Here is a 984,428-nt window from a genome sequence, read left to right on the forward strand (position 1 = left end):
AAATGACTTGCCCAGGGTCACCCAGAATTTGAACTCAGGAAGATGAACCTTCCTGACTCCAGGCCTGGTACTAAATCTACTGCGCTAACTAACTGCTCTCCCACCTTCTAGCGATGCACAAAGAATTAAATACTCACACTGTTACTAGAGTATATTTACTTAATGGAATTGAAATTAAATTCCTAAGCATTTGAGCCCAGCTACTCCTACAAAGGTCTGAAATCTCAACTTTTAATGGCAACAACTAGGAATCTGAATCAGTTGCCACTGTTCTTTTCCTGAAGGAACAGGTTCAGCCAGAACCTTTTTGAAAAGAAGGGCTAAAAAAAAAAAGAAATAAAGGGCTGGCTATATTAAGCATTCCCCTCAAATCAAAGTCCCCAAAAGGGGAAAAGGAACTACTATAAGTAACAGTTCCATCTCAACTCTAGTTGTTATATCATTTGTTCCCTGGTTAATTACCCAATGAAACCTAGAGTCTGAAGGTGCCTCTGATAGCTCTCTAAAGGCTGCAAGCTTCCTAGTAGTCTATGCTGTGTCTCAGGCAAGCTTCCTGTAGCTCTTACCTTGACTTCTTCTGTCCTGTTTGTAACTCGTCCTCCTTTGGGCCTCATCTGACATGATTCTACTAGTACACCTGCTTCCAGCTCTGATCCCTAGATGCCCAAGGCAGCGTATCCTCTGTTTAACTTCCACCCTGTATCCCATATCAAGCATACTGTCATAGATTTCATAGGTCTAGAGCTGGAAGGAACTCTTAGGCCAACTAGTCCCACACACTCATTGTAAAAACATGAGGAAGAGCAGCTAGGTGGCGCAGTGGATAGAGTACCAGCCCTGGAGTCAGGAGGACCTGAGTTCAAATCTGGCCTCAGACACTTGACACTAGCTGTGTGACCCTGGGCAAGTCACTTAACTCCAGTTACCTCAAAAAACAAAACAAAACAAAACAGATGAGGAAACTAAACCCTAGGGATTTGAAGTAACTTGCCCAAAGTTACAGTGGATTTCAGAGGTAGGATTTGAACCCAGGTCTTTGGACACCAGTCAGTGTTCTCTCCACTGTATCATTCTGCCACCAAATTACATACAAGTCTGGCATATTAGGTATGTTTTCCATAAAGCAAGAGCCTATTTTAAAATGTCTCAATATAGCAGACATTGAATAGTTTTTTGGCAGCTCCATTTATGTAAATCCCCTGAAGCTACTTGAACCATAATTTTCCAATCCTTTTGGCACCTTCAGGATCAGAATAATGAAGGAAAAAGGAAATTTTGAGAAAAATGATGCTGTTTTAAGTATGCAACTCTTTGACGGCCAGACTGCTTCCTGGTAAGCATCAGTATAGAGACTTTAGGTTTTTTACACTTAGCAATCCTAAAAACAACCTTGTATGAGGCAAGCAATCCTTCCAAAACCACAGACATGATTTTTCAAAAAGTTTGTTTTTTCTTATTAAAATATCTAATTTTCTCTGGAAAGAGAATTCCTGATATTACTCTTTAAAGAGAATCTGATGAACTTCCCAAAGAGCATGAGTTAATAGCAAAAAAAAAAAAAAATTCCAGAATTGTTCAAAAGAAATAAAATTCTTAAAAGAAGAAATAAGGAATTTCTTTGGAAACAGATTTGATTCAAAGATTTTTTTCCCCATTCAACGATTTCCCTTCTTATCCTATAGATGTTTTAACATTGTCATTGTAGAATCTTTTCAGTTTCAAGTAATCAAAGTTAGCTGTTTTATCTTTTGTAATTACCTCTATCTCTTACTTGGTTAACAATACATCTCTTACTCATATCTGTAAGAGGTACATGATCTATTTCTCTTCTAATTTTTTTTTTTTGCAGGGCAGTGGGAGTTAAGTGACTTGCCCAGGGTCACACAGCTAGTAAGTGTCAAGTGTCTGAGGCTGGATTTGAACTCAGGTCCTCCTGAATCCAGGGCTGGTGCTTTATCCCCTGTGCCACCTAGCCGCCCCCTCTCTTCTAATTTTTTAATAGTTTGATCTTTTACATTAAGGTCGCACATCCATTTAGAAAGCACTGTAGAGTGTGGTATAAGGTATAAGGTATTGGTCTAAGTTTAATTTCTGCCAGACTGCTTTCCAGTTTTCCCAGCAGCTTTTTAAAAAAATCAAATAGTGTATTTTCCCTTAAGTAATTTATATTTTCCATTTTATCAAACACTGGATTATTGAATTCTATTGTTTTTTAAAAAATTCTGTTGTTTTTTTCCCTTGTCAAATCTGTTCCATTGATCTATCTTTCTATTCCTTAACCAATACCAGATAGTTCCAATAACTGCTGCTTTATAATATAATTTGAGTTCTGGAAGTGCTATTTCCCCCCGAGAGAAAAGACCATATTTAGACTCTTCTCAGAGCCCTAAAGAGAGTGAGTTTAGTTTCAAGTCCCACAATTTCGTTGCCCCAACTTCCCAGCAGGGGGCCACTTGGCACACAAAGCTCTAAGAGGCCAAGGTCCCTGGGACTTAGGTCAGAGCAGGGCTTGGAAGGGGGCCTGCACTTTGTGGGAGCCAAGCTAAGCTGGAAGTTCACCTTGAGGTGCTGGAGGTGATTCCCACATAACCCATATGTTCAAACCCCAACTTGTTTTGTTTCTTGAAAAGTTATGTATGTTTGCTTACGTATGTTAACACAGCACTGTTCTACTGAGGAGTGGACATTCTTGTCCAGAATACGCTTAAGGCCCAGTGTTGCAATCTGATTCTTTGACTGGAGCAATCTGATTGGTTAACAGGGCAATCTAATTGGTCATTACAGTTACCATATATGGGAAGTTGGTACTATATGCAGTGATTGGTTTTTTTCTGTAATGCTGTATGTAATAAATGAAAACTGTAATGTGATTGGTCGAGAGGGACCCTCGGTGGGTGTAAATAATGGGTAGGAACCTCACTTAAGTGTATTCTCCAGCACATTCAGAAGAGTTGAGTTCATTCAGATGAATAAAGGAGCCTGTTGCCTGTTTGGATCCTTTGAGCTGCAAGCTGCTAGCAACTCTTGGGCTGCTAATACTTGAGCTGTGGACCACTATTTGAGCTGTTAACTATGTTCCTAACACCCCTCCCAGGAGAATTTTCAATAGATATTATACATATGGGGTTTTTATGTTTTGTTTTGTTTTTGCAGGGAAATGAGGGTTGTGACTTGCCCAGGGTCACACAGCTAGTAAGTGTCAAGTGTCTGAGGTCGGATTTGAATTCAGGTCCTCCTGAATCCAGGGCTGGTGCTTTATCCACTACACCACCTAGCTGCCCCACTAGATATCATGCATATGAAATCAAATTAACATTTTTTAAAAATTACATCTATTGCTTCACCCACTAGCATTGCAAAATTGGAAGATATTTGTTTCTTAGATTGATCCATCTCAGAGCAACTGATCCCCAAATTCTTCAAATATATAAACTATTCTCTTTCTAACCTTATTGTTTGCAGGTGGTACCATTCAAACCACATTGCTTTATTTTGGACACCATGTTTTATACTGATCATACATAGTTTCAATTATATCAATAGCTTCAGATACCATAAATGCTTCTCCTACCAAGTAAGGTTTTGGTTTTTTTTTTACATTTAGCAATTCTAAAAACAACCCAAGCAATCCTTCCAATGACACAGAAATGATTTTTCAAAAAGTCTGTTTTTTCTTATTAAAATATCGAATTTCCCCTGGGAAAAATTATATTGTCTTGGAAACGTTTCATGCACATATACTTTCAAGAAGTTCCAATTTATTAGATTATATATCTGCATTCTAGGCATTCATACAAAGCAAACAGTTTTTCTTCTCTATCAATAACTGCCATTTTGAATCCCAGTGATTTAGTAAATTGTATTTTCTAGATATTGTTTTTTTTTACTTTGTGTTTTTGTATTTTTGCTACTTAAAATATCTAATTACCTTTATACTATCTTAAGTTGCTTCAATGTGATTTCTCTTGAAACTGGTTACTTATTCATCACAATAGGATATTTAGATTCTTAAAAACAGGAAACAAAACATAAAAGAGCATCAAATTTAATTGAATTATTCACAATTAAAAATACTTGACTATGATTTCATTTTGTTTTTGTTTTTTTTTGCGGGGCAATAGGGGTTAAGTGACTTGCCCAGGGTCACACAGCTAGTAAGTGTCGAGTGTCGGAGGCAAGATTTGAACTCAGGAACTCCTGAATCCAGGGCCGGTGCTTTATCCACTGCGCCACCTAGCTGCCCCCACTATGATTTCATTTTGGGGGGAAAATTACAGGTTTTAAAAACCATCTTATTATATTATACTTACCAAATGAAAGGCACTGAGAAATATAATAGATATTAAAAGACTTTTAACTTTCCATGCAAATAACTTCAAGAACCAGTAAAGCATCAGAGTTGAGCTTTTGTGTAGAATTTCCATAAATTAAAGATAAAATAGATAATTAAAAAAAGAATTTCCTTGGGCATCAGGGAGAAAAAGGAAGGGAAAAAAATCAAATGATGATGGTGGTGGTGGTGGTGGTAGTAGTAGTAGTAGCAACAGTAGCAGTAGTAGTGGCAGTAGTAGTAATGATAGACATACATGGTACTTTAAAGTTTGCAAAATGCTTTACTGCATATAAAGTTCATTTCAGCCTCGAAACAAATCTGGTGAGTCAGGCACTATAGATAGGCTTATTCCTATTTTGCAGAAGAAAGTGAGGTTCAGAGAAATCAAGTGACTTGCCTATGGTGACACAGTCCAGTGGTAGTAGAAGCCAGCAGCAAGGGACACCAGAGAGGGAATTGCCCTGGGAAAGAGCTCTTTTTTTCTCTCCTCTCCTTTCCTATTTGTGAACATGGAAATTAATAAAAAAGGTTCTGACCATCTTTGGAACAGCAGCAGATGATGACAATGTCTGCATCAGGAGCTAAGAGACACCTTAAGGTCAAATCGGATACAAGGAGGAAGCAGCATGACCTCTGAAGGGTGGAGAGAAGTATAAGTCATGGGTGCTACAAAGGCAACAGCCCTTGGAGCCCCTCAAAGAGCTACAACTAAGGGAAATTTCATGAGTACTCTACGAAAAGAGAAAATGACTTCTAGAGATCAGGATAAGTGTCACCTCTTTATGTGCTAAAGCCAGCTCGCACTAGCTCATGAGAATCAGTTGTTAAATCATCAGTGTATGTTTACACCCCAGAAATCTGCATATGCTACAAATTAGGGCTTGAATTATTGTTTTGTTGATTGTCAATACATAAGAAAGTTACATAGAAAATGTTAACAATGCAGATTGAACTTAAAAGTGTGCAGTGCCTATGTTTCCCCCCCTACCTCATCCAGAGAGCTGGTTATTAAATTTTTCCTAGGGGGCAGCTAGGTGGCGCAGTGGATAGAGCATTGGCCCTGGATTCAGGAGGACCTGAGTTCAAATTTGTCCTCAGACACTTGCCAACTTACTAGCTGTGTGACCCTGGGCAAGTCACTTAACCCTCATTGCCTGGCCGCCCCCCCAAAAAAAAATTTACTAGCACACCTCTGCTCCTCTATCACATTTATATACATTAAAAAAAATGTAAAGTGCTTTACAAATATCCCAATTTCTCTACACAACAATCCTGGGAAATAGCTGCTACTTTTAATCTTTATTTTACAGATATGAAAACTGAGCCAGGTCGAGGTTAAGTGACTTGCCTAGGGTCATACATCTAGTAAGGGTTTATAGCAAGAATTGAACCTAGGTCTTCTTGAATCCAGGTCTAGCACTCCATTCACTATGCCACACTACATATATGCCTTACTATCTTTGTTTTATATATGAACCCACCTTCCCAGAGATCTTTTATGTGCAAAGGGAGAGTATTCCTCCAGGTTGGAAGAGGGGAGATTGTTTCTATAACTTCTTAGGACACTTGCTTAGCAAATACCCTTTGTAATAGCTAACTATATTTGGCTGATAATCAACAGGAATTTCATGGGAGCTCATAAATGTCAGAAAAAGTCAGAACCTCAGAGTTACTTATCCCTAGAACAATGAGTTGTAGAAGTCAGGTGCCCCCTGAGCACTTGGCCTGTGAGTGCAAGGGCAAGTAGTCCCAGGAAGTGTAATTCATTGTGGGTATAAGGGGCAGCATTTGAACTCATGTCTTCCTGATTCCAAGTTTGCTACTATATCCAGTATACTAAAGATAATCCAGGGGCTTTTAGTTCAAAGAATGTGCAACAAGGAATTTCTTAAATAACTGATCATTAAAGTGTTTATTGGCTTATTTAAACTAATTTAGCAAACTATGTAAAATAAGATTATTATATTAGAAACCTGGCACACAATCTCCTTTTCTTTTGGTCTATTCATTTTAACTTGGTGATCTTGATTGTCTTTCTTTTTCTTCCTCTTCAGCACTTACTGTTGGGAAAAAATGTGAGGGAGATACATTTTAATTTTAAACAGGTTTAATTCTTAAATTACCTAGCAAGGCTTTAGCAAATATATGCACGAACCAGTATGTATATTGTTTTTAAAAAGCAAAAAATGAATATGCATCATTAATATATTCTTAATGTCATCTAGCAAGGACAGTTTGAATTTCAATTCAAGAAACATTGCACACCATAAGTTCAGTGCTGTTGATATAAAGACAGAAATGAACCTACCAATTTAAGGAACTTAACTTTGCCAAAAGAAAAAGTTTAAGGCAGAGAATTACACAAAAGTCACATATATTTCTAAATACTGCTTGTGTCACTGTGTAACAGCAATATCTGCAAGGATCCTGACCATATAAACTAAACCAATTTCCCCCCCTAAGAAGCAAGAAAAATATCTGTGAAATTTCATTGGTCCAGGGGCCTATGACAGAGCCTCCAGATCATGGAGGGATGTCTTACTGAGAAGGCTCTCTATCTGTGACCAGACCCACCATAGTCACTGGGTGCTCTATCTGGCTATCAATTCTCAGCATTACCATTTTCCCACTTCAGCTATGAAGTTAGCTAATCTAATTCAGCTATGAAGTCATGCTAATCTAATTCAGACACCTTTCAATGGTGTGATCATTGTAGTCCACAGGTACATCCCAAATCAACTGTCTTCGGTGAGAGTCCATATTTATCAACATAATATAGTACTTTAGTAACTAAGCTTCCATGTAACCAACTACTTGTAATTCACAATTTAATAGTGCTCTCTATAAGCATTAATCTTTTTACTAAATGTTCTTATTCACTTTTTTTGGTGCGGGACAGTGAGGGTTAAGTGACTTGTCTAGGGTCACACAGCTAATAAGTGTCAAGTGTCTCAGGCCGGATTTGAACTCAGGACCACCTAAATCCAGGGCTGATGCTTTATCCACTGCGCCACCTAGCTGCTCCTCATTCACTTTTTTTTTTTTTTGATGAGGCAATTGGGGTTAAGTGACTTGCCCAGGGTCACACAGCTAGTAAGTGTTAAGTGTCTGAGGCCGGATTTGAACTCAGGTACTCCTGACGCCCGGGCCGGTACTCTATCCACTGCACCACCTAGCTGCCCCGATAGTATTCTTTTAAGAGAATTTCCTTTCCCTTCAAGATCATAATATTAAGGTATCTGGAGTGATAATAACTAGCATTTAATGGCCAGTGATAACTAATTTTGCAGCTTCTTTCTCATGTCTGAAGGACAGACTGATCCATATTATAATTCCTGATTTCATCTCTACCTTGGCTTATGTCTTCATTCTTAAGGCTTTCTGGATCTTCGCTTGTTTTCTTTTCTGCATCAAGTTTGTCTACTTCTGAATTATCAGGAAGAGGTTGAGCAATAACTTCTTCACCAACTGAAATATAATGAAAGAAAATAAAATACAGAAAATGAATATAAAATAAGATTATGCCACTCTTTTATAGCAAACCACAAGACTTTGATGGATTTTTGAGAAGTCTGAAAATGATTCCATGACATTAATAATTGAGGCACATTAAATACCTCCAGATGTTTGGGGCCCTTCTTGTGCTGGTGCTATGTCAGATTGTGGTGGTTCTTCAGCAAAAGATGGTGTATAGAGGGTTAATGGAGTAATTTTTTTAGCTTTCCATACTGGAACAACAGGTTTTACAGCTTCCTCTTCCTCCCCCTCTTCCTCTTCTTCCTATTTTAAGTTAAAATACATGTATAATTTTAACTACAAAAGTATATTTGGAAAAGACAATGGTTCTCCTTCCCTCCCCACCCTACCCCTCAATAACACCAACATGTCATTATTAAGAAGTCATTTTGGGGGCAGCTAGGTGGCAAAGTGGATAAAGCACTGGCCCTGGATTCAGGAGCACCTGAATTCAAATCTGCCCTCAGACACTTGACACTTAATTAGCAGTGTGACCTTGGGCAAGTTACTTAACCCCCATTTCTCCTCCAGAAAAGGGAAAAAAAGTCATTTTGTAGTTAAAAAGTCTTTGAAAGGAAATAAGAATGGTAATTTTAAATGGTATATTTCATGGTATTTTATGGTTTTGCTGAGTTATGAAGCCACAGAGCTTATATAATTTTGAGGAAAGAGGTGGAGAAAAGGGAAGGAAGATTATAAAGGAAAAAAATTAAATCTTTTATAAAAGCTTATATTTTTAGTTCTAGAAAGTTTCACTTACCATAGCACAAAAGTTTTTGTTTTATGAAAGTAAAGTTGCATATGCTACAGTAAAGGTCTGTTATTTTTTCATTCTTTGCTTCAACAGTGCCCTCTATAAATGAGTGGAGAGCTTGAACATGATATTACAAAGGGATTTGACTTAAAAAAATTTTTTTTCACATAGACAATAAGAAGGCAAAGAGATAATTAGTAATTTGAAGATCTGAGCAGAGCCAAGATGGTGGACTAGTGCAAGAAAATTAGGAAAAAAGAATTAATAGCTTGGTAAAAGATACTCAATAACAAAAAATACTCAATAACACCTAAAAAATCAAAATTTCCCAAATGGTAAAAGAAGCACAAAAATACACTGAAGAGAACTCCTTTAAAAACAGAATCAGCCAAATGGAAAAAGAGGTACAAAACTCATTGAAGAAAATAATTCCTTAAAAAATTAGAATTGGGCAAGTGAAAGCTAATGACTCTATGAAATATCAAGAAACAATAAAACAAAGTCAGAAGAAGGAAAAATAGAAGAAAATGTGAAATATCTCATTAGAAAAACATCTGAAAAACAGATCAAGAAAAGATAATTCAGGAATTATTGGACTACCTGAAAGTCATGTTCAAAGAAAGAATTTAGATAGCATATTTCAAAAAATTAACAAGGAGAATTACTGTTATCTTAGATCCAGAGCATAAATTAAAAATTGAAAGAATTCACCAAGCACCTTTTGAAAGAGATCTCAAAATGAAAATTCCCAGGAATATTATAACCAAATTCCAGAGTTCCCACATCAAAGAGAAAATACTTAAAAACGCCCAGAAAGAAACAATTCAAATATTGTGGAGCCACAATCAGGATCATACAAAATTTAACAGCTTCCACATTAAAGGAGCTGAAGGCTTGGAATATGATATTCCTGGAAGGCAAAGGAGCTAGGCTTACAAACAAGGATAACCTACTCAGCAAAACTGAGGTAATCCTTCAGGGGGGAAAATGGATATTAGTGAGAGAACTTTCAAGCATTCCTGATGAAAAGACAAGAGATGAATAAAAATTTTGACATTCAAACACAAGGCTCAAGAGAAGCATAAAAAGATAAACATGAAATAATAATTGTAAGGGACTAAATAAAGTTAAATTATTTATATTCCTATGAGAAGATGATACATGTAATTCCCAAGAATTTTACCATTATTAGGGCAGTTAAAAGAAGTTTATATAGATAGAAAGCATGGGTGTGAGTCAAATATGTTGGAGTGATCTCCCCCAAAAATTCAGAAGTGAGAAAGAGGGATGCTCTGGAAAAAGGGGGAAGGAAGGAGTAGAATGGGGGAAATTTTCTCACATAAAAAGGTGCAAAAGGAAGTGCTAATACAATGAAGGGTAAATGGAGAAGTGCTTCAAGCTAATTGGCTAGCATCACCCCAAACCACTGGTTCACTAGACTTGAGGGCGGTCCATGAGCAGAATGTGCCAAGGTCAGAGAACCCACCCACTGAGAGCCAGCATCTCAGGTAGGTGTGATTTCAATCAAGTCAATTTCAAGTGAGTCAACCAGCAGAGTCAATCCAATCAATCTTAATCCAATCAATCCCCTCTAGCTGGGGCCTTTGGGTGTTCCAAAGCCCATTATTTTCTCACAAAGGCAGGGGTAGTGATCATGATCTCAGACAAAGCAAAAGCAAAAATAAAGCTAATTTACATTTTGCTACAAGGTACCATAGACAATGATGTAGCATTGTGAAATTTTACAGCAAGTATCTCATTTCTCAAATATATACTGATTATAGAACTGAGTCAAATTTATAAAAATAAGAGCTATTCTTTAATTGATAAATGGTCAAAGGATATAAACAGGCAGTTTTCTGAAGAAGAAATAAAATCCATCTATAGTCTAAAACACTATTGGTTAGAAAAATGAAAACTAAAACAACTCTGAGATACCACCTCACACCTATCAGAAATGACAAATGCTGGAAGGCATGAGGGAAAAATAGATATACTAATGAACTACTTGTGGAGTGGTGAACTGGTCCAGCCATTCGGAAGAAAAACTTGGAACTATGTTCAAAGAGCTTATACTTTGTATACCTTTTGACCCAAAAATACCATCACTAGATCAGTATCCCAAAGAGATCAAAGAAAAAGAAAGAGGACTTATATGTGAAAAATATTTATAGCAGTTCTTTTTTTGTGGTGGCAAAGAAGTGGAAATCGAGGGGATGTTCATCAATTAGAGAATGGCTGAACAAGTTGTGGCATATTAGATGAAGTACTATTGTGCTGTAAGTAATGATGAGAGGTATGATTTCAGAAATACATGGAAAGACCTATATGAACTAATACAAAGTCAAGAGAGAAGAAGTGGGAGATCATTGTGCACAGTAACAGCAATGTTATAATGATGATAAAAGTGTGAAAGACTTGGCTACTCTGATCAATATAATGATCCAAGACAAATCCAAAGGACGTATGATGAAAAAAAATGCTATCCATCTTCACAGAGAGAACTCTCAGTGAAAATAGAAGCATAATTTTCTCACTTTATTTTTCCCGCTTTTTCTGAAATATGGCTAATATGGAAATATATTTTGCATGATTTCACATGTTTAATTGATATCATATTGCTTGCATTCTCAGTGGGTAGGGGAATGGGTGGAAAGGAAGAAGAGAATTTGGAACTCAAAATTTAAAAAGAAAGGAATGTCAAAATAAATTAATAAATTAAAATGTTAAAAAATTAAAGATCTAAGGAATAAAAGGCCATAATGGAAAAAATCTGAGGGAGAGGAAGTAAGCTAATTTTTCAAGGGGAAATTTCATGTCCCCATTTAAAAAATTAGTATTATACAAGTCATTCCCAAATTGATAAATGGTCAAAGGATATGGACAGGCAGTTTTCAGATAAAGACATCAAAGCTATATATAGTGATATGAAAAAATGCTCTAAATCACTGTTGATTAGAGAAATGCAAATTAAAGCAACTGTCAGGTACCAGCTCACACCTATCACATAGACTAATATGACAGAAAGGGAAAATGATAAATGTTGGAGGGGATGTGGGAAAATTGGAACACTAATCATTATTGGTGGAGTTGTAACTGATCCAACAATTCTGGAGAGCAATTTGGCACTATGCCCAAAGGGTTATGGGATTGTACATACCCTTTGACTCAGTAATACCACAACTAGGTCTTTATCCCAAAGATGTTAAAAAGTGGGGGGAGAAAGGACCTATTTGTATAAAACTATTTACAGCATCTCTTTTTGTGGCAGATAAGAATTGGAAATTGAGGTGCTAATCAATTGGGGAATGGCTAAACAAGTATGGTATATGATTGTAATGGAATATTATTGTGCTATAAGAAATGGCAAGCAGGATAATTTCAGAAAAACCTGGAAAGATGTACATGAACTGATGCTGAGTGAAGTGAGCAAAACCAGGAGACCATTGTTCACAATAACAGTAATAGTCTATGATGAAGAATTGTGAATGACTTGGCTGTTCTCAGAAATACAATGATCCAAGACAACCCCAAAAGACTCATGATAAAAAAAATCTGCCTCCAGAGAAAGAACCAATGTTGCTTGAATTTGGATTTGAGCATTCATTTCCTTCCTTCCTTCCTTCCTGGCCCTGGAACAGAATCTATTATGCTTCAGGTGAAACTAAGAAAGCAGGGGTAGAAATCATGATTTCAGACAAAGCAAAAGCAAAAATAGATCTAGTTAAAAGAGATAAAGAAGGAAACTATCTTGTTGAAAGGTACCATAGACAAAGAAGTCATATCAATAATTAACATATATGCACCAAATGGTATAGGATCTAAATTTTTGAAGAAGTTGAATGAGTTTCAGAAGGAAATAGATAATAAAACTATCCTAGTGGAGTACCTTAACCTTCCCCTCTCAGAACTGGATAAATCTAACCAAAAATAAGCAAGAAAGAAGTTAAGGAAATGAATAAAATTCTTGAAAAGTTAGATATGACAGATTTCTGGAGAAAATTGAATGGAAATGGAAAGGAATATGCCTTCTCAGCAGTACATGGGACCTAAATAAAAATTGACCATGTATTAGGGCATAAAAACCTTACAACCAGATGCAGAAAAGCAGAAACAGTGAACACATCATTTTCAGATCATAATGCAATAAAAATTACATTCAGCAATATAACATAAGTACTTTAATGGCAAATACTATTTTGTGTTTTTTATTTGTAAACCCAGTACTTACCACAGTGTTCTGCACACAGTAGGTATTGGATATGTTTGTTGAGTAAATGAGTAGTATCTCTTTCAACTAAATTGTAAACTCCTTGAGGACAGGAACAGTATCCTTTTTTTTTTTTTATTCATCCTAGTACTTAGCAAAGTACAGTTCATGCCATCTTACCTAAGATTTCATTGACAGAAGAAGCTCCAAATGTTTAATCTCTCTCCAATGATATAGATCAGCAGACTTGTTATAATTTATATTCTTATAATAGGAGTTGTTAGCCTAGGATTTGTGAATTTTAAAAATATTTTGTCCACTGTGTTTCAATATAATTTGTTTCCTCTGTAATCCTATGTATTTTATTTAATGCACTTGAAAACAATTTAAGAAAGGAGCTGTAGTCTTTACCAGACTCTCAAAGGGATCCATGACACAGAAACAATGAAGAACCTTGATTTGAAGAGTTGTCTGCCAACAGTGAGAATTAAATGACTTGTCCATTTTTGACAAATGTCAAAGAGGACCTAGATCCAGTATTCCTGATGTCAAGGCTTAATATGTATTATATACCGTGATTGATTAATAAATGTCTGTTGAATGAATAAATACAGTGGTTATCACTTTAAAAAATCAAAAGGCTAGGGGTAGCTAGGTGATACAGTGGATAGAGCACTAGCCCTGGAGTCAGGAGGACTTAAGTTCAAATCCAGCCTCAGACACTTAACACTTACTAGCTGTGTGACCCTAGGCAAGTCACTTAACCCCAATTGCCTCACCAAAAAAAAAAAAAATCAAAAGGCTACAAAAAATATCAACATGGAAACAATTTACTAATTTTCTGATCTTTGACTGATATGAACCAATTAAATATTAGATATAGTATGCAAGTGACACACACACATAAGGGAAATTTAATTCTGAATAATATATCAATAGCTGGATAACATTAATTACAGGCCACTTCATTCTGGTTAATGTTTAATGTTATAAAAATAAAAGAAAGGATGTTTAAATAGTTCATCACCCACACCCTTGAAATGGATAATCATGTTGTAATAGTAAAATTGAAAATTTTGCTTGAATCTTCAAAGGTTTGATAGTTTAGACTTTAACAATAAGAACTAAACATGACAGAAGCTAATTTACAAATGTGATATTTTAATTTTATATTTACAGATACAAATAAAACAAAAAAGGAGGCTATTCCCCATAGTTGTCTAAGTTTTAAAATCACACTACTTCTAACTTTATAGTAGCAATATAAGTAGATGAGGCATATTACCTACAAATATGCTAATTATACTTTACTATACAACTTACCGTTTCTTTAAGTTCATATTCACCATGCTGCTCACATCCAATATCAAAAACATACTTTCCAGGGCCCACTGGCTATGTATAAAAGAAACAAAATGTTACCTCAGACTATGATGGTTCAAATTTACAATACAGGTAGAGTATGCTTTATAATAATTTCCCTCAGACCTGTGATATCATCAGTGTTGAAATTCCTTCCATCAGTGCGGATCAATATCTTGTCTGTAACTCTTAGTCTTAGAAAGGCATCTGGGACACCAAGAGGTTAAATGACTTGCCCACATTCTTTTTTTTTTTTTTTTTTTTTTTTTTTTGGCAAGGCAATGGGAGTTAAGTGACTTGCCCAGGGTCACATAGCTAGTAAGTGTCTGGGGTTGGGTTTGAACTCAGGTCCTCCTGAATCCAAGGCTTGGTGCCTTATCCACTTCGCCACCTAGCTGCCCTTGCCCACATTCTTTTTTTTTTTTAAATTAAATTAAATTTTATTTTTTTTTACATATAAGGTATTTTATTTTTTCCGTTACATGTAAAGATAGTTCTCAACTTTTGTTTATACAAGCTTAACAATTTCAGATTTTTCTCCCTCCCTCCCTCCCCTCCCTCCCCCCTCCCCTAGACAGCAGGTAATCTGATATAGGTTATATCTATATATCTATATACATATAGATATATATACACACATATATATATACACATAATAACATTAATCCTATTTCTGCATTAATCCTGTTACAAGAGAAAAAATCAGAGCAGTGATGCAAAACCTCAAAATAGAAAAAAACAACAACAGCACCCAAAACAAAAGAAATAGTATGGTTCAATCAGCATCTATAACTCCACAGTTCTTTTTTTTTTTTTCTTGGATTTGGAGATCCTCTTCTATCATGAGTTCCCTGGAACTCTTCTGTACCATTGCATTGGTGAGAAGAATATAGTCCATCACAGTAGGTCAACACTCAGTGTTGATGATACTGTGTACAATGTTCTTCTGGTTCTGCTCATCTCACTCATCATCAGCTCACGTAAGACCCTCCAGGTTTCTCTGAACTCCTCCTGCTCATCATTTCTTACAGCACAATAGTATTCCATTGTATTCATATACCACAACTTGTCCAGCCATTCCCCAATTGATGGGCACCCCCTCAACTTCCAATTCCTTGCTACCACGTAAAGAGCAGCTATAAATATTTTTGTACATGTGGGTCCCTTTCCCCCTTCCATGATTTCTTTGGGAAAAAGGCCTAAAAGTGGAATTGCTGGGTCAAAGGGTATGCATAGCTTTATCGCCCTTTGGGCATAATTCCAAATTGCTCTCCAGAATGGTTGGATCAGTTCACAGCTCCACCAACAACCTTGCCCACATTCTTTTTTTTTTTTTTTTTTTTTAGTGAGGCAATTGGGGTTAAGTGACTTGCCCAGGGTCACACAGCTAGTAAGTGTTAAGTGTCTGAGGCCGGATTTGAACTCAGGTACTCCTGACTTCAGGGCCGGTGCTCTATCCACTGCGCCACCTAGCTGCCCCCTTGCCCACATTCTTAAGGGCAGTTTGTGTAAATGAGCCCAGGTCACCCTGATTACAAGGCTGACCCTCTATCTTGTATATCACAATGCCTCTCCTAGAGCATACCATAGCATCACCTAAACAATATGGAAAAATTAAGGGAGGAACAATGTAAATTATAGGGTTTTTTTTTAATATAAATTAATGATTATTGCAAAGTAAAACTCCCTAGTTAAGCCTAATTTACATAGATTGTAAGAGTATTTCAAAACACTGTGCTTTATCAAGGAAGCTAAGTATTTTCTAAGTAATCTTGACACCATTCATTTTCTTAGCAAATTCTTTTTATAATTTCACTTTATCAAACTACCATGATTTCCAGACTAAGAGGTTTTGACTTAAGTTTTCTGTATATTACATCAAAATACAACATGATAGCCAAAGAAAAAGAATAATCTTACAAAATGCTAAATCTGCATTTTAAGATATTTGAAGGACATAGAATAAATGATACAATATAAGTATCATTTGATATACATTATGAGGATGATAATAGCACCTAACTCCCAAGGTTGTTATGAAAATAAAATGAAATATCTGTCTGGGGGGAAATTATTATAAAAGCATACTCTACTTGTATTTGTTTAAATGTTATATTAATGCTACCACTCAATATACTTAATTTTTCTCACTTATTTTGTAAGTCTTAGAAGGACTCTGACAAAATTATCTTTAATAAGATTTACTGGCAAAAAATATTTACTGCGTTTACATGAGACCCAATTAGGCCATATCGCACAAGGAGCATTTAAAAATGAAACTAGATGGAGGAAAATATATTAAAAAGCATTAAAGGTCTCTCAATCCGTCCATCAACATTTTCTTCCTCAGAAGGAACGGAGAAACAACATTTAAACTCTAAAATCACAGTCCTAATGTGATCAAATGAGATAACATATGTAAAGCACTTTGCAAACTTTGAAGTACTATACAATGTTAGCTATTATATTATATGAGACAGTATCAATGACACTAAAGAAAATAAAGATGGTACAATAGCTGGACAAGATCAAGTATTCATATAGGAGTCTGTGCTTGAGGCAACTAAAATCCAAGGAAGTCCAAGGATAAAAGAGCAAAGGAGTGGGGGAGAAACATCACAGATGATACTACAATTTATAAAAAGGTGACCACAAAGAAATAAAAAATTATTGATTCATACTTGCTTTCTCACTTCTACAAAATCTTAACGTGAATGATCAAACATCCTCACACTGCCATCTGACACAGCAGAAGGTGAGATTCAGGTTAAAAAATGTTTGAGTTTTAAGAATTTTATTTGTTATACAGTATGTATGGCATTATAGATTTCATGTGTTATGAAAAGTGAATATTGTCTGAAATCAATTTAAAAACTTGACATGTTAGAACAAAAGGTCGCAGAATTCTAGAATTGCTAGTGAGAAAAAATATTTTACATGTTACTTTTATTTTGTGTACTACATTTTATGGGTTATTTCATGTTACTGTATTAGGAAGAGTGCAAGCTATCAGAATTAATGTTTTGTTATAAAGAATTGTATGTAGAAAAGTGTATTTTCAGCAATCTCTAGCGAAAGATTACAGCTTTTGGTGGTCATGGGACCTTAACCCCCTATTTCCCATCTGTTCAATGTATCAACACTTTCATTTTGTACTTTTCAGCTGTTTTCTAGGAACTTTAGCCCTGAGACCATTGAGGATTGACTATGATCTTTTTTTTTCTTCCCATTGAAGGTTTTTCATCCTTCATTGCATATTGATCGTATCATGACCTCTTCCAGAATGCTTGTCCATTTTTCCCTCTGTCAATTTTATTGCTGGTTTAGCTGAATTGAGCTGGATTTATTATATACCCTTCCTCTTAATTTGTGCCTTTTCTGTTTTCTGTAGCAATGAGTCTTACCCTTTTGTTCTTTCGTGCTTTCCACATCTACTAGTCATATTCTCCTCTCCAAACTCTAGAGTTTGGACATTTTCAATTGCCTTATACTGAAATGGATCCATGCAACATAATGGACCTTCAAAGGGAGGGAAGAGACCAAATTTTTGTTTATACAGGAAAGGCCAAAAGTCATTAAGGGGACAGTTAGGTGGTGTAGTGGATAAAGTATCAGCCCTGGATTCAGGAGGACCTGAGTTCAAATCTGGCCTCAGACACTTGACACTTACTAGCTGTGTGACCCTGGGCAAGTCACTCAACCCTCATTGCCCCAACCCCCCAAAAAAACTCATGAAAGGCTTTTAATATTTAATAACTCCTTTATTATTGTTTTTAATTTACAATACCATAACATCATATAATGTACATATAGGAAATTAATTTATGTTATGTGTGAAAAATCAAATCTTAAAAATGGCAAAAAATAAAGAAAAATAATTTTCAAAAAGTTATTGAAACATTGTTACTTTTGGCCCATCCTGCACCTCCTTTTCTCTATCTGGCTTTCTACTGCTGAGTCTCTTCTCCAACCCTAGCTGGCTTCTTTCTCCATTTCAGGGATGGGCAAGTTCACTGCCATCCATTCATTAAGAGTTGAGCATAGGGGCAGCTAGGTGGTGCAGTGGATAGAGCACCAGCCCTGTAATCAGGAGTACCTGAGTTCAAATTCGGCCTAAGACACATAACACTTACTAGCTGTGTGACCCTGGGCAAGTCACTTAACCTCAATTGCCTCACTAAAAAAAAAAAAAAGAGTTGAGAATAGAAGGATCAGACTGGATCACTGTCAAGAGTAGACAAGATTGGGCAGCTAGGTGATACAGTGGATAAAACACTAGCCCTGGATTCAGGAGGACCTGAGTTCAAATCCAGCCTCAGACACTTGACACTTAGTAGCTATGTGATCCTGGGCAAGTCAGTTAACCCTCACTGCCCCCCCCACACACAAAAAAGAGTAGACAAGATTGCATCAATTGGTAAAATAAGGGGGGATGAGATTATCATTGAGTCCTCCAATGCTATTTCAGAAAGCCTTTACATCGCATGGAAGTATTTCTTTTTCTTATGATTAATTACCTTATTAGATACATTTCTTAATGTTCTGAGGTGGAAGAGGTAGGAATTTTACTTTTAAGTAGCTGTTCAGTCTGCCACATGACTAGGAGTAGCACTGATAGATGCTGACTCTCAGAGAATGTAAAGAAGATCAAAAAGCTTATATATAATTATATGACAATGAAATGATTATTAATAACTGGTGATTTGGGGAGATCCAGAGTTACCCCCTTTTTTCTAAAGTCCTCATTTCAAGACTCAGTCTCTGAAGGACATTGCTGATAACGGTATTTGAATTAATTTTCTCCTCAATCTTGTTTAGACCCCCATCTAGTTGGAGAAGTATATTGTGCCATACACAGGTATGGGTGGGGATAAATTCTTTGATTAGATTGCCACCACAGAAATACCTATTCTTTCAGGAGCTGGGAGCCCACCACCATAATTGGTGTTTGGCATTAGAGAGTGTCGCTGACCCATTTTATTGGCAATATGCTAGCATTATTAATAAAATGATTAATTACCCAGAAATTATGTGTCTTTAATTGTTTAAACATCACAATGATAAATGTGTAAGAGTCTTTTCTGAAGAATAAACATTTGATTTCTCAATTTTTGAGGAGAGAACATATATGAAAAAGGAATTAAAAGGTTTGACTAATTTTTTGGAGAGGTACAATGAAATAGCAGGAAAAGGGATGTGAGAAAAAATGTTATTGGGATACTCATAGACAAAATTTCACTCCACTCAAATCCTGTTCCTCTGTTGATAATAAAGGTAGAAGTAACAAGATAATCATTGATGAAGTGAGGCATATGATCTTAATAATCTCATATATCACATCATACTGTCCTTTCACAGGGTGCCACCATATTTTTTTAATTTCAATTTTAGTACTTGTATTTTGTAATTTTTGCACATTGACAGATATTTATAACGATATTTTGTTACATTTATTCAAAAGCTACACTTTTAGAACTACTTACATTTTTTCCCATGAACTTGCCCTGGTATTTATGGTTTATGTGAATGAGTTCTGCCGCTCCCTCTTGTTTTCCATTTACCCAAGTACCAACATACTTAGAGCCAGTCTCAGCATAGATGTAAGTTCCTTGCCCATGCCTGATTGAAGAAGGAAATACTTTAAATTTTGCATAGGTTAAAATTAAAGAGTTGTTTTAATTGATTGGGAAATAAAGTTTCACAGGCAAAAAAAATGAAAATAAAGTTAAAGCCAAATTGCTGGATATAGAGGAAAGAGCATGGGATGAGGAATCAAATGATTTGGGTTCACCTTTCTGACTCTTCTACTTATTGTGTGACCTTAGGCAAATCATTGCAGATTTAAAGCTCAAAAGCATTGGAGGTACATTTGGGAGATAATCTATGGGCCTCAATTTTCTCATCTGCAAAGTGAATGGGTTGGACTAGATCAGGGCTTCTTAAATTTTTTCTACTCGCTACCCCCCCTTTTGGGGGGGGCAGGGAAATGAGGGTTAAGTGACTTGCCCAAGGTCACACAACTAGTGTCAAGTGTCTGAGGCCAGATTTGAACTTAGGTCCTCCTGAATCCAGGGCCAATGCTAGCATATTGCCACTATGTTATCTAGTTGTCCCCTCCTTTTTGCCCAAGAATTTTTTACATCCTCTGGGGTGTATAGGTATATAAGATAGGTATACATAACTACACAAGTTCACATTTCACCATCCTGGTCTCACCCCTTTGGTCATCTTTACAGCTTATCAATGTCCATCTTAAAATGTGACAACTAGAATTCAATGCCATAATTTAAATATGGTCTGATGGAGGCAAAGTACAATAGGACTATCACTTTCCTAGTATTGGACGCTATGCCTCTCTCAAAGTAGCTTAATACTGAAAGTAGCCTATTTCACTGTTACACTCGATAATGACCATTCAAGCTTGAAATCCACACAAAACTATGAATTACCTGAGGGACTTCCCCTTCAGGGTATACTTATAAACTTTATAGATCCTTACTGATCTTGATGTCCAGTAAAACTTAGTTTTTTTTCAGATGAATTATTGTCTAGTCATGTTTCCCCCATCTTGTATTTATGAAGTTCTTTGTTAAACCAAGTGTAAGAGGTTACATTCAACCCTATTAAATTTCATTCTATGAGTAACATCATATGTAATGGACTACATTGTAGACCTGGTGTTAGGAAGACATAGATTCAAATTCTGACACATCCTCAAGTTGTATGCTCATGGAAAATTCTTTTGCCCTCTCTTAGCCACAGAAAACTAAAAAATTCCATGTTATAGACAGTTCACAATCTGCTTCAGTAAAGGACATTCTACATAAAATGAATCATAGGGCCTTGACATAGATTTCATCTTATTAAATTTGGTCCAACATTCTAACTTTTTGAATTTCTTTTAGATTCTTCTGTTATTAATTGGTTAACTTTATCACCTTTCTTACCTTGTATGATCTGCGAATTTGATAATGATGCTGTCTGGTCCTCTACCCACTGATAAAAATGTTAAGTAATTTTGTTGCCTGGTTTTCTTCAAGTCCTGGCTAATATCCTGTCTTCTACAGGAATCTTTTCCCGACTTCCCTTAATTCTAGCATCTTCCCTCAGTTGATTATCTCCAAATCATTCTGTATATATCTTGTTTGTACATACTTGTTTGGATGTTGTCTTCCCATTAGACTGTGAATGCTTTGAGAGCAAGGACTGTTTTTTTGCCTTTCTTTATCTCCCCAGGACTTAGTTTGGTGCCTGGAACATAATAGGTATTTAGGAAATGTTTATTGACTAAATAAGTGACTCAAATAACAGGGACAAGGGCAGATCCCTGAGGCACAGTAACAGAGACCTTCATCCATGTTGATATCAAACTTTTAAAAACTAATTTTTTAGTCTAGTCATTCAACGAGTCCCAAATCTAACTAGCTAAACTAATTTCTCACCCACATTTAATCAATAAAAACAATGAGAGACTCTGTCAAATACTTTGCTAAAACAGGTAAACTACAATATATCTATTTTTAAAATCCCCGATCTACTAATCTAGATTATAAAAATGGTTGGTTCAGAGGGAATAGAACTGGAGAGACTTCTGCCAGTCCTAAACTAAGGGTCTATGCCTTTTCTGGTTTTGTTCTAGTATTTCTTGTAGTCTCGTGGAGTCCTTGATTTCTGTATGGTCCATTCTGATTTACGGGGAAACTGTTACTTGGGTAACAGCTTCCTCTTCTTTCTTCTAAAACTCTCATTTAATGCCTAATCCTTTCCCCTAAGACTTTCATTTAATTTATAATCTCATTTTAAAACTTGCTTCATTCTTCCAGGAATTTTACTAAAGCTTGTTGTCAAACTGTCTTTTGGTTGGAAGCTTTGCTTATACATGTTGTGAAGTTTCTCCTGGGTATATATCATATATCCTCTAAATGACTTCTTTTTGGTCAGTGTCTTTTTCTGTTTATTCATTTTTCTAGCCTTACTTCCTTAATTAGGACTTATGTCTGGGCCAGGCTCTGAGATCTTCTGGAAGGTGGCCTAGATCTGTGTCATTTGGACCTGTTGCTACTGCTTCCTCTGAAGGCAGAGGGCTGTGTTCTTCAAAGATCTCACAGTTGATGCAGGTCAGCAGAATTAAAACTTTTAGTTCTGGGGCAGCTAGGTGGTGCAGTGGATAGAGCACCGGCCCTGGATTCAGGAGTACCCAAGTTCAAATCCGGCCTCAGACACTTAACACTTACTAGCTGTGTGACCCTGGGCAAGTCACTTAACACCAATTGCCTCACTTAAAAAAAAACAAACAAAAAAACCCCCCCAAACCTTTTAATTCCTTAAGGAGTCTGATATAGAGTATAATTTGATAGCTGCCATCTTTGTATGAGCTTTGCAGGTTCCTGACCTTTGTCCAGAAGGTTCCTGGTATCCCTACTCCAAACTCTAATCCTAATTCCCCTAAATTCACAACTGAGAGCTCTGAGTTTTCCTTGTTTCCACCTTCTGGGAGGCCTCTCTGTACTCTGCTCCTAGGCTAGGCTTTTCTACCTCAAGACTTTCCCTAATACTTTTAAGTTTCCGGCTCTCTCTGTTTCACAACCTGGGCTGGAAATAGCAACTTATTGTAGTTTCTCCTTGTGGGATTCCTGATTATTACTCAATGTGATGCTTTTTCTCCCTTCTTGCCCCTCTTTCTGCTTCCAGTCCCAGCTCTCTCAATATACTGGTATCTTGAGATAAACGGTGTGCCATCAACTTAGGAGTCTTTTGTATGGCTCTAGTTGCATTGCTAGACACCAATACTCTAGGTATGCAATATGCATTTTTTGCTCATAATCAGCTGCCAGACTTATAATGGATGCAGCAATACAATTTATAGTTAAAACCTTCTATATTTTGTCTTGTTCACTAGAATGTGAGTTACTCCAGATCAGAAACTTTTATATCTGTATTCCCAGCATGTAGCACAATAATTTGCACATAGTGAATAACAAATGTTTCATTCATTCATTCATGTATCAGTGTTAAAACATTCACCTAAGCTAAAGTTATCCCAATGGAACGATTCTGACACAAAAAGGAAATATACCAGAAAACATACTGTACAATTACTATCTTTAAAAAAGGGAAAAACAATTATTCTTTTCTAGTGGATCCCTATAAAAGGTTGGTATCCAAGTGATGTAGTTTCAGATGGAAAGATTTTCCATCTTTTTTCCAGAGGGGCCTTCAAATGTAAATAGCCCAGATGAAATCCATATAGTATTGCTTTCTCTCTAGAGCTTCTCCCAGTTTTGACTTATACTCATGGCATGGGTCCAGAGAGGAACGGCTGTTATTTTGGGTTCCATGACTAAGCTTGTGAATGGCTACTTCTACTATGATAGCTTCTGAGATCTCATCAGTGTGGTTCACTTTAATAATCAGCAAGTACATAATTAGCTTTTACCAAAGGAATTTACAAAGATTTTAATTAAGAAGATTTGGTACAAAACCTTTCCCCATAAAAATGCAACACTCTCACAAATGTACAAAGAATCTATGGGAAGAGTGGGCTCAAACTTAGTGTTAAGTCATAGTTGGGTACACATGATTTTCTAAAATGCAGGTCTGATTATGGCATGCCACTACTCATTAAACTCCATTGTCTCCCTGTTGCCCTAGGAGCAAATATAAAATGCTCTGTTGGGCACTGAAAGCCCTTCATAATGTAGTCTTCTCCTACCTTTCCAATCTTCTTACACCTTACTCACTATCGCATCTGCTTCTATCCAGGGACACTGGCCTCTTGGCTGGTCCATGAACAAGACACTCAATCTCTCAGCTCTGGGCATTTTCTCTGTCACCCATGCCTGGATTAGTTTCCCCTTCTGCTCCAAGTACTTGCCTCCCTGGCTTCCTTTAAGTCCCAACTAAAATCTTTCCTTTTATAGGAAGCCTTCCCCAACCTCTTTTAATTCCAGTGCCTTCCCTGTGTTAATTATTTTTTATTTATCCTATATGTAGCTTGCTTTGTATATATTTGTTTCTATGTTGTCTCCCCTATTAGATGGTAAGCTCCTTGGTATCCTCAGCTAGGAGTTTAATAAATGTTAATTGTTTGATATTGATTGATTGACATGCAAGATACATATCTGACAAAGGTCATTCTAGATCTTGCTACTTCATGACCCAGAAAATTCTTGCTCTGGAGACTCTTCATGTAGCTATCGTTAGGTACAGTGTTTCTGTTGGGTTCATCACTCCACTGCTAGGTGGGACTTGCTTCTCACAGGGCATGATGTCTATATTGGCATGTCCTTACTGTTTCATCAGTAAGGAAGGATGCAGACAGAGGGGTAGAGGGGCAGATTGTAATACAAATAGGGTTGTGGGCAAGATAAACTCCAGACAAAATGAAGTTGCTTTATGTTTCTTTGCTATCCACAGTACCCTTAGCAAGATACCTACCTCACTTTAACTTATAGTAACCATTTTCCAAATCTTCAGCGATCACTAGACAAGGACCATTTGCCCAATAATAACTAAACAGCTCTGGGATTCAAGGTTCCCCAGTTTTTCTAAGTGCTAAGGTTCTCCTGTTGGGCTTGGGATGAGACAGTGAAAAAGTCTATGCCCAAGGAGAAATGTCATTATCTCTGCTATCCTTTTCACAAGCAAATGAGTTACTCAAAACCTCAGATTTCATTACAAGACATAGAATTACAAGGTAATAATCCAGCTAGGTGGTGCAATAGATAGATGCTGGAGTCAGGAACAGCTGAGATTAAATCTGGACTCAGGCACTTACTATGTGACCCTCGGCAAATCACTTCACCCTATTTGCCTCAGTTCCCTCATCTGTAAATGAGACGGAGAAGGAAATGGCAAACTACTCCAGTAAATTTGCCAAGAAAACCCCAAATGGGGTCACAGAGAGGTGAAACAACTGAACAACAACAGTATTACCTGAAAGACCCTCACACTTACATCTCATTGTTTTACAAACTTGTTCCTTATGACCTAAAAATTAGCTTGGTTCTAAAAGATGCACAGCCTTACAGAGGTGAGTTCTACAACACTGCTTATTAGGGAAAAAGAACACATGCCCAGCTCAATGGGCAACACTACAAAAAATAAGGCTGAACACTGACAAAGGGAAGGTGGTTGCCCAGGGCCTTTTCTCTGCCCACTCACTTATGTGGGTGGATGGAAAAGACTCAGGAGTTTAAAAGTAGAGGAATTGACCCTGTTAACAAATGAACTGCAAAGTCAGTAAAGAAGAGAGCCAGTTATGCAATAAACTAGATCTTGAAGATGTTTAATAGTACATTTTTTTGTCCTTTCATTTGTCCTTTTGGAGAGTTGCAGCAAAAGGTAAAATTTCTCCTGGCTCCTCTGTTTACTATGACAATGAATAAATGAATGAAGAAGCATTTTTAAAACACTTAATATTTGTTAGGCTCTGTGCTAAGTGCTATGGATAGAATTATTACATTTTAATAAGAGAATACAATATAAGCATACCTCAGAGATATTGCTGGTTGGCTTCTAGACCATCTCAATAAAGCGAATATTGCAATAAAGTGAGTCGCATCAATTTTTTGGTTTTCCAGTACATATAAAAGTTATGTTTTGGGGCAGCTAGGTGGTGCAGTGGATAGAGTACTGGCCCTGGATTCAGAAGGACCTGAGTTCAAATCCGGCCTCAGACACTTGACACTAGCTGTGTGACCCTGGGCAAGTCACTTAACCCCAATTGCCTCACCAAAAAAAAAAAAAATAAAATAAATAAAAGTTATGTTTGTGCTATACAGTAGTCTATTAAGTGTGCAATAGTATTAATTCTAAAAAAAACCCAATGTATATACCTTGATTAAAAAACACTTTATTGTTAAATATACCTGAGCCTTCTGTGAATAATAATCTTTTTGCTGGTGGAGGGTGATGCCTCAGTGTTGATGACTGCTGACTAATCAAAGTGGTGGTTGCTGAAGGTTGGGGTGACTGTGGCAATTTTAAAAATTATGATAACGATGAATTTTGCTACATCAATTGATTCTTCTTTTCATGAAAGATTTCTCTGTGGTATATGATGCTGTTTGACAGTATTTTACCCAAAGTAGAACTTCTTTCAAAATTGGAGTTAATCAACTAAGTTTATGTAATATTCTTCAATATTGTTGTGTCTTAGGAAATAGGGAGGCCCAACAAAAGGGAGATAGATGGAAGAATGGCTGGTAAGTGGAACAGTCAGAACATGCACTACATTTATCAATTAAGCTCACAGTCTTATATGGGTGTAGCTCATGGCACTCCAAAACAATTACAATAGTAACATCGGTGCTCCAATCACAGATCACTGTAACAGATGCAATAATAATGAAAAAGTTTGAAATATTGTGAAAATTACCAAAATGTGAAACAGAAACATGATGTAAGCACGTTAGAAAAATGACACCAACAGACTTGCTGGAGGCAGGTTTGCCACAAACCTTCAATTTGTAAAAAAACCCCACAAAAACCAAAACCAAATAACAGAAATGTGCAATATCTCTGAAGCACAATAAAGCAATTTGCTTGCTTCTCTGGAAGCCTTTTCTGCTAAATGCCTGTGTCTCTGCCTTTTCCCCTGATCTTTTAAGTCATATGACATTCCTTCAACTAGAATCTTTTGTGTGACTCTAGATGCAATTATATGATTAGACAAAGCAAAAACAAAAATTCCCAGCATAAAAAAATATAAACAAGGAAATAACATTAAGCCAAAAGGAACCATAGACATCAACCCAAATCAATAGCAAACTCATATTCTCTAAATGTCTTAAGATCTAAATTTATAAAGAAACAATGAACTGAATTACAAGAAGATGTATATAGTAATAGCAGGAAACTTTTATTTCCCTCTCCATTTTGTACAAATCTAAATGAAACATAAACAAAAGGGAGATTGCAAGATTGAACACATTGCTGTAGAAACTAGAGGTAAAAATTTGTGGCATTCTTTTAAATGGTACTGAAAAGGAATATATATATATATATATATATATACTCTTATACATATAAATAATACATATGAAAGTTGTTGTTTATCTTTTTTTTTAAAAGAACCAATGATATCACAGAGTGATGTCGACTCTCACATCAATTGTATTTAAGTGAGGCAGAGTCATACAAAGTTGTCAGCTTTATTCTCTTCTAGTCATTCAAGTTCAGTGGCAAGACAAAGTAAGGACAACCAGCAATGGCCCACTATGCAGTGGGTTACCTTGGCATCTTCAAAATCTGAGCAAACTCTAAGAGCTCCAAAGCACTGGCTTCAGCCTTCTTCACGGTCTTTGGAACAAATTGTTTTCATCCATCCATTCCACCAGGGGAAGTCTTCACATGCTTGGGGTAGGCACTCCCCTAATTCACCAATGGGTCTGAGGCCCATTGTTACCCTCGACTTGGTTTAGCTCATCTACTGAAAAGGTTTACTGGAGTGTGGCCACTGCACATACTACAGCTTCTTGGAGCCACTGGTGAGAGTTGGGTGAAGGTGCACGGACACCAAAGGTACATGAGCAGCCCTGAAAAGGACTTGGCAAGCTCTCACCCTAGAGGTGCTAGTTTTTGTTTTTGTTTATTTTACATATTCATATACATGTAAAGAATATACAGCCTTTCTAGGTATTCATTTTCCCTATGTATGTACCTCTCTACTTTTGACCTCTATGTGAATGCCACTCTTTCCATTGATGCTTTGTGTCCTTGAGGGATAGTATAATCCAAGTTTATGGAGAAGAGATTTTATTACTATACCTTTTATTACTTACTAAGCAAAGTAAATGCCTTTGCTTTTAGCCAACTAAATCCTCTGGCTGAATATCATGGGCAAACTCACTGGTGAGATCTCATGAGCTATAGTTTTAAGAGTGTGGAACCGTGGCAGTTAGGTGGTACAGTGGATAAAGCACCAGCCATGAATTCAGGAGGACCTGAGGTCAAATCTGGCCTCAGACACTTGACACTTACTAGCTGTGTGAACCAGGGCAAGTCACTTAACCCTCACTGCCCTGCCAAAAAAAAAAAGAATGTGGAACCACAGAATACCTTGAATTTGTTATAGTCATTCCCCTGGGGACTCCATCGGCCAGATTGACTTGAGTTGGTATCTCAAACAGGAAGTTGCATAGTTACAAAACAGGAAATATTTTTGCCCAATTCTATCATGTACACTGGTCAAAGGCGGGAAATCCTCAGCCTGTGCTTAAACAGAGGAGCCTATCATGAAACAAAACTTAGCTTTCTAAACACAGTGGTTGGTTATAGTAATTTTGTATATCACTCTAAAAGCCACACAAAGAAGGTCTACATTTCCTAGAAACGAATAAGGGACTGTAATTCTTCTCTGGGATCCAACACAATCCCTTCTATAACAATAGCTATCTATATAGCACATTAAGTTTTACTAAGTGATTTGTCTACATTATTTTATTTGAGGCTCACAACACTGTGAGACAGGTATGATATATATTAATATTCCCATTTTACACATGAAGAAACTCAGGTTGAAAGAGCTTAAATTATTCATTTCTGGTCAAATAGAGTTAAGTATCAAAAGAGAGATTAGAATTAAGGTCTACTCAGAGTTATAACTAGCAATTTTGCATTCAGGGAAAATTTTACAAAATGCAGGACAAAGTAATGCTGCTCTATCCCATGTAAGGACTGAAGAAAAGCTCGCCTGGGATATAGTGACTGGGGGAAAGAAAGCACATTCCATCTCATAGCTTCCTATATGACCTAATTATTTTTGCTACCCAGGTTCCAAACTCAGTTTTTTATACATTGCTGAAAGTGCTATGAGTACTTTTCAAATTTCAGCACCCTGAGGCAAAGCACCAATCGTTATACCCTGGTTATAACTTTACTGAATCCAAGTCTAGCATTCTATCTCCTATGTTCTTCTGTGCTCTGTTATAAATGAGAGCAGAGTGCAAATGCTACTTTCTTTAGTTGTGCGGTGAGAACTTTCCCCACATAAACCGGTGGAGGGCTGTCTTATGAAGTTGGTCTTCTGAGACAGAGGCCATAGGATCATACTGAGGTAGATATTTTCTAGAATGCTTTCTTTCCAATTCATGTAAGAATTTGTAAGAGTTGTAGATTTCATTGTTATTAATTTTTTTCTTAATAAATATAATAAATCCGAACACACATCACAGTTGAAATAAAAATATAAGACTGAATAAACAGTAAAACAAAACAAAAAATAAAACAAACCTTTGGCCAGCAAACCATTCCCCTGTATATGTATCATTATTTGGATAGTGATAAACTCCAAAGCCATGCTTTTCATCATTTACCCATTCTCCTGAAATTGACAATGAAAAAAAAAACATGCCAGCATAAGGAATCAAATTTGGGCTGTCTTTGAAATTTTATAATGTACTATGGTGTTATACACACATCTAAAGAGAAATATTAATTGTTTGAATAATGAAAACATCTAGAGAAAGTCATAACTTTCAGAGGGATGCTAAGTGATTGGTCAAAGTATTTATTGAGTACCTAATGTGTGTCGGGCACTTATACAAATGGAAAACACAGTTCCTTCCCTAAAGAAGCTTACCGGACTATCACACATTCATCAATCAGAGATCAAATATGAGAAAATATAAAATACAATCTGTGTTGAACTGCATAGTATAGGCTGTATTTGTGGTAATTCAGAAAATTATAAGGATAAATGAGGGCTACAGTAGTAAGGCTTGATATAGGGGTCACAGGACTTGAGCCAAGCAATAAAGTCACAGAATATTAGAATTATAAGGGACTTTTCAGATGAGCCTGCCCATTACCCTTCACTTTTCTTTACCCTTGATAAGGAAACAGAGACAGAGTGTTTCCCACACAGCCAATTTGAGGTGGAACCAACAAAAGAATCTAGTTTTTCCTTAACTCTCAGTCCATTATTCTATCCCCATACCATGATATATATTGATGGGTGGAAAGGGACAGAGGAGCACGTAGGGGTGGGAATAATTATTATGATGTGTGAATACAATGAAAAAAATTGTCCTGTCTAAAGTGGGGTTTATGAGTTGGAAAGTAGAGAGTTAACAAGGATAACAAAAAAGATCGCTTAGCTAGGATGTGGGTACTTTAAAAAGGGTCTATATAATTCTGAACTTGTCAAAGAATATGACTAGGCATTTTTCAAAGGGAAAATCCAAGGTATCAAGCATCATCTGAAAAATGCTCTAAATTACTAAGAGAAATGCAAATTTAAAGAACTTTCGGGATCTACCGCATACCCCTCAGAATAGTAAGGCTGTGGGAAAACAGGAACGAGAGTGCAGAGTTGGTGGAATTATGAATTGATTTAGCCACTCTGGAAAGTAGAGAAGAACTATGTCCAAGAAGTTACCAAATGGTTCATGACTTTTGCCCAGCTAGACTATTAGTAGTCCTACATCCCAAAGAAAACAAGGAAAGAGAAAAAGGATCTATTTGTATAAAAAGAACAAACAAATTATAGCAGTTCTTTTTGTGGTAGTCAAAAATTAGAGACTAAGAGTGCATATCTTCCTATTGTAGAATGACTAAAAATGTATAATATTTGCGTGTATGTATGTAATAAGAAATAATAAAATGGGGGGAAGTTAGGTGGTGCAGTGGATAAAGCATTGGCCTTGGATTCAGGAGGACCCGAGTTCAAATCTAGCCTCAGATACTTGACAACAGCTGTGTGACCCTGGGGACAAGTCACTTAACCCTCACTTCCCTGCCCCCCCCAAAGAAATAATGAAATGTACAATTTTTAAAGCAATGAGTAATGATGAAATGGACAATTTCAGAAGACACTGGGAAGACCTTTATTAACTGATGCAGAGCCAAGTGAATAGAACTATTAGAACAATCTATACAATTACTAATAACATCACAGAGAAAAACGACTTTGTAAGATTTTAGAACTCTGATCAACAGTATGATAAACCACGAGGCCAAAAGAATGAAGATGGAACATGGCACTCATTCTTGATACAGGTAAGAAACTTAAAATGCAGAGATACACATTTTCAGATACTTTCCCTGTGGGGCTTATGAAAAGTTTCACAACAGTAAAGGTTATATATACTTATTTCATATACCTATATTCCTGGGCTTGCATAAAAATTTCTCAGGCAAAAAGGGGTCATAAGTAGAAAAAAATTCAAGAAGCCCTTACATAGAAGATGCTTAATAAGTAAGTGCTTGTTGACTGATTATCTTTGACAATAAAGGTGATATTTTTAGCAAGACAAATAATGAATTTGCTTGATGCGTTTCTTTTAGGTGAAAGAAAACTCCAACATAAATAACTTTGGTTTCATAAAGACTCTTATCAAAACCATATCCTGCCTCAGCACCAGATTTTGATATGTATTAAGAACTCATCAATCATTTCTTCCAACTGGTTTAGAATCATCATAAAACTCATAGATTATGTCAATCATCTGACCCAAATCCTTCAATTGTTTCTCACTACTTACTAGATGATGTCTCAAACTCCTTAGCCTGGTATTGGAGGGCACAGTCTAGCCCCAACAGAATTTTCTTTTGGTTTGTTCATTGGTTTGTTTTTGTGAGTCAATGAGGGTTAAGTGACTTGCCCAGGGTCACACAGCTAGTAAGTGTCAAGTGTCTGAGGCTGGATTTGAACTCAGGTCCTCCTGAATACAGGGCCGGTATTCTATCCACTGTGCCACCTAGCTGCCCCCCAACAGAACTTTCTAGTTTTTTTTCTCCCATTATTTCCCAACATGACCATTCCGTTTGTCAGACTATTATTACTACTCTCCAATATCTCCAACTAATTCTTTGCTTGTGTCATTCCCCACACTCATGCTCCAGCTAATACTCCATACTCATGTCTTTTTCTTTACTTCTCTGAAAAGTGTTTTCTGATCACACAAACCCCAAACAGATTTTTTTTTTTTAGTGAGGCAATTGGGGTTAAGTGACTTGCCCAGGGTCACACAGCTAGTGTTAAGTGTCTGAGGCTGGATTTGAACTCAGGTACTCCTGATTCCAGGGCTGGTGCTCTATCCACTGCGCCACCTAGCTGCCCCCCCAAACAGATTTTTAAAGCAATGACTTTTGGGGGGTGTCATTTATTAACAAGGTTCCTGACTTTCTCTCTTTCTCTGTCTGTCTCTCTATCTCTCTGTCTCTGTCTGTCTCTGTCTCTCCCAATATTTATGGCTTCTCTCTTACTGGCTAGATTGTGAAGTCTTTGAAGGAAGGGACTACATTTTTATATTTTTATTTATCTACTATCTCCCACAGTAGATAGTATAATGCTTTGTACATAACAAGCATTCAATAAATGAATGTTGACCAACTGAAACAAAGAATTTTGCAGCTTCCCTCATACTTCAGTATTCACAGATAAGCTCACTCATCAAGAGAAAAACCAAACTGGTTTTATGTTGAACCATTAATATTTAACTTACGATACAATTTTACCTTCATATTGTGATCCATCTGCATAGAAAAAAGTGCCTTGACCATGTTTTTTATTTTCTTTGTATTCTCCAATGTATCGAGAACCATTCTTAAACCTGTAGGTCCCCTGAAACATATTTTTACATATTACTCCTAAGTTAAAATATGCCCTAAAAATCATAGATGCAGTTTTTAGAAGATAAATTCACCTAACACATTTATTCTTACCTGACCATGTCTTTTACCATGTTCATATTGTCCTTCATATTTATCCCCATTGGGCAATATTGCTTTTCCAAATCCATGTCGTTCACCTTCCTCATTACGTTCTCCTTCATATTCCTGAAGAAATTAGATAATCAGAGTGAACTGATTTATTTAATAGATGAATCTATGTATTCTTTCTTCTGAGAGTACCTGAAATTATACAAGATAGGCTACTTCTTCTGGTTACTCTGCTCGGCTCTGGCCAGCTCTGCTAATATTTCACATGTTCAATATTTTTAAACTTCCTTTTAATAACTGATTTCAGGTACTCTCAAAAGACTATCTTATTCCCCAAAATAACCTTTGCACATGGTTATTGATGCCTGAAATTCCCTTTACTTTAGATAAAGCTTTTCACTTGACAGTTAGAAATAAAGAATACATTTTCACCCAGAGGTAACACAGTGCCTTGAACTCACAATAAAGCTTAGGCAACTGATATCAGATTCTTTACTTGAAGGAGATGTACAGCTAAGTGATATATAGTGAATTTATAAGCTCCTGATATGTTTGATGTTTACTGGTTTTATGAAAGCATCTAACTTTAGTAAAACAAAAGGCAGAACTCCCACACATGTATAAAAATTATACTTCATATAAAAATATGCAAAAATTATATAATACACACAACCACAGATATAACTTCCTTCAATCACCCACTTAAAATCGAGTCTAAATAAGGAGATCTAGGCTCATTTAAGGTGTTGACCAACGTCATGGAAAATGAGAAATGTAGTGGAGGGAAGTACACTTGGAATGGAGTTTCAGAACCTGGATTTGACTTCCTGAGTTAAAATCTGACCTCATATAATTATTAGCTGTGTGACCCTGGGCAATTTACTCAACCCTGTTTGCCTCAGTTTCTTCATCTGAAGATGGAGAAAGAAATGGCAAACTACTCTAGTATCTTTGCTAAGAAAACCCTAAATGGGGTCATGAAGAGTAGAACACAACTGAAATGACTGAACAACAATCACAGTATCCCCAGAACATTACAAAATATATTCCATGAAATCTACTACATTGTAAAAGAGTACTGTGATTGGAGGCAGCTAGGTGGCACAGTGGATAAAGCACCCGCCCTGGATTCAGGAGGACCTGATCAAATCCAGTCTCAGACACTTGACACTTACTAGCTATGTGACCCTGGGAAAATCACTTAGCCCTCATTGCCCTGCCAAAAAACAAACAAACCAAGTACTGTAATAACTAGAGCAGAACAAAGCAGAATAGGAAAGAGACAGGAGAGTCAGAAATCAAACAGATGTTTAATTTGATTGTGAGGGAAATGGCTTACAAGTGGAGTTCTCTTTCCTAAGAAAGGATGGAAACTAGATATATGTCCCATGCCACCCCCATTGGGGGACCCCCTTTAGTGTGGGCAAATCTCAATACATATACCAATGGCTACGCAGTGAGCTGTATCCCTGACAATGAAGGGTAACAGAAACAATGAGGCAAGTTTGATTCATAGCAAGGCTTCATGACCAGAACATGGAACCTGCAGGCGCTTGTCCAAGCTCAGGGACCACCTGGTGTTGGTGTGAAACAATTCTGGGATTTTGCTGCAGCAGAGTTCATCTAGAGGGTGAGCACAAAGGATTGTTGTTTTGCCAGGCTCAGGGCACAGCTTGCTTGCTTGGCCTTAGCTCTGGAAAACAGGGTATTTCTTTCTTTCTTTCTTTTTTTTTTTGTTTTTAGTGAGGCAATTGGGGTTAAGTGACTTGCCCAGGGTCACACAGCTATTAAGTGTTAAGTGTCTGAAGCCGGATTTGAACTCAGGTACTCCTGACTCCAAGGCCAGTGCTCTATCCACTGTGCCACCTAGCTGCCCAAACAGGGTATTTCTTAATAGAGGAGTAAAAACAGAGGGGTGGTCTTAGCATAGCGATCCTGACAACTGCAACCAACATATAACCAACATATGATCAGTCAGGAAACCCAGAGAACAGAGTAAAAGAGGCAGTGTAGCATAATAGAATGTGTACTGAAATTGTAGTGGGGAAAACCTTGGTCTAAATCCTTTCTCTGATATTTAATATCCCTGTGTCAAAGTATATACAGCAATGGGGCTGGAGACAAGAAGAGCTGAATTCAAATTTAGCCTCAGACACCTATTAGTTGTGTAACTGTGGGCAAGTCATTTAATCTCTCTTTGACTCAGTTGCCTCAACTATAAAATGGGAATAATAACAGCACCCATCTCACAGGATTGTTGTGAGGATCGAATGAGATAATACTTGTAAAGCACTTAGCATAGTGCCTGGCACATGGTAGAAGCTTAATAAATCTTGTTGCCTTCCCCTCCTCCCCTTCCTCTCTGTAACTATGGATAAATCATTTAAATTCTGAGCCTCAGTGCCCACACCTGTAAAATGAAGGGGTTGCATTTAAATATATGACCCTGTGATATGGGGGAGGAAAAGTCACACAAGATGGGCTCCCATGTATGGGTTGTGATTTACACTGTTAGAAGGAACTTCTAAATTAATGAGATCACATATATTTGACTATGTGGCATTTAAAAAGTGTTGAGAGATAATTTCTGGGTATTTTAATCATTTTGTTAATAATTCCAGCATTTTAATAAAAGGATGGTTGTTTCTCCCCCTTGTGACCACTGCTCTAGCTATCATATAGGCTTCCATTCTTTACTCTGATACTTCTTCAGAGTCTTTTGTTATAGTTTGTACCCTTCCCACATCATTACATGTCTCTACTGCCCTCTGAGTGATCTTCTTTAGAGACTGGAGACTCATACACTTGTAAAGCAATGGTATTTTTTTTTTTTTGGCGGAGCAGTGGGGGTTAAGTGACTTGTCCAGGGTCACACAGCTAGTAAGTGTCAAGTGTCTGAAGTCGGATTTGAACTCAGGTACTCCTGAATCCAAGGTTGGTGCTTTATCCACTGCGCCACCTAGCTGCCCCTAAGCAATAGTATTTTTAAAATGGGATCTTGTTTTAGGATAAGTTAGAGGGTCATTAAAAGTACTACAGGGGGCAGTGTAATATAAAGAAGTACAATAAGCCGCCCCACCCCCCCAAAAAACCCCAACAACACAACTCCTTCAAATAGCTCTAGAAACTGTACCAGATAGGGAAATCCAAGAAAAATTCACAGTGAATCACTTTTCTATCCCAGATTGGGATAGACAGAGACAATGGGGATGGGAGTCTGGGTAGGAGGTTGGAGCATTCCAACACAAGGAGAGAATGAACACCCAGAAACAAGTGCCAACTGGCAGCTCTGTCACCCACTAGCCAGTTCTAGTTCACAAATACAGGTCAAACTGTGGAGGGGATCTGTGCCCAGGGTTGGTATTCAGGAGTAGGAATGGTAGCAAATCCTAGCCTATCTACCAAGACAAGCAGGAAGAGTGACTTAGACCCTAGGAGCAAAGCAAGGTCTCAGTTCCAGTTTCTAGTCCATTCTGAAATCTGCAGAAGAATTACCAGGGGAATATCATACCCAAAGTTCTGTTACTCTGAACCAGCTCACTGACAATTGCTGAGTCTAGCAGTAGTCTGCTTGCTCAGACCCAAACATAATTTGGGAACTTGCAGAGCTCAGACTAAGGGGACATCAATCAGATTTTGCCTGGGTTAGACCAACTTTGGGAGCGCTGAAACTTTCAGGTCGCTAAACTGAGCTGACTCTAAGATACTGGAATAAGACAACACTCAGTACCCCAAGAAAGAAGCAAACAGGCTAGGAATTCCCTCCAGAAATTCACAGACCCTGGTCCTAACATTAAGTTTGAGGTAAAAAAGTAGACTGGAAGAATGAACAAACAAACAAACAAACAAAAATTCCACCATACAAAGCTATTATGGTGACAAGGATGCTTATGACACAAACTCAGAAGAAGAAAATTATTCCCAAACATTTACAAGCAAACTCTCTAATTAAAACACAGCCTGGGCATAAATTCAACTAGAACTCCTCAAAAGGATGAAGCAAAAGTTTAAAAATAAACAAACAAATGAATGAATAGATAGATAGATAGATAGATAGATAGATAGATAGATAGATAGATAGATAGATAGATAGATAGATAAATTAATGAATGAATGAATAAAAATGAGGCCACTAGGTAGTGCAATGGATAAAGCACCAGCCCTGGATTCAGGAGTACCTGAGTTCAAAGCCGGCTTCAGACACTTGACACTTACAAGCTGTGTGACCCTGGGCAAGTCACTTAATCCCAACTGCCTCACAAAAAAAAAAATGCTTTCCTAATGACGACCCAGTCATATTCTAGTCACTATTATAAGGTTGAAAGAGTATCAAACATGAACACAGAAAACAGGTTAAATCCCATCCTCATTTTCCTAATTTATAAAATGGGAACAATTCTCTCACCATTTACCTCAAACATTAAAGCAGTGTATGAATGTGAACTATTTATTGTTTTGTAATACAGTTATTTGTGCATGCCTTACCTCCTTTGTCAGTCAACAAGCATTTATCAAACGCCTACGATGTGTCAGGCATTGTGTTAAGCACTGGAAAAAAAGAAAGGCAGAAGTGGGGCAGCTAGGTTGCGCAGTGGATAAAGCACTGGCCCTGGATTCAGGAGGACCTGAATTCAAATCTGGCCTCGGACACTTGACACTTACTAGCTGTGTGACCGTGGGCAAGTCACTTAAGCCTCATTGCCCTGCAAAAAAAAGACACCCCCCCAGCAAAAAAGAAAAAAAGACAGAAATAGCCCCTGCTTTCAGAAAATTCAGAGTTCTAATAGGGGAAACAATATGCAAACAACTATTTATAAAGAAGACATATAGGATGAATTGAAGATAATCAACAAGGGAAGGCAGTACTCCACTGCACCACCTAGCGGCCCCCTAGGAAAGCACTTTTTAAACCTTAAATTGCTATGAAATTCAAATGACTGTTATGATTGTTAAAATAGAATAGACAAAAGTGCTATAAGAATTCTGAGAACTGAGCAATGGCTTCTAACAAAGGGAGAACCTCTCAGAAGGAAAACTGCAATTGACCTGGGTCTTGAAGAATAGGGAATGTTGGAAAGCACATTCTAAACCTAGAATGGTGTGAACAAAGGTATGGAGGTAGTGGGAAATGTTCTTGGTGCACAGAGTAAATCCAGTTTGCTTCAAGCATGATTTGTGAAGGGGAAGAGCTTGAAGCAGTGGTCTTCAGTTTGGGATTAAACCCTAGCTCTGACACTTCTTGGCTTTGTGAATTCAAGTCAACAAGTATTTATGAAGTACCCATAATGTTGGGTCAGATGGGGCAAGTCACTTCAATATCAGTTGCTCGTTTCTAAAATATCACAATATTGGATTGTTATAAAGAGAATGGAGCAGCTAGATGGAAAACTGGATAGAGCACTGGCCCTGGAGTCAAGAGGACCTGAGTTCAAATTTCACCTCAGACACTAGCTATGTGACCCCGGGCAAGTCACTTAACCCAAACTGCCTTAAACATCCAGGGCCATCTCCAGTTGTCCTATTAACATATCTTGCCACTGGACCCAGATAGTTCTGGAGGAGAAAAGTGAGGTTGGTGACAACAGCCCTTCCTCACTTAAATCTAATTCAGTGCAAGTCATGATGTCTGTCTGTCATGGCCCTCTTCCAGAAAGAAGGACAAACAATAATAAAGGGTACTTAAGAAAGCACTAAAGCATTACTGGAAAAACATAATGGAAAACTTTGGCAAATTTGGCTTTTATAATGTAAACAGTGAGAAGCCAGATAATTTTTTCAAGAATAGAATGGGGGCAGCTAGGTGGCACAATGGATAGAGCACCGGCCCTGGAGTCAGGAGTACCTGAATTCAAATCTGGCCTCAGACACTTAACACTTAATAGCTGTGTGACCCTGAGCAAGTCACTTAACCCCAATTGCCTCACTTAAAAAAAAAAAAAATAGAATGGCATAGGGGCAGCTAGGTGGTGCAGTGGATAGAGCACCGGCCCTGGAGTCAGGAGGACCTGAGTTCAAATCCGGCCTCAGATACTTAACACTTACTAGCTGTGTGACCCTGGGCAAGTCACGTAACCCCAATTGCTTCACAAAAAAAAAAAAAAAGAATAGAATGGCATGACCATTTTAGGAAGATGGGAGGGGAAGGAGAGAGGGAGAACATTTGTGACTCAAAATCTTGTAAAGGTGAATGCTAAAAAAATTGTCTTGACATATAATTGGGAAAAAATAAAATACTACTTAAAAGAAACAATAGAGTGGCATGATCAGTATCTGGAAGTTGAATCCGACAGTGGTATGCAACATTTTTCTGGAGGTTTGTAAGGGGGCAGGATAGCAATGAAAAAATAATGAAGAGAAGAAGGAAGGTGAACATTTAAAAAGGTAAGGGCTTAGAAGGAACAGGAGGAGGGACTGGGAGGCAGAAGGGGAAAGACAAGAAGAGAAAATGAATGGGTTGGTAATCACTGTCATTTTGGAGAAATCAAAAGTCAAAGGGGGCTCCAAAAGCTGCATCTTGTACATTATACCACTCCCCAGCTTCTACTGCAATTGTGGACTTGGTCACAGGCTAGATCTTCTGGGATTTTAGTTTCGATGTGTCATGGGGAAATTGGTGGTGATGGGGGTCCTTAGTTTTTCCTCTTTAAAGAATTACACCCGGGGCAGCTAGGTGGCACAGTGGATAAAGCACCGGCCCTGGAGTCAGGAGGACCTGAGTTCAAATCTGGGCTCAGACACTTAACACTTACTAGCTGTGTGACCCTGGGCAAGTCACTTAACCCCAATTGCCTCACCAAAAAAAGCAAAAACAAAACAAAACAAAATAAAGAATTACACCCTCTCGAACACAAATCCAATTAGAATAAAATAATTTTTTATTTAGGCGCTAGAGAAAATGACATGGGGAGATGGTTCGGAGACCTTCTCTGAGATACCTATCTCCTTGAAGAGGAGAAAGGCAAAAACTTTTATAGAGGACTGATGGTGGGGGGCAGCTAGGTGGTGCAGTGAATAAAGCATAGGCCCTGGATTCAGGAGGACCTGAGCTCAAATCTGGCCTCAGACACTTGACACTAGCTGTGTGACCTTGAGCAAGTTGCTTAACCTTCATTGCCCCAAGCAAAAAAAAAAAAAGAAAGAAAGAAAGAAAGAAAGAAAAAGAAAAAAAAAGAGGACAGATGGTGGAGGGACAGATGAGGTGATCAGATGACTGTGGAAAGTTCCCTTTGGGGGTGGAGAAAGCTGGAATGAGGGGAGGTGGCCCTGACTTCTGGAGTTATCTGTCCCTTTGATGCCACTCAGGCAGCAGCCATGCCTAATAGGCTTATCATTCTTGCTTTTCAAGGTGTGTCTTGTCCTTCAGTTTAGCTGGCCAGTTTAAACTTTAATCCTAACTCCATAACAGGATGGGTAGAAAGGAAAGGGAAAGATTTACAAAACATGTCCCATTCACAGACTCAAGAAAATATCTTTCTCGCCTGTTGGCTCTTCCCCACCCTCCAACTCCCAGAATCTCCCTCCCCCTACCTCCCAGATATTGGAGGAGGGAACAAGACAAAAGCACTGACCCAAGAAATGTCAATCAAGAGTCTACTAAGTACAAGCATAAGTGTGTGTTACTGAGAGACAGAGGAAAACAAAAATAGTGCCTGCCTTTCAAAGAGTTTATGGCAATAAAGCACTTAGATGAGTAAACACAGGAAAAAGAGAGTACAAAAAGAATAAAAACAAACAAAAACAAAACCCCAAACTGGAGAGATCAGGAGAGGCTTTCCATTAAAGTGACACCTAAGACTATAAGAGGAGATGAAAAGAAGTTAGGAGGGAATGTGTTCTAGGCTTGGGATATAGTGCAAAGACACCAAGATAAAAGATACTATGTTGAAGAGTTCCGGAAACAATAAGCAAACCATTTTGGCTGGAAGGAGAATCCAAGTCTAGGAAAGTAGGCTGGAAGCAGATAGTGAAAAGCTTTAAATACCAGGAGGAGTTTGTTTTTTATTTACATTTTTTTTGAGCGAGGGTTAAATGACTTGCCCAGGGTCACACAGCTATTAAGTGTCAAGTGTCTGAGGTCATATTTGAACTCAGGTCCTCCTGAATCCAGGGCTGGTGCTTTATCCACTACGCCACCTAGCTGCCCTGGAGTTTGTTTTTTATACAAGGGGCAAGAGACCTCCACCAAAGGTTTTGAGCAGTCCTAGAAGAGAGAGGAATAAACAAGTTGGGAGTCATTTACAACACCCTTATGAAAAGGGGACAAATGTGAGGGTTTTTGAAGTAGAAATGGTCAGATTTAGCAACTGATTGGACATGCAAGTACTGAGTATGAAGAGTGGAGGATGACTACAGGGGTACAAACCTGAGTGAAAGGATGATCATCTCAACAGAAATAAATAGGGAAGAAATAGCAGTGGGGTTGGGGGAGAGTATAATGAGCCTAAGATGCCAGGTAGAAATGTCCAAGAGGCAGTAGGAAATGTGGGACTGAATCAGAAGAGAGAAAACAGGCAGTGTGATGCAGTAGACAGAGAACTGGCCTCAAAGCTTGGAAAATCTGGTTTCAAATTCCACCTCTGACACATATTACATTACCCTTGGCTAGTAACCTCTCAGTGCTCTAGGCCAAAGCTTTTTAAACTGTGTGCCACGACCCCATATAGGGGTCTCATAACTGAATGTGGGGGTCAGGAAAAATTTAGCATTAGCAAAAGGTTATGTATACTTATTTTATATACTTATATACCCAGGCTCACGTAAAGATTTCTCTGGCTAAAAGGGGTCTTGAGTGGGAAAAGTTTAAGAAGCCCTGCTCTAGAGGCAAACCTCTGAGACTATAAATTGCAGAGAAGGTATCCACTGGCATTGCAATCAATGATAGGTCCAGTCTTTATCCCGATGTATTTTATGTATAACTATCTGGCATAGAATAATAGTAACATAAATTCAGGTCTTAAAGATATCTCAGAAATCATCTAGTGCAACCCACTAGTTTTACAAATGAAGAAACTAATGGTTAAAGGAGTTTTCCAAAGAGTGAGTGGATGTTACACACACTACCTCTCAGAGAGGAATAGAAAGGTTCAGTCTCAAGTGGCTGATTCAAATTCAGGTACCCCCAGACTTCAACCTCAGGGGAAAGTTCAACACTTTCCCCACTGCATTACACCACCAACTGAACCCATTGGAGTTGATGAGATCACCTAAAGAGGGATCGAAGGAGGGCTAGAAGACAGATACAGAGAGCAAAGGAAGATATCCTTGGCACACACACAAGGCAGCTACGATGCTCCATTAAAGAAAACAGGGTAATTTTCAGAAAGGTTGGAAGTAAACCAGGACAGAACTCTGTTAACCACGTTATTCGCACTGTTGATAAACCAAGCAATGAGGGAGCATCTAGGAGGAAAGGGCTGCAGATGCCCTATTAGGCTGAAGTCACAAGCGGGACACAAATGTCCCCCTCCTCCTCCCTGCCGCCTCTTCCCTCACCCGGAATCCATAATCCTCATCCTCACCCCGAGATAAGGCAATTTCTCCTCTTCCTCATATTCCTCAGAGCCATCATCAGACATGACTTCACCACCACGACTCCTGCCTCCGGAGGGGTTTAGTCACTTCGGGCCTCAATTTTTCCGTCAACAAGCACCAAGAAGAAGCCATGCACTGGTGCACACCTTCCCTCCTCCAGCCCTAAACCAGTCATCCCCAAGCTCAGGATCTCCTTCCCCAGCCCTGAAAAGGGGGGTGAGGAGTGAGGGAGGGGCGTGGACGAAGTTGAGACTCAGGAAAAGAACAAAAGATACAAACGTGGGGGAGGGGAGAGAGTGTTTGTATGGGAGGTGGCAATGCTGAGCGTGCAGCGGTTGTTATAGCAACCCATAGCAACAGAGACAAGGTCTTGTTTTCCTGCCTGTCCCGAAGGAAACTAAATAGAGAGGGAACTAGAATGCGCAGAGAAGGAATCAGGAACGCGTATAATCATAGAATCTCAGAAATAGAACAAATTCTTAGAGGTTCTTTTTGACGCCCCCCCCCCCTCCCTCGAGGAAAAGTGATTGTGAATTCACTGCCTCCAAAAGCAAGCCGTCCCATTTTGAAGTAGCTCTAATTGCTAGGAAATTGTGCTTACGTGGAGCCCAAATCCGTCCTCTGTAACTTCCTTCCCTTTCCCCTGGTTCTCTGGAGTCAAGCAAAACAAGTCTAATCCATCTTGCCCATAAAATAGCCCTTCAGAATATTTCAAGACAGTTATCACGGCACGCCTAAATCTTCTGTTCTCTTCCTTCAGTTCACTCTGCATGGGAGAGCCTTCAGTAATTTCACCTCCTTGCCCTACTTTTAGACGTCTGTCAAAAGGCATTTGTCAACGTCCATCCTAAAATTTGGTAGCCTGAACTAAAGACATACTCCAGATGTGATCAGAGTACATCAAGCCTATCACTTTCTTGGTTCTGAGCATTACTTTATATGTAGTTATCATGGCACGTGTTTTGGGGTGCCCAAAACAACTAGCCAGGTTTATGGTACTCTGCGGGTCCATAGCCACTCAAAACAATTGTTCACAAGGCCCCACTGATGTAATTACTTTTATCTCCTCATTTGGAAAACACAATTATTTCTTTTTTTTTTTCTTTTGGTGAGGCAATTGGGGTTAAGTGACTTGCCCAGGGTCACACAGCTAGTAAGTGTTAAGTGTCTGAGGCCGGATTTAAACTAAGGCCTCCTGACTCCAGGGCTGGTGCTCTATCCACTGCACCACCTAGTTGCCCAAAACACAGTTGTTTCAAAGTAAAAATAATGAATGTAGTAAGATTTGCAAAAAAAACACTCCTCTCATAAATTTAGGGCACATGGGGGCAGCTAGGTGGCGCACGGATAAAGCACTGGATTCAGGAGAACCTGAGTTCAAATCCAGCATCAAACACTTGACACTATCTGTGTGACCCTGGGCAAGTCACTTAGCCCTCATTGCCCCACCAAAAAAAAAAAAAAAAAAAGCTTAGGGCACATGAATATACATGCCATCGGGAGGAAAAGCGAGATTGCATAAGGATCCTATCTATATATGAGTGATATATATGGAAGGGCAGCTTATATCGTATTATAGGATCTCTGGTGTTTTCTTTCTTTCTTTCTTTTTTTGTTGTTGTTGTTTTTTGTTTTTTTTTCCTGATAAAAGTATTTTTTTTCCAGTTACATATAAAGATAGGTCTCAACATTTGTTTATACAAGCTTTCCAATTTCAGATTTTTCTCCCTCCCTCTCCTCCCTCCCCCCTCCCCTAGATAGCAGGTAATCTGATATAGGTTATATATATATATATATATATATATATATATATATATATATATGTATGTATGTGTGTATGTATGTATATGTATGTAGATATATGTAGATATATGTGTGTATACATATATATAAAAAATATATATTATATATAATAACATTAAACATATTTCTGCATTAGTCATGTTATAAGAGAAGAATCAGAGCAATGAAGAAAAACATCAAAATAGAAAAACAACAGCACCAAAAACAAAAGAAATAGTATGGTTCAATCAGCATCTATACTCCACAGTTCTTTTTTTTCCCCTGGATTTGGAGATCCCCTTCCATCATGAGTCCCCTGGAACTCTTCTGTACCATCTCTGGTGTTTTCTAAGTGTAATGATACCACTGTTTCTAAGTCTACTACTGGTCAAACCATCTCTATTGGTTTCACTGGACCTGTTCCTTTCCAGACCTGGCATCTCTGTTCTAAAGGGCTCTGTTGGGAGCAAAGACAAGATGGCGGAGAGAAGCCAGCAAGTTGCCTGAGATCTCTTTCAGTTCCCTCAAAAAAAGGCTCTGTTGGTCTCACCAAATAGACTCTACCTTATAGTCTCTGCTGTTGTTGTTGAGTCTTCATTTTTGAAGAGGACCAATGACATCATGAGGATGATGTCTTCACTTGTGTGTGAATTGGATTTAAGTGAGACATAGTTGCACAAAAGTGAGCTGGTGTGTTACTCTGTAGATCTTAATGCCTTATTTTTTTTAATTTTTTTTTTTAGTGAGGCAATTAGGGTTAAGTGACTTGCCCAGGGTCACACAGCTAGTAAGTGTTAAGTGTCTGAGGCCAGATTTGAACTCAGGTACTCCTGACTCCAGGGCCAGTGCTCTATCCACTGCGCCACCTAGCTGCCCCTCAATGCCTTATTGATAGATATTGCTTCCTGCTACTTTCTACTGGGCTCATTTCATCTGGGTCAGTCAAATTATCTCAGCTAGGATATGGTTCATTGAACATCTGACTGTGCTTTAGTGAAAACCATCATACCCAGCTTACAAAAACTAGGTAGGTAATCTTCAGATGAAGTCTTTCCATTCTATCCCTTTTGTATGAGTAGGAGATCAAAGACTTGAGCATCATTTCAGGGACTTTTCAGTTAAAGATGAGCTTTATGATAGCAAATATTAATATATTAAAAACTCACCTGGAGAGACAGAATATTGAGAATTGTATAGATGAAGGAATTGTGGCTGGAAAACAATTCACAAGGAAAAAAGATCTAGGACTTTCTATAGACTGCAATTCTAATATGAACCATCAAATTGTTATGGCAACCAAGATTTTTACTGTTGTTCAGTGGTTTCAATGGTGTCTGATTCTTTGTGACCCCCCTTTGGGGTTTTCTTGGCAAAGACACTGGAGTGATTTGCCATTTCTTTCTCCAGCTCATTTTACAGATGAAGAAACTGAGGCAAACAGGGTGAAGTGACTTGCCCAGGGCTCACAGCTAGTAAGTGTCTGAGATCGGATTTGAACTCAGAAAGAAGACTTCATGCCAGGCATTATGTCAACTATGCCATCTATCTGCCCTAGCCTAATATGATTTTTTTTTTGGGGTGAGGCAGTTGGAGTTAAGTGACTTGCCCAGGGTCACACAGCTAGTTAAGTGTCAAGTGTCTGAGGCTGGATTTGAATTCAGGTCCTCCTGAATCCAGGGCCAGTGCTCTATCCACTGCACCACCTAGCTGCCCTGCCTAATATGATTTAGGCTATGTTAATATATGTAGGAGCACTGAGGTTTTTGGGTTCCAAAGGACTTAGGCTTTACTCTGCCAGATTTGTACAATAAAGGTGGCAATTCATACTGAGTCTCCTTAGCCTGCCTTTGTTCTGGCTTAAATTTCCTTGTGGCAAAACCAGAGGAGGATTTTGTGACTATGTGAAATTGTCAGAACTCCAAGTTAGATTGTTACTTCTATGAAGGAAAGAAGGATATTGTTTTTAATAACACTGAACTATTCCATCAGGTCTGGATCATTTCACAGTATGTTGAGACAAATTTCTTTCAGCTCTGTTTGATCCCAGGAAATGCCAGGGAAATTTCACGTTCAAGGGGTATAATAGCCAGTCCTATGGCTTAACAGTTGGGAAATTTTCTTGTTCAAAAGGGAATGATGGGGAATGAATTGGGAATATCCTAGCACTTCCTTCACAGGACTATCTTCCTAGTCGGGAACAAGTTTAAGTGTTACTCAGAGCACTCCAGTAGATGACCCAATGGCATTTTCCTCTTGCATGTTAAATTTCTGATTCATCTGCATTTAACACCTTTGCTAAGTAAAAGATGAAATCATAAACCACAAACAAAGCACATGTACAGTCTCAAGAGGTTAAAAGTTCTACCTAATGCAACAATTTCCACAGCATATAATAAAAGTTTGGTTATTTTCAAGTGAAGATCAATATCAGCAGGTTATCTTGCTCATATACCTGTAGCAAAGTATTTTACAAACATTCAAAATATTTTACATTCATTAAGCCAATACAAACATTTTCTAAAAGTTCATAATTCTTTTCTTCTTAATTCAAGTCAAAAAGCATTTATTAAGCACTTACTATGTGCCAGATAGGGCAGCTAGGTGGCACAGTAGATAGAATGCTGGTCCTGGAGTCAGGAAGACTCATCTTCATGAGTTCAAATCTGACCTCAGACACTTAGATACTCAGACACCTCAGACACTAGCTGTGTGACCCTGAGGAAGGCACTCCACTGTTTTCTTAGTTTCCTCATCTGTAAAATGAGCTGAAGAATGAAATGGCAAGCCACTCCAGTATTTTTGCCAAGAAAACCCCAAATGGGGTCACAAAGAGCCAGATACCACTGAAACCACTGAACAACAATAGAAGGAAGGGTTAAGGGGGGGTTGAGAAAAGCTGCTTGTGGAAGGTAGGATTTTGACTGAGACTTGAAGGAAGTCAGGAAGGCCAGGAAGCAGAGACCAGGAGGGAGAATACTGTAGGTATGGGGTACAGCCAGGGAAAATGCATGAAGTCTGGAGATAAAATTGGGAAGATTTTAATGTTTTTCAACTATTTGACTTTAAGCAGACTTTAGTGGATTAATGGCACCATCATAAGGCTACTGTGGTGGTAATATCTCTGTTTTGATTATATATATGTGTGTGTGTGTGTGTGTGTGTGTGTGTGTGTGTGTGTGAGAGAGAGAGAGGGGGGGGGGGGGAGAGAGAGAAAAAAAATGGGCTTTGGGCCCCCCACAGGCCCTGCTCGAGGAGATTATATTAAGATTGATTGGATTGACTTTGCTGATTGACTCACTTAAAGTTGACTTGATTGAAACCACACCTACCTAAGAGCCTGGCCCTCAGAGGGTATGTTCTCTGAACTCTGACCTCAGCACTTTCTGCTCATGGACCACCCTCAAGTCCAGTAAACCAATAGACTTGAATGACTCTAGCCAATGAGCTTTGAGCAGTGTGGAAGGGCCACCTCTCCTCCAGACTCTGAGGAAGCTTCCACTCTCAGTTAGGCTCTCGAACCTCATGGAGGAGGACTTGGAGGAAGAGGCAGGCCAGGCTGAGCTCTTCTCTTTCCTCTAGCCTAGATAGGCTTCTTAACTTTCTGAGCCAAGTGTTCTCTCTTTACTGATATTTGGTATGCTTTAATAAATGCTTAATGCCCCAAACTGGTGCTAAAGCTTCTAATTTATAAGTAACAAGTATATTAGAAACCCCAGCTAATTACCCCTAAACTTGGGACAGAAATAAGGAGACCACATATAATTTTATATGCCACATATGTAATCCTAAATTCCTGTTCCTAGGAAGACAACTTGGGCCCAGGGTCCATAGCTTGGGACATGGGTAGATTTAGCTACTTAAGTAATCCTTGATTAGCGAAGAGAGAAGAACCTTATTGTCTCCAGGGCCATAAAATTGTTCAAATATAGTCCATCATTTCTTAGTATACCTCAGAAGTGAGGAGAACAAGTACTATGTGGGCTGAAACATTTACAGTGCTACAATGCTTTTCCTACCAACCTTCCTCCTCCTTCTCTTTCCCCTCCTTCTCCCCTCCTCACTCCTAGGTTATCAAGACATTGTTCTTCTAGGTCATTGCCCCTAACAGCCTATGCCTATCAATTTTCTTGAGATGATTACAAAAGGCTTGATCCTACTGAATTTATACTAAGTTCATAAAATTCCCAGGGGCCCTAGAGTCTTCATAATACCTAGTTCCTAATACACAGTGGTTATAGCATTGGAAAAGTAAGAATTGGGAACTGGGGACCTGCTCTAGAGGCCTGTAGGATTCAATCCTCAAAGGTTCAGGCTGTGTGGGGTTCCTGGGATTGAAGGTCCATGTAGGGGCAGCTAGGTGGCACAGTGGATAAAGCACCGGCCCTGGAGTACTTGAGGAGTACTTGAGTTCAAATCCAGCCTCAGACACTTGACACTTACTAGCTGTGTGACCCTGGGCAAGTCACTTAACCCCCATTGCCCCCACCACCACCACCAAAAGGTCCATGTATAGTTTTATTTGCCTGAGAAATACCAGTCAGCCTATCTGCTCAAGAAACCAGTCTAGGAGACCCACTGTACTACTGGTGAGCGTTGTGGCCAACTCTATCTACATCATGACCAAGTTCTACAGTGTGCCCCATTTGTTTCTGGAGCATAATGTTCTAGGCTCAAACTTCTGTTGCATCTGTCTGTAGCCAGCTTCTCATTTTCTGTTAAATCCCATACCAACCTCAGTTGTTAATACAGAAGACTAGTCAGGAGAGTGTGTCCTCAGTTTGTAGGCAACAGGTCCAAAACCAGAGGGATCCACAAGAGAAAAAGGTCAGTAAAACATGGAGGGGAGAGCTTTAGTGACTGATTGTATCATACAAAGAATCAACATGAGTCAGGATACACAGACACACACACACATACCAATACACACTACACACATATGCATGTGCATATATGTATATTCATGCATACCCACACATACATACACACAGCACACACAGCACACACCTTACATACATGCATGTACACATACACAATAACAAACAATATATACAATCATGTGTGCACACACATGCATGCATGCATGCGTACACACATACATACACACAGAGTGATCAGAACCACAAATAGAAATGTTTGTGCTCAGGGCAAGTTGAACAAAGCTCACCAGCAAAACTCTGATATTGGGGAGATCATTGCCAGGGTAGGGTGGCAGGCAGAAAGGAGACAAGGATGGAAGGAAACTTACTCTGGTCATTTGAGTTTCCTGTTTTATCTAATTATTCTTGCTAACTAAGTGTTAAATTCTGTTGTTATGATGCTGAAGGATTGACAGTGCTTTCTAAATTTGGCACCTGAGCTGAGTAGCACTTGGATAAACATTTTCCCAGGAAAAATAGATGAAGGAAAGATAACAAGAATCCTGATCTCCTCAGGTGCTACTGCCCCCCAAAACAATTATTTTGTATTCCTCAGGTTGACTATAAGCTCCTGGAGGTTAGGGACTCTTTGTTTTTTGTCTTTTTCCTTAGCACTGTGCCTTGGTACCTTCCATAAATTAGGCATTCAATAAATGTTGGATAAATTCATGAGATGTTTCAAATTGAGTGTATTCTACAGAGAGTCATTAAAAAAACCCTTTTGCACAAGGAAGGGAATCCAGGTTTCCCACTGATATTCTGGCCACATGAATTCATTTTAAAGGTACTCTTTCTAAACCTCATTCATTCTTATGTATGGGCATAATCCAGGGAATACCCTTTATTAGATCTGGCTAGCATGGAGCATGCTCTGAGTTCCTTGGGCAATCTCTGGTGACACAGGTGGCTCAGTGTTGAAAGAGTTGATCCTTTAGGATTATAGCAATCTTTTGGTCCTCCATAACTAAATAACTCCATGTTGGTTTCCTGGTCTTGACATCAAGATGAGTTTAGGAGGTGAAAATGAAATTCTAAGGAAAGAGTCTCCAGTAATAAGCAGAATGATAGTTATATGCCTATATAAACTATCTTGAGTTTTCTCTATCACTTTGCCTCATATTACTCTCTTAATTTCTTGGTAAAATCTTTCAACATGTACTTGTCTCAGTTAAGAGGAGGATTTTTCTAAACTTTACTCAGAGAACCATAGAGAATGGTCAGGTTTCTTTGGGTTTTGGTGTCTGGTGGTAGTGGGAAGAAATAAAGAGATCCACCCTCTGAGCCTAAATGACTTCACCCTTCAGTGACAGAAGCTGTTGCCAGCCTCCCAGCACCATAGTCATATTCTCACTTACACTAGAATATTATTCACTCATGTTAGAACAGGAACTTCAAACCCAAATGGCATGTTTGCTTTACAATTATATCAATAAATATTTAGTTAGTCAATATACATTTATTAAGCATTTTCTATGCGCCAGACATTGTACTAAGCACTCTTGTGTATCAATTTGTACTACTGCCCTGTAGAAATTTTATGCAGGTGACCAGAAGGGGTGTGTATAGAAAGGATTGTGAGATAGGTGGTCTCAGCTTTAATTTGGTTATTATGTGAGAGGCAGCGACATCAGCTGACCAAGCCACCCCTTTCTCTAACAATAACTATTTCCATGAGTATCTTGTCAAGTAAAAGCTGGCCCAGTGCCTGGGGGGCGATACCTTACAGAGAGTCGTGGTGATAGCTTTTAGAGCTATTTCTGGCCTTCTCCTAAAACTTCCCTCCTTCTCAGCCATGGAGCTGAGGTCAGCCCAAGGCTGAATTGTACTAGACTAGAATCACTGGGGCAACTTTAAATTAAACCTACAACCTGAAACAGCTCAAGAATTTCCAGAATTAATCAGGAGTGTAGAATGTGGTCACTGTGGGGCTAGAACACACTAAGTGATACTGTACCCCTTCAGATCTCATTCATTGTTCTCATTCAGACATTTTCTGACTCATTCCTGCAAAAAAAGGTGGAAATATTTATTTGACCATCACATGTAGCCTGTCAGAAAACTGCAAACCTGTACTAAGAGAAAGGGATATGCTTATATTGCATATTAATGCTTGTTGACTTGAATTTTTGATTTGGAGATTTAGCAAGGGCAAAAAAAAATCACATTATCTGCAATTAGACTGATTATAACAAGTATTGGATAACAGATATCACTTTATTCTTGTATGTTTTGCCTGGTATTTCATGTAACTGATAAATATTTATTGAGGGCTTACTATGGGCAAGTCACTCTTAGGTGGGTCAGCTGGGTGGCGAAGTGGACAAACAACAACAACAACACTCAAGTTCTGTAGAGGACAGGAAACAAATGACACAATCCCCTTGCAACAATATCCTTCCCCCTCAGCATATGCTGAAGGGTTTACATCCTACCATGATGAAGAGACCTACAACTGGCTGCTGAGCTGGGATTGAGTGGATATACAAAAGAGGTCACTTGCCTCTCAGTCTGTCTCTCTTGCTTTCCAGTGATGAATTGTTGGATTATTTTGAGCTGTTTCTGAGAGTAAGGGGAGGAGGCCCCTGTCCTTCCTCCCACTCAACCACCATATGCCTGTAAGTATCTGACCATCTTTATGTCTTGGAGTTCTTTCCTGATTTTAGGTGAGTGAGCATCCAGAGAAGGAAGTGTCCAGGTGGACTCTGAAAGGTCCAGTTGTCCTGTAGTGGGACCCCAAGAAACCTAAAGAACCCAACCCCCCAAGGAATCCTTGAACTTTACTGGGAGAGGGGCAGCTCTGTCTCCCACCTCAGGAATGGGTGTTGCTGAGCAAGACCCTGGTATGCAGATAAGCTACTGCAAGGTCTGCAAGATGATATGTGGGATATGGATGGATTCTGCATATCTTACTGGTGCCCCATTATTCCAAATCCCCTCCCTGTTGTTTCCATTTCCCTCCCAGTGCTTTATAATGCCCTTCCCTCCCTTTTGTTTTGTAAAGCTACAAAAGACCAGGTCTTCTCTTACTCCAGTGGGACAGTCACCTTGGTGATCTATTCCCTGGCCATTATTCCTCTCTCCTAATAAATCTCTTTTTATTTTACAATATTCCTTGTGTGAGCTAGCCTCCCAATCCAGGTTGCAAGTCCCCCCAGAAGTCCTGGGTGGCTTGTCATAATAGAAACAGTGGTGACTATCAGAATGGCAGTTACTGATGGAAGGGGAAGTATTATTTTTGGGGGTGGGAGGGCAGGGCTATGTGGGTTAAGTGACTTGTCTAGGGTCAAACAGATTTGAACTCAGGTCCTCCTGAATCCAGGGCCAGTGCTTTATCCACTGCACCACCTAGCTGCCCCCATGGAAGGGAAAGTATTAGTGAGAATGGCCACCAAAAATAAAGGACTGACCCATTCATCCACTTTGATGGCAGGTTTTCACCAGCTATGGTAGAAGCAATAGTCTAACCCATCCCCACATGCAGGTTTTTTCTTAAGGCTAGTTTTTCCTTAAAAGGTATTGAGGCGGGGGGGGGGGGGGAGGGCAGCTAGGTGGCGAAGTGGATAAAGCACCAGCCTTGGATTCAGGAGGACCTGAGTTCAAATCCAGCATCATACACTTGATACTTACCAGCTGTATGACCCTGGGCAAGTCACTTAACCCTCATTGCCCAGCATACACACACACACACACACACACACACACACACACAAAAGGTGTTGAGGCCATCCTCAAGACTTGGTTAGTTCAGGAGACTAAAAGCTCAAGATTTAGACATCACTTCCTCCTTGCCTGAGTACAAAACAGTTACAAGGAGGTTAAGATGCTCTCTGATACTTGGTCAGTTGCTGCTGTTGCTCTTTGTCCTTTGTTCTCAAAGAGGATCATGACATCAGGGTGTCATGACTTGTACCGAACTGTATTTAAGTGAGGGAGGACTGTGCAAGGTCACCAACCTCACTCTCTCCTCCAGAGCCATCTGAGTCCAGTAGCAAGATATATATATCAGGATGACTGGAGATGGCCCTAGATATTTAAGGAAATTGGGATTAATAACTTGCCCAGGGTCACACAACTAGTAAATATCTGAGGTGATATTTGAATTCAGGTCCTCTTGACTCTCAGGATAGTGCTCTATCCCCTGTACCACCTAGCTGCCCACTTGACCAGTGGACAGCAATGGGAAGCTCAGGAAAGGGAGCTTCCCTCAGCTCAATCAGCTCAATGTTTGTTGAATATCTTTCTTCTCCTGTGACTAAGTAGATCTCTTTTTGTAAACTTTTGAATGGCCTGTCTCATTTTGTTCTGATATTGAAACTAAAATAACAGGGATCTCGATTGAGTCAGATCCTGTCCAGAACAGCAGTGGTGTATTTGGACAGTGAAAGGGAGAGGTGAAATGTAAAAATGGCTAATTATCCATTCTGCAAACTGTATTAAAACCTAATTCTGCTTGACAATGGCCTCCCAACTAGCTAGTAATTATAATTCAAGTTACTGAATTCTGTGTAAACGATTCTGTTGATATGCTCTGTGATTCTTTTTATGGTTATTGAATGGTGTTTAAAAAACATATATGTAGTGGCAGCTAGGTGGCGCAGTGGATAGAGCACCGGCCCTGGAGTCAGGAGGACCTGAGTTCAAATCCGGCCTCAGACACTTAACACTTACTAGCTGTGTGACCCTGGGCAAGTCACTTAACCCCTATTGCCTCACCAAAAAAACCCCATATATGTAGTTATTAATTGATATTGTCTTTTACCCAATCCATACTCTACTTTGAGTACTTCTTTTCCTACATCTCCCTTTTTAGAGAGACCCTAGACTTGAGACAAAAAGTAAGGTAGGGCAGGAGTTTAAGGGGCCAGTGAAAAAGGGGAGCCTAATCTTCTTAACTAGAAGTCAGGCTTTCTCAGAATGGAACCTGGGCCAACTGCAGTGGGTGGACATAAGACAAAGAATAGTATTGATCTCTAGCCACTGTGGAGGCTAAAAGACTGTGACGATGAACAGAATCACAGAATCTTAGACAAGGGGCCATCCAACCTCAGCATGAAGACCTTCAGGGAAGGGGAGTTTACTATCTCTCAGGCAGCACATTAGACTTTTGGTTAGGAATCATGGTATTGACTTGATTTCCATGTCCAAAGCAAGAGGTAGGAAGGTTTGGGTAGAGAGGGAGTAGATGTCAACATGGCCTAGGTATAAGACTAGATGGAATATGAAGTTGAACCATGGTCTGGAGTGAAGGGCTAGCTAGATATAGAGTGCCATGGGGCTATTATCCCACCTCTTGTGATAATTACTTATATGACCTTGGGCAAGTTGGTTCAACTCCATAGGTCTCAATTTCTTGTTTTTTGTTTTAGTTTTGGGCAATGAGGGTTAAGTGACTTTCCCAAGGTCACACAGTTAGTAAATGTCAAGTGTCTGAGGCCGGATTTGAACTCAGGTCCTTCTGAATCCAGGGCTGGTGCTTTATCCACTGTTGCACCTAGCTGCCCCGGTCTCAATTTCTTTATCTATAAATTGAGGGAGTTGGACTCCTTAGCCTCTGAGAGTCTTTCTAACTCCTGACCTATATGCCTATGATCTGCTCAAGAGAGCTGGGCCCCAGGGTGGGCTTCTAAAATTGAGTAGACTAACTTCCCCAGGGATTTGGGCATGGATTCTATAGGGCCATGTGAGACCCCTTCCAGAGCAACTAGGTGGCACAGTGGATAGAGCACTGGCCCTGGAGTCAAGAGGACTGGAGTTCAAATCTCACCTCAGATACTTACTAGCCATGTGACACAATCCCAGTTGCCTTAAATACTCCAGGGCCATCTCCAGGCATCCTAATGTATATCTTGCCACTGGACCCAGATGGCTCTGAAAGAGAGAGGGAGGTTGGTGACCCTGCACAGCCCTCCCTCCCTTAAATCCAATTCAGTGCAAGTCATGGTCTTCTTTAAGAATAAAGGACCGGGGCAGCTAGGTGGCGCAGTGGATAGAGCACCAGCCCTGGAGTCAGGAGTACCTGAGTTCAAATCCAGCCTCAGATACTTAACACTTACTAGCTGTATGACCCTGGGCAAGTCACTTAACCCCAATTGTCCCACTAAAAAAAAAAAGGACCGGGGCGGCTAGGTGGCGCAGTGGATAGAGCACCGGCCCTGGAGTCAGGGGTGCCTGAGTTCAGATCCAGCCTCGGACACTTAACACTTACTGGCTGTGTGACCCTGGGCAAGTCACTTAACCCCAATTGCCTCACTTAAAAAAAAAATTTAAAAAAAAAAAGGACCAACAAGAACAAGATGAGAGCCTTTCAAATATTTGAAAACACTTATATCCCTCTGTCTTCTCTTCTGACAGGCTAAACAAGAGTACGCTTTCTTCAGCTACTCCTCAAGGGCATGATCTCAAAGTCCTTCACTATACTGGTTGCATTTCTTTGGATGTTCTCCAACTCATCAATGTCCTTTCTAAAATATGGCATTCTAAGGTGAACAGTTTTCCAGATGGGGTCAGACCAGGGCAGAGTATGACAGGACTATCACCTTCCTAATCCTGGATATTGCATTTCATAATGTAGCTTATAATCATATTAGCTTTTTTGGCTGTCATATCACCCTGCTGACAGATTGACCTCACAGCACATGAAAAAGTAAGATTTTTTAAAGATTATCTACTCTCTGGCCATGCCTGCATTTTGTAGTTATGCATCTTATTTTTAAAATACAAATGTAATCCTTTACATTTATCCATATTGAATTTCATTTTATTAAATTCAGACTCAAAGAACTTTCACAATTTTAACTCCATTGACCAATGTATTAACTATTCCTCCCAGATTTCTGTCATCTGAATGGGGATCCTCTCAGACTCAGATTCAAGTCATGGAGACTTTTAAATAGTAATTTACCAATTTGACTCATGTGAGACCACCAAGTTAAGAAAATAGGAACTTCTGCCTTTAATTCACAGGTACGTAATCAGTTGATCACCATGCTAAATGAACCTACTTGAAGAACAGTATTGAAACTGGAAAACATTTCATTCAGGCAGAATTACATTTTAAAAAGTAATAGAAAACCACATTAGAATTCTTAAATGAGTACAATGTCTTTCTTCAGGGTATTTTTAGGGAAATGAGCTCCTTCAAGAGACTGATAAAGCTTAGACTTGCTTTCTTCCTCTAGCCAGGCTATACTTGAGACTGTATTTAGTACTATGTGCTCCCCTCTTCTCATTTCACGTGTGCTTGGTTTCTAAATTGTTTCCTTCCATGTGCTTTCCCTTCTGGTCACACTGTCTCCATGCAGGTCCTGGATTGGCTTGCACTGGTCAGGCACTATTTGCTGCTTAACCAGTCTCAGGTGTAGCTTTTATATTGACTCTCTTTTCTATGTGGTCACAGTGTCAGCTGAGGAGTCTATTACTCTTCTATCTTTCTGGGTGGTGGTGGGATAATATTTCTTCTGGCTGTTTTTTTTTTTATGAATATGAAATGCCAGATGGCTGCCCTTCACAGCCTTGGTAAGAAAAATCTTTCCTCTAGTGTTCCACTGAGATGAGTGTGACTTTCTCCAGCCTTGTTGACAAAAATTCTTCTGTCTCATGCTTGCTTAATGAGCCTTTCTTCTCTCAGGCAAAAAAAGTGTAGCATTCTTCTGGGTTATTCCCCCAAATTATAATTATATTTGTGGGTTAGGTCCCTGGAGGCTGCTCTCTGGGCTTCTAGAGATAACCTATTAAGTGACTACTTCTACTCCTACTACTATTTTTGTTTTTTTGTGAGGCAGTTGGGGTTAAGTGACTTGCCCAGGGTCACACAGCTAGTAAGTATTAAGTGTCTGAGGCTGGATTTGAACTTAGGTCCTCCTGAATCCAGGGCTGGTGCTCTATCCACTGCGCCACCTAACTGCCCCACTATCATTATACCTTACAAGCCCCGACCAGTGTGTTTTCCATTAGCAACCAGTCAAGTTGACTCTATCAGCTCTTATCAAAGGCATTTAACCAAATGGCATAGAAATAACAGTAATTATAAAACATTCCCCTCACAAACTTGAGGTGCATTCTCCTACAAATGTATCTATGGTGTCCATGGAAAAGGTGGACTCAGTATTGTGTTGTTTAAAAATCTAAATGTGGGTTCTGATCTGTTCCCCTCCCCCGTTTTTTGGGGAAACTAGCTAAAATCACTGATAAATTCACCAAGAGGGTTTATTAAAATATATAAGATAGTAAAAAGAGAGAAAGATTGAGAACAGATTTCTTATAGCATGGAAATCCTAGCCTTCCTAACCTCCCACATGAAGTCCTGCCACCAAGCTGATGTCTCAAACCCAAAAGAGGAAGAATCCCTCCGCCACTGTCGGCTTCCTATTTCATGTCCTCCTCCCATATAGGATACTCCTGTGTCAAAGGAAACTCAATTCCTCCTAGCCTAAGTACTGGAGGTTCTTTTACATTTATAGAATCCTGCTGGGTTTCAGGGTCTATTTTTCTCCAAGCTTGACTTCTGATTGCCAGTGCTAATTGATCTTTTTTTTTCTTTCAGAAAATGATGGTTTAATTTTGAATTAGGCATTTTTGGCATTTGTGAGGAACTGGTAGTATCACATTGGAATTGCTAAGATAGAAAACACATGAAATGTAAATGAAACTATAAAATCCCAAGGACTTCAAGTTAAGATTCAAGTGAATGATAATTTTGCATTTTGGAAGTTAGATTATAAGCTGCAGAAGGAAGAAAAATAATTTTTTAAGTACAGTGTGATTACTGCCTGAAGGGAATATTGAGTTCTTGAAGGTTAAGCCAACAGAGTAAAAGCTCTGAATGTCCTACCAAGCTGAAAAGGTTCTGAGTGCCAATATATGTGTAAATGTATAGTATGTCAGATTATTGTTGGCGGATTGGACTAGCTAAGTACAGAAAGGCAGGTTGGTACTAGGTTGGTAAGGTGGTGGATTTAAAAAAAAACTATAATGGTTCTCAAAGACCATCTAGTAAGCTCTAGAGCAGTTGAAATACCTGTGGATGAAAAAATTATAGATTCTTAAAGCACTGTAGCTTGAAATATAGTGTACTATATTTGGCAGCTAAGTGATACAATTGCTTGAGTGTTAGTATTGGAATCAAGAAGATTTGTCTGGCTTCAGATACTTAATAGCTGTGTGACCCTGGTCAAGTCACCTAAAATCTGTCTGCCTCAGTTTCCTCAACAGTAAAATGGGGATACTAATAGCACCTACCTCCCAGCATTGTTTTGTGAAGATTAATGAGATAATACTGATAAAGTGCTTAGCATAGTGCACACATGGTTGACACTTAATGAATGCCTTTTCCCTTTCCTTTCCTTCCCTTTTCTTTTCCTCCTCCTCCCTTTATTTGTGCTCTTGTATGTTTATAAACATCACTTTCCCAAATTTTATTTCCAGATAGAATGTGCTTTAAACATTGCTCCACCAGGGGGAGCACCAATGTGCTAATATAGAATAAGCAATCTTCTAAACCGTCACTGAAAAGGGACATGCATGGCCTGAGGGCTTATATAAGTTCATAAGCTCATAGCTGGTACATCATAAATCATAGATTCAAAGCTAGAAGGGACCTCGGAGGTCATTTAGTTCATCCTTGTTGTTCCAACTGGAGTAATGTTTTCACATTAACCACAGCAAAATCTTCCACAAAGATCAACATAAACAACAAAAACTTTCCGTTCAAACATTAGCTTTAGCATAATAATAAATGCTACTCTTCTCTCATTTCTTACAGAGTCCTTAACCTAAGCTGGGTAAATTACTTTAAAGAGTGTATATATATATGCATTTGTGTATGTGTATATACACACACATACACATATGTGTGTGCATACATATACATATATACACATATATGTGATATCTATATCTATATCACGGTTTAATTTCCTTATATTTAATGGTGTGATGAAATAATGAGATTTAGCAGATACTCAAAGACCCACCTGGAGATTAATCTAGACTGATTGAATCAAGTGAGAGTGATTAACTGCTGATTAGCCTACTTCCAGTTAACTGGATTGTAATCACACCTTGAGAACACCTTCAGAACCAATGGATTTGGATGATGCCAACCAATCAGCTTGAAGCAGTGTGTAAGGACCGCCTCTGTTCCAGACCTATAAAAGGCTTCCACAATCAGTTTGCTAGAGAGAGTTCATGATTGAAGCAGGCTTGTGGCAGAGGACTTGAGGAAGAATCAGACCAGGCTGGAACTCTAGGCTAAATAGGCTTTTTTCTTAACTTTCTGAATTCCATGGGAATATCTGTATGCTTTAATAAATGTTTAATGCCCAAGGACTGGTGCTAAAGCTTCTAATTTAAGGTGACCACAATCTAGATTTTAAACATCACAGTTTGGTGACCACGAAGGGATTGCTGAACCCCTCAACCTTCTGATCTTCACATTGGGTAAGAAATTTTATGTTTGTAAGTATGTTAATGCTTCATTTTTGTGGACTTTCTGTTTTGATTTATCTTTACCTGCTTTTGCCTTTAACTAATAACTTTATAAAGCATTGGTATTATGAAAGAAAAAATAAAGGGGTTGAAGTAAAACAAGAGAAACTTTATCATCATCATATTTCAAGAATCTGCTTCTATTGCCATAAACTGGGACATATTTTGCCGAAATGCAGAAGTAGACAGCAAGATATTAATATGAGATGTGGAGATTTTAGATATCAAAATAAAAAATGCTCTAAATTCACTCAGAGAAATAATGTCAGTTCAAATGTTACATAAAGGTTTCCTTTTTATGCCATTGTATCTACATTTTGAAATTAATAGTATGAGTTTGTTTTCATAAAGCTTTTCATTCTTTTAAGATTGTGTTTTGTTTTTCCAACTGATTATTTGATCAAATTATATAAAGTATTTCCTTGGTAAATTGATTACTATGACAAGTGTAAATTATTTATAGAAATATTATTTTTGCAAAAAAATATCATTTATAATCATTGTACATTGTAACTTATATTCTGACTCAAAGCAAATTCACGGTTTTTGTGATCATTTCACATTTTTTGCTATCATTATTATCCTCAAATTTTTAAATCCATATGAGACTTGGATTATGGGAATTTACCATTTAAGACATTAATTGCCTTTACCCATGAGAGGAGTACATACCAGAGCAGGCATTGAACTCTCACAGAATGGGAGACACTTACGAAGTCCAGGTATTGCACAAATGGCTGGAAGTTTTCATCCCATCCATCTCATTCTACACCTGACTTCTATTCCCCTACAATATACCTGATGCCATGGACGTCTCAATCCCATGCCTCTGATTAAGCCTGTATCAGTTTCCTCCAATATGTTCTGTGGCATGGACGTATATCCCATCCACCTATTTTAAGCCTGGCATACTGCATGTGCTGTATATATTGCTCAATGGTAATCCCCATAATTATCTCAGATGTCATGATAAATACAGTGTTGGATTTGGCCTTGACATCTGTTACCAATTATATTAGATTTTAAAATTTCTCATAATGGCATGAGGATAATTAGGCAGATGATACAAAAGATGATGAAATGAACATTTAAAAAAATTCTTGTCTTCTCAATTCATGTTTTTAAGAAATTTCATTGTTTGATTTGATTACTGGCAAAGCTATTTTTTACTGTTTCATCAAGGAACACCTGTTCCTAGAAGAAACAAAGTGGGGAATGTGATGAAATAATGAGATTTAGCAGATACTCAAAGACCCACCTGGAGATTAATCTAGACTGATTGAATCAAGTGAGAGTGATTAACTGCTGATTAGCCTACTTCCAGTTAACTGGATTGTAATCACACCTTGAGAACACCTTCAGAACCAATGGATTTGGATGATGCCAACCAATCAGCTTGAAGCAGTGTGTAAGGACCGCCTCTGTTCCAGACCTATAAAAGGCTTCCACAATCAGTTTGCTAGAGAGAGTTCATGATTGAAGCAGGCTTGTGGCAGAGGACTTGAGGAAGAACCAGACCAGGCTGGAACTCTAGGCTAAATAGGCTTTTTTCTTAATTTTCTAAACTCCATGGGAATATCTGTATGCTTTAATAAATGTTTAATGCCCAAGGACTGGTGCTAAAGCTTCTAATTTAAGGTGACTACAATTTAGATTTTAAACATCACAATGGAGATCCAATGAGTATATGATTTGGCCAAGATCACACAAGAGACAAGTTAGTAATAGAGCCAGATTAAAAACTCCAGTTCTCTTGATTATTTCTCCATTGCTCATTTTGTTCTACAATACTACTTTATATGTAACTGTATGACCATGGGCTAGTCACTTACCTTCTTTGAACCTCAGTTTCTTCATCTATAAAATGGGTATAACAATATTGATACTCCTTACCTACCTCACAGTGTTGTTGGGAGGCAATGTTTTGCAAACTTGAAGTGCTTTATAAATGTACTATTATTATTCTCCTTATATGTCCACAGCTACATGGGATAGAGACTGGTGGGCTTGTGAATCTCTTAGAGTAGGGAGCTCCTAATTAAAGAAACTCCCTCTACCAATACAGTTTGGTACCTATTCTGCCACCTCTAGTCTTAAGTTTGTCTATATCATGGAGTGGTTAAATGACTTACTCAGGGTCATACAGCAAGCATGTGTCAAAGACAAGGGTTGAATCTGGATCTTCTTAGCTTGGAAGCCACTCTCTATCTGCTATGGCACAGTGCCTCTTAAGCAGCCACAAAAGAATTTTTAAAACCTTCATTTTTGAACAATGAAAATTTCTTAATAGGTAGCTTTAAAACAATTTATCATAGAAATTAAAACAAACCCATGTCAATTCTAGTTAGGAATTCAGGGATTTGATAGTTCTTTGAAACTGGGTATTTTATCTAGTTATTAGAGAGCTGGGAGAAAATGGTAAGGACTTAGAGGAATGTGTGTAGAAAAATGTGCAGGCAAGGCTTTTTTCTTTAAAAATATGAAAACATATACTACTCTAATTAATAAAGCCAGTAACTCATTTCTCCTGCCCATTGCCTATCCTTTTCTTCCCTGGGTACCTACTTGTACAATGCACCAGCAGATATGTGAATTTGGACCAATCTGACAGTACTTAATTCAATGCTTCATGATTCTGATGAATCTATATATACTTATTGTAAAGTATAGTCCTTACTGGTAAGTACCCTAAAAATATACAGCACTTAGTTCAATGCTTCATTAATTTGATGAATTCATAATTCATCAAATGTACTTGTACAGTACAGTACTCACTGATTTTGATGAATTAATGTTCTCTGATTTTGACACTGGGTACTCTTTCCATTGACCGATTGCAATGCCTTTGTGACTTGTTTGTTTGGTATGACTTTATGAATTGCTGTGACAAAAAAATAAATAAATAAAATGTTTACTAATATGTGGCAATTACTTCTTATTATATGTACCTGATTATAATGAAAGGGGGAAAAAAGCTGAGATATGTCTCATTATTTCAGCATAGTGGGCTTTACTTTATACCTCACAGTGACTTTGACAACATGTTTGTCTTTATCTTCTTTCATATGAGTCCCCAAATAATCTTCCTAATGTGACATTTTAAAGGTTCAAGAGATATAAATTCTGAGTAATTAGTCATTTTATTAATATGTTCTTATTTGTTTTTGTTTTTGTGGGGCAATGAGAGTTAAGTAACTTGCCCAGGGTCACACAGCTAGTAAGTGTCAAGCCTCTGAGGTCAGATTTGAACTCACATCCTGAATTCAGGGCCAGTGCTTTATCCATTGCACCACCTAGCTGCCCCTAATATAGCCTTATTTTTAATAAAAGTTCAGTGACACTCTTAGATGCCAAAAGCAATCATGGTGGTGGACTCATGGCTAACATGTCCTTGGAAGAGGGGTATTCCTAAGGGTGGCAATCAACTCTGATTAGTTAACAATTAGAGAATGAATATTACAATGAGGGGCTGAACTTATTCTAATGAACTTTGTTATGTCATTTACTTCTAAGTTACTCCCAGTCTTGGGCAATCTAAACAAAGAATCTATATCCCCTACCCAAGCCTGAGCAGAAGGGAGTTTCATCTTAGATTAGAAGTCTGATTTAGTCGGGTGGAGTTGTTGTTTGTCCTTTGTTCCCAAAGAGGACCATGACATCAGGGTGATGTCATGACTTGCACTGAATTGGATTTAAGTGAGAGAGGGCTGTGCAAAGTCACCAACCTCACTCTTTCTTTCAGAGCCATCTGGGTTCACAGTCAAGATATATATCAGGATGCCTGGAGATGGCTCCGGCATCTTTAAGGCAATTGGGGTTGAGTCACTTGCCCAGGATCACACAGCTAGTAAGTGTCTGAGGTCAAATTTGAACTCAGGCACTAGTTGGGTGGAGTAGCAATACCCAGAATGAAGAGAATGTTAATCCTATTGGCCCTGTCCTTAAGAGGTTGGACAAGGAAATGGGACAGGAAAAAAAAGCTTGGGTTTCCCTAATTTTAGTAACTGGCTATTAATATGAAAGAGAAATAATAATTTCTCACACTAATATATAAATTTTACTAAATTACTCCTCTACTCAAGAACATTTAATAGCTTCTTTTTTCCTTATAGGATAAAGTATAAACCTGGCATTTAACATCCTCAACAGTTTTGTTTCAACTTAACCTGGCAGTATTTCACATAATTCTCTTAATTTCATAATTTAATTTAATTTCATAATTCTCTAGGATGAGCCAGAATATACTACAACATGTACATTGGTCTTGTTCTATGCCCTTTTGCCTCTGTGCCTTTGAATAGGTCAACTCCTTCCTTGAAACTCCCTTCATCTATGTCTTGCGCTGTTAAAATCCTTCTTTGAGGCTCAGATGAGGAGATAGAGTGCTGTGGTGAAGAAAAAGGAATCCTGGACCTGAATCCCAGCCTTGACATATCATTTGTGTGGTTTTGGGTGAGTCACTTGACCAGATGGTCTCTAAGGTCCCCCTAGCTTTAAATCCTATGCTCCTAAGGAAAGGCACCATGATGAATGGATAAAAATTCTACAGAAATATTTCTGTAAGATGGGTGTGTGTTCTGTGTTTTGTCCATCTAGTTATGTGTGTCTACATGGATCTGTTTAGATGTAGTTCAGAAGGAAACAGGAATAGATGCCTCTAGAATATCTCCTTCCATCCTTTTCTAAGGAAGACTGACTCCTGCCAGGAGATGAAGCAGGAGGTCGGGGCCAGAGGCTGACCATTCTGCTCTCCTCAGAGAGAGATGATATTTGGCTAAATTATATCTATCTGTTCCCTTAAATGCTGTTAGTCTAGGGAAAAGAATTTTTAAGTTCAACTGTGCTCCTGATTGCTATCCATTAATAGGGAAGGAGTGCCCCAGGTTTGACTCCCTTTCCACCAGATGCCAGTTCCACAGTGAACACACATAGCAAAATAGCAAATAAACCCATTTATCCAAACAGATAGCAAACAGAAATCAGAAAAAGTATACACATGAGAATATGCTATTGGGAGTGGGATAACTCAGTTCAATTAAGAAAGAGAATGTCTCAGATCTCCCCTTAAGTCTCCAGTAAACTAAAGATAGGGACATGATTGAGGTTGTCAACTCCTCTACACATTGGCTTCTTCCCAGAGTCTTTCTCTCCCTTAAGAGATCTGAAGAGGGGCAGCTAGGTGGCACAGTGGATAAAGCACTGGCCTTGGATTCAGGAGGACATGAGTTCAAATCCAGCTTTAGACACTTTGACACTTACTAGCTATGTGACCCTGGGCAAGTTACTTAACCCTCATTGCCCTGCAAAAAAAAGAAAAAGAAAAAAGAAAAGAAAAAGAAAAAAGAAAGAGATCTGAAGAGAATCAAGAACCATGCGTCTTCTCTCTCAAATCTTTAAGCCAGAAGACTAATATCTTTTGTCTCTCAAACTTTCAACTCTGTCTTTCACACAGGTGTGAAGCACTGAGTAATCAATCTCCACCAATGAGCAGAGTGTTATATAAATGACCCTTTGAACCAAGGGTTACACTATGTTGTCATTAACGTGAGCCTTTTATCCAAGGGTACTGAATGCAACTCTGGACGAAACCATCACATTACTGGTGCTACAGATGCATAGTGAATTGGCAGGTTACACTTTCCCTGTTCTAAGACCCTGCTGCTTTTTTCCTTCTCTCCAAAATCAGGAATTAATGAAAACTCTCCTACACTGAATTGAGGGTTACTGGACTTATAATGAGGTTTCAATTGATTATAGGAAGAGGATTAAAAAAAAAGTAATCCTGTCTCTTTCATTTATAATTGTTATTTGCTTCGTTATTCATTATGACTTTAAATTTGCAATAGTGTAACTCATTAGCTGAGAGGCAACATGGGATAAAGAAAAGGACTTTGAACTGTTAGATTAGGTCCTTGTCTTTGGCATGTGACCTTGGAAAAGTGACCTTCTTAGAGAAACTCATCTGTAAAGTGGGTAAAATAACACTTGTCTTGCTCACCTCAGAATTGAAGGGGTTAAAGAGATATATGTGAAAATGTTTTGCAAACTGCAAGCAGTATATCGAAGCAAAGAATTCATATTAATGCAGTAGGAACCTAAATTGCTGTTTTCCTCCCCTTAATACTATTCCACTCTTTTTGTATGCAGTTACATTGGGGAGTACTTGCTTCCTCTGACTTATTTTAGAGGCAGTTCTGAGGGATTTATATAATTCTGATCCAATTCCCCTTAGATAAACTTAGTAGGCTTGAGAAACAATTGAGAAGAAACTGTAGAGATTTTCTAGTAATACACCCCCCCAGGAGCTGGGGGAAAAGGATATTACCCGATGAATTCACCCTGTCTAGCCTCACTTGGAAATGAATGGAAGTGAGTTGTACTCCTGACTTCTGGATAAACTTTTTTGTGAGGTAGGAGGTCTACCGGGCATAATAGTACTTACAATATTCCAGCCACTGTGCTAATCACTGGAGATAAAAAGAAAAGCAGAAACAGTCCCTGGTCTTAAGGAGCTCACAATCTAAAGGAGAAGACAACATGAAAACAAGTATTTACAAATCAGGTATTTTCAGGATTAATTGGGGATAATCAACATGGGGAAGACATTAGAATTAAAGGGGAATTAGGAAAGGCTTCTTGCAAAGAGTGAGATTTTAGCTGAGATTTGAAGGAATTCAGGGAAGCTAGGAGGTAGAGTTGTGCAGGGAGAGAATTTCAGACATAGGGGATAGCTGGTGAAAATGCAGGAAGTTGGGGGCAGCTAGGTGGCACAGTAAATAAAGCACTGGCCCTGGATTCAGGAGGACCTGAGTTCAAATCTAGCCTCAGACACTTGACACTTACTAGCTCTGTGACCCTGGGCAAGTCACTTAACCCTCATTGCCCCGCAAAAAAAATTAAAAAAAATTTTTTAATTTAAAAAATGCAGGAAGTTGGAAGATGGCATTTTCTATATAATGAATAGTAAGAAGGCTACTGTTACTGGATTGTAGAGGATGTGGAGGGGAATGAGGTCTAGGAGATATACGTCCTGCTTATGGCAATATTTTCCCAAGAAATATTGCCCAACATTTTCTTAAGATGATGTAATTTCCCTGTGTATAAACTTTCACTACCTTCCCATTAGCTCCTGAACAAAGTGTACACTCTATAGTCTAGGTTTAAAGATACTCCATGATCTGGTTCCAGTCTACTTTTCAAACCTATCATTAACAGTAATGTCCTAGCTATGTCTTATACTGCAGCAAAACTGTATAACCCACTGTTACCAGGGAAGGCTCCATATTTTCCATACTTGGTGCAATTTCTCTCTGTCTAGAATATACTCCATCTTCATCTCTGTTAGTTGAAAATGTATTTACCTTTCAAGGCTGAGTTTACATATCACTTCCTTTCTTGATCTTCCAAATTGGATATGATGTTTCCCTCCAATGAACCCCCAAAGCTCTTTGTACGATTCTGAAGGCATTTATCACAACCCACCTTTTATTAAAGTTCTGGAGCACTTTTCTTATATTCACCATTAGAATATAAGTTCCATGAGGTCCAGCCTTGAGTCTTATTTATTTTTTATCCCCCAACAGTGCCTGTCATAATTCTTTTTTATTTTGGAAGTTAACCTTTGTAGAAGATGAGACAGAGAGATATCAAGGGACAGTCTTAAAGAACTTAGAGTTGGAGACCATTCATTGCAATTTCCTATGCAATGTAGAAGTCCTTTCTACTGAATCTCTGAGAAATAATCATCTTTACTATGTTAGAATACCCATTAGAGGCATGAAATTCACTTTCTTCAGAAGCAGCATATTAATAATTTGGAAAAATAGAAATTCTTCACCCACTTGACTTTTCTTGTGCAGATAGTTAGACTGATCTTTCTTTTAGGTTAATATGGAGGCTCTGCAATTTTTCAGGGTTAACTGTATCAACATAATATCAGTTGCAAATAGCAGCACTTGAAAGACCACCCTATCTGTAAGGAATTGCCCTTCCATTTGGAATCTATGTATGCTGGATAGTGGGAAACATCTTTGCCAGTTATGTAAGTCCTTGATTTATTTTTTACTTTATATTAATCAGAAAAGAATCATAACAATCATCTATAATGTTATCCATTTTAATGAATTTTATTTGACTTTAACAGACTCATGAGAAACACCTTTCAAAGAAAAGATTTAGGCAGCATTCTGATCTACCTCAAAACAAGAAGAACTAGAGCTGTCTGTTCTCATTCCATTGGACAGCTCTTTCTTATGTTGAAGTACTGAGTTCTTTTTTACTAGAAGCCTTCACATGAAGATGATTGGTAAAGGATGGTGCAGAGGGGATTCTTGGTCAAGTTCAGGTTGGCCTTAATCTCCTTTCACCTCTGAGGTTTTGTGGGAATTGAAATCTTTGTAACCACTATTTATTGGCTGTGATTTTGTCATCTGGAGCAAGAGAAAAAGGTCATCTTTCTTTTCTGTGTAACAATCTTATTTCCCTTCAGTTTTCTGTTCTCCACCCTGAACATCCTCAGTTCTTTCAACTCTTCTCCTCATGACTTGATTTCTAAGCATGGCAATATTGTCTGGATGCATTTTCGTTTGTCAATGATCCTCTTATAAAGTGGTGCTTGGAATTTGAACACAGTACTCCAAATGTGCTCTGAGTAATTCAGACCAGGGTGGAATTATTATTTCCTATCATTTACTTACAATATTTTCTATTAATATAGTTCAGATCATATGCTTTCATCAAGCACACCACACTACTGGCTCATAGTAAGCTTATAGTCTATAAAACCACTAGGTTGTTTTTCTCCAGGAATAGCTACCAAGTCTCCCTTATCTTGTACTTGTATAATTGATTTTTGAACCTAAATGAAGAAATATAAATGTTTACAAATGCTTATCTCTGTTAAAAGCCATTTTCTTGGCCTGAGCCCAGTGATCCAATCTATAAAGATCTTTTTGAATCGTGATTCTGTCATTTATTGTATTAGCTAGCATCTTCACATCCTCTGTAAGTTTTATAAACATTCTTTATATTTATTATCATCATTAGCATTTAGGTAGTGTTTTAAAGTTTGCCACATGGCTTCATGTGTGTTATTTAGTATTCACGATAACTCTGTGAGGTTGGTGCTTTTATTATCCCTATCTTACAGATTAGGAAACTGAGGCTCTAGAAGTTTAAGAAACCTGTCCAGAGTCTTACAATGAATAATAGTTAAGGGTAGGATTTAAAGTCAGGTTTTCTTTAGTCTACACCTATTCCTCTATCCCCTATACCACCTTGATGCCTCCAAGTCCAAGGAAAACAAGGACTGAACTTCATGACACTCCAATAGGTGCCTATCTCCAATTTGGCAGCCAACAAGGGGTCAGCTGTTTTAGGGGATGGTTATTCAGAAGTGCTTAGTTATAAGTACCAAGAAAGCAGTGGCCATATCTCTCCTCAGATCATGCCACCTTGGAAACACCAAAATAGCTCTGAAAACAGCAAAAAAGCCTAAAGCCTGAGACGGTGCCTTCCCCACCCACCCCACCCATGCTGGAAACAGAGCCCAACTTTAACATCAAGCTAAAAATAAGTCAACAAAGGGGGGGGGGAGGAAAAAAACAAGCAAAAAAAAAATCTGACCATAAAAAACTACTGTGGTGACAGGGAAGATTGAGACACAAACTCAGAAGGAAACAATGAAGTCAAAACAGCTACAATCAAAGCCTCACAGGAAAAAAAAAGTAAATTGGACATAAGCCCAACAAGAATTCATGGAAGAGCTAAAAAAAGATTTTCAAAATCATAATGGCAGGGGGAAAATTAGGCAAAGAAATGAAAGAAAAGGAAGAAAATTATGAAAAAGCAATAGTTTGGTAAAGGAGGCACAAAAAATACTGGAGAAAATAGCACCTTAAAAATGGGGAAAGAAGTATAAAAGCTCACTGAAGAAAATAACTTCTTAAAAATTAGAATTAGGCAAGTGACACATTAAGAAACAATAAAATAAAGTCAGAAGAATAAAAAAAAGAAGAAAATGTGAAATATGTCATCAGAAAGACAACTGACCTCGAAAATGGTTGATGAGAGATAATTTAAGAATTATTGGACTACCTCAAAGGCATGATCAAAAAAAGAGCCCAGACATCATATTTCAAGTAATTATCAAGGAAACTGCCCTGATATCTTAGAACCAGAGGGCAAAATAGAAATTGAAAAAATTCACCTAAAAGGGATCCAAAAATGAAAACTCCCAGTAATAGTATAGCCAAATTCCAGAGCTCCCAGGGAAAAGAGAAAATCATTCAAGTATACAGAAAGAAATTATTAAATTACTGTGGAGCCACAGTCAGGATCACACTAGATTTAGCAGCTACTATGTTAAAGAAGTGTAGGTCTAGGAGTATGATGCTCCAGAAGGGAAAAGATCTGAGATTACAATAAAGAAGACCCTACTGGGGCAGCTGGGTGACACAGTGGACAAAGCGCTGGCCCTGGATTCAGGAGGACCTGAATTCAAATCTGTCCTCAGACACCTGACACTTACTAGCTGTGTAACCCTGGGCAAATCACTTAACCCCAATTGCCCCACCAAAAAAAAAAAAAAAAAAGGAATAGCCCATCCAGGGGGCAGCTAGGTGGCACAGTGGGTAAAGGACCAGCCTTGGATTCAGCAGGACCCGAGTTCAAATCCAGCCTCAGATACTTGACAATTACTGGCTGTGTGACCCTGGGCAAGTCACTTAAACCCTCACTGCTCTGTTTAAAAAGAAATAGGAGGGACAGCTAGGTGGCGCAGTGGATAGAGCACTGGCCCTGGAGTCAGGAGTACCTGATTTCAAATCTGACCTCAGACACTTAACACTTACTGGCTGTGTGACCCTGGGCAAGTCACTTAACCCCAGTTGCTTCACCAAAAAAAAAAAAAAAAAAGAAATAGGAAGAAACGAGTCAGGGAAAGAAAGAGAAAGAGGAAAAAATAATAGAAACAGAGGAATAAATGGAGCTTTCCTTTAAATGATAAGTACGATTTATCTACAACCATCAGCAAGCATCTGTAATAGGGATAAACTTGAAGCTGTTACCATAAATAAGATCAGGAGTGAAGCTAGAATGCCCGTTATTGCAACTATTATTCAATATTGTACTAGAAATGCTAGCTAGCTATAGCAAAAAAAAAAAAAAAAAAAAAAAAAAAACAAATCCCAAACCCAAAACCCCAAAAAAACCCCAAATCCAAAAAACAAAAAAAAAAAAGAAAAAGAAAAAGAAATTGAAGGAATAAATATAGGTAATGAAGAAACAAAACTGTCATTCTTGGGGGCAGCTAGGTGGTGCAGTGGATAAAGCACCAGCCCTGGATTCAGGAGGACCTGAGTTCAAATCCAGCCTCAGACACTTGACACTTACTAGCTGTGTGACCCTGGGCAAGTCATTTAACCCTCATTGCCCCGCAAAAAAAAGAAAAGAAAAGAAAAAAAGAAAACTGTCATTCTTTGCAGATAATAAGATGGTATACTTAGAGAACTCTAGCAAATAAAAAACTATTTGAAACAATTGATGACTTTAGTAAAGTAGCAAGACATAAAATAACCCTATACAAATCATTAGCATTTCAGTATACTACCAACAAAACATAGCAGCAAGAGATAGGAAGAGAAATTCCATTTAAAATTAATGAAAACAATATAAAATTCTTGGGAGTCTACCTGCCAAGACAAACCTAGGGATTATATGAATACAACTACAAAATACTTTTCACACAAATAAAGATAGATCTAAATAATTGTGGAAATATTAATCACTCATGGGTAGGCTGAAGCAATATAATAAAAATGATAATTCTAGCTGAATTAACCTACTTATTCAGTACTAGACCAATCAAACCACTAAAGAATTATTGGAGCTAGAAAAAATAATAAACAATTCAAACAAAAGGTCAAGATTATTAAAGGAATTGATACAAATATTACAAAGTACTAATCATCAAAACAATTTGGTATTGGCTAAGAAATAGAGTGGTAGCAGTAATGATATGATCCAAGACAATTCCAAAAGACTCATGGTGGAAAATGTTCTCCATATCCAGAAAAAGAACTATGGAGTATGAATGCAGATCAAAGGATACTATTTCCATTTTTTTGTTGTTTTTTTCTTTCTTGTGTGTTTTCCATTTTGTTCTTGTTCTTCTTTCACAACATGACTAATATGGTAATATGTTTAACATAATTAAACATATAACCTATATCAGACTGCTTGCTGTCTAGAGGAGAGGGAGGGAAGGAAAAAAATTGGGGACTAAAGAGAGTGGTGAATCAATGCAATAGATTAGGTGTACAATACACAGTAGTAAATTACTATAGTAATGTAGCGTAAGAACTCAACATTTGACAAAAATTGCTGGGAAAACTAGAAGGCAGTTTGGCAGAAACTAAGCATAAACCAACTCATACCATATAACAAGACAAGGTCAAAATTGATAAATGATTTAGGCATAAAGGATCATATCATAAGTAAATTGGGGGGAAATGTATTTGTCATCTTGATGGATAAGGGAAGAGTTTATGATGAAACAAGAGGTAGAGAGCATCCTGAAAAATAAAACTAATAATTTTGATTACATAAATTTTTTAAAAAGCTTTTGCACAAATAAAACCAATTCAGCTAAGATTAGGGGGAGAAACCCCCAGGAAACTGGGAAAAAAAATTTACAGCAAGTTTCTTTGATAAGGGCCTCATTTTTCAACTATATATGAAACTGAACCAAATTTACAAAAATAAGAGCAGTTCCTCAGTTGATAAATTGTCAAAGGATATGAACATAAATTTCAGAAGAAGGAATCAAAATTATCAGTGATTATGAAAAAATGCTCTAAATCACTATTGATTAGAGAAATATAAATTAAAATAACTCAGATACCATTTCACATTTATCCGATTGGCTAACATGACAGAAAAGGGAAATTATAAATACTGAAGGGGATGTGGAAAAAATTAGGACACTAATACACTATTCCAACTATTCTGGAGAACAATTTGGATCTATGTCCAAAAGGCATACCCTTTGACCCAGCAATTCTACTACTAGATCTGTGTCCCAAAGAGATCAAAGAAAAAGGAAAATGATCTATTAATACAAAAATATTTATACCAGTTCTTTTTTGGTGGCAAAAATGAGAAATCAAGGGGATCCCCATCAATTGGGGAATGGCTGAACAAGTTGTGGTATATGATTGTTATGGAATACTATTATGGTATAAGAAATTATGAGGGGGACAGTTTCAGAAAACCATTGAAAATTTATATGAACTGGGGGCAGCTAGGTGGTACAGTGGGTAAAGCACTGGCCCTGGATTCAGGAGGACCTGAGTTCAAATGTGGCCTCAGACACTTGACACTTACTATCTGTGTAACCCTGGGCAAGTCACTTAACCCTCATTGCCCCACAAAAAAAAAAAGAAAAGAAAAGAAAAAGAAAATTTATATGAACTGATGCAAAGTAAAGCAAGTAAAACCAGGAGAACAGTTTACATAATAACAACAATATTGTAAAGATAATCAACTTTGAAGGAATTAGTGACTCTGATCAATATTATGGCCAACCACAGTTGCAGAGGATTCATGTAAAATATGCTATCTACCTCCATATAGAGAACTGATAGACTCAGGATGTAGACTGAATCATTCTCTCTCTCTTGCTCTGTCTGTCTCTTTCTCTCTCTTTCTCTTTTGATGTGGCTATTGCAGAATTTGTTTTGCATGGCATATATTTTAATTGGGTATTTTGGGGGGCCTTTTTAGTTGTTAGGGGGAAGAGAGTTTTCCCAGCAATTTTTGTCAAATGGTGAGTTCTTATGCTATATTACTATAGTAATTTACTACTGTGTATTGTATACCTAATCTATTGCATTGATTCACCACTCTCTTTGTATGTTCAGAACTGAACATACAATAAAATTGGATTATAAAAAAGAAATTAACATGGAGCTTTGATGTAGAAATGTCAAGGCAGTTAACAACTTCCAGCTGGGAGCTAAGGCGCTAAGGAATGCAAAAGAACCTGATTACTAAGTCGAGAGAAAGAGGAACCAAGGTCAAAGCATAACTATGAAATCATTTGTAGAGAGTTGCAGGGGAAGATGGAGGGATGCCTAGGAAGTCAACACAGAGAATCAAGAACAGATGTCCATTCCAACAACAGAATTCCATATTGAGGGAGTAGAAATAGAAAGGCAGATGATGCAGTGTGGCAGGAATTCCTATCAGACTCTGACAATGAATTTTGAGGGCTCATTGGCCCTTTCACATCTTCTTTTGGCCCTTTCACTTATTCTTAAGGTGGCCAGGACCTGGCCAGATGGACATTTGTTGGGGTATGGTGACTTTTAACCAGTTTATGTTTTAATATTTTATTTATCTTTGGCTTGAATTTGTAAGGATTCATAGTATGGAAATAATATCCATTGGAGGTCTTTCAGAATAAGAGAAAAGCCTTTATTTTTATTATTTGCAATAATAACAATAATGATACCACTTATGATTTGTATTATACTTTATGATTTCCAATACAATTTAATTAGACAGACTTTACTAGAAGCTGAGAAAGATACTCTCTCTGACTTTAAGGAGCTTATTGTCTAAAAGTGAAGGCAGGACACTAATGCAAACTGAATGCAATTGCATAAATGAGATGAAAACAAAATTATATAAGAACTTAGAAGATAAATCACTACTGACAGTAGGAGAACCAAGGACATAGCATGGGGGAGACAACATTTGTGCAATGTCTTGACTTAATTTCAATAGACACAGACTTAAGAGGTTTAGGTGGGAAGACATTCCATCCATAAGGAATGTCATGAGAAAAAACATGGAGGTGGGAATATGTGGGATCTTGGATCAGAGGCTTATAGATTGGGAGTTAGACTTTTTCTTGACACAAGTTATTCAGTTTGCCTGGAGTATGGAGTAAAAAAAGAGAAGTAGTGTTAGACAAAGCTGGACATGTGTCTGGGCTAGGTTGTGAAGGGCCTTGAACACCAAGCTAATGAATTTGGACTTTATTTGTGACATTGGAAAACTCTGAAAGGTTCTAAGCATAGAAACAACAAAAGAGCTATATTTTAAGATGAATTTGGCATTAGTATCACGGATACATCAAGGTAGAAGGACCATTTAGGAAGATGGTAGGTCAGGTAAGAAGTAGCGGTAGTTTGTAGTGTAGTGACAATGATAATATATAGGATAGGATGAAGAGAAGAGATATCTTGGAGGAAGAATCTGTGCTACTTGGTAGGTAAATGTTTGGATATGAGGGACAAGGGAAAATAAGAAATTAATGATGACTTGTAAGCTTTGGGCTTAGCTTACTAAGAAAATGGTAATAACATTAACAAGAACAGGGAAGTCAGGAAGAAGTATTTTTAAAAATGTGATTTGACAGGAGAGTATATAGATCATGAGTTGAGTTTTTGAGATGCTAAGCTTGCACTGCAGACAAGATATCCAGGTGGCGATACTTAGACGTCAACGAAAATGTAGGTCTGGAGTTCAGGAGAACAGTCCATGCTAGAGATATGTATCTGGGAGTAATATCCACTAGAATTGATAGTTGGGCAGCTAGGTGGCACAGTGGATAGAGCACCGGCCCTGAGTCAGGATTACCTGAGTTCAAATCCAGCCTCAGACACTTAACACTTACTAGCTGTATGACCCTGGGCAAGTCCTACTTAACCCCAATTGCCACACACACACACACACACACACACACACACACACACACACACACACAGAATCGATAGTTGAAACTGGGAGTAGATGAGATCATCAAGGCAATGTCAAATGTGAATAGAAGATGACTAAAGATACATATTTGTTTTGTTTTTTGGTAGGGCAATGAGGGTTAAGTGACTTGCCATGGGTCATACAGCTAGTAAGTGTCAAGTGTCTGAGATCAGATTTGAACTCAGGTTCTCCTGAATACAGGGCCAGTGCTTTACCCACTGCATCACCAAACTGCCCCTTAAAGATACATATTTGGGTAAAGCCTTCACATAGGGAAAGAAGAGCTAATGAAGGAGACAGAGGAGCAGAAAGAGAAATAGTATATAGAAGTAACATGAAATCCAAGGCAAGAGACATTTGAAATAGGAGGTGGTCATTAATTAACTTCTTTGTTCCTGTCCAAGGATATCAAAGGTTTTTAAAGGTCTGATCCATAAGACATTAAGATTTTGTGATAGTAAAGCTACTGGAAAAGGAAGGGGTAAGGTGATGAAATCACTACTTTAAGAATATTTTGCTGGTCTGTAGCCATTGGCAGACCCACCTTTTACTAGAAAAAGGCATTGCTAATGACTGTTCTTTATCTCTAATACTAAAGGGCAATGATTAAATAGGGTCATTCATTTAATCACCTACTATTAGAGCCATCTCTGGTTCTTTATTTATTTTTTAAATTTATTTTTATTTTTTTAGTGAGGCAATTGGAGTTAAGTGACTTGCCCAGGGTCACACAGCTAGTAAGTGTTAAGTGTCTGAGGCCGGATTTGAACTCAGGTACTCCTGACTCCAGGGCCAGTGCTCTATCCACTGTCACACCTAGCTGCCCCTTCCGGTTCTTTATAGCTATACCATTTCCTACAGGAAAATCAACAGTGGAGATTTTGACTCCCTAACAGGTGTGTGAATACAACATATGGTGTGTTATATAATTGCCTCTTTGTATATGATCAGGCTAATATGGTTATGTATTTATTTGGGCAGTAGATGAGTTCTGAGAAGTTACTTATATAATTAATTTTCAAAATTAAAATTATTTTAAAGGGAACAGTGTAATTTACTATTGAAAAATTCTGTGGTAGTTCTTTTTTAGGAAGTAAGTAATTTAACAAGCATTTTAGTAATCCTCATTATGGGTAGAGCACTATGCAATCTAATGCAAAATCATTGAAGTTGTTCAATGAGTGTCATGGCTTTTATTGAGTTTATAAACCTGGTCTGACGTTTTATAAGTCCCTTCACTTCTCCAGGTTTCACTGTCTTTATTTGAAAAATGAGAATTTTTAACTAGATGGTTTTGAAAGCTCCTTTTAGGACTAAATCTGTGATTTTATGAATACATGTAAAGTGTTATGAAATATTCAGTTTAAGTTTAACAAAGAAGAAAATTCAGTGAAGGAGACAGAGAAGCAGTAGTTAGAGAAGCAAGAGAACCAGTAGAGAGAGGGTGGTGTCACAGAAGCCAAGAGAGGAGAGAGCACTGAAAAATTCACTCATTTGATCCTTGTGTTAAGGTCTGTCCCTTATACATGTGGACATATAGTGGGTCAGAAGAAGACTATTTATGAAAGGAAAACTGAGAAGATCAACTTGAAGAGAAATATAAGTCTCCCAGATAAAATGTAGACTGTTTCCAGCATGAGGGAACTGTTCTTCAGATGGGTGGGTGTACTAAGAACTCTTTCACCAAATAGATAATGATGACTTCAGGGCCTTGTGGTCTATCAGCTCATTTGGATGTGACTGTTTTTTAGACTTTTGAGAATTATAACTGAGAATTTGTAAATTAAATATTTTTGGAGGCTTGGATTAAATTATGGGAAAATTTTTCTAAATATTTTCAGGGTTATACCTGACAAAAACATGTAATTGTTGAGTTTCACATTGTAAATTAGAGATAGGTCACAGCTTACCGTAAAATGTTAATTTGATGGATTAGGGCCCCTCCCCCCCAAAAAAAGAAGCTAAAGAAAGAAACTGGCAGAAAAAAGAGTGGAAAAGGAGAAGAGAGAAGCTGAGTACCTGAGGAATTGGAGACAGAAGGCACAGGGGGTAACAGGAAAAGCTTCTTATAGAAGACACAATATATAAGCTGACAGGAGCAGAGCTGATGAGAAGGCTTTGCAGCTGTTTTGTGTGCTGAATGGAAGATAGGCATTACTTTGTTGAGAGCTGACTGGGTCATTGGATAAATGCACAATTATGTTCCTGTTTGAACAGCTATGCAGTTTTTTTGCTTTCTGACACCATCTGCATCTAGAAATAGGGGAAGCCTTCCAGGGTTGTATGTCTGTGAGTGAGAAGGGAAGAAAGAGAAGGGAAAGACAGGTTTTGCATCTGCTTTGGGGGGAAAAGAGGCTTCTCTTTGGCTGAGAGCTGATTGGGCAAAGCAGAATCCTTGCTATTTACATATTTGAGGAGAATGGCAGTTCTCTGCCTTCAGGGAACTACTTGTCACAGAAAAAGTATAATACTTCTTAGCTTCCTGCCAATAGTGGCTGTGTGCTGAGAGAGTTTATTATTGATTCAGTAGCCTAGGAGTAGCAGATAACCAGTTTTGCTTAACAGGAGAGTTACAAGGACCAGAGGGGAACAGATAGCAATGAAGCAGTTTCATATAGTAAGCGATACATGCTGTAAACTGTTGTCTAAAAGACCCAAGACATCAAGACCTGCCTTCCAGAGTTGTGAGTTGTCGTGGATACAGGATACCTCTGGATAGTGTTTATTGGTGGGAGAATGTGACACTTACAGCTCTTGCCTTCTCTTGAGTAAATGTCATGATTATTCCAATTAGCAAATGTTATGATTATTATTGCTTTTGCCTTATCATTTGGTAAATGTTTTCTATCTAATTGTTTATAGTGACTGGATTGATGTATTTGGGAAGCATAATGGTAGGGGCTCAAATGCATTAGTAGTTAAAGGCAATCCTGGGGCAGCTAGGTGGAGCAGTGGATAAAGTGCTGGCCCTGGATTCAGGAGGACCTGAGTTCAAATCCAACCTCAGATGCTTGATACTTACTAGCTGTGTGACCCTGGGCAAGTCACTTAACCCTCATCGCCCTGCCAAAAAACAAAAAGTAATCCTTTTAAGGGGGGGCAGGGAAGAGACAGAGAGGGAGAGAGACAGAGAGACACACAGAGACAGAGACAGAGGGACACACAGAGATTATTTCTACAGCTATCATGTCGTTCTGGTTTTAGTTTTTCTGAAGAAAGGAATGTACATTGAGGTATACTTTTCTGCTATTCATTGCAGGAGACACACACACACATGTCGGGGGTGTGTGTGTGGAGAAACAAGTCATGGCAGTGTGTGACATACTTCCTTTTGAAAGTTCGGATTGGTCATCATGAGTGCAGGCTGGGTAAGCTAGACAACTCAGAAATCAAGAGTAGAGGTCCACATTATAACCCCAGGCAATATTGTCTGTTTGGTTGGGTTCAAGGCCACTACCATGGAATACTTGTGTATGTCCAAGAATTATAATCTCAAAGATATAATTTATATGAAAATAGGATTTTATAAAGCAAAATATTTTAGATAACAGAACAGTATGATAAAGTGACTATTGAAAAAAAATACTACGTTGTATTGCCATTGGTTGGCCATCATACCTACCAGTCATATGTGAGAAAAATTGAGATCAACTTCAGAATAAATACAAGTTTCACAGATAAAAATGTTGATAAGAAATAGAGTATGTTTTGAGTATGAGAATAGACCTTCAGATAAATGTACTAAGAGGACCTTTTTCACTATAGTGCACTGTGGTCTATCATCTCATTATATGAACTTTTTGCAGGAATAAGGAAAGAAGGCACCCTTTTGGTCTCTTTCTATAATGCAAATATTGTCTTGATACCTAAATCAGGGAAAGACAAAGAAGAGAAAGAAAACTATACACCAATATTCCTAATAAACATTGATGAAAACTTTTAAAATAAAATATTAACACCTAGGCTACAACCTAGGATTATACACTAAGACCAAGTTGAATTTGTACCAGGAACAGAGCTGATTCAACATAAGGAAGAAAATAAATCTAATTAACAATGTTAATAATGTAATCATATGACTGTCAATGGATGATGAAAAAGGATTTTGGCAAACTCTAACAATGACTTGTATTAAAAACTATCAGAGTTGGGGCAGCTAGGTGGTGCAGTGGATAAAGCACCGGCATTGGAGTCAGGAGTACCTGAGTTCAAATCTGGCTTCAGATGCTTGACACTTACTAGCTGTGTGATCCTGGGTAAGTCACTTAACCCCAATTGCCTCACCAAAAACCCAAAACAAACAAACAAACAAAAAACCAACCAAACAAAAAAAAACCCCAAACAAAACTATCAGAGCAACAGGAGTTTTCCTTAATTATTAATAATGCTTATTTAAATCCAAGAGCAAACATTATATGCAAATAGAAATGTTAGGCTTTTCCAATAACATGTGGGTAAAGCAAGGTGTCAATTATTCCCCTACTATTTAACACAGTGCTAGAAATATTAATTATAGCAATAATATAAGAAAAGAGAAATTGAGAGGATAAGCTAGGCAAGGAAGAAAAATTTATTGTTTTTTTCAAATGATATGGTGGTATAGAGAACCCTAGAAAGACAACTAAAAATTGACTGAAGTAGTAACTTTACCAAAATTACAGTACAGAATATAAATCCATATAAATTATAAGTATATGCACACATAATTATATACACGTACATGTATTTAAACATGAATGCTTATGTGACATTGAAAATAATTACTATAGACACAAGTTCTGGATAAGCTTATATTAATTTATCAATATTATACCAGTAAGGGATTGACCATGTGTCTCCCTAACTTCTCATGATCCCAGGCAGCATGGTAGTGAAGGCAGAGAGTTTCAGCATATCAGTTCATTTGAGCAGGAAAAAAGCCTCCCAAAAGCCACGTGTGGTCCCCCAGAGAGACAGCATGTGGTCTCAAGGAGATCTGAGAGACACAGGGACCACGTGTTCCCAGAGAGCCTACATGGTTACCTGTTGAGGTTTTTAATCCCCTTTCTTTTCTTTCTTTCTTTCTTTTTTTAAATTTTTTTTCAGGGCAATGAGGGTTAAGTGACTTGCCCAGGGTCACACAGCTAGTGTTAAGTGTCTGAAGGCAGATTTGAACTCAGGTCCTCCTGAATCCAGGGCTGGTGCTTTATTCACTGAGCTACCTAGCTGCCCCCTTTAATCCCTTTTTGATAAGAGGTGGGTAATTATGCATCAATAAAAGCTAATTGGGTGGTTATACATCAAAAAAAATCTAATTGGTTAGCATTATACAAATCTAATTGCTCTACATGACTTCAAGGTGGGCTATATTATAATGAACTCTAGGGATGATGTCAGAGAAAGCCATGTAAGACCTCCAGCTCAAGTTGGTCAGGGCAAAGTCCATTATCAAGTGTGGTTTAATCTCATCAGTAAATCCTTGGGCTATCTACAAAAGAATCTATCTCACCCTCACAGCTCCTTTTGTTCTCTTGGGTTGTCGAAGATGAGAGTTGATGAAGTCTCTCAAGGAGAACTAGACTTTTTGGAGTCAGGGGAAGAAAGGACTGATTCATGGGTCCCCCAGGAAATCGATTATTAAGAATTATTTTCCTATAATTTCCTTATAACATATGTACATATATTATGTGTGTATATATATGCATATATATATAATAAACCCCAGTAAGAAGAGCTAAAAAGAGAAATTACATTCAAAATTACAACAGAAGTTATAAAATACTCGGGAGGGCAATTTTCAAGATTCACCTGGGGGTTATATGAATCTAACTATAGAAAACTCTTTTTTAGAAATAAAGATAGACCTAAATATTAGAGATACATTAATGCTCATGGTAGGTCAAGCTACTATGATACTATACTACAATACTGCCTAAATTAATTTACTTATTTAGTGCTATACCAAACCCCCCAAAATAGCATTTTATAGAGCTAGAAAAATAACATTCATCATATGGAAGAACAAAAAGTGAAAAATCTCAAGGGCAATAATGAACAAAAGTGGAAAGGGGATCTGTCAGTAGCAGATCTAAAACTGTGCTACAAAACAGTAGATGGCACCTAAGTGGTATAGTGGATAGAATGCTGAATTTGAAGTCTGGAAGAAGAGTTCAAAGCTGGTCTCAGACACTATGTGTGATGCTGTATCTCAGTTTCCTCATCTATAAAATTTGGATAATAATAGCACCTACCTTCCAGTATTTTTGTAAGGATAAAATGAGATCTTTGAAGAGCACTTTGCAAACTTTAAATTATCATATACATATAGACAATCATTAAGACAATTTGGTACTGCTTAAAAAAAAAGAAAGGTTGATCAATGGAACAGAATAGGTGTACAAAGTATAAAAGCAAACAGTAGCATGTGTTTAATAAACTCAAAGACATCAGTTACTGGTGAAGGAATCTCCATTTGACAAATACTGGTAGTAATATGGATAGCAGTCTGGCAGAAATGACATTTATACTAACACCTCATACAATATACCAAGGTAAGCTACAAATGGATAATTGAATCGGATGTAGTAAAGAAAATCACATTAGAAACAAATTAGAGGAGCAAGGAAGAAATTACTTCTTGGATCTGTGAATAGGGGAAGAATTCGCGATTAAATAAGTGATAGAATCAATCGTACAAGATGAAGTAGTCAAACTGATTATATAAAATTTAAATGTTTTTACACAAACAAATCTAATGTACATATAGCAAACATTTGATAGGAAATAGGTTACTAGAGAAAAAAAGTTCTGCAAAAGTTTCTTTCATAGAGGTATATAGAAAGCTAATTCAAATATATAGGAATAAGAATTATTCCTCCAAAATATAAATGAGTAGAGGATAAGAAGTTTCAAAAGAAGAAAGCCAAGCTATAAATAATCATATGAAAATTTCTCTAAATAACTAATAATTAGAGAAATGGAAATTAAAGCAAATTTTGAGGTTTTTATGGAATCAGACTGGCAAAGATGACAAATGCTGAAGGGGATGTGGGAAAACATATATACTAGTATACTGTTAGTGGAGCTGTGAGTTAGCCTAACCATTTTGGAAAGCAATTATGGAACTATTCCCAGAAAGTTATTGAACTGTGCTTTGATCCAGCCATACCAATATTAGGCCTACACCCCAAAGAAGTCAACGAAGGAGGAAAATTATTTATGTGCGCATGCATGTAACATATGGACACATATACATCCATGTACATATGTACACACATGTATATATGTCATATATACACAAAAAATTTTATAGCAGCTTTTTTTGTGGTAGGAAAAAATCGGAAGCTAAGGGGATTTCCTCTTATTGAAGAAATGGCTAAATAAATTGTGGTATGTAGATATAATAGAATATTATTGTGCCATTAAATTATGAAATGGGACAAGTTAAGAAAAAACTGGGAGGACTTTTATGAATGGATACAGAGCTAAGTGAGCAGATGTAGGATGAGCAGATTTATGCAATGATAGCAATATTATAGAGAAAGACAACTCTAAAAGATTTTAGTATTCTGATCAACCCAATAATGCAACACAAGTCCAAAAGAATGAAGATGAAACATGACAACCTTCTCATAGAGAAGTGATGAATTTAAAATGCAGAAAAGGTAAATACATGTTCCACGCATGGATAATGTTGGAAATTTGTTTGGCTGTACTATGTAGATAAGGATTAATGGATTTGTTTTTCAGATGAAAAAATTGCTCAATGGGAGTGTGGTGGTGGAAGGGACAGATTAATTAAAAGAGTGTGTTACTTTAGAAAATATAAAATAATAAATTCCATCAATATTAGGATGCATTGCAGCTGACTGTACTCTATAATGTTGGGAGGTAGCATCTTTACAGCTTTATATCCAATTATCTACAACTTGAGTGTCTTGAGTAGCCCATATCTATTTAGTCATGTTATTAATTGTATAATACATGGTAGGCACCAGGGATAAGTTTATAATACTTTTAGAAGGCTTTTATTGGGAGATATAGATCAGAGGAAACAGTCAGAGAAGAGAGGAAGTATATGAAGATGTACACTTATCACCACTCTCATGTTTCTCCTTTTTTTTTTTTTTGCCACGTAGGACTTCTAGTCATCATTCCGTGTTGCTCCTTGCATTTGACCAGGAGCACAGAGGTTCATAAAACTGGGACATTTTTTGATGTGGAGGGAAGCCTGGCTATATAGCCCGATATAACAGCTTTAGCCGTTGGGCTCTAGCGAAGAACAATTTTGGGACAGAGCTTGGAAAGATGCTGTGAAAATATAGAGACTGGGAGCAAAGAAGGGACTAGAGTATTGTGGTGATATAGGCTACATCATTCTGAGACAAACCAGTCTTTCTGTGATGCCTTGGTGCCAGACCAGGTTCTCATCATTCAAATTCTTCTAACAATTTTCTTTGGAAAGATGATCAATCAAAGCATTTCTTTGCTTTCCTTTCAGGATGGAAGGACCTGTGGAATAGGGCTTGTTTCCATTTATTGACCTGTTATCTCCTGTGTCTAGCACAGTGCCTGGCACATAGCAGGAGCTTAATAAATGATGCTTGCTTTGTTAAATTGATTTAATTTGCAACATGACTATTTTTTTTTTTTTTGGGTAAGGCAATTGGGGTTAAGTGACTTGCCCAGGGTTGCACAGCCAGGTAAGTGTTAAGTGTCTGATGCTGGATTTGAACTCAGTTTCTCCTAACTTCAGGGTCAGGTACTCTATCCACTGTACCATCTAGCTGCCCCGCAACATGACTTTTTAATTTAGTTTAGTTACTTTATGGCATTTCAGTTAAATCATTAGATCATTAATAAGAAAATTGTTTAAGTCTTATGGATAAGGTAATTTGAGATAGGGGACTCAGTTGTGGGATCAAGCTTGAGAGCCAAAATAAGATTTCAATAATTTTAAAATCTGAGCGATTTCCACCTTAATTTTGACTCTGGCCAGCATTGGGTCAGGAGCCATGCAAGTGCTGGTGACAGGAGTTATCTAGGTTTGTGGACTGAATGCTCTGGTGATTGTGGGGATACAGCTACCTTTGGGAAAACCAATACCCGTGCATTGAACACATTTTTCTCTTGCCAGCCCATTCCCTCAAACCCCACCCCACCATTTTAATGGTGGTTTTGAGGGTAGTGCCCCTAGTGGCCTAAGACATATCATTGTCCCTTGAAGGTTGCTAAAGTAATTAATGTTAACATTTTATATATCACCTTAATGTATGCAGAATAATAACCACTGTTCATTAGAACAATATTGTGAAGTAGGTGCTATTATTCTCATTTTACAAAGGAAGAACCTGAAGCAGAGACAGTCTGGCTTCCTTAGGGGGTCAGTCACAGCCAGTTTCTGAGGATTATAACTCAGATCTTCCCACTCTACTACTACACACTAAGCATGGTATTATTTAATAAACTGACTGATTTTCTGTAAGTTGTAGAAAACAAGAGAAGGAGCTAGTTTATAGGCAGCTATTGCTAGTACTCCATTAGGGAAAACTATCAAATGGGAATCTAGTTTGTACAACATTGTCACACAAAAAAAGGTAAAACAAACTCTTCTCTTGAATGTGGGGAAGACGTGCACAACTAAGTCTGATAAAAACAAACATGACGAAAAAGCAAAGGACTGGTCCCGGACAAGTGTCCTAATAAATTTGAGGAAGGAATTTAGGAAAGATAAACGTTCTCTGGCTTGTTTTTGGGTGGGGAGGAAGAGGAAGACAGATAAGACTTCAAGGAGAAGGTTGCATTTGAGTTGGGTCTCAAAGTGTGGGAAGACTTTCATCAGGTGTGTATTTGGGGGTGGAGGAGGTTGAGTGTGGAAAATTCAGGGTCTAGGAATAAATATGAATAAATGTACGAGGGCAGAAACATACAAATATATTCTTGTATAAAGTTAGTCATTTCCCCCAATTGTCCTTCAGTAAAATTAACAGCCATTTTCATGTACGGGGTTCATTTAAAATACCAGTTTATCTGTGACAGTTTTTCTTAGGGTACTCACTGTTAGATATTGGCCAATCTCTTCGTGATGATTTCATTGGGCCTGTCATCGGAAAATATTACAAAGCTCTTTACTTTTGTATCCCTGGAGCATTAAATCTGAAGGTGATGGCATCTCCTGCGTCAAGGAACGCATGAGTTTTTCTACCAATGCAATGAATATTTAATTAAGAAACTATGCATTGGAGATACAAAGCCAAAACGATGGAATATGTGGCCAGGATTTAAAAACTTAAAATAATAATAATAATAATAAAAAACAAAACTAAGCCCCTTGGGGGGTATTCCTCTCATCCCCTCTAGTGCTTCTATTCAGCCTCCTACTTTTCTATTTTTTTCTCTCTTTACTGCTTCAATCCCATCTGTTCCCATTGCTATTCAGCCTGCAACCATCTTTCAGATCCTCTCCTCTCCTCCCTCCTGTCGCATGCAAAGAAGTAGGCTGCATTTGTCTTTTCAAGGGCTTCAGAGCTTTGCTTTCTCCTCGATTCATTACAGTAGGGAGGTTTAGGGCTCCAGCAACAGCAGCAGGCAGCAGGGTGGGTGGGCGCGTGTGCCTTAGCTCGTAGGGAGTGGGGGGGGGGAAGGAGGGGCAGTGATGACGGAAGAGGGGAGGAAGGCTAGGGTGCAGGGGGCAGGGCGGAGGCGGAAGTCCCTCCTCCCGGAGCCTGCCAATGGGTTGGGCTGAGGCCGAGTCCCCCAGTGGGGCTGGGGAGGAGGAGGAGGAAGAGGATGATAGAGTGGAGAGGGCGGGAAGAGGGGGGGGGAAGGGGAGGCATTGCGATTGGCTGCGCCGGTGGGGGTCCCTTCGCTCTGATTGGCTGAGTTGTGGGGAAGAGGCCGCTCTCCGTAGCGCGGACCCTCCCCCTTCCCTGGGTCGCTGGGGGGGGGGGAGGGAGCGGTCTGATAAGGCCGGGCCCCGGGTGCTTGCGGGAAGTGGAAGGGAAAGGCCGGTAGTGGCGGCGGCGGCTTCCCCGTGGACCGCAGTCGGGAGCCCGGAGCGAACCGAGGCGTCCGGGAGTGAGTCGGCGGCCGCGGCTCTCCTGCACTGGAGCGGGGCCGGCGGGCTGACGGTGAGGAGAGAGAGGTCGGGGAGAGGGAGGCTTCCCGGCCTCGGGTCCCTCCTGGGCGGTGAGAGGACGAGCTTCGCCGCGGGGCCGGGGGCGTTGGCGGCTCCGTTAATTGGGGCCAGGGGAGGTCAGCGCGGCGGCCGCCCGGCCGCCTTTGTGGGTCAGTCACCGGGCGGCAGCTGCTTCCCGGGGGCCGGGCCTTGCGCCTCCGGGGTGGGACCGAAGAGGCGGGCGGGCCTTATCCCCGGGGTAAACATGTTTGGTTCAGTGGGGGCGAGGCTGACGGTGCGGGCACCGTCCCCAACCTTGGCTGCCCCTGCCTATCTGTGCTCCGCCCTCTGCTGCCGGGGCGACCAGCGAGCTCGGCTGTCCAGCTGCAGCTGCAGCTGCTGCTGCTGCGCGCGGGTGTGTGTGGAAGTGTGTGTGCACGCGTGCGTGTGCACAGTCTGGGGGCCCTCCTGGTCTTGGGATTAGTTACATAGAGGTGACTGCCCAGAAGATCATGAACTTGTGTTTGCTTTCTGTGTGTGTGTGCATGTGTGTGAGGGAGTGTGCGCGTGTGCGTGCACCCTGCGTCCTCCCTTAGCGGTTATTGCTTTAGATGGATAATCAGTCATCAATTATTTATTTCATGCACCATTTACGGGTCTGAGAGAATGGCAGCAGAGCCCTTGATGTTGTCATTTGTCACAGAAATGATGCGTCCTATTTTCTTTTTGGGTGTGCTATTTGGTTATGGAGGAGAGGGTATGTGACATGACTATGGTTTTTAATACTCTCAGCCACCCTGCCTACTGTACCTATAATGTAACATATACAGATCTGAAGAATCTTAATATTATGGATTCCATTTTTAGAAAAAGGAATAGTTTTTGCTTAAACTCTGTAACTTGCCCTTTAAATAGAACTATGTATATGTATATATGTATATGTGTAATACATATATGTCTGTATACCCATTTATGTATATGTATATATAGGGAATCCCCAAAGTCTTTAAGTTTAATAGCTTAAAACTACACTAAGGCTTTTGGAACACCAGAGAGTGTGTGTGGTGTAGCTTAAGATATCTGTTTTAGTTTATAGGTCTTGGAATACTTGTGTGTGTGTGTTGTATCTTACCATAACTGTTTTACTTTATAAGTCTTGGAATACTTTGTGTGTGTGTGTGTGTGTGTGTGTGTGTGTGTGTGTGTGTGTGTGTGTGTGCACCTTAAGATATCTGTGTTTTACTTATAGGTCTAAGAGCCAAGAGGGGGCTGGTAGATGAAAGATGTCTTCTGAATCCTTCTGTTTGGCTGCCCAGTCTAGGTTTGACTCCAAGTGGTTGAAAACAGATTTACAGGTAAGAGTCTGATGAGAGGTGTTTGGGTTTTTTTGTTCATGGAATGATTCTAGCTCAAGTATAATCTTAACCAAATTGTCGTGGGGTTTTCACCTTGACTTGTAGTATTCAGTTTACATTTCATGTTGACTTTAGTGGAGGAAGATTTGATTTCTATAATGAAGACATTGAAATTAGATTGCCCGTAGATGTGTAATAATCAGAGTTTTGTGATTATTAATGGAGGAAATTTTGGAATGTAATTGAAGGTTAAAGTTCATATTAATATTTTGCTAACAAGTTCGATTCTCTTTTAAATGGGCATGTATAATTTCTTGGCAATTCTGTTTTCAGCTGACCAACCATTCTCTCCCCCCCCCCCCCAACCATAACACCATAGAGAGTTTTAGTAGTTACTTGCAACTATTTATTATGTATACAAGTAAACTTATTTAATTGCATTACTATTTGAGCTTATTGAGAAATGGGCTTTGGTTAAATGGAATCGTATTTTTCTGTGTAGGGTTCAAAGTGGCTGTCACTATTAAAAAGAAATACTTTTATTCTTTAAAATAGTACTTGCAAATCAGAAGGTTTGCATCATTTACGTTATCTTCCAGTCTATTTTTTAAAAACATAAAAGTATTGTGATGGTGTCTTAAGATTGCCTTTTAAATTTCACAGGGTGGAATAAACCTTACAGAAAACATATCTTCATAACTGCTTATCATTTAAACATAAACATTTTCTAAGCAATAACTTTGACATAAGATATTTCTAAGCAAAAACTGAGAATATTGTAGTCATATTTTTTGTTGAGGTTCACTTATTCTAAATGTTTCTTAGAGCAATCTACCTTTTTAAAAAAGAATATAATTTATTTTCATTGTTAAAGACATGTTAATGAATGAATGTCATGCAAAGTGTCAGGTAGGTTTTGTTAGGTAGGTTATTCTTCTCTCCTTGTCCCATGTTGAGTGTGGGCAAATATGTGTTTTGAAAATGTTGCAGATTATATATAAAATGTTGGCATAAACATCAACAAGAACTGAGAATAGAGAATTTGCTATACAATAGGATAGATTAATTTAGTCCTTTTCTTGGATTTGTGTCAGGATAGTACCCCTTGTTTATCCTAAATCTTTATTGGGGTAACTGTTTTCTGAATTGCTTTTGTTTTGCATTTCATGTTAGCATATTTGAAGTAATTATAATTATTACTTACCAAGAAACTTTTAGTAGAATGAAGAGCCTTTTGGCTAATAAATTGAAGTATTTTTTGAAGTTCCTTTTTTAGGAAGTTATATGTGAATCTTGTTGAAAATAGGAATTTTAACACTTTGAAATATACCCAAAGCTAGTTCCTGCCATTTGCTTTTGGCTATTTCAGGACTAGTACCGTTCATGAAGATGAGCCCTTCTGTGATATGGTGAATGCTTGAAAGAATTCAGGCCTTTCAGCTGGTTTATATTTTTATGTTTGTCTAGATGAAGGATACAGGATTTGTTGAATTAGCTAAATTTGTGAGGGAAAATGTCATTAGAGGGTTGCATATTCTTATTGGGGGGAAAAAGCCCTTGTCCATAAGTGATTATCATTCATTTGTGGAATTATGAATGCAATCATTCTAAAAATTAAGGTCTACTCCAAACATATTTAGTTCCTGTTTTGTATCTTAGTAATGCCGTCTCATTCCTGATTCTGCTGCTTATGAAAGTAGCAGCAACTTGAATATGAAGAGCAGAGAAAACACCTTGAGAACAAGGTTCATTTGGCATAAAAGGGGAGGAGTGATACCTTTGCCTGCATTTGTTGTTGTTGTTGTTGTTTTTGGTAAGGCAATTGGGGTTAAGTGACTTGCCCAGGGTCACACAGCTAGTAAGTGTGTAAAGTGTCTGAGGCTGGATTTGAACTCAGGTCCTCCTGAATCCACAGCCGGTGCTCTATCCATTGCGCCACCTAGCTGCCCCCTTTGCCTGCATTTGGAGAGAAAAAATGGAGAATATATTTATAATGATCAAGTTTGAAGGCTTTGAGCATAATTTTAGGATTTCTTAAGGAAAGAATTATAAAACTTAATAGAATGTTTCTCATTGTTCCTCTACAAAGAATATAGTTTTATCTTTCATGGTGTGATGTGATAGACTGTTGACTATCATCCTGTCTCACACTAATCCTACTGTAGGATAGTCACTTGAATTTTTTGGGAAAAAAAGTATATTTCCAAAAATAGTGGTGAGTTTGTCTCAGGGACCAAATTACCTAGAAATTATGTAGCATTTTTGTATGTTATATTCAGCAGTACTCCATATTAAGCAGTAATGGTAAATATATTAAACTGGAGGAGAAAGCAGTTAGGACAAATCACCAATAAAGGTGGAATATTGAGCTTTAAGGATTTATTGACTAAACAAAAGCCTATTAGTTTAAGAAAAAATCCTAGGGATAACACATTCCCTATTATATTAAACATCTCAAATTTTTGCTTGCTGCTTAGGTCTTTTTATTGATTCCTAGTATGCCAGTAAATTTCTCTGTGCCAAGGTATAAGGATACAGGATAAAAATTTCCTTAGTTTGCAACTAGAATGAATACGGAAGTAATTATAAGTATGAATAAGTAAGAATGTATTGAAACCATTTTCTTTAAGATAACCGTTGATCTCTCAGGTGCTGAATCTAGTAGCTTTTTTAGTACTCTATATTCCCAATGAAACTTCCTTTGGTATTTGATAATGTTGAAATCCTGATTCTTTCTTCTAGATCCTTTCCCTGGTTTCATTCAAATGCTAACTAAAATCCTACCTTCTAGGGAAGCCTCTTCCATTCTTCCTTAATTCTAGTTCCTTTCTTCTGTTGATTATATCCAATTTATCCTTTATGTATCATGTTTGTATACTGTTATTAGTTGTTTCCCTCATTGGGTTGCAAGCTTTTTGAGAGCAGGGGATTGCCTTTTATCTTTCTTTATATTGTCAGTGCTTAGCACAGTGTTGGGCACATTAAGCACCATAGCAGGCCCTTAATAAATGTTTATTGACTGACTTTTGTCTGTCACACTGGCTTAAACTGTTTTTCTTATTTGTTGGATTTTTCTTTTCCTTTGCTGGTATATCTTGCTGACTTGTAAATGCCCTTGGGGATGGATTTATCCTTGATTCTTTTCTTTATTTTTTTTCACTCTTATTCTCTCTGATGATTTCAGCTATTACCTTTATTTTTATTGTATTTACATTTGTCATTTTTGCATAATAGCACTCTCTCAAATTAGCATACCATAATTTTTTATACATTCTTTAGTCATTGGGCCTTTAGGTTGTTTTCATTTTTTTTTGGCCATTACAAATAAAATAGCTATGAATTATTATTATTTTATTTTACTATTTTATTCTATTTTTAAGGTCCTTTCTCTCTTTAATAATATCCTCTGAGTATAATTCCAGTAGAGGGATTATAGTATCAATTTTCTGAGTATTGTAAATTTTGGAGAGCATTCTAGCCTCTCAACAAATGTAATGAGTACCTATTTCCCTGAACCTTTACTAGATTACCTTTGAAAAATATGTCCCTTATGCCCTGTCCCTGAGCTAAAAGTCATCTCTGCCTAATTTTATGATAGCTGTTGCCCTACCCTTTCCTGTGCTCTTATCACATTCTGTCTTGTGTTGATCTAGATCTAGAACTGAAAGGGACCTTAGAGAGGCCACAGGATATTGTATCCCGTTATTTTTAGCTACGATGTGTATTAAAGAACATGGATCTTGGATAAAGGAAACCTGAGCTTAGGACTTGGTTTACTGCTTTTTTTAGTGATATGATATTGGAAAAAGTCACATTGCTTCTATGAGCCTCAGTTTACTGATCTATAAAGTGGACCACACTAATGCTTCCTCTACTTATCTCACAAGAGGTTGTGAGGAAAGGAAAGTATTTTGTATACTTTTGTATTCGTGTCCTGTTTTTGACACTTAGTACTTGTGTAACCATGGGCAAATCACTCATAGGGATCTGAACCACAGATTCCTCATCTGTAAAATGAGTCATAATATGTACTCCCAGGGATGTGAAGAACAAATGGAAATGCATGGAAAGCCCTTTATAAACCTTAAAGGGCCAGGTAAATGTTAGTTACAAAAAATCCTTCCTATGAAATTGTAAAAAACAGCAGGGTAGTGGATATAATGCAGAACTTGCAGTTATATAGACCTGGTTTCAAATACTATTACTACATGTGATACTTGATAGGTTTGTTGCTATGGTCAAGTCATGTAACCTTTCCCAGCCTCACGGATTGGTTGTGATCTGCCTCAGCATCTCAGAAATCACAGATGCTTGACATAGTGACTAGATTGTAAGCACCTCGAAGGTAGAGATTACGTTGTTTTTCAGCTTTGTATCATGCTACGCATCCTATTTGTGAAGCATTGTTTCTGGTATGTAGTAGACTCTTAATGCTTGTTGGCGTTAAGTTAAAATTGTTGAGAAATCAAGAGTAGCACCAGAGACTCTGGGGCAGGGAAAAGGAGGGAGGATTGGAGATCAGGGAAGACTTCGTAGAGATGGTGAAGGAAGGAAAGGATTTCTGCATGTGGGGGAGAAACTTGCGAGTATGGCTTTAGGACATTTATGAAGGCAAAGAGATAGAGGAGACGGGTATAATGGTTGAGAGGATGGTAAATTAGCCCAGTTTGGCAGGAATATTTACAAGGGTGAAGGAAGTGAGTAAGTATGAAATCAGGTTAGATAACCGATTGTATGTAAGCTTGATGCCTGGCTAAGGAGGTTGTTATTTTATTCAGTAGGCAATGGAGAGTCACTGAAGGTTTTGAGTCCGGAGAGAGGATCTGTGTTTGATGCATATAAGGGTTACAGTTAACACAATCCTTGTCCCAAGATATTCTGGGTGGGATGTTCTCAGCCTGTGGAGTACATGTCTAATTGTTTATCTGTATGTAGTCTTAGACCCTTCTCTATTTCCTTCGCAACTTGGAATCATGGTTATTTTCAGGGTAACTTTCGTATAGGATTAACGTACCATATTTCTTGCCTAGTTTATTGGTAGGTGGCCTTATTAAATCTTACCTGTTGATTCTAATGGTAATTGTTATGTCTGCTTCAGTGGAATCAAATTAGAGTTAAGTTGCTTTTGTAGTTTCCAATTTTATTTCCATTGATATATGACTAATACTATTGTATGTGATTGATATTAAAAATTTATTTCATTATGGCTTCAGTGATGTGATTTAGTTATTAATGTTTATTAGTTGCAGTACTCACCATGAAGGCATTTATTCTTTCTTCTATTCTCCTGTTTTGAGTTATAGTAAATTATTAAAATCTAATAATGAGAAACATCCAAAGATGAAAAAAAGGACTATCAAAAAAACTTTAATCATGAAGTGAGAACTGTACCTTGATTTTTCTGATCATAATACTTTTTTTGTTTAATAAAAGTAGAAATTTAAGGATTTTAAACTTATTTTTGGTTTTATTTTTAGAAACAGAAAGAAATTAGCCTTTTTTAAGCTTTATCTCCTCCCTCCTGCCTAGACACATTTATGTCTAGGATGACTTAGCACTATACAACTTAAGTCGCCTTAATTTCAAACCAGTGTTGTTTTTATTTACAAATGTCCTAATTTTAAAGAAGGGACTTTTAAACTATCAAAAAACTCCTTATGTTTGTGTAGGTATGGCTTTTTTGGAAGTACTACCCAGCATTGTTACCTTGTTATGTGTCTGAGCTTTATACTTGAAAAACATATATGCTAAAATGTTACCTCTTTCCATCAGCTCAACTAAAAAATGACTTTTTTTTAAACAACCTCGACTTTCTAACCATAGAATATTTTCCTGCTAAAGAATAACTTCTGAGGGTAGTGGAAGAGTTAATTTAAAGTCATATGTAACCTTTAAACATAGAACTTAGTATAATAGAAATTTAATTAAAAAATAATAGAATAAACCAGAAATGTAGGAATTAGTGTTTTTTTTAAAAGAAATACCTTTAAAAATCAATCCACCCATATTTATCTGTAAATAATTTTTGCTTAGAATATTTTTCCTTTTTCTTAAAACATTTATTCCCTTTCTCATAAGTTCAAATAGTTTTGTTAAAGTAACAATTTGTGCTACAAGAATATTCCATCTTTCATTTCTTCTATAGCAAAGAGATTTCATCATTTTGCTGTGTGTAGTACCATCCATCTAATTTGTCTGGTCTTGCTTGGGACTATTCCATGAGTGAATTTTCCCTATTATTGAGGCTTACCCCTTTTAAGTACCAAAATTTTCTGGTTGGAAGGGGAGAGGAAGGGAAGATTTTTTGTTTATCTTTGAAAATTTTCTAAAATGAATTAAACATTATCCTGCCTTCAACAGAATCAACTATACATGCAGTCTTTTCTTGATGACTGTTCATTATGAATGCCAATACTGTTCTACAACTTATGTTTATGGTACTTTGAAGGGTTTTTGAAATGTGCAGGACCTGTTGGATCCACTACTGTTTCCAGACTGCTTTGCTTTTTTGAGTTGTTATTTTTTCCTTGTCACTTCTTACTGTGTTCCTTTGTCTAGAGTCTCAATTTTCCTCTTGTTTTCCTACAGGATAAAGACCCAGGTAACCACATTTTATTAGAATTGCATCTAATGTAGGAGTAAGCACTCTTCGAGGGAAAAATCTATGAAAGATATACATGAGATTTTTATTATTGAGATTTTATGACATCTATTTTGAATAGAGGGCTTCCTTCCTTCCTGATCTTGCTTGTAGTTAAGCTTGCTGGACAAATGAGACCTTATGAATGTTTTTTCCCCTTTAATTTGATCCTTGATTTCTTTGGTTTAGGGGCCTTTCACCTTTGGATTGTGGAAATTTATTTTGATTTGGGGACCCTACCTTTAGGCTGAGATTAGAAAGCCTTAGGCCTTCAGGGTCTCTTCCCCTCCCCCTCTGCTTCAGCTGAGCCAGAAAGCCCTGTGGGCTGTGCAAGACGCCAGGTCAGACAGCTGGGGAAAAAAAAAAAGCCCCCAGCTCCCTCCGACCTGAGAGGAGCTTTCTGAAAGATCCCGGCTAGCCTGTGCTGAGGCACAAGCTGCTCGAGCACTGCCCCCCCCCCCCCCACCAGCTGCAGCCCTGGCTAGTGGATTAGCTTGGTCTGTGGGGGCGAAGGAGGCCCTGAGATTTGAGTGGAGAGAAGAAAAGGTATATATAGACCTGGGAGTTAGACTCAGGGGATCGGACTAGAGACGGGGGCGGACAAGGTCGGAGCAGTTTGGTTGGACAAGGATGGACGAGAGAGGCTGAGAAGAGGTTCGGACAAGGAGAGACAGGTGACGAGACGAACAGCAAGAGTACTGAAGCGGTCAGCACAGGGTACAGGTTGGAGAAAGTGAAGATTAAGAGGAGTTTGAAGAAAGTAGCTGAGCAGGGAAAGTGTAGTGTGCCCTGAGGCAGGAGGCGGCTAAGGCCCTTATTGTATTCAAGAAGTTCGAATTGCAGCAGGTGGGAAAGAGACCTCAGGAAAGGAGTCAGGTTGTTTTATTTCCCTGTATTCTTAATTTTCAATAGTATCTCATAAATAAACTCTGCTTTGATTATTTAGTTAAGCGGCTTCTTAATCCTGTGTTTATCAATTTGGGAGTGGAGAAGTGTGGTGAAACTTTATAAATGGCTCACATTAAATTAATGAAGTCAGATAGCCAGTTAGTCAACATTCCCTAGATTAGTCCTCCAGTCAGATTAGCCCCCCCAAATTAGGCTAGTCAGTTCAAAATATTTTCACATTTTAATGGAGACCTTGAAGGGATTTATGGCCCAATTATAATTTTCCAAAACTTATCATTTTTCTTATAATCAGAATTTTTCATAAGTCCAAAATTATATAATTTTCCAGGATTAGTTATAGTTATTAATAATAATTTTTTCACAGGATGAAGATTGCAAATTAGCACCTTCTTTGTAAAGCTCCTTTTCTGGTAATTTTAGAATTGCCCAGGACTCTGGGCTCCCAAATTCTTGTTCACTGTACACCCCTGTTGGATAAAAAAATTTTTTTGAGCCTGTAGCCCTAGTTTGTTTAGTTATTTATAAATTATAAACAAGTATTGCATACTAATAATTATAAAATCTATACACAAAATGGTAATTTAAAACCATTATATAATATTTTATCGATAAAGAAACCATTTTGCTCTCACTGAAATATTTTTATTACTTATTTAGTTATTTATTTATTATATATTTATTTATATATATTTTATATATATTTTATTAACCCTAATATTTTTAGTTAGAGTAATGTGAATATGCTTCATTGGTTTTCAAGATCATTAAATTTATTTTGATACTTGGTGGCTGTCATAGCTAAAAAAAATCCCAACCCTCATAAAGTTGACAAGATATAAATGAAAATGAAATAAGGGGAAATGATGGATGTTGCTGGCTGTGGTTTCAAAATCATAATACTCATTTTCAGTCCTATCCACCATTTATGCAAAGTTTTTTGTTGAAATTCATCTTTCAAATTTCTTGCTTCCCTGTTCTTGTGAATTAACTACAAAATATTATATTGAGTTTTTATATTTTTAACAAAAGGATTCAAAACTCATTGTACTTCTTAATTTGGAAGATTTTAAAGCAGATTAGAAAATTGTTTCCAAGTTTTTTATGTGCTGAATGTCATAGAAGTTTTTATAGATAATACATAATGTTTTCAGCAAGCCAGGATGAATATCGTGGTCATCAGATGATGACTGAGAAAAGACCATCAGAATTACCAGTTAAGAGTTCTTGGGTAACTTTGGAGAGAGCAGTTTGTTGAGTGACATGTCAAGGTTGATGAAGAGGTTGAGGACCAGGGAGAATGGAAGGATAGTGATGCTCTTGTTGGAAATAGAGAATTTTGAAGAGTGTTGGGTGACAGAATGTAATGAGATCTGCTGTACAGATTGCAACCAATTCATACCTACTTATCAATTTTTAATTTTTTTTCCACCAAAAATGAAAAGTTGGGAGTTTGTAGTTTTATTCAATGGCCACTGTTAAATACTTACTGAGTGGTGCTTGTGGAGGCTACAAGATGAATTGGGGTGGGGCAAGAAATTTTGTTTGGGCAGTTGCTTTGGTGACTAGGTTGCATTTAGGTCATAACTTCTCCAAAGAGTTTACCATTACATAGCCATAGCAGGTCGGTGGCATTCAGTGGAATTAAGGGGAAGTTAGTTTTAAATAGGTGAAGCATCTGGTTGTTGTGTTGAAGACAAGCCTACTCCTTGGTAGAATAGGATGTAACCTGTTTTCCCATTGTCTAATTGGTTGACCTCACACTCCTTATGATCATACCATGGGTGTATAGTGACTTTCACTTTGAAAACCACTGGACTATGGGATTGAGAGGTGTAGAGATCTTCCTAGGATCACATAGCCAGTATGATCAAAGGTGGAATTTGAACCTAATCTTGACTCCAGACTAGTTGCTTTAAGAGGAAAACAGTAGGACACATGCAAGGCAAAAATGATTACAGTGAGAGGGGTATGATTACTCTTCCTATGTTGTATCCCGGGTAGTAGCATGCTTTGGGTATAACTAGTTATGTCATTTGATCAAGTAGCAATTTTTTAGTTAAATTCAGGGGGGAAAACTGATTATTACATATTTGGTTTATTTCTTTAATTTTGTATTGGGATTTTGGTATTTTGCCTTAGTGAACCTTAATAACTGAAATGTTGATTTTAGAAAAATGATTGAACATAATTTTTAATGATTATTTGTTTAAAATAAATAATTTTAATTCCTAAAATACATTTTTCATTTACTCCCTCTGAGTCTCACCATGATTTAATATTCATTCACATTCATTTTTCTTATTTATATGGTTATGGGCTTTTAGATTTAAACCTGGAAGGGATCTTAGAGAGAGGCTATTTAGTACAACCTCGTTGTTTTATAGACAAAGAAACTGAGGCTGAGAGGTGAAGTGATTGGCTTGAGTCTCTCACATGTCCAGAGGCGAGTTACATGCTTCAGCACTGGTCCTCTAGAGTTGTGGTTGATCATAGTTTTTAAGTCTTTCAAATTTGCTTTTCTTTACAGTATTGGTGTTATTGTAGAAAATGTTCTCTTGGTTCTGCTCACTTCATTCTGTATCAGTTCATACAGAGAGCAGACTTTTACTTTTGTTTGTATCTCCAGTGCTCAGCACAGAGCTTTTGGTTATAATTAGTACTTCTTGATAAATGCTTCATTCATTTATGACTTCCCAGTTTTATCTGAAATTCCTCTTTATCTTTACTTATGGTACATTAATATTCCATTACGTTCATATACCGTAATTTATTCAGCCATTCCATAACTGATGGACACCCTCTTAGTTTCCAGTTCTTTGCTACCATGAAAAGAGATGCTATAAATATTTTTGAACATATGGACCTCTTTCCTCTTTCTTTGATCCCTTTGGGGTATAGGCCTAGTAGTGCTTTCATTAAATCAAATAGTATCTATAGTTTAGTAACTTTGGGAGCATAGTTTCAAGTTAATTAACAGAATGGTTCAAGCAATTCATAACACCAACAGTGTATTAATGTGCCTACTTAGCCCCTCCAACAGGTGTCACTTTTCCTTTCGTTATCATCTTTGTCTTTCTAATAGTTCTGAGGTATAACTTCAGAGTTGCTTCAATTCTAATTTCTCTATTCATGTTAGGAGGATTTTCATAGGTTTTTTAAAAACTTTATTTCTTTTTTAATAATATAAACATTTTAATTTAAAGTTTTGAGTTCCAAATTTTATCCCTCCTTCCTTCCCTCCCCACCCCCTCCCTGAGGCTGTAAGTAATCAGATGTAGGTTATACATATGTAGTTATGTGAAACACTATAATATTAGTCATCTTGTGTAAGAAAACTTGAATAAAATAAAAAAATGAAAGTGAAAAGCAGCATGCTTCAGTCTGCATTCAATCAATATCATTTCTTTCTTTGGAGGTAGATAGTATACTTCATCATTAGTTCTTTGGGATTGTCTTGGATCATTGTATTGTTGAGAATAGTCAAATTATTCACAGTCCTTCATCAAACAGTATTGCTGTCTCTGTGCACAGTGTTCTCTTTGTTCTGCTCACTTCACTATACATCAGTTCATATAAGTCTTTCCAGGCCTTTCTGAAATCATTCTGCTTGTCATTTTTTATAGCACAATAATATTCCATCACCATCATATACCACAGCTTGTTTAGCCTTTCCCCAATAGATGGGCATTCCTTTGATTTCCAATTCTTAGCCATCACGAAAACAGCTGCTAGAAATATTTTGGTGCAAATAGGTCTTTTTCTCTTTTTTGGGATGTGTTTGGAATATAAACCTAGCCTGGAATGTCACAGCTGTATTAAAGTTTTATAGCCCTTTGGGCATAATTCCAAATTGCTCTCTAGAATGGTTAGATCTGTTCACAACTCCACCAACAGTGGATTAGCATCTGGGTTTTCACACATCCCTGCCAACACCCAATATTTTCCTTTTTTGTTATATTTGTCATTCTCATAAGTATGAGGTGATACCTCAGTTGTTTTAATTTACATTTCTCTGATCAATAGTGATTCAGAGAATTTTTTCATATTTCATAGACTTTAAATAAATTTATTTTTCCATGTTGACAAAAAAACAAACAAGGATGGTGGTTTGTTTTATATTATGCAACTTTGCTAAAGTTTTTAATTGTTTAAATTCATTTTTATTGACCATGTAGTGTTCTGTAAGCAAATGGTTATATTATCTGCAAAAAAGGGTGATAATTTTCTTTCCTTTTTGCCTATGTATATTTCCTCCATTTCTTTTTCTTAATGCTGGAATTATCATTTCTAGCTTCAATCTACGTTCAGACTCCATCATGTCTTTCTCTGGAGGTGGATAGTTTTTCATTATAAATCTTTTGGAATTGTTCTGGATCTTTGTGTTGCTGAGAACTAAGTCATTCTTACTAGAAAGGCCTTTTATATTTGTACTTTTGTCTATTCTTTTCTATATTGAGTGCTTTCCTTCTTTCCAATCTATTTCTATTTCATTCTTCAAGTTTTGGCTCAAGAATCATCTTTAGGAAGTCTTCATCAACCTCTTCAGATTCATATTTCTTTTTACATTCACACTCATTTATTATTTTTAATTTGTGTTAATATTTTGTGAGGACCAAATGAGATAATATTTGTAAAGCACTTAGTAAAGTGCCTGGCACATAGTAGACCCTTAATAAATTTTTATTCCCCTCACTTCCTATGTACAGACTTGTTTTGAAGAAAAATACTCAAATGAATCTGTGATCTCATAGATGTGGTTGTTCCCTCCGTTGTGGTTAATAGCAAACTATGCCTGTCCTGTGCAGTTTTTATGTGTGTTTGGAACACTTACTTCCTTTTTCTTGATATCGCAGAGAACAGTGGGGTACAAGGGTTTTCCATCTCTTATCCTTTTCTCTTGACACATTTTCACTTTTGATTATACGTTTCCTTAATGGTATTCATTATGATGCTTCTTGGAAGTTTTATAGTTGTAGTCTGCTCATACCCATCATGCTCCACTCCAGTGCTTTCTTTGATACTTATTTTTGAGGACATGCAACAATGCATTTTTGGAGGCATAGATTTTTAACAGTGGGAGAACATTGGTATAAAAAAGGTGGACCTTTTTTTGGGAGGAGAGGATCCTCTGGTTAATATCAGGTGAGACATGAGGAAGGATACACACACACACACACACACACACACACACACACACACACACACACACACTCACACACTCATCAGTGGTCTTTGTAATGGAAATACAGTGCAGAGTACAAATTGGAGAGGGATTCCCTCTGGAAGATGAAGTCCTTCAGATACTCCTCTTTGTAGATGACATTATGCTAGTTGTGTCAAGCACCAAAACATTGCAGAGCCTCTTAGAGATGAATAACCACTCAAAAGAATTTTGGCTAACCCTAACATTGAGGAAAAGGTACATATAAAACACGTGGATGAAAAATGTCTGTTGTCCATATTATTAAAAAAAATTAAATTCTGAGTTTGTGGCCTGGAGTTCAGGGTTCTGTGGGTAAGTTTCAGGGGGGTTATGTTATTTGGATGGGAAGAATTACATCTGTGTTTTTACTAACCTCTAAAAATTTTCATTTCCCTTAATTATGAATGAAAAAAACAACATTATTCCGACAAAGGGTTTGTCTGTAAGGCTTCATTAGTCTGTCATAGGGATACATGACACAAAAAAAGTTAACAACCCTTGACTTAGGTGGATAACATCTCACTGTATATTGACTTTGCCATGACAAATGGACAGTTAGTTGGGCCCAGAATTAAAAAGGAAGGGAATGGGTTAGATTCCCTTAAGGAAATTGCAAAAATTCTTTAACAATTTAGACATAATAAATTCACTATGTAAAATAATTTATTGTGCACTGGGTTCATTTAAATAGTGAACTTCTCTAGTGTACTTAATTTAGAAAAATTCAGCATATACAAGTGTTTAAGGAACACATCTGTTGTACAAAGTGATTGTGCCATGTTCTCATTATGCTAATGGAAGTGTTTTGTCAGCCCAGTTAGTATCCTGTTTTTCTAATTCTTAGGTATCTGGAATATCATATAAAATTGGGCTGTGAATTTGGTACTTGAAGGACTACAGAATTATGTTCTTTCATCTTGGCTGTGCATTTGAGTAGATTCTAGGAGGCATAATTTTGTACATGAATTTTATATACATGAAATTTATATTTTAACAAGTTACATTGCATGAAAATTCTATGTATTCACATGTTGCTGTAATTTATGTTTCTTTCTGTTGATGTAAGGATGCTAGTTATCCTTTGTTCTGAGTTGGGCCTGACTCAGGCCATTCCCCCCAATAGTGTAACTTTGATATTGGAAGAAATGAGGTACTCCCAAGTCATTAACAGTTAATAAAGGATTTAATTAGCCATAGTAGGAGAAGGATATTTAACAAGGAGAAATATTGAGGGCACTTTGAGTTGCCTTAGCTCAGTGAAGCTTTTTTGCTTGTATTACCCCTCATGATCTACCAGACTTCCAAGACCTCCCTCCCCTTTCCCATCCTCTTCTGGATTCCGCTCTCTCAACTCCTATACCTCCTTGGTGTCATTCAACTGTCTGAGAATTTAATACCGTAAGCCAACCAAGTTTCCAGGAATGTCTCTCCCCCCCCCCCCCCAGGGCACTGTGTGCAGGGTCACACAGCTAGTAAGTGTCAAGTATCTGAGGCCAGATTTTGAACTCGGGTCTTTCTGAATCCAGAGCTGGTGCTTTATCCACTGTGCCATCTAGCTGCCCCCTCAGGAATGTCTTTTTAAGGAAAAACTATCCTAACTTGCATGTAGGAGAGGGCTAAGGTATTGCTCCTACCACATCTCTACAGTATTAATTTGATCCTATACGTTTTGAAGGAATATACTTATTCAGTTGAATGTAGAAAGGAGCATTATTCTTGTCTATCAGCAAGAAATCTTACATGGTAAAGTTAAATGAACCACATCAAATATTGATATGGTTTTTAAAAAATTAGTGACAAGTAGTGCTGTTGTCTATGTTCTGTATAAAGGAAGTTTATAAAGAAAATTTAAGTTATATTTTTTGTTCAATGTGTTAGAAGCACAGCTAACAGCTGGAATAGTGTTGTGCAGCTCAAGTGTTAGCAGCTCAAAGAATCCAAGCAGGCAGCAGAGCGTGGGTGAAAGCATCTTTATTCATCTTTGAAGATGGGCACTCTTCTGAATGTGTTAGAGAGTGCACTGAAGTGAGGTCCTGCACCTTGATTTATACCCACCAAAGGTCTTTCTCGACCAGTCATGTTACAGTTCCCGTTTACTTACAGCCTTACAGAAACAAGCACTCACACAGCATATAGTACCCACCTCCTATATATGGTAACTGTAAGAACCAGTCAGATTGCAACGCTAGGCTTTAAGCTTATTCTGGCCAAGAATGTCCATTCCTCACTAGAACAGTGCTGTGTTAACATACATAAACATATATAATTTGTCAAGAAACAAAACGTAAGTCGGGGTTTGAACACTGGGGTTAGATGGGAATCACCTCAAGGTGAACTCCCAGTTTAGCTTAGCTCCCACAAAGTACAGGCCCCGTTCCAGGCCCTGTTCCAGCAGGCCCAGGGACCTAGGCTCCTCAGAGCTCTGTGTGCTGGGCGGCCCCCTGCTGGGAGGTTTGGGCAACAAAGTTGTGGGGCTTGAAATCAAACTCACACTGTCTTTAGGGCTCTGAGAAGAGAACAAATAGGGTCTTTTCTCTTAAATGGAAACTTTTATGGAAACTTTACATTAATGAGGACAAGCATGAACAAATACTAACAAATGTACAACTGAGTTAATACTGACCTATTCCAAATTGATTGCATTATTCTTTCATTTCTCTCATTTCCCATTAGTGTCACTCATTCATTCTTTTTGTTATAGACTTCAAGTCTACTTTAAACGATTAGTCTTTTTTTTCATTTGATCCTGTGTGTTTCTGGGATACTTATCTTTATTTTGTTAATTACTTTAGCCTAAAATGGTTTTTCTTTCCTTTGTTGATCTGTAAGACTATACTATAATTGCTTATGTATATTGTGCCGTAACATTTAAAATTTATTTATTTATTTATTTTTTGCCACACAATGAGGGTTAAGTGACTTGCCCAGAGTTACAAATTTAGTAAGTGTCAAGTGTCTGAGGCTGGATTTGAACTCAGGTCCTCCTGAATCCAGGGCCAGTGTTTTATCTACTGCGGCACCTAGCTGCCCCCTTAACCTTTTTTTTTTTTTTTAATGATAAACATTTTTATTTAAGGTTTTGAGTTCCAAATTCTATCCTCACTTCCTTCCCTCCCCTACCCCTTCCCTGAGGCTGTAAGCAATCAGATATAGGTTATACATGTGCAATTATGTAAAACATTACCATATTAGTAATTTTGTATAAGAAAACTGGACTAAAAGAAAAAAATGAAAGTGAAAAGCAGCATGCTTCAGTCTGTATTCAATCGTTATCAGTTCTTTTTTTGGAGGTGGTTAGTATGCTTCATCATTAGCCCTTTGGGATCGTCTTGGATCATTGTATTGCTGAGAATAGTTAAGTCATTCACAGTTCTTCATCAAAGAGTATTGCTGTCATTGTGTACAACATTCTCCTAGTTGTGCTCACTTCACTAAACATCAGTTCATTTAAGTCTTTCCAGGACTTTCTGAAATCGTCCTATTTGTCATTTTTTATAGCACAATAATATTCCATCACAATTATATACTACAGCTTGTTAGCCATTCCCTAGTTGATGGGCATTTCTTTGATTTCCAATTCTTAGCCATTACAAAAAGAGCTGCTAGAAATATTTTTGTACAAATAATGCTTTAACCTTCTAAGTAGATAGTAATCTCCTGCAGAAAGTAATTTCTTGGGTATGATGTTTGTATGAAAAGAATAATATTTCTCTGTTGATAAAGGAGCAACATTTTTCTTATATGTAATATGTACTTACATGTTTGTTGAATGACATATAGATGGAAAATTAGATTTTGTAAAAGGGTTATTAACTAAGAATTCGTAGATTAAGTTCAATTATAGTATACTTTTTCTTTTTTGTTAGCTCGCTTTCACAAGAGATGGACTCTGTGGCCTATGGAATGAAATGGTCAAAGATGGAGAAATTGTATACCCTGGGACAGAATTAATACAGAATGGAGAACTACCTCCTCGAAAAGGTATTTTTAGTATTTTTTTAGTTTGCACAGCCTTTTCTGGTTTACACATCGTATGTTCCTAAAATTATGTATTATGTACTGGAATATAAATATCTATAAACTTAAATCTTAGGCAGTTCATTTTTCATTTGTTAGTGACATATTGAATACAAATACCAAGTGTGAAGGAGTAGTTAAGTAGTATAATAAATAGAAGTATTTCCTGGAAAATGTTCACATTTTCCTTTAAAAAAATCATTTTCCTACCTTTTGGGGGCCTTTTCATAATGTTTTCCATGACAGATTATGTTTAAAATAATTTTTTCAGTCTCAAAAATATTTAAGTTCTCGGTTTGTCTTTTGATTTTGTTTGTATGGAAATAATAATTGGTATCCCAATAATTAGTAAGTAATTTTTTGTGTTGCCATCTATGGAGTAGGGATAGGTACTATCTCTGACATATAGATTGAATCTGCCTATTGCCTTAATTTTATCTGCCTTCTAGACCAGTACCAAGATGTTATTTCATTTATTCTTGTAGTTGAGATAACGCTAGGGGATTTGTAGGATCTTATGAGCTGGAAGGGATTTTATCTAGCTTTCTCATTTAACAGATTGAAGAAAATGAGGGCTAGAGAGCTTGTTATTTTCTTTTCTTCTTTTTCTTTTTTGTTATTTTCTAAGGTCATTATTTTCAGCATTCTAAAAATGAACAAGATAGAGGTATTGTGCTCTGAAAAGAGATCATTCTTTTTGTGAAATTAGAAACAGCAACTTGCTATCTAGAATAGCAGGTTAGGATTAGTCTCTTTTGAGAATGAGAAGATTTCAGGAATGTTAGTATTTTAAAATTTTCTATGCGAATTAAAACACCTTTAGAAATAAATTCTATCAGGGTCTCAGATTAAAAAATGTATTTTTTCCTCAAAAGTAGTATTGGTAGATCTTTATCAGTGCTTTATCAAATACCTCTCATTAATTTGTCACTCATTCTTTTCTCTTATCCTTTCTCACTTGATGATTAAAAAAGAATCATTTGTTGTATTTATTGAATAGCATTTTGTATTCATTGCTCTTTAGTTTTAAAATGCTTTAATATAATTAAATTAAGGTGCTTTTTATTTATATGGCCCCTGATTACATGACCATTTTTTCTCCTATGTGAGTGGCTCTTAATAGAAAAATTTTCATGTGTGTATGGCCTTTTAAATTTTTTTACTACTTCCCCCCCAAAAACCCCCCCAAACTTGACTTATATTCTCATATAGATTAATTTGAAATTTTAATATATTTTTATGGTGGTGATAGAATTATTAATTGTAAGAAAAATACAAGTAATTAGGCATTACAACTTGAGTTTCTGGAAAATACCCAGAGTATATTTTTTCCCAGGGGTACAATTAGTAATGTTTCTTTTTTTCTTTTCTTTTTTTTTTAGTGAGGCAATTGGGGTTAAGTGACTTGCCCAGGGTCACACAGCTAGTAAGTGTTTAGTGTCTGAGGCCGGATTTGAACTCAGGTACTCCTGACTCCAGGGCCGGTGCTCTATCCACGGCGCCACCTAGCTGCCCCTATAATGTTTCTTACATAGTTCTCCATTTCTTGGGTCCTTGTTGTTTCTAAGCGTGTCTTCTACTGACTACTTCACAAATTTTTGTTCAGTTTGAAAATCTTTTCTGAGACACGAACATTTATTATGTTTTCACCTTCCCCTGAGATAAATTGATGCCATTTTCTTTCCTTTGAAATCACACATGGGATATACTCATTAGAGAACTGATGGATTAATAGGCAACTACTTCATTTGTAGTAACTAGATGAAATTCATTTTGTGGTCATACAACACAAAGAGAAAAACATTGACCCACAGTGTATCTTTTTCAGCCAGTAAGCATTATTAAGCACCTATCATATGCCTCCAGGCACTATGCTAAGCACCAGGGATACAAATCCCTGTCTAATCAGGGACCCATAACACATATGTACAAACAAGTTATAAACAAGATAAATAGGAAATAATTAACAAAAGGAAAGTTCTAGAATTAAAAGAGATTGGGAAAGGCTTCCTGAAGAGGCAAAAACGTTAGCTGGCACTTGGAGGAAGCCAGGAGGGGGAGATGAGAGAGAGCATTCCAGGCATGGGGGACAGCTAGAGAAAATTCTTGGAACTGAGAAGTGGAATCTTTTTTTTGGAACAGTCAGAAGGCCTGTGTCACTGGACCAAAGAATACGTGGAGGGAGCAGTCGGTGTAAGGTATAAGACTAGAAAGGTGGAGGGAGGGGCTAGGTTATGCAGGACTTTGAACACCAAACAGAGGCTTTTGTATTGGATGTTGGAGGTGATAGGGAGCAGCTAGAGCTTATTAAGTGGAGGGAGTGGGGGGAACGACATGGTCTGAAGACTGGTGCTTTGGTGGTGGAAAGGAAAATGGACTGGAGTGGTAGGGGAGAGACTATGGCAGGCCCATCAACCAGCACTGGCTGTGGTTATGGACTAGGCATGAGGTGATGGGGGCTTGTGCCAGGACAGTAGCAGTTTTAGAGGAGAAAAGGGGATATATTCAAGAGATGTTGCAAGGGTGAAATTGAATGTCCTTGGAAACATTGAATCAGATGGGGCGGGAGGGTGGTGTGGGGTGGAGAGGATGAGATCATAAGTATTTTGGAGGGAGCAGTTTTGGTTGAATGATGACGTCAGAAACCAGATCATAGGGAGTTAAGAGAGGAGTGAGAGGAGAGGAAAGGAAGTAGAAGCACCTCTTGTAGATGGTTTTCTCAAGGTGTGTAACCACAAAAGGCAGAGGAGATAAAGGAAGATAGTTAGTATGGATGGAAGGATCAAGTGAGGGGAGAGACATGAGCATGTTTGTAGGCAGTGGGAAGGAGCCATTAGAGATAGGTGAGAAAATGAGAATGACAGAGGGGACAATCTGCTGGAGAAGAGGAGTTAAGAGAACGGGAGGAGGGGCAGCTAGGTGGCGCAGTGAATAGAGCACCGGCCCTGGAGTCAGGAGTACCTGAGTTCAAATCCGGCCTCGGACACTTAATACTTACTAGCTGTGTGACCCTGGGCAAGTCACTTAACCCCAATTGCCCTGCAAAAAAAAAAAGAGAGAGAGAGCAGGAGGAGAGGAAGTGGAGTCAAGGGATTAGAGGTCATGATGTGTATGAAGAGTAGGGTTTGGTCTGGGAAGGCAGAGGGAAAGGTGGAAAACCAATGGAGTGTGATGAGATAAGGGAATTGGAGACTTCCTGAACTTGGAGAGGGTGATGGCAGGATCAAGGGTATGACAATCTTTGTAACTGAGGTAGGTTGGAGGAGTAGGTCAAGAGAAGTGAGTAGTTGAAAAAGTGGGAGGTTAGGTATTAGAATATGTCAGTATGTATGTTGAAGTCCTCATGTGAGGGCAGGAGTAGGGGAGGAGAGAAAGATTGCAAGCTAGGTATTGAACTCTTTAAGAAAGGAGGAGTGTCTTGGGGGTTGGTAGACCCCTAAGCTACCAGGATGTTGATTGGGTGGAAGATGTGGATTACATGGACTTCAGAGGAGAAGAGTTTACTGAGTGATAGAGGTAGGGAGAGAACATGGAAGTAGCAGTGGGGAGCAAAGAGTATTGCAGTTCCTTCACCTTGACCAGTCAGCTGAGGAGAAGCAATGAAGATGTAGCTAGCCCTGGAAAGAATGGTTGGTGAGGCTGTGTCAAGGGGAGCCAGGTCTCAGGGATTACCAGAAGATGGAAAGGATGAGATTTAAAATGAAAGCAGATTTGTTGCCTATGGAGAAGGCATTCTGAAGGGCATGGTGGAAGGAGTGGGTAATTTTGGTTAGGACTTTGGGTTTGGTGGGTTGAGGGGTATGGGAATAAAGAATCAGGTAGTAGTGGATAGGAAATGGGGTTTGGATGATGACCTGGAGGGGTTCAGATGTATACCATATGACCAGCTATGAGTATGTGAATCATTAAGTAAATCTTGCCTCTTTCTAGAAGAGGCTGGAGATCAGGCAGAGGAGTCATGTGTAACAGGCAGCAGACTAGAGGTCAGGTGGAAGGTCTGTTTCTCCTCTCCTTCCTTGGAAGTATAGACATCAGGCAGGAAACAGCACAGCAAGAGATGTAAGTTGTGTCTGTTCCACATTCTTATTCCTTTTCCTTCAAGTGACACAAGCAGCAGGAGATAGATGGCAACTATTCAGAAGGAGAGAGTTCTTCCTTGCCTTTGCTCTTTCTACTGGAGGCTGGGGATTAGGCAGGAGATGGCACAGCAGCTGATAGAAGTCTTAAATTTCTACTGACTTATTAACTGCTTTTCTAATATGGACCATTTTCAGTATTTCTGATGTTATTCTGTTTTTCTGGTTTTGAGGTCTCATCCTCATTATTATCCCGAACTATCTTTAATCTTCTCTCTAAGTGTGTTATATCCTTTTAAAAAGCGTTACCATCTCATTCCTTTCTTCAGCTGTAACCTAATATTCCAGAGACCAGTCTTCTTTTACATGAGTTCTGAGCACATTAATGTTATTTGTAGAGTTAGCAGTGTTTGAATATTAGCTTGAAGAGAGATCCAGACATAATGTGGTATTCTTAATAAATTAGGAAATGGCCAAGAGGCTTTCTGACACAAAGGATATAACGGCATCCTGAGATCCAAATGTGAACCAAGGTGCCGGGGAATTTGATGGAAAGATTGTCACTCAGCTGTATTGGGATACTCATAAAACACTTCTGAGTAAGGAAGCTAATATTACAGTATTAGGAAGTTGTAGTAGTTTCTCTCTCTCTCTTTTTTTTTTTTTGCAGGGCAGTTGGGGTTAAGTGGCTTGCCCAGGATCACACAGCTAGTAGGTGTCAAGTGTCTGAAGTGGGATTTGAACTCAGGTCCTCCTGAATCCAGGGTTGGTGCTCTTTCCACTGCGCCACCTAGCTGCCCCTAAGTTGTAGTAGTTTCAACAAGAACATAACCTGGGGCCACGAGTAACCAGAAAGTAAGCTTATAACAGTGTCAGATCTGTGGCCACCTGTTAGATTTAGTGTTTTGACCCCTCTGCCACTCCACTTCAGTTAGTTCCTCAATGTGCTATTCTTTCTAGCTCCAGGTTTCTTCAATACTGATACAATTCCTATTCCTTTTACTTTGATGGGGAGGTTTCCAATAAGTCTCAGGACTGAAATAATTGGTTCTTAGAATGTCATATTTATTTATATATCTCTATCTCAAAATAACAGAGTCTGAGAATATAAAACCACACCTATGAATTTAGAAAAAAGTAGCATGTTTGGCATTAAGGGCATAGAGGGGGGAAAGCAGAATTCTCAGGAGTCTTGGGACAACCCTCCTCCCCCAAATGCACCCCCATCTCTCCTTTTGATAACAGAATTTCCTTTAGTAGACAACAAATATATATCCAGCTTAAAATGCATTTATCCAGTAGAAAGTAATAAATTGATTTACTTTGTGTGACTAGTATAATTTCCTGGATTGAGCTTTGCTGATGATGAATGGGGGATAGCAAGAGGACTCTGAGGACTTGAAAATGTATTTGTGTTGGGTGGTGATGGTGGTGAAGAGGGAGGGAACATGGTAATAGTCCAAAGATACAGGAAAAAATAATGAGGGGAACTAAAGACCACATCTTGACTTTTATTACAGTTTTGCCTACAATTGGCCATACCTAGCAGTAATACTTAACAATAAGAGAAAAGAACTTAGCCCAGGATCTGGCACGTAGTAGGCATTTAATAAATGCTAGTCGACTGACTGATTGTAAGATACAGTGTCTAGACAAGATCTCTCTAGCCATTTGTTTTTCATTCCAGGGAAGTAGCAGCCATTTGTTGAAATTATAACTAACTTGCATTTTGCTTACGACTCCTGCAGCCACCACTGCAACTACTGCTACCATCACAACAACCCCCTCTATTACTTCTACCCCTACCCACCATCATCAACCATTACCACCACCTCACAGCTGCGTGGTGCTTTAAGGTTTGGAAAGCATTTTACACATACCATCTCTTGTGCTCTGCAATTCTGTAGGGTAGATGCTATCATTATCCCAACTTTACAGTTGGGGAAACTGAGGCTCAGAGAGGTCTATTGGTTTTTTTCTTGTTACCCAGTTAGCATATATCTAAGGTTTGATTTGACCAGTATCCTACCCATAAATACTAGAGTAGTTGTGTGACTATTTTCTGATTATAAAAGTACAAGAAAAAGAATCTAGTTTTATGCTATAGAAATGACTTAGTGACTGTCATTTGCCCATTGTTAGCTTTTATGTCAATTTTGTACATAGGCAAGTTAGTTGTATTGAAATGTTTTGTCTGGGAGGACTTCATTTCAGAAATCTTGAATGTTGATTGGTAACTTATTTTGAAAGATAGAAAGTTTTTTGAGCATTAATATATACAAGTTGATGGACAAACTTGTGACTCTTGGTAAGAACTGTGCCAATTTTATTTTCTTTTACTTTCATAGCACCTTTTGAGACTAACTCAATGAAGGTAGGAAAGTGGGAGAAACTGAGATTTAGGTGATTTTCTTCTTGCTGTGTAGAATTCTGTATGGCTGAACTATATCATCATCACCATCATCATATATAGATATAGTGCCTACTTTGTGCTAGGCACTGTGCTAAGTACTTTATATATATATTATGGAGCCGGGAAACAAGAGAGTTGAACAGAAAACCTTGTTGGGAAAACCTTAGAGTGTTTACTTCCTATTCCCCATACATGGACTTTTGTTTCCTATATCTGTATGACAGCAAAAGCTGTCATCTTGGTGATACTGCCTCCCCTCTCCCCAGCAGTACTTCACTGTGCCTCACAGGATCTGAAGCTTCCTTCTAGCTGAGCTCATATGCCACCTTTCTATAGGAAACCTATCCATTCTGATTCTCTTCAGATGCTAGTGCTTTTCCCCAGGAAGTTAGTTTGAATATACTTTGTTTTCAGCTTATATTTTGTGTTAAATATTCTTTCTCCCAGTAGAATGTTAGCTCCTTGAGGGTAGGAATTGTTTTATTTTATTTTATTTTTTGTATTCTTAGCATCCAAAATAGTGCCTAGTTTATGTTGTTGTTATTCATTAGTTTCAGTCATGTCTGACTCTTTGTTACCTCTTTTGGGGTTTTCTTGGCAAAGATTCTGGAGTGGTTTGCCTTTTCCTTCAACAGCTCATTTTGCAGATGAGGAAACTCAGCCACACAGGGTCAAGTGACTTAGCCAGGGTCACACAGCTAGTGTCTGAGGCCAGATTTGAACTCAGGAAGATATGTCATCTTTTTTTTTTTTTTGGTGAGGCAATTGGGGTTAAGTGATTTGCCCAGGGTCACACAGCTAGTAAGTGTTAAGTGTCCGAGCCCGGATTTGAACTCAGGTCCTCCTGACTCCAGGGCTGATGCTCTATCCACTGCACCACCTAGCTGCCCCAGACTTTGTTTTAACATGTATCTAAAGACAACAGGGAGCATTACTTTATGTGACATTTGGTTATGCTACATTGCAGTGCTTTATAAAAGTATTCGCGAAAGGTTTATCATGAAAGTAATTGAAACCTATGTGTCAACATATTGACTGAAGATATAGAGAGATTCTATAAAGATCTTGACTAAGTACTCCCTCCAAATTGAATCAGCATATATACTCAGTGACTTTGCTACAAAGGTGTACATAGGTGTCTAGAATAGCAAAAATATGTTGGAAAATACAGTTCAAGAGTAAGAAATTAGAGAGGCCAAAGGCTTATAGATTATAGACAGAAGTCTCATGAATACTTTGAGAAAAGAGTTAGGAAGTTGCTGGAGACTATAATTCCTCACCACATCTGGAATCTGAACATTTATCTTAGATGTGGTTCTTGAGGAAGTGAAAATGACATTAAAGAAAACAAAGATGGGGAAAAATAGCTTCTAGTAGAAATGTTTTCCTCTGTTATCCTTTGATGTTTCTTAAACTCCATTTTGTCACCTGGGGCACATCTTAGAACTTTGACTTGTGACACATTTTTACTTTGCTGTGGAAATTTACTAGCTGGCTTGCTGAATCTCACCCCTATGCTTTGGTCTGCCCTAACTGTGTATTATGATAAGCAATGGGCCCTTACCCTGATCCTTGGTGTAAAGCTGTTCCTTTTGGCATGGTTTGAAGTTAGGACATTAGGTGATCCTTCACCCACCCTGAATCTAGAGATAAGCATTACCACTGCTCAGATGCTTGAGGGGAATGCCCTTGCCCGAGTAGAGACTAAGGGGGAACATCCTAAAAAAATCCTACTCAAATCCCTGGTTACTGGGCAATTGTTGTCAGTCTCTTGACAACATGTATGTCTCCCACCCTTGAATGATGTCCAGAGAAGAACCTTTCCATATTACAGATATTACTTAACTCCTTGAGTGGGTACCCTGTCCCCTACCGCCCCCCTCCCCCCTACAGCCCCCTTCCCCCATTGTACTGTAATATTTAGTTGGATGCTTGTCTCTTAGTATGTATATTTTGGACTGACACTGTTGGGCCCAGAATTAAAAAAGAAGAAAGGGAAATAGCGGAATTCTTTTAATGACTATAAATTTTCCCCTGAAACCAAAGCCTGTCTTTTTGACACTGAGTTGCTGAATGGTTGTTCCATGATATATTACACTGACTGAAGAATTGTTCATCCAAGGGGCACTGAAGAAGTACATAGTGGACACAAGCAGCCTGCAATTTTATTTACTTACTTACTTACTCATTTATTTATTTATTTTTGCGGGGCAATGAGGGTTAAGTGACTTGCCTAGGGTCACACAGCTAGTGAGTGTCAAGTGTCTGAGGCTGGATTTGAACTCAGGTACTCCTGAATCCAGGGCTGGTGCTTTATCCACTACGCCACCTATCTGCCTCCCTGCAAATTTATTAATAAGGAATTATGCAGTAGAAATGGTAGCTCATTTAAATTTTTAATCATTGGTAATCATGTAGCATTGCATTCCCAAATTTAAGAACGTTGCCCATTTGGGAGAAAAATCCAGCCTTAGTCCATTCATAAGGGATATTCATATAAGAGCTGTTGACAAGACATCCCTTTTTATTGTAAACATAAAACTTTGCTGTTTTGTAAATAATTGGCTTTTCTTCTTGAATAGTTGTTGCCACATGCGGGTTATGGAATATTTTCTGTATATAGTCCAGATACCTTTGTCTTGAAGTTCTTTCTACTATGGATGCCAGTAGACCATATCCAAAAAGTTAAATACAAAAAGTGACTAGTTTAAAGAACAAAGAATCATTTGAAAATAATGTTAGTGACTTACTTGAATTTTCAAATTCCTCTTTTACATACAATTCATTTTATTCAAAATAAACCTTTTTTTATACTACATTTTGAATTTCAGCCTTTGGTTTTATTGTCTTTGTCTTAGCTTTGACAAATTCACTCTTTAAAAAAATTACATTTGCATCCCTTTTCTTTCAAATCTTTTTCTTGGTTGAATTCTGCTGTTTCATTATTTTCAAGGCTTTATAAGCCTTTTCTTATTGCACTTTTTCCATATTCTTTTCAAAGTGGTAAATTCTACTTCCATGTGAAATCAACAATCTTATAAACCTTTTCACTTTCATATTCCCTCTTTGAAATTCAGAGCTGTATTTCTGCATTGGAATAACAAGATCCACTCTCTCCTCTTCCTATACTTTGGCTATAGTCACTGTGTTGAGACTTTTGCTAATGTTAATAATTGTCATGGCTATTACATGAAACTCTATTCTCTACATCAGCATAACCTGAAATTTTAAACTTGACATTTGGGGGATCTTGCAACTTTGATTCTAACTCTAAAAAATTTTGACAGATTAGTCAAATATATGAAAAATTTTGAAATTGGCTTCTTTTTTGTTTTTTTGGTTTTTTTTGTTTGTTTTTTTCGGGGCAGTGGGGGTTAAGTGATTTGCCCAGGGTCACACAGCTAGCAAGTGTCAAGTGTCTGAGGCTGGATTTGAACTCGGGTCCTCCTGAATCCAGGGCCAGTGCTCTATCCACTGTACCACTTAGCTGTCCCCTGAAATTGGCTTCTTAAAAAAATTTTCTTGTCCTACATTAGTGGAGAGGTTCCCACCATTGTGTGACCATTGCATTGACTTTATGAAGGAGATTAGTAATATAAAACAAGTCTACAAAGATAGGTGGGAACTAGAATGTTTTTGAGGGGTGAGAGAATGGTGTGAATCATTGATTGAGATTTCAAACTAACTGAAAGGGTGGTAGTGCTCTGTAGAAATTGAGAAGTTTGGAGGAGGGACAAGGAGAGATGTGTTTATTGGAGATGATAAATTCTGCTTTGTACACATTGAGTTTGACATGTTAATAGTGTGCAAAGGGTGGTGCAGAACTGGAGTTCAGGAGAGAAATTAAAATTGGATATAGAGATTTGAGACAATAGGAGCTGATAAGATGGTCAAGGAAAAGAAGATATATATATATATATATATATATATATATATATATATATATATATATATATAGTGAGAGAGAGAGAGAGAGAGAGAGAGAGAGAGAGAGAGAGAGAGAGAGAGAGAGAGAGAGAGAGAGAGAAGAGCACCCAGGACATAGAGCCATGATGATTCAACAGAACAGACTGAAAAGGAATAGTCAGGTAGGAAGGAGAAATAGGAGAGAACAACCATGAGTAGGAAGAGGAGGGAGAGGATCCAGGATGGTGGCCTGTGGATTAAAAGTTGTAGGGGCGAGGGCTTGGAAAAGATCATCAGATTTGATCTTAGCAGTTGATTGGTAACCTTGGTAAGGGCAGTTTCAGTGGTTGAGTCAGAAGCCAGATAGCAAGGGATTGAGAAGTGAATGGGAATGGGGAAGAAATAGAGGCAGTGAATATGTTTGAAGGCCTTTTATTGAGGGTTTACTTATGAAAGGGAGATTTGGAAACTGATTGGATATGTGGGGTAAAGGGAGAAGGAGGAGTTGAGGATAAAATTGTAAAGCAGTGAGACTGGAAGGATTGTGAAGTCTTGCATAGAAATGGTGAAATTTGGAAGAGGGGTGGTTTTGAGAGAAAGTTTAATGAGTTTTGGTTGACTTGTACAGTGGGAATTATAGCAAAGTATAGGTTATATTTCATATATATATATATATATATTTTGGTGGGGCAATGAGGGTTAAGTGACTTGCCTAGGGTTACACAGCTAGTGTCAAATATCTGAGGCTGGATTTGAACTCAGGTCCCCCCGAATCCAGGGCTGGTGCTTTATCCTCTGTACCACCTAGCTGCCCCTGAAAGTTTAATGAGTTTTGATAAAGTTGAGGTTGAAGGTGAGAGAATGGTCAACATCCTGGAGTCAGTGGGTTCAGGGGTTAACTGGTATTGGCAAAAAACCCCATGTTTTCCTCAGAATGGAGCAAAAAAATAAATGATGGTTGAAGATACAGAGATTTTGAAGTGTGCAGTAGAGAAGATGGAGTTTTTCATGACTGTTTTCTCAGCAAAGTCAGAGGTGAGGTCTGCTGGATACATAGGAGAGAAAGGTGTAGAAGTTTGTGGAGAAAAGTTTGGGAACAGTTGCTTATTAGTAGTATAAACCTTGGTATAGGCCATGTAATTTTTCCTAAAGTGTAGTGATATTGTACAAGCTCAGCATGAAAATGATTTATTTCATAATGTGACAAGATTTTATTTTTTTCAACAGTGGTTTATATCCACAGTATAATTTTTCCAGGGTGAATGAATCCAGGTGATTACTGTCCCTTCCCACTTGACACTGATAACTTTGTTACCTATCCAATGTTTTTCTCTTCATCCATTTCTCCTTTTATCCCATCCTATTCTCTCATTAATTTAATGGAACATAAAAATGGAACATAATCTCTTATTGTTAAATCTATATACAGATTTCTGCCAAAATTAATCTGGTCTTTAGGTTACTTGTGAAAGATGAAACTAGAATAACATGGTGTCTTGTGAAAGATGTGTTTGTGTATACATTTCTACAGTAGGTTCAAAACCCATCTGACTATTTTTTGCTTTTCTATAATATAAAATCTCACAATTTCAGTCTTAATTCCAGTAAATTCACTTTTTGTACTAAGATTTACAGTAAAAGCAAAAAAAAAAAAGTCATCTGGAACCAAATTTAATTGGAACTATCAGCTGTATTTTATTCTATGATATATTTTTAGGAAAAGGCAAATGGTAGCCAACAATCTTATGTAAGAGATTATAAAATACCAACAAGAATCTTTTAAAATGAGAGTATGTTCTGGAGACAGTACAGTTTGAATCCATATGTATATAAATAGATAAATAAACACCCACACATCCCCTACATATCCCTTTCACATCTCTAGCATTTGAAATCTTAATGACCAGAGTTAGCACAGTGGATAGAGTGCTGGACCTGGAGTCAAGAAAACCTGAATTCAGATCCAGCCTGAGACACTTACAAGCTGTGTGACCCCGGGTCATCACTTAACCACTGTCTGCCTCAGTTTCCTCATCTATAAAATGAGAATGATAATAGTACCTACCTCCCAGGGTTTTATGAGGATCGAATGAGATAATATATGTAAAGCTCTTTGCAGACCTTAAAGTGTTGTGTGAGTGGTAATTATTATGAATATTATTACTTGCTGTGTGACTGTGGGTAAGTCGCTTAACCTCTCTGCTTCAATTTCCTCATCTGTATAATGGGGATAATAATAGCACCTATTTCCTAAGGTTTTTGTGAGGATAAAGTGAGGTATTTGTAAAGTGCTTTGCAAACCTTAAATTGTAATATATAGTAATACAAACAATAATGATAATAGCTAACATTTATATAGTACCTTCTGTAAAATTATTATTTCATTTGATCCTTAAAAGAACTGTGGGAGGTAGGTGCTATTATCCTCATTTTACAAATGAGGAAACTGGGGCAGAGATTAAAGTGACTTGCCCAGGGTCACAGCTAGTAAGCCGTTGAATCTGAATTCGAACTCAGATCTTCCCAGTGACAGGTGTGGTACTCTATGTATTCCACCACCTAACTGCCTCATAAAATGTTAGCTATTTATTATTTTTAGAACTTAGAATTATTTCCAACAAGGGTTGAAACAAACAAAACAAAATAATTTTATTTTTTAACTTTTAGTTGATTGGAAAATAAAATTATTCAGATCATTTTATTCACTGAGCCTTCTAATTAAAGAGATCATATTATAAGTATATTTATACATTGGTACTGTTGTGCTAGGACTTATACAGAGTAAGCCAATAAATGGATAATAGGTACCTTCTCCAGTTTTAAAATGTTATGTTCCACAAGTTTATTTTAAGGTAGGATGAGTAGTGCAGTGGAAAATGCTGAACTCACAGTCATGATGTGTTCTAATACTCACTCTGCCCTTTACTACCTATGTGATTCTGAATCAACAACATACTCTTTTCAAGTTTCAGTTTTCTTATCTGTCAAATGAAGGGGTTTTTCTAAATGACCTCCCAAGTTCCTAAGGGCTCTAGATCTTATGATTACATTTGTTTGAAATATTGAGTCTGGTTTTCTCATACAAACTATTTGGGGGATGGGGTTATAGGGGAGAGGATAAGTGGAGTTGCATTGAGGTCCTGAATGTGATTTCACCCAGGTCGGAGACTCCCAGTGTGGGAATTCTAATCTAATGCAAATTGGCAATTTGTCTCTAACTTAGAATCTTGGAGGGGAAAAGGGAATGGAATAAGCACCTACTAAGTAGGCACTGTGCTAAGTGCATTACAATTACTGTCCCATTTGATCTTAAACATGTGGTACTGAGAGTTCTAGTGCCTAGCCTATTGCGACTTAGCCTGTATGTGTTAAAATAAGGATCTGAAACCAGGTCTCAGAGACCCCAGGACTGGCCCTTTATCTTTCTGGCCACACTGACTTACAGAGGAACAAAATAACTCCTTACATTTATGCGTACAACGCCCCATGAGGTAGGTAGTACAGATAGTTTTATCTGCAGCCTACAGGCAAGTTGTTGTTCATCCTTTATTCTTTTTTTTTTCCCATCCTTTATTCTTGAAGAAGACCAATGACATGAGGAGGGTAATGTCTTGACTTGTGAGTGAATTGGGTTTAAGTGAGGCAGGGCTGTGCCAGGTGACCAGCTTCATTGTCTCCTCAGGAGTTACTGGAGTCCAGTGGTAGGACAAGAATGAACATGACTGTTGAGGGCCCAGGATGCCATGGGGGACCTTGGCCTTTTAAAATTAAGGTCTTTCCCCGCTCTTGGTTTTTCTGAGGTAAGGCCCGCTGAGGTTCAAGGAGGATTAGTGACTTTTCCATAGCTATGTATGTACTGTATTAGGTATGGAAGCTGGGATTCAAATCCAGAGTTCCTGATTCCTTGCCTAAGATTTCTTCCAGACCTAATAGTCTATGGTTTTGTAATTGTCAGCATCAGTATGAAATTGGTTTTTTTAAAAAAACTTTTTAGTTAGTATATCGAACTTTTTTTTTTTTTGCAGGGCAATGAGGGTTAAGTGACTTGCCCAGAGTCACACAGCTAGTAAGTGTCAAATGTCTGAGGCCAGATTTTTTTTTTTTAGTGAGGCAATTGGGGTTAAGTGACTTGCCCAGGGTCACACAGCTAGTAAGTGTTAAGTGTCTGAGGCCGGATTTGAACTCAGGTACTCCTGAATCCAGGGCTGGTGCTCTATCCACTGCGCCACCTAGCTGCTCCATATATCGAACTTTTATAAGAAATATTACTCCTTTGTTTTTAATTTGTGACGTTCATAACTACTAGGTAACATTGGTAACCTTCCCTTTTTTTTGGTTAACATCCTTTGCTACTTTATTATAAAAAAGAGCAAACATATTGTGTTTATGGGGGGGAGGAGGGAAAATGATTCATGCTTATTCAGAAAAAATTATAAATTTGCATCCTATTTTCAATATTTTGACTTTTTCTTGCTCTTTATACCTTATGATATAAAAATTATTACAACATCTTAATGTTTCTCAGGTCATGGTAGTTTATAGCAAGATAAAAGTACATTCTGAATATTGAAACTGCTTAAGATGTTGAAAAACACTGATTAATATTATGGAAGTTTTTTTGACTTTAATGTGTTCTCATATTGGAAACTTTGATTTCATTATAATTTTTTAAGTTGTGTGTCTGCTTGAGGTACAAATTGTTTTAACTTGACATAAATATGGCATTAAATTCTTTACTCAGGAAATAAAAGCAAGTATTTCCTCAAGCATTTAAAACATTTCCTGATTTGTACTTACAAGTAAAAATGTGATTATTTTAAAAATCATTCTCCTAAGATCATATACTTAGAGCCAGAAACAACCCAAGAGGTCTAGTTCAGCTCCCTTGTTTTGTAATTATCATTTATGGACAGTGTTTCTGAACATTTTCATGTCTTGGCTCAAGTCCTTTTATCCTCTTAGCACATCTAGAGGAGGTTTTAAAAATAGTCTTAACAATTAGTCTTAGTAACAAGAATAAACAAACATAGTTATCCCTTTACCAGGCTGAATAAACACTATTTTGATATAGTCATAATCCAAAAAATGAGTGTAATCATTGTTTAAAAATCATGAGTTTGAGAACAAATGTCAGCAAATCATTGAAGAATTCTTAAAAATTTATTTATTTATTTTTTGATGAAGTCTTTTTACCATACTTCAGCAGTAATTTCAAAATGGCATAACTTAACTAAGAATTTTCAGAAATTAGCCAGTAGTTGAGTATACTATAGACATCTGTTAAAAAAGGAGGAGCTTTCCATGGAAAATGATAGTAGGATTTGGGTGGTTTATGGCCAGCAGCTGTAATTCAGTTCCCAAATATGCACAAAAAATAAATAAACCATTTGACTCTTCCATCCCCTTAATAATTTTATCTCTCTCTCTTCTCTTTTAGAAAATGCTGTTGTACTACTTACTTACCTCTACTTTTTCTCCTCACTACCTTCTCAACTCTTTGCAAGTCTGATTTCATTGCTTAATTGAAACTTTTCCCTTCTAGGTTAACAATAATCCCTAAATTTGTAAATTCAGTGGATTTTTCTTAAACCTCATGTTCTTGATCTCTGTAGCATTTGATACTGTTGATCGCCTCCTGAATTCTGTTTCTCTTTGTTTTTTACATCACCATATTCTCTTGGTTTCTGTTTGATGTTTGCTTTTGGTCTCCTTTACTGGATCCTGTGTCTGAATTGTGCACACACTTTAATGCTCTGTCTTGAGCTTTCTCTCTTTCAACATTTTCTCTTGCTCTCATCAGTAGAATGGTGGCATGAGAATTAAGGGACATTAGGTAAGGGTTTTTTTGTAGTAGATGGGATTTTATAGCTGGGACTTGAACTAGGGAAGCCATGAGGTGGAGCATTCCAAACATGGGTGACAGTTAGTGAAAATGTTCAGAATTGGGGAATGGAGTAAGGATTGTGAGGAATAGCATGATCCAAAGAATATCTATGAGTGATTAAATGATTGGAGTGGGATCACTGACTTGGCTCATTGACACATGTAACCTAACATATATGGCACACATTTTGTAATTGGGATTTTTGTTAACTTTTTTTTTTTTTTTGCCTTTCCTGCATTAACAGTATTGTAGTGTGAAGACATTCAATATCTTGATTTCTTTTCATTTCAAGATTAGAGATATACGTCACAGCTGAGCTGAATGTTTTATTTTTTAAAAAGTTTAATAGTTTCCATGTTTAATTTCTCAGATGACACCATGGAATGTCAAAGTGGAACAAAGAAAGAAGATCAGAATGACAAAGAGAAGAAAGATGAAGAGGAAACTCCAGTGCCTGTGTATAGGGCCAAGTCAATCGTGGAGAGTTGGGTGTGGGGCAGACAGCCAGGTATTGTGACATTTTGTGATTGTGCTAGTGAATAATGGTTTGACCCAGGACTTGCTGCAAATGTAATGTTCTGGGTAAATGTTTAATGTTAGACTTTGATGACTGTTACATTTAGTTAAGCAATTAAGACTCATTTATTTCCTTCATTTTTGTTTCTCACTTACATACATAACTCAGTGCTTTAGTTATTTTATTGACTACTTTATATCTCAGCATATAGTCTGCAAATTTTATGTTTTAATAGGTTTGAGCCTCAGAATATAAATGTCACATAACATTGTCAAAAGAGTCATTGATATAATAGTGCTATATCCATTCAGCTCTGAAAATTCTTGAATGTAGACTCTTTAAAAATACTATTCATCTTTTTTTCTTTTCCTGTGTTTTTCCCTTATCAGTATCTTAAACATTCTTATTTGGAAGATTCACTTGAAATAAATAGGGGGAAAACTAACTTTAATTACATGTAAATTCTCAAAAATGCATTTTGGAAAATGCTGTAGGTTTTAAAAAGGGAGAATTGATAAGGGTATAATGGTATAATGGTGCTTTGCAGTTCTAGGGAAAGCAAGTTGTAATTTGTTGTGCTGTGCTGATTGATAGAAATAGAAATCTTGCAGCACTATTAGAACTATTAATGGAAAGGATGAATTCAAATACCATGCAGAGTCTTCATCTGAAGAAGAAATAAAGATATTCATCTACTAAACACCTATATGCAATACCTACCATATGCCTGGCATTATGCTAAGTGCTGGGGATACAGTTAATAAAAAGAAACACTCCCTACCCTCAAGGAACTTACACTCTAATGGGGGAGACATCATACAAAAGGAAGCAGGAAATCGGGGGTGGGGGAAGAAGAGAGCAGGGTGTACCTGGCATCTTTCTCTGTGGAGTTGAAACCAGGCAGGGGAGCAGATGGAATGGAGTGAGTCTAATTTCACCCTTCTTTAAAGGAAGGTGTTGGGAAGAGTTTGATATTCCACCCTCTGGCCCTCCAATCAGAGGGGGAGGAAGCTGAGGGAGGTAATCTCAGTTAAGGCTTGAGTTAGCGGGTTTAAAGATGAGATTAGAGGTGATGAGCTTTAACCTGTGAGGGCTATCTTGTTATGAGGAGTTAAAAGCAGAGGATTAAAAAAAAGCAGACCCAACAGCAGATGCAAAGTACAGGAATATCATTCATTTTCATTTAAAATGATATAATTTGTGTTAGAAAACAGGATATATCTGTCTATCTCTAGAAATTTGTGGTTAGAAGGAGAAGAGAGAAACTTCATGTGGTTTCAGTAAAGAGGTAGCAGGGAGAAGCCCTAGAAGGATGTGATTTGCTGGATGAACCTTTGCAAGTAGATGTAGTTCTTGGAAGAAGCCAGTGTTCTCTATGTTCCCTTTTCATTCGCCAACCAGCTCCTGGGAATAAGTAGCTTCAGTAGAGCTAGTCATTGTCTTGTTTTCTCTTAGGGAGCGGAGATTATCTGCCCCATTGTTGTTGTTTGTCTTTCCCTCCAAATATAGGGGAGAAGAGAGATTGTGAATCATTACTTCTGATGCTTCTTTTGCTTATTCTCTCAAGACCCTCTGGTTATCTGAGAGAACTAAATCAGGATTGCCTCTGGGGTAGCTTTATAAATAGGCATAGTCTGACTTTAAGAAGCCCTTTGACTTTTCAAAATCTCAGGCATAGTGGAAAGAGCTATGGATATGGCATTAGAGGAACTGGGCTCAGATCCCAGCTCTGGAACTTAATATGTTTGTAATGCCAGGCAAGTAACTAGCTTTTCTGAGTCTGAAATTGAGGTTTGGACTAGATAACTTGTAAAGTATTTTCCAACTTTACCTTGCTGATTGCCTAAAATTCTTGTTCTAGGGATTATAGCCAGATTTCTTCAGTACTTGGAAATAAAAGGTTTAAAATGCAGGTGTTTGGTTAAAACAATTTATTGAAATTTATTCACTCCATTCAATTCAATAAACATTTATTAAATGCTTGCTGTGTGCAGAACACAATAAATAGGCATGGAAAAGATGCAAGATAAATAAGATGTGGTGAATTGATAGCCTGGTAGGGAGACTGATACAAATAAGTAATACAGAGGAGAATGTTTTCATATAAAAAGTGCTGAGAGTTCAGTGGAAGCAGAGTTTGCTTTTAAATATGGAGATTAGGGAAGACTTCATGGTGGAGATGACCTTTAGTTGTGTCATGAGTTAGGCAAAACAAAAATCAGTCAAATGATTGATTTTTTTTTTTCCTCTCTTTTCTTAGGAATCTTAGTCTAGTGCTTCATGGAAGTGTGGAAGTATGGAGAACCCATGTGTTCTCAAAGGCTATGCCGGTTATTCTGTGCTAGGCCTACCAAATGAATGAATATCAGCTCAGATAGGCTGGAAGCTGGAACCAAGCTAGAAAGTCTTCCCTCATCTATATTCCCCTTATATTCATATTTGTTGACTTTAGTATTCATGTTCATATACTTTCATAACTCTTTTTTTTTGGCGGGGCAATGGGGGTTAAGTGACTTGCCCAGGGTCACACAGCTAGTAAGTGTCAAGTGTCTGAGGCTGGATTTGAACTCAGGTCCTCCTGAATCCAAGGCTGGTGCTTTATCCACTGTGCCACCTAGCCGCCCCCTGTTCATATACTTTCAAATGCCAGATATTCAGGAAATACCTTCCTGAGTCATCAGCCTCCTCAGTCACTGTAACTTCCATCTCCATTGTACCTCAGCCACCAGTCAAGTGTCTTCGCTATCACCCAAAAGCTGTTCTGCCTCCAGGATCTTAGAGGTCATCTAGACCAATCCTCTTACTGTACAGATGAGGAAACCAAGGCCTAGAGAGCTTAATGATTTGTTCAAGGTCACACAGGTAGTGAGTAGAAGAGCTGGGATTTGAACTCAAGTCTTCTGACTCCACAGCAGTATACCTTACATTACTTTCCAATGAAAACTATTCTCAGAGTTATTCTTTGTTTTCACCATAACCTCTTTTCCTCACAACCTCTAGTCACTTTATCTGCCCTGTTCTTTTAGCCTGTCAGCCATTTTCTTATTTTCTTCTCTTCTAAGTCTTGACCTTATAGTTAACCAGTTGAACAAGGAACCCATGCCCTTCACTCATGAGTCTCTTGACTTTTTTCTTCTGCCATTTGCAACTTGATGCTGTTGAACCGTGTGTCATCATCACCATTTGCCTTCTCTGCTTCTGGCTTAGCTACTAAATAGAGGAAATGACTACTAGATCTGCAATAAATTTATATTATCTAACTTCCTCTGGGTCTTCACTCCTATGTGGCATTCTCTGTATTCATCTCTGATGGATTTTCTAACGCATTCCTACAGCATCTATTCCATACCTTGTCCTCAAGACTATCTCCTTCTTTGTGACTTTGAGCAAATCTCTTTATGTCAGTGGTCCTCAGTCTTCTCATTTGGACTAGTTTAGGGGTTTTTAACCTTTTTTTGTGGCATGAACCTCTTTGACAGTCTGATAAAACTCATGGATTCTTTCTTAGAATAATTTTTTTAATTCATCAAATAAGATTTTGTTGGGTTTACAGAGGAAACCAATTATATTGAAATACAGTGATCAAAATATTAAAAAAAAATTTGTGGACCTTATGTTAAGAATCACGATCTAGTTGATTTCAGAGTGACTTTCCACTTCTGAAATTATTTTGATTCTACACTAACAAAGGTGCAACTCATTAACATACCCATTGTTTTTGGACATTAGTCAGTTGATAGGTTTTAACTATGCATTATATATATAACTTGTGAACACATGCTAGTTCTTTTATATGGTTAACAAATTTATGAATGAAGTAGAGATTTATTTAAAACTGCAAAAACAAAAAAGCTCTTTATTTTTTCATTCTCCGCTTCCTTATGGCAGAATTATTACTTGTGAGTCAGTGAATGCCTGAGATTCAAGTTTTCTTCTTCTTCTTTACTATTATAAGACATCTTTGAATTTTATCCCTTTAAAAGTTCTCTCTAGTTTATGAAATGCCACATTAAAATAAAAATTATATGAGTAATACCCTATTTTTATATTTTAACACAGATGTGAATTTAGGACTGTTATAACATGCAAGTATTTTGAGTAATTCTTTTTTTTTTTTTAGCAATTTAAGTTTTTTTTTTAATCAGTCTTCCTTTCATACTTATAATCATTTTATTAACCCTTAGGTTTGGAGTAGTTTTTGTCTGAGTATTCCTTGGATAATACATATAAGATGTAAAAGGAATTGTAATTTTATTTTGAATCTGACATATAAGAATGAAGATTTAAGAAAAGTCTGTAAATTTAGCCCTTTAAAGGATTAGTAAATTTTAAGAGAGTGGTTTTAGTTGATTGATGAGGTTGGAAACCAGATTGCAAAGGGTTGAGACATGAGTTAGTGGATAGGAAATGGAGGCATTGAATGTAAACAGTCCTTTTTTTTAGGCATTTGGCTGAGAAAGGGAGAAGAACAGGTTGAAAGCTTATGGGAATGGTATAGGGATTTGTGAGGGTGGTTTAAGAATGGATGACACTTGTTCATGTGTGTAGGCAGCTGAAGAGCTAAATAAGGAGAGAGGGAAGGTTAGGGAGGGAGAGAAGCTATGATTGAAAGTACAGTCTGGTGGAGAAGATGGTAGAGGATGGGCCATCTATCAGAGACTGGAGGAAAGGAGGATAGAGTGGGAGATGATATCAAGGGGTTTGAGATGAAAAAGAGGGGGAATATAGCACTTATGGGCAATATCTTCATTTTTTAATAGTAAAAAGCAGGCAGCAGAGCTCTCAGCTGAGAGGATTTGAAGGAGAAGAGGTATGGGAGGCTTGGAGATGGTTTGAAACAGTTTTTTTAAGGAAAGATGTAGTGAGTGAAGGAAGGGTAAAAAAGATCACCTAAATTTGGGTTTAGACAATACTGATTTGTGGTTCAGTGGAACAGTGTTGCATGATCTTCTCTACCTGTACTCAGTAGGATGGGAAATGTTGAGGAGGAGGCGGATGGCAGGGAGTAATCTATGGTTGGGGTTTGGCAGGATGTGAACATTAAGAGGATGGTAGGCAAGTGATTGGAGAGTACATCGCTTACTCATAGGGTAGAAATTGGGAAGGGAGGGAAATGTAAACAAAGTAGGAATAATGACTTAAGCAGTGATGGTGTAGGGGCCAAATTTTAATTGGGGAGTGTTGGCTAGGCGGCTTGCTGAAATATTGGGGCGAGGAAGGAGACCAATAGCCTCCCTCAAAAACAGAACAGGGTTTATTAACAAGAATGAACTTAAAAACACAAGCAAGATCAGTAGAATTAAGGGAAAGGAAAAATAAATGGGGGAAGGTAACTGATACAACCTGAATTACACCACCGCCCAGGGATCAGCTGAGAACACAGGGCTGCGTCCTGTCGCTTTCCAGCTTCAAGCTAGAATGGTGAAACTCCTCCCTTCTCCTTCCCAGCAGACCCCAGGGTGACCACATACAGCCCCAAGCCAATTGCCTGGCAGCCCTGACTGACAGTCACATGACTGCCTTCACTGGGCTTCTAGTCATCATAATTTTTCCAGGTCCATGTAGGTGTTGGTGAGTGGTGATGACGTGAGGGGCCAGTGGGTGGAGCACCGTGCTGTTGTGGAGGCGCTGCACCTGAGCCCCAGGCCTGTGTGTGTGCCGGGTTTTTTAAAATTCTAGCCAAAAGATGGGGTCATAAAAACCTCAAATAACAATTAATTCTTTACATTCCCCCCTTTGTTTTGTCAAGCAATACAGGGTGTTTCCTTGATGGAACAATAAATAATAAACAATAAAAAATAACAGAATATCATAACCTATGCTAACAAACAATATACTAATAACAATATAGGAAAGGGAAAATACATATTACACATGATGTATATAGTAACAGAAGGAAAAACAAAAACTAAAAATGTTCATTTAGAGTCCTTGAAATCTTGTCTTCATTGAGTGTTAAGATGCCATCCGTGGGACTGGATTCTGGATTCTGGTTGTCTTTGGATACTTTTGCTTCTTTAGCTTTTGAACTGCTGATTTCCACTAATCTTTAGTATAGCATTGTCAATGATTAAATTAAACAGTGAGAGTTCTTCAAAATATAACTCATGTAGAACAAATTTAAACTTGATACCTACAGAATATTACATTCCCCCCTTTGGAGGATACTTGTACCTATATGCAGTACAGAGTTGAGTTATTTATGACATCAATAACACTTTTTACTGCCATATATCTGGATCAAGGCCAAATTTGGTAATGTGTCTGTGATGACGCTTGAAAATGTTATGGGAAGGTTACCATATGGCATCTCATGGTTCTGTAGACATCTAGTAATTGTGCTAGGCCTCAGGTGGATGGATTCTGACCATATCACCAGACTGAGTGAAAAAGCCAAGTTAAGTTAAACCAGGTGCATGTGTTAGGGCTAACAAGACACCAGACCATTTTTGGAGTGAGAGAGGAAGAAACTGTCCAGCAATTGTGCTCTACATAGCAGCTATCATAAGCAAACTATGGACTTCCTGAATATATTTGGCTGTTCTCTCAGCCTCCATGGGGCGGGGGGGGGAGGGGGGGGAAGGGGGAACCTAAAAGTAAATCATCAACATACTGCACTAAAGTGGAGCCTTTAAAAGTAATAGAGACCAGGTTCTGTTGTAAAATTTGAGAAAATATTGTAGGACTGTCTACAAATCCCTGTGGGAGTCTAGTCCAGGTCCACTGTATATTTTTCCAGGTAAAGGCAAATAAATACTGGAAGTCCTCATGCACTGGTATAGAGAAAAAGGCAGAGCAGAGGTCTACCACTGTGAAGCATGTAGCTTCACATGGGATGGAAGACACTATCGTGGTAGGACTAGGGACTATAGCATGTCTAGGTATAACATAATTGGTAATCGCTCTAAGATCTTGTACAAAACGATAAACAAGATGGCTTGGGTTTTTTTAACTGGCAAAATGGGAGTATTACATGGAGAATGATGGCATGGGATAATAATACCCTGACTTTTCAGAGCCTCAATTATAGGGGTGATCCCTTCTATGACTTCTTTAGACAATGGATACTGTGGAATGGATGGAGGTGGTCCTCCTTTAACTTTAATAGTAACAGGCATAGCAGATTTAAGGAGCCCCACTTCAAAAGAGGATGAGGCCCATAGGGACTCAGGAATATAAAGGGGATTTTGGATGTATCTCCTACTGCTCCTTGAGTGTCTGCAATCAAAATTGGTAATAAATGAACAATATCCTCTGGCAACCACGGAGAGACAGCCCCATCTGGAGCACAAGATATGGTTGCTCTAAGATTACAGAGGAGATCATGACCTAATAAATTTACAGGGGCATCGGGCATAAGTAAAAATGAATGTTCTACAGTTAAAGGCCCCATAGATACCATGTAAGGGGTTAATTCTGCCACTCTTTGGGCCTTGCCTGAGACTCCTACCACATTTAAAGATCCAATAGCATTGCATCTGGGGTCTGGTTTACGCACAAAGATCAATTTAGAGGCTCCTGTATCTAACAGACAATCATAATACGTGTCCCCAACTTTGAGGGTCACATGGGGTTTGTTACTCTGGGGAGGTGAATGGATTGGTATAAGGGGTTTGATATATTCAGGGTCTAGAAAAGTAAAGCTTTCTGTATTTATTTTCTACTCTTCCCCCATACACCGTCAGTCCTGTGTCTCCCTCTGAGGGATTCTAGACCCGATTCTGATTCTGTCCTTCTGTACCTCCCTGATAGGGTCTATGATTATACTGATTCTGGTTGTAATAAGTCCTGTAATTATCTTGGTTGTTTCCTTTCTGGTAAAAGTTTACATAATTATAAATCTTGTATTTAGGCATCTGCAAGTGGTGATGACGTGAGGGGCCAGTGCCATGGTGATGGCTACAACCAGTGGGTGGAGCACCGTGCCATTGCAGAGGCGTTGCGCCTGAGCCCCAGGCCAGTGTGTGCGCTGGGGTTTTAAAAATTCTAGCCAAAAGATGGGGTCATAAAAACCTCAAATAACAATTAATTCTTTACAATGGTAAAGAAAAAATTTAAGAGAATTATATCAGAGATAGATCGAATGATAGGAGGTTGGAGTCATATAGATCAAAGCTTCTTAAATTGTGGGTCACGACCCCATATGGGATCATGCAGCTGAATGTGGAGGTCATGAAAAATTTGGCAACAGTAAAAGGTGATCTATATCTATATCTATATCTATATTCATATATATCTATTGTATATACCTATTTACCCAAGGTCATGTAAAAATTTCTTTAGCAAAAAGGGGTTGTGAGTGGATAGATGATAGCTTAAAAAGGCTAGGATCTTCTGCTGTATCCTGGGCCATTATCAGTTGTCTTGCCCTATGTCTTGCCACTGGACTGTGATGACTCTGAAGGAGAGAGTGAAGCTGGCCACTTTGCATAGCCCAGCCTCACTTAAATCCAGTTCACTTCCAAGTCAAGACATTACCCTTCTGATGTCATTGGTTCTCTTTGAGAGTGAAAGATGAACAATCATACTAATTGGGGGTGGGAGAAAAGAAAAAATATTAAGTTATTGGTTGTGAGACATAAAGACCTAGGTAAAAGAAAGCTCTCAAGTTTGAGAACAGTGGCATTTGGATGAACAGAATTTAATGACTTTTTAAAAAATTATAAAAGTATTTTATTATTTACTAATTACTTGTAGAGATAGTTTTCAACATTTGTTTTTATAAAATTTCTAGTTTCAAATTTTTCTCCCTCCCCTTCCCCAAGACAGCAGGCAATCTGATATAGATTATATATGTATGATCACATTAAACATACTTCTGCATTAGTCATGCTGTGAAAAAAGATTTAGAGCAAAATGGAAAAACCTCAAAAAAGAAAAAAAATAGAAATAATATGGTTCAATCTGCATCTAGATGCCACAGATCTTTTTTTCTGGATTTGGAGAGCATTTTCCATCATGAGTCCTTTGGAACTATCTTGGACCATTGTATTGCTGAGGAGAGTCAAGTCAAATTTAATGACCTTTTTTAAAAAAATTTTTATTTGATGAGGCAATTGGGGTTTAGTGACTTGCCCAGGGTCACACAGCTAGTAAGTGTCAAATGTCTGAGGCCAGATTTGAACTTAGGGTCCTGAATCCAGGGTTGGTGCTCTATCCACTGCTCCACCTAGCTGCCCCAAATTTAATGACTTTTTAAAAGGTTAAAATGAATTGAATTTAAAAGCAGTGTCATTCTCTCACTTTAATCATTTATTGAGCAGAAGGGTGAGGTAGGTTTTTATACAAAATGTTTTCTCTGCTGAACCATGTCCGTGGCATTCCATTGTTTCTTAAAACATACATAGTGACTGACTAAAATTTTAATAGTATCATGCTAAGTATAGCTGAAGGGGAAGGAAAATTTAACAGAAGCAAGGGCCATTTTGTATTATTGTTTATATTCTGGATTGATAGTTTACTGTTAATGAGTCTCTTTAATTAGCCAGATTGGTCCATGTAAAGAAGATATCACTTTGGAATATTGTTGTGCATAGAGACAGCAATATTGTTTGATGAAGAACTGTGAATGACATAACTATTGTCAACAATACAGTGATCCAAGACAGTCCCAAAGGACTGTTGATGAAAAATACTGTCCACCTCCAAAGAAAGAACTGATATTATTGAACACAAGCTGAAGCATGCTTTTTTTCACTCTCATTTTTTTTCTTTCATTCAAGTTTTCTTGTACAAAATGACTAATATGGTAATGTTTTACATAATTGCACATGTATAACCCATATCTGATTGCTTACAGCCTCAGGGAGGGAGTAAGGGAGGGGGGGAAGGAGGGATAGAATTTGGAACTCAAATATAAATAAAAATTTATTTAAGAAAAAAAGAAGATATCACATGCAGCTGGAACAATACTGAAAGATGGACCCTTAAAATAACTTGTATTGTCCCTGTAGAGCCCCCAAGAACTCCTGGCTCACTACCAGGCATTAGAGTAGGACTTTTTGGGGAGCATATTCTAGGATTATATTCTTAGTACACCATATTCTTATTTTATTTGTCATCTTGAATTCCTCCTCAGGTTCCTTTTCTGTTCTACAATGAAAAATCCTGATAAAAGCTCAATAATTTGGAAGTTTTTGGTAATTTTAGAATTTTTGCTCAGGGTTGAATTAGACATTCTTTTATGTAAATTTATGAGAAAAAAAGGAAGATGAACAGTATGGACAAGATTTCATGGGGCAATATTTGCTATATTTAGGAGAATTAGCTGTTTCAAAGTATTTAGGATGTAAATACAGTAGATACTGTTATACAGTGCTGACTTTAGCAAACAGATATTCATTTAAAGCAGGGCAGTGTTTATTTGATTAGTATGTTCTAATAAGAAAAATTACAGTTTTTAAAGAAACGCTTGGGAATTCAGGCTTTGTATAGTTTAATTTCCTTTCCCTCCATGGATGCCTTTCATTGAAGTTTTATTGTAATTTGTTTTGAGTGAAAGGTAAGCGATTGTATCTTTACTATTATTAGCCTTTGTTGTTATTCCATGTTTTCCCTTTCTAAATAGCAGATTGGTTACATTTTACCTATGAAACATTTTCTGTAATTTTGGCATTGTTGGGTTTTTTTGCTATTGTTGTTTTAATCATTGTTTTCTTCACGTACAGGTTTACTGTGGTACAATTGCTAATATAAAATCTGCGTAGTGGAGGTATAGAAACGATTCATTATTTGATCTGTTATGAGTTAAATTTTTCCTTTTCTCTCTTACTCTTTGAGAAGAAAAAGCACATAGATGTGTGGGTTCTTCAAAGTGAAAAAAATCATTATGAAATTAGAAACTAGAATATATAACTGTAGTATCAAGTTAAATGTGATAGCACATGACCTCAGCTAGCTGGTTATTTAGTTATATGGTTAAGAGTTATTTTTGAAGTCCTATTTTTAATGTCCAGTTGCTTCTCTCTAGTAGCCTTTTGAAATTGGTACCCTTTTCTTTATCTCTTTATAGGTAGTTTTTTGTAGAATTTGCATGGCAATAGAAGGTGAAATTTATCTATTAAACTCTGGAATGTAGAAGAAATTACATTTATAGTCTCTACTGATGTACACAGTTGTAACTTATTTTTATCCAAATTATGGGACTTTTATGGTTACCAGAAATGAAGTCAGCTTAATATTAATAATATTTTTAGTAACAATGGCCATTTATATAGTACTATAAAGGCTTTTATGTGTCTTATGAATACCATTTGCTTTTATGTTGCTGTGTGAAGTACTTGGGAAAAAGTAAAATAATTACATTTATTGACAAACATAATAAAACAACCTTTTACATTTTTTAAACCTTTTAATATGCAATAACTCCTCTTGATTTTATTCCTCCCTCCTCTGCTGAGCAACTTAAAAAAATCCCCCCAAATAAAGCCTTTAATTCATAGATGGGCATGGTGCAGCAAGCCAGATTCCCACATTGCTGTGTCTGAAAATATGTATCTTTACCTTCATTTTAAGATCTTAATGCCTCTGGTAGGGGATGTGTGGCATGTTTTTTCATTGTTCTTTTGGACTGGTGGTTAATTAATTGTATGGGTCCTTAGTTGTATTGAGTCCCTTTAATGTGGTAGCTAAGAAAACTAATGTGATTTCTTAGTCTGCATTACTAGAAGTATAGTGCATAGAAAGAAGGAAGAGTGTAGTTTGCTTTACTATATCCATGTCTGGATGCCAATTTAGTTAGGATATTAATAAACTAGAACATTTCCTATACGGAGGTAGGTACCCAGGATAGTTAGAGGACTCATTACTATGACTTATTGAGGGCAGGACATTGTTTGAAAGGTGAATGTTTAGCTTGAACAAGACTTAGTGTCTTCAAATAGAGAGTGGTTACAGGATAATGGGTTTATACTTTTTGTATCAGGCTCAGAAGGGAGTGTAGGGACCAGTGCATGGAAGATCTAGGCCATGATATAAGTAAACATTATAAAAATTAGAAGTGTGTTAAAATTAATGAGTTATATTAACAAATTGTATGTCACATTTAGGCCATAAAGACATATACTTGATCTTGAGTTGTGATTTTTTCTCATTATTCTCTTAGATGTGAATGAGTTGAAAGAGTGCCTTTATGTACTAGTGAAAGAACAACAAACTCTTGCTACACAGACGGCTACAACCACTCTTTCAGCAGTGAGGTTAAAGCAGAGGCTGGTTATATTGGAACGATATTTCATTGCACTGAATAGAACCGTGCTTCAGGAAAATGTCAAAGTTAAGTGGAAAAGCAACAGCATTCCTTTACCTACTGTGGACAAAAAGAGGTAATAAAATAAGATAATTTTTCTGATTTTCTTATATTCTAAATATAAAATTAGTTCTGTGGTAATACAGACACAACCATTACTTGGTTTTTTACAAAAACACAACTGAGAAAACTGTTTCTGATATTCTAATTGGGAGGTATTTTGGAGAACTTGGTGGGGTCAATGGGTGTGTTGGGTATGTGGAGGTAGGATTTCGTAGATCTGGCTTCTATATTCTTTGGAGGTGGATAGTATGCTTCTAACTACAATTACTAGACTCATTTTGAAGTGATTATTAAAGGTGTAAAATTGATTTCATATAAATTGTCACTTTTAAAACAGTTTAAAGGATTATTCTTTTTGTTTTGTTTGGTTATAGTTCTAGACCCATAGGAAAAGGTGTAGAAGGACTTGCAAGAGTTGGATCCAGAGCAGCCCTTTCATTTGCCTTTGCATTTCTACGTAGAGCTTGGCGGTCTGGTAAAGTTGAAATACATTTTTCAGTTTTCAAAATTTTTTTTTCTCCCCATACTATCATGTAAAGAGCACTTTATCATCAGGAAACCTGTGTGCTAGTCTTCTAGTAAGTATCTGTACGATCATAGGCAAATCATTTAACTCTGCTGGACCTCAGTCCTTTTTTATATTTTGAAGTAGTATAGCTGATCTCTACTTCTTTTGTCTTTAATATTTTATGACTCCAAAGTAGATCCCATATTCTGAATTACAAGTAATCAGGCCAGTGAAGTAAAAACTGATTTTATGAAGTTAATAATTCTTCCATGAGATTTATTATATCCAGAAATAATGTTGAAAAAATAGCTTTTCTATAATTTAATAGAAATGCTAATATTCCTCATGTGATCTGTCATAATCTAGTCCTACCTTACTGTTCCAGTTGTATATCAACTATGCTTTAACAAAACTGGAACTGCCCTCCAACCTACAGAATGTACTTTGTGTTTTTCGACCCTGAGCCCTACTCTTAGATGTCCAGGTGGTCAAAACCTATAGTTTTATGTTTATGTGAGGCATCCCCTTACAAGATTATGCTCCGTGAGAGCAGGGGCCATGTCTTTGTTTTATTTAAACTTCTCTTGTAGTACATACTAGAGTACTTTGATCTCCCTGAGTGCTTAATAATGTTGGTTAAATTGAATTGGTTCTTTTAGGGGAGGATGCCGACCTATGCAGTGAATTGTTACAGGAGTCTCTTGATGCCTTGAGAGCCCTACCGGAAGCATCTCTTTTTGATGAAAGCACAGTGTCATCTGTTTGGTTGGAAGTTGTGGAGAGAGCAACTAAATTCCTAAGGTCTGTTGTGACTGGGTAAGTTTTATTTACTATATTTATTGTGTTAGGTTATGTCACATGTTTCACAGCCCAGTTCTTAATTATTATCTATTAACTTGGATTAGTGTTCTTTGTATATTGAACTCACTGAATCCAAATAATCCAAATAAAGCCTTTTCTTTCAAAGCTTCTATTTTCATTTGCTTGGCACAGTATTTTGTACATAATAGGTAATTAATAAATATTTGTTGAACTGAATTGCAAAACTTTTAGTTTCTTCTATATGGTGGTAGATTAAAAATATCTCCAATAGGTCTTTTTTTTTTCCTTTCATATATTGGTAAACAGTTTAAGCATGTGCATGCTTCTTTTGTGCCTATCACCAGTATAAATTCAGAATTATTAACTCTATATAAATGATCATGAATTTGTCTGACATATTTCCTTAAGATGAAAATTTATAAACCTGGTATAATCATAATGTATAATCGCTTTTATTTAAAATTTTTATGATGCTGTATTATGAAAATGTATTCAGTCTGAACTTAAGACCAAAGTATTTTAAAGTATTTTTTAACACCTCAGAGTTTTACACACATATATAATGTTGTGTTTACTTAATGTTCCAAGTGGTATTTATGATAAAGTATAAAATAAAGTGAACTTCATAAAATTAAATAACTGTCTTTGAACTTAATTTAAAAAATTTATTTGTAATAGACATCAGGGTATTTAATAATAATTAAAATAATTACTTAAAAATTATGTTAAAAGTAAAGTCTAAGAAATTATTCTCAATTCAAAAAGCTTAGGACTCTTGGCTCTTAATTGCTAGACAAGTGTAGGAAATTGATGTTCAGTAATGTAGGGAAATCATGGAAGCTTTATTTCATTAAAAGTGGAAAGAAATCTAAAAATTACTATTCATATTATGTACAGTATTTTAAAGTATATATTATCTATTCATATTATGTATGGTAACCTGTTATTTGATTTATAACAGAATTTTAATAGTTTATGCTTCAGAAACTTTGAGCATACCTTTTAAAAGTTGAGTTAATTCAAATAAAACCTAGCTTTAGAGTATTTTTCATTAAATGATATAGACATAAATATTTCTTTGACTTTATTTGTAAAACATATAAAATGTGAGTTCTCTAAATATCTCTGAAAATATTGATAGCAAATCCACTGTTTTGTAAAATCACCATTGGAAACTTCAGAAATCTCATTACTCCATTGTAAATTTATTTTATTGGAGGAGGGTACAGTTAGTGGTGGGATTTGGAACTCATTTCATTATAAATGTGCTTGTATTTTCTATTTCTGTAAAGTTTTTCTAAATCAATTAATTTTGCTTATAAAATAGTGATGTTCATGGAACTCCAAGTACCAAAGGGCCAGGAAACATTCCATTACAAGACCAGCATTTAGCACTTGCCATATTGTTAGAGTTGGCTGTGCAGAGAGGCACTCTAAGGTAAGGAATGTAGTAATCCTTTTTTAAGATCTCTGTCTTAAAATTTTTTAAATAAACTTTGCATTTATCGGAAGATGAAGGTCCAGGAATGCTTTTCTTTTGCTTTCTTTTGTATTAGTAGTTGCATCATGTTTGGCAGTTAAAGGGCCTTTGTAAATATCCTTTTTTAATACAGAACTAAATATGTTTACATAGTCCACTTTTGGCCTCTGTTTTTTGTGGTGTAAGAAACTTTGTTTTCCTTTTTATTTCCTTATATTTTAGTAAGTTCAGGGAACAAAAATTCCTTGAAGAATGAGTGCATTTTAACATTTTAATGCTTTAACCTTTCTTTCTCTCTCTCTTTTGTTTTTTTGATGAATAGAGAAAGTCTGGCAGTGCTTTGTGAAGCTACATTTTGCTCATTTCTGATTTTCATTAAAAATTTTTTTCCAGGTGGTAATCTTGTTGGTCTTGAAATACAGAACCTTCATAAATCTTTGTTTAAATATTTGCTTCAATAAAACATTCGAAGGATTCATATAACTATTAGGTACTTTGATTGGTGACTACATGTCTTTTTCTTTTAGCCAAATGTTATCTGCGATTATGTTATTACTTCAGTTGTGGGACAGTGGGACAAGGGAAACAGATAATGAACGATCTGCCCAAGGAACTAGTGCACCACTTCTCCCTTTGTTACAAAGATTTCAGAGTATAATATGTAATAAAGACATGCCTAATACTGAAGATGAGATTCAGGTAAGTGTAGCCATTATAAACTTTGTGCCTAATGGATAGTTAATTTGTGTGATTTAAGATAATTGAAGATGTTTATGAATCCCAGGTAAATTTGTGAACCTGTAATTAAAGTAAGTGCATTTCTTGGCATTTTTGATTTATGAAAGAAAAAGGTGAAAGAACATTGGAGTTATAGCATTGTAAATATTGCATATATTATCTGGCGATTACAACAGAGGGTTGAGGAAAGAAGTTTGATTGCAAAAGGCTTATTTCATCTTGTATAATTTGAAACTCACTTTACTCAGTTGAGAAAGTATTTGTTGATTGTAGAGAAAGCTGATACTTGGTTTTGTAATTTTTTTGTCATCTAATTTAGTATACTTTTTAAGCAGAATTAATGATTTTGAAAATAACATCCAAAATACTTGTTAATTACCTAGGGGCTGCTGACTGAACATTTAATAGAACTTAGCCCAACAATAAGCATTTATTATGTGCTTACTGTGTGCAAGGCACTTTTAAATACTGGGAATACAGAGACAAAAATGAAACAGTTCTTCCTCTCAAGGAGTTTATATTCTGTTGGGGGAAATAATTTGTATATAACCTCATATACCAGTCTTTACAAAATAAAAGGTGAACATTTCTTTCCAGCACCTAGGGAGAGTAAAAAAACCAATTCTCTTGAGAACCTAGGCAGATCAGAAAAAACTTCCATGTAGAAGGTGGCCTTTGAACAGAAGTTTGAAGGAAATAATGGTGTAGAAGATGTGGAAGTGAGTTGGGAGCCCATTCCATGTGGAGATACCAACAGTAAAAAGTTGTGGAGAGAGGAGATGGAGTGTTTTTGACAGGAACAATAGGGAGGCTACTTTGGCTGGACCATAGAGTGTTGGAACAGGATTAGTACATAATAACATTGGAAAGGTAGGTTGTGGCCAAGTTCTGAAGACATATAAAAAAGCCTTGACAGACATCTCCTTGTCTAGCCTCTTCTATCCTCTGACTGGAGGGCTGTAATTCCTTCTAATGCTTTCCTTTATAGAAGACAGAAACTAGACTTTTGGGCTCACTCACTATGCATCTGTTGCTCTGCTTGGTTTCAGTTCCACAGAATAAGACATCCTCTGGTGTCCCATTCTTCCTTGCCCCACTCCTTTTGTGTGTTGTTTTCCCCCACTTTAGGTTGTGAGCTTCTTGAGGGCAGGGACTGTCTTTATTAATTGTATCCCTAACACTTAGTATAGTGCTTGGCACATAGTTCTCTCTTAACCAATGTTTATTGGATTGGATTAAGTAAAGATGTGACATAATCAGACTATTGCTTAAGAAAAATCACTTTGGCAGCTTTGTGGAGGATGGTTTGGAAATGGGAGAGGTTTAGGAGAGGGAGACTAATTAGGAGGCTATTACGGTAGTATTAAGTGAGAGGTTATGAGGGCCTAAGCTAGCGTGGAGGTTGAGTAGTAAGAAAAGGATGGATGTAAGAGATTTTGTGGAGGCATAAAGGACAAAATTTGGCACCTGACTGGATGTGGAGCATGACTAAGAATGAGGAGTCAAGGATAATGCTGAGGTAGTGAACCTGGGTCTCTGAAAGGGTGGTAGTATCCTTGGTAGAATAATGAAGTTTGGAAGATGGGTAGGTTTTGGGGAAAGATTTTGAGTTTGAGATCTTATTGGTCCAATAGGTCGTTGAAATTAGGACTGGGGGGGGGCAGCTAGGAGGCACAGTGGATAAAGTACTGGCCCTGGATTCAGGAGGACCTGAGTTCAAATCCGGCCTCAGACACTTGACACTTACTAGCTGTGTGACCCTGGGCAAGTCACTTAACCCTCATTGCCCCACCAAAAAAAAAAAAAAGAAATTAGGACTGGGTATTTAGATCTGAAAGTTATTTGCATAGAGGTGTTAACTGAACTGTAGAAGCAGAGCATTCAATCTAGAGAGACAGTAGACGATTGTACAGGACAGAGCTTAGGAAATGCCTAAAGTTAGGGAGTGTGATACAGATGAAGAACCAATAACAACTCTAAGAAGCAGTTAGATGTGTAGGTAAATGACCATGTGAGAAGTGTCATGAAAATCCATGGAGGGGCGAGTATCCAGGAAGAGAGGATAAATATTGTTAAAGGCTTCAGAGCCATCAGGAAGGATGAGGATTAAGGACATCAGCTTTGACAATTATAGGATCATTGGTAATTGGAGAGAGCAGCTTCATGTGAGAATTTAGGTCAGGAGCCATATTCTGGAGGGTGTAGAGGGAAGAAAGGAAGGAGAGGCACCTACTATGAACATCTTTTTCAAGGAATTTAGCTGTGAAGGGGAAGAGGGATTGAGGTTGATACCTAGCAAGAATGGCGTAATTTTTTTGTTTGTTTGTTTTGGGTTTTTTTGCGGGGCAGTGAGGGTTAAGTGACTTGCCCAGGGTCACACAGCTAGTAAGTGTCAAGTATCTGAGGTTGCATTTGAACTCAGGTCCTCCTGAATTTCGGGCCAGTACTTTATCTACTGTGCCACCTAGCCGCCCGAAGAATGGTGCAATTTAATGAGGGTTTTTAAAAGATGGGGGTGTGTCGAGACTTGGGCATCTTTGTAGGCATCAGGGAAGGAGCCAATAGATAGAAAGCATATTAGAGAGAGAAGGGGAGGGGCAGCTGGGTGGCACAGTGGATAAAGCACCGGCTTTCCAGTTTATCCTTTGCACTTTTGCCAAAACATTTTTTTATAAACATAGATCTGACCAGGTGACTTCCCTATTTAGTAAAATCCACTGGTTTCTGTTGCCTCTCTAGGATCAAATATAAATTCTTCTCTTTAGCTTTTCATAGCTCTTCATAGCTCTTCATAGTCTAGCCCCAGTCTGTCTTCCCAGCCTTATTGTACATTCTTACCTTTCTCTCCCTTTACAATCAAGCAAAACCAAGCTCTTTTGTGTTCCTCACACACAATGATCTGTGTCTTTGCACCATCTTTCCACACTCCTTCTTTCTAACTCATAGACAGTCATCTTAAATACTACTCTCTGGATTTAGCCCTTTCTCGTTGACCCATCTGTTAATGCCTCCCTTCCACGCTTATTTGTATTTAATTACTTTCTATTTGTTCTTTTCATAGTTATTTTGTATGTACTTATATGTATTCTTGTCTGTTATTAGAATGGAAAGTTCTTTTGTGAGCAGCCTTGCTTCATTCAATAGAATTACATCCAATGTAATTATAAAATTATATTCCTATTGTTTAGCACAGTGCCTGGTACATAGTAGATATTTAATAAATAAGAGTTGATTGATTGCTATATTTTATTTTCTCCCCAATTAATTTGTAAAAGTCAGTGACAAGTTAAATTAACTAGTTAAAAAAAGTAATATGATAACCATCTTAGATATTCACAAGGCAGTATGAAATTAATAGTAAAATAAATGGTTTTGGCTATAAAAGCTCTAAGTTGAAAGAAAAATGACATTGTTTTTGTCTGGATTGGTATTATCTGATTTCTCAGTTTTTTAAAAAAAAGCACATTCCCCCCCCCATCACAATAACAAAACCCAAAATTTTATTAGTCTTATCTGCAATGCTTGGGTTTTATGGGTTGTTCCCCCCCCCCCATTCAGCTTATTTTAAGAGCGTTCAAGCTTAGAAAATTCAGCATCCTTTTTTCTTCATAATATTGTTTCTAGAGAGGGCCCAACTTCATAACTTTCTGGATTTGAGCCCTGGCATTAGATGTGAATGGATACAATTTATAAACTCATGTAAAAACCTTTGAAATGTTATAACTTTTATTTTGTAAGTCTTTTACTTGAAACATATAATCATATTATGATGTTGCAGTTAATTTCTAGCCCTGCTACATATTAACATTTGATAATCTGTAACCTAATAAGGCTTTTTCATTTGCTTATAGAAAAATTAAAAGTATTACTTGAATTTTAAAAACAGGAAATTGATAGTTTCTTTTAATTGAAATGAAAAATGCAAGTAACTTGATGCCTCCACTCATGTGCAAATGTTTATGTGAAAAATCCTCAGACTGTAGAATGGTCAGTTTGAGCATTTGGCTGTCTTGATGGTTTTTATAATTTGTACAGAGTTCATTCAGGGATGTGATTAATATTGCTCACTGGGATCACAAAAATAAGTAGATTGCCCAAGTTTGCCTACTACATCCATACTAAAATACAAATAACTGGGAAATGTATTAGATATTTATTAGTATGTTTATGTTCTTCACACTGTTTTTAAAATGATTGATTAATGTAGTTTTCCCCCTCCTCTTCTAGATGCTCTCTGGTCCTCTGAGTCCCAATGAAAGTTTTCTGAGGTACCTTACTTTGCCACAAGACAATGAATTAGCTATTGATTTGCGTCAAACTGCAGTAGTGATTATGGCGCATTTAGATCGTCTGGCTACTCCCTGCATGCCTCCTCAGTGTAGCTCTCCTACATCTCATAAGGTATTTACTAAAATGAAATTCTCTACTTACTACTATGTTATGAATATCAAATACTTTCTTTATAATTTAAATTATTAACTCTTCAGATTTTCTTTTGGTGCTCCTGTTAGGATTATAGCACTTACTTTTTAAACTTTTTAATTAACATTGGAAATTTATCAACTAATATACTTGGAAGTATTGACTATTTTTGGTATTCTATTGAGAACTCTGTTATTTTTTACAGATTTAACATCTTATGATAAATGGTACTTAGGAAGACTTTTAAAAAGGCTGATTCACATATTATTAAAAATGATGGGGGGTGGGGCAGCTAGGTGGTGTAGTGCATAGAGCACCGGCCCTGGAGTCAGGAGTACCTGAGTTCAAATGTGGCCTCAGACACTTAACACTTACTAGCTGTGTGACCCTGGGCAAGTCACTTAACCCCAATTGCCTCACTAAAAAAAAAAAATGATGGGGGGAAGCTAGGTGGTGCAGTAGATAAAGCACCGGCTCTGGATTCAGGAGTACCTGAGTTCAAATGTGGCCTCAGACACTTGACACTTACTAGCTGTGTGACCCTGGACAAGTCACTTAACCCCCATTGCCCCGACAAAAAAAAAAAATGATGACAATCCACACAGTACATTCATTGTAGTTGCAAGATGCATTCTTCACAACCATGTGATGTTATCACCATTTTATAGATGAGAAACCTTAGGTATAGAGGAGATAAAATGTCTTGGCCAAGGTCATACAACTAGTCATTGTCAGAGCTGAAACTTATGTCAAGATCCTAAGTTAGAGATTCCTTCCATTTTACTGTTTATTGTAGCCTCGATTACCATGAATAGATCCCTTTTACAGATTCCAGGCCCCCTATGTCTCAAAGTGAGGGGAAAAACAAAAAAATCACCCTGCTTTACTGTCAGTGTCCTTGTACATTCCTGTTCAGCCTTCTAATTTACTTTTTTGAGTACTAGATTCTTCCTTGTTTATTTTTTCTCAGTCTATATCTGTCCCTAATCTATAGAAGTCCTTTAAGGGAATGACTGCCAGTGCTGTCTTCTCTTCCCTACTTTGTCATTTTTCCTGTGGCTTTTGTCAATAGCATTGAATACCAACATTTGCTGACCATTCCTCAAGAATAACCAGCTGATTAAACTTGGCAAACTTGGGAAAACTCAACGTTCAGCCGTAAACTGGAAAGACTATTTAAACTGGAACTATTTAATCAGAATAGACTAGGGAACAGTTTGTTTTTTACACAAGGTCTTGATAGCCTTCAGACTGCCTGTCGCTTCTTAGAATAGGCTAGTTTTTGGAGTATTACTCCCTGTGGCAGGAAGGTGTGCAGCTAAATTTAATTTAGAAGAATGTGGAAGACAGTGTTTTATGCTGGTATCTAGGCATCAAAATAGGCACTGAGCTCCAAGAAGCCCACTACTGCAAATCACCTTGGACTCTGTGCTGAACTCCAACCCTCTCTGACCTTCTGGCATTGGATTCTGGTATTGATTGGATTTAGCCAGCATCCCTTTAGTTGATCATACCTCCCTCTTTGTATGCTGCCACCTTTTTTACATTCAGTATCCTTAGCCCTGGTAACTAGCAGCTCTGCCCTGCCAACCTGTTGCTTCTCATCTTTTTTTTTTTTTTTTTTTTGCGGGGCAAAGGGGGTTAAGTGACTTGCCCAGGGTCACACAGCTAGTAAGTGTCAAGTGTCTGAGGCCGGATTTGAACTCAGGTACTCCTGAATCTAGGGCTGGTGCTTTATCCACTGCGCCACCTAGCTGCCCCCTTCTCATCTCTTTTTAAGGCGAGAACTTTTGGACTTTCTCTTTTTCTGCTTTTTGGCTTGAGAAAAATAATAGTTAACATCTTTAGAAGGCTTTATGCTTTGCAGAATGCTTTACATGTATCACCTCACTTGAATCTCATGATAATCGTTTGTGGTAGGTCTCACAGGTAGTGCCCCACACAATATATGTACACATATAAATGTACACAGATAAAAACTATAGATGGAAAAAGCATTTCTTTTTATCATTTGTATCCCTAGTGTTCCATTTGTGATCTGGTATCAGAATAGCTTAATCAATCCTTTTGTTTTTACAAAATGGCCATTTATCTGTTATGTTTTCTGCAGTCTGAGTCCCTAACTTCCATCATTTGTGACCTGTTTTGTGTTCTGAGAGCAAATTGACAACAAGCCAGTTTCATGTAACATTTGGATGGCCAAATTAAATCAACTTATAACTTTGAGCTTAAGTATAAGTATTGTTTAAAATTTTGTTTTGAAGCCGTATTGTTTTGAGTCAAAATCTAGCCCAAATGATTTGAACTATTTAGTGTCTGCTTCTACAGGGTGCCTAAGTTTCTGGCTTTAATTACAATTTTTGTCTCTTTACCATTTGTCCCAAATACAATTTTAGAAGGGTTCTACTCCTTACTCTCACTTGGTGTTTATTTTCTTCCAGAAATGATCTGGTTGAGCTTGATGGTGATGATCAGCTATCCAATTTTGTGCTGACATTGGGAACTAATTCATATTTAGAAGTTTCCCTGGTTGATTAGTTGTCTCACAATTTTCCTCATTGTCACGATTCAGAAGGTCATGATTAGGAAGCTAATATTCTCTTTCTCTGGGTTGTTCAAGGTTGCCTCGTGATTGTCAGTACCTGATTTCAAAAATTCTTTTCCTTAAATTCTTTTTTAGGTGAAAGGTTGATTTTGTGAAGTGAAAACCTCTTTCCTTTCTCAGAGTTTCTGAATGCTTCTGGTGATTAAATGTTTAGTTTTTCATTTGTTTAGCCTTCCTGCTTATGGGGTACTCTGACATGAAGGTGCCCTTTGCTGATTTTCTTGACCATGCATACCCTCTTTACATTCTGAAGCTCCAGGGAGAGCAATCATTGTTCCTGGTTGTCTGCTGAGAGAGATTGCCCTTTAAAAATTCTCTTCAGTGAATAGTTAATAAGTGCCTTCAATGCACAAGGCACTCTGTGTTAGGTCCTGAAGATCCAGAGCCGTAAACAAAGTAGTCCTTGGCCTCTAAGGCCTTACTTAATAGAACATATACATCATTAGGCAACACTACTAGTGATACCACTACTGCACATGTGCCTCCTGAGTGGAAGAAACATAGTTTACTTTTCCTTAGCTCTCTTTTCTTATTTCTCTCCTAAATATACTGTGAGTTTTATAAGGCAGAGAACCATGTTTTGCCTAATATTTGTATCATTTCTAGTCCAACACCGATTAGGCCCTTTTAAAAAGTTTATTGAATAGTGTGGGGGAGTGAGGGAAAATGACAGCTTAGTTCCTGCTAGAGTAGCAAAGTAAAGGTTTTTAAGGCTTTTCTAGCTCACAATTTAATTGTACAGTACATTACATACATTCTTTGAACATGAAGCACTTAAACCATCGGAATATTGATCTAATTTTAAAACTATCTATAGGTGAGAAGATTTTGAGAAATTTGTTATTGGACAGCCTGTATTTAAAAAGGAGACAGATCTAAGTTTTAACACATAATGGTTATTCAAAAGATGTGTATCAGCTGTAGCTTATATTTTTAGTGTAAGCAGGATCATGATGCTTATAATATAAGTAACTTTCTTTTCTTCTGCATATATAAAAATTCATGAATAATGCCTATTATAATTTCCCTACAAGATGATTTGATCGGGAGCAGCTAGGTGGCACAGTGGATAAAGCACTAGCCATGGATTCAGGAGGACCTGAGTTTAAATCTGATCTGAGACACTTGACACTTACTAGCTGTGTGACCCTGGGCAAGTCATTTAACCCTCATTGCCCCTCAAAAAACCAAGATAGTTTGATCATAACATTGCCATCCTATCCTAATTCATTAAAATAAGTTTATCCAAAAATACATATTGTATCAGAAATACAACAGAAAATAATTATGCCAGTACATTGTAGGTGCTTAACAAATGTTTATTGGATTGAATTTATTGTCTTACAGGGATCTTTACAAGAAGTCATAGGTTGGGGCTTAATAGGATGGAAATACTATGCTAATGTGATTGGCCCAATTCAGTGTGAAGGACTTGCAAATCTTGGGGTCACACAGATTGCCTGTGCAGAAAAGCGTTTCTTAATTTTATCTCGGAATGGACGAGTTTACATGCAAGCTTACAACAGTGACACACTGGTAGGTGCTTTTTGTTTTTTTCATTGTTTTTTTTTCCTTGTTCCAAACCTTATTATTATGGTTTTTTACTTAATCTAGATGTCTTACTTGTAGTGATACAAAGGTGAAAATTCTCTTAGATTTCTTTATTTTCTGAACTTCAGTAGTTTTGCTTTGTTTTATGTCATTAACCCCCCCCCTTCTTTTAGATTTCATGCCGTGTCATTGATTTGGTTCTCATTTTCACCTTTTTTGTTTTACTACATCTTTTTGTGTACTGTGGTATTAGTTTCTCCTTGATATACTTAACTTTCCATGCAAATGCATTGATAAAGCATAAGTAGTATTTTGCAAAAACTTATAGAAAACGACTTAAAATAGTTCAGACTAACAGGAATTCCTTTTAAAAGTGTACATTATTGATATTCTTGAAATGTAATGGTTTTCTAGATTTTTCATACATGTAGTATATTTTATACAACTCTAAATATTGTGTAATATGTTTACCTCAAAAGGCTACAAAAGTTCCTGTATTTTAGAAGTTAAAATCTGATATTTGTAGTAAAGCAGGTTGAAAACTCTAAGTTACTGTTTAGAAATTGGGCAGCATCAGAACTGAGGAACTAAAGAGCCTTACTTCAGATGTTCAGAGCTTCTAGTAAGTTGGGGCTTTGTTGATGTGTGGTGTATTACTGGATTGTATCTTAAGTAATTTTACTAATTTCTTATGACTTTTTTGTTTGTTTGTATTTTTGTCCTATTTAGGGACCACAACTAGTTCAGGGACTTGCCTCTAGAAATATTGTGAAAATTGCTGCGCATTCAGATGGTCACCATTACCTGGCTTTGGCAGCCACTGGAGAGGTCTTCTCTTGGGGTTGTGGAGATGGTGGACGGTTAGGCCATGGTGATACGGTGTACGTATTAACTATTTTCTTATGAGGAAATAAATAATTTTTATAAGAAATAGCCTTTTTCAGCTAAAAGGCTACTATAGAAAAATGAACATCTTTTGTACTTAATCTTATAATGAAATAGTTTTTTTGTGAATAAGATTAAGTGGCTCATGACTAGGTATGTGTTGTTTGTTCAAGTATTTTTTTTAAGATTTATTGTGAATATAATGCTTTTTTAAGCATGAGCAGGATATTCTTATTTGGGAATATCCTCATGCTTTAAGGTTTTCATAGTGCTGTGTACTTAATAAATATTTTAATGCCAAGAAATATGACATTAGGGCAGCTAGATGGTGCAGTGGATAGAGCAGCAACCCTGGAGACAGGAGGACCTGAGTTCAAATCCGGCCTTAGACACTTAACACTTACTAGCTCTGTGACCCTGGGCAAGTCCCTTAACCCCAATTGCCTCACTAAAAAAAAAAGAAAAAAGAAAAAAGAAATATGACATTATCCTTGCCTTTTGGGGTCTTCCCATGTAGTTGGGGAGAAAAAGACATGCAAACCTGAGTTAAGTGAGAGTGCAAAGGTATTAATGTTCAAATGAATGACATATAAAAAGTGCTTTAGGAAATCAGAAAAGGGTCAGGTCAGTGTGAGATTTAAAATTGGATACTAGAGCATTAACCTCCCCTTTTAACCTTTCCCTTATTTATCTCCCAGACTAGAAACCAGAGGCTTCTTCCACTTACTAGTCTGGGAGATAAATAAGGGAAAGGTTAAAAGGGGAGGTTAATGCTCTAATGGGTTATTGGGGTAAATGATAGTAGATGAACTGCACTCAACATTTATTTTGTTGAACATTTTCCAAAAAAAATTAAAATATAGTTGAGTTCTTTAAAGGATGTTTTAAAATATATAGTTCAGATTCCTTTGACATATTTTCTAGGTAACATAGTGACTTCAAATGGAGGTTTTATTTTAAAACTAGACATTAAATGATTGAAAATTTACTGAAGAGCCCTTCTCATTCTGAAATCATTGTTATTCTATAATTTGCAGACACAAACTAGAAATTACATTCATATCTGCATACTCCTTTGGATTATGTGAAACAAAAATCACGTTATATATAGTTCTGAAAAAATATTGTTGTATTTTCATGAAACAATTTAAAAGTAATTGCATGCCTATGATTACTAATATTTCTTGCAGTTTTTCTTAACAAGTGCTTTTTACATTGTCATTTCCCAGATATCTTTAAACAGTATTTAAATTTTTAGAAGTTATTATGTTGTCTCTGTGTACCACCAGGCCTCTGGAAGAACCTAAGATGATATCTGCTCTCTCAGGAAAGCAAGCTGGGAAACATGTAGTTCATATTGCATGTGGAAGTACTTATAGTGCAGCCATTACAGCTGAAGGAGAGTTATATACCTGGGGTCGAGGAAACTATGGCAGGCTGGGACATGGTATGTTTTTGTTTTTAATATAAAATTGTTAAAGGATGACAATTTTTTGGTAAAATTTGTTTGATTTCAATAAGGTTACAAGTGCAATTTCCCTTAGGGTAGGGACTTTTCATTTTTCTATTTGTATCTGAAGAGCTTAGCATATAAGATATTTGATGACTGATGTGACAGAAATTTCTGTTTTAAAGGCTCAAGTGAAGATCAGACAATTCCAATGCTAGTAACTGGACTGAAAGGATTGAAGGTTATTGATGTCTCTTGTGGGAGTGGGGATGCTCAGACGCTTGCAGTGACTGAGAATGGTAAGTAGAGAATTGAAAAATGAATTTCTCCCCAACAATAACTTCTTTTTTTTTTTTTTTTTTGGTGGGGCAATGGGGGTTAAGTGACTTGCCCAAGGTCACACAGCTAGTAAGTGTCTGAGGCCGGATTTGAACTCAGGTACTCCTGAATCCAGGGCCGGTGCTTTATCCACTGTGCTACCTAGCAGCCCCCAACAATAACTTCTTAACATAGGCATTCTTTTTTTTTTTTTTTTTTAGGGCAGTGAGGGTTAAGTGACTTGCCCAGCTAGTAAATGTCAAGTGTCTGAGACCGGATTTGAACTCAGGTCTTCCTGAATTCGGGGCCAGTGCTTTATCCACTGCACCATCTACATGCCCCCATAGGCAGTCTTTTGAAAGGAGTTTGGACTTTGAATTTTAGTCTGAAAGGAGTAAGCTTTTGTTAAGACTTTAAAAACATAGATCTTGGATTTTGAATTGATCTCAACAAGTCATTTAGTTCAGCTTCCTGTCCTTTTTTTTTTTAATGATAAACATTTTAATTTAAAGTTTTGAGTTTCAGATTTTATCCTTCCTTCCCTCTCTCCCCTCCCTGATCCCCAAGACAGTAAGCAATCAGGTATAGCTTCTACATTTGCAATTTTGTAAAACATTACTGTATTAGTCATTTTGTACAAGAAAACTTGGATAAAAGAAAAAAATGAAGGAAAGTGAAAAATAGCATGCTTCAGTCTATGTTTAATCAGTACCAGTTCTTTCTTTGGAAGTGGATAGTGTGCATCATTAGTATTTTGGGATTTTCTTGGATCATTGTATTGTTGAGAATAGTTAAATCATTCACAGTTTTTCTTCAAACAATGTTGGTGTCTGTGCACAATGTTCTTTTGGTTCTGTTCTCTTCACTAAAACATCAGTTCATATAAGTCTTTCCAGTCAGGCCTTTCTGAAATCATCTTGCTTGTCATTTCTTATAGTACAATAATATTCCATCACCATCATATACCACACCTTGTTTAGCCATTCCCCAATTGATGGGCATTCTTTTGATTTCCAATTCTTAGTCACCACAAAAAGAGCTGCTATAAATATTTTTGTACAAATAGGTCTTTTTCTCTTTTTGGGGATGTATTTGGGATATAAACCTATCAGTGGTATTGTTAGTCTTTCATTTGTACAAGCAAAGACCTGTATAATAGATTCAGTGGAACTATCAACTCCTAGATTCAGGACAATATACTTTTTTATTAATACAGCCTATGATTGTTAGGGTTTTTTGGGGATGTGGTGTGGTGTAGTGAGGATGCCATATCATATTATTGATTAGCACTGAGTACTAAAATATCTAATTGTCTCCCCCCACATGAACAGCTGCTTAGCTGTTTTTCTCCAAAAGTACAGTATTTTTACATTAAAGTTCCTTTTAAAAGATTTTTTCCATCATTCCACAGTATGTCAAGATCTTTTTGAAATGAGAGCTGTGTTCTGAAAGAATAATCTGCCCACTTATTTGAAAAGTATTATATTTTCATATTAGTGGTAGAGTTCTTTTTTGATTAAAGAGGTACTTGAGGTCAAAGCAGGTAAGATTCAGTTTTATTTATATCTCTAGTAACCTTTTCATTTTGTTATTTTTTTCTTTTCTCTGTTAGTTTCATGTCAGTTTGAATTGTTAACTGTCAATTAGAGATCACTCAGTTTAATATTTATTGCCAGCTTTTTTTATATGCAAAGCATTGCGAGGCTAGGTTTTTATTCTAAAACAACTACAACTTTCTTGGAAATCTGACAGTTCCTGTTTTGAGATATTATGACCTTATTGATTAGGACAATGTAATATACCTGGAAATGAGTATTATATTTTCCTTTTCAGGTCAAGTCTGGTCTTGGGGTGACGGTGATTATGGAAAACTAGGAAGAGGTGGTAGTGACGGCTGTAAAACACCAAAACTGATTGAAAAACTCCAAGACCTGGATGTTGTTAAAGTACGCTGTGGGAGTCAGTTTTCTGTTGCTTTAACGAAAGATGGCCAGGTTTACTCATGGGGAAAAGGTGACAATCAGAGACTTGGGCATGGAACAGAGGAACATGTTCGATATCCCAAACTATTAGAAGGCTTACAAGGTCAGTGTAATGTAGAATAAAAATCATTGTGGTTGGTTTGTTTTTCCCTAGTCTCCTTAACTAGAAATGTGACAGAGCCTGTTTCTGTGATAGTTTTTTTGAAGGCTTTAATATTTTTAACTAAATTTATATTTTTCTATACAGATTTAAAGCCATAAGTCATCATTATAAATTGCAGGTATCCACAATACAATGGAAATACCAATCAGGCAAATTTAGATTCTTATAGTGACTGGTGTTACATTGTGGTATGCTTTTTTGCTCCCTGTGTTTAAAGAAAAAGTAAAAATTATCTCATTAGCAAAATTAAATACATATGTATATATGCAAATGTATACATATAATTTATATAAATTTACACATATACTTGATATTTCTTTAGAATGAATACATTTAGATGAAGCATTTTATTTCTTTCTAAGTTAAGTAGTATAAACTAATCTGCAATTCTTAAAAGAAGAAGCATTTTTATTCTGCTTTAAAAATAATTCATTGAAAGGTAATATTTGTAATTCTTCACATTTCTCAAATGGATTACCTTGTTGTTTTCTCAGACCTTCCATGAAATACTTTGCTTGTATCTCTTTATGCACTTATCATGCACTATATTTTATATAGAAGTTTTTTTTTTTTTGGTGGGGCAATGGGGGTTAAGTGACTTGCCCAGGGTCACACAGCTAGTAAGTGTCAAGTGTCTGAGGCCGGATTTGAACTCAGGTACTCCTGAATCCAGGGCCGGTGCTTTATTCACTGCGCCACCTAGCTGCCCTGAAGTTATTTTTAATATGTGTTAAATAATGTTCATGGACTGAGTTCCATGAGAGTAAGGACCATATCTGTCTAAGCACCCTATCTCTCCTCACTTAATAATTGTTAGTTGGATTGAACTGTAATTTACTAGTACTGTATACTTGATCAGCTTCACAGCAATATACTCATTCAGCATTTTGTTTGTATTTTTCCCATTTACTAAACAAACCTTTCCTCAGTTACAGTCTTTTGGTATTGTCATCAATCATAATTAATTATTGAATCCTCAGATTTCTTTTGCTTTTGTCATTTTTACTTGTATTCTATAAAAGTTTGTGATGTAGCTTGTGCTCAGACCACAGCTGCTACTTCATTTATTTGGGAACCTTTTAGTTCTAGCTGAGTTAGGAAGGTTGGGATGTCTTCGGAAATTTCCTTTGTGTTAGTTTTCTTCTACCAACTGTAAATTACAGTATTTCTTTTTTTGACTTTTTTTCTTTTCTTTTCTTTTTTTTTAGTGAGGCAATTGAGGTTAAGTGACTTGCCCAAGGACACACAGCTAGTAAGTGTTAAGTGTCTGAGGCCGGATTTGAACTCAGGTACTCCTGACTCCAGGGCCGGTGCTCTATCCACTGAGCCACCTAGCTGCCCCCAATTATAGTAATTTTTTTTTTTTTTGCGGGGCAATGGGGGTTAAGTGACTTGCCCAGGGTCACACAGCTAGTAAGTGTCAAGTGTCTGAGGCTGGATATGAACTCAGGTACTCCTGACTCCAGGGCCGGTGCTTTATCCACTGTGCCACCTAGCCACCCCCCCAATTATAGTATTTCTTAACATTTACATTCAGACTACTGATGATTCCCAAAAGGATTGTTTTTTGCTCATTTCAGTGATGTGTTTCAGGCAAAGAAGAATTTCCTTGAAAGAGTTTGCTTGAAATAGCAAAAGTTATTTTTGAGAGGTGATGTGATACAGTGAGTAGCAAAGAGGGGCTAAGAAAATTTTTTGACAAGCACTTGTCTGCATCAGGGAGAAATTTAGTAAGGAGCAATGAACTTAACATTTCACTTCTCTTCATTATTTACTGCTTAGATTATTGGCACTTAAAACTTGTTGTAAGCAACATAAGTGTTTTAAAGCCTTGAAGTAATCTTAAAATTTAGATGAACTCTGCTGAGTAATAAATGATTGAATTACACTTATTTTGCTTTTGGTTATCTTCTGATTTCTTACATCTTACTTATCTTGAGACACTGCTGCATGAGTAAATATTGGCCTCAAAGTCACAAGATTCTGCTTTAAGTCCTGGCTATGCTATTAGCTCCTAATAATGTTTAGTATAAACTTCTGCAAAAAGAACATGCTTGATAACCATTTATCCACTTCAATCGTGCATCCTTGGTCAACTCACTGAACTTCTGGGAACCGAAGTTTCCTATCTGTAAAATGGGGGTAATAATACTTTATAGTATGTATTTAAATTTGAGAGGATCATGTTGACAAATGGACATGAAGAAGTTTCACTGTAAAACAAGTTATTATGTGCTGTAGGTTATTTTTATTGCCACTAGAATTTTATAATTAATAGTGAACTTGAATTTCTTTTTGTTGCACAGGTAAAAAAGTAGTTGATGTGGCTGCTGGTTCTACACACTGCTTAGCGCTTACTGAGGATAGTGAAGTTCATAGCTGGGGGAGCAATGATCAGTGTCAGCACTTTGATACCCTTCGGATTACCAAACCTGAACCTACTGCATTGCCAGGATTAGATACAAAACATATAGTTGGAATTGCTTGTGGACCTGCTCAGGTAACCAATTAAAGTTTCAATTTAAAAAAAAGTGCTTTAAGAAGAAAAAAAAGGAAAGGCCTTATTATCTGATATTTTTATCCACTATTTGGCTCTTTTCTTGAATAGAAGAAAAGGTATTAGTCACTTAACTGATAGAGATGGAGTTACAACTCTTTTAAAGTATAGTAAAAGAAATTTTAAAGATTAGGATAAATTTTTCTGAATTTGAACATAATTGTCTTCAAATTTATGAGATTCCAGTAGGCTACTTACATGAATAAAATGAAGGTTTACCATCCCTATGAATTAAAAACTACTAAGTATTCTGGACTGGGAATTAGGAAGTTGTGTTCATATTTTTATTACAGGAAGAGTGAATGACTCAATGGACTAAGAAGTAGAGTTCACTAAGAAAGTCATTTCTGATATTTTTATCGACTGATGTTTGTCTTTTGGTGAAACTTCTAAAATGAATATAGCCAACCAAAAAATACTGTTTATTTGTAGCAACATTATTAATGATAAACAGTATTATAATATTCATTGTTAGTATAGCTTTCAAATAGCTATGATTTGTTTTAAGGAATAGAATTACTAACATTTATTACCAGTGATCCTAGTGTAAGATTACTCTGTAGAACTCTTAGTAATTTAGCTGTATAAATATACCTTATTTCAGAAGTTCAAAAATGGTTTAAATGATCTCATATGAAAATTGACTTCTTTTTGCTTTCTACTTTGGTTGCTTGGTGACTTTAAGATATGGATAAATGCCAGTTTCCTTTGCACCTTAAGAATAATTTTAGTAGTTAAGTACTAAAAGTCAATTCTGCTATTTATATGTATCTCATAAACAAGGAAATTATTAGTTATTTTAAGTGTAGAGTTTATGTTCAACAAAGATAAGGTGATGACTTTTTTCCTCCTTGTAGTAAATTATCACTTAAAAGTTATTTTCACATTGAGTACTTATGGGATATCAGTTTTAAAATGTGTTTCCCACTTTATTTTGAATGTATGATTCTAATTTGTTGCCCACTGTCTAGCTGCCACTAATACACATTTTGAAGAGTGAATGTTTTTTTAAGTGAGCACTGTGGCACCTAGAGATTGAAGGAGAAAGTGTAGAATAGAGATTAGAGCAGGGTTTTTTAACCTGGGGCCCAAGAATTCAATTTTAAAAAACATTTTGATGACTGTATTTTAGTGTAGTTGGTTTCCTTTGTAATCCTATTATATTTTGTTTTACACATTTCAAAACATTATTCTGAGGAGTCCATAGACTTCATCAGACTGCCAAAGGTGTCCATGGCACAAACAAAATTTTAAATCTGTCTGTCAGAGTGATGATAACAGGGAGATATAGATAACCAAAAGAGTTCGAGACAGATATATCTGGAAAATAGGGAGTTTTGCAGAATTTCAACAGTTGGGTTTCATTTGGGGAAACAAATGATTAAAGAGGAAATGATTTTAAGAAATGAAAGCTCTAATGAAGCATTGAATAATGGGTGTCCTTAATATTTATGACCCACTATATCTTTTGTAGCAAATTAAGTTCACTTTTGGAGATTCATTTTAGGTACTTATATTTCATGCATAGAGTTTTGCTTGGTCTTCCTGTTCGGAGTGGTCCATTGGCCTACGAGTACCTTTTGTGGTGGATGTTTGCCCAATGACATTTGAACAGTTGGATCTCTTATTACGACAAGTAAGTGAAGGAATGGACGGCACCTCTGACTGGCCACCACCACAGGAGAAAGAATGCATGGCAGTGGCAACACTGAACCTTCTGAGACTTCAGGTATCTTATATTTTTTTTCAAATGTCTACTAACATATGCTTAAGAATATTTATAAAGTAACTGAAGAAATTTTTAGGTCCTAACATTTTATTTATTATAAACAAATAACATGATTTTCCAGATATGAGCTGTGACTGTGGTATTGATGTGGGCTGGAATTTGGGGTCCAATTGATTGTGAGTCATCCCAAAAGAATTACAAGACTCAGTGACTCAGTTTCCTAAGTTTTATTGCAATACTGTGGGTTGCCACAGGGAGAGAACCAGAGTATTGGAAAGGTATCTCTCAAATAAATAAAGAAAATACAGTTATATTTATAGTATAGATAAATTGATTATCAGTCTCATTATAATAATCTCCACCTTGGGGAGGTTCAGGAGAGGGCCTGTCCTTCTCATTATGATATTCTCCACCTAGGGGTGTTACAGGGGAGGGCTTATCCTAATCTGGAGTTCCTGGGGATCCAAAGCCAACCCCTGAGGCAGGTACCTTTTTCAGTGGAGGTGTGTTTTTGGGGTTTACGCATCGTAAGGTGAATCTGGGGACAAATTTGGCCTTTTCTGCGCATGTCTCTTTCTGATTCCCATGGCTAGTTTCAAAATACAATAATTTTTCATTAGAATTTCTATAGGTTGTCTTTTTCCTTTATTCTTATTTTGACCTGACCTGTTCTGGTCCGTTATGGATGTTGATCACTATGGGTACAAGAACCTAACATAAGTTATCCATTAACTGGGATCTGACTGCCTTTTAGAGCTAATATCTGTACTAGAGCTTGGGTCTTATATTTTTCTATTAACCCTTTTTTGCCTCCTACATCATTCCCCCCTTTTCATATACCCCAGGAAAAAGGACGAAGATCATCTCTTCTGTTACTGCTTCCTGCTGAGTGGGGGCGAAGTAGGGGCCCACAGGGGGTTTATGAATTGAGGGAGATGTAGGAACTAGTGTTACAAATGTAAGAACCACAACACAAAACACAAATGATTTACAAACAGACCAAGGGCAACAGGGACCTAATACAAAATAAATCTAAGGGTTCAGTGAAAAAAAACTGGACAAAGCAAACAGTTGCGAACAGTTTCAGCCATCCAGGTAATCTCTGCACGGCAGCTCAAACTTCAGGAGGTGTTCTGAACCATACAGATTCCGCCTCAGTCCAGGACCACATTTGCCAGAGAGTTCAAGCACTTTTCCAATTCCTGTAACCCTAATGCAGTAGAATTAGAAACTTATTCCATTACCAAAGTTAAATTTGTAAGCATAGTTTCGTGTTCAAGTTACCCAACAAAAGGAATAGTAAAGACAGCAGTTTTTCAGACCCACCAAAGAAAATTATCTCACGTTCCTCTTCTGACTCTAGTATGAGAAGAGGCAGTAGCATTTTTACTCTATAATCTAAATAGCCCAAGATAACATAAGAGTTTAAACAGTTGGTAGTTAACATTAAAGATTTATAATCTCCTCCTTGGTTTAGGAAGGGGAAATACCTTTGGAGCACAATAGGGTCCAAGGGGACCAGGGCTAGGGTTGACCAGTGAATGGACCTGGCAGCTGATCCAGCAGCAAGGTCTGCTCTGTGATTCCCTTGTACTATGGAGTTGGTAGCTTGGTGCCCTTAGCAGTACATAACAGAGATCTGACTGGGCAGATTTATGATAAAACCTAAAATGCATAACTATGTTTCCTAGTTACCATCTTCCCTCTCATCAGAATGGGGAAGAATTTCACTTTCTTCTAAACCAGAAGAAGACCTAGTTAATTTAACCTTATCATAATACCATGTAAACATTAGCAGGCAGATGACAAACCTGAATATTAATATACCTTGTTGTTTGACTTATCAAGTAACCACACATTTAAACTGAAAACAGTAAGATCTTAGATAATTGCATTGTGCTCATTTCTTCTACTGACTACTTGCTCTGATTATAGAAATCTGCTATAAAAGAAAAAGCAGGGACATGATTATAAGGCCAGGATAAAACATCCTTAGCTCTATTTGATTTTAGGTAAAAGTTACAAGTGACCACCAGTCATACAGTACTAGCCAAATTTAGGTATAGCCAGGTGGGGAAACTTTTCCTATTCAGTAGGAACACAATGAGCCAGAAGGAGCCTACCTCGGATTGAGTCCGAAATTATACTCTCGGCTTTTCCCCAGATACCTCCACCTGTAAACAACACATACCCTCTTGTAGTATTGATTTGTGTCATTCTCTCCAATACTTGGATTACTAGCTTAACCATCCAAACAATTATACCTGAATTCAAAAAATTTTATTTAATTTATTAATTTAATTTATTAAGTTTATTAATTTTTTATTAAAAATTTTTGATGGGTTTTGGAAATCAGTCCAGTGACTTATGGCTCCTTAAGTAAAGCCTCAAGGGAATGCAGGAATACTTAGGCTGTTCTGGTCTTTTCTCTGTTGTACTATAGTAATGCAAATTTAAACCTGTTCTAATTTGCATTTATAGGATAAACAAAAGCAAGAGGAATATTTCTTTTAAGTCTACATTGTTTAATTGTATTTTCTTGAAACTCAGTTTTTCCACGTAGGCCTTTCTAGTTTGGCTGAATTATTTGCTTGTCTCTTTATATTGCTGCTACCTAGGATATGCTTTTATTTCTGCCTGTCTGAATTATTAGAATAACTTCATGCTCAGAACCTCTCACAGTAGCTTTCTTGCCTATCAAGTAAAGGTCAGACTGCTTTGCTTGGCATTCTAGGCTTTCTTTTGTCTCATACTACTCTACCTTTCCATTCTTCATGCTTTTTCCTATTTGCTGTTCTGTGCATACTCTGCCTCTGCCAACGCCTTATGTGGTTAGTGGTTTTGCAACTATCCTATATACTTGCTGTGTATTGTGTCTGTGTACTTATTATCCCACGACCAGCCAGCCTAAGTCAAGCACATTGGGAATGTCTTGCTCTAAAAAAAACCTTTGTGTTGCTTCTAGTACCAAAAACAGTGTTCGGCATGGAGTAGCACAGTTAGCACATGTTTGTTGATTTGAATTGATTCTGCTATTTGGTTTATTATACAATGCTTCCTCTTTCCTTCTAAAAAAAAAATTATTGTTCTTTAGAGTTTACAAATTGTTTCCCTCACAGTAACCCTTTGAAATGGACAGTATACATATATATATATGTATATGTATATAATTCAGAAAGGGTACTTGAGGCTTAGAAAGTTTAAATTAATTGTCCAAGTTCATATAGCTGGAATGTGTCAGAGCTGAAATTTGAACTCCTTGCGGGATTCCATATTTTTTCCTACTGGGCTACAGACTGTTTATTTCTAAGGGATGTGATTTGACCCACAATTTGACTTAATTCTGGGTTTCTTAATTCTGAGGCATTTATATATGGGTTTTTAAATTTAACTTTAACAGACATTATGTTCCTATCAAAAGCAGCTGTGTGCAAACCACTTTTCCAAGTACTAGGAGAGATATAAAAATTAGATGAGACCTAATCTGTTATCTTATGATTTAATGGTGGTATGGCAGACAAAAATACATAAAAATGATATATTATAAAACCATAAAGGAGGCATAAAACAAGAACTATGTAAGGTCTGAGACTGAGGATAGATTATTACTGATGGAGATGGGGGAAAAGTATAGAAAATACTTAATGGAGTAGATGATATTGAGGGAATCAGTTATTGTGTGAAAATGCTTTTAAAATTTCAGTTATTTTTATTGGGGGCAGGCGGAATACATGAACATGAGATTTGTTGTTAAAGGCCTGAAATTCAAGGACCTCCTTTGAATGTGGGCAGGACTCTTTAGGTCTTTTTTTTTTTTTTAGTGAGGCAATTGGGGTTAAGTGACTTGCCCAGGGTCACACAGCTAGTAAGTGTTAAGTGTCTGAGGCCGGATTTGAACTCAGGTCCTCCTGACTCCAGGGCCGATGTTCTATCCACTGTGCCACCTAGCTGCCCCGACCCTTTAGGTCTTAAAAAATCAACTTCCTGGTATGTAATGTAGGGAAATAATCATTGTGAAGAAAAATCTTATTTAAACTGCAGTGTGCTACATAAATATAAATTATTGTTTTTGTTTAGATTAACATTATAATAAAGTTCTACTCTTCCGTTCTTAGAATTTTGATGATAGATTTCCATTTCATTGTTCAAAGTATGAATGAAATGAACTTCTTTCTTTCAGTTGCATGCTGCTATTAGTCACCAGGTTGATCCAGAGTGTCTTGGATTGGGTCTGGGAAGTGTGCTGTTGAATAGCTTGAAACAGACAGTTGTAACACTGGCAAGTAATGCTGGAGTTCTTAATACTGTTCAATCAGCGGCTCAAGCAGTACTACAGAGTGGATGGTCTGTGCTGCTTCCGACAGCCGAGGAACGAGCAAGGGCTCTTTCAGCTCTCTTACCCAGTGCAGGTACGCTTGGGAATAGATGTGGGACTAAGGAAAAACAAGAAACTGATAAAACCTTATAGTCATACCACTCCCCTCCCCTCTTGGCTATGGGAAGTGATTTGCTTTCATTTTCAAATCTTCCTTTTTTTTTTTTTTAAAGTTTCAGGAAATGACATGAATGTAAGCCCAGGACGTCGTTTTATGATTGATCTTCTTGTAGGCAGTTTGATGGCTGATGGAGGTTTAGAGTCTGCATTAAATGCTGCCATCACTGCAGAAATCCAGGTATGATTTGTCAGTAAATTTTTTTTTTTTGGATATGGGATGTGTGTGTGTGTGTGTGTGTGTGTGTGTGTGTGTGTGTAGAGCTTTTTCATGAATATGTGCTTTTATTCCAAGAATTCTTTGAATTTGGTATCTTAGTAGTTAGTGTAGATTATACCCATTGACTCATACTTTTCCCAGTCTTCCTTTGAAACTATAAATTTAAGTTTATTAAGCTTACAGAATTATAAAATAATACATTGATCACAGTGGCAGAATTTTAGCTCACATACAAATATGCAGTTCATTGCTTTTTGTTTGTTTGTTTTTTTGGTGAGGCTATTGGGGTTAAGTGACTTGTCCAGGGTCACACAGCTAGTTAGGGCCAAATGTCTGAGGCTGGGTTTGAACTTGGGTCCTCCTGAATCCAGGACCCATGCTTTATCCACTTCGCCACCTAGCTGCCCCCAATTCATTGCTTTTTAATATGAGAATGTGCTCAGATAACTACTTTGCATGAAGAATTTAGCTTTAACATTCTCTAATAATCATATATATCATAGTCAGGTTGAGAAGAAAAACACAGAAGGAAGGCAAAGAATGCTGAGGCTCAAAAGAGAGAGAGGACACTCGTAATACTGAGGATAGAGGTGGAGGCCTCAGCTTGCAGTGAAAGATACTTCTGGAAAGTTAGGACAGAGTAATGAAGAGAGACAGTTCCCAAGGATGTGTTGGACCATTTTTTTCTGGGGTATATTGTAGCTTCTTATTGGGTAGAAAAATGAAATATCTCTTTAACATCCTGGCCTCCAGAAAACTATGAGATGAGACAGAGATGGAGACAGAATACATTATCCTACCTAAAATAAGTAGTAGCAAGAGGAATGATTCCACCTCTTCAAAAAACAAAAATCTTAGAACATAACTGCCTTTATGCTGAAGTATTTATATTTTTCAAAATAAGGAATATAGTGATATCAACATTCTCAATCTCCCACAGTAGGGATATATAAAAATATTATGTTCTATTGTATGCTTTTTCTGTTTCAGTTTAACCTTACAAATATATGTCTCCTCTTACATAAACTGGTCAGCTGCTCAGATAATCATTATAGAACACTTTGATGTCTTCTTAAAGGAACAGACTAATTTACTGTGAAAAAGTGGGAGAAACACCTGTGGGGACCTGATGCAGATGATGTTCTGCCAAGTTTTGGTCTGAGAATTACAGAATCACCTTACATGTATATATTTTTTTCCCTAGGCTTAGCTTAATTAAATAATGTTTTAATTCCAGGTAAATTTTGTTCACATAATTACAAATTCCTGTAATGTTCATGATGTTCAACTAAGTAGAGGCAGTCCTTTTCAGTGGTGAGAATCAGTGGAAATCTATAGAAAAAGTCTTGCCAGAACCTTTCAGAGAATGTTCCTCCAAACCTTCTCAGTGCCTTTATATGTCCATCTGGGATAAATTTAGTATTTAGATATGCTACATGGAACCAGTATTAGAACTATAATTATATCTTTTGTGAGTTTTCCACTAAACATTTTGATAATAATGTAACTGCATTCCTATTCATGTATGTAAGGTGAATAATTTCTTTGAATAATGTCAAAAGTCTTAAGTATTATCTTTTATTAAGAGTCCATTTTTATTTAATACAAAACATATTCATAATTATTGAGAAAATTAAGAAAGGAACTTTAATTTTTTATTAAGGCTTCACAGTATTTTGATCAAATACGATAAGAAATAATATGTATAGGTTTTTTTATGGAGGAAATAAACAAGGTCATAAGCAATCCAAAAAATTTTTAGGTAAAAGGTTTTTTAGTTTGTGTGAAATCTAATTTCCATCATGGAAAAACACCTATTCATCTATTTTATTTATCTACCTGTGGTTCCTCCATTTAGGAAGCTTACATTCTGCTGTAGAAAAATTCATAACAGGGTAATATAACTTTTGACTGGGTTGATCAAGAAAGGATTTGTGGAGGTAATGAAATTTAAAATGAACCTTAAAGAATGGGGTGAGTTTTGATAAGAAGATGCGAGAGAGAAATACACTTGTATAATGAAGAACAGAGTTGAAAAGAATGGAGTGGGGTGGGGAATTTGTAGTTTACTTTGGCTGATAAATGGACTACTTGCAAGAGATAGTAGGAGAGAAGCCTGGAAGGCTTCACACTTCAGGGCTTAATTTTGGACAACCTGGAATGTAAGAGTAAGAAATTTGTATTTTTATCCCATAAAAAATAAGGAGTTATTAAAGTTTTGAGCATCTGATTGACACAAAGAAAGATAAATTTGAGATGGAAGAGATTGGAAGCCTGGTGATCTCTTAGGACTACAGCTGTTGTCTAGGCATGAGCTTAATAAAGATCTTCAGTTAGATGGTAGCAGTGGAAACTTAAAGCAATGGAGGGATGTATGAGAGATTTTGAAGGAGACATTCACAGGACTTGGTAATGACCTTGTTGGAGGTATGGAGAAAGAAAGAAGTAAAATAACAGAGAAGTTACAATACTGGATGACTGAAAGAACAGTGGTATAATTAACAAAAGTAATAAAGTAAGAAGATAGGGAATTCATTTGGGAGTGGGAAGGGGAGAAATTGAGTTTTATCTGAGTTGAGTTTGATGTATGAATGGAAATAAGTAGCAGACATTTGGAAAAATGAAACTGGAGGTCACAAGGAAGATTGTGGCTAGAGATTGATAATTACCTGCATAATTGAAGCCTTAAGAATGTAAGATCTTGAGGCAGAATGGGTAGACAGAGAAGAGAAGAGGGCTAAGGAGAAAACCTTTGAGGACTATTTGCATTCAGGAGGCAGGGATGAAAAGAGGAGATAGTAAAAGTTTGAGGTGGTTATAAAGTCACAAGAGTATACTAGTTAGGAAATTAATGGAGTAGAGAATTTTGGAAAAGTGGTCAACATTGCTGAACAGGTGGTCAGCATCTGGTGTAGAGGACCATGAGGATGGAGGAAAAAAAACCTTTGAATTTGGTAATTAGGTCACTGGTAATCTTACAGAAAGCATTTTTAGTGGACTATTTGGGAGAAGGAAGATGGCAGGAGATCAGTGTAGATATTCTTTTGAGAGACTTGTCAGTAAAATAAGGAGAGAAATGGAATGTTTTCTAGTTGGTAATGTTGAATGAGGGAAGGTTTATTTTTCAGATTTAAGGAGGACTGAACTTTTTTATATGTATAGAAGGAGTCAGTAATGAAGTATAAGCTGAAGAGATGAGTGAGATTTATCAGTATTGATGGTATAGGGTCTCTCTTTACTTTGGACCTTAATTTGGCCTGATTATACCATATCAAGGTAGTTTATTTCTCCATTGAATGATTTTGTTAAATTTGCATTTTCTTTAGGAATTACTTTAGGATCTTTTTGTTTTCTTTTTTGAGCTATGAGAATCCAGAGTGACTTGACTTTGCTGTTTTCTTTCCTATACAGCTTAAGAGTCTTATTACTTTGGCTAATAAGACACTAATTAGTATTTTTCTCCTTTATATGTCATAGGATATTGAAGCAAAAAAAGAAGCTCAGAAGGAAAAAGAGATTGATGAACAAGAAGCAAATGCTTCAACACTTCATCGGAGTAGGACGCCCTTAGATAAAGATCTTATTAATACTGGAATTTATGAATCTGCTGGAAAACAGTGCTTACCTCTGGTTCAACTAATACAGCAGCTCCTCAGGTAAATAGTTTTTTTAAAGCATATCAGAAAGATACCATATAACGGTTAGCATGAAAAATTGTCTTTGCTAAGCTTTTTTTCCTTCTTCCAAGAGGAGTATCAGATAAAGAAAGCTACTTCATGTCCTTTGAGGATGGTGGAGGGGGCAGCTAGGTGGTGCAGTGGATAGAGCACCAGCCCTGGGATTCAGGAGGACCTGAGTTCAAATCCGGCCTCAGACACTTGACACTTACTAGCTGTGTGACCCTAGGCAAGTCACTTAACCCCCATTGCCTCGCCAAAAAAAAAAAAAAAGAATGGTGGGCAGATTTAAAATCAGCATGACTCTTTGAATTTTAGGGTTGAGGTGAAGCAAGAATAACTATATTGGCTCTTTGCTGCTCATTAAGAACGTTGGCTAAAGCAGTCAACCAGGGTAACTTAGATCATTCCACCCATTAGAAAAAAGATTATTAATATACATTTTGATGAGATTAGCAGTTGTGAGGGAGCAATATCCTGTAATAGGCAGAAGTGGAAGGGATCTAAAATAATAAACGTGGATGGTAGCTTTAGCCAGGATACTGCAGGAGCAGAACCTAGAAGTAATTCTAGGCTGTTCCCTGAAACCCTAGTGTTCTTTTTTGGTAATAAATGCCAGTGAGACAGCAGAAGTTATTCTATACTTAACTATAGCAGTACTATAGTTAAGCTGTTCCTGTGTGCTGTATATATTAAAGGACTCTGCTTACTTCGTGTTAAGAAAGACATGGAGAAGAATCCCAATAAAGTGACCAGCAAGGTAACAGTGATTGTCATGTGATGACTGACTAAAGAATTGTAGAACTTTTGATTTGGTCTTTTGACCAAATGGTGGGTGGGTGACTAGTTATGATTAGGGTTTAAGTAATAATTATTATAGCTATTATTTATATAACATTTTTAGGTTTGTAAACTCCATACCTGTATTGTTTCATATTTTAAAATCATAAAGGATGTGGATAGATTGAATGTAGCTTTTTCACCAAAGTGAGAATATTAAATGTATGCAGTACCCTTTGCAGATTGAAAGAGAAAGCTTTTTACAGTTAGCTCTTATCACAGTACCAGACACTTCAAGGAACTCAAATAGTTTTTGATTGATTTTGACTAAAATGAAAAACTTGGATATAGTGGGTGGTTAATACACCTAAAAATAAGTCCATAAAGGACGAGATAAGTTTGATGTTATTGAGGGCAGAAATCCCTTACTTCAGCACATTCTTTGGTGCTACTGTTAGAGGCTCAATACTGGATTTAATGGGTCTTTGGTATAAATTGATAGGAAATCTTTATATACATTGTAACTTCCCCAGATCTCTCTGTATCTTTGCATTGAACTTTTAGGGTGGAAATTGGCTACCTTATCTCTACATTCACTGATGCTGTTTGTACCCTCTACTTCCTGTGTAGTATTTTAAGGCACATGTGGTGGATAGGGTAGTGTTCATTTCCATGACTAGTCTAATGTTATCATTCCCTTTCAGTTTATATACAATAAAATTATTGTAGGTATTGGTAGTGAAATAGAGATGTTTATGTGAAACTGTTATTGAATACATAATCTGTTAGGTGATAAAATACTTTCCAAACTTTAGATATAAACATTTTTTTAAAAAATCATCCAGATATATTTTATTTTGCTTTTCATTTAGGGAATTTGAGTTAAGAAATATTGTCCCCCAAATGGAAAAGAATTTAAAAATAAATAAATTTTTTTGGCTTATGACTATTGCTTGTAGGAGGTCAATAAATGCCACCAGATTTTTAAAACAAGCTGCTAGAGATTGAAGCATACTTCTAAAAACTTTCTTTCTTTTGATTGTTTTATTTAAAAAAATTTGTTATTTTTATTTTTTGTAACATGGTTAATCTGGGAATATTTTACATGACCTTACATGTACAATAAAAATCAAATTGCATGCTTTTGCAGCTGATTCAGAGGCTGGGGATAAATTCCCCTTGTGCAGTATGTTTGGGGTCTGTGTTAGCAGGATCCAGGGGTGGGGGTTGGATTCTCCTGGCAGCCCAGTACGGCCCCCTTTAATTTGGAAAATAATCTCAGCATCTTTTTGTGGGTTTTGCTGCTCCAGGGCTTTTTTTATTGCTGTTTTGGGGGTAATTGTGTCAGGAGCTCTGTGTGTTTATGTCTTTCCTCTGCCATCTTGGCTCTGTCCCCAGAAACCCCAAATTGCATGCTTTTAAAAAAATTATTTTATTATTTTATTTATCTTATCTTATTTTATTTTTTGTGGGACATTGAGGGTTAAGTGACTTGCCCAGGGTCACACAGCTAGTAAGTGGCAGTGTACTGAGGCCAGATTTGAACTGAGGTCCTCCTGAATCTAGGACTGTGCTTTATCCACTGTGCCACCTCGCTGTTCCCTGCATACATTTTTAAGAAGGGGGAGAGGGAAGGAGGGAAAGAGTTTGGAACTCAATATAAAAAATTACTGTTAAAAATTTTTTTATATGTAATTGTGAAATATTTAACAATAAAAATAAGTAAACAAAAAGAAAAATAAACTGGTAGGTGAAATATATAGTCTTTATACTTTAGTGGTCAGTCATTTCTTGATTATAAATATTTATTAGGATCTTGAGGGAGGAGATTGAATTTATTCTTAAAAAAGATGATCTTTTCCACATATTAAATGTAAGTGGAACTGCAGAGTTTATTTTTAAACCACAAAATAATAGGAAACACTTCATCATATATTTTTACCAGAAGGTCCAAGATGCTGAATCCCGCATTTCTTTTGTCCTTAAGTAAGTCAACAAATTACTGTAGTATGTTCATACTATCCTGTTAGGTTGGAGAAATTTTAGTGTCAGGTACAGATTTTTTTGGGGGGGTGGGGTGGGGCAGGTAATGGGTAAGTGACTTGCCCAGGGGTCACACCAGCTAGTAAATGTCAAGTGTCTTTGGTTGGATTTAAACTCAGGTCCTCCTGAATCATGGGCCGGTACTTTATCCACTGTGCCACCTAGCTGCCCCCCAGGTACAGATTCTAATGGTTGTCCATAAACTGGAAGACAAGGCCTTCTATGTACTAATATTAAGCATCTCTAAGAAGTGACAGTCTCATGGTCAGACAAAACTATCAGCAAACATCTGTTTTGACTGAAGTGGGCAAGAGGAATCTTGCTATCCATTCTTCTTTTTTTGGGGGGGGGGGGTGAGGCAATTGGTGGTTAAGTGACTTGCCCAGAGGTCACACAGCTAGTAAGTGCCAAGTGTCGAGGGCAGATTTGAAACTCAGGTCCTCCTGAATCCAGGACCAGTGCTTTATCCATTGCGCCACCTAGCTTCCCCCGATATCCATTATTCTTATGCTTGTTTCCATACAGTTATTAGTTTCCTACATTAATGCATCCTCTGGGTGGGTGGTGTTATTACCAGACATTCTCAAAAATAGTAGTAGATTTCTCAAGGGTATACGTGGTATTAGCATATAAAGTGATTAAGAAATAGTAGCAAATATATGCTCTTTAACCTGGATGCTCTACAGCTGATAGAGATCACTGTGCTCCATTTTCTTGTTTCATGTTACCTAACTGTGAGAGTAGCTGAAAAGGTCAAGATAGGGAGCAGCCCAGAGTTGTGCAATAGAGAAACCCACCTACTCTGACAATAATCCTCACTTACTTCCCTTCTTAAGCTGTATGAATGAAGCCAGCTTCCTAGTTATCTAGATTTTATTTTAAGAACATACATATTAACAGGATCTTTGTTGAAAACTCCTTTTTTCCTGTGAAACTTAGAGAAAATACGTTGCTCTTGTGACCCAGACCCAAATGAGTAGGTTCTTTGGAAACAATATTGACGCTCCAGAGTAGACAGAAGGATGGGCAGTGTTTTGGGGTCTAAGGTTACTGTTAGACTGTTTTTTAAAAACAAAAACAATTATTTAATTTTAATTTTTTCCCCAGTTACATGTAAAGATTTTTTTTGAGTTCCCAATTTTTCTTCCACACTCTTTCCCCTCCCCCTCCCAAAGACAGCAAGCAATCGGATATAGGCTATACATTACAATCATGTTAAACATATTTCTACAGTGGTCATGTTGTAAGGGTTAGAACAAAAGGTAAAAGAAAGCAAGAACAAACAACAACAAAAAAGCAACAACAAAAGTGACAGAGTATGCTTCAATCTGCATTCAGCCTCCATAGTTCTTTTTCTGTATGTGGAGAGTCTTTTGCCATTGTCTTGGGTCATTGTATTGCTGAGAAGAGTTAAGTCTACCACAGTTGATCATCACACGATGTTGTTGATACAGTGTACAATGTTCTTTTTGGTTATGTTCACTTCACTTTGCATCAGTTCATGTAAGTCTTTTCAGGTTTTTCTGAAATTTTCCTGCTCATCATTTCTTATAGCACAATATTATTCCATTATATCATATACCACAACCTGTTCAGCCATTTCCCAATTGATGGGTATCCCCTCAGTTTCTAGTTCTTTGCCACCACAAAAAGAGCTGCTTGTAAATATTTTTTGTACATGTGGATCCTTTTCCTTTTCTATTTTTATGATCTCTTTGGGATACAGACCTTGTAGTGGTATTGCTGGGTCAATGGGTTTGCACAGTTTTGTAGGCCCTTTGGGTATAGTTCCAAATTGTTCTCACAGAATGATTGGATCAGTTCACTAACTCCACAACAATGCATTAGTGGTTCCAATTTTTTCCACATCCTTTCCAACTGTTAAGAGACTGTTGAAGAATATTTCTCTTGGAGTTTAAAGAAAACATAATAATTTGTTCTCATATTACAGAAACTAGTGAGTAGATCAGATTGCTCATTTTAGCTGCTAATGCTTTTTATAGGCTAATCCTATTTCTGAATCCTCCAGTAGATTTTTATTTTATTTTTGGTCCATTATTTTACTCAGTTCACTTTTATCATCCCTTCCCCCTGATGACCGTGGTATTACTTCTCCTTATCACACAACTTTTGAGGGTTAATGGAGCATATTTGGCAGCTTTGCATTACAAACATTAACACTGATAGTATGGCTTTTGTTTCTATTTCAAAACCTATAAAGTGGGTATGAAAATATAGATTTATAAAAAAATAATGTCAAGAGTTGAGTCCTGTTTTGCTTCCCAAAAGGGTGAAATCCTTACAGTATGTAAACTCTTCATAGTCTGGCTTATTTCCTATGCTTAAATTCCTTGTCCATTTATTTTTCATACCTTGTTGATTCTGTTTCTATACCATTTATTGCATCTTTCCCCTTTCTCTGCTACCAAGGCTACCAACCTCCTTCAGGCCCTCTGTCATCTCTTAGCTAACTGCTATAATGTGCTACTATTTGGTTGTGCTTTGTCCAGCCTTTTACCTCTCTAATCTGTTCTCTACATAGAATCCACATTGATATTCTTTTTTTTTTTTTTTTTTGGTGGGACAATGAGGATTAAATGACTTCCCCAGGGTCACACAGCTAGTAAATGTCAAGTGTCTGAGGCCGCATTTGAACTCAGGTACTCCTGAATCCAGGGCCAGTGCTTTATCCACTGCTCCACCTAGCTGCCCCCCTCACATTGATATTCTTAAAGTGCTTATATAAAATCATGTCACTCTCCTCAATAAGATTCAGTGGCTCTTTTATGCCTCTAAGATAAAATGAAATGTCCATTGTTTGACATTTTAAAGCCTTTTAGAAACTTGTTCTGACCTAGCTTTAGAGGAAGGTTTCTTAACTTTTTGAGTTGTGGTCCCCTTTGGCAGGCTGGTCAGACTTAATGGACTCCTCTGAATAGTGTCTGTTGTGCAATTGTCTAGTTGAAGGAAGTGCTAAATTTCAGTTAGAGGTTAGGGAAAATAAAGATGTAAGTTTTTCCCCCATTTAAGTTCATGGACCCCCTGACATTTATCCACAAACTCTATCCACTATCCCTTGATCCCAAGTTGAGAACTTATGTTGCAGAGTTATTTTATGTTATTCTCTGTCATACACTCTGAGAGTTAGACTTTCTGACTTGTCTCTATATTATTAACTGTTTCCATGCCTTTTCAGAGGCTGCCCTCATACTTGAATTCCCTCTCTCTTAACCTCCACCTCTTACAACTTCTGGCTTCCTTAAGATCTCAGCTCAGGTTGATAGAGGAGGCTTAAAGGGTTAACAGATAACCTAAGACTTGAGTAGTAGTAGCTAAAAGGGTTATGTAACGATTGGAATGATGCCACCTGCTGGAGACTTACTGTAGAAATGAGGTGAATGTCTCTGAGGGCAAGACCATGTGTCTTTTCTTTGGTGTCAGGAAGTGATGTTTGCGGGGGGGGGGGGGGAGAAGGAGGAGCCTGGTGCTCTGACTCGCTCTTTCCTGTGGACTCTGGCGGAGAAGGGAGCTAGAAATGCGCTCTCCCTGTAATAAATAGATGAATGTAGGTCTTTCTCTCTCTTTACCAAATTCTTATTCTCCTTAATAAATGCTTAAAAGTCTAACTCTTGCTAAAGCTTATAATTTATTGGCGACCACTCAATAGATATTTTAGACAGACTACATAGAAATTTAGCCCTTAACAGTTAACAGATAAAATAACCAGCTAAAAGGGTTAACAGAGAAACTAAGGTTTGTGTTCTCATCAACAGTACAGTAACAGAGGGTTTGAGTCCTTATCAACCAACACTATCAACAGAAGCTTAAATAGTAGCCAGGGATTAATAATCCTGGATGACAGAAACAGAAACTATACCTAGAAACCAGATCTTAAAGTCTGGTGTCTGACAAGTTTAAACATGTTTTATGAACATGAGCAGAAAGACCAAATGTGTCCTTAGGTTCACCTTATGACGTTTAAACCCCAAAAACACACCCCGTGGGAAAAAGGTACCCGCTTTGGGGGATGTCTTAGGACCCCAGGATTTCCAAACTAGGATATGAACCTCCCACAAGGAGGAGATTAAGATAATGAGGAGATAATCTACTTTTCTCATTATAAATATTTATTATTATTATTATTTTTTTTTTTAGTGAGGCAATGGGGGTTAAGTGACTTGCCCAGGGTCACACAGCTAGTAAGTGTTAAGTGTCTGAGGCTGGATTTGAACTCAGGTACTCCTGACTCCAGGGCCGGTGCTCTATCCACTGTGCGCCACCTAGCTGCCCCCTCTCACTATAAATAAAACCATTTCCATCTCCCTATTTGAGACACCTTCTCTCCTTTGGGTGCTTCTCCTTGTGGTCTCACAGTTTTTTTAATAAACCTTAGGGTTAGGAAACTGAGTCACTGAGTCTTTTAATTCTTTGGGATGCTTCACTATCAATTTGATCAATTAAATCCATCCTCACTTCAAGGTGCCGTTCCCCACAAGAGATTTTTCTAACTCTTATCAGAATTACTTTGAATGTTCTTAGTGTACTTTGTGTTTATTTTGTGAATGTTCTATCTCTTCTATCCTCTTCCAAATAGGATGGAAGTATTATTCTTCAAGGGAAAGGAATGGTTTCATCATCTACCCAGTGCCTAATTCAGTGCTTTATACTGAGACACTTAATAAATGCTTTATGAGTTGAGTAAAACTGGCCAAGCTCTGCCATATTTATAGTCATTTGATTCATAAAGAGCTTTTTGGGGGAATGTATCATTATAAAATGGTGCCCTTTTATTTGTCAGTCTCACAGGATGGGAGAATTGGTGAGTTCTAATATGAAATATTTCAGGTTCATTGAATGATATGCAAATTTGTCATAGTAATTGTAGGCTCATAGCATTTAGAGTTGGACAGGAACTTGGAGATTACTTCCAATTCCCTCATTTAAGATGAGGAAACTGATGATGACTGAAGAGGTTTATTTACTAACCCAAACTTGCCCAGGTAGTAAGTAGCAGAGCTATAATTCAAATCCATCTCTTTTGACTTCAAATCCAGTGCTTCTTTACTGCATGAAAAAAAAATACAACCAGAAATAACTTCAAAACCTGTTTTACTCCTGACTTCACAGACTCTGTTCTGTATAAGTTTTCTTTGATGCTTGTAACAGAGTATAAGGCAAGTCACTTACCCATACCTTTCAGTGTTCCATTTGACCTCTTAAATCTAAGTAAGTTGCAGAGCAATGACTATCTGCATTGGTAGAGGGACTTTTCATGCTAGCATTTGCCTACACCAATGAAGTAACAGGTTTGGATCAAAAAAAATCATAAAACATTATAGCAGTAATAGCTATGAACATTTGGTGGTCCACAGCATTCTCTTTCAGAATGGTTCAGATTCTAATACCAATTTGAGAATGCTTGGTGAAGGAAGTTACTATAATAGAATGTGTTCTATGTCTCTTCAATATATGTGGTTAATTTAAAAAAATTTTAAGTTTAGAATAGAGTAGAATTTGATGATGCTCTTCAGAGAATATCATAGCCTTTTTTACACAATGTAATGACTTCATTTTAAAAAATATCTTCTTTTTATTTCACTTAGAAATATTGCTTCACAGACAATAGCCAAATTGAAAGATGTTGCTCGTCGAATTTCGTCTTGTTTAGACCATGAGCAATATAGTCAAGACAGATCTGCCTCCCTGGATTTGTTACTTCGTTTTCAGCGTTTGCTTGTTAGCAAACTCTATCCAGGAGACAATGGTGGTCAGGTCTCAAATTCCTTTAGTAAGTAGCTTAATTGTTTTGTGTTATTTAAGGTGCCTATTTTCTGTATGTTTTGATTTGGACTTGGATGTTCATATTAAATGCTGATTTGAAATTAATAACATTATTTTCTCTTCAGTTTTCCTATTGAACATATCTTTATTATAACCCTTGAACATATTTACTTAATTGTGTTTTCATACTGAATACAGATCATGTCAGAGAACACAAGCTTGTGTTTCTTTGGTAAAATTGTTATTTCAAATTAAATATAGTAAACACATTGAAATTATAATGCACATACCCATCTCAGAGCATTAGGAACTGTCATACTTAAGACATAAGAAGTCATTTAAGAAAATTGCTCCATCTCAGTAGACTGAGTCTTGCTGCATTTTTTATGTGTTTGCATCTAAGTTCTTCTAGTGAAAGCATTTTCCCCTATGAATAAGATTGGCTCTCTAAAAGACACACACACACACACACACACACACACACACACACACACACGCACGCATATGTTAACAAAAGATTTTATGGATAGGAAAAGATGAAAATGAAAATGCCACTGGTTTTTAAATGGAAAACAACCAAATGGATTTTAAGAAAATTAGAATTATGTATGAAAAAAACTTTATCACAGGGTAGCAATTTGAATAATTTCATCTAAAGTATAAGTATTTTTATTGCTGAAAAGTCTTGAAAGTTAAAAATTAAAAAAAAAATTGAGAGACATACATTTATTGTGTACCAGGCAATCTGCTAACCACTTTACAAATGTCATCTCATTTGAACCCTCACGGCAGCCCTGAGAAGTAGGTGCTATTATTATTCCTATATTATAGTTGAGAGAACTAAGGTAGACAGAGGTTAAGTGACTTGCCTAGGGTCACACAGCTAGTAATAGTGTATGTTTAGATTTGAGCTTAAATCTTCCAAACTCTAGGTATAGCCCTCTATCCACTGCAACACCTAACATTTTTGCAACATTACTAAGGATTATTCCTATAGAATAACTTAAATTGGAAGATGTTGAAATTATATGTTACAAAACATCTATTGCCACTTTTATTTAGCATTTTAATAACTATACTAGGTATTGTATAAATATTTAATAGTTCTGACCATGTGATGTAAGCGTGTAGATAAGATCTATGGAATAAGGAGAAGAGATAGGTACTAAACTTAATTACCATAGTATAGGTGAGAGGAGTATATAGTACAGGAGTTCTTAACTTGGGGTTCATTAATCCCTTGGGAGTCCTTGGATAGATTTCAGAGGGTTAAAGAACTTGAGTAGGGAAAAACCCCGCATCTTTTTTTTCACCAACCTTCAACTGAAATTTAGCATATCTCTCAATTATGAATATTCTGAGAACATATCCATTGACTTTACCAAACTCTCAAAGAAGGGTCCTTAACAAAAAGGTTTAAGAAGCAGGGATTCTTAAACTTTTTCCACTCATGACCCCTTTTCACCTGAGAAATTTTTACATGACTTCAGATATATAGATATATAACATAGGTATACATAGCCTTTTATCGTTGCCAAATTTTTCAAGACCCCCACATTCAGTTATGTGACCCACAGTTTAAGAAGCTTTGCCTTAGAGAATGATGGTAAAACTTTAATCATAAAGCTGCATAGTTTAATAGTGAATAAAATGCAATTTGAAATAGAATTCTTAATTGTATAATATTATCCTTCAAGGTCCTGAGCTGTTAGGAGTTGGTTCTTTGCTGAAAAAATATACAGCTCTTTTGTGTACACACATTGGAGATATATTACCTGTTGCAACTAGCATTGCATCTACCAGTTATCGACACTTTGCAGAAGTATCTCGTGTTGTGGATGGTGATCTAACAGGTAGTTCTTATAATTGATGAATGTGATTTTTGATTGCTTAGATTTTGACTAATTTTAACATATCTTTAAATTAGAAGTTGATAATAATTTTGAATTTTGATGCAGTGTGACAAAAGACTATTAATGTTAGAAACAAGAAATGTTGGTATTGTGACATATAGGCTCTGTATGATTTTTTAAAAAACCTGTTATTGTTTGAATTGGAGAAAAATTATTAGTTGGAAATTTAACCTGATGCTTTTTGTGATGAAAAGAGTACTAGTATGCTCTTAGAATATTTGGGATAGATGATCTTTATTTGCTGTGAGTTTTGAAGGAAATTTTTTTTAGAAAAAATATGTTCTTATAGCTTAGTAAAATAATCAAAATTCTATACTTATAATGTATCTAACAGAATTAAGACGAAGGACAAAAAACCTTGAAAATTAACACTAAATAAAAAAGGAACAGAATCTAAAAACTGAGGTATTTTTTAGTAACTTAGCTTAAGGGATGCTTTGAAAAGATTCTTTCTTAAAAGACATACTTTAGAGTTCACTGTATTTTCTTTTTTATTTAGGTGTTCTTCTTCCAGAGTTGATAGTATCTATTGTCCTCTTGCTCAGTAAAAGTCCTGGATTAATGCAGGAAGCTGGGGCAATTCCTCTCTTGGCTGGCCTACTGGAACATCTGGATAGGTTTAACCATTTGGCACCTGGAAAAGAGAGAGATGACAATGAGGATTTAGCATGGCCTGGAATAATGGGTATGTTTTTTTTGTTTTGTTTTAACTTAAAGTATTCACAGTCAGAAATATGAGAACCATATTAATTTGGGATTTGTCATAAAAATCTTTTATTTAGATACTGGATTTTCTTCCTTGATTTTTCATATTAAAGATTATTATAAAGAAGAGATTGATAAGAAATAATTGTCCACAAAAAGGGGGGGGGTGAAAAGTAAAATGAATTTTGTATAGTATTAGGACTTTATACTACATGTGCATGAATAATTTCTGTTAAGTAGTGAATTAGATTAACAAGAGATTTTATAAATGGAAAGAGTATGAGGGAGCATGAAAATGGAGGGAGTCAGTTTGCTTTCAGAAAAAAAAGAATAGATTCTTTGCTTTAGAGAGCATCACTTAGATATGATCTAGCTTAGAGGTAGAAGGGTAAACTAGGTGGCCTCCAACATCTCTTTTTACATGCTCTGTGTTAATGATAGCTACTAATCTTATCTTTAACTGTCCAGATAAAATTGTACTGCTTTGGAATGAGACTTGTAGATTGATAATAGTTCCATTCTCTGAATATTTTGATTGCTTTTATTATTTTCATCTTATTAGAGAAATTGTGTGGTTTGGTGATGAAATTCATTTAGACTATATTTGCCACTTGAAACATAGATGTATCCATTTTACTATGTATACTTTTCGTGTGTTCTTAAATCTAGGCCAGGTATCTGGGTTGGATTTAAGGACATAATAAAATTGTAAAGACATGAGAAATCATAACCTAAATTTATAGTTCACTCAACTTGGTACATAGTCTTGATTATTTTCATATTTGTTATGTTAGGCTTATGTATTTGCTTTTACTTAATTCCTCTTTAATTATAGTGTACAGCTTAAAAAAATGCTAAGTTGGGGGCAGCTAGGTGGCACAGTGGATAAGGCATTGGCCCTAGAATCAGGAGGACCTGAGTTCAAATCCAGCCTCAGATGCTTTACACAGTCTAGCTGTGTGACCCTGGGCAAGTCACTTAACCCCCATTGCCTCACTAAAACAAAACAAAACAAAAAGATTACTATAAAAACCTAGAGGATTGGGCCTATCTTTGTAAGACTTCAATGTGTAATTGGGTTTTGCCCGTCCTCATGAGGATGTAATAAATCTGTCTCTGCTTGACTTGGTGGTCTCCTCGAGTTATTTGGGTAAACTGAGGCAGTTTGACCCAAACATCTAGGCTTCATTTTCAGTCTTGTTTTTTCACCTGTACTTTTGAAAACTTCAAAGACTTCCTTGCTTGACTGTGGAATAAATTTAAAGCTCCTTTGCCAGATGTTGAGGATTCTCTATAGTCTTGTCATCTATCCTTCCAAGTGTATCTTATATTATTTTTCCTGTGCAACTGTTACTGCTAGATGGGTTCTTGAAAACATTCCTCTTTCAAAGAATTACTTGCCCAGACGATCCAATTAAAATTTTAGTAAAAGGTTTTATTATTTGGCACACTGAAACATGGCTGGGAGAAGAAGCCTAAGCTTCGACTCCTGGGGAGGTACAGGTTATGGCATGTTCTTTAGTCAGACAGCACATATAGGTATGGCTGGGAGAAGATGAGTAACTTCAACTCCCGGGGAGGTTTAATCGGACAGCCATAGAGATATGACTGGGAGAAGAAGCCTAACTTCAACTCCCTGAACAAAGGAGAAGATCACAGTTTTATAGAGGTGAGAAGGGGGTGGGGGTAGAGACCTAAGACTGAAAAGTTAGAGCAGTTTGAAAATGATGATGTTCGCTATTTGGACATATGAATAATAAAAATTCCACATTTCTAACTTGAGATTATTGTCACTACCTGGTCCTAATCACACAGCAAACAGGACTGGCTCCAAACTAAGCTCATGTTGTAAATTCAGGGAGCCCAGCTTTCTGGGTGGCTGCTTTATTATCTGTTTGACCAACTACTGCCTGGTTAATCAACTACTTTGCTTCTCCAAGGAAAGAGTCATCTCTAACTGACCCCAGCAAGCTGATCACCCACGTTTCTCCATGGTCATAGTGTCCTCCCTCAGGGCCAGAGCAGCCCTAACTGGACCCAAACCCACCAGGCTGCTACTACACAATTGTCCTCTCTTCTGCTTTCCATGTCCCTGTACATATCTCTTTTTATGTTCTTTATTTTTTTGAACTTCCTTTGAATCTTATATGATATTTTGCTTATATCTCTGTTTCTGGGAAAGTTGTTTAACCTCCCTGAGTCTCAGTTTCTTTATCTAAAATTGGGAGAATTTTAGCATATACCCTATAGGTTTAGTGGGGATCAAATAAATAATGCATGTAAATACACTTTGCAAATCTTAAAGCTCCACATAAGTGAGAACTCATGATTATTACAGAATATATTATTTTGTATTATAGTAATTAGGTGTGTGTCATTTAATCCCATTATCACAAGGCTTAGCATATAGTATATGTCTTGAATTTAAATGGTGTGTCATTTGTCAACATCTGGAGAAACCTTTTTTCCCTGAGTAATATTCGATTGGCTTTGATTAGGTATTAACAAAATAGAAATTGCTTACTTTTTCTCTTTGTACTGAACAAAGTTGAGGAAATTTAAATTTATTTGTAAATAATTAAGATGTCCAATGTTTATTTCTGGGTCATTTGGAAAGGAATTTGTGTGTATTCTATTATTTCTGTTTTTATACCACTTTATGGGGAACCAGGACGGCTGTATGCTGCAGCATTTCTTTGATCATTTTCTGTGTGAAGCTCATGACCATTTCTAGACCATTCCATTGAGTATTTTTGGCCCTCAGTTTGTTGTTTCTTTTTAATGTCAGTCTTGCAATGAAAATATAGTGTGTACCTACTGGCAATGAGATATTTCACTTTGTATTTTTCCTTTCTTACTCCCTTTTCAGGGTCATTTTTTACAGGTCAGAATTGTAGAAATAATGAGGAAGTGACACTTATACGTAAAGCTGATCTGGAGAACCACAATAAAGATGGAGGCTTCTGGACAGTGATTGATGGGAAAGTGTACGATATAAAAGACTTTCAGACACAATCTTTAACAGGCAATAGTATTCTTGGTAAGATTTAATTTTAACTTCATGATCAGAAATTGTATCATTTCATAGAGAACATTTAGATTACCTGTTTTATATATCATCCAGTACATCTTGATGTATCAATGGCTTCAAAGTATTTACACTGCCAAACAAATGGGGCTTAGCACCTCTCATTATTATTCACTCATTCATTCATTCTGGAGTTTTCCTTAGCCTTGATTAGCAAGAGACTTTAGATACTTGATATCCCCTGTTCTTGGGATGTGGATAAGTATCACTGTCATGTATTGCTCCTTATATTAAGGTTAGAATCCAAGAAGTTGGTCCTGTAGATATTTTTGTTATACCTTTTTAATAATTACTGACTTTTCATCTCTCTCTCTCTCTCTCTTTTTTTTTGGTCCTTTTTATATAGCTCAGTTTGCAGTGTGATAGACCCAGTGGTTGCTTTGGAAGCTGCATTGCAATTTGAAGACACAAGGAATCAATGCATGCATTTTGTGTTGGCCAGTATATGGAGGTAAAATTTGAGTTGAGTAAAGGTCACATTGCATCTCTGTTAGATGAAATTTGGTTTTAGTTTTGTGATATAATGATTTGAATAACAAATTGATATCCGACAGGTGAAATATGAAATATATTTCATGAGTCATAATTTAATACATGTGTTCAAATGTAACCTTGTAATTTTTAAGGCAGCCTAAAATATAGTGGTGTACTAGGGCTTTTAAGAAATTATTTTCTTCAGTTAGCTTTTGTACCTCCTTTTCCATTTGGCCAATTCTACTTTTTAAAGGGAGTTGTTTTCTTCAGTTGATTTTTTCCATTTGGCCAATTGTATTTTTTAAAGAATTGTTTCATTTCCAAGGTATTGACTTTCTCTGCATACCTTTCATTTCTTTTCCCAATTTTTCTTCTACTTCTTTCATTTGATTTTTAAAATCCTTTTGGAGCTCTTCCAAGTAGGCTTTTTTGGACTTGAAACCAATTCATATTCACTTTTGAGGTGGTCACATGTTATCATTTTGACATTGCCCTCTTCTGGAATTTGTGTTTTGATCTTCCTATTACCATAGTATCTTTCTATGGTCAGGGTTTTTTTCTGTTTTTTTGCTTATTTTTTTTTAGCTTATTTTGTGACTATTAAAGTTGAGCTGTGCTCCTGGGGTAGAGGGTGTACTTATCTCAAGTTTCTTGACACTGGGGGCCAGGGGTCTGTTCACTGCCTTTTTCGTGCTGTGGCCTCTGGGGCTCACAGCTGCCACACTGTACTGGCTTGGTCTGGCCTAGTTGGGTCTGTTGTGCCTGATTCCAGTTTGCCTTCTCTGCTGGGGTAGAAGGCTTCACAGATGGCTTGTTGTGCCACTAGCCTGCTGAGGCAGGACCAAGGAGCCTCAGTTGCTGATTGGTGCCCTGGCTAAATGCCTCCTGATCACTAGCCTGGATACCATCTGAACTGGGCTGTACTCCCCTTCCACCCAAGTGAGACAGACCTTTCCTGAAGTCCCTCCAAGTTATCTTGAGTTAGAAAATTGTTTCATTCTGCCTTTTTGTGGGTTCTGTCACTCCAGAATCTGTTTAGAGGCTTGATTTAGCATTGTTTTTGAGGGAACCTGGGGAGAGCTCAGGCAGCTTCCTGGTTTCTCCTTTCATCTTGGCTTTGCCCTGCTACAGCTTTTAAATTATTGTTAAAATGATATTTAATACAGAAGATGTGGATATTTCTCAGAAGAAATGCAGTTTACATCCTTTTTGTTTAAATGTTCTTAAATTATATTGAATGTTGGAATCATTCAATATTGAATTGGATACACCAACTCATATTGTTGTCTTAAGGTTGGTATGGACCAAGAATTTGGAAAATTATTTAATCGCTTCTTTTAAAGATATTTTGTTTTGGTATTACTATATAACTTGAAATAGCAAAAAAAATCATTTATATAATAATACAAAGTTAATTAAGGCAGTGTTCTTCCGTTGAGGATAATTACTCTGGATGTGAAATGGCTAAGTTACTTCCTCTAGAAAATTTCTGCTAAAGTTAATGAATATTTATGTTGAACCTTGCCTTTACATAAGATCTTTTTTTAAAAACATGAATAATATAATCAAAGAATTATCATTTTTTGGCAACTTAGAACTGTTTCTATAAGTAAGACTCTATATTAGATGATTAACAATTGAGTGAAGTTTAGATTTTTTATTTTTTGACAATGAATTTTGAATCTGATTAATATTTTTTCCTTTTTTTTTTGGAAAGGGTTCCTTTTTAGTAGAGCATCCACTTGATGTTTTTGGCCACAGTTTGTGGAGGGGAATACATAGTTACATAGTTCTTTTGGTTTTCCACAGGGTTGCTTAGGAATATAAACATTTTATGCAAGGTATATGTTGAAGACCTAGGTACTTTAGACCTAGGAACTTTCTATTTCTTGAGTAATTTTTCAATTTAAATGTATCTGTAGCTTCATTTTTGATTTATAATTAAAAGGTACATTTGATATATGTCATCAAATTAAGGTGCTTAGAAACTTTTCAAGTAATGTGCAAAAGAGTTTAATTTTATCATTGAAGCACGTTTATTTTTAGACAGCGGTTGTGTTCACGAATAAGTGGGAAAACAGGAACTGAAATTGAGTTTTGAGATTATTCATTTTTTAATATATAACCTGTGGATTTTCTTCTTCTTTATCATTTTAAATTAAATCTATATTCTCAAGTTGATGATGGATTTTTTTTTCTAATAGCCTGACAAGGAAGTGATTACAACGCCAGATCTTAGCGTCTTTCTTCACCTCTCATAGACCCTGAACGAATCTGGGTCTCCTTCTGGGACTTCATGCTTCCTATTTAGCAATGAGTACAACCCATTGTCTCCTGTGGAGGTTGAATGTGCCAGTAAGAAAAAAATTTTTTCCTTTGGAATTAAAATATTGATTAGTACATTAAATTGTCCTTAGTATCAATTTGCCATTAAATAGCATTATGAAAGATGGGGTATTGTTGTTAATTAGTAAAAATAGTGATCAAGTCACTCTTACATTAGGAAAATAAAGATTATTACAGATTTTTAAATTTGAAGTGATATTGGAAGGATAAACATTAGAATACATCTAGGAATAAATCAAATATATTAATACATGATAACATTATTTAATGGCTTATAAATTGTCTAGCTTGCAAACTGTCAGGAGGGCCTACTTTGGAGTGTGCTAAATTTAATATCATTCCTGCTCTGATTTTATATATTTTGAGTGAAGAGCTCAAGATAAAAATGTGCAATGATATTTGCCTAATTAAAAATAATCCTCTCCTCAATTTGTAACTAATTTGCTTCATCAAGCTGATGGGAAACTTGTTACTTTTAAACTCTTATTTTTGAGAGTATTAGTGTATTTTTTATGGTCACTCATCAGTTCTTGTATTATCACTTGTTTTGGTTGCTATGAGTTAAGGGAAAGTATTCAGTTTGTCTATTAGAATACTACCAAAATTATGTGGGTTTTACGATCCTAAAAATAAGTTTGCCTTCCACTAAGTAGTTTGTTTTTCATCTGTGAAGAAGTGACATTGACATTTCCACCAAAGTGCTGTTAATTGAAAAGTAACCATAGCATTCCCTTGCCATATTACAGATAAATGCCTTATGAATATTATAAAAGAAATTTTTTCTGGAGGTACATAAGATCATTTACAGATAAAAGTGCCAAGATAGGATGTAAGGTGACTCACTATTTGTTACTCCTTTGCTGTAGATTACACTTAAGAAACTAATTTTACATATCTTTCAAATGTCAGAGATTTTGACATTCCTGTGTTGTGATCTAATTTATTTTGTTCCTTCTGTGCACTTATTAGTAAACACCAATCCCTCTACCTCTAATTACTTTCTCAGGCTATTACCCCTGCTCAAACTTCACTTTTTCTTCCTTCCCAACCCTGACTTATGGTTAACTAGTTCATCTTCATACTGTCATCAATTCTAGAATCCCTTTCCCATTTGTCTTTTTGCCACTCATCCCTTGCCAAATCCTAACTGGATCACTCCAACCATCTACCCTCTCTATTTTTTACTCCTGTGTTGCTGGGTAGAAAAAGTCACTCATTTGAACTCACTAGTACAGTACAAGATTATATTTTCTCATGACCCTCCTTCATCACTCTCATTTCTCTTTCCATTTTTTTCCTCTACCTCACTTATTTTATCTTCAAAGTCCTTTTTGAGCGCTTTTTATAGCCTGAAACCAATTCTCATATTTTTCCTTGGAAGCTTTGGATTTTGGATCCCTGATGTTGCTATCATTTTCTGAGGTGCACCCTTGATCTTCCTTGTTACTAAAGAAGCTTTCTATGGTCTGCATCTTCTCTTGTCTGCTCATCTTGCTGTCTTTTACTTGACTTTTAACTCCTTCTTAAAGGGGGCACTGCTTCAGAATGTACTGTCCCAAGTTTCAGGGGTTTAAGGTGATATTTAGGGAGGGAAGGTTCTTCACTCACTTGGCCCTGTTCTCTGGTTTGGTCGACTTGCTAATTAACCAGTCAGCAAAGCTTTGTGTGTTGTGGGTTGTTAGCTCCAGAGAGCCTGTGTCTCTCCCCCACGTTGGCCACTGCTCCTCAAGCCTCTTCCTGGTTCCCAGCAGGGGTGAAACACCCAAGTTCTGCCTCAGCACCAGCAGAGACCCTCTGTAATTTCCCTCCAGCCAACTGCTCAGCCCTTTCACACCAGACCTTGAGCTTACTTCCAGATGACAGTGGCATTGCAGCTGATTCAGATGCTCTGGAGGTCTCTTTCTCTGGCTCAGCCTTCCTGAGACTGGATCTGTGTCAGTGTGACCGTGGGGTTGGGTTCCACTCCTGCCCCAGCACAGTAGCCCCCTCCTGCTGACCTTCCAAGCTGTCTTTGGCTGGAAAATGATCTCGGCCTGTTTTTTTGTGGGTTCTGCTGCTACAGGAATTGTCCTATGGCATATTTGGAGGTTTTTTGGAGTATTCGTGTCATGAGTTTGAGGGCTTACTGCCTTTCCCCCAAAATTATATTTTCTAATCTCCACTGGGCACCTCACTGCAGCAGGACAGTCTTACTCTTCCTTAATTGGTTCCCTGTCTCGCTTTCCACAGATGCTCTTCAAACGTTTTTTACTCAGTCCTCCCCTACCTGTCTTTCTCCCTTTTGTTTCTTCAGTTTCTTTACTTATCCACTCTCCCTTTTCTTCCCATATTCATTCTTTCCTTATCACTGGTTCCTTCCTGGTTAATTTCAAACACACCAATCTCCCCATCCTTCTAGACCTTGCTATCCACCTTAAATCTGTTGTCCTTTGTTTTCCCCTCCCCTTTCTCAGCCACATTCCTAGAATATGCTATTTATAGTTATTACTCTCTTCTCCTCAACTGAAACTGTTCTTTCCAAAGTTACTAGTGATCTAATTGCCAGATGTGATGATCATTTTTTATTCATACTTCTAGTCCTTTGTTCTGTATTCATTACTGTTAAACACATTCTTTCCTTCTGGATTCTCTCTTCTCTTTTTCTTATATATCTAACTCCTCATTGCTGGCTCTTCATCCACATTAAACTCCCTAACTGCACATACTCTAATGCTTTGTTCTGGGTTCTCTTCTCTCTCTACAGTCTTTTCACAATGTCTTTACTAACCATGGCTTTAATACTAATCACTATGGAAGATATGACTTTGAGATCTGTATATCTAGCCTGAGTGTGTCTCCTGAATGCCAATCCAGTATCACCAACTCTCTGCTGCACATTTCAAGTTGGAGATATTTTGAATCCAGCATTTTCAAAATATAACTCATTATCTTTTCCTCCCCAACCTTTGCCTATATAGAACTTGTCACCACTTGTTAAAATCCTACCATGTAAAAGCTGTCTGTTTTAGATACTATGCAATCCCTAGATAGAACGTGTCCCTTGTTCTCACAGAGCTTGTAGAAGATATAGGGAGGGAGCACACCAACATCTGGGGACATCAGGAAAGGCTTCTTGTAGAAGGTTGTGGTTGAACAGAACTTTGAAGAAACAAGGGATTCTGTGTATAATTCTGTTACATTTTTCCCTTTCTACACACTGCAGTTCAGCCATTCCTCCTTGTGCAAATTCCTCATATATAGCTTTCCATTCCCTGTCTCAGTCACTACCTTTGTGTTTACTGGCTGTCCCCTCCATGCCTGAAATCTACTGCCTTCTTATTTTCTCCTTTAACATTCCTGGATTCTTTTTTTTGTTTGTTTGTTTTTGTTTTTTGTTTTTTAGTGAGGCAATTGGGGTTAAGTGACTTGCCCAGGGTCACACCAGCTAGTGAGTGTTAAGGTGTATGAGGCGGATTTGAACTCAGGTACTCCTGACCCAGGGCCGGTGCTCTATCCACTGTGCCATCTAGCTGCCCTAGACTTCTTTTGAAGTTCAGTTCAAGCACTGCCTTCTACAAGAAGCCTTCTTGATTCCTCTGAGCTGTAGGTGCCTCTACCTCCCCTATTTCCCTTATATCTTTTTGCATGTCACCTATGTGTATTATTTAGTCTACCCAATAGATTGTAAGGTCCTCGAGAGTAGGAATGTTCACTTTTTTCTTTGTATTCCTAGCTCCTACCTTAGTGAAATATCACTGTTTGATTGACAGTGGGCAAGAACAGTTGTTTGTTGTTGTATTTAACTTGTCTTCCATGGCGTATGTCATTTCTTTCATATGAAAAGCTTTTCCTATCTTTTTTTTTAAAAGTCTTTATATTTTTGTACTCTGAAACTCAATTCAAGATGATCACTTCTTGGGAAGTGTTTACCTCAGAATTAATCTTATTGTGTTTACTCAGTATCCCTGCAAGGCATTTTTTTTGGGGGGGGAGTCTGAAGCTGTGATTTATTTCATTGGTAGTAGTATGGAAATTCCTTCCACTTGTTAAGAATAATAACCTGTTTCATATAGTTTTAGTGGCTTGGGTGACTTGCCCATTTTCCACACGTTAATATGTCTCAAAGGCAGGTCTCCTAACTCTTGTCTTCCCTGACCAGGCTGACCCAAATCAGGGCTTATGTACTAATTTTATTTTATTTGTTTTTCAGTATGTTAAAATTTAATTCATATTTTCCTTAAAAGTGTTCTTCATATTTCTTTGCATATCAACAACTCCTTGATATTGAAAACAATATTAATTTCTATAGTTCTTGGCCCAGAAACAGTGCCCTTCACAGGATAAGGACAAGTTGGATGTTTTTGACTGGGGAAATATTCCAACTTGCAAATGCAGCTATGTGAGCATGCTCAGTGTACAGCTTTCAAGGCATATAAATAATACCTTCCCACATTCCTGTTATAGTTTAAGGTTTACAAGCACTTTGCTTACAACCAAGGACATAAGACAAGTAGGGAAAGTTATGGATTTTCATTTTACATATGAATAAACTGAAACTTAAAGCAGCAGAGCAATTTGCCCAGAGTAAATAGCTAATAAGTATTTGGGATTTGAGGCCATGTTTTCTTGATTTCAAGTCCAACACTTTTTAGATTATACCCCTGCTATCCTCCTCCTGGTAAAGAATATTGTGGCTTACTATTGTGTCTACATTTTCTTTTAAACTTTGTTTCTACATTTCCCAGAGTGGCTTAAGTCATCTATATTCTCTGGAGGTTTGCAAACCAGTCAGATACATTACAGCTACAATGAAGAGAAAGATGAAGACCACTGCAGTTCTCCTGGAAGTACCACTCCAAACAAATCTAAACTATATTCCCATAGATTGACTTTGAGTGATCATTCCCAACCATTTTTGCAAGCCATTGCAGACAATAACATTCAGGATCATACTGTGAAGGTAATATTATTCTTTTTGTTTGTTTGTTTGTTTTTGTGTTTTTTATTTTGGTGAGGCAGTTGGGGTTAAGTGACTTGCCCAGGGTCACACAGTTAGTAAGTTTCAAGTGTCTGAGGCCGAATTTGAACTCAGGTCCTCCTGACAACAGGGCCGGTGCTCTATCCACTGTGCCACCTAGCTGCCCCAAGGTAATATTATTCTTACAATTAGTGTTTTAGTTAATTGAGAAAAGTATTTAAAAGTACCCAGAATCATCATTTATTAATGTTCAGTTTTATTATGTTATGCCACAGGCATTTTTCTGTCATTGGTTTCTGTATACTCTTAGGCTCATTTACATAACTAATGAAATACTGTTTTGCATTTTAAAGTACATAAGGGAAACATTTTTTTGGTAATGAATTTGGTTTTATATTAAAATAAAATTTCAGAATATTTCAAGTGTCTGGCACCAGTGTAGGTATCAGAGTATGTGAAGTGGTTAGTTTTAATTGTTTCTCTTTTCAGGATTTTTTATGTCAGATAGAAAGGTACTGCAAGCAGTGCCTTTGACCCAACCCAATAACATTTCCTCCTGAACATCCCGTTGAAGAGGTGGGGCGTCTACTATTATGTTGTCTTCTAAAGCATGAAGATTTAGGTATCGGTATTTTGGTCTTACATGTACTACAAATATATTCTTGGCTACCTTACTTTATGCTTATAGTACAAATTATGGTTTTTCTTTCTTTCTTTTTTTTAATGCCTTGTGTTGGTCATGTGGCCTTATCTTTAGTTCACCCAGTTACACTTGGTGTTGACCAAGTCAAACACAGAACTTTGCCCAAGTCTGTAGTGGATGTTTGTTAGTTTGTCTACCAAGCAAAATGCTCACTAATTAAGGTAAAAGTATATTTAGTATCATGACTCTATGTTTTCTTCTATACCTTCTAGTTATATGTAAAAAAATAAGTGACTGTCTTCCCCTCTACCGCTGTGTTTAACTTCCAGACACATCAGGAACAGGGCCGTTCTTATAAGGAAGTGTGTGCTCCTGTCATTGAACGTTTGCGATTCCTTTTAATGAATTGCGTCCTGCAGTTTGCAATGACCTTTCAATAATGTCCAAGCTTAAACTTTTAAGTTCTTTGCCTCGATGGAGAAGGATAGCTCAGAAAATAATACGCGAGAGAAGGAAAAAAAGAGGTAAGAACATAAGGAAAGTGGGAAAATACTATCATTTTTTTTTCTTGATTGTAAGGTTTTTTTGGGCAGGGGGGGCGGTGACTCCCATGTTTATAGTTTTTAACTATAGCTACTCATTAACTGTGATGTAAGTTGGCATATAGCCTTATAGCCATAACATCTTTTACATATGCTTATGATAGAAGTAGAAATCCTGATTATTTATCTAAGTTCCTTAATGTAAACCTTTAAATTTGTGTCCTTGAACTCTATTATAAAAATGAGTATTATTTTAGATTATTACTTTCTAGAAAGTAATTTCAAAATTATTTAATAATTATTATCACAATCAATATTTTTTTATTTAAAATTTAATAAATTTTATTATGAATAATTTTTTCAAAATTATGTGTATACTGGTAATAGACATTTAGTTAAACTTAGTATAATTGGATTAAACCTTTTGGGAATTTTTTTTTTATACCCAAGTTGATACATATTTCAGCCAAATCATCCCTCTGCATTTTTTTAAAAAGCACATTAGTGGGGCAACTAGGTGGCACGGTGGATAAAGCACTGGCCCTGGATTCAGGAGAACCCGAGTTCAAAGCCGGCCTTAGACACTTAACACTTACTGGCTGTGTGACCCTGGGCAAGTCACTTAACCCCTAATTGCCTCTCCAAAACAAAACAAAACACGTTAGTGATATCTTTTGTTAAGTTGTATTTTATTTTGGAAACGTAGTCCTCCCCCCCCCCCCCCAAAGTCTTCAATTCTTTTATCTCTTATGAACCTCTGCATTATTTTGTACTAAAGTTATGCATCTTTGTGAAAGTTCCCATATCCTTCTTTAATACTCTAACTCATCCAATACTCAACTAGCATTTTTTGTTGTGTTCTTTGGGACCCTTCCACCCCCCCACCCCCCACCCCCTTTCTTTATAAGTTCTTCTGTATAATTACAGTTCAACAAACATTTATCAAGTTTCTATTCTGTGTAAGGCACTGGGGATATGAGTAAGAAACATGACACTGTCCCAGCTCTCAAAGCAATTTGTCATCAGAGGATATAGGTTCAAATCCTGTTTTTACCAATTATTACCTTTGTGACATTAGGCAAGTCACTTTAACTTCCTGTGCCTTGGCTTCCATCCATTGAATGAGAAGATTGGATTAGATGACCACTGAAGTCTCTTCTGCTTCTAAAATTAGGATCCTATGGATCCTATATAGTACAACATAGTAGTTGAGTAATAAATACTTGTTAGTTGATCAGTGTTCCTTGAGTCAATCAGTTATGACTGCTATAAGTGCTATTGTTTATGTGGAATAAATTCATTTTAAGGTCAAGTTTAAGGTGCTTGTGAGACAGCAAGGTGGATATGTCCACCACCCCTCTCTTTTCTTCAGATTAACTGAAAAATGACTTTCTCTTGATGACACTTTTATCTCTTTCCTGTTGGATGCAGGCTGCTCCCTCTGTTCTTTACTGATTCACAGACCATGGAAGAAGAGAATTCATTTTTCTACCTTCCTTAGTGACTCAAGTTTTCATAATTTTCTTGTCACATCCCTGGCTAACCCAATTAGAGACTTCTATTTTCTGATAATTTGTCAAAAAATCTGACATCAGAGTTAATGTCAGACTTTGTAATTCTGTCACACATTATCTTACTACTATTGCTTTGTGTATATTCCCTTTGTTATTCTGAATTCTGAAATGCTAATCTTGAATCACAATTCCTGTACTTACATTTTCTCAATCTGTCAGTCATTCTGAAATTTCAGTTCCCTCTCCTTGTAACCTTTCTCCCCTTCATGTTCTCCAGTTTATTTTCTCCTTAGTTAATTTAGTTGTATGAATATTTATCATGATGGATGACTACATCCACTATCAATTGCTAGGTATCATGGCATGGTGGGTAGAGCTTTGAATATGGTGTCAGGAAGACCTAGGTTTGGATCCAACCTGAGATCCTTATCAGATTAGTGATCTGGGCAAGTCATTCTGTCTCAGCTTCATTTTCACTCTCTGCAAGAAGGGGTAATAATAGCACCTACTTCCCAGAGTTATTTTGTGAGGATCAAAGGAGAGTACTAAATGTAAGTAAGGTAGTATACATTAACTTTAAAGCTTGATGCTTTTTAGCTGCTGCTGTTACTATTACTCTGCTGCTAATTCTTGACCTTGGGTAGTTATTTCTGTCCTTCTGAGTAATGATGAAGAAAGTAATAATTATGCTGATTTCACTCATTACAAAGTTTTGTTGCTTTTAATCTGAGATGATTGGCCCTGACTGCTGTTTGAGAGTTTTTATTTAGATCTTATTTGATCATCTTTCAGATTCACTGTAGCCACTCTTCAAGACCTCCATTCATAACAAATGGTTTTTTATCTTTTATTGTGAAAATTGATGTCATTTTAAATGTGCTTCCTCAACTCCCTATTTCTCATTATTTTTATTTGAGTCAGTGGTTCCTGACTGTTTGCCAAGGCTAACCCATTCATTTCTGTCTTTGAGCCCATTTCTGTCTTTGAGGCCCTCACTTCTTCTAGTACCAAAATCCATTAATCCTGATTTTTCAGTTTTTCTTCTTCACTGTCTCCTTCCCATGTGCTTATAAGCACGTACATATCTCCAGAATCCTAAAATAAACCACTTTCAATCAACCTTACAGCCATTGTCCAAATCTTCCTTTTCACTGCCATATTTTTCACATTTATGTGACACAATGGTTTATAATATGATTTTTCCTTCTTTGGAACTTGACTAGCACCTCAGGGTCCTTTCAGATGCTAATGCCTCCTTCCTTCTTCAGATAATCATGTATATACTCAACATGTATGTGTACATGTTGAAGACAAGGAACATTTTGTTTTGTCTTTGTATTCCCAGGGCCTAGTATAATCCTTGGCACATTGTAGGATAATAACTTATGTTTACTGATTTATGCCACTTCAGGTTCTCTTACATATTTATCACAGTACTTTGGGAATCCACATAAATTCATAGTTTTATTTTCTGACAGCCAACCCAATTGAAACCCTGAAGCTGTATTTCAAAGAGAGGTTCTGAAATGACCTTTTATTTTGTTATTCAAGTATTTTGGTTGTGTAAGTTAATTTTAGCAAAATTCTAATGTCCTGTATGTAGATTCAAGCTTAAATATTTCTAAATTGAAATAGGGCTAATTAAATTATAAATTATAATTAAATACATTATTAAATGATAAGGTAGTATTTTTTCTAAAGCAGTACCCAAAAAATCAGAACCTACTGATGTGGAAGAGTCCAAGATTGGAAATGAAGAGGGTGACTTAGAAGAAGCATGTATTCTACCACATAGTCCTGTATCTGTAGATAAAAGACCTGTTCCAGTTAAATCACCTAAGGTATGTTATGTAAAGATGTTATTTGACTTGGCAGTTCACTGAATAGAAAAATAGTAACTTAGGAAAGGAGAGTGCCAATTGATATTCTGATTTTGTTCTTAGACTGTCTTTGAAATGAGTATGGTGTGATACTTTGCATATTTAGGTTGTTAATAAAATTTAATTTAATTTGTTGAATGACTTTAGGTTAGTGACATTGCTGTGATGAAAAATATGAGGTGGTAGTACCATATCAATCTTTATTATTGTCATTAATAATAATAATAATACTAACAATAATAATAACACCACTGTTACCTTGTTGTCTTTTCTGATGCTTAGTTTCTGCCATTTCATTGCATAATATATATTCAGTAACTCTGAGAAATTATTCTAATTATTAATGCATATTTATACATTATTATTAATAATCTTCACTGACATAGTTTAGAAATTGCAAAGCACTTTAGCTTTACTGTCTCATTTGATTCTTAAAAATCTTTGAGGTAGGTACTATGTTCCATTTTGTAAAACTTAAAAGAAGCCTTAGGAACTTTAAATTGAATGTAGAATTAGTAACAAGTGTTTGTAGTGAAAGAATTGTGTTTTTCAAAAAATTTTATTGACAAGTCTTTAAAAAATATTTTGGAAATATTTTATAAAAATTATATTTGTGTGTTTTGTATGCCTAAAATCTTGAATAGTTTGAAAAATTTTCATTCGTGACAAAAGTATATTTACATTATTATATAAATTTTGATTTGCACTAATGTGATTTTTTTTTGAAGTAAACTTAATGAGATGATTTAGTAGTTTGAACATTTTAGAACAAAAGTGAGTAATGACATTTAAAACCAATAGAAGCAACTCTTTCTGTTTTTAAGGATAAATGGCAGCCACTTCTGAGTACAGTTACAGGTGTTCACAAATACAAATGGCTAAAACAGAATGTTCAAGGCCTTTATCCTCAGTCTGCACTGCTCAGCACAATTGTTGAATTTGCACTTAAAGAAGAGCCAGTTGATGTGGAAAAGATGAGAAAGTGCTTGCTCAAACAGGTAAAACTTGTTGAGAACATGATGCTGCCATGTGTTTGATAATTTACAGGAGTCTAAAAGCTGCATATTTATGTTTTTGCAGTTGGAGAGAGCAGAAGTTCGTTTGGAAGGGATAGACACTATTTTAAAATTGGCAACCAAAAATTTCTTACTTCCGTCTGTACAATATGCTATGTTCTGTGGATGGCAAAGACTTATCCCAGAAGGAACAAATATAGGGTAAAATTCAGCATTGTTGTATTAATTTCTCAGGAAATTGTGCTATGAAGAAGAATATGCTTATATTAGAATTTAAATTGACATAAAATAATTATTTTTAAAGGGAACCACTTACAGATTGCTTAAAGGATGTTGATCTGATTCCACCATTTAATCGAATGCTACTGGAAGTAACTTTTGGAAAGTTGTATGCTTGGGCCATTCAGAATATTCGAAATGTTTTGTTGGATGCAAATGCTAGATTTAAAGAACTAGGTGAGCTTTGATTTACTTTGCCATAAAAATTCTGTTTTCAAAATAATTATCTTCATACTAATATAGAAGTACATACTTAAGGAGATAACATTACATATTATTGTCATTTGACTAGTTATTAAACCTACAAATACAAATGTTTTTTGTTGTGTTGATTTTTGATAGTTTTGCAAATTAATTTATTGCCCTGTTTTTAAGCTTTGTTTACTTACCTGTGTTTTTTTTATTATCCTGCTTTAAATGCTTTTAGCTTTTTAGCTCCAGGATTATAAACTAATTTTAAAAAAAGTCAGCTTCACACTTGTAGCTAGGATTCTAGCTGTACTGTCTAAAAAAATTTAATTAGTGGTCGCCAAGAAATTAGAAGCTTTAGCAAGAGTTTAGACTTTTAAAGCATTTCTTAGGGAGCATAAGAATTTGGTGAAGAGAGAGAAAGAGGCCTATATTCAGCTATCTATCTCAGGGAGCCAGTGTCTCCTGCTCCACTCCCCCTTGATGTCCTCGTGAAAGACAGAGAGAGCGAGCCTCTCCCCTTCTTCATCTCACAAGCCTCCTGTGCAAACCGGGAATATCTCATCCACATGTACATACAGCTCCAAGCTAATTGGCTGGTAGCTTTGATAGACAGTACCCACAGCACATGTCACTTCCTGACATCAAGGAACTGACCTTCCAAGCCACATGGCTTGCCTTCAGACGCCTTCTCCTCATGGCGGAGCTTTCCTACAGTAACTCTCTAGTAGATGGCGTCACTCCAATTGTCACACACTTAAAGTATATAATTATAAAATTTCAAAAGTTTCTGTTCTATCATTCTATTTCTGTTATAAACTTTTTAAGGGCAGGAAGTAGTATTTTATTTCTTATTTATTTCCAAGGTGCCTAATCGAGAACCTTTCACCCTATTAAAGAAAGTGTTGAATTGCATAGTAGTTATTATAGTGAATGAAGACATTGTTTAAAGAAACTTCTGTTGCATGTATATGAAAATGGAAAATTTTTTTGATGAATAGCTACTGACTTTGGTGCAAACATGGGTTTTTAAATAACATTATACCTTTGTAATGAAAAAAGAAGGATTAGGTAGTTTTGTTGTTAGAGATAAGGTTATATTACTCTTCACTGTGCTGGTAAAATAAGGAAATATGAACACAAAGAAAACTGTTTTATGCGAAAAAAGATCAGCTAGGGAGAAATAATGTGATATGGGGTAGAAAAAATGCTAGATTTGGAGTCAGAGGGCATAGATATATTGTTTATTACTTCTGTAACCTTGTGTAAGTTACTTAACCTCACTGGTTTCTCCATCCCTTCCAGCTCTAAATTATCATTCTGTTTTTCTCTGACTTAACAAAATTATGCTTGTTTTTTAACTAACCTGTTTGTTAGATAGTCTTGTATAGAATCTTGGCATTGGGGCTTGTAATGTGTTAGGTTATGATGGGATTTTATAGGTTAGATTGGGGGAGAGTTAATAGTATAAAGTGTTTGAAGATCATCTGTTTGGTAGTATAGGGCAGAGATGCATAGCCTTCTTCTGTGAACTTTTTTTTTTTGTGAGGCAATTGGGGTTAAGTGACTTGCCTAGGGTCACACAGCTAGTAAGTGTTAAGTGTCTGAGGCGGATTTGAACTCAGGTCCTCCTGACTTCAGGGCCAGTGCTCTATCCACTCACTGTGCCACCTAGCTGCCCCATGTGAACTTATTTTAAAAATACTTTATTATATTTTAGTATAATGAATTTTCTTTGTAATGCTATGCATATTATATATTTTAAAACATTCTGACAAGGGTTTCATAGGCTCCACTAGCCTGCCAAAGTTGTCTTATAACACATAAAAAGTTAACTCCTGATTGAAGGGAAAATAATTATAGAGATAATTTAACTCTTATCATGTAACAAAGTATATGTATCATATAATTGTAGACTTCTTTAATAAAGGGAGAATGGGGGCAGCTAGATGGTGCAGTGGATAGAGCACCGGCCCTGGAGTCAGGAGCACCTGAGTTCAAATCTGGCCTCAGACACTTAACACTTATCAGCTGTGTGACCCTGGGCAAGTCACTTAACCCCAATCGCCTCACCAAAAAAAAATTAAATAAATAAAAAATAAAGGGAGAACGTTTCTTGTATTCCCTGTTCTTCTTTTACAGAGTATTTTTACAGTTATTATCCATGTGGTAGCTTTCTGAAGATACTCCCTTTCTTTCCTTCCTTCTTTTCTCTCTATTTGGTGTAGTAATGGAGTAAAAAGAGAAGTTATGGCACAAAATATGCATACAACCTATGGTCAAAAAGCTGGAACCAAATTTCCTGACATAATATAATTTTTTGACTTAACATAATCTAAGCTTATTTATTTTTGGTACTGTTCACTGTTAACTAAGTATTGTGGGAGAAAGTGAAACAGGACCCTAATTTTCATATTTATAATGTCATGTAGTTGGAATATATGATTTAGGTCTCTTCAAATTCTAAAGTACCGATACTTAGATTTTTGTATATAGTTAGTTAATTTAATACTTTTAGAGTTAGCATATCCTTATAATCCTTGATCTCATTTTCCAAACACCTAATGCACCTATCATAGTACGGTCTTATTTATAAGCCAATTTTAGGGATAACTCTGTGGAAAAAAGTAAGTAACTTTTGGTTGGAATGTAAAAGGGATATTAAAAAATAGGAGGAGTAAAAACTATAACCAGGGTGATGAAAAATGTGTAAGAGGAAAAATCAATGAGGTCCTTAGAAAGAAATAAGGGATTTGGAGCTTTTTGGTGGCTCTACTTACCATGTTATATAGGGCAGTAAAATGGTATTTGCAGTAGGTAGAAATTGAATTTTTTTCTCTCTTTTTAATGTATATATATTACTATTATTTTTATTTTATGTATTTTACTCTACTAAGTATATTCTGATTCTTAACTAGGTATCCAGCCTGTTCCTTTACAAACCATTACTAATGAGAATCCAGCAGGACCAAGCCTTGGAACCATTCCACAAGCACGTTTTCTCCTGGTTATGCTCAATATGCTCACACTTCAGTACGGCGCAAACAATTTGAATCTTCTTTTGAACTCTGGCATGCTAGCATTGACTCAAACAACACTGCGATTAATAGGTAGACAGCCCTTTGGAGTTTTTTTAGTGCTGGTTTGTGAAATTCATGGTTTTGCTTTGGTAATATTTTCACATTTCTGAGTATTGCATTTTACAGGCAAACTAATTTGTCATGGTTTATTTAGAGATTTAATGATTATATACCTTGTCCAAAATCCAAATCCCTGCAATACAGAGGGATATATGTGCCTTATTTTGAATGATAATATTTTTATTTGGCTACTTTCAATTTCTTTGTTTTTCCCCTTTAAAATGAAAATCTATAGAAGTACTGTCTCAGGTCATTTTCAGAAGTGCTGGTGGGGCTGGGCTTTATTTTCAGTCACCAGTGAGAGAAGAGAAGCTCTTATTTCATATCACTTGACATTTAGCTTTAGCTCTAAGGAAGAACTTTTGAAACCATTAATTTACCCTGAACATTATTTTTAAAGGAGTTTGTTAAAACTCATTCTTTGGAGATGGATAATAATAAGATATCGATTTCTTTAGGAGATTTGGATGCTTTTCTCTTAGTAGGAGGTACTAGAAAGTGAAAATAGCAAGACCTCTTTTAGTTTTACCTTATTAATCTCAGATTTTCAGATAAAATTTATATGAGTGACTGACTACCTTATCCTTGTAGAAAAATTTAAACTTTAATAACCCAAACTTGTAATTTGTTAAATCATTTACAATCCATATTTCTGGGAATTGGCACTTTCTTCAAGTACAAGGTATTTTTCATTTTTGCTTTATGACTTACTGATTACCCATTTGTTCTTCCTCCCCACCCCCTATTTTTGTACATTCAGAGATTTACCTTGATATTTTGAGATTGAGAACTAGAAGAGACTATTTTGAAGTTAGTATGGGAAGTTATCGATCATTTGAATAGAACTGTTTAATGTGGTTTCATAAAGAACAACATCATGGTGATACTAATTAGTCTGCAAAAATTTATTTGCTTTTTAAGGTGGACTGATTGGAAAGGAATTGAAATACATTACAAATTTTTTTTCACTGCAGTAATTTTTTACAGTGGAAATAGATTTATTTGATAGATAAACTCAGGATAATTATTTAAAACAAGAATTATTGTCTGATTTTATATCATTTTTAGCAGGTGGTTGCTCAGTATTGTTTTAAATAACTGATGATGATTCTTTGGTCAGGTCCTAGTTCTGACAATATTGAAGAAGACATGAATGCCTCTGCCCAAGGAGCTTCAGCTACTGTTTTGGAAGAATCAAGAAAAGAAACCACTCCAGTACAGCTCCCTGTTTCAGGGCCAGAACTGGCAGCAATGATGAAGATTGGTACCAGGGTTATGCGGGGAGTGGACTGGAAATGGGGAGATCAGGTATTAAATCCTTCTGGAGTATCTTAATACTTATCTATATAAGCATTAGTAAATATCCATTTTAGGTTATAATAAGAAAAAAAATCTCCTTTTTCTGTCTAATTTATGGTATAAACAGCCCAGAATATAACTCCTTCAGCTTGGTGTGAGGTTGATAGATGAGACAGGAGCTGAAAGCATATGTTTGTGGCTAAGGGGTAAGTAATATCAAAGGAAGGAAGGGACAAATAAAATAATATCCGGGACACTCTGAAGTGGAGCATGAAGCAGTGTGGCGTAACGGCAGAATTCCAGAAAATAGCAACAGCAGCTCCACCTTTCTTTCCCCAAATCAGCCCATTCTCTCTCTTGCCATCACCCTCATTCCCACATTTTAAAAGAACAAAACATTCCCTACACAATAATCCTGTGAAGTTGATAGTACACTGCCTCTTTTTCACAGATGAGGAAACTGAGGCTCTAAGAAGTCCATGGTCACATATTATTACATAAGTGCAGGAGCCTGGATTTGAACCAGGTCTCCAGACTCCAAAGCTATCATTCTTTTTGTTTTGCTATGCTGTCTCTGAAGTTACAGATAAAAGTCAAGGTATCTCTTTTTGTACAAGGGATCAATGCCACAAATTAGGGGACAATTTTCCTATATTAAAATTTGGAAAGGATTTTGGAATCCATCTCAGACCGCAAACAGAGACACCAAAAGGCAATAGTATTTATGTTTCAAAAAGATAGTTGTGGGTGAACAGCTGCCCTGTGATAAGAAGCAGTGCTGTAAAAATTGCTTCATTCACTAAAGAAAAGGGAGGGCGGTTCTTAAGACAGCAGGTAGAGCCTCCATTTCATAAATTAACCCTCTGCAGAAGGGATGGAGAGTGAGAGAGAAAGTAAATGTCATTTTAAAACAAATTAATTATAAGAAGGGCAGAGACAGTAGGGCAGAAGGGAGGACCTTTCTCCTTTTATTACTCTCTCTATTCCCCTCCTCCATCCCTGTTGATAGGAGGTTTTGGTTTAAGAGAAGCTTTAAGAGACTAGTGGCTCTCTTAGGATAGTTACCCTTCTGTGACTTTTAAGTTTGTCTCTCAGGTCTTTTGGTTCCCCAAGCCTTGCAAGGACAAACTGTTTGGATTGTAGGTTGTCTATAGTAATATAGATGTAGAAAACTCAGAATATGACCTATGTTTAGATTTCTGAGAAATACTTCTCCCTGGAATTTTTTCTTATATTCACTTTCTGGAAAAATGTATTTTGGACTTGGAGACGGGATGGACTTAGGTTCACATCCCTCATTGGGGAAATTGCTTAACTTCTGATCCTGAGTTTCCTAATCTGTAAAATGAGTAGGTTAGATTAGACTGCCTCTAAAGTCTCTTCCAGATCTAAATCTGTGACCTTTTGAATTTATAGATAATTTTGAAGATTTTTTTTGGGGGGGGCAATGAGGGTTAAGTGACTTGCCCAGGGTCACACAGCTAGTAAGTGTCAAGTGTCTGAGGCCAGATTAGAGCTCAGGTCCTCTTGAATCTATGGCTGGTGCCTTATCCACTGCGCCACCTAGATGCCCCCAATTTTGAAGATTTTTAAAGAATGTGAGGATGTTATTAGTCATGGAAATTAATATTCATATAGTGATATAGTAATATATTATTATATATAATAATTATTATCTAATTGAATTATAATTGTGTGCAAAGATTATATATTAATATACATATGTTAAATTAGCCAATTATCTTTAAAAATATTTTATTATTAATTTACTGCCCCAGCATAAACATGTTCAAAGGTTCTTACATTTTAAAATATATTTTAACATTAATTCTAACCTTTTTGTTATTTCCTTTATATCTTCTAATACCTGTCCTCTTACTTCCCTAAACATGTATCTAAAATATAGTAGTAGTCAGTGTGTAATCTGAAAATTGAAGTGGTTTTTGTTTCTTGTCTTACTGGAGTAGGTCAGCTGTCTGTGTTTTTAATGACATTGATAGTAGATAAGAACGAAAAAAGTATATATGTACTCCATTAGAGTTATTGGGATAGAATGGAAAAATGTCAAGTGCTTACTATACTGAAACTATAATATTTAATTTTCTTCTTTCCTTTTCAGGATGGCCCACCTCCAGGTTTAGGTCGTGTGATTGGTGAATTGGGAGAGGATGGATGGATAAGGGTCCAGTGGGATACAGGCAGTACCAATTCTTACCGAATGGGGAAGGAAGGAAAGTATGACCTCAAATTAGCTGAACCACCACCTGCAGCTCAACCCACAACAGAGGACTCAGATACTGAGGATGATTCTGGTTAGTAAAATAGCAAGAGATTAAATTAAAGATAACTTAAAATTAAAAAAAATATATATATATAAACTTCCCTAAACTCTATATCTCTCCTCTGGGTGGTACTGGTTCTTTTTTTTTTTTATTTGTTGTTGTTGTTTTGTTTTTTGGTGACTTGCCCAGGGTCACATAGCTAGTAAGTGTCAAATGTCTGAGGTTGGATTTGAACTCAGGTCCTCCTGAATCCAGGGCCCATGCTTTACCCACTGTGCCACCTAGCTGCCCCCTATGTTGCTCTCTTAACTTATTCTTGTATGTGAATTTTGTCTCCTCAGCCATATCATAAGGTCGACCAACAGAGAAACCCTGTGTATACTTATATACTGTACAGTGCCTAATAAACATTAGTTGTTCAGTAAATACTAACTTACTGAATTAAAAATAAGGAAATGAATTGAAATGTTGTATATGTCCCCAAGATTAGCTTTACCAAAAATTTATTGTTTCTATTAGGATGGCCTTTATATTTTTCTTCATTTTGCTTTGGAATATTACATATATGTAGGATGAGCAGAAATTTGAAAACTTGAGTTGAATTTTACCTTTAATCAGTTTAGGTGGAAATAAGAAACCATATATTTAAAAACAAAAATAGACCAATATATGCATGTGTTTTCTTTAGCAAGCATTTGAATGCTTAGTCTTAAACTTTAGGACAAGGGTTCTTAATCTGAAGTTCATCAACTTTTTATTTTAATATTTTGATAGCTGTATTTCACTATAATTTGTTTCCTTTGTAATCCTCTGTATGTTATTATATGCATTTAAAAACCTTATTCTTAGAATAATTCTTATTCTATTCTAAATACTCTGGCTTTGCCAGAATGCCAAAGGGGTCCATGATTCAAAAAAAGGTTAAGAACCTCTGCTTTAGAAGTATTTATATTTTACAGCTGAGGATGTGGATTTTTTAAAAAATCATATTTGCAAAATATGTTCCACTTGTCTCAGGCCCTTCCCTTTCTGCCATTTATTTAGATTCTTAGGGAGGGAAGCGTAGTTAGCCGGAAACTACCTACCTTTTGCAGACTACTCTTAGGGATTTTATTCCTGAGAGAAACCCCTATTTGCCCACCAGATTTGGAAAATTGAAAAATAATTTCTTCTAATGAATATGCTGTTGAGGCAGACTACACATCAGAACGAGATAATTGGTTACATACAGTGAAACATTCCCTTCCCAACAAGGTGACAATTAAGGTCATTTAATAGATTTCATTTGACAGCATTGTTTTTGTATTTATCTTTTTTGTTTCTTTGCTCCTCCTATGTTCCCCTTACACCCTAACCCCTGTTGAGCTCTTCCTTCCTACTCAAAGATTCATTTCATTTGAACTAATTTTTTGGATATTTTGTTGTGATTTTTTTAAAAACTTGTTTCTTATTTGTCTTTATTTTGGTTTCCAATTTAGAAAGCGAACAAATGGAAAGAAACCTCCATCCTACTTCTATGATGCTTACAACTACTGTTAATCTACTACAAACTCTGTGTCTCTCTGCTGGAATTCATGCAGAAATCATGCAAAATGAAGCCACAAGAACTTTGTGTGGTTTGCTTCGAATGTTAGTGGAAAGTGGAACAATAGATAAAACATGTACGTCATAGGTCATGTGAATGGTAAAATAAATGTATTCTTGCGTGATATCTTTTTCCTTAATATATCTTTTTGTCTTATGTTTTTACTTGTAATGTTCTTTGCTTCATCTTTTTAACCTTTTAGGAGAAAACTACAGATGTTCTGTATAGGATATAAAGAAACTTATAAAGACATACACTCTTAATTTTAACAAAAAGAAACATTTTTAATGTACTTTAGATAGAACCAGTGGTGAGGAGACCTAAAAATCATTACTGTCCTTTAATGTCATTCTGTATAGTCACTGACTGTATTGATGATAGTCAGGAAATATTTATTCAGTGCCCTATGTGCTAGGCACTGTGCCAAGCACCAAGGATACAAAGAAAGACAAAAGACAGTCACTCCTCTCAAGTGGCTAACGGTCTAATGGGGAAGACATAGACAAGGAAGATGAGATGTAGGGGAAGAGGAGAGGAGACTGGGAGGAAAAAGAAGAAAGAAGAGGGAAAGTAGCTGACTTGAGGGCAAAATGGAAAAGTCCAAAGGAATGTATTTTGTTGGGAAAAGAAGAGATGCATGACCTTGGGTACCCTCTTTAAATGGAGGGTGTAGGACCAGGGGGTTCTGATCACTGTGCTAGGTACTGTACTGTCTTGAATTGAAAAAATATGTGTTCGGGGGAGGGGTGGGGTGGCATGTGGTCTTAGAGGGAGAGTTCTTTATAATCTTGGGATAGATGAAAACATAGAAATGATAATAGTATAAAAGATATATAAAATGTTGTAGGGGAAACACATTAATTGGGATTTTGCCCTGTATAACCTAGTGAGTATAAAGCTTCAAGAGACTGCCTCAAAGGAGAAGAGAATAAAATGTTTTGATAAAGATAGGGATGTTTCAAAAAATGGAAATTATTTTTGAGGATATTGTAGGAAAAGAGGGTTCTAAAAGGTCAGTCTTAAAGAGGGGAGGGTATTTGAGAAGTAAGAAAGAGTAATTTCGTAATGTTTAGTTAATCTGATGAGCCTTGAAGGCTAAAATGGGGTGTTTGGTTCCAGTATAGAAATTACTAATGAGAAGTTAGAGCGTTTTGGAGGATAAAACACAAACGATCAGTATGTAGTGATAAATATGCATTTGGTAGAAGAAATAAGAATGAACTTGGTAAAAAGGTTATAATAGTACAAATGATTAAAGGTTGAGCTTGAGTTTTGGCAGACAGGGCAAATGTAAAGTGGAAGAAATGGCAAGTTTTAGCCACTTAGTAAAACAACAGAGAGATATTCTTGAAGATGAAGATCATTGTCTTTATCACTTGGGGGAGTAAGTATAAAAATGGTAGTGACATTTTAACAAAGTTGGAGAAAATGGATAGAAAGAAAAAGAATTCAGTTCATTGAGTTCTTAGTTCTTTTCCTGATCTATCTTATATATATACTTTGATTTAAAATAGTAATTTAGTATCTTATCCATACCATTTTCATTAGAAGGGCATTGTATGGATATGGAAAGAAGACTGAATGATAATAAGTTAAGTTCAGATTTGAGCTCTGTTGCCTTTGTAATTTTGGTCATATCTCTTAAGTCTTCTAGGTTCTAGGTTCCTCCAAAATGAGAGAATTGGGGTAGATGGTTAATCAAGCCCCTTCTGGCTCTAAATTCTACAATTTTTATGGTGATCAAAGACATTGGGCTTGAGGCCTATTTCTTAGGAATACTGTGAGAATTAATCTCAAATTTCTAGAAGTACATGTAAGGGGGCAGCTAGGTGGCACAGTGAATAAAGCACTGGCCTTTTATTCAGGAGGACCTGAGTTTAAATCCAGCCTCAGACACTTGACACTAGCTGTGTGACCCTGGGCAAGTCACTTAACCCTCATTGCCCCACCAAAAAAAAAAAAAGTAAATAAAAAGAAGTACATGTGACATTTATGTGATTCCAATTATTCAGAATGTATTAGTTGGTTTTGATTTAAGTATACAGTGTAATAAATGGGAGATGGGAGAGTGACATTCCATTTAGATATCAACAAACTGACATAATTACAGATTCTTTTTACTGTGTATGAAAACAAGCATATAAGCAACTCTGATAGCCAAAACATCATCTTGTTTTGGTTATAAAATGAATTAAGATGTATTGCCAAACTGTTCTTTGGTAAAAGTATTATAAAGTTAAGATCTTTAGTTCAGAAAGTTTTTCCATTATTTTAGATTATTTCAAATTAATGAGGCTTTATTATTTTTAAATGTCCTTTATTACCTTTTGATATAAAAGAAATAGAAAGCAAATGGCTCCTTATTTTAATTTGTAAACCTAGTGGAGACAGTATTGACATTTTTTTCTCTTTCAGCTTCTTTGCCAAATAAGTTGGTTTATAAAGAGCAGCACAGAAGTTGGTGTACGCTTGGATTTATCCGAAGTATAGCACTCATGCCTCAAATGTGTAGCACCCTTAGCACATCTCAGTGGATCACGTTACTCATGAAAATTGTGGAAGGACATGAGTCATTTACAGCAGCTTCGCTTCAGAGACAGGTGATTGACTTGACACATATATACTTGCTATATAGTGGTGTAAGAAATGTTTTAAAAGATGGATGAAAATAAACATAGTAAATGTTAAAAAACTTTTTTTCAGTGGATTTGTAAATCCCACTGAGACAGCAAACTCTTATAATACTGAAATGATTCTCTATGGTAATGAGTAGCAGAATCATTCAGAAGAGGAAGCAATAGAAAACGCTTTTAGAAAATCTGGGTTTTGATAATTGACTGCTTGGTAAGTCAGCTAACTTCTTTTACTTCGGTCTCCTTGTCCAAAAAATGATGTCAAATACGACTACGACTACTACTACTACTACTACTACTACTACTACTACTACTACTACTACTACTACTACTACTACTACTTCTACTTTTTTTTTTTTGGTGGGGCAATGAGGGTTAAGTGACTTGCCCAGGGTCACACAGCTAGTAAGTGTCAAGTGTTTGAGGCTGGATTTGAACTCAGGTCATGAATCCAGGGCTAGCTGCCCTGTCAAATACTTCTTATAGCTCTTAGAACTCTGAAGTTCGTGATGACTTCTTAGAAAATACATCATTATTATGTGATTTATTTTCTATGTTTTATTGCCTCTGATGATTATTACAATATCTTTCTCATATATATTCTTGTACAGTCTTCAGAGTAGTCTTTTCAAACATATTCTCCCCTACAAATTTGTCAGTCCTATGAGGGTAGACCATGTCTTGTTTCTGCATCTCTTTCATTGCCTAGTACTTTTTTCTTTACACATAGCAAATACTAAATAAGCACTTTTTTCTTTTTTTTATAAGCACCTTTTAATTCAGTATTTAGTAATTTAGCAAATATTAAATGCCCAGCATATGCTGGCAAAAATGAAATAGTTCCTACCCTCATGAAACTTGACATCTTCTAGGTAGATACAGCATGTACACAAATAAGTTAACAAAAAGGTACTGGAAACAACAAGAGAGTACTAACAGCTAGGGAATCTGAAAAGGCTTCATTCGCATAAGAGGTGGCACTTAGACAAGAGGTGGCTAGACAGATCTTAGTGTGCTTGAATGGGAATTAGATGAAAGAAGTCTTGAAAGCTAGATTTTCAGTGAGATTGTGGAAGTTTTAAAATCTACCAGGCTGAAGAATTTGCATTTTATAGAAGGAATATTTTATATTTGTTTGTATTTATATAGAAACAATATTTTATAGAGGTAATCAGGAGTCATTAAGATTTTTTGAACAGGCAGTGACATGGTCTGATCCCCTAAATTTTGTAGCTGTTAGAAGTTTTTTTTAGAGTGGGGAGTGAAAGAAGGAATGCAAATTATAAAGCTTTTATAATAGAGTTAACAAACATTTGTTAGCAAAACCTCTCTGCTTCCTAGGAGCTCACATTCTAATGAGAAGATCACTTGTACAAATCAGAATGTAAAAGAAATAGGGAGCAGATGAAAGGTAACCTGAATTCATGGCATTTGTAGCTGAAAGGACCAAGAGAAGAAAGTGCTTGAATTGTGTCTTAAAAGAAAACCACAGATTTTGATAGTTCGAACTTTGAGTTCAAAGGCATAGTGATGAGAGGTAGAACACCACATCCAAGAAACAGCAAGTAGACCAGGATGGCTGGATTAGAGTCTCTTGAGGGAAACAGAATGTGGGCTGTTTGAGAATGTAGAAAGGAACCAGGTAGTGAAGAGTTTTAAATACAAAATAAAGAACTTGATATTTCATCCTGGAGGTAGGGAGGAGAGAGACTCTAGAATTCATTAAGCAGAGACATGGTATTCTCAGCTCTTTGTGTTAGGAAAATCACCTTGGGAGCTAAGTGGAGAATGGTTTCGAATGGAGAAAGAATTGTGGCAGAGAGATCAGTTAGAAGTGATTTCAATAGTCCAAATATGAGGTGATGGTTCCACAAATGAGACTAAGAAGAAACAGTGTAAAGAGGAGGGCCAGAAGAGAGCAGTGTCATGGAGGCCAAGGGAGGATATAGAATCCAGGAATAGGGGGTGGCCAATGTCATGGGGAAAATGGGGTAGGGGTTTGGGATCCTTAGGAATTCCTCTTCAAAGAATTACACCCTCTTGCACACAAAAGCAGTTAGAATAAGATGGTAGTTTATTTAGGGAAAAGGGAGGGGAAGGAAAACCATGAGAGAAATCCTTGGACTTCTCATGGGGAGAAAGGCATGGCACAGAAAGTGGCTCTGAGATACCAATCTCCTTGAGCAGGACACTGGCAAGTACTTTTATAGAGGACTGATGGGGGTGACCATCTGACTGTGGAAAGTTTCCTTAGTGAGGGAGGACCCTCCCCCACTGGCCATGGCTGGAGATCTCTCAAGCCATCTCTCTCCTCAGGTCACAAAGGCAGCAGCCACACCTAATCTTATCTCCCCAGGGTTGAGAGAGACTAGAATGCAGGGTAGAGGTCCCCAAGCTAGCTCTGTGGGATCTGGTTCCACTTATCTCTTTAGGTGTATCTGTCCTTTGGTTTAGCTTCTCAAGGAGAAGGTTCCTTGATGTACCCCAGAGAAATTCTGGGGTGCTCTGGGCCCATAACACCAACAATAACAGAAACTGCAGAAAGTTAAGTAAAATGAGGATTAAGAAAGATATTGGATTAAGCAGTGAAGAAAGCATAGAAAATCTTGGAGAAAGTTGTTGGAATTATCATGGGAAAATAGGTGTTGTGGGTCTTTAGGCATTCCTCTTTAAAGAATTACACTCTTTCACACCCAAATTCAGTTCAAATAAAATAAGTCTTTTATTTAGGTGCTAGAGAAAGGGACCTAGAGAGAAGGGGAGAAAGTTGCTTAGTGATCACATGATTGTCTGAGGCACTTTTCTCCTAGAACTGAAGAAAGGCAAAAGCTTTTATAGGTAGATGGGGAGACTACCACCTGACAATGAAAAGTTCCCTCTGGGGGTGGGGAAAGAATCCTGAGAATCTGGAGGATTTTCTTTTGGAATGTTAGTCTTGACCTCTGGAGTTATCGCAGTTTCCTAGTTCCTGTAGTAGCCACACCTAACTGAATTTCTTGCTATAGAATTTAATCTCCTCCTACTTCTTAGGTGTGTCCATCTTGTTAGTTTCCCAACCCTCATGTTGTTATGATTAACTGTGAGATCAGATTGTAAGGAGTTGAGTGGGAGATGAGAGGACATAAACCAGTATAGTCGAATAGTAATTGGAATATGAAAGAGAAAAGTGATATAGGATAGCACCTCAACCTATTGACAGGTCTAGTGAAAAGGTATTTGTTTTTTAAGGATTTGGGGAGAGATTCTGTGTTTGTAAATAGCGTAGAAGAGAAGTGTAGATAAGAAATTAAAGGAGAGAAAAAGGAAGGATGAAAGAAAGACTGAATGAATGGAAGAGAAGTTGAGATGAAGCAGGGGTGAAGGTGTGAGACAAAGGAGTGTGAGGGAAGTAGAGGTTCCATAGAGGATAAAGAATACATTTTGAAGCAATGAGGCAAGAGCACAGATGGAAAGTGTAATAGGTTAAGGATTATAGAGAGGAGTTTCAGAGTTTAAGACAATGTTAAGTAGTATAGTTATGGGGGATTAGCAGATCTAAAATGTGAAATTGTCTTTGGGTGGCTGAAGTAGAATATTGTGTGAAGGTGAGGAGGGTTAAGGACCTTGATGAACTAAAAGGTCAAACAATTTAAAAGTTATCAAAGAATATATGTTGACATCCCTGAATATAAGAGGTAGACCTATAGGCTGATAGGTGACTGTAACAAGAGTAATGACTGGGTGATATAGATGGATAGAGGAAACATGAAAACATAAGAAGTTGCTGAGTGAAAAACAAGAAAAATGCCTTCATCTTTTCCTGGGTGTGTGCCAGGAGGCGTGAACACCCACTACTGGAGAGGGTATCCAGGGTTCAGTGGCTTCTGGAAGGAAACAGATTTCTTTGGGCCAGAAAATAGATGACCAGATCTCAGGTGAAGGAGAGTTTAGTAAGTGCAGAGGGTCATAAAATCATAGATCTGATGTGGGATGGAATTAAGGTCAAATTGATTGTGAGTTGTCCCAAAAGAATTACAAGACTCAGTGACTCATTTTCCCGTTTTATTCCAATACTGTGAGTGACCACAGGGAGAGCACCAGAAAAGTGGAAAGGTATCTCTCAAATAAGGAAAGAAAAGACAGTTATATTTATAGTATGGATAAACTGATTATCAGTCTTATTATAATAATCTCCACCTTTGGGAGGTACAGGGGAGGGCTTATCCAAATTTGGAGTTCCTGGGGTCCTAAGCCAACCCCGAGGCGGGTACCTTTTTCAGTGGAAGTGTGTTTTGGGGGTTTACACGTCATAAGGTAAATCTGGGAACAAATTTGGCCTTTTCTGCGCATGTCTCTTTCTGGTTCCCATGACTAGTTTCAAAATATCTTCATTTTTCGTTAGAATTTCTATACCCTGTCTCGTGTCTCATTGTTATATGACCTGCCTGTTATGGGTACTGTTTACCGTGGGTGAGAGAACCTAGCATCCTAACTTGTAAGTTATCCATTAACTGGGGTCTAATATCTGAATTAGAGCTGGGGGTCTTAGGTTTTTCTATTAACCCCTTTTTTTGCCTCCTACATCAGATCGAGAGCTGGAAGGGACCTTATAGATCATTTATTCAGTTCAACCTAATTATTTTACACATGAGTAAACTGAGGTACTGAGACATGTCTTGTCCATCCTTCCAGAGGTACAGTGTAGCTGGAGGGTAGACTAGGATATTGACTCAGGAATGATAGGGCTGATGTAGATAAGGATGAGAATATGTTGACAAATAACAGGAAAAAGGGATTGTTGCCAGTTAAATCACAATCTTAAGGGGAGGAAGAGATGAGGGTACTTCAATCATAGGAAAAGAAATAATGGTTGGGTATAATAATGCATTGACTGGAAAGTGATTGATCAGAATTATGTTTTCTTTAGATCTTAGCAGTGCATTTATTGCAAGCTGTACTTCCATCCTGGGACAAAACAGAAAGATCAAGGGATATGAAGTTTCTTGTGGAAAAACTGTTTGGCTTCTTAGGCAGCCTACTTAGTACATGCTCTTCAGACATACCACTACTCAGAGGTAAAATGGCTTTTTACACTATTTGATTGATGAGATGAATTATAAATTTGCTTTTAAGCTTTTACTCTATTTTTTATTTCAGAGTCAACTCTGAGAAGGAGGAAGGCCAGACCCCAGGCATCTTTGACTGCAACCCATAGTAGTACTTTGGCAGAGGAGATAGTGGCCCTGCTAAGGACTCTACATTCACTGAGCCAGTGGAATGGACTCATAAACAAGTACATCAACTCTCAGCTAAACTCCATCACCCACATCTTTGCAGGAAAACAGTCGGAAGGGGTAGTTTCCACGTTTTAAAATAAGCTCATTTTTTTCTTTCTAGAATACTTTTAATTAAAAAAATTAACTTTTAAAATGTATAATTGACTCAGAGGCATTTTATTTTAATTAGATTAACTCTTGTATTTTAGAAAACAATTGCTTTTTATTAAAACAGATTTATTGTTGATTATTTTTCTAAAACACAGATAAGAATGATGATTTTCTACTTAAGAGTTTATTTGTATTTATTTTGTGTTAGGCTGTGTTAGAAGATTACTTTCCTGATTCTGAGAACCCTGAAGTTGGTGGCCTAATGGCAGTGCTAGCTGTAATTGGTGGAATAGACAGTCGCTTGAGACTGGGTGGCCAAGTGGTACATGATGAATTTGGAGAAGGCACAGTGACACGCATCACTCCTAAAGGCAAAATCACTGTCCAATTCTGTGATATGCGAACATGTAGAGTTTGTCCATTGAGTCAGCTAAAACCGGTAGGTGAGATTAAAATATAATTGGGAAATGTTTAATAAAACAAAAATAAATTAAAACATAAATAATGTTACTTTTTAGTTTTCTAAGTCAATATACAGCCGAGTTCCCTTTCTTTTTTTTTTTAATAATAATAATAATAAACATTTTTATTTAAAGTTTTGAGTACCAAATTCTATCCCTCCTTCCCTCTCTTTCCCCTCCCTTACCCCTCCCTTCCTGAACTGGTCAGGGTTCCCTTTCTATTTGAGTTTGATACTACTAGTCTAACTTGTCACTTTTTAGCTTATCTACAAGAATTATATTAGTGATTTCATCAAAACTTGGCTAAAATATAGGTAAATTTTATATGCAGTATTCCCTTGATCTGTTTTCTAACCTTTGTCTAAAAAGGTAAATGAGGTTATTTTTACATGAGCTATTCTTTTGTTTTTTTTGGCGGAGGCAGTTGGGGTTAAGTGACTTGCTCAGGGTCACACAGCTAGTAAGTGTCCAGGGTCTGAGGCCGGATTTGAACTCAGGTCCTCCTGAATCCAGGGCCGGTGCTTTATCCACTGTACCACCTAGCTGCCCCTGAGCTATTCTTGATGAAACTATTTGGGGGGATCCCTGCTTCCTTTAAGGTTTATTAACTTTCTCTTTATTATATTAATATAGAATTCTCCTCCCCCCCCCCCCCCCCCCCCCAGGAATTGAAGTCTAGCTTACTCACTTATATAATTAGCAGACTTGGATCCTGAGTTAGTTTTTGGTTCTGCTATTAATTTTTAATTTTTTGGCTAGGGGGAAATAAGTAATTTTACTTTTCTGTGCCTCAGTATCCATATTTAGGAAATGGGACTAATTTTCTTGCAGGATAAAATGAGATCTGTTTCTGTATTCAGAAAGTAAGAACACAGATAAAATATTAAGTTTTTTATAGTATTATAATAGCATAATGCAGCATACTATATATGTTGTAATAAACAAATTTTAAGTAAATTATTGAATTTAATGTTTAAATCAATCAACTAATTAATTAAAGTTGATTCATTTTCATTTAATAGTCATATTAAATAAGTTCTGGGACAGAGTATAAGCATAGGACAGTGGAAAAAGTAATAATTTTGGAGTTAAAAGTTCAGGGTTCAAATCCTACCTCTAAGGGGGCGGCTAGGTGACACACTGGATAAAGCACCGGCCCTGGATTCAGGAGTACCTGAGTTCAAATCCGACCTCAGACACTTGACACTTACCAGCTGTGTGACCCTGGACAAGTCACTTAACCCCCACTGCCCCGCAAAAAAACAAAAACAAAACCAAATCATACCTCTAACAGCTACTGCCTTATTACCTTAGAGAAGATACATAACCTTTCTGGGACCTGTTACTTCATCTGTTAAAGCGGTGGGGGTGGGGTTTGAACTAGATTTTGCAAAAATTTCTAAGTTGCAGTGTTAGAGGAAGAAAAAATCAAAGTCTCCAAGCCAAAGAAAATAGATTTATTGAGAGAGGGATCATGTCTCACAATAAAGCCGGTCTTAGGTTTAGGATCCAAAGATCCTGAGCCTCAGGATCCACAGATATTTATACACAATGACTCCTCTCACATTTCAACACAATCCAAGTGGTACATATACGATAAGTATGGTATAAAGAGAAGAAACCACCAGTTTGATATCAACATAGTCACTTGTTATCTCATATACTTTACTTAAAATAGCCCCGTTACTAAGTAACAGGCTCATAACATAGGGAACCATCTTTTGGAATTTGTCTTTGCCAACTCTGACGAAGCCTGTCTTGCTCCATTCCTCTGAGTTGTTTTCTATTGTCAAGGCTTTCCACCATATTGCTTTAAGCATGACTTTCCAACTTCTTCCTAGCTCTGATTGGTCCTTTTGAGCTCAGAAGTTAGTATTTTTGGTATTTGACCTTTAAGCTGATTAGTAGCTTGGAAGTCAGATTATAGACAAGTTGACAATATAGTATTTGCATTTGCTCTACCAATATCTATCTTATTTACTTGATTATTATTTGATTAAGCTACTAAAGAATATCTAAATATTTTAAAATCACAGTTTGTAGTCTATAAACTGATTAGTATCATCATTAAATCACTTATATCTAAGGGGTGGGAAAAATCTCACTCACAATAGCCTTCAAAGTTCCTTTCTACTCTCCATTTATGGTCCTAAATAAGATTAAAGGGACATAAAAGGAATGCAATGTGAATGAAACTTTGCAAGTTACAGATACAATTCTGTTTTTGTTTTACCTTTCATAATTTTAAGATTATTATCTTTATTTTTCAGCTTCCAGTTGTGGCATTCAATGTGAACAATTTGCCATTCACAGAATCCATGCTCTCTGTCTGGGCTCAGTTGGTAAACTTGGCAGGAAGTAAATTAGAAAAACACCGAGTTAAGAAATCTTCTAACCAAGGCCTCACAGGTTAGTATATTTTCTCTTTAATTCAAAAGATAAAATCAAATGCTGATGGATCAGCTTTAGTTGGGAATACTGTGGAAGTGTAAGTTTATTCAAGGAAAGGGTGCTGTGTGTAAAAGGACAATTTGGAAGCAAAGATGAAGGGTGTTTTTAAAAAGTTCCAGCTCTTTTCATTATGACCAGTAACCATTACTGATTAATTATTAGGCTTATGACTCTGTGATTTGTGATAATGAATTTTTATGAATTAGACTATGGCAGTAAACTATATCACGTGTACTTTAGTAGGCTAATATTTGCACAGAGTAACAAAGGGGAAACAATTCAACTCTGCTTTAGCATCTATAACTAAAACTTGAACTGTTATTTATTTTATTCAGGCTTCAAAAGACACATTCTTCTTTGTATTTCCTTCCCCACCCTTTAAAAAAGGTGTTGGGCAGAAATCCCCAAACAATTGGATTTTTAATTATGGGCACATGGTTGCTCTATCTTTAGACTTCTGAATCAAATCAGAAAATCATTCTGAATCCAGAATTAGAAACAAGTCCTGTGACTTGGGGAGGAGGTAAAATGAGCCAAACATATTTCTAGCTTTCACAGATCACTCTGTATAGAATTAAATGAATTGCAGAATGGGATAAACTTACATCATAGCATAATAGATAGGGAACTTACTGAAATTGGAGTCAGGAAGACCTGAGTTCAAATCCCACTTCGTATCCTTATTAGTTCTGTTACCATGGACAAGTCACTTAACTTGTTTTCTTTAGTTTGCTCTTCTTTTTTTCAGGACAATGAGGGTTAAATGACTTGCTCAGGGTCATACAACCTAGCAAGTGTCAAGTGTCTGAGGCTGGATTTGAACTCAGGTTCTCCTGAATCCAGGGCTGGTGCTTTATCCACTGTACCACCTAGCTGCCCTCTAGTTTCCTCTTCTTTAAAATGAATGGGTTGGACTTGATAGCCCTTTCAGCTCTAAATAGGTTTTCTTATGATTAGATAGGTTCTGCATGAGGATTTTTTCAGTCTTAACTCCTTAATTGAAAATAGATCTCCTGATAAAAATGGACTTAAGTTAAAATCAAATCTAGAATGATCAGATGGTCATAGTTTGATGAATTAAAGGAATGAAGTACTTCCAAATGTGAGCAGTCAATTAATAGAGGACATATTTTTTAGAAGAATGATTTTTTTCATTATGCTTAGTGGTAAAGTGATTCAAAGAGCTTATTTTACTTAAAATATTTTTCACCCATTTATTATACCAAATAGCAAAATATTCTCCTTAATTATAGGTCTAGGAACATAGAGCTTTTCGATAAAATTAATCAGATTAATACTTTATTCTATGGTAGGGTGATTCTTATTTGCCTTATAAAGAACACCAGATGACTTAGAGAATCACCTTTCTGCTGTGGCAAGTAGAAAGAGAAAAAAATGTGTTTTTTTTTTTGTATGTGAAAATGTATCCTAAACCAGAACCTTACACATCAGTGTGAGAGGAGCCAAGAAGTCATAATGCTGAGTCACGATTGTCTATTGGCCTATAAGCTTAACTCTTTCTGTCTTCTTTTCTGGATTACACTTTCTTCTGAAGATGTAGGGCTCCAAAGATGCATGCATCTAGTGGCAAAATGCAGAGTTTCTCTCCCTAAGGATTGGGGGTAGGTAGCAATATGTCCTGATTTGCCCACGCAGCAGTGGTGCCAAGCAGGTATTTCTTTAGACTTTTGTAGTGCTCCAGGGATCACCGATTTAGATCTGGAAAGGCTCTCAGAAGCTCTCTTGTTCAACCCCCTCATTTTGTATGTGAGGAAACTTGTCAGGGAAATTAAATAACTGGTCCAAGATAACACAGGTAGGAAGAGGCCAAGGCCAAGGTAGATCTTGATGTTGGGACTTGGAGCTGCATAGCCACCACACTTTCCTCCTATATGATAGCTAGTTGTTTCTACTTGCCGGAGTGTTAGGCTTTTGACTGATCAGGTCTTTGTATTATGCATAGATAACAGGTTTTTCTCAGTATTGTAAATAGAGAGGCCAAATTAATTTTGTGTCTATAAGATTACTGGAACCCCTCCAAATATGTTCAATTATTTGTGGAGCTTTTGATATAGCATGTTGTACCTTTATGATTCTTATTTTCTATAGGACAAGTAGACTTGGACTTGCTAAGATGCCAACAATTGAAATTATACATATTGAAAGCAGGTCGAGCATTGCTTTCCCATCAGGATAAACTGAGGCAGATCTTGTCTCAACCAGCTATACAAGAGAATGGAGTCATCTCTACAGGTATCTTATTTTCCATTCTTTTTAGAAAAATTAATATACATCTTTTTCTGCCAGCTTTTTTTATTCTTGAAAATTAGTCCAGAGAAATGTTTTCTTTTTAATAAATTGAAAATGACAGATTTGGAACTAAAGTGAAGGCAGTACTTAATGATCATTTATTTTTAGTGTGTGCTATGTGCTGGGCATTGTGCTAAGTGCTGGTAATAGTGTAAATCACCTGAGGGTCTCATCCTATTAAAATAATGAAAAGTACTTCCTGTCAAGTATTTTAAAATTTCTTTCAGGCATTATTTATTGTACGGTGCTGTACCTAGTAATATAAGGGATACAAAAAAGATAGAAAACAGTCTTTGAGGAATTTTCAATCTAGTAGGGCAAGTAAGTAAAGGCTTGCTTAAAGTTGGAAAAACCATGAGAGATTATCTAGTCCAACTCTTGTATTTTACAGATGAGGAAATTAAGATTCCAAGAGGTTTAAATGACTCTTCCAGTTCTTCAAATATATAGTGATTCCTTTATTATATTACCTGTCTCTGTAATGCAAGAAATAAGAATTGTCACCAGAAAGGTGTGAATAGTTATAGCTGAAATGTATGTAGCACTTTAAATTTCACAAAGTGCTTTACATATGTTTTCATTTGAGATACAGAGTGCCATGAAAATTCATCTGAGGATGGCATAATTTCTGGTCAGTGGAGATCATAGAAGTTTAGTGGCTTTTGAGCTGGCCCATTAAGGACAGTTATCATTTCAACAGGAAGTAGAAGAAAGGACATGGTAGAGGTGGAAAGGCATGGAATCTTGAAAGCATGTGACAAGTTTAGGAAATGAAAGGGAGTTCAGATTGGTTGTAGCTAGTAAATGTGTAGGGAAATAGGTGATGAGGCTGAGCCTTAAGATGATAAAGGACTTTGCATGACAAACTAAGAAGTTATTTGATAGTCAGTTGGAGATTTTGTTTGGGAGTCATATGATTGGGCTCTATTTGAAAAATTATTCTGAAAAGGCTTTGTACAAGGTAAATTGGCACGGTATGTTGGGAAACCGGTTACGGAAATATTAAAATAGTCTTGGAGGCCATGAGAGCTTAAAGTAGTGTTGTGTAGCTGTAGAAATAGAAATCGGTTTTGTATTCCCAATGCACAGAGCCTCACACACAGTAGGCACCTAATAAATGCTTATTGACTTGACTCAACAAACCTAATGTTTCGTAGAGGGAGACAACATCTACAACATGTACATGTATAAGTATTTACAAAATAAATATATAGAAGGCTATCTTTTGGGGATCAGGGAAAACCTCATGGAGAAGGTACCAGTTGAGTTGAACTTTGAAGGAAACAAGGGAGTCCAAGAGGTGGAGGTGAATGTGAGAAAAATTGAGAACATAAAAATGGCAAAACTTGACTACTGGCTGGATAGGAGAAAGTAGAGTGAGAATAAAAGTGACTGAAGCTTTCTGCCCCGGTGAGCATTCCCTTGAATGCTTATGACAAACGTGTAGAATTAAGGGGCCTCAGAAGCCATCTAGTTCAACTCTTCATTTTACAGATGAGGAAACTGAGGCCCAGGGTGTGACTCAACTAAGGCCACATAAGTAAGGATCAGAGCCAGAGTATGAATCCAGGTTCTCTGACTCCAGACTGAGTGCTCTTTTCATGCATTGAGCAGGAGAGATATAATGCTGGCTTTGAGATGTTACATTTGAAGTACTTAATTTGCTTTGAGGGGAGTGTGTCCAGTAGGCATTTGGAAATAAATGACTAGAATTTAGTTGAGACTAAAAACTAGAGATTAAAATTTCAGAGGTTCCCCTGCTCCATGGAACTGATGTTTGAATTCCTGGGAATAGAAGAGAAAAGAACAGTGAGGAAAGAACCTTGGAAGTATCTGTATTTTTTAAAAAGAAGAAAGGGAATAGGAATTGTTACAGACATCAATGAATGAAAAGATTTCTCTCTAAAAGTATACATTATTTTACATGTATTTTTATTCTTTGTATTTTTAGTTGCACATCCTTCTCAAAGAATAGATTAGTTGGAAGTCATAGCTCAATGACATTGTTTATATTCTTTTATTCTGTGAATGTATGTTTCATATTCAGTAGAATTTCACTTGAAGAACATTTATATTTCTATTAATATCCGTGATGTGCTTTAAAATTCAGATGATGGTACAGCTGCATCTCCTGATATTGGAGATATGTCTCCTGAAGGACCTCAGCCTCCAATGATCCTCTTACAGCAGTTGTTGACATCTGCCACACAGCCATCCCCTGTAAAGGCAATATTTGACAAACAGGAACTTGAGGTATAATTATGCAACCTGATAATGTTTATTACAGTGTATTAAAAAGAAAGTGAAGGTATTTCTTTATAGTGTGCATTTTTTCAAGTATGTATTCTAAGGTCATAGTGTTTTTCATGGTACACTGAAACTTTTATTGTATAACTAGCTTGGAAAAATGAGAGATTTGATAGCATTTTCGTTTACCCTTTTTAAAAAAATGACAGTTTTATTTCAGCATTAGAAATTTAGATACAGTACTAGAGCCATTTACATTTTGTTTTGTTTTGTTTTTGTGGGGCAATGGGGGTTAAGTGACTTGCCCAGGGTCACACAGCTAGTAAGTGTCAAGTGTCTGAGGCCAGATTTGAACTCAGGGACTCCTGACTCCAGGGCCGGTGCTCTATCCACTGTGCCACCTAGCTGCCCCTAAAAGTTTTAATGGTATCTATTATAATTGGATTTTGCTTGGGGAAGTATTTATATATTGTTCCTTTTTTTGATGGATTTGGGGCCAGGAAATTTTTGTGTGATGATTTTAGATACTTTATTAGTTTTATTAGGTGTGTGGTGGTACCTTAGAGTTCTTTTAATTTGCATTTATTTAATCAGTAGTGATTTAGAGCATTTTTTTCATATTTCATAGTTTTGATTCCTTTTTCTGAAAACTGCCTGTTTGTATCCTTTGGCCATTTATCAATTGGGGAATGGCTCTTATTTTATAAATTTGACTCACTTCTGTATATATTTGAGAAATGAGGCCTTTATCAGATACTGGCTGTACAACTTTTTTCAGTTATGATTACTGTGTGTTTTCCTACATCATATTCTTCCACCAGTTATACTGCTCTCTCTCTCTCTTTTTACCCTTTCCATCCTCAAAAGTGTTTTGCTTCTATTGCCTCCCCCGGTCCACCTTTCTTTCTGTTTGTCTTCTCCCTGTTCCCCTTCTTTTATCTCATATTTTCTGTATTTTAAGATAGATTTTTATACCCAACTGAGTGTGTATGTTATTCCTTCTTTGATGAGAATAAAGGTCAGCCCCCCTTTCCCCCAACTTCCTCTATCTTCTACCCCCTTTATGTGATATAATTTACCCTGTTCTGCTTCTCCCTTTCCCTTTCTTCCAGTGCATCCGTCTTTTTAACCCTTCATTTTATTTTCTTTTTTTAGATATCATTCCATCATAGTCAACCCATACCTATGCCCTCTGTCTATGTATATTCCTAACTGCCATAATAATGAGAAAGTTCTTAGGAATTAGAGATATCATCTTCCCATGTAAGAATATAAACATTTTAACTTTATTCAATTCCTTATGATTTCTTTTTCCTGTTTACCTTTTTATGCTTCTCATGAGTCTTGTATTTGAGAGTTGGATTTTTCTCTTCTTTGTTTTTATTCATCAGGAATACTTGAAAGTCCTTCATTTCATTGAATATCCATTTTTACCCATGAAGGATTATAGTTAAGTTTTGCTGGGGAGATGATTCTTTTTTTTTTTTTTTTTTTTTTTGCATTTTTATTTATTTATTTTTTTTCTGTTACATGTAAAGATAGTTCTCAACTTTTGTTTATACAAGCTTTCCAATTTCAGATTTTTCTCCCTCCCTCCCCTCCCTCACCCCTCCCCTAGACAGCAGGTAACCTGATATAGGTTATATATATACAGACATAATAACATTAAACATATTTCTGCATTAGTCATGTTATAAGAGAAAAATCAGAGCAATGAGGAAAAACCTCAAAATAGAAAAACAACAACAACAGCACCAAAACCAAAAGAAATAGTATGGTTCATTCAGCATCTATACTCCACAGTTCTTTTTTTTTTTTTTTCCCTGGATTTGGAGATCCTCTTCCATCATGAGTTCCCTGGAACTCTTCTGTACCATTGCATTGGTGAGAAGAATATAGTCCATCACAGTAGATCAACACTCAATGTTGATGATACTGTGGACAATGTTCTTCTGGTTCTGCTCATCTCACTCATCATCAACCCATGCAAGACCCTCCAGGTTTCTCTGAACTCCTCCTGCTCATCGTTTCTTACAGCACAATAGTATTCCATTGTATTCATATACCACAACTTGTCTAGCCATTCCCCAGTTGATGGGCATCCCCTCAACTTCCAATTCCTTGCCACCACATAAAGAGCAGCTATAAATATTTTTGTACATGTGGGTCCCTTTCCCCTTTCCATGATTTCTTTGGGGAAAAGACCCAAAAGTGGTATTGCTGGGTCAAAGGGTATGCACAGCTTTATGGCCCTTTGGGCATAATTCCAAATTGCTCTCCAGAATGGTTGGATCAGTTCACAGCTCCACCAACAATGCATTAGTGTTCCAATTTTCCCACAGCTTCTTCAACATTTATTATTTTCCTTTTTTGTCATTTTAGCCAATCTGATAGGTGTCAGGTGGTATGGGGAAGTAATTCTTGATTGTTATCCTAGCTCCTTTGCCCTCTGGAATATCATATTCTAAGCCCTCTGGTCCTTCAGTGTAGAAACTGCTTAATCTTGTGTTATCCTGACTGTGGCTCCATAATATTTGAATTGTTTCTTATTGACTGCTTGCAATATTTTTTCATTGACCTGGGAGCTTTGGAATTTCCTGGGAATTTTCGTTTTGAAATTTCTTTCTGGAGGTGAACAGTGAATTCTTGCAAATTCTGAGGGTAAATCTGGTTCTAGACTATTAGGGCAGTTTTCCTTGATAATTTATTTAAAGATGATATGATATCTAGGCTCTTTTTTTCATCATGACAGGAAGTCTAGTAGTTTTCAGAATATCTCTCCTTGATCTGTTTTCCAGTTCAGTTGTTTTTTCCAATGAGATATTTCACATTTTCTTCTGTTTTTTACCTTCTTTTGATTTTGTTTGATTGTTTCTTGATGTCTTATAGAGTCATTAGTTTCTACTTGCCCAATTCTAATTTTTAAAAAATTATTTTCTCCAGTGAATTTTTGTATCCCTTTTTCATTTGGCCAATTCTGCTTTTTTAAGGAGTTCTTCTCTTCAGTAGATTCTTGTGCCTGTTTTACCATTTGGCCTATTCTGTTTTTTAGGGCATTATTTTCTTTAGTATTTTTGATGCCTACTTTACCAAGCTCTTGACTCTTTTCATGATTTTCTTGCATCACTTTCATTTTTCCCCCCAATTTTTTCTTTACCTTGCTTATTTGAATTTTTATATCCTTTTTGAGCTCTTCCAGGAATTCTTGTTGGGACTGAGACCAATTCACACTGTCTTTTTTTGTGTTTGGGTTTTTTTGGTGAGGCATTTGGGGTTAAGTGACTTGCCCTGGGTCATGTAGCTAGTAAATGTTAAGTGTCTGAGGCCAGATTTGAACTCAGGTCCTCCTGAATCCAGGACCAGTGCCATCTGTATATGGGTGATGTAACAAAATCTGGAGCCTGGTTCCAGCAAAGGACCTCTATAATCTTCTCACCAGTTGTTCAACCCCCTAACTGGTGGGCTGAGAGCTCTGGGAGCTATTGGACCCTCTGATTCAGTTGCCTTCAAGTACCCTGTGCTCCACTCTCACCCTAGTGCACCTGACCTTTCCTGCCAATCTTCTAAGTTGTCTTGGGCTGGAAAATTGTTTCACCCTGACATTTTGTGGGTTCTGCTGCTCTAGAATTTGTTTTGAAGTATTACCTAAAGTTGTTTGGAGGGGAATTTGGGAGAGGTTAGGTGAATCACTGCTTTTTCTCCACCATTTTGTCTCTGCTTCTCAATTGTAAAATTTTATGTAGAAGATGATGCTCAGATTTGGGCAGCTAGTCAGCACAGTGCTGGGCCTGGAGTCAGGAACTTATCTTCCTTTGTTCAAATCTAGTCTGAGACACTAGCTATGTAACCCTGGGCAAGTCACTTAACCTTGTTTGCATCAGTTTCCTCATCTGTAAAATAAACAGGAGAAGGAAATGGCAAACCACTCTACATCTTTGCCAGGAAAGCTCCAAATGGGGTCACAAAGAGTCGGACACAACTGAATCAAATGAATAATAGCAACTCAAATTTAAAAGAATTACATTTATTAAAAGACATTTTTTTGGGAGAATTTGAACAAGGAAAGCAATATAATTTTTAATGACTTATAGTTTTTTGTTTTGTTGGTTTTTTTTTCGGGGGCAATGAGGGTTAAGTACTTGCCCAGGGTCACACACAGCTGATAAGTGTCAAGTGTTTGAAGCTGGATTTGAACCTCAGGTGCTCCTGAATCCAGGGCTGGTGCTTTATCCACTGCACTGCTTAGCTGCCCCATATAGTTTTTAAAACCAGTTTTCAAACTCCATTTTCTAACACATGCCTCTTGCTTCATCTCATTATTCCTTGATTTGATTGACTAAATTAAAATGATTGTCCGAATACTTTATTATCTGAATTTAAGAATTGGAAAGATGCTTAAAATTATAATTAGTAAAAATCTCCACTCTTAATTTAGTTAATTTCTTATTGCACATGATGTTTTAAAAATACCATTTCTATTTTCCATTTAAGAAACAGTGGAAAAGTATCCTTCCCACCCCAAACATGGTTTTGGCAGTAGACCTAAATTCGTCATAATGTATAGCCTTGTGGATTCTTTGGGGACACAGCTGCAAGGAGATACTCAGTGCCAGTGACATTTCCTGTGATTCAGTGTTGTCAGGCTATTGCTGCTTTTATCACCCTTCTGCTTTTTTGTCAAGAATTATTAGAAGGTCATGGATTCTAGTCTTTTATTAGTCTTTACCATGAAGTTATTCAGCACTGTGTGATTCAAATAATGTGCACTTTTCCCAAGTTAATCATTATATCTAATTCAGCAGCTTTTCTGAAATACTTGTCAAATACAAAACTCTCAAAATGTTTTTGATGAATTTGTATATGTCTATTTCATTCTTAGCTTCATTGATTCCAATCATGGTAAAAGAGCCTACATACCACTAGCTTTAAATCTTTATGCTTGATAAAAGAGCATTGTCCCTTAGACCTACATAAATGATTTTTGATCACTTCTGCTTCCAGAATGATTCTCTTATTGATTTCTGTATGGTCATACTACCTAGAAACTCTGTTATGTTTTTGTTTTTTCACTATCAAGAAAAATTTTTATCATTTTTCTCCTGGATAGTATTTTCTCTGTGTAGCACAGAAGTATCTGCTACAACTGGAACTATATCCCCATAGCGTCTAGTGGAGGAAGAGGGGGAGAGATAGTTTTTGGTAGGGTTTTGGTGGCGGGGGATGGAGGGATGGTGGAATGAAATGCAACATAGACTTGTAAATACCGTTTTCATTGGAAGAGAATGGGTAAATACTTTATTGAAAGACATAGAGTTGTACAGACTGAAAAGGGGTGGAGGGAGTTGTAGTATCCATCAGTGAAAGGAGTAGTCCATGCTTATGAAATGTTGAATCTTTTAAAGTATTAAAATAAACATTGATCATGTTTTTTCTTCTATTATTTTGTTACATTTTGCATGCAAAATGTTCAGAAATCTTGAAAGAAAAATGTTTCAGGCCTCCTAACAATATATTGTACATCATGACTGTCAAAGACAGTAATTATAAGAAAATCATTGTCCTCATAATTTATGATGTGACTTTAGTATTAATTTCTTAGAAGGCTTATTACAAAATTGTGGATTTTTTCCTCTCTTTGGATAGGCTGCTGCTTTGGCTGTATGCCAGTGTTTAGCTGTGGAGTCAACTCATCCCTCAACTCCAGTGTTTGAAGAATGTAGTTCCAGTGAGGCCACAACACCTGTCACAGTACAGCATATTCGACCTGTAAAAGTGAAAAAGCGAAAACAGTCTCCTATTCCTGCTTTGCCTATTGTAGTACAGCTCATGGAAATGGGATTTCCTAGGAAAAATATTGAATTTGCATTGAAGTCTCTTACTGGGAGTGCTTCTGGGTTGCCAGGTATTGCATTTTTAAGATCCATTTTATTCACATTCTTAAATATATTGTGCCTTTCCTTGGTTATATATAGAGTACAGTTTAAATGACAATATGACAGCAACCTTTCTTAATTTTTGTTAATATAGTAAAACCTTAAGTCTGTATGAACTAATAATATAAATGCACATTTTTTAAGGTGTCGAAGCCTTGGTTGGTTGGTTGCTGGATCATCCTGATGTACAAATTACTGATCTCTCAGATGCTGATACAGTTTCTGATGAATATTCAGATGAAGAAATAGTGGAAGATGTGGAAGAGGCTGAGGCATCTTACCCTGTGGTTAGTATGTGGGGAGGCATTGTGGTATAGTGGAAAGACTTCTTTATTTGGAGTCAGTGGACTTGGGTTTGAATTCCACCCCTCCTGCTTACTACTGACGTGACCTTGGGCAAGTCAATTAGCTTCTTTCTGCCTCATTTTGCTTATTTATAAAGTATAGGGGTTAGAATATATAACCAACCTCTTAGAAATTTTGCAGTTCAGGATCTATGATACTATAATCTTTCTCAAAAGTTGAATCAGGGGGCAGCTAGGTGGCGCAATGGATAGAGCACCGGCCCTGGAGTCAGGAGTACCTGAGTTCAAATCTGGCCTCAGACACTTAACACGTACTAGCTGTGTGACCCTGGGCAAGTCACTTAACCCCCAATTGCCTCACCAGAAAAAAAAAAGTTGAATCAGTAGTTAATTTTAAATATTATTTTGGTAACTTAAACTTGTAAAACACAAGTAACAGAGTTTAATGCTAAACATATGTTGTTTTGTGTTAACTTCCCAATTTGATTTACCTTTGAGAAGAGTGGTTTTTGTCACATCATTCAATACAGTCTTAGGTATATAGTAGTAGGTCAATAAATATTTGATTGTTATTTTTCTTGTCTGAATGCAAGTGATTGTAGTGTACTGTCTAATGAGAATTAAAGGGCCTTGGGCACAGAGATATTACCCTGTTCCTATGATTCTCTGACATTTTGGCATTAATATATTGAAATGAATATTGTCCTAATTTTCAGTTTTGGAAGAATTAATCTTAATGATAATTTTGAGGTTGATTCAGGCATTTTGGATATTTGCAATTTCCTAGATTCATCTCTGGAAATGATTTGGATGGTGTCACAGTATAAACATTATTCTGTTCACTGTGTAGAATACTACTTTGGTTTAAATACCTTTAAATTTATTTTCTTTGGTTTTGTATTCTAGTCTAGTTGTGCTGTTGTAACGGAGAGCCAAACTTATAAAAAACGAGCTGATTTCTTAAGTAATGATGACTATGCAGTATATGTTAGAGAAAACATTCAGGTGAGTAGTGTTCTTAGGCTACAGATTATTGGATATTGGCTTGTGTGAATCATTCAGTTCATAAAGCTATGATTGGACATGCTCTCTTGGTTTTAATTTAGGTAGGAATGATGGTTAGGTGCTGCAGAACATATGAAGAAGTTTGTGAAGGAGATATAGGTAAAGTGATTAAATTGGACAGAGATGGATTACACGACCTCAATGTGCAATGTGATTGGCAACAAAAGGGGAGTACCTATTGGGTTAGGTATATCCATGTTGAACTTATAGGTAAGGGCAGTTTTCAGTAAATTCTCTTGATGTATTTTCATATGCAGAAAAATATTTTACAGAAACAAATAAAAACAGTGTATTTGTTTGAAATTTTTAGGTTTCCCACCACAGAGTTCTCCTTCCCACATCAAGATTGGTGATAAAGTTAGGGTGAAAACATCAGTAACCACACCAAAATACAAATGGGGATCGGTTACTCATCGAAGTGTGGGAGTTGTCAAAGGTAATGTACCTATCCATTTGAGTAATATACAAGATAGTAGTTTTCCATCAATCCATACCATGTTTTATGTCTATAAAAATCTATGACCCCAAAGTGCTAAGTATTAAAATAACCTTATTTTCCCAACCTTTTTTCTGGATGCTGCTTTTATAATTAGAAATTTGTGATATAACTGGATTAGTCTACTGGCAGTACAGATGTTTCATTTCATTCTTTAGTGATAGCAGTACCATGTCAACAAATTACTTGTTTCTAGATCTGAGATTTTGAAGACTTTTAATAATGTGAGATTTTATTAAAGAATGTAGAAGAAATTTTAAAATACTAACTTTTTTCTACTCCTTTTTTTGAACTCCATAAGTGTAATGTCCTATTTCGAGAACATTTTCATATAATTTTCTTTTTAAGTGCTTTATAGAATTAGCCTGTCATACCTGTAGTGACAATTGGAGAAGAGGAAGGAAATTTAAGTTAATGTTTCTGAAAATTGGATAAAATACTAAATTACTTACTTTTTTCTTTTAAAATGTCTTTTTTTCCTCTAGAGATTCTTAAAAATATTGTCATACATTTTGGTGGTTTTAAGAGTGAGATAATTGTAGACATTTTAACACTGATAGATGGTGCAAAGATTTTATTTTTAGTTATTAATATTTTTGAATAGTAAATTATCCTTGCTGTGGTGATAGTGGACTTATTTTTAGGTATTAATGATAGGTGATCATTTTTCTAAGTATAATAAAAATATTTATGACTAAAATATAGATTTAATTTTATGGTCTTTTTGTAACTGATACATTTTTCAGTTTCCCACCAAGAAATTTCTGTTGTGTTTTAGCTTTTAGTGCTAATGGAAAGGATGTCATTGTGGACTTTCCTCAACAATCTCACTGGACAGGATTATTGTCAGAAATGGAATTGGTGCCTAGCATTCATCCTGGAGTTACGTACGTTTTGATTTTCTTACATTCAAAAGAACATCAACATTGTTGAGAAGTGATTAAGCTTTTATAAAGGGATTCTTAACCTTTTGTGTGTCTCTTGACACAATTTGTCACTTTGGTGAAGCTGGCAGACACTACTTCTCAGAATGTATATATATATATATATATATATATTTTTTTTTTTTTTGGTGAGGCTGTTGGGGTTAAGTGACTTGCCCAGGGTCACACAACTAGTAAGTGTTAAGTGTCTGAGACCAGATTTGAACTCGGGTCCTCCTGAATCCAGGGCCGGTGCTCTATCCACTGCGCCACCTAGCTGCCCCAGAATATTTGTAAATGTTTAAAATAAAGTACATCAGATTACAAAGGAAACTAAAGGTCTCAAGTTCCTGGGTCCCCTGAAATCTCTTTACCTTGGTGGTCCATGAATCACAGATCAAGAACCCTCTTTTTTTTATAGCAATTTGGGACTGCTTATATTTATTTATTTGTCATTTTTTAAATCATCAAATTTGTCATATATTTTCAAATTGTTAGGTGTGATGGCTGCCAGATGTTTCCTATCAATGGACCTCGTTTCAAATGCAGAAACTGTGATGATTTTGACTTTTGTGAAACCTGTTTTAAAACTAGGAAGCATAATACCAGACATACTTTTGGCAGAATAAATGAACCAGGTACGTCAAGTGAGAGAATCTGTATGATTTTCCTCCAACCAGTATGTCAGTAAATACCTCAATTAGTACTTCAGTGACCATTTGAAAAATGCAGAATTATTGATGAAATAGGAATATTTTGCTTTCATCAAATGACCTTATGTCTGTTCATTGTTAAAGAAATAAAAACACCAAAATGTGGTGTGGACAGAAACAGTCAAGGAAAAAAATTATGGTGAAGACAGCTATGAAATATGTAATATACATTCCAGTTTATTTAATCAACTCAGTATCAGCAAGAGATAGTTAATGATTCATCTCTATAGTTTCTCTTTTGTTCTAAGATTCAACAATGTGAAAAGGAATTGGGTGATACTGTACTTCTATGCACTTTTTTGGTTTTGTTTTTATATACCAGTTAAAATAGGTTGAATTGTACAGGGTACTGGGAAGAACATTAGACTGGGAATCAGGAAAAACCTGGGTCTGATCCCCAGCCACACTGCCGCCCCTCCCCCACGCAGTAATTGTATGTTATTGGGCAAATAACTGAATTTCTGTGACATGAGTATGTGTGACTAAATAGTGAAGGGAACATTGTCTTTGATAGTCTATTTTTACCTGTAACTTAGAGGTACTTGAGTGTATGCAGTTATGTTATGTTAACAAAACAGCTTTGCATATTTTTTTTTAGAAAGCATAAGTTATTTCTCATTTTTGTACATGGCATCTTTGACTTATCCTCTTGGACTTGGAACTGTATATAGCTGTAGTCATTGTAAAAACCTGAGAGAGTTGAGTAGGCATCCATGATATAACTTGGGTATATAAATGTGATGGGTTGTGTACAGGAATAGGCATGCTGCCACTTTTTCAGTTTCAGAATATAGTGTCATCAAATTCATCAAACTTGGACTCTTGATTATAAAAGTTTTTTTTTCTCTAGAGTCCAGTGATTCACAGGATAATACTATTTATGTACCTGGCTGTTCATTTTATGTTGAGCAGGTCAGTCTCCTGTATTTTGTGGGCGTTCTGGGAAACAGCTGAAACGTTGCCACAGTAGTCAGCCTGGAATGCTCCTGGATAATTGGTCAAGAATTGTGAAGAATCTAAATGTGTCTTCATCAGTAAATCAGGCTTCTCGCTTGATTGATGGCAGTGAACCATGCTGGCAGTCATCTGGGTCACAGGGCAAGGTAAATGGAAATAGTTGTCTGTTATAGTTCTGCTTTTTCACTTAATTTAAGTTTTCAAAACGAACTTGAAGGGAACCGATTTAGCTAAGACCTTCTAGGACATTGTCACAGAGAATATCTGGAAAAATCTATTGAACGGATTTCTCTTTTGAGTAAATATGCTTATTTGTTTAATGTATTTGGAGAAAATATTCATGGCATCGACCATTTTTCTTATTCCAAGAAATGGCCATAGAATTACGTACATAAATTCAAATATATATTATTTTCACTGGTGGGGGAAGTATATAAATCAAAAAGCATTTATTAAATACCTATATTTACCTACTGTGTGCCAAGTACTAAAGTAGGCACTTAGGATGCAGTTACCAAAAAAAAGAAGCCATACTTACTCTTACGGAGCTTACATTCTAGGTAGATAGCATGTACATGTATTGCCAACAGTTTTTCCACTCTCAATATGTCTTCATTGGTCCATCAGGACCAACATTTCATGAGAGACCCCAGTCATACTCACTTCATTTCCAGCTAGACTCTGTCTCTGAACTTTTACACCTTCTCACCATTAGCCTTATCCTCTCCCTCTGCCTTGTGCCCTCCCCATGCCAAGTTTCCTGCTTGTCTTGTTTTTCCCTATTAGAAGGTAAGCTTGGGAGTTGGTACTGTTTGCCCGGCACATAGTAAGAACTTAATAAATTATCTATCTATCCATCCATCCATCCATCCATCCGTCCGTCCGTAGGCTTGTTTGTGTCTGTCTGTCTATCTACAATAGAAAAAATAATTTTTTTAGCTTTGGGATAGTTTTCTATTTTTATTTGAATTTGAATATGTTGAGTCTGTAAACTTAAAACAAAAATTATAAAACTGTATGAGAACAGCTATTTAGAATTGAGCTTATTTTCAGATTAGTGCATAGAAATAGCCTAGACTATTGTCTGCTAAACCTGACTAAAGATTTTAGAATTGATTTTTAAAAATGCCTATACTGTTTATTAACTAAGAATGATTTTTTTTTAAGCATTGGATTCGATTGGAGATTTTCCCGGATGTTCTTGTTCATAGATTGAAAATGATAGTAGATCCTGCTGACAGTAGCTACATGCCTTCACTAGTCGTAGTTTCAGGTAATTGAATCAGATCACTGGGAAAAAGAAGTCTTCTCTTTCAGATTATAAAATCCATTTCTCTGATTCCTTTATTTTCTTCTTTAGGTGGGAATTCCCTAAATAACTTAATTGAACTAAAGACAATCAATATTAACCCAGCTGATACCACAGTACCTCTTCTAAGTGACTGCACGGAGGTAGGTGCAAGATCTTAACCAAGGAGTCAGTTTTCCATAATTTGACAATTCAGACTATTTAAGTTCCATAATAGTGTCTATTGTTCCATTTGTGTTTTTTCTTAATAATTTAGGGCTAGATTATTTCATTAGTATATTATTTTAAGTATTTTATGCATATAAGATATTACAGCTGTAAATTTTCAGGTAATTCTGAGAAAGAAGTCCATAACAAATTTATTTTTATGCTCTTGAGAAAAATTGCCTTTGTTAAAAAATAGCAAAAAAGTCTCTTAAAAGGTAGTCAAGAATATAGTACCTTGTGCATAGCTGCTGCTTAATAAATATTTGTGGATTAATTCAATCCTCTGACTACTTGCATAGTAGTCATATTGGTGTTCATAAAATCCAACTCAATTATGTGGCTTCTACAGTAACACTTTGTGGTTTCAAGTGTTAGTTCCTTTTATTCTTGATCCTGTGAATGTAGTTTTCCAAGTAACCTTGACTTAGTATGTATTATGTTTAGACATTCAGTGAAGTTTATTATATACAATCCTTGTATATTCTATGAAAAGTTTATAAAACCACTTTGATTAGTACTACAGTTATTATATGAAAGAGGAGATGTTTTCACTTCCCTGAAATAAACTGTATGATGAACTTAGCTGATTAAAAAAACAGAGAGGATAGAACATTGAGAGAGTTCTGTAATAGCTGTTTTGCTTTCTATCAGCTTCATTTGACACTAGTGATGACCCTTTCTTTTATACTCTCTCCTCTTTGGATTTTTGCAACACTCTTCTCTCCTGGTTTCCCTCCTATCTTACAATGCCCCTTCTCAGTTTCTTTTGATGGCTAAACCATCACATTACATATCCTAAATGTAGTCCCCAAGGTTCTGTCTTAGGACCTCTTCTGTTTCCCTCTATACTCTTTGAAACTTCATTAGCTCCAGTGAATTTAATTATCATCTTCATGACAGTTAAGTCAGTCAGTTTCTCTCTCTCTCTCTCATCTATCCCTATTCCCTTCCCTTGAGTTTCAAAACCATCAATTTTCTACTGGATATTTCAAACTTAAGTGCCATAGATATCTCAAACTCTGCATTCATTACCTCTGCCCCCATGTCCTATCTTTCCTCCAAACTTCCTTATTTCTGTCAAAGGCATGCCCATTACTTTTACTTCCTTTATAGTATCAACTAATATCTATTTACATCTGACACTGTCCTGTTCTCAAATCCCTTGACCCCATGTCTTATAATTACCCACCTATTGCTACACCTCAGACTTGAATTATTCCCATCATCTGCCATTTTCAGTCCTACTCGCAAGCTGCTGAATGCAGTTGGAGGAAGTTTTACAACTCTGTTGACTGGGTACATTACAAATTCGTGTTAACAACCTTAACTGGGTCTACATTTTAGCACGGAAGTTCCTTTATTACTCCCTAGTTTATTTCCTTGAATCACTCCCCACAGAACCTTTTCTAGACCTTTTCTACTCTTTCCAAGCCTCCCACAGTCTTCTCTCATTCCTTTTCTCAGCTGAGGCTCTTAACCTCTTAACTAAGTGTGAGATTTAAAATTGGATATTAGATCATAAATCTCCCCTCTTTAACCTTTCCCTTAATTTATTTCCCAGACTAGTAAATGGAAGAAGCTTCTGGTTTTCTAGTTAGAACTTTTATTGTGTGGTAGTTACCAGGTGATGTTGATTAGAGGGATAGGAAAGTAGAAATACAATACAAATTGTCTTAAGTCTAAGCTTAGTCTATATTCCATATAAAACTCACCAAATGCCCAAGGCCACCTTTGGGGAGAGAGACCAAGTCAAGTGCGTGCTGCTAACTGCGAGCTGGGCCGAGTCGAACTCCAGTCAGCATCTGTCTGTGCAGCGCAGCCAGGGGACCAGCAGAGCAGGAAAGAGATGCTGCATTAGTTACCTGGTGCTATCCAGGTTCTCTTAATAGAGTCTACAATGCCTTGTGTACCAAAATGGCCTTTTCTGTGAACAGAGAGGCATACCTGGTGGTAGAATATCCGGGGAAGAAATGGCTTACCTTCTGGAGACACCCAGACACCATTGATCTGTTTCGCCTTAAATTTCTTTTTCCACTTTTCTACTTTAGAATTGTCATAGGTTAGCTTGGAAGGAATATCCTCAGAAGGTGAAAGGTTAAATACACGTTCAGGAGCTTCTAATGCAGCAAGCTTGGCTGCAGAATCAGCTCGTGCATTTCCCTTTGAAACAGGATCACTATTCCCTGTGCGGGCAGGGCAATGTACAACGGCTAGGGAAGAAGGCAGTTTTAGGGCATCTAAGAGGTCCTTGATAAGGTCCCCATTGGCAATAGCCTTGCCCGAGGATGTTAGGAAGCCTCGTTGAAGCCAGATCATACCAATAAAGTGGCATATGCCAAAGCCATATTTCGAGTCAGTAAAAATAGTGGCACTCTTACCTTTAGCTATATTACAGGCCTGTGTAAGAGCCACAAGTTCAGCAGCCTGTGCACTAAAATGGCAAGGCAGAGAAGCTGCCCAGAGGGTGTCATAATTAGAAACTACAGCAGCTCCAGTAAAACGGGTTCCCTCTCTCATAAATGAGGAACCATCTGTATAGAGGACAAGATCAGGGTTTTCTAAAGGTGTATCAAAAAGAGCATCACGGGGTTTTTCAGCCATATCAACTAAAGAAGCACAGTCGTGCAATGGTTCCCCTGAGAATGGTAAGTTAGGGAGTAGTGTTGCTGGATTGAGAACTGTGCAGCGTTTTAAAGTGATATTCTCATTACCTAACAGGGTTATTTCATACTTAGCCAGCCTTTGATCTGAAAAGGCTTGTGTCCTGTGACGTAGTAAGAGAGCCTCCACTTCGTGAGGGCATTGCATAGTTAGAGGGTTACCTAGGACCAAATCAGGCTTTTTCTATCAAAAGGGTTGTGGCTGCCACTGCTCTAAGGCAAGGTGGCACTCCAGCCGCTACAGGGTCCAGCTGAGTTGAATAGTAGGCTATAGGGCATTGGTTAGGCCCTAGTGATTGAGTCAGAACTCCAGAAGCCACCCCCCTTTGTTCATGCACAAAGAGAGTAAAAGGCTTACTATAATCTGGTAGTCCTAGGGCAGGTGCTGATAACAAGGCCCGTTTTAATTCCTTTATGGCTGAGAGATGCTGGGGATCCAATTGTAAAATGTCTGGGACAGAACTCTTTGTTAGAGCTATGAGAGGTTTAGTAATTTCACCAAAAGAGGGTATCCATTGTCTACAGTACCTGGCTGCTCCCAGAATGGCTCTCATAAGAAAACTGAGGCCATTTGACACAAATGCCCTTTTCTCCCATTCTCTTAAGCTTAAAACCCCTTGACATCATTTTCTTGTTATCCTTCATCCTTTTACCCCTCTTTGTCTTTGACAGTGAGGTGGTCTCAGCCAACTCTTCTACATGTTTTACTAATCTTGTCCCCTCTTTTCTTCTCCAATACATTGAACCCTCTATCATCCCTTCCCTCCATTTCCATCCTTTCCCTTCCTACTGCTTCCTTCTCTATTGTCTTGAAACATGCCTGAGGCTCCTTTATCCTTTACTAGACCCTACAATCCCCTCAAACTGTTGTTCTATATCATTTATCCCTTTTTTAGCTAATCTCCACTCCATTGTCCTATCTCCACTTCCCCTCTTATCACTGTTCTACCTTTTACCTTGATGTATTTGAGGCTTTTGACCTCATCTTTCAACTGAAGTTGCCTTCTCCAAAGTTATCAGTGATTTGCAAAATCTCCGTCCTCATCCTTTTGGATCTGTCTGCTGCATTTGGTATCACTGACCACCTTGTCCTCCTGCGTATTCTCTCCACTTTGGCCTTTTATAACGACACTTTTGCTTTGTTCTCCTTATATCAGGTTTAATGTTCTTCTCTGTTTCCTTTGCTATCTTGTCATCTCTCATAACCCCTATATGTGGATGTTTTCTAAGGTTCAGCCTTATGCCATTTTCTCTTCTTCTTTTATACTCTCTTAGTAAACTCATCAGCCCCCACAGCCTTATGTATCTTCTCTGTGCTGATGCCTCAAAGATTTATATATCAAGCCCTGGTCTCTCTGTTGAATTTTCCAGTTACCAAACATTTCTAAGTGCATGTACTAGATACCTCTAATTAATCTTGTCCAAAACTGAACTCATGATCTTTATCTTCAAACCTTGCCCCTTCTGTCAAAGGCACCACCATCATCTCTTCTTCCAGGGGCATAACCTCAGTGTTATCCTATGCCCTTCACTCTCCCTCACCCTGAATAGCCAACAAGTTGCCTAATTTTGCCGATTTTACATTTACAGCATCTCTTGCATCTGATTCCTTCTCTCTACTCATATAGCTGCCACCTTAATTTGGACCCTCATTAACTTTTCCTTATTACATTATTGGCGTAGCCTTCTAATTAGACTCCTTAATTCAGTTCTCTCACAACTCTAGTCTATCCTGCATCCTCATGCCAAAGTAATTTTCCTAATGTACAGATCTGCCCAAGTTTGAGTTGTTTCTTATTGTTGCTAGGATGAAAGAGAAACTCCCTTTAGCTTATAAATCCCTGGCCTCAACCAAGATCTTTATGAATCCCACACTCTACAATCTAGCCAAACTAGCCTTCTTTCTGTTCCTTACATACATCATCTTCTGTCTCCATGTGTTTGCACTGGCTTTCCTCCTTGGCAGTAAGTATTGATTGAATGAATAATGAATAAATTGAATCCTGCTTTAGAAGATAGACTTTTACTAAAGGAAGGTCATTTTCATTTAACATGCCTTATACCTAAAAAATATTATTTCAGCTTTAAAAACATGCCTTAAATTAGATTTTCTTTTCTCTCTCCACTCATTTATTTGGAATATATCATGTAAATCTATGTAAAAACACTGTGGCTAATTAAAAAAAATATTTAGTATCACAGGTATATTGAGGTTGCCATAAAACAATGCAGAAGCTCAGGAATAGATTGTAAAATTCATGGTCTTATTATACTGGGACGAATTCGAGCAGAAGATGAAGATTTGGCTGCTGTTCCTTTCTTAGCCTCAGATAATGAAGAAGAAGAAGATGATAAAGCTAACACTGGGAGGTAATATATTTGAATAAACTTGGCATTGGAATTCTAACGCAGATTTCAGAAGTTATTAGATATTTTATCAGAGTCTGTCTATCATTTGGAATAATAATTCATAAATATTTAATACATGTGTGTCATTCAGACATATATGCCAGTTTTATTAAGCAGTGTTTTATTTAAGTCATGTTTTTCACCTCTTATAGTGAAGCTGCCTTTTATAGCAGATTTTCTTATGCTTAAATATGCTTTGAGGAACATCTTTAGTTATTTAGTTGAATGAATGAATAAACACTCTTAATGGTGAAAGTGATGTTACAGACAACTATATAATATTGCCATTTCCTTTAAGAGTTCATGAACTGGTTGGCTGTACTTTATCTTGGAACTATATATAATATGGAAATTGAAAAGAAGTTAGATTAAATAATACTAGTGTGATTTTCCTCTTTAATTTTAGGAAATTTAACACTTGTGAGTAATGGTGAGATCAAAGGTGTGACCATCTTTGTGTGTGGTTGAAAATTTAAGGAGATTGTGAAGAACTAGGAGGGGAGGAGTTTGAGAGAACATTCATATGACGTTGTTCACCACTAGTATAAGGATAGCAATTGAGGAGGAAAGGCAGTCAGTGAGTGCCTTGATAAATGGGAGGTAGTGGAGAATGACATGGAGGCCAGTAGATAGTACCCACTATTACTTGAATAGGATGGAACATGTTGATACTGTAAACTTCAAAGTAGCAGCATTGCTGAACATGTGCAGAAAAGATTGACTCTGAAAATGGCAGTTGGGGAAAAAAGAATATTCCACATCCCCTGTAAGAACAGTATATCAGGCGTGCAATTGAAGGTACAATTGACAAGTATATATTGTCATCCGGAAATAGCCTAGTTTTAGTGATAACAAGTATAGATGGAGGAAGTGTGTGTGTGTGTGTGTGTGTGTGTGTGTGTGTGTGTGTGTGTGTGTGTGTGTCTCTTGGGGTGGGGTGGGGTGTATGTGAGGGAGAAAGAAATGGAAAATTTCCTATAGGAGATAACATGGTAATTGAGGTTTGTTTGTTTGTTTGTTTGTTTGTTTTTAAAGTGAGGCAATTGGGATTAAGTGACTTTCCCAGGGTCACACAGCTAGTAAGTGTTAAGTGTCTGAGGCCGGATTTGAACTCTGGTACTCCTGACTTCAGAGCTGGTGCTCTATCCACTGCGCCACCTAGCTGCCCAGTAATTGAGGTTTGAAGGAAGAGGGTGGTGTAGTAGAAAGAGCATTGATTTGCAGTTAGAGGACCTGGGTTCACATCTTATCTCTGAATCATGGAATCTGAATTTTATTCTAGAATCACCATCCTTTCCATTTTAGAATCTCTTTGAGGTGCAACTTATGTGCCATTTACATTGTGAAGCATTTCCTGATACACCTTCCTCCACTCCCCATTGTCATTATACTCTTTCCCCAAATTTCCTTTTGTGTACTTATTTGTATGTTGTAAATATGATACACAGTCCTTAATATAACATAAACACCTTGACAACAGGTGCCCTCATTGCCTAGTCTGTACATGTTTATTGAATTGAATTTCAATTTATGTTGTGGTCAGGGATAAGGGAGGAGTAGATAACTACCTACCTCACTTGTACCTCAAGGCAGAAGACATCTCTTCTTTGATACTTTTTACATAATAGTTCATAGAGCTTCATCGCATGTGCCTCCTTCCTTATGAAATATGACCAGACAGAAAAATGATAGGTTTTTTTTTCAAGAAAACAAGTTCTAGTGTCATAGATGATCATTCCCCATTTGAACATGCCTCATATATTATCCATTTTATCTTGTACCAATAATTGTTGTTGAATGATGACCCTGAATCATCATCACCGTTATTTGTGTGATGTCATATTGTTTGTAGTAGACTTTAAGCTTCATGATTACTTTTCCTTTCATCCTCCACAGTTCTTGCATCTAATAGGTGCTCAGTAATTTGGTTGAGTGAAGAAAAGATTAATTTTGTTCAGGACATTTAAGTGTTCTGAAAGGATATATAGTGCATTTTATTTTTAATTTAAAAAATTTTTAAATTAAAAAAATTTTTTTTGGCTTGGCAGTAAGGGTTAAGTGACTTGTCCATGGTCACACAACTAATAAGTGTCAAGCGTCTGAGGCTGGATTTGAACTCAGGTCCTCCTGAATCCAGGGCTGGTACTTTATCCACTGCGACACCTAGTTGCCCCTATATATAGTACATTTTAGAAAAATATGTATCAAATACAATCAGAATGAAAATGCAAACTCTTAGAAGGTTAACCCTTAGCTAGTGGGAAAAAACCAAATCATATAGGATTTATCCTGGGGGCAGAAGGGGGATAGGGTTGGGAGTTGGACTGGATGATAGAGCCAAAATTTTGCCATATTTATGTAATAAAGGAATGGTACTAGTTTTTATTATTAAATGAACAGGAAAACAATTTTGTTATTAAGTATTATTTACCATGTTTCCCTCCCCCTCTCCCCCTTCTCTCTCCTTTAGTCTTATTAGGAAGAAGTCTTCTGGATTGGAATCAGCAGCTACAATAAGAACCAAAGTATTTGTCTGGGGCCTGAATGACAAGGATCAATTGGGAGGATTAAAAGGTTCTAAGGTATTTACTAGTGTGCCTTAAAAAGATAAAATTAACAAAGGCTGTTTTCTGTGAAGCCATCATTTGGAACTCTCAAAATCTGTGGCTATGCCTTGACTCAAGGAAAATTTCTTTGCTCATGGGGAAATTTGATCTGTTGTTAAAAGTGACCTGTCTATTACTGTAGCGTTCCTTTTCTACACAGAAAGATTTTCCTAATTTATTAGCACTTATTGGCAGATGTTGAATTAATTTTTAGAAGCATGGTCTAAACATAGATATTATCTTTGTGTTCTTAGAAGTGCCAAACCTTAGCCATGGTGATGAGAAGGTATAGTTGATGTTCCCACCATTTAAAGGCAAGGGAATAAAGTTGTGAAGCTCCTTCATTAACATATAGAAAAAAATCTTGATATTAATCTTGGATTATAACTATATAATATTGGCTTATAAATTAAAATGTTTGATTTCAATTACTGGTCATTTTAATTCTCTGTTAATGGCAGAGCTATCTGTAGACAGATAGCTCGATTCCATATTCCGGCAGATAGCTTGATTCCATATTCCTAGTTTCCTTACTGGCTTGTATAACTGAGTAAATTATGGCTGTATGCTTCAGTTTCTCTGCTCTTTAAGCAGAGGTTAACTTTGTCATCAACTTAAATCTCAGAGGTATTCTGGGGATTTGAAAAAATTGTGAAATATGTTATATTCGTGAGGAAAAATAGGATGCCTAATCATTGGTTCCTCCTGGCCCAGAGATAAATTAACACTATGAGAAGGATGCTATATGTTAGTTGTCACCACAGTGTAAATAGTGTATACACTTAATACAGATTCCATGTAAAATCTACTAAGTGCTGCTATAATTAATACTTTCTAATTGAGTGGAATAACATTATTTCTACAGACGTAGATACTGAACTAATTTCAGAATGCTTTATTGTTTTAAGGAAAATATTTTGCATGAATGAGTTAATAGTTTAAAAAACCAAAATAGGATTTTCAAGCATTTTATTCAGATTCAAAAAAATCTAAGGGAAAATCACTGTCAAATAATTGGAAGGAAATATACTTTTCTAGAGTTATCTATGTATGGTTTGACTACATAATTAAAAATAGTAGCACATCTTTCCTTTTTTTGTCTCCTGTACGTATAGATAAAAGTTCCTTCATTCTCTGAAACCCTTTCTGCCTTGAATGTAGTTCAAGTGGCAGGTGGATCTAAAAGTTTGTTTGCAGGTATAGTGATCCTAATTTTTATTGTATACTTATTTTTCTTTCCTTTCTTTGCTGACATATTTATTTGGTTATTGTACTTTATCTTCATGTAATTTCCTATTGCTCATTTGTTTTTAGTGACTGTGGAGGGTAAAGTGTATGCTTGTGGAGAAGCTACTAATGGACGACTGGGTTTAGGCATTTCTAGTGGAACTGTGCCTATTCCCCGGCAGATTACAGCACTCAGTAATTATGTGGTAAAGAAAGTTGCTGTTCACTCAGGTATAGTCTCATTTAGAGCCGTGAACTTATGGATGATATTTTTTCATCTTCCACACTTTCTTAGATTTGGCCCCAGTTTTTACTTCTTTAAATACAAACTTGGACTAATGTTTAATTAACCTGTTCATAAATGTTTGACTAATATTAATTTTACAATACGTAGAAATTTAAAATACTGTTATCACCTGTTTAGTACCAGTAAGCAGTTAGCACTAATGTTTATAAATTATTTGCATTTTTCTATGCACTTCTATGAAAGTGTTTTCCTTTAGCATGTTGATTGATACTTTCTTAAAAAAAATCTAAAAAGCTTATATATTTAATGAGACATTTAAATACATGGTGTATGTTTTGTGTTCTTTACTGGAAAATAATTACTTATTTAAAATAACATAATTAATTAGCCTTGTTTCCAATGTCAAATTGATAGGTTAACAAAATTTATTTGTAAGTACCATATTTAATTAAAACAGCAGACTAGATGTTTTTAGATAGGAATTGAATGTTATGCCTCTTAAAAACATACTCTTTGAATCTTGTAGGTGGCCGGCATGCTATGGCTTTAACTGTTGATGGAAAGGTATTTTCATGGGGTGAAGGTGATGATGGAAAACTTGGACACTTCAGCAGAATGTAAGCATAGTGTATCTAGCCTTTCTTTCTAGTGACGAGAAATTTCTATATTGTTAGTTTCTGATTTTTTCATTTATTAGACATTTTAAAATAGGGCTTATTGGTATGAAATAGCTTTAATTTTAAAAGTTTTTTATAATTCCTTTAAAATGCTATTTACAATTCTAACAGATTTTTGGGATAAGTTTGCAATCAATCAACATACACATACACATACACATACACACACACACACTCTCTTGTGTTTCTGGCTCTTTATAACTAAATCAATGCCATTGATTTTTGTGTTGCTTTTTTTTTTTAGGAATTAGAGATTGATTATAGAAACTGTCCTCTTTAAAATTTTGTTTTAGGAACTGTGATAAGCCAAGACTGATAGAAGCATTGAAAACCAAACGTATTCGTGATATAGCTTGTGGCAGTTCTCACAGTGCTGCCATCACATCAAGTGGTGAATTGTATACATGGGGCCTTGGAGAATATGGCCGTTTGGGACATGGGGATAATACTACACAGCTGAAACCCAAAATGGTGACTATATGAGATTTATTACTTACTTTTTTTTTTTTTAGTGAGGCAATTGGGGTTAAGTGACTTGCCCAGGGTCACACAGCTAGTAAGTGTTAAGTGTCTAAGGCCGGATTCGAACTCAGGTACTCCTGACTCCAGGGCCGGTGCTCTATCCACTGCGCCACCTAGCTGCCCCTATTACTTACTTTTACAGAAAAAGTAGAGAACTTTAAGGGAAGAAACATTTGGCAAGAGTTAGTTTATATTCTGAGTTTTAAAAAATTTAAATTTGTAATGATTTAAATGATTTATTATGGGCAGTAACTTTGGGGGGAAGAGAGAGAGAGAGAGAGAGAGAGAGAGAGAGAGAGAGAGAGAGAGAGAGAGAGAGAGAGAGAGAGGCAGATAGGGAGAGGAAGAGAGAGAGACAGAGGCAGAGACACAGAGAGAGAGAGGGGGGTATGTGTGTGTGTTTAACCTGACTTATTTTTGTCCTCTTCCTCCCAATCCCCCAATAGGTGAAAGTTCTTCTTGGTCATCGAGTTATTCAAGTTGCTTGTGGAAGTAGAGATGCCCAGACACTGGCTTTGACAGATGAAGGTGAGAATATACTTTATCCAAAACTTAAATGTGTGGAAAATGTAATATTGACTGGACCTCTGATTTCACTGATATAGGGAACTCCAAAGTGAGAAAACTCCTTTAAATAGTGCAGGTCAGCATCTCTCTGTAACTTAGAGCCTTAGAATTGCTCAGAACACCGAGGCATTAAGTGACTTCCTACTACAACATCCCAGTATGTGTCAGAGGCAGAACTTACTGGCACTAAGTCAGCCTTTCTCTCCACCACATCATGGTGCTTCTTTGAGGTATATGTTTGGTTTTTTGCATGTTTTTTTTTTTCTCCAATATAGGCTTGGTCTTTTCCTGGGGAGATGGTGACTTTGGGAAACTGGGCCGGGGAGGAAGTGAAGGATGTAACATTCCTCAGAACATTGAGAGACTTAATGGACAAGGAGTTTGCCAGATTGAGTGTGGGGCTCAGTTTTCCTTGGCACTTACAAAGTCAGGAGTAGTATGGACTTGGTATGTAGAATATTTTGTTCAGTATCATTGTTATATATTAATTGGAGTAATGTTGGAAACAGATTTTTGTTTTTGCATTGTATATGAAAATAAACTCACTGCTTTTTTTTTTGGTTAAATCTCTCTTCTCCATGCTTAATTAACGTGCTTCAGTTAAAACATGTTAAGATCTTTTGAAAGAAATGTTCTCTAGTGAAGAGATTATGATTCTGAGGCAATATGAAGACTGCTACAAGCTTTTGCTGGTTTTTTACTTTGTAGGTAAAATGAAAGTTATCTAGCTTTTATAGAAGAAACCTTTCAACAAATGAGCTAAAAGTAATTTTCATATTTGTTTCTAAATTTCTGGGGGAAAAAATATGCCAGTTTTTCCCCCAAGTAGGTGGAACAAGCAATAGTGCCTTCAGTAGGCATCAGAAATATTTCTTTTTAAAATTCACACTAAAAATGGAGAATTAGAGGCTAAACTCTAAAAAACCTGAGAGGCATTTGAGGAAAAGATTTTTATTATTATTTGACCCACTTTATTTAAAAATACATGTAAATAATTTATATGTGATTATTCGAATAAACACATCTTAAATATCCACCTGATAGAGTAAATTGAATCTATTTGATAGTGCTCTAAATTTATAGCAATCTTTTAAAAAATACCTTAAGTACACTTAAATTAGATATAATCACTAAAGCTACTAAATGGCATAAAGATAGTTTGGGACTTCCTGGCAGTGTAACTTTAGGAATGTCATTTAACCTCTCTCAGCCTCAGTTTCATCATCTGTAAAATGAGTTTATACCAATATTAGGAATATATTAATATTAAACATCTACATGGCAGAATAAATGTAATGTGATGATATCATTAAGTTATCGTGCTTTTAATTATCCTATGGGTATTTAAAAGATTAGCTACTGTTACATACTATGATTTTGTGAATAAAGTTTACTTATGATTATTAGGTAGGTGATGGCATACTTTGTATTTGTTATTCTTTCACTAAAGTGCCTTTCCAGTGCCTTCTCATTGTTTGAAGGCAACCTTGAATTCTGAAAGCCTGTGTGAGAAGAGTATAAGGTCTGATAGAGCCTACCAAGATGAAATAGGCTTTGAGTTTGAGCCAGGTAATGGTGATGGTGATGGTCTTTATACATGGCATGCAAAGACCATTTTAGTTGAATATTTTATGTAGAAAATATAGAGAAGATCATCACAACAATGTGATGAAACTTTTTGGGCTTTGAAATTCATGGATATCGTAGACTGAGATGTTGTTGGTAGGCATGTCAAGGGAGGGAATACCTGTGGTAAGGAAATGATGGCTTATTTGAAGCTTTGACAAAGTATTATTGTTCCTTTTTAGGGGTAAAGGGGATTACTTTAGGCTTGGTCATGGCACCGATGTTCACGTGAGAAAACCACAAGTAGTGGAAGGACTACGAGGAAAGAAGATAGTTCATGTGGCAGTAGGGGCCCTTCACTGCTTAGCTGTCACTGATACAGGTCAAGTAAGTGTGGACAGCTTGTTTTTACATAAATGAAATACCAAAGCAGTAGAAATTATACTGGTATTAGGTATTTCCATTGACTATATATACTGTAAATCAGGTGGCAAATTCATGGCCAGCAAAACTCCCAACTTAAGGCCAACCAGATTTAAATGTAATTGGGAGATGTTTAATCAAATAAATAAAAATGCAGCACAATATATGTTAATTTGCAGGGTTTTTTTTCCCTTTTAATTCAATATGAGACCATAGGGATCCCTTTTTATTTGAGTTTGACATTTGCTCAAAATCAAAGGTGTCAAAGATGGTGTGCCCCTATGTCTGCATGTGACTGGTTGGGATTTTTATGTAGGATTAATGACCTACTTTTCTGTTTGAGAACACTGTTGATAAAGTGATTATCCATAGCCTTATCTTTAAAGAGGCATTAAAAACAGAGTAGGATTTGTACTAATTAATTTATACTAATAAATGTATATTAGTAGTTATTTTTAGGATTACTAAGGTAGTTCAAGCTATAGATTTGTGAAATGTAAAAAAGGCTATGTTGTTAGGAATATGTGGAAGTCAGATAATTAAACAAATAAGAAGAAAATAACATTTATACATAGATCCTTATTAATATTTATAAAAAGATTGCTTTTGCTTAGCATGGTTAACTCTTAGGATGTCCTACCATGTTATATCAACTTCATTTATTTTTTCTTTTTTAAAAAGGCAAATGAGAAGTAAAAACTAAGATTCTCAGGTTTTAAGTTAATAGTTGGAATTTCATCAACACTTAGGCTTATAAGACCTTTACTACAGTTTTGCAATTTATTTCAATTATAGCATCATGACATTCCTCTGTGATAATCCATCTTGTCAAAATGCAGCATAGCATTGACTAATCTTCCTGAAGTAGTAATATTTAAACTGAACGATTATTTAGAATTTAGTGATGAACATACCCATTTAAAAAAATTGTTCAAAATTCTAATCCTCCTTCAAAAAAACAAACAAAACACCCTAGCTTTTTATTAGTGAATGAAACAATATTTAATAGATTTTTTATTTAATTTCTTGAGGTGCTAGAATAAGTATTTTTTAATATTAATAGATCTATGTAAAATAATTCTTAGTTTTAGAATTGGTTTTTCTTTTACAGGTATATGCTTGGGGTGACAATGATCATGGACAGCAAGGCAATGGGACCACTACTGTCAATAGAAAGCCGACTCTTGTACAAGGCTTAGAAGGCCAAAAAATCACCCGGGTAGCCTGTGGCTCATCGCACAGTGTGGCTTGGACAACAGTGGATGTAGCAACCCCATCTGTCCATGAACCTGTCCTCTTCCAAACTGCCAGGGACCCTTTAGGCGCTTCTTATTTAGGTAACGTAGGTGGTTTGAATATAGATATGAAGACCTAACAAGTGTGTATTAGGAGCTACTAACATTTCAGGGAGCATTATTTTACGAACTGAAGTATAGATCAGAGTAAAAGAAAATTTCTTGGCCTTTGGAAAAAGGTTTATATAAGTCAAAATGGGAATTTGTATAAGATAAAATAATGGAGTATGCTTTCCTCTTAATGATTAGAAAGGTTATAGCAGTTTATGCTATCATGTTTAAAGAAAGGAAGACCTTCCTTCTTGGCTCTTTTCCTGATTGTCTCCTTAATTGAATAACTAATAAAGAAATGCCATACTCTGCATTACACACACACACACACACACACACACACACACACACACACACAATTCAATTTGGTTAAACAGTTTACCAAATAATTAACAAATACCTAACTCTGCAAAACTGTTTGCTTCTGTATGTAGGGTGTTATATTGTTTTCATTTTCTTGGGAAAGTAAATTTGTAGATTTTTCTAAAGGTGTCCCTTCTGTTAAGAATATTAATTAAGTATTTTAGGTAGCATTTTCAGTACTCATAATTTATGATATTTCAAAATTTTGTCAAAAGTGTTGAAATTTTAATGTATTGAGGGGAAAATTTTTTTTCGGAGTCCAGTTTATGTGTGTAAATGAACAAAGAAAATGTTTATTGAGTCCAGGTAGCCACTTTAATATTACTGAATATATGCAGCAAAATAGAATATTTAGAAACTATCATTAAAAAGTTAAAACTGTTTAGAAACAAATAGTATTATTTTTTTAAAGTTAAGCACAAAATTTACTTTTCAATTTCTAAGGTGTTCCTTCCGATGCTGATTCTTCTGCTTCCAGTAACAAAATCAGTGGTGCAAACAGTTCCAAGCCTAATCGCCCTTCCCTTGCTAAGATTCTCTTGTCTTTGGATGGAAACCTTGCAAAACAGCAAGCATTATCTCATATACTTACAGCATTGCAAATTATGTATGCAAGGTAGGTTTGTCAGCTTATTTAAAAAGCAAATTTATAAGCATTAAGACTTGGCATGTATGCCATTTCTTCATTGTTCAAGTTGATTTAAAAACCCTAAGTATGTTAGGACTATTAAATGTTATTTATAAAGGTTCCTTTTGATTTGTAGGGATTAGTACAGTATTAGTGTATTTGGTGGCTAATGGTTGTCCCCTTTCTACACAAATGAAGCCTTTCATCATGAACCAAGAACACTTTCTTGTAGTTTATTATGTTGATATATAGGAGAGAGGGAGATGTTGATGGTGATTTTGCAGAACACCTAGCATATCTTTCCTAAACACTGAATATTTTATTTTATTTTATTTTTTGCGGGACATTGGGGGTTAAGTGACTTGCCCAGGGTCACACAGCTAGTAAGTGTCAAGTGTCTGAGGCTGGATTTGAACTCAGGTACTCCTGAATCCAGGGCCAGTGTGTTATCCACTGTACCACCTAGCTGCCCCCAACACTGAATATTTTTTATTTGATATTTGTTTTGATCTTTTGGCATTAATTACACCAGAATTAAAGCTCATAGCCTTAGTGTAAGACACCCACCTATAAGCAGTATACAGGTTGAAAATTTTTGGTGTTTTTCAATCTTAGGCTGGCTTTAGTTGTTAACATCATCCATAGCATTGCTGCTCTCCCTGAGAACCTTTGCTGAATGTCTTCTGGCCTGATTTTGGGAAAAGGTGATGGGGCATAAATATATTTCTTTTTAGTCAAGTAATAAAATATTGCTTTTGTAAAGCACTTTATTTTTCTGAAGACTGTTAAGATTTCTTGTCTGATTGAAACACACGAAGATCATGTTATACTTGTGGTTCTTTTATTTTTTTAGAGCCAGAAAAATGGCAAAGTGCAGTAAATGTTAAACTGAATGTTGTTTCAGGGATGCAGTGGTTGGAGCCTTAATGCCTGCTAGTATGATTGCTCCAGTGGAATGCCCATCTTCTTCATCACCTGCACCTCCCTCAGATGTGTCTTCAGTGGGAAGTCCCATGAATAGTGAAGAGTGTGTGATGGCTTTGGATGTAGAAGAGAGACTGAGTCCAAATCCATGGCAAGACAGGAGAGGGGAGGTAATCAATCAACTGTAGAAATTAATTGATGGTATCATGCTATCCAATTAGCAATTTATTTGTTGTCATAGAAGAAAACACTTGCCCGGGAATGGAAAGATATAGATAGTTTAATGATATTTATTAGCTTTAATATTCACTGACTGATTGTAAATGTAGTTTCTCTATTTTTACTATTTTAAATAACCTTTTGTCTCTGTGTAGAAATAACAATAACAATAATGATAATAATAAACATTTATTTAGTGCTTATTTTGTGCCTGGAACTGTGCCAAGTGCTTTACAATTATTGCTACATTTGATCCTTACAACAACTTCATGAGATAGTTGTTCTTATTATCCCCATCAAACAGATGAAGAATCTGAGGCAGACAGAAAATAAATGAGACTTGTCCAGGGTCACATAGCTGATAACTAATTATGTGAGGCTGTATTTGAACTTGAGTCTTCCTGACTCCAGTCCCAATGCTCTGTCTGCTGCACCACCTAGCTGCATTGGGTATAGTTAAAAAACTAAACAATATTGTGATGGAAATTGACTTGTTTCTTACGTCAAGGCCTTTAGGATTGATGGATCCTGTTTAGGAAAAAAATGAACAGGGGAGCCAGAGTGTGGAATTTTAGAGATACATTTTAGGCTATAGTTTTAGTATTTCAAAAACGTATAGTTGCTCCTGGATTTTGTTGGCTTATCTTTCATATTCTTTTTCTGCTTTAATTTTTTTTTTTAACTAGATAGTTTCTTCAGAAGATGCTGTGACTCCATCAGCAGTGACTCCCTCAGCTTCTTCTACCTCCTCTAGACCCTTTATTCCAGTGACTGATGATCCTGGAGCTGCCAGTATCATTGCGGAGACCATGACTAAAACCAAAGAAGTAATGATCATTATTATTATTATTAATTTAATTGAAAACCTTGATTTATTATGCCAGTAGTTGTATTCTCACATAAAATATACCTAAATAAATTTTTTCAGTGTAAAGACAATCATCCATTATAAATTAAATTTTTAGTTTTTCATCAACCTCAGAAATCTCCTGGGCCAAAAGATTAACTCAAGAATTATTTTTCACATCACAAAATAAATTATACTTATTACTCTCCTGTGTTGAAGAGAGGGATAGTATTTCCTCTTCTCTACAAGGGAATAAAATTGTTGATTATTAAGTTCATACATTCTTTAGCCCATTCATTTAGATAATTGTTGTTATTCTTGTTAAAAGTCATGCTACTGCTAATTTTTTTTAACAACCCCACCCTAATCTTGTCTTTGTATAATTGTATTTTCTTTTAATTTTGTATCCTTTTGGTTTTAAGGGCAAAAGAAAGAGTTGATTGTAAAGAATTTCTAATTTTAAAAGTATTTTAAAATAATTTAAAATTTAAAATTGCACTTACTGAATTAAACATTTTAACTTTTATATTTATACATGATTCTAAAATTCACTATTTTTGCTAAATTACATTTGATTGCTTCTTGGCCCCACATGTAATAAAGAACAGTCAGATATAATTTCTTTTTTCCTCTTAAATAAAGCATTAAAAATTAGTTGTTTTTCCTTAGCTTCCAGTGAAATTTGGTTTAGAACAATTTGTTGACTTGGAGATTTAAAAATAGTATTAATATTGAGACGCCAGGCTCAAGTTTAAGAGCAAGTAGTATAGTTGCTTAGAAGTCGTCTTTTGGAAGGAATCATTGGAAGAATCTAGACAAGGATATATAAAATAACACTGAGAGTATTTGGATTATTGTTGCTAAGTAGGCCGAATCAATAGACATGCTTAAAGCATATTATATGGGGGAAACCTTGAGTTTTGGCTCTATATGATGCAAATTCTTTGAGACAGAACTCTTTTGTTGTAGATAAATTAACTCCCAGAGCTGAATGGTAAAATGACAGTAGATATCTGTTATCAATTAAGGTTTTTACACTAAATACTGGAAAAGCTACTAATGTAATTTTTGTGAATATATATTTAAATTCTGGATTTAACATTTGCTTACAGTACCAGACTTAAAAATACTACAGTGAAAGAATCTTGCAGTACATTTTTTTTTTTTTTTGGTGAGGCAATTGGGATTAAATGACTTGCCCAGGGTCACACAGCTAGTAAGTGTCAAGTGACTGAGGCCGGATTTGAACTCAGCTCCTCCTGACTCCAGGGCTGGTGCTCTATCCACTGTGCCGCCTAGCTGCCCCAGTACATTTTTCATATTGGAAATCAGAGTTTTAAAAAAGTATACTTATGCTTGTAGTTGTTCATTAGTTGTTGTCCTGTTTCCCCCCCCCCCCCCCTTTAGTGCTTGGGGAATATTCTACAAGGAAAAATCAGTGATACTTGAATAATGTGTGATATTTTGTTTGTTCCACACATTTTGTTTTGTTTCACTATTTTCATTAGCTTCTGCTGCTTCCTTTTCAGGTTATATGTCTAAGAGTTGCCATTGTTTTTTACTGCATTTAAGAAATCAAGATAGAATTAGAAAAGTATTTTTATTCCTGAAAATACTCTAAGCTGCCCAATATGGGTAGCTAGTGGTACAATGGATAGAGACCCATGCCTGAAGTCAGGAATCCTCATTTTCCTGAGTTCAAATCTGGTTTCAGATACTTACTAGCTTTGTGACCCTGGGAAAGTCACTTAACCCTATTTGCCTCAGTTTCCTCATCTGTAAAATGAGCTAGAGAAGGAAATGCAAACCACTCCAGGATCTTTGCCAAGAAAACCATATAAAGGGGTCATGAAGAGTTGGACATGACTGTTAACAATTGAACAACAAAAACAAGCCATACTTATATAATCCCTTCTGTAGATGAGTCTCATTCAGTTGCAGCAAGGATTTCTTCTTTTTTTTTTTTTGTGGGCCAATGGGGGTTAAGTGACTTTCCCAGGGTCACACAGCTAGTAAGTGTCAAGTGTCTGAGGCTGGATTTGAACTCAGGTACTCCTGAATCCAGGGCCGGTGCTTTATCCACTGCGCCACCTAGCCGCCCCTGCAGCAAGAATTTCTAAGAAGTAGAAAGAAAGGGCTTGTTAATTTTAAGGATTCCACTGCAATTTACAATTTCACTATTAGCTTGGTCTCATTACTAATGTGATTCACTTTTCTTGACGGTTGTTTTTTTTGGTGGGACAGTGAGGGTTAAGTGACTTGCCCAGGGTCACACAGCTAGTAAGTATCAAGTGTCTGAGGCTGGATTTGAACTCAGGTACTCCTGAATCCAGGGCCAGTGCTTTCTCCACTGTGCCACCTAGCTGCCCCACTTTTCTTGATGTTTTGAAGATGTACCTGGTAAAGTCTCTGTATTTGGTAGGACTTTGAAAAGAATAAATCAAGGCTATTTAGAAAGTATAAGTTTATGATTGTTTGGCTCTTTAGGAGCCTGCTTTCTATAAATGAAGCATACTTATTATTTGACTTTTGGGTATTTTATTAAACTACAGACTTTACTGCATAGAGTAAAATTCACATAACAATCTGTGAGAAAGTAGTCATTAGCCATGGATTTTTTGGGGAAACCCAGACATGTTACTGTTGGCTGCTCTCTTCCCTTCCCTGGAAGCCAACCTGGGATGAGCCTTCAGCTGAACAAAAAGGAATGCGGATTGACCTTTCTCATTAGCTAGGGGAGGGAAGTGAATCTACATGGTTGGGATTGGATCTCTAGCCCAGCCCCCAGGTCATGTCAATCAATGGAGCTGAATGATGCTAACCAATTCGCTTAGATCAATGTGTGGTGATCCGTCTACCAAAAGAAGATAAAAATTCCTGGGGACACCAGGGTTGTTCTCTTACTCTCTTATCCTGGGCTCTCTCTCCCCAGCCCCCTTCCTGGGACACTTACTCTCTCCATTCTGGGTATATAATTAATGGGGAAATTAGGCAGACACAAGGTCAATACTTTATTAATGTGTGATCTTAATAAAAAATGCTTACTTCCAAAACTGGTACAATAGCCCTTAATTTATAAGTAGCAAGCAATATTTTAGAAAATCCCAGCCTAGTCTCACAAGATTTTAAATAACACAGCATTTTAAAAAAATTAATGCATTCATTATTAACAAGTAAAACTATATAGTTTATGTTATGTCCATGATTTTTATTCTTTAATTTCTCAGGATGTTGAAAGCCAAAATAAAGTATCTGGTCCCGAACCACAATATTTAGATGAGTTTACTAGTCTCTTAGTGCCAGATGATACCCGTGTCATGGTTGACTTACTCAAGCTGTCTGTTTCTAATCGGGCTGGTGAGAAGGGAAAAGATGTTCTTTCAGCTGTGCTTTCTGGTATGGGCACTGCTTATCCACAGGTGAGTTAAAGCATCTCTCTCTCTCTTCTTTTTTCCATTTTATTTTTTAATTATACTGTACTGCTTGATTTTCTTCCCAGATTCTTATTGATATAAATAAGTACTCATGGGAATATCAGTTCACTTAAGTCACTTAACTCAATAAAACCTAAGACTGAAAATTATAGATAATGTACCATTTTGAATTGATAGATGGAATGCCCACTACAGGTGTGGTACCCAGCTGATGAAATCACAGGTCCAGATTCTTCCCTCTCTTCACAGAAACAAAAAGAGTGTCACTTGGTAATTGCATATATCAGTATCAGTCAGAAAATTTAGACTAGGCCCCAGAAAAGAAGCTTCTTGGCAATCAGTGGAAGGTTCTGACCATATCTTTTGGAAGTTAAGTAATTAATGGAATTATTGGTCTTTGCATCCTAGTACCTAAAATTCTGCTTTATGGGGAATAAGTACTTGAAGCAACTGCTCATAGATTTTCTAGTGGGCAAAATGGGTGCTCTTTCTTGTTAACAACCTACTTTTCATTTATTTATTTTATCCATTTAGTGTTGATATGATCGTTTTTTGTCCTGTGCAGCTCTTTTCTAAGTAATCCATTATCCTATTATGAAATACTAGCAGAATTGTCTTTCACATGCTTTTGGGAGACACAGAATTATGATTTCCATGGAAACCACTCTTCTTTCCTTTTTTAATGCAGTGATATAATAACTTATCAGGTAATTATGGGACTAGAAGCAGAGATTGACACTGGTTGTCAGGGTCACCTGGGTTCAGGTCCTACCTCAGGCACATACTAGCTCTGCAACCCTGGGTGAGTAACTTAGCCTCCTCAGTTCCTCAAACAGCTCTTTAGGATTATGTTGGCTTTCCTTCTCCAGCTTTGTCTCATCCAAGGGCTACTGTTGGTCCTTACAGTGTATCACTGTGCCTGGGCCTCACCATACCAGCTTTGCCAGGCATCAATAACCTGGACAGTCATAATCTTGGAGACATCCAGGCCTTTGTGAGGCTCTGCCAACAGAACCCGGGCATCCTGCATGCCAGGTTCACTTCCTCAGAGACTAGGTGGAAAGTACGGACATAAAACTAAATCAGGAAAAAGAATCAAGGAGGAAAAAATTAAAAGTCAGAAACCAGAGGAACTCCTCAAAGGCAGAGAAATCAGAAAGTGAGGAAGGTGACATAATAATTAATAACTGAGTGAAGGAGCCAGATTCAGATATCTTTCAGGAAAAGGGAAATGAACCTGTAGAGATAACAGATGAGATGATGAATCAGGCTGATGAAAGGAGGTGGCATTCATTGGAGCTCTAAATAGTGGTGAACTTCAGAGAGACATTGAATTACTTGTGGAGACCATCCAACTGAATCTTTATTTGGCTTTTGTATTATGCCAAGAGGTCAACTATCTTTCTAAAACTTCAAAGACCAAACACTGTCAGAGATTGTTGAAAGAGCAAAATAAACCCTGACTCATCTAGACCACTGGGAGGAGTTAATTCATGGTATGTAAACTGGACTATGATGAAGTCAGAATTATGCTGAGGCATAATATACTTCAAGCAAGGGCCCTGAATAGCATTGGTGAAAATACAAAAGAAATAGTAAGGAGCAAGAGATCAAAAAGAAAGTAAAGAAGTCTTAGAAGGAACCTGAGATATCCCAAAGGAAGAAAGAGACCCAGTGAAATGCAGGAGTTGTTTGGTGGTTCTCCCAGAGGTATGACTGGGAATTTTCCAGGAGGAATGCCTAGTGTAGCTAGTGTAGGAGGGGCCATGCTTGGGCAGAAATGCCAGAATCTAGAAGCTCTTGTAGCCAATTCAGAAGTTATAGTGACATTCATAATCCATCACACATGTCAAAGTGTAAGAACAACTCAAATGTTATGAATCTCATCATCAAACTGTCAGCCAAATCTGTAAGTCAATCATAAATGCCCCTTTTACAAATAAAGCCTTCACTGAAAGAAAAACAATCCCAGTCACTTAATGGACCTTGCAATAACACACATACTTGTAGATCCTTTTGAGAAGAAAAGTGGTATGCTTTGAAGATAATCTCTCTTCTTCCAGTGTGGCAGAAGCACTTTAAAAAGTATTTGCTTAAGTAGAATATTGTACACAGGAACAGGAACATTGTATGATGTTCAGCTGTGATAGACTTTGCTCTTCTCAGTGATACAATGATCCAGGACAATTCCAAAAGACTCATAATGGAAAATGCTCTCCACCTCCAGAGAAAGAACTGTGGAGTGTGAGGATGAAGCATACCATTTTCACTTTTATTGTTTTTTTTGTTTCTTCTTTATTGTGATTTTTCCCTTTTGTTCTGATTATTCTTTCACAACATGACCAATGAAGAAATACATTTAACATGATTGTATCTATTTAACCTATAGCAGAGTGCTTGCTATCTTGGGGAGTGGGGAGGAAAGGGAGAGAGGAAGAAAAGTTTGGAACTTAAAAATCTTACAAAAATAAACGTTGAAAACTATCTTTACATGTAATTAGAAAAAATAAAATGAAACACTATTAAGAAAGTGGTTAGTGTTTGGTTGGCTATTTGTCTAGTCAGATGTTTAACTACTCAGAATCACATACTTTAACTAGAAACATAAAAGCATTTTCCTAAAACTTTTCAAATTACTCACAGGGAGGGAAAGTAGTGCATAAACTTATTTTCTTTACTAATCATTTTGGCTTTCTCTTGGACTTTACTAAATTTCAGAGTGTAAAAGACTTATCCAGTGAATTGAAAAAATTGGCCCAATTAAGGAATGGTGAACATTCTTCATCTTTTAACCATGTAAAATTTAAAATAGGTTTATGCCTATTGGAATATTTTTTTTTCTTTAAATACTGATGAGTTGGGGGGAAAAACTCCAACAAAACCATGGCATGCTTATTTTGATGGCAAAACAAAATGTAGGGCCACCAGCATTTTAGTAGCTAGAAAGTTTTTGTTAAATGGTGAAGTTGGAAGCCAGATTGTAGAGAGTTAAAGAAGATGTGAGAGGAAAGGAAACAGCACCTAATGGAGATGTTTTTCTCAAAGAATTTGACTACAAAAGGAGGATAATTATAGGATGACTGCTCAGCTTGTGGGGATGTGAGGATCAAGTGAGAGTCTTTTGAGGATGAAAGAGACATGAGAATGTAGGTAGTGGGAAAGAAATTAGCAGACGGAGAGATTTAAGATAAGCAAATGGAGATGATAGAGGGGGCAAACCGCTGAAGAAGGCTCAGAATGGGATCACTTGTGCATGTAGGTGAAGTTGCTTTAGCCAGTTCATTGTATCAGACAGAGTAGAAGGAGGAGAGGGGCAGAACGGTGATGTCTGATGAGAACAGGAGAGGAGGGAGCTTTCAGTGAACGACCTCAATTGTTTTCTGTGAGATATGAGGCAAGGTTCTCAGCTGAGCGAATGGAAGGGCAGGAGAAGCTGTGGGAGAGTTGAGGAAAGAGGAGAAGGTTTGGAAAGCCACTGTGGTGAGTGGGATAGTGAGTTTATTAGGGACCTGTAACCTTCAGTATGACTAACAAAATGAATACTCAGCAGAATATTTTCCCCCCTTAACTTGGTTTACTAAATCTTACTTCCCACATTTAAGCAGTGCAAAATGATTGTCAGATTGTGTCTGGGCAAAGCATTTTATTCTTTTGAAAGTGTTGTGCTCAGAATTGTGTTAGTCATGACAGGTTTCACAAGTACAAAGTTCATTTAGAAACTCTTCATAGCCAAACCTGAAACTTTTTCCCCTCCTACCAACAACTCTACAAGAAATAGGAAAAAACCAATTTATTTGTTTAAAAATTTTCTAATTACTTTAAAAAAATAGAGTATGTTTTTCAAACTAGGGAAAAACCCCCACCCCAACCCCAAAATACAAATTGCAGAACAGCTGCTGGATCTGTATTAGTAAAGGGAGTTTTCTCCCCCAGGTACTTAATACTCATGAAATACTACCTCAGGAAAAGACGTAGTTTTTGAATAGTCTCAGTTATTTTGAAGTCTATGAAGTAGAATGTATTAATCTAATTGAATTTCACTAGAACTCTTGTTATTAACCTCTTGAATCATGAGTTATATGATTTAACAGTATCTTAGTAATAAATATGAGGATTCTAGCATTGTTGAGGGATCAGTCGCTTGAATTGACTACTAGACGCCCAGTTCATTCTTTGCTTTAGTCTTAAAAAGTTGTTAGATAATCTCCATTAATAATAGGTCAAATTGTAATGCTCAACTAACCTGTAATTGTAAGTATCTATATTTGCCAGGGTTTTCCATATAGAATTGTCTTATACATCTAGTTGAAGAATACAAATTCCCCTTTCTGTTCCCTGAAGCCAGGTGTTTTCATTTACTTCTTTTCATCTATACTTGTTAAATCTCCTCAAGACATTAGTGCTCTAGTCTTTATGGGACTATCTTTAGACAGGATATAAATTCCCCCCCCCCCTTTCCCCATATTAAAATTGCCTTATCCCCTTTCCATTCAAATGTTAAGCCTCTCCCTTCCTCCCTCCCTCCCTTCCTCCCTCCCTTCCTCCCCCCCCCCCCTTGGAGAACAGCCTCAATGGAACTACATTGTCTAGAATATGGTAACTTCTTATTTCTTGCCTTAGTTTACTCCAAGATAATTTATCCTTTTTGGGAGAAATAAGCACATCGGTTTTATTTAGACCATCCTATCATTGCCTTGACATAAAAAAAGGTGTTGATTCAGAAGAATTTTTATTTTTTATTTATTTTTTGGTGAGGCAATTGGGGTTAAGTGACTTGCTCAGAGTCACACAGCTGGTAAATGTCAAGTATCTGAGGCTGGATTTGAATTCAGGTCCTCCTGACTCCAGGTCCGGTGCTCTATCCACTGTGCCACCTAGATCCGCCCCCAGAAGAATTAAAAAAAAATTTTTTTTTGTATATGTGGAGGTGGGGTGGGGTGTTGTGGTGGTATTGATAAGAAGTCTCCTACTTAACTTTTTAAAAAAATCCAGATTTCATAGCATATATTTTTTTTTGGTTTTGTTTTTCTTACTCTTCTCAGGTAGCTGATATGTTGTTGGAGCTCTGTGTTACAGAATTAGAAGATGTTGCTACAGACTCTCAGAGTGGTCGACTCTCTTCCCAGCCTGTTGTGGTAGAAAGTAGCCATCCATATACTGATGATACCTCTACCAGTGGCACTGTCAAAATACCAGGTACTCAGTTTAAACTACAGGTGTAAGAAGTGTGAGCAATTATCACCTCCTCAAATTGTGTAATAACTGTACTACATTTACGGCTTTTAAAAAAAGAAATTTCTATAGAATTCTTATTTGAATTAACTAGCAAATAAAATCCTGTTATATTGAAATTAAAAGGGCTAAAGAAAATTTAGAACATTAGAGCTAGGAAGAACAATCAAGATCACTTAATCTAAGTTTTTCATTTTATGAATGAGGAAAGGGACCCTGAGAGTTTGAAGTGACTCACTTAGTATGACTTAGTATTAGTAAAGGACTAATCAGATTCTTTTTTTTGTTATGCTGAGAAGATGACTATTTTGTAGAGCCTAGACATCTTTTAAATTAGCATAATTTATGCTTTATCATTCTTAATTTTAAAGCATAGTTTACACAGCCAATTATCTTTGGCTGAAAAGGAAGGAAGAAATTAAGAAAATTATGAAGAAACAAAGGACAAGACTTCCTGATATATGAGTAAACAAGGTTAATTTTTTTTCTAGAAAGCTGAAGAATAACCCTTTACAGTTTTTTAGATGTAATTAAATTATCAATTTCATTTATTTCATTTAGAATTTGGATTTACATATATTATCCAGAAACCATCAAGATTATTTTAATCTGAAGACTTTATTGATGATTTCTTATAGTGGTCAGATATTGAGGCAGTTTTTGAAATGCCAGTTATCAAATTTTTAAAAATCACCTCTAGTTCATTAACAAATGTTTTTAGAACCTCTTGTACAAGTATAAGATGCTACCAAACTCTAAATGCTTACATAATTGCTGGACTAAGCATTAATTATGCTTTCCCAGCCTCTCTATTGCATTATTTATATTCTGTAATTTTTTAAGTATGCTGCTTATTAACATCTAAGGCAAACAGAATTTTCTCTAATGAGGGAACTTACACTTTATGCCAAAGAGGAAGCTTCCTGTTCCAGAAAACATAATACCACAGAATAAATTGGTAACATTTTATCAAAGACATTTTGTATATTTTTAGAAGAAATTCAGCACAATTAATATAACAGCCTTTTATTTTTGAAGTTTCAAATGTTTAATTTGAAGTTTGAGGCAGTTTGTCAGTGATGCTCAAAGTAGAAAAAGAATAACGCCCTCTAGTGGTAGATTGAGATTTGATGTTCTTTGATACTTTAAAAAAAATTGTCAGGTAGCAATTTTTTATGGGTATTTCACATCAACATTGTTTATTAAAAACTCATGTGGGCTAAATACTTTGGATTTAGAATCTTCAAAAGATAAGTTATAAAAATGTTAACAAAAAACTGAATTTTTATGTTGAATTTGAGGTATAGAATAAGCCTTTTGTTATATTTTATTTAATTTGCCATTAGTTATTACATAAGCTAGTTCATTCTAGGGGAGGAAAAAAGTTTATGCTTAAAAATTTGCATAAAGTATTTGCTAAACATAAGTAGTTTAGCATTTTTTTTTTTTGGTGGGAGGTGTGTAATGATGCAGATAATTGCATGACAATGAAGTCAGAAAGAAAGAGGATGATTGGAAGCTTTCTAAGTTGTCTTTGTCCATAACACTTATCTATAGCTTTTTGTGGTACAGATTCCAGTTTTTTGATCAGCTCTTTTTCTGTTAGATTTTACCACCTGTTCTATTATACTTGAAGCTCACTTATGGCAGAAATCATAAATTTTCATCTTTGTAATACCATATAATGTCTTGTGAATTTTTTTGGTGGGGTGGCCCACACTTATGAATTTACCATCATAAGGAATTCCTACTGTAGAAATTCCTTCCACTAAAGCAGACTGGAGTCCCTTAATAAATGTTTTTTGATTTAAATTGAAGAGATATAGTTATAATCCATTATGGATGCATGAAGCTTCTAGTGTTGTGGTTGTTGTTGTTATTTGGGATTTTTCTCATATACATAATAAGAAAGAGTCATATTATAGGAAATTTATAGTGTTGTGCTTTTTGTTTTCTAGGTGCTGAAGGACTCAGAGTGGAGTTTGACCGACAGTGTTCTACAGAACGGCGTCATGATCCTCTCACAATAATGGATGGTGTCAATAGGATAGTTTCAGTTCGATCAGGTGATCAAGAAAATATCAATCTAAAATATAATAGCTTTTCTTTTTAAAGTAACATTATAGTTTAATTCAGAAGTTTTTTTTTTTTAAACCTAGTGAATAATTAAGCCATTTCCTAGGTTTAAATTTTTTTTTTTTAGTGAGGCAATTGGGGTTAAGTGACTTGCCCAGGGTCACACAGCTAGTAAGTGTTAAGTGCCTGAGGCCAGATCTGAACTCAGGTACTCCTAACTCCAGGGCCAGTGTTCTATCCACTGCGCCACCTAGCTGCCCCTCAAAATTTTTTTTAATACGGTAACTGTCCCATCCATCAAATACTTATTGAAATTAAAGTAGGTTTTAAAATAACTTAATAAGATTATTATTGATAAATGAATGAAAACAGTACAATTGTAATCATAAATAATATGTTTGGAGTGAGCTTAATATCCCTTCAGATGGCCATCTAAAATACTCAACAAATAAAAGGGAATGATGAGAAAATTTAACCAGTTTTGTTGAGTGAGAACATTTTTTTAGAGAACTTTTGGTTTTTAGCTCAAATACTAATAAAATGCCAATATTGAAATGCCACAAAATTTTTAGAATATTTAAAACACTCTAAAAATCGAATATCTTTCTATCTTACATTGGGTGTATTAATGAGGAAAGTTATTTGACTTACGTAGCAAATATTTGATTGGATAATCAGATTTCATTTTATTTCAGATTTTTTTCCCCTTGTTTTTTTCATGTTTGTTTTTGCAAGCATTTATTATCTCCTACTTTCAGGATTAAACAGTGTATAAAAAGAAGGGAAAAGAAAACCTTCATTAACAAATATGCATAGTTCAGCAAAACAAATTCCTAAATTGGCCACGTCCAAAAATGTATGACTCAGCATTTTAAATCTATCACTTTTATGGTAAGAATTAGGTAGCATGTTTCACCTTCACACTAGTGTTTTATCGTATCAAATGAGTTTTAAAGTCTTTCAGTTATAGATCCCTTGTACATTGTTTTTTTTTTTCAGAATTTAATCAGCAAAGAATTTTTAAGTAGTGGATACAATAATTGTAAAAAATTATTCTCTAGGTTACAATATTCATGTTTGATTTCCACATTTAGCTGTAGAGTTTTTGTTTTCTTTCTCCAGTTTTTTTTGAATTCTACCGTTGTGAATATAGACTTCTGAAGTTACTAATTACTATTCCAGTTTTGGCTTTTTGGAAGCAAGGTCTTTGCTGTATAACTAACATACACACACTTATAGTCACACTCTCTCCGCTCTTCAAGTTATGTATTCACAATGATTATATTAATTCAAAATTCACTTGTGTATTATTTGATTTTTAAGGCCGAGAATGGTCTGACTGGTCCAGTGAGCTGCGAATTCCTGGAGATGAATTAAAGTGGAAGTTCATCAGTGATGGATCAGTGAATGGATGGGGTTGGCGATTCACTGTTTATCCTATTATGCCTGCTGCAGGTAAAGTAGGATGTAGTAATACTTTAGAAATGGTAGCTTGTCATGGTATGCTGATATTTTAAATATTTATCGAAAAGTAAATCTATATTTTTGTAATTTTTAGCCAATTAATTTTCTTAACGTATTTAAAGGAAATTTAACCAAGGAAATATATTGTGTTATACAAGGTATTCTAAAGTTTTAGTGCAATTTTTTTGTTGTTGTTGTTTTGTTTTTTGTTTTTGGTGAGGCAATTGGGGTTAAGTGACTTGCCCAGGGTCACAGGGCTAGTAAGTGTTAAGTGTCTGAGGCCGGATTTGAACTCAGGTCCTCCTGAATCCAGGGCTGGTGCTCTATCCACTGCACCACCTAGCTGCCCCAGTTTTAGTGCAATAATAAGGTTAAAAAAGAATGGATTTGAATTTAAGGTTTTATAGCTTAAAACTGCAGTAAAACTTTCAGAACAAACTGTACTTAAAATGTTTTTAAAGGATTGTAGAAGAAGGGGATAGCGCTAAATATCCCCCCAAATGATTGGTTATTAATAATAATTTATCACATTTTTAAATGAAATTTTAAGTTGCATTATTATAGCTTCTTCAAGCACTAATCAGTTTTTAATCATTAATCTTGTAGGACCTAAAGATCTTCTTTCAGATCGCTGTATTCTTTCCTGTCCTTCAATGGACTTGGTCACATGCTTGTTGGACTTTCGATTAAATTTAGCTTCCAATAGAAGTATTGTTCCTCGACTGGCAGCATCACTTGCAGCATGTGCTCAATTGAGTGCTCTAGGTATGTATAAAATTTACATTAATAAGCATTTTCTTAGTTGGGGATAATGGCTTCTTAAGCCTCAGGTATTGACTATTTGTTGATTTCAGCTGCTGGTCACAGAATGTGGGCCCTTCAAAGACTGAGGAAACTGCTTACAACCGAATTTGGACAGTCAATCAATATAAATAGGATACTTGGAGATAATGATGGAGAAACAAGAGCTATGGTAGGAAGATTTCTTAACAATAACAAAACTTTATCTGTCTGGATTAATCATAAGTTAGTAAAAGATATGAGAAATTCTAGAAGGAAAATAAAATAGCAAGGATTTGAAGGTTGCAGACATCTTCATACTACTCTATAAACCTATTTATGTACCTGTTTTCCTTCTCTATTACAAGATTTTTTTTCAACCAGACCCATGGTTTCATTTGCATAGGATTCCTAGTGAGGAACTTCTTTTCTGCCAATATAGGATAATCATTTAATCACTATGTATTTATTAAGTTCTTAGTATGTGCCAAGCACTGTCTGTGTGCTAAGGAAATCATGAAAAAGCAAAAGCAGTCCTTGCCCCAAAGGAGTTGGTATTGCAACAGGGCAGATAACATGTACATAAATCAGGGATGGGAAGGAGCCTTAGAAGATAACAAGAAAAAACTTGCTGAAGGTGGAGCTTGAACTGAGTTTTTTTTTTTTTTTTTTGCGGGGCAATGGGGGTTAAGTGACTTGCCCAGGGTCACACAGCTAGCAAGTGTCAAGTGTCTGAGGCCAGATCTGAACTCAGGTCCTCCTGAATCCAGGGTCGGTGCTTTATCCACTGCCCCACCTAGCCGCCCCCTGAAGTAAGTTTTAAAGGAAGCTGGGATTCAACAAAGCATTGGGAGAGCAAAGGCATGGCTCATTGTCTGGGTCTACAAATAGGCCTCTGTAGCTAAATCATTGAATATGCAAAGGAGAATTATATGTTAAAAGAATAGAAGAATAGGAGGGGGGAAATGTTGTGAGAGCTTTTAATAACTGAAGAATTTTTGTTTGGCCCTAAAGGTCATTGGAATTTACTGCATTGAGTGTTGACATGGCCAGACCAATACTTTAGTAAAAGCACTTTGACAGCCATAAAGCGGATGAGTTGTGGTGCAGAGACACTTGAGGCAGGGAGTCCAACTAGGGCAGGGCTTCTTAAACTTTTTCCACTCCCAACCCCTTTTACCCTGAGAAATTTTTGAGTGACCCTGAGTGTATATAAAACAGGTATACAAGTCAAACATTTACTGCCAAATTTTTTTCGACCCCCCACATTCAGTTACTCTAACTCATATGGGATACTGACCCACAGTTTAAGAAGCTTTGAATTAGGGCACTGTTGAAATAGTCTAAACATGAGAGAGTTGGTGTAGGTCCTATTAGGGTGGTGGCTGTATGAATAGAGAAAAGTGGATGTATGTGAGAGTTTTTGTGGAGAAAGAAGTTGTAGATGATTAGATATGAGGGGCAAGTGAAAGAGAGGCTCTGTTGAGGATGAAACAGAATTCATCTGCTCTGAAATTTTTGGCTTCAGTAGTCGTTGAGACACTGAAAAATTAAGTGACTTTCTTTGGGTCACAAAACTGGACACATGTCAGAGATAAGACTTGAACCTTGGTCTTCCTGACTCTGAGGCCCACTCCCTATTCACTATTATCACAGTACTTGTACTGAAAGATCACCATTTTGTGTCTTAAACTTCCCATAATGAACAGCAACTAAATTTTTACTTTTAATGAAATACAAAAATTTATGAATAAGTCCTCAGAGGTTACTGATAATTTATATCATCGTCCATGCAACCTTTCCAATTTTACAGTGACTTGATACAGACTAGACTGCAGTTGTCCAGGAAGAGCCATATTGAACTTACCTTCATTTAGTATACCATTGTAGTTTTTTTTCAATAAATATTTTAGCAGTTCAGTACTTACTGGTTTGCTCCATGTAAGGTAAAATCATATTGGTTATACTAAAAACGGTAGTTGATGATAACAATAAGCCTCATCCCTTATCACTTACAAAAATTAGAAGAGATTTATAAGCCTGTGAAGGAATTCCAGATTGCTTCTAATCTACCTCTTTTTCTCTTTTCCTTTTTTTAAAGTGACTTGTCCAGGGTCACACAGCTAGTAAGTGTCAAGTGTCTGAGGCTGGATTCGAACTCAGGTCCTCCTGAATCCAGGGCTGGTGCTTTATCCACTGTGCCACCTAGCTGCCCCCTACTTTTTTTTTTTCTATAAAAAGGACTCTAAAGAGAAAATTGTAAATCCTTTTATCTAATGCCCTCTGAGCAGTTTCTGTTTCCTTATCTGACTTTGTTTTGTCCTTTTGTCATTTTTATCTCCCCCTTTCATACCCATTTGATAATGCTAATAAGCATTTAACTGTTGTTAAACTATAGGATGAAAAAATGAATAAATGAATGAATGAATGAAAAAACATTTATTAAGCCCTTACTGGGGGGCCAGGCACTATGCTATTACATCTTGATATATTGATATTTTGGCATTAACCATTCCAACAGTTCCAGTATGTCTAATGATTAATTCACCTTTTCTTTTTTTACCCCCATCAGAGTTTTACTGGTAGCGCTCTAGCAGCTTTGGTAAAAGGTCTTCCAGAAGCTTTGCAAAGGCAATTTGAATATGAAGATCCGATTGTTAGAGGTGGCAAACAACTGCTCCACAGCCCTTTCTTTAAGGTAGTATTTTTAAAATAAATGAAATAGAACAAGTTGAATGGGATAGACAAAAAATAATCCAAGTGAAATTTAGTATGCAGCATTTGATATTATTTTTTCTGTGTTGACAAAATTGGATTTTTACATTGGAGATGAAAATGATTCCTATTCTCCTGTCTCCCATTGCTTCTGTCCCTCTAAAAAGAAGGGAAAAAAGGATGATAGTGGAGGCAATAATGAACTACCTTATGTTCCTATATCCTTAATTATGTATAACTTTTTTGTTGACATATTTACAAATACAGTGGGTTTTAAAGTATGTGGCTGTGAAATTGTGCATACCCTTTGATCCAGCAATACTACTGCTATGTCTGTATCCCAAAGTGATTTTTAAAAAGGGAAAAGGACTTTTTTGTACAAAAATTTATAATAGGCTTTTTGTGGTAGCTAAGAATTGGATATCAAGGGGATGTCCATCAGTTGGGGAATGGCTGAACAAGTTGTGGTATATGATTATAATGGAATATTATTATGTTATAAGAAATGACAAGCAGGATAATTTTAGAAAAACCTGGAAAGACTTGCATGAATTGATGCAAAGTGAAATGAGCAGAGCTAGGAGAACGTTGTACACAATACAGCAGTATTGTACAATGAAGAACTGTGAATGACTTAGCAGTGCTCAGCAATACAGTGATCCAAAACAATTCCAAAGATCTCATGATGAAATATGCTGTCTGCCTCCAGAGGAAGAAATTATTGTCATCTGAATACAGATTGAAGCAAACTATTTTTCTTTCTTTCTTTCTTTCTTTCTTTCTTTCTTTCTTTCTTTCTTTCTTTCTTTCTTTCTTTCTTTCTTTCTTTCTTCCTTCCTTCCTTCCTTCCTTCCTTCCTTCCTTCCTTCCTTCCTTCCTTCCTTCCTTCCTTCCTTCCTTCCTTCCTTCCTTCCTTCCTTCCTTCCTTCCTTCCTTCCTTCCTTCCTTCCTTCCTTCCCCTTTTCTCTCTTTTTTTGTTTGTTGTCTTGCACAAAATGACTAATAAAAAAATGTTTTACATGAATTCACATGTATAATTTATCAGGTTGCTTATTGTCTTAACAAAGGGGTAGGGGAAGAATAGAAGGAGGGATAGAATTTGGAACTCAAAACTTTAAAAAAAATGTTAAAAACTTTTAAAATGTAATTGGGGGTAAACATTATTTAAAAAAATTCAACCACTAAATAGATAGAACATTCTAGACTTAGGAAAAAGGGAGCAAAAGCATGAATACAGAGTGTATAGGGTTTTTTTTTGGGGTGCTGAGTGGAGCAGAGAATAATTCTTGTTGCCTGGGGCATAGAATATATGGAAGAAACAAAGTGAAATAAGTTTGGAAAGGTCATGTGATAGAGATGGGATGGGTCAGAATCTTGAAGGTCTGTGTTTATCTCACATCTGGGTAAATCACTTAAGTGCTCATTGTCTTAGGTCTCTAAGACTGTAAACTGCAGAACAGTACAGTTACATCAAGATTTCCATATGCAATAAAATCACTGGTCTGGATTTAAAGAAAAAAGAACAAAAGTAGTGTGAGACCAGCGTTGTAGAAGGCCATGAATGCTAGGCAGTTGCCTAATATTAAGTGCCTACTATGTGCCAAGTACTGTGTTAAGCACTGGAGATAAAAATAAAGACAACCAGTTCCTACCCTTAAGGAGCTCAGAATCTAATGGGAGAGACAATATGCAAACAGCCATGTATAAAAAAGATAGATACAGTAGTCACAGAAGCAAGGCACTGAGATTAAGGAGATCTGGTAAAAGATTCTTAAAGAGGGTGAGACTTGAACTAAGACTTGATGGAAGCCAGGGAAGCCAAGAGGCAGAGATGAATGCATGGGAGCTGATGAAATCACCCAGTGAAATAGTATAGAGGGAGGGAGAAAAGAAGAGGGTCCAGGTCTAGATGACAATCCAGGAAAGAAGATAGAGAAGGAGTAGGCAAAGAGATGGGAGGAAAAGTAATTTGGGGGAACAGAAGGGAATAGTGCTTACTACATACTAGGCACTGTGCTAAGTGTTTTGTAAATATTGTCTTAATTGGTTCTCACAACAACCCTACAAGGAGGTATTATTATTTTATCTATCTATCTATCTGTCTATCTATCTGTCTGTCTATCTGTCTGTATCTATCTATTTATTTTGGGGGGCAGTTAGGGTTAAGTGACTTATCCAGAGTCACATAGCTAGTAAGTAAGTGTCAAGTGTTTGAGGTCGGATTTGACCTCAGGTCCTCCTGCATCCAGGGCTGGTGCTTTATCCACTGCGCCACCTAGCTGCCCCAAGGAGGTATTATTATTATTATCCCTATTTTGTAGTTGAGGAAACTGAGGCAAACAGGGGGTAAGTTATTTGTCCAGAGTCACAGAGGTATTAAGTGTCTATTTCTGTGATTTGAGGTCTTCCTGTCTTCAGGACTTCTTAACTTCAAGCCCAGCACTCTATATATTGCAATACCTAATTGCCACTATGAATTTTACCTTTTGTTCTAGGACACACACATGGTTTTGAAAATAATTTATGGTCTTTTAGAGTTTCTGTAACCTTGGACAAATATTACATCAAAAGTGGAGCTGTTGACAGTTTTTGAGAAGAGAAATGGTGTGACCAGATCTTAGCATAAGAAGCACTAGTCTTTCAGGGATAGTAGGACAGAAAGATAAGAAGAGTGTGGAACCAGAAAAATCATTATAAGGCCAATGGTAATGAGGACAGAGCGGTGACACCTGGACTGTAGAGGAAAGGCTACTTCCCAGTTCCTTAATCTACATAGTTGGTCTTACAACATTCTACTTCATCTGCAGTTTTCATATCCTTAATCTTGCCATTACCAACTACTGTTTTACATCATGTTCATGAAGTCTGAAATATCTTTGTCTTGACATGATCTGTTATTCTTTCTTTCCTATGATGCTTAATTCTGTTCTTTGTCTTTACCATGATCTCCAGCCCTTCTCTTTAGTTCTTTCCCAGGCTATCACCCCCACGTTTGCTACTCCTTTTTCTGTCTTAATCCCTTGGTGGACCATATCAATTCTACATTATCCTCTACTCTCAAATCCCTTTCCTATCTCCATTCACTCCTTGCCAAACTCCATATCTGGATTACTCCTGCCATCTTTCTTCTTTAATCCTACTCACATGCTGCTGAGCTAAGGGGAGTCATGAAACCATGCTACTTACATGCACTTACATTTTTTATTATCCACTTTCACCTAGGCCCTCACTTCAACAAAACAGTCTTACTAGTCCCTAGTTGAGCCTTTTTACCACTCTCCACAGCCAGTGTTCCATATATCCTCTCTCCTCAAGTCTCCCATTATATTTCCTCCTCCTACCATCTCAGCTAAAGATCTGTATTCCTACTTCACCAAAAATATTGAGGCTGTTTGCTGAAGCTTCCCTTTTCTTTGCTTCTCCTTATGTCCATGTTCCTTATACATCTTCCCTTATTATTTTCTTTTTTTCTGTTCTCAGATGAAAAGGTGACCCTTCTTCCTGCCAAGGCCAACATTCTGTATGCTCCCTTGTTCCCACCCATTCTTGTCTTCTCCATATATTGATCCTTTTCTCTAATCTTTAGTCTATCCCTATCTACTGACTCCTCTGCTGCCTACAAACAGGCCTCTGTTATTTATTTATTTATATATTAATTTATTTATTAATCTATTTATTTATCTATTTATGTATTCATGTATTTTATTTATTTTTTGCCTTCCTTATTTTTAAAAAATATTCACTTGGCCCTACTACCTCACTTGCTTTTTTACTATCCTTTCCTCCTCTTCTCAGCTAAACTCCAGGGAAAAATCATCCTAACATTCTTTTCTAAACCCTCTATAATCTGGCTTGTAACCTAAGTGTTCAACTGAAACTGCTCATTTCAGAGTTAATGATGATTTCTTGATGGCCAAATCTCATGGCCTTTTCCAATCCTCATTCTTCTTGACCTCTCTGTAGCATCTGACACTATTATCTTCCTTGCCTAGATCCTCTTTCTTCATTTTCTTTAGGTTTTTGTGACACTGTTTTTTCCGTGTTCTTTTTTGTTGTTGATGATGATGCAATTGCAGTTAAGTGACTTGCCCAAGGTCACACAGTTAGTTAAGTGTCAAGTGTCTGAGGCCGGATTTGAACTCAGGTCCTCCTGAATCCAGGGCCAGTGCCCCCAGGCCCTCATTACCTTTTGCGAAGACTAGTCTTCCCAGATCAGTGTATCTTCCTCAAATAGAGGTCTGAACACATTACAACCTTCTCCCCACCTCCTCATCTCCCACATGCAAACCTAAAGAACCCTGATCTTTCCTGTGTTTCCACTCTGCCTGTACTTTATTTCCTTCAATGCACTTATCACTGCAATTAAATGAAGTTCATTGCAGTTCCTCAACTACATTTCAACACCTGCCAATGATTTTTCTCTAGTTGTCACCCACATATAAAATGCTCTCCCACTTCACTTCCATATCTTAGAATTCTTAGCTTCCTTTCATGACTCAGTTCAAATTCCAGCCTGTACAGGAAGTTTCCTCTTCTTACCCCTCTCAAACTGTTAGATCCCTCCTCTCTAAGATTACCGTACATCTACTCTGTGTGTATCTTGTATGTGTGTTTATTTATACAACTCCTCTTTTAGACTGTAAGCTAATTGAAGGCAGGGACTATTTTTCCTCCCTTTGTATCCTTATCATTGAGGACTCAGTGCTTGCCACATTATAAGCACTTAATAAATGCTTCTTGAGTCACTGACAGACTTGTACTTGTTGCATAGGAGCTGCTTAATAAATGCTTATTGATTGAATTGGACAGTACTAGCTAGATGATGAAATATGAGAAAATAGGAGAGGGAAGAATCAAGTATAACATCAAAGTTTTATTTTTCCATAGGCAAAATAATGAGGTTAGAGGGAGAAAGTTTAGGAGGAAAGGTGGGAATCTCTGGCATATGTTGAATTTGAGATGCTGGAAGTGTGGGGCTTCTATTTTGAAATAGTGAATTTCAAAAGGAGGCTCAGCATTGAATTTGAGATTAGGTTATTTTTGGCTAATGAAGGTAGAAGTTGAAGCTATGAGAGTAAATGAAGTTGCTAAGCCCAAGAGTTTGGAAAGAGAATAGAAAAATATCAGGGCCCAGGATGGATATTTGGAGAATATCCATGTTAAGAAATTGGGAATTAGATAAAAAATCAGGAGGAGGCACGGTTAGAGAAGTAGGAAAAAAAAACCAAGAAAGTGTGGTGGAGGAGGATAGATATACATAGGTGGTGGTGATGTTGGTTGTTTTTTTTTTTTCATTTCTATTTCCTTTATTTAAAAAAAAATAATAAACCTTTCTATTTAAAGTTTAGAGTTCCAAATTTTATCCCTCTTTCCCTCCTTCTGTCCCCTCTCCCTTAGGTGGTAAGCAGATACAGGTTATACATTTATAATTATATAAAATATTATCATATTAGTCATTTTATACATAGGTTTTTAATAAGACTGAAATAATGCAAATGGATTTTGTGACTATGAAGAATCAAGGCACAAGTAGAGATATTAGCTTAATGATGAGTAGAGATATATCTTCTCAAACCAGAGGGAAGAGAGAGTAGAGCAGTCTTGCTGAAGTATAAAGGAAGGGATGAATGGTGCTCACATTTAATGTTTTTAGTCTTCTTGGTGAATTTGTAAAATATAACTTTGATAAGAAAGTTATTTTTATAATTATTTTCTCAAGTCTTTTTTTTTTTTAAATGGTTGCAGGTACTGGTAGCTCTTGCTTGTGACCTAGAACTGGATACTCTTCCTTGTTGTGCTGAGACACACAAATGGGCTTGGTTTCGAAGATACTGTATGGCCTCCAGAGTTGCAGTAGCCTTGGACAAACGAACACCATTACCTCGCCTTTTCCTTGATGAGGTATTATAGATTATTCTGAAATAATTTGTAAAATCACTTTGAATTCATGAAATTTCAAATCTTTTGCCGTAGTGTGGAAAGGTAACTGTTTAAAACTCTAGATATACTTCTTCTTTTTTTTTTTTTAGTGAGGCAATTGGGGTTAAGTGACTTGCCCAGGGTCACACAGCTAATAAGTGTTAAGTGTCTGAGGCCGGATTTGAACTCAGGTACTCCTGACTCCAGGGCCGGTGCTCTATCCACTGCGCCAGCTAGCTGCCCCTCTAGATATACTTCTGCCAAGAAATAATATATAAACAAATAAATTGTGAAAAGAAAACTAAGAATTTTAAATAGCATTTTTTAAAAGATTTCATTTTTAATATTTTTGACTTGATAGAATTGTATTGATTTGGATGCTAGATGAAAAAATAATATTCATATTTTTATTCTGAGGTACAAATTTCATGGTTCTTCCTATTTTCTTATTGTTGCCCTTGTTAAACTAGAAGAGAATGTATAATTTCTAATATCATTATAATTTTGACCAGGTGGCAAAGAAAATCAGGGAGTTAATGGCTGACAGTGAAAATCTGGATGTTCTCCATGAGAGCCATGACATTTTTAAGAGAGAACAAGATGAGCAACTTGTCCAATGGATGAACAGGTTATTATAATATAAACAAATTAATGGTGTGTTATTATCTTCTTATTTGCTTCTCTAGGTGACTTTAATGTGGGTAAGAGCTGTGTTTTGTGTGTATGTACTTTTTTTCCATAAAGTGTTGTGTCCATTGTAGGCGACCAGATGACTGGACTCTTTCTGCTGGAGGCAGTGGAACCATTTACGGTTGGGGTCACAATCACCGAGGTCAGCTTGGGGGAATTGAAGGAGCAAAAGTGAAAGTTCCAACACCTTGTGAAGCTCTTGCAGCGCTGAGGCCCATACAGTTAATTGGGGGGGAACAGACTCTCTTTGCGGTAACCGCTGATGGGAAGGTAAGACTTTTATATTCCTGTAAGTGATGTATTTAGTTCTTTTGAGTTAAAGATTAGACAGAGTTATGACTTGTTTGCGCTTTACAACTTTGTAGCACAGTGTGCACAGGTTGTATCACAAGTTCCGTTAGAATTAACTTTGAAATGGTGTGTTTGAAAACCAATGGCTTTCTAAAACTTTAAGTCCTGAACATAATTTTTTATTTTAAGTGAGGCAATTGGGGTTAAGTGACTTGCCCAGGGTCACACAGCTAGTAAGTGTTAAGTGTCTGAGGCTGGATTTGAATTCAGGTCCTCCTGACTCCAGGGCTGGTGCTCTATCTACTGCGCCACCTAGCTGCCCCCTGAACATAATTTTAAAATTTGAGTTTCTTTAGTAACTGGAAGTTTCATAATATTATCATCCTATTTGCAGCATGCTCCCTAGGAAATAACAAGTGACTGTAAAAACTAAATTTCTTTCATGGGAAATAAATGCAAAAGTCAGTGAGTTGTTGAAATGATGAAGACCACTTTTAAGACATATTCTGTAGTGATTGGTGCATAGTAAATATTTATTGCTATAATTAGTTTTTTTATTCTTGTAGAAAAGATGGAGACATAAGGGCTAGTTAATAATACAGTTGAATTGGGGGCAGCTAGGTGGTACAGTGGATAGAACACCGGCCCCGGAGTCAGGAAGACCTGAGTTCAAATTCGGCCTTAGACACTTATTAGCTGTGTAACCCTGGGCAAGTCACTTAACCCCAGTTGCCTCACCCAAAAAAAAAAAATGCTGTTGAATTAAATGATTGATCACAAAGAGTAGTTTTTAATGGTTCAATGTCACCTTGTTAAGAAGTTTATAGAGGAGTGTCTCAGATCTAGGCTTGAACCCCTGTTATTTAAAATTTTTATCAATGAGAGGCAAGGTGTCATAGTGAATAAAGAGCTAGCCTTATAAGCAGGAAGAATTGGTTTCTTCTGCAATCTCAGACATATAATTCTTGGCTTCTTTCTAAGACTATAAATTGTAGAGAAGGGGCAATTCTACATAGGCAGAGTGATCCCATTTTGTATCCTTATTTGGGAGCACATTCTATACCAGGAGTACTTAACCTGGGATCCAGTAACTTTAATAAAAACTTAGCTGTATTTCAGCATCATTGGTTTCCTTTGTAATCCTTTGTATTTTTTTATGCATTCAAAAACTTGATTCTGAGAAGGGGGTCCACAGACTTCACTAGACTGCATAAGAGGTTCATGACCCAAAAAAGTTAAGAACTTCTGTACCGTGCCAATCAAATTATAAGTTTAGACTAAAAGGGAAAAAATTGGTGATTTTGATAAAGCATAGGTAGCATTCATATTAGATTTTCACATGACAAAAAGCTGGGAAGGAAAGTTAACAATCTGGATAATAACTCTCTAGAAACATCTGAACAGGCTCTAGCAGTGGTTTGACTCTGTCTTCATCCCTATTAAATTTAATCTTACTGTCATCTTACTACCACCCCAAGTTCAAAATTGGGAATGTATGGTTAAAAAAAAATGGTAGGTTTTAAAGCACTTGGAATGAGTCATCAGTGTGATATATGTGGCAGCCAAAAATTATTGTGATTTGGGACCTCATGGAGAGAGAACTTTCAGGGGTAAGAAGGTGAAGCCTTACTTTACTCTGATCCGATGAGATCACTCTGGAATATTCTGTCCCGTTGGGTGCCACAGTTTAGGGAACACATCAATAAATGAAGAAGTGCAGTGATAAATAACAGAATGGTAACCAGGGTAGTGAAGGGCTTTGGATTTCTGCCATATTAGTTGAAGGATGTGGTGATGTTTAGTTTGCGGAAGAGAAAACAACCCGGATAACATGCTAGCTTTGTTTCTCAAAGGTCGTCATGAGGAAGCAGAAACAAGCACACTGGGAGAAGTTGCAAACAGAAAAGTTTAGGCTTGATTGTTAGAGAAAAATTTCCTAATAATTAGTAGGGTCCAAAATGGTATGGTTAGCATGAAGCTGTTGTAGGTTTCCCTTCATTAGAAGTCTTAATGAAGGGCAGCTAGGTAGCACAGTGGATAGAGCACTAGCCCTGGAATCGGGAGGACCTGAGTTCAAATGCGGCCTCAGACATTTAACATTTACTATCTGTGTGACCCTGGGCAAGTCACTTAACCCCAATTGCCTCACTAAAAAAAAAAAAAAAGAAGTCTTAATGAACAGACAATGACTCTTTATTGGGTTTATTATAGGGTTTCCTTTTAGTTATGGTTTGGATTAGGTCGTTTCTGCTTTGTAACCCAGAAATTCTGTGATTCTGTAATTGGGGCAGCTAGATGGCACAGTGAAAGAACACCTGGCCTGGAGTCAGGAACACCTGTGTTCAGATTTGACCTCAGACACTTATGAAGTGTGTGACCTTAGGCAAGTCACTTAAACCTCTGCTTGCCTCAGTTTCCTCTTCTGTAAAATGGAGATAATACAATAACAACAAAGCAACAGCAAAAGTGAAAATAGTATGCTTCAATATGCATTCAGAATCCATAGTTCTTTTTTCTATATGTGAAGAACATTTTCCTTCATGAGTCTTTTGGCATCGTCTTGGATCATTGTATTGCTGAGAAGAGCTAAGTCTGTCACAATTGATCATCCCACAGTGTTGTTGATACTTTGTATAATGTTCTCTTGGTTCTGCTCATTTCAATCAGCATCAATTCATGTAAGTCTTTCCAGGTTTTTTCTGAAATCTACCTGCTTTTGTTTCTTACAGTACAATGATATTCCACTACATTCATATACCACAAGTTGTTTAGCTATTCCCCAACTGATAGACATCCCCTCAATTTCCAATTCTTTGCTACCACAAAAAGAGCTACTATACATATTTTTGTACGTGTGGGTCATTTTTCCTTTTTTATGGTCTCTTTGGGATATAGACCTAGTTGTGGTTTTGCTGGGTCACAGGGTATGCACAGTTTTATAGCCTTTTGGGGTTGGTTCCAAATTGTTTTCCAGAATGGTTGGATTAGTTCATGGTTCCACCAATAATACATTAGTCTTACAATTTTCTCACATCTTCTCCAAGATTTATCATTTTCCTTTTTTGTCATGTTAGCCAGTTGAATAGATATGAAGTTGGTACCTCAGGGTCTTTTAAATTTGCATTTCTCTAATCAATAATGATTGAGAACGTTTTTTCATATGGCTGTGGATAGCTTTAATTTCTTCATCTGAAAACTGCTTGTTCATATTCTTTGACCATTTCTCAATTGAGGAATGACTTGTATTCTTATATATTTGATTCACTTCTCTATATAGTTTAGATATGAGATCTTTATCAGAGACACCGGCTGTAAAAATTGTTTCCCTTCTTTCCTTCTAATCTTGTTTTGCATTGGTTTTGTCTGTGAAAACCCTTTTTAATTTGTTGTAATCAATATGATCCATTTTGCATTTCATAATATTCATTGGTTTGGTTATTCTTATAAAATATTCTTTATGAAGATTATTTACCTGATTTTAGCATTTTAAGTTTTCTTTTTCCTATATTGAATACGTCCAGGATCATTGCTTAGATTTTTTTGTTAACCAATTGCAAGACTACTTTAATTGAAAGCATATTTTAGTTCATTATATTTATAACTTCTTCTTTTTGGGGTTTTAGCTGTATGCTACAGGGTATGGAGCAGGTGGCAGATTGGGAATTGGAGGAACTGAGTCAGTTTCTACTCCAACCTTGCTTGAATCTATTCAGCATGTATTTATAAAGAAAGTAGCCGTGAACTCTGGAGGAAAGCACTGCTTAGCACTCTCATCAGAAGGAGAGGTTTATTCCTGGGGTGAGGCAGAAGATGGAAAATTGGGGCACGGAAACAGAAGGTAATACACATAAACATTGTTTTACGGATTTGAATACAAATTACACCTAAATAGTGTTAACATTTGTAATGTTAAAATACAATCTTTTTATATAAAACATCATGAAAGCATTACTTGCTTGGAATCGTATTAAAGTAGCTGTTCAGTTACATACCTATTTATGGAAGCAACTATGTTTCAGCAGCATGGCTAAATTAAAATGTCTAAGAAACTTGGGACTGAGGAAATTAAGGAAGGGAGTGGTGATGATGTATGTGTCTTAGACATTGATTTGTTTTTATGACTTCTTGTATGCTTTACTGAGAAAAACTTTGCTCAGTACAGCTATATCAGTTGGGAGACATTTTTTCCCAAACAAGGGTGTGGAGGAATGATGTCCTGTTTAAATATTTAATCACAACTTTTGTATATTAATCAGTCCTTACCCCAAATTGTGGTTAATCTGATGTGTAGGCATTACTAGTATGTGCAAATTATTTGGGTTAGCAAAATCCTAGAGTGCTATTATGGTTGCTATCTATTCATTGTAACTGACGTGTTGTTTTTTGTATATCAAAACTTTATGGCCCTAGTAACAGTTGCCCTTTTAAGTTTTAAAGGTTTTGTGTTTAAAGTAATATGACTTAAAGGAATAAAACTTTAAATGTTTAGCTGGTCTTGAAAAAATAGTTCATTCTTTGTGGTTAATTAACACATGGCAGTAAGGTAATTTGAAAATACAGTTGGTCATCTTTCTATCTGAACTAGTAAACAAAATGTCATTCATGTTTAGCATTTATCTAATTAAGAGATACACACATATTGTAACTTTGTTTTGATATATATTTTATTTGTTTTTTTGGTTGTTTTTTTTGCAGTCCCTGTGATCGTCCACGTGTAATTGAATCTTTGCGAGGAATAGAAGTTGTTGATATTGCTGCAGGTGGAGCCCACAGTGCATGTATTACAGCAGCTGGTGACCTCTATACATGGGGTAAAGGAAGATATGGCCGTCTAGGTCATGGTGATAGTGAAGATCAGTTAAAACCTAAGCTGGTAAGAAAGATGCTTCAGTAATCGTGTGAAACCAAGAAATTTGTGTTTTGTTTTATCTCTCATTTAAGGAGTTAGGCTGATTTGGCAGAGTGGGGATAAGGGGACGGGGAAAAAGGAAGCAATATCAGTATATTACAGAGACTTCATTACTAGTTAAAATACATCATCTTGGCGTATGTTGACAACAACATTTAAAGTGACATTCTTCTATCTGACCATAGCCTAGCCTCTTCTAGTCCTACTTCTTTCTAGGTATCACCTTTTTCCATTGTATCACTTTAAAATTGTCAAATAAACTTAGGAAATTTGCTCTGCCCTTTGCATTCTGACTGTTTTATCTGTGGTTCAATGGGATCGCTAACTGTATCTATATCAAGTTCAAATGTAGGATAATTTCTTTTCCCATAAGGTGGAAGCTCTCCAAGGCTATCGAGTTATTGACATTGCCTGTGGCAGTGGGGATGCACAGACACTTTGCCTCACTGATGATGATACTGTGTGGTCCTGGGGTGATGGGGACTATGGAAAACTTGGCAGAGGAGGCAGTGATGGCTGTAAAGTGCCAATGAAGGTATTTCAGGTTTATTTCTGTAACATGTAAACCATTGACTTAGTAATTACCAGAAAAGAGTTTACTATCTTGTAACTCTCGGGTGCTGATTTAAGGTGAATTATCATAAGGTGAATCAGTTTAATTTCAGGAAGGAACTTAATATTCAGAAACTTGTGCTGTTGTCACAAGCTGCTCCTTTCTTCTTGTGTATTATAGATCAGTGTCAAGTTTAAAGTTAGAGATTATTAGAGAATATATCTTGTTGTAAGCTCATTTAAAAAAAATATTTTCCCCCAATTGCATGCAAAAACAATTGTTTAACATTTCCCCCTCCTGAGATGCTAAGCACTCTGATAAAGGTTATACATATGCAATCATGTAAAACATTCCCGTTAGTTGTTTTGTGCAAGAAGACTCAAACAAATAAATAAAAGAAAGTGAAAAATAGTATGCTTCAATCTGTATTCAGACAAAATCAGTTCTTTCTCTGGAGGCAGATAGCATTTTTCATCATGAGTCCTTTGGAATTGTCTTGGATCACAGTTCTTCATTGTAAGGTATTTCTCTTATGTTTTGGTTGTAGCCTCATACAATAGAAACTCATTTAATTGTTTTATTGTTCTTTAGATTGATTCTCTCACAGGTCTTGGAGTGGTTAAAGTAGAGTGTGGATCTCAGTTTTCTGTTGCACTTACCAAGTCTGGAGCAGTTTATACTTGGTAGGTTCAGTTTTATGGGATTCTTTAACTTTAGGGGAAAAAAACACCCCTAAGCTTAATGATGATACAACACTCCTGTATCAGGCAGTAAACTTGTAAATAGTTAAAAACTTTAGTCTGCATGTAATTTGTGACTGAGAGTGGAGGTGGGAATGACAGGATATAGTTTAAGATATGTAAATAATCAGTTTTACTTGTGCACAGGGGTAAAGGCGATTATCACAGGCTGGGTCATGGATCAGATGACCATGTTAGACGGCCTCGACAAGTGCAAGGCTTACAGGGAAAGAAAGTAATTGCAATTGCTACTGGTTCTTTACACTGTGTGTGCTGCACTGAAGATGGTATGTATGTGGAAAAAATAATCTTCATTTCTAACTCAGAATGTTCCAAATCACAAATCAACCAATGTTAAGTAAAGTACTTACTCAGGTGGCAAGAATAGTTTTCAGTTATTATTCTAACATTCATAATGTATTCAAGATGGTTGAATTCAGCATTATATAGCTAAGACAGTGATGGATTTGGAATTGTAAATCCTCGATTCCAATCCTAGTTCTGTTATTTTTTACTACCAACATAATTTTTGTCTTTTAGGCAAGTTACTTTAATTCTCTCTGGGCCTCAGTGATCTCTAAAGTCACTTCTCTAAATCCAATAATACTAATTTAAAATAAACTGCACTTTATAATACTCTAGACTTTGGGGCATTTTTAATGTTTATAGACACCATAATTAAAGAAATAGATGTTTTTCATTAAAATTTCTCTTATAAATAAATCATTTATTATTCTTAGGTAAACCCATTGTGGAAATATTGAGAGATTATAAATTAATATTTGATAAAATAAACATCAGTATGCTACAGAATGTATATGGATATCAGATAATATAGTGTCACCTTTGTATAGGGGTAAACGATTTTTATTATAGGCTGAGATTTTATAGTCTAGATTTTACATGGCTATTAATAAGATTCTAACATGAACATGGTTACTAATTATATCCTTAGTGTATGTTTATTATATTCAGCATTATTGGTTTCTAGTATGGCATATTTACTTATGTTGTGAAATATGATAGGGTACCAATAAATCAAGCCCCCCCCCTTTTTTTTTTTTTAGTATTTTAAATAAATTTTATTGCTGTTTTCTCTCCAGAATTTCTCTCAGTGACTCTCCTCTAACTCCCGCCCGGAGAGCCATGTCATATAACAAATGATACTTTCAAGGTTTCTTTTTAGAAGGTAAAAGCTACATTTAGAGCTATAGAAGAGAACTGGAAGATCCACTAGTACAGATTTTCCTTTTGTTAGTTTTTCTCTTGTATACAACAAATAAGAGAGGACCTAAAATTATCGATTAGCTAGAGCATATATTTTTATAAGCTTTGTTCTAATTCTAAGTGAATCCTAGAGCTTTTAACCCTTCATTTATATCTTCTAAAGCAAACTGCCCTTAAGGTAAATCTTTCCTTTAGATGAGTGTTTATGTTAAAAGTAATTTTTAATCTTTATTTAGGTGAAGTTTATACTTGGGGTGACAATGATGAGGGGCAACTTGGGGATGGAACAACTAATGCAATCCAGAGACCTCGGTTGGTTGCAGCACTTCAGGGCAAAAAGATAAACAGAGTGGCTTGTGGTTCAGCACACACCCTAGCGTGGTCCACTAGTAAACCTGCCAATGCTGGGAAACTTCCAACACAGGTAAAGTGCCCATTTATAGATAATACATTTGTAAAATTTTGAATTCAAGAAATGAAAAGATAAAGACCATGGCAGCTTAAATTTGCTTTTTAAGAACTATGTAACTGAAAAATTGCATTAAAGCTAACATATTTTAATTGAATCACAGTTTCAGAAATGTTTTTCTGTGCCTATTAGAAGATAGTTAGAGTTATTCTTAAGAAACTCCAGTATTTATGCCAAAGAACACTTTGCTGTTGTCACTGTACAATGTGCTTTAATTTTTCTGTATAAAGCATACATGGAGTTTTTCAAACAGAACAAAAAAAATCTGTATATTAGTATCCATCATTTTTTTGGAAGGCATATCACATATGTTAACACACAGTTAAATAAGATAAGCACAGGGGATGGGGTGTTTTGTTAGGTTGTGGTGGTCTTAAGGGAGGAGAAAGATAAAAAGGAAGAGAGAATACACTAGGAAAGTAAAGGTCAAGAAGTGGGGGGTGGGGGTGCTTATTTCCCAAAATTGGTGTATAAAAGAAGAATGGACAAAAATTGGAAAATGAGGTGTTACAAGAGTGGGCATCACTTGAACTTCATTTCTAATTCTCTGTCTTTCTCTCTCTCTTTTTCACATTCTGTCTCTCCTCCCTTTCTCCCCCTCCTTTCCTCTCCCCCACTTCTCCCCCTCCTCCCCTGAGAGTTTGGTGTAGAAATATGATAAATTCAGTACTGGAACAGTTAGATTCAGGGAGCAAATATTCTTAAGCAAAGCAAACATTAACTTCAGAGGGTAGATCATAATAAAGGCATTAAAAAAAGTATAAAAAGAAACTTTGGAAAAAGGACATTTGAAGAAATATTGAAATAAAGACTGATTTGATTCTTTAAAAAATGGTATATCAAAGAACAACTCGTATTACCAATAGATAATTTCAACACAGAAATAACAAGAAAAAAAGAAATAACAAAACTTCTGATTTGTAGCCAGAGCAAACAGGAGAAAATTTATCTTTCTAAGCACTTTTGTCAACAAAAGGGAAAAGGAATGAATCGCTGGATTAGTGTCCAATTAAAAAAAGAAAAAGTAGAAAAACATTAAATTAAAAATAAATCATAACTAAATACCAAAATAGAAATTCTGAAAAATCAAAGAAGAAATAAAATTAAGAACAAAATCCTTTTGAATTGGTGAATAAAGCTAGAATATGTTTCTTTGAGAGGAAAAAACTAATAAAAGGTGAAAAAATTAAGCCAGTTTTTTTAGAAGAGGAAAACCAAATTGGTAATATCAGAAATGAAAAGGAAAGGAAAGTAACAGTGGGTTAAAGGAGATTATTAAAAACTATTTTTTCCAATCATAAACCAACAAAACTGATAAGTGAGATTGATGTGTCTAAAAGTATGAAATTTTTAATTAAACTAATAAACAACAAGAAATAGAGAAATTAATTATCCCATTCTCAAAAAAAGAGTTAGCTGTAAATGAAATCCCAAAGGAAAAAAAACTGCAAGAATCAGATGGATTTAAAAGTGAATGTCAGGGGCACCTAGGTGGCGCAGTGGATGAAGCACTGGACCTGGATTCAGGAGGACCTAAGTTCAAATCTGGCCTTGGACAGTTGACACTTAATAGCTGTGTGACCCTGGGCAAGTCACTTAATTGCCACCCCCCCCAAAGTGAATGTTAAATATTCAAAGAGGACCTAATTTCAATGTGACCTAAGTTGTTGGCAAAAATAGGAAAAGGAGTCCTACTGAATTCTTTCTATTAAGCATATATTTTCTTAATTTTTAATGAGATAACAGCCAGAAAGAAAATGGCAATCTAATATCTGTCATAAGTATCAATATTAATATTTAGCAAATATTAATAAAGTATGTATAATAATATTTTAAAATAACTATATAAAATGACTAGGTTGAATTTCTATAAGGAATAAGTGATTAGTTCAGTAAGAGATTCAATGACAAAACAAATAAAAGACATATCAATTAATGAAGAAAAAGCTTTTAATAAAAAAAAATCCAACATAAAATACCTTTCCTTAATCTAATAAGTAACATTTATTTAAAGCCAGGAGATGATTTTATATGTGGCAAACCTTATAATAACTGAATGCTCTGAAAATTAGAATGAGTCAAACAAAAAATGAACTCAGTGAGACTACAAGAAATAGTAAAATAAAAAAAACTGGGGAAAAAAATAATCATAGCTTCAAAAAAACAACTGACTTGGGAAATAGGTCAGGGAGAAACGATCCAAGAATTTTCAAGTTGTCTGAAAATTGTGCCCTTAAAAAAAGGCCAGAATATCATATTTCAGAAATTATTAATGAAAACTGTTCAGAACTCTTTGAATTAGGGTAAAATGGAGGTCAAAAGCCTCCAACAATCACCTCTTGAAAGAAATCACTAAATGAAAACCCCCAGGAATATCCTAGCCAAAATGCAGAGGTTCCAAGTAAAAGGAAAAAATACTTTATGTAGCCAGTAATAAAGAGTTTAGGTATTATGGAACTACAGTAAGTATCACACAAGATTTGGCAGCTTCTGCTATGAAAGAGAGCTTATTAATCCAATATTCCCAAAAGCAAAGATAAAGACTTAGAAGCAAGGATCACCTACCTCTATGGCAAAACTAAATATAATTATTTTGGGGGGGCGAATAGAACTGTAGTGAAATTGATTATTTCCAAGTATTCTTTATGAAAAGGTCAGAATTGAGTAGACAATTTGAAATGGAAATACAGGAGACAAGAAGTGATAAGTCAATCATCTGTGTTAAATGCTGGGGATACAAACATTCTCTACACAATCTCATTTGGGGCTTGGGGGGGGTGGACAATATAATAAATAGCTATATGTCAGAAGATAGATACAAGATGAATTTGAGAAAATCTTGGACGGAAGATATTAACTTTAATTAGTACGAGGAAAGGCTTGAAAGGGGAAAGTTATGAAAGGTTTTGGAAGCCAAACAAAGATTGTACATTTGATTTTTCAGGTAATGGGGAACCACTGGAATTTATTAGATGGCAGGGCCAGGTGTTTGGTGGGATGACATGGTATGGGCAGGTCAGTCTTTCACTTTAGGAAGATCAATTTGATAGCTTTTGATGGACTTTTATACAATCTTCTGAATATTTTATATTTAAACATTTGATGTTTAAGCATAGCTGATTCTTCAATTTTCCTTCTTCCCAGGTTCCTATGGAATACAACCATTTACAGGAAATTCCAATAATATCTTTGCGAAACAGACTGTTGTTATTACATCATATATCAGAACTCTTTTGTCCATGCATTCCCATGTTTGACCTTGAAGGGCGTCTTGATGAAACTGGTCAAGGACCTTCAGTTGGATTTGACACATTACGGGGAATTCTGATATCTCAGGGAAAGGTACTTGTAATAGTCTTTGTTTTTTAAATGGTACCTTTACTTGATTAAACTTGAATGTAATTTACAAAAATTATAAACTGAAGAACATGAAGACTACAAATGAAGTAAAACATAGTTCACTTTACTATGTATTATTGCTCTGCTCTGCTAAATACTGTAAAACAATTTCTCATTTCAATATCATTTAATAATAATTGATTGTGGGGTAGCTAGGTGGCACAGTGGATAGAGCACTGGCCTTGGAATCAGGAGCACCTGAGTTCAAATCTGGCCTCAGACACTTAGTGGCTGTGTGACCCTGAGCAAGTCACTTAACCCCAATTGCCTCATAATAATAATAATAATATTATTATTATTATTATAGATTGTCATTATCACTAAAACCTTTTGACAAGGCTCTTGTGAGACACTGTGCTAAGTACTGTTTATCAGAGACTGTTGCAAGGCAGGTTACACAACTAGTTCAGTCATTGTTACAGGGAATGTCCAGCAATAGGTTCTAGAAGATCATAAAATCTAGTTACAGTATATAAAAGTATAGTCTATATTTCTCTTTGAATTGCAGCTTTTTAGTGTTGGATTTGGAGTCAGGAAGACCTGAATTCAAATCCTCGTTCAAACACTTAGTAGCTGTGATTCTGAACAAGTCAGTTAACCTCTCTAAATCTGTTTCCTCATCTGTAAAATGGAGGTAATAATAGCACCTACTTTGAAGAGTTGTTGTGAGGTTAAAATGAGATAATGTACAGAAAGCGTTTTGCAAACCATAAAGTTCTATAAAGTGAAGCAGAAAGACAAACCAGCACACTGGCTGTGTTTGACATGTATTACTTTATTTCACCCTTTGAACCTCCTATCTCTTCAGAGAGGCAGGGGCTGTGCTTCACCTTCAGTTTTCTGAGGTCGTGATTGGTCATGGCCTTAGCTAGAGGTCTAAAATCTTTCAGTGCTATTTTCTAGCTAGCCACAGTAGTGTAAAAGAAAATAGCACATGCACACACACACGCTTAAATGTATATATATTTATACACACATATACATATATATATGTATATACATATACACACACATATATATAGTTCTGCTGTTCCTCTTTCTATGTGTCTTAATTCATAAAAAAGGCCTTCCAACTTTCCTTTAATTTTTGATATTTATAATTTTTTTGGTGTAGCAATAACACATTACATTTCTTAAGCCATGATTTGTTCAGCCATCCATTTTCTTTCCAGTTCTTTGCTTTAACAAAAAAAAGTACTGCTGTTAAACTTTTTGTATGTATGGGACTTTTCCCTGTGCCCTCCTTGGGATATACGCCTAGTACTAGTATCACTGGTTCAAAGAGTGTGTACAGTTTGATGACTTTGGGGGTATAATTTCATATTTTTTTACCAGAACGTTTGGACCATTTTTTAGCTGTACCAGTAGTACATTAGTGTGTCTTTTTCCCCCATAGCCACTCTAACATTCAATGTTTTTGTCTTGTCGTTTTTTCTAGTCTGATATCTTTTAGATAAAAACTCAGAAATGTTTTAATTTAAATTTCTCCTAGTGGTTGGGAACATTCTTTCATATAATCATGGCTATTCTGTATTTCTTTTTTTTTGAAAACTGTTATATCCTTTTACCATTGGGGAATGGTTTTTGAAGAAATAAGAAAAGTATTTCTAAGAGAAATATTCATTAAAATGTATAGATCTGATTGAATTAGGATTGTGGGCAATACAGGTTATTAGAAAGAAAATTAGACATTTTTTCCCCCAGGTTGTATTTTTAGAGCAGGAAATTAACTTAACTAGTATTTAAACTTAGTGTCATTTTGAGAGGGCTCATGTATAAGTAATCACAGAAGCCAAAAGATTAGTTGACATACTTTACTCTTTGCAGAGAGTATTGTGATTATTGTTATTTTCAGGAGCTGTATAGTGTATGAGCTGTTTCAGTATTTGTTGATGTTCAAGTTTCTAATGGACAAGTCTGTTGACCTTACTTACCTAGGTAGTGTGGTATGGCAGAAAGAGTACTAAGATTATAAGGGTGACCCAGGTTAAAAATCCCACCTCCAGTACTCATTAGCTCTGTGACATTGGACAGTTCACTTAATCTAAGTTTACTTTAAGCTTCCTGAGAGTAATAGTACTTACAGTACTTACCGAGTTAAGTCATAACATCCCCAAAGCATTTAAAGTTCAAACTGAAAGGAAGACAACAGATTTAAAAATGGAAAAGAACCGCTAAGCTTTTTATAGCAAACTTCTGCCATCAAGGACAGTGAAATCACCACATTAACATCACAGTGTCCAGATGTGCTACATGAGGGAAGTAGAAATAATGCTTAAGAAAGTAAAGGTGATCAAACAACAATAAGTATCTGCTATGTTCCAGGTACTGGGAAGAACAAATGGACTTTTCCATATATACACAAAGGAAGCTTATACTGTAGGTAATAAAAATTTGAAGACTTTGAGAGATTGATTCCCAAGATATCTGAAAAAACAGGAGGATGGATTCTAGATGCTTGGAAAAAATCACAAGCCTTATCACCAAACCAAGGTGATTCAGAGACTATCACTATCTACCAACTCATATGTCTACTTTCTAACCTCAGTTAAAAAAAATTATGAGTAATCTACCCATGCATCAAAGACATCTTTAAAAAAAAATAGACTGGGTCTCCCTGTCTTGTTCAGGATTAAGGTGCACTGGTTTTTCATTGGCCCACTCCCACAATGATCAACATGGAAGCTTTGACCTGTACCGTTTCTGACCTGGGTTTTTAGATAGCCTGGTGGCCCTCAGGGGTTCACCATATTGGTGCCAGACAGTACAAATGCCTGATCAGATTAACACACTGAAATTTAGAATTCCTGAGCTCAATCAATCCACCAATCTGAGAGCTAAATCATTCCATTGGTCCCTTGGTGTAGTTGGGATTGTAGGCATGTGGGTACTACCCCTGGCCCAAAAGGCATCTGTAGTGAAGTTGTATGAGAAGGGATTAAGCAGGAATAAGTAGGCTTTTGCAAGTGATTTTCTACAGAATAGCCCATCATAGCAAAAAAAAGGTATATAGAGAATATAAGACTTTGCTTATGGTTTGTTGACTATAATATTTTTAATTTTTTTTTTTTGGTGTTTTTTAATTTTTTTTTTTTGGTTGGGCAGTGAGGGCTAAGTGACTTGCCCAAGGTCACATAGCCAGTAAGTGTCAAGTGTCTGAGGCTGGATTTGAACCCAGGTCCTCCTGACTCCAGGGCCAGTGCTCTATCCACTGTCCCACCCAGCTGCCCCTCTAATTTTTTTTTAAAGAGAAAATACTGCTTTAAAGGTTCTCCTTTAAATTGTTTTCATGAATGTGTCAAAATTCTATGGGAGTTCTTGAAGATGTGACAATAATGAAATCTTTTTGATTCTCGTGATTAATATAAGGTTTCAAAACAGTGGAGATGGGTACTTGCCAAATGTGTTAGCTACTGTCATTGCAGATATCCATGTAGTACAGATAGAAGAGTACAAGTGGAAGAGGAATTCCTGATAGTTGGTGGGGTGTATCCCTTAGCACAGTATCTGGCACATAGTGAGCATTTAATAATGCTAGTTGAGTGAACGACTGGTCCCAGTTGCTTCTATACATAGATGACATTGTTTTGCTTTGCATCAAGCCCTGGAACATTATAGTGCATCCTAAATGACATGTATAATAGCATATGGTTTGGTCTAAATCTACATAAAGGAAATGTATAGATAAAAGTATAGATAATGTATACTTATTGTTTAGACACTGTATGCAGTTGGATGGAAAGCTATCAGTGCCTCGTATCTTGGACAAACACTGTGATGAACAATAAACTGGGCACAGAATAGATCAGGAGGAGAAAAATAGACCAGAATGCCTTTGGGAATTACACAGTTTCTTCTATGAATCCCCAAATTTCTCCCAGAACCAAAAGGCCCTTATTTTTAACATCACTTTTTCTTCTGGTGATGCTATGTGGCTTCAAGTCATTATGTACCTCTAGGATAAATATACATTGCTCTTTAGCTTAAAATGTTCTTCACAACCTGGGTCCCCCTGACCTTTTTCAACTTCATTGGACCATTACTCCCCTTCCCACGTTGTAGTCCGATTAAACTGGCCTTCCCTCTTTCTTACCCATGGAACTTAATCTCCCATCTTTGTGCCTTTGCACTGGTTATTCTCCATGCTTGAAATGCATTTGTTCATCTCTTTTCTCTCCCAGATCCCAGCTTAAGCTACACTACCTATATGAAGCCCTTCCTGATCTTCCTACCCCAGCTGCTGATGCTTACCCCCAACTACCTGATATTTAATTATCCAGTATTTATTTGTTTATGCTCTTCATATACATTTTGTATATACTTATACATGTCCTTCCTGTAGAATGCAAGCTCCTTGAAAGTAGAAACTATTTAATCCTTTATCCCCAGTGCCAAACACAGTGCCTGGAGCAAGGTCAATATTTAATAACTTTTGATTGGCTTATCAATTCTTCTAGTCAACCCTCTGAATACCAATGGGTCCTGCATCTTTTTTCTTCCGCAGGTCAGAGCAGAAAGACATTTATACACAGAGACACAGACACCCCTCTCTTGGTTTACCAGAATGAAATCTTTTGTGTTTTCATAAGGGAATTTCACAATATCTTTACTCATTTGATATGTTTCTTCTAATTTTTTATACCTGCCTTGCCTTGTATCCATATGTAATATTAATAATTAGAAGGGATACTCTGATAGTTCTCCAACTTATGTCTGACTTAAACTACAATGAAAAGATAACTTCTAGTTATTGTCTGAGTTTAGCAGAACATAATTTTTATAGCATTTAAACTTTCATAAAAATGTTAAATGAATATGAAGTGATTTCTCTGCAGTTTTTATGTTATGTCATTAAAAATGCCTTCTATATCTTATACTAAATTTGTTCGTTTTGACATTTTTCAGGAAGCAGCTTTCCGAAAAGTTGTACAAGCAACTATGGTGAGAGATCGTCAACATGGTCCGGTAGTAGAGTTAAACAGAATACAGGTAAAAGAAAAGTGTGCTTTTAAGTGTAACAGAACTTGGAACTTTCTGTGATGTTTCGCAAATGATGAATTATGTGTCACAGTGATGGTAGGAGTAAAGAAAAGATGATATTGGGAACAAGTGTCTCTCCTAGGCACTTCATTAATCCTTTGGGAAAAAAGGAATAGTTTTATTAGATGTGTGTGGTTCTTTGCCCCCTGCCTACATCTTGTTTCCAATATTGAACTTCTGATGACATCGAGTAGGCTTATAGTACCCTACTGTTGAAAAAAAATGATAAAAATTATTGTTTGTAGTGTTGATGATTACTATAAATATGAGATTAATCTGTGTTTTTCTTGGTTTTTGAGAAACTCTTAAAGATAGATTCTCCCCGCACTAAGGCAAATTGTAGTTGTATTTGATTTTTAAGTCATGGGAAGTTGCCTGAAGCACATGCAGATTCATTGTTTTGCCTGGTATTACATAGCTACCATGAAGTGTCAGAGGTGGGATTTGAAACAAGGTTTTCCTAACTCCAAGCCCAACACTCTTTATAAGGACAGGCTGCTTTTAAGGTTACTTGTCATTTAATGCACAGATGAAATTAGTCCAATTTTCAGATATCTTCGTAACTCCAGTAAATTCTTGAAAAGGAAACAGATAATATGAAGAAAAAAATCCTTTGTTTATATAACTTTTATATTAACACATGATTTTTACCCTGCTGTTGATTACATGACTAGAAGTCTTTCCACAGTTGTACTGGGGTTATTTTGAATAAAGTTTATTAAACTTTTGTCCTTTGTTGGATAACACATGTGACCACATTGATGGAAGTGGTCATGGGTGGCTCTTTTCCTGTTCACTGACGTTGGAATATTTAATGTTATGCCAGAGGCCAGTGGAGTTATTTCCACAAATATTTGCTCTACATTATTAATGCATTGTTTCAGTTAATAAAATGGCCTTTTCTTTTTAAGATCATTTTGATACAAGTCTTTGTAACCATAATAAACAGTACAGTTTAGAAAACAGGAACTCTAGTGGCTGCTATATAATTAAATTTATTCACTTCAAAGGGCATTTAATTTATTTTTTTTGCAAAGAAAATAGCACTTTAGAATTTTGTAAAGGTGTACTTCACTTGAAGCAAGCTAGAAGCTTCAATTGAAAGTTACTTGACTTTTAATGTACAAATGAAATTAGTCTACTCTTCACATAGTTTTCTAACTCCAGTTTAGTTCTTAAAAGGAAACTGTGCAAAGAGAAAGTCCTTTGTTTAGATATCTTTCATATTAACACATGATTTTTTACCCTGCTGTTAACAAAATCCTAATCACAGCCCTCATTTAATCAGAATTTCTCTTTTCTTCACACAGAAACACAAAAGCCTTCTAAAGAGTCACAATTTTATTTATTGTGAGATATACCTCCTGATGTATAGAACATCATCATCATTATGCCTTAGTTAGATGGTTTCTTGGTTTGCTTTGGTCATAAAACTCACGTCATGGCTAACTCTTCTTGTGCAGAGGCATCACTAGAACTATAATTCTTTCTACCTTGGTTTAGGGCTCTGTTAACAGCTTGTTCTCATTAGACCTTCCTAAAGGTTTTTAACTTTATGAATTGATATTCCCCATTGCATGTTATCAGATTTTTTTTTTCATGTTCTGATACATTTTGCTGATTTTTTTCCTCTTTTTTGTTTTTACGTTAAACATTTATTTGTCATGTAAGATGATGGTTCTTTGGAAAGGGGAAGGTGAGAGATACAGGTAGAAATTTAGGCCATATAAAAACAAAAGATACTATTAAAATTATTTTAAAACACATTCATTTTCAAATTCAAATTTCACTTTTGGAATAAATTTTGAAATAAACAATACATTGTAACTGTGTAAAATAAGAGAATTTCCATGTTCTCCTTTATATTCTGTAAAGCTCATTGGAATAGGTTTTTATGAAAGAAGTAACAGAATATCAAGGACCTCTTAAAAAAAAGAACTTTGAGGCCTTATCAAAATAGATTAATATATTTAACAAATATTTAACTTAATTTTAATCCAGCTCAATTTTATAAATCATATAATTCATTTATAATGAAGACTCATGGAAACTTTTGATAAATTATCAGCTTTTAAAGCAAGTTTAAATTAAATTTAATATTCAGTTCTTAACTGAGGTAGGAATGTAGACATAAAAGATATTAAGCATAGATTAAAACAAAGTTTTATGGTTAATTAAGAATTCAGTTACAACGGAAAGATAGCTTTTTTAGGTTAGCCAAGGTTTTATAGTCTGTGAAAATTTAGATTGACTTAAATATAATTTCATTTATAACTATATTAAAATTAGTTTTATATCTAGGAATCTTTGAAATTAGACAAAATTTTCAGCTGTTAGGGGAAAAAACTGAAGGGAAATATCCTACCATGTTGCTGCTTCCTGGTTTAAGGTCAAAGGCCTCAATGTGAGTGAGGGACCATAGAAAAGTAATCGTTATCAGTAGAAATACCCTGACCTGTTGGTGCTTCTCAATTTATGGTCAAAGGCTATCACTGAGGGTCTATAGAAAAGATACTTGAATTTGTCATATTAGGACTGATTTCTAAAGCAATAGTATGATACTGAACCTTGGTAAAGTTTGCTTTAATCCTTTCTATTTTTGAAAGTAATATGAAAGGCACAATTTGTATGATTGTGACCAGTAATATGGAAAGGTTTTAAGTGTCATTCTGGTGATTGAACATGTGTCTCTCTCAGAAGAATAGTCTAAGTTTGGCTGGTCATCTTTAGAAAGCTGGTTACTAGGGTTTTTTTTTTGGGGGGGGGTGTTGTTTTTGGTCACTGCTTGTAGAAACTGTTTACTAAAACAGAGGGATTATATTCTGTGTTGAGAGAAAAGGTACACATACTTAAGAAATCATGGGCTTTTTGAAGTATGAAAAAGATCAGTATTATAAAAATGTGTTATAACTCTCAAAAGCTCAACAGAAAAAAGACATGGATATGTTATGGTATGATTATTAGCTTTAGAAATCACTCATAGTAAATTTATAAATCTGCTATTCATTAGATTTGGTAAGTAGTAACTGATTTAATTACATTATTGGAGCTAATTATTTTAATGAATGCTAGTTAGCACACAGAATCTTATTATACTTAAAGAACTAAAGAAGACAAGCATTTAACAAGAGAAAGTTTATTTATAGAATGAGCTTTTTTTAAATCATAAAGGTATTTTATTATTTTCCAGTTACATGTAAGGATAGTTTTCAACGTTTGTTTTCGTAAGATTTTTAGTTCCAAATTTTTTCCCTCCTTTCCTTCCCTCCTCCCCAAGACAGAAAGCAATCTGATATAGGTTATATATGTACAATTACATTAAACATATTTCTGCATTAGTCATATTGTGAAAAAAGAATCAGAACACAAGGGAAAAACCTCAAAAAAGAAAAAAAAAACAGCCAAAAAGTAGAAACAGTATGGTTCAATATGCATTCAGAATCCACAGTTCTTTTTTTCTGGATGTGGAGAACATTTTCCATCATGAGTTCTTTGAAACTGTCTTGGATCATTGCACTGCTGAGAAGAACCAAGTCCATCAGTTGATCATCACACAGTGTTGCTGTTACTATGTACAATGTTCTCCTGGTTCTGCTCACTTCACTATCAGTCCACTTAAGTCTTTCCATGTTTTTCTGAAATCTGCCTGCTCCTCATTTCCTCCAGCGTAGTAGTATTCCATTGCATTCATATACTACAACTTGTTGAGTCATTCCCCAATTGATGGGCATTCCTTCGATTTCCAATTCTTTGCCACCTCAAAGAGAGCTGCTATAAGTATTTTTGTACATGTCAGTCTGTTTCCCTCTTCAGTGATCTCTTTGGGATACAGAACTAGTAGTGGTATAACTGGGTCAAAGGGTATGCACAGTCCCATAGCCTTTTGGGTGTAGTTTCAAATTAGCATGACTTTTAATCCATTGAATAGTACCTTAAAGAGCCCCATTACTATAGGAGAGGAAAACACCACTTAAAATCACCAAACTATCATCTGAAAAAAATCTATGCAATAAAACCTTACTTATCTGGAGGTCACACTTCTAGCAGTTCTCACTCCCCAGTGCAGGAGAGTGAGCAAAAGAGATACCTGAATAAATAGAATTGGTACATGAAGTTCATGAACTAAAGCTTGTGGGCTTACAGCAGAGGCCCTCACTCCTGCTATTTCTGTTTAGTTCAGTTCCTATAGTAGTAGTAGGGGGCCCAGAGTTGGGATATAAGGACTTTGGGTGTTCTTATTAATAAGTATCAGTTGACAGATTGACAACAAAGGAATAGACAAAAACTGAAAAGCAGATAGAACTCTAAATGGCGTAGATAGCCCTTCAGGGATATTTAGTATGGGACAAACAGCCTTGTACACTCCAGGAACTCCTGAAAGCAACACTGTATATTGTACCACTATATAATAATTAACACGTAACATGATGACCCTGAGGCATCAAGGAGAGGTTAAGTCCTAGGCATTATACTCTGTTAAGATAGGAATAGGTTTATTATAGTACAGGAAGAATTTTATTAAAGTTTTGGTTTTTCAGATCTTCAGTTCTCTGGAAATTTTATTTGTGTGGACTGTTTCATACACTGTCTCTTTCTGTCTCTGTATATAGGACATATTGGCAAATAATATTATGCTAAGAAGTATGGACTAGCTATGAAAAGGATATGGTATTTGTCAACTAGAGAATTATAAAGACAGCACTGAGATGCATTGAGTAGGATAGGGGCAGAGTGCTAGACTTGAAATTGGGAAGACCTTGGTTTGAATCCAATTCTTGACTCTTACATTAGCTTTGTGACCTTGGGCAAGTCTCTTAACCTTTTTGAACCTGAGTTTTCTCATTTGTAAAAATGAAGATAATTTTATTTCCTCCATCCATTATCTCTAAATATCTGAATGTGCCACACAGGATTGTTGTGACAGTCAAGTGAGATAATATATTTAAAGCACTTTTCTAACCTTAATAACCTATATAAAAGTCAGTTATAGTAAAACAGTGTGATAGGGCAGAATTGTTTTTAAACCAGCAGAATGAAAATATGGACTAATACACAAGAAGATGGGAATGTATTACAGTTATTCATATCAAGAATAAATGATTTTGGAGCAGCTAGGTGGCGCAGTGGATAGAGCACTGGCCCTGGATTCAGGAGGACCTGAGTTCAAATCCGGCCTCAGACACTTAACACTTACTAGCTGTCTGACCCTGGGCAAGTCACTTAACCCCAATTGCCTCACCAAAAAAAAACAAAACAAAACAAACAAAAAAAAGAATAAATGATTTTAAGGTAAAAGTTACATTGAGTAACTGTAGTAGTTTCCATGTCTACATGGAACAAATCCAGATTGTTTCCAAGAGCTTATTAAGTGATAGAAGAAATGTGACTGGGAATATTTTCAAGGAAAAAATACCATAAGCATTTGGTGTAACTTAAAAGAAGGAAGTTTTGAAGTTAGAATTGCTGTGGATGAACTAAAGGAGTTTCATGTCTGAGACAAGCAAAAATGCTAGGCTGTAGTAGGAAATGTGAGAAATGAAGAATACTAGGAATCCTGTTAAATGGTTTCAAATCAGAAGATGAATAATTTCAATTTTATCTGTAATTCAGTAGGAAGCTCTAATTGGTCAATATGGTCAGAATAATGGGTGACAAAACCAACTTTGACACGGAGTATTAATTGAAGCAGACTAATGTTGTCTAAATGAGAGATGAGTAGGCAGCTAGGTGGTGCAGTAGAGAAAGCACTGACCCAGGATTCAGGAGGACCTGAGTTCAAATCCAATCTCAGACCTTGACACTTACTGGTTTGTGACCCTGGGCAAGTCCCTTAACCCTCATTGCCCCATAAAAGAAAAAACGAAGAAAGAAAAACAGAAACAAATAAATGAGAGATAACCAAAACCTCATACTAAGGTTGTGGCTATAGGTTTGAATTAGAAGTTCTAGGTACAGGAGATGTTTTGTAACAAGAAACAGTGAGGTGAGACATAGGCTAGAAATGTGGAGTAATTCTTCCATTAAAGAATATGGGTATAATGAAATTGTTTCTAGCCAAATTTTGCATCTTTCCTCATGTAGTATATCTTGTACTGGGTGGGCCAAAAATAATGAAGGGGTAAAATCTTGTAAATGGCACGGATTATTTGAAAATAATTTTCAAAAAGTTATCAAAACATCAGACCTCTATGTGACTTTTGGCCCACCCTTTGTCTACTTGTTCTTTTGCCTAGTGGACAAAAAAAAATTGAACTGTACAGATTTTTGTTGAACCACCCTTACAGAATACATCTATTTATATTTTAGGTAAAACGATCAAGGAGTAAGGGTGGTTTGGCAGGCCCTGATGGTACAAAGTCTGTTTTTGGCCAAATGTGCGCGAAAATGAGTTCATTTAGTCCAGATAGCCTCCTCCTACCTCATCGAGTGTGGAAAGTCAAGTTTGTTGGTAAGAATTTTTTCTCTATGATTTTTTAAAACTTATCTTGCATGTGCTATAATATATTGATCTGTCACAAAAAGTGAAAAAACAAAGATGACATGCTACTTAAGCAGACAAAATATTTTGTAAATGGACCTACACGTGAGTACCATGAATTTATATTGTTATTGACTCCAGTGAATATTTAGCTTAGTGCAAAAAGATTTTTTAAATGTAGAAAGTTAAATTTTAAAGTTTTAGAATAAAAGTTAAAATTCTGCAAACATTTGCCACTTTGTTAGCTGCTAAGAGTATAGTATGGGGAAAATGCAAATAGTTTGCTCTCATGGAGTTCAACATCTAGTAGAGGATTGTGACTCATACAAAGCAGTGATGAGTACAGAAACAAAGTGCTATTTGAAGTCCTAGGAGGAAAAAGTCATTACTGATGAGAGATATCAGAAATGTTCATTGTATACGGGTGTATATATGTGTGAATATGTATATTTTAAAATTACAATCTCTGAATTTCTATCAACTTTTGTTTTCCTTTCAAGGTGAGTCTGTGGATGATTGTGGAGGTGGTTATAGTGAGTCAATAGCAGAAATGTGTGAAGAACTTCAGAATGGACTTACTCCTCTCCTAATTGTCACTCCAAATGGCAGAGATGAATCTGGAGCCAATAGAGATTGCTTCTTATTGAACCCAGCTGCTAAATCTTCCTTGCATACAAATATGTTTCGTTTCCTGGGTAAGTTGTGATAAACTATCTAATACTTTATTAATTTAGGAAAGGACTTAGGTTTGAGACCTCAATCCCTAATACTTCCTTTGTAACTGTAGGAAAGTCCCCTCCATTTAACCTTGCCTAAGTCTCATTCTTTCCATCTTTAAAATAAAAATAATATCTGTACTTTCTTTCTTGCAATTTTCTTTGTGGAGAAAGTACTTTGTAAACCTAAATATAGCTTACAAATAGGATTTCCACCATTTGTATCTAGAATAGATGTGTGATAATAAATGTGTCTAACTCTTTTCTCTTGGTGAAAAAAGCATGAAAAGTTGCTAGTCATTAAAAATATAGCATTTAGGATTTTTTTAAAAATTGAAATTTGGAATGACCAGTGTCTGTCAAAAAATTGCAAATCACTACAGAAATAAAAGATGCTCAATTTACAGATTTTTTAATTGAGGCAAAGCACTGTGAACAAAAATCAAAATGTATGGGATGTGAACTTAGATAGCATTAGTAAAGTCCTAACATCCCAGTGAATTCAGCTGTCATAATTCACAAAGGAAAATATTTAGACACTATCCCAAAATATTTCTGTAATTGTTCTTTTCAAAAATTATTAGGTGTGTTGCTAGGCATTGCCATTCGAACTGGGAGTCCATTAAGCCTCAATCTTGCTGAACCTGTCTGGAAGCAACTTGCAGGGATGAACCTTACTATTGCTGATCTCAGTGAGGTAAAATATAACATATTGTATTTATACAAAAGGATAGCAAAAAAAAAAAAAAAGGTAGAGCTGTGAAAGAAATGTGTTCTTGTCAAGTAGAGACATGTGGCTAAGAAAATGACATATGGTGTTATTTCTTTAATTTTGATTTTTTTTTTTGGCATAGCCTAGGTTGTAGCTAAAGTAGTTTATTTGGGAAATTAATAGCTAGTAGTTATGTACCTTAAAATTACAGAGTCATAGATTCTTATTCTATCCGAATTGAAAAATATTTCAGAGGTCTTGAAGTCTAGATCCCTCCTTTTGACAGACAACACACTTAAAACTTGTTTTTCCTTTCTCAAAAGTTGTTTTTTTTTCTTTTTTGTAGTTTCTTTTCCCCCAATTCTATGTAAGAATAATTTTTAACATTTCAAAAAAGTTTTGAATTCCAAATTCTCTACTTTCCCTCTTTCCCTTCCTCCCTCATTTAAAAGGCAAGCAATTTCATGTAGGTTATACATGTACAGTCATGCAAAACATTTCCATGTTAGTCACGTTGTGAAAGAAAACAGACCCCCCCCCCAAAAAAAAAACCCATGTAAAAAAGTAAAGAAAGTAAAAAATAGTATGCTTTTATCTGTATTCAGACTCCATCACTTCTCTCTCTCTGGGAGTAGATAGCATTTTTCCTCATAAGTCCTTTGGAATTGTTTTAGATCTTTGTGTTGCTGAGAATAGCCAAGTCATTCACAGCTGTTCATCACACAATATTGCTGTTACTGTGTACAATGTCAGAAGTCAATTTGGAGAAGCTTTTTTGAATGAAATGAATGTATTTTCTTCCAGGATGAAATACTTGTTTTTAAAAAAAAATTTAAAATGTATTTATGGGGGCGGCTAGGTGGCGCAGTGGATAGAGCACCGGCCCTGGATTCAGGAATACCTGAGTTCAAATCCGGCCTCAGACACTTGACACTTACTAGCTGTGTGACCCTGGGCAAGTCACTTAACCCCCATTGCCCCGCCAAAAAAAAAAAATGTATTTATGAGCACAGATAGGCCAGAGTACTAATAAATAGATTGTATTGTAAGTGTGCTAGATAAAGTATATGATTTTATGTGAATCAGTGTTTACTAGTATGGGATAAGTAACTTGGTTGGTTTACTATGCAGATTATTGTTTTCTTTTGAAAGGTTGATAAAGACTTTATTCCTGGGCTGATGTATATCCGGGACAATGAAGCTACTTCTGAAGAGTTTGAAGCAATGAGCCTTCCTTTCACAGTGCCAAGTGCAAGTGGTCAGGATATTCAATTGAGCTCTAAATATACTCACATTACTTTGGATAACCGTGCTGAATATGTTAGATTGGCAATAAATTACAGGTTTGTGGGAATTATTTTTCCTAATTGTTTAGACTTCCTTATAATATTCACCATTTCTTAAAATGTTTTGGTTGTATGACAAAGTCTAAAACTTCCCAAGATCATAGAGTCATAGATGGAATGGACCTCCCAAACTATCTATTTCATTATATTCATTTTACATATGAGGAAACTGAGGCCCAGGAAGGTTAAGCAGCTTGTCTGAAGTTGCAAGTAGAATATGCTAGATAGAGGCCCTCTGCTTAGCTAGTAGTAAATGTTTTGGTGTTTGTTTGCCTATTTATGATTTATATCCTCAAAGCTGTTTTTCTGGTTATTGGTTCCATTTCGAATTTCTTAGAATAGCTGGACTAAAGGTAAAACTATATCAGCAATTATGCATACTTCTTTATGAGTTTGAATCATAGTATAGAAATTGAAAGGAGAACTCAGAGGTCATCTAGTCTACAAGGAAATTTTGTGAAAAAAGAGACTATTTCTTTGAATTCCCATCAGCATCTACCCCAATATGGCCTTGGGGCCTGTAGCTGATAATAAATGTTTCTTAGTGTAATAACATACTACACTCATTTCGTGTCTCCTATACTAGATTTTAAGCTCTTTGAGGACAACTACCCTGATTCATATTTTCTGTTCTGCACAGTGCCTTCTACATAGGAGGTATTCAGTAAATATCTGTAGATGGATTTTTTTTTAATTAGGTAGGCTTTCTGGCAGATATTTTTACCTTTTGGATCTAAAACATTTGTTCTGTCATATATAACTAACCTCTTATTTGGTACTTATATAAATAAATGGAGAGTCCTTGATTTTTTGAGGGGACTTCTTTTCTGTTGTTCCTTGTGTCTTACTAAAGGCTCTGTACACAGTGGGGTCTAAATGAATATTGTCAATTGCTTGATTTTTAGAAGTTCATATCTTTTTATATAGCTTTCCACAGCAGCATCTTTTCTTAAGAATAATAATTCTGTACTATCTTAAATAAGCAAAATGTTATCAAAAAGATTGTTATTTAAAGTCTTTTATTAGTTAAGATGTAATATGGTAAGGAAATAAAATACCAGTATTATAGCATTTGATATGACTAAGGGAAAAATCCACTAAAGGCAGGAATTTCCAGCATCAATCATAATGTATACTTTCTTATTCAGGCTCCATGAATTTGATGAACAAGTTGCGGCAGTACGGGAAGGGATGGCTCGAGTTGTCCCTGTTCCTCTTCTTTCACTTTTTACTGGATATGAACTGGAAACTATGGTATGTTTGCCTCTTTGTTTTCTGTTTTCATTGAATTTTTTCTTATGGAATATAGGTGGAACCTATCTTGATGAGCTCTAGTTTTTTTTTTTTAAGCTTTTCATTTGTAGGCCTAAAATATGCACACATGTTAATTGAAGCTAAAAACAAAGTTAAACTGGATGGATAGTTCTAACAAAAAGAAAAATTAAATGTAAGGGTTGTATTGACTTTAAATACAACATGTCTCTAATACTTAAATCTCTGGAGTCAAGCAGTTAAATGTTTCACAATAATATCTGGTAATGTTTGTTAGTCACATAAGACTTTCAAGGAAGAAGAGAATTGTTTTTTGTGTGGAAAATATAAAAGCTTGAAAATTTTCAATTGGTTCTAATGAGACATTGTTTTCCCAGGTATGTGGAAGCCCTGATATTCCACTTCATCTTTTAAAATCTGTAGCTACATATAAAGGAATTGAACCTACTGCCTCTTTGATCCAGTGGTTCTGGGAAGTGATGGAATCCTTCTCTAATACAGAGCGCTCTCTCTTCCTCCGTTTTGTGTGGGGCAGAACACGACTTCCTAGAACAATTGCTGATTTCAGAGGCAGAGACTTTGTTATTCAGGTAAGGCTGAGGGTGTTGGTGGTTGAAAGCAGGAATGCTGTAACAATGGGAGGGTGTTGTTTTAAAAATTCATTTAATAAATAACAGTATGCCTCAGGAATTACTTTGAATTCATTTAGGTTCCCAGGAAAATGGAAAGGTAACCATTATTTTGGCTATTCATATCTTGACATAGTTTTTAACAGACTGTTGTCACTGTTGGATCTCACAGATTAGGACTAGTTCCTTTTAATCTTTTACATTTCTTCAGTATTTTTGGACCTCCTCCTCTTCTTTTTTTTATTTAAAAAAAGTTTTTTTTTAAATGAGGCAATTGGGGTTAAGTGACTTGCCCAGGGTCACACAGCTAGTAAGTATTAAGTGTCTGAGGCCGGATTTGAACTCAGGTACTCCTGACTCCAGGGCCGGTGCTCTATCCACTGTACCACCTAGCTGCCCCTTAATTTATTTTTAAATTTTTGGATCTCCTCTTCTTTCCTAAAGTTTAATACATCAGGAAAACATCACATACCCCTACTGATTTGGTAAACCTAGAAGGCTGAAAAGATTGAATAAGTCCATTCCCTTACCTTTTTGCAATTTATCTGGCCATTTAGAAGATATCACGGTGTCAGGGATAGATTGACATCATAACACCTTGGTTCAACTTAAACATTGGTCGTTTCAGAGACTAGCTAGGTGGTCGTGGGCAAGTCACTTAACTTCTTAGAATTTAGGTTCCTAACCTGTAAAATGGAGATACACAACGTGCCCTCTTTGGTTGTAATGAAAGTACCCTTCATAGGTTAAAATTACAATCTGATGTCAATATACACTTAAAATTTTGCAGCTTTGTTAAGGTACCATGTGTAGTAGTGGTAGATGTATATGTTTTCTATATGTTTTATTTTTTTTAATGCATTCTTTTCCATTCAGAGTCATAGATCATTTGACCTAGAAAATCAGAAGGCTATGGAAAATACTAATTTTGTGTTTGAATTATTGTTAATTGTAATAAGTTCTGTGCCATACTCTCTCTTGCTGTAAAATGAATTTTACCTATCCACAGGGATGTTATGTTAAATGAAATAGTCAAGCATTTTTAAGTGTCTCCTATGTACCAGGTGTTGTGTTGCAAAGAAAAATTATATGGGGTATCCCCAAAATCTTCATGCTAAGGCTTTTGAGACTATGTGAAATTAAGATATGATGACCTTGTCCTCAGACCTCATCAAAATTTATCTAATGGTATTCACTTAGAAGGGAAAAATAAATCTAGTGAAGGATCATATCTGAGAGTACTCTACAAAAATACTTCATGACACTTTTTTCCTGGCTAGGAGATCTGTGCTCCCTGATTCCTCATTGTCAAACTATCCTTTTATCAGGTCCTCCAAAAGACCACAATTTTGAAAAGAGTCTTGCCAAATCAGTAAGTGCTTTGAAATAATTGGGCTTCCCTCTCGAGGGGTATCCAATTTCCATTCTACACATACTTCTCTAGCTTGTTTCCTAGATTTCTGAGTGGCAGGAATGACAGTGGAGCTCATTGATTCTTATGGAAGGGTTTCCATGATATTTCTTTCCCCAGCCATGGGAGACTGAAATGGAGGGGATTTGTTCCAAATATTCCTCACTTGAATTAAGATATTACTTTTTGTATTTGGTATCTTCCATATATTAGAAGGTCCCTGGTATGCAAGCAAGAAGTTAAGTAATGAAAGCATTTGACTTTCACTGTCATTTCATGTATTTGATATGAATAAAGTAGCAGGAGCAATAATTTACTGTTTGTTGTCCCCCCTTTTTTTTTCTTCTGGGCAATGAGGGTTAAGTGACTTGCTCAGGGTCACACAACTAGTGCCTGTCAAGTGTCTAAGACCGAATTTGAACTCAGGTCCTCTTGAATCCAGGGCCAGTGCTTTATCCACTGTGCCATCTAACGGCCCCTGTTGCCCCTTTTTTGAGGTTTTTTTTACTTAGCCACAAATACAATTTTAATACATAGGCTTTTAAATTAGCTTAATATAGTTACCATTAAAAAAATGTAATTATGCCTATAAGTTCAGTTCCTTCTACATTGTAATTTCCAGTGTCCAGAGTTTAATGAAAATAGAATAATTCATAGCACCAACCTTATGGTATAGCTAATAAAAATGTCCCTATGTCCAAGTAGTCTAGTTAGTCCTAAACAGAGAAAAATGAACCAAGGAAAAAAAGGAGACTGATACTGTGCTTCTTACATTTCATCTTTTATTTTTATATGAAGTCAGATAATTGGTTTCTGCGTTGCTATGCTTGATATGGATTTTTAATATGTTTGCTGAATTTCATAATTATTCTTATTATGTGGTCTGATTTTACTGAATATTATTTAGTTAATTTTTTTTTCCATTTATAGGTTTTAGATAAGTACAATCCACCTGACCACTTCCTTCCAGAATCATACACATGCTTCTTTTTGCTGAAGTTACCCAGGTATTCCTGTAAACAAGTACTAGAGGAAAAACTGAAATATGCCATTCATTTTTGCAAGTCTATAGACACTGATGATTATGCCCGGATAGCACTCACAGGAGAACCAGCTGCTGATGACAGCAGTGATGATTCAGACAATGAAGATGCAGATTCATTTGCGTCGGACTCTACCCAGGATTATTTAACAGGACACTGAAATGAGAAATATGTATGTTGTCACAAGACAGTAGGTTGTGTCAAGCATTGAGACAGAAAGCCGAATTGGCATTCTGCAACAGGACTGTTAGGAGTGCTGAATACCAGTTGTGTATAACAAAGGACGTGAGTCTTCTTAACATGGGACAGGGAGAGTGTGTTGTTTGTTCACAATAGGAATAATGGTTTATAACCTATAAATCAGCTTTGAGTAAATGGCACTGTATATGGACACTTAACATTCAGTTTGAAGGGTGAGGTTCACCCCTCCTTCGCTCATTATGCTGCATTACATTTAGAACTTTTGTGTTTACTAAAGTGTTGTAAATGTTTATATAAATATGGTAGTGCAGCATCCAAAAAATAAGGAAGTGAAACATTTTTGATTGTGGGTGCAATAGATTTTTTTTCTTATTAAGTGTTGTACTGTGCATCTTCTTGATTGTATATTGGAAATATTGTGCAACTATTGAATAGTATTATAAATATTTTGATTAACTTTACTAGAAGTTTGTTTATTAAAAACTTTTTGAACATTAAATTATCAGTATTCCTTGAAATACATCCAGAGGTTATTAAATAATAAAAAAGACCATTTGGTTCTCACTCCTCTCCCCATGTGTATATTTTAGCTTATGTATTATGTATCTTAAATTGATACCTTTCTGTGAACAGCATCATAACTTTTATCATGGAAAGTGTACTGTATATAATTAATTTGTGCTATGTATATGCAAAAATTATTATTCCCTTCAAATAAACCATCCGTCACAAGAATTTAGGCTGAAATTCTTATCTGCTTAGAATAGCATCAACGTTTACTATTCAAAACAAAAGTAATCTTTAACACAGCAATGGTCAGTCCTTTCTGGTGAGTGACATATTGAGAAAATGATATTAAATATTATAACTTCCAAGAATGCAAAAGTGTTTTATTTCTGGTGAAAGGTACTTTATTAAGACAGAAGAGGTACTATATCAGATGAACAACAAAAATAGGGAAATCAATCTTCTCTTGAATTTACTTGAAAAAGCGACTTCTTAGGGATTATATAGTCCACTCATATCTTACAAATGAGAAAACCAAGATCAGAGATGTTAAATAACTTGTGACACAAGTAGTTAGTAGCAGACCTGCCTTCTTTAACTCGTGACCAAGCCAGGGTATAGCCAGATTTATTTCCACCATAGCCTGAATTTTATAGAGCTACTTTTTTTCTACATGGTAATTGCCTAAAACCTATTTGAGTAGATATATTTTCTCTGAAGAATGTAAAATTTGCCTAATACAGAAGGTGGTCACATCTTCATCATTTGTGTTTAGGTCAGTAATTTGTATCCTTTATAGTCTGACTTTTTACCTTGATCCTATTAGTAAATTCTGGCAGGGTTACAGTATTTCTGCTCAAAGTCAGTAATATATGGCAGAAGTCTTTACTAGAGGAAGAAAAATAATTAGTAGGGCAGATATTAACTTTGGCAGTATAAGTTTTTAACTAGTGGCATTGATAAGAATTATTTAATCTTTATCATCTGACTCTGAAAATATTTCAGTGGCATATTTACTTTAGGCAAATCTCTGTACCCTAGAAATTATGGGTTCCGTTACCAATTTGTGTAGGAATCTATCAGTGAATGTGTAGTGATGCTAGGCTCTCAGCTGTAGTGTGTATGTGTATGTGTATGTGTATGTAGTTTTATTGAAACTTCATATAATTCTTACCATCAGGATTAATTATGGTATTTCCCCCATGTAAAACCCATGTGTTGTGTAATCTTAGCTTAGAGGAAGCAACACACTGCATCAGAAACTTTAGGCAGCATAGTGGATGGAATTTTGGACTTGGAGTAAAGAGGCCCTGAGTTTGAATTCTGCCTCAGACAATTAGCAGTTGTATGACTCAGGGCACATTTTTTCATTTTTCTCAACTTCAGTATTCTCATCCGTAAAATGGGTAGAATAATAGCATCTCTCTCACAGGTTTGTTGTGAGGATCAGAGAAAAAACCTGCAAAGCACTTTGCAAACCATAAAGACTCATGTAAACATAAGCTATTTGTTGTCCTCGTCCTCCTCCTCCTCATCATTAATGGATATCCGATCAATAGATTCTCAGTTGCTTTGCCTGCTGGTACAAACCTCAGAGTTGTTTGCCTTCTGTTCCATTCCCTCCTGTTGAATCAACTATGAATATATCTTGCTTTGGCCATCACATTCTTTCTCTTTTTTTTTTTTTAAAGTGAGGCAATTGGGGTTAAGTGACTTGCCCAGGGTCACACAGCTAGTAAGTGTTAAGTGTCTGAGGCCGGATTTGAACTCAGGTACTCCTGACTCCAGGGCTGGTGCTCTATCCACTGTGCCACCTAGCTGCCCCCATCACATTCTTTCTTACATCAGTCCTTTACTTTTCATTTAAGCTACTATTTGTTCAAGCCCTCTATTACTTCATGCCTGGATTATTACAAAAACGTAGTTGATCTCTGTGCTTCTACTTCTTTCCCCTTATCTTTCCTACCTTATTAAATTTCCATGCGTATTCCTCTGTTCAGCAACTTTCAGTGGCTCCCCATTGCCTACATGAAGGGGGAAGGAAGGGAATGGACGGGAATAAGCACTTATATAGTGCCTGCTTTCCAAATATTATCTCATTTGATCCTTACAAGAGCCCTGCAAGGTAAGTGCTATTGTTATCTTCATTTTACAGCTGAGGAAACTGAGGCAACAGAGGTTGTGTCTTGCTCAGGGTTACATAGCTAGTATGTGTCTGAGGCCAAATATGAACTTGGATTTACTGACTCCATAACTAGCACTCTATCCACCATGTTACTAGCTGCTTCTGTGAAAAAGTCATAGATTCTTAGAACTGGAGGGGATTGTTAGATCATCTAATTCTGCCTCCACATTCAGCAGTTGAGAAAATTGGCTAGAGGAAATGTGGTGAAATGAAAAGAGCACTGAATTTAGAGTGAGAGCATTGGGTTTATATTTCATATATGACATTTACTAGCTGTGTGACTATCTGTGTTCCCCATATGTAAAAGAGAAATGATAATATTTGTGATAATTTAGAGGGTTTTTTTGGGGGGGGGGGCAGGGCAATGAGGGTTAAGTGACTTTGCCCAGGTTCACACAGCTAGTAAGTGTTAAGTGTCTGAGGCCAGATTTGAACTCAGGTCCTCCTGAATCCAGGGCTGGTGCTTTATCCACTGCGCCACCTAACTGCCCCAATTTAGATTTTTTATGAGAAAATCATTTCATAAATTTTGGGACACTGTTGGGTTATTATTTTTATTATTCCATCCAAAAGAAACTTTCACTTATCCTGTGACCTCCTCAAATTGTTGTACCTTTTCTTTCCTCTCCTTCACTGCCAAACATAACAACTTTTTCTGCCTTTACTTGTTGCTCTGTATGAACTTAATTCCTAACCCCCTATTACATTTGCTTCTGTCCCCACATGCTTTTGAAACGGCTTTCTCTATGTGACCTACAACCTCCAACTTTGTCAAATCTAGTGGCCTTTTTCAGTCTTCATCCTCTTTGAACTTTGTATAGTACAACACTGTTGATTATCCTTCTCTCTTAATATTTTCTCCTCCCTTTACTTCATTAAGAATTGTTCTCCTGTCTTACCTCTTCTTTTTGGTCTCTCACTGGTTCTGCATCTTTCTGTAACCCCCTATATATGGGAATCACTGAAAGCTCTTGTCTCAGCCCTTTTTCTCTTTCTCCCCACTTTCACTGGAGACCATTTTTTTTTATCAATTCTCATAACTAAAATTTATTGTCTTTTTACAAAAGACTCTCAAATATAATATCTCAATCTATAACCTGAGCTGCATTCCTGTTGTTATTCAAGTCATTTCAGTTGTGTGCAACTCCTTATGACCCTACTTAGGGCTTTCTTGGCAAAGACACTAGAGTGGTCTCCAGCTCTTTTTATAGATGAGGAACTGAGGCAAACAAGATTAAGCGATTTGCCCATAGTCATATAGTTAGTAAGTGCCTGAGGCTGGATTTGAGCTCAATGTCTTCCTGACTCCAGGCCTGGCCTTTTTATCTACTGGGTCACCTGGATGCCCTTGAAATTTTGAACCCTCCAGTGGCTTGAAGGACATTTCAAACTCAACATGTGTGATCCTGAACTAGTCATCTATCCTCTTGACAATCTATTTTTGTTGAAGGTGCCACCATTTTCCCAGGCACCCATTTTGAAACCTTTGAGTCATCATCTTTCCCTCTCCCTTCATCACCATCCCAGCTCCCATCCAAGTTGCTCAGGCCTGTCTAGTCTACCTCTAACAGGTAGATTGTGTCTCCTTTTCACTGCCACTGCTTCTACCTTAGTTCAGACCTTCATCACATATACATATGTAATTGTAATAGTCTCCTATCTTATCTGACTTCCTCCTTATCTTTCCTCTCTTAATTCATTGTTCATGCCACTTTCAAAGTAGTTAACGTGCTGCTTCCTATTGTTGTTTGTTGTGAACCTATCTTATTTTTTTCTACTAAATTGTAAGTCTGTTGAGCTCATGGATAATGGTCTGTACATATTTGTTTTCTTCTCATTACCAAGCATTGTGCATTTAGGAGGTGGTCAACAAGTTGCTAAGTATTTTAGTTGTCCAGCAGTTCAGCTTATAGTTTCTTAGTAAAAATTTCAGTTCCAAACATATTCATTTGGAAATATTTTAAATGCAAAGCTGAATGGTTTTAGGAAACTCTTAGGGCCATTTCCTCAAACCTAAATTCTTTATACCTTCTAGAAAATGCTTCCTTTTCAAAGGTTTGTCATCTTTGCTACAATGTAGCTTGACCTGGGCATGGGAGGAGGGTGGAGAATTCTTTTCCCCATTGCCTTTGGTCCATTCCTACAGGTCACTCATCCTCTATTTAGCATAATATACCTTTACATATTACCTTAATAGTTTAAAATTTTCTAGGTTTTCTTAAACTCAACTGGGAAGCTATCAGGGATGCTAGGAAAAATCTTTAATGAATTGTTTGTGTTTGGATCATGTTGAACTTAGATGCAATAAAAGGTGCTCCTTTTAATTTTGTGGTGGTAGAGAAGTTAAGTAGGAGAGAAGTATATGATATTTTCAAGAAAAGTCAGTTTTGAGTTACTCTGAATTTAGTTAATGGAGCATGTAGAACATAAGCTCTTGAGATCAAAGGATTGTTTCTTAGAAGTGCTGTAGTGCTTTTTATGAGACTGTTTAATCTTATTTCACACATATTTTACTGTTAACATGACATCCACATAGTGTGAGCCATAGAGCTAGAGATTACCTGATCTTGCCTTTGAAGTTAAGAAAAAAAAGTATCTAACAAATCACATAAAATGGGAAATTCCGCTATCAAGTCTGGAACCTTTCTTTCCAGTTCCCTGAAATCTCATGATTCTTTATTATTTGGATTTTGACTTATATATCACAGGCTCAGATAACTCATTTATCTGTGTTACTAAGTTATTTTGTCTAGAGAGATGGAAAGGATTCAGGACTCATATCTTGTTTATTGGGGCCAAGTAATTTATTTGTAACTATTCTGTAGGTTCCCAGAACATTATTTATTTTATTTTATTTTATTTTGCGGGGCAATGAGGGTTAAGTGACTTGCCCAAGGTCACACAGTAAGTGTTAAGTGTTTGAGGCCGGATTTGGACTCAGGTCCTCCTGAATCCAGGGTCACTTAGCTGCCCCCCTCCCCCGCCCCGAACATTATTTAAGACTCTGAAATTTCAATATTGTGGGAACGACCAGGGAATAATATTAAGCATGAGTCATGTGAGAACCAGTATTTAGGAGCCCAACAAAATTGTAGCTTACCTACTCGTTTAGGTTTCTTGTTGGGTATCTCTGTTATTCACGTGTTTTTGTGTTTTTCTTAGTTGTTAGTAAGACTTCATTTCATTGTTTTAGGCTTTATGTCCCAACAACCACTGGTAAGAATTTCCTCCCTTTTTCTGTTTTTTTTTGGTGAGGCAATTGGGGTTGTGACTTGCCCAGGGTCACACAGCTAGTAAGTGTTAAGTGTCTGAGGCTGGATTTGAACTCAGGTCTGCCTGACTCCAGGACCAGTGCTCTATCCATTGCACCACCTAGCTGCCCCTCCTCCCTTTTTAATAAACAGTAGGTTGCATTTCCTTGTTTTAATAAATATATAATACCTTTTTCTTTTGTGATTGAAATTGTTGCCTAGCAGCATTTCTGCTTCTACCAGCATGGTCCTCTTGAATACTTCAGACTGGTATATAGATGTGATGCTTGGGAATGGGAAGTGACCAATGGCAGGGCTGGAGCCGAAGAAGGCTAGTAGGCTGGTTTAGCAAATGTGTGTAAAGGCTCTGCTGATTAAAAGGCAGAATCACAAGACTGAATTTTTGGCTAGACCTCTATTTCATTGCTTTGGGGTAGATTTCAGTGCATTCTTTCAATATTTCATTCTTTAGGGGGTAATGCTCAATTCAAAATTCCTTTAATGCCTAAAGAGTCCAGCTTTAATCAGGTCAGGCAGTTTACTTCTATCACAGTACTCTTCTGGTCTCCTTTCAAGCATATTCCTAATCTTTGTAGGTCTTAGGTGGGTGGGTGGAATTCCATCAGAAACTCCATTGTTTCCATAACTTTTACGTGTTGGTGTACTGTTACATCCCTAATCCTATGGAAAGTTTGTTTAAAAGGCTCATTAGGCAAATTAACTCTGTGTGTTTTAGTTATGGTCATATCTGGTTGTCAAAACAAAGAACATTTGTCATTGGGGTATCAGGTTTAGTTCCTGTTACTACACCCTGGTGTGTGTGTGTGTGTGTGTGTGTGTGTGTGTGTGTGTGTCTTTGTCTGTGTCTGTGTGTGTGTATAGGGTGTACAAGCAGGGTCATTACTGGGCACTGCAGGTGTCTCTCTCAGCTTTTCATTCTTTGTCACTGTCAGCATCTTACTACCTGGTTGCAGCTTTGGTTATGTCAATGCTACACATCTGAAGGTCACTCCGTTCAGCCAGTACCACCTTTCTCACTTCCCTTATGTCCCCCTCTCTGATTTAGATAGTGATAAGAGAATGAGCAGCAGAGATTGGACTATGTATGGAATAATGTGCCTGTTGTGTAAGAGAGGATCTTAGATTGCTGTGGAAATGCCATTTTTAAAAAATGATAATTTTCAGGAAAGTTTCCCCAAGGCATTTATCCACAAATGCTATTCAGGAACCCTAGGAAAAGATACATAATTCACATGTAAGTAATAATAAGTAATTGGTCATGTTTTCTATATCTTTCCTCCCTGCCTTCTCCTTTCTTCAATATTTGGCATTTCTCTTTTTCTGGACGAGGGAGGTGCTGATCTTTCTCACAGAATATGCTTGGAGAGGACAGTGGCAGGATCACCCAAATGACTTGGGTATTACGTGGTAATAATCATAGTTAGCATTATATAGCTTTTTGCAACACAAGCTGCAAAAGCAACTTGTTTTCTTGTTGAAGCTCAAAAATCTGGTGAAGTAGGTATTATTATCCCCATTTTACAGATGAGAATACTCAGGAAGACAGGTCTTCTTGACTCTATCCACTGGGCCACCCAGCTACCTCCAGTATAGTGGTAAGCCCTCGTTTTGGCATCAGGGGACCCAAGTTTCAAACCCTGATTCTGCCATTCATACCCATGTGACTTTGAATAAGTCATTTAACCTCTTTGGGGCCTCCTTACATCTGTAAAAGGAAGAGCTTGGACTAGAACTGTAGGTGTCAAACTTAAATACTATACTGGCTGATTTTTTTTTTTTTTTAGTGAGGCAATTGGGGTTAAGTGACTTGCCCAGGGTCACACAGCTAGTAAGTGTTAAGTGTCTGAGGCTGGATTTGAACTCAGGTACTCCTGACTCCAGGGCCGGTGCTCTTACCACTAGCTGCCCCCTGGCTGATTTTTAAGATATCTCCCAGGTCTCATCTGTGATTCTAAATGAATGACCCTTAGACAAGATATTATGTACATCCTATGCCTCAAATGCCTCATTTGTAAAATGAAATAATAGTATTGTATCAGTGTTTGATAATTAAATAGGAAGCTGGCTAACCTATTCTAATGGTAAAAGAGCTTCATATTCTCGTGTGTGAAATGACTTCCCTGGTACAAAGGTACAGTAACTAGAAACCATTCTCATGTAACCCAGTATTTTCCCCAAACCCAAATGAACTAAAGGCCTATGCCCTCTGTCAGGCTGACAATAAGGAATCAGTGTTTTGGTTACATTAAGTGCTACTCATTGCAAACCTGAATTTGAGAAGTCTTCCAGGGATTTCATACATTCCTGTTGTGGTTCAAGATACTTAGCCCCCATTAGTAAACAAGTCAATGCAGCCCTTTGCTAGAATATGGCACGGTTTCCATCCTTTTCCTTTTTTCAAACTGAATTTTTCAGTTTAATTTTTATTTATTCTCTTCACCTCAGCCGAATCATCAGAAGAATTCCGACATGGCAGAAATCCCGGGTTCCTCTCTTCTTTATCCCTTCTGGTTCAGCACACAACCCTCACACAAGGAAAAGTCTGTCAGGAATGCAGAAACCTGTTTCATTTGAGGCTAAGCTAAATGATCCTTGCATAATGGAGTATAGCAGGAGGAGAGCTTAGACAGAAGATCCCTTCTTACTCAATAGGACATGTTTGCTCTAAATTCACCTGCATTTATGTACAAGAATATGGGTGAGGCTGTCACCGGAGGTATGAATTTTCACTTTGTCTTGAGAAGGGGATGACTGGCTGCCTAGGTCTGTTAGCTGAGGTAATCTGCCCAATGAAGAGGACACTTGAAGTGTCCAGAAAAAATTGTTGAGGAATATAGCTGCAGGGAAAGGGGGGTGGGGGGTGGGGGCGGGATGGGAGAAACTGGAGAAGGGTTCCTGAAAGGAGAATGTTGAAATCCATGGTTCCATTTCTAAATAGCCATTTATTCAATGAAGGAAAGACTCTTGCTTGATCTATTTCAGTTTCTCTTGATGTTAGTCTTTGGGATAGGAGAAGCAAAGGAGTATGTGTGTGTGGTGGAATGGGAATGGAGGTGGGAATGTCTGGGTGGGGTATGGAGGTGAGTGGGTGGGGGGTGCTCAAGCTGGAAGCAGTGAAAATTAGACATTTGCTCCATTGCCAGAGATGTGTTTTTAGGGCTTTTGATCTTAGTGTGATCTAGTTCCTGTTACTTACCAGGGACCATGCTTAGTGCATTACAGTTCAGTTTATTTCACCTCAATTCACAATTTCACATACATTTTTTGTCCTGGGACTCCAATGATATAGTAGGAAATCGGTAAATGTTTAGGGGCAGCTAGGTGGCGCAGTGGATAGAGCACGGGCCCTGGAGTCAGGAGGACCTGAGTTCAAATCCAGCCTCAGACACTTAACACTTACTAGCTGTGTGACCCTGGGCAAGTCACTTAACCCCAATTACCTCACTAAAAAAACAAACAAACAAAAAACCAAAAACAATAAATGTTTATTAAACTTCTACTAGGAGGTGCAGTGGATAGAGCCTGGAGCCTTGAGTCAGGAAGACTCAGCTTTCTCAGTTTCAATCCAGCTCCCAATAGTAGCTTTGTGACCTTGGGCAAGTCACTTAACCCTGTTTTCCTCAGTTTCCTCATCTGCAAAATGAGCTGGAGAAAGAAATGGCAACCACTCGAGTATCTTTGCCAAGAAAATCTCAAATGGGGTCAGGAAGAGTGGGACATGACTGAAAGGACTGAACACATGCTAGGCATTGTGCTAAGTGCCAGACTTAGTGAAAATGTTCTGGACTTAGGGAAGTGAGACCAGTATTTCAGTTTCACCTCTGTTATTTGCCCTGATCCTATGATGTTGGCTAGAAGTTATAGACTGCTGAGGAAACCTAAATTCCAAGAGGCTGTGACCAGTTCGGCCATATAGAGTTAATGATGGCTCTAAGAGAAGACCCTAGGTCTTCTGTTTTCTAATTTAGTGCTCTTTTTACTACATCATTATTCAATTTCCTCCCAAGTCCTGAGTTAACATCCCAGGCAGTTATTTTTTTTTCTTCTTCCAAAAAATGGTGTAGGGCTTCTGAGGAGATCAGAAAGTGAGGAAAGGAAATAATATGCAGGTCAGAGTGATTTCAAGGGAATATTATTCGGCTACTCATAGGATAAAGGACCTTTAAGTACTTTGTTTGCCTCTAAGGATTGTGGTTTGATTCTGAAACCTGTCTTAAAAGAATTAGAAGACAACTATCCAGTGTATCACTGACATTTACAAATGTGATGTGATCGATTTTATAGCAAACATTCCAAAACTTATACATGGGCAAATGAGTTTCCAAATAGTCCTGGTGGGAAACTTAGTATGTTTCAGTTGAGCTAACATTGCACAAGGCCAGTTTATAAGCTACACAAGAATGTCAGTGTCATTACTTAACATATCCTGTATTTAGCCAAATAGGGTAGTACTCATCTTGATGCCCCACTAGCTTTGTTGCCAAATGACTTCACCATTCAAATTCTTCCCTGTAAGGATGAAGATTTGCCACTATTGAGAGTATTTATAAAAACAAAAACACAAACATGCCACAGTCTCTAAGGGCAGTTATGAAAGAGCGGCTTCTAAAAATGTTTTGGGCAAGGAGAGTATCAGTGAATTGCAAAGGTAGTGATTTTGAAGGAGGGCAACACTCTGGTATGGGCAGCTAGGTAGTGCACTAGATAGTGGTGGGCCTGGAATTGGGAATACTCATCTCCATGATTTCAAATGTAGCCTCAGATACTTACTAGCTATGTGAACCCTGGCCAAGTCACTTTACCCTATTTGCCTCAGTTTCCTCATCTATAAAATAAGCTAGAGAAGGAAATGGCAAACCACTCCAGTATCTCTGCCAAGAAAACACCAGTTGGGGTCATGAAGAGTCAGACATGACTGAAAAACTGAATAACAACAGTCTGGTATTTTAAAAAATCTTACTGAGTTGAGAAAATATACTTAAAAAAACCCAACAGAGATTTGATGGGGCATTGGGTGTGGAGAATATCATGTATTGTAAGACTTGGTTATTTTGTAGGTTTTGCTGAACAATTTCTCTCTCCCCCCCCCCCCCCCCCCCCCCCCGGTCTTTTAATCTCTGTTACACTGACTTGGGAAAGAAAGATGGATGTGTATTCAGAAATAAAGTTGATGTGAAAAGAAAAGATCAATAAAAAGGCAAAATCTTTATTCAGAAAATTTGCCACTATCTTACATTTGTATTTGCCTTTTAACTTGTCAAAGTGCTTTTTCCTATTTCCCAGATCCCTTGATCCTAAAAACCAGTCCCATTAGATATGGCAGGGATTATCCCCATTGGAAGACTAGGGCAAAGAAAAGTTAAGTGACCTGTTTGAGGTTACACAAAGGGTCTCTTAACGCTACACTTGGTAATCTCTTTTCTAGTTGAGATGTGCTTCTGGCCAGGTGTAGCACATTGTCATCCTGAAGCAGATGAAGTAAATCTGTGGGAGATTTCATCCATGTACAATATTGTGAGAGAGCTCAAGCTCTCTTTCTTGCTGGCTCTAGGGTTCCATACTTTAGCTGTGGTCACAGTCCTGGTATACCTACAGGATCTTCTTCCAAATTTAGTGTAAACTGTGGTTTGGGGTGAGAGTGAGAGATTTGCAAATGTTCCACTGGTGTGGCAAGGTAGGCAAATGTATTCATTTTTCAGAGTGCTCTAATAGAACCTTGACTGTAATTAGCTACATTTATTATTATTTTATTTAACACTTGCAAGTCAGTCCTTTAATCTTTCTCCAGTTATAGGAAATGTTTCAGTGAAGCTTCCTAATAAGAATTATTTAGGTCTTTTAAAAGAGGCAATTTTGCAGGGGGCGGGTGGGGGGTGTGTTCTGTGTTGTGGACAAAACTGTTAAGTCTAGAACTTTCACAAAGAGGTGAGACTGAGAAAGTTCGTGTGGATAAGGGAGAGGGTGGGTCCCACAGTTGCTCTGTTTCCTTGTCTATTGAATAGGTAACCAGTCAGCAAGATCATGACAAATGAAAGAAAAGATAGGAAAATGCCCAATTCCATGAGGAGGATTCTTTTACTATATAGAAAAGAAAAAAAAGTAGGAAGAATGTGAACTTCAGTTTTTTTCCCCACTGCATTTCGGTTACTTGAAGGAGATTAAATCAAGGCAGTGGTGGGGGCTTAAAATAAGCTGTCAAAATAAATACAATTAAAAACAACTGTAAAAATACCGTGTAGATCAGGGGCTTGAAAGTTAGTATGGGGATTAAAACCAAAACCAGGTCACTGAGTTTCAAAGAAAGAGATAATTGTCAAACTGACTTTTCTCTAGTATATCATAACTTGAAGACATTGGCTTGTGGAATACTAAACTCAGATCTTTTTCTTTACTTGTTTTAATCTTGTCTTTGTTAGATAATCACAGAAGACTGAACTTCAGATGATGGAACAATTAACTCTTCTCTTTTTCCACCTGAAACAATTAACTCTTGATTAGGATATTTGTTTTAAGACACTGGATATTAGTGATGACATTGACTCTGAGGGCTGGCCACAAAATTGGGATCACATGAGAGCAAACCTATGAATTTTTGTTTCAGTTACATATGTATATGTTGGTGGTCACTCCTCCTTAGAAATAGGAGGGGCTGGGTTCACCAAGAGCTGAGGCAAATTCTTCTGTGATTTCTTTGATTACTCAAAATGCACCATGCTGGTAACTTAGTTGAGGAAAATTTTTAAAATTTCCCCCCTCCTTCTTCCTTTAGAAATTACCAGTTAGGGTTTTTCCTAAATTGAATTCTCCAAGAAAATTCATCAGAATTTCAGGTAAAATGAAAATATTTTAATTGTTCCATATTAGTATGGGGTGTGTGTGTGTGTGTGTGTGTGTGTGTGTGTGTGTGTGTGTGAGAGAGAGAGAGAGAGAGAGAGAGAGAGAGAGAGAGAGAGAGAGAGAGAGAGAGAGATGGTAGAGTGGGAGGTATGGGTACATGTGTATATTTATAACCTAGTCAGATGAAAAGACTGGATTTTTAATGAGCAGAAATTTAAAAAAGCTTTTTTATGAAGCAGCATTTCAGATATGCACAAGATTAATATTGTTATGAATATACAATGCTTAGCACTCCAGAAAATGTTTTCTGATTTAAGTGTAATCTGTTCAACTGAATAATAGCTGCTTTCAAAGCCTTTCCTTAATGACTGAGAAACCAACTTTTCTTAGAATAATGCTAAGAACCTTCAGCTGTTGGTTTTAATGGACAGAATGATATTGTATTTTACCAGACTGTATTGCATGAAACCACTGAATGAAAAAATGACTTAGGTTTGTTTCCAGGGTTATATATGCTATAAAAATACTTTTGTGGGGATTGAAACCTGCTGATGGTAACAACCAAGTGCTATGGTTTAACAATTTGAACTAAAAAGTTTGGATAATTTATTTGGCTTTAATTGCTCACTACAGTAATACCTGTTTATTTCCCTCCCACTTTTCCAATATCTCCCCACTGTGGTGGGTTTTAGTTGTTAAAAATGTGCTTTTATATGGTTTAGTTATAGTTTTAATATATGTATTTGTACCTGTAAATCCAAATAATTATAGGATAAATCTGTCCCTCCCTCCCTTCCTTCCTTCCTTCCTTCCTTCCTTCCTTCCTTCCTTCTTTTTTCTCTTTCTCTTTCTTCCTTTTTATGCAGCTTTGAAACAATTTATTTGGAAAATAATCAGTTCATTTCAGAATGATTTTGGCATTCAACATAAAGTGTGTCATTGACATCATCACTGAATTTAACAGGAATGAAATGATATTGCATTAAGTTTAGGGTTCAAATTATAACTGGATGTGAAAGCTGTCAGGTTGTACTATAAATTTATGCTTCACTTGTTGCTTCCATTTCTCTTTTCCCTCACTCCTTAATCCTTTGCAATCCGGCTCCCAACCACATCTCTCAAGTGTAAAACTCTTTAGAGTTACCAGTGATCTCTCAAATGTCACATCTACTGACTTTTACTCAATTCTCATCTTTTTTAATGTCTCTGCAGCATTTGACATTTTGAACAAACTTTTTTTCTGAGTACTCTATCCTCCCTGAATCTGTTTTCTCCTCGGGGTTTTCAGGACATTGTTCTTCTCTTGGTTCTCCTCCTATCTGTCTGACTGATCCTTCTCAAATCTCTTGCTGAATTTTCTTCGATGTCCCATTAGATGTAGGTGTAACCCAAAGCTCTGTCTTAATTTTCTTTTATCATTTCTTTACACTCTCACGTGGTGACCCTATCAGCTCCATTAGGTTCGGTTAATATTTCGATATAGATGATTCCTAGTTATCTATCTTCTCTGTCTTTCTATGTATCATCTCTTTTATGAGCACTCATATCAACACAGGATTGTTGGATGTTTTGTGCTAGATGTCCTATAAATATTTCAAATTCAACATATCCAATCCAAAACTCATTCTTTCCTCCCAAAACCCATCACTTCTCTGGATTTCCCTATTATTTTTGAGGGCATTAGCATCCTTAGGGCTTCCCAGCTTTGCAACCTCATTGTCACTCTGTACTTGATCAATATATCCAATTCACTGCTAAATCTTATAATATTTATCTCCACAACATCTTTCATGTATGTTCCATTCTCTCCATTCACACAGCTACTGTTTTAGTTCAAGCCCTAATTGCTTCTTACCTGGATATTGCAATAATTGCATAGTTTCTTTAAATCTTTTCTCATTCAGGGGCAGCAAGGTGGCACAGTGGATAGAGCACCAGCCTTGAATTCAGAAGGACCTGAGTTCAAATTTGGCCTCAGACGCTTGATACTTACTAGTTGTGTGACCTTGGGCAAGTCACTTAGCTCTCATTGTCCCGCAAAAAAAAAAAAAGTAAAAAAAAAAATCTTTTCTTATTCACTCAATACTCTCTGCAGATACCAAATTGATTTTCTCAAAGCTTAAGTCTGACTGTATCATTCTACTACTAACGTAACTCCTGTGGCCACTTATTACCTCTAGAATTAAATATAAACTCTTCTTGATTTGAATTTGCAATTTGGCCCCATCTTACCTTTCCAGTCTTCATACGCATTATTCCCCTCCACAAACACAATAGTGCAGACAAACTGACCTCACCGTCCGCCACACACAACACTTCCTTTCCCATTTCTCTGCCTTCATACTCCTCCATTCCTGGAAGGTTCTTCCTCCTTCCCTCTGAGTGCCTCTTTCTTCAAGCTTGAACTTAAGTACCACATGGTTCCCAAGGCCTCTGCTACTAGTTCCCCCAGTTTCTCATACTTTCTCCCTAATGGAGGGAGTGCTTAATCTTTTGTCAGGAGTCCCTTTCTCAGAATAATGTTTTTAAATACATAAAATATTGGAAAATACAGAGGAAACCAATTATATTGAAATAGTTATCAAAATATATTTTTAAAAAATCATGGTCCCTGGGTTAAGAACTACACTAAGGTTACCTTTTATCTGCTTTGTATGTATTTTATATAGAACTACATATAATATATCTATATCTATATCGTTGTACCTGTTAGAATATAAGCTCTTTTAGGGGAAAATATGTTTTGCTTTTGTCTTTTGTATCCCTAGCATCTGGCAAAGAACCTGGCACATAGTAGGTAATTAAGAAATAATTGTTGATTGATAATATGTTAACATTAGATGGAAAATCCTGCAGCAGTTCATTAAGAGCACAAGAATGGTGATTTGATATGAGAAGGCTTATTATTATATTATTAATCGTGTGTGTGTGTGTGTGTGTGTGTGTGTGTGTGTGTGTGTGTGTGTGTGTGGGGGGGGGGGAGGGAGAGGGAGGGAGAGAGAGAAAAGGGCCCCATTGGCAGTCTGGTGAAGAAGGGCTATGGACCCCTTTGCAGAATAATGTTTTAAAATAATTGAGGAAAATGCTAAATTTTAACTAATGTTTAGTGAAAATAAATATATAATTGTTTTCTCATCCATCTTTCTGGACCCCTAGAAATCTATTGATGGGTTTGGGAATTTCAGGTTAAGAAGTCTCGTGTTAGTGGTTGTGGACACCTTCTATCTCCTGAACTTAAAAAACACAAACACATTTAGAGCATTGTAATTAAAAAAATCTGACCTTGGAAGACTTGTTCTTTGATATCTCCTTGCTGCAAAATTGTTTTATGGTGTTTCATTTGTGACCTTCAAATCACATTCAAGATGTTTCCATCACTTAAGTTCCAGAATTTCCCTCTATGTAGAGGAAAAATGAGTGAAAATTGACACCTGCTTTTAGAAAGGCCAAAGCACTTATGGTGGAGCTGTGAGGCATTAATTAAAAGGATTCAGCCTTACTTTTACAACCATAGACCCTCTGGTAGTTTTTTAGATTCAAGCTTCTCCTTTTCATCTTCAAACCTTAACCACTTTTGTCAGTGATAATCTTGATCCAGTCATTGTTCTAATTTATATCTTTATCTCTTGCAATTTAATTTTTTTTCCACCCATGTGTCTTGGTTAGGTTGGCTTGATTCAATCCAATACTTCTTAATCTCTGTGTATCTTCTCTCTTGATATGTTTGAGATTACTTTGCTCAGAAGAATTCATAGATTCTGTATTCTGGTAACTTTTTTATCTATAATAGCTTAATAGATTTTGCTGTTTCCTTAGTTATTTTTAGTTGTTGTCTGAGATCATTTTGGGAGCTTTGCAATACACTAGAATTGCCCCGAACATTGTCTCCAGAAATAAGATTACTACAAATGTATTTGCATATAATGGTCATGTTTTGTCTTTTCCCTTATAGATAGATTTCAGGTTAAAATATTGTTATTTTAATTCTTAAGTTTGTCCAGGTTACCCTTCTTCCTTTCTCAAGGAGTTTTGTCCCTGATTCTTCCTCTACACCCCCATTTCTGTCCTCATATTTGGAGATGTTAATACGTATGTCCATGTCTTTTCAGATACCCTAACCTCCCATTTAATCATCCTTCTCAATTTTCATTATTTTCACTTCAACTACTCATAGGTATTATCAAATTTGGGATCTTAATATCACCATAATTGTGTCACCTCCAGGATCTTGAATTCTTGATTTCCTTTTTTTCCATTTCCCTCTCTACCTTATTCCTTCCAATACTAGTCTTCATCTTCACCGTGACTCTGTTCTTCTAAACAATTCCCCCTGCCTCAGTTTCTTCTCTTCACAGTCTTGACTCTGTAGTTGATGTACTCTTGCCTTGAATCCTTTGCCTTCTTTGTCCTACCACTGTTCATCACTTGCCAATTATCAGTCCTTGGTCACCCTTCCACTTCCCTTCTTCACTGTGACCTGAATGCTGCTGTTGAAAAACGTTATATAACCCTGCCAGTTCAGTCTTAACTGGGTCCTCATTGCAACATGGCAATTCCTTTATTCTTCTCTGACTCCATTCATTCATTCATTCATTCTTCATCCATCCATTCATCCATCTCTATCTATCATCTATCCATCCATACATTTATTTATTTGCGGGGCAGTGAGGGTTAAGTGACTTGCCCAGGGTCACACAGCTAGTAAGTGTCAAGTGTTTGAAGCTGGATTTGAACTCAGGTCCTCCTGAATCCAGGGCTGGTGCTTTATCCACTGCGCCACCCAGCTGCCCCCCTTTTCTGATTGACTTTAACACAGTCCTCTGTACACAAACCTTTTCCTTTGTCTTTGAAGCTTTCTCTTAGCAGATGACCTTGCCTCCTATTTCACTTAGAAAAATCAAAGCTCCCCATTCAGAGTTCCTTTATCTCCTCTTGTGTGTAACTCAGAACCCTTGTACAATCAATGTACTTTCTTCCCTTACTCTGGTCTCAGAGGAAGAGATGGCCCTTCTTGCCAAGTTAATCCCTCCTACTTCTATGCTTCTCTTCCTTCCTCTTTCACCCTGCCATTGGTACTATGGGGCTCTGCTGCCCCTTTTCTTCTCATGGTGTTCTCATGCTGCTCATTCATGGACCCATCGCTGTGGGGTCGATTGCTCAGCTGGGCTCCCGACAGCTTGATTACTGACTCCCAGGTCTCCTTCCTTAGCTGTAGTTGGCTTTCTTCTCTGTTGCCCCTGACCATACTCCCTGAAGCAGCTTTCACTGACTTATTCAAATTTGGTGTCTCCTCCCCATCACAGATCTACTGCAAGACACCATGACCAGGAGCTGGGGAGATAAAGCCATTCTACCCTTCTCTCTACCATCCTATGCCTTCTGGTGGAGGCCAGGGATTGCAGTCTGCAAAGTTGCTCCTTCCCTAGACTCTCTCAGCTGTCTCTCAGGATAGGCAAGATTGCTTTTTTTTTTTTTTTTTGGTGTGTGAAGCGATCGGGGTTAAGTGACTTGCCCAGGGTCACATAGCTAGTAAATGGGCAAGATTGCTTTTTAAAGACCAGAGGCATGGCCTGTCTTTGGCTGTGTAGTGGCAATCAGCTTCTCTAATTCCATCATGGAAAACTTTGCCCTTCCTAAAGGGGTTATAGGAAGTGGACACATTAATACCTTGTTTCTCTGTTAGCAGTTCCCTTCTGTAATTTCATGGTAGTGGGGGTGGATTGTGGTAGGGGAAAGTTGGGCAGAGGTAAGTGGGATCCCTGGCCCCCCAGTAATACCCAGAATTGGTTGAATCTTTCTGGAAATGGAGGATTTCACTGAAATCATGGAGTGTGTCTTCAGCTAGGTAACGTTGTAAAGTGAGTATTATCACAACCCATGTATTAGTCACTCTAATGCTGATGTACTTTTTAATTACATTTCCTGCAGAATGCCACCCACAGATGCCTCTTGGTAATTAGCCCTCTTGTTGGAAGCTCTTGGCTCTCTACATGCTCACTTCCTGTTGAGTGGCCATAGGGAACAGTGGTAATTAGGAGACTTGCTTTTTAGAAAAAAAAAAACCCCAAACACCAAGCCTTCTGAAATTAATGAGATGGAGAAACTGAAACCCAGAGATAACATAACTTGGCTCAGATCATATAATGATGGAGATAAGAATAGAATTCTGGTTGCCCCGTGCCTAACTAAAATGCCTTCTTTTTTTTGATAACACAAAATTCTCTGGTCCAAGCCAGCTATTTTAACTTTGAAAACCTTCTTCTCACATTCTCATGAAGCCCATTATGTTGCTAGATTCTGTTTCCTTGATTTCTATTAACCAGTATGCTTGAATATTGAAGTATTTTGCAACAAAAAAGCAATAGCATGGATGATCCAAAGCACATCCTAGGTGGGGTTCCCATTCCTATCCACATGCCACATGTCATAGTCTTCTTTTTAAGTTGTTATTATTTTCACATGAAAATGGAGGAGCTGCCAAAATAGCATGAGTTTCTGTAGGTTAAGGTAAATTTGTGTTGAAAATATTAGGTACTAGAATGAGACATGTTTTTGATTATAGCCGATGTATGGTTTTACTTGCTTGACTCTGCTTATTTGTTACAATTATTGTGTTTTTCTTTCTTTCTTTCTTTTTTACTAGGGGAGAAGGGATGATAGTTATACAGTTATTTTAAAAAAACAAAGAAAAGAAAGGCATGAAGGTCATTGAAGCATTTTTATTATTTTTATTTAATACATTTATTATTAAGTGTTATTGCTGGTATGCATAGGATATGCAAAGTTTTATAACCCTTTGAGCATAGTTCCACATTGTTTTCCAGAAGGGATGGACTGGTTCACAACTCCACCAACTATGCATTAGTGTCCCTATTTTTCCACATCCCTCCAGCGTTTGTCATTTTCCTTTCCTTCATGTTAGCCAATATGATAGGTATGAGGTGGTACCTCAGAGTTGTTTTAATTTGTATTTCTCTAATTAATAGTGATTTAGAGCATTTTTTTTCATGATTGTGATTGCTTTGATTTCTTCTGAAAACTGACTGTATCCTTTGACTTTAACAATTGGGAGATGGCTCTTATTTTAATAAATTTGGTTCACTTCCCTACATATTTAAGAAATAGGCCTTTATCAGAGAAACTTGGTGTAAAGGTTTTTTCCCAGTTTCCAGGGAGGACATTTCTAAGTATGGAAAATGGAATGAGCAAAGTCTCAAGGGGAATGAGACTATAGAGCAAATTTAGGGGACAAGTTTTCTTATACAAAATGACTAATATGGTAATGTTTTACATAATTGTATATGTATAACCTATACCTGACTGCTTACCATCTCAGGGAGGGGAGGGGTAAGGGAGGGAAGGAGAGATAAAAATTGAAACCCAAAACTATAAATAAAAATGTTTATTACTTAAAAAAATTTAGGGGACAGAGGGTATTACAATTTTGCTTGAGTAGGGAGTGCATGAAGGGACAATAAGATTGGAAAGGTATGATGGCACCAGATGGAGGGAGAGGAGTTTAAACTTTACTAAGTAAGGCAATATGGAGCTACTGAAAATTATTGGTCAGGGGAATAACATGACTATCTAAGGGCAGTATGAAAGATAAGATTGGAGAAATGGAGTGGGTAGGGACTGTGCTTTTGCCTTTCTTTGAATTTTCAGCATTTAGCAGAGTGGCTGGGATGTAGTAAGGGCTAAATAAGTGCTTCTTGACTCACTGGCTAACATTCCAGTTTGTCTGAACAATAGAATGAGTGAAGGGGAGTAATATATAATTAGACTAGAAAGGTAGGTTGGAGCTAGGTTGTAAGGGGTCTTAAATAAAAAAAAAACCAAACACATGAGTTTGTATTTGATCTTAGGGATAATAGGAAGCCATTGTACTTTGTATAGTTGAATAACATGACCAGACCTATGCTTTAGGAAAATCATCCATACCTGTGTTGAGGATGGATTAATGACAAGGCAGGAAATCAAGCAGAAGGCCTTTGATATCATTCAGGCTAGAGGTGATAAGGGCTCGAATTAAGATAGTGACCATATGAGTAGAAAATAGGGGGTGTTATTTATTTATCAAACAACTAAAGCTGTAAGATGATCAGACACCCCTGTTGTTGACCTTGTCCTACTTTGCAATATTGAGTATGGCCAAATTCCACCTAGGGGCAGTGTTTTTGCCTCTTCTTTCTCAGAAGAGGAACTATTTGGTTTTCCTGGTTCTTGCCTGTTCTACAGTTTCACAGTTAGTGGAAGGACCACAATATAGTGATGGGTTGGATACTTGGATACTTTATTTTGAAGAATCATTTGCCTTTCATGCTAGCCTGAAAAAACATATATTCATCTCTGAACAATCCCCTTCTGTGCACACTGACGCTAGAAGCCTGGCCTTCTTGCTGATGATTCTGCATGTGATGGCCAGCTCTTTGATCCCTTGTGCTTATACGCATGAAACTCTGAGGAAGTTTCTAACCTTTTGGAGAAGACACTTGAGGATTTGGTTGGAGACATATTGAAGTCTACGTCTGTTTCATGGATAGTCCTGTCTCATCAGCTGAGGGTCATGGCCCACTAAGATTACTTTGTGAAGTCACATGCATGTTGTTCTTTGGTACTAGCCCTCTGGAATTTTGTTCTGACATCTCCAGGAGCATATACATCTTCAGACACTGAAGCATGAGCAACAAGACCTTTTAGACTTAAAAATCTCTGATCAATGGGGTGGCTAGGTGGCACAGTGGATAAAGCACTGGCCCTGGATTCAGGAGTACCTGAGTTCAAATCTGGCCTCAGACACTTGACACTTACTAGCTGTGTGACCTTGGGCAAGCCACTTAACCCCATTGCCCCGCAAAAAAAAAAAAAAAAAATCTCTGATCAACCTAATGACCAATCGTGATTCTAGAGGATAGATAATGTAGAATGCTACCTAACCTCCTGACAGAGAGGCAATGAACTAAAAATGCAAAATGAGAGTGGTCATTATGGGAATTTGTTTTGTTTGACTATCTATTTGGTGGGGCAATAAGGTTTAAGTGACTTGCCCCGGATCACACAGCTAGTTAGTGTCAAGAGTCTGAGGCTGGATTTGAACTCTGGTCCTCTTGAATCCAGGGCCCATGCTTTATTCACTGCACCACTTAGGTGCCCCGACTATATTTCTTAGGAGGATTTTATTTTCTCTTTCTTTTCTAGTGAGTGAGGAGGGGGAAAAATGCTTCATAATTGAGGAGAAAAAAATTTTTTTAAAGACTTTTGGCCCAGGAGTTTGGATTTTATATTTCAAATTAACAAGAATTATATCTAATGCCCCCCCCCAAATTGGATTGACTAGAAAACTACTCAGTGCATATTTTTGAGGGGAAAATTGGAAAATTTCAACTGGAAGGGACAGGTAAACTCATCTAATCCAACTCCCTATCTGATATAGGGCCTTGCTTCAACATCCCTCACAACTGGTTGTCTGGCCTCTGTTTGCACATTTCTACTAACAGGGATCTCATGACCTTAGACTAGAGGTGGCCTGATCCATCTTTGGTTGCTATAATTAGAAATTTCTTTCTCAAAAAGAAGAAGAGGAAGAGGAAGAAGGAAGGAGGAAGAGGAAGAAGGAAGGAGGAAGAGGAAGAAGGAAGAAGTTTCTTTCTCATACTAGAACTGAAATTTTCCTCCCTGTAACTTTCATCGCTACTCCTAGTTCTTTGGAGTGACACCTTTAGAGTTTAACCTCTATCACATCATGATTTTTCAAATATTTGAAAGAAACTTTCTTGGTCTTCCTAAGGGCTTTAATGAAAATATTCTTTAAGGTAAGAAGGGTGGGAGGTATAACGTTCAGGCCACTTAAATTAATATTTGAATGATTTTTTACTAAGTTTTTACTAAGCACAATAGTATATATTATGCAAAACAAGACCAAAGAAATTATATTTTAGAATAGGTTTTCTGAGCTGGCATGGTAGGAGTGGAAAGGGCATGGAAAAAGGGCAAGGACACTTGGATTCAAGCCTTGGATCCCTTACTCTTCTCTTACCTTAAACAAATTGTTTTTCCTTTGTGGGAGGGGGGTGGTAGACTAGAGGTATCTGTGAGATCTCTTTCCAGCTCTAACATTCTCTGATGCTGTGATCTGAGTGTTGGGAAGGTATTGAGATACAGGATTTTTATAGAAAATAAAGAGTGAACAGATTGAAAGTCATAAATAGCATTCCTAAGGGAACATTCATCGGGTTTGGAAGTTAATATGAAGGAACAAGGAGACACTAGGTGAAAATCTGGAGAAAGAATCTTCTTCTGTCGGATTATATCTCTGTGACCTTCCAGTCCCACTAAGGAAGAAGATTGTAAAGTCATGTACATGACCCATTCTTAGCACAGGCAAAACAGGGTAGTCAGAACAAAAATGTCCATTCCTACTGCTGGCTACTTTGGAAAGCATGAAGGCAGTGAGGATTACTGTATTGTAGGCAAAAGAAGGAAAGGAAGGAAGGAAACAGCACTCACTTTATGCCAGGCAAAGTACTTTACAATTATCATCTCATTTGATCCTTACAACAACCTTGGGAGGTGAGTGCTATTATTATTTCTAATTTGAGGAGACTGAGGTAGACCGAGGTAGACAGAGGTTAAGTGACTTATCTAGGATCACACTAAGGTTAGTGCCTGAGGCAGCATTTGAACTTGGGCCTTTCTGACTTCAGATTCAGCATTCTGTCCACTTCACCACCTAACTGCCTTTGAGAGTTAAGGTAAGGAAAAACAAAAGTGTTTGAGAAGTTTAGCAGCCTATTTAACAGTTGGATGTGGGGGGCCCTATGAGTTACTATGTAGATCTAAGATAATGTCCTTTCCTACAGGATCCTTTTTCTTCTAGATAGTTGTGCTGGGCTGACCATGCTCATGCTCAGCCAAAAACCTAACAGTGGCTCCTTATAAGATAAAATAGAAATACATTAACATGGCATTTAGGGCTCTCTGCAATCTGGCTCCAACGCACTTTTCCAGACTGATTTCATAACATTCTCTTCCATGTACACAGTGCCCCAGCCAGATTCAACTACTAGTCACTTCCCTATCCCAACCTACATTTATCTGCCTCTTTGCATTTTTACATGCTATTCCCCGCCTCCCATGCTTGGGATTCACCCTCTTCTCATCTCTGCCAGTTGAAATCCTTTTCTTCTTCCTAGACTTAGTTGAGATTCTGTCTTTGGCATGAAGCCTTTTCTGATTCCCTCTTTCTGCTCACTCCTTCCCTGAGCTGAAAGTGTTCTCTCCCTCTTCATGTTTTCCTAGAGCAACTCACTTGGCTCCCTCTTTTTTTTTTTTTTTAAGAACTACAACATATATGGGCAGCTAGGTGGCACAGTGGATGGAGCACTGGCCCTGGATTCAGGAGGACCTGAGTTCAAATCCAGCCTCAGACACTTGACACTTACTAGCTGTGTGACCTTGAGCAAGTCACTTAACCCCAATTGCCTCCCCCCCCCAAAAAAAAGAACTACAACATATTATGTATTTTTAAGGGAAAAAGGTTAACAAAGTAACACAAAAAAATCTGTGAATACAATTTGGAATTTCAAGAGTTGAATTCTTAAAAATCCTAATCTGCAAGTTATATTTCTTTTAGGTGAGGAGATATTAAAAAATAACATTTACTTATATATTAAACAACACAAATTCATCCTTATAATTTTAGCAAGTTATAGTAAAGTAATAATTGACATGTTATAACAGAATTTACACTATTTGAAAAGTTCATATTTGAAAAGACTATTGTAAGTCAGTCAGTAAGCATTTATTAAGCACTTACTGTATGCCAGGCACTGGGCTAAGTGCTGGGGATATTAAGAAAGGCTTTAAAAGGGAGACTCTCTGCTCTCAAGGAGCTTAGAGTCTAATGAGGGAGACAACATGCAAACATCCATATAAAAATAGAGATATACAAGATAAATGGGAAATTACCATAGAGGGAAAGGACTAACATTAATGGGAATCAAGAAAGGCTTCTCATAAAGTAGGATTTTATTTGGGACTTAACCAGGGAAATCAGGAGGTAGAGATGAGAAGGGACAGGATTCTGGGCACAAGGGACAGCCATTGAAAGTTCTGGAACTGGGAGATAGTGTCTGGTGAGAAAAATAGGAAGAAGGCCAGTGTCCCTGTATCTCAGAGTATATTGGGGAGTGGGTAAAGGTAAGGCATAAGAAGACTTATAAGGCAGTAGGGGTCTAGTCTGTGAAGGACTTTGAATGCTAAATAGAAGGTTTTATATTTGATCTTGGAGATGAAAAGGAGACACTGGAGTTGATTTAGTGGGGGTGACATGGTGAGATTATACTTTAGCAGGATTAATTTCACAGCTGAATAGAGAATTGACTGCAGTGGGGAGAAACTTGTGGCAGGAAGACCAATCAGCAGTCTACTGCAATAGTCAGAGTATGAGGTGATAAAAATTTGCAACAACATAGTGGAGGTTAGGGGCAGCTAGGTGGCAGAATGGATAGAGCAGATAGAGCATTGACCGTGGAGTCAGGAGAACCTGAGTTCAAATCTGGCCTCAGATACTTACTATCTGTATGACCCTGGGAAAGTCACTTAACCTCAATTGCCTCCACAAATAAATTTTAAAAATAGCAGTGGCCATGTCAGATAAGAGAAGAGGGGGGGCATATACAAGATGTTATAAAATTAAAATGGACAAGTTTGGCAAAAGATTGGATATTGGGAAGGGGAGAGTAAGGAGTCAAGGACAACACAAGTTCTGAGCTTGGATGACTGGAAGTATGATGATGCCTTTGATAATAGGGAGGTTCAGAAGAGGGGAGGGATTAGGAAAAAAAGATGAATTCAGTTTTGGACATGTTGAGTTTAAGATGTCTACAGAACATCTAGTTCAAGATGTCAAATAAGTAGTTGGAGATGAGAGTCTGGAGATTAGGAGAAAGGTTAGGGCTGGATAAGTAGATTTGAGAATCACCAGCAGAGAGGTGATAATTGAATCCTTAGGAATTGATGAGAAGAGAAGAGGCTCAGGACAGAGCCATGAGGGACACCCACAGTTTGCAGGTTTGACCCACACAAAGATCCAGCAAAAGAGAATGATGAGAAATCAGAAAGGTAGGTGGAGAAAGAGGATGGGGTCATATCATGGAAACCTAGAGAGTAGAAAGTATCTAGGAGAAGAGGGACAGTATCAGAGGCTTCAGAGGGTCAAAAAGAATTAGGATTGAGAAAGACCATTAGAGTCACCAGTAAAGAAATTATTGTTCATTTTGCAGTGGTTTCAGTTGAATGAGGAAATTGGAAACCTGACTGTAGAGAATTAAGAGCCAGAGGAGAGAAAGTGGAGTCTTCTATCGTAGGCTGCCTTCTGAATGAGTTTGGCTACAAAAGGGAGGAGAACTATTGTGCGATAGTGACGATGGAAAGCCGAAGTAAGATGGAGGAGACATGAGCTTGTTTGTAGGCAGTAGAGAAGTGGTCAGTAGACAGCAAGATAGTGAAAATAAATGAGAAAGTAGGGAGGATAGAAGGGTCAATCTGCCGGAGAAGATAGGATGCAATAGGGTCACTTGTGCACATAGAGATGTTTTCCTAGGCAAGGAGAAGCTTCACCTCATCATTTGAGACAGGAGTTAAGGAAAAGATGGTGGCAGGAGGCAAATGGGTGAAATGGGATGAAGAGGAAGGGAGAAGAGGGAGCTCTCAGTGGCTGGATTTAATTTTTGGAGTGAAATATGAAACAAGGTTCTTAGTTGATAGGGTAGGGTGTGTGTGTGTGTGTGGGGGGGCAATGGAAGGCTTGAGGAGGGATGAAAACATTTGAAAGAGGAGTCACTGTGATGAATGGTATAACGAGGTAATTAAAGAGGTATAAAAGAATTTCCTAGCTGCAGTGATGGCCCAGTTGAGCTTATGTAACCTAAATTTGTAGTGGACTCATTTATCATGATTTCAAGGTTTTCTTTAGCAGATCTGAGTAGAGTGGAAGGCAGTGGATTGTGGGAGTAATCCAGGGTTTAGGCTCCACAGAGCAAGATAGGATAAGGGGGCAAGAAATTAAAGTAGACAGCGTGAAGTTGAACTGGTTCACCAAGGAATCAGTACAAGGATGATGTGGTCTGGGAAAAAAAAAAACCTGAGAGGTAAGGAGTTAGAGGTCACCTTGAAGAACAAAGTTTGGAGTTGGAAAGCAGAGAGTGGTGAAATGACAACAGATTGTGATCAGATAAGGGAATTTCAGAGTTCAGGAAATCTGTAAGTGGCTCATTCATTCATGGAAGCAAGATCAAGGGTATTACTATCTTTGGGTGTGGCTGAGGTGGGGTGGAGGAGAGCATCATATGAAATAAGTAAACTGAGGAACTGTGCAGTTAGGGTGTTTGAGGGCATATTAATGTGCGTGTTGAAGTTGTTTTCTAGTATGAAGGAAGGAGATGGAAAAGAGATTGTGAGGCACTGAACTCATTGAAGTAAAAGAGGGAAGTGTCAGCTCAGTAGACAACTGGTACCAGAATTTTGATTGGATGGTAGATATGGATTGAAACTCAAAGGAAGAGAAATTGCTGAGGGACCAGGAAGTGGCAATGGGTAACAAGGAATATTCCAAATTTCCCTCTTGATTCAATGAGTGTCATGGGACAAGGGTTGAAATAAGTGAAAGTATAATTAGTGCTAGAAAGGGAGGCTCTGTCTCTTGGAGGTACAGGAGGGACCAAGGTGTCAGTGAAAGCCAGAAGATGGAAGGAATGGGTAAGGAAAAACTTTCAAATGAAAGCAGATTTGTTACCTTTGGAGGAGGATATATTCCAGAAAACATAGTGGATGTGGGGCAGCTTTAGAGCGTGGCTTTGCAGTGGGGGGGGGGGGGGCGTGGTCTGAAAGAGATGAAAATAAGGGAATGGTGAATGGGGTTTAAATGATGACAACTGAAGGTTTAAAATCACTGGGACGGGGAAGGTATGATCAAGGGAGAGTTTGTTAACCATTGGGGAATGGTTCAGGGAGATTTTCATTGTCCACAGGGATTTGGTCTCCTCTTTGGGGTTTAGGCAGCTCAGATGAGGGGAACAGTGGGGAAAGCTGAAGGAATTGGTGATTCTCCACTTCCCCCAAAGGCACGAGACCAGGAAGGTGTCAGAAAACTATGAAATGGCTTTTTTCCTTTCACCTAAAGGCAGGAGGACTGACCCAATGGAATTGGATGTTTTACTTGTATTTGTTTGTGTTTTCATTCTCCTCTCCCAGAATGTGAGCTTCCTGAGTATGGGGACCATACACTGATTGTTTTGTTTTGGTTTTGATGAGGCAATTGGGGTTAAGTGACTTGCCCAGGGTCACACAGCTAGTAAGTGTTAAGTGTCTGAGGCTGGATTTGAACTCAGGTCCTCCTGATTCCAGGGCTGGTGCTCTATCCACTGTGCCACCTAGCTGCCCCCATACACTGATTTTTCATCTTGGTATTATTTCCAGTATCTTGCACATAATAGGCCTTAATTAATATCTGTTTCATTTAACTGACAGGTCATGGAGTGTTTTTTCCCCCTTGAGATCCTGGATGTCTTAGCTATCCTTAAGGTTTATGAGTCCTGAGGACCACATACAATGCATAGGAGCTCATAACTGTTTCCTTCCTGAGACAGGCCCATAAATAATTCAATGTTTTAATGAAAGCTTTATAGAATAATCAGTGCTTTTTAACACAAAGGGAAATTCAATGACTAGAACATTTTTTTCCAGGACCTTTGAAAAGTCATAGACTAGCACTGCTAAAGCAGGAGAGAATTGATTGCTGGAGTGATTTTTTTTAAAAACGAAAGAATTCTCACAGCAGCCCACTTCTATTCTCTCTATTTTTTCCCCCCTCTTGGCTCTTTTGCTCCTTCAAAAGATTTTAAAGACCTTTAAGGAGCTAGTCCTTAAAATATTCACTGAAAAAATATATTTTCCATCCATATTGGCAATGATTTATTCACTGTACTGGAAAATTAAGTGAATGATGGAAAGATCATTAATTGGGAAATGCCTGTTTGTGAAAGGGAGATATCTAGCCAAACCAGGCCCTTCCAAGGCATGGCCCAGAACAGTTATACAAAATAATACATTGCATACAAAAAGCTTAAATGAAAGCAATTTTCTGGTTGAGACTTTACCTGCTTGATAGGAGCCTCAAAGATAGAACCTCCCATAGCTTATAGGCACTTTTTTAGGAAAGAAGAACTTGGGTTGCAGAATATGGTGAAAGATAAAACACACTCATGTTCTCTAAGCAATTAAATAGCAGTTGCTGAAGGACATGTGTGGCTTTGAATGGTTTGGCTCTTTGACATTTTAAATCTCTCAATTACACTGATTGGATCATACCCAGAAGCCTGGTGGGCTGGGAGATTGTAGTGGCAGAAGTCTTATAAGTTTTGTGAAGGGCAAAAATATCATCTCTGTGATTGAAATGATCAAGAGACGAAACAGAAAGAACAGCACCTGTTCTACTCTCTCCTCCTTTGCCTTCTTATCAGGTACTCTTGATGATGATAACAGGAGAGGTAGTGGTGATAATAGTGGTAGTAATAGTAGTAATAGTAACTAACATTTATTTAATGCGTTAATGTTTGCAAAGTGCTTTACAAATAGTATATAATTTTATCATAACAACACCCCTGTGAAGTGCTATTATTATCCTCATTTTACAGATGAGGAAGGATATATGGGCCAGGAGGAAGGAAGTATGTGACAGGACAAAGGGGGTAAATCCTTTCTCAGATGATCTGTTCAAAGATATTTCGAACTGATTAATATTAGGCAAAGGAAAAAGTAGAATGACTGAATGCAAAGTCTAGAATGAGTTGTATTCAATGAGATGTGGACTGTGGATACCTATATGTGTGTGTGTGTGTGTGTGTGTATTTTATTTTTTTGAGGGGTGGGGTAATGAGGGTTAAGTGACTTGCCTAGGGTTACATAGCTATTAAATGTCAAATGTCTGAATCTGGATTTGAACTCAGGTCCTCCTGAATCCAGGGCTGGTGCTTTATCCTCTGTGCCACTTAGTTGCCCCCCTTGGATACAAATTTTTCTAAAGATCCTTGAGGACCTGGTGATCTCAGTGCAAGTTATTGCTTTAAAACCCAAGTGCTTTAGATTAAGCTTAGTTGCATAGCTAGGATCCAGAGAATCCAAGTGGGGGTTAAATAACAAACATTTATTGAGCACCTACCATGAGCAAGACATTTTGCTAGACACAGTAGGGGAAGAGAAAGGATAGTAGGATACATACAATAAATATAGGACAACTCTGTTGTCAGTAAGCTTCTATATAATCTAATTGGGGGTGATATTATATGTGAATTAAAAAACCCCTAGAAATACAAGAAACTTAATGAGTGGTAATAACAAGTATTGTAAAGTAGCAGCCCTATGGTGCATTGGAAAGAGGATTGGTGATTTTGCATTGAGAGATCAGGACTTGAATCCCTACCCTGCGATTTAATTGCTCCATGTGACCTTGGGCAAGCTACTTATACTACTCGGGACTCAGGTTGTTCATCTGTAAAATGAGAGGGTTGGATTAGACAGCCTCTAGAGTCCCTTTTAACTCTAAACCTATGATCCTACAATTTTTTCTGGCCCCGTTAAAATATGTTTCTTATTTATTGTAAATATTAACAAACACAAACATTTCAAGATACAGAGAACAAGGAAGAAGGTTGTAAGAAGACATTGTGAAGGGCAGCTAGGTGGCGCAGTGGATAGAGCACTGGCCCTGGATTCAGGAGTACCTGAGTTCAAATCCGGCCTCAGACCCTTGACACTTACTAGCTGTGTGACCCTGGGCAAGTCATTTAATGCCAATTTACCTCACAAAGGTACAAAAAAAGAAATTCAGGTAGTAATAAAATCATTCTATTTGTGTCCCCTTCTAAATATCTTTATCTTTCTTCCTTTGTGCATTTAAAAACATTTGGATGTTCTTCACTACCCACTAACCCTTCTTCCCCTCTCCCTATGAAGTTCTACCTTGTGACATGCATACGCATTCACACACATGCTACATGTTTATGCATATAGCATTGTAACACATTCCTATGTATACACTTATAAACACATATGTATATGTGTGTGTACATATACGTAAACACATATACATGTCTCTCTCTCTATTTTTATATATACACGCACACATAAAGGGTGCATATGCATGTGTATATACATAAAATACCACAATGCCTCTCAAGCCCTTCCATGTTTCTCTCATTCCTTCACTTCCCACCATCTGAACTCCTTGGATTTCTCTCCACCGTCATCCACTGGGTACCTTTTCCTCCTTCCTCTACCACCCCTTTTCAGCTTCCTTTTGTGTGTTGTCTTCCTTTGTTTGACTGCAAACTCCTGGAGGGCAAAGACTGTTTTTCTTTTTCTTATTTGTATCCCTAGTACTTAACACAGTGCCTGGCACATAGTAGGTGATTCATAAATGTATATTATATTGTCAGAGTCATAATTTCTCAAGGCACAGTAGAATTTGATTATTCATATTCTACAATTTGTTCACTATTCCCCAATTGATTGACACATTTTATTATTAATTTTTTGCTACAATAGAACATGCTGCTATAAATATCCTTTAAGTTTGAGTCCTTTCTCTCTGTTCTTGACCTCTTTGGGGTATATTTCTAATAGTAGTATTGCAGGGTCAAAGAGTTTGTACATTCCTTGACTTTTGGAGTATAGTTCTAAATTGTTTTCTGGAATGGTTCAATCAATACACAGCTCTTCCAATAGTGCATGAATGTCTCTGTGCTACCTCAGTCTTTCCAATAATTGCCATTTCTCCCTTTTGTCATTTTTGCCATTCTGATGGATTTGAGATGGAAGCCTTTATCTTCCTTAAACATAAAAGGAAGGGGGTTGTTTCATGTGATGTCTAAGACCACTTCCATATCTAAGTCCTATGATCATATGAGCTCAGAGAAGAGACTTATCGCGGGTAAGATGGTCAGAAAAGACATTGGAGAGATGGGATTTGAATTGGGCTTTGAAAGACGGATAGAATTCAGATAAGGGAGGAGGCTATTCCAAGCATTGGAACCAACATGAGTAAAGACGTAAGTGTGAATGACACATACGGTGCAAGGTTTGGGTTGGGGGGCAGTGAGTAGATTACTATCAAGGATAGAGGGTTTGTGTAGGGAATAGGGAGGCAAGGTAGATTGGGGTTAAATTGTAGGAGACCTTGAATGTCAGGTAACAGATTTTCTTAGGGCCATAGGATCATAGATTTAGAGTTGGAAGGAACATTAGAGGCCATGAACTCCAACCTCTTCATTTTACAAATGAGGAAACTGAGGCTGGTGTTACAGTGTCTTTGTCCAGTGACTTCATTCCACAGGGAACAGAGAAGAGGGGGAGGGAAGGGATCAGGGCAGTATTTTTAGGTGATTAATTTGGTGGCCCTATCCAGAAAGTATTGCCAGGGGGAAAGACTGGAGGTAGAGAGACTATAATCCACCGTGGGACGAGGAGTGCCTCCTTTGGCCTGACGTTAAAATGAGAAAAGGAGGTCTACGACATAAGTTTTTCTTTAATTATTTTTTGAGTTTTCTTTTGTTGTTGTTCAGTTGTTTTTCAGTCATGTCTGACTCTTCATGACCCCATTTGGGGTTTTCTTGGCAGAGATAATGGAGTGGTTTGCCATTTCCTTCTCCAGCTCATTTTACAGATGAGGAAACTGAGGCAAATAGGGCTAAGTGACTTGTCCAGGTTCACACAGTTTACTAGCCTCTGAAGCTAGATATGAACTCAGGAAGATGAATCTTCCTGACTCCAGGCTTGACTCCTAGCTACTCTACTTTTTTATTATGAACTTATTAATCTTCAAAAATGAGCAATGTTTTAGTAATAAAGAAGTAAAAAAAGAATTATATATGAAAGATCAAATTCATTATGTATCTTTTTATAATACAATGTTCAGAAAACTTAGAAACAAGAACTGATGTTTAGTGTTTTAAAGGTAGCAATGTGCTTTATATACATCATTACATTCAACAACTCTCTTAACTACGTAGTGTGCTAAATGCTGTAGACAATATTATCCATATTTTACAGATGAGGAAACTGAGTCTGGGAGGTTAATCAATTTGTCCAGGATCACACACAGCTAGGAAGGATCCAAGGCAGGATTTGAACTCTGATCATTCTAACGCACACCCGACCTGACAGACTTGTTCATTCATTCATTATTAGGGCATCATTCTTTTTTTTTTTTTTTTTCAGGGCAATGAGGGTTAAGTGACTTGCCCAGGGTCACACAGCTATTGTGTCAAATTTCTGAGGCCTGATTTGAATTCAGGGCCTCCTGAATCCAGGGCTGGTGCTTTATCCACTGTGCCACCCAGCTGCCTTGTTAGTTCATCATTCTTGAGGAGGATCATAACATTGGGGAGGTGATGTCATGACTTGCACTGAATTGGATTTAAGTGAGGCAGGGCTGTGTGAAATCACCAGCCTCACTTTCTCCTCCGGAGCCATCTGGGTCGAGTGGCAAGATATAGATCAGGACAACTGGAGATGACCCAGGAAGAACATCTATGCGGGCACCGGTCTGGAAAATTCTAGATTTCCACATTACCTCATGGTAGCCATGGGAAACTTATTCCTTTGTACTTGTTTCTCCCTGAGAAGAGTATTCAATACCTTTTGAAGACTATGAGGATTTATTAAAGTTGTAAAAACATCTTGAGGCTGACAGGTGTTAAGAATATGATTATCAGCTCTCAGATTTGTTCTTATTCAGTCTCCAGTTATAGCACTTTTATGCATGAGAAATGCATCCGTTTCTATTTTTTCTGCGCTCGCACTTCCAAACACAGACACAACAAAATTCCTAATCTTGAGAATGCCCACATGACCAGTAAGTACTGTGGCATTAATTTCATGGCTTTCTGTTACTCTTGTGTGTCAGTCTCTGCTGTGCTCTCCTCTCCCTTCAGCTCAGGGTTTCCAATTGGACACATACACTTGTGTGGTGTTTAGTGCTTTCAGATTCCACCCCAGGCACAGTATATCTATGATAACTAGTGGTGTGTAGCACAGTGGATAGAGCACTGTCCCTGAAGTTGGGAGGACCTTAGTTCAAACCTCACTTCAGATATTTACTGGCTGTGTCACCCTGGGCAAGTCACTTAACCTTAATTGCCTTAAAAAACCCGAAAAACAAACATCTGGGGCCATCTCCAGTTGTCTTGATATAGATCTTGCCACTGGACCCAGATGGTTCTGGAGGAAGAGAGTGAGGTTGGTGACCTTGCATAGCCTTCCCTCACTTAAATCCAATTCACTGCTAGTCATGACATCACCCTGATGTCATGATCCTCTTCGAGAATTAAGGACAAATAAAAACTAGTGGTGTAGTGGGGAGAACACTGGTCTTGGAGTAGGGAGTTGAGCTTGAGCTTTCATTCTAACCTTTGCTAAGCTATGTGACCCTTATCTGGTAAGTCTCTCTGAACCTGTTTCCTCATTTACAAAATGGAGATTTCAGGAAGATCTGAGTTCAAACTCAGCCTTAGGTACTTATTAGCTGTGACCCTGGACAAATCACTTAACTTCTGCCTTTCTCAGTAGTTCCATCTAGAAAATGGCAATAACAATAGCATCTTTGCCAATTTAATGAGCATGTTTTAATTTGTTATTTATGTTACTTGGGTGATTTGTAGTTTTTTTCTCCTCCATTTTGTTGTTGATAGACAGGTGGCATGGAATGAAGGCCTTAGTGTCAGGAAAATCTGAGTTCAAGTATCACATCTTATATATAATGGCTGTGTTTTCCTGGGCAATTTACTTACCCTCTCAGTAGTCTAGGCCAGAAGTGTCAAACAACCCTCTCTCTACCACCAATACTCATTAGAACAGCCCAAACCAGATGAAAATGTCACTGGGAAATATTTAACAAAATAAATACAAATATAATAGAACACATATTTGTTAATATGTAATTTTCTAAATCAATATGCTGCCCACAGGGATCTTTATATAAGAGTTTCTATTTGAGTTTAACACCTCTGATTTAAGTGGCTCTTCTAAGACTCCAAGTTGCAGAGAAGGTATCTATCTGAAGGTATCTGTTTTTTCTGCCCTCGCACTTCCAAACACAGACACAACAAAATTCCTTATCTTAAGAATGCCCACATGACCAGTAAGCACTGTGGCAGTAATTTCGTAGCTATCTTTTAGAAAAAAAAACAACAAATAATTTTGAAGATTACTGCTTCATAGTATAGTTATTGTCTGTGTGATCCTGGGCAAATCACTTAACCTTTGTTTTCCTCAGTTTCTTCATCAGTAAAATAGATATAATAATAGCACCTACCTCCCAGGGTTGTTGTGAGGATTAAATGATTTAATATCTGTAAAGCACTTATCTCAGTGCCTGACACATAGTAAATGCTATATTAGTTTAGTTATTATCTTTTAAACATTTTAAAAATTTTTAAATTTTTTATGCAGGACAATGAGGGTTAAATGACTTGCCCAGGGTCACATAGCTAATATATGTCAAGCATCTGAGACTGGATTTGAACTCAGGTTCTCCTGAATCTAAGGCTGGTCCTCTATCCACTGCACCATCTAGCTGACCTCTATTATTATTATCATTATTATTATAGATCTCTCACTTCTAGGCCCCTTTCCTAGTTACTCTCCCCCACCCCAACCCCTCCACTGTCTGGCTGCTACCCTAGTTTATATTCTCATCATCTCTCTCCTGGAATATTGCAACAGCCTCCTAATTGTCTTCCCTTCTATGATCTCCCTTTTCTAATTCTTATTCCATATAGTGGCCAATTTGATATTCCAAAAATAGACCTGAACATGTCAATCGAGTGTTCAACAAGCTTCAGTGTTACCCTATTGCCTATAGGATAAAGTACAAATTCTTCTGTTTGGCATTTAAAACTTCCACAATATTGCTCTCACTGGGCTTCCAGATTTATTTCACATTATTTCCCTTCAGGCACTCTTAAGTTCCAGCCAAAATGGTTTACTTGCTCTTTCTAATATATGGTACCATATCTCTCACCTCCATGCCTTTGCTTAGGACTACCCCATCATGTATGCTTTCTCTCTGACTCTTGGAATCCTTGGAATCCCCTTCAAGGATCAGCTCAGGTGCTAATTCCTATAAGAGGCCCTTCCCGATTTTTCTGGTTTTTTAGTGCTTCAACTTTTCCCAAAATTGCTTTTATATTTACTTTTGTACTCCAAGTGCCTCTAAGACTTAGGAAAATGCATGATGTGAGTTAAAACCTTGTGATGTTTAAAATCTAAATTGTGGTCGCCTTAAATTAGAAGCTTTAGCACCAGTCCTTGGGCATTAAACATTTATTAAAACATACAGATATCCCCATGGAGTTCAGAAAGTTAAGAAAAAAGCCTATTTAGCCTAGAGTTCCAGCCTGGTCTGGTTCTTCCTCAAGTCCTCTGCCACAAGCCTGCTTCAATCATGAACTCTCTCTAGCAAACTGATTGTGGAAGCTTTTTATAGGTCTGGAACAGAGGCAGTCCTTACATGCTGCTTCAAGCTGATTGGTTGGCATCATCCAAATCCATTGGTTCTGAAGGTGTTCTCAAGGTGTGATTACAATCCAGTTAACTTGAAGTAGGCTAATCAGCAGTTAATCACTCTCACTTGATTCAATCAGTCTAGATTAATCTCCAGGTGGGTCTTTGAGTATCTGCTAAATCTCATTATTTCATCACAGCCTTAATGGAACATCTGGGATTGCAGTCACAAAAATGTGTAGTAGGAATAGTTACAGGGTAGGTATGAGGATGCTGAGCTAAGGCAACTGGGAGTAAGTTTTGGGTTCAGTTTTAAGAGGATAAGAATGGGATCTTATGGTTGGAAGAGATCAAGAACTGTTAGCAGGTATTTTGAATGGATAATAAAACTAGAAGAGAGAGCAGTAGGGAGCACTGCAAATAAATGCAAATTAAAACAACTCCAAGGTACTATCAGATTGAAAAAGAAAACGACAAATGTTGGAAAAGCTGTGGGAAAACAGGTTCATTAACCCTACTGGTGGAGAAATAAACTGGTCCAGCCATTCTGGAAATCAATTTGGAACTCTTCATACCTTTTGACTCAGCAATATTACTACTATATCTATTCCCCAGTGAGATCAGAGAAAGAAATAAAGAATACATATGGACAAATATATTTAGAGCAGCTCTTTTTGTGGTGTCAAAGAAATGGAAACAAATGGAGTGGCCCTTTGATTGGGGAATGGCTGGACAAATTATGATATATAAACGTAATGGAATACTATTGTGCTATAAGAAATAATAAAGGGTTTGGTTTCAAAGAAACATGGGAAGATGTGAACGGATGTAGAGTGAAGTTAGCAGAACCAGGAGAACAATTTAAAAAATAACAATAGTAATTTAAGGATAAACAACTTTTGGGGGCAGCTAGGTGGATTCAGGGGACCTGAGTTCAAATCTGGTCTCAGACACTTGACACTTACTAGCTGTGTGACCCAGGCAAGTCATTTAACCCTCATTACCCCACAAAACAAAACAAAACAAAAAGATAAACAAATTTGAAAGATTTAAGTCTGACCAACACAATGACCAACAACAATTTGAGTTTCTATTGCCTGACAGGTATGGAATCAGGGAGCAGATTGGGACTTTCTTTTCTTTTCTTTTTTTTGACTTGGCCAATGTGGGAATTTGTTTTGCTCGACTGTATATTTGTTATAAGAAGTTTTATTTTCTTTTTCAATGGGAGAGGAGACCTAGAGGGAGAGAAGGTAGATTTTTGTTAATTGAAAGAAATAAAATTACATTTAAGAAAACTACCATGATTATCAGTATGTCACACCTGCAAAAGCATGGCATCACCGCCCACCAATTATTATCCACAATGAAGATCAAATACGTCTTAAATAATTAAGTCTAATATTACCAGCTGGATGCATTTTCAAATAATAGAGTATAGGTAATTAGATTTAGATTAAAATAATTTTCTATTCCCTCATAACCTTGAAATTCATTAATAGTATATCACCCAATATTTAATTTCTTCATACCTAAAATGTCAAATTACAGTTTGTGAGACAAATGTATTTCATATTTGGTGCTTTGAAATTAAATTAGAAATGTCTAGGAACCTTTATTAGTATCCCTTACCCTAGGAAAGGTATGCTATACTTAACAATAGGTGTTTCCCTGGGTGAAGCTCATGATTCTGTATTCATGACTGTCCCAGTCTCTTGGTGAAGCAGCTATAACTTGCAGTTCTGGTACTTTAGGAAAGTATCACAAAATGCCAGTGCCTATTGTGGGCTCTTTTATGGACCAAGTGGTTGGGTGAAGGAAACCTCAATGAAAGAGTTTAGACCTTATCAAGCAAGGAATCATGGAGAAGAAATATCTTGAAACACTACCCACTGGAGGAGGAGACAGAGACCCTGCCACACCAACTTCCTGTTTGGAGACTCTGGACCAGAGACTTCATGACACTAGGAGACCCTGCAGGAGAGGCTACTATTATGAAGACAGCAGGGCAGGGTCAGGCTGGAGAGAATTACCACCGCTTGCTTCCTTTTTACCTTAATCAACAGCTGACTGAGTTGTTTCTACCTGCGGGAAGGGTGAGTGAATAAGGGCCAGGACCTGTGATAACATTGGTATAGGAATTCTGGATGAGCAAGCTACCTCTGACAATGCATTTGGGTGCCTGCTCATACCTAGTCAGTCTTACAAGGCTGCTTGGGGCCACTGAGGTTAAGTGGCTTATCCAAGAAACTCTAGCCAGTATAAGGCTTGAAGCCTGGTTATCTTGACTCTGAGACCAACTATCTATTATTCACTGTTCCATGTTGGATCTCACTGAAGGGGTCGAAGTTGCACATTTCAGGGCCCTAAGCCAAAGCACTGGCTGTCCTGTTCACCTTATGATTCTGGTCCTGGATTCCTAACAACATCTAGGAATTCCCTTAAATATTTTTGCCACCTGGGCTGTTTTTCCTGATAATTTTCTAGGATTCTTGTCATGGTCTATTAAGGGCTTTTGCTTTTTCTAGTTTGTGCAGAAATTAGAACCATATGTGAAGACTCCCCAGTCATCCTTTTTGCTGTTGCAATTATCAGAAGTTGGGGGCCACTGGCTTAGCTTCTGGATTAGTTAAGGCCTAGCATGTATTCGGCTTTTCTCTGTCTAGTCTATTAAGTCCCAGGGAGCATAACCCTTATAGGGATGAGAGCCTGGGTGTTGTCAGTCAACAAACACTTGAAAAATTCTTGCTATGTGCTAGGTACTTCACTGGGAGGTAAAAAGAAAAAAAAAAATGGTCTATGGCTCAAGGAGCTTATGATCTATTGTTCTATTTGGGGGAAATCCCATAGTCAAGGGAGCAACGTAGTGTTCCCCTCAAACCAGAAGGTATTTGGAGGAAAATACTCAACTCTCTATGGTTGTCAGAGAACAGGGAACTTTAATTCTCTGATTCCACCCTTTCTTGGTGTCAGGGCCTCAACCCATAGGGAAAACTGCCTTCCTCCCTGCTTTATGGTACTTCAATGAACTCCAAAAACGAGAAAGTGATTTAATAGAGCCAAACACAGGCATGGCTTAACTGTATATAGTATTTACTTATGACCAAAGAAGTAAGAGAAATGCAAGAAAAATATATTTAAATGGCCACTTTGAGGGCAATGTGCCAATAGCTTCTCCTAGGCATAAGTATCCCTTGACTGACCTATGAGCATGTCTCCCACACCCAGAAACTTCTGGACACATTTTATATACCTTTAGACTTAGCTTCCAAGACTGCCTGTTTCCACCAGGGGTGAGCAAACATGCCTCAGTATTCTACTCATGACTTCCAGGAGTGTCAAAACTTAAGGAAAATCCTGATCTGGGGTAACTTGGCTTGTCTGGTTCCTTTTCATAAACCAGCAGCAATCTGGAGACGTTTCACTGCCAGCTATTTTATGCTCTGTGTGACCCTGCTCCTGTCCAGTCCTCGCCACAACAGCCTTAGGACGGGGAAGTTGGACACTCTTCAGCCTGTTTGAATACTTGCCTTTACTTAGCTCCTGTTTCTCCCAAAGCTCCAGTGCCAGCTGCTCCCAGTATCATTTCTCCCCTAGCTCTTCATTTGGTTCTTGTCTGCTGAAGCTTTGTGGGCAGGGCTGACCCCTCCAGATGGAGCATGCACATAATCCCTTCTATTCCCCCAGTCCCACTCCAACTCACACATGTCATATTGTAGGTCTCTACTATTTGGCACACTTCTCTGTCTTTCTCAAACTTAAACAAAACCAAACCTTTCTTTTTCATAATGACAAATACGAGCATCTCCAAATATAAAGAATAGAAAAAGATTAATTATAAAATCATGAACCTTCATTATGAACAGCGTGTTCTTTCAAAGTACACATTAAATTTGACATGAAAGTACCAATCCTGCCATACTCATTTGTGTTCTGTTATAAACTTGCTTCTGCTTTCCTCTGTGTATTTGTTTTGGGTGGGGCAATGAGGGTTAAGTGACTTGCCCAGAGTCACACAGCTAGTAAGTGTCAAGTGTCTGAGGTTGGATTTGAATTCAGGTACGCCTGAATCCAGGGCTGGTGCTTTATCCACTGCACCACCTAGCTGCCCCCTCCCTCTGTATATTTTAAAATGCTTCTTTGATTTTTTTTTTGTGTCACTCTCCCTGGTTCCCAACAATTACTCCAACTCAATTTCTCAAAAATTAAAGCCCTTGTAACAAACAAGTCTAGTTAGGAAAAAAAAGTTTGTACATTGGCCTTGTTTGAAAATGGACCTCTCATTCTGCACCTCTTGTCCAAAGCCTTTCTGCCAAGAAGGAAGTGATGTTGTTCACATCAGTCTTCTGGAGTTATGACTGGTCAGAAGTCTTTCAAAGTTCTTTTCCTTTATATTTAGTCTTTCTATAAATTCTTCTATAAATACTTTACTCTGCCCCAGTTCCCAAAAGTATTCCCATCTTATTAACTTTTAATTGAGCTTCAAGTCCATGCTGGACTGATTTAAGATCAAGTGTAGCCCCTTCTAATTTTGTTTTTTAGTTTCTAATTTTGGAATGAAAAGATGGAGACCTTTGCTTCTGCCTTGATTGCCCCTTTTCCTGACCCAGGAAAATAAAAATGCAGTACAGTGCCTTGGGACCCTCTATTTTCTAGGGCTCTTAAACAAAAATAACTATAGCAAAATTTCATCCCTAACAGAGTCAAAACAATTAGATGCTCTCCTTTGATCTACTGGTACTTTTAAAGAATCTGCAAGTGGTAGGAACTACTGATCTCAGATTAGCTTAAAAACACTTTCAGCTCTCAGAGCCTATGGTCCTCTGATCTTGTCATTCTATTGTAAGGGTGTACGGTCCTATTGTTTTCCTCATGTAGATTATGTGTGTCCAGACATAACCACAACATAATTTCCTAGATGTGGCTCAAAAGGAGGCAAGGACAGCTCTAAGCATCTCTTTCTCCCACCCTTCTCCAAAGGAGACTTTGATTCCTTCCCAAAAAGGGGAGCAGGAGGTTGGGGCCAGAGGGTGGCCATTCTACTGGGATAGAATTATATCCACTGCTCTTTCAAATGTTGTTAGTGCAGGGGGGAAGTAATCTGTAGGTTCAAGGTAAACTCCTGATTACTACTCATTATTGGGAAAGGAGTGTTTCAAGCTATATAGCTAATGTTTCCCACCAGATGACATTTCCACAATGAACACAAGTCGATAGTGAAATGGAAATACACACACACACACATACACACACACACACACACACACACACAAAGACACACCAGATAATAAAGATTGAACTCTCCCTTTGGATGTGAAATAACTTTGCTAAACCAAGAGAGAGAATCCTAGATCACACCCAGGGGAAAATGCTCCAAAGTATCTAGTATAGCAAACTGGGGAATAGATAAGGACATGGTAGGAGTTGCTATCTCCTCTATGTGTTGGCTTTTTTCCTAGAGTCTTTTTCTCTTTTCAGTGATCAGAAAAAAGGTTGGGATGGTATGTCTTTTCTCTCTCTCTCTCTTTCTCTCTCTCTCTCTCTCTGCCTCAGCTGGAAGCCCCAAGTGATCAGGGGATCTCTCTTTTCTCCTACTCTCACCGACTCCAGCCTACCCCTCATGCCAGTGTGGGCACTGAGTAATCAATCTCCACTAATAAAGAGAGAGAATTCCATGCCATTAGCTCTTTGAGCCAAGGGTTGCACTATGAGCTTATTTGCAATGACTGCTATGTTAGTACTAGTTGTCCTGGAACAACCACAGAAGCAGTCACTCAGGGGCTTTTTAAAAGTTGCTCTCTGACATTGAAGCCTAATGAAAATCTTCCCAAAGTTTCCCTAGGTCCCAAAGACAAAGTCAGTAAAGTCAATCAGTAAATATTAAGTGCCTTCTATGTGTCAGGCATTGCACTAAGTGGTGGGGATACAAAAAAAAAAAGGTAAAAGTATTCCTTGGTCTCAAGGAGTTCTTAGTCTAATGGGGGAGACAATATGCAAACAACTATGCACAAACAAGCTATATACAGGATAAATTGGAAATAATCAATTGAGGGAAGGCTCTAGAATTAAGAGGGATCAGGAATACTGTTTCTCCTTGAAGGAAAACAATAAGCCAAATGGAAAATGAAGGCTGAATTCTGGGCAACCAAAAAGCCAGTGATGGTCCCAGAAAATAGACACAGTGATGAAATTTACCTTCCTTCTGATGGCAGGCCCATGCAATGGGATTGACTAGCATAGAATGCTGTATGCATCTTCAGGTGTTATCATTCCATCAGGTGTTTTCATGTAGCTGTTTTTCTTTGTTATAATAGAAGGTTCAATCTATTGGAAGGAGTGGGTATTTTCCCCAGAAATCACTGTGATACAAAAGAAACTCAGGGGTGTGTTGGAGCTAGATCTAATAGGTTTGGAGTTGATTGTTAAAAATTGCAGTGTAAGTATTTATACCTTGGAAATTGGGCAAATTGGCTATGAATCAGAGCTTGCTTTATTGTTTTGTTAATTGTCTAGATTTTAAAAAGTGATGGAGAAAATGTTAATGATGCAAATTAAACTTTGAGATGTGTTTTATCTGTACAGTTTTTTCTTCATAGAAGAGTCCAGTTCTTGGTATTAACCAGCACACTCTGGACCAAAAGCACCATTAAAGCATGTTTTATAGAAATCAAGAGGAAAAAAACCCCACAGTTAAATGAAACAGCTGAATTAGGCTATACTAAGCTAGCATCTCCATGGGGTCACCCGGGTATGATGGTGTGCTAACATTTTTCCACCAGGAAACTATTAACAAGGCTACAGACTAGATCATAAGGATCACTTTAATAGCTCCCTTATATATAAAGGGAAAATTTCACTTCACTGGCCTAGTAAATCTCACTATGTAATAGAAACTAACAAGCTGGGGGACTGGGAAAGATCTCATGCAGACCATGGCACATGAGCTGAGCCTTTAAGGAAGCTAGGGATTCTAACATTGTGGGGAGGAAAAAGAGAATCCCAGGTATGGGGATCAGCTTGTGCAAAGGCAGGAAACAACACGTCATGTATGGAGGACATCTGGTAGGTCCATTTGACTTAAACATAAAGTGTGTGTAGGGAAGTAATCTGACATCTGTCTGGAAGGACAAGTTGGACCCAGGTTATGAGAATCTTGAAGGGTCAAATAGAGGAGGTCTTGTTGTTGAAGCTTCCCAAACAGGGTCTTGATGTGAGACTCTGACTGTTGTTCATGGCACTGGACAAAATGGCTCTGCAGGAGAGTCTGAGGCTGGTGACTCTGTAGAGCCCTGTTTCACTTAAATCTAATTCACTGCAAGTCATGACATTCTTTTCCTTATGCCTTGGTCCTCTTTGAGAAGGAAGGACAAACAACAATCAACATTCTGTGAGTAAGAGCTATTCCTTTGGAGACCCAACTGGCAAGCTCCAGTTGAGCAATGGAGTTCCTTCCTTCCTTCCTTTCCTTCCTTTCCTTCCTTTCCTTCCTTCCTTTCCTTCTTTCCTTCCTTCCTTTCCTTCCTTCCTTTCCTTCCTTCCTTTCCTTCCTTCCTTTCCTTCCTTCCTTTCCTTCCTTCCCTCCTTCCTTCCCTCTTTCCTTCTTCTTCTTCCCCTCCCCTCCCTTCCTCTCCTTCCTCTTCTCCCTCTGTCCATATGGGAAAACATACCCTTACCTGTGGGTGCTCTGCCCAAAGGAATATAATTTTTTATTGCTTAAACCTCATCAGATGTCTTGGGATTTATGGGCTAGACTTTTCCTTTTTTAAGGACCATGCCCTAACCCCAAATCACTCTGGTTCTCGTTGATTGGCCAACAATACGTCTCAGCCCAAGCCTCATTTGGCCATTGATTGGCCTCTTAATGTCTCAGAGTGAGTATAAATAGCAATTGCTTCTGTTTTGACCAGAAATGCTGAGGGTCTTCCCCTCCCAGATTGATCATCCATCTGTCTATCTGTCTGTCTGTCTATTTTTGACTAGGTAAAATAGCCTCTTTGCCTCATTTCCTACTTAGCCTTAGTCACCGAATGGGTATTGCCTCAGGAAAACTGAGAGCTGGGAAAGACCTTAGCTTAAAAAGGCCAAGGTCTCTCACTGTATCCAGGGCCATCTCCAGTCATTCCGATCTACATTTTGCCCCTGGACCCAGATGACTCCAAAAGAGACAATGAGGCTAGTGACTTTGCCTCACTTAAAGTGAGACTCTGTCTCACTTAAATCCAATTCAGTGCTGGTTATGCCATCACCTCCCCGGTGTCATGGTCCTCTTCGAGAACGCAGGACAAACAACAAGAACAACGAGGATTCTATGGTTATTAATGTTCTTGGTCACATGGCACTTTGTATGTAGACATCTAAGTGGGACAGTGGATAGAGCACTGGGTCTAGAGTCAGGATGATCTGAGTTCAGATCCATCCTCATACACTTACTAGCTGTGTGACCTTGGGGAAGACATGTAACATCAGTTCGACTCAGTTTGCTCCTCTGTAAATTGGGGATAATAACAGTGTTTATTGTCCAGGGTTGTTGTGAGGATCAATTAAGATAATATTTGTAAAGAGCTCCCCACACTGCCTGGCACATAGTAGTTGCTATAAAAATGTAGCTTTTGTTGTTGTTGTTATCATCACTACACAGATAGGTTAAAAGCAGCTTACCACCTCTGGAACTATATGTTGTTTGCATTGTCCAGCATGGAGAAAACCCACTCCTAAATGTATTTTTCTTTTTTTCTATTTTTGTAACCACTAGGGGTCACAACAGGTTTAGGCTTATGGTCTGATGAGGTCGATTTTTATAAGGTCCAGTTTCATAATGATTCTTTTTTGGAGCTTTACTTACGAAACATCAGTGGCTCATGATTACATCATCATGCCATGAACAAAGGATCACAAGGAAATACACAAGTCAGGGTTCTCCACGGGTGTTTAGAAGTAAGATTAGAGCAGTCGGAAGCAGTCTTTAATGGAATAAAAAGAACTCAGCCAGTAGCACCCAGCTGATAAGGCAGGGCCAGAATAAGGACATCCATTTTCCTATGTCTGCTTTTTCCCCCTGATGTTTCCGGCCACATGAGCAAGTTCTTTCAATGAAACAAACACACAAACGTGGTCTTAGTTTTCACCCCTTGGAATCTTTGTTGGAGGCTTGGTTTTGGGAGGGGAACTGCAGATGTCTCATTAGCCACTGTGGTCACACACCGATGTTCCATGTGTTGGGTGGGGGAAAGGAAACCCCACCATTCTTCCAACTCTTAGGGTGTCTTTTTTCCCCCTCTCTTGAGGGTTCTCTCTCTAGTCCCTTCCTAAGTGAAACTCTGCCCTCCAGTCTTCCTCTACTTGTTAGCTTCCTATTTTCTTGAGCTTTGAAAAAAAAAATACTACTCCCACTGTCCCTGAAAGGAAGCCAGTCTGAAGTCTTGCCAGAAGGATTATTGTACTTTATTTTAAAACACACAGAAAATATACTCCAATAAATATGAAAAAATATTTCCATACTTGAAGGAAGTAAGCTCAATTCATACTTTGCAATAAATAGTTTTATTTTGTTTTGTATGCTAAATTAATTCAAACTTTAAGCTGTAAACACAAACCAAACGAGTAGAAAGCTCATCCTTTTAACTATTTTTTTTTGTACTGGGCCCCTTCCCCGTTATCCCCAGGATTCCTAATAGTAAGGAGTTTCAAGAAGTTATCATTATCATTTTCTTAAGAGTCTCTGGGCCTTGAGAAAAGAAATACACAGCCTGACTGTTCAGAGATAGACAAGTATAGCAGAGATGAAGAAAAAGGGTCAGCTATGATCTGAGAAAGATAATAGAGTATAAGGGTCATGAACATTTTGTTTCTGTACCTATCAACTTTATTTTTGCAAAGTCTGGTAGTGGAGATAAAGGGCTACTCTAATCACTAGACTCCTGACGACTCTCCTTATCAATTTAAAAAAAATAATTAAATAGAACATAGTTGGATACTGGAAAAAATAGATATGGACATTTATTTAATAGTATAGTGTTTACTCTTTCAATTTAAATACAGTGTAGGGTTTTTTGTTACATGCAAGGAAGATTGGCATAACACGGCAAGTATAATGCTATGTAATAATACAGTATAATAATACTGATATATTACTTTAATACAGTATAATAAAGTCAAATGGGGTAGTAGGATTATAGATTTACTGTGTGGAAGGGACCTTTGAACTTGATTTCCACTTCAACACCTCATTTTACACATGAGGAAATAGAGGGCTAGAGAAGTTAAATAATAACATGTCCAAGATCATACTAATACATTACTAAGCTGGATTCTTTTCCTTTGATTCCTTTCTGACTAAGTGCAATTTTTTTCCTTTAACCCACGAGCTCTAGATTTTGGCCATAATGTTCCTGGAAGTTTTCATTTGGGTATTTCTTCCAGGACACAAATGGAGGATTCTTCCTATTTTTTTTTCAGGGCAATGAGGGTTAAATGACTTGCCCAGGGTCACATAGCTAGTAAGTGTCAGGTGTCTGAGGCTGGATTTGAAATCAGGTCCTCCTTAATCCAGGACTGGTGCTTTATCTACTGTGTTACCTAGCTGCCCCCAGATTCTTCCTATTTTTACTTTGTCTCCTGGGTCTAAGAGATCTGGGTAGTTTTCTTTTAAGATTTCTTGAGATTTGATGAGTAGATTTTTTTTTTGTCAAGAAGGTAGTCCAGTGATTCTTAAATTTTTTTTGTTTTCTAGATTAGTTATTTTTGCTATATCTTTTATTTTCTTCCATTTTTTCAGCCTTTTGATTTTGTTTTAATATATTTTTGTTGTCTCATGAGCCATTAGCTTATATTTGGTCTCTTCTAAGTTTTAGGGAATTTGTGGAATGGGTAAGGTTTTGTATCTCTTATCCCTATCCTTTAGTGTCCTTATCTGTGAAATGGGTGTAATGATACTTATAACACCTCACATGATTGTAAGAGAATCAAATGAGATTTCAGCTATTATGATATGATTTATTCATGTAATGGGATACACCTGCCTATAGTGGGGGGTATCTTTGGAGGATGCATATATATATATATATATATATTTTTTTTTTTCTCTTCTTGATTTCAGTCTGCCACATGGACTTTTGGGGAGTTAGTTTTTGACCATCTAATTGACTAAGGAGCCAGAAGAACTAATGATTCGTCAGTTGTTAAGCCCAAACTGAGTGGGAGCTCTTTCTATAGCTCTTCAATTCTGGCTCAGCAAACCCTGAGTCTTCTGACTCTATAGCTGGAAGATTTTTCTTGTCATCAACAAGCACAAGCCCTTTTCTGTGTCCCCCATCATACATGGTCAGAAACTGGTTCCCCCAAATTCCCCATGGTAGATTGAAACCAAGCAGAAAATATTTATTCATTCTCCAAAGACTGACCCTCCGTTGGCCAGTCTACTTCCATTATACTTATTTTCAAGAAACTTTTCTTTTAAAAACTTAGAGAAATATAGATTTTTCTTAGAAAACTAATTCATGAAATTTAGATTTACTTAATTTCTCTATATCTGACTTTTTTCTTTGCTCTCATTTTAATTTTAGGAAAAACAAGCTTCTCCCTTTTCTTTGTCAGTTCAATGAAACTTCAGGATTTTTTTCTTCACTTCACCTTTGCTTTGACAGATAGGATGGGAAATGGCATTGCAAAAAAGATGAGTTTTCATACAAACTCGAAGGGGAAAAACAAATAAAAGAGCATTTCCATCCTTTATTGTAATTAGCATTCATTTACTATATCTGACAGAATGCGATGAATCAACCATCATTTACTTCTTTCGGTGATCAGGTAGGTGCTCATATGTTTGGTTGATGGACAGTCTGTCAGGACACTTGAATTTTTATCCTGGCTCTGTCTCTAACCTACATGACCATAGGCAAGTCATTTCCCCTTTCTTGGCTTCAGTTTTCTTAACTTTAAATGAGAAGATGGAGATAGATGATCTGTTTCCAACGTCTTTTTCTAGTTCTAACAATCTATGGACCTCTCTATGCATTTTGGGAGAGGCTTCCCACTAGGGTGCAGTATGAGCTCATTGTTCTCAGTCTCAGAGAAATTTTGAGACCCGAGGAGGGAGCGTCGAGAGAGAACAGGAGAGAAAAGGGATCTAGCAGAATTCCAGAGCTTGTTATATTTTCCATTTTGTAACTTTGGTAAAAATCTTGGTTTACTGCGATTCTTTAATATTCTGTGTGATGATACCAAAAATTTATGACCTCATCTTTTCACTCTTCTGTCTATCTGTTATACCACAGATGCTGGTTTTGGAAGTTATCAGTAAAGGGATTTCGACATAACAATAAAAGCTTTATACTCCTTTGCAACACATTTTGTGGGTAGAGCTTTTGTTCATACCTTTATTTCAATTTGTTAAAAAGCTTCTGTGTACTTCATGGACCTTGGGGACCTTTGTATTATGTACAAATGTGGTAAACAAATTAAATGCTGTGGATATAAAGTAGCAGGACAGAAGTACCTTGTCAGGAAAAGGAATACTAACCCATAAATATTCCTTGTGGTCTCTGGACCAGAAGGCCAACCAAAATTGTGAAGAAAAGATGTGGGCCAAATGCTCTAATTTCTAATGTCTTTGTTTCCCTATGTGGAGGGCTCACAGGTCAGTTTTAGTATTACAGGGTCATAGATTTAGAGGTGGAAGGAATTTTAGAAGCTGTAGAGTTTACTCCTCTCATTATATAGATGAGGAAATAGAAGCTCAGAGAGTTCAAGTGACATGCCCAGAAAGATTAAGGCAGCAAGGTGGCACAGTGTATAGAACGCTAGCCTTGGAATTAAGAAGACCTGAATTCAAATTCTGCCTAGAACACTTGCTATCTGTGTCCATATGGACATGCCATTTGATCTCTTCCAGCCTCAGTTTCCTCATCTGTAAAATGGGGATGAATAATAGTACCTATGTCCCAGGGTTGTTTCAAGGATCAAATGAGATGATATATTCAAGCAATATGAATGTTAGATTGTTTTTTTTTGTTTTATTGGGGAGGCGATTGGGGTTAAATGACTTACCCAGGTCACAAAGCCAGTAAGTGTCTGAAAATGGATTTGAACTCAGGTCCTCCTGACTCCACCTAGCTGTCCCAGTGGTTTTTATTATTGTCAATGGTCACATAGGCAGTAAGTGTCTGAGGACAAACTTGGATACAGGTGTCCTTCCTAATAAACCATGCTGTGGGGCTGGATCTATAGTGTGGATTGCTGGAGGAACCTGACATATAGAAATAGTCTGAAGAATAATTTGGGGGAACTGAATTTGTTCCAGAAATATTTATATGTTCACTAGTTCTTCCCCCTTCTTCTTCTACTGCCCCTCTGCTATCCTTCCATAGCCCCTTCCATATTTTCCTTTGTAGCTGTACTTTTCTCTACAGGGGTATCTTCCCTATATAGCTGCCTCTCCCACATCTTCTTACCTTCTTAACCTTGCCCTTAGAGTCTACTCTACTCTGTGCTTGGAAGTCTTTTCCCCCAACAGTTCATTTCTTCCATATGTTCCTTTCTCTATTCTTCTCTTCTGTCCTGTCTTTATCTTCATACTCGGTAATGCCTTTTTTTAGCCCCAAGCTAGAAACCTCAGGGTTCACCTCATCACTTTAAAAATATAATCTATTTACAAATTCTTTTTTTCCCTCCCTCTTTACATCGTCAGAACCTAGAACTTTCTCCTCATTTTTACTACCATGGCAATTGATTCAACCTTTTCTCAGGATCTTCCACTCAGCTGTCAATCAAGTAATAATTATTAATATTTATAATTAATATTTATTAACTGAACAACTATTATTATTTGCTTACTTAGTCCAAGATTGTAGTAGGCAACTGGGTGGTCTAGTAGATAGTGTGTCAGACTTGGAGTAAAAATCCCTGAGTTCAAATTATACTTCAAGCACTTATTAGCTACTGGAATCCTGGGAAAGTGACTTAACCTCTGCCTTACTCCGTTTCATCACCTGTAAGATGGAGATGGTAATAGAATCTAATTTCTATGGGTGTTATGAGGAGAAGATGAGGTAATACTTATAAAGTTCTTTGAAAACCATTAAAAGATTACATAAATGCTAGTTATTTTCTTTATTTTTATCATATCTATCTATAATTATGTCTTATTCCTTACTAGACTTTAAATTTCATGAGAATAGGGACTGTTTTACCTAATTTTCTTTCTCCTTAGCAGCTAAAAAGTGATTTTTTTCCAGAGAAGGCAATAGTCAATCTTGAATTAAAAAAAGAAACACATATTGATATGTAATTAATTACATATAATTTTAAATATACAATTAACATAATTATACTGCAATATATGTATGTAAGAGAAATCTAAGATCATTGCTTCCAAAGGAATTTATAGTCTTTTCAGAGAAATTAAACCCAGCAGCTAATTAAAAAGAAAAATAGAGAATGATCAAGATATTAGGTAATGGAGCAAAATTAAATGTAAATAGGTTTTAAAAATGTAAGGTCTGGACAATAGCTTATGTGGGCAATCAAGAAAAGGCATGATATTTATTGACTTGGGTTCATCAGGAATGCATAAGTGAAACTTAAAAGGGGTCTTGATGAATTGGTAGACTTGAGGGAATTTATTTATTTATTTTTGGTGAGGCAGTTGGGGTTAAGTGACTTGCCCAGGGTCACACAGCTAGTAAGTGTGTCAAGTGTCTGGGGTGGGATTTGAACTCAGGTCCTCCTGAATCCAGGGCTGTTGCTTTATCCACTGTGCCACCTAGCTGCCCTGGGAATTTCTAATAGCCTAAGCAAAGACAGAGGTATTCTCAAGGGATGGCAAGACTGCCCTGGCTGTTGTAGAAAAAAAGTATATTTTGGGGAATGGTGGGAGATAAGGTGTGTGTGGGGGTAGAACCAGGTGGATGGAGGCCCTTTAATACTGGGGGAGGAATATGACCATTATTCTCTGGGTAATGGAATCCATGGCAGGTTTTTGAGCAGGATGGTGACTTCAACATCAGTCTTCTTTGCTTCAATCAGTTCTTGCCAGTCAATCAGGCAGTCAACAAACATTTATTAAGGATTTGTCTTATGTCAGGTTCTGTGCTAAGTGCTGGAGTTCAGAGAAAGGAAAATACAAAGTTCCTGCCCTCAAGAAGCTTAAATTCTAATAGGGGTATAACATTAAAAAATGTACTTATACACTTACATATAGTGTAAATTGAAGGTAATCTTAGAGAGGAGTCATGAGCAGTGGTGTTGGTGGTTTTGGGGAAACCAAGAAAAGTTTCCTAAAGAAGGTTGGATTTGAGTTGAGTCTTGAAGGAAACCAGGGAAGCCAGAAGGTGAAAATGGAGTCACAAGGAGTTGGACATGACTGAAAATTACTGAACAACAAAACGTTAAGTATTATGGACTACAATAGGCAGCTAGGTGGCACAGTGGATAGAACACTAGGCCTGGAGTCAGGAAGACCCATCTTTGTGCGTTCAAATCCAACTCACTCGGACACTTACTAGCTGTGTGACTGAGTAAGGCACTTAACCCTCTTTGCCTCAATTCCTCATCTGTAAAATGAGCTGGAGTAGGAAATAGCAAACCATTCCAGTATCTTTGCCAAGAGAACCCCAAACGTGGTCACAAAGAGTCAGACATGACTGAAAATGAATGAACAAAATGTAAGAAGGCTAGAAAGGTAGGAAGGGGCCATGTTATACAGGGATTTAAAAGTCAAACAGAAAACCTTCTACTTGATCTTGGAGTTTATAGTAAGCTACTGAAATTTATTGAGTAGGGGAGTGACATGGTCAGACCAATGTAGTCTCTGTTTTTTTTGCATTGACTAATTATCATTCATAAAGTTCTCTGATGGCTTCCTTATTGAACTATGAATCAACACTAAAATATCACTTGCTTCCAAGTCTATCACTAGGCTTCTTGGGTCACCTCATTTTTTTTTTTTTGCGGGGCAATGGGGGTTAAGTGACTTGCCCAGGGTCACACAGCTAGTAAGTGTTAAGTGTCTGAGGCTGGATTTGAACTCAGGTACTCCTGAATCCAGGGCCAGCGCTTTAACCACTGCACCATCTAGCTGCCCCTGGGTCACCTCATTTTTAAAATTTCCTACTATTTTTTATCTCTGGTCTTCTCAGAAAATTCACTGCCACCTTTATTGCTTCAACCCATAGTCGACCAGTCTTCTTTCAACTTGTTCAGTTATTCCTGGAAAGCTCTACCTTAGCCTCACACCTTTCCAGTTCACCAACCTAAATTTTTGCAAGCACTCAGAGGAATCTGAAAACCTCTCTCCTTAGGATGACTCATTTACTGGAGTGTTGGTGATATGCCTCTTCTACTCAAAACTCATAACTCTTTCTCTCTTCATCACTCCATTCCCTTATCAAGCCCTTATAAACCCTTTGAAAAGCTTAAAATTCAGAATGGGCACCATGAAATAATCGAACTGTAAGGCTTTGAGGTTGAATCTAGAGGCCAAATTAAAACAGGGGATAGATACTTATAGGTACTTTGGTCTTCTCTGGGCAGCACGTTGTATTTGGAATGTTGTCATCACGTTAAAATGGTGACATCTATTAAAATATTTTTCGTATATTTCTATGAATTGATGTTAAGTCCAGGAAATTGTGGGCATCAGTTTGGAATGTGGTAGTTGTCTGGTTATTATGCAGTTTTTTTGGCTAAGTTCACCTTATGCTCTATATTTATAATGTGAGGATTTGTTGTTTGCCAGTCTATTAAAAAGAGTGAATTTCTGATTTGTAATTCTAGCTATCAGGTTACATCTCGATAGATATTTGATAGGTTCTCAGTTTAGTGATGTGTTCATCATTGTCTCTATCATTTCCTTGTGTCATCTCCTTTGATCACTAAGGCAGTGCTGCTCAAGGATAACCCTGTTTTAGTTTCTGGTGTCCAAAAACTTGTTCTGAATTGCATTCATAAACCCTTCCCTTTCCACAAACAAATCTATATAACTTAAGTATTTATTTAAGGCTTCATCAACATATTTTTGGCCAAGTTCATGCAGATGTCACTTGTTAATTCCACTCTTGGTTCTTAGTTATTTCATTGTTTCCATCTAGTAGTAAAACACTTTCAGTAAGCAGTCAACAAATCCAATGGTGTGTGCCTGTTAACATTTTTTACTATTGCTTGGTGAAGTGATGTCTTCTTATTCCAAAAATAAGGTTTTTGACCCATTTGTCATTTGCTTTAAGAATGTTGATCAATTCTCTTACTTTTTTGTACAGAGGTGTTAGTTTTTTGGGTTTTTTTTTTTTTTTTGGTGAGGCAGTTGGGGTTAAGTGACTTGCCCAGGGTCACACAGCCAGTAAGTGTTAAGTGTCTAAGGCTGGATTTGAACTCAGGTACTCCTGACTCCAGGGCCAGTGCTCTATCCACTGTGCCATCTAGCCGCCCCTGGTGTTAGTTTTTTATAGTTGGCTTAGGGTGATAAAACATGTTTTATAAATATTATATAGTGCTTATTAGGATATTTTCCGATCTATTATCATTCATTTTACAGTTACAAAATTATACATTGACTTGTATTGCCTAGACATTAACTTTTTAAACCGTTCTTCACATTCAGCTCTAACTTCAGAATGCCACCAAGTCTCCTGACATATTTATCTATAACTTTCTCCTTGACAACTTAATGTTCAGTTTCTCTTTCCTGGAAAAGAACAAAGTATTTGCAGTTATTATCTTCATTCATTGGTTCAATGTGACCTCAGGATTCACGATAGAATCTTTCAGTCTTTATCTTTCCTTTGTATCAATGAAGAATTTTCTCTTTAAGACCAAATGACATTTTGATATCACTGGAGAAAGAATCCACAAGATGAAAGAATTGTTACTTTTATTTTGGTGAAGCCAAAATAGTTTTGTGTCATTCATATGTATCAAATAGTTAATAAGATATGACTTCAAGTCCTTTCACATGAGGCCAATGAGTTCTGCTTATAAAAGATGATAATAGGTTTAAGGGTAGGCAGAACCATAATAGGCTTACATTTTCCCTGAAAAATGCCATATTTTATGTGAATAATGTATTTGACATCCTGTTGGTGGTAGAGTTTGAGAATAGTTTTCTATCTGGACACTAAATACTCTAGTATTCTCACTGTAATTGGGTCAGTTTTAGATATTTGCAGTATGTAAATAATCTATGAGTACAGAAATGAGCCAGAGGCAATATTCAATGAAGTTATTATGCATGTTATGCTCCTTTTAGGCAGCTTGCTCAATAACTATATTATTATTATTTTTACATCCCAATTTAGTCTTCCCCATGAGATCACCTGCTTACTACCTTTGATTTGGAAATTCAAATAAACAAGCATATTTTATTTTATGACTTTAGTAGCAGGAAGATACCTTAGTTAAAATAATAGGAAAATTTAAAATGAATCTTGCATTCTTCTTTTACTAGGATGTTCTCAGCTGCCTTCCCCATCTTGTCCTTTTTCTTTTATGTTATTATTACAAACCTATAAAAATACAGAAATAACAAGAAAAGTTTGTGAATGGGTTCCAAATACCTGACTCAGCTCTCTTTCTAACCAGAATCACACATTGACTTTTCTGTGATGATTAAAACTATGAGAGACATAGTTTCTGGGTAATTTAATCATTTTATTAATAGACCATTGTGTTATTAGTAAAAGGATAGTCATTTGGCTATCTCTCTGAGACCAAAGACTCCTAGTGGCAGTGGGGTAACAGATAATATTCCCTTCAAAGAGGAGGTGTTCCTGAGGGATGTGTAATCATCACCTCTGATTGGTCAACTTAATTTGGTGAGGCAATTGGGGGTTAAGTGACCTGCCCAGGGTCACATAGCTAGTAAGTGTTAAGTGTCTGAGGCCAGATTTGAACTCGGGTCCTCCTGAATCCAGGGCTGGTGCTCTATTCACTGCACCACCTAGCTGCCCCCTGGTCAACTTAATTTGGAGATAGGCTATATTAAAAAGAAGAGCTGATAGCAGACCACCACTCAACCTAGGGCTAATTATTACTCTTCACTCCAGACCAATTTTTTATTGCCCTAACAAGAATTTAGAAGGGTTGTTTTTATCTTACCAAGATCCTTAGAGGTTTATAGGTGTGACTAGGGCCAAGGAGAGTTGACTTGATTTGATCAAGAAGGACTTTAGAATGGAGGAAATCAGGATTGAATCTTCAAGATATTGGTTAGAAAATCATTTCTAACCCTTCTCACATGGTTACTAATTTCACTCAGGGTAAGCATGGTTCTCCCTAAAATTACTCATCTCAGAAGGTCTGAGATAATCTATGAGATAACCTGCTATGTTTGAGCAGGCACAAAACACATTACTGTGTAAGTACTTATGGGTTAAGTAAAAGGTGTTTTACCAATGCAGGTCATAGCAGTTTCATATGCTGCTATGTGGTCAACAATACCTAGGCTACTGGGTGATAGATTTACATGATGAAGACTAATCTGTGGAAAATTCTGAGTCTGAATATTAATATACCCTAACTTCATATTAGCCCTTAAATTCAGAGGCAATTTGATAGTAAACGCTTGATCCAAAGGGATTAAATTATTAAAGTAAATCAAAGAACATCATAATCAGCCTCTCTCATCTGTAAGATAATCTCATGGCACAGAACTCTCAGGCTAGAATTGTATAATGTGATACTGACAGTTGGATATATGTATATTTTTGGATCCATTTTTAGGTGATAAGAACTGCATCAGAAATATGTACTTGGAGAACAAAGATGGAGGAGTCATTTCCAGAGAGCTTGAGATGGAATTGAATCAAACATCAGCTCCAGCTCATGCAAATGTACATGGACATATGGGAGCTGAACCAGTTACTGGCAACTTTAATGAGCTGAGGTTACTGAAGGAGTTTCACAGGATAGCAGCTGTTCAAGGGGAGTCCCAGAAATCCTCTCCCAGTGCAACAGAAGAAGATGACTGCTGTATTGCTTTGGATGATGACTTTGGCTCTCTACTCATGCAAGAGAGGTGAGTTAAAAAGACAACTAATTCTGTTTCATCTAGCGGAGATTGTTTTTGTTTGTTGGCAAGATTGATACATATTGTGTTTTAGTTAACACCCTCTGGGACATCATGCGTTTGGTTGGAATCTTCTAAGAAATTTTATGACAGTCTTAAAATGTTTTCATAAAATGACTAGCTCAGCAGAGTTGCCAAATACTAACTTCCATACCAGTCTTGAGTAGGGTTTCTCCACTTTCCAGAAATACAGTTTGGTATTTGCTTAATCAATGTTGGCTTAAAAATTAAATTAAGCCACATTACATTAAGAGGACAGAAAGGAAATTAAAGCCACCTTAGATTAGGAAAACAGAAAAAAATATGATTGATAAAAACCGACATTAGCGTTAATAAAGAGAAGCAGCAAAATGTAGTGGATAGAGAGCCTTCCTCATTGTCAGGAAGTCAGGATTCAAGTTCTTGATGTGACCTCTGACACATACTGGCTCCGTGATCCTGAGACAAGTCTTTTACCTTTTAGTGCATCAGACAATTCTCTAATGCCATACATTACAGAATAATTGATGACCTGCATTGGTAGAACACCAATACGATCCCGGGTCTGTACTCTTACTTCCTGCTTTTCTTTGTTCCTTCTTTCTTTTTCTTTTCTTCCATCCCTCTCCCTCCCTTCCTTCCTCCCTTCCTCCCTCCTTCCCTTCCTTCCTTCTTTACTCCCTTCCTTCCTCCCACCTTCCCTTTATCTCCCTTCCTTCTCAAAAATAAAGGAAGTTCAGAGATCATTGAGTTCAACATTTTCATGATTAGAAATGACCTGTACAATGTTATCGATAAACATATAATACACAACCTTTCTTATACTTAATATTCTATGTATATTTCGTTTCCCATGATAGAATGTAAACTTCTTAAAGGTAGGCCTAACATAGAAGCACTTAAGAAAATGCTTGGTGGATTGAATCAAACAATAAATTTTCAGGTGAACTCTGAAACCATGCACTATAGTCAACTAACCTTTAGTAACTCTAGTAGAACATAGGGACACTTTATAAAATTTCACTAATATAGACATGTCTGTGGGAGTCTAAATACTCCTTTCCCTCTGAAATGTCAGGATCTTACTCTTAAGGGGAATTCAATTGCTTTTGTAACCAAAGACTCAGGAAATGAAAGATTTCTTTTCAATCTTTCCCATCTATGACAGTGTTTTAAACTGAATAGGCTCTCAAATGGTTACAGAATGGCTGATTTTAATTCAACCAGAGCATCTGATTGTACATTCTTATATGTGAGAGAATCCTTGTGTTTCTTTGACCTAGAACGTTTATCATTGATCTCCTTTTACTTAACCCATAAGTACTTACACAGTAACGTGTTTTGTACCTGAAAGTAACTATATTGGCTTTTGTGAAAAGTGTTCAACTCAGACTTTTTGTGGTTAACCTGGTCTTCTGCCACAATGATTTTGGATTAAGGAGGAATCGTAGGATTTTAGATTTAGAACTGGAAGGGACTTTGGAGATTATTTAGTCCAACGAACTCATTTTATAGCAGAGGGAAGTTGAAAGGCTTGGAGATTTTAAGTCACTTGCCACAAGTCACACAAATGGTAAAGGGATAGAAATGGGATTTGAATCCAAGTCCTCTGACCTCAACTCTAATGCCCTACTCACTATATATTTGTAAAAAGGAAAGATTACAAATTACATATACTCAGGATATTAAAAAAGGGATCTCTCCATCAAGTCCTAAAACCTAAGAGAATCTACTTGGGGCCTGAGACTCCTTGACCTCAGAGGAATGCAATTTTTGTTCCTTTCTTCAGTTATTGGTTTGACTTCTATTGTTTGACTGGATTTATTGATTTCATTGGTATAAGGGTCCCTAGATTAGGAGTTTAGCACTAGTAGAACTTCTATGCAATTTATAATTTTACAGAGCTCCCTGGGGTGATGAGAGGTTACTGTGATATATATGCCTAGGGTCACATGGCCCATCAAGATAACCCAGGTTATCTTGATTCCGAGATTTGTGCTTTATCCCCTACATTAGTCTGCATCTCATAGTCTCATAGCAAAGATGATGGACAACCTCTAATCCCAGGGTATGTATTACTTAATGAGTAGGGACAGAAATGGGCCCACAGAACTAAGTCAGAGAGGACATCACTCAAAGCTTTTGCTGCTCGGTAGAATCTTCTAGAACACAGATGTCAAACATAGGCCAGGGGTCATATGCAGCCCACAATACTAAGTGATGCCAAATAAGATTAAAATGTAATTCCCATCTGATTTTAATTGTTGATGAATTTTTTTTTAAAAGGGGCAGCTAGGTGGTGTTGGGGCAGCTAGGTGGTGCAGTGGATAGAGCCCTGGCCCTGGATTCAGGAGGACCTGAGTTCAAATGTGACCTCAGACACTTGACACTTACTAGCTGTGTGACCCTGGGCAAGTCACTTAACCCCAATTGTCGCACTAAAAACAAACAAACAGATGTACATAAAATGTGTGGTTTTCTAAGTCAATTTGTGACCTGCAGGGATCTTTATGTACAGTCTAGTGGCCCCCTTTTCTACTGAAGTTTGATATGACTATTTAAAGTATAAATTTCACTGGTATTTTTTTTTGGTGGGGTAATGAGGGTTAAGTGACTTGCCCAGGGTCACACAGCTAGTAACACTGGTATATTCTTATTCTTATTATGTGTTTTTTAGTGAGGCAATTGGGGTTAAGTGACTTGCCCAGGGTCACACAGCTAGTAAGTGTCAAGTGTCTGAGGCCGGATTTGAACTCAGGTACTCCTGACTCCAGGGCCAGGGCTCTATCCACTGTGCCACCTAGCTGCCCCCTTAAATTAAAAAAAAATTTTTGTTTTTGACTGGGCAATGAGGGTTAAGTGACTTGCCCAGGGTCACACAGCTAGTAAGTGTCAAGTGTCTGAAGCTGGATTTGAACTCAGGTACTCCTGAATCCAGGGCCGGTGCTTTATCCACTGTGCCACCTAGCTGCCCTGATTGGTATATTCTTAAAGTATTCAGGGTCACGTCCACTTCCACCCTATCAAGAGAGATCAAAGTAGGACTATGGTGGAAAACAGGGACTACTCTTGAGACCAAATCCAAAACACAGCCCTTTTTCTCCCCCTGGAATAGCTACTTTAAACAGGAGTGGAATTTCACAGGTTCTGAGTAATTCAGCTTTTAAAAAATTAATGAAGGACTTAGAACTCACCTCATACAGTTGCAAGAAAAACCTGTATGCTGATCAGTATGGGAAACATTATGAAGCATAGTAAGAATGCTAAATTTAGAGTCAAAGGGCCTAGGTTCAAATCTCAGCTTTGCTTGTATAGTCACTTAAGCTGTCCCTTAAACTCTTTATGCCACAACGTTCCTCGGTTGTAAATTTAATAAGTTGGACTAGTCAGGCGTTCTAAATCTAAAATCTGTGAACTTAATATATTTTTAAAAAATTGGTAACTGAATTTCAACATAATTGGTTTCCTTTGTAATCCTCTGTATTTTAGTTTGCATGTTTAATTAAAAACATTGTTCTGAGAAGGGGTCCAGAGATTTCACCAGACTTACACAATGAGATAAAGAACTAACCCCTTGACTAACTAACAGGTCTTGTAGGGAGACAGAATAAGATGTAATACTATCCCTTTGTTGTAGCTAGGTGGCTTGGTGGATAGACTACTAGCTAGAATTGGAGTCAGAAAGACCTAAGTTTAAATCTTGCTTTAGGCATTTACTAGCTATGTGACCAAGGGAAAGTCACTATTTCTTAGAGTCTCAGTTTCCTCATCTACAAAATGGGGATAATCATAGCATATAATTCACAGTATTGTTGTGAATTATTTTTCTTTGAAAAAGATAAGGAAAAACATATATTTCTTAGTTTTTCAACCAGTTGGCATTTTTGTATTCCTTATTTTCTTATTTAAAGGTGTATTTATACACCTGTGTATTGATTGTTGTGAGGATCAAATATAAAGCACTTAGCAACACTTGAGCTACTATATAAATATTAGCTATTATAATTGTTAATATCATTAATATTTTTTCTTAGATGGGCCTAAAGAGACCTCTTTAAAAATTTTTCTACTGGGGCAGCTAGATGGCGCAGTGCATAAAGCACTGGCTCTGGATTCAGGAGTACCTGTGTTCAAATTTGGCCTCAGAAACTTAACACTTAACTAGCTGTGTGACCCTGGGCAAGTCACTTAACCCCCATTGCCCTCCAAAAAAAATTTCTACTGCTTCATTTTTCTAATGAAACCACTACTTCTCTACAATTACCCTTCACTTCAAGCCCTGCTTGTAAGGGGAATGGGCTATAAAGAATGAAATGTGGTGATGAATCTATGAAAGATTTTGTTAAATACAAATGCAAAATATACAAATTTTGAAAAAGGCCCTGTCCTTAAGAAGCTTGTAATCTAATGGGGGCTGGGGCAGGGGAGGAAGGTTGGAACAACACACATGAGGAAACTGAAAAGAGGTTGGGGTAAAGGGGGGTTTCTATTGTTCCATAGATACCTCTTCACCTTGGAAGTTCACTCGGCTCCTGGACTCTCACATTGGAAGTACTCTTTGCCCAGAGGATCATCTTTGCATTGGCTGATTCCTCCCAGAGCCTCCAATTTGAGGAGGAGTCTCAGGACAAAGATTTTTTTTCTTTTATCTTTCTCTAGGATGGACTGTTGACTCATGGGGAACCTTCTCATCCTCCTTTCTTCCCCCTTTTCAGGGGAGGAAAAATTCTGCATATATCAAATAAAGAAAAAAATATATGATTATGAAAAAATTCAGATTGTTTTTCTTGCTCAGTGGAGAACTTCTTTTTTTTCAGTGAAGAACTAAAATATTTTCTTAGTGTGTTTTTAAAAGATAAAAAATAGGTACTTTGAAAATAATGAATGTTGGTCTAATTATTTATATAGTGCTTTATGGCTATAAATTGTGTTCACATAAGTTCTTTATACACTGGTATAGGTAGTATAATTGTTATTATACCTATTTGCCAGATGAGAAAAATGAGGTGGACAGAACTTAAGGGATTTGACTAAGGTCACACTGCTAGTAAGAAGTAGAGCTGGAAACTGAACCTACATTTTCTGTTTAGAATTTTATTTTCCAAAATATATGTAAAAACAAATTTTGACATCAATTTTTTTTTAAACTTTGTGTTCCAACTTCTCTTCCTCCCTCCCTTCCTTCCCACCCCCACCCCCAAGAACTCAAGCATTTCAATATAAGTTATAGATGAGTAGTTATTAGGCTGTGAGAGAAAACAGTTAAAAAACAAAGCTTCAGATTAAGGAATTGTCAAAGAAAAAAATTTTAAAAATGTGTTTCAATCTATTTTCAAATACCATCAGTTCTTTCTCTGTAGATGGGTTGCAATTTTCCTAAGTCCATCAGGGCTATGTTGGATCATTGCCTTGCTGAAAATAACCACATGCTTCCCAGCAGGTCATCTTACACTGTTGCTGTTATTTTGTATACAGTACATTTCACTCTGCTTCAGTTCATGTGGGTTTTTCTAGGTTTTTCTGATAGCATCCTGTTCATCATAACTTTTATATAGTACCTTAAACTTGACAAAGAATTTTCTTCACAATAGCCCAGCAAAGTTAGGTACCTTACATTTTGCTATTATAGTCAATCATCATAACTTCCCCTCCATCCTATTCCCTTCCCATGAGATTTACTTTATTTTCTATCTTATTTTTCCCTATTCCTCCTCAAAAGTATTTTAATTCTGACTTCCCCCTCCCCTGCTCTATGTTCCCTTCTTTCAGCCTTCCCTCCTTATCCTCTTCCCCTCCTACTTTTCTGTAGGGTTAAATAGATTACTCCTCCCAATTGAGTGTGAATGTTATTCCCTCCTTGAGCCCACTATGATGAGATCAAGACCCCTGAGCTAATTCTGTTTTCTTAAATTTTTCTTCCTACCTCCCTCCTCAACCCTCCCTCTGAAATCAATGAATTCAATATGTCATACTTGTGCAGTTATGCAGAACATCTTCACCTTTCTTGAAAGTGTTTTGCTTTTTACTGCTCTCTCCTCTAATCTGCCCCCTTATCTCCCTCCCCTTCCACTTTCCCTCAGGGCAAAATATATTACTATACCCACTTGAGTATATATGTTATTCCCTCTTTGAGTCAATTCTGATGATAGTAAGGTTCCCTCACTCCCCCACTCCTTCCCCCTTTTCCCCTCCTCTCCATAAGCTTTTTTCTGGTTTCCTTCATGTGAGCCACCTTTCCCCAGATCACCTCTCCCCTTCCTCCTCCCCCAGTCTATTCCTCCTATCCTTCAACCCTATTTTAAAGATGTCATCATGGGTTAGCTAGGTGGAACAATAGACAAAGCACCAGCCCTGCACCCAGGAAGCCTGAGCTCAAATTCGGCCCCAGACATAAGACACCCCACCCTGTTTGCCCCACAAGGAACAAAACATAAATGCTTTACAGATATCATCCCTTCATATTCAGTTCACACCTGTGTCCTCTATGAATTCCTTACTGAGAAAGTTCTTATGAGTTCAAAGTATTATCTTCCCATGTAGGAATGCAAACAGATTAATCTTTTAATATCCCTCATGATTTCTTTTTCCTGTTTACCTTTTTATGCTTCAATAGGGTCTTGTTTTTGAAAGTCAAATTTTCTATTCAGTTCAGGTCTTTTCATCAAAAATGCCTGAAAGTTCTATTTTTCATTGAAATACCATTTTTTCCTCTGAAAGATTATACAGAGTTTTGCTGGGTATATGATTCTTGGCGGTAGTCTCAGTTCCTTTGCCCTCTGGAATATCATATCCCATACCCTCTGGTCCTTTAATGTAGATGCTGCTAGATCTTGTGTTATCCTTATTATAGCTTCACAATATTTGAATTCCTTTTTTATCTAGCTGCTTGCAATATTTTCCCCTTGACCTGGGAGCTCCAGAATTTGACAATATTCCTGGAGGATTTACTTTTGGGGTGTCTTTCAGGAAGTTATTGGTGGATTCTTTCCATTTCTATTTTGCCTTCTGCTTCTAGAATATCAGGGCAATTTCCCCTGACAATCTCTTGGAAGATTCTGTCTAGGGGCAACTAGGTGGCGCAGTGGATAGAGCACTGGCCCTGGAGTCAGGAGTACCTGAGTTCAAATCCAGGCTCATACACTTAACACTTACTAGCTGTGTGACCCTGGGCAAGTCACTTAACCCCAATTGCCTCACTAAAAAAAAAAAAAGATTCTGTCTAAACTCTTATTTTGGTCATGGTTTTCAGGTAATCCAATGATTTTCAAATTATCTCTCCTGGATCTATTTTCCAAGTCAGTTGTTTTTCCAAGGAGATATTTCATATTGCCCTCTATTTTTTTATTCATTTGGATTTGCTCTGCTGTGTTTTGGTTTCTCATACAGTCACTAGCTTCCATTCATTCAATCCTAGTTCTTAGGCAATAATTTTCATCAGACAGCTTTTTTACCTCCTTTTCCATTTGGCTTTTCCAGCTGTTGACTTTTTCTCATGACTCTCCTGCATTGCTCTCATTTCTCTTTCCATTCTTTCCTCTACCTCCCTAAATCTTCCTTCTATCTCTCCTAATTTCTCTTCAAAGTCCTTTTTGAACCCTTCCATGGCCTGAGGCCAATTCATATTTTTCTTGGAAGCTTTGGATGTAGGGGCCGTGAGGTTGTTATCCTCTTCTGAGGGTGCATGCACCTTGATCTTCCTTGTTGATAAGGAAACTTTCTATTGTTCTCAACTTTCTTTGCTTGCTCATCTTGCCATTTTTACTTGACTGTGGGGCCCTACTTCCAAGCTACACTGTCTGAAGCTTCAGAGGGTCCCAGGTGTTTTGGTTTGAGGGAGGGCAGGTTTTTCTCTCACCTGGCCTGTTTTCTGGTCCTAAGGTAACCTCAAGCCAATTTGCTAGTTAACCAGCCAGCAGAGTGCTGATGTGGTTCTCAGCTTCCATGAGTCTGTGCCCCTCCCCAACCTGGGCCTCCCTTGGCTCAGGATTTCTTCCTGCTTCCCTGCTGGGGTGCCATAGCTGAATTCCTCCTTAGGTCCCACAGACACTCCTGCACTTTCCCCCCCGTCAGCTGTTAAGCACTCTCACCTAACAGTAAGCTTAGTTGCAGAAGATGTCAGTGCTGCAGTTGATTCAGAGGCTCGCGGGTAAGTTCGCTGCATGTGTGGGTTCTGTGTGGGTGTGATCACAGGGTTGGACTCTGTTCACAGCCTAGTACAGCCACCTTTTTTTTTTTTTGTGCGACAGTGGGGATTAAGTGACTTGCCAAGGTCACACAGCTAGTAAGTGTCAAGTGTCTGAGGCTGGATTTGAATTCAGGAACTCCTGAATCCAGGGCTGGTGCTTTATCCACTGCGCCACCTAACCGCCCCCAGTACAGCCACCTTTAATCTGGAAAATAATCTCAGGTGTCTTTTTGTGGGTTTTGCTGCTCCAAGGCTTGTTTTATTGTTGTTTTGGGGGTAATTGAGTCAGGAGCTCTGTGTGTTTAATGTCTTTCCTTCTCCATCTTGGCTCTGCCCCTCTACATTTGAACCCACATTTTCTGAGCTCATATCCAGCACTTTTCCCATTATATCAGTGCCTCTTGATTATTATGTGCAATAATGAAATGGATATTTAGGTAAATTTAATACATTTAAGCATTTATTACAGTTGGTATGAAGCCTAAAATCTGGTAACTGCCCTCAAGGAACTTAAATTTTAGTAGGGGGGGGGAGTAAGAGAAACAAAACAAAATAACATATATTGGGAGCATAAGATTTAAATAAAAAATCCTTGGTGAAAAATAAATGAGTTTCTAAAAATTAATTTATTAAGTGCTTATTAAGTACTAAGCCATTCCCTGGGCTAAGCATTGGGTATACAAATGAGAGAGAGACAGAGATAGACACTCCTTGACCCCAAGGAGCTTATATTCTGTATCTCTTGTTATGGATTTACTCTCTCAAGTCTTACTCTCAGTGGCAAGTAGGAACCTTTAGAACTTGGGTGCTAGAAGTCCTTTCAGGGTTTTAGGTGGCAGTTCTGAGGAAGTGGAATTGTTAAAGTTCATGATCCCCCACTAGTGTCCTTCTCTGCCTTACCACCATGATTATCGGTGGATATAAAAGCAGTCAGCCAATCAATTTTTAGAAATGGGATATTTATGAAAGTAGTATAGTAAGAATAGTTTGTACAAAACACCTTCCCTGAGGTTTCTGACACACACCCATAAGTACATACAGGGTAGAGAAGAATGTGAGGTTAAGCTTAGAGAGCACATGGGGCAAAGGGTTAACTCACTGTTCCTAGTTGCTGGAAGACCTTTTCTCTCCCACATTCTGGTGGTTTTACTATGATCAGAGCACACCTGAAGCCTCTGTCCTCCGCCAGCTGCAATTACTTCTTGCATATGATGTAATACAAAGAGCTCTTGATTTAGAGTCAGAAAACAGGTTCAAATCTTGGCTCTACCACTTACTAATTTCCTTATCTGTAAGCAAAAAGGGTTGGATTAGATGATTTCTATGGCTCCTTACATCCTTAACATTCTGGTATTATGTGACCTATAGGTCTATGCCTACCCACCCTTAACAGAAGGCATAAAGAGGCCAGAGGTCAAAATTATATTGCACTAGTCAATAATAAACATTTATTAAGTGCCTACTATCTGCCAGGTGCCCTAGGAACAAACTCATTTCTTCATTCTGCAGGTTCCTTGGCTGGCAACATTTCACTCTGCCTGACTCTCTGGACCTTTGCTTACCTTGACCACTGAGACCTGGTTGCTTGACACCTCTATTTTGACCTCTTACAGAATTTTGCCTGGTTTTTGGCAAATGATATTGCAGACTGCCCTACCTTTTTCTTAACTCTCAATTCCCAGAACCTTGTCCAATTCCTGCCTTTGCATAACACAGATACCAAGAAGCCAGATGTTGACCTCTTGTTTCCCACACTCTTTTTTGGGGGGAGGGGGCAGGGCAATGAGGGTTAAGTGACTTGTCCAGGGTCACACAGCTAGTAAGTTTCAAGTGTCTGAGGCTGGATTTGAACTCAGGCCCTCTTGAATCCAGGGCTGCTATTTTATCCATTGTGCCACCTAGCTGACCCCTTGTTTCCCACACTCTTGACTCAGATATCAAAACTGTTCCCTTTGATGTCAAAGCCCTACTGCCTTGACTTTTTAGTTTTTGGACCCTGGAAACTTTTGGCTCTGGAAACTTCCAAACCATATAAGCCTCTTTCCTTAGATTTGAAGGCTGCTTTCAAAAGGCAAGCAGTTACACATAGAATTGATGAGGACTTACAGCTCTTCAGAACTGCTTATTATCCCCATAGCTACTTAGAAAGGCTCAGGATGTATCCTTGATGCTGGTGTTTGAGAAAAGATAGTGTGTGGGTGTAGAGTCGAGCAGGATGGTTTGAGAGGATCTAGAATGAGTTAGGAGGAGTGAATTGGGAATCTAGGGTAAAGGGAGTATGCCTGAGTATGGAGAAAGAGCTGATGTGAAGGAGTATGGAATAAGTGGGCAGGTAAAGAGACTGGCCCTTTACACTTGTGCCTGCTGTTGGGTCTTAGTGCCCTTCTGTACAAGATGCTAGTTTTGGGGAAACATTGATGAACAGCAATGATAAGTAGGTTTGGTCTTGCAGAATTTATATGAACCAGCATTTCTTGAGATTTCTTTATTACTTGTATGGGAAGAGAGAAAACAAACAGGTCTATGCACATTAACCAGTTAACTAGAAGGCTTAGGACCTCTGCCCACAACTAAACTCTAACCATTGCTCCACAGTTTGACTAGCCAGGCTCCATTGCCATTCACATCCTATTGTGATAGTTCAGTTGACAAATGTAAAAAATATTTCCTATCCATAAAACAGAAATAATACATAATTAACAAACTTCCCAGTTTCCAGATTCAATTAAATTCAGCTAACATTCATTATCATCAAGATTGAATAAATTGTTTTATCCTTTGCTGATCTCTCTTTCTTTTAAAGTAAGTGACTAGGTTTTACATATTTCTTTTTAAAATTTTTGCTTAGCCAAGTGTGGGATAATTTTGAAACTGAAATAGGAGACAAATGTTGAATTGATGAACTTTTTATCTTAAAATAGCACTCATATACTGATGGATGTACTTAGAAAAATAATTGGTTGTCAGATTGACAAATTTAAATTATATATTTATTCTTGGGTTAGATTGTTGAGTATGAAGTATCCCCCTCCCACTTGCCCCCCCTCCAAATCTGAGGAAAATGAGATTGGTTTTGCTTGTTGTTTTCCTAAAGCAGGAGCTAATTGTTCTTTATATTTAGTATTTTAAAATTATCAAATTGTTTTTGAGTTTTTCCTGTCAGCAGTAGTATATTTGGCAGGGGGTTGGGGGTGGAAGTTGAGGGGGAGAAAAAAATGTTTGATAGGAAAGAAAATAAATAGTTGAGTGATTTCAAGATAGCTTTTCTCTGCTATCCTTAGTAAAGCACTTTGGTCTTTATTTTAAAATAGATTTCATAAGTAGAGCTTTTGATGAAAGAGCCTGTAGAGAGCATAGGATTTTACTGTCATTCTTCTTGTCATCATTATATTTTTAACACTGGGTTTCATTATACATTGAATGAGGCAACTAGGTGGCCCAGTGGATCAAGTGCCAAACCTGGAATCAGGAAGACCTAGGTTCAAGTCCAGCCTCAGACACTTAATAGCTGTGTGACCATAAACGAGTCACTTAGTCTGTTTGCCTCAGTTTTCTCATCTGTAAAATGAGCTGGCGAAGGAAATGACAAACCACTCTAGTATGTTTGCTAAGAAAACCCCAAAAGGGGTCACAAAGTTCACTCTTTTTGGGGGGAGGGCAGGGCAATGAGGCTTAAGTGACTTGTCCATGGTCACACGGCTAGTAAGTGTTAAGTGTCTGTGGCTGGATTTGAACTCAGGTCCTCCTGAATCCAGGGCTGATGCTTTATTCATTGTGCCACCTAGCTGCTGCCACACTCTTCTCTTTTCTGTTGTATTTATTCTTTCCTTATCAGATCTCACTGGTTCTAGTTTAATATCTCTACCCTTGCTCTCTCTTAGTCACTTCTTCATCTTGTTCATCTGTTACCTTGTCACCTTGCTTGTTGTCCTTACTAAAGTTGTAGATGTAGATGTAGTTACCTGTCTGCCTCCTTTTTTGATTATAAAAGCAGTGAGATAATACAATGCATAGAGCATTGGGCTTAGAGTCAGTAAGACCCAAGCTCAAATCTGGCCTCAGATGCTTCTGATCCTGGAAAAAAATCACTTAATCTCTATATGCCTCAGTTTTCTCATCTATAAGTCAGGGATAATAACAGCACCTACCTCATAGGGTTATTGTGAGGATCAAATAAGATACTATTTGTAAAGCACAGTGATTGGCACATAGTAAGTACTTAATAAATGCTTGTTCCTTTCCTTTTTCCCTTGATACACTTCCTTGGTGATATTCTTCATACTCTTTCTTGAGTTCAGATAATGATTGGAAATAGGTTGCTGCATCTACCATACATTTATCCTTTGTCCTTTGAGTCATCTACAACTTTAGTTCCTTTGGAATTGTGAAAATCCCAAATTCACACAACTATAGTATATTTTGGGGAGAACATTTGTGATGTAGCTGTAGTTGCACCAGGGAAAAACTTTTCATCTTTAAAAACATTCCATTGTTTTCCAAATGCAATCTACCCTACTCTCTTCCTCTTAATCAATTTTAACTATAGAGCTTATCCCAACTATACTTGCAGAGATACTACCTCAAAAGACTGGATATTCAAATTTTCCTCATAATCTGAACAATAGTTATTTTTAATCCATTCAGTTTTTACTGTATGGACTTTTAGGCAGATCTCCTGAATAACTGTGGTTCTGAATAATAAGACCGAGAGCCTTGATGTGATAATCAGAAAATTTCATATGGTTGTTGATAATTTATTTCTTTATGTCCTTTATCTATTGGGAAATGACTCATTATATATTTATATCAATTTCATATGTATCTTAGATATCAGACTTTATCAAAAAAATACGCTACAAAGATTTTTACTCAGTTGTTTGCTTTCTAATTCAAAATTCACTGGGTATGGTTGTGCAAAAGCCTTTCAGTTTTATGCCCTTGATACTGTCCAATTACCATCTAAAAGAAATTCCTCTTCCATTTGTACCTTATACAAAACACCCTCCAGGAGAGTGGAAACACCTTTGGGGAGCATATATCTTTTTGTTTTATGCTTCTCTTGTCATCGATTATTTGAAAAGTTATTGAATAGAGTTATTTCTATGGTCAAGGAATCTTATAGAAGCTTAGCACATGAGAAATTCCTTGTTAGAAGAGAACTTTTAAGTTTGTGATTGGCTCTACCAACCATCAAATGCCTTCATTTATCTATCTATCTACTCACTTATCTATTCATTCATTCATTTATATATCTCTATCCATGAATGAATGAATGAATTAATCTGTTTAATTATTCATTCATTCATCCATTTATCCATTTATTCATTTATCTATCTGTCTGTCTGTCTATCTACTTATTTATTGTAGTCAACAGACCAAAAATATGATTGGATTTTATGCTTTGTTGTAAAGAGTTATTTTAGAATATCTGCATTTAAAAGGTCTGCCAGGGATTCCTTTAAAAAGCATATAGATTGTTAATAAGATTTCACAAAGATGAGAAATCAGGTACATGGGTTAGCAGTTATTGATGTTCTCAAATGCTTTGGGGGAGTATTAATACTGTCTGTGAATTTTTCCATTCTTTTGGTCACAGAGATACTTTGTGAAGTCATTCATCAGTATTCTCAAGACTGTATTACCTCTACCACAAGCTTTCTTGGTTATTTACATATGGTCTGGTCCAGTCACTCTTCCCAAGTTCATCTTCTTAAATACCATTTCTTCTTCTTCTTTGTATAGCACAGCAGGGACAGGGATGTTGTCCAAATCTGGTGGCTTGTCTGTTACTGATGATGAAAATAGATCATTTTATGAAACAAACTGATAAATTTGTTCCATTTTATGTCTGTTGTCTTCCTGCCAGTTTTATCTTTGAATGTTCTTGTGATAAGGTAGCTCATTTTGGTTTCATGCCAAGTTTTCTTTAGATTTGTTTTTCAGAGTTTTATGAGAAATTATTGCTTATTATATCCCATCATTCTCCTTTACAGTGAATTTGTATTCTAAATTGGTATTGTCCTTGGATGGCATATATTGATGTTTGGTAAGAAGATCAAATGTTTGAGTGAGGAGATTAAGTGTTTGCTGTCTAATGTGGTTTTGTGAAATCTTTTGGTCTCTTCCTTTACCCAAGTTGATTATTTTTTTTTACAAGAAATGGTGATTATAAAGGTCAATATCTTTTCCCATTTCTCACTCAAATGAACATTAACAGCTCATGTAAATAAGTGAAGGTTAAATAAAACTCAATTGTTTGTAGCATCTTCTTAAAATATTTACCCTTCTAATGTGATTTTGATTTTTCTTTTTGCTTTAGTTGATGGTCTAATTATACACACACACACACATATGATTTTATGTACTTTTTATGCACTGATGCACTTAATTTAAAAAATTATATTTATTTACTTATTTTTCCGGGGCAATGAGGGTTAAGTGACTTGCCCAAGGTCACACAGCTAGTATGTGTAAAGTGTCTGAGGCTGGATTTGACCTCAGGTCCTCCTGAATCCAGGGCCGGTGCTTTATCCACTGTGCCACCTAGCTGCCCCAATGATGTACTTTATGATATGATGACTCTCATATAAGTAACAAGTCACTTTTTGTATGTTAAGACATAGGAAAATATATTATTTTGGTGGTATATGGTATATGTCATGTCTGGAAGAAAGTTATGAGGTTTTTGAGTAATGGAGGACAGTAGGGAGACAATGTTAGGATTATTAGGACTTGGTAACTTATTGGATATTAGAGAGAGTTGTTTGGTCATTTTCAGTCATATCTGACTCTTCGTGGCCCCATTTGGGTTTTCTTGGCAAAGATACTGGAGCAGTTTGCCATTTCCTTCTCCAGCTCATTTTACAGATGAGGAAACTGAGGCAAAATAGGGGTAAGTGACTTGCTCAGAGTCACACAGCTAGTAATTGCCTGAAGACAGATCTGAACTCCTGAAGAGAGAGAATAGTCATATGTAACACCAAGATCTTGGCACTGTGTAATTTAAGATTCTAAATGTGGATTCTGATCTGTTCCCCCAGTTTTGGGGGAAACTGACTAAAATCACTGATAAAACGAGTTTAGGTTTTTAAGGGTTTATTGGAAAATAGAAAGAAAAAGATTGAGAAACAGAATTCCAACAGCCTGGCATTCCTATCTTTCCTCAAATTTCCTGTGAAGTGCTCTGCTGCCACCACCACCAAGTCAGGAACCCAAAAGCGCAAGAGCTCTCCGCGCAGGCTCCCTCTCCTCCTTCCTGTCTCCTCCCAGAAAATAGGAGGGAAGTCAGGAACCCAACAAGCCACCAGAGCTCTCCTAGAAGGTTTCCTCTCCTCCTTCCTGTCTCCTCCCAGAAAATAGGAGGCTCCTCAAGTTGATTGGCTGGTAGCCTTGATAGACAGCACCCATGAGCAAACATCATTTCCTGAAGCCATGGAAAAGCCACAATGCCTCTGAGGCATTTCCTCATGGTGGAGCTTTCCCACAGCAAGTCTCCAGTAGGTGGCATCATTCCAATCATTACAGCACAGAAGACTAGGTGAATGGCGATACTACAGACAGTAGGAGGGAAGGGAGGAGGAGAAGGAGAAGATGATGGAAAACATGAAGAGGAAGAAGAGGAAGAAGAGGAGGAAGAAGAGGAGGAGGAAGAAGAGGAGGAAGAAGAGGAAGAGGAAGAAGAGGAGGAGGAGGAAGAAGAGGAGGAGGAAGAAGAGGAGGAGGATGAAGAGGAGGAGGATGAAGAGGAGGAGGATGAAGAGGAGGAGGAGGAAGAGGAGGAGGAGGAAGAGGAGGAGGAGGAAGAGGAGGAGGAGGAAGAGGAGGAGGAGGAAGAGGAGGAGGAGGAAGAGGAGGAGGAGGAAGAGGAGGAGGAGGAAGAGGAGGAGGAGGAAGAGGAGGAGGAGGAGGAGGAGGAGGAGGAGGAGGAGGAGGAGGAGGAGGAGGAGGAGGAGGAGGAGGAGGAGGAGGAGGAGGAAGAGGAGGAGGAGGAAGAGGAGGGGGAGGAGGAGGAAGAAGAAGAAGAGGAGGAAGAAGAGGAGGAGGAGGAGGAGGAGGAAGATGAAAAAGAAGAGGAAGAGTTGGGGAGAGAAGTCTGGTTTGAATATGAGTTTGAAGGCATAGTAGAATATCTAGGTGGAGCTGGAGTGGTACAACTAGAGCACAAAAGAGAAATCAGGGCTACAGGAATATATTTGGGAGTTACTTCTATAGAGGAAGCAATAGAAGTGGGTAGTTGTAAAAGAAGAATGAGATTTCTAAGGGAGAGAAGAAAAGATGACAAAGGAGAGACCTTTGCAGGATACCCTCTTTAAAGAGTATGGAGAAGGATGAGCAATTATCTTTTCTGAGAGAGAAAAGGAGGCAGAAAGATCACTGGATTATGGATCTAGAAATTGAAAGAATGCCAGAGACCATGTAGTCCAAACCCCTCATTTTTCATGTCATGGAGGAGCCAGTCTTTGGAACATTCTTAGACTTGCCCTTCTTGGTGGTACTTCTTGCCTGGCTCCAATCTAATGCATGAAATATCAGAAAGTCAGTTTCTGGCCATGTGTAACTGATTGGATGGTATTGTTTGGTGACCAAGTATCTTGTTTCAGAAGCCAGCAGGAATGATAACTCAGGAGAAACTGAGCTGGAACCAAATGCTACCACAAAAGGTTTAAACAGGCAATCTTTCTCTCTCTTTTCTGATGACTTTCAAGTGAGAAGGTTGCTTTGAGTTATTCCTGGTGGTGGGGTAATGGAACTGGACAGTCCTGCCACTCCCACCCTTGCCAAAGGCATCTTTGTTTCTTTTGTGTTTATTTTTTCCATGGTCTTAGATGAATCAGTATCCTGAGATATGAGTGCTTAGATGACTGAGTTCTGGAGATCAATGACAGGGATAAGAGTTTCTCCCACCAACTTAATTCAGTAGCAGAGGTCATCAAGGTAATGCAGATATTAAGCATCCAAGATAAGATTGAAGTCTGATTCCAGAGTCAATGCTCTTTCCATTGTATCATGGGAGAATAAAGATAGTTTCCAAAGCCAAAGAAGGAGAGAGAATACACTATAAGTAAGTGGTCTAGGGGGCATCTAGGTGGTGCAGTGAATGAAGCACTGGCCCTGGATTCAGGAGGATCTGAGTTCAAAGCCAGCCTCAGACACTTGATACTTACTAGCTTTGTGACCCTGGGCAAGTCACTTAACCCTCATTGCCCCACCAAAAAAAAAAAAAGAAGTAAGTGGTCTAAAAAATCAAATGTTGCAAGGAGGTTAGGGAGCATGAAACCTAAAACAACAACAGCAAAAAAATAAAGATAATTGGATTTGGTGATTGGGGAGGTCACTAGTGACCTTAGAGAAACAATCTGTTTCAGTAAAATCTTATTCTCTTATATCACCCATAATGCCTAATGTGATGCTGAGGACCTATTAGTACTGAATAAATACTCATAGAATTGAGTTGAATGGCCATTTGACCATTTGTAATCTATTTTGTGGTAGGAAAATCAAGTCAACATACATTTATTAAGTACTTATGTGCCAGGCATTGTGTTAAGTCCTGGGAATATAAATACCAGCAAAAAGAAAGACAGTAACTGCCCTCAGGGAGTTTACATTCAAATGCAGGGGAAAACAACACCTAAAAGGGAACTGAAAAGTGAGGGGTGGGAAAAAGGAGACGGAAGGTACCCTCTAGTGGGCATGATGGTAAATTCTGGAAAATCAGAAGCAGAGCTTAGAGAAGAGTGAAGGGTGTTTGACCTGGGCCTTCCCTCAAAATGAGGTTTTGGGAGGAACTTCCCAATGAGAGGAGGATGAGGCAGGGGTAGAAGAGGGACCCAGGGTGAGAAGGCAGCTGAGACTATGGTGGTGAAATCCAGGGTACCAGAAGCAGAGCTCAGAGGTGAGTGAAGTAGTGGCAGATCAATATGTTACTCTGTCTGATGATGTATGTTGGTGGGGGAGGGGAGAGGAGAAAGTATAAGGAGGGTGACCCCAGGAACAGAGAAGAGGCACGAGGACAAACCTCCGTATAGTTAGTTTATGGGCATGATCTTTGAAGGAGCCTGAGGCTGTAAGGATTCAAGGTTGGTAGTGCAGGTCTACATGTCCAGTCCAGGCAGGCCTCCATCTTTTCAAGAGAAAATTCAACAGATTTATTAAATGCAGGACTGAGCAGGAGTCTGTTCTAGGTACTGGGGATGTAAAGACAAAAGTGAAACAGTCATTGCTCTCAGGAAGCTTATGTTCTACCGGGAGGATATAACATGCACTCAAGAAACAAGTAGAAAGCATATTCAAGATAATTTTTGAAGGTGCTGATTACTGGGGTAAGTTGGAAAAATTAGGAGCTAGCATCTGATCTGCGCTGCATGGGGAGCTAAGATTTCTATGACAGAGAGGAAGGCAAGGGAGTGCATTCCAGGCATGGGGGACAGCCTATAACAAAGGGGGTAGAGGTGGGTGATACTATATTTCTTCTCAGACTTTCACCAAACTGACCTGCTTCAGACAGCATGGATACAAGACAGCTTTTTTATATCCGTGCATGACTTGAATCCATGGATTAGAGATTATCTGATGAGTTGGAACACACTTTTTTTTTTTTGGAGTAAAGATTTAGAGATGGGGATTCCCCACTGAGCTTATTGTCAGAAATCAATTCACTTGCCCATTTCTTCCCTGTCTCACATGTGCTATACTCTTTTTGGTTGATGGCATTCCAATGAGATCAATGCCAGAACTGAGTTTACCCAGCAGGAAGAAATGTCAACAGAGGCCAGAAATTCAATTTCCACTTAGCAGATTCTAGTTTAACTTCTGGGTTGTTCTTGTACTTCCTCAGTCTCAGAAGATTAATGTGAAGTGTTTAGTGGTGTGCTGGTAAATGTTTAACAACTGGCTCCCTGAAAAACAACAACAATTATGCCCTCTTATGTTTAATCTGTATTAACACTTTCTCCTTCACCTTTTTAAGTCTAGACAATCAATGGAACAAGAAATTAAATTCTAATTTTCCCCATTTGCCATTTTCTGAGGTGAAAATGTTTACATTGAAAATTTAACGATCATCTCTCCAGCTCATTTGAGCTGGTTCTAGAACACCTGTGGAAGTGTGCCAGTGCCATTGATTTGCATTTTCCTGTTCCCCATTGAAACAAAGGTACAGTTTTGGTTTGAGCTAACCAACTAAGAGTTCGATTCGATTCGACCAACTGTATTATGTGGCTGCTATACGTTAGACCCTGTGTCAGGCTTTGTAGATACACAGTCCTCAGAGAATTTGTATTCTGTTGGGGGCTATAATATGTACACAGATAAATACTGAGTGCATACTTTATGATAATAATAGGAGAGTCAGCATGGGAGAGTAGATGGAGAGTTTACCTTGGAGTTAGGTACAACTGAGTATGTTCAAGTTCTATTTCTGAGCACACCCTGGCAGTGTCACCCTGGGCAAATGATTTAGTCTCTCATCAGTCTCAGATTCAAAATTGTAGAACAGTTGGCAATCTGTATTGGTAGAATGAATTTCCTCTACATGAAGTTTCCTACACCAGTTAAATCACAGGCCCAGACAAGAACCAGTGCAAAATAATGGAGAGTAACTTTAAGAAGGAGGGATCATCATCAGGTAGGGGAATCAAAAAAGCCATCTTGTAGATGGTGCTACCTGAGCTGTGTTTTGGAGGAAAAGGGATTTTATGAGGAGTCCTCACACTAGTGAGGAACAAGCACATTATGGGTGTGAAGGCACAGTGCCTGGCACATAGTAGGAACTTTATAAATGTTTGTTGGTTGATTGAGGTTATTTGAGTTGAAACCTTCTGCAAAGGCTTGTAATAATCATTTACAGGAAATAGCAGCAGGCCAGGTTGACTGCAGTGGAGTTTGCAAAGGGGAATAACATGAAGACAGACTGTAAAGAGAGGACAGTAATTTTCTTAGGGACCTAATTTCATGTGAGCAGACTGTAGGATTCAGAGCTGGAGGGGACGTTTCACTTGGTCTAGTCCTCTATTTTTTTTTTTTGGTGAGGCAATTGGGGTTAAATGACTTGTCCAGGGTCACACAGCTAGTAAGTATCAAATGTCTGAGGCTGGATTTGAACTCAGGTACTCATGACTACAGGGCTGGTGCTCTATCCACTGTGCCACCTATCTTCCCCTAGTCCTCTCATTTTATAAAGGACACTGAGACCTAGGGATGGAAAAAGGATTTGTTCAGGGTCACACAGGTAGGTAGTAAGTAGGAGAGATGAGATTTGAACCCAAGTCTAGGCTCAAAATCCAGTTTTCTTTCCATGGTACCACATTATTTTATCCCTTGCTGAGAAAGAGAAAAAAAATTGCTTGGGGGGTTGGAGATTACTGTGTGGCTATATATTATTGTTATTTTTAAAACCCACATGATTTATGGTCTGAATTTCATTATACTATTTAGGAGTAGTCTTCCTTTATGTAATGGCTTCTCACAATGCATTGTGCTTACAATAAGGATAGCTAAAGCATAAAGCAGGAAAAATCAAAATTCATCTCAGTGCTTGGTGTTTAGCACCAAACTCCCATTGTGAGATCTAGAAGCCAAGTTAAAAATGACCCCAAGTCAGGTGTTAGAAGCCCCAAAGCTCAAAATGTATTTTCTCCGTTAGTTTTGTTCTTCTTCTTTCATGTCTTCTTGTGTGCTAACGAGTTGCAGCATGAAAAAGACCAGATGTTTTGGATCCTGGAAAGAGAGTGGATGTGACATTGGTCTAAAGTTTTGATTCTAAAATGAATTTTAGTTTTACTGGCTAAAAATGAGTAAATAGAAATGTGAGAGCAAAACAGAATTACGGTATAGGCAGAAAATAAAGAACCGTATGGTCAAATTGAAAAACAAAACAAAACAAACTCAGAGCAGTGTAGTGTGTTCCATCAGCCTTCATTTACTACCAAAAAAATTCCATTGTCTGAGCGTTAATTTTTTTTTAATTAACAAGCATTTATTGTCTCTCCTTCACAACTCCCTCCCCTCTACTGAGAAAAAAATAAAGAAAAATGAAACCCTTGTTACAAATATATACAGTCAAGCAAAGCAGCCTCTTCCTGCATACACATTTCAGAAAATGTGTATCTGGTTTTGTGTCTTGAGCCAGGAGGAGGCTAACATTCTTCATCTTTGGTTCTCTGGAGGGAGTGGCTGGTCATTGTATCATTCAGAAGTTTTAGATCCTTTAAAGCAATTCTTTTTTCACAATGTTGTTGTTACTGTATCCACTCTTCCATCATGTCTTAAATTTAAAGAAAGTATACTGAATGATCACAACTCACTTATGAAATGAGCTTTTCAATATTATAACTTGAGTTACTTTAATGTAATTGATATAGCATTGAATTTGGAGCCAGGAGACTTGGTTTCATAGGTCCATAGCTAGATATTGTTGAGTTCAACTCCTTCATGTTACAGATGAGGAAAACAATATCCAGAGAGGTAAGATAATTTGTTTATGAGTGAAAGAGTCAGGTTTTTGAACCCCAAATCAGGATGAGCAGAGATTTTTTTTTTACACAAAGAAATAAACATAAAAAATATACAACCCCTAACATCATAAAATCTCTTTCTTCTGCTTTCTCTTAATTAGAATCAGATTTGTTCTTTGTTTTGTTTCCCTCTTTGGAGACTGAATGGGCCAATAAGCTCACAGTGCTGCCTTGGGGGCAACCTCCCCTGAAATTTCATAGACCTGTAGATTTTTAGAGACAGAAGACAGCTTAGAGATAATTTAATTCAACCTCTTCACTTACAAATGGAGAAACTGAGGCCCAGAGATGGGAAGGAATTTGCCCAATTTTTCATAGGTAATAATCTATCACTCTTTCCATGGCATCATAATACCTTCCCAATCTTGGCTGTACCACTTACTGGCTATATAACCTTATATAAGTTCTTTATTTCCTTTTTTTTTTTGTTGTTGGACAATGAGGGTTAAGCGACTTGCCCAGGGTCACACAGCTAGTAAATGTCAAGTGTCTAAGGCCTGATTTCAACACAGGTCCTCCTGAATCCAGGGCTGGTGCTTTATCCACTGCGCCACCTAGCTGCCTCTTGTGTAAGTTATTTTTTCTCATTTGTGCCTCAATTTCCTCATCTTCAAAATGAGATTTAACTTGATGACTTTAATGTCCTTTCCAGTTCTCAATGTGATCAAGGGACTTTGGAAGTCATCTAATCCATTTTTCTCATTTTGTAGATGAAGAATCTGAGTCCCAAAGAGGTTAAATGAGAGACTATGGTTATACAGTTAGTGCATGCTTACCTTCCCTCCTCCCAATCAAAATCTGTATGTCCTCAATATAATGCTACATTGATTAAATATTAATACATGAATGATTGCTAATCACTTTTACTTTCAGAAGTATTTGAATTTTTAAATGATTATGTTTGCTAACTTGGACTAGTAGTTAGCTGGTAGAATTCTAGTTAGTATATTAACATAATACAAAAACAAAATAAAACAAAATTAGACAGTGTTGGGGATTCTGGGAAGCTATGGCACTTTGTACCTGTTGAGAATAGTAGTAGCTGGAGAGATGGAGGTTACCTATTTTTTTTCTAGCTTGGTGTATTAGACATACCTAGGTTGTGCAATGGTGAGAACACTGGGCTTGGAGGTGGAAGACTCGAGTTTGCAATTCAGTTTCAGACACTTAGTAGCTATGTAGCCCATTTACACTGTATACATATTTTAAGTATAATGTTTTACAAGTTGTCTCCCCCATTAAAATGTGAAATTGAATCTGGGGACCATAATTTTTGCCTTTCTTGGTATCCCCAATATTTAGCACAATTCCCGGAATATAGTAGGCACTTAATAAATGCCAGACAGATTCCTGGAGAACATGAATCATCAGTCTTGACAATCCCTGTTTTAAATGAAATTAGGAGATATAAGGAAGTTTCAGTTAAATGGAAGAATGGCTCACAGATCCTCCTTAGAGAAGTAGTTTTAAAAAATCTTGTGCTGGAAGGCAACAAAAAATTTTGCAGCATCACTAGAAATTTGGTTATCAAGCAGTATTCTTGATTGACATTGGAAAAAAAGAACCATATGAAAATAATCAGAAGCATATGGAAATAACACCTGAGTGTTTACATTTGCTGAAGAAGATGAAGAGGTGCAAAAATTCTATGAAGAACCTGATAAAATTCTCCAAAGTAAATCAACATTTATTTTAATACTTGGTGACTTCAGTATAAATGTGGGGAAAAGGAAGGGTAGAAAGATAATAAGATGGAAGACAAAATTGAGGATTAAGAAATGAGAGAGATATTACAAAATATTATAGACTATACAGAAACATCGTACTTGTATATCATGAACTCTTATGTTTTTCCAGAAGAGAGTTGAGAGGGAATGGGCATGGCAAACACTGAAATGGGCATGGAAAAAATTGAAATTAATTATATGCTGAGACAAGAAAAAACCAGTTACTGCTGTGGTACTCATCTTAAATTGAGCTGTCTGTTTACAGTCATATTTTAGAGAAAAGATAAAAATCAATTCCAAATTAGAGGAAAGAATAAAAATAAGATATATTGTGTAATTGAGGCAAGTTCAATATGACCAATTTAAACAAGCTGATGAACAAAATAGCAAATGGATTAAGAAGTCCCAGACATTAACATAGACTATCATCATTTCCTAAAGAAGTTTAATGTAAATAATTCACCACGATGAGACAAGAGCCTAGAAGCTTTGTGAGTAAGGAAACCCTGGCTATTCCTGCCAAGTGGAGAGAGATGGCAGCCAAGATCAACACTAATTTAGAATATAAGATTATTTGTGAAAACAGAGAGAGTGGAAGATTGAGTAGTATTACCTTGTAAAACATTAAGAGGCAGTTGAAAAAGAAAATGTTTGCTAAAAGTTTGGTAAAGTATCCAATGAAGTCGGGATATCCTATAAGCATTTGAGGATTAGCATGGAAGGACAACAAAAAGATGAAACATGGAAAAAGATCTGTCAGGACTTTTCTAACAAACTATTTTCTCTATTAATGACAAAGCCACCACATTTGAGCTCTAACATCATAGTCCTTGATATACTGCATAAAGAAATTAAAATGGAATTAATGGAAAATACTGATTATAAGAGCAGGACTATATTAAGTGTCTTCAGAGGTGATGAGATTTTGAAGCACTGAGGAATTGAAAATTTGATTCTTAAGACATATGAAAAACAGGACACCAAATGTTTGGAAAATTCCTGGGACTTATTATTCCTGGAAAAGGCAGTTGGGTGAATATCAATAACTATAGAAGCATTTGTCGTCTTTTCCATATCTAAGAAATGTCAGCAAGAATAATTTCATATGTGTTGACCACCTTGGTCCTTGCAAGTATGTGATGGGGACAGGTGGGCTTTTACAAATGATATTTTATAGAAGACTACCTCTTTACAGTCACATAATTAACTGAAATGTGCAGTGACTACAAGATTATGCTGTGGTTATTGTTTAACTATAAAAAACCCACCAGACATTGGATTTGGTAGAACAAAATATAGCCTTCAAGTCTTTGTAGCAACAAGGTGTCTCCCCTTCTAATGTTAATACAAGATTCTTTGAAAAGTGGAACAATTGAGTAACCTTGATCAATGACTCTCTGATTATTATAGTCAACAGGAAGACATCAAAGGTATTTGCAAAGGTTATGAAAATTATTCAGGTTAGGATTAAAGTGGCAGAGGAATTCCGTATAGATGGTGAGACCCTCTTCACTTGTTGAGAATAATTTTGTGTTAATTGCATCAAACTCTGGAATATTGAGATCTTCTAAATGAGTTCTATAGTCATTCAAAAGAATTAGTCTATCTACAAAGGTAAAAGAAATAATTGGGGGGCAGCTAGGTGGTGCAGTGGATAAAGCACTGGCCCTGGATTCAGGAGTACCTGAGTTCAAATCCAGCCTCAGACACTTGACACTTACTAGCTGTGTGACCCTGGGCAAGTCACTTATTCCTCATTGCCCTGCAAAAAAAAAAAAGAAATAATTGGATGAATCATGTCTATTGCTTAGAATGATATATAGTTTCAATGCCTGTATTATATATATATATATATGTATATATATATATGTATATATATGTATATATACACACACACATATATGCATACACATATGTTTACACACACACACACACACAGTGAGTACAAGCAATGTTTAAAGGTAAGCTGGTGGTAGTGGATAGAGCTCTGGCCTTGGATTCAAGAAGACATGAGAGTACAAATATGACCTCAGATACTGGTTGTGTATTGCTGGGCAAGTCATTCAGTTCACCTCAGTTTTCTTAAGAAACTAGAATAATGATACCACCCATCTTACAGGGTTTCTGTGAAGATCAAAAGAGACAATATTTATAAAAAGTACTTAGCACAGAGTTTGGCACAAAAAAAGTGCTACATAAAATGTTTATCCTCTTTGCTCTCCAAATATACAAATTTTAGACTAGTATATTTTGGGCAGGCTATATCTAAAAGATTAAAAGAACAGGCTGGATTGATTTTGGAAAATTATTCAGAGCTCTTAATGATTCTAAGCTTCTCCCCAAAACAAAAAAAATCATATTTTAAACAGGCATATTCTTCCAGGTGTGCTATGTGAGTTATAGAATATAATAGTCTGTGAAGAATTAAAGTTTCAGATCCCAGTGGACCACAGTGATAGAAGTAGGTTACAACAAGTTGCCAGTCAGCAATTACTCAAGGTTAATGGTGTATAGCAGTGATGTCAAATTGAAATAGAATTGGATCACTTGCAGGCCATATATTGACTTAGAAAACCACAAAATAACACTATTTACGTTGTATTATATTTTTATTATTTTTATAGGAATTTCCCAAATATATTTTAATTTGTATGGCACTTGGGTACTGGGCCTTGAGCTTGATATCTTTGGTGTAAAGGATGCTATCAGAGAGATTTATTGACCTATAGGAAAAGGAAGTGCATCAATCATGTAGGAAGATACAACTTGAAGGAACTTCCACATTTGCCATTGATTTACATGAAACATAAATAGGTCTAGTGAAAAGTACCTTACCTTCTTGGACAGGTATAAGGAAAACATGGACAAGAACAATTTTGAATAAAAATGTATGGCTGGATTGTTATCTGTATCACTGACAGAGGTGAGATCATAGATCCATCAATTTAAGTATCAAATTATTTTACTTTTTGGTTTACAAAATGCTTTCATATGTGTTAAGTATATCACAGGATCATTGTGAATATTAAGGCATGCCTATTAACCTCATTTTATAAATGAAGATCAAAAAGGGTTAAATCACTTGTCCAAAGTCACATTGTTGGTAATCTCGAGGCTTGGAACTTGATTTTCTCACTGGAAATCTACAACATTTTTACTGTACTTTGCCTCTTCTTGATAATACCTTGCACAGATAGGAACTGAAAAATGTTTGTTTTATATAACTTGGAATATTATCAGACAAGATATTTGGTTTTAGCATTTATTTATATATAAAAATTTATTTGATACCTAGAATAATACAAATAATAACTATAATAATAATTAAAAACATGCCAATTTGTGGTTATAAAACAATTTCATACTTAACTCACTTGAATCTCATGACAACCTTCTAAGGAAGTAAAAATATGCAAATATTATGTCCCTTATTTTAAAGATTAGGAAACTGAGACTTTCTGAGGGTTAAATATTTTACCAAAGATAAAAACCAGTACAAGTTCAGGTTTTTTTTTCTACATACATTTTTCTGTCCTGGACATTGTGGGGACATATAGACAAACTACAGAGTACATAGACCCTGCCCTCAAAACTATAAATTGTTTGAGAAGACATAATGTATCTAAAAATTAAGTAACTGTGGATTTAAGAGCATGATATGTTTTTTGTTTTTGTTTTGTTTTGAACTAAACCATTATAATATGCTTTATGGAGATAAATTACAAACTTGAACTATGTGTAATTTAGGAGGTTATATTGACCACTGACTTTTTTTTCCCTTTGGGGAACTGTGGTCTACCTTGTCAGACTGTGGACAGCAGGGGTGACTTTGAGGGAGAAGCTTGGAGTTTTTATTTTTTAAGTGAAATGTCAGTTCAAAAAGAAGAAAACCACAAATTGAGCAGATCAAGAATAATAATTAGCCTGCTAGACAGTTGTTATAATAAGAAAGGAAGGAAAAAGAGCCATAAGTAACCAAGGACATACTTATTAAGAAAGTAGTGTCTACTCAAGAAAACTGAGTAAGATGTGGAAAAACTCAAGGCAAGGGGAGGTTTAGTCAGAGATTTTATACAGGTTGTTAAACAGAAACCTGTCCCCAACAAAAACAGAAGCAAAGTGAATTAGTTATAAAGACAAATACCCATATTTTTATTCTTCTCAGCAACCTGATTACATTCAATTGCATGGGAAAATCTATCAACAGAGATATCTACCCAGTCTTGTGGAAGGAGATCATTTAAACAGTTCAAATAGGTGGTTGTAAAGTCCCTGGATCAGCCAGGTCTGAGTTGATTAACTTCTTGCTTCCTGGTTTTCAACAGGATGCCCTTAAATTCTACTTGCACAATGCAAATCAGCAAACCTTGAAAGCAAACAATGTGATAGGAAGTCTCAGGGAATCTTTGTAGATAAGGAAGGTCCATGTAACTCCCAAATGGCTCAGGAATGTTGGAGAGCTGAGACAGCAGGTAGTCTGCTTGCTTTGTGCTTTCATTGTTCTCAGAAACGTCTTACTATATGCATATCCAACCAATAACTGATAACTGTTACCACAGAGGAACTTTGATGTGTTAGGATACACTGTCATACAGTTTCTCTGGAAAAATAAGGAATTCTAACAAATAATCATCAGGGTAGAGTCTAGAGGAACATCAATTTACTTTAGGTTCAAATGGCTGCAAAGATAGCAATTTAAACCCCTAAGTGTGAATGAGATGGACTGAAGGCCTCAAGAGAAATTTTGCTTTTCCAAGGGGAAAAAAAGGGATCTCAGCTTGAGATTGGTGGAAGAAGCACTCTGAACAAGAAAAAAGGTATAAATACTAGGAAATCCTGAAAGATATTGAATATTTTTTCTGGGCCAAGTGAATTGAGTAATATGAGACTACAGCTTGTAAAACAGAAGTTCCTATGGGTCCCCACAGGACTCTGAGACCTGGTTCAGTTTTCTATTTGTATCACTGTCTGTTCAAATTCAGCACTCTAAGTCCATCCCAATGAGTGTCTCCAACACAGGCTCTAACACATGAATCTTAAGAAAAAAGCATTTACTGAAATAGACTAGCAAGGTAATAAGATGGAATGAATCAGGTAGCAAGAATTCTTTTTTTGTTTTGTTTTGTTTATTGCGGGGCAATGGGGGTTAAGTGACTTGCCCAGGGTCACACAGCTTGTAAGTGTCAAGTGTCCGAGGCCAGATTTGAACTCAGGTATTCCTGAATCCAGGGCCGGTGCTTTATCCACTGCGCCACCTAGCTGCCCCCAGCAAGCATTCTTAGTACCCATTCCAGATGGCCATCTTCCACAATTCCAAGGGGATTGACTACAAATAAGAATCTCTTTCACTCCTTCAGTCTCAGCTCAGTAGAAACACATAGTCTATTTAAACTTGTGATAGGGCGTTGAGTGTCATATCTGCAAGAAGTCTTTGTTTAATTACTTCTCTCTTCATGATGGACAATAGCCAGTGAATATTGTCACTTTCAGGACACTGTAGCCAGATTTACACCAGATGAATTGCCTGAATCTTTGCCTGGCACATGCCTGTTGCCTGCATGTCTGCTGTTTCCATGCTCATTCTATGCCAGCTTGGTTCCCATAGTCCATGTTTGAACTCTTTTATTGTTGTTCAGTCATTTCAGTCATGTCTGACTCTTTATGACCCCATTTGAAGTTTTCTTGGCAAAGATACTGGAGTAGTTTGTCATTTCCTTCTCTAGTCTATTTTATAGATGAGGAACTGGGGCACAAACAGGATTAAGTGACTTGTCCAGGGTCACACAGCTAGTGTCTGAGGCCACATTTGAACTCAGAAAGATGGGTTTTCCTGACTTCAGGCCCAGCATTCTATTCACTGTGCCACTTAGCTGCCTGGTTTGTCCATGGTCTAAATGTGGCTGTCCTGTCTTCCTATTTCTTGTCTTTTTTTTTTTTAAACCAACAAACTGTATTGTACATGATATAAGCACCTGTATCCAATCAAAATCCACACTAGATGATGTCTTGATTTTGTGAAATACAAAGCCTTTTGGGAAATGTAGTCCATTTTGTTGTTATTGTTGAGTGGTTTCAGTTGTGTCTCATTCTTTGACTCCATTTGGGGTTTTCTTGGCAAAGACACTGGGTTGGTTTGCCATTTCCTTCTCCAGCCCATTTTACAGATGAGGAAACCAAGAAAAACAGGGTTAAGTGACTTGTCCAGGGTCACACAGCTGGTAAGTGTCTGAAGCTGGATTTGAACTCATGAAAATGGGTCTTCATGATTCCAGGCCTAGTGTCCTATCTATTGTGCCACCTAGCTGCCCAGTGTAGCCTATAGCGCTTAACATTTTGTTTGGTCATTTTCAGTCATGTCCGACTCCTTGTAACTCCATTTGGGAGTTTCTTGGCAAAAATACTAGAGTGGTTTGCCATTTCCTTCTCCAACTCATTTTCCAGATGAGGAAACTGAAGCAAACAGGATTAAATGACTTCCCCAGGATCATACAGCAAGTAAATGTTAGAGTGGAGATTTGAGCTCAGGAAGATGAATCAGCCTGACTAGAGTCCTGGTACTCTATCCACCATGTCACCTAGTTGCCTTTACTTAAGATATTAAGAGTTTAAAAAATGTGTTGCCTGACTGACCTGGGCTTTCTAGTTCTACACTTGTACTCAGAACATTCTGGAACCAACTTATTATATTAGCTTGTGAGAGCTGATTGTTAAACTTTCGATGTGAGCATTTACATCTTGGAAATCAGCTAATACTACAATCAGGGCTTGGTTTTTTGTTTTTTGTTTGTTTTTCTTGTTGTTGTAGATTGCTTAAGCTTAAGGAAGTAATGGAGAAGATGTTAATAATGCCAATCAAATATAAAATTGAGCTATGAATACATATTTTTGGGAAAGTCAATTGTTAAACTTTCACCATTATACCCCTGATGGTAACTTACTGCATATTGTTTCTGTGTTCCCTCACTCTGTTCTATGCTTTAAACAGATTCAGAGTGTGCTATCCTATAGGGATCTGCACCAGAAAAGAAAATGGGAAAAGGCTATGAATGGTAGGAGTTCACTATTTATTTTTATTTTTTTAGAATTGTATTTGAAAAAAATTTAAATAGTATTTCATTTTTTTCAACTACATGTATAGATAGTTTTCAACATTCAATTTTTTTTGGGGGGGGCAGGGCAATGAGGGTTAAGTGACTTGCCCAGGGTCACACAGATAGTGTCAAGTGTCTGAGGTCAGATTTGAACTCAGGTTCTCCTCAATCGAGGTCTGGTGCTTTATCCACTGTGCCACCTAGCTGCACTCTTCAACATTCATTTTTATAAGATTTTGAGTTCCACATTTTTCTCCCTCCCTCCCACCACTCCCTCCTCCCAAAGACAGCAAGAAATCTGATATAGTTTATGCATGTGTAATCACATTAAACATATTTCCACACTAGTCATGTTGGCAAGGAAGAAACAGAAAAAGAAAAGAAAAAAATCATGAACCCCCTTCCCCCTCAAAGTGAAAATAGTATGTTTCTATCTGCATTCAGACTCCATAGTTCTTTCTCTGTTTGTTTTGTGGGGCAATGAGGGTTAAGTGACTTGCCCAGGGTCACACAGCTAATAAGTGTCAAGTGTCTGAGGTCACATTTGAACTCAAGTCCTCCTGAATCCAGGGCTGGTGCTTTATCCACTGTGCCACCTAGCTGCCCCCTTCGTCACTTAGCTGCCCCTATAGTTCTTTCTCTGGATGTGGATAGCATTTCTCATCATGAGTCTTTTGGAATTGTCTCAGATCATTGTATTGCTGACAAGAGCTAAGTCTATCATAGCCGATCATTGAACAATGCTGCTGTTACTGTGTAACAATTAGGAGTTTACTATTTAGAGAGAGAGTTTTCTTTCTTCCTTTTTAAAAATTTAAATCTCTGTCTCTATCAATCTATCTCTATTTCTATCTTTATCAATCTCTGTCTCCGTCTCTATCTCTCCGTCTCTATCTCTCCGTCTCTATCTCTCCGTCTCTATCTCTCCGTCTCTATCTCTCCGTCTCTATCTCTCCGTCTCTATCTCTCCGTCTCTATCTCTCCGTCTCTATCTCTCCGTCTCTATCTCTCCGTCTCTATCTCTCCGTCTCTATCATCTCCGTCTCTATCATCTCCGTCTCTATCATCTCCGTCTCTGTCTCTCTCTCTCTACCTCTTTTTCTCTTTTTCTATCTCTAGCATCTGTCTCTGTCTCTATTTCGTTCTCGGGTGGTGTTAGGACAAAATTGCCCAAAACAAAGTAGTTTCTATTTGAAGGCAGAGCTAGGAGCGTGTCTTTATATTTTGCTAGAATAGCATCTGATGCTATTTTATTTGTTCCTAGATCTCTTTATAATAACTATCTTCCCAAAGAAGGATGAAGAGAATTTACGATCTAAGACAGAAACACCCATTGCTCCATGTGTGGAAGCTGACAAAAATCATTCTTTTTTGTCCTTATTCTAAAGCTTGTGTTTCCATTTGATCTCTGTTTCTTCCTTCTTCCCCCAGGAAACACTAACTCTGCAGGACCTTTAATGCCAGCTGTAAACTGCATTACACCCTCAGACTGACTATAATATCAGAAACACTGAACATAAAGACAATAATTTGACAGTTTATAACCACCTAATGATTCCCTCAAACAGCGTTATTAGTCAAGTGGCATGAAGGTCTTGGGGCAGGGGGGAGGAACTGGAAATGGCAAACCTTAGATATTCCTTCTAAGCTGTGTCCTTTTTTCATGAAGATGTCTTAGTGGTGTTTTCTTATGTGAAAAGTAGCAGAATAAAGGTTGCAAAACCTTTTGTCTTGCCCTTGTGGTAGTATTATTACGTGGATTTCTGCAGGACCAGTCTTGATTAAAGTTTTGAGGAAGGGGAGAACTGTCTTAAACCATCTTGGTACTTCATTTCTGTGTCCTTACCCTTCTTGTGTGCTCCCCTCCCCCTAAAAGCAGTCTTCCTTTTCTCAGGGACCCAAAGGATCTTTCTTCCCCATTTCTAAACAGAAAGGAAAATGTTTTGTATTAGCAATTCACAAGTTAGTCTGGGCGCAGTGGTAAAGCACTGGCCCTGGATTCAGGAGTACCTGAGTTCAAATACGGCCTCAGACACTTGACACTTACTAGCTGTGTGACCCTGGGCAAGTCACTTAACCCTCATTGCCCTGCAAAAACAAAACAAAACAAAACAAAAAAACAAGTTAGTTTGAATTTGAGTCAGTACAAATTCCAGAGGTATTTGTATTTTAAAACTTAATTACATTATAGAATTGGGGATGTGCGTGGAGGTTGACCAAAGGGTCAACCTAATAAGACTTTATTTACCTATCAGTCTAATAAGCCTTTGTTTGGGACTTTTTATTGCATTTTCCTATTTAGGATATAGACAAACTTCTTTGATTTGTCTGGAGGGTGGATTTCACTAATGCTGGCTAAGTTGGTTGGCTCCCATTATTGTGTGGAGAGCCCCGATTTGTGCTGTCTAAAAAGAATTGGTCAGAGAGACTAGTTTATTTTGATTTCTTTGTTTTTCCATATTTCCTTTTATCTGTGAGATCCTGAGAGTATAGCAAAGAGTGGATCTGTGTCCCGAATTCTCCCATCCCCACGCCCAGTCATTAATGGCTTCCTTGGCCCAAGATACATGGGAGCTACATACAATGTAGTAGTCCACATGGTTTTAAAAGAGAGCACCAAGCAGCAGTTAGGTGGCGCAGTGGATAAAGCACCGACCCTGGATTCAGGAGGACCTGAGTTTAAATTTGACCTCAGATGCTTGACACTTACTAGCTTTGTGACCCTGGGCAAGTCACTTAACCTTCATTGCCCTACAAAAAATATAAATAAATAAAAAAGAGCACCAGCTTTGGAAAGGCTGTAGTGTAAACCCCTCATCCCAATAGATGACAGACCAGGAGAATAGGATATTTTTGACACAAGAGATCATAGCACCTGGGGGCATTGCTAGAGTATGAGAGTTCTGAAATATAGTTTGAGTCACAAATGAGTGCAAAAATGTGTTAGTCACAGAGAGGGGAGACATGTAGTCTCAGTGTTGAGATGTCCCAAAGATGAGCTTTTCAGAATAGACACAAGGGGCTTGAAGCCATGATAGGGTTGAGTGGGACTTTGTTCTCTGCTATTTCCATGAATTATGTGGATGATGCAAGTCAATGATGTCAGCCTGGAAGCCTGAAGTGAATTTCCTTTCATAGGGGGCCCATAACCACAGGGTGGCACTATGAATCTGGAAGACTGCATACAACACTGTGGGAAGTGGACTCCCTGGAGAGGGAATAGTGTTATGTTGATATTTATTGATTAATATGTCTCTTATGATTTTTTGTATTTGTTTATGGACTCCTGTGAATGCTTTGTATTTTTTGTAGGATTGAATACAGGCTGTCTTTTATTGGGCAATGGCGTTGCTACCTTGAGTGCTAGAATAGGAGTTAGATATATGTTTACTCATATCTGAAGAGAGACAGAAACAAGCTACATCAAGAATTTTTCCCAGTGTAAGCTTTGGTAGGGGAGAAAGAATGTATCAAAGAGAATAATTTTTTGGGATTCTGTCCCCCAAATTTAACATGGTTCATGGAGTCCCTTGAGTCATAGGTCACAATAGAATAAATCATACACTATTCCTCAGGAAAGGAGGAACTACAGGCAAATAAGTATTCAATTTGGAATCAAAGATCCTGAATTCAAATCTTACTAATCACATGACTTTGAATGAGTCATTTAACCTGACTTCTCATCTAGGAGGAATCGTCTGCTGGTCTTCCCAGGCACTTCCCATAGAGCTGGATTTTTCCCATGGTTGCTTTTGGTGGAACATGTGTTCTGGGTCTTTGCTAACACATTTCACTTTGGGATCAACTTAGCAGCTCCTAACTGGTTACCAGTGACAGGAGCTGCGTCAAAGGTGATTGATGGGGGCAGGTAGGTGGCATGGGGCAGCTAGGTGGCACAGTGGATAAAGCACTGGCCCTGGATTCAGGAGGACCTGAGTTAAAATCTGGCCTCAGACACTTGATACTTACTAGCTGTGTGACCCTGGACAAGTCACTTAACCCTCATTGCCCCACCAAAAAAATATTAATGAATCAATGAATAAATAAATTCAATTTAAAAAAAGATGATTAATGACTGAGCTAGGAAGAGCTATCTACTCTGTGAGTTATAAGAGGACTGAGGAGTGATGACTCCTGTTCTCTTTTTTAAACAGCTTCTCTACTGGGATGCATCTAGTACTCTGGGACTTTTTTTACCCTCAAACTTCTAGCAAGGAGGGAGTGAATAGCTCTCCCCTCTTCTCCCAGCAGCAATGGTGCCTCCAAGCACATGGCAGCAAAACATGGGCTTGCTTAGGTGAGCCAAAATATTTGGCTGCCTTCTTTTGCCTTTGTGCTTCATCTTTGAACATAGGTTGTAAACATCAACTAAAAGTCCCGGGAAATGGATGTTTCCAACCCTTGGTGACTATTTTGTGAATTTGAGTTCCCAAGTCAGTGCCAGTCATCCAATGGGAGGTACTATAGAAGAGCCACGTCTGACCAGCAAGAAAATTTGGATTTTGAGTTGCTTCTATAGGGTGGAGCCTGTCATACCTATTATAATCCCCTCGTAGGGGAAGACAACTTTGTGGGACTGTTTGACGCATATTTCACTACATCTTAGATTTGCAGTGGCTCACTGAAAAGCACCATGATACATATTCAGCACCATGGAAGGTAATCTGGCCCATTCATTTCAGCCAATTGTCCTCTTAAAATCAGGGAACTGGACTAGATAATTACTAACATCCATTCAAGCCCTGAATGGATCCTTTGTGGTCTAGATGCTAATCCAACATCCTACCCCATGCAGAAATTCTGTCTGTAATTTCTCTGCATCCAACTGCTTATATATTTCAAGTGCCATAGAATTTGCCGTTTCACAGGCAAATAACTTTAGTTATTAGAAAAATATTTCCTATATGATACCATAATATGCTTCTTTGTGATATCAAACCATTGTTTTTCATTCTAGCCATTAGAGCTATACGAGTAAGTCTACTCCCAGCTGTTTGTGCAGTGTGAAAAACTAGCCTCCCAAAGTAGGTTGCCTACTAATTAGTTAATTAATTCTTTGACCATGGCAACCCATAAAACAAAGAAAAAATGCGAAAGAGTCCTCTGTGTTAAGAATAACAGAGTTTTTGGGGGGCATTTATAACAATTTTTTAGTGATAACCCTAAATGTGAGATTCAAATTGTCCAGTAAAGAACAAGATGACATATTATTAGAGAAACTGAAGTCCATCCTTATTATACTCTTTAATTTTGATTATTACCCATATTCATATATATCATATTCTGATATTGCTCTGAAGCTATCAATATTTCTTCTTTTCTGAGGCTATCAATATTAAGTTTTTCTTCCCTGTTATATCTTATGTGAATTATGTAATACCCCTATTACTATTCTTTTTTCTTCTACCAATTTATTATTTATTTATTTATTTTTGCTGGGCAATTGGGGTTAAGTGACCTGCCCAGGGTCACACAGCTAGTAAGTGTTAAGGGTCTGAGGCCAGATTTGAACTCAGGTACTCCTGAATCCAGGGCCATTGCTATATCCACTGTGCCACCTAGCTGTCCTACCAATTTCTTTTCTTTTTTTTTTTTTTTGCAGGGCAATGGGGGTTAAGTGACTTGCCCGGGGTCACACAGCTAGTAAGTGTCAAGTGTCTGAGGCCGGATTTGAACTCAGGTCCTCCTGAATCCAGGGCTGGTGCTTTATCCACTGCGCCACCTAGCCGCCCCCCCCCCCAATTTCTTTTTATGGCATCTGGTTTAGTTGTTGAATCTGAGTACTTTTACTGACTACTCATTTTTTTTTTCTATTGACCTTGATCAGATGAGCTAGTCTCTAGGCAAAAGAATGCTTTCTGTCTTTGTTAGACACAATCTGTTCCTGGCCCCAAACCCACCATTCCATTTTTGCCAAATTTCATTCCACCTTTTAGCCAGCTGTTCACCTTCCAAACCATCTTGAAATCTGGGAAGATTTATGTTAACTGATACAATGTGAGGTGAACACAACAAAGAGAATAGTTTATACAATAACAACATTGCAAAGACAAATACCTTTGAAAGAGTTAGGAACTCTGATTAGTTCAGTGATCCATCATGATTCAGAGGAGTAATGGATAATAAAGCAATGTACATACTTTCTGACAGAGATGATGGACTCAGGGTACAAAATGGGAGAAATATTTGTGGATATAGTCAATATGAGATTATTTTTTCTTAAATATGCATACTTGGTTTCCATCAAGTCTAAGCTAATATTCAATCTTCTGCAAGAAACCTTTAGGCTGGTACCATCCCTCTGTTGATTATTTTCAATTTCTCCCATATACAGGATGGGCCAAAAGTCACAAAGTCACGAAGGGGTTTTAATATTTAATAACTCCTTTATTTTTTGTTTTAAATTTATAATAGCATAGCAGCATATACAGTATATATAGGAAATAAATATGTAAATGTATATATAGGAAACAAAGCAAAAATAATTTCCCCAAAGTTATTAAAACATCAGACCCCTCCATGACTTTTGGCTCACCCTATATATTTTGTTTGTACATAGTTGTTAGCATGTTATCTCCCTCATTAGACTGCCAGCTTCTTGAGAGTAGGACCTATCTTTGGCTTTTCTATTGCTATCACTTAGCACAGTGACTGGAACATAGTAGGCACTCAATAAATGCTTGTTGACTGAATGATTTGTCACAAGGATTTTCTTTTTCTTCCCCATCCCCCACCCCTAATTAGAGGGGAAGGTAAGGGAGAGAAAATAAATTTTTCTTACTTGCCAAAAAATAAAACGGTAAAAAACAAAATTCATTAATGATGAATATTACTTTTGCACCTAAATCCTTGTGTTTCTTGCCATCATATCCTTTAATCTCAGAGAGTCTTATATGTCATCATAAATAAGTAACAGTCAGTTTTAAGATGTCTTATAGGTTAGTAGAGCTAGCTCTTAGAGCTAATGTAGTTCTACCTAGTTATTTTCCATCACATCCTAGTTAGACACTTTGGAAAGGAAGCATAATTTCTGATTGGCTATATCAGGTCTATATATTTTTGCTCAGGTCCTCCTCTTCATTCCTTGGAGATAAGTTTTGCTTTGGATTGGTGTGATGAAAACCAAATTTACCAGGCCATAGGTTGGTAAAGAAAACTTGAATGGACAAATAGGTTACTTTGTTTTTAGTTTGACTTATCTTCTCAGCGCTTAGCACAGTGCTGAGCACATAGTAGGTGTTTGATAAATAGTACTTGCCTGACTGACTTAGTTCATTTCCCATCAAGATTTTTTTTTGGAGATAGGAGCAATAGGGCTTAGGGTCTTGTAGATATTTCTTTGAAAGACTATTTCAACTCATCATGCAGAAGACTTTCATCTTTGGCTCTCCAAGTTTCAGGCTGAGTGCTAATGGAAAGAATAAGTGCAGGTCAGCCAAGATGAGATGACCTAATATGGTTCCAGGAAATCATGGGAAATGGGAGAGATAAGAAATAAAGAGGTTATGTTTTATAGAGAAGAGGGTCTGAGTGGCTGTCTGGAAGAGGGACAGATGAAGTCCTCTGAGGTGAGAATTCCTTGAAGAGGCATAGATATTCTGTTGAAAGTAATAGAAGTTTGGATAAAGAAGTATTTGAATTTTATGAAGACAAAAGTTTTGCTTTAAAAGGGTGTCTTCTGTGAGAATTGGATTCTCTGTTTGACAACTCACTAACTATTTCTTTGGATTAAAATAAAACGAGGCCCTATCCACTAAGGACTAAAAGAACTGTATTGGTTTTTTTTAAAAAAAATCTCTTTCAAACAATTGTACTAAATGGAGACCTAAAAATTCTTTCAGTTTTGAAGCTGTTATAAATTGGACGTTTTGTGTCCAGGTCATAGCTTTCCAAAGTCTGTGTTCTCTTCCATATTGTCCTGTCACTCATGAGTGGAAAGAGAAGGAGCACCACAGTGTTCAAACGCAATTAAAAGGGGAACTATTTGTGCTTTAGGGGCCTCTACCTTACCTTGTCAGTGATAGATTATTTGCTCAAGATGCTGGGCACAATCTTGAAGTTATGAAACCTAGCCTTTGAAAAATTAAACAGCTAAAGGCTGAAAGTGAATAGGAAAGAAGAGAAACCTGACATTTTGAACTCAAAGTGGTGCTGACTCCACTTCCTACACTAAGTCCTTTCTACCAGCAGGGTTCAGGAAAGAGGGTCTCTTTTTGCATATACTTTGTATATGAATGAGGTAGTTCCTCCTTATTTTATGCCCGAAATGGATTAATTACCAGGGATGTATATCAGGTCACTTTGGTCTCTGACAGCCATGTTAGTCAATAAACATTTATTAATCACATCTTATGTGAAAAGTGTTGGAGATATAAAGAGAGGTAAATAACATTTACTACTTCCAATAATAATAAAAGCTAACATTTATATAGTGCTTACTATGTACTAGGCACTGTGCTAAGTGCTTTACAATTATTATTTCATTTGATCTGCACAGCCCTGGGAGGCAAATGCTATTAATATTCTGATTTTACAGCTGAGGAAATTGAGAAAAGCTGATGTTAAGTATCTTGCCCAAGGTCATACAGCTAGTGTCTAAGGATGAATTTGAACTCAGATCTTCCTGACTCCAGGCCTGGCATGCTAGCTGTACCACCTAGCTGCCTGTTTTCAAGAAACTCACAGTCTAGAATTGGATTTTTTTTTTTTGGTGAGGCAATTGGGGTTAAGTGACTTGCCCAGTGTCCCACAGCTAGTAAGTGTTAAGTGTCTGAGGCCAGATTTGACCTCAGGTCCTCCTGACTCCAGGGCCGGTGCTCTATCCACTATGCCACCTAGCTGCCCCAAAACTCACAGTCTAAAGTGGGGAAACAACTAGCAAATAGCTACATTCAGACAAGCTATATATAGGCTAGGGCATCTAAGTGCCACAATGGATAGAGTGTCAGGTCTGGAGTCAGGAAGACTCATCTTTCTGAGTTCAAATCCGGCCTCATACACTTAATATCTATGTGTCCCTGGGCAAGTCACTTAACCCTGTTTGCTTCAGTTTCTCATCTGTAAAATGAGCTGAAGAAGGAAATGGCAAATCATCCCAATATCTTTGCCAAGAAAACCCCAAATGGAATCATGAAGAGGTGGACCCAACTTAAATTCATGAACAACAACAAATATATAGGATAAGTTGAAAATCATGAACACAGGGGAGGCATTAAAGTCAATCATGTAAGTCTTATTCTAAGTGGCTGGAGGTTTTTTCAGTGATCGTAATTGCCATTTACTAAGTACTTACCATGTGTCAAGCAGCAGATATGTGGTGCAGTGGATAGAACACTGGCCCTGGAGTCAGGAGGATCTGAGTTCAAATCTCACCTCAGACACTTACTAGCTGTGTGACCCTGGACAAGTCACTTAACTCCTATTGTCTGAAACAACCGGGGCCATCTCCAGTCATCCTGATGTATATCTTGCCACTGGACACAGATGGCTCTGGAGGAGAGAGTGAAGTTGGTGACTTTGCAAATCCCTTAAATCCAATTCCCTGCAAGTCATGACATGACCCCAATGTCACAGTCCTCTTCGATAATGAAGGACAAACAACAGTAAGAACAAAAGAGTATGATTTGTTATCTGGTGTTTCCTTTCTTCCTGATAGTAGTGAAGTTATGAAATCTTTCAACAGGTAAGACCTAGTGTCATGATTTGATCTGTCTCTTTGTCTTTGTTTCAGCAGGATGGGTTGTTATTGAATAAAATGAATCATGTTCCACAACTGATGTAATCTTAGGTCTGTGAACTAGGAACCTCCTTGCCTGAAGCATTGGGTTATTTCTATCAGTCAGTGTGTCTTCCTTGGAACCTACCTACTTGGTTTACCAGTGTGTTGTATTGTCTTTGTATATTTCCTGGAGAAAAGGAATCTTTTGAAAGGGGACTCATAGTATTTTTCCTGTATCTTTGGGGTGAATTGGTCTGAGCTGATTAGATTAAAAGAGGAGGTTATCACTGATGAAATGTGGCTCTGGTATGATAATGTGGGATTAAAGGATATATACTGATTATATCTTATATGTACACAGTTGTTTGCATGTTGTCTCTCCTCTCCCTTTCTCTTTCCTCCCCCCCTCCCATTAGACTGTGAGTTCTTTGAGAACAGGGGCTGTTGGTTTTTTTCCCCTTCTTCCTTCATATATCCAGTGCTTAGTATAGTGCTTGGCACAAGTGGGTGCTTAATAAATGCTTGTTTACTTGACAACTCTAGCTATTCTTCATGAATGACAACTAGAAAAGAAGCAAGAATCTACACATGCTTGCGTATGAGGTAAATTAAAGGTCTAGTGTGTCAGTCCTCTTGGCTGGGTGAAGTAAAAGATGTAGGAGGGGTGACAGAATGTCACTTTTTTCCTGGGGAAATGGTTACCTGGGAAGAAAGTTGTGATGATTGATTTTTTTCTTTGTTTTTAGTTTTTCCATTGTCTCCCTGAATACCATTTGTACCTCTGAAACAACTGGTTTGGACAATTCGATAATTCCTCATTTATGAACTACCTGCTGTGTGCATACATCTAATATTAGGAATATGAGGTTGGGGGAAAAACTCTCAAGGAACTTAAGACAGATATCCAAATAGTTGTATTGCAAGTTATACTATATTAAGTCCATAAGAGAGGTTTAATTTATCAGTAAGCATTTATGAAGTTCTTACTATGTGGCAGGTGCTGTGCTAACAGCTAGGGATACAAAGAAAGACAAATACATGGTCCCTGCCTTCAAGGAGCTTAAGATCTTGGGGTTACTTTGGGGAAAACTTTACTTTTATTAGGTGTAAAAGGAAGCTTGGGATGACTGATATTTGATATAGCAGAGTGGTTTTTCAAGGATTTTTACAAATCAGAGTCATTTTTCCCCCATTAGTCTGATGCTCATAACAAAAATCTGACGCTAAATGAATATTCAAAGTTCCCATGACCCAGGTTTCCCTTTCATTTCACCAATAGGATTTGTCTGCTACAGATTTATAAAATAGACAAGGTACACAAAGTCCATCACCAGGCACACAGACAGTGTGACTGTATCTGGTCAATACCCTTAGCTAATAAGCTTCCCTGTCTTTCTGTGAATCTAATCATCTTGCAGACAACCAGTATTAGTGGAAACAGTGGCATACATCTGCTCCCAGAACATCAAGGAAGGCAATTTACTTTTGGGGGGTAACAGTTCCTTTAAAAGCAATCCATTTATGTAACTAGAAACAGCTTTAACAAATCCAAAAAGTGGAAATGATTTTGGTTTATTCCATGGAGCATCTCACCATTACTGAAGAATTGAATAAGTGTATGGGCGTTTTGAGCATCCATACTTTATACCCACTGTGATATATACTCAAGGCCAGCTCATTACTGAAAGGTTCTTTAATGTTTGGGACTTTAATTTCCTAGAGAAGCTTAATGAAAATTGCAACACAACAAGAGCTTAACCAATAGAAAGGAGTCTCTGGACAGGCCCCCTCAGTTAGGCTTTATGCAACAGAAAAAAAATAGTAAGTTCAAAAAATTCTGAAAAACCCATATGTCTTCTCAAATCTCTTACCTCACTCTAGTACATAGTCTCAACTGTTAAACTGTGAGCTTCTTGAGATGGGAGACTATTTTTGCCTTTCTTAATATCCCTAGCACTGCCTGCCACACAGTAGGTGCTTATAAATGCTTGCTGACTTGGTTCTTGCCCAAGATAGAAGGAAGATGACTAGCACATTTTTCTGTCTCCCCTTATCTACAAATGCTACTTTTCTGTTTAGCAGTATGGAGTAGTGGAAAGACTACTTGACTTGGATTCTAGTGACCAACTTGCTATGTGATCTTGGGCACACCATTGAACCTCTTTGGGCCTCAATTCCTTCATTTACAAAATGAAGACATTTGTAGATTAGATCAGAGGTGTCAAAATAATAGGCTTTCGGCGATGAGCCCACGCATATAGCCCACAAAATTCAGTGTGGCTGATGCAGATTAAAATGTAATTGGGGGGGTGGCTAGATAGCAGTGGATAGAGCACCAGCCCTGGATTCAGGAGGACCTGAGTTCAAATCCAGCCTCAGACACTTGACACTTACTAGCTGTGTGACCCTGGGCAAGTAACTTAACCCCCATTGCCCCACAAAAAAAAAATGTAATTGGGAGATCTTTAACAAAATAAAAAAAAATATAATACAACCTAGGTAATCTAATTTGTGGTTTTCTAAGTCAATATGAGGTTACCAAGAATCTATTTCTATTTGAGGTTGACACTGTTGGACCAGATGATCTTTAAGGTGAATTTCTATGCTTTCTTTTTATGTGGATGAAACTTCATATTATGGATTTAATAGTGGAATTTTTGGGGCAGTGCCTAGTTATACATATTCTAAACCTCCCAGGTCTTTCCTTGACATTGAGTTAAAGGAGGCCTCTTTCATTGGTAAATAGATAAGATTCCAAGTCCTAGAAGAGTAGTAACGTATTTATATCTCATGTTAAGGTCTGAAAAATGGATTCTTTATAACAACTCTGTAATGTAAGAAGTAAAATGTTATCTCTCTTTTACAAATGAGGAGATTAAAGCACAGAGAAATTAATTGCCTTTTACAGAGTCATATAACAAATAAATGTTAGAGCCAGACCAGTCTCCCAACTTTCAGTCCATTGCTCTCTCCATTATATCGCTGGATTTCACTTCAATTGGCTAGTTGGAGATTGCTGCAGCTTTGTTTCCGCCCCTCTGGTTGGAGGACTAAAGGATGGAGCAAAAACTTCTTCCTTAACCTCTTTGCATAGAGGAGTTCAAATAATCAAAACCTCAGCTGTCTTTTCTTTGTCAACTAGGAAGCTTTTATGGACTGTCTTCCACTATTGGATTTCAAGCTCTTCAGTTTGGAACTATGCTCAAAGGGCTGTAGAACTGTGCATACCCTTTGATCCAGCAATATCACTGCTAGGTTTATATCCCCAAAAAGAAAAAAGACCTATTTGTACAAAAATATTTATAGCAGCTCTTTTTGTGGTGGTTAAGTATTGGAAATCAAAGAAATGCCCATCAATTGGGGAATGGCTAAACAAGCTGTGGTATATGATGGTGATAGAATATTATCATGCTATAAGAAATGACAAGCAGGATGATTTCAGAAAGGCCTGGAAAGACTTGTATGAACTGATGTATGTATAGTGAAGTGAGCAGAACTAGAAGAATGTTCTACACAGTGACAGCAATATTGTTTTATGAAGAACTGTGACAACCATCCTCAGCAATACAATGATTCAATACAATCTCAAAGGACTAATGATGAAGCATACCATCCACCTCCAAAGAAAGAACATATTTAACACAGACTGAAGCATGCTATTTTCACTTTCTTTCATTTCTTTCTTTTATTCATGTTTTCTTATACAAAATGACTAATATGGTAATGTTTTACACAATTGCACATGTATAACCCACATTTGATTACTTACAGCCTCAGGGAGGGGTAAAGGGAAGGAGGGATAAAAATTGGAACTCAAAAGTATAAATAAAAATGTTCATTATTAAAAACAAGATTGTAAACTCTTTGAGATTGTTTGAGTTTTGATGGCTAAGAGTGAATGTAAATAGCAATTATTTCAGTTCTGGCCAGAAACTATGAGGGTCTTCTCCTCCCAGACTGATTCTTTTGTGAAGGAAAACTAGACCATCTTTTGCCTCAATTCTTGCCTAGCCATTATTCACCCAATGGGTATTGTCTCAGACAAATTGATACCCTGGAAAGACCTTAGCTTAAAAAAGCCAAGGTCTCCCACTACATCTGGAGCCATCTCCAGGAGTCCTGCCCTATATCTTCCCACTGGACTCAGATGAATCTGGAGGAGAGAATGAGGCTACTAACTTTGCACAGCCCTGCCTCACTTAAATCCAATTCACTTGCAAGTCAAGTGATACCCTCCTGATGTCATGGGTCCTCTTTGAGAACAAAGGACAAACAACAAAACCAAACTTGTTGAGGGCAGGGACTGTCTTTCTTTTTCTTATTTGTCTCCAGAATTTATTTGGCATACTCAATAAATGTTTATTATTTATTTTAATTTTAAAAAAATAAATGTTTATTATACTGTATATTGTGCTGGCATGAATCTTCCTTCCATGGAAGCCAGAAGCTTTAGATAATCTGAAAGAGATATTGGCTTTCTTTTATCATAAATGATCCAACCTAGCAAGATAAAGATCTTTGAAGTTTTATCCCTTTGTTAATTACGGAGTTACTGGAATTACAAGATGACTTCACCTTCTTAGGACTGTAAACATTTCTTTAGTGCTGTCAGTAGTTACCCTGGAAACTGAAAGTGGTTAGGCTGTGATTGAGGGAGTCTGGGACTGTCCTAAGTTTGTTTTTGTTTTTGTTTTTTGCAGGGCAATGGGGGTTAAGTGACTTGCCCAGTGTCACATAGCTAGTAAGTGTGTCCTAAGTTTGAAACATGGAGTTCAAATCACATGGAGAAATCAGAACTTTTGGACCCCTTCCCTGAACACTGCTTCTACCGCCATATTGTTGCCTCTTTGACTCCCAACCTTCCTCATATTCCAGTTTCTAATGGTCAGGCTAGAGTGAAGAAGAATGAGAAAGAGCTGTAATGCTTCAAGCTGCAGGAGGCCAAGCAATCCTCTTCCATAAACACTGTGTTTATGATCAGCTTAATACACCCATTTTCCAACTATTAACCTCCATTGGAGACAGCTGGAGGGAAACTCCATGCAGAGAGGAGAAATAAACCACAGCTGGCAGTCACCTCAGCAACAGTTGCCGGGGAGAAAGGAAAAGATGTCAGCAATAGAGAGCAGAGGTAGGGTGGAGAAAGCCTGAGCCATCAGGAAAGGAAATATGGGGAGAGGCTATTATTAATGTGTAAACTTTGATGTTTTGAATGGCTTTCTATATTCCAAAGGAAATAAAAATGGCATATGTTTCTGAGGCAGAGAGGCAGATAGAGGAAAAATATTAGAAAGAAGGCAGTTGGGGTTTAATGTATTGTCTTTTAGGGGATTGCCTCAAAAGCCAAAGGAGAGGAATAGGAGCAGTACAATCTTGGGTTCTTTTTCCTTTTTGGAGTAGACAATATTTAAGCATCTTTTGTGATGATTCTGAGTATATTTCCCAACTCAAAAAGGGGTAGGGGAGTTGAGACACATACATTTTTGTATCAATATGCTAGCCTAATTTAGAGATCCTGCTTTGTCTAGTTGTGTTTATAGACCAAATGGGATCATGTGTGTAAATTACACTGAAGGTTTTAAAGTGCTACATAAATGTCAGTTATTGTTATTATCATTACTTTGTTAACGCAGCCTAACCAATTCAGCCCAGGAGAAAGTACCACCTGCATTGTCAATTGATGGACTTTATAGTAGAGGGAATTTGTCTACAGTGAATTTCTGTGGCCAAAAAATTTATTACTTGGTGGTCAGTCTTCTGGTAATGAGCCTCTTCACACTTAGACTGATCCTAGGTCCTTGCTAGGGTTACACTGAACATCTTTATAGTTTGGTTAGCACCTACCAGAACTTGGGTCACTGAAGGAACCCAGGACTCGCTGCTACAATGAGGCAAATCTTGGAAGAAGACATTTATCTGTGATAAATTTGAAATATCTACTCTATTTCCATTAAGTTGTCATTACTGTCTGGTTGCCAACAACTACCCACATATGAAGCTTTATTTTGGGGGTACTTCACCTTGAAGTGTAGTAGAATGAATTCATTATTGATGTCCTCCAAATTGGAAGAGTAGGAGTCTGATTTGGGGTGTGTGTGTGTGTGGGGGGGATAAAACCCACTGGTTTTGGAGCTAGGCAACTTGAGTTCATATCTCTGCTCTGCCATTTAGTTTTTGTGTGATCTTGGCTAATTAATTAATCAATTCAGAAAGTGCCTACTGTGTGCCAAGTACAGGGATCAGTTTTGGGCATAGAAAAAAAAACCAAAATAGTGCCTGCCTTTGAGGAACTAACTTCACTGAGAGTTATCAGGGAAACCATGTATACCCATAAGTGTACTAAAAATAAATGCAAGGTAATTTGCTTTGAAAGTCTCTAGCTGGAGCCATCAGGAAAGGCCCTCATACAAAAGGTGACACTTGAGCTGTCTTGAAAGTCAAGTCTATTTCTTTATCTAGAGAAGTAGCTAGCGTCTACGGTTCTTTCCAGTTCTATATGTATGACCCTATGAAGTACTAGAGGAGGCATTCTGGTGTGATGGTGGTGATGCATAAAGTCTAATCTTGCTTCAGCTGAGGTAATCAACTTCTTTCATCTGAGTATTCTCAGTAAAATGGGAATAATAATAATAATAAGTAATAATAAAGTCAAATGGGAATAATAATGGCACCTATTTTATAAGGTGATCTCAAAAAGGAGGGAAGTGAAGGGTATAAGCATTTATATACCACCTGTTGTGTGCCAGGCACTGTGCTAAGTGCTTTAACAAATATTTTCTCATTTGAACCTCACAACTATGGGAGGTAGGTGCCGTTGTTGTCCCCATTTTATAGTTGAGGAAACTGAGGCAGAAGTTAAGTGACTTACACAGGGTCACACAGCTAACTGGCCTAAGGAATAAGTGAAGTCAAATTGGAATTCAGGGTTTTTTGACTCTAGGTATGGCACTCTATCTACAATGCCACCAATTCACTTCAGAAATGTATGTGTGTATGTTTATATATATGTATATCCTTTTTTTAAATGTTATTTTTTTAGTTCAGTATTTTATTATATTCCAGTTACATATATGGATGGTTTTCAACATTTGTTTTCATAGGATTTTTAGTTCCAAATTTTTCTCCCACCCTCTCTTCCCTCCCTCTTCCCCAAGACAGAAAGCGATTTCCTTCACCTCCATCCTATTCTAACATGTAGAGTCATACAGATGCATGCATGCACACATGCACACAAATACAAAAATTCACATTCTCAAGTTTGGGAAGGAGTATGATGAGAAATAACACAAGAGGGAGAGTGAAAGCCATAGTTGCCTCAAGAGACTTTTATGTCCTGTCTATGTTGCCCTGCTATTACCCAGATCTAGACTTTCATACAGAGTAATTTAGGCTTACAGAATTTCCCCTTTTTGAGATTATCATGAAGTGAGTCCTATTTACTCTTAGAGATTTACTGTTTTAAAATGTGCTCCTTGACCAATATACTATCTTCCCTTATTCTCTTTTTTATATTAATAAAAGTATTTATTATTTCCAGTTATATATAAGTATAGTTTTCAACATTTTTTTCATAGGATTTTTAGTTCCAAAATTTTCTCCCACCCTTCTTTCCTTCCCTCCTCTCCAAGACAGAAAGCAATCTAGTATAGGTTATATATGTGCAATCACATTAAACATATTTCTGCATTAGTCCTATTGTGAAAGAAGAATCAGAGCACAAGGGAAAAACCTCAAAAAAGAAGGGAAAAAAAGAACAGTCCCAAAATTAGAAACAGTATGGTTCAATCTGCATTCATAATCCACAGTTCTTTTTTTTTTTGGATGTTGAGAATATTTTCTATCATGAAATTCTTTGAAATTGTTTTGGACTGTTGCACTGCTAAAAAGAGCCAAGTCTATCACCATTGTTCATCATACAGTGTTGCTGTTACTGTGTACAATGTTCTGCTTCTGCTCTTCTCAGTCAACATCATGTTCATGTAAGTCCTTCCAGGTTTCTCTGAATTCCCCCTGCTCATCATTTCTTTTCACATTGATTTTTAAAAACTTTAGTTCTAAATTTTCTTCCTCCCTTCCTCCTTGACCTTCCTTATGAAATCAAACAATTCAATATGGCATACCTGTGAAGTTATGCAAAACATCTTCACATTAGTCAGGTTGTGAAAGAAAATAGACAAAATAACTTTAGAAAGAGGAGCTAACAAATAAAATTATACTTCAATCTTTATTCAGATACCATCAGTTCTTCCTCTGTTGATGGTTTGCCTTTTTCATACATCCTTCTGATATCATCCTGCTCATCATTTCTTTCACAGTTATTGCTAGCTGTATTACCCTCCATCTTATTCCTCCCCTTGATATTTACTCGATTTTCTGTCTTCCTTCACCCTATTCCTCCTTGAAAGCGTTTTACTTTTTACTGCCCTTTCCACCAATCTGCCTTTCCTTTCTTTGCCTCTTCCTCCCAACTCATTCCCTTCCCACTTTCCCTCAGGGCAGAATATATTACTATACCCACTTGAATGTATATGTTCCCTCTTTCAGCCAGTTCTAATGAGAGTAAGGTTCATTCACTCCCCCACTCATTCCCCATCTTCCCCTCTACTCCATAAGCTTTTTCTTGTTTCTTTTATGTGAGCTACTTTTTTTTTGTTTTATTTTGTTTTGTTGTTTTTGTTTTGGGTTTTTGTTTGTTTGTTTGTTGGTTTGGTTTTTTTGTTTTTTTGTTTTTGCAGGGCAATGGGGGTTAAGTGACTTGCCCAGGGTCACACAGCTAGTAAGTATCAAGTGTCTGAGGCCGGATTTGAACTCAGGTACTCCTGAATTCAGGGCCACTGCTCTATCCACTGCGCCACCTAGCTGCCCCTGTGAGCTACTTTTCCCCAGTCCACCTCTCCCTTTACCTTTCTTCCAGTGCATTCCTCTTACCGCTTAACTTTATTTTGAAGATGTCATCATGAGTCAGCTAGGTGACACAGTGGACAAAACACCAGTCCTGGACCCAGGAGGCTCCGAGCCCCTATCTGGCCCCAGACATAAGCCACCCCACACTGCTTTCCCCACAAAAAAAAGGATAAACAAAAAATAAATGCTTTACAGATATCATCCCTTCATATTCAATTTACACCTGTGCCCTCTGTCTAAATATATTCCTTTCAACTGCTCTAATACTGACAAAGATCTTATGAGTTAGAAGAATTAGCTTCCCATGTAGAAATGTAAACAGTTTAATCTTTTAATATCCCTTATGATTTCTTTTTCCTGTTTACCTTTTTGTGCTTCTCTAGGATCTTGTATTTGAAAGTCAAATTTTCTATTCAGTGCAGGTTTTTACATCATGGATGCCTGAAAGTTCTCTTTTTCATTGAAGTCCCATTTTTCCCCCTGAAAGATTATACACAGTTTTGCTGGGTAGGTGATTTTTGGCTGTAGTCCCAGTTCCTTTGCCCTCTGGAATATCATATCCTTTAATGTAGATGCTGCTAGATTTTGTGTTATCCTTACTGTAGCTCCACGGTATTTGAATTTCTTTTTTTTCTAGCTGCTTGCAATATTTTCTTCTTGACCTGGGAGTTCTGGAATTTGACCATAATATTCCTGGAGGCTTTCCTTTTGGGATCTCTTTTAGGAGGTGATCGATGGATTATTTCAATTTCTATTTTCCCTTCTGCTTCTAGAATATCAGGACAATTTTCCCTGACAATCTCTTGGAAAATGATGTCTAAACTTTTATTTTGTTCATGATTTTCAGGTAGTCCAATGATTTTCAAATTATTTCTCCTGGATCTATTTTCCTGGATCTGTTTCTCCAAGGAGATATTTCATATTTCCCTCTATTTTTTTATTCAATTGGATTTGCTTTACCTGTGTCTTGGTTTCTCATAAAGTCAGTAGCTTCCATTTGTTCAATCCTAATTCTTAGGCAATTATTTTCTTCAGAGAGCTTTTGTATCTTCCTTCCCATTTGACTTTCCAAGCTATTGACTTTTTTCTCATGACTCTCCTGCATTGCTCTCATTTCTCTTTCCATTCTTTAAATCTTCCTTCTATCTCTCCCACTTTCTCTTTAAAGTCCCTTTTGAACACTTCCATAGACTGATACCAATTCATATTTTTCTTGGAAGCTTTGGATGTTAGGGCTTTGACTTTGTTATTACCTTCTTCTGAGGGTGTATTTTAGTCTATCTTTCCCCCAAAGAAGCTATTGTCTGTTGTTTTCTTTCCGTACTCATCTCAACCCAGAAGCAGATGTCTGATTGAAATTTGATTCTCTATGGTCAGAAGCTTGGCATGCCTGTGCCCCTACCCACTGGGCCACCACCACTTGATTCAGCCCACTGGTTCAGAACCAGGGTGATTCATTCCAACTCCAGCAGAAACTGCAGCCACTTCACCCAGACCAACCACCGAACCCCCTCACCAGTCCACAAGCCCAGTCTCAGAAGAAGCTGCTGGCACCAAAGACTCTGAGGCACTGGAGGCACGGTCTGTTCCTGGCTGGGTTTGAACTAGGTGCTGAGCTCCTCTCTCAGCCTGATCAGCAGATTATACCAATTTCTGTCTTTGCCTCGAAAATAGTCTCACTCTGTTCTTATGTGTGTTAGGCTGCTGTGTTTTTTTAAAATGGCATTATTTGGGAGTGAGTACATGGGTTTATTGGGAGCTTTCAGGAGTCATAGCCTCACCTCTGCCACCTTGGCTCCACCCCATATATACTTTTTTGTTAGTTTTTTTGCAGGGCAACGAGGATTAAGTGACTTGCCCAGGGTCACACAGCTAGTAAGTATCAAGTGTCTGAGGTCGGATTTGAACTCAGGTCCTCCTGAATCCAGGGCCATTGCTTTATCCACTGTGCCACCTAGCTGCCCCCTGTAAATACTTTTTTTTTAAACTTTTACTTTTAAAAATAAAAGTAAACATTTTAATTTATAGTTTTGCATTCCAGTTTTTATTCCTCTTTCCTTCCCTCTCCTTGCCCCTCCCTGAGGCTGTAAACAGTCATATATAGTTTATATATGTATTTATGTAAAACATTACCAAAGTAGTCATTTTGTATGAGAAAACTTGAATAAAAGAAAAAAATGAAAGAAAGTGAAAAAAGCATGCTTCAGTTCTTTCTTTGGAGGTGGATAATATGCTTCATCATTAGTCCTTTGGGATTGTCTTGAATCATTGTATTGCTGAGAATGGTTGTCACAGTTTTTTGTTGAACAATATTGCTGTCACTGTGCACAATGTTCTTCTGGTTCTGCTCACTTCACTATACATCGGTTTATATAAGTCTTTTCAGGCCTTTATGAAATCATCCTGCTTGTCATTTCTTATAGCACAATAATATTCTATCACCATCATATGCCACAGCTTTTTTAGCCATTCCCTAATTGATGGGCATTCTTTTGATTTCTAATTCTTAGCTACCACAAAAAGAGCTGCTATAAATATTTTTGTGCAAATATGTCTTTTTTTTCTTTTTTGAGATATCTTTGGGATATAAAACTAGCAGTGGTATTACTGAATCAAAGGGTATGCACAGTTTTATAGCCCTGTGGGCATAATTCCAAATTGCCCTCCAAAATGGTTGGATCAGTTCACAATTCAAACAGTGCATTAGTGTCCCAGTTTTCCCATATCCCCTCCAATATCCAACATTTTCCTTTTTTGTTATATTTGCCACTCTGATAGGCATGAGGTAATATTTCAGAGTTGTTTTATGTATATTTTAACTTAAAAAAGATAATCCATGTAAAACACTTTGTAAACCTTATAGAACTAAATAAATGTTGACTCTTTTTTATATTGGTGCTTGAGTATCATTCTCAGTTCTAAAATATTGGGCTTAATAATGAATATAAAGATCCATTACCTATTTTTATTTAAAACACTCTATTGTTTAAAATGTTGGAATGTGGACCAGAATTGCTTTTTTTTTTTGCTTGGGGCAATGAGGGTTAAGTTACTTGCCCAGGGTCTCACAGCTAGTAAGTGGCAAGTGTCTGAGGTCAGATTTGAACTCAGGTCCTCCTGAATGCAGAGCCAGTGCTTTATCTACTGTGCCAAATAACTGCCCCCCCTTTATAAAAAATATTTATTTTTATTTTTCAGAATTGCTGTTTTTTAAATACATACATACAAATGCACACACACAGAGTATATATCTAATTCTAGGCAAGCTACTGAGACTTTGAAAACAAGTATGTATGTGGGCTGCCCATCTACTAGTTCTAAACAGATAAACAGAATTAGGAATTCCATTCCATGTCTGCTGATTGAGAAAGGTTATTTTCAACTTGCTAAGCAATATCTGCCACCTGACTATTGGTGTTTCATAGGTTAGATTTTTCCAAATTCTGTGGGAGGTTTAGGTAGTTGAGGTAATTAAAAGCATCTGAGAATATCACCTTTCCCAGAAGCACGAGAAAACCCCTTTAGAAAATTTCATCTCAAAAAAGCCCAGTTCTCTTTAAACCTCATTTACCTGTTCAAAGTTATCCTTGTAGGCAGCAACAAAGAGTAAACCTGAGTGGTTGCTGAGAAGATATTCTCTCACTATAAATTACCTGCTAATTTTCATTTTTAGTGTAAATACATAGACTTTAGTTTACTTTGTTAAATACCAGTGCCTGGATTGAACTAAAGACAAGCCATTTGGGACAGAATAGCCTAGTACTGTAATGGAGATCCCAAGATAGGAGGTGAAGAGAAAATATAAAGTTGTAGCTTAGAGAACTCACATCCTTACCAATGATAATCAGCAAATAGAATTAGAAGATAAAATACTTTTGTTGTGCCTGGGCCATTGTTATTTTAAACAGTAGCACTAAGAAAGTTTTTTGAGAGTGTATACAAATGCATTTGGAGATTGTTGGATCCAGGACCTGAAATTTAAGTTCTGAAAACCAAAACCAAAAAACAAAAAAACCCAAATCTCCCCACAAAACCACTCAACCTAAATTGTTTATTAAAAATAAAGAAACTGGCTCCTGCATTTGGAGACAACTGTCCAAAAGTCTTATTAGCGGATGACTTTGGGTCTGCTACTCAGTTTGAGATTCTGGTGAATTATTGATTCCATAAGACATCGACAAATCTACTTAGATAGATTCCACGTGTTGGTGGAAAGGGAGCAAATCACGATTTTCTTGGGGAACCTTATTTCCTTTGTGTTAGGCTGTGTTCAGTTACTCTTGGCAAGTTGAGCTAATGGCTCATAGTTAACTGAGGATTAATTGTAGCAATGGTTAACACAGATTAGTGAGTGGTCTGGAACTTGATGCAATGTGAATAGGTCACAGATTAATGTGTGACAATAATTTATAAAATACTTAATATAGGACAGGGCTTCTTAATCTAGAGATCCACAAACCCTAAAAGGGGGCGTGGGGGTTTGGATAGATTTCTAGGGATCTGTAAACTAGTTTGGGAAAAAATGACATCTTTCTTTCAATAGAATTATTTTCCTATGTAATCATATGCATTTTATTTTATGTATTTCAAAACCTTCTGAGTCCATGATACAAAAAAGGTGAGAAGCTAATAATTATAATAAGTCCCTCTCAAGCAGCTATTTTTCTTGCTCTGGAATTGACCCCTATATCATTTAATCAACAATGTTCATTTTTTCCACACTATATCCTGGGCACTGAGGAACATGCTCTGGTGGGATCTAAAGTGAATTATCCCAGAGGTGGAGTAACATAAGATTTTATTATATTCATAGGAGTATAACAATAGTAGTAGTTAGCATTTACATAAAGCTTTAATAACTGCAAAATAAATGCTTAAAAATGTTATCTCATTTTATTCTCACAATAACCCTGAAAAGGTAGGTGCTATTATGATCACCCCCATTTTACAGGGGAAGAAACTGAGGGAGATAGAAATCACTTGACTTGCTTAGTCACACAGCTCTTAAGTGTTGGAGGACATATTTGAACTCAGGTTTGCCTGACTCCAGGTCCAATGGTCTATCCACCATGCCACCAACTGCCCTAAAAAACTCAAGAACGTTTTCATGAAGTTGACAACATTTCTCGACTGATCACTCTTTGCTCAAGTTGTTGTTTGTCCTTTGTTCTCAAGCAAGACTGTGACAGGGTGATGTCATGACTTACACTGAATTAGATTTAAGTGAGGAAGAAGCACTGTGCAAAGTAACTAACCTCACTCTCTCTTCCAGAGCCAAGATATACATCAGGATGATTGGAAATAACCCTTGATATGTAAGGCAGTTGGGGTTAAGTGATTTGCCCAGGGTCACACAGCTAGTGAGTGTCTGAGGTAAGATTTGAACTCAGGTCCACCCAATTTCAGGGCCAGTGCTCTAACCACTGTACCATCTAGCTGCCCACTCAAGTAAACAACATTAAAGGAAGATATAAAGGTAATGGAGTTCATGGGAATATTAATATTATTATTTCCTGGCCTTGCCCTAGGTGAACTTGAAATCATCTCAAATTCATCTTTTCTAATCATCCCAATAATGAGCTTCCCTTTGGAGAATGTATGTATGTATACCTTTTCTACTTTCCTCAGTCATCCCCAAAATGTTCATCTTCATCAGTATTGCTTCTTAGATTTTGAGCCTCCAATAGGCAGAAAAATACCTTGAAAAATTTCTTTCATTGGTTCCAATAGAAGTGAATGCAAAATACTGCTTAACACATGCTTTTTCATTCTTTTGTTTTTTAATTTAAGTGAGGCAATTGGGGTTAAGTGACTTGCCCAGGGTCACACAGCTAATAAGTGTTAAGTGTCTGAGGTCAGATTTGAACTCGGGTACTCCTGGCTCCAGGGCCAGTGCTCTATCCACTGTGCCACCTAGCTGCCCCTTAACACATGCTTTTTGATATCGCTGGGAAGGTGATTAGAAGGCAGGCTGCATTTTTGTCCTTGACCAGTGATTTCCCAACTACTGCAAATGGGTGACTGCTCTGTAATGGAGAGCCTTAGAAAATTGCCTGGGACAATGAAACATTCAGTGAATGTGGGTCACACAGCCACCAGATGTCTGGTGAGACTTGAACCCAGGTATTCATGACCCTGAGGTCAATCATCTAACCATCCCACCACACTGTCTCTCTTTTGTGGTCATAAGGCTCAAAAATACTAGTTCATTCAGGTTTCTATAGTCCTACTCCCCATAAAAATACAATATGCTTCCTCTTAGAACTTAAATGCCACTTTATTTTGCAGCGAACATACCATGTATTTCTTTTTTTCTTTTTAAGTGAGGCAATTGGGGTTAAGTGACTTGCCCAGGGTCACACAGCTAGTAAGTGTTAAGTGTCTGAGGTCGGATTTGAACTCAGGTACTCCTGAATCCAGGGCTGGTGCTCTATCCACTGCGCCACCTAGCCGCCCCCATGTATTTCTTTGTTACAACTCTCTGTGTTGGCGACTAATTCTCCGTTATAGAGATTGTAATGGATTGTAATTATTTTTGGGATTGAATAATGACTTATGGTTATCTAAACAATACTTTTCAAGAAATGAGTATTTTTTTAAATGGAGGAAAAAAAAAGAATGGGTTACCATTTGGTCTATCAGCCTTGAGGCAAAAAAAGGATGGGTAATTTAGAGGTGGTTGGTAGCTGCTGTAATTCCGAGTTTAGAAAGATCAGCAGCAACATATCAGCAGAGACTTATTATTGCTTATATTTGAATATACTATAATTAGAAAACAGCTGTGAGAGTTGGTGGTTTACTGGTGTTTAATGAGCTATTGCCTCCCCTACCCACATTAGTCAGGATACTTAATTGGGTCCATCTGGTGGGTAATTCTGGGAATCTCAGATTTCTAAAATTCTATAAAGCCCCGGGGCAATCTTTGACTATTGATTCTAATGGAGAATTGTGGTGAATAGCCTCTAAGTCCAATTTCAGTGAAAGACTATTGCATTTTCCTTTAGAAGATGTTGTAGGGCCTGTAAGCATTGGGGAAAGATAGACCAGTTAGGTCGTTAATATCTAAGTCTACTTTCTCTGTTGCTGTTGTTGGTTAGGAACAACCTAACCAACTTTTTTGGTGAATAAGGAAAGCACAATGTTAAGAAAGGGAGTAGAGGGGCTTGTTCCAATAGCTGTCTTATCAAGCTTTCTTCTGCTCCTGTCCCATTCCATCCTTTTAGAAATGGCATGTGCAGCATCTTAGTGATATGTTCTTGTTTTTATGCTCATTAGAATGTAAACTCCTTGTAAGGGATTGTTTTATTCTTTGTACTTGTATCTGAGAAGCTTTCATGGTGCCTGGTACTTACTACTTAATAAGGCTTTGCTGATTGATGCCAAGGACAGAGAAGTTTTAGTTTCACCTAATACTTTATTGGTGGTTGTTCTATCATATTTTAAACCTCTTAGGGTATAAAGTATAAGATAGATAGTAATGAAGTCATATTGGTGAATTTGTAATAAGTTGTATTGGCAGTTAGGTGTTGCAATGGATAGAGCTCTGGAATACCTGAGTTCAAATGTGGCCTCAGGCACTTCCTATCTGTGTGATCCTGGGCAAGTCACTTAACCTCTGTTTGCCTCAGTTTCCTCATCAGTAAAATGGAGATAATTATAGCATCTGCCTCCCAGGATTGTTGTGAGAATCAAATGATACTAATTGTAAAGTGCTTAGTATGTCGATTGTCACATAGTAAATGCTATGTAAATGTTAGCTATTATTATTGTTATATGGGAAAGCATTCCTAAGAATCATGAAGGTGTGAAGGGGGCCTACACTAGAAAAATAGAGAACTGAATTTAGATACAGGAGACCCGAATCAAAGACACTAGCTGTGTGATTGAGGTCCTTGGGGAAAGTGGGCTGCAATTTTGCATTCAAAGGTACAGGTAGTGATCACACAGGGCAATGGGGTGCCTTATAGCCCCTGAGTCCTTTTAAGCCTTTGTGGATTCCTCACCATTAGTTATCCTTGCATTAAGATGGATGGGTTGTCCACCTGGGATCCATACCTTTGTTTAAGTCCATCAGCATTTCTTGATGGGCCTGGTCCCTGAAGTGGTCTTCCTTCAGCTGACTGGTTCTGCACTCTCACTACAGCTACCTTTACTGCTGTTGGCCACCATTACTCCATTGGGTTCTATCATTTATCTCCAGTTAGACCTCTGGGTCTCCAAAACTGGACACCTCCATCTTGGAACATTTATCTATCTATCTGTCTGTCTGTCTATCTATCTATATATTTTATCTATCCATCCAGCCATCTATTAATCAATCAATCAATCAATTAATTAATTAGTTTGTTCTTGGCAGGGCAATGAGGGTTAAGTGACTTGCCCAGGGTCGCACAGCTAATAAGTATCTAGTGTCTGAGGTTGGATTTGAACTCAGGTCCTTCTGAATCCAGGGCCAGTGCTTCATCCACTGCACCACCTAGCTGCCCCAAATATTTATTTTTTGTGATGTACCTCTCTGCCAACAACCTTTTCACCTTGGAGATGCCTGTACCCCATGGACCTCTCTCCTTACTGGTAAGCCTTTGGCCCGGTCTCCCATTTCATGAGGTACCTAGGATATGGTCTTCTCATTCCCAGCTTCACTCCTTACTTCCCAGACTTTTCTGTCTTCTCACCAGCAGGCTAACCCATGTGCCAGTATATCTTCTTTTTCACATAAGGAGCAGGGCGGGAGGGGGGTGGGAATTCTTTGTGTGTTGTCTTCTCCTATTAGAATATGAACTCCCTTTTTTGGTTTGCATTTTAATTCCCAGAACTTGGCATGGTGCCAAGAATATAAGCATGGAATAACTGCAATAAATGTCCAACCTCTCTGTCTACTAGGAAGAAATAAGCACAAAGAAACAGTTTTGGTTACATTTGCTCATTGCTGCCATGGTCAGGTAGGAGGCAGGACTGCCACCCCTCTCCCTACCCGAGTCTTGGGATTAGCTTGAAGTAGTCCTGACTCACTTGAAGCCTTAAAAGAAAGAATGAAAAGGGTATCTCTTTTTGTACAACCATTCAATTTAGGCTCAGCAGCTCCTGAGTCATCAGTTCTTCCACTTCCGTATACAATTAGAGGACTTTTTGTCATTGCACAGTACAATATCATGTTGAATGGAGGTGTCAGACATGCAGACTGCAGGCCACATGTGGTCCACAGCACTCATGAGTACAGTCTGAACCAGATTGAAATGTAATTGGGAAATATCTAACAAATTAAATGAAAATACAATAAAACATAGATAATATTTCCATTTTAAATTTTAATCAATATGTGGCCCACAGGGATCCTTATGCATGAATTAGTGGTTTCATTTCTATTTGAGTTTGACACCCCTGTTCTAGAACAGGGCTTCTTCAACTTTTTCTACTCTCTTTCTACCTTTTCACCGGAGACATTTTTACCCAAGCCCATGATGGCCTGAGTGGTGCAAAGTGCACATGTGTATTCAGAAGCAAGACTGCAGCAACTCCCCACGTTCAGTCACATGATCCTATATGGATGGGGTTGCTACCGGTAGTTTAAGAAGCTATATTCTAGAAGACCTTAAGCACCACACCTCCATGGGATGGAATGTATGTTTCCTTCTCTGAAGCAAATTAGCCTCATTTTTCCCCCTAAAAGGTGTTAAAATCTGTCCTGGAGACTTGATTGACTCAGGGGACTAAAGGACTAATATCACTTCCTGGTTATCTGAGTATAAAGGTGTCATGAGGAACTCCAAGAGATCTCTAATTTTTAATTGACCATGATGGGCAACTCGGGTAAGGGAGTTTCACTCCCCTGTATCAATGCTGGGAGTTTGAATGTATATCTTTGCTGAATATCCTTCTTTTGTTATGGCTAAACCAATCTCTTTTTCTTAACTTGAATGACTTATGAATGTCTCCTTACGTTCCATTATCAAACCTGAACCAGCAGGAGATTGACCTGAGTCAGGACCAGTCCAGAAAACCAATTAAATCACAGTCCTTATCCCACATATGCAATAGCAGAACTGTTTCAAAAGTGTTTCCTTTACAGATACATACTTCTGCTTCATATGAATTAGAGTTAAAATAAATACATTTCTTGCTTTTACAATATACTGTGATCTGTTACAGAGAATAGAGCTCTTGCCTTGAGTCAGGAAGACCTGAGTCCAAATTCAGCCTCGGGGACTTATGAGCTAGGTGACCCTGGGCAAGTCACTAAGCTTCTGCCTGTCTCAGTTTCGTTAACTCTGAAATGGCGATAATAATAGTACCTACCTTCCAGGAGTTATTGTGAAATAATATTCATAAAGTATTTAGCAAAGTTTTGGCCACACAGTAAGTGCTTAATAAATGCCTATTTTCCCCTTCCTGAGTATTAGAAAAATGTCAAAAACAAATATACAGGCATTTTTCATGAAAACAGGAAGCCAACTTGCTATTATAAGTTTGCTTCATGAATTGCTTATACTATGGTTGCTTTGGGCAGTTAATTGAGAAGAGAAATTGTCCTTATTCAAGGAACACTTTTGATTTATTCATTTTTTGTTGGTTTCATCTATTATCAGCTGACTTTTGGTAGACTGGTCACATAGTTATCATGCTACAAGAAAATAAAAAAGGGAAAAGAGGTTGGAATGAAAAATACATATGTTGTTCACTATTGCCAAAGTGAACTTGTTGTAAATAACACCTTTTAAAATTATAGTTTAAAACTTAGTCTATTTCCAGAAGGTTGCTATTAGGAATCTGTTCCTGTATAATAGCACTGAGGAGCCATAAATAGTCCTTTTAATTTATTAGGAGACAGATAATTACTGACTCTAGACTGAAACAAATATGATGAATTGTAAATTTGGGATTGAAATAGGCTGGGAGTAGGGAACTTTTTAATGCCGAGGATACTTTCTGGAAGAGAATTTGTGTTGATAAATTCACCTTTTTTTTTTGTTTTTTTTTTGTTTTTTTTTTTTTTGCAGGGCAATGGGGCTTAAGTGACTTGCCCAAGGTCACACAGCTAGTAAGTGTCAAGTGTCTGAGGCCGGATTTGAACTCAGGAATTCCTGAATCCAGGACCGGTGCTTTATCCACTATGCCACCTAGCCACCCCTAAATTCACCTTTTTTTAAGACAAGTCAAGCTTTTCTTAATAATAGATATAATTAGGGCATAAGATTATTGGAGTCTTTATGCTGTTTGGGGCAAATTCACTGATAGCTGAAGGACAAGTCAGAAGAACTATACAAACACAGCAGTTTGGGACCATTTAGTGGAGGATCAAAAAGCCTTCCCCTCCCCCCCCCTTTCCTGAAGTTGGTGTATACCACAATGCAAGAGCTGATGTGCACAAGGTTGAGACAGAGGTATAAAACAGAGAATACATTACATATTGCCTGTTTGAAGTTCTTTATCACTAGGTCACCCTGGTCACAGGGTGATGTTTTGTTTTTTTTGTATATGTTTTTTGTCTTAGGAGAGAGCTAACCCTTCTCTTTCTTGACCCCTGCTTCCTACTTCACCCTCAAAGGATGAAGCAGAGAGCATTTGGTAAAGACAAGACTTGTAGGGTCCTCAGCCAGAGAAACTTCATGTTGGGGACTTTGGTCATTGGCATCATGCGATTGTGTTGCTAATGGAAGCTCACCTAAGAGTTAAAATTCAAAATTAAAATGGAATTTCATTTAAAATTTTTACAGATATCTTTTGTTTTCATCTAACCTTCATTTCCCAGTATATCCTTTTCCCTTCCTCTCTTAGACATTCTTTACAGTAAAGAATAAAAAGGGAAAGAAAAGCATTTTCCGTAAAACTATCTAACATATCTTCTACATCAGTTTACTCAGTGTTCTGTAGCAATAGTTTCCTACCTCTGCAAAGGAGGTAGAGAAGTATATCCTTATCATATCTCTTCTTTGGGGCCAAGCATGGCCATTATAAATATACTGAATTTAGGTCTCTCCTTCCCCCCTTCCTTTTACATTTTTGCAGATGTTGGGCATATTGTTTTTCTGGTCTTCTGCTTTTGCTCACTTTATTTGGCATCCATTAATATCTATCTTCCCATACTTTTCTGTATTTTTCATCATCATTTAAAAAAATGCATAGTAGTAGGGGGCAGCTAGGTGGTACAGTGGATAAAGCACCAGCCCTGGATTCAGGAGGACCTGAGTTCAAATCTGGCCTCAGATACTTGACACTTACTAGCTGTGTGACCCTGGGCAAGTCACTTAATCCCCATTGCCCCTCAAAAAAATGCATAGTAGTATTTCATTATATGCAAGCACCACAATTCATTTATCTATTCCTTACTTGAGGGACATCTACTTTGTTGCTAGTTATTTTTTTCTTTGACATTTCAATTATTTTTCCCCTATAATATTATGAATAGTGTGCCTGCAAGTGAGGAGCTGATTTTAGTATCCTGGGATAGTATGTCCTGCAGAGATTTTTCTTGGTTTCTTGCATGGGACCATATGAAGCAAGAGGAAAACAAGTTTCTCCAAAGGCAGTCAGTCCCCTTGGGCCATGAAAATCTAGCCCAAGGGTAACATGCATTATTTTATGCCATCTTTTCAATGTATGAAGAAAAGATGTACAAAGAATGTGCAAAATTTGAATTTTCCTATATGCAAGAAATGATGAAGGAGGCTTTTCGAAGGAGGTTGTAGAAAGAGGGACATTGCAACAAAGACTACATGTGAAAGAAAGGTGTTTCTCATTGGGTGAGACTGATTTTGAGGAAATATGCTTCTAAAAGAATTTAGCTAATGCGCATGAACTGGGGGAGCTGTTTTAGCTTATACTAAGGGAGGCATTCGGACTGAGGCTGTTGAGAGAAATAACAATTTGAACTGGGCCAGAGAGAATAATAACAATTTCAAAGCCATTTATGATTACTCTAAACTAGGGAAGGGAATAAACATTTAAATAGGGCCTATTATGTCCCAGACACTGTGATAAGCACTTTTTAAAAATTACAAATATTATTTCATTTGATCCCCATAACTACCTTGTGAGGTAAGTGTTATTATTATTCCATTTTACAGTTGAGGAAACTGAAGCAAACATAGATTAAGTGACTTTTTCAGGGTCACACAATAAGTGTCTGAGGTTGGATTTGAAATCAGGACTTTTTAACTCTAGAATCAATTCTCTATCCACTGTACAACAAGCTACCTCCAACTGAAAGATGATCTTTAGTAGAAAAAGAAACTTTCTATCCTAGTTGATTTAATCTATATTTCTTTTATTGTATTTGCATTGGTGTAAGGGACTCCTGCTCTGGAAACACAACCCACATACGTGGATTGACAAGTGTGTTACAACTTGCAATATTATAGAGTTGCCTTGGGGTGCAGAAAGGTTAAGGAACTTGTCTGAGATCACACAACTATGCATCAGAAGTGGGACTTGAATCCGACCATCTTCACACAGGGCCAGCTCTCTATTATGTCATTTTGCCTCTCTAATTAAATGGGCTGAAAAGGCATGTTATAACATTAGAGAAATTCCTAATACTCTGGAAGCTGTCAGATGGTGGCAAGGAGAGCTCAGAGGGTCACTGACTATGGAGAAAATCCATTTTCATCCTCATTTACTTGAGTCAGATGTTTTAGAGTAATGGTGTCAACTCAAATAGAAGTGGGGGCCATTAATTCCTATATTAGGGGCAGCTAAGTAGCTCATGCAGTGGATAGAACCCTGGGCCTGGTGTCAGAAAGATCTGAGTTTAAATCTGGCCTCAAACACTTTCTAGCTGTGGAACTCAGGGCAAGTCACTTAACTGTTTGCCTTAATCCACCAGGTAAGGAAATGGCAAACCATTACAGTAGCTTTGCCAAGAAAACCCCTTGAATGGTATTGGCATGTTATGGTCCATGGGGTCACAAAGAGTTGGACAGGGCCCTCATGACTGAACAACAACCACAACCACAACCACAACCAACAACCACAACCACGACAACAACCAACAACAATTCCTACATTAGGATCCCTTAGAGTTGCCTATTGACAGTTTTAAAATAAAACAATATCTGTTTTGTTATATTTTTAGAAAAAATATTAAATACGTCTCAATTACATTTTAATCTGGTTTGAGTGGCACCTAGAAGTGGGCTACATGCAGCCCATGGACTTTGTGATCGACACTTTTGTTTTAGAGTAATGCCTTTAAAATTTTTTATTAATTCCTTGAATGGCATAGATGGCATGCTTACCTAATTTGTACATGACATAAAGCTAAGAGGGTTAGCTAACATCTGGGATGACAGTCAGATTGCAGAAAGAGTTTAACAACCCAGAGCAATATACTGAGTCATATAAGATGAAATTTAGTAGAGATAAATGTAAAGGCCTGCATTCAGGTTCAAAAAATCAGTTATAGAAGTATAGGATAGTCTAAACATGGCTTTTAAAATAAAAGTGCCTTAAAATATGCTATCATATGAAATGACTATTAAATTTTCATAACTGAGTAATTCATCTACAAAACCAATTTAAAATTTTGTAGACTTTTAAAACCTATAATTTTGTGACCTTGAATATATGCCGTACTGTGTCTACAGTATATGGGACAGGCACAGTTAGAGAGCGGTTTCTGTAAAAATGACTGTTTTCTCTTGTGGATAACAGACTCAATATAAGGTTTTTGTTTTGTTTTATTTTTGTGTGGGGGAATGAGAGTTAAGTGACTTGCCCAGAGTCACACAGCTAGTAAGTGTCAAGTGTCTGAGGTCATATTTGAACTCATGTCCTCCTGAATCCAGGGCTAGTGCTTTATCCACTGCACTACCTAGCTGCCTCCAGACTCAAAATAAGTTAACAGTACTATATAGCACCTCTCTCCTTCTGACCTCCTCTAAACCCTAATATAATCCTAGAGTGTTTTCAGTAATCTCTCTTTGTTCCATCTGACTTGAGGAGAGGGAATTTCTGGGTGTTCTGCTAGGGTCTTTTGGAATGAAAATAAAATCTAAAAATCCACGCCACTTTTATACAAGCATGGACAAATTAGTTGGGGTTCAAGATACTCCAGTACCTAGCCCATAGCAGTTTCAGGTAGAATTCTGCTACGTATGAGTCCTTATCTGGGGCCTTTTAAAATTTGAATTTGCCAGAGGACGGCCTGTTCTCACAGTCATTCACTTTGCTATTGAGAGAGGTCCTTTCCGTCAAAGTGGCATAATCACATAATTTCCTTCACAGACTTTCATTTTAATAGTGAAATATCTGAGGAGAAAAGGAAGAAATCACCCGAATAAATCCCAGTGTGCTCCTGCACTTGTGTGCTTAGAAATCTATTCAGCTTCCTCCATATCTCCTTTTTCTCTCTGACAAAGCCTAGTTATCTCTTTTCCAGGTGTCACAAAACTTTAAAGTTTTGTTTCCCAGGGATGCTCCAAGCAGAGAAGTCTGCAGTCTTTTAAAATTGACATTTTTCAAAAACGCTGTAAAATTTCTTTCTGCCATCTTCTCAGGTCCTTGACCATTAAAGTGCTCTTGTCTCTATACTGAGTTCCCATGGCTGGAGCAATTCATTCATGAAAGGAATTGGAACGGAGGGGGAGGGGGAAGGAACATTCTTGAACTTCTTGAGAAACTCATGGCTTTATTGCAAGTATTGTAAGGAAACATTTTTTTTTTTTTGTCATGGCATTGAGAGTATATACTGAAGAAAGAAGGAACCAGACTCAGAAGAGGTTGGACCCTCCCAGTAAAATCATTCTCTGTTGCCTCCTTTGTAGCATAGAGGTGACTTTAGGCTCTCAGAGACCACGTTAGCTGGGGCTGGTCCTACAAAGTTAGAGAGGGATTGAGTTTCGGCTACTTTTTTTGTCCCAGGACATTTTATATTTTAGGAAACCAAGGCCCAGAGAGACATGAGATGATTTGTTCAAAGTTACCCACTTAGTAAATATGTACTTGTATGCACATGTGCACACATACAGAGGGAAGATGGAGTTCAAGCTGTGTTTTAAGGGAGGGACAGAGTTGGAGCAATCTGTGCTGTTATGTAGGCATTTAAAAATAATTTTTATTGATGTCTTTTTAAAAAAAAAATGTCACCGGTTTCCCCAGTATCTTTCCTTCTCCCCCTCGCAGAGAGCTAATATAACAAATAATATTTTATAGACACACAAAAAAAGAAACAGAAAAATAAGAAAAAAGTCAGCATAACTCATTGGTACTTTGGAAAAAGAAAATGAGTGTAATGTACAACACTGGTGGACCACCCACATTTGCTGCAAAGGGCATTGTATGTTTTCTTTTTAGTCATGTTTGTTCTTTAGAATTTTACAGCATTTATATTAAAACATTTAAATTTATTTTAAAAATAAACTTTTACTGATATGTTGTTTTATTATTTTACATCACTATAGTTTTCTCCTGTATACATCCTTCTCCCCTTCCCAGAGAACCATCCCATATATCAAATATAATTTTTAACAATGAAAAAGGAAGAGGAAAAAGGTCAGAAAAACTGATCAAAACACTAAAAAAGTCAGAAAATGTGTGTAATATACTATACTGGTAGACTTCCCACCTTTGTAAAGGGATAGGGTGAAAATGTTTTCTTATATCTCTTCTGTTGAGTCATACTTCTTGTTCATAATTTCACAATATTCTCTTTTGACTTTTCTGTGTGGTTGTTTTTTGCATTTACATCATTGTAGTCATGTATATTATTTCCTTGGGGCAGCTAGGTGGCACAGTGGATAGAGGGCTGGGCCTGGAGTCAGGAATACCTGAGTTCAAATTCAGCCTCAGATGTGCCCTAGCTATATGACCGTGGCAAGTTGTTTAACACTATTTGCCTCAGTTTCCTCATCTGTAAAATGAAGTGGAGAAGGAAATGGCAAACCTTTCCACCAGTATGGGTTTTTTTTTTTTTAAGTGAGGCAATTGAGGTTAAGTGACTTGCCCAGGGTCACAGGGCTAGTAAGTGTTAAGTGTCTGAGGCCGGGTTTGAACTCAGGTCCTCCTGACTCCAGGGCCGGTGCTCTATCCACTGTGCCACCTAGCTGCAACACCTTTCCAGTATTTTTGCCAAGAAAACACCAAATTGGGTCACGAAGAGTTGGACATGACTGAAGAACTTATTTTTTCTTAGCTCTGCTTACTTCACTCTGCATCATATATGTACATATATATACATATATATGATATCATTTGATCTTCACAATAAACCTACAACATAATTGCTATCATTACTGCTATTTTGCAGATGTAGAGAATATATGATTTGCTCAGTCTCACAAGCTAGTGTCTTAGATTTCAAAACCAGGTCTCTGAAAATGTCTTCCTGACTCTGTCTATCACTGTGCTAATCTCAATCTCCTCAAGGGGTTGATTTCTACTTAAAATGAATGGATGAAAAATATTTTATTAAGCGATTACTATGGTACCAAGGAATTCATTAAGCATCAGGAATGCACATAAAAGTGAGTCATCCCCTCCTCTTAATGAGCTCACATTCTAATAGGTGGTGACAACACCCATCTGAGAATTTATCTGTAGGATAGATTCAGTGGTTCTTCAGAGGCATCTTCATGACAAATGGTAAGGCCTATGAATTGTAGAGGACATTTTGAACTGTAAGCTCACTCATCCATTTACTCACCACTGTGTGCCACTCAATGCCTCATTGCTGAAGAGGAAAGTAAAACACTCAATGTGAGCTTCCTTGCATCGTAGATGTTTGTGGGTGAGTAAAGTGTTGTGACAAATCGTTATTTGGTATTGTTATCCCTGTTATTGTGGTATCTAGCTCAAGATTGCCCATCCAAATAATTGAATGACTTTACCCAGTTAAATGAATTTAATAGGCCAGTGTGAAGGAGTGGTCTGGTTAGGGGAGCAGTTTGGTGGCCTTCCTGTCATGACATATAGCTCCTTTTTCACTGGTGCAAGGACGAGTTCTGGATAAACACAACTATTTCCTCTATGCAGTTCTAAGTCAGCAGTTCTCTGAGAATAACTTAGAACATGGATATTTACTGACTTTGCTCTAGCTAGAAACATAAGGTGAGAATTAAATTTGTCTCAAACTTCATGCATGATTAATTATCTCCTGTCATTCTCTTTCACAAAATCACCTTAAATGTATTTATTGATTTCAAAATGACAATTTTGAAGTAATGAGTTGTATTTTTTGATATTTTTCTCAAATGTACTCATAAAATATTAATGCAGTATACGAGGCATATAGGAAAGTCTAAAGAATCATAGATATAAAGAATGCTAGCAATGCAGTTCTAAAATGAGCCTGTCAATGACATACAGTACAATGCAGACTTAATCGTCTTGTTTCATATATATTCAGTATATTTTAAGGTGCTTTATTGTAAAATCCATCAGATTTCTTTGTTACATTCATTGAGCATTTTCTCCTTTTTTGGGATCCAGCTTCAAATAGTTTGGGAAAATATTAATATAAGAAAAAATAATAGTCATTTACCCGAGGCATACACAAAGCTAGTTAGAATGGGAAGGCTTATATTCCTCTAAGCCATATCAATGTAGCTAAAGCAGTTTGGGAGGGGTTCAGCTTCATTTCATTGTACAGAAAAAAAGTGATTCATCTTTTTAATAATAAACCAAATCACCAGGTGCCTTCCAGTGTTAATGATTAATTTAGCTGGGTTTGCCAGCTAACCGGAGTGAATATGGTCTGATTTCCTCCCTCAGGTGTTTTTTTTTCTTCATCTGTTTGAAAATAACTCTTCCCAATACCAATTCCATGTCTTGGTGGATTGAGATTTGCAAAGTTGTTTATTGCTGTGCGGTGGTTCTCAGAACAAAGTCTTTCCCAGGCCATTAATTTTCTTTCAGGAAGGAAATCTTGTATCTTTTATATTTATTCTTTAGCCTTTGGATCTCCTGGTCTCAATCCCCAGGTAGAGGAGGTATAGACCCTTTTCTTTTTTTGGTGGTGATTATTTGACTTTTACAAAGTTGTTTTTCAATGTGTTCTTCTGAAGAAGATGGTGTTTACTCAGCTCTTTCCCATATTTCTATTTTACATTTTCCACTGCTCAGATACAATTCTACCTCTCCTATACCAACTTTCTTCTCCCTAGGTATGCCCTTTCATACTTCGCTGCTACTTCTGAAGTATCTAGTCCCTGTTGTGTTTTTGCCCTGAAAACACGAGTCATCTTCTATGTAGGTGCTAAAGAAATAGGGCAGAGGGCAAACAAATATATACACATATATACACATACACACATATGCATACATATACATATACATGTATATATGTGTACATATGCATATATACATACATACATATTATGTATATGTGTATATAGATGTATATATGCAGGGTAATGAGGGTTAAGTGACTTGCCCAGGGTCACACAGCTAGTAAGTGTCATGTGTCTGAAGCTGGATTTGAACTCAGGTCCTCCTAAATCCAGGGCTAGTGCTTTATCCACTACACCACCTAGCTGCCCCTGAGAAATCTATTTTTTAAAGATTCTGATGTCTAATTAATTGAGGCTAATTGAGGAGAAAGAGGCCTGACAACTTACTCTGAGTTTAGGTTGGCCATAGGGGAGAGATCTGTCTGAATTAGTAAAATGTCAAAGTTACAGAAAATTTTTAGGGAAATGAAGTTTTATTACCTTTAAGCACCTTTAGTTACTCAGAGTGCTGTGTCATTTTTAATTGAGACCTCCACCTGCTTTAAAGACTAGATAAGACTTGAGTGTTGTTTGGTCTTTTTTCAGTTGTGTCCAATTCTTAATGACCCCATTTAAGATTTTTTGTGGAAGAGATACTGGAGTGGTTTGCCATTTCCTTCTTCAGTTCATTTTACATATGAGGAAACTGAGGTAAACAGGTTAAATTACTTCGGTCTGAGGCCGAATTTGAGCTCAGGAACCCGAGTCTTCCTGACTCCAGGCCCAGCATTCAATCCACTTTGCCACCTGGCTGCTCCTTGATAAGACTTTGCATGCCAGTAATTGATATGTCAATATCTTTAAAAGGTCTCGGGTTTTTATTTTTTAAAGACTTACTCTTGAAATTCTGTTTATATTGTTAATTTGCACTATCTATAGTTTATTTAAATTAAAAAAGGTAAACCAGTTCAGAAATCCCATCTTCTACAGGAGGTTTTTTCCAGCTACTAGTTCCTTCTGAAATTATCTTCCATTTACATTCTCTGTCTGTCCGTCTGTTGGTCTATCTATCTCCTCTCTTTGTCTCTGTCTCCCATTGCATGTTTTCTCTTCCATTAGAATGTGAACTCCTTCAGGTCAGGGATAGTGCTTATATGGACTTCTTTCTATTCCTAATAGCTAACAGAGTTGCCTGGCACATTTTAACTTCTTAATAAATGCTTGTTTACTGACCAACTGACTTGTCTGCAATTTCACTATTTCAAAATTAGTGGTGTACAGGTGTATGAGATGTTATCATTGATAAACTAAGGAAAGTAAAAAGAGCTATCATAATAAAGATTCAAGTGTGATAATTTCCCCTCTCCCATGATGTACATGGTACTTTGCTCCAACAGTTTATTCTAAGAGTTCATTATTTTTCCTGGGAGGCATCAGGACAAAAAAGAGAGGACACATTCTTGAGTCAAAAGTATGCAAATACTTTCTCTGGTGGTCCTAGCTATTGAACTTGAGTGAGTGACTTAGCTTTTCCATGCCTCTGTATCCTTATCTGTAAAATGAACATGTTGAACTAGAGGGTCTTTGAGGAACCTTTAAACTCTGGAGCTATTGATCCTATTTCCTAGAATCCCCAGTATTTCATATCAAATAATGAGTTGGAAGCGTTGAGCTTCCCCATTCTCCTTAACAGCAAATAAATTCAGCAATTCCTTATAGTCCTCTGAGAGCCAGTGGAGTAGAAATACAAAACAACATAGTATAAAAGAATTGAACTTGGATTTGGAGGACTTGGATTCAAATGCTGGCTGTTACTTGCAAGCTATGTGACTATAGGCAAATCATCTAACTTCTTTCAGTTTCAGTTTCCTAATTTGTAAAAGGAGTATAGTGATACTTTTATTAACTACTCAAAGGGTCATTGAAAGGAAACTGCTTTGTAAGCCTAAAAGCACTATATCAGTGAATTACTTGAATTAAAAAGAACTTCGCTGAAAAGAGATTCTTTGATACTTCAGTGAATCTGTGGTCATGCCAACTATATCAAACTGTGAAAAAAACTACCTCTTTTATTCCCTACCACCACCACCACCACCATCACCTTCATTACCATTTATGTAGCATTTTAAAATTTGCAAAGTACGTTACAAATATCTCATTTTATTCTCTACAATAACCCTAGGAGGCATTATTCCCCAAGTATAGTTGAGGAAACTGAGGAATAAAGAGATTAAATGACTTGACCAGGGTCAGAAGTGTCTGAAACCAGATTTGAACTTGTCTTCCTGACTTCTGGGACAGTCTTCTGTCTACTGTACTAGCTAATTGTCTAATTGCATAATTCTGTATAATTATTGTAGGAAGTATATTACGATCTACTGAGAAGCACCATGTGCTTCTCCAATGCCTTCTGGGTGACCTGAAGCTTAAATTCTTCAGTGAATATGGTATCTCATGATTCATAGTTACTCATTGTCTGTCCCAGCAACAAATTAGGTCTTTTTTTTCTGAGGATTCACATAGCTAAATGTGGAGAGTTTCCTCTCATATAGGCTGGACATTTGTTAATGCTTTCTTTGCCCATAGAAATTCATCAATAACAAGGGACAGATAATATGAAATTTCCTCTTGGAATTGTTGCCCAGTAATCATTAGGCCCATTTTGATTTCTTTTGGGTCCTGGGTGAATTGGTCAGGGATTATTTTCATGAGTGCACCAAGCTAGATTTTCATTTCATAAAGCCAAGAGGTTAGGATCTTATTCCTGCATTTAAAAAAAATGATCTAATTAGCAACAGCACTCCTAATGTGTAGATAACCCTAATTGGGAAGAAAAGGGCCAAACACTTGGCTCAAAAATTAATTCCCATATTTTTTAATGTAAATATACACATTGAGTTTGGTCCTTAATGGCTAAGTTAGAAGCAAATAAAATAAGGTAAATGGTTCAGAGTTCTGCAATTGCATTCTCTCCCTGTCCTGTCTCTGAGTGAGACCTTTTCAGACCTCTACATTTCAGGAAAGTAGGTGATGATGGAAACCTATCTGTATGTATAAAACTAGACTAAGTTTCATAGATTGTGTAAAACACAGCCTCTGACCTGAGAGAAATGTTCTGGAAGAAACATTCTGTATACCAAATAAGTCTTAAAATAGGATAGATACATACACACACACACACATACACACATATACACATACATAAATGAGGGGTAAAGTGTAAATGATGTAGGAGATGAACTTTCTTTTTTCTTTTCTTTTTTGTGGGGCAATGAGGGTTAAGTGACTTAGAACTAACAGTATTAAAAAGTTCTTTCTATTCCTAGGATGGAAGAAAAAAACCCCTGAAATTGTATCCTTTCCCTGCCTTGTCTCAGAGTGGTATCTTTTCAAATTCCTGATTTTAAAAACACACACAAAAAACTGAACCTCCCAAGCTCCCAGTTTTGCCCAAGTTAGAAGTATAATGATCACATACAGATTCTGTCCCACTACTGATTAGCAAGTGTGGTGAAATTTAGCATGTTCCTTTCCCTATCTGGACAGCTTCACCCCTTCTTAGGTAACCTGGTGGCCTTTCACTCTCAGGAGCTCACCATTTTGGTTCCATATTTAGTACAGACATATCTGACTGGCTTTAGCCGTACTATAGCTTAGAACTCCTAGGTTCAAGTAGTCTACCAGCCCCAGCCTCCTTGTTGTCATTAATAATAGGAGTGTACCAGCATACCCATTGGGACTTTGTTTTTCAGGAAAGCAAGGGATGCTGAAATCCTTTCAGCCCTGTCAAGGAGGCAAGAGAAAGAAATTAAAATCTTTAGTACTCATTATTTTGTTCAGATTGTGTATGGAAAACTGGACACTATGGATAAAAGCACATACTGAAGTTAAGGAACTAATTTAGGAATAACCCTCCATCTTGTGTTATTCTTGCTTCTGCTACTCTCCATTCAAGGGGACAATTAAAATAGGATACATTTATGTACCTGATTTTTCTAAACCCAGGTGTGTATGTGTTAGCTGTCATGTACATCTAATTATTTTTGGTATAGCACAGAAATGTGACCTTTATAACACTTTAAATTATGATAAAGTTTCTTTGAAGAAATGGGCATTTAATGTTGTTTCATTCTAGCATATTGGAATGGATAGTTAGCTGAGAGTACAGTAATTTATATGGGACAGCACAGTGCTGCCCTAGCACTTGCTTTGCCTGAAGGTGTTGTCCAAGGTGCTGCACTTTATTCTATTAAGATCTCACTTCCACTTAGGCAACATGAGACTGAGACAGAAAAGGGACTCCCTCCCGCTGTGGGAAAAAAGTAAGAATGAAAGTAGGAGGTTTCCTTCTCTCCTAGTACAGCTACCCACTCTTACATTATGTATAATCTGTTTGTATCAGATGTTTCTCTGTTTTTGTTTGTTTGCTTGTATTTACTTAGAATGGTTTTTTAGATTACTAGGAAAGATTGTATTTATCTATTTTTTAAATTGCGGACAATCTTTTCGTTTTTTATTTTTCCAATTACACATAAAAACATTTTTATATTCTTTTTTGGGAAGGTGGGGCAATGAAGGTTAAGTGACTTTCCCAGGGTCACACAGCTAGTAAAGTACCAAGTCTCTGAGGCTGGTGGATTTGAACTCAGGTCCTTCTGAATCCAGGGCCAGTGCTTTATGCACTGTGCTACCTAGCTGCCCCTCCATTTTATATTCTTTTAAAAATTCTGAATTCCAAGTTCTCTTATTCCTCCCTCCTCCCCACACAGAGAAGGCAATTTGATATGAGTTATATATGTGCAATCATGTAAAATATTTCCATACTAGTTATATTGTGAAAGAAAACACAGACAAAAAAAAACCCCAAGAAAAATAAAGTAAAAAAAATATGCTTCAATCTGGATTCAGACTCTATCAATTTTTTCTCTGGAGGTGAGTAGGGTTTTTCATCATAAGTCCTTCTGAATATCTTAGATCATTGTATTGCTGTGAATAGCTAAGTCATTCACAACTGATCATCACATAATATTTTTGTTACTGTGTAGAGTATTTTCCTGGTTCTGCTTATTTTACTTTGCATCACTTCCTATAAGTATTTCTAGGTGTTTCTGAAAGTATCCTGCTCATTATTTCTTATAGGACCATAGTATTCCATCACAATCATATACTACAACTTGTTCAGTCATTCCCCAAATGATGGGTAACTAATTAAATTTCCAATTCTTTGTAACCACTAAATGAGCTGCTATAAATATTTATTTATTATATATAGGTCCTTTCTTCAGGAAACAGAGCTAGTAGTGGTATTGCTTGGTTAAGGGGTATGCATGGCTTTATAGTCCTTTGGGCATAGTTCCAAATTACTATACAGAATGATTGGTTCAGTTCACAACTCCTCCAACAATGGAGTTGTCCCAACAGTGTCCCATTTTTTTCACATTCCTTCCAATATTTGCTATTTTCCTTTTCTGTTATATTAGCTAATCTTATAAGTGTGAAGTGGTACCTCAGAGTTATTTTAATTTGTATTTCTCTAATCAATACTGATTTAGAGCATTCTTTCATATGACTATAGATATCTTTGATTCCTTTGTCTGAAAACTGCCAGTTCATATCCTTTGACAATTTATCAATTGGGGAATGACTTCTATTCTTATAAATTTGACCCAGTTTTCTAGGATACTTGAGAAATGAGGCATTTGTCAGAAAAACTTGTGTAAATTTTCCACCCCCTCCTTCCTACTTTTCTTCTCTTGCTTTTGTTTATGCAACCCCTTTTTAATTTAATGTAACCAAAATTATTCAATTTACTTTCCATACTGCTCTCTATCTCTTATTTAGTCATAAATTGTTCCCTTAAAATTTTTTTCCCTTATCCATAGGTCTGTCAGGTAAACTATTCCATGCTCCTTCAATTTGCTTATGGTATTGCCCTTTATGTTTAAATAATGTAATTCACTTTGCTATCCACTTCTGTTTATCTTCAAAAGTATTTTGCTTCTGACCACCACCTCCTCCAACCTACTTCCCTTCTTTCAGATTGCCCTTCTCTTATTCTCCTTGCTTCCTACTTCCCTGTAGGCTACTGCAAATTTCTATACCCAACTGAGTATGTATATTATTCCCACTTTGAGCCAATTATGATGAAAGTAAGGTTCATGTATCACCAGCCACTCTCTCCATATTCTTCTCATTAGCTTTCATTTGCCCAATTTAATTTTTTAAGGAATTATTTTCTTCAGTGAGCTTTTTGCATCTCCTTTTCTATTTGGTCAGTTGTACTTTTTAAAAAGTTATTTTCTTTAGTGAATTTTTGTACTTTTCCCCATTTGGAAAATCCTACTTTTTAAGGAGTTTTCTTCAGTGAAATTTTGTACATATTTTTACATTTGGCCAGCTCTGATTTAAAGGAATTTCTTGAATAGCTATAATTTCTTTTTGAAAATTTTCTTCTACTTCCCTTATTTACTGGATTTTTGTGCTTCTTTTAGCATTTGACCTATTCTGTTTTTTTAAGTTGTTATTTTCTTCAGTAATTTTTGTGGCCCCTTTACCAACCCATTGACTCTTTTTTCATGGTTTTCTTGAATAACTATCATTTATTTATTTATTTTTAAATTATAAAAGTATTTTATTATTTTCCAGTTACATATAGATATAGTTTTCAATGTTTGTTTTGATAAGATTTCTAGTTTCAAATTTTTCTCCCTCCCTCCCCACTCTGCCCCCTCCCCAAGACAGCAAGTAATCTGATATAGGTTATATATACATAACAACATTAAACATATTTCTGCATCAGTCACATTATAAGAGAAGAATCAGAGCAAAAAGGAAAAACCTCAAAAAAGAAAAACAACAGCACCCAAAACAAAAGAAATAGTATGGTTCAATCTGCATCCTTATTCCACAGTTCTTTTTTCCCCCTGGATTTGGAGAAGCTTTTCCATCATGAGTCTTTGGAACTATCTTGTACCATTGTATTGCTGAGAAGAATCAAGTCTGTCACAGTTGAACAACAAATAATGTTGATGATACTATGTACAATGTTCTCCTGGTTCTGCTCATCCCACTCATCATCATTTCATGCAAGTCCTTCCAGGTTTCTCTGAAATCTTCCCGCTCATCATTTCTTACAGCACAATAGAATTCCAATACATTCATATACCACAACTTGTTCAGCCATTCTCCAATTGATGGGCAGCCCCTCAATTTCCAATTCTATGCCACCACAAAAAGAGCAGCTATAAATATTTTTGTACATGTGGGTCCTTTTCCCTTTTTTATGATCTCTTTGGGAAAGAGAGCCCAAAGTGGTATTGCTGGGTCAAAGGGTATGCACAGCTTTTTAGCCCTTTGGGCATAATTCCAGATTGCTCTCCAGAATGGTTGGATCAGTTCACAGCTCCACCAACAATGCATTAGTGTTCCAATTTTTCCACAGCTTCTGCAACATGTATTATTTACTTTTTTTGTCATATTAGCCAATCTGATAGGTATCAGGTGGTACCTCAGAGTTGTTTTAATTTGCATCTCTCTAATCATTAGAGATTTAGAGCATTTTTTCATATGGGAATAGATAGCTTTGATTTCTTCATCAGAAAACTGCCTCTTCATATCCTTTGACCATTTCTCAATTAGGGAAATTGTCATTTATTTTTGAAATTTTTCTTCTCCTTCCCTTATTTGATTAAAAATTTTTTTTGAATTCTTCCAGGTATTCTTGTTGGGGGTTTAAGACCAGTTTATGTTTTTCTTTGAGGCTTTGCATGTAGCTGTTTTGACATTGTTTACTTCTTCTAAGTGTATATTTTCATCTTCTCTGTCACTATGGTAAATTTCTATAGTCAGATTTTTTTTGTTTGCTTATTTTCCAGCCTATTTATTGACTTTTAACTACTTGTTAAGGTTAGGCTCTGCTCTTGGGATAAAAAGGACACTGTCCCAAGCTTTAGGTTTTTTGTTCTTCTGTTTTCAGAGTTAGTTGTAAAACTCTGTAAGTTATCAGTTCTCCCAAGGTGGTGCGATCTAAGAAGAGGTGTGGTCCCTGCTCCTCTGCCCTGTGCTCTGGTATGTGAGTAATCACAAGTACCCTTTTCTGCCTTGGAACTGTGTCCAGAGTCTCCACTCATGCTAGTGCTCCTCCTCACCGTGGGACTGCAATCTGGAACTGTGTATAGGCAATGAAACAGGGTCCTGCTCCCAATGCCAGTGAAAGGTCCCCTGTAATCTCTTTCTGACCAGTTGTCTAACCCCAATACCATCTGTATCCTGAAATCTCTGGAAGCTGCTGCTATTCATTCAGATACCCCCCAAAGCTTGCTTTTGGAGGCCTGCACCGGACTGTGCTTCATTTTCACCCAGGTGAGACTGACCTTTCCTGCCCATTTTCGAAGTTGTCTTGGGCTAGAAAATTATTTCACCTCAACCTTTTGTTGGTTTGGCCACTTCAGAATTAGTTTTAAGGTGTTATTTTAACGTTGTTTGGAGGGGAATTTGAGAGATCTGAGGCCAGTCTCTTCTTTTACTCTGCTATATTGGTTATGTTGTCTGGACAGTTTTATTTAGATAAAATTACAAACAAAATACACTATTTTAAAGATGCTGATGGAAGAGAAGCACTCTATGCCCTGCCCTTAGTCACATATTTATATTTGACCTCTGATGTGTTTCTTAGACTTGGAACTAGGTCCCTTAGACTTGTAAGAGAACTCTAAAGGAGTTGGACACAGAAATATAAGGTACTTGAGGGGTTAACTCAATAACACTCCTCCATTTTTTAGATAAGGAAACTGGGTTTCATGTAGGTCAAATGACTTATGCAAGATCATATAGACAATAAGTGACAGCAGATCCAGGATTTGAAACCCCTGGTCCTCTGACTACAATTCACTAGTATCATACTTAAGCTACACAGATCTAGATATTTTTTCTTTGGTGATGGAAGATGGATGTATTTGAAGAGAGATCTTCTCATTCTCATTACCCACTGAAAACAGTCAGCTCTACAATCAGTCTGATTGGTTGTAATCCATGCAAAATGTAATCATAAACTATGTATTGAATTATGGTACAAGCAAAAATCAGAAGCCAATTGGCCGAAATATCAGAAATGGATCAGGTTGTTAAAACACCTGTCTCCTTAATGGGATTTCTTAAGGAAAAAAACAAAACAAAACAAAACAAAACAAAAAAACCTTCCCTAGTGGCTCTAATTTTGATGCCCACTACTACATGAGCATAAATACCTCCAATGAGTTGAGACTATTTAATATTTTTATCAATGACTTGGATAAAGGGAAAAATTACCTTATTGGATTTGCCAATAACACAAAGCTCAGAGGAAGTGGTCAATATTCTGGATGACAGAGTCAGAATTCAGAAAAAATTATACCATTCGGGCTGAATCTAATAAAATAATATTTAATGGGGAGTGTGTGGGGGGGAAGCTAGGTGGCACAGTGGATAAAGCACTGGCCTTGGATTCAGGAGGACCTGAGTTCAAATCTGGCCTCAGACACTTGACACTTACTAGCTGTGTGACCCTGAGCAAGTCACTTAACCCTCATTGCCCAATTTAAAATAAACAAATAAATAAAATAATATTTAACAGGGGAAAATGTAAAATCTAAATCAATTTTACAAGTACAATATGGAGAAGTCACAGACAAATAGCAATTTGTTTAAAAATGACTGGGGGGGTATTAGTGTACTACAAGCTCAGAATGATTCAACTGTGTGAAATAAAGTCAAGAAAGACTTAAGCTGGACTAAGAGCAACATAATGTCCAAGACTAGAGAAGGTCTTTAGTCATAATTCATTTGGTTTATTGTGTTTAGAAAGCACATTGAGGATGACCAGGAAGGTGAAATGGCTCATGTTCATATGATATGAAGATTGCTCAACAGAACTGGGGAAGTTAAGCCTAAGGAAAAGACTCAGGAGGAACATGATAGTCATTTTAAAGGATTGTCTTGGGGAAGAGGAATTTCCCCTATTTTTCTTGGTCCCAGAGGGCAAAACTAGGAGTAATGCATTGGCACTGCAAAGAGATAAATTTAGGCCTGATGTATGGAAATATTTCCTAATAATTAGAGCTACCCAAAAGTAGAATGTATATGTTCTTTATTGAAATAAAGAAACAAAAACATCTATACCTTTGATCCAGAGATTATACTATTTGATTTATATTCCAAGGGAGCCATTGATAAGAAAGGTCCAGAAATACTTTTTGTGAGAGTGAAGAATTGGAAAAAAAAATGTAGGGGAATGACTAAAGGCTAAACTAATTGTGATTCATGAATGTTGTGGAATATTACTATGCTATTAAAAAGGATAAACATGATGAATACAGAGAAGCATGGAAAGATTTATATGAATTGATAGAGTAAATTAAGTGGAGACCAAAAAAAGTCCCAAATACAGCATAACAACAACCATGTAAATTAGAAGAAAAACCACAAAACAGTTGAAACTGATTTTTGCAAGATTACAAAGAACAAGTAAGGCTCTGAAGAAGAGATATGAGAAGAAATGAACCTTACACTTTTGTAGAGGTCTACAGATATGGTACATTGCTCACATTTTAGACTTTTTTTATCCATTGTATTGATCAGTTTTGTTGATTTCTTTTCTTTAAAATATTTGTTATATGTGATGGCCCTTTGGGAAAGGAAGAGTTACTGTGGAAAATTTTTAGTTATGTATAAAGACAATAACCAATAATAATTAATAAATAAATAATAAATAATAATTATTTAATAAAAATTATTTTTTAAAACTGCATGTAATGAGGCCGAGAATATTTTTCAGTTGTGCTTTTTAACACTCATCCCGTAGCATTGTGATGAAATAATGAGATTTAGCAGATACTCAAAGACCCACCTGGAGATTAATCTAGCCAGATTGAATCAAGTGAGAGTGATTGACTGCTGATTAACCTACTTCAAATTAACTGGATTGTAATCACACCTGGCTATCCCTTAAGAAGGTATTGTTCTCAGAAGCTGGACTGTGAACTCAATGATGCCAACCAATCAGCTTGAAGCAGTGTGTAAGGACCACCTCTGTTCCAGACCTATAAAAAGCTTCCCCAATCAGCTTGCTGGAGAGTTCCTGATTAAAGCAGGCTCGTGGAGGAGGACTTAAGGAAGAACCCAACCAGGCTGGAACTCTATTGGAGATAGGCCTTTTCTTAATTTTCTGAACTCCATGTTAATACCTGTATGTTTTAATAAATATTTAATGCCCAAAGACTGGTGCTGAAGCTTCTAATTTAAGGTGATCACACAATATAGATTTTAAACATCACAGCATAAACATAAATACTTCGTAAAGATTTATATTGATGTATATAAACAAATCTAAGATTCTGCTGTTAGCATCATCCTGAAGGTTAATCTGATGAATTTGGTAGTATTCCTATATGGGATTGCCCAGTAAGTCCTCATTACCTACTGGTGAATCAGTAGATAAAATCATTTTCTTTTTGATTGGATGCTGTGGCAGCATTAGCACACTAGATGAATGGGAAAAGGGATACTGAAAGGAGTATTATGCCCAGGAAGGCAAGAAACTGAGAACCCTTGAAGGAAAACTACTTAAGGCTGTCCCAGTTTATAGTTCCAACTGCAGAGTTTTTCCATTGCAAACACTTTTACAATATTCAAAATATGAACCTGTAAGTCTATAACCAGGCACACTCAAAATTGCTGTCTGTGATATTTTGAATATTGTAAAAGTGTTTGCAAATTTGCTTGATGAAATATGGGAAAAAAAAGATACTGAAGGAATTTGCTAAAATAGAAGATGGTAGACCCATCTCTGTCTCCAAAAGAAATATTTACATCTTTAAATCAGCTTGCAGAGCACCCAGCAGGGGTGGTGTTGAAGAGTGCTTGTTTTCTTAGACATTTAGTGAGAGGAATGTCAGTGGGATTTTATTTAAAGAAGGGGGAAAAGGTCAGGAAAAAATATAAACCTCATAAATTTGTTTGCCTTTAATTAAGTTTCAAGTGCAGAAGTCTTATGCATATGCCCCATGCTTGAGTTTCCTTTTCAGACTGAGGAATAGATATGGTGTGAGGCTGGCTCTGAATCAGCTGTATTACATTCTAATTCTTAAAATCCTTAGAAAAGTAAAGTCAGCAGGGCTTCCTCAAGCAATGGAAGATAGAAATATTCACAAAATTTCCTCCATTCACTTCTCTACTCAAGGTCAAGGAGGAGGATGAATCTGGGGACACTAAAACATATTGTCTGGTGGTGTTGAATTAAACATAGAAATTTTATTTGATAAACTTCATCACCAGATTCAGAGTTCATGTGGTTTAGAATCATGGTAAAAACATTCTGGAAATAATTTATTACAGGTTAACTGTAAATCACAGTGGAAATACATGAAGGACCATAGATAGCAGTGTTCAATAACAAAGAAACAGCTAGGTGAGGCAGCTGATAAAAATGACAAGGTATCTCCCTGTTGACTTTCCTCATTTTTGCAAAGCCAGATCTTCCCTGTAATGGTGCACTCTCTATATTCTCACTTGGTGATTTCATCAGCTACTAGGTGCTAAATTATAATATCTCTGCAGATTGTTGTTTTCAGTCATGTCTGAGTCTTCATGACCCCATTGAAGGTTTTCTTGGCAAAGATATTGGAGTGGCTTGCCATTTCCTTCTCCAACTCATTTTACAGGAAACTGAGGTAAACAGGGTTAAGTGACTTCCCCAAAGTCACACAGCTAGTCCAAGGCTGTACTTGAACTTAAGCCTTCCTGACTCCAAGGTCAGCACTCTATGGATTGAGTCACCTAGCCCTCATCTCTCTCCTGAACTACAGACAATATTACCAAGTATCTGTCAGATTGCTAGATGTTCCATTACTATCTTAAACTCTCAGTGTCTAAAATAGAACTCTAATCTATGCACCCCTCCATTCTATGGTTACAATTTCCCAACTCTTCATTTTTGTTAGCCAAGTTTTCAACTCAGAGTCATCTTCAATTCTTCTCTCTGCCTCACCCCTCTTAATTGTAGTTCCTTAGCTATGTTAAGTATTCTTTTTTTTTTTAATTTTTGGTGAGGCAATTGGGGTTAAGTGACTTGCCCGAGGTCACACAGCTAGTTAAGTATCAAGTGTCTGAGGTTGGATTTGAACTCAGGTCTTCCTGAATCCAGGGCTGGTGCTTTATCCACTGTGCCACCTAGTTGCCCCCAGTATTCTTTATACTTTCAAAAAACTTGTTTGTACATAGTTGTTTGCATCCCTTATTAGATTGTAAGCTCCTCAAGGGCAGGGACTGTCTTTTGTCTCTGCATCCCTAATGCTTAGCACTATGTCTGGCACATAGTAGATACTTTAATATATACGTACTGACTTAGCCAACATTCCAAGCAAATTCTAAGATTTGTTGGTTGATCTTCACAACATCTCTAGAATCTGTGCCTTTCTCTTTACTTGCACAGATAATACCATAGCTTAGTCCCTCATCACAATGTTAGAACCTCTTTTTTTTTTTTTTGCAGGGCAATGGGGGTTAAGTGACTTGCCCAGGGTCACACAGCTAGTAAGTGTCAAGTGTCTGAGGCTGGATTTGAACTCAGGTACTCCTGAATCCAGGGTTGGTGCTTTATCCACTGCTCCACCTAGGTGCCCCCATGTTAGAGCCTCTTAATTGTTCTCTCTGCCTCTGGTCTCCACCTACCTTCGGCCTTAATCCGTGATCTATACTTTTGCCAAATTGATTTTCTTGTCATTTTTCTACTCAAATCTTCAGGAGCTCCTTGCTTTGGAACTTATTGAATTTCTCTGAACATGTTTTTATATAGCTGTTGATAGCTTGCATTTCTTCATTTGTGAATTGCCTGTTTATATCCCTTGACCATTTATCTTCTTCTTACATTTCACATTAATTCCCCATATAGTTTGGATTTCATATCTTTGAGAGAGAAATTTAACTTTGCTGCAAAGATTTTTCCTCAGCTCTTTTTACTCTCATAGGGGTCAGGTAGGTGGCACAATGGATAGAGCACTGGCCCCAGAGTCAGGAGGACCTGAGTTCAAATCTAGCCTCAGATACTTGACACTTACTAGCTGTGTGACCCAGAGGAAGTCATTTAACCCCAAATGGCCTCAAACATCCAGGGCCATCTCCAGTCATCCTGATTTATATCTTGCTACCAGATCTAGATGGCTCTGGAGGAGAGAGTGAGGTTTGTGACTTTGCATGGCCCTCCCTCACTTAAATACAATTCACTTCCAAATGCCATGGTCCTCATCAAGAATGAAGAACAGGGGGTGGCTAGGTGGTGCAGTGGATAAAGCACCGGCCCTGGATTCAGGAGTACCTGAGTTCAAATCCGGCCTCAGACACTTGACACTTGCTAGCTGTGTGACCCTGGGCAAGTCACTTAACCCCCATTGCCCTGCAAAAAACCAAAAACAAACAAACAAAAAAAAAAAGAATGAAGGACAAATCACTTCCAGGGCAGAGCCAAGATGGTGCAGGAAAGGCAGTGAGCTCTTGAACTCATGACAAGATCACTCCAAAAAACATCCAAGTAAGGTCATAGGAAAATACCTGGAGCAGCAAAACTCACAGAAGAATGTGCAGAAATCATCTTCTAACCAAGAACGCCTTGGAAGGTCAGAAGGAGGGAGCTGCTGTGCTGATACATGAGTCGAGTCCAACCCCACAGTCACCCTGACACAGATCCAGTCTCAGGAAGTCCTCACCAGAGAAGGAGACCCCCAGAGCCTCTGAATCAGCTGAAGCACCAGTGTTGTCTGGAACTAAGCTCACAGTTTGGTGAGTGGGCTGAGCCCTGGGCAGGGGAGAGACTATAGGGGTCTATGCTGGTGCTAAGGCAGAACTTGGATTTTACATCCCTACTGAGAACCAGGTGGTAGGCTTGAGTAGAAGTGGCCCAGGTTGGGGAGGGGTACAGGCTTGTCGGAGCTAACAACCACAACACACAAAGCTGGTTGATTGGCAAGTTGGTCTGGGGTCATCTAGGACCAGGAAACAGGCTGGGCGAGGGAAGAACCTGATTCTCCTCAAATCATACCACCTGGGACTTCTTAAGCTTGGGATACTGCAGCCTGGAAACAGTGCCCCACTTTAAGGAGCTAGAAGTCTAGTAAAAGAAAGGCAAGTTGAGCCAACAGAGAAAGGTGAGGACCATAGAAAGTTTCTTCAGTAACAAGGAAGACCAAGGGGCACCCTCAGAGGAAGATGTCAACATCAGGGCCCCTATATCTAAAGCTTCCAAGAAAAGTAAGAATTGGTCTCAGGCCATAGAGGTGCTCAAAAAGGACTTTGAAGATAAAATTAGAGAAGTAGAGGAAAAAATGGAAAGAGAAATGAGGGTGATGCAGGAAAGACATGAGAAAAAAGTCAACAACTTGAAAAGCCAGATGGAAAAGGAGGTACAAATGCTCTCTGACTAAAATAATTGCCTAAGACTTAGGATTGAACAAATGGAAGCCAGCGACTTTATGAGAAATCAAGACACAATAAAGCAAATCCAAATGAATAAAAAAATAGAGGGCAATGTGAAATATCTTCTGGGAAAAACTGCCAACCTGGAAAATAGGTCCAGGAGAGATAATTTGAAAATTATTGGTCTACCTGAAAACCATGATCAAGGAAAGAGCTTAGACATCATCATCCAGGAAATTGTCAGGGAAAATTGCCCTGATATTCTAGAAGGAGAAGGTAAAATAGAAATTGAAAGAATCCACCGATCACCTCCAGAAAGAGATCCCCAAAAGAAAACTCCTAGGAATATTATAGCCAAATTCCAGAGCTCTCAGGTCAAGGAGAAAATATTGCAAGCTGCCAAAAAAAAAAGAATTCAAGTACTGTGGAGCCCCAGTCAGGATAGCACAAGATCTAGCAGCTTCTACATTAAAGGACTGGAGGGCATGGAATATGATATTCCAAAGGGCAAAGGAAATGGGATTACAACCAAGAATCACCCACCCAGCAAAACTCAGCATTATCTTTCAGCGGAAAAAATGGGACTTTAATGAAAAAGAAGACTTTCAGATATTTGTGATGAAAAGAGCTGAACTGAATGGCAAATTTGACTTTCAAATACAAGACTCTAGAGAACCATACAAAAAAATTGGACCTGGGGGACATGGCTGGGGTCGTACAGTGGGCTACTGTCTTGTGTCTGAGGCCAGGTTTTGGCTGGGATCCCCCTGGGTCCCAGGGTGATGCTTTGTCCACGGTGTCACTTAGCTAGATGATAACATCTTTAGGGTTAAATTGAGGGGTGAAGGGAATTCATTGGGGGAGGGGGAAGGGCAGAAGCGAAATCCTACATGAAAGTAACAGGAAAAGGCTTATGGAGTAGGGGAAGAGAAGGGAGAGGAGCAGGGCAGTAAATAAATTTTACACTCATCAGAAAAGGCTCAAAGATCTTAAACTCATCAGAGCTGCCTCAAAGAGGGACTAATAGACACACCCAACTGCGTGGAGTAATCTATTTAATCTGGGCAGTAATGAGCCTAACACTCATCAAAATTGGCTCAAAGACCTCAAACTCATTAGAATTAGCTCCAGGAGGGAATAGTGTACACACTCAATTGGGTGGAGTAATCTATAACCCTGCAGGAAAATAGGAGGGGGAAGGGATAAAGAGAGAGGGGCAAAAGAAGGAAGGGCAGAGTGGGGGAGGGGACAGACAGAAGCAAATCCCTTTTGAAGGGTGATAGGATGAAAGAAGATGGATAATAGAATAAATATCATGGGGAAGGTAATAGGATGGAAGGGAAACAGTTAACAATAGTAATCATGAAAAAGAGAAAAGGGGGAAAAATTGTACAAAAAATATTTATAGCAACTCTTAGTGGAGGCTAAGAATTGAGAATCAAGGGAATGTCCATAAATTGAGAAATGATGGAAAAAAGCTGTGTTATATGATTGTAGTGGAATGGACTTGTGCTACAGGAAATGACAAACAGGATGATCCCTGAAAAACCTGGAAAGACTAATGAACATCGATGTATAGTGAAGTGAGCAGAGCTGAGAGGACATTGTGCGTAGTGACAGCAGTATTGTTCAATAAGTAATTGTGAATGACTTAACTACTCTCAGCTGTGCAATGATCCAAGACAATCCCAAGGAACTAATGAGGATGCTTACTATGCACCCCTATAGAAAGAACTGATAAAAAGAACACTTGTGGATTGTACATATATAACCTGATTGTGATCTTGTGGAGGGGGCAGGAAAGGGAGGGAGGGAGAAAAATTTAGAACTCTAAATCTTATGAAAATGAATGTTGAAAACTACCCTTATATGTAAATGGAAAATAAAAAATAAATTTTTGTTGAAGAATGAAGGACAAATAACATTTCCCTTATAAACTACATTGATTTTGCTTGTATAGATACTTTTCAATTTTATGTAGTTAGAATTGTCCATTTTATATTACTCTCTGTCATTTGATTAGAATTTTTCCCTAAATCCAGAGTTATATGAAAAAGGATCTCATTTCTTTTTCCTCTTCTTTGTTTACAATATCCCTATGGTCATGAATCCATTTGGAGATTATTGAATTGACCTTACTGTCTTAGAGATCCCGCAGTTTTAGGAACCCATTTTTTAGAAACCAGGCTAGCTTCTGCCTCCTTTGATGTGTTTGTACTCTGAGATTCTACAAGCTTCTAAAAAAATTATATTTTATCCTCCCCCCAATTGCATTTAAAAACAATTTTAAGTTTTTTTAGAAGTTTGAGTTCCAAGCTTTCCCTCTCCTCCCCTCTCATTGAAATGACAAGCAATTTGATATAGGTTATATTTGTGTAGTCATTTAAAATATATTTCTATATTAGTCATGTTGTGAAAGAAAACAAACCACAAAAACCCCCACAAAAATAAAGTGAAAAATAGTATGCTTTGATCTACATTCAGACTCTATCAATAGATTTTTCTCTGGATAGCATTTTTCATTATAAGTCCTTTGGAATCATAGTAGATGATTGTATTGCTAAGAATAGCTAGATCATTCACAGTTCATCTTACAATATTGCTGTTATTCTGTACAATGTTTTCCTGATTTTCTCATTTCACTTTGCATCAGTTCATGTAAGTCTTTCCGAATTTTTATGAAATCATCCTGCTCATCATTTCTTAAACCACAATAGTATTCCACTATAATCATATACCATGACTTGTCCAGCCATTCCCTGATTGATGGGTATCCCTTCAATTTCTGATTCTTTGCCACCACAAAAAGAACTGATAAAAATATTTTTGTACAAATAGCTCCTTCCTGCAATCTCCCTTTTTAAAATCCCTTTGGGATACAGCCCTAGTTATTGCTGGGTCAAAGGATATATACAGTTTTATAACCCTTTGGGCTATCAGGTCAACAACTCCACCAAGAGTACATTAGTTTTCAATTTTCTCCCATTACCACCAACATTTATCATTTTCCTTTTCTGTCACATTAGTGAATCTTATAGGTATGAGAAGGTACTTCAGAGTTGTTTTTACTTGCATTTCTCCAATCAAATATTGATTTAAAGCATTTTTTCACATGACCATAGATAGCCTTGATTCTTTTGTCTGAAAACTTCCTGTTCATAGCCTTCAACCATTTATCTATTGGGGTATGACTTGTATTCTTATAAATTTTAAGCAGTTCTCCAAATATTTGAAAAATGTGGCTTTTATTAGAGCCACTTGCTGGAAATTCCTCCTCTCCTAAGCTTTCTGTTTTCCTTTTAATCTTGGCTGCTTTCATTTTGTTTATTTTGAAAATTTTTAATTTACCATAGTCAAAATTATCCATTTTATATCTCATAATTCTAACTCTTGTTTGGTCATAAACTCTTCCTTTATTCATAGATCTGTCAGGCAAACTATTTCATGCTCCCCTAATTTGCTCATGGTATTACCCTTTATGTCTAAATCATGTACCTATTTTGACCATAACTTGGTATATATACAGTGTGAGACATTAGTCTATAACTGCTTTTTGCCATACTGTTTTCCAATTTTCCCAACAGTTTCTGTCCAATAGGGAGTTCTTGTCTCAAAAGCTTGGATCTTTGGATTTATCAAACTCTAGATTACTATGTTAATTTACTACTATTTATTGTATACCAAATCTATCCCAGTAAACTACTACTCTATTTTTTAGCCTGTACCAGATTGTTTCAATGATTACTGCTTTATTAATACGGTTTGAGATGTGATACAGTTAGGCCACCTTCCTTCAGATTTTTTCCAGATGCTAAGTTTTTTCTAGTTTAATTAGTATGGCATGGAATAAGTAAATTAATTGAGGTAGAATTATAATTTTTATTATATTGGCTCAACTTCCTCATGAGGAATTACTACTTTTCCAATTATTCATATATGACTTTATTTATGTGAAAGGTGTTTTGTAAACGTATCCATAGAGTTCTTGGGTTTGTCTTGGCAGGTGGACTTCCAAGTATTTTATATTGTCTACAGCTATTTTAAATATAATTTCTCTTTCTAGTCTTGCTACTGGACTTTGTTAGTAATATATAGAAATACTGATAATTTATGTGGGTTTATTTTGTATCCAGCAACTTTGAAAAAGTTGCTAATAATTTCTTTCCTTTTTTTTTCTGCGGGGCAATGGGGGTAAAGTGACTTGCCCAGGGTCACACAGCTAGTAAGTGTCAAGTGTCTGAGGCCGGATTTGAACTCAGGTACTCCTGAATCCAGGGCTGGTGCTTTATCCACTGCACCACCTAGCTGCTCCAGTTGCTAATAATTTCAAGTAGCTTTTTAGTTGATTCTCAAGGTATACCAAATTATCTGTGGAGTGATATTTTTATTTCCTCATTATCTTTTATAATTCCTTGAATTTCTTTTTCTTCTCTTATTGCCAGTGATAGAATTTCTAGTTTAATATTCAATAATAGTGGCAATAATGAGTCTTCTTGCCTCACTTCTGATCTTACTGGAAAGGATTCTTGCTTATCCCCATTATAAATAATTTTTGATGATGGTTTTATAGAGATAATACTTATTATTTTAGGGAAAGCTTCATTTATTCCTATGTTCTCTAGTGTGTTTTTAAAAATAATAATGGTTGTCTTTTGTCAGAAGCTTTTTTGGCATATATTTAGATAATCATATGATTTCTGTTGCTTTTGTTATTGATATAGTCAGTTATACTAATAGTTCTCCCAATATTGAACCAACTCTATATTCCTGGTATAAATCCCACTTGGTCATAGTATAGGATCCTTGTGATATATTGCTATGATCTCCTTCCTAGTATTTTATTTCACATTTTTCCATCAGTATTCTTTAGGAAAATTGACCTATCGTTTTCTTTCTCTGTTTTTGCTCTTGCTTTAGATATCAGTACCATATTTGTGACATAAGAAGAATTTAGTAGGACTTCTTCTTTGCCTATTTTCTCAAATAGTGTATAAAGTATTGGAATTAATTGTTCTTAAAATGTTTGGCAGAATCACTTGTGAATCCATCTGTCCCTAGGGATGGGATCCTACAAGATTTTAGTCCTGTTTACATTGTAAAGAAAAGCAACTTTACAAGACTTACAAACTCTGATCAGTACAATAAACCATGAATTCAAAGGATCAGTGATAAAGTATCCTTCCAGCATCCTGACAAAGAAATGAGGCACTTGAGACGCAACATTGACATATTTTTGGATGTGGCCAATGTTTGAATTTGTCTTTCTTGGGGCAGCTAGGTGATGCAGTGGATAAAGCGCTGTCACTGGATTCAGTAGGACCTGAGTTCAAATCTAGCCTCAGATACTTGACACTTACTAGCTGTGTGACCCTGGGCAAGCTTCTAGGTTTAAAAATGAAACATAGCTGCTTACTATTGTTACTGACATAAGCTACAGGGCAAACATACCATGTGTATCTTTAGATTGCTGAATCCAAAGTAAAGCTATGGAGGTATTTTTAAAATCTTAATCTTGTTTATATAAATGTGAAATTGGTAACTTTGCAACTTATTGTGTTTTTTTCTGGTTATTTCACAAAGCTCTTTAAAAAAAGCCCTACTCAATGGGCATATATGTGACTTTTTGCTTTGTGTATGAACCCACATGTCCCTAGTTTCTTTTGACCTTTTTGTTCTTGCCATATTTGGCATCTGTTATTTTGTCTTTTAACTAAAACAGCTAGTTGGTTTCTTTCTTTTTTCTTTTTTTAAATTTGGCCATAGTAAAACCTTAGGAAATAGAAATTTCTATGTATAAAAAGACCTACTAGAGCTTTAATATTTCTTTTGATTAAAAGTCCTGCTTAGACTAGCAGAGGTGGTCAAAAATCTATTGTTAGTGTTAAGTGATTCTAAAATCATGTATCCCCATGGTACTTTAGTGCTTATGATGATTTATGCTTTAAGAATCAAATCTAGTTTATGCCTATCCAAGGATTGCATTTCATCTTACCTTCTAAACACTCCAAGCTTCTGAAAATTCACTCCTTATAACTTTTAATGAGAGTGGAAATGTAAAATGTAAAAATAGAAAATGTAAAAATGTAAAATGCAGTTTGAGCACAGTCCCCTGTTAATCTGACTCTCAGCTAGGAATAAATTAATTTTCTTTTGCATTGGTAATTCATTGTTCTTCCTTTCTTTTTCTTTTTCTTTTTTAGGTCCCACTTTACTCTACCCAAATTCTTTAGTTCTAGGTCTAAGGATAGCCACTTTACTGAAAAGACTCCTTTATTGAAGACTCCTTCAGAAGAAAATGGGTGAGGATTTTCTCTGTATAATGAATACATTCTTGAATATGACTATGCTTACTAGTTCTCACTTGAATTCATTAAACATTTACTAAATAACTACTGTGTGCTAAGCCACAATGGGCCAGGCCCTGCTCTAGAGACACTGGGAATACAAATGAGAGTCTCTGCCCTCCATGAGCTAACATTCTACTGTGAGGATATAACATACATACATACATATAAGGCATATACAAAGAAATTTTGAGACAACAGTGATTGGCACACAATAGGAACTTAATAAATGTATATTGATTCACTAGTTGAAGAATAAGCCTTGGAACTAGGAAGACCAGAGTGGAAGTCATGTCCCTGACGCATCCTATGTGACCCTGGGAAAGTCACTAAACCTCTCACTGTCACCAGATGACTAAATTATTAAGTTGCCAAGGAGTTGGAAAGGGAATACTGTTCTTTATTAGTGGTAATGGTTTCCTGACCAGATTCCTTATCCTGATGAAATCGCAAGTCCAGGTCTTAATTTCTCTCTATCTCCCAAAACAAAGACATTTTCAAAAGGAAGAAACCACTGGAATGAGCACTAGAATGAAAAGTCCTAGGACCTACCTTCCGATCCATTCATTATTTTATTACAAATATGACTTTTGGCAAGTCACTTAACCTATCTGAGTGTTTCCTTATCTCTTAAATGAAGAGGTTGAACAAGAAGGCCTCTGATGTTCTTGCCAACTCCAGCTCTGTAATCTTGTCAGGTAGCTTGGAATTAGGAAGACTTGAGGTCAAATCCAGCCTATAATACTCACTAGCTAGCTATTTGGGCAAGTCAATTCACCTTTGTTGAACTCAGTTTCCTCATCTGTAAAATGGGGATAATAATAACACCTACCCCTTACCCCCATATTGTTGTGAAGATCAAATGAGATAGTCCTTTTAAAGTGCTTAGCACAATGCCTACCATATGTGCCACTTAGCTCCCCCTCACTCATGAGTTCTTAACCTGAAGTCCACATTCCCCCTCGGGTACCACCTGTAACTGAAATTTATAACTCCTTTTTCTTCCTGGGTATTTTAATCATTTTATTAACAGGCAGGCAGGTTAATAAAAGTATGTCTATTGGCCATCTCTCTCAGACCAAAGACCCCTAATGGTGATGGGGTCCTAGTTCATATATCTTTGCAACTCTAGGAGGTCCATCACATAATAGTCAAATATAATTGTCTAATATGATTAAAGGTAGGATATATTAAAATGAAGCCCAGGGATATGTTACTTAGGTCACTCAAATTTTGGTCAAGATGATAAAAGAGAAGAAATGTGGACCCTTCACCCAAAATAGTTTCCACCAAAGTGTGGTTTAATCTTGTCAGTAAAGCCCTTCAGTTATCTAGATAAATAGACCTGTCTACACCTAAGATTTTTTGTAAGCTTCGTTTGGTCTTGATTCAGATGAAATCTTATTTGTAAGAACATGACTTCGGAGTAGGGGGTGAGGGCAGAAATACCACTAGGAAAGAAGGGGAGAACACTGGGCATATTCCAAGATATCAATTATTAATAGTTGAGTCTCAGAATCCTCCATCTGATTCTATTGAGAAATGAAGTTTCCTCAATGAATTACCAACTGGTATTACAAATACTTTATCAAGGGTTCTTAACTATGTGTCTTATGACAAGTAATAATGAGAAGGGGTAAAGGGGCGAAATTGAGTGATGCATTGACAAAACCAAGGGGTGCAGTTCCCTTTAGTAAATAGATCCTATAGATAATGTACACAAAGGGAAAAAGTAACGTAAAATTGTCCATTTAAGTCTCAGAAGTTCATCTCATGTAGTTGTGTGATTTTCAGGACACCATCTGAGACAGCTCTCTACTGAAGGTGTGACTTAAGAGGAGCTAGTTCTTCAACAGCTCACTGTCTTCCTCAGTTAACAAAACAAAACAAAACAACCCCCAAAACCCCAAATCCTACAAAATTGATCTTAGTACAACTTTAAATTACTTTGCCAATAATCAGGTCAGATAATGAAAGTTCACCCAAACCTTATGTCTCTATTATTAGAAAATGAAATTTGCAACCTTTTAGACCAGAGGCTTTTATAATTTTAAGTTATCCAATTGTTATATATGAAACTTAGACACAAACAGAAAATTAGAACACAATTTTTATACATGACATTATTCAATCTCCAACCTGGAGGATGGGATTCAACTAAAGAATCTCAAATCCTTTTCATAAGAAGATGGACTCCCCAAACAAAAATGAATTCATATAAAAGTAGCCAGATTAACTTCAGTTTTAACAAAAGATTCAGAGGTGATATACAAAAATACATTGAGTAAGTAATTGTTCAACAGTGCATATCAAGTAAATTATGTACAATAAAACGTTTTCAGCTTCTAACCATATTCAAATGAATAGCCCCTAACAAAAGTAGATGTCTCTTTAAGGCAAGCTAGACCACGAGCTATGCTTCTTCTAAGATAAATAATGATACTGATGTTTCTTTCCTTAACACAGAACTGAGACAATTGTGATATTAACTAAATAACGAAATCATATCCTGGTTTCACAAATCTTTGTATCAATTGCTTAATTATCCCAATACCATTATGAGAAATCAAAAGACCTTATACAGCTAATAACAGATGTCAAGGCTGCTAATTATTTGGAATATAGCAAGGATCAAAAATCCAGACCAGGGGGGCGGAGCCAAGATGGCGGAGGAGAGGCTGTGACTCCCACAAGCTCCAGATAAACCCGTCCATTCATGCCCAAATAATGCGGTAAAAATCAAAACCCAGAACAGCCTAATACACATAAGAACAGAGTGAGACTGTTTCTCCGCAAAAGAGGGCAACTCTGATCACCTACTGATCAGGCTGAACAGCTCAGCGCGCAGTCCGGACCCAGCCAGGGACAGTGCCTCCAACACGTCAGAGTCTTCAGCACCAGCAGCTTCTGAGGCTCCGATCACGGACTGGTGAGGGGGTTCGGAGGTAGGCCGGGGTGAAGTGGAGGCAGTATCTGCTGGAGTTGGGGCAAAGCGCCCTGGGTCTGAACCAGTGGGCTGAATCGAGTGGTGGTGGCCCAGTGGGGGAGGGGTAAAAGCAGGCCAAGCTTCCGACCATAGAGAATCAGAGTTCAATCAGACTTCTGTTTCGGGGTCAAAGAGAAAGCAGCTGTGATTACTCACAAGCCAGGCAGGCTGAGAAGAAGCCCAATCACCCCCTGGGCCATGCTGTAGCACGAACAGTGTGTCCGGGAAGCAGCGCTACACTTTAAGGAGTAAAAAGCCAAGAAACAGTAAGCCAGGATGAGTAGGCAGAGAAAGCAGAAGACCATCGAAAACTTCTTTGGGGGAAAGGTAGACCACAATACATCCTCAGAAGAAGAAGATAATAATAGGTTCAAAGCTCCAACATCCAAAGCTTCCAAGAAAAATAGGAACTGGTCTCAGGCCATGGAAGCTCTCAAAAGGGACTTTGAAGAGAAAGTAGGAGAGATAGAACGAAGATGTAGAGAAAGAGAAGAAGGAATGGAAAGAGAAATGAGAGCGATGCAGGAGAGTCATGAGAAAAAAGTCAACAGTTTGAAAAGCCAAATGGAAAAGGAGATTAAAAAACTGTCTGCTGAAAATAATTGCCTAAGAATTAGGATTGAACAAATGGAAGCTAGTGAGCTTATGAGAAACCAAGACACAGTAAAGCAAATCCAACTGAATGAAAAAATAGAAGGCAATGTGAAATATCTCCTTGGAAAAACAGCTGACCTAGAAAATAAATCTAGGAGAGATAATTTGAAAATCATTGGACTACCTGAAAACCATGACCAAAACAAGAGTTTAGACACCATCCTCCAAGAGATTGTGAGGGAAAATTTCCCTGATATTCTAGAAGCAGAAGCTAAAATAGAAATTGGAAGAATCCACCGATCACCTCCTGAAAGAGATCCCAAAAGGAAAACCTCCAGGAATATTATAGCCAAATTCCATAACTCCCAGGTCAAGGAGAAAATATTGCAAGCAGCTAGAAAAAAGGAATTTAAATACTGTGGAGCTCCAATAAGGATAAAGCAAGATCTAGCAGCTTCTACATTAAAGGACCGGAGGGCATGGAATATGATATTCCAGAGGGCAAAGGAACTGGGACTACAGCCAAAAATCACGTACCCAGCAAAACTAAGCATCATCTTTCAGAGGCAAACATGGAACTTCAAGGAGAAAGAAGACTTTCAGGCATTTGTTATGAGAAGACCTGAACTGAATAGAAAATTTGACTTTCAAATACAACACCCTGGAGAAGCATAAAAAGATAAACAGGAAAAAGACTTCATGAGGGATATTAAAAGATCAAACTGTTAACATTCCTATATGGGAAGATAATACAGAGGACACAGGTCTGAACTGAATACGAAGGGAAGTTATGTTTTGTTCTTTGTGGGGTGTCTTATGTATGGGGCCGGATTTGGGCTTGGGGCCTCCTGGGTCCAGGGCTGGTGCATTGTCCACTGTGCCACCTAACTAACCCATAATGACATCCTTAAAATAGGGTTGAGGTGTAGGAGAAATAGACTGGGGGAGGGGGAAGGGGAGCAATGGTCTGGGGAGAGGTTGTTCATATGAAGGAAACAAGAAAAAAGCTTATGGAGGGGAGGGGAAGAGGGGGAAGGAATTGGGGAGTGTTTGAACCTTAATATCATCAGAATTGACTCAAAGAAGGACTAACATACATACTCAAGTGGGTATAGTAATATATTTTGCCCTGAGGGAGGGGAGGGAGATAAGGGGGGGGGGAGGGGAAGGAGGGAAGGGCAGATTCTGGGAGAGAGTAGTAAAAAGCAAAATACTTTCAAGGAAGGTGAAGATGTTCTGCATAATGGCACAAGTATGAAATATTGAATTGCTTGATTTCATAGGGAGGGTTGAGGAGAGAGGGAGGAAGAAAATTTGGAACATAGAATTAGCTCAAAGACCTTAAACTCATCAGAGTTGGCTCATGGAGGGAATAACATTCACACCCAGTTGGGAGGAGTAATCTATTTAACCTTACAGGAAAGTATGACGGGAAGAGGATAAGGAAGGAAGGGTGGAAAAAAAGGGAGTGCAGAGTAGGGGAGGGGACAGTCAGAAGTAAAATACTTTTGAGGAGGAATAGTTTAAAAGAAGATGGAAAATAGAGTAAATATCATGGGAAGGGAATAGGATGGAGGGAAATAGTTATGATGACTTTGCTGGGCTAATACGAAGAAAATTCTTTGTCAAGTTTAAGGTACATTATTTAGGGTATGATGAACAGGATACTATTAGAAAAACCTGGAAAGACCTACATGAACTGAAGCAGAGTGAAATGCACTGTATACAAAATAACAGCAATAGTGTAAAATGATCTGCTGGGAAGCATGTGGTTATTTTCAGCAAGGCAATGTTGTTCATCACCTGACATCTGACATGATTATAGGAATTTACCATAAAAGAATAGGCATATAACTATACAGTAAGGGAATAATTTTCCCCCTAACTTGATGACAATTTCAGGCAGACATTATATAGATGTCCAGTTGCATTAAGCCAGTCCCAAATTCAGACAGGTGGGATATTTTTCCATTCCATGTATCATATTGAGGAAATTGAATCATGAGAGTCCTACATCAGCCCTTGCCAAAAATCATTCTCCCCGCCTTTCCCATGACAACTCCACCTGCAAATGAAATATACAACTTCTTTCAATTATTTGAAAAATTATTTTGTCAAGTCCATGTCTTTCACCTGACTGCCAAGTGGTCCATGACACTAGAAAGGATAAAAAATCCTGCCTTAGAGTCAAACCCTTCTCAGGGCATATTCATAGAATTGATATATTTCAAGGTTTCTATGCAGCTTGACATTAACATCTTTTGCAGTTTGCTTCTCCACACCTGCCTTTTACCACCACAATGAAAGTGACATTTTCTTTGCTTAGTGAATTAGTTGAATGTTCTTGCCATTCTGTTGGGCTCTATTTTACCTAGGTTTTCATGATGATTAGTACATGGATAGAAACAGAAAGAAAAAGATTATAGTCACATTGGGCCTGTAGTGAAGAAGAACCAAGTTCAAATTTAGCTTTAGATATTTATTACCTTTGTGACTCTGGGCAAGTCATTTAATCCCTTTAAGCCTCAATTTCCTCAACTGTAAAATGTGGATAATAACAGCACCTATCTTGAGAGGCCATTGTGAGGCTCAAGTGAGATAATATTTATAAAATGCTTAGCACAATTCCTTGCATATAGTAGGTGCTATATGAACACTTATTCCCTTCCTTCTTTTCTCTTTATTTTTGCCAACATTGTGATTACTTGGAATGTTTTTCTCAGAAAGTTTTTTTCTACTTGACCTCCTCTCTCATTCTCTTTTATTTTTAGAAACAATAATGGTTCCTCTCCCTCCAACTCTTAGAATCAATACCTTTTAAACAGTGTTTCAATTTACTCATTAAATTCTTCTCATTTCAGTACTGCAGTTATAACTTTATACCATCTGCTTTGAAAGAGCCTGAATTTACAAAACCAAGCTAACCAAAATATAGCTTTAAAAATAAAAATAATGTTAACAATTTAAGCAAAGCATAACAAAGTTGTAAAAATATCTATAAAATTGATTCATCCTAAGTTTGTAGAAATGAGATTTTTTTTTCTTCAAGTTCAGTTCCGTATCAAAGTGAGGATAGGCTGGTCTGAGATATGCCTGTCTAAGAAATCAGTTATTCAGTGCTTTGCATAAAACAGCTGTTGCTTAAGTGTTTGTTGATTTGAATTGATATGGAGTTCAGTATTTAATAATTAAAGAAAAATGAACAATTGTTGGGGTTAAAGGATTGAATATGTACCACAGTAAATACAAACAAATCAGTTTGGGTAGGTCTGGGGACTGACTCTTTCCCTTGAAGATTGAAAGAGCCATTCATTTTGAAGGGTGGGTTTCTTTCCTCATTTCTTCTGTCAGGATTGTGTTGTTCTTTGCCCCCAGATTCAAATCATGAAGTGTTTTTAGGTGGCATGTTTTCCGTATTAAGTGCTAACTCTTCTCGCTAAATACTGAGCTTGATTATGGTTATGCTCAGTGTTTTGTGGGATAGATCTTGGGCCTGGGAAGAAGGAACAGGGGGATAACCTAAGTACATTGGGGATAGTCAACTATTCCCCTAACCCCTGGTCTCCAGACTGAGCTTTGTTGCCATGATGGTGCAGAAGTTCTTAGTCTGGGGTCCAAGGAGAGCAAAGGCTTCTATGGATAGATTTCAAGGGGTCTGTAAATTTTATTTTCCTTATCCTCTAGCTGAAATTTAACATTTCTTCAATTATTTCCTAAAGCCTTCTTCCTATAAGCTTCACCAGCTCGCCAAAGGGAACCATTGCACAAAAAAGACTTCTGCTATCACAAGAACAAGAGCCTGTTGGAACAAATGGTACCTTTCCTCAGGCCACCATTGTGTTCTAAGAAGGAAGTCCCAGGTCAAAGTTACGGTAGATAGGTTGCTAAACAGTGTTAATTACTTTGGGAAATACCATTTCTGTATCCACTCTTACATATATTAATTAATTCATTCATTTTAGGCCTCAACCTGGATTTTATCAGTGTTTGGAACTCCCTGTGAGAAAACTTCCCCCATTGATGCAGATCTACAACTGTACTGCAATGTATACTCAGAGAGAATTTCCAGGAACACCAAGAGTTTAGGTGACTTGCCCAAGGCCACACAGTCTGTATAAATCAGAGACTGGATTTGAACATATGTCTTCCTGACTCAGAGGCAGTTTTCTGTCTACTTAGACATGCCATTTCCCTGTTACTCTCACCAGAACCACAGAGCAAATACAATTAGGGCCTGCTGCTGGTATGGAACACTATTGCATCCCACTTATAGCTGCTATGTGGTTCAAGCAGCCAGACTTTTTTGTGGGTTGGCTAATTGAGAGACAGACAGACAGACAGACAGAGGGGGAGGGAGGGGGAGAGAGGGAGAGAGAGAGAGGAAGAGAGGGAGGGGCAGACTCAGTTTCCTAGTATACCCATCTACTTGGTATAGATTGACATTTGTTGTCAGATTTTTTTCATCCCATATGACTAGTTGTGACCCCATTTGGGGTTTTCTTGGCAAAGATACTCGAGTGGTTATTTATATGTAGTGCTATTTCCTTCTCCAGCTCATTTTACAGATGAGGAGACTGAGGCAAATGGGTTAAGTGAATTGCCCAGGGTCATACAGCTAGTAAGTGTGTGAGGTCAGGTTTGAACTCAGGTCTTCCTGACTCTAGGTCTTGTGCTCTATTCACTGTGACACCTAGCTATCCTGGTTGGCATTATCTTAGCCAAATTAGCATGGTTGATTATTGTACAAGGTTTTTTTTTTTTTGACAGCTTTATTTTTTCTTGTTTCTTGTTATTTTAATTTTTGTCAAGTTTATTTGCTTCCTGTTTATTTATTTAATATATAAGCTTCTTGTGAACTTAGAGAAGTTCCCCCTCCCTTTTTAAAAAAAGGAATATGCTGGGGCAGCTAGGTTGCACAGTGGATAAAGCACCGGCCCTGGATTCAGGAGGACCTGAGTTCAAATATGGCGTCAGACACTTGACACTTATTAGTTTTGTGATCCTGGGCAAGTCACTTAACCCTCATTGCCCTGCAAAAAAATTAAACAAAGGAATATGTTTAGATAATTTTGAAACAGAGTTAATCTTTTCAGTGTTTTCAAGAGTTTATTAGTGGGGATGGTAGTATGTGCCTGTAACCCCTGTTACCAGGGAGACTGAAGTTGGTGGGTCTCTTGAGTTTATAAGTTCTGAGGTGGAGTAGACTAAGCCAATTATGTGCTTTTCTGCAAGTTCAATGTCAATATGATGAGCAGTCAAAAGTAAGGGACCACCCGATTGCCTAAAAAGGGACAGATCAGACCAGGCTGGAAATTGGGTTAGGTTAAAACTGCTCAGAATGAGAACTTCCTGAATTTCTGACCTGGGTGAGATAGGAAGATCCAATCTTTACAAAAATAGTGGTCTATTATATTTTTATTTCTTTTTATTTGGAAGTATAATTATACCAATAGATTAAGGGAACATTATAGGTATAGTTTTGTGAGAAATAAATCATTTGGACCCCTACTCCATTCCAAACAGTATTAATCAGTTTTATATTTTTACATTTGTTGTTTGTCCTTCATTATCAAAGAGCACCATGACATCAGGGTGATGTCATGACTTGCACTGAATTGGATTTAAGTGAGGGAGGGCTGTGCAAGGTCACCAACTTCACTCTCTCCTCCAGAGCCATCTGGGTCCAGTGGCAAGATAGATATCAGGACGAATGAATATTTTATATAAATCATGTAGGGATAATTAAATAGGTTCTTATAGTGAGCCTCAAACTTTAATGTAATGTTCACTACTTGTTTACCGAGTTATGAGGCTCACTTGCACAATCACAAGATGCTGACAAAGAGATCTCCATCCTGCTTTGCTCAAATTTCATGTCTAAATCCAGCATGGGTGGGATGCCTTACCTCCAGACTATCCTCTCTTGTCCAACTTGAGCAAGTGACCATCTCATGACCATCTAGCCAGGGGAGATACTCCCTGTTTCACCCAACCTGTGACACTGTGGACATACCATTTTTGCTTAAGAATTTCTTTACAAATGATGGATAAAAGTCTTTATACCATGCTCATCAAATCATAGAACACAAAAAACTAGGCAAAATAGTTCACATATCAGACATGAAATCAGGATCCAAAATTATCTTGACAACTTAGAGCACTAGACCAAACGGTATAGATATAAAGGTAAAGTCTTACACACTTCTAAAGATCACCTTTATAATGTACAATGTGAAAAGAGGCATGGCTAGACAGTGGTTTATTCATGGGCAGACTTTAGGGGATGGCAAGCACAATATGATTCAGCAGTGTGAAATGGCAGCCCAAAGCTAAGGCAATCTTAAATTGTATTCATAGACGCGTAGTTTCCAGGTCCAGTGAAATGACACTTGTACTTTGCCCTAATTGGACCACGTCTACAGTACCATCTTTACCTCTAGATCACACACTTTGAGGATAATGAATAACCTGAAGAATATCAAGAAGATGGTAAGCAGGATGGTGAAGAGCCTAAAAAATCATGTCATGTGAGAATTAGTTGATGAAACCAGTGTTGTTGTTTGGCTTTGAGAAGAAAGGACTTAGTGAGGAAATGGCACCTATCTTCAAGAATTCAAAGGAAACGGTAGCTATCTTCAGGTACTCAGAGGACTATCTCTGTAAACGAAGGATTAGCCTCCTTCATCTTGCTTTCAAGGCAAAGAACTAGAAACAATGGGTGAAAGTTTTAAAAAGGAAAATTTAAACATGATTCAAGGAAAAAAAAAAAACCCCAGCATTCAGAGCTATCTTTTTTATTGTATTCTCTTATGGAAATGCTTGCTTTGTTCTGTGAATTGGAAATCAAATAAATTAAAAAAAAAAATTAAAGTGGAATGTGTTGCCTCAGGAAGTAGTAGTGGGCTTCCCTTAAATGGAAGTCTTCAAGATAAGAATAGATGACTTGTCAGATATGCTAAAGGGTGAATGATTTTTTAAGTATGGATCGGACTGGATAGTTTCTTAGGTCCCTTCTAATTTGGAGAGTTTGTGGTTATATATAGTATGGTACAAAGGTTTCATGAGAGGTTCTGAAAGAGTTAATTTTTTCTCATTATTTGTGAGGGAAAACAATCCATTAGTTCAAATTTTGGCTATATTTATGTCTGTTCAGCAGATGGTGGAATGTGGTATTTATTCCTTTCACACCTGAGTATTTCCTAGAAGAACCACATAATTGGTAGAGGAGATTAATGATGATTTTGAAAGTCTGTGCTATGTTTGTATCATTTGTTACCTTGTTACATGTTGGTTTTACACAACATAATTTGCCTCTCTGGGCTGCTTGTGAATGAGTCTTTTTTTTTAAAAAAATTGTATTGCTGTGAATGGTATTAAAGCAAGAGGTATGCATCCGGAAAAAACCAAAATATCCCCATTTAATTGGATCATTAGATGTATCTGGCTCATGTATAATCTCTCATTCTTGCAGATATTTGTTGGTGCAGTGTAAATATTTTGGTCCCAGTAGTATTTCAAGCACCAAAATGAAAAGTCTGTTATCTGGTGCATCCTGGTTTATAATCAAAGTGTATCTGTAGCGAGGGAGTTGTGTTGAAGGACCAAGTATTCATTGAAAGTTATTATTATATGGAAATGCTGGGTTTTATGGGTTTATTTTGCAGTCTGCCACTTTATGGAAGCTATTCATTTTCCCAATTAGTTTCTTTGCTGATTCCCTAGGATTTTCTAAGTAAACCATTATGTGACCAGCAAATAGTTTTTGGATACTTTTAAAAAAAATTTTATTAAAAATAACAAGTTAATAGAAGCACCAATATGTGCATCTGAGTATAGGGAAAATGGTACAGTGTAAAGAACATGAGATTTAGTGTTAGTGGACCTGGGTTAAAATCTTGGCTCTGTTACTTCTTAGGTGACTTCGGCTGAATCACTTTAGCTCTGTAGGCCCCAGTTTTCTCATCTGTAAAATAAGGAGATTGCCCTTGATGACTTCTAAGGTCTTGAGGCAGCTAGGTGATGAACTGAATAGAGCATCCCCTCTGGAGTCAGGAAGACCCGAGTTCAAAATAAGACCTCAGACACTTGTCAGCTGTGTGACTCAGGGCAAGCCAAGTCACTTAATTTCAATTTTCCTCAGTTTCCTCAACTGTAAAATGGTGATAATAAGAGTACCTACTTCGTGAGGATCGAAGAATATACTATTTGTAAAAGCACTTAGCACAGTAACTGGTTCATTGTAGATACTCTATAAGTGAATATTCTTTTCCTTTCCATCTCCTTTCTTTGCTTTTCCCTTCCAAGGTCTCTTCTTGCTTTCAACCTATATACCCTATATGAATTCCTATAACTCATTCTATTGAAGCTTGGTCATATTTCACTTCCTAGCTAGTCAAGCATTGATAATTACATGTTATTTCTCCCTTAGGCCTAGTGTTTGAAGGGAGATGAAGAGCAACAAACTAAATTATACTTCTTCCAATCCCATAAAAGAAGAACCCAGAAGGCGTTCACAGAGGAAAAGAGAGCCATTTATATGAAATTTTATTATATCAATTATATTAAGACCATTGTAGTGGAACTACATTGAGCTTGATTTATACTTGGATTAAAAAAAATGGTGCTGTTTTACACTGAATAGGAGGTCTGTGGCACTGGGGTGGCTTTCACTGTTAAGTATCTCCCAACAGTAGCTCTCTTTTGAGGACAGTTGTAGTTTATAACTAATCACTTGGAGGCTGATGGATACATTAAATGACCCCAGTAAGCTTCATCCAAGCAAGAATCCTAGGGTCAGGCAGCCTGAAACTAGAAAAACAGACAGATACTGAGTCAGAGGATTTACATTCAAATCTTGGTTCTGCTACTTGGTCTGCCTATGTGACCCTTGGCAAATCACTTAACATCTCTAGTCTTTCATTTCTCATCCGTAAAATGTGGATTTTGGAGTAGATGGCCTCCAAAATCCCTTTTAGATTTCATTGTTGGATCTTATGACTTTAGAAGTTTCCATTTTATATGAGTAATGATGTCATTAGGTTGTCTGCAATTCTCTCCAATAACATGACTGGATTCTATGGACATTTACATACATCTTTACTGAAAGAAAAAGACTGTTTTTGTTTCAGATTTTAAAAAAAATGTTTTCCAGGTTACAATGCGTGACTCTTCACCATCCAGATTTCCTCATGAATGATGAATCTTGGGACAGTAGTTCTGCTGAGTGGGAGCAAAGATGTCTGTTAGGAAATGAACTTGTCAGCTTTTCCACATCTGCTTCCTCAGAGAAAAGCGAATTTCTGGACAGTTTTCAGGTCAAATTCAATCTATCAAAACTGAGGTAAGAATACTTCCTTCATATGTCAGTGCTACCATTGGAAATCATTCTAGGTAGATAGATAAAGCATTTATCAAACATTTGCTATATGCCAGGCACTGTGCTAAACACTGGGAAAATGAATACAAATTACCCTCAGGGAGTTTAGATTCTAATAGGGGAAGACAAGACATAGAAGGAAGCTGTAAAAGTCCGGATAGTCAGGAGTGGAGCCAGGAGAATGGTTGGTTTGGGTTCTTATTCAAGTGGAAGCTCCAGGTGGGAACTCTTCAGTAGGAGGAGGGGACCACAGAAGTTGAGGCATCTCCAGGGTCAGAAGGCTGCCCAGGTGGCTGTTGAGAAATCCAGAGATTCATAAGGGGAATTGCATTACTTTCTTACAATTTTTAGTAACCACTCCATTCTTAATACCACATATGAAATATAAATTATTTCCTGATACTCTGTTAGGGACATAGTCTTTAGCTGATTTACTTAAAAAAAAAATTGGTTCTGATCAAATCCTAGGCTTGCTTTACATGTGTGTTCATGGGATCTAATTTGTCCTGAGATAGGGCACTGTTATGTCCCTCTCTTCAACTGCCTAGGAGAAAACAACCTGCCTGTTTCTATTATCCTCAGTCTGACTCTGCTTATCTGGCCATAATGCATTGTCCTCTCAAAATTATGTCTCTTTCCTACAAACTCATGCTCAAAGTGGGATTTGAGCTTTTTTGGGGGGTGGGGTGGGGCAATGAGGATTAAATGACTTGCCCAGGATTACACAGCTAGTAAGTGTCAAGTGTCTGGGGCTAGATTTGAACTCAGGTCCTCCTGAATCCAGGGCTGGTGCTTTATCCACTGCACCACATAGCTGCCCCCAGCAACTTCTAGTCTTACAGCGTTGTTTATGGGCATCGAATGGTTTAGTGATTTACCCAGTATCACAGAGTTAGAATGTGTCAGAGGTGGAACGTGAACCAGGGATTTCCTTATTGAAAGGCTGGCTCCTTATCTAATATAGCAGGAATGATTACTGTGACTAGAGATGAGGGCTGAAGCATACTGTTATAGAACTGTGGGTTTTTTTTTAGAAATTATCTGGAGTAGGGATTCTTAACCCAGGGATCTATGAACTTTTAAAAATATTTTTCAATAACTATTTCAATATGAGTTTCCTTTGTAATCTGTATTTTATGCATTGAAATATTGTTTTGAGAACTGTAGACTTCACTAGATTATCAAAGGGGTCTGGGGCAACTAGATAGCACAGTAGATAGAGCACCAGCCCTGGATTCAGGAGGACCTGAGTTCAAATGTGGCCTCAGACACTTGACACTTACTAGCTATGGACCCTGGAAAAGTCACTTAACCCTCATTGCCTCGCAAAAAAAAAAAAGAGAGAGAGAGAAGAAAAGAAAACAAACCAAAACACCCCCCCCCAAAAAAAAAAACTAAGTAGGGGGCAGCTAGGTAGCACAGTGGATAAAGCACAAGCCCTGGATTCAGGAGGACCTGAGTCTAAATACAGCCTCAGACACTTGACACTAGCTGTGTGACCCTGGGTAAGTCACTTAACCCTCATTGCCCCACAAAAAGGGGTCCATGACATAAAAAGGGTAAAGAACCCCTAATCTTGGCTATGACTATTTCCCTTCACTCCGCCTGTATCTACTGGACAATCCAGATATGTTTGTCCACTTGCAGTTTCTCATCTACTTCCCCCCACTCTGTATTTTGCACTGGCTATCCGCTCTACTTGAAATGCTTTCTTTCCTCACTTCTGTTTCCTGGTTTGTCTGGTTTTCTTCAAGACTCAGCTCAAATCCCACCTTCTGCCTAAGGCCTTTCTTGCATGTAGATTCCACCTCAATGCACTGAAATATAATTTGGCAGTGGGACATTTGACAAGTTATTTCACTATTCTGAGACCTGGTTTTCTTATCTTAAAAAGGAGGGGATTTCTTCAGTTTCCTTTCCCCTCCAACATTCTGTTAGCCCTTTGTTTAGAGATGCTCCTCTGGTTCCTTGTCATAAGGAAGTAAAAGAATTACAGTTATTCAATACTACTTAAAATGAGGACAAAACCTACTTGAGCCTATAGTGTTAAAAACTACATTGTTGTATTTGGCTTGACATGTCTATAAAGTACTACACATGATAAATGAAGCAACTTAACAATTTTTTTTTAGCTTGTCAACTCCGCTGTTGTATATATTTGAGTTATGTAGGAATAAGTAGTACTGAACTTGAAGTGGTTCAATTAATGCCTCATATTTTAAAAAAGAAATGTCATTATGATTCCCATTTAAATAGGAACTGTTGAAACATAATTTTGGAAGTGTGGAATGGTAATTTATCAAATGCTTTAAATCTGAAAGAATGTTGAATAAGGTTTTAACATTTGCAAAGGTTCAGAAGGTCTTGAAAAAATGTTGGATTAAAGCTGATGGTGCTTTATCAAATGGGCAGAATAGTTAAAGAAGTCTGCCTAGTATATAATTTTTTTTGGATGCTTAAAGAAGAATTTGTTAAGCACTTCGGTAACCTCTGGGGATGCAAAGACAAAACAAAAATCCCCGAGTTTACATTTTGGGAAATGACAGTTACAAAGAAAATAAAATACAAAATAGCAACTTATCAATCAATAAATCAATAAACATTAAGTACCTACTATGTCCCGAGCACTGAGTTAAGCACTGGGGAAACAAACTAGTATATTCTTTTATTTTAAATTAAAAAAAAAATTTGTGGGGCAATGAGAGTTAAGTGACTTGCCTTGGGTCACACAGTTAGTAAGTGTTGAGTGTCTGAGTCAGGATTTGAACTCAGATCCTCCTGAATCCAGGGTCAGTACTTTATCCACTGTGCCACCTAGCTTCCCCAAACTAGTATATTCTTAAATTTTTTTTTATTTGGGGAGTGGGTGGGCAATGAGGGTTAAGTGACTTGCCCAGGGTCACACAGCTAGTAAGTGTCAAGTGTATGAGGCTGGATTTGAACTTAGGTACTCCCGACTCCAGGGCCGGTGCTCTATCCACTGTGCCACCTAGCTGCACTAAATTAGTATATTCTTTAAAAAGCCTTCCTAATGTAGGTGGTGATGTCAGTCAGACTGAGGAGTGCTCATTTCTTCCTCAAGAGATTATCTGGCTTTGGACCAGTCAGAATATTTGACTAGTTATTTTAATTAGACCAGCATTTGAAAATACAGTATTTTCCATCATGTTTTGTGAAGTAATTTCACAGTCATATCTTTCAGGAATTGTTGAAAAGAATAAAAAAATAAAATTAAAACCAAGGAGCAAATATACAGTTTTTAGTGTGGAGATTTAGAAAACTCAGGTCTTTAAAATACTTTTTGTTGTCTTCTAATATCCCAAAATGGGCATATAGATGGTTCAATGTCTAGTTAGAGCCCTGGGCTTTGAAATAGGAAGACTCATCTTCCTGAGTTTAAATCTTGCCTCAGACACTTATTAACCTTGTGACCATGGGCAAGTCATTTAACCCTGTTTTCTTCGGTTTCCTCATCTGTAAAATTACCTGGGTAGGCAAATGGCAAACCACTCTAATATCTTTGCCAAGAAAACTCCAAATGATTTCATGAAGAGTCAAACTTGACTTAAATGTCTCAAAAACAATGACAAACAACAAAATCACTCAAAATAAAGTATCATCTAAAACTAAAGGCTGTAAGGAAGGAAAGGAACATTTAATAAGTGCTTATTATACACCAAGCATTGTGTTAAACAGTTTACAAATATTATCTCATTTGATCCTCATAACAATCCTAGGAGCTAGGTGCTATTATTATTCCCACTTTGTGATGAGACCAACAGAAGTTAGGTGATTTTCCTAGTCACATGGGTAATAATTTTCTGAGGCTGGATTTGTACTAAGTTATTGCTGACTAGCCCAGCTCTTAATCTACTGTGCCACCTAGTTACCTGTAAGGATTTGTTCTGCGTTTAAAATTGTTAGTTTTCTCCAAGTAAGTCTTGATCAAATCTCTTGTAAAAAGGCATTAAATTCAGAAATAATTCACTGTTTTTTTTTTTAAGTCATCAACCCAATCTTATTTTGTACACTGTCTGAGCAATTTCTTTAAGATGAAGATCAGACTGACCAAACCAGACAGGACTGGGGATAGACTGTATGTCTTTGTTCAGAGGCTTAATCTAGCTCAGTTTGTAGAGGCCAACAGTTGGCTGCAAAATGATGAATGGTTTTGGCTATAGGAACTCTGGAAGGCCATCTATTAAATTAGAAAGTGATTGCAATCTGTACTGGTGGAGGGATTAGCCAGACCGATGACATTATAGACCCTTTAAGTATTGAAGAAGAAGAAAAAGATTGATGATCCCAGTCATTTACAGTACTCGGTGTTTCAGCAAAACCGCTGTGTGGATTTCCATCTTAATGTGTCTCTAAGAAGTGTGCTTCTTTTATTTCAGAAGCTGCTTAAGATGTCTGAAAGTCACAGTCCTTTTTATCTTTGGAGTGGTGTGTTCTGTAAGTATTGGGATTTGGAAATTTTGACTTAGAGTTACAATAATTATATGGCTTCATCTAGGTCTTTCATCAAGTTTTTCGCCTATAATAGCATCTAAGATTTCTGAGGTTCTTTATATGTTACCTCATTGGATCCTCACAACAACCCTATGAAAGAGGTATCATTTTTATCCCCATTTAATGAATGAGGCAATGTAGGGTCACAGAGCTAGTAAGTATTTGAAATCAAGTCTTCCTGATACCAAGTTCAGTGTTCCATCTACTGCACCACACTTCTTCAGAGAACATGCCCCCCCCCATCCCTTTTTTTTTTTTTTCCGTGGGGCAATGAGGGTTAAGTGATTTGCCCAGGGTCACATGGTTAGTAAGTGTCAAGTTTCTGAGGCTGGATTTGAACTCAGGTCCTCCTGAATCCAGGGCCAGTGCTTTATCCACTGTTCCACCTAGCTGCCCCTCTCCCCCCCCCCCCAGCCCTCTTTCTAAGTCTTGTTTTCTTTGGGTTAGCTAGTGCTACATAGATACTTTTTTTCATTGAAATAGCACTTTAAGGTTTGCAAAGCACTTTGCAATTATGTTCACAACAACCCTGGGAGATAGATATTATTACTATTATCCCCATTTTATATATGAAGAAAGTGAGGCAGGCAGATGTTAAGTGACATGCCCAGGGTTACCCAGATAAAAAATGTTTGAGGCTGGATTCGAATTCTTGCTGACTGCAGGCTCAGCCCTCTATCTACTGTGCTGCCTCGCTGCCAACAGTTATATGCTAAATGTGCCAGGCACATAGTGATAAATGAATTTTCATTCATTTGTGACAAAAATGTACTATACCTGTATCATATTTTACAATCTCGTCTGAGCAAATTATATTCTTTCACGTGTTACATATTTTATCCTTTTTAAAAAAGTAATAAACATTTTTATTTAAAGTTTTGAATTCTAAATTCTGTCCCTCCCTTCATCCCTCCCCTGCCCCTCTCTGAGGTGGTAAGCAATCAGATATAGTTTGTATGTTTGCAATTTACATGGATTTTTAGCATAGATGGAGCCTCAGGTTGGCTGGAGATGCCACGCCCTCATTTTGTGGCTTTCCTGTTCTATGGTCCCTTGGAATATTGTCAGCTCTTGATTATCTGCATCAGTGGTTGCCATTGGTGTCCTAAATAGCGGGAAATCTAAGAATCACTCTATGGTGTTTTGAAAGGATTTAGGGAATTTTCCCTATGCAGATTTAACTTTGTAAATAAGGTTTTCTTAAGCTAATATCAGGCAGGTAGGTATCACAGTGGATAGAATGCTAGGGTCTGTAGTCAGGAAGACTCAACTTTCTGAGTTCAAATCTGGCCTCAGTCTTTTAATAGCTAGGTGACCCTGAGCAAGGCACTGAAATGACTGAAAAACAAGTTAATGTTAAAATTGATTTTCATTTCTTGATTGATTTTCATTTCATCACCTGATGATCTGTGGACTTCATCAACTGATGATCTGTGGACTCAAGAGAAAGGGAAATCTTGTGGATACGTACTGAATGACAGGCAGAAACTAGCCTGTTATTCTAATTTTTTTAAAGCATTAATTCATGGCTAATTGTAAGTGGATTGTAATTTGCTCTGCATGTTCCCTTTTCATTCTCCCTGTACATGGGTCTTTTAGTGTCAAGTAAACATTTTCCCAGACTAATATTAGTAGTCTTTGTTTCAAAACTTGAGATATCAGGTCATCAATCTGGTGCAATTGTTTGAATTATAGCCTATATGTAAGCTCTTAGACGTCTGTAAGTCTTGTTCAGTCTTGTTAGATGGGAGTGCCACTCATCTTTCTTATAGCCATTAAATTGATTGTCTTCTTAATTAACTCTGAAGTATAGGAAAATTACTTCATCAGTATTTCAAGGTTTAATTTTTGTTGCAGGATCTTTGCTCTTTGCAGTTGATTTATTTTGCAATGTAAAGTAATTGTTGATCAATCATCAGTGTTCACTGTAGCTAAAAGTGTTGCAGATTCTTAAAAAAAAGAGCAATTGCGAATAAGCTGGAAAATTTTAGATCCATAAATTAATAACATTATTATACTATTTTGCATCTGTTGACAAGATTATTTAAATGCCATTGCTATCATTTCATTAACATACCTGCCCCACTGCCTAGCGTGGTGCCTTGTCAATAATATTTACTGAATATTTGTTAAATTGAAATTGAATCATCTCAGTTAATGTGTTTATTTATAATTTTGTTTTCTGATTATTACAGATTTTATTTAGCACACATCCAGATCATGGAAAATCCTGGCAGATGCTGGCTGTGTCACCTCTGGAAAGCTACTGTATCCAAAGTATGCACTGAGGTTTTCAATCACCACACAAGGTGGTAATTGTAGAGCTGCAGACCATGTGAAAATATATAATTCTTCTTTGAAGTTCACAGCATAGATGATGATTCTTCTACCAAGAGAGTCTAGTCATGCACATTTATAGCAGACTACTTGATGAAATAGGACATGTTCTAAACAACACGAAGGGGAGGGAGAGCTCTCTTAGCAGTTGATTGAGTTGTGGAAAGTCAAAATTCTTCTCTCATCGTTGTCATTATTGGTGCATATTTTGAAGTCTGAATATAAATCTGGTTCATAATGCTCTAAATCTTGAGACCTATTTGCATTGATCAGAGAAGAAAAGTACCTCTAACATAGATTGCTTGGTCAATGTTTCCAGTGGAGTATAATGCTACCTAGATCCTGGAAAGGAAATAAGTCAGGGCAGGAGAGATGAGGGAAACAAAGGCAGTAAATGTTATATCTGTGACAAAAAACTCAGTATTGAATTGAATTCTAAATCCCTTAGCAAGGGGACCCTCTGTAGTCCGTGTGTTATATTTCCCCTGTATTCCCGAGTTGTCTTGTTAGTGTCAGTACTTTATGGCAAGATAACTCTTCTTGTCCCAACAGTCAAGCTTAGACCATATCTCTTTCTTTCTCAGTGTTGAGTGAAATAGTACAGATATCAGAAAACCTAAACAATAGTTATAGTTTTTGCAATCTGAATTCTCCTTTCCCCATGTTAGAGTAGTTTCTTGTTGTTGAAAGTGAAATTATATTGAATTCTCCAAGGCTGTCAACTCTGAGTATGCAAACCATTTGAAAAAATGAACTTAGGGGCAGCTAGGTAGCACAGTGGATAAAGCAGCGGGTCCTGGATTCAGAAGGACCTGAGTTCAAATTCAGCCTCAGGCACTTGACACTTACTAGCTGTGTGACCCTGGGCAAGTCATTTAACCCTTATTGCCCAGCAAAACCAACCAAACAGGAGGTGGAGCTAAGATGGTGAAGGAGAGGCTGTGACTCCCACAAGCTCCAGATAAACCCGTCCATTCACGCCCAAATAATGTGGTAAAAATCAAAACCCAGAACAGCCTAATGCACATAAGAACAGAGTGAGACTGTTTCTCCGCAAAAGAGGGCAATTCTGATCACCTACTGATCAGGCTGAACAACTCAGCGTGCGGTCCGGACCCAGCCAGGGACACTGCTTCCAGCGCATGTCAGAGTCTTCAGCACCAGCAGGTTCTGAGGCTCCAATTACGGACTGGTGAGAGGGTTCGGCGGTAGGCCAGGGTGAAGTGGAGGCAGTATCTACTGGAGTTGGGGCAAAGCGCCCTGGGTCTGAACCAGTGGGCTGAATCGAGTGGTGGTGGCCCAGTGGGGGAGGGGTAAAAGCAGGCCAAGCTTCCGACCATAGAGAATCAGAGTTCAATCAGACTTCTGTTTCCGGGTCAAAGAGAAAGCAGCTGTGATTACTCACAAGCCAGGCAGGCTGAGAAGAAGCCCAATCACCCCCTGGGCCACGCTGTAGCACAAACAGTGTGCCCTGGAAGCAGTGCTACACTTTAAGGAGTAAAAAGCCAAGAAACAGTAAGCCAGGATGAGTAGGCAGAGAAAGCAGAAGACCATCGAAAACTTCTTTGGGGGAAAGGTAGACCACAATACATCCTCAGAAGAAGAAGATAATAATAGGTTCAAAGCTCCAACATCCAAAGCTTCCAAGAAAAATAGGAACTGGTCTCAGGCCATGGAAGCTCTCAAAAGGGACTTTGAAGAGAAAGTAGGAGAGATAGAACAAAGATGTAGAGAAAGAGAGGAAGGAATGGAAAGAGAAATGAGAGCAATGCAGGAGAGTCATGAGAAAAAAGTCAACAGTTTGAAAAGCCAAATGGAAAAGGAGATTAAAAAACTGTCTGCTGAAAATAATTGCCTAAGAATTAGGATTGAACAAATGGAAGCTAGTGAGCTTATGAGAAACCAAGACACAGTAAAGCAAATCCAACTGAATGAAAAAATAGAGGGCAATATGAAATATCCCCTTGGAAAAACAGCTGACCTAGAAAATAGGAGAGATAATTTGAAAATCATTGGACTACCTGAAAACCATGACCAAAACAAGAGTTTAGACACCATCCTCCAAGAGATTGTGAGGGAAAATTTCCCTGATATTCTAGAAGCAGAAGCTAAAATAGAAATTGGAAGAATCCACCGATCACCTCCTGAAAGAGATCCCAAAAGGAAAACCTCCAGGAATATTATAGCCAAATTCCAGAACTCCCAGGTGAAGGAGAGAAAATACTGCAAGCAGCTAGAAAAAAGGAATTTAAATACTGTGGAGCTCCAATAAGGATAAAGCAAGATCTAGCAGCTTCTACATTAAAGGACCGGAGGGCATGGAATATGATATTCCAGAGGGCAAAGGAACTGGGACTACAGCCAAAAATCACGTACCCAGCAAAACTAAGCATCATCTTTCAGAGGCAAACATGGAATTTCAAGGAGAAAGAAGACTTTCAGGCATTTGTTATGAGAAGACCTGAACTGAATAGAAAATTTGACTTTCAAATACAAGACCCTGGAGAAGCATAAAAAGATAAACAGGAAAAAGACTTCATGAGGGATATTAAAAGATCAAACTATTTATATTCCTACATGGGAAGATAATACTTCAAACTCATAAGAACTATCTCCATAAGGATTTAACAGAGGACACAGGTCTGAACTGAATATGAAGGGATGTTATGTCTTGTTCTTTGTGGGGTGTCTTATGTCTGGGGCGGGATTTGGGCTCAGGTGCTCCTGGTTCCAGGGCCGGTGCTCTGTCCACTGCGCCACCTAGCTGCCCCTGGAAACACATTAAAAAAAATTTTTTTTTTCTCTTTGACAATTCTTCAGTCTGAAGTTTTGGGAGTGTTTTGACTGTTTTCTCTCACAACCTAGCTAATGTGGGAATGTTTCCCATGACTACTCATGTATAACTTATTTTGAAATGCTTGAGTAATAGTGGGTGGGGGGTGGGAATGGAGGAGGAAGAGAAGTTGGAACACAATTTAAAAAAAATTGATGTTAAAATTTGTTTTTACATATATTTTGGAAAATAAAATTCTATTCAATAAAAAGCAAACAAACAAAAAAAAAAAAAGAAAAAGAACCCCCCCCCAAAAACCCAACCAAACAAAAACCCAAGAGATTCCAAAAAAATGAACTTAAACAAACAACTGCCTGCAGTAGAGTCTCAGTCCTGAACCTGACTTCGATATCTTAACATTTTCTTATTACCTGAGCTAGACAGAGGACACCAGTAAGCTGAAGATTTGATGGTAAATAATGTTTAGGATTACTACCATGATGTCAAAAATTTGAAGTAATTAAATATTAATAGAGAAGTAATGCATTTGGTGTTCTAAATGGTGTTTTTTTTTTCTTGGCATCTTCTGTATTTCTTGTTTATCTTGGAATTTTTCTTGCATACTTTTAAGTTGGAAATGCAGAAAATTTAATGTGAGATAGAAAACCACCCCCAGCAGAAAATGATCTTTTTAAAAACTGCTATTACAAAATAAAAAGTCTCATAGGGCTTAAAGGCCTCATCAGTGGCATTATCAGGGAATTCTACATAATTTAATTTTTAGGATATTCCACTTTAATTTTTTAGAAGTCTGCAGATTTGAACTATTTTATAAAATGTTTCTTTATTGCTGTGTCTTATAAAACCCTCTGCCCAGGGTAATGTAGCATTTTCTTAACGAGTCAAAGTCATCATTACGAACATCAATATTTATGTTGTGCACACTCTTAGCACACTGTTACTCTCAAGGGTATGTGTAGGGACATTAGCCCTTACATCAAATGGTCCCAAACTGCAATTATTGATATTGATGTCTTATTTCTCCTCTTCAGTTGTCACTGTTGACTGCATCAGTGTTTAGCAATGTTCTTCCTCTGCTTTAAATTCCTTGCTGCTTGTGATCTGCTATCCCTTTTAACCCAGGAATTGCTGCAGAAAACTGGATACCTAAGTCTGGTAAATCAATAACCTTAATTTAAACAGTTCTAAGGCAGTAAGTTTTGACCTGAAAATGATTATTTTCTTTGCTGTTTGGAGATTTTGGGGGTGGGGGTGGGGGATGAAGGGATTGAAAAGCTGATTTCTGATGAATAAAAATAATCACAATAACAATTTACATTCTTATAGCATTTTAAGTTTTATACAGTGCTTTCCTCAAAATGACACTGTTTTAGTTGTGTTTTGGATTGTTGAAGGAAATAAGCATTATTTAACTTCCTACTGTGTTTCAGATATCATGCTAAACCCTTTAAAAATATTATCTCATTTCAACCTCACAACAATCCTGAGAGGTAGGTGATGTTATGAGCACCATTTTACTCTTTTTTTTTTTTTTAGTGAGGCAATTGGGGTTAAGTGACTTGTCCAGGGTCACACAGCTAGACCATTTTACTCTTAAGGAAATGGAGGCAAACAGGTAAAATGATTTGCCCAGTGTCATACAGCTAGTAAGTGTCTGAGGCCACATTTGAACATAAATCTTTCTGACTTTGGGCCCAGAAATATACCCACTGTGCCACCTAGCTCCCTCAAGTCAGGTTACCAAGTGGGTCATTCATGTTAAATAAGTTGCCATTTGGTATCACTTCAAAACTTTGGTTTTTGGATAATATTCTTTTCAAGGATCATCCCTAGTAAGCAAAATTATCACATCATTCTGTGTTCCAGCTCCCTTAATCTCTTTGCCATTCACCTCTCTTCAGTCCTTTATCTTTATGGAAATAATAATAATAATAATAATAATAATAATAATAATAATAAACTAGACTTTTATAGTGTCTTCTATGTAGGTTTGCAATGTTATTACAAATATAACCTTATTTGATCCTCACAACAATGCTATGAGGTACAGTTGTTAACTCCCTTTTACAGAGGAGGAAACTGAGGCACAGGGAAGTTAAGTGACCTTCCCAGGGTTCCACAGCTAAAGAGTTTGAGGCATGATTCAAACTTCAGTCTTCCTGATTCCAAGCACAGCACTCACTGAACTGTGCCACCCAGCTGAAAATGTTTTGTTATTCATGAGATGGATAATGGTCAGCACCCCTAAGAAACAATTCCCTAACAATCTTCAAAAATTTTATTACTTACCTTTAAACATTGAATAAAAATCAAGTAAACTTTATGACAATATTTGGATTTGAAATTCCAACACATAAGCTATTCATAAATAACCAGTTACTCCCTCTTTGATTTTCTTATTATTCCTTTATCTTGATATATTTTCTATATATTTACCCTTTTATTAAGACCTCTCAATAATTTGAACTGATTTTTCTGCATCTTTATTGTTCACTGACTATGTGCCCAACACTGTATTAGGCAATGTGAGGTATACAAAAGTATAAAACCTGGTCTTTGGTCTCAAGGAGCTGACAAATAATTGGGAAAACCAGATGAATAACTATCCTTCTGGTAAGCAGACATTATACACCTAAAAATGTTTTCTCAATGCTTATTGTTTATATTTTTTCATACCACTGTCACTTTTCTGTGAACCTGAGACCAAGAACTCTCCATTATAACAGAGAAGAATAAACCATTCTGGCACCCACATTTACAGCATTCAGCACTACTTGTAATCTACCACCTCTGGTCCCAGGGAAGAAACCACACACATTTTATAAAGATTCCTTGCATCCTTTAGAACAGGAACAGCTCTTTAGGCCAAGCTACTTTTGTTAAAAATGTTTTCAAAATAATTTTTAACTTAAATATAAACCAAACCCCCACAATGTCCATTTACACAGTACAACTCAGAGATGGTTCAATATGAAACCACGAATCTCTATTTCACAGTTTACTTAAAAAACCCAACTATGTAATAAATACACACAATTTTCAAAGCTACCCTGCTTTTTTGTGCTTCTTTATGAGTTCTCTTTTGTTCTTTGGTGTGCACTTTTTATTTTTGTTTTCCCTTCCTTCTCACCTTGTGCTGGCAAAGGCCACTGTTAGAAACAGATATGTATATAGATGTAAAATCATACTATACATATTTCTATTTATCAGCTCTTCCTCTGGAGGTGAATAGCATCTTCCTTCATAGGTCCTTTGTAGTTGATTTGAATATTTATAATACTCAAAATAATTTAGTTGTTCACACTTATTCTTCAAACAGTATAACTATTAATGTATGCCTAAGCTACCTTTAAATAAATCAAGTTTGTTCCTAGAGTTCCTGCACATCTAGGTGTGTTTTTCTGGTCAGTAATATTTTACATTAATAGTGAGCTGATTTATTAGAAGTGCATATTACCTTCCATCCCTCCTTAACTGTTTAGTATGGGCAGCTAGGTAGCTCAGTGGGTAGAGTGCCTGAAGTCAGGAAGACTCATCTTACTGAGTTCAAATCTAGCCTCAGACACTTCATCACTTATCCTTGTTTTCCCTAAGTTTCCTCAATTGTAAAATAAACTGAAGGAGTGGCAAACCACTCCATTAACTTTGCCAAGAAAACTCCAAATGGGGTCAAGAAGAATTAAACAGGACTGAAACAGCTGAACAACAACATCAACAACAGCAGGAGAAGTCCTTGAACCCTTTCCAGTGTCTACAATACTAGGTACTCTTGGGGTCTAGAGACTCTGGAAGCCAGACTGGACTTTGTTCTCTTTCCCAGGAAAAGAGAGTCCATTTCTTCTAAGCTCATTACGAATATGCTTGGGGTGACTTTTCCTGTAATGAGTTCTTCAGGTCTCATTACCCTAGTACCTGGTTGAAGGCTTTCTTGATTTTTTATTTATGCTTCAGAGCTTTAAAATTCTATCTTAGCTTCAGGGTTTAAACAACCTTTGCCTGTAAGAAAACGGAACATTTCTATAAATATGACCCACTTTTGTTATCTTATTCCTTTAACCTTCTTGCTTCTCTTGCAAGTAGGAAATATAATTCTAAAAACTCTTTCTGTGCCTATCTCTGGACCTCAAGGGAAACTGTCATGGTGGAACATTCTTTCAACTAAGGTTCTTAGAAAAACAAGCTGAGATGCCTTCTTTATAATTTCCACAAGGGAATTGGGGAGGAGGTCTGTCTTTTTAATTTAGTGCTCCACACAGACTAAAAACAAAACAAAACAACACTGGAGTCAGTGGTTATGTCTGGTCAGAGATGGTCTTCAGTCAGACAAATAAATGCTGTCTATGGATTTTTTTTGGTGGGGCAGTGAGGGTTAAATGACTTGCCCAGGGTCACACAGCTAGTAAGTGTCAAGTGTCTGAGGCTGGATTTGAACTCAGGTCCTCCTGAATCCAGGGCCAGTGCTTTATCCACTGTGCCACTTAGCAGCCCGTCTATGGATTAAAAAAAAAACGTGGGAGGTGGGTATAGAGATTGGTAGGGAGAGAAAATATGGGAATCTTTGGACATAGTGGCAAAAGTACAATGCCATCCTCTCCAAAGGTGACTCAAAAAACACTGGGATCATAAGATTTAGAACTGGAAGGGAACATAGAGAAGAAATATTCTAGTGCTTCAGACTCTTACTAGCTTTGTGACCCCAGGCAAGTCACTTAGCCCTGTTTGCCATAGTTACTCATCTGTTTAACCCCTTAACATCCCTTATGATTTCTTTTTCCTGTTTACCTTTTCATGCTTCTCTAGGGTCTTAAATTTGAAAGTTAAATTTTCTATTCAGTTCAGGTCTTTTCATCACAAATGCTTGTAAGTGCTCTTTTTCATTGAAGTTCCATTTCCCCCTTGAAAGATTATATTCAGTTTTGCTGGGTAGGTGATTTTTGGCTGTAGTCCCAGTTCCTTAGCCCTCCAGAATATCATATTCCATGCCCTGTGATCCTTTAATGTAGAAACTGTTAGATCTTGTGTTATCCTGACTGTGGCTCCATAGCACTTGAATTGTTTCTGGTTGCTCCCAATATTTTCTCCTTGACCTGGGAGCTCTGGAACTTGGCTATAATATTCCTGGAAGCTTTCCTTTTGGGATCTCTTTCAGGAGGTGATTGGTAGATTCTTTCAATTTCTATTTTACCTTCTGTTTCTAGAATATCAGAGAAATTTTCCCTGGCAATCTCTTGGAAAATGATGTCTAAGCTCTTTTTTGATCATGGTTTTCAGATAGTCCAATAATGTTCAAGTTATCTCTTCTGGATCTGTTTTCTAGGTCAGCTGTTTTTCCAAGAAGATATTTCATATCGCCCTCTATTTTTTTATTCATTTGGATTTGCTTTATTTTGTTTTGGTTTCTCATAAAGTCACTAGCTTCCATTTGTTCAGTCCTGATTCTTAGGCAATTATTTCCTTCAGAGAGCTTTTCCATTTGGCTTTTCAAGCTCTTGACTTTTTTTCATGACTTTCCTGCAACACTCTCATTTTTTCCTCTACCTCTCTTACTTTATCTTCAAAGCCTTTTTTGAGTCCTTCTGTGGCTTGAGAACAATTTATATTTTTCTTGGAAGCTTTGGAAGTAGGAGCCCTTACCTTGCTATCATCTTCTGAGGGTGCACTTAGATCTTTCTTGTCATCAAAGAAACTTTCTATGGTCTGCACCTTTTTCTGCCTGCTCATCTTGCCAGCCTATTTCTTTCTTTCTTTTTTTTGGGGGGGAGCAGGGTCACACAACTAGTAAGTGTCAAATGTCTGAGGCCAAAATTGAACTCATGTTCTCCTGAATCCAGGGCTGGTGCTCTATCCACTGCGCCACCTAGCTGCCCCTGCCAGTCACCCTATTTCTTGACTTTTGACTCCTCCTTAAAGTGGGGCACTGCTTCATGGATGCACTATCCAAAACTTCAGGGGGGTCCCAGGTGGTAAGATTTAAGGAGAGGCTCATTCTCAGATCACCTGGCCTGTATTTTGGTCTGTAAGTAACCACAGACTGCTTACTTTTTAACCTGGAAACAAATCCAGGTAACTTTGGTTGCAAATGTGGGCATGCTCGTTGTGCCCCTTCCCCACCTGGGACTGCCACCCAAGACTGTGTCCTGTATATGAGCCTGGGCAAAATGTCAGAGTTCCACCTTAGTGCCAGCAGAGACCCCTGTAATCTCCCTCTGCCAACTGCTCAAACCTCTCACCAGACTATTAGTTGAGTTAGCCACAGCTGCAGCTGGTTCAGAGGCTCTGGGAAGTCTCTTTCTCTGGTGGGCCTGGGGCTGGATCTGTGTCAGTGCAGCCATGGGGCTGGGATCCACTCCCACCATAGTACAGCACACCCCTTCTGCCAACCTTCTAAGCTGTCTTTGGCTGGAAAATGGTCTCAGACTGTCCCTTTGTGGGTTCTGCTGATCCAGGAATTGTCTTATGGCATTATTTGGACTTTTTGGAGTGATTATGTCAGGAGTTCTGAGTGCTTGTTGCCTTTCCTCTGCTATCTTGGCTCTGCCCACTCATAGTTACTCATCTGTAAAGGGAGCTGTAAAAGGAAATGGCAAACCATTCCAGTATCTTGGCCAAGAAAATCCCAAATGGGGCCATGAAGAATCAGACATGACTGAAATGACTGAATGATGGACAAACAAAAAGCTGTTCTTGGGTTCTTAGTGTTCCTCAAAATGGAAAATTAATAGATGGAATTTAAAGACAAGTTATTTCCAGTTTTACCACAAAGCTGGTTCTCCAGGAAGACAAATTCCTGTTAAATACAAGGCTACAATTGTACCCTCAGTGCAGCTGTGGCACTCGAAGTGTTCTTAAAGGGCATGGATAGAGTGGGCAGACATCATGGAGGTGCTAAATGTGTATGGAATTTCACAACTACAGTGCCTTATTCTCTCTGTTTTTCAAGTTATTTATGAAGTTTATTTTTTAAAAATTATTTATTTATTTTGGGGGGTGAGGCAATTGGGATTAAGTGACTTGCCCAAGGTCACACAGCTGGTAAGTATCAAATGTCTGAGTCCAGATTTGAACTTAGGTCCTCATGAATCCAGGGCCGGTGCTCTATCCACTGTGCCACCTACCTGTCCCTTATCAAGTTTATTTTAATTCATATATTTCATAGAAAATCAGTGGAAGACACATCCCTGGTGTATGAAAATTTAGGTCTGTACAAATTCTTCTATTTACAGGCAAAGGGAAGTGGGAACATGATTGGTAGCAGCTGCAACTCTCAGTTTGGGGGGCTTTGCAGACACAGCCCTGGGCACACTTGGCAGGAGCAGTAGCTTTTCTTGAAGGAGGTGCACTGGCATGATCCGCATTTGCAGGAGCCTGGAGAGGTACAAGAGCCACCATTCTCGCAGTGTCCATGGCTGGCAGGTAGATATCAGGCACGCAGTTGTCAGAGGAGAAGGATGTTGTCCAGTGCCTTTTTCTCAACCTCTGCCATCATTCAGCTGCCTCCTGCTCAGTTGGAGGGACCGTGGTGAGCCACCAGCCAAAGGTAGCACAACAGCTGGTGGTGGATCAGCTACTCATTGTGGAGCTTGAAGAAGTCTAACAGTGTGTAGGTGATATTGCTTGTTTGGGAGTTCCAATATGTATGAGGATTAAAAGCTGATTGAGTAATAGTCTAGTACTAGTGTAGTGAAACCCTGGACCCAGAGGCTTGTCAGGCTGATTAACAGCCAGTGAACCAGGCAACATTGGAAAAACAGATCAGGTCAAACTTCCCATGCCAATGAATATTGAAAGTGGTCCTTATACTTCCAGCATGGGTGAGATAGGAAGACCCAGTCTCAAAAAAAAAAAAAAAAAGAAAAGAAAAGAAATCAAGAATTAGGCAGTCTTTTTACTGTTTGGGTTATTGTTTCACTTTGAGGACTTATTAAAATTATCTTGCTGAATGAAGAGTTATTGTCTGAATAAATCAAAAGTTCTCTGATAGGTAGGTTAATTAGATCTGCCTACTGTAGATTTGCAATCTTCCACTCTTTATTATGAAGAATTTTGTGAAAATTACCTACTTGATTTCCTTTTCTGATTTTATTTATAAATCTAGCATTATACCATTTGGTTGGGATGGTATAAGTTTGTCTTGCTTAGAGCTGAAGGAGAGATCAGGTAGATTCTATAGACAAATTTCTCTCTTTTAGAGTGTTTTGGGAGCTTGACTAAGTAGGTGAGTAGAAAATGGAAGGGAGAGCTGTACAAATAGATAAGAGTGTAGTCATATTGTAGCTAGGGTGATCCATGGGTGTACCCAAAAGAAAGAAAATTAATTGAGCTGGGTGAAACATAGAATGGTGGCTTCTGGAGGAAGAGAGGGAGAGAAAGAGAGAGCAAAAGGGAGAGGGGGAAAGAGGGAGAGAGATGGGGAGGGTTGGGGGTGAGGGAGACACAGAGACAGAAACAGAGAATGAACAAATGAGTGAATGAATGAAAAAGCATTTACCAAAAAGCATAATGTACATTCAATGCTATGTTCCAGTTTCCCCTTTCTTTTGTCAGTACTCCCTGCAATAAACAGGCTTCCTTGCCTTTATCCTGAGTAATTCAGCACTTACTTGAAAGGTTTATCCCTGATAGATATGGGGAAAAGGAGCATTGAAACTAGCCTCCAGGGAAATGAGGGAGTGGATATGGCTGCTCTAATGCCTTGGATGGAAGTCTTGTCATTACTTAGTAGAAAAAAAAATGCAGACATTCTCTAAGTTTCTCAGTGTTAGTTCTGAAAGGGCAGTGGATATTCTTGTGTATGTTGTTTCTTAGTGAAATAGAAATCTTGATATTTCTTTTTTTAGCTTCTGGTCAAGGTCAGGGATGATGTTAAATCACAACTTTGATGTGGAATTGATGGTGGGTGTAGGTACCTCACGCAAGATCCAGCTATAAGTAATTTTGTTTTGATGGAGGTAAAGTTTCTTCATCAGAAAGTGACTCAGTGAATAACAAAATCACTTTCCCCCACCCCACAGAAATTTCATGTTTCCTTTGTTCCAGGCTCAATTTGTCATCTCAGTAATTGTGGGATTTACTTGAGAAGTATTGTATAAAAGGAAACCACCACAATTACCTGCACCTGAAGCTCTTTGCTGAGAAATTGTTGGCTGTAGTGGCTGCAAAGAAAAAATCTGTCAGAGGAGCTCTAAGTTATTAGGGTTAGGCTGAAGAAAGAGGTCAGCAGACCTTACTAGGAAGGTTAATTAATGCCTTTTTTTTAAAGGCATGGTATATTTTCAGCCATCATTTCAACTTAATGCTGGGTTTGTGAATATGTAAAAAGAAGAAAAAGAAAACACATTAAAGTATTTCCCATCAGTTTCCCCCTCATTTATAACTCCAAACCCTCAGAAAACTATAGGAAGTAGGGAGATAGTTCTATTGTGATTAGAATCTCTACATGGATAGAAAAAATATGGACATATTAATTTGCTCCAATGGGATCTATTTGTAAAAGAAATTACTGATTCCTAATTTATCTTTTATCCAATAACTTTGTTCTGTGTGCTTTCTTCCCTCATCTCCAAGCTCATGAATTATAGCCTTGAGAAAGAAGATGTTAGACATTTTCTTACTTTCAACCAGTTATTCACTCAACAATTATTTCCTGAGCTTGGCTGTTGTGAGGGAATTAAAAAATATAGAATTTTATTACAAATCAATACCTATTCTAGGTCCTATTTGACATACTTTAACATGGATAAATAAATGAATTTAAGAGCTTATTAAATGTTTTCTATGTGTCAAGCACATGCCAAATGCTTGGCATACAAATACAAAATTTACATAGTCCTTCTAGGACTTTATATTTTAAATTTGGGGGTGGAGGGCAGTGGGATATAACACATGAAAGAATGGTGATGAGAAAAGGGCATTTTGATCTAGGAAATTATCTCATAGGGATGGTGAGTGGAACGATAGACTCTATTGGCCATTTCCAGTGATGATTTAATTGCTTTTGGGATTGTGGGGACAGGAATGATGGAGGGAAAGGTCTAGAGACAGTGTGTAGGGGGACTGTCAGGTGTCTTTTTTGTGAGGCAATTGGGGTTAAGTGACTTGCCCAGGGTCACACAGCTAGTAAGTGTCAAGGGTCTGAGTCCAGATTTGAACTCAGGTCCTCCTGAATCCAGGGCTGCTGCTCTATCCACTGTGCCACCTAGCTGACCCTCAGGTGTCTTTTTAATTAATTTTTTTTTGCAGGGCAATGAGGGTTAAGTGACTTGTCCAAGGTCACACAGCTAGTAAGTGTCAAGTGTCTGAGGCCAGATTTGAACTCAGGTCCTTTTGAATCCAGGGTTGGTGCTACTGTGCTACCTAGCTGCCCCCACTACTTTTTAATCCTCTATGTACACCACTGGTTTGAATCAGTGGCAAAATTCTCATCTTCAACTCCCCTTTCTATTTCTTACTTTACAAAGGTTTGACTCCTTAAGGATGGCATTGGAGGTTTTAATTCATTTATTCTTTTGTCCATTTTGTCACCCACTAAATCCTTAGTACTCAACTTTGAACTTCAGGGACATAGAAAAGTTTATTTCCTCAACTTTATAATCTATTTTTAGAGATACAGCATGGAAAAATGGGAATAGTTAGGAAAAAAGTTTCTTCTAGCAGATGTGGCATCTTTGCCTCCATTCAAATAAAATAGTTAAGTGATGTTATCTGAAGTAGAAAATGAATATGACCCTCACTACTGATAGTAACGTAGGAAGTCCTTTGGTTTGTTAGATGCTATGCTACTATTCCTTTCATTTGGACATTTATCCCTTAACAAGCAGGGCACTAGCTGTGAATCTAACGGAGGTTGGGGACTCTGCTCTGCTCAAGTTAGAACTGGCAGGGTCCTTGATTGCTGGCGTTGTTAATCGACCTCAAGCGGAAGAACATATTGTGGTTGAGGTTACTCAGTCAGAAGACCCTGGTTCCCGAAGGAGGCGCCCACAACAGCAGGTAATATTGATAAGTAATGTGAAAATAATCGTTTAAGAGGATGTTGCATTTCTTTCAAGTCTGAGTCATTTTTATCACATTAAGTTTCATTGTGAAAAGATTTAGTTGTGAGTTGTATGATGATGATACCATTAGCCACCAAACAATTTGCACTGAGACCTTTTTCTTGTCTGGAAAATATATTTTTTCCTCCTGTTCTTTGTAAAGTGACTAGAATCATTGGCTCTGTGCTGCTATGTGTTTTTACCAAAGAATTAGAGGAAGATTATAGATTTTGTATTTCTTTGTGGTAGTGGTTCTCATTAGAGGTACCTTAATTAGATTTTACTTAAAGGTACTGAATGCATTCATGTGCTGTAATTAAATTGTGCTTGTGCACAATTGCATTACTGAGAAGAGCTTACGTATTTTCCATTTGCTTATAATTGCTTACATATTAGTAACTTTGTGTTTACAGAATGATTTGAGTTTATCTTCTCATGAAAAGCAAAGCAGGAGTCAGAAATGTACAGTAGCAATTATTTTTGTATTATGGTACAAGCTTTTAAAAAACACCTCTAGATCATAATTCTAAAATCACTTCCCTTTTCATTCCTTTCAGAGTATGAATATTTTGGATTATATTTCTAACCTACCAGGATCTCTTCAAGTCTATAAAACTTTAAAATTATATATATATATATATATACACACACATACACACATATATACATATACATATATGCATGCATGTGTATATATACATGCATATATACATATATAAACATAAACTATCTATAATATATATTACAAATTGTAAAAGTTTCTATAGATCTTTTGCTCAACATTTGGTTTTGAATCAAGAAAAGAAGCCTACACTCATTCCTTGATTGACTGAAACTGTTTCGTGGCAATACTCAGGGATGTGTACATTTTGCCCATAATTACCTCTAGCCCCAATATTCCAAAAACATTATGATATGCCATGGTATAGTATCTGTGGCCACTGGTAGTCTTCCATGAGACAGCAGAATGTTTACTTAGATAGCTGACCGGCAGGATGTTCAGTAACAGAGCTTGATCTGGAATTCTCTGTCATTGGGGAGTCTTCTCTGACATTTTTCCTGCTTGGGAACTCACCTCCAAGGTAAGGTGACAGACACAATGGGGTAGCTGAATATTCACAGTCTGTAAGGTTAGCATGAATCAGCAAAAGGCACAGCTTTGAATAAGGCAGCATGGTATAGTGAAAAGTGAATCATATTTAGAGACAGAGAGCCTTGGTTCAAATTTCATCTTTGCTATCCCCTACTTGTGGGACTTTTGGCAAGTCATTTAACTGTGTAGGCTCTCAGTTTCCTCATCTTCAAAATGAGTAGATGTTAGATGAAATGACCACTGAGGTTACAGTTCTAAATCTGTGAACCATTGGCCATTAATTTTTTTTTGTTTAGCTTTTTTTTTGGGGGGGGGCAGGGCAATGAGGGTTAAGTGACTTGCCCAGGGTCACATAGCTAGCAAGTGTCAAGTGTCTGAGTCTGGATTTGAACTCAGGTCCTCCTGAATCCAGGGCCGGCACTTTATCCACTGTGCCACTTAGCTGCCCCCTGGCCATTAGTTTTATAAACCTTCATATAATTCAAAGTACCAAAAAAGCATTATAAAATACTTTAATCCTGTTTCTTTGATGGGGTCTTTCAAATAAGGATAGGAGGGCTGACTCTTGTAGTTGTGTTAAAAACTAGTTCATCCAAGGACAAGGTTATGTCAGTAAGGTTATAGGGCAGCTAGGTGTGGTAGTGGATAGAGCACTGGGCCTAGTCAGGAAGACTCATCTTCCTCAGACACTTACTAGCTATGTGACCCTGTGCAAGTCACTTAACCCTGTTTCCCTCCGTTACCTCATCTGTAAAATGAGCTGGAGGAGAAAATGGCAAACCACTCCATTATCTCTGCCAAGAAAATCCCAAATGGGGTCACAATGAGTCAAACATGACTGAAACAATCATGTTAAAATGAAATGCGGCAGCTTGTTGAAAGTATTTTTCACAGCTCAGAGAGCCCTGTGAAGGTACTACATTTAGGGCAAAAGGGTCCATTACTACATGCTATTACTCAAGTCTGTCATTGACTTCTGGTGAACTAATGTGTGGTGACAAGTTATTTATTTTATTTTATTTTTTTCAATCTTAATAGTATTTTATTTTTTCAGTTACGTGTAAAAATAGTTTTCAACATTCATTGTTATAAGATTTTGAGTTCCAAATTTTTCTCCCTCTCTCCTTCCCCCCCCCCCAAGACCACAAGCAATCTGATATAGGTTATATATGTATAATTGTGGTATTAGTCATGTTGTAAAAGAAGAATTAGAACAAAAGGGAAAACCTAAAGAAAGGGAAAAAACCAACAAAAAAGGGAAAAATAGTATGGTTCAATCTGCATTCAGATTACATAGTTCTTTTTCTGGATGTGGAGAACATCTTCCATCATGAGTCCTTTGGAATTGCCTTGGATCATTGTATTGCTGAGAATAGCTAAGTCCTTCACAGTTGATCATCATATAATATTGCTGTTACTGTGTACAATGTTCTCCTGGTCCTGTTTACTTCACTCAGCATCAGTTCACTTAATTCTTTCCAGGTTTTTCTGAAATCTGCATGCTCATCATTTCTTATAGCACAGTAGTATTCCATTACATTCATATACCACAACTGTGACAAGTTATTTATAAACACATTTGTTAATACTTCTATAGGTTGTGGAAATAGTCACACAAAGTTCCAATTCATAGGAATGATGCATGTGGTCCTGCAATTGCCATTTGTGTATGTGCAGTCTGGTGCTGATGAGGCTTCACAAGTCCTTTTTTTCCCTATTCTCCAAAATTTTGCATAATAGTTTTCCTTTCCCCACCTTGGAAGAAGACACACTGAAATCAAGATTCTTCATAAACTGAATAACACCATAATATGGTTCGCTGAATGATAATTGTCAACTCTTTTTTTTAGGTCATCTATAACTGGACCATCTTTTTAAATTCTAGAAGAAATGAACGAGCTGTTACTTCCAAGACGTTTGAGATCATTACCAGGTTAGTTCTCAGATAAAGGAGAATTTGGAAAAGTTAGAGGGAACTACCATAGCAAACTGAGACAGAGAAGGGCATGACTTCTCATCATAAATTGTCATAATTTCTTGTTACCCAGGTACCTCAGGGGAAATCACTTAATCCCTCCATTTTCCTTTAAGTCCTATTCAGATGCCTCATCTTGGTGGGCATGAACTTGAGTTCTTGAAGGTTACAGCAGCAGAGAACAAGTTCTAATAGAACCTGCCAGATCTCCCCCAAACTGGTCATATATGATAGCTAGATTGGGCATTTATTATGTGCTTACTAAGTGCCAAACATTCTGCCAAGCCTGGGGGATACAAGTAAACTATTCTATACCCTCAAGAAGCTTATATTCTATTAGAAGAAGGCAAAACACATAAGGGAAATGAAAGAAGTGGTAGTAAAGAACTGAGAAGTTCAAAGAATTTGTCTGAGGCATGAGGATGGTAAAGCATGACTGTTACCTTTCCTAAAATGGGGCTTTCAGAGAGGAAATCACCAATCAGGAAAGTAAGACTTCAGGGTAGATGTTTTTCTAGGGGGCAAGGTTACAGGTAAGGGGAAAGAGGAGAAGTGATGATGTATTGTATGTCAAAGAAGTTCATCTCCAGTTTGTCCAGGACGTGACAAATGACTCCTCCATAACAACTCTTACAGATTATTTACTAAATCCTCTGGACATTGTAATCTGTATTGGTGGAAGGAATACCCACCTTAATGAAATCACACATCATTGAAATATTAAAGTGTATAATATCTTTATCATCATGGGACATATTATACAACCATAACTAGTGGCTAGGGGGGAATCACCATTATGTACATGCTAGTTATATGATGAGTTGAATCCAAAAAATGAGTTTGAGGAAAGCTATTTTCATTTTTTTCAACACTCAGATCCCTTTTTTTATTCTGAACCTTTCTAATAAAAGTGATCCTATTTTGCTTTTGAGGAATTCTGAGTTGTAAGTAATTTTAGAATGTTCCCTTATTCTTTTAAGATTTTTTAGCTATTTCTTCCTTATATTCCCATATCCTTCCTCCTACCAGAGTTCATTTTAGAATCCTATCATTGCAAACAGAATCAGGATCCAAAAAAGTTATTGACTAGCTGAAACAGTTGGCTGAATCTAATAAGATGAAATTCAAGAGGGACAAATGTAAAGTATTACTTTTGGATACAGTAAGTCAGCTTCACAAATACAAGATGGGAAGGCATAAGACAGACTTCAAGCTCAATATGAATCAGTAGTGTGATGAATCCCAAAAAGGCTAACCTGATCATGGGCTGAATGGAAAGATGCTTAATTTCCATGACTAGAGAGGTGATAATTTACTCACTTTCATTTCATCAGACATCATCTAGAGTATTGTTTTTAGTTCTAGGCATCATGGTTTAAGGACATTGGTAAATTGGTTAGTGTCCAGAGAAGGGCAATAGGATGGTAGAGAGTTTTGAGTTCATGTTACATGAGGACAGCAGGGCAGAGTCTCCCAGTTGTAGGAACCAGATGTATTTAGCCTAGAGAAGAGAATCAGAGGGGACACGAGAGCTTCCAGGACTATCAGGCAGGTGAAGGAGAGATGAGATTTGTCCTATTGAAATCTTGGAGGCAGAACCAGGGACAATAGGTGAGAGTTTCAGAGGCAAATTTAGGCTTGATATAAGGAGAAACTCCCTGCTGTGCCGAAGTGAAGTGTACTGCCTCAAAATTATTTCCCTTTCTTAGAGATCTTTAAGCAAAGGCTGGTTGATTACTTCTCAAGTGTGTTATTTTGAAGATTCCCTTTGTGTGTGAGTTGGAGTAGAGGGTCACTGAGGTACTTTCCAACTCTTAAGCTATGTGATTCTGTGAGAATCTTGATAAATAGTCTGGTTTGGGAATATGTACTTTAGTATAGAGTCAAGTCCTGATTATCCAAGGTTGTATTTCAACCATGTTATACACCATCAGGAAGGCTAGGGAGAGACCATGGAGCTCATATCATTTCTTCCCCTGGAGTGCTGCATTCAGAAGTCAGAGATCTTGGGTTTGAATCCTGGCTCTGCTACTTATTATCTGTGTGATCTTGAGTAAATAATTTATTTTTTCTTAGTTGTACTTACCTCAACTATGATGTGAAGGGGCTGGACTAGGTCTTCCAATTCTAGATCTTGGAATCTTATGATTTTTTTCTTTTTTCTGTTTTATTAGAAACCACCCATAGAACGTATGACACTAATGAGGATGTGTGCTTAGGGAAAAAAAGGGAGAGATTTTTGGCTAAAATTAAGGTTAGGACTGTTGTTATTTGTTTCCATTGTGTCTGACTCTTGCGACCCCATTTGGGGTTTTCTTGGCAAAGATTCTGGAGTGATTTGCCATTTCCTTCTCTAGCTCATTTTACAGATGAAGAAATTGAGGCAGAAGGTGAAGTGAATTTTCCAGAGTCACACAGATTACAAGTGTCTGAGGCCAGATTTGAACTCTGTAGGCTGATTCTTCCTGATTCCAGGCCCAATGCTCTATCCACTTTACCACCATTATTTCCTATGAATAAATTAATTGATTGTGCATACTCATGGAATAATTTGGTGACAGAGTAGAGTCAGAGAGGAAGCTAATTGTCATGCTATAGAATTTTTTTTCTCTTTCACCAACTGTATAACATCTGTTTCTTGCTGCAGAGAGACCATTTCAGTAAATATTCAAGCCTTCCTCCAGAAAAACCAGGTGATACCCCTTTCAATGGCTCATCAATACCTCCATGCAGACATAGAGACCCAAGTAACCATGGCATCAATCATTTTGGCAGGAGTCTATGTGCTGATCATATTTGAGGTAAATATGATATCTACTTTTACTGGTTTGTCTTTTCCCACAACTGAATATATACTATCTAACTCTATACCTATGGAGGTTCGACATTTTCAAAGTAGGCTCTTATCATTAGCATGTTCCCCTATTAAAGGGAGAAAACTGGTTTGAACTTGAATTGGCTTTTGAATTCCTAGAAACCTTCATTTGTTAAAAATGTATTTTAATGTCTCATAAACTTCATTTTATTGTGTATTTGTATTTGTATTCTTGTCTCCATGAAGGGTTTGCTACACTATTCACTTTTGTTCTACCAATTTGGACGAGTGTTTTTGCAAAAAATCTTACCTTACTTTTTTATAGCTTACATTAAAAAATTTAATATTTTGTTTCCTCCCAATTACATGCAAAAACAATTTTCAACATTTATTTTAAAATTTGAGCTCCAGGAGGCAGCTAGGTCATGCAGTGGGTAAAACACTGGCCCTGGATTCAGGAGGACATGAGTTCAAATCCAGCCTCCCACACTTAGCACTTACTAGCTGTGTGACCCTGAGCAAGTCACTTAACCCTCATTGACCTCCTCCCCACCTCCCCAAAATAGCATCATGCTATTTGCTGGGCATATAAAGACAAAACAAAACCAAACCCCTTCTTGGGGGCAGCTAGGTGGTGCAGTGGATAAAGCACCAGCCCTGGATTCAAGAGGACCTGAGTTAAAATGTGGTCTTAGACATTTGATCTATGTCTGATCCTGGGCAAGTCACTTAACCCTCATTGCCTCACAAAAAACAAACAAAAACAGAACAAAAATTGAGCTCTAAATTTTTTCCCTCTCTTCTCACTCTGCTTGTTGAGAAGGCAAATAATTTGATATAGGTTATCCATGTGTAGTCATGCAAAACACATTTCCATATTAGTCATGTTGTAAAAGAAGACATAGAACAAAATAAAATTCCAGGAAAAAAAGTAAAAAAAAATAAGGATGCTTTGCTCTGTATTCAGACTCCAATTCTTTCTCTGGGGATGGATAGCATTTTTCATCACAAGTCCTTCAGAGTTGTTTTGGATCATTATATTGCTGAAAATAGCTAAGTCATTCACAGTTGATCATCTTACAATATTGGTGTTACTATGGTATTCTCCTGGTTCTACTCATTTCTCTCTGAATCAGTTCATGTAAGTCTTTCCAGGTTTTTTCTGAGAGCATCTAGATCATCATTTCTTATGTCACAATAGTATCCCATCACAATCATATACCATAAAATTGTTCAGCCACTTCCCAATTGATGGGCATCCCTTCAATTTCCAATTCTTTGGCACCAGAAAAGAACTGCTGTAAATATTTGGACTTAGTTCCAAATTGCTCTACATGATGATTGAATCAGTTCAAAATGCCACCAACACTGCATTATTGTCTCAGTTTTCTCATATCATCTCCAAAATTTTGTCATTTTCCTTTTCTGTCCTATTAGTCAATCTAATAAGTATGACTACTTCAGTATTATTTTAATTTGCATTTCTCCAGTCAAAAGTGATTTAGAGCATTTTTAAATGTGGCTATAGATAACTTTGATTACTTCATTTGAAAACTGGCTGTTGTTATTTTTTTAATCATTTGTCAGTTGAGAAATGGCTCTTTTTTTTAATAAATTTGACTAACATCTGAGATTTTAAAATTATCTCTCAGATCTATTTTCCAGGCCAGTTGTTTTTCTAATGAGATATTTAGCATTGTCTTCCATTTTTTCATTCTCTTGGTTTTGTTTTATTGTTTCTTGATGTCTCATAGAGTCATTACCTTCCACTTGATCAATTCTAATGTTTAAGAAATTATTTTCTTCAGTGAGTCTTTGTACTTTTTTCCATTCAGCTAATTATGCTTTTTAAGGAATTATTCTCTTCAGTGAATTTGGTATTTCTTTCCATTTGGCCAATTCTTCTTTTCAAGGCATTCTCCTCATTGGGTTTTTGTATCTCCTTTACCCATTGATCAATTCTGTTTTGAAGGCATTATTTTCTTCATTGTTTTTTGTGCCTCCTTTACCAAGCTATTGACTCCTTTTTTGTGATTTTCTTGCATCTCCTTCATTAATATTTCCATTTTTCTCTACCTTTCTTACTTGGTTTTGAAAATTGTTTTTGAACTCTTGCATGGCATGGGTACAATTCATATTTTTCTTTGAGGCTTTGGATGTAGGAGTTTTGACTTTGCTGTCTTCTCTGTGTGTGTGTGTGTGTGTGTGTGTGTGTGTGTGTGTGTGTGTGTTTTGATCTTCCTTGTCATCCTAGTAACTTTCTATTGTCAGAATTTTTTCTGTTGTTTTCTCATTTCCCCAGACTATTTCTTCTCTCTCTCTCTCTCTCTCTCTCTCTCTCTCTCTCTCTCTCTCTCTCTCTCTCTTTCTCTCTCTTTTTTTTTTTGCTTTACAGGGCAATGAGGGTTAAGTGACTTGCCCAGGGTCACACAGCTAGTTAAGTGTCAAGTGTCTGAGGCTGTATTTGAACTCAGGTCCTCCTGAATCCAAGGCCAGTGTTTTATCCACTGTGCCACCTAGCTGCCCCTCCCCAGACTATTTCTTGACTTTTAATTCTTTGCTAAAGTGGGCATCTACTTCCAGGGTGGAGGGTGCACTTTCCCAAGTTTCAGGGGTTTATTGCAGCTGTTTTCAGAGATATTTCTTAGGACCTGTAGATTTTCAGTTCTTCTCTAAAGAGAAGTGCGTTTACTACTTTCCTGGCCTATGCTCTGGTCTGTGGGTAACCACAAACACTATTTTCTGTCCTGGAACTGTGAGGAAGGGTACATACTCCATTGAGGTTGAAAACTCTGATGTGCTTATGCTCCTCCTTACCCTGGGACTGCCTCCTAGGACTCTGACCCAGATCTGAGTATGGGCAAAGCAACAGTGTCTTTCTTGTCTCTAGTACCAGCAAAGAGACACCTGTAATCTCCTGACTAATTGTTCTACTCCCTTACCATCTGTGGGCTGAGAACTCCAGAAGTAGCTCCTAACACTACTGATTCAGTCACTCCCAAGGCCTGATCCTGGTTCTCTGTGGCCCAGTTGCCGTCATTTTCTGTGGATCTTCTAAGTTGTCTTTAGCTGTAAAATTGTTTCATTCTGTCCTTTTGTGGGTTCTGGCACTCTAAAAATTGTTTAAGAGCATTATTTAAAGATGTTTAGAGGGGTTTTGAGGAGAGGTCAGGTGAGTTGCTGCCTTTTCCTCCACCATCTTGGCTCTTCCTCCCCTTGCCTTTTTATTGTTTTGAAAGCACATTATCACTTTATAGAGGGCATAAATAAAAAATATTTCTTATCTTAAAATTTGTAATGTTGTAAAATTAGCTTGTATTTACTCTATATGTATCTTATAGATGCCTATATATATACATATACACACACACACACACACATATATATATATATATGTTATATCCTTCATTAGAGTGTAAACTCCTTGAAGGAACTGCTTTTATTTTTGCTTATATTTGTAACCCTAGTGCTTAGCACAGTTCTTGGCATATAAGTGCTTAATAAATGTTTGTTGATTGATTGAATAATATACATTTATATACCATGATAGAATATTTGTATTATTGAGCAGTCTAGAATGCAGATTAAACAAAGTTAAAAGAAATACATTTTTTAAAGTTTACTAGATAAAAGAAATATGAACAAGGGGCACAATTACAGGATCATGGAGGAATCTGGAGATGGATAGGACACTGAGAACAGAAAAAAAAGGTATTTTTTTTCAGGAAATTAATCTGAGTTTACCCCATGTTACTTCATGAATTCATAGGCATTAATTTGCTTGTGACTTAGAAGAGTTGGGTGTATACATACAAAAGTCTAGAAGTTTTTAATGGGTTTGTTTGGCTAAAAGTCATATGGACACAACTGATCTACTTTTATTGGCTTGTCTTTCCCCACATTCCCCTTGTTTTGTTTCAGTGAGTTGGAGAACAGTATCTTATTTAAAAGGAAATAATGGGTCCATTAAAAGAGTATATAATACAATATAATATGTAATTCTTTTTTTAACATGAATAGCTTGAGTCTACTTCGGGGGAAGACATTTATGTATTTGGTTCATTGGGTCTATTCAAATGAAAATAGGAAATTTAGAATCTGCTATCTAGCTAATGTAGCACCAGCTTCCCTTATATACACACACTCATAAGGCTTCAAATATTCATTTTATTTATTCATTTTAGGATGTAGAAAAGACTAGGTGGGACAGCTAGGTGGCGCAGTGGATAAAGCACCAGCTCTGGATTCAGGAGGACCTGAGTTCAAATTTGGCTTCAGACATTTGACACTTACTAGCTGTGTGACCTTGGGCAAATCACAACTCTAATTGCCCCACAAAAAGAGAAAGGATTAGGCCTTCTTTTGAGCTCATAGAGTATCAAGAAATCCACAGTCTCTACTATAAATATAATAATTGAAACAAATTAATACAAATATAAATACAAATCTGAGCCTCATGTGTATAGATAACATTGTGTTACATGCAGGAGAATGGTGAAATTTAATGACATGGTCCTTAATTTCAAGGACCTTATAGTCTAGTTAAGGTATATTTCCATTTAAGATAGTCAGTTCACTTGTCAAGGGTAAAAGTTTGCTTCTGAGAAAAGCAATTGCTGAATCAAATCTGCATTGATAGTTGACTTGTCTGGGACATAGGTATGCTCATACTTTTAAGAGAAGCAGTTGCTGAAATTAAGTCTGACTCAGAGTTCTGAGACACTTGCTTCTTTCAGGGTAACAAGCTGTGCAATAATGGAGCAGATGGAGAACAGGATGTACTTCAGTGATTTGAATAAGAGAGAATTTTTAGGTTAATCAATGGAGAAATATGGAGACCAGAATGGTTCTGAGACTAAAAGACAAATGTAATTTGCATTACAATAGCCAGAAGATGAGAAATTGGTTGCTAATCACAAATTGTTTGGTTAAATTACAAAGGGGTCAGGGGCAGCTAGGTGGTGCAATGGATAAAACACTGGCCCTGGATTCAGGAGGACCTGAGTTCAAATTTGGTCTCAGACACTTGACACTCACTAGCTGTGTGACCCTGGGCAAGTCACTTAATCCTCATTGCCTTGCAGAAAACAGAAGAAAGTTACAAAGGGGTTAGAGTCTGATGAGAGAAGAAACATACAGAAAGAAAGAGATGAAAGGTTATATTCTCTCAGTACCATTATTTGTTGCTGGTTTGATTGGTTGGCCAATAAGGGTCTGGTCCTGAAGCTATTGGACTTGAGTTCAAATTCTGTCTTCAGTATTTACTGCCTTAAGAAAGTCACTGAAACTCCCTAGACCTCCATTTCATCATCTATTAAATGAAGGGTTTGGACTAGATGGCACCTTAGGTGCTTTTCAGCTCTAAATTTATTTATGTGATGATTCATTTTACTATGTTAATCATTGGGTCAAAGGATCATAGCTATTAGGTCTGAATGGAAGGATGGTAGATGATATTCCATCCAACCCCCTCATTTCCAGATGAATTAATTGATGCTCAGAGAGGTTGAGGCTTGACTAGTGACCAGAGTCACAGTTAACAAGTGTAAACAAACAGAGCTGCAAAAAGAACCAAAAAAAGCCCAAAAGTCTCTCTCGCCTTCTTTTTCTCATTTGTAATGGTATGGTTTTGCTATTCTGTTCTGTCCATTAAAATAGTGGAGAAGGAGCTCTTCTGTGCATCCAGACAAAATAGCTAAAGCACAAAACCCAGGCCACACTGAAGGGCATCCCACTGACAAGAATTCTAAAGTTATGGAAGCCTGAAGGCTGTTTGAGAGAACAGATGGAATGAGGGACACTATCTGACCTGGAGCAAAAAGGCAGACTAGAGATGAGAACCAAAGTGTAAAACTATAGCTCAGGCCAGGCAAGAAGGAACTTTGAATTTAGAGTTCAAATTGGATTCATGGTTTAATGAATGGAGTAGCTATTTTGCTGCCCATCCTGATCTAAGATGACAAGCCTGTGAAAAACCTGAATGGGACCCCTTTTCATTTGATTTTTATTTTTTCATATAATCCCATTCAACAAGGCTCCCATTTCTCTTATATTAAGTAATTATGTTCCCAAAGGATAAAAAAGTCTGTCAAAACCTCCCATAAAGTTCCTCATTCCTGTTGCTGATTATTCTTTGCAATCTCTCTGACTCCTCTAACCTTTTATACTGTGACCATAGAAATGTGAAATCGCCTGGGCTTTACTTTCCAATTATATTTTTGTAATGAAAGCTACTGCCTTATCAGGGGAGGTAGGGGAAGGAACTCTAATTATTCAAGAAATAAAATATTTCCAAGGCATAAATAACCCTCAATTTTGCATGTTTGAAAATGAAATATTTTTTCTCTTAAATTTGGAAGCTTCATTGTGGCATAGTAATCTTGCTGTGGTAACTCTGCATTCTTGTAGACTATTCTCAAAAAGCATAGGTGTTGGGGCAGCTAGGTGGCACAGTGGATAGAGCACCAGCCCTGGATTCAGGAGGACCTGAGTTCAAATCCGGCCTCAGACACTTGACACTTACCAGCTGTGTGACCCTGGGCAAATCATTTAACCATGATTGCCTAAGCAAAGAAAAAAAAGCATAGATGTCTGACAGGTCCTAATCAAGATTTTCTATGCTTTAGTGATGGACTGACTGGCTGTCAGTTTACCTATCTGATTTCAATAAGTCGGTTACCAGAAGGTTTAACACCAGATGAGTGATTATTTTTGTTTATGACAACTCATGAAATTGTCTGTTATGGCGTGAATGATTTGTCATCTGTATTAGTGGGGAAAGCGGCCATGTTGATTACATAGCAGATATATTATATTGATTAATAATATTAATTTCCACTTACAGAGTGCTTGATTTATATAGCTCTTCAATCCTAAAGTACCTTATGCTCAATTTCTCCCTTATACAATATGTGTATATTCACCACTTTTTTCCAGACTATGGAATAATTTCTTTACATTGCCCCATGAGCTATGTCTTACATATCATCAAATGAATTCAATTAAATAAACATTTAAATGTCTATTATATGCTAAAGATAGAGTAGATGCTGGGGACCCAAAGCCAAAAAGAAAACAATCTCTGCTTTCAAGGTTCTTACATTTTACTGAGGGAAAACAAACAGCCACAATAATCAATTAATAATCATGTTAAAAATGCCTACCATGAGACAAGCATGGTGCTAAGTGTTGTGGATATGAGGACAAAAATGAAACAATAGTTCTTGCCTTCAAGGAGCTTATATTCTACTAATAAGTAAATAGACATATACATGAATTGCTAATTAATTTATGAAATTATGAAATGGGGATAGGCACACCCTGTTTTTTGGGTACTCATCAGGAAAGACTAGTATGGCAGTAGGAAGTAAGGTTACATTCATACTCTAACAAGGCACAGCGGGTGCAGGGATATGCAGCACAGAAAGTATGGAAACAAACCATGCAAGGGAGTGGGGTGACTACAGAGGCAGAGGTATGGGGACAAGGATAAAGTGGTAGATGCTGGCAACATGGAGAAAAGAATGGGGAGGGGGAAAACCACTTATGTAACTATGTTTCCGAGGTGGGGGCACTTGAGCAACATGGAACCTTAGGATATGGAATAGTATTGGAGTGGCAGGAATTTGAAGTCTCTTTTTTATAGGATTTTTGTGGGGAAAGACTAACTCTTATCCATTTCACCTTAGGGTTAGTTTTTTTTAACATATCCAAATCATCTCAAAGTCATCAGTAAAGCTTTAACATTAAGATGTCCACATCTTCTCAAAATTATCAGCACGATTGATTGTTCTGCTGGTCTCACTGCTGATGTCTGGAACTCAACTGAGAATTAAGACCAGATAACTAATATAACTTAATAAGGACCAAATAACTAAAAATAAGATTATAGTTTCAGGATATGATTTTTGTGATATAGTTTGAAAATTATGTTCTTTTTTTTTGTGAGGCAATTGGGATTAAGTGACTTACCCAGGGTCACACAGCTAGTAAGTAAGTGTTAAGTGTCTGAGGCCAGACTTGAACTCAGGTCCTCCTGACTCTAGGGCCAGTGCTCTATCCACTGTGCCACCTAGCTGCCCCAGAAAATTATGTTCTTTTGATCTGTGGAACAGTCTATACATGACTTTTAGATCCCCATTTGCAATCTTACTTCCTGCTATTGTTACTGGTGACTTATATATAATGTCTAGAAGCAGGGGTGGTGGTGGTGACCAGGGGAACCAGAACAAGAAACAATTTTAACACACATATATGTATATATGTGTAAGTAAATGCACACATATACATGTATGCATGTATGTGTTATGTATGTACATATATATATTTATATCACAAAGTAATTTGGATGGTGTGTAGAGCATTATAAGGAGGCATGAGCAAAGGCATCTTATAAGAGTTGGCATTTGAACTTAACCTTTATATCTTCACCCATTATATCTGCTAAATTATGAGAAAATATGGTCTACTATTTTGACTTTCAAAGCTATGATATGAACTATGTTTTGTTTTTGTTTTTGTTTTTTGGTGAGGCAATTGGGGTTAAGTGACGTGCCCAGGGTCACACAGCTAGTAAGTGTCAAGTGTCTGAGACTGGATTTGAACTAGGGTCCTCCTGAATCCAGGGCCAGTGCTCTATCTACTGTGCCACCTAGCTGCCCCATGAACTATGTTTTAACAGCCCTTTGATTTTATACTTTCATAGTTCACAAGCGTTTTGAATTTCAATTTTTGTAGCTGAATGCTAATTATATATAGAGAATTTTAAGATCTGGATATATACATGCTTTTATGTACTCTCAGAAATGATGAGTTATTTCTTAGTTTCATCTAAAATTATTATTGCAGATTCCCAAATGTTTTCCAAGAGTTCTTTAGTTTAATTAAATTAATAAATAGTGCACATAAGGTATGCTTGACAAAGTAAACAGAATTTGCATTGTGTTTAAACAGATGAAACTGTGAATATATATATTATTTTCAGCCACAAAACTGCATTTTGTTTGCATAACAGCTGGGTTTCTTAGGAAAAATGTTAATGCTACAAAATGTGTTTTTGTCATCAATTCAATAACATCTCAAAAATATTTATATAAGAAGAATTCATCAAATTGAACTGAGTTATAAAGTACAGCTATGTAGGAGCTATAGAACAAGTAGAAGTCATGATTAGGGTCACATATTTTTAGCTTCAAGGGACCTCAATTGTCATCAAGTCCAGAGGAGTCAAATACCCAGCCCTCATGCTGGCACAACACCCTTCCTTGAGTGTAGCCCAAACCAGATTAAAATATAGTTGAAAATATTTAACAAAATAAATACAAGTACAGTAAAATATAGATAATATTAATGTGTGGGTTTCCCAGTTAATCTGTGCCTGAAGAGGGTTGGATCTTTTTTTTTGTGGGGCAATGGGGGTTAAGTGACTTGCCGAGGGTCACACAGCTAGTAAGTGTCAAGTGTCTGAGGCCTGATTTGAACTCAGGTACTCCTGAATCCAGGGCTGGTGCTTTAGTCACTGCGCCACCTAGCCGCCCCCACCTGAAGAGTTTTTATTCATGGTTTAGTGGCCCCTGTTTCTATCTGAGTTTGACACTACTGATCTTAGTACCATTTCTTCATTTGAGAGTTGAGGAAATTGAGTCAGAGTAAATCACAGAGCTGGGATCTAAATTCAGGTCCTCTGACTCAAAATACAGGATGTCCCAAAAGTCTTAGTGTAATTTTAAGCTATCAAAGCTTAAAACTGCACCAAGATTACTCTCTCCGTTTGGTCACATGAAACATGTGTTACAGTGTGAAAAGGTGTTTCACATGTTGCAGAATTTCTTTTTTTGTTCCATATGAGATATGCATCATGGTCTTATATTCATCCTTCTCTGTGTTCTGCTGATATGCTCATTCTTCCTAGAATGCTTTTTCTTTTTTCTATTCTTCTTATTTTTGTGGGGGCAATTGGGGTTAAGTGACTTACCCCGGGTCACACAGCTAGAAAGTGTCAAGTGTCTAAGGCCAGATTTGAACTGAGGTCCTCCTGAATCCAGGGCCTGTGCTTTATCCACTGTGCCACCTAGCTGCCCTGCTAGAATGCTTTTTCTTACCATATTTTTTTTGAAATGTTTGTAATTATGTTCATTTTTAGGAAAATATGTGTGACAGGAGAAAAGACAACTTAAAACAAGCTGAAGAAAGTGGGGAATTTGAGTTGAGGAATTATCACCAAATAGGACTTTGGAAAGACTGTTGGGGCTATGCATAGTATACAGTGGGCCATTTTCCAGAGAAACAAATGTATTTCTAAAAGATTTACTTATTATGAAATTAATCCTCAGTGGTTTCATTTGCCAGAGAAGCAAAAGTCATAGTTATGAGACAACACTTAAAGTGATGAATCAGTACCTTGGTCAGGGGTAGTGTCATAAAATAAAGAGAAGTGAGCTCAGTCAGTAGTACTATGGCAAGGGACAGCAGAACTGCTTGTTGCTGAGTTTTATTACTGTTACAGTTATGTGTGGGTAGGTAGTAGAAGATTAAGCAGAAAGAAAGCAATTTATTGGGCATAGTGTATATAGGTTGGTATGGTGGGACTTTGTAGCACCTTTGCTAGTTTTCAGAGGGTACCTCAGATCCATGTGAGCTTTCAGGGTATGAAAGGTGTATGGCTGCATTGCCAAACTCCCTAGGAGACTTCCTCTTTGAGGGCATGTCTCTGTGTTCCTTTTAATAGGTCAAACATTAGGATAACACCTAGGGAGCTTTGTGCATGTCTTTGTTTTCCCATTCTCTTAGCATCCATTGTGTTATAGTTACATTTGGTAGGTCCCTGGAGATCAGCCTTCCCATGTTGGAGTCTGTGATGATAAGGCCTTTATAAAATAGTTGGTTAATATTTCTGAGATTCTACCTATACACCTGAGGGATAGATAGTTTGAGAGGCCAAGGCTTAACAAATGGGACACGATTCTGAGAGTACATGCTGCTTTGTTTGGCTTCTGTTCTTTATGTATATCTGTATCATTTAGTTGGGGTATATGGGGTGTTCAGAGATGACTAGCACTTCCGTTGTGAGGACTTGTTGAATCTTTCAGGGCTGCTCATCCACTTTTTGTGTCCATCTTTTACCTGTGGCTCAAAGAAGCTGTGGCATGTACAGTGGCCACACTGCAGTGGAACTATCTTGGCAGATGGGGTAAACCAAACCCAGGGTAACCAATAGGCTTCAAACCCATCAGCGAGGTAGGGGATGTGTAATCCAAGCATGTGAAGACTTCCCTCAGAAGAATGGGTGAATGAAAGCAATTTGTTCCAATGTTCATGAAAATGGCCGAAGCAGGCACTGTGGAGCCTGGTCAGATGTTGAAGATATCACCGTCATCTATTGTATCCCAGGCAATTTCCAGTTGCATTGACCTTTGTCTTGCTACTGGGCCTCAATGACTCTAGAAGAGAAAGACTGATGACCGTACAACTCTGCCTCACTTAAATCTAATTCACATGTAAGTTATCACCCTCTCATGTCATTGGTCCTCTTCAAAACAAAGGGCAAACAACATCATTTAGTTCTTATTATATTGGTATTTATTGATATTATATATGATAGAGATATAGGCAAGTCAAGTCCAAGACAAAATTTTGAAATAAGAAAGACATAAGCCTCCTCAACTTCTCCTTTCTGTTCCTTTATCTCTAGTCCCCCAGGGTCTCTTTTTCCATTTCAAAGCCATGAAAGGGACATCTTCCTCTCTCATCCTGTTCCTCCCGCTAAACTCTTTTTAGAAAAGGATTTAATATGTTTTTCCCCTCTTGAATGTAAGTATATCATTACATTATCTTTCTCATGGATTTTCCTTTGTAAGTGGAATGAAAAATGTTATTCTTTGTTATGAGCATTTTTACATCATGCAAATGTGAAAGTTATATATTTTCGAGGATGTTTGAAGGGGGTATTGTTAGTGTTTATAAAATCATATCATGTGGGTGATTGCTTATTCTGCCCATACGTAAAGCCCTCCCTGGAATATGTATCACATGTATACATACTTATACACATACTTCCTTGAATAAGGTAATAATAACAATTAATCATATTTATGTATTGATTTAAGATATGCAAAACATTTTCCCAACAACAGTTTTAAGAAGTCCCTAGTGCAAGTGTTATTAATCCTCATTTTGCACAAATCTGCAAGATAAGGTGACTTATCACAAAAGTAAACATTAGAACTAGGATCTACACCCAGTTTTTCCTATTCCAAGTTTGTTTTGTAATACAAGGCATCTATTGTATACCACAGATATTCAGAGTACATGGGAAAGGAATGGTAGAGGATGATTCTGGCTAGGATCCTGTTAATTTCTTTCCATCTAGCCAGGGAAGACTTTCTAAAGAAGGATGTCTGAGTGTAACTGCTGCTGAAGTATAGAACTGCTTGAAAGATAGAAGAGGTACAAAGTGAGCCCAAAGGGAGCAATAAAATAGACGTTTCTGTGGGATTTGAGTGTTGATGTACCCACTGTCAGTGAGATGTCAGTTACTCTTTAATGTCATTGGAATGTCACCCCAGCCAGGATAGCAGCTGGGATGGGCGTTTGTTCCTTTTAATACTGAACACAATGAAAAAGCTCAATAAATATTTTGAGTTACCACCGGCAGCACAACGTGCTCCTCTGGGAGTTGGCACAATGCTTTTCTCTGCATGTCTTGTATTTAAATTTGTTTAATTTAGTTTTACTAGACACCTTCCCTTTGAGCTCTCTATTTTAGTTCTTCCCTTTTAAGGCAGCTCTGCTTATGGACTCTCTCAAAAGCTTTATTGCTTCGGTTGTATTGATTTTTGGGGATGGATTCTTCTAGCATTGATTCCCAAACAATTGCACTTACCTGCCTTCAGAGTCTATAATGCCTATTTCTGTTTTAACTTTTCTCTCTCCTTTCTCTCTTTTGTTTAGAAGGCCTAATTATTTCTGGCAATTTCTATTTTTAGATTTGCTTGGCCACACATGGACATACACTCTCCTACACACACGTACAATCACAAACACATGCACTTTAGTATAAAAGCTTCTCTTTTTTTTCTTTTCAGAAAGATCATTTGAAAGACAGTAATTTTGGTCAGTAGTTGTGGTCTTGGAGGGGAAATGTGATGGTTGTGCTGTGTGAAGATGCAGATGGTAGTTTCATTGTGTACTGTGAAGATGCAGATGATTTTAAAGGATATTATTGTATTTTCTTTGTTTCTTTATAGGCAGCATTTCTTTTATAGGCAAGCCACTTAATTTCTTTATGATCCTCAATTTTACCACATGTAAAATGGGAATAGTGGTATCTGTTGTACCTACCGTATATTATTGTTGTGAATCTCAAATGTCAATGTCTTTAAAGCTTTGTAAACCTTAAAGAAAAATATAAATGTGAGGTCTTATGGACCTGAAAAAGGTGGGGCAGGAGGGAAAAAGCATTTATAAAATCACCTACTATGTTCCTGGTACTGTGCTAAGTGCTTTACAAATATTATCTTGTTCAATCTGCACAACAACCCTGGGAAGTAGGTACAGTTATTATCTCCATTTTACCGTTGAGGAAAATGAGCCAGACAGAGGTTAAGTGACTTGTCCAGGGTCATATAACTAATAAGTGTCTGATATTGGATTTGAATTTAGGCCTTCTTACTCCAGGCCCAGCCCTCTATCCACTGTACCACCTAGCTGCCACTTAGAAACAGAAGAAATCTGGATGCAACTGTAGGATCATAGAATCTAGATTTGCAAGGAAACTTGGAGATCCTCCAGTCTAATAAGCTTATTTTACAGATCAAGAAAGGGAGGCTAAGACAGGTAAAGTGAAGTCAATGTGGTTGCATGGAATGAGCATTAGTTTTGGAATCTGAAGACTTTGTTCAAATCATAAGTCTCCACCTCATTCCCTCTGTGTTCTCAGGCAAGTTTTTTTTAACTTTTTGGAACCTCAGTTTCTCTGCCTGTCATATGAAGGGATTGGACTATATGGCTTCTGAAGCCCTTTCCACCTTTAAATCACGTCCTCTCTTCTTAAGGGATGTGTCCAAATTACTACCAGGAAAGTACTACTAAAGGAGCTAGGATCTAAACCTATACTGTCTGACTTGGAATCCAGTGAAAAGAGCCTTCGGCTTCACTTTTATTGTGATTTGACCATGGTAGATGCCTAATAAATGTTTGTTATGTTGTACTGAATTGAATTTTCTGCTTTTTCTAACTTCCCCTGCACACAGTAAATACATTGTGCTTTCTCACGCAGACAAATGCAGAGAAGTAAAGAAATGTCCTGGAGATGGCTGAACTTTTAGGATGGTTTTCTTAAGCGTTGCTAACATGGACTCAGCTTTGAAAATGACCATCACTTAACAGACACTGGAGCTTCATAGAAAAATGAGAATTAACTTTAGTGATGTACTGCTTTATGAAAGGTCACTATGTTAATAATGGAGTTAAAAGTACTGTCTGTTAAATGTAAGCTGAAGCATTTTCTGTAGGCCTAGAAGACAGCTCAGGACTCTGTGGGGCTTCTCTTGAAAAAGATGATTATAGAACTCACACCTCCCCAAAGCCAAGGGCTGCCACCCTCCCCCTGGCCTTAGGTGTTAATGATGCCATCAGATATTACAGAGGAAACATCAGAGTCTGAACCTGGAAGATAAGGAAAGTGGGAACTGCTTTCATCTTTCTTTGCTTTAAAGTATTTTTCCTTTTCCATTTTAGTAGGGTTTAAATTAGATAAGAGCACAGTAGATCTGGCATCTATTATTTTGGGGGAAGGTGGTTCAGTTAGGACTAGGGAGTTTATATTTGAGAGCGAAGTTTCACAGAATTTGGAACTACTGGATATGTTAGATATACTTGACTCCTGTCCTCTAATTTTCCAGATGAGGAAACTGAGGGTCTGAGAGGCTTAGTGACTTGTCCAAAATTACACAGACAATACAGTCAAGCTCCAAACTTATGTCTTCCAAATCCAGTGTTCTTCCTGCCAGTTCATAACATATGTTTTGGTTTTGCCATTTAAGCTACAATTTTTACTCATCTTAAAGGTTTAGTCATATCAGGATCTCATAGAATGACAACAATATCATCTCTGAATTTCTATATCTTTAAAAAGAATAAATAACTAGTAGGGAGAGGATAGGAGATTTCCAATGCTCATTTAGGCTTGTCTTCAGCCCGATTCAGCATCAGTTACCTTTGGGTTTGACTCAGGTGACTAGAATCTGGGTACCCAAGGAGATGATGATGGTGGAGGTGGGATGATGGCTAGCACAGGTATTTACAGATACTGAGTCATTGCTAGGAAGTTAGACATAAAGCTTCTGGTGCAGATTGCTCTATAGTGGGAATTGTCTATGCCTACCAGGTAAGTAAACAGATTTTCTGCTCAATACTGCACTTATCTGGAGTATTTTTACAGAAGGGATATTTAATCTCAAATTAGCTGAAATTAAGGTATTTGTTAGCCTTCTGTATCATGAGCCAGAATTTTGAGTACAGAGTGGAAAAACATTTAATAAATGCTTCCTATGTGCCATGTAGTATTTGTAGCAGCCACACCCCAGTAAACCATCTCTGCAGGCAAGCTAAACCATATTGATCATAGCCTACAAGCTTCAAACTCATTGCTGAGTTAGGAAGGTATCTACCCCAAGCATGTGAAGACTTCCTCTAGCAGAATGGGTGGATGAGAACAATTTATTCCATTGTCCATGAAGGTGGCTGAAGTAGGTTCTGTGGAGTTCTTAGGGCTTGGTCATCAAAGATGCCAAGGTCATTTACCACATCCTGGGTCATCAAAAGTCCTGCCATTGGACTTGATGACTGAGGAAGAGAGAGGCTGATGATTTTGTGCAACTCTGCCTCACTTAAATCCAACTCAAGACATCAAGCTATGATGTCATTGGTCCTTTCTGAAAACAAAGGATGAAGGACAGCTATGTGCCAAGTACCTAACCCAAGTACTGTGCTAAGTGCTGGGAATACAATTAGAAAAGTGAGACAATCTCTGTTTTCAAAGATATACTATTTTAATCAGAGGAGGTAAGAGATATAAGAGTGTTCAAATGGAGAGTGGGTGACAAGATCCAGGGGTCCTTCAGATGCTTTCTTGGGAAGGGGAGAACCCAATGGTATTGGGGTAAGAGGGATTAATTATCTATTTAATGAGTATAATTTGATCCAAATTAAATAGGTAGTGGGACAATTCTGTCACCTCTTGGTTGTTGTAATTCTTTGACACTGTAGAACTTACTGAATAAATGTTGGACCATTGCCATTAGAAAATAAATAATTTTTAGATAGTGAGCGTGGAAACAAATACAAATGAGTTGCCTTAACAAGGAGCCCAAAGATTTGACTTACTTGCTAACTAGCAAGTAAGCATTTTTGTGTTGGATCCAAAGAGCATGGACAAGTATCACAGAGAGGAAAAAATCATAGATGTGTTATAATTTGCATTTTGGAGGGAATAGTGCAGACCATGTCTCCATTTAAATATCCTCTCAAGGTTACTAACAATCAAAATGGCAAATCACCTCTAATACAATGGAGAGATCCATACATAGTTGATGTAAACAGACTGTGGCATGTTAGCAATGATAATGACCACAAGAAATGTCTTAAAAATGGTATTTAGGAAGTGCCTGGTCAGAAAATGGATTGATTCAGATGATTGCAATTTCAAAGTATCTAAATATTTAGCATCACCCTTTGTATAACTATTTTGGTTTTAATTCCAAATGTTTTAGCATGCATAGTAATAATGAATATTTATATGCTGCCTTAATGTATGTAAGAGTTTACATATGTTTTCTCATTCAGTCCTCACAGCAGTTCTATGAAGTAGTTGCTCTTAGTATCTCAATTTTATAGATGAGGAACAAACAGAAATTAAGTGGAATGTCAGGGTCACACAATTAGTATATGTGTGAATATGGATTTGAACTCGTGTCTTATTGACCCATCTCTCTCCTTTCTGTGTCATATACTGCTATTCTTTCATTTTAGGGGTATTAGAATGAGAAGATGAGGTACAGGACAAGGTCAGAACTATATTTAATTGGAGGCAGCTAGGTGGCGCAGTGGATAAAGCACTGGCCCTGGATTCAGGAGTACCTGAGTTCAAATCTGGCCTCAGACACTTGACACTTACTAGCTGTGTGACCCTGGGCAAGTCACCTAACCCCCATTACCCCACAAAAAAGAACTATATTTAATCAGTCAACAAGCAATTATTAAGCATTTTCTATGTGCACAGAGACAATGCTAAATGATGGGGATATAAAGAAAGGCAAAAACACAGGTCCTTCCCTCAAGAAGCTTGCATTCTAGTAGAGGAGACAACTTGCAAATAGCTATATACACATAAGACATATATTCTGTAAATGGAAAGTAATTTCAGAAGCAAGGCTTTAGTAGCTTAGGGGACTAGAAAAAGCCTCCTGCAGAAGATAAGATTTGATCCAAGTGTTGAAAGACAGGAGACAATAATGAGGAGGGAGGGCATCCCAGGAATAGGATACAATTGGCAAAAAGGTACAGAATCAGGAGATGAAGTATCTATTGGGTGTGAGGAAAAGCAAGCCAGTCAGTGGAAATGGATCATAAAGTATGCAGAGGGGAGAGAAGTATAGGAATATTGGAAATGTAAGGAAGAGCCAGGTTGTAAAGGGCTTTAAATATTGAACAGATGAGTTTACATTTGAAAATGGTGATAGCATTCAATTTATTGTATAGGGGAGTGACATGGTCAGGCTTGAACTTTAGAAAAATCACTTTGGCAGCTGCATGGAGGATTGATTGGTGTAGGGAAAGACTTAAGACAGGGAAACTAATTAAAGGTGGGACAGTGCAATTGGTACTTGGAAAGGCTCCTACCGCAAAATGGTTACTTTAAGGAATTAAATGTCATTATAAAATATTTGTTTGGATTCTGAATTTTAAAAAATATTTAAGAGTCCCCAATAGTGTAATTGCAATGAAAATATCCCATAGGTGTTTTGATTTTGCTATAGAATTTTCAAGAAGGTTTTTAAAAACAGTTTAATGAGTTTTTATTATACTAATATCAGGTCCAAATAGAATACTTCACACGTAGGCTAACTAACACCAGTTCATGAAATCTCATAGAATGGCCATTTGATAGTGAATATGATTTGCAATATTATTTAGCTGCACATTATGGACAAAGACAAATTCTGAAGAATTAAAGTTATAGGTTATCAAAAGGACAATGGAGAGGTGCATGGTGGCCAAGAATGGGCTATAACAGTGGTGTCAAATTTAAATACAAATGTATGCCTTTTGGCCCAATACTTAGAAAACCCCAAATTAACATTATATCATATTGTATTTTTATTTATTTTGTTAAACATTTCCCAATTAATATGGTTTGCAGCCCGTAAGTATGAGTTTTATAGTTTTGGGCTATGGCATATGAAGAAAGATTGTACAACAAAAATGGTATAGGAGACATCATCAAAGAGAACATATCATCCAAGAAGAATATATCTAGGGCTGGAAAGGAAATTATAAATCACCTAGTTTAACCTCTTTGGTTTACAGTTGTGGAAATTTAATTGCAGAAGGTTTGTGACTTACTCAAGGCCACATAGATAGTAAATGGCATGATTTGGGCCCGGTTGACCACCTCTAGCTCTCCACCTCTGTTTGTTTTCCTTGACTTGTTAAAAAGGAGGGGGCCTTATTAGGGAGGAAGGAAAGGTGAGTGAGAGAGATGCAAAAAGCTCATCAGTATAACATTTAAGTGGATAAAAATGGCATTTTCCATTGCAAGTTGTACAGGTGGAAGAAAAAAATTTCGAGTCACCTCAGGAGAGCAAGAGTAGTAATGGATAGATAGTTGATATCCAACCCAAAGAATGTTATGAGATGTAAAAGATGGTTCCTAAAACACTGGAGGGACTACCTGATATAGGATTTACCTGAACAAAAGTTACGTGTGAGAGGGCATAGAGGATTTTGGTTTGGAGTTAGAACTTGCATCAACAAGCTTACCAATTTATTGGGATAATAAAGTATGACTTGATGTAAACAATGAATCAGAGGGCTGAGTGAGGAGCTGAGTAGTATTTCAGAGGAACCCAGGTCTTGTTCCCTAATCATTCTACATTGAATGAATAATTAAGAAAAATGACTAACTAGAGGTCCCTTAGGTTTTATCTCTATGTTACTAAATTTTCCTGTGACGTATACTCAAATTTCTCACTCCCAAATTGGTAAAATTCCAAGTACAGGCATGGTGGAAGATTTGGTTTCTGTTGTGGAAGAGCAGCCCAAGTTCAAACAATGACAATAATGATTATGAATGACAACAAGAAAGACACATTTGTTAAGTTCCTGTTATGCGTCAGGTGCTCTGCTAGACATGGAGAATACGAAGACAAAAATGAAGCCATCTCTGCCCTCGAGTAGCTTACATTCTATTTATGAATTGATGTTGATATGGAGGAATATGTAAATTATATACAAAATAAGCAGAGAGGGGGCAGGGCAGTCACAGCTAGCTGGGATGAAGAAAGGTCTCATCCACTAGGAGAGCAATTTACATGATGACCACAATGGAAAGACTTCAGAACTCAAAATCAATGCCATAATCCCAATCATCACTTTAGAAGTCAGAAAATGAAGCAAACCTTCTGTCTCTTTCCAGACATATGACAGACTAGAGGGACGGAATGATATACACATTTTCAGACATAGCCAGTGTGTTGATTTGTTTTGTTTGACTATGTTGTTCAGTTGTTTCACTCATATCCAACTCTTTGTGACCTCATTTGGGGTTTTCTTGGCAAAGATACTGGAGTGTTTTGCCATTTCCTTCTCCAGCTCATGTTACAGCTGAGGGAACTGAGGCAAACAAGGTTGTGACTTGCCCGGGGTCAAACAGCTAGTAAGTGTTTGAAACCAGATATGAACTCAAGAAGATGTTTCCTGACTTCAGCCCTGGCACACTATCCACTGTACCACCTAGCTGCCCTTGCTTGACTATACTTATTTGTTAAAACACTGAAGGAGCTTTGATGAGAGCAGGATGAGTTATGAGGTAAGAGAGAAAGATGAAAAAAAAGGAGGGGAAATCAATAAAAAATTTTAAAAATACACTGAAGGAAAAATGTTCAGAAGAGGAAACAGGACAATTTTATTGCTTCCTTGATATTTTTTTTTGCAGGGCAATGAGAGTTAAGTGATTTGCCCAGGGTCACACAGCTAGTAAGTGTCAAGTGTCTGAGGTCAGATTTGAATTTAGGTCCTCCTGGATTTAGGGCCAGTGCTTTATCCACTGTGCCACCTAGCTGCCCCAATCCTTGATAAATTTAATATAGACTCAAACCTCAAAAGGGTCCTATAAAATCCTTTTTTTCTTTATATGTTGAAATGTTTTTTTGATGATTCTCAAGTTTATGGTAATAATGATAATAATAAGAAAATATATTTTATTGATGTTTATAATTTGTTTTTAATCATAAAAGTATTTTGTTATTGTCCAGTTACATGTAAAGATAGTTTTCAACATTTGTGATTATAAGATTTCTAGTTCCAAATTTTTCTCCCTCGCTCCTTTCTCTCCCCTCTCCGTAAGACAGAAAGCAATCTGATATAGGTTATATATGGTTTTTTGTTTGTTTTTTAGTGAGGCAATTGGGGTTAAATGACTTGCTCAAGGTCACACAGCTAGTAAGTGTTAAGTGTCTGAGGCCAGATTTGAACTAAGGTACTCCTGACTCCAGGGCCAGTGCTCTATCCACTGCACCACCTACCTGCCCTATAGGTTATATATGTACAGCCACATTAAACATATTTCTGCATTAGTCATGTTGTGAAAGAAGAATCAGAAGAAAAGGAAAAAAAACTCAAAGTAGAAACAGTCTGGTTCAATCTGCATTCAGAATCCACTGTTCTTTTTTTTCTGGATGTGGAGAATGTTTTCTATCACAAGTCCTTTGGAATTGTATTGGATCATTGCATTGCTGAGAGAAAATAAAGTTTAAAGAAAAGTTTTAGGCAGGAAGTGGTGCTAGAGCTGAACTTTGAAGGAAGCCAAGGATTGTAAAAGGCAGAGATAAGGGAGGGTATACATTCCCTGCTCCAAAGGGTCAGCGCTACTCCTTTCCAAACACCATATGATCCAGCACTACTGCCCTGTGTGCTTTTTCTCACCCCTAGTAGATACTCCATTTTCACTCTAAATGTCTTGTCTATATACAATTGTTTATCTTCACCATCAGAATGTGATTTCCTTGAGGTCAGGGACTGTGTTTTTGCCTTTTTAAAGCATTCCTATCACTTAGCACAGTGCCTATGCACATAGTAAATAATTAATAAATGCTTCTACACTGAGTGAGCAGAAGGACAAAAAAATAATTTTGGCTTAACCACAGAGTGTGTGGAGGGAAATATTATATAATAAATATGGAAAGGTAGGTGGGAGCCAGGTTATGAAGGGTAGTGAATACCAAAGAGAGGTGTTTATTTCAATCTTTGTTTTGTGGGGCAATGAGGGTTAAGTGACTTGCCCAGGGTCACACAGATAGTGTCAAGTGTCTGAAGCTGGATTTGAACTCAGGTTCTCCTGAATCCAAGGCCAGTACTTTATCCACTACACCACCTAGCGGCCCCTCTTTATTTCAATCTGGCAATAGGGAGATACTTTTGAGTAGGGGAGTAACATCATCAGACCTGTGCTTTAGGAATATCTTCGGCACGTTTTTGTTTCGTTTCGTTTCGTTTCGTTTCGTTTCGTTTCGTTTCGTTTCGTTTCGTTTCGTTTCGTTTCGTTTCGTTTCGTTTCGTTTCCTTTCCTTTCCTTTCCTTTCCTTTCCTTTCCTTTCCTTTCCTTTCCTTTCCTTTCCTTTCCTTTCCTTTCCTTTCCTCTTCTTCCTCCTCCCCCTCCCCCTCCCCTCCTCCCCCTCTTTCTTCTTTCTTTTTCTATTGGAGTTAAGTGACTTGCCCAGGGTCACACAGCTAGTAAGTGTCAAGGGTCTGAGGTCTGATTTGAATCCAGGGCCAGTGTACTATCCACTGCGCCACTTAGCTGCCCCATCTTTGGCATCTTTTTGAGGAGATATTGGAGAGGGAAGATATGGGACATATCTTCCAGTCCAGATTAAAGGTGGTGAGAATCTGAATTCCTCTCACTTAGGTTGGCTTGAAGGTGATAAATTTTTCTTTCTTTTTTTTACATTGTATTTTACTTTTTCCCATTTACATGTAAAGACAAAAAAAAAATGAGTTCCAAATTTTCTCTGTTCTCTTACCTCCTCATTCCCTAAGACAGTAAGCAATTTGATATATGTTATATATGTGCAATCATGGAAAAATATTTCTATATTAGTCATGTTGTGAAAGAATAAACAGAGCAAAAGAAAAACCATAAAAAGTGAAAAATAGTATGCTTCTATCTGCATTTAGACTTCATTAGTTCTTTCTCAGTGTGTAGAGAGCATTTGTCATCAAGTCCTTTGGAGCTGTCTTTGATCATTGTATTGCTGAGAATAACTAAGTCCTTCACAGTTGACCATATAATATTGCTGTTACTGTGTACAATATTCTCCTGGTTCTGCTCACTTTACTTTGCATTAGTTCATGTAAGTTTCCCCATGTTTTTCTGAAATCAACCTGCTCATCATTTCTTATAGCACAATAATATTCCAGTATTATCATATGCCACAAGTTGTTCGGTTATTCCCCAGTTGATGGGCAAAGGTGATAAGTTTTTCAAAGAAACTCTTACAGACCACCTACTAAATCATAAAGAGTTAAAATCTGAGTTGGTTAAGAGAATATCCTCTTAATACAATTATAGATCCTTGAAGTGTTGATGCATAAACCATTAAATAATTTTTAAGAATATGTTTTCTTGTTCTACAGCTAATCTTGGTGATTTTGATAGCTACCTCAGGTTGGCTAGTGCTTTCTTGACTGAGGATTTGGGGCTGTATTTCTGATATTGGTAAAGCTAGTCTGGTTGAAAGATAATCCCAAAGAACAGGATTGATTCAATCCTGACTTTGGATGTAGAATATAGCTTTATGAGATTTCTTAATATAGCATAATATTTTCATCTTCAGGGATAAGGTTTTTATACCCTTTTGCTGTATAAAACAGTATTAAAATTGTTCCAACACTTGGTCTTAATGAAAAATACTTCACAGCATAAAGGGAATCGAATCTTTTGTTTTCCATTATTTCTGTCATGATACCACAAGAATTATGTTTCTAGAAGAATTGTTAACAACCGGAACTTATTATAACAGAAAATGAGTAACCTTTTAATTTCCCTTTTCACCCACTTTATCAGACCAAAACAGAATGATAAAACCATCTGTCCAAGGTTAAGTTAGGCAGCTCTAGGTCCTCTATTAATTAATTTGAGAGTTTATAAAATATTGGTTCAAAATTAACCTTGAAATTAAATTAAAAGAAAGATGAAAAAAGAACACCTTTAAAAAATTTCAAGGGCTTCTGATTTAACTAAAAAATAAGAAATAGATCGTGAGGAAGAAGACAAGAGAGATAGAGATAGATAGATAGAGGTAGAGAGACAGAGAGAATTGTATTTTGGAATGCAACAAAATATTGCAAATCAGATCATGAGACAAGGGGCATTAGAATCTGTGGAGAGATATGATTTTGTAAGATCTGGCCTCCATTTTCCATACTGTTAGATATTTTAACAACAAATATTGGCATCAAAATAGTTAGGAATAATGAAATTTTTGGTCATGGTTTTACTTAAGGTAGCATTATTCAAATATCAAGGAATCTTTAGGTCATAGTGGAAGAACATATTATTTTTTCATTAGATAGACTTTTCAAATTTTTTTTCAAGATTTTCCAATTCAATTCAATTCTACAACAATTGAATACAGGTAGCTTACATTATTTGCTAGAACCCAACAAAAATTGGAGGGCAATTGAGGCAGCTGTTCTGGAAAGCAATTTGGAACTCTGCCTCAAAAATTATTCAACTATCCATACCCTTTGACCTAGCAGTACTACTGCCAGACCTATACCTCAAAGAGATTAAAGAAAGAAGAAAAGGTCTTAGATGATGGAAGCTCATTTTGTGATGTGAAAGAACTTAAATATAAGGGAATATCCATCAACTGGGGAATGGTTGAAAAAATTGTGGTATATACTGTTGGTGGAGTTGTAGACTGATTCAATCATTCTGTAGAGAAATTTGGAACTATGCCCAAAGGACTATTAAAAAACTATGCATACTCTTTGACCTAGCAATACCATTACTAGGCCTGTATCAACAAATAGATAAAAAACAAAAAGGAAGGGGGCAGCTAGGTGGCACAGTGGATAAAGCACCGGCCCTGGATTCAGGAGGATCTGAGTTCAAATGTGACCTCAGACACTTGACACTTACTAGTTGTGTGACCCTGGGCAAGTAACTTAACCCTCATTACCCTGCAAAAAAAGGAAAAGGACTTATATGTACAAAAATGTTTCTAGTAGCTCTTTTCTGCTGGCAGTTGGGGAATGGCTGAACAAATTGTGGCATTTGATTATGATGGAATACTATTGTGCTATAAGAAATGATGAGCAGGATGCTCTCAGAAAACCTGGAAAGACTTACATGAGCTGACTCCTGAAATTCACTGTGTACAAAGTAACAACAATATTGTAAGATGACGAGCTGTGAACGACTTAGCTATTCTTAGCAATACAGTGATCCAAGACAACTCTGAAGGACTTATGATGAAAAATGCTATCCATCCCCAGAGAAAGAACTGATGGTGTCTGAATACAGATTGAAGCATAATTTTAAAAAGAGAAAAAAACATGGTATAGGAATAGGAAGCTACTACTACATAATAGAAAATGAAGAAAGATATAGTTTCAGAGAAACCCTGGAAGATATGGATGGATTGAGGTAGAGTGAATTAATGTGAGCCATGAGAACAATTTATTTTATTACATTAACATTGTAATGATAATCTTGAAAGGCTTGGAAGTTCTGATCACTACAGTGATCCATCATGACTCCAGATGACTGATAAGGAAGAAGGTTACATGCCAAAAGAGAGATGATGGACTAATATTTAGAGTAAGGCATATATTTTTTAATGTGTTCAATATGAGAATTAGTTTTGTTTGACTGTGCCTGTTTGTTAAGGGTTTTCTTTTTCTTTCTTTTTTTCATTGACATTGGGGGAGATGGGAAAGAGAAGGATAGGATTTCTGATGGTCAAAAAATAGAACTTAATTTAAATATGAAAAAAGGAATAAAGAAATAAAAATATCAACGGATGGATGCCATGGACTAAAATTCTTCAGGGCAAGTGAACTCAAGAGGAGTGGGAGTTCTCAAAAATGAAATTTTGACACACAAATGAAAATAATTCCAACGAGAAGGAAAAATTGAAGTTGTATGAAAAGACATATGTGGAAAAGACCTATGTAGACAATGAACTCACAAACAAACTTTAAAAATATATTTATAGAAGAGGGAAATAAAGGCAGGTAAAAAAGGATGACTATCCAAGTATTGCATGGTCATATAAAACTAGTTAGAAGTCCTAACATTCAGCATGAACTGTGGGTGGTGAGTAAAATTAAATTTTAAAAAGGTTTTATTTTCAACTTGTTTTAGAAGAAAAGAGAATGAAAGAAGGGATAGCATGTTTGCTTAGGGTGAATGGGATGATTGCAAATGAAAACAGAGAAGGCAGATTTGCTCAATTCTTAGTTTGTTTTTGTTTTATTTGCCAAGGAGAATGACCTCTTCACTCTAAATGAGGGAGGAAAAGGGGCTAACAGGGTATTCATCCCAAATATGTGAATAGATAATGGGGGAGCATCTGATTGCCATGACCAATTGAAGTCTCCAGGTCCAGATGAATGGCATCCTTGGGTACTTGTTCTGATTTTCAAAGAAGAAAAGAGCACAGAGTCTGCAAACTATAGACCCATGACTCTGATTCCTGTGAAAATTATAGAAGTGATCATTAAAAAGATGGTTAATAAACATTTGAAAAGGAAGAGGTGATTACAGTGAGCTAGCATGGCTTCATCAAAGAAAGCTGTGACCTGTGAACCTTATTTCATTTTATGATAAGCTCACTAAAGTAGTCCATCAGGGGAAAGATATAGATAAAGTTTATCTAGATTTAGCCAAGCATTTGATAAGAAATCTTGTGCAAAAGATGGAGAGATGTGGGCTACAATATAATACAATGGAGTAGATTCAGAACTGGCTATATTGGCTGGATTTAATTTGTTTGTTGATGAATCAACAGTAATTTGTCAAGAGGTCCCCAGTAGAGCTTTTCAGGGCTTTTGTTCCTGAAAATTAAACATGTAATAGATGAGATGTTTGTCAAACTTGCAGATGATATAAACCTAAGCTGGGAGTCAGGGTGGGGAAAGGGCAGCTGGATGACATGGAAAGAACTTGATAGGCTAGAACATTGGAGGTGGGGATGAATATAAAAAGATGTAATTCAACATATATAGAAGTAAAGTTTTATGTTTAAGCTAAAAAATTTTATTTTACAAGTGTAAGAGGAAATATGGTTAGACATATTACCAAATTGCTTTCTTGAATTATTGGACCAATTCATAGTTCCACCAACGGTGCACAAATTGTTACTGTTTTCCCCAAACCCCTTCAGTATTTGTCATTTTCCTGAGGCATGGCTATCCAGTAGTTTTCTGAAAAAGATCAGTAGATTTTGGTGGACTGCAATTTCAATGAATGAACCCCTCCCTCCAAATCTAATGTGATCTCATACTGAATTAAGAAAAGTATGATTTTTAGAAATAAGGAGGTAACAATTCCTCTGTATACTGCTCTGGTCAAAGAAATATTCACTTCTGGGCACTACAGCTCAGGAAGGATGTTAATAAGACAGCAGGCACTTTAACAACAACAACAAAAACCCTTTCATTAAGTGGCCCATAGAGTTGTGATCTGGGTCCTAGTTGTTAAGACAAGTTTATTTGTTGTTGTTGTTGTTGAGTCATTTAAGTCATGCCTGACTCTTTGTGACCCCATTTGGGGTTTTCTTGGCAAAGATACTGGAGTGGTTTGCCATTTCCTTCTCCAGCTCATTTTCCAGATGAGGAAACTGAGACAAACAGGGTCAAATGACTTGCTCAGGGTCACATAACTAGTCAGTGCCTGAAGCCATGTTACAATACAATTCCTTTCAGGTATGGTTTAGACTAGATGGCCACTGGGATGCCTTCTAGCTCTGAAATTCTATGATTCCCCCCACTTTTCTTATTTCCCTGGCTTAATGGTTCCCAGGTCATTATGTGCTACAGCCAAATAAAAACATAGCTGGAGTCTTCATAGTTTTGTGGCCATTTTATTTTGTTTTTTTGGGGGGGAGGGGCAGGGCAATGAGGGTTAAGTGACTTGCCCAGGGTCACACAGCTAGTAAGTGTCTAGTGTCTGGGGCCAGACTTGAACTCAGGTTCTCCTGAATTCAGGGCCAGTGTTTTATCCCCTGTGCCACCTAGCTGCCTCCTGTGGCCACTTTATTTAAGTATGGGCCTGCTACCATGGGATATAATTTCCTGAAACATGGGAACTCAGTAGCAAATAGAAAAGCCAACCTCTAATTTGACAATGTGCAATAATGTATATTACCATTTCTAAGTGGTAAATTTAATAGCAAAAAATGAGCATTGAACAATTTTAAATACTGAATTTTTATGATATGGTGTCTTTCAGATTTTTTTCCCAACTTGCCTTGAGAAAGAATGCTGGAACACTGTTGCAATAAACAATTTTAATGAGCCAGTATCTAAGTTGATTTCTGAGTGCCTCAATAGGAACTCTCTCTATTTAGATTTAGCAGCTTCCTGGTCTTGCTGTCTCTTGGTTAATGAAAATCTGTAATGTAATATTAAAGAAGAAAGCAATCCATATCTTTAAGGGGTAATATGCTGACTTTGAGAGTTGGGGTGATATAACAGAGTTGGCTTTGGAGTTACAAAGCCCTGCCTTTGACACCCATTTCCTGTGTAACTCTGGACAAATCACTTAACCCCTAAATCAAGGGTTCTTAACATAGGATTTATGGAACCCACCAAGGAGTCCATAGATTTCATGGGGTCCATGATCTTTGAACTTTTACTATTTTGATACTTGTATTTCAGGATAAGTGGTTTCCTCTGTAATTTTCTGTATTTTATTTTATAGATTTAAAATATTGTCCTAAGAAGGGGTCCATAGGTTTCATTAGGCTGCCAAAGAAGAAATCCGTAACACACAAAAAGATTAAGATCCCTTACTCTAAGTGTTCTAAACAACTCCATAATAATAAAAATTTGAGTGGGGTTGCTCATCCGTATCAGTGGAGGGAATTTAGTAGAAATCACAGGTTGGGACAAAAAATAAACAAAATTAGGGAAAAGAGTAATTTGATAGCAAGCATACTATTTTCCTAATTTCTTGTCATTTATTTAATTTGTCCTTTCTTTTCCATACCCTTTTCTATCACCCTAATCTATACTCTCACCACCTTGTTAGGCTTTGCTACAACAGCCTCTTCATTAGGCAGAACCCTGGATTTGAAATGAAAATACTAGGGTTTGAATCATAGCACTTTTTCTTACTTGACTCTGCAACCTTGTGACCTCTGTTTTCTGTATCTGTAAAAAAAGAGAGAGATTGAACTTAATGATCCTTAAGGCCTTTTCTAACTATAAAATCTTTTGCCCACCTGGCATCCAGTCCATCTTCTTCCCCTCCATTCCATGTCATTTTCTTGCTTTTATAGTGTAAGTTTCTTGAACATGGGTATGCTTTTGTTTATTGTCTTTGTATGCCTAGCAATTAACATATATGTAATATATATATTATGTGTGATATATGTAATATATGTTTATATATTATTTTCTTAAGAAATATTTGTTGAATGAATTGAATTTATCTACCTAGCTGTCACATAAGTGTTCTAATTCCTAGAGGCAGTGTGGTACAGTGGAAAGAATGCTCAATTAAAGACCAAGAGGACCTTGGTTAAAATTTTGCAAACCTGGGCAAGTCACTTTGTCTCTGGGTCTCAGTACCCTCATTTGTAAGATGAAGGAGTTTGAATACATCAACTTTAAGGTCCCTTCCACTTCTAATTCTGTATTGCGATCCCAAAACAAAGCAGAAGCGGGTTTCCTTTTGGACAAGAAAAAACATTTCCTAATTAAGTGTTCGGTTATTTTAGTCATGTCCAACTCTTCATGACCCAATTTGGGGTTTTCTTGGCAAAGATACTGGAGTGGCATGCTTTACTGTACCACCTAGCTGGCCCTTTCCAAGAAGTAGAATTATCCAAGGGATGAATGAAATTTCTTGGGAAGTAGTGGGTTTTCTCTCAATGGAAGTCTTCATGCAGAGACCAGGCACTGATTTGTCAGGGATGCTATAGAGGGGATACCTTCTCAGAGTCAGACTGGATGATCTCTCTGGTCAAACCTTGCCCCTTTCTCTGAGGTATGGGAAGAGAGAATAGAAGCTGGAATGTTTGATGAATTCATAATTGTAATTAACCACTGACTATCAAAGAAATTACACCAATTCAAGAGTACATTCTTTATTTCACCCCAATTTTTAAAAACATTTTAATTTAAAATATTGAGTTCCAAATTCTAAACCTCCCTCAGTCTTTACCCTCCCCAGTCCCTGAGATGGTGAGCATATATACAATTATGCAAAACATGTCATAATTTTGTACAAGAAGTCTTAAATAACAGGAAAAACTTTTTAAAAAAATAAAGTGAAAAATAGAAGGCTTCTGTCTGTATTCAATCAATATCAGTCCTGAGGTGGATAGTATACTTCCTCATTAGTCCTTTAGGATTTCTTAGATTACTGTATTGCTGATAATAGCTAAATCATTCATAGCTCTTCATTAGATAGTATTGCTGTTATTAATGTTCTCCTGCTTCTGTTCACTTCACTATGCATCAGTTCATGCAAGTCTTTCCAAGTTTTTCTTTCTTTTTAATATTATTATTATTATTATTATTATTATTATTATGGGGCAATGAGGGTTAAGTGACTTACCCAGGGTCACACAGCTAGTAAGTGTCAAGTGTCTGAGGCTGGATTGAACTCAGGTCCTCCTGAATCCAGGGCCGGTGCTTTATCCACTTCACCACCTAGCTGCCCCTAGTCCACTTTCTAAAGTGGGCATCTTTCCCAGGATCTATTGCAGTGTCCTACACACAGATGCTTAATAAATGTCTATTGAATGAGTGATGAGTTGGTTATCTTGTTTTCCTGAGTGCCTTGTACTGGATATTCCAAGCCTTGTATTTTCAGGCTTGAATCTCTTCATCCTTTGCCAGAAATTAATTAATCTGTTTCTCAGATTTTCATGGCAGTTCTTTTTGAGATTTACTGGGTCCAATTCTTTGGGTTCCATCTTTTAGGGGGTACTGTTGACTGCATCCTAAGGATTTAAACAGAGAGGATTAAAAAACTGCGCTCCTTTTAACACCAAAATTCACTGCAGTAAGATTTCTCTTCTATTCCCAGGCCAGGCTCAGTCCAGTTCGCTAACAGGTGAAGAGAAAAGGATAATTTACCAGTTTTCCATCTAAATGCTAAAATTTATTGTCACCATATAGTATATATTGACACTGACACCTAAGAGGATGTTTCAGGAACCAACACATTATCCAACACTTTCCTCTCCAGTTCAATGAGCCACACTCTGTGAATTTTCTTATAAACCGTCTCCTTTCATTAACTGGGCATAGACTACCTAGGACAGGGGGATTGGGAAGGAAAGGGATACTTAGGAAGTGTTTACTATAATTTGGCAATGAATAACGTAGAAACAGGTTGCTTTGAGTTCCTGGCAGTGACAAGATACAAAAAGAAGATTGGAAGGCCAGTGGCAAATTGATGTAACGTCTATTTACGTCTGTTAGGTGTTAGAGGTGGGGAAAGGAAGTCTGGGCCTGTTGGAAGCCCCTATGGAAGTGGTCTGTGCAAGGAATCCAGCCAGAGTGAGTTTTTGCATGTGTTGCAGGTGAAGAAGAGAAAAGGAACATTGGCTTTTAGGAGGAGGTTAAAGGAGAATCTTAGGGCATAAACCCCTTTCTTTTTTGTTTTGTTGTTTTTCTTAAGACTTGTCCAATCTGTAAGATTAGGAAAAAATATTCCCTCTGCTTCCAGTTTTGATTTTCTTTGGTTTTCTGCCATGCAGGGGGTCAAGGGTAATAAATGGAGGCATTACATGCTAGGAAAATATTAACAGGTCTTTTGTTGAATGTAGCTCCTCCTACAAGCTTCCATGGACCAATTAGGGGTTTTACTGGGGCTTGGTAGAGAAGGGCTGAAGCATCTGGGTGGCACAGTGGCTAGAGTGCCAGGCATGGCGTCAGGAAGACTTACCAGCCTGAGTTCAAATCTGGCCTCAGGCCCTTACTAGCTGTGTGACCCTGGACAAATCACTTAATTAACCCTGTTTGCCTCAATTCCTCATCTGTCAAATGAATGGGAGAAGGAAATGGCAAAACACTCTAGTATCTTTTCCAAGAAAACCCCAAATGGGGTCAGAAAGAGTCAGGCATGACTGAAACTACTGAACAACAGAGAGCCATATCTGTAGCCATAAACATGTATAAAATTTGAAGCACTGGAGGCAGTGTGGACACAACAGAGTTAGGAAACAGAGGAGACTGTTTTATGGAAGCAAAACAACTGAGCTCTGTAATGACTATATTCATAGTGGCTAGAACTCTGTGCTGGGAATCAGGCAGACCTGTCTTTAAATATAAACTCAGATACTAGCTGTGTGACCCTGGGAGAATCACTTAACCTCTTTCATCCTCGGTTTCCTCATCTGAAAAATGGAAATAAGAGCACCTATCTCATATTTGCAAAACTTAAAGCACTGTATTAAAGGTTAGCTATAACAAATTTTTGTTTTTGAATTAAGCTCTTGTATGGTGTAGGAGGAAGAGATAAGGATTTGGAGTCAAAGGACAGGGTTTTAATCTTGGCTACGTTGCTAACTATATGACACTGAGCAAGTCATCACTTTGGGCCTCAGTTTTCTTATTTGTAAAATAACAGGGTTGGAATATATCTCTAAGGTCTCTTCCAGGTTTAGCAATTCAATGTCTTTAGTCACAGCTCTGCTGCTACCAGGACTGTGTAACCTGAGGCAAATTATATCACCTTTTGGGGCCTTAATTCCCCTTTTCATAAAATAAGGGGTATAGCCTAGATGATTTAAGGTCTCTATCTTCAAATCCTATATCTATAGTAGATATAATACTTATTTCAGTGTTTTAGATCCCTTCGTTCATTCAGCATTAGCTGATTCTTCATGTGATAATTCCAAGATTATTATTTATTTTCATTCTTCCAGTTTTTGCTTAGCATCACATGCACCCCTATGAGAATAAAGAGAGAGCTACTAGATGTGTGGGCCTGGCCAGATCTGAAGCTAGAATCTGACCTCAAGTTGCCAACCTGCACTGGTCTATGAGACTGTATCTGAGTTATATCACCACTAGAGGGTACTGCTTGCTGCTCAGAAACAGATAAATGGTAGCTAAAGTATGTGCTCTTCTTCCTCAGAATGATTTTAGAAAGAAAAAAAAAGCCCATTAAAACTCATGCCTAATTTTATCTTTTCAACCAAAGGGCAGATGGATTCATTTGATTTGTGTGTGGTCTGATATCAGCCCACTTGGAGAAAAAAAAATGTCTTCCCAATTGTAAAGTGGATGGATGTTCCTAATGGCTTCTTTCACTCTCTCTCAGAGTGAGGCAGGTCCCAGATCATCAAATGAATTTAATTCAGGGCTATGGTTTCATTTCTAAAACAGTGCAACATTGAAAAACATTTTTTTTTTTACTTTTGACTAGGCTCATCATTTCATTGATATAAGGAGCTCCCAGTGAGAAACGTCTACCAAGGCAGATTGTCAACTGTTTTGCCATAGGGGACTATGGGATAATTGTGTGGGGACACTCAGAGTTGAAATAGCTTGCCCAAGGTCATACAAATCATACCTGTTGGAGACAGTACTTGAACCCAGGTCTTCCAGTCATCAAGGCCAGCTTTCTGTCCACTAGGAAAAACTACCTTTCATTCTGATAGCAGTCATTTTAAAAATGGGGTCTTAGAACACTTGATTTTTTATGGGAACAATTATTCCCCTTCCTTGCCTTTTTTGGAGGAAAATTTGTGAGTGAGGCATCATAGAGAGTGGATAAAGAATAGGCCTTAGATTCAAACCCTGCCTTTGACACATATTGACTGTATGACTCTGAACAAGTTAACATCTCAGTAATCTAGGCAATTCTCTAACTATATCACAGAGAGTTTGCTCATCTGGGAATTCCTTATTCAAGTGAAATCAGAAGTCCAGCCTTTTTCACTTTGCATCTATATGTCTAGTCTGTGGGGCTGTAAATAGCTTTTCACAGGAGTTTGGTGTAAAAAAAAAAAAAAGGAAATATAAGATAATAGCCAGAGGGGATGTTAGGGTAGAGCGAAACTTTTTTTTACATGACTGAGGAAGCCTCAGCTTATTTGTTGGCTGTAGAGGAGACAATAGAGAAGATTCTGAGACCCATCCCTCCACTCCTGGTTTCTTTGGTGAGCTCCAGTTACTTACTACCTAAACTATGTTAGAATAGGGAGTTTCTTCATAAGCAGTTCTTTATGCCTGTGAGTTCTCAGAGCTGGTATAAAATATGGAGAGTATTTCTCAAAAGAAAGAGTAAAATACAATGAATATGAAGTCATATGAGGAGATGGGTAATAGGACAGATTAGAGTTTTCTTGTTCCTCCTGTATAGGACCATGCATATCTTCATATTTTCCATGCCACCTTGCCCATATTAGGGGTTCATTTAGCTGACACAGTGGATAAAGTGCTGGTCCTGGAGTCAGGAAGACTCATCTTCCTGAGTTAAAATCTGGCTTCAGACACTTACTATCTATGTGACCCTGAGCAAGTCATTTAACCCTTTTGGCCTCAGTTTCCCTATCTGTAAAACAAGATAGAGAAGGAAATGGAAAACCACTCCAGTATCTTTGTTAAGAAAACCCCAAATGGGGTCACAAAGAATCAGGCATGACTTAAATGACTGAACAACAACAACAATAACCAATAAATTTGAAAGTCTTAACAACTGACCCAGATTACAACTCCATGGGCCACTTAATAAAAGTTTTTTGAAAAGTGCTGTGGACAAAATATTTATCACTTGGCAGACAAGGTCCTTGGATCATATGGACCTATGGTCCATCTCTGGAACTAAACTTGAAGTCTTTTCCACATGTTCGGACTTGCAAGAGTTTGTTCTCCACTGCTGACAGCTAGGTGATGCAGTGAATAGAGTTTGGGGCCTGTAGTCAAGAGGACTTGAGTTCAATTCTGGCTTCAGAGACTTAGTATCTATATAAGCATACGAACTTAATCTCTTTACCTCGATTTCCTCAATGATATAATTGGGATGACAGCACCTACCACAGGGTTGTGGAGATCAAATGAGGTAATGCTTGTAAAGTGCTTAGTGCAATGCCTGACAATGATATGAGTGCTTTATTATTTATTTTATTTTATTCTTTTTTAGTGAGGCAATTTGGGTTAAGTGACTTGCCCAGGGTCACACAGCTAGTAAGTGTTAAGTGTCTGAGGCCAGATTTGAACTCAGGTACTCCAGACTCCAGGGCTGGTGCTCTATCCACTGCACCACCTAGCTGCCCCAAGAGTGCTTTAAAAATAAAAAGCAAGCTTAGACTGCATTAATAGACAGTATTCAGATGAAAGGAGGGAATAAAGTATAGGTTGTTCTCCCAATGAGAGATCTTAAATCTTCACTCAAAATAGATGATAGAATGAGGAGATAAATGGCTTATCTTGATGAGCAATTGGAGTATTGCCAGTTTATTCCTTCCTCAGGTGAGGTAGGGGAGTAAGGATCCTGAGTGAAATACAGCTTAGGCACATTATAGGACACTCTATTTTTCTAGTGGGGGGATCCAGGTTTGGTTATAAGAAATTATCCCACTAATGTGTTGAAACCCCAATTGGTCATAGGCCATTCAATTCCAAAAATAATAATTAACTACTATGTTCAGAGCATGGAGGAGATATATTAATGAGTAAGATATGGTTCCAGACCTCAAGTGATTGGCTGGGGGAAATGCAGGAACAGGAATAAAATAAGTATACGGTAACTATAATACAAGGCAAAATTGGTTGGTAATGTGAGAAGCACCAAAAGATTTTGGAGATTTCAGAGGAAGGGGTGAGCACATCTGATTCAGGAAATCAGGAAAGGCTTTCAAAGTAGGTAAACTTTGAGTTGGGCCTTCAAGGCAGGCAAAGGTTTTGATAAGTAGAGATGGGAATAAAGCAGGAAGGATGATAATCCCAAGAGAGGTAACAGTTGAGCAGAGTCATAGAGGTAGAAAAACATAAGATTTGTTTGGGGAATGAAGAGAACTCCTGTCTACCTGTTGGTTGTTCATGTGAGGGGAAGTAGTTTAAATCAATTATGTAGTTCCTTTGAAGTTCTTAACATTTGAATATATTATGTTAAGTAGCTTATGTCATTGCACATGTATGAACATCTACATGCAAGCTAACTCTATATCTTGAGGAACTGATATCAAGAGAGTATCTGAGGCAATATTGTTCAACATAATTTGGCAGTAAATTTTCTAATGTTTATTCAACATAATCAGGCAATGAGCATTTGATTATCTTTTCTGTGGTCAGCACTGTGCTAAGTAGTGAGAGATATAAGAAAAGTAGGAAGCAGAGTACCCCTCCTTGAGGAATTCATAGTCTGATTAGGGAAGACAAAAACCCCACCAAGAAACAATTGAACAAAACTAGACTGTAGAATTGAGAATTCAACAGACTTATCATTGGCAGGAGAGCTGCTTCTATGTGTGTCAGCTAAAGAGCCGTATGAAGTTGGAGAGAGTGCATAAGAGAGCTATAAAATAATTTAATTGAAAAAACGTACGAACTATGAGAAAAGGTTAATGACATTGGAGGTGTACTGGAAAGTACACTGTCCTGGATGACAGAAGATATGGGTTTAATTACCCCTTCTTGCCAACAACAACTAACTAACCATTGAATAATGCCTCATCTATGCAATGAGGATTGAAAAAATACCTTTCCTGACTAAAGGGAGGAAGAAGCAAAACTGAATAGTTTGCTGAAATATCACCTAACTACATTGCAAGGTCTCCTCCAGCCTTGTACCTATCTCACTTGGCACATACATTATATATAATGTTGATTCTCTGTTCAACCTTTCAATGGGCAGTTAATTAATCATTTGGAAAATACCTGTGACATTTAGTCTCTTCCCATTTTCAACAGCATCACCATGCAGTTCTTACTTTTTGCTTAGGTATGAGCATTAGAGGTGAATGGAATATATGACTGCTGTTTCAGGAATCAAAAACACCGTGTTTAAGGGATTTATTGGTGTGTGTGTGTGTGTGTGTGTGTGTGTGTGTATGTGTATGAGAGAGAGAGAGAGAGAGAGAGAGAATGAGAATATCCATTTACTCCCGCCCTCTCCCCACAATGCCTCTTTGGGGTTTTTGAATAAAGATGAAGTGACTCTGACTCTCTCTTTCTCTCCCTCTCCCTCTTTCCCCCTTTCCCCTTCTCTCCCTCTCCCCCTTCTCCTTTTGCTTTGTTAATATGAATATATAGATCACCTGGATTTGATGTAGGTACCTTATTATCCAAAAGTATTTTTTATGAAACCCTGGGTTAATAGGAGCAAAATGTCCTTCAACTTGAATTCCAAATCTGAACCCAGATAACTAGCAGATAAAAGACCCTACCCAGTGACTTCTTTTCCCTCAGAATAGGAAGTGCCTATCTTATGGTAACATCTGGGCATCCTCATCTTTGCTAAACCCTTTTTTGGAATCCTGTAGTCTTATCATGAAGTTTCTATATTTCCTCCATATTTGTTATAACTGAAATTGTTAAACTGCTTTTTGCTTCTGGGTTGATTTCTGTATCATACCATTGAAACTGACAATGCCCTGTAATCAGTGGACAAAACCTTATATACCTTCAGAAATCGGGAGTCCCCCAAGCTTCTCTCTTAGGAGGGGAGTCTCCACATGATCATGTTGTTATATATTTCTTCTTGGGACAAAATATTAAATTGATATGTTTTTTTCCATCTGTCTCTGATCTGTTTTGTAGGACAGGTATTAGAAGATATCATAATTTCTCTGATCTGTTTTATTAATTTTGTAGGAGAGGTTAAACATTATTTCTCTGATCTGTTTGTAGGAGACAGGCACCCTCCCCTTTTCCTTTCTTCCCCTATCTCCTTCCTCCTCCTCCTCCCCTCCCCCTCCCTTCCTCCTCTCCATCTTTCTATCCCTCTCCTCTCTATTGTTTCTCCTATTTTTTTACCCCAGGATGTTTTGAAAAAGATGTTTGATCTTAGTGACATTCTTTCTACCAAAATATCTTCAACAATATCATCACTCTCCATAGTGATCAATGGAAAGAGAACTAGAGACACAGACTGCCTCAAGTGACAGACAACATCATAAATCTGCATTTTCTGTGCTTTATCTCCATTAACTAAGCTTTTAAAGTCTTTTAGCAAAAAAAAAAGGTTTTCTATAGTGGCATTAGAGAGTATTACTTGGAGGATAATATCACTACAAATGGAATTACATTTGGGGAAGAAAGGTTAATTGCCAGTCAAGAAAGTACATGAGTCTATGAATAAAGCTTTTTAAAAAGTAGGCATCAGGCCTAAAATAAACAATGCCTGCTTCTCTTCCCTCCAATCCCCTTCCCAGGTTTTCATGGACGTTTGTGAGTTGGGAAAGTTGTAAATATACTTTTTAGAGGTAAACATTTGTTTTTTTAGAAGAGCTGGGGAAGGTCCTGATTTATTTGGGTAATTTAATATTTAAATAACTTAAAAACTAAGCCTGTTTTGTGGCCTGTGAAGTGTCATGGGCTCAACAGGAAGGAGTTCATTTATTAGAATTATATCATGATTTGATTAAAATCTAGGAAAGACTAACTATCGTTTGAATCATCTTCACCTGTTTTCCATTTTTCACACAAATAGGATCACAGGACTTTAGAATTTAGAGTTGTAAGCATTCTTAGATACCACTTGATCCAATAGCTTCATCATACACACCATAGATCTAGAGCTAGTAGGAATATGAGGAGGCATCCACTCCAACTCTTCCTATTTTACAAATGAAGAAACTGAATCTTAGAGACGTTAAGTAACTTCTTCAAGCTCACACAGGGAGTAAAAGTGGCAGAACAAGAATATGTATATACCCAGAGACTACATCATCACAATTACAACAGTGTTAAATATTTGCTTATCTAACACAGATGATTTGACAGTTCTTATAGAGTCAGCTGGAACATAGGATAGTCAATTGTTAGCATAGTCTTGCCACCTTTTATGAAACTTTTTGGTGCTTAAAAGACAATGACTTCAAAAGAAATGAGGGAGTCTTCTCTTATAGAATGCATTTTCAGCTGGCCCAAGTAGAAGTTGAATGGCCATGCAACTTCAAAAAATTCTTTGAGGCTGCAATGCCCAAGATGGATCACTGACCTCCTGAAACATATTTTTAGGAATAATTTTTAAGAGAAGTTATGAGAGTTGTTACTTTACAAAGATACCACCTGAATGAACACTAGTGACAAAGCCCAATTTTTAGACTAAATGCAGTTATTTTAGAGTTCTCTTTTATGCTATGCATAAAATAGAGGGTCAGAAATTATAGAGCTGTTTCTAAAATGATTTGACACCTCTTAGTTGGCTATGTTTATAAACAGATCTTAGAAAATTGCATGTGATGCTCATAATTTACTATCTCCCACAAAGCTTTCACTGATTTTAATGTCAAATGCATTAGTGAGCATTGAGACACACTTTTGAAATAATTTTCTCTTTGATGACTTTTAAAAGAAGTTTTAAAAAAAGCAAATACATCTTGCCTTGAAAATTCATTGTGAACGGGGGAAAAGCTTTTCTTGATAACAACTATTTTAATTAGATTAAATTAATCCAGTAGAATTATAAAAACACATTCAAGAATAAGCTAGACATAGTGTCCTCCTTATATCAGGAAAATTAAAGCCTGTCAGATCAACAGAAAGTTAGAGCTGGAAGGAACTTTGGAACTTGTCTAGTCTAGCCTTCTCATTTCATAGATGAGTCTCTGAAGCTGGACTTAATGTTTTTTATTTCCATATCCATAAAATGAAGGGCTACAGTAACATGGTTTCTAGATCTCCTAGTGATAGTATTTGATGGTGCTGTGGCATTCTCCTTTGATTTTTACCACCTCCTACCAGATTCTGTGAGCTGGTAGCTATTTTTTTTTAAATGAAAGCAAATTAAAATGAATGTCATGACAGCCTTTCAAAAAATGAAATGGAGATGAGACTGGTGTTTTAATTTCTAAACTGCTTTTCCAAGCCAGCTTTTTGACAGACTGTAAGTTAAATGCAATTTTTTACACATTCTCAAAAGTCCAACTGCACCCAAATCCTTCATGTTTGGGTTAGTATTAATTTGGTTTAGGACCTTTCTTGTAGATTGATTCAATCAGCAAATATTTTCATAGGCTTAGAGATTTAGAGCTAGAAGGGACCTGAGAGGTCATTGAGTCTACTTCCCTAAATGAGGAAACTGATATTTACATGGTCTAAGTAACTTGCCAATGGTCACACAGCCAGTAAGTGTCAGAGGCAGAATTTGAACCCATACATTCATTGAGATCTTTCTCTGTGCTCCATGCTATTCTAGGCTCTGTGAAGTGCAAAATATTTTCCCGTATGAAGACATTTACCATTTACTTTAGAAATGATTACTTATGGGAAGCAGCATGTTAGAGTAGAAAGAAGACTGAGTGGGGAATCCGAAGACCACGGTTTTTATAGCAACTCTTACACTTCATATCTGTGTGACCATGGAAAGTTACTGAATTTAAATTTCCTCAGCTATAAAGTGTGAATAATAACCACCATACTACTTATCTCACATAGTTGTTGGGAGAAAATTGTTTTGTAAGCCATAAAACACCATATAAATGAATTAATATTATTTTATATATAACATATTTATATGTCTTTGTATGTCTGTGTATATATTTGTGTGCATAAATGAGTATTACACATCTATTTAGATTAATATATAGTTGACATGTCTACATAGGTATGCATATACCCATACACACAGCACACATGTATGTATACACACAACCATATAAACATATATGTACATGCACATGCATGCACAGTCATGCATGCATGCATGCATGTATGTCTGAACCTATGATTTCATTGGTATATGGAATGCCAGGTAAGGAATTCCATGTACCACTGAAGATTAGTACTTGCAGACAGCTAGGTGGTTCAGTGGATAAAGCACTGGCCTTGGATTCAGGAGGACCTGAGTTCAAATATGGTTTCATACACTTGACACTTACTAGCTGTGTGACTCTGTGCAAGTCACTTAACCCTCATTGCCCCATGGGGAAAAAAAGAATAAAAGAAAAGTAAACTGGCTAGTAGATTAGTACTTGCTTTGTAACTTACAGTATTAGATAGTTGTATAGTATATTTAGAAGTTGTGACTGACTTGTTCATTCTCTTGCTTGCTTCATGTGAACTACCTCTCCCCAGACCATCTCTCCCCTTCTCCCTCCCCCAGTTTATTTTTCCTACACCTCAACCCTATTTTAATGATGTCATCATGGATTAGTTAGGTGGCACGGTGGACAAAGCACCAGCCCTGGAACCAGGAGGCCCCAAGCCCAAATCCAGTCCCAGACATAAGACACCCCACCCTATCTTTCCTACAAAGAACAAAACATAAATGCTTTACAGATATCATCCCTTCATATTCAGTTCAACCCTGTCTTCTGTGAATTTCTTACTGAGATAGTTCTTATGATTTCAAAGTATTATCTTCCCATGTAGGAATGTAAACAGTTTGATCTTTTAATATCCCTCATGAAGCCTTTTTCCTGTTTACCTTTTTATGCTTCTCCAGGATCTTGTATTTGAAAGTCAAAATTTCTATTCAGTTCAGGTCTTTTCATCACAAATGCTTGAAAGACCTCTTTCTCATTGAAATCCCATTTTTGCCTCTGAAAAATTATACTCAGTTTTGCTGGGTATGTGATTTTTGGCTGAAGTCCCAGTTCCTTTGCCCTCTGGAATATCATGTTCCATGCCCTCCGGTCCTTTAATGTAGAAGCTGCTAGATCTTGCTTTATCCTTATTAGAGCTCCACAGTATTTGAATTCCTTTTTTCTAGCTGCTTGCAGTATTTTCTCCTTCACCTGGGAGTTCTGGAATTTGGCTATTATATTCCTGGAGGTTTTCCTTTTGGGATCTCTTTCAGGAGGTGATCAGTGGATTCTTTCAATTTCAATTTTAGCTTCTGCTTCTGGAATATCAGGGGAATTTTCCCTCACAATCTCTTGGAGGATGGTGTCTAACCTCTTGTTTCGGTCATGGTTTTCAGTTAGTCCAATGATTTTCAAATTATCTCTCCTAGATTTATTTTCTAGGTCAACTGTTTTTCCAAGGAGATATTTCACACTGCCCTCTATTTTTTCATTCAATTGGATTTGCTTTACTGTGTCTCAGTTTCTCATAAGGTCACTGGCTTCCATTTGTTCAACCCTAATTCTTAGGCAGTTATTTTCATCAGACAGTTTTTTAATCTCCTTTTCCATTTGGCTTTTCAAACTGTTGACTTTTTTCTCATGACTCTCCTGCATTGCTCTCATTTCCCTTTCCATTCTTTCCTCCTTTTCTCTACATCTTATTTCTACTTCTACTTTCTCTTCAAAGTCCCTTTTGAGAGCTTCCATGGCCTGAGACCAGTTCATTTTTTTCTTGGAAGCTTTGGATGTTGGAGCTTTGACCCTGTTATTATCTTCTTCTTCTGAGGTTGTATTGTGGTCTACCTTACCCCCAAAGAAGTTTTTGATGGTCTTCTGCTTTCTCTGCCTACTCATCCTGGCTTACTATTTCTTGGCTTTTAACTCCTTCTTAAAGTGTGGCGCTGCTTCCAGGACACACTGTTCAAGTTACAGCATGGCCAGGGGATGGTTGGGCTTCTTCTCAGCCTGCCTGGCCTCACTTTTATTTGATTTTAAACTCTCCACTGGGAGTGGGGGGAGGGGCTGCTTCTCGCTCCACTCCTGTTCTCAGCTTCAGAGGGTCCCAGGTGTTTTGGGTTGAGAGGGGGCAGGCTTTAATCTCACCTGGCCTGTTCTCAGGTCTGGGGATAACCTCAGTCCTACTTTACCAAGCAACCAACCAGCAAAGCTTTCTGTGGTGTGGTTCTCAGCTTCTGATGAGACTGTGCCCCTGCTCCCCTCCCTGACCTGGGTATCCCGCCGCTCAGAATTTCTTCTTGGTTGCCCGCTGGGGTGGGATAGTCAATATTTCCCCCCCAGTTCTCTGGTACCCCTGCACTTACCGCCCCCCCCCAGGGCCAGCCGTTCAGTCTGACCATGCCCTTGGTTCCAGAAGACGCCTGTGCTGCTGCCAATTCAGAGGCACTGGGGCAAATTCCTCTGGCCGATGTCTGGTGTGTCAGCCTGATTGCAGGGTTAGGCTTTATTTGTGGCCCAGCATGGCCCCCTGAAATCTATCTATAGCTGGAGAAAACTCTCAGCCCATATTTTTGTATGTTTTTCTGCCCCAAGGGTTCTTTTATTGCTATTTTGGGGGTGATTGTATCAGGAGCCTTGTGGGTTTAATGTCTTTCCTCTCATTCATTCTCTCACAACTAGTGACAGAATCTCAAAGTTCTGTCAGAAGCAGGACTTGAAGTGACTAGTGTTAGTTGTTATCGTCATTGGTGTTAGTTAAATGCTCATGCAAAGCCACAAATCATTAAGGGTTAAATGAGTAATGTAGATAGGAAAGTGCTCTAGGAGTTCAGGGGAGGGAGAAATTTCTGGGCTGGAGTGGCTAGAGAAGGCTTCAATAGGGCAGTTAGATAAAAATTGGGCCTTAAAAGATAAACAAAATTTTGATAGGAGGGAATGAGTAAAGAGTTTGTAAGGGAAGAGGCATAGAATGAACAAAAACTCATAGTTGCAAATAATTTGTTCCCCACCCCCACCCCCACCCCCATAAGATTAAACTGACTGGAGTGAAAGTCAGAATAGAAGCAAATAAGGTTCAAAAGGCAGCTGACCTCCTACTGTGGAGCATACATATTTAGTATTCTTTGTTGGAGTCTTATTTTGTTACTTGTAGCCCGAAGAAAACAAGGCTCTGACCTTGGTGCTGAAAACCCCCTGGAGATGGCTATGAGAGATCCTGTTATTCTTTGGCTGAAGAGAGATCTGGCCGGATGCTGAAAGTGGCAGGGAAAGGACTCAGTTGCCTCTGATTTTCTTTTGATTATTCTTCTTTTTCTCTGATATACCTTTAGCAATAATCAATGTTACATTTTTATAGGGTGTTATAATCTCAAAATGCTTTATAGGCATTCTCATATATGACCTAACACATAGTACATACTAAATATTTGTTGAATTGAATTATTGTCTTCATTTTACAGATTAAGAGTCTTAGAAGCTTTCATTGACTTAGTCATATAGCTAATAAGTAGTAGATTTAAAGTTCAACTGAGATCTTCTTCACCCTACTACCTTGCTTCAGGAGGACACCATTAGTAGCAAGATCTAACCCCATTCATTTTATTTCACCTTGACCATTTCCCAATCTTCTGCTACACTTTCCAAATGGACCTTTAGAGGTTATGATCTAGAAGACATTGGAATTCCCACTTAGAGGCCAAACTGTCCAGATTAGTAAGACTTAACTATTTCTAGCTAGTACCAAACTTGGCCATATTCTTTCACTTCTAGGTATTCAGAAAGCTGAATTCTACCCTGAACATACAGATTTTTAAGGCAAATGAAGTGAAGTGAGTTGTCCAGGGTCACACAGATAGTAAGTTTCTGAGGTGAGTTTTATCCTCCCAACTTCAGGGCCAGTGCTCTATCTACCTTACCACCTAATTGTTCTAAAGTATGCTACTAATGATGAGGTGAAGCTCAATTATTCTATGAATCCCATTTTACATATACAAAAGTGAGCTTTCCCTCACTGTAGGTGTTCAAACAAAGGACAAATGACACATCATCAGGTACATTATATAGAGAATTCCTGTGCAGGCATAGATTGTACTATGGGGTTTTTGAGATCCTTTCTCAATCTGAGATTACATGATTCAGCAAATCTTTTATCTGACCTAGGTGCTTTGTAAATGTGTGCTATTATTAAACTGGCTCAAAGAAAGGGTGTGGATATATCAGTGTAAATTCAGCACCACTGCTTAAATAATTCATGCTGCATTTACGGTAGTATCATCTTTGGATAGTAAAGGGAGATCATCACCACCATCATCATTGTTTCTAGATGAGAATTCATTAACATTAGGTTAGGGAAGCACAGAACATACAACAATAATGAAAATCATCAAACAAATCTGAAATGCTAACTTTTCTCCAGAAAGGAATCAATTTTCCCTTTTTTGCCTCTGTCTTATGCAAACATCTTTTCCCCCTGCATGTCAAGATTCCAGATGGAATAGGAGCGGAAGTGCCAACATGACACAAGCCAGGCTCCTTTTCTATTTCTGGCCTAAACAGAAAATATTAAAAAAAATCATTTATGCATCTTCAAATCTTTCCCATTCCATGTTTATAGACTTGAGAGGCTTGAAGGCATAATAGGAAATTCAGAAGTGGTTTAAAATATTTCTTCCACCTTTCCCCGCCAATATTACATCTGAGCTTTTAGAAACTCCCTCGACGCATAAATAAAATGGAACTGTAGCAAAGTATGTTTGTGCTGCTGGGTTTTTTTTTTTTTGGTTCTGGAAAATTTTCACCTCTCTCACCTCACTGGACCCTTGGGCCATCAAATATTTGTAGAATTCATTGTGATGGAAAAAAAAGAATTAAATACTATGAGAACTTAATTAGAAAGCTAGCACTTGAACAAATCTTGCTTTGTCATAGTCTTGGCTGAGCTTTTTGCTCTATTTTTTTTTTGCAGGGCAATGAGGGTTAAGTGACTTGCCCAGGGTCACACAGCAAGTAAGTGTCAAGTGTCTAAGGCCAGATTTGAACTCAGGTCCTCTTGAATCCAGGGCCAGTGCTTTATCCATCACGCCACCTAGCTGCCCCCTATTTCTAAGCTTTTCTTTAAATATGAACTCAGAATTTTGGAACTGGAATGGAATATAGCTATAATGAGTCTAACTTCTTCATTTTGTAGGTGAGGAAATCAAGGCCTAAGAAGGTAATGGGAGACCCTGAAATATAGTAGAAAGATCCTTGGACTTTGAGTCATAAGTGATCTGAGTTCAATTTCTGGTTTGACATTTACTTATTATGTTACCTTGGGCATGTCACTTAACACCTGTGACCCTCAGTTTTATCACCAGGAACATGGAATTATTACTTGGATTACCTATATCACAGGGTTAATAGAAGGAAAGCACTTTGTAAAATTTGAAGAGCTGTATAGCTATCAATTGTTGTTATTGTTAAGTCACCTGTTCAAGGTTCCAGACCTAGAACCGGAATCCAGTCCTCCTATAACTCATTCATTTAAGAAATAACTTTCTTGTATGTACTTTATACATTGCACTGTGCTCTGCTCTATGGAGCTTGGGGAAGGTGGAAACTGAAAGAAATGTAAGGCATTCAGAAGAGCAAGTAGTAATGGCAAGGACAGTATTGTTATGTTTCTTGTAAATGTGTACAGAGCAATTGGACAATCAAAAGATACACTGGTAATTAAACCAATCATGTAACTAGGGATATAATTATTGAAATATGTTGATTTCACCTGAGTGAAAAATACATTAGTTCTTCCCTCTAACTGAATGGCTACAAAATGAGTTTGATTTATGTTCTGGATTAAGTAATACTGATGTTTAGTCAGAGCCTTTTGAATTCAGAGTTGCCATTGCAATTACAATTGGCTTAGATGATACTGCTCTGGGAGCTAATGGTTGATATGATGCTAAAAACACAGCTGTGTTGAAACAAAGCTGTTTAAAAACAGCCGCCTGACACCAAAAGAACCCCCACATTGTTTCTTGTCTGAAGTGACTTTGGTGCTCTGTAACAAATGTTTTCACCAATTTGTTGGGTGAAATGTCCACATTTCCCTCCTAACTAATTATCTTAGATGATATATTGCTTTTAGGTAGCATTATAATATGTGGCATCTCTTATATCTTTTATAAGATGGTCTCTTTTAGGTAGGGTTTCAATCAAGCATTTATTAAATACCCACAGTGTGCTAGGCACCAGACTAGGTATTGGTGATATAAAGACAAAAACTGAACACTCCTAGCCTCGTCTAATGAGGGAGACAACATGTCCCTAACTAACACATATATGATATATACTCACACACAAATATACACACATACATATGGGTGTAGCATTTGCATTGAGAGAGCTTCTATGAAGAGTAAAGGTTCAAGACTATCTGCATACCAAGCTGCCTTTCCCACCCGCCTTTGAAAATTCCCTTTTATGGTGTTTATCCCCCATCAGACTGTTAGATACCTGAAAACAAGGACTGTTTACTTATATTTGTATCCCTAAAACTTAGTACTATGACAAGCATATAGTAAGTACTCAATAAATTATCCTTCCATCCATTTATGTCCCTATGTATTTTCTACATATCTATATACCTATGTATGTGTTTGTCTATCTGTCTGTTGGTCTATCCATCAATCCATCCATCCATCCATCCCTCTTTCCCCCCCTTCCTCCCTCCTTGTCATCTTTCCCCATCTCCTACCACTTCTGTACTCCCAAATAAGCTCCTTCTTGTGTTGGGCTAGCATTTTTGTGTTCCTGAATTTCTGTTTTCATTCTCACTCCACAAGTGAATTTGTTTAAAAAGTTCATTTAGACTTTTCGTTATGGAAAAAGCAAACTTTAAATGTTAAAAAGTTGACTTGATGTCACTTTCTTGCAGCTTGCTTTAGTCACATTTTGTGAACTTTGCACTAGACATGAAAAATACCAGTTATTACTTTCTCCACTGGATTCTAAATTGCTCTGTTCCATCTTTTCCCTTCAGTGATGTGAGGCGATTGGTTTCACAGAAAGTCAGATACTTCTTTCTCTTCCCCCATTATAATACTAATCACAAAACTAAGGAAATAAAATGAAGCCCCTCTTTAGAAAAACAATTTCATCCTTTTTCTGTGAATTATCCATTAACAAATAAAAATATTGACCTCAATTGTATAAATTGTGCAATATACCTTGCATAGATCTCAATAAATATTTTGTTTGAACCAAATAAAAAAAATTGAAGGATTAGCCAAATTGATAGACTATGTCTTGTTGAAAAAATATTTTGATGTAGATAGTTACTTTCATTAATAGACACATTAGGTTTTCAGGGTAACCTTTAAGCCAGCCTACATTAAGCTATAAGACCTGGTGCTTTCAAATTTTAATGTTCTTTTTAATGGAAGTTCTTGACAGATTGTAAAGATAAAGATTTGGCACAGGACTAAGAACTACTCTGTCTTTGATCCACTAACAAAAGGACATATTCAAGAATTTCAAGATCCATGGAGTATCATTTTACAATAGTTAAAGTGCATTGGACAGGGTAACTTATTTTTTTGGAATTCTAGACTCTGAGCACAAATGGCCTCAGAAGCAATCTAGTTTAATACATAGCTAAAGAGAAATAATCTTTATGACATTCCTGACAAGTAGTCTGAAAACCTCTCAAGTTGATAACAATAACTCTTAGGTGAATCAATTTATCAAATTTAATTCAGTACAACGAATACTTACCAAAGATGAAAGAATGATAGTCTGCCTTCAAGTAAGACCTCAAGGAATAGTGAGTGAATAAGATGCTTGACTTAAGTCAGAAAGCTTTCTGTTGTTGTTTGTTCTTCATTCTCAAAGAGGACCAATGACATTGTGAGGTGTGTGTGCATGTGTGTAGAAGATATTCTAAATATGTGAATAAAAATTTACCAAGGCAGAATGTGATAAACATACTAGGAGGTCTGGGTCAAGTTTTCTAGGAAAATATGTAGTTGGAGGGTTCTCTTTGAACTGAGTGAGTGAATCAAGGGTGGGCTTTAGAGAGGAAGTTATATTTAAGTTGGTACTTGAAGGAAGAGAAGTATTACAACTGGAAGAAATGAGACAAAAATGCATTTTAAGCATTGGAAACATCCTGTGCAAGTGTGAGACACCTGAAAAGGTAAAGATTAGATCCATTAATTTGAATATAGAGAGTGAAAAGACAAATAGTTGGAGCCACATTGTCAAAGGTCCAATATAGGGGAATTCTCTGCATTTACCCCCCTTTTTCTTTCTCACCTTTTCATCTGTAGTTCAAATTCTATTAGTTTTCTAATATGCATGCCCCCGTCTTTCTGATCTCTACAACCAATACCTCTCAATGCTTTTATGACATACTATTTTATTTTATTTTATTTTTTGGTGGGGCAATGAGGGTTAAATGACTTGCCCAGGGTCACACAGCTACTAAGTGTCAAGTGACTGACCCTGGATTTGAACTCTCCTGAATCCAGGGCCAGTGCTCTACCACTAGCTGCCCCATGACATACTATATTAAACTAGAAGGGGAAGGAAGGGAAAGCATCTGTGTGGTGGGGGAAGAGGTTGATGAGGAAGTTTTGCTATCTCTGATCTGTGAAGTTATATCCTCCTGATGCTAAAACAACCAGTCCAAAAACCAGTCAGCAGGAAAAAAACCAACAACATTGAACTGTTAGTTTGGCACTTCGTGGGCAAAACACAACTCACTGGCTGACTGGAATTTTTGTGATTTTGCTTCTTGTTTTGGCACTGTATGAGCATAGCTTGTGCCAAAAGGAGCTTTATATTTCCCCAAAAATGTTTTTTGACTGAAAAAAGGGCCAATATTTTTGAGCAGTTAGGACCCTTGGAACACAAAAGTGGGAAAATAGGCTCTTGTCATCAATTTAGGTAGATGGAGGGCACCAACATCATGGCAACTGGAGTTAAGCATTGACTATTGAAAGCAAATGCTGGAGCAAGTAAGGTATTCTCAACGGAGAGGGAGGTTTTAAATGAAGAGCAGCCTTTTAAGAGGCTATTTTTGCATCAAAGTCCTGAGTAGTTTATTTAAAATTCTTGTAAGACAGATCCACAAAAGGCAAAACATTTGCAGCCAAATCTTGTGTTGAATGATTTCCTTGCTCTTTAAATTTGCTATTGGATTATTGCTAACATTTTAATATGCAATATGCATCTGCGTGCTAATTTTTTAAATGGTGTCCAAGTTTCCCCCCATAATTTAGAATGCAGAGGACAGTGAATTGGATCTTCTTGTCTACTTCCTATAAATGAATATGTATGGCACCTTGGCCTTTGGATTCATGGCCTTATCCTTGTGGTGCAAGTTTCACAAAGGTGTGGTAGTTAGTGCTCCTTTTGATCAATTTCTTCTTCAAGATAGAAACTGGTAGCCTGAGATTTTATTTGGTGCCCATAAGTGATTATGATTTTTCTAATGTTCTTGATTTTCTTTGAAAATATTGTTGCTAAAAAAGAAAAAAGAAAAATATTGTTGCCTTTTGTTTTTATGTGAAAATTTCTGAATATGTACCTACTGCTCTTGTATGTAATAAATCTTTCTTTGTCACAAAGATAGAATGCAAACAAAAACAGATCAGCAAAACCTACCCACACATCAATTATTTCTGACAGCATATATGATACTCTAGACACATAGTACCTTGCCTCTCCAACAAAAAAAGGAAGTGAATTTTAAAAAAATCTTTTCTCTGTGCCAAATCTTGTTATTTTTTATTACCCAAATTCAGATTTTCATTGTTCTTTCCATTTACATTGTTGTAGTCATTGTGTATTTTTATCTGTGTTTTTATCCTGGCTATGATTCTCTTTTTCTGCATTAGTTCAAATAAAACTGCCTATTTCAATGAATTAATCATATTTTTTGTTTCATATAGCACAATAATAGTCCATTGCATTCATATATGGCAAGTTGTTTAGCCATTTCCCAAGAGAAAAGTGCACACTTTGTTTCTAGTTCTTTTTTTGCCACAAAAGTCCTGCTATAAATAATTTGGTATTTATGAATCTTTCTTTTTTGGGATATGTACCTAACAGTAGGATCTCTGAATCAGAGAACATAGACACTTTAGTAATTTTTCCTCATATTTTGAGCTACTTGAGAGAGGGACTGTTCCCCCTTCTTTGTATCCCTAGTGCTTCACATAGTGTCACATTTGTTGTTCAGTTGTGTATCTGACTCTGTGACTTCATGGACCATAGCACACCAATGCTGCCCATGGGATTTTCTTGACAAAGATACTGGAGTGGTTTGCTATTTCCCTTTCCAGTGGATTAAGGTAAATGGAGGTTAAATGATTTGCTCAGGGTCACACAGCAAATAAATGTGTGAGGCTGGTTTTGAACTTAGGTCTTCCTGACTCTAGACCCAGTGATCTATCTGTTAAACCATCTAGCTGCTTCCAAGTGGCATATAGCAGGTACTTAGTAAATGCTCATTCACTGACTAGCATAACACCATTATTTTCTAGCTCCTTCCTCAACCATTGACTCTTTACCGCTTTTTTCAATTTGTTAGTTGTTTAAATTTTTGTTTGTGCTATAATTAGTGATTTGGATCAATCTTCCATATGGTTGCCAATAGTCTGCATTTCTTTTTCTGAAAACCTTTCCATGATATCCTTTGAGCACTGATTTATTTGGGAATTGGTCATATATTGTATTAGTTCCCTTTATGTCTTGGATATCAGACCTTTGATACAATGATTTTTCCCCCAGTTGACATATCTTATGCTAGTTCCACTGATTTTGTTCATACAAAAGCTTTTAAATTTCATGTGTTCATAATTGTCTGGTTTTTTTTCAGTATCCTTTTTCTTTTGTTAAGAATTCTCCTTTCCATAGTGGTAAAAGATGACTCCTATTTTCTTCCCATTTAAAAAATTATGTAATCCTTTATATTTAGGCCTTATATATTTAGGATTTATAGTAGAATATCATTTAAGATAATTTTTCCTTCCTCCCTCCTTTCCTTCCACTGTCCTTCCTTCTTTCCTTCCTTCTATTCTTCCTTCTTTTCTTTCTCCAGTTTTTTCCAGAAGTCATTAGTGAATAAAAAGCATTTCCCCAAGTCGTATATGTTCTTTGGCTTATGTGTGATAGTTTCTTGTTCTTACTTGTCTATTTTGCTCTATGGATTTACTTTCCATTTTTAACCAGTATCAAATAATTCTGATAGTTATTTATTTATTATATAATTTGACGTCAGAAAGTTCTATTCCTCCTTAATTCCTACTTTAAAATTATTTCCTGGGGGCAGCTAGGTGGCGCAGTGGATAAAGCATCCGTCCTGGATTCAGGAGCACCTGAGTTCAAATCCGGCCTCAGACACTTGACACTTACTAGCTGTGTGATCCTGGGCAAGTCACTTAACCCCCATAGCCCCGCAAAAAAAAAAAAAAATCCTTTGAGATTTTAGACCGTTGGTTCCTCCAAATGAATTTTATTATTGTCTAGTTATATAAAGTGACCCCTTGGTAGTTTGATTGCTAGAATACAATACAGTAAGCAACGAATATTCCTAATATTGTTCATTTCCCCCAATTTCTATAAAGGTATTTTTGGTTTTTTAATAGGATGATACTCATAGCACTTAAAGGGACCTTACAGGTTTTCTAATCCTATTCCTTTTTTTTAAACCAATGAAGAAAATGAGACCTAGAAAGCACAAATTAGTTGCCTAAAATAACATGGATATTAGGAGACCTAGACTCTGTCAATTTAGCATTTTTCTACTATACCACACTGGTTTTTTTTCTTTTGATAGGTTCTTATTTTTAAGAAGACAATCTTTGGTACAAAAGAGAATCTTTGGTACAATGCGAGCTCCTCAGGGTCAGGAACCTTATTTTTATCTTCCTTTGTATGCTCAGTAGTTGGCACAGGGCCTGGTACATAGCAAGTACTTAATAAATATTTGCTGCTTGACTGACAGATCATCTTAATGATCAGACTGACATTTTCCCAAGATGCCCAGGCAAAAATCCATAATGTCAAGCTTCCAGGCACAACTTTTGGGTACAGGCTCCTGAGAATCAGCAATTATTTTTCCATTTAATGTTAATAAAGGAGTAGCTCACAGGTCAGACCCTATCTCTTCTATTCTCTTTTCACGCACAGAGTTTCAGCCCTAATGCTTCTTGGGTTTTGTACATTAGGATGAGGCATGTTGCATTCTTTGGCATAGGTAGAGGTGGAGGACCTCAGTCTTAAAAAAAGAAAGAAACAACAACCCTTCTTTTGTTCCCTAGGATTGTTGCCCACATTTATCATAACTGTGCTTTCTTTCCAGTAGTAGAAAAACTCGTTTACTTAGGGCTTGATATTTAGAAATATCCATGATTGCTTCTGAAGCAACGTACTCATTATCCACAGACCCATTTTCTTTATTTCTTAGTTTGTTCCACATGACCAAAGTTGGTCTTTAGTTTTCTTATCTTGATTTTTTTTTGTTAGTAGAAAGGAAATGTTTTGTTTTAAATGCATTTGGAGCTACTCAGGCTTGTTATTAAAAAAGTAAGAAATTTTTAGAGTAACTACAATAATTCTATTTATCTTTTCTAGGTGAGAACACCTAACAAAGGCTCATAAAAATATATTTGCAGGTGCTTACACATTCTTTGATTATACTCAGTAAGAAAATATTTATTAGATAGAATGTTCAGTGACAGGTATTGTCTGTGTCTCCTGAAGAGTAAGATAATTCAGCTTTTGAAGATGGCCCAGATGAGATTAACGGGATATCATTTTGACTCAGTACCCCACTACTTTTCAGTACAATTTAGTTATAACCCTGCTTTAATACAATTACCATTTATTTCTTTTGTCATTGGACTCTTTATTTGAGTACTGATATGATACATTTTAAGTTCTCTTGTTAGAGTAACCTGATTGAAAATAGTTTTAAATTGGTCTTCAGGAAGATTAGATGGTCTCTAAAGGCCCTTTCCAGATTTAAAACTATGTTCCTAAGGTTGGAACTAATGAGACTTGGGTATAGATTTGGGTTCAAAAATAGTAAAGAAATTCTTTTTGTGGGCATTTTTTTTCTGCTTGAACTATATGAATGTCACAGAATTTGAGAGTTGGAAGGGAACCTCAGGGGTTAACTATTCCAATCTACAGTCACAAGTAAACTCTATTATAATATCTGTCATGCCATCCAGTCTCTGCTCAAAAACCTTGTGAGATTTAAAATTGGATATTAGATCATAAATCTCCCCTCTTTAACCTTTCCCTTAATTTATCTCCCAGACTAGTAAATGGAAGAAGCTTCTGGTTTTCTAGTTAGAGCTTTATTGTGTGGTAGTTACCAGGTGATGTTGATTAGAGGGATAGGAAAGTAGAAATACAAAACAAATAGTCTTAAGTCTAAGCTTAGTCTATATTCCATATAAAACTCACCAAAACCCAAGGCCACCTTTGGGGAGAGAGAGAGAGACCATGTCAAGCGCGTGCGGCTGCTAACTGCAAGCCAGGCGGAGTCAAACTCCAGTCAGCGTCTGTCTGTGCAGCGCAGTCAAGAGACCAGCAGAGCAGGAAAAAGAAAAACCACTTCTGTTCTCTCCTTGCCTTTTAAGCTCGCACCCTGGAAATCGAGTGCTCAGCAGGCAATCTGGCATGCATAGCTCATGCCGTTGGTCTCCTCCCCGAAAGGGTGGTCCTTCAAAAACTGGTGTCTTTCAGTTATCCTAACCTAATGTTAAAAAAAACTTTCATTTTTTTTTTAAATCACAACCTCCAATTAGCAGGAATAGTAATGTCTTTTAAAAAGTTTAGCTATGGACAGCATTGTTAGGAAGGTGGCTTTTTAAAAAAAATTAAATTGTTTATTTTTGTGGGGCAATGAGGGTTAAGCGATTTGCCCAGGATCACACAGCTAGTAAGCGTCCTGTCTGAGGCCAAATTTGAACTCGGGTTCTCCTGAATCCAGGGCTGGTGCTTTATCCACTGTGCCACCTAGCTGCCCCCAGGAAGGTGGCTTCTTTTAGAGTAAAGCCTAAATTCTTCTCTTTGTGAGTTCCATTCATTGTGTCTGCCTTAATCTTCTGAGGCCAAACAGAACAAATCTGACCCCTTTTGTTGTACCTGATAGCCCTTCCGATACTTAAACTAGCTCTCATGATCTCCAGAGTCTTTTCTTCTGTATCATAGACACCCCCATTTCCTTCAGATGATCCTTCCATGATGATGTGGGCTCAAGGACCTTTACCATACTGGTTGTTTTCTCTGGGTTCTCCCCAAGAATCTCATCATCATTTTTATATGTTAGTGAGAATCAGATCCAATATATAAGATCAAGATTCTTTTACCTTTTTGAAGAATGAAATGATTGCTAAGATAATTGCTGTTCTCATGTTCTCCAGGGTCTTCTCTTCTCTGGAATAATCATTTCCATTTCCTTCAGCTGGTCCTCAAATATCATGGGGTCAATTCCCTATTGCATCTGGATTACCTTTCTTTGGATGCTCTCCAGTATATTGAGAGAAGTCAAGAAATTATTACCTTCTCTACACTTGTGGAAGAGAGGGGGAGAGAGAGGGCAAGGGAGAAGGAGTGGGGAGAGGGAGAGGGGGAGGGAGAGGGAGGAGAGAGAGGAGAGAGGGAGAGGTAGGAGAGAGAGGAGAGGGAGGGAGAGAGAGGAGAGGGAGAGAGAGGAGAGGGAGAGGGGGAGAAGGAAAGGGAGAGGAAGAGGGAGAAGGAGAGAGGGAGGAGAGAGAGGGAGGAGAGAGAGGAGAGGGAGAGGGAGTACCTCCAGTAGATATCTAAGTAAAAGGAATCTCTTATCATTTGTGATTATGTTACCCTTCTGTTCGGGCTTATGAAGTGTTTTTTGATCTCATATATTCTTTCTATCCAAGTCTGTGGCATACTCCAGTGATAAAATCACTTATGTTTTTCTTTTCATTTACTTTAAGCTAAAGGCTCTCCACCATGTTTTCTCTTTTCTGTTCCTGAATTTCCTCATATTACTAAACCTTTTTTTAATATATAGTGTTACTGCTTCACCACCTTTTGCTATCCTATTTCTTTTGAATTGATTTCCACCTAGAGACACATGACTGCCATAGGTTTTATCTCACTAAGTTAGTCTCAGGGATAACTATGAGGTCTAATTTCTCTCCTTGTATTATGACTTCTGGTTATTCTTGTTAGTTACCTAAACTTCAGGCATTATGTGTTGAGGTCATGGGTTTTAGTCAGGTTTCTTTTTTGGAATTTTGCCTGCTTATAACTTATATATTAGCTGTGATCATTCTTTCATTGTAGCTCCTCTTTATAGTGGATCTACATAAGCAGTTTTGTCTCTTTCTTCCATCCCTTTTCATTTAAAGTCCTTTTTGATTAGATTGTCAAGACACCTGCAAATATATTTTTATGAGCATTTATTAGGTATACTCTAATCCTAAAGGGGAGTCTGTCACCTTTATATTTTAAGCTATGTTTCAGAAGGCCAAATTCTATTCTTAGGTACCATCTCCTTAGCCAGCTGTTTACTTCCCAAATCAAATGTTTGGCTAACTCTACTGATGAAATTAACTGAATAAATAATTACTAACAATTTTATTTAAAAGTCTGACCTACCTCCCAGGACAAACTTTGGGATTTAAAAAAAAAATAAAGAAGTATCTTCAAACACAACCTGAGCCCAATGGTCCTTGGTCTCTTACTCAAGAATTTGTAATTAGTGGTAATACTTTTTAGATTCCTTCTGGCGATATGGTCTGTGCTCATGTGAATCACTTGAGGTCAGTTGCAGTAATTTATTTTTATGAGTCTTGGGAAGTTCTATTTTATTTCTTGAATACATGATCCTGAAAGGTAACAGACATCTCTTTTGTTTTCAGGTCAACAAGAGTTTCCTCAGTACCCCTCAGTAAGGATTCATTTACCACTGCTACTCTTTCCTTTTTCCTTCAATCTTTACAAGATTGTATTTTACTTCATAACTTTTGTTACTCTACTTTATCAAACTCAAATAGAAATGAGGGCTACTATACCTTGCTTAAAGATCCCTGTGGGCCACATATTGACTTAGAAAATAATTTTGTCTATATAATTCTTTTTTATTAATGCACCAAAACATTAAAATTGGATAGGAGCTACATTTTAATCTGGTTCAGGCTTCACTTAAGAGTGTTATGGGCTGCAAGTGGCCCACTGGGTACACATTTGATACCTCTTCCTTAAAGGACAATCAAATGTTTCTTTGTCAGCACCAAGCTTTCTTCTTTTCAGAAAGATCCTTAAATATATACTTTTTTTGACTTTAAGCATACAGTTATCCTTTTCCTTCCCTTCCTCTTATGTGTGAAAACTCTTCCACTTTTCATCCTCTTGAAAAGACATTTTTCCTTTTTCATATAAGAAAGTTCCTATCTGTTTCTTTATGAATATGTTAATCTCCTCATAGATTATATGTTGAATTTCTAATATATTAATTCTTTCTGCCCAAATCTGTAGCATATGCTCATGATAAAATCACTTATATTTTGATTTTTATTGACCTTAAGCTAAAGATTCTTCACCATATTTTCTCTTTTCTGTTCCTGGATTTCCTCATATTATCAAACCTTTTTAATATATAATGTTACAGCCTCACCTTTTGCTATCCTATTTCTTTTGAATAGGGGATTCCTATCCAGAGCCCATCAACTTGGGATGTAGAGAGGCATTCCTTAAGTCCTTCATCTCACTTCTAGGAGAAAGAGAAGTCTGTTAGTGGAACAGAGATAGTGGTTCCATGGCAGAAATACAAACATCACTCAGTGCAAGTGAGGGGATGAATTAAATTAAATGTACTTTCCAAACTGATTGATAATTTTCTTTTTCTTTTTTTTTAGAACTACCTATTTGGTTCCACTTGGTTGTTGAGTCATTACTTTTAAGTACCTCTTGAAATCTGTAGTAGTCAATTATTATCTCTTAATTGCTTGATAATTCCACCTAACAAAATGCTATAGGCATAATTTACCTTCCATATCCTCTAATACCAACTTATATTTCATCACCTATTAATCTACTCTGTCAATTTACTTCACCTTCCAATTTGTCCTACATACTTTTCCTTAAATTCCTTGCCTTGCCAACTACCATTTTCTCTTTCTCCTTCAATCCTGATCCTTGATTCAATCTCTTCAGGTTCTTTTTCCTTAGTAATTTCTTAATCTTTAGTCTGCTTTAATTTCCTTCTTTCCCCTTCAACCTCTCACATAGAAACCAGAAGTATAATATGAATTTGATATTTTTCCTTTAAATGTTCCTCAATTTCTCCCAAATTTCCTCTTCCCATATTCAGTCTCTAGACTTATTCATTATACTGCCCCTCTAAATCACCTAAATAATTTCCTTCTTTTTATTATTCAGATCAAGTTATTTTTTCTACTTCTACTCCTTCTTCCTCAAACTTTTAAAAATGTTTTCCGCTCAACCATTTACCACACAGCCTAGAAACAGAAAATTTTCCTTATTCTTCCTTACTTTACCCCACCTCCCCCACTTTGGGGCAAGTAGGTGGTATAGTAGATAGAGTACTGACCCTGAAGTTGGGAGGACCTGAGTTCAAATCTCATCTTAGACACTAGCTATGTGACCCTGGACAAGTCACTTAACTCTAATTACCTTAAACATCCAGGGCCGTCTTCATATTATATATATATATATATATATATATATATATATATATATATACACACACACACACACATACATACACATATATACATACATACATATACATATATACATATATATACACACACACACATATATACATATATATATATTACACACACATATACATATATATATATATTACACACATACATATTGCCACTGAACCCAGATGGTTCTGGAAGAGAGAATGAGGTTGGTTACCTTGCACAGTTCTTTTCTCGCTTAGATCCAATTCACTGCAAGCCATGACAGCACCCCGATGTCAGGGTCCTCTTTGAGAATGAAGGACGAGGACAAACAGCAAGAGCACCTTTCACTTTAGGCTTACAGTATTTTCAACACTGTTTCCCTCTACCCGCACCTCTCAGTAGAGTCAATTTATCTGAACAAATATTTCCTGAGCATCTGTTAAAAATAATATCAAGATTGAGAAATATTTTGGGATCTTTTCTGTGAGTGAGTGGATTGGCTTATAGTTCAATTTAAATCTGTGCTCATTTTTAGGATAAAAAAACAACATGGAATCTTTTGAAAGGTGAATGATGAACTGAAATCTGGATAAAAACCTAGGTGAACAACATATTTTAAATAATATTTTGTCTTTCCTAATTACATATAAAACAATTTTATTTGGTTTTAAGTTTTGCTTTTCAAATTCTAGCCCCCTTCTTCTCCTCTCCCCCTTCCTAAGACAGAACTCAATATGACATAGGTTATACATGTGCAATCATGTAAACCATTTCTGTATTAGTCATTTTGTGCAAGAAGAGTCTAACAAAAAAGAAAGAAAGATAATATGCTTCAGTCTGTATTCAGACAACGTCAGTTCTTTCTCTGGAGATGGATAGCATTTTTCATCATAAATCCATAGGGATTATTTTGAATGATTGTATTGTTGGGGATTTCCAAGTCAGTGACAATTCTTCACTGTATAATATTGCTGTTATTATATATAATGTTCTCCTGGTTCTACTCATTTATCTTTGTATCAGTTCATTCAAGTCTTAACAGGTTTTCCCCCCCTGAAATCATCTTGCTTGTCATTTCTTATAGCACAATAACATTCCATCACAATCATATACCATAGCATTTTCGGTCATTCCCCAATTGATGGACATTCCCTTATTTTCCAATTCTTAGTCTAGGTAGACAATGTATTAGAAGTGCTAACCTGTTTCCTATCTTTAATGCAACTGCTTAAATTAGAAGGTTATTTACCATGTCTACTGAGGGTGAACTTGGCTAAAGATTCTGTGGAAAAAATCTAGTCAGTATTGAGTTCGAAATCATAAAAATAACACATGAAAGTCATACTTGCTTCCTGAGGCACCAATAATACTGCATCGCTTCTCAAATATTATTCTTATAATTTTGCCCTTTCAGTTTCCCCATTCCCCATTGCCCCATGTATTTTAAATATACTTTAAAAATGGACTGTCTGCCTATTTGTTGATGGTACATATTGTTCTGCAAAAGTGGGTCAGACTGAAAAAAAAAGCCCACAGCAGACTGGTTTCATTGTAGCAATTAACTGGATGAAGAAGCTGCCTTTGAACATTTTCCTCTTCAGGCTAATAGCACCATAGGAACAAATGGAGTCCCTGAGAGGCCAGTGCTCCATCTATCAATACATTTGCAGCAGGCTCGTTCTTATAAAATTAGTGGCAAATGAAGTTTGCTGTCTACTATTAATTTTGTCTGGATTTTTTTCTTCTTCTTAGAAATTTCACTTCTATTTGAATAATAATTAAAAACCAAAAGATACTTGTGTGATTCAGGGATAACATGGAATACCCCCAATTAGATTAAGCATTTGGCTGTATGCATTCGGTTTAATAACGTTCTCATTTAATTGGGCAGAATTGATTTGTTTTGTAGAACTAATGTTCCAGTTGCCTAGGGATTAAATTGTTGTAAATCAGTAATGACATTTTAGTGTAGGCTTTCCGATAGCACATGCTTTATCCAGTCCTTCCACTATGTTAGCAACACAATTTAATTATTAAGTAAAAAGCAGCTGCTTTCTTCAAGGAGCTTTTGCCACAGGGGCTTCAGGCTCTAGACTCCAATAGCTCCTGTGGCTTTTGACAGAGGTGGTATAAAATGATCTAATAAAACTGATGAGTATGATAGACAGATGCAAATATTTCCAGCTTAACTCAGTTATGTGACCAGACGCATGGATTTTAATGGAATTTTTCTCCAATAACATCTTTCCTTTTATTGCAGATTGTTCACAGAACTCTGGCAGCAATGTTGGGCTCCCTTGCCGCATTAGCGGCATTGGCTGTTATTGGTGATGTAAGTTGTGATATTTCCAATGCTTAGCTTATCTCTTGGTAAAATGTCATGTTTAGAGCTTTTGGGAGGATCCAATTCACTGTTAGGTAAGATTCCTCCTCCTTCCTCCTATCATTTCTGCAGTTTTCTGTAGTCAGTAGCCTAACATGGTTCTTCTACAAGCTGGTGATCTTGGGACATAGTGAAAATTATTTCTTAAACCATTATCCATAGCTGGGTTTCTATTTGGTCAAACAAATAAAAGGCATATGTAGAAAATGAATTGGTTTCCATAAACATAGATCTAGAACTGGAAGGAATTCCAGAGCCCATTTAGTTCAGCCCTTTCATTTTATAGATGAGTACATGGAGGGCCAGGATGGTTAAGTGAATTATCTAACATCACACAGGTAGTAAACAATAGAGGCATAGAATGGATTTTTTTGGGGGGGAAGGGGGCAATGAGGGTTAAGTGACTCGCCCAGGGTCACACAGCTAGTAAGTGTCAAATGTCTGAGGCCGGATTTGAACTCAGGTCCTCCTGAATCTAGGGCCAGTCTTTTATTCACTGCACCACCCAGCTGTCCGAGAATGGATGTTTTTAAATCCATATATTTGGCAAAATGTTCACATGGCTAAGTTCAATCAAACCATATGTGTTTTGCTAGTTTTCAAAGAAACTAATGGTTTGGCTCAATCAAATCAATTACTTTAAAGCATCTCTATTTGTGGAGCTACACAGTAACAATGTGGGGCTTAGCATCTCAGGTGAATTCTTGATCTTAGTGCTGGAAGATATCTCAGAAGCCATTTAGTCCAGCCTCCTAATTGTACAAATGAGGAAACATGCCCAGGAAATTGGGTGACTGTTTTCATTCTTTTTCTGATGTCTAAAGTGATATTTTGGTGGCTGTTAAGTTATTTTAAAACATTTCTTAATTTTTTCTTCTATACAATAAATTTTCTCATTCATTTTTTTGGGGGGATTTGGTTTTGCTGAATCTCATTTTTTTTTCCTTTTGATTTGTTCTTAAGAAGTATTTGTTTAGTTCCTATAAAGTACTTAACACTGTATATTAGGTATTTTTTTTGGGGGGGGCAATGAGGGTTAAGTGACTTACCCAGGGTCACACAGCTAGTAAGTGTCAAGTGTCTGAGGCTGGATTTGAACTCAGGTACTCCTGAATCCAGGGCCAGTGGTTTATCCACTGGGCCATCTAGCTGCCCTGCATATTAGGTATTGTATGAGATATCAGAGAAATATGAGAGATAGCTCTTGTCTCCATGGAGTTGATAATAGTTGGAGAGGTATGATAGTTTAGTAACAAGGCAAGACTGTTTATAATTAAATACCAGTATAAGTGGTAGAAACAAAAGAATTATTGGAATTCAACAAAGGGGAAAGTGTCATGTAGGAAGTATAACCTTGCTGGCATTGAGGGTGATTAAGATTTGGATATGTAAATAGGAGTGGGAAAAGTCAAGAGGTGAGGGAAGCAAGTTTTAGAAATGACAGTGAATGTAGTATGTTTAGGAGACAGTAAAATTGACTAGGTTTGACTCCATTGTAGAGGAGGAAAGAAGAATATTATGTAGGTGAGGTGAAGGTAAATTATGTAAGGTTTAACCAGGCTGAAGAGTTGAGACAACCTATTGACTAGGGAACCGCTGGAGAATTTGGAGCAGGGAAGTGACTTGAAGAAATTAATGACTTAGAAATACAATTGGCAGGAGCATTTAGGAAGAATTTTGATGAGAGAAACTGAAGGTAGCAGATCTAGTAATGAGATTCTTGGGGCAATGAAGTTCTGTATGAGAGGAATGGTAGTGGGAAGAATATAAAGGATATTTCAAATGGATTGAGTACATATAAACTATAAAGGAAAGAAGCAAATGAAAGCTAGGTGTGGCAGTGGTTCAGGAGTGGGGAAGATCTGAGTTCAAATTTGGCCTCAGACACTTACTATATGTGTGACCCTGGCCAAGTCACTTAACCTCTCTCAGCCTAAGGTTCCTCAACTATAAAATGGGGATAATAACACCACCTTCCTTTTGGAATTGTTGTGAAGATCAAATGAGATAATATTTTTAGAGCACTTAGCAGAATGCCTGGTACATAGTAGGAACTCAATAAATGCCTGCGCCTTTGCCTTCCCTTGCCTTGCCCTCCCTTGTCTTCCCTTCCCCATCTTTCAAGCATGACAATTAGTAGTGCCCGATAGAAATTAGGGAAATTGGTAGGAGTGGAGGTGGTGGAGTAGAAATCATAGGATCATAGATCTAGATTTATAATGCATGTCAGAGGCCACCTACTCCAACCTCTTCAGTTTATAAATGAAAAAAAGAAGGTCCAGGCTGGTAAGTGACTTGTCTAAGGTCAGATAGGCATGTGATGTGAACCATCAAAGGCATGATTTGTACTCAGGTTCTTTTTGTGTACAGCCTGTGTGCCTTTCATTCTAATATGCAGCATCCTTTAGAGGATTTGTGAAGGACCAGCAGGAGAATAGTGAGTTTGGTTTTGTATATATTAAGCTTGACCTGGTATATCCATGTTAAATGTCCACTAGGCAATTGTAGGTAAGGCACTGGAATTCCTTGTAGGGGCCAGGATTAAAGTGATCCTGAAAAAACCCAACCAAAGGCAGTGTTGGATTAGATGGTACTATTGTTAGATAACAACATCTCTATCAACACAGATATGTTTTTTTAAAAACCACATGAGTTGAATTTGGTCACAGTAATCAGTTCTCAAAATAACAACAAGCAACTCACCACGAAAAGCATAACAAGGGACTGAATTTTGTAAAAAACAAAACAAAACAAAAACCTAACTACTTATAGCTAACTTTTAAAAAATCATGAGTTTTTGCATGTAAGCAAGTTTAAGCATAGCAAAAATAGTAATTATTGGAAAGTCTCCATAGTAGCAATTGCAGTAAAGCAAATTATAATTGCAAAGTTCAAGTTTCATAGTCATAGAAATCAGAAGTTAAAAATTGGGGCGGCTAGGTGGCATAGGGGTGGCTAGGTGGCGAAGTGGATAAAGCACCAGCTCTGGATTCAGGAGTACCTGAGTTCAAATCCAACCTCAGACACTTAACACTTGCTAGCTGTGTGACCCTGGGCAAGTCACTTAACCCCCATTGCCCTGAGCAAAAAAAAAAAAAGAAGTTAAAAATCCACCATTATTAATTATGGATAGAATTAATTCTGCTCATTCTATTCACTAAAATGGCTGAGAATATTTAAGAGAAGCATTGTAGTGTTGTAGAAAGAGTATTAGTTTTAGAATGTAAACTCTTTTAGGCAGGGACTCTTTTTTTGGGGGGGGGGGAGGTGATTGGGGTTAAGTGACTTGTCCAGGGTCACACAACTAGCAAGTGTCATGTGTTGTTTAAAAATCTAAATGTGGGTTTTAATCTGTCCCTCCCCACACCAGTTTTGGGGGAAAACTGGCTAAAATCACTGATAAATTCAACAAGAGTTTAGGCTTTTAAGGGTTTATTAAAAGATATAAGATAGTAAAGGGAGAGAAAGATTGAGAACAAATTCCTTATAGCATGGAAATCCTAGCGTTCCTAACCGCCCACATAAAGTCCTGCCATCAAGCCTATATCTCAAATCAAAAGAGAGAGAAGCCCTCGGCCAGCATTTGCTTCCTACTTCATGTCCTCCTCCCAGAAATGGGAGGTTCTTCAAGTTGATTGGCTGAGAGAGGTCTCCTGTTGATGTCTTAGTCCATAGCCTCTAAGAACACTTAATGTTTCAGTCCATAGCCTCTGAGAACACACTGACCTCAGTGTTGGCTAGTGGCTAAAATCTAATCACCTTTAAGTGGGTACTTAGTAGGTCCTCATTCACACCCAATTCAAACACTACTAAGTCAATCAAGTCTGACCCCTGGGCATCTATTAAATTCCATTATCTTAACACAGTTAAGTGTCTGAGGCTGGATTTGAACTCAGGTCCTCCTGAATCTAGGGCTGGTGCTCTATCCACTGTGCCACCTAGCTGCCCCAGGGACTCATTTTTTGAATCTCTATAACCTATGCTTATTATGTAATTCTTGAAAAGAATCAATAAAAATACCACATTTACATACTGTTTTCAAGTTACAAAGGATTTTACATACATGATTTCATATCACATAACCCTGGGAGGTAAGTATTCAAGGTTTTATTATGCCTATTTTTACACATGAGGAAACTGAAGCTCAGAGCTGTCAAGTGATCTGCCCATGGTTACACAGCTAGGAAGTAGGACTTAAACCCCAGGTCTTCCTGATTCCAAGTGCAGAACTCTATCCTAATGATCTCTAAACTTTTTTGGTCATGTGCCCAATCAGTAAAAAAAAAAAAAAGGCAGCTGGGTGGCATAGTAGATAAAGCACCAGCCCTGTATTCAGAAGGACCTGATTTCAAATCCAGCCTCAGACACTTGACACTTACTAGCTCTGTGACCCTGGGCAAGTCACTTTAACCCCAATTGCCTCACCAAAAAAAAAAAAAAAAAGAGCACACAGATTAATATGTGTATATTTACTCATTTGTAAGTTACATGATGTGCTACAGAAATGTTATAAAATTATAAAACATACACAAAAATAATCTAAAAGGATGAGATTGTAATGAAATAAACAATATTTTAAAAATTGTTTTTATCGGTACAGAAAAGCTTTCAGCTTTTGAGAGCAATGTGTTTGAAGATACTTCTTTATTTTTTTTTTATAAATCCCAAAGTTTGTCCTGGGAGGTAGGTCAGACTTTTAAATAAAATTGTTAGTAATTATTTATTCAGTTAATTTCATCAGTAGAGTTAGCCAAACATGTGAATTCCTTTTGGTTTTACATATTTTTTATTGAAAGCTATATAATACCAAAAATATCTAATAAAATAGGGCATTACAGACCGTGAACATAATTTTTCAGCAGGAGTCTGTTGTTTTTTTTCTGTGTACAACCATGAACTATATAGAAAACAAAATAGTAAGCAAAAGTGATTGATCTCTTATTTTAATTCATCAGAAAGTTTTCAGTTTTTACCTATTCCTTTAATTTTATGTGATTTTGCTAAATGCATGGCTTTATATGTGAATTTGTTTATGTTTAGATATTTGAGTTATGTTTTTATATGGATATGAGGAACAACAAAAAACCTACTTCAGCCAGACATCAAAGTGCAGTAAGAGTATGTATGTAACAATATGTAACAAGGTTGGAAAGATAGACTGGTACTAGGTTGTGAACATGCGAAACAAAAGAGATTTTTATTTTATTACGCCAGTAACAACAAACAGAGGCTTTTTACTCCTTCTACTCCACCTTTAACTTTCTCCCTGTCTCTGTCTCTTTCTGTGTGTCTCTCTGTGTCTCGGTCTCTCTGAGTCTCTGTCTGTGTCTCTCCCTCTCGATGTCTAGATTTGTGTTTTAAGAAAATAATTTTGGCAAGTGTATGTAAGATTATATTGAAATGGAAAAGTAGAGACAGGGAAACCAAATAGGAGGGCTTTGCAATAATCCAGTTGAGAGGAGATGAAAGCTTGAACTAAGAAAGTATTTAAATGAGTGGAAAGAAAATGATGGATGTCAGAGGTGTTGTGGAGGTAGAAATGACAATATTGCCAAGGAGGATGGGATGCTTCCAACTTTCCCACCTACCAATTGGTTGACCACATACGTTTTGGGGGGTGTGCCATGGACCCCTTTGGAGACCACTACTCTATCCACCATACTATACTAACGCTCATTTGAAATATAAGTAAACTATGAATTACCAGATCTATGTTCAAATTTTATGTTCATATGTATTTCTTTAGCTATTTGTATGATCTTGGTGAAATACTTTTTACCTTTTTATTTCTTATGGTCCTCATGTGTAAAATGGAGATAATTATGTTTTTCCTCTGTCCATTCTAGGATTATTATAATATTAAAATTTATATAAATACAAAGAAATACTAGGAAAACAGCACTATTTAAATTCAAGAATTTTCTTCATTACTGCTATAACACTGAGCAGATTCTATGAATGGGTTCTATGAAAAAATAAGTTTGGGGCTATAGATGGGCTGGTTGTTGTGGAACAAATGCTTCATTTCTTTATATAATAATTTTGTGTCTGTCTGTCTTTAAAAAATGCTGGATGCATGCAGTTGTATTTGTGAGAACTGGGCTGTTGGTACTCTCCAGAGGCAAGAAGCCTAATAGGTTCTAGCCCATTGAAGAGGGTTTTTAAGTGATAGGTGTTTATATGTTCACAACTGATGACTACACTGATAATACCCAGTGTTCACTGATGATTTTCTTCTTTGATTGCAGAGACCCAGCCTGGTCAGAGTGGTGGAGTGGATTGATTACGAGACTCTGGCATTATTATTTGGAATGGTAATTCAAACTCTCCCTGTGAGATATCAGTATTGGACCTTGAGAATACTTTTTTAAAAAAATCTTTTCCTAATGGTCTTTTGTTTTATTTAAAAGACCCTGAAATTTTGGTTTGAAAATAAGTGCTTAATTGAAAAATGTTAGCTCATGCTTGCTTGATTTTTTTTCTCTGAAGACAAAATTCCTTGACAGATCATGAATAAGTTCTAGTTAGTTTTTAGCTGTAGAATTTGTCTTCTTTTTACTGATAAATATAGCATGTTTTAAAGATGAGGCAAATATAATTTTCTTGAGGTTAGTACTTTGACAGCATGTTGATAGATCATAGATTGATGAAAATTGCAAAATCATATAGTACAACTCCCTCATTTTACAGATGAGAAAACTGAGACCAACGCAGTTGAAATGATTTATTAGTAAGACATCTCAAAGAAAGGGCCTAGACAAGACCTTTTGATGGGCATGACAGTGGACTTAAAGTTATTATTGGAAGTTTGGTTACTGGGAGTTAGGGTTACATTAGTAGGTTGATATTACAGCCCTCGTTTATCTATTTTCTGTATGAACTTGATACCTTCAACTATCATCTTTCCCAAATATTTCCCTCATAATTACCCCCCCTCCAGTCTTTGATCTTGAATCTTCTGGTTACTGTGCTAACTTTCATGAATGCATCTTGTCTCATCCATCCTTAAAAATGCAATAAACAATTTCAGATTTAAAAATTTAGTATAGCTATGGAAAAACTTTCTGCTCTTGAGAGCAATGTGATTGAAGATGCATCATTATTTTTTTTTAAATTCCCTATGTTTGACCCAGATATAGGGAAAATAATTCTACCACATCCTTAAGATATCATACGATATGTTTCCTCCTCTTCCTAACTAAACACTTAAAAAAAGCTGTCAACAATATATTTTTCAGACATAGTTAATGGGGAAATTCATTTTGCTGGATATATGTATATGTATTTATATTACAGATATAGGTATATATTTTTAAATTTAATATTTTGTTTCTCTCAATAGCATGTAAAAACAATTTTTAACATTCATGTAAAATGATTTTGAGACCCAAATTCTCTCCCTCCCCCTCCTCTTCCCCTCATTAAGAAGGCAAGCAATTTGATATAGGTCATGCCTATGCAGTCATCCAAAACATTTCCATGTTAGTCCTGGTGTGAAAGAAAACACAGACAAAAAAGAAAAAGAAAAATGAAAAAAGTAAAGAAAAAGAATGCTTTGATCTGCATTTAGACTCCATAAATTCTTTGGAGACAGTTAGCATTTTTCATCATAAGTCCTTCAGAATTGTCTTGGATCATTGTATTGCTGAGAATATCTAAGTCATTCACAATTCTTCATGGTACAGTATTGTTATTACTATACACAATGTTCTCCTGGTTCTGCTCATTTCATTTTGCATCAGTTCATGTAAGTCTTTCCAGGTTTTCCTTTTTCTTTTTTTCTTTTTTCTTTTTGCAGGGCAATTGGGGTTAAGTGACTTGCCCAGGGTCACACAGCCAGTAAGTTTTAAGTGTCTGAGGCTGGATTTGAACTCAGGTCCTCCTGAGTCCAGGGCTAGTGCTTTTTCCACTGCACCACCTAGCTGCCCCCTCCAGGTTTTTCTGAGAACATACTTATAACACAATAGTATTCCATCACAATCATGTAACATAACTTGGTCAGCCATTCCCCAATTAATTAGCAACCCATTCAATTTCCAATTCTTTGCAACCACTAAAAGAGCTGCTATAAATATTTTTGTACATATAGGCCCTTTTCCTTTTTGTTTTTGACCTGTTTGGGATATAGACATAGTAGAGGTATTACTGGGTCAAACGGTATGCATGGTTTTATAGCTCTTTGGAAATAGTTTCAATATGCTCTACAGAATGGTTGAATCAGTATGAAGTTTTATATAGAAAGCTTTGTTTTATTTCACAAAAATTGTTAAGTGGAGGGCTATGAGAGACAGATGAATAAAAGCTTATTACTTGAAAGATAAAATAATAAACTATTAAGAAAAGTCAACTACATTCATATTTCTCAGTTACTTCTCAAATACTTTTTTTGGGTGGGGCAATGAGGGTTAATTGACTTGCCCAGGGTCACATAGCTAGTAACTGTCAAGTATCTGGGGCCAAATTTGAACTCGGGTCCTCCTGAATCCAGGGCTGGTGCTTTATCTACTGCGCCACCTAGCTCCCCCCATACTTCTCAAACACTTGTAATCTAACTTCTGATTTCAGCATCTAGGTGAAATGGCTATATCTGTAGTGTTTGTTGTTGATTGGCCTCTTCTCCTGGATACTCTTCTCTGACTTCTTATGATATTGTTCTCTCTTGGTTCATCCTGCTGGCCTAGCTTCTTATCAATTTTTTTTTTCTGGATAATCATTCCATGTTGTTGGTTAGTCATTTCAGTTGTGTCTGATTCTTCCTGACCCTTTTATAGAGAGTTTTCTTGCCAATGATACTGAGTGGTTTGCCATTTTCTTCTCCAGCTTATTTTACAGATGAGAAAACTGAGGCAAAGAGGATTAAGTGACTTGTCCAAGGTCACACAGCTAGTAAGTATCTGAGGCTGGATTTGAACTCATGAAGATGAATCTTCCTGATTTCAAGCCCAGTGCTCAGTGCAATGGACCACCTAGCCCCCTATTATTTCATGTATTGCCCACTAATTGTGGGAGTAGCCCAAAGCTCGGTCTTTGGCTTCCTCTTCTTTTTCTTCTCTCTACCCCCTATCCTCTATCTTTCTCGTTGGGTGATCTAAATCATTGCTATACAGATGACTCCTGGATTTATATATTCATTCCTCTTTACCTCAATAGAGAGAGTAGTCTCTCAGTAAAGGAATGTTAGCCCATGCTTGCTTCATTTAATTTTTTTTCTCAGAAAACAATTAAAATGCCTTGACATCTCATGAATAAGCTCTAGTTAATTTTTCAGTTTAGGAATTTGTCTCATATCACCAAATGCCTATTAGATATTCCCACCCATATGTCCTGAAGGCATCTCCAAATTCAGTATGTCCAAAACAGAACTTATCTTGCTCCCCAAACACCCTAACTTCTCTAATTTTGTCACCATGGTATTTTCAGCAAGGTTCAAAGCCTCAGCCTTCCTGACACACACCCCACACACTGGCTATTCATGCTTCCTCCTCCAAAGTTATCTTATATTTGCTTTGGGTTTATTCTTTGTCCACTTATATGCCTACATTTTGTCTTACCTGTCAAAGAATGTAAAATCCTTGAAGTCATGGATTCTTTGGGGGCTAGCCATGTATAAGATATAATCCTTGCTCTCTTTGAGCCTGCAGATTAGCTGGAGAAAACAAAATATAACAAAAAAAATGGTATAAGTAAAACCGGCCAGGATTTGTTCTGTCCCCAGAATACTACTGAGAGGAAATTCTGTACTCTTAGATTAATTCTGGGATAGGTCAGCTGGCAGCTAGTGCTAGTGGTAAATGGAAGTGCCAACAAGGGTCTGTTTCCCAAAGAAATCAGCAGCAAACCCAAGAAAATAATTATTTACCATTACATTTCCCATCCTCTGACCATACCCCATTAAATGTAAACAACCTTTTGGATGCTGAGAGGCAGAGTGGCTATATATAGAGAAAACTAGCCTCTGAAGTCAGGAAGACTGGTTATATACTGGAAAGGCATTTTCTTTTTTTTTTTTTTTTTTTTCTTTTTGCGGGGCAATGGGGGTTAAGTGACTTGCCCAGAGTCACACAGCTAGTAAGTGTCAAGTGTCTGAGGCCAGATTTGAACTCAGGTACTCCTGAATCCAGGGCTGGTGCTTTATCCACTGTGCCACTTAGCCGCCCCCAGGAAAGGCATTTTCAAAGACTATACAATAGTAGAAGAATGGTTAAGGATCTGCATTGGTAAAGGAAGTTTCCTCACAAGGAGATCCGTATCCCAGAATGCATCAAACATGTGACTTGTGGGTCATATTAGGCCCATAACATTATTAAATGTAGCTTGTACCATGTTAGAATATAATTGGGAAATACAATAAAATATAGTTACATTTTTAGACTGGTAGTCTGCAGCCCGCAGGAATCCTTAAATATATATTAATGGCTTTGATTTCTATTCCAGTTTGATACTACTGTCACAAACCAATGAAATTATATTCCAGACCTTTCCCCCCTCCCAAAGGATGCTTTAACAATTAAATATGTGAATTCTAAGTACAGTTTTGTTATTAGAAGTCCTTTGTCCTTACACTCAGATGGCAAGACCTCAGGTGTTGTCAAAATGAGAGATCCTCAGTAAATACTTGACTTGAGCCACCATTTGCCACAATCATCTCCGACATGGCTCAGTGGACTTTTCCCACCTAGAGTAGAACCAAAAACAATATTCTTGAATGGGCTGATGGAAGAGGAAAATAAGGAAGGAAAAATGAAGGTAGATATTGACCAAGGTAATCCATATTTTAGCTTAACAAAGATGCGTATAGAGTGTATTATGTTCCAGTAGAGTTTCCATTGCTCCCTCACTCTGTGACCCTGAATGAGTGACTGAAGGCCTCATTCTCCTTACTTATAGAATGATGGTTAGGGTAAAGGCTAAGTGTGGAGGTTCATACCTCCAATTCTGGTGCTGAGAAGGCTGAGGTTAGTGGATTGCTTGATCTCAGAAGTTCTGAAGTGAAGTAGAGATGCAGTTGATGTCCATACTGTTTGGCACCAATATGGTGAACCTCTAAGGGTGGGACAAAATGGTCCAGATTAAAAATAGAGCATGTCAAAACTCTACTGCCTATGAGCAGTGAAACTGGGGTGTGAGTGGCTGCTGCACTTCTAGCCTAGTAATGATTTGGAGATCCAATCTAAGAAAAATGGTAAGGGGTATAAGACTAAAACTCCCAAATCCCATTTAATTCTCCCCCAATCTCTCCATTAGAAAAACAAAAGAAAAACAAAACCCTCTTAACAAATAGTAAAAAAAAAAACAAAACAAATTTCTATACTGCTCATGTCCAAAACTCTATCATTTTGAGGGAGGGTAAAGAAATGAATAGCATGCTTTATAATTGGTCCTTTGGAATCATGATTAAACATTTCATCAATTGATCTTTCCAAGTTGTTTGAAACTTTTAAACAAAAAATTCATGAAAAGAATTTGAATTTGCTTTTCCCCTTTATTGTGTTCTGTGTTCAGGGACACTAAGGTTTTAGCTTGTTTTGTTCTCTAAGAAATTCTGAGGGAAAGGTTGTTGATCTGTCTCACTTTGGCAGTGAGAAAGTATGAAATAAGCTTAATAATTATTTTTTTAACTTAAGCTTTCATTGATTAGAGGAGCACAACAGCTCTTTAAATAGCTATTTAAAGTTATCTCACTGGTAGCTCTAAACCTTGTGAATAATTGAAACCATCTTCTATCATCTAGGGAGGCTGCTGAGGTCAGCCACTGGAAAATTTTAACTTTAGTTAAAATTTATGTAACATCATCGCTAGCAGGAAACATCTGAGTGTATCCTAGGTGCATTGTACGTGACATGCTGGGAATGGGGAGATGGGGGGGGACTAGAAGAGGGAGTTTACAAAGGGATAGGAAACAAATCCCTATCTTTACTCAAGAGAATACAAAAAAGATATAAAAAATTACAATACAAAGTAGCATATGGCAAGCACAAAGTTATTATATTAACTTTTTTTTGATTAGTCATGGTCACACTCTTGATTTATATTGAATTTATATATTGGACTAAATGTCTTAGGTATTTCCCTCCATATCTTCTTCTATCCTATATATATATATATATATATATATATATATATATATATATATATATATATATATATATATATATATGATAAGCATAAGTATACAGTGTTTCAAGGATTAAAATATCAACTGAATATATGCTTATCATATTTCTTCTTAAATTTTTAATTTCATTTTTAATAAAAATTTAAAACATGTAAAAATATTCTAAATAAATTAAAACTTTATTTCATTAATGAGTATTTATTTCCTTTCTCTTCTATGCACTGAAAAAAAAAACAAAGACCTTGTAACAAATAAGCATAGACTAGCAAAACAAGTTCCCATAGTGGGCATGTTCAAAAATGCATTTTTCATTTTGTGTTTTCATTTTCACCCTTCTTCTAAGAGGGTGGAGTCTCTTGGTCCTTCAGAGTCATAGTTGGTTATTTCATTGATCAGAGTTCTTAAATCTCTCAAAACCAATTTTATATTGTTGTTTTTATATACATTGTTCTGATTCTGCTCACTTTGCTCTACATATATCATCAGTTCATGTCTGCCCAGACTTCTCTCAAGCTGGCCCTTTTATAATTTCTCATGGCACAGTAGTATTCTGTCACTTCCATATGCCATAATTTTATCAGCCATTTCCCCACTTGATGAGCAATCATTCCCCAAGTGATGCGCACCCCCTTAGTTTCCAGGATTTTGCCACCATGGAACAAGCTGCTGTAGATGTTCTTGTACATATGGGTACTTTTTCTCTTACTTTGATATTTTGGGTGGCATAAGGCCTAGTAGTGGTGTCATTGGATGAAAGGGTATGCGCAACGTAGCTTGTTGATCATAGTTATAAATCATTTTTCCAAATGGCTATACCACTTATTATATTTTAGCTTGATAGTCTGGACGAAGTTTTCCAACCTGTTATTAACTTTTAAAATATTGTCTGTAGGGGGCAGCTAGGTGGCACAGTGGATAAAGCACTGGCTCTGGATTCAGGAGGACCTGAGTTCAAATCCAACCTCAGACACTTGACCCTTACTAGCTGTGTGATCCTGGGCAAGTCACTTAACCCTCATTTCCCTGCCCCCCCCAAAATATGTGTGTGTGTATACACACACACACACACACACACATATATAGTCTGCAATACAGCATTTTAGCTATACCTCTCATCTGGGAAATTTTATATATGTACCTTCTATGTATAGGATATCCCAAATACCTTAGTGCAGCTACTAAAACTATTAAAACTTAAAAGTTTCAAACGGCAATAGGATGTTTGAAATACCTTACATTTGTCCCAGTGGTTGAGACAAATATTGTGCAGGTTAATGCCAAAGACAGAATTGTTCTATATGTCATTAAAAGCAAGTAGCTGTCAGAATTATTTTCCAAAAGTACAAATCTGACCACATCAGATTTAAGACTCACCTTTAAGACACAATTAGTTCTTCAATCCTGGGTGAATAATTTTACTTCTCAGGATGCATAGTCAACTCTCTACGACTATAAACTGCAAAAAAGGTGCTAATCCACATTGGTGGAATGAGTAACTTCATTTAGAGTTCTCTATACCAGTGAAACCACAGATTAAGTCCTATTCAATCATACAAAATTATTAACCTTATTTTAAAAAAAGAGATGAGATTTAGTTTGGCATGACTTGTTTTAGTGAACCCATTGCAACAAAAAATGCTCAATAATTTATTTTGTATGTGTTTACCAAAGTGTATGACACATCCTTTTACAAGTATATTCTCCTTTTTGGAAAAAAATGGTCAACTGTAAAGAGCACACCCTGCAGAGGGATCACTCATGGTTCTTGGAAATCCACATACTATAGTAGTGGACACTGTTTCTGGTCACAGCTATCTCAGAGATTGTAGAATACCAATGAGAAGTTGCAATTCTTTGGTTCTCTGAAGTTTACTAGGTCCTCCTTTGGGCAATATGTTTGTGTGTGGGGGTGGGGGTGGGTGGGCACAATAGGAGGTTAGGGTTAGGGGAAGAGTTAGAGACTGAGGCATAGGCCTCAGGCTTTTCTCACCTATTCCCCAATCAATTCCTCCTTAGGGGCTTACCTAGAAGGCTTCAATTCTAAGGTGTCAGTTGCTCAAATCTCTAGCCTATGTACTGGCTTGTGAATATGTTTTATCAACCAATTCAAACACACTTCCTGTGTAACAGTACTTCTGTTCATCTAGAAGCTTTCAAAGACATCTAAATTGATCAACAGCTTTTCTGTTTATTCTATTTCTCCTGGTTTGGCAAGAGGCTTCAGTATTCACCTACCATGTCCATCTCCTATGTCTTTTGGGTGATCAGCAACTTTACTTCATTAGAGACTATCACCTTTTGTATCTATTGACAAAATGAGATACATTTTTTACTGATATAACTTTTATAGTGTTTGTTTTCTTGATACTGAAATCATTCTTTTTTTCTGGTATAAATCCTACTTGATCATAATGAATACTTTTTATATAATATATAATCTGCCTATTTTATTAATGTTTACTTATATTAATATTTATTAGTGGCTTTGGCTTAAGATTTTTCTTTTTCTTCTTTATTTCTGCCAGGTTCATGATCAAATAATATTTGCTTCATAGAAAGAGTTTTTGAAAGCAGTTTACATAGTATAGGATTTTTTATCCTTTGAATGAATAAATATTATGAATAATCTTTGAATATCAAATTCATTTGACAATGTATTTGGTGCTGAGGCATTTTATATGACATCTTATTAATAATTCATGTAATTGATGCTTCTTAATTTGAATAATTTAGATTCTTTAATTCCTCTTTTGTTACTTTGAATATTTTATAAAGTTGCAAATATTCATCCATTTCTTTTATAATATTACTTTTGTTATCTTTGATAGTTCTCTTTATTTCTTTTACATTTGATGTGACTTCTTATTAATTTTGGTAATTTGATATAAATTTCTACCTTTTCTGAATATATTTTATAATTTAAAACTCAGCTCCATTAGTATTTTAAAACATAGCTTCCTTTTATTTATCAATTCAAGTATTTTATTCTCTATTTTTGCTTTCTCCTTTTATTGCCAATTTCTTACTTTGCTTTTAGTTTCTTAATTTGTCCCTTTTCTAATTATAAACTGAAAACTATTATTTTTCTCTGTGGTGGATGAAGGATTCGTTTGTCATGCATTATAAGAATGGTCTCTGTATCACTTTGCTTTTGGTTAACTTTTTTGTTGGTGACGGTTCAATATCGTGGCACAGATATACTGGGAATGACTGTGCTGTAAAAGCAAAGGGAATCAATAAACCTTAATTTTTAAAACTTTTCTAACAATGAAGGAATATACATTTGTCTTTCAGTGCTACTTTGCATGTATTTGGTAGATTCTGATATTTGGTGCTATATTATTATTTTTGTTTTGTTTTGTTTTGTTTTGTTTTTAGTGAGGCAATTGGGATTAAGTGACTTGCCTAGGGTCACACAGCTAGTAAGTGTTAAGTGTCTGAGGCCGGATTTGAACTCAGGTACTCCTGACTCCAGGGCCGGTGCTCTATCCACTGCGCCATCTAGCTGCCCCTATATTATTATTTTTAATGTTTTTATTATTATTTCAATATTTTACTAAGTCCAGGAACTATTCAATGACAAATTAACTAATATGTAGACCTGTATCATTTGATCAAATTTTCACTCTTGGGGCAACTAGGTGGAGCAGTGGATAAAGCACCGGCCCTAGATTCAGGAGGAACTGAGTTCAAATATGGCTTCATACACTTGATACCAACTAGCTGTGTGACCCTGGACAAGTCACTTTACCCTCATTGCCCCCCCCCAATTCACTATTTATTTCTTTTCGTTACTTCATCATCCATAATGCAATGTTTAACATTTTAATCTTTCTCAACTTTTCAAAACTTCTTTTTGCCATAAAATGTGATAACATTTTGTGATTTTTCCATGTAAAGTTGAAACACAATATATTTGTTACCTTTTTATTTAATTCTTACTATGTATCTGTCAAGTCAAATTTTCTTAGCATTCCATTCACCTTTAACTTCTTTCTTGTTTTTAATTTTATTTCAGTGATCAGATTCTGAAAGTAAGGTATTGAACTCTCCCATTATCATTAAATTTTTCTTGCCAGTTATTTTCCAATTACTCTTCCTTTATATACTTAGATGCCATGCCACTAGGTTTTTAGATGTTAAAGATTTATATTCACTCATTATTGATAATAATTTTACATATAAGTAATTCTCTATATCTCTCCTAGTGGCTTCTAATTTGAATAATTTTTCTTCTGACATCACTTCCTCTTTGGATTTTCTTGACAAGTGAAGTATGATAAATTTTATCCCATTTTGACTTACTATGCATATCTCCTATACTAGAGATATCAAACTTGTACCCTATAGGCCCAGAATCCCCAATGTGGCCTGAATCAAATTAAAATGAAATCAGAAAATCTTGAGCAAAATAAATAAAAATGCAATACAACATTAATAATGTTAACTTGTGGTTCAAATCAATATGTGGCCTGAAGGGATCAATTTCTATTTGAATTTAATACCACTGTTCTATTCCACTTATGTATTTTGACATTAGATATTTCATTTTGGATACTTGTTCAGTCATAGTTTTCATTCTTTCATCACTTTTTAGAACATATTCAATCAATTTAATAAACATGTATTAGGTACTATGCAAGGCACTGAGGACAAAGACAAAAATGAAACCTTCAGAGAATTTATGTTCATCTGATTGGAATACAATATATAGATGTATAACTATATACAACATAAGGAGAGAGAGGGTACTAACAACTGTGGGAACCATTGCTGCTCATTCTCTCTTGCTGGATTATTTTTGACTGATAGCAGATGTCCCTCAAGGGTCTGCCTTGGACCCTCTTCTCTTTTTATGTTATCTCACTTAGGGATGTCATCAACTCCCATGGATTGAATTATTGTGACTATATAGAAGATCCTTAAATTTATTTTTGTGATCCTAACCTCTCTCCTGACCTCCAAATGTCACCTGATAGCACAATTGGATGTCCTGTCAGTGGTCTTAAACTTAACATCTTTAAAACAGAATTCATTATTCCTCAAACTCTCTCCCTTTCCAAATTCCTTATTACTCTCAAGGACCCCATTATCTTCTCAGTTGCCCAAGCTTGAAATCTTGTTCTTTTCCTTGATTTTATTTCTTGCCAAATCTTGTTTTTACCTTCATATCTTATGTCCGTATGTATATGCACACATATACATACACACATGTATATCTATCATATCTATATTTACATCTACAGCTACATTGTCTATGTTTATTTCTATGTCTGTGTCTGTGTCTATGGCTATACACATATACCTATAAGGCGGCTAGGTAGTGCAGTGGAGAGAGCGTCAGGCCTGAAGTCAGCAAAACTTATCTTCCTGAGTTTAAATCTGGTCTCAAACACTTAGTAGCTGTGTGAACCTGGGCAAGTAATTTAACCTTGTTTGCTTCAGTTTTCTCATCTGTAAAATGAGCTGGAGAAGGAAATGGCAAACTACTCCAGTATCTTTTAAAAAATAATAAATAAAAGTATTTTATGTCTTTTATTAAGTATTTTATTATTTTCCACTCCAGTATCTTTGCCAAGAAATCCCCAAATGAGGTCACAAAGAGTTGGACATGACTGAAATGACAGAACAACAACAGCAACAACAACACATATACACACGCATATATATGTATATATGTATATATATATATGTGTGTGTGTGTACATTTATCCATCAATCTGTCATTTATCTATCTATCTATCTACCCATCTATCCATCCATTTATCCATCCACCTAACTGCCTATTTATCTATCATCTTCCTTTTGCTCCAGTCACATAGCCACTGCTCTGGTACATTCACTCATAACCTCACATCTGGGCCATTGTAGTAGATTTCTGGCTGGTCTCCCTGCCATAGATCTCTTCCCCCGCTCCAGTCTATCATCCACTTATCTCTCAAAGTGATCTTCCTAAAGCATAAATCTGATAATAGTATCTCCTACTCAGAAAACACTACTAGCTACATATTACCTCTAGGATAAAAAATAAAATCCATGATTTGACTCATAATCTGGCCCCTTTCTACCTTTCTAGTCTTCTTTTACATTACTCCCCTCCAGGTTCTTTGTGGTCTAGCTACACACTGAATTTCTTTCTGTTGCTCACAGACAACACTTTATTTCAAGGTTCTGTGCCTTTTTATTGGCTGTTCCCTGTTTCTTTCTCCTAGCTTCCTTCAAAAGTGAGCTCAAAACACAATTTCTGCAGTGCCTTTTCTTGACAGTTTTCCCACAGTCCCTCCAACAAACAATATTTTCCATTCTTGTTATATTTGCCATTCTAATAGGTTTAAAGTGTGTAACGATTGGAATAACGCCACCTGCTGGATACTTACTGTAGAAGAGTTCTGCCCATGAAGGGAAGGTCTTTGAGGGCGAGACCAGGAGTCAGGAAGTGACGCGGGCTAGTGGGAGGAGGAAGGAAGAGACTGGCGCTCAGTCTCGCTCTCTTTTCCTCTGGACTCTGGTGGAGAAGGGAGCTAGAAATGTGCTCTCCCTTTAATAGATAGAAATCTAGGCCTTTTTCTCTCTCTTTACCAAATTCTTATTCTCCTTAATAAATGCTTAAAAGTCTAACTCTTGCTAAAGCTTATAATTTATTGGCGACCACTCATTAGATATTTTAGACAGTTTAGCTAGAATTTTAGCCCTTAACAAGTGATATCTCAGAGTTGTTTTAATTTGCATTTCTCTGATCAATAATGATCTAGAGCATTTTTATATGATTATTGGTACCTTTGATTTCTTTGTCTGAAAACTGTTCAAATCCTTTGACCATTTTTCAGTTGGTGAATGACTTGTATTTTAAAAAATTTGATGCAGTTCTTTATATATTTGAGAAATTATGTCTTTATTAGAAATATTTGTTTCAAAAATTCTTTCCCATTTTTCTACTTACCTTAGTTTTATTTTTGCAAAACTTTTAAAATTTTAATCAAAATAATCTATTTTACATTTAATTTTATTCTCTATATCTTCTTTTGTTCTAAATTCTTTCCCTGTCCATAAATCTGACAGATAGACAATTCCTTATGCCTTTAATTGTCTTATGGTATCATCCTTTATTTGTAAATGATGTACCCATTTTGACCTCATTTTAGTATATGGTGTGAGATGTTGTTCTATACCTAATTTCTGCCGTACTATTTTCCAGTTTTCCCAGCATTTTTTATTAAATAATGAGTTTTTGTTCAAAAAAGTTTGATCTTTGGGTTTATCATATACTAGGTTATTATAGTTATTTACTATAGTGTTGTTTCTATTTATTCTATTCTACTGATTTACCTCTCTATTTCTTAGCTAGTACAAGATGGTTTTGATAATTACTGCTTTATAGTACAGTTTGAGATCTGGTATTGCTAGACCACCTTCTTTTGTATTTTTTTTTTCATTGATTCCCATAATATCCTTGAACTTTTGTTTTTCCCCAATTAATTTTGTTATTTTTTCTAGCTCTATAAAATATTTTGATAGCTTGGTGTAGCACTAATAAATACATTAACTTAGGTAGGATTGTCATTTTATTATATTGACTCTGCCTACCCATGGGCAATTAATGTTTTTCTAATTATTTTGGATCTGATTTTATTTTTGTGCAGGGTGTTATGTAGTTCTGGTCATATCATTTCTGTGTTTGTCTTGGCAGGTAGACACTCCCAAGTATTTTATATCACCCACAGTTATTTCAAATGGTATTTCTCTTTCTGTCTGTTGTTGAACTTTATTAGTAATGTATAGAAATGCTGATGATTTATGTGGATTTATTTTGTATCCCGCAACTCTTCTAAAGTTGTTAATAATTTCAATTAGCTTTTTAGTTAATTCTCTAGGATTTTCTAAGTATAACATCATATCATCTGCAAAGAGTGATAGTTTTGTTTCCTCATTACCTATTCTAATTCCTTTAATTTCTTTTTCTTATTGCTATCATTTCTAATATAATATTAAATAATAGAGGTGGTAATGGGCTTTCTTGCTTCACCCCTTATTGTATTGGAAAGGCTTTTAGGTTATCCCCATTACAGATCATTCTTGCTGATGGTCTTAAATAATTAGTACTTATCATTTTAAGGTAAGCTCCTTTTATTCCTATGTTCTCTAGTGTTTTTAATAGGAATGGGTGCTGTATTTTATCAAATGCCTTTTGTGCATCTTTAGATAATCATATGATTTTTGTTGCTTTTGTTATTGATATGCTCAGTTATGATGATAGTTTTCCTAATATTGAACCAGACCTGCATTTCTGGTATAAATCCCACCTGGTCATGATTTATGATCTTTGTGATATATTTCTATTGATGCAAACATTGTTTTTTTTTTAGTAAGGCAACTGGGGTTAGGTGACTTGCCCAGGGTCACACAGCTAGTAAGTGTTAAGTGTCTGAGGCCGGATTTGAACTCGGGTACTCCTGACTCCAGTGCCGGTGCTCTATCCACTGTGCCATCTAGCTGCCCCGATGCAAACATTTCAAACAAAATACTAGCAATAAAATGCTTCTTTGACAGACTGATCAGGAAATACTTCATATAGGATGTGCTATCTGAGATGAACCTTGAAAGAAGTTAAGATTCTAACAAGTAGAAGTGAGGAAGAAGTATACTCTATGTATAAGGGTCAGGCTATATAGAACAAAGATGGGAGATAAAATTTCAAGTTTGGGAAACAGTCTTACATTTGATTTATCTTCTACCATTCTTTGTCTAATTTTTATTATTTGATAAGGGGACAGTATTTTTCACATTTTATCAGTACTAATACTTCCCTAAATTTGATACCCATTTCCCCAATGAACAAAGTTTCTCTATTTTATGCTAATAACTACATTTTGGGGGTGAAAACTTCATTCCTTCCCCTCTTGTTTACTTTAGGAGTTTCTCTGTGGGATTGCCTCCCCCCCCCCTTTTTTCGGGGCAATGGGGATTAAGTGACTTGCCCAGGGTCACACAGCTAGTAAGTGCCAGGTGTCTGAGGCCTGATTTGAACTCAGGCCTTCCTAAATCTAGGGCTGGTGTGTTATCCATTGTGCCACCTAGCTGCACCCTCCCCCCCCCCTTTTCTCTCTTTTTAAAAAAAGTTATAATATTATAGCCAGAGACAATCTTCTTCCTATTCCTTTTTTTCTGGTTTTCTCCATTTGGCCCAATTTTGTCATTCATTTATTAGTTAACCAATATGGTGCTTCCGTTATTTTTAATCTCCTATGATAATTGTATTGACATAGCAATTAACCAGAATTATAAAGTATCTGTTGATTATAATAATTGACCAAGGGCTGTTCCAAAGGTTCAGTGTTCTTGCTTTTTCATATCATGCAATGCTCTGAGATTAATCCTCCATTCTATGAATTGCTCAGAGTAATCTTGAATTTTAATTTTGAGATTATATTTTTTAAAAAATGTTTAGTTTTTTGGGAAGTTTATCGGGGAATAAAGTTCTGCACATCAATTTTCAGTATATCATATTTCAATGTCTTGTTTTTGTGGAAAAAATTATATGAAATTTGAATGGATATTTTTGGATTGTCTTCATGCTTGCTTATAATATCTTGTTATTTTAATGTTAAAACTCAAAAATTATATATATATATGTACACACATTTTATATATATATATGTATATGTATATGTATATATACACATACACACACAAAAACACACATAGATATATATGTATGTGAATTTTGGGTTTACCCAAGTTGGTATTTTATGAACCTTATCTGTTTGTAATCAGTTTCTCATTTTTAGTATTAATAGGAAATTTTCTTATACTATTTCCTGACATAGTGGCCATGTTATTTCCTTCTTTATGAATGTTGGGAAGGTTGGTAACATAAAAATATTTAATCTTTGATCTGTCTTACAGATATGTCACTCTTTTTCTTATAGCTTTAAAATATAATTTTTTTCAATATAGTAATTTTGTGGTTTTTCTGCTTCAATAGTAAAATAGCTCTATTTTTCAGTGAGTCCATTGATGTATATGTATATATATATGTATATGCACACACACAAATACACATACATGTGAATATACATGATGATTATAAACAGGAGAGTTAAAAATATATATGGATATTAAATAAATGTCAGCATTTATAATTAAATTTATTAATAAGTAAATAAATATATTTGCATATAAGTATATTTATAATTAAATATTATAAGGAATATTAAATAAAATATTAAAGAAGATTTTTAAAACACATTTTCACCCTTAGGTATTTCTTAAATTCACTTTCATATTCGTCATGTTCTGCTATTTTTATTGATTGATTTTATTTTTATTGATTGATTTTGTATTGAATTTGTCTCAATAATGATTTTTAAAATTCTTTAGCATTTTTCTCAGTGCACTCTCTAAGTGCAACTATAATTTTTTCTTCCACTTTTGTAATGATTGTTCCTTTAATTTCTTTTTCTTGCCTTACTGCTATAATTCATACTGCCAATTCTATGCAAAATAGTAATGGTTACACTAAAAATTTTTGTTTTTAGTACTTAGAAGTTTTTAGTGTTTCTCCATTTCAAATAACTCTTGGTATATTAGCTCTTGGTATTAGGGAAAGACTTGGGGTCACAGAGAAATTTTCATTCCTCTGTTTTTAAGATTAACTATACATACACATATATGTATATGTATATCTATCTATCTATGAAAATTGAATTAAGAAGTACCTTTGCTTTGATCATGTTTTTCTTTTTTCCCCTCATAGATGATCTTAGTGGCCATATTTTCAGAAACTGGGTTTTTTGACTATTGTGCAGTAAAGGTAAGTTTTTTGTAGAATTTAGAAATCATGTATATTCCTGTATTTATTTAGTTACATTTATCAAATACAATTGCCATTTATAAACAAATCATTAAGAAAAACTGCTTATTTTCTGAATCGTCTCTTTGAGCATAGTGAGCAGTCACCATGTGAAAGAGTTTAATGGTCCCTATGACCATTTTTATGCTCATTAAATAACCAGAGAAGTGGGTAAAAGCATGAATGCTTGGGTTAAATGTTTTGTGTAATTTTATTTCAGTAGGTAAGTTGAGATTGACATAGCTATAATTTTTTTTGGCTTTTCTTCTGTGGTATAAAGCATTACAAGTCATCCATTTCTGATAACTATACTGTTTAGCAGAGTAATTTTTGTGATAGCTTCCTACACTCTGCACGTTCTTAAGGTTCATTTCCAGTGGCTTAAGTGTGGGCAAATCCACAGAAAATCACAGGTCCACCCTCATTATACTTGCAAATGATTGAGCAATGATATTGCCAGTTTTCCTTTGGTAAAGGAAATTATTATATATTTTTTTCTGCTTCCCAGAAAAAACTAAAAGTTCTGAAGGTAACTTAAATTGGAATGTGTAAGGAGTATGAGACCAGGAAGCAGGAAGCATGATTCATTTATTTATTGCAGAAATATTTATTGAGCACCTACTAAATACAAGTAAATATCAAGCTTCTCTGAAAGAAATTTGGTTCTTTTTCTATTCTTCTGGTGAATGGCAAGGAGTAAAAGGCTGTATGAGCAATGCCCATAGGAAGCAGAGTATTGGTAGTGAGGAAATCATGGTCATGATGGAATGTATAAGTCCCTCTAATGCTTTGATTTGCCCCAGAGAATATGAGGATGCTAACTTCTGGGGAATATGGCCCCTGGTGAGGGACATGGGTTGCATTCTCCAAATTTTAAAGTTGGATAATGTGTATAGTCAGAGGCTGAATTAGATGGGCACAGGCTAGAAACAACATGGACTGGATAGCAGGAATTAGGATCTATGCATCTGACTATTTAGAAATGAATCTAACATATGTCCTCTTATAATGATTGTGATCCAATGGCAAAATACTCTAGTTACTTTGCTAAGAAAACACCATATGGGGTCATGAAGAGTTGAAGACAACTTAAAATGACCTAACAACAGATGCTCAAAAACATTTAGTACATTTTTAGGACCTTGGGATTATAAATTTAGGACTGGAAGGGATGAGGACTCCTTATTGTCTATAGAATAAAATCATTATATACAAATCTCTCATCTTGGCATACTAAAACCATTCTTAATCTGTCTCCAACCAACCTTTTCAGCCATAATGTAGCCATATTGTACTGTATTTCCTTTCACCCACTCGATTTTCTAGCTAAATGGGACGACTAGCCATTTTCTGATCTCATCGCCTGTTTCCTCTTTCTTTATCTATAGAAATCTTTTTCTCCCTTCAAGCTCTATCTTATGCAAGCTTCTCTCAGAAACCATCCTGTATGAAATCTCCTTAGCTTTTCTCATAGCATCTTGTCTGCACCTCTCCTCTGATGTTATCACATCTTACCTTGTATTATACTTATTTGCATATGAGTAATATTAATCAAGTCAAATCAGGTAGCATTTATTAAGCACCTAATATATGCCAGGCAGATAAGTGACAAAGTGGATAGAGTGCCAGGCCTACAGTCAGGAAAACTCATGTTTATGAGTTCAAATCTGATCTCAGACACTTACTAGCTATGTGACCCTGGGAAAGTCACTTAACCCTGCTTGTCTTAGTTCCTCATCTATAAAATGAACTAGAGAAGGAAATGGCAAACCACTTCAGTATCTTTGCCAAGAAAACCCCAAATGGGATCATGAAGAGTCATACATGACTCAAATGACTAAGAAACAGCAAAAATGTGCCAGGCATTGTACTAAGTGGTTGGGATCCAAAGAAATGACAAAGAAACCCAAGTCCTTATTCTTAAGTACTTCACAACCTAATGGGGGAAATGACATGATTCTAAGTTCACTGAAGGCAGTAGGTGTCTTCTTCTTTTTTTAATCTTTGTTTCTCTAGCACCTAAACTTGCTTTAAATAAGGTTAGGACTTAATAAATTGTGTTGAATTAAAATGAATTGAATGAACATGATGCTTTGCAGTTAAGAACTTTATATACTTCTCACATATATCCTTATAACCCTGTGAGGAAGTTAAAATTAGTCATTTTATGGAGGAAAAACATGTTTGGTACATAAAATAAATTAGAAGCAGTTAGGTGGCACAATGAATAGAGGGTTGAGCCTGGAGTCATGAAGACTCGAGTTCAAATGCAGCCTCAGGCACTATCTAGCTGGACAAGTTACTTCACCCTTGTTTGCCTCAGTTTCCTTAGTTGTAAAATGATGTTAATAATAGCACCTATCTCCCAGGGTTATTGTGAGGATCAAATGAATAAAGTACTATATTTTGAGTAAAGTCTTGAGTAAATTCTTGTAAAGTACTAAGCACTGGCATTCAATAGATAACATATAAATGCTAGTTATTATTATTATTAATTATTAAATAGGAAAACAAGATTAGACACTGGGTCCAATGATTTTCCATTATACCATACTGCCTGTCATGAAAACTTGTCTCTGTAAAGGAAATAAACTACATATTCATGGAAATCATTAATTGCTGGGGGGTTTCTTTTGATATTTGTTTTCATTAGGCATACTGGCTGTCTCGAGGCAGAGTGTGGGCCATGATCATTATTCTGTGTCTCATCGCTGCATTCCTTTCAGCATTTTTAGATAATGTCACCACAATGTTGCTCTTTACACCTGTTACCATAAGGTAAGCTATGTGACTATTTACTTTGCATAAAGTCAGTTTCGTGAGTGATGAGGTTGAACATTTTTGATCTTGATGCAAATTGAAAATGAGAATGACCTTAGAATCCCAAATTCTAAATAGTTGAATTTCATTGTAAGATTCTTGGGTCCATCTTGTTTTTCCCCAACTGATAGAATATAATTTCCATGAAGGCAAGGACTATTTTGTTTCATTGTTTTTGTGTCCCCAGTAACATTTATGACCTTGACACATACGAGGCACTTAATAAATGCTTGTTGATTGCTTGATGACTACATTGTCATGTACCAGGCCCAATCATGCTTTGATATGTTGGATCTGTGATACCTCAGAGATGGGTAATCCTTCCATTGGTGAAGGTTATAACCTGGGCAACTCTGTGTCTCCTCATAAATTTGTCATGGAAACTCAATGCAAACAATTTGCAAGACAAAAGTTTTATTTTTATTTTTTGTAAAATTTATCTGTCAAGGACATTAAGTAATCAGGAAATAGTTAAATTATCATTGGCATACATTGATCTTGGGAAGTGAAGCTGAATAAAGAGAAAACTAGCCAAGGAAGTACAGGGGAGATTTTTGGTTTGGGGAAATTGAAAATTTATGTCTTTGAAGCAAAAGAAAGAATTTCAAGGAATCGTCAGGCTGGGATAAGTTGATGAACTAAAGGTAAGCCATGGTGAGATGGACTGAGGGCTAGGATGTGACACTAAGCTTGCAGTAAATGCAACAGACCTGTAGAAATTATAATGAAAAACAAACAAGAAAAACCTTTCTTCCCCTTTCCTTGTGGTTGACATCATTCTAAAGCCCCCCACACCATTTGGTAAGATTGGTCCTTTTCCTTGTTAACAAATATTACTTTCCTTGATGACAGTACACAATAATCTATGGAGTCAATCCTTTGCCATTTTCTACTGCTCTATTTCAAGCTGTGTATGCTAAAATATTTGGTTCCTTTCCCCTTCAGCCGTGCTTTCCTTTCCTCTTTTAAATCCCCTTAAAGAAAGCTAGTTTTTTTGTTTGTTTGTTTTGGTTTGGTTTGGTTTTGCGGGGCAATGGGGGTTAAGTGACTTGCCCAGGGTCACACAGCTAGTAAGTGTCTAGTGTCTGAGGTCAGATTTGAACTCAGGTCCTCCTGAATCCAGGGCTGGTGCTTTATCCACTGCGCCACCTAGCCGCCCCAAGAAAGCTAGTTTTAAAGACCTCATTTCCTGGCCCTTCCAGAGGTCTTCATTTGGATTTCTTCATTCTAATTCCATTCTTTCTACCAGAAACTGTCTAATGTAGTGGCAAGAAAGTTGGATTTGGAATTAGACAAGTTGTTTTCAAATGCTAACCCTGAGACTTACTAGCTTTGTGTGTATGCACAGCTCATTTAACATTTCTGAGTCTGTTTCCTTATTTGTAAAATAGGGATATGAATATTTGTATACATAATGATAGTAGTTAGCCTTTAGATAGAACTTTAAGGTTTACAAAGTTTTTCATATGTTATTTCATTTGATCCTTCAAGGAACCCTGTGAGGTAAGTGATATTATTATTCTCCTTTAACAGATGAATAAACTGAGACTGAGAAAGATATAATGACTTGCCCATGGTTATGTAGCTAGTAAATACTTCAGACAAAATTTGAATTTAGATGTTTCTGTCTCCAAGTCCAGCACTCTTTCCACCAAACCACTTCTTTACCTCAGACTATGTCATAAAGTTGTAAGGGCAGCTAGGTGGCACATGCGATAGAATGCTGATCTTGTAGTCAGGAAGATCTGACTTCAAATATGACTTTAGACACTTACTAGCTGTGTGACCCCGGGCAAGTCACTTAACCCAATTTGCCTTAGTTTTCTCATCTATAAAATGAGCTGGAGAAGGAAATGGCAAACCACTCTGGTAACTTTGTTAAGAAAACCCCAAATGGAGTCATGGAGAGTAGGGGCATGACTGAAACAATCACCATCATAATCAGCAGCAGCAATAACAACAACAACATCCCGTAAGGTTATAAAGAAAAGTTCCCTGTAACTGTGAGCTAATTTTAATGTCCCTGCTATCATCAACATCACTTTACAGCAGGCCTATTTTTGCGTGTATTTTCAATTGGACATTTTCTAAGGCAAGAGTTGTGTTATTCTCCACCTTTGTCATCAGTGTCTCACATATTGCCTTCCACATGGTAGATACTTAATAAACATTTGTGTAATTTTTGTAATTGATGGAGGAAGCCTAGGGATCAGTAAGTTAGAAAGGAGAGTCTTTAGATGTAGGAATCTCAACATCTGGATTTAGTTTTAGTTTTATCACCACATTATCTGAATGAACATGACCTATGTAGCTCCAGGTTTCCAAGATTCAGCATTACATTTTTTTTATCTACCTCAAGAGTGTGGTGGGAGACTTTGGAGGACTTTCCCAGGATCAGACATTTTGGGTGACCTTTCTGGAATGATAGAGAAGGCATAGTCTAGACTGTTAGGAGGGTTTTAATAAAACTTCGTTGGGCATTCAAATCACTATGAGAAGGGATCTATGTCCAAATTTGGTGGTGCCAGGCAAGGGAAGCAGACTGAAGATCATAAGATGAGAATATGTGGACTAGAGAAAGCAAGGAGAGTGAATCTGAGAGGAAGCCTAACTGGTTTTTGTGGCAGCTGGCTAAAGTGAAGTTCATTCAATGTCTTTTTTTCTTCCCCCTGCTTTTCTTAGTGCACAGTGGTAGGAAATATTTATCCAGAGTTCAAATTGCATCCCCTTTGTGTTTCAACCCCTTTCATACTGGGTGCAAGGATGGTCTGAGGAAGGGAGAAAGAGGTGGACCCTAGTGTTGAGGCCTGTTGTAGTCTTCTTAATCTTGTTTGAATAGTTATTTGTATTTCTGTGTTACTTGATGCTACTATTAAATTACATGCACATTCATTATCAGTGATTTTTTCCCCTAAATTTATAAAGTATTGGATCAAGATTGAGAGATGGGAAGCTATTCTAGAGATGAGAAGAGATCTCTGGTTTTATTATAGGGTGGGGTTGACCGAGCCAAAGTTTCTACAATCTTGGTGATTTATTAAGACTATTTCAGAGCATAAACTAGACTTTCTGGGGGGGAGGGAGAGGAAAAGAGGGAGGGGGAGGGAGAGAGGGAGAGAGGGAGACAGAGATGGAGAGAGACAGGGAGAGAGAGACAAAGAGAGAGAGAGAAATGGAGGGGAGAGAGAGGGAGACATACAGAGAGAGATGGGGAGAAGAGAGAGAGACAAAGAAAGAGAGAGACAGGGGGAGAGAATGAGAATTGGGGAGCAACAAGACAGAGAAATGGAAACAGAGAGACAGACAATGCTTTAAGAGACAAGATCTTAGAGAGTGGTGAGGGCTGGTATAGTTTCTCAGAGTGCATCCTGTCTCACATACCAATACCTTAACATAAACACCTGTTTGACCATGAAGTGGTGCTACTTCCTCTGGCTTGCCTATATGGAAGTCCCACACTCACCCTGGCAGCTAGGCACTTTTGAACAGAGACCTACTCAACACTAGAAGGAGCTCCAGAGGAATGCCAAATAGTCCAAATTTCTCAGAGAGCTGGTGCCTTTCCATTCCCTAACTCAACTCAGCATGGCTATTTCTTATTGTGTTAGTCAAAGAACATCAACAATACAGATTTATCTCATCAAACTAGGTCTGAATACACTATTCTACTGGGAAACTTCTCCCCTCTTCCCATGTCTTCAATATCTTACTTGTGAGATGAACAAAGCATTATTAGAGTAAGCCAGTAAGACAATTCAACAGGCATGCTACTTTATACAGTTTTTACTCTTAGGCATTAGTATTTGCAAAAAAGAATAAAAAGTATGTATGTATATATGTATGTATGTATGTATGTATATATCTATATCTATATAAATAAAATGGTTGCATGGGTTAGACCGAGGCTGACCCATAATTAATATATAGGTACGTGGGAAATCAAAAGTTAAGAAAAACACAGTTCAAGTTCCTTTTAGACCTGTCTCCCACCCATCCAATATGAGAAAGCATGACGGAGGAAACAAAAAAGAATTACATAGGATGGGAAGGCATATATGGGTTTTAATCTGTATTGTTGAGAGGAATATCCACATTGATGAGATCACACACCAGCTGAAGTATTATTGTAATTTACATGTAAAGAATTAAAAGATTTTAGTAGTTCCTCAAAAAGTCTGTGGAATGTAATATAGAGACAAGACTTTTTTGTTTAATATGGTGAAAGAAATATTGATTTTTGAGACATCTAACTCAGCTTTCTCAGGCTATAGTTAGTTTTATAGTGATAATTACCCAAATCATTATTTTTATGATTATTCTTAGAAGTGAAAATAAGTTTTATACATCTATATATTTGGATATCTTCCATGCTGGACTCCTTTCTTTCTTCAATTGTTAGGCTTCTTGCCCCTTGTCCATAACTTTACAAATGTAATTGCATGCTGTCATTATAGTGGAGATGAAATAGACCAAAAAATCTTCCTACTTTCTTTATAATAAAGATTAATAGCTGAATTTAGTTCCCTATCACTCTGGAGGTATAAAACACTCTATGACTTCCCAGAGCACAGTATTTGTTGGTGGTAAACATACTTAAATTTCCCCCCTAGCTGTGAGAGAGGAAGACATGAAACACTAGACTGAATCAAAGCAATGATGCATCTGGGTCATTATTCTGTCTCTGACAATGATGTTAAAAGATGCTGCTGCCATCAACTTCAAAAGTTGAGGATGCACATAAAGCATCCATACCTTTAACTCTACCATGGAGTTTGCATGAATTTTCACATGGATTTGTTTCATGAATTTGTATGGGCCTTTGCCTTTTTAGCAGATGTCCCATCTCTGGAATCCCTATCCCTGGGGATTTCATCATTTTTTAAACCTCTAATGCAGAGTAATATTTTGATTGGTTTGTCTAAGACTCTACATTTGAAGACCAAGTGATACTTGTTCTCTCATCCTGATATTAAAGAGTCAGTAAACAAGTCTTTGTTTTCTCTATTTAAAATAAGGACAATTTTGTGAACTGTAATCCTTTGGTTGTACAATCTTGATATTTTTAGCCTAAACTCATATAAGATGTTTAACTATCTTGAATTGGATCCTGTTTCTGCCTGAAGGTTTGCACAGACTTTCTCAACTGTGTATTTTTTAAACATCTGACAGATTTTCTTTTACTTTTCCACTGATTGTAGTTTTTATGACTTCAGTAGGTCTTCATTTTTTTAAGGAAAAGACTTTATGCATGATCACTAGAACAGTAGGTAGTACTTTCTATCTGCTCGTTAGTTTTTTGTATGTGATTTCTTCCAAGAACCATAGTGCACATTCCTTCCTAGGACTTTGTTACTCTAATTCCTACTGTTCTTGGTGGTCTGGCAAGCTGGAATTGGGGTCAGAGATAAGTTATAAAAGGGTGAGGAGACAAAAAATGGAATGACTCCTTTCCTTCTTGGGACTGACTGTGCTGTTACTAGAAATCATCCTTGGTTTCCTACTAAGGATCTTGATATTCCTGAAGACAAATCACTAATTCACTGGAGACAAAAGGGAAACTACAAGACCTCCCCTGGTCTGTTTTCCAGACTTATTCATTGCTCAGTTGTTTCAGTCATGTCCAACTTTTTGTGACCCTACTTTAGGGTATCTTGGCAAAGATACTAGAGCAGTTTGTCATTTCCTTCTCCAGCTCATTTTAAAGATGAGGAAACTGAAGCAAACAAGGTTAAGTGAGTTGGCCAGGATCACACAGCTGTGTATTGGAAGGCCAGATTTGAACTAGGTCTTCCTGACTCCAGACCCAGGGCTCTAGCCACTGTGTGACCTACCCACCCAAACAATAAAACCTTAGCTTTTCCTAGTAAGTTTAAAAACTGAATGTAGGGACAGCTAGGTGGCACAGTGGATAGAGCACTGACCCTGGTGTCAGGAATACCTGAGTTCAAATCTGGCCTCAGACACTTAACACTTATTAGCTGTGTGACCCCGGGCAAGTCACTTAATCCCAATTGCCTCACTAAAAAAAAACAAAAACAAACAAACAAACAAACAAAAAAACAAACGAAAACTGAATGTAGTCCCCTATCACTCTGGGGTCATAAAACAGTCTATGAGTTCCCAGACACAGTATTTGTTAGCGGTAAATATGTTTACATTTCCCCAGAGCTGTGTGAGAGGAACATGTGAAACACTAGACTGAATCAGGAATGATCTTGAACTTAGTAGGCATAACACTGGAGACTCAGGGAATGGGCTGGATTGTACTTCAGGAGCTGTCCAACTTGAGGGCAAGACAAAAGTAACAAAGCAATGTAGAAAGTAATCTAGGACTTCAAAGTGGTCTATAGAGACTATGAATGCTACTGATGCTGCTATTTCATGTGCTGCTGCTGCAATTTGCTGGTTACCATGTCCTGCCTCATTCAAGGAAGTCAGTCTTACCATAAGCTCTTTGCTCTATGCATAAAAGTGCTGGTTGTGCCACTGACTGAAAAAAATGCCATTCCTGCATGCCTATGAAAACCCCCTCCTTGTCTTTTCCTACCATACTTGTGAGGCATGGAAGTAGCTTTATTTACATTTTTACAGTTATGGATGTTGAACCAAAGGTAGATTAGATACATAGAACTATGATCTGAGGTCCTCTGCTACTAGCTGTTGCCCATATGTATTTTCTCCCCCTCACCCCCTTTTTTGGTTGGTGTGTTTGTGGTTTATGCCCTAAGTATGAAGTTTGTTTTTGTTATTTGGGTTTATATAAGACTCAGAATCTGAAGGGCAATTTAATCAAAGGCTAAGCAAGTGGTTTCATTTCCCTGAATCTTCAACAGGTTATGTGAGGTACTCAATCTTGATCCCAGACATGTCCTAATAGCAGAAGTGATTTTTACAAATATTGGAGGAGCTGCCACAGCTGTTGGGGATCCACCAAATGTGATTATTGTTTCCAATCAGGAGTTGAGGAAGACGGTATGTACCAAGATAATTGGATTTCCACAAACAGATGCAGATATTGGCTTACTTGTTAACTTATATCTCTTATCCTTAGGGTTGTCTTTGCTTGAAACTAAGCATAGTTCCTCCTTCTTGACATTTTCTTTTGGGTGCTGATGGACGACTTAAGAGTAAAACAGTGGTTGGCTTACATTTGCATTAGGAGTTAAGTAGTTTAAAACTGTCTCAGTCTTATGCTGGTTTAATTTATGATATACACACATAATCAGAGACAGAAGAAAGGAAAGAAAAAAGAAAGATGGAAGGAAGGAAATAAAGAAGAATGAAAAAGAGAAAGGTGGGTTAGGTAAATTAATATATGTAGATATCCAGAAAAGTAGGGTTACCCTCTGTTTAGAGGTAGGTTAGGCTACATTTTTCTCAACCTCTTACTAGAAGGATTTTATGATGAGCTAGTTCCAATAAGGTTTTTCTGACTTTATTTCTAATCTCTGAATACTGTCTCTTTTTCTCTCCCTTTATTTTTATGACCACATAACAGATAATACTCTGACACAACAGGGAAGAGGATACTATGGTTTATCTTTATAAAACTGCCCCAAGATAGTACCTAATTGGTACTAATGTGCAATCCCAGGCACATTGCCTTTCTTGGAGAACAATAGAATTAATACTACACTATTTTAAAGCTGCCTTTGGAGTCTTGTGTTTGAATGCATAAAACTGAAAGTGGAGTAATGAAACTGACCTGAAAAGTGCACTTGTGTATTGTACCATGTCATTCAGAGTATGAGGGAAGATAGGGGAAAGCCATACTATTTATATTCTTTATATTAAATCATCCCTGTATTCCACAATGGTTTTTCAGGTCATTTAACAGATTGCTACAGAAACTTCCCAGATTTAAAATCTAGTAGTGATGGGCCAAAGGCAGGGCATTTGGATGAGTAGCCTTCGAATTCATTTTTTTTTTCTTATGACCCATTAGAGATTCAGACTTATGATGAGGTCAGGGCCTTGGATAAACCCTCTGGCTAATGTCATTGGACTTTTGCCAGTGTGGCATCCTTCTGAGTATCAGCCTCCAGGTTATGACTTTATAGTTTAGAGAAAGAATTCCTTACCTTTTATTGAAAGTTATAGCTCCAGAAGTTCAGGGTTAAACTTTATCTTTCAGGAAAACTATACCCTGCTGGGTCTTTGTGGATAAATCTGAGCTGCTCCCATTTATTCATTAGCAGTGAGAAGATAAGACAATACTTATCTCTATGAAGTCACAAATGAATTCTAAGGGAATGTGTTTTCAGCAGTGATTAATTTATAAGACCTTGCTATCAACAGTGTAATGAGATTGCAGGCAGATATTTGCATCCCAGAAGAGGCATATTTGTTGTGCATTCTTTGGATGTTCATTAACAGACTAATGTCAGAAGGAAAAGTCTTCCAAAATTATTTTAAGCTTTGAAATTAATTTTGAAAATATTTACAAGGAAAATAAATAATAAATATATAATTTATACAGTAAGAAAGAAAGTCATTGCCAGGCTTTGCAATAGTCTTTAGGAATGCCTTTTCAAGATCAGGCTGGAACTTAGACAAAATTGGGCTTAAGGCAGAGTTGGTATTGTGTACCTTCCTGCTGCCCTTCTCTGTAATCCCCTCTTCCCAGTGTATTGACATTTTAAAAGAAGGATCCTGGAATGAATAATGTCTTAGTCAAAAGGAAAGGCTCTCTTACAGGGTGTAATTTATACTTCTTTACTCTTTAATTCTCCTCTTAGTGCCTGGTTAAAGGGGGGAGAATTGGTCTCCAGCTGCCAAAGGACTTGTGCATTTTCTAGCAGGATAATATTGCTCTGCTACTTAAAAGCCCCTCATCAGTAGTAACCCTTGCTTTAGTGGGACATGAAATGTTTCTGTAGCAACTGATAGCCCTGCTCCTGACATTTTCTTCCAAAGCTTCTTTTTGGGAATGTATCCCAAGTCATCTTTGTCTATTGACCATCCCTTTCATAGCAGATGAAGTCAGGTTCACTAATTCAATCAAGGATTTGAAGAGTCCCTTTCAGAAAGAAAGAAGGAATGAGGAAAGAACCAGAGCTAGCAAAGCATCCAGATCTGGAAGGGGATGCAGAGTGAAAGCATTTTCACGGATTCAGAGAAATTACAAGGGACCTCAGAAGTCAGCTAGTCCAACCCAAACCTTCCTTAACCCTCCTTAGGCAGCTTAATGACCTTTCTACTCCTACTTGCCATATCAGTAACCAGACAACTGATAGGCTTTAACTAATTGTAGCTGAGAACTCCCAAAGCCAAATGATCCCCTAAATAATTTCTTCTCTCCCCACATAGTAGGGATTACATGTGTTTGCCACTATGTATGCCTAGCTAAAAATCTTTTTTAAAGTGTCTTTTCTATGAAAACTTCAAAAGCCAATGAAATAATAAATTAAATAGAAAGCCAAGTGCTAACCAGACCCACAGTGGCAGACTAATATTGGAAAACCTTTTATACCAGCATATAAAGTTCTGTCATTCTCTCAACATGGTATAGGAGAAAGAACCCTGGCTTTGGAATAAGAAGACTATGTTTTGAATCCAGGCTATTCCTTTGTTGCCTGTGTGGTGTTGAACAAGTCATTTCATCTCTATGACCCTCAGTTTTCTTAGTTTTAAAGGGAGGGGATTGGTGAGAAATTTTCTCAGACCCCTTATAACTCTAATTCCTATTATCTCCCCATGGAGAGAACAGAACCAGGGATGTAGAATCTAAGGAAATTTGAAGGTGGATCAATAAACTTCTATTTTCACATCTAGAGTTTGCCTAGAGATGCCAATATATCTATCTGGATGGCTCAGTTGATTCAACTTTTTAAAATCCGTCAAAATTTATTTGGATGTATTGCCCATCCTGTTTAGCTGTTTTTAAAAATTAAGTGATTCAATATTTTGACTTCATAGAGAAATAGTCTGAGCATTTTGCTGCTAGGAGACAGGATTTTTGAACAGGATACAGAATGACTTTCTTTACTGAAGACAAATTTGTGGCCAAATGGGACTAGATTCTTACAAGGTTTCAATAGATCTCCGTTTCAGTAGTTGTCACTTTACATTGGAATCGGCTAATTGCTTCTCCATCGTGAGGAAAGTATTTTGTAAACCAGTAAAATGATATATAAATGTGAATTATTACTATTATTTAGCAGCATTTTTTCCAGTATAAGTAAAACTTCTCTGTCCAACTGAGGAGGAACATGTGTAGAGTAAAAAAAGAAAAGAACAAATCAGGAAGTAGGCAAAGACTGAATAAAATAATTATACTAACATCAGTCTTGTGGATTTTTTTTTTCTTTGGGACACAGGACCTTTAAAAAAATGACTTTTCCTAGGAAATTACAGAGATATATGAAAACAGGAGGAGGCCTTTAGATATATTTACATAAAAAACTTAGGATAATAATTAGCATAAAAATGTACATGACATTTGCATGGATTACTTCCTTCTAAAATTCATGATTTTGTGATTCTTTTTTTTCTATATCTTTCTTATGATTTCTAAATTGAAATCACAGGGGTTCACGCATGTGTGAGAGAGAATGGGAGATCAGAGAGGGAAGGGGAGGGAGAGAGAGAGAGAGCGAGCGAGAGCGCACGCATGACCTACCGAAAGAAACTTTTATCACACAGAGAGCTAGGTAATACAGGGAAAATAAAGTGGTACAGAACTAAGATACAAGAGATTTACTTTAGGTTAGGAGATAAAACCTTGGTGGCTTTTACAGCATGGAGAACAATTAAGAAGGATAAATAGAGTGAAAGAAATATACAGATAGAAGGGTGGTAGTGGATGTTTTCCTCACAACAAGCCTATGAAGTATGTACTATAATGTAAACATTGTTATTTCTGTTTTACATACATAGAAACTGAGGCTCAAAGAGCTTGAGTGCCTTGCTAAAAGTCATACAGCTAGTAAAAATCAGATCCAGATCTCCTCACTCCTAGCTTAACGATCTTTGGCTTGGTAATTGATAAAACTGTGGATAGAGCACTGTCCTAGAGTTAGGAAGACCTGAGTTCTAATCTAGTATCAGACACTTATCAGATGTGTGATCCTGGGCAAGTCACTTAACTTCAGTCTGCCTCAGTTTCCTCAGCTGTAAAATGGGGATAATAATACCACCTACCTCCCAGGGTGATTGTGAAAACCAAATAAGATAGTATTTCTTCCTTCCTTCCTTTTCCCCTCTAGAGCTGGAGCTTTCCTTCTAAGATTACCTTCTGTCTATTCTGTAAATAGCTTTTATGAACATAATCATTTACTGGATGCTTTCCTCCAACAGAATGTGAGCTCCTTGAATACTGAAACTGTATTTTTGCCTTTTTACATATTAAGTGCTTAATAAATATTTGTTGACCAACTGCACTCAGGGTCCAAACAGAACAAGACTAATCCTGCATTCATGTGACACTTCCTCACATACTTGAAGCCAACTATCACATTTCCCTTAAGTGCTCTCTCCTCCGTCTTAAGCATTCCTCTTCCTTCAAGAGATTCTCCTATAGTATGGATTCTAGGCCTTCCCCAATTCTGGTTAACTTCCTCTGGACACTCTCCAGCTATTCAATATCATTCTTATATGTGGCATCTGGAATTGAATACCATATTCCAGATATGATCTGATCAAGACAGAATGCAGAGGGACTATTACCTTACTCTTGGGAGTTATGCCTCTCTATGCAGCCCAATATCATGCTAACTTTTGAGCTATTGCATCACACTGCAGATTTATATTGAGCCTGAAGCACCCTATTTCCCTATCTATGTATTTATAAGGTATGTTGCAAATGTAAGATGTGTAAATCCCCATAGCATATCTAACCACGGGCAGTTCAAAAGGAGGTACATGTATAGCTAACTCTAGAATCTTACTCACCTATCTTTTTTTTTTTTTTTTTTGGTGAGGCAATTGAGGTTAAGTGACTTGTCCAGGGTCACACAGCTAGTAAGCGCCAAGTGTCTGAGGCTGGATTTGAACTCAGGTCCTCCTGAATCCAGGGCCAGCACTCTATCCGCTGTGCCACCTAGCTGCCCTTCTTACTCACCTGTCTTACAGGAAAGAGAGACATTGGACTAGATTTAAATCTATTTGTCCCCTTCAATATTTTCGTTATTGAGCATGAGTACTGGTTGAAAAGTTATTAGCTCTCCTGGTTTCTATCCCTTAAAGCAGAAGTAGACCTATAACCCAAGTTTAGATCCATTTTTCTGGCCTCTACCCACTAAATGATAGTTACCCAGCATGCCATCACAACTAATGAACAATGAGCAAAGAACAAGCAAAAATGGGAAGATATCCATATTAAATTATGCCAGAAGATATGAATGAATGATAAATATGTGCCCACACCTATATACATATACACACACAAATACATGCACATACATGTATGTGTATGTATTTCTACATGTCTATGTAGCTATGTATATCTATGTGTTTACACATAAATCTACTGATATAGGTATATGTATGAATATATCTATGTATACCTACTTGCATACACAACAGCAAGAAATCAAAATAATATATATTTACAGCTATAAAATACATGCATCTATAATTTGTATAGGTCTGCCTATAGCTTATAGTTCTATTATAAGTTAAGTTGATTCATTTTTAATAATAGCAAGATTCTCACTAAAAAGAATCTTAGAACAAAGAGATTGTACTTCATTTGACTGACATTCACAACAAAAATATGAACCAGACAGTAAGTGTCCTGATTACTATTCCCTATTGAAAATTATAACTAGCTGGTTCTTTAGTTTTCATGTAGACATAGATGATGACTAATAGGTATGCAATAGGAGGAATGTCTACTAAGGTTCCTATCCATATAGGTTAGGCTGGTTCTTTGAGGGAAACTTGGCAGAGCTCAGGCAACTTCCTGGCTTCTCTCTACCATCTTGGCTCTGCCTAGGCTGGTTTTTTTTCCTTAAAAGGTATTGAGGGGCAAATAGGTGGCACAGTGGATAGAGCACCAGTCCTGGAGTCAGGAGAACCTGAGTTCAAATCCTGCCTCAGACCCTTGACACTTACTAGCTGTGTGACCCTGGACAAGTCACTTAACCCCAATTGCCTCACCCCCCCAAAAAAAACAACCCACAAACAAAAAAAACCCCAAACCCAACTCCCCCCCCCGAAAAAAAAGTATTAAGACTTAATTGAGTCTGGAGACTAAAGGCCTGGGTAATTGATGTAATTTCCTGATAGAAAGATAGATTTTATCCTACAGTTTATAACTATATGTATAGGAAAATATCTATATAGTATTATGTTGGCAAATATTTAACAACCATATCTCTCAAAAAAGAAAATGTACTCAGGACACGTTTTAAGTTTAATCTACATTATTATCATTTTCTCCATCACTTTCTTTCAATAAACAAAACAATAATCAAGGCCTGCTTTATAGCATTTGCCAATTTCCTGGGTATAAAATTTCACACTCAAAATTTAACAATTGGCCCTCTCTGTCTCTCTGTTTCTCTCTCTGTTTCTTTATCTCAGTCTCTGTTTCTCTGTCTCTGTCTCTGTCTGTCTCTCTCCACCCCTCTCACTCATTGATCTATTTCATTCTACCACTAAAGACCTACTTGGATGTTTCATCAAAGCATAGAGACAATCCTGAATTCCAAAAGACTATGACAACTAGAGCACTATTTCCAGCAAGGTAGAAAGGTTTCCAGTGTAGTCTCATTGGTGGGTTTGTGTTTATTGTCTGAGGATCGGCCAGACTAATTTTTGAGGGAGTCATCATAAGAAAATAGACTACCACATCATGATGATTTGGGGCAACAACTGTACTTAAAAACCATTTGATAAATCATGGAGGGGCTGTGATCTTCATTAGTAGAGGTGGTACAAATATTCAAGAAGTCATATATTCTGAAGTACTAAAAATGTATAGATAACTATGCATGTATACATTATATATGTATTCACTTATATGTGAGATGTTTACCTACATGCACAGGTTAATTTCCATAGTTTAATATACGTATATATATATATATATATATATATATATATATATAATATGGATATGTGTATTTTATTAGAAGCTATATGGATTTAAAGCAATCTGTTAATTTTTCAATAGCAATTCTTTCCTGAGGGTCTTTCTAACTAATGTTTTGTAATGTGTTGTGTGGGAAAATATTGGGACAAAATGAAAAATTCAATCGACAATCTGGCAATTTCTCAAAATATTTGCCACTATACACATGAAACATCTGGGCAAATGACAGATCATTAATGGGTTTTGTCCAGATGTTTTGGGATCATATGGGTCATTGAATTATAAAATGTAACTGAAGAGGAGTACTGTTTCCACTATATAGAAAGTGAGACTCTGCTATTTTTCTTTCCTTTTTTAACCTTTAGGGAATGGATTTTGCTGGATTCACAGCACACATGTTTGTTGGAATTTGTCTTGTTCTCTTGGTCTCTTTTCCTTTCCTAAGACTCCTTTACTGGAACAAAAAGCTTTACAATAAGGAACCAAGTGAGATTGTTGGTAAGTTTGAGAGGGTGGGGGGACTACTCACCATACCTTTCCCTTTTTTCCTTTGAGATGACAGAAAAGTAAATTAATTCTCTTTGAAAATGAGTTTATGTGGAACAGCTAGTTGGTGCAGTGGATAAAGCACCAACCCTGGATTCAGGAGGACCTGAGTTCAAATATGACCTCAGTCACTTGACACTTACTAGCTGTGTGACCTTAGGCAAGTGAATTAACCCCCATTGCCCCACCAAAAAAAAAAAGAAAATGAGTTTAAGCAAAAAAATATAACAAAATTATGGGAAGAGCATGAGACAAATTGTACCTGCCAAGATGTCGGCCTATTATAAGTGATGGCTGGGATAGTTACTCCTTCCTGATTACAAGGCAAGTTCAATAGTTTTCAATCTATGAGTCATGATTATCCTAAATATATCCTCTTTAGTTTCTCTAATAGAATTAGTAGAATCAAGAAAGTAAGTCCTACACCATCTTTCATATTCTTTGTGATCATTCAAATGCCTATTATTTATAGTTCAAATCATGTACTATACTTTAAACATTGGGAAATGGGCCATATGACAAACAATTATTCTAGTGCTAAAATGTAACTTAAATATGAACTAAAATGTAAAAAGATACATAATTCAAATATAAGTTAGTGTTCAGACATGTCAAATAAAAGAGTACTACTCTTAATGAAGACTAGGTCTGGGGCAGCTAGATGGCACAGTGGTTAAAGCACCGGCCCTGGATTCAGGAGTACCTGAGTTCAGATCCGGCCTCAGACACTTGACACTTACTAGCTGTGTGACCCTGGGCAAGTCACTTAACCCCCATTGCCTGCAAAAATAACCCCCCAAAAACAAAACAAAACAATGAAGACTAGGTCTGTATTATCAAATGAGATAATATAAAGTACTTAGCATAGTGCATGGTACATAGTAGGAACCTGTTCCCTCTCTTCCTTCCCTTCCTATATATAGTTACTTTTGTGCTAACATACACTCCAGAATACCTAGAGGGCACATTAAAAATATAAGGGATTGTTAAAGGGACAACTTATACCTGGGATCTCTGTGTGCCTAAATATGGCAGTGCCCTCAAATGCTTTTGCATGGTTTCAACCAGGGTGAAGACTTTTTGTTATCATGATACTTAGCATTTTCTCTTGCTTTAAGTTTTCTTAGGAAGGTCTAAAAGTTGGAAAAGCTGCAAGCTATCCAGGTGGTTCATAAAAGGCTCAGTTTCCCTTGAGATAGGCCAAAGTTTGGATAATTTCCAAATTATTCTGAGACCAGAGTTTGAGTGGCTGTTGCCAATACTGTATTTTCTTTAGTTGCCTTTATTTTTCAATTTGGCTTCTATTGGCTTCAGGTTAGCCATTTTGGGAGTTCATGGGGTCTGTAGTTTTAAGTTCTAATTCAGTTATTTAATGATTTTAAGTGATTATTGGGTTCTACAGGCTAATGATCTATTCTTCATCTTTAGTAGATAGGCACTCAACTTTTTATTTTATTGACATAGGGAACTCCCAAGTGAGGAATCTGTCTCTAATAGCATAGTTTGGTATCTTCTCTTCAATTTTTAGTTTTATAGAGTTGCCTGGAGCATCATGAGGCTACATGATTGATGCAGGACCAGATAGCCAGTATATGTCATGAGAAGAAGAAGTTGAAGTCAGGTCTTCCTGGCTTTGAGGCCACTCTCTAATGCCATTGCTTCCCTTCCTCTTTAGTAAAGATACCTAAATTTCATTTCATAATTAGTAGAAGTCTAAATATTTTTGTTGTGATTCACCAGTCAGTGATTTTCCAAGGTAGATATTTCTCTCCCCTTCATATGTTGTTTTCATTTCATGGGATGTATGGGTATTCAAGGAAGACTAGCACCTCTGGTGTGAGGGCTTGCTGAGCCCTTTTCAGAACTTCTCATCCACCTTTGCTGTACACTTGATACTCAACTCTCACCTGTGACTCCAAGAAGTTGTATTATGTGCAGTGGCCACACTTTTATGAATCATCTTGGCAGACAGCTTAAGGCTGAGGGTATCTGACAAGTCTCAAACCCATTGGTGAGTTAGGGAAGTATCTACCCCAAGCATGTGAAGACTGTCCTTGTTAGAATGAGTGGTTGAGAACAACTTTTTTCTGATGGACATGAAGGCAGCCGAAGCAGGTGCTGTGGAGTGCTTTGGTTTGGAGTATGGTTAAGCATCAAAGATGCCAAGGTTATCCACTATATCCCAGGCCAGCACCAGTTGTCCTGACTTTTGCTTTGTCACTAGACTTTGATGACTTTATAAGAGAAAGTAAGTCTGATGGCTTTGTGCCTCACTTAAATCTAATTCATGTATGAGCCGAGACATCATCCTGTGATGTCACTGGTCTTTTTAGAAAATGAAGGGCAAACAACAAGAACTTTCATTCCATTAAGGCTGACTGTACTGGTGCTATGTTAGAAAGCATAATTGTGAGCCATTTCAGATAGCACCTTTCCAAGGTTCTGGAAAGATAACTTTCTAAAGGAGGAGGAAATTTATTCTCACAAGTTATTCATCATCTGAAATTCGCACCTATAAATCATTCTTTGTGAGTGAGATCTGTTACTGTAAGGTAGATACTATCTAGGAAGTTAGGGTACTGGGTTTGAGTTCTGAATGATGAAGATGATGGTGATGGTGATGGTAATGATGATGATAGAAGTCAAATGTAAAGAAAATAGGATGTAACTGAAACTCTTAAAATAGCATACTGAGTAATTTCTTTTCTTTTTCTTTTTTTTTTGGTGAGGCAATTGGGGTTAAGTGACTTGCCCAGGGTCACACAGCTAGTAAGTGTTAAGCGTCTGAGGCTGGATTTGAACTCAGGTCCTCCTGAATCCAGCGCCGGTGCTCTATCCACTGCGCCACCTAGCTGCCCCCCATACTGAGTAATTTCAAAGTATTTGTTGAGTGCCCAGTCAAGTACTGGAAACTGCTTCAAACACTTTGAATGATGAAGAAGTGTGATTCTTTCCCCCACTTAACTTACAAAATAGCAAGGCAGACCAAGTTTAGAGTCATTATGTATTTAGAAAACAATAAACTACTCAACCACATGATGCTGAATGACTATTAGTGCAATAGAATCCTAGGGAAAAGAACAGACAGTGAAATGTGGGTCAAAACCTGAAGGACCAGGGAAGAGAATCTTGCACTAAAAGGTGAGGAAATGGTGCATTGTAAAACACACAGGAAAAGTTATAAGTGGAAATGCATTTCAATTTGCTACCCAGTACTGAGACAATAGTAGCAATTAGGTCCAATTTGATTCATTTAAATGTCAAATTGGTTTACCTTTAAAAGAATTTATAATTATCTTTTTATAAATAGCCCTGCTTAGTAGTACAAGACCAACCTTTCTGAACAGAAAAGAAGTCCTTTTTCCCTTTTTTTTATTTTTCTGATGGTATTTGTTAGCATGATGATTGAAACAATCTTTTTGTGTTTCTTTCTGAACCCAAATTCAATCTAAATTTGCACTTTTGTAATAATTAGATTTCCATGACAATTATGTCTCATGACCTATTTTCATTTGTATGGCCCTTTTCCATTTGGTGTCTAGAGTGGTTCATAACCTGTAAGTTGTATATTCGAAGAGAAATGAATTTTCTTTAATTTCTCTTTTTCTGATTGCAATTATTATCCTGATAGAGAGCTGAATAGAATTAGATTGTGATAATAATGAATTCATCTGTTTAAGTTTGTATTTACACAGGCAAAATTAAGTGGAGAGTTGAGCAATTATTTGGTGAATAAGGGTGGTAGAGACAGTTTATCTGCAAAATTCTGTCCTGAATCCTATATATCTCAATAACAAATAAACTTTTTTTCTGGGTCTAAGAGAGCATGGAAATAATATCATGCCATTTTTTTCAGTGCTCTAGTTTTTCATTTCATTTACCCATTTGAGGACAGCAATGGGGAAACCTATGCATGTAAATAGAGCCATCTCTAAGAAGGGCGGAAGGCATTGATGATGTGTTTCTAGGTCCTGCCCTGTAGAGATGCTATTAGTAACTGAAAATGGTCTGGTTCAGAGGTTAGCTTGGTGAAATGACATCCTAATTATGATAGCATCTATTTGCATAGTGTCTGTTTAGGTAATTGATGTCTTGTGTATTCAAGTATTGTTTGAGTCTAGTGATTTAAAAAAGAATCAATCCCCATAAATCTCTATTTGTACATGGGACAATCTACCTTCTGTATGGTCTTTATTGTACCTGTTCCCTTGGTCAAGAACCATTTAATATGTCTCTTGGTATTATTCCACACATCTACTGTAGATTAATTCTTGAAGAATAATTATTTATTGTTTAGCAGGTTCATAATTTTTTAGTCTCTCTAAATTGATTAAAAAATCATAGCTGATGTTACTTTAGAGCCACTATTCAATTTAACCTCGACATTAATTATGTGTCCAGTTTGATTTTTCTCAGAACTGTTTGAAAAAAAATTTGAAGTGTTGAATATTTGTATGTTTAGAAGCTTTCATTTTGTTAGAAGCATTTTGTATAAATGTTTAGAATGTTTGTAATTTTGTAAGAATGTTTAGACGCTTTCATTTTGTTCCACCTCAAAGCTTTTACGCTTTTGCCTTCTATTCTACTTATTCCTTGTTCTGGCATTTTTGGTAATGGCCTTTAGCCTAATTGTAATGCAATTCTGATCCTCTAAAAGATTTAAAAATATAAGTACCATTTTTGTCTTTTCCAGATATTAAGTTCCCTTTAATCCCCAACTTAAATGATGCTTGTGGAAGACAGGGGAATTCAAGCTGCTAACTTGAAAAGAAACTTTTTGAAGGATAAAAAGGTTTCAGAAACTTTCAAGAAACTTATAAATTTTTCATTCAGATTAGTGCCCTATTTTATAATCAGTTACTATTTGCTTAATAACACCAGAGCCAGAATTCTTATAATCAGCCTGTTCACTCAGATTTATTCTAATCAGTAGCTATTCCATTGCTAAGAGGTTAATCAGTAGCTTCTCAATGAAAATAAATGCAGAGGTCTCCCCTTATTTATTAAATTTTCTTTTGAAATGGATGAAAAGGTGATTGATAAAAACAGATTTCATCAAAGGGGGCTCCAGTCACCTGGGTTGAAAGAAGCAGGAAGGATGACTTAATGGGCTATAGGATGCCTTAATGGGCCATAGGATGCCTTAATGGGCCATTTCCATCTCTAATTTCTTTGATTCTGTAATAACTTGATATGGATTGTTTGAAGCACCTGCTTTAATCAACGAAATATCTGACATGTTGGTTGCTGATTGGCAATCAGCTGAGGTTTTGGAATTTCAGGCAACCTACATTAGTTGTACCCTGATTTTTCTGGTTAGGGCATTTTAAAGGACCTTATTTTTAGGGGGCTTATATGAGTTGTTTCATATGAGAATTCAACTTTTATCTACATTTGAATATTTTGTAGCCCATTGACCCAAACAAAGGATGAAAGTCTATGGGTTAATGAGGACTTGACATTTTAGCATCAACTTACTTATTGCTTTTAAGTATTTTTATAGGACTCTGGATTGAAAAAAGCTTCTAGTTAACACAATTAGTTTTCCCTGAAGACCAAAATAGTACAGCTATTATTTCTTTTTCTAGTCAGAATCAAAGAAATTAGAAATGGAAATAGCCCATTGAGTCATCCTGTGAGTGCCTTCCTGCTTTTTCCAACAGAGGTGACTGAAGCCCCCTTTAATGAGATCTGTTTTTATCATTAATCTTTCATCCATTTTTTTTTTGGCAGGGCAATGAGGGTTAAGTGACTTGCCCAGGGTCACACAACTACTAAGTGTCAAGTGTCTGAGGCCAGATTTGAACTCAGGTCCTCCTGAATCCAGGGCCAGTGCTTTATCCACAGCACCACCTAGTTGCCCCTCTCTTTTATCCATTTCTAAAGAAAATTGAATAAGTAAGGAGAAACCCCTCTGCATTTATTTTCATCAAGAAGCCACTGATTAACCTCTTAGCAATGGATTTTGTTGGCAATAAATAGAAATGCTGACAATTTATGTGAGTGTATTTTATACCCTGTAACTTTGCTAAAGTTAATTATTTCAACTAGTTTTTTCATTAATTCTCTAGGATTCTCCAAGTATACCATCATATCATCTATAAAGAATATAGTCTTGTTTCCTTGTTGTCTGCTCTAATTTCTTTAGTTTCTTCTATTCCTTCTCTTTTTAATATAGTTATAATTTCTCATACAGTATTGAATAATTGTGGTGATAATGGGCATTCTTCGCACCTCATCTTATTGGGAAGGCTTTCATTTGATCCCCATTCCAGATACTACTTGCTAATGGTTTTAGATAGATACTCCTTATTATTTTAAGGACAGCTCCATTTATTCCTGTGCTTTCCAATGTATTTAATGGAAATTAGTGTCACATTTTGTGAGTGTTTAATTTTTCTGCATCTATTGATCATATAATTTTTGTTGTTTCTGTTATTGATAGTCATTTATATTGATAGTATTCCTAATATTGAACCACTCCTACATTCCTGGTATAAATTGCACTTGGTTATAGTATACCAACTTTGTGATACATTGCTATAATCTTATTTAAAATTTTAGCATCAATATTCATTAGGGAAATTGGTCTATAGTTTTCTTTCTCTGTTTTTGCTCTTCCTGGTTTAGGTATCAGCACCATATTTCTGTTGTAAAGGGAATTTCAAAGGACTCTTTCTTTGCCTATTTTTCCAAATAGTTTACATAGTATTGGAATTAATTGTTCTTTAAATGTTTGGTAGAGTTTACTTATGAATCCATCTGGTCCTGGGGATATTTTTCTAAGCAAGATAGAGGTTTTTAGTATTCTATTTGTTCTCTTAATCTGGGTAATTTGTGTTTCTGTACATATTCATACATTTCACTTAAACTATTAGATTTATCAGCATATAATTGTGCAAAATAGCTCTAATAATTGCTTTAATTTAATCTTCATTGGTGAGGAACTGACCCTTTTCATTCTTAATACTGACAATTTGCTTTACTTATTTTTAAATGATTTATCAAGTTTATTGTTTTTTTTACTAAATCAGCTTCTAGTTTTATTTATTAGTTCAATTGTTTCTTTATTTTAAATTTTATTAACCTCTCCTTTGATTTTTAGGATTTTTATTTTGGAGTTTAGTTTGGGATTTTTAATTTATTCTTTTCCTATTTTAAAAAATTACACACCCAATTCATTGATCTACTCTTTCTCTGTTTTAAAGATGTAAGCATTTAGAGACAGAAATTTCCCCTTAAGTACTGCTTTGGCTGAATCTCAGAAATTTTGGGATATTGTCTCTTTGTTATCATTCTCTTTTATGATATTATTTATTGTTTCTATGATTTGTTCTTTGACCCACTCATTCTTTAGGATTAGATATCTAGTTTCCAATTTATTCGTAATCTATGTTTCCACAGAATTTTATTACATATGATTTTATTGTATTATTCTCTGAAAAAGATGCATTTAATATTTCTGCTTTTCTGCATCTGCTTGTGAGGCTTTTATGTCCTAATACAGGAGTTGGTTTTTGTAAAGGCGACATGTACAGCTGACAAAAAAGGTATATTCTTTTTTATATTCATTTAGTTTTCTCTAGAGTTCTATCATATTTAACTTTTTAAAATTTTATTCATTTCCTTAACTTCTTTCTTGTTTATTTTATGGTTAAATTTATCAAGGTCTGAGAAGAAAAAGTTGAAGTCTTCACTATTATAGTTTTATTATTTATTTTCTCCTATAATTCACCTAACTTTTCCTTTAAGAATTTGAGTGCTATACCACTTGAAGCAAATATGTTCAGTATTGATATTACTTCATTATGTATAGTACCTTTTAGCAAAATGTAACTTCACTGATAATCTTTTTAAATAAGGTCTCTTTTTACTTTTGCTTTATCTGCAATCATGATTGCTACCCCACCCCATCCCATCTCAGCTGAAACATTCTGTTCCAGTCTCTTATTTTAACTTTGTGTGCATCTCTCTTTCAAGTGTGTTTCTTATAAACAACATATTATGGGATTCCAGTTTTTAATTCTTTTTATCTTATTCTGTTTTATAGATGATTTCATCATTCATACTCACAGTTATGATCACTAACTATGTATTTCCCACCATCCTATTTTCCCCAGTTTATCCTTCTCTCTCTTTTTACCTTGTACCTCCTCAAAAGTCTGTTTTGCTTCTGACCACTGCCTCCCTTAATCTGCCCTCCCTTCTATTAATCCCCATTTCTTTTATACCCATCCCTTCCCACTTCTCTATAGAAGATATTTCTATGCCCAACTGAGTGTATGCTATTTCCTTTGAGCAAATCCTTTTTTTTTTTTGTAACAAACATTTATTTTATTTTTTTTTCCAGATACATGTAAAGGTAGTTTTCAACACTCATTTTCATGAGATTTAGAGTCCCAAATTTTTCTCCCTCCCTCCTTTTCCTCCCCCACTACAAGAAAGCAACCAATCTGATATACATTATATATATGTACAATCCACAAGTGCTTTTTTTTTCAGTCTGTGTCAATAAATATGAGTTCTTTCTCTGGGAGTGGATAGTATGCTTCATTATTAGTCCCTTGAGATTGTCTTGGATCATTGTATTGCTGAGAGTAGTTAAGTCATTCACAATTGCTCATAGAACACTACTGCTGTCACTATGCACAATGTGTTCTAAGTTCTGCTCACTTCATTATACATCAATTCATATGAGTCTTTCCAGGTTTTTCTAGAATCATCCTGCTTGTCATTTCTTATAGCACAAGAATATTCCATTATACTCATATACCACAGCTTTTTCAGTCATCCCCCAATTGATGGACATTCCTTTGATTTCCAATTCTTAGCGACCACAAAGAGTTGCTATCAATATTTTTGTACAATTCCCCCCCACCCTTCTCTTTTTCACAATTACTATTGATAACTATTTCTCTCCATCATATTCCCTCCCCCGTGATATTTACTGGATTCTCTATCTTCTTTCATCCTATCCCTCTTCAAAAGGGATTTGTTTCTGACTGTCTTCTCCCCCAATTTGCCCTCCCTTCTTTTGCCCCTCCCTCTTTATTCCTTTCCCCTCCTATTTTCCTGCAGGGTTAGATAGATTACTCCATCCAATTGAGTGTGTATGTTATTCCCTCCTTGAGCCAATTCTGATGAATGTTAGGCTCATTTATTGCCCAGATTAAATAGATTACTTCACCCAATTGTGTGTGTGTGTGTGTGTGTGTGTGTGTGTGTGTGTGTGTTAATCCTTCCTTGAGCCAACTCTGATGAGATTAAGGTCTTTGAGTCTGTTCTAATAAGTGTAAAGTTAATTTACTGCCCTGCTCCTTCCCCATTTCTTCCCCCACTCCATAAGTCCTTTCCTGTTTCTTTTATGTGGGATTTCACTCCATACTACCTCTGCCCTTCCCCCCCCTTGCATTCCTCTCACCCCTCAATTTTACCCTAAAGATGTCATCATGGGGCAGCTAGGGCAACACAGTAGACAAAGCATCCACCCTGGACCCAGGAGGACCCTAACCAAAACCTGGCCTCAGACAGAAGACACTCGCCCACTGCACTACCACAGCCATGTCACCTAACTCCAACTTTTTATGATTCTCTAGTGTCTTGTATTTGAAAGACAAATTTTCCATTCAGTTTAGGTCTTTTCATCACAAATATCTGAAAGTCCTCTTTTTTATTGAAGTCCCATTTTTTCCTCTGCAAGATTATACACAGTTTTGCTGGATAGGTGATTCTTGGTTGTAATCCCAATTCCTTTGTCCTCTGGAATATCATATTCCATTCCCTCTTATCCTTTAATGTAGAAGCTGCTAGATCTTTTGCTATCCTGACTGGTGCTCTGCAGTACTTTACTGCTTTCTTTTTGGCAGCTTGCAATATTTTCTTCTTTACCTGGGAGTCCTGGAATTTGGCTGTAATATTTCTGGGAGTTTTCCTTTTGGGATCTCTTTCTGGAGGTGATCAGTGGATTCTTTCAATTTCTATTTTACCTTCTCCTTTTAGAATATCAGGGCAATTTTCCCTGACAGTTTCTTGGAAGATGGAGGTCTAAGCTCTTTCCTTTATCATGGTTTTCAGGTAGACTAATAATTTTCAAATTTCTCTCCTGGACCTATTTTCCAGGTCAGCAGTTTTTCAAAGAAGATATTTCACATTGCCTTCTATTTTTTATTCATTTGGATTTGGTTTATTGTGTCTTGGTTTTTCATAAAGTCACTAGCTTCCATTTATTCAATACTAATTCTTAGGCAATTATTTTCATCAGAGAGCTTTTGTATCTCCCTTTTCATTTGGCTTTTCAAGCTGTTGACTTTTTTCTCATGTCTTTCATGTATCATCCTAATTTCTTTTTCCATTTTTTCCTCTACCTCTCTAACTTTATCTTCAAAGTCTTTTTTGAGTGCCTCTATGGTCTGAGACCAATTTGTATTTTTCTTGGAAGTTTTAGATATAGGGGACCTGATGTTCCATCCTCCTATGAGGGTGGACTGCAATGTTTCTTGTCACTAAAGAAACTTTCTATGGTCCTCACCTTTCTCTGTCTGCTCATCTTGCCTTTCTTTTATTTGCCTTTTAGCTCTTTAAAGTGGGGCATTGTTTCCAGGCTGCACTATCCCACACTTCAGGGGGTCCCAGGTTTTATGATTTAAAGAGGGGTAGGTTCTTCACTCAACTGGCCTGTTCTCTGGTCCATCGATACCCCCAGGCCAAATGACTAATCAACTAAATAGCAAAACTTTGTGTGCTGTGGTTGTCAGCTCCAACGAGCCTGTGCCCTTCCCTGACCTAGGCCATTGCTACTCAAGCCAACCTCCTGGTTCCCAGCAGGGGTAAAAAACCCAAGTTCTGCCTCAGCACAAGCAGAGACCCCTGTAATCTCCCCCCTATCAAGGGCTCAGCCCTTTCACCAGACTGTGAGCTTAGTTCCAGACGAAGCTGGCCCTGCAGCTGATCCAGAGGCTTTGGGGGCCTCTTTCCCTGGTGAGGCCTTCCTGAGACTGGATCTATGTCAGCATGACTGTGGGGTTGGGCTCTACTCCTGTCTAGGTATACTAGTTCCCTCCTTCTGACCTTTCAAGCCATCCTTGGTTGGAAAATGATCTCAGCACATTTTTCTGTGGATTTTGCTGCTCTAGGAATTGTCCTATAGCATTATTTGGATGTTTTTTGGAGTGATCATGTCATGAGTTTGAGAGTTCACTGCCTTTCCTCTACCATCTTGGTTCCACCCTGGCACCCCTTTGAGCAAATTCTAATGAGAGTAAGGTTCATGGATTTTCTTCCACTTTACTATAAAAGCTCTTCCTTTTGTGCCACTATTATGTGAGATAATTTTAAGTTAGAGAATTCTTTTACTTTACCCTTTCCCCCTGTGCATTCTTCTTCTTACCCTTAATTTTATATTTTAAAAATCATCTCATCATGGTCAACTCCATCTAGACTCTCTGTGTGTATATGTATATGTATAAGTATATATATATATATATATATATATGTATGTATGTATGTATGTATGTATATGTGTGTGTGTGTATATATTTCTTCTAAGTGCCTTAAGAATGACAGAGTTCTGGAGCAGCTAGGTGGTGCAGTGGATAGAGCACTGGTCCTGGAGTCAGGAGGACCTGAGTTCAAATCTGGCCTCAGACACTTAACGCTTACTAGCTGTGTGACCCTGGACAAGTCAACCCCAATTGTCTCACCAAAAAAAAAAAAAAAAAAAAAAAAAAAAAAGGAATGACAGAGTTCTTAGGAAGTTCGATTATCATCTTCCCACATAAGAATGTAAACCATTGAATCTTATTGAAAACCTTATGATTTCTCTTTCATGTTTACCTTTCTATGTTTCTCTTGTGTGTTGTATTTGAAAGTCAGATTTTTCTATTTAACTATGGTCTTTTCATCAGGAATGCCTGAAAGCCCTCTATTTCATTAAATATCCATTTTCTCCCTGTTAAGGGCTAAAATTCTAGCTAGTCTGTCTAAAATATCTAATGAGTGGTCGCCAATAAATTATAAGCTTTAGCAAGAGTTAGGCTTTTAAGCATTTAATAAGGAGTATAAGAATTTGGTAAAGAGGGAGAGAAAGGCCTACATTCATCTATCTATTAAAGGGAGAGCACATTTCTAGCTCCCTTCTCCACTGGAATCCTCAGGAAAGAGAGTGAGTCAGAGTGCCAGGCTCCCCCTTCTTCATCCCACAAGCAAACGTCACTTCCTGACGCCAAAGAAAAGATGCATGGTCTTGCCCTCAGAGACCTTCACCTCATGGCGGAGCTTTTCTACAGTAAGTCTCCAGCAGGTGGCATCATTCCAATCATTACATCCCTGAAGGATTATACTCAGTTTTGCTGGCTAAGTTATTACTGGTTGTAATCCTAACTCCTTTGTTTTCAGGAATATCATATCCCAGGCCCTCTGATCCTTTAATGTGGAAACTGCTAAGTCTTTTGTGATCCTGACTGTGGCTCCATGGTTTTTGAATAGTTTCTTTCTGGCTGTTCATGATATTTTCTCCTTGACCTGGGAGCTCTGGAATTTGGCTATAATATTCCTTTGAGTTTTTGTTTTGGTGTGTCTTTCAGGAGATGATTGATAAATTTTTCAATTTCTATTTTGCTCTCTGGTTCTAAGATATCAGGGCAGTTTTCCTTGATAATTTCTTGAAATATGATGTCTAAGCTCTTTTTCAGTCATGACTTTCAGGTGGTTCAACAATTATTAAATGATTTCTCCTTGATCTATTTTCCAGGTTAGTTATTTTTTTCCAATGTGATATTTCACAATTTCTTCTATTTTTCAGTCTTGATTTTGTCTTATTTCTTGATGTTTCAGAGTCATTGACTTCCACTTGCCCTATTCTACTTTTTAAGGAATTATTTTCTTCAATGAGCTTTTGTACCTATTTTCCCATTTAGCCTATTCTGCTTTGTAAGGAGTTCTCTTCAGGGGATTTTTGTGCCTCTTTTACCATTTGACCAATTCCATTTTTAAGGTGTTATTTTCTTTAGTATATTTTTGTGCCTCTTTTACAAAGCTGCTGATTCTCTCTTCATATTTTTCTTGCATATCTCTCATTTTTTCTTGATTTTTCTCTTACCTCTCATTTGATTTTTTAAATCCTTTTTGAACTCTTCTAGGACTTATTGTTAGGCTTCTGTCCAATTCACATTTAGGTTTTAAGGTTTTTCTTGTAACTGTTTTGATATCATTGTCTTCTTCTGAGTTTGCATCTTGATCTTCCCTGTCACCATTGTAACTCTTTATGGTCAGGTCTTTGCTCATTTTTCTAGCCTATTTCTTGACTTTTAACTTAATGTTAAAGTTAGGCTCTCCTCCCAAGGTGGAAGGGGCACTGTTCTAAGTTTCAAGTTTTTTATGCTGCTGTTTTCAGAGCTAGTTTTTGGGGTATATAGGTGTTCAGTGCTTCTAAGGTGGTATGATCTAAGGAAAGGTATGGTTACTGCTCTCCTGGCCTCTGCATTGGTCTTTACTCAGGAAGGGATCTTATTCCTCTATAGCCACAACTATAACCAGATCCCTTGATGAGTGACCTAAAATACTCTTCGCCACCTTGAAATTGTGACCAGGGTCCCTGATCTTCTGTGGTAGCAAGTTCTAGTGTTTCTTTGTTTCATGCTGACCTCCTAAGTTGCCCTGGGCAGGAAAATTGTTTTACTCAACCTTTGTCCATTCTGCTGCTCTAGAATTCGAGTTGATGCATCATTTTAAAGTTTTTTGGAGGGGAATTTGGGAGAGATCCGGTGAGTTGCTGCTCTTATTCTGCCATCTTTATTTTGCCACTGATCTCTGCCCCTGTATTTTACTTTATGCATTTAAAAACATTCTGAGAAGGGGTCCACAGGTTTTGCCAGACTTCAAAAGGCATCCATGACACAAAAAAGTTAACAACTTCTTGCCTAAGGCTAATGTGATTATCCAATTTTAGGTCCTAAGGGAATTGACATAGAATCCATTGCTTGGCCTTTCCAGTTTGGTAGGACCTGCCAGACCTTATGCTTCCCTGGCAGAGCCTTCAGGAATTCAGGGTCATCTCTGTGTCATGGTGAGGCAATAAAGTAGAAAACAAAGAAACTTCTGACAACTGGATCATAGACGTGGAGCACTTATCAATGATGGTGGGATTCAGGTTACATATAGCCATTGCTATGTGTTCCTGAGGTTGAATGAAGAAGATACATATTATAGGAATTGAGGTGGCTGATACACTAGAGTGCTTGAGGAGAATTTGAGTAGGGCTTGAGGTATAGCAGAAGACTGTGAGCCTGCTACTGTTCACTTTGAGAAGAGAGATGACTCAGAGTGAGAAAGATAATAGTCACCAGGATATGGATGAGGATATACATACAAACATATGTATATACTACATGTACAGTTATACATGTAAATGTATTACATATACATTTATATATACTCATTTATATATACATATATATACATTTTTCTATATCTATATACTCCATATCTGTATTTAAAAAAATTTTTTTTTTTTTTAGTGAGGCAATTGGGGTTAAGTGACTTGCCCAGGGTCACACAGCTAGTACATATCTGTATATTTAAAATGTAGTGAATCTCAGAGGAGGAGAGGTTACTGAGTGAAGGTAATAAAGGAAGAGACTACAGGTTTTGGAGAAGAGTAAGGAGTATATCATCTTCTCCTTAGTGTAGCAGGGACACAAAGCATGAAATATCCAGCACTGAAGAGGGTGGCCAGGTATGTTGCATCTTCTGGGAGGGGTTGTTTCTATGATTTCAAGGAGCTAGAAAATGTTAGAGGAGGAAGCTTAATGTGAATAGTAGCTTGTTAATAGTGAAAAGGAGTTTCTGAAGGATACCATGAAAGGATAGAACAGAGAAGGATAGAGACATAGGAAAGATAGGGCTAACTTGGATAAGCAGGAATTGGGATTTAGTGGCAGAAGGGAGTTTTTACCAGGCCAAACTTTGACCAAAATTCACAAGAATATTGAGTTGAAGAGAGATTTTGTTAGCTACTGGTCAGTAGATCAGTAGGTGATTATGTTGTTCCTGTTAGCAATGGTGCCTGTGTCTCAGGTCTTGTTCTCAGAATTAATTTGATTATTATCCCCTGACCTAAATGTATACTATGGAATCTTGGAGAAAGAAGAGGCTCTCAGCTTCTGGTTCTAGAGTGAGCAAGAGGATGGACACAAGAGGACAGAGAGCAAGAATCCTGTAGTCTGACCCTTGTTAGTTACAGAGAACTGAGATGGGTTTGATTTACTCATCTTCCAGTCATTAGTGAGGAAGCTCTGCCTTTGAGTAGGAGAAGATGTATATAGAGATAAATATGATACAACATAACATATAAGAGCTTAAGAATACCACAAAAAGTTCTATAAAAACAGGTAAGGCACAGTGACATTTATGCTAGGAAAGAAGGAATTATGGGAGGAGATAAACATTTATCAAGTATCTACCATGTTACCACTATGCTATGTGTTTTCATTTTTCTTTTTAAAAAAATATTTTATTTTTACCCAATTACATGCAAAAACAATTTTCAACATTATTCTTAAAATTGAGTTCCAAAATTCTCTCCTCCCTCCCTCCCCCTATCATTGAGAAGGAAAGAAATTTGATATAGGTTATACATGTGTGGTCATGCAAAACATATTTCCATATCAATCGCATTGTAAAAGAAAACTAGACCAAAATAAAAGCACAAGGAAAAAAAAGAAGGAAAAAAAAGTCTGCTTTAATATGTATTCAGAATCCATCAGTTCTTTCTCTGGAGATGGATAACATTTTTCATTATAAGTCTTTCAGAGCTGTCCTGGATCATAGAATTTCTGCAAATAGCTAAGTCATTCACAGTTGATCATCTTACAATATTGCTGTTACTGTGTAAATGTTCTCCTGGTTCTGCTCATTTCACTTTGCTTAAGTTCATGTAAGTCCAGGTTTTTCTGAGAGCAGTTAGCTCATCATTTCTTATATCACAATAGTATTCCATCACAATCATATATCACAAATTGTTCAACCATTCCCCAATTGTTGGGTATCCCCTTAATTTCCAATTTTTTGCCACCAGAAAAGAACTGCTATAAATATTTGTGCATAGTTTCAAATTCCTCTACATAATGGTTGAATTAGTTCACAACTCCACCAACAGTGCACTGGTGTCTCAGTTTCCCACCATTTATCATTCTCCTATTCTGTCCTATTAGCCAATTTCATAGGTGTGAGGTAGTACTTCAGTTTTTTTAAATTTGAATTTCTTCAATCAATAGTGATTTAGAACTTTTTTTTTCGTTATGGCTATAGATAGCTTTTATTACTCCATCTAAAAACTGAATCTTCATACTTTTATCATTTGTCAATTGGGGAATGGCTCTTATTTTTATAAATTTGACTTGTTTCTCTATATATTTGAAAGATGAGGCCTTTATCAGAGAAACTTGCTTCAATTTTTTCACATTTATGATTGCTAATTATATTTCCCCTCATCTTATTCAGCTGGATTAAGCTATTCTCTCTCTTTCCTTTTTCACCCTGTCCCTCCTCAAAAGTTGCTTATGCCTATTGCCTCCCCCAATCCACCTTTCCTTCTATGAGCACTCCTTTCTTCTCTTATCCCCTTCCCCTCCTATTTTCCTCTAGAGCAAGACAGATATCTATACCATATTGAGTGTGGTTTTTTTCCCTCTTTGAGCCAATTCTGATGACAATAATGGTCAGTTGCCCTCCCTCACCTTCACCATCTTCCCCTCCAATGTAATAGCTCTTTCTGTCCTCTTTTATGTGAGATAATTTATCCTATTCTACCTCTCCCTTTCCCTTTCTCCCAGTGGATTCCCCTATAACCCCTTAATTTTATTTTTAATTTTTTTAAAAGATATCATCCCATTATATTCAATTCACACCTGTTCCCTTTGTCTCTATATACTTTTTTCTAACTGCCCTAATAATGAGAAAATTCTTATGTTACAGGTGTCATCTTTCCATATAGGAATATAAACAGTTTGACCTTATTAAGTTCCTTATGATTTCCTTTTCCTGCTTACCTTTTTATGCTTCTCTTAAGTGTTGTATTTGGAAGTAAAATTTTCCATTCTGCTATGCTCTTTTCATCAGGAATACTTGAAAGTCTTCTATTTCACTGAATGTCCTTTCCTCCCTACCCACCCCGCTCTAACCCCCTTGAAGTCTTATACTCAGTTCTGCTGCGAAGGTGATTCTTGGTTTTAATCCTAACTCCTTTGGTCCCTGGAATAGGATATTCCAAGCCCTATGATCCTTTAATGTAGAAGATGCTAAATCTTATATTATCTTGACTGTGGCTCCACAATACTTGAATTGTTTCTTTCTGGTTGCTTGTAATATTTTCTCCTTACCTTAGAAGCTCTGGAATTTAGCTATAATATTTCTGCAAGTTTTCATTTTAGGATATCTTTCAGGAAATGATTGATGGATTCTTTCAATTTCTATTCTACTCTCTGGTTTTAGAATATCAGGCCAGTTTTCCTTGGTAATTTCTAGAAAGATGATGTCTAGTATCTTTTTTAAATGATAGCTTTCAGGTAGTCCAAAAATTTAAAATTTTTCTCCCCAGATCTGTTTTCCAGGTTGTTTTTCTAATAAGATATTTCATGGGTCAGCTAGGTGGCACAGTGGATAAAGCACCAGCCCTGGATTCAGGAGGACCTGAGTTCACATCTGGCCTCAGACAGTTGACACTTACTAGCTGTGTCCCTGGGCAAGTCACTTAGCCCCAATTGCCTCACTCCTCCCCCCCAAAAAAGATATTTCACATTGCTTTCCATTTTTTCATTTTTGGGGTTTTGTTTTATTGTTTCTTGATGTCTCATAGAAGTATTAACTTCCACTTGCTCAATCCTTATTTTTAAAGAATTATTTTCTTTAGTTAGGTTTTGCACCTACCTTTCTTTTTGGCCAATTCAATTTTATAGTTCTCTTCGGTGAATTTTTGTGCCTCTTTGTCCATTTGGCCTATTCTGCTTTTTAGAAGTTCTCTTCAGTAAGTTTTTTATAACTTTTCCCATTTTGCCAGTTCTGCTTTTCAAGGCATTCTTCTCTTCATGGGATTTTTGTACCTATTTTTGTACCGTTTAGCCTGTTCTGCTTTTAAAGGTATTATTTTCTTCAGTATTTTTTGTGCCTCCTTTACCAAGCTATTGACTCTTTTTTTCATGATTTTCTTGCATCACTTTCATTTCTATTCCAAATTTTTCCCCTACCTCTTTTACTTGATTTTTAAAATCCTTTTTGAGCTCTTTCATGATGTGAGATGAATTCAAATTTTTTGGAGGCTTTGGTGTGTAAATTTTGAGTTTGCTATCTTCTTCTGAGTGTGTGTTTTGATCTTCCTTTTGACCATAGAAACTTTTTATGGACATAATTTTGTATGTTGTTTGCTCATTTCCCCAGCCTATTTCTTGACTTTTAACTCTTTGTTGAAATAGAGCTCTGCTTCTAGGATGAAGGGTGCACTGTCCCAAGCTTCCAGAATTTTATTTATTTTCAGAGATTCTTTTAGGGACCTATAAGTTTCCACTTTTTCCAAGGTGGTATGATCTAAGGAGAGATGTGTTTGCAACTCTCTTGGTCTGTGCTCTGGTCTGTGAGCAACCACAGCCTTCTTTTCTGCCCTGGAACTGTCAGGAGGGTCCCTGCTCTACTGGGGTTGCAAGCTCTTATGTGTTAGTACTCCTTCTCACTCTGGGACACTGCCTCCCAGGAATGTGATCTAGATGCCTATATGGCCAAAGCAATAGAGTTTTTCCCCTAGGGCCAGCAAAGAGACCCCTGTAATCTCCTTCTGACCAGTTGCTTGATCCCCTTACCATCTGTGGGCTGATATCTCTGGAAGCAGATGCTGCTACTGCTGATTCAGTCACCCTGAAGGCCTGCTCTTGGTTTGCTGAGGCCTGATCTGCACAGGTACAGTCTGCACTGGACTGCGCTCCACTCTCACCTTGTTGTAACGGATCTTTCCTGATGACCTAAGTTGTCTTTGGCTGGAAAATTTTTTCACCCTGTCCTTTTATAGGTGCCTTTTCTCATTAATCTTGGCTCCACCCCCACCTTACCTCTTTACTATTTAGAAAACACATTAGACAGACATATCACTTTATAGTGGGAACAAAGAAAAACATTTTTTATCTTAAAGTGTGTAATATTTTTAAATTAGTTTGCATTCACTCTGTATATATCTTGCAATTGCCTATTTATACAATATTTCCTTTATTAGATTGTAAACTCCTTGAAGGAAGTGCTTCTTTTCATTTTTTGCTTGTATTTGTATTCCTAGTGCTTAGCACAGTTCCTGGCACATAATATGTTCTTAATAAATACTTTTAAGTTGTCTTGGACTGGAAAATTGTTTCATCCTTTCCTTTTATGTTTTCTGTCCCTCCAGGAATTATTTTATGTCATTATTTAAAGGTCTTTGGAGAGGGCATGAGGGGAGTCCCTGACTTGTCCCTGACATCCTGGCTCCACCCTTCCTGTGCAATATGGCTTTACCAGTATCTTATTTGGTCCTCACAAAAGCCCTTTGATTTAGGTGCTATCATCTCCATTTTACATATGGGGAAACTGAGGCAGCCAGAAGTTAAGTAACTTGTCCGTGGTTAAACAGCTATAATGTTTCTGAAGCTGGATTTGAAATGAGGGCTTCCTGACTCCAAACCCAGCACTCTATCCACTGTGTCATATAGCCAACTCCAAGGTAATAAAGACATGAAAAACTACTATTATACTCTCTGATTAGTTGCTAACTCTCTCTTTCACTCAAGACTCCTGTGCTGAGTCATAGGATCATCGATTTGGAGCTGGGCACTATTTAGTTCAACCACCTCATTTTAAAAATGCGAAACCTAAGAGTTCAGAGAAATTAAGTGATTTGCTTGGGGTCACATAACTAGTAATTATAAAACGGTAAGATTTGAACTCAGGTCTTCCTGACTCCAAATCTAGCATCTTTTCCACTCTGCCATGCTGAATGGAAGTCTACCTAGCTGAAAATTCAATTTCCCAGGAAGGATCATTTTCACTTGGGGACAAAGACCCAGGAGAATCAATCCTTGTCATCACTTCTGTCTCTGTTTTCAAATGTTTAAAGGCACTGATACTATAGACATCATAACTTTGACACAATAATCCTATTTATACAAGGCCTAGATAGTCGTGTTTCATATTTGATTGGCTATTCACTGTTACCTCCACATTGCAGCTGCCTTCTCTATGCCTTAATATTTGTAAAAAAAAAAAAAAAAAAAAAAAGAAAGAAACAACCTCTTAGCACAGTGTCTGGCACATAGTAGGTACTACATAAATGTGCATCATCCTGACCTTTAATAGCTAAAAACAGAGACATCCAATCTTTATGCTGCCATACCAGCTGAGAACTTATTTTCTGACCCTTTCTCCTGATGATCAGGTCCTTGATTTTGCTTCCTATGAAAAGCTACACCAGGTAATTCCTTTTCACTTTCTTTCATCTTGGCAACACTCCATTTCTCCTCATTTCAGATCTGGAAAATTAGTTTATATTTTTGCCAGGTTTTTTCTTTTCCTTTGTTCTTTTCCTGTCCTCAATTCTAACCTTTTTTTCTTGTCTTGCTAGAGACTATGTAAGCCTCCCACCTCAATGGGATATGGTGTGAATTAATTAGGTACCATTTGCTGAGTGTTTCTGGATTTAAGTGCTAAATGTTGTTATTTTGAGTAGCAATGAGGTTTCTTCTTGCCTGTTTCCATGCTGGCAACAAATGCAGCATTTCAGAGTTAGAGAAAATAACTGTTAAAAAGCAGACTTTGGCAAGATACTGCTTTGATCAATGAAATGATTTGGAAACATATGTTAATTTCCCATCATACCACAAACTATCCTATTGCCAGCAGCATTATAGCTAAAGAACAGGTCACAGCTGTCTGAAAAGGGACACCAACCAGGAATCTATGTTGTAATTTCCCTTGTCAATTGATTCTCTGTGTAGGAGCTTGGTGCAGATGGGAAATTAGATCATACAATCTTAGTTGGTTTAGTTCCACATGAAATGTAGGAGAGCTGGGAGAAAAAGCAACTGAAAACAACTGTAGTTGTTATTGACCAGAAGAGAAGAAATTGAAGGGTGAACATTTAAAACTGAAATTCAATATGAAATTCTAGGCATTAAAAACTACAAATGGACAATGATGAGATAGGAGTCACCAATGCTATGCCTTCTGGTGAGATGGATAGCCATCAGGCCTAATCATCTGCCTAACTATTGCATCCTGAGACCCTGCAGGTCTTACCTGGACTCTGTCCTCTGCAGCTACCCTGGACTGTCATCTGATCACTGACATTACCTTAGACACTTGTGCCTTGCTATAGACCTAGGATTTCTGGGCCTTTCCATTCATCTCAAATCTGAACTTTATTTTATGTATTGTCTACATGAATTAGAACATGAGTTCTTTGAGAGCAGGGACTTTCTATTTGTATCCCTAGTGCTTAACACAAACTAAGAGCTTAATAAATGCTTTTAAATTAATTACTGAATTAATTCATAATAGTAAAAACAAAATCACCTCTTTTCTTTTGTGGGACAGTGAGGGTTAAATGACTTGTCCAGGGTCCCACAGAAAATTACCTCTTGATATCTCTCTTCCAACAGAGGGAGGACCTTGTGTCCTAGAGTCTCTCCTTGATCTCAATTAAGTTTCACTCTAAGATTTAACCTTAGTTCATATTTTGGCATGCTTGTCTTAGCAAAATTACTACGTATAGTTCTGTCAGGCTCCATACTTCTGTATATGGCAGCTAAAGGGCACAGTGGATAGAGTACTGAACTTGGAGTTGGGAAGAACCCAATGTGAATCCTGTCTCAGAAGAATTACCCTGTGAAACTCACTTAAGTTGTCTCAGCCTCACTTTTCTCATCTGAAAATATGAGGGAGTTGGATTGGACTGTAAGGAGACTTTGAGCTATAAAATATATAACTATATAAAATTCATATTTTCCTTTCTCTTCCTCACAAATCATGTTTTTCTTACTGTGTCTTAGTAAGTTGCTGAATTCCACCTAGTCTTGGTACCTTAGTTATTGCATTATCTAGAAATTTGATTACAAATGATCACAAATTCTGCAAATATAGAGATACAGATCTCAGCCTATGGGATGATCTTTATGTTTACAGGGCTGGGCCATTGAGCTATGCCCCATACAAAGAGTCAACAGGATCATCTTGAAATTAGGATCAGAATTTTAGAGCTATAAGTTTCATTCTCTCTTTTTAAATTTTACATAGGTGGAAAGTAATACCTTAGAGATTAAGTGCCTTGATCCAAGTTGTATAGCTGGCGAAATCTCTGGATTGTCAGTCATTTCTTTTTATAGTATGTGTTCAATTCAAGGTCTGGGTTAAGGACTGTAAAAATGAAGGAGAGGGACAGCTAGGTGGTGCTGTGGATAAAGCGCTAGCTCTGGATTCAGGAGGACACGAGTTCAAATCTAGCCTCAGACAGAAACTTACTAGCTGTGTGACCTTAAGCAAGTCACTTAACCCTCATTGCCCAGCCCTCCCAAAAAAATGAAGGAGAAAGGAAAACATAAACCTAACATCCACGAATATATAGGTTTTATGAAACCACTCACCAACTACCTAGCGTTGGGAATATTTATGTCTTATACCTTCAAAAGATTAAGTTCCTAGAAGACAAGAAATGTATTATCCATCCAGATATCCCAAATAGCACCCAGTACAGTGCCTTGTAAACAATCAATCAACAAACATTTAAGTGATTTCTGTGGCTCAGGTACTGTGTACAGCTTAAATATTCCAAAATATTTATTAAAGGAAGATTAAAGGATTGTACATTGTACTCAGTGGCAGTACTTTTTAGTGAAAATATCTAGATGACTATTGAGGGTATGAAACTAGAGAGGAGGTGAGAAGCCAGAGCTAGCAAGAGAGAGGTTTGGGAGTAATATGCATAGATCTGACAACTGAAGTAGTACAAATGTAGTCAGTCTCCAAGGGAAATCATATATAGAGAGAATATGGGGCCAAAAAATGAAATCTAGGGAATGCCCACATTTGGAAGTCAGGAGCAAGAAGTGCTAATTATATATGTATTAAGATCCAATTACAAAATAATGAGGTGGATGCCATGAGTCACAAGTAATTGCTTTATAGTCCTACTATTTGAGTGTCTCCATCTGTTAGACTCATTTCCCCCTGAAGGATAGTCTAGTAGTAGCTTTAACTTTCCCCAGTAGATATTTTCTTAATCCCTAAGAATTTTATTTCAGCTCTGAATATGAAAAGTGGTAAGAATCTCTAAAGCATGCTAATGAAAAATTCAGTGATTGACCTAACTACTCAAGGGCTTAATGTCATTTTACCCTATACTTTTTGAACTGGCAAGGCACTTTTGGTCATCAGACTTCAACAAGTGGTTTCATTATTTGATGATTATCATGATATTCCCCGCAGTGGCATCTCCCCTTTCATTGGCACTGATGCCTCCATTATTAGCAGCATACTGAGTTTTGGCACAGAATGATATTGGCTGTTTCTTGCTGTAAGCCAAAGAAATGTCAATTTTATCACCCTCTTCTCTAGCGGTTTATGTGCAGAAATGGTAGTTAGATTTATTGGAACTCTTGGGGAATAAATCTCAGGCTGATTTGCTTCATATTTCCCTGAGGATATGAGTGTCCAATTATTCAAAATAACTTCCACTCTTTTTTCAGATTCTCGGGAAAATGCTCAAGTAAACTGCTAATTCTCCATCAACTCTGCAAAATGGTTGCTGTCAAAACATTAAACTTTGGGCCATCCTGTCAGTCCTTGCTCTCTCTACTTTGACAGTTTTCTTATGTCGTTTTTTTCATCATCATGATTTGCAATACTATTTTTTCACTTATTAAAAACAAATCTACTTTAGTATGCTTAGACTTTACTAAGTTTTATTTAGTCTCATAGGATTCAAAGTTGGAAAAGGAATGGTGTGAAGTGAGCTGTCCAGGGTCTCAGAGGTTGTAAGTAGCAGAGCCAAGATTTGAACTTAAACATTTGTCTGTTTCTGGGCAAATCTCTTAACTCTGTTTGCCTCAGTTTCCTCATTTGTAAAATGAGCTGGGGAAAGAAATGCAAACCACTCTAGTGGAGAAAACTCCAAATGGAATCACGAAGAGTTGGACATGACTGAAAATGACTGAACAACATGACTAAACACATGACTGAAATTTAAGTCTCTTGTCACTAATTCCCCAACTGGGTATTAATTGCCATTAATCCAAAATTAAAGACCCAAAGATTATGTTTCTCATATAGGCAGACAGTAATAGTAAATTTCTGCCAAATTTACTCCAATCTCATGGGGTATATGAGAGAGAGCACTGGACCAGAAGTCCAGTAGAAGGGCAACTTCCTGAAAGCAGAGACTTCTTCATTTTTCTCTTTGTAATCCCCAGTGCCTAGCATGCCACCTTCTATGTAAGAAGTGTCAAACATGGGGGCAGCAGCCCACAGTGCTTCCCCTGCAACATTCCCAAGTGCAGCCATGAGCCAGATTAAAATCGAATTGGGAAATACTTAACAAAATAAATAAACATACAATAGAACATAAATAATGTTGACTCTCTAGCCACAGGGATCCATATGTATGGTTTAGTTCCCCATGTCTCTATTAGAATTTGCTATATATGGTAGGTGCCTGGCAAATATGGACTGAATTGAATTGAAATAAATATAGTTCTATTTTCTAGCTCTAGATTAGTCCAGAGCTGCTACTAAATGACTTTGTGATCCTGGGAAAATCTTGTAACCCCTCTGTAAACTTGGGGATAACATTACCTGCCCTGCCTCTCTTTTAGGTTTGTTATATCAACTGAGATAATTTATGTGGAAGTTCTTTGAAAACTATAAAGCACAATAGCAATTCTGACTGGACTTCTGATGTTATTGTTTATTATAAGGACCTTTCCAGGTGAGGAAATTCTCCCTATCAATCCAGGTTGACCCTTTTAATGTGTTTTATAGTTTTAGAGAGCTGTCTAGAGTATAGAGAATTTAAGTAACGTACCCAGGGTCACACAGCCAGGATGTGTCAGAGGCCACACTTGAACTCGTGTCTTCTTGACTTCATGACTTCATGATCTATTTACTATTCCATACCACCTCTCAGAACCACATTATGTACAAATACCAACTTAATAATATTACTTCGTGTTTTATAATGCAGTCTTATTAGTCTTAAGACACAGGTCATGTTCCTTTTTTGTTTGTTTCTTTTGGTTTGGATGAAGATATTCCATATTATGATGTGAGCTTTAGAGAAACAATAACTTTAGATAAATAATAACTCTCCTTTAGGTTTAGGATACTTCCCAGTTCAATTTTGACAGTTGAATTTCAAGGAGGATCTTTTGAATTAATATTTTTAAAAAAACAATATGAATCTGGAAAGGAAATAAAAGTTTGTTGTTATGGTTTGCATGATTTGAATATAAAGCAATATGATTTTAAAATTCCATCCACTAATAAAGATGCCGGGATTCATACATGCAAATAAATTCCATCCTTCAAAGGATTTGGAAGACAATACACCTTTCCCAGCAATGTTTCCATCATTAAGAATACATCTGAACCTTCCATTTGTGAACTGCCTTTAAAGCCAGTTTATTAGCCACAAGAGAATCTTAGTCATTACTTTGCTTTTTATCCTAAGAATTAAAGTCCCAAGTGAGAGGCAGCATCTGAGACACATACTAGCTATGTAACCCTGGGTAAGTCATAATCTTCCACTGTTCTAGACAACTATTTTTTGGGGGGGGTGGACAATGGGTCACACAGCTAGTAAGCATCAAGTGTCTGAGGCTAGATTTGAACTCAGGTCTTCCTGAATCCAGGGCCAGTGCTTTATCCACTGCACCACCTAGCTGCCCCTAGACAACTCTTTATGATGATACATTGCATGATTGCATTGGTAGAGGGAATTTCCTCACACTAGAGTTTCCTATACTGTATCCATGTTGAGTTGAACATATTCCTACACCAAACTGTACATATATTCTGCACTCTTTTCACCAATTTAAATGAAAATGAAGTCATGATGCCCACTTAACCTAATCCTTCCACATTTGTATATATTCTAGTTGCATATCCCAAGGTTTTTTGAGAGCAATTTCCCCATTCTTCCTCTCCTTTTTCCTTTTACCCACCTTAATATTGTTAAAGTATAACAAAAATATTTCTAGGTCTTTGGGGATTATAGAACTCTTTTATCACTCTCTCCTCCATTTGAATATAAACAGTTCATCCATATAAAATCCCTTCTCATTGTTTGCTCATATTTACCTTTTTATTTTTATCTCACTACTTGTATTCCAAAATTTCTTCTCAATACTATTTTTCCTATCAGAAATATTTTAAAGCCCTCTATTTTATTGAAGGTCCATTGTTTTTACTTGTAGTCTTATGCTCACTTTTGATCAATGTTATTTTTGATTATAGACGTTTATCTTTTGCTCCTATAGAGTGGTAGCTGCTAAATCTTGTGTAGGACTTATTGTGATTCCTCAATTATTTGACTTTTTTCTTTTTCACTGCTTGCAGTGTTTTTCTTTTATCTTAAAGTTCTGGATTTTGGCAATGACATTCCTCAAAGTTTTCACTTTGGGGTTTCTTTCAGGAGGTGACAGGTAGATTCTTTTAATGCTCACATTGTGCCTTGTTTATAATATGTCTGTCTTCTTTACTAAAAAAATCATGATGCCAGTGTCTATATCTATTCTTTATGCTAACAAAATCATATATCAATGGTAGACTTATGATATAAAGGAAAGAGCACTAGATTTAAATCAGAGGAGATCTGGATTCAAATCCTAGCTTTGATGCTAATTAAACACATGATCATTGATAAGTCATAATAACTCTGAATTTCAATATTCTTTCCTATGAAATGAAGCTATTTTTTATTTGTAATACTTATCTCATATAACTGTTCTGAGAAAAACAAATTGGAAGCCTGTAAACACTATAGAAATACCATATATTATTAATTATTATTATAAGCTATTATATCATTGGAAATTATTTGTTCAGTATTTTTCTTGAACTGGGGCATGAATGTGGAGAGAATTTTAAGTGAATCTTTCCCCTTTTATTATTATTAAAATAATTTGTTTATAGGCCAGTATGTTATTGTGCAAATTACTTCACCATGCTGGGTTTTAGTTACCTTTCCCATTAAGAAAGGGTTTGGATTAACTGATCTTTAAAGCCTTTTTTAGCTTTAGTATTTTATAATGCTGTGATTTCATGTTAGCTGATTTTTAGGGATAGAAGAAATCTTAGTATTTGTGATGAAACCAATCACCTAGCCTTTCAGAGTTTCAATAGTTGAAACCATTTTGAGATGAAGAATTGGAACGTGGTGTCCTTTCTTTAGGTCCATTAGTCAGTTGACAATTACGTGTTTACTATATTTCAGGCACCATGTAAAGTTCTGGGAATATAAATGAAAGCAAAAAAAAAAGTCCTTGTCCTCAAGGGACTTACATACCAATGGAGGGAGACAACACACAAAAGGAAGCTGAAGGAGGCAGGGAAATACTCAGTATAGAGCCATAATGGAGAAATACAGAGCATAGCCTAGTGAGAAATGAAGAGATGACTGAGCTGGGCATTCTCAAGTGGAGGTTCTAGGAGGAGCCCTCCAATGAAAGGGAGGGACTTCAGGGGTTAAGTCTCCAAAAATGGCAGAAGCAGGTTTGCCTTCAGGGAGAACTCTTTTTAGATATTGCTTTCTCAGTTTATGAGAAAGTCAGTAAATATTTAATAGGCTTCCGCTCTTGGTCTCAGGATGCTAAACTTCTAAAGATACTTCAAGTCAGTAAGCATTCAGTAAGCACTGACTATATGCCAGATACTGTATTTGCAGTCTGGGACTAACTCGCTCTGTCCTCATTCTTTCACTTGGTCTTAGGAACTTAGGGTAGAGGGGGCAGCTAAGTGGCACAGTGGATAAAGCACCGGCCCTGGATTCAGGAGGACCTGAGTTCAAATCCAGCCTCAGACCCTTGACACTTGCTAGCTGTGTGACCCTGGGCAAGTCACTTAACCCTCATTGCCCCACCAAAAAAAAATTAAATTAAATTTAAATTAAAAAAAAAGAAACTTAGGGTAGAGAGAACTAGTCTTCCACACATATTAAGTTGGTATTTCTTAAACTAATATCAATGGTCTGTGAATAGATTTCAGAAAATTTGTGAACTTGATTGAGAAAAAAATTCCAGCTTTATTTTCACTAACCTTTGGCTTCCTTTGCAGTCCTATGTATTATACTTTATATATTTAAAACCATCATTTTGAGAAGGGATTCATAGTCTGCACCAGGATGCCAAAGGAGTCTATGACACAAAAAGGTGAAGAATGCCAGTATAAATGGTAGAAGAAAGCCTTGTTCTTTATTAGTTCTTTTGATTTACTGGCTGAGCTCCCAAACTCATTTTCTTTTACTTCTCACTGCAGTTATCTGTAACTTTCCTATGGTAGATGTGGGATTGGAATTCCCAAGCTTCTTTCCATGGTAGATATAGTTTGGCCATTTTGCAGCCCCTTTTATAATCTGTTGCCTAGTTTTCTCTCTAAGTATTGTGACCATAGCTTCACTTTAATTTAACCAGCATATATCAGGTGTATATATTATGCAGAGAATCATCCTAGGTATTAGGGAGAACAAAGGTCAGATGACAAAGGGTCCCGGTCTTGATAGTACCTACAATTTTGCTAGGAGATGTGACCCATAAATGAATATTATAAAAGGATGCTTTAGAATTATTTTAATTTATTTTTTACAAAAGGATACTTGATAAATGCATGAGGAAGTAACAAAACACAATCCTATATGAGTTCCAGAGGGAAAAGTTCATAACTGCTTAGAGACATTAAGGAAGGCTTCATTGAGGTAGAAGCTTTATTGGGCTTTTAAGTACAAGTAAGAATTCAATAGAATAAGAAGCAGGACATTCCAGGAATAGGGAAGAGCTTGAAAGCAGAGGCATAAAAGCACAGGGCAGATTTGATAGAGTAATCTCATTTGACTAGAACATTAGCTATATTCTATAATAATAAGGGAACATAAATAATAAGGGAATAATAATATATAAAGGAGGCAAGAAAGGATGATACTAGCTTATTAAAGGGTCTTAAATGCTTGAGAGAGGAGTTCAGTTCTTGAAAGATCATAGAGATCCACTGAAGATTTTTAAGTACAATAGGTACTTGACCATACCTATATATGGAAGAAAAGTCTGACAGCAGGATAAAGGGTAGAATGAAACAGGTCAGTCAGTTGTAATGAGGGTGTGAACAAGGTTAGCAGCAATGGGCTCAGCCAGGTATTTCGGAGGCAGAATATTTTAGATAAATATTAAAAGGTGAGAGAAAAGTTAGATGAACAATCAACAGGATTCACTAATTAATTGGACAAGCGAAGTGGGAGGAAGAAAAGAGTCAAACATGACCGGAAGTTTTCAAACACAGAAGACTGAGTAGAATGATGAAATAATGAAGTCAGAATGAAGAAAATGTTTCATGGAAAGAAAGTAAGCTCAGGTTTGACTGTGTTGAATTTGTGCTGCTGGTAACATATTTAGGTGAAATGTCTTATAGCCAGTTGGATATATGGATTTGGAGTCTGAAAGAAAAGTCAGGGCTAGGGATAGAGATCTAAGAGTCATCTGCTTAGAAGTGACAGGTAAATCTGTGCAAATGTAATAATTTGCCAAGGGAAATAGTGCATTGGGAGAAGAGGACCATTAATAGCTGGCATTTACATAACCCTCTAAAATTTGTAATGTGCTTTACATATGAAACACCTAGGGGCACCCTCCCTCCCATAGCCCCTGGATAGCTACCCCAGGTTAAATGTTACTCTGCATTTCTATATCCACCCACTAATCCTCCCCTCCCCCCCATTTGTTTGCTTTTTTCTCTAGTTAGAGGATACAAAAACGTTCATGTCAGGGCATTTAATGAGAGAAGTACCAATCAATGGAGCAGGTCTTCCATAAACCTAGGGCACATTGTACTATAAATAATAATAAACAACATTTGTATTGTTTGTTTTTGCGGGACAATGAGGGTTAAGTGACTTGCCCAGGGTCACACAGCTAGTAAGTGTGAAGTGTCTGAGGGCAGATTTGAACTCAGGTCCTCCTGAATCCAGGGCTGGTGCTTTATCCACTGTGCCACCTAGCTTCCCTGTATTGGGTTTTAAGGTTTGAAAAGCAATTGACATATATTATTTCATTGGATTTGATCTTCAGAATCCTATGAGGTAGGTACTATTGTTATTCCATTTTACAAATGAGGAATTGAGGCAGAGGGAGGTTAAGTGACTTTTCTAAGGTCATACAGCTAGAAAGTAGGAAGTAGTATTTGAATTCAGGTCTTTTAAAACTCCAGATCTGGCACTCTCTCCACTATGCCTTCTACCTCCTTATATACAAATGTACATCTCCAGTTGGGAGAGTGGACATACATAGGAACAATGAATGAAGGGTATAAAAGGAGGACATAAATAATGAAGACAATTTTCCATGTTTCCTAGAACCTGCTCTTCTGACCTTCTCCTTTATGGGTGCTAATAGGGGCAGGCCTTCAAAAGATAGACATATCCTGTCCTTTCATGGCATGTTAGTAAGGATAGGGCTTAGATGTATTCTTTCTTAAGTGTGTTTGGTTCTAGTTAGCTCCTTAAAAGAAATGGAATCCATTGCTTCACTTCTATTTCTTTAAATGAAGGTTGGACAATTTTTGCTATTCCCTGGGCTTTTTATGATAAATCCTTTATGTAGCCAAATTAAAAGCATCCAATGAAATGCTTAGATCTTCTGAGATATAACTGGAGTCTTTCAGCAACCATATCTTTGCATGATTCTTGTTTTTAATAGAACATTACTTGTATGAAATTTGGGAGGCCTACTGTGTTAATCTTTTCTTTCATCAACATATCCTAATCACTTATTTAATTAGGTATGGAGCTTCTCAATAGAAAAAAAAGTCTCCTTTTATGGAGAAGGTTTTGAATTAAATCCAAGATTTTTCATTAATAAGTCACCAAAATATAAATCTATATTTTAATTTAAATTTTTAAAAAATATTTGATTATCTAAGTTTCAAAGATTTTGTAAATTTGCTATCTGAAGGGGGAAAACATGTAGTTAAATATCAGAACCATTGACTATTAGTGATGGGTTAGACCTTAAAGTTGTTCTAATCCAACTAAATATCAGTAATTTTAAAGTTTAAAAAATGAAATATAATTTTCATTAAAAACCAATGTGCAAATTCTGAATGTTTAATAAAAACTATAAAGTTTATAATGCTTAATGCTCAGGTGATAGAAAAATAACCCCAAACCAAGATTAGGATTCTAACAAGGCTTGCCATAATAATTAAAGAAAAAAAGATGGATTCATAATCCCAGGCTTCCTTCAATGTCATAAAAGCTGAATAATCTTAGTTAAATAGAATTCTAATATCATATATCCCCTTAGGGAAAAAAAAAACCTAGTTAATTAGGTGCCATTGGTAAATTAAGTCAGGTTACAAATAAACTACATTTAGAGGGCCCACAATGGGCTGATTGTGAGAGATTTATATACTGACAGAGTTGGTGTCAGGAGAATTTTTCTCCAAAATGGTAAGTTGAATTACTTGAGGAAACCTTGACTCCCTTTTTGACTTCTTATATGAAGAATGTTTGTGGTCTTAAATAAATTTTCACATCCCCAGGGACAGGTTTCAGCCAGCTCAGTAACCTCCTAACTAGGAGAAATGGCCCTGCCATTTTCTCCAAATAATAAAAATTAATTAAAGGAAATCTAAAATGGAAAATTGCTATCACAATGTGAATGCAAAGGGAGATATCATACAGTTCTTGTCCTCAAGGAGTTCCCAATCTCATTAGGACAATGACAAGTATTCAAATCATTTGGTAAAACAGGGCAACATAAATACAAAGAATAGGTCCAGGCAAAGCAATAAGAGGGATTTGAGGAAGGAGAACTCTTTTTCCCTTGAGAGAATGAGGGATGGAAGGTAGAATAGGAAGGAGTAATTGTATTATTTCTCTTTTAATGCACATTGTGGGGCATTTGCCTAGCACAATAAAAGGTCAGCTGAAGGGAAACTTCCATTTCAATGAAACATTTTAAGCCCATAAGAAGAAAATTGCACATAGAAAAATTTTATTTATAGTTTTTCCCCTCATAGTTCATCAATGTCATCTGGAATGTACTGTGGAGAACAGAGTACACTTACAGCTTGACTTGAGTAACCTTATGCTAATTTTAACATTTCACCAATATTAGCCTGCCTTCAGTAGCCTTTCAATTAAAACCCCTTTCCCCTTTAAAATGATTTTGAGATAAGTGGCATGTAGCAGTGGAAGGGAGGGGAGAAAGTGAGTTGCTGAAATATCCATAGTTGAGTGAACTGGGTTTCTTATAACCTGCCTGCTACCAAAAGTCATATTAAAAGGTTGTCACTGAGGAACCTCAATGAGATGCCTTGCCCCTAATAAGCCATCAGTTCCACTTCTGGAACTCCTCAAGGGTAAGATCCCATGGAATGTCTCAAACAAGAAAATTAAAGACCCTGGTTAAAAGCAGGCTTTTATGAGTATGATTCGGCAAAGTGTTCACTACGAGGAGAAAAAGAAAACAAGCAAAACAAAACTCCAAGACTACTGTTTATTGAGTCTATCAAAGTGCAATTTCACCCTTAGCTGTATATTTTCAATTGCATTACTTCATTAAGGTTATTAAAAAAAACTTATTGTTTGCTGTAGGGAAAACAGTAAAATGAGAAATGTGGACTTTCAGGAAGAGCTGATTTTCACTTTGTTTTCTTTAATTTATTTTATATTTCATGTGGTTTGTTTGGTCTGTTATTAGCCAGGTGGCTTTTTAGGTCAATATGCTGTTTAAGTGTTTGTATTTTGCAGACTTCACCCTGCCAGGTGATCTGTTTTTTCACAGGGGAAAAGGTAGGGATCCTTAAGTATTCCTCAATAAAGAATTACACTCTTGCATTCAGTTCAATTAGAATTAAAATGTTTTTTAATTTGGTGCTTCTCCTAAAAGGGAGGAGAGCTTAGAAACATTCTCCTCCCAGAACAGAAGGAAGGCAAAAGCTTTTATAGAACATAGATGGAGTGTCCATTTGAAAATGGAAAGTTCCTTTTTGGGGTGGGGTAGCAAAAGACTGGATGCTTGTCATATTCCTGAGAGTTGATTGTGATTTTAAAAAATAATAATTGTCCTCACCTTTGGGGTTATCTCTGTCTCCTAGCTCTGGTCAGGTGGTAGCCACCCCTAATTGACTTTGCTGCTATAGAATTTTATCTCCCCTTACTTCTTAGGTGTGTCTGTCCTGATATCTAGTGGTCAATCTAAACTTTAATAGTCCCTTGATTCTTCCATATATCTATCCTGTTATTTGGTCATCTTTCATTTTGCTTCTCACAGGAGAAAATTCTTCTGATTTATCCTAAGGCCCATGTCAGTTTTTAACATGTGACTCAATATTACTGTGCTTCCATCTCTTTTTAGAATTGAAACATGAAATCCATGTGTGGAAGTTAACCGCACAACGCATTAATCCTGCTAGTCGGGAAGAGACAGCAGTGAAATGCCTCCTCATGCAGAAGGTTTTAACTCTGGAGTTTTTGCTCAAGAAGAAGCTCAAAACATTCCAAAGGTAAAGTAGGCCAATCATGGTCACAAGACTTGGAACCTTTGTGATTGTTTCTTCTCCGGATATTAAAGCTACTTGAGCCCCATTGGAATTACACCATTAGGTGGCCATCAGGATTTCTTTTGAGATGTGACCTCGATCTCTATAATGAATGTCGAGATACTGTAAAGAGCAAAAACAAAACAAAGCCCTCTTGATATCACTGTCTAATGTAAAGAATCCCAACACCAAAACTTAGAATTTGAGTTAGAAGGTTTAGAGCAGGGCTTCTTAAACTTTTTCTACTCATGACCCCTTTTTGCCCAAGAACTTTTTCCATGACCCAGGGTGTATTGGTATATAAAATAGGTATATGTAACCTTTTACTGTTGCCAAATTTTTCACAACCCCCACATTCAGTTATATGACCCCATATGGGGTCTCAAACCACAGTTTAAGAAGCTAGGGTTTAACCTTTTTTTTTTTTTTTTTTTTTTTTTTTTTTGCGGGGCAATGGGGGTTAAGTGACTTGCCCAGGGTCACACAGCTAGTAAGTGTTAAGTGTCTGAGGCTGGATTTGAACTCGGGTACTCCTGAATCCAGGGCCAGCGCTTTAACCACTGCGCCATCTAGCTGCCCAGAGAGGGTTGAGGAGAGAGGGAGGAAGAAAATTTGGAACATAGAATTAGCTCAAAGACCTTAAACTCATCAGAGTTGGCTCATGGAGGGAATAACATTCACACCCAGTTGGGAGGAGTAATCTATTTAACCTTACAGGAAAGTATGAGGGGAAGAGGATAAGGAAGGAAGGGTGGAAAAAAAGGGAGTGCAGAGTAGGGGAGGGGACAGTCAGAAGTAAAATACTTTTGAGGAGGAATAGTTTAAAAGAAGATGGAAAATAGAGTAAATATCATGGGAAGGGAATAGGATGGAGGGAAATAGTTATGATGACTTTGCTGGGCTAATACGAAGAAAATTCTTTGTCAAGTTTAAGGTACATTATTTAGGGTATGATGAACAGGATACTATTAGAACAACCTGGAAAGACCTACATGAACTGAAGCAGAGTGAAATGCACTGTATACAAAATAACAGCAATAGTGTAAAATGATCTGCTGGGAAGCATGTGGTTATTTTCAGCAAGGCAATGGTCCAATATAACCCTGAAGGACTATGAAAATGGCAACCCATCTACAGAGAAAGAAGTGATAGTATCTGAAATAGTTGGAAACACATTTTTTTTCTTTTTTGGTGAGGCAATTGGGGTTGGGTGGCTTGCCTGAGGTCAAGTGGCTGGTGGGTGTTGGGTGTGTGGGGCTGGATTTGGGCTCGGGTGCTCCTGGTTCCAGGGCCGGTGCTCTGTCCGCTGCGCCACCTAGCTGCCCCTGGAAACACATTTTTTAAAAAAATGTTTTTTTCTCTTTGACAATTCCTCAGTCTGAAGTTTTGGGAGTTTTTTGACTGTTTTTTCCTCACAACCTAGCTAATGTGGGAATGTTTTCCATGACTACTCATGTATAATTTATTTTGAAATGCTTGAGTTCTAGTGGGTGGGGGTGGGAATAGAGGAAGAGAAGTTGGAACATTTTTTTTAATTGATGTTAAAATTTGTTTTTACATATATTTTGGAAAATAAAATTCTATTCTAAAAAAAAAAAAAAGAAGAAGCTAGGGTTTAGAGAACATCTAACTTCTACCACATAACACTTTGCTTCTCTACTATGTACACATAGCCTAAGTCCTCCATAATTATAGATAGACCCTAGAAAGCTACCTCAGGGTTAGGGCACACTTCAAGCCATGGTTCACAAGTTCCATCCGCCTTTTTTTTTATTACACCAATCAGAGAACACATTTATTTCAAGCAAAAGACATTTATGTACATAGCACAACAAAATAAATAGCAAAAAGCATCCCCACCCCAATACAGTGTATCTTGATATGTTCTGTCATAGATACTCCTACCACAGGCAAGAGAGAATACATGGGGGGAACTTATTTGGAAGAGGTCACATACAAATGTTGGAGAGGGCACGCATGTAGAAATCACATATAGCTAGGTTGACTCATTCCTGGGTGCCAGTATTCTTTAATGTTGCTGCACCCTCACACAATTACTAATTTGCTGCTCTAGGGAGGTCATTAAGTGTTTGGTTCCTATGCTGCAACCTCAGAAAATTGACTTGGTGGGCTATTTTCTCTGGGTACTATCCCTACCCCTAACAGCCTTGCAATTTGCCAGTACTGTTAGACTGGGCTGCTCTCTCCAAGTTCTCTGTTGCTCTCTGCTGCCATCTTTTGGTCCTTTTGGTCCAGCTGCTGAGTTGCAACTAAAATACAAAGTCTTTGCTTTTTTAGTCATTGTTCCAGATGGCATTTCAGCTGTTTGGTTTATAAGACACACAGCTGTACCTAGCCAACCAGCAAAAGCCAGGAGCAGCCCCCAGGCTTAGTTTAAGCCTGTCTTTTGAACTCCTTTATTTCTGCCTCAGGATTTTTTGCTACCTGAACTTAGTCTGCCCTTTGGGTTGTGGTAAGAAATTCCTTTGAGCTATCTACATGCTCTAGGTCATTCCAAGGGTCCATGTATGCAAATCACCCCAGAAGCATTACATACATAGGAGGGTGTGTGTGTGTGTGTGTGTGTGTGTGTGTGTGTGTGTGTGTGTGTGTGTGAGAGAGAGAGAGAGAGGGGGGGGGGGAGGGAGGGAGGGAGGGAGAGAGAGGGAGGGAGGGAGAGGGGGAGGGAAAGAGAAAGTTTTAAATGAGTTTCAATTGAGTTTTTGAATAGGTTTTGAATGAAATACAAAGCATTGCCCTTTGTACTTCATTCAAAATATTCCTTTTTAAATTTCCTTATTTGTGTCTGGGACACTACCATCTTTTCAGTCAACTATGTTTGAACCTCAGACCTCAAAATCATCCTTGACTTTTCACCATCCCTCACCTCACATACCTAATGAGTTGCCGAGACCTGTAGATTCTATTACCACAAAGTCTCTCACATCTGTTCTTCTCTGTGCTCACACAGACAGTAATGAGTAATTTAAGTTCTCTTCATTTCTAACCTGAACTGTTGCAATAGTCTCCTAACTGTTATCTTTGTTACTATTTTTTCTCCTTTCAAATCTATCCTGTATACTGCTGCCTAAAGGATTTTCCTTAAGTTGAGTTCTGACCATGTTACCTCATCCCTCTAAATGGTCTCTAATGGTTCCCAATTACCTCTAGAATCAAATATAAATTCCTCTGTTTATCATTTAAAGACCCTCACAACCTGGCCCCATTCTATCTTTCCTGCCTGTTTTTATAGACTCGTGGAGGTTTGGAATACCCAAGTCTAGTTAGGGGAAAGGTGACAATATTCCAATTATGTGTCACAGTTTTGGTGTTGGGAGGATGGATGCCCTATTAGTAAGGTTCATTTCCCAAGTTAGCCTTTGCCCTTTAGATTCCTTAAGTTAAAAAAATTGGGAAATATCTGAAACTACTCAATCTCTAGTTGCAACCCTGGGAGCTGATTTATACTTCTTAGACAGGAGTTAGTATGGCTGGAAGGTGCAGCACCTCCAGACAAGGCCAAAACTAAGCAAAAGGCTGGATTAGATAGATAGAAAGTTCAGGAAGCAAGGTCTGAGTCACAGTTGTGAGGAGGAAGGATATTCACACAATATAAGAGGAATTAGAGAGAATAGACACAGAATGGATCCCAATCTGCTGGTGTCCTAGATAGTGACTGAAAGTGTTCAACATGGGTAAAGAGTGGGGGAGGTTTTTATATGGTTTTTTTGTCTGAGTGGAGAAAGATTAGGAGTTGGGGACAGGAGCCAGAAGATCTCAAACTTGAGGTGTGGCTCAGGGCTAGGGACTGGAGGTCATGCAGGAGAAATTGCTAGTCGATATTCAAATTTCCTACCATTACACCATTGGGCAAAGGAACTTTGGGTCCTTATTGCTGGTCTTAATTGCCAAGGTGACAAGATTTCCCCCCCTTTTTTAAGCTTCTTGAGGCATCTTCATTTAATGAGTAGGGGAGGCTACTTTATTTCTTACTCTACTTCCTTCCACACAGGCTGTGCTGTAGCCAAATTGTGCACTGCCTCCCTATTGAGGCACTATGTGATGGAGACTGCTAAACACATGGGTTGAAATATATAAAGTGCTTTGCAAAGAGTTTAAAGAGTTGCATAAAATCTTCATCATCATCATCATGACATTTGCAAACTGACAGCTTAAGATTAGCATCTTCCAGCTGATCTATCACTTTAATAAGCCCTTCATGCTCTTACACAGTCTTTGGAAAGACAATAAAATTATTCAGGCACACCAATACCTCCAGGTAATTTTTATGTCTCCAGTCACCTTCTCCAAGTAGTAGGTGACCCTGAGATTCCTTGGGACATGTATGTTCAAAACTTGTAGACTCCCACTAGTCTCTGGGAGGGGAAGGACTCAGTTACTTAGTATGGTCTGTATCTGTATAAGGCTGGGATTCTTCTTGACTCCAGTGACTAAAAAAGACTCCCCCGCTGCCCTGCTTGCCCTGTATGCACACATGAGGTTGACTGTCCAGGAGCCAGCTACTTCTGCTGCCCTTACCAGAAGTACATTTGCATTGCTCAGGCCTGCTGACTTCTCTTGCCAGAGGAGTCTTCAATTTCTTGGTCAGGGCATTAGCTAAGGGATGGAAGGAGAAAGACCATCCCCATTGTTGCCATGCTGTGTCTTATTTTCACCTTGAAAATGTCCAGAGATATTTGTGTATCTTGTGCTGGCTCCTGGGAAGTCCCCTTCAGATATTGTTTCTCCTAAACCTTTTCAGAGATATATCATAGCAGAGGTAGAGCAGATGAACTCATTAAGTCCCCAGACACAATTCTGTGCCATATTTATATTGTAGCTATTTGTTTTTATGTCTTATTTTTTTCCTTTACCTTTCCTCTTTATCTCTGTCTCCTTCAGCAAATGTTTGGCATTCCGTGGTTTGTTTATTTATTTATTTATTTTTGGTGAGGCAATTGGGGTTAAGTGACTTGCTCAGGGTCACACAGCTAGTAAGTGTCAAGGGTCTGAGGCTAGATTTGAACTCAAGTCCTCCTGAATCCAGGGCCAGTGCTCTATCCACTGCACCACCTAGCTGCCCCCCATGGTTTATTTTTTTTAAATCTTATATTAGTATGTCCAAAGATTTCATTAATGTGAAATCCTTTTACTACTCCATTCACTGAGACATGCTTTAGTAGCCAAAGAAAGCTATCAAATCATGAAGTTAGCTAGCCTGAACTATGGATAACAGATATATAGCCTCTTACCAGGCCTGTACTTTTCCAGCTTGGTAGGAACTGACAAAGGGTCTACTATGTTGTCACAAAGGGTCTACTATGTTGTCACAGCCTTCAAGAACCCAAAAATAGAGCTATATCACCGTGATTATTAGAATAGGTCTTCAATGAAGTGTGGAAGATTTATTTATTTTTTCCCCGAGAATTCTTTGAGAGAAATAAGAATGTTGCTGTAAAACTGGGATCAGGATTCGCTGACTTAACCGTATTACAGATGCCGTTTAAATTTTTAAGCTCTAGTAGTTTAATTTTTTTTAAAAGGCAGGTCAAAAGAATGCATATACTATGCTAAATTCTCCTGGTACTAGCATATTGAATCCAAGTTGGGAAGTAACAGTTAATTCTAAATAGTTCTGTTGACTGGAATAACTCCCACTTGTCTTGGTTTTGGAAATAACAGATGGAAGAAGCATTCTAAAGGATATGAACTTAATCTGGGACCTTGGATGTAGGGTGAAATAGAAAATTCATCTAGGACAACGCAGATGGATTTGTGTATGTGTGTGTGTGTGTGTGTGTGTGTGTGTGTGTGTTGGCCCCAGAGCAACAAAGAATTATTTTACATGCAGAAATAGTAGAAAGCATACCTTCTAGGATAGCCTGTAACCAAGACAACCAAATTGGAAATAAAAGTATAATGCTGATCTCAGGCACAAAATATGAAAGGTGGAAATTGCAAAAGACTTACTGAAGGAGTCCCTCGGTTTAACCATCTTCTAGGCTTCAAGTTTGGGAGATAAAAGCATGAATCTTACATACTGAAATTTATGATAACTATAAAGTAGTCTTGCAGGTAAAATGTTACAAATCTTAAAGTAGATCTAAGGACAGGACACCATTTCTTTTTATAGTAAGGTCAGGAAAGACCATTCTAATTTTACTTAGAGTATATAGCTTGAGTTACAGGCAGGACAGTAAACTTCATCTATTATAGCCAGATGTTGATAGCCTAAGTCTTTCAAAATTGGGATACAAAACAACCTCCAAATCCTTTCAGATATAAAATGGAGGAAATTCTATCTTAAATGTCTATACTTTAGCTTTGTCTCACATAGTTTTTTATAATGAACATGCAGTTTACCTCTGCTTTGCAAATAGGCTAAAAATAACCACCCATGTAAAAAAAAAGTCTTAATGAACCGGTGAATTCTCATGATCTCTTCCTATATGGAATGTAAAATCATAAATTTTTGGAGCTGGAAAGGAGCTTAGAGATCATTTAGTCTGGTTCCTCATTTTGCATAAAAGGAAACCAAGGAAGAAAAATCCAAAGTGATGAATTTGGATGAATAGGAAATTCATGAACCAACTTAAACTTTAAAAGATACATATGGAAGATAGATACAAAGTCAGGGAAAAGAAGATGAATACAAAAATATGTAATGATCCTGTTTAAATAGTATCTGGAGTCACAAAAGCTCAGAATGAGCTGGTACTCATGAGGAAAGCCAAAGAAAACATTAAAAAAGTTTTTTTTTTTACTTATATTGAGGAATAGGGAATCTCTCAAGGGAGCAAGACCCTGTCCTGGGTGGATGAGACAACGATAACCAAAGGCAGAGTTTCTCAGTTCTTATACTGTGCCGATTTTCTCTGCCAAGAACAATGATCTTTGGATTGGAAAACAGAACAAAAACAGATAACAGGGTAAGGGGATATTAAGAGAGAACCTAGTTATTTTAATGAGCTCAGCAGCTGGTCAGATTATGTCCTCAGGTACTGAAAGAATTGGTTGACATGAATGCTAAACAACTGTTAGTGGTCTTTTAAAAATTATAGCAAATAGGAGAGGGTCCTGCAAGATTGGAGGAGTAATATTCTGTTTTTCCAAATAAAAGAGAATGGATTATGCTAACTATAGATCAGTGAACTTACCTTCAGTTCCTGGAAAAATGTTGGAACATAGAATGATGAGTGAACATCTAGCAAAAGAAGCAAAAATCAAAGAGTCAGCATAATTTCTAATATTATTTCCTATTTCTTTTAATAGGTTATTCAGCTGATAAACCAGGGAATGCTGAGGATATAGCTTACCTAGATTTTATTTGACCTGGTAACTCATGCTATTTTTATGGAAAAGATGGACAGGTGTGGGCTAAACCATGACATATTAGGGATAATAATAATGTCCTGATTTGAAAAATAGTAACTGATGGTTTGAGACCAACCTGTTAAAAAATTGTCAGGGAAGCATTTCAGAGATTTTTGCTTAGTCCTCTGCTACTTAATTTTCATCAGTGATTAGGAAAAATTCATAGATTGTATGCTTATCAAAATTACAGAAGACATAAAGCTGGGGCAGCTAGGTGGTGCAGTGGATAGAGCACCAGCCCTGGATTCAGGAGGACCTGAGTTCAGATGTAGGCTCAGACACTTAACACTTAATAGCTGTGTGACTTTGGGCAAGTCGCTTAACTCCTATTGCGTTACCAAAAACCAAACAAACAGAAAACATAAAGCTGAGTGAGATCACTAACCCACAATATAAAAGAGTTAGGATTTTAAAAGAGCTTGACATGTTAGAACAGAGGTGTTAAACATGCTGTCAGTGATACTGTCCAAATCAGATTAAAATGTAATTGGGAGGGCTGCTAGGTGGCGAAGTGGATAGAGCACGGGCCCTGGAGTCAGGAGTACCTGAGTTCAAATCTGGCCTCAGATGATTGACACTTACTAGCTATGTGACCCTGGGCAAGTCACTTAACCCCAATTGCCTCACTAAAAAAAAAAATGTAATTGGGAAATGTATTAACTAAATAAATAGAAGTACAATAAAACATAGATAATATTTTTTTCAGGCTACATCCTATAAAGTCCATAGGTATCCTCAAGTATGGATTAGTGGCTTCTGTTTCTGAATTTGATATCATCAGGCTAAAACAATGAGCCAGACTGCATAAAATGAAATGTAATAGGAATAAGTATAAACATTTTATGCTTAGGTTAAAAAAAAAACTACAACCCTAAATCCACAAGTATGGTATGGGATGGTATGACCTAAAAGTGGTTCATTTGAAAAAGATCAAGGGTATTAGTGGACTTCATGGCAACTATAAGTCAACTGTTTGATATGGCAATTAAGAAAGTCCGTGTGATCCAGGACTGCTTCCAGTGAAACAAAGGGAGATAATAGTCCCTCTGTACTCTGCCCTGCTTAGGCTATATCTAGAGTATTGTGTTTAGGTCTAGGTTCTAGTTCTAGTTCTATTGTGTTTAATTCTATGTGTACATTTTTAGGAATCATGTTGTTACATTGGAAACAATCCAGAGGAGGAAAACAAGGGTAGTGCAGAACTATAAGCCATTCGAAAATTGGTTGCAGGAATTGAGGATATTTAGATGTCACCGATATTCAGAGCAGCTAGGTAGCACAATGGATAGGGTGCTGGGTCTGGAGTCAGGAAGACCTAAAATAGGAAAGATTAAGATGTGACCTGATATCTATCTTTAAATATTTCATGGACTATCGTATGGAACAGGCATTATATTTATTCCTTTTAACAGTAGAACACAGAACTAGAAAAATTTCTGATACTTGCTCAGAAATAAACAAATTTAGTCTTTATATAAAGAAAAACTTCTTGCCCCAAGATAGTAATTAGGGCTACCTAAAAATATAATGGCCTATTTTTGGAAGCTTTGTATTCTGGCTTTTTGGAAGTGTTGGAGTTGATGACCCGATGAGCAGCCATGTTGCAGGGATAATTTTTTTTTCCAGATATGGATTAGATTTGACCACTGAGGTCAATTTCAGTTAATTATAATAGCTAACATTTATATAGTGCTTAATATGTGGTAAGCACTCTGCACTAAGCACATTGCAAATATTATCTCATTTAATCCTCACAGCAGCCCTGTAAGGATTTCACAGATGAGGAAACTGAAGCAAACAGAGGCTAAATGACTTGCCCAGAATTGCACAACTAGTATGTTTCATGTCTTCAATTCAACTCAACAAATACTTATCAGGCACCTCCTCTGTTCAGAGCATTTTGGTAGACCTTATACTTGTTAATGACAGAAGCCAGTGGATAATGAGTTTTTTCATTATCCAAGGCAAAGCCCATTTTCAATATGCTTTGGACTTGATAGCATTGATTAACTCTCCACCTCAAAAGGAAAAAACCAAGAAATCTCTCTCTTAGTTACTTTTTATTCCTGCACATAGATATCACTTTGATTCTACCATTGAAGACACTTGAGGCAGGATGCATTAATACAAAAATCCATTATTGCTAACAGCAAAGTTCCTTGAGCATTAAGATGAGAGTTTTACTTTAGTGATAATCTAGCTGAGATTTGAAAATTCCATTATAAAATGAAAGTTAAATAATGTTGAGAATGAATGACTAGTAGAATTGCACATCAAATGTTTCTGCCTGAAAATGACATGAAATTAAATTTCAAAGGAAGAAAAAGTGAAGTTAACTAGTTAGGAGATAAGATTTAAAAGGTGACTGACTAGGAGTTAGCCAATTCTATAGGAAGGGTCCTAAAAATTCTGTTGATTGAGGTAGATTTTACTTGACTCACCAGAAGACATAATAAGTGTTACTTTCTCTTTCAGACAAATTTCCCAAGAAGATAAAAACTGGGAGACAAATATCCAGGAGCTACAAAAAAAGGTAAATAATAACGAGATTATATCTTATTTTTAAAGAATGCTTCAAGCATATCCAAATGGATATTCATTTTTAATATATCCAAGGAGTGTAATAAAATGTCTAGCACTATGCTGCTTTTGGGGTGGGGGAGGGCAAGGATAAGTATTTGTGTCTTCCATGTTGGATGGCAGATCAGTATAAATTTTGATACGTGGCATATAACAAGCACACCGGAGTCCAAGCCAGTAAGATGAACATTTAGATCAAATTTCTTTATAATGAAGAACTTTGGGTATATAAATAATTTTTCTAAATAAATAAAATGAAAAAGTTTAATCAATGTAAACCAGTCACAAGAAAAGGCCTAAAGAGCCTAGAAACTTTCTTAGACAATGGATAGTTGATGTTTATGCCAAGTAGAGGGACCTGGCAGCCAAGGGCAATATTGATTTAGAATAGAAACTCATTTTTAAAACATTGTGAAAGAGGAAGCCAATAATTGTATCCATTATTCAATGCAATTTTGGGATGTGGATAGGAAGAAAAGAGCCTTTGTGAAATAATATTCTAATGTGACCTGATAAAGAGAAACTAAATATCTGACAATTTTGGTCTTTTCACTCAGAAATTTGTTATATATTTTAAGGGAGTGGGTTATATTCCATTTTTACGTAACATATATTATGTATCATACCTGATAGTTTAAAAATTCTTGAGGACATGTTGGGTTCTAGTTAAATTCATGAAGTAGGAAAAGTTTCTCTTTGATTGTCCTCATCTGTTTTTCCTTATTTTTCTTTCTCCCACTCTGTCCTTTCATGCTTTATGTCCCCTATCAAAATTCTCAAACTGATCTCATGGCATAGTATCATATATTTAAAGAGCATCAGTTCATCTAGTCCAACACACTCATTTTACGTAAAAGAAAACTGAGAACTATGGAGATTAGGTGACCTGAGTAGGTAGTACATGTAATAAGTGACTGAGCCAGGATTTGAACCAAGTTCTCAGCTTCTTAAATTTAATACTTTATAGCTTAGTGTGAATTTAACATCTTTTTCTCAACTATCCACATATGTAGTTTAAATATTACCTTAAATTCCGCATTAAAAAGCTCTGTCCCCAGGTAAAAGCATTTTAAACTTCAGGGCAGCAGATGGTGACATTTTCATTGGCCTGGGTGCTTTCTTGCTGTCTGTGGTATCACACAATGAAGGCTGCTGTCTCATCTACTCATTAATAGGTCGATTTCTCTTACTTCTTCCCCTATATGTGCATTTCTAGTAGGTCCAGGGTAACAGAGGCACAGATAGGACATCACTCTCTGCTTCAAGTTTTCAAGTCCTTCTTTTGGAGTGTTGCAGCTTCAGGCTCAAGTCACAGGCTAGAGAATTATATGTTTGTGCGTGTGTTCTTTGCTTCTTTCATGTATGCACTGGATAGATGTAGCTTTTTTGTAAATATTTGTATTTATACTGGCAGGAGGTAAATAGCAATCTCAAAGCTCTGTCTGGCCAGAGGGGAAGAAAAACTGTGTTTCATTTCTGAGGTGACTTTATTTAATAGAAGACAAAGAGTGTTGTTCTTTGGTGTTATCACTGTGGAGATACCACTGTCACGAATTAAACAGTATATGGGTGAAAATTTAGCAGGTGGATATGCCAGAAACCTTCTGGCTTCTCTGCCTTCCCCAGACTCCTCTTTGTTCAGTGGAAATGCCCCATTCTAATCTCTTTCCTTGCCCCAGCAGCCTGTGGTCTTTGAAAACTGACAGACAACAAATGTCTCTAACAACTGGTAGGCAAATAGCTTATGTTGTTTTACTCAGCAGTAAGATTCTCACCCTCCTCCAGCAACAAGGGAAATAGGAAGGCTTACTTCTCTTGGTAACTCTGAAGTCATGGTATTGTATTCTGTAATGTAGGAAGAATATTGAACTTCTGAATATATATATATATATATATATACACACACATACACATACATACACACATATACATATACATACACACATACATACATACATATATACATATATATATATATATATACACAACCACCCAGGCATTTGTGAAAAAATCTTTAAATTCCCCAGTCAGTCTAATGGTACTTGTCTATTAAAGGATAGCTTTGATAATGCAAGGAAACCAGAGCATGCTTCAGATACTCTTATGTTGGGGGACAAGGACAGATTGAACTTGAAAAACCTTCTGTACTAGATAGTGAAAGAAGTACCTCTTTCATATCTTTTCAGACACTTTAGGAAAACTTCCTATATTTCTAAATCACTGTTTGCCTTCTCAATGTTTTTAAAATTATACTTAATTTGTAATTTTTTTCTTTTAACAAATTTTCATCCACTTTTCTTTCCAATTATGATTTTTTTCCTTTCCCCCACCCAATCCTGACCTTTTTATTAGAGGAAAGTAAGTTATGGTACTGATTCAGATCAGGTAGAATCTAAGAACAAATGTCTTGTTTGGAATTAAGCTTAAAAAGTGACTAAAATGTCCATTCTTTTTGACCCAGAGAACCTACAGATAGGTGTAGGTGCCAAGGAGGTTCAAATTTTTCAAAGCAACACTTTTGGTGAGAGCTGAGAATTGGAGAATAGGAAATGAAGCAAGTCCCCCATTTACTAGGAATGCCAAAATAGATAGATACTTTTTCCTAATGATGGTCATAAGAAATGATAAATATGAAGAATTCTAGAAGCATTATGAGAAGACATACATATTGAGACAACACAAAGAAAGCAGAAACAGGAAAACTACACACACACACACACACACACACACACACACACACACATATATATATATATAAAGTGTATGTAATGAGTATATAGAGAAGGCTGTCACCCACATATAGCATGGAGGTATCACTGTATGGCTCAAAGGGAGACGGAATATACATTTCTAGCCTCTTCTCCCTTCTTCCTACCTGAAGGGAGACTTTAATTCCTGCCAGGAGGGAATGTAGGTATTTGGGGCCAGAAGCTTGGTCACTCTACTCTCCTCAGAGAAAGGGGGTACTGGGCTAAAATTATGTATATCTGCTTCCTTAAATATTGTTATTCTAGGGGGAAATATAGTTTTCAGGTTCAAGGTATCTTCTGATCACTATTACTGAAGAAAGGAGGATTCAAAGCTCTAGATCCAAAGCTTAACTCCTTTCCACCAAATATTAGTTCCACAATGAGCACGATACGGCAGGTAGCAGAGAAACCATTTATCCAAGTCCACAGCAAACAGAAATCAGAGAAAGGATACATAGAAGAATACACACACACACACACACACACACACACACACACACACACACACACACTCACACTCACACTCACACTCACACTCACACTGAAGAATGAAGGAGCTCTCCAATTAGGAACAAGGTAACTCAGCTCAAGCAGCATAGTTCTAGATCTCCCCCCGGGTGAAGTCTCTTGAAATCTCTAGTGTAGCCAATGGGGATAAGGACATGATGGAGACTGTCACCTCCTCTTATGTCAGTTTCTTCCCCGATTCTTTTCCTTCAGTAACCTGAGGTGGGGTTGGTCTCTTCCATCTTCCTTCTTGAAGTTAGAAGCCTTCAAAAGTTCCAGACACACTACAGAGCCTGAAGAAACTCCATGGCACCTGATGATATTTGAAGCGGGTCCAGAGAACTGAAGAACTTGGAGTTCTCTCTCCTGTTCTCACCAATTCTTTTTCACCCTTCACAAACTATGAGGCGTTAATTTCCAGTGAAAAATGAGAGTCCCATACCTTTGGATTTTGGAACTTGGGTTACAGCTATAACAATATCAATACAAAAAACAACAACAAAGAAGAATCTGAATTCTGTGAAATTATAATTAATAAACCTAGCCCTAGAGAATGGTGGACAAAATGCATATTTTTTCATTTCAATGCAGTGTTAGGGGAGTATCAGTGTGGAGGAATACAAAATGGTATCACCAGACACAATCCCTGTGTCGGCTGATTTTGTTGAGCTGCTTCCTTCCCCATCCCTTCCCACTTACTCTGTATATCTTCATTAAAAGGGATGGATCAATTGATAGCTTAATAAGGAGGGATATATTTTGAAATGAAAAGTATCAATAAAAATATATAATTTTAAAAAATGAACACATTGCTGAATTCAGAAGAATATACTGGGTAACACGCTTATGTTTTTCCTTTCCACAGCATAGGATAGCAGACAAAATTCTCCTCATCAAATGCTTGACTGTGCTGGGATTTGTTATCTTCATGTTCTTTCTCAATTCATTTGTACCAGGCATTCACCTAGACCTTGGTGAGTAGTATGATTTTTTTGCTTATTAGTATTGATAGATATTGAATGTGATATAGACAAAGGATGGCAAATTTCACACTGTTGTTGTTGATGAGTTGTGTCTCTTTGTGACCCTGTGGAACATATCATGCCAGTATTCTGATATTATGAAGTTTTCTTGGTGTTTGTTTTTATTTGTTTGTTTTGTTTTGTTTTGTTTGTTTTTTCAGGGCAATGAAGGGTAAGTGACTTGCCCAGGGTCATCACACAGCTAGTAAGTGTCAAGTGTCTGAGGCCAGATTTGAATTCAAGTCCTCCTGAATCCAGGGCCAGTACTTTATCCACTGTGCCACCTAGCTGTCCCCCTATGAAAACTGGAACAGTTTGCCATTTCCTTTTCCAGTGGAATAAGAAAACAGAGGTTAAGTGACTTGCCCAGGGTCATACCACTAGCACTTGAACTCAAGTTTTCTTGACTCAGGCCCAGGATAGTATCCAATGAGCTACCTCACTGTCTCAAATATTGCACTGCTGGTATTCAATGTTTCCTAGGTCTTATAACATTTCCCCACCAAACTCACTCAAGGATGGTGTAGAGATGATTGTGTGTGTGTGTGTGTGTGTGTGTGTGTGTGTGTGTGTGTGTGTGTATGGCTTTTTTATAATAGGAGAGAGGTGGAGAAAGGTTTTAGCTGTAATACTCTGACATGGGCCACAGCATGAGAGTGGGGACAATTATGGTATGAACAAGCCAAGGTTGGTTGCTAGTAATATAATTCTTGGAAAGGTCAGGTTGCAGAAATGTTGGGAAAAGGTGTGGTCAGAAGCCAGAGTATTAATGAGAGAGCTGTGTGGGTCCAAAGACAATAGAAATGTCTGAAATGGAGCTTAGCTGAAAACCAAGAGAGACAAAGTGTAAGTGGGGGATGGCTCAGGATTCAAGCTGGAGTTGGAGGTTCAGGAATCAGTTGCTTCTATCAAGAACATTCCCATTTGTAACATTTTATCAATGGAGTATTTAAGGCATAATGTATGTATCTGTGCCTTGTTCTCAAATTTTTCCTGAAAAGTCCTTCAGCTAGAGAGCTCTTACTGCTGGCATCTCCCTGATGCACTGCTATAGCAACTGTAGAATCTATGCAGCAGGTAGATGGGCCATTCTTCTTGTTTGGGGGTGAGGGTAAGGAAAAAGTATGATGATAAGGAAAGTGAATAGGCAGGAACACAGTGAGTCTTTTTCTCTTTGGGTAGAGCATACCCCTTTCAAGGAAGAAACAAAGATAGAAGTTCTCAGAAGGGATAAAGAGATGAGATGATAGCAGTGACTGGTCTGAATGTCTCTAAAAACTTTGTGCTGTGTTTGGCATACTTACCATAGGTTTACTTCAGCCCAGCTATAGCAATCCTAGATTAATGATCTATTCTTTAATGAGAAAGAAATATTTTTAAAGAAATGAAAATTAGTCTGCTGTATTTTTTGTTCTGAACTTAACAAATATCAGATAAAATGGTCAGTTCCATGTGTATAGCATAACAGAAAATAATATATACAACTTAAATTTCCTATTATTTATAGCTTTCTTTTAAAAATGTAATATACAACATATAACTTTCAAAGTTGCTTTCCTTGTATGTCCCTCCCTCCCTCAATTCTTTTCTTCCTTCCTCCCTTCCTTTCTATTTTCTAAGTAAATAGGGGGTAGTTTTATCTCTTCTTTGTCTATCTTCCTGCCTTTAATTTCTTTTTCTTGTCTTATTGTTATAATTAGAATTTCTAGACTTTTGGCAAATAACAATGAGGAAAGGGAGCATCTTTATCCTTGTATTTATTAGAAAATCTTCTAGTGCTTTCCTTTTGCATATAATGCTAGCCTTTTCTTTTAGATAGGTGCTTTATATGATATTAAAAAGATCCTCCTATATCAACATTTTGAATGTTTTGTTTTTGTCAGAATAAATCAGTGTTGTAGTCAAAAGCTTTTTCTGCATCTGTTTATATAATCAATGGTTTGGGAAGTTTTTGTTTAATATTATTAATCACATTATTTTCTCAATGTTTAATCATAAACCACTGGTATAAATTCAACATGATCATAATAAATTATTTTTTGGATAAATTATTATATCTTTTTGCTAGAATTTTAATTAATATTTTAGAGTAGATAGTCATTAATCATACTATTCTGTGGTTTCTATCCTTGCTTTGTCCTTATCTCGTTTAGGTTTTAGGACTATATTTGTCTCATAAGTTGAACTTGGTAGCATACTTTCTTATTTTTTAAGAATAATTTACATATTATGGGTATGAATTATTCTTTAAGAGTTTGATAGAATTCCATGTGGACCAGGATTGGTTTTCCTTGTCATAGTTCTTTTACAACTAGTTTTTTATTTCTTTTTCTGAGATTGTGGGATTTTTTTTCTTTTTTTCCATTTATTTATAATTTTATTTTCCCCCAATTACATGCAAAACCAATTTTAATGTCCATTTTTAAAACTTTGCGTTACAAATTCTCTTTCTCCCTCCCCCCATTAAAGTGCAAGCAATTAAATATAAGTTATACATTTTCAGTCATGCAAAACATCTTCACATTAGTCAGGTTGTGAAAGAAAACAGACAAAAAAAATTAAGAAAAAGACACTAGGGGCAGCTAGGTGTGGCACAGTGGATAGAGCACCGGCGCTGGATTCAGAAGTATCTGAGTTCAAATCCGGCCTCAGACACTTAACACTTACTAGCTGTGTGACCCTGGGCAAGTCACTTAACTCCAACTGCCTCACTAAAAAAAACCCCCCCAAAAACAAAACAAAAGAAAAAGACACTAAAAAAATCTGCTTCAATCTGAATTCAGACACAAACAGTTCTTTATCTGGAGATGGATCACATTTTTCATAAGGCCTTCAGAGTTGTTCTGGATCATTGCATTGCTGAGAATAGCCAAGTCATTCACAGTTGATCATCTTACAATATGGCTGTTACTTTGTATATAGTAACATCTCATTTTACATCAGCTCATGTAAGTCTTTCTAGGTTTCCCTGAGAGCATCCTGCTTATAATTTCACAGTTACTATTGCTAACTGAATTTCCTTCCATCCTACTCCCTCCCCATGTCACTTATTCTATTCTCTATCTCCTTTCACCCTTTCCCTCCTTAAAGGTATTTTGCTTCTGACTGCCTCCTCCCCCAATTTGCCTTCCATTCTATCACCTAACCCCTCTGCCCCCTTATCCCCTTCCCCACCTACTTTCCTGAAGAGTAAGATAGATTAAATACCCAGTTGAGTGTGTATGTTATTCCCTCTTTGAGGCAATTCTGATGAGAGTAAGGTTCACTCACTCCCCAGCACCTTCCCCATCTTCCCCTCCACTGGATAAGCCTTTTCTTTCTCCTTTTATGTGAGATACTTTACCCCATTCCACCTCTCCCTTTCCCTTTCTCCATGTATATCCCTCTCTCACCCCTTAATTTTATTTTTTAAAAGATATCATCCTGGGGAAGCTAGGTGGTACAGTGGATAGAGCACCGGCCCTAGAGTCAGGAGTACCTGAGTTCAAATCCGGCCTCAGACATTTAACATTTACTAGCTGTGTGACCCTGGGCAAGTCACTTAACACCAATTGCATCACTAAAAAAAAAAAACCAAAAAAAAGGTATCATCCCTTCATTTTCAACTCATGCCTGTATCCTTTGTCTAAATATACCCCATCCAGCTTCCCTAATAATAAGAAAGTTCTTATGAGTTACAAGTATCATTTTCCCATGTAGGAATGTAAACAGTTTAACCTTATAATATCCCTTATGATTTCTATTTCCTATTTACTTTTTGGGGCTTCTCTAGAGTCTTGTATTTGAAAGTCAAATTTTCTATTCAGGTCAGGTCTTTTCATCAAGAATGCCTGAAAGTCCTCTCTTTCATTAAATTCCCATTTTCTTCCTGAAGTTTTACACAGTTTTACTGGATAGGCGATTCTTGTTTGCAGTCCCAGTTACTTTGCCCTTCAGAATATCATATTCCAAGTCCTCCAATACTTTAATGTAGAAGCTGCTAAATCTTGTGTTAGCCTGACTGTGGCTCCATGATACTTGAATTGTTTCTTTCTGGCTGCTTGCAATATTTTTTCCTTGACCTGGGAGCTCTGGAATTTGGCTATAATGTTCCTGGGAGTTTTCATTTTAGAATCTCTTTCAGGAGATGATGGGTGGATTCTTCCAATTTCTATTTTACCTTCTTCTTCTAGAATATTAGGGTAATTTTCCCTGAAAATTTATTGGAAGATGATGTCTAAACTCTTCTTTTGATCATGGCTTACTATTTTTTTCATTCTTTTGATTTTGCTTTATTGTTACTTTATTTTCAAAGTCCTTTTTAAGCCTTTCTATGGCCTGAGACCAAATCATATTTTTCTCAGAAGCTTTGCATATAGAAATTTTAACTTTGTTATCTTCTTCTGAGGGTGTATTTTGATCTTCCTTGGTACCATAGAAACTTTCTATGGTCAGTATTTTTTTCTGTTTGCTCATTTTCCCAGCCCATTTCTTGACTTTTAACTCTTTGTTAAAGTGGGACACTACTTCCAGGGTGGAGGGCACACTGTTCCAAGTTTCAGAGGGTTTATTCAGCTGTTTACAGAGATACTTCTATGTATTTGTAAGTTTGGGGTTCTTAAGGTGGTATGATTTAAGGAGAGGTATGTTTCCTACTCTCCTGGTCTGTACTCTGGTCTGAAAGCAACCACAGGGCTGCTTTTCTGCTCTGGAACTATGAACAGAGTCCTTCTCCACTGTGGCTGCAAACTCTTGTGTGTTTGTATTCCTTCCCTGCTGGAACCACCACCCAAAACTGTTACCTGGATTCAAGTATGGGCAAAATAACAGAGTCCTGCCTCAGTGCTAGCAAAGAGATCCCTATAATCTCCTTCTGGCCAATTGTTTGAACCCTTTACTGTCTGTGGGCTGAGTTTCAGAAGTAGTTGTTGCTGCTGCTGATTCAGAAGCTCTCGAGGCCTGGTCAAACCAGGACTATGTGTCTGTGACTGTGGCTGGATCTACACTGGCTTGGCTTGCACTTCACTTTACTTTCACCCCTGTCCAACAGACCTTTCCTACCGAGCTTCTAAGTTGTCTTTGGCTGGAAAATTATTTCACCCTATCCTTTTGTGGGTTCTGCTGCTCCAGGAATTATCTTATGGCATTATTTGGAGGTATTTGGAGGGGTGTTGGGGAGAGCTCAGGCAAATCACTGCCTTTCCTCCACCATCTTATCTCTTCCCTGATTGTGGGATCTCTATTTGGTATTCTTTTAATCTGCACATTTTGTATTTTATAGATAGTCCATTTCTTTTGAATCCTTAGATTTGTTGGCATATTCCTGCTCCTCTATGCAGGTAACTTTTATATCTCTATCTCCAGTCCCTATCATTTTCCCTACCTATTCCCATTGCCAGCACCCTAGTACAAACCTTTATCACCTCTCAATTGGACTGTTGGCAAATGCAGCTGAGCATGCATACACAGACTCCCACAAGGGCACACTTTCCTTTATACTTTCTAAGCTCTGGGAGGGTCCTCATTATAATTCCAACTCTTACTGGAAAGTTGATTTCTCAGAACAAGGTTAATTTTCCCTTTAGTGTTTAGGGGTATTCCTGAGGGGTTGGGATTATTCTTTCTAATGTTATGGGCGTAACCCTCCATTCTGCTATATTCTACCCAATAACAATTGCCAGTTACAGTGAGTTTCTCACTAATATCATTGACTGACCCAGTGATTAATTTTGATTAATTCCCTAGTATCACTTAATTAAGCGATCACTTAAGTTTCCTTTAATCAATTAATTGTTACAAAATGATATTTAGTGAGAAGATAAAGCAAGAGAAGAAGTATAAAACATCCCCCTTATTGCTAGTATACTCTACCCTATACCACTTTGGTATCTGGGGAGCATAAACTCAAATGCAAAGAGGCCAAGAAACAGGGATAATCATGTTTTGCCCCAGGTGGAGAGATAGGGAGCTGGCAGCAGGAGTTGTTGCATGCACTACTCTCTCCACCAAGGGGCTTGGAGCAGTTATTGTCCCACTCACTTCTAGAAAAAGAGCCAGAGTTGTGCTAATGGAAATCTTTTGTATAAATGTTCAATACTTAATTAAAGAATGCCTTTCCTCACCATGTGAAAAGTATTCAGGAAGTTGTCAGACATTTGTGCATGTTTCAAAGTATATGTGGGAGATTTCATCATGCTTAGCCCACGCAACATGCTTATCAGGACTGGGATCTCATTGGCCAGTTGCTTGTTACATATCTCAGCCCATTCCTAGAACCTAACCCCCATGAATGTTTGATTCCTCCCCAAGTTCACTTTTCTACACATGGCCTCAATAAATGTTTGTTGAATGGATATTTTATACTTGTTTTCTCACTTGACATTCAGTATAGACTAAAATGATCTGTTCATCACCCTATGTTAAAAGATGCATGTTTTAGATGTGAGGGCCATTATTAAATTACAGCCTTAGTTCTCTTCCCTAGGCTTTTCTTCTTTGATGATATTTTCTAATCTCTTCTTCATTACTATGGCTCTCTGCTGAACCCCCTCTATTTTATTCACCTCCCTCTTGAGGCAGAAAGCCCAGAATTAGATATTACTTCCTTACTCCTCTCTGCCAGATGACATTCCTTCCCTCCTTCAAAATTCTCTAGACTCATCTGTATGAAGCCTTTGCTGATTAACCCCACCTGACTCTAATCATTCCATTCACTCACAGAATCCTCATCATTCTTCACATTTCCTACTTTCCACATAACCTTCATTTGAAAGCAATTAGGTATGCAGGTAATTCTGTAAATTTGTGAAAACATGAATTTATTATAAAAAAGAGACATTGCAGGGAAAAGAGTTAATTTGTTTCATAAAAATTTACTACAGATCTCCTTCAAATTACTGCATGGTAGAAAGAGCATAGCATGTGAAATTAGAACTGTATTTTAATACCAAGTTTGCCAGTTACTACCTGTGTGAGCTTGAGACAGTCACCTCATCTCTTTGGGGGTCAGTTTCCTCATTTGTAAAATGTGGAAGGTGGTCTCTTAGTTTCCTTTGAAACCTTGACATGCTAGTGTCATCTCCTTTAAAGTTATCTCCTCTGAATTTTCTAATGTTGTCTGTCACAGGGAAATTGGTTGGGGTGGGGGTCCTTAGGTATTCCTCTTTAAAGAATTACACCCACTCTCAAACACAAATCCAATTAGAATAAAAATAACCTTTTCTTTAGGTGCTAGAGAAGAAGAACCAAGAGAGAAGTCCAAGGACTTCTCTTGAAGGGAGATGGTTCAGAGACATTCTCTGAGATACCTATGTCCTTGAACAGGAGAAAGGCCATAGCTTTTATATATGGTAGATGGGGTGATCACCCGAGCCCTTATTGGAGGAGAAGTTGAGTAAGGGCCAGTTGTCTGATTTCTGGAGTTATCTATGTCCGCTTGGTGCTGACCAGGCAGCAGTCACACCTAATGAGTTTATCTCTTTTGCTTCTCAAAGTGTGTCTGTATTTCAATTTAGCTGGCCAGTTTAAACTTTAATCCTAACCCCATAACATTGTCTTTTTCATTAGACTTGTAAATTTCTTAAGAGTAGGAATTGTTTTTTGTCTTTTCTTCATATCCCCCCAACTTTTAGCACAGTGGCTGACACATTGTAAGTGTTTAATAAATTCATGTAGATTAAAATAATGAACTTCTCTATTGTATCTAAAATAATTTAATTTATGATTTCTCAAAACATAGTTCTGGAAAACTGGGCCTGGATAAAGTCCAAATCACTCTGGCTTTCACAGATTGGCCAATAATAGGTCCCATCCCAGTTCTCACTTGGTCTTTGTTCGGTTTCGATGGCTCAGAGTGAGTGTAAATAGCAACTGTTTCTGTTCTGTTCAGAAACCCTAAGGGTCTTCCCCTCAGATTGATTCTTTTGACAAGTCAAACTAGGTCATCTTTTGCCTCAATTCTTACTTAGCCTTTAATCAGCAAATGGACATTTCCTTACACAAACTGAGACCTAGGAAAGATCTTAGTTTAAAAAGATCAAGGTCAGGGGGCAGTTGATAGAGCATGGGCCCTGGAGTCAGGAGGACCTGAGTTCAAATACGGCCTCAGACCCTTGACACTTAGGGAACTTACTAGCTGTGTGACCCTGAGCAAGTCACTTAACTCCAATTGCCTAACCAAAAAAGACAAAAACAAAAACAAAAAGATCAAGGTCTCTTACTGCATCCTGGGCCATGTCCTGACCTATGTCTTGCCACTGGACTCTGATGAATCTGGAAGAGAGAGTGAGGCTGATGACTTTATATAGCCCTGCCTCACTTAAATTCAATTCACTTGCAAGTCAAGACAACACACACCTGCTGTCAGCAGTCCTCTTTGAGATTGAAGGATGAACAACAACAGTATAGAACCAAACAATAGGAAACTTTTGAAGAAAAATCTATTGTGTAAAGATACCTAGAAATCTCAATATAGTTGTGTATATATATTTATTGTTTCTATTTTTGTTTTTCTCTCTCTGCATCCATCTGTGTCTTACCTCCCCTGTAAGATTTAACTTATTTTCATTCAAGACCCATGCTTTGACCTTCTTTACTAATTCTTCCTTGTTGCTGGTTCAGTGCACTATACTCAATTGTCTCTGAATGAATGGAAAGAGAAGCAATTTCAGCCTTGAGTTTTCTTTATCCTATAATTTCTTTGGTTCTTTTGAGGTCTTTGTTAGAATCCTCCAGAATAGATAGGAATTGTATTTTTCTTTATTTTCTTACATAAATAAGTAATCAGGCAAAATAACTGTCATGGGGAAAAAGGTATGTGTGTGTATGTGTGTGGGGGGGGGGCGGTCCTTAGGTATTCCTCTGTAAAGAATTACATTCTTGCACACAGTCTGATTAGAATTAAAGTGGTCTTTTATTTGGCCCTAGAGAAAGTGACTGAGGGGTAAGTCAAAGACTTCACCCCTGGGAAGGAGGACTCAGAAAACATTCTCCTCCCTGAACAGAAGGAAGGCAAAAGCTTTTATAGAGGGTAGACGGGATATCCACCTAAAAGTGGAGAGTTCCTTTTGGGGGTGGGGAAAACTTGGTTGCTTGTCATGTTCCTGAGAGTCAGGGGAATTTTTTGGGGGAATGATGGTTCTGACCTCTGGGGTTATCCCTGTCTCCTAGCTCTGGCCAGGTAGTAGCCACACCTAAGTTACTTTCCTGCTATAGAATTTTATCTCCCCTTACTTCTTTGGTGTGTCTGTTCTGATATCTAGTTGGCCAATCTAAATTTTAATAGTCCCTTGATTCCTCAATATGTCTGTTCTCTTATCTGGTCATCTTTGGTTTTGCTTCTCACAGGAGAAACTTCTGAGTTATCCTAAGCCCCATGTCATTAACCATGCAGTAATCTTACTTATATTAACTAGGTAGGAAAGTAAAGGCTCTTCACTGTTAACATGCTGAAGTTCAAGATCTGATTTTTATCATCCTATTATTAAGTTTAGACATCTTTCATTCTTGCCGTGTTGGTATTAATTTAATTCCCTTTGGATTTTTAGGATTCTAGAATATGGGAATAATTTCAAAATAGAGCATAATATACTGCTTCCCCTTCACTTAAAATTGAGAATTCCCCCCGCCTTCATAAAACCAAGATAGAGAATTGTTCCATATTTAATTTTCTACTGAGCACCATGAAAGGCAAATGCTAGAGTGTTAAAAATGTAATAACTTTTAATTGCAATTGTTAGATTGGATCTGAAATCTTATTGTTGCAGCAGAATTCTTTATCACACCCTAGACTTGATGTAATTTTAACATTATGAACTTTTAATCACTGTGAGAATATTAGGGAGATTCCTTAGGTAATTTAAAAGAATAAAATCAATGGTTTTAGTGATAAAGGGCTTCCACTGCAGAATTCTTTAGGGTTCTCAGCAATTATTTTGTTTCTAATTTTATATAGAAATCTACTTTGAAGCAATACTAAAACAAACATTTTAAAAACATAAAAGCAAACATTCCAGGCTAACTTTATATTTTATTTGTTCCATCCTCCTATGTTATAATTTTCCAAAAGAAACAAGAAGATTCTCCTGAGGTTATAAAATATGCCAAATTTCCCTATTAATATTCTGAATAAATTATACATGAAACTATATGCACTATTATACTTGGACCATTTCCATACATAACTTATCAATTCTAATTCATGACAACTATGGGGGTTCTTTAGAATAAAATTACTCTCATTGTGACATATGTTGAAATCTCTATATAGGTATAAACATAGGATTACAAAGTAGAGTGATCCTGGCTGATTTTTAGGACCTCTGAATTGAATTTCAGAGCAAAAAAGTATATTTTGATTACTTTTGCACTAACCAATATCACTTTCCAGGAAATGTTATTAGATTTTTTCCAAACCCCACATTAACATGGTGAAATATTGTTCTAATGTTCGTTCATTTTTTCATTCAATTTGTAAGTCTCAATTTATGCTGTCTGGATATGCTCCCCTTAGCTCAGTCCTACATGGACACTTCCCTTTATCTCAGATCATACTGGCATCTAAATACATTTGGCTATTCCACATCTTTCAGGCAGTGCATACGTTCTCTACGTTGGAGGGGGAAGCTTTGTTCAGCCCTGAACTGATTCCCATTTTCAGTGAACCTTCTTTAGGTGATCCACTTTAATGACTATCTTATCCTGGTCAGTTACATTTAAGAATGCAAGCTAGGTACATAAAAACAGAATATGAACAAAATAAATATACAGTGATGGAAATGGAGCATTAACCACTGGGGGAATCATAAAAGGCTATTTCAAGGTGTTGAATATTAAAATACAGCTTTTATATCTACCTGTCTCCTACAAACAGAATCAATAAACAGATCAGAGAAATTATATCTTATAATATCTCTTACAATTTGTTCCCATACCTGTCCTCCTACAAATATAACCAGATCAGAAAAGAACATGGTTAAGAACTAGATCAGAGAATTTAATATCTCCTACAAAACAAACAAGATCAGAGACAGACAGAAAAAAACACAACATAATATCAATTTAATATTTTGTTCCAAGAAGAAATATATAATACACGATCATATGTGGAGTCTCCTAAGAGAGAAACTTAAAGCTCCCCTTCTTTCTAAGGTTTTTTTTTTTAAATTATAAATGTATTTTATTATTTCCCAGTTACATGTAGAGATACTTTTCAACATTTGTTTTTATTAGATTTCTAGTTTCAAATTTTTCTCTGTCCCCTACATCCCCCCATCTCCAAGACAGCAAGTAATCTGATATAGGTTATATATGTACAATAACATTAAACATATTTCTGCATCAGTCACATTATAAGAGAAGAACCAGAGCAAAAAGGAAAAACCTCAAAAAAGAAAAACAGCAGCACCAAAAACAAAAGAAATAGTATGGTTCAATCTGCATCCATATTCCACAGTTCTTTTTTTTTTTTCTGAAGTTGGAGGGCCTTTTCCATCATGAGTCCTTTGGAACTGTCTTGGACCATTGTATTGCTGAGAAGAATCAAGTCTATCACAGTTGATCAACACATAATGTTGATGATACTGTGTACAATGTTCTCCTGGTTCTGCTCATCTCACTCATCATCAGTTCATGCAAGTCCTTCCAGGTTTCTCTGAAATCTGCCTGCTCATCATTTCTTACAGCACAATAGAATTCCATTACATTCATATACCACATCTTGTTCAGCCATTTCCCAATTGATGGGCAGCCCCTCGATTTCCAGTTCCTTGCCACTCAAAAAGAGCAGCTATAAATATTTTTGTACATATGAGTCCTTTCCCCTTTTTTCATGATCTCTTTGGGGAAAAGACTCAATAGTGGTATTGCTGGGTCAAAGGGTGTGCACAGCTTTTTAGCCCTTTGGGCATAGTTCCAAATTGCTCTCCAGAATGGTTGGATCAATTCACAGCTCCACCAACAATGCATCAGTGTTCCAATTTTCCCACAGCTTCTCCAACATTTATTATTTTCCTTTTTTGTCATTTTAGCCAAACTGATAGGTGTCAGGTGGTACCTCAGAGTTCTTTTAATTTGCATTTCTCTATTCAATAGTGATTTAAAGCATTTTTTCATATGGCAATAGATAGCTTTGATTTCTTCATCAGAAAACTACTTGTTTGGGGCAGCTAGGTGGTGCAGTGGATAAAGCACTGGCCCTGGATTCAGGAGTACCTGAGTTCAAATCTGGCCTCAGACACTTGATACTTACTAGCTGTGTGACCTTGGGCAAGTCACTTTACCCTCATTGCCCTGCAAAAAACAAAAAAACAAAAAAGAAAGGAAAACTGCTTGTTCAAATCCTTTGACCATTTCTCAATTGGGGAGAATGACTTGGATTCTTACAAATTTGATTTAGTTCCTGATATATTTTAGAAATGAGGCCTTTATCAGAAGTACTAGCTATAAAAATTGTTTCCCAGCTTTTTTATAGCCAGTACTTCTGATAAAGGCCTCATTTCTAAAATATATCTGGAACTAAATCAAATTTCTAAGGGTTTTTAAGGTTTTTTGGCTCACAGGTTACAGAATAACTTCAGGGGCATGATACAGATCAATCCATTACAAATGTAGATCAGTTAAACAATACAAATAGTTTAACAACTCAATTTAAAGCAGATGCTAAACCGAAGGGGTATTATCAGAGACAAGATCTCTCCTCTTGGGGGAAGAAGATAGTGAATGGGAATTTCTAAGGGGTATTTGAGTTTGTTTATTCTCTTGGGGAAAGTAAATAGGGCTTGTGTGATTTCACTTTGAAGTCTTTGAGCAAAGGGCATTTTGCTCCTATTAATCCAGGGTCTCTTAAAATCCATTTGGGTAGTAAGGTACCTCCATCAAATCCAAGTGATCCATATATTCATATTAACAAAGGAAATGAAACTTTAGTTGAGCCTTAAAGGAAGCAAGGGCTTCTAAGATCTAGAAGTAAGGAAGGAGAGTAAGCATTCAAGGCTTGGGAACAGACAGTCTTAGTAAACGCCCAGAGGCTAAAGATGGAAAGTTGTGTCTAGGGAACATTAAGTAGATTGATTTGGCTAAAGCAAATGCAAGAGGGAGAGAATGGAAAATCCAGCTAGAAAGATCCCTCACCAGAAGGTTTTCAGGATTAAGATTACCATTTGCTTTGTCTTCATTATTCATTTGTTTAGCTAATCCTGGTTTTCACTGGTGTCCCAGTGGAACAACTAAACTTCATTGATTAGGCTACAGAAAATTTTTTACAACAATTATGTATGGATGTATTGCTGGGGTGTTGTTATTCTCTCCTCAAGGAATACATGCGGCAGTACTTTCTCTATACTTTACCCTAACCAATTGCCTAAAAGTGATTCTTCAATGCTCTTCAACAGGAGTAAATTTTGTGCCATGATCAAAGAAAACAGAATAGAGTCCAGGATAAAAGCTTTAGAAAACAAAGATATTGGTTCAGTGGAATCCCTATTGCAGCCATGAAGGTGGAAATCCCTTTGCCTCCTACAGCCCTCACTGCCTCCCTCACTCCTCCCTTGCTTTTTGTACCATGTTTTTCAATGTCATCCCCTCAGATGGAATGAGTACGGTCTTCATTAAAGATATTCAAGCCTTCAAAGTCAGAGGAAGGAAAGAAATTTAAGAAGTCTATGATAGGGGCAGCTAGGTGGCACAGTGGATAGAGCACTGGCCTTGGATTCAGGAGGACCTGAGTTCAAATCCGACCTCAGACACTTAACACTTACTAGCTGTGTGACCCTGGGCAAGTCACTTAACCCCAATTGCCTCACCAACAACAAAAAAAAACCAACAAAAAAAAAGAAGTCTATGATATTCTGAGTGAGGACAAGAAAAACATTGTGCTGGGGTAGGACAAAGAGATATTTAGGGGTTACGTGGAACAAACTGAGGATGACCCTACACCACTTGTCGAGATACTGTGAACAAAAACTGACCCTGTGATACTATGAGATGAAGGAGAACAAGAAAGAGGACCTGGTGTTCATTTCTGGATCCCTGAGAATATACCCCTCATAAACAAAATGATCTTTGAAAGTTCTAAGGATATCATTAAGAATATAACAAAGATTTTGACCCAGCAATACCCCTACTAGGTCAGTATCCCAAAGATATCAAAGAAAAGGAAAAATGACCTAGTTGCTACTTACAGTAGCTCTTTTTGTGTTGACAAAATATTGGAAATCAGGGTATTCCCCTCAATTGATGAATAGCTAAACAAGTTGTGGTATATAATTATGTTGGAATCCTATTGTACTATAAGAAATGTTGAGCAGGATGATTTCAGAAAAAACTGGGAAGACATATAAGCTCATATAAAGTGAAGTGAGCAGAACTAAGAAAATGTTGTACACGGGACTATCATCTCATTTGCCCAAAGACCTAGCCATTCTCCATTTTTAAAAGTCCCTCATTGAGCACTTAAGAGGTTAGTTTAACACTTTCTAGGGTGAGCTAACAATCATGATTACAAATACTTTCCTCCTTTTTTGTACATGTAATCTTGCATGCATCACACCTTTCATTTTTTTTTCTTTACTGCCCATACCTGTGAATGTGCACAGTTGCCAAAGTGCAAGTGTAAATGAAGTTATTAATAAAATCATTTGAATGCAAAACTTAAATGTACAAATGTTGAGGATTGACAGTAAAATGAAAATAGTGGGAGACCTCAATATAACCTTTACAGATCTATACAAACAACGAAAAAAATTAAAAATAAAGAAGTTAAGCACTTGAACAGAATTTTAGAAAACTTAGAAAGTATAAATTTCTCATAATAATTGAATGGGAATAGAAAGGAACTATTAAAAAATTGACCATGTACCAGGGCATAAAGGACTCACAAACAAACGTAAAAAAAGAAGAAATATTAAAAAAACATCCTATATTGATGACAAAGCAATAAAATTATATTCAATAAAATGACATTGAAGAAAAGATTAAAATTAAGATAAGATTTCACTTAATCCTAAAGAAGTGATAAATCAAAGAAAAAATTATAGATAATTTTAGTAAAGGTAATGATAATGAGACAATATATCAGTTTGTTGAGATACATCCAAAGCAGTACTTAAGGGAAAACATATATCTCAGTACTTTCATGAATAGAGAGAGAAGGAATGATTCAGTGAATTTGGAATACAACTAAAAAACCCCTAGAAAAATCAACAAATTTAAAATTTACAATTAAACACCAAAATAGAAATACTGAAAATCAAAGAAGAAACTAACAAAATTAGAAGTAAAAAAAAAATTGAACTAATAAATAGAATTCATTTCCATCTGCCTACAAACATTTCCAATCCTAAAAAAAGTCATCCTTTGAGCAAATACTTACTTTTCTCTTCCCCTTGTTCCCAACAGACCATTGCTGTGGTCACTATCTCCAAATTGTTAAATTCAGTGGCTTTTTAAATTCATTATACCATTTTGCAACTTTCAAAACTGTTGGTCACCTCTCCCTTCTGGATATTCCTTTCTGCTTTTGCTTCAGAGAGGGGCAGCTAGGTGGCACAGTGGTTAAAGCATTGGTCCTGGAGTCAAGAGGACCTGAGTTCAAATCTCAGCTCAGATACATTCTAGTTGTGTGACCCTGGGCAAATCACTTAGCCCCAACTGTTTAAATATCTAGGGCCATCTTCAGTTATCCCAATATGTATCTTGCTACTGGATCCAGATGGCTCTGGAGGAGAGAGACCTTGTACCACCCTTCCTCACTTAAATCTAACTCACTACAAGTCATGACATCACTCCAATGCCATGGTCCTCTTCAAGAATGAAGGACAAACATCATCATTCTTCAGAGATATCTGACTTTTTAGGTTCTCCCACCACCATTTTAACCCCATTTCTTTGATTTTGTTGGTTCTTCTCAAGACCTCACTGTGGGTGTTGTTCAGCAACAATCAGTCCTTGGCTCTCTTTTCCTCTTTCTGTGCACTTGTTTTATTGATATTCTTATTTACTCCCATGACTTTAATATATCCATGCATATTATTCCATAGGAAAGGGAAAAAATTATTATATTTTTGCTTTGTTGCTATTATCCTCTCTCTGTCTCTCTGGTTTTGTCTCTCTTTCTCTATCTCTGTGTCTCTGTCTCTGCTCTCCACTACACAATTTAAAAAACAACAAGAACAACAATGTCCTTTGCAATAAGTTAGCATGATCATTCAAACTAGTTCTACATATTGGCCGTACCTGAAGACATATGTCTCATTTTGCATGTAGAGTCCATCATTTTTCTTTTAAGATCCTTGATCCTCTGAAGTTATGGTTGGTCATTTCATTGATCAGGTTTCTTAAGTTTTTAAGAGTTGTTACTATTTTTAAATGATTGGATAAATAATTTTTCTTATTCTTCTGGCATTATTCTGCATCAGTGCATACAGTTCTGTTTCTCCTCACCTGTACATTTCATTATTTCATGTGGCACATTTGTATTACATTACATTTGTATAAGTTGTTCCCAAATTGATGGATATTCCTTAATCTCCAGTGCTCTGTTTAAAAAAAAACAAGTATTTCTATGAAGATTTTTGTTCAATTTTTTTTATCTATCTCTTTGTTCTCTTGGAAGGATATGCAGATACACAAGTCAAAGTGTATCTCGATTTCATGGCTTTTTGGTTATAATTCCAAACTGATTTCCAGAGTGATCATATTGGTGCACTAGTTTGTCTATCCTGAGGAACCTTTGATAATTACACTTTTGTAGTATAGTTAAATTCTCAGTTCCTAGGACAATTATTGAAGACTAATTTGCAGGATAAGTGATAGTCTTCATTTCCCTCGACCAATGAGACCATAGTTCCAGACCTAAAAAAAATTATTATAATAATGCAGACTGTAAGAAACTTTATATGTAGCAAACAAAAACATTAAAACCTAAATATTGATGTAATATCTAATTGCCTTCTGATCTTTGTTAATGTGCATATGCTTGTTTTCCCAGAATGGTATTAATTACTTGAATTTGTAATCTTGTTGATATGGGTATTTCTTCTAATTATTCAGATTAAAACATATTTGTGCCTCTCACTTTTTGTGTGTGACACTGTTATCCATACTCCCACAGAAGTTCACCAAAGGGGTTTGACTCAACATACTACATGCTTTCTTTATGTTCCACTGACATTCCAAGGAGAACCATTGGAACATGTGTACTTTTTATAAATTGTCCCTTTTGTTATGTGATTGAATCATCTTTTTCAAGTGTATATTTAGTCATGAATGTTTTTTGCATTGTTTTTCCTTTGTAATTATTTATATGTAATGTGGTCCAGTCTGCATATGACCACCACAAAAATTTCCATTCCCTTTTGGTTGATCTTCTATTTTATTTTATTTTTTTACTTTTTATTTATTTTTAGGAGGTAATCAGGGTTAAGCAACTTTCCCAAGGTCACACAGCTTGTAAGTATGAAGTAGGATTTGAACTCCTGACTCCAAGGCTGGTCCTCTATCCATTGTACCACCTAGCTGCCTGAGTTCTACTTGAATTTTTTTGAGACAGTCATTTAATATCATTGGAAGAATATTGATCTTAAAAAGATGAGTGTTTGTTTCATTAAAAGAATTTCCCACTTTCCCCAAAATAATCTAGATCCTTATCTTTCTACTACTCAACTTTGTAACAAGTCATTCTTCGTAGCTTGTCCATTTAGCAGCATACCATAGTTTGGACAAGATTTTTTCCTCCTCTTGATTGTTCCTTTTTTTTTGGGGGGGGGGCAATTCTTTTGAGTCAATATAGTACAATCAACCCAATATCATCACAAACAAGAACATTTGGAAGACCTCAGCCTTTATTTTTTAAATTAAATTAAATTAAATTATTTAGTGATGCAATTGGGGTTAAGTGACTTGCCCGGGGTCACACAGCTAGTAAGTGTTAAGTGTCTGAGGCTGGATTTGAACTCAGGTCCTCCTGACTCCAGGGCTATGCTCTATCCACTGCGCCACCTAGCTGCCCTAAACTCAGCCTTTATAGATAAGGAACTCCCTGTGCCTTGGACTCTTCACTGGATTTTTTCCATGACTGGATAACAACCTTGTCAAGCATATCACTCCCTGTGTCCAACACAGACTTCTCTGTATCTTTAGTTAAGTTCAAATGCTTTCCTTATCTTTTTCTTTTAAATGCCACTGAAATTTCCTTTATAAGCACATTCAAAATTGTGATGTTATGTTCCATATATGATTCTACCACTGCCCTTGATTTGGAAATAAGATTTTTTTAAACTAAAATCTCTGCAGATCTTTTTTTCATTTTTTGGTGTATTTATCGTCCTAGTTTTATTCTTAAATGTGTCAAGGATGACTTTGGTCTCTTTCAAGCTTTCTTTGAACTGTTTTGTTCTTTTGTTGCTTCTTACTGTTTTATGTGTTAATAATGTAGATGATCTTCCATTAACCTTTTCTGTCAGATTTTCCAAATACATTTATAAACTAAAGACTTTTCCTTGGGCACTCACATCTCTCAGTAGTGTTTACTGATAGAAGTGGCTTTAATTGCAATCAGTGTGTAATAATGATAATCATGAAAATAAAAACAATAATAGAAGTAACACCACCACCACCATTTACACAGCACTTTAAAATTTGTAAAACCCTGATCTTATAACAACTCAGACGTAGACAATGTAAATACTTTTTTAAAAAATTAATTTACAAATGAGAAAATTGAGCCTTTGTAGGTAAGGTGACTTGCCTATGATTACAAAGCTAGCTAGTATCTGAAGTTGGATTTGAACCTAAGTTACCAGATTCCAAAAACCAAGGATTAATGTCCTACATACTAGCTATGCCCTGCATTTAAAAATCGGAGTTAATTTACAATTTAATTTTTAAAAATAATTGATGTTCCAAACAAAGATTTCCATATGTTGTATAGTCCACATACTATAGTATTTGAAAAAAAGTACAAATTGATATTTATGACTTTTTTTTTTAAGTTTGCAAAGTACTTTATAGGCATCTTATTTGAACTTCCCTACAACTCTTTGAGGAAGGTACTGCTGGCGATATTCTGTTCACATTTTATAGTTGAGAAAAGTGAATCTGGGGCAGCTAGATGGCGCAGTGGATAGAGCACTGGCCCTGGAGTCAGGAGGACCTGAGTTCAAATCCGGCCTCAGACACTTAACACTTACTAGCTGTGTGACCCTGGGCAAGTCACTTAACCCCAATTGCCTTACTAAAAAAAAAAAAAGTGAATCTGTGGGAGGTGAAGTATCTTGCTCATGGTCACACAGTAAGACACAAATAGACTTGATCCCAGGTCTTCTTGTCTCTATTTCTAACCTTCTATCTACTGTATCTCTAATAGCTATTTTATACTAGCTTTAGAGTATTTCATTGGGTTAATATGCTGTATTTTGCTTAGCAGTTGCTTTGCTAGGGTCCTTTTCAAGTTTTCATTAATATAAATAAGGCTGTTCTGAAGATCTTTCTATGAATTATAAACATATCACTATCTCTATCATCCATCTGTCCGTCCGTCTATCTATCTATCTATCTATCTATCTATCTATCTATCTATCTATCTATTTTGTTTTATTCTTGGGAAAAGGTTTCCAAAAGTGAGATGATTACACAAAAATTCTAATTATTTTTATAATTATTGTTAAATATTGATATCTCGCCCCCCCAGAAACATTGCGACAATTTACAGTGCCATCAAAATTATCTAAGTGCATTTGTGTCTTATAAGCACATAATATCTTCATTAACATTGAATTTTATAGTTTTTATTTATTTTTCCTGGTTAATAAAATATATGATAGTATTTGAAGGTTTTAAAAATTTCTATTTTTTTTTCAGCTGCTAGAGAGATTCTGAATTTATCTCTGTTATAATGTACTATTTGTATCTCCTTGTGTATAACCTGGCTACTCATTTCTTTTAAGTGCTTATTGAATCAAATCTGGAATTGATTTTATTTATTTTCATCCTTTTTTAAGTTATTTTGAATATTAATACTTTGATATGAGGGTGTCAGGTTGCCCATTAGGTACAGACTTTTGTGAGTACAAAAATTAGGACATTTAATGGTTACTGGAACAAGGGAAAGAATACACAGGAATTGAGGAGAGACTAGGCACTTAAAGGTCACCTAAGGGTTATTCAGGTTATTCTTGATTCTCCATTTGGATAAAGCCTTCCTGGGAACTGAAAAGTTGAACAATTTGTGATTATAGAAACAAAGAAGTACTGGAGTACATGCTCCTTTGCTTCAAGCATTATTAGGGAATAGTTTAAAAAATGGAAATACTTCAGTTAAATTGGCTTCAACAATCTCTTAATTTTTTTTCCAATAAATGACTAGACAGTGTCCCATTCTAGAGATGTTGCTGTTTGTCTTTTGTTGTTGAAGAGGACCATGACATTGGGAGATGATGCCATGAGTTGCACTGAATTGGATTTAAGTGAAGGAGGGCTGTGCAAAGTCACCAGTCTCATTCTCTCCTCCAGAGCCATGTGGATCCAGTGGCAAGATATGTATCAGGATGACTGGAGATGGCTCTGGATGTTTGAGGCAATTGGAGTTAAGTGACTTGCCTAGAGTTACATAGTTTAATAAGTGTCTGAGGCTGGATTTGAACTCAGGTCCTCCTGACTCCAGGGTCAGTGCTCTATCCACTGCACCACCTAGCTGTTCTTATTCTAGAGATATAGCAAAGAGGTCAGAATAGTCCTTCAGAATATGGTGGAAGTGGCCTTGGGTTTGTATTTAGAGGATGGTATCTTAACCCAAGTTCTGACTGGTTAGCATCTGTATGTTATGGGATTCCACTCCTTGAGAATCCAAAATTGTCTTCTTAAAAATGATGCAATTTGGGGCAGCTAGGTGGCACAGTGGATAGAGCACCAGCCGTGGAGTCAGGAGTACCTGAGTTCAAATCCGGACTCAGACACTTAACACTTACTAGCTGTGTGACCCTGGGAAAGTCACTTAACCCCAATCGCCTCACCAAAAAAAAAAAAAAAGAGGCAATTTGTAGGATAACAAAATTATAGATCTAGAGCAGAAAGGGACATTAGAAGTCATCTAATCCAACTTCCTCTTTTTTTACAGATCAGGAAACTGGGGTGAATAGAAGTTAAGTAATTTGCTCAAGGTCACACTTATTCAAGTTATTCTTCAAGTCTTCTTTCATTTACCTCTAGGATAACTCTGGTTCACTCCACAAATTGTATTTCTTTAGGCAATAACTTCTAGGGAAGGTATGAACACTTTGTCTCCCTTTTGCTCATTCCTAATATGAAAGTATTTTTTTTGTGTGTGTGTAGCAATGATGGTTAAGTGACTTGCCCAGGGTCACACACCTAGTACGTGTCAAGTGTCTGAGGCTGGATTTGAACTCAGGTCCTCCTGAATCCAGGGCCAGTGCTTTATTCACTGCACCACCTAGCTGCCCCTGAGAGTATTTCTAAATCTCTTCTGCTTTCTTCCTTCTCAGTTCTTTGTCTAAATGTCCTTCCTCTCCCATTCTAAGAAATGTTAATTGTCTCTTCCTTCCTTTACATTTTTTTTACCCTGTTACTGGAAAGTTTGACCATAAATGCTCTTTCTTTGTCTTCTCAATGACCCTTAAAGTGAAAGTTAAAAAAAAAATAAAAAACCTCTGATAGAATTTAGAGAGAAACACTGATTTATATGCTTAACCTTTTTAAAAAAAAAAAAGCGATGCATACTTTTCCTTACTAGTCCACACTTTTCTTTACCAATGATCTCTTTCTAGCTAAATCCAATGACCTTTTCTCCATCCTTATTTTTCTTGACATATTTGTAGCCTTTGACATTATTAATCACACTTCTCTCCTTGATACTCTCTTCTTTCAAAATTTTCAGGATGTCATTGTAACAGGGCTCTATCTTGGCTTCTCTTCTCCCCCTATACTACTTCACGTGATGACCTCCTCGGCTCCCTTAGACTTGATTATCATCTCCCTGCTGATGATTCTCAAATCCACTTTTCTAGTCCTGACCTCTCTGCTGACTTACAGGCTTGTATCTCCAAATGCCTTTCAGACATCTCAAACTGGATATCTAGTAGACATCTTAAACTCTACATGTCCAGTATGGACCTCATTATTTTTCCTCTAAATATTCTACTGTCCAAACTTCCCTATCAGTGTCAAGAGCACTACCATTCTCCCTGTCTCCCAGGCTCACAACCCAAGTGTCATTTTCAATTCCCCACTATCTCTCACTTCCCATAACTAAAGTGTTGCCAAGAACTGTTGATTTCACTCTTGCAATAGTTCTCAAATATAACTGCTTCTCTCCTCTGATACTCCTTATCACCTCATGCTTGAACTTTTGTAATAGCCTGCTGGTTGGTTGGCCTGCTTCAAGTCTTTCCCCACTTTAATCCATTCTGCAATCAGCCACCAAAGCAATTTTCCTAAAGCGCAGGCCTGACCATTGTAGGGACCAATTTTTTAATTGGGGAGTGCTAGCTAAGCGGCTTACCGCAATATTGGGGCAAGGAAGGAGACTGGCAGCCTCCCTCAAAACAGAACAAGATTTATTTTAACAAGAACGAACTTAAAAATAAAAAACCACAAACAGGATCAGTAGGATCAAGGGAAAGGAAATAAAATGGGGAAAGGGAAACTATAATATCTGAAAAAATACCACCTCCCAGGAATCAGGTGAAAATATGCAGCAGAACTCCTGTCGCTTTCCAGCTTCCACCTAGAATGGGATGGCCGCTCTGACAGTCATGTGACTGTCACATGACTGCCCTCACTAGGCTTCCAATCATTATAATTTTGCCAGGCCCATGTAGGCGTTGGCGAGTGGTGATGATGTGAGGTGCCAGAGCCCTGGCAACGGCTACAAGTGGGTGGAGCACTATGCGGTTTGCAGAGCCCCAGGCCAGTGTGTGCCGAGGCATAAAAAATTCAAATAACAATTAATTCTTTATACCATGTTACCTACCTAATAAACAAATTCCAATAGCTTCCTAATACCTCTAAAATCAAATACAAATTCCTGTTTGGCATTCAGAGTGTTGCATAACCTACCCTTTCATCTTTCTAGTATTCATATCCCTGACTACCAGTTATTCTTTGGTCCAGCACCAATTCCCTCCTCGACAAACAGGACTCCCCCCTACCCTCCACTGTCTACCCTCTACCACTAAACAAGATATTCCATCTCTCAGCTTTGTACATTTCTTTGGCTGTTCTACACAGCTGGAATTCTCTACCTTCTCATCTCTGCCTCTGGCTTCCTTCAAGTCCCAATGAAAGTCTGATCATCCACAGGAATACTTTCCTAACCCTCTGAATTTTAGTATCTTCTATATCAATTATTTCCCATTTATCCTACACGTCGCTTGTTTGTACACTTTTTTGAGGCAGTTCGTAGTACAGGGGATAGATCACTGAGTCTGGAGTCAAAAAGAATGAAGTCTAAATCTAGCTTCAGGTATTTGCAGGCTGTGTAACCCTGAGCAAGTCGCCTACCCTGTGTTTGCCTCAGTTTCCTCAACTATAAAATGGGGATAATAATAGTACCTACTTTGCAGGGTTATTGTGAGGATCAAATGAGAAAATATTTGTAAATAGTGCTTAGCATAGTGCCTGGCACATAGCAGGTACTTTAGAAATACTGATTCCCAGGGGCAGCTAGGTGGTGAAGTGGATAGAGCACTGGCCCTGGATTCAGGAGGACCTGAGTTCAAATCCAGCCTCAGACACTTGACCCTTACTAGCTGTGTGACCCTGGGCAAGTCACTTAATCCTCATTGCCCCACAAAAAAAAAAAAAGAAAAGGAAAAAAAGAAAGAAAATAAAAAAATAAATACTGATTTCTGCCGGCAGCTAGGTGGCACAGTGGATAAAATACTGGCCCTGGACTCAGGAAGACCTGAGTTCAAATCTGACCTCAGACACTTGACACTTACCAGCTGTGTGACCCTGGGGCAAGAAAAGATATACTGATTTCCAGCTCTTCTTCCTATATTTGCTTGCTTTTCATCTCCTTCATTAGAGTGGGAGCTGTAGGGATTGTCTTTGACCTCTTTTTGTGCTTAGCACGGTGCCTACCACTTGGTAAATGCTTAATAAATGCATGTTGCTTGACTGGTTAAGTTTAACTTTTCAGTATGTTATTTGTGGATAAAAAAATTATTTCCTCTGCTTTTTGAAATATCATTTTTTTCTTTTGTTAATTTTTCATGAACAAGGAATAATCTTGTTATTCAGATGTTGTCATTGGTACATGAAGGAATTTATGTGAATGCTTGTAAGATGTATTGCTTAATACATCTATAGTTCTATAGCTTTGCCAGGAGATTTATGGATGTTGGCTTTGGGCTTCTTTCTATTGGCAGTAAGTGAAATTGACCATTCTATACATTCCATCTGTTTTTCAATACTTCTGTGTTATTTTCTTGCAAGGCTTTAATTTTTTTTTTCCTGGGGGCCCTATAAATCAATAGATTGTTTCTATGCATTCTTTCTGGGCTTGTGGAGTTTTTTTTTTTTTCCCCCCAGGGCAATGAGGGTCAAGTGACTTGCCCAGGGTCACATAGCTAGTAAGTGTCAAGTGTCTGAAACTGGATTTGAACTCAGGTCCTCCTGAATCTAGGGCTGGTGCTTTATCCACTGTGCCACCTAGCTGCTCCACTTGTGGAGTTCTAATAAATTCATATAATCTTCTATTCTTTTGGTTTTGTTGACATTTTGGAGTAGCAAATTTGATTCTTTCCCTTCCCCCCCCCCGAAAGTCTAAAGTTTTGAAGCAATAATCTATTTTTTCAAGGTTCCCCCCCCAAGTATCTCTTTTTGGGGGTTTGTTTTTGTTTTTTCTTGAGATTTTTTTGGCCTTAATTTCTGTCCATGGATTTTTTTTATTGCTTTTCTGTACCAGTCTGGAGGTTATTTTAGTATCTTACGCATATTATTGCAGTATTTTCGTTCACATCTGATGACTTAGAATAACTTTTCTTTTACTCCATGGTACCTTTTCACTGCAAGTGAATTTTTTTTTTTATTGCTAACTCATTTTTTTCACTCTCCTCTTTTTTTTCTTTCTTTGAGGCTATTCTTGTGATAAGTTCTTTCCTATCTTCTCTGTTGCTTGTTGTTGTTCTTTTATTATGTTTGGGGGATATTTCTTGTTATTTTGAAATGATGGAGGCAAACCAAGTTTATACATGACCTCTCACTCAGCCATTTTGCCAGAAGCCCTCTATTGCTTTTTGTTATGATCTTTGCAACTATGGGGCTTTGTTGACAAATTGTTTCAGATCTTCCAGCTTTTGAAATATACTCCTTTTGCCTTCAAAGATAAATGTCAGCTTGGTTGGCTACTATACTAGTGGCTAGAGTTCCATTTCTCTTTACTGTGTTTTCTGTTTCCCCTCAAGCCCTTTTTCTTTTCCAAAGTCTTAGGGGTCAGTTATAAAGTCATTCTTGTTCTCAGATCTTTAGATCTTCCCTTTCCTCTCTTCTCAGTAACTTGTGAAATCTTTTCTTTGTCTCCAAACTTAAAAATCCTGACAAGTTAAAATATGCAAGATCTTTCTTTGAAGATTGCATCTGAATGATAGGTATATTCCATGTGTTTTCAAAACCATTCTGAAGCTTTCTTACATTCCAGGAATCTTTTCTTATATTATTTCCCTGATTATGATTTTCACATTTCTGGATCTTTCTATTCTTTATCATTCACAGATTAGAGTGGATCAGAATGTTTCTGTAGAGTTCTAATAATGCATTGGTGTATATTAGATGAGATTAGCATTTTCTCTGTTAATATGTTTTCAGCAAGTATGTTTCTTCTCTCTCTCTTTCTTTTTCTTCGTCTTCCTTCTTTTTCTTTTACATTACCATTTCTGCTTTCTACTGCCTCTCATCAATGTCTTTATTTCTCCATTAATATTTAGAAGTCTGTTACAATCTCTCAGTCATGGGAATAGTTTCCTTTGATAACTTTTATTTCTTCTTTGATCTCTTTTAAAGTAGTTAGCAGGGGCAGCTAGGTGGAGCAGTGGATAAAGCACTGGGCCTCTGTAACGATTGGAATGATGCCACCTGCTGGAGACTTACTGTAGAAAAGCTCTGCCATGAAGTGAAGGTCTTTGAGGGCAAGACCAGGAGTCTTTTCTTTGGCATCAGGAAGTGACATTTGCTGGTGGGAGGAAGGAGGGGGAGCCTGGCACTCTGACTGGGGCTCTTTCCTGGGGACTCTGGTGGAGAGCGGAGCTAGAAATGTGCTCTCCCTTTAATAGATAGATGAATGTAGGCCTTTCTCTCTCTCTTTGTCAAATTCTTATTCTCCTTAATAAATGCTTAAAAGCCTAACTCTTGCTAAAGCTTATAATTTATTGGCGACCACTCATTAGATATTTTAGACAGTTTAGCTAGAATTTTAGCCTTAACAGAATGCTTATCAAAAATAATACTTCTATAATAAATTTACACTTGCTGTGGCACCCAGTTTGCCAGGGAAATGCTTTAAAGAGTTTGATCAAATAATCAGTTGAGAGAAAAAAATAACAAAAACAAACAACTCAGAATATGGGAGCACAATACTCCCAGAATTAACATTGTATTATGAAATCAAAACCATCTTGCAATGTTTCAAAATTAGATAGATGAATGAATAGAAGAAAATACACATGGAACAATAAAAGACAATGAAATTCAAGCTAGGGAAATCTAAATGAATATGAACTTAATGTTAATAAGAGTATTATAAAATATAAACTTGATCAAATGACTATAAAAGTTTTTACCAATATTCTCTTTTTTTAAAACTAAGTATAAAACACAATCTCAAAAGCATGAAAATCTCTGAGAATAAACCCATACCATTAATTTCAAAATGTAGATGTAATAGCATAGAAATCCTAAGTAACCTCTGAACTAACATTAATACTCTGAGTAAAGTTAGAACACTTTTGATTCCAATATCTAAAATCCCCAATACTCATATCAATACCTTGCTGCTTACTTCTACATTTCTGTAAAATATGTACCCTTCCATGGCAAAAGAAGCAGAGTCTTGAACTATTCAGCTTAAGTTTTTCTTCTTTAACCCCTCTAAGTTGTCTGTCAGTCCTTTCACCATACAAATGCTTTATAAGGTTACTAATTAAAGACAAAAGCAGGTTAACAAAATTATGAACAAAATGAGCATATCTGGAATTTAAAGGGTTTTCAAAGGTTATCTCAGAAACACAGCCAGGCTGGGGAAGGACTGAGCCTGAAGCTGCAAATGTAGTTAGAGAAAGCTACGCATGCGCATCAGATCTCTGGACTTCCCAGGCAAGGAAATCTAGGGGCTTGGTCATGGGAGGAGTAGAAGGTGGGGTCTGGAGAGGAGGGGAGGGACCAGGGCAATTTGAATCAGACTTGATTTTGAACTCAGGCCTGGGTTCCTCTTCCCCCACTTCCTCCACTGCTAGGTGATTAAAGGCTTCTAGAGGTTGGGTTCTAGCCTTCAGGCATGCAAAATTAGAGAATCTCTTAGCATTAGAATTTGAAAAAAATGCAGGAGGTTTCTCTGAAAAAGCATGGCTGGGAGAGGGGGAGATATTCCCTTGTGTGAGCACCTTGCTGGCTCTTCTAACAAAAATAAAAATAAAAAATCCACAAAAACAAAGCATTAACATGATCTTATCTCCCATTTGTCTGGTTAAACAGACTAAAATCAAAAATAGGGTAATTAGGGAGTTGAAAAAACCCATTTGAAAATTTGAAGGGAAAAAACAGCTAGTATGCCAGTACTTAGCAGTTTAAAGGGACAGGGTAGGGGAAATTTCTTACCCAACTGGAAGATCAGAAGAGTGAAGTTCAGCTTTCCTCTTTGTGGTCAGCCATCTGTTAAGGCTAAAATTCTGGCTAAACTGTCTAAAATATCTAATGAGTGGTCGCCAATAAATTATAAGCTTTAGCAAGAGTTAGGGTTTTAACCATTTATTAAGGAGAATAAGAATTTGGTAAAGAGAGAGAGAAAGGCCTACATTCATCTATCTATTAAAGGGAGAGCGCATTTCTAGCTCCGCTCTCCACCAGAGTCCCCAGGAAAGAGCCCCAGTCAGAGCGCCAGGCTCCCCCTCCTTCCTCCCACCAGCAAATGTCACTTCCTGATGCCAAAGAAAAGACTCCTGGTCTTGCCCTCAAAGACCTTCACTTCATGGCAGAGCTTTTCTACAGTAAGTCTCCAGCAGGTGGAGTTATTCCAATCATTACACCTCGATTCAGGAGTACTTGAGTTCAAATCCGGCCTCAGACACTTGACGCTTATTAGCTGTGTGACCCTGGGCAAGTCACTTAACCCCCATAGCCGCACCAAAAAAAAAAAAAAAAGTAGTTAGCATAAGAGCATTTGTATTTCACTGAAAATCATTAGCTATCATTGGAGAAGAGGTTTTCTCTGTATTCTTGTTGGCTAGTTTGGTTTCTCAGAATTTACTAATTGGGTCTGGGTTGTGGAGTTGTGGATTCTTTCTCTCTCTCTCTCTCTCTCTCTCTCTCTCTCTCTCTCTCTCTCTCTCCTTCCCTCCCTCTCTCTCTCCTTCTCTCTTGTTCCCTAACTCCCTCCCCTTTCCCTCACAAATTCCTTCCTTCCCTTTTTCTTTTTTCCTTCCTTCCTTCCCTCTTTACTTTCCTCCTTCCTTCCTTTCCCTATATTTCTGCTTTTCTGGCTCTATCTTTGCCTTTCTTTTTAAGATTTGCTTGTTATTTTTATTTGGTTCATTCTATTTTTTAGAGACTTTGTTGCTTGGGCAAGCTTTTGTACCTCTTGTGCTAAGTCATTAATTTCCAATCCAATTGTTTATTTCATATCTTTATTTTCTTTTCCATTTTCTCTTCTATAAGCACTCTCATTTCATTGATAAAACCATTATATTCTTTTTTAACACTCTTGATTCATATCTTCCAGGAATTCTAGTTGACTTTTCAGTGTTTTTCTTTGAGGCTTTGTTTATAGATATTTTGGAGTTGTTCTCTTCTGGAGTCATGTTTTGGGTGTCCTTGTCACCACAATAGCTTCTGATAATTTTTTTTTTTTTTTGCTTGTTCATTCTTCTAGCCTACTTCCTAACCTCAGACTTGATTTAAGGGTCATACTCTATGCACTTCTGGAGGGAGGATCTAGGCTGGTCCCATGCCTATTTTCTTGGATTATTGACTTATATTATCTCAGGATATCTTAGACTGGGGGACCTGAGTGTTCTCAGTGCTTCCAAAGTGTCCTAATACAGGACACAATCTGATTCTTGATCTCTGGTATGATCTCTAAAAGTTATGGGTTTGGGTCTGAGTAACAGTAGACTGTTTCTTGACTCATTTGACATCATCCAACAGGGAAACCCTGCTGATTCTGAGGTACAGTACTGTATGTAGGCTGCTCTTTGGTTTGGGGTTCTTGCCTTTGTTATTTCTTTGCAGACTTGAGACTGGGATAGAAGTTGAAACTGAGACCCTGCTTAGTGCTTGGGGTCAGAGTCACATTGCTGCTATTTCCTTCTTAACTTACTTCTCTCAGCCTAGGACCTGTAACTGTTGTGTATTCCTGAATGCCACCTTTGAATATAGGTCCCTTCTATAGTCTACCCTGGATCTGTGACCCAGAAACTATGCAGTGAATGATAAAACTATCTGTTGATACAGATTCTCACAACTTGCTATGCCCTGGTTTAGGTCTGGAACTCCTCTTGCCTTGGTATACAACTTCTCTCTTGGTTCCAGCATGCTTTGCCTGCCTTGGGATCTTGGCCAGATCATCCCTAGTGTCCACAGGATACTCTGTCTTCAGTGTTCACCTGGTTTTAAAAAAGCACTCGTAACTTTTTCTCATATTTATCTATCAGGATTCCATCTATTGAATTTTCTAGGCATATTTGGAGGAACTTTAAGGGAAACCCATTGCACTTCTTTCTATTGCATTGCCATCTTGACTCTCCCTTAAGTCAATGCTCTACTTTTCAATGCTGCCTCTCCAGTGAGGATGATTTTGGCGTTTCACTAGAGGAAAACATGAATTGGGATATATGGTGCTGCCTTGAATTCTTTTGCAAATGAGTTATCAGGGGATCACAAAAGATTTCATCCCCCAAATCTATGAACCATTATTCATGTGTTTATTGTGTATGTGTGTATATATACCCTTTTCTCACCTCCACTATTCTTTATCATAGCAGCATGTCTTGGTAGGTACTATATACTGATCTGTAGTAGACAGATGGAGAAATAGTCCAGAATACCCTGGAAAATGGCCATCTACAATGGAAATCTTTTCTTTGTAGTTATATCTCCTTCCTTCCCATTGTATCACTTTATACAACTTTTATCATGTTATTCTAAGTCATTCCTTTCAACACATTGAATATGCCATTCCCTTACTATACCATTCCTTGCTCAGCCCTCCCCCAATTGATAGGAACATATTTTATTTCAAATTCTTAGTTATTACAAATAATGCTTTTGCAGCTCATGCTCTGTTGCTACTCTTACAATCTCCACTCATACTCGCAAAAAAAAAAAATAGTTTCTGTCCACACGAAGCTTACATTCTGTTTATCATTGAATTCTGCTCACTGTTATGATACCAGTGATTGTAATATTCTGTGGATACCTTAGTAAATACAAATATAGCCCAGTATAGAGTAAATTGCTTACCTTCTCTTGCAGTTAGGGTGCAGAACACAAACCAGTTGGCCCCTTTTCCTCCCCACCCCTTGTAGTAGTGCTCTACTCCTCCCACAAGAAAATTCTTTTGAGTGCTACAAAACCAAGATTCAGTTACCTGTTTTATTCCTCCCTCTATCCTTACCTTGGACTTTGTGTAGAGTAATTCTATCTTCTGCTTTATAATCAGTATTATCTTTCTTCTTCTCCACTTTTGGGTTGTCTGTGGATCATTGCTCTAATCGCCACCTTTAATTCCTATTTTAATTGCCACCATTAGTACTGCTGTATATTTCCACTATTCTTTTCCCTCTTGTGTCTTCTTTCTTGTCTCCTATCACTTCTCCACATATCTCTGTAAAAAGACTATATATGTCAATATATGTATACACACATGAATAGAAAATGCAAATATGTGTATTTATGCATACAAATCAATACACGTGTGAGTTTGTATAAGTACATACACATGTAAATGTAAACACATACACATGGTGCGTATATGTATGTGCCCATGCATATACATGCATGTATATTTGTATAACTATACATATACATACAGACTCTTCCAGTTAATCTAACTGTTCTTTATTTCTTTATTTTTTTTAGGGATAACTTGTTTAAACACAGCAGGTAGCTGAAAACTTAGGAGTTTTAGGTCTCTATTGCTTTTGGTGTTTGTAGCTGAATGTTCATAGTCTTTTTTTTTGCATCCAAATAATTTTTGGGGTTGTTTGTGAGTTGGATTGGGGGAGGTAGGTATACTTTGGAACCCCTAACTATTCCAAAGGCCCAAGTATTCTGGAAGTTGTTGTTATTCAGTTGCCTTTCCATCATTTCCAACTCTTTGTGGACCTACTTGAGGTTTTCTTGGTATAGGTACTGGAGTGGTTTGCCATTTCCAGTTCATTTCAGACATGAGGAACTGAAGCAAGGAGGGTTAAGTAACTTGCCCAGGGTCACAGAGCTAGTAATTATCTCAGGGCAGATTTGAACTCACAAAGATGTCTTCTTGACTCCAGGCCTGGCACTATATTCACTGTGCCACCTACTTCTGGAAGACTAGATTCTTAATAACCAATCTTTTTTTCTCTTTATGAATTGAAATTGAATACAGAAGCTTAGGATCATAGATCTTGAGCCAACTAAATCCAATAGCCTTATTTGACAGATATAACCTGCACGGCTGGTCATTCCAAGATCTGGGGACTGTCTTTTTTTCTGACCTAGTAGGCCAGCACATAGTGATTTCCTAATTATAAATGATATGTGTTACAGGACTTGAGAGAGAATCTTCATAGAGTTCATTTACTTTAATCTTCATTCCTACTATTGAATGCTTTGTATGACAGCCAATCTGTGCTTGAACACTTTCTACAAACTATTTCAAAACTATGGTTTTTGAGGATTAGTCAATTTTGATTATTAATAAGATCTTTACACATGGCTAAATCTGTATCCCAATGGTATTCATTAGTTTGTCTTAGCTCCATGCTATGAAACTATTCAGAATAACTCTACTTCCTTTTCCCCATGTCATCTTAGTGGTACAGTAGATAGATTGTTGGACTTGGGGGTCTGGAAGACCTGAGTTTAAATTCAGCCTCAAACACTTTGTGACCTTGGGCAAGTCACTTAACCTCTCTCAGTCTTAGTTTCATTTTCTATAAAATGAGGGAGATGAACTTCATGACCTCTAAGGCCTCTTTCCTCTCTACCTTTATGATTTTATGATCTATGATATTATAAGAACCTTTCAAATATGGGATGACAGCTGTCATGTTCTTCATCAGTCCTTCCTTATCCAAGTTAAATAATCTTGTCCTTAACTATTCTTCATGTGATATAGTTGGCAGACTCCTATTCCTGGTCACTTTCTGCTTAATTGGTGTCTTTCTTAAAATGTGACACCAGAACTAGAAATAATGATGCTCCAGATGTGACCTGACATGGATAGAGTCAAGTGGGATCATTAACAATAACTGCCATTTATATAACCCTTTAAAGTATATAAAGTTCTTTACATGTGTAATGGTGTTTTCTCTGACCACCATAGCCTGAGGACCAGGTCTGTTATATTTTGCTGCTCCCCCATGGTTACCAGTATCCTGTCTGCCACTGGCTCAGGCCTCCATGGTTATCTTCCTCTCAATTTTAGTGATTTCAAGCACCTTAGTTGCATTGAATACTTTACTGTCAGATTAGTTTTTACAAGGAAATGTTTATTTCATAGGTATAGTCAGACTATACAAACATTTCCCCTCATTACTTGGGGGGCATATTTCCCCTATATCACATTAGTCTCTGAGCAGGGGAGGGGCATTAGGCTCACAGTTTAGCTCAGCTCCTATTTAATATGGTTCCCAAGCTCCAATTTCAACCCCCTTTCTAGCACTCTGGCTTCTTTGTGCTCCCCTGCTAGGCTGGTAGCAACATCTAGCCTAGATTTCTGGGCTCTGAGGTCACCATGGCTCTAGCTTCCAGGTCCAGGAATCCACTCCTTGACTTTAGACCTGAAGAGGACAAACAAAACAAGACCAAGGTCTCAAGTCCATTTCTCTGGACAAGAGGGCTTAAGAGGAGGGGAAAGTATCTATTGGCATTCCTGCAGTCATTGAATAATATCACTCAGTGAGAGAATGAGTCCTTTACTCCTAGCATACTTCTGAAGAAAGAAACTGTCCCATTCTAGTGACTTTAAAGATATATTCAGTTTCTGTTAAATAGCCATTGGAATAAAATTGTTCCAACCCACACACTTAGCCAAAAAGGATTTTTTTTTCTAGAAGAGGTTCCTTGCTATTGCCAATGTTGGTGCCACCATCTTAGGTGATCAGGCTATGTGCCAAAGCCCCATTACATATACATTATCTCGGGGGCAGCTAGGTGGTGCAGTGGATAAAGCACTGACCCTGGATTCAGGAGGACCTGAGTTCAAATCCGGCCTCAGACACTTGACACTTACTAGCTGTGTGACCCTGGGCAAGTCAGTTAACCCTCATTGCTCCACAAAAAACAAACACAAACAAACATATGCATTATCTTGAAATTTGAAGCAAATATTACAGTTATTTTCATTTTACAGATGAGTAGGCTGAGGCATAAAAAGGTTAAATGATTTACCCATAGTCACAGAACTAGTCAATGTCAGAGTAGGTCTACCTGTGTCCACACTGTTCTATCATATCATGCTTTCTCTCCACTAACCCCTTTTATTAGGACACTAACTTTTTATAATGCAAGCTTAGTTCAAAGTCATCTTTTTTAGCAGTTACCTCATTGTTTTCTCATCTTGTATATGGGAATATTGATGAGGCCTGGTGCCTAACAGCTATAATCACAGCCTATATTGGAATCATAGTCTGAGAGACTTTATGAGAGGTCAGTACCTCATTTTCAGTTGTACCTTAGACATATTAAAAAAATGTCCAGAGGTGATTCTGTAACTTCACTAGGTAAATCATTCTAGTATTCAACAACTCTTCCTGTCATAATGTTTCTTGTCTTCCAAATGTGAATTCTTCATGCTTCAATTTTCTCTTGTTCTGTTTACAGTGGCTGGAAAACAGAGTGGTTGTTTTCTCTCCAGGTGTGACCCTGTTTTCCTTGATGGATGTGTTTCTGAAACACTGTGTTGAAATCAAGATGTTGCCATTTAAATCTTACCTGAAATGTACAAGGGTAGTCTGCTCCTTGAAGCAACCCAATTTTGAATTCTTCCATAAGATAAATCACATTCTTATAAAGTATCATTCATTTTGTTCTTTCATGCAAATTTAGAATTTGAAGTTTTGCTTAAATGGTGCCATATCTGCGTAATATTCAGGTACTCAAGTGAATTCTGTGATATTGTGGATGTTCTTTCTAGCTGTGGAGATTATCTCCCAACCATCCATACCTCCTCATCTGGTACAATTCTTCTCCATGTCCGTTCATCAGTACAGTATCTAGCCTGCTGGAGGCTTTCTGCACTTGCTCTTGACATCATGAAGATACCAGAGAAGCATATGGGCTATCCACTGGATATCCTTCATTTTTGCCATGTTACCAACCTATTGTATATTTGGATACACTTCCCAGATGGCTCCAGTTCTTCTTCAAAGATCCTTGTTAAAATCCTTGTTACAAGGGAAGATTCATTTCATAGGGGAAAGGAAGGTGTGCATTCAGAGATATTTATAATCAAGAAATGAAGGCTTCAATAAAAATAAAAACAAAACAAAAATTAAGATATGGTCAGTTTGGTAGGATTTTGTTTATGAAAGCATTCCTGTTCTCTCCTAATAAATACCTTCACTAAGATGCATTCAAAGTTTGTGCAGATAATTTTCATAAAATATTACATAGATAGGAAAGTAGATCTACTGACCATTAAATATTAATTACTAGGTTTTTCTGGGTCATTTTTTTCTGCCTTAATAAGACCCCAATTGTTTTACATGCCTTCTTTTCTGTCATATACCTTGGAAATTGATCCCTCAAATTCCTGACGAATGTGTCAACTCTAGCACAGATCTTCTGTCTATGTATTTAGCTTATTCTGGGCTGTTTTCCCATCTTTATTTTCTTTAGTTCTTTTTTTTTTCTGTTCAAAACATACATCTTAGATTTCGATGATATAGTCTTTTAATTTTTTAAAACATTTTATTTTCTCCCCAATTACATGGTTTTTTGTTTGTTTTTGCAGGGCAGTGAGGGTTAAGTGACTTGCCCAGGGTCACACAACTAGTAAGTGTCAAGTGTCTGAGGCAAGATGTGAACTCGGGTCCTCCTGAATCCAGGGCTGGTGCTTTATCCACTGCACCACCTAGCTGCCCCCTTTCCAGTTACATGTTAAAACAGTTTTAAAAACATTTAAAAAAAGTTTTGAGTTCCAGATTGTAGTCCTTCCTCCCCTCCTCCCTCACTGAGATGGTAAGTAATCAGATATATGTTATAAATGTACAATCATGTAAACATTTAATAGTATAGTGTTAAAAGTGGTGGCTCTAGTCTCCTTAATGGTGAAAAAAAAGTTAACTTGTAAGTCTTTACTATTTTTTTTTCTGCTTGTCTTCCCTCCATTTTTATCTTTAATTTCCTTTAGGATCTCTTCTTAGTTGGATCTCTCATCAAATTTTCTTTGAAATTTTATGAGGTGATATTATTTATGATATTTGTGTTCATCATAAGGCACTGCTTTCTTTTTCTACTCTTGGCCTCCTGCCTGGCACTTCAGCTCCACTCGGGAAACTCTGGGGTTCCTGATTGGTAAGAGTTCTCCATATCTAGCCTGATCTAGAGCTGGTTTATTGCTGTCTGGTCATCTTCAGGCAATGTTGTCTCAGGCATTCTCCACCCACATTTCCATTTCATTACTAACACTGTGAACAGAAATCAAATCAGCTTTACCAATTCTAGAAAGGACATATGAATCAGCTGCCTTATAGTTGCACTCACTATCTATAGTTCCATAGGATTGAATAGATAAGGGACTTTAGAGGTCAGGGGATTGAACATCCTGGTTTTATAGATAAGGAAACTTATGCCTGAAGAGATTGATTTCCCTAGTAACAGACCTAGTGTCTGAGCTAGGATTTGAACCTAGTTGTTCCTGACTTCAAATATAGCAAGTATTCTTGACTTCCTAAACCAAATCACCCTTCCCCAGTAACCACTCTTCAATATATATTGCTTTCTCCATTTGGGTGTTAACTCTTTAAGGGCTTGCTTTTTATATTTGTATTCTAAGAACTTAGCAAATACCAGCACACAGTAAATACTTTTGAACATTGCTATAAGAAAGTGTTGCTCTGACTGCATATATTTTTGGAATGATACTTGTATCACTAATAAGTTATTTTCTGTCTATTAAAATAAAGTCAATTCCATTTTTTTGGGGGGTACATTATTTGATGCTCACCATGCCCATTGACCTTCAATTCTTTCAAGAAGAAAGCATTTATGGTATTTAAGAACGAGGCTTTTGTGTAGTCTACAAATCTTTTGCTTCTCTCATTAATTATTCCTGATCTATTTTTCCTCCCAATATATTAGTCACCAGCCTTACCTAGCTCCACCTTTGCAGTGAAGCATTCGGTATAAGAGTATACTTTGAATTTGGAGAGTCATTGCATTTTTCATGGAATTTCTCTACCTCTTCATTTTCTGTAATAGATTGCAATTATTTTCATAGTGGGTTTGGGGTTTTTTGTTTGTTTCTTTTTGCAAGTGCTTGTCATGAGTACTGAAAAACTAGATGATCAACTGTCCCATGAAATGATAATTCTTATTTGGCATGTGATAAAACAAATATTACCAGAACCTTAAATGTGCCTCATCAAGGACAACCTATGAGCCATTGTCCTACTTAACTACAACTTTCTTCTTTCTTCTGGTTTCCCATGTCTTGTGATATGATTTGAGTTATTTACATCTTCAAGTAGTATGTTGTTCAATGGACAAACATGTTGCATTGAGAAAACCAACAGCTGTTCTTCACATTATCTTCCCTATGCTCCCATTTCTGCCACTCTGTCATGTCACTGTAGAGTGAGAAGTAGAAGTGAGAGGGAGAGTCTACACAGGATTGAGGGACATTTGGTATTTTTTCCTCATTTGATGAGTCACTGCAGCTACAGAATTCCTCACCCCTCTTGTCTTTAAAGGCAGTTTGTGTCTAATTCTCAGCCTCTTTCTAAACTACAGGCTTGAATAAAAACTTGTAAAATTTTTTCTTAGTAGTGCTTTGTGTTCCTCTTACTTTTTATTAGCTCAAGTATGCTTTGAATAATGCATCGAACAGCCTTCACTGTAGAACAAACATTTCACCAGCTTTTTCATAGAACAAACAGCTCAGTGATTGTTTTCCCTTTCATTTCTCATTCCAAATGGCTTGCTTTACACTACACTGAGCATAGTTGTAATACTGCATGGCTTTCAAAAAAGCTGGATCACACTGACAGGGAGTTTATAGAAGCTATTAAATATTAGATTTTTTCTGTAATGTGATGGTCTCTTTATTGATTTAAGAGTAACATGTTAGATTTGAATTTGATAAATAAGAATCACTCAAACCCATTTGGATTTGTCCAAACACTCATGTGGCAGAATCTCACATAAGACAAAAGGCCTGAGGTCACTTTGGGTTATCAACACTGTGGCTTATAGATACCAACAGTGAATGTGGGTTCAAATACTACCTCAGAATAGCTTTGTGACTTTGGGTGAGTCACTTAACAACTGCCTACCTCAGTTTCCTCATCTGCAAAATAGGGATAGTAATAGCACCTGCCTCCCAGCATTGTATGAAGATAAAAATGCAATTATACACACACACACACATACACACACACACACACACACACACACACACACACACAATTTTTCCCCCCAATGCAACAAACATTTATTTTAGTTTTTCCAATTACATGTAAGGGTAGTTTTTAACACTCATTTTCATAAGATTTAGAATTCCAAATTTTTCTCCCTCCCTCCCTTTCCTCCCCCCTCCACAAGACAGCAATCAATCTGATATAGGTTATATATGTACAATCCACAACTGATCTGTTTATTAGTTCTTTCTATGGGAATGGATAGTATGCTTCATCATTAGTCCCTTGGGATTGTCTTGGATCATTGTATTGCTGAGAGTAGTTAAGTCATTCACATTTGCTTATCGAACAATACTGCTGTCACTGTGCACAATGTCTTCCAAGTTCTGCTCACTTCAGTATACATCAGTTCATATGAGTCTTTCCAGGTTTTTCTGGGATCATCCTCTTTGCCATTTCCTATAGCACAATACCATTCCACTACAATCATACACCACAGCTTCTTCAATCATTCCTCAATTGATGGACATTCTTTTGATTTCCAATTTTTAGCCACCACAAAGAGTTATTATAAATATTTTTTGTACAATTTCTCCCCCTTTTCTCTTTTCCACAATTACTATTGTTAACTATTCCCCTCCATCCTATTCCCTTCCCAATGATATTTACTCTATTATCTATCTTCTTTCACCCTATCCCTCTTCAAAAGGGATTTGCTTCTGTCTGTCCCCTCCCCTAATCTGCCCTTTCCTCTTTAGCCCATCCCTCTTTATTCCCTTCCCCTCCTATTTTCCTGCAGGGTTAGATAGATTACTCTACCCAATTGAGTGTGTATGTTATTTCCTCCTTGAGCCAATTCTGATGAGTGTTAGGCTCATTTATTGTTCAGTTTAAATAGATGATTCCACCCACTTGTGTGTGTGTGTGTGTGTGTGTGTGTGTGTGTGTTAATCCCTCCTTGAACCAACTCTGATGAGATTAAGGTCTTTGAGTCTATTCTGATGAGTGTAAAGTTCATTTACTGCCCTGCTCCTCCCCCATCTCTTCCCCCACTCCATAAGTCCTTTCCTGGTTCTTTTATGTGGGATTTCACTCCATGCTACCTCTGCCCTTCCCCTTCCCCTGTGCATTCCTCTCACCCCTCAATTTAACCCTAAAGATGTCATCAGGGGGCATCTAGGTGACACAGTGGACAAAGCATCCACCCTGGATCCAGGGGGACCCCAGCCAAAACCCAGCCTTAGACATAAGACAGTCACCCACTGCATGACCTCAGGTATGTCCCCCAACTCCAATTGTTTTGGTACTTTAGGGTCTTGTTTTTGAAAGTCAAATTTGCTATTCAGTTCAGGTCTTTTCATCATGAATATCTGAAAGTGCTGTTTTTCATTGAATTTTTTCTTTGAAAGATTATACTCAGTTTTGCTGGATAGGTGATTCTTGGTTGTAATCCCAATTCCTTTGTCCTCTGGAATATCATATTCCATGCCCTCCAGTCCTTTATTGTAGAATCTTCTAGATCTTGTGCTATCCCAACTGGGGCTTCATAGTACTTGAATTCTTTCTTTTTGGCAGCTTGCAATATTTTCTACTTGATCTGGGAGCTCTAGAATTAGTCTATAATATTCCTGGGATTTTCCTTTTGGGATCTCTTTCAGGAGGTGATCTCCTTCTAGAATATCAGGGCAATTTTCCCTTACAATTTCTTGGAAGATGATGTCTAAGCTCTTTCCTTGATCATAGTTTTCAGGTAGACCAATATTTTTCAAATTATCTCTCCTGGATCTATTTTCCAGGTCAGCAGTTTTTCCAAGAAGATATTTCACATTGCCCTCTAATTTTTTTTATTCATTTGGATTTGCTTTATTGTGCCTTGGTTTCTCATGAAGTCACTAGCTTCCATTTGTTCAATCCTAATTCTTAGGCAATTATTTTAGTCAGAGAGCTTTTGTATCTCCCTTTCCATTTGGCTTTTCAAGCTGATGACCTTTTTCTCATGTCTTTCCTGCATCACCCTCATTTCTCTTTCCATTTTTTCCTCTATCTCTCTAACTTTATCTTCAAAGTCCTTTTTGAGCACCTCTGTGGCCTGAAACCAATTAATATTTTTCTTGGAAGCTTTAGATATAGGGGCCTTGGCATTGACATCTTCCTCTGAGTTTGCACTGCGATCTTCCTCATCACTAAAAAACTTATGGTCCTCAGCTTTCTCTGTCTGATCATCTTGCCTTTCTTTTATTTGACTTTTAGCTCCTTAAAGTGGGGCACTGTTTCCAGGCTGCACTATCCCAAGCTTTAGGAGGTCCCAAGTGGTATGATTTAAGGAGGACCAGGTTCTTCACTCACCTGGTCTGTAGATGACCCCAGACCAACTTGCTAATGAACCAGTTTTGTGTGCTGTGGTTGTCAGCTCCAATGAGCCTGTGCCCTTCCCCAACCTAGGCATCTGCTATTCAAGCCTACCTCGTGGTTCCCAGCAGGGGTGAAAAATCCAAGTTCTACCTCAGCACCAGCAGGGACCCCTGTAATCTCCCCCCGACCAAGGGCTCAGCCCTCTCACCAGACTGTGAGCTTAGTTCCAGACGAAGCTGGCCTTGCAGCTGATTCAGAGCCTCTGGGTGTCTTTTTCTCTTGTGAGGCCTTACTCGGACTGAATCTGTGTCAGCATGACTGTGGGGTTGGCCTCCACTCCTGCCTCAGGACAGCAGCTCTCTTCTTCCAACCTTCCAAGCCATCCTTGGTTGGAAAATGTTCAGCAAACTCTTCTGTGGATTTTGCGGCTTCAGGAATTGTCCTATGGCTTTATTTGGATATTTTTTGGAGCAATTGTGTCATGAGTTAGAGAGTCCACTGCCTTTCCTCTGCCATCTTGGCTCTGCTCCAGAAGTCCCTGCAATAATATATATATATATATATATGTATATGTATTTTTTTTTTTTGTGAGGCAATTGGGGTTAAGTGAGTTGCCCAGGGCCACACAGCTAGTAAGTGTTAAGTGTCTGAGGCCAGATTTGAACTCAGGTACTCCTGACCCCAGGGCCAGTGCTTTATCCACTGCGCCACCTAGCTGCCTTTCTGCAATAATATTTTAAGAGAAATTTTGCAATGGGAATCTGACCATGCAACCCCACCTAATGTGTTGTCATCAAATGCCTTTGTAAGTACATACTTTTCAAGATTCATAAAAGAAAAGTTTTATTTATAGGTCCAAAGCAATTATCAGAATGCATGGAAAATAGTCACATTTGACCCCACACAAGCTTTTTCTGGAGACTTGTCTAGTCTTAATCATATAACTCTACAGTAGGTAGTGTTTTCAGCAGGCATTGCCTGTCATTCCTCAAAGCATGGCTCTTACTTATTTCCTTGTAGGAGGTACCAGTGCCATTACTCATCCTGCCTTTTCCTGTAGCTGTGCCCAATTCCCAATGGGAGGTTCAAGCTTTACTCTTTATTGTTGATCCTTCAGATGACCACAGCTTCTAACAGGCATCTTTTCACTGTTTTGTTGTTGTTTGTCCTTTATTTTGGAAGAGGACCAATGACATCAGGAGGGTGATGTCTTCACTTGCAAGTGAACTGAATTTAAGTGAGGCTGGGCTGTGCAAAGTCATAAGCCTCACTCTCTTCTTCAGAGTCATCTGAGTCCAGTGGCAAGACATAGGTCAGGACAACTGGCGATGACCCCAGATGCAGTGGGAGACCTTGGACTTTTTTTTTTTGGTGGGGCATTGGGGGGTTAAGTGACTTGCCCAGGGTCACACAGCTAGTAAATGTCAAGTGTCTGAGGCCACATTTGAACTCAGGTACTCCTGAATCCAGGGCTGGTGCTTTATCCACTGTGCCACCTAGCTGCCTCAACCTTGGACTATTTGAACCAAAGTTTTTCCCAGCTCTCAGTTTGAGGCAATACTCACTCAGTGATTTAAGGCTAAGGTAAGAAGTGAAGCAAAGGACAACCTAATTTGCCTACTCAAAAAAAAAAAACAACCAACAAAGAGGGGAATTCCTTCAGGATTTCTGGCCAGGACAGAAACAATTATTGCTATTTACACTCACATTGAGCCATCAAAACCTAAACTATGACCAAGTGAGGCTTGGGATAGGACTAATCAGTTGGCTAATCAGTGAGAGCCAGAGTTATTTGAGTTTAAGGCATGGTCAAGTAGCTTCATTTGAATCCCAATGGACTTTATCAAAGTCTGGTTTTCCAGAGCTATATTTCAAGAAATCATAAATGAAACTACACGGGATACAAGAATTAATTTTCCCAGTTAAAAAAAATGATAGAATAAATGAGGAAGAGAAAAATAATCTAACTCTCAAATCTCCAACCCCTCCACTCCAAACCTTGAGATATATTGTGAGGCTTCAGTGATTAAAATTTATATTCCTTTGTGCAGAGCAACCATATGTAAGGGTATGATTCTGCATGTGGACAGAGGGAGAGGGAGGAAGGAAAGAAGAAAGGAAGGAAGGAATGAAGGAAGGAAAGAAAAAGAAAGGAAGAAAGAAAAGAAAAGAAAAAAAAAGAGCATTGCTTAACTGGAACTGGTCAGTTAGGTACCCAGTGAGGCAGTTACTATACATTTGGCAAAGGAAATAATTTCCTATCATGTACCCTGTCCCCTTAGATCAGAGGAAATACTCTAGAATTTCCCTTTCTTTGCAGGAGACATAGTTCTGCTTGAGGAGCTAGAGTGGACAGAATGCTTGATTTGGAGCGAGAAAGATCTGAGTTTGTGTCCTGCCCAGACACTTACTATTTGTGTGAGCTTGGGCAAGTCACTTAAACCTTTCTTAGCTTCAGTCCTCTCATTTGTAGATTGGGGATAATAATAACACCGACCTCATAATAACTATGAGGATTAGATGAGATAACATATGAGAAGTGCTTGCAAACCTTAAATCACTATGTAGATGTTAGTTATTTACCTCCTTGTACTGTGTACTCCTCAAAAGCAGTGTTGGACAAGGAAACCCCTTGTGCTATGGCTTCTGCCAGCCTTAAACTTCACAGAGTTTCTTGGGAATTAGGAGCATCTACTCCCCTGTCCCTCCTTCTCCTTACTCTCCTCCAGTCTCTTAGCAGTATTCTGATACTGATACTGAGACTCCAAAGTCTCAGGTCCTCTTTCTCCTAGGTACCTGTGGGATGTATCCTTTCTTAGAGAGCAAGGGTCTAAAAGTTGGGCAGGGTGCCTCAATGGTGTCCCAAGTGGTCATGAGTCTCTCTGGGATAATTGGGCAATTAGTTGGTATTGTGGATAGAACAGTGGACATGAGTTCAAATCCTACCTCAGACTAACTTTGTGACTCTGGGCAAGTCATTAACAGTTGCCTACCTCAGTTTTCTTATCTGTAAAATTGAGACAGTAATAGCACCTTATCTTCCAAAGTTGTTGTGAGGATAAAAATGCAATAATGTTTTAAAAGAGCTTTTTGCAAACCATGACATATATATTAAATTATTATTGTTATTATTATAATTAAAATGGCCTGGGGGATGGATGCTTCATTCAGTATATACATTGTAGAGGGGAAAACTGCCTACTCACTTGATATTCCATGTTGAGAGAATGGAAGGAAGGAAGAAAAAAACCACAACTATCAGAGCTGCAGAGTTTCTACTTTATTTTAAGGTCTTTTTTCCATAAAAATTAATCTTGTCAAGCTATATTGTCACAGAGTTATTAAATTAACCCAGGACATATTGTTTATTTTGTAAAGTTTAGTATTCTTCATAAAAACTCTTTTTAATGAAGACCACTGTTTTCTTAGCCATGAAAATTTGAATGTGTAAAATTGATAGTTCAAACATCTAATTCCAGGAGCTTCTTTATTTTAGGTTTCTAGTGTTCATCTGCTTTAGGGCACTAGTCAGATGTGAGGGAATGAAGTATGCCTGCATTTTCACTTAGTTACATGAAATTAATTTCATGGGTCTTATGGTGTTATAAGAACAAAAGTTATACCCAATTGAAAGCTATCATTGCTGGATATGCTACCTATGCTATGGTTAAATAAACAAACTTTCTTTTGTTAACTATTAGATGACATGTCCCAATCTTGAATCTGAAACACCAGATTGTCCTGAATACTGGCCTGTGACACGTGGTGAAATAATTAATTACCAAATGGCAAGCCTAACTGTCAATGTGTGGAAATTGATACAGGGCAGGCTATCACTATTTCTTAAGGAAATTAACTGATGTAAACTAGCCATTACCACTGGAACATTAAAGAGCCTAGAAACAGCAGCAGGCAGCAAAAATCTTGATCTCCTTGCCAAAGGGAGACATATGGCAAACAAGGACAACATTGATGTAAAATATCACTCATTTCTAAAATTGTATGGAGAAGGATGGTGGAAGTTTTTGAGGAGTAGTGAAGGGAAAAGCAAGCTTACATAAAGGTTGGCAAGTGACACAATTAAGCTGGATCATCCTGTGGGCTTTTCACAGATGAAACTGGAAGTAGGAAAATGAACAGATGAATAATGGAAAAGATTTGAAAAAAAATTATATAACAAACTGCTTTCTCTGTCAGTGGCAGTGGAATTACCCCATTTGGTCTCTTACATTATAATCCCCAATGTACTACATGACAAAGTAGAAAGAACATTAAAGAAAACAAGTAAGGACAGAAAAAAGGCAGCATAATACAGTCTATAGAATACAAAGAGGGAATTCTGTGTTGGAGATGACAATTTTGCTTGCATTGAAAGATTAATTTTCAAATTATTTGAAAGGGGAGAATTCTAAATGTTTGGGGGGGAAGCATGTTATTGCTTGCTTTTTTGCATAAAGAAAGGATGATCAAGAAAGTGTCAGTAACTATCAACCATTTTATCATCTGTACATGATCTTTATCAGAATACTCTAAACACACTTTGAGAATATCCATATGGAAAAGGGAAAAGGTAGACTCTCACATTTAATATTCTCTTGCAGACCCTGTCTTTATACCAGACAATAGAACAATGTGGAAAATAAAATATCCCACTGTTTATTTTTTTGTGTACTGTAACAACAAGATTAGAGTGTGGTAAAGCAAAATGATGCCTTTGACTTAGGTTTAACTCTAACAAGTCTTTTTCCATGTAAATATCAAGATAGTTTGAAAAATGTAACAACAGAGGTGACTTTGTGAAACAAGGTTCTTTGAAAGATATCAGTGGATGGAACTTTGTTCAACCCTCCAATTATTAATATCAGGTGAGACACAAAATACAGAGAAATATTCTCACCACAGCTATTTGCTCACATCACTGAGGATTCCTAGCATAGAGTCACATTGGAAGAAGGATTACCCAAAATGGTGAGGTCCATCAGAAGCTCCTAGCTTTGACTATGTACTAATTACATAATTTCAAAGTGGAAGTCCCATAAACATCTCATACTTATGTAACGATTGGAATGACGCCACCTGCTGGATACTTACTGTAGAAGAGTTCTGCCCATGAAGGGAAGGTCTTTGAGGGCAAGACCAGGAGTCAGGAAGTGACGCAGACTAGTGGGAGGAGGAAGGAAGAGACTGGCGCTCAGGCTCGCGCTTTTTTCCTGAGGACGCTGGCGGAGAAGGGAGCTAGAAATGTGCTCTCCCTTTAATAGATAGGAATCTAGGCCTTTCTCTCTCTCTTTACCAAATTCTTATTCTCCTTAATAAATGCTTAAAAACCTAACTCTTGCTAAAGCTTATCATTTATTGGTGACCACTCATTGGATATTTTAGACAGTTTAGCTAGAATTTTAGCCCTTAACACTTAATAAGTGAAAATAGAAATCAACGTCTTCCTTCTCCACGCCCAACCCTCTACCACATATCCTATTGTTATGTGCCCTCTCTGTCACTCTGTCCTGTCTCTGTGTCTGTCTCTCTTCATTCTCTCTCTCTTTTGGTACCTCTCTCTGATCTATCTCTATTTTAATCAAAGACCACTTTCCTCTAGTCTCCCATTTCATAATCCTGGAGTTATCCTTCAATTTCTCTTGTCATAAAGCTTGGTCTCTCTGATGACAAGAAGATGTGTACATATTATAAAACTTTTTTCTTGCTCCCTATTCTTGAACTTTCTAAGGATCTTTATGTAGAAGGTCCCCTAAAATGTAGATTTATAGAGATATATGCATATATACAAGAATGAATACGATGAAGGCTATCCAAGGGCAGATTCCATATTCGTGGACATGGAGTAACACATGAAGGAAATCAAATGCAGGTTCAACCCTGCTGTTAACCCCCTCAACTGAGGTATAGATCTTGAAGTGTGTGGAGAGAGGAAAAAGAGGAATATGAATAACATTGTTTCAGAAGCAGGGCCTCCTTGGTTATAAAACCAGGGAGACCAGGTCATTTGGTGTATTGTTCTAACCATGAATACTTTGGGCTTCGCATTTCCATTGGGTGAGAGAGTGACCCTTGGGGAAATTGGGGACATGTATGAATCAAGGAATCAGAAGTAGCTCCATCTCACCCTAATCATGACTTGTATTCCTTAGTAAAAGTGAAATTAAGGACATGTAAGTATGTCTTACTGTTGTTTCCATGTTTGGACAGGTAAAGAATGAACTTCAGAGATAGGGAAGAAGTGACTACTCTGCCCCTGTTTTCCCTCCCCTGCCTTGGTAAAAACTAGGCTTAGCAATGCTTTCCAACAGTTTAGGAGTAATTTGTTCAGGATTCATGGGAGGGCATGGACAACAGAAGCACAGAATAAGTACGCAAGGATGAATTGATATTTACATTTTTGGACAGAATACACACATCAATTAGTTCTCAGATCTATAGAATTATCCAAATAAGTGAAATGAGATTTTGGTCCAATCTGTTCTCTGATTGTCAGCTAATTTTTCTAATTTTAATGTTTTTTCTAATTCTAATGTTTCTAATTTTATGCTATTAAACATAGTGGGAGACAGTCATAAAAGTGGGTTGATGATCTAGGAATTTATTATCTAATACCAATTCCACTCTCATTGTAGCAAAGTATTTCTCTTTTCTCTGATTGACTTACCCATTGATTCTGTTTGGTCTCTTCTTACACCACCTATGATATTCTCTTCTTCTCTTCACCCCCACCCACCCCCTCTTCCAACTTGCTAGAGGACTTTGCCTTATACTTTACTGAGAACATTCAGACCTTTCTTTCATCATGAGCTTCCTCTTCTGCTATATCTTGCATCCCCCTTAATATCATCCATAATTTTCTTATTCTTTGAGCAAGTCTTGGGGGATAAGATAGTTCTTGTCAAGGTCAACTTTTTATTTCCTTGAGTCCAGTCCTTCCTGTCTCCTGATATATTGTTCCTTTAATCAGGTCCTATCTCTCATCTTCAATCTTTCTTTGTCTACTGGCTCCTTCTTTGTTGTATACAAACATGTTCAGGTGTCCCCTGTTCTTAACAAAACCCTTTTGGCTTGACCCCTCAAGTTATCATCCTATAACTTTCCTCCTTTTCTTGTTGCCTCCATTTCTTCAGCTTCCATTCTTCATATTCTTGCAATCTGGCATCTGATCTTATCACTCAAACTGAAACTGTTCGCTTCAAGGTGACTAAGGTTCTTATTGTTCCAAATTATGCATTACTATATATTTATATGCAATATAATAATATATAATAATTATATGCTGATGACATAGAAACTGCTAAAAACTGCTAAAACTTTTCAGAGTTTATATACCTTACCTATATGAATTGTTTGACAATGTTGAAAACCCCTCACTGTCTGGATACTCTTTCCTCCTTAGGTTTTTGTGGCAATTTTCTCTCCTGATTTCCTTCCTACATTTCTGACTGCTCCTTCTCAGTACCTTTTGCTGGATCATTACCATATTACACTCTCTATATGTGGGTGTACCTAGGGCTCTGTCCTGGGATGTCTGCTTTCTTTTTATTCTTTCCCTTCATCATCTCATCAGTTCTCAAGTGTTCAATTATCCTCTCTATGCAGATGGCTCCCCAATCTACATGCATAACCTTTACCTCTCTCTTGAGCTCCAGTACTGCATCACTGACTGATCAACATTTCTATATTGGTTTCCCATTGGCATTTCAAACTTGGTGTGTCCAAAACAGAACACATAATCTTTTGTTTTAAACCCTCCTCTTTTCCAACTTCCATATTCGTAGTGAAGCTATTACCACGGTTCCAGGCATGCAAGCTTCCATAATTGTTTTACCTTCCTCATTCTTCTCCTGGCTGCTAGCCTCTCCCCTCTCTAATTTTCCCTCCCCACAGTTGGAAAATTGATATTCCTAAAGCACAGGTAAGTTTGATCATGTTACTTCCCTATTCAATATACTTCAGTGATTTCCTTTTTGTTCCTAGCATAAAATACATACCTCTCTGTTTAGCATTTATAGCCTTTCAGAATATGGCTCTAACTTACCTTTTTAGACTGATTTCACATTATTCCTCATGTACTCTACATTCTAGCTGAAATGGATTATTTATTGTTTCCCCCACATGATATTCTGTCTCCCACATTTCTGTCTTTTCATGGGCTGTCTCTCAAACCTGGAATACTTTCTCTCCTCCCCTCTACTTCTCTAACTCTCTTTAAGGCTCAATTTTATTGAATGCTATGTGAGGCCTTTACTGATTCTGAACATTTTCTTTATGCCTCCCTCAAATTGTCTATAGTTTGTATTTATTTACTTGTGTACCTTTTGCTTATCCCTAAGTCAAATGTAAATTCTTTGAGGACAAGGTATGTTTTATTTTTGCTTTTGTATGCCCAGCGTCTAGCCCATCATGGATGCTTAATAAGCCCTTGTTGAACTAAATTGAATTGAACCTACTGTACACAAAAATAATTCCCCAATTAGTTCAGAATATGAAGTCATGTAACAGGTTAATGTTTTGCCCATCCATTTCTTGGGCATGAAATTTTAGAGGATTAATTTCCTGGATGTCCCATTTGTAAAAATTAGATGTTCTTTTGTTAGTGAATGATGCAGATAATTGAGGTGAAGCTCAGCAATCAAAAATATTAAGTTAGCATATTTTCCCTGAAGTGTTTGCAATCTTATTACCAGAGCCTTATGTATTGGGTTTTTTTTTTTTTTACCATGACAGATATATTCTCAAAGCCCTTCTTTTGTATTTTACCTAGTACCATGCCTTCCCCTGCCAATTAGGGTTTGTTTTTTTGTAACCTACAATTTTATGGCACATTATAATCCTCATAGCAGTCCTGTGAGCTAGTAGTAAAATTGCTATCCCATTTTACATATGAACAAAATGAATTTCAGAGTAGTGAAGTGAATTACTCAAGGTTATAGTTTGCAAGTTTAAATTTAAATATATTAATTCAGGTTATTCACTTGAAGGTCAAATACTGAAACAGAAACTTAAAAACTTTCCCCACATGAGAAAATGGGACTTATTGGAAAAGACCCTGATGCTGGGAAACATGAAGGAAAAAGGAAAAGGGGACAGAAGAGGATGAAATGGATGGATAACATCATGGAAACAATGAACATGACCTTGGACAGACTTTGAGAGATAATAGAGGATAAAAGGGCCTGGTGTGCTATGGTTCACGGGGTTAGGAAGAGTAGGAAACAACTTAAAGGAAAACGACAAAATAGTTCATAAATGGCAGTTAGGACTCAATCCCAAGTCTTTTATTTATAAAGCCAAGACTCTTTTTAACTATATTATTCATTATCCAACAGTATATAGTTGTGTGTGCAAATGCTTATGGATTTTAATGGAATCCATATACTCTTCTTTCACTTAAAACTCTAAGCAAATAAATAGGTGCATAATCATTGTATCTTTTTTGGGTGGGGTGGGGCAATGAGGGTTAAGTGACTTGCCCAGGGTCACACAGCTAGTAAGTGTCAAGTGTCTGAGGCTGGATTTGAACTCAGTTCTTCCTGAATCCAGGGCTGGTGCTTTTCCATTGTGCCACCTAGCCATCCCATAATCATTGTATCTTAATATTGTCATCTAACAAAAATTTCCACTTAAGAAGACAACTTAAATTTTTTTCCAATGCACCTTGGAATGCACTCCAGAAATACACTTTACCTAGGGAGGTAAAGAAGGGGTAGATCAATTAATTAGTGCAAGACACTGTACTGAGCTCTGAGAATATAAAGAAAGGGTGGGGATTAGAAGTCGAGTATGGAGAACAAAACTATCCCAGAGTCCTAGGAACTTTGTCTTTAATGATTTTGCATCAAGGAAATTTTTGCTTCCTGTTTTGTAGAGGTAGACTAACCCTGCTAATAGTTATCCAGGGGCAGGATGCACCTGTTATTATCTGCCAATAAAGCTAAATATGCCAATAAACAGCATTGTTATTTGAACAACCCTGCTCACATGTACACAAACGGCCTCATGGGGAGAGACTGCCTTTTTAAGAAGGTCATGGAAAACAAAAACTAGCTTACTTCTGAATTCTCTTTCTTTAAGAAGTGACTCACTCACTTTAATCATTTAGAACATTTTGCTCTCTCTTAAAATCACCAATGAATCAAAATGTATTTATTAAGTAACTGATATGTTCCAGGCATTCTTCTAAGCACTGAGGATACAAATATGTATAAAAAATGAGACAATCTCTAGTTCACATTCTGTTTGAGAAGACATCAAAGTTTTTAGAAGTTAGGTATTGGACCAGTAATTACATTGGTATAGAGAATTCTCAGGGTGAGAAAATTACTCTGACCAAAGCAGATTAGTACCTTATAGTCTAATACTGTTGCTTGGGATGCTGAGAATTGAGAGTTTAAATGATTTGCCTAGGGTCATATGGCCAATATATTTTAGAAGCAAAACTTGAACTCAGGTCTTTCTGGTTTGGGGATTAGCTTTCTATCTCTTTTGCCAAGCTGTCACACACATATGTATGTGTATATACACACACATATATATATATATGTGTGTGTGTGTGTGTGTGTGTGTGTGTGTGTGTGTGTGTGTGTGTGTGTGTGTGTATTTTGGGGACCAATTTTTAATTGGGGAGTGCTAGCTAAGCAGCTCACCAAAATATTGGGGCAAGGAAGGAGACTGGCAGCCTCCCTCAAAACAGAACAAGATTTATTTTAACAAGAACAAACTTAAAAAAAACCACACAAACAGGATCAGTAGGATCAAGGGAAAGGAAATAAAATGGGGAAAGGGAAATTATAATACCTGAAAAAATACCAATGCCCAGGAATCAGCTGAAAATATGCAGCAGAACGCCTGTCGCTTTCCAGCTTCCACCTAGAATGCCCAATTCTCCTCCCCCAAACCTAGAAACACCCCACACAGTCCCAGAAAATGGGATGGCCGCTCTGACAGTCATATGACTGCCCTCACTAGGCTTCCAATTATTATAATTTTGCCAGGCCCATGTAGGCGTTGGTGAGTGGTGATGATGTGAGGTGCCAGAGCCCTGGCAACGGCTACAACCAGTGGGTGGAGCACTGTGTGGTTTGTGGAGCCCCAGGCCAGTGTGCGCTGAGGCATAAAAACTTCAAATAACAATTCTTTACATTATACACTTACACATATGTGTGTACATGCACACATACATGCACATGTCTGTATATATGTATGTGTGTATATGTGTATATATATATATCAACAAAAAGACACAGAATAAATATAAAGAAATATATATATAAATAAATATAAAGAAAATAAATATAAAGTAGTTAAATACTAGGTAGTTTGGGAGAAAAGGCATTAGCATTTGGTATGGGTTCACTTTGAAGCAGGTAGGTGAACTGTGCCTTGAAGGAAGAGAAGATCTTTTTCTTTTAAGGTAGAGATAAAGAGGGGGTATATTCTAGGTATGGGGAGGGAGGGGGAAAGAAAGCTACTGCAAAGGCTCAGAGATGAAAGATTGATTATCTCAGAACTATGTTCTGTTTGTCTGGATTGTAGAGTACAGTATGGGGTAGTAATCTCCAGTCAAGCTAGAAAGACAAATTGGTGCTAGATTGTGAAGGGCTTTAAAAGCTAAACATAAACATTTTTATTTGATCCTAGAGGCAGTAGGGAGCCATTAGAGTGGATTGAGTAGGGAAGTGATATGGTCCTATCTGGAGTTAAGAAAGATCACTTCGGCAGCACTATGAAAGAGACCCTTGAGTCAGTTTAGAGGCTGTGGTAACAGTTTAGGTCAGAAATGGTGAAGTGCGAACTTTGGTGAAAAATATGAGTAGAGAGAAGGGTTTGGAAGTGAGAGAGAGATGTGGACTGATAAATGACAAGGTATTGAATTTTATTGTGTTTGTAGAAGAGGGAGAGTGAGAAGGATAATGGTGAAATTATAAACTTGGGGAAATAGGAAAATAGTGGTTCCTTTAACAGAAATAAAGGATATTGGTAATGGGTAGAGTTTTTTTGGGAAAATGAGTGAATTTGTTTTTGAACATATTGAGTTTAAGATGTTTCTTTTTCACAATATCTAAATATGATTCCAGTATTAAATTTTATGGGTTTTGATTCTAGAAAACATCTGAAATGATGATGTCACCATTTTGAATAGTGATTTTATTTTTAATGATTCCTAGTTTATCACTTTATTGATCATGAACTCATATTTAAATTTATATATTTAAAAGCAGAGCAGGGTAGGGATCCAACATTAAATTTTTACACCGATACTTCATAACCTTGGGTTCTGGGAAGATATAGTGTGAGTTGTATTGGATCCTACCAAACTGTTGAGACTTCAAGTATAGATTTAGACTTGTATCTTGGTTGTCTAGGGACCAGCCACAGCTAAATGTGGAGAGATACATCATAAAAAGTTAGGCCTTTAGGAGAGGAAATTTTGGCCATACTAACTCATGAAGATGATCTATTAAGTTGTGAAAAAACTGTGATTGGTCACTGACTAGCTTGGGATCCTTAAATGCACTGCACATTTTCTTTCTTTTTTGTTTTTTGTTTTTGCTTGTTTTAAACAGTGGTTTTTATAAGATTTTTAGTTTCAAATTTTTCTCCCTCCTTTCCCTCCCCCTCTCTGAAACATCAAGCATTCTGATTCTGATATACACGTACAATCATGTAAAACACATCAATCATGTTATGAAAGAAGCATCACAACAAAAGGAAAAACCATGAAAAAACAAACAACCCCCCAAGTGAAAATAGTGTGCTTTAATCTACATTCAGGCTCTACAGTTATTTCTCTAGATGTGCATAGCATTCTCCATCATGAGTCTTTTGGAATTGTCTTGGGTCATGTATTGCTGAGAACAGCTGTCAGTAATAGTTCATCATCATATATTGTTGTTGTTACTGTGTACAATATTCTCCTGGTTCTACTTACTTCAATCAGCATCAGTTCATGTAAATCTTTCAAGGTTTTTCTGAAACCCACCTGCGCATCATTTTTTATAGCACAATAATATTTCGTTTCATTCATATACCACAACTTGGTCAGCCATTCCCCAATTGATGGGCATCCTTTCAATTTCCAATTCTTTGCCACCACAAAAAGAGCTGCTATAAATATTTTTGTACATATGGGTCCTTTCCCCTTTTTTATGATCTCTTTGGGATACAGACCTAGTAGTGGTATTGCTGGAAGAAAGGATATACACAATTTTATAGTGCTTTGAGCATAGTGCCAAATTGTTCTTTAGACTGGTTGGGTCAGTTCACAACTCTACCAACAATGCATTAGTGTTCCAATGTTCTCATATCTTCTCCAATATTTATCAATTTCCTTTTCTGTCATATTAGCTGTCATATTAGCATGTGGGGTGGTACCTCAGAATTGTTTTGATTTGCATTTCTCTAATTAACATTGATTTAGAGGATTTTTTCATATAACTATAGATAGCTTTAATTTCTTCATTTGAAAACTGCCTATTCATATCCTTCTACTGCTTATCAGTTGGAGAATGACTTGTATTCTTAGAAATTTGACTCAGTTCTCTATGTATTTGAGAAATGAGGCCTTTATCAGGAATACTGGCTGTAAAAATTGTTTCCAAGCTTTCTGCTTTCCTTCTAATCTTGATTGCATTGGTTTTCTTTGTGTAAAACCTTTTAAATGTAATCAAAATTATTCATTTTAGATTTCCTGATGTTCTATATCTCGTTTAATCATAAATTCTTCCTTTCTTCATGGATCTGACACATAACCTATCCCTAGCTCTCCTAATTTGCTTATGGTATCATCCTTTATGTCTAAATAAAGTATCCATTTTGGTCTTATTTTGGTATATGGTTTGAGATGTTGTTGGTCTATGCCTAGTTTCTGCCATACTCTTTTCCAGTTTTCCTAGCAGTTTTTGTCAAATAGTGAGTTCTTATCCCAGATGCTGGAGTCTTTGGGTTTATCAAAGAATAGATTACTATAGTCATTTGCTACTGTGTCTTGTGTACCTAACTTATTCCACTGATCCACCACTCTATTTCTTAGCCAGTACCAAATAGTTTTGATGACTGGTGCATTTTTTAAAAATGAATTCCCTTGATATTCTTAACCTTTTGTTCTTCCAGAAGAATTCTGTTATTTTGTCTAGTCCTATAAAATAATTTTTAGGTAGTTTGGTATGGCACTGAATAAGTAAATTAATTTAGGTAGAATTGTCATTTTTATTATATTAACATGCCCTACCCATGAGCATTTGATATTTTCCCAATTATTTAGAGCTAACTTTATTTGTGTGAAAAGTGTTTTGTAACCGTGTTCATAAAGTTCCTGGGTTTGTCTTGGTAGGCTGACTCCCAAATATTTTATATTGCCTACACACATTTTCCTAAGTATTCTCCAATATACTTTGTTAAAAAGTTTTAAAAAAGTTGTATTATTCAAACATATTTTTCTCCATCACCAGAAGTGTTAATAAGTATTCCTCCCCCATAGTACCCAGACATACATCTCAGATTACAAATGAGTTTTATTAAAAGGGTAAAAGGGGAATATAAAAGTCAGCAAAATTTGACACCCCCAAACCCTAATAAAACTGAAAACCTCATCTCTTCGAAGTAGAGGGATAGGTGAATCTTTTTGTTTTTTGTATAGTTTTGAATCTTAAATTTTTAGTCATCTTAAAAGCTGCCTCTAGAAGGGAGAGGGTAGGTTACTACAGTGAGACTGGCTTCCCTAGCGTGATGACTTACACTTCCCTTTTATCCAGTTTGCCACTTGAGAAAAAGAAAAGCAGGAGCAAAAGAGAGAGAGGAAAGTCACAGAGGTAAGTGGCCTCATCATCAACCTCCTCATAGAATCTTTGTTGGTCACTGGCAGACTGCAGAATCTCCAGAGTGCAGATTGGTTGCCTGGGGTTGTCTACTGGCATTGGAATGTGGCACGTGGGTTCCTCCATGCTCAACTCACAAAGGTCAGAAGGGTACTTAATGCTGGGACATTGACTTGGCTCCACCCATCCAGCAAGGACGGACCCCATATTGCTCCACATCTGGTAGCTAAGTTCATCAGAACTCCCTTCACTTCCACTGATCTCTGGGTCACTTGAAGCGGAAATGGTGGCACCATCAACCAGAGTGGAGCCTGAGGGTGGGGATTCAGGACTTTTTGCTTCATGTTCTTTGGGATCCTCTTTCTTTCTCTTGCCCTTCTACAGTGTACAGTTCTTGTTCTTGGCGTTCAAGATAGCTACTGCTGTAGACATTTTTGGCATGATCATCATGGCCATGATGGTCATTTCTGCTGTCATCCTTGTCACTGATGTCATCAGAATCATCATAATAAGTGTTATCACTGCTATTGTCTTTGACGTCAGTCTGGTGGGGAGGTGGGAGGTCAGGAGACATAAGAGCTTCTTCCAAGTCTGCCAAATGTCTTGGGACAAACTCAGGTGACAAAGGAAGCAAAATAAATTCTTCAGAACTATGTTCACTTCCACTATTCTCTGGGTCACTTGAAACTAACATGGTAGAATCTTTAGGCTTTTTTCCAGATCCCTTCTCTTCCTGAAGTTCTTACTTCTCTCCCACTTCCACACCATTTTCATTTCTTTCTAAAATTTGTTCTTTGGAGTGGTGAAACATCTCTGCCAGGCTGAGAAAGTGGAGGTCAACACTATATACTGATTTTCCCTAGAAGTTAAACTTTGATGTCCTTGCAAGAGGATTCTTAGCCAGGAACACAGCTACAGTTGGAATTTCTGCTCTGAGCAGGAATCACTCCCTGCACCAATATGCTTTTGTCTTCATTGTTCAATTTTGGACCCCAACACATGTTCATTAAAGGAGTATATGGGGGCAGCTAGGTGGCACAGTGGATAGAGCACTGGCCCTGGATTCAGGAGTACCTGAGTTCAAATCCCACCTCAGACACTTGACACTTACTAGCTGTGTGACCCTGGGCAAGTCACTTAACCCCCATTGCCCTGCAAAAATAAATAAATAAATGTTTTTTTTAAAAAAGGAGTATATGGCTTGTACCTGATACACTGAAAATTGCCTATAGCCTTTTAACTCTAGGTATCAGGCACCTTTTGAAGTGTTGAAGTAAGAGAGTGTAGGGTGGATTTATAGTGAGTTGGCCTTTATAGCTATAATTTTCAGTAGAAGTATGAAAATGTGATATCTATCTATCATCTATCATTTTTTTCAATGCCTTTTCCAAATAAGCATGTTGAAGTAATATCTAAATGGATTGCCCACATATCTCCACTTGACAATTTGAAAAATAGGAACTTTATATCCAAATAGTTTTTGCTTCTGTGGATTGATAGACCAGTCTATTTTTGGTAATCATGGATCTCATTGAAAAGGTCCCATAATGTTCTAGGACTTGATGTAATGAACACAATATAATACACAAACCAGAGTGTCTAGAGTAGTGGTGTCAAGCTCAAATAGAAATGGGAACCACTAAACAGTACATAAGGCTCCCTGGAGTGCACATATTGGCTTAAAAAAACATACATTAACATCTTCTGTGTTGCATTGTATTTAAAAAATATTTCCCAATTCCATTTTAATCTGGTTCATGTCACACTTGGGAGTGTGTTGGGATGCATTTGGACCCTGGGCCACATGTTTGCTACCTTTATATTAGAGGGCATGGCCATCTTTTAAAAAATGCCTTTTTCATTTGTACTTTTTACAGAAAGTTATTTATGACAGTGCTCCACATAGTCAGTGAGCATGAGTTGGGGTCCAGCATTGAATTAGGTGGATGTGAGTATATTGAATTATACATAGGAAAATGTGCAGTGGGTTTATTGATACCAAGCTGCTCTCTGGGCAAAGGTCTATCCTAAAAACGAAATGGCATAAATGTTCTTGTGATCCTTATGGCTGTGACTCTTAAAATACTTTAATATCAAAAAATTTAAGATGTCATGTGACCTGGAGACTTGTGGTGGGAGTAAAGAGGCTGTAGAAAATTTTCAGTGTAAGATGAGATTTGTCATTAAGCAAACAAGTGATCAGAAATGGAGACAGGCCAGCCATATGGCAAGAGCAAGGATAACAGATGGACCACTTGATTGCTCTACTGGTACTTAGGAACTGTTAGAAAAGGACAAAATTTAGCACTTCCTTCATGATAGCAAGGGGTATAATATGGTTCTAATATCAATAAGCTCATAGGTCTTCCTGGAAGAGAATAGCTCAAATTCTGCTGAAGTCTTTTTTTGGGGGGGAGGGGCGGGGCAATGAGGGTTAAGTGACTTGCCCAGGGCCACACAGCTAGTAAGTGTCAAGTGTCTGAGGCCGGCTTTGAACTCAGGTCCTCCTGAATCTAGGGCTGGTGTTTTATCCACTGTACCACCTAGCTGCCCCTGAAGTCTTTTTAAACAGGTTTCATTTGCTAGTAATTCATAGTCCATCATTAATCTATGTCTTAACCTATATTTTTGAAAGTAGAGGAAAGAATCTGTTACTAAAGCCTCATTTCAGTACCTCATCATGGAATGAAGATGAACCTGGGTTCTATAACAGCAGAGTACATGCTCTTACTTGTAGGTCCTACCAAGCTGGAAGGGCTCCAAATACAAGATTATTGAATAGATTCTCCCTGGAGGATTTACGGTAATCATTGCCAAGAGTCACATATGATGAGAAGGCATTGATGGTTGTAATCTGTACTAATGAAGGGATTGCCTTCATGGATGAGATCACAAATCCATTGAAATAATGGATAACCTGAACCACCAGAATTTAAGATGATAGTCATTAGAAATTAGAATTCACCTGAGTTTTGAGATGGTTGGCATTGCATGGCTTGTTACTATAGTGATATGCTCCAGAACCACAGGAAACAGTAGAACATTCAAAATATAGGCTTAAAATTTGTTTCCAACTCCAGTCTGTATTGATTGACAAAGTAACAGTCCTACAAACTCTGCAAAATGTGTGAATTCACCTCTAGAATCACCTTTTGTCTGAGCTCTCTGAATATCAGTGTCTTGGCCTTCCAAGTTGGCTTGGACACATCCTTACCAACTTGGTTTCTGCTTCCTGTCTGACAGCATTAGTGAGCTGATTTTGAGAGGCTAGCATAAGGCAAGAGCCACTGACATTTTTAAATATCAGGGGCTAGGACCCTGTCAGTGTTTCTACTCTTATAAGACAGTGATATTTGATGGAACTAGTTAATAACACATTATCCAAGAAGAGTAAGATTTGAACGACTCAAAAGTTTCAGCTGCCACTCTCTGATAGTGCATTCATGTTTTAGGTCCACTTCTGCTGCTTGGATTTTCATGATGACAAGTGTTTCCCCCCTGCCTGCCTCTTGGCTTTCAAAGCTATAAAACGAGTGGGTTGAACCGGATAATTTCTTAGGTCCCATCTAGCTCTTACATTTTATGATTCTGTAAGTACACATAGGTCTTGTAATTACAGTTTCAGTAGTGGGGGGCATAATGAGGTTCATCACACTTTTTCTAACCAGAGAATTCATAGAATAAACTATATAATTAAAGAAATTGAATGGAGACTTTTAAAATGGTGATAATTAGTCTGTGTGAAGCAGTCTATCAATGTGGACAGCAGGGGCCTGATATTATAAATCAAGGACAAAGTTCATTTAAAGAGAAATGTGGTTACTTTTCTTTGTACCGTGACTGCATATGTTGTACCTTAGTGCCTTTATTCATGAAATAAGAATGTTAGTAATTGTTCCTTTCTTGAGAAATTTGAATGAACATTTGGTATCTACAACACTATATGTCTGATTCAATTCATGATATATCTCTTTTATAACTATTTTTAAATCCTTAAGAGAATCTCATTCTTCTTAAAGTGCAAGCTATCCTCCACTCTCCCCACCCACTCCTATTCAGTAGACCCTAGTAGACCCTGATCACCTCTAGATATAATATGCTCTTTTTGGTTGTCAAAACCCTTTATAACCTAGTCCCTTTAAAATTTTCCAATATTTTTGCACTTTACTTTCTCACCCCATACCCTCTCGCCCAGTGACTTTGGCCTTCTTGCCATGCCTCAAACAAAGTATTCCATCTCCTAACCCTGGACATTTTTCACTGGCTATGTGACATGTCTGGAATCCTCTTCTTCCTCATTTTCTGGGTTCCCTGACTCCATTCAAGTCCTAGATAAAACCTCACCTCCACAAAAAGCCTTTTTTGATGCCCTACCCCATCTTAACGTTATTTCCTTTTATCTATCTATCTGTCTGTCTGTCTGTCTTTTATCTATCATTTATCTGTGCACGCATATATGTATATATATATATATATATATATATATATATATATATATAAAATACTATTTTGCTTGTATGTGAGTTTTTGGATGTTGTTTCCCCCATTAGACTTTGAGCTCCCTAAGAGCAAGGACTCTTCTGCTTCTCTTTTTATCAGGGTTCTTCTTACCTTACCATAATGCCGCCCTATCTCCCTTCTTTCCTACCACCTTAGTTTGTGTTTTTACTATATCTCAATTGAATTATTCATTTTTTAAAAATGAATTGATATTATTTTTATTACATTAATTTTTAATTATAGTCTTCCTTCTTTTTGTACCAGAGAGCAAGTCTTTTAAATCAGAAGTTAAAACAAAAAACATAGAAAAAAGCAGTTAATCAGAACTCATCAATATATCTATCAAGTCTTATGGTTTATGGAGTGTTGCTTATAATAGACCCCTATCTTTGCAAAGAAGGGAGGGTGGTGTACTTTCTCCTTTCATCTTCAGGGCCAGGACTGTTCATTATAATTTCCAAGTTTTTGTTTTCTTTTTTTGTTGTTCTATCCATTTATATTATTCTAGCTATTGAATGCATTGTTTTTATTGCTTCTTTGCATCATGTAATCTAATTTTTCCTGTGTTTCTCTGTATTCTTCATATTCACTATTTCTTTTTGTAAAATCATTATTAAAGTTTATTTTTATTTTATGGAATAAAACTAGCATAACACAATATAATAAAAGATGATTGCACATGAAACAGCAAATCCACTATGAACACCTTGCTATTCCTTTCAAATATACAACAGGATTATCATGTATAGTTTTTTCTTTTCTTTCCTCCCCCAGCTCTGCCTTAGAGATGGCTACCACTAGACACCAATAGGTAAAATTATTCTATGCATTTTTCTATTTATTAGTTCTTTCTCTGGATGCACAGAGAATTTTCCTTCATAGATCCTTTGTAGTTAATTTGGGTATATATAATAGCCAAAATAACATTAGTTGAAAGTTTTTCATAAAACGTTATTGTTGTCACTGTGTACAATGTTCCCTTGGTTCATTATTTCTTACAGAGAAGCAAGTTTTGATTCTTGTATCACAATTTGTTTATCCATTTCCCAATGTATGGGTATCTACTTTATTTCCAGGGCCTGATTACTACAAAAAATGTTGTCATTAGTATTTTGTTGTATGGGACCTTCTTTCTCTCTTGGGATGCATATCTCACAGCGGGATCTCTAGGTCAAATAATTTGGACATTTAAAGCTTATTCTTAGCATAATTTCAAATTGCGTTCCAGAATTTACTTGGACTATTATAATAGCCTCCCAAATGTTATCCATACCTTCAATTTCTATCCTCTTCAATCTATACACTACCGTTAGATTAATTTTCCTAACAAATAGCTCTGATCATGTCATTCCCCTGCTAAGAAAAATCTTAACTGCTTTTCAGTGCCTTTAGAATGAAGTGATACATTCTGGGAAGACAGTGGAGTAGGTAAAAAATTTCCAGACTTTCCACACTTCCTCCATAGACAGAAAATTGTCATGAAATGAATGTAGGGCCATAAAAATAAAGGGGTAAATCGGTTGTCCTCCTAAGACAATTTGAGAGGATCTAAGGAAAGAATCCGGTGGCTAATGTTTGGTCTGAGTGACCTGTATAACACTACTAGGTCTATTTCCAAAGATGATTAGGGAAAAGGAAAAGAACCTGTATGTTCGAAAATGTTTATAGCAGCTCTCTTTGTGATGGCAAAGAACTGAAAATTGAGGGGCAATGCCCCTCAATGGAGGAATGGCTGAATAAGTTGTGGTATATGATTGTGATGGAATACTGCTATGTTATAAGAAATGATAAGCTCAGTGATATTAGAAAAACACAGATCGACTTGCACAAAGTCAGGAAGAATGAAATAAGTACAACCAAAAGAACACTGTATGGAGTAATAGCAATATTGTTCTAAGAATGACTTTGAGCCACTAAGTCATTTTGACTATTATAAATACAAAAATTAACTACAAAAGACCTGTAAAGGAAGATTCTATCTGCATCCAGAGGAAGAACTAATATAGAATGATTTTACACACACACACACACACAAATACACACCCACACCCCCACACACACCTATTTGTGCCTAATGGTAGCCATTTCTAGGGTGAGGCTGGGAGAGGGAGGAAAAAAATGAAAAAAAAATATAAATTTGCATGATAATTTTATTATAAATATAATAGGAGTGACAAGTTGTACATAATAGATTTACAGTTTCATGTGCAATTATTTAAAAAATTATACTGTTATGGAAATGCTTGTTTTGTTTCATAAATTAAAAATAAATAAAAGTTTAAAAAAAGAATTATGTGACATCCTTGTATAAAAGGCCTTTCATGTTGTTGCCTTAACCCGTCTTTCCAAATTTATTATCCACTGCTCCCCTACAAATAGCTTACATTACTGCTTCTATGCTTTTGCTTGTGGTATTCCTCATGCCAAAAATCTTCACAGGATTTTCATAGAATTTGAGTTGGAAGGGACTTCAGTGTCCTTCTAGTTCATTATGTACCTGAACAAAAGGGCAGCTAGGTGGTACAGTATATAGAGCACTGGGCCCTGTAGTCAGGAGAATCTGAGTTCAAATCTCAGCTCAGACTCTTAATTAGCTGTGTGACTGTGGGCAAGTCACTTAACCCCAATTGCCTTAAAACATCTGGGTTCAGGGAAGGTAGGTGGTGCAGTGGATAAAGCACTGGCCCTGGATTCAGGAGGACCTGAGTTCAAATCTGGCCTCAGACACTTACTAGCTGTTTGACCCTGGACAAATCACTTAACCCTCATTGCCCTGAAAAAACAAAACAACAAAAATACAAAACAAGACAAAAACATCTGGGGCCATCTCCAGTCATCCTGATATATATCTTTGCTACTGGACCCAGGTGGCTCTGGAGGAGAGTAAGGTTGGTGACCTTGCACAGTCCTTCCTCACTTAAATCCAATTTTCTGCAAGTCATGATATCACCCTGATGTCATGGTCCTCTTTGAGAATGAAGGACAAACAACAATAACAACATGAAAAAGAATTTTCTTTGCAACTATCCAAATCCCAGTCATGTTTCAAGGCCCAGCTCATGTATTAGCTATTCTATGAAGCTTCATGGTAATGTGGAAAGAAGCTTGAATTTGGAATTTGAGGACCTGGTGTCAAAATCTGGGTTCTGTCATTAACTCTGTGTGCCCTGGGGCAAGGTACTTCACTTTTCTTGTTCTTAATTTCTACATCTCTAGAACAAGGAGTTTGTATTAGATTTTTTCAGGTTGTTTCAAAATCTAAACCTGCTGATTTCCCCAATGAGACATAATCTCTCCCTACCTTGAATAGTGACCATAACATTCTGTGTGTCTTTTGTGACACAATCTACCTTATAATTGTTGTGTACATAGGAACAAAGCTTTCGAGTTGGAAGAGATGGAAGAGGTCATCTAGTTTCCAGTCTCCTCATTTTATAGATAAAGAAATTAGTACCACAGAAATTAATCAAGTTGTCCAAGGTAGAACAGGTATTAAATGACAGATACTGTGTTCAAATCTAGAAACTTCTTTTTTATTATTTGTTTTCCCATTGAGTTTTATTTTCCAAAATTACATGTAAATACAAATTTTGACATCAAATTAAAAAAAAAAACAACATCTAGAATTCCAAGTTCTCTTCCTCCCTCCCTCACCACACCCCCAAGCACGTGAACAATTCAATACAAGCTATACATGAGCCATCATGCAAAAAATTTCTGTGTTAGCCAGGTTGTGAAAGAAAATAGATAAAAACAAAACTTCAGTTTTAAAGGGAATCCGTATTCAGACACCATCAGTTCTCTCTCTGTAGATGGACCACATCTTTCATAGAACCTTCATAGTTGTCCTGGATCATTGCATTGCTGAAAATAAGCAAGTCATTCACAGCAGATTATCCTGCAGTATTGCTGTTATTTTGCATACAGTATACTTCATGTTGTACCAGCTCATGTAGGTGCCTCCAGGTTCTTCTGATAGCCTCCTGCTCATCATTTTTTTATAGTAAACTACATTTACATATTACTCCAAAGAGAGATTTCCTTACAATAAACCCATGAGGTTGATTATTGCAACAACAGTAATAGATAATATTTATATAGTACCTTATACCTAAACAAAGAATTTTCTTCACAATAGCCCAGCAAAGCAAGTACTATGTTTTATCATCATCATCATCATCATCATCATCATCATCATCGATCAATTCTCATCATTATCATCAATCCATCCTCATTGTCATCAATCAATCCCCATCTTTATTCAATTATCAATCAATCAATCAATTATCATCTTACATTACTCTTGCCTCTGCTTCAAAATTTTTTCCACAGTTACTATTGTTAACTGTTTCCCTCTGTCCCCTTAGCTTCCCCATGATATTTACTCTATTTTCTATCTTATTTCACCCTATCCCTCCTCAAAAATGATTTGATTCTGACTGCCCCCTCCCCCAATCTACTCTCCCTTCTTTTACCCCTTCCCCTCCTACTTTCCTGCAGGGTTAGATAGATTACTCTACCCAATTGTGTGTGTGTGTGTGTGTGTGTGTGTGTGTGTGTGTTAATCCCTCCTTGAGTCAACTCTGATGAGATTCATGTCTTTGAGCCAATTCTGATGAGTGTAAGGTTCATTCATTTCCCCTCTCCTCCCCATCTCTCCCCCCACTCTATAAGCCCTTTCCTGTTTCTTTCATGTGGGATTTCACACCATTCTACCTCTCTCCCTCCTCTGCATTCCTCTCTCCCTTCACTTTTACCCTAAAGGTATCATCATGGGGCAGCTAGGTGACAGTAGACAAAGCACTGACCATGGACTCAGGAGGACCCAAGCCCAAATCTGGCCTCAGACATGAGACACTCACCCACTGTGCGACCCCAAGCATGTCACCCAACTCCAAGCGTCCCACAAAAAAAAAAGATAAACAAAAGATAAATACTTTACAGATATCATCTCTTCATAATCAATTCCCACCTGTGCCTGCTGTCTAAATTTATTTCTATCATTTGTCCTAATACTGAGAAATTTCTTATGAGTTAGGTGTACCATCTTCCCATGTAGGAATGTAAACAGTTTAACCTTTTAACATCCCTCTTAATTTCTTTTTCCTGTTTACCTTTTATGTTTCTCTAGGGTCTTGTTTTTGAAAGTCACATTTTCTATCCTATTCAGGTCTTTTCATCACAAATACCTGAAAGTCCTCTTTTTCATTGAAGTCCCATTTTCCCCCTGAAAGATTATACACAGTTTTGCTGGATAGGTGATTCTTCGTTCGTTGTAATCTCAATTCCTGTGCCCTCCAGAATATCGTATTCCAAGTCCTCCAATCCTTTAATGTAGAAGAAGCTGCTAGATCTTTTGCTATCCTGACTGTGTCTCCACAGTACTTGAATCATTTCTTTTGGTTGCTTCCAATATTTTCTCCTTTGACCTAGGACCTCTGGAATTTTGCTATAATATTCCTAGGAGTTTTCATTTTGGGATCTCTTTCAGGAGATGATAGGTGGATTCTTTCAATTTCTATTTTACCTTCTGCTTCTAGATATCAGGGCAATTTTCCCTGACAATTTCCTGGAAGATGATGTCTAAGCTCTTTCCTTGATCATGGTTAGAATCTTCTTAATAGGTTGTAGACATCTGGTGTGTGTTCCTAGCACGGTGACTTTTATGTAGTGTTTTATAGATCAGGATTTGTTTAATTAAATCACAATGAAATAGAGGAATATTCAGTAATGCAATTTGGAAAATCAGAAGAGAAAGATACTGTATATGTTTTCAAGAGACTGTTGAATGTCCAGAAATACTTTTTTAATAGATACTAGCAAGTGTTCACCAACTTGCATTCATTTACCAGCGACACAAGAGGGTTTTGTTCTTTGGATAATGAGTATTTGTCATATGTTCCAGGTGAATTGGAAAAAACCCAATGTATTTTTAGTCAGTGGAATAATGAATGGACATCTCTGACTCTGGAGTTTTCTGAGTCTTTTATAAAATTTATAAGTTAGTTAAGTAAGTATAATGGCTAGAATGATGGACCTGGAATTAAGAAGTCTTGAGTTCAAATCTTGCCTCAGATACTTACTAGTTGTGTGATCCTGGGTAAGTCATTTTACTTCTGTTTGTCTTAGTTTTCTTATCTGTAAAATGGGGATAATGATAATATCTACCTCTCAGAGTTGTTAGGAGGATTAAATGAGATAATAATTATAAAGCACTTAACACAGTGCCTGGAATGTAGAAAGCACTATATAAATGTTTGCTATTATCTATTATATATAATACCTGAACACCCTCTCTCTCCCCCTTTCTCCCCAACCTTGGGTTTTCTGTTTTGGAGTGATACTTGGACAAATATAATATCTTTTTCTTTTACTTGCGATTGAGAAAAATAGACCAAAAACATTTGAGGTTGAGAATTGTATTTAGTTAAACATCTTATTAAAAATTTAGAAATGAACATTGATAAAACCAACTAAACTTAGTAACTATTAACACTTAATTAATTAAGTTGAATACAGCCCCAAAATGTTGTCACTTATACTTCCTATCACAATTCTATTTCTATTCACTTTTCTTTTTATATTGTCACAATTAATTAATATGTACTACATTCTTCTAATTCTGCTTTTTTATGCTTTGTATTTTGTAAGATTCTTTCCAGCATTCTTTGTACTCTATGTACTTGCTGGTCTTAATGGAATTATAATCTTTTATTAATTAATGTGCTACAGTTTATTTAATCATGTTCCATTGTGGGACACTTAGGCTGCTTATATTTTTTTGTAGTTATATAAAGTGCGTACATGAAAAATTTTTGAACAGTAACCTGTTTTGATTCCTTCAGGGTGTGTGTGTGTGTGTGTGTGTGTGTGTGTGTGTGTGTGTATCTTAATATCACTGCAAATACTGCTGTATTTGGAGTGAGATTTTCTAGGTTCAAATTCTAGTTTTACTATTTACTACATGTGTCATGTTGGGAAAGTCACTTAACCTCTTTGTGCCTCAGTGTCTTTATCTGTAGAGTTGAGAGGGTTGGACATGATGAGTTCAAGTCTCTTCCAATTTCAAGTCTTATGATCCCATGATGCTCTTTGCTTTTCAACCATAGTCATTTCCTGATATACATTCCATCCCCCCTGAGCCTTCTCTTGTATTAAAGAAAGATAGTTATGTAAAAGTATCAAGCATTGCAACCACAGCTAATATTGTCTATAACATTCTGTACTAGTAGTCTGAGAGGAAAAGGGTCATTTCCTTATTTCTTCTCTGTACTGAAATTGGTCATTGCAAGTAATTGGAGTTTGACTTTTTTTTAGTGTTGCTGTCATTTTCATTATTGTGGTAATTATTTATATTGGTCAATTATTTCTATAGCCTCTGCTCTATATAAATGCTAAAAGAGAGCTTCAGAAGTAAGGCTATTTAAAGCAAAATGTCACAAAGGACAAGCTCTAGTACTTCCTTAAGGTCCTTTCTGGGCTCACCAAATCTGGTATATCTAGGACATTATGTATCTGAGACAGACAGAGAGAGAGAGAGAGAGAGAGAGTATGAGTGTATGTGTGTGTATGTATAACATGGGACAGAGAGGGAAGACCTGTTCCTGAGAGATTTGACTGTTTCCATCTGACCAGATGATTCTTCCATGCAGCCGAGTTTCTCTATAACAGTGGTTTCTACAAGATAACCTCCCTAACCACTCCTGGCTTCTACAGGGCATATTAGCTAAGGTTGTCTAATGGGCCCTTGGAAAGGGTTAGCCAATAAAGCAGTTAGGAATTATGCAAAGGAAGTGACTAAAATATACAAACTCTTTGAACCAGACATTTCAGTGTTAGGCATATACTCCAAGTTTATCAGTGACTAAAAAAAAAAAGACTCAAAATGTTTACAGTTGCACTTTTTGGAGTAACAAAGATCTGGAGACAAAGTAAATGCCAATCGATTGAAGACTAGCTAAACAAATTGTGGTGCTTGAATGTAATTGAATATTGCGGGGCTGTAAGAAATGATTAATGTGGTGAACTGATGCAATGTGAAATAAACAGAATTAGGAAAATATTATACACAATAACTACAACCACCACAAAAAATTAAACCTAAATGCTACAAAATTTATAATGACTACATTTGGCCCCAAAGAAGAGAGAGGAAGGTACCTTTCCACCATTTCTTTGAAGAGTTGGGGACTATAGCTGTAGAATATGACATATCCCGTCAGATTTTTTTCATTAATATTAATTTTGCTGATTCTGTCTCCCATCATTTTTATTGTTTGTTATGAGGGACACTTTTTTGGGAAGGGAGAAAGAAGACATCAATATGGAAATGGAGGTAATGAAAAAAGCAAAAGATATGAGTATAGGGTTGGCCAGAAATTTACTCATTTTAAATGCTTATCAATGTTTCATTCAGAAACTCTTGGTTTATGGGATTTATTTTATTATTATAAATTCTCAACAGTAAATTTTCAATCTGAAAATGTATATTAATCTTCCTTTGTCCCTTTCGCTTTGTCTCTCTCTGTTTTAATATCCCAGAAAGGCACAATGAGAATTGTCCCTTCAAATGCTGATGTACAATCCTTGACTCCACTAACCTGAAATTTTGTGATATTCTGTTCATACTTAAGCCTTATTTTTGGTTCACTTTTTGCTTTGTTTTGGTCCCTTTTGAATTTCTTTGTTTTGTCATATCTTTTTGTTTCTTTCCCTTGTTTGTACTTTCCCTTCTTTCTGCCTTTTTCCTTTAGCATATATAATTTCCTAATAGTAATTAACAGCAGATTTTATAATTCTTTAGATTTTATAAAGTGCTTTATACACCATATCTCATTTGATCCTGGCAATGACACCTGAGGTGGGGTGATGCAAGAATTAAGGGGCAGAAACTAGAACTGTGATTTCATTTGTATAGAAAACTCCTGGACCCTCTAAACCAGGACTTCTGAAACTTTTTCTACTTGTGATCTCTTTTCCCCCAAGAAATTTTTATGTCATCCTTAGTATATAGGTATAGTAAGATAAGCATACAAATCAAACACTTAATGTCAACTTTTTCATGATGCCCACATTCAGTGATGCAAGTACATATAGAGTTATGACCCACAGTTTAAGAAGCTTTGCTGTATACCAAGTGCATGTTGTCATCTTCTCTGCACTCTACAGTCTTAGGGAGGTATCTAGAGAGTTTTCATGGACACATGCTAATATGTGTCAGGATAAGTATTATTAACCCCATTTTACATAGGAAGATTCTCTGACCAGTAGGTTTCAATATTTTATGTACTGAAATTGGTATAGTTTTTTCTTTCTAATTTTTCTTCTTCTTTTTTTCTTTTTTCTTTCTGCCCGGCAATGAGGGTTAAGTGACTTGCCCAAGGTCACACAGCTAGTAAGTGTCAAGTGTCTGAGGCTGGATTTGAACTCAGGTCCTCCTGAATCCAGGGCTGGTGCTTTATCCACTGCACCACCTAGCTGCCCCCTTCTTTCTAATTTTTATGGAGATGCCTCAAACCTCTCCCCCTTCTCCACTAAACTCACCCAAAACCACACTTAGAAGTGTGGCTCTACTTTGGCTGTGGCTGGTTCACTTAGTTGGAGGATTTCACCTAAAAGGCTTAATTTTTGTGGTTAATTTCTACAAGCACTAATTAGCTTTGTACTTAGTATAGTATTGTGGAAAGGGTTTTATATTTAGAATTAAGTGGTATTAGGGATTTAATTGTACCTCCCATACTTACTAGCTTCTCTGAGGAAGCTATCTCATCTATAAAATGAACTTATCTCACAGGGTAAAATTGTAATGATCAAATGAGCTAATATATGTGTAGTTCTTTGTAAACCTTAAAGTACTCTATCAGCTGTTGTTATTATATGATCTCAAATTCTCCCTCTTTATTCTGGTAACCTTTCTCTGAATGCATCCCAGCATTTCAATATTCTTCTTAAATATGGCACTGAACATAATATTCCAGATGAAGTCTGAAGTGAGGTGATTACTGTCACTTCTCTCAATTTGAGCACTATATTTCTGTTATTGCAGAAAATTACATTAGCTTTTTTGGGGGGTTTCTATATCACTCTGTTGACTCATATACAGCTCCCAGTTCATTAAAAACTCCAGTTTTATTTTTCACATGTATTGTTTTCAAACCCCATCTCTCCCATTTTCTATTTGTGCAGTTGAATTTTTTAAACTCAAGTGTAGGACTTTTCATTTATTCTAACTAAATTTCATTTTATTACATTTGGCCCATCATTATCACTCTAACCTGTCAGGATATTTTTGGATCTTGAGTCTGTTATCTAACACATTAGCTATCCCTCCAAATTCCTGTCAACCATAAATATGCTAAGCATGTCATCTATTTTTTAAAATTTAAGTCTTAGAAAAGAATGTTGAATATAATAGGATTAAGGACTGATCCAGTGACACTTCATAGAGAATTCTCTTCACTAAAGAATCAATACCTTTTAGATCAGGTCATTCATTCAGTTCTAACTATACCTAACTGTGACATCACCTACCCCACAATTCCGCATCTTGTACATAAAGATTTCAGACTTTTTAAAAAAGATACTTTGCTGACATCTAGATATGTTATGTCTATAATGTTGTGCTGATCTACTAGCCCAATAGCCCTTGTTCAAGAAAGGAAATGTGGTTATTCTGGCATGACTAGTTTTCAATGATTTCTCTCCTGTCCTCTCCTGTCCTGTCCTCTCATCCTCTCCTCTCCTCTCTTCATCTCTCCTCTCTTCTTTTCCCCTCCCCATTCTCTCCCATTTTCCCCTTCCCTTTTCTTTTTTCTTTGTTACATCACTACCCCTACTCAGATGCCCATACCCATAACTATTTTGTCCCTAACACAAATAAGAATAATAGAGCAAAACAAATTGAATGGCCATGTGTGGCTGGAAAATTTAGGTCTCATTCTGTACTTCTAGACCATCTGCTCTGCCAAGAGATGGGAAGTGTGCTTCATCACAGGTCTTCTGAATTCATGGTTGGTCATTGCATTGACCAGAGTAAAGAATTTCATAGTTGTTTTCCTTTATATTATTATAGTTTTTATGTAAATTGTCCTCCTAGTTCTCCTCATTTCACTCTATATTAGCATTTGTAAATGTTATCAGGTTTCTCTGGATCTGTCCCTTATGTTATTTTGGAATTTTTCATTTACATTCATATACCACAATTTTTAAAATTTTTATTTTTTACTGCAATAAAAAATTATGCTATAAATATTTTTGGAGACATGGGTCCTTTTCCTCTATCTTTGATATCTTTGGAATATATCAGTATAGTATCACTGAATCAAAAGGTATGCACGGTTTAGTGACTTTGGGGGTACAATTGAAAATTGGTTTCCAAAATGGTTGGGTCTCTTCCCATCTCCACCATGTACATTAGAGTGCCTGCCCTTCTAAGCCCTTTTTTATTTTTAAATTTTATTTTCTTTTCAATTCACAGAACTAAAGTATTTCCATAAGACAGTACAATAAAGAAGATAATTGTCCATGAAACTGCAAATCTACCATGTACAACTTCTTTTCTTTCTAAAGATACAACAAAGTTAGTATGTAAATTTCTTTTTCTCCTGCCCCCACCCTAGAGATGGCTACTGTTAGACACAAAGAGGAATATGCACACACATACATACAAACATGTATGTATATATGTATATGTATGTAAAATATTCTATACATACTTCTATTTATCAGTTCTTTCTCTGAATGCAGATGGCATCTTCATATATCCTTTATAATTAATTTGGGTATTTATAATAGTCAAAATAATTTGTTCATTCAAAATCATTCTCTTTTTATTTTATTTTATTTTATTTTATTTTTGCAGGGCAATGAGGGTTAAGTGACTTGCCCAGGGACACACAACTAGTAAGTGTCAAGTGTCTGAGGCTAGATTTGAACTCAGGTCCTCCTGAATCCAGGGCCAGTGCTTCATCCACTGAGCCACCTAGCTGTCCCAAAATCATTCTTAAAACAATATTGCTATTCTCTTGGTTCTGTTCACTTTGCTTTTTATTATTTTGTGCCAGTCTTTCCAAGCCTTTCTAAGATCATTGAGTTCATTATTTCTTATATTGCAGTAATGTTCCATCATAACCATACACCATACCTTGTTCAGTCATTCCCCAGTTGATGGGGATTCCTGCAATTTCCAGTTCTTTGCTACCATGAAGAAAGATGATATGAACATCACATTCACATTTAAAGTTATAATTACTATTTGTGAATTTTCCTCCATTTTATTTTTACTATTTTTTTCTCAGCCTCTCTTTTTACCCTATCCCTATTACCTTACATTTCCCCCACCACCATTTCACCCCCTCTTTACCCACCTCTTCAAGGGTCCTCCTTTCTCTCAATCTCAATCCACACACCCCTACAAAAGCCACCCATCCTCTCTCCCACGCTCCTAAATCCCACTCCACATACACCTTAAAAGTCCCTCCCCATCTTGTACCCTGAGTTTTCTCATCTCTTTACATGTTCAGAAGACTTCTACACCCTTCCAGATGTACATGTTGTTTCCTCTTCAACCTAGATGAGAGTAAAGTTCCATCATTACCAGCACTCCACCACCACCTGTTTCCTCTGTATTAGTTCTTCCTTTCATGCCCCCTTTTATATAATTACACCCTTTTACCTTTTCCTATTCAATTTAGTTTTTTTAATCACCTCATCACATAAAACTCAGCCCCAATCTTTCTTTCAAAGGAATTTAATAATGATGACACTTTTAAGAATATCAATAACACTTTCAAATGTATAATAAATGAAAAATTTGACCTTAATGAGTGCCTTGTAATTCGTCTTTAATGATTTCCTTATATTTCTTCTGGATCAAAAGATATATTGAATTTTCCATTGAGTTCTGGTCTTTTGGGTACAAAAACCTAAAAGTCTTTAAGTTCACCAAATATCCATTTTTAAAGTAAATCAGATTTATACTCAACTTTGCTGGGTAAGTTATTCTTGGATAACTCTTTTGCTCTTTGAAATAAGATCTTAAAAAAAAAAAAGAACTATTGTGTGCCAAGATCCTTGGTCTTTTAGAGTAGAAGCTGCTAAGTCTTAATGAAATCCTGACTATATTTTTGCATTATTTAAGTTGGTTTTTCCCCTCTTCTTGCTTGCAATATTTTCTCCTTAACCTGGAAATTTTGAAACTTAGCTATGATATTCCTGTAAGTTTTTCTTCTGCAGTCTCTTAAAGATGGTGAATGGTAGCTCTCTCCTCCCCCATTTCTATTTTACCCTTTATTCTAGAATTTCAGGGCAATTTTCTTTAATAATTTCTTGTAATATTATATCCAGATTTTTTTTATCATAACTTTCAGGTAGTTTGACATTCTTATATTGTCTCTCCTCAGTTTGTTCTCTCACTGAGTTGTTTTTCTAATGAGGTGTTTCAGATTCTTTTCTAATTTTTCCACTTTTATTATTTCTTGATATTTTATAACATCATTTGATTCCTCTGCCCGATTCTAGTTTTTAAAGGAGTTATTTTCTTCCTTAAGATTCTGGACCTCTTTTTCCAATTAGTTAACTTTCTTTTCATAATTTTCTTGGATTGCTTTTATTTTTTCCTAATTTTTCCTCAATTTCTTATTTTTGATTTTTGAATTCCTTTTGAAGTTTTCCCAAGAACTCCTTTTGGTCTTATGACTATTTGATGTTACTTTTGGGGAATAGTTTTTTTTTTTTTAAATCTTACTATTTCCTCTGAATACGAATTAAGATCTTCTTTTATATCTAACTAGCTACCAATTGTTGTTTTTTTTCCCTTTTCCTTACTCATTTTATTTTATTTTTAGCAGCTAATTATTATAATCAAGTTTTAAGCCCAAGTTGTGGGTAATGTTGTCCTAGGATTCAAGTTCTTCTTATTTTCTAAATTCTGTCTGGGGGCTCAACCTCAGGGACTCCTTTCCTTCCCTAAACTGCAATTAAAGCCCCCCAGCCACACTGTCCTGAAAATGTTCTTGCTTCCTGCAATATTTCACTTCTCAGGCTTATGCTCGCTCTTCCCTGACCGCAGCCATAACCAGGGATCACATCTGGTCAGCACCCCCTAGTTTGGGCATCTGAAACAGTGGGGATGGTGGGGTGAGGTGGTAAAGGTGGATCCTTAAATCTTCCCCCACTCAGATGTTTGATGTTCTTTGTGAGGTAAAAGCTCATGAAGTGAAAGTTCCTGAGGCTGTGAGGTGAAAGTTGAGGTGAAATTCCTTTGGGGCTAGTATGCTTCCTAATAGAGCTGCCCTCAGGGCCTACAGTTTGTTGATTCAGTGGAGTCTTCCTGGAGGTGTCTACACTTCAATCAGGACAACTAAGCCCCTGGAGGCCCTGGTTTTTTTTTTTTTTGAGGTCCTCTCAAGTTATCTCAAGAGGACAACTGCTTTACCCCTTTATTTTTGCTGGTGATTTTCTGACTGTGGAGGGAATCTGGAGAGCCTGGAAATTTCTGATCTACTCTGCTATCTTCACAGAAAGCTCTTCTACCCATTGCTACTTTCATTTTGGGTGGGTTAAATTTGCCTATCTGATGGATGTGAAGTATAACCTCAGTTGTTTAGTTATTTCCTTATTATTAGTGATATAGAATATGTATATAGTCATCAATAATTTGTATTTCTTCTTTTAAAAATAGGCTGTTTATCAGTGTTTCTAATAAACTCCTCAATTTTAAAATATAAAGAGAACTGAATCAAATTTATAATACAAGTCATTCTCCAACTAAGAAATGGTCAAAAGATATGAACAGACAGTTTTTAGATAAAGAAATTAAAGCTATCTATATTTATATGAAAAAATACTCTAAATCACTATTGATTAGAGAAATACAAATTAAAACAACTCCGAGGTACCACATCACACCTATCAGATTGGCTAATATGACAAAAAAGGACAGTAAAAAATGTTAGAGAAGATGTGGGAAAATGGAATACTAATGCATTGTTGATGGAGTTGTGAAATGATGCAACCCTTCTGGAGAGCAATTTGGCACTATGCCCAAAGGGCCATGGAGTTGTGCATATCCTTTAACTCAGCAATACCACTACTGGGTCTGTGTCCCAAAGAGATCATAAAAAAGAGAAAAGGACCCACATGTACAAAAATATTTATAGCAGCTTTTTGTTTCCATTGGTAAAGAATTGGAAATTGAGGGGATGCCCATCAATTAGGGAATGGCTGAACAATTGTCGTATATGAACATGATGGAATATTACTGTGTTGTAAGAAATTATGAACAGTTGGATTTCAGAAAAACCTGGAAAGATTTACTTGACCTGATGCTGAGTGCAATGAACAGAACCAGAACATTGTATATAGTAACAGAAACATTGCGTGATGATCAACTGTGAAAAGCTTAGCTCTTCTCAGCAATACAGTGATCCAAGGCAATTACAAAAGACTTATGATGGAAAAAGCTCTCTGCATCAAGAAAAAGAATGTGGAATCTGAATGCAGATTGAAGTATATTATTTTCACTTTATTTGCTGTTATTTTTCCTTGATTGTAGTTTTCCCCTTTTGTTCTGATTCTTTTATAACACGACTAATATGGAAATATGTATAACATGATTGTACATATATAACATATATCTGATTGCTTAGGGAGAGAGGAGGGAAGGAATGGAAAGAGAAAAATTTGCCACTGAAAATTTTAAAAAAATGAATGTTGAAAACAATATTTGTAATTGGAAAATAAAATAATATACTACCAATAAAAATAGTCTGCCTATGTCCTTTGGCCATGTATCTAGAGAATGGATTTTATTCATATACATAAAATCAATTTATTTAGATGTCAGACATTTATCAGAGAAATTTGCTGTATGTATTTTCCCAGTTAACTTTTTTGGTAAATGTAACTGCATTGATTTTGCTTGTACAAAAGCTTTTCAGTTTTATTCAATCAAAGATGTTCACTTTATCTTTTTTCTTTGAATATTAGCTAATTATTATTATTATTTTAAATTTAGAATTTCATTTTCCCCCAATTACATAAAAACATTTTAAAAATCCATTTTTAAAACTTTGTGTTCCAAATTCTTTCTCCCTTCCTGTCTACCCCACCCGCTTAACAATGCAAGCAATTCAATATGTTATACATGTGTAGTTATGCAAAACGTTTCCACACTAGGTTGTGAAAGAAAACAGACAAAAAAACTTAAGAAAGAGAAACAAAAAAAAATATTCTTCAATATGTATTCAGACACCATCAGTTCTTTCTCTAGAGATGGATCACATTTTTCGTAAGCCGTTCAGAGTTGTCTTGGATCATTGCATTGCTGAGAATAGCCAAGTCCCTCACAACTGCTCATCTTGCAATATTGCTGTTACTTTGTATATGTACATCTCACTTTGCATCAGCTCATGTAAGTCTTTCCAGGTTTTTCTGAGAGCATCCTGATCATCATTTCTTACAGCACAATAGGGTTCCATCATAATATCATGTCATAATTTGTTCAGCCATTTCCCAATTGATGGACATCTCCTCAAATTTGAATTCTTTGCACTAGAAGAGGGCTGCCATAAATATTTTTTGCACATATAGTTCCTTTAACTTTTCGTTATCTCTTTTTGGATACTGACCTAGTAGTGGTATTAATAGGTCAAAGAGTATTCATGGTTTTATAGTCCTTTGGCCATAGTTCCAAATTGCTCTACAGAATATTTGAATCAGTTTACATCTCCACCAATGGTGTATTAATGTCTCATTTTCCCCATATCTCCTACAACATTTGTCATTTCCCTCTGCTGTCCTATTATCAAATCCAGTAGGTATGAGGCAGTACTCCAGAATTGTTTTGACTTCACTTTATCTTTTATGATTATTTTGATTCCCTGTTTGACCAAGCACCCTCTCTCTAGCTACAATTTAGCAAGTTATTTCCTCTTTTTAAATTTGTTTATAATATGACTTTTCATACTTAAGTAATGTATGTATATGAAATTTATTGTGGTATTTGGCGTGAAATGTTGGTATAAACTTTTCTTCTAGTCTTTTCAATTTTTCAAGCAGTTTTTTGTTAAGGGAGTACTTACCCCTATAGTTGGTTTTCATGGATTTATTGAACATTGTGCTACTATTTTCCATTACCTTTGGCTCTTGTTTACTTAATCTGTTTCACTGATTAACTTTTAAATTCTTAACTGGTACTAAATAGTTTAGTGATTATATTTTTGTGGTATAATTCTGGTTTTGTATTGTTAGAACCTCTTCCTTTCTATTTTATCATTATGATTTCCCTTGAGATTCTCAATCTTTTGTTCTTCTAGGTGAATTTTCTTTTATTTATTTTTGTCATGTTGTATAAAATAACTCAGGTCATTTGATTGATACGACATTAATTTTATAAATCAATTCTCTTGGATTCTGACCATTCATGAAGATAATTTTTCTTGGTTGAGAAAGCACAAATAAAAAGAATTGAGTAGTTTTCTTTAAAAAAAAATCATCTCATTTACCCTCAATCTGTGGTTTCTTTCTTGTTCTTGTTCCCCATATAGTTGTTTTTTAAGTCTTAAAAATTTCCCTCAGCATTTCTCATTAATCTCATCTGAACTTTAACTTTTCTCAGATTATTTTCTTGGTACTCTTCTGCTATTTTGTATTCCCATACTTCATCTTTATTTGATATAATTTTTTTTTTTTTAGGCAATGGGGGTTAAGTGACTTGCCCAGGGCCACACAGCCAGCAAGTGTCAAGTGTCCGAGGCCGGACCTGAACTCAGGTACTCCTGAATCCAGGGCCGGTGCTCTTAACCACTGCGCCATCTAGCTGCCCCCCTATTTGATATAATTTTGAAATCTTTATTCTCCATTGATCTCTTTATATAGCTACTTCTTTTTAGAGAGGTGCCCTCTCCCACAATTATCTACCTTATTGAAATTATTTGTGATAATGTCATCAGCATTCCCCATTTTTAAAAGCCTTCTGTCCCCTGTGAACCAACCTTGCCTTTAGAGTTTCAATCCCTGGAGTCCTGCATATCTTTTCTTTAAATTCTTTCAAATTAGTTTACCCCATAACTTCAGGTACAAGCAAATGAGATATTTTTGAGGATATACCTACCTATTGGTGACCTCATTATCAAATGCTCTTCCTGTCCTTTAAGAGTATACTATGCCTTAAGACAGTTCCTAGTACAATCCATTGCACAAAACTTTTCAGGGAAACAGGAAACAGGAGAACCCTAACATTGCCACAAAGGGGAAGCCACCCAGGTAACTGGCAATCTCCATATTTCAGTGCTCTGCTACAAAGAAGCCTTGGCTGGCTCTCCTTGACAATACAGTTAGCTTTGTAGTATGAGGGCTAGTTTAAAAACATAAAGCCGGGGGCAGCTAGGTGCTGCAGTGGATAGAGCACTGGTCCTGGAGTCAGGAGTACATGGGTTCAAATCCGGCCTCAGACACTTGACACTTACTAGCTATGTGACCCTGGACAAGTCACTTAACCCCAATTGCCTCACTTAAAAAAAAAACCCAAGACCCCCCCAAAACCATAAAGCCAGAACTCTGGCCTAGTTCTATCTTTAGAGGCCACCTGCAGGTACTCTTATCAGCAAGGGAACCTGCTTTTAGCAGAGACCTTTAGCTGACAGCTGGACAGTCTGGTTTTATAACTCTATCCTATATCTCTGTGGATGTCCATTTTCTGCGCAGGACTTGGGGTAAATGCCTTTGCTAGACTTTTAAAGTTCTCTAAAATCTATCCCAACCCTACCTATCCAATTATATTCAGTTCTTCAGCACACAATTTCAACTCTAGTCTATCTGGTCTCATTTTTTCCTTATCTCATGAATGTGCCACACTTAATCTTATACTGTACCTTGGACATGTTAATTCCCCACATGAAGAATGCTGTCTTCTTCCTGTTCTACCTATCCAACCTTCACACATTCTTTAAAGTCTGGATTCTACCTCCTCTACAAAACATCTCCTGACTACTCTAGCTCCCATTGACACCTATGTCTACCACTCAGGAGTCATCCTCCTCTTTTCCCTTTCTCTCACACTTCCTACATGATCATACTCAAACCTGTTACAGTGGAAAGAGTACTGGCTCTGGAATGAGAAGACATTGTTTTGAGTGTCACATATATTTTTTTGGGGGGCGGGGCAATGAGGGTTAAGTGACTTGCCCAGGGTCACACAGCTAGTAAGTGTCAAGTGTCTGAAGCCGGATTTGAACTCAGGTCCTCCTGAATTCAGGACCAGTGCTTTATCGACTGTACCAACTAGCTGCCCCCAGGATTGTTTTTTTTGTTGTTGTTTTTGTTTTTTGAGTGTCTCATCTTAAACTGAATACCTGTATTGCCTGGAACAAGTCACTTAATTTCCCCATGACTTTATTTTCCTCATCTTTAATGTTAGGATGTTGAACAACATGAACTTTGAGGTCCATTTCATTAATAGATCTATGATTTTATGACTTATTACATTCATAGCATCTTCTGAATTTGTGGCCTTCTCTCCACCCACGTGGCCATAGCTATTGTTCAGACCCTTTAGACAACTTCAGGAATCCCCCTAACTTTTCAAAATATCCATTCTCATTCCTCTTTACCACACAGCTTCTGGTACTTTATTTCCAATAGCAAAAAAATCAAGTTTTGAAAATTGTATATGGCATTTTATTTTTTATAATATTTTGTTGTTCCACAGTTACATTTTAAATTATTATTTAAAGCTTGTTTTCTTAAAAGTTTTGCATTTCAAATTCTGCCCCACCGCTCAGGTAGCAAGCAACCCAATATAGGCTATACAAGGGCATTCATGTAAAACATTTCCATTTTAGTCATTTTGTACAAGACTGAAACAAAAAAAGAAAGAAAAAAATGAAATGGTATGCTTTGGTCTGTATTCAGACAATATCATTTCTTTCTTTGGAGGCAGATTCATGATGAATCCATTAAGATTGTCTTAGATCATTGTATTGTTGAGAATTAGCTAAGTATATGACTGATTTTAAATGATCTTAGGAACCAAGAAAGAGAAGAAGTTGCAGATCAGTTATTGATCTAAATTAGTAGGAGAATTTTCTTCACTGGGATTTCCTTACACAAATGAGATCATGAGTTGAGAAAAAGTGGTTATAAGATAATATTGTGTAAAAAAAGAGAAGCAATTGTAAATATTCAGTATATAACAAATGATCATATTCATAAACTTGAACAGATGTTTGCTTTGTGTTGCTCACTTTCCAAAAGGAGATTATGGTAGGGGTGGTTAGGAGAGAAATAATTTATAAATCATAGAAAAGAAGATATGTAGCAAATTTTCTCCCCTGTTCCCTTTCTGCTTTCATTTTAGGAATACTCCCTTTCCTGTCTCCTTTCAGTTTAAATATCTGGCACCAGAAACTCTTACTCTAGGTCTTATATATGTAGATACCATTGGGCTTGACTAAATGTTCTCAAAACAATTGAAATTATCTGTATGGCACTTTAATGTTTGCAAACCCCTTTATAAGTATTATCTCCTTTGACCCTCATAAGAACCCTTTGAGAAAGGTGCAATTATTTATCTATTCCAAATGAGAGAAATAAATGGATTAATACTTTAAATGAAAATCTCATGATGTTCACCTGTGGATAGGCAATCTAACATAAAGGAAAGGGCTATTAGGGAGAACAAGATTGGAAAGATGTTCACAGGCAAATTAAATTCTTATTGTTTTTATCTTATAGACGCTTCACTTGAATTACTATCCACAAACATTAACAGGTCATTATTTCCCCTGTACAATTCAGTGGAAAAGATTTATTTTCATGGTAGGTAGGTGCCAACAAGTGCCATGATTGTTAAAACTGATTTCTTTGAAAAAAGTTAGGCGCAGTTATCTTTTTTTTTTTTTTTTTTGGTCTACATCATGTTCTTGGAAGAGCAAGAGAAAGGCAATAAAGAATTTAGTCAAGAAACTGGGGTTCCAACTCAGAATATTATTTAGCTGATTATACCACTTCATGACATACATGGTACTGTGACAACTACATTAGTACTATATATCTAGAAAATATCCCTAGCTATTTGAATGTTATAAAACTATATTATGTTTGAATTTTCAAATTCATGCCTGTAAAGTGAAAAGAATAATAAAATTGGAGAGGCCAGTTCATGACACATTTGTCTCCAAGACTCTATTTCATACCTGCTTTCTCAGAAGATAAACTCAACTCTACTGAGATGATGGAAGCTATCCAAAATTGTGAGTTCCTTCATTTCCCCTTCTCTTTTCCATTTTTTTTTTATCATCAGAAATGGCTCTCTAGGAGGATGATGGGCGAAGGATACAGTGAAAAATGTAGGTGTGGAAAAGCCAATTATATTAACGAAATATATTTTAAATTTTTTTAAAGAAACAGTTGAAAAAAGAGGTTGAACTGGATGGCTTCTAAAGTTCTTTTGAGAACTAATTGGACTAAAGTGATTTATATTAGAGCCAAGATAGCAACCACCTCGCTGACACCCGCAGTTTCTTTAAGGAGCTTCATTTGCAGTAATATACCCTAAGTTTAGGTAGTTCTTACTTATTCCTTAGACTCTTAGCCCCTGAATACACTCCAAAGCAGGGGGTTTTAGCCTGGAGTCTATGAATTAGGTTTAAACATATTGTGATGATGATGTTTCAATATGAATGTTTTACTTTGAAATCAAACATTTTATTTCATGCATTTAAAAACTGTATTGTGAGAAGGGGTCCATAGGCTTCACCAGACTGACAAAATGGGGTCTACGACTCAAAACAAGGTTTAGAACCCCTGCTATAGAGGTATTTGGTGGGGGGTAAATTTCTCTTAGAGAACAACAACAATACAGAGATCACTTGAGATCCTCTGTCTTGTAAACTAAGACACTTAACATTTTCAGAACTCTGTCACTTCTGCATTAGGTCCTAAGAGTCTCAGGGGAAAGGTCCCATGAAGAATCATTGGTGAACTTAGGTTTAGGATCTTTAGGGTCAGGAGTGATCCCATTCTCTGAATGTATCCTACACTTTTACTCGGCTTCTGATTAACTGATGCTTTGATCCTTCTTTTGAATTCATCCAGTATGTGAATAGACAGACATCAAGTACACATTTTCATTTTTTTGGGGGGGGGGGAGGGAGGAAATGAAGGTTAAATGACTTGCCCAGGGTCACACAGCTAGTAAGTGTCAAGTGTCTGAGGTCGGACTTGAACTCAGGTCCTCCTGAATCCAGGGCCAGTGCCTTATCCACTGTGCCACCTAACTGCCCCTCAAGTGCACATTTTCATAGAAGGCAGCTTTTCTTCTTTGGCTACCCACTGTTGGTGGAATTCTTCCATTTCAACTGCTGTAACCTAGAATACCACAGTCCTTTTTCCTCTACATCATGGATAATCTTAACCTTTTTTTAATGTCATGAATTCTTTTGGGAGTATGGTGAATCCTATGACTTCCCCACTCAGAATAATGTTTTTTAAATGCACAAAATAAAATACAAAAAATTACCAAGGAAAATAATTATGTTGAAAGAGTCATTAAAATACTAATAGTTCCAAGTCCGTGAACTCCTTGAAATCTGTCTAAAGTGGTCTGTAGAGCTCTACACTAACTAGAGTGGTTCCATCCATATTTCCATTTCTCAATGGGCTTTCTCTGAGCTCCTCCCTAAAAATCTCAATGACCAGTTCACATATATAGTCCATCCATTCAAAGGTACTTTGGAAGGAGTTTTTCTAAGTTCTTTCTTTTTGACATCAGTTTCTCCCTCCAATGGTCTTAGAGGGTCCAACAGCTCATTACAGAGAATCTCCTGTTTCACTCAAAGTCCAATCAGATGTCCATTTAGCTGCCTTTCACTACTTGTTAATTATCAGCCTAGTGCTTACTAGGGACTTCCTCATACCATCTACTTCTCACTTCATTGCTCCCTTGACCATCAATTAGCCTTTGCAGTAGTCTTCCCTATATAGTGCCAACTTAGAAGGATTCTCCTCTACTCTTTGGTATGTATCGAGGAACTGTCTGATTCTCTGTAATGACAAATTACTTCTCTAGTCTCTGCTACTATTTCAACACTGTGACATGAGAGTCCTCTGATTTCAGAATGCCTAGCAGATTGAATGCTGGTCCTAGGAGATTGCTCATTAGTCTCTATTTCTTGACTTCAATCCCCTGCAAATGTTGTGATATGTTCTATCCACTATTAGGATGTCCTATCCCAGCCTTGAATGGTCCCTTACCAGATGGACCTAGCAGCTCTCCTGGGAAGATTCATAACATGGCACTGCTAAGTCCTTATACTGGCTTGTATCTAGCTTGTTCTCCTCCAGATGTCATCTTTTTATTATACATGGGTTTTATAGAACGTTCAGATAATTTCTCTTTGCAAGAGAGTCTTGGATTTCATTTCCATCACTTCTTTTTCATTGGGGAATTTAGTTACTAGTTTCCATGTATTTTCCCCAATTTTTATCTCTCTAGGCATGCTATATTGTGTTACTGATTCAAGCAACATACAAGCCACATCTTCCTATATCCTTTTTTCTTCTTTTTTTTAATGTATAAGGTATTTTATTTTTTCCATTACATGTAAAGATAGTTCTCAACTTTTGTTTATACAAGCTTTACAATTTCAGATTTTTCTCCCTCCCTCCCCCCTCCCCTAGACAGCAGGTAATCTGATATAGGTTATGTCTATATATCTCTATACATATACATACAGATATAGATATATACACACACATTCCTATATCCTTTTAACATTTAATAATTATTTCCCATAAATTCCCTCCCATGTAATTCAGAGTGAAATCCAGGGTTTCCTTGATATTTTAGTCCTTAGTGCTTATTTTTATTATCAAAAATGCTTAGGGCAGGGGGCAGCTAGATGGCACAGTGGTAAAGCACTGGCCCTGGATTCAGGAGGACCTGAGTTCAAATCTGGCCTCAGACACTTGACACTTACTAGCTGTGTGACCCTGGGCAAGTCACTTAACCCTCATTGTCCTGCAAAAAACAAAAAACAAAAACAAAACAAAAAAAAAAACCAAAAATGCTTAGGCCAGCTAGGTGGTGCAGTGGATAGAGCACCGTCCCTGGATTCAGGAGGAACTGAGTTCAAATGTAGCCTCAGACACTTGACACTTACTAGCTGTGTGACTCTGGGCAAGTCACTTAACCCTCATTGCCCTGCAAAAAAAAAATGCTTTATGTGTGTTCAATTGAAACGCTTCAATAAATCAATAAGAATTTATTAAGCATCCATTGTGTGTCAGGCATGTCCTAAGCAATGGGGATACAAATATAAAGAATGAAATAATCTATATTTTAAAATAAATCTTAATAAATATGCATATGAAAGAGTTAAATATATTTTTGTTTAATACTCACAATGGACACAACAATAAATCAGGCATGGATTCCTAAGTGGACAACAGTGAAAACTCTTGTTTTTATCATAAAATTGGAACACTAACATAGTTTTAAAGTATAATGAAACAGTCGTTCAATTTAGAAGGAAATTCTAATGGAAAGCACAAAAACAAAATGAAACCAAGAAAAAAATATTTTTAAAAATAATAAAACTTTCTTAAAAATTAAAAAAACAAAGAAATCTGTGACATTTCCGGGTGATGTATAGGTTTTTCATAAATAGATTTTTAGAAATCCTCTTTTCAACATAAATACTCTAGTCAAAGACCCACTCAATCACAGAGGGGAGCCATTGGCCACTTGCCTATTCCTTTACAACTATAAAGACAGGGTACTGGCAGTTTCATGCTTACTATAGTAGCTATATGCTCCACCAAAACCTAGAGAGTGCTTGAGGGAAACACAAGCTCTAGATTCTCTGGTCTGACTACCTCCCCTAAGTCTGCCTCACAGGTGATAACCCCAGGGTGTGATCTCTATGTGTAAATTGATTCATGCCTCTCCCAACTCAGAGAATATCTTGTTCTTTTTCTTTTGTACTGCATTTTCATTCAGTTACAAGAGTATAGCTTAACAGTCAATTACACAAGACGAAATGCACATATAGTTATTTAATCAGGCCCATAGAAGGAAAAAAAAACAGAATTTTTTTTTAATTACCACATTCTACCTGAGGCAGCTGTTCTGTGGTTGACAGACTACCTAAGTGACAGAGAAATTCTGCCTTTGACATATACTGGCTGAGTGATGCTTAGGCAAATTATTTGATCTCTTGGTGTCCTAGGCAGCTAAGATAATAATTTAACATCTGGTTTTGCTTAGGATCTCATCTATTGTGTTGCTGTATTAAAAAATGGCCTGGGTTACTAGAAATTCTGCTCGTAGAAGACTTATGTTTACACTCCAGTTAGTGGACAAAACTGACAATGGAGGGGGGAGGGAGCTAGGTGGTACAGTGGATAAAGCACCAGCCCTGAATTCAGGAGGATCTGAGGTCAAAACCTGCCTCAGACACTTGACACATACTAGCTGTGTGACTCTGGGCAAGTCACTTAATGCTCATTGTCCTGCAAAAAACCCCAAACAACCCCCCCCAAACAAAACAAAACAAAAACAACTGACAGTGGTCTGAGGGGCTGAGCCTTGTGCTAGGAAAAGCCTCTTTCTTGTGTGCCTACCATTGCAACCTCATAGTGCAAACAAGGGGTCACCAGGTAGTGAACATAAAGTCAGGGGCATGCACAGGTGTTTAGGAGAAATAATATAAACCCCAGCAAATGTATTATTGAACAGAATGAAAAAATATAATTAAGTGGAAGTAAGGCAAGGACAGGATAAAGACTGTCTTTTCCTCCTGCCTGTTCTTCTCTTGGTTACTCCTGCTACTGGAGCAGGTGTCTGTGAATAAAACAATCACACACTTCTCTGCTTGTCCCTTAATAGGTCAACTCTCATGGTCTGGAAAAAGGAAACCATATATTTCACAGACATTGCCTCCTATACTAGAGCTGCTGCCATGGGACCTCTCTCTACTTCTCATTGTAATTTGAGGGTTCCTCAAGCTCCCACCATTTGTTGTATATGAGGGTTGTTATCATACTGTTCTACTCTCTTCCAATGTAGGGAAAAACTACAACGCCCAGAATCTTTGTGGCTGGGCAATACCTTGCCAGAGGTTGTTATAATCAGTTGCAAAGCAAAAGCCAACCTATGTTGTTAGAGGGATTTTCCTAATGTGGGAGTTACCTAGATCAATGAAATCATATGCCTGTGTCATCATATGCCTTAAGTAGTCTACAGGAGTTCCATAAGTACAGTTTGGTTGGTTGGACTCAGACCCCTGTATCAACTCTTCCTACTAGGATAAGGTGAGATCCTGAGTCAGAAGGCATTACATTCCCATCTTATGCCTAGAAAACTCCCACTTTCTTCTCTCCTATGATACAGAATTACTCAAGTGAAAAATCACACCTCTCCTTACCTACTTCTACTCTCCATTATCTCGTACCCATGCTCTTAGCAATTCCCCTTCAAAGCCCCTATCCAGCTCTACTTGTTTCTTCCAAAAAGCCCTCTAGAACCCCCTTCTATTGCTAAGAAATTTCTTTCTCTCTTTTTTTTTTTTTTTGGTGAGGCAATTGGGGTTAAGTGATTTGCCCAGGGTCACACAGCTAGTAAGTGTCAAGTGTCTGAGGCTGGATTTGAACTCAGGTACTCCTGACTCCAGGGCCAGTGCTCTATCCACTGTACCACCTAGCTGCCCCAGAAATTTATCTTATCTTAAATAAAATTTTCTTCCTTCTGTCCTTCTCTTTTAGACACAGTGACCTGGATCTCTCCCAAATCCCTTTCCCAAAGATACTGTATTCCTGATCACCCTCTCTACTACTGCATGCCCTTAAAAATGTCCTAGATACATACATTGGACTGGGAAAAGAAAAAAACATCCTCCTTTGTTCCCCACTGCCATTTTCAGAACATCTGTCTGATGTCATCACTCATTAACCTCTTCTTAGAGGTTCACTCTATCTCTATGTATCATCCTATGCAGACCCTGGTCATAGATCTAGGGAACAGCAAGTCACTTAAGCCCAATTGCCTTAAAATGGCTGAGGCCATCTCCAGTCATCCATATGTATATCTTGCTACTGAATGCAGATGGCTCTAGAGGAGAGAGTGAGGTTGGTGACTTTGTATAGCCTTCCCTAACTTAAATCCAGTTCATTGAGAGTCATGACTTGTGTCATGGTCCTCTTTGAGAATGAAGGACAAACAATGACAATGGTAACATAGACCTGGACTCTTCCTCCCCTCCCACCAAGATCACCCTTGCTCCTTCAATGATTTTTGGTACCTTTCTTGTAGTTTTCTTCATCTCAACCCCTTTTCTTATAATTGGAAACATCATTTTACACATCTCCTCACCCATCTCAGCCTCTCACTTTATAAACCTTCTTAGCTCCTATATATTACAACTTAAGCTCCACACAGCCATACTCAAACCTCTGGTCTCATTGTCCCTTTGTGGCATAAGCATATTGCTATTGTATTCTGTGTTTTAGACAAAGACAGCCAGAAATTCTAAAAATTTGTCATTTGTCATTTTTTCTTTTGTATTTGAATCCCTTTTTTCCTAGCTGCTTGCAATATTTTGTCCTCAATCTGGGAGCTCTAGAATTTGGCTATAATATTACTGGAGATTTTCCTTTTGGGATCTTTTTCAGGAGGTGATCAGTGGATTCTTTCAATTTCTATTTTGCCTTCTGCTTCTAGAACATCAGGGCAATTTTCCCTGACAGTCTCTTGGAAGATGCTGTCTAAACTCTTATTTTGGACATGGTTTTCAGGTAGTCCAATGATTTTCAAATTATCTCTCCTGGATCTATTTTCTAGGTCAGTTGTTTTTCCAAGGCGATATTTCATATTGCCCTCTATTTTTTTATTCATTTGGATTTGCTTTACTGTATCCTGGTTTCTCATAAAGTCACTAGCTTCTATTTGTTCAATCCTAGTTCTTAGGCAATAATTTTCATTAGACAGCTTTTTTATCTCCTTTTCCATTTGGCTTTTCAAGCTGTTGACTTTTTTCTCATAGCTTTCCTTCATTGCTCTCATTTCTCTTTCCATTCTTTCCTCCACTTCTCTAAATCTTGCTTCTATCTCTCCTACTTTCTCTTCAAAGTCCCTTTTGAGTGCTTCCATGGCCTGAGACCAATTCATATTTTTCTTGGAATCTTTGAATGTAGGGGCCCTGAGGTTGTTATCCTCTTCTGAAGGTGCACCTCGATCTTCCTTGTCACTAAAGAAACTTTCAATAATTTGCAACTTTCTTTGCTTGCTCATCTTGCAGTTTTTTACTTGACTTTTTAGCTCCCTCTTATGGTGGGGCCCTACTTGCAAACTACACTGTATCAAGCTTTAGAGGGTCCCAGGTGTTTCAGTTTGAGGGAGGGCAGAATTTTTCTCTCACCTGGCCTGTTCTTTGGTCCGAAGGTAACCTCAAGCCAACTTGCTAGTTAACCAGCCAGCAGAGTGCTGTGGTGGTTTTCAGCTTCAACGAGCCTGTGCCCCTACCCCACCTGGGCCTCCTGCTGCTCAAGATTTCATCCTGGTTCCCTGCTGGGGTGGGATATCCAAACTCCTCCTTAGGTCCCACAGACACCCACGTGTTTTCCAACCCCCCCCCTCCTGGTCAGCCGTTCAGCCCTCTCATCTGATGGTAAGCTTAGTTCCAAAAGATGCTGGTACTGCAGCTGATTCGGAGGCTGGGGATAAATTCCCCTTGCGCAGTGTGTTTGGGGATTTGTGTTGGCACGATGGGGGAAGAGGGTGTTGGATTCTGCTTGCAGCCCAGTATGGCCCCCTTTAATCTGGAAAATTATCTCAGCATCTTTTTTGGGTTTTGCCACTACAGGGTTTGTTTTATTGCTGTTTTGGAGGTAATTGTGTCAGGAGCTCTGTACCTTTAATGTCTTTCCTCCTCCATCTTGGCTCCACCCCCAATTTGTCATTTTTCTAAAAAAAAAAATTAATTGTTTTGCTTTAGAGGGAAATGCCAAAAATGAGAAAGTCCCCTTAAGTCCTAGGACATCTCTCTAAGAAAGACATTATATAAGTACCACATGTAGGAATTATGAACAAGGAAAATTTTAACAATATTCTAAAACATAGTTATACAACTCAGGTAAAAGTTAACATTTTCCTTCATTGAACCAGAACAATAATAATTTAATCTTAGATAATCATTTCCCTAAAACCATTAAATCTCCCTATGACCACTTCCCTCATGGGTTTTTCTCTCAGCTGATCACAAGTGACCTGGTATAATTGATAGTTAAGGAAACACTTGTAAGAGTTTTCTTTAAGATGAATCCAAAGGCCTCAGATTTGGATATATTTTTAAATGTTTTATTGATATTTTAAAAGAGGAGGGAGGGCAGCTAGGTGGCATAGTGGATAGGATACCGGCCCTGGATTCAGGAGGACTTGAGTTCAAATCTGGCCTCAGACACTTGACACTTACTGGCTGTGTGACCCTGGGCAAGTCACTTAACCCTCATTGCCTTGCAATGCCCCACCCCCCAAACCAAAAAAAAAAGAGGAGGGGTTTGTCTGCTTCCACATCCCAATATGTTTCATTGCCATGATCAAGATTTTTGAAATTCTTCTTTTGGGGTATCCTTCCATTTCTTCCTGTGCCTTAATCCTTCTGAACCTATTTTTAATCCTGGGCATAACCTCTAGTCCCTCCATTCCTCAATATTCTTCTTGGATATTACCCCTTTTCTGACTTCACTTTTTTTCTTTCTTTCCAGTCTTGACCTTATAGTTAACCAATTCAATTGTACACTGCTTTCTAAGCTTGAACCCTTGCTTCCCTGTCTTATTGCTGTTCATACCTGGCCAGTGCAGGATCACTCCTGCTCTATGCTATTTCTCCTCTTACCTACTTGTTCCTGAATGATACTGGACAAAGTGGTCAAAGTGTACTGAACAAGACTCACTGTAAATTTGTTATCCAATTTCAAATGGGTCCTCATTGCAGTAAGGCAATTCTTTTATGCTTGAAACCATTGAATTGAATTGGTTAGTCTCCAGGACTTCACCGGATACTTGAATGAGAAAATAGGGGCCATATACTTATGAGCTCTCTCTTTCACCTATTTTATGTCTAAAAACCTCTTGACATTGCTCTCTCCCCAAATCTTCTTTGTTTCAAACTCTGATAAGGGGGGAACCCTTCACTTTGCCAATGTCAAACCCTCTTCTGTGCCCTTGATCTCACAGTCTCCCATCTCTTTTAAGTATTTGCCCTTTTGATCATCTTTCTTTCTTTTCCTAATTTTATGTTTCTCCTTACTCATTTCTCCACTGTTCATAATCCTTTAAGGAACCCAAAACCATCATACTATCTCCTTAAGCTATTATCTTATATTTCTCCTCCTTTCCATAAAGTCCTAGAAAAATTCTCTACTCTTATTTACTGTACTTCTCTCATTCTTTTTTCCTTTAAAATTATATTTTAAAAATTAACAAGCTTCTATTTTTCTCCACACTCCCTCCCCCAAATTGAACAACAAAAAAAGAAAAAGCTTATATTAAAATATATGCACAGAGTCAAGCAAAGCAAATTCCCTCATTGACCATATGCAAAAAAATGTTTCATTGTGTATCTTGAGTTAATTGCTTATCAGGAGATTGGTAGTATGCTTCTTCATTGGTTCCTCAGAATAATGTTTTATTTTTGCATGGAGCAGAGTTCTTAAGTCTTTCAAAGTTGTTTTTTCTTGATAACATTGTTGCAACTGTTTACATTGTTCCCCTGCCTTCAGTTTAGCTCAGTTCACTCTGCCTCGGTTCATATAGGTCTTAGTTTTCTCTGAAACTGTACATGTTATAATTGTTTATAGCACAATAATATTTAATTATATTTGTCTACCTTAACTTATTTAGCCATTCCCCAATTAATGGGTACCCTTTAAGTTTCTAGTTCTTTTCCATTACAAAAAGAGTTGCTATAAGTATTTTAATAATACGGATTCTTTTCTTCATTAAATAAATTCTTTGGAATATAGGCCTAGTGGTGGTATTGCTAGGGCAAAGGGGATGTACAGCTTAGTGTCTTTTGCAGCACAGTTCCAAATTGCTTTTTGGCATGGGTAAACCAAGTCTCAGCCCCACCAGTATTATTGTACCCATTTTCTTGTGGCTCCTCCAACATTTGTGATTTTCCTTTTTCATCATTATTACTAATCTGATATGTATGAAATGGAATCTCAGAGTTGTTTTAATTCATATTTCTCTAATTCTTTGATATTTGGAGCATTTTTTTTCATATGGGTATTGAGAATATGAGTTTCTTCCTTTGAAAATTGCCTGTTCATGTGCTTTTCCCATTTATTAATAGGGGAACAACTTTTGTTTTTACAAATTCCAATCAGTTCTTTACATATTTTGTATAGAAACCTTTACCAGAAAAACTTGATGCAAATTACCAGTTACCCGTTTCCCTTATAATTTTAACTACATTATTTTTATTTGTTTTGTTTCTTCTCAGTCCTCATCCTTCTTGAACTCTCTCTAGCATATGCCACCACTGATCACTCCCTCTTCCTGGATAATCTCTCCAAATCATCTTTTGTACCTTTCCCCTTTTCACTATTAACAAACTACCATATTGGCTCAGTTTCTCATCACCTCAATTCTATTCTATTGTATTAGTTTTCCAATGGATTTCCCTACTACTAGCATTTTGATTCTTCACACAATCCTAAAGTGTAAGTCTGGCTATTCATTCACCTTTTAAATAACTCCTAGTAGCTTCCTTTTGCCTCTAAGAAAAAATACAAATTTAAAGCCTTCATTTAAAGCTTTTTGCAATCTGGCTCCAGTTTTCCTTTCTACACACTTCACCCATCATGTACCCTTCATTCTAGCCAAACTGGCTACTTGCTGTTCCCTGAAATCACTCCATCTCTCCATTTATATGCCTTTGTATGGGTCAATCTCCATGTCAGAAATGGGCTCCTTCTGCTCATTCATCTATTAGATTCTTTAGGTGCCTTTAAGAGTGAGCTTAGGGGCAGCTAGGTGGCGCAGTGGATAGAGCACTGGCCCTGGATTCAGGAGGACCTGAGTTCAAATCTGGCCTCAGACACTTAACACTTACTAGCTGTGTGACCCTGGGCAAGTCACTTAACCCCAATTGCCTCACCCCCCCCCAAAAAAAAGAGTGAGCTTATAAGTGGTATAGTGGATAGAATGCCTGGCCTGGAATCAGGAGGACTCACCTTTCTGTGTTCAAATATGACCTCAGACACTTGCTAGCTATGTGACCCTGGGCAAGTCACTTAAACCTGTTTGCCATGGTTTCCTCATCTGTGAAATGACCTGGAGAAGTAAATGGCAAGTCATTTCAGTATTTTTGCCAAGAAAACCCCATATGCCATATAGGAGTCCTGTGCTCCCTGGAGTCATGAAGAGTTGGATATGACTGAATAATTGAACCACAGCAACAACCAATCTGGATAAGTTTTTAATATGGACTTGGAGATGGCTGTCTGTCTTTTGTGTAGAGCTAAAATAACTAAGTACAGACAGGCTCAGCATCAGAAGGTTGACTATAGCATCTAAGGTGGTCTGCTATCATCTTTGAGGAATCATCAGTAGACAGATGACCCATGATTACAAACGGAAGGATACTTCAAACTGAGAGTATTGGGAATATAAACTGTGGAGAAGAAGGCTTGAGTGGTTGGTGGGTTGTGGGTGGAGAGAACATGGTCATTATCTATAAATGTTTGAAAACATTTATATGTGAAAGAATTAGATTCATGTGCATTGGAAGTAGGCAGGCTAGAGTTTGAAGAGAACAGGGTTGCAGAATTTGACTCTACAACTTTTCAAAATATGATTGTTGTTTAGTCATTTTTAAGTCATGTCAGACTCTTTGTGACCCTATTTGGGGTTTCCTTGACAAAGATCAGAGTTGTTTGCCATTTGCTTCTCTAGCTCATTTTACAGATAAATAAACTGAAGCAAACAGGGTTAAGTGACTTGTTCAGGGTCACACAGCTGGCAAGTATCTGAGAGCAGATTTAAACTCAGGAAGATGAGTCTTCCTGACTTCAGGCTCAGCACTGTGCCATCCAGCTGTCCTTTGCAAAAATTAGAGCAGTTCAAAAATGTGAAAGAGCTCCTTATTGAGTTTCTCTCCTTCTATCAAGAGATTTTCCAACATGAGTTGATTAACTTACCATAAGGAATGTCAAAGAAGGGATTCTTGTTTAGAGTGAGAGATCAGTATGGAATCTGAGGCTTCTTTTAAATCTAAGTCGTGCAAGTCGTGTTATACAATTTGGAGACTGCATCTTTAAAAGTAAGAAATATTTTGGAGTTGGTTACAATTAATAGATAATTAAAACAAAGTTTCCCCTCTGTTTTGACATATGGTCAGTCCAAACAGTTTAACCACTGTGCTCTATTTATTTTTCAATTCATTGACCCACTCCCCATTCCTACTCCCTTGGCTTTTAGAGGCCTATGTCTGGCCTTCTGTTTTTTTATTCAAATTGGGTACCATTGGAAACATAGATGAGAAAAGATGTGACTATTTGCCACACAGTTTCTCCTTGAGGGTGGAAGAGCTATTGATGAAGGCATCACAGTTAAGTGGGTAATACTTTCATAGAAACAGCATCTGATGAGTATAATTTGCTGGGGTGCCTTCAATTTTAAAGGCCATTTTAGTTTTTGTCCATTTGTTCTTGCTGAGACCATTTGTTCTTCTTCCCAAGAAGGGTAATAAATGGTATATTAAGCTGACAAACCTAACAATTCAGTTAAGAAATTGTAATAGAGTTGTGTGACTGGAAATTGTGATGTTAACACCTACAGTCTCACTGACACCACTTACTCTTTTTCCCCCTGATGTTATTAAGGAGTAAAGTGACCACAGAATGTGTAGCCCATGATAAAAGCTAGAGGGATTATTACCAGGTGCATGGCCAAAGAAAGTCCTTCTTTTGCTCTTATTTGAAAAGAGCAGACCTTCTATGGCCAATATGTCAGCAAAAAGCCAGCATCAGGCCTTAGAACCAAAATTGAAAAGAAAAATTGAGGTTTATACAGGGAAAAATAAGACTTCATTGGGTTGCTGACTATTGTTGAGAGCTTGGGTGATAAGACAAAGCAGTTTGAATATAGAGTTTGGATTTATGGGAACTCAACTGGAATTTGTAATTTGTGTCTGACTTCAGGCTAGAAAAAAATGTTCTCCTAGGGAACTGTAGGCATCCCAAAATGATAGGATAAATATAATTGTAGGGAGCAGAGTTTTAGAAAGAAACTTGCATAACTGAGTTCTTATAAAAATTCTTACTAATTCTTTCAACTATTATATATTTTTGTATACATATATACAAACTATAGATGTATGAATGTTAAACTTTCCTTAAAATTGAAGAAATTTTTTTGCATTTTTCAGAATCAAAAAAGATATCTGAGATTCTTTTCTTATTCTTTTTAAAAAAACCTGCCTCATCAGACATTAAGGCAAACATCTTAATTGCAAAGGGACAAAGCAAAAGCATTATCAAGAGGTATTATATAATCATGTTCAGTAATTTTTCAGTTGTGTCCAACCTTTCATAACCCCATTTGGGGTTTTCTTGGCAAGAATACTAGAGCGGTTTGCCTTATCCTTCTCCAGATCATTTTACAGATGAGGAACTGAGGTGAACAGGGTTAAATGACTTGTCTGGGTTCACACAGCTAGTTAGTGTCTGGAGCCAGATTTGAATTCAGGAAGATGAGACTTCCTAATTCCAGGCCCAGCACTCTATCCACTGCACCATCTAGCAACTCATTATATAATCATAGAATCTTAGCTTTATGAGCTAGAAGGGACCTTAGAAACTATCTGGTCCAGTTCCTTCATCTTACAGATTAGTGAACTGCTGAGATTAAATGACTTGCCTAAGACCATATTGGTAAGAGACAGAGAAACAGAGGGAATGTGTTAGAGGGGAGAGAAAGAGAGAGGGAGAAAGAGAGGGAGAGAGAGTTTAAGCATGTACTAAGCATTGTGCTAAGAGTTAGGGATACAAAAACAAGAAAATAAGATGGTCCTTGCTCTCAATGAACTTTCTTCTGAGGGAATAATATATCACACAAAGGTGGAGCAGAAAGGATGGTTGGCCTCATACCTGTGGAGGTAAAGGCAGCCAGTATAGAAAGTGATGGTGGAGGAAAGTGTACAATGTGGCTATGACTTCTGATGATGTAGTAGTCCCATGTAAGGACGCACCACTCATCCATACGGCCTCAGCCTGGAGTCATCCTTGGGCCAAGGCAGCAAATGTGGAGAATGAACTGAAAATTTGGGGTTCTTTATCATTTTTGTGCCATGGACCTCTTTGGCTGGTTTAACTTATGAACCCCTTGTCAGAATGTTTTTAACTGCTTAAAACACAAGATTACAAAGGAAACAAATTATATTGAAAAACAGTTCTCAAAATATTTTTAAAACTTCATGGACCCCTCAGGTCAAGCACCACTGATCTAGATGTAGAAGAGACCTTAGAAACTATCTAGCTCAACTCTTTCATATTATCAATGAGTAAAATGGGCCCAGTACCATTAAGTGACATTCCCAAGTCATGAAAGTCATAGATGACAGCCTGTATCAGAATTAGGTTCTATGGTTCCAAGTTTAGTGCTGTTTCCACTGAACCATACTATCTAATTTATTTTTATCTTAAAAAGTAAGAAAAGGGGGGGGGGCGACTAGGTGGCACAGTGGATAAAGCACTGGCCCTAGATTCAGGAGTACCTGAGTTCAAATTCGGCCTCAGACACTTGACACTTACTAGCTGTGTGACCCTGGGCAAGTCACTTAACCCCCATTGCCCCACAAAAAAAAAAAAGTAAGAAAAGGAGTGGATATTACTCTTTGGAATTAACCAGTTAGTATTTATTAAGAAGCTATTTTGGGGGTGGGGGCAGCTAGGTGGCAAAGTGGATAAAGCACCAGCCCTGGATTCAGGAGGACCTGAGTTCAAATCTGACTTCAGACACTTGACACTTACTAGCTGTGTGCCCTGAGCCAGTCACTTAATCCCCATTGCTCCATAAAAAAAGAACCTATTTGAGTGTCAGCCCTCTTCTAGGTACTTTGGGGGATACTAATAATAACAACTACCATTTATATGTCCTTAGAAATTTAGGTTAACAAAAGATTTACCTAACTACCTTTACAAGTAAGTAGTAATGGTGTTATGATTTTAGCTTTACAAATGAGAAAATAGGCTCAGAGAAGTTGAGCAACTTAATTTAATTAACTTAAGTCCAAGATTATACAATGAGTAAGTTTTAGAACCAGGACTAAAACCCCTTTCTTCTGACTTCACATTTTTCCAATTTAATACCAGGCTGCTTCTCTACCCTGAGGTATTAGATGTATGTATGTATGTATGTGTGTGTATGTATATATATATATATGTATGTATGTATACATACACATATATACACACACATATACATATATACACACACATATATAAATATATATACACACATATATAAATATATATATACACACACAGACAGATGATAGAGATAGATATAGTTAATATATAATATATATAGATATATATAGTTAAATGTATGTAGTTAAACACATATATAATATATATTTAAATTCTTGTAAAAGAAGACCTAGTCTCTGCTCTTAAGATCTTATACTATATTTGATATGGGAAAAAATTAACACAAATTTAACACTTACAGACCCATTAAGTGTTAAATATATGGTTCTAAGTAAAATAGGTCATTGGATAATAGATTTAGAACTGGAAGAGATCTTGGAGACCATCTAATTTGACTCTCACATTTTATAGATGAGGAAAGTGAAGTCCAGTTTCTTAGGTTGAATGACTTGCCTGAGGTCATACAGGTAGCAAATATCACAGGTAGGATTAAACCCAGCACATTTCCCCACCATACCATGGTGCATCTAGTTAAGAGAGTGATCACCGTGGGCTAGAATAACTAGAGATCTCAATGATGGGCCTTGAAGGATGGATAGGGTTTAGATACTTTGTGGAGAAAAGAATGCATTCTAGGAGGAAGGACTAGCATTAGGAAACATCACGTGCTGAATGTGTTGGCACTAATAGGATGGAGATCAACCTCACTAGAGTAGAGTGTTTGTTGGATAATGGAAATAAAACTGGGTAGGTACTGAGTATAGCATTATGTAGAGACAGAGCCTGTTTTCAACATCTCTTCCAAATCTATGGCACACAACAGAATATACTAATTATTATTGGATATACTAATTTTCATTGTTATAAACTAGTTATTATTGGAGAAAATTCATTTTCATTGGTTTTCTAAATTATGAAAATAGCCTGCTTTTAATATTCCTGAGGAAGAAAGTATACACATGAAATAGAACCAAATTGGAATACAGTCACATGTACAACTGTCCTTTTTGGGGAGGTAAGCAGGGTTAAGTGGCTTATCCAGGGTCACACAGCTAGTACATTTCTGAGGTCAGATTTTAATTCAGGCCCTCGACTCTGGGAATGGTTCTCTATCCACTGTACCAACTTGCTGCCCCAATTGTCCTTTTTTAAAAAAGAAAATAATTGTAAATAATCCCTTTATGGTTTGATGTTTAAGAAATGTAACCCAAACCCAATGGCCTTTTGCATCTCCCTCATCGAGTAACTGATACAAAAGTACTTTATAGGGCCTGAATAGTTTAATTGGATAATTATCTACTGTCTCATTTTTGCTCTAGTTTTCAAATTACCCTCTCCTATTAAAAAAGTTACCCACACATAAAAAATTAAGTATTCTTTTGTGGTTTGTGAATCATTAGGAGTTAGGTTTACTGATACATTTACTTATTTTTTCAGGATGGATTGCGATTCTGGGGGCTATCTGGTTACTGGTATTAGCTGACATTCATGACTTTGAGATAATTCTACACAGAGTCGAATGGGCCACCCTTCTGTTCTTTGCAGCACTATTTGTCCTAATGGAGGTAAGAATTCAGAAAAGCTCTACTGACATATTTAATCATTTTCTAGCTTTTTGCATTCCATGTTATAAAGAGTATTGACTGAGTATACAATGGCATATTACACACTTTAGCCGACTTGGAAAACCAGGAGAATTACATGGACATTTCATTTAATCAGTTACTCATTCACTCATTCACTCACTCATTCATTCATCCATCCATCCATCCATCCATCCATCCATCCATCCATCCATTCTTTATTCATCTGTCTAACATTTGTATCCCCAGGCATATAGCAGACACTTAATAGGTGCCTATTAATTGATCAATTGATTCTCAAGGGATGACTACATGCAAGACACTGGGCTGGGCATGGATTTTTTTTTTTAATCAAAAACAATTTTCAGCAGAGGTATTCAGACAGCTGAGTCCAAAGTGGTGATGGTGGCATGATTTTGGTGCCCTGAAACTTGCTATGATGTTTTCTACTATACTGTGGAGTTTGACATCAGGTGAATCAGTATCATTAAAAAAATCAGATATTAATGTTTCTGTGCATTTCTTTGCATAGCGTCTGGGTATGCTTGATGTCAGCATGCAAAAGGATTCCATTAAGGAAATGACTAACGAACTTAGAATGTTTTGGTTTGTGGTTTTAAAACAGTTGTTCAAAATTCATCCTTGGTATATAAGATATTAATCAGTAGGTTATCTGCAGGGTAGTATGTTTTCAGCTTCAGATGCTCCTGTAGATTGTCTGCTTAAGCTCAGTGACAGCTGCTCTATGTTGATGGAGAGAGTGTCCTCATCAATAAATTCATATATCCTTTAAATATTGACATGTCCATATGCTTTTTTATGTATATTTTAATTTTAAAACAGCTTCAGGAAGCATACTCTTCCTCTGAGAGCAAGCACAAAGCTAAAAAATAATCTCAACAACTCAAAACTTCACTAAGAATGCAAGTACAATTATAAAAGGAAAAAAATTCCCAAGATACTACTTGAACTTTATCAATTCACTTTAATTTTTCCATAGAGGTTAGACTTACATTTCTTTACTTTTCTTTCTTTCTCTCTTTCTCTCTCTCTTTCTTTCCTTCTTTCCTTCCTTCCTTCCTTTCTCTTTCTTTCTTTCTTTCTTTTTCTTGTGAAGATCAAATGAGATATTTATAAAACACTTAGCAAAATGCTTGACACATAGTAAGTCCTTAATAAATATTGCTCCCTTCTCTTCTTTTTCCTCTTTTTTAAAAAATAATCTGTTATAAGGGCTGGTTCTTAAGGAGGGGAAGAGGTGAAGGATACAAGGGGAAATATATGCAATGTACAAATTAAGATATAAATTAAATCCATTTTAAGAAGGAAAAAAATCATCCAGTTTCATCTCAAAGAAAACACATAAGGAGGCACTTTTCCTCCTTACTGTACTTAGGGGGCTCTCCAACTGTAGAAAATTCAGGAGAATTAATAAGGGTGGACCCAATTGCAAATCATAAGAACTTAAAAATTCTGTAGATCTCCCACAGTCTTTGAGAGATGGGGAACTATAGGTGTGCAACAGTGCATTTACAATAATATTGACTTGATTGATGTGATGGATAATTCTACTGACTGAACTGGGTTTTGTTTTTTTCTTAATTCTTTGCCGTAAGAGATGGTTCTCTTAGAAGGCAGGGTAAGGGGATATACTGGGAAATGTAGTTGATATAAACAAGACATTAATATTTCTTATATAATAAATACATTGTTTATTTCTATTGCTAATAATGTGATCAATAATATTTACATAATTTTTTAAAGTTCTTAAACTAGTTTTGTCATGTTCCTTGTATTCAAGTGTTAAGGGCTAAAATTCTAGCTAAACTGTCTAAAATATCTAATGAGTGGTCGCCAATAAATTATAAGCTTTAGCAAGAGTTAGGCTTTTAAGCATTTATTAAGGAGAATAAGAATTTGGTAAAGAGAGAGAGAAAGGCCTAGATTCCTATCTATTAAAGGGAAAGTGCATTTCTAGCTCCGCTCTCCGCCAGAGTCCCCAGGAAAGAGTGCAAGACAGAGCGCCAGTCTCTTCCTTCTTCCTCCCACTAGCCAACATCACTTCCTGACACCAAAGAAAAGACTCCTGGTCTTGCCCTCAAAGACCTTCACTTCATGGGCGGAACTCTTCTACTGTAAGTCTCCAGCAGGTGGAGTCATTCCAATTGTTACACAAGATAAGCTCCTTTAATATCTAAAGTTATGTTTGCATTTACATAGTAGAGTATTGAACCAATAAAATCCCTAGTATAGAACCCCTCAAGCCCATTTATTCCAACTTTTAGGATGGTTTTATTTTACAGTGCCTGACAAATAGTACTTGTTGTTTTTGTTGTTCAGTTATTTCAGTCATGTCTAACTCTTTGGGACCCCATTTGGATTGTTTTTTAGCAAAGATACTAGAGTGGTTTACCATTTCCTTGTCTAACTCATTTTACAGATGAGGAAACTGAGGCAAATATGGTTACGTGTCTTGCCTAAGGTCACATAGCTAGGAAAAATTTGAGGCTAGATTTGAACTCAGGTCTTTGTGACTCCAGGTCCATTGCTTTATTTACTGTGTCACCTTGTTGTAATTACTTAACATATGCTTATTGACTAATTGAAGCATTGGGAAGCAGAACATTATAGGAACGTGTTGGGGAAAGAAAGAAAGGAAAGAAGGAAGAAATGAAGAAAGGAAGGAAGGAAGGAACTTTTATTAAATATTTACTATGTGCCAGGTACTGTACTAAGATAACAACTGGAGACACAAATACAAGTAAGGAGAGTGAGAGTAGAGCACTTGTTAATTGAGTCATTTCCTTGATTCTTTGTTCTTTTTTCCATATTTAGTTCTCCCACTCTTCCATCTTAAGGCTTTCCCCCTAGTTTATACACACAATGCAAAGTGAAGAATTGTGGTATTACTGATAATTTACTCTAGACAAGCTACTTTGCTTTTATCAACTAGGTAATTCAGACTCACATTGTATTTACGCCTGAAGTTATTGGGAAAAGTGACTTTAGCTTTGTATTTCATTTTATAGATGAGCATAGCAATAGAAAGTAATCGAGTCACAACGCTAAACTCTGTGGATAGTGTGGGAGAAATGTATTTTCACTGGAACAATTTCTTCTTCTTCTTCTTCTTCTTCTTCTTCTTCTTCTCCTTCTTCCTTCTTCCTTCTTCCTTCTTCCTTCTTCCTTCTTCCTTCTTCCTTCTTCCTCTTCCTCTCCTCCTTCTGCTCCTCCTCCTCTTTCTCCTCAACTTCCTCCTCTATGATATAACATCATCTTCTATATTGAAAGTTGTAGGTATTTTTTCTTTTCTTTCTTTTCTTCAACTTTCACTTATGTTACTTTGGAAATGAAATTGGCATCAGTGACAGCATGGTGCAATGGAAAGAACACTGCATTTGGAGTCAGAGAAACTAAGGTCGAATTTCAGCTTGGCCAATTACTTCTTGTGTGGCCTTGGGCAAATCATTCAATCTCTCTGTGCTCCAGTTTCCTTATTTCTAAAAGTAATGGATTGGACTAGATGACTATTAAGGTTCTTTCTAGCTCTATTTAGAGCTATTTAGAGTACCTTCTGTTAGTCAGAAGGAGCAATGTTTAGTAGCCATTCTTTAAACAATTGAGGGGTTTGTTGTTGTTCAGTCATGTCTAACTTTTTTGTGACCCCATTTGGGGTTTTAGCAAAGATACTGAAGTGGTTTTCCATTTCCTTCTTCACCTCATTTTGCAGAGGGGGAAACTGAGACAAACAGGGTTAAGTGACTTGCCCAGGGTTACATAGCTAATGCTGTTTAGACCATTGCCATGTGCGTTTTCCCTAGGTGTCTGATACCTAACACATTCTAATATAAAAATGATCATCACAGTAATAACATTTCTTTGAGTCACACTGTTATTTCTTTTTCTTCCCAGTTGTGTTTAGATTTTTAATTTATTTATAGACCAGAGTCTATGCCATCTAATGCATTTAAATCCTTTTCTTTGTATGATTCTTTAAATCTTTCTTTCTTTATAACTCTTGCCCACTAATCTCCTCTTGTGTTCTTCTCTTTTATTTACATTTCCTTGCATAATTAGATGGTTCAGTTGGGGCATAATGTTCTAGCTGCAGTCAAGTAGTGAGAAGCCTTTGTGCCCCAGCTTTGTCTCAGCATATAACCTGGTCTTGTAAGCAGTTTCCTGGTGATATGTGCAAGGTGGTTTTCAGTTGGAAAGAACTAAATTTGGAGAATTTGTCAAGCTGTTTCCTTTATCATCTACCTCCTGACAATGCAGATTGGCAGCAAAAACCATCCCCTTGAGACAGGCATGTGGGTGTTTAACAGAGTATACAACCTTCGTCCCACCCCCCTGCAACCTCGCAAATATTATACAGCAGAGGTTACTGACAAACACACTGAGTTATTGTACCTGGAGAGCACTGTGTGGTTAAGAACAGAGATGTTACTGACCTTATTGATGGGGTTGTTGTCCCCCAAACCCTGTGATATTTTCTGTTCGTAGACTTAAAACCCTGGGAAGCATGTAGCTCTACCTGGCATATATGACTTTCCTGAAAACATGAACTGTTGGAGCACCAAACTCGTGTCACCACATCATTCCAAAATGAAGATCTGGCTTTTTCCCTGTCACTCTCTCACTTCATAGATAATAACCCCTACTAGCCAAAGTGAAAACCAGAATGATATTTAATTCAACAGTTAAGTGTCCAATATATGCATTGCTCTAAGATATGAGAATTCAAAGTAAAATAATAACACAATAAAAAACCAAAACAACTTGTCTATGCCTTCGAAGAGCTTATATTCTATTGGACAAATACAACACATGTGAATTCATGGATAAATGTATCAAAAATATGCACAAAGTGATATAAAGTAATTTCAAGAGGGAAATACACTAAGAATGGGAGAGGGAATGAGATCTGAGAAGTCAGGATATGGAAGCTGAGCTATACATTGAAAGAAGCCCAGAATTCTATTAGACAAAAGCATTGCTGGACACCATTCCAGGCAGGGGGGATGCACTACCTGTACAAAGACATGGAAGAAGGAGATTTGGTGTTCTGTGAGGGAATAGCTAACATGAAGTTTTGACTGAAACAGGAAGCTTGCAAAAGGAAATAAAGCACAATAAGACTGGAAAAGTAGCTGGGGCCTTTATTATGGAGGGCTTTCAATAAGGGGCTGAAGAATGTTTATTATACTACAGGAAATAGGGAAACATTTGAGATTTCTGAGTAATTGAAGAGTTCAGTCCTGTTTTTTTTTTAAATCAATTTCAATCCAGAAGTTTTGGGCTTCTCTGTTTCTACTCTTGCCCACTGGTAGCCACTTTGGGCTTTCAAGAGCATTTGTTAAGAGCTTACCATGTGCCTGGTACTGTGTTAAGTGCTAGGGGATAGTATGAAATGAAAAAGGAATAGTCCTTTCCTTCAAGGAATTAATATTCTAATAGGGGGAAACAATATGTAAACAAGTAGACACAGGATATATAAAGAGCAGATGCAGAAATTGGGTCAGATTTTTGCCTTATGGCTTTACTATCTTGACTTTTTAAATGTGGTCACAGTGGGATGGAGAAGGCATCAGTGCTTTAGGATGGATTGATTTCAGCTGAACCCTCTTCCTGTTAAGGCTGTGCGAGGAACCAGTGTAGGCAAATACTGGCTTGAATATTATGGCTCATTTGCTTATCTGTACATTGGCAGACTAGCTCATTGCCAAATTAAACATATTATGATCCATATGTGAGACTTTCACAGGACTGTTTGCATTGATTAATGCCTTGCCTGTTATAGTGGAATACCGTCATCCATCGTCTCTTGTCAGGGTCTTGTGACTGCTAGGAAAGGACAGAAACATGCATTTGTTGAGTACTTTCTATGTGCTAGGCACTATAAGTACTATTTTATTTGATCCTTACAACGACTTTGTGAAGTGAGTGCTATTTTGATCCCAATTTTACAGGCGAGGAAACTGAGGCAGATAGTGGCTAAGTGACTTGCCCAGGGTCATACAGCTATTAAGCGAAGTTGAATTTGAACTGATCTTCCTGATTCAGAGCCCACTGTTCTATCCATTTCAGCACTTACCTGCCAAGGGACCTGAGACCTATAGACTGTGATCTTTGTGAGCACACTGTAGTAGGTGCTTTAATAGAGGTTTATGGACTTGATTTGACTATAATAAAGATACACTAAAGAGACTAGGAAAGTGCTCAGTAACTGTCACCAACTTTGTGACAGTCGTCCCTGCCCCCAAACTTCTATTCACAAAATCCTCAAGCCACCTACAGTATAGCTCAATGCACAAAATTCTTCCTGAGGATGCACAGTGCATAAATATATGCAAATTCAAATACTTGAGAAAAAACAACCAAGTACCCATATTATCTCAAACTGTAGCAATCTCCCAGAAAGAAGTCTTATCCAATTCTCTTGTTCTTTTTCCTCTAAACATACTCATCTATACAGTCCTGGTCCAGAGACTTCAGATATGTCTGTTTTTAAAAGCTGTCTACATACAGAAAATTTCAAAGTGGGAGGGAATAAACCCTTTATTAGGGTTTATTGAAAGGAACTACACTGCATTCTTACTTCTGCAGCTCAACTCCCCTGCCACATTTTTGGCGAGAATATCCACTCCTCTGTTTCCCTTTGAGAAGGCTTATTCATGTCTAGTTCTGGGGAGTGATGTCATGCTTCTGGGAAGATTGGTATAACTTAGAAGAAGATCCATCTGTTAGTCTGTATCAATATGTGAATAATAGGAGAGACCTTGGCAATGGGGACTGAATAGGCCTGATGATGAGAGCAAAGCACAGTTGATGAAAGCTTTCTCCAAATTAGATCAGTCAATATTATTTTTCTGAGTAGCATCTCCAATGCCCCTGCTCCTCCTTTCCCATAATTACCCCTAGTGCCTGATAGGAAGAGGAAGACACAGGTACACTAACAGACACAATTAATTACACTCACCTTGCAAAGTTCAAGGGAGGCATTGAAATTTTACCCAGTACACTCTAAACATTTACAAAATTCATAGGCACATAAAGAGGAGGCTTCAAATAAAAAACAAATGGAGATTCTATTTGTGCCTGAAATTAAGTTCCATCAAACTAGCTCAGCATGGTTGCTGCTTTCTAAGGATCTAATGAACAACTGCAAGAGAAGTAGCTTTCATTTTGGGCTGGTGGATTAGAGAACCAATATTACCACAGAAGCCAGTAGTAAGGGTTTCTGACCGAGGCCTTGGAGAATATTATTGGCTTAGTCCCTGACATGTATGCCTTGATCCTGTAGAATATTTTGATTGTTCATGAGTGCTCATTATTCTGGTGGCATATTATTAGCCCAGAGAAAAGAAGCAACAGCAAATTTATATTTATTTTATTTCAAAGTTTGCTTTAAAAAAAAAACACCTTACTATTATTCTTTTGTGAAATCAGTGAGTCTTCCTCTTACAAAGGGAGCAACTGAGACAGAAGGTCTTTCAGATCTACTCTCCTATGCATTGAATCACTAACAGAGCCAGGAGGGACCCTAATTGGGCGTCCTAATCTGTGGACTTTTGACTGGCTGGCTATCTGACTGCTATTAATCGCCTAAGCCCGTCTGTTAGGGCTGTTTAAAAATTCCCACAATTGCTTCTCCCAAATTGATAAGCAAACACCGTCTTTCCATTTAACAGCAAAGGATTTATTTAGGTGAATAAACTTAGGGATAAAGGCAACAAAAGTAAAATATGACCTCTCAGCATCTCTGTAGCATCCTCCTCCACCATCTAACTGCAAGTCCCCTCTCTTTCTGGACTGTTTCTCTGATGTCCTTCCCTGTGTCTCCTTAGCCTCCTCTGTACTGACTGATCTCCTTCTAGTATCTCCCCTCAGCATCCTTTCACTGAAAGCCCTTTCTCCATATCATTGGGAAACCCTAGCGTCTCTGTACAGACCTACCTTCTTTTAGCGTCCCCCCTCACCGTCTCCTTAGTGTCCTTGTTCCTCTGGCATCCTACCTGACTGTCTAACTACCCTGGTATATAAAAGGCCTCTTTCTTTGGGAACCTCAGGGCCAAGCCCCCCCACACACATCAAGCTAATTGGTTAGCTGCCCTAGGGCCTCGGCTGGGGTCTCGAGGGGGCCATGCCCTGCTCTGTGCACCCAGGGCCTCTGCACAGCCACGCCAGGGGCTGGCAGCGGCAAGCCTGGAATCTCAGGGAAGATCCCCTCAGGGTGGAGGGAGCTGGGACTTTTCGCAGCCATCCAGCCTGGCTGGCATCCCCTAAGGCTCCAAGGCCCACAGGGCTTCTCAGCTCGGCAACTGAGGGGGAGGGGTGCTAGCCTGCCTCACACAGAGAAAAACCCTGAGGGCCTAAGGCTTTTTAATCTCAGCCTAAAGGCAGGGTCCCCAAATCACAATAAATTCCCACAGTGACCAGTGCCTTTTTCAGTGTTTAGCTTCTTGTGCTTTTTAATTGAAAATAGGATCAGTCTGGTCATTGAGAAAGTCAGGCAAATGCGAGAAATATTGGTGCATTGTGGTACTCTGGCCACCTTTTGAGAATTTAGGATCTTAACTTTTATGTCAGAGCATCCCTACATACAGGAAGGGCTAGGTTACACTTTGTTCAGTTGTTTGAGTCATGTCTTTCTGACCCTTTGTGAAGCCATTTGGGGTTTTCTTGGTAAAGATACTAGAGTGGTTTGCCATTTCCTTCTCCAGCTCAGTTGACAGATGAAGAAGTGAGGCAAACAGGGTTAGGTGACTTGCCCAGGGTCACACAGCTAGTAAGTGTCTGAGGTCAGATTTGAACTCAGGTTTTTCTTACTCTAGGCTTCATGCTCTATCCACTCTACCATCAAGCAGCCACGGTTATACTTTGGAGGTATATAAACTTCTCTTTCTTTTACCTAGGTATAATTTTCAAACTTTAGTATCTTGTTTTCCCTTAAGGCTAGCTGTCAACTTCCTCTCTCAAACCCTCAGGCTCACAAGACTGTTGACTTTGCTCACAAATAATTGTAAAATGCTAAGCCATAGTACACACATACATACACATTTACAAATATATCACATATTTCCTAGAAATTTATAAATGTATATATGTACATATATACATACACACATCTTTTTACTTGATGATACATATCTATAGCTTTCCCCTAGTTTTACTGGAAATGTTTTCCCTCTTTCTTGAGGAAAGGGACTATTTTATTTTATTTTTGTGTCCCTAGTTCCTAACACAGTGTCTGGCCCATGTAGGGTATTTTTTGGCATTGGTACCCTCAGTTACCTCAGATTCTTTTATTGGAGAGCTGGAGGGCAGAACAAAAAAACTCATCCTAAAATTTTCTTTCACAGAAGACTCAATTCCTAGCCAATTCTTCATTTCATACCAGGTTCTCTATTTGGTTTTGACTCCATAATCATTTTGTCTTCTTGCCAGGTACCCTTTGCTCTCTCCAATCTTTTCTGCATCCTCTTGCGTATTGTTTTCCTACATTAGATTGTCTGTTCCTTGAAAGCAGGGGCTATATTTCTTTTTCTTATTTGTATCCCCAGCTCTTAGCACAGTGCCTAGTACATAGTAGGTACTTAATGAATGTTTATTGTATTGAGTTGAATTGATTATGAATTTGCTGAAATGACATTTTTTACCTATAACATTCTGTATGTCTATGAAAAGATAGTTATTCAAATATACTACCCCACTTTTAGTTCCCCAAGAATTTATTTCTAAAAACGACATAGAGTGATTTTTTAATGAAAAATTGTATCTTTCAAATGAAAGAATAACATTAGTGCTCTTTCCAGGTGGCAATTCCATTTGCATAAAACAACCCACTCAAATCAGTGAACAAACATTTGTTAACTATTTAGAAAGAAACAGTATGGTATAACGGACAATGAGCGAACCTCAAAGCCAAGAAGATCAGAGTTCAAGTGCCAGGATGTTTGACACATTCTGGCTGTATGATCCTCATCAGGAAACTTAATATCTCATTGCTCTGGACAACTATCTAAGAATCTAAGTTGCAGAGCAGTTGATGACCTATACTGGTAGAGGGAGTTTCCTCACCAGGAAGTTTCCTACACTAATGAAATTATAGATGCAGTTTCTATCCTATATAACAAGACACTATTTTGAACACTATAAAGGACACAAAGGGATGGAAGACATGGCCTTTCTTTCAAAGCGTTTATTGTCTATTTGGGAGAGGAAGAAACAATGTCTTCCTTTTGGGTTTCTTCTTGGTAATTTTTAAGAAAGAGGTTGTCTTAAAAAAAAAAAAGAAAGAGGTTGTCTTAAAAAAAAAAAAAAAAGAAAGAGGATGTCTTCCTGACTAGGCCTTAAAAACTGTGAATGGACAGAAACCTCGAAGTAGCAGACATTTATTTCTATACATTTTCCCAAAGGTTTCTTACCTTGTTTACTCCAAACTTAAGACAGAGAGTTATGAGGATAAATATAGAGATTTGGGAGTTGAAAGAAATTTGGAACCTTCTCCCAGCCCTGGGACCTTGAGATCCAAAAGAGATGAAAGCATGCTTCTTTATTGCAAGAGGAGAGTTCAAATTCAGCTAAATTTACAACATTAAATATATTTTAGGCACATTAACATATCTCATACTATTTTCAAGTTGCAATTGAATTCGTACCAATCTGATATCTTTTGACATAATCACCCACTCACCCTCAGCAGAGAAGTTAGGCTGTTTAGGGTTGAGAAGCCATTTATAACTATCATGGATGAAGGAAAGAGCCAGGTTGTAGGTGTTTTATTAATTGATACATGCAGTAGCTTAGTGTTTATATCTCAACTAATCATTAAACCACATTTGATTTTGGCCTCCAGAAAAATACTGCCACCTCTTTTGAGCATATGGAAACATTTCCACCTTACACATTATTCTGATAAAAATAAAGCCACATGATTAGCAAATTCTGTTGAGACGTCCATTTGTAGATGTTTCTAGAAGCAGATGTATCTCTGTTTCTGACAAATTTCCTATGGATGTGAAGATTCCTTTGCGGTGTAATTAAGGAAGCATAGGAAAAAGAAAAGGGAGATCTTGTTCCAGAATTCTTGGTCTTAATCTCAAAGTCCTCTTCTTGCCACTGCCTTATCATAGGGGATTTGTTCAATCAGCATCTTCAAAGCACCATATTTTGCCAATAGCTGCCTTTCCAAGACTTTCATTTTCTTAGTTTGTGAATGAGAAGATCAAGAAGAAAACTGTTGTAGCTCTTTCAGAAACATTACCTTCTTAGGGAAAAGCATCTTCAAATAACCAAAAAATGCAAACCTCACAAGGTATTTTTATGTATCATATATCATTTTACTGTTTGCCTTATGACATTATTTGAGCAAACCTGTTTTTTGAAGTCTGAGTGTGAATGGGCAAAAAATTCCAAGCCGTGTGTGTGTGGATTAACAAATCAATGTGACTTGTGGTATTTTCTGGTGGTGTGTGTGTGTGTGTGTGTGTGTGTGTGTGTGTGTGTGTGTGTGTGTGTGTGTGTGTGGACAGGAGAATTTATTAACCTGATGAGTACACCTCGGCTAGTTTTGTTGCTGTTTTTCAAAAGAAGCACTGTACTGGTTGAGAATAGATATGCTAGAGAGTATATTGGCTGTAAAATAGATGAAGTCTAACAGAAGCTAGTGAAGTTTAAAGTGTTTACTTTGCTGCATGATAATGAGAATAAGCTGAAAACAGCATGGGCAGTCACAATGGATAAATATCTGTATATTGCTAGGATAGGATGTGCATTCCAGGGTCTAAACTTGATCTTGTGAAACTGATTCTCTTCAAAAACTCTATGAGGGAAGCAAAACAAATAATATAATATGTAAAGATACTCGTATTGTAGCTGGTATCTTCTAAAGCAAGCAAGTCTTGCAAAAGAAGCAAGGAAAATAGAATGCAGTGAATTACCTCATGATATTTTGAAATACCCTCTTTCTCTTTCTTTGGCATATATATCTGTATATGTATACCTATAAAAATAGATATTTGTTTGTTTATAATCCCCATTGGAATATAAACTTTCAAAAGCAGGGATTATTTCTTTTTTTTTATTTGTATTCCCAGTGTCTAGCATGGTATCTGACACAAAGGAGGTGCTTAATCAACGCTTGTTGATTGATCGGTTGGGGTAGAGCAAAAATTGGTTTAGAAGATTATTAAAAAGAAAAAGAACCTCTTCAAAAATGATAATATATTACCAACAAAACCTAGCAGGAAAAGATAGAAAGAGAAATTCCATTTAAAATAACAGCAAGGGGCAGCTAGGTGGCACAGTGGATAGGGCACTGGCCCTGGAGTCAGGAGTACCTGAGTTCAAATCTGGCCTCAGACACTTAACACTTACTAGCTGTGTGACCCTGGGTAAGTCTCTTAACCCCAATTGCCTCACTAAAAAAAAAAATAACAGCAGACATTATAAACTACTTGGGAGTCTACCTACCAACACAACCCTAGGGCATATGAATACAATTATAAAACACTTTTCACACAAATAGATGGATCTAAAGAATTCAAGAAATATTCATTGCTCATGGGTTGTCAATATAATAAAAATGACAACTCTACCTAAATTAATATATTTATTCAGTCCCATACCAAAATAACAAAGAATTATTTTATAGAGCTAAAAATAATAACAAAGTTAATCTGGAAGAACAAAAGGTCAAGAATATCAAGGGGATCAGGTAGCTAGGTGGCATAATGGATAAAGCACCGGCCCCAGATTCAGGAGGACCTGAGTTCAAATTCAACCTTAGACACTTGACACTAGCTGTGTGACCTTGGGCAAGTCACTTAACCCTAATTGCGCTGCCTCCCCCCCCCAAAAGAATATCAAGGGGATCAATGAAAACATTTGAAGGAAGGTGGTCTAGCAGTACCAAATTTCAAATTATAGTACAAAGCAGTAATCATACAAATAAACTGATATTGGCTAAGAATTAAAGTTGTGGATCAGTGGAACAGATTAGGTACACAATACACAGTAGTCAGGAAATAGCTACAGTAATCTAATATTTGATAAATCCAAATATCCAAGCTTTGGGGTCAATAACTAACTATGATAAACATTTCTGGGAAAACTAGAAAGCAATATAGTGGGGCAGCTAGGTGGCGCAGTGGATAGAGCACTGGCCCTGGAGTCAGGAGTACCTGAGTTCAAATCTGACCTCAGACACTTAACACTTCCTAGCTGTGTGAACCTGGGCAAGTCACTTAACCCCAAATTGCCTCAATAAAAAAAAAAATTAAATTAAAAAAAAAAAGAAAGCAATATAGCAGGAACTAGGTTGTAGATCAACATCTCATCCCATATACTAAGACTAGATCAAAATTGATAAATGATTTCGATGCAAAGGGTGATATAAGTAAATTAGGGGAGCATGGAGTAGTTTAACTATCAAATATGAGTAAGGGAAAAGTTTGTGACAAAGCAAGATATAGAGAGAATTATGGGAAGTAAAATGGATAATTTTAATCACAGGAAATTAAAAAGTTTTTGCACGAATAAAACCAATGCATCAAAAATTAGAAGGAAAGCAGAAAACTGGGGAATTTTTTATAGCAAGTTTCTCTGTCAAAGGCCCAATTTCTCAAACATATAGGGAAACATGCCACATTTACAAAAAGAAGAGAAATTCTCCAAAAGATAAATGGTCAAATAATATAAACAGGAAGTTTTCAAAAGATGAAATCAGAGTTATCAATAGTCAGTTTAAAATGCTCTAAATTACTATTGATTAGAGAAATTGAAATTTCAAAAACTCTGAGGGACCACTCCATAATTCTCAGATTGGCTAACATGACAGAAAAGTAAAATAATAAATGTTGGAGGACATATGGAAAAAATAGGTATGTCGGTTCCCTGTTCCTAGTGGTCCAACCATTCTGGAGAATGATTTGGAACTCTACCCAAAGGGTTAGAAAACTATTTATACCCTTTGACCCAGCAATACCACTCCTAGGTCTGTATTCCCGAAGAGATCAAATAAAGAGGAAAAGAACTTATATGTACAAAGATATTTATGGGAGCTCTTTTTGTTGTGACAAAGAATCAGAAATCGACTAGCTGCCCACCAGTTGGAGAATGGTTGAACAACATTGAATGAATATATGGTATGTGTTTGTCATAGAATACTATTATGCAATAAGAAATGACGAGCAGGATGGTTTTAGAAAAACTTGAGAATACTTTGCATGAACTGATATAAAGTGAAATAAGTAGAACCAGGAGAACATTGTACACAGTAATAGCAATATTACAACAATGATTAAATGTAAGTCTTAGCTACTCTAATCAGGACAATGATCCAAGACAATTCCAAAGGACTGATGATGAAAAATGCTATCCACCTCCAGAGAAAGATATGATGGACTCTGAGTACAAGCTGAAAAATACTTTTTTCACTTTCTCTATGTTTTTCACTTTTTATTTTTTTGCAGTATGGCTAATACGGAAATATGTTTTTCATGACCTCACATGTATAATTGTTATCATATTGCTTGCCTTCTCGGTGGGTTGGGGAAGAGGAAGGAGGGAGGGAGAGAATTTGGAACTCAAATTAAAAAAAGTGAATGTTAAGAAAACAAGCTTAGTTGATAGTTCAAAATACTCAAGAGGATTAAAGATTATATTTGATGAAAGTGTCATCATCAAATGTTCTATATGTTATCATGGAAGGAGCACCAGACCAGGGATACTGGCTCTGCTTTCTTTCTGTATAATACATTTGGAGCCTTAGGAAGATCTTAGAGGTCAATCTAACCCAACTCCCCACTTTACAGGTGAAGAAATAGAGAATTGAAGAGCTTAATGACTTGATAAGGATCATAAAACTACTTAAATGTGAGAGGCAGAATTTGAACCCAGGATTTCATGGCTCCAAGTACAGTATTTTATCAGCTATGCCATTCTACCTGCATAATTAACTAGCATTCATGGCCACAGGAAATTTGCTAAATCTCTTTTGTACTTCAGTTTCCTCATCTTCAATATTTGAAGGTTGAACTAGGTACAGTTTATCAAGTTCCCTCCTACTCAAAAAGTCTACTATATGTTACCCAAATTCAAATCCTGGCTCTCATACTAACTGAGTAACCACAGGAAAGCCTCTTCTCCAAGTTTCAGTTTCCTCATCTATAGAATAGGGAAAGTATTTGCATCAGACATCTCACAGAGTTATTATGGTCTTTAGATTACTATAGCACTGTAAATTATAGCAATCATTAGTATTATGATATCTTCCAAGTTCAACAGAAGAATTTTTTGAAGATCATAAAGGCAATTACATTTGTAATCACCAAACCCAGAGGCTTGCAGGAGCCAACTCAAGTGGACTCATGATAGCTAATTGTTAAATTTTCAGTGTGAACATTTATACCTCAAAAATGGGCACCTGCTACAAATCAGGGCTGTTTATTGTTTTTATTGATTGTCTAGACTTACTAAAATGATGGAGAATAATGTCAATAATGCAGATTAACTTAAAAGATTGTCATGTGTTTTCAGAGTAAATGGTATACTAAATAATTATACATCTCTTGACCCCATCTGTTGTGATCATGTATGTCATGTAAATTTTATATTGTGTCTTATAAAGCATCTATACTAATCTGTCTCTTGAATTTTAGCCCTTAGTTTCAATTTCCTGCTTAACAGCTTTATCTGGGCGTTGCTTATGGCAGTTCAAAATCCAAGATGTCAATATGGAACTTGTTATCTTCCCCCTTTTAAACCTTACCATCGTCTAAATGTCATTTTTTTTATTTGTTTGTTTTTCTGGTGGGTCAGTGAGGGTTCAGTGACTTGCCCAAGGTCACACAGCTAGTAAGTGTCAAGTGTCTGAGTTGGGAATTGAACTCAGGACCTCCTGAATCCAGGGCCCATGCTTTATCCACTGTGCCACCTAGCTGCCCCTAAATTTCTTTTTTAAAATTGATATTGCCTTCCTTCTGGTTGGTTAGGTTTGCAACCTTAGAATCATCTTTGTGTTTATTTTATAGCATATATAACCATATCCATATATCTATATATACATAAACACATACATACATATATGTGTGTATGTATACATATATACATACACACATATGTGTGTGTCTACCCCAGTAGAATGCAAGCTCCTTGTGGTCAGGAACTGTTTCATTTTTGTCTTTATAACCCCAGTTCCTAGCCCAGTATGCATTAGGCACTTATTAAATGTTTGTTGCTTGCTGGCTTGCTCAATCACTATGTCTTCTTTTTCCCTCACCCTCCTCAGAGCCAATCAGTTCCTCAGAGTATTAATTCTAACTTCATAGGGTCTCTTGTATCTGTTCCCTTTCCTTGATTCATATGTAGTTTAGGTTATCATCTTTCCTAGGTGACCCACTAAGCCTAATTGATCTCTGCTTCTAATGTCTCCCGTCTCCATTTTACCCCCCACAGAGCTATCAAAATAATCTCATTATTTGGTCAAACACCATATCCCCTCAAAAATTATCACTAGCTCTCTGTTGCCTTAGGGTAAGATACAAATTCTTCAGCTTTATATTTAGATCCTTCAGTAGTTTGGCTCTAATTTGTCCTTCCAGACTTGTTTCATTTAACTCCCTTTCAAAAACTCTGTATACCACCTTAAACGGTCTACTTGCTTTTACCTGAAGGTTTTGTGCATGTGTCCCCAAAGCCAGAATATTCTCCCTGCTCGTCTCCATATCTTAGAATCCTTCATTCCTTTTAAAACTCAATTTAGGTACCACCATTTACAAAAGTCCTTTCATGGCACTTCAAGTTGTTATTCTCTACTCCCTCTGATAATGCTTTACTTACTTATCTGTGCACATATTATTCCCCTCACCTCTTTTGCTCTTTGAAGCAGGGACTATTTTAGTACTGACTTTGCACTGCAGTAGCCTAGCCAAGTATCTCACAAATAGTAAGAACTTACTCAATGATTGTTTAATTGCTTCAAACCCTTCAGGGACCTAGGATTTAATTGGTGTAAATAATTCTATTAGTGCAGTCTAAATCCACAACTCCAATCACATCATAGGTGTACAGAAAGCATTATAGGTGTGCATAGATCATGGAACAGTGGGTTTATATGGGAAGGGCTAATGGTACAATGAATATGTAGCCAAGAAGATATCAGTTCAAATTCAACTTCAGACTGTGTGATCCAGGGAAAGTTACTTAACTGTTGTTTTCCTATAAAATGGACATAATAATAGCACTGATCCCACAAGATTGTTGTAAGGATGAATGTGCAGTAGCTGGGACATAATAGGTGCTTAATAAATGATTGTTTCCTTCCCTTCATACTCTTAAGTGCACTGAACAATTGGCCCACACTCTATGCACATCTGTCTTAGGCATAATATTACATATTAGTAAATGTTCTTCATGAATCGGTAGATAGGAAACTCATTATCCTCAAGCCAGCCCAGTATGCATTATTTCTTTTTCTTTTTCTTTTTTTCTTTTTTTTGGTGAGGCAATTGAGGTTAAGTGACTTGCCTGGGGTCACACAGCTAGTAAGTGTTAAGTGTCTGAGGTCGGATTTGAATTCAGGTCCTCCTGACTCCAGGGCTGGTGCTTTATCCACTGCACCCTAGCTGCCCCAGTGTGCATTATTTCTCAGCTTAGCTCCATTGATCTTTCTCCAAACCTACAGTTGAAGTCTTTCAAGCTCTTCCAGCATAGTCTTCAAGACCCCAGGGTCATATCTATGATCCAAAAAGGTGTCAGAGTAGTGAGTGGCAGGTTGGTAAATATCCCATATAACAATCAAAGATTTTTGAGAATCTAAAGGACTTGAACTTTGAGTAACTTTAAGTTGACTTTCTCAGAGGTAATGGATTTTAAATGTTGTACTAATCCAACATTCTTATTGATGAGTACAGACAAACATATGGCAAATGCTTCTTATTAAGAAATGGAAAGAGTTCAAAAGTTGAAAAATTGAAATATAAATGAAGATAATGTTGCCTCTCTATTCCATGGGATAGCAAGAGGAACAGAAACCTTACCTCTTGTTTTGCAAAGATGCCTTAGGATATTGCCGGATACCGAATATAGATGCCAGAGATATTGCAGGTATTTGATCAGGAATAAATTCTGAGGTTCGGCCGAGCATACCCCTTCTGTATAGCATAACAACCACCTTCTCTGCTGCACATTCTGTTTTGCTGGTAAAAAACAAAAACAAAATAACCTGTGCTCTATGCTTGGAAATGGTTGTACCAAATGAAGAAATAAACACAAGAAAGTGTAAAGAAGTGTATCTTGTTCTTAGCAAAAACAAAGTTTGCTGAATTCTGTTGAAGTGATAGAAATGAAGGAAAGCATCAGCAGAAACAGATGTCGATAATAGTAGCAGTAGGCCTCCACCAGTCGATGACGACCATGGATCAAGAGCCTTGAAGAGCCACAGACCACAGTGTGGCTGTGCGTTGTATCTACCCCATGAGGGGTAGACACTGGAGCGTCCTTTCCAGAGTGCTGGTGATAACTACAAAAATGAGAATGTTGGGATAAAATTCCTTGTATCAAGAGCTATATTTAATAAATACTGGAAGTTTTTCTTCCACTTTTATCTATCAAAGAGTTATAGAATCTCCAAGTCTGGAGGGACTCAGAGCTCATCTTTGGAATCCCGTCTCCAATATCTCTGACGTGATCATCTAGCCTCTGCTTGTTCATGGGACAACTACTATAAGGATTATAATTTTAGACTTTGATGATTTGTAAGAGGTCACTGAGTCCATATCCCATCATGCAAATGAGGAAAATTAAAGCATATAGAGGTTAAATGACTTGCCATGGGATCATACAGCTAATAAGTGACTGAAGTGAGAATTTGAACCCAGGCTTTCCTGACTTCAAGTCCACTGCCCTATCTACTATATTGCATGGCACCAGAGGAATACATTAGCTCCCAAGGCAATTAATTTTACTTGGAGATACTTCTAATTTTGTTTGATCACTTTTCCTTATATTGATCTGAAATTTGCCATTTCCTCATTGAGGTTAGTTCTGCCCTCTGAGGCCACATTAGTCCTTCTGCCACATGATAGCTATTAGATACTTTAAAACTGTTATATTATCTTCCCTAAGTTTTGGGGGGTAGCTATGTTGTGCAGTGCATAGAGCACTGGGCTTAGAGTTATAAAGTCTTGATTTGAAATCCAGCCTCAGGCACTTAATAACTATGTGACATTGGGCAGTTTCCCCACCAATAAAGTAATGGTAATAATAGTACCTTCCCTCCCTGGGTTGTCATAGGTATCAAAACAGATAATATAGCATATTGCCTGACACATAATAGGTGCTTAATAAATGCATATTCTCTTCTCTTTTCTCTTCCGTAAGTTTTTAGGCTAAATATACCCCATGCCTTCATTTTGATCATCAGGTCACCATCATTTGGTATGGTTCCCACTCCTATCATCCCTATTATCCTCCTCTGGTTGCACTGCTATTTTTTAAATGTCCTCCCTAAACCATGGAATGCAGAACTTAACTCCTTCATCTGTAAAATGGGAATGATAATAGTGCCTACCTCCCAGGATTGTTGTGAGGATAAAATGAGATCATTTTGAAAGTGCTTTGAAACTTTTATTTTTATCAGTCAATTAATAAACATTTATTAAGTAACTACTTTGTTTCACACACTCTAGAAGGTTCTAGGGAATACAAAGACACAGGATGAAAACAATCCTTGCTTTCAGTCAAGAGCCAGTTTCACATAAAGTTGCAATTTTCCTAGACTTTTCACAGATTTATCAGAGTGCTAAACCCAATTTCCACATAGCAGGGTTTTTAAATCTTGGGGTTCTGTGGGCTTTTGAAATAATATTTAAAAAATATTTTGAGGAGTTTCTTTCCACATAATTGGTTTCCTTTGTAATCTTTTGCATTATATATTGTGTGTTTTAAAATATCATTTTTAAGAGAAGAGGTCCATAGTTTCCAATAGACTTCCTAAGGGGTTCATGCCATAAGAATTGTGGCAAATCAATATACCCTTCCTCCACAGAACAAGAAATTCAATTCTATTCTATTCAGCAAGGATTTACAGAACCCCCATCCTCCAGCCTTGGTGCTTGCTTAGTAGCAGGCCAGATGACTTCCATTTACAAAGCAGTAGGTCCTTCTTTGCTACTTTTGCTGAAAGAAATGAAATCTGTATAATTATAGCTTTTCTTCCCCTTCTAGACAGCAAATAGTTACACACAATACAACAAGAAAAGGTGGTTGTAGTCATGCATTTTTAATAAAACCACCTGTGGGTAAGTCAACCAAAAGGAGGAGACTGACTGCAGGTATTGTCAATAGTGTTTGTTATGTTATTCTACCACATGAGACTGAGAAAGCAGAGTCCAGAGAACTTCTGCTCTTTCTTGTGAAATTCATTAGATTCTTTAAAAGGTGCTCCAGAGAAAATAGATTTCTAAACCAAAACTGAGATTAAATGACCATCTAGACTAATAATAATAATAATAACAACAACAACAATAAATAGTAGTAACAAAGCAAACCACAATACTGTTTAACAAGATTCTGTCTTCCAATCATCTTATAATTATCTGACAGGAGCTTTTAGGGAAAAGCTAGTGGTTTTTAACACATTAAAATCACATAAGGCTTTACAAGCCTTCCCAAATTTCTGATAGAAATCTTCTTCTGCATGTGAGAGTCTCTTCATTGATATACACAGCAGGCCTTTTGACCATGAGGAAGTACTACACCTCCCTCAGATTCCAGCCCATCACATACTTGAGCCAGCCACACACGGCAGCAGTGGATCTTCCAACACCAGCACTGCAGTGTACATAGACAACGTGACCTTTCTCAAGTAGGCTGTGGAGGAGATAGAATGCCTGAGGCAACATCTGCACTCTCCCTTCAGTACTCATGTCTGGTGTAGGCAACTGTATGTAGGCAATTCCTTCTTCTTTATAGAGCCTGATCATGGTGTCTGGGCTCATGGGCTCTGGGTAGCGATTGCAGCCTGATGAATTCTGCATAACATCCCATTTGGTCTGAAAATTCATTACTGCTGTCACCCTTAATTCATGCTTCATTTTGATAGTTACATGCTCCAACTGGCGAGGGCAGCTTCCTAACCAGAGGTTTGGGAGGATTCTTGAATAATGCATGGCTTGATGGCCTGTAATGTTAAAATAGAAATCACTTGTATGCTTCATCTCATTGGTATGCCCAGTGGCCTCAATCCAATGTCCAATGGGGAGACAATACATGCCATCTATCATGTTGCTTTCAGTGTAAGTACTGCAGCGATCATGGTGAGGACCATTACTGCTACCACCACTGGCACCACTGCCACCTCTGGCACCACTGCCACAGCTGCTCAAACTGACAACACTGCCCAGGCTGATGCTGCAGCTGCCACCACCGCTGCAGCTGCCACCACTGCTGCTGCCACTTATGGCCAAGTTACCACCTACGACACTGCTGGCCCTGCTGCCTCCACCACTGGCCCCACTGCCACTGCCACCACTGGCCGCACTGCCACAGCTGGCACCAATGCCATAGATGCTGACCATGCTACTGATGTCATGGCTGCTGCTGCTGGCCCCACTACCACCACTGGTGCCACTGTTGCTGCTGACCCCACTGCCGCTGCTGCCACTGCTGACCCCAACTGCCACAGCTGGTGCCAACACCACAGATGCTGACCATGCCACTGCCATCTTGGCTGCTGCTGCTGGCCCTGCTACCACATCTGGCACCAATGCCATAGATGCTGCCGATGCCACTGATGTCTCGGCTGCTGCTGCTGGTCCCACAACTGATGCTGGTGCCACTGCTGCTGCTGGCCCCACTGCCACAACTGGCACCAATGCCATAGATGCTAACCATGCCACTGACGTCATGGCTACTGCTGATGGCCCCACTACCACCACTGGTGCCACTGCTGCTGCTGGCCCTGTTGCTGCTACTGCCACCACTGGCCCCGCTGCCACAGCTGGTGCCAACACCACAGATGCTGACCATGCCACAGATGCTGACCATGCCACTGACGTCTTGGCTGCCGCTGATGGCTCCACAACCACCGCTGGCACGACTGCTGCTGCTGGCCCTGCTGCCACCATTGGCCTCGCTACCACCATTGCTGCTGATGCTACGGCTGACGCTGATGCCACCAAATGCTGCCATCCCTCCTGCCATTGCCACCATCTCCCACTGTCACATGTTTCTCGCTGCTAGTGGCAGCCCTACCGCCACTCGGGGCAGCCCCACTGCCACTCACTATCATGTGGTTCAAGCTGAGCTGCTCGCTTGACACCCTGCTGCTGGCTGCTGACCCTCTCTGCCAGCCTCTGTCACAGGGCTCAAACCTTGGGAGGCTCACTGCTGGGGCAGCTCCGGCTGCGCGCTGCTGCGGCTACAGGTGGGTGAGACTGCTGCTACTATGGCTGCACTTAGTTGAGGTTGCTGTAAAGGCTGCAGCTGCGCAAAGGTGAGGCTGTGGCTGCCACTGCGCACTGTCACGTGGTTTCCAGGGATGGCTGCTGCCCTCCCCCCCCCACAAAAACCTGGCTGTCACGTGGTTCCAGCCACTCGCTCACCATCAAGCTGGACGCCCCCGAAGCCCACTGTGAGGTGATTACCACTGCTGGTCGCTGCCCCTCCCCCCTGCCACTTGCGGTCACGTGGTTCAAGCCGCCTGCCACTCACTTTCACTGTGGCTAGGCTAAAGCCTCTAACTGCTCCTGCCCACTATCACTTGGTTTCCAGGGATGACCGCTGCCCCGCCCCCCACCTCAAAACAGATGTTGAAAATTATTGTATATCCTTAATTACCATATGCCTATATATTCCCCCCGCGCACAAACACGAGCAGGTGAATTTATAATAATTTAAATGAATGTTTATGTCCATTTAAACCCCCTACCCCCTTACTAAATAAATCACTTCCGTCAAACCCCCAAACCAGACGGTATTTCCTTTAGCCGAACACCTAGATGTTCACGAAGAGTATGCATGGGTAACTAATATAAACTAATATAAACTAGTATAAACTAATATAGATAAGTATAGATAAGTAAATTATAATGAAATCATAGAACTAAAATTTCGAAATTTTTTTATTACTTTTTTGGGGGTTTTCAATCATTTTTCAGGCTTAAGCCCCTTCATCAAACCAATACTGACATAGCATACAAATTAAATTCTCTTACTGGTTCGAAAATGAAAAATTAGTGTTATTGTAGCTTAGTATAAAGCAAAGCACTGAAAATGCTTAGACGGGCTTTTACAAGCCCCGTGAACACAAAGGTTTGGTCCTAGTCTTACTGTTAATTTTAATTAGACCTACACATGCAAGTTTCTGCTAACCGGTAAGAATGCGCTTAAAAACTAAGCAAAGTTAAAAGGAGCTGGCACATCCCTAAGTAGCCCCATTACACCTTGCTTAACCACACTCCCACGGGACACAGCAGTGACTAACATTAAGCTATGAACGAAAGTTTGACTAAGTCATAATTACATAAGGGTTGATAATTTCGTGCCAGCCACCACGGACGTGTTTAAGCCGACACAACAATAAAGTTAATACTTAACTAAGCTGTAATACGCTTTAGTTAATATTAAGATACGCAACTAAAGTGACTTTAATTTATGCTGAACACATGATAGCTAAGGCACAAACTGGGATTAGATACCCCACTATGCTTAGCCCTAGACCCAAATAATTTAAAAACAAAATTATTTGCCAGGGAACTACTAGCCAATGCTTAAAACTCAAAGGACTTAGCGATGCCCTAAACCCACCTAGAGGAGCCTGTTCTATAATCGATAAACCCCACCTCTTCTTGCCAATACAGCCTATATACCGCCATCGTCAGCTCACCCCAATAGGGATTTAAAGTAGGCAAAATTATTAACCATAAAAACGTTAGGTCAAGGTGTAGCATATGAAGAGGAAAGTAATGGGCTACATTTTCTAAACTAGAAAACAACGGACTGTCTTATGAAACCTAAGACCTGAAGGATTTAGTAGTCAATTAAGAATAGAGAGCTTAATTGAAATAGGCAATAGGGTGCGCACACAGCACCCATCGCCCTCCTCGATTCAATATACTCAATAAATAATAAATAAATTACAATAAAGAGCAGAAAGTCGTAACATGGTAAGTGTACTGGAAAGTGCACTTGGAACACCAAAATGTAGTTTAACCTAAAGTATTTAGCTTACACCTAAAAGATTTCAATTAATTCTGAGCATTTTGAGCCAATCATTTAGCCTTCACAAATCTCAAAAAATATTTTATTATATTCACAAAACATTTAATCTATCCAAGTATAGGTGATAGAACAGATAAACGAGTGCTATAACGACAGTACCACAAAGGAAATCTGAAAGACAGACTAAAGCAAAAAAAAAAAAGCAGACTAATCTTCTACCTTTTGCATAATGATTTAGCTAGTCAAACGGACAAAAAGTAATTACACCTTACCCCCGACCCCGAAATTAAGTGACGCTGGTGCTTCAGCCGATTCAGAGGCACTGGGGCAAATTCCCTCCGGCGGGTGTCCGGTGTGTTCTCCGGTTTGCAGGGTTAGCTTTATTTGTGGCCCACACAGCCTCCTGAAATCTATCTATAGCTGGAGAAAACTCTCAGCTCGTATTTTTTGTGTGTTTTTCTGCCCCCAAGGGTTCTTTTATTGCTATTTTTGGGGTGATTGTATTAGGAGCCTGTGGGTTTAATGTCTTTCCTCTACCGTCTTGGCTCCGCTCCTGACACGAACAAATGTCAGTTTTAGACACGTCACAGAATGGTGCAGAAGATTGTTTGTGCTAGGGTATATTAACTTTCTCACCTAACCTTCTCCTTAGTGGTTCACATTCAGCCTTGGAGGTTTGTTCTTTTTAGATGGTTTTCTGGAGATTTGACTAGATTTGACTTTCTCTTAATGAAATACTTTCACCTGCACTGTGAACCACTGAAAAGTTGAAAGGTCATAATTTCAGGTTAATGAGCCCTGACATCCAAATAGACTCTTACCTGCCACCACACAGCTATTCTCCATGCTTTTTGTGCCACTGCTGGTGTGCGTCACTTTCTTTGACAGACACCCCCCTAGGGATAGATTCAGTGTCTGTAGAGCTCAGATATATGTCATATTTCATTTGCCAAGAAAAACATACTGCCAAGAAAACTATTTGCTATAGGAGAGTATTTTTTTTTTTACTTTTGGTCTTGTGACCCCTTTATACTCTTAAAAATTGAGGACTCTCTCTCCTGCCAAAGGGCTTTTATTTATGTGGGTTGTATCTATTGATATTTGCTATATTAAAAATTAAAACTGATGGTGAGGAGGAAGAGGAAGAGCAACAGGAAGAGGAAGTCTGAGTCGGGGTTAAGTGACTTGCCCATGGTCACATAGCTAGTAAGGATTTGAGGCTGGATTTGAACTCAGATCCTCCTGACTCTAGGACCAGTGCTTTAGGCACTGTGTCACCCATCTTAATATTATTATATAAATAATTTTAACCTCATAGATTCTCCTCAAAGGGTCTCAGGGATCTTAAGGAATCCCTGGATCTTACTTTATGACTTTAGAAAGTTATTTTTACCTCACAATTTCCTAGTCAATATAATGAAAAAGCTGGACTAAGTCACCTCAGGAAATCCCTTCCAGATCTAATATTTTGTGATACTGCTTTTATGAGAATGTCTGAATGAATCAAAGAATACTTCTTTCTTTTAAATGTTTAAACGTGGTGAAATTGTTGATGAGTGAATACACTAACTCAATTTAATTCAACAACCATTTATTTGGAGCCTATTATATGCAAGGTACTATGGATATGAAGACAAAACCAAAATGGTCCCTGCTCAGGGAGATTACATTCTAGTAGAGGGAAAGAACAGAAATAAATATAAGTTCTCTTTTTCTTCTGTCTCTCTGTTTCTCTGTCTCTGTATCTCAACACACACACACACATATAATTCCATATATATATCATTTTTCATATATATGTACACATATATGAAATTTGTATGGATTTTCTTAAATTTTATTCTACAAATATGGAAAATACAGAGATTTTGATAGTACCCTCCGTTGTGTATATGTATATATGTGCACATTTATTATTTATTCATTCATTTATTACAAAGTCATTGGAGTGGTGCTATCAAGAAGCAAATCATGAAAGACTTCTTATGGTAAGTGGGATTTGACTGGAAACTTGAAAGGAGCTTAGGATTCTAAGAGGAAGAGATGAGGGAGAACATCCTAGGCTTTGGAAACAGACTGTGGAAAAGCAGGGGAGATGGGAAGAGGAATACTAAATTTAGGGAACAGCAAGTAAGTCACTTTGGTTGGAAGTTAGAGTGTCTGAAGAAGTGCAGGTAAGTCACTTTGGTTGGAAGTTAGAGTGTCTGAAGAAGTGCAAAATGTAAAAAATAGGCTGGAGTTAGTTTGTGATTGTCTTTTTTTTTTTTTTGCGGGGCAATGGGGGTTAAGTGACTTGCCAAGGTCATACAGCTAGTAAGTGTCAAGTTTCTGAGGCCAGATTTGAACTCAGGTCCTCCTGACTCCAGGGCCAGTGCTCTAATCACTGCACCACCTAGCTGCCCCCCTTTTGAATATCTTAAAATACCAATCATGGTTTTATAATTGAATCCAGAGGTAATAGGGAGCCACTGGAGGTTCTTTTGTTTTGGAGGGACAGTGTTAGCAGGTTAGTTAGCAGGACAGTGATGTAGCAGCATCTGTGCTTTGGTAATATCATAATGGAAACTGTGTAGAAGAGGAGGATGGATTGCAGAGGGTAGAGACATAAAGCAGCAGTTAGAAGACTGCTGAAATTGCCTAGGTGAGAGGGGATGTAAGTCTGAACTAGGTTGCTTTGCTTGCCTTTCGTTGAGAACACTCATCAAGGAATTCTCCTTGGGATAAGATTCTTGTGCTATAAATATAAGTGACATAAACTGGCAACTGATTGGATGTTTGGGATGAGGAAAAGTAAGTATAACACCAAGGTTGTTATCCTAGTAGATTAGAAGGATCGGAGATGATCTGAATAGTAATAGGGAACTGCAAGCTTGTACTGACCTACTATAAAATGTGTGAAGTATGAGAATTCCTTCTTTGGATAACCTCTAACTCCCCTTTCTATGCTACCATTCCTACTATGGTATCTCATCCCCTGCTCTGCTTATCCTCCTGTGTATAGAAGTATAGAAGGCAAGTGTAGAAGAGGGTTTGATTTGAGGAGAAAGATAACTTTTTTTGAAAGATAACCTTTTTGGACATGTTGAGTTTGAGATGCCAATGGGGCATCGAGCAGGCAGTTGGTCATAAAGTATGTATTCATTTTGAAAAGATTGCATTATAGCCTATTTCAGTCACCATAAATAGTGTTATCTGGCTCACCCTACAAATGACCCCCCAACTGCTCATTCTACTTGCTTTGGAAAATATTCCCAGAAAAGATTTAACTTTTTATTTAGTTATCTTTCAACTTTTGCCATTGTTGAATTCACAGATTTTTTCTGTTTTTTTTCCTGTTATTGACATAATAAACTCTAATAAGAATAAATTGGTTAGGTGTTGTTATAAAATTATTTGTTATCCATAGTTACTTTTTTCTTCTTTTTTCTCTTCTTTTTTTTTGCAAAGCAATGGGGCTTAAGTGACTTGCCCAAGGTCACACAGCTAGTAAGTGTCAAGTGTCTGAGGCCAGATTTGAACTCAGGAACTCCTGAATCCAGGGCCGGTGCTTTATCTACTGCACCACCTAGCCTCCCCCATAGTTACTTTTACACAGTATCAATTCATTGAAAAAGCAATCCCAACATATTATAAATTTTTAGATAATAAAATGGTGGGATTTTAAGAAAGATGAAAATTGTAGGAAATTGTAATTTGCTTTTTCTTCAGCATCTCAAAGGACTTAAGGCTTGAAAAGTAGATTTATAATGAACCTGAATGACTCACAAAGCAACTATGGTAAAAATTATTTGTGGCAAAGATTAATATTCCCGTTTTTTAGCAACTGTAAACTTTCAGGTATGGTGAGTTACTTATGGAAAACCCTAAATTCCTTTGAACTAGCTTAATTGGGAATTGTCTGGGATTGCATAGGTTAAGCTTAGAGTTAAGAATATCTATCTGTATTTCTATTTCCCTATTTCCTTATCTTTGATTTTTATTAGTTTCACCTTTGTTGTTTAATTCCCAAGTAATAAAATCTGATCCTTTTGTGAACTAAAGCTTAGAGGCTCCTTTCTTATTGGCCTGGGAGAAATATTTAAAAAGGGCAGTTCAGAGAGGAAGGTTAAACCTAAAAAGTCCCTCATATTTCCAGGACTCCAGTATTAAGGCAAGTCACCCAAATAACGCTCCGTTTATCAAATTTTGGCCCTAACAGTTTTGGCGAGGCTAATCCAGGAGGTTACTGACCCAGCCACTCACCCCTAGCTTGGCCACAAGCCAGCTACTATGGTGGACACTCTTTTTTTTTTTTTTTTTTTTTAGTGAGGCAATTGGGGTTAAGCGACTTGCCCAGGGTCACACAGCTAGTAAGTGTTAAGTGTCTGAGGCTGGATTTGAACTCAGGTACTCCTGACTCCAGGGCCGGTGCTCCATCCACTGCGCCATCTAGCTGCCCCAGTGGACACTCTTTTAACCCTCCCCCAATGACTTTCCCTCATTTGACTAATCTCCCTTGCTTTAAACCTCTAAAAGCCTTGCATTAAAGAGAAAAGCTGGTCCAGTTTAAAGGGTACCATGCTTGAATATTTTGCTTTCCCTTTGATTTTTTTCATTGGAATGTATTGGGACAGCATAACATCCTGACTTAGACTACTAGCTTGCTCAATGTTCCTTCATAACGTTATTGGTTTCCTCCTCATTCACACAGCAAAAAGTGTTGGTATAATGGCATGGACATGAATGTCTCCACTGAGAATGTATTTAATATTAGTAGAAGTTTCATGCCTGCAGTTGAAATAAATTCTAATACCACATTCATAGTTCAAATGACTGTGAATTTCATTTTCACTATTATCATTGTTATACTGTGGGGGAAGGTGTCAGGTGGCAAGAGATATGCCAGACAGCTCCCTCTGCTGGAGATGATTCAAGTTTAGAATCAGATCAGCAGAAACTGCTCCCCCTGCAGGAAGCTATAGAACATACCAAAAAAAAGGAGCACCAATTCAAGTTAGAAAACATAATCCCTTTAGACCAAGTGGCTTGAGCACATGGAAATCAATCATCCCTAGTTTTGATAAAAATCTGAACCCTGTGATTTCACAGGTAAGGACTATATTTAATGTATAGGAACCCATTTGGGCTGATGTTGCTCGCCTTATGGAAACTTTACTATCCCCAAGTGAGATTACAGATATTTGCCCTGGTGGCAAAAGGTCAGGCAGTTATAGCATGGCCTCTCAGGGACCCAAATTGTAATTATAATAATGACAAACAATTCCAAGAATTAAAGACGCTGGGGAAACACTTCTGAAGGGAATGGAATCTTGCTCTAGAAAACCCAAAAACTGGCAGAAATTTTTAAGCCTCCCTCAGGAGACTAACAAAAGACCAAACAGATTTTACAAGAGACTTTGCGAGGCTGCTAGACAGTACACCAGATTGGATCCAGTAGATTTGAGAGATTCCTATATTGTACTCACTGCATTTGTTTATAATTCATTGCCAGAAATCCGCAAATATTTTCTGACACAATGTACAGACTGGAGAACTCTGACTATAGATAGAATTAAGGAACTTGCAACTTATGTTTTTGACTCATGTGAGGAGAGAGATACTAAACAGAGTATCCTGGCACTAGCACTTCCTGGTCAGCCATCTAAGGGCCAACACAAGAGCACTAAGTTGTGTTGCTACTGTGAGAAAGAAGGACACTCATTGAGGGACTGTAGGACTTGGAGAAGAGCATTTAAATGGATAACATGAGGGCCAAGGTAATGATAGGTCATATTACATGCAAAATCAGAATGGAAATAGATCTTTTCAGGGGAATACAGAGAGACAGTATCAGAATAACCTGTAGACCCTATCAGAGAGATACAGAAAGACAGAACCAGAATCGAGGTAAACAAGTCTCCCTAACAGGGGGGCACGGATTGATGAGACAAAGGGGAGGGATGGAAAATAGATACTGAAAGCCACATATTTCCAGATCCAGATTTTTTGAATGCCCTTGTACCAGTCCATTCACCTCCCCAGAATAACAAACCTCATGTGACCCTTACAGTTGGAGACATGTATTATGATTGTCTGCTAGACACAGGCCCTCTAGATCAGTATTAGTGAGAAAACCTGACCCCGGATGAGCAGCTGAATGTAATTACTAGTGAGCAATAATAATTATATTATATATGTATATGTAATATAATTATTTCATAACATATAGAGTATGGATTGGAATATTGAGATATTCTAATCTGTGTGACTTGCCCTTGGTCCCAAATTAATATATTCCAGAGAAAGGGCTTAACCTTTGTATTATTACCCTGAGGCTAATCCTCTATTCAATATTCCATACTGTGTCTCCAACTTACAACTATATAATAAATAACCCCCTCTTCCTCTCCTTGTTTGCACTTTTTATAGAAGTGAACAAATCTGATGTAGCTTGAAGTGTGTGTGTGTGTATGTATGTGTATGTTCCTACAGTGGGCATGGTCCTTCAGAGATAGGAAAAGCAATTCTAGCCCACTTTATTTTTATTTTTTGCAGGGCAATGAGGATTAATGACTTGCTCAGGGTCATGCAGCTAGTACGTGTCAAGTGTCTGAGACTGGATTTGAACTCAGGGTCTTTCCTGAATCTAGGGCGGGTGCTTTATCCACTGGGCCACCTCACTGCCCCACTGCACCACCTAGCTGCCCCATGTTCACTTTCTGTTAAGGCTAAAATTTCTAGCTATATTGTCTAAAATATCTAATGAGTGGTCACCAATAAATTATAAGCTTTTAGCAAGAGATAGACTTTTAAGCATTTATTAAGGAGAATAAGAATTTGGTAAAGAGAGAGAGAAGGGCCTACATTCATCTATCTATTAAAAGGAGAGCACATTTCTAGCTCCCTTCTCCACCAGCGTCCTCAGGAAAGAGAGTGAGTCAGAGTGCCAGGCTCCCCCTCCTTCCTCCCACTAGCAAAAGTCACTTCCTGACACCAAAGAAAAGACTCATATTCTTGCCCTCAGAGACCTTCGCCTCATGGTGGAGCTTTTCTGCAGTAAGTCTCCAGCAGGTGGCATCATTCCAATTGTTACAGTTCCCGCTTTGTTTCTTCAAGAAACGGGTGTTTCCTTGATGAAACAGTCAAAAATAACAGAATATAACAACCTATGCTAACTAACAATATGTTAATAACAATATAGAAAAGGGAGAGAGGAAAGTTTTGTCCAGAGGGGTGGTTTTTTGTCCTCATGAACTGGCACTTTGACATTGGCCTGCAAAGGGAGGGCCGCTGCAGAGAGTACATGTTACAGATGGTGTATATAATAACAGAAGGAAAAACAAAAAACAACAAAAAACAAAAACTGTTCATTTAAAGTCTCTGAAAGTCTTTTCTCAGATGTCCTCTAGGTGTAGTCATGGAATGGAAGTCTTTTCAGGGGTTGATGTGTGGATGCTGGTAATCAGACAGGAAAATTTCCTATAAAATTGAGCTTAACACAGCTTTAAAATAGCTTTGTCAATAATCAAATCAAACAATGAAAGTTCTCAAAAACATGTCTAAGGGAATTCAGAATCTTAGTTGTTACACATGAAACATATAATAAAACAAAAATTGAAACATTCTTTAAAATTAATATTACTATAGTTTCCCCTTATGGAGTGTAAATTGAGAAGACAATTGCTTTGATATTAATTTTTTAAAATAATTTTTATCTTTGTTTCATCACTTTTTGCATCATCTGCCTAATTATCATCATGCCATTATGAGAAATTAAAAAATCTAATATAATTGGTAACAGATGTCAAGGCCAAATCCAACACTGTATTTATCATGACACCTGAGATAATTATGGGGGTTACCATAAAAGAACAGAGAAATGATGGGATATGAGCATTCCCACACTTGAGCTATTGCTCAAGCCATGCAGTATGCCAGGCCTAAAATAGGTGGCTGGAATATATGTCCATGCCACCGAACTTATTGGAGGAAACTGAGTCAGAGTTAATCAGATGCATGAGATTGAGAAGTCCATGCCATCAGGCATATAGGAGGGGGCATAGAAGCCAAGTATAGAATGAGATGGGTAGGATCAAAACTTCCAGCCATCTTTACAATATTGTGGGGAAAAAGAAAAAAGAAATATTAAATCAAGAGAATCCAGCCTCAATATTTGTCAAAAGCCGTTCCCTCGGCCATACCTTCACTTCATGCATGTCTCCCCTCATGTGACAGTTCAATGTCTGCTCTTGCATGTATTCCTCTTGTGATTGGATGGCATCTTGGCCAATGGGCATCTGATAACTCAGAATAAAAGCAATTAATGTCTTAAATGATAAGTTCCCATAATTCAAGTCTCATATGGATTTAGAAATTGAGGATAATAAATGATCTCAAAAAATGTGAATACATCTTAACTCAGAATATAATTTATAATTATACAACAATTTCAAATAATACCTTTTTTTACTTAGTATACAATTACTTTTGTGAAAAATCAGAGCATATTTAAATACAAGTTAAAGCACAACACAATCACAAAGGAAACTTTTTTTGAAAAAAGAAAACTTGCAAATGTTCCCCTCTTTTTTTTTTTGTTTGGAATATGCTTATCAAAAATAATACTTCTAGAATAAATTTACACTTGTCATGGCAACCAATTTGCCAGGAAATGCTTTAAAGAGCTTGATCAAATAATCAGTTGAGAGAAAAAAAATAACAAAAACAAAACAACTCAGAATATGGAGCACAGTACTCCCAGAATTAACATTCTATTATGAAATCAAAACCATCTTGCATTGTTTCAAAATTAGATAGATGAATGAATAGAAGAAAATACACATGAAAGAATAAAAGACAATAAAATTCAAACCAGGGAAAACTAAATGAATATGAACTTAACATTAATAAGAGTATTACAAAATATAAACTTGATCACATGACTATAAAAAGCTTTGACAAAATATTCTCCTTGTTTTAAAAACTAAGTATAAAACATAATCTCAAAAGCATGAACATTCTATGAAAATAAACCCATACCATTAATTTGAAAATGTAGATCTAATAGCATAGACATCCTATGTAACCTCTGAACTGATACTATTACTCTGAGTGAATTTAGAACACTTTTGATTCCGATATCTAAAATCACCAATACTCATATCAATACTTTGCTGCTTAATTCTACATTTCTGTAAATATATATACCCTTCCATGGCAAAAGAAGCAGAGTCTTGAACTATGATGATGATGGTCATTTTTATTCAGCTTAACTTTGTCTTCTTTAACCCCTCTATATTGTCTGTCAGTCCTTTCACCATACAAGTGCTTTATAAGGTTACTAATTAAAGACAAAAGCAGATTAGCAAAATTATGAACAAAAGGAGCATATCTGGAATTTAAAGGGCTTTCTAAGGTTGAGTCAGAAGCACAGCCAGGCTTGGGAAGGGCTGAGCCTGAAGCTGCAAATGCAGGTAGAGAAAGCTACATGTGCGCATTAGATCTCTGGACTTCCCTGGCAGGGGAATCAAGGGGCTTGGCCAAGGGAGGGGTAGAAGGTGGGGTCTGGAGAGGAGGGGAGGGACCAGGGCAATTTGAATTAGACTTGATTTTGAACTCAGGCCTGGTTTCCCCTTCCCCAAAATTAGAGCAACAGTTAGTATTTAGAACCTGGAAAAGTTGCAGGAATCAGAGGTTTCTTTGAAAAAGCATGGTTGGGAGAGAGGGAGATATTTATACTCCCTTGTGTAAGCACCTTGCTGGCTCTTCTAACAAAAATAAAATAAAAATAGAAAATCCACAAAACAAAGCATTAACATGATCTTATCTCCCATTTGCCTGGTTAAAACAGACTAAAATCAAAAATAGGGTAATTAAGGAGTTTAAAAGGTCAATTTGAAAAAATTTAAAGGGAAAACAGCCAGTACTTAGCAGTTTAAAAGGGACAGGGTAGGGAAATTTCTTACCCAACTGGAAGATCCGAAGATGGAGGTTGCAGCTTTCCTCTTTGTGGTCAGCCATCTGTTAAGGCTAAAATTCTAGCTATATTGTCTAAAATATCTAATGAGTGGTCACCAATAAATTATAAGCTTTAGCAAGAGTAAGACTTTTAAGCATTTATTAAGGAGAATAAGAATTTGGTAAGAGAGAGAAGGGCCTATATTCATCTATCTATTAAAAGGGAGAGCACATTTCTAGCTCCCTTCTCCACCAGCGTCCTCAGGAAAGAGTGAGTCAGAGTGCCAGATTCCCCCTCCTTCCTCCCACTAGCAAAGGTTACTTCCTGACACCAAAGAAAAGACACATGGTCTTTCCCTCAGAGACCTTCACCTCATGGTGGAGTTTTTCTACAGTAAATCTCCAGCAGGTGGCGTCATTCCAAATGTTACATTTCCTTGAAAGCTGAGGAAAGCTTGTTTTCTGTAGGCTCTTCCAACATATCTTTAGCCAGTCTCTTGGTATTCTTGGATCCAAAAAGAACATTTTCCAACTCTATTTAATATTTGGAATCAGTCGGCCCAGGTACCACATTATTCACTATAACTATCAGATGATATTGTCTTTCCCACTGGATTGGCATATAGGAAGGACTCTGTAAACTATAAAGATCTATTTAAATGTAAACTATTATTCTTATTATAATTATTATTCATCTTGATTTACTCATTTTTGAGTGCTGACCAAGTTTTCTGTTGGTACTCTCATAATGATAAAAGGTAAAAGTGTCTAAACCTGTAAGACTCCAGGGCAATATATAGATTTTTATGGAATTTATGAAAGTCCAGATTTAAGCATTGTGATAGATAAGATGTGGATGGACTGTGATCCTTATGTAGTAGAACATCGGATTCATGAGATTGTGGATCCACTAAAACTATCAATTAATTATGAGTCTGGGATAGCTTTACCCTTCAGCAACGGTGAGCTCTACAAAACTACCCTGGGACTTGAGGAGGTCTATATGGCAATAGGATGACTATTTTGGTTATGACTATCTCTATTTTTGTTGGTTTGTCCTTCATTCTCGAGGAGGACCATGACATTGGGAGGTGATGTCATGACTTGCAGTGAATTGGATTTAAGTGAGGCAGGGCTGTGCAAAGTCACCAGCCTCACTCTCTCCTCCAGAGATATCTAGGTCCAGTGGCAAGATATACATCAGGAAGACTGAAGATGGTCCTGGATATTTGAGGCAATTGGGGTTAAGTGACTTGCCCAGGGTCACACAGTCAGTGTCAAGTGTGTGAGGTCGGATTTAATTCAGGTCCTCCAGAGTCAGGGCCAGGCTGCTCTATCCACTGTACCACCTAGCTGCCCCCTGACTGTCTCTGCTCATCTAAGGAAGGCAACAAGTGTTTATTAAACATTTACATACAAGCTGCTCTAAGTACTGATCCTATCTAAGAGATATGAGCAAAAAGGAAATCAAGGAGCTTTCGTTCTAATGAGGAAAGACAATAAGCACAAAGGATGGAAGAAGAGGGGAGGGGTAGTTGCATGGAGTCAAAGTTCAGAAAGTTCAGAAAGTGAGAAGCAGAACCAGAAGGGTTCTGTTGGAGAACATCATTTTATTAGGACTATAGTGTAAAGTACTTCAGGACTTTGGGCATGTAATATACTAAAGAGTTTTACAGGGATAATGGTCACAAGGTCAGTGACAACTTTGTCTTTGATAACATTGGCAAAGTCATTCCCTATTCTCTCAGGTAAGCTGGTATTAGAGGTATCACAACCTGCCAGTCAATAGTCTTGGGACCCTTATAATGGACAAAAGCAAATGATATCCCAATGTTTCAGGCAAGGAACTTTTCAAGGAATCCAATTCTTCAAGGAACAAATAGACACGATACAGCTCTGTTCATCTAATCCTGAATAGGCAGCCTCTAACCAATGTTAGGAAAGCAGGGAAGTTGGGATCAAACATGGGGCAGCTATTGCTAATATCTCTAACTGATACTCAAGATATTTATTAATCATAGAATTACACCAAAGGTCTGAGTACTGAATGACTTTGGGTCACATGTCAAAAACAATGATGGTTGTGGGATTGACTAGAAGAGTAGGATGTTTTGGGTTTTTTTTTAACCTATTTTGTGTCATGAACCTTTTGGCATTCTGATGAAGCTGATGGATCAATTCTTACGTAGCCCTTAGTCACTGAATGAGCATTACCTCAGACAAATGAGGCCTGGGAAAGACCTTAATTTAGAAAAGCCAAGGTCATCCAGTTAATCCTGGGTCATCACAAGTCATCTTGACTTTTGTCTTGCCACTGACTTCAATACTCTGGAGGAAAGAGTGAGGCTGATGACTTTAATGAATCCCTTTTCACCATAATGTCTTTAAATGGATAAATAAAACACAAAGGATTACAAAGGAAACCAATTACATTCAAAATAAAGATGTATTTTTCCCATCCAAATTCCTGGATCCCTGAATTCTTAATGCTTTGGGACGAGAGACCTCATGTTAAGAATAATAATAAAAGCTAACATTTAAATAGTGTAGTAAGGTTTGCAAAGTACTTTACAAATATAATTTCATCCCTCCTAGAAACCCTAGGAGGAAAGTGCTATTATTATCCTCCTTTTTTACAGATGAGGAAACTGAGTTGGAGAGAAAGAAGTTAAGTAAACTAGCCCTGGGGTAACATACAGCTAGTAAGAACCAGAGGCTGGATTTGAACTCAGGTCTTCCTGACAGTAGGTCCCAGTGCTCTATCCACTCAGTATACCACCTAGTTAGAGCTTCTGAATCCTATTTTCTTGTGTATGTTTTTGTTGGAGATCTCAAGCCTCTTGAAGATCTATCAGACTGGTCAATATGACAGAAATGGAAAATAATAAATGTTGGACAGGATGTGGGAAATTGGGACAACTTCACTGTTAGTGGAGTTGTGAACTGGCCCAACTATTCTGGAGAGTTATTTGGAACTATGCCCAAAGGTCTGTAAAACTGTGCATACACTTTGAACAATACCACTACTAAGTCTATTTCCAAAGAGAACATAAAAATGGGGAAAGGGCCTGCATGTACAAAATATTTATAGCAGCTTTTTGTAGTAGCAATTAGAAATTGAAGAGATGCCCATCAATTGGGGAATGGATGAACAAGTTGTGGTATATGAATATAATGGAATACTACTGTGTTACAAGATAATAATGAGCATGCAGATTTCAGAAAAACCTGGAATGACTTACATAAACTGATACAGAGTGAAGTGAGCAGAACCAGAACACTATATACAGTAAAACAATGTTGTATAATGATCAGCTATGAATAACTTAGCTCTTCTCAGCAATACAATGATCTAAGGACAATTTCAAAGGACTTATGATGAAAAATGTGTCCACAACCAGGAAAGAATCAATGAAGTCTTAATACAGATTGATTCACTTTCTTTATCTTTGCGGGTTTTTTTCCTTTTGGTCTGTCTCTTCTTTCACAATGTGACAAATTGAAATATATTTTTCATGACTGCACATATATAACCTATTTAAAATTCTTGCTTTTAAGGGAGGGAGAAGGGAGGGAGAAAAATTGGAAATCAAAATGTAAAAAAAATGATTGTTAAAAATGTCTTTTAAATGTAATTGGAAAAAATAAAATATTATTAAAAAAGAATATAGTTGTTATGAGATCCTGAAAAATTAGTTGTCAGATTTTGAGAAAGTCACTTAACTTCTAAGAGCCTAAATTTCTTCATCTAAAACATGAGAGGGCTGGACTGGATGAGCTCTGAAGTACCTGCCAGTTCTAACATTGTGTGATTATAGACTTCTAAAACCTTTATTTAATCAGACTTTTCCCATCATGATGGGACGTTTGCCAGAAAACTTCTTGTGTTACTCTTGACTATGTAACTCTAATATGAAAAATGAATTTGTAAAAACAACTTGGAGAATCAAGTTGTTTGAAAGATTATTTTAATAGGAAAGTGTTTTACCAATATACAGCAGTGAGCTGGTGAGTCGGTCAACAGGGTTTTATTAAGTGCTTACTTTGCTAGGTACTGTACTAAATGCTGAGGATGCAAAGAAAGTTCAATGCACATTCTACTCTCAGGGAGCTCACATTCTTTTTTTTTTTTTTTAATGTATGAGGTATTTTATTTTTTCCATTACATGTAAAGATAGTTCTCAACTTTTGTTTATACATGCTTTACAATTTCAGATTTTTCTCCCTCCCACCCCTCCCTCCCCCCCCTCCCCTAGACAGCAGGTAATCTGATATAGGTTATATCTATATATCTCTATACATATACATATAGATATATATATATACACACACACATATATATACACATAATAACATTAATCCTATTTCTGCATTAATCCTGTTACAAGAGAAAGAATCAGAGCAGTGATGCAAAACCTCAAAATAGAAAGAAAAAAAAAAACCCAACAGCACCCAAAACAAAAGAAATAATATGGTTCAATCAGCATCTATACTCCACAGTTCTTTCTTTCTTTTTTTTTCTTGGATTTGGAGATCCTCTTCTATCATGAGGGAGCTCACATTCTTATTGGGGAAACAACATGTTCATTTAAGATATTCAGCCATTTTTCAGTTTTATCCAACTCTTCATTACCCCATTTGGGGTTTTCTTGGCAAAGATTCAGGAGGGGTTTGCTATTTTCTTCTCCAGCTCATTTTTACAGATGAGAAAACTGAGGCCAACAGGGTTCAGCGACTTGCCCAGGGTGACACAGCTAGTAAGTGTCTGAAGCCGGATTTGAACTCAGGTCTTCCTAACTCCAGGCCCAGCACTCTATCCTCTGTGCTTCTTAGCTGCTCTATTATTTGCTTTGCTACTGGTATCCTAAAGACTATGGAATTTTTCCAACTAACATGCACCTGGAATGTCTTGGAGGTGTTGTCTGTCTTCCCAATCAGAATGCAAGTTCCTTTAGTTTAGGGACTATCTCTACTTTTCTATTTGTATCCCACATTTTTTTAGCACAATTCTTTGTACTAAGTAAATGCTTGATAATTTTTCCCCATTTATTTATCCACTCATTCAGGACACAGAGTTATGCAACTGTGTGTATTCTTTTTTTTTTTAAAGAGTCTTCCATTTGAAATTCAGCCTCAGCACTGACTGAAAACACATATCATTGAGGGCATCTGGCATTGCAATTGTACTGTTTTGCTTGCTAACGCTGCAATGTGCACAGAAGTTTGTGAATTATTTATGTACAATGTATTTGATTCTGACCTTTTGTACAAAGAGACAGTTTTGGCATATGTTCTATTTCACTTTTCTCATTTTAAAGACGTGACTTTTAAAAATTGTGCATGTGTATGCTCTTTTCTATATTGTCATTGTGATCAATTCATTTCTTTAGGCCTTGGCACATCTCCACCTGATAGAATATATTGGAGAACAGACAGCTTTGCTAATAAAGGTAACACTGAATGCCAAAGTTTAAAGCATTTCAATCAAGCCATGCGAATGTTTTACTGATCTTTTTGTTTTATACAAAAGGCAGAACAAACAGTTTTTTATTGATTTTACAGTAAGCGACCAAAGGGGATCCATTCTATCAAACTGTCTTAAAAACAAGAGTATATTTTTTTAAAGAGAAAGTGTATAATCATATATCTGCTACAAGTCTTAGATTAGAAATAATTCTGCTTTTGAACAATGTCTTTTCTGTCCATGTAGCTAGGCAACCAGGGACTTGATTCAGATAAACTAGCTAGTGTAATTACCCAACCCCAGGACTAATAAGCTTATATTTTGTATATAGGTTCTACAAAGGATCACCATGTTGGTGAGAACTGGATAAATGACTATGATGTTGAGCTCTTAATTTAACTTGTTTATCAATTTTCTCTTATGTAATATGAAGGAATGTTATTAGGTAACCTTGAAAGTTGTTTGCCTCTCTAAACTTTTATAAATCTAGCTTTTGTGTTCTGTCTGACAGGGGTGGGTGAGATACCTTGATGAACTGACGTGACTAGTATTCCCCTCTCCAAGGCCTAAGTGCCAAATATGCCTATGTTTGTGTGGCCTGCTAGTTTAGAGAAGTTTTTTATATTTTAAAATACAATAAAACTTTATGTTAGAAAACATTCTTAACTTATAACCATACAAAAAAAATGATGCTGGAGGGGGCAGATAGGTGGTGCAGTGGATAAAGCACTGGCCCTGGATTCAGTAGGACCTGAGTACAAATCCAGCCTCAGACACTTGATACTTACTAGCTGGGTGACCCTGAGCAAGTCACTTAACCCCCATTGTCCCACAAAAAAAAAAAAAAAAAAGAAAAGAAAAAAATGATGCTGGGGCAGATTTGCCCCTTAGGTCATAGTTTGTTGACACCTGGAAAATAGGGACTTTTAGATGTAGTTATTAAACTCCAACAGCACTGACTTCCAGGGTCCTGTTATTTCTGACATACATATAATTGAAAAAATTATGGAAGGACAAAGAAAGTATTATCAAGAATAGAGATATTGCTGCCTTCATGCATGACATAGACATCATTGACTAGCCCCAATTTAACTAATACTTGTGCAACTTACAGAACAGCCCAATATACAAAACTACTCAAGGAATACAGACATAGAGAGGTGACCGAAAAACCTCAAACACCTAGACACTTAGAGCCAAACTTTTCTACCGCAGAGATCTTTCATCTTCAGTATCAGTTGCTCTCCCTCTGTCTCTCCTCTCTCTATATATCACCCTCCTCCTCTCTATCACTCTCCTTCTCTCTCTCCCCCCTCCATGGCTTTCTCTTTGCTCCCTTTTCCTTCCCCTTCTCTCTGTCTCAACTCTCTACCTCTTTTTCTCCCTCTATTCCTTTCCTCCCTCTCCTTTTCTCCCTTCTCTCCCTTTATTTCCCTCTTCTCTGCCCCACCCCCTCTCCCTTCTGCTTTCTATCTGTCTTTCTGTCTGTCTCTCCCTCCCTCTCCCTGTCTTTACCCCCCTTCTTTCCCCACCTCTCCTTTCCCTTGCCTTCCCCTTACTCTTCCCCTACCTCTTCCTCTCCTGAGTTCACAGTTCAAGTTTGAATGCCCCCTCCACAACTGCAGTGCAGTCAGTTTTCCTAGTCCCTAGTTCTGAGATTGAGGGTCTTTGTTTTTTCATGTTGATTATTGGCAACCTTGGAGTAGGAGACGAACTAACGTTGCCTTCTTACCCTTGTAGATTCACTGTCATGATTCCCTGATTGTGTTAGTGCTATTCCTCATTCCACAACTAACAGCTCTTTGTACAACTCTGGAGGAAAATTCACTTCTTTGGGTTCCTCATCTGTAAAATGAAAGGTTTAGGATACAAGGTCTCTACCCCTAACCCCCTTTACCTCTAATGTTTTATGTGTCTAAAATTTGAATACATACAATTGGAAAATGAAGGTGGTTTATTTTTTTAAAAATGAAATGTTTCAGGGCAGCTAGGTGGCGCAGTGGATAGAGCACCGGCCCTGGAGTCAGGAGTACCTGAGTTCAAATCCGGCCTCAGACACGTAACACTTACTAGCTGTGTGACCCTGGGCAAGTCACTTAACCCCAATTGCCTCACTAAAAAAAAAAAAAAAAGAAATGTTTCCATAACTTTGCCTTGTTGATAGATGTTTCCAGAGGATCAGCGTCTCACTGCAGCCATCATCTTAGTTGTCTGGATCTCAGCTCTGGCATCCTCCTTGATTGACAACATTCCATTTACAGCTACCATGGTAAGTCTCAGTATTGGATTTGTAAGTTTTTAGCTCCTTTCCTGTTCTGGGGTATATGTGGAGAGGCACTCTTCTTGTTGCCTTGACAGGTGGTAGGAAGCAGTTATTTCAACTCCTTATACTGTAAGGACCTGTTATAAGAATCTGGGCTTCTGTATCACATGAAAGATATCCATTGAAAGATTCAAAACCCTTTTCAGTAACCAGGAAAAGATCTTTGCCTTTTGCTTTTTTGGCAAGAATAAACACCCCTGTCTTTTGCTTCCTGAAATACTCCATGATTTCCTCCATCTCTGTATATGCTTATGTTGTCTTCTCTATCATGGATGCCTTTCCACTTTAGTTTCTACCTATTCTCCTAGTATTAACTTTTTTTTTTTTTGGTGAGGCAATTGGGGTTAAGTGACTTGCCCAGGGTCACACAGCTAGTGTTAAATGTCTGAGGCCAGATTCAAACTCAGGTACTCCTGAATCCAGGGCCAGTGCTCTATCCACTGCGCCATCTAGCTGCCCCTCCTAGTATTAACTTAAATAGTATCTCCTCTGTGAAACTTCACCTATCTTTCAAACCAGAAATCAGCTGTTCCTTCCTCTGAACTAAATTAGCACTTGGTATCAAAGTAGGGTAGTTATTTGTGGACACTTTGATTATAAACTTCTTGAGGTCGAGTATTTATTATTTTTTTTTGTATCCCCACAGTTTTTAGCACAATGCCTTGCACATAGTAGGAGCATAAAGGATATTCATTGAATGAATGTTGGTTTCAATCTCAGGCAATACATCATGCTTTTATCAGCCTCCTTTTCCAGATCAGCTAGGTTTCTTACAGGCTTCTTAGGACTCTTGTTGAGTCCATTGAAAGTATTGAAAAGCTGCCCCAGTGTGAGCAGACATTAAGTAGAATTTAGCAAGGTGAGCTGTGGTGCACAAAGTTCCATAACTCCCCTAACCACAAAATTGGGCCACCAATCTTAGGACAGAGAATCATTGGGAAGCAGGTTCAGTTTTAGGCTCATCATAGCAGCGTGGTCTATCTCTGATGGGTGAATGAAGAGTTCTCTTGTGATACAAGGAGGTTCTAGTTGAATGCTATTGGATTTCCTCCTCCTTTGGAATTTCTCTCAGTCTTTCCTTCCTTTAGATTTCCTAAATATTGTATTGGATTTAGGATTGGCCTTTATCCAGAACATTTTTCCTAGCAATAACAAACTATTGTTATCACAATACTTTGTATTTAGAGAGTACTTTAAAATTTATAGAGTATTTACCTCACAAAACAATTCTATGAGGTAGGTAGCATACTATTATACCTATTTTTACAGATAAGAAAACTGAGCCTCAGAGAATAATTTACTCAAGATCAAATGATCTGTTAGTCACTAGCACTTATTAGGAGCCTTGTATGTGTTAGGCACTATTTTAAGTACAGGTGATACAAAGATAGGTGAAAAAATAGTGAGTGCTCATAGTCTAATGGGGGAGATAGCATGCAAACATCTATGTACAGGATGTATGTGGGTTAATTTTGCGGGTTGTTTCAGGTAGAAGGCACTAAAATTTAAGAGGGCTAGAAAAAGCTTCTAGGAGAAGATGGGACTTCAGCAGAGACTTGAAGGAAGCCATGAGATGGAGATGAGGAGGTAGAACAAGCATGAGCCTGTGAAAATGCTCAGTTGGGAGATGCATCATTGTATGGAAGGAATAGCAAGGAGGCCAGTGTCACTGGATCACACACTGCTTAGAGGCAAGAAAAATGTAATAAAGAGTGAAATGAGCAGAACCAAGAGAGTGTATATACAGTAACAGCAATATTATTTTAAGAATGACTTTGAACAACTAAGTCATTTTGACTGTTATAAATACCCAAATTAAATACAAAGGGCCTATGAAGGAAGATGCTATGCAGCCAGAGAAGGGACTGAAAAATAGAAGCATATGTAGAATGATTTTACATACACAAACACACATCTATTTGTGTCTAATGGTAGAATGGGAGGGAAGTAAACAAAGGAAAAAAAGAGACAGTTACATGATAACTATTATATATTTAAAAGGAATAACAAGTTGTATATAATAGATTTGTAGTTTCATGTACAATCATCTTTTTTCTGTTCTATCATGTTATGGAAATACTTGTTTTATTTCTTAAATTCAGAATAAAATAAAAAAAGAATACTAGGAAAGTAGGAAGGGGCTAGGATATGAAGCATTTTAAAAAACAAAAAGAAGATTTTATATTTAATCCTGGAGGTAATAGAGAGCCATTGGAGTTTGAGTGACATGGGTAGAGATTTTCTTTAGAAAGGTTACTTTGATGTCTATGTAGCGGATGGACTGTAATCTTTCCCCAAAGACTTATGGAAGGGAGACCAACCAATAGGTTATGTCAGTAGTCCAGTTTTGAAGTGATAAGGGTTGGTTCCATGATGTCACAGTGTCACAGAAGAGAAGACCCCATCATAGGGAAGATGCTATAAAGGTAGAAACAACAAGACTTGACAACTGGTTGAATTTGAATGAGAGAGGAATTGAAGATGACATCTAGTCTGAATCCAAAGTTCTTTCCACCATACTATCTAAACATCTTGAATACCTGTTCTTCCTTACGTTTTACTGATACCAAATAAAACAGTGTCCTTCCCTTGATCACGGAATTAGAATTCTAACAAAACTTGAAATCTTTAGATATCATCTAGTAGTCAACATTCTGGTGATGAGTTATTCTGTACTTAATTAAACTTGTCTATAGAGAATCCGAGTTGAAACTTTTCCAGTTTGGTAGAAATGTCCAGAATGTGTACTTCAATGGTGGAGCTTTCAAGGACCCAGAATCACCTCTGGCATCAATGAAAAGGCATTGAAACAGGACTTTTACTGAGCAAGAGTGATTGTTGGGAAGCTGGGCACAGATATGGGAGTAATTTCAGAATTGGCTATCTGTACCAAGATCATTGGCTGGCTAGAACAGATAGAAATCAATGCTGAATTAGAGAGAAGGAAAGTAATGAGACTAAGATACAGTGTACAATTACAGAGGTTCTTTTCTGACCTCTTTAAATAGGATGTTGAGTAGCAAAAATTAGAGCTGGACAAAATTGTTACCATTTCATAGAGGAGTTTATACAGATAGTCATCACAACAAGAAGACCCCAGAAATTTCCTTTGCCAGGGAATAACTTAATCTCTTTTGTCAAACAGAGAGATATGGCAGCTAAGAGAAAACCCATGTTAAACAATTATCTCTTTTGTATAACAATAGAGAAAGCTGGTGGAAGATTATAAGCAATATTACTTCATTTAATAGTGAAAAGTTGTTGAGAGGGAAATAATCCTATCAAGTAATCCAGATGATCCCTAGCGAATTCATAGATGAAATTAGAATGATGAAAACAAATAGATGAAAAGGACAGATCTGCTGGTATTCTTTAAAATAATGGCAGAAGTAGCATGCTCAGATTTTATCAGTTAAGTAGCTGCTATAAAGATGGGGCAAGGGTGCCTACAAATATAAAGTCAGGAAGAACAATTAAGTCCAGTCATATAAAATATATCCAAAAGAATACACAGTGATGAAATAATGTTCAAGGCACCTAAGAAACAATTTTCAAGATGTCACAAAGATGGAAAGATTCAAAAAATAATGGAAAATATTATAAATGTCCCTATTACTCAAAAATATGATATCCATCAGTAGCTAGTGACCAAAATCACCACTTTTTTCACCTCTATAACATCTTGATGACAACATGCTATGACTGCACAGAGGAGGTTACGGTGAAAAATAAGTGAATAGGCAAACTTTAGTGGATAATTTTCCATAGAAGATTATATCTTTATACTAAAAAAACTGTTTGAGAAATATAGAGGATATTAAATCCTAATGAGTGATTGCTCATTAAAAAATTTTTAAAAACCACTTGACTTGGTAAAACATAATGGAGTCTTAGAGCTTCTTCTGAAACAAGGTATTTTTCCATATATGTATTAAAACCATATGAAAATTTGTGATAGTTTTTGACAATAGAAATAATGGTTTAATGATTTACTAAGAATCAACATCAAATGAGGCATATACAAGGAGACATATTTTCATAAAACACCAGTTTCATAGGTGATATCCTACAATACAGTAGAATAGAGACTATATATCTTCCTGTTGATGGTTATGTCATCTGAGAAGTTTGTAATTGCAAGGAACACATTTGTATTACCATTCTGCACCTAGGAGTTTCCAACCTCTAAAACTCAAGAGGTAGCCACCAGGACTGGAAATACATCTCTCAAGGTCACTATTCAATCACCTGCACTCAGGGAAAGAAATAAAAACCAGAAAAATCAGCCAAGGGATTGAGATCCAGTGTCAGGTTCACCTAAACAAGTTCTTGCTGCTATGTGCATATAACTGACATAATTTCTGCTTTATGGGGGTGAGATGGGAAGAAGGATTTCTTCGGCATCCCTACCCCCTTCCTAGAATTCCAAGGGAGAGTTGGCAGAGATCTGAGCAACACGTTTGAAAGAGAAAACCTTTTTTGCTCTTTTATCTAGCCTTCTGAAGGGTCAGTGCCTCCCATCTCAGTTGCTAATTGTCAATGGAGCAGGTAGCACAGCATGGCTAGAGAAGAAAGTAGAGATTCTCAGGGAGAGATAGAGGGCAGCACATGTGAGAGGGGGTCATATACTACTGCTACCAACATCTTGACCACCATTTTATGGGGGGAAATAGGCCAGCGTGGCCAAGAGATCTAGGAATAGTAGCACCTATCAGACTACTAGGTGTTTCCAGTCTGAACACCACCAATACCAATATCTGACCAACTTCCAACAAAGGGCAAGAAAGCCCAATAGTCCCAGGAGAAGCAGTACTTTCCTCATCATTGGCTCTGCTTACAGCTTTGTGCCTAGTAGCTATTGTAAGGTAATTGTCCAGCTTTTAGCTCAGTACTTGTTATAGTAAGTGCTTAATAAATTTTTATTGACAAAATGACATGGACACGTATAGTTTCAATTGAGTGATGTTGCCTTTAGATGTGCCACAGTCCCCTTCTCTATGGAAACAATAACTATTTAAATTAGTTTTTTTTTTTCAAGACTGGGTCTTCCAGTCTCACCTAGGTTTGATATTTAGTAGCTCCTCATTGCCTGTTTCAGTGGCATGGGATCTTTGACTCAATCCATTTAAAAAAAAAATAAAAATATTTTATTATTTTCCAGTTATATGTAGAGATGACACAATCCATTTTTTTTTAATTTCTTTTTTTTTTTTTTGAGGCAGTTGGGGTTAAGTGAATTGCTCAGGGTCACACAGCTAGTAAGTGTCAAGTGTCTGAGGCCGGATTTGAACTCAGGTCCTCCTGAATCCAGGACCAGTGCTCTATCCACTGTGCCACCTAGCTGCCCCGACTCAATCCATTTTTAACCCTGCGATTAGTGCCCCTTCCTTAGGCAACCAAGGGTCTCCCATTCCTGGGGGGCTTACCATAGTAATGACAAACAGCACACACACTCAATTGGCTTTAGCTCACACTGTAATGCAGAACTCCTAAGCTCAAGTGATCCACCAGCCTGTGTTTTTAAGTCCAATGTGGTTCACTCCTGGTGAAATTATAGCAATCTTTTGAATATTAAATTAAATTCTGATGCTTGAAAGATCCTATTGAAAGTAAGATAGTGGCAACTTCTGGGAAGATATTGATATTAATACTCCACATAAACACTGACACAAATACATTGCCAGCAAACAACCTTCATGGCTATGAGAATGACTTTGAGTTCAGCAAACAACCTTCATGGCTATGAGAATGACTTTGAGTTCAGCAAACATCGGAAGCTTTAGTTGGCACACCTGTCTTCATCTAACAAAGTGGCACCTATGTTTCCTGAAAAATAACATATTTAGACTTCAAAGAAATTGTCTTTCTTCCCCTTACAGTCATCTGCAGCTCTCTGATAGTCAACTTATCAAACACTGTGAGACTGAAATCTTCCCTGAAGCTGGAAAAGCAGCTGAGTGCCCTTTCTCAAAAACATTCCTATTAAACATGTGTCCGCTGGTATATTAAAGATGTACATGCTGTTGTAAATGCTGGAAGGAATATGCTTTTTGCTTATGGACTAAGGAAATTTTTAATAGTGCATAATGAAATAACTCTAGGAAGCCTAATGTATTAGATTATTTATAAAGGGCACACATGATATCTGTAATATTTGTCACAGCTACTGCATATGCTGAATTTGAGGCATAAGTCAGCCTTCAAGATTTGGAGGCTTTCCAGAGAACTAGTAGAATATAAGTTCCCCGAGGGCAGGAAGTGTTTTTGTTATCAAATGAGATAGTATTGTAAATTGCTTAGCACAGCACCTGGTCTTTTGGGTTTTTTTAAACTTTCTGCTTTTGTATCCCACAGCAATTAACATGGAACCTTGCACATAATGGTTGCTTAATTAATGTGGATAATATTGGATTGAATTAGACCCAAAGGACCAAGGCCAGACGTGACCAGTAAAATCTGATGCATAGGAGGACATCTGGTCATTTTCACAACTGTCTTTTGGTGGGAGTGTTGTGGGGTGGGGTGGAGTCTAACTCAATCATACTTTCTATTTTATTTTTTAAAAAGAATACTGTGTTGCACTAGGATGCTTTGTTCACTGTGATTTTAATATGTTGACCAGATGTTTTCATTTCTAACTCTGTTCTAATTCAGCATTAGAAGCCTATAATATATCATGGAAATATGGATAGGTACAGAAAACTATGGAAAATAGATTGGGGCTAGAAAATTGTATTGGTTTGGTTTGCAAGTGACTTTCTTGGTGGCATGCTTTGAAAATTACTAGTGATCCGAGATTCTTTCTGTTTGGCTCAGCTACATAGATAATAATATGGGGAAACCAATGTTTTTAGTCCACTACACTTTATCTATGGTACAGCAGTAATCTCAGTAAAGATTTCAGAGCATATGAAACACTTAGGAAGTGTCATAAAGATGTTCCCATCACTGGCAGGAGAAAAGGTGAAAAAAAAAATCCTACTGACTAAATTTGCATATTTTATATTGCTGGAGAGATCTTGTCTATTGGGTAACAACTTGGAACTTTCAAAATTATGCATTTTTAATACCATGCTGCTGATATGATTTGTAGGTGCTAAAAAAATTCAGGAAACCTCTCCAAAGCTTCTATTCCATCTTCTTGACCTGATCAAGTCTTTTTGAGTAGGCACTTGTTTCTATACAGCAATCCTTTTATTCATCTTTAATTGACTATCTTGGCTTTAATGGCTGTTATAAATCTTTTCTACTTTTCTATTGCCTCTTTTTCCAGCAGTATTCTCACCTTGCCTCCTATTCTATTTCCTTAAAAAGTTTCAAACTACCTTATGTGAACTCTCTCCCTCTTCCCACTTCCTTTCCTCTAGTGTTAGTCAGTGAAGAGAAGCCCTCCTTCTTGCCAAGGTTAACCTATCCTTCTGTACTCTTGATCCTCTCCTCTCTTGAGGAGATTTAATTACCTTTCTGCTTTAGCTCTGCTCTTCTCTCTCTCTCTCTCTCTCTCTCTCTCTCTCTCTCTCTCTCTCTCTCTCTCGTAATTTTCAATCTTTTCCTTTCTGCTGACTGGTCTTGACTTATACTTTGCCCTTACCAATCCTTTGCTCATGTGATTCCTTCATTTTTGCAATGAAATAGACTTAACTCCTACCCCATATCTTCATCTTGTAAAGTCCCCACCATTATTTTATTTCAGGCCAAACTCAAATGCCACCTCCTTCATGAAGCTTTCCTTGATTTGCATTCTCTCCTTTAGTGATCTCTCTTTTCTTGAATTGCTTATGCGACTTTTTCTGGATCATGTTGATTAGACATTCCTTCTTTTGATGTGATCTATTGTCTAGCCAACCTGACTTGTTCACTGTCATTCATACATGACATTCCAATTTCTGGCTCCATGCCATGGCATGGGCATGTATTATCTTATATCATTGAGCACCTAGCATGGTACCCAGCATATACTAGACTTTTAATAAATGCTTGCCAGTTAATCAAGTGATTAGACCTCCTCTTTATACTTAACTCATTCTCCCTTGTATTTATTTCACCCTTCCTTGTATCAGGGTCATTTATTTATATGTCATTCCTCTTTTTTAAATTGTAGGTTACTTTGAGCCAGGTGTCTGTGTTATATCTTGTCTCCAAAATTGAAATGCTTTATTCCTCTTTACATCTACTCCTTGGGAACCCTTACCTCCCTCACTATATGGCTTAAGTTCGACCTTCTACAGGAAGTCTATCATCATTCACCTCTAATATTAGTGTATTCCTATGTATTATCTTATATTTTTTAGAATCTAGCATGGTACCTAGTATATACTAGACATTTAATAAATGCTTAACAATTAATCAAGTGATGAGACCTCCTCTTTATCCTTAACTCATTGTCCTTTGTACTTATCTCATCCTTCCTTGTAACATGGTCATTTGTTTACATGTCTTTCCTCTTTTTTAAGTTGTACTACATTATATTTCTTGCTACCAGCACAATGTCTGGTATAGAATAGCAATAAAAGTCTGTTAACTGAATGATCAAAGTTCCAGATAACATTAAAAAGGACAATACAGTTATTGATAAGTTGGCATACCATGAGGAGTTTGCCACATATCCTGAGGTGGTCTCAGATCATCAGCCATTTTAGAGCTATCAGTAGTTTATTGGCTCCATTCCATTTTACCTGTGAAGTGATGCAAGCGTTCAAAAGAAATAAGTCCCATTGAACTTTTTTTAATGGAGCTATGCTTGAAGAAGAAACAAAGCCTCTTCTTTGAACTGCTCAGGTGGGGAAGATGAATGGCAGCACTACAAGCAGAAAAAGGATTTTAAACATTTAAACAAAGGTACAACACCAGGAGTCAGGGAGACAGAACTGTACACAGTCAGGTTCTGCAAATAGTGACTGGAGGTGCTAACCAAAAGATAGTCAACACTACTAATGTATAGGGAAATTTGTTGGAAGAAACTTCAAGGATCTATTTTCTTAAAGCTTCCTGAAATTCTTTCATTGGAATTTCTGTTAGATTTTTAAAAATTATCATTATTCCTTGAAGAATTTTAGAAATAACAGAATTAGCAGGGGAATAAGAAATCACATAGTTTAATTTGTCCCAGAGCAAAAATTCCTTGAATACCTCTCTCCAAATCAGGGGCCATCCTTTGCTTAAAGATTTCAAATAACCTACAATGGCAACCCATTATACTCTTATATGGCTCCAACTCTATGGGAGTTTTTCCTTATATTAAGCCACAATCTGCTTCTCTGTAATTTCCACTTCAATTTCCTCTCAGAATTCTTAGTTCTATCCTCTAGGTACAAAAAGAGTATATTTAATCCCTCTCCCAAGTGACAACCCTTTATGTCCAAGAAGAAGACTATGATAATGTGTATGGATATAACCAAGGAGGAGAATTTAATAATGAATAGTCTTCTACACTGTCCACAGTTGAAATATATTTTTGGATTTGCAGCTAGAGCACTGGTTCTTTGCTCTCCTTTATAGATTTATGTCCCAAACAATGCGAGTAGGGATAGCTTTTGGTTTTTTATAAAGATCATTTAGTATGTGGCACAAGTTGATGATATTATCCATGAGTGGAGTGGTAGCATGGGGAGTCAGGCTGGTTATATTATACTCCATGTTTGAAATGACAATAAATTTGAGAAGGCATCTGTGGTAAATAAGGGGTCTGGTAGTGGCACCCAGTTAAGATACAAATCAAGTAAGGTTTAAAGAATAAGGTAGTTTATCTATTCTTTTACTTCACCTTCTCTATCAATAAAATGATCTTTGATTTGGAAAGTATAGACCAGACAAGGTTAAAAAGAGACATAAAGCACAAAATAGGTGGGGACATTATTTAGAAAACATTTATCTACCTTCCTGAAATAAATTCAAGTCTCTGGTCTTAGGTAAATTATACCTGAGAATACTGTAAAACAAAAACAAGTTTTAAATGTGATTATGTAACTGCTTCTGATAATGTCTAATTATGAAGAACAGGAGAAATGACAGATCTAGAGATGAATAAAGCCATGTGTCCTTGGGAAGATCATTTCAGGGCCTCAGTGTCCATATCTATGAAATGAAGAAGTTGGGCTACTTGACCTGTAATGTCTCTTCCAGGCCCAATATCCTCAAATTCAAGAAAATGCCCCAATACTAAAAAAAAAAAATTAAAAGAAAAGAAAAACAAACTATAGAAAATTGTGCTTAGTATCAGTCCCTGGCTTGTTTTCTCTTCTCTTTAGCTTATGTGGTCTGTAAGGCTTCCAACTATGTTATGATCAGACCATGTTTGTGGATGGCACATTTCCAAAGTCTCTTGATATGTCAACTCAAAGACATTGGGAAGTTGCGTATGTTTACAATGGGGGTGTGGTGGGATGGGAAGGAAGAGTACAGATTAGATAGGGTGTGTTGAAAGATATTGGTAGACAAGTCCTCTGATTCTCTCCTGATTTAAATCTATCTTTTCAGGCACACTTGCTTGGACAAGAAGAATTCTCAGGCAATTTTCAAGTTAAAATGTTATTATTTCGATGAAGGTTAAATACAAAGAATAATTTATGCACATAAATCTGTTGGTTTTTCTTTCACTGCCTTCACTGAAACTTCAGATAGAAGGGAATTATGCTGAAAAGAGTACACTTCTTTTTAAATACATATTTTTGGATATAAGGAAATGTAGCGAGAGAAATGGATTGAAGAAAGTACCATCAATAAATAAACATAACGTGTATATATTTAAAGGGCTTTTTTTTCAAGGTAAGGTTATATTAGATAAGAAAAAGCCATTCTTTATTTCCAAGGATGACATAATGTCTTGTTGAGGTTTTTTCTTAGTAGATAAATTTGTAAAATGCCAACATCCTGAGTTACTTAGTTTTCTACCTGCCCTGACTTTTGTGTTCACACAAATTGTCCTGACTTCCTGTGGATTCTGAATGAGAATGCTGAGGACATGTTTATTATTCTTTCTTTGTTAAGAAATCATATCTTGATGATGATTTTTGCTCTTTTCCTACTCCTATAGGCCTGAAATCAGTTGTACCACCATGGTATAAACATATTTTGTAAAGAAAAAAGCAACTAGATAAAGCTGCCCAAATTGAGGAAAGTCTCAGGAATTTTATGTTTGCATTTATTTCAATTCATGCTTGAAAAAAAAAACATAAGCAAAAGGTCAATGCGTAGAAAACATATAGGGAGGCAAATTTTGGACTCAGTGTTAAGGAAGACATTTTTGATAATTAGAACTGTCCAGGAACAGATTGGGTTGCCATAAGAAACTGCTAGTTCCTCACTACCTCAAATATCATTTATTATGTATGGTGTGGATAAGATTTCTGCCTTTGATAATAAGTTGTGATTTTGTTGAGTCAAAACATTTCAGAGTTGGAAGAGATCTTAGAGGATATTGAATACATTCTATAGTTAAGCAAGAATCAGCAGCAATATTCTCAATTGGATTCAATGAGATTAAATTACAGTTATTAGCAGGAATCTAACCTGTTGGGGTGGGGAATGCAAAGACAAATGAAATTGTCCTTGCCCTCAAGAAGCTTACATTCTCCTGGGGGATAAAACATATAAACAAGTAAACACAAAGTTCATGTAGTACCATACAAAGTGATTCTGAGAGGGAGGTAATAATCAAGAAGATCAGGAAAGACCATATGTGGAACAAGACACCTGAGTTGTACTTTAAATGGAGCTAGGAATTCTTCAAGGCAGAGCAGAGCAATAGGTTGATTCCACTCTGCAGAGGACTACTTCTACAAAGCCATGGAAGTATGAGATAGAATGTCATGTAAGGAAAACAGATAGGAGATCAGTAATGGAGAGGGAATGAAGGTAAGCAATATGAAATGAGAAGGGAATAGTAGGTGGGAGGCAGACTGTGGAGAGCTTTAAATGTCAGGCTGAGGAATTTTTATTTTATCTTAGAGGCAATAGGAAAGCAATTAAAATAATTGAGTGAAGGGGTGATATGGTTCAATCTGTGTTTTAGGAATATTATTTTAGCAGGCTCATAGAGAATGAGTTGAAGATGGGAGAGATTGGAGGCTTGGAGACTGATTAGGGGTTCTTTGCAATGCTCCAGGGCTGAAGTGATTAGGGCTGGAAAAGGTCTAGAGACCATGTGAATTGAGAGAAGGGTATGAATACAAAAGATGTTATGGAGGTAGAATTGACAAAGTTTGACAACTGATAGATTTGGGTGCATGAAGAATGATACCAGTAATGTCAAAAGTAATGAGGAATTTTAGAGCCAGGATAGGCTGGGGAAGAATGTATAATGAATCCTATTTTAGCCTTGTTGAATTTGCAATGCCTATGAACTATCCCACTAGAGTTATCCATCGGAATGGAGCTTAGGAGAGATGAGTTGACAGTATCAATTTGGAAGTTACAAACATAGGTCTGAAATAATTTCTGACAAGTTGACTTTGAATCTTTTCTGAAGAAGTAGATCATAATGATGAGGAGGATGATGATAGCATGCATTTATATAGTGCTTTAAGGTCTGCAAACCAGCATATTATCTCATTTCATTCTCACCACAACATTGGGAAGTAGGTGGTATTATGATCTCCATTTTAGCAGTGAGGAAACAGACTGAGAAAAATGAAATGATTTGTCCAGGGTCACACAGCTAGTCTGAGATTGAATTTGAACTCAGGACATCCGGATCCCATATCCAGCACTCTTCCACTTGTAATACTAGTTCCCAATGCAGCCCAGTCTACTTTGGAACTATGTTTATTGCTCTTTTTCTTGCATCTGTAGATATTTTAAATATATCTCCTTGAAAAATTTACTAAATTATTCCTGGTTCTGCCCTCTGGGGTAAAGCAGAAGAATACTAATCTATTTTTGACAAGTTAGTCCTTCAAATACTCAAAATCAGGTACCATGTCCCTTGTAAAATCCCCTCTGAGTCCCTCAAAGTACATATCCTCTAGTATTTTCTAAGTTTAACACCATTAGCTCCTGCACTCAGTACTCCAAAATGCAGAACTAGAATGGATTAATGCAGTACTCCAAAATGCAGAACTAGAATGGAGTTAAAAGGAGGCAAATTTTGTATTCATTGTAAGGCAGATTTTTGTAGTTATTATCACTAGCTGAGACCAAAATAGGTTGCTTATTGGTGGCCCAACATTGCAAGTTCTTTCTACCCCTCCTTCTACAATTACAATCACCCCACCATTATGGTGGGAATTTTCTTTTCACACTATAGTGTATATATCAGTGTCCATGTTAAAATGTAGTAGCCAGAACTGAAAAATGTTCTATATAAACATTGTTGTTTGCCCTCTGTTCTTGAAGAAGACCGTGACATTGGGAAGGTGATGTCATGACTTGCAAACGAAATGGATTTAAGTGAGGCAGGGCTGTGCAAAGTCCTGGCCACACTCTGTCTTCCAGAGCCATCTGGGTCCAGTGGAAAGATATAGATCAGGACAAGTAGAGATGGCCCCTCTATATAATCAGCTAGGTGGCTCAATGAATAGAGTGCTGGGACTTAGAATTAGGGATAATTGAGTTCAAATGTGACCTTAGACACTTACTATCCATGGGACCCTGAGCAAATCACTTCTTAGTGTCTCTCTGTCTTAGTTTCCTCATCTGTAAAATGGGGGTGGTAATAGTACCTATCTCTTCAGATTATGAGGAGAAAATGAGATAATATTTGTAAAGTGCTTTACAAGTCTTAAAATACCATATAAAAGCTAGCTATTATATTGGCCTGACAAGGGTAAAATACAGTGGAACTAGCTGAACTGAATGACCTTGAAGGTTCTTACAATTTATTAGGAACAAATCTTTGGACTTGGTATCAGGAAGACTTGAGTTCTAGTTCTGCCTCATATACTTAGTAACTGTGTGATTCTGGACAAATCATTTAACCACCTTCAATCTCAGCTTCCTCATCTGTAAAATGGGATAATAATGGTTTTTATTTAAAAGAGTTGTTATAGGGGCAGCTAGGTGGCGCAGTGGATAGAGCACCGGCCCTGGAGTCAGGAGTACCTGAGTTCAAATCCGGCCTCAGACACTTAACACTTACTAGCTGTGTGACCCTGGGCAAGTCACTTAACCCCAATTGCCTCACTAAAAAAAAAAAAAAAAAAAAAGAGTTGTTATGAGAATCAAATGACGTTTTTTAACATAGCACTTACACATGTTTAAGTATCACTTATTCTTATAAGTGCTTTGCAAACCTTAAAATACTATGTAAATTTTAGCTATATTATTTTACTGGTCCTACCAAGATATCTTGTTTTCAAAATTTGAATTATCTTACTCGTTTTCACTAAAGTACTGTTTTGCTAGCATTCTATACTTTTTTCTTAATAAGATAAGCAAACACAAGCCTCTATTCATAATAAATTACTCACCAAATTCTTCCTACAATAGAATTTCCATGAAATTCTAAATTAAAAATGAATAGGAGGTGAACAATTTCATATTCCTGCATCTGATATCCATTAGCCTTCACTTAATTTCATTTGAACTCTGGGCACATGGACAAGTTTTTAATTTATATCATTACTTTAATCTAGGGGGGCAATTAGGTGGAATAGTGGATAAAATGCTGGACCTGTGTGTCAGGAAGACCTGAGTCTTACTCCTATCTCAGACATTAGCTGTGTGATCCTGGGAAAATCACTAAACTATTATTAGCCAAAATTCACTCATCTATAACATAGGAATCATAATAGTACCTACTTCACAGGGTGGTGGTAGAGCTCTCCCTCCCTCCCTCCCTCCCTCCCTCCCTCTCTCTCTCTCTCTCTCTCTCTCTCTCTCTCTCTCTCTCTCTCTCTCTCTCTCTCTCATCTATCTGTCATCTCTCATCAATCTATCTATTAATCATCTATTATCTATCATCTGACTATCCACCTATCTTTCCCTCTCTAGCTACCTCCAGATAGATATAGACATATAGATGTATATATGTATAAAATACTATATAAGCTCCAGCTTAATTATTCATAATATTATTCACCTTTGTACAGCTAAGAAAGAGTAAACTTTATTTTTAAGGATGAATTGTTAGGTCACAAAATAAAATAATTTAGATGAAAACTGCCATTGTGCACAACTATGAATTTTATTTCATATATTATCAACAGAAATGTTGGGAGTGGATAATCATTCCTTTCATTTCTGAAGAAATCTCTTGTGAGAATGGTTTTAGTCTTTGTGGCAGATTGACAGAGATGGCAGAAGGATTTAAATCAGACTGGCAGCAGGTTTTTAGTAAGGTCAGTCCCAGTTGCCTCATTAGCTTTCCAGAGACATTTAATAGGAGAGAACTCTAAATTTTAGGGAGACCAACTTTTTTTCCCTCTTGAAAAGATGGAAACAGAGGAATTTTCTAGATTGTAAATTCTCTGTCTCTGTCTCTCTCTGTGTGTCTCTCTGTCTCCGTGTTTCTCTCTCTCTCTCTCTCTCTCTCTCTCTCTCTCTCTCTCTCTCTCTCTCTCTCTCTCTCTCTCTCACACACACACACACACACACACACACACACACACACACACACACACACACACTGCTTCCATGTGTTTTCATATTCCCCAGGAAAGAAGAGAAATGTTTTACATTTTGTTAACACACATCCTTAATTTGCCATGGGCAGTGTTTCGTTTTTTTCTTGCCTTATAGTAGGGGAGCCTCCTGTCCCCAAAGAATGTGATTTTACAAAGCCAATGAAAAGAATTTTGCAGACTGCTGCCAAACACACCCCTCTCTGTAACAGACTCTTTAATTGCACAGATTCAAAGAAGCCAAGAAAACTCTTCTCAGCCTTTAGGGAGCTAGAGTGAAGGCCTTAGCTGGGGTTGGAATCAGGGCTGGGTCAAGACATTTTTGCTCCTAAAGCAAGATTTGTAAATTGCATCCCTCTGCTCCTGCCTGTCCGTGGGGTGGCTTTGAGCCTCTGTTTTAGTGAATATAACTTGATTTGTTACAAAATAAATGCCTTCAGCCAGGAGAGTGGACTTTTCTAGTATTCAAAATATGTGTATTTATAGAAAGTAATATTAACCCTTATTGTATGCTCCCCATACGTTGCATTCCCTCTCCAGAGACTGTTACTCTGTAGGTGGCTACTTACCTTTCTTTCTTTTGGGTTGGGAAGGGGTATTGTCTTCATTTCTTTCTAACCATATTTAATTTTAATCGTTGGCAGAAAACAAGAGGGGAGCTTTTCCAATCTTCGTCATTGGTTAACTCCAAAATGATATCTTGTCTATTGGGCATTTAATTGCACAAATCAGCATGACAAAAGATGTGTTGAGTTTAGTTGCCAGTCTCACATCCAGGAAGTTTATATGCATATTCATGTTGTAACAGTGTTCCATTGACACCTTTTATATTTAAGGAGAGACTGCCAAGTACTTTAGGCCTGTAACTTTGATTTGCAATTATCACTTGTTAGGGAAATAACCTTTAGAGTTACATAAAGTTTTAAAAATCATAAAGAAATACTTCAATGTTAATAAGTGTGGAAAGATACTATCTATTGTGCTAGAAATTAAAGACTATTTGCTATTTTCAGTGATGTAACGATTGGAATAACGCCACCTGCTGGATACTTACTGTAGAAGAGTTCTGCCCATGAAGGGAAGGTCTTTGAGGGCAAGACCAGGAGTCAGGAAGTGACGCGGGCTAGTGGGAGGAGGAAGGAAGAGACTGGCGCTCGCTCTCGGTCTCACGCTCTTTCCTCTGGACTCGGGTGGAGAGTGGAGCTAGAAATGTGCTCTCCCTTTAATAGATAGGAATCTAGGCCTTTCTCTCTCTTTACCAAATTCTTGTTTTCCTTAATAAATGCTTAAAAGCCTAACTCTTGCTAAAGTTTATAATTTATTGGCGACCACTCATTAGATATTTTAGACAGTTTAGCTAGAATTTTACCCCTTAACAGTGAGATACTGAAGATATGGTGTCTGGTGTCTGGGTTTCCATTTTAGCACCTCTGTATGTTCTGTTTGTCTCACTACTCTGGTGAATAATTTTGACAAAGGATAAAAATTCAATCTACATGACCCATGGCCAGCCATATTAGATCACCATGATCTCATTTGATGCTCACAACAAGTCTATGAGATAGATGCTACATGTCTTAATATTCTGGTTTTGCTGATAAGGAGACAGCCTGAGAGAAATTAAGTTGCTTACTACCATTATGTGGTTAATTAAGTATCTAAAGCAGGATTTGAATCCAGGTCTTCCTGAGTTCAAGTAACTTTTAGAGTAGAAAGAAACCTAAGAGACCATCACAAGAATTTAAAGCATAAGAAAACTGAGATTCAGATAAATAAAATTAATTTTGTGACTGGATTGCAGGTATCCTGACTTCAAGGACAGGGAAAGCTAGCTAGCAAGAAATGATTAGTAAATTAATCCTTTTTTTTTGAGAGCTGGGACTTAGCTTACATCATGGTTTTAATATGAAGAGAAAAAATAAGTACACTCCATGAAGGCAGGCATTGTGACTTAAAATTTTTTTGTATTTCCCTTTAGAATATTTTGCATACAATAGGCACTTTATAAATGTTTTTGAGGTAAATAAAAATGTTTTTGTCCTACAGCATAATACTTCTTCCTTATTTTGAAGTTGCTAAACTTTTTGAATTTGCTAATTAATGTAGCACAGGTGTCACTCATATCTAGAACCTCTTGTTATTCAAGTTCGTTGTAAGATGTTTTGAATAATCATAATTATGTAAATGTGGTTCAGTTTCCTAATTCAGTAACATTGCCCTATGGACCAGGCAGAATCTACATTTCTAATCACAGATCATTTAATTAATCTATAATAGGAAGGAAAAACACAAGGCCAAATAACTAGGCAAAAGAATCATTCTTAGCCTCCTAAACACATTTGTATTAATCTATCTTTCTGAAGACACCTCATCAATCAGAATCCTTGCCAAGTGACTCCATTAAGTGTCTAACAACACAGATAATCTCTTTGAAATAAAGTCCGAGAATTTCTTCTGAAGAGTAACATTCTCCTTTTCCCAAGCATCTTCGGAAATGAAGTTCTAGAGGTTCCTCTTTCCACTAAAATAACTCACAAGAAGCCAAAATTTTTATTTTATGTATGTATGTACACTAAATAGAGAAGTCTTGGGTAGTCAGTCTTGCAAAATACTACATCTCCTAACTGTGCATTTTCACTGACAATCCCTTATGCTTAGAATTTTCTCCCTCCTTGTTTCTGATTTCTGGCTTCCATGACTTTCAAGTCTCAGCTAAAATCCTATCCCCTGAAAGAAGGCAGCTAGATGGTAAAGTAGATTGAGCATTGGCCCTACAGTTGGGAAGACCCAAGTTCAAATGTGACCTCAGATACTTACTAGCTATATGACCCTGGGCAAGTCATTTAGCTCCAATTGCCTGAACCATCCAGGGCTATCTCCAATGTCCTGATCTGTGTCTTGCCACTGGACTCACATGACTCTAGAGGAGAGAGTGAGGTTGATGACTGCACTGCCCTCCCTTGCTTAAACCCAATTCACACCAAGTCATGACATCACCTCCCGATGTCATGGTCCTCTTCAAGAATGAAGGACAACCACCACCAACAAAATCCTATCTTCTGGAAGAATTCTTTCCTGGTCACCCTCTATGTTAGTGCTTTCCCTTAGATTATCTCCAATTTATTCTTTCTAAAACTTGCTTCTATTAATTGTTATGATTATGATTAGTGTTATGATTGTTGTTATATTTCATATCTCTAGTTAGATTGTGAACTCGTTGAGGGCAAGGAAAAAATTAGCCTTTGTTCTTATCTCCAGTGTTTAGTACAGCAGGTGCTTAATTAATGCTTGTTGATTTGATTTTTTAAAAGAAATCAGAGACTATGATATTTTGCTTCTCTGTGACACTGGACAAATCATAGAGTGCTCCGGTTTCTTTATATTTCATATAGAGATAAAATATATCTGGTCCATTTCATTGAATTGTTGAAAGGATCAAATAGAGATAATGGGTATAAAGGTCTGCTGGGAAGTATAAATTTAGAGTGCTCATATGGATGTAATGTATTACCTTATTATAAGAGAATGGTCTAGTGTCCACAGATAGAAGCTGTTTACCCAGAAATTTACAAAAATATAAAAATATCCACAATATAAGATGGTAGACAAAGCATGTCATCTATCTCTGCTAAGAGCTGGGGACACAAAACAAGCAAGAAAGAAAGTCTTTGTCCTCAGGTAACTTACATACTAATGGAAGAAGATAATACATAACAGGGAGCTGGGGTGGGGTGCATGGGAAGAGGAAGAGTATTATGACCTTAGAACATGATGAAAATGGTACATCCTGGTTTGCAAAATCCTTACTATAGATGATTACTGTTGCCTCTTCAAAGGGATCAGGACAGGAACTAGATCTCTGATTTCATTAGTACAGAGCATTTTCAGGTGAAGAAACTATCTGCCAATGGATTATTGTTTATAATCAACTGATGCTTATAGTCTACTTATAGTCTACTGATTTATTAGTGCTTACAGTCTTAGAGAATTGTGCTAAAAGACTGTCTTGGATTAATTTTTTGCAATATTGTTGGAAAAGAGAAATGTGCTTCCTTTAAAGCATCTCCTCTTCAATAAACCTCTTAGATTATCTAAGAAATATTAATTATGTAAATAATTGTCTAAGTAATTAAGTAATATTATCTAAGCAATATTAAGATTAATGTCCTTCTCTTCTTGTAGATTCCTGTGCTTCTCAACTTAAGCCAAGATCCAGAAGTCAGTCTCCCTGTCAAACCACTCATCTTTTCCTTGGCCATAGGAGCCTGCTTGGGAGGTGAGAAGGCTTTTTCATTGCATTTGTGGGAAAATATACATTTAGAAGTTTGCCTTAGTCACTTCCATGACATCTAGAGGCATAGTGGGTAGAGTGTTGGGCCTAGAGTCAAGAAGACCTGAGTTCAAATCTAGCCTCAGGCTGTGTGACCTTGAGTAAAATACTTAAACTTTGTCCACTGCAGTTTCTTCATATGTAAAATGGGGATAATGATAGCAACCTACTTCCCAGGGCTGTTGTGAAGATCAAGAGAGATAAAATATGTAAAAAGGGTTTAGCACATAGTAGGCACTATATAAATGCTTAATCCCTTTTTTTCCCAGAAGGTAATAAAAACTTAGTTGTCATAAAATGAAAAATATTGAAGATCATTTCTGTGTATAGGTTAGAATATATACAGGTTAGAACCAAAACATTTTAGAGTATGTTTAGGGGAATTGAATGTTAGAAGATTGGAAAGGTACAAAGAGGCTATATTGTAAGTAGGTTTAAATGCCAAGAAAAGTACTTTATATTTATTCCTGGCAGCAATAGGGAGCCACTAGGGAAACCTGTCCCCCACAGAAAACAAAACAGAGTGAGGCATCATCAGGCAAGACAAACACCCATTTGATTCTGATTAGCAAGACACATATACATGCATGGGGCCCCTCAAGAGGGACCCAGCATTAACTCAGGGAAGAGGATATTTAAACAGAAGGGTCAAAGTTTTAGGGGGTAAAGTTAAGATTTGTGGCCTTTTTTTTTTCCTGGTAAAGAAATATTTGTACAATCAGGAATCTGCCCACTGCTGCTCATAAGGACAAACACTTGTTCCATTCATATAACACTAGTCAATCTGACAGTTCAAGCCTCAAACAGAAATAATAAAACAGAAGAATACTCAAGGAGTCTCTGTAGATAAAGATAGTTCTGGAAGGTCCAAATGATCTGGGGAGAGTCTCTGTAGATAAGCTGATATGAGCTCAAATGGTTTCAGAGGTTCTGCTCTTGATTACCTCATTGAATTGTTTGTATATCAGCCAAGTCCTCAAATAGTCCTCCAGTTATCTGGATAACTGGGGGGCTCAAGCAAATTAAGATGTCCTCTGTGCCCCCCCCCACACACACACACAAGCGAGGAGTGTATATGGTCAGTTGTCACTTTGGCAGCTGAGTGGAGAATTGCTTGAGGTAAAGAGAGATATGAGGTAGGAGGAACACTTTGAAGGCTATTGTAATAGTCCAAGTGAAAGATAAGGAACACTGGAAATACATTGGTGGCTATATCAGTGAAAGAAGGGGCCTTATTCAAGAGACACTGGAGAGAAAAAAAAGTTATGATCTTAAAACACAGCCCTCATGCATTTTGAATGCAACTGATTAAATATGGAAGATGAGTAAGAGAAAGGAATCAAGGATGACACTGAAATTAAGAATTTGAGTGATTAGAAGCGTGGTGATATGCTCAAGAATATTAGGGAAGTTTGGAAGACTTAGGGAATTTGGAATGAGTTCTGTTTTTTATATACAGAGTTTGAGATGTCTATGGGCCATCTTTCTTGAAATGTGTAGCAGGGCATTGGTGATGCAGAACTAATTCTTAGAAGAGATACTAGGACTGGATAAATAGAACTGGGAATCAGCTGCATGGAGATGATTGGATCTATGAGAGCTGAAGAGAGAAGTAAAGTATACTGAGAAAGAGAAGAGGATTCAAGAAAGAGCTTTGTGGACAACCATATTTAGTGAGGATGACAAGATGAGGATACATTAAAAGAGGCTGAGAAACAGCACTTAGACAGGAAAAAAAGGAGAGAGCAGTCATTAAAACCTAGAGAAAAGGAAGTACCCTAGAGGAAGTGATCAACAGTGTAAGATACAGCAGAGAGGTTAAGAAGGGTAAGGACTGACAAAACACAATTAGATTTAGCAATTAGGAGATCATTAGTAGAGAACAGTTTCAGTAGAATGATGAAATCAGAAGCCAGAATGTCTACGTTTTAAAGCAGAAATCTTTTTTTTTTTTTTGGTTCCAGTACATGGATTCCTTTGGCAGTTTGGTAAAATCTATGGGTCCTTCTTCAGAATAATTTCTAATATAAAATAAAATAAACAGAGTTGCAAAGGAAACAAAATTCTATTGAACTATACATATCAAGATCATTTTTTTAAAAAGGTCATGGGCCTCAGGTCAAGAAACCAAGATCTAGATCAAGCCACTCATTTTTTCCCCCAGGTGATGTGAATGAAGTCTCTAGCAATTTAAAGACTTTCCTGAGGTCACAAAGCTAGTAAGCATCAGAAGAGAGATTTAAATCCAAGTCCTCTAACTTCAGCTCTCTTTCCACTGCACCACAACAGTATGTTACAGTCATAAGATTTGGAATAGAAAGACTGAAGCTGTTTTAGATGTACAGGATATTGGTTAGAGGAAAAAAGTGTTGGTGGGGAGACATTAGATTAAAGGACTTAGTTGGAAGAGGAAATGGATGGAGAAATTTAGAGACATCACTTTACCAGGGCCATATCCAAAGACAACAGACTTTAGTTTTACTCTTTTGTTCCTTTGATTCCCGATTGGCATACTCAGGTAAATGTGTGAAGATACATTTAGCAGTATCTGCTGAGGATCTTAAAGGCTTTTGGTAAATTAAAAGTTATTATTGTTATAATCAGGTCTTTAGGCAAGGTTTGATAAGAAATATTTTTTAAAAATTGTTTGTTTTGGCTTTTGTTTTTCATTGGTTTATGCCTCTAATGTTTGGGTGCTTCCATTTAGTTTATCTCCTTTTTAAAAGAAGGTTGATAATGCCTGTAGAATCAAATTCAAGAATTTTTGTTCTTGTTGAGTTGTTTCAGTCATGTCTGACTCTTCATGATCCCATTTTTGGAGTTTTCTTGGCAAAGATAAAGGAGTGGTTTACCATTTCTTTCTCTTGCTCATTTTACAGATAAGGAACCTAGGCAAACAGTGTTAAGTGACTTGTCCAGAGTCACATGGCTAGTAAATGTCTGAGGCCAGATTTGAACTCAGAAAGAGGAGTCTTCCTGATTTCAAGTCCAGTGCTCTATCCACTACACCATCTAGCTGCCCATTCAAGAATTAGAGATTTTGTTAGAACTCCTGTTATGAAAGAGGTAGGGATGAAGGAATATTCCTTGCAGAACATTTTCAAGTAGGTAAACTACAAATGAAGAAAACTGAGCCAGGTCTGGTTCAAAATGCAGCTCCTATAAGGGAGCCACCTGCTGTCTTCTATCTCTGCAATACTTCTGAATTCAAAGAATATTTTTAAATGCCACGTGGGTGGTTTTAACACGGGCCATTTTGTACAGCTAAGAACCTGACCAAAGTTGGATGATACTAAATACTTGATGGTTGGACCCATTTTGGAAACAGCTGGTCCAGGATTTATGAGCAATGAAGTCTCCCATTCTCAACATCTTTCCCACCTGGTATATTTAGTCAGCAGATTGTAGTCCCTGCTAGAGCAGATGTAGAGTTATACTTGGTGATAATTTTGTATTCCCTCTGTTGGCAGCCATCCTTTCTACTGGTTGAGTAGTTTGAGTTTAGTCTGACCTTTTCAAATAGTACCTATTCTGAAATATCATCTACTGATTAAATTATGATTTATTTCCCAGTCAGTCTTCAAAAGATATGGCTATTCTGTGTCAAATTCCCATGTGTGTGAAGATGGAAAGACCTGGGCTGACTTGAAACCATTGGTTCATTCTTTCCTAAGTCAGCTAAATCTTGTGGAAATAGGTTTAAGTGGAATTAAATATAGAGTCCTGATAGTCACTTAGCTGGAAAATTATTAATAATAATAATAAATTGATTTGGACTAGAATATAATAATAATATCTGATGTATATGTATACATATGTATAGTGCTTTAAGGTTTGTGAAATTTTTCTGTGACAATGATATATAAAAAAGATGAGATGATGACTATAAAAGAATGAATAGACAAAACCCCTCCAGATTAAATCAAAGCTATTATTCAGAATTTTGGATTAATTTTCTGCATCTTGACCATATATGGTTTTAGGCATCCCATCAAATATAACTTTCCACACTGAATTTATATAAGGGTTTGGAATAACTCAGGAGGCAAGAATCTCTATTAAAAGCCTATTTCCTTGGGCATATATAGTATTTTAACTGACAGGTTTTTTGACTTACATGTGGTAGAGCAGGTACCTAGAGTAGGTTTTCATGTTTTCTGTCAAATGGGAGGATATTGTCCTGGAAGGACAGAATATATTACCTGCAGTAAGAACTAAGAATTTGTCATCATGATCATGTCTTGAGCAGTCATTGGCAGGGTAGACTGTGCTTTCTTTTTATAAAAGTTCATCTAAAGCAGGTTTAGAAACAGTTTTAGGAGATGCACTTACCCTGTTCCCAGTTGTATCTGTTGCCTCCCAATGTGTGGTTACCATATACATAGCCTTGGGGCGTATTTAGATACATATACATCAACCTGCCTATCAGTTTTAGGGAAACTGGAAGCAGTAGTCCTACCATGGCAGGGGGTAGAGTGGTAATCAGTGACTAGGGTTTTGCTGTTCAGTTGTTTCCATCATTTGCTACCCTTTATGACCCCATTTTTGGTGTTTTCTTGGTGGAGTTACTTAGTGGTTTGTCATTTCCTTTTCCAGCTCATTTTACAAATGGGGAACTGAGGCAAACAGGGTTAAGTGACTTGTCCAAGGTCACAGAGTTAGAAAGTGTCTGAGGCTGGATTTGAACTCAGGATGATTTTTCCTGATTCCAAGTCCAGTATTTTATCCACTGTGTCACCTACTTGCCCCAGTGAACATGGATGGCGGCCTTTTGGGATACATGGGTATTTTCACAGAAGTAATAGCTAGCTAGAATTTATACAGCATTTTGCATATATACAGCAAGTCCTTTTACATATATTATCTCATTTGGACTTTACAACAACCCTGTGAGGTAGATGATATTATTATCCCCATTTTACAGAGGAGGAAGCTGTGGCTGGGAGAGTTTAAGAAGCTTGCCTGGAGTTATACAGCTATCCAGGAACTGTAAGGACTCTGTATAAGAGTGGCTGTCAAGGAATATTTGAACTATGTATCAAGCATAGTTTTGGACAGCCATAGGGATGGACAGAAGTATCTCTATTTCATGGAATAATAGATAATAACAACAACAAACACTTCCAGTAGCATTTTTAGGTTTTCAAAAAGCTTTGGCTTTTTAGTTATTCTAGTTAAATTTCTTACCCTATGGAAATGATTACCCTAAGAAGTAAATCCCCTGTTTAACATCAATGACATGATTATTTAGTATCTATTTGAACCGTCTCAAGGTCAGGGATTGACTATCTCTTTTGGCTGTTCCTTCTATTTGGGAACATCTTGTTGTTGAAATTATTTCTTTTGAAATCTGCTTCGATATAATTGATGATGATGATAGCTAGCTAGTATTTATAGATAGCGCTTTAAGGTTTGCAAATTGCGTTACATTTGTCAACTCAAGTGATCTTTGTAACAACTCTGCAATGAAGGTGATATTATCCCCATTTTGCAGATGAAGAACTTGTGACTGAGAGAAGATAAATCTATAGCAGGATTCAAACTCAGTTCTTCCTAACTCCAAGTACTGTGCTCTCTCCACTGTGCCACCTAGCTGTCTACCAACAGAATCATAAACTTTTAGAACTTACTATCCATTGCTCCTATTTTTGCCTTCTGGAGCACAGCAGAATGAGACATCCCTATTCTACATGATAGCCCTTCAGCTATTTGGAGATTGCTATTGTATCTTGTGTAAATTTTCTCTACTCCAGGTTAATTAATACTGGTTCTTTTAAGTATATGTGTGTATATATACATGCATACATGTATGTTGTTAACTTGGAAATTAAGGAAACAATCAATATAGGAGAAAATAAGGTCTTTAATTGGGCAGAGGAACTATAGCTCCTGGTATTGCAAAGCAAGATGCTAGGAATACCGAAAGATGGGAACCAAGGACAGGGTTTTATGGGGTAACAGAACAAAAGGGAACCAAAAGACTGCTCCAGAGTCAGGTACAGAAACTACTTAACTACTTAATGTAAATGAACCTTTAACAAAAGAAACTATAAAACTGCTACTGAGTTAAATTTAGATACTACTTAACTCTAAATAGAAACAGTTTGATGTAGGTGGACCCTTTTACATAATAACATAAAGTCCAGGGAGTAAAGTGGGGAAGCATTGGGAGGGAATAGTTTTCTTGGGGGAGATCTATAAGTCAATCAAGAGTCTGGAATTGACAAAGATTGGTTAGCCTCAGGCAATTCATTGGCCTGGGAAGGGGGAGTAGGTGGGGATCAATTAGTTCTCAGTAAATTTTTCGTTATCAATGTATATGTATACGTACACATGTATGTGTATATGCATGCATGCATGTATGTATAATAGATGTAGATATATAGATATGTAATTTTGAGGACCTCCACCATCTGGTAATCTCTTTAGGTCAGTCTTTAGGTTATCAGTGCTCTTGACAAAATGTGGCAACCACAACTAAACAGTATTTCTTATGTGATCTGCCTGTTAGCCAAGTTCTATCTAAGGACAGGAGTTCTTAACCCTTGGGTCTGTGGACTTGTGTTTTTAAATATCTGATACCTATATTTCAATAAGATTAGTTTTCTTTATAACCCTATATGTTATATTTTATTACAAAAGCATTATGAGAAGGGGTTCAAAGACTCCATCTAACTACCATGAGAGTAAATGGCACACAAAAAAGGTTAAGAACCACTGTTCTAGAGGAATAGAGAATAAGAACAGGGAAACAGAAATGGTGTTTTTTCTTTCTGAAATGGAGCCGGCGATGTGTTGATAGCATCACCTTGTTGGCTTCTGAGTTATCTTTAAATTCTTTCTCATTTTTATGTCATCCTAAACACCCACATATTTTGTAGATTTAAATCTTTTTATTTTTACTGGAAGAGGAAGTTACACTTTGTGAATTTTTGTTGTTTTTGTTTATTGCCAGGCAGAGCCCTTATGCTACTATCTGTGTGGTATGATTTCGGAGAAAACTGCTTCCAAGTCTATCTGATACTAGAAATTCTTTTGACAAAAGACAAAGCCTTTCTATCTACATTCAGAAAGAGGCTTAAAATGCCAATATCTCTGGCAAAGCTAGCACTTGGGGTTAAATTTATCCCAAGTTGTATTTAATTGACTGACTAAGAGATTTTCCTAGATTCAGAAAGAGAACAAAAGATAGAGAATGGGATAGGTATCTTGAAGAAGGGATGAAGAAGCACAAGGAACTGACATTATTGTAGATAAAGATTGCCTAATTTGCCATTGAGCTGTAAAGAATTAATTGTTATTTGAGGGTTTTATGCCTCCACGGGCACTGGCCTGGGGCTCTGCAAACTGCATGGTGCTTCACCCACTGGTTGTAGCCGTTGCCATGGCGCTGGCACCTCACATCATCACCACTCACCCATGCCTACATGGGCCTGGAAAAATTATAATGATTGGAAGCCTAGTGAGGGCAGTCATGTGACTGTCAAAATGGCCATCCAATTGGCTGGGGGCTGTGTGGAGTGTGCGGGGAGGAAAGAAGTTTTTTTTTTTTTTTCTGGCATTCTAGCTGGAAGCTGGAAGGCGCTGGAAGAGGCTGTGGTGTATTCTCAGCTGATTCCTGGGCAGTGGTGTTTTTTTCAGGTTGCATAATTTCCCTTTCCCCATTTTATTTCCTTTCCCTTGATCCTGGGTTTTTTGTTTTTTTTTTTTAAGTTCGTTCTTGTTAAAATAAATCCTGTTCTGTTTTGGGGGAGGCTGCCGGTCTCCTTCCTTGCCCCAGAGCCTAGGGACATTTTATAGCTAAGCAAATTTGGTTTCTAATATACTATTGAATTGTATTATAGTGCCCATTAATTAAAGTATAATGATATAAAGCTTATCTGATATTAGAAATTCATTTAGTAAAAGAGAAAACCTTTTTTTTTTTTTAACCAAAGCAAGCAGAAAGAGGCCTAAAATGCTAAAACTCTGGCAAAGCTGGCACTTGGGCTTAGATTTAAACTAAGCTGTATTTAATTGACTGACTCAAAGCTTTTCCCAAATTTGATAGAGGGGGAACAAAGGCTAGAGAATGGGGCAGGCATCTCAAAGAAGAGATAAAGAGGGACAAGGAATTGGCATTAGTTTAGATAAAGGTTGACTAATTTACCATTGAGCTTAATGGCATTTTATAGATAAGGAAACTTGGTTGCTAATGTACTCCAGTTGCATTAAATGAGATGCAATGCCTGGACAAAAATAGTCCTATTGAACTTTATCCTGTTTGGATTACATGTAGAGGATTGTATCCATTTCCTGATTCCATGTTTTCAAGGGGACATTGACATTCAGATAAGGCATTCACAAAAGCCCTTATTTAATAAGTCACCATGATTTGGAGAGGACCCTAAGTTCTTAAAGAGTATGCCAGGGAAACACAAACTTGAGCAGATTCTACCAAGCTGGAAAGGTGTTGAATATGGTCCCAGGAACAGACTTCATCTTCTGTCTGAATGTGAGGAAATGGGGAATGGTCTCCTCTCAATAAGATTATAATAGTCACCATTCAAATTACACTCCTCCAGACCAGTTTGAGGAAAAAGGTCTCCTCCCCTCCCCCGCTCCTGCAAACAAAATCACATGGTTCAGGGAAGCCCTGAGCTGGTCTCAATTAGGTCTGCTTCTGAGCTACATCCATATAAAGGAGGATTGAAGAATTGTCCCTGTATTACCTCCCCCATTGACTAAGAAATCCTGCCTTCTGGTTAGCTAGTTTTTGCACATAGATTGTAACTCTTGAGTCATCGAACCAGTGATGAAAAAGGGGAGGGTCCATTCATGTTAGGGACTAGGGTTTAAAATGGGGCCTGTGAGTCCTCATTTCTTGCACCCACCAGCTGCACCCTGGGTTGCCCATTCTTGTGAGAGTGACAATAAATGAGTCTTTGACACATCACCACCACTGAGTTCCAGAGAATTATTGAGCAGGAGTTGTTTTCATCACACTGAAGTTATAGACAATCTCATTGCCAGTGTGTTGGCCACTAGATGATAAATTCTTTTAAAAAAATTTTTTTTTGTCCTTAAGGTGCTTACATTTTGTTTTTCTCACTTATTAGAATTTTATTTTTCCCCAATTACATTTAAAGATAGTTTTCAACATTCATTTTTGTAAGAATTTGAGTTCCCATATTATTGTGCTGTGGGAAATGATGAGCAGGTAGATTTTAGAGAAACCTGGAAGCACTTGCATGAACTTATGATAAGTTAGATGAGCAGAACCAGGACAACATTGTACACAGTATCAGCAACATTACGTGTTGATCAACTGTGATAGACTTGATTCTTCTCAGCAATACGGTGGTCTAAGATAGTTCCAAAGGACTCATGAAGAAAAATGTTCTCCAAATCCAGAAAAAAAAAGAACTGTGGAATCTAGATGCAGATCAGACCATATTATTTCTATTGTTTTTTGTTGTTGTTTTTCTTTTTTGAGGTTTTTCCTTTTTGCTCTGATTCTTCTCTCATAACATGACTAATGCAGAAATATGTTTAATGTGATTATACATATATAACCTATATCAGATTACTTGCTGTCCTGGGGAGGGAAGAGGGAGAAATTTTTGAAACTAGAAATCTTATAAAAACAAATGTTGAAAACCATCTCTACATGTAACTGGAAAATAATAAAATATTTATATGAAAAAAAAAAAGAATTTAGTTCCAAATTTTTCTCCCTTCCTTCTTTCCCTTCCTCCTCCCCAAGACAGCAAGCAATTTGATATAGGTTATACAGTACAATCATGTTAAACGTATTTCCACATAAGTCATGTGAAAGAAAAATCAGAACAAAAGGGAAAAACCACTAGAAAGAAAAAAACTAAAAAAAGTGAAAATAGTCTGCTTTAATCTGTATTCAGACTCCATAGTTCTTTCTCTGGGTATGGATAGCATTTTCCAACATAAGCCATTTGGAATTGCCTTGGATCATTGTATTGCTGAGAAGAACTAAGCCTATCATACTTGATCATTTCACAGTGTTGCTGTTAGTGTGTACATTGTTCTCCTGCTCAGTTCAACTCATATGTCTTTCCAGATTTTTTTGAAATCCACCTGCTCATCATTCTTATAGCATGATAGTATTCTATTATATTCATATACCACAACTTATTAAGCTATGATGATGAATTCTTTAAGAATTAAAATGCATGAAATAAAGAAAATAACATGTCCCTCAGTCCTATGCAATTTCCTTATGCTACTGAAGTGATAATTATGGAGTGATGGAAAAGATAGAGAAAACTAAGAATCATGAGGTTTCTAGGCCATCAAAATACTAATTTAATAATTGATCTCCTGATTATGTCAAAAAACCAAGGAGTGGACATGATCATGAATTGGGCCCTACAGATATTGAGGTTCTAACTGTGAATGAAACTAGAAGACATAAGAACTTGCAATTAAGTGACAGGATATTTCAGAGGATCTCTTTGCAAAGTTATCTAAAATAGTTGGAAGAATTAGTTTCAATGTATACCCAAAAGGTAGTGAGATATAATTCCTTGAGACACTTTATTATTTTGTCTTCTAGTATTCATGATGAGAATGACAAAAAAGAGTATTATTAATTTAATTACAACCTAGGCACCAAAATATGTAGCATATTGTGAAGAGGTATATAAATTATATGTATTACTTGACAAGATGCCACAAACCAGGTCAAAATATACTTTTATATTCAGTGACTCCAATGTGAAGATGGGCATAGGGACAATTGGTGAAAAAATGTTGAGAACTTTGGTTTTAGATTAAAAAATGAAAGAGACCAAAGGATTGTTGACTATTCAAAAGAGTCTTGTCCATGTAGGGACCAATTTTTAATTGGGGACTGTTAGCTATGCGGCTGGCTGCAATATTGGGGCAAGGAAGGACACCAACAGCCTCCCTCAAAAACAGAACAGGATTTATTAACAAGAACGAACTTAAAAACACAAGCAAGATCAGTAGAATTAAGGGAATGGAAATAAAATGGGGGAAGGGAAATGATACAACCTGAATAATACCACTGCCCAGAAATCAGCTGAGAACAAACAGCAATATCCTGTCGCCTTCAGCTTCAAGCTAGAATGGTGAATCTCCTCCCTTCTTCATCCCAGCAGATCCCAGGCTGACCACACAGGGCTAGCAGCCCTGACTGACAGTCACATGACTGCCCTCACTGGGCTTCCAGTCATTATAATTTTGCCAGGCCCATGTAGGCGTCAGGGAGTGGTGATGACATGAGGTGCCAGTGCCACCGCGATGGCTACAACCAGTGGGTGGAGCACCGTGTCATTTATGGACATGCTGCGCCTGAGCCCCAGGCCAGTGCACACTGGGGTTTTTTAAAATTCTAGTGAAAAGATGAGGTCATAAAAACCTCAAATAACAATTAATTCTTTACATCCATATATGCTGAATGCAACCTTATAGAAGATGGTCAGAAATTGTAGGATCAGAAAATCATTGCACAATGTCTTCGCTAAAATAAAACAGGTTACATTCTAACATATAGAGAATAATTGAGTACCAATATAGAAGCTACACAAGAGTTAGTTGCTTGTGTTAAAGTCAGACCATTGATTAAAGTAGAAGTCAAAATGATCACCAAGGTAGTAAAAGATAAAGATAAGTAGGAGTCACTGTGTATGATTACACCAGCCAAAGTGTTATTTACTCAAACTAGCTGTCAATAATGGAAATATAGGATGTCAATATAAGAATAGACATTGAGGTAGACTATTACTTTTCAATAGTAGTTTAACATATGTGAAACAGCTGCCACAATGATAAGGCCAAAGTAGAGCTAATGCTATCTTTTCAGTCAAATACTTTATGTCTTTGTTAAGCAGAAAGACATGGTAGACAGCGATTTGGAACATAAGTTCGTTTGTTAAACACCATGGAGGAGGAAAAATAGAGGCTCATAAAACAGTATTACTTCAGCAAACAGCCACAGTGGTATAAAAGAAAATCAGTTTGTAGAAAGCTTGGTAATGAGACTGAACCAAACCAGACCATACCAAGAGAATTTATAGGTGAAAAGGGCAGGAGGAGAACAGATTTAAGTGGAACAGAATCTTCAATGTTTGTGAAGTGATTAATTTTCATTATCAGTGACAGTGAAAATTCCACATTTAGACTCATTATAAATCCTTCAGTCCCCAAAGTACTAAATGAAGAAATGGAATGACCCTTGAGAAGTTGAAGTTGAAGGGAACAGCTAGAACATATAGGAAAAATCTATGACAGGTGACAGAATTTTAAAAACAATGAAAGATCAATTTTCAAGCTACTTCATAAAGATGGAAATATAACAACTGAAAAAATTACAGGTGATACTATTAATAAATAAGTGGATGAATGGATGATAAAACATGGTTTAAGACCTTACCGTTTGGGGGCACCTAGATGACATAGTGGATAGTGCACCGGCCCTGAAGTCAGGAGGACTTGAGTTCAAATCTGGCCTCAGACACTTGATACTTACTAGCTGTGTGACCTTGGGCAAATCACTTAACCCTCATTGCCCAACCAAAAAACCAAAAAAAAAAAAAAAAAGGACCTTACTGTTTGCCAGAACTTTCTTGAGTGTCAAAGACACAGATAAAAAGAATCACAGCAATCCCTACTCGTAAGGAGCTTACATTCTACTGGAGGAAATAAGCACATAAAGTGAAACTGGAAAGGGAGGGAAGTGGTTTATACATGGCAGCATGGTTTGGAAAAATATGGAAAATAATGTTTTCATGATTCCCAGGAAGATAAGGGAAAAGGTCAGATATCAGAGCCTTGGATTTCAGGGAAATTAGCCTAAGAATCTCCAGAATAGTGGGATAAAGAGGATGGCTGACATGCAAGCAACCAAGCTTAGAAATGGCCATCTATATATGATTGGGAGGGAATCAGTAACTACCAATCCCTATGTGGTTTTCTCACTTATAACATTTTTATGAGCATAATCTATCACATATCAAGATAATCCTTGATAATACAAGAAAAAAGCAGGTTTTAAAAATGTTATATATTAGAATATTATTATCATTTTACATATTAGAAGATTATTTCAGTTACAAAATTGCCTGAAAGAGAATTAAAGATCTGATCTTGTTTACTGTTAAAAACAAAAGGTTAGTAAAACAAAATTCAGCAGACTTTCCTCCAAAAACGTCTTTTTTTGGGGGGAGGGGAGGGCCAGGCAATGAGGGTTAAATGACTTGCCCAGGGTCACACAGCTAGTAAATATCAAGTGTCTGAGGTTGGATTTGAACTCAGGTCCTCCTGAATCCAGGGCCAGTGCTTTATCCACTATGCCACCTAGCTGCCCCTCTTCCTTGTATATTTTTAGGATATACAAGATCCCTTGAGGGATGCCAAACAGAAGTAACTGTTCTATCATCCTATCAATATCAAGGAATAAGGTCTGTGTATGCCAACAATATTTGCCACTGTCATAGGGATTGTTGTCCTACACATGGTTCAAATGAAAGAGGGACTTCACATCGATCATTTGGTCTTTTAGATATTTTTGTTTACCAACGAATAACAGTTGATTTCAGGAAATCCTACAACCCTTACCTAATTCTATATAATCTCCTAAGTGAAATGTACAACAGCTTTAAAGAGACTGGTCTAACAATTCTATTAGGAAAAAACCACCAAAATGAATGTAGAAAGTTTATTTTTCTAGCCATGGTATCTTAGTAGTCAAAAAATCTTCTTGACTAGGAACCAGTTATCATCCTAGGCTAGTCTCTCAATCTAAGATTATGTTATAATTCCTGGAAGCTCTCAATAGCACTTACTGATTCTGTGGGATTTTTTTGTATTTTATAGCCTACATTTTTCTTTTAAATTTAAATCTTCCCAGCGAATAAAAATTCACCTTGTTTCCCTTCCATTTCCATCCCCAGTTGAAAAGAAAAAACAAAACTTTAGTAACACATGTGCAAAATCGACAAAAACAAATTTCTGCACTGCTTATGTTTAAAATATATGTCTCGGGGCAGCTAGGTGGCGCAGTGGATAGAGCACCGGCCCTGGATTCAGGAGTACCTGAGTTCAAATCCGGCCTCAGACACTTAACATTTACTAGCTGTGTGACCCTGGGCAAGTCACTTAACCCCAATTGCCTCACTTAAAAAAAAATATATATATATATATATGTCTCAGTCTTCACTTTGAGTTCATCACCTCCCTCTTACGATAGGTTATATGTTTCATCATGAGTCCTCAGGAATTGTGGTTGGTCATTGCATTGATCAGAGTCCTTGATTCTTGGAAAGTTGTTTCTATAATATTGTTTTTGGATATATTGTTCTCCTGGTTCTGTTTGTTCTACTTTATATCACTTCATACAAGTATTTCCTGATACCATTCCCTGAGTTATTTCTTATAGCACAATAGTATTCTATTATGTTAACATAAGAGAATTTGTTTAGCTGTTCTCCAGTTGATAAGGAACCTTCATTTCTAGTTCTTTGCTACCACAAAAAACAGGTACTCTAAATATTTGTGAATATGATTTTTTTTCTTCCTTCTCTGATTTCTTTGGGGATATAAACACAGCAGCAGCAGTGGGCCAAAGGGCACTGAGTATTTTTTTGGGGGCAGTATTCCAACTTTCTGTCCAAAACTGTTGAAGCAATTCATATCTCCATGAATAGTACGTGAATGGGTTTATTTTTCCATGGTCTCTCCTTTATTTGCTATTTTCCCTGTTTGCTAAATTTGCCAACTTGACTTTTGTGATGTGTATCCTTAGAGTTGTTTTTATTTTCACTTTTCTAATTATTAGTGATTTGGAATTTTTCATATTGCTCTTGAATGAATTTCTTTGAAACTAACCGCTAATTCGCTTCAACAATTTACCAATTGAAGAATGGCTCTTATTCTTACAAATTTGAATCAACTCCTTATGTATCTTGGAAAAGAACTCTTTCACAGGGAAACTTGCTGAAAAGATTTTTTCTTTTACCTCCTTCCTTTATAATTTTGGCCAGATTGTATTTTTGTTAAAAATCTTTTAAATTTGTAAAATTAACAATGTCCACTTCTGTAGTATTTATTTGGTCATGAACTTTTTTCTTTATATATATATATATATATATATATATATACATATATATATATATATATATGACATATTTATATATATATATGACATATTTATATATATATATGACATATTTATATATATATATGACATATTTATATATATATATGACATATTTTCTTCATTGTGCTTCTATTTGTTTAGGATATAACCCTTTCTGTTTAAGTCATGTGCCCATTGGAGCTTATCTTGTAATATGGTGTGAGATTTTAGTCTAAACTTTGCTTCTGCCAGACTGCTTTCAGGTTTTTCTAGTAGTTTTTGTTGAATAGTAATTCTTGCCCAAATGGCTAGGATTTGGGGGTTTCATGACCACTAAAACACTGTACTCATTTACTTTTGTATATTGTATACCTAATATATGCCACTGATTGACCTATATATTTTTAATAGTACTGGACCCTTTGATAATTGTTGCTTCGTACTATAGTTTGAAATCTGGTATTTCTAGGTCCCCTTTCCACTTTTTAAAAATTATTTCCCTTGATATTCTTGACCTTTCCCCACCTTCATATGAATTTCTTCAGGATCTTTTTCTAGTTTTATAAAGTGATTATCTGATAGTTTTTATGGTATAGCACAGAAAAGTAAATTAGTTTATATTGTTTTAAATTTTTTGTTATGTTGGCATAATCTACTCATGAGCCATTAATATTTCTTCAATCATTTAAATGTGCTTTTTAAAAAAAAAATTGATTGATAGTTGCACTGCTATCATTCCTGTGCGCCCTTACAAGTAGTTTCCAAAGTATTTTTGTGTCATATATTTTATGGTGGGTTTTGTGTGTGTGTGTGTTTTGTTTTGTTTTGGCAGGGCAATGAGGGTTAACTGACTTGCCCAAGGTCACAAAGCTATTAAGTGTCAAGTGTCTGAGACTGGATTTGAACTCAGGTCCTCTTGAATTCAGGGCCTGTTCTTTATTGTGAGGGAAAAATCCATCCTCTTCTCAATAATTCTCAGGAACTCAGCATCGAGGTGACAAAGGCTTTATTTTCTTCTCATGAGAAGGAGGCACCCTAGTGTGCAGCTAGTGGGTGACCAGAAAGGGGGCTCGCGGGCCCTGTTTTATACCCTAGTCCCTAACACGAATGGACCTTCCCCTTTTTCATCACTGGTGGAGTTACAATCTACGAGCAAAAACTAGCTAATGGGAATGCAGTATTCCCACCCCTCTTCCTTGTATGGGTATGACTCAGGAGTGGACCTTATTGAGACCAGGTCTCCTTGAACCATGTGACCTTGCTAACCTGAGGGGGAGGAGGGGATCTGAGACCTTTGTCCTACAAACAGGTCAGGGGGAGTATGACTGACTGTTCTATCCACATTGAGAGGCGACAACAACCCATTTCTCACATTTATTCAGTGCACCACCTAGCTGCCCCCTGTGTCATTACTTTAAATGAAATTGTCAAATTCACTTTGGAGTCCGACTCTCTTTATTTAATGTTTGTTATTCCTCACAATTTCATGTTGTGTAAATGTTACTAGAATTCCTTCTATGGTTTCTAAGTCACAGATAAAAATATTGATTAACTTAGGGCCAAGGACAGATCCCTGGACTACTCAACAGAATAATGTCCTCGAAGATGACCTTGAGCTTTTAATGACTAAACCAACCTGTTCTGAATTTTTATAATTATACTATTGTCTATCCCATAGCTTATCCTTTAGGATAATATAAAGGAGTTCTAATTGCTGAATAAATATATATTTATATCTATGCTTCCTATCTAATTATCCTGTTGTTTTTCAGTCTTTTTTGATTGTATCCAACTCTTCATGACCCGGTTTGGGTTTTTTTTGGCCAAGATACTGAAGTGCTTTGCCATTTCCTTCTCTAATTAATTTTACAGATGAGGAAACTGAGGCAAACAGGATTTAATGATAGGCCCCAGGTCACACAGATAGTAAGTGTCTCAGGCCAAATTTGACCTTGGGTCTTCCTGACTCCAGTCCTGGCACTCTATCCACTGTGCCACCTAGATGCCTGTAATTAGCCTGTTTTGTTGTTGTTCAGTTGTTTTATTCATCTTACACTTTATGATCCCATTTGAGTCTTTATGACTCTAGACCTGGTACTCAATCCACTGCGCCACTGAACTGCCCTTAATTAGCCTGTTAGTTTTGAGAAAATCAGATTAATTTGATTAGATAAGTTCACGATGAAGCCATGTTGACTCTTAAAGACCACTGCTTCCCTAAGTGCTCAACAACTCTTTTAATGGTGTCCTAGAATTTTATCAAAAACAAATCGAAATCCAGTGATTTGGATTCATCACTTTCAGATTTTATTGACTTCCTTTTAAAAAAAATTTTAGATATTTTCCCTTCCTCAATGCCAAGGTATTTCTGTTCTCTTAAATCTCTGGCTCAGCAATCCTGTCTGCCTATTGCAGTAACCTAGGTTGTAGTTCAACTATACCTGGTAACTTGAATTCATTAAAGGCACCTAGATTCTATCTGACTGTCTCCTCATTTATGTTTCTATTCCCCACTGAACATTTTTGTTTGATTATTCCCAGTCCTAAAGTCATCCTCCTTGGGAAGATGACATAAGTGAAATGGAAGTTGACTAATTTAGTCTGCTTCTCATTATATGTAATTCTATTCACCACAAAAAGTGGTTCTCTTACTTCTTTCATCTTTTTGCCTCTAATCTAATGTAACTTAAAACTCACAAGAAAATCCATACCCATTTATTTTGTTTGTAGTATTCATTATCAGCTTTGCTTTATTCTCGATTTTGCTGTTCCTTATGTTTTTCTTTTTATCTCAGTGACGGAGTGGTCTCTTGTCATCATGTTTCTTATCATTTCTACTTCAATTCCTTTTTGTTGGTTAAAATCAGATCTATAACAAAAGTTTCCCTTGTGACTTTGACTACTTTTTCAACCACAGCATAATAGCTAGAGAAACAGACTTGGGTTCTGAGAGACCTGGGTACATAACCTGCTTTTGATACGTAGTGATTGTCTAACTTTGGACACTTACCTCTTCGTGTCCCAGGAAACTAACACTTAGAGATTTTATGCAACTCTAAGATTACTATTTGCATATTGGATGATTACCTGCATTGGTAGAAAGGAATTTTCTCAACAGAAGTTCTCTATGCCAATGTAATCACTGGCCTAGAATAGTTATCTTTAGGGCAAATGACAAATATATTAATTATTCTGCTTTGGGGAAAGGGAGGAGGGAAGAACAAGGGAGAGAAGGAAAGGAGAGAGACAAAGAGACAGACAGAGAGACAGACAGAGAGACAGACACAGACAGACACAGACAGACAGACAGACACACACACACTTAGACGCATATAGAGAGAGACAGACACACACACAGAGGGAGACAGACATACACACAGAGACAGACACAGAGACACACAGAGAAGAGAGATAGGGAGGGAGGAGGAAGAGGAAATGAGATATGGGAGGGAGAAATGGGGAAGAAAGAGAAAAGGGAGGATGGAGGATCAAAAAGAGTAAAGCGAGGGGAAGAAGGGCATGGAGAGAGGGAGGGAATAGGGGAGCCCCTTCTAGTTTTACTTTTTTTTGTGCTATCATTTCCAAGGTGTCTAATTTATTCGGAGAGAGGGAGAGAGGGAGAGGGAGGGGGAGAGAGAGAGAGAGATTGATTTTTATCCTCTTTTGATAGAGTGGAATAATTTTTTTTTTTTTTTAGTGAGGCAATTGGGGTTAAGTGACTTGCCCAGGGTCACACAGCTAGTAGGTGTCAAGTGTCTGAGGCTGGATTTGAACTCAGGTACTCCTGACTCCAGGGCCGGTGCTCTATCCACTACGCCATCTAGCTGCCCCGAGTGGAATAATTTTTCATTGATCAAAGCTAATTGGTTAGCATAAATCAATTCCATAGGTTAATGAGACTTGAAGGTGGTCTAAATTAAGATGAACTCTCCAGATGACATCAGGAAGAGGACCCTCACTCAAGTTGCCTAAGGCAAAGTCCATTATCTAGGTGTGATCCAACTCAGAGGTAGACAAAAGAGTCTATGTCCATTTCCCTTGGGTTTGCCCCTGGCAAGATCTGAATTTTCAGGTGATAGGGGGCAGGGGAAGGAGGGGAAAGGACTAAGGAACAGATCTCTTGGTCTCTCCAAGAAATCCATTAGTAGTAATTATTTTCTTACACTGAGCATGCCTTTTTTGTACATAGTTGTTTTCATGTTGTCTCCTCTGGTATCCCATAAGCTCCTCAAGAGCAAGGCCTTTTTTTTTCCTTCTTTTTTTGGCTTTCTCTGTATCCCCTGCACTTGTGCAGTGCTTGGCACAGAGGAGGCATTCCACAAATCTTAAATAATTTGATTTGACTTGATTTCTTTCCTCCTCAGTACCTACAAGTATTCAGGTATTTATTATCTATCTACCCATGATGTAGGAGGCAAAAAGGGGTTAACAGAAAAACCTAAGACCAAGTGTTTTTCTCTTTAGAATCCTATTTCCACACCCCTATCATCTTTCCTCAACACCAAGACCATTGTTGCCACATTCTTTCCTTTTTCCCCTTTAAAGTGGGAGAAGCCACACATCTTTATGAAAGAGGTAGGCACATCAATGGTGTTATGGGGGAAATCAGAGTAGGGGTTGGGGTTGGGGTCTTTAGGAATTCCTCTTTAAAGAATTATACCCTCTTGCACACAAATCCAATAAAATAAGATAATAGTTTATTTAGGGGCTGGGGAAGGGAAACCAAGAGAGAAATCCTTGGACTTCTCATGGAGAGAAGGCATGGCACAGAGTGTGGCTCTGAGATATTAATCTCCTCAAGCAGGAGACAGGCAGATACTTTTATAGAGGATTGATGGGGGTGATCATGTGACTGTGGAAAGTTCTCTTAATGAGGGAGGACCATCCCCCACTGGTGGTGGCTGGGGGAATTGTGAGAAGAGTGGCTGTGGATCTCTCAAGCCATCTCTCTGCTCCTCAGGCCACAAAGGCAGCAGCCACACCTAATCTTATCTCCCCAGGGGTGGGGGAGACTGGAATGAAGGGTGATGGTCCCAGAGCTAGCTCCATCAGATCTAGTTCCACTTATCTCTTTAGGTGTGTGTGTGTCTGTCCTAAAGGTTTAGTTTCTCAAGGTGAAGGTTCTTTGATGTACCCCAGAACACTTCTGGGGTGCTAGGCCCACAACAAGTGGCAAGAGAGCCTCTAGTTCCAATTTGTTTTGTTTCTCCTTATAGAACATGAAAAGTGTTTCATTATCTTATGCCTTGTTTTCCCATTTCTGAGTGGAAATGAGTACAGTGATGGAATAATAAAGGGTATTGAATTGATCCAGATAATTCCTGCCTGCAAAATTGTGTTTTTAAACATAATTTTGAAGAAAAAAGACTTTCTCAAACTTAAGCAGCTAATAATAGTGATAGGCTAACATGAATTGCTGAATAAAAACCTGGGTTTATGTATTTTCAGATGCCTCCGTTTCCTTGTGTGGCAGTAGAACACGTTTGGGGGACTTCCAGGCTAGTTGTGTTCTTATACAAGTGGGGTATGTTTGGTGATGTAGGGCATGGAAGTGCAATGATATTTAGATGCACATGTGGCTTCTTTTCAAAGAGGAGAAATGTTAAACAGTTTTGGATAATCACAAAACAGAATCACTTGGCATGGATTTAGAAATGCAATTGGCAGTTGGATTTTTTTTTTCCTTTTGGGCAATAGGAAAGGGTACTTGGCATGGTGAGGAAAAAACTGTAATAGTATCAAGAAAACAAAGGAGGCCACTAGGAGAGGGTTTAAAATAGAACATTTTAAGTAACAAGAGTTATGTAATAAAGAGACATGTGTTGTAGTGGATAGAGAGTGTTAGATTTAGGGTCAGTTAAACCTGTGGTCCTAGGCAAATCAACCTAACTTCTCAGTGCTTCCAGGCAACTCTCTAAGACTATATATTGCAGAGTTTACTCATTGGGAATTCTTGGCAGTAATTAAATAGTTTGGAGACAAAAAAAAATGTGTGTGGATAAGTTACTTCCCCACTCATAGCACTTCAATCACTCCCTATTCTCCATCCGTATAAGATCTACACTCCTTAGATGAATCAAGTCCATCAGTTGGTACCCATCCCCCTACCTCATTTTATTTCTCACTGCTTCTTGGCAGATACCTTCACTTCAGTCAAATTTGTCCCTTGAAAGGGTGAAGCGCAATATTACTTTCATCACTGTAAACAATATTCATAATTAGAATAACCTTCTTACCTTTCCCGCATGCCCCATCCTTCCCACATCTTCCTTCTTGCTTATCTAAATCATGTTAGTCCATAAGGACCCAGATACAGTGTCATAGCTGTGTGTGTGTGTGTGTGTATGTTTTAAGTCGTCCTCTGAACTCTGGTAGTATTTGCTTATACTATGTATCTGACTTAATATTGCTTTGTATTATTAGTTTTTATGGCAAAAATCCCTGGGCATATTGTAATCTCCTTAAAGACAAACATTCTGTCATATATTTCTTTAGTAGCTATTTCCCTTCCTCTGCACCATGTGGCTACCAAAAAAAGGCTAATCAGTCTTAGGCTCCATTAATAGAAGTATTGTACCCACTGTGGAGGAGTTCTCACTAATGCTTGGTGTTTATAGGACCATACTGCAGTATGGTACTCTCTTCTGGGAATCGCATTTTAAGGGAAATATGGGACAGTTTCAAAAATAAAAGAAAATACAATGGCTAAGGGATTTGAAGTTGTCATTATAAAGAAGAATTGACAGAACTGTGGGTCTTTAGCTTGTGGGAAGAAACTCACATGGGATTTACCAACGAACTTCATATGTTTGAAAAGCTGTCTAGATGAAGTAGGATTAGACATATTCTAATTGGCTCTGGAATGCAGTGTTTTCACTAATGTGTGGAGGTCAAAAGGAAGGGGGTTCCATCAAAATTTGAAGCTACCCTAACTGTGAATACAGCCAATGGGGGTAACATAGTGTGATTCATGCTTCAGGTAGTCTTTTCAACTCTGTGGCACTAGACTATGATAACTTCCACAATTGTGGAATCCCTGGTGGTTTTGATTGGGATCTTAGAATTTTAAGACTTGTATTGCCAACATCAGTATCAGAGTTCCATGGGTTGCAAATTGTACAACACATATGCCTGTGGCAAGCAGTATAAATGATAATCATTGAAATAGAGTCTGGATTTGGAATAGAAAGAGAGAATAACAGGGAAATTATTTTTCATATACTAAGTTCTATTTGTCTTGTGCTCTATTCTTGGAACTGATATCTTTAGGTATTTCAGAGTTGGGGATGGGATGAAGGATGAGAGAAGACAAAAAGTAAATGAATTAAACAACATATTCAGAACACCTTGAGCTGCAAGAGGTTAAGTTTTTCTCTCATGAGAAAAAAATAGATGAGGCTTTTATCTTTTTCTCAGTGAAGAAATCTTAATTATTGCCATTTTTTAAAACTATTTTGTATAAACAACATTTTGGGGGGTATATTATTTTAGTAATATGAAGAGCATGGTTCATTAAGTACCTGTAGCTTATTTACATGCAACCTTGGGCTTTTTAAAACTTCTCATTGGTATACTCTAGTCACGTAAGCTGTTTTGGTTAATAGTGGTTGCAAATGAAATACAACAGTCATACTTCTGAGTACTGTTCAGATTGTTTGATAGAAACTTTTAATTATTTGAATGTGTCCTATTTATACTGGAATAATTGGAAATCTTTCAAATACCTACCCAATGCTTTTATGTGCAAATAATGTATTCAAACAGAAAAAAAAAATGATAGGGTTGAATTAACCTGACTCAAAATGTTAGGGTATGACACATAACTCACACCTAAATAATGCTGCTCAGTGTCAACATTTTCTTTTTCTAAAGTAAAAGATTGTTTTTGGTTTATTAAATTATTCTTAATGTCAATATTTAAGTTTCTCTCCTTAGGACTTCATATTGCATCCACTATTAAACTGCAAGCTAAATGAGGGCAGGAACTGTAATTCATTTTTATATTGTTCACAGTGTCTGCATGAACTGGGAACTTGATGAATATTTATTTTATTAATTCTCGCAAATTACATCATAACACATTATAATACTTGAGTATTCATTTGCACTAATGGAATTGTCCTTTAACATGCAAATACCTCCTGATAGGATGAAAGTGGAAGCTGTGTAATCATTTGTATCTTAATATAACTCAATCTTCTTGTTAGGGCATATTACAAGTCAGCTAACTGGTAAAGTTTATAGAGTGTCAGTCTTGAAACTAGGAAGTCTCCTGTGAATTTAAATTTTGTCCCAGATAGTCACTAGCTAAGTGACCTTGGGCAACTCACTTTTCTCTGCCTCCATTTTCTCACCTGCTAAATGGGAATAATAATAGTATATACCTTTAGGATTATTGTGAGGATCAAATGAGGTAATAATTGTAAGGCACTTTGCAAACCTTTAAGAGATATAAATGCAAGCTATTATAATAATTAGTATATTGGAAATGCCCCTTCAGCTATAGATTGGCTAGTAACAAATTATTTAATTAGCTAGAAAGCTTAATGAAAATAGGGCTAATTCATAGATGTTACTGTTTGAGTGTGGATGAGCAGAAGCCCATTTACTCTTTTTTTTTTTTGGTGGGGCAATGGGGGTTAAGTGACTTGCCCAGAGTCACAAAGCTGGTAAGTGTCAAGTGTCTGAGGCCAGATTTGAACTCAGGTACTCCTGACTCCAGGGCCAGTGCTTTATCTACTGCCCACATAGCCGCCCCAGCCCATTTACTCTCAAGAGATGAGCTAATTAAGTCCCTTATGGGGCTGAATGCCAAATTAACATATGAGCACTTACCTGGTTCTAGAGTCAGATTCCTACTTTGATGCATATTATTTCTATCAACTTGGAAAAGTTGTTTAACCTCCCCTAGGCCTTAGCTTCTTCATTTGTAAAATGAAGTGACTCCTGAATGACTTTTGAGATCCCTTTCAGTACAACTATGAATGTTGGAATGCCACTGTGGCTACCTTTAGAAAAATATGTTTGGATTAAATGCCTGGGGTGATAAGAAGTTGACCACCATGAGAAAGGTGAGAAAAAGAAGATATTTCTAAAATGTTGTTTTCTAACAGAAATTAGCTTAGGGCACATGGTTGCTTTTGGCAATTTTGTTAAACCTTCATAATGGGGCCTCCTTCACATCATATTTAAAATCCCACCTTCTACAGGAATGCTTTCCTGTTTTTCCTTTGATGCTAGTGCCTTTCCTTGGTTAATCGTTCCAAATTTATCCTGTATTTAGTTATTTGTACATAGTTCTTTGCATATTGTCTCCCCCATAGACTGTAGGCTCTTGGAGAGCATGGACTGTCTTTTACCTTTCTTTGTGTTAATATGTTAATATAAGGCCTGGAACATAATACACATTTTTGTTTGTGTCAAATGTCTGAGGCTAGATTTGAACTCAGGTACTCCTGAATCCAGGGCCGGTGCTTTATCCACTGCAGCACCTAGCTGCCCCAATAATACACATTTAATAAATATTTATTGGATAACCTACAAGAGCTGACCAATGTGCTGATTGCCTTTCTCTTATTCTCTCAAAATTTTGTGGCTGCCATTGCAAAATTTGAGCTTTCCACTTGGTGTCTCTCACAAATGATACAGGATTGGATGACCTCCTTTTTTTTTTGGCATTGGAGCTTTCTGCTGATAGCTTTTATGCATCCTCTTATACTGAAGTAATGATTGGCAATCTGTTTTAGCTTATATCCTTCATGAGTACTTGCATTGCTCTTTGGGGTTACCTGTAATATTGGTTTTTCCGAGATCATCATATTCTATCCCTTTTTGAAAAATATTGAAGATTAATCCATTATTTCTTTTAAGATTGTGTTGTTTCCAGAATAGATATTTAGGTGCATTTGGTTATATTTTCCAATGTTATTTTCCTAAGTGCCATTTCTAGTTCCTCACTTAACATTTCTGATATCGAGAAGGTAGAGTCCAAATGGACTGGTTCCATGTCTCATTATGAGAATAGATTATAATAGAAATGCTAAACAAAGTTTTATTTCACAATTTTTAAATTTTTGCCTTTTTCTCATTTCATCCACAACTACTCAAAGATGACCCAGATTTGCTGGATTTCATGGCAAGCTTCCTACAGGCTTGTGCTCTCTAAAATTTTTGAGGTGACAACTTTTATTCACCAATCAATATTCTCTATAATGTTTTACAAATAACCTTGTGCTCAAGAGAAGGGTTGTCCCTGGCCTGCGTGACATGAAACAGTGAAGCACAGTGGAAATGGTGTTGGAATTTGAGGTAGAACACTAGAGAACAGGGTTCTGGGCCTGGTTTTTCTTCTTATTACCTGTGTGATGAAGTCACTTGACCCCTGTGACCCTCAGGTCCTTATCTGTCAAATGTAAGGGGTTGGCTAACTGTCAGGACCCTTCAGATTCTAAATCTGGAATCCTGTGTTTGGAAAGGAGAATGTGTTTGTGGAATGAAGCAATTTCTGGCCTCTTCATGTTAACTGTTTATTAGTCACCCCAGGAAAATCTCCTAAGGAATAAGAAGTAGTTACAGCAGTAAATGGCAGGAGAAGTTTGACAGAGAAGCTGGGAATAGGAATTTAAGGAGCCAAGAATAGCATTAGCGGGCAGAACTTCAGTGGAAAATGATTTTAGAGACTTAGTGGAGTGGTAGGTGAAATGGGAGTTCTAAGTAGGACAATGCCAAGGTAGTCCCAGCTCATTACTGGGAGACAGAGCTGTGAAATGTCTTTTGTTCTCAATGTAACTCTTCTAGTTGTTTGAGGAGTGGCTTAAGGTCTCCCACTGCATCTGGGACAATATTCAGTTGTCCTGATATATATCTTGCCACTGGGCCCAGATGACAGGAGGAGAGAGTGAAGCTGGTAACTTTGCACAGCACTCCCTTACTTAAATTGAATTTACTGCAAGACATGATGTCATCTCTTGATGTCATGGTCCTCTTTGAGAACAAAGCACAAACAACAACCTTTCCCATTAGGGTAGTAATCTATGACATATTATACCACTTTATGTATATGTGAATACTGGATAAAAATAATTTTTAAATTTGTTTTGCTATTGTGCCTCAGTTGAATGTTTCTCTTTTTGATTTATGAGCCCTGCTTGGTCTACTGGTAGTAAATGCAATGGTTGAAAGCATGAGCTGTATTTGCATAACCGTAACCCCATATCCTGAACCTGGAAGAAAGTTCCCTAGGCCAGCAAGACCTTAGCTTGGAGGGTTTTGTAAAGTTCTTCATAGAATTTTTCTACTATTCTATCATATACAATAGGTGCTTGCACATAAGCATATTCATGATAATAATTTTGTGTGATTATCAAATGAATTGCAAGGCAAGATGACCACGTTATGAGATTTGTATTGTTGCCTTTAAGATCATGACAAAACCAACTTTGCCAATTCCTTTGACTACCTCTCTGAGGAGAAACTGTGAGCCATCTTCCATTATTTGAAATGTCTTTATGCCTTTAGTTAGTAAGAATCTTAGTTTGGGAGTGGTTCATTTTCCCTAATAGTTTATCAATTCATTGGTCAATGAATCAAATTCTCACACAAAGTGCCAACAATTAAGTTAGCATTTATGGATGGTCTAAAATTTGTGATTCTTAGTACCTTCTGTCTTTTTATTTTTTGTACTTCCATAATTGGAAGTATATGGGGTCAGTGCATGTAAGACCATGACCATTTTATATTTTCTTTATTTTGGGGCTGCAATAGCTAACTAATTCACTAATAGGCAACATAGGCCTCTCAAACTCAACAAATCCCAGATAGAGCTCATTATCTTTCTTTAGGCCTAAATCCATCTTTCTTCTCAACTTCCCTCTTTCTTTGGAAAGTACCACCATTCTTTTAGTCACCCATTTCACAACCCAGAAATCATCCATAACTCTTCCCTCTCACTTAACATCCCAAACTCCCATGATTTGAACTTAGGTCCTCCTGAATCAAGGGCCAGTGCTTTATCCACTATGCCACCTAGCTGCCCCAGGACTATCTTAATTACCTGGAATAGTGCAATAGTTTCTTAATTGATTGATTTTTCTACCTCAGGTTTCTCTCTTACCTTCCATTCCATCCTCCACATTGTTGCCAAAATGAGAATCGAGAACTAGAGGTTTGATCCTGGTATTTTCTTGATCAAAAAGGACAAGTGGGGGCAGCTAGGTGGCGCAGTGGATAAAGCACCAGCCCTGGATTTAGGAGGACCTGAGTTCAAATTAGGCCTCTGACACTTAACACTTACTAGCTGTGTGACCCTGGGCAAGTCACTTAACCCCCATTGCCTCACCCAAAAAGAAAAAAAAAAAAAAGGACAAGTGGCTCCTTATTGCCTGCCTCATAAAATGATATCTCCATTTTTGACATTGAAAGCCAGTCTTTCTGAATTTGGCTCCAGCTTTACCTTTCCCGGATTATTACACAGTCCTTCCTTTCACAAAAAGCCAAACTGGCCTTCTTTCTTCATATACCCATCTTTATGCTTGGTACAGGTTCTCTCCCTTGCTTCTTTTTTTTTTTTTTTAATTGAGGCAATTGGGGTTAAGTGACTTGCCCAGGGTCACACAGCTAGTAAGTGTCAAGTATCTGAGGTCAGATTTGAACTCAGGTACTCCTGACTCCAGGGCCAGTGCTCTATCCACTGCACCACCTAGCTTCCCCTATCCCTTGCTTCTTATGTATACTTCTCTTTCTATATATACAAATATACATCTCTCTCTGTCTCTGTCTCTGTCTTTGTCTCTCTGTCTGTCTCTGTCTCTGTCTCTCTTTGTCTCTCTCTGTATCTATATATATATACTTACACACACACAAGCACATGCATGTACACACACACATTGGTCAATTGCTTCTCTATCTCCGTATAGATCTAGATTATATGTATGCATATGTACACATATATATGTAGTATATAATTATATCTAGCTATATCTATTTGAGTAAATAACAGCAGCTAGGTGGTACAGTAGATAAAATGCTAGGTGAGGAATCAGGAATATTCATCTTCATGAGTTCAAATCTGGCCTCAGACACTTACTATCTTTGTAACCCTGGGCAAGTCACTTAACCCTGTGTGCCTCAGTTCTTCATCTGTGAAATGAGCTAGAGAAGGAAATGGCAAACCACTCTAGTATCTCTATCAGAAAAACCCCAAATAGGGTCACGAAGAATTGGACATGACTGAAAAAATGACTGAACAAACAAATTAAATTGGGGCAGCTAAATGGCTCAGTAGATAAAATACCAGGCCCAGAGTCAAGAAGACCTGAATTCAAATTCTTCCTCAGACACTTACTAGCTATGTGACCCTGGGCAAGTAACTTAATCCTGTTTGCCTCAGTTTCCCCATCTATAAAATGAGCTGGAGAAGGAAGTGGCAAACCACTCTAGTGACTTTGCCAAGGAAACCCCAAATGGGGTCACAAAGAGTGGGATACAAGTGAAAAGACTGAACAACAACAAATGACTACATATCTCTATCTTGATAAAAATCTCTCCATACATCTGTGTTTATACATCAGAAGAGAACAGACACAAGCAGAGAAGGAAACAGAGAAGAGAAGCAATGGCCAATTTCTCTATACATTTTGAGGGGCTTTTCTTATATGATATTTCCCCTTCTCATTTTGCTTATTGTGACTCAGAGAACAGCTATGGGCAAAATATTTATTATATTTGCAAGCTACTGCCTTGTCATTTGCATGTGCTTACTTTTTTTTTTTTTTAAGTGAGGCAATTGGGGTTAAGTGACTTGCCCAGGGTCACACAGCTAGTAAATGTTAAGTGTCTGAGGCCGGATTTGAACTCAGGTACTCCTGACTCCAGGGCCGGTGCTCTATCTACTGCGCCATCTAGCTGCCCCCATGCGCTTACTTTTATTGAGTTGTGTGAAAAGGAATGGGCCTTGATCTTTCCTTTAGTAATTGTCATATCCAAAACCTGTGAGCTGATCTAAATGTACATCTGGACAACATAATGGGAAGCTGCCCCAAAGCTAAATTGACTTTTCTTTTCTTTTTTGGGTTTCAGGTAATGGGACATTAATTGGTGCCTCAGCCAATGTCGTCTGTGCTGGGATTGCAGAGCAGCATGGATATGGCTTCTCTTTCATGGAATTTTTCAGGTATCTTTGTGAACTTGTTTGAGTTTTCTGAATAACTGTACCTTCAATATGCTGATCTTGGCTTTTTCTTTTTATTGAAAGAAACAAACTGACACCATTTAGCCCCAGCAATTAGACATTAGACTAAACATGTTTTTAGCCATTAAAGAGACCTGGAGTATGTGGAATTTGAGCAGTGAAAACAAATTAAAGCTTTATTGCTAGAATTAGCCTTGCATCACAAAGTGTGATTTCAGACATCCTTTAGGACTGAATGCTTCAGGCTGAAGTGGAATTTCTCTGGAGGAATAGAAAAACCAAGTGTAAGTGTTGAAAAATTGCCAGACCTTGCTGGATATGAGATTTCAGGTTCATTGTTCTCAAGGGAAATTCTCAAAGGATTTATATCCCATATGGATGATGATGTTGGTGCTGAAGAAAATGCATAGCTGGGCAGTCTTCTGTGTATCTTTGACGTTGACAATTCACCAAATACTGTTGTTGCCATTACTGTTTCTAGTCTATTTCTAAGAGTAATCTTTAATTAGGTATCCTTATAACCATATCTCTGCAATAAGAATTGGCTGTCTCACACCAGAATTTTGAATGTTGTTTTCCTAGATCTTGTCCATAGGTCTTCTAAACACTATATCTGTCCCATCCAGGGTACTCTGAACACAATAGAGTCTTAATGTTTGTTGAATGATTGTTGCTTTCCTCTTGACATTTCCTTGTGAAGATTTCTCTACTCATAGTTCATAATCTTCTGTCTTGTTCTGTCACCTTCCCCTCCCTCATCTTACTCTATACTCCCCAAAGTTTCCTGCGTTCCAAGACAACTTTCTTTCACAGAACTATGTAATAAATTCCACCTTTAATGAAATTCCTTCTCTCCTGTTCTGAAAACAAACTACTCTCACTTCTTTTTATCTACACTTCCTCCCTTCTTTCATCAAGGTCTTCTTTAAATCCATCTTAAAATTGTTGCAAACCTGTGTATTTCACTGTATCGGGTTGAGTGGACAGAGCTCACTCCCTATGTACATGTATATTACAAGTAATCCACTTTGTCTATCAAAGTCTTTTGTTTTTAGAGTAACCCTTATAAAAAAAAAGTCAACTCTATATTCTCTCTCGAAAAAAGCAAAAAGCTAATTAACTACATTGTTGTTGACTCATATGCTGTACATATGTGTCATAGCACCTTAAGTTCTTAAGACCTCCTAACGAATTTGCAGTGTGTTAAATAAAAATTCAACAATAAGAACTTCACATGTACTGTGATGAACTTGGAATTGAACTCATGTCCTTGGGTTTATAGTAGAAGTAGAGACGCCTCTAGATATGGCATGATCTAAGTAGCATATGTATGATTGTTTACTTTGCTCCCTAGCTAAGTGGCACTGGAAAATGTGGGTGAAACCATGACAATTGATTCAGCAGGTAACCTTTTTTGCAGGCTTAATGAATTCTTTGAATACGGTTGGCAAAATTGCAATAGTCATTTAGAAGCTGCAAATTGTTTAATTTATTACAACTATGCCTGAGTGATGCATCAATAATATTAATGTTTCCAACCAGAAAGTCCACTTATCCTTTCTTGAGAGCTTGTTGTTGTTCAGTCATTTTTCAGTTGTGTCTGACTCCTCGTGACCCCATTTGGGGTTTTCTAGGCAAGGATACTGGAGTGGTTTGTTATTTCCTTCTCCAGCCCATCTTACAAATGAGGAAAATGAGGCAAACAGGATTGTCACTTGCCCAGGGTCACACAGCTAGTAAGTGTCTGATGTCAGATTTCAGCTCAGGAAGATGAGTCTTCTTGATTCCAGTCCTGGTGCTCTATTGGCTGTGCCACCTAGCTGGTCTTTGGATCAATAAAATATGTGAAATAATGACCTCAGGGATGGATTTCATTGTCAGCAATAGAAATACACTAAAAAAATGTCTACCCACTAATCAAGGCAGCTGGATAGCATTGTAGGCTTAGGGTTAAAAAAAAAAACCCTGGGTTTGGGGCAGCTAGGTGGCGCAGTAGATAGAGCACAAGCCCTGGAGTGGGGAGGACCTGAGTCCAAATCCGGCCTCAGAAACTTGACACTTACTAGCTGTGTGACCCTGGGCAAGTCACTTAACCCCCATTGCCTCACTAAAAAATAAAAAAATTAAAAAAAAAAAAGAATTATCAGCTCATTTGATCCTCACAACAATCCTGGGAGGTAGGTATTATTATTATCCCTGTATTACAGATGAGGAAGCTGAGGCAAACAGACTCAGTGGCTTCCCCTGGGTTATATAGCCACTAAGTGTCACTTGCTATATTTGAACTCAGGTTTTCCTGATTTCAGGCCCACTGCCACCTACCTGCCTCATTGTGAAGATCAAATGATATAATCAATCATTGAACATTTATTCAGTGACTACCATGAGCCAGGTACTGTGCAAAGCACTGAGGATAAAAAAAAAAAAAAGCAAAAGACAGTCCCTGTTTTCAAGGAGCTTACAATCTAATGGGGGTTAACCTATGTAAAAGACTTTGCAAACCTTAAAGCATAGAAATTGTAACTATCAAACCTTATTTCCTCTCTACTTCAGGAGATATCAACAAAAAGTTCACGTAAAGTAAAATGGAAGGTGTGGAGAAATCAAATTGGGGGGAATCAGTATAAAAAAGTATGCTTATTGGGGGCGGCTAGGTGGCGCAGTGGATAAAGCACCTGCCCTGGATTTAGGAGTACCTGAGTTCAAATCCGGCCTCAGACACTTGACACTTACTAGCTGTGTGACCCTGGGCAAGTCACTTAACCCCCATTGCCCTGCAAAAAAAAAAACCCAAAAAAGTATGCTTATTGATTATTATTATGGTTTCTATGATTCTTAGCTGTTAACATCTGTTGAAATAGAAGTCCCAGGGTTGCTGTGGAGATAAAATGAGTTAATATTTGTAAAGTACTTTGCCACCCTTAAAAACAATATGTAATTGCTAGCTATTAGTAAACTATGTTTCAAGGTCTTCTATTGAGGTGATAGGTCTTCTCTTTTGTTGGAAGGAAGAAGTAGTAGCATGAATGGCTTATATTTTGAGTTCCACCCCCTACCCCTATTAGAATGTAAGCTTCTTGGGGGAAAAGATGGCTTTTCCTTTTGTCTTTGTATCCCCAATGCTTGGTATAGTATCTGGCTGATGATAGACACTTAATAAATGCTGGTTGATTGACTAATTATACCATACTACTGTTATGATTTCTAATTTGCTATTCTTTGGACTGAGATACAATGAAACATGATCTATTAACTTTAACTGAAACTATTTTTGAGTTTGGTCTTTGTCTACCATTTCCAATCAATCCTTAAGGAATAATCCTGAGGATGTTAAATGTATCATAGCCATCCAGCCTGAAATTTCCCTGAGGTGTTGTTTTAGGAGAGTTCTATCCCATAAGACTGTTGGCTGCAACTGATCAGGTTGATGTATCTTGTATTCAAAATACAATTAAGTAGAATGATGATGGTGATAGTTCTCATTTATACAGCATCTCATCAGCTGTTTTTACATGCTTTACTCTTGTTCGATACACACATTAACTCTGTGAAGAAGGTAGCTTTAATATCCTCCATCAATACCACTTAATTTAAATTATAAATCAGAACAGAACTTAAACAAATTGTGGTCAACATGATAATTTGAAATGGCTTAATAATAAATCATTAATTGGGGAGGACTTTGATAAAGATAGGGGTGGGCAAGTCCTATAACTGTATTACTTCTCAATATATCTTCTGCAATCTTCTCTAAAAGCTAAATCAATATCTAATAACTTCTTGGAAACACCAAGAAGTATCATGTTAATGATCTAGGACATAAACTTTTCACCCTGAATGCAGACACCTCAGACTATTATTTCAATGCTCCTGTCTCTGAGAGAGTTTGTTAGAGTTTTTGCGTGTACATACAAACATATACTATGCGTGTATACATACATACACGCATACATATACAGACAGACACACATATATTATATATGTATATATGTGTATGTGCATATATATGTATGTGTGTGTATGTGCATATATATATATATGTATATATATTTTAAAAGATATATGTAAGTCTAATTTCCCTGATTAGGGAAGAAGTTAATTTAAAAATTGACTCCTCAAGAAGTACCATTTAGAATAACATTATGGTAAAACTGATTCTTGATAACCTTGGACATTTATATGGCAATAGACACTCATCAAAGACAGTGCCACTTGATAGTTCATTCAGATTTGTGAAGCACTCTTACTTATTAAGATTTATTAAATTTGTCACTCATTCAAAAAATCTTAACATCTATTCTGTGGGGTAACACTTAACTAAAGGAATACCATAGACATAAGATACAGTCAATTTTCTCTAAGAATTTATACTTTAGTTAAGGAGATAAGATATACCATTACAAAACAATTATGAAATTCTATAAAGCAATATGGGAAGAAATATCAAAATGTATAGATAATATGTATCATGGGACTTCAGAAAATATAGGTAATCACTGCCAACCAGAGCAATGAGGGAAAACTTTAGGAGGAGACAGCTTTGTCCTGAACTGTTCAAGATATAATGGAGAGGTACAAAAGCAGAGCTTTGTTAGCTTTAGTTAGTAATTCTGGAACCTAGGACTAGGAAAATGAAATCTTCCTGAGCAAATCAGTGTGAAAGAACTCCTCATAGGAACTTTTGAGGGCCAGGGAGGAGTTAACCTGGGGTGTGGCTAATGGTGTTGGGGTGGGAAGAGCAGAAGGATGTATGCCATCGGGTAGCTTCCTATTTTAATTATTAGATGTTAAACTTAGCTGTTTTTCTCTGCTAAAGGTAACTATAGTAAGCACCTTCAAGATTTAAGACAAAGACTTATTCTCCTTGTTCTTTAAACAAACATTCAACAAGCATTTGTTAAGAACCTCCCAAGTATTAGGCACTGTCCTGGGTGCTGAAGATAGAAGCACAAAGAATTAAACAATCCCACTGGTGAGGAGATTGTATTCTTGTTTGTCTTTCATTCTCAAAGAGGACCATGGTGGATATCATGATTTGTGATGAATTGGACTTAAGTGAGGAAGGACTGTGCAAAATCATCAGTTCCATTCTCTCCTCTGGAGCCAACTGTGTGTGTGTGTCTGTGTGTATGTATATATGTATGTATGTATACACACACACACATATAATTTTTTAAAAAGGCATTTGGGGTTAAGTGACTTGCCCAGGGTCACACAGCTAGTATCTGAGGTCAGATTTGAACTCGGGCCCTCCCAAATTCAGAGTCAGTGCTCTATCTAGTTTACTACCTAGCTGCCACTGGATATCATATTCTAAGGAGAGAGACAGGCACATAGACAAATAAATATGTATGTGTATATGTGTGTGTATATAGGTATGTCCTACATATCTTTGTATGTATGTGTATATGTATAACAGTTGCCCGACTTTCAGAAAATCAAGCTTTCTGTGTTTTACTTTCTATTGACAAAAAAGGAGTTGAAGTAGATAATTTAAAGGGTATCAACCAACAGCTAGGTGGCTCAGTTGGGACTGCTAGGTGGTACAGTGCTAAGATAGCACACTGGGCCTGGAGCAAGGAAAACCTGAGTTCAAATCCTTCCTCAGACACTTACTGTGATCTTGGGCAAATCACTTTATTTTGCTGCTGTTTCTTCATCTGTAAAATGAGTTGGAGAAGAAAATGGCAAATCACTTTAGTATCTTTGCTAAGAAACCCCAAATGGGGTCATGAAGAATCAGAGATGAGTGAAACAACTGAACAAGAACAGATTTTAGATAACTCTGTTTGTCCTCCAACTTAATTTAAAGAGTTGGGGGCACAGGGTTTGTGAGATAATTTACTTGATTTTTTTTTCTATTTGTGACTCAAAGAATACAGAGGAGAGTTTACTCACTTTGCCTCCAGTATTCTTTTGTAGCCTATCTCCAACTCTGACAAAATTAACCCTTCACTACTACTGATTACACTGGGGTTTTATGGTGGCAGGGCATATATGCACTGGTAAATTAGTTCGTCTTGTAAAGTACAGAAAATCAGACCACAAATTTGCTGGTTGCTCTTATCTTCTGACTTGTTATGCCTTCAGTCAACTCCGTATTGCTGGTATCTGGCACCTATAACTGGTATGTGGTATCTATAACATACAGTGCCAATTGTTTCCTCATCATTTTCCTTCTTAAAGGCACCTTTTCATCCCAGTACACTTTAAAAATAATTGAACCTGCTTCTTCTAATAAGGGAAGGAAGACTGTCACTTATTATGAAATGACATAGTAATAAAATATTTGGTTTTAGGGAAGGATTTTGGCCATTATCTATTTATGTTTTCCTATTTCCATTCCTTCAAAGTTTTATCTTCTCTCAATTCCTTTCTTGTCCTTCTCCTCTTTTATTTTTCCATAATATGACCCTTCATTCCACCTTTTCCCTTCCTATTTTCTCTTTTCATATGGTACAATCACCTCCCTATAGTTCCTCACTCTTCTTATGTTCTATTTCTGTCCTATTATCTCTTCACTATATATCATTTCCACTGTCATTCTCCTTTATCAGTTGAAGCTCCCTTTAACCTAGTGAAAGTAATAATCATAATAATGGCTCTCTGTTTTTGTTTTTGTGAGGGGCTGAGGGGAACTCTAGACCTAGATTTCATTGGTACAGGTAACTCTTAGTAAGTTAATTATACTAAGAAGATTGTTGATGATTTTGTACCTTAAAGTTTTAGAGAAGTGCCTGGGGCACTGAAAGGTTAAGTGATTTGCCCAGGGTCATATAACCAATGCAAATCAAAGACTGGATTTAGAATGTGCTATTCCTTAATTTAGAGGTCAGTTTATCCAGCATGCATGCCATTTCCTCCTCATTTCTTTAAAGTTAACAAAGTTCTTTCACATATATTGCCTAAAAAAATCCTCACATTATCTGTGGGAGGTAGACAAGCTCTATCATTCCTAATTTACAGAGGAGGAAACTGAGACGGAGAGCATCTAAATGAATTGCCTAAAGATATATAAGTAGAAAATCCATATCTTATGACTATAAATACTGCATGCTTTTTACTATACCAGAACTTGTAATTCTCTCTTCTTATTCCTATTATGTCTCTGAGTTCTGGTAGGATAAAGAAAGTATGGTCTTCCTCTCCTCCCTCCCCCACCATGTTGGAGGCATCTAGCATCCATTTTACAGAAGGCAAAATTGCCTAACTAATGTGGCAATTAAAATTATATGGGGTTGCCTTATACTTGTCCCAAGTTTTAGGGAAAATTAGCTGGAGTTCTAATGTATAGCTACTTAGAAATTAGAAGCTACTGCACCAGCTTGGGGACATTAAGCATTTATTAAAGCATATTAAATATTAGTAAAGAGAGAGAGCACATTGCTCAGAAAGATCAGAAAGCCTATCTAGGATAGAGAGGAGAGAGGCACATCGGCAAAGCTAAGAGCCCCTGATAGTGGGCTGCCTGGCTGCCCCTCCCATGTCCCTATGCCCCCTGGTAAAGAGAGAGTGTGATTGAGCCTGCCCTTACACATTGCTCAAACCTAATTGGCTAGCATCATTCAATTCTCTTCCTTTACTGGATTTGAGAGTGGTTTGGCGCAATGCTGATATCAGAGTACAGAGCCCTCCAGGGGGAAAAAGCCTTCTGGGAGGTGTGGTTTTAATCCCTATTCACAGTCTGAGGTCCAGCCACATTTATTTTGAAATTCTCCGGACTCTGGGCTGGCCTTAAGAAAGGTCTGGCCAGGCTCTCTGGGTCTCATAGAACCTCATTATTTTTTCACCTTAAATACAGGATTTGAGTGAAATTGTGTCTATGAACATATTAAGAACCCCATTTCTATCCTCAAAAATATTCTTGTGTAAGGAATATAATTTAGAATTTTCTTCTACAGGTGTTATAAATAAAAACTTGTATAAAGTATCTTATAAGTGTCTTTTCATATGAATCAAATAAAAATAATATAATATAATAATAAAAAAATAAAAGAAAATTCTTCATTGTTTGGGATATTGGACCAAGTCTCTGAATTTGTCTTTTTTTTCTTCTTCTAAATCAAAGATTCCATATAATATGATCTTACAGTAAGTAAACTGAGGTGTGATTTGAAGCAATGCCGGCAAGACCCATCTGCCCCCAAATATCTCCCTTAAGGGTATTTAAAGGAAGCTAAAGTACCATCATTAGAAATTCATTCTTTTCTACTTTTGGAATGGCCTTTACTAAAGAACAAATACTCTTGAAAAAAGTCACAACTTAAATTCTTATCAACTACACCACCAACTGGGTGGTTAAGTGGATAGTCCTAGACTTAGAGTCAGGAAGACCTTAGTTCAAAGTCAGCCTCAGACACCTAATAGCTATATGACCCCAGGCAAGTCACTTAACCTCTTTTACTTTCTGCTTCACCATCTAGAAAATGGGAGTGATAGTTGAGAGTCAAATGAGATAGCATATTTAAAGCTCTGCAAATCTTTAAGCATTTTATAAATTCTAAATATTAGTGATGTTGTTATTAATTTACCAATGGGGACAGCTATCTTAGATTACTTTTAGGTAATGTGACATTATAGATACCTGAGGTTAACAAGGGCACTAGGGATGAAGAAAGAAAAGCTAAAAGTGGAAAGGCACAAGGAGAATTCCGAAGACATTTTTCCTACTTTATGGTTTTACCAAAGGCCTATCATCAGAATTTACTTGGCCTTCTCTTACATCTTCCTCCTACCCTAGCCCAGACAGTTTTAGGTCAAATTAATTTTTTATCCTGGTATCAGCAGAAGAAAAACAATATCGAATGTACAAGAAAAAATATAATTTCTTTCTAAAAACTAAAGTGTAAATATGTCTGCATGCTTATTTTACTGAAATTGCTATTTTAGTCGCACAAATAACTTCCCTCCATAATTCATTTTATCAAATGACTAAGCATACCTTCAACAGTAATGGTTTCTTTAGTCAAAGCAATGCTGGAAAATCCCATATCTGTTTGTAATAAAAAACAGGAAAGGCAAGTGGGGGAAATTTACTTTTCTTGTCCTTTTCAGGGCTTAAGTTGACTCATTCAAAACTATAGTTGTTTCTCAAAATTATTCATTTTCTTCCTTCTTAAAAGAACAACCAAAAAAAAAAAAAAAGAACAACCACCTGGTTATTCCTGGCTTATGGGAAGGAAAGTGTTACGTTGGAAAGCAAGCAGGCTTTGGAATGAGAGGATCTGGCCTTGAATCTTATTCTGGCATTACCTGAGTGACCTTGGACAGGTCCATTAACCTCCTTGGGTCTCAGTTTCCTTATCTTTGGAATAAGAGGATTAGACTGGATTCCCCAAAAGGTCTCTTCAAGCACTAAAATTTTAATCCTATTAACTGTCTACGTTTAGGTATTGGAATAGCTTCTATTTACAGATTTCATGATGCTTCCCAAGTTGATTGAACTTTTCTGTTTCTGACACCACCTTTCTCAATTCCCCAACCACATCATTCTGTTTATTATTTCCAATTTTTTTTATGCTTGGTATGTTATTTTAAAAATAATTTTATTCACAAAATTAATAAGGTACAAAAAAAGATGTCAATAATAGAATTAATTGAAAGCTGCATGTTAGTATTCTAGTGACAGCTTCAGGAACTATTCATCTTGAAGTACAAAATACATCCCTGAATTTGGTCTTAATTTTTTAAAACTCCTATTCACATCTGTCATTGAATTGCTGGGTTTTACCCACCATTGTTTAATGATTAATGCTTTATGGTTAATTAAAAATATATATGTTGATTTTTAAAAATCTTATCATTTTCCTCACTTTAATCATTCATTTTCAATTTTCCTTAATGTTCCTTTGCTCTTTTCCTTACGGAGAAATTCTGTGGTTCTTATTTATACTAATTATTTTTCACTTTCAATTTTTTTATAATTTGATGAATTCATTATTTGCTCCCTTTCTGTAGCTTTTCACATGCAAAGAAAAATGAAATGTTTTATCTGTTTCATATATGGTCAGATTTTCATGCATTTGTTAGGTGCCTTGCAGGATAGAGAGAAGTATTAGAACTTGTTCTGATAATGGAAGGAAGCCTATGCTTGGAGAAGTCAGTTTAGTTTAAGTACTTCCATTTTGAAAATTATTCTTGAAATGAGAGAACACATACTTCAGTTTTCCTCCTGGGCCTTGTAACTTCAAAGTACTCCACCTTTCTTTAACATCCCTAAGATGTTCTTATTTTTCTGTGCCCAGTAAAGTGTTACCCAACTGTAGAGTTTAACTTCTTACTTCTTACTAGACCCAGAAAACAAAATGAAAATAGAAAGAATTCACATGTTATCTTATTAAATACCTAGCCTTTCCTTTTGCTTCTGGCATAGGATATCACAGTTTCTATACTTGAGAAAAGTCTGGATCTAACAGGCTTCTGGGTTCCTTGGACGCAATATTTTTTTCTTGCATTTGACTAGTGTATATAAGGTCCTTTGACTTCTTTTTGTTTTGTTTGTTTTTTGATGGGCAACAAGGGTTAAGTGACTTGCCCAGGGTCACACAGCTAGTAAGTATCAAGTATCTGAGGTCAAATTTGAACTCAAGTCCTCCTGAATCCAGGGCTAGTGCTTTATCCATTGCAGCACCTAGCTGCCCCACCTTGATTTCTTAAGCTACAGTGTCATCTTCTAAAGGGACTATTTCTCCAGTTGGCTGGAATCTGTTTTAATAAGACTTTTGAGCACTTTGACCTACCAAAAAGTGACCTTTATTCAACAACACATTCTTACTCTGCATAGCTGAAGGCTGATTACATTACGTGTTCATCATCTTAAATAGACATTAGACAAAACCTCATTAAGACTTTTTATCAACGCTTGATTTTGCAAAGTTGTTAAGGAAAAATTATATGTAAGGATGAACTGTTATTCTTCCATTACAAATTGTCCACAATCACTTTCTTATTTCTGGTTACTTTTCCTCCTCTGTAGATTTTTATCATTGTAGAATTGTAGGAAATGTAAAGAAAACATATCTTAGGAAGCAAATCATTTTTAAAAATCCACCAAAATCAGGAAATATTTTTCTGTTAAATATAAAGTTTTTTTTTAATTACTAGCTTCATTATTCCCAATTTCTTGGTCTTGATTTGACTATATATTTTCTGGCAGTGTGGAGGGGTGGAGAAAGACTTCTGGGTTTAGAGTAAGATGATGTATGGTCAAATCCAGCTTCCACTACTTCATTCGTGTGTGACAATGGACAAATAACTTGTGGTCTCTGGACCTCAGTTTCCCCTTTTATAAAATGAGGTAATTCTTATGATGAATGTATGGATCACCTGGATTTGATGGAGCCCTCTTACTATCCAAATGGATTTTATGAAACCCTGGGTTAATAGGAGCAAAATGCCCTTTGACTAAACTTCAAACTGAACCCTGATAGTTAGCAGATAAGTCCCTATTCACTAACTTATTTCCCCCAAGAGAGTAAATAGATCTTACTGTTCTCCTTATCAAATATCTAGACATCATTGTCCTTGATAAACCCTTCCTGTTTCTTTAAGTTCCCTGTTTTTTATAGTATTTGCTTTAGGTTAATTCATATCATGCTAATGAAACTGATGTTACCCTGTAACCAGTGGGAAAAAACAGGTAAACCTGTTATAAATATACTATCACAAAAAAGGGGAACCTTTGAGAGCTCCTTCTTTGGAAGGGGTCTATGTTTTTCCTGTCTGTCTTCGATCTGGTTTTTCCTGTAGGAGACATTATGAAAATAGTTTCTCTGATCTGTTTTTCATAAGAGACAGGCATAAAAACAATATTTGACAAAATCTATGATCCTTTGTTCCTTAATAATTATTGTTGCCCTTAAAAGTGATCTTCAAATGAATATTTGAATCTTTTGAAAGGTTCTAAATTAGAACTAATAGGTTACTAAAAAGTTCTCTAATTATAACCTTTTAAAATTTTAAATGGATTCAGTTTAATTCAACCACCATTTATTAAGGGTAAGGCAATGTAAAAAGCAGTGCCTTAGGATGGCACAGTGGATAGAGCACCGGCCCTGGAGTCAGGAGTACCTGAGTTCAAATCCGGCCTCAGACACTTAACACTTACTAGCTGTGTGACCCTAGGCAAGTCACTTAACCCCAATTGCCTCACTAAAAAAAAAAAAAAAAAAAAAGCGCAGTGCCTTAGACCCTGGAGATATAAAGACAAGAAAAAAAAAAGTAACTCTTGTCCTCAGAGAGCTCACATTCTGATAACTGGTGAGAATTTAGTATTTTAAACCGAAGCAGAGAGATGAATTTATTATTATCAAAATGCTAAAGGTAGGCTGACCTTTTACTTAAATTTTGTTTTCGTCAAAATGTGAGAAATAGCACTCCAAAAAAACCTTCCGGAACTCTGCCTTGGGGATGTGTCAGAAGCTCATTTTATTTTCATTCTCATGAGAATGGGCCACCCCCTAGTGGGGTGAAACCCAAGCAGGAGGCTCCCAGGTCTTTTAACAGTGATTGGCCCCTCCCCCTAGGGTTACAATCAAATGCCTACCCCTCCGAATTGATTCTTCTTGTGGGAACCTTCCAAGAGAAGGCCCCATTTACAGATGTTAGCATTTGAGTATTTGCTTCTATTCTAATCCACTCTCCCAGATAAATCTGAATCCACTCCCCAGACATTAAATCACCAATAGTTGTCTTCAAAGACAGCTCCAATCAACTTTGAGGGAAGTCTACTTTTCCTCACACAAAACAACTTTACTCTGAAACTTCATTATTGGAGATTTTATTAGGTGATTTGCTTTTAAGCACTCTAAGCAGGCACATGCAATGTCCTATTGTTAGACAATTTAGTCCTTATAACCAAACAGAGACTCGTGTCATTACCTTCAGTTTGGTCTCAAATATAGTTTACTCATATGCCAGGCTTTATTTTTATACCATTTAAATATATTTCTTTGTTGATCTGATTACTTTTCATGTTTACTAAAAATAAAAATAAATGGATTCTAAAAGTCTTCTACTTCCTTCCCACTCATTTCTGAGGTTCCATTTCTGTCTCCCTAAAATAACAGGATCAGGCCCCTTCTTGCTCTAAGATTCTATGTGGGGGGGGCAGCTAGGTGGCACAGTGGATAAAGCACCAGCCCTGGATTCAGGAGGACCTGAGTTCAAATCCAGCCTCAGACACTTGACACTTACTAGCTGTGTGACCCTGGGCAAGTCACTTAACCCTCACTGCCCCACAAAAACAAACAAAAAACAAAAACAAAAAAGATTCTATGCCTATGATTTCTCTAATCTGTCTCAGGGTTGAGTTCTTACTGGATTTCCCATTTGCCAAGCAAAATGGAAAATTGATATAATTATCTGGATTATTGAAAATAACAAATTGATTTGATTAGAAAATTGTTTCAAATATTATCTTTCCTTGGTTTTTTTGCTTTTCAGTTCTGTAAATTTCAAAGTTAAAATAGCCACCTACAAAACTAAGATGTGTGATACCCCAGATTTATTGGATATTGAAATCTGACTTCAGGTCCTCAAGAAGAGCTCAGGTTTTGATAGTTTGGTTTTATACCATTTATATTATTCTGCTCTCATAATAGTCTTTAAAAAGAGAATATAAGTTACTGCCATCAAGTTTTAATCACACAGATACTTCCCTTGAAATATCATATTGAAGGGCACATGCTTTACTCCATTTGAAAATGACTGAATGAAATGTAAGATCAGTTTGTGAGATTATCTCAGACTGCACTGAAGAGAATTTTTTTTAAAATCTTACTTTGTCAACTAGAATATTCCTTTGAAAATTAGTAGCCTTGGGGTTTCTAAGGAATATATGCAGAGTCACCATATTTAAATACTGAAGCTATTATTCAGTTCTTTCACTTTATCTGATTTTATTCCTGAGACATTTAAAGCTCTTCAAATATTGCATTGTAAATCATTGTGTTGTGGATGATTAAAAATGAATGCTTCAGAATACTTTTTAATGAGCATTTTGATTGGGGAATGAATCAACATCACTTTGGTTTAAATGTTGTAGCTACAAAAACAATTCATTGAAAGGTTTTAAGATAATCGCTATGTTATTTGAACTGCACTGGAATTAAGGAGTGATTTTGTGTGTGTGTGTGTGTGTGTGTGTGTGCTCATGCATGAATGCGGATGTACATGTGAAGAAAAATTAGCAGTAATTTTCTTAATTTCATAGTTATTTTTCAGTTCTAACATAAGTATTTACATCAATCACTTTGTAATCATTTAAAATTTGTTTCAACCTTTCTGACAAAAAACCAAACAAACCCCTATCAGTCAAAGTAGTTGAAAGTGAAGAGTTCAGTCAAACTCTCTTTCTCCATTGAATTCAATGTAGACAACAATAACGGCAACAAGATTGGTTCACATTTATATTGTATCCTATAGGATAGAGGTCTGAAGGGAACTGAAAGATCTTCTGCTCTAACTTGAATGTTTTAGAATTGAAGGAACTGAGGCCAAAAGGGGTTGAAGTGTCTTGTCCAGGGTCAGGTAGGTGGTATGTAGCACAGCCAGGATTTGAATTCAGATCTTCTGATGGATTTAGAATTCTGATGGACTTTCCTTGCAATATCTTTAAAAACATTTATTTTATTCTGAACTTAAGAAATAAAACAAACATTTCTATAACATCATAGAATAGAAAAAAATGACTGTATATCAAAATGCAGATCTATTATGTACAATTTGTTATTTCTTTTAAATATATCATAAAGTTACCAGGTTACTTCCCCCCCTCCTTTTTTTCTTCCCTCCCCACTCCTGCCCTAGAGATGGCTACCATTAGATGCAAATGTGTGTGTGCATAAATAAAATCATTCTATACTACACACACACACACACACACACACACACACACACACACACACACCTTTTAGAATTCGGGAATGCTATTATTATTATTCCCATTTTACAGATGAAGAAATCGAGTCTCAGAAAAGTTAAATGATTTAACAGCTAGTTCTTGGGATTTTCAAATACATTACCCTTTCTTGTACATCATGCTGGCTTTAAAAGTAGTCTTTGTAATATATACCTTCTTCCCTTCTTTCCTTCTTTGCAGAGGTGGGGAACTATGGGTATGGATCATTGCATATACTGATCAGTTCATATGCTGGTTGATTTTGCTGATCTGAATTTTCCTTTTTTGTTTCTTTTTTCATTCTTTCTCACAAGAGATGACTCTCAACAGGAGAGGAGAGAGTGATATATTTGGAAATGAAAATGATCTAGAAATAGGGGAATTTTTTTTTTTTTTTGCAGGGCAATGAGGGGTGACTTACTCAAGGTCAAACAGTTAGTAAGTGTCAAGTGTCTGAGGCTGGATTTGAACACAGGTCCAGAATCCAGGGCCAGTGCTTCATCCACTGCACCACCTAGATGCCCCAGGGAAAACAAATTTTAAGAAATAAATGTAATCTTTGCTACTCCTATTAGACTTAAGACTTAGTAGGAGAAAAATGGTGTTTTTTGTGGAAAAGAAATGAAATGAAAACAGGAAGAAAACAAATGCCAAGCAATGGAAGGCCCTAACAGTCTGCAGACACATACATACAGGACAATGTGTTACTCATGAAGCTAGAGTGTTAGATGCTAATGTGCTATTCATTGAGCTAGATATGGCCAGTTGATTTAGTTACAAATACATTTTCAGTTGTTCCTCTTTTTAAGGAATGTATAACTTTCCCAAATACCTTTGTTCTATCACTCTCAACTGTCAACTCCCTCCCAATCAACTGTCTACAGGATCCTTAAGGTTAGGAACCATGGTCAATGTTTCATTTCTAACTGCACTAGTAAAGTGTTTTGTACCCATTGTTTTCAATAAATATTGATGAACTGACTAGAAAGTCTTAATCTTAAATATAATTATTTTTGAGTTATGCTTTCAGCAAATAAAATAATGATGATAATAAGAGCAAATGATGACAGAACAAGGAATTTTGTTGTAATAAATAAAGTGTTAGGTTTGGAGTCAGGAAGATTTGGATTCATCTTTGGCACTCAAGTGCCTCAGGTAACTTGGAGTAGGGTGGGGATGAGGACAGAATTGCCTGAGGCATGTGTTACATTCTCCTCCCTTACACACATCTATTAAATCATCAATGGTGAAATAGTCCAACAACAATGTTACTTAACATGCATGACAATGAAAAAGTTCCTCAATTTCAAGCAAGTTCCCATCTATTTTGCAGAATTTAAAATGATTCCATGCACATAACCATATTTTGAAGTTTGTTTCTTTGGCACCAAAGATATTTTGTAGATCTGTCAAAGACATTAGAATAGCTTATATTCCAAACATTTTTCAACATGTGGTTCAATTATTTATTTTCCCTGTGAGTGTTCTGCTGAGTGTTATACCATCAGCATGCACATTAATTTCAACTAATTTAACTCCTTTTCTTCAATATTTTCTTCATTTATGAAAATGCCATTTACAATTAAAAAAAAGAAAGGAAAAGGTGGAAGGTCTATATTTTTATAGAGGTTCTCACATCAGCACTGATCAGAAATATTCAGCTGTGACATATTGGAACAATCACAGTTTCCATCTTCTTTGTAACTTGTAAAAATAATATTTATAAGCAGAAACATGAAGTCTAATTTGCTTCAACACATCACCAGACATTTTAGTCAATTTCTCTTATGAAGGTGTTTCAGGATGGCATTTTCATCTATTGATCTGACTTTGGTCCCAACATGTACAACAAAAATGAATGAGCCTTTTGATCACCTACAGATCATCAAACTCTAAATTAATTTTTTCCTTCATAAGAGCAAAGAATATTGTACAGTGTTTCCATCATATGTTCTTTTCTCCTTGCTTCTCTTTCTCCTTTTTCTCCTCTCTGGCTGTCTAATATAAAGAAGAACTGTGGTGTTGTCAGATTAATCTTTTTTTTCTTTCTGGGAAATACAATTTGCATGTAGAGCTTAATAAGCTGGGTTCTATTTCCCAAGAGTCTGTTCATAATGTCTCCCTGAGTGAACATAATAAGAGAGGAAACAAGGGTACAAGAAAAACTGATTGATTTCAACTCCACCTCTAAAGTTCTACTTTTACTCTTTTGGGGGAAAATGCTTCCTTAAGTCAATTTGCTAAATAATTGTCCAGAATTAGTAACTCGTCTTATGATTCAGGCATGTGCAGGGGCCAGCTCTAACCAGTTTATGGCCTGTTAGCTGATTATTAAATTTTTACTTTGAACATTTACAAGTCAGAAATAAAAATAAAAATCAGGGATTGATTTTTTTTGTTATTGTTGATTGTCTAGACTTAATAAACTGTTAATAATGAAGATTAAATTTGAAAGTGTGTGTGCATATATCCACCTTCCTGTCCCCAACTCACCCAGCCCAAGTTGAATTAAACAATTACCAGCCTATCTTTGTATTGCTATATAAACACTGTCTGAGCTCTATAGGAGTGCAGTAGAAGACTGGAGGAATGAAGTCATCACCAGACTGCAGGGCTGTTGGATGTAGAATAATAACAACAATAAATGGCATTTATATAGTGCTTTAATGTTTGCAAAATGCTTTAAATACATATCTGTTTTGAGCCTCATGATACCCCTCTTAGTAATTATAATAAGTCACATTCTTTTAGGCTTGATTTCATGATATTAAAAAGGTTGGGGGGCAGTTAGGTGGTGCAGTAGATAAAGCACCAGCCCTGGATTCAGGAGGACCTGAGATCAAATCTGGCCTCAGACACTTGACACTAGCTGTGTGATCCTGGGCAAGTCACTTAACCTTTATTGCCCCACAAAAAAAAAAAAGGTTGATTATTTAATACACAAAATGTGTTTTATATCAATGAACAAGTAATTGGTAGGTACCTACTATGTTGAGGCACTGTACTAAACACTGAGGTTTCAAGTAAAAAATTATATAATCACTGTCTTCAAGGTTCTTATATTATACTGGGAAGATAAAACACAGTCACAGATAAATAAAAGTAGGTTGTATACATACACATACACATGTATATATGTTTATATATGTATGTGTATGCATATGCACATACATATACATATACATATACTTATTTAGTAATTGAGTTGAGGCACTAAACAGCTAGAGGAATCAAGAAAGCTGCCATAAAAGAGGTGGCAGTTGATCTTAATTTGAAGGGAGCTAGGGATTCCAAGAGGTAAAAGGGAGGGGGGTGGTAGAAAGAGACAGAGACAGAATATGTGTGTGTACATATAAACATATATGTATATGACTTTTATATAATACCTAACTGTGTATAATTATTATTTTTTTAAACGGGGCAATGAGGGTTAAGTGACTTGCCCAGGGTCACACAGCTAGTAAGTGTCATGTGTCTGAGGCTACATTTGAACTCAGGTCTTCCTGAATCCAGTCTCTGTACTTTATCCACTGCACCACCTGGGTGCACCCTATGTGTGTATGTATAATTTTTGCAAGAATTGCATGCTCCTTGTCGTTTGCATGCTCAGAGACATAAAGTACATCTCAAAATTTTTTCAACTTTAGAACTGGAAAAAATCTTAGTAGGAGCTGTTTTGTGCTGAAAAGGCAGAAAAAAAATGATTCTCTATAAAGAAAAACACTTAAACCAACTCTTAAAAGATGTTCAAGATTGCGAGTGTAATAGATATTTTGATGCTCGAGAGGAATTGGAAAAGCATGTTAGTTTAATAAAAACCGCTAGAGTATGTGTATGAAGAATCAGCTTTCAGATAGGATTTAGAGTATTTTGGATAAAAATAACAAACTTTCATAAATATGAAACTGTAAATCACCTTGTGAAAAATAAAGAGCAATGCCGCATTTGTATGTGTTTTGATTGTTGAGTCATTTCAGTTGTGTTCAACTCTTTGTGATCTCATTTGGAGTTTTCTTGGCAGAGATACTTAAGAGATTTGCCATTTCCTTCTCCAGCTCATTTTATAGATGAAGAACTGAGACAGAGTTAAGTGACTTGCTCAAGGTTACACAGCTAGCAAGTGTCTGAGGTTAGATTTGGACTCAGGAAAATGAGTCTTCCTGATTACAAGCCCAGTGCTCTACCCACTATGCCACCTGGCTGCCCACCACCTAGCTGTGGATAATTTGGTTTAAATGGGACAGAGAAATAGCTTTTGTTGATTACAAACTAGGAAAATGTGAGTACCAAGAAACAGGTTTGAGGATGTAATATGATATATAGCACAGAACTTGAGAATTGCAGTATATTATGGTCTCAGATCATTTGTATATGACTTTTGATTAAAAAGGATAAAGGTTAAAAATAGAAATAATAACTCTTTGGAGACTGAAGTATGGTTTTAAAAAAGGATTGTTGATTTCTTAAAGAAAATTTGGGGGGCATCTAAGTGGCACAGTGGATAAAGCACTGGCCCTGGATTCAGGAGGACCTGAGTTCAAATCTGGGCTCAGACGCTTGACACTTACGAGCTGCGTGACCCTGGGCAAGTCACTTAACCCTCATTGCCCTACCAAAAAAAAAAAAAAGAAAAAGAAAAGAAAATTTGCTAAGTTATTAAATTTTAAGAGAAAAATGAGTAACCCAGAGTGATGGTTCTTATATGAGCCACTGAAGTACGTATAGGAGATAGGAGACAGAGGCTGAGACTTCCTTTATGAAACTACAGGATAATCTCCATTTCTCCTTCCTCAGCAGAACTCTTCCCACCCTGTTCCCACTCCACCCTTTGGTTTAATTGAATTGGTCTTAAAAACTTAATTTCAGAGTTCATTTTCTTCAGCTTGCCCTAGGTACAAAAAAATTGTTAGCTATAGCTCTGTTTAAAGGAAAAAGCAATTTATTAAGACTATTATTTTCTCTGCTTCTGATTAAGCCATGTACATACACATACACATACGTGTGCATATGTATGTATGTGTACATATTTATAAACATGTTTTGTACGCACACATACTGCAACCATTCTTGTATTGTACTGATGTTAGGGGAAAATGGACTATTTGAGGCATTTCTTTCTCATGTTTATTGTTCCTTTTCGTCAGGAATACTCATTTTGACCAGGAAAACCTTATCCTTTCAAAAATCAGCATTGAATCTTGAAAACCCTGACAACATAAAAGAGCTTTAATGTGTAAAGTCTTTTGAAATTATCCTGGCCCAGTGAACTGCATGATATCCAATTTCTATACCCTCAGCAAATATAAGGGTCCATTAAATTCAGGCATAGTCATGATATTATATAAAATGAATCGGATTTTAAAAATTTCTAGCAAATAGTTCTTTTTCCTAAAATTGTGATATCTTCATGTCTCAGCTTCCTATGAATAGCTTAAAAACTTTAAATCCCAAGGTCTAAAATTTAGATGTCCTCTGTATCCTTTTAAGAAGATGAAACATCATATAAATACTAAATTTTTTCTGTAGCATAGGGGTAGGGACTGGATCTATGATTTCACTGTTACAGGGAATTTCTCTGATGAGAAAACTCTTTACTTGAGAGAATAACAGTATGACTGCCAGAAATCACTGACATCTGGCAGAAGACCCATTTGATTTGGGGGATGGGTCAGGGAAATGAGATAAAATTAGTTTTGGTTGCTGGAGTTCAAAATGACATTGGGAGTATTCAGGTAGAAACTTCCAATCAACAGACAGAGATGTTTCCAGAAAGAGGACAGGGCTCAAGAAACTAATTTGAGCATTATTTGCAGAATAATGATCTTGAAGTTCTGAGAGTTGAAATTTCTGAAAGAGGGGGAAAATCATGATAGGATAGTGTGGCAGCTAGGTGGCACAGTGAATAGACTGTTGGAGCTGAAGTCAGGAAGACTCATCTTGAGTTCTACTTTGGCCTCAGACACTAGCTTGTGTGACCCTGGGCAAGTCACTTAACCCCATTTGCCTCAGTTTCCTCATCTGTAAAATGAGCTGGAGAAGGAAATGGCAAAGCACTCCAGTACCTTTGCCAAGAAAACCCCAAATGGGGTCATGACTGAACAACAACAGCATCACAGAAGCCAAAAGAGGACAGAGTTTTAGGAAGAAGGAGGTGGTCAACACAATCAAATACTGCTGAGAGGACAAGGAGGAGGAAGACTAAAAAAGGCAATTGGATTTGAGGCTTAGGATGTAGTCCATTACCTTGGAAAGAACAGTTTAAATCAAGTGGTAGTGGTAGAAACCAGACTGCAGTGAGTTAAATAATGAGTGGGAAGTGGACATGATGGCAGTAGATAGACTACTGATTTGAAAAGTTTGGCATTGAAAAAAAGGAGAAAAATTATATGCTACCAAGAAGCAGCAGCAGGGTCAAATGAATGGGAGTTAACATTTCAAGTAGCAGAAAACACTGCAATTAAATAAAACATTCCTTTTGAAAGTACATATCAAGTTCTATTGAAATCAGTCTTGGAAATAAATGATGACTCCTTCATCTCTGGGCCTGGGAAATACTTCCTAGCATGTTGGAGTATAAATGGTAGATGAATGCCAAGATTAAAGATTTTTATTTAGTAAAAAGATAACTATATTAAGAGGCAAAAGAATTGTTTTCCTAACCTTTACCACTCGATTGCTTATATCATTTAATATTTACATGACCTTGGCCAAGTCAGTGAGTATCTTACGTACTTTGTGAAATGGAAATAACACTACCTACCCAAAGGCCATGTGTAGCACAGGCTATGTAAGATCCCTTCCAAGTTATCGCCTGTCATCTAGCCAGCCCTCTATTTTATACACGAGGAAACCAAAGCCCAAAGATATGCAAGGCACCCACAGTCATGTCAGTAGTAAGTGCAAAATCTGGGATTCAAACAGCTGTTCCAATTCCAAATCTAATTTTCTTTTTACTTTGCCATAATCATCTTAGTGATATCAGATTTCTCATTATGTCATAGGACATTCAAGTTACAAAATTCCTTGGTTTGTAAATGGGGAAACTGAAGCCCAGTCTTTTCTCACCCTGCTCTTTTCCATGTATTCTGTGATCCAGTGAAAATGGCTTCCTTGCTGTTCCTACGTGACATTCCATCTCCAATGAGTATTTACATTGGGTTTCTGTCCCCCCATGTCTAAAATTCTCTCCCCCTTTTACCTTCTGTCTTCCTTCAGTTCCCAGCTAAAATTTTACTTTCTCAAAAAGACTTATGGTATCTTTAATCTTACTATCTTCTCTCTGAGACTATACCTTATTTATCCTGTGGACTTGCATCTTGTTTGAGGATTTTCCTCATTAGATTGTGAGCTCCTTGAGAACAAAAGCTATGACTTTCTTTTTATCTCCATTTAATCTCTCTGTGACACTCAGCAATTTTCTATTTTCTAGATATTTTATGGAGCTACATTAATGGAGGTAATTTTACTTTAGTCATTACCCACGCCAATCAAATCACAGATTAGGACTCAAAAAAGAAAAAAAATGTATAATGCTACAAATATGTGGGCTACCTACATTACAGTATTGGAGTTGTAACAATGAGGCACTGGATCAGTATGACTTTATTGTTAGACTGGGACTGAATCACTGAAATTACTGAAAATCTCTAAGAAAATGATAGTATCCTTTTGAAAGTCATTCAGAGAGAAAACATAAGAGTCAAGGTCCAGTTGAAAACACAAGAGTCAAGGTTCTTGAGGGTACTAATTTCAATTAAAGGAAGGGAAGCTTTTAAGTGTATAGTACTCTAAAAGGCAGCTAGGCAATACAATGGAAAGAGCACCAGGCCTGGAGTTGGGAAGACCTGAGTTCACATCAGACACTAGACACCCAATAGCTGTGGGACTCCTTTCAAGTCACTTAGCCTCCATTTACCTCATTTTCTTTATCTGTAAAATGGGGATAATAATAGCACCTACCTCCCAGGTTTGTTGTGAGGATCAAATGAGGTATTTGTAAAGTGTTTAGCACAGTGTTTGGCACATAGTAGGCACTATATAAATGTTAGCTACAATATTTTGTTGTTATTGTTATTATTAATTATACTAGATGATAATGGTTAGAGCAATAAAGGAAATATAGAATAAGGAAGAATCACAAAAACTTCCTGATGAATTATAATAGTAGCGATGATTGTGAGGGTGATGATGGTATCTTGTTTTTGCATTAACATTTTTGAGTCATTTTAGCCAGGATCTTGAATTCTTTTTTTTTAGGCAATGGGGGTTAAGTGACTTGCCCATGGTCACACAGCTAGTAAGTGTCAAGTGTCTGAGGCCGAATTTGAACTCAGGTCCTCCTGAATCCAGGGCCGGTGCTTTAACCACTGAGCCATCTAGCTGCCCCCTTTGATTATGGTCATTTACATTAACTGGTTAGCTCTAGAACTATGCTTAGCCCCCTAGTGTTATGCCTTTCTGTACTCTGTGATATGTTGTCTAGCCAAATAGTAATGGGAGAAAACTTGAACAAATACTTGGTGTTTTTCTCCAAAAATGAAAGGATTTAGGAGTATTATATTTGGTCATCTGCAAGTTGATGCTTTGGAACAAATGAAGGGATGACTCACTGTAGTAACACTGAAGCTCAACACTTGAGTATTCAAGTAATATTAAATATAGTACTAGTAAAAATGACTTATGTCAAAGTATATTTACATTCTACATATATAGAAATACAGGTTGTCCCAAAAGTGTTAGTGTAATTTTAAGTTTATAAGCTTAATTACATTAAAACTATACTTAGACTTTTGAGAAACCTCACACACATATGCATATGCAATACTTAAAATATGCATGCGTCTCTAAGCTACTATGTTTCATTGGATTCTTTTCCTAATGGTATGTATTTTTCCTTCCAATTAGAGTATGAGCGCCTTGACAGAAAAGATGGTCTCATTTGTATCCTCAGCCCTTTGCCAAATTCTTGATATATAATGCTTAATAAATGCATTTTAATTTATTCATTCATTCTTATGGTACTTCCTACAATAATGCAAATTGCAGCCCATCCATAGCTTCTCATTTTGGGCAACACTTATCAATTCAACTCACTACGCTTTTGTCCAATGTACACTTTGTGCCAGTCACTTTCTTAGAGAGATTTAAAAACAAACAAACAAAGAAAAGCAAAACAATCTCTGCCCCTGAGGAGATTATCATATATTGTTCATATTCCTCCATAAATCTTAGTGTCCTTGGCCCCTTTTTATGGCTCTACTCCCTTCCTTGAAGGAGGAAAAGGAGGTCACACAGATCAGAGTCCTCACCACATATCAAATGAGATAAGATGCTTAGAGTGCTATATAAATATGACACATTATTATAATTTTGATTATTAGCTAGAATTTTCTTTGGACAGCAGCCCACGGTTTATCATTGGGTATATACTAAATCGGTGATTAAGTCAATAAGCATTAAGTGCTTTCTATACTAAATGCTGACATACAAAGAAAGGTAAAGACAATTCCAGCTCTTGAGGAGCTCATAATCTAATGGAGAAAACAACATGTAAATAACTATGTACAGACAAGTTATGAAGAGGATAAATAGGAAATAATCAGTAGATGGATGACATTAGAATTAAGAGGGCACGGAAAAGGCTTCTTGTAGAAGGCACGATTCATAATGATTCAAGGATCTATGATTTTATTGGTACAGGCTCTCCCTCCATTAGAGTAACTGGTGGCCCATCAACAACTTAATAAATGTGCTTCATGAGCTATGGAGGCATTTTTTATCACTTGGTAGCCAACCCTTGGGTGATGAAACCTTCCAGATCTAGCTAAGTTGGCTCTTGGATGATACACATATATACAATCTAGTACTAGACACTCATTGGCAGTTTTTTCCATTTTTGATAGGATCTTCCAGAACTAATGGATGTAGGGTCACCTCTATACTCTAGTGAGGTATAAGAGGAAGATTACATATATGTGTAAAGTTTCTACATGTCTATAAATAGTTTTTTTTCTTCAGATTGTTGTTGAAACAGTAGCTTGGAATTTACTTGCATATTCTGAGCCAGGATGTTGATTTGATTCACTTTAGGTTCCTCTTAAGCTTTTGTTGTTGTTGGTGGGATGAATAAGGAGAGGTTAGTTAAAGAGGTGAGCATTAAGCAGAGGAGGTATCTTTAGAGGTGGTAAGGACTTTAGAGACCATCTACTCCAACTCTTTCATTTTATATTTATAGATAGAGAGAGACTGAGAATTAGAAAGAATTTCCGTTACTCAGTTCAACCCAATACCACAATCTCATAAAAATAGTGGGCACTGGGGGATCATTTTAATGTTTGAAAAAAACACGTTATGGGGCAGCTAGATGGTGTGGTGGATAGAGCACTGGCCCTGGAGTCAGTAGTACCTGAGTTCAAATCCGGCCTCAGACACTTAACACTTACTAGCTGTGTGACCCTGGGCAAGTCACTTAACCCCAATTGCCTCACTAAAAAAAAAAAAAAGAAAAAACACGTTATAAGTATTATCTCATTTTATCTTCACAAAAAGCCTGTGAGGTAGGAGTGATTATTATCCCAATTTTACAGAGGAAGAATCTGAAGTAGTCTGAGATTAAATGACTTCCCCAGGGTCAGACCGTTTGTAATCATCTAAGGTAGAATTTGAACTCAGGTCTTGCTGATTCCAGGATTAGCACTCTATCCACTGTACCATCTAGTTGCTTAGACTATGTTTCAGTATAATTGGTTTTCTATCTATTTTATGTATTTAAAAATATTCTGGGGACAGCTAGGTGGTACAGTGGATAGAGCACCGGCCCTGGAGTCAGGAGGACCTGAGTTCAAATCCGGCCTCAGACACTTAACACTTACTAGCTGTGTGACCCTGGGCAAGTCACTTAACCCCAATTGCCTCACTAAAAAAAAATTCTGGGGGGGGCAGCTAGGTGGCACAGTGGATAAAGCACCAACCTTGGATTCAGGAGGACCTGAGTTCAAATCCTGCCTCAGACACATAACACTTACTAGCTGTGTGACCCTGGGCAAGTCACTTAACCCCCATTGCCCCACAAAAAAATTCTGTTAAATTAATGTCTGATCAGTAATGCCATAAGGAAAGACAGTAGAGTGGATTAAGAGTTGACCTGGCAGGTAGGAAGACCTAGTTTTATATCCCTCATTTGATACAAGTTGGCTGTATGACCCCAGTCAAATCTTTTTTTTTTTTTTTAAGTGAGGCAATTGGGGTTAAGTGACTTGCCCAGGGTCACACAGCTAGTAAGTGTTAAGTGTCTGAGGCCGGATTTGAACTCAGGTACTCCTGACTCCAGGGTCGGTGCTCTATCCACTGCGCCATCTAGCTGCCCCGACAAATCACCTTTAAGGGAAAGAATAAGCTATTCTTTCACTCTTGCTCCTGCCTTAACAGTATTTGTTTAAATATTGTTAAACAATAATTGGGGCAGTTAGGTGGCACATTGGATAAAGCACCAGTCCTGGATTCAGGAGGACCTGAGTTCAAATCTGGCCTTAGACACTTGACACTTACTAGCTGTGTAATCCTGGGCAAGTCACTTAACCCCCATTGCCCCACCCAACCAAGGCCCTCTGTTTCACACCCTTCAGCAATGATCCAGAGTACATGTCACTGGAAGTGTTCCAAGCGTGGGGTTAAGTGGACGGGACCAAGGCTCAGGCACAGCTCTATGGGAAGTGCCTCAGTGTGTAGAACAGGGGTTCCTTCCCGATTACCCCTGTTACACCTTGTTTCCCTCATCATTTGGTTTTTGACAGCTCCCCTCCACTGGTGTGCAAACTCTCCCCTTGCCCCGTCCTATTACAGTGATTAGGTTGTAGGACTGCCTTAGCCTCTTTATATCAGGAGATATGAGAGTCATTCATTGAGCAGGGTCTCCATCATGAGTAACCTTCAGATGATTTTGCAGTCTCTTTCTTTGTCCCTGCTGTTTTGCTCTGGCTTGTGGTTCTTGCCATGGTTATAGCCCATATCATTCTTCCTTCTGTTCTGCTCCTTTCCTTTATGTGTCTGGTTAGAATCAGCTCCTGCAAATCTTTCAGGGTGTGTGTGTGTGTGTGTGTGTGTGTGTGTGTGTGTGTGTGTGTGTGTGTGTGTGTGTGTGTACGTACGTGTATGAATCACTGCAAGAGGTGGGGAGGATCTGGTCCCTCTAGTTATATGTCATTGATTCAGTTGCTTATAGTTCATTGAAGGTTAGGAAGTTGAGTAAGAATTCAAAATGGTAAAGTCCTCCAGAAAAAATTAACTTGTGAAATTTTTACTCTGTGACAGATGGGAGCAGCTACAAGAGTGGTGCACTGTGTTAGGGGAGTGGGGTGATTTTCTCATAGCTTATAGAATCAGCTATAACTTCTTTGTACCTCACACAAAACAATCTTTTTTTATTTGAGGTTGTAGGATTGAATAGATTTATAGAAAGTAACTATTCTGCCATCTTGCTGGTCATGTGACCCCCCCCGGAATATTTTAAATTCAAATATTTTCTTCTACTAGCTTTTTTTCCCCATTCAAATTGTGATGATAAATACATTAGTAATTGTGTTACTATTTTAGGTGTGTTCAACTATCCTAAGTATACTTCACTTGCCTTTGTAAATAGGTATCTTTACAAGTCTCAATTATTTCCTAATTATCTGTTATTTCTTGCTATAAAATTTGAGTGTGAATTCTGTTTCCTCCACTATTTTAGTCATTATTTTCGTGTTCTTTTTAGAACACCTTTAATAGCAGATCTTTTGATATGTAGCATCCTCTCCTGAAATATTTATTTAAAAAAAAAACAACTTTCTCATTTCCTTTGATATTTTCTCCAGGGTAAACATCTTTTCTGTGTTTCCTGAACCTTTTCTCAAGTCTTAACTGATGCAGTATATTGTTATTTGCTTTCCCCTTTCTCTATTTTTAAGGATTTTTGTTATAATCTTTGAAGTTGCCAAAGCCACATTGGATTTATTATTTTCAATATTGTGTGCATGAAATATGATGTATGATAAACTGATTCTTTTTACATTCATGCATTTCAATATGCTACCTAGGACACAATCTTAATTAAATTTCTTAATTATCTGAAATGTGTTTTCTCAAAGTTGAAAAGCCTCATAGCTGTAAAGCTGTTTCTTTTAATGACTCCTAGTACCTTTTGTTTTTATTGTTGTTGTTAATAAATATTCCTGTAGCCCCAGGAGCATATTGCCTAACCCAAAGTAAGCATTTAATAAATGCCTTCTCTATCTAAGCCATTCCTTTTGCGTCCACTATGACTAGAATAAAGTCCATCAGCACTTACCAGCTCTACGCTTGAGAAAACAAAAACAAAGGGGTTTCACTGGAGCCAGCTTTCTTTGTCTAGCTCTAATATAAATTTTGCCATTTTGTACTTTAGAAGGAATTGGGAATCCAAAACAAAGTGTCACGTATGGGATGGAAACTGAGTGTTGAGTTTCATGAATTGGTTATGAAGGATATCAGTGAGAGGGAGTCAGATTAGATATACTCTCTGTCCAGGAGTTTTCCTGTGCCTCTGTTATATCTGCTTCTTTTTCTTTCTGCTTGTTCGTTGTCCTTTTCACGTGGGTCAACCTGGGAGGTTCATGGGATCATAGATTTAAAACTGGAAGGGAACTTAGAGGCCAACTATCTAATTCACTTCTCTACTTTTACAAATGAGGAAACTAATTCTACTTAATTAAAAAAAAATGGAGGGGCAGCTAGGTGGCACAGTGGATAAAGCACCGACCCTGGATTCAGGAGAACTTGAGTTTAAATCTGGCCTCAGACACTTGACACTTACTAGCTTTGTGACCCTGGGCAAGTCACTTAACTCATTGCCCTGCCAAAAAAAAAAAAAAGGATTCATAATCAAAGGACTTGGATCCAAATACTAGCCATGTTGCTTACTACTATGTGACCTCGCACAGGCCACTTAAACTCCCTAGCCCTCAGATCCTCAACTCTGAAATGAGGAGGATAGTTTAGAAAACCTATGAATTTCCTTCCCACCTATGATCCTATAAAATGAGAAAGTCAAACCACATTTCTTATTCAAGCTGACTTGCTATAGCATCAGAAGCATTGTAAACCTCTGTGCTAATTCTGTTTGTGGTTCCTATGCTATAAGTCATGCATTTATAGTAGTAAAATCATTCACTACACAGTCACTGGGTCTATTGTCTTAACTGTTCTTCCATCTCCAAGTTCTGGCTAAAAACCATATTTAGCATAATTTACCCCCAAAAATCTGAACCCATTTATATGTGAAGACGATAGTGCCTTAGCTCATATAGATACACTGTCAAATGTTTATTGGACACTTACTGAATACACATATAAACATCTTGAGCATTTTTGGGGGGGCAGGGCAATGAGAGTTAAGTGATTTGCCCAGGGTCACACAGCTAGTAAGTGTCAAGTGTCTGAGGCCGGATTTGAACTCAGGTCCTCCTGAATTCAGGGCCGGTGCTCTATCCACTGTGCCACCTAGCTGCCCCCTGTATCGAGCGTTTTTGATGTGCATGCTAGTGTGTGTCTGCATGTTTGCATTTGAGTTTGTTAAATAGGATCATAGATTTCTGGAGTTTGAAGGGTTTAAGAGTCATGGTAGTGGATGATGGGCCTTCAATGCTAAACTAATAAGTTTACTACCCTTCAACAATCACTGCTGTTAGGATCTCTGATGTCTTTGAAGGTTCTGCACATGGTATTCTGGGGCAGTCCCCTATCAGAATACTTTACCTAAGACTACGAAAAAAGAAAATCAATATAAACTAAGGTGTCATGTGCCCATTCCCCCTACTGAGCACTTTATAGTAGTTCTTGCTTTTACCTGCCACTAGCAAGGAAAACAGACAAATACTGCCAGGTCATCTTTGTCATATGCTAACTCAGTTTTGTCTCAGGACCTCCCAATGCATCAGTTCCATGGCCACTTAGAAGATTTTTCATCATCACACAGTATTAGGCCCCAGTCATGTATGACTGGGAACAGGTTTCTGACATTTTTGGATTAGAACTAAGTAGCAAATAATTGTATATATTCCATGTGACTCACCAGACAGGGTAGATGTAGGTATAAGGCAATGAGGGAACAGATGAAGTATTTGGAGACATGGAAAGATTTTGTAGTTTTTTCTTATGATCAATTATAAAATCATAATTTTAAAAGTATCTGCAAATGGGCAAGGCAGAATGGCATAATGGAGATCTGGAATAAGTACTTAATTTGGAGTCAAAAGACCAGTTTTCAAACTCTCTCACTGTCATTTAGTGCCTGTGTGACCTAACAAGTAACCTTATCTCTCTAAGCTTTATTTTCCTCATCTCTAAAATAAAGGGGCTAGAACAGGTGACCTTGAGGGTTACTACTAGCTCTAAATATATGATCCCATGCTGTTAAATATTGTTAGACTTAAGGTATAAATTCTGTTTGAAACAATATGAAACTTTTATTTTTCTTGGTTTCTTCTTTTGGGGAAATGTTTTATATGAGAGTAGATATACTTTTTCCCTCTTTTTTCATTTATTTAGAATTTTATTTTCCCCAATTACATGTAAAAGCCAATTTTAACATCCATTTTTAAAACTTTGTACTCCAAATTCTCTTCTCCCCCCCCCTAAGAAGGCAAGGTATTCATTATAAGTTATATATGTGTAGTCTTGCAAAACGTTTTCATATTATTCAGGTTGTGAAAGAAAAGAAAAAAAAACCCTCAAGAAAAATAAACTAAAAAATCATGCTTCAATCTGTATTCAGACACCATCATTTCTTTAAATATACTTTTAAAGAAAGAAAAATAATAGATTTTCATAAGTCCTTTTGACTTAAGTAAATCTTTTTGGAATCTGTAATAACATGAAGGTACAAGTTTTAAGAGACTTATTTGTACTTAGTACTTTTCCTCTTTGTTCAAAGGTCAAGTAGCATTGTTTGGATAATCAAAATGAAGGCCACCATTTTAACATTTGGTTCATCACCTTTTCTAGTTTTTAAAAATTCTTGGGGCAGCTAGGTGGTGTAGTGGATAGAGCACCAGCCCTGGATTCAGGAGGACCTGAGTCCAAATCTAACCTCAGACACTTAACACTTACTAGCTGTGTGACCCTGGGCAAGTCACTTAACCCCAATTGCCTCACCTCCCCCCCCAAAATTCTTTCAGTAACTAGAGGATAAAAAAACCCAAACATTTGTCTTATTCACCTTCAACATTGTTGAAATGTTATATGGAGTTAATTCGTAACTTAAAAACATTTTGTTATATAACATAAAATTGCTACATTGGAGAAACATCAATATGTAAGAGGAGACCACTCTGTCCTCTATTTACCAATGTTTCCATCAAGCATGTAGATAGAAAAGTAGACAGAAATAGACACAAAGGCTTTTGAAGCCTTATTAAGGCTTTGTGCTTGATAGGATACTATGTGATAAGGATACAAATACTAGTCACTTCTTGTTCTTAATCAATCAATAAACATTTACGGTAAGTTGGTTTTTTTTTGGAGGGGGGGGCAGTGTGGGTTAAGTGACTTGCCAAGGTCACACAGCTAGTAAGTGTCAAGTGTCTGAGGCCGGATTTGAACTCAGGTCCTATGAATCCAAGCCCTGTGCTTTATCCACTGCACCACCTAGCTGCCCCACAATTGCTACATTAAAAGAAATTAATGTATATGTTTAGATCTTCCCCTCCCCTTAATTCCTATATTACCTTGGAGGCATTGTGTCCATCATCAGCAAACTCAAAAGAATAAGTTACCCTCCTGAAAATTATCTGTCCAAAAGTCATATTAAACCTTAAAATTAGGTATTAATAATTCTGCTTATTTATTATTCTTCATTTCATTGTTAAATGGACCTGTGGCATTTTTATGGGCAAAAGGTATTTTATGATGCTGATGAATGAGGATTTTCATACCAGAAGTCATCTAATGGATTGAGGGTACTTTAAACAAACCAACATTTATCTCACTGATTTGAATCACAAATCACATGATAAATATAACTCCAGTTAATCTAAATATGGACACTTTCCATAAAGGAATATTTATAGTTTTACCCAAATCCAACCTTGAGTCTTTTGCATAAAGCCATTCAGTATATAGTTACATTAATTAGGAGTGTTGTTGAAACTGACCCTATGGAATCCAATAAAAACATGCTTTAGAACATCAAAATCACTGTCTAAGATAGTTGAAATAATATGTTTTTCCTTTTAAAGAGGTTTGCCTGTAGTCAACATGTGTCAATCTTTTTAAAAGAAAATTTCCCCTTGGAGATCAAGGAAAATGACAGAGTTTCAGAACATTACAACTCAAAGGAAGCTTAGAGATTATGTAGCCTAATGACCTCAGTTCATAGATGAGAAACTGCAACTCATATAGGCGAATTGACTTTCCTAAAGTATTTAATCGCATAATTATTTCTGGCAGGTAAATATACCACACCATTTTTTTTGTGGACAGAGAAAAAGAAGAAAAGCCAGACGAAATGAAGAGATGAATTTTCCTTAGCTTCAAAAATAAGGTGTTATTAATTTGTTGTCTTAAGTTGGACATATCAGAAGATAAATGAATCATTAATCTCAAATTTCTAAAATATCATCAGAACAATGGTAATGTAGGATTTAGAGCCAGAGGTGAGAGGCTGAGAGGCTGACTAGTCTAGATTCCTTAGTTCCCCCAGTGTGGAAAAATTTTTCTTTCCCAAAGTCACAGTGTGTTTCTTGTGTGCTTTCATTTATTCCCTTTTGTATTTCTTAAATCTAGGGCTGGTCATGTGGGATGGAGTGTATATACTGTGATCAAAGGGATTTTAACAGCTCACCAAATATCATCCTTACCTACTTTGAAGCCATGTCTCTCTTACTTGGATGTCATACTGATATGCTAGTATGGAGCTGACTGAAGTAGCTACATGGTATAGTGGATGGAATTCTGGGTGACTTGGGGTCAGTCACTCAGTCAAGAAGCATTTATTAAGTAGAAAAGGAAGTGGATGGGAATAAATTTTTATTAAGTGCCTTCTATGTGCTAGGCACTGTGAGCTAAGCAATTTAAACATATCTTACTTGATTTGCTCTCTGACCCTAAAGCATTTCTATTGGAATGGATTCAGCCCCCTTTAATAATGTTCTTCCAATAGTCAGAATTGCTTTTCACAAGGAAATATTTACTCACAGATATAATCACAAATACGCAAACTTATTCTGCCAATATGTTGGAAGCATATTCCTCCTCCCCCTCACACCACTTACTACACCTCTGCGGAAGAGATTAGGTTCACAACTAGCTCAGCCCTTAGAGAGCTCTGTTCCAGTTCCAAGTCCAAAACCCCCTTGGGCTTGAGTTTCAGGCCACCTGGCTTCTCCAGGCTGCTTGACTGGCTGCACCATTTCACCTAGAATCTTGTCTCCAAGGTTGCCTGGGCACAAATTCTCAGTTAAGATCACTGCTGGTGGGGCAGCTAGGTGGCACAGTGGATAAAGCACCAGCCCTGGATTCAGGAGTACCTGAGTTCAAATCTGGCCTCAGACACTTAACACTTACTAGCTGTGTGACCCTGGGCAAGTCACTTAACCCCCATTGCCCCACAAAAAAAAAAAGATCACTGCTGGCACTTGAAAAGGAAAAGGACAAACAATAAAGAACAAACCAATCATCCCAGGCCCATTTCTCAGAGCTTGGGGTTAAAAAGAGGGAGAACAGGGGGAAGAAAGTCCTTCTCTTCTTATTTATTCAGTTCACAAGGCCTGGTGCTATGGGCAAACTCTGATCTCCAACCTCTGAACTCAGTGGGAAGGAAGTGTACAGCAGAAGGAGTGGCAAAAAGAACCCAACAGAAAGAGTGAATGTCCCAGTAGCTCTAGTTTTAAAAACTCAATATGTTTTGGGTATGTGGCCTTACAGCTAATCAAAGGAGGCTTCCCCATCTCATATGGTAAAGGATTTAGAAGCTTCCATCTTAGGTAACTTGGGCATGCCCAGACAAACCCAGGTTACTTAGCATTTAATGTGCTTTTGGGACATCCCATTCAAAAGGTCCAATAGGAATTTGGAGATATAAGACTAGAGGTCAGGGCTTTTTAAATAGATCTGAGGCTCATTGGTATATATGATTGAAGCCAAGAAGAAGTCTACAAGATAGTTTGCATCTTATGCAAGAAGTGTGATTGAGAAAAGGCCTTAGATTTGGCAGTTAAGAGATGACTGGTAATTTTGGAAAGAACAGTTTGAGTTGAACAATGAGGTCAGTATCTGGATTGTAGACTTTGAAAAAGAGTGAGAGGAAAGGAAATGGAAGATTGTAAAGGGCTTTCTCAAGGGGTTTAACCATGAAAGGGGGTGAAGATATAGGATGACAATGTCACTGGGGGGTTTGTGGTGGTCCTTAGGTATTCCTCAATAAAGAATTGCACTCTCCCACACAGTCCAATTAGGATTAAAGTGGTCCTTTATTTGGCGCTAGAGAAGGTGATGGAGTGGGAAGTCAAATACTTCACTCCTCAGGGAGGAGTACTTAGAAAAATTCTCTTCCTCAGAATTGCGTGAAGGCAAAAGATATTATAGAGGATAGATGGGGTGTCCACTTGAAAACTGGAAAGTTCCATTTTGGGGTGAGGTGGGGAAAGCTTGGATGCTTATCATATTCCTGAGAGTTGAGGGGGATTTTTTTGAAATGATGGTCCTGATCTTTGGAGTTATCTCTGTTTCCTAGCTCTGGCCAAGAAGTAGCCAGGCCTAATTGACTTTCCTGCTATGGAATTTTACCTCCCCTTTCTTATTAGGTATGTTTGTCCAGATATCTAATTGGTCAATCTAAACTTTAATAGTCCCTTGATTCCTCAATATGTCTGTCCTGTTATCTAGTCATCTTTAGTTTTGTTTCTCACAGGAGAAACTTCTGATTTATCCTAAGCCCTATGTCAACAAGTAACAGAGATGGTAGGATGAAGTGAGAGGTTTATTTATTTCTTTGGAACTAAAAGGATATTTGGGTATGTTTGTAGACATCTGGGAAGAAGACAGTGCAGAGGGAGAGATTGAAGATAAGGAAATGGGGATGATAGTGAGGAGTGTGTGTGTGTGTGTGTGTGTGTGTGTGTGTGTGTGTGTGTGTGTGTGTGTGTGTGTTGGGGAATGTGGTAAATGTCCTGAAGAAGATAGGAAGGTTGAGATCAAGGGTTTTATGTAGAGAAAGTGACCTTGGCAAGGAGAAGTAATGCTTCTTCATCTGAGACCAGAGTAATGGAGGAGGATGTCATAGAGAATGATATCTAAATGACATAAAATGAGGAGGGAAGAAGGGAAAAGAGTAAGGTGTGGGTTGGAGGTGTCCTCTCATATTTGGTCATTTGAGTCTCACTCAAACTTTATAATTGTGTTATATTTACTATTGATTTTTTGTTGTGAAGTTGTTTTTTCCATTAACATTGTTGTAGTAACTGTGTATAGTGTTTTCTTTGTGCTGTGTGACTCTGCATCGGTTAATATAGACCTTTTGTCTGTGCAGGAGCTTTTAAGTTCCATGTGATCAAAGTTATATATTTTATCTTTTTAAATTGTTACTATCTTTTGTTTGATTAAAATATATCACCTAAACATATTTGTAAGAGGTATACGATCTATTTCTCTTCTAATTTTTTATAGCATATTCTTTAATATTAAGGCCAGGTATCCATTTAGGATGTATTGTGGAATATGGTGTGAAATGTTGGTCTGTGATTAATTTCTGCCAGTTTTTCTAATTTTTAAAAATCAAATAGGTAGTTTTTTCCTTAGATAACTTAAGTTTTCTACTTGATGTTTGTTTCCCAGAAAACTTTCCAGTTTTCCCATCAGTCTTTTAAAAAATTAAATAAGGAGTTTTTTCTGTAGGTAAATTATGTTTTCCACTTCATCAAACACTGTGTTATTGAGTTCTACTGTTTCTGATTCTTCCTTGCTTAGACTGTTCTATTGGTTTATCTCTTTAATTTTAAACCAGTACTAGATGGTCTTGGTGACTGCTGTTTTATAATATATCCTTATGGTTTGGAAATGTTATTCCTCCTTTGACCCTACTTCTTTTTATCATTTCCTTTGGAATTCTAGATCTTTTTTTCCAAATGAATTTTGTTATTATCTTATCAAGTCCTATAAAGCATCCCCTTGGCAATCTGCTTGGTCTAGGATTGAGTGTAAATTCATTTTGGTAAAAATGGTCATTTTTATTATATTGATGCAGCCTAGCCATGAGCAGTGGATATTCCTCCTGTCACTTAAGTTGTTCTTTATTTAAGGGGCACTTTGTAATTGAATCTATATGTCTTTTGTATGTGCTTTGGTAGGTCAATGTAAAAATGTTTCATACATTTTTTAATTAGTTATTTGGAATGGAATTTCACTTTCTATTATTGTTTGTTGTATTTTGTTTTTGTTAAACAAAAATGCTATTGATTTTCGAGGAATTATTTTGTAACCTTCAACTTTGCTGAAGCTATTAATTGTCTCAATTAGTTTCTTTGCTCATTCCTTAGGATTTTCCAAATAAACATCATATAATCATTAAATTGAGATAGTTTTCTCTCCTCTACCTATTTATATGCTTTTAATTTGTTCATCTTGTCTCATAGCTGTTGCTAGGATCTCCAGATCCTATAGCAAGTAATACTGGGGAAGGTGGGCATTATTACTTTACTCCCATATTTATTGGAAACAGTTCTAGTTGTCATCCTTGCATAAGATGGCCTGCTTTTGGTTTCAGATAGATACTCTTTATGCTATTAAAATGGTCTCTCTATACTTATACTTCGTAGGATTTTTGCCATAAAAGAATATCATACTTTGTCAGAAGTCTCTTTTTCTCTACCTGATGAGATGATGATGTGGTTTTATATGGCTTAGTTTTTAATATGATTATGTAAATAGTTTTCTTAATGTTGAACCATCCTTGCATCTCAGATATAAATCCCACTTTATCTTAAATGATGATTCTGTATAAATAATTTTAATTTGTTTGAAAGGATTTTGTTTAAAAATTTCAAGTCTATGTTCATTAATAATATTGGCCTATAGTTTTCCTTTTGTATTTTATTTTTCTCTGGTTTAAGTATTAGTACTATATTTGTCTCAGAAAAGGATTCATGTAGGGTACTTTCTCATTTTTTGAAATAATTTGTGGAGTATAGGTACTAATTGTTCTAGAAATATTTGGCAGAATTCTCCTGGGAATCCCTAAGGACTAAGAATATATATTTTTCTCATTTTAAGTTTATATTTTGGGTTTCTAATTTGTAAAATGCATATTTGGTTCATTAGTATTCTTTTTAAAAAAATGTATATTCATAAGAATGAGTTTTCCCCTGAGAACTGTGTTAGCTGCATACTAGAAATGTTAGCATATTGTATCATCATTGTCATTTTAATAGTTATTACTTATTTTTAATAATGTGTTCTTTGACCCACTCAATATTTAAGATTTAATTAAGTTCCCATTTGATTTTCTATCTTTTGCTCATGTTCCAAATTCCCTTTTTTATTGTTATGGTTTATAAGGGATATATTAACAACTTCTGCCAGTTTACATTTGTTTACAATATCTCTCTGCTTTAATACAGGGTCATTTTTGGGGGGTAAAAGTTCCACATGGCACAGAAAAATATCTATATTTTTTACTGTCCCATTTAGAAGATACTATAAATCTATTAGATCCAGTTTATCCAGGAATTTTTAGTTCCATTTTCTTTCTTGTTTATCTTATTGTTAAAATTACCCCAAACTGGGGCAGCTAGGTGGCACATAGTATGATTGAAACTTATGCTTTTTTAGATTCACTTGATGCAGACAACTTTTTCTACCCCTTCAGTTTTGTTTTGTCTATATCTTTGTTTTTTAAATGTGTTTCTTACAAAGCAACATATGTAGACTTTTGTTTTCTTATTTAATCTGCCACTTTTTCATTTTATTGGATTGCTTAATCCATTCACATTTAAAGTTATGAATTAAATTTATTTTTCCTCCATCTATCTATAAAATTGTTTTTTTCCCAAGTTATTATTTTTTCTTTGATAATTCCAGTCTTTTTTTCCCATATTTTTTCCTAATCATTTTCTAACTCTCCTCTAATGGTGGTTTCCTGGGGGAGCAAGTCTCAGATCATCTCAGCCTCCTTCTAGGGGTTGGATCACAAAGCCTCTTTCCATACTGGGCAATTAATGGTTATCAGTCTAAATCTCCATCCCAAATATCTTTTGGATGGGCAGAACTTGTCTCTGCTAAATGTTGTGCTCTTTCCCTAAGGCTTAGCAGAGTGTTACACACTGCTCCTCCCTCCCACACAGTATTCTGACCTGGTGTTTTGTTCCATTATCACTGGGAAATTCAGAGAGTTGTCAGAATTTTGTTCTTCAGGGCAGTTGCTTGTTATGCTAGCTGCTTATCATTGCCCAAGCAAACTCCAACAACCTAGTGCTGGGTTCTTGGTGCTGGAAAAAGAGGGGAGATCAGAGTGGGAAATCAAGTTTTGTTGTAAGCTCCAACCAATATATTGGGTCCTGAAGCATGCTAGTATAGCCTCTCTGTGGAAAGTGGCTGGGGTTGTTGAGTGAGCTCAGGGTCAATGAGTATCAGTTCATTTTTTTAACCTTCTTTTGCATTCTGGGTATCCTAGACCATGGAGACAGCTGAAATTGCCTCATTTTTGATGCAAACTTTGAGAATTTATGGGAACCAGAGAAAATGTCTAGTCCTCCATTTTGTTGCTCAGGTGACCTGGAAGCCCCTCATTTTTCTCATGAGTGAAATGGGGATAGTAATACACCTACCACATAGGGTGTTGTGAGGGTAAAATGAGATTACAAAACATTTTAAATAATGTTAACTTTGAGTGGGATGGGAAATACACCCACTGACAATAATCCAGACTCGAGGAGAAAGGAGGTCAAAGCACTGATTTTATTTCTTTTGAAAGGTGCACCACACTCACGGGGGCAACCAGGAGGTGTGACACACAGAGATAAAGCATCAAGCAGTTTTTATACCCTTTACAGACATCTATTTTAAGCAGGAGCGGTAATTAGGTTGAAACTATATGTTGAGCAATAAATCTTTCTCCTAGGTCAGAGTGCTCCAACCTATGGTCCAGCCATAGCTTATTTTGCAACTTATCCTAAATTTCCTATTTCAGCAAACATTCTGTCATGTCTGTATCATGTCTTTGTGCAGACCCTAGTATGAGGCAACTTTCAAGCTGATATGCCTATATTTAGCAGGGAGATAGTAACTTCCTGTTCTTTTCAAGCTCTAGAGAGAGACAAGGGGCTTCTAAAACCTTGAGATCTGATCACTAGGCTGAGAGGGGCATTTCTTTCTCAACTTTAAAAAGCTACATAAATGTTCACTACCATTCTTTTTATTATAAGCAACAAGTCAGTTACTTAGAGCTAGCTTTATGAAGGCAGCTTCCCTTTTCAACTGATCAATAAAAAACTATCTCTTCAGCTTCCTCATCAAACTGCAACAGACTTCACTTAAGATTTCTTACCTATGGAGAAAACACTAACATGGTTCCTTGAAACCAAGCCTGAATGGGCAATTTGTTTAAGAAACAACATCGATCCTTAAAATAACCTGGGACAATGTTTCCCAACTCACTGGGAGCAAAGGTTTCTGGGTTACTCAATCCAACAGGTTTTTTTTTTAAAGGGAAGCTTGCCATATTTTCTTCAACCATAACTTTCCTCTTTACAGTAGAAATAATTGGCCAGATCAATTTACTCACTAGCAAAAGGCAGTGAAACGAATAGAATGTTGGGCACAGAGTTTGGAGATGGGTTCAAATTATATCTCAGGTGAAAATTAGCTTTGTGAACCTGAGTAAGTCACATCAATCTCAAGGCCTTTGTTTTCTCATTTCCAAAAGGAGAAATAACTATACTATCCACGTAAAGGGTTGTTTTTTGTTTTGTTTTGTTTTGTTTTTTAGTGAGGCAATTGGGGTTAACTGACTTGTCCAGGGTCACACAGCTAGTAAGTAAGTGTTAAGTGCCCGAGGCCGCATTTGAACTCAGGTACTCCTGACTCGAGGGCCGTGCTCTATCCACTGTGCCACCTAGCTGCCCTTTAAAGGGTTGTTCTAAGGAAAACATTTTATAGATTATAATGTCTGACAACCAGCCTCTGTGAATATACACTGCTTAAGGGTGAGGAAAATCCTTTTCTTTTGTGCATAATTGCCTAAAGGCTAAGGTCTCCCACTGAATTTGGGGCCATTTCCTGTTGTCTTGATACATATCTTGCCACTGGACCCAGATGGCTCTGGAGGAGAGAGTGGGATTAGTGACTTTGCACAGCCCCTCTTCACTTAAATCCAATTCATTGCAAATCTCACAACAGCACCTCCCCACCATTATGGTTCTTTTCTAGAAAGGATAAATAACAACAGCAGCAACAACAGTTGTCACACTGCCCTATCCATCGTTTTCTTATCCATACCTTCCCAAAGAAACCTCTGAGGGTGGTGACTAGAGAGAAAGTGCCATTTAGATGAGAGGAGGAGTAGCTAATTCTTTCTTCAATTTCCACCAAACAATCTCCAAATTCTCAAAAAATAGTTGGCTGCTCTTACAAACACGCATAGATATTCCTTATGACTATACCAAAACAAATAAAAGAACCTGTACTTGTCTCTGCTGTTCCTCCTAGTTACCCTTCTCATTTCCTCCTGTCTTCAGTGGTTATTGGTAACTAGGAATTCTGGTACCTAGGGGAAATTCAATTGGGAATAGGGTGGTAGTTGGGAAGGAGAGTCTCTAGAGGACTATGGTTGATTGATTGCAAAGGTCAAAGGAGTTGAAGAATGGAGATTCCAAGCTACTGTCCCTGTTATAGTCCTTTTCTATCATGAAAATATTTGGTTGCATATTGTTTAGCTTGAGCTCAGGAAGGGGAATAAGAAGAGGCATAGATATGGAGAAAATGGCTAAGCTAAATTGAGCTATTATTTGCTTCTGCTCCCAAATATCTCCATATCTCCCTCCCTACATCAACTAAACCAACTACTCTCTGGTAGAAAAAGCCACTTAAAACTACCAAGGTGGCTACAAAAATAATACACCAAACTATTCCTGAATTTAGAGCAGAAAACAAATGTTTGGATGATATAAGAGGATCATAGGATGAGAGGACTTTAGAATTAGAAGAGACCTTACAGATTGATTATTCCAATCCTTCTTTAATCATTTAGTCTAGGATTTTATTTCCCTTTTTGCTTCATTGATCCATTTGACAGTCTGATTAAACTTGTGGTCTTCTCAGAATATTTTTAATCATAATTGAAGAAATGCTATATTTCAATTAGAAGTTAGTAAAAAAACAACATATATTTTCCCCTCCAAGTTCATATAACTTCTAAAATCAATCAATGGACTCTTGGACCTCCAGTTTAAGAAGCCCAATCTGGTCCATGTTACACTCAGCTGCCAATTTACCTTAAGTGTAGACTGCCCATGTCTCCAGTGGCTTTGCATTTTCAGCACTTAGCACAGTGCCTGCTATATAATGTTATGCACAATTTAATAATCTAGATACAAATGATATGGGTAATGAATATATAAACCACCTGGATTTGATGGAGCTGCTTTATTATCCAAAAGAATGTTATAAAACCTTGTATTAACAAGATCAAAATACCCTTCAATTGAACTCCAACTGAACTCAGACGATATACAAGTGAGGGTCAGGCAAACTCCAGAGTTTTTTATTTGGGGTTTTGCATACCATTTGCCTCTCCAAATGTCTGGGAGTTTATAGCTAGCAGATAAGCTCCCATCTACTGTGACTTCTTTCTTCAGAATAATTGGTAGATTTTATGTCTAACACCTTCATCTGCAAGAGCCATTGGGTATTCTTATCTGTGTCAAACCCTTTTGAATAATATACTCTTGCCATATTGTTTGTTTCTCAGTTTGAACTATCAAATTGATTTGTATCATGCTAATGGAACTCATAATATCTTGTACAAAAGAGTCAGGAAAACCAAAAGTTAATCAATCTGGATGTGATTGATTTAGCAATAGAGACCTAAAACTTGGATGACTAAGGTCTATTTAAATACTTTCACTAACAAAGGGGTTTTGAGCTTTTTTGGAAGGAGTCCCTGCCTGTACATGCCTGCTTGTTTTTGGGACAATAAAATGGTGCTATGTTTTCCTAACTGCTCTCAGATCTGTTTTGTGAATTTCTCACTCTGTTTTCCATAGGAGACAGTTATGAAAATGTATTTTTCACAATGATCAGCTTGATAATTGATAGACCACAGAGGAGGAAACTACAGGATTTCAGTTACTATGTAAAGAGTACTGGCTCCAGAGTAGGAAAAACTGAATTCCAATCCTATCTTTGAAATCCACTTCCTCTGTGATCTTGAACAAGTCATGTAAGCTCCCTGGGCCTTGTTTTTTCTCAACCATAAAATTAAAGGTTAGAGAATAGATGGCCTTTGTCCTCTATGCATAAAATGGATCTTATGAAAGATCAAGTGGTTTGCCTAAGGTGAGAGAGTTTAAATGACTTTGAATCTATATCTTTTATTCAGTAACTGAGCTGGATTGGTCCTCTGAATCGAGATCCTATGTTTCTTTCCTTTTCTTTAACCCTCCTGTGCTGAAAAAAAAAAAAAACTTTATTTGGTTTATTTGATCACTCTGGAGCCTAGGCATCAGCTGCAGTTTTCAATCCTGTGTACTTGGAATGTGATTTCTGTACATTACAAGATATATAATAACACAATTCTACCACAACAAAGTGATTCCAAGTCCCCTGAGTTTGTTCAAATAGAGCCTTCCCTATAGAATAGATAGCTTTCCAAATGTGGATGGAGTTGAAAGCAAAAAGGCACAAGTAAGATTGTGAGATGTGTATTTTCTGGAAAGAGTGAAGGCTGCCCATATTGATTTACTGTTTAAAAAGTCATTTTTCTAAGAGTTGAAAAATATGAGAGAGAAGGAAACGTTACATATGGACTATGGAATGCCACAGTTCCTCAAGACTAATTTTTATAACATGGATTAGTGAATTACATTTCCTCATCTGTGACAGCTTCGATGACTTTACCTACTATTCACTGCCAGCCAAAATTTTCCAAAAGCTCTGTTTATTCCTCAGGCTCAGTTGACCGTATTTGCATTTTCATCAACTGGGACTACACATCACTCCAACTTTCAAAAGCCTGGACCAATTCCTTACCCATTACATATTGCTTCCTGCCTGCTTGCTTGCCCACTGGCAAATTGAAACTGGTTCTATCTCCCACATAAGATTTGTACATCAGAGTGAATTTTCAAAATTATTTCTGTTCAATAGAGGGGATAAGAAGACCCAAGAGAATTCCATGCTTCTCCATCCTTTTACAAATCTAATGCCAGAAAAAAATTACATTGACAGGCTGAACTAGCAAGAGTTCGAAAGAAGACAATAATGAATTGAATTCTTCTGGTTGGGTAAGGAGAAAAGATACCTATCATGATCAGATGAATTATGGGAAGAAAATATGATTTCTTGTATGTAACTTCTATTTTTAGCCTCTTTTCTATACTCATTTGAAATCAGTAATGAGCTAGGAGCCATAAAGAGCTTAAGTTCCCTCTCCTGTCAAACTTTTCTTTTCAGGTGTGGCAATTAAAAAGGCTTTTAGAGACATAGTTTCTGGGTAATTTAATAATTTTATTAATAAGGACAGCATGTTTATTAATAAAAGGATGATCATTTGATAATCTTTCTTAGACCAAAAGACAATCATTTGGTTGTGGGCTCACAGTTTATATACCCTTTGAAGAGTGCCCAGGGTGGGAATCAGCCCTGATTGGTTCATTAATTCATGAATGAAGACTTTCTCTATAAATAGACCACCCTCAGTCTTGAGGAATCTATTCAAAGAATTTATTCTGTACCCAAGCTAGCAGAACGCAATAACTAATATTATCAGCAATGTCCTTCAAGAGACTGAACTTTTTAAAAGCAGGACTTTAGAAAAAGGGGGAAACTCTGTATCTCCCCAAACCATTGGTTATTAATCATTGTTCTTCTCACCATCACAAGTCTACTGTTTGATTTGCTCTCTTTTTTTTGGCAGGCAATGAGGGTTAAGTGACTTGCCCTGGGTCACATAGCTAGTAAATTTCAAGTGTCTTTAGACTGGATTTGAACTCAGGTTCTCCTGTATCCAGGGCCCATGCTTTATCCACTGTACCACCTGGTTATCTTCAATGAATTTTGTTTCTGCTTTTCCAAGGAGTTTTCCAAACTCTGGCCATTGATGCATCACAAATTATTCCAAACCATTCTTGTCACATTCTCTTTCTTATCTAGTCCTGAAGAATAGTAGTACTCTGCTTGAAAGAGGCATTGTAGTATAGTGGATAGAGTGCTGGACATGGAATCAGAAACACCTAGGTTTAAATCCTGCTTCTTATACTTTACTGCTGTGTGACACCGGGCAAGTCACTTAACATTTGTCTGCTTCAGTTTTCTCATTTGTAAAATTAAGAGCTTGGATTCAATATCCTTTAAGGTCCCTTCTACTTGTAAATCTAGGATTCTATGATGATACTTCTATACTTGGTATAATGGCATCATGGGTATTTGATAAATTGATTATTTTAAGTGTGACAAACTAGTAAATTAGGGCTACATTTAAGTATGTAAAAATGAAAACATTGTACAAAGCTATTTCTCAATTCATTCTGGCTCTATAACAAAACTAAACAAAACAAAACTGACTAGTATAAGTAAGAGGTTGGGTGACATAGAGAAAAGACCATTAGGCTAGGAGGCAGAATACCTAGATTTTAATTTCACCTCTTAGTTGTTTCTGTTGTTGTTCAGTCACGTCCAATTCTCTGTGACCCCATGGACTTGTGCATTGGAGTTTTCTTGGAAAAGATATTGGAGTGGTTTGTCATTTCATTCTCAAGTGTGTTCTCATTTTACAGATGAAGAACTGAGGAAAATGGGGGTTAAGTGACATGCCCAGTGTCACATAGCTAGTAAGTGTCAGAGGTTAGATTTGAACTCAGATCTTCCTGACTCTAGGTCCAGCTCTCTATCAATCTACTGCACTACCTAGCTGCTCCTTAATTTCTCCTCTTAGTATTTAAAAACTATTTGACTGTGAGTGAGTCAGTTAGGCTGCTGGGCATCTCAGTGGATAGAGTGCCAGGCCTGCAATCAGGAAGATTCTTGAATTCAAATCTGGCCTTAGACACTTACTAGATGTCTGTGTGGCCTCAGCAAGTTAATTAACCCTATTTGCCTCAGTTTCCTCATCTGTAAGAAGAAACAGCTGAAACAACTCAATAACAACAACCAACTATTTGTAACATGGATTTAAATAGTAACTGACCTGGAAGTCAGTATGCAGGCCTGACTGATTTCTCAAGGTCCTTCTAGCTCTAAGATCTTCTATTTTAATTTTAGATGTGGAGGCAATGATAATTGAGAAGGACTGAACATCAAGAATATGGGAGCTTTGTTCTCTTCCCTTTGCAATCCTTTCTAGAAGTACTCGCTCACAAATCAGGGAATCTGGGTTGTAATGCTAGTTCTGCTATAACCACCAGTGTGAACTTTGGCAAGGGAAGTACCTTAGGATCATAGATACACATTTGAAAGGGACATCTCAAGTAATTTAGTAAAGCTCCTTCATTTTACAGATGAAAAAAAACAGGTCCAGAAGGGACAGATAACTTAAGGGAGCTTAAGATTTTGAGTCGGAAGTGACTTTGAAGGTCATATAGTCCAACCTTAATTTACAGATGAGGAAACTGAGGCTAGAGCATATAAGTGATGTGTCAAAGATCACAGGTAATAAGTGGTAGAAATGGGATTTGAATTCAAACCCTGTCACTCTAAACTCAGTATTCATTCTGCTGTATCATACTACTTTCTTTTTCTGGGACTCATTTTCCTCTTTTTTTAAAATCAAGAGGCTCAACATGAAACAATCTCTAGGCAAATCCAGAATTTTACCTATTTTGTGTTTAGAAAGTATATTTGTTATGAGATTTTTATGAAAGGAAGGTCCTTCATCTGACCATTTCTGTCTTTATTTTTGATTTGGAAAACATAGTTGCTGTAGACATTGCCCAGCTCTGCCTCACTTAAATCCAGTTCATGAGCCAAGTCAAGATATCACCCTTATGATCCCATTGCTCCTCTTCAAGAGTGAAGGATGAACAGCTGATTCTACTTTTGTTTAAAATTTAAGAGACAAGAGGGCAGCTAGGTGGTGCAGTGGATAGAACACCGGCCCTGGATTCAGGAGGACCTGAGTTCAAATCCAACCTCAGACACTTAACACTTACTAACTATGTGTCTCTGGGCAAGTCACATAACCCAAATTGCCTCATCAAAAAAGAATTGAGGCAATTATGGAATATAAGTAATACTAATTTTAAGAATAAATTTGACATGATAGAGAATTCCATGGGCAAGTAATTATTATACAGCTAAAAAAGCCTTTGATTTCTATTTTTGGAACATTGTTTTTCTTGTTGTTCAGTTATGTTCAACTCTTCATAACACAGTATGGGATTTTCTTAGCAGAGATATTAGAGTTGTTTGCCATTTACTTCTCTAGTAGATTAAGGCAAACATGTTTTGCCCAGAGTCACACAAATAGTGAGTGTCTGAGACTGGATTTGAACTCACATTTTCCTGACTCCAGGCCCAGCACTCTATCCACTGAGCCTTTTAACTGCCTCTTTTCCGAACATTAAGTCATTTAAATTTTTTAACAATAATAGCTTCAAAAAAACCAACCCAATAACAGTTTAATTATATTTTAACATTAAAGTTTTAAGATGCATCTAGCACAAAAGCCCTGACTTTTCATTTAATATGTGATAAAGATAATTTTAACTTTTTTGAATCTCATTTAAAACTTAGTTGTGATATTTATCAAATAGTTGTTAAAATTCCCAGTCAAAGCAAAATGTGAAAGGTCAAGCATCAAAATGCTGTGAGATATAAAAGTCCCTATTTAATCCTAAGATTTTGTAGTATCTTTCTAAAGATTTTTTTGACTAAAATAGAAACTTGCCCTCATAGGTGAATTTTTTTTAAAGATTTGCCAAGAAAATACTGCAGCTGTTGTTATTGAAGACTAATGTTCACGTCAGGAACAACTAACAAATTGTGGTTCAGTGGGAAAAAAACAAAAAACACTTGATCTTGGAATCTTAGGACCTGATTTTGAATCTAGACTCTGCTACTTTTGATCTGTGTGACTGTGGGTAGGTCCCAACATCCCTGGGCATCAGTTTCCTTATCTTTAAAATGAGCAGATTGCACTAGAACGCCTCTAAGGTCTTTGCCAATTCTAGATGGACAATATTATGAACAATGATCTTTCTCTGCATTCTTCCATTTCTCCCCTCCTCCAACTGATATTTAATGTAAGTGGATCTTCTGCAGATCATTAGAAGTCATTACTAGTTAAAAAATGTGTTTGTATTTCACAAGCATTTACAAGACTGCTTGAGTGTGTCACAAGTCTTATACTTCACTCACAAAGCTAGGCCCATAAAATATTTCCATAAGTTGACACTTCCCCTTAAGGAGGTCTTTAAGCAAAGAGAACTTTCAAAGAATAGCCATGTATCCAGCTTTGGTTGTACACAGAGAATTTCATCTCGACTGTCTCCCCTTCCCCTTCTAGTGGCTTTGGATCATTTGCATATATTTCTGGAATTTGAAGTCTTATTTATCCTTCAATATCTTTCCTCATATATAATTATGAGTTTCATTGTCTTTATCTGCTAAATGAAGGATTTATACTAGATGACTTCTAATCCCTTTTCTCTATGTTATTCTGAATTTGTAAATCTATTAAAAATTGTTAGGAATTAGACCTGTGATTTTATTGGTCCAAAGAACACCCCCCCCCCAAGAAATTTCTTCTACCATGAAGTTCACTATGATAAGATAACCCTAAACCCTAACCATTCTGACAGTATTTTCTTTTTTCCTTTTCCTTTTCTTTTCTTTTCTTTTTTCCCTTCCTTCCTTCCTTCTTTCCTTCCTCGGGGCAATGATGGTTAAGTGACTTGCCCAGGGTCACACAGCAAGTCTCTGAGGCCAGATTTGAACTCGGGTCCTCCTGAATCCAGGGCTGGTGCTTTATCCACTATGCCACCTAACTGTCCTGATTATATCATTTCAAAAGGGAGTTTGGCAAGGATGAGGATGCCCAGATGTTCCCACAAGATAGGGACTTACTATCCTGGGGAAAGAAGACACCAGATGGGGCTTATGTGTTAGATATCTGGGTTCAGTTTGGAGTTCAGTCAAAGGGTATTTTGTTCCTATTAATCTAGGGTTTCATAAAATATTTTTGGATAAGGCAGCTCCATCAAATCCAGGTGGTCCATACATTCTTCTTTTCTTTCTTTCTTTCTTTTTTTTTTTTTTGCAGGGCAATGGGGGTTAAGTGACTTGCCCAAGGTCACACAGCTAGTAAGTGTCAAGTGTCTGAGGCCGGATTTGAACTCAGGAACTCCTGAACCCAGGGCCGGCGCTTTATCCACTGCACCACCTAGTTGCCCCCATACATTCTTATTAAGAATAATCTTCAAGGTGCCTAAAGCACTGGGAAGTTAAGTGACTTGCTCAGGGTCACCTTGCTAGTATGTGTGAGGGGGAAGACTTGAACCTAGGTCTTTTGGGTTTTGAGATTAGCTATCTAATCTAGTATAGCTCTCTAAAAGAGATAATGGTTGTATATTTCAGGAAAATGAAGATGATATTGGAACCACTGACAGGTGTGACTAGTAGAACAGCTTATGAGGAGATAATAAGCAGGGGCAGTGTTTGCACAGGAATACAACTCACCAATGACAATAGCTGGTGTGCATAACAGAACACCCATAACCCTACTGTAAGGGGCTTCCCTGCATTTGCCTTTTTGGCTTTGCTCCTGCTTCCCCCCATTCTGAATTCTCCTTTTCTTGGAAACCTTGATTTGGTTCCCTGATTGCACAACCATTGCTTTCTTTATTTCTATATCTCTTTAATAATTGTTTGTGGTTCGTGTTCATGTTCTTTGTCATACTCAAGCCTAGTACCACTCTGTCTCTTGAATACCCATGCTTCCTTATTTGTTTCCCTTCAGGGCTGAGCTTCTAGGATGATATAGCCCCTGACTATATAAACAGCAATGAAAGCTTACATTTCTGGAGCACATAGGGTCTCTAAAATACTTTCTTTACAACATCCCTGTGAAATAGATAAAGCAAGTATCATTGTTCCCATTTTACAGATGAGGAAACTAAGTTATCTTTGCCTCCTGGCTTTTTTAGCTTCCTTCAGTTTACAGTTAAAATCCCTTCCTCTATGTTGAAGCCTTTTGCAATCTTCCTTAATGCTAGAGTCTTTCCTCTGAGATTATGTCCAATTTATTTTGTATGTTTTATTTGTACATAGTAGTTTGCATGTTGTATTCCTCATTAGACTGTGAGCTCCTTGAGGGTAAGGACTATTTGTTTTTGCTTTTCTTTGAATCCCTGGCATTTAACACAGTGCCTGGTACATACAGTGTTTAATAAGAGCTTGTTGAATTACCTTTGTCTTGACTCTCAGCCTAGCAGCATGAATCATCCATGCAGTGGCCAGCCTGCCTGATTCTTCCAGCTGCCTCCATTTTATTATGTAAATAACATTTTTACAACCCTATTTTTACCAAGTGCTTGCCTTACAACAGCTCAGGGAGTCTGTCAGCCTATGTAGTTTTTACTTTTTAAAAGCTTCCATGAAATCAGGATAAAGTTTGATGACTCTATGTACTCCCTTCCCAAAGTGAGGGGATAGACCAAACAAGGATTTCCAATTTTCTTCTATCCCTGTGGGTTGTATGAAAACATATTTCACCATTTCCTTCCCTTTGCTTTTTTCATGGATTGATTCTCCCTGATAACCATGAAGCAAATGGCTTCCACTTCTGTGGACTAATAAGAAATACTAACAACAACAGCAACAACAGCAACAACAACAGCAACAGCAGAAGCAGCAGCAGCAACAGCAACAACAAAACCACCCCAACTTATTAAGAGATCTCTCATTTAGCAAGAAACTTGCTTTGATTTCTGAAGAGCCAATTGCAATGCAGAATTGGCAGAGTACAGCTGGTATGTTTGTTTAAAAGCCCCATATGGGTCATTCTGAAGGAAACCAGAATCTAAATTGAACTCCTTAAAGCCTGCAACATTTCTGAACCTCAAGCTGTTATACAACTATTTTATGCTAAGGAACTTACTGGCATAAATTTAGTTAAATGCTTTATGAATTCAAAAGGAGCTGAAAAGCACTTACCAACTCCTAATGGTATTCTGTTAACAACAAGAAAATTACATTGTTCTCTTAATCACTAGGCAATGAATATTCAAAATGTGTTCTTCTCTCCCCAACACCCCTCCCTGTCCCCTCTGAATCATTCCAACTCAATTCTTTATCCTTCTTCAGATAGATCTTGGATTTTATCTGTGGCTTCTGCTCTTCACCAGTATAGATAGCAATCCATCTCTCTCTTCATTTTTATTCTTTGGTCTTCTTGATTATGTCTTTCTTTAAATAAATCATAGAGGGTCCAACAAAGCTTTGGTGGGCCTCCTCTTTTTTATGTCAAAGGCACTACCTGCTTAAGTTGTCAGTTTGTTGTCATTCATTCTCACCATGTGACTGCCCCTTCTTCCTTTCTTGGCCATATATGACCTTGAGACAGTTGTGCTTGTAGAAGGTCGAAGTTCACTATGTGCCACTTGGAGAGTCTTCTGAGATATGTTATTCTATGATTCAAAGCCACATAACATCCTAGAATTAACAAGAATGGGTGGCAGCAAATAGTTTGGAGTCAGTGAAAGTGATATGCTCTTTTCTAAACATAATCCATCCTACCCTCCTCCTCAATTCTGTGCCCAGCTCACTGGCTATTAGGATCACACACACAAATTCACATAAGGACACATATCATATTCATGTATAAGCTACTGTCCCTTTCATATATGGGTATATTGATTCCTCCAAGGGGCAAGAAAAGAACCTTTGTGTAAGAAATACTGATAAAATCTACCCAGGAACCAGCAGAAGAACCCATCAGGTAAAAATGCTCAAGTAAAGACTCAGAATGTTCTGAGGACCTGGATGATGACCCCTCAGATGAGAAAACCTTTTTAAAGGCAGAATTTTAGCTAAGTTAAAGATGGATCCAGGGCATTGTTGTCCATCAGCTCATTTACACATGACTACTTTCAGATTATTGGGGTTTAAAATTAAGAAGTTATAAGTCAACTGAGAATTCTGGAATGAATATGTAAGGACCATATAAGGTCATACCTGACAGAAAGGTGGATTTTTAAATTTCACCTCTTAAACTGGAGAAGAATCACTGTTTAATAGGAGATTCTAGGGGCAACTAGGTGGCACAGTGGATAAGGCACCGGCCCTGGATTCAGGAGGACCTGAGTTCAAATCTGGCCCCAGACTGTTGACACTTACTAGCTGTGTGACCCTGGCCAAGTCACTTAACCCCAATTGCCTCACCAAAAAAACCCCAAATATTGATAATAGATTCTGTTGGAGGCATGAGAAGCTGAAGAAGAGAGTTAAGAACTGATCAGATGAAGATAGAAGCAGGAAAATAAGTTGAGTGCAAATGGGTTCAGGACATAGAAGGCAATCAGAACAGCTCTTTACAGATGATAGATACATTACCGAAGAGCTGCCAAGCAGGCTTTGTAATTGTCATGCTAGGATTCATTACTTTGCCGTGAACTGAATAGCTGGAGAAAGGCGATATTTGCAGCTAGCACCAAGTACAGCCTCTTAGAGATTTGCTTGTAGTGGTCTTTACTTCCCTCTTTGATTTGAGAGGGAGCTGTGCTGATTGGAGAATAAGTATGGCTGTGGTGAAAGCTGAAGGAGAAAAATGAACCCTCTGATATTTGAAGAACTGATTAGAGAAAAGCCACATGGTTCTATTGCATTCTACGAATTGAGAAACTCTTCAAATGTCCAAAGCAGATCTGAGGAGTTTATCAGTTCTCCTGCTTAAGGATACTACTTATCACTGAAAGAGCATAACACTGTATCAGCACCTTGCCAAGGATAGCTATGTTCTAAAAGAGCTCAATATATCTTCAGTGGTTCAAGTAGCAAAGAAGTGGCTTTGCCTCAATAGGAAGGCTTTAAATATCAGAAGCAAAATAGATATCAGTGAATCAGTTTGTCCCAGGAAGCATAGAGCACTCTTCTCTAAAGAGAATCCTGACATCAAGGACATCACATCCAGAGTTGAGATTTGTTCAGGGTATATAGGTTTCCTTTCTTACTGGTATTATTGCTTTTGCCTTCTAGTTTTAGGGATGTATTACATTTAGGAGTCAAAGGTGTTATTGGGACTAATATAAGTGAAAAGTACGTTGGTTTGGGTTCTGGAGGTAGAGGAAGAGAAAACTTGGAAAGTTGATAGTGAGACTTGCACTATTCCCTGGTTATACTCTATATGTATATATGTACATGCATGTACATATATTCATATAGATATCTATTAGATAAACACATACGGGCTAATTGGATGGACTATCATCTGGATCATATACAATTTTCCTTCTTTTTATTTGTTATGTGATTTCAATGAGGATGTTCTGGGATGTTTTGGGACTAAAGGTATATAGAGGAGAGGAGGGGGAAAATAAGTAATTATCAAGACCCTAAAAACCACAAATATGATCTCATTTGCTCCTCACAACAACCCTGTAAGGTACATGCTATTATTATCACCATTTTACCTTTGAGGAAAATGAGGCAGACATTAAATGACTTGTCTAGGGTTAACTAGTAAGTCTGTAAATCCATATTTAAACTCAGGTTTTCTGAACTTCAGGTGCAGTGCTCTTCCTATTATGAGACCTAGGTGTCTTTAGTATTTCAGATATAAATATTCAAAGTGACTAATACCTTCACAAAAGCCCTGGTGATGGTACTGGGTGATTAGAAAGAGTACAAGAAGATTATTTTTTCAACATGCAACTTTTCTGAGGAAATTGCTATGTTTTGAAATTCTTTTTTTTTTTTCCTGTAGGCCACGGCTTACTCCATGACTGGGTATCTCCTCAGTGATCACATAGATTGAATGGATATAGACATGGGACAGAGTTAGAATGTTTACATTTTTGTCTAAGTGAGGGGAAAATATATTGTTTTTATCATTCTGCCTATCTGTATTTCTGTGGATCACCACAGAAAACCACAGAAAAGGAAAGATTCATTGTAATAATTTACATACAGGTTGTAGTGTCAGAATCTTGCCTATTAAAAGTTGCTTGTTGCAAAGAATTATGATGGAATACAATACTAAATTGTGGTAGCTTTTATTACTCACAAATAAAATCATTTTGAATCCTTTTATGAATTTAACTATTAATGCAATCCAAAGAGATTTTTCCCCCATATTATTTAACCACTGAAGGATTTTTCAAACTTTTTTTCATTCTTCCTCTTCCATCTCCATGTATGCTAATGGATGCCTGCACCATTTTCTACCACCGTATCCTAACTGTCCTGTTTTCTTTACAATTACAGTGGAACCTCTTTATTAATAATAATAGTTCACATTTATATAGGATGTTAGGGTTTGTGAAATTATTTACATACATTATTCATTTGATCCTCACAACAACTCTGTGAAGCAAGTACTATAATTATCCCCATAACAAATAGGAAAACCTTGTAATTCTACTCTTTTATTATATAAATGGAACCTTGCTCTCAGGTCTGTTGACTCCAGTTAATTTAGGTGTATATGTATATCTTCCATTTGAATTCCTTTCTCTACTTCATTTCAATTACTCTGTGATCCACTGACACTGAACTTGCTATTTGTAACATGACACTCCATCTCCTGACTGATATTTTCATGGGTTGTCTCCAATTCCTAGAATTTTCTCCTTCCTCCCTCCTATTCTCCATCTCCTGCCCCCTCTGGCTTCCTCTGAGTCCCATCTAAAATCCCACCTCCTACAAGAAGGCTTTCCCAATCCCTTGTAATATTAATGCCTTTCCTCTAATAATTATATCCAATGTTTCTTGTACATATCTTCTTTGTGCATAGTTATTTGCATGTTTCTCCTCTAGTAGACAATGAACTCATTCAAAACTGGGGTTGTTTTTTGCTTTCTTTTCCCCGAAGATACTTAGCCCCATGCCTGGAACATATTAGGTGCTTAATAAGTACTTGTTGATTGATTACTTGGTTATCATTCTTTATTCCATGGAAGTATTGTATTCTTAATTTTTAGCTAAATTAATGCTTTTCTTAAGGATTTTCTAAGCTTTCTGTACAACAGTCTATTTTGTTTTCTAAAAATTTGTTTCCTAAAGGTTGTATAAGAAAAGCTTTATACAGTCTCATATAGAGTATCAATAGTTCTCAGCCAAAGCCTTTCATCTCAGTGAATACATTTCAGTATTGTTTTCATAGCTTTGTCTCCATCAAGCATAAACTCCACCATTTTAGTCCAAATTTGAATGTTTTCCTTGTTTCCTATTCCAATAAATAAAAAATGAAACCACTACCACCCTGTGTGCTGATATAGCAGTCATGCCAATGGAGTTTGGAATTGGATCCATAAAATCCCAGAGTTGGAAAGGATCTCATAATTCATCTATTTCAAAGTGTGATCCAAGGGTCTGTGATGTCAGAACTATTTTCATCATAATACCAAGATATTTTAATTTCTAATATAGTACATATTGATAGATGTAACCCACATAAACAAAAGCTCTTTGGGGGCTTGCATTTATTTTTGAAAATGTTAAGACTAAAAAATTCTTTAACCTAAAAGCTCTGAGATGAAAAAGTTTGAGCATCACTGGTCTCACTTAACTCACACATGCTCTGGAGTCATCAATATAATTTCAACACAAAGAGGTCAGCTAGTTTTCACTTGATAGAAATTTATGCACTCCTGAGATGTCATGCCCCTTTTAGATAGCCCTAATTGTTAAGATTCCTACCCCCATATTGAGCTAGAATATGGCTCCAAAAATAATTTTATTGATATATTTTCTTTCAAAATAATTTTCATTTCTGAATAACCTTGACTTGGCCAATGCCATCCTGATGTTGGAGCTATTCATGCAAAAGAAAAACAGTTGTGGGGCAGCTAGATGGTGCAGTGGATAGAGCACCAGCCCTGGAGTCAGGAGTACCTGAGTTCAAATCCGGCCTCAGACACTTAACACTTACTAGCTGTGTGACCCTGGGCAAGTCACTTAACCCCAATTGCCTCACTAAAAAAAAAAAAAAGAAAGAAAAAAAAAACCAGTTGTGGGCAGAGACACATACAGCCCAGGTGCAGATTTGTATGGAATTCTTTAAGGTTATCAGGTAGCATAAGAGAAAGAACCTTTTTCTAGAAAGTAAAGGGAAAAGCTATTAAAGATAATAAGTCATTAGCAGCCATGCCTGTGAGTCATTTTTAAGGGTTTACTGAAAAAGTTGACCATTAACCCCTGCCTGGCTTCCAATTTCCTTGTATTTACTTTGCATATGCTATGCATGCATTTATACTACCTGTTGAGTCACCTTATTTCAAGTGTAAGTTCAATTTTTGTATCTCCTGTGCCAGGTAAAATGCATCACCCAGAGCAGATGCATAATAAATTTTTCTTGTGCAATTATTTGAATATATACCCCCATCCCCATACCCTTGAGCCATCCTTTATAACACAGAATGTAAAAAACAAAGAAGAAAAAAGAGAAAGTGGGGAAAAAAGCAGTTTGGGAAACTTAACCATCATACTAACTGAATGTGAGAGTACATGCAATGATCTTCACTCAGAAGAAGCCCTCATATTTACAAAGAGGGGGAATGTTTTATTTTTCTTTTCATCTCTTCTCTGAGACCAAGCTTATATATAATCATATTATCTATTAAATATTATATTTACATTTTGTGAACATTAAACATTAAAATCACCTTACATATACATTATAATTATACAATTATATTACTCATACATTATAATTATATAATTTTTGTTTTATTTATATTGTTATTGTTCCTGTTGTTTTTCTGGTTCTTTTTACTTTATTTTGCATCAGTTCCTATACCCTCCCTTGCTTGTCTGACTTCTTCATAGTCATCATCTCTTGGGGTACAGTAATAGTTTGTTAAATTCGTGTACCATAACATGTTCAGTTATTCCTGAAGTGAGAGTATCTCTCTATTTTGACTTTTATTCCTTTCTTTTTAATCTATACCAAATAGAATCTAATTGCTTTTCTTCTACATGACAACTCTACAAATAATTGAAGACAGCTACCATGTCCCACTGTAATTTCCCTTTTTTTCTCTGCTAATTAACCCCAGTTCCTTCAAAAGAGCCTCATATGATAGGATTTTCAGTCTCTCACCAGACTTTGTATATGTTCCCACTTATTTCCCTTCCTTACATGTAGAACTGAATACAATTACCATTTTATGATGTTCAATAACATACCTAGGTGAACTGGATTTAGTATAGTTGAGTTAGCTGACACCAATTATATAATACAGCCAGCTGAGTGGTGTTCTACTTTAAAATCCTAGTGGAATTCCAGTTCTCATTTTCTTAATAGATTCTGTATATTCTTTGTTCCTTCAAAGAACTCTTAGAGTGTTTGGTTTTAGGGAATGGAAGATAGTAATTACTAATCAGGGAACCCAAGACTAGGACCTCATTGGCCAGTCCCCTGGGACATTTAAAGGGGTGATTTGCTAGCCTCTCCTACATTTTAGAATACATAACCTATTCTTGCACTAGAAGTCAAATAACATTGCTGATATTTTTTCCCCATAAAGTACTAAATTAGTGCTTGCCACTCTCCGGTATGAGGCAAGTCCAAGAATACATTCATTCAACAAATGTTTGTTGTATGATCAATGAAATGACCATTTGTAATTTCAGATCCTCAGTGATGAAACATGCTAGCCATTGCAATGAAGTGATATATTGAGCATGCAAAATGAAATATAGTTGGTTTTGTATACAGTTATTGTGGAGACTTTTTTTTTTTTGCTTGGGTATGCCTATGTGTTTCAAGAAATTTCTTCCCCCCACCCCCACGATGGGACTGAGATACAATATATTTCTTCTTATAAAATAGACAGGCTTGAGGGAGCTACTACTACAGATATGAAAAGTTTCACATACTTATAGATGAGGTCACTGTATTAATTTTACTTTACTGTTTTATTTTTTAAAAGAGACTTTCATGAAGAGAGAACAATTGATATATATGTAATATAAAAAAACACATCAATAAAACTTTAAAAACCAACAATTATAGATTAAAAACACCAAAATCCACACCTAGAGCATGGGGTAATTTGGGGATCTAAAAATATGATGGGGAGTCTCCAGGGCTGGTTTTTGTATAGGGGGCCTTGCAATTTTAAAAAGATCTGACTTTTGGGTCTCTTTCCCAAAGAGATCATAAAAAAGGGAAAAAGACCCACACGTACAAAAATATTTATAGCTACTCTTTTTGTGGTGGCAAGGAACTGGAAATTGAGGGATTGCCCATCAGTTGGGGAATGGTTGAACAAGTTGTGGTATATGAATGTAATGGAATTCTATTGTGCTGTAAGAAGTGATGAGCAGGAGGAGTTCAGAGAAACCAGCAAGGACTTGCATGAACTGATGATGAGTGAGATGAGAAGAACCAGAAGAACATTATACACAGTATCATCATTATGTATTGATCAACTGTGATAGACCAGATTCTTCTCACCAATCCAATGGTATAAGAAAGTTCCAAAGGACTCATGATGGAAAAGGCTCTCCAAATCCAGAAAAAAAAAAGAACTGTGGAATATGGATGCTGATTGAACCATACTATTTCTTTTGTTTTTGGTGACATTGTTTTTCTTTTTTGAGGTTTCTCCTTTTTGCTCTTATTCTTCTATTATAACATGACTAATGCAGAAATATGTTTAATGTTATATATATATATATATACACACACACACACACACATGTATATAACCTATATCTGATTATGTGCTGTCTAGGGGAGGGGGATGGGAGGGGAGGGAGGGAGAAAAATTTGAAATTGGAAATCTTCTATAAACAAATGTTGAAAACTATCTCTACATGTAACTGGAAAATAATAAAATACTTTTATTAAAAAAATAAAAAAGATCTGAGATGAACTTTGATGTCTCCTATAATGCTAGTGCAACTATTGGGTTGTTCTTACCAAAAAATTCTAGCAAAAGAGCCTTATCATTTTAGCAAAGGGCCAGAGTATCAGTGGAAATACAAATATCACTGGGAGAATTAACACTTGAAGCTATTTGTCTATTCATGAGTGAATTGTATTTCATTATAACCAGTTTCTTTGTGATCCTATGTATTTTATACAAATATAAATATTATTCTGAGGAGACTAAAGCTTCCCCAGGATGTCAAAGGCTTAAGAACTTAGGTTCTGGACACTGAGCCCCAGAAAGGTTAAGAATCTCACTTGGGTACCACAGCTATTAAGTGTAAGAATTGAGATGTAACTCCACTTCTCCTGTCTTCAGGTCCAGTGATCTTACTAAGGCATTTATATTATCTCACTAAAGCCCAGATCTCCTGAATCCCAGATCCATACTTAAGCTTCTTTGTATTTAATGCTGAAGGGCAGCTAGGTGGTACAGTGGTTAGAGCACTGGTTCTGAAGTTGGGAGGATCTGAGTTCAAATCTTACCTCAGATATTTATTAGCTATGTGACCCTCAACCCCAATTGCCTTAAACATCTGGGGTCTTCTTGCCACCGGACCCAGATGGCTCTGCAAGTCATGACATCACCTGGAAGTCATGGTCTTCCTTGAGAACAAAAGGACAAACAACAACAACAACACATGCCTTCCTTTGGGGAAAAGTAAAACAAAACAAAAATATTTTTTCATTGACATTTGGGACATTAATTGTATTTTAACACATATTGCATGGCAAGCTTTTCCAGTTTCTGCAAAGCAGGTGGTTTAATTAGCAACCTGTTTTTACTGTGGACACTTTTGGAATTTGAAAGACTTCATGTTCCCCATTCAGCAAGTACCTAATCATAGTAAAGCTACTGTTCTAAATTAAAGTCTAAGCCCCTGAATTAAACATAGAGGCAAGGCCAACCAAGAGAACATTGCATCCTGGCTTAGTAAACAAAATATGATTTAATGAAATAACCAATATTTTAGTCTATACAGATAAAAGTTATGAAATAGATTTGCCCAAGTTTAGCCAAATTAATGTAGATTTCACTCTGTACCTCAAAGTTTTATTTATTTATGGTTATATTTTAAGTTCTGTCTGTCTTCTTCCTTCCTTCTTTCCTTTCTTCTTTCCTCCGTCTCTCTCTCCACATGTATAATCTGTATGTATATCTATATATTATTATTATTATACACACGCACACACACACACACAACCATACTGTGCATGCATGTTTCTATTAGTTCTTTTTCTGGAAGTAGATAGCATCTTCCTTCATAGGTCCTTTGTAGTTGATTTGAGTATTTATAATACTCAGAATAGCTTAGTCATTCACAGTTATTCTTTGAACAGTATTCCTGTTACTATATATAATGTTCTCTTGAATATTCTCGCTTTATTCTTCATTATTTCTTGCAAATCTTGCCATGATTCTCTAAAATCAACTAGCTCATAATTTCTTATAACACAGTAGTATCTCATCACAATCACATACCACAACTTAAGTCATTCCCCAATTAATAGGTATCCCTTCAACTTTCAACTCTTTGTCACCATAAAGAGAGCTGCTATAAATATTTTAGAATATATAGGTTCTTTTCCTTTTTCTCTGATCACATTGGGAAAACAGATATAATAGTGGCATTGCTAGATCAAAGGGTACATTCACTTTTATAACTCAAATTAATTTTGTTATTATTTTTTCTAGCCCAATACATTTTTGGGGATAATTTAATTGGGATGGCATTGAATAAGTAGATTACTTTAGGTAGAACTGTCATTTTTATTATATTGGCTCTACCAATCCGTGAACAATTATATTTCTCCAAATATTTAAATGACTTTATTTGTATAAAAGTATTTTGTAATTCTTTTTGTAGTTCCTGGATTTGTCTTGGCAGTCATCCTCCCAAGTATTTTATGCTGCCTTATGGTTACCTTAAGTGGGCTAACTCTTCTTACGGGGTATTATTGGTGACAAATAGAAATACTGATGATTTATGTGGATGAATTTTATATCCTTCTACTTTCCTAAAATTATTGTTTCAACTAGCTTTATAGTTGATTCTCTAGGATTTTCCAAGTATAATATGATGTCTTTTACGAAAAGGGTTTTACTACCTCATTGCCCATTCTGATACCTTCAACTTATTTTTTTCTCTTATTGCTATTGTTAGCACCTCTAATACAATATTGAATAATATTGGTGATAATGGGCATCCTTATTTCACTTCTTATCTTATTGGGAATGCTTCTATCTTATCCCTATTACAAATAATGCTTAAGTAGATGCTTATTATCACTTTAAGGAAAATATGTGTATAATATAGTTTGTCAGAAGTATTTTTTCCCTACATCCATTGATATAATATTATTTTTATTCTTTTGTTATTGATATATAATCAATAATGTTAATAGGTTTCCTTATATTAAACCAACTCTGCATTCCTGGTATAAATCCCACTTGGCCACAATGTAAAATCTTTGTTATATGTTATTGTTGTCCCTTAAATTGTGATTATGACTTGTAATTCAAATATCAAGTTTCTATGCTGACAAAGGCCTTTTTAGCTATAAAGGTATAATATATAATCTCTATAATATCAGAAATATGCACATATATTTGTTTATAAACTTCCTGGTCAGTACTAGATAGATAGATAGATAGATAGATAGATAGAAAGATAGAAAGATAGAAAGATAGATAGATAGATAGATAGATAGATAGATAGATAGATAGATAGATAGATAGATAGATAGATAGATATGAAGGCTGTAGTTCTGCTTAGGTCCACAGCAGGGAAGAAAATAAAAGGATAATTCAGGATTATGGTACTCTTTACATTTCTTTTCCCAAGTTGACTTATTGGATTAAGAGCTTCTACTTTGATCATGGGCCTTTAGTAAATTAAAGCTGTTTGTATTTCACAAACACATTTAAATATTTTAAATGTCATAAACCTTGAATTTCAAAGTAAGAAGGCAAGCTTAAATTGTTTTTATCTTCTAATTTTATTTTATTTTTTTAGCAAGAATGTCAATTTGGATATGGTTCAGTTCCTCCACTAGTTTGTCAATTTCTTGGACATCAAATAAAGGTCACATAGTAAGATTGCAAACAAAAATCTTTCATCATAGTCTGAAAACCATATGAGTTTTAGTTTCCCATTTCTAGTGACACAAATGATATTGTGTCAGAGAGAATTTAAGATCCTGATCTATTGTTAAAACACAACTCAAGTGTCACATTCTTCCAAGAAGCCTTCGCTGATTCCCTGGTCACTAACAACCTTTCGTCTGGACCATATGAGCATAATGAGAATGTCTGATAGGGAAAAACTACATTTCCCAGGATGCTTGGGTCCAGAGTTCCAGTTTTCAGTGGAAGGGAACAAAGTTTCTATTTCCCATGAGACCACATGCCCATAGTATAACTATTTGTCAGGGCATATGGAAAGACTACTGGCAAGACAGAGGAGAAACAAAGGTTTTTCCTGGCTTTGTGATCACATGGAATTGAAAGATGAGCCTTAGTCAGTGGTCAGATGGTGACTCCTGTGGTACTAGTGGTAAGTAGTGGTTAGTAGTGGTTCAAACAGGTTTACCTGGAAAATGCATGGAGATGGTAGAAAGCAAAGTAAGATATCAATCAAGTAAACACACATGTATTAAATATGTACTATATACTAAACACTGCTAGGCACCTGAGACACAAATACAAGGATTCCTGTGCTCAAGGAACTTGCAGTCTATTAGGAAGAAACAACATGTTCACAAAAAGAGAGGAGTTTTAAAAATTGGACCTTTCAGGACCTTTTATCAGTGTAAACCACTGTGCAATGTATAATCTAAAGAGTTGTCTGAGGTCACTGGAAGATTAGGTGAATTGTCCAGTCACAAAGCCAGTAAATATCAGAGGCAAAATTTCAACTGAGGTATTTCTGTCTCTGAGGCCAGCTTTTTATGCAGTTATGTTTCACTGCATCTTCAATACAGGAATGATATAACAAAACAAAACAAAAACCATAGTGATTGGGCTGCAGGAAAGCAAGTAATTTTATAGACTCAAACTCAGCCCTTCCCTGATGTCTTTAACTTCATGATTCATTTAAAAATACAATAAGGGTGCCAAAATGTTGACCTCTGTTCTAACTAGACTGACTACAAAGTCAATTCTGAAATCATTTTCATATAAAAAAAACCTGTTGTTGCCTAAGACATAGACCCTCCCTTTCTCTTCTTCTTTCCTTACTTTTTTCATGCCTACTTCCTTCCCTCCTTCTCCCATTCCTACCTATATTTTAAATGGCTAATTTTATGATATAATGTTATAACAGGTCATAACTCTTATATGATCTGTGTTTATTCTTAACTGCAAATATGGTAGATCTGCTTTTCTAATTCTTCACTGGAGGAGGCCAGTGAAATGGTATGTGGTACATTGAAATAAATAGGGCAGAGATTTGAACCCTAGTCTAAAAATCTAGACTCCCCTCCCCCATGTTAGCATGGAGGGTCTGAGCTATAATTGTTATAATGAATTTATTTTATTATTCATGATTTTAATATATTGCCTCAAAGTAAATTTTATTTATTTATTTTGAGGCAATTGGGGTTAAGTGACTTGTCCAGGGTCACACAGCTAGTAAGTGTCAAGTGTCTGAGGCCAGATTTGAACTCAAGTTCTCCTGACTCCAGGGCTGGTGCTCTATCCACTGTGCTACCTAGCTGCCCCTCCAAGTAAATTTTAAACTGGTTCTAGAATTGTCTGCTATCCCACAGGCTCAGACAAAACCAAACCACAAACCATAGATTTGGTATCCATGGTGGCTTAGTGAAGGGGACTGGCACATGGAACATGTGTTGTCCTCCCCAAACTCCCACAATGTTTTATTTTCATGCATGTCTAGAAGATAGAAGGTAGTGACTGAAATTAGTTCCACCTGTTGGGAGGAGAAAAGCATAGTTTGAAAAAAAAAAAGCTGTTAATACTCTAAATTCCAAAGGCAAGGGCCAGAGAGAGGCATGAGTCCTTCTTTCCTTTCTCTTTTACTTTCTACTGTAAACTTCTAAATTTAGCCAGACAGTAATACCTACTGGTTAAACATCTAAAGATATGCAGTGGACAATTGGTTGTAAGTTCTTGCTATTTATCTTCTGATACATGGAAGAGAAAGGAAAAAGAATTGCAAAGCTGTGCTTGCTATTTGGTTGTGATCCATGCCAGTTTCTTTAAAGACTGTGAAATAAAATGAGAGTCAATATTTAGAACTAATAGGTAAGCTAATGTTTGAAGATCCCAATATTTGATGTCAGGCTGAACTTCACAATGAAGCCACAGAGAAGGCCACTTATTGTTGATTTTAGGGTAATTGGGACAACACTTTAATACACTAGAGTCTCCTGGGTTAACCAGAGTTGTTTAGTTCTTTAGCACACTATGTCTTTTAAAATTATGATCTCTGGGAAAAGAAAGGAATTAAGTAATTATCAGTCATCTATACCTTAGTGTGAATCCAGATACAAAAACAGATTCTTATGTAGGTGTGGTAGTAAATGAATGTATTACTAGATGCCTGAGGAAAAGGGAGGAATGTATCACTTCATTGGGCACTAATGATAAATTTCAGCATTGGACTTGGGTGCTTATATAGCTTTCCAATATTATGTTTAGCTGAAGCAGGGACAAAAGCAAATCAGCACTTCTACATTAGACCCACTGCAGAAAATTGTCAGTCTCTGACAAGTTTAGTGTTGGTTTCCTTGGAATTTCTGATCATAGCCCAAGGAAGTTGCCTGAAAATTGCTCTGGGAGTAATATAACCCTGGGTATATGCTACTAATCTTGGGGATGCATGGTAAAATTCCTATCATTTCTTTCTATCTTTAGCTTCTTTCTTTTTTTCTTTTCTTTCTTATTCTTCTTTCCTTTTCCATTTTTCTTACTTTTTCTTACTCCTTCCTTTTCCCCAGGTCAAACCTTTTTGTTCAGGATTATTCTATGCTCTTCACAATGGATCCTCCTTTTCAATACTCCTAAACCTTGACAATTGTCAACCAAATCAAGTCACTTATTTAGGACTGCTCTATGCTAATGTTGTAGCCATTAGGTAGTTCACTAGGGTTTTAGAGCCTTACTGGTGTTTTAAGTGTGTACCGTATAGCCCAAGAAGTCACAAAGCTAGAATGTGTAGTAGAAGGAAGCCTGCTCTTAAAACCAGATATTGACTCAAACCTGATCTCATAGTAGGCAGGCAGGTGATACAGTGAAGAGAGAGCTGGGCCTGGAGTTAGGAAGACTCATATTCCTGAGTTCAAATCTGGCCTTAGGTGCTGTTACCTGTGTTACCCTGAGCAAGTCACTTAACCCTGTTTGCCTCAGTTTCCTCATATGTAAAATGAGATGGAGAAGGAAATGGTAAACCATTCCAAGTAGCTTTTGCAAAAATGCCCCAAATGGGGTCATGAAGAGTCAGACACAACTGAAATAATTGTACAACAATAAAAAAGCTCCCATACTAACTAGCATAAGAGAGCTGAACAAGTCTTATAACCTCTATGAGTCTCAGGTTCTTCATCTGTAAAATGGTAAAAATAATACATTACTTAATTCTCAGTGTTATTATAAGAAAAGTACTTGTTAAATCTTTAAGTATGATGTAAATGAGAAATATTATTATAGAATCATTATGGTCTGTAGAAAGTTTGTTGAACTTGGAGTCAGAAAACTTGGGTTCAAATTCTGACTTGGACACTTAGACCTCTGTGATCATGAGCAAGTTACTTAACCTCTATTAGGTTCAGTTTCTGAATTCACAGGATTTTTGTAAGAAAAAGCACTTAGTAAAAAAAACACCTTAAACTATATAAATGGGGGCTTATTATTATTTTAGACTTTTTATACTTATATTCAATGGAGTTTAGCTAGTTCAAGAACAATTAATTGCCTTTCCACTGATTTTTCAATATCTCTCTTAAATCACTTCTGTCATAGTGGTGTTTAACAGATATCCCTAGGTATATTCTTTCTTATTTTCATATTTTCTGCTGAGAATCTTCTTTTTTTTTTTTTTTTTTTGCGGGGCAATGGGGGTTAAGTGACTTGCCCAGGGTCACACAGCTAGTAAGTGTTAAGTGTCTGAGTTCGGATTTGAACTCAGGTACTCCTGAATCCAAGGCCGGTGCTTTAACCACTGCGCCATCTAGCTGCCCCCTGCTGAGAATCTTCTAAGGCCACTACATATACTGATGTGTACAGGCCTGAAATGGTTTTATGCTTTCCACAAAATACTGTGAAGATTATGTTCATGCATAATGTTTTTTTAAAAACAAATACTAGTTTTTTTGAATTCATCTCTTTTGATATAATTGTTCTGTTAGTTGCAATTACACTGTCAAATTATTGGATTCAGGACTTGTTGGAATTATAGTTAAAGTAGGTTCATATCCTTTTCAAAATCATTTGCAATATTGGTACTCTTTTTGCCATTCATTTAATTGTTAGTTATAATTTCTGGAGTTTGTATGAAGCAAAGATTTTGATTGACTCTAGCATCTTCAACTTTCCCTTTTACATTTGACATTTTCTAGCTTTAGATCCACACTCACTGAAATATTTCCAGCAGGTGGGGTTGTTTGTAATTCTTATTCTAATTTTATTTTGCCTTATTGTGGGACTAGAACATGACAAAATGCCACTCATTCCTCTATCTTCCATGTCAAGCTGATAATGACAGTTTTGAGTAGGGCCAACCTATGGTAACCTTATGCCATACAATCTCAAGGAACAGTTGGTCACATTAATCCAATCTGTGGCACCGCCAGTGACTGCCCAATTAGCATTTCAGGATTTCCAGCAGGCCTTCACATATACACATATGGAGATTTCACAGCCCACAGAACTTCTAACACACATCATTGTGGCTGGCTTGCATTCCCTTATTTTGCTGTTGTTGCCTCTCTTCATCATCATCATCATTATTTGAACAATTTGGTGAGGGGGTGTCCCTTCAGGCCACAGTTGGACTGCCTCATTTCACAAATACTTATTAAATGTCTACTCTGTGCAAAGCCCTATGCTGCGCTGCCTGATGCCTCTGGGCCACAGGAAAAAGGCCTCTAAATAATAGAAAGTCATCTAAATAAGCTGTTCTCAGGGAATAGAAGTAGCATATGACTTAGGAGCCAACTGAGATCTAATGCCTATTCTATCATTGACTTATTGTGTGACCTCAGGTAGTCTCTCCACTTATAGTGTCTGAGTTTCAGAAAGTTCAATGGTAAAATCTATTGAAGGAAACTGATCATGTGAATTTGACATGGAGATGTGGTGTATATGCATGGCATACTTCATAATATTCACCTCCATTAGGATATACACCACATCTCCATGTCAAATTCACATGATCAGTTTCCTTCAATAGATTTTACCATTGAACTTTCTGAAACTCAGACACTATACTGTTGGGCAAATTTGGCCATTTAAATGAACAGAACACTGAATCCTGAGGATCACAAAGAAGTTATTGTATACAGGCTTAGAAATGTAGGTAAGATTATACCAGATTAATGTTAATCTATGAAATACTTGTGATGTTTAAAATCTAAATGTGTGGTTGCCTAAATTAGAAGCTTTAGCTACAGTCTTTGGGCATTAAGCATTTATTAAAGCATACCAGGTATTCACGTGGAGTTCAGAAAGTTAAGAAAAGGCTTATCTAGCCTAGAGTTCCAGCCTGGACGGGTTCTTCCTCAAGTCCTCCACCACAAGCCTGCTTTTAACCATGAACTCCTCAGCAAACTAAGTGTGGAAGCTTTTTATAGGTCTAGAGCATAGGCAGTCCTTACACACTGCTTCAAGCTGATTGGTAGGTGTCATCCAAATCCATTGGTTCACTGGACTTGAAGGTGGTCTCAAGTTGAGTTCAAAGTCCTTAGCTTCTGAGAACAATACCTCTTTAAGGGTCAGCCAGGTGTGGTTACAATCTAATTAACTTGAGGTAGGCTACTCAGAAAAGTCAATCACTCTCACTTAATTCAATCAGTTTAGATTAATCCCCAGGTGATCCTTTGACTATCTGCCAAATCCCATTATTTTCTCACATGCTTTTGAATTCTAGTGGCCACATTGTTTCAAATATTGTTATATAATTACTGCTAAATGTCCCAAAACTGGTGCTAAAGCTTCTAATTTATAAGTTACAACTATATTAGGAACCCCAGCTAATTTTCCCCAAACTTGAGACAGAAATAAGGCGACTATGTATAGTTTTACTCGCCACAGTTCACTTCACTATAGGTCAGTTCATATGAATCTTTCCAGATTTTTCTGAAATCATCCTGCTTGTCATTTCTTATAGGACAATAATATTCCATTATAATCATATACCACAGCTTGTTCACTCATTCCCCAATTGGTGAACATTCCTTTGATTTCCAATTCTTCGCCACCACAAAGAGTTGCTATAAATATTTTTTGTGTAATTTTTTCCTTTTCTCTTTTTCAGTTACTATTGTTAGTTGTTTTCCTACATCTTATTCCCTTCCCAATGATATTTACTCTATTTTCTATCTTCTTTCACCCTATCCATCCTCAAAAGGGATTTGTTTCTGACTGCCACTCCCCTAATCTGCCCTTCCTTCTTTTACCCCTCCCTCTTTATCCCTTTCCCCTCCTACTTTCCTACTGGGTTAGATAGATTACTCCACCCAATTGGGTGTGTATATTAATCCCTTCTTGAGCCAACTCTGATGAGATTAAGGTCTTTGAGCCCATTCTGATGAGTGTAAGATTCATTTACTGCCCTGCTCCTTTCCCGTCTCTCCCCTCACTCCATAAGCCCTTTCCTGTTTCTTTCATGTGGAATTTCACCCCATGCTACCTCTCCCCTTCCCATTCTCCCAGTGCATTCCTTTCACCCCTCAATTTTACCCTAAAGATGTCATCATGGGGCAGTTAGGTGACACAATGGTGAAAACACCCACCCTGGACCTAGAAGGACCCGAGTCCAAATCCAGCTTCAGACAGGAAATATTCAGCCACTGCATGACCTCAGGCATGTCACCCAACTCCACCCCACAAAAAAAAAAGATAAACAAAAAAATACATATTTTACAGATATCATCCCTTCATAATTAATTCCCACCTGTGCCCTCTGTCGAAATTTATCTTCCCATGTAGGAATATAAAAAGTTTAACCTTTTAAAATCCCTCTTAATTTCTTTTTCCTTTTTACCTTTTTATGCTTCTCTAGGGTTTTATATTTGAAAGTCAAATTTTCTATTCAGTTCAGGTCTTTTCATCAGAAATACCAGAAAGTCCTCTTTTTCATTGAAGTCCCATTTTTCCCCTGAAAGATTATAATCAGTTTTTCTGGGTAGGTGATACTTGGTTGTAATCCCAATTCTTTTTCCCTCTGGAATATTATATTCCATGCCCTCTGATCATTTAATGTAGAAACTGCTAGATCTTGTGCTATCCTGAATGGTGCTCCACAGTACTTGAATTCTTTCTTTTTGGCAGCTTGCAATATTTTCTCCTTGACATGGGAGTTCTGGAATTTGGCTATAATATTCCTGGGAGTTTTCTTTTTGGGATCTCTTTCAGGAGGTGATAGGTGTATTCTTTCAATTCCTATTTTACCTTCTGCTTCTAGAATATCAGGACAATTTTCCCTGATAGTTTACAGAAAATGATGTCTAAGCTCTTTTTTTGATCATGGTTTTTAGGTAGTCCAATAATTTTCAAATGATCTCTCCTGGATCTATTTTCCAAGTCAGCTGTTTTTCCAAGGAGATATTTCACATTGCCCTCTATTTTTCTTTTTATTCATTTGGATTTTTTTTATTGTGTCTTGATTTCTCATAAAGTCATTACCTTCTATTTGCTCATTCCTAAATTTTAAGCAATGATTTTCTTTAGAGAGCTTTTGTATCTCCTTTTCCATTTGGCCAATTTGGCTTTTCAAGCTGTTGACATTTTTTTTTCCCATCACTGTCTTACATCACTCATTTATGTTTCCATTTTTTTCCTCTACCTCTCTTACTTTATCTTCAAACTCCTTTTTGAGGGCCTCTGTGGTCTGAGACCAATTTTTATTTTTCTTGGAAGCTTTGGATGTAGGAGCCATGACATTGCTATCCTCTTCTGAGGGTGCACATCGACCTTCCTTGTCACAAAAAAAAAAAACAAACAACTTTCTATGGTCCTCACCTTTCTCTGTCTGCTCATCTTGCCTGTATTTTATTTGACTATTATTTCCTTAAAGTAGGGCACTGTTTCCAGGCTGCACTGTACCAAGCTTCAAATCATCTCAGTTGATATGATTTAAGGAGGGGCAGTTTCTTCACTCCCTTGGCCTGTTTCCTGGTCTGTAGATAACCCCAGGCCAACTTGCTAATTAACCAGACAGCAAAACTTTTTGTGCTGTGGTTGTTAGTTCTGAGGAGCCTGGGCCCCACCACCACCTGGGCCACCTCTACTCAAGTCTACTTCTTGGTTCCCAGCAGGAGTGAAAAACTCAAGTTCTGCTTCAGCACCAGCAGAAACCCCTATGATCTCCCCCTTGCCCCGGGCTCAGCCCTCTCACCAGACTGTGACATTGGTTCCAGATGACACTTATGCTACAGATGATTCCAAGGCTCTGGGGGTCTCTTTTCCTGGTTCAGCCTGCCTGAGACTGGATCTGTGTCAGCATGACTATGGGGTTTGGCTTCATTCCTGCCTTGGTACAGCAGCCCTTTCTTCCCGATCTTCTAAGCTGTCTTTGGCTGGAAAATGATCTCAGCTCATTCTTTTGTGGTTTTGCTGTTCCAGGAATTGTCCTATGGCATTATTTGGAGGTTTTTTTTGGAGTGCCATATGGATCCTTAATAGATTCAGGTCATTGTTCTGGTCTGCTGAGATATTTTTTGAATTCTGGGGCAGCAAGGTGGTGCAGTGGATAAAGCACTGGTCCTGGATTCAGAAATACCTGAGCTCAAATCCGGCCTCAGACACATGACACTTACTAGCTGTGCAACCTTGGGCAAGTCACTTAACCCTCATTGCCCCACAAAAAAAGAAAAAAAGAAAAAGAGATACCTTTTGAATTCTGAGTCTTCCATGCTGTGTATTATCTCTACGTAAATTGGTGCCATCTTCAAATTTGGTGAGAATGTTGTAGTTATTGTAGGGAATTAATTGTGATTTGGGGTTTCCATGACCACATCTTTGCTTCATTATGGTCAGACTGAAAAGATGTAATCTTAAAAGCCATGCCTTGGTAGCATCCGGAAGTTGGCTGGCTTGCAGCCATAGAGTCACCTGTTAGTTCTCTCAATCAAAGCTACCAGACAATTAGCTTGGGGATGTGTGTGTGTGTGTGTGTGTGTGTGTGTACACATCCCTGTTTCCAGTTTTTCAGGAGGCTTTGGGAAAGAGCCCAGGGAGGAGAGCGCTTGGTTTGGTTGCCTGGGAGTGAGGGAGAGAGAGCTGGGGTGTTTTGAGCTTTGGACCAAGCCAGGAGACATGGCGCATTCTCCTTAGAGCTGTGGATTCCAGGTGGTGGTGAGTTTGTGTTTTTGAGGCTAGGCTAGCTCTTTGGGCTAGCTGGGCTGGAGGTAGGTTTGGGGTGCCTGGGGTCTTTTTACCCTAGAGATTCAGATTCTAACTATCTGGGAAATGGGACATATATTTCCCTTTTTCTATCCCCTTTCTCATTGTCCCTAGCTCTATTAACTTCACCTATGTTGTAGATTTGTTTCCATTAATAAAACCTGTTTTGTTTGTTGAAAAGAGGCTGTTAATCTCCATTCTTGCCCCAATAATATGGTGAGCCACCCAATTAACTCTCCCCATACTAAATTTGGCCCTTCCATTACTGAAAAAAATGTTGAACAGCACAAGGATAAAGTTGTATACTTGGGGCACTCTACTAGAATCCACCTTTTAAGTTGACATCCTCAAATGAATGTGTACTCTTTGGGTTCAGTTGTTCAATCAGGTTCTTAATCCACCTGTACTTTAGTCAAGACTTCATTTTTCCATTTTCTTTTTCTTTTTTTTTCTTTTTTTGCAGGCAATGGGGGTTAAATGACTTGCCCAGGGTCACACAGCTAGTAAGTGTCAAGTGTCTGAGGCTGGATCTGAACTCAGGTACTCCTGAATCCAGGGCCGGTGCTTTAACCACTGAGCCATCTAGCTGCCCCCCATTTTTCCATTTTCTTATAAGAATAGCATCTGGGATTTTATCAAATACATTGATGAAATAAAATCTACTAAGTATGTGACATCCCCTGTTCTAATTTAGTAAACCTGCGAAAAAGAAGCTAGGTTGACATTAGCTTGGAATGAACTGTTCTTTTTTCCCCCTATATTATATAGGTGGTTTTTTTTTGCTTTTATGTCATGTTCATCCCCAAATATACCACTTTTCCTTTCTCTACCCATTAAAATCTCCCCTTATAACAATAGGATTTTTAAAAGTTTAACAAAACTAACCAGCACATTTACAATGTCTGTCATTATATGCAACTTTCCATACCTGTCATCTGCATCTTTTCCATTAAAGGAGGGAGGTACAATTTCTTATCCCATTACTGGAACCAGCCTTAACTGCATTGTACTTAATGTTCAGTCTTCTTTTATTGTTCTTTCCATTTAAATTGCTTGAGTCACTATGCATATTGTTTTCCTAGTTCTGATTATGTCATTCTGTATTAGTTTATGTCTTTCCACATTTCTCTGAATTTCTTATATGTAACAGTTGTTTTTTGTTATATTGTAGTATTCACATCTTAGAATTTGTTTAGCCACACCTCAATTGATGGGCAAATGATTTACCTCTAGATCTTTGCTGCCACAAATGTGCTGCTACTAGTATTTTTGTATATATTGGAACTTGCTTTAAATTTGACTTTCTGGTGCATAGAACTAGGGGTGAGCTCTCTGGGATGTTTTAGTTATTTTTCCCCCATATAATTCCAAATAATTTCTTGAGTAATTAAACAAATTCAAAGCTGTAAAAGCAATGGACCAGCATTCCTATCTTTCTATAATCTCTCCAATAGTGACTGTTTCCATCTTTTCTGGAATGAGTTGTTTTTGTTAAAGCTATTATATTGGTTTGTAGTAATTACTCATATTGATAAAATGATCACAAACCATCCCTTTAGCCCTAGAGTATTTTTAGTAACCAACATGGAACCTTTTAACCACTTTGTTCATTTTTTGAAAATCAGAGAATCCATCCATCTCTCATCTTAGAGAACCTTTCCTATGTCCAGTACTTTTTCAAAGGTCATTGAATCTAGCTCAGTAATAATATCTGCCTTTATTTTCAAATTTATTTTGTACTCCTGGATGTAAGTAATCTGGTCATTGAAGTTAGCTAGCTGCTCTTTTCTTATTTTCCTTCTTATCTTTTGTGTCAGTTCACAGTTAGCAAATCTTTTTGTTGTTGTTATTGTTGTTGTCTAGTCCAAAGATCATTTTCCCTAGTAGAGAGGTAAAAAATAAAATAACAATTGAAAAGCTCTGCTTCTCTTCATTGTTGGTCACTATCTGATCTGTACTGAATAGCAGTGATATCCTTGCTTTCTTTGATTTTCCTTTTGTCTTCAACAAAAGGTAAAAAAATACCTTTGTATTATTCATCATTAGCCTCAGTTCATTTGGACACAAGTTCAAAGCCACAAAGACCATGTTCACATGGACCTGGTCTAGTCATTGAGGCCAAAACTCAAAAGCAGGCCTTATTAATCTTTATGGCATCAGCTGGTTTGGTAGTCTGGTGAAACCTGTAGACCACTTCTTAGAATGTTTACTTATTCAATCACTTATTAGGAAAAAGATGTTAGGGAAGATAAAATATAATTTTTACCCATCTAAGTACATGGATTCCCTGAAATCTAGTCATGTGGATCCCACGTGAAGAGCTCTTGTTCCAAATGGTCATTTTCTCTTTCTCTCTGACTCAACGCATTCACTCATAGTTACTAAAAAAGAAACAAACAAACAACAACCATGCTAAAATACTCATAGGATACCCCCTATCTGTGTTTTCCAAAATATTTATGGATAACTATATCCCCGGCTCCCACACAAACTCTCAATTTTAGCTCAACTATTTCATTCCAGAGAAAATGAAAAAAGATGCAAAGGACTTAGAAGAGCCCTAAAACTATATATGTAGTTATATACATATATACACACATACACACATATATATGTAGTTGTATATAAATCTAGTTACATATGCAGTTAGTTATAGATATGCAGTTAAATATATATGCAATTATATATATGCAGTTATATATTTTCTTATATATCATGTGTTTAATATATGTATGCACACATATATATCTGTATATGTGTGTATATATATGTCTACATATACATGCATATACACATATATGTATTTATAGCATCACTTTTTGTGTTTGCAAAGATTTAGAAACAAAGCCAATGCCTGTTGATTGGGGAACAGCTAAACACATTGTGATATAATAATATCATGGAATACTACTGTGCTTTAGGAAACAATGAGTATGATGAATACAGAGAAGTCAAGAAAAACACATGAATGGATGCAAATTGAAATAAGCAGAGCCAAGAGAACATTATACATACATAATGACTTCAGCAATGCAAATGGAACAAATGATCATTACAAAGCAGTAAAAATGAATATTGCAAAACTATAAAGGGCAAAATTGGCCTCAAATAAAAGATATAGGAAGATACTTTCCCCTACTCCATTGCAGAGATAGAAGGTCCATGGAGGAAGAATATTGCATATGACATCTGATTTGTTTTTTAATGTATTGATCAGTTTTTGTTGATTTTTCTGTTTCCTTTAATTTTTTTTCATTCTTCAAAGAGATGCATGCTGGGAGGGAGGACGAGGAGAGATAAAACTGGAAAATCTAGGTGATGCAAAAACAAAATGTATCACAAAAATCCATTAAAATTCTGTAAAATAAGACACACAGATTGCCATAACATTCAACACCCCTCTCCCATTATATCCCTTTTATAGATAAGGGAACTGAGGCTTAGAGTGTTAAATGCCTTAGCATCCTAAGACTTTAGTTATCTTTTCCAGAAAGTCAAACCCTTTAATTTCTCTTTCACCTCACTCTCATTCAAGGGTCAAGGGTCAAGGGGGCAACTAGGTGGTACAGTAGATGGAGCACTGGCCCTGAAGTTGGGAGAAACTGAGTTCAAATATGACCACAAGTACTACTTGTGTGACCCTGGGAAAGTCACTTAACCCCAATTGCCTTAAAACATCTGGGGCCAATTCCAGTCATCCTGATATATATCTTGCCTCTACACCCAGATGACTCTGGAGGAGAGACTGAGGCTGGTGATTTTGCACAGCCTCAAGGGTCATGTTTTAGTGGAAGTAAACTGGGTTAAATGACTTGCCCATGGTCACACAGCTAGTGCCTTAAGCTGTATTTGAATTCGTGAAGATTAGTCTTCCTGAGTCTAAACCAAGTGTTCTATCTACCTAGCTGTCCCTCAAAATTAGTCTACTATATTCATATGACAAGTTCACTAATACTATTTGATAATTGATGACCACCCACTTTTTTCTAATTTTTTTACTACCACAAACAGTGCTCCATGACAATTTCTGTTGTTGACTTTTTCAGAGGTGTATTTACCAATTAAAAAGATATCCAGGTATAAGGTTCTACACAGCTTGGCAATTTCTCTGGCATATTTAGAAACTGGTATCCAAAAATTCACAGCTCTACCAATAGTGTAATAGTTACCCACTATACAACAATCCTTCTAATACTATTTTAATTTTTGTGTTAACTTTGTCAATTTCTTGGAAAGATTTGAAGTAAAATGTTATAGTTCTATAAGTTTGTTTTTCTCTCATTACTACTGATTTGGAGAATCTTTTCATTTGGTCATTAATACCTTGAAACCCTTGGTCTTAGGGGTTTTTAGGAGTATAGTTTATATGATGATGTTAAGAATGATAGTGGTGTAGTCATTAATTTTGTTGAAAGTATGTTGCTCTTATTTTTCTCTTTTTCTAGTCTTGATATAATTTTTTCCAGTTACATATAAAGATAGTTTTAAACATTTATTTTTACAACATTTTGAGTTCCAAATTTTTCTCCTTCCTTCCCTTCTCTCTCTTCCCTCCCCCCTCCTCAAGACAGAAAGCAATCTGATATAGGTTATATATGTACAAACACATTAAATGTATTTCTGCATTAGTCATGTTGTGAAAGAAGAGTCAGAATAAAAGGGAAAAACCTTAGAACACAAAAAACCAAAAAAGTAGAAATAGTATGGTTCAATTGGCATTCAGATTCTACAGTTCTTTTTTTTTTCTAGATATGGAGAGCATTTTCTATCATGAATCCTTTGGAATTGTCTTGGATCACTGTATTGCTGAGAAGAGCTAAGGCTATCACAATTGATCATCACACAATGTTGCTGTTACAATGTACACTGTTCTCCTGGTTCTGCTAACTTCACTCAGCATCAGTCCACTTAAGACTTTCCAGGTTTTTTTGAAATCCTCCCATTCATCATTTCTTCCAGCACGATAGTATTCCATTACAGTCATATACCACAACTTGTTCAGCCATCCCCTTGATTTCCAGTTCTTTGCCACCACAAAGAGAGCTGCTATAAATGTTTTTGTACACGTGGGTCCTTTTCCCTTTTCTATGATCTCTTTAAGATACAGACCTAGTAGTGGTATTACTGGGTCAAAGGGCATACACAGTTTTATAGCACTTTGGGCATAGTTCTGAATTGTTCTCCAGAATAACTAGATCAGTTCACAACTCCACCAACAATGCATTAGTGTTCCAATTTTTCCACATTTTCTCCAACATTTATTATTTTCCTTTTTTTTGGGTCATATTAGCCATTTTGATAGGTATGGGGTGGTACCTCAGAGTTGTTTCAATTTTCATTTCTCGAATCAATAGTGATTTAGAGTATTTTTCATATGGCAGTAGATAGCTTTGATTTCTTCATCTGAAAACTGCCCTTGACCATTTCTCAATTGGGGATATACTTAGATTCTTATAAATTTGATTTAGTTCTCTATATATTTTAGAAATAATGTTACCCTTATTTTTCATGGGTTTTTCAAATCTAGTCTATCATATAAGGCTATCTTTTATTCTATATTCCTGAATGAGAAGTCTATTCACAGAGATTAGATAACCTTGGTATTTCTTACAGAGGATAAGAAATTGAGAAGGGATTTAGAAGTGAGTTTAGATAATACCTAGTCCAATGTCTTATTTTACAAATAAGGAAATAAAAGCCAGAGAGGTTAAGTGCTTGCCCAAGATCACGTAGGTAATAACAAAGGCATGATTCAATTCAAATCTTTAGGTCAAAATCCAACACGTCATTAAGCACAAAGTTAATGAGTAATGCCTTGGCTTTTCTCAAACCTCACTTTAGGAAATGATTTAAGCCTCCATGTGAAAGCCATATGCTTATTTTCTTGGAGTAGATGTTTATACCATATGATACATACATACAATCATGTGCTTATATATGTAAATATGTACATAAATATTTAAAATATAAAATAATACAGTTAACTACTAGATTACTTCAGATGTTTAACAGAAAACAGGAGGTGATATTTTTGCCAGTAGAAATAGCACTTTGTTAAAGAAAAATTATCAGCATCATGTTTTACCACCACCACCACCACCACCACCACCACCATCATCATCATCTTATTCATCCTTTGTTTTTTAATAGGACTGATGACATCACAAGGGTGATGTCTTAACAACTTTTTCAGCCATTTACCAATTTATGGGCATCGCTGCAATTTCTAGTTCTTTGAAATTTAGTCTTCACTAACTGCAAAGCAGTTTCATGCAAATTAAATCATTTTATCCTTATAAAAAATCTATGAAATGGGGCAGGTCTAGTTTACATTGTGATCCTCATTTTATACTTGAGGGAACCAAGGCCATGGAAATATCATGTCTATGGTCTATAATCATGTGGGTAGTGAATGACATAATCCAGATTAAAACTCAGGTACCCTATCTCCTAGTCTAACTGACTCCAGATTCCGACCTGCTTTCAAATTTGTAGTCTGTCTGGTGTTGGGCGATTCACTCATAAACTCCTTGGACATTAGTATCCTTATCTGTAAAATAAGAGTTAGACTAGATGGTCTCTGATGCCCCTTTTAATTGAGTTTCTTTTCTTTTTCTGGGACAATGAGGGTTAAGGGACTTGCCCAGGGTTACACAACTGTAAGTGTCAAGTGTCTGAGGTCAGATTTGAACTCAGGTCCTCCTGAATTCAGGGCCCGTGCTTTATCCACTGCTCCACCTAGTTGCCCCCTCTGCTGTCCATTTTAGCTCTAGATGTAGGATACTTTGATGTTAGCATGATATGCTTTTCCACTTTTTATATTGCCTATGGATGACAATAGAATATCCATGAAAAGAATATTAATGTAACTTTAGCTTAATACTATTTAAGACAACATATTATAAGGTTTATAGCCACAGGTTCATTTCAACTCAATTTAATTAATTTTAAAAGTTTCTCTAGACATTGTTAGCTCAATGTGTGGGAAAGAAGCCTTCCAGGAAGGTAAAAATGCAGCCATGCCTGAAGTAAAAATACATGAACTATATTAAGCTGCTTAATGATTTAGGAATGTGAAATTAAACCTTTGAAAAATAATTTCCCAAGAATGTTCTGTTCTGTAGAAAAAGTGTCTAAGGCCCTCGATCATCTGCTTGCTGAAAAAATGATTAGAAAAAAGTCACAGTTTAAATAGAAACACACAGCACAATAAAGTATACAAATGAAAAAAAAAGTTCTACATTTGCTGTGACTTTTTTTTTTGTCTTAGATCTGTGATTTCACTGATACTAGGAACTCTTGCTCAAAAAACTCCATCTCTCAATGCAGATCAGAACCTATTCTGCAACTCACTGTTTTAGGAGATTTATCTGAGGCACTGAGATTAAGTAATTTATCCAGGGTAACATAGGTAGTATATTTCAGAGGAGAGACTTGAACCCAGGTCTTCTTGACTCTTTGGCCATTCTGCCAAACTGGTATTGACTTATATAAAAGGAAAAACAGTACTTCGAGTTTTGATATAATCTACAAGAGAAATACTTTTCTTTGAGACTTCGAGAATAAATCTAGATCCTTATGAGGATCTAGATTTCCCCCCAAAATGGTTAGGTGTTAACTCTTGTAAAGAAGTAATTTTGAAATGACTTCCTTACCACACATTACTAAATGCAAATGCACTCTGCTGAAATATAGATTTGTTTTCCCCTGTTTGGCTGTGGGTCATTACTAATTAGTTTCCCTTTATTAAAAGTGCAAAATGAAACTGGCAACTAAATCTCTATGAGTACATTATTTAATTACCATACAAATGTATTTGCCATAATTGAAAACCTGTCGATTAAGAACTCCTTCTATTAAAACCTCCACAGCATGGTATTGAATAACTATTAACCACCATAATATAATGATTTATTAAACCATTAGAGTAGCTAATTTAGAGGAAACTTTCTCATCTTACATCAGCTGTCCAAGCCAGTTAAAACTGACAGAGCAGTCAAAAGACCTATATTTAACTTTTGAATATGACACTCAATAACTGTAACTGGGGCCGAATATTTTTATATCTCTGAACTTCATTTGTAAAATGAGGATATGGTGTGTCTGCCACCTTCATTTGTAAAATGAGGATATGGTACGTCTGCCACCTACTTTAGGAGTTAATCAATAAGCATCTATTAAACACCTACTGTAAAGTAAAATACAGGTAGGACAGTTCAAAGTGGGAGAAACAACTAGGAATAGCAGGATAACTATTTTGCATAACCTTTGATCCAGCAATTCCACTCCTGACTTATATTATACTTATATTCCCCAAGGATATCCATGATATCAATAAAGACATCATTTGTATGAAAGTCTTCAAAGAAATACATAATGCAAGAAATAAACTATAACATCAAAAAAGAATGACTGAGCAAATGAGGCATATGAATGTGATGTTATATGTGTGTGCATGTATACACAGACACACACACACACACAGTTATTTCTCAATATTTCTATCTCCCCACTATCCCCCATCTCACCTGAAACCTCCCTTGTAGAAATATAAATTCATTAAGATTAGGGATTGATTTAAAAAAAATTTTTGTATCCCTGGACCTATCACAGTTTCTGGCACATAGAAAGTGTTTAATAAATGCTTGTTTATTAATGGAATGATTGAATATATCAAAGTGTGTAATTTAAGATTCTAAATGTGGATTCTAATCTGTTCCCCCAGTTTTGGGGGAAACTGACTAAAAATCACTGATAAAACGAGTTTAGGTTTTTAAGGGTTTATTGGAAAATAGAAAGAAAAAGATTGAGAACAGAATTCTAACAGCCTGGCATTCCTATCTTTCCTCAAATTTCCTGTGAAGTCCTCTGCTGCCACCACCATCAAGTCAGGAAGCCAAAAAACCCCAGCGCTCTCTGCGCAGGCTCCCTTTCCTCCTTCCTGTCTCCTCCCAGACCATAGGAGGCTCCTCAAGTTGATTGGCTGGTAGCCTTGATAGACAGCACCCATGAGCAAACATCATTTCCTGATGCCAAGGAAAAGCCACAATGCCTCTGAGGCATTTTCCTCATGGTGGAGCTTTCCCACAGCAAGTCTCCAGTAGGTGGCATAATTCCAATCATTACAAAAGAAAAACAGTTCATCAAGACAGACAAAGCAAGTATGTTTTAGAGGGTATGTAACAATCAAAATTTCTGTCATCCAACACCTTTTTCCATCAACTTTTCTCCTGTATCAAAATTGGTCATTGGAATTTAGCTGTTGAGCTAAAGTTCAGTGTTACACATTTTATTTACATTATTGTAGTCACTGTGTACATTCTTCTCACTTGTTTTAACTGCAAAACTCCAAATAAGGATACATTAAATGTAATTTTGGTTGATATATATATATTTTAAAGCTTCAGTATTCTTAATTCTTTATCAGTTTTTAAAAGCCAATGGTAGGGCAGCTAGGTGGCGCAGTGGATAGAGCACCAGCCCTGGATTCAGGAGGACCTGAGTTCAAATCCGGCCTCAGACACTTAACACTTACTAGCTGTGTGACTCTGGGAAAGTCACTTAACCCCAACTGCCTCACAAAAAAAAACCCCAAAAAGCCAATGTATCAGTCAATGTGAATTTTACCTTTGTGGGTTTGTAATATTAGACCATGGTTAATTATGTATTCTTTTTATAATAAGTAATAAAATCACTTCTCAGTATATACTTTTTTATTTTACAAACTAGAATTTTATTTTCCAAATTACATGTAAAAGCAAATGTTGACATCAATCTTTTTAAAGTTTGTGTTCCAACTTCTCTTCCTCCCACCCTTCCCACCCCCACCCCAAGAACTCAAGCAATTCAATATAAATTATACATGAGTAGTCATGGAAAACATCTCTACATTAGCTAGGTTATGAGAGAAAATAGATAAAAACAAATCTTCAGATTAAGGAGCTGTAAAAAAATGTGTTTCAGTCTGTTTTCAGATACCATCAGTTCTTTCTCTGTAGATGGATTGCAATTTTCATATGTTCTTCGGAGTTATATTGGATCATTGTCTTGCTAAAAATAACCATGTGCTTCCCAGTAGATCATCTTACACTAATGCTGTTATTTTGTACACAGTACATTTCTCTCTGCTTCAGTTCACGTGGGTCTTTCCAGTTTTTTCTGATAGCATCCTGTTCATCATAACTTTTATATAGTACCTTAAACTTGACAAAGAATTTTCTTCACACTAGCCCAGCAGAGTAGATACCCTATGTTTTGCCATTGTAGTCAATCATCATAACTATTTCCTTCCATCCTATTCCCTTCCCATGATATTTAATCTATTTTTTATCTTTTTTTGCCCTATTCCTCCTCAAAATTGTTTTCCTACTGACTGCCCCCTCCCCTGCTCTACCTTCCCTTCATTCACCCTTCCCTCCTTATACTCTTCTCCTCCTACTTTCCTGTAGGGTTAAATAGATTACTCCTCCCAATTGGGTGTGTATGTTATTCCCTCCTCGAGCCCACTTTGATGAGGTTAAGGTCTTTGAACCAATTCTGTTTTTTAAATTTTTCTTCCTCCCTCCCTCCTCATCTCTCCCTATGAAATCAAGCAATTTAATATATGTCATAATGTGCTGTTGTGCAGAACATCTTCACCTTCCTCGAAAGTGTTTTGCTTTTTACAGCTCCCTCCCCCAAACTTCCCTTCCCTCCTTCCCCTTTTCTTCCCCCCACCCCCATCTCCTTCCCCTCCCACTTTTCCTCAGGGCAAAAATATATTAGTATACCTACTTGAGTATGTATGTTATTCCCTCTTTGAGCCAATTCTGATGACAGCTTACTATCACTCACTCACTCCCCACTCCTTCCCCCTCTTCCCCTCCCCTCCATAAGCTTTTTTCTTGTTTACTTCATGTGAGCTACCTCCCCCCAGTCTACCTCTCCCTTCCCTCTCCCCCACTCTATTCCTCCTACCCCTCAACCCTATTTTAAAGATGTCATCGTGGGTTAGCTAGGTGGCACAGTGGACAAAGCACCAGCTCTGGGCCCAGGAGGCCCAGAGCTCAAATCCGGCCCCAGAATAAGACAACCCATACTGTTTGCTCCACAAAGAACAAGGATAAACAAAAAATAAATGCTTTACAAATACCATCCCTTCATATTCAGTTCAGATCTGTGTCCTCTGTGTATTCCTTACTGCATAAGTTCTTATGAGTTGGAAGTATTATTTTCTCATGTATGAATGTAAACAGTTTAACCTTTTAATGTCCCTCATGATTTCTTTTTCCTGTTTACCTTTTTATGATTCTCTAGGGTCTTGAATTTGAAAGTCAAATTTTCTATTCAGTTCAGGTCTTTTCATCACAAATGCCTGAAAGTCCTATTTTTCATTGAAGTCCCATTTTTTACTCTGAAAGATTATACACAGTTTTGCTGGGTACATGATTCTTGGCTGTAGTCCCAGTTCTTTGCTGTCTAGAATATCATATTCCATCCCCTCTGGTCGCTGCTATGTTTTATCCTCATTGGAGCTCCACAGTATTTGAATTCCTTTTTTTTTCTAGCTGCTTGCAATATTTTCTCCTTGATCTGGGAGTTCTGGAATTTGGCTATAATATTCCTCACAGTTTTCCTTTTGGGATCTCTTTCAGGAGATGATTGGTGGATTCTTTCAATTTCTATTTTAGCTTCTGCTTCTAGAATATCAGGGCAATTTTCCCTCACAATCTTTTGGAGGATGGTGTCTAAGCTCTTGTTTTGGTCATGGTTTTCAGGTAGTCCAATGATTTTCAAATTATCTCTCCTGGATTTATTTTCCAGGTCAGCTGTTTTTCCAAGGAGATATTTTACATTGCCTTCTATTTTTTCATTCAATTGGATTTGCTTTACCATGTGTTGGTTTCTCAAAAAGTCACTAGCTTCTATTTGCTCAGTCCTAATTCTTAGGCAATTATTTCATCAGACAACTTTTCTATCTCCTTTTCCATTTGACTTTTCAAGCCGTTTACTTTTTTCTCATGACTCTCCTGGACTGCTCTCATTTCTCTCACCATTCTTTCCTCCCTCTCTAAATCTTCCTTCTGTCTCTCCTACTTTCTCTCCAAAGTCCCTTTTGAGAGCTTCCATGGCCTGAGACCAGTTCATATTTTTCTTGGAAGCTTTAGATGTAGGGGCCGTGAGGTTGTTATCTTCTTCTGAGGGTGCACCTTTATCTTCCTTGTTGTTGAAGAAACTTTCTATAATGCTAAACTTTCTTTGCTTGCTCATCTTGACATCTTTTATTCGACTTTTAATTCCCCACTGGGGGGCCCTGCTTCTAGGCTACACTACTTTCCCAGGTGTCAGAGGGTCCTAGGTGTTTCGGTTTGAGGGAGGGCAGGTTTTCCTCTTGCTTGGCTTGCTCTCTGGTTCAAAGATAACCTCAAGCCAACTTGCTGGTTAACCTGCCAGCAGAGTGCTGTGGTGGTTTTTAGTTTCAACGAGCCTGCACCCCTCCCCCACCTGGGCCTCCCATGGCTCAGGATTTCTTCCTGGTTCCCGATTGGGTAGAACAGCCAAATTCCTTCCTAGGTCCCACTGACAGCCCTGCACTTCACCCCTGGTCAGTCATTCAGCCCTCTCACCTGACCACAAGCTCAGTTACAGAAGACGCTGGTGCTGCAGTGGATTCAGAGGCTCCAGGATTGAGTTCCTCTGGTGGGGTGTGCCTGGGGTCTCTGTCAGTATGATCACGGGGTTGGACTTTACTCTCAGCTCAGCATGGTTCCCTTTTATCTGTCTCTGGCTGGAAAATAATCTCAGCCTGTATTTTTGTGGGTTCTTCTGTTCCAGGGGTTCTTTTATTGCTGTTTTTGGGGTAATTGTATCAGGAGCTCTGTGCATTTAATGTCTTTCCTCTGCCATATTTCCTCCGCTGCCTCTGCCTCCCCTCAGTATACACTTTTAAAAATACCTACTGTAGACCAGGCAGTGCTAGACCTTTAAGATAAAAATAGAACAACCTCTGTTTTTAAAGAAGTTACATAATAATTAAGGAGTGTGTGTGTGTGTGTGTGTGTGTGTGTGTATTTTAAATTGTGTGAATTACTTGGGACAAACAGTAATTTTATTATGGTTTCATTCTGTGTTGTCAATTGGTCATGTGCATGTTTGTTCACACTGTCTCTTTAAAACATCTGATTTTGATCTGATGCAACTGGATTGATGTGGTTTCCCCAACTTTAGTTCACTATAAATTGAATGCTGGATTTCATGCTATATATACCCATCTTTCATTGTGCTCTTTTATTTTATTGTAAATTTTGTATTTTTAAAAATTTTTTTTAATTTCTGTTTTCTATTCCAAATTATCTCCTTCCCTCCAACACTCAGTGAGAAGGAAAGAAATGAAACCCATTATATACATGAAGTCATACAAAACCTATTTCTACATTAGCCATGTTGTGAAAAGCAAGAAAAATAAAGAAAAAATATGCTTTGATCTGAACTCAGAGTATATTAATTTTCTCCTTGGACGTAAATAGCATTTTTCAACATGAGTCCTTTGGAATTGTGGATCATTGTCTTGATCAGAGTTTGAGTATTTCACAGTTGATTATTCTTATAGTACTGCTGTTACCATGTACATTGTTTGCCTTACTTCACTTTGCATCATCTCATATAAGTCTTCTCAGGTTTTCCTGAAACCATCTTCTTACTCATTTTCTCTAGCACAATGGTATTCCATCACAATCATATACCGTAACTTGTTCAGTCATTCCCCAATTGACGTATATCCCCTCACCTTCCAATTCTTTGCCATCACAAAATGAGCTGCTATAAATATCTTTGTACATGTGGGTTCTTTTCATTTTCCTTTGATCTCTGAAGTATATATTGACTAGCAGTATTGCCATGCCAAAAGGTATGCAGTTTTTTTTAAAATTTAATTTAATTAATTAATTTATTTTTTAAGTGAGGCAATTGGGGTTAAGTGACTTGCCCAAGGTCACACGGCTAGTAAGTGTTAAGGGTCTGAGGCCGGATTTGAACCCAGGTACTCCTGACTCCAGGGCCGGTGCTCTATCCACTGCGCCACCTAGCCGCCCCAGGTATGCAGTTTTACAGCTCTTTGAGCACAGTTCCAAATCGTTTTCCAGAATGATTAGACCTGTTTACATCTCTGCCAACATTTCATTAATATACCTAATTCCCCACATCTCTCACTTTGTTATTTTCATTCTCTGTCATTTTAGCCAATCTGATGGGTATGAGGTGGTGGAATCTCATAGTTAATTAGCATTTATCTAATTATTAGTGATTCAGAGCATTTTTTCATATGACTTTATAGCTTTATAGTTCTTCTGAAAATTGCCTGTTCATATCCGTTGACCATTTTTTCAATTAGGGAATGTTGAGACCTTTATCATAGAAACTTGCTTTAAATTCTACCTCCTCTTAGGTTCCTGCTTTCCTTCTAATTTTGGCTAAATTGGTTTTGTTTGTACAAAACCTTTTAAATTTAATGTAATCAATATTACTCTTTTTATTTCCCATGATACTATTGTATGATCATGAAATCTTTCCCCACCCATAGATCTGGTAGGTAATATTTCTGTGCTTTCCTAACTTGCTTATGATGTCACCCTTTTTGTCTAATCATGTACCAAATTTGATCTTATCTTGGTAATGGTATAAGATATTGCTCTATGCCAATCTTCAGCCAGACAACTTTCCAGTTTTGCCAGAAGTTTTTGTTAAATAGTAAATTCTTGCCCAAATAGCTGGGACCTTTGAGTTTATCAAACATGGTTATTGGGATCATTTGCTTTTATATATATATATATATATATATATATATATATATATATATATATATATATATATATATATATATATATATATAAATCTATTTCATTGATTAATCATTCTATTTCTTTTTCAATACCAAATATTTTGGATGATTACTACTTTGTACTACACTTTGAGATTAGGTACTAATAGTACTCACCCACCATGCCCCCTTTGTTAATATTTTTTTTCATTGACTCCCTTAATATTCTTGACCTTTTTATTCCTACACATGAATTATTTTTTCTTATTATATAAAGTGATTCATTGGTAATTAGGTTGGCATGACACTGAATAAGTAAATTAATTAATAGTGTTGTCATTTTTATTATATTAGCTCAGTTTTCCCATGAGCCATTAGGATTCCTTCATTTATTTAGATATGTTGTTATTTGCATGAAGAATGTTTTGTTATTGCATTTATATAGATTCTGTTTGTGTCTTTTAATGTAGACTCTCAAGTATTTTATGCTGTTGGCAGTTATTTAAAATGGAATTTCTCTTTCTCTTCCTGCTGCGTTTTGTCAGTCATAGATAGAAATGTTAATCATTTGTGTGGATTTATTTTATGTTTTGCAACTTTGCTAAAATTGTTAGTTGTTTTGATTTTTTTAGTTGATTCTCTAAGCATTCTCTGCAAAAAGTGATCATTTTGTTTCTCATTACTTATTCCTTTAATTTCTTTTTTCATGTGTTATTGCTATAGCTAGTTTTTCTAATATAATACTGAATATTGTATAGTGATAGTGGATATTCTTACTTCACCCCTGCTCATAATTGAAAAGGTCTGTAGCTTATCTTCACCACAGATAATGTTTGCTCTTGGTTTTAGATCTATATTACTTATCATTTTAAGAAAAAACTTCATTTATTCCTATGCTTTTTAGTGTGCTTTGTTTTTAGTAGTATTTTGTCAAAAGGTTTTTCTGCATCTGTTGGTATGATCATGAATTTCTATTATGCTTACAATTTTCTTAACATTGAACTGGCCCTGCATTTCTCATACAAATTCATCCTGATTTGAGAGGATGATCTTTATGATATATTACTGTAATCTCCTTGCTCATATTTTATTTAAAATGTTTACATCAATATTCATTAGGGAAGTTGATCTATAATAGTTCTTTAAAAAATAAAAAAAATAGTTCTGTGGTTTTTAAGAATGGTTACTACTCAAAAAATATTTAAAAGTTGTAGCTGTTCAAGAGTAGGCTTTTCAATAGCAGTTAAAAATACTTAGTAGACTGTATCTGAGGTTGGATTTGAGCTCAGGTCTTTCTGACTCCAAGTACAGTATTTGATCCATTGTGCCACTATTCTGGCTGTGAGAAATAGCTAGTACAAATGCGTAGAGAAGGTTGATGGAACATCCTGTGTATAGAATGGCAGGTAGACCAGTATGCCTGGACCAGAGTGTGTATAAAGGAGAGTAATGTGTAAGAAAACTGGAAAGGTGTGAAAGGTTCAAAATGTGAGGAACTATAAATGCCAACAGAGAAGTTTATCTTTAATGCTGATTGATAAATGTGTGGAAGATGGATTGGAGTGAGGAGAGGTTGGCAATAGGAAGACCAAAAAGGGACTGATTCTATGCTCCAGGAGAGAAGTAATGGCATCCTGAACTATAACAATGATGGTATAAGTAGAATACATAAAGAGATGTTATGGAGCGATAAATACAATTTTTAAGAAGTGATTGGGGGTGGCTAGGTGGCGCAGTGGATAAAGCACTGGCCCTGGATTCAGGAGTTCCTGAGTTCAAATCCGGCCTCAGACACTTGACACTTACTAGCTGTGTGACTGTGGGCAAGTCACTTAACCCCCACTGCCCCACAAAAAAAACCAAAAACCAAAACAAAAAACAAAAGAAGTGATTGGATATGTGATAGGAGTTAGAGTGAGGAAATGATATGGATGTCATAAATCAAGGTAACCTCTACCCTTAACAATAACAGGGAAGATGAGAAAATAGTCAGGTTTTGAAGAAAGGTGAGTTCTATTTTGGATATGTTGAGTTTGATATGCTTATAGAACTTACAGTTCAAGATGTCTAATAGGCAAATGTGATGAAGGAGTGAAGCTCAGGAGAGAGCCTAGGACTGGATATCTGGGATCTGCATAAAGATGATAATTGAACTCCCAGTAATTCATGAATTCATAAAGAGCCCAGTGAGATAATCCATGTAGAGTGTGCATAATAGCACATTTTACCTAAAGCAGCAAGGACATTGTGTTATCAAACTATTCTCTAAATCATGAGTTCCAATGCACAGTACTTTGATGGCTTATAGAATTAAGTCAGGTAGAGCCATTTATCATCTTACAAGTACCATTTAAGTAATGAAATACAAGTATCACTGATCACAAGTGTCCTTCTGGAGACAAGGAATGAATGGGGATGTGAAAAGGGCAACTTGGCTATGCACACAGCTTTTGGATGAGGACACCTTAGTATAAGGAGTACCTGCAGTGTGTACACACACACACACACACACACACACACACACCAGGAGTCCAGGTATTTCTATATACAGTCAAATGAGCTGCCTCTATTCCCAGATACCGTTTATTTCCCCAGATATCTTTTTTTTTAAATTTTTTTTTTTTTGGTGAGGCAATTGGGGTTAAGTGACTTGCCCAAGGTCACACAGCTAGTAAGTGTTAAGTGTCTGAGGCTGGCTTTGAACTCAGGTCCTCCTGACTCCAGGGCCAGTGCTCTATCCACTGTGCCACCTAGCTGCCCCTCCCCAGATATCTTTTTAAGAGTCATAGGCATTGGGCTATAAACAAAAAAGCAACCTGAGAGGAACATGAGGGAAGAAGGGGACAGACATATTTTCATGTTAACTTTATATTTATGTTGTACATATTTTATGTGTACTTGTCTCTGCTATTCAAATGAAGTTCTTGCAACAAGCATTAATAAACACCAACTCTGTTCTAGGCACTGTGCTAGGTGTTGAGGATACAAGTACAGAGAATCAATCAACTCCTACTCTCAAGGAGCTTACATAATAAGTATTCATTTCAAGCATTATTATTTATTTTATAAGCATTTATTAGGCACTTATTCTGTGCTGCAGCAATGGGGACAAAAAAATTAAACAATTCATATCCTCTAGGAGCTCACATTCTAGCATGTCATTGTATGCTGGAACTTCAAAGAACATTAATCTAAATTTAGCCAAGTGTCCTTTCTTTGAAACTCTAAAGGAGGATGGATGAGGAATATAACTACTAGAGAATGAATTAGAAAGAACAACAGAATGAGAGTGAGATGACCTGGAGTTGATGATGCATGAGTGCTTGAAATGGAAAGGAGAAAAGGTAGTGGGGGCATTTTGTGGCCAACAAACCATCATATTTATGCAATTTCCATGACCTTTTTGTCAACGTGCTCCCATTTCCATGAAGGAAGGCAAGAAAGTTTAAGTGAGACAACTTTTAGTATTTGATTAGCACTGAAAAGAACATGGCTTGATGTAATGTAATCTATAAATCAGAGGCTCCTTCCTGGCATGAAGAGCCTTTGTAAACCTTGGAAATGTCTAAACATTTCTGGTTCATTTGTCCCCTACTTCCAAGGAAAATATTGAGAAAATACCTGCTTAGAATTAACTCCTGCTTAGAATGAGTCATCCCTACATTTCCTGTTCTTTCTCAAAAATAAAAGATCCAGAAAACTTCACAGGGAAAGCAGCAGCTATTATCTGAAGCTAAAATGTATTTCAGACAGTGATGACCCTAAATGCTATTGTTGACCCTGAATTATGGAAATTATTGAATATGTTTGGATACTCAGAGACTTTCATAATATACCATCAGTTATAACATGGATGACTTGCCTAAACCATTCTCCATCATCAAAAAAGCAAAAGAATATTGTGTAATAATTAGAATCTTAGCCAGTGTATCTGATGCAATTTTGTCTAAGGTAAAATGGCAACCCAGACACTGATCTATTCTTTTGGTCTTCCTGGAAACTCTTCAAACTCTACATGCTAAGCCTTTCATCAGGGCTCTTAGCATAGTGATTCTCAATTTTCTAAGCCATTGGTAAACTTTATAAGTATACACAAGAATATATGAAGAAATATTGTACTATTTTGCAGTGATCTCATAAATATATGCTACTGAATGAAATAGGAGTTGTATGCCAGTCTGTGCTTGGAAAATTTCTCAATAATATGGATATGAAAGATATGACCATATTTAATTCCCTATGCATTAGTGTTGATACAGAAAACCACATTTTGGGACAGATTGTAACAATATGATGTGAAGCTCTCTCTAGCCAAGTAGTTTTCCAAAGAGTGATAGACAATTTACATGAATAACATCTACATCAGATTATAGTGTGCATTGATAAAATAAAAGGCCCCAATGCATTCATTAGACACCACCAACTTAAATGACTTCATTGGGATATTTGGACTACTAGTTAAACTTGGGCTGTTAAAATCAAAAAGGTGTTTCAAATTTCCATTATAAGTATGCTCAGGGGCAGCTAGATGGTGCAGTGGATAGAACACCGGCCCTGGAGTCAGGAGTACCTGAGTTCAAATCCGGTCTCAGACACTTAACACTTACTAGCTGTGTGACCCTGGGCAAGTCACTTAACCCCAATTGCCTCACTTAAAAAAATAAGTATGCTCATCTCCTCTTAAAAATCATTTGAGATATTGACATTTTTTTCCAGCCATCTGATTACTGGGTAGCATTTCTGGTGTTTGCATTCAATGTATATTTTTAATGTGATCTGATTCTGAATGAATGCATTTATACAATATATAGTCTTGAATGTGTAAAAATACACAGCAGTATATGGTATGGCCAAGGATGCATTAAAAACACAGGAAGGTGGAATTATGAATAATTCTAAGGCTGAGTCAATAATAACAACAACAAAAACAATATTGCTTAGAGCTTTAATATTTGCAAAGTGCTTTACAAATATCATTTATTTTTCTTCTCACAGTAACCCAGGAAGGTAGGTGTTATTATTATTCCCATTTTACTGATGAGAAAACTGAGGCAGGCAGTTGCTAGATAACTTGCTTAGGATCATAAATGCCTGAGGTCAAATTTGAACTCGGGTCCTTTTGATTCTAGGGCCAACACTCTATCCATTGGGCTACCTAGCTCCCTAAGCACAGTACCATGGCTGAAGCAACTTGAGATAACTATTCAAGACTTGTTGAAAAAAAGTAGGGAGATTAGGTTATCTAGTCAATTCATAGTAAAATACTTAAAAACAACATTATTCTCTTTGTTTTTTTGGTTTTTTTTTTTTTTTTAGTGAGGCAATTGGGGTTAAGTGACTTGCCCAGGGTCACACAGCTAGTAAGTATTAAGTGTCTGAGGCCGGATTTGAACTCAGGTACTCCTGAATCCAGGGCCGGTGCTCTATCCACTGCGCCACCTAGCTGCCCCACATTATTCTCTTAAAATATAGAAAACCCCAAACGTAAATACATCAAAAATTCTAGAAGCCATTAATCACGTAGAAGAACTGAAAACTAATCTTTTGACTTTAGTTGTACCCTGACTTTAAATACAATTAGTCTCATAGTCAGTGGGTTGGTGCAGTGAATAGGGCACTGGGCCTGGAGTCAAGAAAGACCTGAATTCAAATCTGGCCTTAGACACTTATTAGCTGTATGACCTTATGAAAGTCACTTCCCCCTGTTTGCCTCAGTTCCTTATCTGTAAAATGAGCTGGAGAAGGGAATGGCAAATGACTAATGTTTTTGCCAAGAAAACCCCAAATGTGGTTAGGGAAAGTTGGATTTAACTGAAAAATGAATCAAGAATTGATGAGAGACGACTCACTTAGGGGCCCATAAAACAGTAAGGTAAATATAATAATAATCCTAGGTCTATAATGTTTTAAGGTTTACCAAGCACTTTCCTCACCAACGTAGTGATACTAACATGTTCTATAAAGGACTAGTATTTTAGCCAGTTTTATGGATAAGGAGAATGTGGTTCAAGGAGCAACTGATTATAAAACAATTAGTAAAAAAAAAACCCCCAACCCCCCCAAAACAAAACAACAACAACAAAAATCAATTAATGTCATAGCCAGGATTAGAACCTCAATCTCTTAAGTACTAATGTAGTACTCTTTTCTTTCCTTTAAATTTTGGATTCAATTTTATTGACATCTTTTTTTTTAATACATCAGCAGAATTTCTCCCAATATTTTTCCCCATCTCAAAGAGCCATTTCATATAACAATAAGCTTTAAAGGTAAAAGAGACAAAAATTATATCAATAGGTCTGAAAATGTATGCAATGTCCAACACTTAGGGATTTCCTCTTCTGTAAAGGAGTGTGGTGAGGATATCTTCTCCTATATCTTTTTAGAACCATGTTTCTTCTTTGTAAGTTTGTAATATTCACTTTTTTAAATCATAAAAGTATTTTATTGTTTTCTAGTTACATGTAGAGATAGTTTTCAACATTTGTCTTTATAAGATTTCTAGTTCTAAATTTTTCTCCATCCCTCCCCTCCCCCCTCCTTCCCCAAGACAGCAGGCAATTTGATGTAGGTTATATATGTACAATCACATTAAACATATTTCTACATTAGTCATACTATGAAAGAAGAATCAGAACAAAAGGGAAAAACCTCAAAAAAAGAAAAACAAAAGAAGTAGAAATAGTATGGTTCAATCTGCATCTAGATTCCACAGTTCTTTTTTCTGGATTTGGAGAGCATTACATTATTCACTTTTGAATGCTTTGTGGTTTTTCTTTTCATTTCTTTTGTTGTAGTAATTTCTCCCCTTGGCTTTGCTTACTTCACTCTGCTTCAGGTTGTGTAAATCTGTCCATCCTCTGTATTCATCATATTTATTATTTCTTCTCTATTAATTAATCTTTCACATTTTGGTGAGCCATTCTCCAATTAATAGGCACCTTTTCCCCCTTATACCTCTTTGCCAGATAGTGATGCCATCAATATTTTTGTCTATGTGGGGACTTTCTTCTTATCAATGAATTCCTTGAGGTTTAAACCTGTTAGTGGAATCTTTAGTTTAAAGTGTTTAGACATTTAAGTTACTTGCATAATTCTAAATTGCTTTTCAAAATGGTTGTATATATTCATAGTTCCACCAATATTGCAATAGAGTGCCTATCTTCCCAACTCCTGCAGCACTGATTATTCTCATTGTTTCCCAAATTTGCCAATTTTCTGTGTGAGATTATTAGTAATTTAGATTTTTCTTTCATATGGTTAACAGCTTACAATTCTTTTGAGAACTGTGTTAGTACACTTATCCTTTGTGAAATGTCTTTTGGTTATGTGCAAACATACATATACACATACGTGTGTGTCATACATATATGTGTGTATACACACATATATGTGTATACACACATATATGTGTATGTGAATACAGATATACATATATATGTATAGTCTATGTCTTAGATAACAAACCTTTATCTGAAAAATGTCATTCAAAGATTTTTTGTCATTTGACCTACTTAAATGCTTCCTAAAAGAATTAACTTTGTGTAGAAGCTTTTCAGTTTCACATTGATGAAAATAGATAAAGAGTTATTTATTTGATCATTTGTAATTGTCTCTACCCATTGTTTGGTTAAGAATACACTTTCTAACAAGAGCTATGAGAATATATGATATTTTTCAATATTTTGATATGATTTTAACATTCAGACCATGGATATATTTTGAATTTATTGTGGAAGAAGGCATAAGACTTCTAAGTTTAATTTCCACTAGACTTCATTTCCAGTTTCCCCAGCAGTTTTTTTCTCCAGTACTCTTTTCACAACACCAAAGCTGCTTCTCAATTCCATTTATTCATTGTCAAAGAAGGAGCCAAATTTGAAACAACAAAAAGTGGGATCTTCCTGCATGGAAGAGTTTCATTGAATCAATTATAAGTCACATTTAAACATTAAGTTATAAGAGAGACTCACTAGAGGCATTCAAGAAACCTACTGCTTCCCTATCACCATTAATGCTTCTATCTAGGCAGGAAAATGGACACTAAATAGCTGAAGCAAAGGGGGACACCTAAGCAGGGAGAGTAGGAAAATACTCTCAGTGCATCCAAGAGAACAAGAAGGCATATAGTAGAAAGGGAACTGGATTTGGAATCAGAAGACTGAATCTAAACACAGATGTCTGTATTGACTTCGATAAATCCCAGCCTCCCTGGACCTTAGTTTCCTGGTGAAATGAGAGGGGTAGCCTTAGATGTTCTCTACGATCCCTTTCAGCTATTGATCTTATAATTCTGAATCAGCATGAAATAAATAGGAATGCTTGGAAACCATAGCAATAGGCCCATCAATCTTAGTGATCAGAAATGAACTGGTTCTTTTTGAGCACATGTATTATGTTGAACATGGTGTGCAGGAGCAAAGGTGCCAACAGCAATGGGGCCTACAAACAAGGACGCAAGCTGTCCACCTAGAGGCAACCTTCACATGTGCACAGTGGGAAAAAAGTCTGCTAGTCATATATCTGCCTGTCAACCACATTCACGCACAACATGAGTCCTGTCAGCTTTCAAGAAGAAGGATGAGAAATATCCATGAAAGGGAACAGTCAGTGCTGCCCAGGTGATATAACTTCCTGGTCAGGGCAGTCTGATCCTGGGGTAATCCAGAGGTATGGAACTCTCATCCTAGATCTTAACTGCTTTGATTCTAATTTCCTTTCATTTTGATGGGGACCCCCTTCCTGTGCAGAGATGAACAGAGGTCTCCTGCTTCAGTAATAGAATAATAAATTGCCAAGTAGAAAGTTAGAATCTAAGTGAAAATATATCATTATACTTACTACATAAGTGTAACTCCATCGAGGGTCAATTCCAGATGTTTCATATACAAAATAACAACCATAGGCTTATAGATCTGGAGCTAGAAGGTACCTCGGAGGTCATCTCATAGTAAATAGCAGAGGTAGGATTTGGGACTAAATGCTCCGATTTTAGAGTCAGTGTTCTTTCTGCAGTACCTTGCTGAATGCAGGCAGTAAGGTTCAGTGCAGTAGTGTCAAAATCAAATAGAAATGGGAGGAGAGGAGGGTACTATACCATACGTAAGGATCCCTGTGAGCACATATGGACTTAGAAAACCACTTTTAAACATCATTATGTTTTAGTATTTCTTTTTTAATGTTTTATTATTCCTAAAATTTATTGTGTTAAATGTTTCCCAATTATGGATTTTTTTGTTTGTTTTGTTTTGTTTTGTTTTTGAGGGACAATGAGGGTTAAGTGACTTGCCCAGGGTCACACAGCTAGTGTCAAGTGTCTAAGGCTGGATTTGAACTCAGGTCCTCCTGAATCCAAGGCCAGTACTTTATCCACTGTGTCACCTAGCTGCCCCCACCAAATTATATTTTAATCTAGGCCCCCCACACTTGAAGTGTTTTAGGCTACTTTTGACTCATGGACTATGTGTCCAATACCTCAGGTTTAGTAGAAAGTTCTGCATCTGTAGTAAAAATATCCCGAGTTCAAATCCTATCTCACTCCCTAATATACTTGTTATTTCATCTGTAAAATGAGACGGTTAGACTTCATACCCTCTACAATCCCTTCTAGCTCTAATCTATGTTCAACCAACAATTTATTAAGCTCCTATTATTTTGAAATACCAACTAATCAGTGTTGCTATGATGAAAACATTTAAATCTCATCAACACACATCCAATCAGGGTTATCACACTATTAATATTTTAGCAAGTGTTGACAGGATATTATATCTATTATTTTTTATGAGCTTTATCTTGAGAAAAGACAGTTTTTCTATATATGCAGTATATTTCCAGCCTAATAGGGGAAAATGCATTCCAATGCATGATGCCGACTTTAAAGAAACCTACTAGATTGGTAGCTACATTAATCAGACCATTAGTTCCATTATGGTACCATTTCATTCAAAGCTGGTTGTATAAACAAGATAAATTGGTGTTGTCATAGAATATAAAAATAAGACTTCCATCTAAAGTGCTTCCATGAAGAGTTTTGGGGTCAGAATCAGGGAATTGCCTGAGCACAAAAGTCTTTAGCTCGAGGACACATATCCTTCTCTGAAGCTGGTTGTCTCTTGACTATGCCTACTCAATGAATGAACTCAATTATTGTCTTTGAGGATGTAGCTTGGGTCGATGGGATGACAACCTAAGAGGAGGCAGAGAAAGATCACATCAGGCCCTTATTTCATATTCTATTTTATCTTGTCACTCAGTTCTCTAAATTCTCTTTCTTTTTTGTTACTTTCTTCTTATCTTTCCTCACCTTTTTAAACCTATGGGAATGTGTATGTTAGGAGGGAATAAAGTGTTCCCAAATAGCAAACTATGTCAGTTTTTTAAAATGTTAGTCTTGAACAGTAATGGGCCCTGTGGGCACTGCCCCTACAATATAACACCTTAAACAGGTTACAGTGGGGTCTGCAGATTATAATGCAGTATAGTCAATACCTGTACAGTGTAGTATTCAGCACTTTATACCCTCACGTACTTTCATGTGAAACATCTACTTCTCTCTGGGTTTAGCTTGGCCTCCCAATCTTTCATACTAGTAGGGCTAAATTCTAGAAGTTTATCACCATTACAGGGTTACATTCCCATTCACCACTCCATCTCTGGAGCCCCCATTCAAAATGCTTCCTATCTACAAAAGCAGCCATTCACAATAAAGATACTTTTAAACATAACCACTTAATTAATAAGAGGGAAATAATATTAGATACAATGCTATATTAAAACTAATGCATAAACAATTAAAACATCACAATACATATATAAACCCAAATCCTACCCTTCCACAAACAAAAGTACAAAGAGTATGGTTTAATCTGCATTCAGAATCCACAGTTCTTTTTTCTGAATGTGGAGAACATTTTCCATCATGAGTTCTTTGGAACTGTCTTGGATCATTGCATTGCTGAGAAGAGCTAAGTCTATCACAGTTGATCATCAACTCTGTCTTTTCACTGCATGCCTTTGCTCCCATGTCTGGAATGCTCTCCCTCCTCACCTCCACCTACTGGCTTTCCCTGACTTCTTTGAAGACTTAGTTCAAATTCCACCTTCTTCAGGAAGTCTCCTTTACTATTCGTGCCTTCCATCTGAGATTGCCTTTCATTTACACCGTATACATACATAGTTGTTTGCATGCTGTCCACTTCCCCATTAGAATTGGCAACCCTTAGAGGAAGATGACAGGGAATCATGTGAGGAAGTGTAATGACTGGAATTAGGCCACCTGCTGGAGACTTACTGTAGAAGAGTTCTTCCCATGAAGTGAAGGTCTTTGAGGGCAAGACCAGAAGTCTTTTCTTTGGTGTCAGGAAGTGACGTTGGCTAGTGGGAGGAAGAAGGAAGAGACTGGCGCTCTGTCTTGCTCTCTTTTCCTTTGGACTCTGGTGGAGAGCGGAGCTAGAAATGTGCTCTCCCTTTAATGGATAGGAATTTAGGCCTTTTCTTCTCTCTTTACCAAATTCTTATTCTCCTTAAATAAATGCTTAAAAGTCTAACTCTTGATAAAGCTTATAATTTATTGGCGACCACTCATTAGATATTTTAGACAGTATAGCTAGAATTTTAGCCCTTAACATAAGGAAAGGTTCTGTGTTCAGGGCAACTTACAATTTTACACTGCTGGCTTCTATATTATGAGTCCATTTGGGAACATTTGCAGCATCTGAAATTGCTTCTTTGCTTACTGCTTGATTGCTGATTCTCATCATCTTTATCACTTCTCTATTTGAAAACAATCTTTATTAACTCTTTCAATTAACAATCACCTATAAAAGGGCACTTACAATGGGTTAGCTCTTAGTGCAAAAAATTCTCTTTAAGCCAGAGAATTGCCAAGTTCATCAAATTGACTATATTCCACCAATTACTCATTCGTGTGGATGCTGTGTTGGCCAGTCAGAAGGGACCTCTCAGAAATGAAGCTCAGATTCACTCTCAGAACCAGTGCATCAGGATACCACAGCAATTGCAAACTCTCCTCTACTTTTCCTTTTCAAACCAAAGGTGGCAGCAGAGAGAAACAATCTGTAATCAAAAGGTTCACTTTTTGAGGAGGAAGGATGGGCTGAAAGGCAATAGCAGTCATTTGAGTTCTTTCCCAGGCAAGTCAGGAATCATTTGACTCCCCCTTAGGGCCACAGTTCCATTGAGAATGGCTTTCCATCTCCCATTGCTGTGTTTTCACTTCTCAAGTTCCCTTTCCCTTCCTACACCGGATGTAGCAAATGTAATTCTATGTGCTATCTTTTAAGTTACAATTCCCCAAATTTCTCCTATTAAATTGACTGTCCTTTTTCAATGATATCTCTGTCTCCAAATGTTTATATAATTTCTCATTCTCTTAGTTTTACCCTCTGTAGTCATAAAACTGCTATAAATGCAAATTAGCTGACATTCCATCATGTTTTGTAGCTCTTGAGTTCTTAAAATGGTAGTCTCTTTGGTGTCCTTGAAAATGCATTTTTCCCCAGTCACATTCTCTCATGTTTCATAAGTAAAAGAGCTTCCTCTGCTTCTTTATAGCATTAAACTGTTTCCCACACAAGTGAGGCATCACTCCACATTTTTAACAGAGATTCAAGTCCTCAAATCCACACCACATATCATTTTCTGTCCAAAACTATCCAAAATCCCATCTGAAAGCTGTGCTTCTTCATACAAATATTTTAGCAGTTTATATTATAACAAAGTTCTTTTTCTACTCATTAGACACCAGAATGTTCATCCACAACAGTGGTAATATCTTATATCCTTTGACTACAAATATAAATTCTTCTTTTGCATAAAACCACTTTATTCTGCCCTTTTCATCGTTAATTGTTTTGTATAAAAAGAACTTTAAGGAGAGAGTACAACTTATATGAGGTGATTGTCTTTGGTCACTTTAAGATATGACTCCTGGCAGCTAGGTGGCATAGTGGATAGAGTGGCAAATGCCAGGCCTGGAATTAGAAAGACTCATCTTCCTGAGTTCAAATCTGGACTCAGACACTTACAAGTTGTGTAACCCTGGGCAAGTCATTTAACCCTATCTTGCCTCAGTTTCCTCATCTGTAAAATGAGCTGGAGAAGAAAATGGCAAACCAATCCTTATGAGGTCAGAAAGACTTGAACATGATTGAAAAACAACAGAGTAGCAACAAAAAGATGTGGCTCTAGATTGCTGCTCATCCCCCTACCTATACTGTGCCATCCAAATATGAGGCTTTTTTCTCTTTCTTCTTCAATGGACTGTCATTGTAAAGGACCCCATTCTAGAACCACCCAACATCTTTAATAAGTAGAGACAAGAGAGTAAGAGGAAGGGGGAAGAGAGGAAGGAAGGGGGAAAGAAAGACAGGAGAGAAATGAAAAGGATGGAAAGAGGAATGGCTGAAGGGAGAGAATGGAAAAGGAAAAAGGAGGAGAGACAAATGAGTTGTATCTGGGCTTTTCTTTTCTTTTTTTTTTTTTTCTTTTTCTTTTTTTGCAGGGCAATGGGGGTTAAGTGACTTGCCCAGGGTCACACAGCCAGTAAGTGTCAAGTGTCTGAGACCAGATTTGAACTCAGGTACTCCCGAATCCAGGGCCAGTACTTTATCCATTGCGCCACCTAGCTGCCCCTGGGCTTTTCTTTTCAAAATCAGAGGAACAATGCTCAGTTATTGGTCTTCTGATGTGGAAGAGAGGAGAGATTTTTTTTGGCAAAAACAAAAAGATATTTTAGATCATATATTGGAATTTAATAGACCCTTAGAGGTCATCTAGTCCAACTTACTTTTTTGATGGAGAAGGAAACAGGTTTGCCCAGTGTCCCAGAGGTAGTGAGTCAACAAGAATGTATTAATTGCTCATTATGTGCCAAGCTTTATGTTAAGTGTTGGGGATCACAAAAAAAAGGCTCACAAGGAGCCCATATTCTAATAAGGGAGAAAACCTGACTATAACTATGTGCAGACAAGCCATATTCTGTGAGATTGGAAGGTGATTTTAGAGGGAAGGCAGTAGCAGTGGGGGAAGGAGTGACTAGCAAAATTCTCCTGAAGAAGGTGGGATTTGACCTGAATTTTGAAAGAGTCCAGGGAATTCCTGAGTCAGATGTTAGGAGGAGGGAAGTCATTCTGGGCATTGGATGGAAAGACAGAAAGTGAGAAATCATGGATTGGTAAGAAGGCCAATGTCACTGGATTGTAGAGTATATGGAGTGGAGTAAAGAGTAAGAAAACTGGAAAGGTACAAAGAACTTGACTTTCAAAGACTTTAAAAGCCACATAGAGGGGCAGCTAGGTAGTGCAGTGGATAAAGCTCCAGCCCTGGATTCAAGAGGACCCGAGTTCAAATCCGACCTCAGACACTTGACACTTACTAGCTGTGTGACCCTGGGCAAGTCACTTAACCCTCACTACTCCGTAAAACAATACAATACAAAACAAAACCAAAACCAAAACCAAAAAGCCATATAGAGGATTTTATATGTGACCTCAGAGGTAATAGGGAGCCACTGGTGTAGAATTCCTGACTACATCCTGTATACAATGCTGCCTCTCTCCTGTTTAGTTCAGTTCACATATATTTATCTTCCTACTTCCTAGAATTTCAGGCAATCTCACAACTTCTGCGGTCCAGGCTCTAGGATGAATCTGCAGTTCATTGACAATCTTGTTCTTTTATAAGATAAGTCAGTTTTGAATACTTAGGCCTATTAGATACAGAAATCTACTTTTTCAGTCAGGTCATATGACCCCTGCTGCCCTCTTTTCTGAGACGTGTTCTGGCTACAACTGAGCTGAGGAGAATCAAGTTCTCTCCTCCTATGCCCATTTAAAAAAGCTAGAAGATAATGAGATATAAGTTGGCAATTGTGATATTGCCAACATGGCAAAATCACAGCCATGTGCAGTCAGGTTCCTAATACTGTTGAATGTTTTTGAGCAGAAGTTTGCTATAAATACCCCACCTTAAAGGAAATGGGAAGGTGGATGAAGGAAGGAAACATAGGGAGCACTTTATAGAAAGGGCAAGGGAAAAATGTGTAGCCAGTTGAATAAGTTTGAATAGAAACTCTTTTCTTGACAACAGGACCGTTACAAAATCATTAAGTACATGTCTGATTATAATATGTATATAAACTGAACAGTTACACACATACCATCCTGTACCCTTGGGTGAAGAGATAAGTATTAGTATATATTCCAGTGAATATGTCACTGGATTTAGTTCCCTCCAGTGATGCAGATGACAACTCACCTAGTGCTTGCCTATCCCATGTGACTCTTACCCATATATTCCTGAAAGTTCACCAAAAGGGGCACACCCAATATTGGAGGCCTTCTTTGCTTTCTCTAACACCAGAAGGGTATAAGTGGAACATTTGCCCTCTACCTGTTAGCCCTCATTCTTGCTATGTGACCAGGTGGTCTTTTCTGTCTGGTGTATATGGTTTTCTCGTGTTTCTCTTCAGAGTTTTGTTATTTATATTCAGCAGCCTGTTCCCAACCATCATGAGCCTTTCTGTTGCCATCTGTGAGATGCTTGTCTTTAGCATTTCAGAAGCAATGGTTTTCCAAGTCTCACTGCCAGACAGCAACATTGACAAAAGGTTTGTATTGAAAAGGTTGGCCTTTTCAGTCACGCAATTCAGGCTGCTCTCTTTCTTCTCAACTCTGGACCTAGTTCATTATGTATTTTAGTGCTTGTCCCAGATACACACACACATACATGTTTATACACATGGGTCACATGTATATACATAAACATGTATCCTGTTGGTCAAATTACATATGTCATTCATTCAGATGTATGCTAAAATCTAGACAACAGGAATACTTCATTCATCTGGTCTTTCCTAGGTGGATGGACAGGTCAAACTTTTTAAAAACGTGATTATAGATCTCTTCAGTGTCTTTGGCTTGACACAGTAATACAATGTCATCCTTAAACAGGACCATCTGGAGAACCTTGTTCATCATCTGAAATGAATTTCTCTTTGACCTTGACTTTGAGTTGGACCTTTATCATTATCGCAGCAAATGCTTTTGGCAAGCATACAACTCTCTATTTTATGTTTGTTATCAGAGAATTATTGAATAGGGTTATTTCTGTTGTTACAACTTTCAAGGAATCCTGAATGGTCATGATATAGGGAGGAGAAAACACTTGTCGTAAAAGAGTCTATATAGCAATGTTTTGTTTAAAAAAATTGAAAAAGCTAAATCCTTACCTATGACTTTCCTCATCAGTAAAATGAGAGAAATTGTACCATATGATATCTAAGATTCTTTTTGGCTCTATATCCTGTGAGTATTATTTTGTTCTTTGCATCTATATTTCTGGTGACTGGCACAGAGCATGGCATAATGCCTGAGCACATAGTAGGTACTTAAATGCCTGTGGATTGAATTTTTTTGATGTCTGGAAAGTCTTTCTTTAGCCTCTTGCCCCTTTGGATTAATGCTTTCTCTTTTCGTGGGAGCCTAGTCTTTAATGGCAGGGGTTACCTTAGTGCTGTTTATACTGAGATATTTTCATATCTTATTCTGGTTCCTATTTACATAATTTCATTTCTCTTGATGCCCTAATTTATTTATTATTCCATAAATTCATTTGGGGGAAATAGTAGGCTTATAAAGTATGCTAGATTTAAAAAATCTGTTTGATCAATCTCAATTCAGCTATGGCATGTCAACATCTGTCCCTGAAGGCTTTTGCCAAGTCATAAAAATCTTCCCCAGCTAAGCTTCTCTCTCTTGATGGGCTGTTTCTAACACAAAAGAAAGCAGAACTTTCTTAAGAAAGAAACAAGGCTTCCTTCTCCATAACCTCTCAAAATTAAATAGAAAAAATGTGGATCCTCCACCATCATAGTGGCAAATTCTTTGGGGTAGCAGAAAATTCCTTGCTTTATGCTTCATCTTATGCTTATTATCAGAGGGTTATTGAAAAGAACACTAGACTAAATATCAGAATACCTGGTACTAGTCAAAAGTCAGTGATTCATAAACATGGACAAGTCTCTTCAACTCTTTAAGACTCAGTTTTCCTATCCTTAACTTGTTGCTATCTGTCAGTATTACTGTGAGGATCAAAAGAGTGAATTGCACAGGAAGCAGCATGGGGGTAATGGTTATAGGACCAGCCTTGGAGCCAAGATGATAGAGGTTCAAGACCTGACCCTGACACACTGTGATCATGGGAAAGCCATTCAAACACTCAGTCCCCTGAGGCCACTCTCTAAGGCTATAAGTTGTATAATAATTGCTGAACTTTACCAGTGGAGGGAATTTCTTCACCAGAAGGAAAAGTTCTCCATATCCATTGTAAAAAATATTTTAACTGCTCACTACTCTGTAAACTCCTGGCTGACTATCTGTAGGCTATTAATTTAATATGGGAAGAGCCAATTGTGAGGCTCCCCCTCCCCCACTACCTCTCCCATCCTGATAAGAAAAAAGATTTAAAAAAAAAAAAAGAAAAAAGATTTTAAAAGCTCCTCTCAATTTAACAACAAAACGGGGTTTATTGATATGGATAAACTTAGGAATAAATGTATAAATAAGGACAAACAAAAGCAAAATATGACCTGTGAACTTTGGTACACCAGACTCACTCGGTCCTGTGGCTAGCCTCTGCAGCCACGCCTCACTTGGATCCCTTCCCCTCCCTCTCTCTAGCTCTCTCTCGCTCTGTAGCTGCTTGCTGCCCTCATTCAACTTACTGAAAACCCCTTCTTTTCTCATCAGCAGCCTCTTTCCTTCTCTGCTCCCAGTCCTCTTTCTCAGTCCTTTCTGTAGCTCCTTGTTCACTCCTTCTTTCACTCTTCTTCCTCTACCTCTCTACCCCCCAGGCTATATAACCCTTCATCCTCTCAGAAGCCTCTGGCCAGGCTGCCCACACACACTCCAAACTAAGTTGCTGGTGCCCCCAGGCCATGTGGAGCCCCACCCCCCTGTTGGGCTGGGCTGAGTAAGGAGTAAACTGGTGAGTGACTGAGGTTCTCTGTGCACATCCCCCGCTGGGCAGGGTGAGGGCACAAGAGGCTTATGTGCCTGGGATGGTTTTGGGGAGAGCAGTTGTGTTTGGGGAGGGGCAGCCCATTCAGGGCACCCGAGGCTAATTTTAGCCACTTACACCATGAAAGCAAAGGTTCAGACCAAAAAATAAAATGTGTTAAAGCATTTTGAAAATATTAAAGTGATATAGAAATTCAAGGCCTCATTTTTATGAAGATAGAAAGGGGAGTGGAAAGTTGGAAAGGAAATCTACTTTGACTTATTTTTTAAAAATATAAAATAATATAAATGAAATAAATATTAAAAAATATAAAATAATATAAATAAACCAAAATACTTTTTAAATATTTTTAAATAAAGAAATAAGTAGCTTGATTGGCTCTTTGGTTTAAAATTTACCAAATAATTGCCAACCCTCTATTTCACTAGCTCTTGATTATCTGTTGGTTGTTATCCTTCATTCTCAGAGGATCAAAATGACATCATGTTCGAGTCAACATATAATGTATCTGTGGCTGATCAGAGCAATATGAGCTTGGAATGCTCTACCGCAGGTTGGGCATAGTAGTGGATGTGAACATTTGGGGTAGATTCTCTAAATTTGCACATCTCACATTTCTCTTGAGCTACTTCGATTCTGCTTTGCTCATAGATCACAGTACCTTCTTTGAGGAAGACACCTCTCCCCCCCCCCCCCAGGCAGTCCTGTGCCAGCGTCTTCCATGTCACACAATCCATTTCAAAGTTCAGAGAGACCTTGAGAGTGTCCTTGTATCATTTCTTCTGAGCATCAAGTAAGCACTTGTCTTGTGTGAGTTCTCCATGAAATAGTCATTTGGCAAGCATACATTTGACATTCAAACAGCCTGGTCATGATTATCTGTAGTAATGGATGAGAAGGAGAGAGACACGCGGCTAATCCAAAGCAGTGGCTCAATTGAAACTAATTTATGTTTGGCTGTAGAATTCTGTGAAAGACACAGGAAAACACAAATGCTGTGCTCCTTTTGAGGCTTTGGGCTCTGCCTTTGAAATATACTGGCTATGTGACCCAGGGCAAGGTCACTTGAGCTCTCACTACCCAGGGAATTTCTTGTATTATGAGTTGTAGGTAGGAATGAAATCACAGGTCTGGACCCCATCATACAACGTGCTATGAGAGGTGCCCTGGAAGCAAAGATGACAAGGAAGATTCAAAAGGGGATAAGGAGTGTCAAGTTATGTGAAAAAGTCAAGGATACAGACTAGGAAAAGGCTGCTGGATAATTCAGTTAGACATTGAAGGAGCAGTGAGAATGCCCCTCTTTTTTTTTTTTTTTTTTTAAATTTCCCTTTGTGGTCCAATAAAGTTTTCCTCATAGCAGCTCTTCAAGGTTGATATTGCAAATCTCATTTTTCACATTTTACAGGTAAATAAACTGAAATATAGAATGTAAAAATGACTAAAAGCCATACAATCTAAACTGTCAGAGCCAGGATTCAAAGTCTTACATTGATGGACCAAGCCAATGCTCCTTTCTTTTTGCTGTATGCCTTTGAGTAATGCTTTAATAATAACATCTATATACACTTAAAAATTCTTTGGGATATATTATTTATTCAACCTAAAGAAAGTATGTTTGCATATTTATGATATGGAATCATGTTGTATTTTTTTGGAGCTAATAAGTGGTAAAGAAGTGAATTTAGACTTTAAGCAAAGAAAGACTTTTGAAAACCTGTAACTATCCAAAAGTAGAATGGGTTGCTTTGGGATACACTGAAGGTCTTTGAGCAAAAACTGAATGACTACTTCCTGTGTCGTTGGGGAGAGGTTTCTTTTTCAGGTATAGGTAGGCTGAGATGGACACTGAGATCCCTTTCAACTTTGATAGATGGGATACTATGAGATTGATTCATGCCAATAATCATTTACTATGTGCTAGACACTCTATGTTGATTCAGCAGAGGGTGATGTGGTCACACTTGAATTTTAGGAAGATCACTTAAACAGCTGAGTAGAGATTGGGCTGGAGCAGGGAAAGACAAAGCAGGGAAATCAGACAGCTCATATTATAATACTAGGTGATGGCCTGAACTAGGATGGTGGCTGTGTGAATAGAGAGAGGGGAGTATATATGAGAGATGTTATAAAGATAGAAACACCATATCTGGCAGTTATTGGATGTTTGGAGTCAGTGAGAGAGGGAAGCCAAGGATGATACCAAGGCTGTGAATTTGGGTGATTGGAAGGATGATATCAACGATTAAAATAGGTTACAGATTGTAACAATTGGAATGACGCCACCTGCTGGAGACTTACTGTAGAAGAGTTCCACCCAGGAAGCGAAGGTCTTTGAGGGCAAGACCAGGAGTCTTTTCTTTGGAAAAGGAAGTGACGCGGGCTAGTGGGAGGAGGAAGGAAGAGAATGGCGCTCCGTCTCAGGCTCTTTCCTCTGGACTCTGGTGGAGAGCAGAGCTAGAAATGTGCTCTCCCTTTAATAGATAAGAATCTAGGCCTTTCTCTCTCTCTTTACCAAATTCTTATTCTCCTTAATAAATGCTTAAAAGTCTAACTCTTGCTAAAGCTTATAATTTATTGGCAACCACTCATTAGATATTTTAGACAGACTAGCTAGAATTTTAACCCTTAACAAGATAGATTATGGAGAGCCTTTAATGACAGGCTAAGGGATTTGGATAATATTCATCAGGTAATAAGGGTCACTCAGGAGTTTAGAACAGTGGATTTACATGATGAGATGTAAGGTTAATTTGGCAGCCATGTATAGAATGGATTGAAAATAAGTATGAAAAAGACTCAAAGGAGAGAGACATGTTAAAAAGCTATTGCACTTGACTAGACAAAGCTGAATAAGGGTCTGAATGAAAATGGTAGTAGTAGAAATAGGAGGAGACATATATGGGAGATATGGTGGAGATAGAAGTGTTAAGATTGGTGACTGGGTAGGGGCGGCTAGGTGGTGCAGTGGATAAAACACCAGCCCTGGATTCAGGAGTACCTGAGCTCAAATCCGGCCCCAGACACTTGACACTTACTAGCTGTTTGACCGTGGGCAAGTCACTTAACCCTCATTGCCCTGCAAAAAAACAAAAAACAAACAAACAAAAAAAGATTGGTGACTGGGGCTAAAAATTATGGGTCAAGATGACTTGCAGATTCAAATGTGGGTGATTAAAATGGCAATTCATTTAGCAAAGAAAGAAAGGAAAAGGAATAGATTGAGAGAGAAAGGCAATGAGTTCAATTTCATATATATTGAGTTTGAGATACTGATAGGATGTTCAAGTGAAAATGTGAAAAGAAAGTGAAAAAATGCCATTTGGAAATCTTGAGCTCAGGAAAGAGGTCAGATTTGGGGTTATGAATTATCTAGGTTGACAGTAGAAGATATGAGAAAGGATGAGATGATGAAGGGAGAGGGTACATAGAGTAAAGGGAAGAATGATAAGCCAGAGAATCAAGAAATGTCTTTGCTAAGGGGATAGGAGAACAAAAAATTAAATGAAAGAAATAGAGAAAATCAAGAAAGGAAACCAAGGACATAGAGGACAGAAAAGAGTTAAAACTACACACATTAAAATCTTTAAGGAATGGTGAGCAACTAGAGGAATCAAATTTAGACTACTTTTTCTCACTCAAATTTTAAAAGTAATGAGAGAAGAAAAATGTAATGGTACGTTGAGGACTGGCAAAGTTAATGAAATATTTTTTTAAAGACTAGAGAAGGTCTGAGCATATTCATAGACTGAGTTGGAAATTAGCATGGTTAGGCAGATTTGCAACTGGTTGGTCATGACTAGACTCAAAGAGTGTTAATTATTGAATCAATGTGAAGAGAAGTCCCTAATGGAATGACATTGGACTTCAGTCATGTGCTGCTTAATATTTTTATCAATGACTTAGATGAAAGCATGGGTTATTTTTCTCATCCCTCACAAATTTGCATGGGATAGCTTACATAGTAGATAACATAATTAGTATTCAAAACCATGTCAAAGTGCTAAAAATGAACTATGTCTAATTAAATGAAATTTAATAAGGATAAGAATAAATTTTTATACTGGGGTTCAAAAAATCACCCTTGCAACTACAAGATTCAGGATATGTTGATAGGTAACAATTCTAAAATATCTGAGGGTTTTACTAGACTACAAGCTCCATATGTGTCAACAGTATACATAGTAACTAAAAACACAGCAACTTTCAGCTACATTGAGAGATGCAGAGTATCCAAGGTGAGAGAAATTATTACTCCTCTCTATTCTACCCTCGTTATACTACATCTAGAGCATTACATTTAATTTTTACTACATTTTATGAAGACAGTGCTGTAGTGCAAGCAGGGAAGAAGTAAAAAGATGATAAAGGGGGGCAGCTAGGTGGCGCAGTGGATAGAGCACCGACCCTGGAGTCAGGAGGACCTGAGTTCAAATCCGGCCTCAGACACTTAACACTTACTAGCTGTGTGACCCTGGGCAAGTCACTTAACCCCCATTGCCTCACTAAAAAAAAAAAAAAAAAAAAAAAAAAAAAAAAGATGATAAAGGGACTCAAGGGAAGCAGGGATGTTACCCTGGAAACCAGAAGACTTAGGGGTAATATTATAGCTGTCTAAGTATTTGAAGAGTTATCTTGTGGAGGGAGGCTGGCACTTTTTCTCCTTGGTCTCTTAGTATATGAAGTTAAGAAAATTTCTTGAGGTCATATAGGTGGCAAAGCTGAGATGTGAACTCCCAAATATGGCGTCCTTTCCACTATCCCTTTTTTGCTTTCTGATTGAATCTGGTAAAGAAGAGATGACTAACAAGCAGGAAAACAGTTGTCATGAGTCTAAAGAAGTCGTTCTTGTAAAATACAACTTGTATCTGAATTGGCATTTTCCCTGCTGTTTTCATTGGTGTCAACAAAATCCTAAAATCCTGCTATACTTCTGATTGACAAGAGAAGCCTCTTTTGTTCAGCTGTGTCATTCTTGGTGACCCTCTTTGGGATCGTCTTGGCAAAGATACTGGAGTAGTTTGCCATTTCCTTCTCTAGTTCATTTTATAGATGAAGAAATTGAGGCAAATAGGGTTAAGTGATTTGCCCAGGGTCATATAACTAGCAAGTGTTTGAGGTCACATTTGAACTCAGGTCTTACTGCTCCAGGCCCAGTGCTCTAATCACTGCACCACCTAGCTGCCCCAAGAGACACTTCAGCTGGTCTTTATTTAACACTAGAAAATTATCATCAGCATTCATTCAAGTATGTTCTTTCGTTCTTTTCTCCTGTCCCCCACCCAAAATGCCTATATTTTAAATCACAAAAGTTTATGTAATCCTAAGGACCCAGTTATCTTTCTTTTGAAATGCCATGCTCAATCAGGTGCTTGGCTCCTTTAGAAATAGATTAGCCAGGCTTGGCCATAACTCAGTGCTACATAAAGAATGTACATTTCCTCTGGGCACGTCTAACTCCTTAGAAAATGGTATAAATTTCCCAAGTTATACTAGTATCTATCTAGCTAAGTGTCATTCAGGATGGATGCAGAATTGTCTGATTAGACTCAAACTTTTGACCACAGCCTGAAGCAAACACAAACGGGCATAATGTTATTTACATGGGAGGGAAGATAAGGGGATAGGATTCACCAGAGGGGGAGATTGGAGGACTATTGGGAATCTTTGAGCTCTTACTTAAATAGACCTTTATTTCTTTTTGTCTTTGTGTCTGAATGAAGCAAATATGCCCAATTTTACTGACTAGTGGCCTGGATTAGCAGTTAGCATATCTGGGGGAGGGGGATGGGGTAGTTCTAGTTGTCGTTTTTCTGCTAAATTAGTTTGGATAAATTACTTTTTCTTTTTACTTTGCAATTCCATTTTATTTTATTTTAAGATTCAAATTCTCTCCCCTGTCACCCTTCACCCTTTGAAAAACAAAGCTGGGCAAGTTATTTAATCTTCTCTGATCCTCAGTTTTAAAATCTAAATATATATAAGAAGGTAATGTTCAGAAAACCTTTCAGGGTTTTAGCTCTAACATTGTACACATATTTTGCAAATTGCCAAGGAGGGATGGAACCAAATATATTGACTTTTTGACTTTTTTTTTTTTTTGGTGAGGCAATTGGGGTTGAGTGACTTGCCCAGAGTCACACAGCTAGTAAGTGTAAAGTGTCTGAGGCTGGATTTGAACTCAGGTCCTCCTGAATCCAGGGCCGGTGCTCTATCCACTGTGCCACCTAGCTGCCCCAAAGTATATTGACTTTTAAAGGTCAATAATACTCATCTGAAAGGAAGACTGGAATTATGGATTGAGAACCAACCTTGGAATCAGGAATACCTAAGTTTCAAATCCTGCCACTGGTGCATTTTTTGCTCAATGACCTTGGCCAATTCATTTAATCTCTTAGTACCCCCATACAGCAACTAAAAACTACAAACTATAGAATAATTGCTGAATTTCATTGGTCAGCAAAGAAGTTTTCTTACTGGGAATTACTTCCACTGATGAAATGAGAGGTCCAAGACCAAATTAATTATCTCTGTGATAGCAAAAAACCCCAAACATGTCTAACAAACCAGGGTTGGGGGGATATCCCACATCATGGTATCTTTAATTGACTATTTTATATTCATTCCTCTGGAAGGGCAAAGGAATGAGAATTTGGTCCCATGCTTTTAATTCAAATCTATCACCCATTTATTACTTTCTCACAACAATTAATTCTGGGGCATTTGGTTGGAATATTCCTTCAACACAGCAGAACCCATTGGTCTCCAATGAACATTGAGATGAAATGTTCCATAGAGTAACTCACATCTTCTCACCAAGAAACTAATGCCCATCAAAAGTTGATGTCTTAGGAAATCTACCTTCATAGAACCATGCTCAAAATGGTAGTTAGTTCAGCCTGTACTAAATGGAAGATTTCTATGACCTGAGAAGACCAAAGGTGACTTCATTTGGTGCTTTTATATCTCAGTAAGACTGACAGGTACTGCCACTAGTGCAAAGCCTCTCATTATTCAAGAAAAAGAGAAAAAAACCTTTTGCTATAACTGTCCATGTGACAGTAGCTACGGATCAACCACATCTCCTGAATCCCATGGGGCTATGAATCCTTTTTGCTCTATAGTCTAGGGCAAGATTTTTTAACTTAGAATGTCTAGACCCTCAAGGGGTATGTAAATAGATTTCAAGGGATCTGTGGATCTAGATAGAAAAACGATCCATCTTTATTTTTATTAACCAACAACTGAAATTTCCTATTTTTTCAATTATGAATTAACAAAAAGATTATTTTGAGTGAATCCATGGTCCTTGTCAGATTGCCAAAGAGGTCCATGAAACATACAAAATAGGTTAAGAACCCCTTGGTCTAGAGTTTCTCCCCCCCCCCCCCCCGCCCCATTTAAGTCCTACATGCCACACAGGTTTGGCTCCCTCCCTTGTAATTCACAGTATATAGACCTGGCCATTGCCTAGTAAAGCAATTTATTTTAAAAATATTAGTTGGCACATGTGATTTCTATTGAGCATCATGGAAATAGCATATTGTGCTTATATATCACATTTCATCCAAGATGATAGTTGTGATCCCCAAAGTGTATTTGTGGGCTTGCCTAAGGATCTGGTACAATTAATGCTATAAGGCATCATCTCATTCTTCACTTTTCCTTCACTGTATTAGATGTCCTTCATATGTCTGGATGAGGGATGAGGGGCCACTGACATACTAACTGATACTCTATCCTTAGCTTTCCATTTTCTTGCCTTTCGATCTCCTGTCACAAAAATAAGGCCATAGAAACATGGTTGATTTGTGAAGGCTGGCTTGGTGTCTGCTCTGGATTTTATTCAGTTTTATTTTCAAGAACAAATACTTTCACTTTCAGAGTAATGGAGAGTTCATTATTTGGTTTGGAAGCAGGAGAGAGTCTGGTCTTCTGTGAAAATATTTACTTAGGGTTTCCTAACATCATATTATTTGGTCCATTTACTGAACCAGTTGACCATAATGACACTGCAAAAACTGAGCTTTTGCTCTGCCTGGTACATTTGAAAATATGCTGTTTACTTTTAAGAAGGTAAAACATGCATGTTTTTCAAAGTCTCTTTAAAATGAATGGTTGCACAATAAGCTTAAAAGGCTCCAAATTGGCTATTGTAGTCTTATCAAGACCTGTAGAGTTTTGATAAGATGGAGATAGTGTTTCTAAATAGTTTCAAAGGAAGTAATTCATAGGTGAGCTGATAGCCAGATGGAAAGATGAGTACATCAGAGGATGCACTCAGATTTGTATAAAATCAAGAAGAGACTAACATATATAAAAAAGATGATGCTGAAGGAAAGTAGGTTTTCATCTTACATCTTTATAATAGGTATAATTACATCTGTAGTTTGCTGTCCAACATCACATTTCACAGAATAAGGAATATAAAATACAATCAAAACATGCTACTTTGCAGTTGTTTCCATATGCACTTAGCACATATTTAGAGATAATTTTGAAAAGATCTATTTGGCCCTTGAAATCTGTCCTATTTACCGCTCTTATTTACCAGTGCATCTCTTCTCATAGTCATTTTAAAAATCTATTGAGTGGCAGCAAAGAAGAGGCTCTTTCCTTTAGCAATAGCATTCAGTCAAACAGCTTCAATTGTCATCTCTATGCCAATGGCTCTCAAATCTTTATTTCTAGATCTGATCTCTTTGCTGAGTTCCACATCTCTAGCTACTGACTGTCACCCATGCCTGGAATTTGGTCCCTTCTCATTCCTACCTCCTGGCTTTTGTGACCTCCTTCAAGGCCCAGTTAAAATTCTAACTTCCACAAGAAGCCTTTAGAGTTCTCTTTAACTTTAGTGCCTCCTCCTCTGTTCACTATCTCCAACTATCTCCAATTTATTCTGTATGTTTTGTTGGTACAGTTGTTTTCACATAGTCTCTCCTATGATACTGTGAGCTTCTTTAGAATGCCTATCTTTATATTTCCAGCACTTAATACAGTGCCTACCTAGCACATAGGTCTTAAAAAAATACTTGTTGACTGACTGATGGGTCAATTCTCTATACATCTCACCAAAAGCTTAAATTCATTATATAAAAATGTGGAAATATTTTCCCCAAAATACTTTCTCTTCCTTTTCGCTTCTCTATCAGTGGCATCTCTATTTACTTAAACTTCCATATTTGAAATTATGTTCATCCCTACTCTTCCCTCTACCTTACCTCTTATTTCCAATCAGAAAATGTCATTGATTCTACCTCTATAGTACCTCTCTTGTTGATCTCTTCCCCATTTTCCCCACTGTCACCACCACCATAATACCAATTCTTATGCTTATCTCCCTAAACTACTAAACTAACCTTTCTTCACTTGGTACTCTCTGCCGTCCAATCCATCCCTGACACAACTGTTGCACTCATCTTCCTAATGCAAATAGCTAAACCTGTCCCTCCTCATTTCAAGGCATTTTAATGGTTTTAACTGCCTCATGACCAGCTCCTTCTCTTGGCATTCAGTACCTTCCATACTCTGACTACATTCACCTCCAGCTTTTTTTCATGTTTCTCTTGTCCAGCTAAACTGTACTATTTTCTGTTCCTCCATATGTGCCCCATGCTTTATTGATTCAGAGCCTTTATTCACACTGTTCTATATGCATGCTAAGTCCTACCATGCATGCCTATTGAAACACATTCTTTTATTTTTTTTTCGGTGAGGCAATTGGAGGTAAGTGACTTGCCCAGGGTCACACAGCTAGTAAGTTTCAAGGGTTTGAGGCCAGATTTGAACTTAGGTCCTCCTGAATCCAAGGCTGGTGCTCTATCCACTGTGCTACCTAGCTGCCCTGAAACTCATTCTTTTTTTTTTTTTTTTTTGGTGAGGCAATTGGGGTTAAGTGACTTGCCCAGGGTCACACAGCTAGTAAGTGTTAAATGTCTGAGGCCGGATTTGAACTCAGGTCCTCCTGACTCCAGGGCCAGTGCTCTATCCACCTGAAACTTATTCTTAAAGTTCAACACCATTGCCACATCCAACATTAAGCCTTCCCCAATCATTCAGTAGGTAATGACTTTACAAGTGAACTACTTGAACTTCTGGTTAATATCTATGAGTGCTAGTTAAGACCGTGAGTTGAATAATATTGGTTCAAACTGAGCCCCAGGACTGATTTCTGAGAGCTGGCTAAAGGACAATGGAGATAAAATGAGCAGTAATTTCAGGTATGCTTTCCCAGGACTTTGCAATGTTATTACAGAATGACATTGTTTTCAGTGACTTTATTTGGAATAAGACCATATCTAAAACACAGACTCAGTGAATTATTTCAGCTGTTCGAGAACATTGGCCCAAACATTTCTGACTCTTCCTTATTGGTTGTTTATAGGGAATATTTGATTTTAGTAAAGAAAGGATATTTTTAAGACATCCTCCAAATTAGGGGTGATGTTCTAATCCCGTCTTTACTTTTAACACCTTGTTGTGACACCCTTATCTTGAATGCCTATTTTTCAACTTCATTTCAAGCTGGAAGTAATCGTAGAGCCCAAGTGGTTCCTTTTTTTTTTTTTTCACTTTACAGATAACTAAATGGAGGCCCAGAGAGGTAAAGGGACTTATTCACAGTCAGTCACATAGATAACAAGTAGCCAAGCTGGGATCTGAACCCAAGCCCTATGACAAGTCAACAAACATGTGTTGTTTACTAAGTGCCAGACACTGTGTTAAGCTCTGAGAATAAAAATAAAAGCTGAAAGAAAAAAATAGTGTCAACCCTCAAGGAGCTGACATCTCTTCTAATGAAGCAAGACATGGCATAAAAGGAAACTGTAAAGAAGGTATCCAAATAGAGATTATAGAGAAAGTTATAAATAAAAGTGCCTTGAGATGAGGGAAGGACAGGACTAGTTGATTGCATAAGGAAGATGAGGGTACCAGTTGTATTGAGGTTGGATTGGAGGGCAGAGTAAAGTTGCTACAGTAGTTTAGGGAGATAATTATAAAAACTGTTATTGGGAGAGTAGCAGTGAGGAAAATGTTGAGGAGACAAATAAGAGAGGTACAATAAAAGTAGAATTGACAGGATTTGTCAACTGATAGGAATTATAGAGAAAGTTAGGAACTATGAGCAGAACCCAGAGAAGAATGAGGGAATAAATATGTCCTACCTGGGCACTTTCCTAAATTGGAGATTATGGGAGAACCAGCCAATCATAGGAAGGGGTCTCAAGGGTAGAGTAAAATTCTATAGTAAGGTTACTGTGTTATGGTAGAGAAAGTCCATAGAGTAAGGAAGTAGTGAACTTGGTTGACTACTACTGATAACCACTACTGACTAATGAATAACAATTTCAGACTTACTTATTCTGACCCTTTTGGAATCAAAGTGGGAGAAATGAATCCTGTCTTTATTTGTAGAGAGAAGAAATAGCTGCTTAAATAGTCTGAACTGAGGGTGGAAGTGAGGATCTTTAAAGGTTGATGTCAATAATTTGTTTAAATTACTCTTTTATTTTTGGTGAGGCAATTGGGGTTAAGTGACTTGCCCCGGGTCACACAGCTCATCTGAGGCCAGATTTGAACTCAGTTCCTCCTGAATCCAGGGCCGGTGCTCTATCCACTGCACCACCTAGCTGCCCCTTGAATTACTCTTATAGAACATGAAAGCTTCTTTTAGGAGAAGTTCTAAAAGGTGAATGATGAAGCTCTTTCTAAAGGACTTAGAGCTGAGTTTGGATTCAGATCTTGGGAAGGAACTTGAAATGAGAGTTTTCTGTCTTGTATTCTTCTTGCTTACCTCTGTGCTTACTCACCTAAATCCTTTCTGTGAAATAATTATGTATCTATTATTTATGAGGAAAATAGATTTTGAGGCTATAAATTTCAATTACAGTATGTTTTGTTTTCCCTCACAATTGTCACATTGCTAAAAACATAAACATCCTATCAATTTACAGAAGAGGTAATAGAGATCTATGGTGGACACCATCCCATTTGCCTTTCCTTGCCCCTTCTCCTATCCACTCTCTCCCAATATGACATTTCAGGATTCTGTGGAAGAAGGCTCTCAAGATATAGTGGCTCCAGCCCTTCCCTTCATACAGCTGAACTTTCTGTCCCATATTTTGTCAGTAGGGAAATTTCACTGTTGCTTCAGGCATTTATCAAAGGGAGGTGTTTACCTGTGGGGTTAAAAAATGATACTATACACACTGAGGATTTTTCAGCAAAATTTGTGAACATATTTCACATGTAAACCATCATCCAAAAATAAGCCACCATCAATAAAATATGCACATATAGTCCATATGTTGAACTGAGTTTATTTTCCGAGAGGGGCAATCATCCACCTTGTTTAAACTTTGGGTGGCCAAATTGTTTCTCCAAGTCACTGGGATTTCATCTCACCTCTGAATGATTGTTTCCTCACTTCTAAAATAGTGGGGTTGGACTAAATGAATTCTAAAAGTCCCTAAACCCAGAGTTCATGTGGATTATTGGTCCTGACTTCAAGTAAACAATATTCTTTCTCAAACTTTCCCTACTCAAATGGTAGTATATCATTTTGTCTGGACTTTATTTTCCCCCATCATACTCCATCTTGTAAAATACAAAATTGTGAAACTGTATATCCCCTTCAATAGGCTCCTGTGTTATTTTTCGTCCTTTCCCTAGACGCCTTAACACAGTGTTTTAAATGGAGAAGTTGCTTAATGCTGTTAAATGGCAGAATCACAATCAAGCTCTGAAAGCCTGACTGTCTCCCAAATACTTCCTAATGGGTTTCATTAGATATTAATTGTCCTCATTACAAGTCAAAATAACTTCACAGGTGTGGTTAATAGATGTCTTTCAAAGTGTGTTACTATTTCAGTCCATTTTGAATAGCTCTTAATATCCTTCTCCATATGGGTAGAGCTGTCAGGTGTCCATCTCCAAACAGGGTGGCATATGTTTGCGTGTAAGATGGCTCTTTTCCGTATTTGCATTTTATCTCTTTTGCAACACTTCTTTTGGGCTCATCCTGTTGCTGCAATATGCCAGGTGCTACACAACACTGAAAGATTGTGATAATAGACTAAATAGGTAAGAATTTGGTGAAACAGTTAACTGGTACTTAAAAATTTTATTCTGACGTGAAGATAATCTGGGAGATATCTATATCTATACATAGATATATATCCATATCTATGTAGTTGTTTTAATAGATCAGAGTTAGTTCTGTGTCTTTCAGTTTTCTGTCATTTTGGACAGTGTTTGGCCCATACAACTATATTGTCTCCCTCAGGAAAATGGAGTCTAATTATATAACAAACCATTCATTGGCTTTCTTTCTTTCTCTTCTTCCTTTCTTCCACTTTTCTTTTTTTTTCCTTCTCTGTCTTCTGTTGCTCCTTTTCCTCATCTTTTCCTACCTCCCCAAACCCAGTGTTGATTTTAGAATTTCATTTTAAGGGGTTCAGTTTTAAATTCAAGTGCATTTTTTTCTCTATAGCAATAAGGGATTCCAGTCAGACTGTGAGGGTATTACATTAAATGTATTGTCCTTTAGGGGTCCCCATTAAAATGATCTAATTATAAATTACAGAGATTCTTAATAACTTCATATAGGACAAGAAAGAAAAACCGAATTTTTCATTATGAGGAAATCTCAGAATATGAGAACTTTATTACAGTGACTTATCCATTTCTACCCATAAATTAACCTTTATCTCAAACCTAAACAGTTCTATTAAATCCAACCTCCCTCAAGAAGCTCCTTTTTATTTGACCTTTCTTCCTTTCCCAAATCATGACTTTTTTTGTTTTGTTTTGCACCAGACCTGTAATTTTATTGGCATATGGACTTCCTGCTGAGGAAACTTCCCAATAGCAATGCAGATCCCACCCATTATTCATCTTAGAGTCACAGTTGCTTGGAACACTTTGAGAGCTTAAGTACCTTGGCTGGAGTTAGAGGCAGGATGGAAACTAGGTCTGATTGACTTCCTATCCCACTGCCTCTCCTCTTCCATTTTTGCTATGATCTCTTGGTCCGTTCAAGCTAGCTTCCTTTGTCTTCTTCTTTGTTCCTCTGTGTATCTTTCTCCCCATAACTAAAACTGACTGAAATAACCTTCCCATTTCCATCTACTGAGCTACCTTTCTTATCAAACAACTTATTAATAGATCATGACCCTCAAGAAATCTCCTTTAACTAAATGATTTAGGAAACTAGAAAAATACTGCTAAGAAAAATAAAAGATGTAGTCTTAATTAACTGGTGAACACCTAGAAGGCAAGAACATGTCATTTTACCTTTGTTAGGCTAGGGGTTGGTAACCTATGGTATAGGGCATAGAAAAAGTACATAAAGCTATTGTAGGTGGTAGGTAATCCAAGTGAAAATGTATAATCAAGTTAAATCAACAAAGATTTATTAAATACCTACTATGTGGCAGGCACTGTGCTAAGTGCTGGAAATACAAAGGCTAAAAACCAGTATGCTTGTCAGCAAACAACTATATACAAAGAACTTGTAGACAGAATAAATTGGAGAGAATCTCAGAACTAGAAGCCAGGTTTCCTGATTGCTGGTCCAGTATTCCTTCCATTACTTCTGCTCAGCTCCATTCCTCTCCTGCCCACCACACTCCCTGATAATAACCACATACTCAGAAGCGAATGAATAAAAAGTGCTTGCTTACTGTATGAGGAGCAGCAAATGAAAGAAGGCTGCTAGTCATCTATTTTAGAAGCAACACAAGGTAATACAATTGAAATTCATTAATACTTTTTACTCCTATGGATAAGGTATTGTGTATTAGGTGCTAGGATACAAAGAAAAAAATGAAAAAAAAACCCCAATATATCCTCAGAGAGCTGTCATTCTATTTAGTGGATATGATATGAACAGAAGTGAGTAAGTAATCTGAGATACTAGCAACAACATATAACAACATATAAGCACCTAATCTGAGAAACTAGCAACTATGGACATTAGGAAAATTTTTCTATAGTAGGTAGCACAAGAAGCTTCTTGGGATCCTACCTGTGTGGCCTTAAGCAAGTCACTTAACCTCCCTATGTCTGTTTCCTTATTTGTAAAATGATGGAATTAAAATAAATGGAATCTGAGGCCTCTTTGAGGTCTAAATCAATGATTCTGTTAATATACTCTCCCAACTGAAATTATCTTCTATTTACTTATCTGTAGGCCTATTATATTTTACAGTAGTATATAAGCTCCTTGATACAGGAAATGTTTTTGTTTTATATTTGTACCCACAATGCAGTGCATTTAATATATGCTGTTGCATTGGATTAGAGAATAAGAGATGGTGTCTGAGTTTAGTCTTTAAGGATCCTAACCAGAGTTGTGCTGACAACCAGCTCTCCTCTTGATGTGTATACTTTTAAAATTAATCTACATCATCACCATTTTCTCCATCACATTCTTAAGTCCAGACTACCAACAAAACAATAAACCAAGCCCTGAATTACAGCATTTGTCAATATCTGAAGGGAGGTAGATGACGATGGAGCAAGGGAGACTAAAAAAGAACAGTTATAAATGGAGGAGAAAAGCGAAGAGATCTTTGCCATGGAAACCAAGAGAGGAGAGGGTAAAAACACAATTGAAAGTTCTCCAAAATTCAAGAAGGGCAAGAACAAAGAAATGCTCATCATACTTAGTAACTAAGAAGCTAATATTAAACTTTGAATGAACAATTTTAGTCAGGCAGTAAAGTTGGGAGAAAGGTTGTAAGGCTTTCAAAAGTGAATGGAGGGCCAGTAGATGGTGCAGTGGATAAAGCGCTGGCCCTATATTCAGGAGGACCTGAGTTCAAGTACAGCCTCAGATACTTGACACTTACTAGCTGTGTGATCCTGGGCAAGTCACTTAACCCTCGTTGCCCTGATCCCCCCAAAAACAAAAACAAAAACAAAAAGTGAATGGAAGCTAAGGCAGTACAGGCTATGACTGGGTTCATTACAAATTTATGTCACACAAAATTAACTGGGCCCCCACTTATACCTCCCTTAACTCTCTATCCTATTCTCCACAGAAGTTCTTCCAAACCTTTTCATCCATCCTCAAACCTTCCATGGCTCCCCCTCCTCAACTATCTCACCTGAGAATTTTGCCTTTTTTTTTATAGAAAAAAAAGAGACCATTTATTATGAACTCCCTTTTCTCTTCTCTTCTTCATCTCTAATCACTCAAATGCCTTCTTCCACTTTCTCTCTTTCACTCCTATTTCATATTAAGTGGCCTTACTCTTTACCATGGCTCACTTTACCACCTTACTTGTTCAACCAATCCTGTTCCATCCCATCTCCAAAAGCGTTCTCACTTTCTCCATGGATTTAATGACCATCTCTATGCTGATGACTTTTGGGGTTAAGTGACTTGCCCAGGGTCACACAGCTAGTAAGTGTCAAGTGTCTGAAGCTGGAATTGAACTCAGGTCCTTCTGAATCCAGGGCTGGTGTTCTATCCACTGCACCATCTAGCTGCCCCTATGCTGATGATTTTCAAATATACTTTTCCTACCCCACTCTCTCAAGTTCCAATCTTGTATCTCCAACTGTCTTTTAGACATCTGGAAATGGATGTCCAGAGCAGAACTCACTGTCTTTCCTTCTAAACCCTCCTCTACATCCCCACCTACCTCTCTCTTATCATAGAATGCATTGCCATCCTCTTATTCCTTCAGGCTCACAACCTAGGAGCCATCCTGCTTTCTTCACCATATCTTACATGCCATCCTCCCCACCCCCATCCAATATAATTTCACCTTTGCAACATCTCTCATATGTCTTCCCTTCTCACCTATGACACTGCCACCATTCTAGTTCAGGCTCTCAACACATAACACCTGGATCATTGCAATGTTCTACCTTCCTTAAGTCTCTCCCAGTGCCAATCCATCCTCCATTCAGCCACTAACATGGTTTTCCTAAAGCATGGATACAGTCATGTCATCCCCCTCCTCGATAATTTACAGTAGCTTTCTCTTCTAGGATCAAATAGAAAACATTCTACAGGACATCCAAAGTCCTTCATAAACTAGCACACTACGTTTCAATATTCTTACACCTTACTCCCTGATACGTATTCTTTTTTTGTTTTGTTTTGTTTTGTTTTTGCAGGTAATGGCGGTTAAGTGACTTGCCCAGGGTCACACAGCTAGTAAGTGTCAAGTATCTAAGGCCGGATTTGAACTCAGGTCCTCCTGAATCCAGGGCCGGTGCTTTAACCACTGTGCCATCTAGCTGCCCCCCCCCATACATATTCTTGATTCTGGTGACTCTGAACTTCTGCCTCTTCCATGAAGAAGACACTCCATATTTTGTCTCTGTGCATTTTAGCAGGCTCTCTCCCATACCTGAAATACTGTCTCTACTCTGATTACTGACTTCCTTGGTTTTCTTTAAGTCTCAACTTAAATACCATCTTCTACAGGAAGTCTTTGCAAATATCTTTTACATTCTAGTGCTTTCTCTCTATTAATTATTTCCTATTTATAGTACATTTAGCTTGTTTGGATATATTTGTTATCTCCCCCATTAGATTGTTAACTCCTTAAGAACTGGGACTGTCTTTTGCCCTTTTTCTTTCGTATCCCCAATGCTTACAGTGGCTGACACATAGTAGGTGATTTTAAAATGTTTATCGATTTATTGGCTAGCAGGGTCAAGTGCAAGGTTTTTAAGTGTGAGAGAAAATTAGCAATATGATTGTTCATTTTAGCACCCTCCTTTGTCCCCAAATTTTATTGTCACTGCATTACCAAAAAAAAAAAAAAAGATGATGAAGTTGGCATATCATTCTACTATCCTCTGTATTTCACGGATCACAAGATTACCTTATTCTGGATGGAGTTTGAAGGTTCCTAACCTGGTAAAGTATGTGGTAGGATCATAGATTTACATATTTAGAACTTAGAAGGATCCCATAAGTCATTTAGTCTACCTCCTTCATTTTATACATGAAAAAACTAGGGCTCAGAGAGGATATGTGACTTGCTCAAAATTACACAGGAAGCATCAAAAGTAGAATTTGAATGCAGAATCGGTTTTTCCCCCACTGCACAATACCATCTTTCAACTGCAGTAAGAGAAAGCATATCCATTAGCTCAAACTGAAAGTGTCTGCCTTCTAGCAAATACCTTAATGTAACCTGAAAGTTTGTTGTACAATGTACAAATGAAGTGCTGTTGCTCACAGATGTCAAAGTCAAGTGTTTAATATTTAGTGGATAGGTTTCTAAAGTCAGGTCACAGATCTCATTGCACAGATGTCTAAGCTGTATGTATGTGTATATGTATGTATGTATGTGCATATATAATATGCATACATATATACATGTATATATATAGAGAGAGAGAGGGGGGAGGGGTTTTCTTTGGGAAAAGTATGAAAGGTATGAATCTCAAATATGCTTGAGAGATTTATGAAAATTGTCTAATGCAAGCTTTCCATGTATAGGTAGGGAGCCGGGGAATCTCTGTCTTTGGAATTTGATTGAAATGTAGTCTCGATATTGTGAATGTAATGAATCTGTTGATTCTGAGTCCAAATTACATGCCATACTTCTCTGATATGGACAGCTATTCTCTTTGCAGTAGCATGAAATGTAATTTTCTCAAATTGACAATCTATTCTAGTTGTGGTAGAACTAGTTGTTGTTGGAAAAGAAAGAAAATGTATTCCCTGGTGTCCGTCCTCAAAGATCTTAGCTCATATCATTGGCAAGGCATTGGACAGAAGAACATATGATGGAGTAATTTTCTGCATTGTATATATCTAAAATGACCACTTTGGGTATGACAGATTTAGATTTAGCTAGGGATCCCTGGGTAGATTTAAGGGCATCTATGAACTTGGATGGGGAAAAATTACATCTTTATTCTCACTAAACTTTGGCTTCCATTGTAGTTTTGTATTTTTCTTTATGTATTTAAAAACTTTATTCTGAAAAGGGGTCCCATATCACCAGACTACCAAAGGGGCCAATGATACAAAAAGCTATAGAATTCCTGTTTTGAAAGGTTCTTTATCCTTCTTTCAAAATTTAACAAATATGCTTCCAACAATCAATAGAAAAATCAATCCACAAACATTTACTATATGCTATCTCAATGTCAGGTACTATGCTAGGTATATAGGATACAGAGAAAAAAGCAAAACAATTCCTGCCTTTGAGGAGTTTACATTTGAGTGGGGGGGGGGCAGAAAACATGTACATGTATAGAAATATGTAAAACACATACATAACAGATATAAGGTAACTTCGGTGGAGAAAGAAGTAGCAACTGAGGGGAACCAGGAGAGGCTTCATGCACGTTTTAAAGGAAATTAGGGATTCCAAGAGGGGATGGAAATGTAGGATGAAGTTAGATGGTAAAGAACTTTACATGCTAAGTAGAGTAGTATATACTTTATGATACACATAATGGAGAACTACTGGAGTTTTTTAATTTGGAGGGAGGGAGTAGCATAAGGAGACCTTGATCTCAATTGAGTCAGTTTGGGGGGCAGCTAGGTGGCACAGTGGATAAAGCACTGGCCCTTGATTCAGGAGGACCTGAGTTCAAATCTGGCCTCAGATGCTTGACACTTATTAGCCATGTGACCCTGGGCAAGTCACTTAACCCTCATTGTCCCACAAAAAAGCCACTTCATCAGCCATGTGGAAGATGGTTTGGAGAGGGTAGATACTGGAGACAGAGAAACCAATCTGGAGATTATTGCAATAGTTTAACTTAGAGATACTCTTGAATTGGTCTAGCATAAATCAATTAATTTCCCTTTATTTTATATGCAGTCATCCTATAATCACATGGCATTCCCAATAATGAGAGGTAGACTAGAACCTTAAATAAAAGATATTTCCAAGACAGATAAAGAAATAAATTTGTCTCCATCTCTTCCCATCTCCCTTGCTAAAGATAGATGACCTATTCCATTAACTAAAAAGTATGAAGAGAATGCATTATTATAATGATTTGATTCTTCATTCTTGATAGTAATAGCAGATATCACAACTATATTTCCAAAATTTTTCAACATTTTGCTTCAATATAAAATGCTCATTTCAATTCAACAAATATGTATTAACCTTTTACTCAACAATCAAATGTTCCATCTTCAAGTTTCTTAAGGGTTGCCATGGGGATGAAGATTAGAACCTGCCTTCTTGGACTTCAAGGGCAAAAGTAGGAGCAGTGTATGGAAACTGTGGGAAGGCAAACTCTCTGTTCATTGGTGCTCTCCAAAAGTTGAATGGACTTTCTTGAATAATGTAAATTATTCATCCACAGAAGTCTTTAATCAGAAGATTGATTATCATGGGTAGGGGATATTAAAGAAGAGATTCATCTTTTACATAAGACCAGTATTAGATACCTCTAAAAGGGCAAACCTACTCTGAGAGTCTATGATTCTTTATCTCAACTTATCAGGCCATTTCTCTTTTTCCTTTAGCAGGGCCAGCCTTATATTGGTATAGAGAGTATGTGAGAAAGTACCCTCATGGTATTATTTGAAGTGAAGTTCAAATCCTCCCCCAAATTTACCTTTCATTAGTTTGCCCTGATAAAATTCCACTTTCACTTAACCTGGAATTTCTGTGGGTTGGATCATAATGCATTGCTTCTAGAAGGCTGATGTTAAAATATATCTTGTGATCTTGGTTAGGGGTTGTGGTAAGGAAGATAGGGATGTTCTATTTCAATTGTATCTGACTCTTCATGACCGCACTTGAGGTTTTCTTGGCAATGTTCCTAGAGTGGTTTGTCATTTCCTTCTCCTCTCATGTTACAGATGAGGAACTGAGGAAAATATGGTTAAGGGACTTGTCCATGGTCTCACAGCTAGTAAGTGTCTGAGAACAGATTTGAACTCAGGAAGATAAATCTTCCCGCCTCCTGGCCTTGTAGGTAGTCTATCCACTGCAAAAAAAAAAATGGAATGCATCCTCTCCATTTTTTTCTTACTGGCATGTTTTCATAATTATACTTTAGCAGATTAGTTAATTGTCACCTGTAAAAAAATTAATTCACTATAACTAATCTAATCTATTCTGGAAAAATTGGACTTTTGAAAAATTATAACTATATGAAAAATTATAATTGGGTTGTAAATCCCTTCGTGGTCACCATTCAAATGTAGAATATTTTGACTGACTAGCTGGGCCTAATTTAGGGGGTCTAATCTGACTGGGGTACTAATCTGGGACTTTTGACCATTTGTCTATTTGACTGCTATTAACTTTATGTGGGCCATTTATAAAGTTCCACCACACTGCTCCACTCCCAAAATTGATAAGCTAAAGATTGAGAAGCCTCTTAACCAAATAATCAAATCAGAGTTTATTTATGAGATACTATTTAAAATTAAGAATACAGGGAAATAAAATGTACAACCTGACTGTGTTCCCACAGGTCTCTTTCCATCTACTGGACCTGGAACTTTTTTAATACAATAAGGGCCATTGCCTTATGGTATGTTCCACTACTCAGGTCCTTTATTCTAACTCCAAGCCCCTTTCACTTTGTCTATCCCCCTGCATCTAACTTTCCTCTCCTTACTGCCACTGCTGAACCTCTGTTTCTCTCTCACCGACCTCTCCTTCCATTCTCCTAGTGCTCCAGTGTCCTGTTCTCTTAATCTTCACTTTCTCCAACCTGTAGACTGTACTGACCACTTCTGTGCTCTCTGCTGTCTCCTGTTCTGTCTGTCTGCTCCATCAATCTGCCCTCTTCCACCTTTGCCGCCCATCTCCTTCTCTGATCTTCTAATCTTGTTAGTCTCTCTCTCTCTCTCTCTCTCTCTCTCTCTCTCTCTCTCTCTTCTTCTAATCTTGTCAGTCCCCCTCTTAATCTTGTCTGCTGGCTTCCCTTGCCATCTAACTCCCAGGTCTCTATATATCTTACTTCTCTCCACTCAAATCTTGGGGCTTTTTGTGCCCCCATACACACCAAGATAATCCCCCAGCCAGGGCTCCGGCTGGTGGTGGTGGTGGTGGTGGTGGTGGTGGTGGTGGTGCACTTGAACCTCCTGTGCATACCACACCCAGGCCTCCAGGGGCCCGTGCCCCTGCTGCGCACCTGGGACCTCAGCACGGGCTATGACAGAGCCTGGCCTAGATGAGCCCGGGATCTCTCAGATAGATCCGCTCAGGGCAGAGGGAGCTAGAACTTTCTCCCCCAGCTATCTGACCTGGCAACTTGTACAGCCCACAGGGCTTTTTGGCTCAGCTGAAGCAGAGGTGGAGGGGCACCAGCACCTCCCACACAGAAGAGACCCTGAGGGCCCAAGGCTTTCTAATCTCAGCCTGAAAGTAGGGTCCCCAAATCAAAATAAATTTCCACACACCTTAGTAGGCATAGAGAGCCTACCCCTGAGAGGATCTGATGTCAGTTGGGTAAGTATCAATAGGGTGGTGGGAAGATATAAATAACAGTGAGTGCTAAAGAGGAGAAGAACTAACCTGACCAAGGAAGGCAGTACCTAGATAATGCCACAGGGGACAGTGGAGGAGAGGTGGACTACTCTTGGGCCATTGCCTTTGAAAAATCTCAATGTCTTTTAGCAAAGTATAAGTGTTTGGGAATAAGCATCACATCCATAATTTATGTCTCTGTGGAAACACAAGCTGTTTTTCATTCTGATCAGGAGAAAAAAACAACATTACCCTTTGGAGAAAGGTAACTGGGAAAATAGCTTTTTGATTAAGAACTTATACTAATGGTGTTTTTATAAATCCTTATTTTTTTATAAAGGGGAGGAACAAATATGAAAGAATAGTTTAGATATAAAGCCTCTACAAGAGATTTCATTAGCAGAAATTCCTTTTTGGAAAACAATTCTCTATTTAGTGCACTGTCTACATTAGCACCTTGTTCCCATTTGCACAGTCAGAAGCAACATTTAGAAGGAGCTGAGTTTCACAGAAATCTGTAAAACATTAGTTCTTTGGAAGATGAGTGTTAAACGTCAGCATATACATATTTTTAACTTAAATACTAAATGAAGACTGTCTGGGCATCCATCCTGACATTTTGCATTCTTATTTGTGTTTTTGACATTCAGATGTTCTTGTCTCCTGCAACAACATGTGATTTAGAACCCAAAATGTATTGAAAATAATCCCAAAGAGAAAAGCCTAGTACATTGTGATATTTTGATATTAAGAAACTTTTCTTTCCCTGAATCTGTATCTGATGTCTGGTTGAATATTCTGCTTTTCTGAGTAGTTCTGGCAGTACAAGACAGATGGATGTTTGTGAAATAAGAATTATAATGTAGAGTTTTGAGAGCACAGTGTACCTTATTTGGGATCTAATTTACAGTAATAGGAGATCATTATCTTTCCTTGTTCAAATAAACATGACTTTAGCTGACTCCAAGGTGCATGTGGCATGGGGCAGTTTCAAGGACAAGGCAGAATTCTAAAAACCACCAGAAGAAATCATAATAAGGAAGATCCCAAACTTTAAACTCTCCTGGAAGACATTTGGCTTCTTTTCTTGATACTATTTATCAAGTGCATGGATGTGTAACTATTTTCAACAACACTGGCATCAGATCTTTAACAAACCAACTAATCTTTTGGCTTTTCTACTGGAAACCTTGGGATATTCTTTGAAGCTTTTAAAAAAATAAGGGCAATTTCCATGAAAAGGTAGTTGTAAGTCTTCCACTAGCTCTTGATTCTCCTGTAGCCAAAGGACAAAATTACGACTACAGTCCTAACAGTCCATGCTCCACTGCTTATATCACATGTTTTTCTCCAGAATGAATTGCTTCATATGAATATTTCCCCATGAAAATTTTATCCAAGGTCTTAGGCCATATAACAAACAATATATTCGTAAAATGTCTTTATCTAATTAGTGGATTTCATATACTTTTATATCATCTTTAGTGTTTGTGGGTTTCAGGCTGATAAAGGTGACAGAATAATATAGTTAGCATTTACATGGTGCTTTCAGGTTTGTTCAGTTCTTTAAATATGTCCTCATTTCATCCACTGAAGTAGAGGGTTTATATTATCCCCATTTTACAGATCAGGAAACTGAGGCTGAGAAAAATAGTTAAGTGATGTGACAGAGTTTCCTAGATGTCTGCTGTACTGTACATCTCCCAGTTAAGGGCCAACTTCTTTAGTTAAATTGAGAGGCCAATCATCAGGTAATGACTTGATTTGATTGCAGCAATGAGTAGAAAACTTTCTTCTGAGATGGGGATAGTTGATAATTGACTTCCATCCATGAAGTTCTCTCATTGGTGAAATTATAGACCCTCTTTTTTTTGAAACACTGAAATAATATTATTCCTTCAACTGTAATCTCTACCAGTTTGTGACCAGTGTAGTTACCAACAATGACAGGTAGAATTTCAAAAATGTGCTTTATCTCCTAATGTGCTATTTAATTGGATAATTCCTGTGATTTTGTCAGTATAAGAAGCTCCATATACAAATAACAAAAAAAGGACCTGCTCTGCAATTTGCTATCTTAGAGCATTAGCTGGGTCACAGAGAAGTTTGTCCAAGGTCCCACAGGCAGTATGTGTCAGAGGCAGGATTTTATGAGGCTAGATCTCTACCCATTATTCCATTGCTGTCTCTCTCCTTAGATGCAGTCAATTAATACCCAGAGACATCTCAGTCTGAAAGGGAGGACTTGCTGGGCCCTAAGCACAATGAGGATTAACACCCTGTTGTGATAAGTATTGGTGATTGGCAATTCATTTGAAATGCACCGAATTAGAAAAAATCTCTCATTAAGCTTCTTGGATATCTTTCAAGATAATCTCTATGATATTCAAAGAGTGTGGCAGAAAATACCTAGCCAGTTCCATGTTTTAGACTGTATTCTTCAAGAATTTCAAGAGTCCCTCAATCTCTCTCAGGGATGCCTTTAGCAAAACCACTTGTTGTGTACTAATCCTCTGTTAAGTTGTTTGACTCGAGCCTGCTGTGATGAAAAGGATTCTTGCTGTGCAAGTACAGAGGGTATACTATGTCATTAGTTGCTCTTTTTTCATAACCTATACTTGTGATTTGAACTTGCTCAAGCTGTTCTGGTATTATTTTTATAATTCAGATAGTAGTGAAACAGAACTGAATCTTTGGAGCCTCATTCAGCTGACATGCCATACCAGCATGTTGGACTTGTATGCACATTAATGTTCTACAAGTGTCTTACTGGTGACAGGAAAAGACAGGAGGCTTTTTTAAACTTATTTTTGGTTTGGTTGATTTTTTTTAAGGGGTCAGCAGGTTGTTTTAAACTGGTTGATGTATGATAAATAGTCCTTTATCTTGGCAGTATATAGCATTAGCAATTCTTTCCTACCACCACCACCACCACCACAGATATTGTGTTAAGCTCTAATGATACAAAGAAAAGTCAAAACATGGCTTTTCACATTCTAATTGGGAAGACAGCATGAAAAATATAAATACAAGCAATCTGTCTATACATATACATACACACATGTTCACATATACACATATGCTCAGTGCTTGTGTATAGATGTATGTGTGCATGTGTATGTACATATAAAGGTAATCTTAGAGGGGAGGCACTATCAGGGAGTAATGGTGGTGAGGGAGTTGATGACTAGGAACAAATCCTTACTTAAGGTGGGATTTGAGTGGAATCTAGAAGAAAGTCAGGGAATTGCAGAATCAAAGATGAGGAAGGAAATCATTCCAGTTAAGTATAAGAACATTGGAAATGTAGGAAGAGTCCAAGTTGTGAAGGGCTTTAATTTAAATGCCAAACAGAGGCTTTTATATTGGATAGTTAATGGGGGGCCACTTGAGTTTACAGAATAGGTGATGACACAGAGAAGATCACTTTAGCAGCTTGGTGGAGGATGGATGGGAACGGGAAGAGATTTGAGGCAATATAACTAACTAGAAGTCTATTGCAGTAGTCTAGACATGAGACTATGAGGGCTTGCATCAGTGTGATCTCTGGGTTACCAGGAGGATGGGGTGCTTCAAGAGAAATGGGGCTATGACACAAAAATGGTCTCGATACTTAAACTTGGAAGAGTCAAAACAGAAAAAGCAAACTATAGTCCAATTTCCCTAATGAATAGCGAGGCAAAACTATTAAATGGAATACTAGCAAGGAGATTATAGAAATATACCACAAAGTTTGTAAACAGTGACCAGGCTGGATTTATACTAGGAATGTAAGGTTGGTTAAATATTAAGAAAATGATAAGCATAATTGAACATATTAACAATAAAAGACATATGGTTATTTCCAATAGGTACAAAAAGATTTTGATAAAAACACTAGAAAGTACAGGAATAAATGGAGCTTTTATTAGAAATAATCATATGCTAAAGGATAATAGCTAGAGGGGATAGTTGTATCAAGTTAGGGTTGTTTTTAGAGGAAGCGGAGACATTGAAATAGCTTTAAGAAGCAGGAAAACAACCAGTAGGTAGGTAGATACTAAAGATAAGGGTTAGGAAACAAGCTAGAGAGATCAATCTGGAAAAGATGGGATGATATGAGATTAAGGGCATATGTAAAGATGTTTGCTTTGGTGAGGAGGAAAGAAGAGGGAGCTCTTGGCTAATGACTATTTTTTTATTCTTGTGAAATATGATCAAAATCCTCAAATGCTATAGGTTTGGGAGAGAGCATGCCATTGGACATTTTAGGAGGGGTGAAAAGTTTCAGAAAGCTGCTGTGGTGATTGGGATAGTGAATCATTAGGGAAATATAAAAGGGTTGTCTTTCTTCAGTGCAGTAAAGTAGATTCAATTAGCCTAGTTTTTTTTATTTTCTCCAGCTTGGTCCATCAGTATCTCGATAGAAGTGAAGGAAGCAGATCATGGAGGTAATACAAAGATGTGATTTGTGAAAGGATAGGGGGTAAGGAATTCAAGTGTAGGTAATAGAAGAGAGTTGAACTTAGCCATCAAAGGGTTGAGAATATACCTATCAAGAAGGGAGGCTGCCATAGTCAGAACAGGGGTGAAAGAACTGAGGGCTGAGGGAACTAGAGGTGACAGAAAGGACAAATGAAAGTCAGAGGGTAAGATGGAATGATAAAAAGTTATTAGTTAAAACAATACTGGACTTCATGACCGTGGGTGTGGAACATTTGTGGTTGATGGCAAGATCAATGGTATTGACCATGTTGTTTGTGAAGCCAAAGTGGAGTAGAGGTGATGGGAAATGAGTAGATTGAGAAATTGGGAAGTAGGCTTTTAGAGAGATTATCATTTTTTAAGTTGAAATCCTCTGGTCCAAGGAAAGGAGTTGAGATGGACAGAAAGATTGTGAAGCAGTTATTGAACTCCTTGAAGAAGGAAGGAGACTATCCTGAACATAAGTAGAAGAGTGCCATTAGAATCTAATTGGGTGATAAATATTGTATGAATTACCTCAAAAAAGGAGAGATTACTTAGTGATGGCAATAGAAGAAAAGTCAATAGGTGACGGTGAGTAACAAGGAGAATTCTGACTCCCCAACAGAAAGCAGTGAGTTTGGGTCTAAGTGAAAGTGCAAGCAGTATTGAGAAAGGGTTGCCGGAGATGCAGTGTCATAAAACGGGATGCAGATCTCACTCAGAATTTGAAAGGAGAGGCAAAGGAAAAGTTTTAAGATAAAAACAATTTTGTTAACTACCAAGCAGGCCTTCCAGAGATTATGATGGAAGGGGTAAGTAGATCTGGACTGGGGCATTGATGTCCAGGGTTCAGGGGGATAGAGCATGTGATTTGTACAATGACAGCCAAGAGTTCAGAATCAATGCTGGGGTGGGAGTACAATCACTATTGAGGAAAAAGTCCGGGAAGACTATGAATGTCTGCAGAGAGGTAACTGTTTAGCTTTTTAAAGGAAGGCTAAAAGTTTAAGGTTAAGGGAGGACCTTAATGTCCAACATAGTCTCATGTCAGGTGGTAATGCTGAACTTGCAAGTAATTCCTCATTATTTTCTATATAAGTGGATAACCTAATGAGGTACAGTAGAACTTTAGTTTACTAAAACACTGGAATTTTTCCTTTTTGGAAGAAGCAAATGACAGAAAAACTAGATTACTTTGGGAATTTATTTCAAATAGCAGATTCTAGTGGATGCAGTGGATCTAAACTAAAACTCCTACACTCTCCATATCTATTATATTGTAGATTTATAGTTCGGTCTCTTTTGTCATGTATCAATGGTACTCCATAATTTGGACCTATTTTCCTGGTCTTGTCTCATATTATTTCCCCTTTACTCATTTTTAATTGAACAACTTCCCTCATACCTACTGACTTTGTGTTCTCACCCTTCCGTGCCTTTATTCAAGCTTTCCTATACTTAGAATATTATCCCTCTTCATTTTCATGTATTGAATTCCTGACCCTCTCTTAAAGTTCAATTCAAATACCTCCTTACAGGAATTCTCCCACAAATGGTAAAGATTTCCCTTCTCAGACCTCATCTCATAAAATCTAAATAATGGAGAAATAAACATTCTTTGATCTCTACAACATTTCAAATTAGATATTACACACCAAAGATAAAGCAAATTCAGCTGTCTCCATGGACTAAGAAATGACATGTCAAATATGTGGACCCCCAAAACTCCTAAGCAGGACCTGAAGCAGATGAAGATGTAATTTGGCATCATTTAACAAAATAAATAAAAATAAAAGAAATATTATAATATATAATTATATAGCATATATAATTATAATAAGATATTACATTTTGAAAATAAGTCAATGTATAGGCCCAAGGCATTCTTATGTAAGGATTACTGGTTCTTGTTTCTATTTCAGTTTGACACCACTGAGCTAGGACACTAGGAATCCAAAATAAGTTTTTAAAAATTTCACAAAATGATGCTTAACTTAAGCTTACATACCACCACCATTCAACCACTATAGGGAACAAGAACATACTAGCCAATCCCACTCCAGTATCCTCTCTTTTTTTTAAGTTAGGGAAAGGTTCTGGGTCTTGGTAGCCAGTGCTCAGGCCATGTTCTGTGCTGCAAAAGATCTTTGAAGGAGAGTGGAAGAGCAGAGGGAAAGGGACATGATACATGTCTGAACTTGAATAGAACTGGACTCCACACTCTGATCCTTATAATCCTTTCAAATGCTTAGGGACCCAAACTCTAAATGACAGAAATCACTCCAAGCTGCTATGGCAGTACTATGAACTTCAAGGCCAGAAAATTGAGGAAAAGAAAGAACAGGGCAGGCCAGTATGTATGGGGGCTTGCAGCACTAATTAAGCCTGAGGGAAAGAACATAGAATCCCAGTGGGGACAGTTAGGTCCCCCCCAAAATACAGAAACCTAGGCAGTAAAACCACGAATTGTCCATCATAAGAGGAAGATGAGTCCCTTTGAGATCTAGGCCCCAGATCTAAACATCAGAGGGGAAGGAGTCAAAAAGTGAGCAATAGAGGAAAATAAGGGAGAAGACTGACATTGCCAAAGATCTCAGGAGAAAGGAAACTCAAGCATATGTTAATATAATAGAAAAAGAGAAGATTAATAGAATATGCATTTAAAGTGAAAAAGCCCACAAATAAATCTAAAATAAGCACAAAAGAGGAGATTAAACATTAGAGGGGTAATAGATAAATTGGAATAAAAAATAGATACAAACTCTGGTTCTTTCAAAAGAGTAATAAAATTGACAAACTTTTTAGCTCATCTTAAGCAAGGTGAAATAATAAAACCATAAGAAAAATATAATAAACAGAATATATTATACAGTTATATGCTAATAAAGCTGAGCCAACAAAAGAAATAAAGTAATACCTTCACAAATACAAAACAGTGGCAAAGGAACTGCCAAACTTGGGGTGGGGTGGGTGGGAAGAACTCTTAGTTCTGATGGATCTACAGAATTTTATTGAACCTTTAAACAATGAGTACCCATATTTCACAAATTATTTTCAGAAATTGAGAAAGAAACCACCCTACCCTAATCCTTTTTATGAGAGAAATATGTAGTCCCATTAATTACTTCAGGAACAGATAATACTCAGAAACAAAACTATAGGCTAATGTCATTAAACAAAATCCTACAGACCACAGAGACTTATCCAAGAAATCATCCATTGTGACTAAGTGAGATTTATATTAGAGATACAAGGATGGTTCAACATTTGGAAAATTAGCGATACACACACACACACACACACACACACACATATATAAAATCACATTATTATCTCAATAGAATAGCAAAAAGCCTTTTATAAAGTACAGCACTTGTTTATTCTAAAAAACCTACAAATTGTAACCCTAGAGGAACCTCCTTTTTTTTTTTTTTTTTTGGCAAGGCAATGGGGGTTAAGTGACTTGCCCAGGGTCACACAGCTAGTAAGTGTCAAGTGTCTGAGGATGGATTTGAACTCAGGTACTCCTGAATCCAGGGCTGGTACTTTATCCACTGTGCCACCTAGCCGCCCCCCTGGAACCTCCTTTTTTAATACTGTAAAAAGCGTCTATCTAAAACCAAAAGCAAGTATAATATGCAATGGGGATACACTAGAACCTTTTCTGCTATCCCAATTTATTTGAAATAATTCTGGAAATGCTTGCAATACCAATGAGACAAGAAAAAGATACCAAAAGCATCAAGATAGGTAAAGAGGTGAATAGAGATATCTTTATTTGCTGATGATATGGTGATATACCTGGAAGATCCTAGGGAATCAGCAAAGATACTAGTTGAGACAATAGCTTCAGTAAATTTCCAGTCTAACAAATAAACCCTGAAAAATTAATAAAATTTCTGACGATGATGATGATACCCATCAAGTAAAAAACAAAGGGAAATTCCATTCCATATAACTATAAAATAGATAAATTATCTTGGAAATAAATAAATAATATGCCAAGTAAATAATCTACCAAAACACAGAGAAGGTTTGAATTGACTCAAATTACAAAGTGTATCTTAAATAGCTGGAGGAATATTCAGTGCCCATGGCATACCATATCAATATAATAAAAATGACAAAGAAAAACTAATTTATACTTTCAATGCTATGCCATGTTAACAAGGGAATACTTTATAGAACTTGATAAAAATAATAGGAAAATTCATGTAGGAAAATAAACTAGAAATAAAGAAGGGAATAACACTTCTAGACCTCAAATTATATGATAAAGCAATAGTTAAAAACATCTGGTATTAGTTTATAAAATGCAGAGATAAATCAAGGGAATTTACTAGACAAGAAAGAATAAGAAAAAATGTCATAATAATATAATACTTAATAATATGGAAAACAAATTACCTTGTGTGTGTGGGAACCATTATTTGATAGAAGTTGCTGGGAAAACTGGAAAGCAGTCAGGCAGAAATTAATCTTAGGCTAATACTTTATACCATATTCATAATACACTCTAAATGGATAGACAACTTTAGAATTAAAACTCATATTGTAAGAAAATTAAAAGAATTTCACCTACCTTTTACTATGGGTAGGAGATATATTCTCTCTTTTCTTTTCTTGCAGGGCAATGAGGGTTAAGTGACTTGCCCAGGGTCACACAGCTAGTAAGTGTCTGAGGCTGGATTTAAATTCAGGTCCTCCTGAACCCAGGGCCAATGCTTTATCCACTTCACCACCTAGTTGCCCCCTAGGAGATATATTCTTAAGCAAACAAGAGACAGGCAATTACAAAAGATAAAATAGATAAATTTAATTACATGAAATTGAAAAGCTTCTACACAGACAAAATTAATGCACTTGGGGTGAAAAACCTTTGTGTCTGTCTAATTTCTTTGCTAAGGATTTGGCATCGAAGGCATTTCTTATCCAATAAAAAATACGTGACTGTGTTCACTAGACTCTAATCACTGATGCAGAAGAGTAAACTAAAGTTTTACATTTTTAAAAGAATGCAGGATTTTGTTATAGGGGTGTGCTGGTATACATTTAACTACTGGTTATCCAAAGAAAATGTACTCATGACACACTTTTAACTTTAAATAGTATTACTATTTTCTCTATCACATTCTTAAGTCTAGACAACCAACAAAACAACAAATTAAACCCTGATTTGTAGCATCTGCCAATTTCTAAGGTATAAATTCTCATACTGAAAAATGTAATAATTGGTTCTGTTGTCTATTCTAGTTAGACCCAGCACAGCACACTCAGGGTTTGTGAATGCTGAGGTCCTTACCCACTATCATCTTACTACTACTCTCCTTCCACTTTTTCAGCTTGATTTTATAGATTTCACAGACATATAGAAATGGAAGGGAAGATAAAGGAATGTGTTTTTACATGGTGCCTATTATATGCCAAGAATTATGCTTAAATGCTTCATAAATATTCACATTTGATGTTTACAACAACCCTATGAAGTAGGTGCTATTATTAGTCCCATTTTATAGTTGAAGAAGCTGATACAAATAGAGGTTGGTTAAGGGACTTGCCCAGGGCTACATAGCTACTAACCATCTAAGTTTGAACTCGGGTCTTCCTGATTGCAGGACCATAACGCTATCCACTGCACCACTTAGCTGCCTGGAAAGAAGCTTAGAGATCATTTTATCCAACACCCCCCCACACACACACACTTTTTTTTTTTTTGATGAAGAAAATGAGGCCTGATGAGAGCAGGTATTCTTCTGAAGGTCACATCTCCTCATTTCCTATTCAGAGAACTTTCCACTACACCTTATATTTTTCAACACCTTATCTTTTTTTGTATTGATTAGAATTTCATTTTCCAAAATATATGTAAACCTTATCTTCTTAACAAGATCACAGATTTAGAAATGAAAGACACCTTATGATCTTTTTAGTTCAGCTCCCCTCATCTTACAAATAAGGAAACTGAGGCATAAATGGGTTAAGGGACTTGTCTAAGGTAACACACATAGTAAGTATCAGAGCTGAGATTCAAATCCAGGTCCTTAGAGTCCAACTCCAGTGCTCCTTCTACTGTATCTTATTACTAGCTGGTCTGCCATCTCATCATTCAAGAAATGCCTCACCTTCCTATACTTGTCCTTGTTATAAGCAGCCAAAACCAGTCCCTGAACATTTTTTTCTCATTTTATTTCTTACCTCTTCCCCCTTCTGTGAATTTTTAACTACTTTCTTTTTTTCTTTTTTCTTTTTTTTTTTTTGTGTGGGGCAATGGAGGTTGCCCAGGGTCACACAGCTGGTAAGTGTCAAGTGTCTGAAGCCAGATTTGAACTCAGGTACTCCTGACTACTGCGCCACCTAGCCGCCCCCTTAACTACTTTCTAAAAGTAGGGATGATTATGAGTTGACCATAATGGCAATAACGAGTAGCATGATTTTTATTAAAAGATGATACATATAATTCCCTGAGAACTGAGGACAACCATGACCACACGGGAATATTGGTGTAGTGTTAATATCAGAGCTACTCACTGTGGACATGCTAAATATAATCACATCTTTGGTGAAAGTCTAAACCTCAGAATGCCTTGAATGTAGCTGCAAAGAGTTGTCTCAGAAATCAAGTTTGTTATCTCTTGCTCCTTGGAGAAAGCCTGAATGGCAGACTTTACTCCCCACTTCAAAGGACATGCAGCCCTAAAGAATAATGTTTCACTCATCCACCTGCCAGCTGACTCCCCTAAACCCTAATGAAAGGCAGCAGCTGTCGGGCTGTCAGAGCTGTCCGACGACACTTGCTTAGCCAGTAGTATAAACTAGCCAAACAAAGCATTTTGCAGGCAGGTGAAAATATCATTATTGATATACTAGTACTTTGTTATTGCTTTTTTTCATAATGAGCTCCTTCCAAAGTTCAAAATTATCACTTGTATACATTATTTCATGACGTTCCATTTCCTGTCACCATCACTTTGCAAAGTCTGTTTCTCTCTTGTCTAGAGTGTATTCACTCCTCTTCACCTCTTAAATCTCTAGTTTCCTTTAAAACTCAATTCAAATCTTACCTCTCCCCCACTACCTTGTATATATTTTATGTATATTCACATATATATGTATAAATATACTTATATGTATGCTTTGTATACTTAGAAACCCTACATTTGTAAGAGTTGTCTTATCAAATCAACTATTATGTAATGACTTACCTATATCATAAATAATTTAAAATTTTAAAGCTTTTTAATATAATATCAAAACATACTTTATAGAATGCAAGCTTCTTGAAAACAGGAATTATTTCAGTTTTTCTTTGTTTCTCTGGAGCTTATCATATAGTAGGTACTTCACAAATTCTAGTTGATTGACTTTTTCAGGATTCATGGCAATTAAAGGGGGTCATGAATAATTCCATGTCTACACAGGAGAAAAATTCTGAGGGCTTAAGTAGTTTGCTGTGATGAGTAAACCAATACACTTTCGATCAAAAAAACCAAATTCTTATTTGAGATCCTAGGATTCCCCTCTCTAAAACAATCATCTGATTCGCAAAAATGCTTAATGCAGAATAGTTAGACTGTAGAATCTATTTTTAGTTTAGTTTTTTTTTTTCTTTTAAACAATCTCCCTATCTCTCTCAAGTTTGAAGTACAGGAACTATTCCAAGGCCTCATCCTCCTACTAATTGGTATGAGAATTTTTACCTGCTGTTTCCAACCTGGCTGACTACACCTTTCCGTAGTCAACCTGGTGGCTCCGTGTTCCTGGGGGTTCATCATACTGATGCTAAATTTAGTGCAGTCACCCAATCAGTATAGCCTACTGAAACTCAGTTCACCCAAACTCAAGTGATCCCCCAGTCTCAACCTCCCTTCTATAAGCATGTGCCACCACACCTGGTGACTGTAGGACATAGATCTGGGAAGAGTCTTAGTTAAATCCTCTCATTTTACAGATGAGAAAGCACACTGAGGGGTGGGGGAGGCAATTTGTCCAGTCAGACAAGTAGCAGTTTCACTTTGACATTTTAGAGGTAGAGGTATTACTAGTTTGTTGCTGTTGTTAGCGGTAATTGTTGTTTGGGGTTTGTGTGTTTAAACTCCCTCTTTGTAGCGATAGCTTCTGACTTAGCTGGGTAAAAGGCTCTCATGTCAGTCAACTAATATTTCTGCTTCAAGAACATCATGTGTTGTTAATATTTGTTTATCTTTTCTTCCCACTCAGACTGTCACTTTCTAAGGACTTCTCCAAATAACAATTAGGTAAATTTTTCATCAGACGGCAATGTTTAATTTCAATAAATTTCCCTCATCTCCTGGTTTTGTACTTACCAATTCCTCTTTGATCTGATACATGCAATAATAATGACCACCAACAATGGTGAACATCCATTTTTAGGTTGAATAGTAGGTTACTGGTAGAAATTGCTCTGATTTACTCTGTTTTCAACATTTCACCATGAACATCTCCACATCATAACTTAGGACCTTAATGAAAACCAATATGGAATGAGGCCACCAATCAAATGATAGTGTCATTATTTGTTGGAAAGCTGATCCCAGGAAATCCCTGGTTTTCATTGTGGGGTTCTCCCATATTTGGAAGAGTAAACTGGACCGCAGTTCCTAGGTTATTCATTCATAATGTGGCTAATAGCTACCAGGGGCTGATGAACATGCACAAATACATGCCATTGACAGTCTTCCAATGATGCCTTAACTCCTATCAAAGCCTTTTGGAGATGACCTTAGAAATTATAAAGCCCAACCCTCTGATTTCTATAGATTAGGAAAATGAGATGCAGAAACATGAAGAAATTATTTGTCCAAGGTTTCACAGCTAGTAAGTTAACAGAGCCAATTATGTAAGCTTTTTCTCTGACTCCCAATCCATTCCTTCTACTTTTATCCTACTGACGCTGCTTAAATCAAGATAGCAAGGATTGGATTGAGCTCCATGAACACTTGACCTCTAGGTATATGTGTACATAGGTAGTTACTGTGCTGAGATATAAAGGATGTAACCCTTGGGGAACAGCACAAAGATACATAGTAAGCATAGTTTCTTAGGGTCTTCTTATTGTTTTGTGAAGCCTGGTGACCACAGCTAGTGGTGGCTTGAAGGGACTGAGAAAGTGGTTTGCTGGCAAATGGTGAACAACCAACTTTCCCAAAACAAATGTATATAGGACACACTTTTAGGTTTAATCTGCATTAATAATGAACATTTTCTCCATCGCTTAAGTCTAGAAATCAATAAAACGGTAAATTAAGCCCCAATTTTTAATCTTTGCCAAATTCTGAGATGTAAATGTTCACACTGGAGAGTCAGTTTGGCTGGCTCCAGTGTACCCCTGCAGCCAGGAATTTCATGAGGTACAAGAAGCTAATAAACCATCTATAGGCCTATATATATATATATATATATATATATATATATATATATATATATATATATATACTTCTTAAAAGGCCCCAGTTGAACCTTGTATCATTTCATTTGGGGAGGTTCCTTAATGGCTTAAACTGGCTACTCTTGGTTGTGTTATTGTTCAGTCATTCAGCTGTGTCTGATTCTTCATGATCTCTTGGACCATAGCACACCAATAAAGTCCACGGAGTTTTCTTAGCAAAGATACTGGAGTGGATTGTCATTTCCTTCTCCGGTGGATCAAGGCAAACAGAGCTTAAGTGATTTGCCTAAAGTCACACAGCTAGTGAATGTCTGAGGCTGGATTTGAATTCAGGTCTTTTTGATTCCATGCCAGGTACTCTATCCACAGTACCATCTAGCTGTCTCTTGACCCCCTCCATAGCAAACTCAATTCCTAGCCTACCATAAACCCTGAAAGCTCTAAGGAAGTATTTTGGGGACAAATGGTTGAAGAATTTTGTGGAGTTGTAGTAAACATAAGAATCTTGTATCATTGAGAAATGATGTGAAACGGTTAAATAATTATAGGAAAATAATTATTTAGAAGGCTTATCAATATCTATGCACATACCTCAGCAGAATGTAAATCTCTTGACAGCAAGGATCATTTCATTTCTGCATACTTATGATAGTGCAGGACACAGTAGATATTTAACAAATGCGTGTTGAATCAAATTGGGAATACTAGGTTATCAAATACATACTTTTGTGAGATGTCATAATGGAGACTAATTCTCCTGTCTTTGACCTTTCATTGCACATTCTTTGGTGCATCATGTAAAATAGCAGGTTAGTGAAACCTTTGATCTCAATGCCCAGCATTCAATAAATTATTGTGTGCAGAACATGGCTATTTGTGGCATAGCATGGTAGAGCTTCTGCTCATTTTAGCTTTGATCAAATGACAAGTGCTTTGCTTTTATGTTTCTCCCTCTCCAGTCAGCAACGTGGTGTTGTGGATAGAATGCTGGATGTAGAGTCAGGAAAATCAGAGTTCAATTTCAAATGCAGACACTTATTAGCTATGAGACTCTTAACCTCTGTCTGCCTTAGTTTCCTTGTCTGTGAAAATGGGGATAATAACATCTACCTTCCAGAGTTGTTGTGCTTAAGTGCTATCTATTAATGTCTCAATTAGTAATAAGTTTAGTTTGGATCATGAATGCCCTCTCAAACAAGCTAATTTTAGAGGTTTCCCCAAAGGAAAGATAGTCATTTCTCACAGTGAAAGTGAGGAAAGGACTTCTCCAATCTTCTCTGACCCCCAGCCATTATAAATTAAACACTTTGTCTGTGAACCTTGGAATTTAAACTTGGACTACTAGTTTAGAAAATATTTCCTGTTTTGGCATCATGTCTTGGATGTTCAGATATATTGATCTCAAACAGAATGACACTCAGTAACGCTGTAATCATGGTGACTCATCCTATATAGTCCTGTCACTACAGCCATTTGGCTGTGTGGTCACAGAAAAGACAGTAATGATACTGTGGTGCTTGAGAATGAACTTGAGGGTTAAGCAAGAGACTCAGAAGATGATGCTACCTCAAATGAGGGAAACAAGATTGACAGTTTTGCATGTGCATTTAAGTATTTATTTTATTTTATTTTTTTACATATAAGGTATTTTATTTTTTTCTGTTACATGTAAAGATAGTTCTCAACTTTTGTTTATACAAGCTTTACAATTTCAGATTTTTCTCCCTCCCTCCCCTTCCTCCCCCCTCCCCTAGACAGCAGGTAATCTGATATAGGTTATATCTATATATCTATATACATATACATATATATATCTACACACACACATATATATCCATAATAACATTAATCCTATTTCTGCATTAATCCTGTTATAAGAGAAAAAATCAGGGCAGTAATGCAAAACCTCAAAATAGAAAAAAAAAACAACAGCACCCAAATCAAATAGTATGGTTCAATCAGCATCTATACTCCACAGTTCTTTTTTTTTTCTTGGATTTGGAGATCCTCTTCTATCATGAATTCCCTGGAACTCTTCTGTACCATTGCATTGGTGAGAAGAACATAGTCCATCACAGTAGGTCAACACTCAATGTTGATGATACTGTGTACAATGTTCTTCTGGTTCTGCTCATCTCACTCATCATCAGCTCACGCAAGACCCTCCAGGTTTCTCTGAACTCCTCCTGCTCATCATTTCTTACAACACAATAGTATTCCATTGTATTCATATACCACAACTTGTCCAGCCATTCCCCAATTGATGGGCACCCCCTCAACTTCCAATTCCTTGCTACCACATAAAGAGCAGCTATAAATATTTTTGTACATGTGGGTCCCTTTCCCCCTTCCATGATTTCTTTGGGAAAAAGACCTAAAAGTGGTATTGCTGGGTCAAAGGGTATGCACAGCTTTATCGCCCTTTGGGCATAATTCCAAATTGCTCTCCAGAATGGTTGGATCAGTTCACAGCTCCACCAACAATGGATTAGTGTTCCAATTTTCTCACAGCTTCTCCAACATTTATTATCTTCTTTTTTTGTCATTTTAGGTGTCAGGTGGTACCTCAGAGTTGTTTTAATTTGCATCTCTCTAATCATTAGAGATTTAGAGCATTTTTTCATATGGGAATTGTTAAGGGCTAAAATTCTAGCTAGTCTGTCTAAAATATTTAATGAGTGGTCGCCAATAAAATTATAAGCTTTAGCAAGAGTTAGACTTTTAAGCGTTTATTAAGGAGAATAAGAATTTGGTAAAGAGAGAGAGAAAGGCCTAGATTCCTATCTATTAAAGGGAGAGCACATTTCTAGCTCCACTCTCCACCAGAGTCCAGAGGAAAGAGCGCGAGACTGAGCGCCAGTCTCTTCCTTCCTCCTCCCACTAGCCCGCGTCACTTCCTGACTCCTGGTCTTGCCCTCAAAGACCTTCCCTTCATGGGCAGAACTCTTCTACAGTAAGTATCCAGCAGGTGGCGTCATTCCAATCGTTACAGTCCCCCCTGTTGTTCCTCAAGAAACAAAATGTTTCCTTGACAGAACAGTAAAAACAATATAATAACTATTGCTAACTAATAATATGTGAACAACAATATAGAAAAGGAAGAGAGGAAAGTTTTGTCCAGAGGGGCGATTTTTTTTTTGTCCTCATGAACCGACGCTTTGACATTAGTCTTGCAAAGGGAGGGCCTCTGCAGAGAATACATGTTACAGATGGTGTATATTATAACAGAAAGAGAAAAAAACAACAAAAACAACAAATCAAAACTGTTCATTTAAAGTCTCTGAAAGTCTTTTCTCAGATGTCCTCTAGGTGTAGTCGTGGAATGGAAGTCTTTTCAGGGGTTGATGTGTAGATGCTGGTAATCAGCCAGGAAAATTTCCTACAAAATTGAGCTTAACACAACTTTAAAATAGCTTTGTCAATAATCAAATCAAACAATGAAAGTTCTCAAAAACATGTCTAAGGGAATTCAGAATCTTAGTTGTTACACATGAAACATATAATAAAACAAAAATTGAGACATTCTTTAAAATTATAATATTACTATAGTCCCCCCTTATGGAGGGTAATTGAGAAGACAATTGCTGCAATATTACTTAATAAAAATAATTTTTATCTTTGTTTTATCACTTTTTGCATCATCTGCCTAATTATCCTCATGCCATTATGAGAAATTAAAAAATCTAATATAATTGGTAACAGGTGTTAAGGCCAAATTCAACACTGTATTTATCATGACACCTGAGATAATTATGGGGGTTACCATAAAAGAACAGAGAAATGATGGGATATGAGCATTCCCACACTTGAGCAATATGTACTGCCCATACAGTATGCCAGACTTAAAATAGGTGGATGGAATATATGTCCATGCCACTGAACATATTGGAAGAAACTGAGTCAGACTTAATCAGATGCATGGGATTGAGATGTCCATGGCATCAGGCATATAGGAGGGAGCATAGAAGCCAGGTGTAGAAGTGAGATGGGTGGGATGAATACTTCCAGCCATCTGTACAATATTGTGGGGAAAAAGAGAATAAAATATTAAACCAAGAGAATCCAACCTCAACATTTGTCAAAAGCCGTTCCCTCGGCCATACCTTGACTTCATGCATGTCTCCCCTCATGTGACAGTTCAGTGTTTGCTCTTGCATGTATTCCTCTTGTGATTGGATGGCATCTTGGCCAACTGGCATCTGATAACTCAGAATAACGGCAATTAATGTCTTAAATGATAAATTCCCATAATCCAAGTCTCATATGGATTTAAAAATTGAGGATAATAAATGATTGCAAAAAATGTGAATACATCTTGACTCAGAACACAATATATAATTATGCAACAATTTCAAATAATACCCCTTTTTTTTAAACTTAGTATACAATTACTTTTTTGAAAAATCTGAACATATTTAAATACAAGTTAAAGCACAACACAATCTCAAAGAAAACTTTTACAAATGTTCCCCTCTTTTTTTTTTTTTGGAATATGCTTATCAAAAATAATACTTCTAGAATCAATTTACACTTGCCATGGCAAACAATTTGCCAGGGAAATGCTTTAAAGAGTTTGATCAAATAATCAGTTGAGAAAAAATAACAAAAACAAACAACTCAGAATATGGGAGCACAATACTCCTAGAATTAACATTGTATAATAAAATCAAAACCATCTTGCAATGTTTCAAAATTAGATAGACAAATGAATAGAAGAAAATACACATGGAACAAAATGAATATGAACTTAATATCAATAAGAGTATTATAAAATATAAACTTGATCACATGACTATAAAAAGCTTTTACAAATATTCTCCTTGTTTTAGAAACTAAGTATAAGACACAATCTCAAAAGCATGAAAATCTCTATGAAAATAAACCCATACCATTAATTTCAAAATGTATATATAATAGCACAGAAATCCTATGTAACCTCTGAACTGATACTATTACTCTGAGTGAATTCAGAACACTTTTGATTCCGATATCTAAAATCCCCACTACACATATCAATACCTTGCTGCTTACTTCTACATTTCTGTACAATATATACCCTTCCATGGCAAAAGAAGCAGAGTCTTGAACTATGTTGATGGCTGTCATTCTTATTCAGCTTAAGTTTTTCTTCTTTAACCCCTCTATATTGTCTGTCAGTCTTTTCACCATACAAATGCTTTATAAGATTACTAATTAAAGACAAAAGCAGGTTAGCAAAATTATGAACAAAATGAGCATATCTGGAATCTAAAGGGTTTTCTAAGGTTGTCTCAGAAGCACAGCCAGGCTGGGGAAGGGCTGAGCCTGAAGCTGCAAATGTAGTTAGAGAAAGTTGAGCATGCGCAGCATCAGATCTCTGGACTTCCCAGGCAGGGGAAGCAATGGGCTTGGCCATGGGAGGAGTAGAGGGTGGGGTCTGGAGAAGAGGGGAGGGACCAGGGCAATTTGAATCAGACTTGATTTTGAACTCAGGCCTGGATTCCTCTTCCCCCACTTTGCCTCCAGGTGCTAGGGGATTAAAAGCTTCTAGAGGGTGGGTCATTGCCTCCAGGCATGCAAAATTAGAGCAACAATTACTGTTAGAACTGGGAAAAGCTGCGGGAATCTCTTCAGGTTTCTCTGAAAAAGCATGGTTGGGAGAGGGAGAGATATTTCCTTGTGTGAGTAAGTTGCTGGCTCTTTTAACAAAAATAAAAAGAAAAATAGAAAATCCACAAAAACAAAGCATTAACATGATCTTATCTCCCATTTGTCTGGTTAAACAGACTAAAATCAAAAATAGGGTAATTAGGGAGTTTAAAAGGTCCATTTGAAAAAATTTAAAGGAAAACATAGCCAGTACACCAGTACTTAGCAGTTAAAGGGAGAGGGAGGGGAAATTTCTTACCCAACCAGAAGATCAGAAGAAGACTGAGGTTTAGCTTTTCTCTTCGTGGTCAGCCATCTGTTAAGGGCTAAAATTCTAGCTAGTCTGTCTAAAATATTTAATGAGTGGTCGCCAATAAAATTATAAGCTTTAGCAAGAGTTAGACTTTTAAGCGTTTATTAAGGAGAATAAGAATTTGGTAAAGAGAGAGAGAAAGGCCTAGATTCCTATCTATTAAAGGGAGAGCACATTTCTAGCTCCACTCTCCACCAGAGTCCAGAGGAAAGAGCGCGAGACTGAGCGCCAGTCTCTTCCTTCCTCCTCCCACTAGCCCGCGTCACTTCCTGACTCCTGGTCTTGCCCTCAAAGACCTTCCCTTCATGGGCAGAACTCTTCTACAGTAAGTATCCAGCAGGTGGCGTCATTCCAATTGTTACAGAATAGATAGCTTTGCTTTCTTCATCAGAAAACTGCCTGTTCATATCCTTTGACCATTTTTCAATTGGGGAATGACTTGCATTCTTATAAATTTGATTTAGTTCCCTATATATTTTAGAGATGAGGCCTTTATCAGAAGTACTGGCCTCAAAAATTGTTTCCCAGCTTTCTGCCTCCCTTCTAATTTTGGATGCATTGCTTCTGTTTGTACAAAAATTTTTTAATTTAATATAATCAAAATCATCCATTTTGCATTTTATAATATACTCTATCTCTTGTTTGGTCAAAAACTGTTTTCCTTTCCAAAGATCTGATAGGTAGACTATTCCTTTCTCTCCTAATTTACCTATGGTATCACCTCATGTCTAAATCATGTATCCATTTTGACCTTATTTTAGTATAAGGTGTAAGATGTTGGTCTATGCCTAATTTCTGCCATACTATCTTCCAGTTTTCCCAGCAGTTTTTGTCAAATACTGAGTTCCTATTCCAGAAGCTGGAGTCTTTGGGTTTATCAAACACTACATTACTAGTGTCATTTACTACTGCATTTCCTGAGCCTAGCCTATTCCATTGATCTACCACTCTATTTTTTAGCCAGTACCAGATAGTTTTGATGACTGCCGCTTTATAGTAAAGCTCCAGGTTTGGTACCGCTAACCCACCTTCCTGTGAATTTTTTTTTCATTATTTCCCTGGATATTCTTGATTTTTTGTTTTTCCAGATGAATTTTGTTATTATTTTTTCTAGCTGTATAAAATAATTTTAGGTAGTCTGATTGGTATGGCACTGAATAAGTAAATTCATTTAGGCAGTATTGTCATTTTTACTATATTAGCTCTGCCTATCCATGAGCAATTGATATCCTTCCAATTATTTAGATCTGATTTGATTTGTGTGAAGAGTGTTTGGTACTTGTGTTCATAGAGTTCCTGGGTTTGTCTTGGCAAGTAGACTCCCAAGTATTTTATATTATCTACCGTTACTTTAAATGGAATTTCTCTTTCTATCTCTTGCTGCTGGACTTTGTTGGTCATGTATAGAAATGCTGATGATTTATGTGGATGTATTTTATATCCTGCTACTTTGTTAATTGTTTCAAGTAATTTTTGAGTTGATTCTCTAGGATTCTTTAAGTATACCATCATATCATCTGCAAAGAGTGATAGTTTTGTTTCCTCCTTGCCTATTCTAATTCCTTTAATTCCTTTCTCTTCTCTGATTGCTAAAGCTAACATTTCTAGGACAATATTAAATAATAGGGGTGATAATGGACATCCCTGTTTCACCCCTGATCTTATTGGGAAGGCCTCTAATTTATCTCCATTGCATATAATACTTGCTGATGGCTTTAGGTAGATACTGTTTATTATTCTAAGGAAAGCTCCACCTATTCCTAAACTCTCTGTGTTTTTATTAGGAATGGGTGCTGTACTTTGTCAAAAGCTTTCTCTGCATCTATTGAGATAATCATATGATTTATTTGGTTTTCTTATTGATATGGTTGATTATGTTAATAGTTTTCCTAATGTTGAACCAGCACTACATTCCTGGTATAAATCCCACCTGGTCATAGTGTATTATCCTGGTGCTCACTTGCTGTAATCTCCTTGCTAATATCTTATTTAAGATTTTAGCATCAATATTCATTAGGGAAATTGGTCTATAATTTTCTTTCTCTGTTTTTGCTTTGCCTGGTTTTGGTATCACCACCATATTTGTGTCATAAAACGAATTTGGTAGAACTCCTTCTTCACCTATTTTTCCAAATAATTTGTATAATATTGGAATTAATTGTTCTTTAAATGTTTGGTAAAATTCACCCGTAAACCCATCTGGCCCTGGGGATTTTTTCTTAGGGAGTTCATTAATGGCTTGTTTTCTAATATGGGTTTGTTTAAGGATTTTATTTCTTCTTCCGTTAACCTGGGCAGTTTGTATTTTTGTAAATATTCATCCATCTCATTTAGATTGTCAAATTTATTGGCATACAGTTGGGCAAAATAATTCCTAATTATTGATTTAATTTCCACTTCATTGGTGGTAACATCACCCTTTTCATTTTTGATATTGGTAATTTGGTTTTCTTCTTTCTTTTTTTTAATCAAATTAACCAATATTTTATCTATTTTATTGGTTTTTTCATAAAACCAGCTCTTAGTTTTATTGATTAATTCTATAGTTTTTTTGCTTTCAGTCTTATTAATTTCTCCTTTAATTTTCGGGATCTCTAATTTAGTGTCTAATTGGGGATTTCTAATTTGTTCTTTTTCTAGCTTTTTAAGTTGCATGCCCAATTCATTAATCTCCTCTTTCTCTTTTTTATTCATGTAAGCATTTAGAGCTATAAATTTTCCCCTAAGCACAGCTTTGGCTGCATCCCATAGATTTTTGGTATGTTGTCTCATTATTGTCATTCTCTTGGATAAAGTTATTGATTGTTTCTATGATTTCTTGTTTGGCCCATTAATTCTTTAGAATGAAATTATTTAGTTTCCAAATGATTTTCATTCTACTTTTCCCTGGCTCTTTCTTACATGTAATTTTTATTGCATCATGATCTGAGAAGGATGCATTTACTATTTCTGCCTTTCTACATTTGACTATGATGGTTTTGTGCCCTAATGCATGGTCAATTTTTGATAATGTGCTGCTGAGAAAAAGGTATATTCCTTTCTATCCCCATTCAATTTTCTCCAGACATCTATCATGTCTAACTTTTCTAGTAATCTATTCACCTCTTTCACTTCTTTCTTATTTATTTTTTGGCTAGATTTATCTAATTCTGAGAGGGGGAGATTCAGATCCCCCACTAGTATAGTATTACTCTCTAATTCCTCTTGTAACTCATTTAACTTCTCCTCTAAGAACTTGGATGCTATACCACTTGGCGCATCCATATTTAATATTGATATTACTTCATTATCTATAGTACCTTTAAGCAAGATGTAATTTCCTTCCTTATCTCTTTTAATGAGATCTATTTTTGCCTGCACTTTGTCTGAGATAAGGATTGCTACCCCTGCCTTTTTTACTTTAGCTGAGGCATAATATATTCTGCTCCAGCCTTTTACCTTTACTCTGTGTGTATCTCTCTGCTTCAAATGTGTTTCTTGTAAACAGCATATTGTAGGGTTCTGGTTTTTAATCCACTCTGCAATTCGCTTCCGTTTTATAGCAGAGTTCATCCCATTCACATTCACAGTTATTATTACTGACTGTCTATTCCCCTCCATTCTATTTACCCCCTTTGTTCTTTCCCCCCCTTCTTTCACCCTATTCCTCCTCACCGAGGTTTTACTTCTTACCCCTGCCTCCCCCGATCTGCCCTCCCTTTTTACCACCCCCCTCTCTTTTCTTTACCCTTTTCTCCCTTGCTTTTGTCCTCCCTTCTATCAGTTCCCCCCTTTCCCTTCCCCTTTTCTTTCCCTAAAGAATGAGTTAAGTTTCCTTATCCCAATGAATGTATATGTTATTCCCTCTTTGAGTCAAATCTAATGAGGATAGGGTTGAAACAATGTTCCCCCTCCTTTCTTTCCCTCTATTGTAATAGGTTTTTTTCCACCTCTTCGTATGATATAATTCATCCCATTCCACCTCCCCTTTCCTCTCCTCCCCATAGACTCCCTTTTTAACCCCTTAATTCTTTTGTATCATCACAAAGACAATTTATATTTATACCCTCTATATAAAGTCCTTCTCTCTGCCCAAATACATTTACAGTTCTTAAGAGTTATGAGTATTATCTTCCTGTGTAGGGGTATAAACAGTTTAACCTAATAGGGTAACCTTTTTTTCCCCCCCTCTGTTTACCTTTTTAAACTTCTCTTGAGTCTTGTATATTGAGATCAAATTTTCTATTCAGTTCTGGTCTTTTCACCAGGAAAGATTGAAAGTCCCCAATGTCATTAAATGTCCATCTTTCCCCCTGAAAGAAAATGCACATTTTTGCTGGGTAATAGATTCTCAGCTGCAATCCAAGCTCCTTTGCCTTCCGGAATATCATATTCCAAGCCTTGTGGTCCTTTAATGTTGAAGCTGCCAGGTCCTGAGCAATCCTGACTGTGGCTCCATGATATTTAAATTGCTTCTTTCTGGCTGCTTGGAGTATTTTCTCCTTCACCTGATAATTCTGGAATTTGGTTACAATATTCCTTGGAGTTTTCCTTTTGGGGTCTCTTTCAGGAGGTGATTGGTGGATTCTTTCAATGATGATTTTATCCTCTGATTCTATGATATCAGGGCAGTTCTCCTTAATAATTTCCTGGAATATGGTGTCTAGATTCTTTTTCTGGTCATGGCTTTCAGGCAGTCCAATGATTCTCAAATTGTCTCTCCTGGATCTGTTTTCCAGATCAGTTGTCTTTCCAATGAGGTATTTCACATTTTCTTCTATTTTTTAATTTTTTAAATTCTGCTTGACTGATTCCTGGTGTCTCATGGATTCCTTATCTTCCAACTGTCCCACTTTAATTTTTAAGGCATTGTTTTCTTCAGTGAGATTATGCACCTTTTTTTCCAATTGGCCAAATGAATTTTTTAAGGCTTTGTTTTCTTCAGTGAAATTATGTGCTTCCTTTTCCAAGCTGCTGATTCTTTTTTCATAGTTTTCTTGTTTTGCTTTTATTTCTCTCCCCATTTTTTCTTCTACTTCTTGCAATTGATTTTTAAAATCCTTTTTGAGCTCTTCCAGGAAGGCTTTTTGTTCGTGACCAATTCACCTTCCCTTGTGAGGCTTCAGATGTAGGCAATTTGAGGCTATTGTCCTCATCTGAGTTTGTGTTGGCTTCTTCCCTATTGATACAGAAGCTCTCAATGGAGAGGGCTCTTTTTTGCTTCTTACTCATTATTGCAGCCTATTTATTTATTCTTTAAGTTGAGGTCTGCTCTGGGGGCACCAGGGTCCCTGTTTTGGGCTTCTTGTGCAGGGGTATAGGTGCTGTGTGATCGGGTTTTTACTCTGAGGCCTTTATGGTGTGTGGAGATCCCCCGCCCTGCACTTCCTGTCTGATTGTTCTCGGCCAGCCAGACACTGGACCCCGGCGTCTGATCCCGCCTGACCCGTTCGTGGCCCTCTCGGCCGGTGCAGGTAGGTTTTTCCACTGTCCTTCTTGGCCACCAGATTTTTGAACCAGGTTCCAGGGGCCTCAGTTGTTTGGCTATGCCCCGCAGCTCCTGCTGACTTGCCCGGATCCCCTCGGCGCTGGGTTGCTGCCCTGCGCTGGGCCTCCCTTTTGCCCGAGTCAGACCAACCTTTTCCTGAAGTCTTCTAAATTATCTCTGGTTGGAGGACTGTGTCTCTCTGTCTCTTTGCAGGTTCTGTAGTTTCAGAATCCATCCAGAGGCTTGATTTAATGTTCATTTTGAGGGAACAGAAGGAGAGCTCAGGCAGCTTGCTGCTTCCTCTCCGCCATCTTGGCTCCGCCCCCTTTGCATGTGCATTTTGGCATTATTTTTGTTATTATTATCACTGTCATTATTTTTCTTATTACTCTTATAAGCAGGTCGACCAATCTCAAAATATTGATTTGGTATTTTTTTTTTTTTTTTGCTGGGCAATGGGGGTTAAGTGACTTGCCCAGGGTCACACATGGTATTCTTATTAATACTCTAATAAGGTGTAAAAATTTGAAATTGTGTTGAAGATCTATGGGATAGGGGCAGCTAGGTGGCACGGTGGCTAGAGCACCGGCCCTGGATTCAGGAGGACCTGAGTTCATATCCTGCCTCAGACACTTAACACTTACCTAGCTGTGTGACCCTGGGCAAGTCACTTAACCCCAATTGCCTCAAAAATAAAATAAAATAAAAACATTAAAAAAAAGATCTATGGGGTAACTCTCTGAGCACTTTTCTTGGAATTACCAAGTCAGGTCCAGAATCCAAGAAGCTGCTACAAAGCGACCACTGTTTCCCTGTTTAATTATAGCATTGTGTGAAAGGACTCACTGCAGCATTTGTGAATAGCTACTCCCAAACACTATGGATAGGGAAGAAGACATATAATCATCATCATCATTATTATTATTTCCCATTAGACATTTGCAGCTGAATATATTTTAAAAGAACCATTTGAAAGGGAAAATTGTAACCCTTTTGCTGGGCTTTCCCTCCGCAATGATGCTTTGCCAAATAGCAAACTCACAGCTCAAGATGAAAAATGCAATGTGATTTTGTTTGTATTTCTAAGTCAAGAAAGGAACTAGTGTAATCCTAGAAACATTTGAAAATAGCCATCTGGGTAGGTAGAGGTGTAAAAAAAAAGCAGGAGAGGACCTTTTGGAAAAGTTTTGCTTATGGACCCTGGAATTCCATCTAATATCTGTGATTCAAGGATTGCTCTTGTTTGGAGCAATCTCTTGATTATCCAGCTCTGCTGACCTCAGGCTCAGTAGCTCTTTAATCACTATGATTCTTTCTAAGCTACTGTTTGGCTATGGTTATCACAAAAATCACAGGGAATATCAAAGCTGGAAAGTACGTTAGAAGTTAACTTCTCCAGCCTCCTCATTCTACAGTTGCAGAAACATGCCCAGAGAGAAGTGACTTGCCCATGGTCCTATATTTAGGATATAGTAGAGAGATTGAAGCCAAGTTGGATTCTAAGTCCAAAATAAGAATAAACTGCTTCCTGCTCCTACCACCACTTCCAAAGAAGCTTGCAAATTAATTTAAGTTAGGGATACTTTTATTCTTTTACCATAATGCTTAAAAAAACAAAACAAAACAAAAAACCCCAAACACTTCTTACATGGCTTGTCACTCAAATTATTTAAAATTAGCTAATTTGGGTAAAGTGGTGGTCAACCAGTCTTCTAGGTCAAGATGACTTAACATTAGACAATATAGTTAGGAACAGAGGCAATACTCTCTAGTTGCTTATCCCCTTATAGATTATACAGGCATGATTCTGTTCTAAAGCAATCTGACAAGTTCTTCCAGAATTGTGAAAGAAGTACAAATCATTCCTAGTTTTACACCTCTCATCCAGATATTTCATCCCCAATTAATTCATTCATTTGACTATCATTGCTTGCCATTGTGGAAGTATAGATACAATAAACATCAATTCAATGATTTCATGCTCATGATTTCCATTTCTTTAAAAATAATTGTACTTCTGTTTTATTCTACTGCATTTTAAACATCTTGATTAGTAATTTGCGAGCCCATAGCATCCACCCAGAGTATAATTCAAATAGGCTCTATGCTTGGTTGTCATCCTTAATATATTAGTTATTCAGGATTTTTCTTAGGAATTATGGAAATTTGGATAAATAGGCATTTTTAATTTTTATAATAACCTATTTGAGCATATTGATAATCCTATAGTTCCCTCCCTATATAGTAATTAAAAGGAGAAAAACTTTGAATTATATAAGTCATGTCTAACATTAACTAAGCAAAGGATGAGTTATTTTGCCCATACAAAGTTGGGCTTGTATGAGTCACTTTTTTTTTTTTTTTTTGCAAGGCAATAAGGGTTGAGTGGCTTGCCCAGGGTCACACAGCTAGTAGTCAAGTGTCTGAGGCCAGATCTGAACTCAGGTCTTCCTGAATCCAGAGCCGCTGCTTTATCCACTGCACAACCTAGCTGCCCATGAGTCACAGTCTTGTAGATCTTAATTGATTTTTCTTTTTTAATTTCAGATTGGGTTTCCCTATGATGCTTGTCTCCTGCACAATTGGGATGTGTTATCTGCTTGTTGCGCATGTTGTACTTGGCTGGAATTCCTAAGTCATTTGTCTTTTGAAGACCAGTGGGAATCTGATCAACCAACCAACATAAATTATATGACCATGCTGAGAAAAATATTTGGAGAAAAAAAGAGATTTAATAGAGATACATCATAAAAGTCCATGCAATAACTAGCAGGCTCCATGTTGTTTTTGATATCTTTCTACTCTGTAACCCTTTAGGCAAAGATTGAGTGTAAAGCAATGGATGTCCAAATAGCACCTAGTTTTGGTTTGGTGTCCTCTCCCTAGAAGCAAATATATGAAGTGAATTCACTTGTATTTTTACAATACAAGGGAATACATATCTCTCCAGTCATGTTAGGTAGCCTTGTGCTTAAAGTCACAAACAGAAAAACAAAAAGAAATTCAAATGACTTCCCTTTAATTTGTCAAGTATTTTCTCTTGGTTTCTTGTTTGTCCTTTTATAGTCACTTTTTCATTTCAAAGTATTCAATATTCAAAGTGTATGTACTATAATGGTAGGTTTTCTTTCCTAAAAAGAGACATAAAAGCTAGAGGGTAATGTTATGTATGTTGCACAAATAAATGATTCCCCTTCCCTAAAAAGGGGTTGATTTCTTAGTTCCTTGGCTTGTTGGTACATTAGATGATAACAACCTATAATCATGTTCTTTTTTGAATAATTTACATGTTTTAATAAACCAAAGTAATGCTTTACAAAAGAATTTGGTGTGTTGTTTGGTTAGATAAAATAAAATGATGAGCTAGATCAATATCTTCAGCTTTCATCTTATTTCAGCCTGCAGTGACATAATAGTCAATGTCAATTGGATACCTGGTGTGCAGAGGGCACTGGCCTGGGTGCCAGAATCCTCATTAAGAGGAAGCAGAAGTGAACACTGTCTTTTTTCCATTACCAAAGAGAAACTATCACTTATTTTTCTTTAGTTGTTCCTTAATTAGAACTTACATGAGATTCTTCCTTGAGTTTTCAGTCAATTATAAATAATGCTCTGAAATAAAGGGGAAAAAACCCTTATCTTTCACTGCACTTACAAACCATACATAATGTTGACTCCTACAATTCTAAATGTCCCTGAAGTACTGAGAACTGGGAAGCAGGAGATGCTAAATTTTTTTCTATCATAGGTAAAGGTCACCTTTCCAGACCATGGAATCTTCAGTTGTAAAAAACAAATCTGTGATGCTATCTTTGTAAAATGGTATCTACTCCCTTTCTAGAGAGCAAAATAAATAGCTTGGTCAAAACACCTCTGGAGGAAATTATGTTTAACTTTGGTTAATGCATCATGCCAATATTAGTATCCACATTGCCAAATTCTTCTGTGGAAAGAATTCCCTAGTTTTACATGGAAAGAGATATAGTTTGTAAGCTCCATTACCTCAGCCTGTTTTTTTTTTTTTTAACAACTTTGTGGACTTGAGTAAGGTTTTGAGGATGAGAAGGGCATTACAAGTGGGAGGGTTAGCAAATAGGCATGAAGAAATCATACACATGAAAGGTGTGGAGAAATGTGACTATAATATCTCATAATTTTTACAGACTGAGATTGACCCAGTATTTTATATGCATATCAATTTAGCTAAACAACCCTGCTAGGAGAGCAGCACAAGCATTTCACCTCCACTTTACATATAAGGAAACTGAGACTCAGGTTAAAAATCCATATTCCTTGACTCCAAATCCAATGCTTATGCTCCAATATTATGTCACCTCCCAAATGAGGATATATATATATATATATATATATATATATATATATATATATATATATATATATATATATATATATATATATATATATATATATATATATATATATAAAACATAATAAGGTTAATCAGGTTAGGAACCATTTGATAGGAAGGCCTAAAATCTGATGCAAAGTTATATTTTATTTAAGATAAAAATCTATGTCCTATCAGACTTTGAGAGGGAAGTGTGGTTTAAACAGTTCATTTACTTTTCTTTTATTGAACAGATTTGCTTCATTCATTAAAGTTCTCTTACCTTATTGCAAGGAGGCGAACCTACATTTTTTTTTTTTTTGGGTTTAAAGGCTTACATTCTTTTTTTTTTATGAGATATTTTATTTTTTCCGTTACATGTAAAGATAGTTCTCAACTTTTGTTTATACATGCTTTACAATTTCAGATTTTTCTCCCTCCCTCCCCTCCCTCCCCCCTCCCCTAGACAGCAGGTAATCTGATATAGGTTATATCTATATATCTCTATACATATACATATATATATATATATATATACACACATATATATACACATAATAACATTAATCCTATTTCTGCATTAATCCTGTTACAAGAGAAAGAATCAGAGCAGTGATGCAAAACCTCAAAATAGAAAAAAAAAACAACAGCACCCAAAACAAAAGAAATAATATGCGAACCTACATTTTTAAAGATTTTGTCCATGGACAGAAATGTCAAGTAGGTCTATCAAGTAGGAAAGACTAGAACTTCTGAGAGTGTGTATCTATCATCTGAGGATCATGCTAGCTAAGTTTATAGAGGCTCATCAGCAGAAGATGTGGACATCAGGAAACAAACTCTTTTAGGCACAGAAACTTATCAAGATCATCCACTAGTAAAATAAAAGCAATCCAAGAAAATTATGAAAAGAAAGTTAACCAATTAGAAAAAGAGATATAAAATCTTAAGGAAGAAAATAACTCCTTGAAAACTAGAAATGGGCAAGTGGGATCCAATGATGTTATAAGAAAAGCAAGATATAATGAAACTAGAAAAACCAGAAGAGAATCTGAAACATCTCATTAGAAAAACAATTGATCTGGAGAACAGATAGAGGAGAGGCAATGTAAGAATTGTGAGACTAGGGGCAGCTAGGTGGCCCAGTGGATAGAACACTGGCCCTGGATTCAGGAGTACCTGAGTTCAAATCCGGTCTCAGACACTTAACACTTACTAGCTGTGTGATCCTGGGCAAGTCACTTAACCCCAATTGCCTCACTAAAAAAAAAAAAAAAGAATTGTGAGACTACCTGAAAATTATGATAAAAAAGAATCTAGATACACTAATATAAGAAATAATTAAGGTAAATGCCCTGAAATTCTAAACTAAGAAAGTAAAGTAGAAATAGAAAAAAATCCATTGATCATCACCTGAAAGAGATACCAGGAAGAAAATGTACAGGAATATCATAGCCAAGTTTCAAAATTCCCAGTTTAAAGAGAAAATACTGTAAGCAACATGAAAAAAATTAAATATTGTCAAAAAACACAGCAAAAAAGTCAGGATTTCACAAGACCATGCAGCTTCTACACTGAAAGACTGTAGGTCTAGTAACATTATATTTCAGATTGCAAAGGAGTCAGGGTTCTATCCAAGAATAATTTATCTAGCAAAGTTGAATATAATCCTAAATGAAAAAAAAAACTGGACATTTGATGAACTGAAAGACTTTCAGGTATTTATAAGAAAAAAGACCTTCAATATAAAAGATTCAGAAGAAATGTAAGGAAATCATTAAAGACTAATTATAAGACACTGATTAAGATCAAACTGTTTCTTATGATATATGAAAACATTTTTAATGCTAGTAATTATGTTATTATTATTAGTAGTAATAGTATTATTTTTTTGTGGGGCAATGAGGTTCACACAGCTAGTAAGTGCTAAGTGTCTGAGGTAGGATTTGAACTCAGGTCCTCCTGAATCCAGGGTCGATGGTTTATCCATGGTGCCACCTAGCAGCCCCGTAGTAATATTATTCTTAAAACTGTTACAATTATTAAGGTAGTTTGAAAGAAAGGTTGGGGCTGAATTGTACATGATGAGGTGATTCTAAAAACCAAAATTGGCTAGGAAGAGGTTAAAAGGAGAAATTATCTCATAAAATGGGGTTTAAAAAAAGAATTAATACTGAGCAAGCAGATTGGGGTGGAGGGCTGGTAATCTTGGAACTTAAATCTCTTTTGGGTTGAATAGGAAACAATGTGTACATCTGGAAAGGTGTGGAAGTCTTCTGAGCATGTAGAGGTGAGAAAACTGGGGGAAAGGGTGAGGGAGGGACTTTTGGAAGGATTTATGGATTAAGATTATGAGAGTGAGATGAATATATAAGGGAGGGACTTTGAGAGACATGGCTAAAATAAGGGATAAGAGGGCAAGGGGAGAAGATAAGGTAACAGAGGTAAAAACAGGTAAAAAAGTAGTGAATAAAAAAAAAGATGGAAAGAAATTCAAAAATAGTAATTAAAACCTTGAATGTAAAAAGGACACAGATAGCTGTATGGGTTAAAAATAAGGATCCAACAATATTTTGTTTACAAGCAACATTTAAAAATGATACACACAGAGATAAAATGGAAGGTAGAAATAGAAATTATTATACTTCAGTTGATGCAAAAAAGGTAGGTGTAGCATGATCTCAGACAAAGTTATGGATTAAATAGATTTAATTGAGAGATAAACAGGATAGCTACATTTTGATAAAAATATACAATGAAGCAATATCAATACTGAACATATATGCACTGAATATTATAGCATCTAAACTTTTAAAAGAAAAATTAAATTAATTACAGGTTTAGATATTTAGCAGTACTACATAGTAGAGGACTTTAATCTTTCCCTCTCAGAACTGGATAAATTTTTACCAAAAATAAAAAGTTAAGGAAGTGAATAGAATTTTAGATAAATTAGATATAATAGATATCTAGAGAGAATTAAATGGAAATAGAAAATAATACACCTCTTTCTTAGCAGTTTATGGTACCTTCACAAAGAATAATCATAAATATATAAAATATAATATAAAAAGTACATAAATTTATAGTTAAAAGGAGAAAAACAAATATTTAAAGTATCCTTTAAAGATCATAATGTAATACAAATATATTTAAGAAGACGCCAAGGAAACATAGATTAAAAACTAATTGGAAATTGAACAACCTAATCTTAAAGAATGAGTGGGTTGGGGGCAGCTAGGTAACACAGTGAATAAAGCACCAGCCCTGGATTCAGGAGGACCTGAGTTCAAATCTGATCTCAGACACTTGATACTTACTAGCTGTGTGACCCTGGGCAAGTCACTTAACCCTCATTGCCCTTCAAAGAAAAAAGAATGACTGGGTTAAAGAACAATAGACTAATAGAAACAATAACTTCATTAAAGAAAATGATGATATGAAAACCTGTGGGATACATCAAAAGCAATGACTAGGGGAAAATGTATGTCTAAATACATCAATAAGTTAGAGAAAAACATACTAATGAATTGGGTATACAATTAAAAAATGGGAAAAGAAGAAATTAAAAATCCCCAATTAAACAATAAATTGAAAATATTGTCAATTAAAGGTGAGATTAATAAAATTGAGAGTAAAAATCATTGAATTAATAAATAAAACGGGGAGTTATTTTTATGAAAATAAAAACAAATAAAATAGATAAAATTGGTTAATTTGATTTTAAAAAGAGAGAAGAAAACCAAATAACCAGTATTAAAAATGAAAATGGTGAATATGCCATCAGTGAAAATGAATTCAGAACAATTACAAGTAGTTATTTTGCCCAATTATATGCCAATAAATTTTTTTAAAAATAAGTGAAATGGAAGAATATTTACAAAAATATATATTGCCTACATTAGCAGAAAAGGAAATAGAATATCTAAGTAGATGTATTTTAGGAAAAGAAATTGAACAAGCCATAAATGAGCTTCCTAAGAGGAAAGCATAAGGACCATGTGGATATACAAGTGAATTTTATCAAATATTTAAAGATCAACTAATTCCAATATTAAATAAATTATTTAGAATAATAGGTAAAGAAAGGATTCTACCAAACTCCTTTTATGAAACAAATATTATACTGATACTTAAACCAGGAAGAAGAAAAACAGTAAAAGAAAATTATAGAATTTTATTATTAAATATGGATACAAAAATCCTAAATAAAATGCTAGCTGAAATATTACAAGAATATACTACAAAAAGTATGCATTATGGTCAAATGAGATTTAAACCAGTTATGCAGGGATAGTTTACATAAGGAAAATTATTATAATTGATTACATTAATAATAAAAATTTAAAAATAATATGATTATGTCAATAGATTCAGAAAACAACCTTTTGATTACATCTAACACTAATTTCTATTCAAAACACTTAAAAGTATTGATATAAATAGATTTTCCCCATAATTGATAAAAAGCATTTACCTAAAACCATTAGCAAACATTATTTGTACTGGACATAAATTAGAGGCTTTCTGTGTAAGATCAGGTATGAAACAAAGATGCCCACTATCACCAATATTATTCAATATTGTATTGGAAATCTTACCAATAACAATAAGAGAAGAAAAAGAAATTGAAGGAATCAAAATAGGGAAAGAGGTGAAAAAACTACCTCTTTTTTCAGATGATATGATTCTTGGAAAATCCCAAAGACCCAACTAAAAATTAGTTGAAACAATTAATAATTTTTCCAAAGTAGCATGATTTTACACCTATCAGATCAGATAAAATGGTAAAAGGAGAAAGTGGCAGATTGGGAGACTACTTCATTATTGGTGGAATTGTGAACCAATTCAACCATTTTGGAGAAAAAATCTGGAATGATACTCAAAGAGTTATTCAACCATGTATACTCTTTGATACAGCAATACCACCACTTGGTCTATTTCCAAAGATGATTAGGGAAAAAAGAAAAGAACCTATATGTTCTAAAATATTTAAAGCAGCTCTTTGTTATAGCAAAGAACTGGAAATTGCAGGGGTGCCCATCAACTAGGGAATGGCTGAACAAGTGGTGGTACATGATTGTGATGGAACACTACTGAACTAAAAGGAATGATGAGCTCAATGATTTTAGAAAAGCATGGAAAAACTTTCATGAAATAATGAAGAGTGAAATGAGCAGAACCAAGAGAATTTTGTGCACAGTAAGAACAATATTGTTTTAAGAATAACTTTGAGTAAATAAGTTATTTTGTCTATTACAAATACCCTAATTAGTGATAAAGGACATATGAAGAAAGAAGCTATCTGCATCCAGAGAAGGAACTGAAAAATAGATGTATAGAATAATTTTGCATACACACACCCCTATTTGAATCTAATGGTAGCCATCTCTAGGGCATGGGGGAAGGAAGAAAAAAATGAAAAAAATGTATTTGATTTTTTTTTTGTATATTTGAAAGGAATAACAAGTTGCACATAGTAGACTTGCAGTTTCATGTACAATCATTATTCATCTTTTTTTATTGAACTTACTAGCTGTGTGACCCTGGGCAAGTCACTAGACCCTCATTGTATTATGTTATGGAAATGCTTATTTTATTCCATAAATTAAAAAAAAAATTAAAAGATCATTTACTAAGGTTTGGACAGATTGTAATAATCTCTTGTTGGAGGAACTACTCACACTAATAAAATCACATTTGGCCTTTGCCCAAATATTTAATGAATGTTTAGACTTTAGACTTACCTGGTGATATACAACTCAAGAAACCTAAGTACCTTATCTGGAAACTACCTTATATGCAACAGTTTGTGTCCCTGTACTCTTTTTGGAAACTGCTCACATGCAGGCCACTCAGTTGATTGTGTTCATAAGCCCTTGTTTGAATTCTTATATAATCTAAAATTTACAGAGGTTCAGAGGAACCAGTTGTTGCAATTCTCTCCTCTGCTGAATGACTTAATAAAATTCTTTCTTAAACTTTTGAGATTTGGGATTTATTCTTGATCAGATGTGAATAGAACATTCAACCTGTGGTCAGGAACATGTAATTTTGAACTCCACCTCAGACATTTTCTAGTTGTGTGAACCAGCCTAGTCACTTAACCTCTCTCTAACTCAGTGTCCTCATCTGAAAAATGGAGATAACAAAAAAATTGGGAATAACAATAGAACCTTACTCATAGGGTTGTTATGAAGATCAGATGAGATAATATATGAAACTTAAAGTGTTTTAGAGAAGTTAGATGCTATTAGTTCTTATATTTTAAAAATCACGCTACTTATCAACTCTGCCTTTTATTATAATTGTGTACATGCCTTAACTTCAAGTTAATCCTTTTAATGTAAATTTCTGGAGGGTCAGGTGGCCCATGTCTACCACAGTGCCTTGCACATAGTAGATACACTATGCATATTTTTTGAATAAAGAAATGAACATGAAGGAACAAAAGTTTATAAGAAAAATCCCATTTTACTTCAATGTTCACCTTAAGTTAAGTGCCCCCTTTAGATTCCAGAGGTCACTAGAATAAGGCTAAAAATTGTCAAGTGAGTGGTGTTCTGCAAGGTGTGAGATGATTGTTATTTTCCTTCTTTTTTATGTCCTAACCTCTTACCAAGCACTTGATTTTATGGAAGGGGCAGTTGTGGGAAATCAATGAAAAACATTATGTGGGTGGAAGGGTTTTTAGGAAACATTTGATAAAAAGGGCAGCAGACATTTAGGAGATCAAAGGCAGAGGCAATTCAGGTAGAAAGAAAGGATGCAAGACTGCTCAGAATACAGAATGGGAAGGGGACACTGAGCCCATGTGATTGATTGAGCATTTAGAGATTGGCTGTAGGAAAAGGAATGGTGTAGACCATTTGTCCAACATCCTTAAGTGTCCTGTGTCCCAAGTTTAGCTCTGGGATCATTACCTTAGGAATGAAAAGAGAGTATTGAATATTCTTAGAAGGGGGAAAAAATGAGAAAATCAATACCCTAGGCAGAAAGGGCATGCAAATACTTGAGGGAAGATATATACTGCATGATATGGAATAGAATAGAAGGAAATCTGTTAGTCCTTTCCTCTCCCTCCCCAAACTCCCTGTGACCACAGCAGGGGGAAATATTTTCAAACTAACTAGGCTGAAATGGCAGAACAAATATTTCCCTCTAACAGGCTTCCATCATGATAACCTCTTTAGCACTATGCTTAAATCCATAGAGCTGGCTAACTTAGGTGCGTTATAAGCCTGAGACTCAGGGTTACAAGCCTATGGGGCAGGAGGCCCCTCTGAGCCATCTCAGTGCGTCCTGACCCCAACAGTGCAGAGAGAATCTCTATGAAAATTAATAATCATATTTCCTAGGTTCCCCCAGCTAGATCATTTGCACTAGAGGCTAAGCTTAAGGACAGCTCAGACCTTTAGGGAGTGGGGAGAAAAGGGGTTGGTAGTACAAAGCTTCTACATGTCTCTTGTATCCTAGTGTTTAGTAAAAAACAATGCAGAAGAGATTGATAAACGTGTTATTTTGCTGTATTGCCACTGTTGCTTCTCATAGCAGCAGGTGATCTGTTAGTATGAAAAGTATTGCTTCTGACTCTGAAGCATGCCAGAATGGCCCCAATACCTCTCATTAGGCTCCCTGGTAATCCCCAAAGCAAGCTCTGCATTACATTAGACCCATACACACTGTTCCAGAGAAATAAGCATCACTGATCTCACTAATATATACTTTGTTGATTTCACTAAGCCACCTATCAGGTGGCTGCTGCTCAGGGGCTTCCTCTGACAGGAAGAGATAGGCAAGTCATCTTCCCAAAAGGAAATAAAACAAGAGAGAGTGTCAATAAATAACCCTCAATGTAGAAACTTATACCATGATAGCAGGTGCTTTCACTTCTAGTATGCATAACCAGTTATCATGAAATGAAATAAAAGTTCAGAATGAATCTAATCCTGTGAGAATTCTTACCATTTGAGAACAGAGGACCTTATAAAAGTAGTTTGGTACAGCAGAGCATTGGTCTTGTTAATCCAAGGAGATCTGGGTTCAAATCTTGGCCCTTTTTTTAAAAAAAAAATCATTTTAATCCTTATAGGTATCATTAAAAAATCACTTTCATTTCTGAACATATCTTTCCCCTCAGCCCTACCCAGTGATTGTTCCCTTGTATCAAAGATTTTTTAAAAAGAAAAAAAAAAAGAAAGAAAACAGCTCAGCAAACTAACCAACATACCCATTTAGTTTTATTCTTGGGAAATAATTGGACAGAGGGAAATCTGTCATT

At 37.1% G+C, this 984,428-nt stretch overlaps 3 protein-coding genes across 3 annotated transcripts; 2 read left to right on the forward strand and 1 right to left on the reverse strand.

Moving 5' to 3' along the window:
* Positions 1 to 6,001: 6,001 nt before the first annotated feature.
* LOC122749879 (radial spoke head 1 homolog) lies at positions 6,002 to 42,675 on the reverse strand. Its single transcript, XM_043996441.1, has 9 exons — positions 42,360 to 42,675; positions 32,845 to 32,958; positions 32,638 to 32,743; positions 29,410 to 29,500; positions 19,659 to 19,794; positions 14,137 to 14,208; positions 7,951 to 8,113; positions 7,685 to 7,801; positions 6,002 to 6,393 (listed from the first exon to the last, which is right to left on the reverse strand). The coding sequence occupies exons 1-9, from the start codon at positions 42,414 to 42,416 to the stop codon at positions 6,344 to 6,346; spliced, it is 906 nt and encodes a 301-aa protein (XP_043852376.1). The 5' UTR covers positions 42,417 to 42,675; the 3' UTR covers positions 6,002 to 6,343.
* A 43,546-nt stretch (positions 42,676 to 86,221) lies between these two features.
* On the forward strand, positions 86,222 to 297,886 carry HERC2 (HECT and RLD domain containing E3 ubiquitin protein ligase 2). Its single transcript, XM_043991382.1, is given in 98 exon segments — positions 86,222 to 86,428; positions 87,665 to 87,770; positions 104,389 to 104,503; positions 121,189 to 121,326; positions 133,439 to 133,658; positions 134,020 to 134,120; positions 134,813 to 134,969; positions 136,303 to 136,413; positions 136,983 to 137,154; positions 141,421 to 141,594; positions 145,568 to 145,756; positions 146,501 to 146,652; positions 147,946 to 148,103; positions 148,292 to 148,405; positions 150,258 to 150,509; positions 152,876 to 153,069; positions 154,655 to 154,855; positions 159,036 to 159,264; positions 159,404 to 159,528; positions 163,045 to 163,223; positions 171,671 to 171,855; positions 173,546 to 173,701; positions 174,261 to 174,446; positions 177,336 to 177,506; positions 177,906 to 177,962; positions 177,965 to 178,005; positions 180,233 to 180,266; positions 180,269 to 180,295; positions 180,298 to 180,350; positions 180,353 to 180,383; positions 185,099 to 185,313; positions 185,821 to 185,952; positions 186,067 to 186,195; positions 186,304 to 186,367; positions 186,370 to 186,498; positions 189,735 to 189,871; positions 190,735 to 190,908; positions 190,991 to 191,127; positions 191,231 to 191,382; positions 194,313 to 194,504; positions 195,655 to 195,842; positions 197,953 to 198,145; positions 199,594 to 199,776; positions 202,116 to 202,300; positions 207,240 to 207,387; positions 207,470 to 207,666; positions 207,908 to 208,138; positions 210,431 to 210,569; positions 212,721 to 212,864; positions 215,032 to 215,174; positions 220,812 to 221,070; positions 221,246 to 221,388; positions 222,313 to 222,411; positions 222,513 to 222,681; positions 222,782 to 222,907; positions 223,746 to 223,854; positions 224,389 to 224,528; positions 225,516 to 225,706; positions 226,728 to 226,833; positions 226,921 to 227,012; positions 231,931 to 232,106; positions 234,616 to 234,727; positions 235,867 to 235,948; positions 236,066 to 236,209; positions 236,752 to 236,842; positions 237,196 to 237,373; positions 237,871 to 237,952; positions 238,267 to 238,438; positions 239,800 to 239,944; positions 241,092 to 241,317; positions 242,134 to 242,305; positions 243,222 to 243,411; positions 244,147 to 244,287; positions 247,535 to 247,726; positions 252,784 to 252,937; positions 254,932 to 255,039; positions 256,373 to 256,504; positions 257,120 to 257,278; positions 257,368 to 257,486; positions 259,866 to 259,991; positions 265,754 to 265,909; positions 266,440 to 266,555; positions 266,689 to 266,887; positions 270,532 to 270,746; positions 271,604 to 271,781; positions 272,191 to 272,352; positions 272,962 to 273,053; positions 273,258 to 273,397; positions 274,574 to 274,761; positions 277,951 to 278,148; positions 283,111 to 283,194; positions 289,552 to 289,693; positions 290,224 to 290,418; positions 291,024 to 291,136; positions 292,304 to 292,494; positions 293,646 to 293,751; positions 294,147 to 294,359; positions 296,740 to 297,886. Coding segments are annotated over 97 exon segments (14,502 nt in total). The 5' UTR covers positions 86,222 to 86,428; positions 87,665 to 87,698; the 3' UTR covers positions 297,013 to 297,886.
* Positions 297,887 to 353,146: 55,260 nt separating this feature from the next.
* Positions 353,147 to 974,799, forward strand: OCA2 (OCA2 melanosomal transmembrane protein). Its single transcript, XM_043996561.1, has 23 exons — positions 353,147 to 353,418; positions 443,371 to 443,469; positions 456,246 to 456,434; positions 460,868 to 460,925; positions 463,178 to 463,250; positions 476,939 to 477,102; positions 480,090 to 480,172; positions 482,862 to 483,015; positions 543,149 to 543,220; positions 549,520 to 549,585; positions 566,140 to 566,196; positions 568,889 to 569,013; positions 575,889 to 576,027; positions 583,459 to 583,591; positions 617,260 to 617,407; positions 627,293 to 627,350; positions 631,520 to 631,628; positions 729,199 to 729,326; positions 768,896 to 768,955; positions 771,134 to 771,238; positions 791,032 to 791,125; positions 820,371 to 820,464; positions 974,347 to 974,799. Exons 1-23 carry the CDS (start codon positions 353,147 to 353,149, stop codon positions 974,432 to 974,434), a joined length of 2,568 nt encoding a protein of 855 aa, XP_043852496.1. The 3' UTR covers positions 974,435 to 974,799.
* Positions 974,800 to 984,428: the final 9,629 nt, after the last annotated feature.

The sequence above is a fragment of the Dromiciops gliroides genome, chromosome 3 (genome assembly GCF_019393635.1).
Source record: "Dromiciops gliroides isolate mDroGli1 chromosome 3, mDroGli1.pri, whole genome shotgun sequence".
Taxonomy (NCBI): domain Eukaryota; kingdom Metazoa; phylum Chordata; class Mammalia; order Microbiotheria; family Microbiotheriidae; genus Dromiciops; species Dromiciops gliroides.

Excerpts from the sequence above, each read along its gene's own strand:
- LOC122749879 (XM_043996441.1), bottom strand. The coding sequence starts at position 42,416 with ATGTCTGATGATGGCTCTGAGGAATATGAGGAAGAGGAGAAATTGCCT. Across the intron at positions 14,209-19,658 it reads GCAAGTTCATGGGAAAAAAT|CCAGTGGGCCCTGGAAAGTA; the intron begins GTAAGTAGTTCT and ends TTTTATACATAG. Across the intron at positions 7,802-7,950 it reads AGGGCCCCAAACATCTGGAG|TTGGTGAAGAAGTTATTGCT; the intron begins GTATTTAATGTG and ends ATTATATTTCAG.
- OCA2 (XM_043996561.1), top strand. The coding sequence starts at position 353,147 with ATGTACTTGGAGAACAAAGATGGAGGAGTCATTTCCAGAGAGCTTGAG. Across the intron at positions 463,251-476,938 it reads GTCACCTCTGGAAAGCTACT|CTGTGAATCTAACGGAGGTT; the intron begins GTATCCAAAGTA and ends GCAGGGCACTAG. Across the intron at positions 477,103-480,089 it reads GGAGGCGCCCACAACAGCAG|GTCATCTATAACTGGACCAT; the intron begins GTAATATTGATA and ends TCTTTTTTTTAG.